Here is a 1153433-nt window from a genome sequence, read left to right on the forward strand (position 1 = left end):
TTTCCTTTCCACAGCGAGCCTCATGCACAGATAGACCAGGAAACATATCAATGCTTCTCACTTCAACATTCCTCCAATTACCAGCTACAAACAAGGATGGAGTTAGCTAGCCCTCATGAGTTGAAATAGTGCTGGGGTTGTCTTGCTCAGCATTTGGATTTAATTACATTACATATCAGATACGGTGTAAAGCCTTTTTGAAGTGTGCATTCCAAACTGATAATTAAAAGTTTGAATTGTAAAAATAATTGTTACGCGTGAAATGAAGGTAAATATTCAGAAGTCCAACATGTAAACATAGATTGATTAGTAGGTCTACTTGCTAGTTTGTAGAGGGTTTTAATTGAATAAAGGCGAAATCTGTTAAGATTCTAATCACCTCCCTGAACACCTGCACTAGCAGCACTGCTGTTCTGGAGGTGCGGAGAGAAATACAATGAAAACAATACCAGCTCTCTGCTGGTGTCCACAGACACTCAATCTGCATTCATCTCAGTGTTTCCCAATCATAATGAATATTAATGGCTGTTTTTCTGCTCCATAATAATCTCATAATTACCCTACAAAGTAAATGTAGACACGCTAGAACAACCATTTATCATCACTGCAGCATCTCAAAGCAGCAATGCTATCCTCTTTTGCTAAGACGAGGCCCTCATTGGGTTTCCAAATCATTCCAGTCTAGCAGGAATAGTACTGAGAGACAAAAATAAAAGAAAGTTGACTTGTGAATTCATTTGCCGCTGGGTTGGTCATAGTAGTGAATGAGTACCATCCTACTACACAGTCTTCGTGTAGAGCATGGCTTTTTCATCCTACCATTTTTATGTAGGTTTCTGTTGAGCTATTTTTTATTGTATATTTATAGGGGTGCTGGTGTTAGTGTGGAACTAAATGATTCATGTACACAGCCTCCATTCCATTGTTCAATCATTCAACCCCCCCATTTAAACATTCTTCAACCGTCCAACGAACAAATGCATTTTGGCAAATAGAACAGAATGAAATTGAGCGTTGTGTGTGCTTAATAGCACTTCTTTAGTTCCCATCAAACGCCTCTCCCATGGGTCTTTACCACATGGCCGAGGAGTCCAGCTCAATCCACACAGATATTATCTGCGAACGTCTGAACTCTATTTGGGAATTGGTAAAGCGTACAGAGAAATAGACTCGAGATAGAATACCCTGGCAAATTCCATTTCACATCTGAAGTGGTCTGCTTGTGAAAGATCATTTGGTTTGGAGTGAGTAAACAGAGAGGACTCCATCGCTCACAATGAGTTATGTGTGAAAGCTGGGGATTAGGGCCTGATCAGGAAGTCCTGGAGATTGTTTGGAGAAGCGATGCTGCTTCGCAAAATGAGACTCCAACTCCACTGTTTCACAAGAAGCCCTATTTCTCCTCTGATTATTGTCACACTTTGATACAGTGTGTAGTTTTTGTGGATTTGCTTTCCATTACGTGATCATCATGTATTTCCAATGATGTAACCATCTGGCTTCGCATCACATCCTTCATTTCTGGCTTGAGGAAGATTTTTTTTTCTTCTCTAGCGTCTATAGTCCTAAATACTAGGAATTCATGAATAGGAATGACTGCTTTCTGTTTCTGCTTTCTGAAGCAATATCCTTACTTGTATGTAGAAATAATACAATTTATATTCATGTTAGTTAACATAATTATTGACACAATCAATTCCTTGCGTCCATCAATTTCTTATACTGTATACGTGCGGTATTCCCTTTATATATGTAATTTCTCCTCAATAAAAGTACACAATGACTGATATAGATAAAACTTACATGAATATCTTAAGTTACTTTAATCATTTGAATGCAGAATAACTAGAAAAACCACATGGACTCATCATGGTGAGCTTCTTTGTATTATGGACAGGGCACTTGAGTGTGATGGGCAAAGTGTGGCTCCGTCACAATAGAGCTACTAAAACTGATGAAAGGCACAGACATTAATTGAATGACCTTGGCATCACAGGTTTTATGGAGGAGATCCACTTCCATGTCAAAGGCACACAGCAGGAGACAATTTTTTTTATTTTAGGGAGCATTTCATCTCCATCTTTGACCATGTCTACTCTGAACACTGACAACTGTTGCCCTAAATAACATTACGCAGTTAACTTCGGTGACCTTCTCCACAGTCCTGCTCCTATGGAGTTTGAAATAAATGACGACACACTGAGCAGGTAACAGTCAACAAAGAACTGGTTGGTAAGCCTTTTAGGGCAGGTGAGTGATGTCCTTCCACTGAGAAAATCACAGACGACAGGGAGTATTTCAGGATGTATCTTGAGACGGCATAAGATGGTTTAAAACGGTCTATGTCTCAAAGTCTCTTAAGATGTCTCAACTTTATGTCTCAATACGTTTCGAGACATCTTAAGACCGAGTATGTAGTGTATATTGCGCAGTTTTTGCTTGCCTGTAATGTAAACCAAGAGAACATATCACAATATACTGTAGTAGCTAACAAGATGGAGGTCACAGAGGTTATTTTAAAAGAGTGCGTTTTGCAAACGGCTAGTTTGCGTCAACTACCTTAACTACCACTGCAAAGGTTCTGCCTGCAAACTTTGGTTTTGAATCGCGACGTTCTGGCATGTCTGCCCTGTGATTTGTTGGGAGAGTCCTTACTGACATAGGCAATAACGTAGTTCCTCAAAAGAGCCCAATGAAGCCAGACCCTAGTCACTGTGTTACCTGGAGATGGGTTTTCAAAACTATGATCAATGTAGAGGTCTGGGGGCTTATGCCTACTTCTCAAGACACGTTTACAAATAATGTACTTATGAGTAGTTTTCTACTCTGCCACTCAGAATAGCGGGAAAGTGACAGCTACCATCTGTCACGAACTTCAGACCTTGTTTGTTGTTTGTGAAACTTGTTTGTTATTAAAGTGAATATAATAATCCCTATTCTCACATTGAAACATCTGACCAACAATGTATCCCAATGGAGGGTTACCAACACAATGGATGCGCATTTTCCACGTTGTCGAACGTGGTCAAAATGTGTAGGAAAATGACTGAAATACGCGTTTTAGAAGGTATGGGGAAGGAGATGGGCTTAATTCCCCGCCCTGCTTTTTAATGATGTTTTAGTGGTGGTGGTGGATACCTGAACTACTGAGAGTAGGGCAGAGTCTACACAGTGACAAGATCCGTCAAAGCAGTGGAGGCGATCTCACCTGATGTGGAGTCAGGCATGGGGTTTCTGCCTGGCGCAGAGAGATGGGGCCCAGACTGCACTGTCCACTGGCACCCAGCCAAACTGGTCTACCTACTATTGTCCTTCACTCCTCAGGCTCACGCTGAAGCCTGCTATTCAATTAGGATTCTATAACTTTCTGTTTCGGGCTTCAAGTGATACAGTACATCATCACCTTATTTGAAGTTCAAAGAAGATTAAATAGAAATTACATGAATTGATATGTAGAAAATTGCTAAATAACATCAATGAATATTGATAGGTTGACTTCAAATAAGTCAATGTCAATAGTGACAACAGCATCTTATTTTTTAAATGGTCATTATCACAATTTCTCAGACACCATATGACACACTGCATTGTGTCCAGGACAACTCTGTCTGACAATGTTGTCGTCTTCGAATCGTCTGGAGTATCTGTCAGATATGCAATAGTATTATTGCTGTTTAATTCAGAAGAGCGACTGTGTCAGGGTTCTCAAAAACCAAACAGATGGAGCGAGACTGGAACAGAAGGTATGTAAAATCTTGGATCACACCATTGGAATTGTCATTCAATTATTTCTCCAAGTGGCCATCTTTGAGAAGTCTTCATGAGTGCTGTTTACTGTGTGTGTGTTGGCAACTTTTTATGTTGAACCTGACACATACTGCTTGTGAAATTCACTTAATGAACGACTGATTAGATCGATTTGGAGATTGCCAGAATGGTTGATACTGTACCTATTTTCTTTTTTACATTTTTTTATTTTTAACAATTATCTGAAAACAAACATATTTATTGACAATAATACCACAGCCACTACACCTATGGTGATGACAAACACTGACAAAAATAAATAAAATAAAGACAAAGACCAGGCTAATATCTAAATAGAATTGATGCTTTTGACAAGGTATCAGCTGTCCAGTTACAAATTTCTATAAGGAAATCAGCCAATTGAAATAAATAAATTAGACCCTAATCTATGGATTTCACATGACTTGGCAGGGGCGCAGCCATGAGTGGGCCTGGGAGGGCATAGGCCCACCCACTGGGTATCCAGGTCCACCCACTGGGGAGCCAGTCCCAGCAAATCAGAATGAGTTTTTCTCCACAAAAGAGCATTATTACAGACAGAAATACTTCTCAGTTTCATCAGCTGTCCGGATGGCTGGTCTCAGACAATCCCACAGGTAAAGAATCCGGATGTGGAGGTCCTGGGCTGGTGTGGTTACACCTGCACTATGTTCACATTGACATCAGCAAAACGCTCACCCACACAACGCCATACACGTGACCTGCAGTTGTGAGGCCGGTTGGAAGTACTGCCAAATTCTCTAAAACGATGTTGGAGGTGGCTTATGGTAGAGAAGTTAACATTAAATGATCTGGCAACAGCTCTGGTGGACATTCCTGCAGTAAGCATCCCATTTGCACGTTCCCTCAAAACTTGAGATATCTGTGGCATTGTGTTGTGTGACCAAACTGCACATTTTAGAGTGGACTTTTATTATCCCCAGCACAAGGTCCACCAGTGTAATGATCATACCGTTTAAACAGCTTCTTGATATGCCACACCTGATAGGTGGATAGATTATCTTGGCAAAGGAGAAATGCTCACTAACAGGGTTGTAAACACATTTCTGCACAAAATTGGAGAAAAATAAGCTTCTTGTGCAATGTTTTATTTCAGCTCATGAAACATGGGACCAACACTTTACATGTTGCGTTTATATTTTTGTTCAGTACATATATATACTGATACTCTGAGTGCATTCTGCTGCAGTGTATGTTTAAAAATTTGTCAGAAGCTTTAGAGCCCCAGTTGAACATTTTGCTCCTCGGAGCTTAGATATTTATTTCATTGAGTCCATCCAACTGAAGAGCTATTGAATCTAGTCTAAACCATGGGGATTTTGTCCAGCCAAGCAATATTCATCCTCCACCTTGCCACAGTTACCCCTTCAGTAGAACCATGATTACTGTACTCTGCTGGAGTGGGCAGAAAATAGCAGAATGTCTAAGAGTTTGAACTTTTGGTATGTAGACAAATTCTATACTATCTGCATTTCACACAGAAACATGCTGTTCTTTGTAGATCTCCCTGGGGCTTTTTTAAAACCGACCACTTACAAGTGAATGCATTACCAGAACTACTGTGTTGTTCAGATTCATTCATAGTTGATCATTTGAATAAACACTACTTAGGTAAAACAGTAAAGCAGTAGCGTGGGAGAGGAGATGACCCGATTTAGTTCAAGTGTCTATTTGATTGAGGACCTGATGGCTGCCATGCGGTATAGAAAGAGCAAACTTGAACTTCAACCAACAAACACCATACTCACATCACAGTAAACCTCAAAAATATCCGTACCATTTCAGCTGTCATTTTCATTGCATGTAGGGATTTTAAAACAGAAGTTCATGTCAGCTGCAGTTGTGTCTAACGTCTTCGCCGCACAATGCGGAAAAGTGTACAGGATCACTGTGTAAAGTGACTGCAGGTTTAATGCAGATATAAGATGTCATTATTGTTTTACTTCTCCTAATGACGGTCATTATGCATGGACACTGATTGAATTCCATTTGTTACCTGCGCTTGAGCCTGAGTGGAATAATTACCATTTAAGTATCTCCATTAAAATTCATGCACGAATGTTCATGACCAAACCTCCTGTTAAAAATAACTCAAATATTATTTGAATCTGAATTGGATTATTACCCCAGCCCTGTTTTAAATACCCGATTAACGAATAACGTCTAACTGTACGAAATGTGTTGTCCGTGTGTTGCTTTTTTTGCTATGTGTCCTTTCTCAGAAGATGCACAAACGACAGCAGGAAACCACTTTTAGCTACTCGCATCTTTCTCAGCATTCTCACCTAATATTTCATTTAAATGGATCTGCTGGTGAATGTAATCAACATCAAGCTCCCAGTCTAAATGTCATTTTCAACCTCTTGTGCCACATTCCAAATAAACATAGCTGTTTCACTGTAACGAGTGTTTGACAGGAATTTTCATATAGTAACAGTGCATTTTTCTGTCTTCTTGGTACGTGTTTAAAATGTAATGCAGTGTAGAGATAACCCGGTTGGCTAATTCTGAAGCAAACCCCATATAATGCAGGTGTTCCAGTAGTTCTGTGCAACACATGCATTAAACAATGCCCTTTGACCACGATTGCTGTGTATTTGGGAATGGAATGTGGTTATGTTCCGTTATGATAACAACCATAGCCAGCGTGTCCACTGTCCATTTAACGCTGCTGATACCGGAAGACTGGTCAATTCAACAAGACAACGTTACACAGGGATAACAGCTGAAATGGTTATTGTAAACATTTTGGAGTCATTGGGCTATGATAATGTGTTTGTTTATCCCTGGGTGCGTGCATTCAGCCACAACAGGAACATGTCACTTCTCGTTTCCTGTTTTATTGGCATTCACCCTGCACACATTTACTCTAGTGGAATTAAGCGTGCTTGTGTAGCAGTAAATAACGCATGCACTTCACTAATACAGCCCTCTTGCTACTGTATCGCATGCACAGCTGTGACTGAACATTGAGACTGCAGAGGCAAATAGGGCGGGGATCTAGTGAGACCCAATCAATCACTGACAGATTACTGGTAAAGCCACTTCCAGACCCATTAAAGAGGGACCAATGCAGAATTGCAACTGAACAACTTATCGTTTCAAGCCAACAGTGGACTTCCTGGTTATTTATCAAAGTCATTGCTGGTGAGCAGCACAGCTCGCTGCGCGATTGTAGTTCACAGCAGATAGAGCCGAGTGGCAGCACAGCATTGAAAGCAGTGTTTATGCCCTCAGCTGTGGCGCTGTCAGCCTTGTGGAATTTACTGTAAATCAATTTTTTATTGCAACATTTAGTAGCTTATTCTCTGTGGGCTTCGTTCACGTCAAGCTTGTCCCCATTAGGATTTTAGCCCCAGTCCATAAAGGGACTTGGCTACACATCATCAAATAATGAGAGAAAGCAAACCTTTCCTTTTGTTTTTTGGGTCCATTTCTGTTCTTTTCTACCTGGACTCTTCAGCCTTCATGGATTTTCATTGTGGAGGTTGCTATAGACTTATCCTTTACCAGGCCACTTCCTCCCCCCAAACCCCCTTACAGCATATCAACCCAGAGGATAACTTTACTTTTATTTCTATTCATGGACCTTGGTGATTTATTGACTAGCTTTATTTGTTAAGATGCATCTGTGGACTGCATTTTGAAATAACACAGTACAGCGCTTACTCTAAGTATAGAAACAGCATTACCCCCCCCCCCCAAAAAAAGCTAAAATGTAGCTAAATATTTCATTGTAGGCAGCATATTTTGTCTACAGCCTAGACTATAAAATGATAACTACTTCATGTGTGTTTTGCTAGATTCATGCGAAAAGATGTTCTCATCTCTATTACTAGATGGATGTTAAGATATAGATCTCCTGCATGTCAAAATAAATGTGAACAGCCTAAATGCAATGAACATAGAAAGAGACGTTTATCTGATTCCACAAAGCAGTGAGCCAGAGACTGAAACATGTCCCATTTGCTTAAAGCATCTCGAATGACACAATCGCCTCCTTTGATAGGAGCAGTTGGTTAAGCTTTCTCCAAAGCTAGTGTTTCATGGCAGACTTAATAAACCACCAGCAGCCACTGTTGAGGTGATCAAACGTGACACAGGAGTCTGTAGGCAGAACGTTAAAGAACAGCTAGTTACATGCCTTTGTAAATCCCTAACCTTGTTCCTGAGGGGATTTTCACTTTTGGGGACACGTGAGCAAACATTCTAGCCACACTCATTGCATCAAATAGTTACTGCTTGTTACAGGTGAAGTGGGCCCAGATCGTAACCTCAGATTAATGTAAAATGTACTCTGATTATCATAATGCAGTGGCTTAGTTACCTGTAAGTGCATACTATTTTTCAATTCTGTCAAATCTAACCTGTTGTCTATATTATGTAAGAGACCATGTACTATTTAAATAGAAATCGTGTTGCAATTACATATTTTGATGATCATGTTACAGGTGTTCATTAACTCAATGTGTTGTAGTTTAACATACAAAGATGTCCGAATTGCAACAGCATTACTCCTGTAACAGCATTACACTGTATTCTAAATAGGGGGTTGGGGGGGGGGGGCTTAAACCACAGTAACATCAATCCATGGCATGTTATAGTAACATATTGAAATACAGTTCTAATACCATATTTACTGAGTTTTGCGCATTGGATTTTGTGAGAACAATGCATTTTCTTTACGTGAATGAATGATCTCTGAGGGTAATGAGTGTTAATTTGGTCAATCCGAAGGAACGATTAACAGTCATGCACGTGAGCAGAGGTGGAAGGTGAAAAAAAGATGCAAATTCCTGATCAAATGTTCCTTTTTGTCTCATAACTTGATCACTGACTGTAGGAGCTTTCAGGTGGGTGATACAATAGACATGAAACTGCAGCCCTGATATGTGGGGGAGTCTAGAGGATGTGCGTATTGACGTGCTGTAGCAAGAGTTCAGGGAGGCAGCTGAGCAAAATCATCTAGAATGTCCTGCCTGCTGACACAAGGACAAAAGGCACAGACAGAACATTTTCGTATGAGGGAGGAGACAATGAACGTGGCTACACCTGGAAATGCACTGAGTTTGTTTTCTCCCTGACCTCTAGGGCACACTGAGGTAATGTCCCAAATGGTACCCTATTTCCTATATCGTGCACTACTTTTGACCCGAGCCCTATGGACCCTGCTCAAAAGTCATGCACTATGAAGCCTAGTGATAGGATGCCATTTGGGCCGCCGTCTGATCTTTTAAGGCTGTTCTTAGGAACAGACAGAGTCTGGTAGCTATAGTAGGAACTGGGCATTGTCACACTCAGCTACTAGCACTGATGAGCAGCAGCGTGTCCTCACCTAATTCCATAGCTGGAAACATCTCAAGCAGGAGATTAATACCATCTACTGTTCTGCCTGTACTTTTGGTCTCCTCCTTCGATTTCACCTCGTCTGATCTCAATTGAAGAATGAAGCAATGAGCCTTTTCTTTATCAATATATTCCATATTTATATTGCTCATCATTTTCTTTCACATAAACAATGTCATATTACCTTGCATAATCCTTCAGAGATGGAATAAGGAGGGAATGATTGGAAAAATGACGAGCAACACAGAACAATCGAGGTATGGCTATTCTTTCCCACAGGCTGCTAGCTATAGGTATCCGCTGTGCACCGCTGAATCGGTGCAGTGATTATTACCTTGGAGTGTGTGAGCTGGAGCTGGCATTGGTCAGAGCTGCACAGCGAGTCTTGTCTACCTATGGGTAGGAGTTATCTGAAGAGCTCAGGATCTGCTGGAAATGGCATGGGGATCTGTGGGGAGTGCTCAAGGCTGAATCGATGCATCACTCCAAGGCCCTTGCAAATGAATTTCAGAGGGCATTGTGGGACTAACGGTGCCAGGATCTAGATCATGTGTCTAACTGGGGTTCCTCCTAGCCTGCCATCCCAATGGGCTAGAGAGATAACTTTCTCCCTTCAAGAAGCTGAGAAATGTTGAAAGAGAGATGGAATGGGGCATTTAATTATCAATTTTATATAATGTAATATAATGTATAATGTATTTATAAATTTCTAAAGCAAGAGAAGAAGGGTATATATGTTCCCCCCAAAATATATATTTGTCTATTTGAATAATGTAGGAATAAGTAAGTGATGTTGTACACTAAGAATCTTCTACACAAAGTATTGAATGATAATAATGATTGTGTAATAATTGTTTCATTACAGTCACCAGTGCATTTGACTAGGCCTATTGAATTATCTATTTATAGCCTAATTATTAGCTTTGGTTTTATATTGAATTAACTAATCAATATATTAGTTATTGATACTGAAGCTATATGCTAAGTGTACCAAACATTAGGAACACCTGCTCTTTCCATGACAGACTGACCAGGTGAATCCAGGTGAAAGCTATGATCCCTTATTGATGTCACTTGCTGAATCCACTTCAATCGGTGTAGTTGAAGGGGAGGAGACAGGTTAAATAAATATTTTTAAGCCTTGAAACAATTGCGACATGGATTGTGTATGTGCCATTCAGAGGGTGAATCCGCAAGACAAAATATTTAAGTGCCTTTGAATGGGGTTTGATAGTAGATGCCAGGCACACCGGCTTGCGTGTGTCAAGAACTGCAACACTGCTGGGTTTTTCACGCCCATCAGTTTCCCGTGTCTATCAAGAATGGTCCACCACCCATAGGATATCCATCCAACTTGACGCAACTGTGGGAAGCAATCGAGTCAACATGGGCCAGCATCCCTGTGGAACACTTTCGACACCTTGTAGTCCATGCCCACACGAATTGAGGCTGTTCTGAGGGCAAAGGGGTGCAATTCAATATTAGGAATATTTTGTACACTCAGTGTATATTCCATGTGAAATATAGACTACAGTGCATAATGAAAAGCAAAGCAATTATCCAATGTAAACGCAACCTATAAATTGTCATATCTATGGAAGGAAGCGCTTTGAATTGGCCTCGTCCGACAGAATACATGCGCAGTGCGCCTCATGCTGCCTTCTGTAGAGCAGCTGTCCAGGGTTTGGAATTCCAATATGGCAGAGGCTTTGGTCAGTCTTCCTCTCACTAACTTGGAATGGTTTCAAATCGCAAGCAGTCGCGTTTAACTCGAGCACCCATTCATCAAGCATATCCACTGGATCGATGTTACTCTAATCTCTGAAGCTACCCTGTCATATACACAGGTAAGAGTTAAAGTGCCTCTACCTTAGATATGAACAATTAAAAAGAGCGAGGCTGCAATACGCAAGAGTAAGCGCTTTTTGTGGTATACCCCTTGAAACGTTCTCACGCATCACGCATTATGCAGCTTAGCACCTATCCAACTGTCATCTATTAAAAATGTAATAATAGGCAATGTCAAATGCGAAAGTAGACTATAGCTAATGCGAGGATTTGAAGTTTATGGCACGGCTGAAAATCAGTCAGGCGCTCGAGGCAATTAATAATGTAATAATCAATCATTTTAATGAGAAAGTGATGAGGGCTATACAAATTGTTGCAAAGTAACTTTCAAGTGAAAACAGGATGATATTCGGAAGATACACTTGCTGCGATAACTGGTGGCAGGTGGCTAATAAATACGTTGTCATTGCGCTCTTCGTGGTGACAATTGGCTGTATGTAGTATAACAGTATTTTAAAAGTAATGGGAGAACATCATTCATACTGCTTTAGCCGCTTCCACTAATGGGGTTGCAAGAAACTGTGTTTTTAAATCATCGTAGGGAGCGTCAGCAAGGAACAAGGAGAACTGATCTAGGCTTAACATTCATGGACATGTGTTTTGGCTCTCTCTTCACGTGTTATCCAATAGCTTTTGTTGTTTTTTCTTTCTTCTTAGTTATATGCATATCGGTTCAAATGAATACCTGACGAAAGGACCCACGTTTCAAGGCAGTGAAATTCGATAGCTTAAAGGAAAAGTGCCTGTAATGAGAAGCAACATTTGGAATTCCTCCTCGTGAAAATTCCGATTCTGCTGTTTTTTTTCCTTTCCCCTTGTTTTTAGGCGTAAAGAAGACATGATCACTAGCACCGGTATTTATGGTATGTTGGACTATTTCACTTATTGATTGATTACATGATACCTGGGAGAATTTTCCCGGTGCGTTTATGTCGTGTATGCATGGCTCATCTTAATGTTGAAAAGTTCAACAGTGACGTTGCAATTGCAGCAATAGTTTCTTATAGAAATACCAATAATAGGTTAGAAAATATCAATAGTTTGTTAAATGCACATAGCTGGTTGTGAATAGCATGTTTACCATGTGGAGGCATTTTATTTAGGATATGCTGTACTGTGCTATTTTAGTAAGGTATATTGGCTCAAAACTCAAAGTGAACTACTAATAATGATGATAATAATAACAACAATAGTTACAGTATAGCATAATACTGCCACCAGCCTAAAAATGGTAATGACGATACTTAGGCTATTATCAGTTTTACATTGTGAAGAACAAGTTAGTGCGTAACTTCTGTAATTTGCATTAACATTTCGTTTCACACACTATACATCTTATTTATTTTTTGCATGTGTCTGAAATGTATGTATTGTCATATTTTATGCGTCAATTTATCTTTACCTGAAGGGAGCTGCTTTCCCTATCCGCATTAACAAAATGATTAGTGGTGCTTTCAGATTAACATAATGTAAAAGTAGTATTTGGGAGTGGGAGACCAGCTCTCATGTCATTGGGGAAGTGATTGCTATATGAGGGATCTCTTCCATGTATTGTTACACGCTCCAATGTATTTTCTCTCTGCTGTTTTGCCTGTCTCTGATGTTCAGAAATACAACCACTATATTAGACCATTGGCATTAGCTCCAAATTGCACTGTCATGCATCCAGTCGAGTCCAGGGACATTTCACGACTTCACATAAGACTTTGCTTCTGATCATGAAAGTGTATATATGGGGCATTAACTCTGTTTGTGTGGTGAAATGCATGGGTAAGTGGCCCGTCATGTGTCGACTTATGCATGTTTTATCAATCAGATTGGTCTTTGTATATGCCATTTCCGATATGGAGTTAATACATTGAAGTCATTTGATACCAGTAAATAACATGCCACTTTAATGGGTTCAGTCTGCCTTTGCAGACAGCCAAAGATTAGAGCCGGAACAACCTTTTTTTTTTGGTGAAGATCCAGTAAAGCTGTAGGCAAATGTGTGAGTTAATCAGTAAGGACAATGATCATCAGCACAACTCCCACATCCTTAAAGTGCTTTTTTACGACCCCTCATGTCTGTCTTGAGTTGTGCCGTCCTTGTACTTTCACTTTTCAACATTATGGGAAACTTTGCTCATTCTTTATTTTATTATCAGAGAATTCACATTCAACATGTTCACATTATTCGTCTACATCAGAATTGGTTACCCTCATGCTCTAGCCCACAGGGGCACACATTATGACCCGCTTCCGTCCACAGCCCAACCCGCAAGTGTTAGCAGTTGTTCAGGGTGATAAATATATTTACTCCAGATTTGTACTTAACATTATAACGCTGACACAATAAATTCTGTTTCAGAACTTCCACACTGGGCACAGACGTCAGTTCAACGTCTAGTTTTGATTTACATTTGGTTGTTTTCGACTAACGGGAATTCAACATGAAATCAACAAAAAATGTCACCGTGTCATTGGATTTAGGTTCAAAGTTGGGTGAAAAAAAATACAAAATGGCCTTAAGTTGATTCAACGTCATCACACAGTTTTTCTTTGGTTGAAATGACATGGACACAACATTGATTCAACCAGTGTTTACCCATTGGGTCTTGTTTAGCTGTATTAAGTTTTGATACTTATATTGAACACTTATTTTCTCAATACAAAAATCTAACACATTTTTGTTCACACTTCTCATTTGAATTCATATGCGAGGGAATTAAGTCATTAACAGAGAGCTGAGATTCCTCTTCAGTAAAATGTACATCACAACCACTCAAGTCAAATTAAAGTGGATTGGTCGTGTGCACAATTTTGCAGGTGTTATAGCAGGTGCAGCGAAATGCTTGTGTTACTAGCTCCAAAAGTGCAATAGAATGTCTCGCAAATACAATACAAATACACAAATAATCCAACAATCAAAACAAGACATCAAGAAATGACAGAACGTGTCCAATTAATAATGCTGAGAAGATACTGTGTATTAGCATGAGCATGTGTCAGAACCAGAATATACAGTCGTTTTTTTTTATCAAGGATCTCTCTGTACTTTGCTCCGTCCATCTTTCGCTCGATCCTGACAAGTCCCTCAGTCTCTGCTGCTGAAAAACCTCCCCACAGTATATTAGGATGGGCTATGTCGAAAATACAGTATACAGTGCATTCAACATTTTGCTACGTTACAGCCTTATTCTGAAATGTATTAAATAAATGTTTTTCCTTTCCATCAATCTACACACAATACCCCATAATGACAAACAGGTTTTTATAATTTTTGTTCTAATGTATTAAATATAAAAAACAGAAATACCCTTTTTACGTAAGTATTCAGACCCTTTTCCTATGAGCTCAGGTGCATCCTGTTTTCATTGATTGTCCATGAAACTATTGATTGTTTCTACAACTTGATTGGAGTCCACCTGTGGCAGATTAAATTGATTGGACATGATTTGGAAAGGCACACACTTGTCAGATATATGGTCCCACAGTTGACAGTGAATGTCAGAGCAAAAACCAAGCCATGAGGTCGAAGGAATTGTCGGTAGAGCTTCGAGACAGGATTCGAGGCTTCGAGGCACAGATCTGGAAAGGGTACCAAAACATTTCTGCAGCATTGAAGGTCCCCATGAACATTATGGCCTCTATCATTCTTAAATGGAAGAAGTTTGGAACCACCAAGACTCTTACTAGAGCTGGCCTAACTGAGCAATTGGGGTAGAAGGTCCTTGGTCAGGGAGGTGACCAAGAACCCAATAGTCACTCTGACAGAGCTCCAGAGTTCCTCTGTGGAGATTGGAGAACCTTCCAGAAGGACAACCATCTCTGCAGCACTCTACCAATCAGGCCTTTATGGTGGAATGGCCAGTCAGAAGCCACTCCTCAGTAAAATGCATATGACAGCCCGCTTGGAGTTTGCCAAAGGCACCTAAAGGAGTCTCAGACCATGAGAAACAAGATTCTATGGTCTGATGAAACCAAGATTGAACTCTTTGGCCTGAATGCCTAGCGTCACGTCTGGAGGAAACCTAACAGCATCCCTATGGTGAAGCATGGTGGTGGCAGCATCATGCTGTGGGGATGTTTTTCAGCAGCAGAGACTGAGAGACTTGTCAGGATCGACGGAGCAAAGTACAGATAGATCCTTGATAAAAACCTGCTCCAGAGCACTCAGGACCTCAGACTGGGGCGAAGGTTCACCTTCCAACAGGACAACGACCCTATGCACACAGCCAAGACAACGCAGCAGTGACTTCGGGACAAGTCTCTGAATGTCCTTGATTGGCCCAGCCAGAGCCCGGACTTGAACCCAATCGAACATCTCTGGACAGGTTTGCCAAGCTTGTGGTGTCGTACCCAAGAATACTTGAGGCTGTAATCGCTGACAAAGGCGCTTCAAAAAAGTTTTGAGTGAAGGGTCTGAATACTTATGTAAATGTGATATTTCAGTTATAATTGTTTTTAAAAATGTGCAAAGATTTCTAAAAACCTGTTTTTGCTTTGTCATTATGGGGTACTGTGTGTAGATTGAGGGAAACAATATATTTAATCATTTTTAGAATAAGGCTCTAACCTAACAAAATGTCTGAATACTTTCCGAATGCACTGTACATACACAGTGAGTAAACAACAGTATATAAATAGAATATGAGGTGACCAGCATTCAATGACTCTACACAGAGTGTACAAGAACACCTTCCTAATATTGAGTTGCACCCTCTTTTTCCCTCAGAACAGCCTCAATTCATCACGGCATGGACTCTACAAAGTGTGGAAAGCATTCCACAGGGATGCTGTCCCATGTTGACTCCAATGCTTCCCACAGTTGTGTGAAGTTAGCTGGATGTCCTTTGGGTGTTGGACCATTCTTTATAGACACGGGACACAGTTGAGCGTGATAAACCCAGCAGCGTTGCAGTTCTTGACACACTCAAACCACAATCCATGTCTCAATTGTCTCAGGCCTTTATATAACTTGTCTCCTCCCCTTCATCTACACTGATTGAAGTGGATTTAACAAGTGACATCAATTAGGGATCATGTTCCTAATGTTTTGTACACTCAGGCTATATACACAGGCATTAGTGTCAAGGTGCAGGGTAGAGTACCGGGTAGGTAGCCAGTTAGTGATGTCTGATGACCTAGAGATATCAAAGCTGTTTTTCACTATCTTGGTCCCAGCTATGAGGCATTTGCCTGCTAGAAGGTAACAGAGTGAACAGACCGTGACTGAGGTCCTTGATGATCTTCTTTGTCTTTCTTTGACATCGAGTGCTATAAATGTCCTGGAGGGCAGGCAGGGTGTCCCCAGTGATGCGTTTGGGCTGACCGCACCACCCTCTGGAGAGCCATGCGGTTGAGGAAGATGCAGTGTCTGTACCAGGCGCTGATGCCTCAATGGTGCGTCTGTAAAAGTTTCTGAGGGTCTTCGGAGCTAGCCGTCCGAGGTTGTAGAGGCGCTGTTATGCCTTCTTCATCACGGTGTCGGTGTGGTGGGACCATTTCAGGTCCTCAGTGATGTGCATGCCAAGGAACTTGAAGCTTTTGACCCTCTCCGCTGTGGCCCCGTCGATGTGGATGGGGGCGTGCTCCCTCCTGTGTCTCCACGATCAGCTTCTTTGTTTTTCTGACATTGAGGGAGAGGTTACTTTCCTGGCACCACTCTGCCAGGGCTCTAACCTCCTCCCTGTAGGCTGTCTTTGCTGTAACGTGTTTGCATAAAAGTTTACATGATCATACATGTGTTTTAAGGCACTTTGTTTCTACGTATTTCTCAGTGCTTTTTCACATGCCTGATGGTTTTAGGTGAAACTAACTAATTGCATTCAGCACTCCCAAGATGTTGCTGTGTGGTTTAAAATGTAATGTTTTTTTCAATACATTAACATCTTACATTTTAGATATAGTTATGAGTAGAGTATTGCTAACTTTAGTTATTAGCAGCTGAGGATAGAACAGATAATAATAGACGACATGGACCTAGTCCCGTTAGCTACTATGTCCTAACGCAGCGCCGGCGCCATAGGCTGCTCATAGGCAATTTTCTTTAGTCATGATTTAACCTTTTGGCTTCTCCAGTGTGTGTAGTAAATTCCCTGACAGGTCGGTTTATTCCTCATTTTATTGCACTTCTGATTGCAACCTAAGCTGTGTGGTTGACATGGATCCTCGTCTTGGGTTTTGTGGTGCGCTTGATGACAGATGCTAACCCTTCCCCTTTTCACAACCCTCTTCACCTGATGCCTGGCATGTTGTCATGTTTAGCAGAGTACTTATAGGCAAATACTGCAGCATGATATACCATAGCTATTCATAGTGTGACTACACTCTACTTACTACAGACTTGTTGAAATAGTTTTTCATTGCATCCACAGTTCTTGTGATACCCTTCATAATTGTTGTTTTTATATTGGGAAAGATACCGTATGTAATTGCTGCAATTAGGCAAATGATACTTGCAGTATATATTTTTGAAACGTATAGTTAGTAACTTAATCGTAAATAATAGAAGTTTAATGTACATGGACACACTCCTAAGTAGTTTCAATACACATATTTCCATAAGTTTTCTGAATTGATTTAACAAATTGATGTCATTTAAGAATTTTAGTTGTTTCTTTTTTTTCTTTTTCTTTTTTTTGACATTACAACTATGTACATTGTATACAGTATGCATAGGAATCATGTACCTACAGTTCATTTTGCTGCTGCTAAAAGAGGAGTGAGACTGGATAACATCTTTGAAGTCCTCAGAAGGGTTAAAGCCGATAAAGCTGTAAGATAGGATATGCGTTTGATCTGAACGCTGCTGACTATTTCTAGTACTGTACAATTCAAATTGTACTTTTCAGCAACCCTCGAGTGAAGAACATAGGCTATATATGCACTCTGGATGGTATACGATACGATACCACTTCATTTTCTTCTTATTGGAGCAACAAGTCCTCGCAGAACACAGAAGTCACAGAGCCCAATGATACACTACACAACCAAAAGTATGTGGACACCTGCGCGTTGAATATCTCATCCCAAAATCATGGGCGTTAATATGGAGTTGGTCCACCCTTTGCTTCTATGTCAGCCTCCTCTCTTCTGGGAAGGCTTTCCACTAGATGTAGGGTTGACTTCAGGGCTCTATGGAGGCCAGTCAAGTTCTTCCACACCGATCTTGAGAAACAATTTCTGTATGGACCTCGCTTTGTGCATGGGGGGCATTATCATGCTGAAACAGGAAAGGGCCTTCCCCAAACTGTTGCCACAAAGTTGGAAGCACAGAATCGTTTAAAATGTAATTGTATGCTGTAGCATTAAGATTCCCCTTCACTGGAACTAAGGGGCCTAGCCCGAACATTGAAAAACAGCCCCAGACCATTATTCCTCCTCAAGCTAACTTTACAGTTATGCATTGGGGCAGGTAGCGTTCTCCTGGCATCCGCCAATCCGAGATTCGTCCGTCGGACTGCCAGATGATGAAGCGTGATTCATCACTCCTGAGAAGGCGTTTCCACTGCTCCAGAGTCCAATAGCGGCGAGCTTTACACCACTCCAGCAGCAATTAGCATTGCTCATGGTGATCTTAGGCTTGTGTGCTGCTGCTCGGCCATGGAAATCCATTTTATGAAGATCCCAACTAACAGTTTTTGTGTGGCCTACCAGCACTAACAGTTGACCGGGTCAGCTATAGCAGGACAGAAATTTAATGGACTGACTTGTTGGAAAGGTGGCATCTTATGACGGTGCCACATTGAAAGTCACTGAGCTCTTCAGTAATTCCATTCTACTGCCAATGTTTGTCTATGGAGATTACATGGCTGTGTGCTCGATTGTATACACCTGTCAGCAATGGGTGTGGCTGAAATAATCGAATCCACATAGGGCCGTCCACATACTTTTCTATATACTGTATAGTGTATTTAAATTCCTAAACTCGTCAAACGTTTGTTTTTTAGACAATATTTTTGTTCATCTTCACTCTAGCGTTTTCATAATCAACACCATACATTGTGATTGATCATACATACTGTATGTGCATATGCTTTTGCAAGTCATGTAGTTGTATGGTAGAATATGTTTTGAAGATATGAATTCCACCATGTCAGATCCTAGGGATCCCAACCTGTTCTTCAGTAAATCAATAGAGAGAGAGGTGGCGTCAACCTCTGAAATCGAGTCCAGGGCCATAAACATACAGTGCCTTCAGAAAGTATTCATACCACTTGACTTATTCCACATTTTGTTGTGTTACAGACTGAATTCAAAATTGTTTTTTTTCTCACCCATTGACACACAATCCCTCATAATGACAAAGTGAAAACATGTTTTTAGAAATGCAAATTTATTGAAAATGGAATACAGAAATATAATCTACATAACTATTCACACCCTTTTGCTATGATGCTCTAAATTGAGCTCAGGTGCATCCGTTTTCCTTTGATCACCTTGAGATGTTTTTACAACTTGATTGGAGTCCACCTGTGGCCAATTCTATTGATTGGACATGATTTAGAAAGAAACACACCTGTCCATGTAAGGTCCCACAGTTGACAGTTCATGTCAGAAGTGTTGGGTCATTGAGGTTGGATGGGGTTTGGAAGATATGTTTTTTTTTTGGGGGGGGGGGGGGGGATTTGGAAGGGATTTTGGGGATGGGGGAGGGTCTATTAGAAGTTAGTAGTACTGAGTTAGGTAGGAGGATTTAGAAATGCTGTAAACCGTGATTAACCACACACTCCAGCACAGTAGGTGAGGACATGCAGTCCAATGAACTGTCCTTAGAGGTCTGAGATAGAATTGTGAGGAGGCATATATCTGGGGAAGGACATAAAACAATTTCTAGGGTGTTGAAATTTTTCAAGAGCACAGTGATCTCCATCATTGGGAAATGGGGGAAAATATGGAACTACCCAGACTGCCTAGAGCTGGCCGGTGACCAAACTGAGCAACCGGGCAAGAAAGACCTTTGATAAGGAGATGACCAAGAACCCAATGACCAATCTGACAGAACTACAGAGTTCCTTGGCTGGAAGATGGGAGAACGTGCCAGAAGGACAACAGACTCTACAGCACTTCACCAATCTGCGGTTTATGGGAGAGTGGCCAGACGGAAGCCACTCCTGAGAAAAAGGCACATGACAGCACGCCTAGAGTTTGGTCTGATGAGACATAAATTGAACTATTTGGCCTGAATGCAAAGCGCTATCTCTGGAGAAAAAACGTTACTGCTCATCACCAATCTAACACCATCACTACTGTGAAGCATGGTGGTGGGAGCATCATGCTATTGGGATGCTTTTCAATGGCAGGGACTCGGAGACTGGTAAATACAGGCAAATCCTTGATGAGAACCTGCTTCAGAGTGCAAACAAACCTTAGACTGCGGGGCAAAGATTTGCTTTCCAACAGGACAATGACCATACAGCCAAAGCAATGCTGGAATGGCTTCAAAACAAGAATGTGAAAGTCCTTGAGTAGCACAGCCAAAGCCGAGACTTGAATCCCAATGAACATCTATAGAAAGACTTGAAGATTGCTGTTCATCGCCTCTCCCCATCTAACTTAACAGAGCTTGAGAAAATCTGCAAGGAAGAAGAATGGGAGAAAATCCACAAATTCAGATGTGCAAAGCTGATACAGACATACCCAAGACAACTCAAAGCATAATGAAGCAGTGTATTTTAACATTGTTTGTAGATAAGTCTCTCAGCGAGCTACAGTAAAGGGTGTGTTATGATATGTGAGGGCTAGAATTGGCTTCAGTGGAAGATGTGACCAGAGCCATTTCCTGTGGGATGGTGTGTGAATAAGACTGACAGTTTTTGTTGTCCTCTAATGGTGACAATTAAAGCAAGCTTGTGACTAACTTAAGTTACTTCTGTGTAAACACCCCCTGGGAGGTCTGTGGGGCTTTTGTAAATTGATGACACGCTCATCCGTTCAGACAGATACATTTGTCAGTTACTGTAACAAATCCCATTCGGTCTCTCCCATCTCAATTCTAGACAAAGCCTTGCGCAAATGAAATCAGTGCAGGCTTGTCATCTTTAAGCAAATATGTTAAGTGTTGTCTTTCGTGCTTTTCATCTGAAAAGCGAGAGAGACCCCAGGGGAGTGAGACATGCAAATAAGAACAAATCCCATCTCGTCTCAATGCAGCATTCCCCCTCTCCTCTCCAATGCCCCTCTCTCTCTCCCTCTCTCTCTGTCTCTTTCGTCTCCCTCATGGCAACTTGCTATGTTATCTTTGTATGTTTCTCGGGTGCGCTGACAACTCCAGTGATCTAAGTTGGGTTGCTTTAGAAAGTGGAAGCAGCTGTCTGCTGCTATACTGAGAGACATGTGTGCTCTAATGCAAAGATGAAGGACCATGCATCCTTGACACTTACCCTTCATGTGTCTCCTCCCTTTTGTCCTGTTCATGTATTTATGCACGCTCTCTGGATCTAAAGACATGCAGTTCCATTGAGATCCTTGTAAACGTAATACATTATCAGACACTTGGCTTTAGATCATTTTTTTAAAATGTGGGTTAGTTTAGGCTACTTCTTATGACGTATGTTAATTACATAAACTCACGGCGGTATTCATTTGAGTTTAAAAGGCGCTAAGACCATTTCCTTTCGTCTCTCGAAGCCTGTCTTCAAGAGGTTTAACCCCAACTCACATATGCGCTTGACATTTACTGTACATGTTGTGGAAAGAGCAGCGCTTCTCAAACATTTGCTCTGTTCAGTCTTTCTGAAGATTACAGTGAGGATTTGACTGTCGTGTTTTGGTGCATTTAGAGCCAGATTACCTCTGACCTTACCCTCACCTAAACCCTAGCCATCACCCTTAAAACCACAACCAGTGGATATAGAAAATAGTCAAATAATGTTCATTTGCACAGAAAATTGTAACGTGCATACGACCTTCAAGAGAACAGTAAAAATGCTTTGCTTTTAGGCATGATTCCAGGTAGCAGTCAGTCATTAACCCATCAATTGTTTGACTGACCAAAATGTTCTCATTCATCCTTTTAAATAAATCTTAGTGTTGCACGGGACATTGCGCTTACTTAGTGATAACATCAAATGCTTTCAAAATCCATACAGCAAGAGTGGTTCATTCAGGCCATGTATGTCATATGGGTCATTTAAATGATTTAATTGGAGTGTAACTCTGCCTTTAAACCCATTTTCTTGCAATTGGAAACAATGAAATGTAGGTTTTGTTTCATCTCCTTCACATAATCCTCGCTCTGTCTCTGGACTCATAAAGAGTGGAGGCAGCTCAGAGCCTGTTGGGGATTGGTTAGAATAGACAATCCCCAGGTGTACAAAACTAGGTTCAGCAGTAATGCTTTTAATCTGGACTTGTAGAGGATTCATGTGCATTCATAGATTTTCTTCAGTAATTATCATACCCCCAGTGGCAGCAAGAGAGACGTTTGCCTAAATCACTGATGTCCTCATTACACTGTTTACATTTGAATTAGATTTGCTAAACTTTTGATTTCTAATGGCCATAATGATTGGAGATGTTATCCTCTTTAGTTCAAGGGAAGCAGAGGCTCCAGGCTGATCATACAGTTAGTTACACTACACTCGTAGGAGAATAGTGCTAGGAAATAGTTTGGTCAAGTGTTTGTGAGGATATAAACAAATGTTTTGCAGGTTTAATCAAAGACCCCTTAGCAAGACTGAGTGCTTCAAACGTCAGTTTGAGGCCTCTCATAGAGTACTCTTATCAACCCGTTTAGGCTAGGGGAATGATTGTGAAATTGTTACCTTATCAAAAAAATGTAAGTAAGTTTGACATTTTGAAATAACAGTAAATTGTGATTTATTTATAGTTTTGCTCTCGCAAGGACATGTATAGGTGGCTGGATGCGGCTCCTTAAAAGAGATCTTGCCATGTGAGGTTGCCTATTGTGTGGAAGGAAATGTCAGACACAAGGATTCTATTCTCAAAAAATTCTACAGTTTCATGATTTTCAAACATCAGAGACACTTAGAAATGGTTGGAGTTCATCATTCTCTTCTTGTACGTAGCTTATCATTGAACAACCTTGAAAAGAGAGCCACTTTTCCCTGCTTCAAGGTGTTTCCCTGCATAATGCTGTTAAGAGTTTTTTATAGCGATTGAAGCACAACAGGATAAGCGAAAACTCAATATGTTACTGTACTGAAATTCCACTTGTCTTCTCACAAAGCACGTGTCTAATATTCCGAGCGAGGCCACCATCCTTGGTAGCTTCCAAGCCCATGCATTCAACAAGTCTGGAACAGAACAGATACTCGCCTCAGAGATTCTGGTCAAAGCTTAGAATTAACATTTTGTCTCTTTTCAGAGCAAGCTTAAATCTAAACTCACACAATAGTTGACATTGTTCTATTGACAATAATATCCCCCCATCCTTTGAATGTGAAACGTGAGTGTTTGAAATTCATTGTATTATTCAAAGTTCATATGATCTTCTTTTCATCTTCTCGTCAACTTTGAGTTGAATTGCAAATGGTGACATGGAAGGAGTCTACTGTAATTCAGCCTCCATAACCATCATTTGTAAAATGCCAGGTTGATTTATTTTGATTAGAGATTTTACCACAAAAGGCATCAGTAGCTATGTGTAATGTTTCTTACTGACTATATTAGAATAGATTTGCATAATGACACCCTAGTTTTATAATTACTGCATTGAAATTAGTTTCTCAATAAAGATATACACGAATATTCAAGAGACCAGGCATATGTTTGCGTGAATCTGAAAGTCAATGTTTTGGCTGATTTGGAAATTCCTTCTGGAATGATGAATAGAGTCATCACATTGACTGGTTAATTGTCTCAAATTTGTATTTTGATGTTCCACTAAAGATCACATAAAAGAAGTCAGATCTTAATTAGGAAGATGATCATAGGGAGATGCTTGTTATCAGGGGTGCTCGCTAACTTCCCAATGATTCATTCATCCTCGGCGGAGCCGTGTGGCTGACAGGTTGGCTGGGTGCCAGGGACTGGCAGCGATAACCTTGAGTGCCTGGGAGAGAATGGGTCTGAGGCCTGTCTACAGAAGAAGAGAGCCGGGGAGGGGAGAAGAGAAGAGAGGGGTTGGTACACTGCCATGGAGGTTTAAGGCATCAGGCTGCGGGCGGGCGGGCTGAGTGTGTCTGCATTTTCACAGTGATGTGATGATATCAACCACTGCAGGGGTGAGTGAGTGCTACTGGCCTTGGCGGGGGGCAGGGGAGCTGCTGCTAATGATGCTATGTAGTGTGATTATCTCATTCTGCCTTCTGCGCTAGAGATTGGCACTGGGCTCTTTAGATGGCCAGAGGACATACTGCACACAAACCTTGGTTTATCCTAGGCTTTCAAGGAAAATTTCATGCATCCTGTTTTTCCATTAGACTTTAGACTAAATTCAATCCCATAAAGCACTAGGAGATGTATGCTTGTGTCTAAAGTTATAGTGTTTTGCAGATGAAAAGATGAGCACAGCAAACAAAGTGGTTTATTGCTCACGTTGTTTTCATTGGTAGAAAAGCACAGAAAAAGTTTTGCATGAGCAAATTAAAAAGCTGCCTACTTTTTGCTTGTTGATTGATATTGTTTATTTTGTCGTCCAACAGCAGCAATATATTACTGGACAGTGTAATGACCATCCCCAGAGGACTGGACATGGATTTTATTTTTTTAAGATGTTGCAAACCACCTCCCTCTTAGCAACCACCTTATTCGCCCGTTTAAGATGACCCAATTGTTTGCCACAAAAGTACAATCATTTTGGTTTCAAATTAGCTTGAAAGTTTCCAGAAAGTTAATTTGAGTTTCTACACAATACTGTTGCACAGTGATATTTGCTTGTGTATGTATAGAATTAACAATTTCCCACTTTGAGACTGAAATGTCTTGTGAAATATAACATCTTTAACCCTGTCAATGTCCTGTGGTTAGATCGTGTGGACTAGGTGTGGATAGACGCAAAGCCAATGTTTATGATCAGATTTGAACAGGTGTATGGGGTCTTTGCCTCCCAGACAGACAAGCAGTGTCCCATGTCTGTTATAAACAGATCGCCACGGAAAAGCTTGTTTTGTGTGTGGCCTATTTGACGTCCCCTCTTAGTGTCCACATGGAATTAGATTAAATTAAAAGCTGCCTACTTGTTGCCTGTTGATTGATATTGTTTATTTTGTCGTCCAACAGCAGCAATATATTACTGGACAGTGTAATGACCACCCCCCAGAGGACTGGACATGGATTTTATTTTTTTAAGATGTTGCAAACCACCTCCCTCTTAGCAACCACCTTATTCACCCGTTTAAGATGACCCTATTGTTTGCCACAAAAGTACAATCATTTTGGTGTTTAATTAGCATGAAAGTTTCCGGAAAGTACATTTGAGTTTCTACACAATACTGTTGCACGGTGATATTTGCTTGTATATGTATAGAATTAACAATTTCCCACTTTGAGACTGAAATGTCTTGTGAAATATAACATCTTTAACTCTGTCAATGTCCTGTGGTTAGCTTGTGTGGACTCGGTGTGGATAGACACAAAGCCAATGTTTATGATCAGATTTGAACAGGTGTATGGGGTCTTTGTCTCTCTGACAGCCTAGCAGAGTGTCCCGTGTCTGTTATAGACAGATCGCCATGGAAAGGCTTGTTTTGTGTGTGGCCTATTTGACAGCTCCTCTTAGTGTCCACATGGAATTAGATTAATTTAAACCTGGAAATAAAATAGTCCGCATGAAGAGTTCAGCATCATCCTGGAGCTTTATGAGGGTTGACACTTATTTTGTGTTCATTATCGGGAAATCTCCTCAGGGAGTAGTGTTGACTTTGCGTTGTCTAAAATAGCTGTTACAGTGCACTGTTCCATGCTCTCTGGTTCACTTAGATTCCTGGGCTCGGGGGAGGGAGGTGGAAATACCCAATCAACGTTTTGCAGAGAAACCTTAAACATTGTTTTAATTCTCTCTCTTTCAAAAAGGGAATCAAGTCAGCTAAAGCTTATATTGGCGGTCTATTCTTCTCTAGTATGTTCTGTGTTCTGACCTTTATTCTAGTTAAATTGGTGCCTGGAGGAAAGTATGGACTCTGAGTAGACTAGAGGACAAAAAAAATGCCCCTTTTTGGTGTGTAGTTGCCCATATGTGACCCACCACCTGGATTCAGTCCTATTTAGCAACATTTTAAATTGTGTTTTTTACATTGGATAAAAGTAGAGACTCAGAGCTAGAAAATGGTACATCATACACTGCAGTCGAGGGACAATGGGAAAGTCATTCTGCTTTGAAAGTTGATAAACATGGGAAGCTCACTTTTGAGAAAATGGTCCGTGAATATGTTTGGTACACCTACTGGAGAGCTCTTCTTTGTCTACACCCATTCAGCATCGTTCACACCCCTTCTAACCTGAACCCCACCCTTCTCTTTAAGGATTCACAATGTAGTAAACAACCAAAGATTGTAAGACTAAAAGTGGTGAAAGTAGTAGAAAAAGTAGTAAAAATACACTTGATCTAGTCCTTGGCCTATATCCTAATCTGCCTTTGGTACAGGTCATGTTCTTCACATTACCGTCTCTGGTAAACACACACTATATCAAATAAAATCAACATTTATTAGTCACATGCACAGGAAACAGAAGTTGTAAACGGTACAGTGAAATGGTTACTTGCATAGTGGATTATTTTGTTAAGACATGTACTGTAGCTAGCTAGCTAAACAATTAACCATAAACCCAACTCTAATGCCGCATTCAAAACAACTGGGAACTCACAAATCTCAGACTACCGACTCCAGTGCGTTCAAAACAACTGGGAACTCTGAAAAAAACTTGCTCCGACTGGGAAAAATCTATTTGAACGGTCATCCAACTCATAATACCAACTCGGGAACAATGGCCTTTTTCTAGAGCTCCGACTTTCCGACCTGAAGATCACTGATGTCATGATTTGAGTTCCCAGTTGTTTTGAATGCAGCAATACTACCATGCACAAATCTGCTGGTAGCTAAAGCTAACAAACTAGGTTCAATGTTAGCTAGCTAGCTAACATTAGGCTATAACTAGCAATGCAAATGACTTTCTGAGATACGAATAATATTACTGCACAGATCATACACGTAACATTAGCTAGTTAGCCAGGCAGATAATGGTAAAGCGTACTGTTAGCTGGCTAGCTAACAGTGCACTTTAACTTGCAATGAAAACTTCTTTCTGACTAAATTAGAAACGTATAATTTCTGGAAAGGGTCTCTCTCCCCGTCATGGATGCCATGGTTGCCCTTAGTTTGAAGATGTAATCCGGAGACAGGTGTTTTATCTCTGCATTTTGCAATCATCTCTCTGCTTCCACCGGGCATTCCACTGATTTCAAAACTCTGTCAACTTCTTCCGCGACAACGACACCGTTTCTTCCCCACCACTGTCATCAGAAACTCTACAATGTCTGTTTTAATGAAAATGTTTTTACCTAAAACAGGGATTTCCTCGTTGTCTGATTGATTTTGAGAATCAGAGAGAGTCCACATGGTACGATCATCGTCCAGAAAGTAGTCCAGCAAAACCTTTTCAGTTCTTTAAGATATCTTTCAATCAAAGCCGCGGTAGAAAGGATTATTCACACATACTGAGCAGCTCATGTTATAGACATAAGCGAGCTACATGGCAGACCAATCCGACCTCATCTCTCGGCATGTCCAGCCTATCCATTATCTCAGCCAATCATAGCTAGAAGGAAGGTTCAATTTTATTCCTATTTACAGATGGCAATGCAATTTTGTTATTTAAGGTACATGAAAGTTCACATGTTCCAGAAGGCATTTCTGCCAAAACATTTTTCTAAATAAATAACATTAAAATGCCTCTCCTGTGAAGTAGTAACTTACGACATATGCCATAAGCTTTTTAAAACAGATCACATATTATACTGACCTCACGTATTCTGATATTGATCATATTCTGTGTTTAGTCAAAAGGACGAACATGGCAGGTATTGAGACTGGTTAGTTGATTAATCAGCTGATCGCTGTAACTGACCAGTTGTCAGTGCTTTGCACCCAAAAGTCATCAGTACATATTGCTAGACCAAAAAGCTAGCTTCCAGCCCGGGGTCTCCAGTTGACTCTTTAGGCAAGGTTATGTTATTCACGTACTATCTCACACTACTTCACTACCTTTTGTATTGTCAAACCTGAGTATAACCTTTAACCGTCTTTAAAATGTAACATTTAAATGTGACAAATGAAAAAAAAGGTGTTAAAATTAGGTAATCAAACAGGAATCCGTCATCTAAGGGGGTTCTTACGCAAGCAACATTTATAGCCTAAATATCACCACATTAATATTAATTGAGCATTATTAGATTTTTATCAGAACACTTGGCATATGTAGATTCAGCCCTATGCCAAACCCTGACTGCATCTGCTCTCCCGCATCTTCAACCGTATCCCCAGAGCCTTCAGCCAGCCCTGTCGTTTCCATTATTCATTCCCAAAGTTTCATGTAGTATGGGAGGCTAGGGGGGGGGCAAATTTTTTTAGGGTGTCTGACAAAATGTATGTAGAGCGAAGTCACTGCTTTATGCAAAATATGCTCTGCCTTGGGAGGCAGTGGTCTCGTGTAGGAGCTGTGAGTGCTTGGACAGGGGATGAGGCATGCATGGTGGCAGCCTGTGTGTGCCTGTCAGTCTGTCACCCAGACCTAATGTTCCTCCCTAGAGGTACCTGAGGGAGACCCGACCAGCACCCAGTCTGCCTCAGCTGCCGGCCATTCGGTGACCATGGTTTCCCACAGAGAGCGGAAGTGTCATTGTATGTATGTAAACTAGTGACAGATGACTGGAGACATGCAGTCCGTAGACACTTGGGCTGAAAGTAAAGTAGTCTTGCTTCTTTGCCTTCTCTCTCTTTCTCCCTCTCCACCCTGGACTAGAGAGAGAAAAAAACATCAAGCTCCACAACCGTGGTGGAATACATTGACAAAGTCAAAGATATGAATAAAAAGGATGCAAATCATTTGGCATGAAAGAGGCATACTATGTGTAGAAGGTTGTGATCCTTTTCGAAAGCCCTTTGCTAATAATTGCAAACGAGCGAAGGTTTTGTGTGTAGGGCTTCAGGCAACTTTTCTAGGTCAGAGGTCAGGGAGGTCAGTGTTACACTCCCAGCAGCCTCAGTTCAACCCTAGCTCTGGAAATAGAACATGCAACGTCATTGAGCCAGAAGGGATGTGGATTCCAGACCTTAGTGGCCAGAGGCTGCACATGTGGAATCTGCTCGTGTATTTGACGTAAGTGTTTGAAACTTGGAATAGTGGGTTGTTGTTATTTCATGCATGCCCACAACGAACAGCTCGTGATAGCCCTGCGCAGAGCGTTCAAATATTCTAGAGACGTTACGTTGACTATTCATCAAAGGGACTCGTAGGCCTACCAGCTAAAAGCAGATTTGCTAAACATTAGGCACACTACCTGCAAGCGAGATGAAATGGAATTAATACATTAGAAATTTGTTATGAGGGAAATATATGATCTGTAAAACATTGCCCTGTTGTAGGCTAGTCATCAGGATCTAACAGTGTTTTCTCTCCATAACAAGCTTTCATTCTGAACAACAGAAGGTGAGCTTTTGAGACTGTTGCCCTGTGAGTGCTGGGTCAGGGATAATGGACATAAATCTTCTTGATAAAGCAATGAGGCCCGAGAGGCCATGGTATCTCGTGAAAATGGGTATTGCTAGGGGGCGTTGTTAGACACTGAGTTACATGAACAATATACTGTACCACGGGCCCCAGTGAATTATTGCTTTATTAAAACACATCCACCCACATTTTCATGAAAGAAAGATTATCAAATGTTTCGCGAAAATCCTTCTGCAAATCACTGTTCAGTTACTAAGCAACGCTACTAACAATACACCAATGTAGGACTGCAATATGTAGGAGTGTAGAGTTTAAGCAATTGCTCATGAAACCCCATCATTGCTCCACCCATACAACCTCAAATGCCCACTACCATTCTCACATTAAAAATCATTGTAGACAGAGTAACAAGCTAGCTTCAATTCTGCCATCACTATATTTATTTGTGGCAAAATCAAATCAAACAGCAGTGAACTGTTCCACTATTGTGAATACTCTCGCAAGTAACTTATTTACATTAAGGTGAACTGCTAGTGCTGTTTTTCTGTCAGCTTGATATTATGGTTCGGAATGAATCACCATTAATGAGCAGACATCTGTTGCAACCAACATAAATGGACATGACAGAGAGGAATGGAGAGCAGTTCAAAGCCTTGGTGTTACTTAATTAGATGGCACAGCATCATCTTTTGCATGAACAACCTTGTCTGCATTTGATCATTCTTAAAATATGATTGCACCGCACGTGATGGCTCGGGCTCACAGGCTAGGAGCCATGTGTATTTACTGTATTACCAAGGTATGTTTTCTGATGTGACTGTCTGCCGGTGGAAGAAAATCTGATCTGATGAGATCCTGCACCTTAGAGCATGCCCATGCCAAGCTCTTTATATACTGCTATTGTGCTATTTTTCTTTAGGTTCAAACGATATAAAGAGCCAATTCACATTTGAGCAATGGGTGACTTTAGGTTGTGTATATTGATGATAGGGATTTGTTTCTTAATAGAATTGTGTCTAATTAATTAGCCTTAAATTGGTACGTTTAGAAGACAGAACATGCAAATGCAGCACACTGATTCGATCGTTATTTAAACTGCATAAATAACTGTACATCGGCATCTACTTAATGGAATATCCTCGTTCTTTGTAGCATTTTGCCTTTCGCTTTAAGTAGTAATCAAAACAGGTCATTCTGGTGTGTGGAAACAATACATCTAATGGATTAAGGATAAATAGCACTGAAAATCCTCAGGAATAAGAAAGAAACATTTAGTCTCTCAATTATTATCATTGACCGTTACTTATTTTACAATATCTGTTTTAAGTACAAACGCAGGGATTAGAATCCAAGTTTCACCCCGATCCATTGCTCCAAACCCTCATGTCAGAAATGAACTTAGACCACTAATTTCCCAATGTGTAAAGGAATGTTCTGGAACATTTAATTATACTGAAGCTTCTTGGCTCATTTCCTCCAAATCACTGTCTTCTTAGCAGGCCGCCCCCTCTCTGTCATCAGCACCGCCCACACTGGTTGACACTGGGCCTCACTGGACAACAATCAGACACAATCAGCCGCCACCAGCAGCCCAATCAGCAGTTTATTGCCAATGGCCGCCATTTATGGCCATTAAACTGACCAATGATCAATGTAAACCAGTGAAGCCTATTGTAAATGTGCTACAGTAAGTGAGAGATACCAAATCACACCAGCTCCATGGGTTAACTTTTCTCACTTTTATTGTGTGAGATAATAATGAAAAGCCTGCAATACTCTTGATTCTGGATTCACTTGAGATTTCTTAGAGAGCTTTTGGCAAAAACACCCTAATTTGTTTTGATTGGCCACTTGATTAATTTAGATTGAGAGTGTTCTAGCGATCCCAAGACAATGAAGACGAACAGCACTGATGTACCCATTATGCATGGGATGTTTAGTCCACATAGGGCGCCGATCAAAGTCAAATGTGTTTACACTGCTTATCACTGCATGTTTGTCAGTTGCTTGTTTTCTCCCCTTCTTTGCTCAACTTAACTTTTTCTTTACAATGACTGTACATAGCTTAGAGTTATTTATTTAGTCTCTGTTGCCAGCAACATACCATCCTGCATCCCACTGCTGGCTTGCTGCTGGAAGTGGTGTTGGAGGGCCAGTAGGAGGCAATATTTCCTCTGGTCTAAAAAAAATACCTCAATGTCCCAGGGCAGTGATTGGGGACATTGCCCTGTGTAGGGTGCTGTCTTTCGGATGGGACATTAAACAGGTGTCCTGACTCTCTGTGGTCACTAAAGATCCCATGGCACTTATGGTAAGAGTAGGGGTGTTAAGCCCTGGTGTTCTGGCTAAATTCTCAATCTGGCCCTCATACCATCACGGTCACCTAATCATCCCCAGCTTGCAATTGGTTCATTCGTCCTCTCCCCTGTAACTATTCCCCAGGTCGTTGCTGTAAATGAGAATGGGCTCTCAGTCAACTTACCTGGTAAAATCAGGGTAAAATCAATAAATAAAACCAATAGTTGGATGACAGCTGAATCCAGGCAGTGAGAGCTCATGCATGGATGAATAGAGTTGTCTTATTCAGGAGGACTATCCCAGCACAATGGGAATGCCAATTTTTACTCAGGCTGTGATGTGTTTTCATCACGAGGCTTCTGATCAGCTTTGGTAGTCACTGGGTCGGTCTCTCCACCCCCTGAATAACCATGAAATATTCTCGGCTGTAGGAAATTAACTATATCCACAATAAACACCAGGGCAGATTGATAGACAAAATGACAATCAATGATAGGAGGTCAAAAAAACAGCAGTGAACCGAGTGACACATGGTGCACATAGTAATCAGATTCGTTGGTACTGTAACTGTACTCCCCTCGCCACAGAGCACTTACTGGGCGGTGTTTGCCGGTGGGCGAACCAATCTCCCAGACAGAGCTCTCCTTGTAAAAGTTTCCCTTTATAGCTTCCCTACCTCACTTCAGTAACTTTATTACAGTATAGCTGAGCAAGTTCTATTTCATATTGACCTAAGATTGCTTCAGTTGTCTCATTTCACCTTTTGTCTGGCCTGTGTTGGAGAAATGACCTTCCTTCAGACCGGCAGTCGATGGTGACCATGCTTCAGGGGAAGTTAGTTGTGGCGACAGACAAAGTTCCTTTCTTGGTACGTTTAATCAGATATTTTCAATTAGTCTTCTATTTAAACCCATAATTGTCGTATAGATCGGAGGTCATCGAATAAAACAATAGCCTTGACTTCCTTTGTATAAAAGACACCCGTTTAATTGTTACCTTTATTACTGGCGCGTCTATATCAATTTCAGTACAAAGGCCTCTTGATTGATATACTTTCTGTCATTTCTGCATGAGTTGGATAGCAGTAACTCCCCCTACAAGTGAAACGAGCTGAGTTGTATTGTTGGCATAGCTAAATTTTACTTGTTCTGTCCATCATAGAAGATAGGATCTATTCCAGCATTATCAAACTGCTTGGATGCCTTTTCCTTACACAAGAGCAGAGTTCACTTTAAACCCCCTAAGGTCAATGTCCCTTGGAAATCCATATAGCATAATACAAAAATCTCTAGTTTAAGCTAGTGCAAAAAAAATATTGTATTGGATGCCTCTCAATCCACCGCATCTGCCTATGTCGCACTTCCGTATCTGCGGTGAAAGGTGTTTGTCAGACCATGAGACATCTCACAAAATCGTCTGTAGTGTCCAAACTGTTTGGCTCACAAACTGTCATGACCCCTCTATGGAAAGATGAGACACTCACAAACACTTACATGTCAGTTGTTTTGCTCTAGAAGACTCATCTGAAGGTTGCCCGATACCAGTTGAAAATAATTATGGAAGTATATATGGAGACTCTTTAGTGCCGAAAATAAGGGGTTAAATAAATGTTAAAAAAATAACAAATGTTTTCAGATCTTTCTTATATCTTATATCTCTCAAACTTCCTTTAGATTTTTTGGGGGGGGACTATCTGTTGTTCCATGTAGTGAATCTGTTATTCAATGCATTTGTATGGGCTACTAGCAGTGAGACCAAAAATACATTCTTATCAAATCATTTTAAAATATTTGTTTGTATACTCCAAGTGGTCTTAAAATTCAAAATAAAATAGAAAAATGATCCTTGATATGACCTTCTTAAAACAATTCCATATAGCTTAGTTGAACCCCCTCCCCCGGATTAAATAGGGCTTAGACAACAACAACAAAAAGAACAAAAAAAAAAGGGGAAAGATGAGTTAGCAATGTTGTGTTACACAGTGTGGATGGGATGTGTAGCAGAGAGAAAGGGAGCTGCTGACCAGGGTTCGTTGCTTTAGTCTTTAAACTGAGTTGTGTTTGCAGAGCAACTAGCAGAGAAATAACACACTCCTTCCTGTCTGTCACTAGAGTGAGGAGACGTCCTGAAATTCAGACATCCTCTGCTGAAATGCCTGTCAAAATAGAACTACGTGGACACTGAGGACTCAGGGTACACGCACTGAGGATTAGATATATAGATATATATATTTTTTTTAAATGGATTGTTTGATAAACGCAAGTAGATTAGTAGTTTGTTAGTCTGCCAAGACCGCAGATAGCAGGAATCAGATTATCATTACTGGCGAGATCTGACACCTCGCCAACAGTTTTAGTCTGTTGTAAAGTCTAATGGGTGGAAGTGTGAAGTAATCACAGTAGTGAATGGGACCAGTGAACAAGATAATCTGTTCATTTCCAACATGGCTGGCCTATTGGTTTGTGAATCAAATGACTGGCTCATCATGCCATTAAACCGCTGAAATGCAGTCAAAATCTGTGGTAAATGTGATAAGCGCCCAGAATGCTTTGCGTTCTTCCTCCTAATTTCTCCACCAGTTCACAGCTCTCTTTATTGGACACATCCTTATGGGGATAGGACTTTTGGGACTGGGTATGGGGGCGTTGGTGAGAGAGTGGATTTTGGTCAATGAGCCTTAGTGTAGCAAGGTCGCCTTCCCCAGCTCCTCTCCTTTGAAGTGTGTAAGTGATCCCTTAGGGGGAGACTTGCAAAACCACTGCAGAGTACATTTTAAACAATAACTACCATCATATCATTCTTCAGCTAACAGGCCATTTGAGTATTGAATGGTATCCTACTGTAAGTTGTCCTTATTGTATTATTCTCCATACAAGAACATTTTGTTCTCAGTTTCTGTGTTGAGGGCTGTTGGTTTTGCATGTCTGAGGATTTAGCTGTAGAGGTAGCCTTGCGTGTCTCTTGGCCTCAAGAGTCATAGTATAATGAATATCTCTGACAGCTCAGGAACGCTATATATATGTGTGTATGTAAGCAAACTAAAACTATCAAAGAATTAATTTGGAATCAATACATTTTAACATTCGTTCCTTGATTATTCAGAGTAGAAGTAGTGTTCGCACTTGGTACATTGAACCATCCTCTGCCCTCTTACGCTCTAACAGCACGTTTGATGCCTCTAAGCTCCGGTGAGTTTGTTTACAAATGACAGATCAATATGTTGTTATTATACTGTCTGTAGTTCAGATGTCAGCCCAGATAAGTTTCTCCTGAGAAGCACCTCTAGTATCCGTTGTTAACAGAGAGCTTTTCATCTGTTTAGTTTAATCAGACAGCGACGCTAATGTCTCAATGGTTCATTAGAAAAGTTTACTAATACATGTTACCAGTGTCGATTTTAGCATGAACATTTTGGTGGGGCAAACTGACCAATTTTTTTTTAGATGCATGAAGGCTAAGCCACTACACAACAAAACACAACACTAAACAATACATGAATTGCACTATAACGGTGACAAACGGTGCCCACAAACTGTTAGGGCCTACATAAAGCTGTCCCAACAGCAGAGCTTTCTTTTCAGCACCATGGAGTGAATCCTTACCACTGCTACACCTGGCTATCGGCGGAGCCTTGTCTGGCAGCGAAACAGTTCATTCAGACTCATTTACTGCCTTTAAAAAAAACATAGCTGATATGGCTGACTTGCTTAAACAAATGTGGTTTCTACTGACAATTGAGATGTATAAACTATGGCATTAATTCACGACGAGTGGATAAGAAGCAATCCGAAATTTCGATTAAGACTTTAATGATCAAGCTTTTTAAATGTACAGCGACAGAATTCAGAAAATGGGCCATTCTTAAGGTATTCCCTCTGTACACCAAGTCAGAACCGTAGGATAAATAAAGGGGATATATAAGCAGACAATGAAAGCTCTCACAATATTCAATGATTCTATTTCCCTAAAACAGGCTATAGGCTACATGTGCACCACCAAGTCAGAACAGTAGACTATATTATGAGGGAGAAAGTGACCAAATTATTAGGGTGAGGCACATGGGCTACTAACAGCTTACTACACAACATACACTTAGTATTACTGTCTTAGCTACAGTATACATATCTCCCTGGCATATTACATAATTGATGCAGCAGCATGCAATACATTGTTGTACTCACCTTGTTGTGCTGTGTTCGCTTGAACAGGAAGGTTTCGCAGCGGTCCTTCTTGTGGGCTCTAGATAGAATCCCGAAATCCTGACTTGGAATTTCGAGTTGGATGACCATCTAAAAATATTTTCTGTATTTTCCCAGTTGGAGCTAGTTTTATCCGAGTTCCCAGTTGTCCAGTCATTCTGGATTGACAGCATGGCCAACGTATTCAAACTTTTCTATCCCATGGCGTTACCCCCTTTTTCGTGATATTCAATAGGTAGTTACGATCTTGTCTCATCGCTGCAGCTCCCCTACAGACTCGGCGAAGGTCGAGAGCCGCACTGCTTCTTGACACACTTGTTTGCTTAAAATGGAAGCCAGCCGCACCAATGTGTCAAAGGAAACACTGTCAAACTTGCTGCAGTTGCCCGGTCCGCCACAAGGAGTCACTAGAGCACGATGAGACAAAGACATCCCGGCCGGCCAAACCCTCCCCTAACCCGGACGACGCTGGGCCAATTGTGCTCCACCTCATGCGTCTCCCGGTCACAGCCTGGGATCGAACCCGGGGCTGCAGTGGTGCCTTAGCATTCATTATTGAATTTGTGATTTCCAACTTGTTGTGTAATGTTTATGTCCAATGGCCTATGAGCACCGATACAATTTATCTATAATTTCTCTTCAGATGACAATGATTGAAAAGGATTTGAAGGTATGATGTTGACATGATCAGTCCAATCAAAGCTACGGTAGATATAACTTGTTGGGAATATAGAGTAGCCTGTTTGACAATGTGTTGTCATGTATATTTATAACATGATTCAGTTAATGTGTGAACATTTAAATCTTCCCATGACATCTGCAGAGGAAGAATACACAGCATCGGCTGATCAGTGACTTTGAGCGTGAACACTTGCTCTATAGAGATTGGTCCTAATATGAGGACAAACTTAAGCTTTTTCTGGGTTCTGCCCTTCAGGGCCATGCACAGACCTTTCCGTGGTAAGGTGCTCAAAATGCTAGCTAAAGTTACAGAGTAACCACTGGGCTTAATTTTTTAAACATAGAACAATATGTAGATAACTGGTAGAACTACTAAAATAAGAAATAGAATATATTCTATTCTATATTACATTTATTTTTATATATCTTAAATGTTCCTTATTCAAAACCATATCTCAGACTGAGAGCATACAACATAATTGTACAATTACATCTAAACTGTTTTAAAATGAATTTGATGCATCATTTGCTCATCTATTGCCTAAGTATTGGGTCAAATTAAATGTATTCAACCTATGATTTATTGTTCATTACAACTATATCATTTAACATATTATATTAATAATTTAGTTCCAAAATGACATACAATAACAATTTGAAGCTCATTTCTGAAGCTTCTGTATTGCAATAGTCTCTCCAATGGATCTTACACAGCATGCTACGACTCCCAGGGTGCAGTGCTCCGCCCAAGGCTGCAGGGTTGGCTGGTTACTGTTAGCAAGCCCATACAAACGGGAAGATAATTATATAGTTGCTAGTAGAATAACGTTACATTGCAAATGTCATGTGTAAAATTGTTTTTATGTCGTTTTGGTCAAATAAACCTCCCTTGCACTCACTGCTTTGTAAAACCTTTTGCATAGTTGTTTTGGCGGGCTGGCCCCCTAGGAGAGCTGGACAATGGTGACCCTGGCTATGACCCCACTCCATGCGAGTGTCTCAGGGGGAGTTGGCTCTGCAAGAAACACATTTGCATTACATATTTGTGTGTAACAGGACAAATATAAGCACTCTCAAAATTATTATTATTATTATCATTATTATCATCATCTACTCTGTAAGCAAAGTATTCCCATAGTTCCCTTCCGGAGCCAGTTTTGTCAACAAGTTGCTGGTGTGGAGGTATGATGTTTTCATTAGAAGCCATGTTGTCTGCATTTTCTCTCTTCTCTCGCTTGCTTCTCAAAAGTGGCTTGCACTGTAGCTGCATGAGCAAGCGCAAGTAGCCTGGCTAGCTTACTACTGCCCCCTTGAGAAGACAAGTAGCCTGGCTAGCTTACTACTGCCCCCTTGAGAAGACAAGTAGCCTGGCTAGCTTACTACTGCCCCCTTGAGAAGACAAGTAGCCTGGCTAGCTTACTACTGCCCTTTGAGAAGACAAGTAGCCTGGCTAGCTTACTACTGCCCCCTTGAGAAGACAAGTAGCCTGGCTGGCTTACTACTGCCCCCTTGAGAAGACAAGTAGCCTGGCTAGCTTACTACTGCCCCCTTGAGAAGACAAGTAGCCTGGCTGGCTTACTACTGCCCCCTTGAGAAGACAAGTAGCCTGGCTGGCTTACTACTGCCCCCTTGAGAAGACAAGTAGCCTGGCTGGCTTACTACTGCCCCCTTGAGAAGACAAGTAGCCTGGCTGGCTTACTACTGCCCCCTTGAGAAGACAAGTAGCCTGGCTGGCTTACTACTGCCCCGTTGAGAAGATTCAGACATATTACTAGACTGACTTGATCCTCTCAATCCTGATATGATGTGAGACACATTTGACAGAAGTACCGAAAGTAACATTGTCAAAAAAGTACCGAAAGTAACATTGCATTGTAACGATGTTCAAATATTTTTGATGTTCACATTTTTTGGTGATAAACTTGCAGGTACAGTGTGACACGCTTGGTGCTGAAGTTCATTTATATTACTTTACAGTATTGTCTTATTTAATAACATACCCTATTGCAATTGTGGAGAAAATCTTAGATGTCCCCATGCACTCAAATTAATTATTATAATAGTCTACACAGGCCGACAAACCAGGACAAGCGTTGTTAGGTGTAGGGGATTTGCATAATGATGATGATTCATTGCTGTTCTTCAGCATTTCTGTGTAGCGTTTGATAAAGAGGTCGAAATGTGTCCAGTACTTTATGGGCATACGTATACAGTGTGGAAAAAGGAAGCTTTGTGCAAATAAAAAAATGTAAAAGAATCATCGGCCATGAAAATGCAACGCTAGAAGATTTGAATAGCAATGGAGATGGTGCCATAGATGCATGTGTTTCCTTGTTTTGTCAGGGCGAGAGAGTGAGAGTGATGGAGGGAGGGAGAGAGGGAGGGAGGGCTCCCAGACATCTCGTTGTGTCTGTTGTCTCTACCGACAGGATCAGGCTGCTTTGCGCTCCTGATCGTTTTCAGAACCGCCCCAAGTCAGACTGCAGAAAATTGAACATTTTGACGTCAAGCAGTTTCAATTATTATGATGTGGCTATAGTTTTCAGTCAAGCCAAAATAACTGTGTCTGTGCGCTCACGTGTGTTTCTGTTAGATTTGAAACTATCCTTTTTTGGTTGGAAGTCACCATTTGCGGGGTTTCTCACGTTCCATTAGTCTGCGTTGACATGGTTTGTATCTCATTTACATTTTCAATGCGTTATAGTTTTAGTTACACAGTATGTCTAGACCAATCTTCATGAAATAAGATACTTGAAAAGTATTATTACAAGCATTATAAGATAATAGATAGTCATTACACTCCCTGCTGTCGTGTGCACATATATCCCGGGCTCTTGAAATATGATGCATCCACTGTACTTAATATAAGAAAATACTGTGTAATGATTTATAATTACTACAATTAAATGTCAATAATTACAACATGTTATTGGTATTGATAGATGACCATCCAGGTGGTGAAAGGCCTTTCTTTCTCTAATAATGTAATTGGGGGAAAGAGATGCTGGAACTGAGACAGAGAGAGAGAGAGAGAGAGAGAGAGAGCGAGAGAGAGAGATTTTCTCAATTATAATTCAATCCTAAATATTTTTCTAGTACCGTGTCTGAGTTTGATTAATTTGTCCAGCCTCCAACGGATGTTAAAGGTCAACTATGCATTGTGTCTAGAAAAGAGAGCAGAAAAGTTCAATTATTTTAAATGATCAAAGTATATTTTGTGTAATCCAATTAAATCACAGACAATAAAGCTTTGTTTGGTAGAAGAAAGAATGACACTGGTAGAATAGATATGAACAAAGTGATCCGATTTTTCCTAAAGCGCTGCGTTGACATTTTCCTATGCCATCCATCGAACACAAACAGCTGAAATGAAGCAGCTGTACCTGTTGGCAGCCTATGTCTTAATAAAAGTGGTTTGATACAAGTTGGGTACAACTGTATATATTTGGAGACTTGGAGACCTGTTTGTATTTTCAGGCCCACATCTGCTGCTGGGTAAATGCCACACTGAGACACTCGTCTCTACTCGCGTTCCCTCTAGGATATATTGCCGCAGGTAAGAGTGCCTGCGCTTCCAGGAACAAGAAAAGGGAAGAGGCACATTGTATCACTGAAGGAGCGGGCTGCTTTGAAAGGGAAGAATCTGTGTTTACTAGATTGAAATGATTACAGCTCTGTCACAGCGGGCTGTGTCTGTGCCGTGTGTTCTCTGAGAAAAGCATCAAATTAATATTACTGTGAGTACAAAGAGTGGCCTTGTCACAGCAAATGTACTGTTTGACTGACAGGCCAACTACATCAAAGATAAGTGCATCATAGATTTACAATCATATCCTGCATGAATTGCCTTGGAATCGTCTGGAATCTGTTGCTTAGCTTCCTTAGTCAGTGCGAAACATACAACAATTAACCACAATACTATGATGTTGACTGCTCTCTGACCATATTCAAAGGTAATTACTTGATTAATTGTGCTTTGAATATTTAATTTGATTACCATACAATGGAGGTAAATTGTTATGAGTGTCTGGTTCATTTGGATCATCTGATGCCCTAGCCAGAATAGATTCCGACCCTACGCTTGCTTAAAGATCCACTGCGGTCAAACAGGCTTCCTGTTTAGATTAAGACACCGTGAAGCCAGTGCGAGATATGGCTCAGAAAACGTACCTCAATCCATGGATGTGTTGTACCTTCTGCTACCTAGCATGAGGACGAAAAGGGCAGTTTCTCTGAAAAACTAGGAGTCGTTCTATCTTCTCAGTGTAACAGTTGGGATAATGGGACAATTCTGAGTACAACACAATTTCTCATCGCTGGATTGAAGTACGTTTTCTGATCCATATCTCAACAGGAAGCCTGGTCCGCAAGTGTAAGGTTGGAATCTAATCTGGCTACTGATGCCCAGCATCAGTGACAGACAAAGCACACTGCAAAACTGCATCAAATTCATTGACAGTCTAGTCTGGCTGAGAAATGGATGGGCAGAAACAGTGAAAAAGACAGTGACTGAGGAAGGCATATCTTTACTAAATGAGGGGTTAAATGGCGCCCTGCGGTCTATAGATTCATCGGAATTACTGCCACATGGACCTCTAAATTGAGTTTAAATGGTCAACTTGATATGTGAGATGAATGGGCTTCAGTTGCCATGCCGATTGCCTCTACATATTGCATTGGAATATTCTCTCCCCCTCGAAATATCTTGAGTGAATTTTAATTTGAATATGAGCTTGTTTTTACTGGTAAATGTAATTGTCTGTCGACAGTATTTGCACGCTTGTCATATCCAGAGGTCTGTGTGTGCGATATAAAATGCAAAAGCTCTCATAATTATGTTTACATCCACAGATGAAAATCCCAGGGCTGTAATGATCAGTAATTATACACATTTTTCAGCAGGTCTACTGGCTCAGCTGTGGCTATTGTGTGCTGTGGAGTGCAGAGTGTGTGCAGATTAATTATGACATTGTACACGACTAAATGTACCAGTCTGCTTCAGCCCTGCAAAACACTTCCAGTGCATAATCACGCTCAAGTCTGACTTTAAAGAGCTCATTACAGTTCATTTTCTAAAAGGCGGCTTATTAAACACAGTTACCTAATAAGCATCTTTGGTGGTGCAAATTGCTGGAAATGGTAATGAGTCTGATTAGGCCACGTTTCAATTACGACAGCTAGCTACCTCAACCCTCCCCCACCCCAAAAGAGAGTCCAGCTTTCTATGCTTGGGAATCCTCCTAAAAGGCATTGCCCTCTCTCTCTCGCTCTTCTTTCCCTCTCTCACACACACACACACACACACACACACACACACACACACACACACACACACACACACACACACACACACACACACACACACACACACACACACACACACACACACACACACACAGGCACAGAGAAAAAGGAAAAGAAAAACGCTCTGCCACCTCTGTGCTTCCTTTCAGCAGCCCAGTAATGAATAGAGAATTGTGCAAGCGGTGGTCCAATTTACGCACTGGGAAATTGGATGGACAGAGCAGAGGCCCAGTTCTGTTTGCTTAAAAATGGCCAAGGCAACCAAGATTAATAGTTCCCAAAAAGGTCAGTGTCTCTGTTTCATTGGAGATGATCGCAGTAGCAGAAATTAAACACCATACAATATCTAGTCAAAGGGTTTTGTACTTCAGCATGTCATTTTTATACATTACGAGTGCCATTTTGAACAAAAACAAAGAAATATGTAACTGACCAATGACATGTATCCCATAGATTTGGAGGATGCTGTTTTGCATTTGACCAACAGAGGAGACTGCTAAGTTAAACAAAGAGCTTTTTGTGAATTGCTAATCAGAGGAATTTTAGCTTACGCCCTCAGGCTGTCTGAAAACATTCCACTAATGGAACAGTCAGTAATTATACCAGTTGCAAGACTGAAAGGAAGCTGTGGATATTATTGTATTTCTATGCAGACGGGATCATGTGAATCATACGTCTATGGGCTAACACAAGACCTAGAGAAAGTTGGCATTGTTGCCTGATTTGGTTTGTGTGGTGTGTGCGCGCGCAACACACTCTTAATTTACTGATGTAAATGAGTAAATGTTTAACCTAAAGGTACTCCCTTAAAAATCCGTATTAGACGTTAGGAGTTAAGTGTTAGGAGCAGTTTTCCTTGATATTTTTATTGACGTATGGAGACGCTTTAAATCAACACAGTTGTCCATGCTAATGTCATCCATGAAGTGTGTAATCACATTTCATGTAGTTACTGGGTCAGATTGACATCATTCAAGTGTCCTCACATTAGAGGTCGACCGATTATGATTTTTCGACGCCGACACCAATACCGATTATTGGAGGACCAAAAAAAGCCGATACCGATTAATCGGACGATTTTTAAAAATGTATTTGTAATAATGACAATTACAACAATACTGAATGAACACTTATTTTAACTTAATATAATACATCAATAAAATCAATTTAGCCTCAAATAAATAATGAAACATGTTCAATTTGGTTTAAATAATGCAAAAACAAAGTGTTGGAGAAGAAAGTAAAAGTGCAATATGTGCCATGTAAGAAAGCTAACGTTTAAGGTCCTTGCTCAGAACATGAGAACATATGAAAGCTGTTGGGTCCTTTTAACATGAGTCTTCAATATTCCCAGGTAAGAAGTTTTAGGTTGTAGTTATTATAGGAATTATAGGACTATTTCTCTCTATACCATTTGTATTTCATTAACCTTTGACTATTGGATGTTCTTATAGGCACTTTAGTATTGCAAGTGTAACAGTATAGCTTCCCCCCCTCTCCTCGCTCCTACCTGTGCTCGAAGCAGCGTAACCCATGCAGAGCAAGGGGAACAACCACTCCAAGTCTCAGAGCGAGTGACGTTTGAAACGCTATTAGCGCGCACCCCGCTAACTAGCTAGCCATTTCACATCACATTACACCAGCCTAATTTCGGGAGTTGATAGGCTTGAAGTCATAAACAGCTGCTGGCAAACGCACGAAAGTGCTGTTTGAATGAATGCTTACGAGCCTGCTGGTGCCTACCGTCGCTCAGTCAGACTGCTCTATCAAATCATAGACTTAGTTATAACATGATAACACACAGAAATCCAAGCCTTAGGTCATTAATATGGTCAAATCCGGAAACTATCATCTCGAAAACAAGACGTTTATTCTTTCAGTGAAATACGGAACCGTTCTGTATTTTATCTAACAGGTGGCATCCATAAGTCTAAATATTGCTGTTACATTGCACAATCTTCAATGTTATGTCATAATTACGTAAAATTCTGGCTAATTAGGCGGCCCAAACTGTTGCATATACACTGACTCTGCGTGCAATGAACGCAAGAGAAGTGACACAATTTCCCCTGGTTAATATTGCCTGTAACCTGGATTTCTTTTAGTTAAATATGCAGGTTTAAAAATATATACTTCTGTGTATTGATTTTAAGAAAGGAATTGATGTTTATGGTTAGGTACACATTGGAGCAACGATACGCACCACATCGATTATATGCAACGCAGAACACGCTAGATAAACTAGTAATATCATCAACCATGTGTAGTTAACTAGTGATTATGATTGATTGATTGATTGTTTTTTATAAGATAAGTTTAATGCTAGCTAGCAACTTACCTTGGCTTACTGCATTCGCGTAACAGGCAGGCTCCTCGTGGAGTGCAATGAGAGGCATGTGGTTAGAGCATTGGACTAGTTAACTGTAAGGTTGCAAGATTGAATCCCTGAGCTGACAAGGTAAAAATCTGTCGTTCTGCCCCTGAACAAGGCAGTTAACCCACCGTTCCTAGGCCGTCATTGAAAATAGGAATGCGTTCTTAACTGACTTGCCTAGTTAAATAAAGATTAAATAAAGGTGTAAAAAAAAATAATATATATATATATTTTTAATCGGCCAAATCGGTGTCCAAAAATGCCGATTTCCGGTTGTTACGAAAACTTGAAATCGGCCCTAATTAATCGGCCATTCCGATTAATCGGTCGACCTTTACCTCACATGTCTTGACTGAAAGCCATGGCTAGGCTAGGCAAGGACATAGTATGTGGGGGGGAAACAGCATTTTGTTTATGCATTTTGTTTATAGTTTGTCAAACACCTTTCGAAGTGAAGCGGTATGCCCCTTTCTACAGAGCGAGGGATGGCTCTCCGTGTTAGCCCTCATCCACAGTTCAGTGGGTTTTCACTGACTTGCTGTATTTAAAACATTTTCTTTTCTTGCTGGCTTTCCATTTCATTCATGGCCAACGTGCAGTCAAAAACGTGATTTTCCTGTGTTTAGTATATATATATACACCCTGCCTCTCAGACCACTCCAAGGCAGTCCTAGCAAAATGCGTGCTTGAGAAATTGCTCTTTGCTAAGAATTGTTGTTTCTGTTTCTTTTTGACCGTTTTAATTCAAATAAATCCCAGTAAGGTACTTAATTATCACCCAGAAATTGATTTGATATTGAGATGTGTAAGTACACTTTGCGAGAAGCACCTCTCGGATTGTCTAAAGTGGCACTTTGTGCAGAGAGGATTTCAAAGGAGAAAGTATCTTTCTGCACTATGTATAATGGTGACACTGAAAATGATTTCTGTTGAATGTGAGGGACAACAATTGTAGAAGACGGTCTCTGGTGACCAAATATGTTTTCTATCCAATCTCTTGGCTTATGCAAAGCTAGAAATTGATGTTGTCAGATAATGTGCACAGATCATGTGAAAAAAAAGATTTAAAAAAGCCATTAAAATGAGAGGCAGAATATTTAGTTTGAGGCTCTTATACACTTGAATGTGTTGTTGCAGAAAAAAATGTACCACTTGAAATATCGTACTTTTTTGTATTGTTATGCACCACCCACATGCATCAAGAGGACTTAATGACCTAGAACATAAAGGTTGAGTAATGCTAGAAATATGAAAGGTCTAAGAGTACAGTAATCGGTGAAAGTAACTTTCTCAAGTCCCAAGACAGCCACAAGCAGTCCCCTAGAACACCTACAGCACTGTATGTAGCCTATTCCTCATAATCGGCTGATCATTCCCTATTATCATATCATCCCTATTATTTAATGCTAAGTATTTTCATATTGCCTCTTCAAGTACACTGTTACTTGGATATGTCTGTCTGTGTGTTCTCCTTTGTTTGAAGTGGTACAGACTTGTCTCTCTTGCTCTATAGATTGTATTTACTGTGGATAGACTTGCTGCTAGCTACGGTATATTATGGCTGCTGTGAGTGACTGGGCTCTTTGCCATGGGCTTTTCTTAACCATTAGCTTGGAAAGGCTGACAGCTGCGTGAGCCGTACTGTAGCGTGGATCTCTTTGACTAAAACCTTGTAAATTAACACAATTAGCTCAGCAGCATCCTGCTAATTAGCTCCTGGTGCCTGGTTTGGCGGCTGAGCAAGCGGCTGGAAGGGAGTCATGAGGGAAACCACATGCTTCTCTGTTACTAGACAAACACTACGCTGTAATCCGCCGCTTGATGCTCTCTGTTTGTCTCTGAAAGACTTGGATGGGGACTTAGGCTACTGGGCGATGTCATATTGTGCTGCTGCACGTGTGGCTGGCTGAGGCAGACCAATAAAGCAGGAATGGATGGTTTTGCGGTGTGATTCAGTGTTTACCAATAGAGTTTTAAGTCAGATTGACTTAAATAAGGACTGTGTGTGTGTGTGTGTGTGTGTGTGTGTGTGTGTGTGTGTGTGTGTGTGTGTGTGTGTGTGTGTGTGTGTGTGTGTGTGTGTGTGTGTGTGTGTGTGTGTGTGTGTGTATGTGTGTGTGTGTGTATGTGTGTGTGTGTGTGTGCGTGTGTGCGCGTCATGTCGATGTTTGTTTTAACACTGTAAACACAACGGTCTGTTTCTTTCTTGAGTATATCTTTCTTTGATAATCCCATGCTGAGTCTAAGATGACAGCATATGTAATGACTTGTGTTTGTAGATGGAGTTTAGGATTAAACTTGATCATGCCTTTTGAGCCCTGGAGGCAGTGAAATAAAGTCTGGGAAGAGAGAAAGACAAGTGAGGAATGTTTTTTCCCTCTCACTCTGTAGACTGGGAAGCAGTAGCCAGACACAGGGCCGTTGTAATTCATGCTGGGCAGTGGGGTTGTTGTGATGGAAGCAACAGAGCGCTGCCTGAGAGATTGCTTTGCTGCACTCCTCGAAGCAGATTTGAAACTGTCTCAGAATGCCTTACATGAGAGTTGGATTATAGACTGACCTGCACTGTCTATGACATTCTGTTCTGTGCAGGGTGCATTATACTTTGCTAACCAGGTGTTGCATCCCAAATCCACACATTGACCATGAATTAACTGGTCAGCAGAGCCTGTTTTGCAGTAGAGGATGTTAGTTGTATGAAGGTATTGGAAATTGGGAGAAAAAAAACAAAGTAATTTGTCAGTTCATTGCCACAAAGACAACTTATCCACCATGTTAAATGTTCAAACTTTTTTTCTCGACACAAAATGCTGTCATCTACTTGAGAAAACTGATAATAATTAGCAACTGCTATCTGATAGTCATTTTGACCCATCCCTCTCTCTTTTTGTCGGGTGTTTAGGCCTAAAGATGCAGTGGACCCCAGAGCATGCGCAGTGGGCCGAGCAGCACTTTGATATCTCCTCCACCACCCGCTCCCCTGCACACAAAGTAGAGGCCTACCGGGGGCACCTGCAGCGCACCTACCAGTATGCTTGGGCAAACGACGACATCTCTGCACTCACCGCCTCCAACCTGCTGAAGAAATACGCAGAGAAGTACTCTGGGATTTTAGAGAGTCCGAGTGAAAGAGCGCTGCTCTGCTCGTATTCCGATGGCACTCCTGGACTCCTCAACGGACGTAAGTCAGAGAGTGAGTCCTGGCAGGAGGGGATTTACTCAATGAACTGCGGTCCAGATGTTATATCTGTGAACAAAGCTGGAATGACAGCTGCACTTCCCCCTACAGACGTGTCGGCCAGCATAGGTAGCACCCCAGGGGTGGCCAGCAGCCTGAACGAGCCCAGCTATTCCAGAAGTAACTGTGGGAGTCACACGACCACCAGTCTACACTCGGGTCTGTCCTCTCAGGAATACGCTACAGGCTACAATGGCTCCTACCTGCACTCTAGTTACAGCGGGCAGACCAACCCAGGCCTCCCCTCTCAACACCCTTCTCCTATGCACAGTGCTGGTCTCATACAACCCCCTCTTCCACCACCTCCCACTACTCTAGTGCCCAGCTACAACGTGGGGTCTCCCAACATCTCCAACTACAATTATCCTACGGCGGGGTATCCCTCACAGACAGTTGTTGCCCCTGGCTATAGCCCTGGGGGGGGCCCACCGCCCTCTTCCTATCTGCCATCCAGCATTGCAGCTCCCACACCGCTACCCCCCTCTACACTCTCTGGCTATACCTACCAGTCCCATAACCATGCACCAATTGCACCAACACCTTTGAATGGCAGCTCAGCCAACTCATTGAAAAGAAAAGCTTTCTACATGACGGGGCATGGAGATATGGACTCCAGCTATAGTAATTTCAACTACAATCAACAGCGCTCCTCACAAAGCCCTATGTACAGAATACCAGACAACAGCATCTCAGACTCAAGCAGAGGGAATGGATTTGACAGGAATGCTGATGTGTCATCTTTAGCGTTTAAGCCTACAAAGCAGGCAATATCCTCAGATCAGCAAAGAAAATTTAGCAGTCAGTCTAGCAGAGCACTTACCCCTCCCTCCTATGGATCAACCAAAAGCTCTGTGGGAAGCCTGAGATCAGGTGAGTCCTTTGGAAAATTTGGATCCCCTATCACGGGTGAGCAAAGTGAAGAGCAACTCTCCCATTCCATTGCAGGGTCGGACATTGGCAGAGCTACCTCATCCAGCCACGTTGCAGAGGAGCAGCTGAAGAACAGCGATGCCAGCGTGGTGGAGTTGGTCACCACAGAGATCCTTCAGCCCGGTCCCCCAGTGGACTGGAGTGACATAGCTGGTCTGGAGCTGGCCAAAGCAGCCATCAAAGAAGAGATTCTGTGGCCCATTTTGAGGCCAGACATGTTCAGTGGACTTGCCACATTACCTCGGAGCCTCCTTCTCTTCGGACCTCAGGGAACAGGCAGAACACTGCTGGGCCGCTGCATGGCCAGCCAGCTGGGGGCAGCCTTCCTGCAGCTGAGTGGCTCAGCCCTGGTGACCAAGTGGCTGGGGGAGGGCGAGAAGATCGTCCAGGCCTCCTTCCTGTTGGCCCGGTGTCGCCAGCCCTCAGTTGTGTTCATCAGTGAGGTTGACATGCTTCTATCGGCCCATCTCAGCGAGGAGAGTCCGGTGAACGTGATCCAGAGCGAGCTCCTCATGCAGCTGGACAGTGTGCTGACCACAGCCGAGGACCATGTCCTAGTGGTCTGCTCCACCAGTAAGCCTGAGGAGATCCAAGATTCCCTGAGGAGGTACTTCACCAAACGGCTCCTCATCCCCCTACCTGACAGCACAGCTCGGCGCCAGATAATTAGCCAACTACTCTCACAGCACAACTATTGCCTCAGTGACAAAGAGGTGTCACTGCTGGTCGAGCGGATGGAAGGCTTTTCAGGACTGGACGTGGCCCAGCTGTGCCAGGAGGCAGTGGTAGGACAGCTCCATGGCATCCCAGCTTCTGACCTCTCAGCCATCCATCCCAGCCAGATGAGACCAGTCTCCTACCAAGACTTTGAAAATGGATTTAGCAAATTCCAGCCCAGTATATCACAAAAAGAACTGGATACATACACCGAATGGAATAAAATGTTTGGTTGTAGTCAATGAAGCTGAGGTATTAGAACATGTGGGTAGGAAACCCCTTTAGAGGTTTACCATTTAGAATTCTCTCCTCAGTAAACTAGGCAAGGGGAAATGACAGATAGTGGTGACCTTAACACCTGCAGTTCAGTAAAGGAGGGAAGCAAAGGCACGCTTTAGACAACAGCTGGCAATCTGCACACAACACAGAGAAACTTTACTTTGACACTTGAAACCACTGAGGCCAAGCATCACCTCCCAAGGTACAAGTGGGTATATTTTTCATCACACTTTAGTCATTGAGCAGACACTCTTATCCAGTGACATACATTTTTGTACTGGTCCCCCATGGGATTTGAACCCACAACCCTGGTGTTGCAAATGCCATGCTTTACCAACTGAGCCACACGGGACCTAGAGACTATAGGGTAGAGTGTAACAGAATGGAACCTCTGTGTGTGTATATATCATTCTGCTGTTCTGGAGATTTAGTTTCTATCAAGTGCCTGAAGTGGTGCTCTTTTATTTTGTGTTATTATTTTCTTCGCCTCACAATCTACTTTGGTGGCATGTGCTAATATAAAAAGCTTTAATATGAGACAAAAACATTTTTTTTAAAAGCTTTTTTCCATTGAAACACTATTCCTCAACTGTGTCTGCTTTGCGGTCTCTGATCAGGAGAAAGTGTGTGGTATTGTTAATCTGAACTCTAATTTATAGACATCATTTCTTTTGATGTTCTCTTTTTTGAAAACTCAGGAAAGTGATTGTGATATGTGCAGTACCTCTAAAGATTTAGTCAAAGCACGACATACTGCTAAGAGCATTTGGCTTGCTTTTGAATTTACATTATCTAAAAGGAGGGTTAAGGTACCTCAATAGGCTAAAAATTGACAAGCGTATGACTTTGAATGTACCAGAGGAATTCTGGAGTATTTGGAAGACAAAAGGAGGAGTATTGTGCTTTTCTTTGCAATTTTCTAAGCAAAGAATCCCATTGTGAATATACTGTAGTTGTATTTGATGTGTGGCAAGGATGAAGGAATAATGTTTCTTAAATTCTATCAACTATAACACATTCGACTGGCCTTGATCCAGAGGACATGAACACATTTGAGTTTTTTTGTTAAACTTTGTCTGTAGGAGAAAGCATAACATATGTATTCGTCGAACATTATCAGCAGCTTAATTTTGTATCTCATCTGCAGATAAAACTGCCAGGCCTCTTGTGGCAGAATAATGGCAAGATACATTTCCTGAAGACAAGCATCATGGGGTTGAAACAGACAGCTTCCCAAGGTATTTAATTCCATTCCGCTGCTGTTTTATCATGAATAAAACCTAAGAATTATGTATGCCATAAGTTATTTTTCTACCTCAGTTGATTAGTTTTCCCTGAAAGCAAAATCTAAGGGAATGGATAGATGACAGAGCCTATTTAGCTTATTATACTATGAAGCCTGTTGAGGGAACAAAAAAAGCTGCCTATCTGTCAACAAAATCAGCTTGAGTTAGTGTTACACATTCAGTGTACTCCCCATTCATAGACACCTATGTTATGGAGTCTTACTTTCTCAGAGCACGTTGGTCTTGAAAAAAGGGGTCTGTGCCCATTAGCCCTGTCTTTGAGCCATTCTTCAAGTGTCATTTCTTACAGCTAGGCTTTTAAAAAATTATTATTAACTATCAGTGTTTAGTAATATGCCAGAACAGAGGCAATGGCGACACAGAGGTCTGACAACTGTGTGAAAGAGCCTTGAATCGAATGTATTTTTTTGGTTTTTTTGTTCACTAAAGCAGTATGAAAACTGTTGCAAGGCACTAGTACAGTGGAAGGGATGTCATCAGATACAGTACAGCTGAACGTGTCACTAGTACAGTGGAAGGGATGTCATCAGATACAGTACAGCTGAACGTGTCACTAGTACAGTGGAAGGGATGTCATCAGATACAGTACCGTTGAACATGTCAGTAGTACAGTGGAAGGGATGTCACCAGATACAGTACAGCTGAACGTGTCACTAGTACAGTGGAAGGGATGTCACCAGATACAGTACCGCTGAACGTGTCACTAGTACAGTGGAAGGGATGTCATCAGATACAGTACCGTTGAACATGTCAGTAGTACAGTGGAAGGGATGTCATCAGATACAGTACTGCTGAACATGTCACTAGTACAGTGGAAGGGATGTCATCAGATACAGTACAGCTGAACGTGTCACTAGTACAGTGGAAGGGATGTCATCAGATACAGTACCGTTGAACATGTCACTAGTACAGTGGAAGGGATGTCACCAGATACAGTACCGCTGAACGTGTCACTAGTACAGTGGAAGGGATGTCATCAGATACAGTACCGCTGAACGTGTCACTAGTACAGTGGAAGGGATGTCACCAGATACAGTACCGCTGAATGTGTCACTAGTACAGTGGAAGGGATGTCATCAGATACAGTACTGCTGAACGTGTCACTAGTACAGTGGAAGGGATGTCATCAGATACAGTACCGTTGAACGTGTCACTAGTACAGTGGAAGGGATGTCACCAGATACAGTACCGCTGAACGTGTCACTAGTACAGTGGAAGGGATGTCATCAGATACAGTACCGCTGAACGTGTACCGCTGAACGTGTCACTAGTACAGTGGAAGGGATGTCATCAGATACAGTACCGCTGAACATGTCACTAGTACAGTGGAAGGGATGTCACCAGATACAGTACCGCTGAACGTGTCAGTAGTACAGTGGAAGGGATGTCACCAGATACAGTACCGCTGAACGTGTCACTAGTACAGTGGAAGGGATGTCATCAGATACAGTACCGCTGAACATGTCACTAGTACAGTGGAAGGGATGTCACCAGATACAGTACCGCTGAACGTGTCACTAGTACAGTGGAAGGGATGTCACCAGATACAGTACCGCTGAACGTGTCACTAGTACAGTGGAAGGGATGTCACCAGATACAGTACCGCTGAACGTGTCACTAGTACAGTGGAAGGGATGTCACCAGATACAGTACAGCTGAACGTGTCACTAGTACAGTGGAAGGGATGTCACCAGATACAGTACCGCTGAACATGTCACTAGTACAGTGGAAGGGATGTCACCAGATACAGTACCGCTGAACGTGTCACTAGTACAGTGGAAGGGATGTCACCAGATACAGTACCGCTGAACGTGTCACTAGTACAGTGGAAGGGATGTCACCAGATACAGTACCGCTGAACGTGTCAGTAGTACAGTGGAAGGGATGTCATCAGATACAGTACCGCTGAACGCGTCACTAGTACAGTGGAAGGGATGTCATCAAATACAGTACCGCTGAACGTGTCACTAGTACAGTGGAAGGGATGTCATCAGATACAGTACCGCTGAACGTGTCACTAGTACAGTGGAAGGGATGTCATCAGATACAGTACCGCTGAACGTGTCAGTAGTACAGTGGAAGGGATGTCATCAGATACAGTATCGCTGAACGTGTCACTAGTACAGTGGAAGGGATGTCATCAGATACAGTACCGCTGAACGTGTCACTAGTACAGTGGAAGGGATGTCATCAGATACAGTACCGCTGAACGTGTCACTAGTACACTGGAAGGGATGTCATCAGATACAGTACCGCTGAACCTGTCAGTAGTACAGTGGAAGGGATGTCACCAGATACAGTACCGCTGAACGTGTCAGTAGTACAGTGGAAGGGATGTCATCAGATACAGTACCGTTGAACGTGTCACTAGTACAGTGGAAGGGATGTCATCAGATACAGTACCGATGAACGTGTCAGTAGTACAGTGGAAGGGATGTCACCAGATACAGTACCGCTGAACGTGTCAGTAGTACAGTGGAAGGGATGTCATCAGATACAGTACCGTTGAACGTGTCACTAGTACAGTGGAAGGGATGTCATCAGATACAGTACCGTTGAACGTGTCACTAGTACAGTGGAAGGGATGTCATCAGATACAGTACCGCTGAACGTGTCACTAGTACAGTGGAAGGGATGTCATCAGATACAGTACCGCTGAACGTGTACCGCTGAACGTGTCAGTAGTACAGTGGAAGGGATGTCATCAGATACAGTACCGTTGAACGTGTCACTAGCACACTGGAAGGGATGTCATCAGATACAGTACAGCTGAACGTGTACCGCTGAACGTGTCACTAGTACAGTGGAAGGGATGTCATCAGATACAGTACCGCTGAACGTGTACCGCTGAACGTGTCACTAGTACAGTGGAAGGTATGTCATCAGATACTGTACTGCTGAACGTGTCAGTAGTACAGTGGAAGGGATGTCATCAGATACAGTACCGCTGAACGTGTCAGTAGTACAGTGGAAGGGATGTCATCAGATACAGTACCGCTGAACGCGTCACTAGTACAGTGGAAGGGATGTCATCAAATACAGTACCGCTGAACGTGTCACTAGTACAGTGGAAGGGATGTCATCAGATACAGTACCGCTGAACGTGTCACTAGTACAGTGGAAGGGATGTCATCAGATACAGTACCGCTGAACGTGTCAGTAGTACAGTGGAAGGGATGTCATCAGATACAGTATCGCTGAACGTGTCACTAGTACAGTGGAAGGGATGTCATCAGATACAGTACCGCTGAACGTGTCACTAGTACAGTGGAAGGGATGTCATCAGATACAGTACCGCTGAACGTGTCACTAGTACACTGGAAGGGATGTCATCAGATACAGTACCGCTGAACCTGTCAGTAGTACAGTGGAAGGGATGTCACCAGATACAGTACCGCTGAACGTGTCAGTAGTACAGTGGAAGGGATGTCATCAGATACAGTACCGTTGAACGTGTCACTAGTACAGTGGAAGGGATGTCATCAGATACAGTACCGATGAACGTGTCAGTAGTACAGTGGAAGGGATGTCACCAGATACAGTACCGCTGAACGTGTCAGTAGTACAGTGGAAGGGATGTCATCAGATACAGTACCGTTGAACGTGTCACTAGTACAGTGGAAGGGATGTCATCAGATACAGTACCGTTGAACGTGTCACTAGTACAGTGGAAGGGATGTCATCAGATACAGTACCGCTGAACGTGTCACTAGTACAGTGGAAGGGATGTCATCAGATACAGTACCGCTGAACGTGTCACTAGTACAGTGGAAGGGATGTCATCAGATACAGTACCGCTGAACGTGTCACTAGTACAGTGGAAGGGATGTCACCAGATACAGTACCGCTGAACGTGTCAGTAGTACAGTGGAAGGGATGTCATCAGATACAATACCGCTGAACGTGTCACTAGTACAGTGGAAAGGAAGTCATCAGATACAGTACCGCTGAACGTGTCAGTAGTACAGTGGAAGGGATGTCATCAGATACAGTACCGCTGAACGTGTCAGTAGTACAGTGGAAGGGATGTCATCAGATACTGTACCGCTGAACGTGTACCGCTGAACGTGTCACTAGTACAGTGGAAGGGATGTCATCAGATACAGTACCGCTGAACGCGTCACTAGTACAGTGGAAGGGATGTCATCAAATACAGTACCGCTGAACGTGTCACTAGTACAGTGGAAGGGATGTCATCAGATACAGTACCGCTGAACGTGTCACTAGTACAGTGGAAGGGATGTCATCAGATACAGTACCGCTGAACGTGTACCGCTAAACGCGTCACTAGTACAGTTGAAGGGATGTCACCAGATACAGTACCGCTGAAAGTGTACCGCTGAACGTGTCACTAGTACAGTGGAAGGGATGTCACCAGATACAGTACCGCTGAACGTGTCAGTAGTACAGTGGAAGGGATGTCATCAGATACAGTACTGCTGAACGTGTCACTAGTACAGTGGAAGGGATGTCACCAGATACAGTACCGCTGAACGTGTCACTAGTACAGTGGAAGGGATGTCATCAGATACAGTACTGCTGAACGTGTCACTAGTACAGTGGAAGGGATGTCACCAGATACAGTACCGCTGAACGTGTCAGTAGTACAGTGGAAGGGATGTCATCAGATACAGTACCGCTGAACGTGTCAGTAGTACAGTGGAAGGGATGTCATCAGATACAGTACTGCTGAACGTGTCACTAGTACAGTGGAAGGGATGTCACCAGATACAGTACCGCTGAACGTGTACCGCTGAACGCGTCACTAGTACAGTGGAAGGGATGTCACCAGATACAGTACCGCTGAACGTGTCACTAGTACAGTGGAAGGGATGTCACCAGATACAGTACCTCTGAACGTGTCACTAGTACAGTGGAAGAGATGTCACCAGATACAGTACCGTTGAACGTGTCACTAGTACAGTGGAAGGGATGTCATCAGATACAGTACCGCTGAACGTGTCACTAGTACAGTGGAAGAGATGTCACCAGATACAGTACCGTTGAACGTGTCACTAGTACAGTGGAAGGGATGTCATCAGATACAGTACCGCTGAACGTGTCACTAGTACAGTGGAAGGGATGTCATCAGATACAGTACTGCTGAAGGTGTCAGTAGTACAGTAGAAGGGATGTCACCAGATACAGTACCGTTGAACGCGTCACTAGTACAGTGGAAGGGATGTCATCAGATACAGTACCGCTGAACGTGTCACTAGTACAGTGGAAGAGATGTCACCAGATACAGTACCGCTGAACGTGTCACTAGTACAGTGGAAGGGATGTCACCAGATACAGTACCGCTGAACGTGTCACTAGTACAGTGGAAGGGATGTCATCAGATACAGTACCGCTGAACGTGTCACTAGTACAGTGGAAGGGATGTCATCAGATACAGTACCGCTGAACGTGTCACTAGTACAGTGCTGGTGCACTGAGGGATCTTGCATTTATGTTTGCTAGAAGTTCAATGTTGTATTTCACCCATTATTGTTTCTTATATTTACACATTTCTCTCCTCTCACTCAGCTTATTTTGTTTACTCCAAAACATGCACTGTTACATTTACAAAAGTGATTTGTTCAATGACTGCACTTACTGAGCAACAGGAGGCCGTCGAATCACTGATTGTCCATGACAGTTCCCTGTTCTGGTGTCTTTCTCAAGACAGACATTCACCTAGCTTTGTTAAAAAGCTTTGGACTGCTTTTTCATGAACGCTATTACAAAGAATAACAGCTGCACAAAGAAACAACACTGCAAAAAAATAATCTAATAATAGCTTCATTGATGAATATCCCCAGAATCTAAATCTACAGTAAATCTGCTTGTTTTATTGTATTTGATCTTTGTATCTTATATTGCTATATGGCTTTTAGTGCCTTAGATACATACATAGGATAAAAGTCCTCTCAAGTTCAAGTGTAGTTAACCAAGTGAAAGCTTTGTTCTGTCATACAAAAATGTGTTAGTAAGCCTCCCCTGATGCCAAAGTGAGATCAACAGTTTTATTTTGACATAAGCTCATTAAACTCAAAATGGCAATTATTTCTTTAACAGCGACTTAAGCAGATTTGCTTGTGCAAGTTGGACACATTCATGAATTTAAGGGAAACAATTCAACGTAAAGAAAATAGCTTTTGAACAAGTTACACATTATTACACTACATTATACTAACGATAAAAGCAGTAGAACAGGGAAAACAAAGCGATCAGAAAAAAAATGGCACCGCATTCAAACACATATGATACTCTTTCTTGAGGGTAAGGATGTTCAGTAGTAATTCAGTCTGGAGGACAACAATGTGAAGGATCGGCCTATTTAGGAAAATATGTGCAACAAACTAGCTAGGTTGATAAGCACTTTTATGTTCCCTCATTTCTGACACTGTTAAAACAAATTCAGATAGAAGTATAGTTAAAAATCTGTCATTCGCATTGAAAGCAAGTCTAAGAAGTGGTACAGTAGATATGTTCAATGTGCGCTATTTCTATGCTTCCCATGCTTTGTTTTTGCGTCTTTGACTTTCGGTTTTGTACACCAGCTTCAAACAGCTGAAAATACAATATTTTGGTTATGGAAACAATATTTCACAGCGGTTTAGATGGTACAATGATTCTCTACACTTTACTTGCTTGTTTTGTCACAAACTGAAATTAGGCAAACTATTAGAATTCTAGCAACCAGGAAATGGCGGAGCGATTTTTGCATTCATTTTTGCATTAACCACTTGAATTTTGTTTTCCACACTCTATCAATGTCCCCTATGGGTGGGTTTTGTACAGAACTGCTATAAATGTTAGCGTCATCTTTATGTAGTCTTATCTGTTTTATATTTAAATGTTGTTCTTTATAACCATTTCTACCTCATTGCTACATATTGTACATGTAGTACTTATGTTCTGTCTTTTTGAATGTCATGCATTTGTACAAAAAAAATAAAAAATCTAAAAATAACAAAAATGATTAAAAAAAAAAAATTAAATGAACAGCTTGCCCTTGAATTCGAACAGTCTACCTCAGAAAGACTGAACATTATTAATAGCAAAACTGATAAGACACATTTATGAGTGTGAAGGTGACGATAATGCACACGTACTTGAGATACTGACTTCTATGGGCTATATAAGTACTCATAATGCCACATTTCTGCAAGAATATTGTGGGCTGTATAGGTCTTCTCCAAGGTCTCTAATGCAAAATCTGTTTTTAAACTATAATGACTCGCTTTAATCCTTTGTGAATTGTGGTAGTGCGCATGTTAATGTGTATGTGTGTGCACTTACAATTGAACGTGTAAGTGTGAGGGGGTTAACCTTAAGATATGTGAAATTCAAATGGATACATTTCATACTCATGTACTGGAAATAAACATGCACATATGTGTACTCAATGTACATTTGCTATTGATGTATACATATTAAAATGCACCACATACATGTATATACAGTACCAGTCAAAAATGTGAACACACCTACTCATTCCAGGGTTTTAATTTATTTTTACTATTTTCTACGTTGTAGAATAATAGTGAAGACATCAACACTATGAAATAACACATATGGAATCATGCAGTAAAAAGTGTTAAACAAATCAAATATATTTTATATTTGAGATACTTCAAAGTAGCCACCCTTTGCCTTGATGAACGCTTTGCACAATCTTGGCATTCTCTCAACCAGCTTCATGAGGTAGTCACCTGGAATGCATTTCAATTAACAGGTATGCCTTGTTAAAAGTGAATTTGTGGAGTTTCTTTCCTTCTTAATGCGTTTGGGCCTATCAGTTGTGTTGTGATAAGGTAGGGGTGGTATACAGAAGATAGACATATTTGGTATAAGACCAAGTCCATATTATGGCAAGAACAGAAACGACAGTCCATCATTACTTTAAGACATGAAGGTCAGTCAATCCAGAACATTTCAAGAACTTTGAAAGTTTCTTCAAGTGCAGTCGCAAAAAAACATCAAGCTCTATGATGAAACTGGCTCTCATGAGGACCGCCACAGGAAAGGAAGACCCAGAGTTACCTCTGCTGCAGAGGACAAGTTCATTAGAGTTACCAGCAGCCCAAATAAATGCTTCACAGAGTTCAAGTGACAGACACATCTCAACATCAACTGTTCAGAGGAGACTGTGAATCAGGCCTTCATGGTCAAATTACTGCAAAGAAACCACTACTAAAGGACACTAAGAACAATAAGAAGAAAATAGCAACGGACATTACACCAGTGGAAATCTGTCATTTGTTCTGATGAGTCCAAATTGTAGATTTTTGGTTCCAACCGACGTGTCTTTGTGAGACGCAGAGTAAGTGAACAGATGATCTCCACATGTGTGGTTCCCACCGTGAAGCATGGAGGGTAAGTTGTGATGGTGTGGGGGTGCTTTGCTGGTGACACTGTCTGTGATTTATTTTGAATTCAAGGCACACTTAACCAGCATGGCTACCACAGCATTCTGCAGCGAAACGCCATCCCATCTGGTTAGCTCTTAGTGGGACTATCATTTGTTTTTCAACAGGACAATCTCCCAATACACCTCCAGGCTGTGTAAGGGCTATTTGACCAACAAGGAGAGTGGTGGAGTGTTGCATTAGATGACCTGGACTTCGCAATCACCCGACCTCAACCCAATTAAGACGGTTTGGGATGAGTTGGACCGCAGAGTGAAGGAAAAGCAGCCAACAAGTGTTCAGCCTATGTTGGAACTCCTTCAAGACTGTTGGAAAAGCATTCCAGGTGAAGCTGGTTGAGAAAATACCAAGTGTGTGAAAAGCTGTCATCAAGGCTAAGAGTGGCTACTTTGAAGAATATAAAATATATGTTGGGTTGTTAAACACTTTTATGGTTACTACATGATTCCATACGTGTTATTTCATAGTTTTGCTGTCTTTACTATTATTCTACAATGTAGAAAATAGTACTAATAAAGAAAGATCCTTGGATGAGTAGGTGTGTCCAATCCTTTGACTGATACTGTATATGTGTATGTATTGCCATACCTGCAGTCAATGTAAATATATTTTAATCTACTCCAAGGTACAGTGCAAAAAAATAAAATACTGAATAAATATGTTTTTTTCTGGAAACCAAATGTGTTTTCTTATATCTCCACTCATTGGTTCGACTTGATTGTTTTCCATGTTTACAATGTGTGTTTATAATTTCACTTCTGATATTGATAACATTATTCAAGAGATATAACATTTGAAAACTTAAGTTATTTCCTCTGAAAGACCTATACAATGCACAATACAAATAACGCTCTCTGAGACCGTCATACTATTTATCTGTCTTTGAGACTTTGTCTTATTAGAAAATTGCTTTGACTGTATAATTGTAATGCTACCGCTAACCAAATGTGTTGTTTTTTTACAGTCATTCAAATGTCATGATCAAATTTAATCTTTACTAAAAACATAGAGGGAGGATTATAAAACCGCACGTCTCGGTTCACAGCTCCATATTGCCTCTGATTCTCTTTATGTAAATTGAACATTTATGCATAGATTTTATTTTTTATTGTATCATTATACAGTTGATGGTATGTGCATGGGAAGCTGCTGTACAATTAACATTAAGGAACAAAGTCCCAGTGCATTTTGTTCCCAGTGCTGTTTCATTTGTAATGCTGTGTGTCTCTTTTTCCTGCAGTGTGCACATGTAAACAATCTGTGATTTATGGATGCATTTCAACAGGCCCAACAATGAAGGTTATCAAAAGCAGAAACAAAATGTGAAATATTTTTATTAGCTGTTTCCACGTGTGTTGACATTTGTCATTTATGTCTGTGGTACTAATTGTGGAGGGCAAAGAGAACAAGCATACCTCAAATAAAAGTCTGAATTAAACCTTTTGCCTAAGTTCGCGTCCATTATCTTGTTTTAGTAAACTTGTGTGGAATGCAGTTCCTGTACATGGATGTATTGCTACCTCCCTTACCTTTTGACCACCGTGGTTGTGATACGTGTTCAAGATACAGTAGACTTGAAAGGTACGCTTCCAATGTTACGATATGGAAACCATGGAGCCTTTGTACTCACAGTGCTACTGCAGACCTTTATTGGAGTGAAAATGATCATCCCTTTTATAATGCGTCGTTCTTTTATGTTTCGGTCACTTAACCATTTGCTAAACTAAAGTCAATGTGGAATCCCTCACTTTGCCTACCTTGAAATGGGTACGTTTCCATAGTGCTACAACAAAGATTTTAGTGTCAGATGAATGTCTTCCATTTTGGAGCTAGGCAATTGCTTGTCAAAACGTCTGCAAGAATATTAATTATAGTGGTAATAATTGAGTATTTCAATATTTGTTCTATCTCATTTGCCACCACTATTAAGCTACTATTTCAACTTCTCTAAGTAATATTCTGTTTATTTGTCCTGTTTGTCACCCACTGTGCTTCACTGTTGAGGAAATGTCACGTACTAACTATCTTAGGAACTTCTTCTTCCTTTTTTTATCTTAAGAAGCTTTTTAAGGTTTTGCGTAAGACGTATTTTGTGAATCTGGGCCCTGGTTATCTGCTGCTACACCTCCAATGTTGCCATTCATCAAATGAATGTTTTCTTTTAATAGTGATTTACTGGTAAGTTATTAACACGTTCACATTTGGTACACAGTCTTTTTTAAATAACCTTTTTTTTTATTTATTTTTTATTATTATTATTTTTTACATATACAAACATTTTACATTCTACTCTTTTGTTTCCACCCCCCATTCAGGGGAAGATAGCTGAGCATTGGGCCAGTAGCCAAAAGGTTCCTGGTTCGAATACCCAAGGTGAAAAATCTGTCAGTGTGCGGTTCAGCTCCTGTAAGTCGCTCTGGAAAGAGCATCTAGTCAAATGTCATTGAATTTTTTAACAGGAGCATTTGATTAGGGGGAAAAAAACTCAATGTTGATAAGAGGAAAATAAAGTTGTGTCAAACGAAGTACATTCAAGTTATTAGTGGGTATTTTATAAATATCAAAGAGCCACTTGTCTCAGTGTTCTGTGGTTCATTTGCATTCTGATGAAACTGTAGTGGATGTGTGTGAACTCGGGGGTTATCTGCGGCGCTGCAGCACTAAGCAGCTGAATCAGACAGCCCAGCAACCGCGTGGCTCGAGAGGATGAGCCACAGACCTTTCTCAAATCACTTCCTTCATAACAATTAAAATATGCAAAGTGATAATTTTCTTTAAGTAGCCTTAAATGTGCAATCTATTTAGATGTGAGAGAAATTGGCTAAAGCTTGTGGTGGGGGGAGGGGGGTGAATAAATTATGCAAATAACAGAAAGGACTCTTGAAAGCCAAATTTTTCCATAATAAGCATACTGTTTCATTTAATATTTTGCCTCTTATTAAAAGTGACAGTTCTTTTGCACTGTCTGATGGCTACATCTGACACAAGCCCATGGAAATGACTGCTAGACTAAATGCTAAAGCATTTTGGTAGCTTTTAGATGATGGTTACATTCACAAAGTAATTATGCGCTGGAGAGTCCAGAAATAAGGTTTAATTACACAGTAATCGCCTCTGATGGACACTGGGAAGTGTAAGCACTGCCAGACTGCAATCCATCAATGACAAACCCCTGGCCACTTTTAATTCCTCCTCATTTGCATCATAACCTCCGCACCAAGTTGAACAAATGCTGTTAAATGTTAATAGGACCTGTCTCTCCACTCAAAATGAATGCTTAAGCCATTTCATCTCTCCCCCTCTCTCTTTCTCTCTCTTCTCCCTCCTTCTCTCTCTTTCTCTCTCTTCTCCCTCCCTCTCTCTCTCTCTCTCTCTCTCTCTCTCCCTCCCTCTCTCTCTCTCTCTCTCTCTCTCTCTCTCTCTCTCTCTCCCTCTCTGTCTCTCTCTCTCTCTCTCTCTCTCTCTCTCTCTCTCTCTCTCTCCCGCTCCCACACTCTTTCCATTCTCACGAGCCCCCACATAACTAGCTCCTCTTCAGGAGGAACGTTCAGCAGATGAGACAGTGCATGGTCACTGCTGTGCTAATTGGGAGCAGCATGTAAAGTTTTATCTCTCAAGTGCTAACAAACCGTAGAGACAAGTCTGATGCTGGGGCTGTGTGTGTGTGTGTGTGTGTGTGTGTGTGTGTGTGTGTGTGCGTGTAAACACACTCATAGAGCAGGAAGTGTTGTCCACAACATGGTGCTGTGTGTGATTTGGCCCTGAAGTCATATTTAATTCCTATCCTAAGGGACCAGGCAAAATGACATTTTTATTAATTGAAACTTTTTAGTGGTGCTGTGTGTGTGCAGCAGACACATTACCGTTCCTCTTTAGAGCTCTGTGGGGTTGATTAGAACTAGACTGTCTCATTATCAGTGTGTCTCAACCATACATTCAAATAACACCATTATATTAGGGACTATCTAGTGTACTGCTTGAAGCATAGCTCCCAGGGAGGTGGCATTAACCCCCCAGAGTCGATGTCCTCACCCCTGTGGAAATCTAATTAGCGTAGTAAAAAAATCCCCATAAAAATCAGTTTAAGCTGGAGATATGTTTTATTTTGCATGGGCTGTGTCTCAATCCACTGCATCTGCCGATGTTGGCCTTCCGCAGCTACAGAAGTGTTTCTCAGACCAGGAGATATCCCCAAAATAGGTCTTCTCCATGTAGCGTCTGGACAGTTTGGCCTAAACTAATATGACCTCTCTATGGAAAGGTGAGTATCTCATGTAAATGTACATGTCGGTTGTTTTGCTCTAGGACACCCACAAGCCTCACAAGACTAGCCTGAAGGTAGCACAGTACCAGTTGAAAAAAATTACGGAAGTATGCACTCAGTGGCCAATTTATTTGGTACAACCATCTAGTACTGGGTTGGACCCCCTTTGCTCCAGAACAGCCTGATTTCTTTGGGGCATGGATATGTTGCTCAATTGGTATCAAGGGACATAATGTGTGCCAGTGTGCCTGTACCGTTGACACCAGGCAGGATGGGGGCATGGACACTAGGCAGGATGGGAAGTAACAGGAACCGGGATTCGCCAGAGCAGGCAATCTATTTCCAATCCTCAATTGTCCAGTGTTGGTGATCGTGTGCCCACTGGAGCTGCTTCTTCTTGTTTTTAGCTGATAGGCCTGGAACCCGGTGTGGTCGTCTGCTGCAATCGCCCATCCGTGACAAGGACTGACGAGTTGTACGTTCCGAGATGCCGTTCTGCACACTACTGTTATAGAGCCGTTATTTTCCTGTTTGTTGCACGCCAGTCGTTTGTTCTTTATGTTCCATTGTCATGCTCGCTCATCACTCGCCACGTTAGGTCCTCCGATGTACCCCCAAAAATGTGTCTCTGTGAAACAAATCAATGCTAGCTAGCTAGTTAGCTATGTTTTTTCCCCTCCTTGGACCTGCATTTACAACGTATCCTATTTCAGTTTGTGTAGCTATTGGTTTAGCGTTCTGTATGTATGGTCTGCATGTGTAGGCGCATACTGCGTCATGATTGCAAGATGTCCCGATACCTTTTGCAACTGTCCTGATATATTTTACAACTGGCCCATTATCTGGTTTTAATGTCCATTCTAGAACTCCCTACTAGCCAATCAAAAACGAGTGTTTAACAATGCTGTGGTATAATGTACTCTGTGCTGTACGCTATTGTTCTCTACTGTACTGAACGGTTCTGTACTGTTCGGTATTCTTCATGAATGTACTCTTGTCAAGTTTATTTCAATTGAAGAAAGGGCCCAGGGAGTCTTGATCTAGTTGTCTTGGTCTTGAGATCACTCGAGTCCACATACATTTGGTCTCATGGTCTCAGCTGGGACTGGATCTTGGGTCCAATGTCCTGGTTTAAATCTCGTTCTTGGCTTATGATCTCAGAAAATACCTTAGTCTTTGGTTTACAAACCATAGGCAATCCAATTTGAAGAAGACATTGCACTCTGATCATTGGCTTATTGCTACCAACCCATTGGAAGGCCCACCCAGTTGACTATAAAATGGTGGAAGCACTATCCACTCTACAACGGGTTATATCCATCTAGAGTCCTCTATATATCTTTATGATTGACTGTCAATTTCTTAAAATTTATTGGGGGAAAATGTATTTTAGTGATTGTGATGATAATAGAATCACGTGCCCCATTAGATTTGGTATAAATTAAGTTCAGAGTGTACATGCCATGTCAGTACCAAATGGCATGGTATTTTCCCTGAAAAAACAAAGGAAAAGTAAGCATTTAAACATCTAACATAATTACAATCAGTGGTGATTTTAGCATTTAAATCTTGGTCAGGCAAAAAAATAAATGTGAGATGCATGCCAGCAAAGTCACTACACAACACAACACAATACATGAATTGCACTGTAACGGTGACAAACGGTGCCCAACAAACTGTTAGGGCCTACATAAAGCTGTCCCAACAGCAGAGCTTTCTTTTCAGCACCATGGAGTGAATCCTTACCACTGCTACACCTGGCTATCGGCGGAGCCTTGTCTGGCAGCGAAACAGTTCATTCAGACTCATTTACTGCCTTTAAAAAAAAACATAACTGATATGGCTGACTTGCTCACACAAATGTGGTTTCTACTGAAAATTGAGATGTACAAACTATGGCATAAGGGGACAACAAGCAGATAAGAGGCACTCCGTAATTTTGATGAAGACATTAATGAGCGAGCTAGGACGGACATAGTCAATATAACTATTTGTTCAACACTTTTTAAATGTACAGCGACAGAATTCAGAACATGGGCCATTCTTACAGTGTTCTCCATGTACACCAAGTCAGAACCGTAGGATAAATATAGGGGGCGTATAAGCAGACAATGAAAGCTCTTACAATATTCAATGATTACATTTATCATAAACAGGTTGTGGGCTACATATGCACCACCAAGTCAGAACAGTAGGCTAAATGAAGAGGTGAAAATAGACCAAATGATTAGGGTGAGGCACATGGGCTACTAACAGCTTACTATACAACATACACTTAGTATTACTTTCTTAGCTACAGAATACATATCTCCCTGGCACATTACATAATTTATGCAGCAGCATACAATACATTTTTGGACTCAAACTTTGTCATCAAAGTCTGGCATTCTCTGGTTTGATGGTGCATTCAAGACAACTGGGAACTCAACAAAAAAAGGTTTAATCATAATGATGTCAGTGATCTTCAGGTCGTAGCTCTAGAAAGAGGCCCAAGTTCCCGATTTACAATTCTGAGTTGGATGAAATTTCAAAACTTATTGTTTTAACTTAGAGTTCCCAGTTGTCTTGAACTCACTAAAGTCTGATTTGCAGTTCCAAGTTAATAGTTGTTTATGGCACGGCACAAATCATGCTTCATTGACAGCATGGCCAATATTGAATGTTTATAATTTAAAACTAGGAAAAGAGATCCTTAATCTTAGATTTAGGCCCACACAGCCACTCCACTGAACAGCAGGCTAATGATTGCTCTGCAATGCTTGCAGTTAGCCACTGATTCATTCCAAACCACTCATTGTTGAATTTGAGATTTCTAACTTGTTGTGCAATGTAAATGTCCAATGGTCGATGAGCACCAATACATTTTATCTATGATTTCTTTTTTATTTATCTTCATATGACAAGGATTAAAAAGGATATGCCAGTATATTGTTGACTTGATTCATGATGATGACTGCTATTCATGATGATTTGACATAATATTATCTGTGGCAAAACAGGCAAAAAATGTGTGGCTCTAAACAGGAGGTTCTCTGCCCCACCTGCCCTGAATGATGAGTCGCCACTGATTACAATGAACAAAAATATAAACACAACATGAAACAATTTCAAATTTTACTGAGTTATATAAGGAAATCAGTCAATTTAAATGATTGGTTGAGAAAACAAGTCAGTACAGAGTTGATCAGGCTGTTTATTGTGGCCTGTGGAATGTTTTCCTACTCCCCTTCAATGGCTGTGCGAAGTTGCTGGATATTGGCAGGAACTGGAACATGTTGTCATACACGTCAATCCAGAGCATTCCAAACATGCTCAATGGGTAAGATGTCTGGTGAGTATGCAGGCTATGGAAGAACTGGGACATTTTCAGCTTACAGGAATTGCGTACAGGTCCATCATGCTAAAACATGAGGTGATGGCGGCAGATGAATGGCACGACAATGTGCATCTGTATCTCGTCACGGTATCTCTGCGCATTCAAATTGCCATTATTAAAATGCAATTGTGTTCATTGTCCATAGCTTATGCCTGCCCATACCATAACCCCACTGCCACCATGACGCACTCTGATCACATTATCAGCAAATCACTCACCCATGCAACACCATACACACTATCTGCTATCTGCCCAGTACAGTTGAAACCGGGATTCATCTATGAAGAGTTCACTTCTCCAGTGTACCAGTGGCCATCCAAGGTGAGCATTTACCCACAGAAGTAGGTTACAACGCCAAACTGCAATCATATCAAGACCCTGGTGAGTTCAACGAGCACGCAGATGAGCTTCCCTGAGACGGATTCTGACAGTTTGTTATTCAGAAATTATTCGGGTGTGCAAACCCACAGTTTCATCAGCTGTCCAGTGGCCGGACTCAGACGATCCCGCAGGTGAAGAAGCCGGATGTGGAGGTCCTGGGCTGGTTACACATGATCTGCGGTTATTAGGCCGGTTGGACGTACTGCCAAACTCTTTAAAACAACGTTGGAGGTGTCTTATGGTAGAGAAATTAACATTAAATATCTCTGGCATCACCTTTTATAGACATTCTTGCAGTGAGCATGCCAATTACACGCTCCCTCAATACTTGAGACATCTGTGGCATTGTGTTGTGACAAAACTGCACATTTTAGAGTGTCCTTTTATTGTCCCCAGCACAAGGTGCACCTGTGTAATGATACACTTCTTGTGGATGTATTATATTGGCAAAGGAGAAATGCTCAATAACAGGGATGTTAACAAATTTGTGCACAAAATCTGAGAGAAATACGCTTTTTGTGCGTATGGGCCATTTCTGGAAACTTTTATTACAGCTCATGAAACAGAGGACCAACGCTTTACATGTTGTGTTTATATTTATGTTCATTATAATTAGGTACACAAGTAATAAAATACATCAATACATTTTAGATTCTTACTATCAACATTGAACATTTTACAGAGAACAATAGAGGTGATATTTCTCTAAATTCAACTTAAAGGTTTTGGACATGAGGTTAAAAATCATATTCTTACTATTTTCTACATTGTGTATGCTAATAACTTTAATAAGAAACAGTCTGTAATAGAAGGTTAATAAAAATGATCAATACTGTACATGGTTCTCCCTTTGTTTCAACTTGTTGACTGTGTTTCAGTTGTGACAAATGTAGTGGGGTGGTAAGGAGTTCAGGTAAATATTTAAAATATGCTATATTAACAAAGGGTGTGAGTAGCAGATATGATACCCGGCATATGTTGTAAGACGTGTGCTGAAAGTTTAGAAAAAATAGACTACAATCATACAATCAGATGAGAGGAAACAAAGATCATCACTGATCAGAAATACTGAGGTCATTTAAGAAGACAGTAAACACAGAGGATGATCACTTTAAATATAATGATTTTTTTTTAAATGTCATATTTCACATTAGGTTAAATACACGTAAGTTAAACGGTCAGTAAACATGCATTTTTCATTGCATGAGGTTATATTTGAAACATACATCCTTGAAAAGGTTCACTGTTACTCAACTCCACTGAAGAAGTAGAATGTATTTTACACATTTTAAACCCAGCGTTTATATGTATCAAACAATTCCAAAAGCAAGCGATGCATCCTAGCTGCTTCAAGACCCTACTGTATTATCTGTGAGTTGAGCTGAGCTCCTGGAGCTGTAGAGCTCTATAGCTGAATTCTCTTCTATCTCCAGGCTAAACGGAGAGAGAGAATCACCGAGGCTTGATGACTCTGATAGCCTTCGGCGTGCCTGCCCCTGCCCAACTCCAATTAACAGTCAGGTGGGCCACACAGAGTTAAGAATCCACAACTTTTCCCTCTCCATCTGCCCATCACCAAGGAGGATAACTGTCTGACTAGGGGTTCAGGGGTCAGCAATGGCAGGTTTAGCAGCCCCAGATAGGGAAAAGTGAGGGAGTCTCAGTGTATCACCTGTAGTGTAGGCTCTGCTAAGGGTCGGTGTGTTTTTTCAATGGATGCAGAAATGGGAATGTCCTCGTTTCTCTGATACGATAACAAGCAGGGGATGATACCATCCAAACGGAATAGTTCAGAGGTCAAGCTGCCACCACCGGCCATTTCCTATATATTTCCTACATTTATAACCAATTCTGGGTTTGGACGCTATGATTATAGCCTTAAAGTGTATACCTATATACAGCTACAGTATATAACGCTCCACATTTCCGCAAAGTTGCCAAGGTGTCATGAAATGTGGTGCTGAAGAGAGATTTAATGATGTGGTATTCAGAGAGGATACTTAAAAAATGTTTTATTGAACCTTTATTTAACTAGGCTAGGATACCTGCACTAATGCTCCTATACAATAAATACTCTCACTAACGTCAGCGAAACAAATCCAAGAGTTAATATTATTTAATTATTATTATTTAAAAGCAATGTTTTAACCATTCATTTTGGGCCATCAGAGTAATAACATCATATTAATGTTCTAAATCAGTGGCAATTACACTTCTTTTTTTTTAGGGTGCCGAATATCCAAGTAGCATTTTAATTAACAACAATAGATTAAGATGCTACGCCAGAGTGACACAAAAGTCTGACAGTTTGATTTCTTAGTAATATTTTAATTACTATTTGGAAATCCCCGAATGATTGTAATACTTAAAGCTGTTATTTCTTGCAGGTCGTCTCAAATGTCGTCAGAAACCCAGAAAAAGACAGAACAAGGGAATAATAGGGAATCATTTGGGTTATTGTTCATCTTTCTAATGTATTGTCCTTCGAGCTGAAATGCCATGGCTGAGGCTGTAATGACCCCCCCCCCCCCCCCCCCCCTCGCCGCTCTTGGCACTAGGACCCAGGCTTCTCTTTAGTCTGTCTTAACCCTTGACTGAGTACAAGTGGTGCTAATGGGGAGCAAAGACAGAGGAGTACATGTCCAATAACCACACATCCTGTATCCAAGGCAATCATTGGAAACACAGAGCGTCACTTTCAATTTCATCCTTTTTCCCACCAGAAAGCCTCCCTTCTATAATGTCATTATCTGCACCAGATCTGCTGGCTCTTTTGACAGGGGCCATGGTATCCAGGAGCTACGGATATGCAAATGTGTTTGATATCGGCAATGGCATTTTTAAGGCTTCTACATATTACACAGACTCTCATTTCAGGCCTAGATATGAAACTCGTGGGGAAATAAATGTCAGAGCACGGGAGGACTCTGTGTCCTGGCGTGTGTGTTTCCTGTGATCATCAGCTAGTGAAACGAGCCACTTTGAGATGCTTCATGTTACAGTAGACTGCTTAAGAGGTCTCCCTTATTCCTTTGACCTCTATAAGAGTGGATTTCTCACACGTACCATAGCCGACTAGAGCGCCTGCCGTACAGGCCTGTTTGTCAAAGGATACTACTACACTACGAGACAGATTTACAACGAGCCCCTACTCAATCAAAACTAGTTTTCAGGTTGGTTTAACTATATAAAAAAAAAAAAATTAAATGCTCTGTTGAAGCATCTGTACGTTATGGTATGCAGTAAGGCAGCATTTTCATTCACAACTGGCAAGTACTATGTGTATGTTTTATAAATAGGATACAGTGGCTTTAAAAAAAAAAGTTGCAGACCATCCTTGCAAGCACTTTGAAATAGGAGTAAGGGGATTCTGTAGTATTCATCTCAAAGGATCTGATAGCAGTGGAGGGAAAAGAGAGGGAAAATAAATAGTGGAAAGCAGATGGCTAAAGATAAAGGTCAAATCCGATTGAGAAGTTTGTCAAAATGTGATGACATAAGCAATCTGTAAACTGTTATTGCACGAAGCTTGAGGTGCAGAGAAAGATATTGAAATTACAAAAAAAAAAAAAAAACACTGCAGCTGCCAGCATACTGCCAGGAATGATTGCCCCAAGTGTTTTCTCTTTGTTGCCTCTCTCGCTCACTCCCCTCTACTCCCTCCCTCGCTCTCATGCACACGCATGGCTGACTGCCAGATGTGAAGAGAAGCATATCTGGATTTAATGATATTACAAATGCCTTTCTTTATTCTCAATAATAACTCAATTATGATTGATACTAAACTGTCAACACATCTAATACAAATGGACTTGTCTGTCACCCTGTATTAGGTCATCAACTTCCAGTGGTGATGAGGCTTGTACCTAGTCATGTCTCTTTGGGATGTCTCTGAGGCTGATCAGATAGCACTTTTGAATAGTGGTGCAACAGCCGTGACAACAGAACCAATCTCTGGAGATTGAGAGGGTCCCATTATGGCTTTTACTCATGGCAATGTTTAAGCTTCCTTTGTACATAAAACGTTGACTCGTATAAATCACTCAGCACAGCCACATTTTTATTGATTAAAGACCCGCTTTATATTTTCTCCTGTCAAAATGTTAGGGCTCTCTATCAAGACCAGTCTGAGACACACAAGCCCTCTGTCAAAAATGCATCAAGCATCAGATTGCGACAATAAGTTACTCTGTTTTCATAAACTGCATTGTGCACCTGTCAGTGACTTGCCTCATTGCTTTACCGTAATTGTTGAAATTAGTCTAAATATTCTGTATTTGCAGAAACAAACACGGACCAGTGGGCGGACCAGGGCAGGTACATATTACCTCAATTATCTCGACTAACCGGTGCCCCCACACATTGACTCTGTACGGGTACCCCCTGTATATAGCCTCGCTGTTGTTATTTTACTGCTGCTGTTGAATTATTTGTTACTTTTATTTTCTATTTTTTACTTATCTGTTTTTTACTTTTTTTTTTTTTTTTACACCTTTTTTCTTAAAAAACGTTAAAGCATTGTTGGTTAAAGGGCTTGTAAGTAAGCATTTCACTGTAAGGTCTACTACACCTTCAGTGCATTGCGAAAGTATTCGGCCCCCTTGAACTTTGCGACCTTTTGCCACATTTCAGGCTTCAAACATAAAGATATAAAACTGTATTTTTTTGTGAAGAATCAACAACAAGTGGGACACAATCATGAAGTGGAACGACATTTATTGGATATTTCAAACTTTTTTAACAAATCAAAAACTGAAAAATTGGGCGTGCAAAATTATTCAGCCCCTTTACTTTCAGTGCAGCAAACTCTCCAGAAGTTCAGTTAGGATCTCTGAATGATCCAATGTTGACCTAAATGACTAATGATGATAAATACAATCCACCTGTGTGTAATCAAGTCTCCGTATTAATGCACCTGCACTGTGATAGTCTCAGAGGTCCGTTAAAAGCGCAGAGAGCATCATGAAGAACAAGAAACACACCAGGCAGGTCCGAGATACTGTTGTGAAGAAGTTTAAAGCCGGATTTGGATACAAAAGATTTCCCAAGCTTTAAACATCCCAAGGAGCACTGTGCAAGTGATAATATTGAAATGGAAGGAGTATCAGACCACTGCAAATCTACCAAGACCTGGCCGTCCCTCTAAACTTTCAGCTCATACAAGGAGAAGACTGATCAGAGATGCAGCCAAGAGGCCCATGATCACTCTGGATGAACTGCAGAGATCTACAGCTGAGGTGGGAGACTCTGTCCATAGGACAACAATCAGTCGTATATTGCACAAATCTGGCCTTTATGGAAGAGTGGCAAGAAGAAAACCATTTCTTAAAGATATCCATAAAAAGTGTTGTTTAAAGTTTGCCACAAGCCACCTGGGAGACACACCAAACATGTGGAAGAAGGTGCTCTGGTCAGATGAAACCAAAATGTAACTTTTTGGCAACAATGCAAAACGTTATGTTTGGCGTAAAAGCAACACAGCTCATCACCCTGAACACACCATCCCCACTGTCAAACATGGTGGTGGCAGCATCATGGTCTGGGCCTGCTTTTCTTCAGCAGGGACAGGGAAGATGGTTAAAATTGATGGGAAGATGGATGGAGCCAAATACAGGACCATTCTGGAAGAAAACCTGATGGAGTCTGCAAAAGACCTGAGACTGGGACAGAGATTTGTCTTCCAACAAGACAATGATCCAAAACATAAAGCAAAATCTACAATGGAATGGTTCAAAAATAAACATATCCAGGTGTTAGAAATGCCAAGTCAAAGTCCAGACCTGAATCCAATCGAGAATCTGTGTAAAGAACTGAAAACTGCTGTTCACAAATGCTCTCCATCCAACCTCACTGAGCTCGAGCTGTTTTGCAAGGAGGAATGGGAAAAAATTCAGTCTCTCGATGTGCAAAACTGATAGAGAAATTCCCCAAGCGACTTACAGCTGTAATCGCAGCAAAAGGTGGCGCTACAAAGTATTAACTTAAGGGGGCTGAAATACAGTTTTATATCTTTATGTTTGAAGCCTGAAATGTGGCAAAAGTTCGCAAAGTTCAAGGGGGCCGAATACTTTCGCAAGGCACTGTATTCTATTCGGCAAATAAGTGACAAATAACATTTGATTTGATTTGACAAGTTTATGTTTTGGAAGGCCCCTTCAGTAGTGCAATGATCAACTTCCTATACAATCACTGTGATGAAGTGTTAGTTGAGGAGTGTTAAGCAGGCCGACAGACTTCGGACCCTGGTTTTATTCATCTGCCTAACATCGGGAAGTCTAGGTTTGGTGTCAGTGGAAAAATATTTTCTTTTGAAACTCTCCAGGCAGAACTACAAATTTCTCCCCAGACCTATCAGTAGAAGGACTCATGAGGACTGCCACGGGAGAGGAAGACCCAGAGTTACCTCTACTGCAGAGGATAAGTTCATTAGAGTTACCAGCCACAGAAATAGGCAATTAACTGCACCTCAGATTGTACCTCACAAGTAACAGAAACATCTCAACATCAACTGTTCAGAGGAGACTGCGTGAATCAGGACTTCATGGTCGAATTGCAGCGAATAAACCACTGCTAAAGGACACCAATAAGAAGAAGAGACTTGCTTGAAGAAACACAAGCAATGTATATTAGACCATTGGAAATCTGTCCTTTGGTCTGATATGAGTCCAAATTTGAGATTTTTGGTTCCAACCGCCATGTCTTTGTGAGACGCAGAGTAGGTGAATGGATGATCTCTACAAGTGTTGTTCCGACCGTTTATTTTTTCAATTGTACCTTTATTTAACTAGGCAAGTCAGTTAAGAACAAATTCTTATTTTCAATGACGGCCTAGGATCAATGGGTTAACTGCCTTGTTCAGGGGCAGAATGGTAGATTTTTACCTTGTCAGCTCAGGGATTCGATTTTGCTACCTTTCGGTTGCTAGTCCAAAGCTCTAACCACTAGGCAACCTGCTGCCCCGAAAGCATGGATGAGGAGATGTGATGGTGTGGGGTTGCTTTGCTGGTGACACTGTAGGTGATTAATTTAGAATTCAAGGCACACTTAACCAGCATGGCTGCCACAGCATTCTGCAGCAAAATGCCATCCCATCTGGTTTGCGATTAGTGGGACTATCATTTGTTTTTTAACAGGACAATGACCCAAAACACACCTCCAGGCTGTGTAAGGGCTATTTGACCAACAAGGAGAGTGATGGAGTGCTGCATCAGATGACCTGGCCCCCACAATTACCCGACCTCAACCCAATTGAGATGGTTTGGGATGAGTTGGACCACAGAGTGAAGGAAAAGCAGCCAACAAGTGCTCAGCATATTGGGGAACTACTTCAAGACTGTTGGTAAAGCATTCCAGGTGAAGCTGGTTGAGAGAATGCCTACTTTGAAGAATCTCAAATATCAAATATATTTTGTTTTGTTTAACACTTTTTCGTCTACTACATGATTCTATATGTGTTTTTTCATAGTTTTGATGTCTTCGCTATTATTCTACAATGTAGAAAATAGTCAAAATAAATTAAAACAATTGAATGAGCAGGTGTGTCCAAACTTTTGACTGGAGATGTATGTGAGGATCCTGTTCATCGACTGCAGCTCATCGTAATGCCCTCCAAGCTCGTCACCAAGCTCAGGACCATGGGACTGAACACGTCCCTTTAAAACTAGATCTTGGACTTCCCGACGGGCCGACCACAGGTGGTAGGAGTTGGCAACAACACCTCTGCCATGCTGTCCCTCAACACGGGGGCCCCCCAGGGGTGTGTGCTTAGCCCCCTCCTGTACCTCCTGTTCACCCACGACTGCATGGCCACGCACAGCAAAAAGGGGCAGGTGCACACCCAAATCCACATCGATGGGCTGCAGTGGAGAGGGTCAAGTTCCCCGGTGTCCACATCACTGAGGTCTTAACATGGTCCTCTCACACCAGCACAGTCATGAAGAAGACACTGCAGCGCCATCCCTCAGGAGGCTGAAACAATTTGGCATGGCCCCTCAGATCCTTAGGAACTTTCACAGCTGCACCATTGAGAGCATCCAGACTGTTTTTTTCACTGTCTGGCATGTCAAATGCACTGCTCTCTACCGGAAGGCCCTGCAGAGGGTGTTGCAGACGGCCTAGTGCATCAATAGAACTCCCAGCCATCCAGGACGTACATGCCAGGCGGTGTCTGAGAAAGGGCTGAAAAATGGCTAAAGATTCCAGCCACCCGAGACATACACTTTTCTCCATGCTGCTGTCCGGCAAACGGTACCAGTGCATCAAGGCTCAGATCAACAGACTCATAAACAGCTTCTATCCCCTGGCCATCAGACTGTTAAATGGCTAACAATTACTGCTCTCTCACAGACTATCCACACTGACTCTATGCCCATCCACAGGTCTCTACCCACTCAGACACGTACATCTTCATTGTCACTTATTCACACGCACAAATACTCACACACACACCCTCACTCACATACTTATTACTGACGCCACACAATTAGACCGCACTCACCCCCTCACAACTACGCTGTTGCTGAAATGTGTATTGATTAGATTTATTACCACATCTAAGCTGCTATTCATTGATTATTGATTGCCATTACTATTAGTATATATTTATTTATCCTGCTACTGATCACTATTACTCCTGTTTATATGTGTATATTACCATTAGTATATTACCATAAGTATTTATATATTCCTGCTACAAGTCAATTATCAGTTTACTGTTTACTGATAAACAGATATACTGTTTATATGTATATCTGCCTGTCATGCCGACACTCTTGCACACACACGCACGCACACACGCACGCACGCACGCACACACACACACACACACACACACACACACACACACACACACACACACACACACACACACACACACACACACGTATGCTGATGCCATTCATCATAACTATTGTTATTATTTATCCTGCCACAGTAACTTTCTCCTAATCCCTGTCTACATGTACATTTCTACTTCAAATACTCTAGTGATACTGGCACTGATCTTGAAAACTGTGTTTTTGTTGTTGTTGGGTAGGGCTTGCAAGTTATACATTTCACTGTACTTGTGCATGTGACAAATAAAGCCCCAGTCAACCCAGCTCAGAGCAGCAGAGCAGTGAAAAGGTGACAGATTTTTTTTAAAGTAATTTAATGTATTTACATGTTTATCTTCAAATTGTTATTGACAAAAGCCATGAATGATTAGAAAAAAAATTGATTTAACCCCAACTGTAGGGCAGATACATTAATATATCGCCAAAACTGGGGTCTTTCAATTTCAGATTTTAGTGTCCCAGTCTTGGATGTTGCTATTAGATAGACAGGCAACACCAGGCAACACCACATTACAAATTCCTTTTCAAATTAATTCTGACATTCACTGAAATCCTACTTGCAACTCAAATGTAAAAACTGTGTCCAAACTGGGATATATATGTCCATACTACTCAGCTGTTTATCTATCAGTAAACTGTAAGTTTCACTGAGGTTTCGATGCATTGGAACAGTTAAACTGAGGAGTGAAGAGGTTGGCTATGTTCTTGATTGTGTGTGGGTACAGGAAATGTGGCATTTCAATCTATAAATGCAAATACCTCTTCCCCTCATTTGTGATGATAATGTTTTGTTGGAGAAAAACACTTTTTTAAGCTGGTGGGTAGAATATATTGATTGAGGATTAATGCAGCCTGCAAGTAATACCTATTCATCATGGAATATGATTCTGAAATTGAGGTGGGGACGGATCTGTTTTACCTGGCACTTATATTTATGTTCTGTTGTAATAAGACCACATAGTATGTCTAATACATCTCTTCTCATGACATACTGTATTTATTCCGAAGTTACACCTGGCAAATTCAGTGGCCGTCTCTCTCATGACAAGCAATCACCCCTAATAAGATTCCTCTCCTCCTGACAGATTCTCAGGGAAAGATGATCTGAAGCTATTCTGAGCACATTCAAAGGCAAGGGACCATGCACTCCCCTTGTGAGTTCAGTATCATTCTCAGGTTATCCCAGGCCCAGCGAATCTGGAACGCAGATGAATTAGTGAGAATTAAGAAGTCTCTGTGGTCTGAATCCTCTACAAATCTCCTCCAAGATGAAAGCTACATAGCCATGGCTCATGCACTATTGCTCTCCTAGCCTGAGCCCCCGTAGAAGTGCTCTGTCTACAGACCTAACCCGAACCCCCCATTACCCCCCCCCCCCCAAAAAAAAAGACACAGGCAGTTAATGTTGCCTTACATCTCCTGACCGCGGGGTCTGTCATGAGGGAGAGGTTGTGCAAGAATGCCTGTGGGGCAGCCAGCAGAAAATACGGAGCGTCGGGGTTGGTAATGTTCTCTAGTTGCGACAGGATTGGCTCAATGTTCGGTCACTCATGGGGACACTACGTTGCCGCCAGATCTAAGGGTAGAGCAAAAAAATTCAAGCCCCTAAGGTGTTGCCATAGAGTTACATTAGAAGTGCCCATCCAAGAAGGCTCAAGGTCATTGGCCACAGATAAAATTACGTCAAATCACGTTATATCTTCAGTAGTTTTGATTGGACTGATAATGTCAACATCATACTTTCAAAATCTTAGCATCATCATGAATCAAGTTGACAGTCTACTGGCAAATCCTTTTTCAGTATTGTCATATGAAGAGAAATAATGAAGAGAAATTATAGATAAAATGTATCAGTGCTCATCAACCATTGGACATAAACATTACACAACAAGTTAGAAAATTAAAATTCAACAATGAGTGGTTTGTAAGGAATCAGTGGCTAACTGCAAGTATTGCAAAGCAATCACTAGCCTGGCATTCAGTGGAGTGGCTGTGTGGCCCCAAGTGTGGATTTAAGGGTCTCTTTTCCAAGCTTAAAATGATAAACATTCAACACTAGCCATGCTGTCAATCCAGCATGATTTATGCACATGTAGCCTATAACCTGTTTTTGAGAAATGTATTCATTGGATATTGTAAGAGCTTTCATTATCTGCTTATATGCACCCTTGATTTATCCTACGGTTCTGACTTGGTGCACAGGGAGAACACTGCAAGACCGGACATGTTCTGAATTCTGTAGCTGTACATTTAAAAAGTGCTGAACAAATAGTTATATTGGCTACGTCCATCATAGCTCGCTCATTAATGTCTTATTCGAAATTACCGATTGCCTCTTATCTGCTTGTGGTACTGTCACGTCCTGATCTTAGTTCCTTTTTACTGTCTCTGTTTTAGGTTGGTCAGGGCGTGAGTTGGGGTGGGCATTCTATGTTTTGTGTTGGCAATCTGGCAATCTTTTTCTCTGATTGAGAACCATACTTAGACAGCCTGTTTTTCCCACGTGAGATGTGGGTAGTTGTTTTCTGTTTGGTGTATGTCACCTTGCAGAACTGTTTTGTTTCTTCCATTCACTTCGTTATTTTGTTTTTGTGTGTTCAGTTAATAAATTAACATGGACACTTACCACGCTGCGCATTGGTCCGATATTTCATACTCGTCGTCAGACGAAGAAGAGATCCGTTACAAGATGTGTGAAATTAGAGTAGTGGCCTGAGAGAACACACTTAATGTGTTGTGGAAAGTGTCATGAAATGCAATGTCATGTAATGTTTTTAAATGTATATAATGTTTCTGGAGCCCAGGAAGAGCAGCTGCCGCCTTGGTAGGAACTAATGGGGATCCTTAATAAATACAAATAGAAATACTCAGTGATGTGTTGTGTTGGATTTGCAACATTCAAACAGAATGCATGTTTTGGAATATTTGTATTCTGTACAGACTTCCTTCTTTTCACTCTGTCATGTAGGTTATTATTGTGGAGTAACTACAATGTTGTTGATCCATCCTTAGTTTTGTCCCATCACAGCCATTAAACTTTGTAATTGTTTTAAAGTTACCATTGGCTTCATGGTGAAACCCCTGAGAGGTTTCCTTCCTCTCTGGCAACTGAGTTAGGAAGAGCGCCTGTATCTTTGTAGTGACTAGGTTTATTGATACACCATCCAAAGTGTAGTTAATAACTTCACCATGCTCAAAGGGAAATTCTATGTCTACTTTTTTTTTTTTTACCCATCAAACAATTGGTGCCCTTCTTTGCGAGTCATTGGAAAATCTCCCTGGTCTTTATGGTTGAAACTGTGTTTGAAATTCACTGCTTGACTGAAATTTCAAAATACATAATTCCACTTTGACAGTATGGGGTATGTGTGTCGGCCAGTGACACAAAATCTAAATGTAATCCATTTTAAGTTCAGGATGTAACAGAACAAAATGCAGAAAAAGTCAAGGGGTGTGAATAGTTTCTGAAGGCACTGTAGCTCTAGTATTTGAACAGGAATCACGCTTTTACACTTCATATTCCTGTAGTAAGACAGTGTGCTCTCACTATTAGAGGTCTCTGTAAACTAGTAGTGGCATCCCAATAGGGTTTGGACCAGAGATGATAAAATATTATAACATACCAAATTTTAAACTGACATATTTTCAAATTGCAATGAACTGAAATAGTTTAGGGATTGACCTTGATTGTCATATGTTTCAAAAAAAGGACACGGCTACAGTATTAAAATAACATACAGTACAATTTGTCAATTTGTTGTCCTTAAAAAAAGGTCTCTGCCAAAATCTCAGAAATACAGTAGTGGTCTGTCTATGCTGAGTGTTTATTCCCCTCTCTGCCTGGCTGCCAGACGGCCTTTGTAACACACTGCAGAGAGAGGCAGCCTCTCTCCCTAGATCATTCAGCATCACACCCTTCCCTTGTGCTGGACATCAAATGACCAGCCGACCCCCTGAAGAGCTCTCAAGTTTCTTCATTTCAGCAGCCGCTCTGCTCTCCTCCTAGTCTCTCCCTCGGTCAGCAGCCCCTCCACTCGGGTCGGGGACATCTGCCTGTCTGAGGATAAGGGACAGACTAGCCCCCTGTCCGTCTGTCACAGGATCAGATTGGGCCCTCACGTTATCTCTCCGACTTCTTATTATTCACTCTAAAATGTTTCTGATATCGGCTTTTGTTTGTGCCTTGTGCCAGACTGCCCAGATAAAGACAGACGGTAACTAGCTACCCGCACAACAAGCTCCCCCAATTGACCTGGTAGACATGTTTGAGATTCGGTTTAGAAGCTCAAGACAGATTGCAAATAATATTGCTCTACAATATTACGTGCATTTCAAACTTGTATTATTTTAATAAAACTTTTTTTTTTACAGTGTCACAGACATACACAGAAAATTGGGCAGTGTTTATTTTTCAGTGTAAAATTACTAGTGTTTATTCAGAAAAGTAACACTTAGTGGTGTAAAAAACAACAACAGTGTATGTGTTAATAACAAGAGTTATTTAAACAGTCCCATCAAAACCATGCCCATCATTATCATATTTCCCAGTGCACTCTACAGCAGGTAGATTTTTGGGGATTGTTTTTATATCTGTGTTTTTTCATGTACAGTTCATTGATTGATTCACCTTATGCTACACAAAGATAAATAACATACATTTTTCTCAACTAATCCAATCAGTTTTATTGCACCATTTACTAAAATGGTTGTTCCAGTTTAAATGGTTAAGGTAGTCTTCTAATAAACTTTCCTAACCCTGAGAGTCATTCCAAATGCAGGTTGCGGGTGAATAAACATTCCAACTGTTGGATATCCTAACTCTAGCTGGATTCCAAAAGGAATTACACATCACTTTGCAAGGCAACATAATGGGACTTGCAGGCTTGATGTGGCATGTAAACCAGAAGTTTCCTAACACCACTGTTAGGGTAAGACTAGGCCATCAAAGTAAGGCCTTTTGATATATGTATTGTATTGTATATGGATTTTAATGATAGCGTTTGCCTACGTACTCACTTGGTGAAAGCCACAGGCCTTTAAAAGGAAAGATTTCAATAACCATGTCTCTGTCACTAACAAATACAGTCATGTGCAGTAACTACAATTTACTCGAAAATAAAAGGCACCCTGGGAAATATGCAAATGAGGCTTTACACTAGGGCTGTTACGGTGACTGTATTACCGCCACACCGGCGGTCACGAGTCAAGAAGGCAGTCAAATTCAATGTGACCGTTTAGTCACAGTAATTAGGCTTCTCCAAGCTCCGATGCTGCTGACGGTCATTAGTAGCCTACCAAACTTGTTAACCGCCTGGTACTCAGCACTCAGTTGTCCCTCTAATCACTCTGACAACAAATCAAATGTTATTTGTCACATGCGCCTAATACAACAGGTGTAGACCTTACAGTGAAATAATTACAGCATTACATGCATAATCGCATTTGCATTCACTTTTGAGAATGGTGTTTTGGGGCTAGTTGATTGCATTTTGGAACATTCACACTTATAGCCTACTGCCATGTGTGCATTGGTGTGCTTATAGAAGAAATAGACTAATTGTTTATCAACATTTTAAGCTAAACGTTCTGATCTGTTGTGTCAGCCTCATTGCTTAAAAAAGTTTTTTTGATGCTAGTGGTTTTATTCATTTGGGATCTATCGCATCCCACAATTGTCCCAGACATAAATATTTATCTTGCGCAGAATAGGTCAAATGTTTTGCTATTGGGGATAGTAGATTGACATAGGCAGCCTAAGTCAATCTACTATAATCCATAGTAGAAAAGTTGATAGCTAGTCCTTTTGCGGTCTGCTGCTTTTGCTGTTTGTTAGACTTACTCATCTTGTTGGCTGGTGAAAAGTAAATGTGGACAGTTCTTCCAATACCTTCAATGTGCACCTCGGCATTGGATAAGGACTTGCGCAGTTACGTCCCCGATGTGTCTGTCTTCACTTGTAGCCTGTGAGAAAGACCGGATCACTTGACGGACATTGGCAAATACAAATTTAGCTTTCTTAGCAATCTGAGAGAGGCGTGTGTGAGAGGTGCTTCGGAGCATGCAGCTGGGAGAAGGGAATTATAATGATTATATTCAGTCCAAGGGCACAACGCTCACTGGCTGCAAAAGGCAGAGATCATGCCTTTCATGCAACTTTTTTTAAATCATCATTAACGTCTCATCATGCAGCCTTAGAATGTATTAAAAATCAAAACATATAGCCCAACGTTTGTATCACAACCAAACATGCATAAATAACTCTAAATTAAGCATATGAGGACCTGTTTCTTTGAGAACCGCTCAACACAAAATAGCCGCACTCCCTCAAACCTTTTGGATGAAACATCCTTTATATTTGATTCCTTTCTATTCTATTTTATTATGTTCAGTTGTATTCTTCAAACTATAAAATAATGCCATGGAATTCTAAGCAAATCGTGTCTGCTAAATGAACTAGTGTAGCCGACAGCCGTATGACATAGCCAGATAGGGACATAGGGACAACTCAGAGTATGCTATTCTGTTCTTCTGAAATAGACTACATTTTCTTCGAAAATAAATAATGGATTTATTGTGATAGTGTAGGCTATATTACATGGATTTATTAGACTTTTTCAAATGTAGATGCTCCAAAGGTCTGCGTGGCTTGTAGGCTGTGTAGAAGCCAGGAGATGCTAAATGTGTTCATGTTAATTAATGGTGAATTACTGTGAGACCGGCAGTTATTTGCTTGACAATCATCGGCTGACAAAATTTCATGACAGCCACAGTATCACGGCACTGGAGGCAGATGGTTGGAGTCTTACAATGTTTAATAATCCAAAGGGGTAGGCAAGAGAATCGTCGTGGACAGGCAAAAAGGTCAAAACCAGATCAGAGTCCAGAAGGTACAGAGTGGCAGACAGGCTCGTGGTAAATGAAGGCAGAATGGTCAGGCAGACGGGTACAGAGTCCAGAAACAGGCAAGGGTCAAAATCAGGAGGACTAGAAAAAGGAGAATAGCAAAAGGAGTACAGGAAAAACATGCTGATTGACTTGACTAAACATACAAGACGAACTGGCACAGAGAGACAGGAAACACAGGGATAAATACACGGGGGAAAATAAGCGACACCTGGAGGGGGTGGAGACAATCACAAGGACAGGTGAAACCGATCAGGGCGTGTCACACAGCCCTACTTTACACCAAACATTAAAACAACAAAATGATTTACTGTAACACTACAGGTGTTAATTTCTTACACTGAGAAAGTGTAACAGCATCAACACTAAGCAAAGTGAGTCAAGTTTACTCTAAATCAAGTGTTTTACACTGTAGGTGTTTGTACAGTAGAGCTATGTGAACACCACAATCAAGTTTCATATTAGAATACTTTAAGAGTTGAATGGGGAACACTGCAACAGCTTTAAATCTTTAACTTTCAAACGTGTTATTTTAAAGCCAGTTCAGTGGGGCTCATGTTCACTGAAAAGAGAGTATATTTAACACTTTCAGTGTTAAATGTACAACCATTGAATTTCTGTGTACATACATAAATCAAAGCCATGTACTTAACATTGGACACAGGTAGTCTCTCACTCTCTCTCCATGTTTATTTTGTAAGGATTATCTCTATCTAATTACATGCAGATTTCTTCTACCTCCCATTCTGTTGATGAAAGCAGCTATGATCGATAGAAACATATTTGCATAAAAATCAATTCCACACTGTGTTGTGCGCCCTGTGAAAATGAATGAAAAGAGAACTGTAATGAAAGATAAATATACATTTTATCAACAAGCAATTTTGTCATCTCCATGTTTTTTCTGCATGATAAAATCGATTTCTAAACTAGTACTTCCCAAATTTGCAGTGATCCACTACAAAATGCTCAAGGTGGCCAGAGGAAAAGCAGCATTGCCTTGTGCCTTTCTCCCGCCCTTAAAATTCCAAACTCAATGCAAGACATTGACATGACTTGTGCATGCGTGTTTCTACCTTATACTCCTAGCTAACGGACACCGAAAAGCAGACAGAGGTTCGCTGCCTTCCATGTGTCAATATCTCCCATTCATTTTCAATGCATTCAATAATAAATGTGCATGCATACTGGAGTGAAAAATGTGATGGGATAGGCTAGAGGATAGGTAGGAGGATAGGCAGGAGGATAGGCAGGAGGATAGGCAGGAGGATAGGCTAGAGGATAGGTAGGAGGATAGGCAGGAGGATAGGCAGGAGGATAGGCTGGAGGATAGGCAGGAGGATAGGCTGGAGGATAGGCTGGAGGATAGGCAGGAGGATAGGCTGGAGGATAGGCAAAGCTCACTCCTGCCTATGGACGTCACACTCCATCTCCCGCCTGTTGGCCGTTACGTTCGTTTTACGGCTATTCCTTTGCTGAATGAACAATAGCAACCCATTTCGAGACCGCCACTGTGTTTGCTTTTTGCTCCTTAAGAGTACAGCAAGCACGTGTTTCCTGTGTTGAGAAGAATATTCACATCATGTCGTCGGCCCCTGCTGGTCTTCGGGAGTTGCTACGGACACCGCCACTGTGTTTGCTTTTTGCTTATGAAACTGACGCGCTCTTTATGTGTTCTACAGAACAAAGTGATGGATATGGGTTTCTGCTGTACCCTCATCAGCGACACAATGAAAGCAGTGGAATGGGATCGACAAAACTTTGTTTCTAGGAGTGATTTGGGCCGAAATGCATTGAACCGGGCCTGGCAAAAAGCGAAACAGAGAAGAATCTACTACAACATTGTTATGATCGTTATATAGTTCCTGTTAGTTTGTTGCATGGGTCTTTTTACTCACCGTATTGTTATCCTGAAGGGATAGTTTCAGTTTGTTGTTATGCTAGCTCAGGAACCAAAGTATTGTAACGACCCTGGGTTTATAAGCGCGGATACCGACTCTGCCGCTTGAACATGCTTTTGGGGCACAGTCGATAGCGAGCTGGACTTCGGGCTAGAAGTTCGAGGCCTGCTCCCTGCCTGTTTCATTACATTGGTGTCAGAAGGGATCGGACCTTGCATCCACGACAGTGCGTGTGCTTGGCCAGTGAGCACGTTTCTATAAGACGTAGAGTCGCAAGCTAGCACGAGATCGTGCTCTTTGAAAGGAGGGAGCAGTGTAACGACCCTGGGTTTATAAGCGAGGATATCGACCCTGCCGCTCGAGCATGCTTTTGGGGCTCAGTCGATAGCGCGCTGGACTTCGGTCTAGAAGGTCGAGGGTTCGAGGCCTGCTCCTTGCCTGTTTCATTACAGTATGTTAGAGTGAGAGCTAATAAACCCGAGCCATTTATAAAGATATGCCTCGTTCTTCCAACACAACATTGGCAACGAGGATGGCTGATCCTGCACCCATCATCCCGACCATCTCTCTACCTCCTCGGGACCTGTTTCTGCCTCACCCAGGTGATCCTGTCCTTCCCTGGGTGCAATGGAAAAGCTTGTTTGAAATGTACCTTTTAGCCATAGGACTGGACACTATTGCCGGTGCCAGGAAAGGTGCTCAAAACGTTCTACTGATACGGTTTCTGTTGAAAAGATTACTTCAGTGAGCTGGTGAGACAGGAAGCCAGTTTGTAGCTGATTTGAAATCTCTAGCACAGTCATGTCATTATTTTGCAATACAAGACGAACTGGATTGGGTAGGTTACTTTCTAATTGTAATCCGTTACAGTTACTAGTTACCTGTCCAAAATTGTAATCAGTAACGTAACTTTTGGATTACCCAAACTCAGTAACATAATCGGATTACTTTCAGTTACTTTCAGATTACTTTCCCATTAAAAGGCGCAGGTTAGTAGCTGGCACAGCCACAAAATAATCAAATCTAATTTTGACTTTGTAGCTGACCCATCTAGTGGTAATCACTCAGTTCTTCCTCAAGGACAACACTCTTAATAAATGTCGACCTGCTTAAGAGGCTTAAGAGGCATTACAGGAAGACAACAATTCATAATACCAATTGAACATATATTGCAGGATAAATCAATGTTACAGTTTACATAGCTTGCCATAAATGGATGTTCTATTTTACTATCTGCCCGACTCTTCACTAGGGGACCCTCCAGCAGCACCGAATCTGTCTGCTGCTACCTCGTCCAGTACCATACAGGGTACTTTCCACACTGCCCACCTGCGGTCCAGTGGAGAATGGCTCTGGGATATCTAGTGCACTACTACCCCGTGTGGATTATACCCTCTCTCCGGAGCCTATGGGGGCCCTATGCCTGCATACGGTGCAGCATGGAGCCTATGACCCCTCTCCTCCACCTGTGGAATATTTTCTCAGCATCAGGTGGGTCTGCATCCCCAACAACCCAACGTGTGGATTATTCTTCTCCCTTAGAGTACCAGGGAGTTGCATTGCCTTGGACATCGCTGCAAAACATGCTTGCTATATTAGAGTACAACAAGCACATTTTTCCTGTATTGAGCAGAATACAGTCTCACCTGCAACAGAAGACCAGATCCTTGGCTTCCTCCTGGCAGTGGAAAACATGGGACAGTCATGTTGTCTCTTCGGCCCCTGCACTGTTGCCAGGTGAGACTGTGACTGTCAGGTGTGACTATATTGCCTCCCCTGCCTCGGCACCATTGTCGGGCACGTTGTCCACACGTCCATAGGCTCACTACCGCGTGGCGAAGCTGCTGGAATCGCATCGGCTGCCCGAGCCGAGGAGAGGGTTCTCCCAGATTCCACAGCAGTGAAGGCGGGATCTGGACTGACATCTGGTGTGGGCTCAGTCTCCGTAGCAGCCAACTCCCGAATACCAGCAGGGGCCGACGACATGATGTGTCCTTGCCTGGTCTCAGACCAGGCAAGTGTTATTGTGGATGGAGTTATATGCATGGGAAGTGTGAACAAATTAAGTTGTAGTTTAATTTGGCTTTGTATGCGTCTATAAATAGTCATAATATAACAATGACTATGTTACGTATGCATGCTCTCTTCTTGACCTGCAGCTTTGCTCTGGGTAACTTACGGTCAGCCTTTTTCTTTTTTTACACTGCCATCGTTTATTCCTTGTTAGCAAACCTGTTAGTCATTGGCCTATATAGTATATGTTTATTAGATACAGTCTTTGTTATTGAGTTTTGCTGTGTAATAGCCTAAGGTTTATTGCTGCGGTGCATGATCATGTAGAGTCCTTCGCACTGTGCTCTTGTAGTTCTGTGCCATGACATGGTTCTAGTTCATTCGTGTCCGTCCACCACTCTGCTCTACCCAATGTAGCCTGTATGTGAATATGCATTATTCCTTTCTCTGTACCTTTGAGAACCATCCCCACGTACAGCCCCACGTACAGCCCTATGTACAGCCCCATGTACACACCCATGTACAGCCCTATGTACAGCCCTATGTACAGCCCCACGTACAGACCCACGTACAGCCCCATGTACACACCCATGTACAGCCCCATGTACAGCCCCACGTACAGCCCTATGTACAGCCCCATGTACACACCCACGTACAGCCCCACGTACAGCCCTATGTACAGCCCTATGTACACACCCATGTACAGCCCCATGTACAGCCCCATGTACACACCCATGTACAGCCCCATGTACAGCCCCATGTACACACCCATGTACAGCCCCATGTACAGCCCCATATACAGCCCCATGTACACACCCATGTACAGCCCCATGTACACACCCATGTACAGCCCCATGTTTATCTTCTCCTGCGTGTGAATAAAGTTCCCTGTCCGTGTTAACTTTTGGACTGCCTGAGACCCCTCTAACCGGGGGCGGTGTCAGTGGGTCTCAAACCAGAAAAATATGTAGAGCTGGGTGTGTCATCATAAAGGTCTCTGACTTGTGGTCGGACTAGCTCCGGTAGAACAAGCTTAAACGTGTGCCTTTACTCAATGCCCATTTGAATGTCATGGGGTAAAAAGAAAGTTATCACAAAAATGTGTGCAAATATCCCTTCTAAATTGTACCCCCAGGTACAAGAAAGACTGTTACTTGAAGATGCTAATTTAAACCTAATTCCTTCACACTTGCTCTGCAAATTAAATCAGCCACCGAATGTGCTGCAAAAATAGCCAAAACACAAGCTTACCCTACAAGTGCAAGCGTTAGGGAGCAGTCAGTGAGGAGCCACATACTAGCTATGACGTGTGAGACACAGACTCAACCGACGCTATATGGCTAGCACGGCCCCACCAAGGGCGCCAGCGAAGGTGCAGTGGAAATCGTGGGTGTACCTGTCACGCTACAAGGGCTCCAGATTGCCCAGCTTAAGGACCAGACAATGAAGACGCTGTCAAAAGTTGAACCCTTTTGCAAAGTGGTGACGCTCCACACCCACTGACGCATCAGCGCAACCACGTGCCTACGACAGCCACAACACACAGGCGGCGATCCATCGAGTGGGGCCCCACTCAGGGAACTTTACTATACGTCTTCTCTACCTGGAAGAGAGCTGCGTCCACGCTCTCTTTGACACCGGTGCCAAGGTGTACTTGCTAAATGCAGCGACATACAATCACTTCTTCCAGCACATGCCGCTGCAGCCTATATGTGTGTCTGATGGTTGCGCCACTTACCTGCTGCTGTTTGATGGTGGATTGTGGTTGTCTGATGGTTATCTTTTGGATCGTGTCATACCGATAAACATCGAAAGTGCCTACCAAGCCAAAGACCTCACCCCACGTCACTGATTTCACAGCAACTGCAGGATCAAGATTGAGCCTCCTGGGTAAGAATGCCTTTGGCCTCTTTGCATATCTAACCTGCTCAGTAATTTGTTTGCTTCCTATATGTGATAGCGGTGTGTCTTTACAAAAGGTGTGTGTGTGTGTGTGTGAGCCCAAAGCATGTTAGGTTGACTATAATTGCCTGAACGACTATGATTGCCTGAGCACCCGCCCGCCCGACTAGCATCACCACCCTGGACGGTTCCAATCTAGAATATGTGTAACAACTATAAATACCTAGGTGTCTGGTTAGACTGTAAACTCTCCTTCCAGACTCATATTAAACATCTCCAATCCAAAATCAAATCTAGAATCGGCTTTCTATTTTGCAACAAAGCCTCCTTCACTCACGCTGCCACACTTACCCTAGTAAAACTGACCATCCTACTGATCCTCGACTTCGGCGACGTCATCTACAAAATAGCCTCTAACACTCTACTCAGCAAACTGGATGCAGTCTATCACAGTGCCATCCACTTTGTTACCAAATCATCTTATCCACCACTGCGACCTGTATGCTCTAGTCGGCTGGCCCTCGCTACATATTCGTCGCCAGACCCACTGGCTCCAGGTCATCTCTAAGTCTATGCTAGGTAAAGCTCTGCCTTATCTCTTATCCCACCCGTAACACACATTCCAGCAGGTATATCTCACTGATAATCCCCAAAGCCAACACCTCATTTGGCCGCCTTTCCTTCCGGTTCTCTGCTGCCGGTGAGTGGAAAGAATTACAAAAATCGCTGAAGTTGGAGACTTTTATTTCCCTCACAAACTTTAAACATCAACTATCTGAGCAGCTAACCGATCGCTGCAGCTGTATATAGTCCATCTGTAAATAGCCCACCCAATCTACCTACCTCATCCCCATACTGTTTTTATTTTCTTTACCTTGCTGCTCTTTTGCACAGCAGTATCTCTACTTGCACATCATCATCTGTTCATTTATCACTCCAGTGTTAATCTGCTAAATTGTAATGATTCGCTCCTATGGCCTATTTATTGCCTACCTCCTCATGCCTTTTGCACACACTGTATATAGACTTTCTTTTTTCTACTGTGTCATTGACTTGTTTATTGTGTTATTGGCTTGTTCATTGTTTACTGTGGGAGCCTCCATGTGTAACTCTGTGTTGTTGTCTGTGTCACACTGCTTTGCTTTATCTTGGCCAGGTCGCAGTTGCAAATGAGAACTTGTTCTCAACTAGCCTACCTGGTTAAATAAAGGTGAGGGAAAAAACGGACACACCTGCTTGGCTCCACTTATAATGAGCGATGGACGCACCTTTCTCCCTCTCTCCTCCTGCACTCGCTACCAGATCCACACTCCGGCACAGCCACGCCGAAACCACACGTTACCACTACAGCCGCAGCCATCTAACTACCAATTGAACAGAACCAGCGATGAAGGATGAGAAGAAGACGAATAGAAAGAGACGTGAAGAAGCAGAGGCCATGTATACTCCACAGGGCCCGTCACCTCCTGGGCCTCCGGTGCCCTTGTCCAAACCTTGAGTGTGTGTTGAAGTGTGGAGGTGAACGTAATTGAAGACGAGGCCAAGAATTGCTGTAGTAGCATTCTTGTAGCTAGCTGGTGGTAGAATTACTGGTGTGTGCGTTTTGTGTATGCATGTGCCTTGACTAGCGGAGCTTGGGAGCACTGGAACGACAGTGGGTTTTAGATGTTGTTCTTAATTGAATTGTTTCTTTCTTTTGTGGTACCCTTACTTTTTTGTTTTGGTTTAGTCCTGACCATTTAAGACCGATATAGTTATTCATGATCCAGCCACCATACTGTCACCAGTTTTCTCTGTCTTGCAGTTCTTATGTGGATGTTGTGGGTGGCCTTGACGCAATGAACTTTGAACTCTCACCATGGCCCATTCCTCAAGTGCACTACTGCTAATCTGCGCTATAGGCCTAAACTACTGTGGGAGCCTCAACCAAGGACGTATCTTTGTTGTATCTTTGTTATATTTATAATGTATCTTAATTGTTTTATTATTACTTTGTTATTTTCATTGTTATTTTAAAATATTTTGTACAATTATAAAGAGACCATAGTCCGTATTGTAAGGTTGGGCAGAGCTCCCCATGCTCTGGTTTAAACCTGGGGTGGTGTAGAATCGGCAACAATTATTTTCTCTACCGCCTCGCGGGTGTTCTTTCTCCTGAGATTTTCATATCACCTTTAACCCATAACAGTCTAAGCCCCGTCTAAGCCGGTGGGGAGGGGGGAGGGGGAGGGGGGGGGGGGGGCGTTCTACTAAGCTATATGGAATTGTTTTAAGAAGGTCATACCAAGGTTCATTTTGTTATTTGAATTACAATTTTAAGTATAAAAAAATATATGTATTTGATGAACATATGTATTTGTCCTTATTGCTATCAGCCCATACAAATGCATTGAATAACATATTCACTACATGGAACAACACATAGTCCCCCCAAAAACGTTGGTTTTGAAGTGTCTGTCTTATATGTGACCTTGATTCAGTCTTATGTAGCAACATTTGAAAGGGTGTATTTTTACATTGGATTAAAGTAGAGACACAGAGCTACAAAATGGTTTGGTCATACACTGCAGTTGAGGAACAATGGGAAAGTAATTCTGCTTTGAATGTTGATCAACTTGTAACCTTACTTTTGAGAAAATGGCCTTTGAATGTTTTGGTACCTACTGGAGAGCTCTTCTTTGTCTACACCCATTCAGCATCGTTCACGCCCTCTGTTTTTATGTTATCCAGAGCGTTGGTGACTGCAACTGTGCAGCTGGCAACAATTTATGCTTTTTTTGCCAACATTTACTGACTTCAGCCATATTCAACTGGGGTGTTGAGCATTTGTAAAATTGTCAGTTATTCTGTAATATGGCACACTCAGACAAGAGTGCTCTGAAATCGGAGTAGATAGCGAGAGTGAATTTACCAGCTACGTCTATCAACAGTTGACGCAGTAACATTCTATTGAAATGGTTACTTGCATAGTGGAGTCTTTTGTTAAGACGTGTAGATAGCTAGCTAGATAAACAATGAACCATAATCCCAACTCATGACATTACTACCCTGCATGAATCTGCAGGTAGCTTACCAACCAGTGTAGTAGTGACCCGCAGCAGACCCCTAGTTTCCAGAAAGTAGTCACAGATCTGAGAGAAATAAGAAATTTCAGGAAATGTAATTCATATGTACTTCCATTAAAAAAAATTCAACTGGTATCGGGGACCTTCAGATGAGTCTTGTGAGGCCTGTGGGCACCCTAGAGCAAAACAACCGACACCTTTATACAGAGTGGTCATATTAGTGTGCAGCCCACACTGTTTGGATGCTACAGACAGAAGTTGACAGATCGGCTGCACTGACTTCAGATGAGTCCCAAGAGTCTCGTGGGGGTCGGTGGATTGAGACGCATCCAATGGGAAAAACAGATATCTCTATCTTAAACTGACATATTTTTATCAGGATTTTTAAAAATTACACAGGGCCGCGGACATCAGCCTTAGGGTTTAAAAAAAAAGTGCAAGCAAATGTGGTGGAGCAAGAGACATACCTTACAAAAATGACATCCAAATGCTTGTTAACATTTCATTTCTAGTTAAACTGTAATGTAATTTTTTACTTGAATTAGATTTAAAGGTTCCTAAACGCATTTACACATTATTGCTTTATAACTGTTATAAATGGTGGATAGCTGCTTTTACTTCATCCAGATTACGTGATTAAACCTCGATTATACCTCATTACTTGTCAGGCAGTGGCCATTACACAATGATACATGTTGTGTCTGACACCAGTGTGGAGGGAGACACCAGGGAGGAGGACAGATCTAGTGTAAGGGATCCTGATGGAGTGACTGCTGGCCAGGAGCCATGGCCATGTGAGTAGCAGAGTGAGAAGGACCAGTATGAAGAGGCTGCCTCATGGCCTGAGCTGGAAGTGAAGAAGAAAATATCACACTCCCCTTGTCAGCTGCAAGGGTAATTACTGCTGGCTGAAATTACTCAACATTTGTTTATTAGCTCCCCAGAGCACACTGTAAATAGATTGTCTGTTAGCGTACGATCACATTAAAACCCTGCTACCTCCTCGCAGCCAGGCAGCACAGCAAACTCCCTGCCTCCTGTTTGCTGTAAGCTAGCCTGCCGCTCACTTATTGAACAGCTAGAACCAAGCAGCCATGTTAAATGTGATTGTTTTCCCATTAGCTACATCCTGTCTAATACCTCACTTGTGTGTGGCAATTACTGAATTCTGCCATGCAACATCAGCTTCATTAGCACAATGCATACTCCTACAACACTAGCAGTCTTCTGCTCAAACCCTGTGTTATTTTTTTTAAATTCATTCTGTTTTTTATTCATGAGCTTCGGGTGTTTTAATTCAATATTGATTTCCATGTACACTTGGTGCTGTGTGTGTGTGTGTGTGTGTGTGTGTGTGTGTGTGTGTGTGTGTGTGTGTGTGTGTGTGTGTGTGTGTGTGTGTGTGTGTGTGTGTGTGTGTGTGTGTGTGTGTGTGTGTGTGTGTGCGTGTGTGTGTGTGTGTGTGTAGTTGCTATGCATGTGTGTGTGTATGCATGCAGTGATTGAAAAACGTTGGAAGGCCAGATCCGTCCCTGTATTCATTGTGTTGGATGGTTCCTGTCAAAGATGACATTCTGAAACACTTGACCCACAAAAATGAATTCTTGGCCGGGGCCCAGTGACAGTGGAGAGCAATTCATTCTCCTAAAATGTGAGGAGATAAAAAGCAGAGGCATGCAATAGTGCTGTCAATGAAAGAAATGGGGGTATTAAAAAAGAGAAAGGGAGTACATTAATGTAGAAAAATCTGAATTACATTTATAAGCAGAGCTAAAGAGCAATCCTACCGTTATTCAAACATTTCTGCATCAACAATCGTAGAGGTAATTTGCTTTAAAATGCATAAAACAGGAATCCTTTCTATGTCTGTGCCAGGTAGAGCACGGCACCCTACAAACCAAAAGTGATAAAATCCCATCTTTGTGTGGTAGTCTCCCTCCCTCTGCCTCTAATGTCCTCCTAATAAAAACCACCTCTGAGGTGACTGTGCACAAATAGGTGCTGCTGGACATCTATCATATCTCTCTGGACACACTCCTACTCTGCGCTCTTCTCTTCGTTTTGAGATTCACTCTGCACATTTCTGAAGTGATTCCGTCGGTAATGTGACAAAGACTTGGCCAGACAATCTGTATGTACGCCCTCCTCCTCCTTTCTCTTCCCCCTTTAACCTATTGGTATTCTTATAGTGCCCTTGTCTTAAGTCTTCCAGGGAGCAGAAATCTGATAATAGTGGATCTCCTTTGAGAGAGAGGCCAGTGGAGCAACTCTAAGCACTGCCGACAACGTACCTCCGACCGGCGGACCAGATGGTCGCTTACACCTGGGGTCTGTGAAATGTGCAGCAACACAAACATTACATGTCATTTTGCATTTTTAAATACATACCTAGTGTGTGTAGAATGTCAAAAGCACATAGTCTGAGCCGATGGTCATGGAGAGTGCGGGCCTCAAACATGGATTTATTTCTAAAAGACACTTTTGAGAAAGAGCATGTCAATTCCGAAGTTAAATGAGGACAAATTGTCACATTGTCTTTGTGGACTAAATTAATACAGTGGCTGTTATATTATTTGGGTTAATTAATTTGGCATAATGAACAACCTGAGATACTCATTACCTCCTTGTCAGCCTTTAAAGGCCCAGTGCAGTCAAATTTCTGTTTTTCCAGTGGTCGTATCATATTGTACAACAGCTGATGAAACTAACACTGTAAAAGCATGATTGATTTGAATCAGTGTTATTTCCTGAAAGTTGCAGGTTAAAAATATAATCTACACAGGACCTTCTAATCAGCAGGTTTGCATGGGCGGGCATTTCGGCTTTCCATGGTGACATCACCATAGAGTAAATTGGTTAATATACCAATAACAAAGAGAGTTCCAAATGTCTCTGCCAATAACAGCTAATTTCCCCCTCCCCACTCAGACCACTTCCAGACAATCCTAGCAAAATTCTAGCTTGAGAAATAGTTTTTTTGCTAAAAAGCTATTTTTGCCACTTTTAGTGGAAATCTATTACAGTAATGTGCTTAATTGTTTCCCAGAAATGACTTGATATTGTTATCAAAACGGCTGCTGAAGGTCTATTGAAATCTTAGAAATCCTAACAGTTATCGCTGTTAATTGTTCCCCATGACAAACAAATGTATATCTATGGAGGTTGTACATCTTCCATCTGATTTGTGGGGAGGGGAATATCACTGAGCTAAGCTAGCTAGGACTGGCGTACTTCTGCTAAATCTGCATGGCTGACTCAAACCTGTCATCATATTCGTGGGTCACGATATTGTTTTGAGCGTTAGTTTTTGGACTGAGAACCTCTGTAATCAAAATGTTCTCCGTCAGCGTCTAATGTATAGCATATTCTCACAGTCTTTATTTTAAAAGAACACGACTGATAAAAAGGAGAATATTGGAGAGAATCAAAGCAGAACGAAATGAATGGAAGAATTTTAAATGCAAAATGGTCAATATTTTTTCCAAAGGCCAATATTGCAAGGTGGGGTAGGGGTGGTGATTAGTCATCTTTGCCGGTGAAGAATTTAATTCATCCCGACAAGGCCCCTGAAAATACAAATGAAGTGCAAGATTCTGACATCTCTACAGTGAAATGATAATTGCCTTTAAAGACCAAGGAGGGGAAAGAGAGAGGAGATGAAAGATTAAGGGTGTGTACTGAAGAGAACATTAGGATGTAGAGAGAGACATTCAGGCCACAGAGACATAAGCAGTCATGAAATGAGAACTTTCTGCCTTGTACTGAAGTTGAGAAATATTCTGAGGCCAGCAGGCCAAACTAAATAATCCTTGACTTAGTGTCCCATTCTGAATCTCATATTAGCTGCCTGAGATTTTAATGTAAATATGCCATTACGCTGTCATTATTGTGATCAGACTGCGTGGCTTACAGGTCAGCCCAGCCACTGTTCATTTTGCAAACAAACGCTCTCTCTCAAAATGTTAATAACTTTCTATTAGTTAATGTAGCGTGACTAAAATTCAAATTAGACATAATTTATTGTAATATCTGTGACTAGCTTGTCTGACCATTTAGCAATGGTATATTGCTGAACACAAGATTCTAAATTGGGGTAATTTGCATTAGATGGTTGAGGCATGCCTTGTCTCACAGTTGTGCCATTGTGAAGTCAAGGATGATTCATTTTGCTCCTTGAGGTACAAGTATTCATGAGAATGTGATTCTCAGTCAACTTACCTGGTAAAATAAGGGTTAAATAAATCTAATTAATATTCAGAATTAAATAATGGCATCCATCACATTTATGTAGTAACATTTGTGGGACAGTGTCACGGCTTTCTTCGGTTGAAGGAGAGGCGGACCAAAATGCAGCGTGGTTATTGTGATACATCTTTAATGAAGATGATAAATGAACAATATACAAAACAAGAAATGTGAAAAACCAAAAACAGCCCTATCTGGTGTAACAAACACAAAGACAGGAACAATCACCCACAAAACCCAACACCAAACAGGCTACCTAAATATGGTTCCCAATCAGAGACAATGACTAACACCTGCCTCTGATTGAGAACCATATCAGGCCCAAACACAGAAACAGACAAACAAGACATCCAATATAGAATGCCCACTCAGATCACACCCTGACCAAACAAAACAAAGAACATACAAAGCAAACTATGGTCAGGGTGTGACAGACAGTCCAGTTTTAACCAGTAAGATTCTACACTGTGGTATATTTTTCTAAGTACATTTTATATTTATAAATTGCTGTTTGGTGTTGTGAAGTGTATGTCAAACAATCTCATTCCAACCAGGATTTATAAAATCTCATTCAACTCTTTAATGAACATCTTGTTTTCCCAACATTCCGTGCCCTCTCTGATGTCATGGCATCTATGGCAAACATAATTAAGAACAGAATGTATTTAATTGGCGACATGCATTAGAGGAGCGTTACATGTGGCACGTTTATGATGAGTACCACTTCAACTTGTTGTTGAAACCATGTCGGTTGCACTTTAAACGCAGCCTGTGCTGACAGTGGGTGAGCAGGATAGGAGAAGCCCAGCTGATTGAAAACATCTGGGGCGATTGTAGGGAGCACTCCCACATCGCACAGAGCTCGCTGAGATTTTACAGTGCCCTCTGAAGTGACAGCTTTGACCTCGGCTAGTGTGCATGCGTGCATGCGTGCAGCTGCCAGAGACTGCCTGGCTGCCTGGCTGAAAAACTGGATGTACTGCCAGCCACGGGCTTGATAGGAACATAGTCAACAGGCATAATTTCAACAACAGTCAAATAAAAATTGTTGTTGAAATATAAAAGGAAAGCCAGTCCTTAAAAAATATTTAAGGTGTACACCTAAGAATGAACCAGAAGAATGTAGTGTTTATGTTTCCCTCATTACTTTGCCTTTAAACCAAAAGCAATAATTGTCCAATTAGACAATAGGTAAAAGAGATGGGAATCAAGCTGCAGTATAGCCATGGTTCGTTGGACAAAGCCTATGGAAAAACGAATGGTGTTTTTGGAGTGTTTTTGGATAAACGCCGAAAATAAGGTCTGTGGTAAACACAGGCTTAAGAGATCTTATGTTTTGTTCTATGAGATAATCAAAAGCTAATGTAACTTTTTGTAAAGTTAAAGGCTTCATAATTCATTAAGGTCATGTTAACTGACTAATATTATCTCATAAAACAAAAACCTATAAGATCTCCTAAGCCTGTGTTAACTTCAGACCTTATTTTCTGTGTTTATCCCAAAACCCTATTCTTTCCCCATCCATTTTCCCAATAGCAATGTTTGAACGAACCAGAGGGAACTAATTTCTGTTTTTTAGGACTACAAGCGGACGACTTAGTTACTTCATACATTATCACGATGCATTACTTATGTTGTCCACCAAAACGACTTCCTTCCCAACATAGAGCTGTATCCAAAGATGAAGGGAGCAGCTGCACACGTTCAAGTAGAGCAAATGTTTCTGTGAGAAAACCTGAAAAGGAAATTCTGCCACTTTTCAACCTCATATTCATCATCTCCATTACCAAACCAGTGTCGACATATATGAAAACACGGTGTTTCTATGACCTGTTGTTAAAAAGATAAGGTCCTAAGACAATGCTTCTCTGTGACATCACAGGGTATTATGAAAAGTGTAAAAAAAAACAGGGATTTTCAAAACCTGCAACGAGTTTCTAGCCCAAGGGAGGGTTATTTTCTTGCACCCCACATCACCGTGAATCTCATAGTGTTTGAAAACCACTGTTTTTGAAACATTTGAACTTTTGAGGAAGTCATCGGGTAGAACTTTTTAACCATTTTTTTTCTACAAAACTTAGAAATGCGCCGTTTTCACATATGTCGACAATAGTGTCGTGCTGAAAATAATGAAAGCGAGGTTGAAAAGTGGTGGAGTTGCCCTTTAACAAAAGAAATGGGAACCAAACTGTGCATTTTAAATTCTACCTGATAGGAACTCCTACACAACTATAACCAGACCAAGGACACATTAACACATACTCTGTGACAATATAACAAGCACACATACAAACTTAGCGACATATCTTTCTTCTGAGTAATTGTATGTTTGCATTTTGACAAAACAGAACATCAACACTGTTTTGTTTGGAGTGTGGCATAGTTTATGCATGTCTAAATGAGTTAGGTATTTAGAGCTCATCATACAGCACTTACAGTGTATTTGAAAAGTATTCAGAACCCTTGACTTTTTCCACATTTTCCCCTCATCAATCTACACACAATACCCAATAATGACAAAGCAAAAACAGGTTTTTAGAAATCTTTGCAAATTTATAAAAAATTTAAAAACTTCAATTGTTTACATAAGAATTCAGACCCTTTACTAAGTACTTTGTTGAAACACCTTTAGCAGTGATTACAGCCTCGGGTCTTCTTGGGTGTGACGCTACAATCGTGGCACACCTGTATTTGGGGAGTTTCTCCCATTCTTCTCTGCAGATCCTCTCAAGCACTGTCAGGTTGGATGGGGAGCGTTGATGCACAGCTATTTTCAGGTCTCTCCAGAGATGTTCGATCAGGTTCAAGTCCGGGCTCTGGCTGGGCCACTCAAGGACATTCAGAGACTTGTCACGAAGCCACTCCTGTTTTGTCTTGGATGTGTACTTGGGGTCATTGTCCTATTGGAAGGTGAACCTTCACCCCAGTCTGAGGTTGTGAGCGCTCTGAAGCAGGTTTTCATCAAGGGTCTCTCTGTACTTTGCTCCGTTCATCTTTCCCTTGATCCTAACTATTCTCCCAGTCCCCGCCGCTGAAAAACATCCCCACAGCATGATGCTGCCACCACCATGCTTCATTGTAGGGATGGTGCCAGGTTTCCTCCAGATGTGACTCTTGACATTCAGGTCATAAAGTTCAATCTTGGTTCAATCAGACCAGAGAATCTTGTTTCTCATGGTCTGAAAGTCCTTTAGGTGCCTTTTGGCAAACTCCAAAGCGGGCTGTTATGTGTCTTTTACTGAGGAGTGGCTTCCGTCTGGCCCCCTCTACCATAAAGGCCTGAATGGTGGAGTGCTGCAGAGATGTATGTCCTTCTGGAAGGTTCTCCCATCTCTATAGTGGAACTCTGGAGCTCTGTCAGAGTGACCATCAGGTTCTTGGTCACCTCCTTGACCAAGGCTCTTCTACCCCGATTGCTCAGTTTGGCCTGGGCGGTCCTGCTCTAGGAAGAGACTTGGTGGTTCCAAACATCTTCCATTTAAAAATGATGGAGGCCACTGTGTTCTTGGGGACCTTAAATGCTGCAGAAATGTTTTGCTACCCTTCCCCACATCTGTGCCTCGACACAATCCTGTCTCGGAGCTCCACGGATAATTCCTTCACCCTGATGGCTTGGTTTCTGCTCTGACATGCACTGTCAACTATAGGACCTAATATAGACAGGTCTGTGCCTTTCCAAATCATATCCAATCAATTACATGTACCACAAGTGGACCCAAATTGTAGAAACCTTTCAAGGACGATCAATGGAAACAGGATGCACATGAGCAACATTTTGAGTCTTATTGCGAAGGGTCTTCATACTTATGTAAATTAAATATTCCATTGTTTATTTGTATAAATTTGCAAACATTTCTAAAAACCTGTTTCGATTTGCCATTATAGGGTATTGTGTGTAGATTGATGAGGAAAAAATGTATTTAATACATTTTACAATAAGGCTGTAACGTAACAAAATGTGGAAAAAGTGAAGGGGTCTGACTACTTTCCGAATGCACTGAAAGTGCCGGGGCCATGTACTGTGCAATCCTACAGCACAGTACATGGCCCCGACAGAGATGGTCGCCTCACTACGCGTTCTTAGGAAACTATGCAGTATTTGTTTTTTTTATGTATTATTTCTTACACTGTTACCCCAGGAAATCTTAAGTCGTATTACATACAGCCGGAAAGAACTATTGAATATAAGAGCAACTTCAAACATTACGACCAGGAATACGACTTTCCCGAAGCGGATCCTTTGTTTAGACCACCACCTAGAACAATAGATCGGATCCCAGTAGGCGACTTAAAACAACGGCGCTGCAGAAGGGGCGGTCTTCTGGTCAGGCTCCGTAGACGGGCACATTGCTCACCGCTCCCGAGTATACTACTGGCCAATCTCTTGTCAACAAGGTAGATGAAATTCAGGCACGGGTTCCCTTCCAGAGAGACATCAGAGATTGTAACATTGTCTGTTTCACAGAAACATGGCTCATACGTTATCAGAGTCGGTACAGCCACCCAGTTTCTTCACGCATCGCGCCAACAGAAACAATCTTCTCTCTGGTAAGGAGAAGGGCGGGCTTATCAGCATATTGAATGTGCGACCCTGGCTGGCAGCATTCTGGATCATTGCTACTCTAACTTCCACGACGCATACAAAGCCCTCCCTCGCCCTCCTTTTGGCAAATCTGAACACGACTCCATTTTGTTGCTCCCAGCCTATAGACAGAAACTAAACCAGGAAACGCCCGTGCTCAGGTCTGCTCAACGCTGGTCCGACCAATCTGATTCCTCGCTTCAAGATTGCTTCGATCACGTGGACTGGGATATGTTCCGGGTAGACTCAGACAACAACATTGATGTATACGCTGATTCAGTGAGCAAGTTTATTAGCAAGTGCATCGGTACTGTTGTACCCGCAGTGACTATTAAAACCTTCCCCAACCAGAAACCGTGGATTAATGGCAGCATTCGCGCAAAACTGAAAGCGCAAACCACTGCTTTAAATCATGGCAAGGAGACCGGAAACATGACTGAATACAAACAGTGTAGCTATTCCCTCCACAAGGCAATCAAACAAGTCAGTGTAGAAACAAAGTAGAGTCGCAATTCAATGGCTCAGACATGAGATGTATGGGGCAGGGTCTACAGTCAATCACGGATTACAAAAAGAAAACCAGCCCCATCACGGACACCGACGTCTTGCTCCCATACAAACTTAGCAACTTCTTTGCTCGCTTTGAGGACAATACAGTGCCAATGACACGGTCCGCTACCAAAACCTGCGGGCTCTCCTTCACAGCAGCCAACATGAGTAAAACATTTAAACGTGTTAACCCTCGCAAGAGCATGCGCAGAGCATGCGCAGACCAGCTGGCTAGTGTGTTTACGGACATAATCAATCAATCCCTACCCCAGTCTGCTGTTCCCACATGCTTCAAGAGGGCCACCATTGTTCCTGTTCCCAAGAAAACTAAGGTAACTGAGCTAAACGACAATCGCGCTGTAGCACTCACTTCTGTCATCATGAAGTGCTTTGAGAGACTAGTCAAGGATCATATCACCTCCACCCTAGCTGACACCCTAGACCCACTCCAATTTGCTTACTGCCCCAATAGGTCCACAGACGACGCAATCGCAATCACACTGCACCCTAACCCATCTGGACAAGAGGAATACCTATCTAAGCTTGTTGTTCATCGATTACAGCTCAGCATTTAACACCATAGTACCCTCCAAACTCATCATTAAGCTCGAGACCCTGGGTCTCAACCCTGCCCTGTGCAACTGGGTCCTGGACTTTCTGACGAGCCGCCCCCAGGAGGAGAGGGTAGGTAACAACATCTCCACCCCGCTGATCCTCAACACTGGGGCCCCACAAGGGTGCGTTTGTCACGCCCTGACCTTAGTTATCTTTGTTTTCTTTATTATTTTGGTTAGGTCAGATTGTGACAAGGGTGGTTGGTTTAGTTTTTGTATTGTCTATGTATTTTTGTCCTGTCTAGGGTTTTTTTGTATATCTATGGGGTTTTAGTATGTCTATGTATCTATAGGTCTATGTTGGCCTGAATTGGTTCCCAATCAGAGACAGCTGTTTATCGTTGTCTCTGATTGGGGCATTTAGGTTGCCATTTTCCATTTTGGTTTTGTGGGTTATTGTCTATGTGTAGTTCCATGTTAGCACTCGTTATATTAGCTTCACGGTCGTTTTTGTTAGTTTGTTTAGTGTTCTTCGTTAATTAAAGAAGATGTATTTATATCACGCTGCGCCTTGGTCTCCTCACTATGACGAACGCGACAGCGTTCTAAGCCCTCTCCTGTACTCCCTGTTCACCCATGACTGCGTGGCCATGCACGCCTACAACTCAATCATCAAGTTTGCAGACGACACTACAGTGGTAGGCTTGATTACCAACAACGACGAGACGGCCTACAGGGAGGAGGTGAGGGCCCTCGGAGTGTGGTGTCAGGAAAATAACCTCACACTCAACGTCAACAAAACAAAGGAGATGATCGTGGACTTCAGGAAACAGCAGAGGAAGCTCTCCCCTATCCACATCGACGGGACAGTGGTGGAGAAGGTGGAACGTTTTAAGTTCCTCAGCGTACACATCACGGACAAATTGAATTGGTCCACCCACACAGACAGCGTGGTGAAGGCTCTTCAACCTCAGGAGGCCGAAGAAATTTGGCTTGTCACCGAAAACACTCAAACTTTTACAGGATGCACAATCGAGAGCATTATGTCGGGCTTCATCACCGCCTGGTATGGCAACTGTTCCGCCCACAACCGTAAGGCTCTCCAGAGGGTAGTGAGGTCTGCACAATGCATCACCTGGGGAAAACTACCTGCCCTCCAGGACACCTACACCACCTGATGTCACAGGAAGGCCAAAAAGATCAAGGACAACAACCACCCAAGCCACTGCATTTTCACCCCGCTATCATCCAGAAAGCTGGGACCGAGAGACTGAAAAACAGCTTCTATCTCAAGGCCATCAGACTGTTAAACAGCCTTCACTAACAGTGAGTGGCTGCTGCCAACATACTGACTCAAATCTCTAGCCACTTTAATAATAAATAATTGAATGTAATAAATGTATCACTAGTCACTTAAACAATGCCACTTTATATAATGTTTACATACACTACATTACTCATCTCATATGTATGTATATACTGTATTCTATACCATCTACTGCATCTTGCTTATGCCGCAAGGCCATCGCTCATCCATATATTTATATGTACATATTCTTATTCATCCCTTTACACTTGTGTGTGTGTGTGTGTGTGTGTATAAGGTAGTTGTTGTGAAATTGTTAGATATTACTGCACGGTCGGAACTAGAAGCACAAGCATTTTTCTACACTCGCATTAACATCTGCTAACCATGTGTATGTGACCAATACAATTGGATTGGATTTGATTCCTGCTGCTCTATGCATCTCTACACTGAAACATGCCGTTATTGAGTTTAGCTCAACATCACTCTAACTATATTAATATGAATGTTTAAGTTAATGAACATTGTTCGACGGGGAACACGTATTCATGTTAGATTAATTAATGTAATGAATGCAAGAAATGATCAGATAATGTGTTCTTGTGTCCTTGATATGCAACGAGGGCTATTAAACAGACTGTAAGGGAAGATGGGTGTTTTTAAGCTGCATTAATCGCCACCAGTATTTATATACGTTTTTTTTTTAAACGGACTAAGAAAAGATTGCTGAGAACCGACAATGTTATAGATTAAACAAAACAGAGAGCGAAATGGAGTTCATTTGCATCAGCCTCCTCCTTTGACAAGAGCTCAACTGCTTCCCATTATTCAAAGATATCGTTTAAATGAGGCCCAAATATGAGGGTGAAACCAATTTAACAAGTGGCCACCAAAGACGTTTGTCAAATGATCCATATTGAGATTTTGACTGCATAAGTCTCTTATCACGGCTGCTGCAAAACACACATTCTCTTTCACCACTGAGTTTCAGAGATACAGAAATACAATAAATGTTACATTTTGAAAGCTTGGCTTACTTGTTAATTATGTAAGTATTGCAAATGTAACTTTGGGAACTTAACTGCATATTTGGGTAGAGGAATGTGCTTAGCTTTGAAAAGGGAAAGTACCTTTTTAGTTCTTTTCACAAAAGATTGTCTAAAAGTTATAGAACTGCAGGTCGTTTTATTTAACTTAACTTCTGATCAAGTTGTGTTCCAGGTGGGTTCTTCCTTGGGTGACGTTACAACCTTCACGTTACACCGTTTTGTGTATGGCATGAAAATATGCTATGTTCGTAGAATGTTGTACAACATGCCTCATTTTGCATTGAAGGCTGTTTTGTAAATTGAACAAGCGACAGTCATGGAATTACGTTTGCATCAAGCAGGGGGAAATGAGGAAAATATCCCCCCAAGCGAAAGACAACTATGTAAAGAGATGATCTAAATAATTAACCTTCAATTGTCTACTGATAATCAATATCAGTGTAAAAAGAATTGCACAAACAAAAGTAGGGTGAAACACTACATATGAATCAGTGAATACAGTATATATGTACAGGATACAGTATACATTTATATGTGCTGCACCCTACTTTTTTTTGTGCAATTCTTTGGCCCATATATATATATATATATATATATATATATATATATATACAGTTGAAGTTGGAAGTTTACATACACTTAGGTTGGAGTCATTAAAACTCGTTTTTCAACCACTTCTTGTTAACAAACTAGTTCTGGCAAGTCGGTCTGGACATCTACTTTGTGCATGACACAAGTAATTTTTCCAACAATTGTTTACAAATAGATTATTTCACTTATAATTCACTGTATCACAATTCCAGTGGGACAGAAGTTTACATACACTAAGTTGACTGTGCCTTTAAACAGCTTGGAAAATTCCAGAAAATTATGACATGGCTTTAGAAGCTTCTGATAGGCTAAGTGACATCATTTGAGTCAATTGAAGGTATACCTTTGGATGTATTTCAAGGCCTACCTTCAAACTCAGTGCCTCTTTGCTCGGCATCATGGGAAAATCAAAAGAAATCAGACAAGACCTCAGAAAAAAATGGTAAACCTCCACAAGTCTGGCTCATTCTTGGGAGCAATTTCCAAATGCCTGAAGGTACAATGTTCATCTGTACAAACAGTAGCACGAAAGAATAAACACCATGGGACCACACAGCCGTCATACCGCTCAGGAAGGAGACACGTTCTGTCTCCTAGAGATGAATGTACTTTGGTGCGAAAAGTGTAAATCAATCCCAGAACAACAGCAAAGGACCTTGTGAAGATGCTGGAGGAAACAGGTACAAAAGTATCTATATCCACAGTAAAACGAGTCCTGTATCGACATAACCTGAAAGGCTGCTGAGCAAGGAAGAAGCCACTGCTCCAAAACTGCCATAAAAAAGCCAGACAACAGTTTGCAACTGCACATGGGGACGAAGATCGTACTTTTTGGAGAAATGTCCTCTGGTCTGATTAAAAAATATATATAACTGTTTGGCCATAATGACCATCATTATGTTTGGAAGAAAAAGGTGAGGCTTGCAAGCCAAAGAACACCATCCCAACCGTGTAGCACGGGGTGGCAGCATCATGTTGTGGGGGTGCTTTGATACAGGAGGGACTGGTGCACTTCACAAAATAGATGGCATACTTCCAAAGTTGTGGCAAAATAGCTTAAGGATAACAAAGTCAAGGTATTGGAGTGGCCATCACAAAGCCCTGACCTCAATCCTACAGAAAATGTGTGGGCAGAACTGAAAAAGCATGTGCGAGCAAGGAGGCCTACAAACCTGACTCAATCACACCAGCTCTGTCAGGAGGAATGGGCCAAAATTCACCCAACTTATTGTGGGAATCTTGTGGAAGGCTACCCGAAATGTTTGACCCAAGTTAAACAATTTAAAGGCAATGCTACCAAATACTAATTGAGTGTATTTCAACTTTTGACCCTCTGGGAATGTGATGAAAGAAATAAAAGCTGAAATAAATCATTATTTCTACTATTATTCGGACATTTCACATTCTTAAAATAAAGTGGTGATCCTAACTGACCTAGGACAGTGAATTTTTACTCTGATTAAATGACAGGAATTGTGAAAAACTGAGTTGAAATGTATTTGGCTAAGGTGTATGTAAACTTCCGACTTGAACTGTATATGTACAGTATACAGTATATATATATATATATATATATATATATATATATATATATATATATATATATATATACATATATTTGTAACATGATTCAATAAACTGAAATACACTGCATATACAGTATATGTACAGTAAGTTTATATACTGTAACATACAGTCCTATGTTCCATACTTATGTAGGTATCCTTAGGTATCCTTTCTCAATTTACAGTTAAGGTTCTCATGCTTTGTTTTCAGCAATAGCCGACTGCTCCGTGGACACTGAGCCATCACTCCCAGTGAGAGGTCTATCATTGTAATTTGTTTTGCCACATACAGTACCAGTCAAACGTTTGGACACGCCTGCTCATTCCAGGATTTTTCTTTATTTTTACTCTTTTCTACATTGTAGAATAATAGTGAAGACATCAAAACTATGAACCAACACATATGGAATCATGTAGTAACCAAAATAGTATTAAACAAATCAAAATATATTTTATATTTGATATTCTTCAAAGTAGCTGCCTTGATGACAGCTTTGCACACTCTTGGCTTTTTGGCATATAACAGATTATTATTTATTTTTTAAATCCAAATTCATCAGTTAAGCATAATGATTATGGCTCTAGATTGCAGAAAAAAAGCTGCTCCAGGTGTTTGAAAAATTCAAAATTCTCAGAGCCTAGCCTAAATCGAACCCCCTCCCCCACCACCAGCCACACTTCACACACACTTTGAGCCCCCTTGTGGGGACAAACTTAACTTTGCTCAAGCCATCTTTCTTGTAAATGTTTTTGATGACCTGTTAGCAGTTTGTATAATACACATCGACTTTGCATATGCATTAGATGAAGTGCAGTAGTACATACTCCCAAAGACAGATGAGCAGTACTCCTCAGTCAGAGCAGCCACATTTATTTAGAAGAGAAGGGAACGTTTTGATGAGAACCACTGTAGCCAGCGGTTGGTAGCCAGTTTGAGAGAGAGAACTGCGGACCACCGCTAGTCCACCTGACAGTGATGAAGAACATAGGTACGTACTGTACTGGCAGATTCACCGTGAGCCACAGTAAAGAGGTGAGAGGAAAGGAACTCAGAGGAGAGAACAGCCAGTGGCTGCACACTGAGAACAGCCAATGAAAACACTCCTCCTTAAAGCTCTTTCTTTGAGCCATCACAACCACAGCACATTGCGGTGTACTCTTTGTATAGCAAAGATAGAATATAACATAAACGCCGGTCTGTAGGAGTAGGAAGGAAACAAAAGAGCTACTGAAATATAATACATGTGGATAATTCAAATGATGTTGTAGTCGTTGAATCTGCCATTATAACGTTCCTTTCATTCGACCACCGCTTCCATGCTTTGTGTTCTGTGATGTTGTGATACAGTTGATGTTGATCACAGCCTGTGCTCTCTATGGTATGGCCGTCTGTCTGTCAGAGCGGAGAGGAGTGGAGTGAGGAACAGCTGAGCCCAGGGATGTAAAGGAGGGCATGCTTTTCAGATGACTGGGAAATGCTACACTGGGTATTTACACATTCAAGCTGCCCTCTGCTGTTCACAGACTCAATGACAAGACAAAGGGAAGGGAACAATGGGGAATTACGGACCTGTTTTGGTGGCACGTTTCATACTAGGCAGTGCCAATGAAATGCCTCTCTTATACCAAGGCTTGTTTCTTTACACATTATAGATATGTGGAGGAAACTAGTTTTTTCCAATTGTAAAAGCAGAGAATGCCAGCGTGTCTCTGTCAAGCACCTCGAGGATGATAGAGACCTCAGGATGAAAGGGTTGTTACTTATGTTGCTGATTGTAAATCTGTGGATAAGGCTCCCAGTTGGTGATGTAGACAGCTTAGCTTCAGGCTAGCTATGTCTGCCGAATACAAATTTCATAGCGGACAACGCAGGTAGCGTGGTGGACTTGTAACCGAAAGTTCTTTAAAGTAATGGGAGGTGTCTGAGATTTTGCAGGAATATTCATGTGATATTCACATAGGTTGCACAGAACATTCCCAAAATGTTGCACAATGTTCCAAATACGTATGTTTTTATGACATTAATAGCATATTTGTTTTAGGTTTAACATAACATTGATGCAATATACATTTTAGCTTGTCTTGGAGGTCCACAGAAAATGTGGACCTCAGTATGCATATTTGAATACAGCCCCAGTAAGTTTTTTTGCAATTGAAGGTGATATAGAGACACATGGAAATTCATTCATAAGACACAGCTAAGCATTTAATCATCCATACACCACCATACTTGTCACACTTCTTAAGTTGACAGTCTGCAGATGTGTGGGTTTGAACCTGCAATGTTTGGTTCCCAAGTCAGGTCTTCTATCCTCTGCACCACCAGGCAAGCATCTTTAAATCTTATTTTATCCGTATATAGCCATGGCATATATGGTCAGTCAGGAATCCCATGCTTCCTTTTTAGACTTCTTAGAAATAACTAACCCAGGAAGATACTGGTAACTGGGTTATACACCATCCCTTATCCCATCCTCTTTATATGCTGGGTACTTCTGGGCCCATATTTACAAGATGTCCAAGACTATGAGTGCTGATCTAGGATCACTTTTGTTTTTCAGTTCAGGAAAATAAGACAGGGGGAGGGGGGATCGTTTCAAGGGTCTCAAAGTAGAAATTGTATTGGGTGTGTTTTTTTTTAAGTTTTACACATCATTACACAATGTTACATTTTTAACAGTTAGTCTAAATTCTGCATTTCTGACTGTTTATAAATCTGGATGAAATAAAGACATCCTTTCTTTTAGTAGATCATATCTGAGCATCAATTTCCTATTTTTGTTTTCATGGTTAAAGTACTGTAAATGTAGGATGGAACCTGCATTCTTCAGCTCCACAGTCAGATCATTAACCCGCTGCCCCAACAGGAGATAGCTGTTGGGTTCTGGGGGTTTTCGATCTAATATGGTAAATCAGGACACAGAACACAATTGATGAGTTATTAAAATGTTCCCATCCTCTCAATATGCTGTGTACATGTAACACTGTATTTTAGGATTTTCTTCATCAAGAGTTTAAATTCTTATTAAGTGTGATTTTAGTTGGATTGAGCTTCCTAGAAATAACTTGTATTCTTGTGTATTCATATGCTTCTTAAATACAGTCTCAGAACCCTCAAACTAAGTAAGAAAACAATTGTACCTTTTCTCAATATCTTTCAAATGCATGCAATACCCATTCTGAAAAATTCTGATACACAACAAATATACAAAACAAATTTAAAGGTCCAAAGCTGCCATTTTTATCTCCATATCAAATCATTTCTGAGTAACAATTAAGTACCTAAAAAAACACAATAGCAAAGAGCAAAATGATAAAATAAAGTGTTACAAGTCCACAGCATTTAGCATAAAGAAAGGATGGGAACATTTAAACATTTATGAGGCAACAAAATAATCCCACAAGGACACAGCTAGGATACAGTGGAGCAGAGGGGCAATGATCAAGTTGCAGATCTGAAGATAGCAGGTTCACCCTACCTTTTTCTTGTTGTTTGATCATTGGGACTGTAAAGTTCCTAAATGTGCGAGGACTCCTGTGGTGTTTAGCTACTTATTTGCGGAAATCCATTCAGGTGTATTTTGTGGCTTTTGCCGAACGTTGCGCTGTTGCAACTGCCTGTAAACACACAGTCCAGTTCAAAGTGAATGACGGCAGGCTCTTGTGGCAAATGGCTAGGCCTACTGTATTTCTGTCGCTGTAGACTGCAGTGTCTCTTAATTGTCCAAACGCACGGCCGCTTTCCACCCGATGTTGGTATAGAATTATCACAAATGCCTTACTGTATGTAATTCCCAAACATTCCCATTCTAAGAATTTATGAAAATGTGAAAATTACTATATCTAAGTGCTCACTTGTCAGAAAACATTTTTTTTTAAGTGTCATAGCCATATTCATGTTATTTGAATAAGATTTCATGTTGCGAAAATACTGCCAGTTCCACTTTAAGGAGCTACAAATGTGCACACTGAGAATGTTGAGGTGATATTAGTTCAAACTTTAAATGTGAAATGTTCGAAATGTTATTGAAATGTTCCGAGAACCCCCAAGATAAAGTAAAATAATATTCTTGCAACATTATAGGAAATGTCCTGTGTAACCTAACTTAAACATTGTGTGAATGTCATCACACCTGGGCATATTTTGTTTTGTGGGAACCAATCTCTTGTAATATATATCCACACTGTTCCCACAAACTAATTAAATGTTCTGGGAAACTTTAAAGAACTAAGAAAGGCTGTTCTGTCAACATTCTTGCATCATAAAAGGAATCTGTTTGCACCCTGAAAATCATTATCTGAACATCAGCAAAACTGGGCAGTTTTAGTGTTTTCAAATCAAATCAAATTGCATTTGGCATTACAGAGGGTAGTTCATTTGTCACATGCGCCAAATACAGCAGGTGTAGACTTTACTGTGAAATGCTTACTTACAAGCCATTAACCAACAATGCAGTTTTAAGAAATAGAGTTAAGAAAATAAATATTTACTGAATAAATGAAAGTTTAAAAAAGGAGGTACCGGTACCAAGTCTTATGGCTTGGGGGTGGAAGCCGTTAAGGAGCCTTTTGGACTTAGACTTGGCGCTCCGGTACCGCTTGCCGTGAGATAGCAGAGAGAACACTATATGACTTGGGTGACTGGAGTCTTTGACAATGTTTTGGGACTTCCTCTGACACCGCCTAGTACATAGGTCATGGATGGCAGGAAGCTTGGCCCCAGTGATGTACTGGAACGTATGCACTGTCTACAGCGCCTTACGGTGGGTGGGATGCCGAGCAGTTGTCATACCAGGCGGTGATGTAATCGGTCAGGATGCTCTCGATGGTGCAGCTGTGTAACTTTTTGAGGACCTAGGGACCCATGACAAATCTTTTCAGTCTCCTGAAATGGGAAAAGGTGTTGTCATGCACTCTTTATGATTGTCTTGGTGTGTTTGGACCATGATAGTTTGTTAGTGATGTTGACACAATCAAACTTGAAACTCTCGACCCGCTCCACTAAATCCCCATCGATGTGAATGGTACATGTTCTGCCCTTCTTTTCTGTAGTCCATGTCTTGCTCACGAAGAAGGAGAGGTTGCTGTCCTGGCACCAAACTGCCAGGTCTCTGATCTCCTCCCTATAGGTTGTCTCATTGTTGCCGGTGATCAGGCCTACCACCGTTGTGTCGTCAGCAAACTTAATTATGGTGTTGGAGTTGTGCTTGACCACGCAGTCATGGGTGAACAGGGAGTCCAGGAGGGGACTAAGCACGCACCACTGAGGGGCCCCCTTGTTGAGGATCAACGTGGCAGTTGTGGTGTTGCCTTACCACCTCGGGGCAGCCCATCAGGAAATCCAGGATCCAGTTTCAGAGGTGGTGTTTAGTGTATTGATGAGCTTTGTGGGCAACATGGTGTTTAACACTGAGCTGTAGTCAATGAACAGCATTCTCACATATTGTAGGTGTTCCTTTTGTCCATGTGGGAAAGGGCAGTGTGGAGTGCGATTGTGATTGCGTCATCTGTGGATCTGTTGGGGCAGTACGTGAATTGGAGTGCGTCTAGGGTTTCCAGGATGAGGGTGTTGATGTGAGCCATGATCAGACTTTTAAAGCACTTCATGGATACCAACGTGAGTGCTAAGGGGCAGTAGTGATTTAGTGAGGTTACCTTCGGTTTCTTAGGCACAGGGACTATGGTGATCTGCTTGATGCATGTAGGTATTACAGACTCGGTCAGGGAGAGATTGAAAATGTCAGTGAAGACACTTGCCAGTTGGAGTACACATCCGGATAATCCGTCTGGCCCCACAGCCTTGTGAATGTTGACCTCTTTAAGTCTTGCTCACATCGGCTATGGAGAGCGTGATCACACTGTCATCCAGAACAGCTGGTGCGCTCATGTATGCTTCATTTTTTCTTGCCTCGAAGCGAGCATAAAAGGCATTTAGCCCATCTGGTAGGCTCGCGTCACCTGGTAAGCTCACGGCTGGGTTTCCCTTTGTAGTCCGTAATAGTTTGCAAGCCCTACCACATTCGACCACCATCAGAGCCGGTGTAGTAAGATTCAATCTTAACCCTGTATTGGAGCTTTGCCTGTTTAATGTTTCTTGTGAGGGCATAGCGGGATATTTGTGGGAGAACCCATATCAAACCCATATATATATAAACATTTATTCTGGAAACCTTTAAAGAACAAATCACATGTGTTCTGGGAACGTTCTTGTAACGTCAGGTGAATGTTTTTTACACCCTGAAAGAAACATTGAATCATCCACACGACTGGACAGTTTTTGTTGTGTTTTAGGAACATATCTTTTGTGATGTCCCCAAAATGTTCCCACCAGACTGTTCCCACAACCTAATGAAACATACTGGGAACCTTTAAAGAACAGAGTAAATGTGTTCTGGGAACGTTCATGCAACATCAGGTGAATGTTTTATACAAACATTGTATAACCAGCGCAACTGGGCAGTTTTTGTGTTATGAGAACATTTGTTACAACCTAACAAATGTTCTGGAAACTTTCATTTAACCAATTTCGGTTTGCTGGGAAAACATTACTAGTACATTCTGTTATTACCTAGAAACCTAATGAGAACTTTTGGGGAACGTTCTGTGGTGGTTGCTAGAGATGTTGTGCATAACCTTTTATTGAATATTAGAACATTCCAATTATATTTAATTTAAAACATCAAACATACATACATACATACATACATACATACATACATACATACATACATACATACATACACTTACTATATATATATTATTTGTTATCAAAAACATCCCAATGTTCGATAAAATCTTAACTACGTAGAACTTAATGGCAATCTTAGCTAATGTTCTGGGAATGTTCCTGGTTTTATGGGTTGATACTGTACTGCAAAATAGGTTCCAAGGATGTATCACCAGGATATTCAGGAACCAACTTCCTGTTCATACAGCATCATCATGTCTTTAAAAATCTTAACATTAGTTTATTACAAAGTCTAACCTGTCTGAGTCAAAAAAGACTTTACTTAACAATTTACCTGAGTCTACTTTGAAAATAGAAACCCTTTATCTTGGTTGAGATCATTTTTTATTCTTTAACAAACGATCTTTTACCTTATACAATAATGCAAACATGTTTTTCTACCAGAAAATTTGATTATTATTGTGCTGTTATGAAGCGGAATGATAATAAGCATCAGGAATGCAATTGGTCCATATGCTAACTAGGGTAACATATTTCCCTTTTACATTAACATATCATCTGAATTCAGTTACTTGACAATTGCAGAGATCAACACAGTTTATGTGTCAGCTACATGTATGTGTTGCCTTAGAAAATCTGCTGCACTCAAAGTCAAGTGGATGTTAATGCCGCACAGACCTGTCAGTTCGATTTATTTCACAAAGAGGGAGCATATTTGTGCAATGGCTCCTCTTTCCTTACTTTAAAAGAGGAAAGTGTGGAGTTTAACCTCCAAATATTATCTTTTCCCTTTTCTCTTTGTGCGGGAAACGGACGTACATCCGCCAGGAATTTGGCACAGTCCATACAGTCAAGACGCTGATAATCCCAACTCTTTAAGTACTGATAAGACAACCAATTTAACATAATTATAAACCGGCTAGTGGGAATGGTTAGGATCTTCAGACATTTAATATACATAGGTAGATAGGTAATTTAAATAATCTTAGCATTTTGCTTGCAATTACCACACGTGATAATAGTTAAACTTAAATTCTGCTCGGAATATGGCATTATAAATATAATTGGCTGTCGCAGTCAAAGCTACTGATGCATTTATAAAACCACACACCATGAATAGGGATGTGCCCTGGGCTTCATTAGAGAGACAAGTCAGACAAATCCTTTTCTAAAACAAATGCTGTTGACCAACACTATTATTACCTCAGCACTTAATTACTTTTTGGGGTTTTTGGTTTAATTGCTTCAATAAAAAAATAATCTATAATGCATTTTTAATTACACTTTCCAAGTGACCTATGTAAAGAGAGTTTTATTATGCAGGCACAATAATTAGCCTGTCACAATTCAGTTAGAGGCTATTGTCTAGTTATCCTTTTCATTGCTATTCCTGGCATGGCCAACATTCCAAAGTACTTATTTATTGCTCTCATAACTTTTTGAATAGTAATACAATATATTCAGCACAAGCACATTTGGGCTGTCTAATTTGTCCATTCAGAGTTATGGGGAGGACAAACTCTGGGGAGAATCCTTAACAATAGAACTCATATCTAGAACTTCACTGACAGTTCATCTGAAGTTACTGTTTTCGCTGCTTGCTGAAACATGGTGAAACAGAGATAAGTCAATCATCTGTGTGTATGTGTCCTGTGATTTCAAAGAGTGTGTGCTTGTGTCAGTGCGTGTGTGTGTGTGCCTCAACCATTAAAAGTATTGATTGAAGTGGTTACTGAAAATTTTTGAGAAATCAAAAAGACTGTTGTCTGATCTGAAGTTTCCTCCTTGAATGGATATTTACTCCCATTGGAGAATTCATTTTTGTCCTTCCATCTTAACAGGGAATTTTTTCCCCCCAATACTGGACTTGAAATTGTGACGCAAGAATTGAGGATCTGTCAACTACTAACAATGAGACTGCTCATTATTGGAAAGACAGGGATATTAAAATGTCCACGATCAACGCATGGTAGTTCTGTGGCCAGATAAATGACATTCTGACATATGTCACTAATATACTGTATGTAGATAGATTAATTGTTAAGAAAATAAAGATTGGTCATTTTAATGTCTAAAACGTCAATGCCAACTAATGTATAATTACTTTTAGTTCTGATTGGTTGATCATGCCATTAGAAAGCAACACAATTTACAATACAAGCTCCCTGGAGCTTGTTTTGTAATTGTGCCCATATAATCCATGACGTCATTGAAACTCATGAATGAAGTCCTTGCTTGGTGTTAACCCAGTTTAAAAACAACTAACCAACAGAGAAGATACACTACACATAAAAGGTACAGTATGTGCAACTGTAGGTGTATATTTTATGATATAACTTCTGATCCACAATCAGTGTGAAAACCCATGAGGAAACAAGCCTAGTGAACATCCATGAGGTGTTGTGTGACTGCTCTTGGTCTGTGTTAGTGGTTGAAACAGAATGCGTTGTACATCTGTTGTACAATAAAATGGACAGGTTATTGGGAAGATTAAACTACCAACGGGACATTAAAAACTGTAATATTTTATGCCTTCACGGAGTCGTGGTTGAACGACAACAATATCAACATACAGCTGTCTGGTTATACGATGTACCGGCAGGATAGAACAGCGGCGTCTGGTAAGACAAGGGGCGGCGGTCTATGTATTTTTGTAAACAACAGCTGGTGCACGATATCTAAGGGAGTCTCAAGTCATTGCTTGCCTGAGGTAGAGTTTCTCATAATAAGCTGCAGACCACATTACCTACGAGAGAGTTTTCATCTATATTCTTCGTAGCTGTTTACATACCACCACAGTCAGAGGTTGGCACTCTAAATGCCATGAATGAGCTGTATTCCGCCATAAGCAAACAGGAAAACGCTCACCCAGAGGCGGCGCTCATAGTAGCCAGCGACTTTAATGTAGGGAAACTTAAATCAGTTTTACCAAATTTCTATCAGCATGTTAAATGTGCAACCAGAGGGAAAATAACTCTGGACCACCTACACTCCACACACAGAGATGCATACAAAGCTCTCCCTCGCCCTCCATTTGGCAAATCTGGCCATAACTCCATCCTCCTGATTCCTGCTTACAGGCAAACATTAAAGCATGACGCACCAGTGACTAGATCAATAAAAAAGTGGTCAGATGAAGCAGATGCTAAGCTACAGAACTGTTTTGCTAGCATAGACTGGAATATGTTCTGGGATTCCTCCAATGGCATTGAGGAGTACGCCACATCTGTCATTGGCTTCATCAATAAGTGCATCAATGACGTCAGCCCCACGGTGACCGTACGTACATACCCCTACCAGAAGCCATGGATTACAGGCATCATCCGCACTGAGCTAAAGGCTAGAACTGCCACTTTCAAGGAGCGGGACTCTTACCTGGAAGCTTACAAGAAATCCTGCTATGCCCTCTGACGAACCATCAAACAGGCAAAGCATCATTACAGGACTAAGATCGAGTCGTACTACACCGGCTCTGATGCTCGTCGGATGTGGCAGGGCCTGCAAACCATTACAGACTACAAAGGGAAGCACAACCAAGAGCTGCCCAGTGACACAAGCCTACCGGACGAGCTAAACTACTTCTATGCTCGCTTTGGGGAAAATAACACTGAAACATACATGAGAGCACCAGCTGTACCGGAAGACTGTGTGATCACGCTCTCAGCAGCCGATGTGAGTAAGATCTTTAGACTGGTCAACATTCACAAGGCCGCAGGGCCAGACGGATTACCAGGACATGTACTGTGAGCATGAGCTTTGAGCATGCGCTGACCAACTAGCAAGTGTCTTCACTGACATTTTCAACCTCTCCCTGTCCAAGTCTGTAATACCAACCTGTTTTAAGCAGACCACCATAGTGCCTTTGCCCAAGAACACTAAGGTAACCTGCCTAAATGACTACCGACCCGTAGCACTCACATCTGTAGCAATGAAGTGCTTTGAAAGGCTGGTCATGGCTCACATCAACACCATCATCCTGGATCCTGATGCATGCTCAGCCCCCTCCTGTACTCCCTGTTCACTCATGACTGTGCGGCCAGGCACTACTCCAACACCATCATTAAATTTGCAGATGACACAACAGTGGTAGGCCTGATCACCAACTACCACGTGACAGCCTATAGGGAGGAGGTCAGAGACCTGGCCGTGTGGTGCCAGGACAACAACCAGACGTGTGAAATCCAGGACAGAGTAGTAGGACTGACGAAAAGTCGAACTGGAGACAGGGACCAGAGTCAGAGCGGGTAGATCTGTAGCGGAGAGGAAAACAGCATCAGGCAAGGGAAAACAGGAACAAACTACAATCTGGCAGTGTGGAAGTGGCAGGACTGAGTATTTGTAGAGGTCTTTATTATGGAACAGATTGCAGCTGGTTGGGATCTGCTCTGACTCCAGCACACCTGTCTCCACCCACACAATCACACACACAGAGAGAGAGGGAGAGAGCACTGGGGGAGTGGCGGCAAGTCAAGGAGACACCGGATGAGCACTAGAGGGCGTGACAGGAGCAGATGTGACATGTTCTCTCTGCTACCACATGGCAAGCGGTACCGGAGCTCCAAGTTTAGGTCCAAGAGGCTTTTAAACAGCTTCTACCCCAAGCCATAAGACTCCTGAACGTCTAGCCCCCCCCCCCCCCTCCACACCACTGCCACTCTGTTATCAGAGAGTGTCATCTATGCATAGTCACTTTAATTAACTCTACCTACATGTACATAATACCTCAACCGGTTCCCCGCACATTGACTCTGTACCCGCACCCCCTGTATATATTGTTATTTTTTTTACTGCTTTAATTACTTGTTACTTTTATCTCTCATTCTTATCTATATTTTTTTTAAACTGCACTGTCGGTTAGGGGCTCGTAAGTGAGCATTTCACTGTAACGTCTACACCTGTTGTACACGGCGCATGTGACTAATCAAATTTGATTTGATTTGATCTGTAACTACTCATTGCAGCTGTCTCTCCTCATCCTTCCAACCATCTGGGATGTTTTAGCACAGCCACATCAGTGCTTACCTGTAACAGCAGCCGGATACGAAAGAAACAAAAATGCGATTCATACATGCTTCGCCAAAGTTCCCTTTGTCTCTCACAGGGAGAAATATGGAGTGATTTTCGAGGAGCTGGGACATATCAAAGGTACTTATAGTCATTGCAGCGGTGTGTTGTGAATGAATACGTGCTCTCCCCTCCCCCGCTGGTTGGCTTTGTGCCGCCTTTTCCTTCGTTTTTTTTGGGTGGCCTTGTCAGTCCTCATCAGCTCCCAGTAGCCTCCCCACTGTCTCCCCCAGCTCCTCGGGCTCCGCACAGTCTATTTTCCCGACAGCCTCTCACTGGAGCCTTTGAAGAACTGGAGCCCTACCAAGGCACATAGAAATATCTACAAAAAAGTCAGCCAGAAAAGAGTGTAGGATTTTACGTGGGTATTGTTTATGTAATCAATTCTACAAATCTAGGGACTCATCTGCCCAACTGGTATAGTAATTACAAATTGCTTGACATTTAATGTAAATGTTATGACTGAGGCTCAGAATGTTGGATCGTACAATACTGCATGTTGATAGTATTTTATTCACTGAGGAGTGTGTGGATGGTATAAACTTGATAACGCCTGTGACGATGGTATAACCATGTCATACGGAAATGGCACTGTCAGTCAGCCATGTTGACTGCAGAACTGCAGAAATATTCTCAGCATTTCCAGATGGAATTCTGCCACAGTCAGTATGTTAGAAGCTCAAACCAAACTCTGCCTTCAGACTCCCTGTGTAGGGGCTGAGTGGGGAGCAGCGGGAAGGCCCTGGGACTGGAGCAGGCTGTCTTCATGCTGGGCTAAAGGAGAGGCGCCCAAAGCATGAACAATTAGAGGGGTCCCCAGTGCCTCTTTGCTCTCTGTGCTTGGTGGGCTGTGCTGTGAGGCACTGTGAGGCACTAGAGGGGGGGGGGGGGGCTGGCTGGGCCCAGCCAGAGGCACCGAGCTAGGGGAGGCTTGCTCTCAATAATCCCCCTGCCCCAAGAGGATGTCATAGCACTCACGCAGCTGGAGGCTACATGGAAATGGACTGAGGGCTTCTGGGGGGTTTACCTGTTAGAGGAGTTCATCTTGAGAGACTCACCACGAAGAATACCTTGTGTCAAATACTGCACCGGGATCTATCAAGTCATTGTCTACGACAATTCATTGTCTACGATGATGTGCCAATTCATTTGATCGGATGTCTAATATGGTACAGTATATCAAGGTCTCCACAATACAATATCTACCTTCCTCTTGTTACAAAAGTAATGGATTCATTAGATTAACGGTGTGACATCTTAAACGAAACAGAAAAGAGCACATGCAACATCATCTATAGCAGGGGTAGGCAACAACCCTGGTCATGTGGTGCAGCAGACACTTCATGGTTTTGATTTAACAGACCTGGAAGGGCATGTGTTGAATGTAGGCAATCACTGAACTGATCCATTAGATCAGTTGGTCTGGTGTGGTCCCTGGTTGGAACAAGATCCTCAAGGAACTCAAGGAACAGAGTTGCCTACTCCAGATCTAGAGAACATTATGCCCTATGAAATTGTAAGGCAGAGATAAAATGAGCAATAAGCTACAGTTAAAGTCAGACGTTTACATGGACTTAGGTTGGAGTCATTAAAACTAGTTTTTCAACTAGTTTTTCAACAAACTACAGTTAGGTCAGTTAGGACATCTACTTTGTGCATGATGCAAGTTATTTTTCCAACAATTGTTTCCAGACAGATTATTTCACTTATAATTCACTGTATCACAATTCCGGTGGGTCAGAAGTTTACATACACTAAGTTGACTGTGCCTTTAAACAGCTTGGACAATTCCAGAAAATTATGTCATGGCTTCAGAAGCTTCTGATAGGCTAACTGATATAATTTGACTCAATTGGAGGTGTCCCTGTGGATGTATTTCAAGGCCTACCTTCAAACTCAGTGGATCTTGGCGTGACATCATGGGAAAATCAAAAGAAATCAGCCAATATCTCAGAAAAAACATTGTAGACCTCCACAAGTCTGGTTCATCCTTGGAAGCAATTTCCAAACGCCTGAAGGTACCACGTTCATCTGTACAAACAATAGTATGCAATAAACACCAAGGGACCACGCAGCCGTCATACCGCTCAGGAAGGAGACGCGTTCTGTGTCCTAGAGATGAACGTACTTTGGTGCGAAAAGTGCAAATCAATCCCAAAACAACAGCAGAGGATCATGTGAAGATGCTGGAGGAAACAGGTACAAAATAATGTATATCCACAGTCAAATGAGTCCTATACTGACCTAACCTGAAAGGCCGCTCAGCAAGGAAGAAGCCACTGCTCCAAAACCGCCATAAAAATGCCAGACTACGGTTTGCAACTGCACTTGGGGACAAATATCATACTTTTTGGAAAAATGTCCTCTGGCCTGATGAAACAAAAATAGATATGTTTGGCCATAATGACCATTGTTATGTTTGGAGGAAAAAGGGGGAGGCTTGCAAGCCGAAGAACACTGTGGCAAAATGGCTTAAGGACAATAAAGTCAAGGTATTGGAGTGGCCATCACAAAGCCCTGACCTCAATCCTATAGAAAATGTGTGGGCAGAACTTAAAAAGTGTGTGTGAGCAAGGAGGCCGACAAACCTGACTCAGTTACACCAGCTCTGTCAGGAGGAATGGGCCAGAATTCACCCAATTTATTATGGGAAGCTTGCGGAAGGCTACCCGAAATGTTTGACCCAAGTTAAACAATTTAAAGTTAATGCTACCAAATACTAATTGAGTGTATGTGAACGTCTTACCCACTGGGAATGTGATGAACGAAATAAAAGCTTAAATAAATCATTCTCTCTACTATTATTCTGACATTTCACAATCTTAAAATTAAATGGTGATCCTAACTGACCTAAGACATGGAATTTTTACTCTGATTAAATGTCAGGAATTGTGAAAGACTGAGTTTAAATGTATTTGGTTGAGGTGTATGTAAACTTCGGACTTCAACTGTATTTCCAGACAGTCTTTTTATGCTTTGATTAACCTAGAATTTCTACTTGAAATTCCCCCAGACCCCTGGCATAATCTATTGGCCCAGCACAATATATGTAATGAAGCGTCACCTTGTTGTACAACTTAAAGTGAGTTGTCCCATGTGAATATGACCACAGTCAAAACCATTGCCCCTAATTAGGGCTACATGCCCAAGAATGTAAGGAGAAACTTAGTGGAAACGGAGAAAGGTCTTTCAGTCTACTGCCACTGGCTGTCTCAGTCCCTTAATGTATTACCACCTGCAACCGCAATCACTGTTGGAAAATGTAAATGATGGTGATTCAGAAGAGACCCAGTACCAAACTGCAGAGAAACACAGGCGAGGTGATTTAAAACATTGGCTGTAATGAAGCTGACCGTTGGCAGCTCTGATCTGAATGTGATGGGAGAAATTAGGGACGGGAACAAGGTCAGGGATGGAGACGGAAAAGGGCAGAGCGGCAAATGAAACGCCGAGAAGAGGAATTCTGCCGCCGACTGTCGACGGGGCTGTTGTTTACTTCTTGTCATACAAACAGCGGCCAGAGGGTTTTGTCGTCTCGGTAAAGATGAGATTATCAATGATCTGTGGATGCTTTTCAGCAGCTAAGAGACTACAGACAGCCCTGTTCCCCTCAGGAGAGAGGTGGAGGTAGGATTGGCTCTGACTGTTCACTTTTCCAAGCTAAGGTTTCTTGTTTCTTCACTCTGGCCTATTTTGACAACCGTTTTTTCGCACAGAATTGACCTATCTCTATACATACCACAAAGGATCATAAAACACTATTCATGCTATACTGGCATAACATGCTCAACTCAATACAATATTATGAGGTACATAATGGGGAGGGAGGGGGGGCAGAGGGTTAATGGGACTCCTCCTGGCTATCTATATTATTATTTTTTATGTATATATATATATATATTTATATAACTAAATCCCACAAAATGATACAAAGTCTGAACCAAACACATTTACAATGTAATTAGTCTACTATGTTTACAACCCTTTGTGGCATTCCTCCTTCCTCCATACCATCAAAAGACATAAGACAACCAACACCAGGCCAGAGCTTGAGACTGATGTCTGCCAACTAATTCCTGAGATTGTGATGGACAGCCACTGACCACCACTCAACTGGCCCTGGCTTCTCCACACTGCTGAGCACAGCAGGTAGTGTGAAGGCTCGCTGAGATTCCCAATAAAATGGACATTACAGGGCTAAACAACAGGAAGCCTTGCAGAGGTGAATGTTAGGCGCGTAACACTCTTCCATCACACAGTGTACTGGGGTTCACAGACTTTGTTCTGTTTCACAATTGCAGCATAGACCCACACTGAGGTAGATCGTATTGAAAAAACAACAGCTTAAATGACCACCAATTCACTCATGGTGTACTCCTGTAGAACAAAGAGCTCATATATGCAGTAGATTAGTAACAGATTATTGATCAATTATATTTGTCTGGCTTTCCAAGGCATACTATGCTGATATGAATGGGTATTGACACAGAAAACCACTCTACATCCATCCTCACTGTTGATGAGTCGTGTCTGATAAGGATGCATTAGAAGATTTTGGTGTTTGTCTATTTTTCCTTAATAAGAGCATACCTAAAATCGCATTCAGACACTTTACAAAAACAGCTTGTATAATGCAGGGTACATAAGTGTCATCTTTATCTGGTAAACATTCCCACGAGCGTTGAAAAGAATGGCTCTAGATCATTTACATGGCTAATTTTCACATCCATTAAAGAGATGAATGTGTTGATACTACTGCAATGTTTATCGGCGTTCCCAGGGGATTCATTAAACTGAACACTCCCTTCAAAACATAATCTATTGCTTAATTAAACTTCCCAAATATGAAATCTGAACCCACATATCAGGAGAGAAGTTAACGCTTTGTTGTTCCCTCATTTGCACAATATTTTAATGAACATGTTGCGAAGATATATTACCATTTGCATGTAAATAAAGCTTTTCCTTGAGCACTTATGCCTTTGATTTGTGCTGCCATGGATCGTAAGTCATCTTTTTTTTTTATGCCAAACGAATCTCCCAATTAAAAAAATTCAGACTCATTGACTGCTTAGTAAATTTCACAGCTTCTAGCTCTGAAGTGCATCATTACAATGTGTGAAATTTTAATCAGAGATGTTGTGAAGCAACAACGATCGACTGACGTCCATAATTAATGTCCTCTGTCATAGAGATTATGATGGCAAATTTAAATGTGCAAGTGTTTTAAAGAGCAAGGGGAAATGCATTAGCTGAATTGCATAGCATGAAGGGGGGAGAACTAGCCATCATGGTTTTCTGTCACTCGTATCCACTGATTTTCTTTGTTGTATGGGATGCTATTACTTTTCCTTTAATTGAACAACATTTTGTTAGGCATACCGAACTTCTCATTTGCCATGCATAAATTTCATGCATGGATCGTTGATACGTGTCACAGTCAAAGCGGATTGGTCAAATGTAGGATGCGACAGTGTTGAAATAACGTGGCATGTATTTAATTACTGTAGGTCAAGTACAGTAGGCGATATAGAATTAATATTGTACAAGCAAAATCAAATGAATCTTTATCAAGATGGAGTCCTTCGTGAATGAGTACATAGCACATATTCATGCTGTTATTATACACATTATATCTACAAATAGAAGTTAAACATATCCTTGTGAAAATTATATTGTATTACAAAAAGCTCCAGTCTACCCTTTTTTTTTTAAGTGAGTGGGTTGTGTTTCAGGGATCATTTGTTTTATAATCCTCACTAGCTCATTAAATGCAATTTGTGCATTATACTTTTATTTTCTAGCACATTAATCCGCACTCTTTATCCAATCATCAACTTTACTCAACTCCCAATAAAGAGAGGTTGACACTTAGAGGAGTTGCTGCTGAGAACACATACACACTTGATGTGCTCACTGATCACTGATGGCAAACTGACATCTGCTTCAACAGTCTTCATTTGACCGAGTGAGAGAATGTTCCCATTGATCCTATTTGTCAGTTTAAGTAATCTTTCAGCTACAATTTCCCCTCAAAGCTAAGATTTTATACAGTATTGGGAGCTGTACACTTAAATTATTCTAAGTATATCATCATGATGGGTAAACTGAACATACATGAATATAAATGAAATCACTTTGAAGGCATGCATTTATAGGGAATTCAAGTAATGGCTACAAAACAATATCAATAACTTGTAGACATTTATTACAGTAATTCCATTCAGGTTGAGATGATAATGATCCGAAGCATCCCACTGGTCCTACAGTGGCTGTCATCACATCAGTGTAACTTGTGCTGCAGACTGCAGGGGGGGGGGGGGGGGGGGGGGGCTGATGGGAGTCTGTAGGCCTGGCCTGGCAATGTGCCCGACTGTTACCAGGACCGTTGCTCTCTCCTCTGTCACAAGCATTTGTTTCACAAGCCTCCTAATCAATTGGAATGCGGCCCATCGGATTGGAACTTGGCACTGAGCTCTGTCCTCCCATTGTGGCTCCTGCTCAATGCGCAGAGAATACCACACGTCAGTCATGTTGCTTTCCAATTTTCCTCCACACTAAGCGGGGAGGAAATTAAACAAATTGTACATTATTGTATTGCACTGTGCCGGCCCACTTGTGAGAGCAGTGTTCCTTTTTTTGGGGTAATCTACAGTGCAGTGTGTGCGCATGTGTCCGTTTGCTTGAGTGCTTTGCCAGGTGTGTGCCCTATTGTGTTTGGCTGACAAGCAGTGTTAATGAAATCACAGGCGACAGGCCGGTGAATAAAGGGGACCTGTGAGATCCTGTGAAAACACTCCCCATGTGGATGAGCTCTGGGAACTGCACTTATTCGAATTACTTCAGACAGCGTTGAGTGGGATCACGGCGAAGCCACACTATCATTTGTCCTCTTGATACACTGTCTGGCTGGAGGATGCAAATTGCTGATTCTTCTCACAATGGCAGACAGCGACAAACATGAGATAAAGGACCCGGCTGGAACTAGAAGACTGATAGGCCATCGCCTCGACAACAAGCAAGTGCATCAGCCTCTGTCTGCGTGTTGGCATGTATTCCCAAACAAATTAAGGGCAGCTTGCCTCTCACCGTCTCTGTCTTAGCCTACCAACAGATTCATCACAGCCTGGGTTAAACAGGGATAACAACTATTAGTGTCATGTTAGGCTGATAAAGAGTGCTGCCTCAATTGCCCGTCCACAATGGTCAAAGTCTGGCCGGGGTATTGATTTGTGTTACATAAATCTTGTTTTCTGTCTTTAGTAGTGAATCAGGGCTGACCCCAGGGGTTAACAAACATTGTAGAGCCTTTCAGCTGGCGTGTGAGCCAACAGCGGCCGTGCATTGCAATAGCCATGTCCCATCTTGTCACTTCTTTGCCTCCATAGCTTTACTAATTGCTGGCAATCGACACGCCATGCGAAGGGGCTGAAGGAGAGGAGTGGGCTCCTCCAGTTATGGCACTAACAAGGACTTTGAGCTCCTGTAGCCAAAAACAATCAACAATGGATGTGAATAAGTCAGCAGGAGTCCCTCCCAGTTACAACCTGGATTAATTGGCATTAAAGTTTCCAACATAGTCAGCGCCAGATCACATTAAGATGATGTTGATTTGACTCTGTAAATTTCTACAACAGCAAATCCCTCCTTTACCCACTGAATGATACCATAGCACATAACTATAAATTAGCCACTTATTTGGCCATTACTCTCCCATACAGAGTGCATTTAACTCTTATTTGTGTCAGAATATTAATTGAACAAAAACAATTTTGTGGCGTATTATCACTAGCGGAGAGCCTATGCAGTGCATTAAGAGTTGAGGAGGATGTGGAATTGTAGCAGTGTTAAACTTGATCCAATGTGTTTGGATGGTTAGGGATCTCCCCTATGGTCACGTAATGTTTTATAATCATTGAAAAATACATTGAATGTGGTTTAAATGGTTTCATCTTTTTGCAGGATATCTAATACATTTGTTTGTGGCTTGGGAGATTACAATGGCAACAGTAATGACAATATCTGCAGGTGTCATTCATCATTTATCTTTATGACATTCTGTCTCACTAAATGCCACAGGATTCCTTTGAGAGCAATGCTTGATTATACACTGAACAAAAAGATAAACGCAACATGTAAAGTGTTGGTCCCATGTTTCATGAGCAGAAATAAAAGATCCCCTTAATGTTTCATACACCCAAAAATATTTTTTCTCTCATATGTTGTGCACAAAAGATAATCAATCCACCTGACAGGTGTGGTATATTAAGAAGGTGATTAAACAGCATGATCATTACACAGGTGCACCTTTTGCTGGGGACAATAAAAGGCTCCTCCAAAATACACAATACCACAGATGTCTCAAGTTTTGAGGAAGCATGTAATTGGGACGCTGACTGCAGGAATGTCCACCAGAGCTGTTACCAGATAATTCAATTTTCATTTCTCTACCATAAGCCGCTTCCAATGTTGTTTTAGAGAATTTGGCAGTACACCCAATCCCAGACCATGTGTAACCACGCCAGCCCAGGACCTCCACATATGGCTTTTCCACCTGCGGGATCCTCTGAGACCAGCCACCTGGACAGCTGATGAAACTGTGGGTTTGCACAACGGACAAATATCTGCACAAAATGTCAGAAACAATCGCAGGGAAGCTCATCTGCATGCTCGTCGTCCTCACCAGGGTCTTGATCTGACTGCAGTAATCCCGGTTTCAACTGTACCAGGCAGATGGCAGGCAGCGTGTAGGGTGTTGTGTGGGCGAACGGTTTGCTGATGTCAACTCTGTGAACAGAGTGCCCCATCGTGGCGGTGTGGTTAAGCAGGCATAAGCTACGGACAATAAACACATTTGCATTTTATCGATGGGAATTTGAATGCACAGGGATACAGTGACGAAATCCTGAGGCCGATTGTCGTGCCACTCGTGTGCCGCCATCACCTCATGTTTCAGCATGATAATGCACGGCCCCATCTCACCCATTGAGCACGTTTGGGATGCTCTAGATCGACATGTACGACAGTGTGTTCCAGTTCCCGCCAATATCCAGCAACTTTGCACAGCCACAAGCCACAATCAACAGCCTGATCAACTCTACTGTATGTGGAGGAGATGTGTCACGCTGCATGAAGCAAATGGTGGTCTGATCACACCCCTACTTTTTTAAATGTATCTATGACCAACAAATGCATATCGGTATTCCCAGTCCTGTGAAATCCATAGATTAGGGCCTAATGTTTTATTTCAATGTATTGATTTCTATATACATTGCCTTGCGAAAGTATTCGGCCCCCTTGAACTTTGCGACCTTTTGCCACATTTCAGGCTTCAAACATAAAGATATAAAACTGTATTTTTTTGTGAAGAATCAACAACAAGTGGGACACAATCATGAAGTGGAACGACATTTATTGGATATTTCAAACTTTTTTAACAAATCAAAAACTGAAAAATTGGGCGTGCAAAATTATTCAGCCCCTTTACTTTCAGTGCAGCAAACTCTCTGAAGAAGTTCAGTGAGGATCTCTGAATGATCCAATGTTGACCTAAATGACTAATGATGATAAATACAATCCACCTGTGTGTAATCAAGTCTCCGTATAAATGCACCTGCACTGTGATAGTCTCAGAGGTCCGTTAAAAGCGCAGAGAGCATCATGAAGAACAAGGAACACACCAGGCAGGTCCGAGATACTGTTGTGAAGAAGTTTAAAGCCGGATTTGGATACAAAAAGATTTCCCAAGCTTTAAACATCCCAAGGAGCACTGTGCAAGCGATAATATTGAAATGGAAGGAGTATCAGACCACTGCAAATCTACCAAGACCTGGCCGTCCCTCTAAACTTTCAGCTCATACAAGGAGAAGACTGATCAGAGATGCAGGCAAGAGGCCCATGATCACTCTGGATGAACTGCAGAGATCTACAGCTGAGGTGGGAGACTCTGTCCATAGGACAACAATCAGTCGTATATTGCACAAATCTGGCCTTTATGGAAGAGTGGCAAGAAAAAAGCAATTTCTTAAAGATATCCATAAAAAGTGTCGTTTGAAGTTTGCCACAAGCCACCTGGGAGACACACCAAACATGTGGAAGAAGGTGCTCTGGTCAGATGAAACCAAAATTGAACTTTTTGGCAACAATGCAAAACGTTATGTTTGGCGTAAAAGCAACACAGCTGAACACACCATCCCCACTGTCAAACATGGTGGTGGCAGCATCATGGTCTGGGCCTGCTTTTCTTCAGCAGGGACAGGGAAGATGGTTAAAATTGATGGGAAGATGGATGGAGCCAAATACAGGACCATTCTGGAAGAAAACCTGATGGAGTCTGCAAAAGACCTGAGACTGGGACGGAGATTTGTCTTCCAACAAGACAATGATCCAAAACATAAAGCAAAATCTACAATGGAATGGTTCAAAAATAAACATATCCAGGTGTTAGAAATGCCAAGTCAAAGTCCAGACCTGAATCCAATCGAGAATCTGTGTAAAGAACTGAAAACTGCTGTTCACAAATGCTCTCCATCCAACCTCACTGAGCTCGAGCTGTTTTGCAAGGAGGAATGGAAAAAAAATGTCAGTCTCTCGATGTGCAAAACTGAGAGACATACCCCAAGCGACTTACAGCTGTAATCGCAGCAAAAGGTGGCGCTACAAAGTATTAATTTAAGGGGGCTGAATAATTTTGCACGCCCAATTTTTCAGTTTTTGATTTGTTAAAAAAGTTTGAAATATCCAATAAATGTCGTTCCACTTCATGATTGTGTCCCACTTGTTGTTGATTCTTCACAAAAAAATACAGTTTTATATCTTTATGTTTGAAGCCTGAAATGTGGCAAAAGGTCGCAAAGTTCAAGGGGGCCGAATACTTTCGCAAGGCACTGTATGAACTGCAACTCAGCAAAATCTTAGAAATGGTTGCATGTTGCCTTTATATTTTTGCTCACTGTATTTAGATGTTTAGATTTTGAAACTGCTGGTATGCCACGTTCATATGACTGAACATAATTATACCAATTCTAAAAGAAGCAGATGCTGTTCGGGTTACGCTGCTGAAAGTCATACGTGGCACATAATGATGCTACGGTATGTGCTACCATTGAGAATATACTTTGGGCGCATTGAGATAAACGGCATTGTAGAACTCTCCAAGGGACGTGAGGGAGATATCTAGGTCCACTACTGCAGAAATAAACACATAAGTTAATCTGTCTTACTGGACCAACCTGTACATAATGCCTTAAATAAACGAACAAATCAATTCCATAGCTGCGGGTGTTTGCAGTATACAAATGGGCACCTATTATTAGTGCTTTGGAAGCCATAAAAGTTCATGAGTGAAAGTGGTTAACAGTTATCAGCTGATCTGCTGAGAGGTGTGTGTACGTGTGTGAACGCGTTTGCCGTCTTGCGCTCTATAGTGGGGACCACAATCGAAAAGCCGAATGTGTAAGTAAATGACGGTTAGTGTTGTTATTTGCATTACATTCCGTTCTGGGATTATACCTTAGATTTGTCCTACAGGCATGTATTCATGTAAGACAGTGATTTGGGCAACATGAAAAGGAAACACAAAATAGGATGTGTTATTAATACTGTCTGCAATATTTCTATGGCATATGATACATTTCATCACATTTACAGTCGTCTGTAATAGTTCAAGATACTGAGTATGAGGCAATACTGATATTTTATCATGAACAGCTGATTATCTCGAGTGCGTATAGATGGGTTAACTGGCAACGTCATGAAAACAATGTGGCGCTTCCCATGGGGCAGAAGTCAGCGTGCTGTTGTGATTCTGGACGGCCAGTTTTCGAGCAGGAATGACAAGAAGCTGCCATGTGGTGAATCGTAAATGGCTCGTTTCGGCTCGTTTCATCTTGTTCTTGATACCATGTCTTATTTTGAGGTGTTTTGACTGATTTCATGTCAATGCTAATAGGGCTCAAATTCACTAGCTGACAACAACAGTAACGATGTATTTGAGTGACAACAAGTGCCCATTGTGCAAATTCATGAATTATTTCAATAAACATTGTAGACTAAATAATTATAGATTACATGTTGTCAGCAATCTAAGCCAAACCGTATTTTTTTCCCCATAGTTGCTCACACCTCAGTTTTGTCGGTAAACAACCAACCCTGTTGTATTTTTGTTTCCGTCTGTTTGTGTGCGTGTGTGTCTGTAAGATATAGATAAAAATATAGCTAGAGAGAGAGAGAGATAGCTAGTAGTGAGAGTTAAAGTGCTAGATATAGAAAAGGGAGGATGGAGGGCCTCTGGAGGCCCCTGGACCAGCGTTCACCCTGCTGCCAGGCACGCTATACACACCAGAGCCCTTATTTACCCAGCAGCCCTGGAGAGGACTGGACCTGAGATCTTATTTACTCAGAGCCTGGCCAGCTATCAGGTGCTGAGGGGATCTGACCAGCAGCTAAAGCAAATACCCCAGATCAAAACCAACCACAGAGGAAGAGAGGAACGCACAGCCAAGGTCCTTGTCAAGCGCTAATGTTTACTCTTTGGTTTGGAAGGCTTTTGGATGGACTACATTTGAAGAGCTCCCTTCAAATCGCTTATAGCCCTTCCACTGCTAGCTAGCTACCACTGCTAGCCACTCTTTATTCCTCATCTACCCTCAGTCATGTGGACCTCGCCTGTCTTTTAAACCTGCCGCTGCCACTGGTCTCCGGGATCAGACATGGTGTCGGGGAGAGAGATGAAGACGAGAAAAAAATGCTCAGCTAATGACTAGCTCTTATGCATCAGTGCACTTACTAATGAGCTTCCAGGGAGAGGCTGAAGGAGCCGGGAGCGAAGGCTGAGTCGGGATGTGAGAGGCCTGGGCCATCACTTTCCCGCTGTGATCCCTGCCTTCCCACTCACAGGGAGCCCGAGCTCCCAGCCACTAATGAGTGTTAGAGGGAAAGTCCAAGCCAGGCGTCCACCTGCCAGCCTTGAGAGCCCAGCCCGGTGCAAGACAGCGGGGGTCAGACGCATTCCTGAGCTCTTAATAATTCACATCATATTGATTTCCTTACTGTTAGACACTCTCACCTGCATGGGCTCACTCTTTCACAAAGAAGCACATTCCTACCAGAGAGAGGAATTATAACGTTATTAAAGAAACCGTGTTTCTCTGCTCAGGTTCCAAGCAAGTTACATGTAACTTTCAATTTAACCATCTTTGCTCTAGTCAGACTACTGTGCTCTTTACATGTCAACTAGGGGCCTGTTGACATGTAGGCACATAGTTGATGTCATTCTGCTCATCTAAGGCCCTTAAAGCAAGATATGAAATATAACGATGTTAAATGTATAACAGTTGTTCAATTGGTATGTTTAATATGTTTGAGTGGTAGAGGAGTGAGTACTCCTTTACCTCCTCTGTAATGTAAAACACAGACAGCACCTCTCTCATTTGCATGCAGCATCTTGCCATACATACATTTTTCAGGGAAAATCCTTCTTTTTTTTATAGGAAATAAAAAACTGAAGTTATTCAACCAAAAAAAGCCCTATCAAAAGGTAGGATAATGCAAAAACCAAACTAAATTATGCAGTTGGCATTCTGTTTAACCTCTCATCAGAAACAGAGGGAGGAAATTAGTATTCTCCCATTGTCAATATGCTGATCTGTATACTCAACCCATTAAATATGCATCAACTTAGAACACACACTTCTCCTCACTCTGATTTATAATTCAAATGATATGAATGTTACATAGGTACAGTACGGCAGCATTTCGGCCCTCAATAGAGCCGCTTCCATTACGCTATTATAATAGCCAGGCTTTTGAATAACTCTCTCCATCTTCCTGCTTCATGGGAGAGGAAAGAGAACTTCAAAGTTTACTCCGTCTGTCTCTCAGTTTCCAAAACTTCCCAGACGGTGAGCACACAGCCATTTGTCAACTGTAAGCAGCCATACAGCCATGGTGTCAACTGTAAACAGCCATACAGCCATTGGGGCCATAATGTGTTGGGGGAGGGATGCTCTCCTCTCCTCAACCATCCCTGGCTCAACTACAGGAGCCCATATGGTGGGTTTTTAGCCCAGCTCTGCTCGTCTGACTACATACAGTATGGTATTCTGACACCGTCACGCGTGGCCGGAGCACCACTTCTTCATATCACCAGTCACACACACACACACACTTCTGTCTTCTGTCCCACAGAGGTCACTATAGGAGCATCGGTCTGAAAACATCCAGTTGTTTTCCTCTGTTTGAGATGGGATAATTAGCACAGGTTGGGACGAACGCTGCTGCAAACGTGTCATCCGTAACAAGATCAAGTTTATTTAACACATTTTGTGTTCAAATTGGGAGGCAACCGCACATCTAACGCAAAGAACGAGGCCCTCCTCCATTCGCTGGATTCTAACCCTAACCCAAATGTTTAGTGATGAATTCAAAGAGCTTGCCCAGAGTTCTTGAACATCGTTATTTTTTTTACTTCAAGCACCTGTACCTTAAGTACAACGACTGCAGCTATTTGCTGGCCATTGGTGCTATGAGAAATTACATTAATGTGACCATTACAAACCAACCCGAATAATTACAGTGTCAATGTTTCATATTTTGGATCACCAGCAATTATGTACCTTCTTTGGAGAGGAATGTCAAATTGTGCTGGGCTTTATAGCTATGATGGTCAATCCTGCACTCTGCTGGTAAGAGAAGGTATCACTATCATAGTCCGTTCCAAATCAAATTGTATTGGTCACATGCACATGTTTAACAGATGTTATTGTGGGTGTAGTGAAATTGTTGTGTTTCTAGCTCCAACAGTGCAGTAATATCTAACAAAACACACAATACACGCAAATCTAAGGTAATGGAATTGAAATTATACAAATATTTGAATGAGCAATGTCAGAGCGGCATAGAATAAAATACAGTAGAATAGAATACAATATATACATATGAGATGAGTAATGACCTCGCCTTCAAATCATATCAGATCACATTTTATTTGTCACATGTCCCGAATACAACACATGTAGACCTTACAGTGAAATTCTTACTTACAAACCCTTAACCAACAATGTAGTTTTATGAAAATCCCCCAAAAAGTAAGAGATAAGAATAACAGTAAATAACAATAGCGGGGCTATATACAGGGGGTACCGGTACAGAATCAATGTGTCAATGTGTGGGGGGCACCGGTGTCGAAGAAATTTAGGTAATTATGTACGTGTAGGTAGAGTTATTAAAGTGACTATGCATAGATAATAACAGAGAGTAGACATTTGATTAGCTGTTCAGGAGTAGAGGTAGGGGTAGAAACTATTTAGAAGCCTCTTGGACCTAGACTTGGCGCTCCAGTACCGCTTGCTGTGCGGTAGCAGAGATAACAGTCTATGACTAGGGTGGCTGGAGTCTTTGACAATTTTAGGGCCTTCCTCTGTCACCGCCTGATAAATAGGTCCTGAATGGCATGGAGGTTGGCCCCGGTGATGTACTGTGCCGTACGCACTACCCTCTGGAATGCCTTGCGCTCGGAGGTTGAGATGCAACCGGTCAGGATGCTCTCGATGGTGCAGCTGTAAAACCTTTTAAGGATCTGAGGACCCATGGCAAATCTTTTCAGTCTCCTGAGGAGGAATATGTTTTGTCTTGCCCTCTTCACGACTGTCTTGGTGTGCTTGGACCATGTTAGTTTGTTGGTGATGTGGATGCCAAGGAAATTGAAGCTCTCAACCTGCTCCACCACATCCCCGACGATGAGAATGGGGGCGTTCTTGGTCCTCCTTTTCCTGTAGTCCACAATCATCTCCTTTATCTTGATCACGTTGAGGGAGACATTGTTGTCCTGGCACCACATGGTCAGGTCTCTGACCTCCTCCCTATAGGCTGTCTCATCGCTGTCGGTGATCAGGCCTACTACTGTTGTGTCATCAGCAAATTTAATGATGGTGATGGAGTCGTGCCTAGTCGTGCAGTCATCAGTGAACAGGGAGTACAGTACAGGACGGGACTGAGCACGCACCCCTGATGGGCCCCACTTGTTGAGGATCAGCGTGATGGATGTGTTGTTACCTACCCTTACCACCTGGGGGCGGCCCATCAGGAAGTCCAGGATCCAGTTGCAGAGGGAGGTGTTTAGTCCCAGGGTCCTTAGCTTAGTGATGAGCTTTGAGGGCACTATGGTGTTGAACACTGAGCTGTAGTCAATGAATAGCATTCTCATCTAGGTATTCCTTTTGTCCAGGTGGGAAAGGGCAGCGTGGAGTGCAATGAGATTGCATCATCTGTGGATTTGTTGGTACTTCTGGATGATAGTGAGGTGAACAGGCGGTGGCTCGGGTGGTTGTTGTCTTTAATGATCCGTTTGGCCTTCCTGTGACATCGAGGTCTGTAGGTGTCCAGAAAGGCAGGAAGTTTTCCCCTGTGATGCGTTGGGCAAACCGCACCACCCTCTGGAGAGCCCTGCGTTTGCGGGCAGTGAAGTTGCCGTACCAGGCGGTGATACAGCCCGACAGGATGCTCAATAGTGCATCTGTAATTTGCCAGGCCAAATGTCTTCAGCCTCCTGAGGTTAGGAGTGTGCTGTCAGGTAAATCTTCACCAAACTGTCTGTGTGGGTGGACCATTTCAGTTTGTCAGTGATGTGTACACCGAGGAACTTGAAGCTTTCCACCTTCTCCACTGTAGTCCCGTCGATGTGGATAGAGGGGTGAACCCTCTGCTGTTTCCTGAAGTCCAAGCTCCTTTGTTTTGTTGATGTTGAGTGAGAGGTTATTTTCCCTTGCACCACACTTCTATGGCCATGCTATGCTATCTCTCCGGCCTACTGGCACAGGTTAAAGAGCACGGATATAATGCTATTGTGAATATAGGGGTGCAGTTATTAAAAATTGTGTACAAGGATATAAAAATATAGTACGCTATACTTCTGTATTATACCAAACAGATGAAAAACAGTTATCCAGCTACTGCAGCATCTTAAAGTCGGAGTGAAATTGAACAAAACACCGGTGTGGTGTGGATGGTTAACTGGTGTGGATGGTTAAGATGAACACTAGACAAATTACCATTAGGAAAAGCAACACTGAGAAACTAACTGTAGGGGCATATAAGGCTTCCACTCTCCCCACTATAAGATTTCAAGTGTCTTTGACCTACCTAAAATAAGTATTTGATGTAGGTCAATGTTGGTCAACTTTTCCATTGCTGTTGAGCAATCTAATCAAATCTAAAAGTCAATCTAACTTCATAATAATTATCTATGTATTGATCAGCATTTGGATCTCAAACATAAGCCTGATAAAGAATGTCTTAGGTGATGTGAAGCATTTGTTAGGAGTGTGGTGCTTGCCATCCACAAATATGAACCCATCTTTAAACCAGAATGTTTCCAGACTGCTTTTACCCGATTAGCCAAAACCTCCCTGTGCTGAAATAAAGACCTTGGATCTGTTTTCTGCATCATTGGGTCTCAGTATTTATTTTAGATGTCCGTAAAACAACCTGGTAAATTGCCCAGCCATGACCGTAATTGTTTATGAGAGTAAATTGCTTTCCAGTGGCTGAAACTTAATAGCCGTTGCACATGGAAATTCATCCTATGGGCTATTTTCCTTACAACTAGAATGTTTTCTATTTTATTGTGAACTGGTTTTATTTCCTATTCCTCTACAGAGGTAATGTGGCTGGCCTCTTTCGATGCAGTTCCCATACAGTCCGTCTGCCTTTAGGAAATTGGATCCGATAGGCTTTAGAAGTGGGGAAAAGACATTCTAGTCACTGTTTGAAACCCATATGGATTGTGTTCACTTCACAAGTCAGTGAGTAAATCAATAGTGTGAAGGGCTTTGCTTTAATTTCTGCAAAGTCACAAGTCCCCAAATAACATTGTTTACGAAAAATGAGTACGATGTCCCACTTTTCCTTATACCCCAAGGCATTGCTCAGATAGCAAGTTAGTGAAGCCATGTCTGAAGTATAAATATAAGACCCATATGAACTCTAAACTTTATATAATTCTGAACTCTGACCTAATCAATCTTGTGTATATATATTTTTTTAAATGGTCAGCTGATCAATTTCCTAAGGACTAACATATCAACCACAAGCATTGATGTACAGTACCAGTCAAAAGTTTGGACTCACCTACTCATTCCAGGGTTTTTCTTTATTTTGATTATCTTCTACGCTGTAGAATAATAGTGAAGACATCAAAACTATGAAATAACACATGGAATCATGTAGTAAGCAAAACATTAAACAAATAAAAATATATTTTAGATTTTACATTCTTCGAAGTAGCCACCCTTTGCCTTGATGACAGCTTTGCACACTATTGGCATTCTCTCAACCAGCTTCATGAGGAATGCTTTTCCAACGGGCTTGAAGGAGTTCCCACATATGCTGAGCTCTTGTTAGCTGCTTTTCCTTCACTCTGCGATCCAACTCATCCCAAACCATCTCAATTGGGTTGAGGTCGGGTGATTGTGGAGGCCAGGTCATCTGATAAAGCACCCCTTCACTCTACTTGGTTAAATAGCCCTGACACAGCCTGGAGGTGTGTTTTGAATCATTGTCCTGTTAAAAAACAAATGATAGTCCAAATAAGCGCAAACCAGATGGGATGGCGTATCACTGCAGAATGCTGTGGTAGCCATGCTGGTTAAGGGTGCCTTGAATTCTAAATAAATCACAGTATCACCAGCAAAGCACCCCCACACTATCACACCTCCTCCTCCCCAAAATCTAACATTTGGACTCATCAGACCGAAGGACAAATTTCCACCAGTCTAATGTCCATTGCTTGTGTTTCTTGGCCCAAGCAAGTCTCTTCTTATTATTGGTGTCCTTTAGTAGTGGTTTCTTCACAGCAAATCGACCACGAAGGCCTGATTCACGCAGTCTCCTCTGAACAGTTGATGATGAAATATGTCTGTTACTTGAACTCTGTGAAACATTTATTTGGGCTGCAATCTGATCTGCAGTTAACTCTAATTAACCTTTCCTCTGCAGCAGAGATAAGTCTGGGCCTTCCTTTCCTGTGGAGGTCCTCATGAAAGCCAGTTTCATCATAGCACTTGATGGTTTTTGCGACAGAACTTGAATAAACTTTCAAAGTAATTGATATTTTCCAGATTGACTGACCTTCATGTCTTAAAGTAATGATGGACTGTTGATGTTGATGATGGACTTTGCTTATTTGAGCTGTTTTTGCCATAATATGGACTTGGTTGTTTACCAAATAGGGCTGTATTCTGTATACCACCCCTACCTTGTCACAACACAACTGATTGACTCAAACGCATTAAAAAGGGAAGAAATTCCACAATTTAACAAGGCACACCTGTTAATTGAAATGCATTCCAGGTGATAACTTCATGAAGCTGGTTGAGAGAATGCCAAGAGTGTGCAAAGCTGTCATCAAGGCAAAGGGTGGCTACTTTGAGGAATCTCAAATATAAAATATATTTTGATTTGTTTAACACTTTTTTGCTTACTAGATGATTCCATATGTGTTATTTTATAGTTTTGATGTCTTCACTATTATTCTGCAATGTAGAAAATAGTCAAAATAAAGAAAATCCCTGGAATGAGTAGGTGTGTCCAAACTTTTGACTGGTACGGTATATCGATATGCCATTTTGTCATAAAATAGAACATATTGTCAAACATATGGTCATATTGTCTACTTTAAACATACTGTACATATTGTTAACAAGACACGCTACAATAAAAAAATAAACATAACAAATCATTTCTGGGTAAGAATTGAATAGCTTTACTGTGATTGATTTCAATTAAAATGGTTCGCAAAGAGCAATTTCTCAAGCAAGAATTTTGCCAGGACTGTCTGGGAGTGGTCTGAGGGGTGAGGGAAAAACTGTGGCAAAGTGGTTTGAAACTGTCTTTCTTATTGGTCTATTAACTAATTTAGAGCCTGGTGATGTCACAATGTCACAGTATTATTCCAACCTCATAGTGCGGAAATATACATAAAACACAGCAAAATCCCGTTTTTGACTGAACTGGCTCTTCAACCACATCCTTTTTGAAATGGTAACTGAACCAAAAAAAGCAACATCTCTTTTTGAAAATGGACTATGTTCAATCGAGTCAGAAACATTTATTCTAGTGTCCAAATTTACTGCAAAATGTAAATAGGATCATTTTGGTCATAAAGTTAGAATTGAGATTTGCGAGATGATTAGGAAAAAATGATATTTCACGAGTGAAGGGTAAGCCGCCAAAGTTTTCCTGGGGGCTTAGGTATGGATTACTTATGTGCCCGCTCTTGCCAACGATGCCCAATTGCTGAGAGAAAACATGGTGTGCTAACATCCCATGGCCATGTGGATCATGTTGTCAAGTCTACGGTAGCAGCATCCATAAATGCGTTCTGATTGGGCACATAGTCATACAAAGTCATAAGGTATCATCTTCATTACCTTGTGTAGGATGCTCATTGGATCCCAGGACGGGGTCAAATCTACTCGAGCATAAGGCACAGATGTGAGACTTGAGGTCACAGGTTTATTGAAAGCAGTGACAGAGCTGAGCTTTAAGTTTTTATTGCTAACCTGACTCACAAAATCCCGGGGCTCCTTGACCATCCTAACAATTTACCACAGTCTGAAGCTACTGATCTGCACACCAATGTCAAAGTTGTCTGCAGTATGTATTGGTGTGTTGAAAAACTGTTATAAAAGATGCTGAAAATCGAAAAGCTTTGGGAGGCATGTCAGGAGCTAGGCCACGAGCATACCAGCCCAAATGCAAGAGTATGTAGCCTAGTTGAATGCACAGTGGGTCAGCATGATGGTGGACACTGAGAGGGAGTGTAAATACGTTTTTCAGCACTTTGGATGCGATACTGGGGAAATGTCATCACAGTTTAGCGAAGGAAATAATAAACTGGTGGAAGCTCTGTGTGCCATGGATCCCAAGACCCCAAACTTTTTTGGATATGAACAAGGTTAAGTCATTGTTGGATCTACCAAAAATGTAACCAGGGGAAGCAGGAGTTCATTGTGGCTTGCAAACGGAATCACATGGACCTCACTCATTGTTCTTCGATGGTTACGGTGTGTGCTGTTTTAATGAGCGCATCTTGGCCTTCTTCGTGGCGCTTCTCTTCAACGTGGTGTGCTTTCTTGTGCATATAATGACAGTTGTGTATATGACTGCGTTTTAAATTGGCCTACATTTTTGTACATTCTGTATGTCGCAGTAGTATCGGACCAATACAATGTGTAGCCTACTAAAAGAAGTAGGCAAATGTTCATTCTTATCATTCATTTGCATTCACACACAGTCATAATGTGATGTCAATACTATGAAAATGACACAGCCTATTTGTTTGGCCCCTCCCTGCTCTCTTGCTATTGTGTGTTGGCGTGTGTGGCGTGCGTGCGTGCGTTGCTCTCTGAATAGTCATTTTCTTTCATTCGCAACAGATTCAAATTGGTCATGTAGGACATAGAATATGCACTTAGTTTGATTGTTTGCTTTTCTGAAAGTCTCCCACAGAAAATATTGCACACCTGGAGAAGTGGTGGCTTGGCGTACTGTAGGTTACGCTCATTAAGGAGTGTCAAACATTGGACAGAAATGTAGCTTATGGACTGGGGAAGCCAGAAAAAAAAGGCCATATTACAACCTGTGTTGTGATAATTGTCTTGTTTGCTCTATAACCTGTTCGTTCATATGCCTTGACAAAGTGATATACAGGCATAAGGCCAAGACAATAAGAAGACACAGTGGCAGAATAAATTCAACCACACCTTTGTTTCATCACAAAACCGGAGAGCAACCTTTGTCTGGTGAAGTCCACACAGCATATTGCATGTAACAGACAGTTACATGGCCTACAGCGTGGTCAAGCAAGTTAATGTTTACAACATTTTCGGACCACTAAACAACTATTGATTTTAGAACCACTGAGAGTTATCGCATGTCACAAAGAAAACAGGAGCTGCCTCCACTGTTCCAGCACCATTTCAACTTCAACATTTAAACATCATCAAATCACCTCTGCTTAGTCTAATACAGTGGCAACAAAAAGATATCAAAAAACATTTTAGTCCAATCAGCGTAAACTAAATATGATGTGGCTGTCCATGGTTCTAACTTCTGGTTAGATAAATGAATGGTTAGATCAGAAATGCCGTTATAATCATTGGCCAGTACGGAGAATTAAAAAAAATCACAAGTCCAAATTTAATCTCCTTCCATGGCTAATTTAGTAAACGGACAATTTTAGCTTTCTAGCTAGCCACCGGAGGACAACAACACAACGAGATGCAACAAAGTTAAAGTTGTTTCTGTCAATGATGTACAGTATGCTCTTGATGTGATTTGATAGGAGTGATGCCAAATCCAAACTGCCTTCCCTTGACAGCTTTTTTTGGTGCGCCAGGACCATTCACAGTTGATCTCACTCAGTTTAGCTCAATACTGATTGGCTATAATTTTACACTTTTTTAATCAAGGGAGGCCAAATGCTTGCAGGCTTCCCTTGCATTCAATGCAACTGGCGGCAACAATGTCATATTCGCTAGGACCAGACAGCATCAGATAGATGGCCTACACATACAGTGCATTCGGGAAAGTATTCAGACCCCTTGACTTTTTCCACATTTTGTTACATTACAGCCCTATTCTAAAATGTATTTAAAAAAACTGTTTTTTTTTATATTTGGCACATTTTATATATATAAAAAAACATTGAAATATCACATTTACCTAAGTATTCAGACCCTTGAAGCACCTTTAGCATTGATTACAGCCTCAATTCTTATTGGGTATGATGCTACAAGCTTGGCACACCTGTATTTGGGGAGTTTCTCCCATTCTTCTCTGCAGATCCTCTCAAGCTCTGTCAGGTAGGATGGGGAGAGTCGCTGTAAAGCTATTTTCAGGTTTCCCCGGAGATGTTCTATCGGGGTCAAGTCCGGGCTCTGGCTGGGACACTCAAGGACATTCAGAGACTTGTCCCAAAGCCACTCCTGCGTTGTCTTGGCTGTGTGCTTAGGGCCGCTGTCCTGTTGGAAGGTGAACCGCTCTGGAGCGGGTTTTCATCAAGGATCTCACTGTACTTTGCGCTGTTCATCTTTCCCTCTATCTTGACTAGTCTCCCAGTCCCTGCTGCTGAAAAACATCCCCACAACATGATGATGCCACCACCATTCTTCACCGCAGGGAGGTGCCAAGTTTCTTCCAGACGTGACGCTTGGCATTCAGGCCAAAGAGTTCAATCTAGGTTTCATCAGACCAGAGAATCTTATTTCTCATGGTCTGAGAGGCTTTAGGTGCCTTTTGGAAAACTCCAAGTGGGCTGTCATGTGCCTTTTACTGAGGAGTGGCTTCCATCTGGCCACTCTAACATAGAGGCCTGATTGGTGGAGTGCTGAAGAGATGGTTGTCCTTCTGGAAGGTTCTCACATCTCCACAGGAGAACTCTGGAGCTCTGTCAGAGTGACCATTGGGTTCTTGTGTTATTGGAGCCACTGTGTTATTGGAGACCTTCAATGCTGCAGACATTATTTGGTAACCTTTCCGAGATCTGTGCCTCGCCACAATCTGGTCGTGGAGCTCTAGGGAAAATTCCTTCAACCTCATGGCTTGGTTTTTGTTCAGACATGCACTGTCAACTGTGGAACCATAGACAAGTGTGTGCCTTTCCAAATCATGTCCAATCAATTGAATATACCACAGGTGGACTCCAAGCTGTAGAATCATCTCAAGGATGATCAATGGAAACGGGATGCACCTGAGCTCAATTTCGGGTCTCATAGCAAAGGGTCTGAATACTTATGTAAATAAAGTATTTCTGTTTTGTTATTTTTCATAAATTTGCAAACATTTCTAAAATCCTGTTTTTGCTTTCTCATTATGGGGAATTGTGTATAGCTTGATGAGGGAAAAAAAACTTTAATCAATTTTAGAATAAACCTGTAACATAACAACATTTGGAAAAAGTCAAGGGGTATGAATACTTTCTGAATGCACTGTAGAGAGACAGAAGTCACTGTTTTGCTCGCTTGGATGCTTTCTCCTGTGAGTTACTGTACATTCAGCCACTTTTAAATTGCAGGAAAATTATGAAACACTGAGAGATGATAGATACATTATTTTATTTATTTTTTAAAATGTTATTGGTCAATTTCTTTGGGAAGCCCTTCCCTTGGCATCCATGAATACACGTCGCTGATAGATCCAGTTATTTAAGTTTAATCTATGAAGTATGTAAGAATCATTGATAGCCTGGAGGTGCTCATTCTGTCGAGCTGATCTGTGAGTGTTGGTAGGCGCAAATGATGTGTAGGCCTACGGCCACTATGGCTACATTTCAGCCACACTTGTACAGTGGGGGCAAAAAAGTATTTAGTCAGCCACCAATTGTGCAAGTTCTCCCACTTAAAAAGATGAGAGAGGCCTGTAATTTTCATCATAGGTACACTTCAACTATGACACACAAAATATGATTTTTTTATGAATTAATTTTCAAATTATGGTGGAAAATAAGTATTTGGTCAATAACAAAAGTTTATCTCAATACTTTGTTATATACCCTTTGTTGCCAATGACAGAGGTCAAACGTTTTCTGTAAGTCTTCACAAGGTTTTCACACACTGTTGCTGGTATTTTGGCCCATTCCTCCATGCAGATCTCCTCTAGAGCAGTGATGTCTTGGGGCTGTTGCTGGGCAACACGGACTTTCAACTCCCTCCAAAGATTTTCTATGGGGTTGAGATCTGGAGACTGGCTAGGCCACTCCAGGACCTTGAAATGCTTCTTACGAAGCCACTCCTTCGCTGCCCGGGCGGTGTGTTTGGGATCATTGTCATGCTGAAAGACCCAGCCACGTTTAATCTTCAATGCCCTTGCTGATGGAAGGAGGTTTTCACTCAAAATCTCACGATACATGGCCCCTTTGCAGAAAAACAGCCCCAAAGCATGATGTTTCCACCCCCGTGCTTCACAGTAGGTATGGTGTTCTTTGGATGCAACTCAGCATTCTTTGTCCTCCAAACACGACGAGTTGAGTTTTTACCAAAAAGTTATATTTTGGTTTCATCTGACCATATGACATTCTCCCAGTCTTCTTCTGGATCATCCAAATGCTCTCTAGCAAACTTCAGACGGGCTTGGACATGTACTGGCTTAAGCAGGGGGACACGTCTGGCACTGCAGGATTTGAGTCCCTGGCGGCGTAGTGTGTTACTGATGGTAGGCTTTGTTACTTTGGTCCCAGCTCTCTGCAGGTCATTCACTAGGTCCCCCCGTGTGGTTCTGGGATTTTTGCTCACCGTTCTTGTGATCATTTTGACCCCACGGGGTGAGATCTTGTGTGGAGCCCCAGATCGAGGGAGATGATCAGTGGTCCTGTATGTCTTCCATTTCCTAATAATTGCTCCCACAGTTGATTTCTTCAAACCAAGCTGCTTACCTATTGCAGATTCAGTCTTCCCAGCCTGGTGCATCTCTACAATTTTGTTTCTGGTGTCCTTTGACAGCTCTTTGGTCTTGGCCATTGTGGAGTTTGGAGTGTGACTGTTTGAGGTTGTGGACAGGTGTCTTTTATACTGATAAGTTCAAACATGTGCCATTAATACAGGTAACGAGTGCAGGACGGAGGAGCCTCTTAAAGAAGAAGTTACAGGTCTGTGAGAGCCAGAAATCTTACTTGTTTGTAGGTGACCAAATACTTATTTTCCACCATCATTTGCAAATAAGTTAATTAAAACTCCTACAATGTGATTTACTGGATTTTTTTTCTCATTTTGTCAGTCATAGTAGAAGTGTACCTATGATGAAAATTACAGGCCTCTCTCATCTTTTTAAGTGGGAGAACTTGCACAATTGGTGGCTGACTAAATACTTTTTTGCCCCACTGTATGTCTCGTGGTGCACATATCTATCTGGTGTTATTATACACTGCATGATCAAAAGTATGTGGACACCTGTTCATTAACATGGAATTGGTCCTCCCTTTGCTGCTAACAGCCTCCACTCTTCTGGGAAGGATTTCCACTAGATGTTGGAACATTGCTGCGGGGACTTGCTTCCATTCAGCTAAAAGTGCCTTAGTGAGGTCGGCACGGATGTTAGGCAATTAGGCCTGGCTCGCAGTCGGTGTTCCAATTCATCCCAAAGGTGTTTGATGGGGTTGAGGTCAGGACTCTGTGCAGACCACTCAAGTTCTTCCACACAATCTCGACACACCATTTCTGTATGGACCTCACTTTGTTTCACACGGGCATTGTCATGCTGAAACAAAAAAGGGCCTTCCCCTAACTCTTGCCACAATGTTGGATGCACAGAATTGTCTAGAATGTCATTGTATGCTGTAGCATTAAGATTTCCCTTCACTGGAACTAAGGAGCCTAGCCCGAACAATGAAAAATAGCCCCAGGCCATTATTCATCCTCCACCAAACTTTACAGTTGGCACTATTCATTGGGCAGGTAATGTTCTCCTGGCATCCGCCAAACCTAGTTTTGTCCGCAGGACTGACTGATGGTAAAGCGAGATTCATCACTCCTGAGAATGTTTCCACTGCTCCAGCGTCTAATGGCGGTGAGCTTTACACCAACCCACCCGATGCTTGTCATTGCGCCATGGAAACCGATTTCACGAAAATCCAGACAAACAGTTATTGTGCTGCCGTTGCTTCCAGAGGCATTTTGGAACTCGGTAGTTAGTGTTGCAACAGTGGACAGATGATTTTTAGCACTCGGCGGTCCTGTTCTGTGAGCTTGTGTGTGGCCTACCACTTCGCGGCTGAGCCGTTGTTGCTCCTAGTCGTTTCCACTTCCCAATAACAGCATTTACAGTTGCCCGGGTCAGCTCTAGCAGGGCAGAAATGTGACAAATTGACTTGGAAAGGTGGGATCCTATGACGATGCCACGTTGGAAGTCACTGAGCTCTTCATTAAGGCCATTCTACTGCCAATGTTTGTCTATGGAGATTGGATGGCTGTGACCTCAATTTTATACACCTGTCAGCAACGGGTGTGGCTGAAATAGCCAAAACCACAAATTTAAAGGGAAGTCTATATAGTTTTATATATACAGTACCAGTCAAAAGTTCAAGGGTTTTTCTTTCTTTTGACTATTTTCTACATTGTAGAGTAGAATAATAGTGAAGACATCAAAACCATGAAATAACACATATGGAATCATGTAGTAACCAAAACATTGTTAAACAACCCAAATATATTTTATATTTGAGATTCTTCAAAGTAGCCACCCTTTGCCTTGATGACAGCTTTGCACACTCTTGGCATTCTCTCAACCAGCTTCACCTGGAATGCTTTTCCAACAGTCTTGAAGGAGTTACCACATATGCTGAACACTTGTTGGCGGTTTATCCTTCACTCTGTGGTCCAACTCATCCCAAACCATCTCAATTGGGTTGAGGTCAGGTGATATTGGAGGCCAGGTCATCTGATGCAGCACTCAATCACTCCCCTTCTTGGTCAAATAGCCCTTATACAGGCTGTAGGTGTGTTGGGCCATTGTCCTGTTGAAAAATAGATGATAGTCCCACTAAGTGCAAACCAGATGGGATGGCATAGCGCTGCAAATCAAATCAAATCAAATATATTTATAACGCCCTTCTTACATCAGCTGATGTCAAAGTGCTGTACAGAAACCCAGCCTAAAACCCCAAACAGCAAGCAATGCAGGTGAAGAAGCACGGTGGCTAGGAAAAACTCCCTAGAAAGGCCAAAACCTAGGAAGAAACCTAGAGAGGAACCAGGCTATGAGGGGTGGCCAGTCCTCTTCTGGCTTTGCCGGGTGGAGATTATAACAGAACATGGCCAAGATGTTCAAATGTTCATAAATGACCAGCAGGGTCAAATAGTAGTAATCACAGTGAACAGGTGAGGGTTCCATAGCCACAGGCAGAACAGTTGAAACTGGAGCAGTAGCACGGCCAGGTGGACTGGGGACAACAAGGAGTCATCATGCCAGGTAGTCCTGAGGCATGGTCTTAGGGCTCAGGTCCTCCGAGAGATAGAGAGAATTAGAGAGAGCATACTTAAATTCACACAGGACTCCGGATAAGACAGGAAAAATACTCCAGATATAACAGGGAGGGAGACACTGTGGCCCCATCCGATGATACCCCCGGACAGGGCCAAACAGGCAGGATATAACCCCACCCACTTTGCCAAAGCACAGCCCCCACACCACAAGAGGGACATCTTCAACCACCAACTTACCATCCTGAGACAAGGCCGAGTATAGCCCACAAAGATCTCCTCCACGGCACAACCCAAGGGGGGGGGGGGGGGGGCGCCAACACAGACAGGAAGATCACGTCAGTGACTCAACCCACTCAAGTGATGCACCCCTCCTAGGGACGGCATGGAAGAGCACCAGTAAGCCAGTGACTCAGCCCCTGTAATAGGGTTAGAGGCAGAGAATCCCAGTGGAGAGAGGGGAACCGGCCAGGCAGAGACAGCAAGGGCGGTTCGTTGCTCCAGTGCCTTTCCGTTCACCTTCACACTCCTGGGCCAGACTACACTCAATCATGGGACCTACTGAAGAGATGAGTCTTCAATAAAGACTTAAAGATTGAGACCGAGTCTGCGTCTCTCACATGGGTAGGCAGACCATTCCGTAAAAATTGAGCTCTATAGGAGAAAGCCCTGCCTCCAGCTGTTTGCGTAGAAATTCTAGGGACAGTTAGGAGGCCTGCGTCTTGTGAGCGTAGCATATGTGTAGGTATGTACGGAAGGACCAAATGGGAAAGATAGGTAGGAGCAAGCCAATGTAATGCTTTGTAGGTTAGCAGTAAAATCTTGAAATCAGCCCTTGCCTTAACAGGAAGCCAGTGTAGGGAGGCTAGCACTGGAGTAATATGATCAAATGTTTTGGTTCTAGTCAGGATTCTAGCAGCCGTATTTAGCACTAACTGAAGTTTATTTGGTGCTTTATCCGGGTAGCCAGAAAATAGAGCATTGCAGTAGTCTAACCTAGAAGTAACAAAAGCATGGCTGAATTTTTCTGCATCATTTTTGGACAGAACATTTCTGATTTTTGCAATGTTACATAAATGGAAAAAAGCTGTCTTTGAAACAGTCTTGATATGTTCGTCAAAAGAGAGATCAGGGTCCAGAGTAAAGCCGAGGTCCTTCACAGTTTTATTTGAGACAACTGTACAACCATCAAGATTAATTGTCAGATTCAAGATCTCTTTGTTTCTTGTGAGTTTTGTCTGAGTTTCCTGATGTCTAAAACACAGGCTTCCAGCGAGGGCAATTTTGGCGCTTCACCATGTTTCATTGAAATGTACAGCTGTGTGTCATCCACATAGCAGTGAACGTTAACATAATGTTTTCGAATTACATCGCTAAAAGGTAAAATATATAGTGAAAACAATAGTGGTCCTGAAATGGAACCTTGAGGAACACCAAAATGTACAGTTGATTTGTCAGAGGACAAACCATCCACAGAGACAAACTGATATCTTTCCGGCAGATAAGATCTAAACCAGGACAGAACTTGTCCGTGTAGACCAATTTGTGTTTGCAATCTCTCCAAAAGAATGTGGTGATCGATGGTATCAAAAGCAGCACTAAGGTCTAGGAGCACGAGGACAGTTGCAGAGCCTCGGTCTGACGCCATTAAAAGGTAATTTACCACCTTCACAAGTGCAGTCTCAGTGCTATGATGGGGTCTAAAACCAGACTGAAGCATTTCGTATACATTGTTTGTCTTCAGGAAGGCAGTGAGTTGCTGCGCAATAGCTTTTTCTACAACTTTTGAGAGGAATGGGAGATTCGATAACGGCCGATAGTTTTTTATATTTTCTGGATCAGGGTTTGGCTTTTCAAGAGAGGCTTTATTTCTGCCACTTTTAGTGAGCTTGTTACACATCCGGTGGATAGAGAGCCATTTATTATGTTCATCAAAGGAGGGCCAAGCACAGGAAGCAGCTCTTTCAGTAGTTTAGTTGGAATAGGGTCCATTATTCAGCTTGAAGGTTTAGAGGCCATGATTATTTTCATCATTGTGTCAAGAGATATAGTACTAAAACACTTGAGTGTCTCCCTTGATCTTAGGTCCTGGCAGAGTTGTGCAGACTCGGGACAACTGAGCTTTGGAGGAATACACAGATTTAAAGAGGAGTCTGTAATTTGATTTCTAATGATCATGATATTTTCCTCAAAGAAGTTCATGAATGTATTACTGCTGAAGTGAAAGCCATCCTCTCTTGGGGAATGCTGCTTTTTAGTTAGCTTTGCGACAGTATCAAAAATAAATTTCAGATTGTTCTTATTTTCCTCAATTAAGTTGGAAAAATAGGATGATCGAGCAGCAGTGAGGGCTCTTCGATACTGCACGGTACTGTCTTTCCACGCTAGTCAGAAAACGTCCAGTTTGGTGTGGCGCCATTTCCATTCCAATTTTCTTGAAGCTTGCTTCAGAGCTCGGGTATTTTCTGTATACCAGGGAGCTAGTTTCTTATGACAAATGGTTTTAGTGGTGCAACTGCATCTAGGGTATTGCGCAAGGTTAAATTGAGTTCCTCAGTTAGGTGGTTAACTGATTTTTGTCCTCTGGCGTCTTTGGGTAGGCAGATGGAGTCTGGAAGGGCATCAAGGAATCTTTGGGTTGTCTGACAATTTATAGCATGACTGTTGATGCTTCTTGGCTGGGGTCTGAGCAGATTATTTGTTGCGATTGCAGACGTAATAAAATGGTGGTCCGATAGTCCAGATTTATGAGGAAAAACATTAAGATCCACAACATTTATTCCATGGGACAAAACTAGGTCCAGAGTATGACTGTGGCAGTAGATCCGGAGACATGTAGGTCCGGAGACATGTTGGACAAAACCCACTGAGTCGATGATGGCTCCAAAAGCCTTTTGGAGTGGGTCTGTGGACTTTTCCATGAGAATATTAAAGTCACCAAAAATGAGAATATTATCTGCTGACAAGGTCCGACAGGAATTCAGGGAACTCAGTGAGGAACGCTGTATATGGCCCAGGAGGCCTGTAAACAGTAGCTATAAAAAGTGAATGAGTAGGCTGCATAGATTTCATGATTAGAAGCTCAAAAGACAAAAACGTTTTTGTTTTTTTTGTAAATTGAAATTTGCTATCGTAAATGTTAGCAACACCTCCGCCTTTGCGGGATGCACGGGGGATATGGTCACTAATGTAACCAGGAGGTGAGGCCTCATTTAACACAGTAAATTCATCAGGCTTAAACCATGTTTCAGTCAGGCCAATCATATCAAGATTATGATCAGTGATTAGTTAATTGACTATAACTGCCTTGGAAGTGAGGGATCTAACATTAAGTAGCCCTATTTTGAGATGTGAGGTATCACGATCTCTTTCAATAATGGCAGGAATGGAGGAGGTCTTTATTCTAGTGAGATTGCTAGTTTTGCCCAACCTAGGTTGAGGCACAGACACGGTCTCAATAGGGATAGCTGAGCTGAATACACTGACTGTGCTAGTGGCAGACTCCACTAAGCTGGCAGGCTGGCTAACAGCTTGCTGCCTGGCCTGCACCCTATTTCATTGTGGAGTAGATAAGATGAGAGCACCCCTCCAGCTAGGATGGAGTCCGTCACTCCTCAACAGGCCAGGCTTGGTCCTGTTTGTGGGTGAGTCCCAGAAAGATTCTATCTTTTGGGAGGGACAGAAAACAGTTTTCAACCAGCGATTGAGGTGTGGGACTCTGCTGTAGAGCTCATCACTCCCCCTAACTGGGAGGGGGCCAGAGACAATTACTCAATGCCGACACATCTTTCTAGCTGATTTACACGCTGAAGCTATGTTGAGCTTGGTGACCTCTGACTGTTTCATCCTAACATTGTTGGTGCCGACGTGGATAACAATCTCCTTATACTCTCTACAATCGCCAGTTTTAGCTTTAGCCAGCACCCTCTTCAGATTAGCCTTAACGTCGGTAGCCCTGCCCCCTGGTAAACAGTGTATGATCGCTGGATGATTAGTTTTAAGTCTAATACTGCGGGTAATGGAGTCGCCAATGACTAGGGTTTTCAATTTGTCAGAGCTAATGGTGGGAGGCTTCGGCATCTCAGACCCCATAACGGGAGGAATAGAGACCAGAGAAGGCTCGGCCTCTGACTCGCTGCCCAATGGGGAGAACCGGTTGAAAGTTTCTGTCATGAATGAGCGACACCGGTTGAGCATTCCTACCGCATTTCCCTCTAGAAGCCATGAGAAAGTTATCCGGCTGCGGGGACCATGCGAGGGGATTTATTCTACTATCTGTACTTACTGGTGGCACAGACGCTGTTTCATCCTTTCCTACACTGAAATTACCCTTGCCTAACGATTGCGTCTGAAGCTGGGCTTGCAGCACAGCTATCCTCGCCATAAGTCGATCGTTCTCCTGTATATTATGAGTACAGCGACTGCAATTAGAAGGCATCATGTTAATGTTACTACTTAGCTTTGGCTGTTGGAGGTCCTGACAAACCACGTCCAGACAAAGCGTCCGGAGTGAAAAAGTTGAATGAAAAAAAGTTGAGTGAGGGGAAAAACTAAAAATATAAAAGTAATTAAAAAGTAAAAACCGTAAAGTTCTCAGGTAGCAAAGTAAGGTTAGCACAATGCACAGCGGCACGTTAACAAGTCTGCTACAGAATGCTTTGGTAGCCATGCTGGTTAAGTGTGCCTTGAATTCTAAATAAATCACAGACAGTGTCACCAGCAAAGCACCACCACACCTCCTCCTCCATGATTCACAGTGGGAACCACACATGCCGAAATCATCCGTTCACCTACCCTTGTCTCACCAAGATACTGTGGTTGGAACCAAACATCTCAAATTTGGACTCATCAGACCAAAGGACAGATTTCCACCCGTCTAATGTTCATTGCTCGTGTTTCTTGGCCCATGCAAGTCTCTTCTTATTATTGGTGTCCTTTAGTAGTGGTTTCTTTGCAGGATTCGACCATGAAGGCCTGATTCATGCAGTCTCCTCTGAACAGTTGATGTTGAGATGTGTCTGTTACTCGTGAACTCTGTGAAGCATTTATTTGGGCTGCAATTTCTGAGGCTGGTAACTCTACAGCAGAGGTACCTCTGGGTCTTCCTTTCCTGTAGCAATCCTCATGAGAGCTAGTGTCATCATAGAGCTTAATGGTTTTTGCGACTGAAATTTTCCGCATTGGCTGACCTTCATGTCTTAAAGTAATGATGGACTGTTGTTTCTCTTTGCTTATTTGAGCTGTTCTTGCCATAATATGGACTTGGTATTTTACCAAATAGGGCTATCTTCTTTATACCACCCCTACCATGTCACAACACAAGTGATTTGCTCAAACTCATTAAGAAGGAAAGAAATTCCACAAATTAACTTTTAACAAGGCACACTTGTTAACTGAAATGCACTTCAGGTGACTACCTCATGAACCTAGTTGAGAGAATGCCTAGAGGGTGCAAAGCTGTCATCAAGGCAAAGGATGGCTACTTTGGCTACTTTCAACCTAGTTGAGAGAATGCCTAGAGGGTGCAAAGCTGTCATCAAGGCAAAGGATGGCTACTTTGGCTACTTTCAACCTAGTTGAGAGAATGCCTAGAGGGTGCAAAGCTGTCATCAAGGCAAAGGATGGCTACTTTGGCTACTTTCAACCTAGTTGAGAGAATGCCTAGAGGGTGCAAAGCTGTCATCAAGGCAAAGGATGGCTACTTTGGCTACTTTCAACCTAGTTGAGAGAATGCCTAGAGGGTGCAAAGCTGTCATCAAGGCAAAGGATGGCTACTTTGGCTACTTTCAACCTAGTTGAGAGAATGCCTAGAGGGTGCAAAGCTGTCATCAAGGCAAAGGATGGCTACTTTGGCTACTTTCAACCTAGTTGAGAGAATGCCTAGAGGGTGCAAAGCTGTCATCAAGGCAAAGGATGGCTACTTTGGCTACTTTCAACCTAGTTGAGAGAATGCCTAGAGGGTGCAAAGCTGTCATCAAGGCAAAGGGTGGCTACTTTGGCTACTTTCAACCTAGTTGAGAGAATGCCTAGAGGGTGCAAAGCTGTCATCAAGGCAAAGGATGGCTACTTTGGCTACTTTCAACCTAGTTGAGAGAATGCCTAGAGGGTGCAAAGCTGTCATCAAGGCAAAGGATGGCTACTTTGGCTACTTTCAACCTAGTTGAGAGAATGCCTAGAGGGTGCAAAGCTGTCATCAAGGCAAAGGATGGCTACTTTGGCTACTTTCAACCTAGTTGAGAGAATGCCTAGAGGGTGCAAAGCTGTCATCAAGGCAAAGGATGGCTACTTTGGCTACTTTCAACCTAGTTGAGAGAATGCCTAGAGGGTGCAAAGCTGTCATCAAGGCAAAGGATGGCTACTTTGGCTACTTTCAACCTAGTTGAGAGAATGCCTAGAGGGTGCAAAGCTGTCATCAAGGCAAAGGGTGGCTACTTTGGCTACTTTCAACCTAGTTGAGAGAATGCCTAGAGGGTGCAAAGCTGTCATCAAGGCAAAGGATGGCTACTTTGGCTACTTTCAACCTAGTTGAGAGAATGCCTAGAGGGTGCAAAGCTGTCATCAAGGCAAAGGATGGCTACTTTGGCTACTTTCAACCTAGTTGAGAGAATGCCTAGAGGGTGCAAAGCTGTCATCAAGGCAAAGGATGGCTACTTTGGCTACTTTCAACCTAGTTGAGAGAATGCCTAGAGGGTGCAAAGCTGTCATCAAGGCAAAGGATGGCTACTTTGGCTACTTTCAACCTAGTTGAGAGAATGCCTAGAGGGTGCAAAGCTGTCATCAAGGCAAAGGATGGCTACTTTGGCTACTTTCAAATAAGTTTTTTAATACTTTTTCGGTTTCTTCCCCATGTCAGCATTAATGTCATTGTTTTTCATGTCCAGATGCTGCCCTGTCCTGTTTCATGTATGTTTATTAATTAAATGTTCACTCCCTGTACTTGCTTCTCTTCTCCAAGAATCTGTCCTTAAAATGTCTTGTGGATCAAATCCCGTTAGCGGGATCGATTTGACAACATCCAGTGAAATGGCAGAGCGCGAAATGTAAAAAAATAATATTAGAAATATTTTACTTTCATACATTCAGAAGTGCAATACACCAAATTAAAGCTTCTTCTTAATGTCAGATTTCAATAAGGCTTTACGGCGAAATCAAACCACGCGATTATCTGAGGACAGCACCCCATCAAACAAAAACACATGACAATCATATTTCAACCCGCCAGGCGCGACAGAAAACTCAGAAATAACTATATAATTCATGCCTTACCTTTGAAGAGCTTCTTCTGTTGGCACTCCAATATGTCCCATAAACATCACAAATGGTCCTTTTGTTCGATTAATTCCGTCGTTATATCCCCAAAATGTCCATTTATTTGGCTTGTTTGATTCAGAAAAACACTGTTTCCAACTCGCCCAACATGACAGCACATTATCTAATAAGTTACCTGTAATCTTGGTCCAAACATTTCAAACAACATTCCTAATACAACTTTAGGTATTTTATACCGTAAATAATCAATAAAATTTAAGACGGAATAAACCGTGTTCAATAGCAGATAAAATGAAAGGCTCCTATGCCTCAGTCGGCTCGATGGGCTTCTACAATAGGTGGGATGCCGGATGGTGCCCCTAGAGAGGGGGGGGGGGGGGGTACTGTCACGCCCCCTCCCGCTCCCTCTCCCTGCCAGGCTGCCCATCATTACAGACACCTGTCACATTCATTACGCGCATCAGCGCTTAATTGAACTCACCTGTACTCCTTCACGTTTTGATTACCTTCCCTATATCTGTCTGTTCCCCTGTTTCTTCCCCGTGTCAGCATGAATGTTATGTTTTTCATCGCTGTCCTGTCCTATTTCATGTCTGTTTATTAATGAAATGTTCACTCCCTGTACTTGCTTCTCGTCTCCAAGCGTCTGTCCTTACAGAAATGTTCATAGTGACGTACAGTCAGTGGCAACCTGTCATTCAGGATAGGTGGGGCAGTAATGTGTTGGATTTGTCACAAACATAACATTTATATTCAGGACAGAAAGTTAATTTCTTTGCCAGATTTTTTTCAGTATTACTGCCATGTTGCAAACAGGATGCATGTTTTGGAATATTTTTATTATGTACAGGCTTCCTTCTTTTCGCTCTGTCAATTAGGTTAGTATTGTGGAGTAACTACAATGTTGTTGATCCATCTTCAGTTTTCTCCTATCACAGCCATTATACTCTGAAACTGTTTTAAAGTCACCATTGGCCTCTTTGTGAAATCCCTAGGCAGTTTCCTTCCTCTCCAGCAACTGAGTTAGGAAGAATGCCTGTATCTTTGTAGTAACCCAATTTGTTGATACACCAACTAAAATGTAATTAATAACTTCACCATACTCAAAGGGATATTCAATGTCTTAAAAAAAAAAAATACGGATCTACCAATAGGTGACCTTCTTTTCGAGGCGTTGGAAAACCTCTCGTCTTTGTAGTTGAATACAATTATCTATAAGGTTCCTCAACTGAGGGACCTTACAGATAATTGTATGTGTGGGGTAGAGAGATGAGGTAGTCATGAAGAAATCATGTTAAACACTACGATTGCACACAGAGTAAGTCTATGCAACTTATTATGTGACTTGTCAAGCACATTTTTACTCCTGAACTTATTTAGGCTTGCCATAACAAAAGGGGTTAAATTCGTATTGACTCAAGACATTTCAGCTTTTCATTTTAATCCATTTGTAAACATTTCAAAAAACATAATTCCACTTTGACATTATTGGGTAGGTCAGTGACAAAAAAAAATCTAAATTTAATCCAAATTTCAATTCAGGCTGGAACACAAAATGCAGAAAAACTAAAGGGGTGTGAATACTTTCTCAAGGCACTGTAGAATACACAACCAAAGAAGCCAGTTGTGCCAGATATATAAAGAGGAGAATTGTGGTAAGAATGTGCCCGAAAAGCTGTCCAAATTGCTAATTTCTGAAGATGCTATGATCAATTATTGTGAAATTTCATCTTTAAACATGTACAATGTACATGCACACGTGGATACTCATGGATATGAGCTGACTAAAAATCTATACAATGATGTTCAGCCCGACTTTAATGTAGGATAAGACGGATCCCTTTGAGCAAAGTTATATTCTATAAATCAGCTAGTTCTTTCAGTTCAGTCTGGATTTTAAATCATTGTTGCCGCGATGTGAATATGTCCATGAACAGAGTACCTGATCTTAATAATTCTAAATGTATATGCTCATATTTTCCACAAGAGGGCAGCATACAACTTTTCATAAATCAGGAGGTTCAACATTGATAGTCTACTCTGAACTCTCCAAAAGAGTATAAGGTGTTGCATTACAAAAAAGTTAACATTTGAAAGAGCGTCTTCATCCAATCTAACCTTACTGTTCAGACAAGCCAAACGGTAAGATTGTCATAGATGAATATTGTTGAATCAAAAAACCCAACTAAATATTATAAAACCCAACTAAATAGGTTACAATTATTCCTTAAAAATTAAACAGAATCACACAAAAACAGATAGCTGTGACAGAGTGTGTACTTGAACATCAAGCTGCCTCAAGGCACCTACAGGCTCCTGCCCTCTGGGCCATTCTGGCTTGGACAAGGGCTTACTTACTAACTTACTTACTTATGCTTATCAAAAAACTAGATCTAAATAAACAAAAACAAGCATATATCGACATTATAAGGGACATAGAACCAGTTATGCATTTAGATAAGTAGGTTGAGAACGTTGGAGTGTGAGGTAACATTATTTTAAAGATAGCAATAATAAATTGTTCTCTGAGGCAATTTTTTTTATTTTTATAACGAAATCAGGTTGAATTACAATTTGATCACCGTGCCAGGAGTGAATGGATATGAGGCAGCTAAAATTAAAACAATAACGGAGCTTCCAGTGGGCTGTTCCAACAACTGATGTCTGAATAGGGGCTGTGCACATATTAACAAACAGATCTTTTGTCTGGTCTTGGAATATGAGTTATTAAGTAATTACGCAGCTCATTTTCATTCAATAAAGGGTACCTGGTGAATTAGAGTGCGTCAAATGAGAGTTCCTCACCATTCCTGGAACACCTTAAATGATGCAGCATGAATTTCCAATCAGTATGGATGACCTTTCTGTAACTAATGCCTTGCTGAGATCTGATATTACAGTATCTTAGGGGACAATTTACAGTAGAGGAAAACTCCAAGTGAATTCAGGGTGTTGATTAAAGATGCTTACTGTAGGCTAGCCATATTACTGAACAATTACAGTATTTTCCCCTTGCAAAGGAATGGCCCTCGCCGGGATATGTTTGACCATAAATGTTCAATTACTGTTATTTGAGGTGTAGCAGTTTCCCCTCTGTACATACAGTGTACTGTAGCTGTAAGCTGTTGTCGTTTCCCCTCAACATATTCTACTCAAGTGCAAGATAATGTCAGTTAAAAGATGGGTTTCACATAATCACATTTTTTGGTGAATGTGGAAAGATAGCTTAAGGAAAGAGACTGACGTAAATGTGGCTGCTTAATTGAAGCATAACATCATTTGAGAGGGTAGAGGAGGGCTTCATGTGTTGGCAGTCCTCCAGAGAAGCTCTGCTGTGCAGACAGACAACCCACAAAGAGAGACCCCGGTGTGGGCCGTGTCAAGCAGACAGAGCTGGAGGAGAGGGGCTTGTCTGTGCCTGCCGAATACAGTGTGATGCACTTACGTGATAAAGACAGAAAGAGAGCTGTATGATGTAAGGGGATACGCTTTCACCTGGTTGTTGCTTCCTATTGTATCAAACTGCAGTAACAAGCTACATTTCAATGCTGCCAGCCGCTGAGTTTCCCGCAGTTCAAATGACTTGAAAATAGTTGGCATTACAGTTGTTTCATTCTGATCCCAAGCCTCCATATTTGCAGGACAGATGTGAAGTCTGGCCAATGTGTTATGAAGAGATGCTTTAGAACTATGGGAAGTCAATTTACATAGGGAAAAAAAGGCAGGCAGGGATCCATTGGGGTACAGCAGTTTCCATGGAAACGTCTGATCAAGCAGACCGGATGGATCTAGCAGCAATGAGGTAATCACTCCATTGAGGCCTGCCAACAGTTTGACAACAGTGGTAATGAACGGGTTCCCTTCTAAACATCCCAAAAGGATGCTAACCGTTTTGAGCTATTCCATATCCTGTGACAGCCTTATCAAGAAATCTCCCAAAGAGAAAAAGACAGAAAACTAACAGTTGCTTTCATCCACAATGAGTATGTCCAGCTGGTTTTTATAATGGCTGGTTTAGTGAGTGGCAGCATGAAATAATACTCCTAACCTGTCTGTGTAACGTCATACCTGTTCTATCGGCTGTGTTCTAATGCTACTGTAGATAAATAACAATGCGTGTGCTTTTATAGGTGGTGCCTTTATAAGTGGTTTCATATGAATACAGTTTAAATATTAGATTCTGAATATTTTCCATGTAAAACACTTCCTTGCTCCACCTCTCTTTCTCTCTGATCATATGCCCTTTTTGTCTTCTTTTTGTCTCCTACCGTAATGGTTTTGAGGCAAGATTTTCATTGTGCAAAACAAGTTAATTATTTATGATGGAAAATTGGTACTTTGGAAAACAGCTCAAGGATGGTACCTTTAGCATTCCATTGAAAATGGCGGAGCTATGCCCCTGGGTAAATGATCAACAATCTGGTGTTATTAGAGGCCTGGAAAGCGATTTCCATTCGATAAATAGGGGCACTTATAGCTGGATCAGCTCAGTGTGAAACTATTACAAGACCATTGGAAATGATAAAAGGTTTTAAAGTGAATTCTCAAACTAGAAGGATTCATATCTGTTCCGTGATTATTTGCTGGAGTCCAATTAAGCCAGTGATGCAGACAGAAGCGAGACGTCCTACGTAAGCACGTGCCTTTTGATACTCTTTTGTTAATATTACCTTCTTAATTTGCTGAATGGTCATCCATCTGAATCAAAAAAATCTAAAGACCAAAATATTGTTAAAACTGAATTCAATTGGCTGTCACCAAGCATTTCAATTCCTGCTTATGTTTTCTAAGTGCTGTGTATTTCTAGGGTGCGAGTCCTGGATGGGTGCCACCAGCCAACTAATGTTGTTACATAGTGTTACACTGGAGATAATAGAAGGATGTGTAGCATAGAGTGAGGAGCCTGCAGTCCCAGCGTGGACAGTGACAGTAGACAACGCCAGCAGTTCACCGTAGGGCATTGCCCTATTTGTTGGTTGACATCAGGGTGAATTATCACTCTTGGCCTACAGTGTACCCTGCCTGCCTGTGTACTGCTCTATTCTCACGGGACCCAGCAGCAGTTTCCTACAGATAGAGGCACTAGGGACACATGGTGCCACATTTATCACCCTGCAAATTAATGGAAAAAATAGGAAGTGAGGCGAGGTCTCAAAGCAAGCTGTGGACTGAGCAGGATAATTGGGAGGTTTTCACCGCAGCATGCATTCTCATTATGCCTTAGTGATGCATCATCTACTACTGTACCACCTCAATCTAACTCAATTAGGACTTGACAATCGATGAATGAGCTCATCGTTTTCTTTTTGAAAGCAGATATGTCCTTAAAACTCCGTTCACACAGTATATCACTTTAAAATGTTGCCCAATATGTTTCTAACAGGGTGGATATTCCCTGTGACTGGTAGTGTTCTTCAGTGTTTTCTCTTGTGTTGAATGTGCTCTGGGTTTGATTTGTGTTTGTCTGCTTGCTTCGGGTAATGAGCTGATTGAGCACACCTGTTCCCCTCCCTATAATTGAGGAGCTTAACGGTGCGCGTTGGGCGAAAGTCGAGCCATATCAAGTTGCAATGCCAGTTGCTGTAAGGTTGAGTTGTATTGTTGATGGCCAAAGCTATAATACTGTATATCACTTTTGAGTGACCTGACCAAATTCACAGAGAAATGTGTGTTATATACTGTCATCAGTCTAAGAATCGGTAGATCTGTTCTATTTGAGTTATGTCTATGGTTCCCGTTCTTACGTTTCTGTTTGGGTGTTTTACTTTCAGTTTTGTATAACAGCTAAAAATACAATATTTTCCGTTATGGAAAATATATTTCACAGCAGTTTAGATGGTACAATGACTCTCTATAGGAGGACGTAGATGTACTGTCATTGTGGTGCCAGGACAACATCTCCCTCAATGTCAGCAAACAAATGAGTTGATTCTTGATTTCAGGAAGCAGAGGAGGGAACATGCCCAATCCACATCAACGGGACTGCAATCGAGAGAGTCAGCAGTTTTAAGTTCCTCTGCGTCCACATCAGAGGACTTGACATGGAACAACAACACCACCACTCGTCTCAAGAGGGCTCAACAGGGTCGCTACTTCCTAAGGCAGCTGAAGAAATTTGGCATACCATCCCGGGTCCTCTCCAAACACTACCGCTGCACCATCGAGAGCATCCTGACCGCTTGCATCATGGCCTGGTACGGGAACTGCTCCATCCACGACTGCAATGCCATTCAGCAGGTAGTGCCGGCTGAGTACATCACCGGGCTCCCACCCATCCAAGACATCTACTCGAACTGGTGCCTGATGAACGGCCCGCAGCATCATCAAGGACCCCACACACCCCAGCCACAAGCTATTCTCTCCCTTACTGACGGGCAGACGTATCGGAGCATGAGGTCTGATACCAACAGGCTCAGAGACAGTTTCTATCTACAAGCCATCAGACTGTTGAACACCTGAACTGGTCTGACCACCTGCTGTGATTCTCTGCACCTTAGAACACAAGCACTCACTCACGTGCACACCCACGTATACATTCACAACTGCTGCTACCAGACTCTTATCATGATTGCTAAATACTGCACAATTTTAACACTTGCCCCCCAATACCCCCTTCCCCAAAACAAAATATTTTACAATGAAGTGTGCCTTCCTGTATTACGGTAAAATGTTTATTCTATTCTACTGAGACATTTACTATGTTCCTATTATTTTCTTATTATTGTTGCGTTGTCGAAGGAACCTGGAAGTAAACATTTATTTTGACTTTTCAGCCCTGTTTACATGTACAGTATATCCTACTACTAGTCAAGTTTTGTGTATAAACATACCTCAACCGCTCCTGTACCCCTCACGTTGAATGAGGTACTTGGCACTGACCTGTATATACAGTTGAAGTCAGAAGTTTACGTGCACTTAGGTTGGAGTCATTAAAACTCATTTTTCAACCACTCCACAAATGTCTTGTTAATTAACAAACTATAGTTTTGGCAAGTCGGTTAGGACATCTGCTTTGTGCATGACACAAGTAATTTTCCAACAATTGTTTACAGACAGATTATTTCACTGTATCACAATTCCAGTGGGTCAGAAGTTTACATACACTAAGTTGACTGTGCCTTTAATCAGCTTGGAAAATTCCAGAAAATGATGGCATGGCTTTAGAAGCTTCTGATAGGCTAATTGACATAATTTGAGTCAATTGGAGGTGTACCTGGGGATATATTACAAGGCCTACCTTCAAACTCAGTGCCTCTTTGCTTGACATCATGGGAAAATCAAAAGAAATCGGCCAAGAACTCAGAAAAAAAATTGTAGACCTCCACAAGTCCGGTTCATCCTTGGGAGCAATTTCCAAATGCCTGAAAGTGCCATATTCATCTCTACAAACAATAGTACACAAATATAAACACCATGGGACCATGCAGCCGTTATACCGCTCAGGAAGGAGACGCGTTCTGTCTCCTAGAGAAGAACGCACTTTGGTGCGAGAAATGCAAATCAATCCCAGAACAACAGCAAAGGACCTTGTGAAGATGCTGGAGGAAACGGGTACAATTTTGTTTTTAAGAATGTGATGAAATAAATAAAAGCTGAAAGAAATCATTCTCTCTACTATTATTCTGACATTTCACATTCTTAAAATAAAGTGGTGATCCTAACTGACCCAAGACAGGGACTTTTTACTCTGATTAAATGTCAGGAATTGTGAAAAACTGAGTTCAAATGTATTTGGCTAAGGTGTATGTAAACGTCCGACTTCAACTGTGCTTGCATTCTCATGTTTCTAACTCGCATCATAGTTCTTGTTGTTGTTTTAAATTGTATTCTATTATCTTTATTGTAATTATCACGGCATTGCTGGGAAAGAGCTCTCAAGGTAAGAATGTCACTGTACTGTTTTACACCTGTTGTATCCTGCGCGGGTGGCTAAACTTTGAACCTTGTATAATACAACTTGAAACTTTACCTAGCCGCAACTTGGCTTCTCTCAGCAAGATTATTGTGCAACAGGCAACAATTTGCGGTACGGCCTTCAACACCTAACCCGGGATTGAGTCATTGAAACTGTAATCACTCATTTATAACACTGTAATAAACTATATATTTTTTTAACTCTGTTTAGTGTGATCTGTTTCCATGGCCTTGTATCTAGTTGTAGACCTGGTTGACACTGCTCTTTCCGACAAGAATCCTTTGTTACAACTGGCATAGTATCAGCTACCGGAATAGTATTTTGTGTAAACCCTGCTACGCGTTACACGCTCAACCTCAACCTCTAGGAGATTAGAGGATGCTTTTAGTCACATGAAAATGGCCACAGGTGTGAGTCAGCTCTTGTTGTTCATTCTGTTTTTCTTTTTATCTCATTCATTGCAGATGGTTTTGGCTGCTTGCAGGATGCGGGGTATAAGCACTGCACTCTATTTTGTGTTTTGCACCGGTGGATTATTCTCCAAGATGGGACAGTAATGGTTTATATGGACAATGAATAAGCCCTCTGCTGCACTGTGTTACCAGGGTCGCCCTAATCAGTTGAGATTGTGTGTGTGTGTGTGTGTGAGAGAGAGACAGGAGAGCAGCAGGGGCGGGCACTGCAGGGGACAGAGATGCAGTCCCTGCCTGCCGTGAGAGCTGGATTAGGCACTGGCTGCTGTTTTCAAATTGCTCTAAATTCTCTGAGATTAAGGGGGGAAAATGAATGAACAGTGACAGTCTGTCATGGGGGGAAAATGCTTAATATCAAAGCAGCCATGCAATGTCCAGAACACATCCATATCCAAACAATATACAGTATATATGGGATCCTGTTTGAAGATCTACAAATATAAATGCAACAAGCATGAACAGTGCTGGGTACAGCCTTTACTTTATTATCAGGGGGTTTACATTGCTTTGCTCACTTTCAAGGTTTAAAGAGCACCCTTTGGGCTGACGATCAATGTCCTTAGCTGAATGATGCTAACCATATTCCTATGCAGCCTTCCACTACAGGCTGTTAGTGGGGCTTTTAATGCCAGTGTCTTAATGTCAGACTACTCCAGACTGCATAGTGAACCACATGGGAACAATAGATCAGAGTAACCACAACCCTGCAATGTCATAGTCGAGGACCTAGGGATGTGTGTGCAGCATTACACACAAGGGAGAATAGTCATGTAATTTCGCTTACTGGCAGTGTCTGTTTGTCAATGTTATAAACCCCAATACCTCTACTCCGGTAGTACTGTTAGTCTCTGACATCTCTCAAGCAGTATAGACAGTACAGACAGTACATTTTCTTCTGCAATGCATCATATCCTTTTAATGACAGTTACTTAGTTAATGGGGCAATCTGGGATTTTTTTTTTAAATATGCATGTACCAATCCCAGATTACCCCATTTATATACGACTAATTAGGACTTCAGTAACCAGCAGTCATTAGAGACATCAAACCACTGCTGGTATGTAGGTGCTCTTACCATGTCATGGTTTGCAATCAAAGTGAGCGCCAGCCGTCATAGGCACTGCTGGAGCTATTTCCAGTCTTTCACACTCAGGAAGCTGACTGCTGAGAGGTGAGGGACCAGATTGGAGGATATGTAATGTCCATACCCAAGGGCACTAGAGGGCCTCTGTGGGAGACTGCTTACCTTGTGTGGAACACTCAAACGAGATCAGTAAATATCACCCCTCACCCACCCGTCGGTTCTCCGTGAACACTCAGCATATTTGATCATATAAATCAAACACACCTGTGACTAAAATATGTGCATTAGTCATATTCTTGCACCATCTCTAGAGTAAATACAAGTTGTTTTGTAGTGTCTTGTACTGTTCTAAGAATGAATCCGTTTCAACATAACAAATTCAGCTTTAATTGTACAACAGTACGGATGACATCAAAACACACGCCATGGTTTTTTTTTTCTTATTTTATAACTCATAACTTGATTGTGAGTGAATGATGACCAGGCCTGGTACATATCTGCAGGGTCCCCGTGTAACTGTAGAATGAGTAATGGGTGAGGCCTTGCGATTCCCTTAATGCAACTGTGATTGAATAAAAGCTCACAGATACAGCTTTAAAGCCAGAGGAAGGCTGTGTTTTCCTGTAACCCACACCAACAGCTCTGCTTAGCCACGGTGGAACCACCACGCCTTGCAGAGATCACAACACATCAGGTCAAAGCAAAAATACACATACATTCACTCTGGGTCTATAAATATGTTTTGCCAGAACCCAAAATATGGCTCAATTGAGACTTGTGAAGAACTCTCACAGATTTTTTTTTTTTTTCAAATCCCTGAGAGACTAAGTTTCACAAAGAAGCTGTGCCTTTTACTGGTCTTGGGAAAAAGGAGTGCTCAGCTGTTAACGTGACCAATAGCATTACAATAACTAATAGTGTACGCAGCTGCATATCGTTTACAGGATAATATACAGGTAACAGACAAAATAAAGGAAACACCAACATAAAGTGGCTTAAATAGGGCGTTGGGCCAATCACGAGCCAGAACAGCTTCAATGCACATTGGCATAGATTATACAAGTGTCTGGAACTCTATTGCAGGGATACAACAGCATTCTTCCTCGAGAAATTTCAGAATTTTGTGTTTTGTTGATGGTGGTGGAAAACTCCCATAGGTGTTCAATTGGGTTGACTGGTTACTGAGACGACCAGGGCATATGGTTTACATCATGTTCATGCTCATCAAACCATTCAGTGACCACTCGTGCCCTGTGGATGGAGGCATTGCCATCCTATAGGGGGCATAGTCATGCTAGCCAAAATAATGGCCTGCCCAGCAGTTTTAAACATGACCCTAAGCATGATGGGATGTTAATTGCTTCATTAACGCAGGATCAACACCTGTGTGGAAGCAAGTGTTGACGTGATTTTGTCGGCTACTTGTAGGTGTCTTGCATGTGCTATGTTGTGCATTTGCATGCAGTTCAAATACTCTGATATACATGACAGAATGAGATTAAAATAGCCCTCTAAAAAAGAACGCTGGAAGACAAAATATGATGTAAGATTTTACACACCACAACTAAACGCTTATAATGAAAGAAGGCATAAAGAAAAAGAAGGGGACAGTGCAGTACACATGCCATCTATTGAATATGTTGTTTTATTGGAGAAGATGGGTGGTGCGCTCCTACCGAAATATATGAGCAGATGTTGCAGGACAGTAAGAAGGGCTTTTCATTCTGCACACATTTGCATTTGTTTACACAGAGATTAGCAGAGCTGCCGATTGGTCATTTAGGGATTTCACGAGTTCAAATATAACACTCATTGAGTACATTTGAATTGTTTTGCTACACATTAAGACACAACAATGCACATTTAAAAAAAAACGCCAAAAACAGCGTTAAAGAGTATTTTGTATAAGGAAATCTAGCGTCTGAAACTTCAGCACCATGGACAAGTCATCGTGTGCTATAACAGCATAGGCTTCTCACGAGCTGTTACAGAACGCTTTCATGTTGTCATTTCGAAATGGTAAAGCTCAAGCTGCCCAGTAATGGCATAACAAATACTGTGGATAAAGTACATCTTTCCTTTCTCGTTGTGGCTTCATTATTTTTGTATTTATGAACTCACCGAGCAAAGCCATTTTCATGAATGTATAGCCTATACTGTCCATGGATGATATAACATATATAGTCTACCTAAATAAAAACCACGTGGCTCAAAGATGCCAAGGTTAGCGCTATCAGGGATCTTTAGGACGTCCTTATACTAAACCCTACTCTTACCCTAACTGAACCCTAATCCTAACCTTAACCATTTTACATTTCAACTTCAAAATTGTCAGGGACGACGTCCCAATGATCACAGATAGCAAGGACAAAATATGTAACTCATAGCGCACATATTACCTACTCACTGAACACGACATACTGTATGTGCAGGTCGAGATTGCTTGACTGTAGTTTTCTCAGCACTGCAAATTAACCTTACCCGAGGTGGCAGCGCTGTGCACTAAACCCTTAGGGGGGTAACGTCACTCCCCCTGGCATATCAGCCTCTGTCCTCTATTCTTGTCCACCACATCGCCACAGAGAACGTCAACATCGCATCCATCTTCAACTAGAAATGGTTTACAAACTATATCTGACCAAAGCAGAAATCCTCCCCGATTCCGTACGCATCGGCAAGGAGTCATTCCTATGCTCTGGTATGCATGCTGGCTGAAGTGTATTCTAGTGAATTTGGGAAAGGTCATTTAAAGTGCAAGGTGAGTGCGCCGAGAATGATTTGTGACAAAGGAAATATCAGCAAGAGGCAACAACAGTAACTTCAGGGTCTCATTGCAAACGCGCCTTTACACAAGAGCACGGAATAATCATGCCTGTACGAAGAGGTCATGTTGCGCCACAAAATACATTTCTTGGGATAATAATACGGAAATTCGAGGGACAGAGTAAGTATAACATCCCTGGTATCCTCGTGCTAATCTAAAGTGTTGTTCTTGGCGTTGTGGCGCGTGTGTTTTATTAGTCTGTTTGTAAAAGTGGGCATAGAGTGGGCATAAAGTTAGGTTTTTAAAAGCTGTTGGGTCGTATGAATTAACGTTCATATTTCTCCAATTAAGAATGGGTTTGTTCATTTAAAGAATGCGTTAGAGGAACACATCAAGCAGTGTCAAGAATGTATTCTGTTATGCTCTAGTCTTAGTCAATAGATGTTCTCAGAAATCAAGTGCTATTTTACAACTTCTCGACAGTTATTTCAAATTATACCACATTTGTATTAATGATATCAAATACTGGACTGTCTTCAATTTACAAATACTCTTAAAATGTTCATAAACCTCAAATCTAGACACCACAAACCAATTGGTTTGATAGCCTTGTGGTTTTTTGTTTCCTTTTTCTTGCAGATAGGAAATTTGTCATAGCCAATGCCCGGGTGCAGAACTGTGCAATCATCTACTGTAACGATGGCTTCTGTGAGATGACTGGCTACTCCAGACCGGACGTCATGCAGAAGCCGTGCACCTGTGAATTCCTCCATGGCGAGCACACTGACACACATGCCATCAGCCAGGTGGACCAGGCTCTGATGGGCTCAGAGGAGCGCAAGGTGGAAATCACATATCATCGCAAAGATGGTGAGTCAGTGAACCGGGCCAGCGACAGAGAGGTGGCCTTATACACTAGGTGTGACACGCTGTCTCTGAGAAATCATAAGCTACAGTCCCACCGCAAGACGTCCACCTCCATGTGAGTCCCAAATGGCACTATATTCTCTTAATAGTGCACTACTTTGGACTAGAGCCCTTTGGGTTTTAGTGCACTATAAAGGGAATATGGTGCCATTTGAGATGCAGCCTTGTTTTGATTATATGTGCTGATATCCTACTCGAGAGAATCGGTGAACACAGCAGAGATGAGGTTATGCAGTTTTGACAGTGCACTTGACAATGAGAAGTAATAAGAGATTTTCCTTCAATTAAGAAAGTGTCTCCATTGACCTGTGCGATAAATGTCGCTATTCATGTGGATGGAGCAAACAGCATTTATAGGCAATTAGCATTTATAGGAAAGCACTACCAATATCCATATTTCCTGTCTATGTAGAATGCGGATCTTCCTTTGCATTTACTGAACGGTGCTACTTCTGGAAAATATTGTATTTAACTACCAACAATAACAATTTAGGTCTTAAACCATTATGGATATCATTGTTTTGATGAGGTGTGATGTGAGAGTTTCAGTAAATGTTATTATATTCTAAGCGAGGAAGCAAGATAACCTTTGACAATGATATCTGGCTCGATTTCTTTTTTTTAAATTGCCATTGCGTAATGGAGGTGTAATCAGTGGCTTGGCAGACAATGCCAGTAGGCTGAACATTCCAATTTATTGAAGACCTTGGCATTGGAGAGGTATTATGTGATATACAGCTTCTAGGAGCATGAACCAGCACATTATCAATTTCCAATTGTATGTATAGTAGAGACTGTCCGTGGCAATAGGGTAGTTTGTACCTTCTCTTGGTCCTAGTCGTCACTAAGACACATGCAGCAGAGCGAGTGGATCTTGACTCTGACAAGGTCAATGGGGATTGGTCAGCTGCCATGGCACAGTAGGGAGTAGTGTGTTGTCTGTGACTGACAGAGGAAAGGAAAGTGCTGTCTCAGTTCACTCTGGTCTAGAGCACAATATGCTGCGACTCACCTGCCTTCCTCCGAGGCTGTTCCAGACGATTGTAATGACGAAACAAATAGCTAACAGCGAATCAATGTCATCTTGTTTCACAATGACAATAAATCAATGAGTGACTGCAGTATTTGCATGCCGTCCTGTGAAATCTCTCAACAGTGGCGAGACGGGCCATGCCCAGTCACAACCCTTATAGAGAAATCTATGAGAGTCTGAACAAAACAATTCATCCAGTAATCAATGTACCATCATCAGACTGGAACCAGGGCTGAATCCCAAATAGGACCCTATTCCCTACATACTGCACTACTTTGGACCAGAGCCTTATGGGAATAGGGTGCCATTTGGGATGCCGCACCAGCTTCAAAAGGTGGGCCTTTCTGTTTTCCTCTCAATTAGATTTAACTGTCGGTTCCGAGTTTTTCCCCATAGAGATCCTATTCTAATTCCTAATTCTATGGCTTTTCCTGAGCACATGAACTGAGCAAGAAAAGGACGTGAGCTACTGTATTGAGCTTCATCCCTGTGAGGGGTGACACCAGGTTTCATTCTAACTGTACTGTGCATTATGTCTATGAGGCATTGTTATTCCAGCATATGTTCAAGGTCCTTGCCTCCTCTAGATGTAATCCGAAAAGCAGATGTGGCTATTATCTCCTCGTTTTGACTGTTCTCGGGAGGACCTTCGGTCCTCTTTGGGTTCCATTTTCTTGAGCCACTATCTCCACATGGGTTTAGTGGTTTTTTAGCTTGACTCCAGACATGATATGAACCGTGTTCAGTGCAGGCAGCAGTGCTGTGAATTCGCGGTGAATTAAAAGGAAGTTGCTGCTCAATGACATACATCTAAAAATGTAATGCCACCTCCTGCCATTGTCAGGCAGTGCGCTTTTTGGTCAGTATAATTCACCCCTCAAAGGCATTGCAGTGTCGCTCCTCTTTTCAAGGGATAGTATATGATGACAGGAAGGCAGGTCGTATTTTTTTGTTCCCCCGGCTCACGGCAATAAAGAGCGTTTAACCCAACTTTTTTTCTGCCGTTCACTACATATGTACATAGTGCAAAATGACTGTAGATTCACTGGAAAATCCAAATAATTTTTGTACCTTCCAGCAGCAGCAGTCATTAGCCTTGACATATTTCTGCTAATCACGTGGGAATCAGAGCCAGATGCTCCTCGAGTAAGTCGAATAGATTGTTTTAGAATCCTGGAGAAAGACAACAACACAAAGTACCCTAGGGAGCCATTGGTGAGGAGTATCTCTCTGAAGAGCAGGGTTTTAAGGTCACTTTAGTCTCCGTGTAGTTCTGTATAAACTCAATGTGTCAATCATGGTTAATAAGGAATGGGAGCAGAGTAAAAGCCATACGACACATTCAAACTTAATCATTACACTCGCTCTCCCTCCCTCCCGTGCCTCGAGACAGGACTCTTAATACTCCTCAGATGAGTCTAGAGTGAGGCGCAGAGCTCATGAATAAAGATGTCAAGGATGACACTGCGGTGACTGGGAGTGAGCAGCTTACCGCGTAAATGCATTACAGGGCTATGGAAGGGCACAATCCACAGGCTCCCGTAGATGGGAACACAAATGCAAGATTCATGACATCCTTGCGAGCAATGGGCCTATCGACGCGAGTTGTTTGTCGACCCCACTTTGCTAAAGCATTTAGCTAAAGCCTATCACATTTCACCGAGTGAAAATGACATTAGACACAATAGGGCTGAACCAGTGTTGACAACATAGAGGAATAGTTGAGCATAAGGATGGATAGGCGATAGTGTCACGGCATAGGAAATAGGGGAAGTGTGTCTGGCCAATATTAAATCATGACTCACAACTCGATGGTGTTAGACCTCAGGTGCTCCCTCTTGCTTGCTCACTCTCGGTCTACAGGAGTGCGATACTATCAAATGAATCATAGTCATGCAGACATGTTAGTATAAAACTGCAGATGGGAATAGTCATGCTTAATATAAGCATCTCTAATTTGGTTTTCATACTGTGTCATGTTCCCATTGTGGAGGGGGGGGGGTCTTGAAATGCCCGGTGACGACATCATCAGCAACACATCGCCAGCTCTTTGCCCTGCAAAAAGCTGAAAAGTGAAGCTGTTCATGCGTATGCTTCGAAAAGGACAGTCCAGACCACAGTGAGATACACATCCAAAACCGTCGCCACAGGCACATTATCGTTCATCTCGGTGTTGAACAGTAAATAGTTGTGAGAGGAGATAAATCCGAAATCACAACGCCTTCCCTCTCAAAGAAGATTCATAATCAATGAGATAAATAACTTCCTTTGCTGGGCTTTGTAAAACGGCCCTATTCCGAGGGGTGTAATAGTACCTTGGAACTGAATGAGTGAGTACAAAGGGAAGCTGACACTGAGCAGCACGCTGAAGTTAAATACATAACAGTCCCAGCATACCTAGCCATGCTGCTGAGGTATGCGTGGGTGCAGGGTTTCAAAGGTGACTCCCCTTTGAGGAGCTGGAGGGCCCCCCCCCCCCCCCCCCCCCCCGCTGCAGGGTGATGGGGAGGGTGGGGGCGACAGGGGGGGACACAGGGCACTCACAATTGGCTGCTTCGGGAGACCTGGATGGCTGCGCTCAAAAAGAGGTGCATGCATTTTTTATTGATCTTAGCCTCTTTGGTTACTCCCAGTATGTTGCAAAGCACATTTAGTGTTTGCCAAGGTCAGACGTTTATTAGAAAGAACCCATTCTATCAGAATAAAGATTGGATTGAATTAAAACATATCAGGTTTGAATTAGATTAGTAGATTTCGCTGAAGTCTTCGATAAAATGGGCCTGATATAAATGCTGTTCTAGACAGGCTCTCTGTAATTATCATCTGACAAAAATATAATTAACACAGAGTACAGTAGGTAGCAGATGGAGTATTGAACATCACAAACACACGCCTTGGCCAGTCGCCCTACATATCCACATATGAATTCATATCTCCATTTCATGGGGGACCCTCTTGAATCCAATCCAACGGCCACCAAACCATCTGTTTTACTTCCAATTAGCTTTTGCCAGCAATTAGCTATTTCAGCCCATTGGATGACAAATATCAGCTAGCTGGCTAGCTAGCAAAACACATACAGTAAGATGCACTTGAAATTGGTGTTCATCTTGATGACTTAGAGGACACTGATTAAAGATAAAAGTAGGCCATGATGACTAGCTTAGGGCAGTCTCAACTGAGGCGAGATATGGCCACATGGCCAACAGACTCCAAACAAAGGGTTAGTATGCCTTCCCTCCCCTTACACATTCCCCTCTCGAATGGCTGTGCCCCTTGTGCGGTTGTGTATGGCCTCCGCAACACAGCCCTGCAACAACCACGTCACATTGTATTAGCACGATAACCGCGGAGAGTGTCATGACTCATGTATCGCCTGCTCCGTCTGGAACTGCTGTTTTTCTCTCTCTACATGTTGAGATTCATAGCGAACACCAAAAAAATGAAGATCCGTGTTAAATGTTTTTTTAATATGGGAATGTTTCTCCCCTCGTTGCACTAGCATTTAACCTTAAGACGCGTCTGCTGAACAAAATAACGTGTACCTATATCAATTTAGTTTCGACTAATGCGACGTGCCCATAAAGATCCGAAACAGTGTGGGTGAGTGCTGAAGGTCCTGTGTTTAAGGGGTGGGAAGTACTGCTCGTAACTAACTGTCCTAGCCCCGCCCTTCTAAAAGTACCTTTAGACTTCTCTTTCTCGCCAGAGTGCTTCCGTACAGAGAAGTATTTCCAAGACGAAGAGATCAACACAGCTGTAGACCTTTAGCAATCAATAATGGCTCAATGTGCAGCCATCTTTTCAATTATTGATGGTGGAAATAGAATCGAATGGAATTTCCATCATCTTGAAATGGGAACTGATATCCATACAGCACTTGTATCTATGTATTCACACAGGCACAATACTTCTACGGGACTGGCAAGACATTGACCTTGTGCAGTCATTGGTAAGGAATGACATCTATTTTTATCCATACTTGAAAAGCATTGAAAGGAAAATTATAGTTTGCAATGCCAAGGTGATGTACGGTCATCATGTGTATAGTATGCAAAGTAACACGAATTCAGATATATCTGATCTGTAACAATTTAGACTTCCCTATTGTCAACACATTGAATATATAGTTAATTAAGAATCAATTTCCCTTATCAGTTATGTCTCTGCAGACTTTTGGAAAAAAAATTGAAATTCTAAGTCTTATCAAATCTTTCAGTTACCACGTTATTTTCCGAAGCCTCATATCTGTGCATCTTAGGAATCACACAATTGCTTTGCCCGCTGAGCTTATGCATTCATAGTCAGCTTGATAAAAGCTTTTTCCATGACAGGTGTATTATCCTTAAAGGCCACAATATCAGTATGATCTGCATTTCTCTGTGGCCTGGAATCTGACATTCAATGGGACCAGAAGGTAAAAGCGCTGGAAATCTCATTTGACCTTCTGCCAGTCTGAAGACAGTGATCATGCTTCGGGGCTGAGGCAGCTCCTTAGGGACTGAAGGGGCTGCTAGATTGACACTTGAAGGGAAACTTGAACCCACCTACTGAAATTAATGATAATCCAATCACTAGGAGAGACACTAATGTACACTATTAGACCTTTGTATTCTGCTGAACCTGCCACTTTCAATTATCCCAACCTGCCTGCAAATGATTACCAACTCACACAGGGGGGAGGTGGTAACTGGGTCGTATTCATTAGTGCACACTATATTTCGTGTTGGACAAGTTCAGTTAGTCCCTCCTTATTTCAGTCAGTTGTTTGCTATTTGGTACCTAGTGAATACAACCCGGTACGCAACTAATAACGCAATTGTTTAGGATATGTATAGCACTGAATAACACGTCTTGAACCATAGGTCAAATGCACCACTAAATGCTCTTATTGCACATTTCCCAGTGCTTCTCAGTGTGATTTACCACCAACCTGAGAGGTGCACATAGTGTATGCAACACTGTTTATCCTGGCCGCTTTCCACAATCATGCACGTGGTCTGATGTGATCCGTGTACTGGCAGAGGGAATGAACTGGGGAATTCTCCATTCAATCAACACACCAGAGTCTGTCTGCCATAACAATCCTTCCTAATGACAGTGAAAGGTGTGAATAGTCCCCTGACCACATGAAACCAGGACTAGGAAATGATTGGCCTGTTTCACTCCCGAGTTCTATTTGCTTGTACCTTATTTCTAGAGTAAGCGTGTGTGTGTGTGTGTGTGCATTTGTGTGTATGTTAACATCATATTATAACGTTAAACCATCTTGTATTGTGACAGAATCATCTTGAGATCACATGACTAGGCCGGATATGTCATCAGAAGTATCTAACATGATGATTCGGATTCTTACATTCATCACCCCGGTGGAGGTAAATAAAAAAAAAAGAAAAGAGGATGTTGGCTATTATACACCTGCGTAGGTGACTTTCAGCAGGAGACAGGGTGAGGAGGCACCCAAATAGCTCAGCCTTTTAGCGGGGTATTGTTTTCCCATCTGGTAAGTTAAATCAATTCCCAAATATGCTGCCACAGAATCATTCTGGGTCTCCTCTCTCTTGCGGCATTTTCTTTACTCTCCTCACACAGTAGCTAGTTTCCACAGATCTAAAACGTGACGCAGTGTGAAACATTAATGTATGCCAACTAACAGACACAAGATCCGTGTATGCACTGAATCATTTATTGCTGAGATAGATGTCCAAGGAGATGAATAGAGGTAATTTCCGTCATGTAATTGTGGGGGGAACCTAAATGCAGTTAACTAAAATCGATGAATGATTAATGATTAAAGCAATGACAATGAGCAGTATTGATAGCAGAGGAGATGAGTGAGGAGTTTCATACAACGGACATTATAACCCATACCAGATGAAGGCGCTTCCCTTATCACCAGTTCACCACAATTACAAGAATTGTGGTTACGTGGTTGCCTTACCGAGCGACTGTAAGTTGAATGCACGGACTTTAAGTCGCTCTGGATAAGGAGTGTCTGCTAAATGTACAAAATACAAATCCAATAGAAATGTAAATGTTTTTCACAGTTTTGGACATAAAATATTGTTGTGAAGAATGGCCATGCCATGGGGGCTCCTATTAAAGCCTGACATGTAAATGCAGTCCAACAGAGGATTGTTAGGTTTAATCAGACAGACATCCTACTGCCGATGAATGTGACTGGCAGTGTGGATGTGAGATCCAGCTCTGAGGAGATTACTGTGAACACTGGTAACGTGTCCTCTGCTGGCCTGGCTGGTAGACGGTGAGAGGCACATTTGCATAGGGGCGGATGGGCATCTTTTGATCTTCTTTGCGTATTGCTTATTACTGCACATCGGGTGCTCTTCCTAGAAGGGCAGCAGATGTGCGGCTTGTTTTATGAGGGCATTGAGACTCTGGGAGAAATGGAGTCCCACTGATGAGAGGATTTATTTCTCTCTGGCATTGGTGCTTCTACTCTGCATGACTCTGAATTAGTCTGAACCCGCCTTTTACAATTCAATGATAATGCTGATGGCATTATAATGCAGTGGGAGATATAGGGTTATGGAGATATAGGGTTATGGAGGCTGCACTAAGAGATTAGGGCTGGAAAATCATCAGTTGATCTAATGACAGATTTAGCCACCAGATAAATCGGCATCATTAGTACCAAGGCTATATTAATTTTTAAACCATGTATAGGCAACAGGAGACCACCCTCAACCTCCTGGCCCTCCATTTGCTGACGACAATGTGCGCTTATGAAATGATTTTGTGTGCAATAAGGACTGCGGTGGTCCATGTTTCCTGTGATCTAGTGTACTATAAAAAAAGATGTCTCCTATTCTTACCACCTTGCCCAGTCATATTCAAGGTGCCTAGGGGTTCTGATGGGTCTAACCTTGATTTGCATTTTGATAACATACCGTATCTACAGTATTTCACTTTTTAATGTGTAGAATATTGCTTACTAGGTTTTGTCCAATGAATTCTGCAACCACTCCCTCTTCAAATCAGGGTTGATTTAGAAAAAGCTGTTCAAAAAGAGGACTTTGCATTATCATGTCTTTGTACTCCCTGACGAAACACGCCATCTTTGTTTCCATTGAACATGCCATACAAATAAAGGCCTTTTAATGAATTATATGAAGAGTGCCTTGGCCCTCCTATCTTTTTGAAGGAATGGCTCCTATTCAAATGATATAGCCGCACAAACATATATAGTTTCTACCTGTTTATATGGAAGGACCCTTAACATTTCAGTATGTATTTCTGTTTACGATGCTTTCTGAGAAGCTTGTTTGGTATCCTTTGAAATAAGCGAGCAACACAATTTTCCTGACATTGATGCCCTACCGAGGCCTCGGGGAAGCTGGCCTAACATATTGCACCGGCTCTAAATAGATTGGAAGACCCTAAGGAACCAAAACCCATTTTTCCTGTATCACCATTTTTGTTGGTAATTAGATAGTAGTGCAGCTTTAGCATATGTGTTATAACTAATTGACACAGACTTCAGCCGAGTTGAGGTAACTGGAAGAGAACAGTCAATCTCACTTAAAAAGGTGCTGATGGCGTTGTCAACTTTTTCTCCCTATATTATTACAGCATGGCTCAGCTATAGCATGACAAGCATTCAGGCTGGCAGATTGTTGTTGTTTTGATGTAGTGTCTCCAGCAGTGCTGAAGTCATTTGCAATCTGTTAAAACTCTCTTGACCCTATTAAGTTCTGGTGTGGATATTCAAATGGTTTTTAGGGGTTTGCGCGATAATTCAAGTACAACATATTTAGTAATACTATTACCTAACATAATACTGATTTGCTGATGAGATGATTAAGCTTTGATGAAATGTTGCATTCCATGTTTTGCATATACTGTGTTGTAGCCTAAATGCTTCCGTTTCTGTAGAACACATATTCACTGGGTGGGGGTCGGTTTCTTTTTCTTGCTCCATTCTGCCTGGAGAAATTCATCCCAAGGTACTGATCCTTCTATAATCCAGTCAGTGCATTCCAGATATTTGCCATCTTATGGGCACAAGAAAGATACTTTTTGTCTCAAATGGCGGCCTATTCCCTAGTGCGCTACTTTTGACCGGGGAACGCAGCCAAGATCTTGATAGTGGATTTTTCCTCCTCTTGAGGAGGCAGCTCAGCGGTAGTGGGTCTGGCATGACCCAGTAGAAACCCTGGGAGTTGACTCTGTTCCAAGCGTAGTCCTGTCCTCCTATGTGTCCATTGTAAATGATACCCTTTTTCGCTGTATACAGTAGTGCACTGCTTTTGACCAGAGCCCAATGAATCCTAGTCAAAAGTAGTGCACTATAAAGGGTATATGGTGCCATTTGGGCACATTGTATGTGCAATGTCAAGCTCTGGCCTGTGTGCTGAGTCCAGGATAAAGCACACTACTTGTAAGGTGCCCTCTTGACCAGTCTGTGTCCACGTCGAATCAGCAAACTGCCTTACTATCATAAAGCTAGGGAATTCATGATGAACACTTAGCACTAAGAGAGGTGCTAGCATTGTGGCATTACGATATCAATATTGCTAGAGGAAAAATAATAATTGGAATAAAAATTATCTCTCTAAGTATTGCCATCTAGGGGTCGAAATTCTCTTTTTGCAGGACATGATTTTCCTCTCTGCTCAGAGAGCGGAGGATGCCATGGGTTCCAACACTATGTTATTATTATTATTATTATTATTATTATTATTAAATTGGAGCGTTCTCAGGTAGAGTAGCAGGCATCCATCTTAGAATGGATAAGAAGTTATACTGTTGTGGAGCTCAACTGTGGAAGGAGAAGATGAGGAGCATTAGCTTTTAGACATGACAGGTTTATTATTTCTTACAGGGACGGACTTCCAGTGCTACACTCACATAATCCCGGTGAAGAACGAGGAAGGCGTAGTGATGTTGTTCATTCTAAACTTTGATTACGTACTTGAGGAAGGAAGCAGCGACTCGACAGAGAAGCTGAATCACTCATCCCCGGAAAGAACTGATTCCAGTGAGTATCCGGATTCCTGCCCTGTGTATGTCTACTGGTAATGTGGATATGCAGTATTACCCTTTTTTTTTTAACGAAATGTCATGTTTCACCCAAAATTGAACCCTATTTCCTATAAAATGCACTACTTTCGACCCTGGTCAAAAGTAGTGCACTAGATAGGGAATAGGGTGTCATTTAGAAGACTACCTATGTAATGATGTAAGACCGCAGCTAGATCAGGGGGAGCTCATCACATAGGGAGTCCTAACTGACTTTGCAGTCCACTAATAGAAGTGCCTTCCTTCCAGTTCCCAAAGACACACTCCTCTTCTATCGAAGGGCAATTACACATATGGATACTACTAATTGCAATTATTCATGCTCATCCTCATCTACAAGAGGCTAATTAGGCAAGTTGTAGAAATTCAACCCAGGTTCCTGGAACAAATGTAGCTTAAAGTAAATGTCCAATGTTTCCAGATTTGTTTGACAAGTTTGAGGTAGGGGTTTTTAAGTGTTTTCTTCACCAATTTATGCTTTGGCTGCGAGTATGAATATAGGACAAGGCATTTCCATTATTTGGGTATGAGTTAACAGAATATGAACTTTTAAAAGTGATGTTTACTGGACAGTTATTTTATCATCTGGAAGACAGCACACTAGATTGTGTTTCTCTTCACAAGAAACTGAATAGATTTTTATTTCACAATTTATTTGGACTCTGTCATTGTGGAATTTTGCCATCTCTTTATTTTGCTTCGTCTGTGCTTATTTTTAGATAGGGAACAAAGCAGTGGTATTTGAACTGGGGGCTGTGTCTCTTTACCATCTCCTCCACTGCTGTGTGTCAGAGGGTGTAAATGTCAACAAGACATCTCTGCTTGCTCCTGACTCTGGAGGTGCCGAGCATCTCCTCTCACTGAGCAAGGCAGAGCCATCCGCACGGTTCAGTAGGAATCCTGAACACTGCACTGCACCCAAGGCGGTGGGGGTAGGGGGGGTGGGGGGGGGTGGGGGTGCACGTGTCCACTGTGTGTGTCGTGTGCGTGTTGTGTGTGTCATCTGTGTGTGCATTATATTTGTGTGTGTTAGTGTGTGTGTGTGTTCATAACACCACTGATCAGAGCGTATTGCTTGATTTCCATACTAAAGGTCTTTACTGAGGGGATCAAACACCACAGAAAGAAGGAAAAGATAAGCATGTTGGGGGATCGATCAGTAGCTTCCTCACCGACAGGCATCGGCTTGCAGTTATTGGCCTCATACAAATATGCTTCCCTTTGCAAAGTGATTTTGGGGGCAATGGGGGACTAATTATGAACCTGTGCATACTGTCTCCAGGTATCATAGCAACTAGCACAATAGTATGAGCGAAGGCAAGAATAATCCCTTCTTCACAGTCTGCACACAGAACCCCCTTCTCAGCAAAAATAGAAGTACAAAATTACAGAGAAAAGAGATGCATTGGACCGTATGAAAATGAATCTTTCCTCCGTGCTATTTATAGGGAAATGACGGCGGTATAGATTCACATAAACTACAATACATTATTTGAATTCAGGACTTCATTGTCAGCTAAATTCACTGGGTGCAACCAATAGCTGTTCTGCCTCTGAACCATTTCATTTTAATTTCATACTGAGTTATTGCGACGGATTAATAGCTGCTGTATGGAATAGAAAATGAATGTGTTTAGAGTAAATGACGCCTAGAAGGCTTAACGGTATAAAAGAGAAAGACCTCCACATGCTCTCTCTTTCTTCCCAATGGAAATAAATACTCTACACTAGTGGGGCTGAAACGAGAAAGCGTATTCTAAATTGAATTCCCTGTCTTCTTGCTTCTGTATTGCTTCTATATCCTGTTCCTTTGACATTTCTACAAAACACACAGGAACTGTGTTCTACATAAGTACATTCTGACATAAGCAGGAGTAAAACACTAAAACAGCCATTATTAATTCAGAAGGCTCCGTGAGGATCAAGTGCTCTCTGCCCTACCATTCATAAATCAACAGCTTCTACTTGCATTCATACCAAGCCATTGCAGGGGGATGAAAACAAAAGCGTGTGTCAGCTGGTGAAGGAGGCCATGTCTGGTGATGCTGGGTTTACAGATCGATGTCGTTTTATATACAGATGAAATAAGTGAGAGGAGAAAAGCAGTAATGAATCCAGTAGGCTACTACGTAGGCTTGCCAAATTCCGGTAACTTTCGCACATTTTTCCCCCAATATCCTGGTTGTAGTTTCCGGATTTCCTTCTAATTTCCTTCTGATTCCGGAAATCTTCCATCTGGGATTTCCTGAAGACCTGAGAATTTTGGAAAAGCTACCAGAACTTTGCAACCATAACTCTATACTACTGGAACTCGAAGTTCACCTGAAATATGCAGCCCGCTACATTCCTCTGGCATCTCATATGAGTGTAAATCAAAGACACCTACAGTAGAGATGCTGAGGCAGGTATTCCTATGTCCATTTAAAGACTTCCTGCAATTGGGGGCTATTTCAGAGGCCTGTCCAGGGGCCCTGTTGAGAGTGATGGCTTTATTGTGTATTAGGGTTGTAACATAAGTATGTGTGGTTGGGGAATGGAAACAGATGGCAGTGACACGATGCAAGGAGGGTGCTGAACGATGGCTGCCTCATATTTATGAGTGAGCCTGGGGCTCACTTTCACCACTTCTATTGTTAATGAACCCAAACTACAGTTCCCTCACTGGTTTATATGTGCCTGTGTGTCACTCTGAAGACGTTACTGCACAGTGGACACACATGAGGCACACATTAAATTAAATTAAGGAAGGAGATTAACTTTCCGCTAAGTGTTTTCACTTATGACCTTGAACGGAGTATGATACATTGTGATACCCTGCGGTGTATGCCAATACATAGTGTCCACGTATCAACACTTTTAATTCATTAATCCTCAAATAAGAAAGAACACTATGACAGGCATTACAGCAGTATACACGCTATGCACTATGGGTAAAGGGCCGATCAAGGTTATCCAGTCACGTACCATTGAATGCCATTGGATTAGAGGTTGATTCTCCGGCTTTCTGCTTCCTCTGTTTGATCATGAACACATAAGGTAATCCAATTATAGAATTCCACACAATCAGAGAAATGAAAGTGCACCTTCCAGCTCAAAGAACAGTAATGAGATTGGCATTCATTGAAAATGTGACTGAATTGACTAAATAATTGTTGCTATTGCTTATGCTTTAGATCTTTGACATGTTATGTTAGTCAAAATCAAACTTTCTCATCATTTAATCATTTGATTGTTTGGTGCAGGAATAAACACGTCCAACATTTTCTGTTGTTTAGGAAAGGGACGATTCTTCCGATTCCGCCAGGCAGCCTTGAGTCTGGTCTCCAACAAACAGTCTCTTCCACAAGAAGACCCAGATGCCGTCGTGGTGGACTCCCTCTCCCCCAAACAGAACGAGGACTCTGTGGCTCTGACCAACTTCCAGTCGCCCCCGACCGAGGACAACTGCAGCCCCACCGATGCCAACGACACACGGGCCCTCATCAGCTCCAGCCACCACTCCTCCCAGGCCAGTGTGCATGGACCCGGACCCCTGGACCACTCCTCTCCCAAGCAGCACCCGTGGGACAGGCTGTACCAGACGGAGGCGCACCAGTCCACCACCTGCCTCGCACACACCATCTCCAGAGGCAGCATCAGCGGGAGCAGCATGAGGCGAGCGTCCTCCGTCCACGACATAGAAGGCTTCAGCAACTCCAAGAGCATGTTCAGGGACCGACACGCGAGTGAAGGTAAAGTAGGACGATGAAATGTCTAGCGAAAGCTTTGTGGTCCCTAGATTTCGAATGGGGACAGAGCTATTGTCATCTTTGTGTCTTGTGAGTACTCCTTGCTCAGGAATTGTGTATTACAGCATACTATTACGGATCCATGCCAACAATATCTGCATCCACAGTACTATTTCTATCTTCTCTCTTCCTCTCGCCACTTTGATGCTGCTTTTAGACAATGGTCGCTATATCAGAGGTAACGATGCGTTCACTGACCATGCTTGTTGTGCATTGGACTGTTTGAAGCATGTGTCCTAATCAAGCCAATTGACCACAAGTGATGATGATTTCTCCCTGAAATTCTACCCTCAACGAAGCGCTGCACTTGAGAATGTGTTGTGACTTAGACAGTTGAGTGTTTTTTTGTCATGTCAGCTTTTTTAAATGTCTTTGAATGATTGATCAACACCTCCTGAATGAAAGCCTGCTGCCTCCACTGATTGCTAATATTGCCATCCCCACCCAACCTAACACCTGCATGAAAGAAAGCTATTTTGCTTTCTGGGGTCGGGTGGTGGGGGGGGGGGATCAGTGGTCACTATGCTCTGTCTGCTTCCCATCAGTTTCCCTGATCACCAACGCCAACCATCATCAAATGTGTGATGTTTGGCTCACTGCTACAGTTTTTGACCTCTGTCCAGGTACTACTCCATGTCCTTTACTAGAGCTGTGCTATACTGTATTACCACCTCTCTACAGTCAATTTCTTTGGGTTGTCTTTACGTTCCAGGTCCGTTCAATCATCTCAAGTCCAGTTTGCTGGGCTCCACCTCTGAGTCCAACATCAACAAGTACAGCACCATCAACAAGATCCCGCTGATTGCGCTCAACTTCACGGAGCGGAATAACGAAAACAAGGCACACTCTCCCCCATCGTCAGAAAACACTATCATAGCACCCAAGGTTAAGGACAGAACGCACAACGTCACTGAGAAAGTCACACAGGTGAGACAATTGGCTGTCTGGAAAGCACATTTGACTCTTTTTTTTCCCCCCGTACAACTTTCATGTTACATGATGCGTACGAGCCACAAAATAAGCCATTTACCAAATGAATGCCAGACACATTGCTGCCTATATTATTCATTATGTTTGTACAAATGGCTGCTTTTGAATCATATATTTCCACACTGTTTGACATTGGTACTAATGCAATGAATTGGAGAAACAATCTCATCAATGAATAGCCGGTGTGATTTGCTCTGTGGAAAAACAAGTCCAGCAGTGTAATACAGTATGCAGTAGAATCGCTCCTGCTTGTTCCCTCAACAAGTAAGCGCTGTATAGTGACTGTCCTCTCATTACCGTCAGTGTCAAACCGTCAGCACAGGCTGTAGGGTAGAGCACCAAGCTTTCCCGTACAACCAGACCTTCTTTGACAAGCACTCCTCCTGACAATGACATTCTATAGAAGAGACGAGCCATTCTCACTCATAAGTACAGCCATCATCCGACTGAACTCTCTGAATTCTCTGTGTTGCACTACCTTGAATTGGCCATTTGGTGGGTGGGTTTTTCACATTAGATACGGTAGATGTCGAGATGCATGGGAGAATCCATAATTCATCTTGTAGATGTACTGAGGCAACATAAAACAAAGGCCTCTGTCCTCATCATTTCTCCAGCACTATCATCAGATAGAAGGTCTCTCTTTGCAGCCTGTCAGAGCTCATTAAGATCCAAAGGAGAGGAAAGCCACATACTAACTGGACATTATAAACTGGGTGGTTTGAGCCCTGAATGCTGATTGGCTGACAGCCATGGTATATCAGACCGTATCAAATCAAATCAAACTTTATTTGTCAGATGCGCCAAATACAACAAGTGTTGACCTTACTGTGAAATGCTTACTTACAAGCACTTAACCAACAGTGCAATTCAAGAAGAGTTAAGAAAATATTTACCAAATAAACTAAAGTAAAAAATTGTGGGGTACCGAGTCAGTGTGCAGGGGTACAGATTAGTTGAGGTAATTTGTACATGTAGGTAGGGGTGAAGTGACTATGCATAGATAATGAACAGCGAGTAGCAGCAGTGTACAAAACGAGTGGGGGGGGTGGGGGGGGGGTCAATGTAATAGTCCGGTGGCCATTTGATCAATTATTCAGCAGTCTTATGGCTTGGGGGGTAGAAGCTGTTAAGGAGCCTTTTGGTCCTAGACTTGGCGCTCCGGTACTGCTTGCCGTGCGGTAGCAGAGAAAACAGTCTATGACTTGGGTGACTGGAGTCTCTGACAATTTTATGGGCTTTCCTCTGACACCACCTATTATATAGGTCCTGGAAGGCAGGAAGCTTGGCCCCAGTGATGTACTGGGCCGTACGCACTACCCTGTAGCGCCATACGGTCAGATGCCGTGCAGTTGCCATACCAGGCGGTGATGCAACCGATCAGGATGCTCTCGATGGTGCAGCTGTAGAACTTTTTGAGGATCTGGGGACCCATGCCAAATCTTTTCAATCTCCTGAGGGGAAAAGGTTTTGTCGTGCCCTCTTCACGACTGTCTTGGTGTGTTTGGACCATGATAGCTAGTTGGTGATGTGGAAACTCTCGCCCCACTACAGCCCTGTTGATGTTAATGAGGGCCTGTTCGGCCCACCTTTTCCTGTGGCCCGCTATCAGCTCCTTTGTCTTGCTCACATTGAGGGAGAGGTTATGTTCCTGGCACCACACTGCCAGTTCTCTGACCTCCCCCTATAGGCTGCCTCATTGTTGTCGGTGATCAGGCCTATCGCTGTTGTGTCGTCAGCAAACTTAATGATTGTGTTGAAGTCGTGTTTGGCCATGCAGTCGTGGGTGAACAGGGAGTACAGGAGTGGACTAAGTACACACCCCTGAGGGGCCCCGGTGTTGAGGATCAGCGTGGCCGACGTATTGTTGCCTACCCTTACTACCTGGAGGCAGACCGTCAGGATGTCCAGGATCCAGTTGCAGAGGGAGGTGTTTAGTCCCAGAGTCCTTAGCTTAGTGATGAGCTTCGTGTGAACTATGGTGTTGAACGCTGAGTTGTAGTCAATGAACAGCATTCTCACATAGGTGTTCCTTTTGTCCAGGTGGGAAAGGGCAGTGTGGAGTGGAATTAAGATTGCGTCATCTGTGGATCTGTTGGGGAGGTATGCGAATTGGAGTGGGTCTAGGGTATCCGGGAGGAGCCATGATCAGCCTTTCAAAGCACATCATATAGCTACCGACGTGAGTGCTACAGGGCGGTAATCATTTAGGCAGGTTACCTTCGCTTCCTTGGGCACAGGGACTATGGTGGTCTGCTTGAAACATGTAGGTATTACAGACTCATTCAGGGAGAAGTTGAAAACGTCGGTGAAGACACTTGCCAGTTGGTCTGCGCATGCTTTGAGTACACGTCCTGGTAATCCATCTGGCCCCGCGGCTTTGTGAATGTTGACCTGTTTAAAGGTCTTGCTCAAATCGGCTACGGAGAGCGTTATCAAACAGTCATCACAGTATACCACAGGAATTACAAAATCTTTATTTTTACTGCTCTAATTATGTTGGTAACCAGTTTATAATAAAAAATAAAGCACTTCGGGGGGTTGTGATATATGGCCAATATATCTCAGCTAAGGGCTGTGTCCAAGCACTCTGCGTTGCGTCGTGCTTAAGAACAGCCCTTAGCCGTGGTATATTGGCCATATACCACACCCTCTCGGGCATTATTGCTTAATTAGATTACAACATTGCTTAGATAGCCAAAATAAGCCCCAGAGTCAGAGTCCAACCATGGAGAGAAGCTAACCCAGAAGCTGTTGAGCAATGGACACTGTCTGTTGTATCTCTACCATTGTTATTAACAGAGCACTGCGAAAGCTTTTGTAAAAGCTACAATTTTCAAAAGATGTATTGCTATGATATATAACCTGATTATCCTCCCTCAATTCTATCATTAAATCAAATTGCATTTTCAAAATGATCTACCCCTACAAAATCTATACGTGAATTTACTACCGGAATGTTAGACGGTAAGGCAGTGATTCTGTAGCCTGGTTGCCTTCGCTGTTCAGCAATTACAATCCACTCCTTGTAATTTGCCAAAGACAGGAGTGGAATGTTAGCTAAAAAGACTGTTACCCAGACTTGGGATTCTGTGGAACACATTTGATATTGGGAATCCTATTATTCCTTCCCAAGACGGTGGCAATCATCCTGTCTGTCAAATGAGAGGAGAGGACTTGTCCTAATAGAGTTGGACTGTGCCTCACTTACTCTCAGCTGAATCATAGCGGCTGTCAAGTCCTTGAGCCAGGTACATTACCTCGATTGCTCCGGCAATAGCCAGCTACTGAGATAAGGGAGTTAAAAGCTGCCTCGGATAGATTATTATATTGCCACTTAGAGAAATGTTTTACACTCAAATCTACAGAGTAAAACTTTTTGCCCGAATTTGTTTAAATTAGTGTTCTTGGTGATTGCTGTCCCCTCCTCTCTGCTACTACAGGTACTGTCACTGGGTGCTGATGTCCTTCCAGAATACAAGCTCCAGACTCCACGCATGGACAGATTCACCATCCTCCACTACAGTCCCTTCAAAGCTATGTGGGACTGGCTCATCCTGCTGCTGGTCATCTATACAGCCATCCTCACACCCTACTCTGCTGCTTTCCTACTCAATGACCGCGAGGAGCAAATGAGGCGCGAGTGTGGATACTCCTGCAATCCCCTGAACGTGGTGGATTTCATGGTGGACATCATGTTCATCGTTGACATCGTTATCAACTTCCGGACCACATATGTGAACCTAAACGAGGAAGTCGTCAGCCAACCAGGGAAGATCGCCATTCACTATTTCAAAGGCTGGTTCCTTATAGACATGGTGGCTGCGATCCCCTTTGACCTGCTTATCTTCGGTTCAGGATCAGATGAAGTAAGTCATCCCTAATGCATGTCTTTCCCTGTGTTTTTCTCTCTGGGAGTTTTATTGCATATCACTTCAGCAGTGCTTCCACTCTTTTCCCATTTATTAAGCTCAGACTTATGCCCGTGGGCTACATCTTAAAGGCTGAATTTTTCTGTCTCGGCCCTGAAAGGATTACTGTATTAAATTGCATGTTGTTGTTGTTGTTTTTTTTGAATGGCCGTCGTTTCAAAATCCATTTACGTGGATTAATGGCTTCAATGATGCATTTAAATGAGGAGCGAGCCAGCAGAGCCCAGCAGTGCTGTGTGCACAGCTGACATACAGATGTGAAAGGCCCATTGGCAGGCAGGCCCACAGGGCAGGATTAAGCAATCATAGACCCCAGGGCTTTGGATTTTTATGCCCCCCACCACCCCCGACACACCCTAATTTTCTGTCAACAAATCTGCGCACAAAGTTGCGTGGTAAATTTACGGTTGAAGATGAAGCCCCTTTATAGTAAAGCCGTAACATTTGCGATGTGGCACAGGCTACTGTTTTTAGGATTTCTAGACATGGGGGAAAAATTGTAGGAGGGTTGGGATTTTTTTGGTGGCTTTTAATAAATGCATTTCATTTACATGGCAGAAGACATTAGTAGAATACTTTCTTATACCACACAAATGAATGAAATGAGTGGCTACTCTGACACTGACAAACTGAGATCAATAAAAACGATCTGGTCTTGAATTAAAACAATAGCCCAGGCCAATGAAGGGACACACAGATTTTACAATATTAGGAGGAAATAAATGAATAAATATATATAAAGGTAGGGCCGTGGAAAAGCAAAAAAAAAGGTAGGGACGTGGATCAGAAAACCACTCAGTATCTGGTGTGACCACCATTTTCCTCATGCAGCATCTCCTTTGCATTGATCAGGCTATTGATTGATCAGGCTATTGATTGATCAGGCTATTGATTGTGGCCTGTGGGATGTTGTCCCAGTCCTTTTCAATGGCTGTGTGAAGTTGCTGGATATTGGCGGGAACTGGAACACGCTGTCGTACGCATCGATCCAGAGCATCACAAACATGCTCAATGGGTGACATTGTCTTGTGAGTATGCAGGCCATGGAAGAACTGGGACATTTTCAGCTTCCAGGAATTGTCAAATCAAATCAAATCAAATCAAATTTTATTTGTCACATACACATGGTTAGCAGATGTTAATGCGAGTGTAGCGAAATGCTTGTGCTTCTAGTTCCGACAATGCAGTAATAACCAACAAGTAATCTAACTAACAATTCCAAAACTACTGTCTTGTACACAGTGTAAGGGGATAAAGAATATGTACATAAGGATATATGAATGAGTGATGGTACAGAGCAGCATAGGCAAGATACAGTAGATGGTATCGAGTACAGTATGTACAAATGAGATGAGTATGTAAACAAAGTGGCATAGTTTAAAGTGGCTAGTGATACATGTATTACATAAGGATACAGTCGATGATATAGAGTACAGTATATACGTATGCATATGAGATGAATAATGTAGGGTAAGTAACATTATATAAGGTAGCATTGTTTAAAGTGGCTAGTGATATATTTACATCATTTCCCATCAATTCCCATTATTAAAGTGGCTGGAGTTGAGTCAGTGTCAGTGTGTTGGCAGCAGCCACTCAATGTTAGTGGTGGCTGTTTAACAGTCTGATGGCCTTGAGATAGAAGCTGTTTTTCAGTCTCTCGGTCCCAGCTTTGATGCACCTGTACTGACCTCGCCTTCTGGATGATAGCGGGGTGAACAGGCAGTGGCTCGGGTGGTTGATGTCCTTGATGATCTTTATGGCCTTCCTGTGACATCGGGTGGTGTAGGTGTCCTGGAGGGCAGGTAGTTTGCCCCCGGTGATGCGTTGTGCAGACCTCACCACCCTCTGGAGAGCCTTACGGTTGAGGGCGGAGCAGTTGCCGTACCAGGCGGTGATACAGCCCGCCAGGATGCTCTCGATTGTGCATCTGTAGAAGTTTGTGAGTGCTTTTGGTGACAAGCCAAATTTCTTCAGCCTCCTGAGGTTGAAGAGGCGCTGCTGCGCCTTCTTCACAATGCTGTCTGTGTGAGTGGACCAATTCAGTTTGTCTGTGATGTGTATGCCGAGGAACTTAAAACTTGCTACCCTCTCCACTACTGTTCCATCGATGTGGATAGGGGGGTGTTCCCTCTGCTGTTTCCTGAAGTCCACAATCATCTCCTTAGTTTTGTTGACGTTGAGTGTGAGGTTATTTTCCTGACACCATTGTGTACAATTGTGTACAGATCCTTGCGACATGGGGCCTTGCATTATCATGCTGAAACATGAGGTGATGGTGGCAGATGAATGGCACGACAATGGGCATCAGGATCTCGTCACGGTATCTCTGTGCATTCAAATTGCCATCGATAAAATGCAATTGTGTTTATTGTCCATAGCTTATGCCTGCCCAACCCATAACCCCACCATGGGGCACTCTGTTCACAACGTTGACGTCAGCAAGCCGCTCGCCCACACGACGTCATACATGCCGTGTGCCATCTGCCCGGTATTCACCCGTGAAGAGCACACTTCTTCAGCATGCCACTGGCCAACAAAGGTGAGCATTTGCCCACTGAAGTCAGGTTACGACGGCGAACTGCAGTCAGGTCAAGACCCTGGTAAGGACAACAAGCAAGCAGATGAGCTTCCTTGAGACTGTTTCTGAACGTTTGTGCAGAAATTCTACGGTTGTGCAAACCCGCAGATTCATTAGCTGTCCGAGTGGCTGGTCTCAGATGATACTGCAGGTGAAGAAGCCGGATGTGAAGGTCCTGGGTTGGCATGATTACACGTGGTCTGCGGTTGTGAAGACAGTTGGATGTACTGCCAAATTCTCTAAAATGACGTTTCAGGCAGCTTATGGTAGAGAAATGAACTCGCCAATTGCATGCTCTCTCAAAACTTCAGACATCTGTGGCATTGGGTTGTGAGACAAAACGGCACATTTTAGAGTGGCCTTTTATTGTCCCCAGCACAAGATGCACCTGTGTAATGATCATGCTGTTTAATCAGATTCTTGATATGCCACACCTGTCAGGTGGATGGATAATCTTGGCAAAGGAGAAATGCTCACTAACAGGGATGTAAACAAATTTGTGCACAACATTTGAGAGAAATAAGCTATTTGTGCATATGGAACATTTCTAGAATCTTTTATTTCAGCTCATGAAACAGAGGACCAGCACTTTACATGTTGCACTTATATTTTTGTTCGGTATATAGACAGTGCATCGGAAAGTATTCAGACCCCTCCCCCTTTTCCACATTTTGTTACGTTAAAGCCTTATTCTAAAATGGATACAATCAATCTTTTCCTACACGCAATGCCCCATAATGACAAAGTGAAAACAGTTTTTTTAGAAATTTGGAGGCACAGATCTGGGGAAGGGTACCAAAAATGTTTTCACCATTGAAGGTCCCCAAGAACACATTGGCCTCCTTCCTTCTTAAATGGAAGAAGTTTGGAACCACCAAAACTCTTCCTGGAGCTGGCTGCCCAACCAAACTGGGCAATCGGGGAGAAGGGCCTTGGTCAGGAAGGTGACCAAGAACCCGATGGTCATACTGACAGATCTCCATAGTTCCTCTGCGGAGATGGTTGTCCTTCTGGAAGGTTCTCCCATCACTGCAGTACTCCACCAATCAGGCCTTTATGGTAGTGGCCAGACAGAAGCCACTCCTTAGTAAAAGGCACAACAGCCTGCTTGGAGTTTGCCTAAAGGCACCTAAAGGACTCAGACCATGAGAAACAAGATTCTCTGGTCTGATGAAACCAAGATTTAACTTTATGGCCTGAATGCCAAGCGTCACATCTGGAGAAAACCTGGCACCATCCCTACGGTGAAGCATGGTGGTGACAGCATCATGCTGTGGGGATATTTTTCAGCGACAGGGACTGGGAGACTAGTCAGGATCGAGGGAAAGATGAACGGATGCAAGTACAGAGAGATCCTTGATGAAAACCTGTTCCAGAGTGCTCAGGACCTCAGACAGGACAACGACCCTAAACACACAGCCAAGACAACGCAGGAGTGGCTCCGGGACAAGTCTCTGAACGTCCTTGAGTGGCCCAGTTAGAGCCCAGACTTGAACCCAATCGAATATATCTGGAGAGACCTGAAAATAGCTGTGCAGCGATGCTAACCATCCAACCTGACAGAGCTTGGGAGGATCTGCAGAGAGGAATGGGAGAAACTCCCTAAATACAGGTGTGCCAAGCTTGTAGCGTCATACCCAAGAAGACTCGAAGCTGTAATTTCTGCCAAAAGTGCTTTAACAAAGTATTGAGTAAAGGGTTTGAATACTAATGTAAATGTGATATTTCAGTCTCTTTTTTTAAAATAAATGTGCTAACCTGTATTTGCTTTGTCATTATGGGGTATTGCGCGTGGGAGAAAAAACAATTTAATCCATTTTAGAATAAGGCTGTAACGTAACAAAATGTGGAAAAAGTCACAGGATCTGAATAGTTTCCGACTGCATTGTATATACATACGTAAGCTACTAAATAAACTTTTCAGTGCCACACTGACTCACCCAATGATGAAGATGAAGCCATAGGCTACTCACCGGTGATGGTCGCTGCGCTCCTCGTGGCAATAGCTTATCTCAAGATGAGCTACTTTTAAAAAACAGTGCTGTTGTTCGCTCAAAATTGGGAGTTGTTTTGAGGACTTTTGTTCTGTTATTGGTTCTACAGACAGATTCGTCTTCTCTTTTCAGCAGTAGGCATTTGCTTTACAAACTGTACTTTTTTCTGGTGATTGTAGCCTAGAGGTTAAGAGTGTTGGGCCAATAACCAAAATGTCGTTGGATCGAATTCCTGAGTCGACTAGGTGATAATCTGACGTTGTCCCAGCAAATCCCTCTAGATAAGAGTGTCTGTTAAATTACTAAAATGTTAATGTATTTAGACATTTTTAAAAGGAAAACTGACAGCTGAAACCAACCATAGAAATATAGTCCACAGATAGCAGTTCCCATTCAAGTCAGGAATGGCAGCCATTGCTACTGTAGTGTACCCATGAGTTTAACAAAATGCCAGGGTAAGAAGTTCCAAAACCCTTCTATGGATGATATGTCTATGGCCACAACGCAACAAGCTGTTCTGTATTTGGCTGGCATTCTGCCCAAATTGCTGCCTTACTGACGGTAGGCATACTGGTAACTGCCATAATAAAATAAATAAGTAAATGAGGGATACAAAGTAGATGTTATGGGGGTGCATTTTCCTGCCATGGTTTAGGTCCACTTGTCTGTGCCAAGGCACATTGAAACTGTTCTGGTAGCTCGTGGTGGCCCAACACCCTATTAAAACACATTATGTTGGTGTTTCCTTTATTTTAGCAGTTACATGTATGTGATTGTGATAAAACTTAATTCACAGTTGTTTTTTGAAACTATTGATTCTCTGTGGCTAAATTATGCTTTCTGGTGTATTTTGAACATTGAGAGTGGGCTCCTGTGGGCTCCTATGGGCTTTGGTCCAGGGGCTTCCCTGTAAGCCCCTGCATTAATCCAGCCCTGGGCAGGCCGGCATGTTTGCTTGTTTGTTAATGAGGGAATATCCTTTCAGTGCTTTATCATGCTCTGTTGGCACACCAATAGAAATAAGAATGAATAGAACAGGCGTTCCCATTCAAGTCAATGATGGCATAATGGGTGGATTGGTGGCCATGTGAGTCTACCCATTGGAACAAAGCAGAAAGTAAAAGCAGGAAGTGTACCCATCAATCTGTGCTGTGATTTGTTGAATCCTAGGTTGAAGATTACAATGTTAAGACAACGAGGTTCTAATCTCCCCTAACCCTTTGCAATTCATGAGACCAGCGTTGCTAGTTAGTTATTTTCTAACGCCTACGCATGGAATTATTATATTGTCTTAACCTTGTTTTTTTAACATGGGTTGAATCAACTCAAATGACATTACAAAAAATGCATTCCCTTGCATGAGCCACATCACTTAACATAATTTGAATGAACATTCTACATTACCATTGGAATTATTACATCACAATGCCAGACAGCCATTGCGAGTGTACCTATGAGTTTACCAGTCAAATTTCTAGGGTTAGACGTTCCAAGCCCGTTCTATTTAGTCTTATGTCTATGGGTTCACCAGAACACGAGAGAGACAGCTTGCGATTAATTTCTAAAGCATAATCACCTATTCCACCTCTACTACTGAGTCAGCTCCCGAGTGGTGCAGCGGTCTAAGGCACTGCATTTCAGTGCTAGAGGTGTCACTACAGATCCTGGTTCGATTCCAGGCTGTATCACAACCGGCCGGTATTGGGAGTCCCATAGGGCGGTGCACAATTGGCCCAGCGTCGTCTGGGTTAGGTTTTGGCCGGGGTAGGCCGTCATTGTAAATAATAATTTGTTCTTAACTGACTTGCCTATTTATATAAAGGTTAAGTGTATGTATATACTGTATATATATATATATATATATATATATATATATATATATATATATATATATATATATATATATATATATATATTTAAAGTCAGTCAGTGAATATTGACAACAAATCAAAATAAAAACCGGTGCCGAGTCATCGTTTAATTTCAGCATGTCACAATTTAATTTAATACAAAATCGTTCAATGTTCAGTTTAGCCCCATTGTCTTCTATGCTACCAAGGTTTGTCTCACTTTTTCCTTTCAAAATGTACTTTTTTTCCCCTGATTTAAAGAAGCAGATGTTTTCATGTACTGTATGTGTTGGATGAAACTGCACCATGCCTATGAAACAGGTGTTTAGGGGTAATTGGTGACCATTTTTATCAGTTTGCTTTATTGAGCTATTTTATCACAACCTGCAAGTGTTACTGGATTCACATCTTTGCCCTTTCGAAGCACAGTTGGTGTCTAACAGAATGATCAGGGAGCTTCATAACCAAGCCAGCAGGCTCCCGCGCTGTGTTTAAGGTCTCTCTCATGCTTTAGCTGCTTAAGCGTAAATCATAGTCCACAGCTGAGACGCAGTAGTCCAGCATCCCATTGTGACATAGCTATTCTACACATTTTGTCATCGGGCGTAGGGTAAATGTAACAATTTTATAACAAATATAATGCAATTCTATTCATTTTGCCATGGGGCAGAGAGAAAAATGTGCAGTTTTACAGATAATTCTATCCATTTTAGCATGAGGTGGATATTATTTTTGCAGTTTAAAGCGAATTTCCTGCTTTTATACACATTTTGCCATAACTTATACCATGTCAATATGCAGTGCTGGAAAACGTACCCAATCGTCATACTTGAGTAAAAGTATAGAGATACCTTTTAATAGAAAGTTACTCAAGTAAAAGTGAAAGTCGCCCAGTAAAATACTACTTGAGTTAAAGTATTTGGTTTTAAATATACTTTAAGTAAATTGCAAATTGTAATTGCAAAAATATACTTAACTATCAAAAGTTAAAGTTTAAATAATTTCATGTCTTATATTAAGCAAAGCAGACAGCAACATTTTCTTGTTTCAAAAATGTATGGAAAGCCAGGGGCACACTCCAACACTCAGACATTATTTACAAAAGATGCATTTGTGTTTAGTGAGTCCGCCAGAACTTAAGCAGTAGGGATGACTACATGTTCTCTTGATGAAGTGCGTGAATTTCAAAAAAATTCTGTTCTGCTAAGCATTCAAAATGTAACGAGTACTTTGGGTTGTCAGGGGAAATGTATGGAGTAAAAAGTACAAGATTTTCTTTTGGAATGAAGTAAAAGTGTCGTAAAAGTAGTCAAACATATAAATAGTAAAGTACAGATATCTCTAAAAACTAGTACCCGCAAAACACCAGTCTCAATGTCAACAGTGAAGAGGCGACTCCGGGATGCTGGCATTCTAGGCAGAGTTGCAAAGAAAAAGTCATATCTCAGACTGGCCAATAAAAAGAAAAGATTAAGATCGGCAAAATAACACTCTCATCCTGGAGTCGCCTCCTCACTGTTGACGTTGAGACTGGTGTTTTGTGGGTACTATTTAATGAAGCTGATAGTTGAGATTTTATGAGGCGTCTGTTTCTCAAACTAGACACTATAATGTACTTGTCCTCTTGCTTTGTTGTGCACCAAGGCCTCCCATTTCTCTTTCTATTCTGGTTAGGGCCAGTTTGCTCTGTTCTGTGAAGGGAGTAGTACACAGCGTTGTACCAGATCTTCAGTTTTTTGGCCATTTCTCACATGGAATAGCTTTCATTTCTCAGAACAAGAATAGACTGATGTGTTTCAGAAGAAAGTTCTTTGTTTCTAGCCATTTTGAGCCTGTAATCAAACCCACAAATTCTGATACTCCAGATACTCAACTAGTCTAAAGAAGGCCAGTTTTATTGCTTCTTTAATCAGGACAACAGTTTTCAGCTGTGCTAACATAATTGCAAAAGGGTTTTCTAATGATCAATTAGCCTTTTAAAATTATAAACTTGGATTAGCTAACACAATGTTCGATTGGAACACAGAGTGATGGTTTTTGATAATGGGCCTCTGGGCGCCTATGTAGATATTCCATAAAAAATCTGCCGTTTCCAGCTACAATTGTCATTTACAACATTAACAATGTCTACACTGTATTTAAGATCAATTTGATGTTATTTTAATGGACAAAAAAAATAGCTTTTCATTAAAAAACAAGGACATTTCTAAGTGACCCCAAACTTTTGAATGGTAGTGTATATATATCCACACACCGTGCATTCGGAAAGTATTCAGAGCCCTTCACTAATTCCACATTTTGTTACGTTACAGCCTTATTCTAAAATCGATTAAATAAATACATCTACACGCAATACCCCATAATGACAAAGTTACAACAGGTTTTTAGAATGTTTTGCTAATTTATTAAAGATAATGTCCCTTTAGAGAATTTGGCAGTACGTCCAACTGGCTTCACAACCGCAGACCACGTTTAACCACAACAGCCCAGGACCTCCACAATCCAGCTTCTTCACCTGCGGGATCGTCTGAGACCAGCCACCCAGAAAGCTGATGAATCTGTGGAGTATTTATCTCTGTAATAAAGCCCTTTTGTGGGGAAAACCTCATTCTGATTGGCTGGGCCTGGCTCCCCAGTGGGTGGGCCGATGCCCACCCATGGCTGCGCCCCTGCCCAGTCATGTGAAATCTATATACTAGGGCCTAATTTATTTATTTGAATTGACTGATTTCCTCATATGAACTGTAACTCAGTCAAATCTTTGATATTGTTGCATGTTGCATTGTGGGTTTTGGCCTGACTTGCACTCCTTGACGAGTTATTACAATTGGGCTTTAGAGGGCATGTTAATAGGGAGTCTGTTTTATGTTGGTAAAGGACTTGTTGTGCTATTACATCAGAGTGGTCTTGTAGATTAGACGTAACATAGTCAACTTAAATCCAGGACACTCAAATTAATATTATATGTTATGTGGTTACATAAGATAGAAGGTTACTTAAGGCAAAAGGGGGGTAGATGGATGGGTCTATAGCAAACCAAAGGTTGTACGTTTGAATCTCATCACAGACAACTTTAGCATTTGAACAACTTTGCAACTCGGCTACTTACTACTTAAATAGCTACTTTGCAACTACTTAGCATGTTAGCTATCTTTTCCCCTAACCCTTCCCCCTAACCCTAACTTTAATCCTTTAACCTAACTCCTTAACCTTAAACCTAACCTTACCCCCTAGTGCTAGCTAACGTTACCTCAGACCACGTTGATTATATAAGCCCTATGTGGAGCTAGATCTGGGATGGGCAACTGCACCCCTTTTGAAGCCCCCCCCCCCCCCCCCCAAAATAACTTGTTGCAAGTGCATCAGCAGTTTTTCCTCTTTATGTCAGTAATTGATAGCCATGAAATTAGCCCATGTCAGATAAATAAAATGTAGATTGGTAAATTAGTCTAGCGGCCAAAAAGCTTTCAGTGTAAAAAAACAAATGTATAGTCTGTAGAAAAGATAATGGACCAATATCATTTTAAATAATATAATCAGCTAGACAGTGAGTGGAACTGAAAATTCCAAAAACATTTTGGTATTAAGTTTCAGCAAAAGAACATGGCAAAATGCATAGAATTGGAGGAAATTATCAATGTTTTCAATTGTACCTGTTTCACATATTGCCCTGCAGCCATGTCTCACTGCAGCTTCAACTCTGAAATCTAAGGCCATTCAGCAAACATACTCCCTCAGCCACACCACAGGCTCAGCCACACATAGAGCACTAGTCAAACACTTGGACACACCTACTTATTCAAGGGTTTTTATTTATTTAGACTATTTTCTACATCATAGAATAATAGTGAAGACATCAAAACTATGAAATAACACATATGGAATCATGTAGTAACCATAAAGGTATTAATTATATTTTACATTCTTCAAAGTAGCCACCCTTTACCTTGATGACATTTTTGCACACTCTTGGCATTCTCTCAACCAGCTTCACCTGGAATGCTTTTCCAACAGTCTTGAAAGAGTTCCCGCATATGCTGAGCACTTGTTGGCTGCCTTTCCATCACTCTGTGTTTCAACTCATCCCTAACCATCTCAATTGGGTTGAGGTCAGGTGATTGTGGAGGCCAGGACATCTGATGCAGCACTCCATCACTCTCCTTCTTGGTCAAATAGCCCTTACACAGCCTGGAGATATGTTGGGTCATTGTCCTGTTGAAAAACAAATGATAGTCACATTAAGTGCAAACCAGATAGGATGGCGTATCACTGCAGAATGCTGTGGTAGCCATGCTGGTTAAGTGTGCCTTGAATTCTAAATAAATCACAGACAGTGTCACCAGAAAAGCACCATCACACCTCCTCCTCCATGCGTCACGGTGGGAACCACACATGCGGAGATCATCCGTTCACCTACTCTGCTTCTAGCAAAGACACAGTGGTTGGAACCAAAAATCTTGAATTTGGACTCATTAGACCAAAGAACAGGTTTCCTTTGGTCTAATGTCCATTGCTCATATATCTTGGCCCAAGAAAATCTCTTCTTATTATTGGTATCCTTTAGTAATGGTTTCTTTGCAGCAAATCGACCAAGAAGGCCTAATTCACATTGTCTCCTCTGGACAGTTGATGTTGAGATGTCTGTTACTTGAACTCTGTGAAGCATTTATTTGGGCTGCAATTTCTGAGGCTGGTAACTCTAATGAACTTATCCTCTGCAGCAGAGGTAACTCTGGGTCTTCCTTTCCCGTGGCAGTCCTCATGAGAGGCAGTTTCATCATAGCGCTTGATGGTTTTTGCGACAGCACTTGAAGAAAGTTCTTGAAATTTTCCAGATTCACTGACCTTCATGTCTTAAAGTAATAATGGAATGTCGTTTCTCTTTGCTTATTTGAGCTGTTCTGAAAATATTATGGACTTCTGTATAACACCCATACCTTGTCACAACACAACTGATTGGCTCAAACGCATTAAGAAGAGAAGAAATTCCACAAACGAACATTTAACAAGGCATACCTGTTAATTGAAATGCATTACAGGTGCATTACATTACCTCATGAAGCTGGTTGAGAGAATGCCAAGAGTGTGCAAAGCTGTCATCAAGGCAAAGGGTGGCTACTTAGAAGAATCTCAAATATATTTTGATTTCTTTAACACTTTTTTGGTTTCTACATGGTTCTATACAGTTGAAGTCAGAAGTTTACATACACCTTAGCTAAATATATTTAAACTCAGTTTTTCATAATTCCTGACATTTAATCCTAGTAAAAATTCCCTGTCTTAGGTCAGTTAGGATCAATCAATCAATCAATAAAATGTATTTATAACGCCCTTCTTACATCAGCTGATGTCAAAGTGCTATACAGAAACCCAGCCTAAAACACCAAACAGCAACAATGCAGGTGTAGGTGTCTAGAAAAAACTCCCTAGAAAGGCCAGAAACTAGGCAGAAACCTAGAGAGGAACCACGCTATGAGGGGTGGCCAGTCCTCTTCTGGCTGTGCCGGATGGAGATTATAACAGAACATGGCCAAGATGTACAAATGTTCATAGATGACCAGCAGGGTCAAATAATAATAATCACAGTGGTTGTCGAGGGTGCAACAGGTCAGCACCTCTGGAGTAAATGTCAGTTGGCTTTTCATAGCCGATCATTCAGAGTATCTCTACTGCTCCTGCTGTCTCTAAAGAGTTGAAAACAGCAGGTCTGGGACAGATAGCACATCCGGTGAACAGGTCAGGGTTCCATAGCCACAGGCAGAACAGTTGAAACTGGAGCAGCAGCACGGCCAGGTGGACTGGGGACAGCAAGGAGTCATCAGGCCAGGTAGTACTGAGGCATGGTCCTAGGGCTCAGGTCCTCCGAGAAAGAAAGAAAGAATTAGAGAGAGCATACTTAAATTCACACAGGACACCGGATAAGACAGGAGAAATATTCCAGATATAACAGACTGACCCTAGCCCCCCGACACATAAACTACTGCAGCATAAATACTGGAGGCTGCGACAGGAGGGGTCGGGAGACACTGTGGTCCTGTCCGACGATACCCCCGGACAGGGCCAAACAGGCAGGATATAACCCCACCCACTGTGCCAAACCACAGCCCCCACACCACTAGAGGGATATCTTCAACCAACAACTTACCATCCTGAGACAAGGCAGAGTATAGACCACAAAGATCTCCGCCACGGCACAACCCAAGGGGGAGGCACCAACCCGAATCACCACCTTATTTTAAGAATGTAAAATGTCAGAACAATAGTAGAGAGAATGATTTATTTCAGCTTTTCTTTCTTTCATCACATTCCCAGTGGGTCAGAAGTTCAATTAGTATTTGGTAGCATTGCCTTTAAATTATTTAACTTGGGTCAAACGTTTTGGGTAGCCTTCTACAAGCTTCCCACAATAAGTTGGGTGAATTTTGGCCCATTCCTCCTGACAGAGCTGGTGTAACTGACTCAAGTTTGTAGGCCTCCTTGCTCACACAAGCTTTTTCAGTTCTGCCCACAAATTTTCTATAGGATTGAGGTCAGGGCTTTGTGATGGCCACTGCAATACCTTGACTTTGTTATCCTTAAACCATTTTGCCACAAAGTTTGGTAGTATGCTTGGGGTCATTGTCCATTTGCGACCAAGCTTTAACTTCCTGACTGATGTCTTGAAATGTTGCTTTAATATATCCACATCATTTTCCTACCTCATGATGCCATCTATTTTGTGAAGTGCACCAGTCCCTCCTGCAGCAAAGCACCCCCACAACATGATGCTGCCACCCCCGTGCTTCACGGTTGGGATGGTATTCTTCGACTTGCAGGACTCCCCCATTTATTTCCAAACATAACGATGGTCATTATGGCCCAACAGTTCTATTTTTGTTTCATCAGACCAGACCATTGGCAAGAGGTATGTGCAGTTGAAAACCATAGTCTGGCTTTTTATGGCGGTTTTGGAGCAATGGCTTCTTCCTTGCTGAGCGGCCTTTCAAGCTATGTTGATATAGGACTCGTTTTACTGTGGATATAGATACTTTTGTACCTCTTTCCTCCAGCATCTTCACAAGGTCCTTTGCTGTTGTTCTCGGATTGATTTGCACTTTTCGCACCAAAGTTGGTTCATCTCTAGGAGACAGAACGCATCTCCTTCCTGAGCGGTATGATGGCTGCGTGGTCCCATGGTGTTCATACTTGCGTACTATTGTTTGTACAGATGAACGTGGTACATTCAGGCGTTTGGAAATTGCTCCCAAGGATAAACCAGATTTATGGAGGTCTCAAAAAAGAATCTGAGGTTTTGGCTGATTTTCTTTTGATTTTCCCATGATGTCAAGCCAATAGGCACTGAGTTTAAAGGTAGGCCATGAAATACATCCACAGGTACACCTCCAATTTACTCAAATTATGTCAATTAGCCTATCAGAAGCTTCTAAAGCTATGACATAATTTTCTGGAATATTCCAAGCTGTTTAAAGGTACAGTCAACTTAGTGTATGTAGACTTCTGACCCACTGTAATTGTGATACAGTGAATTATAAGTGAAATAATCTGTCTCTAAACAATTGTTGGAAAATGTACTTGTGTCATGCACAAAGTAGATGTCCTAACCGACTTGCCAAAACTATAGTTTGTTAACAAGAAATGTGTGGAGTGGTTGAAAAACAAGTTTTAATGACTCCTGAGACAAGGCTGAGTATTTCAACTTCAGACTTCAACTGTATATTGTGTTATTTAATAGTTTATGTTTTCACTATTATTATACAATGTAGAAAATAGTACAAATAAAAACCCTTGAATGAGTAGGTGTGTCCACTCTTTTGACTGGTACTGTACATAAGAATCACTGTCAGTTTTATCCGTTAAAGAGCCTCTGAAATAACCAAACGCAGCTACTAGCCTCACTTTCCAGGGCCATGTTATAATTGTCAGGTAAATAAATGATCTCCTTGGAGGTGACAATTGTAAAATGTTGCTAGAGCCATTGTTGATGAGACAGAGCGAGCAGCCACCTCCCTGGGACTCGTTCATTGTGTTACTTTCCTCCTGCCCAGACATCAATATAGCAGATTTTATCTGCGTGCTCTTTGTTTCACAGTTCCATGTTAGTACGACATTGACCAGAGCCATTACATAGAAAGTCGGCAAGATTAAGAATCTTTTAATTGTACTGTTGAGAGGAGTCTAGAGAAAACTCACTACTAATGTTGATGAAGTGACGTTGACTCTTTTTTGGTCAAACATCTGTTGGTAATGGCTGAGCGCTAAAATATATTTCCAATGCACCTTTGTGATATCAAATACAGTAAATCACTACCAACTTTGCATAAAATGTATTATTCATATTTGGCAAGGAACATGTTTCACAACATCTGATCATGTCACTCTTATTACTGGAGACCTTGCTAATTATGCACCATCTCTTGTCTCTTTAGACCACCACTCTGATTGGCCTATTGAAGACAGCCCGACTTCTGCGATTGGTGCGTGTTGCCCGGAAACTGGACCGTTACTCTGAGTACGGAGCGGCTGTACTCATCCTACTCATGTGCATCTTTGCACTCATCGCTCACTGGCTAGCTTGCATATGGTACGCCATTGGCAATGTGGAGAAGCCTTACCTGGAGCACAACATTGGTTGGCTCGACAATCTTGGGGTATCCATTGGCAAGAGGTATAACTTCAGTGACCCTAACTCTGGGCCCTCCATCAAGGACAAATACGTCACAGCACTTTACTTCACTTTCAGCAGTCTAACCAGCGTGGGCTTTGGGAATGTCTCCCCAAATACCAACTCAGAAAAGATCTTCTCTATCTGTGTCATGCTGATCGGCTGTGAGTCTGATACTTCCTATTTCCTTTTACTTAGCTGCTCGGAATGTTTAGAATGAACTAACATTCACAAGATTCATTGTGCTTATAGATAGCACAAAGGACTGGTGACTTTTACTTTTGTCTGTGTGTTGTGCAGCCCTCATGTATGCCAGCATCTTCGGTAACGTGTCAGCTATCATCCAGCGGCTGTACTCGGGCACGGCCAGGTACCACACCCAGATGCTCCGGGTCCGAGAGTTCATCCGCTTCCACCAGATCCCCAACCCGCTAAAGCAGCGGCTGGAGGAGTATTTCCAACACTCCTGGACCTACACGAATGGCATCGACATGAACACGGTAAACAGAAAAACCTCAATTCATCACACCGACATAGTTCAATCCTCTTTCTTGCAATGTGATCCTCATGCAAAATGTTTTTAAAAAACAACTCTTTTTCATTTCTGCTTTTCAAATGGAATAACATCTACGCTGGTAAGAGCAGGAGGTACATATGTGAAAGTATGAATTGTAACCATTTCCATGTTAAGCTTAATTGCTATACATTTTTGTTTGGCTTTTAAATCTCGCAAAATATATCATACTTGCCCATGTGTAGACAGTAGACAACCATCAACACCATAATCCATCATCATCACTTTTCTATTCAGTTTTTGAGTGAGGTGTTTGAGTTTCCATACCATCTCCTGTGTAGCAACAGCCCAACGCTGAGCCACATGCATGCCAGATTACAATTACCCGAGTGCTTTGAGCTGAGGCCAAGGGCATATGTCACAGATTGGCTTTATTTGTGTCCCCATTAGCTTTTACAGAAGCAACAGCTACTCATCCTGGGGTCCACAAAAAAAGAAAAAAACATGACAAGTAACAAAACACTGATAGACAAGGACAGTCACACAAACACAACGATATACAGACATAAAAATGTATTCAAAAAAGACTAAAAGGTCTGCATGTGGATGCATGAGCTTGCTTGAAGGATACAGTAATGCTTTTTCCTTTTCAAGTACAGCATTCTGTAGAAAAACTTTGGGACAACTTCCTGCATCTTTCATTGTGAAAAAGGTCCTAACTGCCTGTGTTTTATAGTATTTGCATTTGTATCACTGAAACACTGTTGTGGGGAAACAGGAATAGTTTAGCCCAGAATAATTTGCATGTATTGAAGAGGTAAGTATATTCTGTTATTGTTTTTGTCACAACCGGTAGCCTATTTTAAATTCCAGGAGATAAAAACATATTGAAATACTAACCATTTGAGAAGGGTGATAATAACAATGACAACATACTGTACATGTGAAACACTGTTTCCTTACTCCTGAGGTGAACCCATGGTGGTTGCGTTCTATAATGGTTGAATTTTTCTACAAATACTCTAGGTGTTAAAAGGCTTCCCTGAGTGTCTGCAGGCAGATATCTGCCTCCACCTCAACCAGGCTCTGTTGGAGAGCTGTAAGGCCTTCCACGGAGCCACCAAGGGCTGCCTGAGAGCCCTGGCCATGCGCTTCCAGACCACCCACGCCCCCCCAGGGGACACCCTGGTCCACAGCGGAGACGTCCTCACCGCACTTTACTTCCTGTCTCGGGGCTCCATAGAGATCCTGAAAGATGACATTGTGGTAGCCATTCTGGGTAAATGCATGTGAACTATAGAAACTGGTGTTTTTTTCCTGGTCATGTGGTCAGGAGAAATGAAATGATATGCTATTATTAGGCAGGGCTCCAGACTGCGACCATTTAGTCGCATTTTGCGACCCTTTGACTTGACTGTGAGAGTACAATTCTTAATTGGTTGCATTGGTACGAGCTGCAAATCTGCTCACTCAAAATGTTCTGTTTTTTGGATTTTTAACCGTTGAAGTGAGGAGGGCCTCAGCTTTCTGTATCACAACCGGCCGTGATTGGGAGTCCCGTAGGGCGGTGCACAATTGGTCCAGCGACGTCCAGGTTTGGCTGGTGTAGGCCGTCATTGTAAATAAGAATTTGTTCTGAACTGACTTACCTAGTTAAATAAAGGTTCAATAAAAAATTGACATTTTAAACAAAGCCGTTTCATTTAAGGACCAACAAATTGAAAGCTGTGCCATTTAGATGGCAAAATAGATTTTTGATGTGCTGATTCTATGGCACGTTGTTTATGAGCTGTTATGCAAGACAACGCCGGATCCAAAACTTAGCATTTTTCAATTTCAATTATTATACAAAACTCTTCCAAACAATAGAATGTTTTATATATATAGTTGAAGTCGGAAGTTTACATACACTTAGGTTGGAGTCATTAAAACTCATTTTCAACCATATCCACAAATTTCTTGTTAACAAACTATAGTTTTGGCAAGTCAGCTAGGACATCTACTTTGTGCATGACACAAGTAATTTTTCCAATAATTTTTTACAGACAGATTATTTCACTTATAATTCACTGTATCACAATTCTAGCTGTGTACTACTCCCTTCACAGAACAGCGCAAACTGGCTCTCACCAGAACAGAAAGAGGAGTGGGAGGCCCAACTGAGCAGTCTGAGATATGGCTTTTTCTTTGCAACTCTGCCTAGAAGCCCAGCATCCCAGAGTCGCCTCTTTTCTGTTGACGTTGAGACTGGTGTTTTGCGGATACTATTTAATGAAGCTGCCAGCTGAGGACTTGTGAGGTGTTTTATTGCTTCTTCAATCAGGACAACAGTTTTCAGCTGTGCTAACATAATTGCAAAATGATTTTCTGATGATCAATTAGTTTTTTGAAATTATCAACTTGGATTAGCTAACACAACGTGCCATTGGAACACAGGAGTGATGGTTGCTGATAATGGGCCTCTGTACGCCTATGTACAGTGCCTTGCGAAAGTATTCGGCCCCCTTGAACTTTGCGACCTTTTGCCACATTTCAGGCTTCAAACAGAAAGATATAAAACTGTATTTTTTTGTGAAGAATCAACAACAAGCGGGACACAATCATGAAGTGGAACGACATTTATTGGCTATTTCAAACTTTTTTAACAAATCAAAAACTGAAAAATTGGGCGTGCAAAATTATTCAGCCCCCTTAAGTTAATACTTTGTAGCGCCACCTTTTGCTGCGATTACAGCTGTAAGTTGCTTGGGGTATGTCTCTATCAGTTTTGCACATCGAGAGACTAACATTTTTTCCCATTCCTCCTTGCAAAACAGCTCGAGCTCAGTGAGGTTGGATGGAGAGCATTTGTGAACAGCAGTTTTCAGTTCTTTCCACAGATTCTCGATTGGATTCAGGTCTGGACTTTGACTTGGCCATTCTAACACCTGGATATGTTTATTTTTGAACCATTCCATTGTAGATTTTGCTTTATGTTTTGGATCATTGTCTTGTTGGAAGACAAATCTCCGTCCCAGTCTCAGGTCTTTTGCAGACTCCATCAGGTTTTCTTCCAGAATGGTCCTGTATTTGGCTCCATCCATCTTCCCATCAATTTTAACCATCTTCCCTGTCCCTGCTGAAGAAAAGCAGGCCCAAACCATGATGCTGCCACCACCATGTTTGACAGTGGGGATGGTGTGTTCAGCTGTGTTGCTTTTACGCCAAACATAACGTTTTGCATTGTTGCCAAAAAGTTCAATTTTGGTTTCATCTGACCAGAGCACCGTCTTCCACATGTTTGGTGTGTCTCCCAGGTGGCTTGTGGCAAACTTTAAACAACACTTTTTATGGATATCTTTAAGAAATGGCTTTCTTCTTGCCACTCTTCCATAAAGGCCAGATTTGTGCAATATACGATTGTTGTCCTATGGACAGTCTCCCACCTCAGCTGTAGATCTCTGCAGTTCATCCAGAGTGATCATGGGCCTCTTGGCTGCATCTCTGATCAGTCTTCTCCTTGTATGAGCTGAAAGTTTAGAGGGACGGCCAGGTCTTGGTAGATTTGCAGTGGTCTGATACTCCTTCCATTTCAATATTATCGCTTGCACAGTGCTCCTTGGGATGTTTAAAGCTTGGGAAATCTTTTTGTATCCAAATCCGGCTTTAAACTTCTTCACAACAGTATCTTGGACCTGCCTGGTGTGTTCCTTGTTCTTCATGATGCTCTCTGCGCTTTTAACGGACCTCTGAGACTATCACAGTGCAGGTGCATTTATACGGAGACTTGATTACACACAGGTGGATTGTATTTATCATCATTAGTCATTTAGGTCAACATTGGATCATTCAGAGATCCTCACTGAACTTCTGGAGAGAGTTTGCTGCACTGAAAGTAAAGGGGCTGAATAATTTTGCACGCCCAATTTTTCAGTTTTTGATTTGTTAAAAAAGTTTGAAATATCCAATAAATGTCGTTCCACTTTATGATTGTGTCCCACTTGTTGTTGATTCTTCACAAAATAATACAGTTTTATATATTTATGTTTGAAGCCTGAAATGTGGCAAAAGGTCGCAAAGTTCAAAGGGGCCGAATACTTTCGCAAGGCACTGTAGATATTCCATTAAAAATCAGACATTTCCAGCTACAATAGTCATTTACAACATTAACAATGTCTACACTGTATTTCTGATCAATTTGATGTTATTTTAATCGACCAAAAAACGAAATAAAAAAAGTTAACTTTATTTAATAAATTAAGATTTTAGGGGGTAGATCAGCTTTAATATTGCAGATAGATTGTAGCTTCCATCAATGTAATTGTCTGCATCACTTCCGATCCCCATGTATTTTGTTGCTTATATATATCAACAAAATACATGGGGATCGGAAGTGATGCAGACAATTACATTGATGGAAGCTACAATCTATCTGCAATATTAAAGCTGATCTACCCGCTAAAATCTTAATTTATTAAATAAAGTTAACTTTTTTAATTTCGTTTTTTTTTTACCCCTTTATCTCCCAACTTTCGTGGTATCTAATTGGTAGTTACAGTCTTGTCCCATCGCTGCAACTCCCTTGTGGACTCGGGAGAGGCGAAGGTTGAGAGCCGTGCGTCCTCCGAAACACAACCCAGCCCAGCCAAGCCGCACTGCTTCTTGACACAATGTCCGCTTAGCCCGGAATCCAGCCACGGCGACCGTGTCAGCGTGCATTGTCAGCGCACCTGTTCCGCCACAGGAGCTGCTAGTGCGCGTTGGGACAAGAACGTCTCTGCCGGCCAAACCCTCCCCTAACCCTGACGGCGCTGGGCCAATTGTGCGCTGCCCCATGAGTCTCCCGGTCGCGGCCGGCTGCGACAGACTACTGCGCCACCCATTCAATTTACTGTTAGATTAATCAATTACACAGCTAACGAGGAGCATATTATATTCAGCGATCTAGTTAATGAGTTGGGTTTCCACTTCCTCGGATGGTGAATTTTCCCTAAATAATTAGCCTATGTGATGTGAGTACACAAAGAAAGATATAAGCAAATTAATCTATTGAACAAAGGAGTCAAATTCTGGAGCCCTATTTTGATGTGGCCTAATTGTCATCCCCAAAATTCATGAAAATCACTGGTTGCTCATCAAAATAATGTAGCCATAGTGGAGGAAGGAAGCGAACCCACATCTCTGGTATGACAGGTAAACACCCTACACATCACGCCAATAGGGTCAACTCACTTGGTGGGAATTGTAAGGTGACATACTGTATATAGCAAGAATCACTACACTGTCCCCTCCAAACAGGATGATTCATGACTCATGCCCACCATTTCCCTTCTTACATCAATGCAGCAAAAGGTGGGTTCGGGAAAAGCAAACCCATGTCGCTGGCATGAAAGGCAAACGCCCTACGCATCGCACCGATTGGGTTAACCCACGAAGTGGGAATCGTAACGTGGCTCATATAGCGAGGATCAATACAATATCTTGAATTATGCATTCCTGCTGCTTGGACATGTTAGATCACAGGTGTCAAATGCATTTTATGGAGGGCCGAGTGTCTCCTGGTTTTTGTTATTTGCTTTCAATATGTGTTCAATTGAGACCTAGACAACCAGGTGAGGGGAGTTCCTAACTAATCAGTGAACTTGACTTGATCCATCAAGTACAACGGGGGGAGTGAAAACACGCAGCACATGGCCCTCCGTGGACCGAGTTTGACTCCTGTGTGTTAGATGAAACAACTTATTTCTTGAATCAAACTATTTAAGTATCACTGTGAATGATTTTATCATGGGCTGGTGCCACCAGGGGAATGGTTAGTTAGGAGCCCTGTTAGGGCCAGGGGTGGGGTTTTCTGACCATGTGATCTGAGCAGGAAAAACTCCAGGCTCTATACATGCTGATTGGAAGACAGCTAATGCTGATTGCTAGCTTTTTAAAAGCATGTTTGCTGGATGGGTTGAATTGAATTATTGATTTGAATTATTCCGTCCTAGCCAGTGTAGGGTTTCGTGCTCATATGATATTTGGCAATGTGTAGAGCTAGATGTCAACTCAGGCAGATACAGTGTCACCTCCCAGAGGAAAGATGGCTGGTTATTTAGACACCGATCCACTGCAGCAGACCTGCAGTGGGAGTTCTCTTGTCCAAATCTGACAACTGACTGCAACAATGTGTTCTGTCTGATCTACCTGGACTCGTAAGCGTGACCACCTGAATGTATTTCATACCAGCTGCCTTATCGTTATCCTCTTATTATTCTTAAACAATAATAGTGACTAGAGAGGTTACGTAAACCTCCATTCCGAAGGTCTTGTCTTGTTTTTATTTTTATTTGATTGAACCTTTTATTTTAACAGGGAAGACGAATTGAGACCTCGGTCTCTTTTACACATGCGCTCTGTATATGTAGGTACAGTGTTATTGCATTAGAGTTGTTCATCTGACAGAATGGAGGCTCTGACATTTATATTAAGTGGCTCCGCGTGAGACTGTTTGGCAACTTCAAAGAGCAAAGTGAAACAGCTGTCATTGCATAGCACCACTGCTCTTTTAATAGCTGCAAAAGGGAAGGGACACAACAGAGGCATAGGAGAGGCATAAGAAACCAAACAAGGAGGAGATGTTATCTTCTGTTATCTGATTGTCAACAGTTCTTGGCAGTATTGTCTTATAGCTATAGTGTTTCACCTATATGCATTTGGCAGTGGCCGCCACTTAAAAGGAAAAATCTAATATTACAGATTTGTGATGGTAAAACGTTGGTGTTAATCTAACCGACTATAACCAGATATAAAGTATTTACAAAATATAATGGAGCAATATCATTTAAAATCAGACCATCTTTGAGAACCGACAATCACCAAAATCAAAACTAAACAGTCAGGGAGAATCTAAATTTACAAAAATGTCATGGCATGTGGCCCCCATCGATTTTGTTATAATGTTTGAGTCAATCAGATAGCATAAGAACACAGGCATAAGCCAGGACAAAATGTGTACAATTGGAAATTAGCTACCGTTGCTAAAAACAACATCTTATGGGGAAGCACTGAGGTAATATTGGTTAGTAGTTATTAAAATGGCCTACACATGAGAGTAGTAAGGAATTGTTTTCCATACAGTAATATCACACTTGAAACCCACTGACTGCCAGGTTTTGCAGGCTAAGCCTAGATTAAATTGAGCATCTTCCATCATGAAAGACGTGACATAATAAGGTCAGAACCAGGCCAAAGCTGCTGTGTAACACAAAACCAATAATAGGAATTACACTGGAAGATGCATATCTCAAAGATCCGCATATTTGGAAACAATACATTGATATATCACAGCAACCTTCCAAAAGCCAAATGAAATGAATTCTGCCACTAGAGCATATCTGCCCAGGGAACACTTTTAAGAAAGTAAAACGGCAATGAGCCATAGGGAAATCAATTTGTATGCATAATGTATGCTTTTGAGAACCAAAACCCTCCAAAAATGACGATTGTTTGTATGCTAATATTCCATTGAAGACTATTGTTCCATTGTAACCCCGGTGCAAAGCCCTGGTGTGAGAGCTATGTGTAGGCTTCCATGTTGGAGGTGTCTGGTCCCTGCTGAGTTGGAACACTAAGGCTCGAGACCACTCCTCATAAGTCACTTAAAGCCACACAGCAGTCCAACCTATTGCATCTCATTCACACAAAATGCTGCACAGGGGTTGACATTTATTAAGAATTGACACCACTGAAAGGTCTCTTAAGATGCCCTTTAAGGCCAGGCACCACGCCCTAATAGGCCTAAATATTTTGGGGTTTAATTTTGTTATTAAGACACTCCAGGACCGGATTTACACATGTTACGACATATAGTCCCGTTTTTAACATTCTCTATGAAATGAGCTTTTTAGATGATACGTGATTCAATGTAAGGAGCTTTGAAATGATGGATGTATGTCCATTTAAAAGTGTTTACATTATGACATTTGGTGAAGGTAGAATGATACACTAACAAAAATGTACAACAGACGGTTGGGACAGACAGAATAGGCACTCTACTTTTCGTATCCTCAAAAGGCAAACCCAGACAGAACGTCCTTCTCGTATACCAGTTCAATCCATTAGTCTACACACAGACAGACACAGAGCAATTCTCCTAATCTTCTGAGATTATATGACCATCCATTATTCGCTGAGACTACAACCAGCTCTCCTGATGTCTGGTGTATTCTCCTGATAATTCTCTCAAAGAAGAACTTCATCTCTCTCTCTCTCTCTCTCTCTCTCTCTCTCTCTCTCTCTCTCTCTCTCTCTCTCTCTCTCTCTCTCTCTCCTCACCAGGAAAGAATGACATCTTTGGAGAAATGATCCATCTGTACGCCAAACCTGGAAAGTCCAATGCGGACGTCAGGGCCCTGAGTTACTGTGACCTGCACACCATACAGAGAGATGATCTCTTAGAGGTGCTTGACATGTACCCTGAGTTTGCCGATTTCTTCCTGACAAATCTGGAGCTGACGTTCAACCTCCGAGATGAGAATGGCAAGGTAATTCGACGCTGAACAAAAACATAAGCACGACAGGCAACAATTTCAACGATTTTACTGAGCAACAGTTCATATAAGGAAATCAGTTCATTTAAATGAATCATTTAGGCCCTAATCTATGGATTTCAAATGACTGAGAACACAGATATGCATCTGTTGGTCACAGATACCTTAAACAAAGGTAGGAGCATGTATCAGAAAACCAGTCAGTATCTGGTGTGACTATTTGCCTCATGCAGCGTGACATCTCCTTCGCAAAGAGTTGATCAGGCTGTTGATTGTGGCCTGTGGAATGTTGTCCAATTCCTCTTCAATGGCTGTGCGAAGTCGCTGGATATTGGCGGGAACTGGAACACGCTGTCGATCCAGAGCATCCCAAACATGCTCAATGGGTGACAGGTCTGGTGTGTATGCAGGCCATGGAAGAACTGGGACATTTTCAGCTTCCAGGAACTGTGTACAGGCCGTGCATTATCATGCTGCAACATGAGGCGATGGTGGTGGATGAATGGCTCGACAATGGGCCTCAGGATCTCATTACGGTATCTCTGCGCATTCTAATTGCCATCAATAAAATGCAATTGTGTTGGTTGTCCGTAGTTTATGCCTGCCCATACCATAATCCCACCGCCAACATTGACATCAGCAAACCGCTCGCCCACACAACACCATACACATTGTCTGCCATCTGCCCGATAGAGTTGAAACCGGGATTCATTCATGAAGAGCACACTTCTCCAGCGTGCCAGTGGCCATTGAAAGTGAACATTTTCCCTTGGAAGCCAGTTACGACGCCAAACTGCAGTCAGGTCAAGACCCTGATGAGGACAATGAGCCCTCAGATGAGCTTCCCTGAGATGGTTTCTGTGCAGAAATTCTTTGTTTGTGCAAAAACCCACAGTTTCATCAGCTGTCCGGGTGGCTCTGAAGAAGCCGGATGTGGAGGTCCTGGGCTGGCGTGGTTACACTTGGTCTGCGGTTGTGAGGCATGCTGGACGTACTGCCAAATTCTCTAAAACAATGTTGAGGTAGCTTATGCTAGAGAAATAAACATGCAATTATCTGGCACCAGCTGTGGTGGACATTCCTGCAGTCAGCATGCCAATTGCACGCTCCTTCAAAACTTGAGACGACATTGCAGGCAGCTTAACTCGCCAATTGCATGCTCTCTCAAAACTTCAGACATCTGTTGCATTGTGTTGTGTGAGAAAACTGCACATTTTAGAGTGGCTTTTTATTGTCCCCAGCACAAGGGACACCTGTGTAATGATCATACTGTTTAATTAATCAGCTTCCTGATATGCCACATCTGTTAGGTGGATGGATTATCTTGGCAAAGGAGAAAAGCTCGCTAACAGGGATGAAAACTAATTTGTGCACAACATTTTGAGAGAAATAAGCTTTTTGCGCATATGGAAAATCATTTTATTTCAGCTCATGAAACATGGGACCAACACTTTGCATGTTGCGCTTATGTTTTTGTACGTCAGACGGTGCACATGGTCATAACACTAGCCTGTTGGGTCCTCTGTCGAAACTGTATGGTCAATAAACGTACAGTATTCGGTAGCATATTCTGACAATGAAATAGGCCTGACTATAACAACAACAAAAAAAAGATTTACCATATGAGATGGTGTTAAACAAAACATTATATCATCTATAATAATATTTTAAAAGCTCACTCCCTGTATTCTTAGGTATTTCTTAACTATATGTTCGGAAAGGTCATTGCATGACGATGACAATTATGCGTTATGACGTTATGTTAATGTATATGTTGAGGGTATGTGACTACATTGACATAACTTTGTATTCATTTACTATGCTCACGGCCATGGCTATTAAATAGAGATGTTACATTGTGGCTTTAATTAGATGTTGCTGGGGCAAATGATGTCATGTTTGTTTGTATGATATTACATTAGCGATGTTCCCATCGTTGCAGGCCGCGTATTCTCACGCTAGTGACTCAGATCCAGAGGAAGACGTTAAGAGCACAAAGATCACAAGAAGGATCTCCTTCACACCGCATCCAACTAAAGGCGAGTTCTGTATCCACACTTTGCACGAGCACTTCCTCTTGTCATTTTTCACTGAGCAGCTCTCTCAGTCCCAGAGGAGTTCAGTGCTTTCTCTCTGTAATATTAGAGCACGGTGTGTTCCACTGCCTCGTCTTGATTACAATTCCACAGGGGGAAGCAACAAGGAAACAGAAAATGACTCCGGGAGGGAGAGGGAGTCCTACTTGTGCCTAAAGAGAACTTCAGTTGACCTGAAACAGTCAGGGAAGGAGGAGCAGATGTCCATGGGCTCGGCCATCCAGGGGTGTCCCTCGGTGGAAGACCTTGCACTGGGGCTCGACTCCAATCCCCCTGGGGACATCATGGAGAGAACTCCCTCTTTTGACGATAACATTGGTGAGCAGCAATGCAATCGTAACCCTTTCTGTGCTCACACAGTAACACCCAAGTCTATTGTTGGAGCACGGGAACTAAATGTCCCCGCATGAATCGTCAGATTTTTCTACTCATACTACTTTCTAGAATGATCTACAGTTCATTAGCGGCTTTCAAATGAGCTGTGCGGTACGGCCTGTACGGTCCCTTTGCCACATGCTGTTAAGGTCAATGATTGGGCCCCTGAGTTCTAAAAGGGATGACTTCATATCAGTTGGGAGATGGCCACCGCTGTAAAACATCCCTTTTAAGAGGATCATAGAACCTCATCCACTTATCCCCCCCCATCAGTGTCTTGTCACAGGCATACTGTTAAGATAGGCCTCCGATGTGGTCATTGCCTCGGCTACATGTCGACGAAAAGTACCACGTTACCGTACAGCCAAAAACGCCCCACGATGTCAAGTGGGTGGGTCTAAGACCGAGTATCCAGAAACAGTGAGGCAGTAAATGCACCTGTGTAGGAGGCTAAGAGCGAAGACACAAAGACAATATAGGCCTATCAATCAAATCCCACCCCACTGTAAATCCCTGAGAAGAGCCATGTGCGTGGAGCTGAAATGTGTACCAAAACGAGTCTCAGTGGAGCAGTTTCTTTCACCAGCTTAAGTCACAGGCATCCTGCACTGCTTTCGCACAGATGCTCGCCCTCCAAATGTGCACGGTACGTCCTAGTTAGTTCTCACCCCGGAAGGTGAATACCTTATAAACATTAGGCCATTCATAGAACAATGTGAGCCAATTGGAATAGTCATCATCGCGAATTCTATGTATGACTTAGTCAGTGACACACGGTTCTGTGTGTTGTAAAGGCACGTGGGTAACATTGATTTTTCTCCATCAGAGCATGGAAATCAATTGCTGTTCTCCTACAGACAGTCATCTACAGTCACCTCAGGTAATGCTGTAGGCCTATTTCTTACAATAGAGACCACAGAAAAAGGAGTGTGTATTTCAGTCTGGGCATCCCAAAGGCTCCTGCTACAACAGATAAACGTGATTAAAGTTCATTATCAGCCTGTCAGTTGTTTCAAATCATTAAAAAAAAGGCTGCTCTTACCCACACCAGCATTAATCAGTGTATACAGCACGTATTAGCAGTGTGTTTAGCAGAGATAACGCCAGAGTTAGCCCGAATGTCCCACCACGGCATAGAAACCCATTGTCTCCTGAAACACTAGCTAGGCTAATAAATTACAAACACAAGGAACAACACACAGAAGCTTTTCACCCAAAGATGAATAGAATAGTGTTGTTCTATTTTCAATGGTTGGATGGTTTAGTGATTACCAGGCACCTGTGCTCTGACCCACATTTGAGCTTATAAAGGATGTGTGTTTCCCTCCCTTGCCAGATCTGTGCAATGACAAATGGGTCTGCGAGAAGCCCCGAGACTACCTGGATGAGTCAGCACAATTGCAGGACCTGAGGGGCGAGGATGGCGATGCCAGTGAAATCACATACGGAGAAGTGGAGCAACGCTTAGATCAGCTCGAAGAGCACTTGAACAGGTAGGCCTACTGTACTGCACTCCTTTGGCCATCTCTGACATCTACAATGTAATGTCAAACATTCATGAACATCTAACTTCACTCCAGCTATAAAGACCAATAAAAAGATGTGAGAGCCAGAAGGGAGGCAAAAATGACAACACATATCTTGAAAACTTGATTGTTGACATGCAAAACATATTGGGGCTGTATCAACAGTGGACTAATGAAACAAATACCAAAATATAGTTTGAGTATAATTTTCCTATAAGTATTTTGTGCACTAGTAGACCGCATTTTCTACTAGCCTGGTCTGAAAAGTAGCCTGGTCGGAAATCTGCTATGTGATAATGGAAAAGACAACATTTCATCTGGATCTCGGGCTAGTTTGGCACATTTTCTACTAGCCTGGTCTGAAAAGTACTAGCCTGGTCTGAAAAGTGCTAGCCTCGGGCTAGCGAGCTAGCTTAATTTCCATCCAAGTCAACATTACATGTAAATGGACTACTTGTTCCATGTGCATTAATACAGTACATTTGAACCCCCTTTATTTCCTGAGGCAGACAAACAGGTTGAGTGGAGAGATAACACACCTGCAGCCAGCAGGCTGCCAAGAGTAGACAGTCGAACAGCAGGTGGTACAGTATTTTTAGCAGGAATTATCACAGAATAGGAGACAACGCATTGGAGGGCTCCTGCATCCGGGTGGACCATTTTTCTGTCTCCAAAAAGACTCACATTATCCAGTGCACTCTTTCTGACCCTGGGTTTTACCCAACCATTAGCAGCTACCGTTTGTGTGGTTTTAGCAACATGTCTCCACCATTTAGGCTCTATTTCAGCGGTAGCCTAATGACCATCGTTCTAAGGGGGGAGCAGCGCTGAAATAATTGCCAATTGCTGGTCTCCTCAACACAGCCATTATATTACACTAAACGAAACAAGGTTGTCTGTTATTTGAATGGCAGAGAATCCGTCTTCCCGTATGTGTCGAGAGTGACGGCCTGCTGAACAAATGATGAAGGCATTTTACTAAGCATGTGCATAATGGCACTATTTCTGACTGACGGATGGCTGCTAAGGGCAATTAAAGTGATTAATCAGCATTACCACCGATAATGCTCTATATATAGCAGCAGGAGGATATGCATCCATTATGACTACCGGTAATGTGTGAATGTGAGTTAGCCAGGCATTGTTACCCCACCCTTACTGAATATTCATTATGACTCCTAGAGAGAGAATCGGTAGGACTATTAGACATAGAGAGCCGATAGAACATGTTCCCAAGCCTTTTGATTGAATTGACAACCATGACGATCCTGTAGTGTCAACATAGATCACAAGCGCCCCCTAGTGCTAGAATTTGATACATACAACAACTGTACAATAAAAACAAAACAACGATAGCCTAGAGGCAGTATGGTTATTGATTGGTGTTGAACTTGTCTTCCATTAGCCTCCAGTCCCTATAACCAAGAGTAGCCGTTCATTTTCTGCATTCTGTGTTTGCAGGCTGGAGTCCCAGATGACATCAGATATTCAGACCATCCTGCAGCTCCTGCAGAGGCAGTCCACACTGGGACCTCCTGCCTACAGCACTGTGACTGCTAGTCCAGACTATCAAAGGCCAGCTGTTATGGTCCAGCCAATCGCTGCTTTGACCAGCAGCCATTGCTTCAGCCATTCATCATCACAAGTACGTACTGAACTGTTGATTTCCACAGAACAAACAGACAATGGAAATCAAGGACTCAGACTTTTTAAACACGGAATGGATATCATTTTTGAAAAGTGATGACCAGCTCCAAGGATTCTGAGGCACTTTCTAATGGTCAAAGCACACACTTACGATGAAATGTGTGTGTGTGTGTGTGTTTGCTGTTATTTCTTTTACATTATCAGAGTCCTGAACTCAACTTGGAGAGGAGTCATCAGGAATCCAAAGACTCGCTGTCAGGCTTGGCTTACATGGATGATTCACCCATAGAGGACAGCCTTACAGTACTGCTTGTACAAAGAAACACACAGAACAAACATGCAGGGCATCAGCATTCCAAATCTCTCTTTCTTCCTATTGAGGACTCCTCTCCACTATCAGACTCATCTCCCAACACAGGACTCCATAGGCCAGTCTCAGACCCAGGACCTCCAAGGCCATAGAGCAAGATCTCTTATTTTCATTTTGCCTGTCTTCTCTGAAGTGTGACTCAGGGTTTCATTCTCTCTTAATTGCATTGCAATATGTGAAGTATCTTGTAGTTTTCCTCCTGAAATGATTTGCATGACAGATTGTTTTCGTTGCATGGTAGCTTTGATTCAGACCTCTGACAGGCAAGTGTGATTTTGGTAGGTTTACAAGGTAGTACATTTACTTTCACCATAGTATGTTTCTTTTCTTTTTTTGCACGGCTTATTTGAACCACAAGTAGCTGTATGATAAAGGCATTGTCCATATACTTCAGACTTTGTTTTAGATTGCAGTTTATTTTACTAAATGATTATGCATACACAGTATTACATGTTATGTAGCACATGGAGCTAATGTTAGCTTATCAATAGGCCCAGGAAATATAGATGGTGTATTGTGCCTATAACTAAATCCAAAAATCAAATCAGTAGCTTTATGTAGCCTCACTCTGCTCATTCTCAACATAAACTCAATCACATTGTTTTCCAATGTATTCTGCTCTCATAGTAAATGCACATGAATACAATCTTATAAGGAAAGACATGTACAAATATGTAAATGTATTTTTATTTATTAAGGAATACATTAAAGGATGGGGTGCCATTGAAATGTTAGTGGTAGCGTACGTTTGTCCTGAAGCTATGGGAGCAATAAAATGAAACTGAAGCATTTACTTTTGAAGAACTTCCAGTTGGTTGACCTTTTTTCTAAAGATTTGGTCCACCATATCTGTTCGTGGGGGAAATGTCTTTTGCACTAAAAGCTGCTTGAATATTCAGCAATGCAATTATTTTGTGCATGCATTTACAATCCATGTTCAATGGTGTACTGTAGTATTTACAGCAGGGGATAACAAATGCCCTTGCTCTCTCTTCAATATAAATGAATGAAGACAAGACAGTATACTTGCATGTCCAAAGCACTAAAACGTTAAAGCGATGGAAGGATTTAGGTTCCATGATTACTGTATTATAATTATAGAATGAGTGTGTCACATTAAGTCCATTTCCAAACAAGGACACGTATAACAAAGTAGCAGACAGTAAACGTATAATCACAATAGTCCAACTAATGAATGTTTATTTTTACATTTCCTGAAATGAGTAGCCTAGGTATTGCATGGAAAGTAAATGCGTGGTAAAGTCCTTAGTAATCTTTTGCATAAATTTGGCCTGATTCACACAAACTAGGGGGATAAAGAAACAATTAGTTGGTCTATTTTTTAAATTATGTTTTTGACGCATTTTCAACATGTCTTGCTTTTTACACTCCACTACAAATAATTGGAATGTTTCTGCGCAGAAGTGATTACAGACACAATGTAAAGAGTACAATTGGGTTTAGCTAATTACCTTGCCTATTTCAAGAAATAAAAAGTATATTTAATACAATGTCAAGTGTACCAAGTCTTTTATATTATCCTTTTTTCATGGATGGTCGTCATCAATGCACATCAACCATCATGTGTAAAGCATTAACTCTTCATATTGATGGCGCTAATGCACAGGAATTCAGAACATAATGCAATGTTTTTCAAGGAACTCACAGGTAGGCCCTATTTGGCAAAACAACAAAAGGCCTGCAACATAAAAGCCATGGAACTGTTTATTGGCCTGGACAGATGTTTTAACACAGTCAGTGGATTGGAGACTGAAGTCGCTCAGTGCACTTCAGAGGTTTAAAATCAAAAGGACCAAGATATCAAACGTTTAGGATATTTTCAGAAGACAGGTAAAACTTCCAAGCTCCAAGAGTTCAAACAATCAAGAACAGGTGTATGGCTAATCAACTAAAAATACCTGCAAAATGATTCTTCTTCGTGTGAATTTCCGGCAGACTAGACGTTTTTTGGCGAATTGCTGCCTTTCTCAGTTCGGAATGTACATTCCACATTGTGACAAAACAAAAAAGAAAAAGAACGGGAAGAAGAAAAAAAATTGTGCCACACATAACCCTGCAACTATAAAACCAAAACTGCTAAACACCTCCCTTATCCCACTACTTTGACCTAACCGTTCCTTCTCCTGGCCACATCTCCTGTAACTCTTCTGGCTTAAAATCTTTCTCTCCCAATAACTTTTCTGCTGCTGCTACTACTTTTAGCTTCTGTGACTTCCTTTCCACACTTTGCAGTACAGTTAATTACCATAGCAATGAATGCCAAGAAACCAACCTTGATAAAACACAAACTGTTCGGGTCATTCAGTCCTGGCCTACTACTTAGTGGTATCCTCTCATGATCCCTCACCCTTTGCCCATCATCCTCTACTTCCTCACTGCCTCAGCATATGACACTTTCTGCCCTTCTCAAACCCTGGCAACCTCAACCTGTCTCACTCACACAGGACATTTCTGATCCCCAGCAACATGGGCTCCTCCCACAATTGAAACACTACTTTTTCCTCCAAAACTACACACTCCTTTGTCCGATGCCCTCCTGCATACTTCTCACACCTCAGCATCTTCATGCTACATGACCATAGCCGTGGCACCTGAAACATCGTAGTGGATTTGGAACAAATGCTCTCAATGGTTAATCCATATATCATAGCATGACTTTATCAGGCACTCAATATCAAAACTCTAAAGGATAGACGTGGTCTCCTCGGTGTCGCGCTCTCCACCAGGTCTGCTTCTCACCAAACTGCATGCATCACAGACTCCATGGATCCTCAACTTCGGTTGATCCATCTTCACACTCAAAGCCACCGCCAAAATCATTCATTTCAGTGGTACTCTGCTCCTGAGAGCAAAGCAATTTACAGCTCTTGTCCTAAGGGCGCGAGGCAGAGCGCCCGCTCCTTCAGGGTGGAAGATATACAGAATATCCACTTCTGGATACTTTCAGTGTGTTAACAGCCAACTGCTTTTCCACTTCGCCAGATGCCACAAATGGGTCGGCCAAAAGACATGACTCCACTTTCTCCACAAAATGCACTCCCACTGGGCCAGAGTCATCTCAGGCATTTTCTTGATCATTGGGGTAAGGCTCAGAAGCCTTCTCCCCACACCTGTCAACACAGGTTCTTCCTCTTCACTTTTGTCAGATTCTATCTCTGAACTCCCACTGTCTGCCTCCATTTCATGGTTTGCAAGATTCTCAAGCGATAAAGTCGATTCGTAAGTAAATCCCAATTTGCTTGTATTCCAGGGACATAGGTTTATACTTAACACTATTGTTTCGCCTTCGCATCATAGCACTTCCTCAGACAATCCCACTGCACAATTAACACAAGAAAACAATTAAAGGTACGCTTTGTAGTGCTGAGCGCAATATCGATTCCATGCCTGCACTTCGAAGCCCTTTATCTCGTGCCCCACACTCTATGAGCTTGACTGACTAGAGTGGAAATGGCAATTAAGAGCTGTTTTTACTTAAAGGGATCTTTTAATGTTGACTGTAATGTACTATACTGACTGAATATCTATTAGAGGTCAGAACATAGAGATATCTGGGTGTCCTCTTGGACAATAAGCTTCGGTGGAGTAAATGTACAAACCGGATCTACAAAAAGGGTCAGCAGAGACTGTGCTTTCTCAAAAAGCGGGGATGTTTTAATGTTGACTGTACTACACTGACTCTGTTGTAGAAATCTTTCAATGAGAGAATTTGAACTTTTTGTATTGTTTGTTGGTTTGGCAATGCCACTGTCAGCCAGAAAAATATGCTGAGAAGGTTTATCACCACAGCAAGCAAGCCACTTGGAGTCAAACGGGCAGGCTTGGATGAGATCTTTAAGGTCAGTGCCCTCATCAGGCTCACAAAATCCTTTTAGACCTAAGCCACCCCCTGTACCTGGACTTTGAACTACTCCCCTTTGGGTGCAGGTATAGGGCACCCCCCGGCAGGAAAAAACAGAACTAGACAATAATTTGAGCCAGGTGTGATATCCCTCCTAAACAGCTCAGGTTAATGATTCTATCCACCCAGTAAGGCCAGCAGGCTGGTCTTCTTTCATCGGTGTATAATGTATCTATCTACTGTAACTGTTATTCATTTTGTATTGTCAATTTGTTGTCTATTGTATTTAAACACCACTTTAAACGTGTACATGATACTGAAACAACATTTCCCAACGGGGACAGTAAAGTCAGTAAAGTAAAGTGGAAATGACAATTGAGAGCTGTTTTAAATGAATGGGTGTGATGAATAGATAAGTGTGCCCAGATAAATAGAATACACAAAATTACAGTTATAACAGTTTGCTGATTAAAAATAGTGTCCAATAAGGACGTTATCCTCACAGAAACATAGGTAAAGTAATGGCCAAAGCTTAAAGGAAAAATTCAACCAAAATCTATCCACTGTTTGATTCAGTCCCAAAAGTGTCACTTGCCACATCGATTAAGCTCATTTTGCTTATTGGGACTATTCTGTCATGCCTGCTCCCGCTCTCCCTCTCTGGCGCTCGAGGGCGCCAGGTTGCCTTTCATTGCACACTTGTCACCATCATTACGCGCATCAGCGCTCATTGGACTCACCTGGACTCCTTCACGTTTTTGATTGCCTTCCCTATATCTGTCTGTTTCCTCTGTTTCATCACTGTGTCAGCATTATTGTTGTTTCCGTTTCCCCTGTCCAGACGCTGTCCGTATTCTGTTCCTGTCTGTGGTTATTAAATGTTTTGACCCTGTACCTGCTTCTCGTCTCCAGCGCTCATGATCCTTACAGAATGCTGACACCACTATACGAAGCATCAGGGAGGTTTTTGTTTTTTGTTTTGTTGGTGACGTCGGGTCCGGGTGCCGCCGCCGATGGAACCGGGGGTGCCTCAGCTGGCTCGTCAGGCTTTCAAGGCTTAGCTGGCTCGAGAGTTTTCCTTTCCCCGGTTGGGTCGGCAGGCTCCCATACCACATCATGCCTAAGCCAGCTCGTTGGGCTCCTATGCCTCAGCAGGCTCATCGTGCTCACATCCCACGTCATGCCTCAGCCGGCCCATCGGGCTCCCACACCTCAGCTGGCTCATCAGGCTCCCCCGCCTCAGCGTCAGGCTTTCATGCCTCAGCCGGATTGTCATGCTTTCACGCCTCAGCCGGATTGTCAGGCTTTCACGCCTCAGCCGGATTGTCAGGCTTTCACGCCTCAGCCGGATTGTCAGGCTTTCACGCCTCAGCAGGCTCGCCAGGCTCCCACACCTCTGCCAGCTCGTCGGGCTTCTACGCCCCAGCCGGCTCGTCCAGCGCCCATGCCTTGGCCGGCCCCTCAGGCTCGCCCAGGTGGGATGCCGGGTCGCGCCCCTAGAGGGGGGGTATTTATTTTGTATCGCCTAGGGAAAGAGAATGGTCAGGACTGAGCCTGCTTGGAGGACAGTAAAATTTTATAGAAATGCTTATTTTTCCCATTTTCCCCTTTTTTCTCCTCCATCATGGATTTACAGATGGGAATTGGCAGATACGATTATGCTGAGCCTCGGAGCACCGGACTATGGCCCGTCACGTGAACTAGGTTTTCCCTTCCCTCAACCATGGACTAATCAGAGATGGGGCCAAGTCCTAACTTTAGTGTCTCAAGTCAAGTCCCCAAGTTTTTGAATCATCATTACTCATACAAATGCCATCCAAATGATGATTTACAGCTAGTGTTGATAATCAGCTACCGTTCGACTGACATTGTGAAATATCCAGTTAGAATCAAGTGTTTTCTCCTCGCCCACTACATGCACGTTGAGAGGTCTGTGGTGAACTGAGAATAAACACTCACATAAACTCTTGCTCAGAGTGCATATTTTCAAGTGACAAGCATTGAAAGTATAGGAGAGTGCTCTATTTTTCCCCTTGCGTTTCCGCACCTGCCGGCACTGTGGTGCTAAGAACATAATTTAATGATAATTTCCCATATGCGATTCTCCACTTTGAGAAACGGAATTGTTTACGGTGTAATAACATAATTTAACAGGAGAGGAAGGGGGTGCTGTTCTTTTGGGAGGGGGAAATCCAAGTCTCTCAAGTCTCTTGAGTGTTACAGCTCAGGTAAAATTTCAGTCCTGAGTCATAGATAAACAAGTCGAAGTCGACTTAAGTATCTTTCTTTTTGCCATGTTAAGTCTCAAGTTGCAAAATTAGCAACTCGGGACCAAGTCGCATGACTCGAGTCCACATCTCTGGGATTAATTTAAAAAATACCAAAATAATGTTTTTGAGTGGAGCTTGGAGGGTACTATGGTGTTGAATGCTGAGCTATAGTCAATAAACAGCATTCTTACATAGGTATTCCTCTCGTCCAGATGAGAGAGGACAGTGTGCAAAGTGATGGTGATTGCATCATCTGTGGATTTATTGGGGCAGTAAGCAAATTGAAGTGGGTCTAGGGTGGCAGGTAAGGTAGAGGTGATATGATCCTTGACTAGTTTCTCAAAGCACTTTACGATGACAGAGGTGAGTGCTACGGGGCGATAGTCATTAAGTTCAGTTAACTTTGCCTTCCTGGGTACAGGAACAATGGTGGCCATCTTGAAACATGTGGGGACAGCAGACAGGGATAGGGAGAGACTGAATATGCCTGTAACCACACCAGCCACCTGGTCTGCGCATGCGGCTAGGGATGCCGTCTGGACTGGCAGCCTTGCGAGGGTTAACACGTTTAAAAGTTTTACTCATGTTAGCCATGGAGAAGGAAAGCCCACAGTCCTTGGTAGCGGGCCGGGTCGGTGGCACTGTGTTATACTCAAAGCGTGCAAAGAATGTATTTATCCTGTCCAGAAGCAAGACGTCAGTCTCTGTGACGTCAGTCCCGCCATTGTTAAATGCGGTGGTTCACGCTTTCAGTTTCGCGCGAATGCTACCATCTATCCACGGTTTCAGGTTAGGGTAGGTTTTATACACTTCCTTATGAACTCAGTCACCGTATCCGTGTATGCATCTAGATTAATTTTGCACACTACCCGCAACATATCCCAGTCCACGTGATCAAAACAATTCTGAAGCGTGGATTCCGATTGGTCAGACCAGCGTTGAAAAGTACGAAGCACAGGCATTTCCTGTTTGAGTTTCTGCCTATAGGACTGGAGGAGCAAGATGGAGTCGTCGTCAGGTTTGCCGAAAAGAAGGCGGGGGAGGGCCCTGTTAGCATCCCGGAAGTTTGAATAACAATGGTCGAGAGTCTTAGTAGCGCGAGGAGGAGGAGAATTCTCTTGGGAGCTAATATGGTCGGCATTTAATTGTGAGGTATTCTAGGTTGGGTGAACAAAATGACTTGAGTTCCTGTTTGTTCCTAGAATTATACCATGAGTTGTTCATCTTGAACCCCGTATGATCTTGAAACGTATGATATGTTACAAATTCTAGCTAGGTGGCTAACATTAGTTAGCTCGCTAACATTAGCTAGGCTAGGGGTTTAGGAGTTAGGTTAAAGAGTTAAGGTTAGTGGAAGGGTTAAGGTTAGGGTTAGCTAACATGCTAAGTAGGCACAAAGTAGCTAAAAAGTAGTAAGTAGTTGAATTAGCTAAAATTCTAAAGTTGTCCATGATGAAAATTTAACTCAAAACCTTTGGGTTGCTAGATGTTTGCGATATATACCCACCCATCATTTTTACTTAACCATACCAAACATTATATCATACTAAATCAAGTGTCTGAGATTTATGAATAGAATAATACGAAACGCTCTGAGACCGGGCTGGTTTGTTTTGTATTTTGATTGGTCCCTGAATCCATAGGTGGATTCACACCGGTGTTCCTCAATCGTTCCATTTATTGGAAGTTTAGTAGTCAACAGCTCGTTTTTTTTTTATCAATACATTGCTCTAGTGGTAGGCAATTATATGGCAGTGCTTCCTCGAGACTGCAGTGTCGTCACTAGTTTCCACAGCCACAAAGTAATAAACCTCGCCTATGGAGGGATGTACTGCTTGGAATCTTTACCTACGATAGAAATAAGCTGAAACATTTTTATGTAATTAATTTCATAATTATTTTGGCCAAATTTCATATTCACAAGTGTAAATTTACAAATAAAAAAACACATTTTCTTACCTTGCAAAAAAAAAAATCTTACCTTACAAAAAGAAATTGAACTGTATTTTAAGACAATTAAATACTCTACTAACAAAAAAGCTGTTACAATTATAAGTGTATGTATGTCCCTTAAGGTGTAATGTGATGTTGTACCCCCTAGCCCCGCTCCTAGCCCAATTGTCCATTGTGTTCCCACATGTACTTCCTGTATTGATTTGTTGTTAATAAAAAATATATTAAAAAAAATAATAAACCTCGCCTATTTCTACAATGTATCTTCTTAAAATGTTATTTTAAACCTAACCACACTGCTTAACTTATGCCTAACTCTAACCTTAAAATAAGACCAAATAGCTAATTTTAGTTTTCATTAATATTTTGACTTTGTGGCTGTGGTAACTGGTGGAAACCAGATTGAAGAGGGAGAAACGAAACTGAAAGTGCTTGCATTGACGGGAATAGAATCTCGATTGACTCATGTTGATTTAACTATTTGCACTGCAGTTAGCCTACTCTTCCGTGTGCTTTTCTACGTGACTCAGGACTTCGATGTGACCAGGCATTTCGTGTATATCTCTGATCAACCTGATCGATGGCCGCTGACAAAGATAACACCACCAACATCAGTCTGATTGAGGACTTCAGACCTAGGCTGCGGAAACTCATTGAAATCGAGTTTGTACTGGATCACCTGAACTTCTTAGACAATGACAACAAGGACTTGATCCGAACTAAGGCGAGAAAAGAGAGCAATCTAAAGGCAGTGGATCTACTTATTGATACAATCATCAGGATCCGGCCACTTCCGAAAGGTTGGTTCAGGGAGTTTGTGGATGCACTGTCAGCTGGGGGTTGTAAACATGCTGCCACCTACGTGGAGGATAGCCCTCCATGTCCTGCTCTGGAGGCAGAGAATGACAACTGCGTCAGACTAATTGAACTTCTGTCGCCAAGGCTTTTGGGGATGAAGACTACTGATGTTTGCTGGGACTGTTTTTCTAAAGGTATTCTCACCGCAGAGGACCGTGAAATTGTAAGTAGTTGTATGTGCGTCATCCGGGTTTGGCCGGGGTAGGCCATCATTGTAAATATGAATTTGTTCATAACTGACTTGCCTGGTTAAATAAAAAACGTTTTTTAATTTATTTTTTAACTCTCATTAAATCAGATTATTAATGATGACCTAAATGTACAAGAAGGGTGCAATTTCGGCTCGCAACCAGGGCATTCCTGCATGGCAATATTCTGGATATCCCCTGATTGTCTGTGCGATTTAAAATGTGGGTCAAAAAGGAAATAACAGTATGATCTGCGTTTTTAACTAGCTACCCATTCAGGTCGTTCAAGATTGACATCGAAATTAGACGTCTATCGATGTTTGGAAATTCCTTCAAAACCTGACCCTAGGGGCAACAGTGAGCACAATTACCATCAAGTAGGCTTAGGTTTTGCTAGAGTTGAAAGAGAGCGACCCCGCTCTATGTATTTTACTGGTTTGTGACTCACTGACACCCCTTGGTTAGAGGGGAATAAATCAGACTAAGAGTTAACACACACATGAACTTTACTCACACACAGGAGAAGATGAACATGGTTATGTACATGGGTATGTAAATGTGTATATATGTAGCCGATGTAAAATGGCTAGTTAGTTAGCGGTGATGCGCGCTAGTGGCGTTTCAATCGGTGACGTCACTTGCTCTGAGACCTTGAAGTAGTGGTTCCCCTTGCTCTGCAAGGGCTGCGGCGTAAAGTCTATACTGTTACATATACATGGGTGTGGTTCTGTAATGAACAGAAACAGATGTATAATAAATATGCGATACACGAGATAAATACACAGGTCCGAATAGATATTTGTAAAGTATGATTTGCAAAGCCAATCCGGGCCTAGAGAGACTGCATGGCTAGAGCATGCACAGACAGGGGTGCGACATATGGCTATTGGTCCGATTGGCTGAAGCCATGAGCTGGAGGTGATATTAATCTCTCATGTGAAGGCGAGAAAGGGTGAGGTTTGGTGGGAGTCAGTCAGCGCAGCTCCAGTCACACATAAACAACAACAAAACATGCAGGGGGATTCTGTGCCAAGAGTGTTATGGGTGGGGGTGGTGGATGGACATAATCCCATGGCTCTGGTCCAAAGGTTTGTTTTAATGTTTTAACCCTATCCCAGACTTTGACCCTTACCGTAACCATTCGGAATGAGTGCCTCAATTTAACCCTTAAAATTTGACATTTTGAGAAATGGAAACGATAGAGTGCAGCAGGAGCAACAATCCCATGACTCTGGATCAGAAGGTTTCGTGTTCGATCCCAGTCGTGGACACTGGTTTTAATTTTTATATTAGTGTTTTGGAATTTAAAAAAAATCAATTTGACCTTAAGGAGAAATTAAATGATACAGAGCAGCAGGAGCAACAAAAACACTTTGAAATTTGACTTTTGGAGAATGTGGATGAATGTCTAATTCTGCAGTGAGACCTTGTTGAGCTGTGTACCAGAGTCCTTCTAGAGATAACTATCTAGCTAGCTAGCTAACACACAGTGTCCTTCGCTCCCACCGGGAGGACACCGGTAACACAGCTAGCTAGGACACTGGTAGACCGTGTCCTTCGCCTCCCAAAAACTCAGAATGTATTATTTGTTTCCCTTTTCACCCACATTTTAATAGCATAGACAATCAGAGAAAATCATTTTTGAGCGTGGTATATTTGTCAGTGCCAGAAAGGGAATGTCAAAAAATCGTCAAGATGACATGCGGACCCCAAACAGGCAAATAATGGTGCAGTGTACAACGGTGTACAGAACGGCATCTCTGAATGCACAACGCGTGGGTCCTTCACGGGTGGGCTATTGCAGCAGACGACCACACCGGAATCGACTAAAAACAAGAAGCGTGGGCAGCTATCACCAACACTGGACAGTTGAGGAGTGGAAAAAGATTGCCTGGTCCAAGGAAACCCGGTTCCTGTTATGTCATGCTGATGGCAGTCAGGATTTGGCTAAGCAGCATGAGTCCATGGCCCCATCCTGCCTGTTGTCAATGGTACAGACTGGTGGCGTAATGGTGTGGGGAATGTTTTCCTAGCACACGTTACATCCCTTGATGAGAATTCAGCAATGTTTTACTGTCCCGAAGAATTCACGCTGTTCTGGGGGCACTAGATGGGTGTACCTAATAAACTGTCCGCTTAGTGTATTTATGTAATATATCTCTGGACCAGATGAGGGCAGACTAATGCCACTAACTGCACTGCAGCTTTGATGCGAGTACATAACGCTTACATTAGCCTATTTTTAACCCATTCTATTTCTGTTTTAGATTTTAGCTGAATGTCAAAACCGAGGAAATATGGGTGGTGCTCGTGAACTGCTCAGGAGAATCGTGAGATTCCCGCCCGGATGGTTCTCCACCTTCTTGAAGGCCTTACAGGTCACTGAACACAATGACCTGTGTAAAGAATTGACAGGGGAGTCACCTGGTGATAACTTGATAGGTAAGAATGTATAGATTGCCCATACATTGTCCTTCATGCTAGCCATGCTCCTTTGAACTTGAATAGTAGCTTTGAATAAGTTGTAAATATTGACTAGCCTATCCCTGTCTTTTTCTCATTGTGATATAATTTATAACATGACCAATACACCAGATGAGCCAGGTGTCCTGATGGCTGTGAATGAAGCTCCAGGGAATGTGGATCCAATGGTGGAGGAGGGTCCTGTAGAAGCAGCGGGGAAATCTTTTCTCCCAGAGCAGGAGACATTGGATAGCAGTGTGACCAGCATGCATCTGGATGAACCTTCAGAGGCTGACTCAGAAATTGCAGGTGCAATATAACACAGTCATACCCTTTTACTGACCTTTACAGCATTGATCATGAGAGTCAAGGTTGTAGTGCTGGGCCTTTTGTTCATAAAGCGTCTCGTAGTAGGAGTGCTGATCTGGGGTCAGTTTTGCATTTTAGATTATAATTAATGGACACGGGCGACACGCCTGTTCATAGGTCAGCACTCCTCCTCTGAGACGCTTTATGAACACGGGCCCCGGTTGGATATTCAACCTTTAAGGATAAATAAGTAGAGTGCTAGAGGAAGATGCATTGGAGACACATTTTTGAAACACTGAAGCAGTACTAGTTCAAAGCAGTAAATTCAGTTGAAGTCGGAAGTTTACATACGCTTAGGTTGGAGTCATTAAAACTAGTTTTTCAACCACTCCACACATTTCTTGTTTTACAAACTACTATTATTCTAACATTTCACATTCTTAAAATAAAGTGGTGATCCTAACTGACCTAAGACGGGGAATTTTTACTAGGATTAAGTGTCAGGAATTGTGAAAAACTGAGTTCAAATGTATTTGGCTACGATGTATGTAAACTTCCGACTTCAACTGTACAGTATTTATACTGAACAAAAATATAAACACAACATGCAAGGAAGCATAGAAGGAAATCAATCAATTGAAATAAATAAATTATGCCCTAATTTATGGATTTCACATGACTGGGCTAGGGTGCAGCCATGGGTGGGCCTGCAAGGGCATAGGCCCACTCACTTGGGAGCCAGGCCCAGCCAATCAGAAAGAGTTTTTCCTCACAAAAGGGCTTTATTACAGACAGAAATACTTCTCAGTTTCATCAGCTGTCCAGGTGGCTGGTCTCAGATGATACTGCAGGTGAAGAAGCCAGATGTGGCGGTCCTGGGCTGGCATGGTTACATGTGCTTGTGAGGCCGGTTGGACATACTGCCAAATTCTCTAAAATGACGTTGGAGGTGGCTTATGGTAGAGAAATTAACATTAAATTCTCTGGCAACAGCTCTGGTGGACATTCCTGCAGTCAGCATGCTCCCTCAACTTGAGACATCTGTGTCATTGTGTTGTGTGACAAAACTGCACATTTTAGAGTGGCCTTTTATTGTCCCCAGCACAAGGTGCACCTGTGTAATGATCATACTGTTTAATCAGCTTCTTGATATGCCGCATCTGTCAGGTGGATGGATTATCTTGGTAAAGGAGAAATGCTTTACAACAAAACAAAATTAGAGACAAATAAGCTTTTTGTGCGTGTGGAAAATATCTGGGATCTTTTATTTCAGCTCATTAAACATGTGACCAACACTTTACATGTTGCATTTATATTTTGTGCAGTACAAAATCTGTGTAAACAAATGTTAACACATTAAGCTGAAAATATCACATTGAGATGGATGACTTTAACCTTTGAAAATTATTAACACACCAGTTGTGTAAATAATTATTGTTTGATCTTTTTAGACCTATATAGTGGCACAGAAGAACCAATGGAAAATGGGAAACCGGAAAATAGCTTGGATCTCTCAATGTCAGGTAATATTTAATTCACCTTGTCCTGTTCTGTTTCATATGCGGCAATTTTTGGAAAATAGCTCAACCCCTAATCATTCTTTGAACAAAAGTTAGAAACTGTATCTGACATTACCTTAGAAAATAATGCAGTTGGATTATATGTTAGATTCATAGCATAGGCTCTTTTTAAAACATTTTGAACTATTGCGAGTCATCAGACAATCACAAATATAGTCCTACTGTACTCCTCCACCATGTACAAAATGGGGAACCATCAAAGTCACACTTGAAGGGCCATCCCTCACTCTAGTCTGCAGTTTTGGATTAAGTCAGCAGCACTTGTACTTTGTCCTTTAGCATTAATCTTGAAACGATAATGGTGGAATCAGTTGAACACTTTTGGGAATGAGTGATTGAATGCTGGAACTATATAGGAGAAGGAGAGGGCGCTTGCAAAGCTTGCTCAAATGAAGGCCAAATGTGCAATGAAATCCGGTCTGCTATTCCGTTCATACGTTTACCTCAAGTTCCTCACTCAGTCAAATTTCCTGAAAAGTTATTGTTGTTGTTTCTTCTCAACCTGCTGTGATGTTAGTCTTACGTTGCATCATGTCCTCGTGACATTCTCTGAAAGCTCTCATTGTTTTATGGGTTTAAAACATTCCATAATATCTGTCAGGACCTCGACCAATCGCATTTCCGAACCAGGTGTTGCGCTGATGAATAATACAGATCCCTAAAAATAATTAGATTCATTTGTAATTATAGTAAAGGTATAATAAGCATTGTTGCTTGTACTTTAGTTAACCTTTTTGAATATGATAGAATGAAAGGAACTTTCTATTGGTTTTTCCATTTGGAGGAGAATCCATAGTTTGGGTGAGAGAGAAATGGAATGAGAGACAAGTTTGAATGGAAGAGTACCCTAGAGCCTATCCTATTTGGCTCAGAGAGTATGTTCCATGTGTATCGTGACAAGCCACACAGGTTAAAGAGGACGGAGCATAGCCAAAGCTCCCAATTACAAACACATGCTATTTAGAGTCCATATAGGGACTAAAGGAAGAGTTGGATGTTGTTACATGGTTATGATTCAGTAATATGCCAAGAGTGCGCAAAGCTGTCATCAAGGCAAAGGGTGGCTACTTTGAAGAATATAAAATCTAAAATCTATTTTGATTTAACACTTTTTTTTGGTTCCATATTTATTTCATATTTCTTCACTACTATTCTACAATGTAAGACATAGTCAAATAAAGAAAAACCCTGGAATGAGTAGGTACTGGTACTGTATGTTAGACAGTGATGCCTTGGGTTGCCACATGTTTCACACGCTTGAAATCAATTTAAGTATGAAGGAATTTGCCCTTTTAGAGGCAACACTTTTAGTTTTCTCACCTCACATAAAACAAGGTGACTGATTAGTTCACTTTAATAGGCTTTTTATAAATCAGCCAATTGATATTTATGCCATGATTCCACCACAAGGGGTCTGTGACATCATGATGATGATGCGGAGTGATGAGTCATGGGACGTCAATGTTACGTGGCAGATGAGCCAGCAGGAGGCCTCGGCCAGGTGAAGCCTAACACACCGACGCTGACAGCTCCTGTCACTCAAACCAGCCTCTGATGACACCACTGTGTGCCTGTTTGTATTGCCTTTAGTTTGAGTTACTCTCAATCTTGCTTACATTACTCTGCCATCGAGACCGTGAGTCACCATATTCAGCCACATGTTGGGGATTTTTTATTTATTTAGCTACTCTGGAAGTTGGGCAGAATGCCTGATGTGAGCAGATCCAATACATATGGGGATATGGTGCGTTTCCATAAACCAGTTGCATGTGTGCTCTGCGGCTTAAAGAAGACATTGGGAGTACTTCATTAAAATACAGTATATTGCATTCTGCTTTCTCCATCAGGCGGAAAAACACTCTGTGTGGGATTCATATCTTATTGACATGGCATTAACCATGGTGGAATCTCCTCTCTAATAAGTCTGGGATTTGCTGATAAAAGACCAGGAGACCACAACGTTCACTGTCACTGTCTATTTCCTGTTGAGTTTAGGACACCATATCTCTCCGTTGGTTTTTGTTGCCGGAGTCCAATTTAATAATGCTACTTGAGACAAAACCTCTAACATACAATGTATGCGTAGGGAGATTAAAATGTTTTCCTTGTAGTTATACATGGAAGCACACCTGCTTTTCCCATAACATAGACTGACCAGGTGAATCCAGGTGAAAGCTATGATCCCTTTTATATGTCACTTGTTAAATCCACTTCAATCAATGTAGGTGTAGGGGAGATAAAGAAGGATTTTCAGGGTGCTGATGTGGACAACAATTTTGATCTGAACCTCGCTCCTCTGCTCTAACAGGCTGTATTGCCCCTGCTGCTGAAAGCCCCCCAAAAGCTGTCATTGTTCTTCGAGATTATCAGATGGACGTGGCCAGGCCCGCCTTGGAGGGAAAAAACATCATCATATGCCTCCCGACAGGAAGTGGTAAAACCAGAGTTGCTGTCTATATTACCAAAGAACATCTGGACAGCAGGAGGAAAGAGGGCCGACCAGGGAAAGTGGTCGTCTTGGTTAACAAGGTACTCCAGTTTCCCATACAATATTCCCATGCACACAACCTGTCTGTACTGTATGTGTGTGTATTGTAACACACTGTAGCAAGGCCTATAGAGATCACAAAGAAAGCTGCTAGCACAGTACAGTACTGGGCGTGACAGTCTCTACTCTTCACAAATAATGAACTTTAAGAGTAATAGAATACACCACTTTACAACATTTCAGTTTGGCACAGACATTCCCATGTTCTTTTTCTATATTGGAAAAAACATTGTCATATCACATCTAGCACGGTTCACATGTAGGGTATGCGGGTACTCATTTTGGGTGCCGGTACTGTTAATATTTAAGTGCAGGAGCTTCACAATACTTTTGAGCTAATATTATATGAGGTGCATGAAGTCCAGCAGTAGAAAAATGTAGGTCCCTGTACTCAGCTCCAGTGAGCTCCTGCCCAAGTCGAGCACTGCTTATAAACGATGCACACCCCTACAAGTGTGACTGTGTTATGGAGTTACTTAGTGTTCTTTTTCTCAGCATCTAAAATGTACATCCCGATCCAATTTGAGAAATTAATTAAATAAAACACACAACATGATATGCATCTTCATTGAAGTAGAAATCACTTTTCTAGTACTGTTTTTGGCAGGAAAGTGAGTACCTCCACAAACTCAAAAACACTGAATATGTCATCTTGTATGCACGCATTATTGTAACACACGTCCAATTTGTCAGTCTAAACCATTTTTAAAAATGAACTCTGTTCATAAGTTGTTGTACTTTCAAACATAAAGAACTGTGCATATGCACCAGCTAAGTGCATACTGACAGTGAGAAATACAGTATAGCTTTCTTTTTAGAGGCAGACCCTCACATATTGAATGTGAGTAACCTCTAGTCTTTCTAATAATGATATGTTCTCCTTCAGGTGCCCCTGGTCGAGCAGCATTACTCCACAGAGTTCTGGAAGTTCCTTAAAAACAAATACAAAGTTGAGAGGGTCAGTGGGGACTCCCAGCTCAAAATCTCCTTCACAGACATTGTCCAGAAAAACGATATTGTCATCTGTACAGCCCAGCTTCTGGAGAACTACTTGGAAAGGGCTCACAGTGGAGATGACGATGGGATTAAACTTTCAGGTTCGGCATCATTTTCTTGAATTGAGTTTCCTAATCACTAAATCTGGGATGGGAGTAATGTTAATGGGAAACGTATCTGCAGTAAGCTAGGCATGTTTATGTAAAACTTTGACCGTGGGTTTTTATCTCCGCCTTAGTCCAAAGTCAGCTTGCTGGCCACAGCTATGGACGTTAGCGAGGTTTCGAATTGGAAAGTAAACAGGACGTGTCTCCTCTGAGAATTAATTTGACAGGTTCTTGTCAGTCAGTTGCTTCCGGCTCTCCTGCTTGCTCTTGCTGGCACTCGCCAGTCCAAGGTGGAATTTCCCTCGGTGTAACATATGCTGTTTGTTGAAACGCCTGAGAGGGTTAGATTTTTTTTCTTCTTCTGGTGCTTTCCAGGCCACACGTCTGTTCAAGCCATCAGTGTGTGGCTGATCAAATTCACATGAGAGCCTCTGTCACTGCATCAGACTGAATGTTCCACTCCAGACTCTTATGCCCTCTGGGGATGGGAATTATAGCACTTCTGTTTTGAAGTTGTATTTGTGGATGTTCATACCTCGTCACACGTCTCCCAGTGCTGTGAAATACACATTTAAACCTTTCTGAGAAATGGACTCTAGCGACACAGCAGTCAGGCAGTGTGGTGGAAAATGCATCGCAGACTTCCTAGAAAAGTAGTGGTTAGTGTGTGAGGGCCTCAGACATCGAGCCACACCAGGGAGTGTGTAATTTGTGGGTGTCAATAAGCCACTTAAGTATATTTACAGCACTAGCATTATGGGAGACAAAACAAAGGGACTGTTGAAATCAGGTAGTAAAGCTAGAGCCAAATATTGTTCCTAAGAGCCCTACAGCAATGTAACCAGACCCACGGCACAATGTAATGGAGGAGGAGACAAAATGATCAGCAGACCGATCTGGCCTGGGCGGAAGCTTTTCTACGGTCTATGAGGGTCAGACGGTTTTAGATTGTTGAATGAGTCACAGCAGGAACGTTTGCAATTTGGTGAAATGTACTCCAGCTGTCTCCTATATCCATTATATGACACGTTCTTACGTTAAACCAATATGTTTCATTTTGTCTTCCAACAATCACATTGAGTGTCTTTGCTCCGCATTTCCGCCGTGTAGATTTGTCACTAATTGTGATCGATGAGTGCCACCACACACAGAAGGGAGGAGTCTATAACCACATCATGATCCGCTACCTCAAGCAGAAGCACAAGAACGCCAAGTTAAAGAAAGAGCAGAAGGATACAGTGGCCATCCCACAGATCCTAGGCTTGACCGCCTCACCCGGCGTCGGGGGAGCCAAGAAAATTGAAAAAGCAGAAGAGCACATTCTACGAGTAAATACTATACACTACTACTAGGCTACATCTTTTTTTTCTCTCTCCCTCTTTCTCATTCTCTCTCTCTCTAGACACACACCCTCGTCATTCTCATTCTTGCCCTTCCTCTTTCATTAAGCACTTTCCTCCCTCCCTGTCAAGCCCCACCCGCCCTTTGTCCCTCCCTCATTCAGTTACTACTCTGCTAAGTGCTCACCCCTGCTCAGCCAAGCTGTTTCCAATGTTCCACATGGCCTCCGCACTCCAGGCAGCCGTAAACCTCACCATGCCTTTTTTAACCATGCCTACGTTGGGCTCCTGAGTGGCGCAGCGGTCTAAGGCACTGCATCTCAGTGCTAGAGGCGTCACTACAGACACCCTGGTTCAAATCTAGGCTGGATCACAACCAGGCCGTGATTGGGAGCCCCTTCGCGCGGCGCACAATTGGCCCAGCGTCGTCCTCGTTTGGTCGGGGTAGGCCGTCATTGTAAATAAGAATTTGTTCTTAATGACTTGCCTAGTTAAATAAAGGTTAAATAAAAACTTGTTTCACCACACAGGAAAGAATTGGAAACAGCTTTTGGTTTTAACTCTCAATGGGTCACACTGAAGTGGTGATGCAAAGTAATGTTATTGTTATTTTATTTGAATATACTCAGTGGTGTAAAGTACTTAGGAAGTACTTTAAAGTATTTTTTACTTAAGTTGTTTTTTTGGGGGTGTCTGTACTTTACTATTTATATTTTTGACAACTTCTACTCCATTCTTGTGCTTTTTACTCCATACATCTTCCCTGGCAGCCAAAAGTACTCTTTATATTTTGAATGCTTAGCAGGACAGGAAAATGGTCCAATTCATACACTTATTAAGAGACCATCCCCGGTCATCCCTACTGCCTCTGATCTGGCGGACTCACTAAACATATGTGCTTCGTTTGTAAATGCTGTCTTGAGTCATTTTCTACTAAGGTATCTTTACTTTTACTTAAGTATGACAATTGGGTACTTTTTCCACCACTGAATATACTGTGTGATTGATTAATAGAACACTACTTTGGAAGTACAGTATTGCATTGCTAAGCTTTGTGACTGTATTACAGAGGACAGGTGGTTTCTAATAAAACCTCATGGTATTTGTTTTTGATGTTTTTGCTCATTGGTTCAATTCATGTTCTGTCTATTGTAGATCTGCGCAAACTTGGACGCATACAAAATAATGACGGGGAACCTTGGGGAAAACAAAAAAGAACCGCACAAAAAAATTGCCACTGCCGAAGAGAGAAAAGAGGTACTCTTTAAAAAAAAGAATAATCATTTTATTCCCAGTAGAGAGAGATGTGGATTTTCATGAAATAATATATATACATCATCCTGAGTTTTTGAAGTGTGTAAATGTATTTATGTGCTTACATCTGTTTAATTATCTCTTGTCAGGATCCCTTTGGCGATGTTCTCAAAGGAGTCATGAATGCCATTCACATCCATGCTGAACTGAACCCTACCTGTGACCTAGGCACCCAGAACTATGAGCAGTGGGTGGTCCAGAAAGAACAAAATGGTGAGGGAACACATTTATTTTCATGTTCTTTTGTACTGGAGGGCTACTAATAAGAGGCGTAACCTAAATATATTTCAACCATTCTCTATACCAAGTGTCATAGCTGAATAAATAGACACCCTGTTATACCCCAACAGTATACTGAACAAAAATATAAATGCAGCATGTAAAGTGTCGGTCCCATGTTTCATGAGCTGAAATAAAAGATCCCAGAAAGATCCCATTTCTCCGATGCCAAGACAGTCCATCCACCTGACAGGTGTGGCATATCAAGAAGCGGATTAAACAGCATGATCATTACACAGGTGCACCTTGTGCTGTGGACAATAAAAGGCCACTTAAAATTAGCATTTTTGTCACACAACCACAATGCCACAGATGTCTCAAGTTTTGAGGGAGCATACAATTGGCATGCTGACTGCAGGAATGTCCACCAGAGCTGTTGCCAGAGAATTCAATGTTAATGTCTCTACCTTAAAACGTTGTTTTAGAGAATTTGTCAGTACGTCCAACCGATCTCACAACTGCCGACCACGTGTAACTACGTCAGTCCATGACCTCCACAGCCGGCTTCTTTGCCTGCGTTTGAAACCAGCCAGCCGGACAGCTGATGAAACTGTGAGTTTGTACAACCAAAGAATTTCTGCACAAACTGTCAGAAACCATCTCAGGGAAGCTCATCTGCTGGCTCGTCGTCCTCACCAGGGTCTTGACCTGACTGCAGTTCTGCGCCGTAACGAGATCCTGAGGCCCATTGTCGTGCCATTCTTCCACCGCCATTAACTCATGTTTCATCATGATAATCCACATCCCATGTCGCAAGGACACAATTCTTGGAAGCATAAAATGTTATAGTTCTTCCATGCCCAGCATTCTCACAAGACACACATTGAGCAAGTTTGGGATGCTCTGGATCGACTTGTACGACAGTGTGTTCCAGTTCCCAGAATATCCAGAAACTTCGCACAGCCATTGAAGAGGAGTGGGACAACATTCCACAGGCCACAATCAACAGCCTGATCAACTCTATGCGAAGGAGATGTGTCGCACTACATGAGGCAAAGGGTGGTCACACCAGATACTGACTAGATTTCTGATCCACAACCTTTTTTAAGGTATCTGTGACTAACAGATACATATCTGTATTCCCAGTCGTGAAATCTATAGATTAGGGCCTAATTTATTTATTTAAACTGACTGATTTGCTTATATGAACTGTAACTCAGTAAAATATTTGAAATTGTTGCATGTTGCATTTATACACTGCTCAAAAAATAAAAGGAACACTAAAATAACACATCCTAGATCTGAATGAATGAAATATTCTTATTAAATACATTTTTCTCTACATAGTTGAATGTGCTGACAACAAAATCACAAAATCAATGGAAATCAAATTTATCAACCCATGGAGGTCTGGATTTGGAGTCACACTCAAAATTAAAGTGGAAAACCACACTACAGGCTGATCCAACTTTGATGTAATGTCCTTAAAACAAGTCAAAATGAGGCTCAGTAGTGTGTGTGGCCTCCACGTGCCTGTATGACCTCCCTACAACGCCTGGGCATGCTCCTGATGAGGTGGCGGATGGTCTCCTGAGGGATCTCCTCCCAGATCTGGACTAAAGCATTCGCCAACTCCTGGACAGTCTGTGGTGCAACGTGGCGTTATTGGATGGAGCGAGACATGATGTCCCAGATGTGCTCAATTGGATTCAGGTCTGGGGAACGGGCGGGCCAGTCCATAGCTTCAATGCCTTCCTCTTGCAGGAACTGCTGACACACTCCAGCCACATGAGGTCTAGCATTGTCTTGCATTAGGAGGAACCCAGGGCCAACCGCACCAGCATATGGTCTCACAAGTGTTCTGAGGATCTCATCTCGGTACCTAATGGCAGTCAGGCTACCTCTGGCGAGCACATGGAGGAGTGTGCCCCCCAAAAGAAATGGCCCCCCAAAAGAAATGCCACCCCACACCATGACTGACCCACCGCCAAACCGGTCATGCTGGAGGATGTTGCAGGCAGCAGAACGTTCTCCACGGCGTCTCCAGACTCTGTCATGTCTGTCACATGTGCTCAGTGTGAACCTGCTTTCATCTGTGAAGAGCACAGGGCGCCAGTGGCGAATTTGCCACTCTTGGTGTTCTCTGGCAAATGCCAAACGTCCTGCACGGTGTTGGGCTGTAAGCACAACCCTCACCTGTGGACGTTGGGCCCTCATACCACCCTCATGGAGTCTGTTTCTGACTGTTTGAGCAGACACATGCACATTTGTGGCCTGCTGGAGGTCATTTTGCAGGGCTCTGGCAGTGCTCCTCCTGCTCCTCCTTGCACAAAGGCGGAGGTAGCGGTCCTGCTGCTGGGTTGTTGCCCTCCTACGGCCTCCTCCACGTCTCCTGATGTACTGGCCTGTCTCCTGGTAGCGCCTCCATGCTCTGGACACTACGCTGACAGACACAGCAAACCTTCTTGCCACAGCTCGCATTGATGTGCCATCCTGGATGAGCTGCACTACCTGAGCCACTTGTATGGGTTGTAGACTCCGTCTCATGCTACCACTAGAGTGAAAGCACCGCCAGCATTCAAAAGTGACCAAAACATCAGCCATGAAGCATAGGAACTGAGAAGTGGTCTGTGGTCACCACCTGCAGAACCACTCCTTTATTGGGGGTGTCTTGCTAATTGCCTATAATTTCCACCTGTTGTCTATTCCATTTGCACAACAGCATGTGAAATGTATTGTCAATCAGTGTTGCTTCCTAAGTGGACAGTTTGATTTCACAGAAGTGTGATTGACTTGGAGTTACATTGTGTTGTTTAAGTGTTCCCTTTATTTTTTTGAGCAGTGTATTTTTGTTCAGTGTATGTTCCTAAGCAACTATCGATGTTTTCCTACAGCTGCAAAAGAGGAGAATCAAAAAGTGCGAGTTTGTGCTGAGCATCTACGGCAGTACAACGAGGCCCTGTACCTAGGCAAAACCATCCGCATGTGGGATGCCTTCAGCTTCCTGGACAAATACTTTGACGAGGAGCTGAAGAAGAAAGTGGCCCCAGAGGACGAGGAGGCCATCATTAAGACTGATACAGAGCGATTCCTTTTCACACTCTTTAAAGGTAGCTTACTGTACATCTAATGTTTTGAGTACATTGTAATGTAGCCCTACATAGATATCTGGGAGTTTATTTTTCACGGCTTTCTTCAAAATCTACTTTCTTGCAGATAGCAAAGTGAAACTGCAGGAGTTGGCTAAGCTTCCCCAGTATGAAAATAATAGCCTAGCTAAGCTGAGAACCAAAATCCTGCATGAGTTTACATCTAGAGAAAAGGCTAGAGGGATCATTTTCACGAAAACCCGTCGCAGTGCCATCGCATTAGCTCAATGGGTTCAGGAGAACTCCAAGTTCGAGGAGGTCGGAGTAAAAGCTTGCCATGTGATTGGAGGAGGAGGCCAGAGTGTCGTGAAACCAATGACCGCTGTGAGTGCACGGTTTCACATTTTACAAAGGCTGGCTGTCAGCCAAGTCTGCTTTTTATACTTAAATAGATCACTTTGAAAACATTCACTGTGAAAATGTACTAAAGTGGATGACAGTAGTATTACATCAAATTGGTTCATCTTTGTTTGACTAATGCACACTGTCATATACATCCTCTTCTGTGTAAAGTTGTGCTTAATTACATTGTATTGAATAATATATATTTTGCCCACGTTTGTGTTTCTCAGGCAGAACAAAGGGATGTTTTGAACAAGTTTCAGAATGCGGAGATCAACTTGCTGATTGCAACAACAGTGGCTGAAGAGGGTCTGGACATAGCAGCATGTAACTTTGTGATACGATATGAGCTTGTGACCAATGAGATCGCTATGATTCAGGTCAGTAATTTAAAGGTTAACTGGCTTTGCCAAAAACATGTCAATATCCACAGTGTCATTTATTAACTAAGAACTATGAACTTAGATTCTGTATCGTCTGCTAACTCTTTTGGTATGCGCCAAATAAATAGTATTCACTGGTTAGCAGACGATGTACTCACTGTATCACTCAATCCGCGCTCACTTCAAGCGCTCACTGCCATGGTTTAATGAGAACATGTTTACTGTGTTTGTGTCTTGTAGGCCCGAGGCAGAGGCAGAGCTGAGGACAGTAGTTATACCTTAGTGGCAGGGGAGGGTTCTGGGGTCGCTGAACGAGAGAGTGTCAACGAGTACCGTGAGAAGATGATGAGCAAAGCTATCGATAAAGTCAAGAAATTAGATCAAGAGGAATATGAAAAGAGGGTAAGTCTCCTCTCAACTCTTAACTGCCAGCTTGATATTAAATGAAATATTTTAAGATTTGATTTCTTAAACCTAGTTGAGTAACGTCAAAAAAATAAATGATGTTTTAATTGTTTGTTGCAAGATTAAAGAATTCCAGATTCAGGCGATCATGGAGGAAAGAGTGCGAACAACCAAGAAGAAGCAGAAAGGAATGAAAAAGGAGAGCCCGTCCAAAGTGAAGTTCAGTTGTAGAAGCTGCAACAAACCAGTCTGCTCTGGGGAAGATGTTGAAATCATTGAAAATATGCACAGAGTCAACGTAACACCCCAATTTAAGTATGTTCTGCTGCAAACAGCTGCCCTCTTGTCAAAGTAACCCAACCTGTGCAAGTTTGTAGCCTACTATACAGTACACGGTTGTTGGTAAAGATGTGTAGTACACACGTTCTAGCATTAGAAAACTAAAAGATATATTCACATTTTAAAATCCTTGCCTTGAGTCTGCATACAGCCCCTCAACCACAGATGTCAGTTATTATTGAAACCATGTCTGTTCTCTCTCTTTTGCAGGGAACTTTTCATTCAAAGAGAAAACACCTCACTTGTTAAAAGGCTACTGGACTACGAGTCCAATGGTTTCATAGCATGCAAAGACTGTGGACAGGTAGGCCTATGCCCTGTCCTAATTCTGTAAAGAGAGAAAGACGTTGGTGTTGACCTATAATAGACAACAATTGATGTTAAAGTTTGAAAGGCACTTGCCAATCTAGCAAGTAAGGAGTAGTTTTTTTTCTCGGTTGCCTGAAGATTTGCCTAAAAATGTACATTTGCTTTTTACATGCAGGAGAGCCACATATGGCCTACCTTACACCTACACATATGGGAGGAATCAGAAAGATCAGTACTGGAATTATTGTATTTTGGTTGTTATCAGTAAAAGATTCTCAGAGCAGGCTCAACTTGTCCGACTGCCATAAAGTGTCTTGTCTTTCACTTAAACAATTGGGAGAAACCCAAGCGATCAGTTTTAGGCTACTAGAATTCTTTCTGTTTGGTTGTTTTCAGAGCAGGCTCAACTTGCGTGATTGCTTAGTTAATTTGCCCAAGGCAATAGGGCAACCCTTAATGTCAATCCCTGAATAGATATTCAAACATTTCAATCTATATCCACTGTAAGTGCATGTTACAAAGCCAACTGTCCACTCACGTCGATTTCTTCCTGCAGAGGTGGGGTTCAATGATGCTCTACCGGGGAATCGAGTGTCCCTGTCTTCACGTCAAGAACTTCCTGGTGACGTATGATGAAAAGAGGAAGAACGTCAACAAGTGGAGCGAGCTGGGTATCCAGTTACCTGCCTTTGACTATGCTGAACACGCTCGATCTGTGGCCGAAAGCTCAGAGGATGAAGAATCAATGTAATAATATGGTAACGACAAGGATTGTTTTTGCGAAAAGTAAGAAGCAAAACAAATGCATGCAGCTCCGTGTATCTGTGGTAGTTGGATTGAATGAATCAGCCTTACATTTTCAGTTGAAGTTGCACACGTGCAAGCTTTTACAATGTGACTTTGGTCATATCTTTTTAATTGCGAAAGCCGTCATTGATGCAGTGTGATACGGGGGGTTTCAGGTGTCTTACAAGCTGCTGCTTTTAATTGTCATGAATGAATCATTGTATTGTTCAATTTATTGTCAATGGCTATCAGTAAATGTTGAATCAAATGAATAATGTGCTTTTCTGATTGAAAACAAAGATTGTGGAGAAAACATGACATTACTATGTGCCCTAGATATCTCCATGCTTAATCACTGATTGGGGAAAACGGGTTCAGCAGGAAGAGCGATTACTAGTTGAATATGGTGTGCAAACGTTTTCTTTTAAAAACACTTCTAATCTGTGCTCCTAGACGAGCTGTTGTTGTGTCAGACACCGCATACGTCATGAATGGGTCAAACTAAAGATGAAATTGAACTTCTCGACACACTTCCTCTCCCTTGGGATCCGCTGGTGTTTTCCCGGACCCTATGGTCCGCACCGGTCAGCACACGTTTATGTTTAGATCTAACACACTAGACAGGTGGGTTTTTTTGTGTGTATTGTCGGTAAATTCACTTATCACTTTGCCCAATGTCACAGGTGTAACCTGTCCAGGGGTATGGTGATGTGTTGTCCTGGCTACTGTGACTTGATAGTTCAGGGAGTAATAAAATGACAAAGTATGGGTGCCCACGTGATTACTTCTTTCTTCTTCATTGTTTAGTTTAATCCTAAATTCATAGCTTTCAAAATATTTCCATAATACAAATGTCTGCAATGTGTAAAGTGTATGAGACAATAAATTGAGCAGGCAATTTGCCTCAATGTGTGTTTGCTTTCAATCCTCTCTGTCACTTGGCACACCCCTGCATGGAATAAACTGTATATACTTTGCAGACATACAAATTAATGTTTGTTTATTCACAAAATGCCTAGAACTCCACAACTTGCGAATGTATTCTATATAATTCCAAAGGTTGCCCATGTTCACTGATAATAACTGGACTACTTATGATATGTGGTGAATGGAAAAGTCACTTCGTAAATCTTGGCAAATTCAGCGCCCTTTGAAAGTTATTTGGGCTGCTGACTTTGAAGGGGCATCCCTGACTAGTATGCCTTACAATTTCCAGATTAATAAAGGATGCCAAGTGCAACTTTAATTGGAAGGAGTAACATATACTGTATACATTTTTTGGGGTGCTTAAGTTCAGATTTTTCTGCGTTATGTTAAATATTTGACATCCAGAGAGTGTGCGATGAAGTTGACTTGTCATTCCACTAGCGGATGAATGCCTATACAGAATCGGTGCTACTACGGTCAGTAAAACTAATTCACATTAGAAATACATACAAATTGTGTTTTTAAATGAATTTAACGGGAAGCCTCATCAAAATGATCTTGAAAAATACCTCACAAATGTTTTGTTGCTAATATATATAAAGAAATCCCGTTTCAGCATTGTCAAGCATCATGTTGCCTTGTCTCGTTTTATGCAGGTGTTCATTATCAATAGGTGAATAAGACAGAAATTTTACTTTTTGAGAGACACATGAGCAAAACGGGGTCACTTCAAAAACAAAACTGACAATGACAAGGAATGCATGCATACTCTAGTGGAAGCAATTGAATAAACAAAACAAGTAAATACCTGATATCAATCGCAAATGATAGATTTTATACCTAATGGTGTCATTGAAATAATCTGCCAGGGTAAAAGGCCTCGTGGCGCTTCAGTCCTTTCCTAACATGAAAATAAATGAACTTGTGGATATCTGTCTACAGTGTGTCAGATTTAACATGAACATATCTGCAACAAATCAGTGGAAATTGTACTGCATCCACAGAGGCAACAGCAATCACTTGGTGGCAACACATGGTTATCGGTATACTATATTGCATGTAGTAGGCCGACTTGAATTTGCAATGTTCACATTGGTGGTTTAATAAACCCCATCCTATCTCATCTTTGGATTTAGCGATTTATGAAATGTAAAGAATTCTAGAATTCTAAAAACAAGACTAATTCATGAATGCTCATACTGGAAGTTGCAGTGAATCAACAAACTCATTTGAAATGTAAAATCATATTTCTGTTGATTATTCATTGTGACTGACTAAATTGAACTTGGTGAAGTTGAATAATCATCCATTTGAAGGGTCATTGGTCAGCAAAAAAAAGCATAATTAGCACAATAAGCTACTCAGTGGACACCATAGAAAAGCATTCTCATATAATTAAATGTTGAAATCATCCATGAATGATAAGATAAAGCAGCTTACTATTCAGATATATTGCCATGGGGACGGTTATTAACGTGATGACAACAGCAACCCCCAGTACTGCCCAAAGCACCTTGCTGTAGCAATGTTATTAAAGGTGAGGGTGAAACAACGTTGCAAAAAGCTCTGTGTTAATATAAAATCTCATATTTGGACGCATCAGACCAAAGGACAGATTTCCATCGGTCTAATGTCCATTGCTTGTGTTTGTTGTCCCTAACATGTCTCTTCTTATTATTGGTTTCCTTTAGTAGTGGTTTCTTTCCAGCAATTCTACCATGAAGGCCTGATTCACACAGTCTGCTCTGAACAGTTGATGTTGAGATGTGTCAGTTACTAGAACTTTGTGAAGCATTTATTTGGGTAGCAATCTGAGGCTGGTAACTCTAATGAACTTATCCTCTGCAGCAGAGGATTCCTGTGGCCGTCCTCGGGAGAGCCAGTTTCGTCATAGCACTTGATGATTTTTGCGGCTGCACTTGAAGAAACCTTAAAAGTTCTTGAAATGCTCCGTATTGACTGACCTTCATGACTGTTATTTCCCTCTGCATATTTGAGCTGTTTTTGGCATAATATGGACTTGGTCTTTTATCAAATTATTTATTTATTTTTATTTAACCTTTATTTAACTAGGCAAGTCAGTTAAGAACAAATTCTTATTTACAATGACGGCCTACCAAAAGGCAAAAGGCCTCCAGTGGGGACGGGGGCTAAAAGCATAAATAAAAGATAAGTATAGGACAAGACACACATCCCGACAAGAGAGACAACACAACACTCCATAAAGAGAGACCTATGACAATAACATAGCAAGGCAGCGACACATGACAACACAGCATGGTAGCAACACAACATGACAACAACAATGTAGCAACACAACATGGTAGCAGCACAAAACATGGTACAAACATTATTGGGCACAGACAACAGCACAAAGGGCAAGAAGGTTTAGAGATAACGATACATCACGTAAAACAGCCACAACTGTCAGTAAGAGTGTCCATGATTGATTCTTTGAATGAAGAGATTGAGATACAACTGTCCAGTTTGAGTGTTGCAGCTCATTCCAGTTGCTAGCTGCAGCGAACTCCTAACTTGTCACAACGCAACACAACTGATTGGCTCAAACGTGTTAAACGCATCAAACACATTAAGAAGGAAAGGCACACCTTTTAACAAGGCACACCGGTTAATTGAGATGCATTCCAGGTGACTACCTCATGAAGCTGGTTGAGAGAATGCCAAGAGTGTGCAGAGCTGTCATCAAGGCAAAGGGTGGCTACTTTGAAGAATCTCAAATATAAAATATATTTTGATTTGTCAAACACTTTTTTGGTTACTACATTATCACATATGTGTAATTTCGTTGATGTCTTCGCTATTATTCTACAATGTAGAAAATAGTACAAATAAAATAAAAACTTGAATGAGTGGGAGTGTCCAAACTTATGACTGGTACTGTATATCTGAGAGACATGAGAAAGATCAGGAAACTATTTTAAAATGTTTTTGCATGTATTTATCCCCTTAATTAAGGCGCTAAACTATCTCCATATAGACTAGCACCGAGACCTTAAGCCAAACGGAGAACATCATCCTGTTAGTGAGTGTCTCATCTTTCAATAGAGGGGTCATAATAGTTTTGTTAGACCAAACCGTTCGGACACAACAGACGTTTTTGTGAGGAGACCGATTTTCAGGATATCTCATGATCTGACAAACACTGCTCTAGCTCTGCCACCTCTCAGGGCGATGTCAGCGGATGTGGTGGATTGAGACACAGCCCATGCAACAACAAAAAACAACAACATATCTCTAGTTTCAACAGACGGACTTTGATGGGAATTTCTGTGTGATGTTAGTTATTCTTATTTTTTTAGGTGGTAGACCAGCTTTAATATTGCAGATAGATTGTAGCATCCATCAATGTGATTGTCTGCATCATTTCCAATCCCCCATATATTTGGGAAAATGTATATATATAGTGAACAACAACGCTTAGGCCTCTACTTCCAGCTTATATATACTATATACATTTAACGGACACAGTCTGTTTTACAATAGTTATATTCTGTTTGTTTTTACTCCTGTCCTTCCTCTACCCTCAACCTACCCCATCTATTTCTGATGTCCATCCGGTTTGATTTCTATTTGCCATATATTTCAAACTGTGCTCTTTCACAAAAGTTCTTAGCCCATAAACGTTTTGTTGTTGTTTGTAACATTTGCAAAAAGCTTTGGGAACTTTGTATCTGTAGTCAACTTCATTCTGATTCTGCGGTCACAGTCAAACAGATACCTAGCCTAAACATCTTGATTCTATGTTTAGCGGAGATCTTCTGTGAATAAAGTAGTTAAAAAAGGGAAGAAAAAAACCGTCTAACAATGTCCTTTGGCTGCTCTATGAGTGGTCTGGATCACTCTTAGATGTGGGAAGGTGTTTAAGAGCAAAGTTACTAACGAAGGCTCTGGGAAACGAGGCCCTGATGTTTCCATCTTTTTTCCCCCCCTAGAACATATATCAATATATCAAATTGTGCCAAAGGCCTGATGCCAAAGGCACATCTTATCTTTAACTTTCACCCAAACACCAGATGTGCTCTCTCTCCCATGTCAAATATGGGCAATGGCCCTGAGCGATAAACATGCAAAAGCACAGTGGGGTTAGCGCTGCACCAACCAAAATAATCTGGAATAGGAAACCACTGAAGAGGAAGTCCCAGTAGGCTGTCTCTAGTGTAAACTAAAGAGAATGGAATGCTGACATTAACTTGACTATCGGTCTCTCTGCCAGGCTTACGTCTGGAATTACAACATTTATTTGAAACCCAACACCACTGCTGAAGCCATGTAAGTCGCCCATAATGGAAAAGATCATCAGATCCTTAACGGTGGCCCTGACTGGGCATATGAGGGTGAGTACTGAGTAGCATTGACACATTTTAGAGGGAATCAACAAGGTGTGTTTCATCACACACAAGGCTTTTGAGTAACGTGATATCTTCCACTTTTTTTCAGAGCAGGTTTTCTCATCCATTGAGGCAATATGGTGGTCACCAACTGGAAAGTGCCTGTCTTATGTTGATTTTAATGACACAATCAACTTATTTTTGTATGGATATGGACAACACCTCAGAACGGTGGTTGTCCCGTACCCTAAGGTGGGATGTTGTAATATGTGCCCTTTTTAAAACATGGTATGAATGTCATAAGAATGATATATATACCACAGATAGCAGGTAATAGGTCAAATATACAGTATACCATGATCACACATTATGTGTGTGTTGTACATTGTACAGAGTAAATACAGTATTTGAAGTATATGTACTGTATCCTGAAAGAATGCTCATCATTTTTGTTATTCGTGTTATCTCCTGTCAAGGCTGGTTCAACAAATTCTAAGGCAAAGCTGTTTGTGGTGGACACAACAAATCCGTCAAGGCGGACACAGGTGGGGGTGCCAGATTCCATTGGTGCAGGGTACAGTATCATGTCATACTTTCATATACGTTGATAGCGGTTGATATAGTAAAGTGTTGTCATAGGGTGATAGAAAAAAGGGTGATATAAACTGGTCGCTTTGTGTTGTTTTTCTCCCAGTGATCACTATTTGAGATCAGTCAGATGGGGTGACGGATGAGCACGTCGCTGTTCAGTGCACCAGGAGGAAGAAGAACCATATCCTTTTACAGATCTATGACCTTGACGGAAACAACTGGATTGAGAACCAGGTAGTTGTCACCTCACCTCACTTTGTGGGTGGGCTCCTTGGTAGACAACAGCATTCAGAGAACAGAGAGTCATGTGTTTTCCAACATTAACACCAGGAATGTTGCTGTTTGAATCATACTGGAACTGTATAGGCTAATAGAATATTTTGTCTTGATTAACGTATTGAAATACATGTATATTTTTATTTTAGAAATGTGAACATGTAAGCAAGACAGGTTGGGTTGGCCAGGTAAGTTCACATACTGTATAATGAAAGAACCATGACAACTAAATGTAGCTTTTTATGAAATATTTTGTTTTATGATAATCCATTATTTCCATTTTCCAATATGTTCCTCTCCAACCAATGTTTGCAGATGATCATATACGTTTCTACAAAGGAATAAGTGACACATACGGTTCTAAACAAATTGGCCATGTGAAAGATGTGTTTTAGTGTTTTATTCCTCAAAGTGATTGTTTATTCAATATCAAATCAAAGTGCATTTGCCATTTGCACAGGATAATAAAATGCAGACTTGCAAGCTATGCAAGGGAAAGGGGGATAGCTAGTCAGTTGTACAATTGAATGCCTTCTGCATTTAACCAACCCCTCTGAATCAGAGGGGGGGGGGGGGGGGCTGCCTTAATCAACATCCAACAGAAGGTCAACTGCCCTGCTCAGGGACAGAACAACAGCTTTTTACCTTGTCAGCTCAGGGATTCAATCCAGCAACCTTTTGGTTACTGGCCCAACGCTCTAACCACTAGGCTACCTGCCAGGGGTGGTATTTGTTCAAATGTGTAGATTTGAATGATTGATTCCAGTCTACTGTAAATGTTAGCAATGTCAGAATTCAATACCTACAGTATGAAAGTGTATATCATTCCAAAGGGAAAGGCAACACCCATTACCTCAGGCAAATGGGAGGTCATCTACATTTCAAAACTCACCCAAGGCGCTATGTAAGTACAGATGCAAATCCATTTCACTTAATTAGATAACAAAATAGAGTTAACCTACTATTTATCCATCACTTTGACCACATTGTCTTTAATGTGTTTCTTATAACCCCCGCATGGATATTTCATTTCAAGTGGTTTCTCTAAATTCATGATCCTGAATACCAAATAAACCATGAAAGTATGTTCAATTGTTCATCGTTCAGACGGAGATGTTGACTCGTATGAACCTGTGTTTGTTTGTTTGTGAGGGTTATGATCGGAAGGAGCCACTCTGCTCCCCAGTGCCTCATCTGTGGCCTGTATAAGGACAGGTGTCAGTACAACTCAGCCTACTTCAGCTACGATGCCTCTTACTACCGCATGGTCTGCTATGGTCAGTTACCCCATTCCCCATTCACACCCTGAGCACTAACCCATCCGTGATCAATGCACAAAAATAACTGTGCTGGTCAATATCAATGAGTAACACAATAAGTGTCCCAGATAACACCCTATTCCCTATCCAGTGCACTACTTTTGACCAGGGCCTATAGGCCACAGTCTCAGTTCTGACCTCTGACCTCCAGGTCAGTTAGTACCTGAGGTTATGTGGTGAACAATTAGCCTACGTGATGTTTTAGTGTATTGTGTTCACACTCAGGGACGATAGAGGCTCAGGTGAAGGTATGCAAAAAAGTACCACTATTATGAAAATACTCTTTGTAACTGACCGATACTCAGGTTCATGAATCTTCACCACAAACGGGCCAACTTCTGATATGACTTTTAATTGATAAAGAAGTTTTGTTTTAAAGCTCCTGGTTCTTCGTGACAACAAAGATCTTGAAGACATGATAAAAAATCATTCCAAATGCCGACCATGCAGTGTGGGACCCTGAGGGTAGCAGAATTTGGTGGGACTGAAGTTTTACAGACTGGCAGATCAAATCATACCACGCTAAATCAAATGTATCTCTATTGGCCTCATGTTTCACTACCTTTTTGCCAACAGATCTTTGGTATAAAATGATGTTACGCCCTAATTTCCCCAAAAAACGAAAAGTACCCTCTTCTAATTGATATGTAAGTACACAGGCCTAAGCATCTTACAGGATTTGCAGAGAGTTGATTATCCATTCCACTTCAATTTACTGCCTCCAGATCCAGTACATTATATTACAATAATTGTAATTGGTCAAGTTATATACTGATTTCCCTTGCAGATATGGAGGCCCCTGTAGTCAGAAGGCAGATTATCGCTACAGACTGAACTGGGGGTTCGTACCTCTCCAGTACGGAGGGGATCATAGTGGCCAGTTTCGATGGATGGGGAAGCAGTTGCCAAGGGGACAAAATAATGCACTCCATCTACCAACGTCTTGGAACGTTGAAGGTGGATGATTAAATAACGGCCGTGGTGTAAAATGCCATTGAACTACAGAGACCTCAGTGTGTCAAGTATAACATCTGTTTAACAGTATGTAAAAACAATTTACAAGTTCAGCAATGTATTCATTTCTGATAATGCATGCAAATTGGAATACCCCAAAGTGGGCTATCTGTTGCTCTTGAAAAAGGTCTCATTAATGTAATCTGCTCTCATCGGTTTTTGATTCTGATGAGATCAACACTTGAATGACATAATGCTGTAATTCCCGTCGCCGGGAATACTAACCACCGGTCCTGGGATCCATCATTACGCACACCTGGCATCCATCATTACGCACACCTGGCATCAATCATTACCTCCCCTATATCTGGCACTCCCTTAGGTTGTTTCCCCAGTCAGTATTGTTGATGTGTTTCATGTCAACACGCTACTTGTGTTTGTTATATTGTTCGATGTTCCGTTTATTATTATTAAACTCACCACCTGAACTTGCTTTCCGACTCGTATACACCCAGATCCCACGATCTCCTTTGTGGTGGAGGTGGACGCTTCAGAGGTGGGCCTGGGGGCAGTTCTGTCTCAACGACAGGGTTATCCACAGAAATTGTATCCGTGTGAATATAACTCTTAACAAACTGTCCCCCGTAGAGAGGAATTACGACGTCAGTGATTGAGAGCTCCTGGCGGTGAAGTTGGCATTAGAGTGGAGACACTGGCTGGATGGCGCCAAGGAACCATTCGGTATCCTTACCGACCATCGGAACCTGGAGTACATACAGACAGCGAGGAGGCTGAATCCGCGCCAAGCAAGATGGGCCCTTTTCTTCACAAGGTTTGACTTCACGCTGACCTATCGCCCATGTTTTAAAAAAACACCAAGGCCGATGCCTGTTCCGTCTCTACGATTCGGGAGAGGGTCCTGTCCAGAATGCACCAATAATCCCATCCTCCCGAGTCGTAGCTCCTGTGGTCTTGGACGTAGATGTGGACATTCGCCAAACTCTGGAGAGGGAGCCCACACTCACTAACTGTCCTCCTGAGCGCATCTACGTTCCCAAAGGGATAAGGGATCGGCTGCTGACCTGGGCACACACAGCTGTTATCACTTGACATCCAGGCATTTCTCGCACTTCCCAATCCATCTCCGAGAAGTACTGGTGGCCCACCTTGGCGCAGGACGTCACTCGTTACGTCAACTCCTGTTCCGTGTGTGCCCAAACCAAATTCCCCCAGAACGCTCCAGCAGGGAATCTCCTTCCCATGCCTCAGCGTCCATGGTCCCATCTATTCTTTGACTTTGTTACTGATCTCCCCTCTGACAGTTTCACCACCATTTTGGTGGTTGTGGATAGATTTTCAAAACCCTGTCGTTTAATCCCTCTTTCTGGTCTCCCTACGGCTATTCCAGCAGGTCTTCCGGCATTATGGCCTTCCCGGAGGACATTATCTCAAACAGTGCCCCCCATATCACATCACAGGTAGGTAGAGCCTTTATGGAGAATCTTGGGGTCACTATCAGCCACACTTCCAGGTATAGGCCTCAGTCCAACGGGCAGGTGGAGAGGATGAACCAGGAGCTGGGGAGGTTCCTGACGAGTCACTGTCAGGACCGGCAGGGAGAGTGGGCTCGATTCCTTCCATGGGCGGAGTATGCCCAGAACTTGCTACATCACTCCTCCACTGGGTTGACCCCCTTCCAGTGTGTTCTGGGTTTTGGAGAATCTCTCACGTGAGACTCCAGCATGTCATCCATCGTCAAAAGGAACAGGCAGACCTCACCACAGTTAGACCCCCGTGTAACACCCTGGGGTCCGTGTCTGGCTTCCTACCAGGTACCTTCCACTCCGCCTGCCCGCAAGAAGCTGACCGGAGGATCAACGAGGTGACATAAAGGTTTCAGTTTCCCATTGACTTTTGTATCTCACCTTCTTGGTTCCCTAGCTGATGCTGTCCCCCACGACACTTCTCCACCCATCCTGGACATCGAGGGTGGTCCGGCCTAAGCCGTCAGATCTCTACTAAACTCCCGACGTCGTGGGGGTCAGCTCCACTATCTGGTGGACTGGGAGGTGTATGGCCCGGAGGAGCGGTGTTGGGTTCCGGTGAAAGACATTCTGGATCTCAACACCACATGTCCACCTTCGCCGCCCGGACCAACCCTCTCCTTGTCCTCGGGGCCGTTCCTCTGGTCGGCGTCGTCCTGCGTCTGGAGCCACGGGTGTACTGCCACATCTACTCTCACTCCTCCCCTCCGGCGTTCGATGTTGCCGGTATACTAACCACCGGTCCTGGGATCCATCATTACGAACTCTTGGCTTTACACGCACCTGCACGTCATCAGGCACACCTGGACTCCATTATCTCACTTATTACCACTCCTATATCTGGCACTCCCTTAGGTTCTTTCCCCAGTCAGTATTGTTTATGTGTTTCATGTCTATACCTGCTTGTGTTTGTTACATTGTTCAATGTTCCGCTTATTATTAAACTCACCACCTGCACTTGCTTTCCGACTCCCAGCGTCTACGTTACAGGGTGCTGGAAGTGGAGTTTTTAAGTGTCGAATAGCAGTTGCCCCAGTAGCTAAGTGGGTATATTATGGTATGTATCAGGGCGTATAATCATACAACCGGTCAAATTGTCACACCCTGGTCAAAGTATTTTGTGTTTATCTTTATTTATTTGGTCAGGCCAGGGTGTGGCATGGGTTTGTGTATGTGGTGTGTATGTATGGGGATTGTAGCTAGTGGGGTGTTCTAGCTAAGTCTATGGCTGTCTGAAGTGGTTCTCAATCAGAGGCAGGTGTTTATCGTTGTCTCTGATTGGGAACCATATTTAGGCAGCCATATTCTTTGAGTTTGTCGTGGGTGATTGTCCTTTGTGTCCTTAGTGTTAGTTTGCACCAGTTTAGGCTGTTTCGGTTTTCATTACGTTTATTATTTTGCACTGTTTGTATTTAGATTCGTGTTGCTATAGTCACAATAAACATGGATCGTAATCTACACGCCGCATTTTGGTCCGACTCTCCTTCTCATAAAGAAAACCGTTACAGAATCACCCACCACAAAGGGACCAAGCAGCGTGTCAACAGGCAAGAACAGCCCAAAGTGGAGTACAGTATGGACTATACTTCTTGGGAGGAGATAGACAGGTGGGCGGTCGACCCAGGGAGAGTGCCGGAGCCCGCCTGGGATTCGATGGAGCAGTGCGCGGAAGGATATAGGAGAATGGAGTTTGCGAAGCAAGCAAGGCGGCGCGGACGGAGGCCCCATAGTCAGCCCCAAAAATTTCTTGGGGGGGGGCTCAGGGAGAGTGTGGCAGAGTCAGGAGCCAGACCTGAGCCAACTCTCCCTGTTTATCGTGAGGAGCCAAGGAGGAGACCAGAACCAGAGCCGGTGTTGGAGGTGAGCGAAACAGAGACTGTGAAGGAGTTAATGGGGAAATTGGAGGAGAGAGAAATGAGGGAGTTGCTGTGTTGGTGTTTTAAACATGGAATTCGCCCGACGGAGCGTGTCGGGGATTTGATGGCACCTGGGTCAGCGCTCCATACTCGTCCTGAGGTGCGTGTTAGTCGGCTGGTGAAGATGGTGCCAGTCTCACGTACCAGGCCTCCTGTGCACCTCCCTAGCCTTGCACGTCCTGTGCCAGCACCGCTCTCAAGATCTCCAGTACGCCTTCACGGTCTAACCCATCCTGTGCCACCTCCACACCCCAGCCCTCCGGTAGCAGCTCCCCGCACCAGGCTTCCTGTGCGTGTCCTCGGCCCAGTACCACCAGTGCCAGCACCACGCATCAGGCCTACAGTGCGCCTCGCCTGTCCAGCGCTGTCGGAGCCCTCCTCCTCTCCAGCGCTGTCGGAGTCTCCCGCCTGTTTAGCGCTGTTAGAGCCTTCCTTCTCTCCAGCGCTGTCGGAGTCTCCCGCCTGTTTAGCGCTGTTAGAGCCTTCCTTCTCTACAGCGCTGCCGGAGTCTCCCGCCTGTTCAGAACTGCCAGTTTGCATAGAGCTGCCAGTTAGCATAGAGCTGCCAGTTAGCATAGAGCTGCCAGTTAGCATAGAGCTGCCAGTCTGCAAGGAGCTGCCAGTCTGCAAGGAGCTGCCAGTCTGCAAGGAGCTGCCAGTCTGCATAGAGCTGCCAGTCTGCAAGGAGCTGCCAGTCTGCAAGGAGCCGCCAGAGCTGCCAGTCTGCAAGGAGCCACCAGAGCTGCCAGTTAGCATGGAGCAGCCAGGGCCGCCAGTCAGCATGGAGCAGCCAGGGCCGCCAGTCAGCATGGAGCAGCCAGGGCCGCCAGTCAGCATGGAGCAGCCAGGGCCGCCAGTCAGCATGGAGCAGCCAGTCAGCATGGAGCAGCCAGAGCAGCCAGTCAGCATGGAGCAGCCAGAGCTGCCAGTCAGCATGGAGCAGCCAGTCAGCATGGAGCAGCCAGAGCTGCCAGTCAGCATGGAGCAGCCAGTCAGCATGGAGCAGTCAGAGCTGCCAGTCATCATGGAGCAGCCAGTCAGCATGGAGCAGCCAGAGCTGCCAGTCGACCAGACTCTTCCAGATCTGCCAGTCGACCAGACTCTTCCAGATCTGCCAGTCGACCAGACTCTTCCAGATCCGCCAGTCGACCAGACTCTTCCAGATCCGCCAGTCGACCAGACTCTTCCAGATCCGCCAGTCGACCAGACTCTTCCAGATCCGCCAGTCGACCAGACTCTTCCAGATCCGCCAGTCGACCAGACTCTTCCAGATCCGCCAGTCGACCAGACTCTTCCAGATCCGCCAGTCGACCAGACTCTTCCAGATCCGCCAGTCGACCAGACTCTTCCAGATCCGCCAGTCGACCAGACTCTTCCAGTTCCGCCAGTCGACCAGACTCTTCCAGATCCGCCAGTCGACCAGACTCTTCCAGATCCGCCAGTCGACCAGACTCTTCCAGATCCACCAGTCGACCAGACTCTTCCAGATCCGCCAGTCGACCAGACTCTTCCAGATCTGCCAGTCAGCCAGGATCTGCCAGTCAGCCAGGATCTGCCGAAACCACCAGCCAGCCAGGATCTGGTAGATTCATCAACCTGCCTGAGCTTCCTCTCACTCCTGAGCTTCCTCTCACTCCTGAGCTTCCCCTCAGTCCCGAGCTGCCTCAGTCCCGAGCTGCCCCTCAGTCCCGATCTGCTCCTCAGTCCAGTGGGGTTCTGGGTGAGGACTACTAGGCCATGGTCGGCGGCGAGGGTGGACTATCCAGGGACGCGAGGAGAAGGGACTAAGACATTGATTGAGTGGGGTCCACGTCCCGCGCCGGAGCCGCCACCATGGACAGACGCCCACCCGGACCCTCCCTATTGTTTTGAGGTGCGTTCGGGAGTCCGCACCTTAGGGGGGGGGTTCTGTCACACCCTGGTCAAAGTATTTTGTGTTTATCTTTATTTATTTGGTCAGGCCAGGGTGTGGCATGGGTTTGTGTATGTGGTGTGTATGTATGGGGATTGTAGCTAGTGGGGTGTTCTAGCTAAGTCTATGGCTGTCTGAAGTGGTTCTCAATCAGAGGCAGGTGTTTATCGTTGTCTCTGATTGGGAACCATATTTAGGCAGCCATATTCTTTGAGTTTGTCGTGGGTGATTGTCCTTTGTGTCCTTAGTGTTAGTTTGCACCAGTTTAGGCTGTTTCGGTTTTCATTACGTTTATTATTTTGCACTGTTTGTATTTAGATTCGTGTTGCTATAGTCACAATAAACATGGATCGTAATCTACACGCCGCATTTTGGTCCGACTCTCCTTCTCATAAAGAAAACCGTTACACAAATACTATAAAAACATGCATTTAGTAATGCAGAAAGTTCAAAAGGCAATGTTTGTTTCACCTTATATGAGTACAGTCACTAGCTGGATATTCCTTTCCCAGACTTGTGTATACTGAATGCTACATTAGTAAACCGGAGAAGAATGCTGAAGGTAAAGACATCCGAAACATCACAATGTCCCTCTTAGTCATCAAATAATCTATTGTATGTCAACAGTAACTGTGTCTACATTAAAAAATATATTATATTCTACAGAATTCTACAGTAACAACTAGAGCACAGAATTTCAAATCAGTGGACGATCTCCTGGTTCATGGGACAGCTGCTGTGTCTGTATGTGTCTTTGTTTCAGTTAAATATTTTACATGCTACTCAGTCACTCACTCACACACAATGCTGTATTCTTAATTTTGAATGTATAGAATATAGTACTCGGTATAGCCATTAACAGGTGAATGCTCCTGATCTTATTCAAAATTGGTTTTAACCTGTTGAGTCTATGGGGGCGCTATTTCATTATTGGATTAAAAAACGTGCCCGTTTTAAGCGCAATATTTTGTCACTAAAAGATGCTGGACTATGCATATAATTGACAGCTTTGGAAAGAAAACAGCCTAACGTTTCCAAAACTGCAAAGATATTATCTGTGAGTGCCACAGAACTCATGCTACAGGCGAAACCAAGATGAAACTTCAAACAGGAAATTAGCAGAATTTCTGAAGCTCTGTTTTCCAATGTCTCCTTATATGGCTGTGAATGCACCAGGAACGAGCCTGCGCTTTCTGTTGTTTCTTCAAGATGTCTGCAGCATTGTGACGTATTTGTAGGCATATCATTGGAAGATTGGCCATAAGAGACTACATTTTCCAGGGGTCCGCCCGGTGTCCTTTGTCTAAATTGGTGCGTAATCTTAAATTGCGGTCATTTTCTCCTGGGATTCAGGACAGAAAGCACACTTCCACGAACGATATATCATCGAAGAGATATGTGAAAAACACCTTGAGGATTGGTTCTAAACAACGTTTGCCATGTTTCAGTCGATATTATGGAGTTAATTTGGGAAAAAGTTTGGCGTTTTGATGACTGGATTTTCGTTTTTTTTTGGTAGCCAAACGTGACGCACCAAACGGAGCGATTTCTCCTAAACAAATAATCTTTCAGGAAAAACTGAACAATTGCTATCTAACAGAGTCTCCTCATTGAAAACATCTGAAGTTCTTCAAAGGTAAATTATTTTATTTGAATGCTTTTCTGGTTTTTGTGAAAATGTTGCCTGCTGAATGCTAATGCTAATGCTAACGTTAAATGCTACGCTAGCTAGCTACTGTTACACAAATGATTGTTTTCCTATGGTTGAGAAGCATATTTTGAAAATCTGAGATGACAGTGTTAACAAAAGGCTAAGCTTGAGAGCTAGCATATTTATTTCATTTCATTTGCGATTTTCATGAATAGTTAACGTTGCGTTATGGTAATGAGCTTGAGTCTGTATTCACGATCCCGGATCCGGGATGGCTAAGGTATTTGACTGATGCAAATATTTCCTTGTTCAATAAGGTATTACAAACTGTTTGTTTTTCTTGTAGACAATGTTCTCTTCCAGCAATCTGAACAGATCTCCAAAGCCCTGGTTGACCAGCATGTTGACTTTGAGGCAATGGTAAATATTGGTTTGGGGAGGACAACCTGAGGAATGTGGTGGGGATGATGAGTTGCACTTGGAGTCCGCGTGAGGAGTGTCAAATATTCTTCATTGGTTCTGATCTACAGTATGCCTATGTTTGATAGTCATATGGCTAACTATAGTATGTGTAATACTATTTTGGGGAGTTACTACTGTATGTTACATACAAACTATATGTTACAACTTTCATTACACACATTTGACAGTTTATAAGACATTTTGCATACCCTTCACTGAGTGGTTTGAATATGACCTAACTGTATCTATGATATGAACTACACTGAGTGTACAAAACATTAAGAACACCTGCTCTTTCATTGACATAGACTGACCAGGTGAATCCAGGAGAAAGTGAATCCAGGTGAACGCTATGATCCCTTATTGATGTCACGTGTTACATTCACTTCAGTCAGTGTAGATGAAGGGGAGGAGACGGGTTAAAGAAGGATTTTTAAGCCTTGAGACAATTGAGGCATCGATTGCGTATGTGTGCCATTCAGAGGATGAATGGACAAGACAAAAAATGGAAGTGCCTTTGAGTGGTTTATGATAGTAGATGCTGGGCGCACCTGTTTGTGTCTAGAACTGCATCGCTGCTGGGTTTTTCACGCTCAACAGTTTCCCCTGTATCAAGAATGGTTCACCAGCAGTGGCGACCCGTCATTCAGGTTAGGTGGGGCAGAGCTCCACCTGTTTTGAGCCCCACCTGTTCAGCAAAAAAAACACATATACAGTTCCTTCGGAAAGTATTCAGACCCCTTGACTTTTTTCAACATTTAATCCTAGTAAAAATTCCCTGTTTTAGGTCAGTTAGGATCACCACTTTATTTTAAGAATGTGAAATGTCAGAATAATAGTAGAGAGAATGATTTATTTCAGCTTTTATTTATTTCATCACATTCTCAGTGAGTCAGAAGTTTACATACACTCAATTAGTATTTGGTAGCATTGCCTTTAAAGTGTTTAACTTGGGTCAAACGTTTCGGGAAGCCTTCTACAAGCTTCCCACAATAAGTTGGGTGAATTTCGGCCCATTCCTGCTGACAGAGCTGGTGTAACTGAGTCAGGTTTGTAGGCCTCCTTGCTCGCACACGCTTTTTCAGTTCTGCTCACAAATGTTCTATAGGATTGAGGTCAGGGCTTTGTGATGGCCACTCCAATACCTTGACTTCGTTGTCCTTAAGCCATTTTGCCACAACTTTGGAAGTATACTTGGGGTTATTGTCCATTTGGAAGACCCATTTGTGACCAAGCTTTAACTTCCTGACTGATGTCTTGGGATGTTGCATCAATATATCCATATAATTTTACTACCTTATGATGCCATCTATTTTGTGAAGTGCACCAGTCCCTCCTGCAGCAAAACACCCCCACAACATGATGTTGCCAAACAGTTATATTTTTGTTTCATCAAACCAGAGGACATTTCTCCAAAAAGTACCATCTTTGTCCCCATGTGCAGTTGCAAACCGTGGTCTGGATTTTTTAAGACGGTTTTGGAGCAGTGGCTTCTTCCTTGCTGAGCGGCCTTTCAGGTTAGGTCGATATAGGACTTGTTTTACTGTGGATAAAGATACGTTTCTACCTGTTTCCTCCAGCATCTTCACAAGGTCCTTTGCTGTTGTTCTGGGATTGATGGGCTTTGAAATACATCCACAGGTCCACCTCCAATTGACTCAAATGATGTCAATTAGCCTATCAGAAGCTTCTAAAGCCATGACATAATTTTCTGAAATTTTCCAAGCTGTTTAAAGGCACAGTCAACTATGTAAACTTGTGACCCACTGGAATTGTGATACAGTTAAGTTAAATAATCTGTCTGTTAACAATTGTTGGAAAAATGACTTGTGTCATGCACAAAGTAGATGTCCTAAACGACTTGCCAAAACTATAGTTTGTTAATGAGAAATGTGTGGATTGGTTGAAAAACATGTTTTAATGACTCCAACCTAAGTGTATGTAAACTTCCAACTTCAACTGTATGTACATGTGACATATCAGTTTTTATATTTTTAATACATTTGCAAAGCAATTATCTTTTTGTCCTGAATACAAAGTGTTATATTTGGGGCAAATACAAAACAACACATTACTGAGTACCACTCTCCATATTTTCAAGCATAGTGGTGGCTGCATCATGTTATGGGTATGCTTGTAATCGTTAAGGACTGAGGAGTTTTTCAGGATAAAAAATAAATGGAATGGAGCTAAGCACAGGCAAAATCCTAGAGGAAAACCTGGTTCAGTCTGCTTTCCACCACACTGGGAGATGAATTCACCTTTCAGCAGAACAATATCCTAAAACACAAGGCCAAATATACCTTGGAGTTGCTTACCAAGAAGACAGTGACTGTTTCTGAGTGGCCTAGTTACAGTTCGGACTTAAATTGACTTGAAAATCTATGGTAAGTCTTGAAAATAGCTGTCTATCAACAAACAATTAGACAGAGCTTGGAGAATGTTGAAAAGAATAACGGGCAAATGTTGCACAATCCAGGTGTGGAAAGCTCTTAGAGACTTACCCAGAAAGACTGACAGCTGTAATCACTAACAAAGGTGATTTTAACATGCATTGACTCAGGGGGTTGAATACTTGTCTAGTCAAGATACATTAGTGTTTTATTTTTCATGACTTTACAAATGTTAGCATTTTTCTTCAAATTGACAAAAAATGACAATTAAATCAATTTTAATTCCTCATTTTGTGGAAAAGGTCAAGTGGTGTGAACACTTTCTGAAGACACTTTATATGATTGTTCACGTGGTACGCTATATTGCCAAAAGTACGTGGACGCCTGCTCGTCAAACATCTCATTCCAAAATCATGGGCATTAATATGGGAAGGCTTCTGGGAAGGCTTTCCACTAGATGTTAGAACATTGCTGCAGGGACTTGCTTCCATTCAGCCACAAGAGCATTAGTGAGGTCGGGCACTGATGTTGGGTGATTAGGCCTGGCTCGTAGTCGGCGTTCCTATTCATCCCAAAAGTGTTCAATGGGGTTGAGGTCAGGGATCTTTGCAGGTCAGACACATTCTTCCACACCGATCTCAACAAACCATTTCTATATGGACCTCGCTTAGTGCACAGGGTTATTGTCCTGCTGAAACAGGAAAGGGTCTTCCCCAAACTGTTGGCAAAAATTGGAAGCACAGAATCGTCTAGAATGTCATTGTATGCTGTAGCGTTAAGATTTTCCTTCACTGAAACTAAGGAAGGAATTACCCAAACCATGAAAAACAGACAATTATTCCTCCACCACCAAACTTTACAGTAGGCACTATGTATTGGGGCAGGTAGTGGTCTCCTGGCATCTGCCAAACCCAGATTCGCCAGATGGTGAAGTGTGAATCATCACTCCAGAGAATGCATTTTCCATTGCGCACAGTGATTTTAGGCTGTGTGTTGCAGCTCGGCCATGGAAACCCATTTCATGAAGCTCCCGAAGACGAGTTAATGTGCTGACATTGCTTCCCGTTCTGTGAGCTTGCTTGGCCTACCACTTTGCGGCTGAGCTGTTGTTGCTCTGCACTTTACAATAACAACATTACATTTGGCCGGGGCAGCTCTAGCAGTGCTGAAATTTGACGAACTGACTTATTGGAAAGGTATCATCCTATGATGGTAACACATTAAAGTCACTGAGCTCTTCAGTACGGGCCATTCTACTGCCAACATTTGTCTATGGAAATGTCATGGCTGTGTGCTCGATTTTATAGACCTGTCAGCAACGGGTGGAGCTGAAATAGCTGATCCACTGATTTTAATGGGTGTCCACATACTTTTGGCCATGTAGTGTATATGAGTATATACCAAGTTCACATGGTATATGATTCTTCAGTCTGGACACATTATTGATACAGACTGTGTGTTTTGCATGTGATCACATTAGTATTGAACAAATAAACAAATTAATATAATACTGAATTACATTGTGTTCGTTCCTTGATCACCTAAATATCTGATCAGTCTCTAAATTCCACTCAGGGATGAAATGCTGAAAGGAGGTGTTTCAATGTTTGTTTAACTCCATGTTCTTACGTTCCACAAACACTGAACCTGCAGTGCAAACCAGGCTATCTGAAAACAGATGGTAGACTGTTATATAAGTATTTGGATTTGTTGGACAGGATGAAATCATGTTTGATTTCGACACCTAAGTGACAGCTTTTACCTCTGGACAGTTCCACATTTAAACAAAGATGGACTGCAAATGTATCTAGTGCATTGAGTCGAGTTCTGACTAATGGATTGAGAGTAACGAATGTGCCTGTGCGTCTGTGAGGAGGGTGCCACCTGAGCAGACAGTCACCCAGCTCAACTATATAAAGGCTGGCCAGACCAAGAAGGGGCCAAGAAGCAGCTCCAGGGAGCCAAAGAAAGAAAAAACCAGCAGAGATCTACCTACGCACAGCAGGCAGCCAGGCACAGACTCCCCCTTTCTCAACGACGCTCAACAGAGGGAACACAGGTGAGCAGCACCAAACCCCTACAACTCATTTTCAACCGCTGATACTTCACATCAGGAAGTTTCTCTGAATTTGTTTTTAGCAATTTCCTATTTCCACTGCTAATATCTAGGAGGTCAAAAGATGAAAGGCACCCACTCTTTCGCTGGACTTCTGCTCTTGATCATTGCTCAGAGCAGCTTGCAAATCCCGCAGGAGGACACAGAGGACAACTCCAGGTAGGAGCCTCAAACTCTGAGAAACTTTTGAACTCTGCACCAATCAGGTTTAGTCTCTCTCTTTCTCTCTCTCTCTCTCTCTCTCTCTCTCAGCATCCTGTAACTACTGACTTGTCTGTTTCTGCAGCCTATTGACAGAGGACTCTATGTTCAGCGAGCCAAGGGAGCTTTCGAACACGAAGAGACATTCAGAGGGAACATTCTCTAACGACTACAGTAAATATCTCCAGTCGAGACGAGTGCAAGACTTTGTCCAGTGGCTAATGAACTCGAAGAGAAGTGGGTGAGTGTTTCTTTCTTTTTCTCCTACTGTGTGTGTCTGTTTTCCTCATTCCATTTCAAAAAGCAGTAGATCATCTTCCAATATGTTCCAGCTTAACCTGAAACTGTATGAATGCAGTACTTAAGCGATAGGATGAATGAGCTATAATGAGCTATAAACAAAGACAAAAATGGCCAAAATGTTTATGACATACTGTAGCTATTTACTACATGTTGGTGTTTTACATGGTTTTACATGGTTTTACATGGTTTTACATGGTTTTCAGTTACAGCTCAGAGAAGTCTTACTATAGCAGCTTAATAATGCACAGTGAACCAATGTGTTTAACAACTGCTTATTTCTCATATATTATTATTTTTATATAGTTACTATCAACACTATAAAATCTCTCCATATTTTTTTCAGGGGTCCCATCAAACGACATGCAGAGGGTACCTACACCAGCGACATGAGCTCCTACCTGCAGGACCAAGCAGCCAAGGAGTTTGTGTCCTGGCTGAAGAATGGCCGAGGCAGACGAGAATAGGGCTCCTCTACTCAGCCACAGAGTCCCAGTGTCTTATTAATCAGTCACAGAGTCCCAGTGTCTTATTAATCAGTCACAGAGTCCCAGTGTCTTATTGATCAGTCACAGAGTCCCAGTGTCTTATTAATCAGTCACAGAGTCCCAGTGTCTTATTAATCAGTCACAGAGTCCCAGTGTCTTATTAATCAGTCACAGAGTCCCAGTGTCTTATTAATCAGCCACAGAGTCCCAGTGTCTTATTAATCAGTCACAGAGTCCCAGTGTCTTACTAATCAGTCACAGAGTCCCAGTGTCTTATGTCTTATGAGCCCCCAGTCAAGAGAGAATGCAACTCATCCAGAATGACCCCCCTGTTCAATTTCCTGTTTAATAACCTGTTTCCTCCTTCTTCTGGCCATGCTAATAAATCCTCCGACAAGAAATTGTGTTGCTTGTCAATTGCTTTTTGTTTGTTAACATAAAATGGTGACATACTGTATTAACTAAATGCTTCACTTTCTACTTCAAGGGCAATATTTTCAGTGTTAGGAGGGGAACAAGATCGAATGGTTAAACAATAGCCTAATTAAAAAGTTTGATAAAAAAAAACACTCTCCTTCTAAAAATAACAGGTTAAAAATGTTGGTAAAACTGGACCAAAATCTGTAGCCTGTAGCTTGCTAATTTTGTTGGAGAAAAATTTTAATAAACCATTATTCTTGCCATACAAAATGTATTCAAATATCCAAAGATACACTCAAAAGTATGTGGACGCCCCTTCAAATTGAGTGGATTTGGCTATTTCCCGTTACTGACAGGTGTATAAAATCGAGCAAACACCCATACAATCTCAGTGCTCCGTTACTTTCAACGTGGCACTGCCATAGGATGCCACGTTTCCAGTAAGTCAGTTTCATCAACCTTCTGCCCTGCTAGTGCTGCCCCGGTAAACTGTAAGTGCTGTTATTGTGAAGTGGAAACGTCTAGGAGCAACGGCTCAGCCGTGAAGTGGTAGGCCACACAAGCTCACAGAGCGGGAACACCGGGAAATGGGTTTCTATGGACGAGCAGCCGCACACAAGCCTAAGATCACCATGCTCAATGCCAAGTGTCAGCTGGAGTGGTGGCCTGCACAAAGCCCTGGCCTCAACCCCATTGAACACCTTTGGGATGAATTAGAACGCCGACTTCGAACCAGGGCTAATCGCCCAACATCAGTGCCCGACCTCACTAATGCTCTTGTGGCTGAATGGAAGCAAGTCCGCGCAGCAATGTTCCAATATCTAGTGGAAAGCCTTCCCAGATGAGTGGAGGCTGTTATAACAGCAAAGGGCAGACCAACTCCATATAATGCCCATGATTTTGGAATGAGTGTCCACATAATTTTGGCCATGTAGTGTATCTAAACACTAACCAGAGAGATGCCTTATCATATGAACCCAGAAACACAAATATTGTGGAAATACTATATTCAGTTCAAATATAATCCTTACTTTTATAATACATGTCATTGTATTATATATAAATATAGAACCTGTGTCAATCGATGAGTAACAATTCAAGATCATGTTCGAGTAGAGAACCTGTGATCACGGAGGTGGAACCCAAATCAATCAGCCTTGAGGACAGCCATATCACCAAGGGGAAAACACACCCAGGGATTTCAATCAAGTAATGGAATGACGTGATGTGAATCAACAGCCTGGCAGGGATCAGTGATCAGGGAGCACTTCCTAGGTGTTACTGGCATGGAAATAAACTAGTCACATGTGCCAGATATATGTCATGCTTTGGGATGTGATACCTCTCTAAGCTGTCAGCTAGTGAATTGAAAACCATCTGTTGATTTAGAAAAAAAACACCTGCCCACACAATTCTATTTATATTCCAAATCTCTAAGGGTCATACTGGGCATTTGTCGTAATAGAATTTGGGTCTCTTTTGTTGTTGAATAAAAAATTATATGTAATTCACTTCTGTGGATGAAGCTGTCATTGTTTTGTACAATATGTTCAAGTGAAGTCACAGTGTATAATCCAACGTATTACCTCCAGGCAAATTGAGGTCCTGCAATGAATGACTTCAGCAATTGTACTTCCTCTTTATCCAACCTTATGCTCAACAAGGCAGATGTGGCTGTGAGTGAAGTGGAAGACTCAATTCAGTTGAGGGGATTTCTGTCAAACACTTTCACCCACAGTGTAATGTGACCTGACCTTTGACAAATCACATCCAATTTTTTTCAGAGCTGATCTGATTGGTCAAAAAAACAATTAGTGAAAAAATTATTCTGAATTGGACTGCCTGTCTAAACGCTGCCCTAGTGTATAAGGTTGACTGGTCAACTTGAACTGAAAGTTGACCCTCCCTGCCTTTATTCACTGGAAATTGCATACTCCTTGGCTTTCTCCTAGATCAAAGCATACAGAGTAAATCTAAAAACTCTTACAAATTTAGAATTAGGGTTCTATTTTGGGCATTTGTTTTAGGTGTCAAGGCCACTTCAGATCACTAGTTGACTTACTCCAAATCAGACATTCCAAACAGCAGTAATATTGATGGGGAAAAGAAACATGTTCAAATAAATGTATTAAGTTTGAGTTTTATACTTTCATAGTAAATGTACATACAGTTGAAGTCAGAAGTTTACATACACTTAGGTTGGAGTCATTAAAACTCGTTTTTCAACCACTCCACAAATATCTTGTTAACGAACTCTAGTTTTTCTACTTTGCGCATGACACAAGTAATTTTTCCAACAATTGTTTACTGACAGATTATTCCACTTAAAATTCACTGTATCACAATTCCAGTGGGTCAGAAATATACATACACTAAGTTGACTGTGCCTTTAAACAGCTTGGAAAATTCCAGAAAATTCTGTCATGGCTTTAGAAGCTTCTGATAGGCTAATTGACATAATTTTTGTCAATTGGAGGTATACCTGTGGATGTATTTCAAGGCCTTCCTTCAAACTCAGTGCCTCTTTGCTTGACATCATGGGAAAATCAAAAGAAATCAGCCAAGACCTCAGAAAAAAATTGTAGACCTCTACAAGTCTGGTTAATCCTTGAGAGCAATTTCCAAATGCCTGAAGGTACCACGTTCATCTGTAAAAACAATAGCACTCAAGTATAAACACCACGGGACAACGCAGCCATCATACCACTCAGGAAGGAGATGCGTTCTGTGTACTAGAGATGAACGTACTTTGGTGCGAAAAGCGCAAATCAATCCCAGAACAACAGCAAAGGACCTTGTGAAGATGCTGGAGGAAAAAGGTACAAAATTATCTACAGTATATCCACAGTAAAAAGAGTTCTATATCGACCTAACCTGAAAGGCCGCTCAGCAAGGAAGAAGCCACTGCTCTAAACCCTCCATTAAAAAGCCAGACTACAGTTTGCAACTGCACATGGGGACAAAGATTGTACTTTTTAGAGAAATGTCCTCTGGTCTGATGAAACAAAAATAGAACTCTTTGGCCATAAAGATCATCGTTATGTTTGGAGGAAAAAGGGGGAGGCTTGCAAGCCGAAGAACACCATCCCAACCGTGCAGCATCATGTTGTAGGGGTGCTTTGCTACAAGAGGAACTGGTGCACTTCACAAAATAAATGTCATCATAAGGAAGTAAAATTATATGGATATATTGACGCAACATCTCAAGACATCAGTTAAAGCTTGGTCGCAAATGGGTCTTCCAAATGGACAATGACCCCAATCATACTTCCAAAGTTGTGGCAAAATGGCTTAAGAACAACAAAGTCAAGGTATTGGAGTGGCCATCACAAAGCCCTGACCTCAATCCTATAGAAAATGTGTGGGAAAAACTGTGCGAGCAATGCGTGTGCGAGCAATGAGGCCTACAAAGCTGACTCAGTTACACCAGCTCTGTCAGGAGGAATGGGCCAGAATTCACCCAACTTATTGTGGGAAGCTTGTGGAAGGCTACCTGAAACGTTTGACCCAAGTTAAACAATTTAAAGGCAATGCTACCAAATACTAATTGAGTGTATGTAAACTTCTGACCCACTGGGAATGTGATGAAAGAAATAAAAGCTGAAATAAATCATTCTCTCTACTATTATTCTGAAATTTCACATTCTTAAAATAAAGTGGTGATCCTAACTGACCTAAGACAGAGAATTTTTACTAGGATTAAATGTCAGGAATTGTGAAAAACTGAGTTGAAATGTATTTGGCTAAGGTGCATGTAAACTTCAGACTTCAACTGTACACAAGATACATAATAAACAGTCATACTTCAGCTCTAAAGACCAGTAACAATAGCAGAAAGTAAACTTAATATTGTTTTGCAGTGCCATGTTTCCTTACACTGCTTCACGGATTTCTTTCACAAACAAAACTGATTGAGTGACTTTTCAAACACATTTATTCAGAGCTAAGTACAATTAGTAACACGAGTAGTAGTAGCAGAGTAGAAATGTTCAACAAGAGATTTCAAAATATTGTGCAGACACTGATCATTTAAAATGAAGCAAAAGGTGTTATGGATAAATAGGCTTAGAAAATTAGATGTGAACAAATTCGTTGTTGGTATTTTACAAAGGAAATATAGTTTAATAATCTTTATAACAATAAATATAGCTCCTATAAATGTTCCCCTTCTAGAAAAAGTGCTATTGCATTTGTTTCTATAGCCATGTATGTTGCCCTTTAGCAGACGCCTTCAAGTATCAGTTAAGCTTCATATTTAGTTACTGAGTGGACAATCATTCCTGGGCACACACACTGCCCCCATGACAAACAACTCAAATAAAAAAAGAACAAACAAGCATTAACTTTGCAGCTTGAAAATATTGATATACTGCAATAACTGCAACTATTTCAACTTTGGCAACAAATATTTATGATTTAAAATAAATGGCAGGATTATATTTTCTTCTTGAACATTGTTTCAATACTATCTATTGATATGCATAACAGTATTCTACAACGTAAGTCAGGCGTTTTACTAATCAAATGCTCAATGCAATGTTTGCTCTTTGTACAAGAATAAATTGCCAACAATAAATAATATAGAAATGCTATTTTCAGCTAATCTCTTTACTGGTAGTAAAACAATTGGAAAATATTCTAAACTTAAAGACTATTGCAAATAGCTAAACTCATAATGCAATACATTGGATGTTTTAACACAGATACTGTAGATTTGTATTTGCCAATGAAAGTAGCCAATTCCTGCAGTCAAACGACCTAGTGGCCCCATGGGCGAAATGTTTGTTTTTTACGCCGGGATGCAAACTTAAAAGGTAATAAAAAATGTTTAAACCCATAACCATCTGTGTGAGGTGTATACTTTTGTTTCAAAGTAGATTTGTTTAAGACGACCAAGAAACACTCCAAGTGACCCTGATTTAGCCCACTGCAGTAAAAGGTTCATCAGATGCTGTATATTTCATAAAAGTGGATTAATTAAAGTTGCATGCATACAGTACATTTTCACTTTGCCTATTTTGTAGATATATGAACTCGTCAATTGTATATACTGATGCACAGTACATAGTCTTTAACTGCAGTATTGTACACACTTTTTTAATCGATTGTTTATCTGGTTGGATAATTTAGCAATTTCAAAACAACTGTCATATTATGATATTGAAAAAAATACAAAAACATACAAAATACATTCAATAAATTAAAAAACAAACACAAGCTGAAAACAGTTTCTCAATGTGACAGATATATCCTCGACAAGTAACATTCCGTTGCTTTCACATACAGTCAAACTTACCTCTCCTATATCACGCGGGTATTACTTGACATTTAAAAACACAAAAACAAATCAAAACAAAGAAGCAGCTTCCGACACATAAACTATAAACACTAACGCTTTTGAACACACAAAGATTTACAAGACAAATGTAAAGGAATGGTAAACTGTGGCACACAATTTTGATTTGTTTTCAACGCAGTGGAGGGGGAAACGTCATAGACTTGTCTCCCTTGCGAAGCAGGCCTTCTGCATATTTCTCCTCTTCTTTTGTTTCCATCCACTGTTCTTGGATAAGCTGTGGGTATCAACACTGGCTGTTAGTGCTTTCAAGTATGCAATTTCAGAACGTAGCTTATATCAGCTGTCCGGCTCCAACAATGGAGATTCTCCATTATGAATCATTTTTTTGTCAAGGATTAGACTTAATCTGTGTCCCCAAATGTATCATCAACTGATGTTTTAGTAGGGAGGGGCTCTAACGTGAACATTAACACCATATTGATGTGCTTTAGTAAATCGCATGGTAATCCCATCCCATACAGAGTTGCACTGTATGTTCAGGCAGCTGAGAAGTATAATGGGATCAGAATCTCAGACAATGTTCATGAAAGAGCAGTTTTCACAAGAGAGATGTACTAATATAATTACACTCTCCAGCTGTTGCGTAATGGGAGCCTGCAGCTAGTACGCTGTAGTGCTCCTTGCCGAACTGCCCGTCACGGCCATTGGCTGAGGCATAGTAGATTGGGTAGAGGGATGACTGTCATGCTAGCAGAGCCTGATTGGCACAGCAGCATCATGTTGTCAGAGATGCACTTTCCTACATGCACTTTACATCCTTGCTTTCTCAGTCATGTCACTTTAGACTGAGCACATTCATCTGTCACTGCCTGTAATACGCTGGGTTTATATTCCAAGCAGTGAACAGGTAACGGATTTAGCATCCATAATATTTACCTTTGCCTAACATTGGCAGTCATCAAAGAGTTTCAAAGAGCATGTGCTCTCCCAGTGTTCATGAACTCGAAAATGCATAACATGACAATTTGAAAGATGAAAAATAAGCAGCATCTAATTTCAACCTGATGGTAAATTGAGGAATAAGACATTGTACAATCCTGCCTCATATCATGCAAAGATAAACATAATTATTTTTATTCCAAAAAGTGATGGTCACCAAATGGAGTAAGGAAGCTCAAACGGGCACGGGGATCAGACTCTTACCTTTGAGGGGTTCAGCATCTTAGTGGACACAAGAGAGTTTATGACAGAGATGGAATGGGAAAATACAGTCAAGAAAAGTCATCAGTTCTAAAGTGGAGAGACAACTCCTTTCTACAGTGAATAAGTAGCATCTAGTTTCAACCGAACGGTGAATCTGCAATTTCGTTCATATACAATAGCCATGACATATCGATATCCTGAAAATTCTCGGAGCATAGAACTTGGGTCAATAAGAGGCATTTTATGAATTCAATGGTACATTGTCATCTGTTTCCAATATAATGGTTATGACACGGTATCTATTCAGTATAGGAGGTATCCTAACTTGAGATATTCTCAACAAACTCCATATTTTCACAAGGATTGATGCCATGGGGAAATGTGCAAGAAAGTTTGAGTTGCAGGCACATATCTTAAATTAAGACACATTTTTTATACAAACTGACAGAAGAGAAACAAAGATACGTTTTAAATGGAAAACCCCAATGTGCTGATTTTGGGGAAACATGCTTGAGGCAATGCAATACCATTTTGAGTTGTCGGAGTTGACATTCCACGTGTTTCCAAAAGAGCCTTTGGACATTTCATCTGTGATGTTGAGTACGGATTCACTCCTAAAAAACAAGACATAATCATGCATTATAATACACAACAAACAGTCAACTATTTTACTACCAATGAAGCTTGAAGTCTTTTTACAGTTTAAAAAGGGAGATATAATGTCATCATAACGGCCTGACTTACTTTTGATATCCTTCTAATGGTAATTGCACTACTCCCTCTTCCTCTCCCAACATGCTTTGCTCCTCCTCCTGAAGAATATGATAATCAACAGGAAGTTGTTAAACTATAGTGATAGTACTATATATAATTAATTGGTTAAAACACATGCAGAGATAAATCATTACAATAAAAGTTACATATCTACAGTAAAAATGAACATTATTTTGAGTTATTGACATAGCCTTGTTCTGTTCAATGTTCTCTAAGGCCTTGCTGGCCTTATCTCAGGGTAGTAAGTTGGTGGTTGAAGATATTCCTCTAGTGGTGTGGGGGCTGTGCTTTGGCAAAGTGGGTGGGGTTATATCCTGCCTGGTTGGCCCTGTCCGGGGGTATAGTCGGACGGGGCCACAGTGTCTCCCGACCCCTCCTGTCTTAGCCTCCAGTATTTATACTGCAATAGCTTATGTGTCAGGGGGTAGGGTCAGTCTGTTATATCTGGAGTATTTCTCCTGTCTTATCCGGTGTCCTGTGTGAATTTAAGTATGCTCCCTCTAATTCTCTCTCTCTCTCTTCCCTCGGAGGACCTGAGCCCTAGGACCATGTCTCAGGACTACCTGGCCTGATGACTACTTGCTGTTCCCAGTCCACCTGGTTGTGCTTCTGCTCCAGTTTTAAATGTTCTGCCTGCGGCTACAGAACCCTGACCTGTTCACCGGACGTGCAACCTTGTCCCGGACCTGCTGTTTTCGACCCTCTCGTCCTACCACACCTAACTCTAACTCTGAATGATCGGCTATGAAAAGCCACCTGACATTTACTCCTGAGTTGCTGACCTGTTACACCTTCTACAACCACTGTGATTATTATTATTTGACCCTGCTGTTCATCTATGAACATTTTAACATCTTGGCCATGTACTGTTATAATCTCCACCCGGCACAGCCAGATGAGGGCTGGCCACTCCTCATAGCCTGGTTCCTCTCTAGGTTTCTTCCTAGATTCCTGCCTTTTCTAGGGAGTTTTTCCTAGCCACCGTGCTTCTACATCTGCATTGCTTGCTGTTTGGTATTTTAGGCTGGATTTCTGTATAGCACTTTGTGACATCGACTGATGTAAAACGGGCTTTATAAATACATTTGATTTGATACTCTAAATAACTAAATTCATGTTGTTACTTCAAAAGAATACAATATAAAAATCACTGGCACCATTCAAACTAATGAGAGTCTGGAACTTTAAAGCCAATTATCTCAGAATCATATTTTTGCAGATAGAACCTTATAGTCTCAAACTCTAGCTTTCTTATGTAGATGCTATTTTCATACCTCTTCTTCGGCTTCCTCCAATTTCTTCTTCTTACTCTCTGGCATGAGATCATCCAGCCAGCTCATCTCTCTCTTGGTGAAGAAGCAATCCATCAGCTTCCTAATAAACACCAGAGCCAACACCTGCAAAGAACACAAACACACTTACTACTTAACTTACTATTCACGGATTGCATGTTTCGTCAAAATATAGTTTTGAACGTTCGTTTTGGACGGATGCCTAACTGAGCATTCTACTTAATGCATCTACATAATGCATCATCAAGGAGCGCTGATGAACATTTAATCAAAAGTGCATTACGGTGGCTTGGAAATAGAATGACATTCAAAAGGAGAAAATAATTAGTAGGAAAACCTTTTGTCATCATTTTGATGTCACCAAATTTACTTTAGATGCCGTATAACATTAGCTAGCTAGCTAAAATTGAGGGGGGGGGGCACCGGATTTTAGCTAGCTAACGTTTAATTGCTAGCTATTCATGACGAACTTTGCTAGCTAATGACAACACTGCCATCTGTCTAAAATAATTTGACAACATGATAATGCTGGCAAAGTTGTTTCCTACAAAATATGTCTCTACTTTATCAATGTCATTCTATTTCCATGCACTATAGTGTAATTTCGACGAAACAGTAGTTATTCTCCGTCCAGAATGGCTGAGTTTATCACCACTAGAGGGCTGATAGATGGCTTGAGAACGTTCAAAAACAATGGCATGACGTGACCGAGTGACGGAGGTGCAACCTATGACACTCAGACAAAATTACCTACTAAATAATCTTTGTCCCAGCAAGAACGGCCCATAGGGCAGGAGCCTATCTCCTGTTTCTGGTGTGGACGCATTCTAATGTAAAACTTAAGTCAGTGGCTATACTGTACATCTCATAGTGGTGCTAATTGTGTTAAACTACAATGTGGCCAAATAAATCCACATGTAACCTATGACCCAGGGAGAAAGCTAGGAGAAAGGAATTTGCTAACCATCATGGGGAAGACAATGGCATAATTGGAGGTCTTGATGACCCAGAGCATGACCAGGCAGCTGAGCTGGATGATGGTGAAGAGGTGGACCTTCCTCAGGGGAACGTATCTCAGGTAGATGAAGTCTGGCTGGTGCTTGGCTGGCATTCCAAACAGCTTCAGACGGTCAAAGAACTGATGAGCAATAGAACAAAGGCTTTACATGATAACCTCAGGAGCATTCAATTCAGGCCAACTGTGTGGTGATAAGTCTGCATTTTCTCAAGATGGTCTTTTTGAACTTAGCTTTAGATGTTAGCCAAGTGTGTTAGAACTTAGCCTTACAAGCATATTTTGACTGAGAGTGTACTTTAACTTTATCTGAGTGTGCTTCGTGACATCTTACCTGTATCCCTCTGAGCGAAGATGCTCCCATGTACAGGAATACTCCATACAAGACAGGCATGGGAATATACTGAAGGGACGAGAGCAATCATATTATGATTCAGTTATACAAGCATCAGTAAAGACGGGAAACAGTCGAAAACGTGTGCTTGAACCACATAAAACATAATGGTATAAATTATCTGTTCACTTTGAGGCACTGCAGACTTATACTCTGGGTGCAAAATAAATACAACTTAAGCAAGACAGAGATACTTATATTGCATTCGGAAAATATTCAGACCCATTGACTTTTTCCACATTTTAATACATTATAGACGTATTCTAAAATGTATTCATTTTGTTTTCCTCGTCAATCTACACACAATACCCTATAACGACAAAGTGAAAAGAGGTTTTTAGAAATGTTTGAAAATTATAACAAATAAAAAACAGAAATACCTTATTTACATAAGTATTCAGACCCTTTGCTATGAGAAATGAAATTGAGCTCAGGTGCATCCTGTTTCCATTGATCATCCTTGAGATGTTTCCACAACTTGATTGGAGTCCTCCTGTGGTAAATTCAATTGATTGGACATGATTTGGAAAAGCACACACCTGTCTACATAAGGTCCCACAGTTGACAGTGCATGTCAAAGCAAAAACCAAGCCATGAGGTCAAAGGAATTGTCTGTAGAGCTCAGAGACGGGATTGTGTCGAGACACAAATCTGGGGAAAGGTATCAACAAATTTCTGCAGCATTGAAGGTCCCCAAGAAAATAGTGGAACCACCAAGACTCTTCCTAGGGCTCGCACCCGGTCAAACGGAGCAATCGGGGGAGAAAGGCCTTGGTCAGGGATGTGACCAAGAACCCAATGGTCACTCTGACAGAGCTCCAGAGTTCCTCTGTGAAGATAGGAGAACCTTCCAGAAGGACAACCATCTCTGCAGCACTCCACCAATCAGGCCTTTATGGTAGAATGGCCAGACGGAAGCCACTCCTCAGTAAAAGGCACATGACAGCCCGCTTGGAGTTTGCCAAAAGGCACCTAAAGGACTCTCAGACCATGAGAAACAAGATTCTCTGGTCTGATGAAACCAAGATTGAACTCTTTTGCCTGAATGCCAAGCGTCACGTCCGGAGGAAACCTGGCACCATCCCTACGGTGAAGCATGGTGGTGTCAGCATCATGCTGTGGGTATGTTTTTTTTTTTTCAGAGGGAGGGACTGGGAGACTAGTCAGGATCGAGAGAAAGCTGAACGGAGCAAAGTACAGAGAGATCCTTGATGAAAACCTTCTCAAGAGTGCTTAGGACCTCAGACTGGGGCGAAGGTTCACCTTCCAACAGGACAACGACCCTAAGCACACAGCCAAGACAATGCAGGAGTGGCTTCAGGACATGTTTCTGAATGTCCTTGAGTGGCCCAGCCAGAGCCCGGACTTAAACCTAATCTCTGGAGAGACCTGAAAATAGCTGTGCAACGACGCTCCCCATCCATAGATTGATGAGGGGGGAAAAGGATTTAATCAATCTTAGAATAAGTCTGTAACGTAACAACATGTGAAAAGGTGAAGGAGTCTGAATACTTTCCGAATGCACTGTATATTACACTGTGATAGGAAAAGTCTTTGGACAGCCCGGAGGCTAGGGCCAAAACAATATGAGCTCAGAGAAGCTATCTGACCTTGAGCACAGAGGTCATGAAGACGGAGCAGCCCATGAGCAGGAAGATCATGAGGCCGGTGAAGCGCTGCTCCCGGATGCCCAGGAATTTGGGCTGTTCCCCGGGGGCCGAGCACTCCGACTCCAGCTTCAGACTGTTGACATGGGAGATGGAGAGCACGGTGGCAGCCACGAACCAGGGCAGCCCCATGATGGAGCACACCCCCAGCATGATGCCCACCACAAACAGATCCAGATGGTACCCACAGCCTTTCTGTGGGAATTGATAGACAATACAGCACAACTGAGAATGCACTACTCAATACTTAGGAATGGCAACACTTTCAAATGGAATGTTTCAAGAAATTATGTTTACAGAAGTGCTCCACTGTCAAAATGTTGACTACTCTGCGATGATTAAAAAAAAAATACTTCTGAAGGGGGCTTCTTTAATCCATGTCAACAACCAGTACCAAACAGGTAACGGTCAGGCTATGGTATACAAAGCCTCCCAGATGATCTGAGCCTCCCCATTCCAGTAGCCTACTGCACGGTTTCCCAAACTCGGTCCTGGGGTGCACCTTTTGGTGTTTGGCCCTAGCACTACACAGCTGATTCAAATAATCAAAGCTTGATAATGAGTTTGGTTATTTGAATCAGCTGTGTGGTGCTCGGGCAAGGGCCGACTTTGGGAAGCACTGGTCTACAGTACCTTTAGTTTGTGCTCCTTCCTGTTGATGATGACCGCGGTGATCTGCTGGTCCATGAAGATGAGGATGGTGCAGAGCAGAGCAGGGATCACTGTCACTAAGGTGGTCCACCAAGGGTTGCCGCCTAGCGGGCTGATCAACCAACCACGGTCATCTCTGGTCGGCTGCAAAGATTTAAGTTCTTGGTAAATATTGCATCGACATAGCATGGCGACTGTCCATAGTGTAGAGTATCTTGAGTTAAAAATGTGGAATCACATGGTAATATCTTGTTATCTACCTCACCTTAAACACACTGGGGACTTTTAGTTTTGGAGACGGGACCCCTAAGACATAGTCCACCAGGACCATGGTAAAGATGGTGATGAACACAGCAAAATCACTGATGACGGCTCTCAACTGTGCAAGAGAGGGGTGCATGTCAACTGTCTGGTTTTAGCACGGGGGAAAAATCTATATTATTGTTCAACATCAAACTACTATGTCAATCACAGATTGCACAGGTAAATCAAACACAGAGCACCTTGGTTGTTGATTCAATTCTCACATGGGCCACACATTTGGCTTGAAGAAAAAACGTGGGTTCTGTGCTCAGACAACGGGAGAAAAAGTGCTGCCTTAAACCATAATAGAATCCAAAGGAAGTGGTGGAGGCAGACACGTCTCCATTAGAAACTCCGACAGTACTCAAATATGACCACTAGAGTGCTCCACTGCACCATGAAACTCAGGAGCATGACAGAAACCCTACCCTGTCTGCAGTCGAAAAACACATAACAGATACAAGTGGGATTACAGCAGGAACTGGGTCTGCTGCCTTACCTTGGTGGGGAAGTAACGGCTGAACTTGAACTCTTTGAGGAAAGCCGACATGAAGACAGTGGAGAAGAAGAGAACGACAGACCAGAAGAGAACATCTGGAATGTAGGGTCCATGAGGGCCACAGGCGGTGCCCACAAACTCCCCTCGCCTCTTTATGCAGTCCTGCAATAATAGGTGGTCATTCAAAACATCCTGTATTACAGGGTTGGGGTCAATTCCATTTCAAATCAGTCAATTTACACGGACAAGGGGACTGAGTGTATAGGGAATGTTGTTCCAAATGTGACTATTAAAACCTACCCAAACCAGAAACCGTGGATAGATGGCAGCATTCCCGCGAAAAACTGAAAGCGTGAACCATCGCATTTAATCATGGCAAGGTGACTGGGAATATGGTTGAATACAAACAGTGTAGTTACTCCCTCCGTTAGGCAATCAAACAGGCAAAACATCAGTACAGAGACAAAGTGGAGTCGCAATTCAATAGCTCAGACATGAGACGTATGTGGAAGGGTCTACAGACAATCACGGATTACAAAGGGAAAACCAGCCAAGTCGCGGACACCGACGTCTTGCTCCCAGACAAGCTAACCACCTTCTTTGCCCGCTTTGAGGATAATACAGTGTCACCGACGCAGATCGCTCCCAAGGACTGTGGGCTCTCGTTCTCCGTGGCCGAAGTGAGAGACATTTAAGCGTGTTAACCCGGCCCAGACGGCATCCCCAGCCACGTCCTCAAGGCATGTGCAAACCAGCTGGTTGGAGTGTTTATGGACATATTCAAAAAATCACCGGGGGCACACTTCCTGCCCTCCGGGACATCGACAGCACCAGTTGTCACAGGAAGGCCAAAAAGATCATCAAGGACACCAACCACCCGAGCCATGGCCTGTTCGTCCCGCTATCATCCAGAAGGCGAGGTCATTACAGGTGCATCAAAGCTGGGACCGAGAGAGTGAAAAACAGCTTCTATTCCAAGGCCTTTAGACTGGTAAATAACCATCACTAGCCGGCTACCACCCGACTACTCAACCCTGCACCTTAGAGGCTGCTGCCCTATATACAATTGAAGTCGGAAGTTTACATACACTTAGGTTGGAATCATTAAAACTCGTTTTTCAAACACTCAACAAATTTCAAGTTGTTTAGGACATCAACTTTGTGCATGACACAAGTAATTTTTCCAACAATTGTTTACATACAGATTATTTCACTTATAATTCACTGTATCACAATTCCAGTGGGTCAGAAGTTGACGTACACTAAGTTGACTGTGCCTTTAAACAGCTTGGAAAACTCCAGAAAATTATGTCATGGCTTTAGAAGCTTCTGATAGGCTAATTGACATCATTTGAGTCAATTGGAGCTGTACCTGTGGATGTATTTCAAGGCCTTCCTTCAAACTCTGTGCCTCTTTGCTTGACATCATGGGACAATCAAAAGAAATCAGCCAAGACCGAAGAAAAATAAATGTAGACCTCCACAAGTCTGGTTCATCTTTGGGAGCAATTTCCAAATGCCTGAAGGCACCATATTCATCTGTACAAACAATAGTACGCAAGTATAAACACCATGGGACCAAGCAGCCATCATACCGCTCAGGAAGGAGATGCGTTCTGTCTCCTAGAGATGAACGTACTTTGCTACGAAATGTGTAAATCAATCCCAGAACAACAGCAAAGGACCTTGTGAAGATGCTGGAGGAAAAAGTATCTATATCCACAGTAAAACGAGTCCTATATCGACATAACCTGAAAGGCCGCTCAGCAAGGAAGAAGCCACTGCTCCAAACCCACCATTCAAAAGCCAGATTACGGTTTGCAACTGCACATGGGGACAAAGATTGTACTTTTTGGAGAAATGTCCTCTGGTCTGATGAAACAAAAATAGAACTCTTTGGCCATAAAGACCATTGTTATGTTTGGAGGAAAAAGGGGGAGGCTTGCAAGCCGAAGAACACCATCCCAACCGTGAAGCACGGGGGTGGCAGCATCATGTTGTGGGGGTACTTTGCTACAAGAGGGACTGGTGCACTTCACAAAATAGATGGCATCATGAGGGTGGAAAATTATGTGGATATATTAAAGCCACATCTCAAGACATCAGTCAGGAAGTTAAATCTTTGTTGCAAATGGCAAAATGGCTTAAGGACAACAAAGTCAAGGTATTGGAGTGGCCATCACAATGCCCTGACCTCAATCCTATAGAAAATTTGTGCGCAGAACTGAAAAAGCGTGTGCGAGCAATGAGACCTACAAACCTGACTCAGTTACACCAGTGCTGTCAGGAGGAATGGACCAAAATTCAATTTATTGTGGGAAGCTTGTGGAAGGCTACCCGAAATGTTTGACCCGATTTAAACAATTTAAAGGCAATGCTACCAAATAATAATTGAGTGTATGTAAACTTCTGACCCACTGGGAATGTAATGAAAGAAAAAAAAGCTGAAATAAATCATTCTCTCTACTATTATTCTGAAATTTCACATTCTTAAAATAAAGTGGTTATCCTAACTGACCTAAAACATGGAAAATTTTTCCTAGGATTAAATTACAGGAATTGTGAAAAACTGAGTTTAAATGTATTTGGCTAAGGTGTATGTAAACTTCCGACTTCAACTGTACATGGACATGGAATAACTGGCCACTTTAATAATGGAACCCTCGTCCCTTTAATAATGTTTTCATACTGCTTTACCCATCTCATATGTATATACTGTATTCTATTCTACTGTATTTTAGTCAATGCCACTCCGACATTCCGACAATAACATGTTATTAAAATAACATGAAATTGATTAGAAATACAGTGTAGACATTGTTAATGTTGTAAATGACTATTGTAGCTGGAAACGGCAGATTTTTTATGGAATATCTACATAAGCGTACATAGTCCCATTATCAGCAACCATCACTCCTGTGTTCCAATGGCACGTTGTGTTAGCTAATCCAAGTTTATAATTTTAAAAGGCTTATTGATCATTAGAAAACCCTTTTGCAATTATGTTAGCACAGCTGAAAACTGTTGTTCTAATTAAAGAAGCAATAAAACTGTCCTTTAGACTTTAGAGTATCTGGAGCATCAGCATTTGTGGGTTAGATTACAGGCTCAAAATGGCTAGAAACAAATAACTTTCTTCTGAAACTCATCAGTCTATTCCATGCGAGAAATTGCCCAGAAACTGAAGATCTCATACAACGCTGTGTACTACCCCTTCACAGAACAGCACAAACGGGCTCTAACCAGAATAGAAAGAGGAGTGGGAGGCCCTGGGGCACAACTGAGCAAGAGGACAAGTACATTAGAGAGTCTAGTTTGAGAAACAGATGCCTCAACTGGCAGCATCATGAAATAGCACCCGCAAATTAACACCAGTCTCAACGTCAACAGTGAAGAGGCGACTCCGGGATGCTGGCCTTCTAGGCAGTTGCAAAGAAAAAGACACATCTCAGACTGGCCAATAAAATGAAAAGATTAAGATGGGCAAAAGAACACAGACACTGGACAGAGGAACTCTGCCTAGAAGGCCAGCATCCAGGAGTCGCCTCTTCACTGTTGACGTTGAGACTGGTGTTTTGCAGGTACTATTTAATGAAGCTGCCGTAGAGGACTTGAGAGGCGTCTGTTTCTCAAACTAGACACCCTAATGTACTTGTCCTCTTGCTCAGTTGTGCACCAGGGAGCACTGTTGGAGCTAGGAACACAAGCATTTTGCTACATCCGCAATAACATCTGCTAAATAAATATGTGCATGTGACCAATACAATTTGTATTGAATTAACTGAAATTACAATTTAAAAAAATTCTCAGAGCATTTAAGGGAATTGGAATTGGAACATCCTACATTTAAATGGAATTGACCCCAGGGTCCTGCTGGGATAAGAGCATGCTTGTTCACAAAAAAGTTAAATTAATACTAAAAATGTGTTTTCATGATTTGTCATGGGGTAATCCAGAGTAATCCAGCCCACATGTCCTTAATCCCCTGCACTGGGCCAGCTCCATCTGAGAGAGCCTGCCACTTTGTGTGGAACAAACTAAATGTGCTCTTTTTTGGTCTCTACCATCATGCTGGGGGTGTGCTGCTTAATCAAAAATACAATACAACATTTCCTTTTGTGTGTAGAGTAAAATGTTTATCCTCAACATGTGACAAAACCTAGAAAAACCACAAGACTAACCATGGGTTCTATTTACAGTATCCATCATCTTCCTAATTTTGCTTGATCCTATCAACAAATTATGCCACACCCTCTCATACACTACCTTGACCTCAAGTGCCTCCCAATAGATCTCCGAAGCAGTAATGTTGTTCTGCTCCCAGTACCGTAGGGTGGCATTACTGGGATCCGGAGGTTCAACACATGAACACCTATGGAAACAACAGAACACTTCACCATCAAATCCCTTACCGATCACGATCATCTCAAATGCTATGCAGGACTTCTTTCAAACACAAGTTAAGATGTTGCTGTCATTCTGAACTCTAAATTCTCTAGTTCTGGATTAAGATGCAGTTTAAGAGGCCAAGAAGATGATCAAGGACCTCAGCGAACCGAGATGGTCTGTTCACTCTACCTTCTAGCAGAAAGAGATGGTACAGATGCATCAAAGAGAGACTGAATAACCACAATAACAGATTCTACCTTCAGGCCATGCCTAGCCACCTGGGAATCTGCCCTGCAGTTTGAGACTAATGTGCCATGTACTGTATATAGAGAGTCATTGAACGCTGGTCACCTAATATTCTGTTTATATACTGTTGTTTACTATAACACCTGCAAATCTGTGTACGCAATCAATAAATGCGATCAATAAATGTTGATTTGATTTGATTCAATGGAGTGAGTGTACACTTACGAGTATCGTGTGAGTTTGTCCAGGTTGTTGTTCATGTTGATGGGGTAGTGTTCCCCCAGGTGGATGAGCTTCTCCAAGGCCTCGTAGATGAAGATGATGCAGATGAGCGAGGCGAAGGCCTCCTCTGTGAATCGTGTGATGTAACAGACCAGGGAGCTGGCATCTGTGGCCACCAGGAGCAGACAGAGGAATGCTGTCCACAGCCCTATACAGGTTCTCAGTGAGAGGTAGGATAATCCATACTCCCTGAGGACAGAGTGCAAAACATCCCTTTTATTTTATATTTGTAAATGTAATCTTATTTATTCAGGAAGTCCCAAAAAGGGCAGCTCAATTAAAAAATACATAGATCCTTCACAGTACAGTGCATGCACAGCACCGGAAGAAAAATCACTGACACTGCAGCACTAACATTTCGTAAATTATTTTGACAACATCTGAGGTTTTAACCTCCTCTCTGATCTATCTGCAGGATATGGGATCTGAGGTTGTCATTACCACAATTTATTTTAATACTACTTAAAGCAGTATAGAACATTAAAACAAATGATCAATGTACTGTGGCAGTACTGTATATGACATCCGGTCATCCTCCATCAGTATGTGACCTTAACTATTGTTATAGGGACGGATGATCATCATGCAATCAAATCGCACATTATCAGATGTGGTGGCAGAATTTGGGGTGAGCTGTTGTAACTTCTCACGGGATATGTTCTGTGTTGGACTGTGATGTCATGCCTTTCACAGACTCCTGGTATGTCTCCACCCTAACACAAAGCCATTGTGTTCCAGAACTGTTGCTTGTATTGAAAGAGGTGTTGGGTAACAATATGATTGTATTATCACCTCCCACTATATAAGGGGCATGTAACCATTTATTATTTGAGTTCTTCCCTGTGAAATCAGAGGTGGAGCTCCCCTCCAGCTCCTTGTATTAAAAATGTTTCTATGATATCATTATATGATATTATATTATATCTCTGCCTTAATCTTTGGATCGGATTTTCCACAACACAGAGATGTGAGTACAGAAATGGCCTGAGTGCTATAGACAATACATAGAGATGATTAATCATGTGGGCCCATAGCTTTATAAAACTGTATATACAGTATGATTATAACTATAAATAATAATACAACTATACTGTTGTCAACAAACTTACTTGCAGAATTTGTACAATATCTTCTCAAACACCAGCACAGGCCCTGTGCTGCCCAATATGGTGAGTGGCTGGCCAGCAAAGAGGGAATAAGCTATTCCTGTCATTGAGGCGCCAAACAGTGATTCAATTGCACTCTGCGGGACACAAAGAAACATGCACTGTAAACCCCAAGGCATTTTTAACGCAAATACTTCTAGTAAGTTGTACTCAAACTCAATGAAGTCAGTATTACTTAAAATGTTCATGTGGTACTGACTCAAATCTAAATGAGAAGTCACACCAACTACATTTAAAAAAAAACATATAATATCAAATTTGTAAAAAATCCCAGCATGCTCTTTTGCAGGTTGATTTTATGCAATTGTTTTTAACATCTGCATTCTTGCATGTACCTTGAGTGATTGATTGTTTAAATGTTTAGCTACACAAATATTTTTTAGAAACTTATCCGATCATTTAATTTTTACATCCCGTTACTGAAATGGTTGTTCCAGTTTAAATGGCTTTAGATAGTTTCCCCACCACAGTTCTTGACCCTGGCAGTCATTCTGAATGCTGGTTACGGGTGAATACAAATGTAAACTGTTGGATAGCCTAATGCTGACTAGGTTCCAATAGGAATTACACATCACTTTGCAAGCCAACAGAATGCGATTTACAGTGAGGGTTGCAAAATTCTGGTAAATGTCCCAGGGTTTTCCAGAACACCTGGTTGGAAGATACCTGAAAAAATACTTGGGAAAGCTTGTGGAATTTTGCAACCCTACTTGCAGGACTGATGTGCCCATGTGGGGGCGTTGAATTTAAGTATACCTTACAACAATTAACAAAAAATGCATTTGTGTTACTTATATGGAGGTAGTACTGCTCACTTCAGCTATTTAATCTTAACTGATTTTTTTTTTTAGGTAATTGGTTTCCTCTAAATGTTTGAGCAAGCAGAATTGTTTTTACAGCGTAGATAACATTTATGAGCAAGAGAAATCTCTCAATAAATGTCTACGCCGTTTATTATTCTATTACTGTGTACTTGATCGGGATGGGTTGCATCCTAAATGGAATGCTATTCCCTATATAGTGCATTACATTTGACCAGATCACAAAAGTAGTACACTATGTAAGGAATAGAGGGAGCCATTTGGGATGAAACCCATGGTGTCTTACTATGCGTCCTTCTGTTGCCTCTCCCAGTAAACCGCCGAACGTGATGACAGGTGACATGCAAGCACAGTACAGGAAGAGGAAGGAGGCCAAGCACTGCAGGCTGAGACCGTCTGTGTAGTCGGACAGGTAGTGGGGCGCCTTACGTTTGATGTCCATCAAGAGACCACCAAATAATCTGTAAACATAATGATAACATAAGCCATTTAGCAGACACGTTTATCCAAAATGACTAATATTATTGTGTGCGTACACGTTTAGGTGGCTCCAGCAGGAGTCGAAACTCACCATCCTGGTTTTGCAAGCTCCATGCTCTATCAACTAAGACACAGAACACCTACTGTATATCTAATACCAGCACAGATCAAATTTTTTTATTTTATATAATGGTCATTCATTTAATCTCTTGTGACGCTCACATTGAAACTAACCTCCTAACAACTGCCTGCATTTCAAATCCACATCCAACCGCATAGGTAATCTGCTGTCTCGTGGTGAAGTGTGGATTTTGCAGTTGGAGCCTTTTTACACAATTGAAAAAAAACTTGATGTACTCCTCACACTACTTAATGAGCATGAAATACTGTAGAAAGAGTAATGAGGATGACTTAGCATGAGCTCATGCGGAAGAATATAGACCAGGCATTTGGGAACCCATCATTAGGTTGCTACACTCTGAGGTTGCAAATTGTACTTAAATTGGTACAAACGCTTGTCACTATAGTTGTGCACTATAAGGTACATCAATTGTACTATTAGTTATAGGTACATAATTGTACCCTTATAGGCCATGCTCAAACTTGAATTAACAGACTATAGGCAAATTGTCCCCTCACGGGTGGCAAAAAGAACTAACTGAAAGCCACTCCCCCACTAAGCCACACCTCCAATAATTATACCTTTTTTATTCAAAATGTTGTGTACACAAATGTACCATTATACTAGATTGTCTTCACATATACCCTTAAAGGTACCGGACAGTACCATGTGAGATCATATGTGTACCTTTGTAAGTACATTATGTGTATTTTGATATTTTGTACCCCATGGAACAAAACTGTACCCTAATCAAACCTTTATTCTGAGAGCGTATGGCAACCATTGCATGACTTTCGTTCACACCTAAAATGAACTGCATGCAATGGCATCCTGTCCTCTGTCCAAGGATCCGTAGACATTTTTTTTTTTAAATAGGTGAAAAACCTGGTTACTTTGAATCTATCGTTATTTCTTAATACACAACCACGACCACATACACTCACACTCTCTGAGCACCAGGCTGCCCCGCCTCACCTACCGTCCTGTCCGCTGCAGCTCCGGACCACCATGTCCCTCGTGCTCCTCTTCATCACCTAGGTCTATGCCGGTCTGTGCTGCAATCTTCCTCTTCTCCTGTTATTCAAAGAACACTTATCTGTTATTTCTTTCATTTTTTTTTGAATGAAAGACAATGCTGTGATTTGTATGTCTGCTGATGACAGACTTGTTAAAGAAAAGGCTTCAACTCACCTGAGACGGCACATTTTTTGGTGGTTCTATTCGTATAGAAGGATCCCACTCCCCTGGTGGCAGGACAGTAACTTGGTCCAGGAACTCATCGATTCCAGCAATTAGATCATTGCGGTCCTTCGCTTTGTAGGCAACATCATGGAAAACCTTGGAACGAAAAACAAGAATACATTCAGTCATGAATTGACATGTTAATTCAGTCATGCCCAACAGCTATGTTCATTATCGGAGAGGCTGTCTTACCTCGTCTGTCATTAGTGTTGCGATGGATCGGCCAATCTCATGGTACTGTGGCCCTTTTCCAAGAGGCCCTAGTAGAATGAACAAGAACCTAAAAAAACAGAGCGGTGTAGAGACAGTTGAGGGTCAGCCCAAAAAGGACTAAGGAGGGCATAGTGTTATCCATAGACAGAAGACCATAGTTACAGACTTATAGAAGGTAGGGTTGTGAAATTCCCGTAACTTAAAAAAAAAATCCCAGGCTTCCAGAAATCCTGGTTGGAGGATTCCCGGATGTCCTGCTTATTTTCTCCTGATTTCAGGAATATTCCATCCGGGATTTCAAGAAATCCTGGGAATTTTGGGAGAGTTATGGGAATACTGCAACGTTAATTAGGGGTCATAGTGTTACTAACCTGGTAACGATGGGGACCTCAGCCAGCCCGTTGAGCATGACTGCAGGTGAGAGACGTACAAACGCCACCACAGGCTTGTCTAGGAACTCCGCCTCACCCACCAACACATTGGACGCTTCCGCTCCCGGGGGAATCTTCTTCATGAAGTGGAGGTCTATCTAGATGGACACAGGATAGAATATGCCAACGTTTAGTGGAGCATTTTGCGACTGAAGTCTTAATATAGCATTTTACTGTATTAATATCTGAACTCCTCAATTCAAAAGAAGAGTATTCATGGATGGCACGTTTCGTCACAATATTGTTTTGAATATTTGTTTTAAGACTGATGCCCAACTGAGAATTCTACTCAATGCATTGTCAGTGGGCACTGTCTAAAATGCATTACTGTGGCTTGGAAACACGATGACGTTTCAAAAGTAGGCAAAAAATTTGTAGGGAAACCTTTTGTTATCATTGTGTTGTCGCCGGATTGACTTTAGATGCAGTATTTAGTTAGCTAGCTAGAATTGAGTCGACCCCACCAAATTTTAGCTAGTTGACATTACCATTGCTAGCTATTTTTGACAAACTTCGATAGCTAATGGCAACATTGCCATCTCTCTAAAGTAAATTTGACCACATCATAATCGTGCCAACGTTGTTTCCTACTAATAATTTGCCTACTTTAGCAATGTCATCATATATCGAGGCAACGTTAGTGTAATTTTAACGAAACAGTCATTAGTCCCTGTTATGTGTGGGCACCAGTCGCCTTAATGACGCAGGTGTTGTAAGAATGCTCATAACAATGGCATGACGTAACCGAGTGATGAAGGTGCAACCCATAATAAATAGGTAAAGAAAAGCAGAACATCTGGAATATATTCTAAAAACACAAATAACTCTACTGAAAATGTGTGACTAGGGTTACAAAATTCTGGTAACTTTCCTAAAATTCCCTGGTTTTCTGGATTGCCTGCTAGTTTTCTCCTGATTCCTGGAATCGTCCAACCAGGATTTCTGTAAAATCTAGGAATTATGGGATACTTACCAGAATTATGCAACCCTGTGTGTGATAATAGTGCATTTCCTGTTAATAGCTAGACATAGATTGGCCAACTGGATCCTATTTCATAACATAACCATCATAACATACATATGAACATGTGTTATAATAAACTATTACAGAAGAATACCATAAATCCGTCTAAAGTGCTATCTCCATTTACATAACATTTCCAGAGGTTATCATCTCCTTGTTGTTACACTGTCTGCCCCCGCAGTGACACATCCATCCAGGCCTGCCTGGCTGCCTGCAAACTGATCCTCCTGTCTCTGTTCTGCTGTGATCCTGTCTGCCTGCTATGGAGCCGCACTGCGTCAAATGGAAGTGAGGTAACTTTAAGAAGAGGCAGTAGGGGCATCGGAGTCCCAGCTAAAAACTCCAGGCTCACTGCTAACAGAATAAGGAGGCCTCAAACTATATTGTAGCGAAGTGGAACAGAAAAGCGCAGCCTATAGAATGTGTAGCAAATTGAAGTAACTTAGCAATTGCATTTTATTTATAATATTATAGGACAATAAATGTGTAACATGAGCTTCTATCCCCTGACAGAAGAGTAAGGATATGAATGAGCAGCAGTTACTGAGGTTAAATATATTATTTATGTCATTTGTACTTGTTATTGATAGATACAGTGAAGAAGTGATTGAGAGGAGGGGGATAGAGGAGAGGGACATAGAATGGAAAGTTACACAGTCAGGGTTTGAACCCAATACAATGTGTGGTCTGTGAGCAGCGGCACTACCACCAGATCAACCTCTGGCACAATACTGAGGTTAATAGGGGTTGGCGCCCCCCCCCCTCGGGTTGTGCCGAGATCTTTGTGGGCTATACTTAGCCTTGTCTCAGGATGGTAAGTTGGTGGTTGAAGATATCCCTCTAGTGGTGTGGGGGCTGTGCTTTGGCAAAGTGGGTGGGGTTATATCCTCCCTGTTTGGCCCTGTCCGGGGGTATCATCGGATGGGGCCACAGTGTCTCCTGACCCCTCCTGTCTCAGCCTCCAGTATTTATGCTGCAGTAGTTTGTGTCAGGGGGCTAGGTTCAGTTTGTTATATCTGGAGTACTTCTCCTGTCTTATCCGGTGTCCTGTGTGAATTTAAGTATGCGCTCTCTAATTCTCTCTTTCTCTCTTTCTTTTCTCTCTCTCGGAGGACCTGAGCCCTAGGACCATGCCTCAGGACTACCTGGCATGATGACTCCTTGCTGTCCCCAGTCCACCTGGCCGTGCTGCTGCTCCAGTTTCAACTGTTCTACCTGCGGCTATGGAATCATGACCTGTTCACCGGACCTGATACCTGTCCCAGACCTATTATTTGACCATGCTGGTCATTTATGAACATTTGAACATCTTGGCCATGTTCTGTTATAATCTCCACCCGGCACAGCCAGAAGAGGACTGGCCACCCATCATAGCCTGGTTCCTCTCTAGGTTTCTTCCTAGGTTTTGGCCTTTTCTAGGGAGTTTTTCCTAGCCACCATGCTTCAACACCTGCATTGCTTGCTGTTTGGGGTTTTAGGCTGGGTTTCTGTACAGCACTTTGGGATATCAGCTGATGTACGAAGAGCTATATAAATACATTTGATTTTGATTTGAATAGAGGTGCCATTGTTAAAGTGTACAGTCCAAATACAGGCCTAAGTATGTTAAATAGGCATGTTAAATCTAGAACATCCGTAGAACACTCTCTATTAAGCTTCTTTGTCCCCAAAAATATTTGGTAGCATTTTATTTATGGCTTTATTCAACCACATTAGACAGTCTTAAATACATTCTCAGAACAAGAACAAAAGGCTCTGATACTTTGGTATCAGGTCACAGACAAATGGTTACTGACAAAAGGTTGGGATTTAGAGGTAAGTGAGACTGCTGTTGTCCCAGTCTAATCTACAGTGCTAATGGCAGTGTTGGTGAGATGACTGTTTTGCTATAGAGTGGTTATAATGGTTTAAATCCTAATCCACAAAAAGAGGACTTTTGTGGATCAAAAAAGAAACAAGAACAAACAAATGAAAATGGAACAGATTATTTTTAACGTTCATACACCCGTCAACTGCAACAGCTGGTGTGTTAAGTGCAGTATGTGGCAGTGTTGTACGTTAGTGAGTTCAAGGCCTATATTCATTAAGTGTCTCAGAGTTGGAGTGCTGATCTAGGATCAGTTTGGCCTTTTAAATCATAATGAATGAGAGGGAGGGACCTGATCCTAGATCAGCACTCTTACTCTGAGATTCTTTGAGAATACGGGCCCAGATTGTCTTACTGTACCTTACTGAAGTCCACAGCACTGTTCTCTCTGCTGACATCAGCTTTGCCGTCATTAGGGATGGGTAGAGAGGTCTGGGGAGGAATCACCTGACCTGGAACAAAAAGACAGGAAGGAGTCCAATAAGTCAACTACTGAGCCCTCTATATCAGACCAACATCAAGGTTTCACAGCAGTGCAGGTGCCAATGGTAATAAAGCACAATGTCTCACAGAGAGAGAGAGAGAGAGAGAGAGAGAGAGAGAGAGAGAGTGCACTCTTGGGATACCAAAATGACCAACAGTGCTTTAGATATCTATAGATTTGCACTGTAATGGTGATGTAATCTGGGATTTATCAGACATTGGCAAAGTACCCTTATTTAGTGCAGATCCCAAGAGAGGACTGAAGATAAAGCCTAAGAGTGGCTGCATGGGGGAGGATGGGAGTCATGGATGGCCTTGGTGAGGATGGGTGGGCAAAGCTTGTCCATTAGGATTTCAGCATGATCATTTTAGCATTATCATTGTGTCAAGGAGACTGACTGATGCAAACAGGAAATTAGCCCACAGCTGCCAGAGTAGAGCAAAAGGATTTAAATCGGAAGGATTACTTTTTATTTGTGAGAGGGCACAGATTAATACTAATTTCAGTGTTTGATCCGTTCACAAGCCAGCAGAAACTATCAGATGCATAACAAATCGAAATAATCAGAAATAAAAGCATGCCTTGCAATGATTCATTTTGACTCATAGTTCCACATGAACTCAACGAGAGAAGCCTCAAGCAATTTACCAAGCTGGCTGCCCATGAAGAAACACCACAGCCTCTTTAGCTTTAAATGGCATTTCTTGCAATGAGTAGGAGGGTGCCCTCACTAACATGGCCCTGGTTTTGTTAATTAGTCCCACACTCGCTGTTTGCCGCTCTTTAATGTAGCTTTTGGATAAACACTCTACCTAAATGAATGTGCCTGTGTCACACCACTCTGAATAAAATTACAGCAGAGAGTGACTCACTAAAAGGGTTTTGGGTGGTCTTCGTGTATCAAAATTGCCATGTGGAATGCCGGCAAACTTGCTTCTCGAAACATAATTCCTGTAAAAGGTGATGGACATTCTGAATAAGGTCATTCCTTGTTATCAGTGAACCCTGCAGTGAACCATTTCTCTTCTGAATATTTCCCTGTCCACATCTTCTACACTGATCACACCTTATCTCTATATTTTCAATTCTGATATTAAAAACATATAACTCAATGTATAGTCAATGTTAATGTTCATGATAAGTACAGCGACTTGATAAATATGCCTAATAACTGTCACTGATGTCTCATTGTGATCAATGGCATACATTTACAATGTACGGCTCATGTGATATGAGTTGTTGTCTACACTATACACTAACTGACTCTTGGTTAAATGACCTGAAGCACAAAGCACAACCTCTAACTGCTATTGACAGAAACAGCTTTGAAATTAGCAACCTTCACAAGTTATGTTTTAGGATGTGCTAGCAGTAGAGAAAGGTCCTGTCAAGGTTTAAGAGTGGCCTGGGTTTGGGTCATCCTCCTTGTCCACGGGCTGCATATCAGACTGGGGTCTGGGGCCCTGTTTCTGGGGCCTGGGGCCTGTGTGTGGAGTGGCCGGAGGGTGGCGGATGAGGTCAGGAGTGGAGAGGAGACACACTGGGGACAACACAGTGGCCGTGGGGTGCAGGATGAGACCTGCCTTTCACTGCAAGACCCCGCTGCCATAAATGAGCACCAGAAGGAGGACTTAAGGGTAGAACAGAGTGATGGACCACCTGCCAGACACACATACACACATTCATCCACATATACAGACACACACAAGGAAACAAGAGAACAGAGACACACTCAACACTGAACAGAAGGTAAAATATGGACAATGTAATGTAGAATGAGAAAGTTATCCACATGGGATGATTCAAACCACTACTTACAAGACTATTTCCAATTTTAAAGTTGCTGTGACCAGAGGTAAAAAGTGAGGAGAACTGAAACCCTTCTGAATGCACCAGGGCCCAGGTTTCACCAAACGTTTTTTGAAGAAAAAAATCGAGGATTTTTCTTAAAAGACAAATAAGAAGTTCATAAGATAGTTCTTAGATGCAATTCCTAAGAACTATCCTTAAATCCCATGCTATCTTCTGCAATATTTTAGTGCGTCCATACCCTCTTAAACATTATGTGTTTGAGCTAAAGACTTCTGTAGTTCATTGTTGGCATCAGATTTATCTATTTCTTCTGCATCCACCGATGCCAACCATTAGTCTGTGCGATTGACGGGGGCTGAACTAGAGGTTTGCGAGACTCGCGAGACTCGAAAACGCTTCATATTCAATTATTGCATTGCGATCTTGCCTAGTGTTTCCTCAAGCTTTCCTATATCTCTCAGATGTATTTCAGACACTCATCTTGTGGATATTAACGTTTATTTCCCTCATTTCAAGTTCAAGGACAAATTCCGCCCAGGACATAGATTATATAATATTGTAATAACCTCACATTGTTTCTGTCACAAACTCCGAACTCCACACAGTTGTCACTGACTGGTTGGATATTCATTTCCAATTTCTGTACTATCAGGTTTTTGCTTGACAGACCTTATTTTTTTATTGACATTTGTCAATAAAACTCAAGAATGCCAACGTCTTAGGTCAATTTTGTGTTCTTCTTGTAGCCCTGGTTGTCCTGAGAAAACACTTCAATGTGAGGCTAAATATGAGGACATAAAAGATAAGATAAAATGAAAAGAGTGATTTTTCAGGTAAGAACTTTTCAAATATCTTCTTAAGATGATTGTTGCTACTTACTTGAGCAGAGAGCTGCCTGCTACTCACCGTTCTTGTCCATGGACTGGGGCTCGGACTGCTTCTTGTCAGCAAAGGAGCGTACAATGGGGATGCGGTTGGCCAGCTTCTTCTGGTTCTGGTGGTGGTGCTGCTTGAGGAGGGACTCTCTCACCTTCCTCCTCACCTCGTCCCCCAGAGGACCCACGGTCTCCTGCTGGTCCAACACCATGTCTGACAAACAGGACCACACAGTCAACAGTTCGACAGCGATTAGGAAACCATCCATCATCTACCATCTATCTATCTGATCTACCATCTTCTGATTACAATGCTTACAATTAAAGATTTAAATGAAGATCATAGAACAGGGTAATTTTCACTAGGAACAAAACGTTATGTTGCAAAATGTTTCTCTACGGTATGCACTAATGAATACAACGCAGGCGTATGCGGTAGTTCCAGATGTCACTCAGCACCACAGCAGTGATTTTCAACCTGTGGTCCGCAGACATTACTTTTCACAATGCAAATTGTTTAACAAACATCCATCTGTAATAATCTGCCTTTAATCTGTTACATTCCCTGATCAAATTGACTCTACATTTTAACGCTAAGACATTTTGTGTTAAGACATTCCGTGACTCAGTTAATGGTGGTCATCCAGAAATGTTGACTGTGACTCGATGGTCCCCTGAAAAGAAAAGGTTGGGAACCGCTGCTCTACTGTACAATACCTGCTACCTCCTCCACGGAGCTGGCCCTCATGTCTAGCAGCACGATGCCAGTGAGGATGCAGCTGCGCAACTCGAACAGGCTGTGCAGGGACAGCGTGGCCACGTAGGGCTTACTCCAGCGCTCTCCTCCATCCTCCACGTCCTCTTCAAACTTCAGCCACCTGTATGAGGGACAGAGGCCCAGTTTCAGTCAAACTGTTCCAGGGGACTAGGGGATAGATGACAGCCAGCTGTCCAGCCATCTGGAAGCCCTGTACTGATAGAGCTCAGCTTACACAGACGGGGACACCAAGAACGTACTGATGCTGTGCCCGGAGTCTGGTAGAGCGGTAATGCACTCGACTCCGGACCATGCCCCTCAGTGATGTGGTTTGAACCTTGGTCCGGCTGCTGCAGTCTGTGCCCTCCCTACCAGTCATTCCTCCTTAATTGTCTGCCCCCTGTCCTGTCTAAAAACCAATATGAAAGGATGTTTGGATCTCCAATTTGCTTTAAAAACACAAAAGGAATATGTCTATGCTATGGAAGAGACTGACTGCCTGACAATCCATGTAAAGGTGTATCAGTCAATATCAACGTGACAGAAAGTATTGTAGTGTAGTATGCACAACAGGATATTTATCCAGTCCAGACCTTATGCTTGTTGATTACAAGTAGAGGTACAGACATTTTTACTACAAGTAGACAAGGGTTCGTTTCCCTTTAAATCTGGGCTCCCTCATACTCATGCACCAGACTTTATGCACCAGACTTTATAATCAGAGCTTTACTTAGCCCATCCGTCCCCAAGGTCTACAATCCCTCCTTATGTAACGTTGACTCTTGCAGGTAACAGTTTTGGGCATTAGGATATTATCACAGAGAATAAAATGATAAATAAATAAATCATATCATATATATATATATATATATATCAATTCCATCACTTTGCATGATCAACCCATGGACCAACATGGAATCCCTAGGATGTGTCATTGGAATTCGATGAAAAGCTTTCAGTAGTGACAAGGGGTGTGTCATGTGACTCCCTACCTGGCGGTTTCCCTCCACTCGGCGTCCTCTCCGTCTTTCAGGCAGATCTCGTCCAGCTCAGTGAAGAGGTCATGGGGGATGTGCTCCTCGTCGTCATCCTCTGTGCCCAGCAGGAACTGCACTCTCTGGGATGGCGTGTCTGGAGCGCAGGGTCGGGTAAGGGCATCACTTACAGTGCTATCTGCCATACAGACTCCCTGACTAAGGAGCTCTGCAGCAGGTTATGCCCATAGTGTGGACAGCATCCCCTCTTTTGAAATGCACTATGCCACCATGTAGACATAACATATCGTATAGCTCATAAGAAGATAGAAATATAATCCGGCTGCTGCTTTTTACATGGACCAGCCAGACAGTGGCAATACTTACAGTATGTGGGAGACTCTCTTCCATTGTCCACTCCAGAGTCCAGCTCCCTGCTTCTCTTCCTGTGTCTGTGTCCGTGATGCCGATGTCTCCGGTGGCTCTTCTTCCCAATGGGGACATGTACCCCAATGTAGAGTGTCCTGTGACCTAGATGCAGCCACAGGGATATAAATATGATGAGATAAGATGATAACATAAGATAATAGGTTGAGAGGTGTCACGTTGTATAAAGGATTGGAGACAGGCGCAGGAATGCGTAATAGGGGGTTTTAATACTCCGCCCAAAAATACAACATGCCATGAATAACCGACACTAAATGGAGACAGCGGGAATGGCCCGTCTGACGCCGCCGCAACTTCGGCAGCTGCAACTGGCCCTGATCGACCCGCACCGCATTCATGTGGTCATCCTCGAGGCCGGTGTCGTCCGTCAGGGGATGGGTACGGCGCAGAAGAGAAGCGGTGCTGGGCTCCTGCGGGGGACATCCTAGATGCTTCACTCATCAGGGATTTTCACCATTGGCTGCCCTTCCGTGCACCAGTTCCGCAGGTCTACGTCACCGGCCTCTAGGCGGCACTGCCTCATTATGCACACCCGATTCCAATTCCGCTGATTAGTAATTGTATATATGTGCCCTCTGTTCACCATTGTCTTGTGGGTTATTGTTCCCATGTCCGTTGGTCTGTGAGTACCTGTGCTTTGTTATTTCGGCTTCTGTGCTGCGTGTATTGTGCACTTGTTATTATGGGTCTGTCCCGTGTATTGTTGTGCATTTGTAGTTACGGGTCTCGCGTCGTGTATTGTTGTTACGGGTCTCGTCCCATGTATTTATTCAAGGTTTTACCTCGCTCTTTTGTTTGGCTTTACATACCAGCGTTTTTGTATATGTGTTTGTTTTGGGCTTGGTCCCTGTGCCTTTCATGGCATGTTGTATTTTTGAGTGGAGTATTAAAACCCCCTATTAAGTATTCCTGCGCCTGTCTCCAAATCATTTATACAACGTGACAAGAGATAGAGAAATAATTTTATTCAAAGAGGTCACTGATTAAGGCTGCCCTTTCTGTTTGTATTTACGGGTCAATATCAACAGAGATATACCCACAACAAAGACAAACATTGTGGTTTACACTTTACTTTCTAAACCAGCTATAAGTAAATACAAGCTTCTAAGGTCAAGCCACTGATTTTTCATTGAGCGATACAATAACCTACCACAAATCTCTCTGACATTAAACAACTGTACACAACCTTTTTATTGACATCATTGTTCTGTATCAGTGGAGGTCTAAAAATACATCTCTAGGAATGTGTTATCTTCAACATCTGCCATAGAAGTACTATACAGGCCTCTTAAAATCCCCCTAGTGCATCATCTGGTACGATAAATAAAAAAGACGTCACCTTTTATTACATGAATTGCAGTAAAAAGACCGTGAGAGCTTGAAATATGGCTGTGTCTGTTAGAATAACATGCAATATTGAGTCAAGTACAGATGAATATTATGAAATTGATGAGTAATTCACCCTAGTCTCATATAGAAACTAAACCATTTGCAGTTGACCGGGATCTGTGCAACCAGACAACTGCAGAATGGGGAGGATGATGAGACAGCAAGGAGTTTAAATGGGATATGCAGCAGGGTGTGGACCGTCACCTTGCTGATATCAGTGAGACTAAATTGATGTGCTGCTGTGACAGTGTAAGGGTAATCCACCCTGACTCCAGGCCCGCTCTTGCCTCGGGGAGAAACACAGCTTTGTGACAGCTCCTTCAGGCCTGGGGCTTTAAGAAGGCAGCTAGCAGCCTCTGCTGTTCAAACCAATTCCAGTTATCCCACAAACACTAGCGTATCATTGCTAATCACTTCCTCTATTTACACAAGTACTGGGAACTTCAGTGCGATAAATGCATAGCTGGAAATGAAAATGAAATTATTTGGAAGTAACATCCTTGAAAGCTCAGCATAAATAAATATGTGCATTCGTGCATGCATTTGTGTGTGTGTGTATGTTTTCGTGTGTGTGTGTGTGTGTGTGAGTGTGTGTGTGTGTGTGTGTGTGTGTGAGAGAGAGAGCATTTGTGCCTGTGGAGGCTCCTCAGAGGAGGAAGGGGAGGACCAATTTTCACAATTTCAGAAAAATGTAAATAGTGAAACATTAAAAAAGTTACAACTATACTAAATATAATCACGTCACCAAATAATTAATTAAAACACACTATTTTGCAATGAATGTCTACAGTGTCTACAGTACGACAGCACTCTGTAAGGTAGAACCATGGTGTAGCCAGAGGACAGCTAGTTTCCATCCTACTCTGGGTACATTGACTTCAATTCAAAACCTAGGGAGCTCAAGGTTCTCACCCCTTCCATAGACTTACACAGTATTATGACAACTTCAGGAAGATGTCCTCCAACCTATCAGAACTCTTGCAGCATGAACTGACATATCCTCCATCAAAGGATCATAGAATGAATCTAGGACCAAAAGCATAAGCTACAGTTAGCTAGCACTGCAGTGCATACAGTGTTGTGAGTAGTTGACTTAAAAAGAGAGAAAGACAATAGTTGAACAGTTTTAAACAAATTAATTTATTAAAAATTGAAGGAAAAGCAAGAGCGAGAGAGCGAGAGGGATAGCGAGAGAGATATATATTTCATTGTAGTTTCTTCACTTACTTAGCTAGCGAATGCAGCTAGCTAGTTTAGCCTACACAAACACCCAGCTCAAACAGAGAGGGATGCAATGTTAGCTAGCTGGCTAAGGCTATCCAACACTGGAACTCTTCCAAGTCAAGGTAAGCATTTGGTTTTATACATTTGCTGACTGTACACTGTCCTGCATGATTGTAATGGGTTTTCTAACGCTTTAGTTCTAGTAGCTATGTTGACTATGACGTTAGGCAATATGGTGACAACAATGTAGACTGTGTGTAGCGGTTAGCGGTTATGATATGTTTTTTTCGACTGGTCAGCTGTCTTGTGTTGTGCACTGAAGTCCACAAGCGAATGGAAAAGGGGAGAGGAGAGTACGTAGATGTGAGAAGGAATAATTCAAAGTGATCATGCTGTTTGTATGTGGGTGCTATGAAAGTGTTTGCAGGTAATCAAGGGTGTAATCATTCCGCCGATTCTTTTGAAAAATGTTTCTTAAACGGAAGCAAACGGAACGAAACGGTGATAAACATACCTGAATGTGTCCAATAGAAACTCTAGTTTGCAACTGTTGCACTAATGTTTACACCCTAGATCAGCTAGATGCAGGCAAGAGTGTGCAAGGTGTATTGAATGTCTCACTGTCTGTCACCTTGATTACACACATTTTTCTCTCGGCCTATGCACTTACGTTGTAAACTTTCAATAATAGCCTAGGTTATAGCAACCTCATGATAGGTATAGGGAAAATTTGAGTATCACATAGTAGCCTAAACCTATCAATGTTACATTGAACTGGGTGAAGGGAATATGAATGACAGTTATCCAATATGCTGTAATAGAAATAAGGCCATGCTCATAACATTTTTTATTTGTCCTCCCTCATCTTAAACGGCACGGACCGCCACTGCTGTGTTCTCAGACTGTGTTGTTCAGATACTGTGATTCTGGCCTGGGGGCTTGTGAGTGACTTCACACGGAAGAGACCTGAGCACACACTGTTGGCGTGAGCTGAATCCTAGTCACAACACACAACACAGAGTCACCAGCCACTATGCATTAGAGCAACTTAAGAACCAGGCAAATCAAACTTCACAAAGTGTTACTATGTGCTAAAATGAGCAGGTCTTCTCTTTGGTCGTCAGGTTTTTACAATTCAGATACAAAGATAGATGATTTTCAGCGATCTACACACTATTGAAATCATGAGTCACGACTAACCGACCAATCAGAGCGCTGCAGCTCAAGCAGCTCTCGTTACCACCCTCTCTAGTCTCACGGGTACGGTGTCCATATTAGGTCAGCCTCAGTCTTGATAACAACAGCCTTCTCTCAATTGGCCCTGTGGGTTGGTTGCCTTCTAACCTTCTTTTCAGGCTTCCACACAATTAACTTAAGGTATTGTACTACATAATGTACCTTCGAGTTCCTCCTTCTCAAAATTGGTTTTCACCATGGACCGGTATCCACCTCTGTCCACCACAGCCTCTTCATCATTTCTCTGTGAAGGAGAGACAAAAACTGAAATGATTGAAATTACATAATTGGAATGTTGAATCCATATAGGCATTATGTACATGTAGTCCTTATCTTCCCCAAGAGAATATTATTGCTTTCTAAAAGACTGGATAACAGCCAGGAGTCTCATTTGGCATGGTTGCTTTGAGGTGCACTGAATCACACTGATCACACTTAGCTAGCAGATTGTAAAGGGCTAATGTGACGTGCCATTAACCAATACAGGTTAGGTACTGTTTGGCGTAGCACAGATGATTTTTTCACCAACCTTAACTTGGCGATACTTCCTCAATTCCCGACTTGGAAGACAACCAATGTCCGTTAGGAAATAAAAATAAATGTTTTGCTCCATGAAGTAATCCAACAATGTGTACGACGCCATCTTGTCTCTTTCAAATCGTCTCTCTCATTGACTGAGACAGGTGGGTGTCCACCACAAAGTGCTGCAGGTCACGATGACACTCAGCTGTCTCGATCAATGAGAGAAGATTTGAAATAGACAAGATGGCAGACTTATCTAATAACCCCTATCAACCAGCTGGAACAGAGTAATGGTCAGACTAGGCAATATTTTTAGTAGCTATATCACACTTTGGTTCATCAGAATTGCACGTTATGCTTGTTGTCTTAGCTGCATGCTCATGGGAGCCAGGTCACCTAAGCATTTCAATGTTCCAGCTCAAACAATAATCTACTCGAGGGACAACAAAAAAGTACTCAAAGTATAGTTTATTCCTGACAAATAACGTTGACAGACTTACATATTATCAAGAATTATAAACTGGCACGTTAGCTACAATAAGCATTGGGGCTATAGAAGTGAGCGAGGTTATAACATCAAAACAGAAAGGGTATATAAGACCTTTGTGAGAAGTAAGTTGACCTCAGAAAAGGTCATTAAATGGTGACAAAAAGACAGCTGGATAGTGTAGATTTACACACTGCGTTTCCTGTTTGGCAAAGCCCCAGTCTGACTAAAAGAGCCTCTTCTAAAAACCCTTATCAGAACAAACAACCACTCAGTCCTATTGCGAATGAACTGTGATGCAGTTACTTAACACATTTTAACACATATGGCAACTTACACCACACAATCATTGTGCAACGAATCCTCTGCTCTCCAAAACAATAGACGGAGGAAGAAGTGTCTAAATGAAGTGTGAACGTGTCAGATGTGTGGTGCTGATGAGAGGGAGACGTGGGGGTATTAGTGGTGAGTGCTGCTGATTTGATGACCTCACATGTCCACCTATGTAATGGCGGCAGGGAGGATGATGAGAGAGAGAGAAACAGTGTGTGAGAGCGAGAGCGAGCGAGAGAGAGAGAGAGAGAGAGAGAGAGACAGAAGGGACAGATGGGTGTCATGACACAGCAAGATGCTCACAAATCTAATTTAAAGGGATTTCCCCTTCGAAACCCTAGGAATTACAACCTCCAACTGAGCAGTCTTTGTCCGGATGTGACGTGTTGTCAATGTAGATTACAATCCCACAATTATGCTTTGTCATTGTTATGACTTGGGCTATGGTCTCAGGGTGGCTGTTATATTGCGAAGTCCAAATGTTATGTTGCTGCTGCAAACAATAAGAACGTACAAATAACAAAGATGGCACAGAAATCCAACAACCCAACAACTTCAAGATGTCTTACCCCTGCTTCAGTTGAACACAAACCCTACATGGTGTTCTGTCGAAATGCAAGTACTTCTGCTGTTCTGTTAGCAGATATTGGCCAGCTCTATCCTGACCTGCTGCTTCCCCAGACACACAGCCAGCCGGACAAGGGCACTGAATTATCATCTCAACTCTGTTCAAGCCTTCGCAGTAGTTCACAGCTCTATATTTTAACATGCCTTATTGAGTGCCTTCCATTCACTTAATATGCTAATGCTAATGTGTGCAGGTGGCAGCTCGGAGGTCGTATGACCAGAACTCCCAGGAGATGGGGGGGGGGGTCTGGAACTGCAGGATGGAGCAGAAGAGTGCACGTCACCAGCCCACTCAGTGATTTCTGCAAGAGGTAAATACACTGCCTGTGAGGGAGCCTTTGAGGAGACATAAGAGAGAGAGCTGCACACAGCAGAGAGAGAAGCATGGCCAGATGAAGATATATTCCCTCTAACACCTTGGCCTTTCCACACAGGGGCATGGAGTAGCAGGCAGAGCAAGTGAATTGTGGGAAGGCTCTAGTAAGCTAAGTGCAGCACTTCAATGATACTGCCCCCAACAAAGAGTCCTTGAATGTCTTTGTCAATCCTGCTCAACAGATATACTCTTTGATTGGTTTATCAGTGTGAACTGTCAGAAACATACTGCAACATTGGACAGGCCTGCATACATTAACCGGAAAGTTGCTAACGTTTGATGAATGCGCGGAGATATATGTGAAAGATCCGGTAGTTTGTTGTACCATGTGCTCTATATATGAGTCGCTCTCTATATGAGTTATCACACACACAGACACACACGCATACATAGGCTCACAGACATGAGAGCACTTAATTCAAAAGATAAGCATTTTATGTGCTAAAAAATGTGACATTTAGTTTGTATAAGACATGATCCAGATCCCTCTTCTCCTGACATAAATACTGTCATTACAATGTCAGCATGTCTATGGAAATGTGTGACCCAAATAGCTGTCTTCTCCCTAACCGCCCGAAGCCTACGGAGTGTTCCGGAGAACTAGCAGTAATAACCTCATTACTGACAACGAGTTAGGTGTCGAAAGCATTCCACAGGGATGCTGGCCCATGTTGACTCTAATGCTTCCCACGGGAGTGTCAAGTTGGCTGGATTTCCTTTGAGTGGCGTCCCATTCTTGATGCACATGGGAAACTTTGTGAAAAGTGTGTGAAAAACCTAGCACTCTTGCAGTTCTTGACTGGCACCTGCTACCATACCTCGTTCAAAGGCACTTCGATCTTTCGTCTTGCCCATCTCGCCCCAGGAATGGCAGACATACACAAACAAGGTCTCAATTGTCTCAAGGCTTCAAAATCCTTCTTTTAACCTGACTCCTCCCCTTCATCTACACTGATTGAAGTGGATTTAACAGGTGACATCAGTAAGGGATCATCGCTTTCACCTGGCCAGTCTATGTCATGGAAAGAGCAGGTGTTCCTAATGTTTTGTACACTCAGTGTATATTAGTATTATAGCACCAGCGCTGCAGTAAATCAATAAGAAGGTCTGGCCTGTCAATAGTGCTATGTATACAATTAGCACACCCTGAACACAATCAATAAACAAACAGGGTCCCATGTCTCACTGCTTCACTGGGGCAACTTGGACAGGGCATCATGACATGGATATCACACAACATTTTTCCATGGGTAGTTGTTACGAGCCGTTTCGAGAGAACTGAAGCCAATTGAACAAGTTATGCTATATTCTTCAAACACAGTTAGTGCACCATGTTCATACCAAGCACAGGAAATGTGAAACATTGACGAAGTCGGTATGTTGTACATCTGTGTGCACTAAGAATGACAGAATCAGCTTTGTTTGAATGGGTTCTCTAACATAGTCATAAACTGACAAATGAAATCTACTTAGTAACCAAAATTAGTCGATTTTTTTAATTACTAAAAGCTTCTAAAGTGTAAACCAAACGAAGTGCGTGAAAACCATGCTGGATGTGGCAAAAAGCTACATGAAACTTTGAAGACAGCTGCTCTGATTCTTCAGCCAGGCCTGTCATGTGCGTGAACAGGTTGTGCGGGAGGGGGATTCTCGGATTCAGAAAGCATCAAAAACAGAGACAATACATCGCGCACTAGCGACTCCTGTGGCGGGCCTGGTTGCTAGGTTCACAGGGTTTCCTCCGACACATTGGTGCGGCTGGCTTCCGGGTTGGATGCGCGCTGTGTTAAGAAGTAGTGCGGCTTGGTTGGGTTGTGTTTCGGGGGAGGCATGGCTCTCGATCTTCGTCTCTCCCGAGCCCGTGCGGGAGATGTAGCGATGAGACAAGATAGTAACTACTAACAATTGGATACCACAAAATTGGGGAGAAAAAGGGGGAAAATGTTTAAATAAATAAAAAAAATTAAAAAACAGAGACAATTAAAGACAAAAAGTTCAGAGGTCAAAGATCAAGTTTTCGAAAGCATTGATGATATCTCTCCATGGCCGCGTCTCAAATGTCACCCTATTCCCTATTCGGCGTACTACTTTTGACCAGTGCCCATTGGGACGCAACCAATCTATTGTAGAATAATGTACTAATGGTCTGGTCTCATCAAGTGCAGTAAGAGTACATCCAAGCTGTAACTACAGCGCAGCAGCATTTCTGTGTTCGAGCAAACATCTGGACTTGGGAGCATTACAGTACACATCCCACACTACTGTAGTGCTTCAATGACGCAGTAGCACGCTCTGCTATCAGACCTGTCACTCCCACAACACAGACACGAGCATAGAAGTTCATCTACAAATGACATCTACAGTGCAACTGAAGTATGGGTGAAGTGTGTTATCATTGATTACATGTGCTGTATAGATCTAGCATTTCTGGTTTGCCTTGGCTCATGTTTCCCTGAAACCTGTCTTGGACATCAAATCAAAATCAAAATCAAATGAAACGTTATTGGTCGCATACACTTATTTAGCAGATGATATTGCGGGCGTAGCGAAATACTTGTGTTCCTAGTTCCAACAGAAGCTCTGGCCCTGGACCAACGCTAGGACATAAGGGCCCATTTGGATTCTGAAGGACACTGCTGTCCTTCCACAGCTGCTGTGGCACATGGGTCAGGCTCCGTGGCCAGGACCCAGGTTGGTAATCTGCATGCTGATACACAGGAGGGATCAAAGTCTGTACAGTGCTTCAGGATTAAAGTGCACCCCGCGCATTTTGCTTAGCGATATATTAACAGAACATTTACTTACTTAGTCCTCTTTGTCCCGGCTGCACAGTACATTAGCTTCCATTGAAATGTGTTCCTGAATGTATTCAGTTTTGTCTGTGTGCATCCGGAAGTGTTCATGTTTGTCGTGGGTAGCGTTCTACGCTGTCTGTACAATATAGCAGGCCAAGGCGTGTATTGTTGTGCGTGTAAAGTGTTCATGTAGTGTGTTTTAGGAAGCAATGGCTTGTGACCTATTTTCCCCCCAAACTACAACACCTCTCTATGTGGGGTTTCTGACTAACCTGGTGTGACATCCAACACTCTATCCAACACTACATGTGTGCTTCTACACCTGCATTGCTAGGCTGTTTTGGGGGTTTTAGGCTGGGTTTCAGTACAGCACATTGAGATATCAGCTGATGTAAGAAGGGCTTTATAAATGCATTTGATTTGATTTGATAGTGACTACATCCAACACCACATCCAACACCACATCCAACACTCCCAATGAGAATGACATCGAGCATACAGCAGCAGCATGACATACTGTAGGAATGAATGACGAGAGAGAAAAAAAGATGACCAGAGATCAGCAGGCTACAATACATGAACAACGGTGATGAAAATAGAAAGGGTGGTGATGTGGAATAGTGTTGGCCTAACTCGCACTGTGGAAGCACTGTGCACTCAAAGGCAAAAGGCATATTTAAGAGCAGAGGACTGTGGGGGATTAGTGGGGGCAGCCCAAGTGATTTAATTGGATGAGGCAGACATAATTTGGGGTCTGATCCGTGCAGATGGCAATGTTCACTCTGGCAGCAATAGCACCAGCAGCCTCGTAATGACAACAACACCGTGCTCAGATGGCTCCGGGGTGAAGTTTCCCATAGGTACAGATCTAGGTTCAAACTGGCCCAAGATCAGCGTCAACTGCTCAGATGAGCTCAGCTTTGCATAGTACATAATACAAAGAATACAGTCCTGCAACCTCCATTCACTTTTCCCGCAACAAAGTTGGCACCTCTATAAGAATCACAAAGGACATCCAAAAACATATCATCCCTACAGGCTCTGTAATACAAAATGGCAAGCAGGCTTTGCCTTTGCTGGTGCAGAATTAATATGGGTGCACTCATCTCCTCTCCTGTATCCCAAGGATCAATGGCTGACATCAGCAAGACAGGCCATCTCCTATCTCTCCCACCTCGGCCCCCTGGCTACCCTCTATCTCTCCTCTATCTTCTCCTATCTCTGAGAGGTGTACTTACTGTACTCTTCGATACAGTGTTCACTCCGCTATTAACGTTACACCGTTCAAATAGTATACTTCGCTGTGTTAACTTTGCCCTGATGTCATTAAAGCACAGGATACTGCAAGCATGATAAACTGAAGCTGTTGACACTGAGTTGTACAGATATATCTAAAAGGCTTTTAGCATTAACAGGAAACATCAGCATCACACACACTTTAACCTTAGATAGCCTTAAGAACATCTGGCGAAGAACATCCTCCCAAACACAGAGCAGCACAGAGTGCAGAGCATAGTCACACCATTACAGAGTAAACAGAGCACAGTTATACCTTTAAAGAATAAAAACGACTTTTAGGACCCAAGCCTCCAGCAGAATGCATGAACATATCCTTAAGGTGTCCTCTTGTACTTAGGAGTGCTGCTGATCCGAGGTCAGGAGGCTGAGCTGAGCTCCGTAGTACCTGTGTGCCTCTGCTGCCGGGACAGGCACACACTCTGCAAAGCAGTCTACCTTCTCACGATGACAGGAACAGCCTTACAAATGCACACTCACTCCCTCTGTTGATTTTAACAACTGAGCAACCATTTATCCACCAATCCTGCATGAGATTACAACAATGACATCACTGGTGTCCAGACTCTTCTCTAAGAGGGAGATAGCTGGTGCTAAGCCATTGTGTTTCCCTCTTTTGTATGGCTTTCAGAGTAAAGCCCCTGTTGTAGCAGCTTGCCATCACTGCACCACTCCGCTCCGCACCGCCTTGACCTGTCAGCCTAGCCACTCTGGCCTGACCTTGTTCTCTCTCTCTCTCTCCCTCTCTCTCTCTCTCTCTCTCTCTCTCTGCAGACTGGAGCTCAGGTAAACCATGAGGCAATACAAAAGATGGGGAGTTATCACCCAAACGCACTCAACTAAAACCCTTCTATATAGTGTAAGTTCATTATTTTAAAGGCCCAGTGCAGTCAAAAACGTATGTTTTATATTTCTACACTGTGAGGTTGGAATAATATGATAATGCCTTTTTAGTGTAAGAGCTGCTGAAAAGACCGCCTGAAATTTCCGCCAGTTTTGGTGGGAGGGAGTTGTGTTCCAAACCTCTGCCAATAACAGCAAATGTTCCGTTTTTCTCCTCCCACTCAAACCACTCCCAGACAGCCCTAGCTAAATTCTTGCTTGAGCAATGTCTCTTTGCTAAGAAGCTATTTTTGTTTATTTTTGACCATTTCAATTGAAAACAATCATAGTAAGCTACTTCATTGTTACCCAGAAATAATTTGATATTGAGATAAAAACAGCTGCATTGGACCTTTAAGTGATGCATTGCCTACCAGTACCAGCATTTACATGTTGAACAATGTTCGTTTGTGTATCAATGCCAGTTTGAACAAACACAACAGTGCCACTGACACTGAGATAATTCAATTGTTTAGCATTGATTTTATGAATCTATTTTAGAGACACATAAGGATGTACTTTGATAGAGAGACCAGTGAACAGAAATAAAATGCTTTTTCAAGCACATAAAAAATGCTTCTGAGAACTAACTTAACACACTTCTGTGTCCAGGTGTTGACACCTGAATGAACAGTATTGTCATTATAAGCATTTTTTTAGGCAAGCAAGTCCATGGTAGTTCATGAAACATAACAATTACAAAAGAAGAAATGGTAACCTGTGTTGGGCAGAACTTGTGCTGCTCATCAGTATTTTTTATTTTTTTTATTTAACTTTCATTTAACTAGGCAAGTGAGTTAAGAACAAATTCTCATTTACAATGACGGTCTACCAAAAGGCAAAAGGCCTCCTGCGGGGACGGGGGCTGGGATTAAAAATACAAATAAATTAAATAAAAATATAGGACAAAACACACATCACAACAAGAGAGACAACACAACACTACATAAAGAGAGACCTAAAGACAACAAAATAGCAACATGACAACACAGCATAGTAGCAACACAACATGATAACAACATGGTAGCAACACAACATGGCAGCAGCACAACGTGGTAGCAGCACAAAACAGGGAACAAACATTATTGGGCACAGACAACAGCACAAAGGGCAAGAAGGTAGAGACAACAATACATCAGGCAAAGCAGCCACCACTGTCAGTAAGAGTGTCCATGATTGAGTCTTTGAATGAAGAGATGGAGATAAAACAGTCCAGTTTCAGTGTTTGGTTGCAGCTCGTTCCAATAGCTAGCTGCTGCAAACTGAAAAGACAAGCGACCCAGGGATGCGTGTGCTTTGGGGACCTTTAACAGAATGTGACTGGCAGAACGGGTGTTGAAAGAGGGTTTTATAAATAAGCATCAACCAGTGGGTCTTGCGACGGGACATACAGAGATGGCCAGTTTACAGAAGAGTATAGAGTGCAGTGATGTGTCCTATAAGGATATAATCTCTACATAATCTCTACATAATACACTACTTTTGATCAAAGCCCTGGTCAAAAGTAGTATAAAGGGAATTGGGTGCCATTTGGGACGCAGTCTGAGTGAGCCTTTTGGAGAGCAAAGGCCTCCACATGTCTAGTGGGGCACATTACTAGCATGATACTGTTCTATGCCATATGCTTCATCAATCACATCCGTTTGAGCCACCAGTACTTTTCAACAGGGTTGAGATGACAGTTATGGTTTTTAGGCCAAATACTTCTCAGGGGGAAGCCAACATATACAGTGCATTAGGAAAGTATTCAGACCCTTTGACTTATTCCACATTTTGTTAAGTTACAGCTTTATTCTAAAATGTATTTTAAAAATGTTTTCCCTCATCAATCTACACACAATATTTGTATTTTTATTTTTCACCTTTATTTAACCAGGTAGGCCAGTTGAGAACAAGTTCTTCTTTTCAACTGAGACCTGGCCAAGATAAAGCAAAACAGTGCGACAAAATCAAACAACACAGAGTTACACACAAACAAACGTACAGTCAATAACACAATAGAAAAATCTATGTACAGTGTGTGCAAACGTAGAAGAGTAGGGAGGTAGGCAATAAATAGGCCATAGATGCGAAATACTTACAATTTAGCATTAACACTGGAGTGATAGATGTGCAGATGATGATGTGCAAGTAGAGATACTGGAGTGCAAAAGAGCAAGAGGGTAAGTAATAATATGGGGGTGAGGTAGATTTACAGATGGGCTGTGTACAGATACAGTAATCGGTAAGCTGCTCTGGCAGCTGATGCTTAAAGTTAGAGAGGGAGATATAAGACTCCAGCTTCAGTGATTTTTGCAATTTATTCTGGTCATTGGCAGCAGAGAACTGGAAGGCAAGGCAGCCAAAGGAAGTGTTGGCTTTGGGGATGACCAGTGAAATATATCTGCTGGAGCGCGTGCTACGGGTGGGTGTTGCTATGGTGACCAGTGAGCTGAGATAAGGCTGGGCATTACCTAGCATAAACTTATAGATGACCTAGAGCCAGTGGGTTTGGCGACAAATGGTCAGTTTTACGAGGGTATGAGTGAAGGAGGCTTTGTTTGCGAAATAGGAAGCCAATTCTAGATTTAATTTTGGATAGGAGATGCTTAATGTGAGTCTGGAAGGAGAGTTTACAGTCTAACCAGACACAGAGGTATTTGTAGTTGTCCACATATTCTAAGTCAGAGCCGTCCAGAGTAGTGATGCTAGTCGGGCGGGAGGGTGCTGGCAGCAATCGGTTGAAGAGCAAGCATTTAGTTTTACTTGCATTTAAAAGCAGTTGGAGGCATCGGAAGGAGTGTTGTATGGCGTTGAAGCTTGTTTGGAGGTTTGGGTTAGGGTGTCCAAAGAAGCGCCAGAAGTATACAGAATGGTGTCGTCTGTGTAGAGGTGGATCAGATAATCACCAGCAGCAAGAGCGACATCATTGATATATACAGAGAAAAGAGTAGGCCCGAGAATTGAACCCTGTGGCACCCCCATAGAGACTGCCAGAGGTCCGGCCAACAGGCCCTCCCATTTGACACACTGACTGAGAAGTAGTTGGTGAACCAGGTCAGGCAGTCACTTGAGATGCCAAGGCTATTGAGTCTGACGATAAGAGTGCGGTGATTGACAGAGTCGAAAGCCTTGGCCAGGTCGATGAAGACGGCTGCACAGTACTGGCTTTTATCAATGGCGGTTATGATATCGTTTAGGACCTTGAGCGTGGCTGAGGTGCACCCATGACCAGCTCGGAAACCAGATTGCATAGTGGAGAAGGTACAGTGGGATTAGAAGTGGTCCGTGATCTGTTTGATAACTTGACTTTCAAAGATTTTAGAAAGGCTGGGCAGGATGGATATAGGTCTATGACAGTTTGGCTCTAGAGTGTCTCCCCCTTTGAAGAGGGGGATGACCGCGGCAGCTTTCTAATCTTTGGGGATCTCAGACGATATGAAAGAGAGATTGAACAGGCTAGTAATAGGGGTTGCAACAATTTTGGCAGATCATTTTAGAAGAGAGGGTCCAGATTGTCTAGCCCAGCTGATTTGTAGGGGTCCATATTTTTTAGCTCTTTCAGATCAGCTGTCTGGATTTTAGTGAAGGAGAAGCGGGGGGGCTTGGGCAAGTTGCTACAGGCGGTGCTGAGATGTTGGCCGGGGTAGGGGTAGCCAAGTGGAAAGCATGGCCAGCCGTAGAAAAAATGCTTATTGAAATGATCAATTATCGTAGATTTATCGATGGTGACAATGTTTCCTATCCTTAGTGCAGTGAGCAACTGGGAGGAGGTGCTCTTATTCTCCATGGACTTTAGTGTCCCAAAACCTTTGGGAATTAGTGCTATAGGATGCAAATTTGTGTTTGAAAAAGCTAGCCTTAGCTTCCCTAACTGACTGAGTATATTGGTTCCTGACTTCCCTGAAAAGTTACATATCGCGGGGGCTATTCGATGCTAATGCAGACCACCACAGGCAGTCAAGTCTGGGGTGAACCAGGCAGTCTCTATGGGGGTGCCACAGGGTTAAATTCTCGGGCCGACTCTATCTGTTCTTAGTTCTACATTTTTTGAATGGGGAATGCTTATTTAAGATGGAGAAGAAAAACCTTTTAAAGAGCAACCAGACATCCTCTACTAACGGGATGAGGTCAATATCCTTCCAGGATACCCGGGCCAGGTCGATTAGAAATGCCTGCTCGTGTTTTAGGGAGCGTTTGACAGTGATGAGGGGTGGTCGTTTGACTGCGGACCCATTACGCACGCAGGCAATGAGGCAATGATCGCTGAGATCCAGGTTGAAGACAGCATAGGTGTATTTAGAGGGCAAGTTGGTCAGGATGATATCTAAGAGAGTGCCCATGGTTATGGATTTGGGGTTGTACCTGGTAGGTTCCTTGATAATTTGTGAGAGATTGAGGGCATCTAGTTTAGATTGTAGGACGGCCGGAGTGTTAAGCATGTCCCAGTAGATTGCAACTCTGCCCCCTTTGGCAGTTCTATCTTGTCGGAAAATGTTATAGTTAGGGATGGACATTTCAGGATTTTTGGTGGCCTTCCTAAGCCAGGACTCAGACATGGCTAGGACATCCGGGTTGGCAGAGTGTGCTAAAGCAGTGAATAAAACAAATTTAGGGAGGAGGCTTCTAATGTTAACATGCATGAAACCAAGACTTTTACAGTTACAGAAGTTAACAAATGAGAGCGCCTGGGAATGGGAGTGAAGCTACCATAATACATTTTAATGACAAAGCAAAAGCAGGTTAATAGACATTTTTGCTCTTTATTGAAAATAAAAAACTGAAATATTACATTTACATACATAAGTATTCAGATGCTTTACTCAGTACTTTGTTGAAGCACCTTTGGCAGCAATTACAGCATCAACTCTGCTTCGATATGACTCTACAAGCTTGGCACACCTGTATTTGGGGAGTTTATCCCATTCTTCTATTTTCAGGTCTCTCCAGAGATGTTGGATCGTGTTTAAGTCCGGGCTCTGGCTGGGCCACTCAAGGACATTCAGAGACTTGTCCCTTAAAAGCCACTCCTGCGTTGTCTTGGCTGTGTGCTTAGGGTCATTGTCCTGCTAGAAGGTGAATCTTCTCCCCAGTCTGAGGTCCAGAGTGCTCTGGAGCAGGTTGCCATCAAGGATCTCTCTGTACTTTCCTCCGTTCATCTTTGCCTTGATCCTGACTAGTCTAAGAGTCCCTGCTGCTGAAAAACATCCCCACAGCATGATGCTGCCACCACCCTGCTTCACCGTAGGGATGGAGCCAGGTTTCCTCCAGATGTGATGCTTGGCATTCAGGCCAAAGAGTTTAATCTTGGTTTCATCAGACAAAATAATCTTGTTTGTAATGGTCTGAGAGGCTTTATGTGCCTAGCAGGCTGTCATGTGCCTTTTACTGAGGAGTAGCTTCTGTCTGGCCACTCTACCATAAAGGCCTGATTGGTGGAGTTCTGCTGAGACGGTTGTCCTTCTGGAAGTTTCTCCCATCTCCACAGAGGAATTCTAGAGTTGTCAGAGTGACCATTGGGTTCTTGGTCACCTCCCTGACCAAGGTCCTTCTCCCCCAATTGCTCAGTTTGCCTGGGTGGACAGTTCTAGGAAGAGTCTTGGTGGTTCCAAACTTCTTCCATTTAAGAATGATGGAGGCCACTTTGTTCTTGGGGACCTTCAGTGCTGCAGAAATATTTTGGTACTCTTCCCCGAAACTGTGCCTCTACACAATCCTGTCTCGGAGCTCTACGGGCAATTCCTTCGACCTCATGGCTTGGTTTATGCTTGGACATGAACTGTCAACTGTGGGACCTTGGTGGACAATCAAGTTGCAGAAACATCTAAAGGATGATTAATGGAAACAGGATGTGCCTGAGCTCAATTTCGAGTTTCATAGCAAAGCATCTGAATACTTATGTAAATAAGATATTTCTGTTATTTATTTTTAATACATTTGCAAAAAAAAAATAAAAAAACGAATTAATCCATTTTAGAATAAGGCTGTAACGTAACAAAATGTGGAAAAAAATCAAGGGGCCTGAATACTTTCCAAAGGCACTGTGTAATATATAGCTTTCAGCAACTACTGGACTAGAATATAATGAAAGAATATCCAATATTGATGATGATGATGCCTCTGAATATGAGTCTGATATATGAATGCAGTGAATACAGCAAAGCCATGTGGGCAATACATGAAGACATATCCCTCTGGGCAGAAACTGGCTGAATCAATGTTGTTTCCACGACATTTCAACAATTCAATGTGATGACGTTGAATCAATGTGGAAAACTGATTGGATTTGCAAAAAGTCATTATCGTAAGGGAATTTAGACTTGTTTTCACCCGACTTTTAACCTAAATCCAATGGCGTGGTGAAAGGTTTTGTTGATTTCACGTTGAATTCACCCTAGTTGACAACTCAACCAAATGTAAATCAAAACTAGGCGTTGAACTGACATCTGTGCCTCGTGGGATGTCACATAGAATAAGTTGTCATCTTCATGAATTCTTTGTATGTATCTTTTAAATATTTATATCTCATCTTTTTGTTGTGGATTTTTAACACGGGGCATTTTCTGCACGTAAATTACATTTCTGTAAACAACAGGCAAGGAAGTAAATCTGATCTAAATCAAATTGCTGATGAAGTGTGAGGTCTGATTGGATAATGAGCACATCAACATTTTGTGCACAGAGAATAGAGTCAGGAATACAGTATAGTGCTGTAAGCAGAGATTACTGTACTCATCATTCCACACGGCTCAAAACAACTTAAAGAGCATTCAAATGTTGGATCCTGACCTAAACCTCCATCTGCATGTTAAGAAGGTTGTCCAGTCCTGCTTTTATCATCTAAAAAATATAGCTTAAGTCAAGTCTTTTATTTCAGTCACTGATCTGGAGAAAGTTACACATGATTTTATTTCCCCACACCTAAATGACTGTGAAATTGGTTACGCACAGGAACAGAACAGAACAGCCTCGTCCACCGGTCGTCATGCTGTCCGTCATCACACCAGTCAATGCAGTCTATGAAGAGGATTGTATTTTGGGGGTTATATAAAAAGCTGCTTTACTGTCAACAGCAAATGGATAATGAAAACAAATCTCTTCGGAAGTGATTAGAGCAGCCGAGATGCCGGAAGTGCATCAAAATTCTATTTTTAATTTCATCTGGACTAGTTTGAAAAATGTTAATTGCATCCTTCCTTCCAGAAGCACTCAGAGACATGCTAAACTGAGGTTGACATCAGCGGCCTGTGCAGTTGCTGGATATGCTCTTAGGAAGCCCATCATCTAATGTGGTTTCGAGGCATAAGCGACATAAGCAGCTTAAGGCCCTGCGACCACTATGAAGTCAGTCTGGGTCTAAACTTATTGCTAGTTTGGATAGTAGAATAGGCTACACAACCCGCAATTTCGAAATTTGGTAGTGCATGAGCAGCCTTCCTTTTGTTATGTCAGTCACTGAAAGTCATTTAATTAACCCATGTCAGCTAACATTTAATAGATTGCTAGGTAAGTTGGTCTAGCCAGCTATCTACACCTTGTAGTAATCATGGCCGAATTGGGGCCCTGACCTCTAGAGGGCCCCAATTGATTTTGTTAGTCACTCTCACTCTGATATCATATGAACATGGCATAAGTCATAGCAAAATGAGATGAACTGCAGGACATCTGCTTTAAAACTGCAAAGTTGTCTCTCTGTCCCATAGAAAAAAAAGTAGAATTGCAGAAAATCGGCTTTAAAACTGCAACATTTCAAAAAAATATATATTTGTATTGGTGACATACACATATTTAGCAGATGTTATTGTGGGTGTAGAGAAATGCTTGTGTTCCTAGCTTCAACAGTGCAGTAGTATCTAAAAAAGATTCACAACAATACAAACAAATCTAAAAGTAAAAGAACGGAATTAAGAAATATATAAATATTTGATCGAGCGATGTCAGAGTGGCATTGACTAAAATACAGTAGAATAGAATACAGTATATACATACGAGATGGGTAAAGCAGTATGTAAACATTATTAAAGTGACTAGTGTTCCATTATTAAGGTGGCCAGGGATTTTAAGTCCATGTATACAGGGCAGCAGCCTCTAAGGTGCCGAGTTACGTAACCGGGTTAGCGATGGCTATTTACCAGTCTGATGGTCTTAAGATAGAAGCTGTTTTTCAGTCTCTCTGTCCCAGCTTTGATGCTGTCAGCGATTGGGTGCAGAGATGTAGCGGAGTCAGGCGCAGGACACAGGTTTTGAGCAACACAACTGAGTTTACTCAAAAAGTCAAGCAAAATTCCAAATAGGAACATACATACACACTAGCACAATCAACAACCACTAAAGACACCAACAATCACGGAGAGAACAGACATTTATGCCAGAGGGTTAAATAAGGAACATGATATGGGAATTGAAACCAGGTGTGTGTAATACAGACAAAACAAAACGAAACTGAAACATGGATCGGTGGTGACTAGGAAGCCCGTGACGTCGACCGCCGAACACCACCCAAACAAGGAGAAGGGCCGACTTCGGCGGAAGTCGTGACAGATGCACCTGTACTGACCTCGCCTTCTGGATGTTAACAGTGTGAACATCGGGCTCGGTGGTTTTCTGTACGGCTGAATTCCAGAATGTGTAGAATTGCAGGATATTATATTTAAAGCTGTAAAGGTTTCTCGCCACTCCTCTAAAATGTTTCGCCCGTGAGGTGGCGGAGATCCCCAACCAAGTCTCACTTAGGGCCCCCAAAAAGCTAGAAATGGCCATTCCATCACCCACCAATGCAGCCAACCAAAATACTTTAACAGTTATGTGCAGTGCAAGATACGTTAACTTTGTCCACAGGCAAATGTCGAATATAGTTTTATTCCTGGTTACAGACACCCTTGGCCTAAAGTGCACTCGAAGGGATGGATGACTGTCTATAACCACTGGAATCAAACTGGTTGAATCAACGTTGTTTTAGTGTAATTTGTCGACGTATTGTGACGTGGAATCTACATGGAAAATATATTGTCATCAAAAAGTCATCAAACGTTAAAAAAAAAAACCTGTTTGAAAAACGTCATCAACAAAAACTTTTGTTTTGAGTGTGGAATTTCAACCACAGGAGGATGTCATCATTGTAACCTCTTTTCAACATAGACAAACCCGGTATAAAATATGTTGAATTTGTACCTTTTAAACTAAGTCAGATTTTCAACCTTATTCCCACTATCAGAAAAAATATATATAGGCTGGGCAGCACCTCCTATGGAGTGTTGCTCTATCTACAGCTATTCAGTTGTTCTCCCACCAAAAGCTTCAACCAAGCCCTGCTTAGCGTTTATATTTGTCACTGTGTACGGTTACAGGCACACAATAAGGAGATTATTGTGGATAGTCAGATTAATGTAATATTTAGATTAAAATGCTTACATGCTTTACAAAAAGATCGATGTCCCTAATAATCCTGTTTACACGGACACATCTGAAATCAGGCTACCTGATGGCAATCCGATAAATGCAGAAAATCGCTAATCAGAATAAACTCTCTTCTACACCACTATTTCTGGGAAACATATTTGATTCTGAGTTCAGACATACAAGTTTGTATGTGAAAACTACTTATAAGACACATAGATTCAGTTGTTCCGAACTCACTTCGCTTGCGCTAAAGATGGAGGCTCCGTCGGCTGGTGCTAGCACATCCGCAGATCAAATACACCGCTGGAATGCCGATTAGGTGTCCTAATAATTTGAGATTTCGCAGAAAACCAGATGTTTTAAGGTGTTTACGTGACTACTGTGTAATCTGCCTACTGCCAAAATCAGTATAATATCTAATTATTACTGTGTACTCACTGACTACTACCAATGTGTTATCTTGAGAGGGATTATTGAGAGATGTCTTAAGACCTAAATGTATTCGAAGTCATTCCAACAGGTAGGTATAACAGCGCAAATTAAATGTAACCAGACTTTATAAGTCAAATTTCATCAATGAGACTATTTAGGCCTATATAGTATAGCATTTACAAAGTCATCAACAGCTTCCATTTCAATTCAACCCAGGGTTCAACTAAAAATAGACAACACGTAAATGTATACGCCTAAGGTTTCAAGCTTTGGTTGAATTAAAATGTTAGTCATTAATATGTTGGATTCACGTCTCCATCTCAACCAAAAGTCTAGGTTAAAGAAAAGGACTAAATCAAATCAAAGTGCAATTCATTTGATTTGATTTGATTTAGTCATATTCTTTAACTTAGATGTTTGGTTGAGATGGAGACATGTGCCACTGACTTAGTCTGGCTTTAATTCCAGTTTGCCTACAAATGAATAAATGATATGTTGGATGTACGTCTCCAAACAATCAAAGTAAAGAACAAGACTAAATCAAATCAAATCAAACATTAAATGCACTTTACATAAAGGTTGATTTGATTTAGTCCTATTCTTTACTTTGATTCTTGGTTCAGATGGAGGCATGAATCCAACGTATCAATTATTCATTTGTAGACAAACTGGAATTAAAGCCAGACTAAGTCAGTGGCACAGATGGAACTGCGTTGACAACCAATGGCACGAAAGATACATCTCCTTCAAATGTTGATATTTGGTTGCATTGACAACCAAACACATTTCAATATCCCTTTGGCAATAGAGTAAATAGCATATTAACTTGTTAACATAATGTGTTAACTTGTCAACAAGTTAATAGGCTATTTACTGTATTGCAAAAGTGGCCATGGATGTGTTACAAAGGTAATATTGGATTGTGTTTGTTTGACAACGCAATCAATTAACAACATTTAAAAGATATTTCATTATATGTTGGATTCCAACTAAACCAAAAATAAAAGTGAAAGTATAGGATTAAGCCAGTGGCTCAGATGAAACCTTCCAAGCATTAGATATCCTTTAAATGTTGATATTTTGTTAAGCTGTCAACCAAACACAATTCAATATTATTTTTTTAAATACAGTAAATAGCCTATCTTACAAACTAATGTAACCATATTTATTCAACCTTAAAATAAATAACACATCCATGGCCACATTTTGAGGTTAGCCTACAGTAACTATAAATGAAGGTGGAAAGCTTCAAGTTCCTTGGCGTAAACATCACTGACAATATGAAATGGTCCACCCACACAGACAGTGTGGAGAAGAAGGCGTAACAGCGCCTCTTCAACCTCAGGAGGCTGAAGAAAATTGGCTTGGCACCTAAAACCCTCACAAACTTTTACAGATGCTCAATTGAGAGCATCCTGTCAGGCTGTATCACCGCCTGGTACTGCACCTGCACCGCCCGCAACCGCGGAGCTCTCCACAGGGTGGCGCGGTCTGCCCAACGCATCACCGGGGACAAACTACCCGCCCTCCAGGACAGCTACAGCACCAAATGTCCCAGGAAGGCCAAAAGATCATCAAGGACATCAACCACCCGAGCCACTGCCTGTTCACCCCGCTATCATCCAGAAGGCGAGGTCAGTACAGGTGCATCAAAGCTGGGACCGAGAGACTGAAAAACAGCTTCTGTCTCAAGGCCGTCCGACTGTTAAATAGCCATCACTAGATGGCTTACACCCAGTTACGTAACCCTGTACCTTGGAGGCTGCTGCCCCGTATACGTAGACTTGAAATCACTGGCCACTTTAATAATGGAACACTAGTTACTCTAATAATGTTTACATGTTTTTGCTTTACTCATCTCACATGTATATACTGTATTCTATTCTATTGCATTTTAGTCTATGCCACTTTATATATATATATATATATATATATATATATATATATATATACCTTAATTCCATTATTTTACTTTTAGGTTGTGTGTATTGTTGTGAATTTTTAGATTTTACTGCACTGTTGGAGCTAGAAACACAACCAATTCGCTACACCCGCAATAACATCTGCTAAACATGTGTAAACATATGTATGTGACAAATACAATTTGATTTGATTTGATTCGATGCAAAGGTTGCAGGTCTGAGGAGATATTCACAATTGTTATAATAATCTGCACAGAATCTTGTACAGCATTGATCACTTGCACTATGTCCTTTTAATGTGATCTCAACTGCAATCTAGGTCATTTGGTTGTGCTATTAGATAAGCACAGTTATAACACATTAAGTTGTATAAATACAAATATCTGACATTGTATTCCCATTTGAACTTTGTTGCAATATAAATGGTTGAAAGCACAGTGATAACACATTTAGATGACAACTAAACCAAAAATCTGACATTGTTTTTCCATTGGAATTTGGTTGAGCTTTCATATGGTTGAATGCATAGTGATAACACACTGGGAAATCCCAAAACTTCTGTCTGTCTTTTTGAGTCGGTGAAATAAGGTTGAAATCTCAACCAAATATTACCCACATTTCCACGTTGAAATGACATGGTTTGCCCAATGGGTTGTCTCTATAGGTGGGACAACATATTTGTTACAAATGGCAGCCTATTCCGTAGTGCACTACTTTTGACGGGAGCCCTATGTGCCCTGGTCAAAAGTAGTGTACTGAAAGGAATAGGCTGCCATTGGAAGGCATACAATTTGTCTGATCACTTATCTCATTTGTATTAAGAAGGCTCTCTCTGATCTTTAGCAGGGCACTTGGCAGGCACCCTGAGACGATCCCCAAGCATCAGGCTTATGAGTTCATAGGTTGCACTCATGAGTCTGTGATTCAGTGAATGTGAGTGTAAACATACTGTACAATCTATTTCCCTGGGTTCATATACTGTATAATCTCAGCGCATGAGGTCACTACTGGTTTTACCAAATGTAAAATTAAATGGCATCTGCCATAGGAGAAGCAATTACAACTATGTGTACAGGCCTGCAATGCTAAGCTACACTCAGCACTGAAAACGGTAGCCTGTTGTTGAAAGTCAGCTTTTTTCTACAGATTCACAAATGTATTCATTAGCAATATGTTAATATTAATATTTTAGAACACGGTGGTATAATTTGTCCTTGTGCAAGGAATTTACTCTTAGAAGAAAATAAAGAACTCTATTATATTCTATTTGAGATGACATGAGTATGGAAGCTCGTTCCTGCCACCCAATAAAATCTATGAGATAGTAAGTAAATTATGAGATGGTAAATCATAACTTTATTTGGTAAACAGCTGAGGAATGGGACAGGATAAATCTAACCACTCTCAAATACATAGACGAAAGGACTCTCCAATACAGTACATTCGGAAAGTATTCAGACCCCTTCTCTTTTTCCTCATTTTATTACATTACAGTCTTATTCTAAAATGGATTAAATATAAATGTTTCCTCAATCTACACACAATGCCCCAAAGCGAAAACAGAAATACCTCATCTACATACAGTGGGGCAAAAAAGTATTTAGTCAGCCACCAATTGTGCAAGTTCTCCGACTTAAAAAGATGAGAGAGGCCTGTGACAGACAAAATGAGAAAAAAAATCCAGAAAATCACATTGTAGGATTTTTTATTTATTTATTTGCAAATTATGGTGGAAAATAAGTATTTGGTCAATAACAAAAGTTTATCTCAATACTTTGTTATATACCCTTTGTTGGCAATAACAGAGGTCAAACGTTTTCTGTAAGTCTTCACAAGGTTTTCACACACTGTTGCTGGTATTTTGGCCCATTCCTCCATGCAGATCTCCTCTAGAGCAGTGATGTTTTGAGGCTGTTGCTGGGCAACACGGACTTTCAACTCCCTCCAAAGATTTTCTATGGGGTTGAGATCTGGAGACTGGCTAGGCCACTCCAGGACCTTGAAATGCTTCTTACGAAGCCACTCCTTCGTTGCCCGGGCGGTGTGTTTGGGATCATTGTCAAGCTGAAAGACCCAGCCACGTTTCATCTTCAATGCCCTTGCTGATGGAAGGAGGTCTTCACTCAAAATCTCACGATACATGGCCCCATTCATTCTTTCCTTTACACGGATCAGTCATCCTGATCCCTTTGCAGAAAGACAGCCCCAAAGCATGATGTTTCCACCCCCATGCTTCACAGTAGGTATGGTGTTCTTTGGATGCAACTCAGCATTCTTTGTCCTCCAAACACGACGAGTTGAGATTTTACCAAAAAGTTATATTTTGGTTTCATCTGACCATATGATATTCTCCCAATCTTCTTCTGGATCATCCAAATACTCTCTAGCAAACTTGAGACGGGCCTGGACATGTACAGGCTTAAGCACTGCAGGATTTGAGTCCTGCATAGAGGTGGTAGGCTTTGTTACTTTGGTCCCAGCTCTCTGCAGGTCATTCACTAGATCCCCCCGTGTGGTTCTGAGATTTTTTCTCACCGTTCTTGTGATCATTTTGACCCCACGGGGTGAGATCTTGCGTGGAGCCCCAGATCGAGGGAGATTATCAGTGGTCTTGTATGTCTTCCATTTCCTAATAATTGCTCCCAAAGTTGATTTCTTCAAACCAAGCTGCTTACCTATTGCAGATTCAGTCTTCCCAGCCTGGTGCAGGTCTACAACTTTGTTTCTGGTGTCCTTTGACAGCTCTTTGGTCTTGGCCATAGTGGAGTTTGGAGTGTGACTGTTTGAGGTTGTGGACAGGTGTCTTTTATACTGATAACAAGTTCAAACAGGTGCCATTAATACAGGTAACGAGTGGAGGACAGAGGAGCATCTTAAAGAAGAAGTTACAGGTCTGTGAGAGTTAGAAATCTTGCTTGTTTGTAGGTGACCAAATACTTATTTTCCACCATAATTTGCAAATAAATTCATTAAAAGTCCTTCTCATTTTGTCTGCCATAGTTGAAGTGTACCTATGATGAAAATTACAGGCCTCTCTCATCTTTTTAAGTGGGAGAACTTGCACAATTGGTGGCTGACTAAATACTTTTTTGCCCAACTGTAAGTATTCAGACCATTTGTTATAAGACTCGAAATTAAGCTCAGGTGCATTCTGTTTCCATTGATCATAACTGAGATGTTTCTAAACTTGATTGGAGTCCACCTGTGGTAAATTGATAATTGATTGTCTATATAAGGTCCCACAGTTGACAGTGTATGTCCAAACGAAAACCAAGCCATGAGGTCGAAGGAATTGTGGCCTCCATCATTCTTAAATGGAAGAAGTTTGGAACCAGCAAGAGTTTGACAAAAAGCACATTAAGGACTCTCAGACAATGAGAAACAAGATTCTCTGGTCCGATGAGACTAAGATTGAAATCTTTGGCCTGAATGCCAAGTGTCACGTCTGGAGGAAACGAGGCACCACTCATCACCTGGCCAATACCATCCCTACAGTGAAGAATGGTGGTGGCAGCATCATGCTATGGAGATGTTTTTCAGCGGCAGTGACTGGGAGACTAGTCAGGATCGAGGGAAAGATGAACAGAGAAAAGTACAGAGAAATCCTTGATGAAAACCTGCCCCAGAGCGCTCTGGACCTCAGACTGGGGCAAAGGTTCATCTTCCAACAGGACAACGACCCTAAGTACACAGCCAAGACAATGCAGGAGTGGCTTCGGGTCAAGTCTCTGAATGTCCTTGAGTGGCGCAGCCAGAGCCCAGGCTTGAACCCGATCGAACATCTCTGGAGAGACCTGAAAATAACTGTGCAGTGATGCTCCCCATCCAACCTTACAGAGCTTGAGAGGATCTACAGAAACGAATGGGAGAAACTCCCCAAATACAGGTGTGCCAAGCTTGTAGCGTCATACCCAAGAAAATTTGAGGTTGTAATCGCTGCCAAAGGTGCATCAACAAAGTACTGAGTAAAGGGTCTGAATACCTTTGGAAATGTGATATTTCAGGTTTTATTTTTAATACATTTACTAACAAAATTTAAACACCTATTTTTGCTTTGTCGTTTTGGGGTAATGTGTATAGATTGATAAGGATTTTTCCCCCCATCCATTCTAGAATAAGGCTGTAACATAACAAAATGTGGAAAAAGTCAAGGGGTCTGAATAGTCTAAATAGTTTCCGAATGCCCTGTATGGATTTATGAGATCAAAATGATAGTTTTAACCATGTTTTGAATATAATCAGTGTTTGTTTACAATTACATTGTTTACAAACAATGGAGTTAAACAAGTTTATATTTTGGGTTCTGATGGGGTAAGACTGTTTGCTCATGAGGCATTTCTAAGTTATATTCTTCAATAATAATTTTAAAAATCCAAAAATGGATGTACCAGTCCCTGATTTACAAACAGGCACCAACTCACATCAACAAAACTCTCCAACCCATTATTAATATAGGACAATATCACCACAAACTAACTCTCTCTCTATCTCTCTCTCACACACACACATGCACCCTATCTTACTACTTACTAGTACTTACATACGACTAACTTACTTAGTACACACTTACAACTTACCATAATATTATGACTTACATATCTCAAAATAATAACTTGTTATCTAAAAATAATGGCATACTATCTCATAATTATGACTTACACTCTCATAATAACAACTTACTATCTCATAATTATTACTTACTATATCATTATACTGACATATTTCATAATTATGACCAACTCTCTCATAACAACGACTTACTATCTCATAATTATGACTTACTATCTCACAATAATGTCTTCCTCTCATAATTATGAATTACTATGTCATAATTTGTAGTCAGGTTAGTTTTTTGCCTGGCAGGAACGAGCATCCATACTGAGGAGAAGATAAATATATCGAGTTTCACTGATGTTATTATTTTACATTTATGAGAAGCCTATAATAGAATGGCTGCTTAATGGAACGTCATTCAACGTTATCAAAAATAAATTAAATTTCATTTCACATGAAATTACAAAAGTCATTCGTGAATAGGTTGAAACTGTCTGATGTGTGAAAAGAATATGGCATGTGTTATGCTAGGTATTGCCGTCATTGTAAATAATAATTTGTTCTTAAAACTGACTTGCCTAGTTAAATAAAGGTTAAATAAAAAGAAAATACAATATTTTAAAAAAACTGCAGGTGATTGATCATAGCGGATATAACAATTATACCGGCTTCCCTGTTGATCTAATTAGTTCGATATCGCTGATTTTGATATCGTCTAGAATATGACACTGTAGTACATTGAACATTATACTTGTCAAATATCTAAATTACTTTCACCCTCAAATATTTGGATCTTAAAGATGAGTGCCCCACAAAGAAGATAACGTCTGCCTAATCAGTGTATTGCAATGGGAAAGAGTAGCTTCTTACCGTTGGCAGTAGCGCCTCCATTTGAGCGCCTTGGTCCTTAATGTCCATGTTCGATAGTCTAATTCCCGGAGTATGGAATGGTAGTGTTATTTTTACTATTCCCAGTGTTAGATCTGAAAAGTGCAGTACGGAAAACCACGAATTGGCACGCTATGGTCACATGTTTAGCAGAAGTCGTGAAGCCTTGGCAGATATCATTATTCCTCACATGGGCGCAGTTTATATTTTATCAATACACAAACCATAAGCATCCTTCTTGCTTTGTGACGCCACAGAATAGATTGTTGGGAGCACATTTATTATCGAGGGAGTTTCTCATAAATGTAGAATTTTGGTAGGCTACCGTATCTGGCTGATGTTTATTACGACAAAAGTATCATTCTAAAAGACACCCGAGACAAACTTTACACAACTCACTGACTCAAATTGCATTAGAACAGAGAGCATATGCAATGACGTAACTACATATAAGCACACCTATAAAAAAATATATGTATATTATAATAAAAATATATATTTTGTACACAATAAATAAAATAAATAACGGGTCAATATCTAAATGTTGCCCCTTGAGTTGATCAAAGTTCAGAACGCTTATTATATTCTTGGTCTGACCATTCTAATCGCAACTGCCTTTTTGCGAACGAGTGGAATCACCAACAGTGGTTTGTTCGTTTTATGTTCTCCTGCATCCCCAGCACTTGACTTCCGGGTGTGCCCTTTTACCAGCACATTCACCACGCTCTCTTAAACGGCCAACCCGCCTTCTCGCGGCACAGACCGAGGGCCTGAGACTTGAAACGAACAAGCCTACCCCAGCACGAAGTCGGCTCAAGTAGGCAAATAGAGACGCTGCTGGCAGAGTTTGCGAGATGCCGGACAAAAGGCCTTTTTAAAACCACCCTGCGATTCCTGCCGCGTCTACAGACATCCCTCAAACAACCAAAAACCTACTCTCGGAGAATGAGTGCACAAATGGTAAATAGTCGCTTTGTTATAGATAAAATATATATGTCATGGAAAGGTGGCTGCTGGCAGAGATTTATATTGCCGTAACGTTGAAGGTCTCTGGCTAGCCTACTTAGCCAGCTAGAAGAATCAAGTAAGGAGCTGACATTAAACGGAGCCTATAATAGGCTACTAAGTTCTCATAATAACTTTGCTTTACAGAGAGTAGGCTACTGAGACAGACGGTGATGTGGCGCTCAGTGAGTGGTGAGGCTGAGGCAGGCTGCAATGCATGCAATTGAGCAGAGGAGACAGAGGGAGGTTAGTACAGTCAGTATTGGAGGCTGCTGAGGGGAGGACAGCTTATAATAATGGCTGGAACGGAGTCAATGCAATGGCATCAAACATATGGAAACCATGTGTTTGATGTATTTGATACCATTCCACTGATTCCGCTCCAGCCATTACCAAGAGCCTGTCCTCCCCCAGTTAAGGTGCCACCAACCTCCCGTGGTACAGTGGTTCCCAAACTTGCTGTCGGAGCCCCATGTGGGGTCCCCTGAGAAAATCTGTAGTAATCTTATCAAACAAGTTTGATTTTTTTATTTTATTAGATAAAGATATGTTTCATTATGAACATCTCCACATGGCCTATCTTCCCTATAGGCCTAGATTAAATGGCAAACAATATAGTTGTACAAATGTCATACATTCTCGTTTATATCGGTGGTTGTTTGTCTTATCTCGATCACCCACTGGAGTTTATAGTTTTCCCATTACCCACCTTTGTCTTACCACTACGTCACTGATATTAATACAGAATCATAAGTAATATTCTAATAATTCATGTGAATGTGATCATACGATCCTCTGTGTGCTCTATTGACGTCTTATTGTGCAGAGCTTGATTAGTAATGCCTAGGAATACAAAATGTGAACACTATGTCATTTTAGAAAAGAGATATCTATGTAAAGAGTTGATGATTTTATGCAATTCATCATTACAATGGACTGAAGAGTCGCTGATGCCACATGTCAGTGCGAATTATTCAGCTTTCAGGGGTATAACATTAGATTTGTATGGCTAATAGGCTATGTGTTTGTACAAACTACAGCAGCCAAGGCAATAATGGCTGGGTTCATTTTTGGTTGTTTTTGCTGTTCACCAAATAGTATTTTAAAGTTTTTTTAAAATTGTATAGAAATGCAGTATATGAGCTTCAACTTTACCAAAAAAATACTATGAGAAACAGGGGCAATGTTTAGTCGTTTATTATCATAATTGATTAAGATTACATGGACAGAGGGAATCCGATCCTAGATCAGCACTCCTACTCTGAGACCCCTTTTATGAAGACAGGCCCTGAAGGTTACCAAGCTAGGACATCACATGACTCAGACTGGCCACACCCACTCACTACTGGGCCATGCTCCCTCCATCCAAATTCAGTGTCCAACTTGGCCATGGTTCAAAAGCCATGGCAGCAACTCTCCCTTGGCTCTCAGCATCAAAGAGCATCAAAGGGGAAGCCCACATTGCCCTCCCTTAGGTATCACTGTGCTCCCACTCTACGCAACACGTAATTTATGCTCTGTACCAATCCCATGTCCTCCTCAGAAAGAGCTCACCGTCCACCACAAATACCATCACTCCTTGCTTGGCACAATGCCTGCTGCTTGGCATGATATAACATATATCAATACAATCATTCAGTCAACTTGCGAAGTTGATGCTGTTTTGACTGATACACCTTAACCATTCTCATATTTGGGAAAGTACTTGATGCCCTCTGGTGTATATGAATGGAACAGCATCAATAAGATACACTGAGATATTGTTGCGTAATTTAGACAAGAATATTGGTCAACAGTCATTGTGAAAAGTGACACTGTATTTGAGAATCGCATAGCGAAATAGTCCTCATATAACTCAATTATGACTTGTGTTTGTATTGTCTACCTAAAAATATACTGAATAGGTAAGTACACGATTGAACATGCAATGCATTGTGATAGCCACAAGGTGGCAGTGGTAAAGATGCAGTATGCAGGCCTACATGTCCTGAGTAACAGAGACGGTTTGTATTGTCCCTGTATCATTTTTTATGTAAGCGTATTAATGTACCGGACTATTTCACATCAAAACCAGTATCCAAAGGTTTACCAAAGTTTTCCAGGCTAATACAATTGTGGATGTGCTTTGGATGTGCACTGTTTACTGTGGAGATAAAGAATGCTTTCTCCAAGTGATGAAAAGGGGTTATTAGCCTTTTCTGTGAACACTTGAATGGGGCCCTTGAATGGTGCCCTTGGCCCACCTCACCATCAGTGACTTAAAATAATACCTGGATAGTCTAGCCCCATAATAATCTTAATGATCTGTGAGTGTAACTTATGCGCTCTCTCTCTCTCTCTCTCTCTCTCTCTCTCTCTCTCTCTCTCTCTCGCTCTCTCTCTCTCTCTCTCTCTCTCTCTCTCTCTCTCTCTCTCTCTCTGTCTCTCTCTCTCTCTCTCTGAAATGGCACACTATTCCCTTTATATTGCACAGGGACTAACTTTGTGTTGCATATTGGGGGTGGGGGTTCAAGGTCAATGGGTTCCAGTGTCAACACTCCTCTAGGGGGGGTCCGTGGTCATGAAGGGAAAATACATCCAAAAATGACCTGATAATTTGGTCAATATACCCCAATCACAACTGAAATTCCAACATTTTTCTATAAACTGTGTTCTTACTTTTAACAAGGGGTTTTTCTGCCATTGTAATCCTTTGACAGCCGGCGGGCTACCTAAGCGTTTTTCAGGCCACCTAAGTTCAAACAGTCTAAAAATGTTTTTTAAAAATGTAAATGTTTTTGGGGGAAAGATAAAGTATGTAGAAAAGTAATAGAGTAATAGAGTAATAGAGCTATACATTTTGTAATAATATAATCTTTGAGAACTAACAGTCACCAAACAAATAAGCTAGACCATCAAGGAGAATTGAAAATTCCAAAAACAATGAATTTAGCAGTATTGATTTTGTTATCATGTTTGAGCAGGGATGGAATTTAAGAATTTTTGGCTCTGGCCAGCATGGCTAGTAGACTGCATGTTTTCTCAGCACTTGTCCATAATCTGTAACATGCAATATTTGAAATGACAAAGGATTTTGGGCACAGAGGACTGAGGACTGCAATTTTTAAGCTAGCGGGCTTTCCATCCCTGTGTTTGAGCATGAGAAATCAATATTAGCCATGGAAAGGTGAGACTCCCATTAACATGTCACTTGTTTTGTTCTAGGATGCCCACAAGCCTTATAAGTCTTGTCTGAAGATAGCCTGGTACCAGTTGAAAGAATGTATAGAAGTACACAGTGCATTCAGAAAGTATTTACACCCCTTGACTTTTTCCACATTTTGTTGTGTTACAGCCTGAATTGTTGTGTTACAGCCTGAGTTTTGTCACTGGGCTACCCACAATAAATACCCCATAATGTCAAAGTGAATAATATTTTTTCGAAATTAATAAAAAATGAAATGTCTTTAGTCAATAAGTAGTCAGCCCCTTTGTTATGGCAAGCCTAAATAAGTTCAGGAGTAAAAATATGCTTAACAAGTCACATAAGTTGCATGGACTCACTCTGTGTGCAATAATAGTGTTTAACATGACGTTTGAATGACTACCTTATTTCTGTCCTCCACACAAACTCAGCAAAAAAAGAAACGTTCTCTCACTGTCAACTGCGTTTATTTTCTGCAAACTTAACATGTGTAAATATTAACAAGATTCAACAACTGAGATATAAACTGAACAAGTTCCACAGACATGTGACTAACAGAAATGGAATAATGTGTCCCTGAACAAAGGGGAGGAGTCAAAATTAAAAGTAACAGTCAGTACCTGGTGTGGCCACCAGCTGCATTAAGTACTGCAGTGCATCTCCTCCTCATGGACTGAACCAGATTTGCCAGTTCTTGCTGTGAGATGTTACCCCACTCTTCCACCAAAGCACCTGCAAGTTCCCGGACATTTCTGGGGGGGAATGGCCCTAGCCCTCACCGTCCGATCCAACAGGTCCCAGACGTGCTTCATTGGGATTGAGATCCGGGCTATTCATAGGCCAAGGCAGAACACTGACATTCCTGTCTTGCAGGAAATCATGCAAGAGCGAGCAGTATGGCTGGTGGCATTGTCATGCTGGAGGGTCATGTCAGGATGAGCCTGCAGGAAGGGTACCACATGAGGGAGGAGGATGTCTTCCCTGTAACGCACAGCATTGAGATTGCCTGCAATGACAACAAGCTCAGTCGGATGATGCTGTGACACACCGCCCCAGACCATGACGGACCCTTCACCTCCAAATCGATCCCGCTCCAGAGTACAGGCCTCGGTGTAACGCTCATTCCTTCAATGATAAACGTGAATCCGACCATCACCCCTGATGAGACAAAACAACGACTCGTCAGTGAAGAGCACTTTTTGCAAGTCCTGTCTGGTCCAGTGATGGTGGATTTGTGCCCATAGGTGACGTTGTTGCCGGTGATGTCTGGTGAGGACCTGCATTACAACAGGCCTACAAACCCTCAGTCCAGCCTCTCTCAGCCTATTGCGGAAAGTCTGAGCACTGATGGAGGGGTTGTGCGTTCCTGGTGTAACTTGGGCAGTTGTTGTTGCCATCCTGTACCTGTCCCGCAGTTGTGATGTTCGGATGTACCGATCCTGTGCAGGTGTTGTTACACTGCCACTGCAAGGACTATCAGCTGTCCGTACTGAGTCCCTGTAGCGCTGTCTTTAGGCGTCTCACAGTACGGACATTGCAATTTATTTCCCTGACCACATCTGCAGTCCTCATGCCACCTAGCAGCATGCCTAAGGCACGTTCACACAGATGAGCAGGGACCCTGGGCATCTTTCTTTTGGTGTTTTTCAGAGTCAGTAGAAAGGCCTCTTTAGTATCCTAAGTTTTCATAACTGTGACCTTAATTGCCTACCGTCTGTAAGCTGTTTGTGTCTTAACGACCATTCCGCTGGTGCATGTTCATTAATTGCTTATGGTTCATTGAACAAGCATGGGAAACATTGTTTAAACCCTTTACAATGAAGATCTGTGAAGTTAAATTGATTTTTACGAATTATCTTTGAAAGACAGGGTCCTGAAAAAGAGATGTTTCTTTTTTTGCTGAGTTTACAATTATCTGTAAGGTCCCTCAATCGAGCAGTGAATTTCAAACACAGAGTCAACCACAAAGACCAGGGAGGTTTTCCAATGTCTCGCGAAGAAGGGCACCTATTGGTAAATGGGTAAAAAAAAGGAAACATTGAATATCCCTTTAAGCATGGTGAAGTTATTTATTACACTTAGGATGGGGTATCAATGCACCCAGTCACTACAAAGATAAAGGCGTCCTTCCTAACTCAGTTGCCGGAGAGGAAAGAAACCCATCAGGGATTTCACCATGATGCCAAGGGTGACTTTAAAACAGTTACAGAGTTTAATGTCTGTGATAGGGGAACATCGGTGATGTTGTACCCACGGTGACTATTAAAACCTTCCCCAACCAGAAACAGCGCGAACCACTGCTTTTAATCATGGCAAGGCGACCGGAAACATGACCAAATACAAACAGTGTAGCTATTCCCTCCGCAAGGCAATCAAATAAGCTAAGCGTCAGTATAGAGACAAAGTAGAGTCGCAATTCAACGGCTCAGACACGAGACGTATGTGACAGGGTCTACAGGCAATCACGGATTACAAAAAGAAAACCAGCCCCATCGTGGACACCAAAGTCTTGCTCCCAAACAAACTTAACAACTACTTTGCTCGCTTTGAGGACAATACAGTGCCACTGACACGGCCCACTACCAAAACCTGCGGGTTCCACTTCACCGCAGCCAACATGAGTAAAACATTTAAACGTGTTAACCCTCGCAAGGCTGCCTGCCCAGACAGCATCCATAGCCGCGTCCTCAGAGCATGCGCAGACCAGCTGGCTGGTGTGTTTACGGGACATATTCAATCAATCCCAGTCTGTTGTCCCCACATGCTTCAAGAGAGCCACCATTATTCCTGTACCCAAGAAAGCAAAGGTAACTGAGCTAAACGACTATCGCCCCCACTAGTCAAGGATCATATCACCTCCACCCTATCTGACACCCTAGACCACTCCAATTTGCTTACCGCCCCAATAGGTCCACAGACGAAGCAATCACACTGCACACTGCCCTAACCTATCTTGATAAGAGGAATACATATGTAAGAATGCTGTTCATCGATTACAGCTCAGCATTTAACATCAAAGTACCCTCCAGAGAGACCCTGGGTCTCGACCCCGACCTATGCAACTGGGTCCTGGACTTTCTGACGGGCCGCCCCCAGGTGGTAAGGGTAGGAAACAACATCTCCACCCTGATGATCCTCAACACTGGGGCCCCACAAGGGTGCTTTCTTAGCCCTCTCCTGTACTCCCTGTTCACCCATGACTGTGTGGCCATGCATGCCTCCAACTCAATCATCAAGTTTTGCAGATGACTACTACAGTGGTAGGCTTGATTACCAACAACGACGAGATGGCCTACAGGGAGGAGGTGAGGGCCCTCAGAGTGTAGTGTCAGGAAAATAACCTCACACTCAATGTCAAACAAACAAAGGAGATGATCGTGGACTTCAGGAAACAGCAGAGGGAGCACTCCCCTATCCACATCGATGGGACAGTAGTGGAGAAGGTGGAAAGTGTTAAGTTACTCGGCATACACATCACGGACAAAATTAAATGGTCCACCCACACAGACAGCGTGTTGAAGAAGGCGCAACAGCGCCTCTTCAACCTCAGGAGGCTGAAGAAATGTGTCTCGTCACCGAAAACACTCACAAACTTTTACAGATGCACAAACGAGAGCATCATGTCAGGCTGTATCACCGCCTGGTACGGCAACTGCTCCGCCCACAACCGTAAGGCCTGTTCAACTGCCTGTTCACCCCACTACCATCCAGAATGCAAGGACAGTACAGGTGCATCAAACCTGGGAACGAGAGACTGAAAAACAGCTTCTATCTCAAGGCCATCAGACAGTTAAACAGCCATCACTAACATTGAGTGGCTGCCGCCAACATACTGACTCAAATCTCTAGCCACTTTAATAATTAAAAATTGGATGTAATAAATGTATCACTAGCCACTTTAAACAATGCCATTTTATATAATGTCTACATACCCTACATTACTCATCTCATATGTATATACTGTACTCTATACCATATACTGCATCTTGCCTATGCCGTTCGGCCATCGCTCATCCATATTTTTATATGTACATATTCTTATTAATTCCTTTACACTTGTGTGTGTATAAGGTAGTTGTTGTGAAATTGTTAGATTACTTGTTAGATATTAATGCACGGTTGGAACTAGAAGCACAAGCATTTCACTACACTCGCATTAACATCTGCTAACCATGTGTATGTGACCAATACAATTTGATTTGATTTGAGAAGGGCCTTGGTCAAATCAAATGTTATTTTTCACATGCGACGTACACAACAGGTGTAGACCTTAACTTCTTACCGTGATATGCCCTTAAGTTCAAGAAACAGCCTAACAGTCAGATGCTGAGCAGTTGCCATACCAGGTGGAAATACAACTGGTTAGGAAGCTCTCAATGGTGCAGCTGTATAACTTTTTGAGGATCTGGGGACCCATGCCATGAGGTTTTCAGTCTCTTAAGGGGGAAAAGGTGTTGTCGTGTCCTCTTCACAACTGTGTGTGTTTGGACCATGATAGTTTGTTGGTGATGTGGACACCAAGGAACGTAACTCTCAACCGGCTCCACTTCAGTCCTGTCAATGTTAATGGGGTCCTGTTCGGCCCTCCTTTTCCTATAATCTCCGATCAGCTCCTTTGTCTTGCTCACATTGAGGGAGAGGTTGTTGTCCTGGCACCACACTGCCAGCTCTCTGACCTCCTCCTTATAGGCTGCTTCATCATTGTCGATGATCTGTCCCCTGTTGAGTCGTCTGCAAACTTAATGATGGTGTTGGAGTCGTGCTTTTAATTTTTAATTAATTTATTTATTTCACCTTTATTTAACCAGGTAGGCTAGTTGAGAAAAAGTTATAATTTGCAACTGCGACCTGGCCAAGATAAAGCGTAGCAATTCGACACATACAACAACACAGAGTTACACATGGAATAAACAAAACATACAGTCAATAATACAGTAGAACAAAAGAAAACAAAAAGTCTATATACAGTGAGTGCAAATGTGGTAAGTTAAGGAAATAAATAGGCCATGGTGGCGAAGTAATTACAATATAGCACTTAAACACCGGAATGGTAGATCGGCAGAAGATGAATGTGCAGGTAGAGATACTGGGGTGCAAAGGAGCAAAATAAATAAATAAATACCAGTATGGGGATGAGGTAGGTAGATAGATGGGCTGTTTACTGATAGGCTAAGTACAGGTGCAGTGATCTGTAAACTGCTCTGACAGCTGGTGCTTAAAGCTAGTGAGGGAGATGTGAGTCTCCAGCTTCAGAGATTTTTGCAATTTGTTCCAGTCATGGGCAGCAGAGAACTGGAAGGAAAGACGACCAACGGAGGAATTGGCTTTGGGGGTGACCAGTGAGATATACCTGCTGGAGCGTGTGCTATGAGTGGGTGCTGCTATGGTGACCAATGAGCTGAGATAAGGCGGGGCTTTACCTAGCAGTGACTTGTAGATAACCTGTGGGTTTGGCGACGAGTATGAAGCGAGGGCCAACCAACAAGAGTGTACAGGTCACAATGGTGGGTAGTGTATGGGGCTTTTGTGACAAAACGGATGGCACTGTGATAGACTGCATCCAGTTTGTTGAGTAGAGTGTTGGAGGCTATTTTATAGATGACATCACCGAAGTCGAGGATCGGTAGGATGGTCAGTTTTACGAGGGTATGTTTGGCAGCGAAATAGGAAGCCAATTCTAGATTTAATTTTGGATAGGAGATGCTTAATGTGAGTCTGGAAGGAGAGTTTACAGTCTAACCAGACACCGAGGTATTTGTAGTTGTCCACGTATTCTAAGTCAGAGCCGTCCAGAGTAGTGATGCTGGACGGGCGAGCAGGTGCGGGCAGCGATCGATTGAAAAGCATGCATTTAGTTTTACTTGCGTTTAAGAGCAGTTGGAGGCCACGGAAGGAGAGTTGTATGGCATTGAAGCTCGTCTGGAGGTTAGTTAACACAGTGTCCAAGGAGGGGCCAGAAGTATACAGAATGGTGTCGTCTTCGTAGAGGTGGATCAGAGAATCACCAGCAGCAAGAGCAACATCATTGATGTATACAGAAAAGAGAGTCGGCCTGAGAATTTAACCCTGTTGCACACCCATAGAGACTGTCAGAGGTCCAGACAACAGGCCCTCCGATTTGACACACTGAACTCTTATCAGAGAAGTAGTTGGTAAACCAGGCGAGGCAATCATTTGAGAAACCAAGGCTGTAGAGTCTGCCAGTAAGAATGTTGTGATTGACAGAGTTGAAAGCCTTGGCCATGTCGATGAATACGGCTGCACAGTAATGTCTCTTAGCGATGGCGGTTATGATGTCGTTTAGAACCTTGAGCGTGGCTGAGGTGCACCCATGACCCGCTCTGAAACCAGATTGCATAGGTATAGGAAGGTATGGTGGGATTCGAAATAGTCAGTAATCTGTTTGTTAACTTGGCTTTCAAAGACCTTAGAAAGACAGGGTAGGATAGATATAAGTCTGTAGCAGTTTGGGTCTAGAGTGTCACCCCCTTTGAAGAGGGGGATGACCGCGGCAGCTTTCCAATCTTTGGGAATCTCAGACGATACGAAAGAGAGGTTGAACAGGCTAGTATTAGGGGATTGTCTAGCCCGGCTGATGTGTAGGGGTCCAGATTTTGCAGCTCTTTCAGAACATTGGCTATCTGGATTTGGGTAAAGGAGAAATGGTGGGGGCTTTGGCGGGTTGCTGTAAAGGGTGCCGGGCAGTTGACCGGGGTAGGGGTAGCCATGTGGAAAGCATGGCCACCCGTAGAGAAATGCTTCTTGAAATTCTCAATTATAGTGGATTTATCGGTGGTGACAATGTTTCCTAGCCTCAGAGCAGTGGGAAGCTGGGAGGAGGTGCTCTTATTCTCCATGGACTTTACAGTGTCCCAGAACTTTTTTGAGTTAGTACTACAGGATGCACATTTCTATTTGAAAAAGCTTGCCTTAGCTTTTCTAACTGCCTGTGTATATTTGTTCCTAACGTCCTTGAAAAGTTGCATATCACGGGGGCTATTTGATGCTAATGCAGAACGCCACAGGATGTTTTTGTGCTGGTCAAGGGCAGACAGGACTGGCGTGAACCAAGGACTATATCTATTCCTAGTTCTACATTTTTTGAGAAGGGCATGCTTATTTAAGATGTTGAGGAAGGCACTTTTAAAGAATAGCCAGGCATCATCTACTGACGGGATGAGGTCAATGTCATTCCAGGATACCCCGGCCAGGTCGATTAGAAAGGCCTGCTCGCAGAAGTGTTTCAGGGAGCGTTTGACAGTGATGAGAGGTGGTCGTTTGGTCCCAGACCCATTACGAATGCAGGCAATGAGGCAGTGATCGCTGAGATCTTGATTGAAAACAGCAGAGGTGTATTTGGAGGGCGAATTAGTTAGGATGACATCTATGAGGGTGCCCGTGTTTACTGATTTGGGGTTGTACCTGGTAGGTTCATTGATAATTTGTGTGAGATTGAGGGCATCAAGCTTAGTTTGTAGGATGGCTGGGGTGTTTGGCCACGCAGTCGTGGGAGAACAGGGACTTCAGGAGGGGACTAAGCATGCACCCCTGATGGGACCCCGTGTTGAGGATCAGAATCGCAGATGTGTTGTCGCCTACCCTTACCCCCTGGGTGCGGCAGTTGCAGAGGGAGGTGTTTAGTCCCAGGGTCCTTAGCTTAGTGATGAGCTTTGTGGGCAAGTATGGTGTTGAATACTGTGCTGTAGTCAATGAACAGCATTCTCACATACAGTGGAGAGAACAAGTATTTGATACACTGCCGATTTTGCAGGTTTTCCTACTTACAAAGCATGTAGAGGTCTGTAATTTTTATCATAGGTACACTTCAACTGTAAGAGACGGAATCTAAAACAAAAATCCAGAACATCACATAATATGATTTTTAAGTAATTAATTTGCATTTTATTGCATGACATAAGTATTTGATAACCTACCAACCAGTAAGAATTCCAGCTCTCACAGACCTGTTAGTTTTTCTTTAAGAAGCCCTCCTGTGGGGGATCACGTGACCCTTGAATGAGATGGCCGCATGAACTAAGAGCTCCACACAAGTAGTTTCCAATTCCTAATCTTACCTCCACCCCAAGTTCAAACTCCTTTAGCTTTAGTAAAAAAAAAATCATGGCGGCTACAAAAGGCGACACAACAGGGGACATTTTTACCCGGACTCGAGCATTAGCGACGGAAAAAGCCTCGAAGAAGAAGCTAGCTTCAGAAAAAGCTAGCGCCATTAGCCAGGAACAAGAGGACCCGCTCCCCCCCGAGGCACAACGAATGCCAACCTCGCACTCTGTCGAAGACATCCTTTCTGCGTTGAGATCCCGACATACAGCACTAAACACTAAATTAGATGACATTAACTCTCAGCTCAGTGCGATAGGGGGCAAGGTGACAATCCTGGAAAACGCTTTGCCTGACATCAACAAGAAGATAACCATAAACGCGGGGTACCTGAACGAGGCAGAGGGGCGAATCCTATCCATGGAAAACTTATTGACAGATGCCATGGAAACAATAGCATATGCTAAAAAGAAAATAGAGCATCTGGAAGAGAAAACAGAGGACCTGGAAAACAGGGGGCGAAGGAATAATTGTGTTCTATTCAATCTGGGCGAAAAAGAAGAGGGAAACATGCCACTGATCCCCTACCTGCAAGACAAACTTCCCGAGTGGCTCCACCTGTCCACCGACAGGCCCATAGAACTCGAGAGAGCTCACCGAGCACTGAGGCCCCAACCAGCAGCCAGACAACCACCGCTCCCAATCACCATACGTTTCCTGAGATTCACCGACAAGGAACGAGTCCTACAGGCGGCGAAAAACAACACCATCACAGTGGGAAACGCCAAACTCACTTTACACCAGGACCTGTCAGCTGGAATACGCCGAAAGCGCCGAGAGTTTGACGAAGTGAAGAAATACTCAATTGACCGAGGCATCATTACTAAAGGAGGTAAGACAACATATAGCCGATATCCAAAGACCCACCTGCTAAATGTCATTATAGCCGTAAATTTATATTTATTTTCCTTTGGCTGAGAGGGATAGGCTCTATAGCCTAACCTAGGCCTACTAATGTTTCAGCCTACTTTTATTTCCCTGTTTTTTTGTTGCTATTATTACTTGGGGTTCCCTATGTTCCTTGGGGGAAGTATATGTAGGCTGGGCTATTGATTTTATTTTTCTCCCTCTTTTAGTGTGGTCTGGACGGGGGCTACTGTGTCATTTACTCAATGCGGGGTGGAGAGGATCAGGCATTTCTTTGGTGGGGAGAGGGAGACGTTGTGCGTTGCTAACTGTTCCCGGTTTTTGTTTTATTCGGAACACAGAATTGAGACTGAGCGGGGGGGGGGGGGGGGGGGGGGTAATAGATCCAACGGGATATGTCGAGTTGTTTGGGAACTTGGCTGGGGTGTTCAGAGATTATTATTTCATGTACACCATTTATTTTCCTTTTATGTGAACGCAGCTGTAACTACTATCCACTTTTACCCAGCGATGACTTGCACTAAAGTTCGATTACTGTTCGATGACGATGACTAGCACCTTAAATCTATTGACATGGAACTGCCATGGTCTAGGGCATGCAATAAAACGGAAAAAGATACTATGTGCTCTAAAAAAGGAAAAAGCAGACATCGCGCTATTACAAGAGACACACCTCTGTGATGCTGAACATGCCAAACTCCGCAGAGCTTGGGTGGGACAGGTGTATTTCTCATCTTTCAAATCAAACAGTAGAGGCACAGCCATACTTATCCATAAAAAAAGTTCCATTCATAATTGACAAAAACATATCTGATCCGGAGATTATTTTGATAACTGGGTCACTATATGGTCAACCAATTACTATCTTAAACATATACGCCCCTAATACAGATACTCCTGCATTCATGTCAAAAATGATAACCCTGTTCAATGAGCATTGTGTTTCCTTTGGCGTGGTGGCCAGAGATTTTAATTGTACCCTTAACCCAACCCTAGACAAATCATCTCAAGTCCCCACCACAAATCCTAGATCTGCAAAGTTGTTGAACTCTCTTACTAAAGAGATGGGACTGATAGATATCTGGAGAGAGACTAATAGCTCATCTATGGACTATACATACTACTCTAATGTCCATGACACCTACTCCCATATAGATTACATTTTTATCCCAAAGAGTTTCATAAATTCAGCCACATGTACAATCGGACCCATAGCACTTTCAGATCACGCCTTTGTCCACCTCCGCTTTGACCTCTGCAAAAACATCCCGAGGTCAAAGAGCTGGAAACTACATGGATAGACAACTACACACAATTATCCTGTTTCTCCGGCCACAATGTGGGACGCTGCTAAAGCCACACTAAGAGGTAATCTAATTCCATATGCTTCCTCTAAGAAAAAAGCAATGGAAGCACACAGGCTAAATCTTGAGAGGGAGCTGGAATGCTGTGAAAAAATAGATAAACATTCCCCAGACAGCACCTCCTGGAGTCATCTTAAAGCAGCCAAAGCCAAACTGAATTTGGACTACACTTGGGTGATAAAAAAAGAAGTTTTCTTTACTAAACAGAAATACCATGAGTATAGCAATAGGCCCAGTAGATTGCTTGCTTACCAATTAAAAAAGGAGCAGTCAAGAGCGTACAATCATGGCTATCCGAACAGCAGAGGAGGAGGTCACATATGACCCAAACAAGATCAAATGAACTTTTCATGATTTTTACTGCAAACTATATACCTCTGAGAGAAAACACACGGAGGCAGAACTCCACTCTTTCCTAGAGGGAATCTCGCTACCTAAACTATCAGAGACCGACCAAGAAGATCTCAACTCCCCCTTCACTCCTGAGGAGATCCTGGAGGCAATTACCTCCATGCCACCTAATAAGTCCCCAGGCCCAGATGGATTCCCCAGAGAGTTCTACAAAGCTTTTTGGCCCCAGCTCAGCCCTATCTTCATGTCAATGTTGGAGGATTTTTGCAAAAACGGAGTTCTCCCAGAATCAATGCACACAGCTCGCATTACAGTGTTGCTAAAAAAGGGCAAGGACCCCCTATCCTGCTCGTTCTTCCGGCCCATAAGCTTGTTGGATTTCGACTATAAAATAATTACCAAATTGCTCGCCAAAAGACTAAACACTCTTCTTCCCAAAATAATAAAAGCAGACCAAACTGGATTTATTAGAGACAGATACTCTTCTGATAACATTCGCCGTCTTTTTGATATTATTGATCAAGTAAATGCACAGAAGACCCCTGTCCTGCTGGCTTCACTGGATGCTGAGAAGGCGTTTGACAGGATGGAGTGGAGCTTTCTGTTTTCAGTCTTAGAAAAGTTCAATATGGGCCCAAATTGTATTAAATGGATCAAATCACAATACTCTCATCCAAATGCCATGGTGACTACTAATGGACTGAACTCTGACAGATTCCCTCTGTAACGGGGCACAAGACAAGGGTGCTCGCTGTCCCCCCTGCTCTACTTGTTGGGGGCGGAACCTCTGGCAGAGCTGATAAGGAGCAATCCAAGTATTATGGGTGTTTCTGCAGGCGGCCTGCAGGCGGCCTGCAGCACAAGATTTCGCTTTATGAGGATGATGTCTTTACATATCCAACCCTGAGCGATCCCTCCCTCTCATTTTAGACACAATTGCTCAGTATGGCAAGTTTTCAGGTTATAAGTTCAATTTTAACAAATCCACTGTCTGCCCTCTCAATATTACACTCACCAGCTCTATGAAGACACTATGTCCTTTCCAATGGAAAACACAGGGGTTTCAATACCTCGGGATCTTCATAACACCAGATCTGAATAGCCTTTTCAAGGGAAATTATCTTCCACTCCTGGATCGAATCAAGAACGATCTCCAAACCTGGATCTCCCTCCCAATTAGCTTAGTAGGAAGAATTAATGTCATCCGTATGAACGTCCTCCCTAGACTGAACTACTTATTTCAGATGCTCCCATGCTATCTCCCAGTTTCCTTTTTCAAAACAACTAACCAAAGCATCACCAAATTTATATGGGGCAATAAAAAACCTAGGATCAAGTTTTCCACTCTATCGAAACCTGAATCTAAGGGTGGTCTTGCCCTTCCCTCCCTTCAATTGTACTACTGGTCTGCCCAAATCCGCAACATGCTAACATGGATCAAAAACAGGCAAGAGTCAACGTGGATTCAGATAGAAGCCCAATCCTGTGGTTCATTGCCCTTAAGCTCAATTATATTCATTAATAACTTTAGTGAAGTGGGCAACATAGCCAAAACCTTTGTGATTTACAGCACCCTACTAGCGTGGAGGGACTGTAATAAATACCTGGGCATTTCCTCCCAAATATGTTCTCACTCGCCTATAGTAGGCAACCCAGACTTGCCAAAAGCCCTGAGGGATGCCAACTTTAATCTTTGGCATACTCTAGGAATCAGGACCTTTTCAGACCTATTTCATCAGAAAACCACTACACTGAAATCCTTTCAAGAGCTCTGCACTGAGTTCGATGTGACATGATCCCATTTTTTAAAAATATCTTCAAATTAGACATGTAATTTCCTCATTTACCTCCAAGTAGAGGTTTAGAACTCAGTTGAATGAAGTTGAAACCCTTCTTGTCACAGCACAATCCATTAAAGGCAAAATATCTTACATCTATAGACTCCTTTCTGAGAAAGGACTATCTGACTATCAGTGATGAGTTATGGGCGGAGGTTTGCAACAGGGTATACTGCACCTCTACTAATGTAAAAATGAAAGAATCTAATTACACATTTTTGTACAAATGTTATTATGCTCCTTTGAGACTCCATAGAATGAAAACAGATATGTCTCCTAACTGTAAAAGATGTACCTCTGAAAGTGGAACCTATATGCATGTATTTTAGAGCTGTAGAGAGATTGCCAGATTCTGGCAATCTATACATACTGCTTCACAGAAAATACTAGAGGTACAGTTTGATATGACCCCGTGTATCTATCTTCTTAATGCCCAGCAGGACTTTGTTCTTGATCCTGACAGAGAAAATTTGCTCATGACTATTACATACTTTGCTAAGAAATATATTATTCTATTGTGGGCCTCTAATACCCCTCCTACATTTAAAATGTGGATGGACCAGATTATTGACTTTCTTTCTCTTGAAAAGCTCACTTATGACCTCCACAAGAGACAGCCCAAGTTTGATAGACTCTGGTCTCCACTATTCAACTATATTTCAAACTGGATACATGTTGTGTAAGGTGCTGTAAAACCTAAAAACGAATTATTGGCTCGTCGTCTCAGCGAAGGCTAGAAATAGCTAATAAGAACCTTGATAGTGCTGCTGCAAGTGTTATATATGTTTTTTTGTGTTTTTTTTAACGTATATATATATATGTGTGTATATGTGGGTATGTATGTACATATATATATATGCACCAAGGAAAAAATAAAAATAAAAATAAATTATTTTTTAAATCTTTTATTTTAATCATTTAGGCAGGTTACCCTCGCTTCCTTGGGCACAGGGACTATGGTGGTCTCATGTATGCTACAGTGTTTCTTGCCTCAAAGCGAGCATAAAAGGCAGGTACGTATGTATATATATGTATATGTATATGTATATGTATATGTATATGTGGGTATGTATGTACATATATATATGCACCAAGGAAAAAATAAAAATGTTTATTATTTTCTTAATCTTTTATTTTAATTGTATTTTTTTTCAAATGTATTATTATTATATTTTTTAAACTTTTTAAAACTTTTTTTTAAGACTGTCACATCTGTGAATGTGGAATGTGTTTTGTTGGTTGATTGAAAAACAAGAAAACTTAATAAAACTTTAAATTGAAAAAAGAAGCCCTCCTGTTCTCCACTCATTACCTGTATTAACTGCACCTGTTTGAACTCGTTACCTGTATAAAAGACACCTGTCCACACACTCAAGGTCCCCCTGCTCAAGCCAGCGCATGTCCAGCCCCTTCTGAAGTTTGCCAATGACCATCTGGATGATCCAGAGGAGGAATGGGAGAAGGTCATGTGGTCTGATGAGACAAAAATAGAGCTTTTTGGTCTAAACTACACTCGCCGTGTTTGGAGGAAGAAGAAGGATGAGTACAACCCCAAGAACACCATCCCAACCGTGAAGCATGGAGGTGGAAACATTTTTCTTTGGGGATGCTTTTCTGCAAAGGGGACAGGACGACTGCACCGTATTGAGGTGAGGATGGATGGGGCCATGTATCGCGAGTTCTTGGCCAACAACCTCCTTCCCTCAGTAAGAGCATTGAAGATGGGTCGTGGCTGGGTCTTCCAGCATGACAACGACCCGAAACACACAGCCAGGGCAACTAAGGAGTAGCTCCATAAAAAGCATCTCAAGGTCCTGGAGTGGCCTAGCCAGTCTCCAGACCTGAACCCAATAGAAAATATTTGGAGGGAGCTGAAAGTCCGTATTGCCCAGCGACAGCCCCGAAACCTGAAGGTTCTGGAGAAGGTCTGTATGGAGGAGTGGGCCGAAATCCCTGCTGCAGTGTGTGCAAACCTGGTCAAGAACTACAGGAAACGTATGATCTCTGTAATTGCAAACAAAGGTTTCTGTACCAAATATTAAGTTCTCCTTTTCTGATGTATCAAATACTTATGTCATGCAATAAAATGCAAATTAATTACTTAAAAATCATACAATGTGATTTTCTGGATTTTTGTTGTAGATTCCGTCTCTCACAGTTGAAGTGTACCTATGATAGAAATTACATACCTCTACATGCTTTGTAAGTAGCAAAATCAGCAGTGTATCAAATACTTGTTCTCCCCACTGTAGGTGTTCCTTTTGTCCAGATGGGAAGGGCAGTGTGGAGTGCGATTGAGATTGCGTCATCTGTGTATCTGTTGGGGTGGTATGCAAATTGGAGTGAGTCTAGGATTTCTGGCATGATAGTGTTGATGTGAGCCATGACCTTTCAAAGCATTTCTAAGCACTTCATGTGGCTACCGACGTGAGTGCTACGGGCGGTAATCATTTAGGCAGGTTACCCTCGCTTCCTTGGGCACAGGGACTATGGTGGTCTGTTTGAAGCATATAGTTATTACAGACTCTGCCAGGGAGAAGTTGAAAATGTCTGTGAAGACATTTGCCACTTGGTCCGCGCATGCTTTGAGTACAAGTCCTGGTAATCCGTCTGGCCCCGTGGCTTTGTGAATGTTGACCTTTTTAAAGGTCTTGCCACATCGACTACGGAGAACGTGATCACACAGTCGTCCGGAACAGCTGGCGCTCTCATGTATGCTACAGTGTTTCTTGCCTCAAAGCGAGCATAAAAGGCTTTTAGCTCATCTGGTAGGCTTACGTCACTGGGCAGCTCGCAGCTGAGTTTCCCTTTGTAGTCCGTAATACCTTTCAAGCCCTGTCACAGCCGACGAGCGTCAGAGCCGGTGTAGTAAGATTCAAGGAGGTGACCAAGTATCTGATGGTCACTCTGACAGAGCTCAAGAGTTCTGCTATGGAGATGGGAGAACCTTCCAGAAGGACAACCATCTCTGCAGCACTCCACCAAACAGGCCTTTATGGTTGAGTGGCCAGACAGAAGCCACTCCTCAGTAAAAGGCACACGACAGCCCGGTTGGCGTTTGCCAAAATGCACCTAAAGGACTCTCAGACCATTACAAACAAGATTATCTGGTCTGATGAAACCAAGATTGCATTATTTGTCCTGAATGCCAAGAGCCACGTCTGGAGGAAACCTGGCACCAACCCACTGTGAAGCATGGTGGTGGCAGCATCATGCTGTGAGAATGTTTTTCAGAGGCAGAGATTGAAAGACTAGTCAGGATCTAGGTAAATATAAACAGAGAAAAGTAAAGAAGATCCTTGATGAAAACCTGCTCCAGAGCATTCAGGACCTCAGACTGGGGGGAAGGGTCACCTTCCAACAGGACAATGACCCTAAACACACAGCCAAGACAACGCAGGAGTGGCTTCAGGACAAGTCTCTGAATGTTCTTGAGTGGCCCATTCAGAGCCCGGATCGAACATCTCTGGAGAGACCTGAAAATAGCTGTGCAACAACGCTCCCCATCCAACCTGACAAAGCTTGAGAGGATCTGCAGAGAAGACTGGGAGAAACTCCTCAAAAACAGATGTGTCAAGCTTTTAGCATCATACCCAAGAAGACTCGAGACTGTAATTGCTGCCAAAGGGGCTTCAACAAAGTACTGAGTAAAGGGTCTGAATATTTATGGAAATGTGGTATTTCAGTAGTTTTTTTTATTTTTATAAATTTGCAAAAATCTATAGACACTTGTTTTTGCTTTGTCATTGTGTGTAGATTGATGAGGGGAAAAAATATTTAATCTATTTTTAAATAAGGCTGTAACATTACAAAATGTGTAAAATGTCAAGGGGTCTGAATGCTTTCCGAATGCACTGTATATATAAAGTTGAAGTCGGAAGTTTACATACACCTTAGCCAAATATATTTAAACTCAGTTTTTCACAATTCCTCACATTTAAGCCTAGTAAAAAATCCCCCACCTTATTTTAAGAATGTGAAATGTCAGAATAATGGTAGAGACAATTATTTATTTCAGCTTTTATTTCTTTCATCACATTCCCAGTGGTTCAGAAGTTTACATACACTCAATTAGTATTTGGTAGCATTGCCTTTAAATTGTTTAACTTGGGTCAAATGTTTCGGGTAGCCTTCCACAAGCTTCCCACAATAAGTTGGGTGAATTTTGGCCCATTCCTCCTGACAGAGCTGGTGTAACTGAGTCAGGTTTGTAGGCCTTCTTGCTCGCACATGCTTTTTCAGTTCTGCCCTCAAATGGATTGAGGTCAGGGGTTTGGGATGGCCACTCCAATACCTTGACTTTGTTGTCCTTAAGCCATTTTACCACAGCTTTGGAAGTATGCTTGGAGTCATTGTCTATTTGGAAGACTCATTTGCAACCAAGCTTTAACTGATGTCTTGAGATGTTGCTTCAATATATACACATACTTTTCCACCCTCATGATGCCATCTATTATGTTAAGTGCACCAGTCCCTCCTGCAGCAAAGCACCCCCACAACATGATGCTACCACCCCCGTGCTTCACGGTTGGGGTGGTGTTCTTCGGCTTGCAAGCCTCCCCCTTTTTCCTCCAAACATAACAATGGTCATTATGGCCAAACAGTTCTATTTTTGTTTCATCAGACCACAGGACATTTCTCCTAAAAGTACAACTTTTGTCCCCATGTGCAGTTGCAAACAGTAGTCTGGCTTTTTTATGACGGTTTTGGAGCAGTGGCTTCTTCCTTGCTGAGCGGCCTTTCAGGTTATGTCGATATAAGACTTGTTTTACTGTGGATACAGATACTTTTGTACCTGTTTCCTCCAGCATCTTCACAAGGTCCTTTGCTGTTGTTCTGGGATTGATTTGCACTTTTCGCACCAAAGTACGTTCATCTCTAGGAGACAGATCGCGTCTCCTTCCTGAGCGGTATGTCGGCTGCATGGTCCCATGGTGTTTATACCTGCATACTATTGTTTGTACAGATGAACGTGGTACCTTCAGGCGTTTGTAAATTGCTCCCAAGGATGAACCAGACTTGTGGAGATCCACAATTTTTTTTCTGAGGTCTTTGGATTTTCCCATGATGTCAAGCAAATAGGCACTGAGTTTGAAGGTAGGCCTTGAAATACATCCGCAGGTACACCTCCAATTTACTCAAATGATGTCAATTAGCCTATCATAAGCTTCTAAAACCATTACATAATTTTCTATATTTTTCCAAGCTGTTTCAAGGCACAGTCAACTTAGTTTATGTAAACGTCTAACTCACTGGAATTGTGATACAGTTAATTATAAGTGAAATAATCTGTCTGTAAACAATTGTTGGAAAAAATACTTGTGTCATGCACAAAGTGAATGTCCTAACTGACTTGCCAAAACTATAGTTTGTTAACAAGAAATTTGTGGAGAGGTGAAAAACTAGTATTAATGACTCCAACCTAAGTGTATGTAAACTTACGACTTCAACTGTATATAGTCTGGACACCTACTCATTCAAGGGGTTTTCTTTAGTTGCACTATTTTCTACATTGTAGTATTATAGCGAAGACATCAAAACTATGAAATAGCACATAAGGAAACATGTAGTAAACAAAAATGTTAAGCAAATCAAAATAGATTTTAGATTTTAGATTCTTCAAAGTAGCCACCCTTTTCCTTGATGACAGCTTTGCACACTCTTGGTATTCTCTCAACCAACTTCACCTGGAATGCTTTTCCAACAGTCTTGAAGGAGTTCCCACATATGCTGAGCACTTTTCCTTCACTCTGCGGTCCAACTGATTCCATTTAATCTCAATTGGGTTGAAGTTGGGTGATTGTGGAGGCCAGGTCATCTGATGCAGCACTACATCACTCTCCTTCTTGGTCAAATAGCCCTTACACAGCCTGAAGGCGTGTTGGGTCATTGTCCTGTTGAAAAACAAATGATAGTCCCACTAACCGCAAACTCCTCTGAACAGTTGATGATGAGATGTGTCTGTTACTTGAATTCTGTGAAGCTTTTATTTGGGCTGCAATTTCTGAGGTAAAGTTAACTCTAATTAACTTTTCCTCAGCAGCAGAAGTAATTCTGGGTCTTCCTTTCCTGTGGCGGTCCTCATGAGAGCCAGTTTCATCATTGTGCTTGATGGTTTTTGCAACTGCACTTGAAGAAACTTTCAAAGTTCTTGACATTTTCCGGATTGACTGATCTTCGTGTCTTGAAATAATTATGGACTGTCGTTTCTCTTTGCTTATTTGAGCTGTTCTTGCCATAATATGGACTTGGTATTTTAGCAAATAGGGCTATCTTCTGTATACCACCCCTACCTTGTCACAACACAAGTGATTGGGCTCAAACGCATTAAAAAGGAAAGACATTGCACAAATTAACTTTTGACAAGGCACACCTGTTAATTGAAATGCATTCCAGGTGACTACCTCATGAAGCTGGTTGATAGAATGCCAAGAGTGTGCAAAGCTGTCATCAAGGCAAAAGGTGGCATTGAAGAATCTCAAATATAAAATGTATTTTGATTTGTTTAACACTTTTTTGGTTACTTTATGATGCCATGTGTTACAATGGGGCAAAAAAGTATTTAGTCAGCCACCAATTGTGCAAGTTCTCCCACTTAAAAAAAATAGAGAGAGGCCTGTAATTTTCATCATAAGTACACTTCAACTATGACAGACAAAATTAGGAAAAAAAATCCTGAAAATCACATTGTAGGATTTTTAATGAATTTATTTGCAAATTATGGTGGAAAATAAGTATTTGGTCACCTACAAACAAGCAATATTTCTGGCTCTCACAGACCTGTAACTTCTTCTTTAAGAGGCTCCTCTGTCCTCCACTCGTTACCTGTGTTAATGGCACCTGTTTGAACTTGTTATCAGTATAAAGGACACCTGTCCACAACCTCAAACAGTCACACTCCAAACTCCACTATGGCCAAGACCAAAGAGCTGTCAAAGGACACCAGAAAAAAAATTGTAGACCTGCACCAGGCTGGGAAGACTGAATCTGCAATAGGTAAGCAGCTTGGTTTGAAGAAATCAACTGTGGGAGCAATTATTAGGAAATGGAAGACATACAAGACCACTGATAATTTCCCTCGATCTGGGGCTCCATGCAAGATCTCACCCTGTGGGGTCAAAATGATCACAAGAACGGTGAGCAAAAATCCCAGAACCACACGGGGGGACCTAGTGAATGACCTGCAGAGAGCTGGGACCAAAGTAACAAAGCCTACCATCAGTAACATACTATGCCGCCAGGGACTCAAATCCTGCAGTGCCAGACGTGTCCCCCTGCTTAAGCCAGTACATGTCCAGGCCCGTCTGAAGTTTGCTAGAGAGCATTTGGATGATCCAGAAGAAGATTGGGAGAATGTCATATGGTCAGATGAAACCAAAATATAACTTTTTGGTAAAATCTCAACTCGTCGTGTTTGGAGGACAAAGAATGCTGAGTTGCATCCAAAGAACACCATACCTACTGTGAAGCATGGGGGTGGAAACATCATGCTTTGGGGCTGTTTTTCTGCAAAGGGACCAGGACAACTGATCCGTGTAAAGGAAAGAATGAATGGGGCCATGTATCGTGAGATTTTGAGTGAAAACCTCCTTCCATCAGCAAGGGCATTGAAGATGAAACGTGGCTTGGTCTTTCAGCATGACAATGATCCCAAACACACCGCCCGGTCAACGAAGGAGTGGCTTCGTAAGAAGCATTTCAAGGTCTCCAGATCTCAACCCCATAGAAAATCTTTGGAGGGAGTTGAAAGTCCGTGTTGCTCAGCAACAGCCCCAAAACATCACTGCTCTAGAGGAGATCTGCATGGAGGAATGGGACAAAATACCAGCAACAGTGTGTGAAAACCTTGTGAAGACTTACAGAAAACGTTTGACCTCTGTCATTGCCAACAAAGGGTATATAACAAATTATTGAGATAAACTTTTGTTATTGACCAAATACTTATTTTCCACCATAATTTGCAAATAAATTCATTAAAAATCCTACAATGTGATTTTCTGGATTTTTTTTTATTCTCATTTTGTCTGTCATAGTTGAAGTGTACCTATGATGAAAATTACAGGCCTCTCTCATCTTTTTAAGTGGGAGAACTTGCACAATTGGTGGCTGACTAAATACTTTTTTGCCCCACTGTATATACATTTCAGTTAAAAATACAATGAACAAAACATAGACCACATATATTCTCTCTCTGATATGCATGCTTACCTTGCATTTCCGCATAATTTTGCACCTTTTGGGAAAGTGGTCCAGGCCCTCCACTACCCTCTGTACCAGCCTCGTTAGGCTATGGTCCCTGCTCTTTTATACCGGTGACCTGTAGGCCAATCAATATGAACTTGAGCCACAAAAATTCATTATTTCATCATTGGTACATGCATAGGCTAGTTTGGATTTAGAAAGATGATAGCTTCTTGCTCCAGGTAATTAGCTTTTATATCGTTTATTGCAATGAAGCACATTACAGCAGATACAGAAGCTTCCACATAAAACACAAGCTATAAAAAAAAATGATGGATGGTCAGAGAAAGACTTGAAAATTACATGTTTTTTCTCTTAGTAATGTAGTAAAAATTACACTATATTAACATGTATAACGTTTATTACCACACCTATAAGGAATGTCTGTCTTATTTTGTGTTTGATCAAATGGCTGTGTCCTCAAATGTCTAACATCTGATTGTTTTCTACGGACACTGATTGAACATTATGGGCAAAGAGTACTACAATGGGAACATAAATAATTAGGCTACATGTACTCAGATCTCACTCTGTTACACAACGAAATAGCCATCATAGACTCTCTCTCCATCGTTTTAAAAAAAATCACATTGTATGAGATCACTTGACTATATCATAGGCCTACGATGTGCGTTTTTAAAACACAACTAACAACGATTTCTATTCTTCAGAATCTTACAAATCAATTAAATAGTTTACAATCATTTCACAATATCACAAAATGGTTAAATAGCTTATTATGTACATCATTTTCATAATTACAATAGACAATAGCTGTTGATTAAAACTAGTTTAAATTAAATAAATAGGCATTTAGGCCTTCAGCTATTATATAGCAAACTAATCATGTTAAATGTAAACGTCGCCTAAATTTTCCCAGTAGGCCTATGCGCTACAAGCCGACATTGTTTAAACGTTCGTCAATATTGGTCCAAGACAGGGTGTGCATTATAACTGATCGGCCTATTAGTTGGATATTATCAGTTGCATATAAAGATAGATTAATCTAAATAGAACACCCCCCCCCCCCCCCCCCCCCCGTTTTGTGGTTGTTTAACTGTGTGGATAGAAACTATAGTAACCAATGTCCTTAACGCAATTTTTCTCACACTCTCTTGGCGGCAAGATCTCCGATTTCAACGGGGACACTGTTTCCGAAACCGGTGTGGCAGACGGTGAAATTCTTCTCCTTTTAGCTTGCTCAAAGATACCAGAATCACTTGAATCAATCGACTTGATTGAAGACGGCGTCTCTATCCAGCTGGATTCGGATAAGTCTTTTGATTTTGCCTCGTTAGACCCTCCGTTGGGTGACCTTTCTGTTGGGATGGTGTCCGCGTTATCAACCAGGTAGTTGGACGTGCCTGTTCTGCCAACAGAATTTGTTGGCCAGCAAGAGAGCACAGAGCTAGACTTACTGCAGTACTGGGGTGGTGTGTGTGTGCCCCAGCCGGAAGGGTCGGTATAGTAACCTAGAGGTCTGTTTGAGCACCCTGTAGTGGGCAGTGGAAGTGTCTTTACTCCAGCTGCTGCATAAGACAGCAGGGTGGCCGCGTTACCGGCAAAATCAGCAGCCGCGGCAGCATCGTATGGCGAGGCGGCAAAGTCCAGTCGGTTATTGGCAGGGTTGACAAACCATCGCTGCGGGGATGCAACTGTGGGCTCTTCGGTTTGTTGCGGGGATAGCAAGCTGTTACTAAGTGGGACGCTGCGGTCCGTGCCAGGTCCAGTCCCTACGCCAGGGTGAAAGCGAGATTTGGCATAACTGCTGACAAATTGGTCCTGTAGGAAAGAACCAGCCATGGCATATCTCGCACCAGGCATGATCTGAGAGCGAGGCGAGTCACCCGGTGATGGTGTTAACCGGTCAATGTCGCAACCTGTGTAGACACTGAAAAGACGAGGAAGAAACAGACAAACAAATTATGAATCACCATGGGCTAAGGTTGTCACTGCCAATGTGATGTGCAAGAATGGAACCAACTTTGTTCATGACTCATTTGATAAAAATGCTGAATAAACTATGTTTTTGGAGAGGGAACATCAAGCAAATAAATGTAAAAAAATGTCGTGATAAAATTGTCACCATTTTATAATGTGCTAATATATTGGATTGTATAAAGGCCTACTCCAAAATATAATGCTTACCCACTGGGTACAGACGTCAATTACACTTCAAGTCCACGTTGGTTCAACGTAATTTCGATGAAATACATGGAAACAACGTTGATTGAACGAGTGTGTGCCTAGTGGGTATGATCAAATGTGTCCCCATTGACATTCAATAACATTTTAATTTTGATCAACGAGGACACAAAATAATGTTTTCCTGCCAGTTAAATGTATTTACATTTCAATTGAACACGAGCAAAAAAAATATGAGGTAGCCTATGCTACAACCATGTACATAAACTCTATAATTTGTATTGCCTCGGAGAGAAGAGGAACCAAACGAATCAAACTGTTTCATAACGAGAAGGGATCAAGAACAAATAATAAATGGCAAATAGTCTTACGTGTCATAGTTGTCCCGAAATCCTTTAGCAAATGGATTGTGGTCGATTTTTAGCTGGGTAATCTGCACACAAAAACAAGTATGAAGATTTTAGTAATAGTTGCATGTAGTTGTTTATTCCTAATTACGTTGCAAATCCGAATATGCCAAACGAATTGTGTCTTTCGATAGGCAACAATACTAGAATACTTAACGAATGGAAATATCATCAATCAGATTCTCTTACATCGGTATTCTGGTAAGCTGTGACTGCGATGAACTGTGTTTCTGGGAAGGTGAACGTCTGTACTCTTCCAGGTTGGCTGGAGTCCTCGGTTCCGTCTTCGTTGACTTCCACCACATGGAGCCTGGGCTGGTACTTGTGAAGCGATTGTAGAACTACCATCTGGAGGTAGACAAGTAAGGAAGAGATTTCATGACCACTGTCAATTTCGACCTACATTTGGAGCCAATAAGCCATGATGTAGGCTAAATGACCCAAACTGAAGACAGGGTATGGCTTTCGTTTTTTATGACATTTTCTGAAAACTATTTTTTTGGACTTTTGATGGTGATGTATCATTGGAGAAAGACCTAATAAATAGTGTGTAATAACTGCATAAGGTGTGCGCAACAAACTCTCTCCATGCACACCCTCAATAGTTAATTCAGGGTCTTTCAAAGTCTCTGATCATATTATTTTACGTTTATAAAACAAGGTCCTAGCTGACCTGTCCGGTGTTGTTTGAGCCTCCTTTATTGTTCGTTAATTTCAGCTTCCCAAATGAGATTTCTTGGCGCATCCAGTGCGCACCGGTGTTTGGAGAGTCAGGGTGCATGTACACCCTGTTTCCTGTGGAAAACAAAGAAATGACATAGCCTACATTGAAATGCGTTGTTTTTACAAAATATCATACACATCACAATATTGATTTTCAATTACATTAATTCGATGATATCATTTTGTGATTGTATTAGCCTAATGTTGCGTGTTAGCTTGGAACGGCTGAATCAATTTAAGATGATTCTTCTTTTTATAATATAAACTACTCTTAATTATCAACCATTATCATCACTGTATTATTCACAGAGATGTAGAGGAACGTAGGCCTACCTGTGACATTGGTGTCCGCTTTGCCACATGGTACCCACTTGCCACCTTGGAATCGCCAGTGATTTGGATCAGCAAGAATAACATCCACAAATATGTTGTAGTGCGCCGTCGGATCCAGACCAGAAATGTTGAAACTCAAAAAGGGGAACATTCGTCTGCAGGTAATAATTAAAAATATGTCAATAATATTTGGTCAAGATCGGTGTAAATGTCCTGCATAATAGACCCTGTCCAACATTTGGTGATTTACCCAATTTGAAAGTATTACTGCAACAATTCAAGAAAAACATAGTCAGTTAATTTTTTTAATTTGTAATTTATAATAAAGGCAATATATTGAACGAATTACAATTGCAATGCCCTTCCTTATTTAAAACAAATCGGACGCATGCGTATTACTTCACAAGCTATACCAAAATTGTGATTAAAATTAATGTAGCTGAGAATACCTACCGTCCTTGTTTGGTGATTATCATCTCTGTTTGATGTCTGTGAAACTTCAGCCACAGGGCCCTGTTGCACAGATACACCTGCGCTTTCCCAGGCAGCAGCCCAGCTTGCGCCGAGGAAAACTGGTAGAACGCCCCTCCTTGATAAGTGTGTCCATACTGTTGTGCGTATGGGTAACCCGCGGTTGGGTACCCTTGCGGAGAGCTGTTGGTCAGAAGACTATTGTACGCTCCATTAGTGATGACTGGATGGTGGGCCAAATAACGACTCGGACTCCCGATAGAAAAAGCCGGGTGCGCTGGTCCATGTTGACTCGGATAGGGGAACATAGTACTTGGAGTTGCTGAGACTGACTGTGGTTGGCTAGATTGCGAAAGGGTATACCTTTCTCCTGTAGATCCATCGAAATTATGACGAATTTCAGAGACTCCGTGGAGATCAGGAGAGAGTTTACCTCTCTGGACGTCCCCTGATGCGTCCTTGGAGTCGGGGAAATTGTCAGCCTCTGACTGGTTCGTCATCCCCCTGGAATTTTTTTTCAGAGTTGAACTTCTCTCCAGGTTGTCACTAGCAGATATAATAGGATGGTCGTGCAAGGATAGCTCAGATCCATCGGAGCTTGGGTAGCCACTGCCCACATTCAGACATTTCTTGGAGAGCCCACTAGTGCAATTCTCGAGCTGCATAGCTCTCAACACTATTAACGCAAACTATATGGAATCGCAAGCTTTTGTTCACTCCTAACTCTATATAAGACACGCAAAAAAATCGCCTTCCTATGTTTTCAGTCACCTTGAGTAAGAGCAAGTGAGCCAATTGACACTATCCTGCAATCAGGAAGGTTTTGCTATTCATCACTCTTCATGCATTGCTAATGAAACAACTATTGCTATTGGTTAGCTCAAGACAATAATTTAATTAGACAGCTCTTAATTAGGATAATCATGAGGGCTTTGCCCATAAACCCAATTTGCTTTCAGAGACAATCAGCCAGTCCTTATTTGATAACATTTTACTTTATGTGATATATTTGTGTAGATATCACACCAATGTTAATTGTTTATTATCTTAATGATGCATTGCCACATGCTCATATAAATATCAACAAAAATAGTCCGGAATCATAGTTACGTTTTTCCTCTGTATATTTCGACATTATTATGGGAAATATGCGTTATTTACCTATTCATCTGGTAAGAGTGGCAAAGTGTGTCTACCGGAGAAACAAAAATATATTATGAACATACCAAAGGTGACAAGCAATGACAGGCAGTGCACTTCATGCTTTAAAATGTTTGTGATAGCGTGAAATGATGCCGTTCCTCTGAAATGTGTTTATGAGTCTCAAGGCAGGTAAATATTTCATTATACTGGACCAAAGTTATGAATCAGAGCACTCATAACAATGAGTGAGTGAGTGCAATGACAAATAAAATAAAAAACACCATCAAAATCAGCAAGAATGGGGGAAAAAACACCAATAAAATAACGTTATGAAAGTAATTTTGTTCAATGATGTTATAACACAGCACTATTATTATTAAAAGAGTCGACTCTTGAGTTTCATTGTTTGATTAGCAGTTATAGGCCTAATTAATAATACACAGGGAAAAAAGGGAAAATCTGATATTCCTCTAAAAATATTTCTGCATTAAAGGTCGATTTCATCTAATCATTTTGACTGTTTTTCCGTATGAGAGCTTCATTGATGTGCATGGGCAGTGTGACAGCGTCATTGGATAAAATCCAACCTGAACGTTGTGGTCCAGACTGAGCCAAGACGATGCTGTGTCTTGCTTTACAAGGCTGGCAAAACTCCAACTACTTACTTATTGACTGAAATACATTATAGGTTATCCAAATGTGAGATGTAGACCAATATTTTGTATGTAAATGTCTCTTTGGAAACTCAGGCGATTAATAATTTTTTGAAGAGGATAAATAAATAAAAAACGTTAAAGCTCCATATCAACACTGATATTTGTTTGCTGTTTGGCTGACATAATTTCCTCCTCAACAGCTAGATTTAGAGAACTCAACTCAGTAACCATCATGTGCAGCGGTCACATTTGTGTATTAATCTTACACATTAAGTTATCTATTTAGGAGATTTTGAGCGGTTCTGGCCCGTTTCCGACTGACATTTTTGTGTACAGAGCACTCGGTGAGTGACGCAACATCAATTGCCGTGCACTCCGTGAAAGCTCTGGTTGTCCCGCTTCGCATGACGCTCTCTGCTCTCGTCTGAGATACAGTATGTGAAATCTCACACCATGATAAATATTTGCATAGAGAGCGACATGTCACATTTTCTGGCCTATCCAGACAAAGGATCGACTTCCTCTGGCGGTGACCCTTGCATCTCCGTTTACAATAAGGCATATGAGGGATTTGAAATGGAGAGCCTGGCAATTGCAGAAAAAGCAGCATCATCTAGCTTGGATATAGTCAATTGGATTTAGAGCTCTAAATATGCAAAACTACAACATCATTTTGTAGAATTGAAACAATTCCACTTTCTCTTCGTCACAGAGGGATGAAATCACATAGTGCTTAAAGCTGAAGTTATAATGAGTTAGCAGGCATTTGAATGCTGGAGCGACTGGTAGTTTGGTGGTTAGAGCGTTGGGCTAGTAACCGAAAGGTCGCTGGATCATAATTCCCGAGATTACAAGGTAAACAAAACCTGTCGTTCTTCCCCTGAACAAGGCAGTTAATTAACCGACTGTTCCCTGGTAGGCCGTCATTGTAAATAAGAATATGTTCTTAACTGACTTGCCTAGCTAGTTAAAATTTGATTTAAAAAAATGGCGTCTGGGGTTGCTGGACAGAACATTTTATTTCATCAATTCAATTAAATGGGGACAATTTTGTACAGTCACTAAGTATGAACATATTTATTTTACTGTTATAAGAAAGATTAAATAAGTCGTTTATAAATTTGATTGTTACTATATTTTGAAACCACTTAATTCATTTCAAGCCCACTTTTGTAGAAAAGGTAAAAAATTATATATGTGTTTTCATATTTTCATCATATTTTTTATACTGTGTATAAAGCTTTTGTCCTCAAAAGTGAGTAATATAACTATTTTTACTAGAAAGGTGCAATTTTAATATTTCTGGCAGTATAAGCATTACATTTAAGTCATTTAGCAGACACTCTTATCCAGGGCAACTTGCAGGAGCTTTGCTCAAGGGCACATCAACAGATTTACAGTTGAAGTCGGAAGTTTACATACACCTTAGCCAAATACATTTAAACTCAGTTTTTTTTTTTTTTTTACAATTCCTGACATTTAATCCTAGTAAACATTCCCTGTTTTAGGTCAATTAGGATCACCACTTTATTTTAAGAATGTGAAATGTCAAAATAAGAATAGAGAATGATTTATTTCAGCTTTTATTTATTTCATCACATTCCCAGTGGGTCAGATGTTTACATACACTCAAATAGTATTTGGTAGCATTGCCTTTAAATTGTTTAACTTTTTGGGTAGCCTTCCACAAGCTTCCCACAATAAGTTAGGTGCATTTTGGCCCAATCCTCCTGACAGAGCTGGTGTAACTGAGTCAGGTTTGTAGGCCTCCTTGCTCGCACATGCTTTTTCTGTTCTGTCCACAATTTTTCTATGGGATTGAGGTCAGGGCTTTGTGATGGCCACTCCAATACCTTGACTTTGTTGTCCTTAAGCCATTTTGCCAGAACTTTGGAAGTATGCTTGGGGTCATTGTCCATTTGGAAGACCCATTTGCGACCAAGCTTTAACTTAACTGATGTCTTGAAGTGCAGCAAAGCACCCAAACAACATGATGCTGCCACCCCTGTGTTTCACGGTTGGGATGGTGTTCTTCGACTTGCAAGCCTCCCCCTTTTTCCTCCTAACATAACGATGGTCATTATGGCCAAACAGTTCTATTTTTGTTTCATCAGACCAGAGGACATTTCTCCAAAAAGTACAATCTTTGTCCCCATGAGCAGTTGCAAACCGTAGTCTGTCTTTTTTATGGCGGTTTTGGAGCAGTGGCTTCTTCCTTGCTGAGCGGCCTTTCAGGTTATGTCGATATAGGACTTGTTTTACAATGGATAAAGATACTTTTGTACCCCTTTCCTCCAGCATCTTCACAAGGTCCTTTGCTGTTGTTCTGGGATTGATTTGCATTTCTCATTTCTCCACAGGTACACCTCCAATTGACTCAAATTATGTCAATTAGCCTATCAGAAGCTTCTAAAGCCATGTATTTTCTATAATTTTCTAAGCTGTTTAAAATGCACAGTCAACTTAGTGTATGTAAACTTCTGACCCACTGGAATTGTGATACAGTGAATTATAAATGAAATTATAAATGAAATAATTCGTCTGTAAACAATTGTTGGAAAAATTACTTGTGTCATGCACAAAGTAGTTGTCCTAACCGACTTGCCAAAACTATAGTTTGTTAACAAGAAATTTGTGAAGTGGTTGAAAAACAATCTAAGTGTACGTAAACTTCCGACTTCAACTGTATCACCTAGTCGGCTCAGCTACGGGCCCAACATTCCCAACCTCTTGGCTACCTGCCGCCCATAACTAGGTATTGTTTATGGCCCATGATAAATAATTACTTTTGTGTATGTCTATTTAGGTGTAAATGTACATTTTGACATTACATTTAACTCAAAGGGATCAGCACAACCAACTGATAATATTTTTTTAGTGCTGGGTGATCCCAGCGTCTCTATCACGATGGTACAGTTTAGCTTTTGGTAGGTCCTTGGTAGTCTTGAAGTCCTAGCAAATTCAGCAAATGCATTTCTCTTCTCTCTTACATGATAGGTGGGGAAACACAATGTGAACAATCAGATGGAGTGCTGTGGAGCTGCATGGTTCAATACCATTGCTACAGGCCAAGGCAGTTGACTAGTGATAGTGAGAGGATGAGCTACTAATAACTGAAATGGCGTATTGGCGGCAATCAATAAAGTTTGACTGAAGTAAATTAAACAGAATACTTTTGAATTATACAACTTCCCTGTTTTCTTCAGTCATCAACATTATATTTCAGGGGGAAAACAGCCGAGCTTGAAATAAAGCATAAAGCATAAAGCATCAGTATACTGAACACACATAAATGTTGTATTCTGTTTCAATAAAGTTGCATAAAGTGTGTGTTAGAACCTTAAACAAGCCAAATTGAATGGTGCAGAAGAAGCCCCCATCTCTGATAGTGGGGTTTCCAGTAGAGGCTAGAGGCGTTGTATTCTAATGAAGAGCTGCGCATCTATGAAGCTAACAAGAGAGGTCATTACAGCAGGGCAATAGGGTCCAGGATCCTATTCCTGTGAAACGTACAAGCATGGGCTTGCCCGTGCCTCTAACCAGGAACTGGCGCAGGTCTTCTCTTCCTCATTACAGGATTATGGTTAACTTCCATCACTGATCTTTAAAGGACAATTCCACCCCAAAATATTTTGGTATTTGTTTCATTCATCCATTGTTGACATAGTCCCGAAATGTTTTGCTTGTCAACAATCAAGTTTTCAAGATATGTAACTTTCAAAATACAGAAATCATCCCTGTATGATGCATTTTACATCATGTGATGCAAAACACAGCATTATATGATCCAAAATGTATCATAAGGGGATGCATAGAAAAAATGGTGCCGGAGGAGATGGCTGCTGTTTTACGGGCTCCTAACCAATTGTGCTATTTTGTGGGGTTTTTGCGTTGTTTGTAACTTATTTTGTACATAATGGTTCTGACACCGTTTCTTATGACTGAAAAGAGCTTCTGGATATCATAACAGCGATTACTCACCTCGAACTGGACAAAGATTTTTTCTTTAACAAGTTGGACACGAAGGATTTACACCAGATACCCGACCAGGCCCAAATCCCCGCCATTCACATGAAGAGAAGACGCCGATACAGGAATTCGCCAATACGAGAATTCTGTCGGCGAGTGGGTAACCCGCCTCTACCATCCATCCTATTGGCCAACATGCAATCATTGGAGAATAAACTGGATGAGCTCCATTAAAGACTATCCTACCAACGGGGCATTAGAAACTGTAATATCTTATGTTTCACCGAGTCGTGGCTGAAAGACGACATGGATAATATACGGTTGGCTATTTTTTCCATGCATCGGCAAGACAGAACAGCCGCATCCGGTAAGACAAGGGGTGGCAGTCTATGTCGATTTGTCAATAACAACTGGTGTGCAAAATCAAATATTAAGGAAGTCTTGAAGTTGTGCTCGCCTGAGGTAGAGTATCTCATGATAAGCTGTAAACCACACTATTTACCAAGATAGTTTTCATCTATATTTTTCATAGCTGTCTATTTACCCACCACAAACCGATGCTGGCACTAAGACCGCACTCAACGAGCTGTATAAAGCCATAAGCAAACAAGAAAATGCTCATCCAGAGGAGGCGCTCCTAGTGGCCGGGGACTTTAATGCAGGGAAACTTAAATTTGTTTTACCTCATTTTACCAGCATGTTACATGTGCAACAAGAGGGAAAACAATTCTACACCACCTTTACTCCACACACAGAGACACGTACAAGCTCTCCTTCGCCCTCCATTTGGAAAGTCTGACCATAATTCTATCCTCCTGATTCCTGTTTACAAGCAAAAACTAAAGCAGGAAGTACCAGTGACTCGCTCAATACAGAAGTTGTCAGATGACACAGATGCTGAGCTGGCATCGAGGAGTATGCCACATCAGTCATCGGCTTCAGCAATAAGTGCATCAATGACGTTGTCCCCACAGTGACCATACGTACATAAGCCATGTATTACAGGCAACATCCACACTGATCTAAAGGTTAGAGCTGCCGCTTTCAAGGAGCGAGACTCTAACTCGGATGCTTATAAGAAATCCCGCTGTGCCCTGAGACAAACCATCAAACAGGCAAAGTGTAAATACATGACTAATATTGAATCCTACTACACCGGTCAGCGGATGTGGCAGAGCTTGCAAACTATTACAAACTACAAAGGGAAGCCCAGCCGAGTGTTCCCCAGTGACACAAGCCTACCAGGCGTGCTAAATGACTTCTATGCACGCTTTAAGGCGAGCAACACTGAAGAATGCATACGATCACCAGCTATTCTGGACGACTGTGTGATCATGCTCGCCGTAGCCAATGTGAATAAGACCTTTAAACAGGTGTCAGAAAATAAATTACAAGATTATGTTATAATACTATTATTGCATCAAATGGTTGTTTATGCAACAGAATAGATGGTTCTTATAACTCTATTGTTTCTGTGTGAACGGAAAGTGGGCCTCTGGGAGATGTAACACTGACTGTAGATTTACGATGGATTGGTGATAAAGACAACATTCCATAGCATTTGTCTGTGTGCCTGACTGGAAGGTACCAGGGAGAGATGGCTCAGGGCCAGACCCTAGTTTCTACACAATGAGAAGTATTTACAGCAGATGCTTTTTGCTGTGAATTATTAGTATCTTCCATACGAATCTTAACTTTGTGACCCATTCCATACATCTGTTGTTTGTCATGAAAATCCAGGAAGATGAACTTTGCTATAAAATGCTGTGGCTCAAATCCGCTCTTTGGGCTTCTCAACTAATCACCTACGGGTGGGTTGTCGACAAGCTTCATTATTTCAATAATTAATCAATGTTATTAATACGTTTTGAATGAAGTAATATCCTGATTGGTGATTGACGTTGTCTCTCCTCATTATTGATTAGAATTTCCATGACACAGGTCAACATTCACAAGGCCACAAGGCCAGACAGATTACCAGGATGTGTACTCCGAGCATGCGCTAACCAACTGTCAAGTATCTCAACTGACATTTTCAACCTGTCCCTGGCCGAGTCTGTAATACTTTGTAATGTTTTAAGCAGACCACCATAGTCCCTGTGCCAAAGAACACCAAGCCCCCATGTGGTAAGGGCAGGCAACAACACATCTGCCACGCTGATCCTCAACACGGGGACCCCTCAGTGGTGCATGCTTAGTCCCCTCCTGTACTCCCTGTTTACCCATGTCTGTGTAGTCAAGCACAACTCCCAACATCGCCATTAAGTTTACCGACAATACAATGATGGTAGGCCTGATCACCGACAATGCTGTGACAGCCCATAGGGAGGAGGTCAGATACCTGGAAGTGTGGTGCCAGGACAGCAACCTCTCTCTCAATGTGATCAAGACAAAGGAGATGATCGTGGACTACAGGAAAAGGAGGGCCGAGCCCGCCCACATTCTGGAGCAGGTTAAGAGCTTCAAGTTCCTTGGTGTCCACATCACCAACAAACTATCATGGTCCAAACACAGCAGGACAGTCGTGAAGAGGGCACGACAACACCTATTCCCCCTCAGGAGACTAAAAATATTTGACATGGGTCCCCAGATCCTCAAAAAGTTATACAGCTGCACCTTCGACAGCATCCTGGTTGCATCACCGCCTAGTATGGCAACTACTAGGCCTCTATCCGCAAGGCGCTACAGAGGGTAGTGCGTATGGCCCAGTACATCACTGGGGCCAAGCTTCCTGCCATCCAGGACCTCTATACCAAGTGGTATCAGAGGAAGGCCCTACAAATTGCCAAAGACTCCAGTCACCCTAGTCATAGACTTTTCTCTCTGCTACCGCACGGCAAGAGGTACGGGAGTGCCAAGTCTAGGTCCAAAAGACTTCTTAATAGCTTCTACCCCCAAGCCATAAAACTGCTGACCAGCTAATCGAATGCAACCCCCTTTTTTTACGCTGTTGCTACTGGCTGTTTATTATATATTATTTATGCATAGTCACTTTACACCTACCTACATGTACATATTACCTCAATTACCTCGACTAACCTGTACCAATGCGGTACCGGTACCCCCTGTATATAGCCTCGTTATTGTTATTTTATTGTTGCTCTTTTATTTTTGACTTTAGTTTATTTAGTAAATATTTTGATTAACTAAAATTGCATTGTTGGTTGAGGGCTTGTAAGTAAGCATTTCACGGTAACCTGTTGTTTTCGGCGCATGATTTGATTCGATTTCTGTATTTTGAGAGATCGTATTTGGGTGGAGTTTTCCTTTAATAAGCAAACTGGGCTTGCTTTTTTAGATTCAGACAATTGTTGAGTCATCCATGATGCAGCAGCACCGTAGTTTGTCTTCTCCCCATGCTCTATTCCCATTTGTTTGTTATTAGCCTCAGTACTTTGCTCTCATTAGCCCAGCTAGTGACCATAACCACAGAGAGACCAGGCTGATTATCCATGCCACGGCCAGACAGTCCCTCAGGAGGTCATTGTGCAGGTTTGGGAGGGACTATACCTTATGCTTGGCACACACCAGCCACTGACCAGACTATATGAAAACAATATGACGTAATGAAAATGTAATCCATTATAACCATAAGCATTCTTGATATGGATTATAATGGAAGATATAAAATAACAATAGTGCCTATTTGATAAAAACTATTTTTTATATTTTGTAAGAAACTTTACCTGTAGGAATATGGACAGCACATTCAACTATGGTTCATGTCCGAAAAACATCATGTTGGCATCAATGTAAGGATAAAAACAAACAAAATGTTATTTACATTCGGAGTCCACCGCACCAACAGACCTGCTTATGGCTGATAGTCAGGTTTCTTTATAATGGTCTCATTCAAACAGCTATAAAGATTAAAATACATAATGCTAACATCTTTCTAACATTTTACTCTGAATGTTTAGTCAAATTTATGATTTCTTTAAGAAAGGTATCATTCTCCTTTTCCATGTTGTCCCAAGGAACTATGTTTGCCACCTGGGTCTAATCTAATCTATGTGGATGACAAGGAGAGAAAAAGCCTGAAAGTGAGCACCAGCTCAGGGACTTTACCTAATGCCCGGCACTGTCACATCAATGATGTGATCATAGCACACAAAATGTCAAAAAAAATTATAGCCAGCAAGGATATGGAGACAGAGTGTGCTGCCCCAGTCAGATACAATTGCTTTTTTGTGACTATGAAATGGCATCTCTCTTGTCGGATGGGTAAACATTTCCCTGTCAGGCCAGTAATAAGGAATGAAACTCACTGAGCTGAACTAAGAAGATAGAGCCAAGGTTATTTGTGATTCATGACAGGTAGTGGCTTATATTACAGTGGCACTAAACATTTTATGGGAATGCATTTAAGATGCCCTTTAAGTTATTTATATGTTGTTTGCCAGGCTTCACATTGGAATTTCCATCAATAAATCAAGTTAAAATATTTATCTTTTTCTCTTCCATTTGAATAAAAAAGAGGAAGCAAATAAATTCCCCCTGAACTTGAATTAGTCTGACTAATTTGTCTTAAGCCTTTGTTTGTTTGATGCTAACATAACTGTTGGCCCCTGTGGTCTCCTGCAACCACAGATCTCCCACTGTCAGAAAGAATCAGGGTGCACTTTGGGTAAAAGACAGCAGGTGGTCTGCTAAGGGGCCAGGTGGACAGTTGTGGCTTTTAAACCCTTATTAGCCATCCTCCCTCTCCTCCCTCTCCCAGAGACACAGTGAGACACTCGGCCATGTCATCCCCAGAAGTGCACTCCTATAGCCATCATTATTGATGCCCTTTTATGTCCTCGAGTCAGAGATCCCTCCGATTCTTGACCACAAACCTTAAACCTGGCTGTCAGTGAGTTTGATAAAAGGGTAGATGAAATAAGGTGTCTCTTTGAATACTTTGGACTCCAAACTAAAATGAAACTCTGGTCGCCAAGCTGTAATTACAAGCTTGCAAACCCTTGCGCCTGGAATCTTGAAGCTAAATAAGAGGCTTGACGGTTTCAGTGGATTGTCAAAGGCAAAGATAGTATGAGATCATCCTTTTACACTTTCTTATTTATGTGGCACAAAAGACAGTGGTCAAGTGGAATTAAGTCCAGTTGTTTGTTTCTATAACCCTCTCAAATGTCTTGAGACCTTGACTGCATTACAATTACCACATTTTAGCACTTTGTCATTGTATCAGTATGTTGTGATCAGCAAGTAAAGCTGTGCATGTGTGCAAAAATGTTAAATTCGTATTTTTCGCCGCGGAAAATGAATCGAGTATTAATAAATAAAGCTGCAGAATTTTTCCTTTCGGTTGTGGAAAATAAACAGGCGCCGAGCGTCCGGATCGCCAGATGTCCCCGTGTTTGAACTCAAGCTCTAGGACTGGAGCACAAATTAACAGCTGTGGAATTACTGACACATATGAACTCAGGAAAATCAGCAATGTTGTAAAAAAAAAATATATATATATATATATGTCTTTACCAAAGAGCACTATAGTAAGCTAGTACGATATTCATTTCAACACTATAGGATTTTCTACAAGTGCTTTGCCAAGCTAAATCAGTAATGTGTATTATAAAGGATTATCGGGCTAGGAGGAGATAATGCCAGAAATCACAAAGTGTAGAAATGGGCTAATTTTCCAACTAAAATGTATTTTATCACCTGCTAGTGTGACCTGTTATCACCTGTTCAGTTCGTTGCTAGTCTCTTAAAAAAATGTACTGGACTGTGTGACCCTGTGAGTGCAGCTGGGGTTTGTGACCATTTTGTTATTTCTGCTGCCATGCACGGTCAGTCATCTACAAGTGAAGAACATTGGCTACTGTCCCTAGTGGCATAAAAAATTCAGGCTAACTCTACTTTTTAAGCCATTTCTGATGAAAAGCATAAGGAAATTAAACTGACTTATGCCAAATGAATATCACTGAATCGCTGAGATTGTGGGGCTGATGTTTGTAACGTTGAAATTATTTATAAAACATCAATTTCATTTTAAGAGTACCCATGCCATGAAGTGTGCAAATTTCCCTTCAGCCTCCCCAGAGAGTTTCTATGCACTGGGCCTAAATCAAATGATGGAGAAAAACCTCCAGTATCCTCAGCATTGTCCTTCTAATAGATCAAGTAGTAGAAGCGACACTGCTACAATCCCAATATCTGCAAAGAGACTGTGGATAACACATAGCTAAAATCATATTGTAATAACATTTGCTTTGTGATAGTGAAACCAGTAGTATTTAGTGAAACAATTATTTTTCTATTTTTCAACTGAATGTTGTGATTTTGTTTTCTCCTGAAAATGACAATCATATTTATATATTTTGTGACAAAAACAATCATATTCACAGCAAATGAGTGGATATTGCGTAACACCGAGATATATATTACATGTACAACCAGAAAATACACAATTCTCAGGCAAAGTGCAGAAGAGATGATGTCTTTGAAAATGGGAGCAAACAATTGTCGTCTTAATTAAAGAGGCAAGCAACAACAGCTGGCCAACACACGGCTCATTGGGAATGCAGTGTGAAAAGAGAGGCCCACAGATTATCGCTTTAGCTCATGTTGAATTCATCCTGGAGCAATACAGTCCGGGGTCCCTCTCTGTCAAAGGAATAGTGACTGATAAAAGCTGGAATCCAACTCCAAAAAGCATAACACAGCCACACAGTCACCGCACAAAATGGCTGAGTGAACGCTCGAGAGTGAAAGCATTGGAGACGTCGTCAATATGTTTTCGCACGACGTCACAGCAGCGCCATATCACCCCTTTATGGCCATTAATACTTCAGGACCCCATCTCTAAGTGAAGTTAACAACGAGGTGTTCGCGCAACAACCGAACATGATATGCTTAACCCTTGGAGTAATTCCAAACTTCAGGAAGAATATCTGCGCCAGCACATAAGGCCTACACACAATACATTTGATCATAGTAATAAAAAAGAAAGAAGCAAAGCAATAGAAGCAGACAAAACAATGTCCTTGCCATTCAACTGTGAGAGGTAGCCCTCGGCCAATTTCTGTGTGCTGTACGGTGCACCTGACTCTTTCCTCCTCCCCATGGCAAAGTGAAATGGAATTGCCTCTCACATTCACAGACAGCTCTGTGAAGGTGACAATGGAGCTATACTCCCTGCTGTCTGCAGACAGGAAACAGGAAAGTGGCATATGGGGCCAGGAACCAAGTAGAAAGGAGAGGCAACCAGGCGAGGGAGGAAACCAAAGGGAAGGTTAATGATCATTTCTGAATTGTACAAGGGAGAAACTACGCTCTAAGTTGAGAGCAAAGAAATGTGACATGATTGGCAGACTGACGCACATCTCTTCCCTATGACAAACAGCCACAGGTGAAAAAAACAGTAATATCTTCATCTTCTTCGGGTGCCGCTTTAAAAACCAAACTATGACAGTAATGTAGGCTGATGAAATGTCAAATTGTTTTGACATTGAATCAACTCGTTGTCCTGAAACTGAAGGATCAACATAGCATTGGGTTTCTCTCAAGTAAAAATCACTACGTTTAAGTTATATGTTACAATGTTACAAATGTTACAAATGTCACATTGCCTCTCATGTGGACATGAGAGACACAAGGGCGAAGGTGAGGAATAGAAGCATACCTGGTAGATCTACTGTATTCTCTGGAAAGGCTCCACCATCACCATGGCACCACCTGCATGCTCCGACAAGAACCTCTGCTAGCTGTTAGTATGGTCTCCAGACAGCCTGCAGTTACAACCACAATGGCTTTGATAGCCAGTCACCAGCACCATCTCAGGCCTGCAGCACAAGAAGGACTTACGAGGAGCTGTGCCAATCCGTAAATGACCGGGCACCTGCAGCAATATTTTATCAATTGAACAGGTGGGTATGATGAAAAATGTAGAGTGGGAAAAAAAACTAACGAAGGACATTTAGGGATGTTTCTTAGAACATCCCTGTTGAAAACATGAGAATGAGAGCTGGATTACAGAAGGTGTGCGTACATTAAGCGGGATGTACATTAGCAGTGGAAGAACTTGCTTTCAATTTTTCACACTGTTACCACACCATGGCTGAGACAGTTTGTAGCCTTTCAGCACCCGAGACTGGATATCCACCCTTTAAGGATCAATTAAATCAGCAGTGGGACTAAGGAATCCATCATCAAGCAATTTGCACTGTGTTGCTCTGCCGCTGAGCCTTTGTTCACATTCATTTTTGAATGTTTTTTTTCTTCTCTTTCTACATCAAAGGTATTCGAAGAAGTGGATAACAGCTGTTGAAGGGAACAAAATGGACAATTATTGTAACTGAAATAGATTGAACTGATCCTCATAAGATGTGCTTTCTATCCTTCTCTAAAACATGACAATAGAATGCAATGCAATACACAGATACAGACAAAAACACACTTATTATACCTATTCAGAATTATACAAAACTAAGCTGATGTATACTATTCTATAATGATGCACTGCAGTAACAGATGACAACAGATGTCTCCGTGACGTCCTGAATCTGACAGGGAGATCACTGGAACCTGACAAGATAACACTTAAACACGGAGGTGACATGACAGTGTCTTCTGAGCCAGATGGATCGATGCTTAGCTTAGCTCAGCGAGCATCCGAGCAGTTATACGGCAGCGTTTAGCCGCTTCAATATTAAGTCCTACCTGATTCGGCAGCTCTACATTATTTGTATTTTTTTTTTTTTTGTAATAATGATGAGGTTCCTTAATCTTCAAACTATAGAATGCCTAGTAAAGGTTCCCATTCAGAAATGCTTATGGTCTTTTCAAATGTTGACCTCTCAATTACTGCAAGTGAGGTGATGTGACTTGCGTGGCAGTGTTCCCCAGTGGGGCATATGTAGGAAATCTTACACAAGTGAGTGTGAGATAGCCAGAACTATAGAAATCAAAAAACATCTGTAAAGCTGCACATTCCTGAGAAATGTAACGATGTCACTGAACAGCATTTGATGTCCCAAAGGGTGAATAATAACATCTTACTGTATTATCTCTGGTAGCCTAGAGTCACACCCCGTTTTTTTATACATCTAAATCTATGTCCTTTAAATCAAAAATCCAATATTTCCTTCAAATATTCAACAGTCGCTTTTTCCCATCTGAGAACTAGGGAGTGTGGTTTAATACTGCAGCTACACAGGGATCTACCAGTGCAGGTCTCTACAGACATGGCAGGGTAGCTCTGGTCTGTTGTGGCGCTATAATGTTTCTGGACAAGATCATCACACACACGGGGACATTGAGATCGTCCCATAGATCAGGGAGTAGTATCAAAACGTGAAATTGCTCCAAATCCAAGCAGTTCTATGCTACACATATTTAGATCAATCTATCGGCCATCTGTTGATCTAAAATCATGGTTCGACTGCCAGTTCTATATGGAACATGATCAGCATGCTTGTATTGTGTAAAACAGTAGCTAGCACATTTGTTTGAAGAAGGCTGGCCTATAAGACACCCACATATTGTTCGATCTTATGTAATCCTATGGGTTGTGTAAATGCAAAAACCACAGAGACGAGGGAAGAAGAAAACAAAAACATATATCTTCTCGATGCAATGACAGAGCAGAGTCCCTAACTTACAGATCGGGGCACTGGGAGCACTTTGCAGGTTGTTGTCTCAGGTATGACGGGAGATAATTGCGCTTGCTCTCCCCAGATAGAGCAAGGTGTGAAAAAAATATGCAGCCAATTTGTCTTGCGCTGATTTAAAATGGAGGAAAATATAACCTGCATATATTCTGGATCATCTAAAACGGTCAAGACATAGATTGGCTATGACTCAAAGTCCAACTACTACTAAACATAAGATCAACCATGAAAGAGATTTTTTTTAAAAGCAAGAAATATATAAATATCCAATGATGTTCAATCTAATCACACAGACAAAGAGAGAGTGTGAACATTGGCACCAGAACCACTGATCCGTGGGGAATTGGCAGGGATAACAGCAAGCAGGAGCATTACATATGGGTTGCCATTTTCACAACTTTGACAAAGAGAACGCAAAAAGTGCTATCTCTCACCGTCCAACTGTTAAAACAATAAACAAGATTACCACCGTAACACCGGACTCCAGGTGAATTAACTAAGCACACTTTGTCAAAAAAACAAATACTGAAGCGAGAGATGGATCTTCCACAGGGATGTAATAATGTTCAGACCAGTCTGAGTGGCAGAGCAAAGAGACTGGGCATTAATGAAGCCATCATCCTCCCACTAATTCAATGAGGTGTCAGTAAGGGAGGTGGCCTGCCAGAATGACTCAGTTCTACCCAAGCCAGATGGTTTCTTAACACCGAATAAATAAATGGATTCATGTGTAGACCTCTATCGCAGGGTTCGTGTACTTAAAATACAGGACAACAGGATGGTCATCAGAAGGAGAAGAAAGTTCTGATCCAATAACCTGGTTAGCATGTGTTCCCAAGGAAAGGTTTCTGCTGCCATTGACGTTGATTCACGTGTCCATGGCGTTTCAAGCCGCTATGTTGACAAAGTGTTAGGACAGGCCTTTGTCAACGTAACTGTACACAGCTCACACCTAAAAGTGCTCTCCACCAAGTCCTTCTCCACTTCACATTGTTAACATCATTACATAGACCGCCCCCCCCCCCCCCCCCCCCCCCCCACCACCACCTTTCCTTATGGTGTGAACTGGTATCAATTATTTAGCTGTCTTTTAATTATTACATATTGTTCAAATACCTGTTAATGAATTGTGAAACCAAGTGTTATGGTGTGATTGTGGCGGCTCAACTAGAATGATTCACTACATTTACAGCGGTACGCAAGCACCTTTTTCAATTACAGTCCATCTTTAGGGGTTTTCATTCATTAGGCCAGTAGCTGGTGTGAGGATGTCCACCTTACACATAGACAAAGGTGTTTCTGTTTTTTTTTTTATTTGCCACCATCATTACAGGCTGAAAGCAGAGGGCCCTCTACCTGCAGAGGGACTCGGAGGAAAACAAAGGAGTGCCCACTGTGATTTTCACCAGGGGCTTGGAAATTCACACCTATACGAGTGTTGTTTGTAAGGCTGATAAACGTGTGAAACGTAAGGGGTGGAGTAGAATGGATACTTCATCCAAAAAGAAGAGTGGATTTTCTGACATAGAAATCAAAAGAATAGTGAGACTCAGATGGTTCATGTCTTTATCTCTATGTAAAACAAAAAAAATAATAAATAATTACAGAGCAACAGTGTATTTGAAACCAAAGTGGTTGTTCTAACTGGAGCTGAACATGGCCATATGGGCAAGTGCGAAAATAGAATGTCCAGGAAGTGCATAAGGATTCATATGGCACATGAAAAAAGACAGCATTTCCAATATTACCAGTCTGATAGTCAATTCCTGAAGATCTCATCAACGAATGGCAGGTTCGTCATGACAGTTAATACAAAGATACCTTGGCGGAAAGAATCTACAAAATATTCTACTAAAGAAGGATAATTGGTGTTGGCAAATGATTATTCGTTATTACATGCCGAATTTCTAGTCCCTAAAAATAACAAGATCAAAAGGATGAAAACAAAGTGCATGTGAGTTGCTCCTCCTCCCAGCATTGGTGATGTTCAGAGGCAGCCTGTTATTGGAGGTGTTAATTGGCAAATTCAGTAAAAGTCAAGAGCATGTTCCCTGTCGTCCTCGCCCAGCAAGGCTAGGTCATTAAACCGAGAATGGATTCTTTCATGCTGCCTTAACCCTTGAAATGCAAGTTTATTCATTTTATCCCCCCCAAGCTCCAACCCGCCCCTATGTGTTATGGTGAAAAACAATCTACATCGATGAAACCAAGGGCCATCGAAAGATGAGGAATTTCTTGTAGGCTACAGCTTTCAATCTCACAACCATAATGCAAGCCAAGAAATGGCTATCTACCAACAGTTCTGCAATTAGGCTCATGATAATCCATCTAAAACACAGCCATGAGATGTTACTGTATGAGGCCCACTCAACACCATGTCAATAAGGGTCACATTTCTTGGAACTGTTAATATGTTTGAAAATTGTATCAGACAAGGACATTATCAAACTCACATTGACCACTATCTCTGCGAACAGTGTACATATCCAGCCTCCAGGTCCCCTGAAACGGGTGGCTCCTTTGGGGTTCTGGGTGCGGTCTCACCACTGCCTCTTGTCATCACTTGCTGTGACTGCCAAATTTGTTCTCCAGAAATCAGGGCTTTCAAATCAGCACCCGAAACAAACACACCACGGAGAGAGGGGCCCGTTCTGAGACTTTCCAAAGGCAACAATGGCGTCAACACGTTTCATCTGACACGGGTAACTTAGAAACAAGGAGCAAGATGCAGCTCAGCCCATGGCATGAAAACTACGAGGTGATACTTTGAGTTCACTATGCCAGGAGATTTGGCAGTCCAAAGTGACATTGTGACCAGCCCGCAGATAACTGAATATGGTTCTTTCATGAGTTGTTAATTGTTTGCATGACGTTGATGTTGAGACGCCGTTCCGGCCAGGTGGTCTTATTACACTGGCTGGGCATGTGTAAACAGGCATCTAGACTGAAGGCTTTTTTTTTTTTTTTTTTTTGCAAACAGCACACAAGATTTAAAAATGAAGAAGAAGAAAATGAATAAGAGATTATACAAAGAATCAAACGGATTGTTCCAAAACTAGCAGGCCAGGCCTTTGAAGATCACATTATGTGTTACCTGTAGAATATCGTAGAATAATGTTCAGTACGAAGAAGGTTTGCTTTTTTACCTTGCACTAAAAGCAGTAGGAACACATTTGCACCTGTCTGAGTCATAGCATTTCCTACCTGGTGGGTCTGTCTATGTCTGTAAATAAGAAAAAGCCAGAGAAAGAAGCCATTGTAAACAATGCAGCAGTCTACTAGTTCGACTTCCCAAATGTTGGAAGTAAGTAAAAGGGTTGTTCAAACTTCCTGTTAATTAACACTACATACAAATTCTAGAATCTGTCTTTCTTTTCTCTCTAACAAACATTTTCTATATTTTTTATTTTCTTCAGATGATCTGGTAAGCAGTACGGTACAGTAGTACTCTTCAGTGATTGTGATGTGTTGAATCTGTTGAGAGATTGACAAGTGTTCTCACTAGGGCCATGTTGTCTTTGCTTCAAGCTTGGTGTACATTCCACCCCAATATAGCAGGCGTGATAGCCCTTGAGTAATGTCATGACAGTGTATTGCATATAGTATACCTTACTCTAAACACGATGTGCTGTAAGTATACCTTACTCTAAACACTATGTACTGTAAGTCTGCCACTAGAGCAATTCCTTTAGTAATTATGAACATCTCAGCGATTATAGAATTGCATATGGAGTCAAGATATATCATACAATCTAAAAGAAGACACGCATTAGCAGTTCCATTTCAATAGCAGCTATTGTCAAAGGAAGCAAATCATTTACAACAACAAAAATTAACCGCAGATGCTACAATGATCACTGTGATCATAGAAATCCCTCGTTCAAGTTAGATTAGATTCAAAGTAGAATTATAAAAAACAAAACTTCAGATGTACAATCTGCAGATTCCTTATCTAAGTTGGTTAGAATACAGAGATGTGGTGATACAGGCCACTTGCTGTCTAGGAGGACCTTTTGGCTTATTCATTGGCTGGCAGAACTGGTGCCAGAACAAATATGTCCCCCCCCCCCCCCCCCCCCTTCTCTCCTCCAGTTGGAATTGACTGAAGTCCCCTGAAACTGGTGACTTCCTATTTATCCCTGAACTCTGTACAGCTCAGAATGGCGGTGCAGCAGCACTCCTGATTAGCATGCAGTAATGATTGTGAGCTGGGCTCCATTGTTCTAACACCTCCCCTCTCCTCCGCACCAATCTGTCACCATTCAGCGGGCTAGCGCTGCCTCAAATGCTGCTCTCCACAAATGAGATGGATAATTAGTTGCCCCTCACGAATGCTGCACTCTTCTCACCCCTGATTGCTTTCACCTTTTTGCTCCTGGCAATTTTGACACCTCGTAATCAGCCTGCTGCTTCTCCCTCTCGATCCATATCCATCTTCATCCTCCTCCTCTTCAATTTTTTTTTTTTTATATTTCTTCCTATGTTCCCTCCAAACGTACCTGCCACAGCCGTCACAGCTCACATGGAACAACAAGCTGGCCCAGGTTAGGTACACAAGCTGTTCCCCTCAAGGTGGGCATACAATGGGCTCCCAAGAGCTAAAGTCAGCGTCCTTAGCTAGCTGTCCACATTGCTTTATTAACAAGTGAGTAAACATATCAAAAAAAAAAAAAAATCATAGACCTAGCTGTCAGTGCAGCTTCCCTCTTCCAAATAACAAGCAGTGACAACATAATTATGTGCAAGCATCTGTCGATGATTCCAGAGAGAGAACCATACAGTCTGCACTGTGTTCAACTCTTCACAGATTTACAAGGCAGCATCATTAGGGAGATGGGTTATTTGTATTTGCTACATTTTTTCTGAATAAATTCCCTCTATCTTTCACTGTCCATAATTTGATGTGAAAATTCTGCAATTTATGTTCATCCAAGTTAGGCATAGCACATTATGCTTGGCACATTGTACATGACTAAAATGTAATATTCAGCTTTGTAAATACAGCACAAGGACATGTTGTTTCAGCTATTTCACCCTCTAAGATAATGTATTGTTGTTGTATTTGTGTGGTACTAATGTCTTCCTCTCCCCTTGTCCACGTGGACAGCAACAAATTATTATAATAATCTATTAGCATATGTCAAAGAGGACGAATAGGCTCTGCTCTTTCTTTTGATATCAACTCCTGCTCACTTTTGGTTGCTCCTCCATCACAGAACATAACCATGAAGATTGGTGAAGTATATATATAAACCAGGCAATAATGTCCGTGATAAAGCAAAGGCCATATTCTGTGATTATAAAATCCTTCAGACTCGACTCAATATGATTCAAAATCATGTAAAATATATTAAATCGCTATGAAGTATCCACCGGTGTCAAGAAAAGCATGTAAAATGGGATTAATAACAGACCCTGTTTGCAGTCTTCACACCAGCTCATCTAGACAGCACAAGTGTTACTAGCCCATATCCGAAGGGCTGCAAGGTCCTCACTGCACACAAATGTTTTAATGCACGTATTTCCCCTACTTCACTAAGACATCATCACACAACATAGTAAAAATGACTACAATTGTTTGCAAAGCTGTGAATAAATATTGCCGAAGTCAAACGCTATTTGTACACTCTTAGAAAAAAAAGGTGCTAGCTAGAACCTAAAAGGGTTCTTCAGCTGTCCCCAAAGGAGAACCCTTTGAAGAACCCCTTTTGATTCCAGGTAGAACCCTTTTGGGGTTCTATGTGGGACCTTTTCCAGAGGGTTCTACATGGAACCTAAACAGGGTTCTACCTGGAACCAAAAATGGTCCTCCTATGGGGACAGCTGAAGAACCCTTTTAGGTTTTGGGAACCCCTTTGGGAACCCTTTTTTCTAAGCATGTAGGCAAGAGGCTAAAAGTCTCGTGAAAATCGACTGTGTTGCTAACATCTTGTGTATTGGTACACTTTTACTAGCTGGTCAGATATAAGTAAAGACTATAAAATTAAACAAGAGTATCAAAATGTAAAATGTATTCATGTCAACCAACCCATAAAAGGGGAGCAGGGGAGTGCTAAATCACGTTCATGCGTCTATTCATCTGTTAATAAAGTACCACCTTTCGTCTGAAGATGTATAAGACTAATATTGTCAAGGATAAAAACATTGATCTACAAATTGCAAGATAATTTGTCATGTAATTGAAGAACTGAACCGGTACCTGATATCATGCGGAGTAACACACAGTTTAATTAACCTGTTTACCTGCACAAATCTGCTTTCAATGACCATATGGTGTTATAAATTATAACATTGTTTCAATTAAATGGAATTATTTCATATTCTGCACTAAGCATACCATGCAGCTGCTACCAATTACAAAAGCTAATTTAGCCTATTAGTATTTATGTATAGCCTACTTTTAATAAAAACGCCTGTAACCAGTATTTCACAAACCAACATGTGCACAGCATAATCATTTAGACAGAAATCATCACTATAAATTGATTAGCAAAACATTATGCTGGCATATGTATCTTGGATTGAAATATTACTATATGCCATAAAATAACCACACATTTTTCTATACTTGTAATTTGCATGACTCACACATTTCCAAATCCACTTGGAGAATCAAAGTGGATGCTTCTTCAAAGATCTCAGTGAATGTTCCCCTGAAAATACATAGTTTCAATTTGTTACAGCTTTGAGGGACAAATGTAGGCCTACATGTACACACTGCATGTCAATATACTTGCACCATGCATGCCATTCAAATCCTTGTGTATAATCAAAAAACATATTAAATAATGTGTGAAAAACCAAGATTAAATGTTTGCTTTATTACACTCAGACCGATACTGTACAAAATCATTTCGTAAATCGACGTGCAATTTCCAAGTAATATCTTAAGACAAAAACTGTAAAATGTACCATTAACCTCTTACAAATTAAATAAATGTTTGAGAGTGGATTCAAGTCCCAAAACGCCAGTGTCATGTGACATACAGCAGAGCGCGTGTTATTCATGGTGTTGAAACAAAGACATGAATTAACCATGAATCAACCCTAGAGGTGTTGTACTGGGCAGCCAATGTCTGCTAGTGTCAATTGCTGTCTTCACTCTCCCTCTGGCAATGAGTAAAAAGGTGGCTGTTCATGTGCTCTTCGGGAACTACCGCGTTGCAGTAGGTACATATATCAGGGCTGTTGTTGTTCATCTGTTGTTGCTGTTCCGCACTCACGGCCTGCGCTGCTGTTGCTGTAGTAGCGTTGCAAAGCTCAGGGCGCCACAGGGGCTACATGGAAGGACAAACACACCACTTTATACTCTAGAATTCATACACTTAGCATTGCTTACACTCACCCACTTACAGCACGGTAGGTCATGTGCTTGGGTCTTTCACTGAGGAAAGATCTGTTGCTCCGGGGGAATACAAGAAAAACATTGTCCAACTTGAACCCGCTTTCTCAACATCCATAGTTCCTGCCCACGACTTGTACTATTGTAATGCTGTATATTTGCTACAGTAGGATTGAATAGTTATTCGTTTCTGGCATTCATGGTAAGTTAGAAACTGAGAAATCCAACCAATGACATGATCTAATAGCAAAATAAAATCTACTATCAGTGTGGGTGTTCTACCACTATTTACCATACAACAGCCACACGTCTCAACAAAGGTGTATTTCTTCGGTGTATTTTCTTTTATGTTGTTGTTATTTTTATTAATTACATTTATTAGATATTTTTTAATCTGGTAATTGTTTTTCTTTTCTCCACAATTTCGTGGTATCCAATTGGTAGTTACAGTCTTGTCTCATCATGTTATCCAGGTGTACGGAGGAAACACTGTACACCTGGCGACCGTGTCAGCGTGCACTGCGCCCGGCTCGCCACAGAAGTTGCTAGTGCGCGATGGGACAAGGACATCCCTGCCGGCCAAACCCTCCCCTAACCCGCACGACCAATTGTACGACGCCACATGGATCTACCGGTCGTGGTCGGCTGCGACAGAGCCTGGACTAGAACCCAGACTCTCTAGTGGCACAGCTAGCACTGCAGCTGCAGCATTGCAGTGCCTTAGACCACTGTGGAGGTCATTCGGTGTATTTTCTAACCAAAAGCATGGTCTTAAATAATACTCAATAAAGGTCAGATGGCCTTCCGAAAATTCTAAAGAATACTACGTGACAGGTAAGATCAATTTGACGTATACTGAAATAAATACAAAGCAATACTGCCTCTATCATTCTGCGCTCACGACCTCACAGGTGTGAACAGTTGTACTGATACTGGTAATCATAAAATATACATTCCTTTGGTTCTGAGATCAACATAGACTTGTATAACCAACTACAAAACTGAATGGCATGAAAGCATTATCATCTAAAACAATTGGTGTGTTTTATGATCATTTGTAATAACTATGTAACAAGCATTGTTGTACACATAGGCCTATCATAGCTTATTGTGATTAACAACTTTCAGAGACTTGCCACACTTGTGTTGATGTGTGAGGTTGCCTTGTACTATTTATACGCTTTCTCTCTCCCATTTGTTTGCCAGAAAAAAAAATCAGTAGTTGAGTTTCCTAATTTTACCTGCAAATAAAGGAATGAGCATTTCCTGTGAACCTCACCTGCTGGTGTCCACGCACACTCTTGTGTGAGAGCGACACGGAGGGGGAGGGAGGGTGAGAGACAGAGGTAGGATACAGGAATGGGATGGCCAGCTCCATAGACGGTTACCTCTATGACGGCAGGGACAGTGCTGACTGTTGCCATTGGCACGGACAGGTCAATGCGTTTTTCCAGAGCGCTGTTCAGGAACTCGTATTCACTGTCTGTGGAGGGGGGGAACTTGATGCTGAGTGTGGTGAGAGAGTCCACTTGGTTCATGTCCTCTGGGCTGGCACCGCGGGATGCCAGGGACATGGGCGGGTGCTGGAGGTCGACCCCTGGCCTCAAGGCTGAAGGGAAGGGCATCTCCGCCTGCTCCACGGCCACGTCTGTACACTGAATGGGCATGGAGAACTGCTGCTCTGTCGAATGTCAAACACAATGCTTTCATCATACTGTTTCTGTAACATATCGACAGTCACTTACGACAGTTAGATATGAAGTTTTCCCATTGAGTAGCGATTAGTTCAAGTAATATTTATCTGCTCATTCTATTTCCGCACAGGTGGAGGGCCATGGTTAAATAGGCCAACAAGGCATTAATGTACAGTTCTGCTTAAGGTGTTGATATCTAATTGTGTATAGGAACAAAGCTAAAGCTGACATATATAATTACTAATATCGTGTTATGACATATCCAAAGCAATTGTAGCTCAACATATTTTCTCTATTGTAATCAAATTAGAGTACATCAGTTCAGGCCTTGGGTTCCTTTCAACAGTGCTGGAATAATAAGCAAATTCCAAATGACTATTGTGCAGACTTTAATATTACCATTTGCCATGTCATTTCCTCTGTAGATTTTTTTCAGGTGATCTTTTTGTCTCTGGGTTAATGTGCGTATCTGCTGGAATTTCCCCCGGAGAGCTTGATACACTTCAAGAACATCTTTACTGAGAGACAAAGAAATGCAAGTAAAATAACTGCTTTTCATTTTTTTTTTTTTTTATGAAGAAAAGACGCACATACTAATGCACATACGTCTCAAAACTGCTGGCTACTGGTGCTGTGTGTGGTGAAGATGACACAATCACAGCAGTTTCCATATTTTCCTTCTGAAAAACAGACACACACGGCATTAAGGACTTACACTGCAGGAAATATCAGCCTTACACTATCCAAATTGAATACTAAAATGGTATTGTTTTCTGCATAATGTGATCATTTCATAAATCTAAATATTAATGTCATAAAAGTAATATACTGTAACAATAATTATGACAATTATACATTCTAACCAAAAAATCATGGGTGACGCCTTGTGATCTCAGTTATTAGGGAATTACTTCTCAACAATAAAGCTGGCGGTTCTATGAAGCTGATGACTATGGGGCGGCAGGCAGCCTGGTGGTTAGAGCGTTGGACTGGTACCCATAAAGGTTGCAAGATCAAATCCCCGAGCTGACAACGTAAAAATCTGTCGTTCTGCCCCTGAACCTGTCCCTAGGCCGTCATTGGAAACAAGAATTTGTTCTTAACTGACTTTCCTATTTAAATAAAGGAAAAATAAATGGCCTCAGACCCTGAGGGTTGGTGATGCTATCCTCTAGCTCCACCTGTTGATGAAAGATAGTATGTGCGTGTTCATGCTTTTAAAATGATCCCCAATGAGGAGTTTTGATAATATTACAATATTACAAATTCATATTTTTTGAAAACATTGATGTTATCCAGCAATAAATGTATTACAGAAATGCAACCAGATGAATGATGGCCTATGTCACAGGAAGTGGATCTATTGTATTGTACATTGAGCTCTGATACAGCTATCAGGGCTTGAAGATACAGAACAGTATCTACAAGCAAATGTATGATTTATGAACAATAACGTCTGTGTGTGTGCGTGTGTATGTGTGAGAGAAGATATTGAGATTTTTTTGAGAGATTTGAGAGAAAAATGTTACGAGGCAGCCAATGAGGATGTCATGTTTGCACCCCAACACGTCCTTGCATCTACATCCTATTTGTAAACATAAATAAACAAGATCTAACTCTAATCTCGTGTGGATTGTTTGATTGTGTTAAACATATCTACCAAGTAATGAATCTTCCTCAAGGAGCTTTCTGGGTTGTCAAAGAGATGTTTGGAAGGAGACAAGGTTTCTTCTTCCTGTTTTCTAGGTGCAGCCTCACCTATGACCTCTCCTAAGAATCAAATAAGAGAGGAAATATAACATAACCTAACTACTTAGTCAACACAGAAAATCTCATTTGCAATGTCCTGAAACAACAATAATATTTATTACAGCACAATTTATCTCCCGGGGAATAGACAATGCAACGGTATGCCTGGATGTTCACAATGTAGGCATTTAGTTTCTTTCACTGGAGATGAACTGTGAAGTATAGAATATGTCAGAAAATGTCATCATGCAAACAATTCTATTAAGAAAACAACTATGCTTGTCACTTACCTGAGGGTTGCTTAGTTGCTGATATCAACTGAGCTTTGAGTTTCGAAATCAACTGCTGCTGGTCTTCTATCTGTTTCTGAAGTTTCTGAGTGTGCCGTTCATAATTTACATTCTGCAAATGTAAAACTTCCGTTACATATGAATCGTGAACGGCATCACTTACTGGTAGCTAGCCTTTTTGTATCCTTTATAGTTCGTTACTATGTAATGATCATGTATTGCATTATATCGAAGCGCTGTATGGAAAGCTATACCACATCTCACTGGACGGAGTTCAAGTCTCATAAGTGAATTAGAAGAGTTGGGGATGGATTCCCAGACCCAGATTAAGTCTAGTCCTGGAATAAAATGTACATTCAGTGGAGACTATCCATTAAAATACATTTAGAGTCCAGGACTAGGCTTTCCGGGAAACTGACCGTTTGTTTTTTATCACTGTGTATAAGGTATAATACCATCTGCTGTAGTTCCTTTTTGGCGCTGTCTCTCTCGATAGAGGCCTGGCGGTAAGCTTCATAGGCCTTGTTGAGCTGATCTCCAATATTCCTCTCCATGCTGTGTGCTCCACAATCATCACTGACACAGCAGTCATGGGGCCTGGCGCAACATATCACACAACCTAAGTTTAGGGGCACAATACAGCATTAAAGCACACCATCACATCATTTGCTGTAAGAAGGTCCTATGAATCACATAACTTGGACAAACACCTGAATAAAACGGAAAAAGCCAAGTCATCCTCTCTCACCATGACACTGGGGCCAGTGCGTACTACTCTTTATCACCTGTCCTTGCTCATTTTAGAAACTCAAAAGATCAACATTTCTGGTTGATTATACAAGTGTCCTCAGTAAAAATAGCTTCTTAATGAAAACAAACAAACATCCAAAATATGTACAGAAAAGAAACTGTTGGGAATAAAAAACATAAACTGATTAAATCAATTGACACTGATGCGAAATTGAATATTAGTCTTCTTTTTTTTAAAACAAGTACAGTGCTGTGTACCAATACATGAATTTACATTATTGAATGCCATGGTTTGTTACTAGTCAATTAATCTTTGGTCATACGTGAGAAATGCCTGCAATCACTGTAATAAACAAATGTGTAGAAAATATGAGATATTCACTGTGCACTGAGAAGATGTTAATAGATTTAATTAATTACAATGGCATGTATTTTGGGTAAACACACCTCAATGTGGTTACCCATTATTAATGACAGCTAATGAACAAAAACAAATAGCCTATCTCTTCTTTCAAAAACGTTGCATTATGCCACGATCAATACATTAAGCTACTAAGATGATAACGTCAACAGCCAATGACCTAAAATGGGAAGCTATGACAGATCTAATACTTATAAAAGCCGTTGTTTTTCTGGGTGTCCTGAATATATTATTTTCAGACTTATGATAGTGAACTGAGCATGGGTACTACTCTGATATGATTGGTTACATCATTTGAACACACAGCTAATCCAATTCTCCATCTAGTCATTTATTTTAATAAACACCCGTTTAAGACAGCACAATAGTAGTCACTGTATGTAACTGATTGCATACCAAAGTGCATGATACTACGAAGACATATACTAGCCTGAAGCAACCTAATAGTTATACATTGTAGCACGAACTGGCTACATCATGTAACGTCGACCTTCATTGGCGAGTGTACAAAATCGGTCCGGTACAGTATCGAGCAGTGTCAATAGTTGAATAGTTGAGTACGTTTAATACCTAACCAGACACTCGCTGAGCTCGCCTCGACTTTCGTATCTGACTGTATAACTGCAGTATCTTACCTTCATTCGAATATGTCCAAATTATTGTTTTGATACTTCGACAAGTTCTTATTCTTCAGGTGGCCTACATTTACTACGTGCGGGAGTGGTGTATTTCGTACAAATGTTCATTGTACATGCATTATAACGCTTGGGGAACTTCCCTCGGGGAATCCCCGAGCCTAGTAGACTTCCGCCTTGCTTGACTGACCAATCATCTTTGAGGTAGTGAGTTCTTGCTGGGTGCTTAGCAAGTTGAGGGTTCTTCTTGCTGCCTACACGTCTGCAACGTTGTGCATGTAAAAAGTAGTCAGATAAAACAAAGTGTCAGAAATGTATGTGTTGATTTTTTTTGTCATCTTCTCTGATTTCTCTGTTTTCTCACACTGTTGAACTTAGCTAAATTCAGCAGAAACCAACATTTCAGCCTCATTAGTGTAAAAGGTGTTTTGCTTAAATTGTGACCACTTGGTCTCTGATAGATAACATGTATAGTAAAATATTAAAATAGACATGTTGCTCTTTGCAAAAAAGAAGTATCACTAGCTGAGATATGCATATGACCATATCACTAAGCACTATTGATTTAGTAAACGTTATAGTGTTATTTTTAATGATTCAGAAATAAAGGTGGGGGCATGTCACTGTGTACTGCAGCCTACAGCAAATAATCTGCTTTCATTGCATAAACATAGTACACAAATATATCAGCATCCAGCTGTAGGCCCAGTTGGAAGATATACTCTCCCCCCCCCCCCCCCCCCCACAATATGCAATTACACATTTATTAACATGTATTAATGCAATCATAACTCATGAGTATTTTGCTGTTTCACACATTCATTGAATAAGTTAATTTGTGCATAACTGCAAAAGGAAAATGGGACAGTGCCAAGTCCAATAGTGACCAACAGAGGGCAGCTAGTTGCCTTCAAACACATTCTGTATTGAAGAAAAATATATCTCACCATGGTCATCTTTATTAAGGGATTTCCTTAAGGCACTGTCAAAACAGTAAAAAAATAAGTCCATATACAGCAATGTGTAGAGGTAGGCAGTCGACTTGATATTAATGGATCCAGAAAAATAATAAAAGCTCAAATACAAACTGTCTAACAAACACTATTCACAGTTATAACTACAGCTATTTACTATAGGCTAATGACTCTCATTACAGCCATCTCGTAGGATAGTGACGGACAGGCAGGTATCCTAACAATCAGCAGTCTACCCCATTCCTCCAGGCCCGAAATTCTTAAACAGACTGGCATAAATACCAGTTGACAACCAACCTTTCTTCCTTGATTGGGTCATTCCAACTCCCTTCCCTGGCTCCAAAATTGGCGTCTCCAAACTGGGTATAAATGGACACCCTCGTTCCTCTTTTACTGTTATGTTATTACCTACCGTATGTTGCCTCAGGATCTCACGGTTTGACTTCAGTGTTGAAGTTTGCCCAGGGAGGGGATAAACGTCAAGTTAAGTTTAGGCATTAAATCTGAATGGTTAAGGTAAGGGTTAAAGTTAAAGTTAAGGTTTGGGATAGAGTAAAAAACTTGCACTCACAAACTTTTGTACAGTATAATTTCAGCCAGTAGTTTTGAAAGTGGTGCTCACGAGCCCAAACGGGTCCCCAATTGTCGTGTACTACGTCATCCAATTGTGTACTACGTCATGCATTTCATGTGATATATTACACATTTTGCAATTTGAAGGATATCATACTAATTTCACAATTCGTGTGATATGTTATAAATCCAATTCATGCAATATGTTACAAATTTGTTGTGCTTAAGATCCCGTAGTGCATCTTTAAGGTTACAATTCTAAGAAGATGGGATATTCTCTATATGACAACACATTTTTCAAAACATTTCAGTCCCTCCTTCTCAAATCAAGAGTAGGCCTACACATATGCCTGTTGGCAGGGGAAGAAGATAAACCTAATAAATTCAGCTAAGGCACTTTGACAAAGATACCAACAAATATATTAAAGTGTGAACCTCCATAGGGTTGAATGGCTTGTGTCCCTCTGAGTATAAACAGTGTGTGTGGGGAACATTTTGTCTCAGAGACTCATACTAAAGGAAGGAATGTGCTAGGTCAGTTACAACAGTGCTTGCTCTACATGCTTCAACCTTAGCCACATGGATGTTTGGAGATATCTCTTTGAATACTTGGCATTCTTGTTAGCCTTGTCTGAGTGAGCCTCACACCTCTGTTTGCTGCCATAGCATTAATGGCCAGAGGGGGAAGATGCTGAGGCTCTGATTGACACATTAATTTCACCCCTGTGAAAAGAGGGGTGGGGCCTACTCATTTTGTTTGCACTCTAACAATTAAAGCATGTGTTTGGCTATACAATAGGGGACTTGTACATTGAGTGGAAACACAACCTACACTCTAAAAATTAGGGCTCAAATCACATTTTTCTAATCAAATCAAATATTATTTGTCACACACAGAATACAACAGGTGTAGACCTTACATTGAAATGCTTACTTACAAGCCCTTAACCAACAATTGAGGTAATATCTACATGTAGGTAGAGGTAAAGTGACTATGCCTGGATAATACACAGAGAGTAGCAGCAGCGTAAAATGAGTGATGGGGTGGAGAAGTGTGCAAATAGTCCGGGTAGCCATTTGATTAACTGTTCAAGGGACTTATGGCTTGGGGGTAAAATCTGTTAATAGGGATAGCCTCCTTTTTTCCAATATTCGCCTAAATGACATACCCAAATCTAACTGCCTGTAGCTCAGGCCCCGAAGCAAGCATTTGCATATTCTTGGAACGACTTGAAAGGAAACACTTTGAAGTTTGTGGAAATGTGACTTGAATGTAGGATAATATAACACAATAGATCTGGTAGAAGAAAATACAAAGACAAAACCAACCAGCGTTTTTTTTACCAACATCTTTGAAATGCAAGAGAAAGATCACTGTTATAGAAATCACTCTGGTTTTAATTCGAATAATGTCCACAATATGACAGCAGTGTATGTGCAAAGTTTAAGATTGATAACTTGAAGTATGACTGAACCTCATGACTTTTAGTGTGAAGTCCCCAGGCACGTTTGGCCAAATCGTGAAGGAGACATTCACATTCATATTCCATTTTCCTGCAAGAATATCGTCAAATCTGTATACTTGGACTTTGATTTAGCTTTCCAAGTATTAGTAGCCATATTATAAGTTCAACATTTGCAAACAACCAGTTATCATAACTTCATAACTCTGAATATCTTTATAATTTTTGTCCAAAATGAAAAGGCATGCTGTCGTACAAGGTTAGAAGCTACATTTTATGACATATACATACTGGATACTCCCGTAAAGCCCAGCTCATTGGCTATCTAGCTAGCTTTGTTTGACCCCGATTGGTGCTTATTTGACAAAGATACAGCTGTTCAAGTGATGGCCGCCCGCCATGAAGGCGTCGCTCTCTGACCAAATATGGTGTCCTGTAGGATATACTACACCCCTAATGAAATAGTGAAGTCTTGAGTGCTACGGGACAGACATGAGTGCTACGGGGGGATAGTCATTTAAGCAGGTTACCTTGGTGTTCTTGGGCACAAGGGACTATGGTGGTCTGCTTGAAACATGTTGCTAATACAGACTCGGGACAGGCTGAAAATGTCAGTGAAGACACTTGCCAGTTGGTCAGTGCATGCTCGGAGTACACGTCCTGGTAATCCATCAGGCGCTGAGGCCTTACAAATATTGACCTGTTTAAAGGTCTTACTCGCATCGGCTATGGAGAGCGTAATCACACAGTCATCAGCCCTGCCATATCCGACGAGCGTCGGAGCAGGTGTAGTACGATTCAATCTTAGACCTGTATTGAAGCTTTGCCTTTTTGATGGGTTGTCGGAGGGCAAGCAGAATTTCTTATCAGCATCCAGTTTAGAGCCACTAGGAGCACCGCGCCTGGATGAGCATTTTCCTGTTTACTTATGACCCTATACAGCTCGTTGAGTGCTGTCTTAGTGCCAGCATCAGTTTGTGGTGGTAAATAGACAGCTATGAAAAATATAGATTAAAACTCTCTTGGTAAATAGTGTGGTCTACAGCTTATCATGAGATACTCTACCTCAGGTGAGCAAAACCTTAATATTAGATTTCATGCACCCGCTATTATTTACAAATAGACACAGACCGCCACTCCTTGTCGTACAGGAGGAAGCTTTTCTATATTGCCGACGGACCGAAAACCCTGCCAGCTGTATGTTATCCATGTCGTCATTCAGCCACAACTTGGTGAAACATAAGATATTACAGTTTTTAATGTCTCGTTGGTAAGATATCCTAGATCGGAGCTCATCCATTTTGTTATCCAATGATTACACATTGGTTATTAGGACTGATTGTTTACTCACTTGCCTACAAATTCTCAGAAGGCACCCCGACCTCCTCCCCCTTTTTCTCTGTCTTTTCTTCATGTAAATGATGGAGATTTGGACCCGTTCGCGAGAAAGCAGTATATCCTTTGCGTTGGACTCGTTAAAGAAAAATTGCAAAGTGGAGAAGGTATGGTGGGATTCGAAATGACCGGTGATCTGATTGTCTAGAACAGCTGATTTGTAGGGGTCCAGATTTTGCAGATCATTCAGAACATCAGCTATCTGGATTTGGTTGAAGGAGAGATCGGGGAGGCTTGGGCAAGTTTCTGAAGGGGGTGCAGAGCTATTGACAGCCATGTGGAAAGCATGGCCAGCCATAGAAAAATACTTCTTGAAATTCTCGATTATCATAGATTTATCGGTGATTTGTGTTTACTAGCCTCCCAGCTGCAGTGGGCAGCTGGGAGGAGGTGCTCTTATTCTCCACAGTGTCCCAGAACTTTTTGGAGTTTGTGCTACAGGATGCAAATTACTGTTTGAAAAAGCTTTGCTTTGCTTTGCTTTCCGAACTGCCTGTGTATTTTGGTTCCTAACTTCCCTGAAAAGTTGCATATCGCGGGGGCTAAAAATGCTAAAAATATGCCACAGGATGTTCTCCCTCAAGGGGAGGCAACAGTGAGTTGTCAAGGGCGACAACCCCTCTAGTTCTATTTTTTTTTAAATGGTGGTGGAAGCTTATGGTGAGGAAAGCACTTTTAAAGAATAACCAAAACCATCCTCTACTGACAGAATGAGGTCAATATCCTTCCAGGATAGTTTGGCCAGGTCGATTAAGTGTTCACTGAAGTGTTTTAGGGAGCGTTTGACAGTGATGAGGGGTTGTCGTTTGACTGCGGACCAATTACAGATCAGGCAATGAGGCAGTGATTGCTGAGACCCTGGTTTTATTTATTTGACCTTTATTTAACTAGGCAAGTCAGTTAAGAACAAATTCTTATTTTCAATGACGGCCTAGGAGGGGCAGGGGCAGAACGACAGATTTGTCCCTTGTCAGCTCAGGGATTTTAACTTGCAACCTTCTGGTTACTAGTCCAACGCTCTAACCACTAGGCTACCCTGCCGCCCCAGGGTGGTAGACAGCAGAGGTATATTTAGAGAGTACCTGGTAGGTTCCTTGATAATTTGTGTGAGATTGAGGGCATCTAACTTAGATTGTAGGAGTGTTAAGCATATCCCAGTTTAGGTCACCTAACAGTACGAACTCTGAAGATAAAGGGGGTGCAATTAATTCACTTATGGTGAGGGCTGAGGGGGGTCTATAACAAGCGGCAACAGTGAGAGACTTGTTTCTGGAAAGGTGGATTTTTAAAAGTAGAAGCTCGAACTGTTTGGGCACAGACCTGGATAGTATGACAGAACTCTGCAGACTATCTCTGCAGTAGATTGCAACTGCACCCCCTTTGGCAGTTATATCTTGGTGGAAAATGTTGTAGTTGGGGATGGAAATTTCAGAATGTCTGGTGGCCTTCAGACACAGCTAGGACATCAGGGTTAAAAATAATAAAACAAACTTAGGGAGGAGGCTTCTGGTGTTAACATGCATGAAACCAAGGCTTTTACGGTTACAGAAGGCAACAAAAGATAGCTCCTGGGGAATAGGAGTGGAACTGGGGGCTACAGGGACTGGGTTAACCTCTACATCACCAGTGGAACAGAGGAGGAGTAGGATAAGGGTACGGCTAAAGGCTATAAGAACTGGTTGTCTAGTGCGTTGGGGACAGAGAATAAAAGGAGCAAATTTCTGGCCGTGGTAGAATAGATTCAGGGCATAATGTACATATAAAGGTATGGTAGGATGTGAGCACAGTGGAGGTAAACCTAGGCGTTGAGTAACGATGAGAGAGGTTTCGTCTCTGGAGGCACCAGTTAAGCTAGGTGAGTCCTCCGCATGTGTGTTGGGTGGGACAAAAGAGCTATCTAAGGCATTTTGAGTGGGACTGATGGCTCTACAGTGAAATAAAACAATAAGAACTAGCCAAGACAGCAGTAGACAAGGCATATTGGCATTAGAGAGAGGCATCGAGCAAACACAGGTGTTGAACAGGAGAGCTAAGACAACAATGGGTAAACGGCGAAGAATGGGCAGAGTGGGTTAGTTAGGTACATACAGGATCTGAGTTCGAGGCTGGGGCTGACAGGTAAACAAAATGAGGTACCGTGTTATTTAAACAGTCCAGGGGGTATCAGCTGTGTAGCCGAGTGATCATAGGGTCAAAAGAGCAGCAATAGGTGAGTCAGGGTGCCGTTCTGTAGTCACTACTATGCTAGGCGAGCAGGGACACAGCTATCAGAAAAGGTAGCGGGCCGGGGCTAGTAAATGGTTCTTCGGAGACATTGTGACAGAATAGCCTGTTGAAACGCCCTCGGTCGGACGGTTAGATTGGTAGACCAGTCGGGATGGATCGGCGGGGCTCCGTGTCGGCAGTAAAAGGGTCCAGGCCAATTGGAAAAATAGCTATTGTAGCCCAAGAATTGGCTGAAAGACATCTTTGGCTAGCCGGGAGATGTGCCATGCTCGAGGCTAGCTCCAGGCTAACTGGTGCTTGCTTCAAGACAGAGAAGTTAGCCAGGAGTAGCCACTCGGATAGCAGCTAGCTAGCTGTGATGATCTGGTGTAAAGGTTCAGAGCTTGCGGTAGGAATCCGTAAATGTGGTAGAGAAAAAGCAGTCCGATATGCTCGCGCTGTGCAGACTGGCAGGAATTGACCGGGCAGAGGCTGGCTGATGTCCAAGTAAGCGGTGATGACCGCAAAGCAGTGGCTAACTGACTACTAGCTAGTTAGCTGGCTGGCTAGCTCCGATGGGGGTTCCGGTTCTAAAATGTAAAAAATAGCAGATCCGTACCACATTGGGTGAGGCGGGTTGGAGGACAGTATGTTCAGTCCGTAGATGGAAAATGAGATTAAAAACATAAAAATATATACGAAATATATATGAAGAAAACGATGTATACATGGGACGGGACAGGACAAGATAAATAGACGTCCTACAGCTACACCATCTTGGAAAGTTGTTTATGATGATACCATCTATCTTTTCATACTTGTGAAAATCTTAATAAAACAGAAAATGGATACAATTCAATGGATATCAATCAACAAAGAGGTAAGAATATGTAGACTATAAAAATATGTTGAAGGCTAGCTGTATTGGGTGCAAATGACTGAACTGCTCACTTTTGTGTCTATGTCTGCAGGTATACAAAGGTATGTCAATTGGTATTGGTATGTTATGCAGAGCACATTTACCATCCTCCCTTAATGAACCTCTTCAATTAATATCCCACAGTCCTCTACATTATGGACAAGGTATGTGTATGATAACCACAGTTTTTTAAAATTCACATTTACAACAAACCAAGTTATGAATACTGTCGTGTATGAATACTGGAATGTTTTGTTAATCATCTGTAAAATTACAATTTGTTTGGATTCACAGACTTCACCCTCCCTACACCTCTGATGAATATAACAGGAAACCTGTTCGATCACCATGCACTGCAAAATCAACAAAAAAAATTTTGTTGTTGCTCTTTTGCACCCCAGTATCTCTACTTGCACATCATCATCTGCACATCTATCACTCCAGTGTTAATGCTAAATTGTAATTATTTTGCCACTATGGCCTATTTATTGCCTTTCCTCCATAATCTTACTACATTTGCACACACTGTACATAGATTTTTCTATTGTGTTATTGACTGTACGTTTGTCTATCCCATGTGTAACTCTGTGTTGTTGTTTTTGTCGCACTGCTTTGCTTGGCCAGGTCGCAGTTGTAAATGAAAATGTGTTCTCAACTGGCCTACCTGGTTAAATAAAGGTGAAATAAAATAAATAAGTACAAAAAATAAACAAATTGTACTCCGCCCTATGGGACTCCCAATCATGGCCGTATGTGATACAGCCTGGATTCAAACCAGGGACTGTAGTGACACCTCTTGCACTAAGATGCAGTACCCTTGACCACTACGCCACTCGGGAGCCTGGATGTCTATATCCTCAGTCTGTGGTGAAGCTCAGCATGTATCTGCTGCTGGTCTTTGTGGCCCCCAGCCTGGCACAGTGACTCTTTCTCCGCAGACTGTATCCAGGGATCACCCTCTTGGGAGCCCTGCTTTGTAGTTGTCATCCATGACCCTCTGAGACATTCCAACCCCGACCTCTTCACCTGGTGTGGATGATTTACACATCCAGATAGGCCACAACAACCACAATTCAGATTACACCTCTGATGTTTCCTGTCTCGAAGGGGACAATACGGCAGTAGGGTTGTGACTCTCCTCCACAACTCACAATATTAGTTTAAGTGGTTGCTTTGACCATAAGGCTAGTGGGTACAGTCCAGTACATTACTGGGGCCAAGCTTCCCGCCATCCAGGACCTCTATACCAGGAGGTGTCAGAGGAAGGCCCTAAAAAGGGTCAAAGACTCCAGCCACCCTAGTAATAGACTGTTCTCTCTGCTACCACACGGCAAGCGGTACCGGAGTCCAAAAGGCTTCTTAACAGCTTCTACCCCCAAGCCATAAAACTCCTGAACAGCTAATCAAATAGCTACCCAGACTATTTGCATTGCCCACCCCCGCTTTTATGCTGCTGCTACTCTGTTTATTATCTATGCATAGTCACTTTAACTCTCCCTACATGTACATATTACCTCAATTACCTCGACTAACCTGTTCCCCTGCACATTGACTCTGTACCGAGTTCCCTCTGTATATAGCCTCGCTACTGTTATTTTTCTGCTGCTCTTTAAATACATGTTTTACTTATCTATTCTTTACTTAACACTTATTTTTCTTAAAACTGCATTGTTGGTTAAGGGCTTGTAAGTAAGCATTTCACTGTAAGGTTGTACCTGTTGTATTCGGTGCATGTGACAAATAACACTTTTTTTACATTTTGAATGCTAGACTTGAAAGAAGTATAGGTACGCCTATCATCAATATTCCTTCTGGTTTCTGTATGCATACAGAATTTCTTTATACTCCCAAGTTAACTAGATGTAAACCAATTCTGACAGATGCCATGTGCTGCCCCTCCCCCCAGCATATTAGTGTCAACTTGACACCTCAAAAAAGCAAATTTTCCATTTAAATGTCTCTGCTATCATAAACCAAGCATGTTCTGTAACACAATCCTTGTCACCTTTTTCTAGATAGATCCGACCCACTTGGTTAGGTCTGAACACATATATTGGAAGTGTTCACTAAATGTTCAGTAAAAAACTCTTTGACCCAGCAATACGCATCATAAAGTGTGCAGAGAAGAAATGCAATGCAGTCAAAAGAAGAATTTCTAAAACTGCTTGTCTTGTAACGCTCTGCCATGAAGCCTTCAGTGATATAGAAAGAAGGACAGCATACATTTTTTGTGTAAAAGTCTACGGGGAAAAGGAGGTCTCTAAAGGAGGTATCTAAAGGGGTTCTCTAAAAGAGTCACTATTTTTATTTTATTTTTTTATTTAACCAGGCAAGTCAGTTAAGAACAAATTCTTATTTTCAATGACGGCCTGGGAACAGTGGGTTAACTGCCTGTTCAGGGGCAGAACGACAGATTTGTACCTTGAACTCACAACCTTCCGGTTACTAGTCCAACGCTCTAACCACTAGGCTACCCTGCCCTAACCACTAGGCTACCCTGCCGCCCCACTAAAGGGGGGTCTTTAAATAGGGTCTCTAAAGGAGGTCTCTAAATAGGGTCTCTAAAGGGGTCTCTTAACTCAATCATAAGACGTCAGCTGGTGAGGTCAAATAAGGTTCGTAATTGCCCTAGTTCTCCTGGCCATTAGGTTATGCGGTATCCTGTGACAAGATTATAGTATATATGTCAAATGTTCAACGTTGGTAATATCCTTTGACTTTAATTAAAGGGCACTGAGTGTATGCCACAGTAGATTCCCTAACTGTCTACTTAGCAAAATGACTCCTCTGAAACATTTAAATGGCTGGGCCCCATCTGAATTAAAACACTGATGGCACTGATCCGTCAATTGAATTTCTGCTACAGATGTAATGGCACTTATAAACATTTTATTGATTGTTTGTAACAGGTTGTAGTATAGAGGCTATTTATTCAATCTCCATTGCCAGTCCTTAAATTAATGCAAGCAAGGCGTGGGTGGATGTCTTCTTCTGGTTTGCCAATTCCAGACAAGGAACTCCAGATATTTTTATTGCACGATGTTCTTTACATCTTGAATGACAACCCTAAAAGGGACACTACACTTCTAGTCGAGATGGGGTCAGTCCTGTTGGATGCACAGCCCTCTGGAGCCGGACCAAAGCAAGCCAGTAAATCTTGGACCATCTGATGGTTTACCCCATGTCTTCGTAGCTAGCAAAATAAACAAACTGCTGTAGGTCTGCAGAAACGGGAGATCAGGCTGAGGGCAGAGCAGAGAGAGAAAAAGCTCAAGCATGCCGGGGGGAGGGAAGAGGAATGCTGAGAGAAATCTCACAGATCAAATTTCAGGAACCTGGTGAACAAGAAACTAAGAAGCAATCCTGAAATGAAACTCTAAAGTCAAATGAAATCCACAAGGTTTTGGAGGTCGCAGAAAATATGATACTACATTTTGGCTTTTTAGTCAATTATTTGTGTAAAAATGTTCAATTCTGGGAAACAGACCCCCAACTCAAATATGTTTTGGTTGGTCCAACAGTAGAGTGATTACGTTATAAGTCGGTATCCGTCGTGTGGGAGATATTGTGAGTGGAGTATGGGGCTATTTTTCACCTGTACACATTTTGCCCTGGCCCCTGTAGTGAATTATTCAGTTTGATAAATGAGCATGTCATCTATGTACATCTGGAAGTGAGTAGCAGGACACATAGACAGCAGATAATAAATGGACAATGAAGGGAGCACCAAGACAACCAGTGACCCGTAACAGACCCTCCTGAGCCTTTAAAATGTAACGGATAAACCAAGTCCATGGTCATGCCATTGCCTACAGAGCTCCGGTTAGATGGCAATGGTGAAGAACAATGAACACGGATAATTGTTTGGAACAAACGTGCCTGTTTTTCCCCCATCTTGGTTTGAAGCACAGTGCAAATCTTCTGATGGTTGATTTTCAGGAGGACTACTTTTTGTACTTGACAGAAAAGAGTCATAACCACTACTACAATATACTGTAGTAGTGTTATGTAGTAGTGGCCCAAAACCAGTCACTGCCGCAAACCCGTGGAAGGTTAGTTTGGCTCCATGTGGCTCTAGCTTGCTCTAATTACTACAGGATCAAAGGAGAGAAGAAGCTCTTTATCCTCATCAATGGATTCAAACAACATTTGCAACAGACAGCAATAAGACCATGTGCGGACATCATCACACCATCATCCCACTGCACTTTAATGAAGATGAATATTACTACTCCACCTGTGTTTTGATATTTTTGGGAGGAATTTTTAATAAAGTTTTATTCAAATGAGGTTAATGAGTCCTCTGTCTTTAAATCAGAGGCGTCATGCAGAAATAGACCAAGCCTTTCCTGGCTGGGCGATGGGAGTTTCCTGTTTCTGCTCTCACTGGTCCCTGACCGTTACCACATAGGACTGGGGTTGAACTTCGGAAAAGCTCCCCACAGTTCTAAACAATCGAGAACCAAATGTCAGGGCTTCATATTCCTGAGACGGAAAAAGTGGTGATTATAATGTAAAATGTCTCTCCCTTTATATGAGTTGTGGTATTGCAGAGGAATGCAGATGATACTGTACAGTGTATCCTGTTGCCTGCCAGTAATCTTTCTGAGCATCCTTAGTGATACTGCGGCTTTGTGTCCTGAACTCTGTTCTACAAAAACACAATACAGTTCCTCATTCTATGTTCTCATCAACAGCCCTTCTTAGTTGGTACTACCCAATAAGAAATGCATAATGTGTGGCTGTGTATGTGTCCTTACTACTTGAACAATTTGTTGATAACAAATTCATGCAACAGTACTTCAATAGGACTTTCATAATTCAAAGAACATCCCTGGAGCCAAATCTGGCGACCATTGTAGGCCTATTTCCTGTTGTGACCTTTCACATAAATGTGTTTCATTGACAAAAACCCGACATAATATGCTCCCTTCCCTTGCAGTTTCCATGACTAATATGTGAGGATATGATGGTGATTTAAAGAAAAGCTATCGAAGTAGAATCTTGGTACTTGTTCTTGGCTTGGCAGATATTTGTTGGTATACAACTGTGATAGATTGGTTTGATTAAATGTGCACAATGTGATCTGTGCATTGTGATGATATCAGGCTTAGTTTTAAGTTAATGACGTTAAATGGCCTTGTTTTGATGCCATGAAGGGTAGTGTACTGTGTCGTGTACCATCACTCATTGAACCAATATGAGTGCTTCATTACAGTCAAGCACTTAGGGAGTGAACGCTATATACGGATTACATGGAGAAAATCGAACCACTCTACTACACCTGTTGTATTCGGCGCATGTGACAAATACACAATTTGATTTGATTTGGAAAAGGTAGGCCTATGGCATAGCCCCTCATTTTGAGTCTTTTTTAATGATTTATGGGGGTGCAATTTTAGCCTATAGGCTATAGATTGCGTGACCCATCGGAGAACCAGAGATGAGGGGCGGCATCGGGCACACATCGATATATAGTCTAATAAGCAACTAATTCTAAAACACTGAGAAATATTGAAATTGCATCAATAACAATTACATGACCCTCCCCTGGACTTGACTTTAAAAATCTAATACAATGGAATCTATTCCTGGATGCTGATTGGTTAAAACCGCATTCCAGCCGGCTATTATAAACTGTTTACCAATTTAAATAGCGCAGTAAAAATAACAGTTTTGTCATACCCGAGGTATAAGGTCTGAAATTCCACAGCTGTCAGCCTATCAGTATTCAGGGCTTGAACCATACAGTTTAAAATCCTAAAATTAAATCTATGACGTTGAAATGCCTATTTACTCTGTTCTATATCACTCTGGCATCATTTGTATGGATATATACAAAGAAATGTCAACAGAAAACTGTTAAAACAAAATTAAATGCGGACAGTTTGCAGTCTTTCCAGCTTCAGTTTGAAGTGATTGTGTTAGTTGTGTTGTTGGCTAACTCCTCTGAACAACAGTGTCGTGATGAGCACATGTTCTATGCCAGGCGAAATAGCGCATCATTAGCTCATTGTTAAAATCAAAACAAATGTTATTGGTCACATACACACACGGTTAACAGATGTTATTGCGAGTGTAGCAAAATGGTTATGGGTGTATCCAAATAAATGTCACTAGAAAACAGCTCAAACATACGCAAATGCAGCTACTTTGCTGTTATTCTGGCTGCACTGTTTGACGTGACTGTAAATTTGCAGCAGTTGGCTGGCTAGCAACCAGGGGATAAGGACGTTGCCAGCCAGTATGGCCATGGTACATTTAGTAGGAACAACTGGGTCGCATACATAGATACAGAACAAGAAGACTTAATGACTGGGTAGTGTCTCTGGCAACCTAAACGACAGAACAAACGACCAGTCCGGCTTGGGTAGCAACCTTAGATGTCTGTCGGGACTATATCTTGTGGAAGAATGAAATAGTATGAATAAATTAATCAAAATATATATTTGTATTAAAATATGTCAATCATTATTTGAATATGTTGGTAACTCGTTGTATAAAAGTGATAATGCCCTCGAAGCTGGTGTTTGGAGGATATATTGGCACGGTTTGCCGGCCCGAGAGGAACACCCGTGCCAATATATCCCCAAAACACCGGCTTCTCTGGCATTATCACTTAACTAAACCCTCCCCTTGACTGAAATTGAAAAAGCATTTCAATTTCCTCAAAGTAACCATTCTGTAAATGTCGATCCTTCACTTATTGATGTCACATGGCAATGTTTGGATTGCTGGTGAAAAGGTGAGTACTTGTCCAACATCGGAGACTGATGTCTGGAGAGTAACTATAGGCCTATGGAATTCCAATTCATCATTGACTGAAACTTCGTTATTGTATCTTCAACTACAAATTGTATTATCTAAATGCATAAAACTGTTGTCTTTAAACTATTCTGAATGAGGTTTCATGCATAGCCAACTGGTCAGCATTAGCTCTAGTCAGAATGTACACACACCAGCCCATTACCCGCATCAGGTCCAACTCCCACGCAGAAACGCAGTTCATTTGCACTGAGGCTGGCTGACATTGGGACATTCCACTGTTTCGCTGTTTGGTTCCAGGGTGAGGTCTCCCGCCCCAACGAGAGAATTGACTTTGGAAAAACGGAATAGACGGAAATACTGAAGTAACCGACTGGTTCATATTTCTATATTCATGGGAAAAGCGTGGCAACAACAGATGTACCCCCAGTACTCGTATTACTACCCCCAATACCTGCAAGCGAAGGTAAAGTAAAACAGTGTTCAATGTACTTGAAAAGTAGCTACATTGTAAAAATGATCAATGCGCGGTTAGATTCGACAATTGATAAGAAAATGTTCTTCATCATCTGCCCCGATTATTGTACTCTAGTTTGTCTGTAAGATTTCTTGTTCGTTAGGGTTATGTTTATGTAATTTGAAACGCATATTCAGGAAAATATGTTGAGATGACTATGACTTGAAGCACAAATGAATGCTGTAGGCTATTTAGTGCATCTCAACACCTGTCAAACTCTTCTGACATACATATTTGTTGTTACTATTTATTACTATTGACTTGGATCATTTAGATTCACATTGGCCAGATTGTGGCTCTCCAGGGTTAGCTAATAGAAAGGACATTCAATTTATAGGGTTACTGTTATTACCAAATCCCTTAAACACTGCCATGTATAATTAAAGGTGCAGTGCAGTCAACAACGTGAATTTATTGTGTTTTATCTATATTTCCACACTATGAGGTTGGAATGATACTGTGAAACTGTGAAAATTGTGATAATGCCCTTTTAGCGTAAGAGACCGTTTTTGTTAGATGGTGATGTCACCAGGCAGTAAATTAGTTAATAGACCAATAAGAAAGCGAGTTCCAAACCTCACTGCCAATAACATCTAGTTTTCAGTATTCCCCTCCCCACTCCAAGACAGTCCTAGCAAAATCCTTGCTTAAGAAATGGGTCTTTGCTAAGAAGCTATTTTTGGTTTCTTTTTGACCATTTTAATTGAAAAGAATCACTGTAAGGTACTTAATTGTTACCCAGAAATGATTGGATATTGAGATTTTAAAAAACGCTGCATTGGACCTTTAAGTATTAGATCAAGATACACCCAATTTATTCAACTATTATGAATGGTTTATGTAGTATTTGATATTCTGTTTTGTATTTATTCATGGTCATAAGAGCACAAGTCAGGTTTCATAGAATTCTTTATAGCATCATTAATACATTTTGTGTTGAAAATCAGAGGGCATATGGGGTCAACTGACAGTCCTCAGTTGACTTACAGGCATCTCGTATGATCATCAAGAGGCTCCTACAGAATACTTTGCATCACTTAGTCTCCATACATGTTTAATCAGCTTGGCTGCCTATTAAATGACAAGGTCCCAGAGCTCCAGCCATGTAGGCTACTTAGTATGCAACTGTAAAATGAGGATATGTTTTCAAACAGGGATAGACATCTGAGTGTGTCGATCCAATGAAAAGGACATTAAACAGGATTTTAGAATGACATTGTGTTAGCAACACAGCCTATTATAGCTGTGTTGTGAATGCATGGGCTGTTTATTTACCACTTGGATATAATTTGAAGTAAAAATAAGTGATACTAGCAAGAGCAGGTTACGGGTTTCTCTTTTCTTTGAAGATATCATCTGAAGAGAAAGTATTAGCTTATTTGCCAAAGTTAGTCAACATATCACCTGCATTCACAGCTGCTGGTCATTTAGTCATAAAATGCTTCCTTAACTCATTCTTCCTACTGATGTGCAATATTCCTCAGTGTTTGTTCCTTCTAATCCCATTCTTCCATTGACTAAAGACTCATTCTTTGAATTTGATTCAAGAATAGGGCCATTCATTTGATTTCCGCATGGAAAGGGATGTGGCCCCATTCACTTTGTTTTATGACACACCAGATATGTGTGGGGTGGCCTTAATACAGAAATGTCTTGTCCACTTCAAACAGGGCCCTGCTTTGTGGATAACTGACATGGTGGTTTACATTATCACTGTCCTGCTGTGTCCTGCTGGCCCCTTTGCTGGGATCCAAATTAAATGACTCTGTTATTGTCTTATTGCGGGGGCCTGGCACAGATTTCTCTCCATGGCTGTAAACACGGCGTCTATTTAGGTGTGTATCTGATGTTTGAAGCATTTAACACTTAGTGATATTCTATGGTCTTTTTTTGTGATATTAATTTTGTATAGAAGAGCTGTAATCACATTCAGTCAGTGCATAAATATTGCATTATTCATTGTTTCTTGTTTACTGTCAATTTGTTATGAGATACAGTCACAGGAATGAAAAGCATTGACAAAGCACAGAAAATTGGAGCATGTTTTTGATGCAACTTTCTGTCTCGGCAGGAGACCAGCTACCGTACTGTGATTGAGGAATTCAAGTGGCGCAGAACAGGCTGCTTTTAAGTTAATAACCGAGTCCTTGAACACTGGTGTCAGTGCAAGTGACATCTATCTATGTGAGTGATCCAGTATTGGATTGAACAGCTAGACTAGGGGGTCACAGATTTGCAGTTGAAACAACTGATTGTCCTGACTGCTGAAAGAGTGTTTACATTGACGTAAATAAGCTTTTCCAAGATTAATCACGGTTCAAATCCTCACAGCTCCCAGTCCTGAAATAAATAAAAATCAATCTTATTTGTTGTCAACACAAGCCTTTAATCAATGAAAAGTGAACACATTAACTGCCATCGGACATTACATACAGAGACTGTGAACAATGGCATTATGCTGAGCCTGAAAAAGCCCTATACAATGTTTACAATAAAGTTTGGAGAGTTGCTTGGCAGCGGAATGTATACAATTGAACAGCACACAGAGGTGCTGCTCTTTATGTTGGCGCAGGGCTGAAAGAGCACCCATTGTGCTCCTATGATTCTCATTCTTGGCGACTTTTGACATGAGCAAAATGATGGCCTACCCAGTGCACAGTAAAACCCACCCTGCTGTTGAGTCTCTCTCTGCCAAGAGGCTCTCATAAAAAGAGAGAATACATTGACAAGTCCCATCAGGGTTAGAAAGGTTTCAATGGTGACACGTGGGCCATAAAGGTAATCATGTCTTATTCATTGCTTCTCGTGTAAATAATGTAAATGAGTATGCAACTAAATAAAGCAACAACGGTTATAATATCAATCGTAATATAGCAGGAATATTGCAATCTATGTTGTTGATTTTTACTTTGCAAAGACAATTATTATGGAGGCAGAGCGTAGTCGGGGTTGAACAAACGTACATTTTCACTTCTCATCAAGGCCCTTATTATCTTTTTTTCATGAGAACATGTCTTATTTATGAGGAAAACCAATAAACATCTCGTATCAGGCTATTTCATCGATAAATAATTCATGAAAGGGGAAATTGATTATGAAAAACGGGGGATAGGAAAGAGTATTGAAAATGAGTGCATGTCAATCATGTATTTTCTAGCAATACAGATATTCATTATTTCTGCTTATAATCAACTGAATATCAGATAATGAATGTGGGTTAGTCAATGTTCACTATTTGCTTTCAAAGTAAAACAATAAATAACAAAGGTCTATTTTGTGGCCACGATAGTATGAAATGAAAATATATATATTTTTTCCCATTTGGAATAAATTGCATGCTCTACATTAAGTCGTTGCTAAGTTTTGGGCACTAGATGAAGCGTCCTTAGAATTCTTACAAACATTCTTCAAATATGAATGTGTCTTTCATCATGATCGCATAGAAAAAACGTGACAATGTTCTATTACAACCCCTCTCAACTGACCAACAATTAAGCCAAAGCTCTCTGATTGAGCAATGTGCTGTTGACAGCAAAACATCAGTATTTGATATTCTATCCCCCTGTGCTGTAAGTCAAACATAGATCACTTGCCACATGATCACATCCCTTTGGTGCTGACATCACATGACCAGTGAGTGCTGGAGACAGATGGGCAGAGTGCTGTCTGTCATGGGGATCTACAGTGCAGCATGTTAACTCTGTCCTGTCCAAGCTCCTCTCTGTTTATTGTTGAAAAACTGTCTGCAAAGCAGACTTCTGGCAAAACTAAGACTGATTTACATTTTTATTATGAGGAATTTGTGTAGTTTTAGTGCTGTTTTTCTAAAGTAAAAGTTTGTGTTACAAGACGGACATTATCATGAGTGTAGCATCCACTCTAAAAATATTTTATTGAATTGTCTCTGCAATTTGATACACCTGATGGCCTGCAGAGTCTCCTTTAAGACTAATCGAATGTAATACTTTGATAATGTTTTGTGTGAGATTTCCTAACTGACTTATCATATTATTATTTTGATTTGATGAATTTGGAAGTATGGAAAGACTTTCCATTCATCTACTCTCAATCTTGGATAATGAGAACTTTAGGTTGAGCTTTCCTACCCCACCCCCATGCCTTTATTGTTTGTCTTCCTGTGTGTGACACACACACACACACGTTTGTCTTTGTGGTTTACTTGTTTCCACCCTAACGCGCTGGGAGTCGTCGAAAATGATTCTGTCGCTGCCTCAGTGGGGCTTTGGCCCCCTAACTCACCCCTTCCATCCAGGCAGGAAGGTAAATATACAGAGCTGTTTGTAAAGACTTCCTGGGACTGCTGGGACTCTCTTTCCTCCACTTGAATTTCAGGGTTCCGTGGTATTGCTGGATCTCATTCTGAGCGAGCTAACGGAGAGGAAGGAAATGGATGGGAGAGAGATGTGAGCCTTTCAGAGGAAGTATTGTTGTGTTAAACCTTATAGCTGCTCTTAGGCTCGAGAAAAACGTAGGGCAGTCTTATGGTTCTATGTGCTGTGAGTGCCTGATTCCTTTTAACTGACGAAGTAGCTGATTTCCTTACCATCAAAGGGTGTTGCAGGCTAATGTATACCGTTCCCATAAATGTGCATGTACACTGTAATGGTGTGTATAGTTGTCATCTATTAGTCAAGCTGCTAGATTCTATGTAAGAGCCCTGGTGTCTGTAGGGTTTGATCTGGCATAGAGCCAGAACGAAATTGAAAGGTATGCACTGCGTGGGAGGGGCCTGCTTCCTGATCATTTGTTTGTTCTGCCGATTCAGCAGAGACAGCTGTATCATGTCAAAACAGCATGCTTAAAAGAACTGATTTGTGGCCGTGTGAGATTGGATCTCACCGCAGGCTTTTCTGTGATTGTAGGTTCACTCATAGGTGAGATGTTTGTCATACCTCATGAAAACAGAAAGACTTGCTTTGAGTCCGTAGAGCAGCAGCTCAAATCTTTAGTTTTATTTCATTGTCAGTATCAATTCCTAAAGAAAATAATAAATGAAGTTTCAGGTAAATAAATGCATTCACAAGAAATAACAATTACAGTTGGCTATATGTTTTATGTAATAACTTTGAATGCTGTAGACCAGTGGAGGCTCCTCAGAGGAGGAAGGGGAGGACCATCCTCCTCAGTGAATTTCATAAAAATAAAAAGTTAAACATTTCAACAGTTTTCCTTTTTAGATAAAACTATACAAAATATATTCAGCTCACCAAATAATGTATTGATACACACTGCTTTGCAATTAAGGTCTACAGTAGCCTCAACAGCGCTCTGCTAACCCGTGTACTACACTGTACTGCATGATTGTAGCGGGTTTACTAACGCGTTAGTTATATTAGCTATGTTGATGTTATTTTAGCTAATATGGTGAGCTAGCTGTGGTTATGATACACTGTACAGTATATACAAAACAGTGTGGACACCACTTCAAATTTTTGAATTCGGCTATTTCAGCCACACCCGTTGCTGACAGGTGTATAAAAGCAAGCACAAAGTCATACAATCTCCATAGAGAAACATTGGCTGTAGAATGGCCTTACTGAAGAGCTCAGTGACTTTCAACATGGCACCTTCATAGGAGTCCACCTTTCCAACAAGTCAGTTCGTTGGATTTCTTCCCTGCTAGAGCTTCCCCGGTCAACAGCAAGTGCTGTTATTGTAAAGTGGAAAAGTCTAGGAGGAACAACGGCTCAGCCGCGAAGTGGTAGGCCAAGCTCACAGAACAGGACCGCCGAGTGCTGAAGCGCGTAGAGTCTAAAAATCTGTCTGTCATCGGTTGCAACACTCACTACCGAGTTTCAAACTGCCTTTTGAAGCAACATCAGCACAAGAACTGTTCGTCGGGAGCTTCATGAAATGGGTTTCCATGGCCGAGCAGCCGCACACAAGCCTAAGCGCAATGCCAAGCGTCGGGTGGAGTGGTGTCGGGTGGACTCAGGAGCACTGGAAACACGTTCTCTGGAGTGATGAATCACGCTTCACCATCTGGCAGTCTGATGAACGAATCTGGGTTTGATGGATGCCAGGTGAACGCTACAGTTGAAGTCGGAAGTTTGCATACACCTTAGCAAAATACATTTAAACTCAGTTTTTCACAATTCCTGACATTTAATCTTAGTAAAAATTCTTAGTAAAAATTCCCTGTCTTGGGCCAGTTAGTATCACCACTTTATTTTAAGAATGTGAAATGTCAGAATGATAGTAGAGAGAATGATTTATTTCAGATGTTATTTCTTTCATGGGTCACTCACTTAGTATTTGGTAGCATTGCCTTTAAATTGTTTAACTTGGGTCAAACATTTTGGGTAGCCTTCCACAAGCTTCCCACAATAAGTTGGGTGAATTTTGGCCCATTCCTCCTGACAGAGCTGGTGTTACCTAGTCAGGTTTGTAGGCCTCCTTGCTCGCACACACTTTTTCAGTTCTGCCCACACGTTGTCTATAGGATTGAGGTCAGGGCTTTGTGATGGCCACTCCAATACCTTGACTTTGTTGTCCTTAAGCCATTTTGCCACAACTTTGGAAGTATGCTTGGGGTCATTGTCCATTTGGAAGACCCATTTGCAACCAAGCTTTAACTTCCTGACTGATGTCTTGAGATGTTGCTTCAATATATCCACATAATTTTCCTGCCTCATGATGCCCTCTATTTTGTAAAGTGCATCAGTCCCTCCTGCAGCAAAGCACCCCCACAACATGATGCTGCCACCCCCATGCTTCACGGTTGGGATGGTTAACTTCGGCTTGCAAGCCTCTCCCTTTTTCCTCCAAACATAACAATGGTCATTATGGCCAAACAGTTCTATTTTTGTTTCATCAGACCAGAGGACATTTCTACAAAAAGTAGGATCTTTGTCCCCATGTGCAGTTGTAAACCGTAGTCTGGCTTTTTTATGGTGGTTTTGGAGCAGTGGCTTCTTCCTTGCTGAGCGGTCTTGCAGGTTATGTCGATATAGGACTAATTTTACTGTGGATATAGATACCTGTTTCCTCCAGTATCTTCACAAGGTCCTTTGCTGTTGTTCTGGGATTGATTTGCACTTTTCACACCAAAGTACATTCATCTCTAGGAGACAGAACGTGTCTCCTCCCTGAGCGGTATGACAGCTGCGTGGTCCCATGGTGTTTATACTTGCATACTATTGTTTGTACAGATGAACGTGGTACCTTCAGGCATTTGGAAATTGCTCCCAAGAATGAACCAGACTTGTGGAGGTCTACAAATTGTTTTCTGAGGTCTTGGCTGATTTCTTTTGATTTTCTCATGATGTCAAGCAAAGAGGCACTGAGTTTGAAGGTAGGCCTTGAAATACACCCACAGGTACACCTCCATTTGACTCAAACCATATTAATTAGCCTATCAGAAGCTTCTAAAGCCATGACATCATTTTCTGGAATCTTCCAAGCTGTTTAAAGGCACAGTCAACTCCGTGTATGTAAACTTCTGACCCACTGGAATTGTGATACAGTGAATTATAAGCTAAATAATCTGTCTGTAAACAATTGTTGGAAAGATTACTTGTGTCATGCACAAGTAGATGCCGTAACCGACTTGCCAAAACTATAGTTTGTTAACAAGAAATTTGTGGAGTGGTTGAAAAACAAGTTTTAATGACTCCAACCTAAGTGTATGTAAACTTCCGACTTCAACTGTACCTGACTCAATGCATAGTGCCAACTGTAAAGTTTGGCGGAGGAGAAAAAATGGTCTGGGTCTGTTTTTCATGGTTCGAGCTAGGCCCCTTAGTTTCAGTGAAGGGAAATCTTAACTCTAAAGCATACAATGACATTCTAGATTATTCTGTGCTTCCAACTTTGTGGCAACAGTTTGGGGAAGGCCCTTTCCTGTTTCAGCATGACAATGCCCCGGGGCACAAAGTGAGGTCTATACAGAAATGGTTTGTCGAGTTCGGTGTGGAAGAACTTGACTAGCCTGCACAGAGCCCTGACCTCAATCCCATCGAACACCTTTGGGATGAATTTCAACCTCATGTATAGAGAACATTTTAGTATCATATAGTAGCCTAAACCAGTCAATGTTAAACTTGGTAAATGGATTATGAATGACAGTCATCCAATATGCTGTAATAGAAATAAGGCATTGCTCATAAAAAAATGTGTCCTCAATAATCTTAAAACGTCAGCGACCACTACTGCAGTAGACATACAGTACCAGTCAAAAGTTTGGACACACCTACTCATGCCAGGGTTTTTATTGATTTTTTACTCTTTTCTACATTGTAGAATCATAGTGAAGACATCACAACTATGAAATAACACATATGGAATCATGTAGTAACCAAAAAAGTGTTAAACAAATCCAAAATATTTTATATTTGAGATTCTTCAAAGTAGCCACCTTTTGCCTTGATGACAGCTTTGCACACTCTTGGCATTCTATCAACCAGCATTTCAATTAACAGGTGTGCCTTGTTAAAATTTAATTTGTGGAATTTCTTTCCTTCTTAATGTGTTTGAGCCAATCAGTGTTGTTGTGACAAAGATATTTGGTAAAAGACCAAGTCCATATTATGGCAAGAACAGCTCAAATAAGCAAAGAGAAACGACAGTCCATCATTACTTTAAGACATGAAGGTCAGTCAATCTGGAAAATTTCAAGGACTTTTAAAGTTTCTTCAAGTGCAGTGGCAAAAACCATGAAGCGCTATGATGAAACTGGCTCTCATGAGGACCGCCACTGGAATGGAAGACCCAGAGTTACCTCTGCTGCAGAGGATAAGTTAATTAGAGCTAACCTCAGATTGCAGCCCAAATAAATACTTCACAGAGTTCAAGTAACAGACACATATCAACATCAATTGTTCAGAGGAGACTGTGAATTAGGCCTTCATTGTCAAATTGCTGCAAAGAAACCACTACTAAAAGACACCAATAAGAATAAGAGGTTTACCGGTAGAAATCTGTCGTTTAATCTGATGAGTCCAAATTTCTGATTTTTGGTTCCAACCGCCTTGTCTTTATGAGACGCAGAGTAGGTGAACAGATTAACTCGGCATGGGTGGTTCACACTGTGAAGCATGGAGGAGGAGGTGTGATGGTGTGGGGATACTTTGCTGGTGACATTGTCTGCGACTTATTTAGAATTCAAGGCACACTTAACCAGCATGGCTACCACAGCATTCTGCAGCGATACACCATCTGGTTTGCGCTTAGTGGGACTATCACTTGTCTTTCAACAGGACAATGACCCAACACACCTCAAGGCTGTGTAAGAGCAATTTGACTAAGATGACTTGTCCCCCAATATCGCCCGAACTCAACCAAATTTAGATGGTTTGGGATGAGTTGGACCGCAGAGTGGAGGAAAAGCAGCCAACAAGTGCTCCGCATATGTGGGAACTCCTTCAAGACTGTTGGAAAAGCATTCCTCATGAAGCTTGCTGAGAGAATGCCAAGAGTGTACAAAGCTGTCATCAAGGCAAAAGGTGGCTACTTTGAAGAATCTCAAATATAAAATATTTTGGATTTGTTTAACACTTTTTTGGTTACTACATGATTCCATATGTGTTATTTCATAGTTTTGATGTCTTCACTATTATCCTACAATGTAGAAAATAGTGTGTCCAAACTTTTGACAGGTTTACATATGTACTTTTGACTCCTATATAAAGGGATAGTTCCACTGACTATCACGCTCCCCACCCTGGTCCCCTTTCACTCAGTGACCTCCACAGAGTGCTGATTCAGGTCTTTCTGTTCCCTTTAACTGTGACCTATTTGCATCTAATTGTGGCTGAAATGGCCTCCCAATATGCTCTCTATATATGACTATATCTGTAGTGTCTTTTAGGAAAACATTTTAGGAAACCATTTGACAACCTCAAATGCAACTAGGAAAAAACAGGAAGGAAAGATTCATTGGAGCTTTTAGTAAATCACCTCTATTGTTCAGGTTTAACGTGAGCCCATGCTGAAACCAAAAGGAAACATTTTACTGGGATTGGCTTTTCGTTTTTTTGGCTGATTTGGTTTTAGACCAATTTTGACATTGCTCTGTTTGCAGTGGTCAAAAGACCAGATGTTGCATAATCTTATTAGCTGTTGGTTCAAAGCCCCTGGTTCAAATGCATGATGAGGGTGAGCTCTGACACTGTGCCTAGTGGGTAAATAACTACCACTCTACCCCCCCATGGAATTACATTGAGAGTTGCTGATGCTATGATGACCAATAGATTTACTTAAAGACAGGAATTGCAGCTTGGAGAAGGAGAATCTGTAAAGGATGACAACACGCTAGGTGAAAAGAAAGAGCATGGCGGAACAAGAAATAGGTCAAAAATGTAACCACAAAGGCAACGACCGCTGAAGGTCAGCAGGAATTCACATTCTGTCTTCACCACCACTGTTGGTTTTCCAATCAGAGACTGAGACTGGCAGGTGAATGGGTTTCGATTTATAGCCTAGTGCTGCCTCTGAGTGTATGTTTTGCTATATTAAAAACCTGGGTCACCCTTTCACTTACAATTTCGGATCTCTCCTGAAGAGTGGCTCGATCCTTACTGTTGCATGCAGTCTCTTTGCACATTTACTCCACATCCGTTGCATCCCTAGACTGTGTAACGATTACTGGATTAGAACTGTGAAAATTGAAAACATTTTCAATTGGTTATATATATTTTCAATTTCATTTTCCCAGGTGTATTTTTTTCTGTGTTTGCTCTTTTTGTCTACTTTCATCAATCTGATTCATATTTATTTTGAGGGGTTAATATGTATTATTATTGTGTTATAAATGTCCTATGGATTTAACCCTCAATTGCCAATTTGTTTCAGTGTTGTTTATCTACATATCAATTCAATCATTTTAGTTTAATGTACTATGGTGTGGCCTTCAAATTAAAATTGTAATAACATATGGGTCCTGCATCGGTCAAAATATCGTCCTGCTCCTTTAACTATCTAATGGCCGCACTGTGTGGTCCTTGCTATCAGGGATCCTTGGGACGTCCATACCACATTGAAGTTGAAAATTGTTAGGGTTAAGGTTAGGTAATGGTTAAGGTTAGGAAAGGGATACGGATAGGGTTAATTTAAGGTTAGAGTTTAGGGTAGGGACGTCCCAATGAACTCCGATAGCTAACACTGTGGAATGTTTGGTATGCATTCCAGACTAGACGAAGAGTAGCGAAAGGGGAAAAATACATTGTAAAATTGTCTCTTGTATAGACCTATTATTCAATTATACCAGCTAATGGTACTTACATCTTCCATAGGCTGTATTGTAGTAGATTATATTCTTGAAAATTGCAGAAAAAAATATGATATAGTGTTGTTTTCATGTTATCCACTGAAGTCATTATCCCTATACCGTATAGAGGAATGGTTTCTTCCACCAGGCAGGGTCTGTTCTGCGGGGTTTCCACTAGTTACCACAGCCACAAAGTATGGCTCTATCATAAAGACAAGAAAACATGAAATAAAAAATGCGCTATTTGGTTTTAAGCATAAGCATTTTAGGCATAAGGTTAGCAGTGTGGTTAAAGTGTGGATTGAGGTTAGGTTTAAAATCACATTTTAAAAAGAGAAATTGTAGATATAGGCGGGGTTTATGACTTTGTGGCTGTGGTAACTAATGAGGAGCGTTATGCGGGGGACTGAATGCAAATCAATGAACTCCAGAAACTGGGTTGGGAAATCGAAGTTCGGACTAATTCGCGCATACGTTGACATCGCTATATTTTATGGTAGTATATGATACTATATGTCAAATACAGTATACCATACAGGCCTACAGTAGCCTATAGTAAGCCTAGTAGTCTTTGCTTTAGTATAGCAAAGATACTATTTCTTTTTTACAAACACATCTATGTAGCTAGTCAAATTTACAACTTCACCTAAACAGCCATTTGATACAAATAGTTTTAAATAAATTAGTAAAACAATCGATCTTGGGTCTTTGGAAACCGATAATGATTTATGCGAATTCTTGCAACCCATTGAGGACTCCGTATCGTAAGCAGGTAAATAGCCTATTTGATTATACAAAATGTATGTAATAGGCATTCATCCTCATCATCAAGCTGACTCATTGAAGTCGCCAAACATGTATTTTTTGATCAGCCTATGGGGACAAATAGCCTATTCCCAGAGAGAATTGAGGAACAGAAAGTTTAGTTTGAATTAGTCGACAGAATTTCACTAGGCATTTTAAAACATATTTCTACTCGTATGGTATTAGTGGGTTACTCTGAAACTGCTGTATTCTCGTTGTATTATTTCAGTAAACTAGTAGGCTATTGCTGCTGTTTTTATTTCAATGATTTTGTTAGAATATCCATAGTTGGTCCTGATGTCAGTGTATTTAGCCCTTTAACAGTGCATTCAATCTAGCTACTCATCAACCTTTTCTTTGACCTGGATTTTAATCAACAATTAATTTAGTTTATGGTTTATATGTATAGTTTATGTTATCAAATTCATTTAATTTGATATGTTAGAGAAGTGAAGGCATTCTCAAGAGACTTTCTGAAATCTTTGGAGATTCAAGAGCTTGTCCTCACTACTGTGTGTTCCAATGTAGAACTAGTTCAGTAGAAGTGCCTTACCAATGTTGATATTCGGCCACTTTATATTTACATTTTAGCCATATAGCAAACGCTCTTATCGAGAGAGACTTACAGGAGCAATTAGGGTCACGTGCCTTGCTCAAGGGCACACCGGCAGATGTTTCACTTAGTTCGCCCGGGATTTGAACCGGCAACCTTTTGGTTACTGGCCCAACACTCTGAACCGCTAGGCTGTAAGGATTCTATATAAACCACCCTATATCCCATATTTTTTTAAACGATAACAATGTAATAAACCACCCAGATAACATTGAGGTCATGGAGAAATGTATTGGGTATGACCTTGTGATAATTGAATGAGAGCTTTGAACATATGATGTGCCTCTGTAGGTTGTTGTTTCACATGTAAAATGTATGCAAAGCGGCGGAATGTAATTCAATCATGCGTCCAATTCTCCCAATTTAGATATGAATGAACATTTTTGACATGAAACTGTTGATGGTGTTGAAGACTTATTCATATTCAGGATTATTCAAGTCTGCTGTCATAATAAGAGGCTAGTTTTAGCTGAGGGCTTGGATAGTTCTGTGAGGGCGAGGCCTGTGTTACTGGAAGCCTAGTGTATTTCCAGCTCGGATATGACGGGCTCTGCTGGTCTGGAGCATGCTGATAAGACACTGGGCTCTCCCCATCACACTCCCTCAGACTCCTGGTGCTCAATAGGCAGGCGGATGTATGAAAACAAACTGGCTTTCAGTCCTGCGGAAAAGGGAGTTTCTCTCCTTGGGTGTGTGGATTTAGCCGGGACTGAGAAACCAAGGGCACTGCTGGCATTCTCCTCAAAGATTGTCTTTGTTCACAAATAGCTTGAGCTGGTGGCACACTTCCTAGTTGGGAGCCTGATGATGATATCAGATGATTATTTCATGAGCTCCAGTATAACAGACAGTAAATGTTCTCTCTCTCTCTCTTCAATATTACAACAGAATGAAAGTCATGTATAGGAAGTTAAAACAGACCCTTGAAGACATTATATTGCTATAAATGACATACATGATAAATACGTGTTAGAAATGTTCATAAAGCACAAGTATCCAACAACATCATCATTGACTTTTATGATAAATATCAACATGGCTCTCAACCTATACCCAAATGCTCTCAATGCTAAGGCTTTTCAGTACCACACACCCTCTCTAGCAGATGCATCTGTTATGGGTTCAAAAGGTGACTGTGATTGAGGGACCTTCACAGTTGACAGAAAACACATGAAAGAGTTGACTGTTTTGTAAAGCGAAGTGACCTGTCTGGACGTGACACTCTTTGACAGATAGCCTGGAGATTACATGTGATCCTTCCTCTTGCATGCTACCTGAATACATGGTATTTTTGGGACATGTTTAAAAAAAAAAATTCATAGAATGATTCTCAATCAGGTTCTACTGTTAGTGTCAACGATGAGAAGAGATGTCAGCATTGACCTTTTTTTCTCCTTTTTCTCATGTCTTTTAGGCTGACTGTCTATTGAGTTATGATGCCAACTCAATAGGAGATTGGTCAATGTCACCTTCGTGTCCAGACTTTCAATGTAATCTTTTTTTTAACGCATTAGTATTGTAACATTGTTGTCCACAAAATGAGAAGTGTTGCAGAATGATTAATCACATGGATGCATGGGTAGTGAAATGCTGTGAACGGAAGAATGTGATGTGAAATGAAAATTGCTGTTCCCTATAGATCCCAACATGAGATTTATGCCTGAAACCCAAACATCCAGAGAGTGCAGGATAAACATGGAATACATACTGGAGTGTTGGGTTTCACCATGAGAGAGCCATATTTCCAACTTATACAGTACCAGTCAAATGTTTGGACACACCTAGTCATGCCAGGGTTTTTCTTTATTTTTTACTATTTTCTACATTGTAAAATAATAGTGAAGACATCACAACTATATGTAATAAATAACATGTATGGAATCATGTAGTAACCAAAAAAGTGTTAAACAAATCCAAATATATTTTATATTTGAGATTCTTCAAAGTAGCCACCCTTTGCCTTGACAGCTTTGCACACTCTTGGCATTCTCTCAACCAGCTTCACGAGGAAGTCACCTGGAATGCATTGCAATTAACAGGTGTGCCTTGTTAAAAGTTCATTTGTGGTATTTCTTTCCATCTTAATGTGTTTGAGCCAATCAGTTGTGTTGTGACAATGTAGGGGTGGTATGCAGACGATAGCCCTATTTGGTAAAAGCCCAAGTCCATATTATGGAAAGAACAGCCCAATTAAGCAAAGAGAAACAACAGTCCATCATTACTTTAAGACATGAAGGTCAGTCAATCCGGAAAATTGTGCAGTCGCAGCAACCATCAAGCGCTATGATGAAACTTGCACTCATGAGGACAGCCACAAGGATGGAAGACCCAGAGTTACCTTTGCTGCAGAGGATACGTTCATTAGCGTTACCAGCCTCAGAAATTGCAGCCCAAATAAATGCTTCACAGAGTTCAAGTAACAGACACATCTCAACATCAACTGTTCAGAGGAGACTGCGTGAATCAGGTTTCATGGTCAATTGCTGCAAAGAAACCACTACTATAGGAAACCAATAAGAAGAAGTGACTTGCTTGGGCCAAGAAACACGAGCAATGGACATTAGACCGGTGGAAATCTGTCCTTTGGTCTGATGAGTCCAAATTTGAGATTTTTTGTTCCAACCACCGTGTCTTTGTGAAACGCAGAGTAGATGAACTGATGATCTCCACATGTGTGGTTCCCACCCTGAAGCATGGAGGAGGAGGTGTGATGGGTTGGGGGTCCGTTGCTGGTGACACTGTCAGTCATTTATTTAGAATTCAAGGCACACTTAACCAGCATGGCTACCACAGCATTCTGCAGCAATACGCCATCCCATCTGGTTTGTGCTTAGTGGGACTATCATTTGTTTTTCAAAAGGACAATGATTCAACACACCTCCAGGCTGTGTAAGGGCTATTTGACCAAGAAGGAAGAGTGATGGAATGCTGCATCAGATGACCTGGCCTCCACAATCACCCAAGCTCAACCTAATTGAGATGGTTTGGGATGAGTTGGACCGCAGAGAAAAGGAAAAGCAGCCAACAACTGAATATGTGGGAACTCCTTCAAGACTGTTGGAAAAACATTCCAGGTGAAGCTTGTTGAGAGAATGCCAAGAGTGTGCAAAGCTGTCATCAAGGCAAAGGGTGGCTACTTTGAAGAATCTCAAATATATTTTGATTTGTTTAACACTGTTTTGGTTATTACATGATTCCATATGTGTTATTTCATAGTTGAATGTCTTCACTATTATTCTACAATGTAGAAAATAGTAAAAATCAAGAAAACCCTTGAATGAGTTGGTGTGTCAAAACTTTTGACTGGTATTGTACGTCTTATATATTTCCCTAGTAATTGCAAATATGCAGTTAAACTCATCAAAAAAAGAAACGTCCTCTCGCTGTCAACTGCGTTTATTTTCAGCAAACTTAACATGTGTAAATATTTGTATGAAACTAACAAGATTCAACAACTGAGAAATAAACTGAACAAGTTCCCCAGACATGTGACTAACAGAAATGGAATAATGTGTCCCTGAACATAGGGGGGTCAAAATCAAAAGTAACAGTCAGTATCTGGTGTTGCCACCAGCTGCATTAAGTACTGCAGTGCATCTCCTCCTCATGGACTGCACCAGATTTGCCAGTTCTTGCTGTGAGATGTTACCCCACTCTTCCACCAAGACACCTGCAAGTCCCCAGACATTTCTGGGGGGAATAGTCCTAGCTCTCACCCTCCGATCCAACAGGTCCCAGACGTGCTCATTGGGATTGAGATCCGGGCTTTTCACTGGCCATGGCAGAACACTGACATTCCTGTCTTGCAGGAAATCACGCACAGACCGAGCAGTATGGCTGGTGGCATTGTCATGCTGGAGGGTCATGTCAGGATGAGCCTGCAGGAAGGGTACCACATGAAGGAGGAGGATGTCCTCCCTGTAACGCACAGCGTTGAGATTGCCTGCAATGACAACATGACAACAAGCTCAGTCCGATGATGCTGTGACACACCGCCCCAGACCATGATGGACCCTCCACCTCCAAATCGATCCCACTCCAGAATACAGGCCTCAGTGTAACGCTCATTCCTTCGACGATAAACGCGAATCCAACCATCACCCCTGGTGAGACAAAACCGTGACTCGTCAGTGAAGAGCACTTTTTGCCAGTCCTGTCTGGTCCAGTGACAGTGGATTTGTGCCCATAGGCGACGTTGTTGCCAGTGATGTCTGGTGAGGACCTGCCTTACAACAGGCCTACAAACCCTCAGTCCAGCCTCTCTCAGCCTATTCCAGACAGTCTGAGAACTGATGGAGGGATTGTGTGTTCCTGGTGTAACTCGGGCAGTTGTTGTTGCTATCCTGTACCTGTCCCACAGGTGTGATGTTCGGATGTACCGATACTGTGCAGGTGTTGTTATACATGGTCTGCCACTGCGAGGACGATCAGCTGTCCATCCTGTCTCCCAGTAGCTCTGTCTTAGGCCTCACAGTACGGACATTGCAATTTATTGCCCTGGCCACATCTGCAGTCCTCATTCCTCCTTATAGCATGTCTAAGGCATGTTCACGCAGATGAGCAGGGACCCTGGGCATCTTTCTTTTGGTGTTTTTCAGAGTCAGTAGAAAGGCCTCTTTAGTGTCCTAGGTTTTCATAACTGTGACCTTATTTGCCTACCTTCAGTAAGCTGTTAGTGTCTTAGCAACCGTTCCACAGGTGCATGTTCATTGAACAAGCATGGAAAACAGTGTTTAAACCCTTTACAATGAAGATCTGTGAAGTTACTGGATTTTTACAAATTATCTTTGAAAGAAAGGGTCCTGAAAAAGGGCAGTTTCTTTTTTTATACATATACACTGAACAAAAATATAAACGCAACATGCAACAATTTAAACCATTTCAAGGATTTTACTGAAAATCTGTCATTTTAAATATATTAATTAGACCGTAATCTATGGATTTCACCTGACTGGGCAGGGACGCAGCCAGCGGTTGGCCTGGGGGTGCATAGGCTCACCCACTTAGGAGCCAGGTACCCCCACTGGGGAGCCAGGCCCAGCTTATAAGAATTCATATTTCCCCACAAAAAGGCTTTATTACAGACAGAAATACTCCTCAGTTCCATCGGCTGGTCTCAGGCGATCCCGCAGGTGAAGAAGCCGGATGTGGAGGTCCTGGTTTGGCGTGGCTACACTTGCACTATGTTCACATTGACATCAGCAAAACGCTCACCCACACAATGCCATACATGTGATCTGTGGTTGTGAGGCCGATTGGACGTACTGCCAAATTCTCTAAAACGTTGTTGGAGGCAGCTTATGGTAGAGAAATTAACATTAAATTATCTGGCAACATCTCTGGTGGACAATCATTCCTGCATTTAGCATGCCAATTGCATGCTCACTTAAAACTTGAGACATCTGTAGCATTGTGTTGTGTGACAAAAATGCACATTTTAGAGTGGCCTTTTATTGCCCCACAGCACCTGTGTAATGATCATGCAGTTTAATCAGATTCTTGATATGTCACATTTGTTAGGTGGATGGATTCTCTTGGCAAAGAAGAAACGCTCACAAACAGGGATGTTAACAAATTTGTGCACAACATTTTAGAGAAATAAGCTTTTTGTGCGTTTGGAACATTTCTGGGATCATGAAACATGGGACCAACACTTTACATATTGTGTTTATATTATGTTTTGTTTTTTTACAGTGACAAAGGCCAGGGTTATTTGGGCAGATTGGGATAAGAAAGTTGCATTTATGTTAGTTGCATTCTTTGTCTCGATGTTGGAAACAGTGTCTAGCCCGTCTGTCAGACATGATGTTAGATAACATGAGAATGGTTCAGTAAGATACAATCTATCTTTCCTCAAAACCCCTAGCCAACATAGTATGACCTCAAGCATGCACTGCATGGTGATTAATGTCTTAATCTGTCCTCCCACCATATAGAGGGAAAACACAGGGGAAATCTCAAGGGATCCTTCAAACGCCAACAGTCCCGTTAGAGTGAATTTCTTGAGGACAGTCCTCAGAGATAACTGCAAAGTCATTGCAGAAGCCTTTGTGAAAAGGTCATTTCATTTGAGGAGTTACGTTCACAGCATACATAAAAATTCCCTGGCAAAGAGCTGTTTGTGACCGGAAGGAAAATAATGAATGAATCCAACAGCAGGTCAAGTTGGTTTCCGTAGTAAAGACATGTGGACCGGAGAAGAAGAAGATCTCTTGCTTGGGCCGAGTCCAGGTTGACGATTGCTCAATTCTGTCACCACGTATTGCTTGGGATTCCATCAGCTTCCTCTCTTGTGATTCCTCGGAGGGGGAGGGGTGATAAACAGTGTCAGACTCACAGAACAGTCTTAGAAAGAGGGCAAGCTTTTCAGATCCAAACATCTGTGGCCCTACAAACAGGAAGCATGCTATACTGGCTTATTGCTCAATCACACGAGGGCTCTCCTCTGAGATGTGGAGGTACTCTTGATACGGCCCATATGATTTACAGATGTTCATTGAATGAGATCAGGGGCGTCAATTGGGTAGGGCAGTCACCATATCCTAGCTCAACACCACCAATTTAAAATAGACTACTAAAATCATTCCAATCCTGATTAAATGTCAAATGAAGTTTAGCGGTAGTAGTCAGCTGACTTTAGGACCATGCAGACCCCTAGGAAGGCTGTTTGTATGGTTGACTAGCTTTATGGAGAGTAGAGATCTGTATTTTTGTTTAACTAGGCAAGTCAGTTAAGAACAAATTCTTATTTATAATGACCACCAAACCCAGACGACGCTGGGCCAATTGTTTGCCACCCTATGGGACTCCCAATCACTGCCGGATATGATTTAGTCTGGATTCAAACCAGGGACTGTAGTGACACCTCTTGCACAGAGAGGCAGTGCCTTAGACCACTGCACTACTCGGGAGCCTGTATAATAATGACGAGGTGATCATGTCTCCGCCCTAACAATGGGAGTCGTTGTCCCAAAGGCAGGAAGACAGGCAACAAGTTTAGGTCCAAAATAAGCCCATAGAAACACACTGGGCTTATTTTCGACAGATTTTGTCTAGTTAAACCTCTCGCTTTGCCTCTTCCTTTCTGTGGAGAGTGCATTGACCCAGCTGCAGGGAACAGCAAGTATTTTTCTCAACAGATTGCAGAGGTAAAGATGGCTGTAGTGGATGGCTTTGGCTAGGAAACTGCTGTTCGACTTGACATGGCAGCTAATTATTGTATGGCATGTGTTTGTAGAATGTTAAGTCCCCTATTGACTGATGTGAATGAAGCTACAGCAACATGGTGATAATGGCTGGAGTCAATGCTGTTCTCCAAATTTAGTTTTTTTTAGTTGTGTAGAAATGCAGTAAATTACCTTACCCATACCCTCGGTTTAGCTGGAATGAAGCCCCGGAATGAGACCAAATATATCTGAAATTCAATGCTTGAAGAACTGGTCGACACATTTTCCATGCACATTACAGAACTCATCTCTTTCCAATCGATTGAAAAGGGTATATCTTTTTTTTGTATTCTGCAAGTTGCAGAAATCAGGTGGCATATCATTGTTCCAAACACGCTGATCCTCAGTGTTCAAAAGAACTGGTCGTTGAGGTTGAGTTACATTCTCCACCATTCCTCTCTAACTGGAACCTAATGCAATTAAGCCTGTGTGTAAGTGTAGGGGTGGCAGTGTGATGGTAAAGAAGGCTATGCTGGAAATGTAGTCGTTGGCGTGTCCAGTTGGGAAGTCAGCCAGTCACCAGGGGATTGTCGGGAAGGGCTCTCTAATTCACGCACAACCTTCCACTGTCACGTCAGTATCAGAGCAGATCTGCACGCCCCTCGGTACCCAGTTTGTGCTGACTTCCCGACTTCTGATGGAGATTGCTCAGCAGATATGTATCACTGCTCTGTTCAATATTAATCCTCACACGGGGCACACATTCGATAGTGCTAAATTATGAAGTAGCAGGACAGTTCATTTGTAGCATGCACCAATGTAGAAGATTTAGCTGGGCCACAACGATAAGCTTGTAGTGAAGACTGATGGCTTTCTGGGCCAGCGCACTAAAATACTGTTATGGTTACAGCGGGAGTCAGATCAAGAATCTCTCTGAGTAACTCACGGAGGAGACAAGATTCGTAGACAAAGCTGCGCTAAGGGTTGGAATAAAATCCAAGCACGTTTTTCTTAACCCACTAATGAAATGCAAACGTGTATCGTTTCATGGTTACTCACTGGCATTCAGTAGCTCTGCTAGACGTCAATCAATATTGAACACGTATTTATTTGCGCACATTATAATGCCCACGTGACCGCGCGTCCACGTGGCAAGACAATGTAGTCCGTTTCATTCCGAGTAGTCTCTTTCTCTGTGTCTGTCTCTCTCTCTCGTTCTCCCTTTTGTTTAGCAGGGAACAACCAATATGTTTGCACTTCTCACCGACATGTCGTTTTGTCTTGGACTGACACCATTCTGTGTGTTTCCCCTTCGGCAGCCACCTGTAGCCCTTTCCTCACACCCCATGGCTCCACCCATCCCCAGCACCAACAGCAGCACCAACAACAGCAGTAGCTCCAGCACTGCAGGCTGGGAGCAGCTCAGTAAAACCAACCTGTACATCCGAGGCCTTCCCCCAGCCACGACCGACCATGATCTGGTCAAGCTCTGCCAGCCGTGAGTACACTTCCTTCCTCTTATGATTAGAACTATTGATTGTTTTTTGACTTGTCGGCTGTGGTCACCACCACCATGACTGTGGTAGAGTTCAAAGCAACAGTTACTTATTTGACTTGAGATAGCAATAAGAACAGCCTGTTCAATGTAATTCCGAAGTCTTCATAATATGTTATTGTTTGTCGGATCGCTGCCAGCCTCATTTATTTGAATCTAATTTGTACTCAGAAACGTACATTGAGAATCTCCTGTAAATGCATCCATATCGGGATGTGTTTGGTGACGTCACATTACTAGATGACGAATATGACCTCAGTTACCAGTGAACCATCTCACTGTGCATTCAGTAGATACCAAAAAGGTTAGATGACTCACTGGTAATAAAGCTTATTTTCACTGCCTTGTTTTAAGTAGAACCATGGCTAACTGGGACAGGTCAGATCACTTGACCACAGAGAGAGATGGAGAGAGGGAGAGCTGTGAGTTAGGGGGAAGGGACCGAGATATTTGAGAGGATGACGGCCAACACTGCAGGGGGAGAGCTGACAGGGGCATTACATCTGAATTTAAAATGAAAAATGATATTGGAAGACTACAAGGGCAAACCCAGAGAGCTTTAGCAGCTGATAGCATCTGAAGCGATACAGTGGGTAGTTCATATAGTTAATGCAGGGGATAAAGGGGCAATCTCGGCCCGCTCTCGTCCACAGCCACATTGTTATTGTGTACTGTGTCTGTGGAAAAAGACCACCGAGGTGACTTTGAAATCTAATTTTCTTTTCCCAGACCCCCCGCTTTCCCCTCCCCCACCTCCACAATACGATGTTGACTTTGCGGCACATTCAACCCCTCGATCTCCTGAACGGCTGGCATAGATCCTCTATCCCGTGTTTAGGAAGAGAGATACAGAGCGATAGCTGCGATTTAGCTACCTCCAACACCATCTCTTTGTTAACTTTTCATTAAAACAAAAAAAAAGACTAAATGGGGAAGAAGAGGGAATTGATTGAATGAAGAAAGCAAACAGGTATTGTATGTTAGAGTCCTGCACGGGTCTGTTTTTTTGGAGCCGCACCCACCCCGCGCCGTCCCACATCAATTCCAAGCCCCACCCAACGTCAAGACAGTTTCCACGATGGTGTATTCCACCACTATAACTTTACTTTTTATTTCCACAGTTAATCTATGTTAGCCATTTTTGCATGAACTAGGCTAACCAGGGAAAGTAATGTAGTCACGTGGGGGGGGGATATTAGCTCTGCACATAAACAAATTAGGAATGTTTCAGCACCATGCAAATAATGGACAGTTCACTGTTCCACTGCGTGCATGGCTGGCTGGAATCCCAGGCCTATAGCCTGGCCTACTATGTCTGTTTTTATGTTTTATCTTGATTTAAAACGTTTCCGACCTGCAAAATATAATTGTTCTGAACCTCGAGCCAACCCTCTGGTTGAAATAATGTTTTCATTCCACCCGCCAGCTGTTTGTTTTTTTTCGTGTCACCCGCAGGGAATCGTGGGTATTCGACCCGATGCAGGTCTTTATTGTGTGCACAGTGAAAGGCAGTTAGATTCATACTGATAACATCATGTACATAAGATAAGTCATATCCTGACCATCTCTTGCACTGTTGATGGTTTGCCAGAGAGCAGCCTCTGGCTGTTGCCATTTAAGATTTGGGATTAGAGCTCAGCTTAGAGATTCAGAGTCAAGGATTCTTTTACCTTCAGTTGTGTTTAGCTTAATCCTTCCCCTGACTGAAATGTTCTCAGCATATCAACTCTCACTCTAATCAACATTATATCAACGCTGCTTTTCATTGAATAGCAGACTAAATACTGGCAACAGTTCAGCCACGCTCTCCCAAAATCAATTCTTAAGAAAGTCACATGAAGAACGTTGTGTTCAACAACCAGTCAGCAACCCCACACTTGAAATGGGAACGCATGTTAACGTTGAGATTGCCGAGGCCAGTCTGTTTGGCATTACCATGAATGGACACAAACAGAAGTTGGCTAATGCACAGACTGGACCACCAGGCTACTCAGTCAGTTGGTCAGGGGTAATGCAAGGTAGATAGTTGTTGGACAATCTAAAGAGGTTGGAATGGGTCCCTGTGTTTTTCTGACGATTCCCATCTCCCTCTCATAATTGTGTCTCTGACCTGAGCTGATCCACCACACAATCCCAAAATATCCCGAAATGAAATCCCAATTAAACCTCTGTTTAAAATGCTGAGGCAACGGTTGAGGACTCAAGAAGGACAGGGTATAAATCAGTTCTTGTAGGTAGCAAGACGAGGCTGTTCCTTCAGGCTGTTCTTTCAGGCCATAACTCAATCTTTTGCTATTTTCAGAGCAGACAGAAGAGTATCCCTTAGCGGTGTCCCCAGGAATCAATAAGCATGCAGCGAATAGTAACCAGAGACTTTTTAACCAATGTAATGGGATAAAGGCAGGAGATGAAAGGCAGGTGGAATGGGAGTGCATTGTTCTCCTAGCTGCTGCTGCCTCTCTCTCAGAGACGGCTTTCTACCTGATTCAAGCAGCTCTCTCTGTCTGACAGCACCAAGCAGCACTGTGATAGATGGTTAGTGAAAGCTAATGGAACGGGGGGAGTCTAATGGCTAAGGTTAAAAAACACATTTTCCTGGAAGCTGTGTTTGACAGTGCCTTCAGAAAGTATTCATACCACTTGACTTATTCCACATTTTGTTGTGTTACAGACTGAATTCAAAATGGATTAAATATATTATTTTTTCTCACCCATCTACAAACAATACACTAGAGGTCGACTGATTAATCGGAATTGCCAATTAATTAGGGCCGATTTCAAGTTTTCATAACAATCGGTAATCGGCATGTTTGGACACCGATTATGGCCGATTACATTGCACTCCACGGGGAGACTGCGTGGCAGGCTGACCACCTGTTATGCAAGTGCAGCAAGGAGCCAAGGTAAGTTGCTAGCTAGCATTAAACTTATCTTATTAAAAACAATCAATCTTAACATAATCACTAGTTAACTACACATGGTTGATGATATTACTAGTTTATCTAGCTTGTCCTGCGTTGCATGTAATCGATGCGGTGCCTGTTAATGTATCATTGAATCACAGCCTACTTCGCCAAAAGGGTGATTTGGATTGTGGAACATTTGCCCATTATTCTTTTCAAAATACTTTAAGCTCTGTCAAATTGGTTATTGATCATTGCTAGACAACCATTTTCAGGGCTTGCTATATACAGTATTTTCAAGTAGATTTAAGTCAAAATTGTAACTAGTCCACTCAGGAAATGGAAAACCTCCCTGGTCTTTGTGGTTGAAATATACTGCTTGACTGAGAGACCTTACAGAAAATTGTATGTGTGGGGTACAGAGATGAGGCAGTCATTCAAAAATCATGTTAAACACTATTATTGCGCACAGAGTGAGTCCGTGCAACTTATTATGTGACTTATTAAGGACATTTCTACCCCTGAACTTATTTAGGCTTGCCATAAAAAAAGGAGTTGAATACGTATTGACTCAAGACATTTCAGCTTTTAATTTGTTAACATTTTGAAAAAACATCATTCCACTTTGACACTATGGCTTATTGTGTGTAGGCCAGTGACAAAAAAAAAATCTAAATTGAATCCATTTTAAATTCAGGCTGTAACACAACAACATTTTGGAAAAACCAAGCGATGTGAATACTTTCTGAGCTCACTGTAACGCAGGCACGCACACACATATACACACACACATACACGCAGCTTCAGCAGTTGTCTTACCCTTAACGACTGTGCTGGTTTCATGTACTTTCGATGCTAATCCATTGTTTTTTTTTGTGGAGAGTTAAACTGTGTCCTCTCAGTCACCCCACGGTGGGCCGGATCAGGAAGCTTCTTTTTTATTTTTTTTAACCTCTTTCTTTCAAGCTTTCGATTTTTGTGTCCCTTCATCGTGAGCTGCTCTAGGGTGAGGGGGTTTGCCGTTGACGCTGTGGTGATTCCTGTAATTGATTAGTTTGGAGTCAATTAGTGGAAACCCTTCATCCTCTGGGCTCTTTACCCAGTAGAACACAGGGTAAGGTCACTCCGGCCCGCAGAGACTAACAAAGCACTAGTGCTGAGCGATTAAAGCTTTTTGAGGTCAGTTCGGTTTCGGTTAGATTATAAAAAAATAATCACGTTTTTTTTATTTCAATGTATATATATATTTTTTTTACATGAATTGCACCTATGCATAATGTGGGTTGAATACTCTTAACACGGAATAAAACAATTAATACAAGTCCCATGATGGCAGTGACTGACCATTACTGCTTATCACTTTAATTAAATATTTCAGTTGCTGTGTATATTACATTGGTTTTAATTGCTGACTTTATTATTTAATTCCAAGTCATCATCTCATCTCTGCAGAGCTGACTGACAAAATCACTATTTTAGTAGTTCTTCAAAGTAAATAAGGCATACTGTACTTTACTATTTATATTTTTGACTACTTTTACTTTACTACATTGCTAAAGAATATAATGTACTTTTTACTCCATACATTTTTCCTGGCACCCAAAAGTACTCGTTACATTTTGACAGGAAATGGTACATTTCACACACTTATCAAGAGAACATCCATGGTCATCCCTACTACCTCTGATCTGGCAGACTCACTAAACACAAATGCTTTATTTGTAAATTATGTCTGAGTTTTAGTGTGTCCCTGGCTATCCTCCAAAATACATTTCAAAAGTAAAGTTGTGCCATCTGGTTTGCTTAATACAGTATAAGGATTTTTTTAAATGGTTTATACTTTTACTTTAACTTTTGATACTTAAGTACATTTGAGCTATTCCATTTACTTTTGATATTTAAGTATATTTTAAACCAAATACTTTTAGACTTTTACTCAACTAGTATTTTACTAGGTGACTTTCACTTTCACTTGAGTCATTTTCTATTAAGGTATCTTTACTTTTACTCAAGTATGACAATTGAGTACTTTTTCCATCACTGTGTATTTTCAGGTAGAGATACCTTGCGAAGCAACTGCTCTCTATCCCTCTCGATTTCACATTCTTCTCTCTTTTCTCTCTCGGTGTCTGTCCCACACTAACCTCATGTAGCATATGTAAAAAAGAAACACACAGACCGGAGAGTAGGCACGCAATGGATTATGGTCATTGTAGTTAATTACCACGTTGTCTGTGTTAAACTATGTAGAATATTGGCCTGTTGGAAACTACAACTCCCTACTATATTGCACAGTTCAGGCTTGATCTGATTAATCTATAGAAAAACCGTGCAATGTGCAAAAAAAAATCTAATAATTGAACCAACATTCTGTCAATTCTGCCATTTCGGTTAATTGCTCAGCAATTGGATAAAAAAATTATGGACTTATTTGCTTATTATTAAGCCACTGCTGATCAGCGATCATTATGTCGAAGGCACTACAGCAGTGTTTTCCATTAGCACCGGCTGTTGGCTATCAGCCAGTTACAAACTGATTTTCAGCAGGTAAAATTTCATTAATAAGTTTCAATTCGTTAGACCATCGAGCCCTATCCTGCTAGAATGAATGAAATGCATCTTCTAGCGAGCTATTGATAGCACCTCCTCCCAGCTGCCCACTGCACTGAGGCTAGGGAAACACTGTCACCACTGATAAATTAACTATAATTGAGAATTTCAATAAGTATTTTTCTACGGCTGGCCATGCTTTCGACCTGGCTACCCCCACCCCGATCAACAGCCCTGCACCCCCCACAGCAACTCGCCCAAGCCTCCCCCATTTCTCCTTCATCCAAATCCATATAGCTGATGTTCTGAAAGACCTGCAAAATCTGGACCCCTACAAATCAGCCGGGTTAGACAATCTGGACCCTCTCTTTCTAAAATGATCTGCCGAAATTGTTGCAACCCCTATTACTAGCCTGTTTAATCTCTTTTTTGTATTGGCTAAGATTCCCAAAGATTGGAAAGCTGCCACGGTCATCCCCCTCTTCAATGGGGAGACACTCTAGACCCAAACTGCTACAGACCTATATCTATCCTACCCTGCCTTTCTAAGGTCTTCGAAAGCCAAGTTAACAAGCAGATTACCGACCATTTCGAATCCCACCGTACCTTCTCCGCTATGCAATCTGGTTTCAGAGCTGGTCATGGGTGCACCTCAGCCACGCTCAAGGTCCTAAACGATATCATAACCACCATCGATAAGAGACATTACTGTGCAGCCATATTCATCGACCTGGCCAAGGCTTTTGACTCTGTCAATCACCACATTCTTATCGGCAGACTCAACAGCCTTGGTTTCTCAAATGATTGCCTCGCCTGATTCACCAGCTACTTCTCTGATAGAGTTCAGTGTGTCAAATGGGAGGGCCTGTTGTCCGGACCTCTGGCAGTCTCTATGGGGGTGCCACAGGGTTCAATTCTCAGGCCGACTCTCCCTTCTTTGGACACTGTGTTAACTAACCTCCAGACAAGCTTCAATGCCATACAACTCTCTTTCCGTGGCCTCCAACTGCTCTTAAATGCAAGTAAAACTAACTAAATGCATGCTCTTCAACCGATCGCTGCCCGCACTTGCCCGCCTGTCCAGCATCACTACTCTGGACGGTTCTGACTTAGAATATGTGGACAACTACAAATACCTAGGTGTCTGGTTCGACTGTAAACTCTCCTTCCAGACTCACATTAAGCATCTCCAATCCAAAATTATATCTAGAATTGGCTTCCTATTTCACAACAAAGCCTCCTTCACTCATGCTGCCAAACATACCCTCGTAAAACTGACCATCCTACCAATCCTCGACTTCGGCGATGTCATTTACAAAATAGCCTCCAACATTCTACTAAACAAATTGGAGGCAGACTATCACAGTGCCATCCGTTTTGTCACCAAAGCCCCATATACTACCCACCACTGCGACCTGTACGCTCTCGTTGGCTGGCCCTCGCTTCATACTCGTCGCCAAACCCACTGGCTCCAGGTCATCTACATGTCTCTGCTAGGTAAAGCCCCGCCTTATCTCAGCTCACTGGTCACCATAGAAGCATGCACTCCAGCAGGTATATCTCACTGGTCACCCCCAAAGCCAATTCTTCCTTTGGCTGCCTTTCCTTCCAGTTCTCTGCTGCCAATGACTGAAGAAAAATCACTGAAGCTGGAGACTCATATCTCCCTCACTAGCTTTAAGCACCAGCTGTCAGAGCAGCTCACAGATCCCTGCACCTGTACATAGCCCATCTGTAAATAGCCCATCCAACTACCTCATCCCCATAACTGTATTTCTTTATTTATCTTGCTCCTTTGCACCCCAGTAGCTTTACTTGCACATTAATCTTCTGCACATCTACCATTCCAGTGTTTAATTGCTATATTGTAATTACTTTGCCACCATGGCCTATTTTTTGCCTTACCTACCTTATCCTACCTCATTTGCACACACTGTATATAGACTTTTTCTACTTTATCATTGACTGTATGTTTGTTTATTCCATGTGTAACTAACTCTGTGTTGTTGTATGTGTCAAACTGCTTTGCTTTATCTTGGCCAGGTCGCAGTTGTAAATGATAACTTGTTCTCAACTAGGTTACTTGGTTAAATAAAAGGTGAAAATAAAAAATAGGTGTCACGGCCGTTGAAAGAAGAGGACCAAGGCGCAGCGTGGTTAGCATACATTCTCTTTTTATTAGAAAAGACGCCGAACAAAACAATAAAGGCTGTGTGCCATAAACAAAGTCAACTTCCCACAAGGACAGGTGGGGGAAAGGGCTACCTAAGTATGGTTCTCAATCAGAGACAACGATAGACAGCTGTCCCTTTGGACAATAAGAAGACAGTGGCAGAATAAATTCAACCACACATTTGTTTCATCACAAAACCGGAGAGCAACATTTATCCGGGGAAGTCCACAAAACATATTGCATGTAACAAACAGTTACATGACCTACAGCATGGTCAAGCAAGTTAATGTTTCTGACATTTTCAGACAACTAAACAGCTATTGAGTTAGAGTTACAGCAAGTCGTAAAGAAAACAGGAGCTGCCTCCACTACTCCAGCACCATTTCAACTTCAACTGTTCAACATCTAATCACCTATGCTTAGTCTAGGACAGTGACAACTAAAAGATACCAAAAACTATTCAGTCCAATCAACGTAAGCTAAATATGATGTGGCTGTCCGTGTGTGTGTGTGTGTGTGTGTGTGTGTGTGTGTGTGTGTGTGTGTGCGTGCGTGCGTGTACTCGTTTGTACAATTAGAAAAACATGTTGATTCACCCTTCTTGTAGAGAAATGCCAATGCCATCCTCCTCTCTTTCTTGTTGACAAAACGGTCTATCACTCTGTCATACAGTACACACTTTGTACTGTATGACACTTTTTTATCCTAGGCTACCTGGCTAAAATGCCTACTCGCTAGCGTAACTTCCTTTCATGGGCAACGTTAGCTAGTTAACATTAGCCTTCTACATCTTGGTACATATTGGACTTCCATCCTCTCAGGCCAGGGGCACAACAATGTATAAATTAATGGTTAGATCAGAAACGCCGTTATAATCATTGGCCAGTACGGAGAATTAATAAAAATCACAAGTTCAAATCTCATCTCCTTCCATGGCTAATTTAGTAAACGGACAATTTTAGCTTTCTAGCTAGCCACCGGAGGACAACAACACAACGAGATGCAACAATTAAAGTTGTTTCTGTCAATGATGTATGCTCTTGATGTGATTTGATAGGAGTGATGCCAAATCCAAACTGCCTTCCCTTGACAGCTTTTTTTTGATACGCCAGGACCATTCCTAGTGGAGCTCACTCAGTTTAGCTCTGATTGGATATTAATTTATGTATTTATTTATTTTTATCAAGGGAGGCCAAATGCTCGCTGGCTTCCTTTGCATTCAATGCTACGGGAGGCAACAATGTCATACTCTTTTGGACTAGACAGCAGAGGGGTGTTGTTTCACTCGCTCGCATGCTTTCTCCGGTGAGATACATTCAGCCTCTTGCAAATTGAAGGAACATTCTGAAACACAGAGAGACAAAATAAATGTTGGTAAATGTTTTGGGGAAGCCTGGGTTCCTTTGGCATCTATGAATACACGCCACTCACACCTTGTATAGTCCATGCCTTGACTAATTGAAGCTGTTCTGAGGGCAAAAGGGGGTGTAACGCAATAGTAGGAAGGTGTTCTTAATAATTTGTACACTCAATGTATGTCCAATGTATGTCTAAAGGATTTCCTACATTTCCTTTCCTAGGATGTCGGGGCTTGCCAAACAGTGATGCTAAAGGGAGGTACTCTCATCTTGTCAGTCAGTGTTATTTAAATAGTAAAGTCATGTCTTGCTACACAATACCACAACAAGTATTAAATCATTTCGCGGTGTATTTCATATGGAATAAAAGGCATTAGAATGTACCAGAGGCCACCAAAACTGAGCTAATTTCTCAGCAGTGTGCACCTGGCTGCCTACCTTTTCTATTTGGCTGGCTACTCTATGTACTTGTGGAAAACACTGCTATAGGTGACCTTTCCCTTTGTGGCAAACATAAAACCATGCCACACAACCAGATCTGTCACAATCTGTTCTATCTACGACTTGGGGTCGAGATGGAGGACTCATTTTCATAAAGCCACCACCTGCCCACCTCCCAGCTCAGGTCAAAGCTCACACTTCCTCCTCCATCTAGAGAGCCAATCCCCTCATCAATCATTTGTCTGCCGCGCTGATTACTACCAGGGAGGTTCATTTACTACGGTCTGATGTCTGTGTGTTCCTATTTGTTGCATTCATCATTGTACAGAGAGAACGTCGTCATATGTAATTGTTGTATTCTTTGCATTGATTTTCTATTCATTCTGAATAGAGTGCACTGGCTTAGAGCTGAAAAGAAATGCAGTGAAGCCGGGGTTTAGGGGTCACCGCAAAGTTCATCTGTCAGAGCTGGCAGCAGCAGCAGTAACACAGGGCACCAAATAACTGTAAAAGCACAGGATGTAGCTGTGGAATGCCACTCGGTCCGCTCTGTCCCTACGTTGTCAAGAGGTCGTAAATCCACAGTGTGTTATGCACATTTTATACACGTTTTTCCACTGAAGACTTACACAAAATGTTTTTAGATGTTCTGTATGTTTATATGTTCTGTATGTCATTTTCACTTGAAATCCCTTTGGATAGAGGATAGTTAATCCTGCATAATATCGTTGCATGGTAAAGAATCAAGGCAACCTTTGCTTGAGCGCCGCCGAGATTCTTAAATCCACACGGAAAAGACGTCCTGTTTCTCGCGCCTTTTTTTTGTGATGTCATAAATTCTTGTGCAAGCCAGGCCTCACTCTTTGTGGGTTTTTTTTATTTTATGAGAGGCTGTCTGTCTGGTACGGTAACACAGCACAACTAACAATAGCGCTCTTTCTCTTCCTCTCGTAGGTATGGCAAAATTGTGTCAACAAAGGCCATCCTGGATAAGACAACAAACAAATGTAAAGGTGTGTATGGCTTCAACAAGTCGTGACGTAGTGGAGACATTCTGTAAAAAGATCTAGACCCCCCCCCGCCCCCCCCCCCCCACCCCAAACACACACACACACAAAAATATGCACACAAATCAAGAAGTCATGCTCATGCAACAACCGTCAGGCTTAAAGCAAATAAAAACTCATCACATGCATCATTGAGAGGATACTGGATGTATGTATCATAATGACTCATTGTAATCCAGAATAGCAGTGCAAAGGCTTTGGAGCTTCCAGTCTGTGATATGATGACACATAGGACTTTTACCATAATCCTCCTAATGCTATTATACTAAAGACAATGGCCATGCTAAGGAATGGATGAAGAGCCTTGCTTAAGGCCCTCTTTGACTCGTGCAGTGGGTTTGGCGGCCCAGTACTGTCAGAATGCACTGGCCCGGCCTCGTTGAAGTCATTCAGTCATTCAACAGCTATGTGGCTCATGGGGGGCTGGGCTAGTCAGGAAACAGACAGGCAAAAGGCTGCCACCACTTTGTGTTATTTTAGTCCTGGCCCTTTACTGATGGTCTGTCTGTTACCATGCGTTGTGCTAGCGGCGGATCCCCACGCGAAGTGACAGCTCGTGCCCCTCCCTCTGGAGCGTGACACAAAGTCTTGGCTCCGGCTGCAGCCCTTGGCCCAACACCCTGTCCTGACTACCGAGGAGCACACTGACACGCAGCCCAGCCCAGCCAGCACGCACCACAGATGGGCTGAGAAGAAAAGAGCTTGGTCACTGTCCTGCTGGGGATTACGATACGCTAACTAATCACAGGTGGCGGCTGAGAAACATCCTGTCGTCTTCCATTCTGATTTTTACGTCAACTCGCAGCTTGCTCGAAGATACCTATTCAAAAAAACTCCCAAAATCACAACTTGAAAGGAAAATAAACATTTGCCATTTATCTGAATGTCCTTAATAAAAACAAATATCTGAATGTTCAGATTCATGATGTACTTTGGGCTGTTTATCTTCAAGATCAAACTAGGATCTGTAATTAGATTCCACAGTGAGCAGCGGAGAGGTTGCTGTTGGCCTGCGAGGTTGTTTGATGGTTAAATATAGCAACACAGAGTAGGGAGCAGGGAGGAACTGGACTGCAGATCTGACTCTAGACTGGCCTGGCCTGCATGTAGCCCCAGGGGACAATGAGCTGACCTGAGCCCTGGGCGTCATCATTGCAATCTGCAGCCTCAGCACTGTTCTCTGCTCCCCCGTGCCTACTACACTGTCTCACCACCAGTCATTGACTGACCACTGTTATGGGCCACAGATACAGTAGGTGGGGGTCAACCTCACGACAGAACATGGTGGCCTCTGGCCTGGCCTCGCTGTGGTGGGTGTCAAACACAGCCTGCCACTTACTGCCGTAGATGGCAAGTTAGACCTGAGATTTAGTCTCCCTCCCAAATGGCACCCTATTCCCTATATTCTCATAGTGCTCTGGGACAAAGTAGTGCACTATGTAGGGAATACGGTGCCATTTGGGAGGCAGAGATAAGTCAAGATTTCACCATGCCCGTTATTGTTTTACTGTTAAAGACTTCCTCCAGCTATTTCAGAACTCTTACAGTTGAAAAGCGATATCCCAAATATAAACACAGTAAAGTACACACACTAAAGTTTTTTATATATTTTTTAAACTTCTGAGCAAAACTTGTCTTTTGTTTTTTCACGACTGCAAACTTCAAGGAGTAGGCGTTCTTATGGGAATCCGTGATGTCATCGGCCTCCCCCTTTGCTTGAGGAACAATAGAGGAGCAGTAGAGAACAGAAGGGGAAAGGCCCACCCCATACATGTACCATGTCATGACTTACCTTGACCACCTATTGAGATGTTCCTTTTGTTAAGTAAATCAGGTGTTACATGGTGTGAAAAGGAGACTGGAGTGGCACTGTAGGGATATTCCCTGGTACTTTTGTATACTTTTTAGCCAGTAGTTCTGAAAGTAGGGCTGACAAACCAAACATGGTCCCCAAATATGTCGTAGTAAGTCACATATGTGCAGATACAGTGGGGAGAAGTATTTGATACACTGCCGATTTTGCAGGTTTTCCTACTTACAAAGCATGTAGAGGTCTGTAATTTTTTATCATAGGTACACTTCAACTGTGGGAGATGGAATCTAAAACAAAAATCCAGAAAATCACATTGTATGATTTTTAAGTAATTAATTTGCATTTTATTGCATGACATAAGCATTTGATCACCTACCAACCAATAAGAATTCCGGCTCTCACAGACCTGTTCGTTTTTCTTTAAGAAGCCCTCCTGTTCTCCACTCATTACCTGTATTAACTGCACCTGTTTGAACTCGTTACCTGTATAAAAGACACCTGTCACACACTCAATTAAACAGACTCCAACGTCTCCACAATGGCCAAGACCAGACAGCTGTGTAAGGACATCAGGGATAAAATTGTAGACCTGTACAAGGCTGGGATGGGCTACAAGACTATAGGCAAGCAGCTTGGTGAGAAGGCAACAACTGTTGGCGCAATTATTAGAAAATGGAAGAAGTTCAAGATGACCCTCGGTCTGGGGCTCCATGCAAGATCTCACCTCGTGGGGCATCAATGATCATGAGGAAGGTGAGGGATCAGCCCAGAACTACACGGCAGGACCTGGTAAATGACCTGAAGAGAGCTGGGACCACAGTCTCAAAGAAAACCATTAGTAACACACTACGCCGTCATGGATTAAAATCCTGCAGCGCACGCAAGGTCCCCCTGCTCAAGCCAGCGCATGTCCAGGCCCGTCTGATGTTTGCCAATGACCATCTGGATGATCCAGAGGAGGAATGGGAGAAGGTCATGTGGTCTAAACTCCACTTGCCGTGTTTGGAGGAAGAAGAAGGATGAGTACAACCCCAAGAACACCATCCTAACCGTGAAGCATGGAGGTGGAAACATCATTCTTTGGGGATGCTTTTCTGCAAAGGGGACAGGACGACTGCACCGTATTGAGGGGAGGATGGATGGGGCCATGTATCGTGAGATCTTGGCCAACAACCTCCTTCTCTCAGTAAGAGCATTGAAGAAGGGTCGTGGCTGGGTCTTCCAGCATGACAACGACCCGAAACACACAGCCAGGGCAACTAAGGAGTGGCTCCGTAAGAAGCATCTCAAGGTCCTGGAGTGGCCTAGCCAGTCTCCAGACCTGAACCCAATAGAAAATCTTTGGAGGGAGCTGAAAGTCCATATTGCCCAGCGACAGCCCCGAAACCTGAAGGATCTTGAGAAGGTCTGTATGGAGGAGTGGGCCAAAATCCCTGCTGCAGTGTATGCAAACCTGGTCAAGAACTACAGGAAACGTATGATCTCTGTAATTGCAAACAAAGGTTTCTGTACCAAATATTAAGTTCTGCTTTTCTGATGTATCAAATACTTATGTCATGCAATAAAATGCAAATTAATTACTTAAAAATCATACAATGTGATTTTCTGGATTTTGTTTTAGATTCCGTCTCTCACAGTTGAAGTGTACCTATGATAAAAATTACAGACCTCTACATGCTTTGTAAGTAGGAAAACCTGCAAAATCGGCAGTGTATCAAATACTTGTTCTCCCCACTGTATGTACACTACGTCATTGCTCTCCCTCTCTCTGCTGCGTCCAGAGAGTCGTTGGGCCCGCCCTGCAACCTCATTGGATAACGCTGGGCATGCCTCTTGTTAGCTGTCACTCAAATGGCAAGGGCTTGAACCTCACTGGCTAGAACTCGAATTGCTAGGGGGCTGACCCACGTGGTCCAAGCTTGCAGTACTCTAAATGGTTCACATAGCTTCCAGAAAACGGTTCCTTTCAAACTAGGGATTTCGTGGCTAATTAAGGTAAGACAGTAATTCTGCTCATAGATTATGCATGTATGAACTACACATAGAAACATCCAGCCCAAAGAAGTTTATTAAATACTTATTCAGTCGCCAAAGTACCGGAGCACATTTTTAACAGTGTTAACAACAGAAAATACCTATGATATAGCTGAATGATGAATTAGGATAGTTGTGCATGGTGGTCTTTCCAGGTAGACTGTGTAACAGACTTATATGGTGTGGTGTTCTGTCCCTCAGGTTACGGCTTTGTGGACTTCGACAGCCCTGCTGCAGCTCAGAAAGCCGTCACTGCCCTGAAGACGAGTGGGGTCCAAGCCCAGATGGCTAAGGTGAGGGTATGCTTCCAGTCTATTTGTATTCTCACACACAAACACCTGACAATACACAGCCTTCAATGGATGTAGGTTGTCCATTTATAGGCAGCAACAACCTGACCCACCCAGCATTACGTAGAGGGATAGGAATCTCCATGCCAGGGGTGCATGTGTACCTCTCGAGTTGGTTTGCAGCCCCCCGTTGACTCTGTGGTCACTGTGAAGTAACATTAGCCCATAGGCTGTGTGTGTGTGTGTGTGTGTGTGTGTGTGTGTGTGTGTGTGTGTGTGTGTGTGTGTGTGTGTGTGTGTGTGTGTGTGTGTGTGTGTGTGTGTACATATGCGTGTGTTTGTTTGTGCAGATCCTCTCAAGCTATTTTCAGGTCTCTCGGGTTCAAGTCCAGGCTCCGGCTGGGCCACTCAAGGACATTCCGAGACTTGTCCCGAAGCCACTTTTGCGTTGTGTTGGCTGTGTGCTTAGGGTCGTTGTCCTGTTGGAAGGTGAAACTTCACCCCAGTCTGAGGCCCTGAGCAATCTGGAACAAGTTTTCATCAAGGATCTCTCTGTACTTTTCTCCGTTCATTTTTCCCTTGATCCTGACTAGTCTCCCAGTCCCTGCCAATGAAAAACATCCCCACAGCATGATGCTGCCACCACCATTCTTCACCGTAGAGATGGTGCCAGCTTTCCTCCAGACGTTTTCTCAGACCAGAGAATCTTGTTTCTCCTGCTCTGAGAGACCTTTAGGTGCCTTTTGGCAAACTCCAGCAGGCTATCATGTGCCTTTTACTGAGGAGTGGCTTCCGTCTGGCCACTCAACCATAAAGGCCGGATTGGTGGAGTGCTACAGAGATGGTTGACCTTCTGGAAGGTTCTCCCATCTCCACAGAGGAACTCACCTCCCTGACCAATGCCCTTCTCCCCTGATTTCTCAGTTTGGCCGGGCGGCCAGCTTTATAAGTAGTCTTGGTGGTTCCAAACTTCTTCCATTTAAGAATGATGGAGGCCACTGTATTCTTGGGGACGTTCAATGCTGCAGAAATGTTTTGACACCCTTTCCCAGATCTGTGCCTCGGAGCTCTACTGACAATTCCACACCGTTGCTGACAAGGGGCTAAAAATCAAGGACACAGCCATGCAACCTTCATAGACAAACATTGGCAGTAGAATTGACTTACTGTTCTGTGACTTTCAATGTGGCACCGTCATAGGATGCCACCTTTCCAACAACTCAGTTCGTCAAATTTCTGCCCTGCTACAGCTGCCCCAGTCAACTGTAAGTGCTGTTATTGTGAAATGGAAACGTCTAGATGCAACAATGGCTCAGTCCTAAGTGATAGGCCATACAAGCTCACAGAACGGGACTGTTGAGTGCTGAAGCATGTAGTGCATAAACATCGTCTGTCCTCAGTTGCAACAATCACTACCGAGTTCCAAACTACCAATGGAAGCAATGTCAGAACAATAACTGTTTGTTCAATGGCCGAGGAGCCGCACATAAGCCTAAGATCACCATGCGCAATGCCAAGCGTCGGCTGGAGTGGTGTAATGCTTGTCACCATTTGACTCTAGAGTAATGAATCACGCTTCAGCATCTGCCAGTCTGAAGGACAAATCTTGGTTTACCGGTTGCCAGGAGAACGCTACCTTTCCAAATGCATAGTGCCAACTGGAAAGTGTTGTGGAGAAGGAATAATGGTCTTGGGCTGTTTTTCATGGTTGGGGCTAGACCCCTTAGTTCCAGTGAAAATAAATCTTAATGCTACGCATGACATTCTAGACGATTCTGTGCTTCCAACTTTGTGGCAACAGTTTGGGGAAGGCCCTTTCCTGTTTCAGCATGAAAATGCCCCCGTGCACAAAGTGAGGTCCATACAGAAATGGTTTGTCGAGATCGGTGTGTAAGAACTAGCCTGCACAGATCACACACCTCAACTAGACGTCGACCGATTAATTGGACTGGCCCATTAATTAGGGCCAATTTCAAGTTGTCATAACAATCGGAAATCTGTATTTTTGGCCGCCGATTTGCTGATTTAAAAAATATATATATATTTGAAATACCTTTTATTTAACTAGGCAAGTCAGTTAAGAACACATTCTTATTTTCAATGACGGCCTAGGAACGGTGGGTTAACTGCCTTGTTCAGGGGCAGAACGACAGATTTTCTTGCAACCTTACAGTTAACTGGTCCAACGCAAAAATGACCTGCCTCTCTCTCTCATTGCACTCCACAAGGAGACTGCCTGTTACGCAAATGCAGTAAGCCAAGGTAAGTTGCTAGCTAGCATTAAACTTATCTTATCAATTATAACCACTAGTTAACTACACATGGTTGATGATATTACTAGATATTATCTAGTGTGTCCTGCGTTGCATATAATCTGACTGAGCATACAAGTATCTAAGTATCTGACTTTTTATTTTTATTTTATTTTACCTTTATTTAACCAGGCAAGTCAGTTAAGAACAAATTCTTATTTTCAATGACGGCCTGGGAACAGTGGGTTAACTGCCTGTTCAGGGGCAGAACGACAGATTTGTACCTTGTCAGCTCGGGGGTTTGAACTCACAACCTTCCGGTTACTAGTCCAACGCTCTAACCACTAGGCTACCCAGACTGAGCGGTGGTAGGCAGAAGCAGGCGCGTAAACATTCATTCAAACAGCACATTCATGTGTTGTGCCAGCAGCTCTTTGTTGTGCGTCAAGCATTGTGCTGTTTATGACTTCAAGCCTATTAATTCCTGAGATGAGGCTGGTGTAACCGAAGTGAAATGGCTAGCTAGTTAGCGCGTGCTAATAGCGTTTCAAACGTCATTCGCGCTGAGCCTTCTAGTAGTTGTTCCCCTTCCTCTGCATGGGTAACGCTGCTTCGATGGTGGCTGTTGTGTTGCTGGTTTGAGCCTAGGGAGGAACGAGGAGAGGGACGGAAGCTATACTGTTACACTGGCAATACTAAAGTGCCTATAAGAACATCCAATAGTCAAAGGTTAATGAAATACATGGTATAGAGGGAAATAGTCCTATAATTCCTATAATAACTACAACCTAAAACTTCTTACCTGGGAATATTGAAGACTCATGTTAAAAGGAACCACCAGCTTTCATATGTTCTCATGTTCTGAGCAAGGAACTTAAACGTTAGCTTTCTTACATAGCACAAATTGCACTTTTACTTTCTTCTCCAACACTTTGTTTTTGCATTATTTAAACCAAATTGAACATGTTTCATTATTTATTTGAGGCTAAATTGATTTTATTGATGTATTTTATTAAGTTAAAATAAGTGTTCATTCAGTATTATTGTAATTGTCATTATTGCAAAAAAATATATATATATTGTCGGATTAATCGGTATCTGCTTTTTTTTTTTACCTCTAACCTCAACCCTATCGAACACCTTTTGGGATGAATTGTGAGCCGACTGCGAGTCAGGCCTAAATGCCCAACATCAGTGCCCGACCTCACTTGGGCTCTTGTGACTGAATGGAAGCAAGTCCCCTCAGCAATGTTCCAACATCTAGTGGAAAGCCTTCCCAGGAGAGTGGAGGCTATTATAGCAGCAAAGGGGGGGACCAACTCCATATTAATGCCCATGATTTTGGAATGAGATGTTTGACGAGCAGGTGTCCACATTCTTTTGGTCATGTAATGTGTGTGTGTGTGTTTGCCTAATGTCATCCTGTCAGCTGAGTGCTCACCCGCTTTGGAGGGGCTCCAGGAGTGAGTGGCGCCGAACTGTGAGGTGGAGAGGACAGGCTGATGATACGCTGCGATGACAACAGGGTGACGTGCTGAAGAAGGAATCCTCTCTGGGGGCATGTGTCTAAGCCTCAGTAGGAGCAGAGAGGCCTCAGTGTCCCATTTCTAAAAGAGGCGCATAGGGCAGTCAGTGTCTGCATCCCAAAATGGATTCCTATTCCCTATTTAGTGTAGCGCACAAGTTAGGGAATAGGGTGCCATTTGAGACTCAGGCAGTGTGTATTTTATAAAGGAGGCTCATTTCGTCTGCTCAGAGGGCTTATTTACGCTAGCCTTTCCAAAGCCGCCTCCGGCCAACCGGACTTTCGGGCAAAACCAACCAAGGCACAAATTGTTGGGAAATATACTTTCCCGTGTCCTCTCTCTACATCCAAAGATGATAGATGTAAATGTAAATCAACAGGGTTCCAGGTTTAGAAAGTCTTAAATGGGTTCAAGTACAGCCTGGCACTGAGACAAGTTTGATCGCCTTGGCTTTAGGCAAGACAGGTGAAGGCCGGGCTGCTTTTTGACACAGTGCCGAATATTCATGTTTCACAGACTTTTCCGTAATTACTGGAAAATCATGTGCTTGCATAAACATATTTTCCAGTTTATAGTGCGAAGAAGTAAAGTGTATATATTAAATGAGCCATTAGTTTCTCTTTCAAGCTTCTGTAAGTATTGCTGTGGAAATTTGGAAGGAAAAAAGGGTAAAAGTAACGTGAAACTATGAATAAGACAAGGTGGTGAGATGGATCTTAGTTTGAGAAGCATGAGTCATGAGCCTTGCATTTTGTGTGTAACCGATCTAGCTTGGTGCAGCAGTACTCCCTGAAGTCACACCAGTTTGTGCCACTTTAAAAAGGCCTGACTAACTAGACTGCCTGTAATGAAAGGGCTATGATCAGGGTACGTGTAGCCAGTTTACCCTGTTATAGAATGTCCTTTGAAAGTCTTATGTGTCAGGTGGACTGAGCTCAGTAAGACTGCCACAGTTTTGAGGCCAGTTTCTGGTGGGAGTCAATTGGGCAGAGATTTCACATTGTTGGTCTTCAAAGGTGCAGCAGGCCCTGTAATAACTTTGAACAATGTAGTTTACATTCTTGGACAGAAGAAAGGGAAGTAAATAATTGGAGGTTGTCGTGGCAACTCCGCCAGTTAAATTTGTGGGGGGGGAAAATCAGGCCTGAAAAGTCTGAACAAGAATCCTAGAAAAGATATTCCCCCGTGAATCTCTGCGGCTTCTTGACATCCCTCCGTGCACCTATTTAACTTTTAATTCAAATAAAGCCGTTTTGTAGGGCATCCCTAAGTTTAATATAGGCATTGTTCAAAGTAAAGGCCATTAAAAAGTCAGAGCCTTTTCAGTTAAATGTTTTCTCATTATTACAAGGGCTTGCTTGGGCTTAATGGACACTCCAAACAAACGGCCATTTTTCCTGAAAGTGTTTTTTTCTCTGCCTGGGCACCATTCAAAAGGCATTCACTCATTATTATTTCAAAGGCAGGTGGGTGGAAAGTCAGCATAAGGGTTTCCTGTTGAAAATGTTCTCCTAATGTTATTCCCATGGATGAATCACGCTTAGATTGGTTCCTTTTCCTCAATGCATGCATACTTATATTCTCACATGGCGTCGGAGAAGAAGGCAGACGTTTTACGTGTCCCCAACCAATTGTGTTTTTTTTGTGTTTTTTTCGCATTGTTTGTAACTTGTCTTTTTACTTATTTTGTACATAATTTTGCCGCTACTGTCTCTTATGACCGAAAATAACTTCTGGACATCAGGACTGCGATTACTCACCACGGACTGGCAGTATCATTTTTTTCCTTTAACGAGTCTGACGAGGCGAACGATATACTGCTTTCTCGGGAACAGGCCCAGATCCCTGTGATTTACCTGAAGAAGAGGTTGGAGGAAAAGGGGCCAGAGGGCAGGCCTTCTGAGAATTCATATGCGATCAAATAAACCCCCACTTCCTTCCATTCTGCTAGCAAACGTGCAATCTTTGGAGAATAAAATCGATGACCGACGCGGAAGATTAAACTACCAATAGGACATTCAAACTGTAATATCTTATGCTTCACGGAGTCGTGGCTGAACAACGACACGATCAACATACAGCTGGCTGGTTATAGGCTGTACCGGCAGGATAGAACAGCGGCGTCTGGTAAGACAATAGGCGACGGACTATTGTAAATAACAGCTGTTGCACGATATCTAAGGAAGATCATGATCAGCTGTAGACCAATTATCTACCTAGAGAGTTTATCTGTATTTTTCCTAGCTGTTTACATACCACCAACATTGACTGAGGTGTTTTCCGCCATAAGCAAACAAGAAAATGCTCACCCAGAGGTAGCGCTCATAGTAGCCGGGGACTTTAATTCAGGGAAACTTAAATCCGTTTTACCAAATTTCTATCAGTATGTTAAAATGTGCAACCAGAGGGGGAAAAAACTCTGGACCACCTTTACTCCACACACAGAGATGCATACAAAGCTCTCCCTCGCCCTCCTTTTTTCTAATCTGACCATAATTCTATCCTCCTGATTCCTGCTTACAAGCAAAATCTAAAGCAGGAAGCACCAGTGACTAGATCAATAAAAAAGTGGTCAGATGAAGCAGATGCTAAGCTACAGGACTGTTTTAATAGCACAGACTAGAATATGTTCCGGGATTCCTCCGATGGCATTGAGGAGGACACCACATCAGTCATTGGCTTCATCAATAAGTGCATTGATGATGTCATCCCCACAGTGACCGTACATACATACCCCAACCCGAAGCCATGGATTACAGGCAACATCCGCACTGAGCTAAAGGCTAGAGCTGCCGCTTTCAAAGAGCGGGACTCTAACCCGAAAGCTTATAAGAATTCTCGCTATGCCCTCTGACGAACCATCAAACAGGCAAAGTGTCAATACAGGACTAAGATTGAATCGTACTACACCGGCTCTGACACTCATCGGATGTGGCAGGGCTTGCAAACTATTACAGACTACAAAGGGAAGCACAGAAGAGAGCTGCCCAGTGACACAAGCCTACCAGACGAGCTAAACTACTTCTATGCTCGCTTCGAGGAAAATAACACTGTAACATGCATGCTGTTCCGGAAGACTGTGATCACGCTCTCTGCAGCCAATGTGAATAAGACCTTTAAATAGGTGTCTTCAGTGCAATTTTCAACCTCTACCTGTCCAAGTCTGTAATACCAACATGTTTTAAGCAGACCACCATAGTGCCTGTGCCCAAGAACACTAAGGTAACCTGCCTAAATGACTACCGACCCGTAGCACTCACGTCTGTAGCCATGAAGTGCTTTAAAGGCGGGTCATGGCTCACAACACCATTATCCCAGAAACCCTAGAACCACTGCAATTTGCATACCACCCCAACAGATCCACAGATGATGCAATCTCTATTGCACTCCACACTGCCCTTTCCCACCTGGACAAAAGGAACACCAATGTGAGAATGCTATTAATTGACTACAGCTCAGCGTTTAATACCATAGTGCCCTGAAAGATCATCAATAAACTAAGGACACTGGGACTAAACACCTCCCTCTGCAACTGGATCCTGGACTTCCGGATGGGCCACCCACAGGTGGTAAGGGTAGGTAACAACACATCCCCCACACTGATCCTCAACACAGGGGCCCCTCAGGGGTGCGTGCTCAGTCCCCTCCTGTACTCCCTGTTCACTCATGACTGCACGGTCAGGCACAACACCATCGTTACGTTTTCCGATGACACAACAGTGGTGGGCCTGATCACTGACAATGACGAGACAGCCTATAGGGAGGTCAGAGACCTGGCCGTGTGGTGCCAGGACAACAACCACTCTCTCAACGTGATCAAGACAAAGGAGATGATTGTGGACTACAGGAAAAAGAGGACCAAGCACGCCCCCATTCTCATCTACGGGGCTGCAGTGGAGCAGGTTGAGAGCTTCAAGTTCCTTGGTGTCTACATCACCAACAAACGAACATGGTCCTAGCACACCAAGACAATTGTGAACAGGGCATACAAAACCTATTCCCCCTCAGGAGACTTAAAAGATTTGGCATGGGTCCTCAGATCCTCAAAAGGTTCTACAGCTGCACCATCGAGAGCATCCTGACTGGTTGCATCACTGCCCCCCCCCCCCTCCCCCCCTCTTTTACACCGCTGCTACTCTCTGTTGTTATCATCTATGCATAGTCACTTTAATAACTCTACCTCCATGCACACATTACCTCAACTAACCGGTGCCCCCGCACATTGACTCTGTACCGGGTACCCCCCTGTATATAGTCTCGCTATTGTTATTTTACTGCTGCCCTTTAATTACTTGTTACTTTTATTTCTTATTCTTATCCATATTTTTTTTAAACTGCATTGTTGGTTAGGGGCTCGTAAGTAAGCATTTCACTGTAAGGTCTACACCTGTTGTAGTCGGCGCATGTGACAAATACAATTTGATTTGACATTCTAACATGTTGCAGAAGGGTATATCTGTCACAATCGTCGTATGAAGCGGACCAAGATGCAGCGTGGTATGTGTTCATGATGATTTTTTAATAAAAGAAAGCACTGAACACTGAATACAAACTATACAAAACAATAAACGAAATAACGACCGTGAAGCTATAATGAGAACTGTGCTGACACAAGCAACTAACATAGACAATCACCCATAAACAAACAGTGAAACCCAGGCTACCTAAGTATGATTCTCAATCAGAGACAACTAATGACACCTGCCTCTGATTGAGAACCATACTAGGCTGAAACATAGAAATCCCAAAATCATAGAAAAACAAACATAGACTGCCGACCCCAACTCACGCCCTGACCATACTAAATAACGACAAAACAAAGGAAATAAAGGTCAGAACGTGACAATATCATATATCAATAGCATTGGCTGATACAAATAACATCCTTAATAATATGTGCATAAACTTGTTTTGGATTGACTAGTAAACATCCTCTTGTGTTGATGGATGAGGAAGATCTACTTCACTACTTATTTTGGACATAAACAGATGACCGGAGTAATAACCCTGTGCCCTAAACACACCATTTGGAGGGACTCCCTCTCAGGCTAGACAAGCAAACACTCCCCTCCACCCCACCCCCCATCCCCTCCCATCAGCCCGCCACTGGCCCTCGGTGAGCACGCCTCGGTCACATGACTGCTAATGACTGTTTTGCTGTTGACCCCATTCACTGCTGCACAAACAGATGTCTTATCTCGCTGCCAAATTTTTGTTCCTGCGTTTTAAGAGCCGCTCCACACGCACAGGAAGGCTTTCTTCTCTCTAATTTCTCTCAGATGATGACGGAATTAGGAGTTAGCCGGGGTTTATACTAAGAGAACTCCTATTCGGGATGACTCACGGGTAAACCATGTGGAAATTATCCGACACTCAACCCCTTCCTTTGATCCATTGACTATACTACTAGTCAAATTCCCTGTGGAATACAGGTTGACTATTCCCTAATTCCTATGTTTTAACACATAACGTAGGCAGCCTGCTATCTGAATGGATCTACAATTACTATCTACTATTCGATATTACATTTCTAAAGCCCATTTAATTGGATGAACGCTTCACCATTACCCTTTAGATAAGGTAGTCTTTTTGAGCTTGAATATAACGTGTGTGTGTGTGTGTGTGTGTGTGTGTGTGTGTGTGTGTGTGTGTGTGTGTGTGTGTGTGTGTTGTTTGACAAGGAAAATTCGGACAAGTGGGGACATTTCGCCGGGTCCCCACAAGGAACACGTTTTTTTTAGGCTTAGGGGTTAGGTTTAGGGTTAGGTTTAGTTTTAGGATTAGGGTTTTAGGCTTAAGGTTAGGTTGAACAGGCAGTTAACCCACTGTTCCTAGGCCGTCATTGAAAATCATTGAAAATGAGAAGAATTTGTTCTTAACTGACTTGCCTAGTTAAATAAAGGTAAAAAAATAAAAATTAAATTAAAAAAAAAAAAAAAAAAGGTTTAGGGTTAAGGGTTAGGGAATTAGGATTTTGAATGGGACATTTTTTGGGGGTCCCCACGAGGATAGTAAAACAAAGGTGTTTGTGTGGTGAACAGGGAGGAGTGTTGCTGACCCCTCTTTCCATTCCAGAGAGCTCTTTAGAGTTATTAGAGCAGCACACACACACACACACACACACACACAGACACACACACACACACACACACACACACACACACACACACACACACACACACACACACACACACACACACACACACACACACACACACACACACACACACACACACACACACACACACACACACACACACGCGCGCGCGCGCGCACACACACACACACTCTGAGCGCTGGTGCTGCTGAGTGCTGAAACACACTCCTCCCTTCGCCTAGCCATCAATCTCACCTTTACCTCCTCACCAACCCCTCTGATTCAACACATGTTCTGGGTGCGGCTTTGCTCTGCTGTTCTTTTCTGTGTGGGGCCAAATTCATTGTTCCTAAATAGTTGGATGTTGTTTTTTCTGTCGGCGTATTACTTTAGTGTTAGGCTGGGCTCTGAATACAGCAGGACGCTGATGAATATTAATGGGGAGCGGCTGCTCCCCGGGTACCCGTAACTGTGTCTTATGTTTCTGCTGATGCTATTGAAATACAGGAAGAAATCAGCTGATGTGGGTCTCAACCAGCCGTGGGCTGCATGCAAATCACTACTCATCACTATTCATGGTGACCCTTTATTAGCGAAAAACACAGGCAGACAAAGACGGCAAAGCGGGAGAAAGACATCATGGCCAGGGTTAACCCAATCACGGTAGTCAGATGGGTCTCAGAGTGTGCATTCAAAATGGCACCCCATTCCCCATCTTCTTTTAGCAACGCTGGTGTATTTAAAACGGAACAGTCCACGGGAAGCCAGAAGTGAAATCAAATTTAATTTCAACTTACTGTGCCAGTGGGCTGGACTGTTGGTCCTAGAAACAGGGGGAATTTAAGACAAACTGTCTCAAGGAGTGGTCACCAATGCAATCTCCAAGACATTCCTCATCGATCACCAAACATTTCTGTGAAGAACTCAACGATAAAGCTTTTCTCGCTGTCGGAGGTATGTGCACTTGATTCAGCAGCCTTAGCGCGGGGAAGGCAAAAGTGTTCCCATTTTGAACCATTTCATATGTCTGAAGGTAGAACTCCACCTACAAGGCAGGCCCAGAGAGCAAATCACGTGCAACTATAAGGCCTGCCGCTGGCCAATCAGATGGCTCAGATCACCGTGCCTGCACAGTTTCCTCGAGCCATAGACTCTGTAAAAAGAAATCTTGAACGCACAACAAAGTTGATGCTGTAAGACATGCTGTCAGACATATGAAATGGTTCAAAATGGGAACACTGTAAAACCCCGACTACAGAGACAGCTAATACAGAAAAGAGCTGCCGTTTTTTTTATGAGTAAGCGTACGTTTAAATTGTTATTCAGCACTGCCCAAACGTTGTTCGACAATTTTTATAAGCCATAAAATGCCTTCTCCCTACTTCCATTTACGCTATAACCAGCACTGCAGCTGCAATGAATAAGCACAGCAAAGTGTTCCGATAAGCTTGCATTGTTATTATTAGCGGTTTGTGTCTTTTTTTAATATTGAGGAATATTTTACTTTCTCTGCTCATAGGAGTAACAACATGAATTGGTGCATGAGGCAAAGATAATGCTGTTCGACTTGAGTTTCACCATCACCTGGAAGACGGTGTCCCCCGTTTCTCAGCGGAGGGAGGGTGAGTCGGATGAGAGACAGCCTCGCCGCTGTTCCCTCCCTCCCCTCAGACTGACCATCAGATGCAGGCCATCAGTCCAGTAAAAAAAGAAATACTATACTATGCTCAGTCAGCTATGCCTCACAAGTAATACAACAAATGATCAATTACCAGTGATTATATACCACTTTTAAAAAAAAAATATACATCATTTCAAAATGGTCTGAGAACAACATCATTGGCAGGGCAATTCAAGCGTAGCCAATATGCAGTGATAATGTATTGGGCCTATAAATTACTGCACAAACCTCATTGCTACAGTACTGTTTTTAATTGGTTAATGTTGCATAGGCTTATGTTTTTTTTTACGTCATGTTTAAAAAAATTAAAAATTAAAAAATATGAGCGGTAGATCTCGGCATGCACTTTGAGTCAGAAAGTGATCTTGACTCACCAAAAGGTTGGTGTGACCACTTTCCAAATGTGGGTCTGTTGTCGACCCACTTACTCTCTGCTTACCATGTCAAAAATAAGTCACCCACAAGTTATTCCTTGTTTGTGCACATACAGTATGGCACACGTACAGGATTGAGGTAAGCAGAGAGAAATGGAACGTCTGTTTATGAATAATATTAATAATAACTTCTGGCTTCCCACAATTGCGTGCAAGGCTAGTGTAAATACACCAGCATTGCTAAAAGCAGCTACCTATTTCCTCTACAGAGCACTACTTTTTGAGCCCTATGGGCCCTGGTCAAAAGTAGTGCGCTAAAAGCAATAGGGTTCAATTTGGGACTCGGACAGGGAGAAGGAATTATTCATGGGATATGACTGTGTAAGCAGTTCTGGTGACCTCTGGATAAACTACGTTGAAACAGAATCCAAAATCCTCCCTCACACCTGCCGTGCCTGAAACTGAAATGAATGCCAATAAAGAGATTTGAGTTGGAAAGTTTGAGATGTTGGTGTTTTTTCCAGGTGTGTCATGGTGGTCATTAACACCTTTGAATGTTTCCTGTCTTTTATCACCACTCAGCAACAAGAACAAGACCCCACCAACCTGTATATCTCCAACCTGCCGCTGTCGATGGACGAGCAGGAGCTGGAAAACATGCTGAAACCGTTTGGCCAAGTCATCTCTACCCGGATACTGAGGGACTCCAATGGAGCCAGTAGAGGAGTGGGCTTTGCAAGGTCAGCCTCTGGCATACTGTGCTCAAAATAATCTTATTCTATTTGATTCTATTCTAAATGACCACGTACTGTAGTTGTAGAATGAACAGGAGTCACAACCCCACATTCCTGATTTTTTTTTTTTTATCCACATGACAGAAATTGATAGCGTGAGTTTGTGCTATTATGCCAACTCCTTGTCACTCCTTGTTATGCAAATGTATGTTGGGCTTGGCAAGGCCAGCAATGGAGTTTACAAGTGCACAAACAGATCTGAGATCAGGCTTAACATTTATATCACATAATCAAAATACCCAACAATACATGGCTTCCCACTGGGCATAGACGTCAATTCAATTTATATTCTATGTTGGTTCGTTGTAATTTCATTGAAATGACGTGGAAACACGTTGATTCAACCAGTGTGTGCCCGTTGGGTTGACTATAGCGGCAGCCCATTCGTTTGCAATAAAGTGTTATTGTATTTCCACTGATTTTAATTCAGTTTTTCACAAGAGAGGTTGAGTGAACACAGTGTGGTTAGCTGTTGATCCTAGGGGACGACAAAGGTTTAATGCAAGGGTTCTGGTGGCGCGCGCGCGCGAGGGAGAGAGAGAGAGAGAGAGAAAGGGAACAAAGGGAGAGAGCATGCATCCTGTTGAAAAGGGCGTAATTATAGTGTTAATCGGGGCCTCCTCCTTTCAAGCTCGCATAACAGGACACCAGGCCAATCTAAAAGGGTTTGATTCACAAATTAGCAACATAGGATCATAGGAATGTCTGTCTATGAGAGGGTGTGTTGTCAAGTCCCTTTACTACATCGAATATATGAATATATACTAACCTCAAGTGCACTCTAAGACCTGTCAACCGAGATAAAAGTCCAGTATATTAATATTTAAAATGACATTTTATGGAAACGCCTGCATTTGTGTTCACTCTTCAACATAAAGCAGTGTAGGATGCCACCATGTGATTGTGCAGTATATATCGTGGATTTGATTAACTTCATTTAACCTGCATATTTCAGGATGGAGTCGACAGATAAATGTGATGCCGTTATCGCTCACTTCAACGGGAAGTTTATTAAGACACCACCTGGAGTTCCTGGTAAGAGACCGATTTCTACAACTCAGTTTTTTTCGCTCTTTTGAGCAGCAGCACTGCTCTCAAGGGTTCGCTCTTTTATTAAATAGCTTCAAATTACAGTAAATGGTGGATTGCCTGTCGGTTCATTGGGATGAGAACCAAGACATTGAGTCGTCAGGCAGCGAGGGGTCAAGCATGATAATACAGCGAGGGGTCAAACTGATAATACTGGGTATGTGTGTGGTGATGGGGCCCCATAGACCCAAAGTTATAAGGCCCCCATAGACCCAGCACTAAGAGGCAGAGTGCAGAGCTGCCTTGTGTGGCCAGAGAGCTGCCTGCCTTCTTTCCCACTCTAATCTATTTAATTGGATTATTTGACTCAAATAGTGTCCTCTGGCCCTGCTGCCTTTAGGAGAGGACGGGGATTACAGGGCCGCAGCTGCCAAATGTGATGTCTGTGTTTCCCAGCCGGGCGTCTTAAAGCCCACTCCCAAGCTCAGCAAGAGCTGGCCGCCTGATTGACAGTACAGTAAGCAATGCAGACAGCACCGTGCATACTATGGTAGCGTTTGTGAAGCCCCTCTCTCTCTCTGCCTTTGTTCCCTTTCACTCTCTCTCTCTCTCTCTCTCTCTCTCTCTCTCTCTCTCTCTCTCTCTCTCTCTCTCTCTCTCTCTCTCTCTCTCCAGCACCACCGGAGCCCTTGCTGTGCAAGTTTGCTGACGGCGGGCAGAAAAAGAGGCAAAGCCAGAATAAATTTGTGCAAAACAGCCGCGCGTGGGCTAGAGACGGCGATGCTAGACTGGTGAGTGCTGCTGCCCTTTCGTTTCAGCATGCATTTTGGATGGAGTGTGAATTACTGTACATGGAGGAGCACATCTATCGCGGGCATTCTGGCTCCAGTTTTAATGAACATGCGTCAAGGTTAAATCTTATACCAAAAACGGACAGATTTACGAAGTGTAAATACAGTACTTAGTCCACAGGTGTCAAGGGGAGATGTGTTTGTGTGTGTAGGTTGCCTCAGGGTATGGGTTAGCTCCTCTCATTAGGTTAGCTCGTCTCGTTTTAGCTCCTGTTATTTTGTATGTCCCCAGGCTGGAATGACCCTCACGTACGACCCCACCACAGCTGCTATGCAAAATGGGTAAGAAGAGCCACTGCAACAAATCCATAGTGTTCCTATTATCTTGTAGGACTTTATAAGCAGTTGAACTTCCTTCTACAGATTTTATGTGTCGCCGTACAGCATCGGAAACAGGATGATCTCTCAAACGTCCATGTCTCCATATATCTCCCCTCTCTCCACGTACCAGGTTGGCATCTACCTCATTCAATTTCAATGGATAGATGGGTTTGCATGACTTTGAATAGCGTTACTATTACATACACCCATAATACACATTTTCTGTAACTGACCAGGTATTTATGAACCTTTTATGACACGTGGGAGTGTTCTCCTTGGAGGATTGTGGTTCGGGATGTGAGAGGTCACTATGGCCTTTCTCAGAGCTATGTTTTTGTGTGTGTGTGTGTGTGTGTGTGTGTGTGTGTGTGTGTGTGTGTGTGTGTGTGTGTGTGTGTGTGTGTGTGTGTGTGTGTGTGTGTGTGTGTGTGTAAAGTCAGTGCAAGAGAGTCAATGCAAATAGTCCGGGTAGCCATTTGATTAACTGTTCAGCAGTCTTATGGCTTGGGGGTAGAAGCTGTTCAGGAGCCTTTTGGTCCCAGACTCCGGGCACTCCGGGCACTGCTTGCCGTGCTGTAGCAGAGAGAAAGGTGGCTGGGGTCTTTAGACAATTTTCCGGGCCTTTCTCTGACACTGCCTAGTATAGAGGTGTGCGTCCCAAATGGCACCCTGTGCTCCATATAGTGCACTATTTTTGACCCAGGGCTCCGGTCAAACTTAGCGCGCCACATAGGGAATAGGGTGCCATTTGGGACGCAGTCCTGTAGTGCTGAGCCAAACACAGAGGCGTGTGAGCTCCTGAAATAGCTCCCTCCCAGTGCCTGCCCTGTGCTAGTATATTTACAGAGTGTATGTGTGATGTTCCAGGTACAGAATCCCTCCTGGGTTACTCACCAGCCCTACATCATGCAGCACCCAGTAAGACCAAATATACTACCTTTCTCTCGCCATCCTTTACTCTATTGCCTCTTTCCTCACATCTCCTGTCCTTTTCTTTCCTCCCTCACTTTGTCATGTTTCTCCTCTCCTTTTTTCCACTTTCCATCTTATCTCTTCTGTTCTTTCTTACTCTGGTCAGATGCATAAATCAGCTGTTCCCTTCGCTTTGTGTTATTTCGAAAAAGAGGAGAAACGGGGATGTGGAAAGGGACATGAAGGGTGATGATGCCACACTTACAGTACAGTGTGTGACTGGGCTCTCTGCGATTTACTGGCACTACGGTGTTGACAAAAATACTAGCACCAGGATGCCTGGCTCCCTTGGTGTTGCTCACCACACGACAAGTTGGAAACACTTCAAACATCTTGTGTTTGATGACTGATTCCATTTGTATTTCCTAACAGATGGTTGGGAGCTGAGTAAGTATTGCTCTGAAATAAAGTATTTCTCATTTTCACAAGGAAATAGCGGTTCCCAATGGATGTTTTTACAAATAATCTTCCCCATGTGCCTCTAGCCTTTTCAGTGTTAATCAGCCAGGATTGTCAGTGTCTGTGTTCCAGTTGGCGCCCAATTCCTTATAAAGTGGCCCTACGTTTGACCCAAGTAATATAGGTCCTGGTCAAACGTAGTCCAATGTACATGGAATAGGGTGCCATTTGAGAGGCATCCAGTGACTTCTAAAGCCAGAATGGCCAGCTACCTTGTAATGTGGATACAGGATATGAAGTCCGACACACTGAGCTCAGTTGATCTCCCTCTTGGTCTGAAATCCAACACAGGGCAAGCCCTAGTGGAACGATAAATGATTCACGAAGGAAAAGGATTTCATCTAGGTATTACTGCAACCCTCTCCAGCCTCCACCTGTCTGCCCTGACTAGTGCCAAGAGACTGAACAGGATCCCAAATGGCACCCTGTTCCCTTTATAGTGTACTACTGTTGACCAGGTTCCCTTCGGGCTCTCGTCAAAAAGTAGTGCACTTACCTAGGACATGGGGTGCCATTTAGGACACAGTCAGTCTGTCCTTCTTTCTCTCTTCCCCTTTCTCCTGTTTCTGTCATTTAGATATTTGGGGTAGTAACCGTGGGTTTGTATTGCATTTACTTGTTTTAAGTGCAAATAAATAGAGGATCTATGGATGTCTGTATGCCTCTGCTACCCTCTGCTGCTCTGCTCTCATCCTCACACTCTCCGTCCCAGGGAGCGGTGATATCGCCCTCTATGGACCATACCATGTCACTACAGCCTACATCCATGATGAGCCCTCTCACTCAGCAGATGAGTCACCTCTCCATGGGCAGCACAGGAACGGTAAGAGGGGAATGGTCAAGGGGTCAACTAGGTCCACACTGGGTTCATGTGTTACATAATTAGAGCAAGGGCCATACCGTATGTATCTCAGAGTAGGAGTGCTGATTTAGGATCAGTTTGGGCTAATAGATCAGGAATAAGAATACATGGACCTGATCCTAGACCAGTGCTCCTTTTCTCAGACACTTGATAGATACAGCCCCAGAAGTACATTTGATGTTGGGATCTGTATTGTTTATCGTCTTGAAGTAGAATTTTAGATGCATTTATACTTACACAGTTCTTTCCTTCTTTGTGCAGTATATGGCTGCAAACTCTATGCAAGGAGCCTATATTCCCCAGTATGCACACATGCAGACGGCAAATGTTCCAGTGGAGGTTTGTGATTAACTTACTATTTATAAAGTACCCGAGGTATACGATTATAGCTATAAGATTTTAGCTCTACGTACTACTCGGGTGTTTATAGACACTAGGTAAGAGAGGTCATTCACATAGATAACTATTGATGTATTTCTAGATGATAAACTGCTGCTGAGCTTTATCCAGTCTTCATTTTCCTTCCAGGACAACAGTCAGCAACAACAGATGGAGTCATCCGGTGATCATTCTCCTTACACCTACCAACAAACCAAGTAACACGGAGGTATAGTCAGTGTCTTATATTGTGAATGGGGTGCGATTCAAATGGCACCTTATTCACTATATATAGTGCCCTAGTGCACATAGTCCTCTGGTCAGAATTTTACAGAAGTGGTGCAAATTGCAGTTCCACCCACAAAAGAAAAAAGATTTAAAAAAACAAAACAGTTAAGTTCTCAAACTTGGGACATTATGATTTGTTCTAATTCAATCCAAGGCCATAACAAACATATTTGTTAAATGAATGTAGTACAAAGTCATTGTTTATAGCACTATTTATATTAAGAGGTGGCTGTCCCAAACTCTGACTATAAAGTAATTTGTGATTTTCTTATATTTTTCACACTATTATTTGAATATAACATATTGAGTTGTTCTATTATTACATTGAAAGATGCTGATCTAATTAGTCGTTTTGTTTATTTTTAAACATATATGTCCCACCTTTTAATGTCACTACCAAAACACACACATTCAAATACTGTGGAATGAATGTGCCTTAAGCCACACCCCTACAAATATCAACAAGTGATGGGATTGCACATCATGATGAGACTATGATGCATGGCCACATGATGAGTAGTCTGTCTGCAAAGATTAGGGAGAAAATGTGTGTGTGTCACTACCAAATATCTAATATATCAAGTATGGTTTTGGTTTGCTGGGATGTACATCTGTCCAAATGAAAGATAGCCAGCCATCCATATGTTACCTATGGGGATTCTTTAAAGTCCAAAATCAGCCAAACCAAAATGGTCACAACCGAAACAATTGACACTATAGCGATATATAGAGGTCTCATCTTTGTATCTGTGCCATTTATGTGACGGGCAGCGCCATTGAGGTTTTCTCCATGTATAGTTGCATGTGCCATGCCCTACCAACTGAGCTGAAGACTACCATGTGGGTAGTGGACAAGTGAACACTTCAGGAAAAAGTATAGAGTGTTGAGAGGCATAGTCAGCAGGGGGCTCCAACTCTCCAAGAGCCCAAACATTGACATCTATTTGGCCAAGACATAGACTTCTCTAATGTGCTATACTGTACTGTACAGTGTTCCCCTAGGATTTTTTTCAGCAGCAGTGGTAAAGTTAGCGTAGGGATCGGGGGTACCCTCATAGAGGAGTTTTAAAGTAACTACCCATTGTTTCCAGATATCTATCAAGTACAACCTATAATATCAAGTATGACATATAACTAGTTTTCCTTACAGAAAAGTGTAATTACGTTTATTAAAAAGCCTAGTGTTGTCACGATACCAGAATTTTGACTCTGGTACCGATACCAGGCTTAGTATCACGATACTCGATACCATCACAATACATCTTTTGAGTTCAACTCATGACATATGGAATTTCTTACATCAACATTTTTTAGAGACATCCATGTATGTATTTAATGAATCAGTTATACAATCAATTTGTCAATTTGACTTTGGTAAAAACAATCTAACTACACAACAACATAATGGTTATCGTTTATTTGAATGGTAAATCTCTATTGATAAACTGGGTAAATCAAGATGTAGCTTAGGCCTGTTCACAATACAGATGAATGCAGATTCAATAGGAGTGTGTGCATTCGTTGAGTTATTGAGCCTGTTTGCATGGGGCTACAGATTAAAAACAATCTGTTTCCCTTCCATGTGGGATTTATTGTATTGTACTGATCAACAACATTGGCATAAAAGTAGTAGGCTTTTTTAAATTATTATAATTAATTTTATTAAAGTATGCACTGTTTCTTTAACCACTAATGACATCAAACACGAGGCAAGAGGATGGGAGGTCAGTCGATTCGATGAGGCAATAGATCATCTTTGGGAGACGTGAGAGGGAGACTGATTAAGTGAATTAATAAAGTTTTGGTGGCAGTCAGCTTTGACATCCACATATTTTGCGTTATGGTTTGCATTTTATGACAAACAAAGTAAGTTACTAGGGTAGTGAATTGATGTTAGCTTCAGCTGTAAGCTAGCGATGAAAGTTAGCCTAGAGAGCCCAACGAGCCCCCGCCCACTTCACTTCCCTCCATTTGAAAATAAATGGAGCTCCGTTGTTTCATTGCCTCTAACGTGTAATGTGGACTGCACTGTAAGTGGACCAGGCAAAATGCGGTATAAGGGGAACATCGACTGCGCTGATAGATAGACTTGACCCGTGAGACACTGACAGACGTACCGAAAGTAACAACAATTCTAATAACGGACCGTTTTTCATGTTCTAGTATTGAAAAAGTTCCCAAGGTTTCGGTATACCATGCAACACTAATAGGCATACCCCATCAACAGAGTGGTGTTGGCATATATGTGCAATCAATATCACGCCAAATGTTTTTACAAATGTAAATCCCTTTCCACAAATGTAAATCGCTATCCACAAATGCAATTCACTATCCACAAACGAACACCTTTTGATTTGTATTTGTAAATCGATATGTTGCATTATAATTGTTTTATAACTGCAGATATGCAGGTAATTTCTAAGGGCCTTAAGTAAAATGACTGCCATAAAGATTTGCGCATAGGAGAGATATGAGCAAACATGACAGATATGGCACACCTGCAACTCCATATTTTGGAAGCGCTTAGGTAACCTGATTTATGGCAGGGATTTGACAACAATAAAAAAACAAAGTTATCACCTGTATAACAAAAGTTCTCACGCTAGAAAGACATTTCTCACTGGTAGAAAGCGATTTATATTAATAGAAAAAAGGTTTGTACCCATAGAAAGCGATTTCTATAAATCGCTGGCAGCCTTTAGTTCGGCCATGTTGATGCCTACCTTTCAAGGCTGCAGAAATTATAGTATGGTCACCATAATATGTTAACCATGTGTAACCATAGTATGTCCAAAGTAAATCATTGAAACCCTAGCCCTACATTACTCAACCCGGTTCATCACCCAAATAGTTGAATTAGCTGGCCAGTGTTATAGCACCACTAAATGTGAAGGATATGTCGTACATTGTAAGTGATTATAATCCATCCGCTGTCTCATGTTGCACGGACGATGAGCATTAAAGGAAACATAAGTATCCCTGAGGCCTCTAACCGTTTCCCCAGGAGAGGCATGTAGAAGGGAGGTGTAGGATATGGGATCAGACTTAGTAACATAATTGCTTCTGTCCCTCTCCTCGCCCCAACCTGGGCTTGAACCAGGGACCCTCTGCACTCATCGACAACAGTCACCCTCGAAGCATCGTTACCCGTCGCTCCACAAAAGCCACTGCCCTTGCAGAGCAAGGAAAGCAACTACTTTAAGTTCTCAGAGCGAGTGACCTCGCCGATTGAAACGCTATTAGCGTGCACCGTTAACAAGAAATTTGTGGAGTTATAATGAAGCCGACCTAAGTGTATGTAAACTTCTGACTTCAACTGTACATAAGTATTCACACCTCTGTGAGCCTTTCTGGGTAAGTCTCTAAGAGCTTTGCACACCTGGTTTGTACAATATTTGCACACTATTCTTTTTACATTTCTTTAAGCTTTGTCAAGTTGGTTGTTGATCTTTGCCAGACAGCCATTTTCAAGTCTTGCAATAGATTTTCAAGCTGATTTAAGTCAACTGTAACTACTGTAGTCCACTTGGGAACATTCAATGTCGTCTTGGTAAGTAAATCCAGTGTATATTTGGCCTTGTGTTTTAGGTTATTGTCCTGCTGAAAGGTGAATTTGTCTCCCAGTGTCTGGTGGAAAGCAGACTAAACCAGGTTTTCCTCTAGGATTTTGCCTGTGCTTAGCTCTATTCCATTTCTTTTTATCCTAATAAAAAATCCCCAGTTGTTGCTGTTGACAAGCATACCAATAACATGATGCAGCCACCACCATGCTTGAAAATATGAAGAGTGGTACTCAGTGATATGTTGTGTTAGATTTGCCCCAAACATTACGCTTTCTAATTAGGACACAATGTCAATTGCTTTGACACATTTGTTGTAGTTTTACTTTACTGCCTTATTGCAAACAGGGTGCATGTTTTGGATTTTTTTCCCCTTCTATACAGGCTTCCTTTTATTCACTCCATCATTTAGGTTAGTATTGTGGAGTAACTCAAATGTTGTTGAGGCATCCTCAGTTTTCTCCTATCACAGCCATTAAACTCTGTAACTTTTGTAAAGTCACCATTGGCCTCATGGTGAAATCCCTGAGCGGTTTCCTTCTACTCCAGCAACTGAGTAGGAAGGACACCTGTATCTTTGTAGTGACTGGGAGTATTGTTACACCGTCCAAAGTGTAATTAATAACTTATCCATGCTCAAAGGGATATTCAGTGTCTGCTTTTTTATTTGTAGCCATTTACCAATAGGTGTCGTCTTTTGTGAGGCATTGGAAAACCTCCCTGGTCTTGTGGGTGAATTTGTGTTTAAAATTCACTGCTCAACTAAGGGTACTTACAGATAAGTGTATGTGTGGGGTACAGAGGTAGTCATTCAAAAAGCATGTTAAACACTATTATTGCAAACAGAGTCCAAGTAACTTATTATGTGACTTGTTAAGCAAATACATGTATTACTCCTGAACTTATTTAGGCTTGCCATAACAAATGGTTTGAATAATTATTGACTCAAGACATTTCAGCTTTTCATTTTTAATTCATTTGTAACCATTTCTAAAAACATAATTCTAATTTGGCATCATGGGGTATTGTGTGTAGGCCAGTGACACAACATCTCAATTGAATCCATTTTAAATTTGTGCTGTAACACAACAAAATGTGGAAAAAGTCAATGGGTGCGAATACTTTCTGAATGCACTTTACTGACACAATAGACATAATAGTAATAATAGTAGAGGGTGTTTCTGTAAATAAACACTTGCACTTACGTTTTTTTTTTCTTCAAAGTCATTCCGTCTGTCCTTCCGGGTAAAGACATCAGTGACTGAGCTGTAAAACATTTCCCTGTTGGCCATCAGTTTTAAAACTCTAAATGGAGATGATGGCAAGGGTTGACAGTCGTCCTGGATCGGTCCGGTTCCCACTGTATGTCTTTATCCCTTTCAGCGCAGAAAATGACTTTTGTGGCTGGTATAGTGAGAACCAGTTGCAGTGACTTTGTCGCCTCTGTCCAGGTGATTTGTCTACCATTTGTGAACTGTACAATCCAACAATATCAGCCTTAAATCTAACAAAATTAAGTTCACCAAAGTGGTCAAACCTGGCTCACATCTGAACATTGATATTGTCCCGTATGTTGTAGTAGATTCGCCCCCTCTCTACTCTGATTGGCTGTTTGCTATGAGTTTCGCTTTTTGCCAGGCCCAGTTCATTGCATTTCTGTTTGACTCTCTCATAGAAACGATCAAAGTCTTGTCGCTGACGTTCCAGTGCTTTCATTGTGTCGCTGAGGGTACGGCAGACACCCAGATCCATCACTTTGTTCTGCAGAACATGGAAAAGCGTGTCAGTTTCATTGAAAATTCCATCATAGGCCATGAGCAGAAAGAAAAACTGTGGCTCCTGAGTGGTGCAGCGGTCTAAGGCACTGCATGTCAGTGCTAAAGGGGTCACTACAGACCTTGGTTTGATTCCAGGCTGTATCACAACCGGCTGTGATTGGGAGTCCCATAGGGCGGAGCACAATTGGCCCAACATCGTCTGGTTTAGAATTTGGCCGGAGTAGGCCGTCATTGTAAATACAAATTTGTTCTTAACTGGCTTGCCTGGTCAAATAAATAAAAATGGGTTGCTAACTGTTCAAAGGGTTAAGGCATGAAATATTTCCACATAGTTGCCCCTGGTCCTGTTTGATGAGCTGGCATTCTCATCATTACCACAAAATATCAACTCGGCAGCATGCAGCATTAATTAACTAGATCTTTCAAAATCTCCTTTAGCTTTGCATTGAGCATGCTGATGTTCAATCTCTGTTGTTCATTGCAAGATCTATCCGTGAGCTGCCAAATGTTTTAAAAAGCTATCTGCCTTTGGATATGAGTCACAGATTTCTCGTGCTTGTTGAGTGCTGTAGACTAGTTGTTCTAGTCGCAGTATCCGGCTCTTGTCCACACGCTGTCACTGGTGGAGAACAGCAAGCGGGGGAAGCAGAGTCCACTGCTAGCAGTGCAGCCACAGAGCCAGTCTTTCTGGGCGTTGATAGCGCTCAGATTGAAATAATCGTGTTCGTTTCTGTCCCTTCCTTCGATGTAGCTCCCTAAACCCAGGTGTTGTTCTTCCCTCCCTTATCACACCCTGTTTTGCTAGAAAACTGTTTCAGATGCAATATGTTAGCCATCCTGATCAGCTTACTTTAGCTAGCTGTAAAACGAACGTAACCGCCAAAAAGGTGGCAGATGACATGTGACGTCCATAGGCAGGAGCGAGCTCTTCCTATCCTCCTTGCCTATCCTCCAGCCTATCCTCCTGCCTATCCTCCAGCCTATCCCATTACATTTTTTCACTATAATATAATATTTATATGTATTCATTTTTCATGACAGTTGTTTTTTAATTCATTTTCACAGGGTAGGCACTGTCTACCCTCCCAACCCTGACCGCACGTCACTAATCTACTATACTGTACCCTACTCTACTGTACCGTACTGTACTCAAGTTTACTCTACTTGAGTCTCTTACAATTAAAGAAAGGGCCCATGGACTCTCAGATCTAGTGGTCTTGAGACCACTAAAGACCACATAAATTCGGTCTTTAACTTGTCATGGACTCAGCTCACTAGGTCTGGGTCTGGACCTTGGGACCGATGTCCTGTTATAAATCTTGGTCGTGGCTCCTGTTCAAACTCTAAAATGTGTCTGTAATTGAAGGTTAATCAAAATGATCACTACTGTGCATGGTTTTCCCTTTATTGCAACTTTTTCACTATGGTTCGGTAGTGACAAGTTTAATGGGGTGGTAAGGAATTCGGGTAAAATATGATATATTATTGTTTAATTGTGTGAGTATGTCTACCTGGCATATGTTGTAAGACATCTGTGCTGAAAGTTTGGGAAAAATAGGATACAAACGTGATTTTTTCTTCTTCTCCAAACCCCAATTTGCACCACTTCTATAGAATGACCCATGTATATGGTTCCATTGGGGACAGAGCCATGGAAGGAGCCAATGCCCCCAGCCTGTATGGTTGTGGGTAGATGTTTCATATGATAGAAAGACACTTAGTACCAGAGTTTAACTCATCTGATTGTCTCTCTGGTTGTGTCCTCTCAGGTGTGGTAGGAGCCCAGAAGAATGAGTTGTATGACAGCTGAAACAATCATGGCTTCCTCTGGTGATGGATTGTGCGTTAAGGATTTATCCCAGTTTTTGCACAGGTTCCGCAATTATTTCCTTTTGTTTGTGATAAGAAAAACAAGTGAGACTGTTCTGTTATAAGTTCCATGAGGTGCAAATAAGTGATTTGTTTCATCGAAGGATACTATAATTCTCAAAAAAAGAATAAAAAAAATAGTATTTTAATAAAGAAAGAATGTTTATTTTTTACCGAGGATTGTCACATGGGATGCAAGAACCTAGAGCGGATCATGTGACTTGTTGTTTAAGGTGCATGATAGTAAAGATGTCTTTTGTTAATATTGTTTATGATTTCAATTTAGTTTTTCTCTTATTTTGTACTGAAATAGATTTTTTTCTGAAGATTTATTAGCCAGACATCTTGAAAATGATGTTTTGTGCTTGCTGTGTGAGTGTTGCTATGGTGAAGTGTTCAATGTTTTTTCTTGTAAAGTGATTTATCTTAGTGGTCTAGATTGATCTTTCTGTCTCATACAATTTGCCTTAAAAAAAATTCCGTACAGTAGCTGTATAGGCAACCTCTGAGGCTAGAAATGAGCAAGAAATGTTAAGAGCTATTGCCTTTTAAATCAGCTAAATAGGGCTTTTCCTTTGAGTATAGCTTATAAAATCTGCTGTGTTTAGAGATGTAGGATCTTAATTTGATCACCCTGTTGCCAGAGAACTTTCCTGCAATGCAGGACATTTTAAACGTGTGGTGTATTTGAGGTTTCAAAAGGCTTCTGAAGTGTGTAATTTCCATTTTGTAATTTCCCTTTTGAAAATTATATTAACCACTACAAAAATGTCCATTCATTATAATCCACATAACAATTCACATTTCCTATTGCTGCTGGATTATTTTCCTGCTGTAGCAAACTGGCTCAAATAAAGATCCTACATCTGTATGCGTTTTGCTTTTCCCCTCTAAAAATGAATCTAAAGTAGAAGTATTTGAAAAAAATGTTTCAAGTGAAACGACCCTCTGAATCTGATGATGATTTTGAATAGGATGTCATGTTTGTATTATCTGAGGGCCTTAAAGGTCTTTGGTTGTTGAATGTGGTAGATATCCTGCTGAATGATCACATTTTGAATTTTGCCTTTCAATTACTTGGTGTTGTAGATTAGCCTAAAATGAACTTCTTGGGGTGGGGATGGAATAAGGGAGGGCGTGGTTGTGTCTTTTTTGGGAGATGTTGTCGTTCTCTGTCAGCTTGGCAGGATGTTTCTTCTTCACTTTCAGTTGAAATGCAAACAGGCAAACTTGGATATATTATTGTACAAAAAAAACTATCAAAGCCTTCACGTACAACATGGAGTTTGAGTTGGGAAAAAACGGAGATGAAAATGTCGATTTTATTGCACCTAGCTCTTTGATAGGAAACAAACAAGCTCGGCACTTCCAATTATAGTTTACTTCACCAAAGAACTGAGCTAGTAAATTGAGGAAAGTGTCATTTCTCTCTCACAGGGATGTGATTGACTTTTTGCCAGACTAGATTGCAGTTTGGAAAATGTGCCTTTTTTTGTACATTTACTTTCAGTTTTCATACGTTTTATGAAAGTATGGACACAAACAAGCTTGAAGGACGATTTGGATCCAACAAATGCCACACGCTGATTTCATCACTACAGAAAAATGGAAAATACAGTGTTAGAAATACAAAGAAGGCAGTTTGAAACTATGAAATTACAAAAAAAATCTTATAATAATCTGTTTGACATTGTGCAACAGATAATTTTATTGCTAAAAGTTTGATTATTTTTTATCATAGTAGATTTGAACAGGCTTTATGATTGAGTTGTCTTCCAGAAGCCCGTTTTCTGGCCTGATGGTCGGACAGACTGACCAGTTATCTACCTCAGAGTTTCGTTTCTCCTCTGTATTGGGCCGGGTTAGCAGGTCCAGCCTGCCCTTCCAGACCAAACGCCATGCTCAGGAGCTGGCAATATACACATGTTTTCTTTCAGGTTGTTTTTAATACTTTTTGATTTTCTTCACAAATTTTATTTTTATTTTTAATTATGATATATTATTAGAATCATTTTGAGGACAATTGTGCGTTGAGCGTTTTTTAGTTGTGTTCAGACATTAAGTTTCATAGTTTCAAAAGTAGAACTGCTGCTTTTCATCACAAGACATACCAGAGGCTAATAAAAGTGGTTGAAGACAAACAAAAGCTAAAGCTGAAAGTGGTATTTCCTGGATCTGTGACATCTCCTGAGAACATCATTGTTGCTTTGTCAGTCCAGACAGACTTGCAGCAGCATTTCCTCTGCAGTCAGCTTGAGTTGAGTTACCAAAGTAAAGGGCCATTGTGACTATACTTGAGATTTCTGTGTACGGCCTGAGAGTGATAACTAATTCTGTCGAGTGCTTGTGAGGGTTATGCTGCTAGTAATGTCTGAACCAAGTGCCATACTGCGTCTGGATCAAGGGTTTGGAAAGGTTCACAAAGAAAGAAAAATGCTCAGTTAATCAACCATCGTGTTAAAAAGTCATTAAGTTATATTGAAAAGTAATAATTTATGAAGAAAGACGTTTTGTACAGATCGTTTTGAAGAAATAAAAGATTTTCATAGAGATATCTATATGAGAGTTAATTTTTTGTTTTTGTTTTACATGTGCCACACATTTCCCAGTGGTAACATATGTCCAGTTTAAGGAAACCATCCTCTGTGTTTTTGTTTTATAGTGTTTGTTAAAGCCAAAAATATTTTCAGTAGATTGTTACATAAGCTTTATTTCTGTTCATTTCTTTGATTTTTTTAAAATTTTTAATAAAAACTTAAATTGGACTTGTTCTGTGTTCTGTTGGTGTGGGAGGGAAGAGATCTCATTATATTGATATCTGGCTGTAAACAAACCCTCAGAGCTGAGCCAGTTGCAGATGAAGAGCTTGTTTATTTCCATCCTAGCAACATGACAAAAAAAAGAGTCGTAGTTACAAGTTAGCATTATCTAAGTTATAGGATCTCTATGCCTAAAACTATACAGGCCGAATCCCCCGAAGTAAATGGGCGCGTTTGACATTGCAGCCGACTTGAAAGGCGAGTTGAGACTGACTGATCTACAAATCACCTTCCATCATAAATAACTACTCAATATGATTTGTAGATCGGCCAGTCACAATTTACCCACGATACAAACCGTCTTTGATGATCTCAAACACGGCCAATGGGGGAGTGTGATTAGACTGAACCTGGGTAAACCGGGCTACGGCCCATTACGTCACCGGGGAAAAGTGGTGAAGGAGGAGTGCCCACCTCAAGTCGAGCATGCCCTGGCCATAATGTCCACAAAACAGCACAATGAATTGTTCAGAAACATAAAACATGTATTTTCTATAAAATATATAGTTGTTTTCCTTCAGAAGGCAGGTAAAGCGATATAAGTTTTCTATAAAGAGCAAACACTTTTGCATGTGGAAACACTGAATCCTAACTCATTACTTTACGTGCTTGACATACATCACTTTTGTTTTCGGGCGTCTTTTCCGTCGAATTTGACCGGGGCACCCGGCTCACCCCCCGGAAGGCAGCCGGTTTTAAAACGAGTGCAATCAATGCTAACCCGGTTCGCCCGGGGCATTAATGAAATCCCCTCAATGTTTTTAGCTATAAAGTTTTGCCTCCTCCCTCCTTATTGCTGATCATTACCCCATCAATCCACTTTCTCTATTGGATGTACTTAATTTAACCAATGGCAGCTGCTCCTGCTCTACATAAACATACATTTCTGAGTAAAAATGTTCAGTAACAATCAGAAGTAACGAGTGGAAGACAAATTACTTTGAAGATTAAAAAAATATATGAGTAGCTTATTATTTTACATTTCCATACTGTGAAATGTGTCAAGACCAGAAAAATTGGAAGCATATCAGAAATTCAGCATATCTTTGAAAGTGTATTATATTTGAACCTTTCTTTGAGTCTCCCTTTGTACGTAAATGATACCGATAACCTCTGTTTCCACAGATAAGGTGCTGAATGAAAACAATTTCAGCAGTTACCGCTGACATAGCCTTTGCAGTGATTTTCTTATGGATCTTCCTCACAAAACCAAAAGCTTTCAGGAATGATTGGAGCGACAGCACAGCATGGCCTGTGAAGGCCTATCTCCTTACCAGAGACTGGCTCACCAAGGCCCGGAAGTGAGATTATTCCCCCACTACCAATTTCCTCATAGTACATGAGAATTCCAGTCATTTGCCTCAATACACTGACACTGACCTTACCTCACACAGAGTTGAGATTGACACCGCTGCCGCATACAACGAAGTCGTGACACACGTCCTCTTGCGACAGAGGGGAAACTTATCTATGTGGTCCGTTACGGCAGCAAATGACATGTACAGAAGCCTCAGGAAAAGGAAATTGGATATATGGGGTAGAATCATGGCAATCCAGCCGAGCAATATAACTCTGACAATGCAACTTATCATTAACCTTTCGTCTGTTTCATGTCTCATCTTGTGCACTGTTTTGTAAATCCGGTATGGAGGCAATCTGATCAACATACCAGGCCTCACTTCGCTAGTCTGTCCTTAGAATGCCTGAACAGGCCTTACTGTTGATGAGACATTCTGTTGAGTTGAACTTACAGTGTGTTTGGCATTAGCACATTCACAGCCCTGAGGGTGAGGGCAGTGTAGAGATTATCAACACCATGTCCTGGCCATGGTGTTAACATGCATGTCCCAATCTCAGCAAGTGTGAGTGGTGACAGGAGGGAGGCTACAGGGATGGGGGCTTGGAGAGGGCTGTGACCAGGCCTGGGTGGGTAGTGGATGGGAGGGAGGATAAATGGATGGGGGCTTGGAGAGGGCTGTGACCAGGCCTGGGTGGGTAGTGGATGGGAGGGAGGATAAATGGATGGGGGCTTGGATAGGGCTGTGACCAGGCCTGGGTGGGTAGTGGATGGGAGGGAGGATAAATGGACGGGTGCTTGGAGAGGGCCTTTGTGGCCAAGCCCTGGACTGGCAGATGGGTCTTCCTGGTCTCCTGCAGGGTGTGGTGCCACCCAACGGGGAACCGTGAGCAGACAGACGAGGAGCCAGATCCATGCTGCAGCTGTCTGTGGCCTGCAGCCACCTGCGTCTAGCTGATACAAGTCGGACACGCCTCTTCATCTACTACAGCTATGGCATACTACCCATTCTGCACCTTTGTCTGTCTGCAGGTAATATGAGCGATCTCAACAAAGGTGTAATGATTGTGTGGTGATGTGTTGTCTTTGAAATAACCATGTCTTCGGTTCCATCGAAAAACGTGGCCTTTACACAGGGAGAGTACAAAGGGCTCTTTTATCTTTTTGGGATCTGGCAAAGTCTATCTCAGTGGAGAGTGAAATTACGAGTGTTGCTCTTTCTGTCTTCGCTCACACAGGGTTCGATCTAAAATGGCTGCCTGGTCTCAGGTCCTGGAGGGCTCCTGAGGATAATAACAGGATATTCATGTTTATTGTTATTTTTTAGATGAGATGTCTACTGGACATATTTGCTAAGTGGGTTCATGTGAGTTACCAATCAGTCTTGTCCATTGCTACAGTAACTTGTGTTCACTTTAATAAAAACAAAGTGTGCAAGTTTAAACCATTCAGGCTGGCTGTTAAACCGCCAAAGAATCTCTGGCATTGCTGAAGAATTTCTGCAGTGGATGTGCAGCAGACATCGTGTCTATGTTCCCTGTTGATTTTGTCTTCTTTATGAATGTAGTGTCTCTAGTCTTCTTTTGTCTAGAGCTGTGGCTTTCGTATACACCACTGAGCTCTCTGCCATTCCAGCTCTCACCAACATTCTTCTCACTTCTTAATGTCTTGCGCCTTGTTTATTTTTCACTGGGAGCTTTGGATGAATTAATGAGACAATCATTGTATTCATCATTTGAGTCGTGGCAGGCCGCCTACAAGTAAGGATCTGGCTATACAACCTGACATATTTATACTGTAATTTATCAAATATAAAGAGGCACTCTGCGAGCTTTCAGGCAGCATGTTATCCTACTGGGTTGCAATCACTGAAATCTGTACAATTGATGTACTTATGGCACCATCTAGAGGACTTAATGGGTTATTCTGTAAATCAATGTCCTCCTGGGGCCCAACTCCTTTATCAAAACAAAACATAACAATAAAACCACTTCTCCCTTAATTAACATGTTGTTGTTTCCTTCTCCACAATCTATAATACAATTATATAGAATGAAATGCATGTACAATGATATTCTTCAACTTCCCAATCCTTTTAGCGGGTGCATTAAAAATGTAAAAGGGAGTTGCTGCATAATCATTTGCTTTGACAAGCTTCAAACATACACTGAACTTTGCAAGCCTACTTTTTAGAAGGAACATGTGTGTGGCAGTATTTATCTTATCTTCCTCCTCTGCTTGAGGCCATCTTCTGCTTGTGAGTAATCTCCAATGTGCACTCTTAAGCAAATAGATGTTTTTTTTTCCCTCCGAATTTGGCTGTAGCTTTTGTACGGTTGGTGATATTAGCTTTTACGACCCCATAACTGAAAGCTAATAACTGGAGTGGATGTGCAGAAGACATCAAGTCTATGTTCCCTATTGATTTTGTCTTGTTATTTCCCTCTACGATGCTCACAAGCAGTGCAAGACACGTTAGAAGGGACTGACAAAATCGCATCTTTCGGAGACGCATAAAGATGGCAGCCCCCATGCACTTTCCACAATCGCCGTATTGTACATTGGTCTCTGTTACTCTATTTTTGTATTGTCATTGGCAGGGTATACATCAGAGTCGGCTCAAGACATAAGCGACATACACTGAACTCAGTTGGGGTCTCAACTTACTGTTGAGGGTTAGAAGAGTAGAATACACAAAGTGCAAGTTTGAAATTTGGCTGTGGATCACCAGTTTTTCTCTTGTTTTGTCAGTCACTGAGAGTCACTCAATTAGCATTTTCAGCCAAATTTAGCTGACAGATATCATTAACATGGCATAAGGCATGCAAAATGTGTAGTTTTACAGGAAATTAGCTTTAGATTTTCACAAATGTGTCTCTGCCCCATGGCAAAATGAGTAGAACTGCAGAAAACTTGCTTTAAAACTGCAGCATTTTCTCTACGACCCATGTGTAGAACTGCAGGAAATGTACTTTCAAACGTAAATTTTTCTCTCCAACATCAAGAGGGAGGCCCCCCAACCAAATCTCGCTTAGGGCCACCAAAAGGCTTGGGCCGGCCTTCGTATACATGATCACAATTTTAGCTCCAAGACCCCAGCCATTTGAAATAAACAAAAAAGTAGGTTGTGCTGATTTATTGGCGCATTGAACCATGTTGCGCGCCTTACTTTAAAAACTCTATGAATAATGCTAAAACAATGACGTCATATCTGAATTCTGACATATTTATACATGTTTACCACTGAAAATAAGGCAGATCTTTTTTTCTACACACATAATTATTACATAATACCTGATCTTCTCTGATGGTTTCCCGAACTTTCTAATACCTCTTTGATGCATTTCACTCACTTTGTGATGCAAATAAGAAATGTTCCACCTTTCCCATATTCAAGTCAATTGACATATTTTCTCATTAGCCTTATGAACATAAAAACTTGGTTGCAGTTTGTATCTGTGCTAGAATAGTTTAAAGGTCCATAAAATGAACTAATATATATGTATTGGTCTATATTGCAAAGAAAATATCAGATATAGGTATTGGCCCAGAATTTAAACATCATGAATCCCTAAATTGAAAGTGTTAAAACAGAATAATTTTGAAAAAATATTCTACCAACTTTGCACAACTCTTAGGGCAACAGATATCCATGATCTTTGTCAAAATTGCTCATGCTCAGTAAATTTGGTTGGGAATCATTGATGGACAGCAATATTCAAACCTTGTCTCTGATTTTTCAAGCTAATCTAAGTCAGGACTGACACTGGACCACTCAGGAACACTCAACACCTTTTGGAAACCCCTTCTGGTGTGTCTTAAAATGTTTGTAATTGTCCCGCTGATAAATAAAACTCTATCCCAGTGTTAGATTTTCAGAAGACTGAGGTTTTCTCTAACTTTTTACCTGGGCTTTGCTCCTTTCATATTTGTTTTTTTTATCCTGACAAACTCCCCAATCCATTCCAGTGACAAGCATACCCATAACACTGCAATAGTAGATATAATTTTAAGGCAGCAAAATTTGAAGACTGTGCAAGGGGTGTGTAGACTTTCAGAAGCGACTGCCCTTCTTTAGGCCCGCAAATTGCTTTTGACAAACAAATCGGTCTGGAAAAAAATCTGTGCGGTCTGTTGATTTTTTTTTTTTATCCCTGTGTGGCCCTCAAACCAAAATTATTACCAACCCCTATTCTATGTGGTGATGCAAAGACATTTAGTAATGGAGGGCATTTCAAGTCTTTCCAGTTAGCATTTTCATTCTGCTTCGTTCACCTGAAATAGCTGGCTCCGAATAGCTCTTTGTTCAGCAGCCCTAGGCCTCTTCCTGGGGTCTCCAAATCTGCCCCTGGGCACTGGGGCGAGTATTTACCACTATTTCAAGTTAGTGGGGTGGGATTTAATTTCAACGTGAGATGCTGCAACGTGGTCTCAGGGCAATTTGTATTATTTGTACGTGAAGCTCCATTTAGTATGATATGTTACACTATTAGGTTACATTATGATTGACACAGCGGTCGTACATACATCCCCATGCGACTCAAACATGCAACCTTTGCATTGCTAGACGGTCGTGGATTACGCCTGCCCATATAGTTAAGGGATAAAAAAAAAAAAGTATTAACAAATATCTACAAACAAAAGAGGAATAGTCACATCCAAATAAGCATACAAACAAACTATTTACATTGCCAGGAGCCTGCCCATATAGTCACATGCTCTATCTCAGACAGCACTGACACGATTTTGACCAAACTTGCCACCGAAATTAAACTGATTGGCCCAATGTGGGAGAGCTATAGTAATTCACTGATATGTGTTAGTCACATGTGATATCTCAATTGGCCCAAGAGGGGGGCGCGCTGCATCATTCGTGGGGGACGAGATGTTTTTTGTTGCCTTGCTTTTTGTTTAGTTTTGTATGTTGTTTCCGGAAGTTAGAGGGTGTTAAAAGTTTTGGATTTCCACCTTTTGTTTTCTGAGTACAGTAGTGGGCGGCAACAGAGATACTTTTGAGGAGATAGGAAACTCCTTGGAATCATATTTACGTCCGCTGTGTACGTTTCCCGTTCGTAATATCTCTGGCGGCAACACAACTTTTCAGGAAGTAGTCCGTCCTAATACCACACCGAAGAAGAACATTTTGGAGCCATGATTTGGAGCTTGCGAACATGGAGTCACTGAAGGAATGTCGTCTTTGCCCCATATATTTATGCAATTTCCTTTTTGTTGTTGTTTGTTGGCAATCTACTCAAGCTGGTGGTAAGTCGAGATAGTATATTTATTTAATCAGAATTGTATTGTTTAAAACCGGATGCGAAATGCTCTTTACTCATCGGTATTGTTCGAGAAAACAACTGGAAGTTGTTGTTTCATTTTAAACTTAGACAAAAGATTTTCCACACGGTTTCCTGCTGAACAAATGTGTAACATGTTACTGTTGCGTTGCGCACGATAATAATTCCTGTTTTATAGGGCTTCATTTTTTTGTCTGATTACATGCCAGATTTGCTAGTTTTTATTAGAGGGTGACTTGGCTTGTAACCAAGTTCGGACATCACGAGGTATAAGGTTTAAACAAACAGTAATGTGACCCTAATTTCCAAAGGAAGCAGGAAGTGTGTAGTCTAAAAACCACACTCAGTAAAATGTGCTTAGACTATTCTCAAAGTGGGTCCACATACAAAATGTAAACAATCAATTCATTACATGGGATTAGTGCCAGTGCCAAATTTACAATTGCAGGGATATTGGAGTATTTGAAGTAGAAATGTACATTTAGGCAGGGATTAGGAGAAAGTGACTAGCGGGATAAATAATAATAGTAAACAGTATGGAAGCAGCATAAGTGGTGGTGAGTGTGAGCGCAAGAATGTCAGCATAGGCGTGATAGGTGAATGGATATATATGTAAACAGGGCTGAAAAGTGACTAGTTGCAGGAATATATAAATAATTATGGTAATATACTAATGTAATATATACATGTAATAGTGATAATATTGCACTTGATTTCTATATGACAATTTAATAAGTGTGCCTTTTGATTTTCATGACACTATATTAATTTGGGAACAGGTTAAAACACACGAAACATTTATGGAAATTTTGCTAGCTAGCTAATCCTGGGAGATTAACATTGGGTTGTTGTTTTACCTGAAATGCACTTTTAAATATTTTTTTTGTTGCTGGATCTTTGTAGAATTGAGTCACACAAAATTGTGTGTTCTCTACTCCGACAGTTAATCAAAGAAAACTAACTGAGTTTCCTTTTTGTATCTGTAGATTAATCTCTCGTTGTTCATTCTTCTGATGATTTTATATGACGTTTTGGCAACGAACTTTAAGATGCATTACCGCCACCAACTGGATCATATTTTATCGCCTGGCTACACAGACGCTTGCCAGCAGTTTGGATTAAACGATTGAATAACATGTATGTGTACATTTTATTTTGCAGCGTACGCAACACGGGCGGTTTAGTCAGTATGTAACCCTGCATCTCAGTGCTAGAGATGTCACTACAGACACCCTGGTTCGAATCCAGGTTGTATCACAACCGGCCGTGATTGGGAGTCCCATAAATCGGCACACAATTGGCCCAGCGTCGTCCAGGGGTTGGCCGGTGTAGGCCGTCATTGTAAATAAGAATTTGTTCTTAACTGTCTTGCTTAGTTAAATCAAGTACAAATCCATTGCATTACATTGAGCCATTGGCTGTCCCATTTAGCCTTGTTTGGCAATTACCCCGCCGCTGTCCAAAAGCTCCGTCTTGATGCAAATACGCCTCGCCGTTTTGGAAACGTTTGGAACGTAACTTTTATGTAAGCGAGAAATAATAATTTTTTAAATACAAAAGACACACTTGATGTACGCAGTTTAGGAACGTTTCCCCCAGCTGTATTTTGAGAAATGAATGCGATCTGTTCAAATGGAAACGCGAGCACAAGGCGAGAGGATGTGTCAAAGCTGAGGCAGTGTGCGACAAAACAACCAGGTGCAACTTTGCTAAACTGCGAACGGTTGGTGTATCTTTTGCATTTGAAAGGTTCTTTCTTGTTTATATGAAAGTTAAGTTCCAAGGGTTTGAAAAACCGTACCACTAGCAAGGATTACTCCAGTTTCTAGACGTTAAAACAGATCGCCGGTATTGTAGTTTACATGGAGCCACCAGTCCTCCATACATCAGGTGAGAACCTCAAGCTGGGGACCTGCTATAAGCCACCTTGGGTTCTCGAGATGTATTGGATGTTGCACTAAAGTCTCTCTCGCTTAACAAAGTCAAACATACATCCTTGTTTGTCATTCACGTCCCTACTGATAAAACGGTCACTTGCTTGACTAGTTTGTGCAGGTTGTTGGAAATGTAAGTTGAACCAGGGACGCCTAACTTTGTTTGAAAGTGGATGTAGAAAACGATAGTGGTTTTGTCTCATAATTAACTCTCTGCACAGACTGTCCTGCAGATGGGCGCACCTGGGTGCCTTTCAGACAAAGATGCTACCACTTCGTCCATGGAGAAGAAGATGTGGCAAAAAGCTATACGATTGACGCTGCGAAAAACATCTGCTCAGGATATGGTACTCCGACGCCCCCGATATGAAGTTGTCTTTTTATTCCATAATGTTACACCTTTCTTATTATTATGTATTAGATAAAAGGCTATAATTGAATTGAACTATTTCAAACTACTCTCAATGTTAGAACAATCTGTGGCAATTGAAAACTATGTTGTCTCTCTTTAGAACTGTTGAGTGTCCAAAGTGCAGAGGAGAATAATTTCATCACCAAGTACAGTCCGCAGGTGTGGAAAGGCAACATGCACGTGTGGTTGGGCATGTATTATGACAGTGATGGTAAGTACTTTTAGATGTAGGAGAAAATATGACACCTCCGTATTATGAATTTTACTTTGCCATATCACTTGGTTGTACAGTATAATGCGGTCTCTTGACCCACTGCCACAATCCATATTAAACTAGGCCTTGGGATCAGTGTTTGTAATATTTGTAACATAATGAGTATTGTGAGTACATTTCTTTGCTAATAAGATCCATCAGGTCTTGTACACTTTGTGACAGTAGTGTTAAAACTGCCTGGAAAGAGTTTTGGTTTTGTCAAGCATGGCTAATGCAGCTGTCCCATTTTTGAACTGCACAATGTCAGGAAATCCTGTTTTTTTATGAAGTTCTAGGAGGATGAAAAAAAGAAACTCAAATAAACTGTGATCCACACCCAGATATTAACGGCTTTCATGTGGAAAAAACGCAGACACCACTGATTTTATTTGAACAAGGTTGTTTTGACTGTATATCTTCTCTATGACGATATATTTTTGGAGTTATGAAAGGTGAAATTAAGAGAGAGAATAAATGGTCATTGCTATTTTTCTAAAATTTGATGTCTTGGTTTATTTGTCTGATAAGATGAGGACTTTAAGTGGCAAGATGAAACGGGTCTGAGCTTTAATAACTGGGGGAATAACTCCAGTGAGTCTGAATTGATTCCCATGGACACCTGTGTGGCCATGCACAGCAGCACAGGGGAGTGGATGAAAGTCAGCTGTGTCGAAAACCCAGAGAATGGCGTGGTCTGTGAAACTGCTGAAAGTAAGGCCCTATTTTTATCAGCATTTGTGAACCATAACCTTTCTACTCTTAAGAGACGGGGCACACCATAACGAATGTCGCCCGTGGGCAGTAGGCGGCCATCAAATAGCCTCTGACCACCGAATATTGGCCGCCATGTTCTTTTAATTTCCCAACAATTACACATTTTGAATCGCAGGTGATCTTCGTTATGGTGTGTCCTGCTTCTAATGGCTTTGTTGACATAAATCCACTGCAGCAATATGTTGTTTTGTCAGTTTGATTAACAAGTGGTTGCAGATTTATTTTCATTTCTGAATTATTTTTTGTCATGTTTCACTGATATGATGTTCCTTTCTTCTTCAAACGCAGAGAAGGATGGCAAACTTGGTAAGTGAAGTGAGGCCATTTTCCTTTAATTTGTTGTTAGATAGCCATACAGTCATAGAAAGACTGAATAGAACAGGTGTCCCAGCCCGTTCTATTCATTATATTTCTATAAATACAGTAAGCTCAATGGTGACCTACCCTGCATTGTTTTTTGTGCGCTCAGCTCCCAGTCCACTGCTTTCAGCTCTGGTAATTCTCAGTGTGATCGGAATCATGGGGATCTCTGCAGTCTTTTGGTTCCTGCACCAGAAGCACCAACATGGTACAGTCCTCACGTCATTCGAGTACCACCCCCCGTTCAGGTCTCCCACCTCTGACGAGGCCTGCCTAGTGGAGACTGATGACATGGCTTAGTGGGAAGTCCTCTTAGATTATGCTGTGTGCAGTCACTCTTGGAGGAGAGGACTCGGAGAGAAAAAGGTGACCTTAATTGAGGCGGGTTCCATTGTCCAGGAGAGATGATTTGACAGATAAAATAACATACTGCGATGGAATGACACGTGGCAAAACTTTTACCACCAACTAGAGCCACCGTCTGCTTAGGTCCTTTACACCATTGCCTGTGTGAATGGGCTCCCTTATGGATATTGGGTCCGTCTGCTTTTTGAAGATGTATTATTTTAATTATGGATGTTTGTGTTTGCCGAACAGGATCCTAATGAAAGTGTGTTTTCAGAAAACTTTCCTTCAGAAAATCCTGGTTTCATAGTTCAGGGTGCCCTAAAGTCCATTACTGTGAATGTAGACTATCATTTGCTTGCAGTTAGAATTAATTCAATATTGAATTGTGAGAATCGCTGTTTTCAATCTTCAAAGACATTCGGTCTCCTGTTGTTTTTTGTCTGCATCTGCATACTATTTGTGATCTTTGTACCGCATGGCGAGTCCGATTTGAAAAGTTATCATTATCAAACATCTTCATGTTCTATTGCCCTTGTAAGTGTTCATACTTTTCAGTGATTGTATCTCTTCCCCTAGTGTCCAGGCTTCAAATGTCTTAGTTCTCGATTTAAGAGATAAATACAAGTAATTGAAATTACAGAGGGATAATCCATCATTTATATCTCAAACAACCAGATTAAGGCTTGTCAAAGAGCCAGATCCAACCAGTGTGCATTTTCTCAACAAAAAAAAGGGGATCTCTGCGGACCTGTGTCCCATTGTTTGCATGCTGTTGTAACTTAGTTCAAAGCATTCTTTGTGGCGATTGTCAATGTACTGACAAGCTTTTAAAGATGATTACATTTATAATAGATATGATTTTTTTTGTGCATTAGTCTGAAGTGACATGCATGAACGTCCATTCATGGGAGAAAACATTTTAGTGAGGATCGTTTGCCTTTGACCTGAACCATCTCCTTGTTCCGACTTCCTAAATAATCTTTTTTTTGATTTTTTACAAAGCTATTAATCCAAATTCTAATGGACTAATTTTGGTATGGTCAGTGCTTTTACTAATGCATTAGTGATACAGTATGTTACAGTTTGTGGAGTGGGCCTAAAATTGTGTTTTGACAGAACTACACCCTCATAAGGTCTTTTGAATGTCTGTGAAAGCTTTTTGCTAATAACTGTGCAATATTAATTTAATTTGGCTTTAGCTAAGCCCTATTTGTTACTCAAAATAAAGTTTGGAAATCACCTGTTATGGACCCGCCTGTTCTTTTTTTGATTGACTTGTACGAGTGTCTCATCTTGTGGGCAAACATGGTTGGTTACCTTGTGCTTGTTTTGAGATTTCATAATGGATGAAATTGCAGTCAAAGTAGTTGTGCGCATGTTGCTTCTTTGACACGTCTGACAATTTGAGGTTGTCCTACTGACAATGAACAAGTCGACATGGTTAACAATGTTACATTAATGGAATCTTAAAGTAATCCCTCATCTAGCTGTGTTTACACAAGCAGCCCAATTCTGATTTTCTTCTCACAGATTGGTATTTTGATCAATCAGATTGGCTGTGAAAAGATCTGTTAGGTCAAAATACCAGTTATTGGAAGAAAATATCAGAATTTGTTATATTGGTGTCCCCCCCAGATTATGCAACCCTAACTGATCCCAAAGTGCAACACTTGCAAACCATTGATGCCAACCATATCCATATCAGCACTATTCTGTCCATTCCTGCGATCGTTATAGAACATTACAGCTAAATATACATCTGTCAATGCATAATTAAAAAGGACCTGATGAATTAGGACACCGGATTGAGGACAGTCTAATTACTCCTTAAAGGCATATAGATTATAAGTCACTGTCATCTGTCAAGCATGAGATGGGGTCACACCCACCCTCCCACTGACTACATGTCCTGGCTCTGCTATAGCACTAGAGGGTTGTAGTCATTAGGCACCAAACGGGGGAAAAAACTAACAAACAGGGAGAGCTCTATCTCAATTTATCCAATAAGAAACGTTTCCTTTTCCGTTGCAAAGTGTTTTGATACGGTGTGCACTAATCAATGGTAGTTTTCCCTGTTCCTTAGGGTTAGGCTCGTTTTTTCTCTCAGAAAATACAACTTCCATCTGGAAAATATGTAAATGTTGGTCATTCAGTCTTCCAGTAAGGATACATTAGTGATATACACAGTTATATATTCATAACATCTGATATCTCACAGGGTGAAATCTTTCTGTTTAGGAAATTATTTTGGTCATGTAGTGTATGCTCGTCGAACATCTCATTCCTAAATCATGGGCATTAATATGGAGTTGGTACCCCTTTGCTGCTATAACACTCTTCTGGGAAGGCTTTCCACTAGATGTTGGAATGTTGCTGCGGGGACTTGCTTCCATTCAGTCATGAGCATTAGTGAGGTCGGGCACTGACGTTGGGTGATTAGACCTGCTCGCAGTCGGCGTTCCAATTCATTCCAAAGGTGTTCGATGGGGTTGAGGTCAGGGCTCTGTGCAGGCCAGTCAAGTTATTCCACACCGATCTCAACAAACCATTTCTGTATGGACCTCACTTTTGTGCACTGATTCAGCATTGCCATGCTGAAACAGGAAAGGGCCTTCCCCAAATTGTTGCCACAAAGTTGGAAGCACAGAATCATCTAGAATGTCATTGTATTATTCCTCCTCCACCAAACTTTGCAGTTGACACTATGCATTCGGGCAGGTAGCGCTCTCCTGGTATCCGCCAAACACAGATTTGTCCGTCAGACTGCCAAATAGTGAAGCGTGATTAATTACTCCAGAGAACGCATTTCCCCTGCTCCAGAGTCCAATAGCGGCAAGCTTTACACCACTCCAGCCGACGCTGGCATTGCGCATGGTGATCTTAGGCTTGTGTGCGGCTGCTCGGCCATGGAAACCCATTTCAGGAAGCTGCCGACAAACCGTTCTTGTGCTGATGTTGCTTCCAGAGGCAGTTTGGAAATCGGTAATGAGTGTTACAAATGAGGACAGAAGATTTTTACGCGTTGTGTTCTTCAGCACTCGGTGGTCCCATTCTGTAAGCTTGTGTGGCCTACTACATCACAGCTGAGCTATTGTTGCTCCTAGATGTTTCCGCTTCACAATAACAGCACTTGCAGTTGACCGTGGCAGCTCTAGCAGGGCATACATTTTACAAACTGACTTGTTGGAAAGGTGGCATCCTATGACGGTGCCACATTGAAAGTCACAGCTCTTCAGTAAGACCATTCTGCTGACAATGTTTCCTATGGAGATTGCATGGCGGTGTGCTAGATTGTATATACCTGTCAGCAACGGGTGTGGCTGAAATAGCCTAATCCATTCCTTTGAAGGGGTGTCCACATACTTTTGGCCATGTAGTGAATGTAACTCCTAATATGAAAGGAGACATCCCCCCCGTGATGTAGGAGCTTGGCCACTAGGCGGGACAGTAGATCACAATTCCAGCCTGTACTTTCCAGGAACAGCAACAGAAACGGATTGCATGAACTCCTTCAGATAAACATGCATTGTGAATGTTTTTTTTATGTAAACAAAATCTTGATAATTGTCTAATCTAGTGGAAGAATAATTTGATTAATTTAAGTATACATCATGATAACAATCAAGTGTTAATATATCACATGGAATTTGATTAAGATAAATATTCCTGGCTGCTATCTATTCAGTTTGATTGATGGCACGTTTGTGCCTGTTGTGAGCAAAACTGTAACAGGATTGGTTTTAAAGTCTGACAAAACCCAAAAGTCAACCCATTTCAGCATAAATGGTCTACAGAGTGAACACATTCAAACGCTTCATTTTTCAACTGCACCATGCAGACTGTGTTTGAAGAAGTGGAAACATGACTGAGTAGGGTATACCCATAGTGTAGATTCAACATAGATATCTCATTCTGTTTGAAAGTTCAGTTTTGTGGGAAGACATCCAGTAAACTATTCGCACAGATGGAATGGCAACAAAGAACAACAAATGATGAGGTCAGGTGAAACACAAGGCACAGTGAAGGTCAGGACTCCCACTATACACCTCTTAGGAAAAGGTAGATTTCAGTCCTTTTAGTTTATTGGGCATTTTCCTCGGCGCTCTCGTGCCTATTCGCTTGGAAATGTAAACAAATAACTCTATACTTCTTGGTCTGGAGGCACTGTGGATATGTTTCAATGTTATGAACACATATCCTTCAGACAAAATGCATTTAAACAGAATATTATGTTTACAAAATCCTCTGTATATCTTGCTCTAATCATGACTCATTGTGTCTTGTAGATGAGTCAAATTGAAACAGTCAGTCTGGTCTTTTTTTGCCACGGGGTTTTACATACAATAACACAACCTAGAAACAGTGTCCAGGCGGAGCTTAGAAATGAGCTTCTGTCTGGATGGGATTTCAGCAGATGTGTTGTAATCACAGAGGAATGCTTTGTGACATATCTACTTGTTCAGCCCAATTTTCCCAGGACCCAAGAGTCTGTCTCACCCTCCTCACTCTGGACAAGGCAGCCATGAATATGCAACAAAGCATAATTTAGTAGATAGGAATACAATAGCAGCTTGCTGTGAATGCAGTTGTCCATGAAAGGAACCTTGAACGACGCTTTTAGAATGGGTTTGAGTGTGTTTGGAAGAAAATGAGTTTGGAGCTGAGAGAACATTCAAATGTTTATACAAACCCATTGCAGCGAGTGTATAAATATGACAAGACATTTGACTCAATTTGCTTTGTCTTTATTTGGTGGCAATAATAATAATAATACCAGATCAATTCAAACATTCAACCATTTATTATAGAAGTGGTCACAAAATTAAACACAGTTCACACAGTTTTGTATACACAAGTTCAACAATAAAATATAAAATAAATATTTATCTCCAGGATGTAGTGCCAGGCCAGGTTTTCTAAAGTAGATGTTCGTTTTCATGCCCAGAAGTGATTATCATAATTAATTGTAGTGTTAATGTAGGCAGGAAAAAGCCTCGCTTGAGGTTTTTTGAAAATGATGGGACTTGCTTACATTATAATTACCTTGTCTAGCATGGGTCCTTTATTTTTTTATTTTTATTTTTTCTGTGCTTTTGTGTTCCTTCATGGTTTTCTGCTTCTTCGCCAATATAAGTGTTGCTGTTTCACCCCAAGATGAATTGTTTCTGGAGAGCAAACATTACAGAGAGGCTGTTGCCATTATGATTATGGCTGTAATGGCCTATTTTTGATCAAATTACACTGAAGGCATTTCATTCACACGTCTGCCTTACCACAGCCTGGAGGAGGATGGGTTTTGCACTGACCTGAAATTGCTAATTAAAAGGGACAGTGGTATACATACGTAAATACGATATGACACAGAGTGACAGTTGGCATGAAAATGGGATGCACAGAGCCACTGCTGTTCACCAGGGGTTATCAAGTAATGATCAAGTAATATGTGTATTGCTGCATTCCTTTGTGAACAAAAGATGCTAAACTCACCACAAATATTCCAACAGTTACTCTGAAATGTTCAATAGTTTATGCATCGCTAATAACAATACATCTATTTACAATTTCTAAAATGTTTTATGTAATTGTATAGGCTCTTACAACTGGTAAAACACTCCTGAAATACTTCTCAGAATCTCATGTGTTCAGACTTTAATCTACTCTGAAATACGTGACAGTTATCTAACCGAAAAGCAATACTGTCACCCAAACCATTATTTTCCTCAAGAGTTTCAGGTTTTACCCCAGGCAAATCCAGCTTTCTTTTAAGACTCATTATTTCATTAGATTTCAACTCTCTCTTCATTATTATTCTCTTTTCATCCCCCTCTCTTGCCTTTTCAAACCGAGGTAGACAGAAGTGGGGAGCATCTGTTTCCCATGTTATGGAAGGCTCATGTTTCTCCTCCACTGTCTTCCTTGAACATGCTCCAATTAACAGAGGGAAAACAAAGGCCAATATTTACATGGCCGTCCACTGCAGAGGCATTTTATAAGTAAGTCTATTCTGAGCCACAATTAGTCTGTGTAAATAAGTCTTCTGATCTGATATTTAATAAGTGCTCGTTATCAATGTACGGATTAATTTTGCTTCCTTGATAGCACATTCCATGCCAGATCTTTATTTCCTGATAATTTCTCTCTTCCTTCTAGGTCAATAATTTGCTGGGAATGCTTGTTATTATGTGAATGACGTGGGAAATGAGTACGTTTTCATGGTGGAATTTTATAATGTCAAGATGACAGGTTAGTCAATTATGTTGTATGAATCTATCAATATTCCACCAATGCACATCTGTATTAATCCTGATGATGTTTGTCATACTGGGTGATGTTTCCCTTGATTAATCATGTCCTTTTTAATGCCGGGCGAAGGGCTATTTGAAATCCCCACACAAATGTTAAAGCCTTGCCTATCTATGCTACATGCATTTCAGAAATATTTTCGAGGAGTGTGGGACTTAGGACACTTTGAATGCAATTTTTTATCATCCCAGTCCTGCCGCTATAGCGACATAACACTTCATGCTGTAAGCAGAGACAGTGGCGTGGTGTTTAACATCTGATGAAGTCATTTCGCTGAATAAATATTATATTTATACATATGTAGTTAACAGGAATAGCACATCTTAAATTAGAGATTGATCTACTTCCCTTGGTACAAATGTCTGATAGTGTAACGCTTGTCGTCTGGAGATAGAGAGGAGGACCAAGGTGCAGCATGGTAAGTGTCCATATTTTAAATATTTTAATGAACACTGAAAACAAAACAATAAACAACCAACGAACAGTCCTGTAAGGTGCAACACAACACTAAACAGAAAATAACCACCCACAAAACACAATGGAAAACAGGCTACCAAAATATGGTTCTCAATCAGGGACAATGATGACAGCTGCCTCTGATTGAGAACCATACCATGCCAAACACAGAAATAGAAAATCATAGACAAACTAACATAGACAACCCACCCAACTCACGCCCTGACCATACTAAAACAAAAGACAAAACAAAGGAACTAAGGTCAGAACGTGACAGATATCCCCTGAAATTAACTTCCAACACCGTGTGGGTTGATAAGTACACCTGAGGTACCACTGGCATTGCACCAGACCAGTTGTTATATTAATATCTTCACAAATCTTTTGGGATCTGACACAGGCAGTACCTCACACACAGTACCAATAACATTGCGTTTTTGTAGCATATATCTGGTGTCTTTGCAGATTGACTGACAGGTTAACACGTTTTTTTTGCTTGGCTAGCTAGCTACATAGCTGGCTAATGGTTTTGTTTGAAAAATGTATCTGGACACAGTACCAGCTTTGTTTTGCTTCACCTGGCTGCCAATTCCTAATCTTCTGCTAACATCATTTGAGGAGTCGCCTGAAGCGTAAGAGGAATGGGAAACAGAGGAATACAACAGTGCTGAGGCAGAGGGCTGGTAGTGGACGACTGGCTACTATTCTGAACTTTGTGTGGTGAGCTTTCTGGCACCCAGAGCTACTGAGGCATCACCCTAGTTGGTGTTACACAGAGTGGAAGAGGAGAAGTCCAGCGGCTGTAAGAGACAGGCTGGTTCCCTGACTTGCCCTCTACAAGATCATCAGCGGGCTCCATCACCATCATCTGCCATCCTCTGACCAGATCCCTACACTTGAGCCATGAACTGACCCTCTCAATCTTCGGAGGATGCAGCTTACAAAGACTTGGCCTCTATTGAGTGACCTGTCATGACATATTGCTTGTTTTTTTGCTCTTAAAGCGCTTTGAGATTCTCAGATAAGCGCTATAGAAATGTAATAACTTATTATTATTATTATCATTAGTGTTGGTCCAAGACAGACAAGCATGTCATCACTAACCCACATGACCTATTTGGAGAGGATTGTTTTGTGCTGAGAACAAAGGGCAATATATACCTTATTGTCGTGAAATTCTCCTGAGGCTCATATCATCAAATAGCACAAAACCAGTGATACTTAAAATATCTATGGATAAAAGAAGTTAACACCATTACTGCATGAAAAACAGACCATGCTCTTGAAAATGTGAAAACACTGATTTGCAGGGCAATATTTCCATAATATGTAAAGCACTAAATGTTTTAATTCACTGTAGATTAGTTGGTCCACAGTAGAAAACTGTTCTGTATTTATTGTACTGTTAAGCTTTTAAAGAGGCCTAGCGGATTAACCCTGAGCGTAATTATGTACAAAAACCTTGGACTGCATTTACCCTGTTTGTAGCTCAGAGATGAATTTGTGTCATTTAAATTAAATGTATGTGTGGTGCTGGAAGGCTCTGTTTTTTTTATTGGAATTATAAGGTGTTGTGTACTGAAATGATTAAAATCTGTATTCTTTGAATGTGTCAGGCAAAAAAATCAATAACGGCAAGCACAGCCCCAGCCACACTGGCTGGTGGGTTTCCTGGGCTTGCCATGGACTGATACTAATTCAAACCAAATCACCACATTCATTTGTCTTCCATCAGCCTCCGGAGACATCATCTTTACAATGTCTTTTGGTATCTCATTATACTTTCTAATCAAGACTGTTTAAAAATGTTGTCCCAAATAAGGGGACAGACTGTTTGCCCCCCACCCCCCACCCCATGTGCTTGCATTGCAGTCATTGGACTTGCACTTATTATGTTACAAATGACCTAGGTAATGCTAGACATTTTCATTGCATGCAAAAAGGCCTGGCCAGTGAAGCCTCTTATAATGATGCAGCTCTGAGCTCTTTCATCACTCGGTATCCCTAATGATGATTCTCCAATACAATTAAAATCCCAGCATCCCGCTGTTACAGTGACAAAATCATCAAATTATTTTTTCTCTCCCACCATCTCTGTCGATTCAGGCAAGCTTGATTCATCCGTTTCAGGCCGTCTGAATGCAGTGTCGAAATTGACTCAGAGGAAGGGGAAGAAAATCAATGAGCACAAGGGATGGTGAACAAGCAAATAAACCTGTTTTAAATTCACAATGCTGAATAAGGATCCCCCCCCCCCCACACACACACATCTTTAAGTACTTTGTTTCTTAATTACTGTCTCCAATTACCTCCAGTGGATGTACAATTTGCTTAAGAAAAAGCCACAGTTCCCTTAATTCAGAAGCATTTTGCTCCCTTGAACATTCAAACACAAAGCATTCGCTGATAATTTCTGCTTTCTCTGAGCAATTTGTTGCCATCTGTGTAAAAGCCACATATCAACAATTGAATTAAAGGTTTGGGTGATTATATGTAGCCTTTATGTCTCATAATAGCGTTAAAATATATATATTAAAAAAAAATCTAAAATCTAGAATATTTCCCGATAAGCACTAAATTGAGTCACAAACATAATATTATTTTTTTGTTCTACCTTTCCACCTGTCAATTGATTGATTGATTGCACAGTAGGCCTATCGACATAAACTATCCACATTTTCCCCAGTTTCTGGAAGAGAATTTGCAGCATATTGCTCTTCAGTTGTTTGTTGAATGTAATAATTTGCACCCCCTGTCTAACGCAGACTAGGTCACAAGGTCTCTGCAAAGCCTGTTGCTGATTGTCTGACCAAAGAAAGGAAAAACACAATTAGGCACAGATGGCAGTCTTTGCTCAACTGTAGGAGATGTGTTAATACATAAAGATTTCTTTGAGTTGTTGTATTACTGCAAGTCACTTACTCAAAGGACCAAAGGTACAGTATATTCAAAGAATTCACTGGGATCTGTGAGTATGTAATGTTTCAAGATGTAGCTTTTCATTTATCTCCTATTTTATGATCCTAAGACAAAAACAGATATTGTAAGAGTCACTTGTTCCCCACAGATGAAAATAAAGTGTATATGTGTAATCTCCTCACTTATTATTTGATTAATTATGCCTTTTGCTACATAATTGCAGTGACTTATTGTACAAATAAATAATCACAGTGTATACACTGCCAGATCTTTCCCAGTTCTTTCCCCCACACCTGCATTCCTCATTCATCCTATTAGTTTACCACAATAAACGTTATTTGCTTTTACAGAGTCCATTTAACTTTTTATCTTGTTAAAATGCTATATCAATCATAGATCGCTTCCAGGATTAAAAACAAACAAACGAGTAATACCTACCAGATGCCTGGTATCTGCTTACAGTCATTTATAGCACTGAATTGTTAATTAATCAGACAAAAGTTAGCATTGTTGGAGCTTTTTAACTGACGTCACTTCGTCGTTCCTTGAAGTGAAGCTGAACAAACCTTGAGGAGTCTGGAGTCTCCCTCAATCTGCCGTTGGTAACTAACGCACTCACACATAGCTACCCACTCTCACCACGACTCAATTAATGCCCAATTCTCGTCTTTATCATCTCCTGCCACTGACTTCAACGCAAAGCAACGCAAATCGCGAAGGAGAGGAACATAAAGGCTCTTTTGAATAGTAACTGACGGAGTATACCTAAAGTGACGAACATTAAGGTGAGTTTCCTTATGTTTTGCAGTGTGGAAGTTAGCTTGCGTTATCATTCACGGCGACGTTCAGTTTTGTCATTTTGATAGGGATGCATGCTAGCTAGCTAGCACCTCGTTCTATCAGCGCTGTCCAGCGGCTTGCTCTTTTTCTTCATGTAACCTAACCTGAGTGGTGCAGCTTGATACAAACTTGTCAGGAATGAGAACACTTATAAATATAGCAATAATAGCAGCACTCTGGTGTTGTGACTTTGCAACTATTTACAGTACAGCTAGTTGGTAGCCAACTTAATGACGAGACAGTCGATTTCCATCACTTTTTACGGTGTGGACCCGAGTCGGTTGCTGTCAGCTTGCTGTTCAGCTAGCGAACCTTGTCTTTTGTGATGTAGCTGGTGCGGCTTAACTGCCCTTTTCTTACGCTATCTATTTGGCAGAGAAATACATTTTGGTGTTAACTAGGTTTATAATCACTTGAAGTGTTAAGTTTTTTGAAATGTTTTAAAACATTGTTGCAGGTCATGTGGATAGTGTCAACCCAATGTCGGTGTCTCTTTACCGATAATGCCAGCGTCTGCTCGTCATCGGTTAAACCTAATTAAACCACAAATTAAACATTAGTTCGTTATTGCTTATTTGTGGTGTAGCATCATTTTTTATATATATATGTTTGGAGGTGTCAGTGGAAATCAGCAGTTTCAGCCAGTCCACTGCTTGGGTCTGTCCGAAGCTCCTTTCCTCTTGTCTTTTGTGTTGCTTCCTATAAAGAAAAGCAGCTGCAGCCCGGCTGAGTTGATGAAATGTATCCCTTTGTGTAATATTACAATATCCACCATTTTTCTGCGATCTAAACAACAAGCCACTCGCCATTTGGGCAATTTTAACCCACCCACACTTTTCGCTTCAAAGATCCAGAATGCTTATGACCGAAAAGTTGTCAAACGTTTCAAGATATGACGTCATCTGAAGTTCTGGTAACACCTGATTCTTTGTAACATTTGGACTGAATGAGGCGATTGATTTCATATTTCTAAGACACCTTTTTCATGGAGTGAAGGTTTTAACAATGCAAAGGCACACATTTGCCTAATAGGGCTAGTCATTTTGAGTGGTGGCAGGATGATTGAGTCAAGTGTTCTCAACATTTGACTTATTAGACTGATTTTCACTTTCAATAGCCTTCAGTATTTGGTTAATTAGTTAGGGCAAGGAATCAGTTTGATATGACATTACATTTGATTGAATAGACCCCGTTTTGGCTAAGCTGGCTAATGCTCTACAAAGTTACAGTCCAGACTGACATCTTATGTATGGTGTTGTTATGTCGACCATGCTATGTCTAGGTCCTATGTACTTAACGTGTCCTGTTTTTCACTCTAACCTTGTCTTATTCACTTCAGTGTCCAAAATGTAACCTGATATTTTACCAACAATGCGTACCTACTTGGATTTGCCAATCTGTGGTTCATTCAGGGGATTCTTTTAAAACTGCCCACCCCCCAAAAAAATAATATTCTGAGAGCAGAATACCTCTGCTCTAAATGCTAATTGCTCCACCTCCCATTTCTTTGTTTGAATATTCACAGCATAACTCAAATGTAAAGGAGCAGATGTTTAGCCAAACAGCTTTCTCTTATGGGAATGCCTTCCACTTCCCTCGGATGAATCGACTTGACATCTGCTTCATTACAAGTTTCAAGTTTTATTTGTCACATGCACAAGTACAGTGAAATGCTTAACTTGCGATCCTTCGTTGAGATGTTAGGAAACCATCGGTGGCACTGGCAATTAATTTAACCCCCAGCACACACACTCAAATGCACATGCATGCACTTACGCATGCACACGTGCAGTGATGTGCAGGACACTCATGTGCCCACAGTTTAAACTCTGATTGCAAATGCCTATTGTTGCCTTGTTGATGGAACTGAAGGTATAATAGCTTAAGTTATTAATAGACCTTTAGGCTCTTTGTTATTTGACCTCTGCACAAGTGACAGAACATATCTGTCGAGGCTTGTTCAGATCCAATACTACAGGGCTGTTAGACTATAAGGTAAATCTAGCTAGCCTATAATGTCTACAGGTTGTGTCCGGCCTTTCCCCATTAGGATGTCAAATTTAAAATGGACTTGGCCAGTAACTTAGTAACAGGCCTAGATCCAATTTTGACCAAAGCGTATTTTAAGAAAAATAAAGACTGTATTGCAAAATGTGTATATAGTGAGGTAATAACCTGGGAATCAAGCTTTAAACACAACCAGCTTCTGAGTTTTAAAAAAAGTTTTAGTATCACTTACACCACACTCACTGAATGGAGAACATGACTGTTTGTTTGTGGCCATTGATTTCACATGTCACATTTGTGAACTTCCTTTGGCATTGCTTTGCTTTTGCCACCAGTGCTACAGAGGGATTGATTGGTCTTTTGTAAATAGTTCATTGATTAACTATTGCATACCGTCTAAGTGAAATGGCAATAGACATTATTCCCCATAAAGTCGATTCATTTAAATGGCTCAAGCAGCCATTCCAGCCAAGGATGCAAGATAAATCAGATTACAGCCTTGATATGTTATGCATGCATCCAGTAACTGCCAATGAATCAACCAATAACCAGATACAATGCTGGAAGGTCACTGAATTTGCCTCATATTTATTCAGAGCTCGTGTCCTTGAAAACAGTCTCAGAATGAGGAAACAATAATGCATCACAACAAGTCACCAGCTCCGGATGTGAGCTTTAGCATTAATAAAAATAGCAGTGGCGCATTTGAATGTTTGGAATATCGCAGGGTATTGTTCTTCAAGGATGGAAAATCTTAGCATTATCTCTCAACGTTGCTGAATTGCTTGAAGCGGCACGTTTAAATGCTACCAGCCCCAGTGGTGTCATTTTAATAAAATGTATTTTTAGCTCCATTATTTTCACCCATTCAACCACTTGGTTAATTACAGCCTATTCCTTGCATGTGGTGTAATAATTTGTTTCTTATTGTTAAGGTAGGCTATTAGGCACACAACAAAAGTAAATTCATTATAATTTACCAACAACCTGTTAGTTTAACTGGTAGGCTAATTAGCAGATATGAGGTGTGTGTTTTCCCCCCTTAGTCTGCTTGAGAACATGTAGCACAATATAGCCTGTACCAGAATGTAAAACATTGATATTTGTTTCCTGTTAGGTGTCCTGCTTCTGATGACAACATTAAGTTAGCCGAATTGACAATCCAAAATATGTCACTGTACTAAGTCTTGCCTAAGTGAAACAGCGATACACATTATTGCTGTTTATCATTCAAGGTCAATTTCCAAGATAAAACAGATTTTATTTCTTCTATTTTTCTGGTTGGTGTTCCAAACAGGCGAGATGGAAAAAGTTTGTCACCAATGTGGGTTATCTGGATTTAACAAGATTGTTTTTTTTGTCATTTAGTGTCTCTGAATAGTCACCATTGCCATCTCGAAGTCGAGTGTGAGGATTTTAACAAGACTGGGGGGGTCAGCCTCTTTTCAATCTTTTGGTGGGGGTTGTGAAAGGGGTCCAAGTGTGTTTGGCTCTTCTAAAAGGAGGAACTAGACCCATCAGTAATTATGGCAGCCGTCCTATTAAAGGACTGGCAATTGTGCATTTTCACACCATTTCTTTCTCCTGTCCCTCCTGTTCGTACCCTCTTCCACAAGCTTGCACTCATTAATCAAAGACGCTGAACTCCTGCTGAGGGCTGAGAGGTCCATCAAATTGGCAGCCGGTTCACTGTAAAGAACAGCGCGGCGAGGCCCTTAACACACAGGCATCAATAAATCTAAGGTCTTTGTATGCAAACCCTAGAGGTTAATACTGTATAATTCAACGTCCTCTCTTGTTTTCATGATTGATGTTTTTAAACATTTTTAAGGTTTGACGTGATCCTTTTGTAGGTCAGGGTTGACACTTTCTGATTGGCTGAGCTGGAGAACTATTAAGGAGGGTTGTTTATTAAGAACATGTCAGGGAGTGGGAGATTACTTCTTTTTTTTTTCTTCCCCCTCTTGTGTTTGTTTCCTCCTGGTTTATTTTTCTGCTCCTGGAGATGCTTTTCATAATGTCTTAGCTTTAGAACGGATGCTCCAATGATTGAAGTCTCCTGCTGTGATAAGTACTCCATGTTTGAACCGCTAATAGTTTGGACTATTTGTTTGGCTGCTTACTGCTATTTGTATCCTTAGGTGAAATTGCATGTAGTACATGTTTAAACTGCTGGAATTGTGGAGGCAGAGAGGACACTGGGATTTGGTGAATAGACTCCATGTAGACTATTCATAATTCAGATGGTTGCAGGATGAGCGCAGACTCTCACTGGCTATTATAGGCCTAACCCATTCCACTCACACACCAAGATTGTGCTACAGCACAGCAGGGCTCCTTTTAATTTATTGATCTTCCTACATTTAAAATCTGGTCACTGCTGCCACAAAGGCTTGCCATTTAAGCTGTGCTAGCAAGCTTTCTGCAGCCACGATTTTAAATATTTAATTTTCACCGAACACTGCATGAAATTACAAGGAAAGGGGGGGGGGGGGGGGGGTGAATGTTTTGAATCTGTCCTTACCGAGTGCGTCTGGGTCAGTAGAGACCAACCTCGGATACATTCTGCTTTGTTGATTCAAGCTCTGCTTAATGTGTCTCCCAAGATAGAGGAGGGGGAAGGAGGCAAAGGGACCCTGCCACTCCACATGATTGTAGGGAAGACGGATGACATTTGTGCATTTAGAACGATGCGACTCCCTTTTTAGCTAACATTACAAAAATCTTCCTGACACTTTTCCATGTTAAGACAACACTTGTTCAAGTTATTTAGTTAATAGCCTACACGGCTTATTTGAGGTAAGATTGAAAGGAGACATCGCCCACTGTAAATAAACCTATTTTTATTCAATTATGGCACCAAGTGTAGGACCCTGTTTTAGCTGAGTGGTTTAAAGGGATCCCCAGTTTGGAAGGAGTGGATTATCAGGAATAATCTGTATGAGCACAGAGGTGTCTCACGTGGACCTACACTACAGTAGGCGTGATTATTAGGATCTTCCTCATTTTTCCTATTGCTGCTTAATTTCCGCCACAATGCCGAAAACAAATTAATATCACCTTCAAAGCATTTCAAAAACCACAAACAAATGTAGGAACCTATCATGAATGAAAGTGTTTGAAATAGGCCATAGTGGGTGCTGAAAAAGGGTTTAGATGTTTTGAGGTTGGTAAATGACCTGAACACGTTAAGACACTGTTAGTTTGACAGACAAAACGGTCTTCCCCACTGAACTCTGTATTAAATGGTGAAACTCGGTAATCCATCACAGCTGTGCGGAGCTAGGATGGAAAAGCAAACCTCTTGGAAAATAACTGTTATTTATTACTTAACATTTTTGTTGTTGAGCTTTCTCTCAAGGCAGTCTCATGCTCTTGTCTCTATTCTTTAAATTATGGCATGGAAAGACAGCTAGCCGTAACATGAGAAGGTTCAGCCCAAGCAGCAGTTCAAAGGAGCTACTGGGAAAGACCTTTATTTGAGGCCAGGGAGTGACATTTTGTGCTTCCAGTGCTGGATAAAACATCAGAGAAGATAAATAATATCTGCCTATCTCCCCTCATCCTCTACTGATGTTCCAACCACAAAATGAAACAGATGTAGTTGCAGGAAGAGCCTGTCTGTTTTAGGTGAGGTATAAACGGTGTATTCATTGCGTTTTGCTGAGGTTGTTATTGACGTGCGAGTTGTGTGGAGATGGATGGAAACCACTTCTCCAGGCTATGGCAAATCCTGTGTGAGAACTCCCTGGTGTAATCCAAGTATTTAGAGCTAATTTAAGCATACAGACAGGAACACCGGCATCTTTTAGGAAACATATTTCTCTCAATACCATTTTTTGGCACTCGGATGCAACTGAACTCTTCACTCTCTTGTCAGAACATCACTACATTCCTCAAGTGGATTTGAATACTTTTGGACTACTGTTGCTGATTGAGATGTGAGATTGTGTTCTGGGAACTCCAGACAACCAGGGATCTAAACTGTTTATTGTTTAAGGCCTATTTCCTCCAATGATGTCTCAAAGGACGTGTAAAATAGGATGTTTTCAAGAACCTCTCATGTTGTTTTTCTGGTCATGTTGTATGCCAGTGTGGCAGGGAATGGTTTGTCCTGGTGGAAATGTGAAAAATTACTTTTTGTAGTTTTTTCTGCATGTGGAAAACATTACAGCTGTGTAGGACTGTTGGTTTTATCATCCTACATAGTAAGATTTTAGGGGCTCCTAACCAACTGTGCTATTTTTTTTTCTCGCATTGTTTAACTCATTTTGTACATAATGTTGCTGCTACCGTCTCTTAAAAGAGCTTCTGGACATCAGAACAGATTACTCACCTTGAACTTGACGAAGATTTTTAATTTAATGAGTCCGACGCAAAGGATTTGTCGCTTTGTCGAGAATAAGGCCCAACTCCCTGTCATCCACGTGAAGAAAAGGGGGAGGAGGGCAGAGTGCCTCATGAATTCTCAGACGAGTAGGTAAACCACCTCTACCCTCTGTATTAGTGGCCAAAGTGCAATAATCTGAAAACAAACTGGACGATCTACGATTAAGACTATCCTACCAACGGGACATTACAAACTGTAATATCTTATCTTTCACAGAGACGTGGCTAAACAAAGACACGGATAATATAGAGCTGGCTGGCTTCTCTGTTTTTTTGGCAGGACAGAGCAACTGTGTCTGGTAACACGAGGGGCAAGGGTGTGTGTCTATTTGTGCGCCATGTGTAAAAATGAAAGAAGTCTCGCGGTATTGCTCACCTCAGGTAGAATACCGCATGATAAGCTGGAGACCACAGTATCTACCAAGAGAGTTCTCATCTATATTCTTTGTAGTTGTCTATTTACCACCACAAACTGATGCTGGCACTAAGACCACACTCAACGAGTTGTATAAGGCCATAAGCAAACAAGAAAATGCTCATCCAGAAGCGATGCTAGTGCCCGGGGACTTTAATGCAGGCAAACTTAAATCTGTTTTACCTAATTTCTACCAGCATGACATGTGCATCCAGAGGAAAAAAACAAACTCTAGACCACTTTACTCCACACAGACACGTACAAATCTCTTCCTAGCCCTCCACTTGGCAAATCTGACCATAATTCTATCCTCCTGCTTACAAGTAAAACTAAAGCGGGAAGTACCAATACAGAAGTGGTCAGATGATGCGAATGCTACGCTACAGGACTGTTTTGGTAGCACAGACTGGAATATGTTCCGGGATTCATCCAATGGCATTGAGCGGTATACCACCTCAGTCACCGGTTTTATCAATAAGTGCTTCGACGATGTTGTCCCCACAGTGATTGTACGTACATATCCCAACCAGAAGCCATAGATAACAGTTAACATTCACACCGAGCTAAAGGCTAGAGCTGATGCTTTCAAGGAGCGGGACACTAATCCGGACACTTGTAAGAAATGCCCCTATGCCCTCAGACGAACCATCAAACAGGCAAAGCGTCAATACAGGACTAAAATTGAATGCTACTACACCAACTCTGACACTCGTCGGATGTGACACGGCTGAAACTATTACAGACTACTAAGGGAAACGCAACCGTGAGCTGCCCAGTGACGCAAGCCTACTAGGCGAGCTAAATGCGTTTTATGTTCGCTTCGAGGCAAGCAACACTGAAGAAAGCATGAGAGCACCAGCTGTTCCATATGACTGTGTTCACGCACTCATTAGCCTACATGAGCAAGACCTTTTTAAACAGGTCAACATTCAAAAGGCTGTGGGGTCAGACGGATTACCAGGACGCGTACTCAAAGCATGCACGGACCAACTGGCAAGTGTCTTCACTGACATTTTCAACCTCTCTCTGACCGAGTCTGTAATACCTACATGTTTCAAACAGACCACCATAGTCCCTGTGCCCAAGAAAGCGAAGGTAACCTGCTTTGAAGGTAACCTCCCTCTGCAACTGGATCCTGGACTTCCTGATGGGCTGCCCCCAGGTGGTAAGGGTAGGCAACAACACATCTGCCACGTCTGCCCAGTGTTGATCCCCAACACTGGGGCCCCTCAAGGGTACGTGCTTAGTCCCCTCCTGTACTCCCTGTTCACCCACGACTGTGTGGCCAAGCGCGACTCCAACACCATCAAGTTTGCTGACGACAACGATGAGACCACCTATAGGGAGGAGGTCCGACACTGCCAGGACAAAAACCTCTCCCTCAATGTGAGGAAACCAAAGGAGCTGATTGTGGACTATAAGGAAAGGAGGGCCGAACAGGCCCCCATTAACATCAACGGGGCTGAAGTGGAGCAGGTCGTGAGTTTCAAGTTCCTTGGTGTCCACATCACCAACGAACTATCATCATCCAAACAACCCAAGGCAGTCATTAAGAGGTCACAACACCTTTTCCCCCCCAGGAGACTGAAAAGATTTGGCATGGGTCCACAGATCCTCAAAGTTCTACAGCTGCATCATCCAGAGCATCCTGATTGGCTGCATCACGGCCTGCTATGGCAACTGCTCGGCATCTAACCGTAAGGCGCTACAGAGGGTAGTGCGTACAGCCCAGTACATCACTGGGGCCAAGCTTCCTGGCATCCAGATCTCCTTGCGGTGTCAGAGGAAGGCCCAAAAAATTGTCAGACTCGAGTCACCCAATTCATAGACTGTTATCTCTGCTACTGCACGGCAAGCGGTACCAGAGCGCCAAGTCTAGGGCCAAAAGGCTCCTTAATCTCTTATGGCTGCGATCCCCCGTACAGGGATCAACATCAGGGGAAATTTCAGAGTGACAACTAAAAATACAATGTCGTAACATTAAACATTCTTGAAAATGCTAGTGTCTTACATCCAAAAGATTAGAATCTTGGTAATCAAACTACGTTTTCCGATTTAAAATAGCTATTACAGTGAACAAATCCCATGCTTTTGTTTGAGAAGAGCAATCGAGAACAGAACCATTTTCCGCGATGACAGTTTTTACACATTTGCATCTGAAGGTAAAATTATGACTTACATTCTGATATCTTGCTCTTATTTCTCTTCCTGAGGGTCCCAGTGATCAAATGAAGTGCCGTTTTCTTTGATAAAATCCATTTTTATAGCCTAAATCTAAACATTTTGTAAACCGTTTGTGCCGTGAATTCCATCTCTATCAATTTTTTACAGAGCATTCAACGTAATTACACACCGTAAACAATCGTTTATCTAGTCATGGTTGGTTTCAGTGCATTCCTGGATGTTTGCAACACAGCCAAACGTCATTGTTTTTTTTGCGGGGAGTATTAACCGACTTGAACTGATTTGAAGACAACGAGCAATTACTTCCTTGCGCACCAATAATTTTAGCGAAGCTTCATTGATTGACTGTATTTCTGCCCAATGACTACTGATCTTCTTGAAATCTAGCTGGGTAGATAGCCAATGAGCTGAGGTAAACGCCAGTATGTAATGGTTTTGGGTTGGACCACCATTCCTTGTTTGTAATCGCACGCGTAACAAACTCCATTCTCGCCTTGGCGATCAGAGGAGTTGCTGTGAGGCTTGTTACGCGCAGCAGTATTTCGGAAAGTTGTATTTTCAATGATTTCATTGAAGATATCATGGCGGATAAATCAGGAAAAGCGAAGTCAGAGTCTAAAGTGAAAGTGAGACAGATTTTTTGTTTGAGGAATCTTTGAGTTATGATTCAAACAGGAGCTGAGGAGCTGTTTCTGAGAGGACAGGACGTACTTCTGGACAGGTAAGTGCTAATGCCATTTTATGAAATATAAATATATATTTTTGCAAAAAAAAGAGAGAAAAAAAAGAATATATACAGTGCCTTGCGAAAGTATTCGGCCCCCTTGAACTTTGCGACCTTTTGCCACATTTCAGGCTTCAAACAAAGATATAAAACTATTGTTTTGTGAAGAATCAACAACAAGTGGGACACAATCATGAAGTGGAACGACATTTATTGGATATTTCAAAAAATTTTAACAAATCAAAAACTGAAAAATTGGGCGTGCAAAATTATTCAGTCCCCTTAAGTTAATACTTTGTAGCGCCACCTTTTGCTGCGATTACAGCTGTAAGTTGCTTGGGGTATGTCTCTATCAGTTTTGCACATCGAGAGACTGAATTTTTTTTCCCCATTCCTCCTTGCAAAACAGCTCGAGCTCAGTGAGGTTGGATGGAGAGCATTTGTGAACAGCAGTTTTCAGTTCTTTACACAGATTCTCGATTGGATTCAGGTCTGGACTTTGACTTGGCCATTCTAACACCTGGATATGTTTATTTTTGAACCATTCCATTGTAGATTTTGCTTTATGTTTTGGATCATTGTCTTGTTGGAAGACAAATCTCCGTCCCAGTCTCAGGTCTTTTGCAGACTCCATCAGGTTTTCTTCCAGAATGGTCCTGTATTTGGCGCCATCCATCTTCCCATCAATTTTAACCATCTTCCCTGTCCCTGCTGAAGAAAAGCAGGCCCAAACCACGATGCTGCCACCACCATGTTTGACAGTGGGGATGGTGTGTTCAGCTGTGTTGCTTTTACGCCAAACATAACGTTTTGCATTGTTGCCAAAAAGTTCAATTTTGGTTTCATCTGACCAGAGCACCTTCTTCCACATGTTTGGTGTGTCTCCCAGGTAGCTTGTGGCAAACTTTAAACAACACTTTTTATGGATATCTTTAAGAAATGGCTTTCTTCTTGCCACTCTTCCATAAAGGCCAGATTTGTGCAATATACGACTGATTGTTGTCCTATGGACAGAGTCTCCCACCTCAGCTGTAGATCTCTGCAGTTCATCCAGAGTGATCATGGGCCTCTTGGCTGCATCTCTGATCAGTCTTCTCCTTGTATGAGCTGAAAGTTTAGAGGGACGGCCAGGTCTTGGTAGATTTGCAGTGGTCTGATACTCCTTCCATTTCAATATTATCGCTTGCACAGTGCTCCTTGGGATGTTTAAAGCTTGGGAAATCTTTTTGTATCCAAATCCGGCTTTAAACTTCTTCACAACAGTATCTCGGACCTGCCTGGCGTGTTCCTTGTTCTTCATGATGCTCTCTGCGCTTTTAACGGACCTCTGAGACTATCACAGTGCAGGTGCATTTATACGGAGACTTGATTACACACAGGTGGATTGTATTTATCATTAGTCATTTAGGTCAACATTGGATCATTCAGAGATCCTCACTGAACTTCTGGAGAGAGTTTGCTGCACTGAAAGTAAAGGGGCTGAATAATTTTGCACGCCCAATTTTTCAGCTTTTGATTTGTTAAAAAAGTTTGAAATATCCAATAAATGTCGTTCCACTTCATGATTGTGTCCCACTTGTTGTTGATTCTTCACAAAAAAATACAGTTTTATATCTTTATGTTTGAAGCCTGAAATGTGGCAAAAGGTCGCAAAGTTCAAGGGGGCCGAATACTTTCGCAAGGCACTGTATATATTTTGCAATGAAATGTGTGGTTTGTGTGTGTTGGTTTGGAGATATATATATTATATTATATATTATATATTATATATATATAATTACATTACTGCTCAAAAAATAAAGGGAACACTAAAATAACACATTCTAGATCTGAATGAAATATTCTTATTAAATACTTTTTTCTTTTACATAGTTGAATGTGCTGACAACAAAATCACACAAATTATCAATGGAAATCAAATGTATCAACCCATGGAGGTCTGGATTTGGAGTGACACTCAAAATTAAAGTGGAAAACCACACTACAGGCTGATCCAACTTTGATGTAATGTCCTTAAAACAAGTCAAAATGAGGCTCAGTAGTGTGTATGTGGCCTCCACGTGCCTGTATGACCTCCCTACAACGCCTGGGCATGCTCCTGATGCGGTGCGGATGGTCTCCTGAGGGATCTCCTCCCAGACCTGGACTAAAGCATCCGCCAACTCCTGGACAGTCTGTGGTGCAACGTGGCGTTGGTGGATGGAGCGAGACATGATGTCCCAGATGTGCTCAATTGGATTCAGGTCTGGGGAACGGGCGGGCCAGTCAATAGCATCAATGACTTCCTCTTGCAGGAACTGCTGACACACTCCAGCCACATGAGGCCTAGCATTGTCTTGCATTAGGAGGAACCCAGGGCCAACCGCACCAGCATATGGTCTCACAAGGGGTCTGAGGATCTCATCTCGGTACCTAATGGCAGTCAGGCTACCTCTGGCGAGCACATGGAGGGCTGTGCGGCCCCCCAAAGAAATGCCACCCCACATCATGACTGACCCACCGCCAAACCGGTCATGCTGGAGGATGTTGCAGCCAGCAGAACGTTCTCCACGGCGTCTCCGGACGGTCACGTGCTCAGTGTAAACCTGCTTTCATCTGTGAAGAGCACAGGGCGCCAGTGGCGAATTTGCCAATCTTGGTGTTCTCTGGCAAATGCCAAACGTCCTGCACGGTGATGGGCTGTAAGCACAACCCCCACATGTGGACGTCGGGCCCTCATACCACCCTCATGGAGTCTGTTTCTGACCGTTTAAGCAGACACATACACATTTGTGGCCTGCTGGAGGTCATTTTGCAGGGCTCTGGCAGTGCACTTCCTGCTCCTCCTTGCACAAAGGCGGAGGTAGCGGTCCTGCTGCTGGGTTGTTGCCCTCCTACGGCCTCCTCCATGTCTCCTGATGTACTGGCCTGTCTCCTGGTAGCGCCTCCATGCTCTGGACACTATGCTGACAGACACCGCAAACCTTCTTGCCACAGCTCGCATTGATGTGCCATCCCAGATGAGCTGCACTACCTGAGCCACTTGTGTGGGTTGTAGACTCAGTCTCATGCTACCACTAGAGTGAAAGCACCGCCAGCATTCAAAGTGACCAAAACATCAGCCAGGAAGCATAGGAACTGAGAAGTGGTCTGTGGTTACCACCTGCAGAACCACTCCTTTATTGGGGGTGTCTTGCTAATTGCCTATAATTTCCACCTGTTGTCTATTCCATTTGCACAACAGCATGTGACATTTATTGTCAATCAGTGTTGCTTCCTAAGTGGACAGTTTGATTTCACAGAAGTGTGATTTGGAGTTAGATTGTTGTTTAAGTGTTCCCTTAATTTTTTTGAGCAGTGTATATTTTCCATGTCATATATATATATATATATATATATATATATATATATGTGTGTTTTTATTCAAATGGAATGGAGTAGAACAGCAAACACGCACATGGCCACTGCGCCTGCTACTCCTCTCCATTTCCATATGAAATTGCCATTGGGTGCTGTTCAGGAGAGGGCAGGCCCACAACAATGGCCGGAGTTGAATGGAACAGCACTTCACCGTAGTGACTGTTCCCTCTGCTCTATACAGTACATATCTGTTTATTTTATGTGATGATAAAAGGCTCATACAATACAAATATTTTTTTCATGTTTTCTTTCACAGTGATAGCGACTCTGACTGGGAGCCCCCGGTGCCAAGCTGCCCGCTCTACCTCTGCCCCCAGTGGTGTTCATATGCCACAGTTCATTACTGCAGGCATGACTGTGCCTCAGGGCCAAAAGGGCACAGCATGGAGGCGTAGTTGTGTTCTGTGTCGCATGAACTGCACCACTTGTTCAGTTTGCCTCTGCTTTACATCAGAAAGAGACTGCTATGGGACATGGCACAGGCTGCAAAATAGTGTGTAGAGGACTTCCAAAGGGTGTACTGTTTTTTGAAAATATTTATTTTCCAATATTTTTTTTAACATTTTTTCTTTTTGTGTGTTATAATTGCTTTTTGATATGTTGTATATAGTTATTTGCACTGTTGTATATAGTTATCGGTCATTTCACCAATTCGGCCACTTGGGTACATTTGGGCAACTTGTATGGGACACCTGGGTGACTTCATGCTAAATGTCATGTAGCTCACCCATTCCTGAAGTTATCAGTCTCAAACTTTGCACACCTACAGTTGCCCTCTTGTGTTATCCATCAAAATTATCTCCAGCATCCTATCTGACTGTGTGGCTATTCTAGTACATGTGAAAGATGATGCTACAACAATAAAAAACAGAACGTATGTTCTTTCTCTTTTCTTCCACCAGATCTACTGTGTTATATTCTCCTACATTCAATTAACATTTCCACAAACTTCAGAATGTTTCCATTCAAATTATACCAAGAATATGCATAGCCTTGCCTCTGGGGCTGAGCTACAGGCAGTTAGATTAGGGTATGTCATCAGGCGGAAATTGAGAACAAGGGATGCAGCCATAAGAGGTTAACAGCTTATACCCCCAAGCCATAAGACTGCTGAACAATTAATCAAATGGCCATCTGGAATTTTTACATTGCGCCCCCCCTTTTTAAAAAAAATGTATTTATTTATATTTTTTACACTGCTATTCGCTGTTTATCCATGCATAGTTACTTTACAAATTACTTCAACTAACCTGTACCCCTGCCCAGTGACTCGGTGCCGGTACCCCCTATATATAGCCTCGTTTTTGTTATGCAATTTTCTCGTTACTTTTTGATTTACATTTTTTTTTTACTTTAGTTTATTTTAGTAAATATTTTCTTACCAACAATGCAATTTCTTAAATAGAATTAAGGGCTTGTAAGTAAGCATTTCACAGTAATACCTGTTGTATTCTGCGCATGTGACAAATACAATTTGACACCACTTTTGCGATACTACAATACCTGATTTTCCATGGAAAAAAGGAAAACCCAAACCAGACTAAACTCGTTGGTCTTTTTAAAATAACCTACTGTATGTAAAATATTGTGTGCTATAGCTTGGAAAATAAACATGTGATTCTGGATGACATTAGGCTGCTTTTTTTTCCACCACTAGGACAGTTTTCCTCAAGAAATTCAGTTTGCTTCATGTTCTTTTCCTCTTGCCATGATACCTTTTGTATATCTCAATACTGGTATCGTGACAACCCTGCTGCACAGTGTAATGACTTAAGATTTGTGGCTGGCTGGGCCATAGAATCTGTGTCAACTTGGTTTAGACACCCACCATCTCACATTGTTCTGAAATAGTTTCTATAGTGTAGAAAGATGACCATTCCTGAAACATTATTTTGGCTAAAATATCATTTGATCTCTGAGAAATAAGCTAATTGATTGCACTCATATTTACCATTTTTAATTTATATGATTCATATAATCTTCAATAAATATTTGACCTAACATCAGATTTGGACCATAATTAACCTGGCGGGTAGGAGCGTTGGGCCAGTAACCAAAAGGTTACCGGATCAAATCCCCGAGCTGACGAGGTAAAATCTGTCATTCTGCCCCTGAGCAAGGCAGTTAACCCACTGTTCCCCGGGCGCCGAAGACTTGGATGTCTATTTTTATTTTATTTATTTTTATTTTACCTTTATTTAACCAGGCAAGTCAGTTAAGAACAAATTCTTATTTTCAATGACGGCCTGGGAACAGTGGGTTAACTGCCTGTTCAGGGGCAGAACGACAGATTTGTACCTTGTCAGCTCGGGGGTTTGAACTCACAACCTTCCGGTTACTAGTCCAACGCTCTAACCACTAGGCTACCCTGCCGCCCCAAGGCAGCCCTCCGTACCCCTTAAATTCAGAGGGGTTAGGTTAAATGAGGAAGACACATTTCAGTTGAATGCATTAAGTTGTACAACTGACTAGGTATCCCCCTTTTTAATAATTCTACCTAACAACGAATAAGACATGAGGAATCCAATAAAATGGTCACGAGTCGCCCACAAGCCACCTATTGTGGCATCAGTGGGCAAAACTTCGTACTTTCACACTAATTTATGGAAAATAATGCAAGTGACTTCAATGATGAATTTCTCTGAACAGGAGAAGAAGAAAAAATACTCATCACATCCTTAACATGTCAAACATAGAGAACTGATACGGCATAATGGTTGTTGGGGTGGGGTTGGCTTGGGGGTCCGTGGGTGACTTTTTAAAATTTTACTGGATGTCTTAATCATTGTTACAAAGAATGATGGTCAAAATAGGATGTTATGTACTATATTTATTGAAGATTATATGAATCCTATAAATGAAGATGGCTATTTTGGGTGCAATCAATTAGCTTAATTTCTTAGATCAAATTGATATTTCAACAAAATGTTTCAGGAATGCTAATCTTATCTGTTTCTAACTACAGAAAGGATTTCAGAACAATCTGACATGGTGGGTGTCATGGCTTGCTGAAATGACATGGAATGACCCACTTACTCTGTGAATAAGCTCATACTTTGTTTAAACCTTTTGCAAGGGCCTCAGTTTTGGCCTGTAGCCCATTTATTCTAGATTTGTCTGGTTTTCTTAACCAGCACCGTAGCCCATCCAATGCCTATGCATTCCTTAGTCCGGTCGGTCAATGTCCACAAAGTATGATTCAAGACCACTTAAGCCTAGGACTTGATACAAGTCATTAGCCTATGTTTTTCTCATAGGCTACGGGTCAACATGACTTTTCTTCTATGTTTTTTTTTCTTCTTCTTCTTCCCATCTGCTTTTAATCTCCATAAACCTCACTGTAGATGGACGACTAATGGGATGACTTGGTTTGGCGCAATGACTATTCTCTTCGCTGAGTTTACAGGCAGTCAAACCTTACTACTAGCTTAGGCTCTATGGTGTGTAACCTGAGATGATGTTAGGTACTGGTAGGTTATGCTAAACAGGAAGCGAAAAGAGGACATCGTCATCCTCCGAATGTGTTCTCCATCGACAAAGGGTGAATCCGGATGGATTTGTTACCAAGCCGTAGCAGGAGGAGGCATGTTTCTCTAATTAGTGTGTGAATGATACCCATCCTTTGAGTGAATGAAGGTAGAGGCACACTCCTAAGATACCCATAATTAGCTTGAAGCCATTTTGAGTGAAGCATCTGCTAGGATAGGGAAATAAGGAAATGGCATAGCATCCACAGCAGCAGCAGTCAGAGCAAATTGCCTCCTGAGCTGAAAAGGCACAAGTGCAGTTTTAACAGCATCCTGTTTACCTCACTCTGTGCTCACTGAGAGGATTGTCCAGAAAGCAACAGTTGGCCCTGATCAAGTGCACCGAGAGGTGAATGACATGTTGTTTGAGGTAATATGGCACAGGCCTAGGTTCAGATGAATCCTAGCTAGTCCAAGCCTAGGGATCTGTGTCCATACTTGCCAATTTAAAGTAGTTTGTCGTGATTTGTAGGCTACTCCTGGAGCACTGAAAGATTAGTATAGAAAGCCTTTGTTGTTCATCACCTCTTCATTTTTATGTTGAAAATAAATTAGTCTAATATAAAGAAACAGACTGAGTCTTTTTAAATGATGACAATCATTGTCGTAACATTGATGTGATCGCTAACATTGATGTTGGGCCTTTTGCTGTCATTCATTGTTTGTGCTGCTATAATCGTCTGTTGTAGTATGAACACAAGTCTTGTCTGTTTCCCTTGGCTCCGTGTGATCCTGCAGTTGTCCTGTAGACAGGTTGCATTGTGGACTAGGGGAATTTGAGTGATGCGTCAAGGCTGTAAATCATTGGCGCTCAAGTCTGCTGCTGACAGCGGGTGTTAAACTGACGCAGTCTTCGTTTACTTCACGTTCAAATTGAGACAAACACCGATGGAAACGTTAAATGAAAATAAGACATTTGCTGGCTCGCCAGAAGTGTTTGGAAGCGCTTACGCAAGTGCTGTTGTATTCCAATTTTAGTTGAAATTTGTTGTCGTGTTTGAAATCCACCCGTCTTTGTTTTGTTTGCACTGTTATATGACCATGTTGCAGCAGCAGGGCTTTGATTCCCAGCCGACGTTTGAATGCATAAGGTATACCCCCCCCCAGGACATAAGCCTGTCCAAATTAGCATTTTTATTTTATTTTAATGGAGTTTCAGGCAGGAATTGTGGTGAATGAATAAATCAATAAAATAAAGCAATTAAGCTGACTGTTGTCTTCTTCTTTTTCAGTTTGCAGAGCCGTGATGTCACAGAGCTGAGGATCCTCTCGAACAGTAAGTGTTTGGTCACGTTGGCTGCGTTCTAATCACCCATCGCAGCTGTAAACAATATGGTCCTACTGTTTGTGTCTTGAAGTCCCCGTTGTAATTATTGTGTCCAGAAATCAGTTTATGAAAGGATAGGCTAACTGGATAAGCACAACTCTTCAATTTTAAAGCATTATTTAGGTATAGGATTAGAGATTTTTCCAATTAGGCCTAGATTTAACGAGGTCCTCTTTAATGGAATTAGTTTGTGCTACATTACACTTTGCTTTCAGTTTGCGAATTTCTAATTAGTTCGCCGTCTTGCATAGAATTAGCATGTCGACGTTTCATAACATGTATGAAAAGAAGCATTCTTTTACTTTTGGCTATTTCTAAAATAAATTACTGTCAACCAAATTGGGGTAATTGGTAGAGTTTGAGCTGTCCTTTTGACTTTGTTTTGAATTTGAAAGTGAGTCACTTTGCATACAGAAGCTTTGAACAGTGGTTGCATGGCTGCCTCTGTAAATTGTGTAGTGTTGCACCCCAGACGATGTCAGGAGGGATCTGAAAGCGTCAGCTCCACTCCTATCAGACAGTCTGACTTTTCTCTCCCGAGTAACGTCTCGAAGCCCTTCGATGTCGGAATCATGCAAACCTCTGTGGTGTTATTGTAAATACATCAGCATTTTGGAAGTCATTGGTTTCTGAACTGGTTTTTCAACCGTCAGAGAAAGATCAGGTGGTATCAGGCATCTAGTGTGTCACTGATAGCAGGACAGTGTTATCGCTGGACTTCTCCTTTCCACTTGGCTGCCCGTCGTACCTCGGGGCTACTAGCGAAGGCTTGTTGTTCTATCTGGAACATTCACTGTTCCAGTCTTTAATGAGAAACTTTAATCCAAAACAGTTTGTCACAGACCTGTTTTTATTTCTCTGCAGTATTTCAAATGTGCAATGTGGAGGGTTGAAAGTAAAAGGGCAATGCAAAGTAACTATAGGCAACATGTTATTTTCTATTGGAGTCGATATGCTGAAAACTAAGTGTGGTGACATGCATCGGGCCACTTTGTGATCATGAGGAAAAAGCCTGTTAGAATCTTTGTGTGCGACCTGCCAGGAGACGGGTCACCCACAGCGTTCCGGACAAACAGAGTTTGAATGGCAACGGGAAATGAGGAGAGGAATCCCATCAACCCCGGATTCTGATCCTGCCCAGGTTGTGTGTAATGGAAACCTCCCAGGATTTATTTAAAGTCATCAGTAACCTGTAGTTTAACTAGAAGCCTGACTCTCCTCCTGCTCTTACTGCTGAGGAGACTGTAGGGGGAAGTGGGTAGATCAGGAGAGGCGAAGAGGGGGTGGTGCCCTATCTATCGACTGGTGTTTTACAGCCCCCCGTGGGTGTGTTAGATGGGGGAGGGAGTTTTTCTATCCCTCCTTTTTAAATTTTTTATATTGATGTCCTCCTACGGTTAACAGTGTGGCTTGAAAGAGGTGTGTTCTGTGACGGGCCTGAGTGGCTAACAGATTGCTGGGCCTGTGTAATATGATGTGGTAGTAAATACTGGCACCTCAGCCCCGCTCCTCCTCCTCCCTTCCCTTGGCCACGGGATGGGGAGGATAAGGCGAGAGAGATGGTGATGAAAGAATTCCTGTCAAAGTTGAATCATAACGCTGCACGGGATACTGTTAGGTGGTATCAATCTACTACCACACAGTTATTAACCTACGTAGATCTCAAGACATCCTAGACAGAACAGAGCTGTCGTGAGGTAGGACTCATGGCGATCAGGAAGTGTAGTCAAGGCGAGGTGTATTCCAAGGAGTCCTCTTAAGCAGGGAGCCTCACCTCCATTCCATTGGGACCGCGTGGTGTTTGAATGACTGAGGGTATGTCCCAAATGGCACCCTATTCCTTGGGTAAGGACCAGAGCCCTATTGGCCCTTGTCAAAACAGTAGTGCACTGTGAAGGGAAGAGGATACCATTCGGGACACAGACAGATAGTCAATAGCAGGCGAAGTCCATGGAGAGGAGACCAAACCCTAAAGGTCACGAGCAGTGGGCAGCCGGGCTGCGAGATGCAAGGACTTCAAAATGGATTGCATCAGCCCAGCCAGCCACCCCAGACGCCCTGCCTGTGTCTCCTGTCCTACAGCCAGAATGTTAATGGGTTACAGATCTGTTATTATACTGCTGGGATCCTCCAACCAAACTTTGTCTTCCTCCCCCTCCCCCCTTTTTGATTTTAGTGCTGTTTGCTCACATGCCAGTTAGGTTACGCACTGTGGCTTATGCCAACATTTTAACCTAGGCCATTCATTCAGTTAAACCTCACTTCATATTAAGAATAAACCCATAGACTCATTGTGATCTTTGAGCAAGTGAGCTGTAAGGGGAAAGTCTGTTAGGTTTGTGAGCACTCTCGACCTCTCAGCATATCAAGAGGTTTGAAAAAGGATGCTAGCGTGAGAAGCGTTTTGCTACACCCCGCAATAACATCTGTGAAAAACATGAATGTAACCAATAAAATGTGATTTTAAATGTTTTGTTGATTTGAAATGATTTTGCCGTTAGTAGACGAGGCTCTTGGCAATTCCTGACGCAGCACGCCAGATGCCGTGCTACAAATGTGAGCTGGTGTCGACCGTTCTCTCTAAGGCGACGTCTATGGGACACATCAGTGGCGCTTTAGACTCTTGTGAATTATGCATGCAACACGCCTGGTAACCTCATACGGCACTGAACGCCTCTGTTTTACGCTACCTTGTAACTTGCTAATTGTCAACAAACGTGCTGTGGTGTGGTGGACCAATATCCCCAGCAGCTTTAATGCACTTTGGAGATTGGGAGAAGTCCAACTTAGTGACTTCTCATCCGGCCTCGCTGCATTGTTTGTTCAATGCGTTCCCGGAATGAATTCATCCTGCGATCTTCCGCAGAGACGTTAGATATCGCGTGTCCATTAAAAGGTTGTCAACCTCTCAATTCATCTCCCCTGTGTGAATGTGGCGCATGCAAGCCTTGCTGCTAATGTTTGCGCAAACGGAGCTGAATATTTGTGTCTCCTGAAGGGCAAATACAGCAGAAAAGAATGTACCTTTTTTAATGAAGCACACTGCCGTTCAATTTGACAAGTGATTGTAGATAATCCGCAGCGAGCCATCCATCTGCAGATGGACAGGAGCCATTTGGAGGCCATCGGGCCTAGGTGGATGAGTGGGCTTTAAAAGCAGCCAGGCTGAGGATGACTGCAGGAGGGCCAGGGTGGAGATGGAGGGAGGCAGGGGATTTGTGTCTCTGCTGGCTGGGGTCAGGGGGGCTGTGCTCCACAGGGATCAGGTTGGAGGGAGGGGGTCACTTACAGCCTGCTTTAAGTGCTGTCAGATAGGATAGATCCCACTGACCCCCCCAACCCCGTTCGGTGTTCAAGCCCTCTGCTGCGTACACAGCCGCACCATTCCCGGGGCGTTTCGCGTCCCCCTCCCCTCTTCATCCTCACCCCTCCATCCCCCCTGTTGTTCAGCACAGACACCCGGCCTGATTTCAGGAGCCCCCCAGGCGACGGTATCGTCGACTTGAAACAAAGCCAGTAGAAACATTTAGTTTGACTAACGTGTGCTTGGTACAGGGCCCAGTGTGTTTTTTTTCCCTTCTTTGAGTCATGTTGAGATGGGTTTGGAGACCGTGAGGAGTAGACATGAGAAACAGCCCCATTGAGGCAATTGGGCATCAGGGAATTTCCATGCCTCATTCTGGCTATGATTGGATTTGTGTGCAGTTCCCCTTTGTTAAAAGCAGTGGTATAAGGTATAACTGAGAACGTGAGGGAAGTAATTACAGAATCGGTATTTGAAGCTGAGGGATGAGCTCCGGTCCAGCTGCGCCCACCACAGAGGCTAATTTGTTGTCAATAAACTATAACTAATCACAATGTTTCCCCTCGGGGGTGAAAGGTCAGGGAAGACAGGGTCTTGGAACAGCTCTGGCGTGGTCTACACTGGGAGGTATAGAAGCAGAGGAGGGTCATAAGTGCCTCTCTGTGGTTTGGTGTGCAGATGGTGAAGGGGAAAATTGAATTTTCTTTAGTATCATTGGGTTGTTAGGGCCAGCTGCCTGCCTTCCTCTTAATGCTGGCACTGGTACTTCAGCAGAGACCAGGGGATTCCCCCCCCCCCCCCTTCTCTCTCTCTCTTTACCGCCTCAGAGGGCTGGTAAAATGCACACCACACACTTTGCACTGCAAAAAATGAAAATCCTTTCACACAGACGGTGTTCCCTGAAATCACTGTAAATTGCAGGTAAAGCATTCCACTCTCTCGTTACGTTGGCATGATTTAAATCCTCCCGACCCCAATCCCCTCTTATTACTATTTGAGTGTGAATTCAGATGCGTTGGAAATCTCGCAGGGCCCGGAACACCAATCTAGAAAGGCTCCAACGATATCGATGCTAATAAAATGCTCTCCTACCAGGAGCTGCATAAATGCCACTTAGCTGGATGAAGGCTGTGCTCTGCTCTGCTCTGCGCCGTGCTGGGCTGGCTGCCTGCAGTGCACTGCTGCCTACAGAGTGGAGATCTGTAACGTCAGCGCCTCAGACGTGCGTAGAGGTGATACCAAGGTGAACGCTAGACTTGCAGAATGGTTGGGAATCATTGATATTCTGACTCTGAGGCTGCGAATGGCTCAGTGGCAGATGGAGTCTTTGTCAGGGAGGAGGAATGGCAGCACTGGAGTATGGTGGCTGTTTTCCCTATCAGCTCTTTCAGCTGGCTGGTGGGGGCTGACCTTCCACCACTGCCTCACACTTTGATCAGTTAACCCCTCCCTTTGTTTACTAGGAATGTGCCATTTTTAAGGGAAATATCTGTATATGAAGTCAGAACGGGCATTGTTGTGGGTGCTGTGTGAGGATGAGGCCCTGAGAGGGACCTGTATTTAATTACTTACCACTAGGCTACCTGTTTTGTCTAAAATGTAGCCTAGTGTTCAGCTGTTTTAGTCAGGCCTTCTCAACCAACCAGTCTAGCAAAATGCTAGATGCAGTAGGAAAAATATGTTGAGCGCTTTGGTTCTCTCACTCCCATTGGTCCCATCCTCGACTAAATACACGTGTGAATGCAAGTGTTTTCACGGACATCAAAATGTCAACACCGGCATCTTTTTCTTGCCAAAGCATAGGAGAAACACTGTTCGTAATTAGGTTCCCTCTATTTGTTTGGTTGAACAATTATGATAAACTCTCTATTTTTATTTTATTTTTTGCAATGGATTAGCCTTCTTTAATTGACCTAAACACTCTGTTATAAATGAAGTAAATTGCATAAGTAAGCTTACACTCTTTTGGCACAAACGGATGTTTAGTAGAATGGCAACCACAGTCAATTTATGATATTTAGAGTAATGGATTTTCTTGTCTAACCTTTATTTTTATGCATTGTTTGTGAAAATAACCTTAATACTGTCAGAAAATGCAAGCTTTCTCAGACGCAGTCAGAGATTATGTGTACATGCCCAGAATAAAACCGTCATTAAAATGCAATAATCACTCTTGGCTGAGAGCAAATTCAAGGAAAGACAAAAATATTGAAAGGTCAGGGAAAGAAATGAGGAAAAAGAACAAACCATGGAGGGGAAAAAAAGCGAGTGACACTGAGACCCTGGTTTAATATGTATGTATTTCAGCTTGATGGTTGATTTCATTAGCCGGTCTCATTGTTATGCATCAACTGTTCTCCTGCAGCAAAATGAATATTGTATTCACTTGGCCTGAATATTCAGGAGGAAATGTTTGGATTTAGATGGCATCCTTCAGACAAATAAGAAGAAGCGTTGTTTCCCCTTTCCTGCCGGCCCTCATGGTCACAATTAATACGATTCGAGGGATTTTTGTCATTCACTCCAGATGTCGGCTAATTTGCAGTGTTAAGTTGCTCTCGCTAATTTGGCCTTGTTTTCCCAGGCAAGGATATTATGGTTTTCGTGTTGTCCACCAAATATGTATGTGTTGTACAAATGAATGGTTGACCGATGCTGTCATTGTACAGTGCCTTCAGAATGTATTCACCCCCTTGACATTTTCCACATTTTGTTGTTACTTGCTTGAATTTAAAATAGATTAAATTTAGATTTTGTGTCACTGACCTACACACAATACCCATAGTGTAATTATGTTTTTTGAAATGTCTTTATGTTATGGCAAGCCTAAATAAGTTCAGGGGTAATCATTTGCTTAAATCAAATAAAATGTATTTATATAGCCCTTAACAAGTCACATAATAAGTTGCATGAACTTACTCTGTGTGCAATAATAGTGTTTAGCATGATTTTTTTTGAATGACCATCTCATCTCAGTTCCCCATACATACAATTATCTGTAAGGTCCCTCAGTCGAGCAGGGAATTTCAACCACAAAGACCAGGGAGGTTTTCCTAATGCCTCGCAAAGAAGGGAACCTATTGGTAGATGGGTTTTTTAAAAAAAGCAGACATTGAACATATTAATTCCACTTTGGATGGTGTATCAATACACCCAGTCATGACAAAGATACAGGCGTCCTTCCTAACCAAGGAAGGAAACGCTAAAGCAGTTAGTGTAATGGCTGCGATAGGAGAAAACATGTATTAACAACATTGTAGTTACTAACCTCAATGACAGAGTGAAACTAAAATATTCAAAAACATCAGTGGGGAACCCTGAGGGCCTTTTTAGGCTTTCAGAGAAGGTCTAGACATGTTGCTACTGACTCCTTGAGCAATAGCCTAGTTTCCCCATGCTTTTGTTGTGCCAGTGGCTGTAGCAGGTGTTATCGAGGAGGATGTGGTGGCTAATTTGTTAGCGTTACCCTTTTCAAGACTAACTTTCAACAAGAAGTTAAATGTTGTGCAGTGGCCAACACCAGCACTGCCAGGATTGGTGCAATGAAGAAAGGGCTAACGATTATGAGCGCTATCCATGGATAACTGGGTGTGAGTAAACCAAGAAGCTGTACTGCTGAGATTGCATCATCTTCAGCACCGACAAGACGTCACCTGGGCCAGTACTGCTTTCAAAGAGACATATTCAGTGATACGAAGTCAGCTCTGCGCCACCAAGACTCAACTTTACAGCTGCGAGCTACGGCGAGTTCAAAAATGTTTTTTTATTTTTATTTAACCTTTTATTGAACCTTTATTTAACTAGGCAAGTCAGTTAAGAATAAATTCTTATTTACAATGACTGCCTACCCTGGCCAAACCCTAATCCGGACAACGCTGGGCCAATTGTGCCGCCCTATTGGACTCCAAATCATGGCCGGTTGTGATACGGCCTGGAATCGAACCAGGGTCTGTAGTGACGCCTCTAGCGCTGAGATGCAGTGCCTTAAACCGCTGCGCCACTCGGTAGCCCTAACATGGAAGACACGAGTAGACCTTCAGCTTAACGAGCAGCAGTGCAGAGAGACAATATCGCACAATGATGAAATTCTGCGTTCTCAAGTTTAAAGGAAAGCTGAACTCAGTGCTGTACTCCATGTCTGACTTTGAGGGTTGGAGCCCGGCCGACGACCTCCACTTTCTCCGGCAGAAGAGGCAGAATGAGAGGTACAGTGGGGCAAAAAAGTATTGTCAGCCATCAATTGTGCAAGTTCTCCCACTTAAAAAGAAGAGGCCTGTAATTTTCATCATAGGTACACTTCAACTATGACAGACAATGAGATTTTTTTTCTCCAGAAAATCACATTGTGGGATTTTTAATGAATTTATTTGCAAATTATGGTGGAAAATAAGTATTTGGTCACCTACAAACAAGCAATATTTCTGGTTTATCTCAATACTTTGTCATTGCCAACAAAAGGTATATAACAGAGGTCAAATGTTTTCTGTAATTCTTCACAAGGTTTTCACACACTGTTGCTGGTATTTTGGCCTATTCCTCCATGCAGATCTCCTTGCTGGTCAACACGGACTTTCAACTCCCTCCAAAGATTATCTATGGGGTTGAGATCTGGAGACTGGCTAGGCCACTCCAGGACCTTGAAATGCTTCTTACGAAGCCACTCCTTCGTTGCCCGGGCGGTGTGTTTGGGATCATTGTCATGCTGAAAGGCCCAGCCATGTTTCATCTTCAATGCCCTTGCTGATGGAAGGAGGTTTTCACTCAATCTCACGATACATGGCCCCATTCATTCTTTCCTTTACACGGATCAGTCATCCTGTTCCCTTTGCAGAAAAACAGCCCCAAAGCATGATGTTTCCAGCCCCATGCTTCACAGTAGGTTTGATGTTCTTTGGATGCAACTCGGCATTCTTTGTCCTCCAAACACGACGAGTTGAGTTTTTACCAAAAAGTTATATTTTGGTTTCATCTGACCATATGACATTCTCCCAATCTTCTTCTGGATCATCCAAATGCTCTCTAGCAAACTTCAGACGGGCCTGGACATGTACTGGCTTAAGCAGGGGGACACGTCTGGCACTGCAGGATTTGAGTCCCTGGCAGCGTAGTGTGTTACTGATGGTAGGCTTTGTTACTTTGGTCCCAGCTCTCTGCAGGTCATTCACTAGGTCCCCCCGTGTGGTTCTGGGATTTTTGCTCACCGTTCTTTTGCTCATTTTGACCCCATGGGGTGAGATCTTGCGTGGAGCCCCAGATCGAGGGAGATTATCAGTGGTCTTGTATGTCTTCCATTTCTTAATAATTGCTCCCACAGTTGATTTCTTCAAACCAAGCTGCTTACCTATTGCAGATTCAGTCTTCCCAGCTTGGTGCAGGTCTACAATTTTGTTTCTGGTGTCCTTTGACAGCTCTTTGGTCTTGGCCATAGTGGAGTTTGGAGTGTGATTGTTTGAGGTTGTGGAGAGGTGTATTTTATACTGATAACAAGTTCAAACTGGTGCCATTAATACAGGTAACGAGTGGAGGACAGAGGAGCCTCTTAAAGAAGAAGTTACAGGTCTGTGAGAGCCAGAAGTCTTGCTTATTTGTAGGTGACCAAATACTTATTTTCCACCATAATTTGCAAATAAATTCATAAAAAATCCTGCAATGTGATTTTCTGGATGTTTTTTTTCTTCTCATTTTGTCTGTCATAGTTGAAGTGTACCTATGATGATAAATTACAGGCCTCTCATTTTTAAGTGGGAGAACTTGCACAATTGGTGGCTGACTAAATACTTTTTTGCCCCACTGTATGTACCAACTGTATCTGCTTACCTGTCTGGTCTTGACTATTCCCGTGTCCGCTGACTCAGTTGAGAGGATCAAGACTTACTCCAGGAAAACTACTGGGCAGGCCCAAGTGTCAGCCTTGGCTTTGATCTCAATCGAGAAAGTACTTCTCTCGGATATAAAATCAAATGACCCTGCATTACCCATTTCATAAAGGACTGAAGGATGGACTTCGTTTTCAAATGATCTGGTGAATGGCACAGTTTTGAATGGGCTGCTTATTCTTTAACATTACTTGATGCTGTGTTCGACTGTTTCTATTGGCGCTTTGTTTCAGCATGGTACTGAAATAGCGGGGGCACCGCGGCTGTTTCCTCTGCTCTGACTCGCAGTAACTGTCCATGGTGCTGAATCAATAGTTAGGCCTGTGTGTTTATTCCGCCACTGTGTGAGTGTGACTGTTTGTCTTTTTGGAACTGTTTCTGTGTGTGGCTTTTCGGCCATATATATCACGGTGGCGTATGAATGCATTTCTAACGGGTTATAGAGTAGCCTGAACAACGCAATTATCACAACATTCTTCATCGCTGGTGATGTGCCAGTGTTGTCTCTGTGTGAGATGTCTCAGGCCTGTTTTTGATTTTGTCATCAAAAAACATTGCTACTACTAATGCAGTATGGCCTAAAAATCATACTTATTATTATTATTATTATTATTATTATTATTATAATAATAATACTTCTGGCCAATTCACAGAATTGTACTATATATATATATATATATATATATATATCTCGATATAAAAACAATGTTTTCTCTAAATAAGTGTAGTTGTACAATTCAATGGTCAAATCCATTGCATTTCAAACAGTCCGCAATAATGGAATTAATTTGAGGCTTGTGAAGTTATACCTAGGCTAAATATAAGCCTTCCACAACCATAAGACCCACTAATAATTGTATTATATTATCAAAATAGTTTAACCTGCATTTTTTTTCTTTCAATGATCACTGATTAGGCTTTCAAGTGTATGAAAATGTCATTTTTTTTTGTTACAATTTCAGCTACATTCATAATGCACATTTTACTAATAATGACTAACTTCTTGTAGCAGGCATTAGGCGATAGAAAATTAAGAGGTCTCATCAACAATCTCTCAATCCCACATGCTAGTGGTTAGCCAGCTAATCTTTTCTATTTCAAGTTTAGCCAACTTGGATCTATTTGCTAGCTAACAAGGTTGAGCAGTTGTTATGAACACACCGTTCTGTCTGTCTCCGAACTGTTTGAAAAGCATGTTAGCCTTTCCACTTTGTTCAGATGTTGTTAAACTCATAATACGCTTTGGCTTATGCTTTCAGAATCAGTGTTAAATGATACTCTCGTTTTAGTAGTGTGCTCTATGCGCAATTTGAGTAGTTACGACGTAAAAAGGGTATCGTTAGAAAAGGTAACTTCTCCTCTGTTACAGTAAAATGTCTCAATGTGTTTTGGTCTCCGTATGACCGATTTTCTGTTGGACCAAATCTCAAATGCAAATAGCGAGTTGAAACCGCTTGTCAGAGAGGAAGACGTGATCTCTCAACTTTGTTGGTGTGGGAGGCAGGCGGAGGGGCTTGGTGTGTGTCTGTGTAAACCATAGAGGAAGAAGCGAAGCACGAGTTGTCACTCTCGCAAAAATCTGTCCAAAATAAGGCTAGCGTGTTTCTATGGGCTTATTTTGGACAAGTTTTTCGCCTGCCTTCCCGCCTTTGGGATGATGACTCCCATTGGTAAGGCGGAGACGTGCATCTCTTCATTAGATACAGATCTGGTGTAAATGTGTAGTTACTGCACTTAGATCTGTTGTAATGGCCAGGTATATTATCATATTAATATGGTATTGAGAGTCCTGAAACAAGAACAAGCCAGTTGATCAGATTCAGAATTTATTAACCCAAAATTGCTGTCTGTCTAGACAGAAAAATACTTAAATCAGATTTGACAATAATACATTTTTTTTTTTTACATAGTTACTGCACTTTGCTTTTGTAGGGCAGAATACACGTTAGCCTATATTGACGATTTGTCAATAGGGGTGAAACCTAGCATTTTAAAATTGATGTGAGTTTAATGCTGATGCAGTACAGTGTCCTGGCCCACTGCTGTGGTGTTTTTCAGCTCCCAGCTTTCACAGACAGATTAACCTGCCAGTTAGCTGGTCCCGCTCCACTTTACGTTCACATTTACAAATGCATGACCGGACTCAGCCAGCCAGCCAAGCAGCAGGGCTGACTCCTGTCTCCTCCTGTCTCACTCCACAAGAGCAATCTAATGAAATGGATATCATCGAGATCCATTTACCCACATTGGAAAGGAATCAACCAAAGCTCTAGTGCAGAAGTGACTCGCCCTTGTTAAATTCACTCGCTGCCAAATTCCCCTCCTACAGTAAGCCTTGTACAATTGCTCAAGGTTAACTGAGCTGAGTTGTATCTCAATAGGAGAAGCAAAATGGGGCTGAATAGTATTGACTGGGCTAATGTGGTGTTTAGGGAAGGCCGTGGTGTGTCCTTGGTGAGAGAATGATAACAGCACTGACTGGGCACATTGGCCATGGAGCTGATGAGGGGCACACCAGTAGGCCTCACGACTGCTTGTCATAGATGAGAGGACGTAGACCGCATCCCAAATGAAACCCTATTTAGTGCGCCACTTTTGACAAGTGCTCTATGAATTGATTGTTTCACATTCCCATTCAAAATCGGTCGGAAATTCAATTCTTCATATTTGGAAAATGCTATAGCTCAACGGCAAAGAAACATCTTGAAAAATACAATTTCTAAGTACAGGTGGTCAAAGTAATTGAGTCTACCGAGGCCCATTTCATATTGCCATACAAGCCCCCATTTTAAGTGTAGCCTAGCCAATGACTGCAGAGGTGTATGTCTATGTGTCGTTTGCCCTCGAGATATTGTTGTCGATGTGAAACCCTGGAACTGAAGAGGGAGTAGTTATTTCCTTTCTGTATTAAGGGTGAGATTGTCCTGTGATGTCAGGCATCTGTCCTCCCCTGTTTCAGGCCCTGCTGCACACAGCACACAGAGGGCACTGCCTAGTGAGGTGCTACTTGCCTGCTGTAACAGGAACTGGGTGTGTGGATGAGCAGTTTCCATTAGCACGACTCCTGTGTGTGTGTGCAAGGTGCTCTGTTTCACACCATCCACCATCAACCTGGCCCTGCTAACAAAACACACAGTGAAGTCGCTCGTCTGCTTAGTAAAGGTGGCACAAATTTCTGTAGGACTTAAAATGTGTGTTTTAAAGGTAGGCCTAGTCGACTCCACGATTTAGCCCATTTTGATTGATGGTTTCATTTGCTGTTATGGTTAGGCCTGTCCATAGATTGAAACTCTTTATGACAACGTAAAAGTACCAATTCAGATGGAAGCCTTTGGGAAATGAATATTCCTCACCTTGTGATGACTGACTGCACTGAGATTCTGTGGCAAGGAAAGGGTTAACATGGGGGGTGTTGCCCTGATAGTGAAGGGGAGTATTAGGGAAGGCAGAGAGGGCAGTGAGACTTCAGAGGAATTGTGAGGCTTTATGTGGTCACAGGTTACAGACGAGTGCCAGTTGATGTTTTTGCATGCAAATGAGTGTTGAGCAGCCAGAGCCTCTCCCGCTGAGAATTCACTTCATTCATTTCAGCCTGCCCTTCACTCTCTGTCAGCACACCGCAGTTTGACATCTTACCCCAGGATGGTGTCCTGTGAATGTTGAGCGTTGGGTGCACTCTAAGTAAGAGGGTGCGTTTGTGTGTGTGTGTGTACCGTCTGTGTGTGTTCCTGTGTACGTGTATCGTGCCCAGCTCTAGCCTGAGATCACCTAGACCTAGAATGCATATCAGAAATCCCAGACCACTTTCGAGGTCTAACCTGGAAAACCGTGTGACTATCTGTTTACAGAGCTGTGACTGAGCAGTGAAGTAGTCAGAGATGTTGGGAGGAAATGAATGGGCTAGATTGGCCTACTCACCGTAGCGTCATTCTCAGAAATCGGGTGATGTGGGGGAAGATGTGGGCTCTGTCCAAGTCCACAGCCAAACATATCATTATGCCATCAGGCAGCACCGCTTTAAACAGGTTTAGTAACATGCCTCTGTCAAGGTAAAAACAAGCTTTTTGGATTTGCATCGCTCACAAGCAACTACATAAAGGTTTATTGGCCTATAGTAGAGCTGTGAGTATTTATTTATGATTTACAGACATCGTTTGTCATGTTCTATTGATCTGAAGTAGGCTGTTTTTATGCTGTCCCGCTGCTTGCAAAGGACCAAGTCCTCGTGATTGATTTATTTTTGCCAATTCATATGAATCCTTGACATTTGTAGTTCTAGTTTGATGAAGCTGAGTCCGACAATGTTGGATAAAGAATTCTAGACAAGAAGAAGGCTGAATTCAGATCTACCGTATGAAATATTAAGATGGACATTTTATAGCCTTCTAAGCCGGTAGAGCGTTCAGCAGTGTCCAACACTAGAGACAGTCGTATTAGGCTTCACATTTTAGCTAGGATATGAATTAGAGCACTGAGACCCAGAGATGCATACTGGGATGATGGCAATGTTAGTTTAGCAGAGACAAGCGCTTTTTAAAAATTTAATTAATTAATTATTTTTTTTGAAGATGGCTCAGAGGCAGACAGGAAATTAGTTATTTTCTCTGCACATTCATCAAAATAAAAATAGTCTTGAGTATCCCAAGTGACTCTTTCAGCCCTGAATACACTGTGTAAAAAGCCACAGCTGCACACACACACGCGCCTCACTGTTAACTCTCCTATGACTTTCAGGTGTTTTGGAGCAATATTAAAATCACCTCTCTGTTCTCTGCTGCTTCCCCTTTCAGTCTCCAATCTTTTGTACTTCGTTTTTCCTTCTGTAAGGAATAAAGGATTTTGAAATACGATGGTCTATTTTTATTTGAGAACCTGAACAGCATGACCGGGAAAATATCATCAGACCACCAGGCCTATGTTATTGTAAAACACAGCTAAGTATGGGACCAAGCTTGAGAAATTCACTGCAGATGATAATGGTTCATAGTATTACCTGTAAGGTTCTGACACCACTGTCTGATTAACCTTTCGTTTTAATGGCTACCAGAAACACAGTGCAGACAGAGGTTGCATGCGCCACATGACTCGCTGGCTCTCGTCCGGAGACGAATGGAACCCGGGATATTGGAGAGCTCACATAATGCCGTGTTTAAAAAAAAAAAAAAAAAAAAAGGGGTTATCTTCTTTTTGCCTGTGGCCTGATGCCTGAAAGGTGTACAGTAGCCTCTCTGCTTTTCAGATCAGGAAGTGCAGTGCAGTGACGGCAGCAGCCTGGTTTCTGCTTTCTGTTATGCATGTCTAAATAACCTGGAAAAAGCACCCTATTCCAAATCCGCTCTCAAATTGTATTTGTCTTTGATAGCAGCTAGTCCTACAGTGATCTGCTCAGCTGTTGCTTGAACACGTTCTCTGTGTTTCTCAGTGGTAGTTAATGATAGTCTGGTTTATCTCCTCTGATCGGTCTTTGTACCAACATTTGCTTGGCTCAGCTATTTGAATGGATAGGCCGTGCATAGCATTAATAACACTGCCCTAACTGTTTGTTAGTATTTTATTGACGTATCCTAACAAGTCTTTCCTGTTCAAGTTTGTATCTGTGATTGAGCAGGGGCGGGCAATCGTTTAGGCTCGAGGGCCACACCGGGATTTCAAAATTCAGCAGAGGGCCACGCAGATTTTTTTTTCTCTCTCCCCGGACCGATTTGTTTGTCAAAAGCAATTTGCGAGGCAGAAAAAGGGCAGTTGAAAACATATAGGCCCATCATAATTTCGATGTAGTTTTTATCTATTTTTAGAGTGTCCTGGAGTAAATTATTGTTACCCATTTCCACTTTTGGTGTTGAGGAATCCCCCATTTGTTGAAAAAAGAGCAACGCTTTTCTTTCCTTTAACATCTCTGGTTGCCAAATAAAGTTCAGCTGTCTCTGTGATGCTTTACAGCGGGGGGAAAAATTGATGTTGTTTTGGAGGTTCAAGTTGATTTACACGTAACATCTGTCTTTGACAGGTGTGAGGTACCACCAAGGCTATGCCCTGACTCTTTCCTTCTCTAAATTATATAGATTCATCAAACTGGGGCATCTGTAGCTATGCAGGCCAGGGCCCATATCTACAAAGCGGCTCAGAGTAGGAGTTTTGTATCAGTTTTGTCTTTAAGATCATAAGATTATATGGTGGCAATTCCACGGTAACGGAATTGTGTGAGATGTATGCAAAACACAAACCATTGAAATCAAAGTTTAACAAACCACACAACTCTATGCTCAAGGACTACTTTTAAGAATTTACACTTTTACAAAAACACATTTACTGGAACAACTTTGCAGATTTTTGTGTCCACGTTTTCCAAAAGCTCTTAAATATCGGCTCCGAATTTAGATTTGACGATTTCTGCAGAAAGAATGGGGTGTCAGCTATGACATGACACATCGACTTTGAAAAAAAGTATATTTTGATCTGTACTACACATAAATACAGAATGCCATTCTCTTCATGGTGATGTATCCTAAACAGGTACACAAAGGTAGAAATATGCAATATCCTCCTGTTGCATATTTGGGTATTATTCTACACACGGGCTATTATTTTAATGAGCTCTGCCCCCAAACAAGACCAAATTTGGTTGGACCAGACCAGACCACATCTGGACATCAAATTACAGCACAGTAGTGCTCAGAGTACAGCACAGAACCTTAGAATTCAGTAGAGTACTGTATAGTGCAGTTCAGTAGAGTTAAACACAATACATTATAGTGTATTCAACTCAAGTGTACTCTGTGTACTGTACTGAACTAGGACCTATACTCTTCTTTACACTAGTATACGGTGCTGTACTCTACTGAACAATACTCTACATTTCTTTAATGTACTAACCTAACTGTGGTTTGTGACTACTATGATTTCCCAGCGTAGCCAATTCATTTGCAGACATTGAGTTTTAATCACTTAATAATTCATAGACAGATGTATCAGTAAAAACACTAATTGATAGGTCTACCTTTTACTTGTTACTTCTGTGAACTTTCATTATCCTCATGAGGAGAGAAATTAGAAAGTATCTTAAAGATATGTGTGGTTTTGATAACGGAAGGCAGTGTTTCTTAAACTTACAGAAGGCAGAAACATTTCTCAAACTAAATGATGATGATATTAGATGGCAGGAGTCTTTTACTTCAACATTGTTGTTTTGATATATTTCTAATTACCTTTTTGACTTTTCTGGAAAATGTTTTTAAAACCCCTTTTCCGTCTGTTTGATCAGAAATCAAAGCCTTTGCTTATTCCACATTTTTGGGATGGAAAATGGTTGAAAAATGTAAACTCAGCAAAAAAAAGAAATGTCCTTTTTTCCCTGGCCCTGTCTTTAAAGATAAGTAAAAATACAAATAACTTCACTGTAAAGGGTTTAAACACTGTTTCCCATGCTTGTTCAATGAACCATTAACAATTAATGAACATGCACCTATGGAACGGTCGTTAAGACACTAACAGCTTACATACGGTAGGCAATTAAAAAATATAAAAAAAAAAAAAGTTTTTTAACCTTTATTTAACTAGGCAAGTCAGTTAAGAACAAATTCTTATTTTCAATGACAGCCTAGGAACAGCGGATTAACTGCCTGTTCAGGGGCAGAACGACAGATTTGTACCTTGTCAGCTCGGAGATTTGAACTTGCAACGCTCTAATCACTAGGCTAACCTGCCGCCCGAATTAAGGTTACAGTTATGAAAACTTAAGACACTAAAGAGGCCTTTCTACTGACTCTGAAAAACACCAAAAGAAAGATGCCCAGGGTCCCTCATCTGCGTGAACATGCCTTAGGGCATGCTGCAAGGAGGAATGAGGACTGCAGATGTGGCCAGGGCAATAAATTGCAATGTCCGTACTGTGAGACGCCTAAGACAGAGCTACAGAGAGACGGGACGGACAGCTGATCGTCCTCGCAGTGGCAGACCACGTGTAACAACCTGCAAAGGATCGGTACATCCGAACATCACACCTGCGGGACAGGTGCAGGATGGCAACAACAACTGCCTGAGTTACACCAGGAACGCACAATCCCTTCATCAGGGCTCAGACTGTCCGCAATAGGGTGAGAGAGGCTGGACTGAGGGCTTGTAGGCCTGTTGTAAGGAAGGTCCTCACCAGACATCACCGGCAACAACGTCGCCTATGGTCACAAACCCACCGTCGCTGGACCAGACAGGACTGGCAAAAGTGCTCTTCACTGACGAGTCGCACCAGGGGTGATGGTCGGATTCGCATTTATCGTCGAAGGAATGAGCGTTACACCGAGGCCTGTACTCTGGAGCGGGAGCAATTTGGAGATGGAGGGTTGGACTGCGCTTGTTGTCATTGCAGGCAATCTCAACGCTGTGCGTTACAGGGAAGACATCCTCCTCCTTCATGTGGTACCCTTCCTGCAGGCTCATCCTGACATGAGCCTCCACTATGACAATGCTACCAGCCATACTGCTCGTTCTGTGAGTGATTTCCTGCAAGACAGGAATGTCAGTGTTCCTGCCATCCCATTGAGCACGTCTGGGAAATGCTGGATCAGACGGTGAGGGCTAGGGCCATATCCCCCCCCCCCCCCCCCCACAGAAATGTGCGGGAACTTGCAGGTGGGGTAACATCTCAAAGCAAGAACTGGCAAATCTGGTGCAGTCCATGAGGAGGAGATGCACTGCAGTACTTAATGCAGCTGGTGGCCACACCAGATACTGATTGTTTCTTTTGATTTTGACCCCCCTCCCACACCTTTTTGTTCAGGGACACATTATTCCATTTCTGTTAGTCACATGTCTGTGGAACTTGTTCAGTTTGTCTGTTGACTCTTATGTTCATACAAATATTTACACATGTTAAGTTTGCTGAAAATAAATGCAGTTGAGAGTGAGAGGACATTTCTTTTCGTTTTTATATATGCCTTTAATTTCTCCAAGATATCGACTCTTAGGTTTCATTTGACACCGAATTTTGATACGCTCCTATACATTTCACATGTTGGTGCTCATGGGTCCTTTTACATGGAAATGACCATGGACACAAGCAGTTCGCTACACCCGCAATAACATCTGCGGCCTCAAACTAGGCTGCTGATTGGCTCTTGAACAGGAAGACGTGGCAGGACAACAGATTAGCGTAACCGCTACTGTTGTCATAGGTTTACTGTAAAATGCAAATAAACAATAGGCGTAGGCCATAATGCACTGGTATTCATTTTGCAATGTTTTCCTCTCAACCAGAGGGAGAGAGAGCGCACCCTGACTGTCTAGCCACTGTCAGTTTACATATGGTGCCTTCAGAAAGTATTCATACCCCTTTACTTTTTCCACATTTTGTTGTGTTACGGCCTGAATTTAAAATTGATTAAACAAAAATTTATTAAATTGATTTTTTTGGGGTCACTGGCCTACACACAATACCACTTAATGTCAAAGTGGAATTATGTTTTTCAATATTTTTTACTAATTTAATAAAAATACAAAGCTGAAATGTCTCGTCAATAAGTGTTCAACCCCTTTGTTATGGCAAGTCTAAATATGATCAGTAGTAAAAATGTGCTTAAAAAGTTGCATAATAAGTTGCCTGGACTCCAATGATTTTCCAATGCCTCGCACAGAAAGGCACCTATTGGTAGCAGACATTGAATATTCATTTCACTTTAGATGGTGTATCACGTGTCCTTCACAACTCCGTTGCCGGAGAGGAAGGACACCGCTCACGGACTTCACCATGAGGCCAATGGTGACTTTACAGAGTTTAATGGCTGTGATAGGAGAACTTTGGATGGATCAACATCATTGTAGTTACTCCAGAATACGAACCTAAATGACGGAGTGAAAAGAAGAAAGCCTGTTTGTGACAAATCCAACGCAACAAAGTGTACCACTCTTCATATTTTCAAGCATGATGGTGGCTGCATCATGTTATGGGTATGCTTGGTATCGGCAAAGACTAGGGAGGTTTTTTAAAAATACAAATACACAGAATAGAGCTAGGATCAGGCAAAATCCTAGAGGAAAACCTGGTTGTCTGCTTTCCACCAGACACAGTGAAATGAATTCACCTTTCAGCAGGACGATAACCTAAAACACAAGGCCAAAACTACACTGGAGTTGCTTACCAAGAAGACAGTGACTTTCTGAGTGGACTTAAATCGACTTGAAAACATGCATCGTGTTTGCAACAAGGCGCTAATGAAATACTGCAAAAAATCCAATACAACACATTACTGAGTACCACTCTCCTTATTTTCTAGCGTAGTGGTGGCTGCATCATGTTATGGGTTTGCTTGTAATTGTTAAAGATTGGGGAATTTTTCAGGATAAAAAAAATAAACAGAATTGAGCTAAGCACCGGCAAAATCCTAGATTGAATAGTTATCTATTCAAGATATATTAGTTTTTCATTCGTCATTGAATTTTTTTTGTGTGAATATTTTTTTTTGCGGCTATTTAATAGTGAATGCCAATTCACAGCCTAATTGGTGGGGTGATTGTACCAGTGTGGCGGTTCATTTCGAATTGGAAAAACCTCACTTCAAAAAACCTCTTTACATCCAGATATTTAAACCGTCACCAAGAACACAATGCATCATTTCCCATTCGTTTAATGTCCCGTTATTTGCACATCTTTAAAGCCTCGACTCCTTCCAGCTGTATTGGGATACTTGGGCTACTTTTTTTGTGTTTACTTAAACGGTAATGTTTGCTCTCAGAGAGGCTTTAGATGTTCACATTGCGACGTTCACGGCTTCTAAATTGTAATTTTACACTTAGCCCTGGGCAAGCCCCCGGCTAACCTGGGATTGGGATTTAAGTGTCTCTCATACAAAGTAGAAATTAGGCCAAATGTGAAACACTCCATTTTATTCATCACAGCTGAATACAAATTACTTCACTGTGTGACTTTTTTGTCCACAAACATCATAAGGACACATACCACTTGTTTCCCCTAATTGAAAAAACAGTGGTAATAGTCGCTACACTAGCATATTTATTGAGCGTCCAAGTTGTTTTGTCTATTAGTCTATTCCCTTTTTAATTTCTTTGACCCGATGCAAGATAACCGGCTGAGGCGTGACCAATCACAAAGATCAGTTGGGCAACACCATTCAGACATTTGTCGAGAATCGTATCTGCTTGTTTATCCATCTGTTGCTGTGTACACTTATTAGTACAACGCAACAAAGTTGCATGTGTGATTTTATTTCCGTTTTATACTCTGCTGTAATGGATTGTACCGCAGCTAAGAATTCCTAATAGGAATGGAGGACTACTGACTGTGCTTTCACAGACCCGCATGTATTTTATTCAAGGTTCTGAAAGGATCGCCTGCAGAAGGTGTAATGATCATAGTTTTCCGTGCGATTTGCGTTTTATTCCAATCAAGCTCTATTAAATCAGACGGTGTATTCTTTAAGGCTGTTCTATTCATGCAGGGATGAAATATCCCTGTGCAAGGTATTTTTCTGGCCCGTTTCTGTTAGACGGCTCTCTGGAGTGTTACCCGCTTGATTATAAATGCACATTTCTCACATTAAGGAAATGGGTTTAGTTTAAGGTTACGCAGGGTTATATGTTTCAAGATAATTACTCTGCAACACTCAAAAACAGAAATGATACACAAATGATTTCAAGACTAAAAGACCAAAGAGGCATATTGGTTGAAATGAGAGTTCTTTCATAATTGCATACAATGTTGTTGAGTGGTGTGTGTGTGTGTGTGTGTGTTGTGCAGATGAATCATAGAAGCAACTTTAAAGGTATTGTTAGCCTAATGCTAAGCACGTTTTATTTTCTAGGTAGGCCTATCTATATTGCTGGAGTTAATTTATGATATAGGCCTAGGCAGCATGTTGAGATGAAGGCTAAACCAATTTCCAAAATGCAGAAAGCAGCTTGAAAGACGTTTTTATAATGAGCAACATGCAGTCTTTGCATTTCCATCAGTGAAAGGGCTAAGTGATTATATTAGACTCTTAACTGACACAGTAGGGAAAGCACAACACAGTAGGCTAGATTTTAATGGGCATACAGAATAGCTATTCCGTTTCATTGGAATACATTTTTTTCTTTGCATAATGCTTCTCTATCGGTTGTTTGTAGTGGTAGCCTTTTTAAAAATGGGCTGTCAGTTTTGTATTAGTAAAAAGAACAACGGGCTGTGTGCTTCGCTAGGGTTAATTGTGGGAAGATGCGCTCCTGGTAATTAGAAGTCAATTCACAAAAGTGATTAGATTATGCTAATCACGGGCGATAATATCTTTAAAACGGAGAGCAGAAATGACAATGCAGCCACCTTCTGAGACTATTTCCTCGGTTGTGTGTCTTGAGATGTGTGCCTTATTTCCCTCATGACTGGCTTAAAGATGGCCGTGTGAGAAACTGTCTGTCAGCTGACCAACAACACCCGGTGTTTAGAAGAAAAAAACGCATGTGGCTTCTCAAATTGTATTTATTTTTTCTCTCTCTCATTTGCAGATATCGTTTGATGTCACATTTTTCTGTTATTCGTGGCGCTTTTATTTCTCCCTTTAGGATTCGGTAAGGTAATAAGCCTATGCTTTTGGCTTGGTTAGCTTCTTCAGAGTTTTTTTATTTGCTTTGTGTATAGCAATAGTGTGAAAATGTACTTCCACGCAGAGATAGTGCTGTGAGGTTGATTGACAGATTAAGGTGAATGGCCGGTGTGCTGGAGATGAGTGGGGGGTTGTCGTTGTGTGCTGTGACGAGCCAGGGTTCCTTTCTTCCCATTGTGCTAAAGCAAGGACCATGGCTCTGCTCTGCTCTGCTACAGGTTCACTGAGTGCCTCCATGCCTCTCAAATTACCAGCCTGCACCACTCAAACAACCCACCCAGCCACAGCACTCTACACACCAGCCCTCATGTCTGCAATCCTTAAAACTGCTCTCTGTCTGATTCACCCTGCCAAACCCTCCTTCTCATTCCTGATCGTTTCTACCATCCTTGATACTGTAGCCTTAGGTTTTTGGCATCGTAGGACACAAAGTTCACAAAACCAAGGCCTCAGTTATCCACCAGTTAGCACCACGTATAGTTGGATGTTGTGTTAGAGGCGGCCTTGGGCGAGCCAGTGTCTCCCTGAGTGTGGAACTCCCTGTTGTGCTAGAAGAATGTGACGGGGCTGCTGGCCTCTCCTTGCCCCAACTTCGCTGCTGCCGCCCATGTTATCTTAATCATGCTTCGTCTTATCTCCGTCTTATCTCCGGTCTCACTGTGGGACAAGAATTTGGTTTCAGGATTTGGAATCGTAATCCTGTGTTTTCCCCATACTGATTGGTGACAGGAGAGGAGAAAACTGACCTATTCTAAAAGAAAGCTGAGGAATAGGCTAAACCTTATACGGTCTTAGGAAATTGGCATGTCCTACATATCACCTGTTTTCTCTGAGCAATGAGAATGCATGACGTGACATGTACCTCTATTGAAGGTTGAGTTTATGCCACAGATTGATCAACTCTGCACTTTTTCGGTTTAGTCATAGTTGTAACACGCTGTGCAAGGCTCCGACAGAGCCCAGTCAGATTGACACACGTTAGCATCTAGGTGAACTGAACGTATCACTTCAGTGGTTGAGTGTGTATTATAGCCTCTCAGAGTTTCTGGTGCCCACCCTTCTCCTTTTGACTGTACCACTGGATATATGGAGTGACGAATGCCCCGTGCTTTGCTGTGGATCTGTTTTTTTATTTTTTTATTGCTTCATCGGGCAGCCCACTCCTCAGACGCGTCCCAAATGCAACCTGATTTCCTTTTTAGTGCCCTTAGGGAATACCCTAGGGCTTAGGGGGCCATTTGGGACGCAGGCCCATGTATAGTGCTGCAGATAGGAGATTTACAGTGTATGCTCCTGGCTTCCTCTGGTGTTTACCTTGATCCTGGCCCACCTTGTCTCTCAGCCCCAGCACCTGACAGGGTCAGAGAACTGGCATAAAAGGTGTTTGTTGCCCCTCTCATTCCCTCCGTACGTACATAGAGTTGAAGTCGGAAGTTTACATACACCTTAGCCAAATACATTTAAACTCAGTTTTTCACAATTTCTGACATTTAATCTTAGTAAAAATTCCCTTTCTTAGGTCAGTTAGGATCACCACTTTATTTTAAGAATGTGAAATGTCAGAATAATAGTTGAGAGTGATTGATTAATTTCAGCTTTTATTTCTTTCATCACCTTCCCAGTGGGTCAGAAGTTTACATACACTCAATTAGAATTTGGTAGCATTGCCTTTTAAATTGTTTAACTTGGGTCAAATGTTTCGGGTAGCCTTCCACAAGCTTCCCACAATAAGTTGGGTGGCTTTTGGCCCATTCCTTCTGACAGAGCTGGTGTAACTGAGTCAGGTTTGTAGGCCTCCTTGCGTGCACATGATTTTTCAGTTCTGCCCACACATTTTCTATAGGATTGAGGTCAGGGCTTTGTGATGGCCACTCCAATACCTTGACTTTGTTATCCTTAAGCCATTTTTCCACAACTTTGGAAGTATGCTTGGGGTCATTGTCCATTTGGAAGACCCATTTGCGACTAAGCTTTAACTTCCTGACTGATGTCTTGAGATGTCTCAATATATCCACACCATTTTCCATCCTCATGATGCTATCTATTTTGTGAAGTGCACCAGTCCCACCCGCAGCAAAGCACTCCCACAACATGATGCTGCCACCCCCGTGCTTCACGATTGGGATAGTGTTCTTCGGCTTGCAAGCCTCCCCCTTTTTCCTCCTAACATAACAATGGTCATTATGGCCAAACAGTTATATTTGTGTTTCATCAGACCACAGACATTTCTCCAAAAAGTACGCTCTTTGTCCCCATGTGCAGTTGCAAACCGTAGTCTGGCTTTTTTATTGCAGTTTTGGAGCAGTGGCTTCTTCCTTGCTGAGCAGCCTTACAGGTTATGTCGATATAGGACTCGTTTTACTGTGGATATAGATACTTTTGTACCTATTTCCTCCATCTTCACAAGGTCGTTTTCTGTTGTTCTGGGATTGATTTGCACTTTTCGCACAAGTACGTTCATCTCTAGGAGACAGAACGCTTCTCCTCCTGGATGAACCAGACTTGTCAAGGTCTGCAATTCTTGGCTGATTTTCTTTTGATTTTCCCATGATGTCAAGCAAAGAGGCACTGAGTTTGAATGTAGGCCTTGAAATACATCCACAGGTACACCTCCAATTGACTCAAAGGATGTCAATTAGCCTATCAGAAGCTTCATATCATTTTCTGGAATTTTCCAAGCTGTTTAAAGGCACAGTCAACTTAGTGTATGTAAACGTCTGCCCCACTGGAATTGTGATTAAGTGAAATAATTTGTCTGTAAACAATTGTTGGAAAAATTACTTGTGTCATGTACAAAGTAGATGTCTTAATCGACTTGCCAAAACTATAGTTTGTTAACAATGAGTTTTAATGACTCCAACCTAAGGGAATGTAAACTTCCATCTTCAACTGTAAATAGCTACGAGATGTTTTATTTGGTCGTACCTGAGCCTGAAGGTCAGTGACATTGCGCTGTGTTTCCCAAAAGCCTGGCGGTATCCTTGGACTTTGTCTCCCATTTTGTTTCTGGCAGTTGTAGGCTATTGTTAGCTTGTGAAAGTAGCAATGTGTCAGATGTGACCTCACAACCTAAGGAGCTACACCATTGCCAAAACTACTGCCTAGCCCACTGGCAGAACTAGGGCCTAATCTGGAAACCACTTGATTACAAATAACGTGGAATTACTCATATCGATTTACGTTCAAAAGAAAGGAATTTTCTAACTTGCCTTTAATGTATTAAACCGTTGTTCTACCTAATGGGATATTGCCAGTGAAGATGTCGTTCCTGTATTACAGTAGAATTAGCAGAGGGAAAATGCCCTTGGGTCTGACGTGTTTTATTCAGCGGTGTAGAAGGAAGGATAACCTTTGCACCAGCAGCCTAGTCTCATGTTTAATTTGTATCTCTGTCTCCTCCCCTGTAATGTGATTGCGTTCTATTTATATTCAAGCCTCTTCTCTCCTGTTAAAATATACACTCTCCTCCCCCATAATATTACACGGAGGGTTTTTAGACGCTGAATGTATTTCTGAATAGGAGTCGTGGTCCAAATGCGTTAACACCTTTTTGCTTTGTGTGGATAATTGAAGTCGCACGTTAAAGCTGTATGCAAATTATGTTTTCCTGAGACGCACTTCATTTTTATCCCTGACTCAAACACTTGGTTGGAGCCGGGAAATATTATTTTAGTAAAGGAAAGTATATATAAATATATATTTTTTTTGCCAGTAGTTTTTTCCACCATTGTTACGACTTGAATGCCAATACTTTGGTGGTTGTAACACATTTTTGGTTTTGAAAAATCTAATAGACAAGTCAAACGTCATAGTCCACACTACAATATTTTTTTTCGCTAAGAAAAAACTGTTTTTTTGCTCAATGAAATTGCAGTTGGGAGAGCTGCACAGTTTTGAGTAGCCTATCAATAGGCCTAATATAGGTCACTTAACATTTTGATGTAATGCAGCACAGGAAATGTGTTTACCAGTGTGTTTATGTAACAAAATGTGAGGCCTCTGTGTAGTTTAATTTGTAAAGCATTTTCCTCAAGCTCTGTAAAGGTGGAGCCGCATCTTGGGTGACAATGGCGCATTAGGCTGTTGCTTTTAGAGGCCCTCATTTTTCCAGGCTGAAAGCAGTAGCCATTTGCTTTTTGTCTTGCCTCACATGCGTGTCATCTGCATTATGCACATCATGACCGGAAAAGGCTCCAATCAGAGACCACTGATGAAGGTCTTTCTCTCCTCCTGTAATTTTTCTTCCCTTTGCCTTCTCTCTCGCTCTCTCTCTCGCTCTCTCTCTTGCTCTCTCTCGCTCTCTCTCTTGCTCTCTCTTGCTCTCTCTCTCGCGCTCTCTCTCGTGCTCTCTCGCGCTCTCTCTCTTGCTCTCTCTCTCGCGCTCTCTCTCGTGCTCTCTCGCGCTCTCTCTCGTGCTCTCTCGTGCTCTCTCGTGCTCTCTCGCGCTCTCTCGCGCTCTCTCTCTTGCTCTCTCTCTTGCTCTCTCGCGCTCTCTCGCGCTCTCTCTCTTGCGCGCTCTCTCTTGCTCTCTCGCGTTCTCTCTCTCTTGCTCTCTCTTGCTCTCTCGTGCTCGCTCTCTCTTGCGCTCTCGCTCTCTCTCCCTCCCTCCCTGTGGTTTTATTGCCTTCTCTTTCTCTCTCTCCATCTCTTTCTCTGTGACTATGAATACTATGTAGATTGAAAGAAATCCGTTTAGATTATATAGTTTATAGGCCTAGTTGGCTAAATACACTTCTTGTATCTTAAACACATTCTGTACTTCAATCTACAATGTCAGGCTCATCGCTTCACAGGGTGTATCGGCACCATTGTACCATTTCCTACTTTTGATTAAACAGAACTTGAACATTAACACTGTTGCACCATGGCCCTCATTTAGACTCTTATTTTCTAATTTCTCCCTTATCAGCAACAGATAATCATTGTGATTTAGCCTGGGGAGAGGAACAGTTGAGCAAATGGTTTAGGAGTAAAGAAGAGATGGGGAATTGATGTAATGTACAGTAATAACAATGTGACTATCTCTAACAAGCATTGGCTTGCCAGTTGCCATCATGCTCTCTCCTCCCTGCATTTGGGATGTGCACCATCCCCATGAACAGCTTCTGTTGTAATGGGCCTCTCTAAATATAGTTACATTTTAGTCATTTTTCCAGAGTGACTTACTGGAGCAATCCGGTTTAAGGGCCTTGCTCAAGGGCACATCGGCAGATTTTGTTCACCTAGTTGTCCCAGCAACCTTTCGGATCTTTCGGTTACTGGCTCAACGCTCTTAACCGCTAGGCTACCTGCCACTACATACATTTTAAGAAGTCACATGAAAGCAGTTGTAATGTGGGAGGAATCACTTGGAAGGTACCATGGAAAGGAAGGTAGCCTATATTCCAGGGTCCGCACAAAGTGCTTAAAGTACTTGATTTCGGCACTCTGAAGTTCAAGTACTGGAATACCTTTTAAAATCAGACATTTTTTTTCACTAGTTGGTACTTGAAAAGTACATTAAAATGAGAGGAGAACAGAAAATTATCAAATAGTTATGTTAATATGAAAAATCTTAGAACAATTTATTGGTCTTCCGAATTAACTTCCAGGCAGACTACAGTGTTTTATTTCCTCACGTTTGATGCTCTGGTTGCCAGGCGAGCCTGCTCATTTCACCCGCACTGTCACTCTGCCAGGCAGGTACAGAACTGTCTGATTAGTCACCGCCAAACGTCACATTTGATTAAAATGCTGATGTTAATGTTTATGACTGGGTTTTGCTTTTCACAGACCCAACCAGGGATGTAGTGGAGGATAAACGCGGTATACACACCTTTTTTAAAATTGTATTTGAAATAGCGTTTACTCTGAACGAGTGGAATCATGAATGATTCATGTATACTCGTTATGTTCGTTTGCTCCCCAGGATTTGCCTTGTTAGCAGCACATTCATTCACTACTCTGTCCAATGGGAAACTCCGCCCACGACATAGGTTGAGAGGTGAAACAAACTACCTTAGCCCAGACCTACAGTGGCAAGTGGCAGAAAGATGCCGCTAACAGTAGGATTTTGTTTTAAATCCCTCAACTCCTGCCGTGTCAACAGACATTCCCCAAACAAAACCCCACCTGCTTCTCGGAGAATGAGTGTACAACCTAGTAAATAGTCGCTGATTTTTCAGTCTGATGTCTAGCTAGCACGGTAGCTCAAGGGCACTGGCTAGAAGGATAAAGTTAGAAGCTAACATTGAACGGAGCCTGACCTCAGCAGGAGCAGTTGACTGAAATTAAGCTAGCTAAAATCAAAAGATGAGATACTATACTTAACAAAATACCTTTTCTTTACAGATAATAGTGAGACAGACAGTGGTGAGTCAGGCTGCAGTAAACGAAGCAAAGGTGATACACAGAGAGAAAGGAAGCATTTAGGAATGGCAGGTAGCCTAGTGGTTAGAGCGTTGGGCCAGTAACCGAAAGGTTGCTAGATCGGATCCCCGAGCTGACAAGGTAAAAATGTCGTTCTGCCCCTTAACAAGGTAGTTAACCCACTGTTCCCCGGGTAGTCCGTCATTGTAAATAAGAATTTGTTCTTAACTGACTTGCATAGTTTTTTTTCAATAAAACATTTAAGCAAGCAAGGCGAGAGGTCAGTAGTACAGTGGTTCCCAAACTTGGGGTCCGGGACCCATGTGGGGTCCACAAAAATGTAAATGTGGTCCCCTCAAAGAATCTTTAATCTTATCAAACACATTAACATGTATTCTATACACATTTGAAGATTAACAACATTTTAGTCAACTAAGGGCCTTTTACACTGCCCAAATTCACTTTCATGTTATTCTATTGAAACCCTAAAGAAGCACTAGTGCAATTGTCAAAATTCTTTGAAATGCACATATCATTTTTCATCACAGAATTCAACGTTTTGAAAGAAATGCTTCCAAAACTATTGGGAATAGTATGGTCTTGTTTGACTCTAGCACTGGTGCATATTAGTGCTCTTCAAATGGGGCCCCTTCGTAAGTGTGTTTTGTAGTAGAGGTCGACCAATTTATGATTTTTCAACGCCGATACCTATTATTGGAGGACAAAAAAAGCCGCTACCGATTAATCGGCAGATTATTTTTTTTGTTTGTTGTAATAATGACAATTACAACAATACTGAAGGAACACTTATTTTAACTTAATATAATACATCAATAAAATCAATTTAGCCTCAAGTAAATAATGAAACATGTTCAATTTGGTTTAAATAATGCAAAAACAAAGTGTTGGAGAAGACAGTAAAAGTGCAATATGTGCCAAGTAAGAAATATGTGCCACGTAAGAAATGAGTCTTCAATATTCCCAGGTAAGAAGTTTTAGGTAGTAGTTATTATAGGAATTATAGGACTATTTCTCTCTATACCATTTGTATTTCATATATTGACTATATATATATGATGTTGATGTTCTTATAGGCACTTTAGTATTGCCAGTGTAACAGTGTAGCCTCCGTACCTCTCCTCGCTCCTACCTGGGCTCGAACCAGGAACACAACGACAACAGCCACCCTCGAAGCACCGTTACCCATGCAGAGCAAGGGGAACAACTACTCCAAGTCTCAGAGCGAGTGATGTTTGAAACGCTATTAGCGCGCACCCCGCTAACTAGCTAGCCAATTCACATCACATCGTTACACCAGCCTAATCTCGGGAGTTGATAGGCTTGAAGTCATAAACAGCAGAGCTGCTGGGAAAACGCACGAAAGTGCTGTTTGAATGAATGCTTATGAGCCTGCTGGTGCCTATCATCGCTCAGTCAGAGCAGTCTATCAAATCATAGACTTAATTATAACATAACAACACACAGAAATGCGAGCCTTAGGTCATTAATATGGTCGAATCCGGAAACTATCATCTCGAAAACAAAACGTTTATTCTTTCAGTGAAATACGGAACCGTTCGGTATTTTATCTAACGGGTGGCATCCATAAGTCTAAATATTCCTGTTACATTGCACAACCTTCAATGTTATGTCATAATTACGTAAAATTCTGGCAAATTAGTTTGCAATGAGCCAGGCGGCCCAAACTGTTGCATATACCCTGACTCTGCGTGCAATGAACGCAAGAGAAGTGACACAATTTCACCTGGTTAATATTGCCTGCTAACCTGGATTTCTTTTAGCTAAATATGCAGGTTTAAAAATATATACTTCTGTGTATTGATTTTAAGAAAGGCATTGGTGTTTATGGTTAGGTACACATTGGAGCAACCGACAGTCCTTTTTCGCGAATGTGCACTGCATCGATTATATGCAACGCAGGACACGCTAGATAAACTAGTAATATCATCAACCATGTGTAGTTATAACTAGTCATTATGATTGATTAAGTTTAATGCTAGCTAGCAATTTACCATGGCTTCTTACTGCATTCGCGTAACAGGCGGGTTCCACGTGAGGCAGGTGGTTAGAGCGTTGGACTAGTTAACCTTAAGGTTGCAAGATTGAATCCCTGAGCTGACAAGGTAAACATCTGTCGTTCTGCCCCTGAACAAGGCAGTTAACCCACCGTTCCTAGGTCTTCATTGTAAATAAGAATGTGTTCTTAACTGACTTGCCTAGTTAAATAAAGGTATAAAAAAAATGGCAAAATCGGTGTCCAATTAATCGGCCATTTCGATTAATCGGTCGACCTCTAGTTTGTAGGCACCAACCTGAGACTTAGCCTACTGGCCTACTTAGTCTGGTGTCAACCTGCCTCAATGGCTAGCAACAGCAGATCAACTGATGAACGCCTGCCTTTCTCCTTCCTTTCTCCCTCCTCTGTCGGTGTCTAATTTAAAATGTGCAGGACCAGGGATCCATATTTGATGGCTTGGTGGTGACGGGCCAGAAAAGACAGCAGGCCCAGGAATGTGTTTCGTGATGGATGTCAGTCTGCATGGAACACGTGGGATTCCTGTTTGTGGACCCCTGCGTGCTGTACGTTGTGCCCCATGACCACTCCAAATGGATCTGCCTCCGCTAGCTCCACTGCACTCGGAACCCCGCTAGCTCGCTAACGCCGCCGACCATGGACAAATGTGTTTCCTTTCAACAGTTGTCACACTAAACTTCCACATCATTTATCAGAGTTCATTTGCCTCCCAAACCACCCCTTCATCATTTGTTCACGGTGGCGTTCGATATGTGTTTTCCGGCAGTCGATGCGTACAGAATGACTCTTCTCCTAAAATATGTAAGCACCCGGAGGAATGATGATGACCGAACACCCTGCCTTTTGTGGGTCATTCTTATGAACACAAATGGATTATTATCCCAGCGTTATGAACACAGCTGGATCTGCCGTGTGGAGTGGAATGATACGTGTGCCCTTGCATACTAGGTCAAAAAATGTGATTACAGTTTGGGCTGTAAAGGACTAAACGTCATGTAGCCTGGCTGTGGCAGACGGACAGACAGACGACAGAGGTTGTTGTACTGGACGAGGTGTTTCGTTGGATCAGGGCAGCAGGTGAGACACCCCCGGTTACAAAGCCAAAGTGGTCTGAAAAGGCTGAAGGACACTGTCCATTTGAACGAACACTACACTGCCATCTGCCACCCAGAACTCAATTAACTTGTTGTACTTCCTTTCCCTTCGGAGTAATGCAGGGCTTGACATTCAATAGTAAAAACAACAACATAACTGGTTTGTCTATGTCCTCTATAAACGAGCTTACTGTTTTGGCTTACGCCTTCATAAATTGGATGATAACATTTTGGACTTATTTTCTTATAAATAGTACCAAGTGTAATGCTACATCCCTGTCATTACGAACAGCATAGCCTGCATCTTGGACCAAAACCCAAAGGACTGCATGGGTTTTCTTTGTCTCGCAGCATTGTGGTGTAAACAAGGTTCCCACTACAAGCACACTGCCTGAGATGAATGGTTAAACCAGACTGCCCTGTGCTGAAGCTTTGGAACGTTCCCAGTGCAACATGCCGTGTGTTTGGTTTTTTTCTTTACACTTTCCCCGGTTACATCCTCTCACGGCAGCTCCGTCAGCCTATCACCTCACCAAAATATGAAGAGGCCCGTTTTTGATAATGATTGGATGTGTTGGTTATCAGAGTTTGGGGGGAGGCGAGAGAGAGAGAGAGAGGTGCTCTTTTTAAAGTCGTCTCATTCCTTTCATCATAGCGCATCGTGCCTCTCGCTCCAACGCACTCCGTCAGATGTGTCCCAATCGAAAGTTCCCCCCCATTAGAGGACCGGGGCCGAGGCTAACAGAGCACTTCATCACTGTCCAGGTAGGCAGTGGGCGTCGGTGCCAAAAGGACAGCAGCAGACAGCCACAGACATGCAGGCAGAATTGAGGTCTGTCTGTCTCTCTGCCATGCTGTTTGATGCTCTGGGGAGCTTTCCTGGTATTTTCAGCATATCTGTGGATGTTACCAGCCACGCTGACCTCAGACACTTTCCATTTTCGACCCTCTTCCTCTGTATTAACCAGCCCCCACGGGGAGCACCTCTCCTCACGGGCAGGCAGACATGCAACAAAAAACTGGCAGAAATAATGCACTTCGCTTGGGCCCTCGATTTCCGCTGGGTGAACTCAGAGGGGATTGGGAGTGAGGTGGGTGGTGAAAGTGTTTGTCCAATTTCTTATTTTATTTTCTCTGTCACGGTAGCCCGCTGAGCAGGTTGGTTCATCCTCTTCTGCCTGTTTACATCCCCTTCCATCCCTCTGTGCCGCAAATCACACTGGCTAAACCCGAGTGGCCCGGCTATTTGTCCAGCGTAGCAAAAACCTCCTTAATTGTTTTTAGCGGGCACGGTGGACACTGGTGATTTGTGTAGGTAAAAAGAAGCTGCCTGTGTCACCTGGCAACCAACACTGCTCACGCTTCAGGAGTCGCACAAAACAATATCTGCGGCTGCAGCTAATCATCACACCATTAGGGTCAAAGAGAATTAATGCGATGTATCCACCGACCACGGTTATCATTTGCCATATTAATGGACAGGCGTGTTAAGCCTATTTCTCCATTACATATGGTTTATTTCACTTATTTGTGTGTGTGTGTGTGTGAGACAGACAGCAGGGCTGTAATTAGAGTGGAACAGGCATACAGCAAACAGACGGCGTTTGTCCAAAATGGCACCCTATTCTCTATATAGTGCACCACTCTTGACCAGGGCCCTGGTCAAAAGTAGTTCACTGCATAGGGAATAGGGTGCCACTTGAGCCGTAATCCGAGTTCATGATGAGAGCAGTCAGTGAGAGGCTAGTAGTGTAGTGAGGTAGCATGCTGCAGCTGTCTAGCTGACTTTGAATGGGGTCAGGGCATTCTGTATTCTACGCTTCCTCTCTCCGCCTCGCGATCTTTAGCATCCCCGCACCTTCCATTAGCCGGAGAAGACGTTGTCTGTCGCTCGATCCGTCGGCAGTCTGAATACTGCTGATCCATGCTGATGACTCTAGCGGGTTTATCACTGTTGGCATCGGCCATCTGTTACACTGGGGTGGAGGATAGTAAAACGGACAACGCACTGACACACCGACCAATCTGGCTACACTGGGAGGAAAGGAAGACAACCTACACGTACCCACGGTCACAGGGAGCATAGACATGGCATTTTCCACTAAACACCAGGCCTAATGATGTCATGGCATTTCCCACTGTAAACACCAGGCCTAATGATGTCATGTCATTTCCCACTGTAAACACCAGGCCTACTGATCTGATGGCATTTCCCACTGTAAACATCAGGCCTACTGATCTGATGTCATTTCCCACTGTAAACACCAGGCCTACTGATCTGATGGCATTTCCCACTGTAAACATCAGGCCTACTGATCTGATGTAATTTCCCACTGTAAACACCAGGCCTACTGATCTGATGGCATTTCCCACTGTAAACATCAGGCCTACTGATCTGATGGCATTTCCCACTGTAAACACCAGGCCTACCTAATGATGTCATGTCATTTCCCACTGTAAACACCAGGCCTACCTAATGATGTCATGTCATTTCCCACTGTAAACACCAGGCCTACCTACTGATGTCATGTCATTTCCCACTGTAAACACCAGGCCTACCTACTGATGTCATGTCATTTCAGTGATCAGTGGCATTTGGAGGTGTGCAGGATATGCACTTTTGTTTTCCTAAAGAAAAACAAAGGGACTGTTTTACAAGCACATCAATTTGTCTGACGGAAGGGGCATTACTTTTTATTGGCGGCATGGCAGGCACCCCAGTCAGGCAGCTGCATTGTGCGAGGGGTGATTTCTGCAAAACGTGTCTTTTGTTTCAGACAGAGACATTTATCCTGGAAATCATCTCCTCACATTAGCATAGATGGCTACTTCTATGGGATCTGCAGCCTGCTGTTAGGAATCTGTGTGTCGTGTGTACTGCCATTTGTCGCATGCTGTCAGGGGCTCAAGATGGGTTTCACATACACACTCCCAAGTCAAATGAATGTAGCTGCTCACGTGGAGGTGGTTCCATAGCAGCCGCAATACCAGCAGCCCTGTGACACGCACGTTAATCACCTAATAAAATCAAGCTAATTCTACCGCTAATCCCATTCTAATATCATTTAAGGAAAGATTGGCCTCTTAAACGCAGAAAATGCCGTCGTGCGTTAGGCTGTTTCTCATATTTTGTTTTCAATTCCCTCAAATGTTATGTTTAGTAAGTAATGAGGTTTGCGGGATTGTTTTAAGGAAACACCTGTCTCTGTGATTATTTCTGGAGACTGTTTTTCTGTTGACAGAGTGAAGCCCCTGAGACACACGTCCGTTGTCTTGTGCAGCACAAATGAATATTGCCCAAGAGGAAATCATTTCTGCAACGTTTCACAATATAATGGAGAAGTGGGCAGACATTTATGAAAGATTAAGTGTGTGTGTGTGTGTGTGTGTGTGTGTGTGTTAAATGTGTAAGTCATACTTCTATTTAAATCCAATCTAGTATTTTCTCATTCAGAGCATTAAATATTTAATTTGATCATTTAGCCTACCTTCTGCCCCGTTTTATATTAAAATGCATTTGTTGTTTTGGTCAGTCTTCAGTACTTTTTATTCCTAAACTGCATATCTTAAAGAATAGGTATGCGAGATTGTTTCTTTATGATTTAAGGCTTTTGATTTAGAATATGGACACACACGAACACACACTGCAGTGTGGTTTTCCCAGTGGCGCAATGGCTGTAGCTTTCATGTCATTTGTGTCGTCTCATCAGTGTTGTCGGCGCGGTGGAGGCGATGAGGGACGTTACTTGATATTCAGCGGATAGCTTTGTCTCCCAGATGTAATCACCAGCAGGCCTAGCTGCCTCCACTGCAGAGGACAGTCACCGGGGGAGATATAGAAAATTGTTTATGTGTAATGATACAATAACAAAGAAGCTAAGACTGTAAAGAACAATCTGGAAGCGTGTGTTAAAAGGGTGATTTTTCTTCGGTGGCATAAATACTCTACAAGCTGGGATATGTAGGGTGGTGATGAAATCAGGAAAGACTACTTCTAAAGAATCGGCCTGTCTACGTCTTCATTTGGATGCTGGGCAGCGCTACTGAGGTCTGTGTCAACATGGGGATTGTTAGAGAAGCCTTCATGATAGCTCTCTGCAAATGTAACTGTAGGAGAAGAATTGGGATGGAGCCACCAGTGTTTTCACTGTAGACCTTAGAGGAAAGTCTGCTGCATCATGAGCTGTGAATGACTTCAACGATTCCTGTGAAAACTGCCCATGTTAAAGGTTTAACATTCGAGTTAACAATCAACTCTTTGAGTAGCACCAGTTTTTACGTCTCGTATAAATGAGCTGTGAATACTCCTGTAAACCCCAGAGGGTCCTCTCTCTCTGTCTCTCTCGCTCCCTCTCTCGCTCCCTCTCCCTCTCTCGCTCCCTCTCCCTCTCTCGCTCCCTCTCCCTCTCTCCTGCGTGCGTACACGTGGTGTGTGTCTGTAATATGTGATAAAATACTTCTCCATATTTTCCATTGCTGCCTCAGTGGGTTAATTTAGGATATTCTCTTGCCAGTGGCCTTTGCTAAGCAGAGATATTGTTCAGGGGGTAATTCACATGTTGTGAGGGAAGGAGTTTCAGTGTGGTGGGAGTGCCTGTTTATAGCCCCCCCCCCTCTACTCTTTTCTTCCCTTGGCTTTTGTAAGTGTGTTGATTGGATTGTGTTTGACAGATATGGAGTCTGGAGAGCGGCTGGCCTCCCCATCGTCAGCCCCGTCCTCCCTGCTCATCACCTCCTCCACTGTCTCCTCCGCCGTCTACTCCCCTGCCCCTGTTTCGGCCAAGACGCCCTCCCCCAAGTGCAGTCTCACCCCCAGCCCTGCCACCTTGGGCTCCCCTCTCACCACCTGTGGTACGTACAGACTCTTTCTGTCGCAGACACACACACTGATGCACAGATGAATCACGTCACATGCAAACACATTGGTTGCAAAAATAAACACAATACAAATATTCTTGATGCTGGTTATATTTGATTATTTTCCCACTGCAAATGAAACAAGGAAAGAGCATTCCCGAGTGTTAATTATGAGGGATCATTAAGAAAAGCATCGTCTTCTAGCCAGTCTCTCACTATTTATTTCCTGACTGTTTGGCTAGAAATAAAAAAAAACATGTTGAATTAATGAATGCCGACAATTAAAAACCCTCTCTGTTTAAGAATGTTGCTCTTTACAATCTCCAGTTCAGTCGTGATTTGACGGGTCTGTCAGTCACCCCAGAGAGTGCTGCTGCCACTGCCTTTAATATGTTTTCTCTGAATACTAATTGTGGTCAAAGCCATTATGCGGTGAGCAACGGTGATGCATAAACAGTCAGATTACCCTGACCAGAAAATGAAATGTACATTTCTCAAACTGTGATTTTTTTTTTTTTCTCTCTTTCATGAGAAGAATTGCCAAAAATGTGTTTCTCTCATGCTGTTACAATGAAAAAGCCATTAGAGATTCCTCCAAATAAGCTATTTTGGACGTAAAGCTGGAATTAAATGTGGAAAGCACAGTGGCACCACTGAAGTCACGTTGCGGTTCTGAGAATAAAGCGATTGAGTTATTTTGAGAGATTCCCCCCCCCCCCCCCCCCCCCCCCCACACACACACACACACACACACACACACACACACACACACACACACACACACACACACACACACACACAGACACTTTGGAAAGCAAAGAAAATATATTACGTATCCTGTGTTGGTCACACTTTCTAAGTGATTGAATTACACTTGCATGCTATACTTTATAGTATTCATTCATTCAATTACAGTTATCTCACGTAGTACTTTTCAGATTGTTGCGATGCAATTTTTAGCTACAAATTCTCAATCGGCTTCGGAGATTACTAACCTGTTTAGGTTGAAATGGGGAAACGGGTGTTTCATTTCATAGTGCTTTGAATCGATAATGGATTGGAAAATGTGTCTTTAAGCTCATACGATGTTCCACTGACGGGCTTGATTGAAAATCTGAACTCAAGGTTTATCTGGCAGTGAAATGGATGATGATAAGGGAATTAATCGGTACAGTTCTTGTAAGGTCACAGATGCAATCAAAAAGTATATGTTGGTTGATTTGAATTGACAGGCAAGTAACTGAACTCACTTTAATGTTTAGCATTTTCATGGCACACTTGTGTGTATGCCTAACTAAACATATCTCCACATAATTTAGGCCTACATCAGTTACTATCTTAATACTAAAATGTTAGGGAAATAAAGTGACAGGAATAACCTGCAGCTAATGTGGAGATGATAATTCTCAATTTATAGTTACCATTATCTGTATTAGGCACTTTCATTTGTATGGTTGTGTGTGTGAATATTTTATTTTAATAAATAAAAAATTAAATGGGAAATCTGAAATCACATGCTGTAAATTGTAAGCGAACTGCTTGGAAGATGGGTTTATAGACCAGTCACAAACCCAGTGGGAGACCATAAATGCTTCAATGTAGAATGCATAAAGTGGGAAGAGGGATCAGTAATGGAGCATTACAAGACCCCCACGTTATATTTTTTGGAGATATGTTAGGTCAATTTTGGCCAACTATTGCAAAGCAGCCATGCAATTTCGGCCAACTATAACCAGTAATCTGTGTATATAAAGAGTTGAGCTTTTTTTGTTTAGTCTTCACCCACATGTCATTATACCTAGTGAAAATAAACGGGCTAATCATATTTCGATTTTGTATTATTAAAATAAATGGTCAAGTTTTTTTCTTTTTTCTTTGAGGGATTTAGTAATGTGGAAATGTGTTCAGTCATGTTTTTGATTCATGCCCATCACCTGGCACATGGTACTGCCTGTTCGAACAGCAGGCACAGGCTTCTTTGCATGGCTGTGGCGCTAATTGAGTTTCCATGAAATATGCTACTTCGGTGCTCTCTATCTGACTGAGAGAGGACAAAGTAGCTCGTCTCGCCAACACGGACATAGACTGTGTGAATATTAAAGTCATTTCATTTTCGTTTTTTTGTTGTTGCTAGAATAGTCCGCTCAGTAACAATTGCCACGGTTTTCCCGGGAGTCCTGGGAAGAAGTGATCAGAAAGAAGCACTCTGTTCCAGAATGACCCATTCACACTGATGCACTCTAAGCACAAAATCTCTGACATCTCTATTTTGTCAGCCTTCAGAGAGTAGTGGAGAAGCAGGAGTGATCTGTCAGGTGCATGGAGGAGGAAATGTTGCATTATCGGCTGACCAAATGTCCTGCGGCAATTTAAAAATACATGAAATTAACATCCTTGCAAATAGGCCTACTTTGTCGTTTTTCTCGCCCACCAAAACTATATGCAGTTTTACTTTTATTTTGACAAGATTCTGCAAAATGTTCATGATGCAATTTTTTTTATTTATTGCGATAGTCATATTCAAACCGAGCAATAGCCCCAGGCACTTTAAACATGCATGACGATCTCACTCTGAATAGAATCCCAACAGCCTCTTACAACCATGTCTCATATTTACTAAAGCTTGTTTGAACAGATCAAGCAGAATCCGTGGGAGTCTTTCTCCTTTACACACACTAACCAGCGTCTGTATTGATAACACATAAAACACTCTCTCTTTCAACCAGAGGATGTTGCAACCGATCCTTAAGGAGACTTCATACGGATACATTTATTTTGCTGTGGTGTTTCACCTACATGGCTTATGTATATTTGATTTAAATCGTACACACACACTTCAATTTGTCGTCTTCCTACTTCTCGTCTAGGAGACTTGTTTCGGGTGGCGGGCGATCATCATTTCAACATGTCTACGGTCTCAAGTGCCTTTCCCATCTTCAACCACCCAGCGTTTGGTCTGTACACTACCAGCTCGGGGCACTCAGAGTTTGGAGGCCTGGGGTCCTTGGGGATGTCTGCTGCCTTGGCTGCTCACTCCCAGCTAGGACCATTTCCAGGTATGAGAGTCTTTCCAGGTAGGGTAGCATTGAATTGCATTCTTTAGAAAGTGGATACACTATCCTAAGTTTTTAAATCTAGTAATCAGTGGTTTAGTTAGGGATTTTACGAGCTGTAAATGCATCAGTAATACACACAGTGAATCCCAAATGGCAACCTATTCCTTATATAGTGCACTGCTTTTGACCAGGGCCCATTCGTCAAAAATGGTGCACTACATAGGGAATAGGGTCCCATTTGGGACACAAACAGTAATTTGATCAGTTCATTCTGCCTTCGGGGAGCTCACAGAATGTGTGGTTAGCCTCAGCCAACTCCCACAGAGAGCCCAGCTAGCATGCATCACCTTTATGGTATCGTCCATCAGTTCAATAGGCAGCATTCAGACTGTGACGTTTATAGATTGGGAAGGTTCACAGGACCACCTTGACCTCAGAGAAAAAAAGATTGGACACTATCACACTTTTGAAGTGATGTTTTGTGGCATTACATTATTTTTCTTTTGCTGTCATTCTGAGGAAAATAGTTTTGGTTAGCCTTCAGGAACTGTAGACAGTGTATGGAGAATGTGAATATGTAACTATACTTTTAAACATTGTAATGTTCTTAACAAAAAAACATTACATTTTGTTGTACTAGAATCACAAATGAATCAGGAGTGTGTAGTTTTCAACTTCATAAAGCATGAATGGCTCCATTTTGAATTGCTTTTAGCCATTTTAACGGGAAAGCGTTTCTGCAAGGCTGTGTTTTTGCAGCTGTGAAATATCCAGCATGTTTGGAGCGCAAATGTGGAGCCATCCTCTGGGATGAGCTCATATAGTCTGTCTTTAATTTAGAAATTCTTAACATGTTTACAGTAAAAGGGGATGAAATCAGTCAGTGGAAAGCACTGGTCATCTGCTGAGATCTCTGTTCAAAGAGAAACCAGAAAGGTTGGAACAGCAAAAACGCTGACTGTCTGAAACAGTGTGTCATCACAGAGATGGATTAAACAACTGTAATAACTGTGAAATCAGTCTCGCATGGATTCTCTCCCCTCTCCCTCTACATCCAAGAATGGTGGAGGGCAGCTGAGGCTCAGGGGCGTGGAGCTGCAGCCTTCTTCCCCCATCTCCTGGGGCTCCCTCCCATGTTCCTACCCCAACTCCAGCAGAGCCACGACCCCAGCCCCTTCCAGGCCCGCACCCCCAGCAAGAACGGACGAGCCACTGCCAAAGGTAGACGGACAGAAAGACGGATGCACACACACACACACACACTCCTGCCACACACACGCACTGCCATATGTTTTCCCTACTCTGCAAGCAATTTAATGAAGCAAGGAACTTTTCCCCATAAAAGAGAATGATGTCCTTATGGGCACAGGTACAATATCAAATATGTTTAATTGACCTTGGAGGCAATAGGAAGACATGTTCATCCATAATTCAGTTTGTAAGCAGGTGCCGGGTGTCTCAACACTGAATATGTTAACCGGGGGATCCTCTCACTAATATAATGAGATTTTTCCTATTCGTAAGTGCTTTGGCAATTTCTGATAACTCATCATTTTCCAGAACTCTTGTCCTCTCCAATACTCACTACTAAAATGGTTGTTCGTAATGCATAGTTGTCTAACAGTGTGTTCTTGTCCTGCCCATAGGAGTGAATGGCGCAGTGAATGGCAACAGTGTCTCCACTGTGTCTGGGGGAATCTCCACCACCGCCACTTCGTTCTCAACACAGGGGAACACTGAGAAACTGAAAGGCACCAACAACGGCAGTGGCAAGATCCGCATGAGCCACCAGGACATGGACCAAGTGAAGGAGAAAACGAAAGAGAAAGTTAGTAGTGAACACCAAACACATATCTGGCAACTAATAATTATTAGGGCTTACTTCAGGTAAAACGAGTCCAAAAAAGGGACTAGTTTGTGGTGAACACATCTGGCAACGTTAGTAATCCCACAAGGGTGAATTCACTACAGTGGGTTTATGGCTGAACTGAGTTGGACTCCCCTCAGCTGGTTTGGGTTGAGACATCTGAGATGTTTGCTATGGTATTATGCGACCTTGACTGAAATGAATCCGTCACTGTTCCCCGTTTTTTAAAGAAACTCGGCAAGAAACTGTTGGAGGCGTCCAGCAACAGTGACAGCGAATCAGGGTCCTCCTCTGATATCTCCAGCGAAGGCTTGAACAGCAGTGAGTCAGATGACCTAGATGACGATGACGACGATCAGAGCAACGACAGCGACGATTCTAACTCGGCGAAGGAGAGCGTAAAGAGGAAGATTAAGGTGCGTTTCATTGTCACGTTAACTTTGGGACTTAAGGCACTTGTACGGTCGAACTGTCCGTGTTGGCTTGTTAGAACTTAGTAGCCAAGTAGGTGGACTCATGCATACACTATTTTAACCTTTCTGGCGCAGGCGTTCCTCTACCGACCCTCCTCGACAACATCCTGTGAAATTGCAGAGCGCCAAATTCAAAATACAAAAATAGTCATAATAAACATTCATAAAAAATACAAGTGTTATTATACATCGGCTTAAAGATTACCATTTTGTTAATCCAGCCGCTTTGTCAGATTTCAAAAAGGCTTTACGGCGAAAGCATACCATGCGATTATCTGAGGACAGCGCCCCGCATACAAAAGCATGAAAAACATTTTCCAACCAAACAGATGCATCACGAAAGTCAGAAATAGCGATAAAATAAATCGCTTACCTTTGAAGATCTTCATCTTTTTGCAATCCCAAAGGTCTGTTACACAATGAATGGTCGTTTTGTTCGATAAAGTCCTTCTTTATATCCCAAAAATGTCAGTTTATTTGGTGCGTTTGATTCAGAAACTCACCGGTTCCAACTCGCCCAACATGCCTACAAAGGATCTAATAAGTTACCTGTAAACTTGGTCCAAACATTTCAAACAATGTTTCTAATCCAACCTCAGGTACCCTAAAATGTAAATAATCGATACAATTTAAGACGGAATAAACTGTTTCCAATACCAGAGAAAAACGAGGAGCCCGCTCTCATTCACGCGCACCAAAAGACTAGAGTCCACCTGAGTGACACTTAGAAAGAATGACTACTTCTTCATTTAAAAAAAAAAATAATAATAATGATTTCTAAAGACTGTTGACATCTAGTGGAAGCCATATGAACTGCAATCTGGGTCCTAATAATTTGGCTTCCCCATAGAAAAGTATTGGAAAATCCAATGACCCAAAAAAGAAAAAAAATCCTGGATGGATTGTCCTCTGGGTTTTGTCTGCCAAATCAGTTCTGTTATACTCGCAGACATTATTTTAACAGTTTTAGAAACTTTAGTGTTTTCTATCCAATACTAGCTTCTGGGCCTGAGTCACCTCAGTCATCCAAACTTCTGAATACTGCCCCCTAGCCTTAAGAAGTTTTATTAACATGTCATGTCTGTGTGGTTTGTCTTTTGAAATTGTTACACTTTCCTCTTTGTTCTAAGCACACCGTGATCCTCTCTATGAATGTGAATCTCAGTTAAATGTCAAAGGCAGCTCTGCTAGTGGGTGGCGTGCTGGGTGTCCGACCTTGCTGCCCATCAGGGCTGCCATTGTTGGCTGGGTGAGTCAGAGCTGACGTGACACTGTCCTCCTCCCCCTCTTCTCTCTCTCAGGGCCTGACACAGAGCCCTGCCGACAGCAAGAAGAAGAAACCCCGCGCCGCTGAAGGCGAGGAGGCTCGGGACAGCCGGACTGCTCTGCTTCAGAAACATCCAGACGAGGCCTTTCTCCATTCCCTCCACTACCCGCTCCATCCCTCACCACAGCCCCCAGCACTGCCCCAGTCCATGGCCCTAGTCTTCCAGAGCTCCAGGACCAGGGAGGAAGAACTGAAGCAACACACCAGTGTGATCCAGGCCACAGGGCGGGCCAGTATTAAGCCTTTGGCTCTGGTCACACAACCACGCAGGGAGGCCTCATCCTCTCCTCAACCCGCCAGACCCTTCTCCCTTTCCTCCTCACCTAAATCATACTCCCTTTCCTCCTCACCTAAATCATACCCCCTTTCTTCCTCACCCAAACCAAACGCAGTCTCTTCCTCTCCCAAGCCCCTCTCCCTCTGCTCCTCACCCAAGCCCCTCTCCCTCTGCTCCTCACCCAAGCCCCTCAGTTCCTCACCTAAACCCTTGTCTCTGTCCACCTCATCCAAGCCTCCCTCTCGGTCTTCGTCCCCAAAACCACCCACCCTCTCGCCCTCGCACAAACCCAAATCTCGAACGGCCTCCCCCAAACTCCCCACCCTGTCTGACAGTATGAAGGCGGGCGGCAGAACCTTCTTGGATGAAACCTTGTTACACATCAACAACTTTAAATTGAAACAGGTGAGTCTAGTGTACTGCTGTATGCAAATTATTTGCCTTTTCATGGTTTTGTGGTCTGTTTTCCACTCATTAAAAGCAGACTATTCGATTGAAGTCTTTCCCCAAAGTAATGCTGATGACATGTTTTTTTGTTGCCAAACACGCCTTAGAATTTCGGATATGGATATTTAATAGCTCCCTTTTTTCTTTTTGACTATCATTGTTTCTGACGTGCAGATTTGAAAAGGTCAGCTGGGTTCCTCTCCACAGGAAATGAAACGTCTAAGCACTGTTATCAGCGGTTTGATTGTGCTTCATGTCGGCTCGCCCTGTACACGACTGAAAGTGACAATGCAGTTAGCTTTATTGGAAATACTTCACTAAAGCTGACACGCAATTAACTCCGTAATGCTTTAGGAAGCCCGTTGCTATCCAGTTATCAAAATGGAAATTTTTTCCTTTTTCAAAGGATTCAATTATTATTGTTAATCTGAACAGTGGTGATAGCATGTCAATCTATAACAAAACCTTTGCAACGGGATTTTAGTACAGCCAGAGTTTAGAGGTATCTCAAAGAAAGGAATTTGACAAGCTAAGTCCGGAAAACTGAACAGAATAAATTAGCAAGGATTGTGCCGAACAGCTTTGTGTTCATTGTATACCTTTCTCGACACAGACTTGTTTTTAATATACTTAATGTGGGGAGACCCTCTTCCTCATTGTCATTCTCACTGAGCAATAATACAAGTGCATTCCTTATTACTACCACCTTCATTCACAATCTGCATTAATGGAAATGACCGACGGCTCGTATAATTACTCTCTCCCCTACTCTCCTTTAACCATTCCTCTCCCAGGAGCACTTCAAACAGGCCTTCCCTCTTCCACTGACCCATCAGGATCTGTTCAAGAGCCCGAAGAAAAAGAAAATGGCTGCCTCATCATCCTCGTCACTTCCACCGCCCAAACTGTCTCCAGAGACCCTGAGCAGTCACACGCTCCCTTCTCCTCATACCAACAACTCCAACCTGTTCCTGGCCACCTCCTTCCTGGGCCCCCACCCCAATGGGGTGATCCATAGCACGGTGCAGGATGCCCCCCTAGCCCTCATCACCAAGCCTCGCAGTATCAGTCAGAGCAGGAGCACCAACAACAAGTCTCTCCTGGCTGCCACCAGCCCGTCCTTCTCCATGCCTGTCAACCTGAGCACTGGGACCAAGGAGCACAGTTCCGTAGGCCTGGCCCACAGGGCTGGGAAGAGCAAGGCCCAGCACAAGGCTTTCCACAAGGGTAAGGATCACCAGACCCACCTGGTGCAGTCCCTGGTGGAGCTGTTCCGGGCCACAGAGTCGGACATCCCTGACAGCAAGGACTCGGAAGACTCCTTAGAGGACGATGAAGATGATGACGACGATGAGGAGGATTCCGACGACAGCCTATCAGGTTAGTCAGTTGAACACGTTAATGTATACGTTATGCTAGTGTATTATGTATGTTTGTAATATTGTGTTATATGTGAAAGTGTGTTTGTATTATAAATTGTATTTTAATGTTAAGGACTCTTGGAAGATTAGTCCAAATGGGGACTAAAAGAGATCCTAATAAAATCAAATAAATCAAATGTAACGCAATGGGGGAACAGCACTTAATTCTGGTGTTACTTTAAATGCTTCATCACCTCGTCAGATACAGATTCAGTAGATACCCTGAAGAGTTTCCTTTAACCAGCCTGTTGTTTTCAGTCTATGGCTTGTCACAAATGGCACCCTATTCCCTACATAGTGCAGTACAGCAAAAGGAATAGGATGCCATTTGGGATGCTGCCTATGTGTGGTTTGGTGCGATATTAATGTTAATTAAGATATGACTTATCAAGTCCTCCACTCCCACTGGTGTCCCCTGCAGAGTCTGAGAGTAATGTGGAGAGCGACTCGGATGGCTCTGAGGACAACGTGAAGGACCTCAACGAGACCACCACAGACCCGGAGGCAGAGAGGAACTCTCTGAAGCTCACCAAAGGCTCCTCTTCTCTACTCAACAACACCTCCTCCGGCCTCTCAGCCAGCTGCTCCCCTCTCAACCTCCAGGTCATCAAGGCAGCCAGTGGCCTGCCCACCCCAGCCATAGTGACCAGCTCTGGGACCTTGGCCTACCACAGCACCCCCTCCTCCTCCTCCTCCTCCTCCACTCTCTGCTCCACTCCACCAGGTACCAATGGAAATCTCATCTCTGCTCTGCTCTCTAACCAGTGCATTATTCTCATGGCTTATGTCCCAAATGGCACCCTATTCTGGTCAAAAGTAGTGCACTATATAGAGGATAGGGTTCCATTTGGAAGGACTTGGTCTTGGGCCTTGAAGCTGTTTGTTGGCAGTGCAGACTGTTATCTCCTTCCATTTGCTTAGTCAGATCACCCAGTCCAGTCCCGTTCAGGGGAAACAAGGCAGCTTTTTTCCCCAGCAGGAAAACATTGTTCAGCTAATCTCTCAGAGCAAAATAAGATCTCTGGTTAAAAGTGTTTGCGTCATTGTTTTGATGACCCAGAGCAAGCATTTGAGGCTTTAGTTTACCCTGGCTGGCATATGTTTAACCTGTTATTGTAGCAGCTCAAAACACTGGGCTGGCTCAGACCACGTGACTACTGCAGTCTGAGGGCGCGTTTCAAATGGCACCCTATTCCCTATGTAGTGCAGTACTTTTAACCAGAGTCCTATGGGCCCGGTCAACAGTAGGACACTTACATGGGAAATAGAGTTCCATTTGGGATGTAGCCTGAGTCTCTTTTTCCTAAATGCTGCAATCTTTTGAGTTTTCATTCCATTCCCCAAAATCATTCCTAGCTCTATTACTTGATATCTATTTTGATATGGTCAGTTTGACAAACAATTCTGTTTTAAAATTATATACAGTACCAGTCAAAAGTTTGGACACACCTACAGTACGCATTCCAGGGTTTTTCTTACATTTTTACTATTTTCTACATTGTAGAATAATAGTAAAGACATCAAAACTATGAAATAACACATGGAATCATGTAGTAAGCAAAAACAATGTTAAACAAATTAAAATATATTTTAGATTTGAGTTTCTTCAAAGTAGCCACATTTTTCCTTGATGACAGCTGTGCACACTCTTGGCATTCTGTCAATCAGCTTCATGAGGTACAGTAGTCACCTGGAATGCAGTTCAATTAGCAGGTGTGCCTTGTTAATTTGTTGAATTTATTTATTTAATGCATTTGAGCCTATCAGTTGTGTTGTGACAAGGTAGTGGTGGTATACAGATGGTATACAGCCCTATTTGGTAAAAGACCAAGTCCATTTTATGGCAAGAATAGCTCAAATTAGCAAAGAGAATGTTACGCTCGTCATTGTAAGAATGGTCGGACCAAGATGCAGCGTGGGGTAGGTTAATCATATTTAGTAATGATAACCAGCAACAAAACAAGACAGCCTTGTAGGGCTCAACAGCAACAATACAACAACAAGATCCCACAAACAACAGTTGGGAGAAGGCTGCCTAAATATGATCCCCAATCAGAAACAACGATAGACAGCTGCCTCTGATTGGGAACCATACCAGGCCAACATAGAAATATACAAACTAGAGTACCCACCCTAGTCACACCCTGACCTAACCAAAATAGAGAATAAAAAGGATCTCTAAGGTCAGAGCATGACCGAGAAACGACAGTCCATCATTACTTTAAGACATGAAGGTCAGTCAATTCCAGGATTTTCTTTCATTTTTACTATTTTCTAAATTGTAGAATAATAGTGGAGACATCAAAACTACGAAAGAACACATGGAACCATGTAGTAACCCAAAAATATAAAATATATTTTATATTTGAGCTAAAAGTATTATTATATTATTGATTGACTATGACTTTTCAAATCACCCAGTAGTACTATCTGCAGAGTTGGCTCCAGGTAAATGTTGCAATTCCTGGACCTGTGACCAAAAAGCTACAGTTGAAGTCAGAAATGTACATACACTTAGGTTGGAGTTATTAAAACTTGTTAGCTACTTCTTGTTAACAAACTATAGTTTTGGCAATTCGGTTAGGACAGCTACTTTGTGCGTGACACAAGTAATTTTTCTATCAATTGTTTACAGACAGATTATTTCACACATAATTCACTGTATTACAATTCCAGTGGGTCAGAAGATTACATACACTAAGTTGACTGTGCCTTTAAACAGCTTGGAAAATTCCAGATAATTGTCATGGCTTTAGAAGCTTCTGATAGGCTAATTGACATCATTTGAGTTAATTGGAGGTGTACCTGTGGATTTATTTCAAGGCCTACCTTCAAACTCAGTGCCTCTTTGATTGACATCATGGGAAAATCAAAAGAAATCAGAAAAAGAATTGTAGACCTCCACAAGTCTGGTTCGTCCTTGGGAGTAATTTCCAAACACCTGAAGGTACCACATTCATCTGTACGAAAGTATGAACACCATGGGACCACTCAGTCGTCATACCGCTCAGGAAGGAGACGTGTTCTGTCTCCTAGAGATGAATGTATTTTGGTGCGAGAAGTGCAAATCAATCCCAGAACAACAGCAAAGGACCTTGTGAAGATGCTGGAGAAAACCGGTACAAAAGTATCTATATCCACAGTAAAACGAGTCCTATATCGACCTAACCTGAAAGGCTGCTCAGCAAGGAAGAAGCCACTGCTCCAAAACCACCATAAAAAAGCCAGACCACGGTTTGCAACTGCACATGGGGACAAAGATCATACTTTTTGGAGAAATGTCCTCTGGTCTGATGAAACAAAAATAGAACTGTTTGGCCATAATGACCATCGTTATGTTTGGAAGAAAAAGGCGGAGGCTTTGCAAGTCAAAGAACAACATCCCAACCGTGAAGCACAGGGGTGGCAGCATCATGTTGTGGGGGTGCTTTGCTGCAGGAGGGACTGGTGCACTTCACAAAATAGATGGCATCATGAGGATGGAAAATTATGTGGATATATTGAAGCAACATCTCAAGACATCAGTCAGTAAGTTAAAGCTTGTTCAAGCACACTTCCAAACCCCAAGCATACTTCCAAAGTTGTGGCAAAATGGCTTAAGGACAACAAAGTAAAGGTATTGAAGTGGCCGTCACAAAACCCTGACCTCAATCCTGTAGAAAATTTGTGGGCAGAACTGAAAAAGCGTGTGCGAGCAAGGAGGCCTACAAACATAACTCCGTTACACCTGTTCTGTCAGGAGAAATGGGCCAAAATTCACCCAACTGATTGTGGAAGGCTACCCAAAACATTTGACCCAAGTTAAACAATTTAAAGGCAATGCAACCAAATACTAGTTGAGTGTATGTAAACTTCTGACCCACTGGGAATGTGATGAAAGAAATACAAGCTGAAATAAATAATTCTCTCTCCTATTATTCTGACATTTCACATTCTTAAAGTGGTGATCCTAACTGACCAAAGACAGGGCATTTTTACTAGGATTAAATGTCAGGAATTGTGAAAATCAGAGTTTAAATGTACTTGGCTATGGTGTATGTAAACTTCAACTGTACATATGGGTAGTACCAAAATAAATGATCTAATGACGGTTTCTTTGCAACAAAATCTGCAGAGCTGGGAAGGTTTATACCCCCCATATACTGTATATAACATTCTATTGTTTGCAAGAATTTTGCTTAATTTAAATAGAAACATCTGTTTTGAATCCGATATTGTTTTGCGTATCAGTTCATAAACCATGTGCCGTTGGAATGGGTACATTACAAAATAGTTGAAGAGTTTTCAATCTATATGGCACAGCTGTCCATTTTTTGGTCCTCAAATGAAACTGTTATACTTTTTTTTATTTATCACAATTTTCTTTAACCAATTTTGGTCTTTAACGCAGGGCCGACAGACAAGTTCCTTCCTTTCCCCCCTTCTTCTTGCCTCTTCCATTTTTGCGGTAATGCTGCAGTTAGTTGGTTGTAAATTTGGGTGGAGCAGACATTTTAATAGTTTTTTTTATTTTAAACATTTGGTATATTTGAGTTTAACCACAATATTTGTTGTATTATTTGTTCTGTCTTTTCTGGTGGATTGAACTGAAATTGCAACCAACTTTCTGTGGCTTGTTTTTTAAAATAGAGATATTTTGGAGATGATTTCACATTCAAATATCTGAAAGTGAGAGGTTGTAATCTGAATAAAGTGAAAAATGAAATTCTTGAACATGGGGTGAGACTTTCTTATTAATCTTCTAGAGAACCAGTTCGGATTTAAATATTACTTTTTGTATGCCCTGACGCCTTTAGTGAGAGGTCTAATGCTTCAATATTTAATCATTTCTGCCCTCCAAATTTATATTAATAGGCCCTTTTAGGCAATTTCTATTAACATTTATTGGAGTGAGATCATTTCTTTCTTTTGGGATATATATACCGAGTATGTCCACATCACTGTCTGACCATTTTATTGGCAATGTAAAAGTGGTCTTTTTTTAGTGATCCCAATACAATATATAGTAAGTACACTTATCATTTGGATGTAATCCAGAGAGGTTAGGAAAACGTATCTAGATCCTCTGAGGCTGTGGAGGGATCCAAATGATGGATTTAAAAGAGAACATGAATCATCAGCATACAATGACACCTTTGTTTTTCAGCCCTGGATCTCTAACCCCTTGATATTACTGTTGGATCTGATTTTAACAGCTTTTCTATGGCCATAATAAATAGATATTCCGATAGTGGACAACCTTGTTTTACTCCTCTTGACAGTTTAAAACTTGAGGTAGACAATTTTTACTATTTTACACCTAGGGTTACTATACATAACTTTAACTAGTTTTATAAGAGATTACAAAACTTAAATATTCCAGGCATTTATATATAAACTCCAGTCGTACTTTATCAAAAGCCTTTTCAAAGTCGGCTATGAATACCAGGCCTGGTTTCCTAGATTGTTCATAGTGTTCTATTGTTTCCAGGACTTGTCTTGATATTATCTCCAATGTATCGTACATGTAAAAAACCTGTCTGATTTGGATGAATAATATCAAAATAAAAATATCCCATATACCACCCAGTTAGCTTTATTTTATATAATATATTATACTTGGTCTTTCTGATCCTCTATGGTACAGTTTATTTCTATCCATCTGTACTGTTAGTCTTTCCATTTCCTTTGTTAATATGGACTTTTTTGACCTTAATTGCTTTTGTTTCAAAGATGAGTACTGAATTGCATGGCTTCTAAAAGCACATTTAAGTGTCCCATACAATAAGGGGATCAATTTGACAAGCTATTAGTAAATCCTGCATTGATGTGCCATTTTTTTTAAAGCAACAGTGGTTAAAAGGACCCCATGGTTTTTCCGTGGGGAATGTTTCTTTGTTTTATTCAATCGAACCAAACAGTCTGAAATGTTCTTGAAGTCCCCCTTGTATGGTGGGTAGAGTTTTCGAGACACTGTTTCCCCCTGGGCAACTGAATTGACGCAGGGTTTTCTTATTTTAGAGTAAGGGCACCTCTGGCAACCCAACAGGGTTTCTGCATTTGCTCAGGTCACAGTGGATCTGTCCGTTCTAATAAATCCCTTCTCTCTCCCAGGATCAGGGAAGAGAAGAAGAGTGACAGATGAGAGGGAGCTCCGGACACCTCTACAGTTTGGGTAAGCTATAACACAATCCACACTACTCTGACGGTCACTGGTACCATGCACTGTACAGTAGGTGGCACAGTTAGTTTTGACACCACCCTAGTATGATATGATGGTGTACTGATTTCCTCTGTCCTTCGAACAACATGGATGGTGATAAATAAACGCGTCTCAAAGGAGCCAAATCATAGTGGATCCCCAATCAGTGAGGTTCCTTTTTCCAGAGCAGTGATGAGACATTGTCAACAAGACGGTGGTTAGAGGGAGCATAGAAAGCCACACCACATCCTCCCTCCCTCCCAGGCCTGATAGTAAGGCAGTTGCCAGGAAATGAGGAGCTGGTTCAGGGATAGTTGTGGGTTAACTACATCCAGTCTCAATACAGACACAAAACATTAGCAGCTCCAGCACTGCCCCACTCAGATCAGGGTGTCTTTCATTTCCCACGGATGTTTCTCGTCAGCTGGTTCTGAGGGGAAAGAGAGGTGACAGTCCCCTGCTCTACAGAAGACCCAGGCTGCGTCCCAGATGGCACCCTATTCCCTATATAGTACACTACCTTTGACCAGGGCCCATAGTCCACTACTTTTGACCAGAGACCTATCCCAGGAGGTTGGTGGCACTTTATTTGGGGAAGACGGACTCATGGTAATGGCTGGAGCAGCATCAGTGGAATGGTATCAAATCCATCAAACACATGGTTTGATGCCATTCCATTTGTTCTGTTCCAGCCATTATTATGGCATCCCCTCAGCAGCCTCCACTGTGCACTATGTAGGGAGTAGGGTGCCATTTGGGACGTGTTTCCCAGGCCTTTTCTGTTAGGAGATGGCATCTGACCAGACACACTGTGTGAAGAGAAGTGTGGTGTTCTGCTTGGCAGATGTCCATCCAGTCGAGTCTGATTACCTTTGGAGTCATACAGGGCACATGGGGCTGCCAAGCCATGCTGTACAGAGGGCACAGCTGTAAGCGGGCTCGTTTAGATAGTTGACCTCAACAACATCTAGGTATCTGCTGAAGGATTGGCAACAAGGAAAAGAGAGTCTCACAACTCTGGCTGACAGAGGATTATGTCAAATGAAAATATACTGTAAAAGGTGGTAGCACAAAACAAATAACTGTTCAAGTTTCCATACGTGGACCTTTCAAAGATACAATACAGTACAATTTATACAGCACTTTTACTGCTTAACAAAACTTGACGGTGTTGTACGTGATTGCAATGATTTATGGGTCCTGCACTGTATTGCCATCTCCAACCAATGAATGTGAGTGTGTTCCGGTGCATAGATTACTGAAACCTCCCTCCATGTTAGGTGGCAGAGAGAGACACGTATACATAATGAGACAGGCCGTCTGCAGGGAGATGTGGCGTACTACGCTCCGTGTGGGAAGAAGATCCGGCAGTACCCTGATGTCATGAAGGTAAGACCTTACCTCACAGGTCACGAACTTCCTCTCTACTATACCGGTCTTTTCTCTCTTCTATCCATCCTTATAGGTGTATCATTTAATACATATCAAATACAATTTAAAGTATTTAAAATATACATTTTATTAAATACAATTTGTTATTTAATAATATATTCATTGTTGAGTTTTTTTTTACACTTTTCATTGTCTCCAGATTTTGTTCAGGAAACATAATTTACATCCAAAACCATTTGAAGTTGCTGTAACTTAACACTGATCGTCTGTCTCACCAAGGCCTCATTTATGTTCTTCTTTGTAGTATCTGTCCAGAAATGGAATAAGTGACATCACACGCGATAATTTTAGCTTCAGTGCAAAAATAAGGGTTGGCGACTTCTATGAAGCCAGAGAAGGACCCCAGGTGACTGTTTAATCTATCTATTGACTGTTTTCTCTCCACCCACAGAGCAGGGTCACCCGTAGCCTAAAGTACTGTATGTCATGTGTCAACGTTACATTCACAGGACGTTCTATTGCTCTGTCATGTCAAGGCCAAGTGCACAAAGTAATAGCTAGATAAAGGAATAGTCCACTCAGACACTATCTTTTAGTATTCTGTTAATTTAGTCCACTGTTAATACAATCCCCAAATGTTTTGCTTGTCAGCAGTCAAGTTTGCAAGATAGAGCACATGTAACAACAACTGAGTAAGAAGAACTCCACGATGTATGAATTGAAGCTTGAAAATGGTTTGTTTAGGCAAGGGGAAGATGTGTGTTTGTGTGTGTGTGTGTGTTTGTGTGTATATGTATGTATGTATGTATGTGTGTATATATATATATATATATATATATATATATATATATATAGTATTGTCATATTGAAGGTTCTAACTGGCTGTCTCTCTCTCCTCTCTCTCCCCTCTGTCTCCTCTCTCCTCTCCTGCCGAAGGGTTTGCATTGGAGCTTGTTGACTGAGGAGGAGGTGATTCCTCGGATCCTGGCCATGGAGGGGAGGCGCGGGCGTCCCCCCAATCCTGAGCACCAGAGGACGGGTGACGAGAGCCCCCGGTCCAGGCGCAGAAAGGGCCGACGCCCCAACGTCGGCAAGGCCGACATCTCAGGCGCTACTGACGCCAAAATTCTACGCAAACTGGAAGCTCAAGGTGGGTTCAGTTCTTGCAAAAATCACGGCGGTTTCTGTAAAGCTTCTGTAACCTAGAGGACTATGAATGCAAAAAAGATCTCCTTTTGTTGCAGAGATGGCTCGGCAGGCAGCCCAGATCAAGATGATGAGGAAACTTGAACAGCAGGCCATGGCACGAGCAGCCAAGGAAGCCAGGAAACAACAAGGTACAGTACACTAGTCTTGTTCTGTGAAAGCTGCTCTTGTGACAAAGCCATCCTGTTCTCTACCATAACACAGCAAGTACACTATAACCCACACAGTACAACCCTAATCTCTGTTTTCTCGCTCTCTCTCGCTCTCTCAGCAATCATGGCTGCTGAGGAGAAGCGGAAACAGAAGGAGCGAGTGAAGATTTTAAAGCAGCAGGTAGGGAGTTGCCATTGTCATGTAATTTACAAAAGCTAAATTTTCGGATGCATCTGTTCACAAGGTGTTTTTGATCGGAAGGCTTCAAACACATGACATTCAGGAGTGTTTTCTTCCAGGGTGAAAAGATCCCAAGCAGAGTTAAATACTTTGAAATCTTCTTTAAAGGGAAGATGCTAACCTTCAAGATGCTATACTGTCTTAATCTCCATAAAACGACTTATACAGCCCCCCTGTTCTAACATGCATGACTATAGATTTAATTCATTTGATCTCCCCATCTTTTAACCAGGAGAAGATCAAGCGCATTCAGCAAATTCAAATGGAGAAGGAGCTCCGAGCGCAGCAGATTCTAGAGGTTGGTCCAAATCGGTTTTTACAGAAAAATTCCTTTTTGCTGTTGGCAGGAGTTTTCTATATCAACCAATGGCTTTTGCTAAATTATGTGGCTGCACTTTTTCCAGTTATGTCTCCTATTACATGCTTAATTGGATTTTCACAAAGTGCCATTGAATATTAAAATCTCCTCAGACCGTGATGGGATTCAACACAAAATGGCATCTATAAGACAATAGTCGCTAACAGTTTAGCACGAGGAGGAGAAACAGCTATTTTCCATGCACGGCGCTAATAGAAGCACCAAAGTATTTTAGCTTTACTAAATCAAATTTCAGTTGACACGGTTGGCAAGTCTCTCTTAACAGGATTCCTCTCTGCTTGTAATTACATAGTGAAATTTGGCTTAATTTATTCTGACTTGCTGCTGGTATTTTATAAGCACTAAAACAAGTTTGTCTTTTTAGTGTTAATGGGAGGAATTAATTATCTCAATGCACATGATTACAATATTTTATGCTTGACATTGCCAGCAAGTGTGTGCTGTGAGTAGGACTAGTTTTATTCATTATAAGAAATTAATGTAAAATATAATTTCCGGAAGAATTTTAGGATACATGGGAAATATACCATCCCCTTTCTGCTGTGAATTGAGCACTTCTATCTATGTTGGACATATAGTTACCTCACTGCCTTGATCATCGGGGCTTATGTTATACCTTCTCACCTTTTTTATGTGATCTCTATTTTTAATCGGTTCAATATACCTTTAAAAGTGTTTTATTTCATCACAGTACTTTTTAATTTAGTTAGTTAGTTAGTGTAGTTAGTAGAACCAAAACAATCTAGATTTTATGTGTCTATCCCTGCATGTTTGTTATTTGTGAAAATTGTCTTGATTTTAGTTCATCAAACAATGAAACATTATAGCCCTTCTACCTGACGAGAAATCCCAATTAGGCTTTGGTAGGAACAAGCGCTATGCCTAATCATACACGAGCTCAAAAGGATTTAATCTGTGTATTTCTGTCTGCCTACTGTATTTATGTACTGCCTTGCACCAAGTGTTGAAGCTGTCGAGGTTGTTCTGTTGCATGACCTGTAGACCTGTTTTGCATGCACAGACTAAAAGGAAAAAGACGGAAGAAGCGGCAAATGCCAAAATAATGGAGGCTGAGAAACGAAACAAGGTTAGTTTAGATGTCCTGTTAAAAGAATCAACCATTAATTTGTGGCCCACTCCTCCTCCCACTGTTTGCCTAGAGTCATACAACCTCTCTCCTCCCGATTCCCAATCTCCTCCTCGCACCTCATTGCCTCCAAGGGACTGCTTCTCCGGGTTTAGGGAAATCTCCTTGACACCCAGAGCAGACCTTTTCCATGTTAATCAGTGTCATAAAGGACAGTGCATTCTGTCTCTGCTTCCTGCGCGTGTCTAGAAATGGCTATGGCATTTCCATTTCACATTAGATCCAACCTGCCCGGGCTCTTTATGCCCGTCTGTCAATCAGATTAGTGAGGGATTTGAACTTCCTGTCGAATAAATCAGAGAAACCTCATCCGTTTGTCAGCTGCTTTCTTTTTTCTTTTCTTTTTTTGATGATGGAAATGAGGGGTATGTTTGGATTTTCAATGTTGTTTATCTTTTCCCCTTTAAAGGAGAAGGAGATGAGAAGGCAGCAGGCAGTCATTTTGAAGCACCAGGTAGGCATCGCTCTCCTGCACCACATGATGCCCAAAGCCCATTTCCACTTTCAATTCTACTGGAATCTTTTTAGAAAAGGGTCATTTTTTCCCATATAACTAATTGACAGTTCACTGTTTAATTCTCCATATCGCTTTGTTAATTTCAGTTTTGATGACCCTAGCTTGTCACTCTTCCTTCTTATATGAACTTGGTTTATATGAGCCTGTGATTTCTGTTTCGTAATACTTTGCCAACTCTTTCTCCCAGGAGTTGGAGAGGCATAGACTAGATATGGTATGGGTATGTTTATATTTGTACATCTACCACCGCATCGTGATATTGGTTGTGATATGGTTGTCATAGCAATGCATACAGTGTAGCCCCGGCTGCCGTCATACTGCATTCTTCTGCATGGCTTTGGAGCAAAGTGCGTAGCGTATGTCTTGCTCTGTTGGCTCAAAAAAACGGATATCTGTGCAAATAGTCAAGACTTTCTTGATTCTTTCAGATTTACATCAAGGGGAGCCATGCACACTCACTCTCATTGTCCTAAAGATTTGACATCCAGTGTTATTGTTTTCCAGTGAATGGAAATGCTTGAAATAGTCGTAAAAGGCAATGTAGTGTATGTTACAATTTTCCATTTTGCCACCTGACCAAACAGACCCTTCCATCGTCGTTTTTCTCCTGCTTGTTAAGACCGTTTAAATCACCAACCTCACGAAACCATTTTCATTCATCGTTTTGTTGTTCCATATTTGATATTTCAGTTCTACTTATCATAGGTTACAGTAGGCTAAAGAGAGACAATATAGCATTGCTTTAAACCCATGTCATACTGAACAGGAGTGCCCTCAGTATGTGCCTAAGACAAATTCCTACTACAAGGCCTCAATCTCCAATTGAATCCATGACTGTATTTGTGAGAGGTAACTTGCTTTCGGCATTATCTTAATTGCATTCTGACATAAGAAGGTATTTTGTTTAGCTTCTCACCAGTCAATAAAGAATGACAAACCATAGCAACCTTATAACACAGTACAATACAATGCTGCCTGTTCGGTTCTGAGACGCGATGGTAGAATTACCAGCACTTTCCTTATTGCCAGCATACTCAAACGCATTCAAGCCGACTCTTAACTTCAAGCTTACGCTTTCTGTTGATACCGCCCTCATACCCGTTGCTTTACCCTTCTTTAGCTTTTTGGTTGTTGTTATATTCCCCTCTAAACCACCTCTGTAATGTTCACAACGATGGCCGTACTTATATCTGTTGTCTGTGTGTCCTACTGTTGTCTGTGTGTCCTACTGTTGTCTGTGTGTCCTACTGTTGTCTGTGTGTCCTACTGTTGTCTATGTGTCCTACATATCATCATGGTAAGCTGTTGTGTTTGATGTCTATATGAAGTGTCCCTCTGTGTTGAGGCTGTGTGTGTGTGTGTGTGTGTGCGTGTGTGCGCGCGTGCGTGCGTGTGTGTATTCTGTCAGGAGAGGGAGAGGCGGAGGCAGCACATGATGCTGATGAAGACCATGGACGCCCGTAAGAAAGCAGAGGTGCGTGATTCCCAACTCGAGCACTTCTCCTCTCCGTCTAGTTGTTACAGCAGGCTTATGGTTAACGGCCTCCTCTCCACAGTTCCTCCTTCAACTCGTCTTTTGAACTATGGAGTGTGAATGAAAGCGAGAATCGGGCCCCAAGAAATCTGCTGTGAAAGTGTGGCAATTTATAAAGCAAGGGAAGGCCTAGTGTTGGGCTGAATTGTAACGGCATAATCCCTAACACGATTGTCTGCAACGGTGCCAATAGCATGCACTGTTAACTTGGTCTGTAATTTGGACCTTAGGAGCGGGAGCGCTTAAAGCAGGAGAAGAAGGATGAGAAACGGTTAAACAAGGAGAGGAAATTGGAGCTTAGAAGACTGGAACTGGAAATTGCCAAGGAGCTGAAGAAGCCAAATGAAGACATGTGCTTAGCAGATCACAAGGTATTCACTACACATAGGCGATCACCATTTAGTTCCCCAGTTGAAAGGGAGATCTGGAGGGCGAGTTTGTATTAAGACTTTGATATCATACCCAGAAATTGCTCATGTTGCCCACATTTAATCACACATTTGTCTGTTATTTGATTACGTATGATGATCGTCTTATGGATTACACCAGTGCTTTTAAAGCATAAAATACACTTATGCATGGCTTTGCCTCTGGCTACGTCTCTGCTACAAGCCTCATTTTACTGATGACTTTACAGGATAATCCATATTGGATTACACGAAGGTGACTTGAGCACAGACATCTGCCATCTGCCAAAATACTGCCATCAAGTGGCTGCTAGTGTCATGACACTTGACTAGAGGATTTCGGAGTGGTGGCGCTGCCTCCGGATTTCCACCAGACAGACAGAGTACTGAAACCCCCTGGATAACCAGCTCCAGGAGGGTCCACTCTACTCTACTGTATATCACACATCACGTCAACACACTCTCTCTCCATAGGGCTCTCACTAAACCTCACGCCGTACGAGTCGAGCGCAATTTGCAGCATTGAAAGCCCCCCCGTTTTTTCTTTAGTCAGTAGCCTTGAATAAGCCTTAGCTTGTGTGAGCCAGAATGTCTCCTAGAGCAGGAGACGATCTCCTGTTTCTGTAGCGTGAGGCAGCTTGATGTACAAATACATCCCCCTGGACAGGATTACTAGTCCATCACAGGGCCTTTACACCCACCCCCCAATCTCCTTAATGCTGAGATGCATCAGGTCCCATTTTTACAGTCTTTGGTATGACTTGGCCAGGGATTGAACTCCCAACCTTCCAATATCCCTCTAACCACAAGGTCACAGAGTTGGTTTTGTCTCAAGAATTTTCTGTAAAATTCACTACTTTTGACATTTTGAAATAACAACCGGTGCACTTCATTCACACTACTGTAGTTAGATGTATGTGTCATTTTAATATTTTCCCAGCTCCTCCCGGAGTTATCCCGTATTCCCGGCCTGTTTCTACCGGGAAGCAGCTTCTCTGACTGCCTGATGGTGATGCAGTTCCTGCGGAGCTTTGGGAAGGTGCTGGGCTTTGATGTGAACGCCCATGTTCCCAACCTGAGTGTGCTGCAGGAGGGCCTGCTCAACCTGGGAGACAGCATGGGACAGGTCCAGGACCTGCTGGTACGCATGCTCTCTGCTGTGGTGTGTGACCCAGGACTGCCCCCAGGACACCGGGTGAGAGCAATCACAGCATAGACATATACACATGCATTCTTATCGCACATTCAGACACACTGAAAGGCACATCCACACAGCAGATGTACAGTATATTAAAATCTGTCTTCATACGCGGTGCTGTATTCAGTAACCACAGCTCAGAGGGCTCACAACACTGCAGAACTAAAGACGAGAAGCCCTACTCTAATCAGAACACACAAGTGGGGCATTATCAATATCTCTGGCTCTGTGAGGCTAAATGAAGGGGCTTATCTGTTTTTGTAGCTCTTAATACAGCTTCCACAGTTAGAACCCCCAAATGTAGAATTCATTCCCAAAGCAATTTCTCTCTCTGCTAATCTACAGGGCTTAGTCACGCTTTTATGTGGCTTGCCATGATTTCTTCAAGGAACCCAGCTGACTGTCGCCTATTATGGAGCCTCGGGCGACATTTAGGGAAAATGTATGCCTGAAAAGAGAAGCAAGTAGTACCCTCTAACTGTGCCAGGGGCTGGTCTAGTAGTGGTAGTACAGCGGTTCGATCCCCTGTTCCGCCGCTCACCATCTCTGCAGTATCCCTCTCTCTGATATCTACATATCTATCCTAAACCTGTCAATCAAACTTGAAAATACACCCCCCCCCCCAGACCAAGACAGCCCTGGGGGACCACCTGGCCAACGTGGGCATTAACCAGGACAACGTGTCGGAGGCGCTACAGATCTACATGGAGGCTCACTGTGGCGAGACCGAGCTGCAGACCGAGCTGGGGGAGGTTACCGCCAGTCTGAAGACCAAGGCCTTCCAAGCCCACACCCCCGCACAGAAGGCCTCTGTCCTGGCCTTCCTTGTCAACGAACTGTCCTGCAGTAAGAGTGTGGTCAGGTGAGAGTACGCCGAACGCTAGTCGCAGCAGTCTGGCCTGCTATCTAGATCACCACACTGATCAGTTCTGTTATTTAGACAAAAGATGAAATGACAAGTTAAATGAAATGCTTTAGGCTTGAAGTCATTTATTGATTTTGTTGTTCAAGCTCCATACGAAAATGATTAGGTTATTCTGAGCACAGACTAATTAAACGGGTTGATGCATGTTTTGCTCTGTCTTTTTAATTAGTATTTATATTTGTGCTGGTTTTGCTGCATGTACTCCTGTTTTATTCATTGGGACTTGCATTTTGAATGTTCTACTACCAATATCAAAAGAAAGAGCTGTGTTGTCATGGAGCGTTTCATTGTGTTGCGTCAAACCTGAAACCCTTTTCAAGTGACTGCCTGTATCGGAGTTAAACGCATGTGACAGAAGTTGCAATGCTTTGAAATACAGCCCTGTTGCTCGAGTAAAACTGCAACCAAAGCTTTACCTCACCTCTCCTCACTTTGGAAAGTTATTTAATATTAGCATGATTTTAATCATGGCTGACTTGACTGAAATCGGTGCTTCTTCACAGCGAGATCGACAAGAACATCGATCACATGACCAACCTGAGAAGGGACAAGTGGGTCATCGAGGGCACGCTTCGCAAGTGAGTACCCGCGTCATCTGAAGGAGCACTCAACAGAGGGCCGTGTTTACATGCAATAATGGACCTGTATTAACTAATGGGATACAATGGTCTACAGTGAAGAGTAAAAACAATTGAAATAGAATATTTATTTTGTAAAGTGTATAATGACAACATTTTCAACAGATGTTGATTTGAATGTGTTCCGTCCTTTAAGCTTTTCACATTTTTTTAATATAGTAGCTTAGGAAAACACCCTCCTGCTCGTTGTCTTGTTCCAGGCTGAGGACCATCCATGCCAAGAAGACTGGGAAGAGGGACAGCGGTGTGGGAGGAGAGGAGACACTGTCCCTGGGTACACCCAACCCCGGGCGCAAGCGCAAGAGGAAAGGAGGGGACAGCGAGGAGGACGAGGATGATGACGACGATAGCGAGGACCAGGGGGATGAAGATGACGACGAGGAGGAGGAGGAGAGAGGGAAGAAAGGGAAGAAAGTGGAAACCTGCGAGGAGGAGGTTGGTTCCGTCACCTTTCCACAGGACCTATCCGCTGACCCAAATGACGATGGCTGTGTCCGAAATTGCAACCTATTCCCCATGGGCCCCGGTTAATAGTCGTGCACTACGTTAGGCAATAGGGTGCAATTTGGGACACAGCGTAAGTCACTGTTTGTGTGTTGTAAATGTCAGCCTCCCCTCTGGAGTCGATTGAATGTGATCTTATCATCCAGGATGACGGGGACCAGACAGCCAGTGTAGAGGAGCTGGAGAAACAGATCGACAAATTAACCAAGGTAAAGGGATTTTGATAACCAATGGGATCAGAGAGATTTATTTTTTATTTTTACGAGGGTCAGTTTCCGGGCAGAACAGGCGTTTTGATAGACTTTGTGCTTTCTCTCTCTAGCAACAGAGTCAGATCAGACGGAAGCTGTTTGAGTCGTCCCACTCGTTGCGCTCCATGATGTTCGGCCAGGACCGCTACAAGCGCCGGTACTGGGTGCTGCCACAGTGTGGGGGCATCTTTGTGGAGGGCATGGAGACTGGCAAAGGTAACACTCAAAACACTGGCATAAGATACGGGCACCGCGCTTGTTTTCTCACTGTTGCGACATTATAGTTCAGGCTAACACAGTTAAGCTTCTTTTTCCTGTGACCTGCCTTCAGATTGCTTAAGTCTAGTCAGGAAGCACATGGCCATGTAAATGCACCATGTAGGGACCTGGTTTACTGTGATGCTGTGGATATTGATAGGAGTGTCTTTACCAGGAGCAGAGGAGCTTGAGAGGGAGAGACTGAGGAGCACAGAGCTGGTCCACGTGGAGGAGGAGGAGGAGGTGGAAAGGAGGCCAGAGGTGGAGGGGAGGCCAGGGGCGTCCAGCCTAGAGGGGAGCACTGACGGGGACATGGCCTCGCCAGACAAACACTCTCTCAACATCTTCCTCCAGAAGCCCGGCTCCTTCTCCAAACTCAGCAAACTCCTGGAGGTGGCCAAGATGTCCCCGGATTCGGACAACCACAGTCAGAGCTGTAGTCCCGTCAAAGTCTCCACCACTGTCTCCTCCCCTATCCACCCCACCACTCAGACTATACTACCCAGCAGCCCCTGTGCAGCTCCCCCTCCGCTGTGTCCGGAGGTGAAAGCGGAGCCTTCCACAGCTCTCTTCAGCCCGCCCTACCTCAGTGGCAACAGCAGCCCAGGGAAGATGTCCTCCAGCTCCCTCCAGCAGCAGCAGCAGCTCCAGCCCAACGACCAGCTGTTAAGGGTGCTGACGGAGAACAGTGGCCACTGGTTCAGCCTGCTGCCCCGCTCCCCCTGTGACGAGTCCTCCACCACCAACCCTCCGGCCTTCTCCCCCCAGTCCTCCTCCACCACCAGGCCCAAATCCCCCTCCTCCCTGTCCCCTAATCCCCCAGCCACCACCTCAGCCAGCCCCAGCAACCCCACCACCGGGATCAATAACTTCTCTTTATCAGCTCTCCAGGTAGGTGCATGTTATTTCCATCGCTGATCATCTAGGATTACTGTTAACATGGTGTGGAATACGACCAAGACATATTGCTACTGTCAGGTCGTCTTTTGACGTTTTGCCAATTCGGTCTGAGTCTACGATGCTTTATTATAGGTTTATAGACCACATTTGTGCTAGTTGTCAGGGAACTAAGGTCTGCTGCATAACATTCTTGCTCACCACTGTGTGAGTATTCTTCTTCATGATCTCCTCCGTCCTCCCAGCAGGTGAAGTCGGGGGTCCATATGATGGGTCTGCCATTCTGTGGCTGGCCCGGTGGCATGATGAGCACCACCCTGCCCTTCTCTGCCAGTCCTCTTCCACCCTCCATGTTGAGCGCTGCCTACCACCATGTGGAAGGTAATGGCAACCCCTTCCTGGCAGCATCCAGCCTCTCCAGCAGCAAGAGTAAGTCGCCAGTCCCTGCCGGAGAGAAGCCCCCCTCTGCCCCGCCCACTGTGGTGGAGGTGGCCAAGACCCAAGACTACCCCGACCCACTGCCCATCCCAGAGGGTAAGCATGGCACACTTCCCACTGCTGCTAGGAAAGATGGGTAGACTAGAATGACACAACACATTCAAGCGCTGAGTAGGATTTGAAGTGGCTGCAATGAATTTCCACATTTTATTACGTGTGTGTGTATATATAGCTAGCTCTCTTTTTATTGAAAATAAATTGCCTGGAAATAAACCTAAAATGATGGCCGATAGAACAGCCACCCGCTTGCTTTTATCTGTTAGTCAGCACGTTCTGGTTTGTCCTTTACTGACATGGTGGTGTGTTCATGTAGAGATGCTGTCAGGCTGGTGGAGAGTGGCAGACATGGAGGAGTTGAGGAGCCTGGTCAAGGCCTTGCACAGCAGAGGTATCAGAGAGAAAGCCCTGCAGAAACAGATCCAGAAACATATGGAGTACATTGCCCAGGCCTGCGCCAAGAACAGAGATGGTGAGTGGATCCCCTTGTTCTCTAGATCTTCTCGGGCAGGCTCGATAAAATAGAATAAATAGAACTCTATTCCCTATAGTGGCCAGTTTATATGGTACCGGGTCGGACCCCTCTGCCTCCATAACAGCCTGAATTCTTTGGGGCATGGAAACATTGCTCAATTGGTATCAAGGGACATGCAAGGAAAACATTCCCCACAACATTACACCACCGCCACCAGCATGTACCGTTGACACCAGGTAGGATGGGGCCATGGACTCATGCTGCTTACGCCAAATCCTGACTCTGCCGTCAGCATGATGCAACAGGAACCGGGATTCGTCGGACCAGACAATGTTTTTCCACTCCTCAATTGTCCAGTGTGGGTGATCGCGTGCCCATTTTTAGCTGATAGGAGTGGAACCCGGTGTGGTCGTCTGCTGCAATAGCTCATCCGCACCGACTATCATACCACGCTCAGTCGCTTGGGTCACTCTGTTTGCCCATTCTAATGTTCAATCGAACAGTAACTGAATGCCTCGATGCCTGTCTGCTTTATATAGAAAGCCACGGCCACACTGTCTGTAGGAGCAAACAATTATCGTGAACGGTGTGGTGTCCCTAATTAACTGGGCCCATATGGCTCTGGTCAAAAGTAGTGCACTATATAGGAAATAGGGTGCCACTACAGACGCATCCATAGACATCCAATATATCTTGTGACTTTTTAAATCTGACCTTTACTGATGTGGTAGGCAACATGACCTCTGCTTAAAATGTCCCCTTGTTACACGGAAATGTCAACCCACTGCAGGGAGAGAGTGGATTGTTTAGATGCATCATGTCAGTCAGAGTTAACATGGTCTTTACCACCAGTCCTTTGGGTTACCATCATTTACACCACGTTGGCGTGATTGAATGATGCTGTCTGACAGCTTTGAATATTCATTGTGTAGCTTTGATGCCAATTATGTTCTGACCGGGGATGGGCAACTGGCGGGCCACGGCCCGCGACCCCCTCAAGTTACTGTTAGAGTGGTAGAATACATGAGGTGCAATTTCGAAATGTGGTTGTAAATAAGAATAAATAAAAATCTTCTCTCCGCGCATGGTAAAATGTGTCGAACTGCAGCAAAAGTGCTTTAAACTGCAACATTTTCTCTACTCCCCATGGCAAAATGTGTAGAATTGCAGGAAACGTATTGTAAAACATTTATTTCTTAAGAGGGGGGGGCCGCAGAATGTCACTTAGGGCCCCTAAACCACGAGGGTCGACTGACTGCATGTGTGCGTATGGATGGGAGTACACACTACGGCCCCTCATGATGAGTTCAGATCTTTTGTGGGCCCCACCCCCATAAACGTTCCCCATCCCTGTTCTAAACTGAAGATTGTCTGCACGCATTAAGTTCTAGCTATTAGTTCTTCTACAGAGCTAGGCACATACAATGAGAAACACTGTCTCCCTATGTTAGAAAATATCCTTCCCAAACTTCACAGTACATACTAAGATACAATAATAATTGTAGTAAACTTAGTTTTAGTGGGGGGGAAAATGTGAGTTGATTCCTCCCTCTCTCCAGTGGTGGTGATTAATGAGTCTGAGCTGGAGGAGAACGGGGTGAGCGAGGAGACTGTGGAGAGCTGGTGTGTGGAGGAGCAGGCCATGGAGATGGACATCGCTGTGCTGCAGCAGGTGGAGGAGCTGGAGAGGAAGGTCACCTCGGCCAGCCTCCAGGTCAAGGTAGAGTAAAGCTCTTCTACTCCGTATCTATAGCACTGTATCTATACTGGAGCCTGGCGGTACGTAGTGGAGAAGGAGCCAGTCGGCAATGAAGAAAGACGCTGCTGAATATACTGTATTCCACATACAACGCAGACGAAAGCTTTTGATTTCACCACTGTCGTTTTTGTCATCTCCTCCCAGAGTTGGATGTATGCGGAGCCCCAGTCAGAGCGAGGGGACCTGGTCTACCATGAACACAAGCCCATCGCTAAGCTGCTTCCAGCCGGGGAGGAGCGGCCTGCAGGGGACAAGGAGAGGGCCAGTGGCAACAACAGCCTAGTGCGGCACGTCAACAACCCGCTAGATATAGCCGTAACACGTCTGGCTGAGCTGGAGAGGAACATCGAGCGAAGGTACCTGAAGAGCCCCTTAAGTACCACCGTTCTGGTCAAACTGGATAATGTGCTGGGTACGGTCACTGTCCCTGCTCCCGCACCATCCCATAATGTTGATGGTGAAGGGTAGGTCCATCCAGATTCCCATTTTGAACACTACTTTGTGCTTCCCTCTGCTTCACTGGAGCCTAATTTCGTTATTTTCGGTGTCTTCGGTACCTGTTTCTTCCTCTTCTCTCGTTGCTACTGTGTGCGTCGTGGTTTTGGTTCTTTTGTGATGTCTCATAAGTGGTTGTATCCGTCTCTTTGGAAGCCGGTCTGTACTGTGGCTCTGCATGGTGCATAACACTGGTAATCATGGTTCTATGTTAGCTCATTGTCTCACTACGGCAGTTTGCACACAGACTTCCTGAATGGAACTATGAGGCATGTCAGTCACCAGGTGGAGTCTTGTACAGTATCTCTTAAAACTGGCTGCTCTAACCAAACACTCTTGCACTCGTCTGGCTTTCTGTGCACTGCTGTTGGTTGGTGAGCTTGATTCTTGTCATTGACTGTTCTATGTGATGATGTGAGTGGCTGGTTCTCTGACCATGGTGCCTTTTCCTGTCTCAGAGGGGAAGAGGGGCTGGCCCCGGGCATGAAGGTGTGGCGCAAGGCCGTGGGCGAGGTCCGCAGCGCTGCCCAGCTGGCTCTCTGTGTCCAGCAGCTCCAGAAGTCCATCGCATGGGAGAGATCCATCATGAAAGTGGTACGACTGTCTGTCTGTTAATGTCTCCGAGAGCTTCTCTAAAAGGCTTTGAGCTACATTTTCCTCTCGCAAAGGCACCTTGCACTGTAAATTAACGCACTGTAAATGAAATTATAATCAGATTTTTCTTAAACTTTTTGTCAGGAGGAACTTAAGTTTAACCAGAGATTTATACTGAACATAAATATAAACGCAACATGCAGCAATTTCAAAGATTTTACTGAGTTACTGTTCATAAGGAAATCAGCCCTAATCTATGGATTTCAACTGACTGTGCAGGGGCACAGCCATGGGTGTGCCTGGGCGGGCATTGGCCCACCCACTGGGGAGCCAGGCCCAGCCAATCAGAATTTGTTTTTCGCAGCAAAAGGGCTTTATTACAGACCTTATTACCTTTATTACAAACCTCAGACCCCCCTCCAAATTAAATTCTCTAAAACGATGTTGGAGGCAGCTTATGGTAGAGAAATTAACATTGAATCTCTGGCAACAGCTCTGGTGGACAATCCTGCAGTCAGCATGCCAATTGCATGCTCCCTCATCTTGAAATATCTGTGGCATTGTGATGTGTGACACAACTGCACATTTTAGTTGCCTTTTATTGTCCCCAGCACAAGGTGCATCTGGGTAATGTTCATGCTGTTTTATCAGCTTCTTGACAGGCTCAAATGCTCACTAACACGGATGTTAACAAATTTGTGCACAAAAGTTTAGAGAAATATACTTTTTGAGGTTATGGGAACATTTCTGGGATCTTTTATTTCCGCTCATGAAACATGGTACCAACACTTCACATGTTGCGTTCATATTTATTTTCAGTATAGTTACAGTGTGATACATAAGAGGCATGCCACACACAATGCAACAGCTCTGTTTACAGTAACAGCGTTCTGTACTACCAGCAGCCTGTCCTTTTATTCCTGTCAAACTTGACATGTCTTTTATTTGAAGGAAATCCTGGTGTTATTTAGAATGTGTTAGTTCATAGGACAGTTGTTTGTTTTTTGCAAGGGGGAAATGTTGCCCTAAATGTGAAGCATTTCCTCAGAGAGCGCCCGGTTTGACAGTGCATGCTGGTGTGTTACTCTGCAGTACTGCCAGTTGTGTCGAAAGGGGGATAATGAGGAACTGCTCTTACTCTGTGATGGCTGTGACAAAGGCTGCCACACGTACTGCCATAAACCCAAGATCACCACAATACCTGACGGTGACTGGTTTTGTCCTGCTTGCATATCGAAGGTACAGTAACTTTAGCCTTCAGTTGCAGGTAGCCCTACTTACAATTCACAGAACGGAGAAAATAGAGGTGCTCCTTAATGTAGGAATGTATCCAACCTCAGGCTTCCAGTGTAACAAAACTTACCGTAGGCGTTTAAGTACTTCAACACGAGGTGCCCCCTTCAAAATGCGACGTCTTATCGCAAGTGTTTATCCTACTCCCAACTCCTAAACGAAATGGGAATAAATACACCAAAATCCAAAAGTCCAATTCATTCAATTCACAGCGAGAAGTGTGATCCTCGGGGAATGCAAGACGCCTCCACTCAGCATATTTTGTGTCATTCAGGCGAGCGGTCGATCCCCCGAGAAGAAGAAGCAGCAGAGCCGAGCGGGAGCAGCCGGAGGAGGGAAGAGAAGCACCGAGGTAAAACGGAGCAGGAAGCTATCGTCCGTAGCCAGCGCAGAGGTCTCCGAGGACGATGCTGCCAGCACCAGCAGCAGCACTCCAAAGAAATGGAGCAAAGAGCCCAAAAAGAGGAAGAGCCTAGGAGAGGAGAGCCCAGCCACAAACCAGTCCAAGCAGGACAGTACTAGTCCTGTATGTGGGAAGAAGGCTAAGACGGCCACGTCGGCCAGAGACGACGATAAGGATCTGAACTTGTGCAGGTACATTATGACTGGGGGTTCAGCCTTATTATAATACTATAAACCCCGGAAGTGACACGGGCGACACTTACGCTGGTCCCACATCTGTTTGTGCTCTTGCCGACTCAATTGGCGTCATTGTCAAGCGAAACATGACAACGGGTGACAGGGAGTTGGCATGATAGCACAAACAGACTGGCACTCACGCTAACATGCACTAGCTGCTGCAGTGTCTGATGCATCCCCATGCATACTGTAGTTTATGTGAGGGTCATCTCTTGGTTGACTCCACAGGGTGCTACTGGCTGAGCTGGAGGTTCACCAGGATGCCTGGCCCTTCCTGAACCCTGTCAACCCCAAATCTGTCCCCGGCTACAAGAAAGTCATCAGGAAACCCATGGACTTCTCCACTATCCGAGAGAAACTCGTTAACAGCCAGTATGTACCGTACCATTAGCATGAAAAACAATTTGCATACAATGTGTCTCATTTAAATCTGATACCTGTATGATACGTAAACATTAGGCCATTTGCAAAGATTATTCCTTTCCTTTTCATGCTTTTGTTCACATTGTTTTCCCCTGCGGGATTGTGTCTCAGAAATGTCATAATTGAAATGCCATGCGTCTCAATTTACAGGTACTTGAACCTCGAGACGTTTATCATCGACGTCAACTTGGTTTTTGATAACTGTGAAAAGTTCAACGAAGATAATTCGGACATTGGGCGAGCAGGACACAACATGAGGAGTTTTTTTCAGAAGAGATGGACTGAGCTGTTAAAACAAACCAACTAGGCTAGTTTGTACTACTTTATCCTCACTATACTGTATGGGACCAGCAGTAACAACTTTACACTCACAAGCAGGAGTGACAGTATTGGTCTGAAGACTGTCTTCAAGACCTAATGTTCAAGTCTCTCTGTCAGCAACCAGGGAATCTTCATTCATTTACAATTGTAATGCTACGTATTGACTTCACTGATGTACAATACTAGTTGTGTAAGAGCAAGGAAATGCACCCAAAGAGTTTCAGACAAAAGGGGTGGGTGTTTTTAAAGTGCAATACCATTTCCTAGAAGAATCCACCACCAACAGAGCTGTAACTGGGAACAAAAGCTTTCCAACTAACTGTACATATTATTTTACAGTGAATGTATTTAATTTTGCCAATTATTTATCAGTGGAAATGGTCTTCATTTTCTAAGAAAAGGAAGAAAACTGCTTTAAAACAACAAAAAATCTACGGAATGTTTTGCGAACATAAAACAAAAGCCAAGAAAAAAAAATGAATTGTTTACACTGCTCTGTGCCTCCAGGGCGCCACAAGATTCATGACGGTAATACTGTAATGCTGCGTTTCAATGTATGTTTGCATCGCTAACATAACCTAGACAGTGAGGCAACAATGGCACATCTGTGTATATACTGTTCATTAATGTTAATATTAAGTCTTGATGGTAAAATGTATGATGTGTGCATACAGTACTGTTACAAGACACCTGATATTGTTTATGCCTTAGAATGATTGTAGTGTTTAATTTCAGTCTTAAAAGTGATGAATACATGTATATTGCCTGTACCGTATATCCTCTGCAAACACTGTGGTCTCCTCAATCTTGGTAGTGCCTGCCCTCTCAAAAGTTTGTGGAGGATATTATTTCAATCCTTTGGTTTTGTATCCCTTCAAGTGTGTGTGTGTGTGCGCGCGCCAGTATATGAAATGTCAACCCTCGTGGGCCTCGATTTCTGACATCATCCTATCATCAGTATAGAATGCATTGTGATGCACAGTACCTTTCATTAAAGCATTTGTCTCTATTTGCCTTGCCTTGCCACAGACCCAAGGACACTGGAACATTTTTTTAATAACCAGGGTATTCCTGGTTAAATTCCATTTTTAAATTCCATTCAATATCAGGAAGTACACTGAAATTCCAATTATCTTCAATGAGGAAAATTTGGAATTAGAATTTGGTTTCCTTTCTAAATTGACTGGACTTGAAATGGAATTGATCCCAACCCTGGTAATAACCACTGTTTTGCCTACTGGTGGCATCTTGAGCAGTGTTTTGTACCTGAGTCAGAGTACTTGAAGTTATTTTATTTATGAATATTGTGAGGAAAAGTAGAATTTTTTTGTAGGAGCATTATTTTTCACTAGTGTGTGTGGCACGGATCTAATAAAAATTATCTTTTTCAACTCTGTATAAAACTTTACTTCATATTTATTTTCTAAACTGCAAACATTTCTGTTGGCAGGACATCTGGGCTTAGTCCTGTATTTGTTTTCACATTACAAAGCCCAGATGTCCTGCCATATGCTATATTATAGGCCTACAACTTGATAAGGTCATTTTAATATCATTGGACTACTATGTTTGTCTGGAGGGTGGCGGGAGGTTAGTCTCTATCATATTTGAGAAACATGTCAGTGAATAATGGGACATCACCTACCTACAGTGCCTTGCGAAAGTATTCGGCCCCCTTGAACTTTGCGACCTTTTGCCACATTTCAGGCTTCAAACATAAAGATATAAAACTGTATGTCCAATGTTGACCTAAATGACTAATGATGATAAATACAATCCACCTGTGTGTAATCAAGTCTCCGTATAAATGCACCTGCACTGTGATAGTCTCAGAGGTCCGTTAAAAGCGCAGAGAGCATCATGAAGAACAAGGAACACACCAGGCAGGTCCGAGATACTGTTGTGAAGAAGTTTAAAGCCGGATTTGGATACAAAAAGATTTCCCAAGCTTTAAACATCCCAAGGAGCACTGTGCAAGCGATAATATTGAAATGGAAGGAGTATCAGACCACTGCAAATCTACCAAGACCTGGCCGTCCCTCTAAACTTTCAGCTCATACAAGGAGAAGACTGATCAGAGATGCAGCCAAGAGGCCCATGATCACTCTGGATGAACTGCAGAGATCTACAGCTGAGGTGGGAGACGTCGTATATTGCACAAATCTGGCCTTTATGGAAGAGTGGCAAGAAGAAAGCCATTTCTTAAAGATATCCATAAAAAGTGTTGTTTAAAGTTTGCCACAAGCCACCTGGGAGACACACCAAACATGTGGAAGAAGGTGCTCTGGTCAGATGAAACCAAAATTGAACTTTTTGGCAACAATGCAAAATGTTATGTTTGGCGTAAAAGCAACACAGCTGAACACACCATCCCCACTGTCAAACATGGTGGTGGCAGCATCATGGTTTGGGCCTGCTTTTCTTCAGCAGGGACAGGGAAGATGGTTAAAATTGATGGGAAGATGGATGGAGCCAAATACAGGACCATTCTGGAAGAAAACCTGATGGAGTCTGCAAAAGACCTGAGACTGGGACGGAGATTTGTCTTCCAATAAGACAATGATCCAAAACATTAAGCAAAATCTACAATGGAATGGTTCAAAAATAAACATATCCAGGTGTTAGAATGGCCAAGTCAAAGTCCAGACCTGAATCCAATCGAGAATCTGTGGAAAGAACTGAAAACTGCTGTTCACAAATGCTCTCCATCCAACCTCACTGAGCTCGAGCTGTTTTGCAAGGAGGAATGGGAAAAAATGTCAGTCTCTCGATGTGCAAAACTGATAGAGACATACCCCAAGCGACTTACAGCTGTAATCGCAGCAAAAGGTGGCGCTACAAAGTATTAACTTAAGGCGGCTGAATAATTTTGCACGCCCAATTTTTCAGTTTTTGATTTGTTAAAAAAGTTTGAAATATCCAATAAATGTCGTTCCACTTCATGATTGTGTCCCACTTGTTGTTGATTCTTCACAAAAAAATACAGTTTTATATCTTTATGTTTGAAGCCTGAAATGTGGCAAAAGGTCGCAAAGTTCAAGGAGGCCGAATACTTTCGCAAGGCACTGTAGGTGAACTACTACTACACATTAACCTAACAACTCCCAGTGTCACCATGAGTGTTATGCGATCAGCTATGACGTTTCTTGTTGTACAAAAGGTAAGCTCCACCTGGTTCTAGCAGCATTTGGATGTGGATTAAGGTAAGCAACGCTTTCATTTTCAATTATTTGTTTTTAGATTTGGTCATTATAACTATCACTTACACTGAGTGTACAAAACATGCTTTTTCCATGACACAGTAGACTGACCAGGTGAATCCAGGTGAAAGCTATGATCCCTTATGTCACTTGTTAAATCCACTTCAATCAGTGTTAAATGAGGGGTAGGAGACCGGTTAAAGACTTCTTTTTTTTTTTAAAGCCTTGAGACATGGATTGTGTGTGTGCCGTTCAGAGGGTGTATGGGCAAGACAAAAATGTAAGTGCCTTTGGTATGTAAATAGATGCCAGGCGAACCGGTTTGAGCGTGTCAAAAACGGCAACGGCAGCTGGGTTTTTCACGCTCAACATCAAGAATGGTCCACCACCCAAAGGACATCCAGCCAACTTGACACAACTGCATTGGAGTCGATATGCTCCAGCATCCCTGTGGAACGCATTCAACACATTGTAGAGTCCAAGCCCTGAAGAATTGAGGCTGTTCTGAGGGTTAAATGATGTGCAACTCCATATTGGGAAGGTGTTTCTAATGTTTTGTGCAATCTATATATATCTATATATATCTATATATATCTATATATATATCTATATATATATTTAAGCCCATGAAGGTAATAACCTTGACAATTTCATAAAATATATTTATTTTATAAGGTATCTCACACTATTTATGGCATATTGCTGGTGAATCATTCCATATCCAGTGAATATGTATAGGCTACCTACAGCTTTGAGGCCGTTAATGCCTGGATGTTTTGCGCCACCTTGTGTAGGCTGAGGTTATTATATTTTATTTACAGCAAGAATATTTATCAACAGTGACAAAATGGTGCCATTACCGTAAACACTCCACGATCATCGACATGAGGTGTATTGGTGCGCGTTCTCCCCTACACTACTAGCGACTTGCTCCGGAGATAAAGCCATACGAATATGTAACAGGAATGACTTCTCGGAGCGGCCGTTCTTGCCTCTGTCAGGGAACAGCTATGGAGTTCACTGCTACAGTTAGTGTGTGCAACCTACCTGTCCAGCTGCTCCACAGACGCGGCAACTTTTTTGGAGTTGGCGACAGGTGAGCTAATGGCAAAATTACAGCATCCTGGCCGCAGCGGTCTCCCGATTCCTCCCCCTGCTGTCCAGGAAATCGGATGGAACCGTGGCTCTTTGGGGTTTTCACTTAGGGCATAAACTACTCCCTCTGTTGCGTTGCCCCGATGCCCTTGGAGGTTGGTTCTCTAATCTTCATAATAGTAATCAATAACATATGTATAGGTCTAAGGGATATTCTTACACCGACATCCTATGATAATAAACGTCGATTACGTTTGCAACTAATCCCAATGGTCTCTTATATTCAAATGAAGCATTCTTGTCCTCATTGAACCTCGATCTTCTAAACCTTCTCAGCATAGAGTTGAAGTCGGAAGTTTACATAACCTTTGGTTGGAGTCATTAAAACTCGTTTTTCAACCACTCCACACATTTCTTGTTAACAAACTAGTTTTGGCAAGTCGGTTAGGACATCTACTTTGTGCATGTCAAGTAATTTTTCCAACAATTGTTTACAGATTATTTCACATATAATTCACTGTATAACAATTCCAGTGGGTCAGAAGTTTACATACACTAAATTGACTGTGCCTTTAAACAGCTTGGAATATTCCAGAAAATTATGTCATGGCTTTAGATGCTTCTGCTAGGCTAATTGACATCATTTGAGTCAATTGGAGGTGTACCTGTGGATATATTACAAGGCCTACCTTCAAACTCAGTGTCTCTCTGCTGAACATCATGGGAAAATCAAAAGATATCAGCCAAGACCTCAGAAAAAAAAATTGAGACCTCAAGTCTGGTTCATCCTTGGGAGCATTTTCCAAACGCCTGAAGGTACCACGTTCATCTGTACAAACAATAGTACGCAAGTATAAACACCATGGGACCATGCAGCTGTCATACCGCTCAGGAAGGAGACGCGTTCTGTCTCCTAGAGATGAACATACTTTGGTGCAAAAAGTGCAAATCAATCCCAGAACAACAGCAAAGGACCTTGTGAAGATGCTGGAGGAAACAGGTACAAAAGTATCTATATACACAGTAAAACGAGTCCAATATTGACATAACCTGAAAGGCCGCTCAGCAAGGAAGAAGCCAAAACTGCCATAAAAAACAGACTATGGTTTGCAACTGCACATGGGGACAAATATTGCACTTTTTGGAGAAATATCCTCTGGTCTGATGAAACAAAAATAGAACTGTTTGGCCATAATGACCATTGTTATGTTTGGAGGAAAAGGGGGAGGCTTGCAAGCCGAAGAACACCAGTCCAACCGTGAAGCATGAGGCTGGCAGCATAATGTTGTGGGGGTGCTTCGCTGCAGGAGGGACTGGTGCACTTCACAAAATAGATGGCATCATGAGGAGGGGAAATTATGTGAATATATTGAAGCAACATCTCAAGACATCAGTCAGGAAGTTAAAGCTTGGTCGCAAATGGGTCTTCCAGATGGACAATGACCCCATGCATACTTCTAAAGTTGTGTCAAAATGGCTTAAGGACAACAAAGTCAAGGTATTGGAGTGGCCATCACAAAGCCCTGACCTCAATCCTATAGAACATTTGTGAGCAGAACTGAAAAAGCGTGTGCGAGCAAGGAGGCCTACAAACCTGACTCAGTTACACCAGCTCTGTCAGGAGGAATGGGCCAAAATTCACCCAACTTATTGTGGGAAGCTTGTGGAAGGCTACCTGAAGCGTTTGACCCAAGTTAAAACATTTAAAGGCAATGCTACCAAATACTAAATGAGTGTATGTAAACTTCTGACCCACTGGGAAGGTGATGAAAGAAATAAAAGCTGAAATAAATCATTCTCTCAACTATTATTTTGACATTTCACATTCTTAAAATAAAGTGGTGATCCTAACTGACCTAAGATGGGGAATTTTTACTAAGATTAAATGTCAGCAATTGTGATACTGAGTTTAAATGTCTTTGACTAAGGTGTGTGTAAACCTCCGACTTCAACTGTATGTAATCTTCATAGCAGGTGTAAAATAAACAGAGGTTATATAAACGGAAGCTAGATTGAAGATACGGTATCCCTGAAAACCGCATGTTTCCGTTTTTACCGGTCTCACACTTTGATATCTCCAGATGTGTACACCCTGTTATAAACATCTGCCCACAAGGAGTGAAGCAGCACGCCATCCCTGTGGTCTCGGTCACGGCACTAGACCTGGGAAGATGAACAGTGGAATATGATGTGGCTATCAAAACTCTACATCATATTCCACTGTTCATCTTCCCAGGTCTAGTGCCGTGACCGAGACCACAGGGATGGCGTGCTGCTTCACTCCTTGTGGGCAGATGTTTATAACAGGGTGTACACATCTGGAGATATCAAAGTGTGAGACCTGGACATGAAGCAGCTCCATGCGTAGAAGGACGCCAGTGACCTTGGGGTGACCTGCTGCCACTGCACCCCAGTTGGACATGGGTAAAGATTTAAAACATACCTCAGTTAAGTGATCCTCTCCTCAGGGCACCCTTCTCTTCAACACATTGGGATAGTGCCCAGTTGAGGTTGTAAAACGGAGAAAAGCCATACATAGGGTGAATCCCAAATGACACCCTATTCCCTATATAGTGCATTACTTTTTACCTGGGTCCAATAGGGCGCCATTTGGCACTCGGCCCCTAGTATGGAGAGTTCAAATTCAGACTATAAATGACTTTATTTAGGAAAAAGCTTTATGTGGTGCTCCTAGAGCTTCGTGGCAGTCAGTGGGGACTTAAAGAAATTACCATTGGAAGGTTTTATTATTATAACCAAATGTACTTAACCACACAGTTATTCATGTCTCACAACTGTTGAAACATTGTTTTACCTTTCATCAATCATAAACGGTATCCGTTCCTATTTTCAATGCAATCCATCTAATCCACATAATTTGTCAGAGTTCAATTCTAGATATTGCCTCAAATGTATTCTCATAGTTCCTAACCCTTCAAAAAGATAAGCACCAGCCATGTGAGTCCTATTACGGTTTTCTTTCTTGGAAAGTAAACATGATTATTATTCTGATGGAGAGTCAATGTCCCGGGTTTGTTCTGCCGCTCCTTCACAGATGGCAGTTCAGTGCAGTTTCGATTGGCCTCCTGTGGACAGGACAGTCAACTGAAGATATGGATCGTATCACAGCATGCTGTAGCACGTAGGCTGGTCTGGCCTCTGCTACGCACACACAGGAATAGATGGCGAGATTGAGCGCAGCATCGTCTGCGCGGAGTAAAGTAATTGCATTAGTGTTTTAGAACAAACCGCGTCAGTGCTGGGGAAAAAAACCTCATCAATAATAGATTGCTTTCAGTCATATCAGATTGAAGACCAGCAAGTATCTTCCCAGTGGGTTTAAGATATATATGTTCCAATTTGAAAATCAATGAATGTATCCAAACATTGTTTACACTTACTCTTCTGTATTGCACACACATACTAGTTCTTATAGAATTCAATATCTGGTCTTTGTTTTGGACTGTGATCAGCATCTGATATACAGTATTTTAATGTATCTGCCCATTCCATAACCGTAGCCAACAGTCAAGAATCTAATGAACAGCATGCAAATGGAAGCAATCATGCCCTTTAACAAACCACAAACACTGCCATCAATCAATCCAATGCATTTATAAAGCCCTTTTCACCTCAGCAGTTTGTCACACAGTGCTTATGCAGAACCCCAGCCTCAAACCCCAGAGAGCAATGCAGATGTAGAAGCACGGTTGCTAGGAAAAACTCCCTAGAAAGCCTGGAACTTGGGAAGAAACCTTGAGGAGCCAGGTTGTGATGGGTGGGTCCTTTTCTGGCTGTGCCAGGTGGATATTATAATAGTACATGGCCATTTAAGGCCAGATCGTTCTTCAAGATGTTCAAACGTCCATAGATGACCAGCAGGGCCACAGTGGTTATAGAGGGTGCAACAGGTCAGCACCATGAACTGAACAAATGTTAGAATGAGTTTGAATGGCCAGATAGTAGGCTTTGCATTACCCTTTGGAAAGTGGTGGATGGTCTTGTGCTACTTTATATAGTGGCTATCCTGTCTCTGTTGCTGTGGTAACAGCAGTTCCTGGGTGAGATGTGCATACTGAGTGGTGTTCCACAGGGATGTGTTGTGGTGCCTTTGTCTTCGGGCAGCAGCCCACTAAAGGAAGCACACAGCAGCACAGGGAATGAAACCAGAGAACATTGGCCACTCATACATAGGCTGCAGAATGGGCAGTGCATACCAAGGCGCTGTGCCTCACATGGTTATTGTACCACTTTCAGAGGAAATTGTCTTTTGGAATGGCGGAATATACAGTGCCTTGCGAAAGTATTCGGCCCCCTTGAACTTTGCGACCTTTTGCCACATTTCAGGCTTCAAACATAAAGATTATAAAACTATTTTTTTGTGAAGAATCAACAACAAGTGGGACACAATCATGAAGTGGAACGACATTTATTGGATATTTCAAACTTTTTTAACAAATCAAAAACTGAAAAATTGCAAAATTATTCAGCCCCTTTACTTTCAGTGCAGCAAACTCTCTCCAGAAGTTCAGTGAGGATCTCTGAATGATCCAATGTTGACCTAAATGACTAATGATGATAAATACAATCCACCTGTGTGTAATCAAGTCTCCGTATAAATGCACCTGCACTGTGATAGTCTCAGAGGTCCGTCAAAAGCGCAGAGAGCATCATGAAGAACAAGGAACACACCAGGCAGGTCCGAGATACTGTTGTGAAGAAGTTTAATGCCGGATTTGGATACAAAAAGATTTCCCAAGCTTTAAACATCCCAAGGAGCACTGTGCAAGCGATAATATTGAAATGGAAGGAGTATCAGACCACTGCAAATCTACCAAGACCTGGCCGTCCCTCTAAACTTTCAGCTCATACAAGGAGAAGACTGATCAGAGATGCAGCCAAGAGGCCCATGATCACTCTGGATGAACTGCAGAGATCTACAGCTGAGGTGGGAGACTCTGTCCATAGGACAACAATCAGTCGTATATTGCATAAATCTGGCCTTTATGGAAGAGTGGCAAGAAGAAAGCCATTTCTTAAAGATATCCATAAAAAGTGTTTAAAGTTTGCCACAAGCCACCTGGGAGACACACCAAACATGTGGAAGAAGGTGCTCTGGTCAGATGAAACCAAAATTGAACTTTTTGGCAACAATGCAAAACGTTATGTTTGGCGTAAAAGCAACACAGCTGAACACACCATCCCCACTGTCGAACATGGTGGTGGCAGCATCATGGTTTGGGCCTGCTTTTCTTCAGCAGGGACAGGGAAGATGGTTAAAATTGATGGGAAGATGGATGGAGCCAAATACAGGACCATTCTGGAAGAAAACCTGATGGAGTCTGCAAAAGACCTGAGACTGGGACGGAGATTTGTCTTCCAACAAGACAATGATCCAAAACATAAAGCAAAATCTACAATGGAATGGTTCAAAAATAAACATATCCAGGTGTTAGAATGGCCAAGTCAAAGTCCAGACCTGAATCCAATCGAGAATCTGTGGAAAGAACTGAAAACTGCTGTTCACAAATGCTCTCCATCCAACCTCACTGAGCTCAAGCTGTTTTGCAAGGAGGAATGGGAAAACATGTCAGTCTCTCGATGTGCAAAACTGATAGAGACATACCCCAAGCGACTTACAGCTGTAATCGCAGCAAAAGGTGGCGCTACAAAGTATTAACTTAAGGGGGCTGAATAATTTTGCACGCCCAATTTTTCAGTTTTTGATTTGTTAAAAAAGTTTGAAATATCCAATAAATGTCGTTCCACTTCATGATTGTGTCCCACTTGTTGTTGATTCTTCACAAAAAAATACAGTTTTATATCTTTATGTTTGAAGCCTGAAATGTGGCAAAAGGTCGCAAAGTTCAAGGGGGCCGAATACTTTCGCAAGGCACTGTATATATTTTTTTCGCTTCTCTTTTGTGTCAGTAACCTTTCAATTGAACTGGCATTCTGCTTCCTGGTGTTGATGTGCTATTATTCATGTTTCCTTTCCTTTATTTTCCTGTCGTTTTTTTAATGTTTTAGAAATATAATAACCTCTTTATTCGCTGTGAATTTTAATAGCCACATGGGCATCACTACTTACTCAGCCTGTAAAGGCCAAATTAAAAGCAATTAAAAGGTAATAAATGACTGATTTTGAATCTTGCCAGGAGGAAAACATATAATGTAGATCTGATGAATTTGAAAAAGGACAATTGTTTTACCACAGTGCTTGGTTGTCAACCTGCAAATAAATAATTTGTCCTAACTGAATTAAAATGCAGTATGTATAGTGTGTAGCCTTCTCCTTAAGGGACTGTCCAGCCAGGATTACATGTTATAGAGCAGTGCACTGGACAACTGACAAATACATTTTATGAAGGCGACAGGCCAAAGTCTCCATACAAACCATAACGTTTACGTATAAAGCACCTTGGATTGAACTCCGGTATCAGTGTCCAGAGTGTTTGTTCAGTGGTTTTATTTATTTAATATTTATTTGAATATTTATTTAACTATATAATATTTCTTCCATCCCTGTTCAGTTGGAATAAACTGTTGGTATACTGTAATCATATACGTAGTTTATTTTAAATAGTGCTTTTCTTCTATTTGACCACTAGGGGGTCTCTACTCTGAAGCCTTACAAAGCAGAATTTAACGTTCTCAATCTGTTGCTTGTGTTAAGTTGTAGAATTTTTGTTTCAGTTCTGTTCTTTCTGCGTGATTTGTACTGCTGAGCTGTTGGAATGAATAAAATAAATCACTGTTGTGTTTTTCAACAGCTCCGTGGATAAGACAGTGACGGTGTACAATGTGGTATGTGAAACAGTCGTTGATGTGGTCTTAGTCAGTTGTGTTTTGCTTTTGAAACAGACGTATCCATCCACACGTCACTGTTGCTCTGGTACAAATCACAGTCTCTTAACAGTTCCAAAGTGTCGGACATTGTTCTTTGTCAATGTTTGTTTATTTCTTCCTATGTAGAGCAATGGAGTTCGTCTTCACACGTTGAGCCATCTGTTACCCACTGTTGTTATATAACTCACTGTGACTGTATGCATCAAACACACTGAATTATTTCCCGCCTTCTCTTAGATTAGTGACAGCCTGTGCCTTCTCGCCAACCCTGCCATGGATGGTCACTGGATCCACAGACAAGACGGTCAACATCTGTCACTGGCAGAGGGCACAACAGAGAGACATAAAAAGCTCAGTGTTCAACACCATAGTCCCCTCCAAGCTCGTCACCAAGCTTAGGACCCTGGGACTGAACACCTCCCTCTGCAACTGGATCCTGGATTTCATGACGGGCCGCCCCCAGGTAGTAAGGGTAGGCAACATCACCTCCGCCACGCTGATCCTCAACACAGGGGCCCTACAGGGGTATGTGCTTAGTCCTATCCTGTACTCCTTGTTCACCCATGACTGCATGGCCAAGCACGACTCCAACCGCATCATCAAGTTTTGTGACGACACTGGTGGCCTGATCACTAGCGACGATGAGACGGCCTACATGGACGAAGTCAGTGACCTGGCATGGTGCCAAGGAGCTGATCGTGGACTACAGGAAACGGGGGGCGAGCACGCCCACATTGATAAGACTGCAGTGGGGTGCAAATCACTAAACTTTTTCAATTTTTTGATTTCACCTTTATTTAACCAGGTAGGCCAGTTGAAAACAAGTTCTCATTTACAACTGCGACCTGGCCAAGATCAAGCAAAGCAGTGCGACACAAACAACAACACAGAGTTACACATGGAATAAACAAACGTACACAATAGAAAAAAAGAAAGTCTATATACAGTGTGTGCAAATGGTGTTAGGAGGTAAGGCAATAAATAGGCCATAGTAGGGAAGTAATTACAATTGAGCAAATTAACACTGGAGTGATAGATGTGCAGATGATGATGATGATGTTCAAGTAGAAATACTGATGTGCAAAAGAGCAGAAAAGTAAATAAAAGCAATATGGGGATGAGGTAGGTAGATTGGATGGGCTATTTACAGATGGGCTATGTGCAGCTGCAGCAATCAGTTAGCAGCTCAGATAGCGGATGTTTAAAGTTAGTGAGGGAAATATGAGTCCCCACACACACACACTCTTCATGCACTCAGTCGTGAAGAAGGCACGACAGGACCTCTTCCCCCTCAGGAGGTTGAAAAAGTTTGGCATGAGCTCTCAAATCCTCCAAAAGTTCTACAGCTCCTCCATTGAGAGCATCTTGACAGGCTGCATCACTGCTTGGTATGGCAACAGCATCTTACTTACTTTCTCGTGTCCTTCTTATTTGTATTTATTGTGTTTTTTTGTTCTACCTTGTTATTTTTAGTATTACATTGATATTGATTACTTTTGGGTTTATAGGTTGCAAGAAAGGCATTTCACTGTACGTGTGCACATGTACACTTAAACTTAAAAAAGCACTGCACCGGAATGCAGCTGTGTCTTTTGACATCAGGGCCTGGCTAGACTAGTGTTTACAGAGGGTTTTCATAGAGTGGACATGTTGACAGAGCACATTCCAAGCTCTTTGAACGCAGTCTCCTTTGAAAGAGATTTTGTGTTTTCTGGTGATTTTTAGCTGAATCCAGGAACCCCTCATGTCAAGGTAAGAACACACAGGAAAATGTTCTTATCATTATATCCAGTGATTGGTGCAAGGGCAACATTGTGGAATAGATATTGGAGGGGATGAACAATAGACAGGGTTCGGGGTGGTCCTCCCCCGGAATTTTCAACATTTTAAAACCCATTTCCTGCAATTGTACAGTTTGACATGACTTATTATGCCTCTCTTGATGGGTATTCGGAGGGCTATTCTGAGTGTAAGTGGATGGATAAGTGGAAGCCTCCCTCTCCCCCTTCATTTTTTTAAACAGCTCTGGAAACAATGAAGAGACCACTGCAAAATTATCAGTTTCTCTGGTTGCACTGTTAATATGTATGTGTTTGGGTAAGATGAACAGTTTTGTTTTATTCTATAAACTACTGACAACATTTCTCCCAAATTCAAAATAAAACTATTTATTTGCATAAAATGATAACTGGTCAAAATAACAAAAAAAGATGCAGTGATGTCAGACCTTGAATAATGCAAAGAAAATAAGTTCATATTAATTTTTAAACAACCCAATACTAATGTTTTTAACTTAAAAAAAATCAGAAATCAAAATTTGGTGGAATAACCCTGATTTTCAATCACAGCTCTCCACCAGTCTTTCACATGTTGTTTGGTGACTTTATATCACTCCTGGCTCAAAGATTCAAGCAGCTCGGCTTTGTTTGATGTCTTGTGACCATCCATCTTCCTCTTGATCACATTCCAGAGGTTTTCAATGGGGTTCAGGTCTGGAGATTGGGCTGGCCACAACAGGGTCTTGATCTGGTGGTCATCCATCCACACCTTGATTGACTTGGCTGTGTGGCATGCAGCATTGTCCTGCTGGAAAAACCAATTACACACATCTTACCATAGGGCAGAGAGAAAACATTGCTGTTTTATTGCTCATCTCATGCTATTCTTCACATTTTGCCATGAGGATAAGAGAACATTTTGCAGTAATATTCTGTTAACTCATACCCAAATAATGTTGTTGACTCATCCTCCTATTCTTATATTTGTGTCCAAAGCATCAATTGGTTAAAAAAAAAAAACACTTAAAAAAAACAAACATCTCAAACTTGTTACGCAAGCAGACTGTTAAAAAAAAAGATCGCTATTTCCTTATAGAGAATGTCTGGCATACTCCCACACTATTCTGTTGTTGGGGTACATACCCCACACCATTCTGTTGTTGGGGTACATACCCCACACCATTCTGTTGTTGGGGTACATACCCCACACCATTCTGTTGTTGGGGTACATACCCCACACCATTCTGTTGTTGGGGTAAACACCCCACACAATTCTGTTGTTGGGGTACACATTCACTCCATTCCAAAACTAAAAAGCTGTTTTTTAACCTACTTAATGAAACATTTTGGGAAGAAAAACTATTTCACTCGTATTGTAATTATAGGTAATATTTCATAGAAATCTGGAAACAGTGGACAGTTATTTTAAAGGTCGACATTGGGCAAAAATGCAAAAATAACTCCTTTAAACTGTATAACTGATCAATGTACTATCATACCAGGTCATTTAATGCCTAAAAACAAAATTGTGATTAAGATATTTGGCTACAGAAGGGCCAATTCTTACCGATCTTACTGAACAACAAGTCCTGTGAAATGACAACACATACTGGAGGAGTTACTGACTAGCTACAAGTGGCTAGCTTAGCTAACAAACTAGCTACGTCGGTTGAGGCACGCATGACCACAATGACACATCGATGAACCACCAAAGGCTCACTCCATTTCTGTTTGAAAATTGAGGAGGAGCTGGGCCGTTTTTCGTGCCCAAATTTGACCGTTAAAGCTAATTTCCTGAAATTCTACACATTTTGAAATGACTTTTCACATTACTTATATATTACTTATATTACCTGTATATTTTTTATTTGAAATAAATTATTGGGGGGGACAAATCGACAAGTCCTGAATATTGGGGGGGAACATATCCCCCCAATCACCTGAGGCAATTTAGCCTATGGAATGTAGGGACAGTCAGGAGCAGCAGCCTCCAGACACTGGGAGTGGGGTGAAGTTGCCCATAGATGCTGATCTTGGGTCAGTCTTGCATTTTCCCTCACTAATGGGGTATGTTGGGAGAAGGGAAGCTGATCCTAGATCTGTACATAGGGGAAAATTCACCCCGGAGCCAGATATTGAGTTGATGAATAGATGAAAAGTCCGGAGGCCTGAATGAGTGGAGGAGGCAGTAAAAATAAATTATGATGACTTGTAAAGTGAGAGATGATGATGAAGAGGCCTGTACATGGGAGCTAGTCCAAGAGTGGAACCCCTCCAGATAAACAAAGAACCCTCTCCAGTCTTGGCACAGCTTCCCTAACCCCCACAGTCAGCTACAGTAGGCTCCAACGATATTTACACTTACCGGACCACCCGTTCACAAAAATGGATCGCACCTACGACCAGTGGCTTGCTATATATAGTATGCAGACAGACATCGAGGCATTCAGATACTGTTCGATTGAATGTTAGGTCACTCATTTTGCCCCTTCTAAGGGACTTTGAGGGTGTTATTATTGTCATGCCAGACACACCAGATCCAGTATCTCAAAAACGGCTGCCCTCCTGGGCTTTTCATGCACAACAGTGTCTAGGCTTTACCCAGAATGGCGCGACAAACAAAAAACATTCAGTCAGCGGCAGTCCTGTCGGCGAAAACAGCTAGTTGATAGGAAAGGTCGAAGGAGTGGCAAGAATCATGCAAGGTAACAGGCAGGCCACAAACTGACAAATAACGGCGCATTACAACAGTGGTGTGCAGAACGGCATCTTGGAAAGTACAACTCGTCGATCATTGGCATGGATGGGCTATTGCAGCAGACGACCACAACGGGTTCCACTCCTATCAGCTAAAATCAAGAAGTGGCTCCAGTGGGCACGCAATCACCAACACTGGACAACTGAGGAGTGGAAAACATTGCCTGGTCTGACGAATCCCGGTTCCTGTTGCGTCATGCTGATAGCAGAGTCAGGATTTGGCGTAAGCAGCATGAGTCCATGGCCCCATCCTGCCTGGTGTCAACGGTACAAGCTGGTGACGTTGGTGTACCGCCGTCCAATCTTCAGCAACTGTGTGATGCCATCGCGTCAGCATGGAACAACATCCATGTGGAACGTTTCCGACTTGTAGAATCCACACCCCGAAGAATTCAGGATGTTTTGGAGGCAAAGGGGGTCCGACCAGGTACTGGACGGGTGTACCTAATAAACTGTTTGGCGAGTCTACATAACCTTCCTAAGAGCCAGTCAGCCACAGAGACGCTGGGTGTGTCTCTCAAATGGCAACCTATTGCCTGTATAGTGTACTATAGGGTGCCATTTGGGATGCTGTGGAGAGAGGAGTTGTTACTGTATAGTACAAGCATACTTGATAGGAGGGCACTTACTATTCTGGTATGTTTTGACTGAAAGTGTTGCTGCTGTTTCACCATAACTTCATTAAGCCTTCCTCCACATGTTTGCTTCTGAGAGTGGAATTCAATGGGGAAGTCAGTGGTGGTGTTATTTTGACCAGATGGACAAGCAAGCGATAGTGAATGACTAAAATAACAGAGAAGAAAAGAGAACGCGATGGAGGGTGAAGGGGAAGGAAAGAGAGAGGTGAGGAAAAGCAAACAACGCTGTGTTAATGAGAATTAACTCCAGTAGTCCCGCTGTTATCATTCAGAGCCTAATAATGGGAAACGTGAAGCATGGAGCTGTGTGGTGTCATTAGCAAGCACTGCGACACAACAGTGTGCATTTTATCTTAGCAAAACATGAAAAATGATAGCCGCTCGCACAATGTCATGTGAAGGTTGCCTCTGATGAACAGTGTGCCTGCGAAGGCCAGAAAAACACAACATTGTCAAGGGGAGGGAGGCTCTGAGGAAGACTGATAAATATTCCCAGGGCATGCAAATGTCATTACCGTGCTGTTTATAAAAAGACAATGTATATTTGGGTGAACAGGTTAGAAAGTACTAGTCTGTCTTTTATCGCTGCATACAAGAATGAATGGTAATTTGTTATCAGCACAGGAGGGCTTCCTTTTTTGGGAAGTATTTACCTTTTTTTTTCTTTTTTTTTCTCCATCAAACAAACACATTGTACAGCATACAAAATTGAGCATGACATCCAGACATACCATCCAGCAAAACACACATACACAATCTAATACTACTTCAGCAGCATATAAACTACAATACAAAATGGGTTCACAAACGCAGTATTACCATACAACATGGGCATCACCTCCCATTCCCAGAAACAACATGACAAAGATTCTCTTAAAATGTTAATTTCTACCAGTGAATCTAGCAAGCGGTTGTTCATAAAATGCCACTTCCAGCATTGATTCTATCCACTATTTCAGAATAGTAGTGGCATGGCCTTTCCAACATCTAAGGATCAATCTAGTCGCTGTAATGATACCGACAGCCCAGTGCAAATTCTTCATTTGATACATTAGGTCATTTCGTTCTGTCACCGAAGAGACATATTCTTAGTGAAATTGGGATTGTTGTTCCCGACATTCTCCCAAATATTTCAGAATATCCTTCCAGAAAGGTAGCACTAATGTACATTCCCATATTGCGTGTCCCTGTGTCTTGTTGACATTTCTAGCACATGTTATCGTCGATCAACCCCGTTGTAATGAAGCCTTGTTGTAGTCCAATAGAACCTATGTAGTATCTTGTATTGACTGAGCACCCCCCTGGCTTCTCTTATGTTCCACCCTGAGTCAGCCAAAATCTTAATAAAAAATGTTTAAAAGTTGTATTTAACTGGGCAAGTCAGTTAACAAATTCTTATTTATAATGACGGCCCACACTGGGCAAACCCTAACCAGAAAAACGCTGGGCCAATTTTGCGCCGCACCATGGGACTCCCGATCACGGCCGGTTGTGATACAGCCCGGGATCAAACCAGGGTCTGTAGTGACGCTTCTAGCACTGCGGGTGCAGTGCCTTAGACCGCTGCGCCACTTGGGAGCAAACAAGGGATCATCCTCAATTTCACATTTAAGATCAGTTTGCCATATTATCCTAAGGTTTATACAGTCTTTACTGTGCAAATCACAAAATATTGAGATAACAAATGGCTGCTTTATGTATGTGTTTATTCCAAATGTTCCACTATTGGATTCTTTCCTGGATTTAATTGACAGCTGGTTAACAGACATTCTCTCAATTGTAAATATTTCCAGAAATGTCCCTTGTCTCCCACCAAATCTGAGTATGACCTTCACTGTATAGATCACCTAGTGTGAATTCCTTTTATTAGCCATTGATTCCAGTAAACAGATTTCCCTATACTTCCCTATCTGTACACCTGGATTACGACACAATGTTTATCTTTGTTTTAGATGCAAAAATCCACACATCGTATGTACTGTACTGCTCTCCATATCTATTTTGAGTGTAACAACATTGGATTGGGAGTTTCAACAAGCCTTTCCCCAGAAATATTATGTGTCGCAATATCAACAGGATGGAAAGGATACGTTTGTTCCTGTTCTATTATGATCCAATCCAGCGTCCTCTTTACGCCAATGCTTTTCCAATTAGCCATTTCAAATGATACACATCATCTGGTGAAGCCAGGCCTTGTCTATCCCCTGGTGAAAACGTCTTCATATTGAGGGAGGGCCTTCTTTCTGTGGAATGTGTGGGAAGTGTTTGTAGGAATCTGATAAGTAGTATTGCAGGAAATGGCAGGAGGGAGCAGGAAGGACTCGAGGAGGCACGTGGGAAGGCCCGTCCTCCCTTCCTGTTTTTGTGCGTGTTCACCAGGAACAGGAAGGAAGCTGTAAGGACCAGGTCACCCAAGGCTGCTGGTGAGAGATTGGCCCGAGGACGTCTTAGCCCGGCTGAGTGAGGAGAGCATGGAGGAGCTGGTCACCACATTCACAGCCAACAACATCGACGGCCCCATGTCTTTGATGTGTTTCGCAACATTCCATTCATTCCGTTCCAGCTATTACTATGAGCCCGTCCTCCGATTCAAAGTGCCATCAGCCACCACTGCATGACACTCAGAACACACAGATCTCAGGCATGTCTGACCTGAGGCCTCCACTCCTCATTTATAATGAAGGGACCCAGGAGTGGACCCATAGGATTTACTGAATTATGCTTTTACAGTGCTTTTCTATTGGAATGGAACGCATGCCACAGAGGCTTTTATCTGAGTTCTAATCTTCCCACAATGCTCTCAAAATATATCTGTAAATCTGCTTTAAGGATGCCAAGCTGTGACTTTCCTACCTCCAACATGTCCCATCGGCTATTACTTGCTTATATAATTTGCTTGTGACAATTTCATTAAATGACTAGATAATCCCTCCGAAAATGTGATTTCTGGATTCGGACAGAATTAGCTTTTTCATGCTATTACCTCAACCATGCTTGCTAGAAAGAAAAGTATAGGTTTGTTCTGTGTCTTCACTGTGATATGATCGCAATAGATTGAGATACTGCCATACAGACTATAGTTTTGGGAAACAGTCTGCATCATTACAAATTAAATCAGGACTAAGGAGACAATATGTTTCTAAAAACCCACTGTCCTTTCCGCTGTGCATACCGTATGATTGCCTGAAGATGCTGTTTGTGGATACACACTGAAATAAATTAGATTCTCACCGTTCTCCTTCATGAAATATTCATGAAAAAAAGTTATTCACAGACATCTTTCACCAGATCTCTGTTGCGGCTTTAGGGGAGGCTTCTCTGGTACAACAGCCCACCATCTACAGCTAACATCAGTCTGCCGCATTACAGTTGATGGTTGCTTTGCCTATGTAGTCTTGGTACAGTGATTGGCAACTGTGAGGGATCGTAAATAGCCAATAGTGTTTCTTTTCGCAAACAATCGTGAATGTCATCTTATTTGCGGCAATGCAGGCACAAAGGAAGACACATATTGCACATAGATGTGTATTCTCTTATCCACATTAGTAAATTGAATGACTAATGGGTTCAGCAAGACATTGAAAGGAGACATTTTGATTGGCTACTGTCCCCACAGGGATTTAAACAATTTGTGATTGCAGTGCCGTATCTATAATGCTCTATCTGCACTGGGTTTTTTTTTGGGGGGGGGGGGGGGGGGGGGGGGGGGCTTCTGCATGATTGCAGGTGAGGGCTCGTTAATTAAATCTATCAAAACGCTGAAGTCATCATAGCCTAGTGCCATAAGCTCAGTGGCAGGTGGCGTGGTTTCTTTCTTTGTTTATTTTCCTCCACCAACACAGCTGCCTGTCTGTTCCTTACCTCAGCTCTGATGTGTTGTTTGTGTAAAGGACCCGTTTCCCTTGAGCGCTGAGGCACTAGGCAACTTAACCTTGATTAACAAACAGAGCATTCCATATGTAGGAGCAGGTCTTCCACAGGAAGAGGTCTGATTGTGGAGCTGATCATTGCTTGGTTTGCATCCTGGTCCCTGCAGAATGGCCTGACAATGAGACTGTCTACTGTCTAAACATAGGCCTTCCCTGAATCATCCACACTGCAGCCATAGACACTATCTGTAGGAGGCAGGAGTCCCTGTGGCTGGGACTCTCATAAAGGTGGCCTATTGGCACCTGCTGTTGACATATTGGTACCCACCTCAAATCTTTGGCCCCGGAGACGCACTATTCAAACCTATTCCATTGTGGGACTGTAGGCTTTAGGAGTGAAAATGCGAGTGAGCAGCGGTTGCTTCGTTGTGTGCCAAGTGATAGCGCACATCTTCCCGGTAGCTGGCTCTCTAACCGTTGAACGTTCCAACACTTATGACAGCTCCAAGAAGTGCTCAGGAGATCTATTCAGTCACCTGCTGCTTTTGAAAAGCGGAGCTTTAAAACCATCTACAGGCTGCGAGTCATCAGTCTCCTTCCCACGGTTTCTGTGAAGACGGAGGACGGGGAGCCCCAGTCAGATGTATGAATCTGTATCTTATCTGGGAAACCCAGCAGTAAGGAGACACCGTTTTATTGAACAGTAGATTCAGTCACCTCCGTGACATTGGGCTTCCTAGCACAAATTACGAGGGCCTTTTCTACGGAACATTAGAGTGCCTCAGAATGGCTTTCCCTTCATAAATGTCCACACACGATGTGTTCTGTTCTACTAAAATGTACTGTTACGGTAGGAGTACATTTCCCTGAAGCTGCCTCTAACTCCAAATGACTCGGGATGGTTTTACCACAAATAGGGGCTCCATTCACTCCGGCAGTTCAGCGTCGGAACGTGATTGAAATTAGAAGGCAAGACGGCATTCATTGTAAACGCTGCACATGTCGGCTCAATCGGAAATGACTATTTCTATCGCACACGATCTGTAATGATTTAGCGATAGATTGAATAGTGTCTTATATGTTATAATGTTGTGTTGCTGTAGTCTGTGGGTCCCCGTGGTAAAGTCTTGAGGAAGGTGGAGGCTTTGAAAGCAGCGTTGATGGGATCAGGTGCTCCATATGAGTTCCTTTGTCCCATCACCAGAGAGGTGTTGAAGGACCCTGTCATCGCTGCAGGTGAGGGAAAGGGCATGAACACATCTGCCGCCTATACATGTCCTTGTTCATCAATGCTAATATAGACTATTTATTTTAGCACTTGTAACCTGCTCCAATTATTATACTGTACATGGCCTATAAAAGTAATGATGTCAATGTCTGATGTATAAAATGTGTGTCTAAAATCAACAGATGGTTATTCCTATGAGAAAGAGACCGTTGAGAGTTGGATCAGCCCTAAGAACGCCCCAGTCCCATGACCAACCTACCTTTACCAACAATTTTGGTCACGCCCAACAGGAGCCTGAAGACCGCTGAATGGTCTGCTTAATGTATATCAGAGGAAAAAGCTATATGTTTTTGATAAAACTGTATTAAATATACTGAGATCTATACAAAGATAATCCATCCGGCTGACAGGTGTGGCATATCAAAAAGCTGATTAAACAGTATTATCATTACAGTGGTTTACCTTGTGCTTGAGACAATAACAGGTTACTCTAAAATGTGCAGTTTTGTCACACAACCCAATGCTACAGATGTCTCAAGTTTTGAGGGAGCGTGCAAATGGCACGCTGACTGCACAAATGTCCACCAGAGCTATTGGCAGATAATTTAATGTTAATTTCTCTACCATAAGCCGCCTCCAACGTCGTTTTAGAGAATTTGGCAGTACATCCAACCGGCATCACAACCGCAGACCACGTGCAACCACGCCAGCCCAGGACCTCCACACCTCCACATCCGGCTTCTCCTCCTGCGGGATTGTCTGAGACCAGCCACCCGGACTGCTGATGAAACTGTGTACAGAGTATTTCTCTCTGTAACCCTTTTGTGGGGAAAACCTCATTCTGATTGGCTGCCCTCCCAGGCCTGCGCCCCTGCCCAGTCATCTGAAATCCATTTACTAGGGCATAATTTATTTATTTGAATTGACTGATTTCCATATATGAACTGTAACTCAGTAATGTTGTATTTATATTTTTGAACAGTATATATTCAGATCACCAAATAACTGATTAAAAAACTGTTTTGCAATGAATGTCTACAGTAGCCTCTACAACACTTTTTAGGGTAGCACCATGGTGTAGCTGGAGGACAGCTAGCTTCTGTCCTCCTCTGGGTACAATGACTTTAATACAAAACCGAGGAGGCTCATGGTTCTCACCCCCATCCATAGACTTACACAGTAATTATGACGACCTCCAACCTATCAGAGCTCTTGCAGCATGAACTGACATTTTGTCCACCCAATCAAAGGATCGGATAATTAATCTAGTACTGAAAGCATAAGCTACAGCTAGTTAGCACTGCAGTGCATAAAATGTGGTGAGTAGTTGACTCAAAGAGAGAGAAAGACAATAGTTGGACAGTTATTAACAAATACATTTCTTCAAAAATGAAGGAGAAGCAAGAGGGAGAGAGCTAGCTATGTTTCCTAGTATTTTTTTCACCTTCACTTACTTAGCAAGTTTAGCCTACTCAAACACCCAGCTCAAACAGAGAGGGATGCTATGTTAGCTAGCTGGCTATAGCTATCCAACACTGGAACTCTTCCATGTCAAGGTAAGCATTTGGTTTTATACATTTGTTGCTACCGAGGGCAGCCGGTGTAACTGCTAATGTGCTTGCTGACTGTACTGCATGATTGTAGCGGGTTATTATCTAATATGTTAGTTATATTAGCTATGTTGCCTTTGACGTTAGATAATATGGTGACAACGATGTAGACGGTTAGCAGTTATGATATGAAGGTTTGGCTTGGAAAGATTTTTTTCACTTGGTCACAGACAGCTGATGTGTTGTGCACCGAAGTCAATAACCGAAGTGAAAAAGTATTTGAGTATCATGTAGTAGCCTAAATCTATCAATGTTACATTGAACTGGGTGAATGGAATATGAATGACAGTCATCCAATATGCTGTAATAGACATAAGGCCATGCTCATATTTTTTTTTATCGTCCTCCCTCATCTTAAATGGCACCGGCCGCCACTGATGTACTGACTATGCAGTATAAACAGGTTGTTCTAAAATGTATTGTTGAACTTAGGTCCAAGTTGTTAATGTGCATTCAAACACGCACTAACGTCCTGGACCAGAGCTATGTCGAACTGTGCCTCTTCTTTTCCCTGCCACAATGAGAGCCAGAAGGCCTGTGTTTTCTCAGTGGGACTTTATTTCCCCATTGTGGGTATGGCAGTAATGTTCTATTACAGTATGTGATTTATGGGTAACACAGCTCACAATACTGGAAACATGGCAACCATTGCAAGTAACATGCATATTAAAATATTATCGATGGCCCCACACTCCCCCAAACCTTTTTTGTTTAAATATTTTTTATCTTTATTATAAACTGCAATTGTGGCATGCAATTAAACCAATATTATTTTCACAGAGCTTATTATTGAAATCTTAAAATGTCTTAGTAGCTGTGCAAAAATAACTATATAAAATATATTGCTTTTACAATTAACCAAGCCATAGGCGCTGTAAATAAATTAACCTAGACAGCAACAATAAGCAGATACAGAGAGGATTTAGTTTTTAACGTTATCGGGTGATTCATAGAATGTACAAACATATAAACAAATACATTTTTTAGAACCTTGAACACCGTCTGAACCAAAAGAAAACTCAAAATACACATCAGTTGAACAAGTCAATACACTGACAATGACCTTCACTCAAAAGAAGGACAATTACATATTTACAACGTGAAGACCTAGAACATCCTTAGAACACAGGAATGCCCATCTCAAACATATCCTTACATCTCTTCTATCTACGGTGCATTCAGAAAGTATTCAGACCCCTGGACTTTTTCACATTTTGTTACGTTACAGCCTTATTCTAAAATGGATTACATTTATTTTGTCCCTCATCACTCTACACACACAATATCCCATAATGACAAAGCAAAAACAGGTTTCCAGAAATGCTTGCAAAAGTTTAAACACCCCCGTTCTTCTAGTCTCCCAGTCTTCGCTGCTTAAAAACATGATGCTGCCACCACCATGCTTCACTGTAGGGATGGTGCCTGGTTTCCTCCAGATGTGGCGCTTGGCATTCAGGCCAAAGAGTTCAATCTTGGCTTCATCAGACCAGAGAATCTTGTTTCTCATGGTCTGAGAGTCCTTTAGGTGTCTTTTGTCAAACTCCAAGCGGGCTGTCATGTGCCTTTTACTGAGGAGTGGCTTCTGTCTGGCCACTCTACCATAAAGGCCTGATTGGTGGAGTGCTGCAGAGATGGCTGTCCTTCTGGAAGGGTCTCCCATGTCCATAGAGGAACTCTGGAGCTCTGTCGAGTGACCATTGGGTTCTTGGTCACCTCCCTGACCAAGGACCTTCTCCCCCGATTGCTCAGTTTGGCCGGGCAACCAGATCTAGGAAGAGTGTTGGTGCTTCCAAACTTCCATTTAAGAATGATGGAGGCCAATGTGTTCTTGGGGACCTTCAATGCTGCAGATGTTTTGGTACCCTTCCCCAGAGCTGTGCCTTGACACAATCCTGTCTCGGAGCTCTACGGACCATTCCTTCGACCTCATGGCTTGGTTTCTGCTCTGACATGCACTATCAACTGTGGGACCTTATATAGACAGGTGTGTGCCTTTCCAAATGATGTCCAATCAATTTAATTTACCACAGGTGGACTCCAATAAAGTTGTAGAAACATCTCAAGGATGATCAATGGAAACAGGATGCACCTGAGCTCAATTTCGAGTCTCATAGAAAAGGGTCTGAATACTTATGTAAATAAGATTGTTTTGCAAATGTATTAAAAATAAAAAACTTTCTAAAAACCGTTTTTTGCTTTGTCATTATGGGGTATTCTGTGTATTTTTATGAGGCTGTAATGTAACAAAATGTGGACAAAGTCAAGGGGTCTGAATACTTTCCGAATGCACTGTATATAGCTCCATAATTCTTCCTTCAGCACCATTGACACAATGAACACAGTTCAAATCCCATTTTATGCGTCCCAAATGGCACCCGATTCCCTATGTAGTGCACTACTGTTGACCAGAGTTGGTCAAATGTAGAGCACTATATACGGTGCCATTTGGGATGCACATATTGTTTTATACTCAACCTTCAACAACTCAGTAATAACATTATATTGTATAAGCACTTTACTTAAAGGCCTATGTAAATGCGTAAAGTGCCGGGACTGTTTTGTCTATTAGTACATGCCCAATGACTGTCTCAGTGCAATGTCTCCAGCTTTGCTGAATGACAGGGAGCATGTCGTCCTGTAACAGAAGCAAACAGCCGTATGCATTAGTAGGAAAGAAAGAAATCTGTTCTGTTTCTGCTTCACTCAAAACGCTGCCTGTGGCGGATATTCACCAGGGGGAACAAAATGATTTAAAAGTTTAGACCTAAAACACAATTTTTTGATGGGCTGGGAAAAACTTAAGCAATCCCTCCATTTGGAATTTTTGCTAAGAGATGTGTGTGTTGAGTGTGTGTACAATGTATGTGTGTGTGTGTGTGTGTGTGTGTGTATGTGCATGCATATCTGTGTGTGTATGCGTGTGTGTTGAGTGTTAATGTGTGTCTTGAGTGTGTGTACAATGTGCATGAGTGTGTTGTCTATGTGCGTGTGTATCTGTGTGTGGGTATGAGTGCATGTGTCTTCGTGTGTGTTGAGAGAAGGAGGATACATATCCCTACACATTTGACTCTATGAATGATCGCTTTGGTTTCATTGAGGCTACGTGAATGGCGGGATTATCTCGGGCTAAACTCGGCTGCTTGGGTTTACTGTCCACAAAAGCGTGCGACGGCATGGCCAGTGCTGGCTTGGATTCCTTGTAACAGGTGGCTGCTTGGCAGAACTTCTCTGTGAATTCCTTCGAGTGCATTCCGTTCTGCAGGCTCCCCATAGCACCCTGAGATGGAGCTTTGAGCTGCTCGTAGTAAGTGCTCCCTGTTTTGGCATAAGGTAGCTCACAGTTCGCCCCCGTCGCCTGTAGGCCCATGGCAGACATGGATTGGCACACTAATCCCTCCGAGGAGTGACTCTGCCAGCTGCGGAGGGCTCCGGTGGGGGGCTGAAGGCCCGGGTGGCTCTGGAGTCCTTGGTGCTGCTGTTGCTGCTGCAGTTGTTGCTGCTGAAGAAAGCGTGCCGTCTTGTCCATGATGCCCATGAAGGGCCTGGGTTTCCACTCGCTCGTGCCTCCCTGATTCTGGCCCTGCTTTGCCTTGTCTGTGGTGGTTTTGGTGCGTACATCAGGGCCCTGCAGCTTGCCACTGTCAGACAGGCTACTGCTGGACGCCAGGGAGCTGGTGGAGCTGGACACCCTGATGTTGCTGCCTCCCCCTTGGGAGCATGCCTGGGAGACCCCGTTACCCCCACACTCCTTTCTCTGCTCCTGGCCTGGCCCTGAGGCATCGAGGAGGCCCTGGGGAGACACTAAAGTCAGTGCGTCCAGGGAGGACACAGAGTGGGCAGACAGACGGTCCTGGGCCTTGCAGGAGGAGTAGCTGGTCTGGGACAAGTGCAGGGACTCGCTGTCCCTGTCACAGTGATGGCCCATAGCCATGTTCTGGGACTGCGAAGCAGCAGCAGTGGACAGGCGTTGCTCCCCGTAGACGGGCTCGTCGGGAGGGGGCGGTAGAGGGCTGATGTCGATGCCTAGCCCTGGACCTGGCTTCAGCATGCTGGACATGTGTCGGCTGGGCAGGGGGCTGGAGGGAGCGTACTGGGACTTGGCCCCCGAGGAGCGGCCTCCTGCCTGCAGGGAGCTCATGTGCTGGTTGGTTTTCACTATCTGGGCCTGCTTGGTGGGTTGGAGGACCAGGCCCTGCTGGGCCATGGGCTCTCTGGCCTCCCTGGGGGGGTAGCGGTGGTGACTCAGCCTTCCAGGGCCTGTGAGGCCGGAGGGGGGAGAGCCAGGCCTGGTGTTCTGCTGCTGCGGCAGCTGGGTGGCTAGACTGAGTGAGTCAGGCAGAGTTCTATTGAGGGAGTAGATCTTCTGAGGCCAGGGTTCACCCTTCTCTCCTCTCCTCTCTGAGTGGTGAGACTGCTGAGAAGTCCCCTCCTCCTCTTCCACATCGTTCAACCTCAGAGTGTTCTGTCCATCCAGACCTCTACTGACAGCCACTCTATGCTCCGACACCTCCTCCTCCTCCTCCTCTTCCTCGTGTTCGTGATCAGAGTCGTGGTTGGCCGGAGTCTGGTTGGACGAGGACGTTGCCCCCTGCGGGTTCCCCTGGGTGGTGCTGCGCTGCATCTGCTTACACTCCTCCTCCACACGGGCCAGCAGTCGCCGGATCTCCCGGTTGTTGGGGCACAGCTTTCCAGCTTCGTGCAGGTCAGCCATGGCTGCCGTGAACTGCCTGTGGAGGGATGGAGGGGGGGAGAGGGAGAGCGAGAAGGGCGGTCGTGAGAGAATGAGAGTGACTAAGTGGGTCAGTCGAGAAGTGCAGTACTTCTAAACAAGCCAAACCCCATTCTCCCAATTCATACTAACAATGCCCCCCTAAAAGAGACACTTGAGGCTTCTCCTGATGAATAGCTTTACCTGCTGCTCCTCTTAGCTCGGGCGCGGGCATAATAGGCCTCGTACGATTTGGGTTTCAGCTCCAGGGCCTTTGTAGCAAACTCCTCAGCCATGCCAAAATCCTGTTGCGAGGGAAGGGGAAGATCAATACAACTAACCAATGCAGGGAAATGCAAACGCACATTGTCCAGGGGGCCAGCTCTCTCTCTCACTTTGATTGTTTATGGGAACAAGCTGACATTAGTAATGGGAACAAGCTTTAAATGTAAATGGGAACAAGCTGACTGCCCCAGTAATGACTACAAGCATACTATCGCTTATGGACTTCTAAACAGTTTATCATTTAGCCTCAAATGGCTCAATCAGACTCACTCAACTGGACTCCTAAATAGCTATACTTCTGTCCCAGTAGTAGACAGTATTATTGAATGCATTCAATCTGTTTCTGAGAGCATTGTTTTAAGTTTATGGTACGTTTCATCAATCATAGGCCTGGAACACGGATTTGCTCCAAATTGCGCAGTCTACTACTCTCTAACAGCAGCCACAACAGCCATACTTCTGTCTGGGAAATCATTAGCTTGGACTGTATCTTCTGCTGAGCATTTCTTTCAAACATGTTCAAAAACACACAGCACAACAACAGTTTCATCACCTTAACTATCTTCCATTGTCCCGTGCTACTGTTATACATGACCTGATCACATATTGTGCCTTTTTAACGGAGACCACTGGAAACAAATGTTCAAGTAATTAGAGGAGAAATGTACAGCATTAGAGGATAGACGTGAGGATTCTTACGTTGGTTTTCCTGCGACAGCGGGAGAGGTTGAGGTACAGAGACACCCTCAGCTCTTTGAAGGCCTTTAGGTCATCACCGAACCCTTCCCTGGGAAACTTCCTCAGAGCATACTGGTACCTCTGGGCTGCCTCTTTCATCTTCCCTTTCTGAAGGTGTGTGGGGGGGGGGGGGTGAGTGAGAGAGGATAGGGGGAGAGAGAGGGAGAGAAGGTAGGTTGTCAGATCCTCCCCCAACCCAACTGGCACGTCGCAGCAGCTCACACACAGTCCCTCCCTTTGTCATCAATCACACACAGGTCCCACCTGAGCGGATTGTCCTTTCTGCCACAAAACTCAATCTGTTAAATGTCACGGATCAATCCCAGCTCAAAGGGTGAGTTTGGCGTTGCACACACCCATTCATCTCTGCTGCGTCGCATTGAGCTGCTCAAAATATAACAGTCATTGTTGTTACCTCTCATCCAAATTACAGTGGCCGAGGTGTCCTTTTTATCCAAACACTCCCTCTGATGGCCAATCAATCCAATGACGTCATGTTATACAGTGCGGAAAGTATTCAGACCACTTCACTTTTTTTTTACGTTACAGCCTTATTCTAAAATGGCTTAAATGCATTTTTTTCCTCATCAATCTACACACAATACCTTATTTTTTAAAACAGGTTTTAGACATTTTTGTAAATGTATTAAAAATCAAAAACTGAAAAACATTATTTACATAAGTATTCAGACCCTTTGCTATGAGACTCAAAAATAAGCTTAGGTGCATCCAGTTTGCATTGATCATCCTTGAGATGTTTTTACAACTTGATTGGAGTCCACCGGTGGTAAATTGAATTGATTGGACATGATTTGGAAAGGCACACACCTGTCTATATATGGTCCCACAGTTGACAGTGCATGTGAAAAAGCAAAAACCAAGCCATGAGGTTGAAGGAATTGTACGTAGAGCTCAGAGACAGGATTGTGCCGAGGCACAGATCTGGGGAACATATGGTGCCATTTGGGACGCAAACCTAATCACTTTTCTGTACCTTGTAAAGCACGTTGCCCTCCTCCATAAGCTTCTGCAGGAGAATGATGAGGATGTCAGGCTTGGACGTGGCCATAGCCCAGGCAGCATTCCCTGTTGGTCCACACAGACATACACACACAGAGTAGAGTTACACCACTGCCGCTCCCCGACCCACGGACTATATTCACTAGGAAATTGGTAACAAGGTAAAGTTACCTAAAGATTGTACCTGATCGATCATAAGGCGACGTTCTGTAGCCTTACGGTTACATTGAAAGCAGTTTAGAAGAAGAGAAAAAGGATGAGAGATTGAAGGAAGGAGGGAAGGAATCATGCAAAGAGAAAAGCATTCAGAAAGGCAGAAGATCATTTGAAACTGCTATGGCTATAAAATGTGATTTATTCATTTTGGACCTTTCCAAGCTTAAATTGCCTCACGTTTTCTGCTTTTGTGTCGACCATTTTATTTCCTGCACTGATAATACTGAGAGAGTTTGCCAGTGGATATACTGTACCTATAATTGCATTGATATGAAACAAAATGGTGATTTGCTGGTCGTAAAGGCAATTGAGATGATAGAGACTGATAGCATTGTGTGCTAAGAGCAGACTACATTGCTACCAGGGCAAGGGGAGAGGGTTGGAGGTATTGGCCATTAGCTAACTCTGGGTGAGGTGCCTGGCTGGCCCACACTGCAGATGTAAAATGAGGCAGATAAGCTCTAGGCTTAGATAGCTCAGTGAATGTCATTTTGGTGATAAGTCACTTTCTCAAATTAGCACGCCGGCACACCTTTGGGAGAAAGGAAACTCACAAACACACAAAGAGAGCGCGAGGGAGAGAGAGAGAGACGGTACACATTAGAGTTGGGCGGTCTTCCAGATTTTCATACCGTCATACCATTTCTGTACCACACCGGGGTAAACGATATTACCGAAAGTGCACACAAAAAAAATAATTATTGATTTAACGTCTCTCCTGTAACCAAAAAGATTGATATTGACATCTAGCCACGTAGCTAGCAAGTTAGCAAACCAAATACATAGCTGCTACCATGAGTTGGATATGATTTATTTGACACATCTTAACATTATAGTTCTACTTAACTTATAGTTCTAAGCAGTGGCGTAGTATGCACCCCCGCCCAACCTCCAATAATAATAATCATTTAAATGGTATATGGCCCAAGCCTACTACACACTAGGTGAATCCTGGTTGAAATCTGTTCAGTGTCATTGCCCTTGAATTTAGCACTAGGTTTGGGTAATATTACCATAGTATCGTCTATTGAGGATGACCGACATCCTCCATACAGACGATACCTATTTCAACTTGACTGGCACCGCGCAGTAAAGAGCAGGGCAGTGCATGGGTGACATTCCGAGTAGACCGCCTATATTCCTATTTGCTATAGCCTACTTCCAAAAAACATGTTATACTTACAGAATGCAAGAGAACAGTGTAGAATAACTTAAATATGGTAGACCTAAGGTAATAATGAGAGATCAACAACAATAGAAAGATAGAAAACAAATCTATTCTTACAGCTTTATTTTGAATGACCAACACTACAGACAAGTGAAATTGAGCAAACAATACCAAGATGGGAAAATTGAATGAGAAGTCAAAAGAAAAAAAGCCTAGAACTGAGAAAAGGTTATGAATGAAACGATGCGCAACCTAGAGTTGGGCTAGGCCTGTTTCCATATTATTCTAAAAATATGCAAACTACTGACATATAGCCTAGGCCAAGAGAGGAGCATGAGGCAAAAATGCTAATCATTTGATAATTATCCAGTTCTGAGGACAGAAGAGTTGCTTGCTCTGCAGCCCATGGTGATTTAACTAGTAACCTATTCCAGAGTTGCCCTACTCAATCACTTTTGTCATGGCCGTGATACCTCTCGTCCCTCCCGTAGCATGTGCGCTTGTTTATGTATCATTTTTTTTGGGGGGGGGGGGGGTGTGTAACATTGTCTATTGGCCAATTTTATAAGTACAGAATCACGATAGGACATTATTTCAAATTTCAGATTTTGGCACTGAGCATCCAGATTCCATGGCGATAACCTCATTATATTTAGTAAGACTGAAGTCTTACTAAGGCTCAAGTCACCTTTCTCTCATTACTATTGTAAAGCCAAAGTAGTTCAATCACTAGACTTTAAGATTGTAGGAAAGAACACTGTAAGAACAGTGTATCTAGAAACCAACACAAATTATAGTTACAGTTCTTAGTTTCTTACCCAGTTTAGCCCCCTTCTTCAGCAGGGTCACCACTACCGATGTGTTCCGACACCCTATCGCCCGGTCCAACGGCCTCATACCACTGTAGTCTACATGCTCTATCACGGCTCCTTTCTCCACCAGGTAATGGACCTTCACAACCGGAGCAACACAGTCAAACACACACTCTTAAGTCCCCTACAGTCAGAACAAACACTCTTAACTCTCCTATAGATCCGTGGTAATTCCCAGCAGTGTGTGTCTCATAAGGAGACCCAGAGCACTTGTGTTGGGCCTAACTAAGGGGCAGGCCTAGTGAGACCGATTTAGACTGAGCATAATAACTGTCTGTCTGTCTCTATCTCGTCTGTCTTCCTGTCCCGTCCGTCCGTCTGCCTGTCTGTCAGTCTCACTGTCTGTCAATTTATCTCGCTACTCACAATCTCTGCGTCGCCGTAGAAGGCGGCCAGGTCCAGCGGAGTCCGTCCATTCTTGTCTGTGTGGTCTATGACCGCACCCTTCTCCACCAGAAACTGCACAACGTTCTTATGTCCTTTCAAACACGCCCAGCTCATGGGCGTTAACCCTTCCTTGTCCATCGACGTCAACGACGCACCTAGTGAAGAATAAATCAAGCATTCAACAGCAGATTTATCAAAACCACAGCATATGACCTTCACTCAACAAACCATTCAATATTTGGATACTTTTGAATTTGGATTGAATCTGACTTTAGAGAAAGAGCAGACTGGTTTACATTGTGACGGCTGACACGGTCTACGTCCCAAATGGCACCCTATTTCCTATACAGTGCACTACTTTTGGGACTCCTATGAGCCCCGGTAAAAAAATAGTGCACTATAAAGGCTATAGGGTGCCATTTGGGATGCAGGCATGATCTAGCGTAGCATCGTGGTAGCTCACCCTTTGACAGCAGAAAGTCGGCAGTGCTCAGGTGGCCCTCGCACGCCGCCACCATTAGTAGTGTCCGTCCCTGTTTGTCACTGATGTTCACGTCAGCACCATCCTGCTGCAGCAGCAGCTCTGCAATCTAACCCGCACACACGCGCACAAACAGACGTGAACTCCACTTCCTCGGGGTAAATCATCAAGGTTCCTTTGACGTGTAACTGTAGTTTGAGGCAATATGATCGTGTGTGTGTCTCACCTGCCAGTGTCCTTGTCTGACAGCACAGAAGAGAGGGAAGACCCCCCTGCGGTTGACCTGCTGCACCATGGCCCCGTGCTCCAGCAGGAAGCCACACACGTCCATCTTGCCCCGACCCGCCGCCGCTGTCAGAGCTGAGGAGACCAGAGGAAAGGGGTCAGGACTGGACCCGGGTCAGCTAGGGCACTACTGCACCAATGGTGAGACCTCACACATACACAGGACAGGGTCTGGCTCGCTCGAGACAGGGCCTGCTCCCTCTAGTCCACATTTAAGTTGAAAACATACAGCATTTAGTTGTCTATCCACTGAGTGCCGATAATTGGACTAAAACACAATTCAATATTATTTCCTTCTTGACAATATAACATAATTTAGAGGGAAAACACAAGTGTCTGAATTTTAAATCGAGGCTGATAAAGCCAACCTGTAGGAAACAATACTGTCTTGATTGTATTGTTGTTTGCAAATCTATGTGAAATCTTATCTCTTGGAAACTTGTATTGTGCCTGTCATTACTTGACAAAAATAAACATAATACAGGTGATCAGGAAGTTTGGCTGTTTACCCAGAAACCGTCCCAATGTTACACGAACGCACACACATTATGTATATAGGTATGCCATTAATACAAATACCGGAATTGTTAACTTGTGCCAAGAGAGAAAGCTTTGAGACTTGAGTAGTGATCTTATCTAATGTCTAGCAGAATAGCGGGTCCAAAATGATGACAACAGGGAAAAAACTCAATAAGATACCATTCGTTTGCTGGTACATCTTACATACTAAGATGCATTGAAAATAATACTACAGTCCATGTGTTTCTCATCTCCTGATTAGCACACTGAGCCATAGTCGTAGGCCCACATTCAGTGGATACTATACTTTTACTATGAGATGTGGTAGATTTAAGCAATAAGGGAGGGACTCCCGAGGGAGTGTGGTATAAGGCCAATATACCACGGCTAAGGGCTGCTCTTATGCACGACGCAACGCTGAATGCCTAGACACAGCCCTTACCCGTGGTATATTGGCCATATTTCACAACCCCATGAGGTGCCTTATTGCTATTATAAACTGGTTACCAACATAATTAGATCAGTAAAAATAAATGTTTTGTCATACCCGTGGTATACGGTCTGATATACCACAGCTGTCAGCATTCAGGGCTCGAACCACCCAGTTCATAATCAGATTCAAGTCTTGGATGAAAGTTGGTATCCGAACAATAAACCCACACAGAGAGAGACTGGTGGTGCATTCGGATTCACCTCAGGAAAACGAAAGACCCAGAGCACCTGTCTCAGGCTGAGGGGCATCATCCATCATGATGGGAGTGTGAGCGGAGGGCCGTTACGTCTCAGCCAACCACAACCTCCATCTGCTCCCCTAGCATATCTCCTCAGACCAGAGAGACTATGGGATGCTTCCCAAATAGCACCCTACTCTCTATGTAGCACACTACTTTTGACCAGGGCCCATAGGGAATAGGGTGCCACTTGGGATACACCCTCTGGAACAACAGCAGTCGAAGACGGACATTATTGTTACTGTGCGCTCTTGATAGAATCCTATGTGCCTCTATTAGTCGAACATTAGGGAACACCCAATGAAAGGTTTGGTCTGTATACTACTTTCAAACCCTACAGGAGACCTCAGTGGCATCCATCTATGATCTTCCAAGGCCAATTCAATGTGTTTGATCTTCTCTCTGATCTCACAAACGTGTCTCTTTACTGTGCCCATTCCCTCTATCTCGGTCTCTCCCTCCATCCTTCCTTCCCTCCTTCATAGAGCCAGGCAGATTTATATCTTAGTCATGTTCTGTAATAAGCCACTCAACTTTATCTTTTCTCCTAATCTGCCTCTCTCTCCGGTCTGGCCCACTAAGACTGGTGTCCTGAGGGGTGGACTGAAAAATCACTGACTGATAAACAGACCAAACACGGACAGACCGGTCCTCTTCCTGACCAAACTATCCCAAAGGCTGAAAGACTGCGCGCCAAATGGCAGCCAATTCCCAATAATTGTACACTACTTTTGACCAGAAGAACCCTATAGGCCCTGGTCAAAAGTAGTGCACAGTGTCCCGCATCAGTTCGTAAACAAGCACTAGTCGCTCAAATGTAGTTGATATTGCCATTTTAGGAGACAATTGCTGGGCTAACAAACTGGAGAAGCAGGGTCCCAGCTGTATCTGTCAGTCAAGGACACCTCAGCAACATACAGTATCTATCACATGAAGACCTACTTCCTGACTGTGGCATCATGGGAGCTGCGGCCTGTTTCTATAGGTCTAGGTCATTACAAGTTCACTCCACTAGCAGAGAAACTACTCGCTGACATATCATCCTGGTGTGCGTCCTCCCACCTGGGACTGGCATCCTTGACTTTGGTGTCACGACTGTGGTGTTTCCACACCGCTCTGCACGCTTGTCGACATACTCCGTAAGAGAAACAGCTCTCTCTCACCCCCCCTGTGTCGGGATGAATGACTGATGGGCGAGCGGCGCACGCAACAACCCACCGCCGTGTAAATAATTAAACACAACCAAACACTTAGAACACAGCCAACTAAACACCACATGTCTTAAACACCTCCTATAAACGGGGGTGATTTCATCATTTAAAAAGATTCTTACAGGCATAATTACAGTGTATGAAAAGACAATATACGAGGCTACACCCAGTGGCGCAACTGAATATTTCATGATAATGAGAAGTTGATCTCATCGTTTCATTAAGTAATGTAGAAAATGTCAGGGCCGCTGTTTGACTTGGCCACTGCATTACTCATTTGTGGCGTGTACAATTTAGAACATGCACAAACCTCTTTTACAGATGGAAAACAACCTCCATTTGTCCATTTCTACAGAAACCATATAACCTCACAATAGCTCCTCTCTTGTAACTTGAGATATATGCTACGTGATCACAAAGGTTATACCGCACTGTGTCTATTTGTCTTTCCCCTAATCTTTTCAACTGCTGCCGACTTATTCACATCTATTCTACAAAGAAGACACCACTATTACCCTTTCTCCTTCCCAGAGGTAAAACTCTGTCATTCTGAGGAGGGATTTTACATGATAGTGCCAACACAGAGACGTAATCCAATCTCTCGCTATCCAAACAAAGTACAGTGGGCCTATTTGCATAAAGATGTTATTCCTTTCACACTTTGCCTTTCAAATATGAAATTATATTTCTCTGACAGGTTGTTAACTGAAGGAATTTGTTCAGCGCTGTAGCGATGAATGTCAATTTTCGGGAGGGTATTTCACCTGGGCCATCTTACGGAGTTTTCTCCTGCTGTATATCTCCATATAGGCCTCTGGATTAGGTTTATAAACCCTCAAACAAAATTCATATAAAAGACTTCAGGCTGTGATATTCACTTGCAGTATTTCTAAGGCCGAACCAGTTCTGCTGCCTATGCCGTATCCACAACATTTAAGTGTAGATGTTATTTTCTATATAGCCCTGTGATGGCTCTCCATTGAATTACAACCCAATCATACCCGCAAAGAGGCATTGAATACAGCCATTTAAGTGGAGCTCCCAAGTGGTCAGGAAGAGTGCAGAGAAGCGTAGCCTCTTCGTTTGCTAAAATACATATTTTCAAAGAGTTTAAACCAACCCCAGTGCCCAAAATAATGCACATTTGCCTATCTTCTCGAATACAAAGTGTTGCTTTGAATGAGCCTAGTGCCAGGTGGGTGCAATTAGCTTTCAAAACGCGTTCATTTGCGGAGATGGGTGTTGGAGCGCGTCTCCTTGTTTTAGCTCGCTGGTGTTGTGCCTGGCGTCATGGGGCCACCTGTGACCTGTATTAGCCTGGAACGGATGGGAGTCCAGGTGAATACATAGAGCATCCAGGTGAATACATCCAGGTGAATACATAGAGCATCCAGGTGAATACATCCAGGTGAATACATAGAGCTCAGAGGTACAGTAAATGTTGGATCACTGTCAGCTACAGCTTGGACATAAATATTTTTTGCATCTGAGCTCCTAGAGTGTGTGGCTCTCCTTTATTTTTTAAGTGTTCCACTCCGCTAGCCAGCACCTCGCCTAAATAGGTGTGCGTTTCTTTCACCTCTAGCTACAGCAGGTGGCACATACTGGATGACTTTGAGAATGAAGGCAAGCATGACTACTGATTATTCACAGCAATGGTCATGTTTACAGGGCCACCAGCCAAGGCCTGGGTGTAAATCCGCTCAGTTTAAAACACACCATACACACCCGCCTACCCGTTATAATAAATTAGCATTTTGTCCTATACCTCTTGCACTACCGTCTAAACAAGTAAAAATAAAGTAGGCCTCTATCCTTCTCTAAGTAGGAAACAAAGTAGGTGGTGGGGGTGTGAACAGAAATGTTGTTATGCAGCAGTGTGATGATGTAACAAGGTGCAAAACATGAAGCAGCACTTTATGATTAAAAAAATAAAAGGTTTCTGGCCCAATCTAAAATAACACTGGCCCATTCCTCAGCCCTACGAACACGCAGCCCCTAAGATGGAAAGCAGCCGTTTCCAGAGAAGAAGGGCCATTTCGAAAGGGGATATCTTTGTCCCTAGGATGTAATAAGCTTCAAAGCCCTTCAGCACTTTTTTTGGCCAGGAAATGTATTTTGCAGAAGCAGCACCAGTTAGCAGCAGTAGCACTGAGGAGAACGCATCATCGGTGTCCAAAATGGCACCCTATTCCCTATGTAGTGCACTACTTTTGACAAGGGCCCATTGGGCTCTGGTCTAAAGTAGTGCACTATAGGGAATAGGGTACTATTTGTGATGCAGTAGCCTTTCTCCCCTAGACCTAATGGGCTGACCTACATCTCAGAGCCATTTGTTACTGCTAGGCTGGCTGTCTACACCAACCTGGCATACTACTGAGGCCACAGAGAGACTATTGTTCACATTCTCTCATCATTAGATTGTGTGCTCTAAATTTTCTCCCTCTCTCACCATTAGACTGTGTGCTCTAAAAAAACACACACATCATTAAATGAGCTGCCCGAATGATGAAGAGTTGGGAAATTCTGGACCATTTGAAAATTTCTGAGCAACAGTTGGTCACCATGATCATATAAAATGGGTTTCTTTATTCTTGGGCCTTACAAGTGAAGTTCTGCTACTTGGAACACTTAACAGACACTCACAGATCCCGCTCTGTGCTGTTGTACTCTCATCTTTAACGGACTACCTCAGAGAAGAGAATCTGTGGTGTCAGTCTCTGTCTGTCTTTATCTCCAGTGTGCAGCTTTCCACAAGAGGCCAAGATGATAACAAAAACCACAAGAAGAATTTCTAAAAAGCTGTACTGCTGTAGCCAGCATTTCCCTATGGACCCTGGTGAAAAGTAGTGCACTATTAATGGAATAGTGTGCCATTTGGGAAACAGTATCCTAACGATGTGTGTTTACTCATTCAGTACACAGAAATGCTGCACCAACAATGGTGATGGTACTGGTAAGTTGTAATGTTAATAAGCATGGGGGTACTGTGACGGTGGCAAATGTTTCAAACCCATCCCAGAACTCAGACCATTTTAATACTTCCATACCCAGAGGCCTCGTCTTTATTTTTACTTGAATTAAAACAGACATTTGATTTATTCAGCACTTCTATGACAACCCTGCTGACTCATAGATATGACAACAGACTCCTGCTTATAGTCTGTGTCCCAAATGGCACCCTGTTCCCTATATAGTGCACTACTTTTGACCAGGGAATACGGTGCAATGGGCCCTGGCCAAAAATAGTGCACTATATATGGAATTAAGGTGCCATTTGGGATGCAGCTTAGACTTTTGTTCCCTGTTCCACTTGGCTTCCTGCACCATTACCAGGATCAATCTTAAATTGCTTTGACCTGCAGCCACTCCCTGCCAGTGCCAGCTCCATTTCTCCTGCTCCTGCTTTCTGTCTCTCAGCTGTTTTTTTATTTTTTAGATTGGTCCCACATTTGCTACCTCCTCCAAATGAGTTCCAGCAAATACATTCAGATGGCCATTAATTAGGCAATTTGGGACGTGTACATACATGGACTTTGAAATTATTCCGAAAGTATTCACACCTCTTGACTTTTTTCACATTTTGTTGTGTTACAAAGATTAAAATGAATTTAATTGTCATTTTTTTATTTAAAAAAAATCCACTTTTTATTTGTATTAATGGAATAAATTAGTTAAGTATTCAACCCCTGAGTCAATACATGTTAGAATCACCTTTGGCAGCGATTACAGATGTGAGTCTTTTGGGGTAAGTCTCTAAGAGCTTTGCAAACCTGGATTGTACAATATTTGATCACTATTAAAAAAAAAAACATTTCAAGCTCTGTTAAGTTGATTGTTGATCAGCCATTTTCAAGTCTTGCCATAGATTTCCAAGCAGATTGAAGTGAAAACTGTAACAAGGCCACTCAGGAACATTCAATGTCATCTAGGTAGGTATATTTGGCCTTGCGGTTTACAATGCCTGTAGAAAGTGTAAAAAATGTGTTACAGCCTGAATTTAAAAATGATTAAATTGAGAATGTTTATCACTGGCCTACACACAATAACCCATAATGTCAAAGTGGAATGATGTTTTTAATTTATTTTACAAATGAATGAAACATGAAAAGCTGAATTGTCTTGCTTCAATTCAACCCCGTTGGTGAGCCTAAAGTTCAGGAGTGAACATTTGCTTAACAAGTATACAGTGCCTTGCGAAAGTATTCGGCCCCCTTGAACTTTGCGACCCTTTGCCACATTTCAGGCTTCAAACATAAAGATATAAAACTGTATTTTTTTGTGAAGAATCAACAACAAGTGGGACACAATCATGAAGTGGAACGACATTTATTGGATATTTCAAACTTTTTTAACAAATCAAAAACTGAAAAATTGGACGTGTAAAATTATTCAGCCCCCTTAAGTTAATACTTTGTAGCGCCACCTGCGATTACAGCTGTAAGTCGCTTGGGGTATGTCTCTATCAGTTTTGCACATCGAGAGACTGACATTTTTTCCCATTCCTCCTTGCAAAACAGCTCGAGCTCAGTGAGGTTGGATGGAGAGCATTTGTGAACAGCAGTTTTCAGTTCTTTCCACAGATTCTCGATTGGATTCAGGTCTGGACTTTGACTTGGCCATTCTAACACCTGGATATGTTTATTTTTGAACCATTCCATTGTAGATTTTGCTTAATGTTTTGGATCATTGTCTTATTGGAAGACAAATCTCCGTCCCAGTCTCAGGTCTTTTGCAGACTCCATCAGGTTTTCTTCCGAATGGTCCTGTATTTGGCTCCATCCATCTTCCCATCAATTTTAACCATCTTCCCTGTCCCTGCTGAAGAAAAGCAGGCCCAAACCATGATGCTGCCACCACCATGTTTGACAGTGGGGATGGTGTGTTCAGCTGTGTTGCTTTTACGCCAAACATAACGTTTTGCATTGTTGCCAAAAAGTTCAATTTTGGTTTCATCTGACCAGAGCACCTTCTTCCACATGTTTGGTGTGTCTCCCAGGTGGCTTGTGGCAAACTTTAAACAACACTTTTTATGGATATCTTTAAGAAATGGCTTTCTTCTTGCCACTCTTCCATAAAGGCCAGATTTGTGCAATATACGACTGATTGTTGTCCTATGGACAGTCTCCCACCTCAGCTGTAGATCTCTGCAGTTCATCCAGAGTGATCATGGGCCTCTTGGCTGCATCTCTGATCAGTCTTCTCCTTGTATGAGCTGAAAGTTTAGAGGGACGGCCAGGTCTTGGTAGATTTGCAGTGGTCTGATACTCCTTCCATTTCAATATTATCGCTTGCACAGTGCTCCTTGGGATGTTTAAAGCTTGGGAAATATTTTTGTATCCAAATCCGGCTTTAAACTTCTTCACAACAGTATCTCGGACCTGCCTGGTGTGTTCCTTGTTCTTCATGATGCTCTCTGCACTTTTAACGGACCTCTGAGACTATCACAGTGCAGGTGCATTTATACGGAGACTTGATTACACACAGGTGGATTGTATTTATCATCATTAGTCATTTAGGTCAACATTGGATCATTCAGAGATCCTCACTGAACTTCTGGAGAGAGTTTGCTGCACTGAAAGTAAAGGGGCTGAATAATTTTGCACGCCCAATTTTTGATTTGTTAAAAAAGTTTGAAATATCCAATAAATGTCGTTCCACTTCATGATTGTGTCCCACTTGTTGTTGATTCTTCACAAAAAGTTTTATATCTTTATGTTTGAAGCCTGAAATGTGGCAAAAGGTTGCAAAGTTCAAGGGGGCCGAATACTTTCGCAAGGCACTGTAAGTTGCATGGACTCACTTCTAAAAACATGTTTTTACTTTGTAATTATGGGTTATTGTGTGTAGATGAGTGAGGAAAATGTAATCCATTTTTAATTCAGGCTGTAACGCAACAGAATGTGAAATGAGTCTAGGGGTTTGAATACTTTCTGAAGGCACTGTAGGTTATTGTCCAGCTGAAAGGGGGATTTGTTTCCTAGTGTCTGTTGGAAAGCAGACTGAACCAGGTTTTCCTCCAGGACTTTGTCTGTGCTTAGCTCGATTCCGTTTATTTTTATCCTAAAACACTCCCTAGTCCTTGCCAATGACAGGCATAACCATAACATGATACTTATTATCTGAATTGTTAAGCCAATTTTTGATCCTGAAGTTATGTAGGCTTGCCATAACAAAGGTGTTGTCTACTTATTGACTCAAGACATTTCAGATTTCATTTTGCTTTAATTTGTAAAGAATTGCTAAAAACTTTATTCCATTTTGACATTGTGGGGTATTGTGTGTAGGCCAGTGTCACAAAATCTAAATATAATCAATTTTAAATTCAGGCTGTATTAACAAAACGTGGAAAAAGTAAAGGGGCGTCAATACTTTCTGAAGGCACTGTACTGTAACTATTGATTCTTGAAGAATATAACTTATACATTTCTTGTTTGAATCTGTTTTCCCCTCTAAGTCCTAAGACTTCGACCTTTCCCAACATCTGCAGTATTACCACTGGGACTAAATTATTAATTTCAGATCTTTAACAGAAACTAAAGCTCTGGCTTGACTCCTACTAAGAGGAATATATGAGCAGGTGTGTTTTAATGGCAGAGGAGAAAAACAGGACAAATGGCTTGGCATGACCTAAATGGACAATGTACTGCACCGATGACTCAGTGCTTAGAATGGACTGCTGGGAGCGATGCCTGTAATTCTGCTCTAAAGTAGAAAATCACTCAGTTAGCACTACCGATACAGGATAGCCTGACGACTCTCCATCCAGATAAAAGCCCAAATGAACAAAGCAGGGACGCTTTTAAGGGAAGGAGAAAAGGAAAATTGGACAGGCTTTAAAAGTACAAATGACTGCATATTTGCGGAAATGTGAACTACTACATCAGGGATTATATACTAGATTCAGCCGCAGGCCAATTTTTTGCTGAGCAGATGGTCAGGGGGCCGGAACATAATTACAAATTATTAGCAAATTGACAGCAAGAAGCCCAAACAAATATAATATTTGACTAAAACAATCATTACAAACCTTGCTTACATTTGTATACGATCACATATACAGTTGAAGTCGGAAGTTTACATACACTTAGGTTGGAGTCATTAAAACTCCTTTTTCAACCAGTAATTTTTCCAACAATTGTTTACAGACAGATTATTTCACTTATAATTCACTGTATCACAATTCCAGTGGGTCAGAAGTTTACATACACTAAGTTGACTGTGCCTTCAAATAGCTTGGAAAATTCAAAAAAATTACATCATGGCTTTAGAAGCTTCTGATAGGCTAATTGACATCATTTGAGTCAATTGGAGGTGTACCTGTGGATGTATTTCAAGGCCTACCTTCAAACTCAGTGTCTCTTTGCTTGACATCATGGGAAAATCAAAAGAAATCAGCCAAAACCTCAGAAAAATAATTGAGACCTCCACAAGTCTGGTTCATCCTTGGGAGCATTTTCCAAACGCCTGAAGGTACCACGTTCATCTGTACAAACAATAGTACGCAAGTATAAACACCATGGGACCACGCAGCCGTCATACCGCTCAGGAAGAAGACGCGTTCTGTCTCCTAGAGATGAACATACGTTTGTGCGAAAAGTGCAAATCAATCCCAGAACAGCAAAAGACCTTGTGAAGATGCTGGAGGAAACAGGTACAACAGTATCTATATCCACAGTTTAACGGGTCCTATATAGACATAACCTGAAAGGCCGCTCAGCATGGAAGAAGCCACTGCTCCAAAACCGCCATAAAAACTCCCGACTACGGTTTGCAACTGCACATGGGGACAAAGATCGTACTTTTTGGAGAAATGTCCTCTGGTCTGATGAAACAAAAATTGAACTGTTTGGCTATAATGGCCATCGTTATGTTTGGAGGAAAAAGGGGGAGGCTTGCAGGTCGAAGAACACCATCCCAACCGTGAAGCACGGGGGTGGCAGCATCATGTTGTGGGGGTGCTATGCTGCAGGAGGGACTGGTGCACTTCACAAAATAGATGGCATCATGAGGGTGGAAAATTACGCGGATATATTGAAGCAACATCTCAAGACATCAGTCAGGAAGTTGAAGCTTGGTCGCAAAGGGGTCTTCCAAATGGACAATGACCCCAAGCATACTTCCAAAGTTGTGGCAAAATGGTTTAAGGACAACAAAGTCAAGGTATTGGAGTGGTCATCACAAAGCCCTGACCTCAATCCCATAGAAAATGTGTGGGCAGAATTGAAAAAGCATGTGCGAGCAATGAGGCCTACAAACCTGACTACGTTACACCAGCTCTGTCAGGAGGAATGGGCCAAAATTCACCCAACTTATTGTGGGAAGCTTGTGGAAGGCTACCTGAAACGTTTGACCAAAGTTAAACAATTTAAAGGCAATGCTACCAAATACTAATTGAGTGTACGTAAACTTCTGACCCACTGGGATGTGATGAAAGAAATAAAAGCTGAAATAAATAATTCTCTCTACCATTATTCTGACATTTCACATTCTTAAAATAAAGTGGTAATCCTAAGTGACCTAAGACAGGGATTTTTTTTACAGAGGTTAAATGTCAGGAATTGTGAAAAACTGAGTTTAAATATAGTTGGCTAAGGTGTATGTAAACTTCCGACTTCAACTGTATATCTCTACTATGCGTGAGAATACTTTGGAACAGATTTCCAAAGTTAGTGTTTTTACAGTTTTAAATTTTTTAAAGACTAAATAATTAAATAAAATCACCCACGGGCCAAATTGGGGCATCATTTCAGCAGTAATGTTCCACACTGATACTCCACCAGGTGATAACACAAAGGGAGGGGTATAATAGAAGAAAAATAGAGAGAACACATACCTGTTTCTCCCCATAGAGTGTCATGGCCATCAATTTGCACGCAATGCTCGTTATTCAACACCAACAAGCCTCTGACAACCTGTCGAATGAGAAATGTTGATTAATGACACAGAATCCAAGCATCAAATAAAGCCTTGAGTTAGTTCTACGGCGCGCTGATTACATTGCAGGAAAACCGGAGCGATGAAACAACTTCAGCGAATCGATAAAATGCTGCCCGAGCAAATGATGCTTCTCTGGCGCATGATAAATTAATCATGGTGGACTAGAGCGCTGATGCCTGGACTATAGTGGCTGTATAGTGTCTATAGTAGATATTTGTCAGTGCTGTGCAGTACAGGTTCAGTGGTATTAATACCTTAATAGTGTTAACTAGCCCTTTTGTCTGTGCTCTCCTTTATTCTCCTCTTTTACTGGGCCCTTGGTGGAGGTGGTGGTCGATAGCTCACTCCGACCCACTTCTATAATACTGTTGAGCCCCAGCCTTAGTGTGTAGGCCTAACGGTATCGCAGCCCTCTTAATGAGGAGCAGGCCAGAATCTACCAAAGCCCACTATGCTTCTCTTCTGGGTAGCTGGCTGCAGACGTACTGCTGGATCAATACTCCTACAGCATGTCTCATCAGTGGGAACAAGAAACATCCGTGATGGCAGCATCAGTGATTCTCTGTGGAGTGTCTTCTGTTTCCAAACTAAAGAGGTGAGGTTGTGTTGTGGCACTGTGTGGGAAAACTTTCCTGATTATAGTAAGGTACTAAGGACTTGTGGTTAGTGTGGGTGTACAGTAGAGTAAAGTAAAAAGTACAGTAGGTGGTTGCATCCCAAATGGCACCCTGTTCCCTACTTTTGACGACAATAGTGCACTATTTAGGTAATAGAATGCCATTTGGGATTTCACAGGTGTCCCCTGACTGACCTGCGTGTGTCCCATGCTGGAGGCAGCAATGAGAGCCTGCTGGAGGGCCTTGTTCTTCAGGCTGCAGTTCTGCTGCTGGCCCTCGGGGGTCCACTCCAGCTCCAGTAGGTGGTGGATGATGTCAGGGTGGCACCTCAGAGCAGCATGAACCAGAGCACACTGACCGCTCTTGTCCACATGGTCAACCTAGAACACACAAAAACAGTGCTTATCTGAGCATGTTTTATATGCTGTGATGTTGCTCTTGCTTCCCTCTCCCAGAGTGGCTTTACAATCAAAGTGAGATCTTATCCAATATCAAAGCGGTGATGTGTCCTGAGATGTCCTGAAAATCGCTCTTCTCACAAAATCATCTGTAGCGTCCAAACAAACTATTATGACCCCTCTATGGACAGATGAGTCTCATGAACACGATGGTGTTCTCCGTTTTGCCCTGTGACCGACAAAAGGATCTTGGGACTCTTCTGAAGTCGGTAGAGCCGATCTGATGACTTCTGTCTGTAGAATCCGAACAGTTTGGCCTACACACTAGTATAACCCCTCTGTGGAAAGGTGAGACTAACGAACACGTACATGTTTTGCTCTTGGTCGCCCACAGGCCTCAAGACTCGTCTGAAGGTCCCCATGTACCAGTTGAAAAAAATGAATGGAAAATGAATATGTAGACTGTTTAGTGCAAAAATAAGGGGTTACATACATGTACAAAAAAATAATAATATATATGTCTTTCTTATATCTCTCGGATAAAGAACAGACACTTCAGAAAAAAACTTCCTTTCGATTTTCTTTTTTTGTTTAGATTCTGTTCTGGGGACTATCTGTTGTTCCATGTAGTGAACCTGCCATTCAGTGTGTTTGTATGGGCTAATAGCATTAAGGCCAAATAAACAATTTCATAAACACATTTTTGCGTATATATTTTTGTTACGTCAAGGGTTCTCAAAATCAAATAGCAAAATGATTATTGGTATGACCTTAAAGCAATTTCATATAGCTTAGTAGAACCCCCCCGTCCCCATTACAGGAAAAGCTAGAATCATGGTTAGCCCTGATCCTGTAGTTGTCTGAGGAGTCTAAACTCTAGGGGTAGTACTACCAACCTTGGCTCCTCTCTTGCAGAGCAGACTGACCAGGCCCAGGTGTCCGGCGGCTGAGGCAAAGGAGAGAGGGCTCATGCCATTCTCGGACACCACGTCAACGGTGGCCCCGAACTCCAGCAGCAGGCCAGCCATCTCCTGGTGGCCTAGGTGGGACTGGACACACAGCACCGGGCTATTGTTCAGCACCTCTGTCCGGTAGTTCACGTTGGCCCCGCCCAGCATCAGTAGACGACTCACCTGCAAAAGCAGCACACATTAAATATAAAAGGAATCTTATCTAACCGTATAACAAAAACGTAAGCATGGAATTCAACTTTTTGGCTTCTTAAATGTGTAAAAGAAAATGGAACACTGAATTCTGCCAAAGACAATTCAATAAATAAATACAATTTAAAAATTCCTTCCTTGCTTAAAATATCACCTCGTCACATTTCTGAGATTAGTTTTAAACAAAGTTGGAGCATGCATGTACTAATTTATAAACACATTCAACACGAGTAAATATTCTTTGTATTCTTCTTCTCCTTGATAAGGAAATGAATTATACATGTTTGATCAGACAGAGCTGTGAGTGGAGCCCAGAGAGTGTTAAAACCAGAGGAAATTGAATTTGTTTATTTACAGGCGGAACCGCACTTGAATAAATTAGCACCAATGATTCCAAGGGGGCCTTGGAGGAAAAGGAACAAGCTCACTCTGTCTGTGGCTGTTTACATGAGCAATGTTACACTCAAACAGAATATTTCACTCCGGGGAAACGGGGAAGACAAAGTGTAATAAAACGACACTATAAGAGTACTGCTAATGGCAAAGAAAAATATATGATTGTTTTTGCTTAAAGCTAGAACACACTGTATAATTCACCACTGATAATGAATTGCCTCATATGCCCTAAGAGAGCTATTTCCTTCCTCTCGCTATAATAAAGTAGGCACAGACACATCATTTAGGCATAATTTAATATCAAAAATCATTTTGCCCGCTCCTCCATTAACGTGGCCCTTTTTGTTTATTAAATCAGTCTAATCTAAAAGGGCCCTGTAATTACTTAGAACAGCCTCCTTGTCCCCCACAGAGAGCAGCATCACAGAGAGCAATGGATCAAAGTAACGGCAGAGAGTGCAACAACCTGCATCAATCTATCTGAGCCCAGTGAGAATTTTGGTGAGATTTCCAATGGGCCGTTGTTCATTAGTGGCGAGGGCACACTCATCACCGTAAGTGAGTGTTTCCAGGAACAGAATGCCTTATCATAACACACGCCGGGAGCCGTCAGTGGAATTAAAAAGCACTCAGGGAGGACATTTGAGGTGAGGAGTAGATTACAATAATACCACTGTGCTAATACAAATCACTGGTGGGAAAATGCGATAGGAAACAAATTCAGGGAGACCAATGACCATCCGCTCGAATGTATTCTAGTACCACACACTCAAGAAAATATGTCAGTGCTGGCGGTCTCCCATCGCCGAAGGCGAAATCCTGTACCCAGGAAACATTTTTACCTATTTTTGATCAACTTTTCCCATCACCGAAGGCAAATCTAGAATCAGGAATAAATGTTTACATCTACATTTTCCGAAGCTCACTCCCTAGTCCCTATACTTTGTAGTAGTTGCCAAGCCAGATTACCGGGTGATCCCAGATGGCAGTGCACCTTCAGGGAGAATTCAGTAAACTCTGGAAAAGTTGGATATAAATGTTTCTTTTCACACATTGTATAGCCCATACCGACTGGTAGATTTGCCTTTTGTGATTGGAAATGTTTCTCAGAAATAGGTAAAGAAAAGGGCTGGTAAACATATTTTAGGGCGACGGGAGTGAAGAGGTTAGGGGTTGTTCTAGTGGTAGTGCTGCTGCTCGCGGACCACATATTGCCACTGCATGAATGGGTTTAAACCCTGACTGCACCACTTTTCATTCTATGTCCATCTATCTCTCCATCTCAATAACTTATTCGCTGTATCTAGCAATAACAAGTACAAGATACTGTGAAAATAAACAATAAATAACTAGCAGTATGTTAGTCAGTATGTCAAGGCAGTGCTCTACGTGAGAGTCTAGGGTTCAGGAGGGGGGAGTTGGGTGGGTAGTCTCACCTTGACGTTGGGGGTGTAGAGGTTCCTCAGAGAGGCCAGGGCTGCAGAGAGGCCGTCAGCGCTGCAGCTGATCCACAGGGCCTGCAGCACGCTGGATGACACGCCCGTCTTCTTACTCAGACCCTGAGGACAGAGACAGAGAATCCATGCACACACACCAGGTCAATAAACCAGTGATGAATGCACTCAGAGCCTTCGCTCACACCCAGAGGGCTTATCCTCTGATGATACCGTCCACATCTATCTTGATTAATAAATAAACATACATACATACATACATACATACATACATACATACATACATGTACAGTGCCTTGCGAAAGTATTCGGCCCCCTTGAACTTTGCGACCTTTTGCCACATTTCAGGCTTCAAACATAAAGATATAAAACTGTATTTTTTTGTGAAGAATCAACAACAAGTGGGACACAATCATGAAGTGGAATGACATTTATTGGATATTTCAAACTTTTTTAACAAATCAAAAACTGAAAAATTGGGCGTGCAAAATTATTCAGCCCCTTTACTTTCAGTGCAGCAAACTCTCTCCAGAAGTTCAGTGAGGATCTCTGAATGATCCAATGTTGACCTAAATGACTAATGATGATAAATACAATCCACCTGTGTGTAATCAAGTCTCCGTATAAATGCACCTGCACTGTGATAGTCTCAGAGGTCCGTTAAAAGCGCAGAGAGCATCATGAAGAACAAGGAACACACCAGGCAGGTCCGAGATACTGTTGTGAAGAAGTTTAAAGCCGGATTTGGATACAAAAAGATTTCCCAAGCTTTAAACATCCCAAGGAGCACTGTGCAAGCGATAATATTGAAATGGAAGGAGTATCAGACCACTGCAAATCTACCAAGACCTGGCCGTCCCTCTAAACTTTCAGCTCATACAAAGAGATGACGGATCAGAGATGCAGCCAAGAGGCCCATGATCACTCTGGATGAACTGCAGAGATCTACAGCTGAGGTGGGAGACTCTGTCCATAGGACAACAATCAGTCGTATATTGCACAAATCTGGCCTTTATGGAAGAGTGGCAAGAAAAAAGCCATTTCTTAAAGATATCAATAAAAAGTGTTGTTTAAAGTTTGCCAAAAGCCACCTGGGAGACACACCAAACATGTGGAAGAAGGTGCTCTGGTCAGATGAAACCAAAATTGAACTTTTTGGCAACAATGCAAAACGTTATGTTTGGCGGAAAAGCAACACAGCTGAACACACCATCCCCACTGTCAAACATGGTGGTGGCAGCATCATGGTTTGGGCCTGCTTTTCTTCAGCAGGGACAGGGAAGATGGTTAAAATTGATGGGAAGATGGATGGAGCCAAATACAGGACCATTCTGGAAGAAAACCTGATGGAGTCTGCAAAAGACCTGAGACTGGGACGGAGATTTGTCTTCCAACAAGACAATGATCCAAAACATTGTGTCCCACTTGTTGTTGATTCTTCACAAAAAAAAATACAGTTTTATATCTTTATGTTTGAAGCCTGAAATGTGGCAAAAGGTCGCAAAGTTCAAGGGGGCCGAATACTTTCGCAAGGCACTGTATGTACTCTAAAATTCACAAAAGGAATTGAACACGAGTAAAGGTGGGATATACATTGTAAGCTTCTGGGTCCGTATGCATCAAGAGTCTCAAAATAGGATTGCCGATCTAGGATCAGGTCCCCCCCGTCCATGTAATCTGGTTTATTGTGATCGAAAAGGCTAAACTGATCCTAGATCACCACCGACTCTGGGACACTTTGAGAATACTGGCCCAGAACTACTGTAAGTAGCTAGTCTCTTGTACCTTGAAGATGTGTGCTTTAAGGATATGGTGGCCCAGCTCCATGGTCTGCTGCCGGTTCAGTTTCCCTTCTTGTCGTGACAGCATGAAGGCCATGAGGGCGTGTCCACTCCTATAGGAGGAAACACAAAAATAATTCCCATCACCTATTTGCTTTACTATAAACTAAAAGTTTGCAAGGTTTTGGAAAAACATTAGTTGTCAACATGTGGTTATGTCATGGTAGGATGTTCTTAGTTTGTATCAATGTGAGAGATACATCGATACATCCACTTTCGAGCTTGGCCGATTGGGGAGTGACAGCTGCGTTTCTAATTCAAACACAAGCGTTTAAAAATTATTTTTTTTAATTCGCCCAGGCAATCGGGGATAGATCATTGCGATTTAAAATCTATTGTCTTGCGAGATTGGAGAGTTTGTTGTCATCATGGTACATTATTCTATCAATTACTCCACGCCGTTCTCTCTGTCGGTCTGATTAAACGCTGTTAAACGCTGTCTAGTCCCTGCCTGGCTAGGGCCACGAGCAGGACAAGCGATGTGGACTACAGAATGCAGCCCTTGTGTTGAATCCACTCCCCTTCCTCTCCTCACTGTAGATCTGCTTGCAAGTGTTAATTACCAGAGAACTTCATTAAAAGGCCACGCATGACCGCCGTTTCACTTTGATCCTTTTCCATTAATGTGAGCGTTCTCTTTTAAATGGGAAAATAACAAGCTGGCAGCTAGCTAGTGTGGCTAAAAGCTTTCTTCTAGCTCTCTGTGTCTGTCCTTGTGCCAGGTCTTCACTTGCTTTTGTTTTGACAGATTGTGTTGGAAGGGGAGAAAGGGTGTAAAAGAGGTAGGTCAGTAACTGCAGTTTGGAGGAGGTAAGCAGAGGTGAGTCAGGACAGAGAGAAAGTGCACTGATCTAGTGCACTGCTTCTGATCATGGCCCATGGGGCCTTTATAGGAAATAGGTTGCCATTTGGGACACATAGCCCAGTCTGATTAGTGTGCATTAGCACCTTTTTTTTTATAAGAGTGTATCTAGGAACTAAAAGGGTTCTTCAGCTGTCCCCATAGGATAACCCTTTTTGGTTCCAGGTAGAACCATTTTGAGTTCAAAGTAGAACCTTTTACACAGAGGATTCTACCTGGAACCAAAAAGGGTTCTACCTGAAAAAACGATTGTTTTTTCCATCCACCTGACAGGTGTGGCATATCAAGAAGCTGATAAAAAAAGCATGATCATTACACAGGTGCACCTTGTGCTGGGGGGGACAATAAAAGGTCACTCTAAAATGTGCAGTTTTGTCACACAACACAATGCCACAGATGTCTCAAGTTTTGAGGGAAGGTGCAATTGGCATGCTGACTGCATGAATGTCCACCAGAGCTGTTGCCACAGAAGTGATTGTTCATTTCTCTACCATAAGCTGCCTCCAATGTTGTTTTAGAGAATTTGGCAGTACATCCAACCGGCCTTACAACCGCAGACCACACCAGCCTAGGACCTCACCAATTTCACCTGTGGGATCGTCTGGAGGGGGGGGGGGGGGGGGACTCATTCTGATTGGCTGGGTACCCTCCCAGGCCCACCCATGGCTGCACCCCACCCAGTCATGTGAAATCCATAGATTACGGCGTAATTAATTGATTTGAATTGACTGATTTCTTTATATGAACTGTAATGCAGTAAAATCTTTGAAATTGTTGCATTTCTATTTTTGTTCAGTGTGAAATCAAGTGGAACATGCAGCAGATTTCTTGTTAATATTTCAGATGGGATGCATACATATTTAAATTCCAGAACCTCTTTCTTCTCCCTTCCCTTACAATGTTTTTACTTTCTTCCCTCTTGCATAAACCAAATTTGTTATCCCCCAATCTTTAATACCAAATAATGTGTTTGCTGGCAAAGATTTTTCTTTAAGTCAACAATAACACTGTGTTGATGCTTTAGGGACAGCATAACAAGTTTTCGGTGTTATTGTTATAGTAGTAATGCTAGCTACTGTATAGTTTTCATTTGTTACTAAGCCTACAGTTTGCCAACTTCAGAGTATCTCTGTAAAAAGAAAAGCATGTTTCAGAACAAACTCAGTTTCACCACTTGCCAGAGGTGTCTAAATTCCACAGATAGCTATTCCACTGAATGGTGTTTATGGAAACATCCTTGTCAGTAAACATCCAGCCCCAGTGAACTTGAGCAAAATTTCCCTGCACGCACAGCACTGAAGGAGCCTTACATTTCCTGGCTTTCAACCCATCATTTAGATCCCCAGTAAGATACTGTGACAGATAATGTGACCTACGATGTATGGTGACAACCCCTGTGTTTCAGCCAAACCACATCGACCGCGTCCCAAATGGAACCCTATTTCCCCTTTAGTGCTCTATTTTTGACCAGACCACTACCTTCCCCTGGCTAGTTTCCTCACCCAGCAGAGCACAGCTTAACAGCAACAGGAAGAAATATGACTTGTCAGCTTCTGTTTCAGAGTTGAGCTGTAAATTCCATAATTTGTTCTGCCGCAAAACGCCGTCCTCTACCCCCCCTTGAGGATTCCACAAGTAGCCTACCCCTGTGTTTCAATCAATGGCGGTAAACAAACTGGGGAGCGATAACATATCTGATGGAGTGAAAAGGAGTGGATTGATATAACTCAAAGGGAAAGCGTTGAAGCTGTCTTGAATGTTCGATTTCCTCTTCAAGTGAAGAAACAGACATCATCAGACATCAGACGTCTCACAGGCAGAGATGAGTCACGCACAACTTTTCTCCCTCTTTAGTGCACAAACCACCCTTCAAAACTGGCTCGAGCTTGTTTGCTCCTCGAACAAAATGGTAGGTTGTCTCCCTCGCTATTTACATTTTAAAAAGCGTCTGAAGAGCAGAATATTCAGAACCAAACAAGGTACAGTAATTATGTCTTGTCCTTCTGAGTGCTAGTAGAAATGCCAGTGAGCCATCCCTAGGCAACCGCACATTTCACTCATGGTAGAGAGGGTGCATTTTCCGTTTAACATAACTGAATTACTGAAAAGAGAAATCTCCTAGGGCTCTATAAAATCTGCGCTGCGGAAAAAGTGGACGGAATCACGGAATCCAGACACATTTAACGGAATTCAACAATATATACAAAATGTATTGAATAGGAAATCAACATCATGTATTGAACTTATTAGAAAAGGCATACATTTTCTAAAGTTAATCATAAGACATTAACAAAATGCATCAGTGATTTGTATTTTCCTGCAACTTTCTGAAACAGCACAGGAATGCCCATTTGTGTGTGTTGTGTACGGTGCGTTGCGTTGCGTATGTCTAGTCTTCACTCTGTGTAGCTGATAGCGGTTAAAACACATTTCATAGAGCCCTAATACTATGAATGTATTGATGAGTAAAAGCTCTACTTTAGCCCCCTGACAGAATATTGTTTTGAGTGGGTTCCATCGGGTAGGTTTGAGTTTGCCTAACTCACTGATTGAGCTTGAGTTCGCCTAACTAACCAGGGTAAATTTGAGTTAGCTTAACTCACCTGGGGTCACAGAAGAAATCGGTGCTCTCTCCGTCCGCCCTCCACACCAGCCACTCTCTGAAGGACGGGTGGCAAAACATGCGTGTCTTGTCCCGTCGCTTGATGAGGAAAGAGGACAGCGTCTCCATGCGCTGCTGGAAGTCGCCCCAGGGCAGCTCGCCGCGCACAGCACCCGCGTTGATGGCATGGAACAGCTGCTCGTCTGTCATGGGGTGTAATGATGCCAACGCCACGTTTAGGATGGGCAGCGAGCGCTCGAAAGCCGACTGGGTCATGAACTTCATATTGCATTGGAGTAAGTAGAGCTCGGCCAATGACACGGGCACCACCTTGTAGCTGGCACTCTTGATGACTAGGTGGCCCTTCTCGAACAGATCCAGGGTCAGTTTGAGGTACAGGTAGGAACCCTGGCTGCGGGCAATCAGGTGGCTGCTCACCTTGCCCACGATGATAGGGTCAGCCTTGCCATTGAGGGAGATGTTGTTCATGATGTCCTTGCTGCCATTGATGCGGTACTGGATGTAGGCATTGAGGTCCGTGTTGATCTCTTTGTTCTCAGGGAATTCATCCAGGGAGATCTTGGAAAAGGGGAGGAGGCTGGTGATTTCCTAGGAAGACACAATGACATGGTTATTAGATTTAATACAGCACTTTAATAGCATGATGTTATATTATAAACTGGGTGGTTCGAGTCCTGAATGCTGATTGGCTGAAAGCCGTGGTATATCAGACCGTATACCATGGGTATGACAAAACATTTATTTTTACTGCTGTAATTACGTTGGTAACCAGTTTATAATAGCAATAAGGTACCTCGGGGGTTTGTGATACATGGCCGATATCCCACGGCTAAGGGCTGTGTCCAGGCACTCCACGTTGCGTTGTGCATAAGAACAGCCCTTAGCCGTGGTATATTGGCCATATAACCTTATTGGTTAATTATATTATAAATATTTGTTCTCCAGTACCATCACACATACAGACAATTCAGTCTATATGTAAATGAGAAAGTGGGTAAAACAACTAGATGGTAATTGTACATGAAGTACAATTGGTGGGACTTGCTTTAACTCTTTAAACATTTTTGTGGTTGTGGTAGCAGTTTAAAAAGTAATATTTTACTATTTAAAGCAGTTACATAAAATCAGAGTTAAATGTAGTAAAATAATTGGTCTGATTACCGTGATAGACTACTATATCAACCATATTACTTTGGATTGTGAGTCAGTTGGTTAACAAAAATGTCTAAACTGCCGTTGTTGAGTGTGAAAACAAAAAGACAAAGTGATCTTCTGACATAAAATGGGAAGAAAAGGGAGGATCATGTGAACAACACTTCGGAAAGCAATGCAACTCTCATTCAAGCTGTGGGTTTCAGATAAATAAATGCACGATTGACTTTTGTAAAATGTTCTGTGTAAATTAAGTTTGATTTGAGTTGAATGATGCAATGATTAGAACATTTTAGGCTACAATTTGGGAAGAGAAATGGGATGGTGGATCTAGTGATGACAGCTCTTTAAAAGTATTTTATGGTTGTTGAAGAACTACGCAGAATAGGTTTGTATGCAGGCCTACTGATAGCTAGCTGTTGTTCTAATAGATTAACTCTTTAGGCTAACAGTGAATACTGAAAAGTACATTTCCTGAAGAAAATGTGCTGTGTTTGCTAGCATGTTTTAAATTACATTTGAAGTCAGAAGTTTACATACACCGTTGCCAAATACATTTAAACTCAGTTTTTCACAATTACTGACATTTAATCCTAGCAAAAATTCCCTGTTTTAGGTCAGTTAGAATCACCACTTTATTTTAAGAATGTGAAATGTCAGAATAATAGTAGAGAGAATAATTTATTTCAGCTTTTATTTCTTTCATCACATTCCCAGCGGGTCGGAAGTTTACATACACTCAATTAGTATTTGGTAGCATTGCTTTTAAATTGTTTAACTTGGGTCAAACGTTTTGGGTAGCCTTCCACAAGCTTCCCACAATAAATTGCATGAATTTTGGCCCATTCCTCCTGACAGAGCTGGAGTCAGGTTTGTAGGCCTCCTTGCTCGCACACACCTTTTCAGTTCTGCCCACAAATGTTCTATTGGATTGAGGTCAGGGCTTTGTGATGGCCACTCCAATACCTTGACTTTGTTGTCCTTAAGCCATTTTGCCACAACTTTGGAAGTATGCTTGGGGTCATTGTCCCATTTGCAACCAAGCTTTAACTTCCTGACTGATGTCTTGAGATGTTGCTTCAATATATCTGCATAATTTTCCACCCTCATGATGCCATCTATTTTGTGAAGTACACCAGTCCTGCAGCAAAGCACCCCCACAACATGATGCTGCCACCCCTGTGCTTCACAGTGTTCTTTGGCTTGCAAGCCTCCCCCTTTTTCCTCCAAACATAATGATGGTCATTATGGCCAAACAGTTATATTTTTGTTTCATCAGACCAGAGGACATTTCTCCAAAAAGTATGATCTTTGTCCCCATGTGCAGTTGCAAACTGTAGTCTGACTTTTTTATGGTGGTTTTGGAGCAGTGGCTTCTTTCTTGCTGAGCAGCCTTTTATGTTATGTTGATAAAGGACTCGTTTTACTGTGGATATAGATATTTTTTATATCTGTTTCCTCCAGCATCTTCACAAGGTCCTTTGCTGTTGTTCTGGGATTGATTTGCACTTTCGCACAAAAGTACATTCATCTCTAGGAGACAGAACGTGTCTCCTTCCTGAGTGGTATGATGGTTTATTTTTCAGTCCTTGACTGATTTCTTTTGATTTTCCTATAATGTCAAGCAAAGAGGCACTGAATTTGAAGGTAGGCCTTGAAATACATCCACAGGCACACCTCCAATTGACTCAAATGATGTCAATTAGCCTATCAGAAGCTTCTAAAGCCATGACCCACTGGAATTGTGATACAGTGAATTATAAGTGAAATAATCTGTCTGTAAAACAATTGTTGAAATAATTACTTGTGTCATGCACAAAGTAGATGTCCTAACTGACTTGCCAAAACTATAGTTTGTGGAGTGGTTGAAAAATTTGTTTTAATGACTCCAACCTAAGTGTATGTAAACTTCCGACTTCAACTGTATGTATGCTTTGTAGTGGTAGTGGTAGTGTCCGCAGTAGTAATGGTGGTGACTGTTTATAGTTGGAAAAAGTAGGTAGATAAGTTAGGATAGCTTGAACACATGAAAGATGGTTTGGTGTATATAGCTTGAACGGTTCAATAGTTACCGTTGGAGAGTTCTATTATGCAAATGTATGCTAATATATATAGGTTATAGTCAATACATTTTTACAGAAAAATGCTAAATCAACTATATAATTTTACACCTAAGCGTATACCCAGAATTCTAAATTCATATTCCACAATCATATCTCTCCTGACCACAGAGACGAGCGCAAAATTAAGAGCTAAACGGACAATCTTCTGTAACATGAGTGGATCCTCCAGCTTTTCTTATCAGAGCAAGGTCAGTAAGCACAGAGGGCTAGCTGGAGCACTAAGCTATCGGCAGACACTCGCCGCTGTGTTTGCTAACAAAGGCTTTGTGAACTGGGAGACTGAGCGCTGGAGACAGTAAGAGATGGGGCCATTGGGGACACTTTTAGCGGGCACGCTGTGGACACAGCCCACACTTCAATCACACTCCTCAGGGTCAGAGAAATCAATCCACCTTAATCCTGCTGCAATCTCCCTGCCTTTCTGGTTAATGCAGCCCAGAGATAACACCTTCTCAGAGAGAGAGGGAGAGGGAGAGAGAGAGAGGGAGAGGGTGAGACCCGAAACGGAGGGAGAAGAGCGAGAGAAAGGAGGAAAAAAAGAGACCAAAAACACACTGAATAATACACAGGCTGGACAAGGTGTCTGTGAGCTAACACCTCACCTAAGAACACCTCAGTTATCAGCCTGTCGGGTTAGCCATTGTGAGCGACCTTCCCCCGAGATCTTGTTTACACTTTGGATGTGTGAGGATGAGGTAACACTCACCCTGGCTCTAGTCTCCACTGATCCTACCTACTGCATACGGAGAGAATGGATTTATCCAAGAGGGGGTTGCGAAATTACAGTAACTACCCAGGTTTTCTAGAAAATGTACAGGTTTTCCAGAAAGGATTCTGGATTTTCCTGCTCATTCCCTTCCACTTCCTTAATCTTACCATCCGGGATTTCTGGAAAACCTGGGAAAGTTACCAGAATTTTGCATGTTTGAACAGTTTCCTCTGGTTGACTAATCCATCACCCTTTATACTTCATTTTTTGGGATGATGGATCAATATATTTTGACATGACATTCAAGAAATTTAGAACCAGGAACAGATATAGCCCTTGGTTCTCCCCAGACCTGACTGCCCTTAACCAACACAAAAACATCCTATGGCGTTCTGCATTAGCATCGAACAGCCCCCGTGATATGCAGCTGTTCAGGGAAGCTAGAAACCATTATACACAGGCAGTTAGAAAAGCCAAGGCTAGCTTTTTCAAGCAGAAATTTGCTTCCTGCAACACTAACTCAAAAAAGTTCTGGGGCACTGTAAAGTCCATGGAGAATAAGAACACCTCCTCCCAACTGCCCACTGCACTGAAGATAGGAAACACTGTCACCACTGATAAATCCACCATAATTGAGAATTTCAATAAGCAATTTTCTACGGCTGGTCATGCTTTCCACCTGGATACTCCTACCCCTGTCAACAGCACTGCACCCCCAACAGCAACTCGCCCAAGCCTTCCCCATTTCTCCTTCTCCCAAATCCATTCAGCTGATGTTCTGAAAGAGCTGCAAAATCTGGACCCCTACAAATCAGCCGGGCTAGACAATCTGGACCCTTTCTTTCTAAAATGATCTGCCGAAATTGTTGCCACCCCTATTACTAGCCTGTTCAACCTCTCTTTCGTGTCGTCTGAGATTCCCAAAGATTGGAAAGCAGCTGCGGTCATCCCCCTCTTCAAAGGGGGGGACACTCTTGACCCAAACTGCTACAGACCTATATCTATCCTACCATGCCTTTCTAAGGTCTTCGAAAGCCAAGTCAACAAACAGATTACCGACCATTTCGAATCTCACCATACCTTCTCTGCTATGCAATCTGGTTTCAGAGCTGGTCATGGGTGCACCTCAGCCACACTCAAGGTCCTAAACGATATCTTAACCGCCATCGATAAGAAACATTACTGTGCAGCCGTATTCATTGATCTGGCCAAGGCTTTCGACTCTGTCAATCACCACATCCTCATCGGCAGACTCAACAGCCTTGGTTTCTCAAATGATTGCCTCGCCTGGTTCACCAACTACTTCTCTGATAGAGTTCAGTGTGTCAAATCGGAGGGTCTGTTGTCCGGACCTCTGGCAGTCTCTATGGGGGTGCCACAGGGTTCAATTCTTGGACTGACTCTCTTCTCTGTATACATCAATGAGGTCGCTCTTGCTGCTGGTGAGTCTCTGATCCACCTCTACGCAGACGACACCATTCTGTATACTTCCGGCCCTTTTTTGGACACTGTTAACAACCCTCCAGGCAAGCTTCAATGCCATACAACTCTCCTTCCGTGGCCTCCAATTGCTCTTAAATACAAGTAAAACTAAATGCCTGCTCTTCAACCGATCGCTACCTGCACCTACCCGCCTGTCCAACATCACTACTCTGGACGGCTCTGACTTAGAATACGTGGACAACTACAAATACTTAGGTGTCTGGTTAGACTGTAAACTCTCCTTCCAGACCCATATCAAACATCTCCAATCCAAAGTTAAATCTAGAATTGGCTTCCTATTTCGCAACAAAGCATCCTTCACTCATGCTGCCAAACATACCCTTGTAAAACTGACCATCCTACCAATCCTCGACTTTGGCGATGTCATTTACAAAATAGCCTCCAATACCCTACTCAACAAATTGGATGCAGTCTATCACGGTGCAATCCGTTTTGTCACCAAAGCCCCATATACTACCCACCATTGCGACCTGTACGCTCTCGTTGGCTGGCCCTCGCTTCATACTCGTCGCCAAACCCACTGGCTCCATGTCATCTACAAGACCCTGCTAGGTAAAGTCCCCCCTTATCTCAGCTCGCTGGTCACCATAGCATCTCCCACCTGTAGCACACGCTCCAGCAGGTATATCTCTCTAGTCACCCCCAAAACCAATTCTTTCTTTGGCCGCCTCTCTTTCCAGTTCTCTGCTGCCAATGACTGGAACTACAAAAATCTCTGAAACTGGAAACACTTATCTCCCTCACTAGCTTTAAGCACCAACTGTCAGAGCAGCTCACAGATTACTGCACCTGTACATAGCCCACCTATAATTTAGCCCAAACAACTACCTCTTTCCCAACTGTATTTAATTTATTTATTTATTTTGCTCCTTTGCACCCCATTATTTTTATTTATTATTATTATATTATTTATTTATTTTTTCTTCCATTGCAAAACTACCATTCCAGTGTTTTATTTGCTATATTGTATTTACCTTGCCACCATGGCCTTTTTTGCCTTTACCTCCCTTCTCACCTCATTTGCTCACATTGTATATAGACTTGTTTATACTGTATTATTGACTGTATGTTTGTTTTACTCGTGTGTAACTCTGTGTCGTTGTATCTGTCAAACTGCTTTGCTTTATCTTGGCCAGGTCGCAATTGTAAATGAGAACTTGTTCTCAACTTGCCTACCTGGTTAAATAAAGGTAAAAATAAATAAAATAAATAAAAAATAAATATAGCCTAATCCCAACTCAACCCAGAAAGCCCAACGAACATAAACATGAGGAATCCTCTCTCTGGTCTAGTGGTTTCAAACACTAGTGGTTCCTAACACGGTACCTAATTTAAACTGTTTCACCATGTCAATCACAGCCAGCCGACATGGATCTCTCTCCTTCTGGCTTTACAGATGGGGTATCATCCCCAAAAACTTTCCACATCACAGAATCCCCCACACCATGCGAGGATGAATCAACACAAAGGGGAAAATGTACTCAATTCAAAATTAGGATAACGCCCTACCCACCTACCTCTTCACACAAGAGGTCGACCGATTAATCGGAATGGCCGATTTAATTGGGGCCGATTTCAAGTTTTCATAACAATCGGAAATCTGTATTTTTGGACACTTTTATTTAATCTTTATTTAACTAGGCTAGCTAGTTAGCGCGCGCTAATAGCGTTTCAAATGTCACTCGCTCTGAGACTTGGAGTGGTTGTTGCTCTGCATGGGTAATGCTGCTTCGAGGGTGGCTGTTGTCGTTGTGTTCCTGGTTCGAGCCCAGGGAGGAGCGAGGAGAGGGACGGAAGCTATACTGTTACACTGGCAATACTAAAGTGCCTATAAGAACATCCAATAGTCAAAGGTTAATGAAATACAAATGTATAGAGGGAAATAGTCCTATAATTCCTATAATAACTACAACCTAAAACTTCTTACCTGGGAATATTGAAGACTCATGTTAAAAGGAACCACCAGCTTTCATATGTTCTCATGTTCTGAGCAAGGAACTTAAACGTTAGCTTTCTTACATGGCACATATTGCACTTTTACTTTCTTCTCCAACACTTTGTTTTTGCATTATTTAAACCAAATTGAACATGTTTCATTATTTATTTGAGGCTAAATAGATTTTATTGATGTATTATATTAAGTTAAAATAAGTGTTCATTCAGTATTGTTGTAATTGTCATTATTACAAATACATTTTAAAAAGTGTCCGATTAATCGGTATCGGCCTTTTCTGGTCCTCCAATAATCGGTATCGGTGTTGAAAAATCATAATCGGTCGACCTCTACTTCACACATCCATGGAACCTTGCCAAAAAATGTCAATTCATGAAAGTTATGAAGAAAAAAAAACGCGCACACACACGTTTTTGTACTATCCTTGTGGGGACCAAACAATTGATTCCCATTCAAAATCTAATGTTCCCTAACCCTAAACCTAACTCTAACCCTAATTCTAACCGTAACCCTAATTGTAACCCTAACCTTAAACCTAATCCCTAAGCCTAAATTTGCCTTTTTCCTTGTGGGGGCCGGCAAAATGTCCCCACTTTTCCTTGTTTTACTATCCTTCTGAGGACTTCTGGTCCCAACAAGGATAGTAAAAACAAACACACGCACACACACACAACCGAACAGCATAGATCGATAAATGAGTTTTGCCTGCCATGCTCCTCTGGCTGCAGTGCAGTGTAACTAACTATGCATACTGACAGGTGGCGGGACCCGTGGCCAGAAAGAGCCATAGTGGCTGAGAAAGCATTCATGACTGGAGTTGGTACAGATATGGTTGTCAGTCAGCTGCCACATTATCCCAAAGCTCAGACTACAGGCTACATGGCCTGCCAAGGCAATCAGCCCAGCTTTAGTCCATCAGACCTGTCAAAACCGGGCCTCATCCAATGCAAAGAAGTGAACGCCAGGGTTGCGTCTCAAATGGCACCCTATTCCCTATGTAGTGCACTACTTTTGATGGTTCACACCAGGGCTGCATCTCAAAAGTAGGTCCCCGGTAGTATATAGGGAATAGGGCGCCATTTGAGACGTAGCCCCAGCTCAGCTCCTCTCCTCCATTGGTAGACTTCAGTCTGTGGCTCTCGTCTACGTGTTCCCTTGTTATACAGCTGTTTCCCGGGTCACTGTTACAGCGCTACTTCTCCTACTCTCGTTCCAGTACCGTCGTCAATGTACTCGACAGAAATGACACTTTGTAGAGGACAATGTATGACAAGGAAAAAAACCTTCCTAAAGCACTTGTCAGGATCTGCCGGTGTTTGTGTCACTCAGTGAGAGAGGTATCAAATATTGTTGTAGAAGCATCTTATTCACTTGAATTCGGAAGTTCTGTCTAAGCTGTAAGCTGTGCTGAGATGGCACTTGAATTCAGTGAAGCTCCAATGGAGTGCTGTCGATTCAAGGAATTCATGAATTATACCATAGGAGATCAACACAAACACCTCTATGGAAATATTTAGATGCTAACAATTAGGCAGAATACATAATATCCCTCTCATTAAGTAATTTGTACATGACTTCTACACGCCATCTACAGTGGGAGTAGGGTTGCAAAAAACTGTCAACGTTCCCAAAAATTCCCAGATTTTCCAGGAGTCCTGGTTGGAGGATTCCAGATTTCCTGCTTATTACCTCTTGGTTCCTGGGAAATTGGGGAAAGTCACTGGAATTTTGCAACCCTACTTGTACAGTATTACATCATGCACAGTTGGAGTGTTCCTCACCAGTAGGTTGACTCGGACAGTGACCAGCAGTTTGAGCCAGGAGGGGAATTTAGAGATGATCTTAGTGATGAAGGAGGAAATGGTGTCTCCGTAGTCTGGCTTGTGGAACTCTGCCTCGTTCAGCCCGTCTATCAGGATGATGTGGTCTTCCTCGGGAATCTTCCTCTCTGAAAACACCCAGAGAGGGGTCAACAGGGGTCACGGTGGACAGAAACAAATTTAAAATTCACAAACCTTAACGGTCTAGTCGATAAACCTTCCAGGTCAAGCCAACATGACATGCAGAAGAGTTTAATATAACCCTTATTTTTTTATTTAAATTTTATTTTGGCTCATAAAATACAGACAGACATACAAGCTGCTGCCAGAATATATTATGATGATTAGTATGATAGTAAAACATCAGTTGGACACCATACTCTACAGACAACCTTGTACTGAGATACATGAGACTACTGACATCTCTCTATACTGCTGTGCCTTGCGTCATTTTAAGAAGATTTTCTCTACTATTCTAACACATCTTCTAACATCTACAAAGCAGCTAGCGCAGTGATGAATGAAAGTGAGAGCGTCAGCAGCCGTATCAACATTCTATAACATATTCTAACATCTACAAAGCAGCTAGCGCAGTGATGAATGAAAGTGAGAGCGTCAGCAGCCGTATCAACAGTGCTGTGCACTAAACTGCTGTGTGGTGAGACCGCAGCGAGGAAGTGTTCTACTTCACCGCAGTATCTCAGCCAGACTTTCACAGTGCTGGAAGGGCAGGGTCCTTGAGCGCTTCCCACATGGCACCCTACTCCTTATATACAGTAGTGCATTACATTTGTACAGGGTTCATAGGTGTACTGGTCAGAAGAAGTGCATTTACGTACACTCTTAGAAAAAAAGGTGCTATCTAGAAACGAAAAGGGTTCATTGGCTGTCCCCATAAGATAACCCTTTGAAGAACCCCTTTTGGTTCCAGCTAGATCTTTTTTGGTTCCGGGTAGAACCATTTTGGGTTCAATGTAGAACCCTTTCCACAGAAGGTTCTACATGTAACCAAAAATAGTTATCCTATGGAGACAGCCAAAGAACCGTTTTGGAACCCTTTTTTCTAAGCTTGTAGGGAATAAGATGCCATTTGGAACACAGACCCAAAAAGGTTCTCCTACTGGGACAGGCAAAAAACTATTTTGGAACCCTTTTTTCTAAGAGTGTAGGAAATAGGGGGCCATTTGGAACACAGACCTTTTTCTGCAGTTCCTCCTTACATCCAGCATCTACAGTGGGGCAAAAAAGTATTTAGTCAGCCACCAGTTGTGCAAGTTCTCCCACTTAAAAAGACGAGAGAGGCCTGTAATTTTCATCATAGGTACACTTCAACTATGACAGACAAAATGAGAAAAAAAATCCTGAAAATCACATTGTAGGATTTTTAATGAATTTATTTGCAAATTATGGTGGAAAATAAGTATTTGGTCAATAACAAAAGTTTATCTCAATACTTTGTTATATACCCTTTGTTGGCAATGACAGAGGTCAAACATTTTCTGAAAGTCTTCACAAGGTTTTCACACACTGTTGCTGGTATTTTGGCCCATTCCTCCATGCAGATCTCCTCTAGAGCAGTGCTGCTTCTTACGAAGCCACTCCTTCGTTGCCCGGGCGGTGTGTTTGGGATCATTGTCATGCTGAAAGACCCAGCCACGTTTCATCTTCAATGCCCTTGCTGATGGAAGGAGGTTTTCACTCAAAATCTCACGATACATGGCCCCATTCATTCCTTACTTTACACGGATCAGTCGTCCTGGTCCCTTTGCAGAAAAACAGCCCCAAAGCATGATGTTTCCACCCCCATGCTTCACAGTAGGTATGGTGTTCTTTGGATGCAAATCAGCATTCTTTGTCCTCCAAACAAGACGAGTTGAGTTTTTACCAAAAAGTTATATTTTGGTTTCATCTGACCATATGACATTCTCCCAATCTTCTTCTGGATCATCCAAATGTTCTCTAGCAAACTTCAGACGGGCCTGGACATGTACTGGCTTAAGCAGGGGGACACGTCTGGCACTGCAGGATTTGAGTCCCTGGCGGCATAGTGTGTTACTGATGGTAGGCTTTGTTACTTTGGTCCCAGCTCTCTGCAGGTCATTCACTAGGTCCCCCCGTGTGGTTCTGGGATTTTTGCTCACCATTCTTGTGATCATTTTGACCCCACGGGGTGAGATCTTGCGTGGAGCCTTAGATCGAGGGAGATTATCAGTGGTCTTGCATGTCTTCCATTTCCTAATCATTGCTCCCACAGTTGATTTCTTCAAACAAGCTGCGTACCTATTGCAGATTCAGTCTTCCCAGCCTGGTGCAGGTCTACGATTTTGTTTCTGGTGTCCTTTGACAGCTCTTTGGTCTTGGCCATAGTGGAGTTTGGAGTGTGACTGTTTGAGGTTGTGGACAGGTGTCTTTTATACTGATAACAAGATCAAAACGGTGGCCTTAATACAGGTAACAAGTGGAGGACAGAGGAGCCTCTTAAAGAAGAAGTTACAGGTCTGTGAGAGCCAGAAATCTTGCTTGTTTGTAGGTGACCAAATACTTATTTTCCACCATAATTTGCAAATAAATTCATAAAAAATCATACAATGTGATTTTCTGGATTTTTTTTTAACAATTACAGGCCTCTCTCATCTTTTTAAGTGGGAGAATATGCACAATTGGTGGCTGACTAAATACTTTTTTGCCCCACTGTACATTGATGATCAGAAACACAGAAAAATGTGGAGATCTCAACTCCTCTCCCAGTTGGAATGTCAAATCAGATGTGCACCAATCAACCCCCCCCTAAAACTTTATTCTGTAAAATATATTCCTGGTAATCAGAACCAGAAGTTTTTATTTTTGTAAAGCCTCAAGTCTAGGGCTGGCTAAGTCCTTTCTAATATGGCTGTGCAAAGTGCCGATGCAGGTTTCTCGTTTTGACGGAGTGGACAAACCAACACGTTTTTTCTCCCTTATCAAGCCCAAGCGACCAGGCCAATTGAACAGGCCATTCATTTCAATAAGGAACGGTGGGAGTCATGCGGGGAGGCGGCATGGAAGGGGAGGGCCCATCACGGTCCACCCTAACATCACAGGGGAGCTGCTGCATGCCTTGTCTGCCCACTCCTCTGCTCTGTGCCCTGCACATTGATTCCCATTCCTTTCCATCTCCATCATACAAACACTGGGTTTATCTATATTGGTTGTTTAGGCTCCTGCAATAACATATTGATTCAACGTAGAGCACGAGCACGGGCAAACTGGCGGGTCGTGTGTGTGCGGAACGAACCATGATGACCTTGAGATAGTTGTGTGTCTGTCTGCCTTGGAGAGATACTTTTGTATATATAGTGTATGTGGACACACCTTCAAATGACTGGATTCAGGCTATTTCAGCCACACCCGTTGCTGACAAGTGTATAAAAGTGAGCACACAGCCATGCAATCTCCATAGACAAACATTGGCAGTAGAACGGCCTTATTGAAGAGCTCAGTGACTTTCAACGTGGCACCGTCATAGGACTCCACCTTTCCAACAAGTCAGTTCGTTGAATTTCTTCCCTGCTAGAGCTGCCCTGGTCAACTATAAGTGCTGTTATTGTGAAGTGGAAACGTCTAAGAGCAACAACGGCTCAGCCATGAAGTGGTAGGCCACACAAGCTCACAGAACGGGACCGCCGAGTGCTGAATCCACTGGAAGCAAGGTCAGCACAATAACTGTTCAATGGAAGCTTCATGAAATGGGTTTCCATGGCTGAGCAGCCACACACATGCCTAAGATCACCATGCACAATACCAAGCGTCGGCTGGAGTGGTGTATAGCTTTCCGCCATTGGACTCTGGAGCAATGGAAACGTGTTCTCTGGAGTGATGAATCACACTTCGCCATCTGGCAGTCCGACGGACAATTCGGGGTTTGGCGGAAGCCAGGAGAGCGCTACCTGCCTGGATGCATAGTGCCAACTGTAAAGTTTGGAGGAGGAGGAATAATGGTCTGGGGCTGTGAGCGCTGAGCCAGGCCCAAACGCCCAACATCATTGCCCAACCGCACTAATACTCTTGTGGCTGAATGGAAGCAAGTCCCCGCAGTAACGTTCCATCATCTAGTGAAAAGCCTTCCCAGAAGAGTGGAGGCTGTTATAGCAGCAAGGGGAGGTCCAACTCCATATTAATGCCCATGATGTTGGAATGAGTTGTTCGACGAACAGGTGTCCACATACTTTTGGTCATGTTGTGTACAATAGTCATGAGACGCAGGCTTCCTTAGAGACGCTGTATTCTTCTGTCATGACGACAATAACAATGTACCACTAACCATTTAGCGTAACATCAATTAAAATCAATGCCATGTCAGAGCAAACACAGAGTGGCTACGCTAAACAATTAACAATGTCCCTCCAGACTTTTCTCCCTCAGTAAGGCCAGATCTTAACCCATTTCAGTTCCTTTGTGGAAGAAGTGAAAAACACAGTAAACGCTCTGGAGTGAACATAGGTAGCCTGTCTGTGATTTTTTTACGAGACCGAAGGGCACCTTGGAACGGTCTGTCTCTCTCTACACAGTCTAGACTGGAAATCTAAGCAAACCTGTGGTTCAGTTATTTAGAATACACTTGCTAGAGCCACTGAACGCCTAGAATAGAACACCGGGAGCCCCTTTTGGACCATGAACTCCAGTGACAGTGAGACAGTCAGATATGAATGAACCTAGGTGTAACTAGCTTAGCATCGTACCCTTGCGGAGGTTGGCCAGCGGTTCCAGCACGCCCCTGCGGAAGGCTGCCATAGGGTCCTGGACACAGGAGCGCAGACTGAGCATGCTCTGTAGATGGGGTTCCTTCAGCAGCAGTTCTCTGTAGGCGGTGAGCTGGGGTGCTCTGCACAGCAGGGCGGCGATACTGTGCACAAACTCTGGCACCAGGCAAGTGTAGGTGTTGTCAGCCTGGCAGTAGTGATACGCAACCACCTGGATGGGAGAAAAGAGAGTGAACAATTGTTTAGCAACTTTAGTGGCTTAAAATGTAAGAGACCTTTGCTGTTTACAAAACCATACTATAGTGTCAACTATGAGTAGCTTATATTGTTCTTGGTTTAAGTCTGTAAAAATCTGGCTGTGTGACCTCAAAGTCCTTGTAAAGCCAATAGGCTTGTTGACTACAAGGCATTTGATGCGATACAGCAGCTCGGTATAGCGACTAAGCTGTCCCTGACCTCATTCTACTGCTGCCATTATACAATCGAATTTGGAGGTGAATATACAGAAGCCAAAATGCTATTTGTTAGTCTGAAACCAAAGCTGGGACTTGAAGGCATGTCCTTCAGACTCAACCCTTACGAAAAACGATTACAGTCAGACTGCAGTTTAACTGTACTACAATGCAGTATAACTGCAGTTAAAGTGCAGTATAACTGCAATCTTTTTTTGTAAGGGATTTAATTGGCTGACTCTAAACCAGACACACATAACCCACTCTAACCCACCTAAGCAGGGCATATTCAATAGGAACAAAACAGAAGACAACGGACCGAAACAGGGCAAGCCTACTTGAATTGTCCAACAATAAACGTTTGTTTTCTTTTTCGGAAGCAAAATGTTTTGCGACGCTGTGAGCTAATTAATAGGACCCAGGTGTCATCCCCTACTCAGATAGAGGGTCTGATGATCAACAGGCTAAAGCAAAGCTCAACAACCTCCGCTAACCTCCCCAAAACATTGGGCCCTAGGTGGAGCTCCATGTGCTGTCTGTGCCTTGTGCTGAACAGGTTCTGCTGTGCTCAAGGACACGGACATCTGATTTGGACAAGGGGAGGTGGGACCCTGGGGATCTGTGGCTCTTTCTCTGTGTCCTAATTACAGTCAAACCTGGAGGAGCTGACACACTTTACAGGTACAGCAGGACAGGAGGAACAGGTGACTGGCTAGTTACTACCGCACCTTAGCCCACCACATAGCAACACTATTTCTGCATGGGTCTACTGCAGAAAGCAACTGCAGCCCTGCAGCCTGTCCCCAGGCACAATGACGTAGACGGCCCTGAGAGGTCAGAGAAACAGTTTGCCCAGAACACCAGTCTCAGAACTGCACATTCACTATCAGATGAGAAATAGATTCTAAATATGTCCACGCAAATGTCTTGGACCTGACCGTCGAGTAAATCATGCCACTGTGACGTCTGAAAATGGTCTCATTTGCAATGGGAGAAATATAACCCTAGCCAAACTATAAATCAAGGATAAGCACTTTAGCTGTAGCAAAGTAGTGCACTAAAACCCAGGATGATCTCTGTCACTGAGTTCCAAATGGCATAGGAAGTTGGCACACGATTGTAGCCCAGGACGAGGGAAAGAGGACCTTGAGGCGCTGGACTGGCCGCTGCCATTACGGCTACTGCCTTCTTAATTTCCAATTATGTATTATTGAATTGTCTGCTTGATAGCATTTTTTTCCTGTTTGGACAGACTAGCTTACTAGGGATGGCTTTGTCCAACACCAACTCAGGGGGTCATTTTTTCACTGGGCATAATAATAAAGAGGCCGAAGCGTCGACCATTGCCAAAGTACTGCTACCATCTCTGCTGCCAAGACAGCCCCCAAAATGAACCTCGAGAGGTGGTCTGAGTTCGGTTCACTTGAATTCCACGGTTCGGTTCCCTTTTTTATGCCAATGTGAACACAAAGCTCCCCAGGTTCGCCTTATTTCCGCAACACACAATTAGACTATTGCAACATCGTTTCCCCTGCCATAAACCCTCTCATTGGTGCCACAAAAAAGAGAAGATGATTGGATATTGATTAGCGATTGTCAAGAATGCACATCAATTCCAAAATATGTGTTTTAGTTTTTAGCTCAGATTATTTGTTCGCAATATGTGATTCATAGGCGAAGAGAGCTTCATCAGCTGTTTTTTCAATTGTGGGGTTGGAGTAGTGTGTGAAGACAACATATTTGGTGAGAATCACACCATATGGTACAAAATCCCTTCAACCTCTTAAAGGTGGAGATAATTATAGCAGTAATTACAGAATGATTTCATCTGCAGTTATTCTTCTGCTTTTTATTCTGTTACAAATCTTATTTACATGTTAATTAAGTTCAGAGTTCATTTTAAAGAGGACTGAGATCGGTTCTTATAAAGAGTTGAATGTGTGAAAACACACACAATGAAGTGAAAAGAGGGGCTAAGACAAACTATTTTGGAACAATAGAGAGCTGTATCGGAGAGAGAACCTAGCCTCGCTATCCATATAGCGTGTGGCTGTGAGAAAGACAATGCTGTTAAGACACTGGGCGAGCGGTGTTGTGTTCTGAAAAGACACAGATGTAAGCCGATGTCCATTGTCGGGGATGGATCAGAAGGAAAGAGAGGAGACAGCTTGCTAATCAGAAACAGTTTCACTGTACAGCTACTCTGAGAGGGAGGATTCAGGAACAGTGAGGTACAATTTCTCCCAGGTGTGGACCATATTCCACCTTATGCAGGCCCCTCTACCTCATCAAAGAGACATGAACATCTGGTGTTTGTCACATCTTTCCAGGTGATTCTCCGCAGTACAACTGAACGTTTCCAGAGTCGTAACTGAATGTCATTCATTTCAAATTCAGGGACAAAACCTTCAAGTGTGATTGTGCTCATATAAGTGAATCAAGTGATACCGGTGCCTTATTGCAACTGCAAAAGCCTATCAAATACAGTACTTTGCAGACGCATAAGTGAGTGCCCTGGATAACAGGGTGACTTTGAAGAGAGGCATCTCCTTTTTATTTAACCGTGATGACTGAAGAGTGGCGCGGCAGTAACTACACCACAGGTAGAGAACCCCTTTGAGAGTTAGCATTGAAAGCAGTTTAGTGCATAACTGGCATGAGAGATTCACGGAGTTGAAATACGTTCAGATGTGCTTCAGTGGCGCGTGGCTCGTAAAGGTTGCCAGGCACATGTACTCTCGATGGCGATGACTTGCTGTTGTCATCTCACGGCAATACTGTCCCATGTTAGTGCAGCACTGATCCAATCCATCCAGGGCAGAAGTGGAAGGTCATTATGATGTCGAGGGATGTGTAAAACACGTGTTGTTGAAATAACTTCACAGTCATGACATGGAGAAAGAAAGCATGCCCCTCTGAAGCTATTTTCCATAAGACTTCAGAACCCTTTATATGATGTAACAGCGTTAGGGACAAGGGTGAATGAAATGCCTTGGAATGTTTCAGTCATGCTTGCGGTCAATAATGTTTCAACTCAAACTGGCTAGCTACTTTCCTTATTTGTTGCGATTGAACGGCAAAGACACACCCAAGAAACACCCACATCAAACCACACCACCAAGACAACTCGCTTCCCTTCTGTCATGGCCGCTAGCATTTCTTAATGAGCATTGATGAAAAACAAGGCCAAATCAGGAAGTGCAGTCACCCATTAAGTATTTCCTGAAGTCCCACAGTAATGTTTGCAAATGGCATGCTAGGCTGCAAGCTGGATAGTGGCGCAGCTTTCTTCTCATAGACGGAAGGGAATAAATATGAGGCTATAAAATAATATGCGAAATTACAGATGGATATTTAAAAATCTGTGGGAGGGGGAACTCTGTGAATTGGAACAATTAGGTGGTGAATATATAAGCTGTAATCACGCTTTAAACTCAGCAGGGTACCTCAGAGGCAATTTATACCTGAGCAGATCCACTTTGTTAGGCTACTATGTGTAAATGGATGGTGATACTGAAAACACTGTTCATATTTTAACCGTAAAGGATAGGCTACTTATTGAACTACACACAAATAACAACAAGTTGCATAGCCATGCCATAATACACATACATTATGGTGGAAAAAATAAACCCGTAAATAAGCCATTCTGCATTGACAGTCAACTCAGATTGTAGGAAGCTGCTGTCTCCATGTTGTGAACTGTGAGCCACAGCCTTCCGATTTGGGCAATTTACCATACCTGACGTCTTTTTGACCACACTGCTAACATGTTGCCCTGGCAACGCCGAGGTTTTTTGTGTCCCAAATGGCACCCTATTCCCTTTATAGTGCACTATTTTTGACATATTGGGAATAGGATGCCATTTGGGACGTAGCCGGAGACGAGTCCTAGGGGAGTCTGGCCCGACACATCATGTGCCTCTCTGTGAACGACAGAATAGTGTCCCAGGCAACCACAACATGTTAAGGACACACAGTGAGCTTCGCACTCTCTCCCTCTCTATTGTCTTGGAACCGCCAAGCTGACAGCTGGGCCTGAGCGACTACATGTTGGATATGATGTCCATTCGATGAGGGAGAGTTAAGAGGAATGGTTATTTAACTAAGCCCGGGGCTCGCTGCAAATCAAACTGGCCCGTGATGTGAGAATTTATTTAACGGGGACTCTGTGATTGTCTTTCATAAACATCCAGGACCCCAGGGACATTTTTATTATTCACTCGCTTCATATAAAAAGAAATGAATGTAAACAAACATAAATCAACTGAGTGCCGCATGCAGCATTATGTTTTTGGTTAAAACCCTAACAAAGTCTAACGGAAACCCAGCCTGGATATGAAAGGATGAGGTGGTGGATGGACCTCAGGTGGTGGATGGAGGGATTGAAATGAAGGACAGGGGAAGTAGACTGAGAGAGAAGGGAATACTTGCCTCTGCAGTACTTCATTAGTGAAAGTGAATGGGAGCTCTTGGGACCTTGGACACTCATCAAATTCTTGCTATTCTGAGAACAAAGATACACTTCACAGAAACAAAATGTCTTCCTTTAACCTAACCGGTGAAATGAAACAATGCTCAAAAGCCGTCATGTGTAATAAACACATTTCCATGCCAACAAAGGACCAACTTAAAAAAAAACTAGAAGTTCCCTTCTAATCTCAAAGGGAGTGTCACAAATAGCACCTTATTCTCTATATAGTGTTACCTTTGACCAGAGTTCTCTCTGTGATTTGGGACACTGACAAAGTCACAACAACATTCCCAAAGGTTGGGTTGGGATATGAGCTGTGATCTGGCCAGGTGAACTTCCAGTACCTTGGTGGCCAGCCGTTTGACGGCCTCCTCCTTGCGTCTCTGGATCTCTGGGGTGCCGGGACAGCTGTTGTTCCTCAGGGTGTTGGTGGCGCTGGGGGGCGGGGTGGGCTGGGGCGGCTGGCTGAGGGGGAGGTCTGTGCTCTGGGTGTCCCCACCACCTGGAAGGAAGAGAGAGGGAATCAGGGGCCATCAACAGGAAGACTCACTGTGAAGATTCTACTGCTGGTTCAAGTGCAACCATGGCCGCATCCCAAATGGCAACCTATTTGCACTACTTATGACCAGCGCCATAGGGCTCCCGTAAAAAGTAGTGCACTATGTAAATAGGGAATTGAGTGCTATTTGGGACGCAGACCAATAACTTGTCATTGTTTGACAAATCAATACATTTCTGATCCTCACAATGATTATATATTCTAATTCGTACAGAATAACCTTGTGAGAATGTGTAGAAGACTTAAGAGTAGCATTCAGTGTTAGTACGTCAAAACTCGTGATAGCGTTTAAACGACATCAGTGCAACACAAAAAGGCTGTGCCCTTCTTGTGTTCAGAAACATACAGTAGTCTAAACCAACGATAGTTACTTCCTGTCAGAAGAGCTCCTGAACATTTGATAGAGGAAGATCCTCTGTCACTACTGTACATGTTGATGGATTTAACCGCACATTATATCAGCCCACATTCCAATCTCCTTATAGACCACCCAAAAAATAACGGTTCTAACCGTCAAGGCAGCGTGTGACTGTGGACGCATCCCACATGGCACCCTATTCCCTATATAGTGCACTACTTTTGACCAGAGCCCTATAGGGTGCCATGAGGGATGTATACTGTGACTGGATGACGTGCCTCAAATCCTGTTGTCCTTGCCAACACTACCACTTTATTCTCATGTTAGGGTCACACCCTATTCCCTATATAGTGCACTATCTTAGACCAGGGCATATAGGGGTCTATTCAAAACTTGTGCACTATATAGGGGTGCCATTCGGGATGTAACTAGGGGTTACTTTTGGGCGATGCGCTGGGGCTGTTGGAGGCGATCTGCCGCATGCGTCCGCCGTGACAGCTGAGCGCCACCAGCCGGGAGATGACAGCCGTCTTGCCGAAGCCCACATTGCCTATGACCACGGCGCCGCGGCTCTCTCCGGCCTCGCTGCCACCCTTCAGCATGTCCTCCAGCTGCTGGAAGAGCCAATCGCGGCCCACGAACACTGAGTCTGTGGTGATGCTGGGCACCTCGAACAGCAGCGGCTTGAGCATGATGTCCACCGGCTTGTAGGGAGCAAAGCGGGCTGGAGGAAACCAAATAAAACAGACAAACATTTATTCAGTGAGGGTTCATAAGAAAATAGTTCATATATAATGCATGGTACATTTACACAGGTGCTGAAAAGCAGCAAGGCTAAAAAGTAAAGAGACATGTTTCTGGTGTAAAGACAAGCCTTGAAACTGTTTTTGGCACTGATTAGGGAACGTCTCCACATGAAACACTGTTTACACCTGCGCTGTTGACCATACCTTTTCATCTGTTTCCTCTGAAAGCCAGCTTTCAGCCAAAATGATGCAATATGAAGCAATGTTCAACATTGCTGTGGATTGCGAAACTGACACTCACGCTCAGAATGTGGAGCCCGAGCCCTAGCACCATCCACGATAATCAATATATTTTTTCTCCTGGAATTTCATCTGAACCGTCTTTGTTGTGTCTCACTCTCGCACCATTTGAGGAATATAAATATCCCTGGCTCTGACATGTCAGTTAATCAGAACCACAAAACACTGTCTGTCTACAGCAGTCGTAGTCTGATAAGTGCTGCATGTCAGCCAGGCGATAAACACCTGCTGCAGGCCAAACATTCTTCTCAGGGCTGTTGTGGGGGAGGAGGGGAGATGCCTGGGCTGCAGTCAGTGTCCACCACACAGCTAGAGAAACAGAGTGGGCTATTTTTCCTCTGCAGCTCTCCCCCCCGGCTCTCTCTTCATCATTGCCATCTCTATCTCTCTCTACCATCTCTCTCTCTCTCTGTTCCTCTCTCAGTCTGAGCTATGTACAGCTAGCTCCATTGGCTTGGCCCATTTGTGAGTGATCTTCAACAGTGCAGCTAACTTCAGCGCCGATTATTTCTCTGCCCCGCACACACACCTTGGCTGCATGAGAGAGAAACATCAGTACTAACCGCAGTACCTGACCACAGCCAGTCCCCTCTGTCTACTGAGCGATGTACTCTGAGAATAGAGGTTTAGTTGGAGAAGTTACTCAACTGCATTCAAACAGCCATTGGCAATCATGTAGGCGGATGGCAAAGGTTTGCAATTTATTTTCTTTTTTTCCATTAGACTGCTTAAAGTGTCTGGAAAGCCAAACACATAATGTTCATAAATGTGGACTGTTGCACAACTTTCTGTCCACGGGGACATTTTACATAATACTAACAACTCTATACTGACAGCGGCAGTGAAAACAGAAGGGTTTTTAAAAGAGGGTTAAATAGTTTTGCCAGCATTTAATGATGTAATATTACATTATTCATGTCATGATCAAATATTAACTCTGTGGTATTTCAGTCAGCCAAGACTGGGATTTATACCAGGATAATATAAAAGAGTAATGTGCACGGTGCCAAAGGAATAGCTGCTGTTTGAATAGCTGCTCTAAGGACAGGCCTAGTCGTTGAAAGGATATTGTGGGTGTACCATTCTGTTGTAGCCATTAGGAAACACAGGATATGCTTTTCTGTGTTCTATAGAATAGGTTTACATTTTCCCTTATGTTTCTTTTATACGTTTGGTGTGCACTACAAGTGGCCCTCTATGTTCTTAGTAGCTAGTTACTGTACCCTATTCCCTATATCGTGCACTACAAAGGGCCCTGGTCAAAAGTTGTGAACTATTTATTTTACTTGGCAAGTCAGTTAAGAACAAATTCTTATTTTCAATCACGGCCTAGGAACAGTGGGTTAAACTGCCTTGTTCAGGGGCAGAACAACAGATTTTTACCTTGTCAGCTCTGGGATTCAATCTTGCAACACTTTCGGTTAACAGTCCGACGCTCTAACCACTAGGCTACCTGCCACCCCAGACTATATAGGGAATAAGGTGCGATTTGGGATGCAGCCTTGGTGTACAGTGCCCATGCTGTTAGAGTGGCAGTTATGAAGCATACCTTTAGAGTCCTGTGGTGCCCTCCCACCTGTGTTATGCCAGGGCAACCGAATGGACGTCCGCAGAGGAGTATTACGTTGTTCATCAAGATAGCTCAGGTCTTCCAGCTTGGTCGAACTGGTGGCTGCAGAGAAAGAGAGAGAAAACCATGAGATAATATGTGGGATATGAAAAAGACAACGAGCCTTCATGATTGGACAAAATCAGACAAATGGCCATGAACAGTTCCTGGATCACAAGCTAAAACCAATCATGGAAAACATGTCACTGGGGAAATCCAGGGCTTGTCCTTAATATGCTGAGAGAGAAAAGAGGAGTAGGACATGTATCAGATGGGAGACACAGATCCAGGCTGACATTTCGATGGCAGGATTTCAGGCAGGGGAAAGGGAACGGTGGACCCTGGCATTGACAGTTCCCTGGAGGTGGTGTGGATTGGGCAGCCAGGTAGAGTACAGCTGACAGGAGAGAAGAGGAGAGGAGCAACCATCCCCTATCCCCCCTAAAATCCTCCATCCCCCCAGCCTGATCCAACCTGACAGCTGATGATCCAGAGAGAGGAGAGGTCTGTCCCCATTGACACTCCTGTGTGCTGGAGTACAAACAGAGCTAGTAACAACCTAAACACAACCAGTATCCTTCCCAAATGGCACCATATTCCAAGTGAAGTGCACTACTTTTGACCAGGGAGCTGGTCAAAAGGAGTGCACTTACATAGGGAATGGAGAAACAGCCCTGATACGAACGTCAGGGAGGACTGCACACAGCGCCAACAGACACATTTACTAACTAAAGCCAGCCTTACTACAGGGATTACTGCCTGAAAACATACAGTAGGCTACAGCAACAACATTACAGAGAGAACTCACAGACAGCACCTAGACCCAGAGAACATGCGTCATGAAGGAATAATGACTACAAACAATACCTGTCATGATCTGAACTAGAAGTGATAACAAACACTAGCAGTTTGCTGTACAGAACTCGTCCTCCATCTCTACCTACCATCCTCGGTCTATGAAACCCACACACGGAGACAGACAACGTGAAACAAGGTCTCCGGTGTTCCAGGCAACAATGAAATCACCATGGAGACCCGGCAATCCTCAAGCCGGCGTCCATTTTAACCCCTAGAAGTCTAAGCCTAACATATATAATTGTTTTAAGATGGTCATACCATGGATCATTTAGCTATTTGATTGAGAATTTTAGGACCCCTGTAGGTATCAAAAATATAAAATATTGTATTTGGCCTTTAATACTATAGCTCAAAGAAACGCACTGAGTAACGCATTCTTAAATGGCAAAACAGACACTAAAAAAATGTATCCTAAGGAATAAGGTTTTCAAGTGTCTGTCCTAATTCTAGGAGATAAGAAAGAAAATGTATTTTTTTTGCACAAAACTACCATAATTCCATGAATTTTCATAACTGTTATCGGGTTACATTCAGACGGGTCCCGTGACACTTGTGGGGGTCGTAGAGCAAAACAGAGAACAACATTGTGTCTGTGAGTCTCATCTTTCCATAGAGTGGTCATATTAGTTAGTAGGCCAAACCGTTCGGACGCTACAGACAAAGTAGCTCTGCCACTTTCCACCGCAGATCCGGAGGGCCGACATAGGCAGATGCGGTGGATTGAGATGCAGCCCATGCAAAAATATCCAGGTATCTCTAGCTTAAACAGACGGATTTGGTCTTTATCATGTTAATTAGATTGACGCACGGGTGTTGTCTGGGATTTGAACAACAGCAACTGCATCACCCTGCCACTTTTTTCGTAAACAGCTAAATGGATGTACCAATTCAAGATTGTGCCTTCAACAGGAAAAATCAAAGCCCTTCTCTCTCACTCTCTACTCAGCGTCAGCTGAGCCGGGAGGACAGACAGGACAGTGAGGGACTCTCCTCCCCAACTTACTCGGAGGAATGTTCTCCTAATTAGAGAGCCAGCTGGTGACAACAGAGCAGGCAAGGCAGCATGCATCAATAGAAACATTTATGTAAAAAAGACCTCATTGTCAGTCTACCCAACTATCAACCTGTTGATGTGAATTTCCTTTCGGCCACGAAATTAGAATAAATGAGTGCCTTACTCTAATTCAACATGAGAGATCACTTCACACAATGCAGCCAAAATGTTAAACCGCTCGTTGCTCTCGAATTCAATTCTCCCAACTGCCAACCTGCTGGTGCTGGGCAGTGGGTCCCCCTGGTATCACCACACTAGAAGCTGAAGTAGCTACTTACAGTCAGTCAGCGGAAACAGAGCCAGAGAGCTGGGCAGGACAGCAGCAGGTATTTAAAAACACTCCTCCTCATTCCCGGCAGGTAGCAGGCAGGCAGGCTGAGAGGCAGGCAGGGCGGAGGCCCTTTGTGGAAAAGCTGCACAGAATTATTCTCCCCAGTGGGCTGGACACTCATCAGCGTACCCAAGTGAATCTTCTGCCCCAGCGCCCCCATCCATGTCCAAGCACACTGGCTGCATTCAACTGGTGACTGCGCTTGGCAGTCCACAAGCACCGCTCTCTCCCTCTCCCTCTCTCACAGCATCCACAGCATTAGCAGCGCTCCGCGTAAAATGAATGCGGGTGCTTTACGAGATTGCCCCCCCCCCCCCACCCACATGGATTTTTGGCAAGCGGAGGAGGAAAAGAGGGTGAATAAAGCAGGGGATAAATGAAAGGTGGGAATACGGTGAGAGCTGCTCCCCTCCAACGTGGCGGATTACAGTTTGCACCGGGCAGCCGGACTCGCAGAGGAATTAATCAATGATCCTCCCTGTTCTGCTTTCACAGAGAGAGAGAGAAAGGAAGGGGGGGTGAGGTGTGTGGAGAGAGAGCAAGCGATAGAGACAGAGAGAGAGGAAGGAAAGAGAGAGAGAGCGGAGAGCAGGGCAAAGTAGGAGAGCAGGAAGGGGGTAGTGACAAGCCGAGAGGGAGAATGATGTAAGGGAGAGAGGAGTGAGAGACGGCAGGAGGGAGGGGGACAGGAGAAGAGATGGAGGGAGGGGAGTGAAGTCCGTGCGGCGTTCCAGCTCTAGCGCATCATTCATGCCCCCTGCTGACATTAGTGGACTGCAGTGAGATCCTTCTCTCTCTCCCTTCTCTTCCTCTCTCTCTTCCCCCTCTCTCTACCATACTAGGCCCATTTAAAATCGGTATCCCTGTATAATCTACCAAAGCCATAATAAAGATATTTTGAAGCAGACATACCGTTGTTTGTTAGTGCTAAAACCAAAGAAGGCAATTCAGGAGCCAGTGTAACTTGTTTCAGAGTGGTTATAGGGATGTCTCGCAGATGCACTGAGCCAATACATGCTCTTTGATTTTCACCTGTAACAGAGCTCCTCGCAGCCGGCACCATTTCCCTCAACACAAAACTGGAAATCCTCTCTAGTGTAAAAGAAGAATACTTCTGCTCTGAAGTCCTCTTCCTTGTTATCCACAACTCTCTCAAGCCTCAACTCTCGCTCCCTGCTTCTCGTTCTCCCTCTCAGTCTCTCTCTCGCCCTCAATCTGCGTTAACCTCTGTTTCTCTCCTCTTCCTTTTCCGACAGCAGATCCTTCCTGGTTGATGTGATAGTGTGTATGAGTATGATACCTTGAGGTCTGTGTGTCGGGAGGAGCTTTGAAACTCCACAGATGTGTCAGGATGTGTCCATTCTGATGAAAACGGTTCTGCCCTTTACATCCCTCAGTTCTCTGTCTCCTGGGTTGGAGCAGGAGGGGGGCTGAGCTGAACTGCTCTGCTGCTGGGAGCGTCACTTTGCCTGCACCCGTGCACCAGCCCCTAGTACTTGCTATTTCCCAAATGGCAACCGTGTACTCAAAAGTAGTGCACTATTTAGGGAACAGGGTGCCACAGGGGTATTTTCAAAAGTAGTGCACTATATAGGGGGGAATAGGGTGCAAATTGGGATGCGCCCCATTGTTATTTAGTGGGCTCTTGTATAGGCTTAATGCCTCCAGAAGACTTCTCCCAGACTGCCACCTCAAATCCCTCTCTGACCCGCCACGCCAATAGGCCCAGAGCTGGAATTGAGTAAGTATAAAATGGAATAGAAGTGTCTTACACAAAGGTTTTGACGCGTAACCAAGTAAACAGATTACGTTTGATTCCTCGCTGGCGAGAAATTTGCTTGTTGGTTCATATTACAGACGAAAAAACAAGAATATGAAGAAAAAAATCTTGCATAACACGTGATTTTCTCTGTTATTTTGTTAGCGAACACAAACCCTTTTATTTATCACACTAAGACATGAAGGAATATACGAGGAGTATGTTGCTCCACTAGTGGGCACCGACTGTGCTTTGATCTAACCTGTTAGTGTGGCACAGGGAGCCCACACTGCAGACCACATAGCAGAATACAGAAGAGCTGTAAAGCAGACCAGAGCACAACATCTTCACTGGAGCCCTGCAGTACAGTACCTGCATTCCCCACAATGCTGGCCAAGCAATACAGGCAAACTACATATATGGAAGGACTCAACGCAATATCAATGCTATAAGAAATAATTAACAATCACAAAAATAAAATGGAGGAAATTGAGGATCAGGATTTGCATTTTATTTGAACCTTTATTTAACTAGGCAATTCAGTTAAGAACAAATTCTTATTTAGAATGACGGCCTATGGGACTCCCAATCACAGTTGGGTTGTGATACAGCCTGGATTCAAACCAGGGTGTCTGTAGTGACGCCTCTAGCACTGAGATGTAGTGCCTTAGACTGCTGCACCACTCGGGAGCCCAGGATATATCAGACATATTCCTGATATGAAGTACAGTCAGTTGTAGCTAATTCAATTCAGGGTGTACCGAGCAAAACTGAGCCAGTCAATGTCTAGATATGGTTGGAGGTGACGACATGGACTCCACGTGAACCATCAACATTAGAGAAGAAGTGAGCGCAGGAGTCTTCAGGGAACAGTGAGACTCCACATACACACTCTCAATCAGCGAATGGGAAACTTGACAATATAAGCATACCAATGAATCATCTCATAAAATCCATACGCGAGCAGACAAAACATAAAACCAGTTAAGCCTGCTCTAATTTATCACCACATACACCAGTGGTTAAAACACAAAACTTTATGATTTGATGTAATGACTCTATAACATAAGCAAACCTGCGGAACATCTGGGGACCACTGAGAGATGACATCAGTCGAAGAGATGGGACACAGCTGTGTGACCTCTAGTCATCAGTTCTGTGGGCCCCAGGAACCTTCAAGGAAAACTCCACCCAAAATCTACAGTATCTTTTGGTGTTTGTTTCATTAGTCCCTTGTTGACATAGTCCCAAAATGTTTTGCATGTCAGCAATCAAGTTTTCAAGATACATAACTTTCAAAATACAGAAATACAGCCGGTATGATGCATTTTGGAATTTTCCTTTAAGACATTCTCCAATGCATAAGGATCCATGGTAACAAGATGCTGGAACAATGGCCGTCAATGATGCCCACTTCTGCTCAGGGGGGCAGGGCAGCTAGGCAGCAGACATCTGCCAGGCACAATGGACCAATCACCTAGACTCAGCAAGACACCCTAACACAAAGGAATCCCGAGTAGAGCAGCAGATTGGCACCTGGCACACGACTGTGAACCACAATGGTACAAATGCCTGCCTGGGCAATGCCAAAGCAATACACCACTCAACCTGTGCCAAGGTGGAGTGGAGTGCCTCCTGGGTATATGCTATGGCCGATACATTCCACAGCCATCCACCTTAATGCCATTTCATTGTCTGGAGAAATCTCCAACAGCGGTTCATCAGGAGGTCTCGGGACCATGGATTTCCTGTGGCCAGTCTTAATATAGCCTTTGACTCCCTAAGCCACACTGAATGTCTTATTAACTGATGACTGGAAATAGCATTCTTTAATATTTGAGAGTAACAAAGAATGTAGAAGGCTTTGAGCGGTATTTTTGTCCCGAAATGCCCCGAATCTGCACTGGATGAATGAGGCATCTGCCTTAACATACCATGGCTTTGTGAAATTGGACAGCCAAATCTTAAGAGTTGACCATATAGAGCCAAGACTTCTACTCTGTATACTCACTAGGGCTGGGTATTGCTGGATACGACAGTATCACGATACTTAGGTGCGGATTCCATATGTATTGTGATTCTCATGATTCTATATGTATTGCGATTTGATACTGCAATTACAGTGGGGCAAAAAAGTGTTTAGTCAGCCAGAAATACTTATTTTCCACCATAATTTGCAAATAAATTCATTAAAAATCCTACAATGTGATTTTCTGGATTTTTTTCTCTAATTTTGTCTGTCATAGTTGAAGTGTACCTATGATGAAAATTACAGGCCTCTCTCATCTTTTTAAGTGGGAGAACTTGCACAATTGGTGGCTGACTAAATACTTTTTAGCCCCACTGTATATTGCAATTATTTTGATGTTCCAAACATACTGTTCCAACACTGTTCAGTATGTCTGCTGCAGAGAGACAAGAGAGCCATAACAAAAACCTGTTTTGATCAGTCATGGAAATAAATGTACTGAAAACATGTTGGCTCACTATTTAAAAAGAAGATGGAGAACAAACTATAGGGTGAAAAATACCGGAGTTTTGGCAAAGATACAGCCGACTAGCGCTAGCTAACGCTACCTAGCCATATATAATATTGTCTAAAATATATTTTTTTCCCCCACATCACTAATCCCCACACATCAGAGAGGGGTATCGGAGGGTAGAAGATCTCTTACAGCTTCACAGAGACCCTACCGTCCTCCCTCCCTCCATTCCTTTCATTCCTCACACTCTCCGTTCTCATCTAGAATTCTACTCTCCACAGCCATCACTTTACATGCAGTAATAACATTTACATATTTCGTTTTCCGTTACAGAGCCTGTGTCACAGCCAATCCTGTTTGAAGCCGGTGGTACCTGTGACGGGGTGTGGGTTGTACTAGGAGAGAGCCATCTCTGAGGAAGCTCCTCTAGGAACCACTGTTTGTCTGTCTGGGTGGAATGACTAATGTGACCATCATCTCAAAGTTTCTTCACTGTGTACTGGTTCGTGAGTCACACCTTTCCATATTAGTGTGTAGCCCAAACTGTTTGGATGCTACAGATGATTTTGTGAGAAGACCGATTTCGGGATGTCTCATGGTGTGACCAACACCACTCTAGCTCTGTCACCTTTCACCACGGATGCGGAAGTGCGCATCGGGGGATGCGGTGGATTGAGACGCATCCAATGCATAAAAACCCCCAGATATCTTTAGCGTAAACTGACAGACAAAAAAGAAGAAACAGCAGTTGCAGTGGGCTAAGGAACGAAAACACTGGAGAATTGGAAAAACATTGCCTGGTCTGATGAATCCTGGTTCCTGCTGTTTCACACTGATTGGAGGACTAGGGTATGGAGAAAACCACATGAGTACATGCATCCATCATACCGTGTGTCAACATTGCCGGCTGGCTGTGGTGGTGTGATGTTGTGGGCTGTGTTTTCATTGCACATATTAGGCCCCTTGATAAAAGTGGAGCATCGTTTGAATGCCACAGGTTATCTGAACATCATTGCCAATCAGGTGCATCCCTTTACAGCAGCAGTGTATCTATCTGCAAATTGATATTTTTTGCAGGATAATGCCCCATGCCACAAGACTAGAATTGTCCAGGAATAGTTCCACAAACATGACAGTGAATTCAGCTTACTGTAGTGGCCTGCCCAGTCACCAGATCTCAATCAAATTGAACATCTGTGGGATGAGATGGAACAAGCTATTCAGAGTAGAGATCCACTACCAGCCAACTTGACATGTCTTTGGAAAGCACTGGAGTCAACATGGGCCAGCATCCATGTGGAACGCTTTTGACACCTTGTAGAGTCCATGCCCGACTAATTGAGGCTGTTCCGAGGGCAAAAGGGGGTGCAACTCCCTTAATGTTTTGTACACTCAGTGTATATATGAAATTGTTTTGCTATGTAGAATGAATGGAGGAGAAAGCAGCTTTACAGACATGTCCTGCTGGGAGATAATACAATTAAGGATTTATTCCATGGCTTACAAGCCACGAGGGTCAATCAAAAATGTGCAGAAATAGGCAGATATCCCCATGTCAAAAGTCCAGTCTTCCAGCAGGGTCAGACGAAACAATCTGCAGAGGAGGACAGTGTTAAAACTACTCTCACATTGTAGTTCTTAGTTTGTCTGTGTTTTGGACAAACTATATTTGTGAGTTCGTGGTGGGTCTACTGTGTCCTGCTCTGCCCTGGTGGTTTGGTGAAATGGGTAAGATTTTGGTTTACGTATTCTCACTCAGACAGGTGGTGTATTGGTATGGACCTAGACCTAGCCAGTTAGCCACAGCTTAATGAGCAAACAGTGCTGCCTGGATTTCCCACAGCAGCAGCTCTATGGCAGCAGGCCAGTCACGGTGTCCGCTGTAATCACACACACCGTGCAAATGACACTTCTGAGCAACACAGATACATTACCTGTGCATATCTCACATTTTAACAGCGCTGTGGGACACTGGTTGATTGGCATTGGACAGATGCACCAATCCCACTAATTCACCCCCAGAGAAAAATACCCTTTGTTCCCGGGCTAAATAACCTCCAACAACCTGAGAAGGGGACAAAAGTTCAGAAGGAGAGAAGTCTAAAGGACAAAACAGGCTATGGCGACGGACGGTTAAAAGCATTGGTCCTATCCCCTCTGACCACATAACATCAGATGTGACTTTTTTTCATTTCCAAACATATTGAATCGCCACCGTTCGTAGACACCTAGCAACTACTGTCCACGGCTGACATTCTCTATGTGTGTCTAGTCCTTAACGGTTCAACGATGAGCCAGCAGAGCAGCAGAGAGACAGCACTAGCCTAACTCCTGAAGTTCTGGCAGGAACTCTGCCTCAGAGCGTGTTAAGGCGCTCCAATCAATGACAGCGTGACTTTCAGCACTCTGGCATCAATTTCATTACGACTCCTCTCCTCTCTGCCACCGGCCTGGATTTCCACCTCTGTCCCTCTCGCTCGCTCTCTATCATTCTGCTCACCACTCCTCTCTCTCTATCACTCTGCCCCTCCATCACTTCCCCCATCACTCACTCTCAGTGTGTCCTACAGAGGATCATCAGTCCTGTAGGCTCTGGCTGGTTGGCTACCGCTGGATGACTGGGGGCTGTTGTCATGCTCTCCATAGGGACTGTGTGGTATAAAGCTATAGATAAGGCTACCCGATTCCTTACGTAGTGCACAACTTTTGACCGGAGCCCTATGAGCCCTGGTCAAAAGCAGTGAAATATATAGTAAACAGGGTGTCATTTGGGTAAGCAATCAATTATAATGGCTTCATCCAACTTCCTCATGACGTGATTTTTCTTTTCACTCCTTCCGTCTCTCTCTATCACACGCATACAGTCCCGCACGTGTACACACCATCTATCAACCCAATTAAGACATTCCATATATCCCACGGAGCCAGCCGCGCATAACAGATCCCTAGCCCTCTCATAAAAGAGCCAGGAGAAAAACATCAACTGAGTCCCAAATGGCACCCTATTCCCTATGTAGTGCACCATATTTATTTAACCGGGAAAGTAAATTAAGAACAAATTCTTATTTAGAATGACGGCCAGGCCTGGAATAAAAAAACGAAACAATGTAGGACAAAACGCATAACACAGAGAAGAGAGGAGACACTAAGCAACAACACAAATACAACAGCAAACAAACAGGGTGTGTGTGTGTGTGAAGTAAAACCACATGCTTCCTTTCATAAGCTAACGCAAACTAGTGACATTGGGTGACAACTACAAACAGCTGCATGTCTCAACAACCTGTTCATATATTTGTCCTTTCAACTCCTCCAGGGACGACAGGTCCTGAGGTTGTAGGTTGGCTTGGAGGGAATTCCAATACCTTGTTTTTGGGACTGTTAGTATAAAACAAGATTGTGACCTGAGCGTGTACGTTTGGGACGCAACCCAAGCCCCACTCTGATGAATAAGGACGTTAAAGTCCGTGTCCCTGGCCCCTGGTGACAGAGTAGGTTCATTTGGACCATAAATGAGCTTGTCTTTCCATGTCCTTGCTGTCAGCTCCCAGGGCATTGTAACCAACCATAAAATCAGAGGCGTGAATCCAGCTCAATCCTTGGGGGCAATACTGCATAACAGTGACATCATCCTACAAACTAGAGCTTTACGTTAGCTTTACGAGGTAGTGGGTGTCCGTGAGTCTGGGTGTTTAGGAGTGTGTCCATCCATGCTGTTGGAGCTACGTCGGACAAAAACAACAGGAGATGTAAAACAGGTTATGGGTTATTGGAATAATTAGGTGGGTAACTGAGAGAGGTGTTTGTGAATTTTCTACACAATGCCGTGTATGCACTTCTATATTCTTTATATGGTAAGGTTATAGATTTGTCAGCACGCAGTAAAGACTAATGGTCACTTAGAGCAAACAGCGTGTGAAATCCACTATGTATGCAGCTAGCTGTAGGACACACACTCAAACTCGCTCTCCCTCCCTCCCTCTCTCTCTCTCCATTTCTCTCTCTCTCTCCATTTCTCCCTCTTTCTCTTTCACTCTCCCTCTCTCTCCCTCCCTCTGTCCCTCCCTCTGTCCCTCCCTCTATCACATACACACACACACAACCCCCCCAGCCCACACACTCGACTGATCAAAGGCAAATGGATTGAAGATGATTCCATTGCTTTTGATAACTAATGGAATGAGTTTCTATTTATGAGAGGAGCTCTCCTGACAGAACAGACGAGGCTCAGGAGCTTTGGGGAAAGCATTTCGTCTGACAGTAAGACATCTATAAATCGATAAGGCCAGCAGCAATATTGGAGGAGGAGTGCTCTCTGGGTCCCCATGTAGAGTAGGATCTCATCTCACCAAACCCAGATCAAAGCCAAAGGACTGTTGTTGGCTAAACCAAAGCCCTTCTGCAGCCTGGCAACAGCAAGAAACACTCATGTAGAAACACTCCGGTTGCGTCCCAAATTGCACCCTATTCCCTATGTAGTGCCAAACTTTTGACCAAAGCCACCCATAGGGCTCTGGTCAAAAGTAGCACACTACATAGGAAATAGGGTGCCATTTGGGACGGAAGCTCAGGAAACACTCCCTACATGCTAACACAATGAATCCTGCCAGGCTTTCAATCTCCCGGCACCATGGCATATAAGTGGAGCACAGCAGCTCCCTGCTAAAAGCACATATCCAGGGGGTTGCATTTTAAAGAAGGATGGTGCGTGGGGACTTGAGGAAACAGGGCCAAGGTCAAGAGCAGAGAGAGGGGGAGAGGGAGGGAGAGAGATGGTAGGAGGAAGAGAGAGTGGGGGAGGGGAAGGGAGTGAGAGAGAGAGCATGGGGGAGGGGGAGAAAGAGGGAGAGAGATAGAAGGAAAGAGAGAGAGGCAGAGGAGAGAGAGAGGAGGAGAAGGGTGTGTGACAGCTGTGTGGACATGGAGAGTAGAGCCATAACAGCCTGTTTCGTGAGGAATGCAGAACGGATCAGCCAGACACCCCTCTGTCCTCTGCTCTCTGCTCCAACATGGTGCACCCAAGTCACAACACTAAACAGCTGCCCCCGGTATCCACTTCCCTTCCTCCTGAAGAAACGGCACTAAGAACCGTACCTCCCAATAACATGACTCCTCTAGCTCTGCTGAATAGACGCGTCAAAGGCTCGTCCTTGTCCCCCCCCTCCCCCCGCTTTCTCTTCTCCATCTCCCTCTCACACTTGTTCAGCTGGGAAATGAGAGGACACAGTTGTGTGTCAATCAGCTCCACAGTCACACAGGGCACTGTGACTAAGCTGGCTTTTTGGGGGACCTGGGTCAGGATGTTCTGTGAAGTACCAAAACTGTTGTGTCCTAAAGGGTCTCAGACTAACACCCTCCTTTCCAGGTCAAGATATCTTACTAAGAATATAATGCAGAAACAAAGTCAAGATGAAACAATCTGCAATTAAACTCAGAGTCACATTTGAAGGAGGATTCTCTGAGCAAGGATCTAGGAGCCCTTCCTCTGATGACCCGATACCAAACTCCAACCAGTGTACAAGTCCAGATAACTCCAAACAGTGTACAAGTCCAGATAACTCCAAACAGTGTACAAGTCCAGATAACTCAAACCCTTCTCCACGTCATGAAGCACCCGGAGCAAAGTGTTCTTACCTGCGACAGAGTTGGGCCGCGGCATCATGAGGGACGAGGAGGTGTGTGCTGTGGGGTATGGATCGGGGCCCTCCGGTGGGTGGCTTGGTCCTGCTGCTGCTGCTCCTTCTGCGGCCCCTGCTGGGTACTCTGTCCTGGCCAGGGCGGGGGTCTCTGTGGGCCCGCTGGGGTCTTCCTCGGCCACGGGCGAGCACGTATCGACCCGCACGCTGGGAGCCAGGCCATGGTGCGCGCTGCTCCTCAGGCTGCCATCTTTACTCCATTCCAGGCTGGAGCCGCTGCGGTCATCATTCTCTGAGGAGCTGGTGATGGTGGCTGAGGGAGAGAGGGAGAGGTTATGAGTCTTTAGCGCTCAATGTCTTTTTCATTGACCTTTATCAACACCCTCCACCTGATCTGATATTTACTGCTACATTTAGCCCACTAATGAGAGCTATCCAGCAATCAATGGTGGGTAGATTTATAGCATTCATTTCCTCAATCCAGCCTCTCCCTAGGAAGTTTTTTTTCAGCTTGGTTTTAACCACCATTATTTCCCTCCTTATCAAAGGTCTGCTGAATGGAGTATTCCTCGAAAGCTGCTTTAATAATAGTGTATATAAAGTATGTTTGCCTCCAAACAGTATCATCCGTCCAACATAACATGGTCAAGCTGTGGTTGATTACTTTTGACCAAGGCCCATACTGTAGGTAGTGCACTATGTAGGGAGTAGGGTGCCGTTTGGGTCGAGCCCTACATTTACAGGTCAGGTCCTCTTATATGAAGAGACCACGAGAACACAAGATTTAGGAGGGAGAAAAAGGGGGGGCTGGTGTGGAGAAAAGCCAACTTCTATTTTAGAGTTAAGACAGGTGTTTGCTTACATGAAAGCAAATCCCCTTTAATCCTCTCCTCAGGCCTGGCTGGTCATGCTAAATACAATCACTAAAAGCTGAGGGGAAAAGCAAAAGCCACCGACTAGCAGCTGGGCTCCCAAACAGTGTGATGCATCCCAAATGGCACTGTATCCCCTATAAAGGGAATAGGGTGTCATTTGGGATGCAAAATTGGGTACAGTCAGAGAAATGGGACCGCGTCTGTTTTCGGGAGCATTAGAGTAGACCTACTGTACAACACAGCTAATCTGGATTTCTGAACGGTGCTGTGTGTTGCATCATCCCTAACATTAACATAACAAATACATCTGGGATAACTAACCTGATGCTTGCTTGTGCAAATATTCAGAGATTCAGAAATCACACAATTTTGTAACATTTGATACTCGCTCATAAGCATAATTTAATGAATCACAAAGCTGGAACAAAGTGGTGTGAATGAACAGGTAAAATATCTTACACTAGGTGCTTTATTGTCTCCTTGCTCCTCTGCTTTATAACATGAGTAGATGGTTATGACCATGATTTACAGCATCACGTTTGAGCCTTTTACTTTCGGTTTTGGTCGACCAGCTTCAAACAGCTGTAAAAATTATATTTTATGTTATTGAAATTATATTTCACAGCGATTTAGATGGTACAATGATTCCCTACACTATCCAGGGCTTGTTTTCTCACATAAACTGAAATTGAGCAAACAGTGTAGAATTTTTGCAACCAGGAAATGACTGAGCGATTTCTATATTGGCCACTTACCCTGGTTTCCACTAGATAACACAGCCACAAAGTCAAAACAGTTTTCCCATTTTGACAACAGAAGCCAGCCCACCGGGAGAAATCAAAAGGCGAATATCACAGCCAATCACAACACTGCTGAGTAAGTAATACTGTGAAACACAATTATTCCACTATTATATATTATGGACATTTTCTGAAATTACAATTAAAAATCATAAAATTAACATAATATGCATAGCACCTTTATTTACAACATGAATAACTGCTTATGACCATTATTTACAACTTGAATAACTGCTTATGACCATTATTTACAACATGAATAACTGCTTATGACCATTATTTACAACATGAATAACTGATTATGACCATTATTTACTACATTAATAACTGCTTATGACCATTATTTACAACATGAATAACTGATTATGACCATTATTTACTACATGAATAACTGATTAGGACTATTATTAACAACATGAATAACTGATTATAACCATTCCTATGATACTCTTAAGCCTCCTCTTTCGGATGCCCTCCCTTCCCTGGGTCCCACACCACAACAGCAGCTGAGGGTTTTCATATGTCACTCTGCATCAGTGCACCACACCCTCCCACCCAACGTGCTGTTTAAAAAATCACCCAAATGAATATGGGCTTTTGAAGTAATTGATTCCCTGACTTATCTTATCCTGCTTCTTCCACAGTCCGTTTCAACCACTTCAAAGGCCCCGAATAGTAGTCATCAGAGCTGGGAATCAGTCTCACGGACACCGTGTCCCAAATGGCACCCTATTCCCGGCATAGTGCACTACTTTTGACCAGAGCCCTATGGAATATTGTGCCATATGGAACGCAGCCTACTTGGCTTCTCTCTCTGCCTTTTAAATAATCCAGAAGCCCTACTCACTGGAGGCAATGTTCCGGACCAATGTTATAGCTTGTCCTTCGCTCCCAAACAGAATTCTATGTTTGAAGAAGAAACCTTTAGGCTGCTTGACTCAGCTAGAGGCATAGAGTTCTACAATATTCATTCCACCGAAGAAGAAGTAGGTCCCAGTGATCTTAAGTAGGCTGGGCCACAGGCCTATGTGTCAAGCGTCTCAGACTAGGAGGGCTGATTTGGGATCAGTTTTGCCTTTTCGATCACAATGAATAAAATGACATGGACAGAGAGGAGCTGATCCTAGACAATTTTCCCCCTAGCCCCCAGTGTAATATCACAGCTGCTAAGTAATTCATGCAGCACTCCTACTCTGAGACGCTTGATGCAGCTCTCTGTCTCAACCTGGACGGTATGGTAGTCAGTAGCTAGGCACGGCAACGCGCTATACACGCTGCTTCACTATGGCAGATACAATATCACAGCCAGCATGAATTATTTAGCAGCTGTGATATTGCACTGGGGGCTAGGGGGAAAATAAGTCACTGTAATCAATTATGTCAACAGCAGCACAGGATTTGCATTCGGGAGATGTATCACTGCCAACAAACCAAGTCTGGCTTGGCCACATAAAGGGCCACGACCTCGACAACAGCTTACCATTTGTCATTTAGATCAGCAGAGGCTATTGTAACAGGTTGTCTTTTATCTTCATTTTATCTTCATATAGGCCTAATCTGTCTACCTGGGTGACCGTACAATAGGGGATAGAATCTCGATGTCCTAGTTAGACGCCTCGGAAAGAAGGAGAAGGTTAACTGCTTTTGTCCTAGTTTGGTCCAAATCAACTGGAGCCTTGAGAAATGAACGTCACCATCCAGAGAAAAAAAATATTTTGTGACAAACTGCTCTGTAGGTCCAGGTTCAAGATTTCCGAATGGATTTCTAGTAGGTTTCACTGTCCCTGAGACCTTTAAGCAGAAACCCCAGAGGAAATGAATACAGTGATAAATCATCTTCCTGTCAGCCTGTGTAAATCCCCAAATCTCCTAAAGCCAGTGCTGCCAGATAAACAGAGAAGTCACCATGCTGTTGAAACTGTCACCACCACTACTCTCTAACACACCACTAACAGCTCAATACAGAACTGATAAAACAGACACTGACAAAGTAGAGGAACAACAATGACACCTACACTTTTCATTCAGAGCATCCATAAAAGGGTAAAACAAAGATGTTGGATTAAATGAAGGTTATAAGTATATATGTGTTATTAATGCTAGATTGGAGTGGTCAGGGTAATGCAGAGTTATCCTGTTGATGACGCTAGTGTCATGGGACATTCTAGGTCCACTCCTATGGGAATTGTGCATAATGTGAATAGTACTGAGGAAAGGCTGCGTGCTTGGGACTAAACGACTGAGTCAGTCAAATTCTGTCCCAAATGGCACCATATTCCCTATAGTGTACTACTTTTGACCAGAGAGGCCTTGGTGAAAAGTAGCGCACTACATAGAGGGTGGGGCTGAGATACTGACAAGCAGTCCGAGTGTCTCTCACCTATGATCCCGCTGTCCTTGCTCTCGAGCGTGGAGCTGGGGCTGGTGATGGTCCCACAGGGGCTGGCGTGACTCAGGGGAGGTCTGCCGTGACCACTGCTGCTGTGTCTGAGGCTGTGGCTGGCGTTGCTGTTCAGGGTGGAGCACGGGCTCTCTGTGCTGGGGGACGTCGTGCTACTGGTCAGACTGGAGCAGGGACTGATACCCTGACCAGTCACTGAGCACTACAGGAGGAGGAGGAGGAGAAACATATTTTATTTGGCTTCACTGATCCCACATGGCAGTCAAATATACACTGAGTGTACAAAACATGTCTCTTTCCATGACATAGACTATCCAGGTGAAAGCTATGATCCCTTATTGATGTCACTTGTTAAATGCACTTCAATCAGTGTAGATGAAAGGGAGGAGACAGCTTAAAGAAGGATTTTTAAGTCTTGAGACAACTGAGACATGGATTGTGTATGTGTGCCATTCTGAGGGCGAACGGGCAAGACAAAATATTTAAGTGCCTTTGAATGGGGTATGGTAGTAGGTGCCAGGCACACCGGTTGTTGTCTAGTTCTGCAACGCTGCTGGGCTTTTTACGCTCAACAGTTTCCAGTGTGTATCAAGAATGGTCCACCACCCAAAGGATATCCAGCTAACTTCACACAATTGTGGGAAACATTGGAGACAATAAGGGCCAGCATCCCTATGGAACGCTTTCGACACCTTGTAGAGTCCATGCCCGACTAAATTAAGGGGGGGGGGGGGGGGTTGCAACTCAATATCATATTGGCGTTCCTAATGTATGGTATACTCAGTGTATTCCTGAAATACATTGTTAATAAAAACACAGGTCTATGAATTCGTTGTTGTCGTCATCATTATCATCATATTGTAAAACATGATAAGAGAAGAAGAGAGAGAGCAGAGAGAGGAGGGTTGAGCAAAGTAAATAATACTACAGCAATCAGTATGAATGGAATTTCATAGCTACAAAGTTTAACAATAAAAACGTTCATATTTTTCACATGGGAATAAAGAGCTTTTCTCCTTATATGGGAGCAGACCGGAAAATATGATCCAAGTCAATTCGCTTTTTTTAACCAAAGCAAATAACCCGAATCATGTGCAAGCAATACAAATTCCTGGACAAATATAAGCAGTTCACATGTGAGCATGACACACAAGCTGAAGGCATGAGCTCGCTCGGTAAACAAAGCGAGGCTTTCAAAACAGCAAAATCAAGTCCAAAACGAGACCTGAACGTATCCCAGAGTAGGAGAGTAGGAGGGCTGATCAAGGATCAGGTCCCTCCTGTCCAAACTAATCTGATTCATTATGATCTAAAAGGTCTTTCAGACAAGACTTGAACAACTGATTGACAACTTGCAATATGGGCCATACAATGAGACTAAAACCAGAAGAGCTCAGCCCATGATTGATCACCATGCTCTTCCTGGTACTCAAGTGCTAATGACATAACTTCAAACTCTAGGTTTGTCCCCTATATTGTCCTCTCAGCTGCCTGCCTCCCTCTCCTCCATCCAGTATGTACATAAGTCAGGATGGGGGCTTGATGGCTGGAGTTAGCGTTAGCGCCTAGCGGTGTGCTACATGCCTCCTCCCTGGCGAGATCCCCGGGCTGCGTCCCAAATGGCAACTTATTCCCTTTTCACTGCACTAACTTTGGGCTATGGGCCCTGGACAAAAGTAGTGAACTATATAGGGAATAGGGTGCCATTTGGGATGAAGCCCCGCAGCCTGCAAACAGTTCCTCACCAAATGGCTAACTCTTCCTCATCGTTTCCCATCTACATCACAATTTAGCATTCTGGAGAACAACACCAGCTAAATTCGGGTCATGGCCATATTGATAAGGGCACACAAAATAAAAAAACTTGCAACGGGAAAACAAAAATGAGCGTTTCTTCTTGGACAAGTTTTGGTTTTCCTCCCTGTTTCAGTCTGTTTTCTTCCGTTTGTTGCCTAATGATTACAGCCCATGTAATGTGGAGAAAAGGCTAAGGCAACTTACACCAGACAACATACCACGCTGATGACATAATAGTTTAATGGCATTTACTCTAGGGCAGAATAAACAGACGACGCGTTTAAACTCCGATAGTAAAACAGCTGTGTAGAAGTAACTATTCCCTCATACACCAACGAATAACTAACAGACGATCAACGCCTCCAGGTGTTTCTCTCTGAAGCACAGAGAAGAACATCCTTCAAGGCTGCTGCTGAACAAAAAAACAGCCCAAACTCATTGTTGCCCTGATTTCTTGGGTTTCTCACCTTGACATCTCGATGAATGAAGATGATTCATGGAATATAAGCTTAAAGTGACTTAAATGACTGATTCTGGCCCAAAATGTGCCAAAGAAGCGTGATGCGTGTAGAGGGAAATCAAAGGAGTGCTCTGTTCTTACGCTGAGCCCCGGACTAATTAGCAGAGCAAAACAAACTGAGCCGAAGACTTGACATAACTCTATTTCTGGACATAAGCACGTACACTCGTATTACATACTCAAGTGCCCCTGCAAGAGCTACTCAAGTTACCCTAAGACCATCACACTGGATACCTCAGGCTCATACACCAACACACAACAGTAGATTACTTAACTAAACATTCCCTTTGTGCACACACAAAACACATCTGAGAACATGTTGAGGTTAGAGTTACCCTTATCTGCTGCAATTAGAATCATTCCCGTGGTAGTAGTGAGACTTTAATCCAAGTCCAAAGAACCAGGGCAAAGACAAACTGCACCAAAATAAGCATCCTTTCTTCTTTCCCTTCTTTTCACACACTCTCCCCTCCCCTCCCTCCTTCTATCTCTCTATCTCTGGTGTTGTGCGGCCGCTGCAGCAGCTGCCGGGGAAATTAAATACCTTTTTTTCATTCTTGTCTTCCATAGGTATGCGAGCCGTGCCTGGGATCCCTTCTCCCAGTAAGAAGCCCAGCCTTGTCATCAGCTCTTGAGTGGCAGGGGAGGAGGAGGAGTTTGTCTCTTTCTCAGCTTGCAGCTCTGCTGTGTGAGAGATGAGAAATAAATCATGTTAATATTCCCATGCAGGCCAACCCAGGGCCAGTGACCGGCTGAGCCCCTGCTGCACGCACACCCACAGACACACACACACAGCTGCTGGGGTTGCGCAGGCAGGCAGAGAGGCACACACACTGACACAGAGGTGGATACAGCCAGCGTGCAGCACAGCAGAGTACAGCTCAGTGCAGTACAGAGGCGGTACTCCGCAGGCTACGCAGGTTCAGCCTGCCTCATTAGGAATGCTGTGACTGTGCCTGTCTCTCTGCAACACGTCCAGGGTGCCATTCTGCTCGGTGCTGCTGCTCATTGTTTACAGCCCTCACTCACATAGCCTCCGAATATCAATGAAGAACCGAATACAAAAAGGATTCCGCTTCTAACTTCGGTTGTTGTCTCAGTCCCTCGCTACTGCTTGTGTTGGGTGGATAACATTTTATATTTCTGGGGCCAAATTTCATATTGACAAGCTTTGGATGCTACTGTGCTAAATCCTCTTATATATACAGATATAGGATCTTAATTTGACCAGTTTCTCACAGCAGGAAAATAATCCTGCAGCAACAGTAAATGTGAATTATTGTGTGGATTATAATGAATGGACATTTTTGTAGGGGTTGATACATTTTCTATTTTTAGGGGAAATCACATCTGACATTTTTAAGCAGAAAATACTAAATGTATAAGTGTTTATAAATGTTGAATATACGAAATGTTTGCATTTCATGCTGTGCTGATTGATCAAATTACGATTCTACACCTGTAGCCTACTGTGTGTATTAATGATGTTTCAAAGAATGCACATATTGCTTTTCATTATCAATAAAAGCATGAGCTAACAAAGCACCGACTTACAAGCTCACTGCAAACCTATACATCCTTAGGGATCTATAAAATATGTTACATGTTTTGCCTCATTCCGTTTAGATTTACCCCAAATTACATTTTCTCCATTTTGTTTTTCTAGGTTTAAGTTTTTCATATTTTTACTCTCAAAATCACACTTTTTTAATAGAAAAACAGAGCTTTCTAAGCCGACAACAATGCTTAACCCACATCAGGAGACCACTTTTGAGGTCTGGGAAAAATCGAAGAAATGTAGATTTTTGGGTGTAGTTACCCTTTAACTTCTTTGGGATAGGGGGCAGTATTTTCACGTCTGGATAAAAAGCGTGTCCAAAGTAAACGGCCTGCTACTCTGGTTCAGAAGCCAGGATATGCATATTATTAGTAGATTTGGATAGAAAACACTCTGAAGTTTCTAAAACGGTTTGAATTATGTCTGTGAGTATAACAGAGCTTAATTCGGAAACCCCGAGGACAAACCATCCAGGATTTTTTTTTTTTTTAGGTCACTCTCTTTTCAATAGGGTTTCATTGGGACTCTAGAATTCTAAGGCAGGGGCTTGCAGTTCCCATCTCTTCCACTGGATGTCAGTCTTTAGAAATTGGTTGAGGTTTTTCCTTTGTGTAATGAAGAAGTACGGCCATCCAGAACGAGGGTAACTTAAAGTGTACTGTTAGATAGAGGCGCGTGACTAGAAATGCTCGCTACACTTTGCTATCATCCTGTATTGAACATTGTTTATCCCGTCTTCAATTTTATCGATTATTTATGTAAAAAAAGTTGTAATACAAAAGTAGTTTGAAATGTTTGGACAATGCTTACAAGTAATTTTTTTTATATTTTGTAGTCACAAGTTGCAAGTTGGAACCAGTGTTTTTCTGGATCAAATAAATTGACATTTTGGATATTATTCGACCGAATTAATCGAACAAAAGGACCATTTGTGATGTTTATGGGACATATTGGAGTGCCAACAGAAGAAGCTCGACAAAGGTAAGGCATGAATTATATTTTTATTTCTGCGTTTTGTGTCGCGCCTGCAGGGTTGATATACAGTGCCTTGCGAAAGTATTCGGCCCCCTTGAACTTTGCGACCTTTTGCCACATTTCAGGCTTCAAACATAAAGATATAAAACTGTATTTTTTTGTGAAGAATCAACAACAAGTGGGACACAATCATGAAGTGGAACGACATTTATTGGATATTTCCAACTTTTTTAACAAATCAAAAACTGAAAAATTGGGCGTGCAAAATTATTCAGCCCCCTTAAGTTAATACTTTGTAGCGCCACCTTTTGCTGCGATTACAGCTGTAAGTCGCTTGGGGTATGTCTCTATCAGTTTTGCACATCGAGAGACTGACATTTTTTCCCATTCCTCCTTGCAAAACAGCTCGAGCTCAGTGAGGTTGGATGGAGAGCATTTGTGAACAGCAGTTTTCAGTTCTTTCCAGCAGTTTTCGGTTCTTTCTTCACAATAAAATACAGTTTTATATCTTTATGTTTGAAGCCTGAAATGTGGCAAAAGGTCGCAAAGTTCAAGGGGGCCGAATACTTTCGCAAGGCACTGTATGCTTTTCTCTCTTTGTTTACTGGGGTGCTATCCTCAGATAATAGCATTGTTTGCTTTCGCCAAAAAGCCTTTTTGAAATCTGACACGTTGGCTGGATTCACGACAAGTGTAGCTTTAATTTGGTATATTGAATGTGTGATATCATCAAAGTTGAATTTTATAGTAATTTATTTGAATTTGGCGCTCTGCATTTTCACTGGATGTTAGCCAGGTGGGACGCTACCGTCCAACATATCCCAGAGAGGTTAATTCAGGTGCGCACCAGCAAGAGACTGTTGTTTGGTTAGCTATGTTTCTGTAGCGCTCATGTGATTGCAGAGTTTGCTAAACAAATGGCTACTGGAATGATGCAAATAATCAAGATATCATTCTGCCAGATATGGTACTTTGCAGTTAACATTTAATTGAGGAGGTTTTTGCGAAGGCCTTTCCATCTCTACCAGAACATGGTTATCATCATTGCTAACAGCTACACATACACTACCGGCCAAAAGTTTTAGAACACCTAGTCATTCAAGGATTTTTCTTTAATGTTACTATTTTCTACATTTCGCAATTTTTGGTTCCAACCACTGTGTCTTTGTGAGACGCGGTGTGAGTGAACGGATGATCTCCGCATGTGTATTTCCCACCGTAGAGCATGGAGGAGGTGTTATGGTGTGGGTGTGCTTTGCTGTTGACACTGTAAGTGGTTTATTTAGAATTCAAGGGACACTTAACCAGCATGGCTACCACAGCATTCTGCAGCGATTCGCCATCCCATCTGGTTTGGGCTTAATGGAGCTATCATTTTTTTTTCAACAGCATAATGACACAACACACTGTGTAAGGGCTATTTTACCAAGAACGAGCATGATGGAGTGCTGCATTAGGTGACCTGGCCTCCACAAGCCCCCGAACTCAGCCAAATTGAGATGGTTTGGGATGAGTCGGACCGCAGAGTGAAGGAAATGCAACCAACAAGTGCTAAACATATGTGGGAACTTCTTCAAGACTGTTGGAAAAGCATTCCGGGTGAAGCTGGTTGAGATAAAAAAAAAATGTATTTGACCTTTATTTAACTAGGCAAGTCAGTTTAGAACAAATTCTTATTTCAATGACGGCCTTGGAACAGTGCCAAGAATGCCAAGAGTGTGCAAAGTTGTCATCAAGGCAAAGGGTGGCTATTTGAAGAATCTCAAATATAAAATATATTTGGATTTGTTTAACACTTTTTTGGTTACTACAGTGCCTTGCGAAAGTATTCGGCCCCCTTGAACTTTGCGACCTTTTGCCACATTTCAGGCTTCAAACATAAAGATATAAAACTGTATTTTTTTGTGAAGAATCAACAACAAGTGGGACACAATCTTGAAGTGGAACGACGTTTATTGGATATTTCAAACTTTTTTAACAAATCAAAAACTGAAAAATTGTGCGTGCAAAATTATTCAGCCCCCTTAAGTTAATACTTTGTAGCGCCACCTTTTGCTGCGATTACAGCTGTAAGTCGCTTGGGGTATGTCTCTATCAGTTTTGCACATCGAGAGACTGACATTTTTTCCCATTCCTCCTTGCAAAACAGCTCGAGCTTAGTGAGGTTGGATGGAGAGCATTTGTGAACAACAGTTTTCAGTTCTTTCCACAGATTCTCGATTGGATTCAGGTCTGGACTTTGACTTGGCCATTCTAACACCTGGATATGTTTATTTTTGAACCATTCCATTGTAGATTTTGCTTTATGTTTTGGATCATTGTCTTGTTGGAAGACAAATCTCCGTCCCAGTCTCAGGTCTTTTGCAGACTCTTCCAGAATGGTCCTGTATTTGGCTCCATCCATCTTCCCATCAATTTTAACCATCTTCCCTGTCCCTGCTGAAGAAAAGCAGGCCCAAACCATGATGCTGCCACCACCATGTTTGACAGCTGTGTTCAGCTGTGTTGCTTTTTTACATAACGTTTTGCATTGTTGCCAAAAAGTTCAATTTTGGTTTCATCTGACCAGAGCACCTTCTTCCACATGTTTGGTGTGTCTCCCAGGTGTCTTGTGGCAAACTTTAAATTACACTTTTTATGGATATATTTAAGAAATGGCTTTCTTCTTGCCACTCTTCCATAAAGGCCAGATTTGTGCAATATACGACTGATTGTTGTCCTATGGACAGAGTCTCCCACCTCAGCTGTAGATCTCTGCAGTTCATCCAGAGTGATCATGGGCCTCTTGGCTGCATCTCTGATCAGTCTTCTCCTTGTATGAGCTGAAAGTTTAGAGGGACGGCCAGGTCTTGGTAGATTTGCAGTGGTCTGATACTCCTTCCATTTCAATATTATCGCTTGCACAGTGCTCCTTGGGATGTTTAAAGCTTGGGAAATCTTTTTGTATCCAAATCCGGCTTTAAACTTCTTCACAACAGTATCTCGGACCTGCCTGGTGTGTTCCTTGTTCTTCATGATGCTCTCTGCGCTTTTAACGGACCTCTGAGACTATCACAGTGCAGGTGCATTTATACGGAGACATGATTACACACAGGTGGATTGTATTTATCATCATTAGTCATTTAGGTCAACATTGGATCATTCAGAGATCCTCACTGAACTTCTGGAGAGAGTTTGCTGCACTGAAAGTAAAGGGGCTGAATAATTTTGCACGCCCAATTTTTCAGTTTGTGATTTGTTAAAAAAGTTTGAAATATCCAATAAATGTCGTTCCACTTCATGATTGTGTCCCACTTGTTGTTGATTCTTCACAAAAAAATACAGTTTTATATCTTTATGTTTGAAGCCTGAAATGTGGCAAAAGGTCGCAAAGTTCAAGGGGGCCGAATAATTTCGCAAGGCACTGTACATGATTCCATATGTGTTATTTTTCTACAATGTAGAACACATTTTAAAAATAAAGAAAAACCCTTGAATGGTGTTCTAAAACTTTTGAGCGGTAGTGTAGACATACGCACACACACACACACACACACAGACACACACACACACACACACACACACGTCACACCCTGATCTGTTTCATCTGTCGCTTATTTTCCCCAGTGTATTCATCCCTGTGTTTCCTGTCTCTCTGTGCCAGTTCGTCTTGTATGTTTCCAAGTCATCCAGCGGTTTTTCCCGTTCTCCTGCTTTTTGCAGTCTCTAGTTTTTCTAGTCCTCCCGGTTTTGACCCTTGCCTGTTTCTGGACTTTGTACCACCTGCCTGACCATTCTGCCTGCCTTTACCACGAGCCTGTCTGCCACTCTGTACCTCCTGGACTCTGATCTGGTTTTGACCTTTTTGCCTGTCCACGACCATTCTCTTGCCTACCCCTTTGGATTATTAAACATTGTAAGACTCCAACCATCTGCCTCCTGTGTCTGCATTTGGGTCTCGCCTTGTGCCTTGATAACACACAGACACAAACAGATGGGCATTCCTGTGCTGTTGCAGGAAAATACAAATCACTGATGCATTTTGTTCATGTCTTATGATTAACTTGAGCAAATCTATGCCTTTTCTAATGAGTTCAATACATTAAGTTGATTTCCAACTAATTGTTTCAATAAATCTGAATTCTGTTTTAATGTCTAGATTACGTGAATCTGTCTGCTGCTGGTATTCTGTATGTACATTACCTCAGCATGTACATGAGGAGCCAGAGGAATATGGCTCCACATACGGGGGGCTATCCCCCCTAAGGGCAGTGCAAGGCCTGGACTACAGTAAGTTATTACCCTGCATTCTGTCAGCACCTCTCCTCCCCCCCTCTCTCTTCCAGTTATTAATAATGCTGGCAGTCCCTCTGATTAAATACAAACCCGTCCAGCCACATAATGTACTGCCAAGACGTAATGAAGTCAAAACTAATGCCACCATACATGAACGAACACACAAAGGCACACACAATCTTATTTACTACTGTGGTGGCATCGGAAGCAAGAACAATCTAACCATTTCATTCATATGAAATCTGGTAATGGACGCAGTCTATGCTGATTTGACGTAACGCTAAACTCAAAACCAGAGGCAACTTGTGACCCCCTGCAGAAACCACTCTGCTACCGTGAACATGCTTACTTCTCTAATTCCCTTGCAAAGGTTGTATTACCATCATACTGTGGGCAGAAATTCTACAGCATATTGGTTGAGAGGGAGGATGTTCTAATCCTGGAATGATGCCTTGGGTTCTGTGGTTCCAACCTACTTGAGCAATACATGTGGTGAAATGGAACGAGGCAGAGTGAAGAGAGGGGGAGGGAAGGATAGAAATTATGGAATATCTCATTACTCATTATTAACCAAGGAGACCCCTCCACCAACGCTTCCTCTCCCTACTCTTTCTACTCCTCCACTCCACCCCCCCTCCCCTCTTTTGCACTATAACTAATTTCACTTCATTTTAATTTCACTCATTTCACACAAACACTGCTTGGCTGACTTCTCTCTTCTCCAAAGTCTGCAATATATTTGCATACTAAGGAGTGCACCTGTTGCACATGGGGATGTGTGAAACTTACTCCTCAGCCTGAAGTGTCTGAATTGCTAGCTTTTCTCATGGCGCTGACTGGTAAGAAGCTTCAGGAGGGTTATCACGTGTGCTAGCTAGCAAGGCAGAGGATGTGCCGAATCGGGAGAAAGTGGTACTCGCTAAGCAAGCGGCGTGATGTCTTTTACACACCATCCCCACACCCCTTTAGTAGGCTAGACTACACTTTGGTCATGTTTCTGCCGGGCAAGGAGAGATGTAAGTGTAAGGATATTTCCCAAATGGCACCTTATTCCCTATATATTGCACTACATTTGACCAGGACCCCATATGACCGGTTGCTGGTTCATACTATACTGTAATGTAGCTCTGTTCTGTTCAGTGTACAGCAGTACCAGCAAGACGGATACAGAGCACTAGCCAGCCAGGAGACATCTGTTACATCTGCAATGTCTGCACAGGCTGTTAACAGGTGCCCTTTCAATGCCCCAGCAGCCTACGTTAAACATTTAATTCAGTGCACAATGTTCTGTTATAAATAATGGACCTGTGAATCACTGACTTTGTTTTCCTATGAATACTGCTGTCTATAAGCCGCTGCATTGACATTGATATCATTCCCCCCATTTCAACAGCTGGAATGTTTATATACTGTGATTTTAATGGGTTTTTTTCTGCATAGAAAAGTATTGAGCGTGTTTTTCGGGCCGCCTATGTCTAAACAGTAAAACAAATATATATATAAAAAAGTTGTCTCCGCCACATGGCAAAATGTGTAGAATTGCAGGAAATTATTTTTAAACAACAGTTGGGCCTCTAAAATGTGCAGGTCGGATACCGCACAATTGGCTAGGCCCATTGGCAATCACCCACCACACCCACCACCTAAGCCCCATTTTGATCCAGAAAAAAAATACTGATTTTCAAGCTGATTGCAGTTAGGAATGGGTAAGAGCAAGGCATAAAATTAACCTTTTGGTTCACCAGCCACTGTGGCAGGTAGATTTAAAAATCTACCAGCAACCCAGATTTTTTACCAGCCAAAATAAAAACATTTGCCGCTAAAATTACACCAACGATGCTGCACCAATGATGGTGCTACTGCAAACCCCACCATGTTCTCAGTATAAATGGCAGTACAAAGCATGTCGGCGTCACATCAACGCCACTGTTTACGACACCGTATTCTTTACCAGTTACTGCACCACTGTTTCCAGGTAGCCCTCCCAGACCTGACCAGGGACCGTATTCAAAGTGTCTCAAAGTAACATACGCTGAGTGTACAACACATTAGGAACACCTGCTTTTTCCATGACATAGACTGACCAGGTGAATCCAGGTGAAAGCTATGATCCCTTAGTGATGTCACTTGTTAAATCCCCTTCAAATCAGTGTAGATGAAGGGGAGGAGACAGGTTAAAGAAGGATTTTTAAGCCTTGAGACAATTGCGACATGGATTGTGTATGTGTGCCATTCAGAAGGTGAATGGGAAAGACAAAATATTTTTTTTTAAATGATCCTAGATCAGCACTCCTACTCTGAGATGCATAGTGAATACGGGCCCTTGCGAGCTCCCACATCAGAACCAGGCTCAGCAGCAATCAGACCAAATGGAGGGTTTGGGACGGGGCGATGCTGCATCCATCAGGGAGCCCTTTATTACCGGGCCGTGACAGGCCGCTCCATCAGTGGCTCCTCTAAAGCTCTAAAGATCCACCTGCCTCTGAGGAGCAATCACTACCTTTGTCCTGTCTGTGGCTGAGTCCCACAGCAAACTCTATTCCCTATATAGTGTACTGGGCTCTGGTCAAAAGTATTGCACTATAAGGGAATAGGCTGCTATTTAAGACGCAACCTGTGATTGTGCTGGAGCTGGGGTCTGGACCAGACGACAGTCAACAGCAGCAGGGCTAGAGGCTGGTGGGGATTGAAGCACAGACGCAATGTAAATCATCATTACACACTGTCTGTCTGGGGAGTCTTTGGGCAGAGCATTTTTATCTCTAGGCAGATCCTCTCTCAAATGGTCCATCCTTCCTGTATACTCTGGTGTACTACCTACCGGTCCCTTTTCATTGGCTGTGATGTCCTAGCTATCTCCACACCCAAGCATTCACGGCAATTGCAAATTTGATAGCCTCTGAAGTCTTATCTGGGCTTAATTGCCTACAATGTGACATTGGCTATTATCTGTGTGATCGCTAATGCGTGTTGTTGATGGTGGGGCCGTCCATCCAGGGGGAGGGGAGATAAACATGCTACCTGTAAAACAGGCCAGTTTGTAGAATATAGACTAACCTTTGACACTGACGGGAGAGTCCTTCTAGCCAGTCTATATCCAAGCTATACTAAAGGACATATTAATCAAATCAAAGTTTATTTGTCACGTGCGCCGAATACAACAACCTTACAGTGAAAAGCTTACTTACAGGCTCTAACCAATAGTGCAAAAAAAAAAAATATTAGGTGAACAATAGGTAAGTAAAGAAATAAAAACAACAATAGCCTCGCTACAAAAGTAGTGAGGCTACATACAGACACTGGTTAGTTAGGCTGATTGAGGTAGTATGTACATGTAGATATGATTAATGCGTCTCTTAATGCGTCTCTTTTGATGTGACAGGAGCTTTAATTAGATGACCCCTGCTCCTGGGAGGAGGGAGGAGTGACCTGTGCCCCTTACGAAAATTGACATAAATCATGGTTTTGGCGCCTTACGAAGGATCATTCAGTAAGAAGCATGTCAAACAAACATGTAGGCTGTGCTACTCACCGAGTATGGAGCGAGAGAGAGGGGGGAGGGGGGGAGTAGGAGAGAGAAAGAGAGAAAGCTGGGAGCTAGTTAGCGAGAGAGGGAGAGAGAAAGAGAGAAAGCTGGGAGCTAGCTAGCGGTGCTCTCAGGCAGAACCTGCCTTGACTGTGTTAATGCTGCCAGGCTCTTTTACCTGAGGCTGTGCAGTTTAGTCATCACAGAGCTGGCACAACAAGGGGTATGCGTCCCAAATGGCACCCTATTGCCTATATAGTACACTAGTGTACTGTACTAGCTCTGGCCAAAAGTAGTGCACTATAGGGAATAGGGAGCCATTTGGCACACACAAGGGCTCTGAGGTGACAGGTCCACTCACCAGTCACCTCCACAGCTCCTAGCTCTTATTAGGATCCTATAAAGAAGGCATCTCTGTGCTCTCCTGTCTCCATGTCTCTGTAGGTTTGTGGAAGCTCGGCTGTGGGCAGGCCTCTGGGCATGGAATGATGGCTCAGGCACTTTAGCGACACACTGACACACACCGAAGACACCGGGACACACACCTCAGTTCTGGCATAGAAGAGCCGCACTCGTAGATAGGCTCCATATACTGTAACCCTGAAGTTGTAATTTAACCAGTTTAACACTTCCCATTAAAAATAACACTAGACTGATAAGAAATGGCCGACAGTGTGACCCACCAGAAGTGAAATGGCAAAGTCGCTGATTGAAATGGCAACCTGTTATCATTTTCAAACCAGTCGGAGACTAACTGGGACAACTGACGTGCTGTGTACCGCTGTGTGTGCTTTGTGAAATTGGGGTCACCACGCTGAGCCGCAACACTTTAGGCAGTAATGATGCAGCTGCATGGCTATCCTGACAGCTGTGGCATTTATACCCATAATACCTGTAATGAAAACAAATCTGCACATTAAGTATGCATGAGATACAGCAGCCTTACATCATCCCTATGACAACAAATCAAAGCTAATCAGTGGGACTGTGGGGCAGCAGAGACACTGGAACACTCCTCCTCATTATGAAGCCAGAGATGGAACAGTGCTTTGTTTTAACAGCAGAGGAGTCGAGAACAAAGGTGAACGTTGTTGATTTTGTTGATTTATTTGTTCATTATTCCATTATGTCCAAAAATGTGCCTACTTACGTGTAATTGTTATTACAAAGCATGTGCCTGTTGAAACTTTTCAGGGTGTCATGTAAAAATAAAAACTATTCTGGACTGATGAAATTCTAGATAAATCCAAAGAACCAAAATATAAACATAACATGCAACAATGTCAAAGATTTTACTGAGTTACAGTTCATTGAAGGAAATCAGTCATTTGAAATGAATTCAGCAGGCCCTAATCTATGGATTTCACATGACTGGGCAGGGGAGCAGCCATGGGTGGGCCTGGGAGGGCACTTAGGAGCCAAGTTCCAGACAATCAAAATGAGTTTATCCCCTCAAAAGGGTTTTATATACAGACAGAAATACTCCTCAGCACTCCTCTACCCCTCCTCAGACAATCCTGCAGGTGAAGAAGCAGATATGGAGGTCCTGGGCTGACGTGGTTACACGTTTACAGGGATGTAAACACATTTGTGCACAAGATTTGAGAGAAAAAAGCTTTTTGTGAATATTGAACATTTCTGGGATCTTTTATTTCAGCTCATGAAAAACGGTACTTGTTTGTTGAATGCTTGGTATGTCTGCATTGTCAGGGTTTTTTGTTTCCAAGAGATGGATGCAATATGCTTTTCTAAGCACTTGTCTAAAGCAAAGCTATCAAAGTTCATAACTGGTAATGTCTTATCAAATCCTCCCCTCAGTGTCTCGGAATGCCAGGTTGTTTTCTAAATTGCACCCTACATTACCTAATACCTATATAGGCCCTGTTCAAAAGTAGTGCAATATATAGGGAATAGGGTGCCATTTGCGACGCAGCCTACCTTTTGGGTACAATTTTCAGTTCATTATACCCTGAAAAAAATTAGTGTTTCCCCTAAAAGAAAACATTGCTGCGGTGGCAACGGTCTTGGAAGGGGGAGAGGTGGGTTTGGGCAGCACGGCTTAAATCAATAGAGAGAAGAATTAGCTCATTTCCTGCTATTCTATACATTTTGCCATGGCTAGTTATGTGTTTTTATGCACAAACATTATAACAAAACCAACGGGGACCTTGGGACCTTAATCCAGCCAAAAAATACTCCTAAATTCCAAATGTTCAATTCTCCCTGACTGCCTAGCTTTTTTATTTTGGTGATTTCTAGTTCTCGGAGATTATATGAATAAAACATATATACATCAATTATCTTTTTTACATACTTTGACTGGTTTTAGTCATTTAAGTTTACACTGAATGTGTTTTTTTTTCATCCCGAAAATGTATTTGAAAAATTGCGTAATAATTAGCAGCTGCGGTGCTAAATGAATGCAGGGGAAACACTGACTACAGAGGTATGGGTCCATGACCGTCTGGGTCCTGATAGTCAAACAGTAGCACACAAATGTCATTAGTGGCTCTTTACACTCATTGCTGAAACCAATTCTCTCCAGTGGTTTAGGCCTAGGCTACACAGGGGTGGGGGGGGGGGGGGGCTAGGCTGTTGTCTAAAGTCAACAGAAAACTGATATTGGGTTTAGTGTCATCTACTCTACTAATGCTCATACCTTCATCCCATGGGGTTGAGAGGCCTTCAGTTGGACAAATGAAGCTCTAATGGAGCACACACACACACACGCACACGCACACACTTTGTGTGTCGTCATGTAAAATGGCTTTGGCAAAGAGTGCCCATCACACAAACTCCACGAATAGTCACAAGACAGAAATAAAGAACCATAAAACAGGTGGTAAATAGACTGTAATATTGAATTACGTATAGTCCTGCTACCAGTTAAGATCGTATCAACCCTAATGCATGACTGCCATGCACTGTAAGACCTAGGCCTATCAACAGTAAACCAATATGTCTGTCTAACCATGTCTTGTGAATTATGTCATGTGATATAGCCTAAGTCAGTGGTCACCAACCGGTCGATTGACCGGTCGATCGTCAAACATTTCTATAAAAACCCACCGGTCTTGGCACGCCGGGTAGGCAAAGTGTTCAATTTTTTTTGTAGAATTGTATGTGTCTGAAGGTACAAACTCTGCCTATCCGGCGGGCCCGGAGAGCAAATCACACTTGAGCTTGTTTTGGCTGATTTCATGGGGCTATAGATGACAAAACATCTGAATCTGTTTCCCTTCCATTTGGGACTTATTTTATAGTACTGATCAACAACATTTGCATAGAAGTAGCTTATTTGATAAAACTGGGTGCTGTCTCTTTAACCAGTAATGACGTCATTCAGGATGCAAGAGGCAGAGTGGAGGCTGCTGAAGGGTATCAAGCTCATAAAGCGAGACGGTGGATGGTGGTTGGAAGAGAGCGTTTGTTTGAAATTGAAAAGCGGTGCGGTAGCGTTTGATAAAGAAGAACGTCAAGAAGAAGCAGCTGCTTTATAAGTGGGATGCACTGTTGAGTGCTACATCCCGAGGGGTTCATCCTGATTGTACGGAGATTGTGACAGCCGGTTAAATGGCGTCCCTTGACAAGGCAAGAACAAGATGTATGTCAGGAGAAGTGCAATATTATCACAAGGGGGAATGGAGGGAAAAAGAGAGGCAGAGGAGGTCTAAGAGAGAGGGAGGAAGAGGGTGAGCTTGAGTCGGTTAAAAATGGCGGGAAAGGGGAGATGGTTTGTTAAAGAAGAATGGTAGAAAGTGTAAGCAGAGCGAGCTGAAGGCAGGAGGAAAAATGGAAGTGAATGAGGTCGAAGTACCGGAGGTGGTAGGTGTGGTGAAGTTCTTGGGGGCCGAGGCTTGCACTGAGGCTCAGGATAAAGATGAGTCTGACAGTAGGAGTGAAGTTTTTGGACAAAGTGTACCCTCTTGCCTTTTAGCTGATCCATTTGTGGTTTCAGGGTGGGTGAAAACAGAGTTGGGTGCTGTGGAATCAGTGAGGGTAACCAGAAGTGGTCTTGTGATAGTTTGTGTTTCTACTGGTCAGAGGGAGAAGGCGCTCCTCATTAAATGAATTGGGGCAAGAAATGTGTTTTGCTCTCAAGAGTGTAGCAGTAAATGTAAAAGTTGACCAACTGAAGGGGAAGATTCCCGGTGTTCGTGATGCTTGTTGTTTGGTCCGACACAGACAGGGTGGAATGTGGTAAAACACAAGTCATTGTCTGTTCTTTTGAGTTTTGATGTTGAGTCTTTGCCCGACAAAGTGATGTTAGGGTATATAAGTTATCCTGTATGAGCTTTTGTGCCAAATACATTACGTTGTTACAGGTGTCAAGCTTATGAGCATCTGGGACAAAGAAGTGTGTAGCATTGGGTAAAGTATTGATATGTGTTAATTGTAGGGTTGCTCATAGGGCTGGGGATCAGAAATGTACCGTGCGAGAGAGGCAGGTTGAGGTAGTGCAGAAGTTGTCATATGTGAAGGAAGTAGAGGAAGATGGGTCAAGGGGGAGGGATCCTGAGAGGAGTGGTGTGAGTAGTAGAGATAAACCAGTTCAGAGGGATAGGCCAAAAAGTTATATATGTTTCAGTAAGATTGGATTTTTAGCATTTATAGCAATGGTTATCAACTGTTCTGCAGGGATGGAACGTAAGTCGCAGAAAATTGAGGTTGTGGTGGCAGCTGCAGAGAGGTATTTGGGTGTGAGGTACTTGACATCAGAAGAGTTACAGGGTGTGTTAAGTGGTGGTGTCCCCTCCTTTCAGGTTGTTGGCCTGAGGTAGGTCTAAATAGATTGAAATCGTGGAGTAGGGTGGTGTTAATTTTATTTATTTTTTTATTTGTGAGTGTAGTGTTAGATGGTAGGGTATTTGTTTATTTTTTCAAGCAAAGTATAAGGTACTCTAAGTCTAGTAGCTGGCGGTAATGCAACATTTATTGGATCCAACCGCCCCACCAAAGAAGAAGAAGCCGAGTCAAAGCCCTATTCACAGACACAGTCAGTTCGCTGAGGAAATAGATTGTCTTGGGGAGACGTGAGAGAGAGACTGATTAAGTGAATTAATAAAGTTACGGGTGGCAATCAGCTTTGAAATCAAAATATTTTGCGTTATGGTTTGCATATTATCACAAACAAAGGACTAGTGTAGTGAATTGATGTTAGCTTCAGCTGTCAGCTAGAAAGGAAAGTTAACCTATAAAGCTGGAAGACACCGGTATCTTCTTTGCATTGTAAAGTGTTCTAGCCTGTTTGGACATTGTTTTGCGAACAGTAATTAACAGTTTCAACAATTCTACATGCCGTGTCGCATTATTCAAGTGTGTTAAAACATATTCGGTATTGGTGTCCCTTCCACAGGACGGTTGAGCTAACGTAGGCTAATGTGATTGGCATGAGGTAAACAACAAGAATATTTCCCAGGACATAGGCATATCTGATATTGTCAGAAAGCTTAAATTCTTGTTAATCCAGCTGCACTGTCCAATTTACAGTAGGTATTACAGTGAAATAATACCATGCTATTGTTTGAGGAGAGTGCACAATTTTGAACATGAAAAGTTATTAATAGCAAATGAGGCACATTTGGTTAGTCTTGATACACAATTTGAACAGAAATTCAATGGTTCATTGGATCAGTCTAAAACATTGCACATACACAGCTGGCATCTAGTGGCCAAAACCTAATTTGCTCCTGGGCTGGAATAATACATTATGGCCTTTCTCTTGCATTTCAAATATGTATTTATATTATCTTTTACCAGATCTATTGTGTTATATTCTCCTACATTACTTTCACATTTCCACAAACTTCAAAGTGTTTCCTTTCAAATGGTACCAAGAATATGCATATCCTTGCTTCAGGGCCTGACCTACAGGCAGTTAGATTTTGGTATGTCATTTTAGGTGATTTTTTTTTTTAAAGGGCGGATCCATACTTCTGTGCATGATGAGTGGGGAGCTAACATAACAGCCCAGACTCCCAGTGCAGACTGAGTGGAGCAGGCACGGTGCTTTCGCACTATAAGGGGACATTGGTTGCGCTGATAGATAGACTTGATCCGTGAGACACATTTGACAGAAGTACTGAAAGTAACAAAAATTATAATACCAAATCGTTTATCATGTTTTAGTATCGAAAAAGTTTCAGTATATCGTGCAACACTACCCTAGGGTGGCAACAAATACATTCTAATGGGGCTTTCTCTCTTCTGATTCCATTATAGTATTCAATCACACTTCCACTAAAAAATAAGTTTAATCATTTTCAACAATATCTGCATTTCCTTCACTCATTTATAATAATTTCTGTAAAATATCTGTACAACTTTTGTTTAGACTTTGTATGATTTTATTTTGTGAAATAATTATCTTCCTCTATAACCAGGTTTCCATCCAACCATTTCATGCAGATTAACTACCTGATGCATGAAAAATGTCACGACCGGGCTGATAGAAACAGGATATCCCGGTACAATTTTATAAATGCCGACAGACAATTTGTTTCGTTCGACATGGTGGGATCTTTTTGTGTCTATAAAATTAATTATGCGAGAAATGTCGGAGGAAACACCTTTATGCGTAAATATTCCTATAATAACCATCATTTGGAAACTTGGAGTCACACGATGACATGTTGTTCAGTCCTCCCACTACAACTCGGGAAACCATGTAGTTTATTAGGCTACAGATAAAAATATGTTATGTTGAAATTCACAGGGTGGGGAAAGTATATGTGATGATTTCGATACTCCTATCAATAAATATGTTATTCTGTTGACATGATGATCGATGCTTGGCTGATTTTAGAATATTCGCATGAAAATTGGTTGCAAATGGGATGGAAACCTAGTTTATGACCATGTATTATCAATGATCAATGGCAGTTCTTACTTTGTGCCAATTTCCAAGGTGCATTGGCATCCGCACTGCCTCACAGGCAAGATTCATGGCACAAAAGTGCATGTGCGCACCCGAAGCAGAGATGGATGAGGAAATGAGACACCCACTCGCTGTATATATGTTTATTATAATTTTGGGGGTTCAATGAAAGTCAATGAACTAAGTAGACCAGACCCAACTGCTACTGTCTATGGGAGACACGCCTTAAGTAAACCGGAACTGAACTTTTTTTCTCCAATGATAAACGGACTGAGTGAACTATCTTCATTCATTCACCATCTTTGCCCGAAGCTCTTGCGAGCAAATTTGCCGTTCTCAACGGTTAGCAGTCACTTACTGGCAGTAAGAATGGACAAGTGCCATACATTTTCGGGTTTCATCAGTCAGTAATTACATTTATATTACATTTAACAAACAAAACACTGACAAAACTCTATGCAAGGTAAAGTAACAATCCAAACCGGTCTGTGCATCAATGCCGGTATATAATAAAATGCAATTTTTGGTCAGTCTCAGCGGACGGATGGAGGGAGGGATAGCAGAGAGACGTGAGAGACTAACCCTCCGCTGAGATTAGCCATCAGACGCATCAGTCCAGTAATTTTTTTTCAATTTATGCTCACTCAGCTGTGCCTCATAAGTAATACAACAACGGATCTATTACCGGTGTAATCATATACCTCATGATTTGAAACATACTTTAAAATGGTCTGAGGAGAACAACATTGGCAGGAGAATTCAAGCATAGCCAATATGCGGTGATAATGTATTGGGCCTATAGCCTACTGCACAAACCTCATTGCTACAGAACTGTTTTTAATAGGTTCATGTTGCATAGGCTTATGTTTTTAAGTCATGTTTATGAGTGGTAGATCTTGACTTGCATTTTGACTCAGAAAATGATCTTGACTATTAAAAGGTTGGTGACCACTGGCCTAACTGAAGTGTTTTTGGGAAGCGTTGTATGTATGCCAGGAAGGCCTGTATTGTTGCCAAATAAATGTCCCTATGGGAAAATACATTATTCATTCATACAGCATTTGAACTAAACATAGGCTAAATGTCTTAATAGATATGAAAGATGCTGTGATGTCTCTCTTCTCTGATCTGCTACTCAGTTTAGGCTTCTGATGATGAGTCATTTCAGACTAAGAATGGGAGATCAGAGTCCGTATGTGCCAAGCGTCTCAGAGTAGGAGTGCTGATCTAGGATCAGGCCCTCCTTGTCTATGTGATCTTATTCATTGTGATTTGAAAGGCAAAACTGATCCTAAACCAGCACTACTCTGAGTAGTTTGACACACAGGAACTCTGGTCAAGTGTCAGACTTAGCCATATAAACCACCACATTTTGCTATGCTACCAGTACTGCAAGGCTAAATCCTCCTCCCTCAATTTGTGACGGTACAGTAGGCTACATCATGTCACAGAACCCCAATGCCTTTTGATAATGGTAGAAATGTGTGGGTGTTTTGAAAACCTCAACGATGACTATTCCAATGGTAATTGACTGAACAGCCGAGCGGCATTATTCAATTCAATCATAACACAGCAATATGTGAAGGGTTTGACCTCGGGAAGGCCTGCAATAAACTGTCTGTACAACAAATGAGCCACTTTGCAGAGGAAACTAGGAACAAGGCAGAGAGGATGTGGAACCAAAATGGCTACCAGTCCTAACTGACAAGCGTCCTCATCAAGAGGTATCCAAGGATGAAAATGAGTTCCTTGTGCTTGCTCCATCCGAATAGACGTTTGTATCTCCTCCTAGCCTGGAGACATGGAACAATAATAATTGGAAACCACTCTGCTATTCAAATAATTGTAGGAAGAGGCAAAGCAAAAACAACATAATTATCTTCTATCTCGGCAGGCAGGCAGGCAGTTTACAAGACGATAAACTTAGCAGCAGCCCTGGCAGTGAAGTGGTACAGGGGAAGGATGAGGGAAGGAGGGGGGAAGTCTATCTGAGCCCCCACTCCCTGCCGAGAAGTAAATGATCCAGCCGGCGCTCATTAGCAGCTTGGGTTACGTTACCAAACAGTGGAGGAAGTTTAATGAACACTTGATGAATGCTGCTCGCATCTCCAGTTTCCACACAAGAGTTCAGAGGTGGAGGAGAGATGACATCTCCCATTAGAATGCACTGGCCGCTCCACAGGCGGCAGGTAGTGTAGATGTTAAGAGCCTTGGGCCAATAACCGAAAGGTTGCTGGTTCGAATACCAGAGCCGACAAGGTGAGAAGAAAAAAATCTGTTGCTGTGCCCTTGAGCAAGGCACTTAACTCTAATTGCTCTAGGGGCACTGTACAATGGTGACCCTGGCCGTGACTCCACTCCCTGCCGGTGTCTCAGGGGGAGGTAGGATACACAAAAAAACACACACACATTTCCATTACACACCTGTGTGTAACAGGCAAATACAAGCACCTCACAAATATTATTATAGTGCACATTCCACAACTATACTACAGCTAGCTAGCCCGGTGTTGGAGCAGAGGCTGCTTTCTGCATGGAAGGGCCATCATGTGGATGGATAGGCGGGCAGGATGGAGTGTGGGAGTGTGGAGTAGGGGAGTGTGCAGAAGAGAGTGGAACAGGTAGAGTCAGTGGTATGTTAGAGAGGTGTTAGCACAGAGCTTTCCCAGGCAAACTAGGAGGTGGACATGACAGGGCAATTGTAACCACCCTGCTGCCGCTACGCATGTGTGATTACTGCTATTAGCGACAGACAGTTGACACTTGTCAAGTCAAAACAAAGAGCCCTTTCACTCACGACACTGCACACAACCTGTACTTAACGTTGAGGGACAGACAGACACTCAGAGACATTATGTCAACGGCAGACCTGACAGATGTCTGGACACAATCACATTCACAGAGTCTAGACAACAACATAGGCTTATCTACGCTCCTAAAGGTCATGGAGGGGGAAGTGGAAATGTTATTTTCCTAACAAAACAGACAAGCTGCAAGTCAGGTAGTGTGTGAATCCTAAATGGCACCATATTCCCTATTTTGTGCACTACTTTTGACCAGGGCCCATAGGGTTCCCATAGGGTTCTGGTCAAAAGTAGTGCACTAAATATGGAATAGGGTTCCATTTGGGATGTACACAGTGGCTAAGCTGTAGAGGCAGAGCAGAGATTAATGAAGACACTAACAAGCACACAAAGACTTGGCCTTTTCCTTCTAATTGTAGGAGGACCACACACAGGGTTTAAGATGCCACGGGAAAGGTATACACATATCAATGGTTACAGTAAACCATAATTAGGACCCATCCATCTAATATGTCATAGACATTTTCCTCTTGAAAAGGGACCAGTGAATCACAACTGATGTCTGCATCCCAATCTGTGTTCAAAGACATCGCCATGAACCGCCATCTCCTGAAGCAGAGCTCTTATCTTAGACTATCATAGAGGTTATTCATTCCACTATTGTGGAGGTTCCTTGGTAATCAACGCAAGGGGGAAAAACAGGGAGGATTTAGACAGACAGAACTGTAGCTTTTGGCTTTGAGATTCAAGGCTGTGAGATTGAGTGATTCAGTCTGAACAAAAACCAGTAACATACATATGTGGTGCCAATTAACAGATGGTTCATCATCCAGAACCGATTCATCTAACTCTTCCCAGGCAACTTACTTGTCTGATATTAACCCGCTGTTTGAGAGACTGGTCCTTCCTGATAAATCTGTGGCTAAGGAAGACCGTCTTTAACATGCCTGGTGGTGCCTGTTGATGATGTCATCACACATTTACTGTAACGGTAGCTCCAAGAGAGAGGTTTGTGCTCTGGGCTCGGCTGGTTTCTGCCAAGGCCCCAGCAGCGTGGCTGTGAAATCCTGATTCGGATCGCCTACTTCTGCCTGATGAGAAGTTTGGGGCTGAGGATATGAGAACATGCTGGAGGAGGTGGATGTGGAGTTGCATTAAAACACAACAGCACCACACTAGTGCATTGTTGATGGCCACACACACACACACAAGGGCCGTATTCATTAGTGCACACCATAACAAAACGTTTTGCAGCGGAAAATCTAAACGAGTGTGTCTTATTGGACAAGTTCTGTTTACTTTAATTAGATGCCTAATGAACACGACCAAAGAGCATCATCTGGCTGGCCTAATAGAGAAGACAAATTAGGGAAAAATGCATTTAGGAATCTCACCATATGAACTAAATATATGGGATACAGTAATTATTAACTGTAGACAATCTACTAGTTCCATCTAAACCCACAACCACCGTGCCTATGGAGGTTGCAGATAGATCCAATAGAACATGAATGTCACTAAAAACATAGGTGTGAAATGTTACTAAGTCCCTGAGGGGATGGTAAGAGTGAGGGAAAAGGCAGAGGGGATGGAGTTTGAGAGAGCGAGAGAACAGAGAGAGAATAGAGAGAACAGAGAGAACAGAGAGAGAGAACAGAGTGAGAACAGAGCGAGAGACCAGAGACAGAGAGAGAACGAGAGAGAAGAGAGAGAGAGAGAGAGAGAGAGAGAGAGAGAGAGAGAGAGAGAGAGAGAGAGAGAGAGAAAAATAAAGAACAGTCCTGATTGACAAAGACAGACCTCAGGGGGGAACATGAGGAACGACCACAGCTGAGACAACGCTGACCACTGCTGTCTTTCGGCCACACACACACAACATGCATGGCAGACACGCACACACGCGCATACGCACAGATACACACGCGCATATGCACAGATACACAACATGCAATACAGAACACACACACACACAACATGCATGGCAGACACTTGTATGCACACACACACAACATACATGACACACACACAAAAACAAACAGACACAACATTCAAGACACGCCCACACACACACGCAAGCCTTTTAGAGTGCTGGAAGCAGTATCCTTCTTCAAAGACAGAGCAAAGTGAGATCCCTTCACGCCAGACTCCAGACACACATGTATTTTCTTAGTCTCTCTCAACCCCATCATCCATGTTCAGCAATAAGGAAAGACCCTTTTAAACCCGACAACCCAACCCAAAACCAAAATGTGTCTCCTGGGTGTTCATGAGCCTGAGTCGTGGTATCCATTAAATGAAACATAAAAGACTGGAATAGTCCAAAACACATCCACAGAGAAAATAATATTCAGCGTTTCCTGTGACACATAGAGCCTAGCGCGTAAACAAACCCTCCAAACACCCCACAAAGCCTCCTCTCTGTTCCCTTCAGTCACCCAGCAGTCCCCCTCTCTCTCTCTTTCATTCTCCATCCATTGGAGATGCTGTGAAATGTAGCTTTCATAAAGTTGGAGATGAGGAATCGTTTAGAACAAAAAAGACTCTTCACAACTCATCTGAGCCGCTGCTGTCTTGATCCGGTTCTAAATGTCACACAGTTCTCATGCTACAGACTTCCGATGGATATTCCACTCATTCCTAACCCGGCATTCCGATCCTCCTGACAGCATTCCAAAGTGACACTGACCTTGTTACAAGCCCTCTTACTTGAACCCTGGGGGTCAGATGATTTGCGTAACCTCTCAGGGCCGTCCTAGGCCAAATATGTGGCCAGTCATATGTCTGTCAGTGAGATGCTATACATATTAGTGCTGGGCGGTATCACGTTTTTTGCTATATACCGGTATTGATGCACAGACCGATTCGGGTTTTTACCTTCAATAATGGTATTTTAGTTTTTGGTTTGTTAAATGTTATATGCTGTGTGCAACGTTCATTTTTATGCTACTTGAGTCATCCCTCTCCGCTCTCTTGCTCCATACCGCTTTCCACACAGACTTAGCCCCGCCCCCTATCACTCAAGGAGCGTGTTTGTTGTTGCTTGACCACAAGACGCTTTCGTTCAATCTGCATGGTCAATGCAGCACAATGTTGATGAAAACAATGTTGTTTCCACTTTCTTCCTTAATATAAATCTACAAGTGTAGATTTAAATCTACAAGTGTTCTTTAATTACACTATTAGTTTGTGTTTCTTACATTTGCAAACAGCTAGTTTGTTTTTTCTTCGTAAGTTTAAGCTAAATCGTGTTAGTCGCTAATGGTATTAGCTAGCTAATGGGTCAGAGCAAACATAGCTAGCTAATAACAGCCTGATACCAGTGATGGTATAGGCCTAAATCCGCATGTTGTTTGTGCAGCAGTATCTTCTAAATCAAAGAGGAATAGGCGAAGCATGAATATGTTGGCTACTTGAAGAAACATTTCATGAAGCCAAATATTATAGGGTCCCCTAGGACACACTGACCCTCACTTTGGTCACAATAACTCCTCCCTGCCCACTATTATTTATATTCTAACTATAGAATTAGAATAATCATTCTATTTCCATGATTCCACCCAGTTCACCCAAGTGTTTTGATCTAAATCGCAAGTCAAATCGCAATTGCAATTGAATTGAACCGTATAAAACAATCAGACGCTAGGGTCACACTACTCATAAAGCAGAACTTTTAGAACTTTTATTATTCTAAAACATCAAATACCATCAAACATTTTCTAAATACTGTGATATAATATTTTGCCCATATCGCTCAGCCCTAATACACATCACTCCCATAGAACTAACACACGCTTATTGCTGACACAGGAATGAATGAATGACTGAAGAGTTGTGTAGAGTTCAGAATGAGAGGTGAAACCCTATAGCGGTGCGTGTATGTGCATGCGTGCGTGTGTGGCGTCCAGAGTTCAGTGCACCTGGGCCTCACCATGCTGACAGCTAAGCCATACCAATTAGGCCTTATCACAGAGTTCTTATAAAGTGCCTAACTGTACATGCTTTAATGCCATTACTGAAATATGTTGACTAATTCCCAGTGCTGAGCGTTTAGTGCTTTTTGAGGTCGGTTCGGTTTCGGTTAAATCATTTTTAAAATATTCAGTTTTTTTATTATTTAATTTCAATAATTTTTTGCCGTAACAATACAGAATAAAACTATTAATAAAAGGCCCGTGATGGTGGTGACTGCCCATTACTGATTATTACTTATTAACCATAACTTATTCATATTACTTTACTTTAATAAAATATTGTGTATATTACATTGGTTTTATTTGATGACTTTATTATTTCATGCCAAGTCATCTCATCTCAATAAAGCTGACTGACAAAATCACTATTTTAGTAGTTCTTCTAAGTAAATGAGGCATACCTTTATGATGGCTGAATAACAACTATCAATCACTTAGATCATGTATTTTTGAAGGTAGAGACATCTTGTGCCACTGATCGATTGTGCATTCTTCATGGATTAAGATCATTGTAGTTAATTACCACGGTTTCTGAGCTAAACTATGTAGAATATTGTCCTGCTGGAAACTACAACTCCCTACTACATTGCACAGTTCAGGCTTGATCTGATTTATCTCTAGAGAAACTGCATTGAGTTCACAGAAGAAAAAAAACAGAACGAAATGGAATTCAAATAATTGAATGGATGTTGGTAAATTAGCTGTTACATTTTTTTTAAATAACCAACATTTTGGTAATTTTCTCAGCACTACTAATTCCTCATGTCAGTGTTATTCCTCAGCAGTCAAATTCCTCCTTTTATGGTAAGTGCTCTAGATGAGGCGTGAGAAGTACGAAGCTGGTGGAGGTACACACTGCATGCATTAGCAGCCCCTGACACAGAACATGCCGAGAGAGAACTCCCTCCACACTCCCTACTAAGGCTTGAACACTTGAACACCAGAGCCCTGCTCAAAAGTAGTGTACCATATAGGGAATAGGGTGCCATTTGGTCAGATTGTTCACAATCTCCATGGCCTGGAGTAGCGGTAGTAGACCTACACCACAGAAATGTCTGGAGACTTTCCATTGCGTGAAGAGCTCATTTTGGCACAGAGCTGAAATCCAAGAGGGTAGCACTTAGCTGAGCATCTCTGTGTGTACAAGCTCCGGCACAGGGCTGCCCGACCCTCTTCCTGGAGATCGACTGTCCTGTAGGTTTTCAGTCCAACCCTAATTTAGCATATCTGATTCAGCTAGTTGAGCAGCTAATTAGTAGAATCAGGTGTGTTAAAGGGTTGGACTGAAAACCCACAGGACGGTAGATCTCCAGGAAGAGGGTTGGGCAGCCCTGCTTGAGCACATGCAGGGTTAAGACAACGCTGGGCCCGCCCCTCTCCTGGAAACACATGCTGGTGGCAGAGTGCAGGGGGGGGTGGGCTGGAGGGGTGCTGGGGTCACCAGGCCTGCTGTGAAAGGAATGTCAGGAGGAATGTTGCAAGCGGGGTTAAATATGAAGGAAATGTACCAGGAGGGGGTGGGGTTGGCCAGGCTATTTTGGGCTTTGTTTGATGACACAGAGAGCCTGGGACTGACCCTACTGGAACCCTCCAACAAATGTACCGTGTTAGGAGCATGCGCAGCGTAACAGAGAGTAACACGCTGTGGCTGTGTTTGAGAAGGGGAAACAGTGAAGCTGCTCAGCAGCAGCAACCCAACGCTGCGCTGTTTCCAGCGGAGCAGAGCAGCCCAGTCTGAGAGTTATTGTGCATTCCAAATCAGAATAGGGTGTCATTTGTGACGATGGGACAAGCTTAGCATCGGAGCCACGACTTTGAACCGGCGCCCTCCCTGTCCCACGGTAGCTCTAAGACTCTGAGCCAACTTCCCCGGCCCCTCCAGCCTTGGTATGTTCCAATCCACACGGGCTGTGTGTCTGTGTGGCAAATGGCACCCTAATTCCCTTTATTAGTGCTCTACATATGACCCCTATGGGCTCTGGTCAAAAGTAGTGCACTATATAGGGAATAGGTTGACATTTTGGATGCTCCCATGACTCTGACCTACGCTGGGTTTCTTCCAATTGTTACATGAGCCAAATACAATGAGAGGGCATCTCAGAGTTCCCTGACTAAATATAACAGCCCACATTCCATTTACAGCCGATGGGAGGAATTAAAACTCCACCCTGTTCTGGAAATCAAAACAGAGCAGTAAGTGGAACACTACCCTTACCCACACAAACGCGGACGCACACACGGACAGGGACAGACGTGCGCTTGCAAACACACACACACACACACACACACACACACACACACAAGCAGATGAATCCACATCACACTCCAATCAAACCAAAAGCTTGCACAAGCCTACTGTACACATTGAACCACATGTTAACAAAAAGATGCCTTCATTATGTTCCAAACACGGAGCGTAGCAAAACAGCCAGACTACACAGGAGGAAGGGGAGGACCATCCTCCTCAGTGAATTTCAGGAAATATATTTAGTATAGCTTTATCTAAAAAATAAAAAAAATTGAACTTTTTCATGTTTCACTATTTAAAATGTTCTTTTTTTTAGATAAAGCTATACTAAATATATTTCCGTTAAATAATTGATTAAAACACACTGTTTTGCAATGAAGGTCTACAGTAGCCTCAACAGCACTCAGTAGCGTAGCACCATGGTGTAGCCAGAGGACAAAACTTGCGTTCTCTTCTGGGTACATTGACTTCAATACAAAACCGAGGAGACTCATGGTTCTCAACCCCTTCCATAGATTTACACAGTAATTATGAAAACTTCTGGAAGAAATCATCCAACCGATCAGAACTCTTGCAGCGTGAACAAACATGTTGTCCACCCAATCAAAGGATCAGATAATGAATGAAGTAAAATGAAGGGGAAGCAAGAGAAAAAGAGAGAGCTATATTTTGTTGTATATTTTTCACTTTCACCTACTACTTGCTGTACACTGTACTACATGATTGTACTAACGCGTTAGTTCTAGTAGCTATGTTGCCTTTGACGTTAGATAATATGGTGACAAGGATGTAGGCTGTGTGTAGCGGTTAGCGGTTATGGTATGAAGGTTTGGCTTGGAAAGGTTATTTCTCCTGGTCACAATCAGCTGTTGTGTTGTGCACAAGCGAAGGGAAAAGGTGAGAGGAGGAGAGACGTAGATGCGAGAAGGAATTATTCAACGAGCAAAGTGATCATGCTGTTTGTATGTGGCTGCTTTGAAAGTGAACTGTGTTTGTGGGTGATCAGGGGTGTAATCATTCCGCTGATTCTGTTGAAAACTTTTCATAAACGGAAACAAACGGAACGAAATGGGGATAAACATACCAGAATTGATTAAATAGAAACTCTCATACACCCTAGATCAGATAGATGCAGGCAAGAGTGTGCAAGGCGGTATTCAATGTGTCACTGTCTGTCAACTTGATTACACACATTTTTCTCTTGACCTGTGAACCTACGTTGTAAACTTTCATTAATAGCCTAGGTTATAGCAACCTCATGATAGGTATAGGGAAAATGTGAGTATCATATAGTAGCCTAAACCTATCAATGTTACATTGAACTGGGTGAATGGAATATGAATGACAGTCATCCAATATGCTGTAATAGAAATAAGGCTAAGCTCATAAAAAAAAATTATCCTCCCTCATCTGAAACAGCACCGACCTCCACTTGTTAGAACAGCACTCGTTGCTAGATACACAATTACACAGACCACTCATACAGTGGTTAACACTCCCATAAAACAAACACAAACCTATGCATAACCCCATTATACACACACTTTGTGTATAACACACACACACACTCAGTAGAAAACACACTCTTTAGAATACACACTCTGTAGAACACACACTCTGTAAAACACACGCTCTGTCGAACACACACACTGTCGAACACACACTGTAGAATGCACACTGTAGAGTACACACTCTGTATAATACCCACTCTGTAGAATACACACTCTGTAGAACACACACACTGTTGAACACACACTCTGTCGAACACACACTCTGTCGAACACACACACACCGTCGAACACACACACACCGTCGAACACACACACACCGTCGAACACAAACGGTACAATACACACTCTGTAGAACACACACTCTGTAGAACACACACTCTGTAGAAAACACACTCTGTAGAAAACACTCTTTAGAACACACACTGCAGAATACACACTCTAACGAACACACACTCTGTCGAACACACACTCTGTCGAACGCAAACTCTGTCGAACACACACACTGTCGAACACACACACTGTAGAACATACACTGTTGAACACCCACTGTAGAATACACACTCTGCCGAACACACACTTTCTCGAACACACACTCTGTCGAACACACACTTTCTCGAACACACACTCTGTAGAAAACACACTCTGTCGAACACACACTCTGTCGAACACACACTCTGTCGAACACACACTCTATCGAACACACACTCCAAACAGCTCCGGAGTCAAAACCCTGGTGAATTCCAGAGGATAAGACAGACAGAACCAGTGTCAGATTCAGGACTTTAAAACCCCTAGTCAGTCTTTCTCATTCCATCTCCTCCAGTGCCTATCACAGCCAAACCCCATAGAAAGACACACAGACACACACACAAACACCCAGAATACACTCACCATTGTGGGAGGACTCTGTCTTGCTGTCAGCCACTTTCCTCAGCGCTGAGATGATGGAGTCCCCGGGAACGCGAGGGCTCTCCACATACTTGGGCTTCCTGATTGGACCTTCAGGCAGAGCGCAGCAAGAGAGAGAGAAGGGAGAAAGATAGAGAGAGCGAAGAAAAGAGAAAGAGAGAGGAGAGAGAGAGAGAGAGAGAGAGAGAGAGAGAGAGAGAAGAAGAAGAGAGAGGAGGGAGAAAGATAGAGAGAGCGTTGAGCGTTCTCGCAGGATTCACTTTTTCCAGATGGGAATTCGTTGCGGGACGGGCTCGGCAGAGCTCCACTGTCTGACAGCCCGGAGAGAAAGAGAGAGCTGCAGACACCCAGCAGTAACAAACACACCGGCCAGCTCCGGGGAATGCAAACTACTGCAGCAGGAAACCACAGCAATTAGCCTCGTAGAAACTTGGTGACGTGTGTGTGTGTGTGTGTGTGTGTGTGTGTGTGTGTGTGTGTGTGTGTGTGTGTGTGTGTGCGTGTGCGTGTGCGTGCGCATGCATGAGAGGGTGTGTGCCTCTGCGGTAAGGTAAAGTGTGCGTTTGTTGGCATGTATGGGAACAGGAGAGAGTGGTTTGCAGAATGAGGTCCAGGCTGCGTCCCATCAGGTGTTGTTTCTGGGACAGGAGCTAAGGATCCTCAGGAGGGTCTCGGTTCTGACCCCCTTGGTGAGGACTACAGAGATTAGTGTACTGTTGTCTCTCTCCTCTGACTGACAGGATTAGAAGCACCTTATCCCACGGCACACTATTCCCTACATAGTGCACTATATTTTACAAGGTCTCTGGTCAAAAGCAGTGCACTATATAAGGAATAGGGTGTAACTTGGGACGCATCACTGTTCCCTGCCTGTCTTTATGATACAACCGCTGTCGCACTGGCCACGCCGGAGGCATCGCTCTGTAGCAACTGTAGTGTGTGTGTTTTGTGTGAGTGTGAGTGTGAGTGTGAGTGTGAGTGTGTGTGTGTGTGTGTGTGTGTGTGTGTGTGTGTGTCTGCACTCACACCCCTGATCCCAGGGCACGGTACAGGGCCAAGCCATTCAAAAGGAGGCTGCCTGCTATTCAATTCTTCCTGTGACAGCAGCACTATCAAAGGACATCTCTGAACCAGCATGCTTTCACACACACACACACACACACAGCCTGCCTCTCACAGCCATGAAAAGACAGCATGATGGGCCATGAGAGATGTTTCTACAAAACCTAAATGTGTATTGCACTGGCAACAAATATTATGAGTAAACAGCACATATTGTTTGCCTGAGGGCATCAACCCTGAGCAGAAAGTCTTTCAAATATAAATATAATAAACAAGTGTCACTAAGACATAAAGACAAGGAGGATAAATACTGATCCAGGTGAGCAAGAAACCTGTCCAAAAAGCAGTGGGGGAAAAACAACGAATACCAGGAAGTAAACTTCAAATCTATAAGAATGGTATGCATTCCTTCCTTCCAGATTGACCTACTAGAACCCAATCTAGTTCTCCTCTGGTGTTCTAGTGACTGCATGTGTAACCCCAGTCATAACAGAAAGATTAGATGGGGAGAAAGAGATTGCCGTTTCCCATTCCCACATCATATCCACCCCCACCTCTGTGTGTGTGTGTGTGTTTGCGTGTGTGTGTCTGGAAGTGTGTTAGCTCTCCCTCCCTCGGACTCAGATGGAACATTGGTCCGGCATGTGCTGTGCTGCTGTGAAACCATCTCGCTTCCCCCATCTGTGATCTTGTCCTCAGATACGGTTCCAGCCAGCAGCCAGCAATGTTAAAGCACAGGAACCAACCACCGCTTCAGCTTGATTCATACTGCCATCTATGGATATAGGACTTGAAATGCATAGAGCGTAGCCAGGGCTACACCGCCAATGCTGTGGCATGTGGTAATCATCAGGAATGTCTATTTGTCCTACGTCAATAGCACTGATAAAACTATATGAGATATGCGGGTGTATGTGAGTAAATTAGAGGTATTATACATATCATAGAAGAAAATCGTCATATTTAGAGTGGAAAACAGTGCATAAAGATGAGCAAAGAGCACCCAAACAGGAACCAATCCAGTGACCGAGCATGGGAGCTGCCTGGAACTAACGTTCTACAATGCCAGGGAGACAGATGTTTCTGGAGCACCACCAACTAGGCTGGATCTCTTTCAACTAAACCACATGTGAGCTGAAGTCTGAACCGGTCTGATTTGTCTGTGGCTGGCCTCCATCAGGAAGGACCTGGCCAAGTCAGCTTCCTCCGACCAGGATTTCTGGAAAACTTGGGAATTTTCTGAAAGTTTTTGCAAACCTATCCTCAGCCAAGAAGCTGAAGTTACTTGCATTTTTTTGCAACCCTACCAAGTCAGCTTCTTGGCTGAGTTGGCAGACAGTCTGCATAAGACTCCATTTATCTGTGGACAGTCAGGCTCTACCTATTAGGAGAAGTCACACAGAGCCAATTAGCTAGGGGGAAGCTAGGGGGAAGAGAGGAGACAGACCACGCTGTTTTAGATAGTAGATTTACTAAGTCGAGGTCAAAATTCACAGGATAATCACCAACCCACCAATGCATTCACTTCCTTCAAGAATTTCATTTCTATGCATACAGTATGCCATGATGATGTGAATAATACAAACCACATGCTTGAAAGTTGAGATATTGTCAAAGGAGTGAATCCACTCAAGCAGAAACCAAAATGTGACTGTACTAAGATCGAATCAAGTGAAAGGGCTCGATAATGTAGATGGTGAGGTATAGCTAGCTTAGAGACAGAGGACAAAATACAGAGTTTTTTACACCAAAATCTCATCTCCAAGACGTAAGAGTCTTTGATGTTTCCCTGGACGCCTTCATCAATGGCTGCCTGCCCCTTGAGAACGCCTTTAGAGCGTTAATATTCTGCACTGAAGGCCTGCCCAATGAGAAATTGCATTGTTAAATAAGCATGAAAAGGGCTGGAGAGTGAGTGAGTGGGGGTGTTGAGACATTGTAAAGGACAGACCAAGGAGGAGAAGACATTACGCCAGCTTCTTCTGTCTCTCTTAAGACTGTGTGCATCCCAAAAGGCATCTTTTCCCCTACACAGTGTACTACTTTGACGGGCCTTGGCTAAAAGTATAAGGGTGCCAAACCACCATGTTCCTCTTCACAGCCTCATCCAACATAAGAGCCTGTCTCTCTACACTTCCCAATCCCCACACAGACAGACCACCCCAGGACCCAAAATCACATCGACTCTCTAAGCCAATCATAACAAATTAAAATGCATGAGCCGAACTCGTTGCTCTCAGCAGACCCCTCGCAGAGAGGACAAATAAGTATTATCTCAGTGTGATGTCCTCCAACGGCGACCATGAGCTCATCACAGCAGGGGAAGAAAGCGGAAAGAAACAGAATTGAACACAGAGAGGGTGGGTGGGAGGGAGAGGAAAGGAAAACGCCATAACAACAGTCCTATGGATACAAACCAGGGTCGTATTCATTAGCACAAACCATAGCAAAACATATCAAAACTTTAACAAAAACAGGTGTTTGTTATTGGACAAGTTCAGGTAGTCCTTCTCTGTTTCACTCTGTTTGCTTCTGTTTTGTGCCTAATTAACACAACCCAGGAACAAGGCAGTTTATTTACAAAGGACATCGATGGTGCTTTAATTCAGCAGAACTGTGATGGTTCAGTGGGTTTTAAAGGCCTGTTACAAGGGACAAAAATGGGTGGCAGGACACACAGATGTCTTGCCATATACAACACAATGCTATCCATGATTCGATCCTGTGTAAACAACACACTATCAAACAACGGCCTACTATCTAGTGTGTGTCTTCCTGGTTGATGAACAAAATAAGTCTGGAATCCAATGTGGACAAGAGATAGTAGACACACTATTGGTCCAGAAACTTGTGTACCTGAGAGACCAGGGCCCTGTTCGAATACTTCCATCCTGCAGCTTTCCTTCCTTGAAATAATCACAGATCTGAACGGGTTGGATTGGTGAACATAATACGGTAGTCGCCTTGTTTTCACCTATACAATCACGTAGAAATCTATGCTTACCTCAAGGAAACAAGGAAGGAAGGGTGCATTTCTGAAGTATTCAAACAGGGTCCAGCTTCCTGGCTAGGAGTTTACCCAAAAAAGGGTGAAGAAAACAGGGCAGAGGGGGGCTAGACAGTCATATAGGGGTGAGGGGGCATACAGAGGAGCCAAGCAGAGTGGTCTGGTCTCAGGAGAGAGAGAGAGGCAGCCAAGCGTGATCTCACTCTGCACACTGGCTTTCTGTGGTGAAGCTTAGAGGGCCATGCCCACTGAGCTGTGCCACACACACACATAAACACGCATGCACGCGTACACACACGGCCGCCTGTCACTCGACCTTAGACAAGTGAAAGCCCTCCAAGGTATGCACATGAGCTATTACGCTACATAAACAGAGTTCAGAAAAACACTCAAATGTTAAAATATTGTCCGGTCGGTTGATGTCAATCCCTAATGAGGAACGGGGTGATTATCTACGCTTTCAAAAACATCTTTAATGAGCATTTCCACATTCTTCAAGATGGACTCTGACTTGTTAACGTTTCAACTCTTCATGAAACACAACACGGCTCTTTGTGGCAACAAGAAAAGGAGGCCGGACAATACCCTTCTTTCTGCTGTCGGGACGTCATTCTACAGCTCAGTAGTGAAACAGAATGTATTCAGACTGAGATAAAAGACGGTTGGAAATAAAGATTTGCAACATAATGGATCCAGTTACAAGTGTAAGACATTGAGCATTGGTCAATTCTTTTATTACACAAAACAAATGGGGAGAGCAAGACACAGATCCCATAGTGATAAGCTATTAAGGCCTCCTCTTTGCCCTTCTATTATAATACACCCATTAGGCACCCTAGAAGAGAATTACTTCATTATATTCATGTTTGACATGCCTGTGTCATGATAATGACATGAGCATACATAGGCTACTTACTATTTTACTCATAACCGTTATCATTCTGGATAATGCAATGCATTTCTGAAACTAACCAGTATGGGGGAATTGCAAATAGGTATAATGCTTTCTACATGTTTAATAGTCATGTCTATTCTCACCCTCTCTGTTGAGCTACATTAATTATGCATGGGTAACTGCTGGGAATGCATGGTCTTGAATTTCTGAGAAGAAAAAAGGCCAAAGTCAAACATCTTGACATTAGGTGCTTCATAAAAAAACTCTCTCTTCTACAGTATAATGTAGGCTTTATTGAAATAGTCGACAATTCAGACAGCAGTGGCCATTTTCTTGTTATCCATGAACTATCTGAAACAATGGGTTTTGAAGAAAGAACCCTTCCTCAGGCACCATAGTATTATTATTCAGTATATTCATAGACATTTGATCTCTATTGGTCCTCGTCAAAAGGGAATAGTGTATGATTCGGGACGCATCATATAGCCTTTCTACCACAGCCCCCAGAAACACATCGATATACCCCCGAGGCAGGCAAGTAACTCCTGAGCTAATACTGTAGAGGTGACTTCAGGAGATGTCTCCTCTGAACATACTGTATGTCATTGGCTTTGAAATGAAATTGCATCCCCTTGACAGAGACCAAAAAAGATTTGTAAGACCCGATGGAAAGCTAAAGTAATGACAAATGTTACCAGAAGGAACATTTATGCTTTTAAGTATAATTCATCATTTAAAATGTTCAATTTTTAAAATAGGAAACCGAACAGTGATTTGGATGAGAGACAAAAAACAAAACAATTTGGCAGGCAGGGAGGGGGAGAGCGGAGGGAAAATGAATATTGAGAAAACATTTCGCAGAGACTTGAGCATGGAAAAGAAAGTCGGCCTTTATCAATATCAGTCATAATTATGAAAATCTTGTGACAGATCCAGAGGGTTATATCCGTTCAAGAGTTAACCAAACTGAAACCTAAGTATTAAATTACCTGTATATATTAGCCTATATTATATTCATGTATTTGGTATTATTATCAAATGTAGTGGAAAACACATAGCCATGCTAAGCCATTACTGCTAAGCCATTACTGCCAAGCCATTACGTAGTTTTTTTTTATAAACCTTTCGGGATGGTAAAACGCTTTCAGTGTAAACTTAAAACCAGATAAAAAGTATGTAGAAAAGATCATGGAACTATATATTTAAAAAACTGACAATTATCAAAATCAAAGGTAGACAGTCATGGAGAATAAAAAATTCCTGACTAAACATTCAGGAGAATTTTTGTCACGGAATGGGGCCCCCACTTGATTTTGTTATAATGTTCGAGTCACTCAGACAGCATAAAACCCATGGCAAAATGTGTAGTATTCCAGGAAATTGGCTTTTAAAAAGTTGAGTTTTTTTCTCTACCCCAATGCAAAAATGTTGTCTCTCTGCAGCCAAGAGGAGGGCCTCTAAAATGTTTGGTGGCGCCATTGGCTATGCCCACTGCCACATCTACCAACTAAGCCCCATTTTGATCCATAAAACACCCTGCTGTTGTACTTAAACACCACCCGTCAGCCCTTATGACAGACACAGTGCTCTATCAATTCTTTGTTGACATGAATTCAATCTTCTCTGCGTTACCTATTGTACCAATATCCTGTCTAGTGACTCCACCTCCTTCATGTGACATTGCCAATATTTACTATTCATTCAATCCCTTTGTTCTCTTCAAATCAATAGTCCCTCAAGCAGTACTAATGTACAGGCCTACCAATCCATGTATTTCCTATTCTGATATCCCTTTCCAATTGCTTTCCTGTAGGAAAGTGGTCAATACACTTTCCTACATTTAGGTACTAAATCAAGATTGTGAACATGTACCTTTTGAAAGGATACACAACATTAAGGACATTGTGTTGTGCCAGGGGAATGGCAACCGTGTCCCTGTGCTTGTTCTCTTTTTGTCGTTCAAACTCTATTTCTCTCTACTCAATTAGTCTGATGTGGTATTTGCGGGGAGGCTAGCCTGACTCAAACATTTAAGTGGCAGCTCCTCACTCACGGATACCGTTGGGTGAACTTTGAGTGAACTATGGACGGCTTCTCTTTGTATCTCTCACTACCCGCTCCGAAGCGTAGATCTGTATCACTCCACTATGTGTCTCCATACAGACACTGTGTGATATCCTAGCACTGAACTTAAGGAGACTGTAGAGTGTATCATGGCAGCAGGGTCTTCTCACATCCATCAATAGCAGTGGCCAGTCAGGGTTACTTACACGCCTGGACGGGCAAAGAAAGAAGACTTAGATGAACCTCTCAGACCCGATGATGATATAGATATCAAACTGAGAGACCCCAGTGCCAAGAGTCCTGCACCGTGCTCTCCTTCCCATCTGCCTGACTCATTGAGATAAATAAAATAAGTATTTGAACCATAGAGAAGTGGGGCCAAAGCTCCCCATCAAAGCGTACAAGTTTAAATGATTTCCACGTGTAATGGCCTACGAGGGACCTTCTCTGCCCAAGCCTCATTCCATATAAATACAGATTAAAATGATAAGCAGCCTGAGACGGCGATAAATATGATATGAAGTTATGAACTGCCGTTTTATGTTTCCCTAAAGCGCATCATGATGGCTAAGTATAGGCCTAATTGTTGCTCACGTGACTCAGCATGTCCATTCACTTAGCCTCTCTGGTTTACACTCCACTCTATCTCCTTAGTTGAAATTCAATGACACTAGTAAAGCCTGAAATTGGGATGGAAGCAGTGCTGTTATTGGTCATTGGGATGGAAGCAGAGCTGTTATTGGTCATTGGGATGGAAGCAGAGCTGTTATTAGTCATTGGGATGTAAGCAGAGCTGTTATTGGTCATTGGGATGTAAGCAGAGCTGTTATTGGTCATTGGGATGGAAGCAAAGCTTTTATTGGTCATTGGGATGGAAGCAGACCTGTTATTGGTCATTGGGATGGAAGCAGAGCTGTTATTGGCATATCTGGGGGGGGGGGGGGGGGGGGGGGGGCTGGACGGCTGATGAGCATTTAGATGTGTGTATGTACGGCTGAGAGGAGATGGGATGTTTGAATGTTGCTCATGCACATCCAGTCCCCAGAGAGTCATCAAGGAGATGGAGACTGCCGGTTCAGAGCTCAGAGTGTTACTGGCTGGTCTGTGGTGGAAGATGAGAGGCAGCAGAAAAAACGTTGAAGGAACACTGATGGCACACACAGTGACCCGTCATGACCAGAGGAGGTCACTGTGGACCTGCCCAGGATTTCATCATGTCCCACTGGCAGTTAGAGCAGAACCAGCCTCCTTCGGACCTGTAAACTTCAGACTGTAAACTGGAGGTCCTGTGCAACACATGTCTGCGCTGCTTTCGTTGTAAGCTCTCTGCTTAGCTGATCAAAGCAGCAGCAGCACCAGGACCATGTGGCTCAGGCATTCGTCACACTCTTAATTGTCATGCAGTGCTTTCTGTGATGTTTATGTGAAGTCTTCATGAAAGGACGGCCATTAAAATCAAGCCTTCCGCCACAACGCTATAGATTCTCCAATCGGTCAGGAAGTGAAGCAAGTCACAACGTCGTCGGGAACAGAGCAACCACTTCCCATAAATGTCATAGTGGATGGATGAGGAGGAGTATGGGGGTAGGATGAGCAGCAGGGTGGGTAGAGAGAGACGGGTTGACTAGCGTGGGGGGGAGACAGGACAGGATGTGGCTGGCAGAGAGCCAGCCCCCCCCAGCATTCCTTCCTGCGCTGAGTTGCCGGGTGCTCAGTCATGGTAACTCTAGGCATGTTTCTGAGCTGCCCGGATGAATCAGCACAACCAGCTTTCACTTACGTGCGTCTCTCTCTCTCTCATTCCCCCTCTCTGACATGACGTCTATATAAGAGGATAAGTCCCTGGGTCATGGCATTTCCCTTTGGAAATACATCGCTAAACTACAGCAGAGTAAACACACACACTCTCCCACGGTAGGCTTTCGCTATGGGTTGGCGCTGAAGGTATTTGACCAAAAGAACACATTCAAGATGGCAACCATGTTTTTAGTGAGAGCTGGGATGTTTCCTACGGTAGGGGTGTGTTTATTAACCGTAGGTGCAAACTCTCCCCCTGCAGTTTGACACTTACCTGTGAACAAGAAAGTGGAGCACCGAGCCTCAACCATCCCCCTTTCCCTTCTTCTCTGACCCCATCTTAACTAGTTCTCTCCTCTGCTATACCCCTTTAGTCCTTCATTACCTTCAGAGTGCCTCCATAGCAGTGTGTGACTGTAATGAACACGGGCCTCGCTCTTCACTCTCTGGTCACCTTCACAAACCCTGTCCTCCCTCTCCCTCTCTTTCCCTCTCTCTCTTTCCGTGTCAATGTGCTTTTCATCAGAGCTGCCTTTAATGGGTTTAATACAATCATGGCAAATACCAATACTGCCTGGAGGATAGAGAATAAAAGGTGTTTTTAAGTTTAGTAGGAGGTGAGTCATTGGGTACTGTGCACTGCTCAGGCAAACTACTCAGGCAAACTTACAACACATTCAGATGTGGCTTTCACATTCCTTGACCTGACTACGGTTTTGCTTGGCTTTAACAAATACAGCTACCGATTCTTGTTTTAGCACAATAAACTTCAGAGTAAGCATATTTGCAGACGAAGGCTCCTTTTGAAAACAAAGTTAATTTGCATAACATATGCTGCTTGCTTTATAATACTCACTAGTCCAACATTCGAATCGGAGAGTACTGTGTGGAGAGATTTGGTGAAAAAGAGCATAGCAAATGAGGTTGAGAGGGGAAAAAGCTGAGGCAACCACAATCTCTCAAATGAAAACAGTCTGGATCAGAGAGTATTATTCCCAAGCTAATCTGTAGCTGAAATTAGAACAGGATACAACTCCCCCATTAGAAACCTAATTTGAAACAGGCAAAAATATACAAAAATACAGTTCCAATTTCCAATACAGTTGGTTGGGAGCGAGTGAAATGTACCTCATCCGCAGAGATTTCCACATTTTCAATCTCCAAAATAAAGGTATGTTACTGATGATAAATCTAAGCATTTGCTTGAGGTGTAGAAAATATTTCAGCAACGACCTTAAACAGACAGAGCCTGATCTGAAACCACACCAGTGGCCTAGTTGTATCGAGAAGCCAACAGCATACTAGCCAGCACATCTTATACTAAAGGCTACATCAAAGCACAGAGCACTCAAAACAAAGAGTAGACACCACACAGATGAGTCCCAGATGTGAGGCCAGAGTGACCACTTAAAGGATTTCTATCCTCTTTGCTAAATCTTCACAAAACAAAGACTCCAGATACAACGGCCCGGGCTGCTTTGAAGACGGCTGCACACGCCCGCAGCTGTTGAAGCCATGTTCTCAACACGGAGAGGGAAGGGGGCAGAGGAAGAGGACCGACAATGTGACCCTGTGTATACACACGCCCCCGTTAACACCCAATCGGGTGCTGACAAGCTCTGTCGTTGTGAAGACCACCATCCTGACAGAAGCTGATCAAATAAAGAGGGAGAGATGGAGGGCTGAAGAGGAGGGATACCGGGAAACAAACAAACCCTTTACCCTCCTCCACCCTGTGTCACTCAAACACACAGGACCCACGTGGAGATGGAATACAGTGCAAACGCTGAGTGGTCTTGTTTTTCTCCTCTCTTTTCGACAAGCTGTTTTTCAAGGATAACAACCGCAAGGCAGCGTGACATGTTTAGTGGGAAAAGCTGGAAGCTACCGAAATTGTGGTTGAAAGCGAAAAGGATTGTGGATCCTCAGGCGCTGTGTCAGATGTTCAGCAGTGACACAAGAACAGCTAAAGCAAGACAGGAAACCTCACTTTCAGAGGACGTCCACCGAGACTGAACCAGTCCCAGCCTGGGATGAACACGGCAGAGACACGGCGGGGAAACAGTACATGCTCATAGCACTTCACGCCTGGACTGATAAATGTCAGTGTAGGGGTGTATGTATTGCAGTAATAGTAGTGCTGTAAGCCTAAAAGTGAAAGAGGTGAGGTGAGGTGCAGTTGGAGGCAGTGGTAGTGCTTACCAGGGGATCTCTTGCTGGAGCGCAAGGGCATCATGTAGGACTGACGAGGCAGCAGGGGAGATGAGGGCAGGGACATGGACACGCCCTTGGCCTGGCTCAGTCTGAACACATCCTCTGGGACATAGGGCTGGTGGAGGCTGCCAGGCTCATGGATTTGGTGTGCACCTCTGCCTGGCGGGCACCTTCGCTGGGCACTGTGGAGATCACCCGCTGAGGAGAGAGGATGGAGGACACTGTTAAGGACATCCTTCGGCAAACTGGATTATAGAAGCGAAGCTTTTACACATCAAATACATCAAACCTTTCAAAATCTCCATGGGGCCAAAAACCGATTTGAGATCAGATATTGCCAGACTTGTGGACTCTGAATGTCTAATGTACTTGAAGGCATTCAGACAGCAGAACGAACCTATCCTCCCAGGGAGGCTTTCCCCTAATGCTGTGTTCCGCACAGTCAGATGCAGTTGGTGGAGAGCTGCTCCTGGACACACTATGAAATCAAACAGACAGTTTCAGATGTCTTTAGGATACCAAGATAAGTCCAGATCCAGAGAGTGATCATGATCATTGGTACTCCAGGACAGAATCAGATACACACATCCTGAGTGAATGGAGCCACATGCCGTGTGGTTTAACCTGAGGTCATGGGCCCACGCTGTTTCATCTAACACCACGTGGCTCAGGATGTGGCACAACACCCTGTTTGCAGCATAAATAAGAGTGGCGTCATTGACCACAGAGCCGAGATGACCTGCGTGACTCATTGACCAATCCCCCGCTGCTGAAGAGAGTGATCCAAAAACCTTTGGACAAACCCACTTGAGCAAATATTAGCCATTACTGTTTTGGCTCAGTAAATTCATTGTACAGCTCATGTGTAAGGAATGAATAATGATCCAGAACTAATGTCTTCAATTCAGTGGTTCAGGGTGGAGCAGCTTGACAAGCAAAATGCTAAAACATGCCGTTATTGATGCAATAGGTTACTCCAAAACAGAGTACACTATCTACACTGTGCACAGAGCTGAACTCTGTGGGATCCAGCTAACAGTGGATAACCTAACTTGTGGGTAAGTGCCCTTTCAGGTCTCCTCTGAGTGCATTAAGTCTGATAAGCCATTCTAGAAACTCACTACCCTGTAGGCTAATCCCTGAAAACATGGGACGCAGTGATAGCTTCAGTGAGTACTGTATGGAGCCCTCATGTTCCCATGTTGCTCCCAAATCTTTGTGAGAAAAGAAGGGCCACTTCCCATTTATCATGGACTCCTCAGCTCAAGAAGCATTCCTTCTTGAAAAGAAAACACAAGAACCTGTTCTGCAAGTTTATGGCCTCAGCTATAGCTTGGAGTCTTTCCCATCATGTATAGTCTACGGGCTTCCTGTGTTAGACACAGTGAGCACTTAGGCCAAAGCTGTTTCTTCCAAACAGGTCCCTGGAGTGCTTGCTGGGGATGACCTGGCTCAAGACCTGCTAAAGATTCCGATTTAGTAGCCCAGAGTTCTAGATGGAAAACGCAGACCCTTTACCAAGAGCCAACATCGAATGGAAAGACCATTCTCAAAAGTAATCTCTTCTGTTGAATCGAAATGTTGCCCTCTCAGGTTCTCATCTAACCAACCACACATTAAAATGTCTGAATGATGAACCTCTAATAGTACTGCTGCTCATGCGTCAAGAGACAGGGCAGGCTGGATCATAATCACAGATGTGGGGAGCCACAGTCTTACCCATTAGGCTTGGCTCTGCATGGCTCTGTTCTAAGGACCATGCCAGCCTCTTGTTTGGGACCCTTTTCCCAGATGATCCATGGTTTGTGTCCCAATGGCACCCTATTCCCTACACAGTACACTCATTTTACCAGAACCCAATAGACCCTGGTCAAAAGTAGTGCAATGTATAGGGAATAGGTTGCCATTTGGGACGAAGCCCATGACGCCAGTCTGGACCGTGAGGCTGAACCAATGGGAGAGAAGCAAGACGCTAGTGGTCTGCTGCTTTTAGCCAGCCAGCCAGCGCTCGGTTCCTAAGGGGAAATAAGTGTTGGCTGCTGGGAATAATATGCAACAGAGCACTGTGTTCTCTCTGGGGCCTTGCCACAAAGGACACAAAGCTGTCTTGTGTTTAAAGGGCTCTTAAACAAGTAAGAATGCCAGTAACAGGAACTGGCCCTGGTGCAATGACACCTCCGCAATCTTCCAGGCGCTTGTGAAGTGTTTGACCACGCAGCTGAGCTGAGCCCTGTGGTCACCATGACCTGGTCGTGACCTTCTGACCAGAAATCACAATCCATATTCAATAGATTCAACCCACAAAAAACAGATCTGTTAGTGGGCTATTATTGAATGGCTAACAAACATGACACATTTGTGTGACTCACTGACCATCCTGGCTGGAAGAACCTCACGCACTTGTACTGAATAAATGATCAGCTAGGTTAATTTCTAGACTTGTATTTTATTAGGCTCTGAAGCTGATCAAATGCTAAAGCCGGCAGATCGTATATCAGTAGAGCTACTGGGCATGTTCAGGGACTCATCTCGACCAATTACACCACCCAGAGACAAGGGAAACTCCACACTATGCTTTGGTACGGAAGATCCTGATTCTTTCTGCATCCATTTTCAGGATTTGCCCTCACCACCTAATCTAGCCTATAGGCTATGTTCACCACTACTAGACTAGACTATTACTGAAACAATGTCTGTTACTTTACAAAGGGAAAAAAACGCTTCAATGAAGACAATGTGAGTTGGGAATAGACAAAAAAGGTTTTCGTTAAGGCCATTGAATTATGAAGATGAGCGCAAGCACAGGCCAGGAGATCAGAGGTCAAGCAGTTTGAGCGGGACCTCCTCTGTCGCTAAGCTAGTTGTTTGCAGTAGCAAATGAACACACAGCTTCACCACGGTGTCAGGGTGTTATACGACAGGGTTGGGGGGGGGGTACAGATAGAGAGAGAACCCCTCCATTCATGACGAATCCAAAACGGCTCAGAGTTACAAGGGCAATTAACACAGACACTACTACCGTATTACAATACCACTTTTGAGAAGTAGCCATCAAAGAGGAGGGTTGTACTTCACTAGGGGGCTCTGGGAGGGAGGGAGGGAGGGAGGGAGGGAGGGAGGGAGGGAGGGAGGGAGGGAGGGAGGGAGGGAGGGGACTTTTATCACAGTGTTCAAGTTATACAGGGTGCCAATGGTGACTTCAGTTTGTCCTGTTTGCCAGTAAATGATGTAGGCCTAAATTCCTACACAATTCTCAGTCTCACATTTCAAGAGCTAGACCTGTTTACAATGACAATATCCTCATTGTCACCGTATCTTTTTCGCTCGTAAAACTAAATACCAGTCCTTGACTGAATGTCAGATCATAAAACCCCCTTTTCGAGTGAGCTCATTTGTGTAGCGCTGCTAGACAGTGGGCGCTACTTTTCAGCCATATTGCATGCTAAAGACATTATGACAAAGTTGTAATTAGGGCTGATGCTTTTGAAAACAAGAGGCGCCACAAAAAAAAAGCTGGCATTAAAACAGTTGCTGGCTGGACAGGCTGTTGGCTGTGTGTTCTGGTCGCTGCACTGCCATCTGAACCAGAGCTAAAAACCCAGAGGGAAACAGTAACGTAAACTCACCATGGGCTATTTCAGTTGCTTTTCCTCAAGTCCTGGCCCAGGCAAGGCCTACAATTTCAGCCCATGCTGTGGTCCAAGGAAATCAACCCATTCTAATTATAAAGCCCTGCTCCAAGACGATGTAAAAATTATTACAGTCCTTTTCATTCTTGTTTCTCCCTAATCAAAGAGGACCAAGGCCAATGAGGACCTGCCCTAACCATAAAAATATAATAATGATAATAATTCAAGTAATTGATTAAAGATTTAAGTGGAAATCAATTACTCAACTGGAAGGGTTTTAGGCAAATTCATAACTGCCTGTAGACATAGACTAGAACAGGGTGATGGGTGAGGTGAAAATGTGGCAACTTGCATTATGCATTTAAAAGGGTGATAAAAGAGGAGTTAAAAAATGGTGCCTTCAGAAAGTAGTCACACCCCTTGACTTTCTCCACACTTTGTTGTGTTTTACACACAGAATTCAAAAAATGGATTACATGTATATATTGTGTCACTGGCCGACACACAATACCTCATAATGTCAAAGTGGAATTGCGTTTTCTAAAATGTTTACAAATGAATTAAAAATAAAAAGCTGAAATATCTTGAGTCAATAAGTATTCAACCCCTTTATTATGGCAAGCCTAAATAAGACGGACTCACTCTGTGTGCAATAATAGTGTTTAACATGATTTTTGAATGACTGCCTTATCTCTGTACCTCACACATACAATTATCTGTAATGTCCCTCAATCGAGCAGTACATTTCAAACTCAGGTTCAACAACAAAGACCAGGAAGATTTTCCAATGCTTTGCAAAGAAGGGGACCTATTGGGAAATGGGTAAAATATAAATTAGGCAGACATTGAATATCCCTTTGAGCATGGTGAAGTTATTAATTACACTTTAGATGATGTATCAATAAACCCAGTCACTACAAAGATACAGGCGTTCTTCTTAGCTCAGTTACCGGAGAGGAAGGAAACCACTCAGGGATTTCACCATGAGGACAATAGGGACTATAAAACAGTTACAGAGTTTAATGGCTGTGATAGAAACTGAGGATGGATCAACAACATAGTAGTTACTCCACAATACTAACATAACTGACAGAATGAAAAGAAGGAAGCTTGTACAGAATAAAAAATGCAAAAACATGCATCCTGTTTGCAACAAGGAACTAAAGTAATATTGCAGAAAATGTGGCAAAGCAATTAACTTTGTCCTAAATACAAAGTGTTATGTTTGGGGCAAATCCAATCCAACACCTTACTGAGTACCACTCTCCATATTTTCAAGCATAGTGGTGACAGCATCATGTTATGGGTATGCTTGTAATTGTTAAGGACTGGGGAGTTTTTCAGGATAAAAAAGAAACTGAATGGAGCTAAGTACAGGCAAAATTCCAGAGGAAAACCTGGTTCAGCCTGCTTCCCACTAGACACTGGGAGATGAATTCACCTTTCGGCAGGACAATAACCTAAAACACAAGGCCAAATCTACACTGGAGATGCTTACCAAGAAGACAGTGAATATAGCTGAGTGTCTGAGTAACAGTTTTGACGTAAATATGCTAGAAAATCTATGGCAAGACCTGAAAATCATTGTAAAGCAATGATCAACAACCAATTAAACAGAGCTTGAAGGATTTTTTAAAGAATAATGGGCAAATTTGCACAATCCAGGTGTGGAAAGCTCTTAGAGACTTATTCAGAAAGACTAACAGCTGTAATTGCTGCCAAAGGTCCTTCAACAAAGTATTGACTCAGGGGTGAGAATACCTATTTAAATTAGATATTTCTCCATTTAATTTACAAATAAATGTGATATAAATTCTAAAAACACATTTTCATTTTGTCGTTATGGGGTACTGTGTGAAGATGTTTGAGATTTAAAAAATATATTTAATCCATTTTGAATTCAGGCTGTAACACAACACAATGTGAAATACAGTGCATTCTGAAAGTATTCAGACTCCTTAACTTTTTCCACATTGTGTTATATTACAGCCTTATTCTAAAATTGATTGAATCAATTATTTTTCCAAATCAATCTACACACAATACCACATAATGACAAAGCGAAAACAGTTTAAAAAAAAATAAAAAATTTAAACTGAAATACCTTATTTAAATGAGTGTGCAGACCCTTCGCAATGAGACTCGAAATTGATCATCCTTGAGATGTTTCTACAACTTGATTGGAGTCCACCTGTGGTAAATTCAATTGATCGGATATGATTTGAAAAGGCACACACATGTCTATATAAGGTCCCACAGTTGACAGTATATGTCAGACCAAAAACCAAGCCATGAGGTCGAAGGAATTGTCCATAGAGCTCTGAGACAGGATTGTGTTGAGGCATGGATCTGGGGAAGGGTACCAAAACATTTCTGCAGAAGTAAAGGTCCCCAAGAACACAGTGGCCCCCATCATTCATAAATGGAATAGATTTGGAACCACCAAGACTCTTCAGCTGGCCGGTCGGCAAAACTGAGCAATCGGGGGAGAAGGGCCTTGGTCAGGTAGGTGACCAAGAACCCGATGGTCACTCTGATAGAGCTCCAAAGTTCCTTTGTGGAGATGGGAGATCCTTTCAGAAGGACAACCATCTCACCAACATTCCACCAATCAGGCCTTTAAGGTAAAATGGCCAGGTGGAAGCCACTCCTCAGCAAAAGGCACATGACAGCCCGCTTGGAATTTGCCAAAAGACACCTAAAGACTCTCAGACCATGAGAAACAAGTTTCTCTGGTCTGATGAAATCAAGATTAAATTACTTGGCCTGAATGCCAAGCGTCACGTCTGGAGGAAATCTGGCACCATCCCTACTGTGAAGCATGGTGATGGCAGCCTCATGCTGTAGGGATCATTTTCAGCGGCAGGGACTGGGAGACTAGTCAGGATCAAGGGAAAGATGAACGGAGCAAAGTACAGAGACATCCTTGATGAAAACCTGCTCCAGAGAACTCAGGACCTCAGACTGGGGCAAATGTTCACCTTCCAACAGGACAACGACCCTGAACACACAGCCAAGACAACGCAGTTGTGGCTTCGGGACAAGCATCTAAATGTCCTTGAGTGACCCAGCCAGAGCCCGGACTTGAACCCAATCAAACATCTCTGGAGAGACCTGAAAATAGCTGTGTATCGACGCTCCCCATCCAACCTGACAGAACTTGAGAGGATCTGCAGAGAAGAATGGGAGAAGCTCACCAAATATGGGGTATTGTATGTAGGTTTTTGAGGGGGGGGGGGGGGGTTAATCCATTTTAGAATAAGGCTCAAATCTGGGAAAAGTCAAAGGGGTCTGAATACTTTCCGAATGCACTGTAAGTCAATGGGTTTGAATACTTTCTGAAGGCACTGTATATACGTCTAACTATAAAGTGACTACAGGGGCCTTTTATTGAATCTGAATGTCAAATATGATCACGTTAACTTGAGTTATTAGAACAGAGTCAAATTAGCAAATCATTATGCCGCAGTACACAAAGTATTGATTTCATATTGATATCCAAAGCAAATGTTTGTTTCATGCAGGGTAGTCTATATTCAGTCCGTCTGGCAATGTAACCAACCACACAAAATAAAAGTCAACCACAGTGAATTTAAACCGAGTCCTTCATGCATGGTTTATGAGGCCCATTTTCCTCCTGCTGCCATTTGAGGTGATGTTTGGTAGCACAGCTGAATGCTTCAAAATGTCTTTCAGGGTGTAATTTTGGATTGTGTCACCCGCCTTTCAGAGCAAATCTGTGCACTGGGATGTTATCTGTCACTCTCAGTGAAGAAATCCAAAGCCCCCCCCCCCCCCACCAGCAGTGTACTTGCTCGACCGACCCTCAGTTGCAATACCCTCTAAACAAAGGAGATGTAACCTTGAGCAGGGATGAGCTTATGCCAGACAAAAATACGCTTACAATTCAAATCGTGACACTTGGACTGCCGCAGAAGCTCAGACTTACAGTACATTCCTTATGGGCTTTTGCTTGTTTACATGAAGAAAATCATATTCATAATTTGCCTCGCCATACAATTGGCCTGATATTTTCATTTTGTGCGTGTGTGTGTGTGTGTGTGTGTGTGTGTGTGTGTGTGTGTGTGTGTGTGTGCACTAACCTCTATTAGTTACTCACCAGTTAATTTGATGAATCACTGAGAGAAAATGAAGAAAGGCTATAATGAATGCAGATTCTTTTTGTCAACACACAAAGCCACATGACCATAGGACATTACACCAATGGGGAATTCTCACGCTAGACTGCGTGCCAATGAGGCTTCCCAGTGTACTTCCGAGACCAGGGTGACAGTCTCACAAAAGCTGTCAAGGTTAACACACAGGCAGCACACAGAGACAGAGAGAGAAAACCTGAGAGGGAAAGATACAAATGAAGTGGGTGATAGGGGTAGTTAGTATACATCAGATTGTACATGATAAAATAGCAATGAGTTTTAACCAAGTGTACAAAATGAGTCTTCTTTATCTTTAAGTAAGTCCAGTATGGCTGCCTGTCTGAGTGACTGCCATATCAGCAACCTCTCCTGTCTAGACTAATCTCTAGGGGAAATCATGCAGCCAATCTGGGAATCCTGGAGGGAAATATATTTTCTCCCCTACAAGACCCCTTTGGTCAGCCAGCTGTAGTCACGGCAACAGTCAAAACATCACGCAAGCTGGCAAAATACCCAATTCAGAGAGGACCGATTGAGTTAGTTAGTGAGTTAGTCCAGGATAATAATACAATTCCACGCATTCCACAAGCTTCAGAGTATGTTGGCTACTTGGATACACATTCCTCAAAAATGCATTTCACCTGTGTGATAACATCAGTCACATTGAGGAATCAATCTCCACACGGCAGCCCAATTTCTGTCTGTGACACTAAAGAGGATCAAGAGAATATGCAATCACAGTTCATCATCTCTTCCTTCTCAAAAGGCTTCATCTTTCAAATTTATTACGCTCTCTTGTTTATGAAGAATGCCAAAATGCTATTTCCAAAGCATCCTCCAGACTAAAATCCACTGACAGTATTTCCTCAATGTTCAGTTTTCTGAATATCAATAGCCTGTCAGAGACGAGACCCACTGGCAGTGTTAAAAAACATCTGTGTTGAAGAGAATTCATTGAGTCATCTCTGCTGGTGGTCCCTGGGGAAAGAAACTCATGCTGACTGTCTTTTAGCTGCAGCATGTCACTGAAACTCCCAAAAAGTTTCTGAGGTGAACAAATGAGCTGGTTAAACCAGAGGCTGAAGCCGTGCTGCAGGCAATCAGGCAGGCAGACTGCAGAATCATACCGCAGTAAAACATCTGATGCTCTGTAGTGGCCTGTGCACTGGGATGTCTTCACCAGCCTCCCCTGAGTTACAGGGACAGAGGGAGGGGGATGAAGGGAGAGGGTGGAGGCGGTGGGCAGCCAGCAACCATGACATTTCCCATTCCTCTTCATAAATGGTCAATTGAAGCAGGTATGGGAAACATATCTGGGCCAGACAATGTCTTTCCCACATGGTTTATTTCAAGCTGGTTTCAAGCAGAGAGGCAAGAAAGAGCATTGGAAGCGTGGGGAAAATACATGATGTGCCAGCTGATACTGCATAAAGCTGACAGAAGCCCAGGGAAGTTTTTAATTAAACCATCATAATCTCTATAGGAGAAGATATGAATACCAATGAGGTGCCAAGCAACACAATGAGATAGAGAGAGCTCTCCCACAGAGCAGCACAGGTGTGCCGTTCAAACCAGTCGGTTGATCTCAAAAACACACATGAGAATCACACATGTATAATAAGGACTTAGCAAGTCTGTAAGGGCTAAGAAAAGGGAGCTGGCGGTGGGGCGATGTGAGGATACATGTCTCTAACTACATTTATCTCTCTCTAGGTCAACATCCAGAACACTGTTCCAGTTTTAAGAAACTACAGGAGAGCATGACCTTACTCCCATCACTCAGAAGTGAAGAAAAATTATTATCCACAAAGCATGTACCTGTTTTACCTGAGACATCATCTCATCACAGCAAATATTTTCATACCTAGGTCACCAGGTGCTAAAGGGGTCAAAGACAAGCAGATGTGGGCCTAATGATAATTTGTGGGGTCACAAATACATATGTTACAAAGGCAATGGCAGCAGTGTGATTAGAGAGAAGAATAGAAAGAGAAGAACATCCTGACAGCTCTTTCTCAACAACATACTGAGTAGTGTTGGGGTGATACACACTACCGTTCAAAAGTTTGGGGTCACTTAGAAATGTCCTTGTTTTTGAAAGAGAAGCACATTTTTTGGGCAATTAAAATAACATCAAATTGATCAGAAATACAGTGTAGACATTGTTAATGTTGTAAATGACTATTGTAGCTGGAAACGGCAGATTTTGTAAAGGAATATCTACATAGGCGTACAGAGGCCCATTATCAGCAACCATCACTCCTGTGTTCCAATGGCACGTTGTGTTAGCTAATCCAAGTTTATCATTTTAAAAGGCTAATTGATCTTTGGAAAACCCTATTGCAATTATGTTATCACAGCTGAAAAATGTTGTGCTGATTAAAGAAGCAATGAAACTGGCCTTCTTTAGACTAGTTGAGTATCTGGAACATCAGCATTTGTGGATTCGATTAAGGCTCCAAACGTCCAGAAACAAATCACTTTATTCTGAAACTCGTCAGGACCCATGCTGCGTACTACTCCCTTCACAGAACAGAGCAAACTGTCTCTAACCAGAATAGAAAGTGGAGTGGGAAGCCTGGGTGCACAACAAACCAAGAGGACAAGTACATTAGAGTGTCTAGATTGAGAAACAGACACCTCACAAGTCCTCAACTGGTAGCTTCATTAAATAGTACAGCAAAACACCAGTATCAACGTCAACTTTGAAGAGGCCACTCCGGAATAATGATCTTCAAAGAAATATGGATAAGAATAAGAAATAAAAGTAACAAGTAATTAAAGAGCAGCAGTAAAATAACAATAGCGAGACTATATACATGCATCCTCTTCAACCGATCTCTGCCCGCACCCGCCCGCCCGTCTAGCATTACTACTCTGGACGGTTCTGACTTAGAATATGTGGACAACTACAAATACCTAGGTGTCTGGTTAGACTGTAAACTCTCCTTCCAGACTCACATTAAATTAAACCTAGAATTGGCTTCCTATTTCGCAAGAAAGCATCCTTCACACATGCTGCCAAACATACCCTTGTAAAACTGACAATCCTACCGATTCCTGACTTCGGCGATGTCATTTACAAAATAACCTCCAACACTCTACTCAGCAAATTGGATGTAATCTATCACAGAGCCATCCGTTTTGTCACCAAAGTCCCATATACTATCCACCACTGCGACCTGTATGCTCTCGTTGGCTGGCCCTCGCTTCATTTTCGTCGCCAAACCCACTGGCTCCAGGTCATCTATAAGTCTTTGCTAGTTAAAGCCCCGCCATATCTCAGCTCACTGGGCACCATAGTAGCACCCACACATAGCACGGGCTCCAGCAGGTATATTTTAGTGGTCATCCCCAAAACCAACACCTCCTTTGGCTGCCGTTCCTTCCAGCTCTCTTCTGCCAGTGACTGGAACGAATTACAAAAATCACTGAAGCTGGAGTCTTATATCTCCCTCACTAACTTTAAGCATCAGCTGACAGAGCAGCTTACCGATAATTGCACCTGTACACAGCCCACCTGTAAATAGCCCAACCAATTCAGGAGTCTTATGGCTTGGGGGTTGAAGCTGTTTAGAAGCCTCTTGGACCTAGACTTGGCGCTCCGTTACTGCTTGCCGTGTGGTAGCAGAGGGAACAGTCTATGACTAGGGTGGCTGGAGTCTAGCAATTTTTAGGGCCTTCCTCTGACACTGCCTGGTATAGTGGTCCTGGATGGCAGGAAGCTTGGCCCCAGTGATGTACTGGGCCATTCGCACTACCCTCTGTAGTGCCTTGTGGTCGGAGGCCGAGAATTTGCCATACCAGGCAACCAGTCAGGATACTCTCGATGGTGCAGCTGTAGAACCTTTAAAGGATCTGAGGACTCATGACAAATCTTTTTTTGTCTCCTGAGGGGGAATAGGTTTTGTCTTGGTGTTTCTGAACTATGTTATTTTGTTGGTGATGTGGGCACCAAGGAATTTGAAGATCCCAACCTGCTCCACTATAGCCCGTCGATGTGAATGGGGGCGTGCTCGGTCCTCCTTTTCCTGTAGTCCACAATAATCTCCTTTGTCTTGATCACGTTGAGGGAGAGGTTGTTATCCTGGCACCACACGGCCAGGTCTCCTCCCTATAGGTTGTCTTGTTGTTGTCGGTGATCAGGCTATGTCATCCGCAAACTTAATGATGGTGTTGGAGTCGTGCCTGACCGTGCAGTCATGAGTGAACAGGGAGTACATGAGGGCTCTGAGCACACACCCCTGAGGGGCCCCTGTGTTGAGGATCAGCGTGGCGGATGTGTTGTTACCTACCCTTACCACCTGGGGGTGGCTAGTCAGGAAGTCCAGGATCCAGTTGCAGAGGGAGGTGTTTAGTCCCATAGTCCTAAGCTTAATGATGAGCTTTGAGGGCACTATGGTGTTGAACGCTGAGCTGTAGTCAATTAATAGCATTCTCACATAGGTGTTCCTTTTGTCCAGGTGGGAAAGGGCAGTGTGGAGTGCAATAGAGATTGCATCATCTAGGATCTGTTGGGGCGGTATGCAAATTGGTGGGGTTCTAGGGTTTCTGGGATAATGATGTTGATGTGAGCCATGACCAGCCTTTCAAAGCACTTCATGGCTACAGACTGAGTGCTACGTGTCGGTAGTCATTAAGGCATGTTACCTTAGTGTTCTTGGGCACAGGCACTACGGTGGTCTGCTTGAAACATGTTGGTATTACTCGTTGGTATTACTCGGACGATTCGATCATAATCCTGTATTGACGCTTTGCCTGTTTGATGGTTCGTCGGAGGGCATAGCGGGATTTCTTATAAGCTTCCGGGTTAGAGTCCCGCTCCTTGAAAGCGGCGTCTCTAGCCTTTAACTCACGGATGTTGCCTGTAATCCATGGGTATGTACGTACGGTCACTGTGGGGACGACGTCATTGACAAAGTTATTGATGAAGCCAATGACTGATGTGGTGTACTCTTCAATGCCATCGGAGGAATCCCGAAACATATTCCAGTCTGTGCTAGCAAAATAGTCCTGTAGCTTAGCATCTGCTTCATCTGACCACTTTTTTATTGATCAAGTCAATGGTGCTTCCTGCTTAAATTTTTTGCTTGTCAGCAGGAATCAGGAGGATAGAATTATGGTCAGATTTGCCAAATGGAGGGTGAGGGAGAGCTTTGTATGCATCTCTGATTGTGGAGTAAAGGTGGTCTAGTTATTTTTCTTCTGGTTGCACATTTAACATGCTGATAGAAATTTGGTAAAACTGATTTAAGTTTCCCTGCATTAAAGTCCAGGCTACCTGGAGTGCCACCTCTGGGTGAGCGTTTTCTTGTTTGCTTATGGCAGAATACAGCTCATTCAATGCTGTCTTAGTGCCAACCTCTGACTGTGGTGGTAAGTAAACAGCAATGAAAAATACAGATGAAAACTCTCTAGGTAGATAGTGTGGTCTACAGCTTATCATGAGATACTCTACCTCAGGCGAGCAATAGCTCTAGACTTCCTTAGATATCGTGCACCAGCTGTTATTTACAAAAATATATAGTCCACCGCCCCTTGTCTTACCAGACACCGCTGTTCTATCCTGCCGGTGCAGCGTATAACCAGCCATCTGTATGTTGATAGTGTCGTCGTTCAACCACGACTCCGAGATGCATAAGATATTACAGTTTTGAATGTCCCATTGGTCTTCCACGTAGGTCATGTATTTTATTGTTCAAAGATTGCACATTTGCTAGCAGAATGGAAGGAACTGGCGGCTTATTCGAATTCTCAGAAGGCAGCCTGCCCTCTGGCTCCTTTTTCTCTGCCTCCTCTTCACGTAAATCACGGGGATCTGGGCCTGTTCCCGCGAAAGCAGTATATCGTTCGCATCGGCCTCGTCAACTTCTTGGTGACAGGGGGCAGTATTTTCACGTCCGGGTGAAATGCATGCCCAAATTCAACTGCCTGCTACTCAGATAAGATATGTATATTATTAGTAGATTTGGATAGAAAACACTCTGAAGTTTCTAAAACTGTTTGAATCATGTCTGTGAGTATAACAGAAATTATTTAGCAGGCGAAACTCTAAGGACAAACCAGATTTTTTTTTTTTTTGAGGTCACACTCTTTTCAATGTGTTTTCATTGGGAATCCAGATTTCTAAGGGACCTTCTTGCAGCTCCTATGGCTTCCACTGGATGTCAACAGTCTTTAGAAATTGGTTGAGGTTATTCCTTTGTGTAATGAAGAAGTACAGCCATCTTGAACCAGGGTCACTTGAAGTGTACTGTAGATAGAGGTGCGTGACCAGAAAGCATGCTTCAGTTTGTTTTCTTCCGGAATTGAACACAGATCATCCGATCTTCGATTTTATCGATTATTTACGTTAAAAAAATACCTAAAGTTGTATTACAAAAGTAGTTTGAAATGTTTTGGCAAAGTTTACATGTAACTTTTGAGATATTTTGTAGTGACGTTGAGCAAGTTGGAACCGGTGTTTTTCTGGATCAAACGCGCCAAATAAATGGAAATTATGGATATATATCGACAGAATTAATCGAACAAAAGGACAATTTGTGATGTTTATGGGACATATTGGAGTGCCAACAAAAGAAGCTCGTCAAAGGTAAGGCATGAATTATATTTTTATTTCTGCATTTTGTGTCGCACCTGCAGGATTGAAATATGGTTTCTCTCTTTGTTTACGGAGGTGCTATCCTCAGATAATAGCATTGTTTGCTTTCGCCAAAAAGCCTTTTTGAAATCTGACATCTTGGCTGGATTCACAACAAGTGTAGCTTTAATTTGCTATCTTGCATGTGTGATTTAATGAAAGTTAGATTTTTATAGTCACTTGCGAAAGTATTCGGCCCCCTTGAACTTTGCGACCTTTTGCCACATTTCAGGCTTCAAACATAAAGATATAAAACTAAAAAATATGTATTTTTTTGTGAAGAATCAACAACAAGTGGGACACAATCATGAAGTGGAACGACATTTATTGGATATTTCAAACTTTTTTAACAAATCAAAAACTGAAAAATTGGGCGTGCAAAATTATTCAGCCCCTTTACTTTCAGTGCAGCAAACTCTCTCCAGAAGTTCAGTGAGGATCTCTGAATGATCCAATGTTGACCTAAATGACTAATGATGATAAATACAATCCACCTGTGTGTAATCAAGTCTCCGTATAAATGCACCTGCACTGTGATAGTCTCAGAGGTCCGTTAAAAGCGCAGAGAGCATCATGAAGAACAAGGAACACACCAGGCAGGTCCGAGATACTGTTGTGAAGAAGTTTAAAGCCGGATTTGGATACAAAAAGATTTCCCAAGCTTTAAACATCTCAAGGAGCACTGTGCAAGCGATAATATTGAAATGGAAGGAGTATCAGACCACTGCAAATCTACCAAGACCTGGCCGTCCCTCTAAACTTTCAGCTCATACAAGGAGAAGACTGATCAGAGATGCAGCCAAGAGGCCCATGATCACTCTGAGACTCTGTCCATAGGATAACAATCAGTCGTATATTGCACAAATCTGGCCTTTATGGAAGAGTGGCAAGAAGAAAGCCATTTCTTAAAGATATCCATAAAAAGTGTTGTTTAAAGTTTGCCACAAGCCACCTGGGAGACACACCAAACATGTGGAAGAAGGTGCTCTGGTCAGATGAAACCAAATTTGAACTTTTTGGCAACAATGCAAAACGTTATGTTTAGTGTAAAAGCAACACAGCTCATCACCCTGAACACACCATGCCCACTGTCAAACATGGTGGTGGCAGCATCATGGTTTGGGCCTGCTTTTCTTCAGCAGGGACAGGGAAGATGGTTAAAATTGATGGGAAGATGGATGGAGCCAAATACAGGACCATTCTGGATGAAAACCTGATGGAGTCTGCAAAAGACCTGAGACTGGGACGGAGATTTGTCTTCCAACAAGACAATGATCCAAAACATAAAGCAAAATCTACAATGGAATGGTTCAAAAATAAACATATCCAGGTGTTAGAATGGCCAAGTCAAAGTCCAGACCTGAATCCAATCGAGAATCTGTGGAAAGAACTGAAAACTGCTGTTCACAAATGCTCTCCATCCAACCTCACTGAGCTCGAGCTGTTTTGCAAGGAGGAATGGGAAAAAATGTCAGTCTCTCGATGTGCAAAACTGATAGAGACATACCCCAAGCGACTTACAGCTGTAATCGCAGCAAAAGGTGGCGCTACAAAGTATTAACTTAAGGGGGCTGAATAATTTTGCACGCCCAATTTTTCAGTTTTTGATTTGTTAAAAAAGTTTGAAATATCCAATAAATGTCGTTCCACTTCATGATTGTGTCCCACTTGTTGTTGATTCTTCACAAAAAAATACAGTTTTATATCTTTATGTTTGAAGCCTGAAATTTGGCAAAAGGTCGCAAAGTTCAAGGGGGCCGAATACTTTCGCAAGGCACTGTATATGAATTTGGCGATCTGCATTTTCCCTGGCTTTTGGCCGCTAGCGTCCCACATATCCCAGAGAGGTTGAAGGGGAAAAAAGGATTCTGCCAGTCCGTGGGGAGTAATCGCAGTCCTGATGTCCAGAAGTTATTTTCGATCACAAGAGACGATAGCGGCAACATTATGTACAAAATAAGTTTAAAAAATAAGTTGCAAATAAACAAACAAAACAAACAAATAAACAAACAAAAAACACAATCGGTTGGGGGCACGTAAAACGTCTGCCTTCTTCTCCGGCGCCATTTTAGTAGATATCGTATCGGCACCAAAGTATTGTGATAATATCGTATCGTGAGGTCCCTGGCAATTCCCAGCCCTAATACTGAGATAGCAGTTGTCTGCATTCTGCTGGTGGGTGGTGAGATTTATGAAGTTCAATCAAGAGAGGGCACAACCTTCACATTAAAAGCCTGACATTAACTCGTTTCATTGATCTACAAAGGCCCAATGTTCTTGTCTGATCCAAGTTTTTTTTAATACATTTTTGCAGATTCACTGAAAACAGCCCCAGTTTGAGTTAAGGGAGGGAGTTATTGATATTCATACTGGCAGCATTGTGAGTGTGATTACCATTCACATAGCAAATCCTCATCTGGCCACATGAATTGTAAGTAATTGACAGTAAGTCAGCTGCTTGCTGCTGCAGCATGTTTCCTTCTAAAACTCCTCAGTGAGGCATGGAGACAGTCACCTGACCAAAGCAGTCACACTCCAACTACTCTAGTGTCTAGTAACGTTACACAGTGAAGAGGAACATCCAAGAAGACCCAACAAAGCCTTACCTAGGCCTACATTGTCCTCAATTGCTTTCTTCACATGGTTCACATGATGTGGCTAACTGCATGGCTGTCCTCTCCTTACCCCAGTATGTAGCATTCGGTACTGAAACACTGTTCGGTACTGGTACTGTGTGTGGCTGGCCCAACCAGAAGAGAGAGGTATGATGGATGACCCTGGAGGGTTTTTCTTACTGTAATCAATCATGTGGTGACTCTGAACAGACCTTTGTGGGTTGTGATGCCTAGGGAGCTGGGTAACCCGGGTTTACCATACAACACAACCCCTTTAGGAGTGGACAAGAGAAAGGGGGCCTGACTGTAGGGGTCTCGCCGCCTACACACACTGTTCTGTTGTCCACATCAACCTTGGATTTCTGAAGCTCTTCTGAAGGTTCCACATTTTTCATAGCGGCGGTTTCCTGCTTCTTCTACCGTATTCATAAACCAGCTCTGGGGTCTGAATGAACGTGTTTTCCATGCAGGGAGCTTCGCAGTGTGTGTGCGGCCGTGGAGAGCAGAGGTTAACGACAGATTGTGATTGCCATTAACATAGGTCATTAGGCAGTCCTATGTGTGGGGCAGGTGAGGTCATGAGAATATCACTGACCACTAGACAATTGGAAGTCTCAGCTCAGGGCCCTTTCAAAAGAGTTAAATTGATGTGGCTGTGGTACAAAGCCTGTCCATCCACCCCCTTCTGCACAGCCTAATCCCAAAAGCAAACAACAGGAGCCAGGGGAATCTTAACGCGTTGTGTCGGGCCAGAAAACCTGTCGTGATGTGAACCTTTGTGAGTTCATAATACATGCCGATGGTCGCTTCTGTTTCCTTAATTCAGCAAGGAGGATTTCTGTTTTTATATATAAATAATCTATTAATGGATTGATGATGAACAATTGATTGATGACGATGATCCATTAATGATTAATCCATTTTCTTTGAGAGCTTTGATAGATGGACCACTGAATGACAGGACAGCACCCAGTGACATTCCACTGCTTTCAACCAGATTCACTAACTTCCTACATGTTGATGTTGTCTGCTCATCTACTGTTGACCCTACTCCAGTGGCCATCGGTGCTGATGCTGGAGGAGGTGGAATGTGCCAGAGTAGCTGCTGTTTCCTTATAAAGAAAACCAGCCTGGGAGGGGAGGCCATTTTAAGGATGAGGGAAAGGGAGGTGAATGTGAAGTGGGAACCGGGCGGCGCTCCTTGCAGAAAGTATTATCCTCCTCTTCCCTTTGAGGCCAGGCACAAAGGGGGGCGAGGTCATTAGTTCAGCCGGGTCTCAAACGCTCCTAAGCTGGGCGATGGACCAGTGTATTCATCTGCTCACGCAATCACAAAGAGCATTTCTCTGTCCCATTCAGTCCTGCCACAGAGCAGTGCAGAGCAGAGAGAGAGGGGCCCGGGGCAACAGTCTACGCAGAGGCCTCCACGGACTCCCACACACACACACTTTACAGAGTCACCAGCTCTCTCTGTGACTTGAAGGGATAAGTCTCTCAGGATAGAGGCCTCAGCTGCAGCCGTAAAACACTGCAAACTATACTGGCTCAGATAAACCGATACAGACTTGGAAAGGAGGGATTATAAAACATATTTACTCACATTTAGTCAGAGGCTTATGTACTGTACACTAAATAATTCCTCATGTGCTGAGTCTAAACATGTCAGAAGAGCGAGAGAAACACCAAATTAGGTGCACAAACACACAACCGGTCTGAGGGAGTTTGGAAGATGTCATGAGAGATAAAAGACGAAGGAAATCAGACTAAAGGAATGTGTCTGTCTACCCAGTATCACAGTATAACGAGAAAAAGCCTGTGTACCCAGTATCACAGTATAACGAGAAAAAGCCTGTCTACCCAGTATCACAGTATAACGAGAAAAAGCCTGTCTACCCAGTATCACAGTATAACGAGAAAAAGCCTGTGGCCCACTGACCTCTCCAGCCAATGAACTGCCATTACAGCCACCATCGGCCTTCAAAAGCCTTCCAAAACCCCCGGCGCTGCTAACTGATACGACCTTTCCCCCCCTTTGAAGCACCAAGAGAATTCATCAGCACTCAGAGCCAGGAAAAAAACAAGATAACACTTTGCAGCCTGTGTGCTGTTGTATTTCAGTATGACATCACTCTGTTCCCAGCCAATTCTGATGCATTCGTTTTTTATATCCCTCACTACACCAGCCCTTCCAAGGTTATGGACACTGGTGCAAAGCGCTGGGGAGCAGGGAGGGGAAATGAAGTGTTTCACCAGACGGTGCCTCTGGCAGCTAGAGGGCTGCTGGGAGCCTGGAGGGCCCACTCCGGATTCGTCACGGCACAGCAGCCACTGTTCAGGAAGCAGGGTGTAATATCTGACCCTGTGCCAATTATCACACCGCAAGGAGCGGATATGGCAACAACAGGCCTAAAGTCTAGGAAATAGAAGTTAAATAAATCAGTTTCACAGCTTCCCTGCCTTGATATAGACTGGTGACATTACAGCATTGGGACAGAGACACAGTGAGATATCCTCTAGATCTGCATAATGTGTACATAATGGAATTAATGGAATTCCATGACCTTTACAAGTCAAGTCCCACACAATGTAAGTGGTGCAGGAATCCAAAGTGAATGATGCACTTCATGATGTGACTTAAATGCCAATTGCCTGCTAAATCAATATTTTTGCATTACCTGACATTAATGCTTTTATGATTGCATGACCACAATAAAGATTCAATACGCAGAAATCGCTCAGCAATTTCCTGGTTGCTAAAATTCTAGTAGTTCGCCTATTTTCCGTTTATGTGTAGAGAAGCATTGTACCATCTAACCCGGGGTGAAATATATTTTCAATAACCAAAAATATTGTACTTTCAGCTGTTGAAGCTGGTGTACAAAACCGAAAGCAAAAAATTCTAAAACTAAAAATGAGAATGGGAAATAGCGTACATAGAACAGATCTAACACATCTTAGATCTGCTTTCAATTAGAAGGACAGATCTATAACTCTGATTTCTATGCGAATTTTGTTTGGTTTCCCAAAAAGTTGCATATTGCAGCTATAAGGGAGCATATTGGAGTGGAAATCTAGCCTAACTGCTCTGAAAGAGATTAGTCAAATTATATTTGTTTCAAATCCTCAGGGCTCCGCATCATATGATGTGAGGGGGAAATGTAACGCTTGTTGTTTGAAGGCTTCTACAAACACAAACCAGCGTGACTGGCCGAGCGGGTTTAATGATTTCCCATTGCGCCCATATTTCGCTTTTCAGGAGACATGAAGAGACAGGGTGGGCCTCATGTGGGCACACCTGAGGTCTGGTTTGAGGACTTTCTAAACTAAGGATATGTGTGTGTGTGTGTGTGTGTCTGTGTGTTTATTTGTGTGTGTTTGTCATGTGGTTTGAGCTACGCCCTGCTAATCGTTGCCTGCTGGCTGTGGAGTACTTTGATACTGGTATAGGTCTGAAGCTAGCTTCAATGGTTACCTTAGTAACTCCTTTGCTTTCCTACCGTCCAGCATGTAAAATCGCACCTCCACTGTCTGGGCCTGACCATTTAGACAAACACAATAACAAAGAAAGGCACCAACCAGTGTTCCAGCAAGGCCTTTAATTCATTGAATTAGACTCAGTAATAGGAGTGGGCAAAGCAGAATAGCAAAACATCCTCAGAGTTGTGAGTGGAACTGAGGTTTTGTTGATCATTGTAATGGCATAAACTGTACTACAAAACACATTGTGCCCTGACAATGGTAAACCAAAAGGTAATTTAGTCTAGATGCCTTTTAATCTAAGCAAACTGGAACACATTGTTCACACGGGAAACTAAAAGAGGATGACAAAGGGGTTTGTTATTATGGTTAAAGTGCTAGGATATTATGGTTTTAAAATATAAAAAGCCAGTTGATTGTGGCGGCGGAAAATGTTAATTGCGGTCGTTCAACCCATGAAGGGGAGTGTGTTAGTGTGTGTCTGTGTGTGAGGGTGTGTGTTAGGGTTGGGCGAAATTACCATAGTATCGTCTATCCACAATGTTTGACAGCTATCGTCGATGGTGAGGACTTTGTGATGTGACAGACGATGGTTTTGCCTATTTGAACTTGACTGGTGTTGTGCAGTAGCCTAAATAATGTAGTCTGGCAGCCACGGTGACATTCAGAGTAATCTGCCTGTTCCTATTTGCTATAGTCTATTTCAATAAATACCCTATGTCAGGGGTAGGCAACCCTGGTCGTGGAGTAACGCAGGCACTTCATGTTTTTGATTTATCCGACCTGGAAGACCAGGGGCCTCATGTATAAATCAAAACCTGTGCGTAAACCACGCATGGGATAATTTCCACGTAAAGTGTGAGATTTATCAAGATGGATGTTTGGTTAAGAGTGTACGTAAATTTGTGATTCTAAAATGAGTGGTAGAAAAAAGCTTGCAACCATTTCCCTGTTTGACCGCTAGGTTTTAGGGGTATTATGAAGCCTCCATTGTGAGGCTCTATTGGATTTGCCCCAAACATAACACTTTGCCTTCAACACCATAGTACCCTCCAAGCTCATCATTTAGCTCGGGGCCCTGAGTCTGAACCCCACCTTGTGCAACTGGGTCCTGGACTTCCTGACGGGCCGCCCCCAGGTGGTGAAGGTAGGAAACAACACCTCCACTTCGCTGATCCTCAACACAGGGACCCCACAAGGGCGCATGCTCAGCACCCTCCTGTACTCCCTGTTCACCCATGACTGCGTGGCCACGCATGCCTCCTGATCGTGGACTTGAGGAAATAGCCACATCGATAGGACCGCAGTGGAGAAGGTGGAAAGCTTCAAGTTCCTTGGTGTATACATCACGGACAATCTGAAACGGTCCACCCACACAGTGTGGTGAAGAATGCGCAACAGCGCCTCTTCAACTTCAGGAGGATGAAGAAATTCAGCTTGGCCCCTAAAATCTCCAAAACTTCTACAGATGCACAATTGAGAGCATCCTGTCGGGCTGTATCACATAATGATCGATTGATATGTCATGGAATTTTGAATCAGTATCATGTACAACATACACCCAGAAGTACTGAGGGACATATTTTGTGTGTTTTTGCAACGCTTCTCATAGTGTTTAATCTACTGATATGTAGAGCAATGTGAACTGTGAAGTATAGGCTCAGCTGTACTCTAGTATGCCATGAAAATGGAAATGTTTAGTTTCTATTTTCTTAGGCCTAGATTCGATCAGATCAATCGTTATGCCATGAAAATGGAAATGTTTAGTTTCTATTTTCTTAGGCCTAGATTCGATCAGATCAATCGTTATGCCATGAAAATGGAAATGTTTAGTTTCCATTTTCTTAGGCCTAGATTTGATCAGATCAATCGTTAGGGTTAGGGAGAGGGTTAGGGAGAAACATTGTCCTTTCCATTCAGACCACTTCCACCCCACCCCCCAGTACAGGTGCATCAAAGCTGGGACCGAGAGAGTGAAAAACAGCTTCTATCTCAAGGCCATTAGACTGTTAAATAGCCATCACTAGCCGGCTACTCAACTTTAATAATGTTTACATATTGCTATAAAACCAAAGCCGGACGACGCTGGGCCAATTGTGCGCCGACCTGTGGGACTCCCAATCACAGCCAGATGTGATGGCACTCCAGAAACAGACTTGCCTATGTTATATAGGCCTCTCTCGCTTTGTCGGATGCATTGGCCTTATAGCCTAAACATATATTGTGTCTAGCTGTTGTAAAAAAAAAAGTAGGCTATATTCCCTTATCTCTCCATTCAACATAAATTTGACTTTGGGCTAGGCTACACTTTTTTCGTTTTATGCAATTATGCTTTCTCTCCCGGTGAAACAATAACAGAGTTCCATCTCAAAAAGTTGTTTAAACAGCCTAAAACCTATAGCGCTACCACCTGCGCTTAGATTTACCATTGCGCTAGAGCCCTAAAAGTGTGAAAACATTTGATCACTGCTATTTTCTGAGAGTTGCTAGTTGATAATACAATCTAGTGTTGTACCAGAGGCCGCCAAAATAGAGCGATGCAATCTTACATCACAATGTTTTATGAGTACATGATCACGGAAGATCAAAGGTTGACATCACCCAACCCTGTGTGTGGGTGGGTGTCCTCCTTCCTGTTTCACATGTATCACTTGTGGTCTAGACTTCCTGCTGTGGCTGCCTGAATATGTTGGCCAGAAGAATACCTTAGACTGAGTTATAGCTCAGGATATTATGGAAGCAAAGTTTACCTCTGGCTAGTTTACAACAACAAAAAAAATTCACCTCAAGAGCAAAACAACCCCAGGCAGGGCTTAAGCTCTGGTATAAATACCTCCGAGTCACTGCTTCCTATCGCACCTAGAAGATAGAGCTCTTCTTTAAACCTGGGGACAGGTAGGATGGTGAAGGAGAGTCTGTTGATAGCCCCTGCATTCTCCCCTCCCCTATCTCCAAGGATGCTAAGAGGCCATTTTCCTGCCTGGAGCTGCCTGTTGTGGGGGTCGTGGTCATTGAAGAGAGGAGAGGAGAGCTGGGTTGACCAGTGCAGCTGTTCAGACAGCCAGCCAGCCTGACAAATAGTCTTACAGTGAGTGGGTTTTCATGAACAACGAATTCGGCAAAAGAAGTTCGGCCCCCATTCATTTTCAACGAGGGCACGTGGAGACATGTGCAGGGGATTGTGGGAAGTGAGCGGCGAGAACCGTACTAGCAGAGTGGTAGAGAAAGTTCAGCTCTGCTCTACTTTATGCACATTTCAAGTGAAACGAAGCATTGGAGCGAAGGGTTGTCAAGAGAAGGCGGCGCTATTGTTCAAAACCACTGAGGTATAATAACAACTGGGTGTTCGACCGTTGTTTTCAAGGTAATCTATTCACGTTTGCACATGCCGATTCATGGACCATCTATACCTCGGTTGCGTCCGGTTTGTACTAGCACTCCCTGCGTACAGGGAGCAGTGCGAGCAGCGACAACGTCATCAGGTCATCCAAAAACATGTCAGATATTGGATGAAATTAAAATGTTAATGTCTTCTGATGTGAGTGATGGAAAAAAAATAACTTCTCTAAGTGGCTCTCCATGGAAATTGCCCTTCTGGGCCGGGCGTCAACTGTGCTTCTAGACCAGAACCCTGGCCCCATGGTCAAAACCCACTGTTAGAATGGCACCTGTGGCCAGACATGCCATGAAAGGGCACAGTGTGGGACAGACAGATTAGTATGTGGAGGCTCTAGACTACTACTACAGCCTTTGTGCTATGTGTCTCCGTGTCTGTGAGCTGCCCCCATCTTCAACAAATAGCTTATGTCCACACTCTGGGCTAACCCTTCTTCCACAGTGACGATGAAGCAGCACTAGACCAGCACCTAACAGGCAAACATTCACCCTGGAAACAGGAGGCTTGAGACACATGTCTATAGCATCAGGCACCTCATTAAAGCAAATCAGATTTGGAGAAATGGCTTCCTGCTGACCCAGGAAGCTGAAGCCGTTGACAAACAAAGAGAGAGGACAGACTAATGGTGAGAGAACAGTCCAGGAAAAACAACAAGCCTTCTGGGCGGTTTAGCAGCATTGCCCCTGCCTGTCTGTTTAATATTTCACCAAATGTTCCCTCTTCTTTACACAGAATAAGTCAGTGGCCCAAATGGCACACTGTTCGCTACATAGTGTACTACTTTAGAACCAGCACCATATAGAGAATAGGATTCCATTTGGGATGCAGGCCAAAAGGAGTACAACAGAGGGAGGCTTCAGTTCCAATGTCTGTATTCCCTGACCAAATACATTTAGGAAATTACAGGACTAAGCTCACTAGAGTTAAACTAACTGGGCAACAACAACAGTATAAAACATTATGATTAAATGTCAACGGTATGGTGACAATTCTGGACACAGTGTAAGCCTACTAGCATTTCAATCGCTAAAAGAATGGCCCTGGTATGCTAAAAACACAAACAAACGTCATTCACCTTTCAGCAAATAATTTGCTATTGTTAAGCGTTTGTTTTGACAAATCTCTGTAATCTGTAAAACTTGTCTGCCCGTAAACAACTCCCAAAACATCTGTTGTTGCTGATTATTGGGAAAGGTCCTCCATAGCAAGTGAAAATCCCCCATGTTAAATCCCCGCAGACAGTCCAAAGTGGGGAGAGAAATATGGAAATCACTGCAGCAGGAATCTCTGCATTGTCTGTTCAAGTGAAATCTTCACGCAAACATAATCTCTCTCTCTTTTACTTGAATCATTTATTTTTAATCACTGATATTTTGAATGTTCAGAACTATGGCCGAGACAGAATTGGACAGCAGCACTTGGCAATGACAACAGTCCAGGGTGACAGATATGTGTTTTCCTCTGTCATCTAAGTCTCCACCAACAAATCACCCTCCCATTTCCCAAACACACAGAAGCCCTGTCGAGACAGCCTGTACCAGCCGCCCTCACAACTGAGACAACAGTGTGGAGGCCTACATCTTACCACCACCAACCCCTCTAATGGTCACACACACGCACCCACGCACGTCACACGCACACACACAAAAGTGCAGTCATTAGTGTTCGGCAGAATCACAATATTCTTTTAATCTTTAATTTCCTATGAGCTAAATGACCGGAGACAAACTGCCTTTTGGAGCTCAACGTCCTAATTAAACATTGCTCTTATTAAAGAAGAGAGCGCGATTAACAACATTTACATTCTGAGAAGCGGTGTTAATAAAGCGGACTCTGTTTACCTTTTGCTTTAGTTTTCGTAAGCCTCTCAATTAAAAGTAGTTCGTATCCATTGGATTTTGGTCTGGAGAGCAAAACCACCCCCTGCTGTGGGAGCTCTTTGAAGGAAAGGTCGGTGGCCAAGTTGCTCTGTCTCTGGTTGGATGCAACGCCGGATCTGATGAGATCACAGGGACATGAATGAAGTGCATCCCAATTACTTGGGGATTTGTATATGTGCAGGGTGTTATCATCAACTTAGCCATAGTGTAGATAGTCCATGCAATTTACAATATCAGCAGGAGAAAGACGACTCTCTTTCAGTACTCCAAAGGTGAGTTGGCCTACTGTAACAACTGACCTCCTTCCACAACTGTACATGGCCAAGCCATGACATAGCCTATCAAACAGGATTACATCATCATCAAATAACAACTTACACATTTACTTCAAAATACAAATGACTTGATATCATAAAGTTAAATACAACAAATGTCAGATAGCTACCCTGTATAGGAAGTTGTCTCTATATGAAGTAGGATTACACACAGCTGCTGACAAAAATGAGTCAGCAAACTGGCTCGGTTCACCATCTGTAGCCTACATTGTTGAACGAAAAATACAAGACTGAAAAAAAAGTTCCCTGTTTGCTGTGGATACGGCCTCTGCTTTTCAGACTAGTGGTTAATGCAGGGCAATGGGCTTAGCTTGGGCCCACTCTGTACTGACTCCAACTTTCCTCTGACCAGGTGGCCTGTCTCCATGTGGCCAAGCTCAGAGGGCTCCTGCCAGTGCCAACTGGTAGCGGGCGGGGGAGTCAGTGGAGAGGAGCAGCTGAGGCAGTTTAGCCTTGCTGCCCCAGAGAGTACAAGGCAAAGACATGCTAGTGTGATTAACACTGGACCACAACAGTCAGCTCTGTCTGGCAGCTGGCTGTCTCCATCTCAGCATATAGAACTATAGCTAGAGCTGGGAGCCGCAGGAGGGATGAATCCAGCCCCCACAGCCTGAGCCTTCACAGCCAGCCTGCCTCTCTGGGCTCTGATCACTGCATGGAAAGAGATGAAACTGGTGGGATGTGGGAGTAGAGTGCAGAAGGAAGGTAGGTAACGGTAAAACTTTACTCTAGAACGGGCCTGGGCAAAGGCTGGCACGGGGGCCTTATGCGGTACGCGATCTGATTCAATACGGCCCGCGGAATCATGCTCAGATCACATAAAGAATTTGCTAGAATTTGTTATTCAAATTAAAAGCCCAATGAATACTCGCCTTTGTGTAATGATTTAACTCCCACCGCTTGTGGGACATTTATTTTGAAGGCAGACAGTGACTGACAGGCTGACACACACATCACAGTTACAAATAGTAGCTAGCTAGATATTGGGCAACATTTTTTCAAAGATTTCAAAGAAAAGGAAAGTAGACAATGAATGTAGGGTGTTCCAGCTGTCACGCCCTGACCTTAGAGATGCTTTTTATGTCTCTTATTTTGGTTTGGTCAGAGCGTGAGTTGGAGTGGGCATTCTATGTTTTGTGTTTCTATGATTTTCTATTTCTATGTGTTGGCCGGGTATGGTTCTCAATCAGGGACAGCTGTCTATCGTTGTCTCTGATTGGGAACCATACTTAGGTACCCTTTTTCCCCACCTGTGTTTGTGGGAAGTTAACTTTGTTTGATGGCACATAGCCTTAGGCTTCACGGTTTGTATTGTTTATTGTTTTGTCGGCATCATTTCGAATAAAGGAGAAAATGTACACTCACCACGCTGCACCTTGGTCCAGTTCCTTCAACAGCTGTGACACCAGCAAGAGTGGACATCGAAATATTTCTTCATTGAGGTATCAGGGAAAGCTGTGTGCTTAGTGTGCAAAGAGAGCATCGCTGTCTTGAAAGACTACAACTTGTACCGACACTTCCAGACGAAGCATGCAGAGAAATATAGGAATATGTCTTCTGAACAGGGGGCAAGTGCATCGAAAAAGTTGCTTTCTCAGTTGCAAAATCAGCAAGGACTTTTCACAAAACGGCATTCAGCAAAAAACTGAATTGCGAGAGTTAGCTATGTACTGTCCCACAAAATTGCTAAACATAGCAAGCCATTCGATGAGTGTGAAATCATTAAAGAATGTTTAATTGACTCTGCAGTGATACTTTTCCCCGACAAGAAAGTGTTTTCGAACAGTGACACGGCGTGTTGATGACATCGCAGACAATATGGAACAACAGTTGAAAGACAAGGTAAAGGATTTCACCTATTTCTCCTTGGCCCTGGATGAGACCAGTGATGCACGTCACACGGTGCAGTTGTTTATATTCTTAGGAGGTATAACCCCAGACTTTGAAATTACAGAGGAGCTTGCTTCAGTGCAGTCAATGAAGAGCACAACCACATGGAAATATTTATTGGGGGAGGTTAATAAGTGTGTGGCAAAGCTGGGACTGAGTTTTGAATAGTTATTCAGTGTGACCACTGATGGGTGCCCAAACTTGACAGGAAAAAAACGTTGGCCTTTAGAAAAGGATACAAGATCAAGAAGCTGAGCTGAACCCAGATCAAAAAATAATTTTGCTGCATTGCATTAGTCATCAGGAGGTGATCTGTAAATGTGTTCTGAAAATGAGCCATGTTGTGGATACAGTCACTAAAGTGCTAAATCTTTAAACCACAGGCAGTTTGTCTCATTGTTGGAAGAGACAAAGTCGGGTCATGCAGATCTCCCCTACCACACAAATTTGAGAAGGCTGAGTTTGGGGAACGTGCTTAAAAGGGTGTGGGAACTGAAGTCGGAGATTGCTGCGTTTTTGCAAATGAAAGGTATATATGTGGATTTCCCTTAACTGCAAGATAAAGAATTGTTGGCTGATTTTTGCCTTCACCGTGGACATCATGGCCCTCATGAATGAACTGAATTCCAAACTACAAGGGAAGGGCCTTTTTGCACATCATACAGTGCCTTGCGAAAGTATTTGGCCCCCTTGAACTTTGCGACCTTTTGCCACATTTCAGGCTTCAAACATAAAGATATAAAACTGAATTTTTTTGTGAAGAATCAACAACAAGTGGGACACAATCATGAAGTGGAACGACATTTATTGGATATTTCAAACTTTTTTAACAAATCAAAAACTTAAAAATTGGGCGTGCAAAATTATTCAGCCCCTTTACTTTCAGTGCAGCAAACTCTCTCCAGAAGTTCAGTGAGGATCTCTGAATGATCCAATGTTGACCTAAATGACTAATGATGATAAATACAATCCAACTGTGTGTAATCAAGTCTCCGTATAAATGCACCTGCACTGTGATAGTCTCAGAGGTCCGTTAAAAGCGCAGAGAGCATCATGAAGAACAAGAAACACACCAGGCAGGTCCGAGATACTGTTGTGAAGAAGTTTAAAGCCGGATTTGGATACAAAAAGATTTCCCAAGCTTTAAACATCCCAAGGAGCACTGTGCAAGCGATAATATTGAAATGGAAGGAGTATCAGACCACTGCAAATCTACCAAGACCTGGCCGTCCCTCTAAACTTTCAGCTCATACAAGGAGAAGACTGATCAGAGATGCAGCCAAGAGGCCCATGATCACTCTGGATGAACTGCAGAGATCTACAGCTGAGGTGGGAGACTATGTCCATAGGACAACAATCAGTCGTATATTGCACAAATCTGGCCTTTATGGAAGAGTGGCAAGAAGAAAGCCATTTCTTAAAGATATCCATAAAAAGTGTTGTTTAAAGTTTGCCATAAGCCACCTGGGAGACACACCAAACATGTGGAAGAATGAAACCAAAATGGAACTTTTTGGCAACAATGCAAAACGTTATGTTTGGCGTAAAAGCAATACAGCTGAACACACCATCCCCACTGTCAAACATGGTGGTGGCAGCATCATGGTTTGGGCCTGCTTTTCTTCAGCAGGGACAGGGAAGATGGTTAAAATTGATGGGAAGATGGATGGAGCCAAATACAGGACCATTCTGGAAGAAAACCTGATGGAGTCTGCAAAAGACCTGAGACTGGGACGGAGATTTGTCTTCCAACAAGACAATGATCCAAAACATAAAGCAAAATCTACAATGGAATGGTTCAAAAATAAACATATCCAGGTGTTAGAATGGCCAAGTCAAAGTCCAGACCTGAATCCAATCGAGAATCTGTGGAAAGAACTGAAAACTGCTGTTCACAAATGCTCTCCATCCAACCTCACTGAGCTCGAGCTGTTTTGCAAGGAGGAATGGGAAAAAATTTCAGTCTCTCGATGTGCAAAACTGATAGAGACATACCCCAAGCGACTTACAGCTGTAATCGCAGCAAAAGGTGGCGCTACAAAGTATTAACTTAAGGGGGCTGAATAATTTTGCACGCCCAATTTTTCAGTTTTTGCTTTGTTAAAAAAGTTTGAAATATCCAATAAATGTCGTTCCACTTCATGATTGTGTCCCACTTGTTGTTGATTCTTCACAAAAAAATACAGTTTTATATCTTTATGTTTGAAGCCTGAAATGTGGCAAAAGGTCGCAAAGTTCAAGTGGGCCGAATACTTTCGCAAGGCACTGTATCTATAGCCTTGTCAAAGCCTTCAAGGGAAAATTACTCCTCCTGACCCGCCAAGTAGAAGCCAACAATCTCACCCACCTTCCGACACTACTAGTATGTTCCCTATCAGATGACCAGTGGAATAAGTATACATCGCTGCTGCGTGGTTTGAACGGTGTGCTTTCTCGTCATTTTGAGGATTTCAGAGTGAAAATTACATGCTGTTGGTTTCCTCTCCTTCACCTTGACCTGCAACTTGAGCTTATCGATCTTCAGTCTGATGCAGTGATTGGACAACTTGTTTTATTCAAAACAATGTCACTGACGAGGTTCTATGCATCTCTTGATGAATAAAACTTTCCAAAGATTAGGAGTCATGCTCAGAAGGTGTTTGTACTGTTTGGGTCAACCTATGTATGTGAACAGACATTTTTAGTGATGAAATATAACAAGTCAAGGCACAGATCATCTCTTACTGACTCTCACCTTTCAGCAATCCTGTGCATAGCGACATCAGAAACTATACCTGACTTCACTGCTCTAGTCAATGCCCATCAGAGACTTCACTCCTCACAATGATTGAGTAGTTTAAATGTAATGTTGAGCTCGCTCTCTGTTTGTGTTTTTGTGCATACCCGTTAACAAAAGTTCTATCCGTGGTGCTGAATGCACAGTGTACTTTTCCCTCCATGTAGTTCATTGCATGTTTAATAATGAAAATACCTACCAAAAGGAGAACATGGATGTGGTCTATTTCTGTGAATGTTAAAAAAGTAAAATAATTAGCATATCTGGACGTAATTTACAGTAGATATAGCTGTCAACAAAATCATACATACTGTAAAATGATTCTGCCAAAAATTGGAAAAATATATTCTTAATGTGGCCCTCCATGGAAAATAATTGCCCAGGCCTGCTCTAGAAAGTAATGCCGGGATGACACTAGAGGTCGACCGATTAATTGGAATGGCCGATTAAATAGGGCCGATTTCAAGTTTACATAACAATCGGAAATCAGTATTTTTGGACACCGATTTGGCCAATTTTTTTTTTTTTACACCTTTATTTAATCTTTATTTAACTAGGCAACTCAGTTAAGAACACATTTCTTATTTTCAATGACGGCCTAGGAACGGTGGGTTAACTGCCTTGTTCAGGGGCAGAACAACAGATTTTTACCTCGTCAGCTCGGGGATTCAATCTTGCACCCTTACAGTAAACTAATCCAACGCTCTAACCACCTGCCTCTCATTGCACTCCACGAGGAGCCTGCCTGTTACGCGAATGCAGTAAGCCAAGTTAAATTGCTAGCTAGCATTAAACTTTTAAAAAACAATCAATTGATGATATTACTAGTTTATCTAGCGTGTCCTGCGTTGCATACAATCGATGTGGTGCGTATTCGCCAAAAAGGACTGTCCTTTCTCCAATGTGTACCTAACCATAAGCATTAATGCCTTTCTTAAAATCAATACGCAGAAGTATATATTTTTAAACCTGCATATTTAGCTAAAAGAAATCCAAGTTAGCAGGCAAAATTACACAAGTGAAATTGTGTCACTTCTCTTGCGTTCATTGCACGCAGAGTCAGGGTATATGCAACAGTTTGGGCCGCCTAATTTGCCAGAATTTTACGTAATTATGACATAACATTGAAGGTTGTGCAATGTAACAGGAATATTTAGACTTATGGATGCCACCCATTAGCGTTTTGCCAGCAGCTCTTCGCAATGCTTCAAGCGTTGCGCTGCTTATGACTTCAAGCCTATTAACTCCCGAGATTAGGTTGGTGTAACCGGTGTGAAATGGCTAGCTAGTTAGCGGGGTGCGCGCTAATAGCATTTCAAACGTCACTCGCTCTGAGACTTGGAGTGGTTGTTCCCCTTGCTCTGCATGGGTAACGCTGCTTCGAGGTGGCTGTTGTCGATGTGTTCCTGGTTCGAGCCCAGGTAGCGGAGAGGAGAGGGATGGAAGCTATACTGTTACATTGGCAATACTAAAGTGCCTATAAGAACATCCAATAGACAAAGGTTAATGAAATACAAATGGTATAGAGAGAAATAGTCCTATAATAACTACAACCTAAAACTTCTTACCTGGGAATATTGAAGACTCATGTTAAAAGGAACCACCAGCTTTCATATGTTCTGAGCAAGGAACTTAAACGTTAGCTTTCTTACATGGCACATATTGCACTTTTACTTTCTTCTCCAACACTTTGTTTTTGCATTATTTAAACCAAATTGAACATGTTTCATTATTTATTTGAGGCTAAATTGATTTTATTGATGTATTATATCAAGTCAAAATAAGTGTTCATTTGGTATTGTTGTAATTTTCATTATTACAAATACATTTTAAAAAATCGGCCGATTAATCGGTATCGGCTTTTTTTTTGGTCCTCCAATAATCGGTATCTGCTTTTTTTGGTCCAAAAATTGGTATCGGTATCGGCGTTGAAAAATTATAATCTGTCGACCTCTAGTTGACACTACACAACTTTTAAAATCCTAACATCGCTGAGCCTCTGACATTAAACAACAGTCTTTCCTGTATTTTTTTTTGTCTTGCCAAAGTAGTGGTGCGCAGGCTAAATGATGTGGCACAGACAAGGGTAATTCTTAACTTGGTCGTGAGGATGCTAGCGGAATCAATGATGTGATGTGATTAGGTAGCTAGAACAAGCCTCAAATGTTTTCAGTCAGACATTTAAGCTTGCCACACAGCTCCACACAGAGCTCTAATGATTTGACACTTTGGCAAGTACAAACGCGTAATAGCAGTAGTCATCGCTCCTGCTCGAGAGTACACATTCTGGGTGATGTGATACAACGTCATCATCACGCTAGCTTCTTCTCTGGAAAGCTCTCATTGGCTATTGATGATCACCATTCTCAAATCTTGGCGTTGCATATCTCACAATACAATACATTGCAGATTTTGTTACGATGAAATCAAACATGTTTGAAAATATCGGGACATCTGGTACTGCTCAAAGACAAGCTCGGTAGCCCTCAGATTGCGTCTCTGACCCGCTCACATTAAACGAGCATCGGTGATGGCCGCGTGCCCCGAATAGACAACAACATGGGAATTTTGTCTCGGATCTCAAAAACGTATCTGGGACAACTAAATCTGGCCCAAATCACGTAGAGTACACCCGGCTTAAGTGTTCTCTACGTTGGGAAATGAGACGCTAGAGAAGGTGAAATTCTGTGAGGAGTAAAATGCAGTGGGGAGGTAGGTTCAATGCATTCGGAAAGAATTCAGACCCCTTGACCTTTTACACATTTTGTTACGTTACAGCCTTATTCTAAAATTGATTAAACTGTTTTTTCTTCTCATCAATCTACACACAATACCCCATAATGACAAAGCAATACAATTTTTGCAAATGTATGAAATTAAATATTCACATTTACATAAGTATTTAGACCCTTTACTTAGCACTTTGTTGAAGCACCTTTTGGAAGCGATTACAGCCTTAAGTGTTCTTGGGTACGACGCTACAAGCTTGGCACACCTGTATTTCAGGGGTTTCTTCCATTCTTCTCTGCAGATCCTCTCAAGCTCTGTCAGTTTGAATGGGGAGCATCGCTGCACAGCTATTTTCAGGTTTCTCCAGAGATGTTAGATCGGGTTCAAGTCCAAGTTCTGGCTGGGTCACTCAAGGACATTCCGAGACTTGTCCCGAAGCCACTCCTGCATTGTCTTGGCTGTGTGCTTAGGGCTGTTGTTTGTAATTATGGAAGGTGAACCTTCACCCCAGTCTGAAGTCCTAAAAGGGCTCTGGAGCAGGTTTTCATCCAGGATCTCAAAAACCTTTGCTCCTTTCCCTCAATCCTGACTAGTCTCCCAGTCCCTGCCGCTGTAAAACATCCCCACAGCATGATGCTGCCACCACCATGCTTCACTTTAGGGATGGTCAGTTTTCCTCCAGACGTGATGCCTGGAATTCAGGCCAAAGAGTTCAATCTTGGTTTCATCTGACCAGAGAATCTTGTTTCTCATGGTCTGAGAGCCCTTTAGGTGCATTTTGGCAAACTCCAATTAGGCTGTCATGTACCTTTACTGAGGAGTGTCTTCCGTCTGGCCGCTAACATAAAGGCCTGATTGGTGGAGTGCTGCAGAGATGGTTGTCCTCTCTGGGGATGGGAGAACCTTCCAGAAGGAACTCTGCAGCTCTGTCAGAGTGACCATTGGATCTTGGTCACCTCCCTGACAAAGGCTCTTCTCACACGATTGCTCAGTTTGGCTGGGCGGCCTGGTTCCAAACGTCTTCCATTAAGAATGATGGAGGCCACTGTGTTCTTGGGGACCTTCAATGCTGCAGACATGTATTGGTACCCTTCCCCAGATCTGTGCCTCGACACAATCCTTTCTCGGAGCTCTACGGACAATTCCTCCGACCTCGTGGCTTGTTTTTTGCTCTGACATGCACTGTAAACTGTGGTACCTTATCTAGACAGGTGTGTGCCTTTTCAAATCATGTCAAAGGTGATCAATAGAAACAGGATGCATCTGAGCTCAATTTCGAGTCTCATAGTAAAGGGTCTAAATACTTACGTAAATAAGGTATTTCTGTATTTCAATACATTTGCAAAGATTTCAGAGAACCTGTTTTTGCTTTGTAATTATGGGATATAATGTGTAGATTGTTTGAGGATTTTTTTTATATCCATTTTAGAATAAGGCTGTAACGTAACAACATGTGGAGAAAGTCAAGGGTTCTGAATACTTTCCGAATGCACTGTAGGTAGCTGTAGATGTCCCCAAAGACTGAAACACTGAAACATTAGACTCTCTTCATGTGGTTCCAGTCTGTCACAGGGACGAGATGGGGCCCCCATTTCAGCTTCACTCCATCTCCAACTCATAAAATGTATAACATCTACAACGTATCAGAGTTAGAACTTGGAAACACTGTATCTCCCATGCTGGCCATACCAATTTCCTAAGTGCTTCTTCAAGCCGTTCTCCTCTAAAAACCCATCTTGTCTCCTTATGGTTGCTGCTGTGTACCCTGCGACTGCACCTCCTAGCTTTTAAGAGGTTTTAACAGGAGAAAACCAGCGTATATCCTCAAAGAGAATACCAATTAATCCAGACGAGTTTAATTTAACAACTATATAATCCACTGAGCTCCCGGTGCTTTGAGCCTCAAATCCATTAACGTCAGTGAGGCTTGCTGGCAATGTGACCTTTTAAAGAAAGTGTTCACATCAAAGCCCAGAGGCCAAAGCTAAGCGGTATCCCACTTCCGGAATGCCGGACCATAAAAATGTGTATTTAGAAGGGATTAAAAAGGCCAATTCCACACAGCAGATTTGGAGGAGGTAGAGTAGGAGAAAAGAGGAGGAAGAAGGGCTGAATTAGCGAATGGTGTGTTTGTGGGCCCTGGCAATATGGGGCTCCTAGAGGCAGCCTAATGACTGCGGTCCGGTGTCTGGCACAGGGGCCAAGTTTTTCCCTGACTCCTTTTAAGTTGCCTCCAAGCCACCGCGTTATGAGGAACATATGCCCAGCTATCATGCAATACTACAATTATCAAGGCTTTTCATTACACTCATTTCCATGACACATATCCGTGGACTTTTGATGTGCTTTTGTAAAGCATTTATCACTGTCATGCTCTTTACAGGGAAGGGGGGTGCTTTCATTGTTTGCTGGTCTCTCAGTGTTTATTTATTTGTATTTATTTTATTTAACCTTTATTTAACTAGGCAAGTCAGTTAAGAACAAATTCTTATTTACAATGACGGCCTACCCCGGCCAAACCCTCCCCTATCCCGGACGACGCTGGGCCAATTGTGCGCCGCCCTATAGGACTCCAGATCACCGCCGGTTGTGATACAGCCCGGGATCGAACCAGGGTCTGTAGTGATGCAGTGCATTAGACCGCTGCACCACTCGGGAGTCCATGTATACTGTACATAAGAGCAAACTGGTTAATGCTGTTCCAATGGTAGTGGTCTTGATCCATCCACAACAGATACAAATAGATTTGAGTCAAAGGAGAAAGGAATTAAATAAACTGTGTCAAACTATTTTGCCCTTGTTTAGGCAACGACCCCTTAAGCAAATCAGATGTTGCCATTCTCATTGTCCGAGGTCATAGCCAAAGGGAGGATGCACAAAACAGTTCCAAACACGGCAGCAAGCAATACTTTCAGTCATATCCAATTCCGTTATAAAAACCTAATCTTTGTGCATAAATCCGACCTGAATATGCCATGAGGATATGGTCAAATTTTGGCAAATTAAGAGACATTTGACTGCACTGTATCGGACCAGACGGTAGATTTAAGCCTTATTTCTTTGTCCAATACCATTTGGGAAAGTAATGAACTCTTTATTCGCACCTAACAGAAGGTCCATTGAATATTTAATGTGCAATATGTTACAATCGAGGCCCATAGAGCATTAGATATTCGGCAGTCTACCCGATCTGATTAGCATGGCCGTCTCCAAGAAGACTACTTACTAACCTAATTTCAGGCTGTTTCAAGATCAGAGCTGACTTTACAAGCAAATGGATCTCTTCCAGAGAAAAGAAATAGTATCACATTCATATTAGTAATTTCTCAGACACTCTAATCCAGAGCGATTTACAAGAGAAATTTTGGGTAAGTGCCTTGCTCAAGTGCACAGATATACAGTTGAAGTCAGAAGTTTACATACACCTTAGCCAAATACATTTAAACTCAGTTTTTCACAATTCTTGACATTTAATCCTAGTAAAAATTCCCTGTTTTAGGTCAGTTAGGATCACCACTTTATTTTAAGAATGTTAAATGTTAGAATAATAGTAGAATAATGATTTATTTCAGCTTTAATTTCTAACATCACATTCCCAGTGGGTCAGAAGTTTACATACACTCAATATTATTTGGTAGCATTGCCTTTAAATTGTTTAACTTGCTTGCACATGCTTTTTCAGTTCTGCCCACAAATGTTCTATTGGATTGAGGTCAGGGCTTTGTGATGGACACTCCAATACCTTGTCTTTGTTGTCCTTAAGCCATTTTGCCACAACTTTGGAAGTATGCTTAGGGTCATTGTCCATTTGGAAGACCCATTTGCGACTAAGCTTTAACTTCCTGACTGATGTCTTGAGATTTTGCTTCAATATATCCACATAATTTTCAAACCTCATGATGCCCTCTATTGTGCATCAGTCCCTCCTGCAGCAAAGCACACCCACAACATGATGCTGCCACCCCCGTGCTTCACGGTTGGGATGGTGTTCTTCGGCTTGCAAGCCTCCCCATTTTTCCTCCAAACATAACGATGGTCATTATGGCCAAATGGTTCCATTTTTGTTTCATCAGACCAGAGGACATTTCAAAGTACGTTCATCTCTAGGAGACAGAACGCGTGTCCTTCATGAGCGGTATGACGGCTGCATGGTCCCATGGTGTTGATACTTGAGTACTATTGTTTGTACAGATAAATGTGGTACCTTCAGGCGTTTGGAAATTGCTCCCAAGGATGAACCAGACTTGTGGAGTCCTACAATTCTTTTTAATGAGGTCTTGGCTGATTTCTTTTGATTTTCACATGATGTCAAGCAAAGAGGCAATGAGTTTGAAGGTAGGCCTTGAAATACATCCACAGGTACACCTCCAATTGACTCAAATGATGTCAATTAGCTTATCAGAAGCGTCTAAAGCCATGACATCATTTTCAGGAATTTTCCAAGCTGTTTAAAGGCACAGTCAACTTAGTGTATATACAGTGGGGCAAAAAGTATTTAGTCAGCCACCAATTGTGCAAGTTCTCCCACTTAAAAAGATGAGAGGCCTGTAATTTTCATCATAGGTATACTTCAACTATGACAGACAAAATGAGGAAAAATAATCTAGAAAATCACATTGTAGGATTTTTTATGAATTTATTTGCAAATTATGGTGGAAAATAACTATTTGGTCACCTACAAACAAGAAAGATTTCTGGCTCTCACAGACCTGTAACTTCTTCTTTAAGAAGCTCCTCTGTCCTCCACTTGTTACCTGTATTAATGGCACCTGTTTGAACTTGTTATCAGTATAAAAGACACCTGTCCACAACCTCAAACAGTCACATTCCAAACTCCACTATGGCCAAGACCAAAGAGCTGTCAAAGGACACCAGAAACAAAATTGTAGACCTGCACCAGGCTGGGAAGACTGAATCTGCAATAGGTAAGCAGCTTGGTTTGAAGAAATCAACTGCGGGAACAATTATTAGGAAATGGAAGACATACTAGACCACTGATAATCTCCCTTGATCTGGGGCTCCACGCAAGATCTCACCCCATGGGGCAAAATTATCACAAGGATGGTGAGCAAAAATCCCAGAACCACACGGGGTGACCTAGTGAATGATCTGCAGAGAGCTGGGACCAAAGTAACAAAGCCTACCATCAGTAACACACTACGCCGCCAGGGACTCAAATCCTGCAGTGCCAGACGTGTCCCCCTGCTTAAGCCAGTACATGTCCAGGCCCGTCTGAAGTTTGCTAGAGAGCATTTGGATGATCCAGAAGAAGATTGGGAGAATGTCATATGATCAGATGAAACCAAAATATAACTTTTTGGTAAAAACTCAACTCGTCGTGTTTGGAGGACAAAGAATGCTGAGTTGCATCCAAAGAACACCATACCTACTGTGAAGCATGGGGGTGGAAACATCATGCTTTTGGGCTGTTTTTCTGCAAAGGGACCAGGACGACTGATCCGTGTAAAGGAAAGAATGAATGGGGCCATGTATTGTGAGATTGAGTGAAAACATCCTTCCATCAGCAAGGGCATTGAAGATGAAATGTGGCTGGGTCTTTCAGCATGACAATGATCCCAAACACACCGCCCGGGCAACGAAGGAGTGGCTTCGTAAGAAGCATTTCAAGGTCCTGGAGTGGCCTAGACAGTCTCCAGATCTCAACCCATAGAAAATCTTTGGAGGGAGTTGAAAGTCCGTGTTGCCCAGCAACAGCCCCAAAATATCACTGCTCTAGAGGAGACCTGTATGGAGGAATGGGCCAAAATACCAGCAACAGTGTGTGAACCTTGTGAAGACTTACAGAAAACGTTTGACCTCTGTCATTGCCAACAAAGGGTATATAACAAAGTATTGAGATAAACATTTGTTATTGACCAAATACCTATTTTCCACCATAATTTGCAAATAAATTAATTAAAAATCCTACAATGTGATTTTCTGGATTTTTTTTTCTCTCATTTTGTTTGTCATTGTTGTAATTGTCATCATAGGTACACTTCAAGCCTCTCATCTTTTTATGTGGGAGAACTTGCACAATTGGTGGCTGACTAAATACTTTTTTGCCCCACTGTAAACTTCTGACCCACTGGAATTGTGATACAGTGAAGTAATATGTCTAAACAATTGTTGGAAAAATTACTTGCCATGCACAAAGTAGATGTCCTAACCGACTTGCCAAAACTATAGTTTGTTAACAAGAAATGTGTGGAGTGGTTGACAAATGAGTTTTAATGACTCTAACTTAAGTGTATGTAAACTTCTGACTTCAAATGTATTTTTCACCTAGTCAGCTCGAATATACAAACCAGTGACCTTTCCGTCACTGACCCAACGCCCTTAACCATTGGGCCCCTTGCCAGTGACACAGTTTGTTATGCCACTTGAACATTTATTTACAAAGTCATAAAATAAGGTTTAAAACCAAAGCCTTTTTGTTGCCACTCCTCTTTCATTCCAATGAATGGCTTAGCCTAACTGACTCTAAAACATTTGGCTAGGTTAGACTAAATCATAAAAGGGCCAACTGAGCCAATTCTTGGTTTACAGATTGAGTCAATTTGATTTGGAATTCCTATGATAGGCAAATGAGGATGTAAATAGGCCTAAATGACCATCTAGCTGCTCCATCTCTAAAGACAGCATAGTGACCGAATGACCACTAATGACTGCTTAAAGCAAGGCTGAGGCAGCTCATCTGTCCTTCCCTGAATAATGGAGAAGAGTGGCTGACTTTTATTGTCCCAGCATGGGAAATGGAGAGAGACCTGCTTTTCTTTATTGGATAGCATCCAACTTTGTAAAGAGCTGGGAAAGGGTGAAGCCTTTTCCCGCCATTCACACCCTAATGCTCATCTACCGCAAGCAGTCCTGTGTGTGTTCGCCTCTGGTGGTGCCTGACTGGGCTGACGCACAGTGAAGGGCTCCATTTAAAACAACGCCTAGGCTTACTACATTGCTGTTAAAGATAGTAAACGTAACATGGATAGAATCATAGTAACACGAGGGGGAAACTTCCGTACTGCTCTGTGATTCATTGCCGTACAGTTTAAGATCCCAAGTCAACAAAAGTGTGTTCAGAGCAAGAGCCTGCAGTTACATTCCTCATACAGACCTGAACTGTGGTTTAGATTGTCATCTGGGGTGCTCACAGTGGAAAACAGCGATTGCATCCCAAATGGCACCCTATTCCCTATACACTGCACTTTGGGCCCTGTTCAAAAGTAGTCCACTATATAGGTAATAGTGTTCCATTTGAGACGCAGTCTAAAGAGAAGGGGTGGGAGAGGGGTAACCTGGTGCTGAAGATAGGTAGCCAGTGTCTAGGCAAGCCAGACTCTGATCACTTTTGTTAACAGTATGTCGACTGTTTTATATAACAGAGGCAAGTCGCAGCCTGATCTAAAGATGAGCAAATTGACTCAAGATACTTAACTGCTGTACTGCTATACAGTACTTATGTTACTTACAACTGTCCCTTCCTATAGTAGGCGAGTCTAGACCAGACAACATCGCCTCGTGTTAGTCCTACATCATCTCTGTCTGTTTATGAAAAGATAGATCACGATCTATGTCGCTAGATGTGAGTCAGAAATGTATTAGCACTGCTGAGTGACTTACAGTCAAACTCATTCCCAGTCGTAATGGAAAATCTAACAGATTACATGGAAGAGCCAGAACAACACCAGCATCCTCATGGGGATGTCACACTGACAATAATAGTAGTGTCAAAGAGTATACCAGTTCAGAGTTCTCCAGGGTCATTCTGACTGCAATAATAAGGCCTTCCTGTGGGATAGGAGGTAGGCCTATCTATTCTAAAAAAAGGTTAATTACCCTACCCTGTTCTCTAGTTACACATCAGTTTAACAACATTTTCCATGTTGAAACAGAGACTGTGGTATGGGTTATTTATAGCCAATAAATACTTTTTTATAAATACTGAAAACTTGGAGCCATGGTGCTTATACATGTGTGTTTGTGTATACCCCGAGAGCACCAAGAAAATGACTTACTTAAGAAAAATGGTCAGTGACAGTGACACCAGTTTATGACCATATATGTTCAAACTGCTTGCTCGCTACAAATGTTGGCTCAGATGATGAAATGTTTGTGAAGAGCGACGAAAGGCATGAGCCATATTTGTGTGCATATTCTCAGAACTTCAGGTTACAAATTTAACTCATTACTACGTATCTGTGTTTGTATGCATTAGGAATCCATATTAGCAGCTACTCTTCCTGCACAGTTTAAAAGGGGGTGTAAAAATTACAGTGCTGACTTATTTTAACCCAGTATGAGTATTTTCAACACTATGAGGAGTCAATGAGCTCTAGTGTCGGGATTAAATCGGTATCACGCCCTGACCTTAATTATCTTTGTTTTCTTTATTATTTTGGTTAGGTCAGGGTGTGACGAGGGTGGTATGTGTGTTTTTGTCTTGTCTAGGGTATTTTGTAATTCTATGGGGTTACGGCATTGTCTAGGTAAATGTAGGTCTATGGTGGCCTGAATTGGTTCCCAATCAGAGACAGCTGTTTATAGTTGTCTCTGATTGGGGATCCTATTTAGGTTGCCATTTTCCATTTTGGTTTTGTGGGTTATTGTCTATGTGTAGTTGCATGTCAGCACTCGTGTTATAGCGGCACATTTGTTTAGTGTTCTTCGTTTAAATTAAGAAGAATGTATTCATATCACGCTGCGCCTTGGTCTCCTCGTTATGGCGAACGTGACAATCGGAGTGTAAAATTATGCAGTCATTGCAGTGTAAATTCAACTCAATTCAGAGGAATTTTAACACCATTTGAAGTCAAATTAACTCTGAAAATGTGACACTACCTGTAGAGTAACTTTAACACAATGTAGACTGAGACCAAATGTTATCTGAAACAGTGTTGAATTCAACTCTATAGGAGTTAAATTAACACTTTTATTTTTACTGTGTGGGATCCAGCAGAATTAAGGTAAGGCAGGTATACAACTTTAAAAACATTACAATACATTCACAACAGATTTCACAACACGTTAAGTGCGTGCCCTCAGGCCCCTACTCTAGAACCACATATCTACAACACAAATGTACGTGTGTGTATAGTGCATATGTTATTGTGTGTGTGTGTTTGTGCATGTGTATGTGCCTATGCATGCGTTGCTTCACAGTCCCCGCTGTTCCATAAGGAGTATTTGTATCTGTTTTTTTTATCTAATTGTACAGTAAGCCTATTATGATAAACCCTTTGTATATCGCCAGCGAACTTCCAATCACATCCATTGTCATTCTGTATAAAAAAGTAAGACTAAACAATTAATAGATGCCCATAAAAACATATAAATAATGGAGACAGGTTGTGGCAGGTTTGTGTGTGAAGTAAGGCAGTCTGAGGGTAACATGTTGTTGCACAATGGTCAAAGTGACCTTGCAGCAGTCAGCCATACTCCACATACCTGGCTCCTTCTTGCTCCCCTTCCCTCCGTCTCTGTTCTTCTTCAGCACTGCCTTGAACATGATCCGATTCTTGGAATCCTCTCACTCTCCCCCTGCAAAAACACAACCATTTCAAGAGCAGGACAGGCAGAGAGTGAGTGCGCGAGTCAACAGAAAATGTACAGGCTGACGATAATGCAACCCGCATTTCATACCCTCCTCTCCTGACACTCCGCTGGGAGTTTTCCCACAGCGTTCCCAAGCCGGCAGGTCATCTCTAGAGGGCCGGCCGGGGAAAGAATGCTCTAATATTTAAACAGAACGGACAAGGTCTGCTCTCTTGCTATGCAGGAAAACAATCTGTCAGATTCTCCACATTCCACATCTAATTGATGCTACGTGGCTGAACTTGGGCCTTCACACTCACTTTTCACAATATTTCTAAAGCTTGGATATTTGCTGACTCTTTATAATCTTGAGTCAAGAGGCACATATGCTGGTAACTTGAATTAGACCTAATTTAGCTAGGTAAAAAGGCCTTGGTGAGTTGCATTTTTGTTATGCTATACAAACATCTATTACTGGGTAACTAACAGGAATGTTAGCCTACTGTTCTGGTTGGCCATTTTCTTGTTGGCCTTTTTCTCACCTGATACACAGTGCAATGCAGCCCAAATTAGAGCCCAAACTATTAGCAACCATGATTATTGTCAACACATAAATTGCTTTCCTTCACTCTTCACTTCCTAATAGCTGAATACATGGTGCTGAATTTGGCACTCTACTTATAGAACCAGCTCATTATTCACCATGGAGACAGGGAACGGAGGCCCTGCCAATTAAGGGTGTCTTTTCGCACACAGGACACAGGCTACAAGGATCCAGAATGTGGGCCCTTAGTTAACTAGTTTGGAGTTTGTAAGCTCCACTAAGACCTCCACTGGCTCCTGGAGCTGTGGAGGAAAAAAATATTGTTTTTCATTAGCATGGAGAGGTCTACCAAGAAGCTTTGATCCAAGCCCTCTGGTGTGTGCACTGGCCCTCTTTTGACTGACTGATGGGGGTGGATGAGTATCTCGTTTTTTTATTAGGATCCCTATTAGCTGTTACTGAAGCTACAGCTAGGCCTACTCTTCCTCGGGTCCTTCACAACAGACATAATAAATAATCCTTTTCATTCAATATTTTTTCCCAGGGCACAATGGGACTGCATTTTCTATCTGAAATCATATTGGGTAGGCATAAACTGGGATTTGCTTAAATCTGTCTAGACGAACAAAATGGACAGGGCCAGAACACCAATACCAGAGACAAAGGATTGGTGATGCCAAGGGGAGCGCACACTCACCTTCAAACACACATTCATGACTCTTGGTTACTAATAAAGGTCAATCACTCACAGGCTAGACCCCACCCAGAGTAATGCACAGGGAGGTCAGTGCTAACCACATCCTGTTTGGAGACAATCGTACCACCCCCATCCAACTCACACCCAGCACCATAAACAACTTAAGAAGCACATGGGCTCTTGAAATGACAGCTGTAATCTACTGTGTCCCAAATGGCACCCTACACCATGTGGGCCCTGGTCAATAGAAGTGCACTAAATAGGGAATAGGGTGACAATTGGGACAAAACCCTAGTCTCCACCTCCCAGTCTGGCAAAACAGCTTATGACATGTTACAAGACAGGCCATTAGAAAATATCTCCTGCTGTGATTACATTAGGGACATTTCATTCACCTGCCCAGAGCTAAACCTGTTCACAGTGGATCTGAAAATAATGTAGCGGGCCTAAATAGATCTGTACAGTATTAGAAAACACTTTCTCTAAAGCTCTATTCCAGTTAGGACTCCAGAGCTCTAGTTCTAGAACTCTATTCAAGTTCAGTAATGTGTTTAGGCCTATACACTGAGTATACAAAACATTAAGAACACCTGCTCTTTCCATGACACCTGCTCTTTCCAGGTGAAAGCTACACTCTTAGAAAAAAGAGTTCCAAAGGGTTTCTTCAGCTGTCCCCAGAGGAGAACTGTCATGCGGTGAATGAGGACCCAAAAGCGAATTAACAAAACAGAGTTTCTTTAATGATGAAACACACGTAGGCTCAGATGGACAGGCAGATTCCGACAGGACAGGACAAGGTTGCAGCAAACACGACGATAGTCTGGTTCAGGCATGAGTAACACAAACGAGAATCCGACAAAGACAGGAACAAAAACAGAGAGAGATATAGAGGACTAATCAGAGGGAAAAAGGGAACAGGTGGGAAAAGGGGTGACGAGGTAGTTAGGAGGAGACAAGGAACAGCTGGGGGAAAGAGGGGGAGAAAAGGTAACCTAATAACGACCAGCAGAGGGAGACAGGGTGAAGGGAAAGGACAGAAACAAGACACAACATGACAATACATGACAAGAACTCTTTTTGAATCCAGGTAGAATCGTTTTGGGTTCGAGGTAGAATCCTTTTGGGTTCTATGTAAAACCCTCTGTAGAAAGGGTTCTACATGGAACCCAAAAGGGTTCTTCAAGGGTTCTCCAATGGGGACATCCGAAGAGTGTATGATCCCTTACTGATGTCACTTGTTAAATCCAATGCAATCAGTATAGATGTTTTAAATTGTAACCTTCATTTAACTGGGCAAGACCAAATTCTTATTTACAATGACGGCCTACAACGGCCAAACCCAGATGACGCTGGGACTCCCAATCACGGCCGGTTGTGATACAGCCTAGATTTGAACCAGGGTGTCTGTTAGAGGTGGACCGATTATGATTTTTCAAACACCGATACCGATTATTGGAGGACCAAAAAAAGCCGATACCGATTAATCGGACGATTTTTATATATATATTTGTAATGATGACAATTACAACAATACAGAATGAACACTTTTATTTTAACTTAATATAATACATAAATAATCTATTTAGCCTCAAATAAATAATGAAACGTGTTCAATTTGGTTTAAATAATGCAAAAACAAAGTGTTGGAGGAGAAAGTAAAAGTGCAATATGTGCCATGTAAAAAAGCTAACGTTTAAGTTCCTTACTCAGAACATGAGAACATATGAAAGCTGGTGGTTCCTTTAAACATGAGTCTTCAATATTCCCAGTTAAGAAGTTTTAGGTTGTAGTTATTATAGGTATTAAAGGACTATTTCTCTCTATACCATTTGTATTTCATATACCTTTGAGTATTGGATGTTCTTATAGGCACCATAGTATTGCCAGCCAAATCTTGGGAGTTGAGAGGCTACAAGTCATTAACAGAGCAGTGCTTCAAGCATTATGAAGAGCTGCTGGCAAACGCAGGAAAGTGCTGTTTGAATGAATGCTTACGAGCCTGCTGCTGCTGCCTACCACCGCTCAGTCAGACTGCTATATCAAATCTTAGACATAATTATAATATAATAAAACACACAGAAATACGAGCCTTAGGTCATTAATATGGTCAAATCCGGAAACTATAATTTCGAAAACAAAACGTTTATTCTTTCAGTGAAATACGGAACCATTCCGTATTTTATCGAACGGGTGGCATCCCTAAGTCTAAATATTGCTGTTACATTGCAAAACTTTCTATGTTATGTCATAATTATGTAAAATTCTGGCAAATTAATTACGGTCTTTGTTAGGAAGAAATGGTGGACCAGGCGGACCAAACTGCTGCATGTACCCTGACTCTGCTTGCACAGAACGCAAGAGAAGTGACACGATTTCCCTAGTTAATATTGCCTGCTAACATGAATTTATTTTAATGAAATATGCAGGTTTAAAAAAATCTACTTGAGTATTGATTTTAAGAAAGGCATTGATGTTTATGGTTAGGAGCCCCCGAGATGAAGGGGAGGAGACAGGTAAAAGAAGGATTTTTAAACTTTGAAACAATTGAGACATGGACTGTGTATGTGTATTATTCAGAGGGTGAATGGGCAAGACAAAATATTTAAGTGCCTTTGAACGGAGTATGGTAGTAGGTACCAGGCACACCGGTTTGTGTCAAGAACTGTAACGCTGCTCGGGTTTTCACGCTCAAAAGTTTCCGTGTGTATCAAGAACGGTCCACCACCCAAAGGACATCCAGCCAATTTGACACAACTGTGGGAAGCATTGGAGTCAACATGAGCCAGCATCCCTGTGGAACACTTTCGACACCTTCTAGAGTCCATACTTTGACAAATTGAAGCTGTTCTGAGGGCAAAAGGAGGGGGGGTGCATCTCAATATTAGGAAGGTGTTCTTAATGTGTGGTATACTCAGTATATGTGAACAAAGACAAAGCCTGCATCTACTAAAGATGTTTCTTCATCAAACATCAGAAATCTAATCTTGAAACCTAGATAGTGGCACATAGGAAAGCCTCAGTGAACTGTCAACTGTCAACACATTGAGGACGTTGACATATACACTAATAATTCAATATTGAACTGATTATGGCAGTAGGCGAAGTAAAAAAAATTATCATGGTCACTGTGGTAGAACGTCCCATTGTAGCCTGATTTCAGATGTGTCCATGAAAATAGGCTTATTAGGGAAATCGTTCTTCTTGCAAAGAATGTAAACGTTTTAACTGAACTATCATATTAACCTGACTATCCACAATAATCGCATTTGTGCATGTTTTTTAACCATTTTTATTTCACCTTTATTTAACCAGGTAGGCTAGTTGAGAACAAGTTCTCATTTGCAACTGCGACCTGGCCAAGATAAAGCGTAGCAATTCGACACATACAACAACACAGAGTTATACATGGAATAAACAAAACATACAGTCAATAATACAGTGAAACAAAATAAAACAAAAAGTCTGATGGGCTGTTTACAGATAGGCTAAGTACAGGTGCAGTGATCTGTAAAATGCTCTGACAGCTGGTGCTTAAAGCTAGTGAGGGAGATGTGAGTCTCCAGCTTCAGAGATTTTTGCAATTCGTTCCAGTCATGGGCAGCAGAGAACTGGAAGGAAAGACGACCAAAGGAGGAATTGGCTTTGGGGGTGACCAGTGAGATATACCTGCTGGAGCGCGTGCTACGAGTGGGTGCCGCTATGGTGACCAGTGAGCTGAGATAAGGCGTGTAAGTGCCGACAACTGTGCTTTGACGACTTAATCCATAATTCACAAAGACAGATAGATAGTCAGAGAGAGAGAGAATGGGAAACATTCCACTCAGTCCTATGGTAGGTCCTCTGCAATGTTCAGCAATTGTTAACTTGTGGCATTTCTATCCCCCTTTTGCAAGACAGGAAGACCACTAATAATGGTGCTACAAAAGAGTGGATTAGTGCTTCAGTCAGGAGATTCGTCACAAAGGACTACAGTCATCCTGATGTATTGGGGCACTTTGCATTGTCACACTTTTTCAGACAGATCTGTTTCCATGTCTGTCTGTGTGCTGACTATCCACAGACCGCTTTCTCTAGCTAGGTCATTATTCCTGGTGCGTTACCCATGTTTAGGGCAGCAGGTAGCCTTGTGGTTCAAGCATTGGGCCAGTCCACGAAAGGTTGATTATTCAAATCCCCGACCTGTCCGTGACAACACTCTCAAGGAAAGGGAAAGGGGGATACATAGTCAGTTGTCCAACTGAATGTATTCAACTGAAATGTGTCTTCCGCATTTAACCCAACCCCTCTGAATCAGAGAGGTGCGGGGAGCTGCCTTGAGTGTCCACACTAAACATATCAAATAAAACCATCCACCAAATTAGATTACTAAATCAAAGTGATCAGATTTCAACTATCTGTTCTGATCAAATCAAATGTTTTTGTCACATGCACCCCGAATACAATAGGCGTAGACTTTACTGTGAAATGCTTACTTACAAGCCCTTAACCAACAATGCAGTTCAAGAAATAGAGTTAAGAAAATATTTACTAAATAAACTAAAGTACAATTTTTTATAAAAAGTAATACAATAAAATAACAATAACGAGGCTATATACAAGGAGTTATGGTACCGAGTCAATGTGCAGGGGTACAGGTTAATAGAGGTAATTTGTACATGTAGGTGGGGGTAAAGTGACTACGCATAGATAACAAACAGCAGCAGCAGCGTAAAAACAAAGTTGGGGGGGGGGGGGGGGGGTTGTCAATGTAAATATTCTGGGTGGCCATTTGACTAATTGTTCAGCAGTCTTATGGTTTGGGGGTAGAAGCTGTTAAGGAGACTTATGGACCTAGACCTGGTGCTCCGGCACCGCTTGCCATGCGGTAGCAGAGAGAACAGTCTATGAATTGGGTGACCGGAGGAGTCTTTGACCATTTTTCAATTCTTGACATTTAATCCGAGTAAAAATTCCCTGTCTTAGGTCAGTTAGGATCACCACTTTATTTTAAGAATGTGACATGTCAGAATAATAGTAGAGAGAATGATTTATTTCAGCTTTTATTTATTTCATCACATCCCAGTGGGTCAGAAGTTTACATACACTCAATTAGTACTTGGTAGCCTTGCCTTTAAATTGTTTAACTTGGGTCAAACGTTTTGGCCCATTCCTCCTGACAGAGCTGGTGTTTTTAGGCCTCCTGCTCGCACACACTTTTTCAGTTCTGCCCACAAATGTTCTGTTGGATTGAGGTCAAGGCTTTGTGATGGCTACTCCAATACCTTGACTTTGTTAAGCCATTTTGCAACAACTTCAGAAGGATGCTTGGGGTCATTGTCCATTTGGAAGACCCATTTGCGACCAAGCTTTAACTTCCTGACTGATCAATATATCCACATAATTTTCCTGCCTCATGACGCCATCTATTTTGTGAAGTGAACCAGTCCCTCCTGCAGCAAAGCACCCCCACAACATGATGCTGCCACCGACGTGCTTCACGGTTGGGATGGTGTTCTTCGGCTTGCAAGCATTCCCCTTTTTCCTCCAAACATAACGATGGTCCTTATGGCCAAACAGTTCCATTTTTGTTTCATCAGACCAGAGGACATTTCTCCAAAAAGTACGATCTTTGTCCCCATGTGCAGTTGCAAACCGTAGTCTGGCTTTTTTATGGCGGTTTTGGAGTAGTGGCTTCTTCCTTGCTGAGCGGCCTTTCAGGTTATGTCGATATAGGACTCGTTTTACTGTACACATTTTTTCTGCGGTCTTGGCTGATTTCTTTTGATTTACCTATGGTGTCAAGAAAACAGGCACTGAGTTTGAAGGAAGGCCTTGAAATACATCCACAGGTACACCTCCAATTGACTCAAATGATGTCAATGCATGAAGACATGGCTAAAGGTCAATCAGATTTGTGAACATAATCCCTAGCTGTGTATTGCCGCTTTCCATGTTGTCTGTTGTCTGTAGCTTGTGAGGTGTGGAAACATTTTGTTGCTTTTATGAATTTTGTCTTGCTGCTTTTTGTTCTGTTGCTCTGTCTGTATGCTATGTGTTGCTTGTCCTATGTTGCTCTGCGTGTGCTCACTGCTCAATGATTGTCTATATTGTAATTGTTTTTAATAACCTGCCCAGGGACTGCAGTTGAAAATTAGCCGGCTGGCTAAAACTTTTACTGAAACATTGATTAATGTGCACTGTCCCTGTAAAAATAAAATAAACTTCTAAAGCCATGACATCATTTTCTGGAATTTTCCACGCTGTTTAAAGGCACAGTCAACTTAGTGTATGTAAACTTCTGACCCACTGGAATTGTGATACAGTGAAGTAATCTGTCTGTAAACAATTGTTGGGAAAATTACTTGTGTCATGCACAAAGTAGATGTCCTAACCGACATGCCAAAACTATAGTTTGTAACAAGAAATTTGTGGGGTGCTTGAAAAACGAGTTTAAATGACTCCGACTTCAACTGTAGGTCCTGGGTGGCTGGAAGCTTGGCCCCAGTGATGTACCGGGCCATACACACTGTAGCGCCTTACGGTTGGATGCCGAGCAGTTGCTATACCAGGCGGTAATGCAACCGGTCAGGATGCTCTCGATGGTGCAGCTGTAGAATTGTGAACAGGAAGGGCATGTTTAAAATGCCTAATACCAACCTCTAAGGCTTAGGCTATATCACACAGTCCACCACCTTCCACACACAAAGCATAAAATGGAGTAAGGGACAGGGTTCCATATACCGTGCATTCATAAAGTATTCAGACCCCTTAACTTTTCCCAAAAAAATTACATTATAGCCTTATTCTGAAATGGATTAAATATTTTTTTCCCTCATCAATCTACACACAATACCCAATAATGACAAAGTGAAAACAGTATTTTTTTATTATAGCAAATGTATTCAAAATAAATAACAGAAATACCTTATTTACATAAGGATTCAGACCCTTTACTCAGTACTTTATTGAAGCACCTTTGGCAACGATTACAGCCTTGAGTTTTCTTAGATATGACGCTACAAGCTTAGCACACCTGTATTTGGGTAGCTTCTCCCATTCTTCTCTGCAGATCCTCTCAAGCTCTGTTAGGCAAGCTCTCAAGACTGTAATCGCTGCCAAAGGTGCTTCAACAAAGTACTGAGTAAAGGGTCTGAATACTTATGTAAATGTGATATTTGCGTTTCTTTTTCTTCAAAAAATGTTTTTTTATTTTTCATTATGGGGTATAGTGTGTAGATTGATGAGGAAAAAATTTACTCAATTTGGATTAAGGCTGTAACATAACAAAATATGGAAAAGGGGAAGGGGTCTGGATACTTTCCGAATACATTGTAGCTCTACTGTTGTGATTCACAGCTATGGTAAACTACTCTTGGTCCCAAATTGTGCAGTGTGATTCGGAGCAGCAGCTTTCACTAGAGTGGGAGAACATTATGGAGGATGCCTGCCTTCCATCTCTATGGGCCTGGACTCCCTCCCTTCCTCCCTTCTCCAACCTCTAGGCCTGTTGCTGTGTGGGAGCTTACTGCTCATCTCTGCAGGAACAATAAACAAGCCCTAGTTTAACTAAAAGGAAATGAGGAATGCCTTCCTGATATTGTAAGGGCCAAACCAACAGACTTCTGGCTGTTAACCCCACACAGTGTACACTCAATACTGGTTCGGTAGTCACTCTCTAATGACATTTACTTTGGCCTATGTATACAACCTGTTTACTTACAGTGCATTCGGGAAAGTATTTAGACCCTTTGACTTTTTCCACATTTTGTTACGTTACAGCCTTATTCTAAAATGGATTAAATAGTTTTCCCCCCCTCACCAATCTACACACAATACCCCATAATGACAAGCAAAAACAGATTTTTAGAAGATTTTGCATATGTATTAAAAACCAAAACTGAAATATCACATTTACATAACTATTCAGATGCTTTAGTCAGTACTTTGTTGAAGCACCTTTGGCAGCCATGACAGCCTCGAGTCTTCTTGGTTATGACTCTACAAGCTTGGCACAGCTGTATTTGGGGAGTTTCTACCATTTCTCTCTGCAGATCCTCTCAAGCTCTGTCAAGTTGGATGGGGAGTGTTGCTGCACAGCTATTTTCATGACTCTCCAGAGATGTTCGATCGGGTTCAAGTCCGGGCTCTGGTTGGGCCACTCAAGGACATTCAGAGACTTGTCCCGAAGCCACTCCTGTATTGTCTTGGCTGTGTGCATAGGGTCCTTGTCCTGTTGGAAGGTGAATTTTCGCCCCAGTCTAAGGTCCTTAGCGCTCTGGAGCAGGTTTTCATCAAGGATCTCTCTGTACTTTGCTCCGTTCAGCTGCAGAGAGGGTTGTCCTTCTGAAAGGTTCTCCCAACTCCACAGAGGAACTCCAGAGCTCTGTCAGAGTGACAATCAGATTCTTGGTCCTTCTCCCCCGATTGCTCAGTTTGACCAGGCGGCCAGCTCTAGGAAGAGTCTTGGTGGTTTCAAACTTCTTCCATTTTAGATTTTTGTTCTTGGGTACCTTCAATGCTGCAGAAATGTTTTGGAACCCTTCCCCAGATCTATGCCTTGACACAATACTGTCTCGGAGCGCTACGGACAATTCCTTCAAACTAGAGGTCGACCGATTTATGATTTTTCAACACCGATACCGATTATTGGAGGACCAAAAAAACTATACTGATTTAAACGGACACATTTTTTATTTAATTATAATTTTTTTGTAATAATGACAATTACAACAACACTGAATGAACACTTATTTTAACTTAATATTATACATCAATAAAAATCTATTTAGCCTCAAGTAAATAATGAAACATGTTCAATTTGGTTTAAATAATGCAAAAACAAAGTGTTGGAGAAGAAAGTAAAAGTGCAATATGTGCTATGTAAGAAAGCGAACGTTTCAGTTCCTTGCTCAGAACATGAGAACATACAGTGCCTTGCGAAAGTATTCGGCCCCCTTGAACTTTGCGACCTTTTGCCACATTTCAGGCTTCAAACATAACACAAAGACAGAAAATAAACACCCATGAAACCCAGGTGGAAAAAGGCTACCTAAGTATGATTCTCAATCAGAGACAACTAACGACACCTGCCTCTGATTGAGAACCATACTAGGCCGAACACAAAAACCAACATAGAAAAAGAAACAGACTGCCCACCCCAACTCACGCCCTGACCATACTAAAACAAAGACAAAACAAAGGAACTAAGGTCAGAACAGGTCAGAGGCAGTTAACCCACTGTTATATTTAAATAAAAATAATAATAATAATAAAATCGGCAAATCGGCGTCCAAAAATACAGATTTCCGATTGTTATGAAAACTTGAAATCGGCCTTAATTAATCGTCCATTCCGATTAATCGGTCGACCTCTACTTCAAACTCATGGCTTGGTTTTTGCTCTGACCTGCACTGTCAACAGTGAGACCTTATATAGACGTGTGTGCCTTTCCAAATGTCTAATCAATGGAATTTACCACAGGTGGACTCCAATCAAGTTGTAAAAACATCTCAAGAATGATCAATGGATCAATGATCAATTTTGAGTCTAATAGAAAAGGGTCTGAATACCTATGTATTTCTGTTTTTACTTTAATACATTTGCAAACATTTCTAAAAACCTGTTTTAACTTTGTCATTATGGGTTATTCTGTTTAGATTGCTGAGGATTTTTATTTATTTAATCCATATTAGAATAAGGCTGTTACGCCTTGTGGTTAGAGTATTGGGCCAGTAACCTAAAGGTTGCTAGATTGAATCCCCGAGCTGACAAGGTAAAAATCTGTCGTTCTGTCCCTGAACAAGGCAGTTAACCCACTGTTCCTAGGCCGTCATTGTAAATAATAATTTGTTCTTAACTGACTTGCCAAGCTAAATAAAGGTTAAATAAATAACATTTAAAAAACGCAACACAATGTGGAAAAGTCAAGGGGTCTGAATACTTTCCGAAGACACTGTATAGACTGTATTTCCATGGGACTATGCCCCCTTTTGATAATTTAATGGAGAACTTGGTATAGTGGTACATGAAATGAGGAAAAATCGCACTGGCAGTAGGCTATTCATAAACTTTGCTATGTTGGCCATACTAGTGCAGCCAAGTGCTATTCAGATGTTTCAAAAGATTGCCTATTGACAAGGTAATGAATTCAGTTAGCCTCATTCCAATGTTATGATTATGTTATGGCACAATAATAGGATATTGTCTCAGAGAAGCACATTACGAATGTATACGAACGCACATGATTCTTATTACACTGATCCAATCAACTCATTAGACACGGCGGGCGATTACAACAAGACCGGCACTCAGAAGAAAATGGGCTGCACATTTTTACAATCACTGTATTCCACACATTCCTTTGTACTGTGGCCTAGCTCAGAGCCAGGTGGATCCACACTAACATTAACTGATGGAGGGGATGCTACTCCTAGATACTTAACTTTGCTCTAAGCTTGATTGCCAATCGGCCTAACTTTTGAAGGGGATGGATTTCTGAGGCATGCAGAGTTATATTATTATCTAAAGGTCAGACTGCCTGGGCTTAAAGGTAGAGAGTAAGAGTTAGGATACAGGCTATTCTGTGTCCTTAGATCTCCCTCTGACATACTATCCTAAGTAGTTAATGAAATCAACGTGTGCCTCTTATGAGAACAAAGGGACAAAATCAACATCAAAAGCCAATACGTTTTAGGTAGGAAAATAATGGTGACCTTTAAGAAAAACTTCAGAACAGAGCATACATGGATGCATCATAGAACATGGCTAGGCACCAAGATTTATCTAACCCACAGTTTGATAAGTGAGTTGACCACCAACCAACCCATAGCGTTTAAGTTGGGGGTATTATCTCCTTTAGGCAGAGCCCCTAAAAAGGGCCTCCATCAGAGCAGCGTTGCCAAAGACCTACTGTGGCTGTCAGGTCTTTGTGGACACACACTGAATAGAGGGGCAGACACTCAATATTTAAAAAAAATTCTGAGGCACCACAAAGCAAGCACCATCCCCAGAGCCACAGCTATGTACCGCAGTGATTCCCAGGGACTACCAGTCAAATAAAAATAGGGAGTTGAAATTCACATTCACTGTATGCTCCAAACCCAGATAGATCTAAATATTGTAAAAATGGAAGAGGTTTCTCTTTCATTGTACAGAAGCCAAAGGCACAATCCTACTCAAATTAGCAACCCATGCTAGTTGTTGCATCTTTAGATTCCTCCTCTTTCTTAATTTCAAACAGAGACCTTTATCTCCGTCACATATGGAACCGCTCGCATCAGGTGTGCTGTTTAGAAGGGTGTTTTCCAGCTAATTGCATTTTGGCAAATATTTTTAAATTACTTTTTATTTTCTGCTTCATTGCATGTTCTGGGACAAATAATAAGATCATAGATGTAATGTTAGCTAGCCAACTAACAGCACACTTTAACTTGAAATTAAGACTTTCTGTCAGGGAACATCTTAAAATGTAGCTAGCTAGTTTTTCTAAGCCATATACATCATGGATGGACGCCTGTCCCTGTCACGGATGCCATGGTTGCCCTTAGTTTGAAGATATAATCCGGAGACAGGTGCTTTCTCCATCTCCTTAGCTATCATAATCTAATTGCACTGATTTCGAAACTCAGTCCTCCAGAAAGCGGAGAGCAACGGCAGGGTGTGGTTAGAGCGTTGGACTAGTAACCGGAAGGTTGCAAGTTCAAACCCCTGAGCTGACAAGGTACAAATCTGTCGTTCTGCCCCTGAACAGGCAGTTAACCCACTTCCTAGGCCGTCATTGAAAATAAGAATTTGTTCTTAACTGACTTGCCTAGTTAAATAAAGGTACAAATTAAAAAATAAAACACTTATGCAGTTCTACAGTATGTGTAGACAGGATTACCAACACATACTAACTAGCTCAAATAGACAGAAGTATGCTATATGGCAGACCAATCTGAAACTCATCTCCCAGCATGTCCAGCCCACTCATTATCTCAGCCAATCATGGCTAGTGGAAAAGTTGCTGACTTTTCCTGTGGCTAAACCAACTAGGCTCGTCATTTAACACTTGTATTTGTATTTACAGATGGTACACAAGTTTGTTATCAAGGCACATGAAAGTTCACATGTTCCAGAAGGCATTTCTGCCCAAAAAAACACATTTTTATTAAAAACATTAAAAAGTTTTAAGTTTAAATGGCTCTCCTGTGAAGTAGTGACCCGCGGCATACACCTAGTTTCCTGAAACGAGTAACAAATGACCGGTAAATTTAAATCTTCCCGGTCACATTGTCCGGCACCGCATTTTCCTAACGGAAACCCAGGGCCATCTAAGATGGTCATCAGAGAAGCTGGATTATATATAGAACGGAAGTGGGATTGTTTTCCTGATTGCCTTCGATGCTGGTGCCATTGACACACAGGCCTGGTTGAGTGTGGAGCTGCTTTGTGCTCTGTGAGATGCCAGACAATGAAGAGAGCAACCTTCAGCATGACTTCCCGTGCAGCCTGAGGTCAGTTTTTTATATACTACTTTCCTGGTAACAGCCATCGACCCGGCCTTTTCATCCAATGACTCTACATGAATGGTTCCTCTAAATTCGCCCAGCAGCTGTTGTCATAGTGACAGTCAAAATTCACACCAGGCAGGCTCTGACCTTTGTCATCTGAGAAAATGGACACTTTGCCAATGACAGTAAAGAATGCCTCTATGAAATGAATTTTAATTTGGGGGAGATTGGGCAAATGAACATTTCCAGCCTACATTTGACAGGTTAAAGATAATGGCCGTTATATTACTGTCCATTCTTAGGCTTTGCTGAATTCAAAGCTCACTGAAACATTGAGAAGTGAACAACACAATCCTAAACCCTGGAAGAGGAAGTGAAGTGGCAGGTATGGAAGAATGGGCTGCAGTCTGTCTCAGGCATTGTGCACAATGTCTGCTCTTCACATTCTATGCCTATGTTATGAAATTAGGAAATGGCAATAAGCAACCCTTTTTTACACAACCAGTCCACCAGTCAAACTCCACTATGATTCATTCACATCCTGGCTCCAAACCTTTAACCACAGCCAGTGCTGTGCTCTCTATCCATATGAGAGGGAGGAGGGTGTATTTGGCTGGCTGAGATTTACAATACAACTATGTTATTCCTGTACAATTGAAAGTGGAGAAATCCTCTCAAACTTTTTAAGCTAGTTGGCCGTCAAAATTGAACTGAAATGATGTGGAATATTAGCCTGCGTGTCCTTCTGCAGCTTGCCTGCCAATGCATGCTTGTCCCAACCCACGTTTTGACAACATTGGGAACTTACTTGCCTGCCTGCCTGCTCGCACGCCCATTTGATAGATCCCAAATACATTTGACTGACAACTAAGAGACATGCTAAGTGTGGATAACAGTCATTCAAGTTCAGCATAGCTAGCTAGCTAAGCGATTCACACTGCGACACAAACCGGCCATTGTTTTATTAGAAAAAATACAGCCCATTACAATGTCCACTTATGTACATAGGATGCTGTATATAGCATTTTAACATATTAAAACAAAATAAGAGATAAATAATATACTTTTCTGCTATGCTTGCAGATGTGCATAATATACTGCGACCCTAATCAAAAAGTATTCAGTAACTCGAAATAACAAACTTAAAACATGTTTTTCGGGCCTCCAGACGCCAGCTTACACTTCTGCTCAAATTAGGCCTACATGTTTCTCCTTTGTATGGTGTTTTGTTGCAGGTTTAGTTTTTAGGTTATTCATTGTCAAGCTTTAAAAACCAAAGCCAGACTGCATTTTAGGTGCCTAGATAGGACAGTGGCATGTGTCCTTACACTTTCCCTTCGCTGCGTGCTGTAAACACACAGCACAATTTAAGTTGAATTCACAGCTGCAAGCGCATCAGGCTGTATGTAATTTCATAAAGTAGATGACTCAACTGTTGACTCATTTATACTCACTTGTGTGTCCTATTCAGCCCAAGGGCCTTGTGTTTGGCACATGTACACTAGACTATTAGCCACGTTATGACTGACTTGTGATCTTTGCCCTTGCTAGTTTAATTGTATTGACATTCCCAGCCTTAGATACAGTCATCCGTTTTTGTTCAAAATATTGAGTCATTGAAACTGAAATGGTGCATTCCGAATGGGTGGAGGCAGCAAACAATGTACCAGGCCAGCTCTGATTTAAAACCTGATAGCAATATTTTTTGGACTACCAAGAAATGTATTGGTGAATTATATTAATCATGCATTGAATTGCATCTATCTATTCTGCCAACAATGCCTTACTGTACGTCATGGAATGTTGAGTCAAATAGAACATATTATTTTTAAAACCTCTTATAATGTTGATTTTGAAGCATAAACTGTGAATTTGATATTTTTGATTGATATTATGATTGTCTGTTTGTTTCATATGTGCTAAGAAATTAAAACGCTGCCAGTTCTACTTTAAGGCAGCAAGAATGAAGTTGTTAATTAACTCTTTACTGGCCATATCTGTTTCCAATGTTCTACTAATACTATACTAGCACTTGGGTTAACAAAGTTAATGTAGTTAGACTTTTGAAGTAGCCTACACAATCCTGTCACACGGAGAGATTTAACATCCATGTTCATGCCTGCATAGGCTAATTCAAGTTGTGTGCAAACATTTTCTGCTCCCCAGGTTGCACACGGGGTATAACATGACCATATAGGATGCATCCATGACAACTGGTGGTGTAATAAGAGGATTTAGGCTAGGACTGTTATGCTAGGCTATAACACAAATAGTTTAACTGAGGAAATTCCTGTCTGGAGCAACTTATGTCCATGCCTGTACGGTAGTTTACCTGCGAAATAAACATGCTTGGAGCAGTGTGTTCTTAGAAACTTTTTAAGATCCTGGGAAAATAGCCTGACATTCTCAAATCGTATGATTATTCACCTTACCTTCAGGCCAAAAATGAGGTCATGCTGTCACAAGCAGATTCAAACAATTTACAGCAGTGACTAGAGGCAAGTAACCCACTTTTTCATCTATAATGTATGTAGACATTATTTTTGTTGAAATTAAAAACGATGACAGGTCTAATCTGCTCATTAGCCAGTTATTTTACCCAGGAGGATAACTTTTATTAAACAGACAATTTCACTTTTTCAGGTAATTTTGAGAGCAAGCTAATTCTGGTACTACTAATGTGATTTTGGGGGCATAAACTTCCACCCTGAAAATGCCACTGCCTATTCAGAAGTCAAGAGTGTGAGAAACGGTTTCTAATGCCCTATCCAAGCTTCCCAGCAGCGCTGAACATGTTTTTGAAGGCGATCATTACTTAGAATGTACAGTTGTACTTGGAGCTGTGGAAACTGAGTCTACCTGACATGTCTATGTCTATACCTGATGCTATAAAAGTTGAATAAATGTATTATTATTATTGTATTATTATTATTATCGCCTACGCTTTAGACACTTGCAGACAAGACATTGCGCATCGCTCCCTTTCCAAATACATCACCTCATACCCAAGAAACATTACCCTACACCAGTGGTTCTCAACCTTTTTTACACCATGATGGGATAAAAAATATTCTGTGGCACAACAAAAATGTCCCAATTTATTTTATGGTAATGACCTCCATCTCATCTAATCCATACTGCAAATCATAAATTTTTTGCAACAAACATTTATTTCCTTTTTCATAGTTCCTTACTCACGATGATTCATGATGTGTACCCCTTTAAGAGTGTCCTGGGAATTTGTGCTAGATTTTTTTTTCTCAAGTAAAATAGGTCTTTAGTTTGAACGGTTTGGTCTACAGACGAGCAGTTTCTGCAATGTAAAGGTAAAACAACGGACACAGAGCCATGCTACGTTTGTTTCTATGGCAGAAGCTGTGGTACAGCTAATGCCGCGTACACATTGTGACCTATTTTATTATGGTGTACGTCATCTTCACACTGGACGGAGCTAGCTGTATTAGCTAGCTAGTGTGTGCTTGCTAGCGAGTGTGTACTAGCCAGCTAGCTAATGTTTACTAGTCAATGAGCTAGTGTGTACTAGCTAGCTAGTGTTGGATCAAAATGGGGCTTAGGTGGTGGGCGTGGCGGGGACATGGCCAATGGTGCACACATTTTAGAGGCCCTCCTTGTAGCTGCTGTGACAGAATGTAGCTGGTTTTAAAGAAAATCTTCTGCAATTCTATGCATCTTGTCATGGGGTTGAGAGAACATTGGCCGTTTTAATGCTAATTGCCTGTAATTCTACACATTTTGCCATGGCTTATACTATCTGAGTGAATTAAACATTATAACAAAATCAATTGTGGCCCCATGCCATGACAAAAATACTCCTGAATTAATAATTTGAGGAATTTTTTATTGTCTAACTGTCTAGCTTTTGTTTTGGTGATTGTTCATTCTCAAAGATGATCTTATTAAAAAATTAAATAAATGTTTTTACTGTTTGGCCCAATATTTATTAAACTTTTTTTTACCCTGACCTAGTGTGTCCTAGCTAGCTAGTGTGCATGTAGGGACGTAACACTTGTAGTGACGTAATGCTAATGGCCGTTGTTCTGTTACAACTACCTTCAATGGCAGTGGCCGTGGCGTGTAGTTACTGCAGTCCGCCTATAGATATAGGCGCCGAAGACAAAGCAAAGTTTGGAAAATTATATAGGCACCGAAGACAAAGCAAAGTTTGGAAAATTATTAAGTATGCAGCACCCGTTTCGCAACGGAGCCTTCAGCCACAAGAGGTCGGTCCCCATTGAAATTAATGACAGCCGATGCAACGCAATGGACTGCTCAGATGTAATGTTAATGAGGCTTAAGCCTAATCAGACTTGCCTGTGGTAATTTCCATAAAGATATATAAAAAATAAAATACTTTTTATTTTTTTTGCGGTAAATCGGCGCCCAAAAATACCGATTTCCGATTGTTATGAAAACTTGAAATCGGCCCTAATTAATCGCCAATTCCGATTAATCGGTCGACCTCTATTGATAGCTAGCTATGAGTTAGGATACCATTTGCCAGCCTCAGCCTGCCCACATCTATTTACAATCTTTATCTGGTTTCTTTTAATGAACATCAGGGAGACTCCATAAATCCTCCTCCTCACCTGACTAGGAACACTCCCAAACAGGAAAAAACACTCTTGTTTGTCTGTGACAGTGTTCACCAACCTTTTCTGAGTCAAGATCACTTTCAGAGTCAAAATGCATGCCGAGATCTACCGCTCTGATTAAAAAAAATGTAAGCCTATGCAACATTAACCAATTAAAAACAGTACTGTAGCAATGAGGTTTGTGCAGTAAGCTATAGGCCCAATACATTATCACCGCATCCTGTCTTTGCTTGAATTTACCTGCCAATGCATTGTTGTTCAGGACATTTAAAAAAATTATATTTCAAAGTTTGAGGTAGGCTATATGATTACACCAGTAATAGACCCATTATTGTATTACTTGGGAGGCACAGCTGAGTGAGCATACATTTAAATAATTTGCTTTTTATTTTACTGGGCTGATGGTGCCTGCATCTGATGGTGAGTCTCAGCAGTGAGGGTCCGTCACTCAACATCCCTCCGCTCTCCCTATCCTCCACTGACACTGACCAAAAAGGGACACCATCTTCCAGTTGATGGCAAAACTCAAGTCGCACCTCATTATTTCTGCCTCATGCACAAACTCATGTTGTTACGCATATGAACAGAGAAAGTGAAATATTCCTTGAAATTAAAAAAGACCAACGCCGCTAATAATAACAACAACGCAAGCCTATAGATACACTTTCCTACTTATTCATTACAGGTGCACTGCTTGTTGTAGCGCTGAGTGGAAATAGGAAGAACGTGCATTTCATGGCTTATAAAAGTGTTGAATACAAAGTGTTGACAGAGCTGAGTAAGAACGTAAACATGAACTCAGTCATAAAAACAGCAGCTCTTTGCTGTATTCGTTGACAGTCTCTCTCTAGTCTGTGTTTTAAACGATTGCAATCTCACATTATCAATTTTGTCGTAGCTTTCTTTTATGCCTGCTATGTTACTGCAGACTCGGTCATCTGCGCAATCTGATTGGCCAGTGGTAGCATAGTGCACATGTTTTCCTCTCCAGGCCCACCAGGAAGGCAGAGTTTGTATCTTCAGACACATGAAATGGCAACAGTTTGCCTGCCCGGCGTGCAGGGCAGCAAAAAAAATTTAACACAAGGCTTTATCGTTGGGTTCTTTATAGAAATGTTTGCAAAGAAACAGAAATGCCTTGGAGATCGACAACGGTTGGTGACCGTTGGTCTATGAGATTATAAAAAGCTGGACAGCACTAACTATTCCTCAGAATCTTGTTCCTTCCCTGCTTACGGACAACTCTGAGTCAGACTTAGCATATCCAGACCATAGCCAGATATTTGGCAGGGAGTTTGGGGTTTCCTGCTAGGCTATTTGATTAGAGTCAAACATTAACTTGCCAGGTTTAAAGTCTACGGGCTTTCTCTTAACACATAGCATCTTCATCCATTTTACTTCATGAGTTTCACTCGTAGGGATTCCTAGGCTAGTAAGACATTTAACAAAATTGGCATCACAGGGACTCAGACCTGTTTCCTTTGTTGAAAGCAAACATGTACGTCTAATAAATCACTCCTGGGTTTTGGCTGATAAACATTACACAGGTGTTCAGCCTGAGCCCAGACAGTTTGCAGATAAGGCTTCATGGTTTATTATTAGACTACCTCAAATTGAACAAACAGTAATATAGACTATATACCGCTAAGAAAAAGACCACAACACAGCACTCTCTCATGGCAGATTGTGGAGGTAGCCTAACTGTTGTGAGAGGCTATAGGGAAACATGTTTGAATATCACAAGAGTGCACTGCATTAATAAACACCAAAATCATGATCACCTTGAAACTGTTTTAACTGTGAGTGACCCTCTCTCAAGAACCAGTTGGCCTGCGAGTCACAGCCAATTATTTATATATACACTAGATGACTGAAAGGGGGATGCTGTTCTGTAGCCAACGCACCTCCATCTTGGCACTTCCCCATCATTGTAAAAAATATTTTGGAAGCTACAGAAATGCATTTATTAATGTCTACATTTATTTTTGACATATTTATGCTATTACGGACACCTTAATGAATACTATTAAATTATATTATGTGAGCTAAACAACATATATATATATATATATATATATATATATATATATATATATATATATATATATATATATATACAGTGCATTGCGAAAGTATTCGGCCCCCTTGAACTTTGCGACCTTTTGCCACATTTCAGGCTTCAAACATAAAGATATAAAACTGTATTTTTTTGTGAAGAATCAACAACAAGTGGGACACAATCATGAAGTGGAACGACATTTATTGGATATTTCAAACTTTTTTAACAAATCAAAAACTGAAAAATTGGGCGTGCAAAATTATTCAGCCCCCTTAAGTTAATACTTTGTAGCGCCACCTTTTGCTGCGATTACAGCTGTAAGTCGCTTGGGGTATGTCTCTATCAGTTTTGCACATCGAGAGACTGACATTTTTTTCCCATTCCTCCTTGCAAAACAGCTCGAGCTCAGTGAGGTTGGATGGAGAGCATTTGTGAACAGCAGTTTTCAGTTCTTTCCACAAAAACTTAAAAATTGGGCGTGCAAAATTATTCAGCCCCTTTACTTTCAGTGCAGCAAACTCTCTCCAGAAGTTCAGTGAGGATCTCTGAATGATCCAATGTTGACCTAAATGACTAATGATGATAAATACAATCCACCTGTGTGTAATCAAGTCTCCGTATAAATGCACCTGCACTGTGATAGTCTCAGAGGTCCGTTAAAAGCGCAGAGAGCATCATGAAGAACAAGAAACACACCAGGCAGGTCCGAGATACTGTTGTGAAGAAGTTTAAAGCTGGATTTGGTTACAAAAAGATTTCCCAAGCTTTAAACATCCCAAGGAGCACTGTGCAAGCGATAATATTGAAATGGAAGGAGTATCAGACCACTGCAAATCTACCAAGACCTGGCCGTCCCTCTAAACTTTCAGCTCATACAAGGAGAAGACTGATCAGAGATGCAGCCAAGAGGCCCATGATCACTCTGGATGAACTGCAGAGATCTACAGCTGAGGTGGGAGACTCTGTCCATAGGACAACAATCAGTCGTATATTGCACAAATCTGGCCTTTATGGAAGAGTGGCAAGAAGAAAGCCATTTCTTAAAGATATCCATAAAAAGTGTTGTTTAAAGTTTGCCACAAGCCACCTGGGAGACACACCAAACATGTGGAAGAAGGTGCTCTGGTCAGATGAAACCAAAATTGAACTTTTTGGCAACAATGCAAAACGTTATGTTTGGCGTAAAAGCAACACAGCTCATGACCCTGAACACACCATCTCCACTGTCAAACATGGTGGTGGCAGCAACATGGTTTGGGCCTGCTTTTCTTCAGCAGGGACAGGGAAGATGGTTAAAATTGATGGGAAGATGGATGGAGCCAAATACAGGACCATTCTGGAAGAAAACCTGATGGAGTCTGCAAAAGACCTGAGACTGGGACGGAGATTTGTCTTCCAACAAGACAATGATCCAAAACATAAAGCAAAATCTACAATGGAATGGTTCAAAAATAAACATATCCAGGTGTTAGAATGGCCAAGTCAAAGTCCAGACCTGAATCCAATCGAGAATCTGTGGAAAGAACTGAAAACTGCTGTTCACAAATGCTCTCCATCCAACCTCACTGAGCTCGAGCTGTTTTGCAAGGAGGAATGGGAAAAAATGTCAGTCTCTCGATGTGCAAAACTGATAGAGACATACCCCAAGCGACTTACAGCTGTAATCGCAGCAAAAGGTGGCGCTACAAAGTATTAACTTAAGGGGGCTGAATAATTTTGCACGCCCAATTTTTCAGTTTTTGATTTGTTACAAAAGTTTGAAATATCCAATAAATGTCGTTCCACTGCATGATTGTGTCCCACTTGTTGTTGATTCTTCACAAAAAAATACAGTTTTATATCTTTATGTTTGAAGCCTGAAATGTGGCAAAAGGTCGCAATGTTCAAGGGGGCCGAATACTTTCGCAAGGCACTGTATATATATAACATTAAAGTATATATTTTTAAGTTCTAATGTTAGTGTCCCCACAACAATAAAAATACTTTAACAGCTATAATTTTGTCCTTAACACTTAATTGAAATAATGTAGAATTCCAATAATTCCTATAGAGGACTGCTTCTTCTGGGGAGTGCCAATATGGCAAAGTGGGTGAGGTTATATCCTGCCTATTTGGCCCTGTCCTAGGGAATCGTCGGACAGGGCCACAGTGTCTCCCGACCCCTCCTGTCAGCCTCCAGTATTTATGCTGCAATACTTTGTGTCGGGGAGCTAGGGTCAGTCTGGAGTTTTTCTCCTGTCTCATCCGGTGTCCTGTGTGAATTTAAGTGTGCACCCTCTAATTCTCTCTCTCTCTCTTTCTATCTTTCTCTCTCTCAGGACCTGAGCCCTAGGACCATGCCTCAGGACTACCCGACCTGATGACTACTTGCTGTCCCCAGTCCACCTGGTCATGCTGCTGCTCCAGTTTCAATTGTTCTACCTGATATTGTTCTACCTGCTACCTTGTCCCAGACCTGCTGATTTGGACTCTCTCTCTCAACCACACCTGCTGTCTCTAACTCTGAATGATCGGCTATGAAAAGCCAACTGACATTTACTCCTGAGGTGCTGACCTGTTGCACCCTCTACAAACACTGTGATTATTATTATCTGACCCTGCTGGTCATCTATGAACGTTTGAACATCTTGGCCATGTACTGTTATAATCTCCACCCGCACAGCCTGAAGAGGACTGGCCACCCCTCAGAGCCTGGTTCCTCTCTAGGTTTCTTCCTAGGTTCTGGCCTTTCTAGGGAGTTTTTCCTAGCCGCCATGCTTCTACATCTGCATTGCTTGCTGTTTGGGGTTTTATGCTGGGCTTCTGTACAGCACTTTGTGACATCGGCTGATGTAGAAAGAGCTTTATAAATACATTTGATTTGATTGGCCTATACATAGCATTAGCAATTCAGGGTTTACATATAGTGCATTTGAAAAGTATTCAGACCCCTTGACTTTTTCCTAATTTTATTCTAAAATGGATTAAATATTTTTTTCCACTCATCAATCTACACACAATACCTCACAATGACAAGGCAAAAACAGGCTCTTAGAAATGTTGGCAAATGACAATAAAAAAAATACCCTTTACTCACTACTTTGTTGAAAGACCTTTGTCAACAATTACAGCTTTGAGTCTTCTTGGGTATGACGCTACAAGCTTGGCACACCTGAATTTGGGGAGTTTCACCCATTCTCCTCTGCAGGTCCTCTCAAGTTCTGTCAGGTTGGCTGCAAAGCTATTTTCAGGTCTCTCCAGATGTTCGATCGGCTTCAAGTCCGGGCTCTGGCTGGGCCACTCAAGGACATTCAGAGACTTGTCCCGAAACCACTTCTGCATTGTGTTGGCTGTGTGCTTAGGGTCGTTATCCTGTTGGAAGGTGAACCTTCGCCCCAGTCTGAGGTCCTAAGCGCTCTGGAGCAAGTTTTCATCAAGGATCTCTCTGTACTTTACTCCATTAATCTTTCCCTCGATCCTGACTAGTCTCCCAGTCCCTGCCGCTGAAAAACATCCCCACAGCATGATGCTCACACCACCATGCTTCACTGTAGGGATGGTGGCAGGTTTCCTCCAGACGTGGCGCTTGGCATTCAGGCCAAAGAGCTCAATCTTGGTTTCATCAGACCAGATAATCTTGTTTCTCATGGTCTGAGAGTCCTTTGGATGCCTTTTGGCAAACTCCAAGTGGGCTGTCATGTGCCTTTTGCTTAGTAGTGGCTTCCGTCTTGCCACTCTACTATAAAGGCCTGATTGGTGGAGTGCTGCAGAGATGGTTCATCTCCACAGAGGAACTCTGGAGCTCTGTCAGTGACCATCGGTTTCTTGGTCACCTCCCTGACCAAGGCCCTTCTCCCGCGATTGCTCAGTTTGGCCGGGCTGCCAGCTCTAGGGAGAGTCTTGTTGGTTCTTAACATCTTCCACTTAAGAATGATGGAGAACACTGTGTTCTTGGGGACCTTCAATGCTGCAGAAATGTTTTGGTACCCTTCCCCAGATCTGTGCCTTGACACAATCCTGTCTGGGAGCTCTACGGACAATTCCTTCAAACTCATGGCTTGGTTTTTGCTCTGCCATGCACTGTCAACTGTAGGACCTTATATAGACAGGTGTGTGTGCCTTTCCAAATCATGTCCAATCAATTGAATTTACCACAGCTGGACTCCAATCAAGTTATAGAAACATCTCAAGGATGATCAATGGAAACAGGATGCACCTGAGCTCAATTTCGAGTCTCTGAATACTAATGTAAATAAGGTATTTATGTTTTTGCTAAAATTTCTAAAAACCTGTTTTCGTTTTGTCATGATGGGATATTGTGTGGAGATTGATGGGAAATAATTTAATACATTTTAAAATAGGCTTTAATGTAACAAAATGTGGAAAAAGGGAAGGGGCTTGAATACAATTGGTCACAGCCTGAGCGGAGACCCAGCCCCTCTTATACTCCACAGTCATAACAACACAGCTATCTACCCCTCCATTTCTCTCTGGGGCTTTCTAAATGCTTAACAAAAATGTTAATAACAGCTGTTTCATCAGGAGGTACTGTTAAAAACCTTTGGTTGTGCTCACACACAGGCTTGGGATCTCATTCAGTACTGTAGCTCACTGAGGGTTTTTATGGGAGTCCTTTCATAAATGTATTATTCCCATGTCAGTTTACTGAAATGTCTCATTGAGTCGAATGTGTTGATTAAAGCGTGCAATCATAAAACATTTGGCAGACCAAAATAATTGTGGTTTCTAAACTGTACGTTCTCAGTAAGCTAATGAGGTCACTCTGAAATCTCACAGTGTCATACAGTAGCTTTGTTTGCTCATCACATTCTCTCTGTTCTCTCTACCGGAGCTGCTCTCATGTTCAGAAACCAAATCCTCCACCAATACACAAAGGCAACTCAATATGCATCTGTCATTCTGCTACATTTTAATTGATGCCTAGAGGGAAGCAGTGCAATTAAATGGTGGGGTTAAAAGAGTTAAGGCGAGCGTTTAGATACAAACTTCTTTGAACCCTTGAGAAATTGTACCTAATGCAATTACACAATGCCCCGTACCCTATAGGCTAGAAACTGGTGAATGTAATAGCCTGTGTACTATTTTTAAATTAGGCTAGCCATTGGCAGCTGTACTGAGCAGATCATAGCACTAAGAACCAATGATAAAATGATGGCATATCAGTATCATCCTATTATTAACTGTGAGGGATCCTATGACCACAGACAAATAATAGCATCTAGTTATATCACATTAATAATAAAACAACCTCTTATTATGACAATCTACACAGATACCTTCTTCTGGATTTATATGGCCATGTGTACTCTTCAAATACTACAATGATGTTTACAGTAATTACATCAGAGGGCTTGCAATGAGCGGCCTCAGTGCAAGGGGTTGGCATGACACAGAGGGGCAAAAGCCACTGTTAATAAAGGATAATTTCACAACAGGCCCCTCAAACCACTGAAACAACCATGACACAATAAAAACGTTCCCATAATGATCTATGATTCAAACTGGGAGTGTGAATACAAATCATTAATTTGCTGTTTCAAACAAACACTCCATCCCACCCAACTTCTTGCCTCTGGAGGGTGGACTGACCTCCTTCAGCCACATTTGTTATTGGTGTCAACCCAATAGACATTAGCCCACAACCAGATTAGAGCAGAATCTTTCCAATAACATTTAATTTTACAAAACCAACTGACACAGAGAACTCTGCAAACTCCACACACTTTACAGTCTTTGCCACACAAAACAATTCTGGTGTATACATTTCTATGCATGACTAAGTCACTTTGGAGAAAAGCATCTGCTAAATGCCATTCATTATTATTATTATTATTATCACTCTCTGGTCAGTGGCTCCATTGACTCCTCAGCCCCAACATTGTCTCCTTGGTGCAAGCACCTGTTATTGGCCAACTGGCTATGAACTAGAGGTCGACCGATTAGGATTTTTCAACGCAGATACCGATACCGATTATTGGAGGACCAAAAAAAGACGATACCGATTAATCTGACGATTTTGTTTTATTTATTTGTAATAATGACAATTACAAAAATACTGAATGAACATTTTTTTAACTTAATATAATACATCAATAAAATCAATTTAGCCTCAAGTAAATAATGAAACATGTTCAATTTGGTTTAAATAATTCAAAAACAAAGTGTTGGAGAAGAAAGTAAAAGTGCAATATGTACCATGTAAGAAAGCTAACGTTTAAGTTCCTTGCTCACAACATGAGAACATATGAAAGCTGGTGGTTCCTTTTAACATGAGTCTTCAATATTCCCAGGTAAGTAGTTTTAGGTTCCTAGAAAGGCAGGAACCTAGGAAGAAAGCTCTGAGGGGTGACCAGTCCTCTTCTGGCTGTGCCGGGTGGAGACTATAAGAGTCCATGACTTGACAGATCATGCAGTTTTAGTATTCTGATCGTAGAGTTCTGATCATGGAATTCCGAACGCATCATGCATCTACACCTACATGTGTCTACGATATCCACAGTGTGTCCAGATTCCCCTTTCCCGCACTATATTCAAATGCCAGTATGCATTCTACAAATGGTGGAATAGGCAAAATATGAAAATAACACAACAACAACTGACGGCAGTAGCTAACCACTGTAGCTAACCTTTGTAGCTTACTAACCAGCTAACCTCTGTAGCTAGCCAGCAAACTAGCAAGCAACGCTAAAGGGATCGCAAACGGGTTAGCATAACCCGCAAACGGGTTAGCATAACTCTAGCCAAAAAGAAAATATTTTTTCTAAATATTAGCTAGCTGCTAGCATTTATGAGGCCAGCAAACACATTCCTCACACTCTAGGAATGTATTTCTTCCAATGCTATAATGAAAAGGTTGCCTCAGCCCCAAAACACAAGTTTTCTGGAGATTTGTGGTAGGAGTGCTGATGACGTCGACCCACTGTATGTGCTTTTGGTAGCTTGATTGCGCCCAAACTGAGGATAAATCCACACACAATGCATCCCTGACCACCTGAAGTGGTCAGCCATATCTGAACACAATCAGACCAAATCAAATCAAATGTATTTATAAAGCCCTTTTTACATCAACAGATGTCACAAAGTGCTTATACAGAAAACCAGCCTAAAACCCCAAACATCAAGCAATCCAGATGTAGAAGCACAGTGATTAGGAAAACTCCCTAGAAAAGAAGGAACCTAGGAATAAACCTAGAGAGGAACCAGGCTCTGAGGGGTGGCCAGTCCTCCTCTGTGGCTGTGTCGGGTAGATATTATAAGAGTACATGGCTATTAATTAAGGCAAGATCGTTCTTCAAGATGTTTAAACGTTTATAAATGACCAGCAGGGTAAAATAATAATCACAGTGGTTGGAGAGTGTGCAACAGGTCAGCACCTCAGGAGTAAATGTAAGATGGCTTTTCATAGCTGAGCATTCAGAGGTTGAGACAGCAGGTGCGGTAGAGAGAGAGGGGGAGAGAGACCACAAAGTGACTTTTGTGTGTCTAGACCCGTCTTTTCAATGCAATTTTCGTATTCTGATAGCAGAAGTCGCATGTAAGTGTCAAGTGCAGACCCGACCTTACTTCAACATGACTCAAACCCATGTGGGTGAGCAAGATTACTGCATATGGCTTATGTCTTGATTTCAAAACCACCACATCTCATCTAAGAATAGAGTTTAAACATCAACACACCACATAGGACTACTTTGTTTTGTTATAGAGGGGTAACAACACAAGAACAGTATGGTAAAACGGAAGAAAGACTGAGGATAAGGCTGAAAGGGGGGGGGGGGGGTTAACCGTTATTCTACAGTGTTTGGGGTTTTAGTTACCCTGAAAAAAATATTACTTGCCTATACTGTACTTAAATTAATTGGTGTCTGGCCAAATGTTTTCGTGGTGTGTAACTAAGGTGTTACTATACCATTACCATGTTATTTCTAGTAGCAAAGTCAACAACTGCTTTTTTAGTTTCTCGTAGGGATGCATTGCTGACATTTTACACATTTCCTAAGCACACCAATGTGCGGCAGTTTCAGTGTGCGCCTAAGATCAAATAAGGCCAAAATGATTTAGGTAGTCAAAGTTCTGATTGATAACAATGACAAAACCTGACACGTTGCACATCTAGTTTTTAAAATTTTCAGAAGTTTCAGTAATGGTTGGACTCAATAGAAATGTCTGAAGAAGATTTTTGCTATAAGACTTGACAGCTTGCCGAGAAGCTCAAACTGTCATAGGCACTTAACAAGAGAACCCCCTCTCATACTTTGCTCAACAATCATGTATTTAAAGTGAGGCCATATCGCTCACTATATTAAACACACTTCTTCCCGTATAATAGTATACATTTATTTAACGTTCTGTTTCTCTCCTCAATGTAAACTCACAGCGCTTCCAGTAGGAGACATGTCCCAACATATTCTCCTTGCTAGCTCTTCCTTCACTAACGTAAGCTAGTAACGTTAACGTTAGACAGCCGAGGAAAAGCTCCCCGTATAGCTAGTTATGCTACTTTCTCCTCAAAACCAACTAAACACAGTCCAAGCTGTACTTGATCTTTGAATAAAGGCGAAAACACTGAACTTAAAAGTCCAATATTTACCTGGTAAATGTCATGGATATCCCAGTAGGAAAAAGTTTTCCCGGCAGCTTATCTCCACATGAATCCCTTGATGGACCAAAGGTAGGGCGCGAGCTCCTCCCTCTCTAGACCAGTCGGCTACTCCTCCATGAGGTCATTTAGAGCTGGTCGGGCAACGCAACTGCGCGTCAACAGCGCCGGACCTGTAACCAAGCAATTTGAACCCTGTGTGCAGTGTATGCCTCATGTGCATGCTCTTATTTAATCAAACTACAGTAGTGACGATGCACATTGATGATGGGAAGAAAACTACTTATATTTTTGTATTGCGTCCCATGCGATGAAATGGATCTATATAACATATTACATGTATCTGATGTGGTGACGTAGTGTAGAATTATTTGTTAAACGAGGATCACTGGATGGGTCCTTCATTGAGTGATGATTTCATTTAAGGTAAATCAAATGTGGGGATGGCTTTGCTCATTGTACCCGTTATAGTCAGGTGTATGGCGACACCGTGAGGCACAAACTAATAACATTCAAAGAAAACTCTCCAGTCCACTATATTTCTTAGTATTTTCAAGGTGCGAGTGACCGGTCTGAAAGCAAATCAAAACACCTATTATAAACTATTTTTTATGTGCAACTTTAAAACAATCTGTTCATGACACTTGGCATCCGCTAATGCCAACCTAGTCAAAAGTTCCTGACAACCAACCTAGCACAGGTGGGATACCAAATGTTCATGAACCAGTGCAAAACAAACGTAGATCTTTGGTTGCTTCTTTTGTCTATTTATTAGAGGCAAACAGTGCCGACCTGTCATTTGGGGCAGTTAGGGCTCAAAAGAGCTGGGGCTCTGCCCCACCTGCCCTGAATGACAGGTTGGCACTGTTTGCCTCTAATAAATAGACAAAAGAAGCAACCAAAGATCTACGTTTGTTTTGCACTGGTTCATTGTTTAGCTAAAAAATGAAACATATATAATTGTTTTGCATGTTCTTTTGGCATAATACATGTCACATATCAGTTTGCAAACAATGTAAAACATTTTAAAAAGTAATAATCTTTGAGTCAATAAAGTCGCATTTAAACAGTCTCTTTTTTGCTTTCTTGAGTAAGTAAGGCAGTTCTAAAATGCAGGTGTTTCAGCCTAGCTCAGTGCTTTCTGTGGTGGTGGGGCAGCCGGTGGAAAATATGGAGCGCAGCGGTTGGTAATGCTCTCTAGTTGTGCAGAGATTGACTGTAAAGTCGCTCATGGATACATTACGTCAATATAAAATCTACTGGGAGAGCTCGAAAATTCAAGCCCCTTGGGTGCTGCCATAGAGTTACATTAGAAGTGCCCATCCAAGAAGGCTCAAGGTCATTGGCCACAATATAAATTCAGCAGAAAAAAAGAAACGTCCTCTCACTGTCAACTGCGTTTCATTTTCAGCAAACTTAACGTGTAAATATTTGTACGAACATAAGATTCAACAACTTAGACATAAACTGAACAAGTTCCACAGACATGTGACTAACAGAAATGGGATAGTATGCCCTTGAACAAAGGGGGATCAAAATCAAAAGTAACAGTCAGTATCTGGTGTGGCCACCAGCTGCATTAAGTACTGCAGTGCATCTCCTCCTCATGGACTGCACTAGATTTGCCAGTTCCTGCTGTGAGATGTTACCCCACTCTTCCACCAAGGTACCTGCAAGTTCCCAGACATTTCTGGGGGGAATGGCCCTAGCCCTCACCCTCCGATTCAACAGGTCCCAGACGTGCTCAATGGGATATAGATTCGGGCTCTTCCCTGGCCATGGCAGAACACTGACATTCCTGTCTTGCAGGCGATCACACACAGAACAAACAGTATGGCTGGTGGCATTGTCATGCTGGAGGGTCATGTCAGTATGAGCCATGCTGAAAGGGTACCACGAAGGAGGGGGATGTCTTCCCTGTAACGCACAGCGTTGAGATTGCCTGCAATGACAACAAGCTCAGTCCGATGATGCTGTGACACACCACCCCAGATCATGACGGACCCTCCACCTCCAAATTGATCCCTCACCAGAGTACAGGCCTTGGTGTAACGCTCATTCCTTTGACAATAAACGCAAATCCGACCATCACCCCCCCGGTGAGACAAAACCGCGACTCATCATTGAAGAGCACTTTTTGCCAGTCCTGATTGGTCCAGCGACGGTGGGTTTGTGCCCATAGGCGACGTTGTTGCCAGTGATGTCTGGTGAGGACCTGCCTTACAACAGGCCTACAAGCCCTCAGTCCAGCCTCTCTCAGCCTATTGCGGACAGTCTGAACACTGATGGAGGGATTGTGCGTTCCTGGTGTAACTTGGGCAGTTGTTGTTGCCATCCTGTACCTGTCCCGCAGGTGTGATGTTCGGATGTCCCGTTCCTGTGTAGTTGTTACGTTTGGTCTGCCACTGCGAGAACGATCAGCTGTCCGTCCTGTCTCTCTGTAGCGCTGTCTTAGGCATCTCACAGCACGGACATTGCAATTTATTGCCCTAGCCACGTCTGCAGTCCTGATGCCTCCTTGCAGCATGCCTAAGGTACGTTCACACAGATGAGCTGGGACCCTGTACATCTTTCTTTTGGTGTTTTTCAGAGTCAGTAGAAAGGCCTCTACAGTGTCCTAAGTTTTCACAACTGTGACCTTAATTGCCTACCTTCTGTAAGATGATAGTGTCTTAACGACTGTTCCACAGGTGCATTTTCATTAATTGTTTATGGTTCATTGAACAAGCATGGTAAACAGCGTTTAAACCCTTTACAATGAAGATCTGTTAAATTATTTGGATTTTTACAAATTATCTTTGAAAGACAGTGTCCTGAAAAAGGGACGTTTTTTTTTTGCTGAGTTTATCTACTGTAGCCTTGACTGGATTGATCACGTCGACATCATACTTTCAAAATCTTAGCTAGCAAGCTAGAAAGCAGTCATCTTCATGAATCATGTGAACAATCTACTGCCAAATTCTTTTCAAAGAAGAGAAATTATAGATGTAATATTTGTATTTAATTTAACTAGACTAGTCAGTTAAGAACAAATTCTTATTTACAATCACAACCTACCCCGGCCAAACCCTAACAATGCTGGGCCAATTGTGCGCCACCCTATGGGACTGCCAATCACGGCTGGTTGTGATACAGCCTGGAATTGAACCAGGGTCTGCAGTGACACCTCTAGCACTGAGATGCAGTGCCTTAGCCCGCTGCGTCACACAGATAAAACGTATCGGTGCTCATCGGCCATTGGACATTCCATTGGACATTACACAACAAAGCAAAGCAATCACTAGCCTGCTATTCAGTGGAGTGGGTGTTTGGTCCAAGTCTGAGTGTACGGGTCTCTTTACCAAGCTTAAAAGGATAAACATTCAACACCATGGGCATTGGCCATGCTGTCAATCTAGCATGATTTCTGCTGCGTTCAAAACAACTGGAAACTCGGAACTGGGAAATCTCAGACTTCAGTGAGTTTAGGACAACTGCAAACTCTGAAAAAAACTAGCTCTGACTGGAAAAATACTTTTTGTACAGTCATCCAACTCGGGCCTCTTTCTAGAGCTCCGACGTGATTCAACCTTGTTCCCAGTTGTCTTGAAAGCACCATAAATCCAGAGAATGACAGATTTAGATTATAAAGTTTGATGACAAAATTTGCCCACAAGGACCGGCGCACCACCTTCCTGTTCAAGTGAGCACAGCACAACAAGGTGAGTCCAAAAATGTATTGTATGCTGTTGCATAAATTATGTAATATGCCACGTAGATATGTATACTGTGCTGTAGCTAAGAAAGTAATACTAAGTGTATGTTGTGTAGTAAGCTGTTAGTAGCCCATGTGCCTCAACCTAATAATTTGGTCCCTTTCCCCTCATAACTAAGTTTAATGTTCTGACTTGGCACACTTGGTGGTGCCTATAGCCTGTTTTAGAGATATGTAATCATTGAATATTGTAAGAGCTTTCATTGTCTGCTTGTATGCCCCTTTTATTTATCCTACGCTTCTGACTTGGAATACAAATAGTTAAATTGACTATGTCCATCTTAGCTCGTTCATTAATGTATGAATCGAAATTACGGATTGCCTCTTATCTGCTCGTCATCCCCTTATGCCATAGTTTATACATCTCAATTGTCAGTAGAAACCACATTTGTTTAAGCAAGTCAGCCATATCAGCTATGTTTTTTAAAGGGAGTAAATGAGTCTGAATGAACTGTTTCGCTGCCAGACAAGGCTCCCGCTGATAGCCAGGTGTAGCAGTGGTAAGGATTCACTCCATGGTGCTGAAAAGAAAGTTCTGCTATTGGGAGAGCTTTATGTAGGCCCTAACAGTTTGTGGGCACAGTTTGTCACCGTTATTGTGTAATTCCTGTATTGTTTAGTATTGTGTTGTGTTGTGTAGTCACTTTGCTGGCATGCATCCCCATTCTTTTGTTGTTGTTTGCCCCACCAAGATTTTCATCCTTAAATCGCCACTGGCAGCAAAGATAAAAAATAATAATAAATATAGGAAGAATTCCATACAGGTAGATGCAATTTCCCGCTCTCAATATCTGTGCATTCCTACTTCCTGGTCACCTGTACAACTGACCGATGACCAATGATCCAACATGTTGTGCCCTCTAAAATCAAGTGGATATACAAAAACAGACGAATACAACAACCACAGAAGGGCTAGGCCACATTGGTTGCGGTTAGACAGGTGGCCCAAATCTGATATTTTTTCCACTAATTGTTTTTTTGACCAATCACATTCGATCTTTTCACATCATTGTTTTTTTTCAGATCTAATTGGTTAAAAAAAAAATTGTTAAACAAATAGTTTTTTACAATGCCTATAACTATTTTCTTGCGCAGAATAAATGTGTTTTATTAAAATAACAGAATATGATTATTAAGAAAGCAACAGAGTCCCTCTTACTACTCCTCCCCACTGTGAGGCAAGGTTATTGTTGGACTCAAGTGTTTATTCAGCAGTACAGCAGACGTTAGAGGGGCAATCGACCCTGTCAGATGGCTGGGAATGGGCAGTCATTGGCAGGGAAATGTGCCCTGTCCATCTGCAACTCAGCATACCATCAACCACTCCATCCCTCCACAAGTGACTATGAGGCCTCAGAATTACATACACAGAAGGTACAAAAGGTTTGGGTAAAAAGTGTGTGAGGAGAATCACAGATAGAAACTTTTGTAGCTCTTGAAAAAAAAATATATAGCTTCCCTGAAGGTTGATCTCCCCGCCCCACGGAAATCAAATTAACATAAGAATACAAATTCCCATAAAAATCTGTCAGTTAGAGACGTTGTTTTGCATTGGATATGTCTCAATCCACCACATGCACTTCTGCAACTGTGGTGAAAGGTGACAGAGCTAGAGCGGTGTTTGTCAGACCATGAGACATCCCGCAAATCGGTCTTCTCACAAAATTATCTGTAGCATCCGAACGGTTTGAGCTACACACTAATATGGAAAGGTGAGACTCTCACGTACATGTACATGTCGTTTGTTTTGCTCTTGGATGCCCACAGGCCTAGCAAGTCTCGTCTGAAGGAAAGTATGCAGTGCATTCAGAAAATATTCAGACCCCTTCCCTTTTTCCACATTTTGTTACGTTACAGCCGTATTCTAAAATGGATTAAATCGTTTTTCTACACACAATACCCCATGATGACAAAGCAAAAACAGGTGTTTAGAAATGTTTGCAAATGTATTAAACTGAAATATCACATTTACATAAGTATTCAGACCCTTTACTCAGGACTTAGCGTCATTGTCCTCTTGGAAGGTGAATTTTTTTCCCCAGTCTGAGGTCCTGAACGATCTGGAGCAGGTTTTCATCAAGGATCTCTCTGTACTTTGCTCCGTTCATCTTTTCCTCGATCCTGACTAGACTCCCAGTCCCTGCCGCTGAAAAACATCCCCACAGCATGATGGCTGCCACCACCATGCTTCGCCATTGGAATGGTGCCAGGTTTCCTCCAGACGTGACACTTGGCATTCAAGCCAAATATTTAAATCTTGATTTCATCAGTTATGGGGTATTGTGTGTAGATTGATGAGGAAAAAAATAATTGTTAGACCCCCCCTCCTTTAGACAGGGCTTTTTAGACTCTTATGGGTTAAATACAAGTATTTTTTCGATTGAAACCAGTTGCAGTCATGAAATTGTATTGGGAATTGAAACAATGACCTCAGGTTTGACATTTCCTTGACAAAGGTTATTCACCACAATTAGATAGTGTAACAGGATTTATGTCATAAAAGTGCTGTGCTATGCATAAACAAAATGAAAAGGACGTCGTAATGGATTATAGATAACTCAGTGGCATATTAATTTAGTATACAGCAAAGCAAATGCGCAGTCTAATTGCTATAATTAATAATGCATCGATTTACATTTACTGTATATTGAGTATCAAAACATTTACTTAAGTCTACACAAACATGCCATTTTGTCATATTAATGAATCACTTCATGCTTTGGTTCATTCCTGTAACACAGCCAGATGCACAGGACTTTGGGGCAGGGTATGTGTGTGTGCATTGCTTATTTCTGTCCTCCAGTCTCCTCATTATGCATGCACAGGTAACCAGCCAAATCCCAGCGGATCAAAGAGCCTCAACGCAGCTGAAGGAGGGAACAAAGCCAGTACCTTCTCATATTCCAAATCTGTCCAACCTCACCATCTGCTAGAATGGAAGCTGGCAAAGGCTGCCAGCTGTTGTAAAAGCATTTGTTTCCAAGGTTATTCAACTGCCTACCTCCATCTTACAAAATGCCTAAGGCTAACATAGCATATCGTTTCCCTGTGTGCCATAAAAGCCCTTCACTGTCACTGACAGCTGACTTCTTTGCCACAAAGATAGACAAAAGATTAAATATAAGCCGCGAGGAGACTGGAAAGTGGAGCCCAAATGAAATGTTTTGAGTCGGTTTTGGCTCCTACAGTAGTCCCCCCCCCTCCACACACATTCCAGATCATAATCTTACACATGGTCAGTAAGACCTCTCACACCAACCCATAACTTCTCTGCATTCCTCAAATATTTCCACTATATACACACACAGCTGTATGCATCAACTTCCATTTACTCAATGTGCCTATACTCTGCAATGCCTAGTTAAATAAAAAAATACATGTACAGTATGACTGCCAGGAAGAAAATTATTAAACGGTGTAGACATACAAACGCTTAGGATATAATTTGAGCAATTTCATAGAGACTTGCTGCCTGTTTCTATCATAAAACAGCCAACTACCCAATAAGAGTGGAGCACTACTTAGTATCAGATAAGAGCCCCTAGATACTCTATGGTGGAACTGGAAGTCTTCAGTGCTTTGCTGGGTTCAGCCTCAGATATTTTGTGAGTGCACTATAAGAGAGGTCTACACATGCCGAGAACTTCTTCCAAAGAAGCACTTCCATTCAAAGACAGTCTGCTGTGGGTCAGTTTCTGTGGAGACAAAGTGAGGCAAAGCTTCCCTGAGACATGCCAGAGTAAGTTTCACTCTCAGAAACCATGGTATTGTATGCTGTAATAACATGACTAAAGTATGTAGATTATGGAAATGTAGGCTAGTGTTCAAGCTCATGTGGAAGAACGGCTCCTGTCAATAGTAGGCCAGCGAGACAGAAAATACCTCAACAGGGAAAATACACCCAAAGACCTTTGGCAATAGTGTAGTCATGACATCTGATCTTCAGGTAGGGATGAGCAGTTTCTAACTTGGAATCCCCCCCCCCCCCACCCACCAGAGTTGCCAGTTGACTTAAACTCACTGAAGTCAAAGATTTCAGAGTTGTCCCAGTTGTCTTGAACACGACATACAAGTGTGACACAAAGAAGAAGAAAAAAAACATGTCCTTCAAGCTGATAATGTACTTGTCACCACCCTGTGGTCACGACAAAATTTGCAGCATGATAAACACTTTCAACCGAACTATTCAATGAACGGATTATAAATGGTAACCTTGTTAACCATAAAACAAAAAGGACATGTTTCTAACGCCATGCAACTTTTTTTTTTATTCAAGCCGTAAACAAATGCTAAGCTTTTCACTATGAAAAACAGACACGGATGAAACAGTCAGACATCCATCTTATACCCTCTTATGCAACATACCAATTCCAAAATCCCCACCACGTGCGTTTTAGTTCACTTGCATACACTCATTAATAAAAAAAAGGCACAGTAAATGCTGGTTTGTAGTAAGCAGAACACCACCCATATCGACAAAGCCCCACTTTCTCACCTAAAAGCAGTTACAAAGTGCAACCAATTCAAAGTAGATGAATGGATTCTAGAGCACTAAACATTCAAATATTTTCTGACTTCTCATGTTGGTCCTCTCATGCATGTAACTAAACCTTCCTGCTAGTCTTTCACAGTTGACATCACATGTTTCCTTCAGGCAACTTCAACAAGTGTTACTTCAGAACTTTTTCGGTTGCTGGATGCAGAAGGTAGACTTGAAAGCTGGCGAGTGTGCCTTCTCCAAAGCAGGTCTGAGTCTGCTGTGTTTCACACTTACTGGGGTCTCTGGGAAGTCATGTCCCAACTGAAACAATTAAGAAATAATTTTCTCAAAATCATGGCTGACCAAGCAATCTGGAAGAAAACTATTTTACTATGCCAGTCTGTAGTAGGTAGGCTATGAGTAAATGTTGACTTGCATGATCATTACAAATGAAGCCAAATGATTGTAGTTTACAGCTAAACCTGTTTCTTGGCCAACCCTTGTGGGACACGAATGCAGACATTATTTTAAGTCAGATATCCTTACCTTGTCAAGTGTCCCTGACATCAAGACACTCACTAGCTGCATTCGGCTGGAGGTGGCTGCAGATCTAGAACAGTATGAAATGTTTAAAGAAACTCAACATTGCAGTTAAAGGTTTTCCTGATGTTCTCTTAAATGTAAAAAAAATAAATGAAATACATCATCCAAGCTCCGTCAATCAGCGAGACCCTGTAGATGGAGTATTGGGTGGTATTCATTAAGTACCTAATGGAATTAAACAGGTAGGGACTACCTGAACTGTACCTGGGTTTGGGAACCTTGTGTTCCCTCTCTGGGTTCACATGGTGGGTGGCATGACTCTCCTCATAGCTCTTCTTGGCCACTCGTTTCCCCCCAGCCTTCACTGTGGAGCCAGAGTGGAACAGTTTGAAATAAATAGTTAACATTCTCATTCTTTGCCAATCCAGCATTCAATGCAACATCCTTCTCACCTGTTCAGAAAGGAGTTAAAACTAGTCAGAGTTAATGTAAGACTAAACAACTGTGCATGTTGTAATACCAGTTGGTCTACTTCAATATAGAAGTAGATTGTGAGAATATCAGTGCTGACGTTGGTAGACTGATCAAGAGGTGGCACTGGCAGTGAGAATACAGTTAAGCATTGTCATCTTATTTTCCTCAGCTGCTTGCAAGAGGCAGGGTTAATCAAAACAAATATACTTTACCCACATCCTGTCAAAGCAACAAGTGCTTATAGACAAACAATGTGCAGCTCTGATCAGAGAAATCATTTCATTTGAGAGTCCCTTTCAGGGTCCATGTGTATTAAGCACATCTCAGAGTAGGGAAAAGCGCTCCTACTCTTGATATGGCCCCAGAACTTGTTTTCTGGGACATCATGTCACACCATAAGTCTAGTCAACAGGCAGTGAACTACAGTGCCTTCAGAAAGTATTCATACCACTTGACTTATTCCACATTGTGTTACAGAAGGAATTCAAAATTGATTCACCCCTGCCCTACCAAGAGACAAAGTGAAAACATGTTTTCTAAATGTACGTAAGTACTCACACCAGAGTCAATACATTTTTTGAATCACCTTTGGCAGCAATTACAACTGAGTTTCTGGGTAAGTCTAAGCTTTGCACACCTGGATTGTACAATATTGCACATTCTTTAAAAAAAAGTTAAAGCTCGATCAAGTTGGTTGTTGATCATTGCTAGACAGCCATTTAAGTCTTGCCATTCATTTAAGTCAAAACTGTAACTAGGCTACTCAGGATCATTCAAGTAATTTTGTAAGCAACTTCAGTGTATATTTGGCTGTGCGTTTTAAGTTATTGTCCTGCTGAAAGGTGGCCTTGTCTCCCAGTGTCTGTTGAAAAGCAGACTGTACCAGGTTTCCCACCCCCACCAGGACTATGCCTGTGCTTAGCTCTATTCAGTTCATTTTTATCCTTACATTTTAAAAAATAATCCTTACCGATGACAAGCATACCCATAACATGATGCAGACACCATGCTTAAACCTCTTCAGTCTACCCCCTCCTTTTTCAAACATTCTGTTAAAAATCGCGCAACATTTCAGCGTCCCGCTACTCATGCCAGGAATATAGTATATGCATATGATTAGTATGTGTGGATAGAAAACACTGAAGTTTCTAAAACTGGTTAAATCACAGCTGTGACTATAACAGAGCGTGTGTTTCATCGAAAAGCGCAAGAAAAACTGGTCACTGAAAACATTTGCATTTCCAGGTGTCTAGATGAGACGTCTGTGTCTCAAGTAGGATCAAGAGTTAAAATACAAAGACTGGTACTCAGTGATGTCGTTGGATATGCCCCAAACATAATGCATTGTATTCATGCCAAAATTAATTTCACATTTTTTGCAGTTTTGCTTAATTGGAAACAGGATGTATATTTGGGAATACTTTCATTCTGTAAGGTTCCTTTTCACTCTGTGAATTAGGTTAGAGTAACTACAATGTTGTTCCATTCTCAGTTGTCGCCTACCACAGCCATTACACTCCGTAATTGTGTCAAAGTCAACATTGCCCTCATCGTGAAATCCCGGAGTGGTTTCCTGCTTCTTCAGCAGCCGAGTTAGGAAGGAAGCCTGTATCTTTGTAGTGACTGGGTGTATTGATACACCATCCAAAGTTGAATTAATAACTTCACCATGATCAAAGGGATGAGTCTTTTTCTTAACCCATCTACCAATGATTGCCCTCCTTTGCGAGGCATTGGAAAACATCCCTGGCCTTTGTTCACTGCTCGACTGAGGTACCTAAGAGATAATTGTATGTGTGGGCTACAGAGATGAGATCATTCAAAAATCATGTTAAACACCATTATTGCACACAGAGGGAGTCCATCCAACTTAAGCACATTCTTACCCCTGAACTTATTTAGGCTTGCCATAACAAAGGGGTTGAATACTTGATGCAAACATTTCAGCTTACATTTTTTTTTTAAATTAAAGACTGAAAACATAATTCCACTTTGAATTTAAGGGGTATTAGGTGTAGGCCAGTGACAAAAACTAACTTAATCAATTTTAAAATCAGGCTGTAACAAAAAAGTGGAAAAAGTCAAGGGGTGTGAATACTTTGAAGGTACTGTACATATATTCAACTAATAATGTTATTACATTTTGCAGTAGCTTGGTGGTAGTTGAACTAACTCAAATCTACATTGAACAAAAATATAAAGGCAACATGTAAAGTGCAGGTCCCTTGTTTAATTAGCTGAACTAAAATGGCCCAGAAAACATGTCTCCTTTGCCAAAATAATCCATCCACCTGACAGGTGTGGCATATCAAGAAGCTGATTGAATAGCATTACACAGATGCACCTTGTGCTGGGGACAAAGGCCACAAAAATGTTTTGTTTTGTCACACCAGAATGCCACAGATGTCTCAAGTCGAGGGAGCGCGCAATTTGCATGCTGACTGCAGTAATGTCCACCAGAGATGTTGCTAGAATTTAAAGCTACCTCCGTAATGTTAGAGAATTTGGCAGTACGTCCAACCGGCCTCAACTACAGACCCTGTGTAAACACGCCAACCCAGGACCTCCACATCCAGCTTCTTCACCTGCGGGATCGCCTGAGACCAGCCACCCAGACAGTTGATGAAACGGAACAGTATTTCTGCCTGTAATAAAGCCTTTTTGTGGGGAAAAACTAATTCTGATTGGCTGGGCCTGGCTCTCAAGTAGGTGGGCCCCTGCCCAGTCATGTAAAAATCCATAGATTAGGGCCTAATGCATTTATTTAATTTGACTGATTTCCTTATGAACTTTTACTAAGTAATATTGTTGAAATTGTTGCGTTTATATTTTAGTTCAGCATTGGTAACATTTTTAATAGTTAATTACTTTTGTCATGAAGCCAACTACTGAAACTACACTTTATTAGGCAATAATTCCCTTTCAGCATCAGACCTGCCTAATTCTTACTTGAAACACTGTACCTCATTCTGTGTTAAAGACACTAAATTACACATTCTCTTAAATCTGACTCGAGTGATCTGTTCTTGCAATTTGTAAACTGACATGTCAGATTTTCCATTTTTTGTAGTTTGGATGTAGTGAACTACTTTTTCCCACATACAATGTAACTTTTGTGGCGACCTAACACAATATAATTAAGTCATAGATATCATTCTCAATGACACCTAGTCTATAAGCGGGAGATAAGTTATATTTCTATGCTTTCCGTTTAAGTTTCTACTTTTGTACGACAGCTTCAAACACCTAAAAATACAATATTTGGGGTATATGGATCATATATTTCACAGCGGTTTAGATGGTACACTGATTCTCTACACTATACTTGTTTTGTCACAAACTTAAAATTAGGCGAACTATTAGAATTTTAGCAACCAGGAAATGGCGGAATGACTTCTGCAAAGTGCATCTTTAAGGGTAGCTTCAGTGTAAATTAATTTCTTCCAGTGTGAAGGACCTGGTACCTTGGAAAACTATTTTCAGAGCACTGGTAGCGTTCCAAACACTGCCAATAGACATTAAGCCTTCATGAAGTACGGCGGCATCGCAATAATGCCGTTAATTAGCATTTTAATAAACAGTTTGACTGTGATTATGACTCAAAAACATATGTACAAGCAACAACCTACATTGGGAAATATTCACTTAACTACATGAACCTCAGTGCTGGCCATCCTGTCCCTCGAGCACAGAATGTAACACGGTTGAACAACAGGCTATGCTATACACTGATTCAAGTTCCATACCGCATTGTGACGATAAATATAATTACAAGTAGCAAGGATGAGAGCATTTAGGCCTACTACTGCATGCAATCGTTATGAGTTTCCATATTTTATTAGTTTACCACCTACGCACTTGAGATTTGAGCGTGCGTATCAACACTGTAGCAGAACTGTAACAATGTTCGCACAAGACGAAAACAAACATCTATTCAACAGGAAGAGTAGACCTATATGGTAAATACACTGAATGTGGACCCCACTTAATTCCTCAAAATAACCCATTACATCGAACACATTGTTTTACAAAGAAAATACGCAGTTCAGTGACAATTACGAATTAGTGTGAATTAATCGACAATATACCTGCTGGAGGATGGCCAGCCTTCAATTCAAGACTCTCTCTCATTTCAGATTTAGATAGCTGAACCATTCTTGACTTCTGAACAACAATAACAGAACACAAACTAGAACAATACCAACTCCGTTGCTTTTATACTGCTGAAAGGCGAATGACGTAGCTGATGCAGGAAGCAAGCATCAGCATATGGGACTGCAGCAGACTCATTTATTCCACACGAGTGGACCAGACATATGGCGTGAGCAGCCTCAAACAGTTACATTGTTTTATTTAATAGATCGATTGGCACATTTGTGTCTGTGGTGCGCATTGAGGATGTTTATGATCTAATCATATTTCCTACCTACCAATCCTGTCGTTTATACAACACTATTGCCTCGCTCAAAAACAACCTTCAGCCACTCCCCTCTGTGTTTGCCGATCTGAATAAAGCAGGATAGAAGTAAGCAATATGGTAATTCACCATCAGGTTGGGTAGAGCATATACATTGCTATCTGACTTTTTAAAGATCTGTACATTATGAATGACCTAGAGTACAGGGAGGGGCAACAGATTGTTTTTGAACAGAACTTATCTCACATTTATCTTAGTGGAACATGCTTGCTATTTATGTAATACATTGTTTAAAACAACTTGATATCCTGGCAAAAAGCAGTGCCTGCATTGTCAGTCTTTTTTGTCACTTCTAACAACTTTTAAAGTGTTTATCTGAAAAGGTCTATTGTCTAGTCCTGAAATAAGACAAAGAAAATGCTGAGTGTCTGATAATTCTTTATCATGTTGGTTGTTTCCCAAATGGCACCCTACTCCCTATATAGTGCACTACTTTTGACCAGGGCCCATATGGTTCTGGTCAAAAGGGGCCCATAGGTCTCTGGTCAAAAGTATTGCACTATATAGGGAATAGGGTGCCATTTGGGGACCGTGGTCAAAAGAAGTGCACTATGTAGGGAGTAGAGTGGCACTATGTATGGGAATAGAGTGGCACTTGGGATGCAACCGTTGCCTTCTTTTTCTACGTTATGCATGCAAAGACGAGAGGATGAGCAACAGAAGGGAGGAGTTGTAGAGCTCTTCATGGACCAAACGTTCACATTTATTTCTGTTGGTTGGTGTGCAAAGAAAATGGCAGTGAACAATCCCATGAAAGGTCCAGCACAGAAAATGGAAAAATAAAGAGAATATCTGCAAAGTCACAAAAATGTCTGCAATTCCACAATTCATTGAAAAAAAACAAAAGTCAACTTTTATTAACTTTGCAAGTTTGTGTTATGATGTAATCTTTTCCCACCTCTCTTTCCTTCTTCATATACTGCATTTATAGATCTATAATATAGATTTGACATGGCACAAGTCTTTACCAGTGCTGATGAGCGTCAACCATGTGGCATTTTTTTCTGTATTTACAATTAAATGACGAAAATGTACAACACTCCATGGCATACACAATCTCAACATTAAGAACAAATACAATGTGATCCCTCTGTACAAACTAACATTTTTAGATTATTTATTTTTTTATTTTTTTTACAGATATGAGTTCATGATCCATTTTAGCCTACAGACATACACATACACATTCCCCATCTGACTCTTTACCACAAACCTTCCATCACATATTCCACACCTTCACCATGCTACCACAGCAACGGGTTTCCAAAAGAAAAACTAACATCTAGACCGAGCAGAACGCCGCTCACAATGATGTCCAATGCCGACCATTCCCCAAACACACCACTGCATGATTCCCTCTCTTCGTTTAAAACAACAACCACATTCCTTGATTTCCTTCTTTCTTTGGCTAACGTTCTGTTTCTCCATCTGCCATCGCTTCCACCCCCACATTCAAATTCACTTTTTTTCTAAACAAACACGAATAAAAGTTCATGGACGAGTTCATCAGATGGGTTCCAAAGATGGAGTCCCTATACCCAGGAGTCTGGTGAGCCTGGGTACTGCTCCGCCCTGTAGGAAGGCCTCCGGGTGGTGGAGTAAAAGTCCACGTAGTTCGTGGTGGATTTGAGTCCGTGGCCGTGCGACTGAGAGCTGTAGTCTGCCGTGGTGGGGAAGGTGACTACTTCCTCCACATAGGGTTCCTCGTAGCCGTGCGGAGACTGCAGGTACATTCTGTAGGTGTCGTAGTTCCGCCTGCTCGGCTCCTCGGTGTAGTACACCTGCTGCTGTGGAGACGAGAGGAGCAACGCTAAATCAGGTCTGTTTATGTGAAAAGCGGGAACATATCTACTTTGAAGTCCAATGTTTGTTTGATTTATGGGTCATTTTGGGTTGAAATTGACTCACACTCTTTTGGCGCTTTCCCAGACACAGATTAAACCTAGTCCTAAAAACCAAGATCAATAGAGAATCTCAATTTTAAAAAAAGCTTTTTAGTCGAGGACTAGGCTTAATCTGTGTCCGGGAAACGGCCCCTATGTGTTTCGAAACTCAAGCTGCATGGCTATACAGGGTTGGGTGTAATATCCTGATTGTCCAGTCTGAGAGGGAGTGGAGGGAGGGAACTGAGCTTCCCTCTCCCTGGGTGCTATCTAGGTGCCTGAGACGACCAAGCCCTTCCCTCTCACAGCAGTCACATCCCCTCTAACTCAAACAATGGCTGATCTGATGGATGTCTCCCAGATGGAGATGGATGTCCGACCAGGAGGGACTGATTTAGAGCCTGTATTGTATTTACCTGTGTTCTTCTGGGGTCCTCTCTTGTAGGCGAGGGGTAAGAGCCGATATAATATGGCGGTGGCTTTCCAGTCCCTGGCAGAGAAATGCACAACATAATGGTATAACTTCAGCTTCGCCATGAACTTGACTTGTTAGCGTACAGTGTGTCAAATATCCCATTCCACACATTCCCTTAGGCATGATCTCTGTATAACAGTCAGATACAGCTACGCTGGACAGAACAGACTAATAACCTACAGTCAAATGGTTGGGCACCAGTGTCTTATTGTTTGCAAAGCCTGTGGGATGGTATTTTCCTTGGCCCATTTTCAAGCCAGAGGAATCCTGAAAGTAATTTTCCACTCTTTGTTCCCAGCATTCTGGGTTTTCATGGCTGGCCCAGGGAGTGTGGCTGGGTAGACAGGAGGGGTAGGCGGGGTTAATGTGGATGAGGCTGCAGCTCTGTTTACTCAGCGCCCCATTGAGGATTGTCCGTCTGGCAGCGGCGAGTCTGGGTGCCCTGCATACCTAGCCTACGTCCCAAAAGGCACCCTATTCCCTATGCAGTGCACTACTTTTGACCAGGGCTCTGGTCAAAAAGTAGTGCACTACATAGGGAACAGGGTGCCATTTGGGAAGTAGCCCTACTGTTCCTCAGGGCAACTGACAATGGCCGCTTTGTAGTGGCTGCACAGCCAAGCAGCTCACAATGCGGGTGGACCAGCAACTCTATTGATCAGCAGACTCACTTAAACGCAACAAAAAGGCTCAAGTGCTCTTTTGAACTTAGCCGATCGTCCAAGAGCCTCCAGCTCCCAATAAGAGAGATAAGAAAGAGGGAGATAGGGTGGTCGTGGTGGAGCTGGGGGAGAGCTAGGGGAGAGCTAGAGGAGAGGGGGCATGGAATGTGATTCCTGGGAGTGGTGAGGTGAGATAAACTAGATTACAGCCTACATAGAGGTAAAAATGACCCTAGGGGGTACTTTAATCACAGTCTGGTGTACATGGCTGACACATTCTCAATCACATTCCAAAGTCTCACATGATAGACTGTGTTTTATGCACAGTAATAATTCTGAGGTCATGAGAATTCTGTACGCACATCGCTTACCTGTATATTTATATTTATGTACATTGTTGTCCCCTTGGTTATTATAAAATTGCATAGTTGAAGGTGCCCTCTGATAATCAGAACGGTGTTCTTTGATTCCCAGTATTGCAGGAGAAGAGGTGGCACTACCAGCTGTGGACAACAGAACACGGAGGTGAGAAGGATGAAACGTTGAATTGAACCGTCTTTGTGTCCTTATCTAGGGCAACGTCCCAAATGGCTCCACATTTCCTATCTGGTGCATTCATGTTGACCAGAACCCTGTGGGCCCTGGTGAAAAATAGTGTACTAAGACAGTGTTTCTTAATCCTGGTCCTGGGGGACCCAAAGGGGTCCACATTTTAGTTTTTAACCTAGCAGTACACACCTGATTCCACTAATCATCAAACCTTTGAGGTGTGTGTGTAGTGCTAGGGCAAAAACAAAAATGTTTACCCTTTTAGGCCCTTAAAAAATTAAATGGGGAATAGGGTGCCATTTGGGATGTAACCTAGGTGAATTATTGTTTATGTTGCTAGGCTGACCTGACTGGTTGACCGGTGACATCTGTATGGTGCTGGTGGGGAGGGTGGGCTGAGACTTGAACCTGTCGCGCTCTAGAGTGGATACCGGTGTGATGAAGTGGTTTTGGCTCCATCCGTCCTAAAGGCCAGCAGAGAAAGGAGACAGGGGTTAGTTTGAGCCACAAAAACCTGGGCTGCTCCCCAATAATATCTCCTTTATCCTGAAGTGTACACTTGTTCACTACTTCCCACAAATCTAAAAGCCTTGGAGTGGTGGCGGGACACGGGCTTGTGGGAGTTTCCGCCATATCTCATACACCAGCCATTTCCTATCAATGAAGGGAAGTGAACAAGTGCACACTTTGGCAGGAAGGAGAGATAATTGGGACGTAGCCCTGCTGCATTTAGCCTCCTCATCCCAACACTGGTCCTTCCCTTACCTTCTTATAGATAGTTCTCAGGTCTTTGTACTGCCACAGTGTGTTGAGGACCTGAGCGGCAGCTTTCACCACCTTCATAGAGTACCTTTGAGGACAGAGAGATGCATGTCACCACACATTACCACTGAGAAGTTAGAACTGAGGCCTCTTAGGGATATACGGCAAATGCATGGCATGGCATGTTTCTGTGGTTAAATAATATGAGTCTACTCTCAACTGTTTGAAATTGCTCTCACTCCATTCCGGGGTGTAACCTCAGCACATGAGCCTAGAGCAAGCGTCTGTGTGGAAGCACAAGTTGTCCTTCCTCGTGCTCTCTGTGTGCATCCCGAATGGCACCCCTGTCCCTTATATAGTAAACAACTAAAGGAGTAGCAGTAGACTGAAAAGTAGTGCACTAGAACGGGAATAGGGTGCCATTTGCGACGCAGCCTCTGTCTGAGCAGCCTCTGTCTGAGCAGCAGCCGAAGCCTCTCTCTCACCTCTCTCCCCTGCCCTTGGTGATGTTGACCAGCTTCTCGATGCCGCCCGTGTCGGCCAGTGCCTTGGCGTTCTCCATGTTCTTGCTGGTGACCTCGTGCAGGGTGCAGCAGATGGCCGCCACCGTCTCGTCAGAGAGCAGGGTGGTGTTCCCCCCAGGGAGACGATTCACCAGGTCCCTCATTGCATACTTCCCTGGGAGGGAGGGAGGGAAGGAAGGAAGGAAGGAAGGAAGGAAGGAAGGAAGGAAGGAAGGAAGGAAGGAAGGAAGGAAGGAAGGAAGGAAGGAAGGAGCAAGTATTAATTATGTACTTTATAATTTCTGTTATGAATTTACGATTGAGATTATGGCAAGGCTTCTTTATAAAGCCATTCTGGCTTCCTCATCCTTACCGCCACAGACATTTTGTTCTATTTGACTTTTTAACAGTAAATTAACTAGCTACACCTTTAAATTAAACTGGAACGCAATAGGGAGAGAGAGAGAGACAAAACGGAAATAAAGAGACATTCATTGCATTTTTGATATACAGTGTCTTACGTAATGTATTTGTACAGCAGATGCCTTCCTCTAGGGCAGGAGACCTAGAGTACACAGTGTACTTTTGTACTTTGCTGATGCTATATTTGTTCAGCTTGAGTTGTGCTGCCACAGACTACCATGCGCCTTTCCTATAGGACATAGCATTAGTGCCCCACAGACCCTGGGTTAATACCACTTGTTTTTTTCCCCCTGAGAAGATCAGCCCCTCCAGAGTACCTCTCCAAACAGCCCCTCTCCCCCATCTCTCAGCCCCTCTCCCCAATCTCTCAGGCTGGAAACTCTGCTGCTGCCTCTGCCTCTGCCTTGCTGGAACACTAACTCCTTATTATTTCCACATAGCTAGCCCATAAAAACCTGCTTTCCCTGAAAAGTGGTGATTTAAAAAAAAAAAAGAAGAAGAAGAATTGGGATGAAGGGTAGCAGTCTGGGCATATAATCAGCAGTTAAATTACTAAACGTAAACATAGATCTTGTGGTTCTACTTCATCTGAAACCTATTTTCCATCTCATCTCTTCCCTTTTTTTTAATACACTGAGTGTACAAAATATTAGGACGGCTCTTTCCATGACATAGACCAGGGATGGGCAACTGGCGGCCCACCAGCCACATGCGGACCCCCAATTTCACCCAACTCATTCGGGGGTCTCAACTTACTGTTGAGAGTAAGAATAATAGAATACACACGGTGCAATTTCGAAATTTGGTTATGCATCAGCTGTCCATCAATTAGCCCATGTCAGCTAATTTATTTTAGATTGGTAAGTTACTCTAGTGACCAGCTATCTGACCGTGGTGGGGCCCATCGATCATCAGTTATCATGTTAAAAACTTCAAACATTTGCCTCCAAACTACACATTTTTCTCTCCACCCCATGGCAAAATGAGTAAAATTGGAGTAAGTTAGTTATAAAATTACTAAATCTCTCCGCCCCATGGAAAAATGTGTAGAATTGCAGCAAACGTGCTTTAAAATAGCAAGATTTTCTCTACGCCCCATGGCAAAATGAGCAGAATTGCAAGAAATTAACTTTAAAATGTATATTTGTATATTCCGTCACAAGGGGGGGGGGGGGGGGCGCTAAAAGGTTTCGCTCAGCAAGGTGGGTGGTGGATGTGGGTAGGCAGACCCATGAACCAGTGGGGCCCCTCATGATGACTTTGTTTTTTTGTGGACCCCACCCCCATCAGTGGCCCATTCATAACATAGACTGACCATCTGAATCCAGGTGGAAGCTATGATCCCTTATTGATGTCACTTGTTTAATCCACTTCAATCGGTGTAGTTGAAGGGGAGGAGACACGTTTTTAAATTATTTTTAAACCTTGAGACAATTGAGACATGAATTGTGTATGTGTGCCATTCAGAGGATGAATGGGCAAGACAAAAGGATATCCAGCCAACTTGACACAACTGTGGGAAGCATTGGAGTCAAATTGGGCCAGCATCCCTGTGGAACGCTTTTGACACCTTGTCGAGTCCAAGCCCTGAAGAATTTAGGCAAAAGGGGTGCAACTTAATATAATAAAATGTTCCTAATGTTTTGTACACTCAGTGTATAGTGTTGGGTGACCATTTATTTGATATGTGCTTGTATAGCACATGTACATAGCCTACTGTACTGGTTGGTTGCGTTCCATACCGACTACACTGCAGATGCATTGTATCAACCTATGGTTGCGCGCCACACCATCAACTGTGCAGTCGGCATCAAACTGTTACATCATATGATGTGGTGATCTGATATGTTAAACACCTGTCTGATATGTTAAACACCTGTCTATCTGATATGTTAAACACCTGTCTATCTGATATGTTAAACACCTGTCTATCTGATATATTAAACACCTGTCTATCTGATATGTTAAACACCTGTCTATCTGATATGTTAAACACCTGTCTATCTGATATGTTAAACACCTGTCTGATACGTTAAACACCTGTCTATCTGATATGTTAAACACCTATCTGATACCTTAAACACCTGTCTATCTGATAGGTTAAACACCTGTCTATCTGATATGTTAAACACCTGTCTATCTGATATGTTAAACACCTGTCTGATACGTTAAACACCTGTCTGATACGTTAAACACCTGTCTATCTGATACGTTAAACACCTGTCTGATATGTTAAACACCTGTCTATCTGATACGTTAAACACCTGTCCATCTGATACGTTAAACACCTGTCCATCTGATATGTTAAACACCTGTCTATCTGATATGTTAAACACCTGTCTATCTGATATGTTAAACACCTGTCTATCTGATATGTTAAACACCTGTCTATCTGATACGTTAAACACCTGTCTATCTGATACGTTAAACACCTGTCTATCTGATACGTTAAACACCTGTCTATCTGATATGTTAAACACCTGTCTATCTGATATGTTAAACACCTGTCTATCTGATATGTTAAACACCTGTCTATCTGATATGTTAAACACCTGTCTATCTGATACGTTAAACACCTGTCTATCTGATACGTTAAACACCTGTCTATCTGATATGTTAAACACCTGTCTATCTGATATGTTAAACACCTGTCTGATATGTTAAACACCTGTCTATCTGATATGTTAAACACCTGTCTATCTGATATGTTAAACACCTATCCATCTGATATGTTGAACACCTGTCTATCTGATATGTTAAACACCTGTCTGATATGTTAAACACCTGTCTATCTGATACGTTAAACACCTGTCTATCTGATATGTTAAACACCTGTCTATCTGATATGTTAAACACCTGTCTGATATGTTAAACACCTGTCTATCTGATATGTTAAACACCTGTCTATCTGATATGTTAAACACCTATCTGATATGTTAAACACCTGTCTATCTGATATGTTAAACACCTGTCTATCTGATATGTTAAACACCTATCCATCTGATATGTTAAACACCTGTCTATCTGATATGTTAAAAGCCTATCTGATATGTTAAACACCTATCTATCTGATATGTTAAACACCTGTCTGATATGTTAAACACCTGTCTATCTGATATGTTAAACACCTGTCTATCTGATATGTTAAACACCTGTCTATCTGATATGTTAAACACCTGTCTATCTGATATGTTAAACACCTGTCTGATATGTTAAACACCTGTCTATCTGATATGTTAAACACCTGTCTATCTGATATGTTAAACACCTGTCTATCTGATATGTTAAACACCTGTCTATCTGATATGTTAAACACCTGTCTATCTGATATGTTAAACACCTGTCTATCTGATATGTTAAACACCTGTCTATCTGATATGTTAAACACCTGTCTGATATGTTAAACACCTGTCTGATATGTTAAACACCTGTCTATCTGATATGTTAAACACCTGTCTATCTGATATGTTAAACACCTGTCTATCTGATATGTTAAACACCTGTCTGATATGTTAAACACCTGTCTATCTGATACGTTAAACACCTGTCTATCTGATATGTTAAACACCTGTCTATCTGATATGTTAAACACCTGTCTGATATGTTAAACACCTGTCTATCTGATATGTTAAACACCTGTCTATCTGATATGTTAAACACCTATCTGATATGTTAAACACCTGTCTATCTGATATGTTAAACACCTGTCTATCTGATATGTTAAACACCTATCCATCTGATATGTTAAACACCTGTCTATCTGATATGTTAAAAGCCTATCTGATATGTTAAACACCTATCTATCTGATATGTTAAACACCTGTCTGATATGTTAAACACCTGTCTATCTGATATGTTAAACACCTGTCTATCTGATATGTTAAACACCTGTCTATCTGATATGTTAAACACCTGTCTATCTGATATGTTAAACACCTGTCTATCTGATATGGTAAACACCTGTCTGATATGTTAAACACCTATCTATCTGATATGTTAAACACCTGTCTGATACGTTAAACACCTGTCTATCTGATATGTTAAACACCTGTCTATCTGATATGTTAAACACCTGTCTATCTGATATGTTAAACACCTGTCTATCTTATATGTTAAACACCTGTCTATCTGATATGTTAAACACCTGTCTATCTGATACGTTAAACACCTGTCTGATATGTTAAACACCTGTCTATCTGATATGTTAAACACCTGTCTATCTGATATGTTAAACACATGTCTATCTGATATGCTAAACACCTGTCTATCTGATATGTTAAACACCTGTCTATCTGATATGTAAAACACCTGTCTGATACGTTAAACACCTGTCTGATACGTTAAACACCTGTCTATCTGATACGTTAAACACCTGTCTGATATGTTAAACACCTGTCTATCTGATATGTTAAACACCTGTCTGATATGTTAAACACCTGTCTGATACGTTAAACACCTGTCTATCTGATACGTTAAACACCTGTCTGATATGTTAAACACCTGTCTGATACGTTAAACACCTGTCTATCTGATATGTTAAACACCTGTCTATCTGATATGTTAAACACTTGTCTATCTGATATGTTAAACACCTGTCTATCTGATATGTTAAACACCTGTCTATCTGATATGTTAAACACCTGTCTATCTGATATGTTAAACACCTGTCTGATATGTTAAACACCTGTCTATCTGATATGTTAAACACCTGTCTATCTGATATGTTAAACACCTGTCTATCTGATATGTTAAACACCTGTCTATCTGATATGTTAAACACCTGTCTATCTGATATGTTAAACACCTGTCTGATATGTTAAACACCTGTCTATCTGATACGTTAAACACCTGTCTATCTGATATGTTAAACACCTGTCTATCTGATATGTTAAACACCTGTCAATCTGATATGTTAAACACCTGTCTATCTGATATGTTAAACACCTGTCTGATACGTTAAACACCTGTCTGATACGTTAAACACCTGTCTATCTGATATGTTAAACACCTGTCTGATACGTTAAACACCTGTCTATCTGATATGTTAAACACCTGTCTATCTGATATGTTAAACACCTATCCATCTGATATGTTGAACACCTGTCTATCTGATATGTTAAACACCTGTCTGATATGTTAAACACCTGTCTATCTGATACGTTAAACACCTGTCTATCTGATATGTTAAACACCTGTCTATCTGATATGTTAAACACCTGTCTGATATGTTAAACACCTGTCTATCTGATATGTTAAACACCTGTCTATCTGATATGTTAAACACCTATCTGATATGTTAAACACCTGTCTATCTGATATGTTAAACACCTGTCTATCTGATATGTTAAACACCTATCCATCTGATATGTTAAACACCTGTCTATCTGATATGTTAAAAGCCTATCTGATATGTTAAACACCTATCTATCTGATATGTTAAACACCTGTCTGATATGTTAAACACCTGTCTATCTGATATGTTAAACACCTGTCTATCTGATATGTTAAACACCTGTCTATCTGATATGTTAAACACCTGTCTATCTGATATGTTAAACACCTGTCTATCTGATATGTTAAACACCTGTCTATCTGATATGTTAAACACCTGTCTATCTGATATGTTAAACACCTGTCTATCTGATATGTTAAACACCTGTCTGATATGTTAAACACCTGTCTGATATGTTAAACACCTGTCTATCTGATATGTTAAACACCTGTCTATCTGATATGTTAAACACCTGTCTATCTGATATGGTAAACACCTGTCTGATATGTTAAACACCTATCTATCTGATATGTTAAACACCTGTCTGATACGTTAAACACCTGTCTATCTGATATGTTAAACACCTGTCTATCTGATATGTTAAACACCTGTCTATCTGATATGTTAAACACCTGTCTATCTTATATGTTAAACACCTGTCTATCTGATATGTTAAACACCTGTCTATCTGATACGTTAAACACCTGTCTGATATGTTAAACACCTGTCTATCTGATACGTTAAACACCTGTCTATCTGATATGTTAAACACCTGTCTATCTGATATGTTAAACACCTGTCTATCTGATATGTTAAACACCTGTCTATCTGATATGTAAAACACCTGTCTGATACGTTAAACACCTGTCTGATACGTTAAACACCTGTCTATCTGATACGTTAAACACCTGTCTGATATGTTAAACACCTGTCTATCTGATATGTTAAACACCTGTCTGATATGTTAAACACCTGTCTGATACGTTAAACACCTGTCTATCTGATACGTTAAACACCTGTCTGATATGTTAAACACCTGTCTGATACGTTAAACACCTGTCTATCTGATATGTTAAACACCTGTCTATCTGATATGTTAAACACTTGTCTATCTGATATGTTAAACACCTGTCTATCTGATATGTTAAACACCTGTCTATCTGATATGTTAAACACCTGTCTATCTGATATGTTAAACACCTGTCTGATATGTTAAACACCTGTCTATCTGATATGTTAAACACCTGTCTATCTGATATGTTAAACACCTGTCTATCTGATATGTTAAACACCTGTCTATCTGATATGTTAAACACCTGTCTATCTGATATGTTAAACACCTGTCTGATATGTTAAACACCTGTCTATCTGATACGTTAAACACCTGTCTATCTGATATGTTAAACACCTGTCTATCTGATATGTTAAACACCTGTCAATCTGATATGTTAAACACCTGTCTATCTGATATGTTAAACACCTGTCTGATACGTTAAACACCTGTCTGATACGTTAAACACCTGTCTATCTGATATGTTAAACACCTGTCTGATACGTTAAACACCTGTCTATCTGATATGTTAAACACCTGTCTATCTGATATGTTAAACACCTGTCTGATATGTTAAACACCTGTCTGATACGTTAAACACCTGTCTATCTGATATGTTAAACACCTGTCTGATACGTTAAACACCTGTCTATCTGATATGTTAAACACCTGTCTGATACATTAAACACCTATCTGATATGTTAAACACCTGTCTGATATGTTAAACACCTGTCTATCTGATATGTTAAACACCTGTCTATCTGATATGTTAAACACTTGTCTATCTGATACGTTAAACACCTGTCTATCTGATATGTTAAACACCTGTCTATCTGATATGTTAAACACCTATCCATGTGATATGTTAAACACCTGTCTGATACGTTAAACACCTGTCTATCTGATACGTTAAACACCTGTCTATCTGATATGTTAAACACCTGTCTGATATGTTAAACACCTGTCTATCTGATACGTTAAACACCTGTCTATCTGATATGTTAAACACCTGTCTATCTGATATGTTAAACACCTGTCTATCTGATATGTTAAACACCTGTCTGATACGTTAAACACCTGTCTGATACGTTAAACACCTGTCTATCTGATATGTTAAACACCTGTCTGATACGTTAAACACCTGTCTATCTGATATGTTAAACACCTGTCTATCTGATATGTTAAACACCTGTCTGATACATTAAACACCTGTCTGATATGTTAAACACCTGTCTGATATGTTAAACACCTGTCTATCTGATATGTTAAACACTTGTCTATCTGATACGTTAAACACCTGTCTATCTGATATGTTAAACACCTGTCTATCTGATATGTTAAACACCTATCCATCTGATATGTTAAACACCTGTCTGATTCGTTAAACACCTGTCTATCTGATACGTTAAACACCTGTCTATCTGATATGTTAAACACCTGTCTATCTGATACGTTAAACACCTGTCTGATATGTTAAACACCTGTCTATCTGATATGTTAAACACCTGTCCATCTGATACGTTAAACACCTGTCTGATACGTTAAACACCTGTCTATCTGATATGTTAAACACCTGTCTGATACGTTAAACACCTGTCTATCTTATACGTTAAACACCTGTCTATCTGATATGTTAAACACCTGTCTATCTGATACGTTAAACACCTGTCTGATACGTTAAACACCTGTCTATCTGATATGTTAAACACCTGTCCATCTGATACGTTAAACACCTGTCTGATACGTTAAACACCTGTCTATCTGATATGTTAAACACCTGTCTGATACGTTAAACACCTGTCTATCTGATATGTTAAACACCTGTCTATCTGATATGTTAAACACCTGTCTCATACGGTAAACACCTGTCTATCTGATATGTTAAACACCTGTCTGATACGTTAAACACCTGTCTATCTGATATGTTAAACACCTGTCTGATACGTTAAACACCTGTCTATCTGATATGTTAAACACCTGTCTATCTGATACGTTAAACACCTGTCTATCTGATATGTTAAACACCTGTCTGATACGTTAAACACCTGTCTATCTGATATGTTAAACACCTGTCTATCTGATATGTTAAACACCTATCTATCTGATATGTTAAACACCTGTCTGATACGTTAAACACCTGTCTATCTGATATGTTAAACACCTGTCTATCTGATATGTTAAACACCTGTCTATCTGATATGTTAAACACCTGTCTATCTGATATGTTAAACACCTGTCTATCTGATATGTTAAACACCTATCCATCTGATATGTTAAACACCTGTCTATCTGATATGTTAAACACCTGTCTGATATGTTAAACACCTGTCTATCTGATATGTTAAACACCTGTCTATCTGATATGTTAAACACCTGTCTATCTGATATGTTAAACACCTGTCTATCTGATATGTTAAACACCTGTCTATCTGATATGTTAAACACCTGTCTGATATGTTAAACACCTGTCTATCTGATACGTTAAACACCTGTCCATCTGATATGTTAAACACCTGTCTATCTGATATGTTAAACACCTGTCTATCTGATATGTTAAACACCTGTCTATCTGATATGTTAAACACCTATCTATCTGATATGTTAAACACCTGTCTATCTGATACGTTAAACACCTGTCTGATACGTTAAACACCTGTCTATCTGATATGTTAAACACCGGTCCATGTGATACGTTAAACACCTGTCTGATACGTTAAACACCTGTCTATCTGATATGTTAAACACCTGTCTGATACATTAAACACCTGTCTATCTGATACGTTAAACACCTGTCTATCTGATATGTTAAACACCTGTCTATCTGATATGTTAAACACCTGTCTATCTGATATGTTAAACACCTGTCTATCTGATATGGTAAACACCTGTCTGATATGTTAAACACCTATCTATCTGATATGTTAAACACCTGTCTGATACGTTAAACACCTGTCTATCTGATATGTTAAACACCTGTCTATCTGATATGTTAAACACCTGTCTATCTGATATGTTAAACACCTGTCTATCTTATATGTTAAACACCTGTCTATCTGATATGTTAAACACCTGTCTATCTGATACGTTAAACACCTGTCTGATATGTTAAACACCTGTCTATCTGATATGTTAAACACCTGTCTATCTGATATGTTAAACACCTGTCTATCTGATATGCTAAACACCTGTCTATCTGATATGTTAAACACCTGTCTATCTGATATGTAAAACACCTGTCTGATACGTTAAACACCTGTCTGATACGTTAAACACCTGTCTATCTGATACGTTAAAAACCTGTCTGATATGTTAAACACCTGTCTATCTGATATGTTAAACACCTGTCTGATATGTTAAACACCTGTCTGATACGTTAAACACCTGTCTATCTGATACGTTAAACACCTGTCTGATATGTTAAACACCTGTCTGATATGTTAAACACCTGTCTATCTGATATGTTAAACACTTGTCTATCTGATACGTTAAACACCTGTCTATCTGATATGTTAAACACCTGTCTATCTGATATGTTAAACACCTATCCATCTGATATGTTAAACACCTGTCTGATTCGTTAAACACCTGTCTATCTGATACGTTAAACACCTGTCTATCTGATATGTTAAACACCTGTCTATCTGATACGTTAAACACCTGTCTGATATGTTAAACACCTGTCTATCTGATATGTTAAACACCTGTCCATCTGATACGTTAAACACCTGTCTGATACGTTAAACACCTGTCTATCTGATATGTTAAACACCTGTCTGATACGTTAAACACCTGTCTATCTTATACGTTAAACACCTGTCTATCTGATATGTTAAACACCTGTCTATCTGATACGTTAAACACCTGTCTGATACGTTAAACACCTGTCTATCTGATATGTTAAACACCTGTCCATCTGATACGTTAAACACCTGTCTGATACGTTAAACACCTGTCTATCTGATATGTTAAACACCTGTCTGATACGTTAAACACCTGTCTATCTGATATGTTAAACACCTGTCTATCTGATATGTTAAACACCTGTCTCATACGGTAAACACCTGTCTATCTGATATGTTAAACACCTGTCTGATACGTTAAACACCTGTCTATCTGATATGTTAAACACCTGTCTGATACGTTAAACACCTGTCTATCTGATATGTTAAACACCTGTCTATCTGATACGTTAAACACCTGTCTATCTGATATGTTAAACACCTGTCTGATACGTTAAACACCTGTCTATCTGATATGTTAAACACCTGTCTATCTGATATGTTAAACACCTATCTATCTGATATGTTAAACACCTGTCTGATACGTTAAACACCTGTCTATCTGATATGTTAAACACCTGTCTATCTGATATGTTAAACACCTGTCTATCTGATATGTTAAACACCTGTCTATCTGATATGTTAAACACCTGTCTATCTGATATGTTAAACACCTATCCATCTGATATGTTAAACACCTGTCTATCTGATATGTTAAACACCTGTCTGATATGTTAAACACCTGTCTATCTGATATGTTAAACACCTGTCTATCTGATATGTTAAACACCTGTCTATCTGATATGTTAAACACCTGTCTATCTGATATGTTAAACACCTGTCTATCTGATATGTTAAACACCTGTCTGATATGTTAAACACCTGTCTATCTGATACGTTAAACACCTGTCCATCTGATATGTTAAACACCTGTCTATCTGATATGTTAAACACCTGTCTATCTGATATGTTAAACACCTGTCTATCTGATATGTTAAACACCTATCTATCTGATATGTTAAACACCTGTCTATCTGATACGTTAAACACCTGTCTGATACGTTAAACACCTGTCTATCTGATATGTTAAACACCGGTCCATGTGATACGTTAAACACCTGTCTGATACGTTAAACACCTGTCTATCTGATATGTTAAACACCTGTCTGATACATTAAACACCTGTCTATCTGATACGTTAAACACCTGTCTATCTGATATGTTAAACACCTGTCTGATACGTTAAACACCTGTCTATCTGATATGTTAAACACCTGTCTGATACGTTAAACACCTGTCTATCTGATATGTTAAACACCTGTCTATCTGATATGTTAAACACCTATCTATCTGATATGTTAAACACCTGTCTATCTGATATGTTAAACACCTGTCTGATACGTTAAACACCTGTCTATCTGATATGTTAAACACCTGTCTATCTGATATGTTAAACACCTGTCTATCTGATATGTTAAACACCTTTCTATCTGATATGTTAAACACATATCCATCTGATATGTTAAACACCTGTCTATCTGATATGTTAAACACCTGTCTGATATGTTAAACACCTGTCTATCTGATATGTTAAACACCTGTCTATCTGATATGTTAAACACCTGTCTATCTGATATGTTAAACACCTGTCTATCTGATATGTTAAACACCTGTCTATCTGATATGTTAAACACCTGTCTATCTGATATGTTAAACACCTTTCCATCTGATATGTTAAACACCTGTCTATCTGATATGTTAAACACCTGTCTGATAGGTTAAACACCTATCTATCTGATACGTTAAACACCTGTCCATCTGATATGTTAAACACCTGTCTATCTGATATGTTAAACACCTGTCCATCTGATATGTTAAACACTATCTGATATGTTAAACACCTGTCTATCTGATATGTTAAACACCTGTCTATCTGATATGTTAAACACCTGTCTATCTGATATGTTAAACACCTATCCATCTGATATGTTAAACACTTGTCTGATACGTTAAACACCTGTCTGATATGTTAAACACCAATCCATCTGATATGTTAAACACCTGTCTGATACGTTAAACACCTGTCTATCTGATACGTTAAACACCTGTCTGATATGTTAAACACCTATCCATCTGATATGTTAAACACCTGTCCATCTGATAGGTTAAACACCTAGCCAGGTGTTGTGAGATCTGTCAAGCATCTGCAATGGAGCCAGTGTTTGTTCCTCACCTATGAGCTCCTTGTTCCTGACATCCAGGGCCATGTTCCTCAGGGCGGTGGCCACAGAGCAGACCACCCTGTCGTTGTCCATCCTCAGCAGCTCCACCAGGATGGGCAGACCCTTCTCCTTGCGCACTGCCGCACGGACGTACGCCGTAAACTAGTACAAATGCAGAGACGACACAGAGAGGACGTTTCAACTCAATCAACGTAAGAGTGTACACCCGGATAGGCACAGTGAAATTTGTAGTACAGCCATAGTAGTAAAGACGTGTTTTTTCTTCTTCAGAAAACCAGACAACAATGATGTCATAGCCCCTGTGATAAAAATCCTAGAGCTGAAATAACCAAGAGCTGCTGACACACGACTTTCAGCTATGGATCTCTAGCTTGATCTAGCGTCCTTCCTTGTCCCAGAAGCTAACATTAGCAACTAGGGGGTTGAGGAGAAAGCACTAAAAGTGACTATTGACATGTGTTTCACTGAGGAGAGTTCACCTTTAAAATGTATTCACTTTACATAGCTAATAGACTATTCATTGTACACAGAGGAAAACAACACAAAATAGACTAGTGTTCTTGTCATCTCCTGTCCTGGGTGCTGTGTAGTGTGTACTCCATAGGGTTCTCCATACCTTCCAGTTCCCAGCAGACAGGTTCTGTAGGGAGCCCGCCGAGCCCTCCAGAGTGGCAGGGTTGGAGCTCTCAGCCAGCAGGGTCAGGTAGGGCTTCACCACGGCTGGGTGCCACAACATCTCTGCCCCCTTGGGGGACTTGGAGAAGCCGGGGATGGGGCCCACTCCGTCCCACTGAGATCACATGGTCATGATTAGAGGTTCTAATTACGGAATACGGCCCGAGGAGTATTGGCTTTATTCCTCATGGTATATGGCCAATATACCACGGCTAAGGGCTGTTCTTATGCACAACGCAACGTGGAGTGCCTGGATACAGGCCTTAGCCGTGGTATATTGGCCATATATCACAAACCCCTGAGGTACCTTATTGCTATTATAAACTGGTTACCAATGTAATTAGAGCAGTACACATAAATGTTTTGTCATACCCGTGATACACTGTATATACCACGGCTTTCAGCCAATCAGCATTCAGGGCTCGAACCACCCAGTTCATTATAAGATTACTGACTATATATGTATCAAGTGTCCCAGAGTAGTAGTGCTGATCTAGGATCAGTTTAGCCTTTTAGATCATAACGAAGACGATTATATGGACAGGCGGGACCTGATCCTAGATCAGCACTCCTACTCTGAGACGCTTTGTGAATACGGGCCATGGTCTTCTCTAGAGCGCTCCTAGAAGAGTTAGAGTCAATATGTCAGTGTGTTATGTCTGTTTGTAACAGTGTGTTATATGTGAAAATATGAGTATTATACATTGTATTTTGATGTTTAAGGACTAAAGTGAGGACTAAAAGAGATCCGAATAAAATAAAATAAAATCAAAAGTAATAGTTCACTCCAAAATCAAAGTTGGCAAATGTTTTCCACTTCTCAGAAGGGAGAAATGAGTCCACGTCCCATCATGCCATCTGTTGTGTGGATCCAGCTATACGGCGCCTCGATCCCAAATGATTTGAAAAGACAGGCAGGCACCGTCATCTAATTGCGTCACGTTAGACAGAAAAGATGTGGTGGGACTTGGACTCTTGCTACGAGGCCACTGTTGAGCTCTTAAAAAAACGCTTGACAAACATTTGGAGTGAACAATCACTTAAGGCCTAGGGAAGTGTCATGTGTTATACTTCCCCCACTCAGTGATGAGTTGTTATACCGGAGCTTAGCTGGAGTGAACGTTCCCTTTGAACACCTAGGAAGTGATATTTCCACCCTCAGACTGAAGTTTCGTCCACAAATGGCACCCTATTCCCTATATAGTGCACTACTTTTGACCAGGACCCATAGGGTGGACGACATAGGGTGCACTACATAGGGAATAGGGGCGCCATTTGAGATGCAACCCACGTTGTTGTTCTTGAGCTCACCTGCTCTTCCTGGGAACCCTTCTTCTTCTTCCTCTTCCGGCCCCAGCAGCTGGAGTCCACTTCCTTACTGGGAGACTCACTTCCCAGCAGGCCGTCCAGCTCCTGGGCTCCCTGCAGCCTCGACGGCGGCATCTCCAGCTCCAGGCGATACGACAGGTTCCGCAGAGTGCAAATACAGTTCTCCACAATCTAGAGAGAGGTGAAGGGAGGAGGGTAATTTACTTGATTTATTGGTTTGATATGTTTCTACAGGTTCAATATGTTTCTATAGGTTTGATATGTTTCTGTAGGTTGGATATATGTTTCTATAGGTTTGATATGTTTCTGTAGGTTTGATATGTTTCTGTAGGTTGGATATATGTTTCTATAGGTTTGATATGTTTCTATAGGTTTGATATGTTTCTGTAGGTTTGATATGTTTCTGTAGGTTGGATATATGTTTCTATAGGTTTGATATGTTTCTATAGGTTTGATATGCTTCTATAGGTTTGATATGTTTCTGTAGGCTTAATATGCTTCTATAGGTTCAATATGTTTCTGTAGGTTTGATATGCTTCTATAGGTTTAATATGTTTCTATAGGTTTGATATGCTTCTATAGGTTTAATATGTTTCTATAGGTTTGATATGTTTCTATAGGTTTAATATGTTTCTATAGGCTTGATATGCTTCTATAGGTTTGATATGTTTCTATAGGTTTGATATGCTTCTATAGGTTTGATATGTTTCTATAGGTTTAATATGTTTCTATAGGCTTGATATGCTTCTATAGGTTTGATATGCTTCTATAGGTTTGATATGTTTCTATAGGTTTAATATGTTTCTATAGGCTTGATATGCTTCTATAGGTTTGATATGTTTCTGTAGGTTTGATATGCTTCTGTAGGCTTGATATGCTTCTATAGGTTTAATATGTTTCTATAGGTTTGATATGCTTCTATAGGTTTGATATGTTTCTATAGGTTTAATATGTTTCTATAGGCTTGATATGCTTCTATAGGTTTGATATGTTTCTGTAGGCTTGATATGCTTCTATAGGTTTAATATGTTTCTATAGGCTTGATATGCTTCTATAGGTTTGATATGTTTCTGTAGGCTTGATATGCTTCTATAGGTTTAATATGTTTCTATAGGCTTGATATGCTTCTATAGGTTTGATATGTTTCTGTAGGCTTGATATGCTTCTATAGGTTTAATATGTTTCTATAGGTTTGATATGCTTCTATAGGTTTGATATGTTTCTATAGGCTTGATATGCTTCTATAGGTTTGATATGTTTCTATAGGTTTGATATGTTTCTATAGGTTTGATATGTTTCTATAGGTTTAATATGTTTCTATAGGCTTGATATGCTTCTATAGGTTTGATATGTTTCTGTAGGCTTGATATGCTTCTATAGGTTTAATATGTTTCTATAGGCTTGATATGCTTCTATAGGTTTGATATGTTTCTGTAGGCTTGATATGCTTCTATAGGTTTAATATGTTTCTATAGGTTTGATATGCTTCTATAGGTTTGATATGTTTCTATAGGTTTGATATGTTTCTGTAGGCTTGATATGCTTCTATAGGTTTAATATGTTTCTATAGGCTTGATATGCTTCTATAGGTTTAATATGTTTCTATAGGTTTGATATGCTTCTATAGGTTTGATATGTTTCTATAGGCTTGATATGCTTCTATAGGTTTAATATGTTTCTATAGGTTTGATATGCTTCTATAGGTTTAATATGTTTCTATAAGTCTGAGAGGGAGAGAGAGAGAGAGAGAGAGAGAGAGAGAGAGAGAGAGAGAGGTGAGATCTCAATCAGTACACTGTACATCCTAAGAGGTTTGTTCCAGTGAAATAGTGCTCAATAAGCCAGACAGCCTCTGTGTGTTGGTGTGGAGACATCGCAGGCCTGCTGTAGCAGTAGTAATGAAGTAGGTATGAGATCCATGGTCTTAGAACAGAATAGAATGTCTCCACTTAGAAACAGAGATCTGGGTTTAACAAATGGGTTTAATTCCTTACTGTTTGATGCCCATTACTGGGATATGAGCATAGCAATAAATACACCGGATTGTATCCCAAATAGCACCCTATTCCCTTTATAGTGCACTTTTCTTGACCCGGGCCCATAAACGCACTGGTCAAAAGTAGTGCACTATATAAGACAGGCCAAATTTATAGGGGAGATACTCAACCGGAACAGCTGGCTAAGGGACCAGTGATAATGTCCATAAACTTTTAAGTGGACGCTGTTAACATTGTAGACCTATGGGCTGATAGAAGGCCTTCCCAGTCAAGTAACTGAGCTGTGCGAGTCAATGTGAGCGAGAAATGATCAATTCAATTCAAAACTGGTAGGGTAGATTTCCCATTCTCCCCTACAGCTGCCTGCCATCGTGTGACAACATGGTCTCTAGTCGCCACTGTGTGTTGTGCGCGCGCACGTGTGTGTGCGTGCATGTAGGTGTACAGTGCCTTGCGAAAGTATTCGGCCCCCTTGAACTTTGCGACCTTTTGCCACATTTCAGGCTTCAAACATAAAGATATAAAACTGTATTTTTTTGTGAAGAATCAACAACAAGTGGGACACAATCATGAAGTGGAACGACATTTATTGGATATTTCAAACTTTTTTAACAAATCAAAAACTGAAAAATTGGGCGTGCAAAATTATTCAGCCCCTTTACTTTCAGTGCAGCAAACTCTCTCCAGAAGTTCAGTGAGGATCTCTGAACGATCCAATGTTGACCTAAATGACTAATAATGATAAATACAATCCACCTGTGTGTAATCATGTCTCCGTATAAATGCACCTGCACTGTGATAGTCTCAGAGGTCCGTTAAAAGCGCAGAGAGCATCATGAAGAACAAGGAACACACCAGGCAGGGCCGAGATACTGTTGTGAAGAAGTTTAAAGCCGGATTTGGATACAAAAATATTTCCCAAGCTTTAAACATCCCAAGGAGCACTGTGCAAGCGATAATATTGAAATGGAAGGAGTATACAGTTTATATAGAATACAGTTTTATATCTTTATGTTCTTTATGTTCAAGGGGGCCGAATACTTTCGCAAGGCACTGTATGTGTGTGTGTTTGTGTGTCTCTGTGTGTCTCTGTGTGTCTGTGTGTGTCTGTGTGTCTCTGTGTGTCTCTGTGTGTCTGTGTGTCTCTGTGTGTGTCTGTGTGTGTCTGTGTGTGTCTGTGTGTGTCTGTGTGTCTCTGTGTGTCTCTGTGTGTCTGTGTGTCTCTGTGTGTCTCTGTGTGTCTGTGTGTGTCTGTGTGTGTCTGTGTGTCTCTGTGTGTCTCTGTGTGTCTGTGTGTGTCTGTGTGTCTCTGTGTGTGTCTGTGTGTGTCTGTGTGTGTCTGTGTGTGTGTTCATGTAGGTGTCTGTCTCTGTGTGTGTGCAGACCTTGCTGTCGAAGTCCGAGGTGTTGACACAGGCCTTGATGACGTAGAGTAAAGAGTCCACCAGTCCCTCACAGGAGCGCATCTGTTTTCGAGCCTCCTCCCCCGCCGAGCTCAGGTTCCTTTAAAAACAACACACACACACACCAGTCAGGATATAGGCCCCTGCAGCACACACACAATCACACACAATGAATTCACACACAAAGATGGCCCAGCAACATAACCAAACAGCCACTTAAAAAATATTTGTCCCAAATGCTACCCTATTCAGTGCACTACTTTCAACCAGGGCCCATAAGACTTGGTTGAAGGTAGTGTACTATAAAGGGAATAGGGTAGTATTTGGGACATAGACCAACTGTGTGTGTTTGTTCCCCATAGCGCGACTCCGGTGTGTGTTGTGGGGTTTTTACTTGTGCCGTCTCATCCATAATGGATGAGGCTCTCTGGTCGGCCTGGGTGATGCCGTTATGAGTGCTTTGGAGGGGGAAATGAGAGCCTAACTGAGCTCGCTCAGAGGCACAGCTCCATTTTCTGTCACCAATTAGAGAACAAACTCCACCATTCACTGACTGGCATCTGTCCCTAACGGCAACCTCTTCCCTATTTTGTGCAGGACTTTCGACTAGGGCCCATAGGGTACTGGCCAAAAGTAGTTCACAAAATAGGGAATAGGTTGCCATTTGGGACGCATACACTGCCTTCAAAGGAAGGGCCCTGGGAGGGTGGCTGGAGAGCCAGAATACCCTTCCCTATGGCTGGGGAGTTTTTTACCCTCTACACTGTCGGACTGTGTAACCACAACAGACTGACTAATTTAACCTAAATCCAATGACGGGGTGACATTCTTGGTTGACTCTCACGTTAAGTGACAACTCAACCAAATGTAAATCAAAACTAGACGTTGAACTGACGTCAGTGCCCAGTGGGACATTAATGTAGCTGTAAACACACGGTACACAGACTTTCTGTCACTGTGTATTTAAAAAATAAATAATACTGCCATAGATGACCTGTTTACAGCACATTATTTGTAAGTCCCCAGGGGCAGGTTCGTCTCATTCCCTAGTCATAACTCGTGTTGGAAGGCTATGTTCAAATATGAACCTGGCTGCAGGAGCTCGACACATCCAGAAGGGGGTGGTATCATCATACACAAAATGTCCGCTACCTCATACAGCCGCTGGTGTTCCTCAGGACCAGAGACGAGTGGAATTTGAGTTTGTGGTCCTCGTCGAATGTCGAGCTGCTCCACCCGGAATGGGGTATGATCACAGTGTTGGTCAGAGTAGTTAAGGCATCCCGAATGATTGTCATCTTGACGGAGTCACAGGAGGACAGGTTCCACAGCACCCCTGCAGGGAAGACGGAGGAACGGGAGGGAGGGGACATGTTAGAGACAGAGACAAGGCCACAAACTCCTGGTTGTCAGCTGTCATGTGCAGTTAGGCTAGCCCCACAGAGCTGCCGAGGACCAGGGCTTTTTTCTTTATAGCTCAGCACACACACACACACACACACACACACACACACACAGAAGAGACGAGAGGACCAAAGGAAAAATAATAGTCCTCGTCACAAATGAAACCCATCCTCCAGCTGTGAGACGTCGGGCATCTGGATCAAATAGATCCTTAGAAGCATTACATATCCTGCAGGCAACCGAGGGAGACGTTTCACTGGAAATGAACACAAACAGCATATGGCACCGGCTCAGCGGTTTAAAACGTATCATATGAATAACGGAGCATGTCTTCCCGATATCACGTCATCATTTTCTTCATTTGAAATGCGTGTATGCTAACCAGTGATACTTCTAGTATACAGTATTTGATGCTTCATCTGCTCCAGATGACCCCGTGTGGAGCCTGTTCTTTATATCAGATGGCTGTGACTGGCAGCAGAAAACACAGGCTGACTTCTGCAGGGCGTCACTAACCTTGGACCGGGCTGCAGCTCGGCTCCTATCTAACCACAGGCAGCGAGCGAGACGTAGAATATGTCTCAAATGGGACCCTGTTCCCTATGTAGTGCGATACTTTTGAACAGAGCCCTATGGCTCCTTATTCCCTATATAGTGCACAAACGCTGACCAGATCCCTATGGGAACCCTATGGGCCCTGGACAAAAGTAGTGCACTATCAAGGTAATAGGGTGCCATTTGGGATGCATGTATAGCTGCTATCTCCTGCTGTGGGCAGAGCAAAAGATAATTATCTACACCCCGCTGACTGGCAGATCTCTTTGGTTGTGTGTGAGGATAGGCAAGCATGAAATTCTACACATTTTGCCATGGCTTATCCCGTGTCCTTATGCTATCTGAGTGACTGAAACATTATAGCGAAAACAATAGGGGCCCCGCGCCATGACATTTTGGGGAATTGTCAATTCTCGCTGACCGTCTAGTTTTCTCGCTGACCGCCTCTGCTAAATTAATATAGGGGAAACACTGGTGTGCGTGTGTGCCTGTGTGTGTGTAAGGCGTATTCAGGTTGCTGTGTGTGTGTGCGAGTAATCCTCGTGGTTTCCTTGAGCTCTCGCATTTCCACCACAGTGTGTGTAGCCTGTCTTTCCTAGAAACTGGTCTCTCTTATCTTCTCTCCATTGAAACCAGTGGAGATCATCGCGCCCGTTACTACAGCCCAAGGGCACAATATAAAGAGGATGCCAGCAAGGCATTATAGAGACAGATCTGTCTGTGGCCCAAATAGTGTCTGCTCCGTTCCTATCTTTGAGTTACCCTGTTTACCCATGAAAGCATCTCTCACCACGGTTAACATTCAGCCGATGAAGCCTCTTATCTGCTCCTGCCAGGACCGTGTTGGGCTGCATACCGACGCTATAACGTGTATGCTCAGGCCCTGGGATTCATTTCAATAAAACCTCCCCGCGGTGATTGAGCGCCTTTCTCTACTAGCTTAGCCTATAGCCTTCCTTAGTTTGTCTTTCTCCGATGGCTGTTTAGTGAATTCCCTCAGACAGAGGGCCTTGTAATGTAGAGATAACACAAACGCACGTGCAGCGCTGGTCTAGCACTTCAGGCAAACTGAAATGTCCCAGGTCTGTCCCAGTAGCCATCCTAGTTCCTCCTCATCGGCCCGAAGCTCTATTTGAAGAAGCCGCTAACCGGCCAGCTTTTAAACTGACCCTGTGGAAGCTGCCTGGGAGTCTTGGGATAAATCGGGCAGCTGAGCCCAGTGAGGTGTGACTGACAGGGGTAAACGCCCATGTGCCACATTCTGACAGTCAGAGGGAACAGGCTGTGTGAATGAGGCTTGATCTCTCAGATCTTGGCTGAGTCCTGTACAAGCTACTGTCTGTGTGTGTGTGTGTGTGTGTGTGTGTGTGTGTGTGTGTGTGTGTGTGTGTGTGTGTGGCTAGGTGCGGGAACACTAGCCCCAATGTAAACGAATGCCCAAGCTGAAGAGGAAATACGCTGTGATACGCTGTGACACGGGAGCCATTCATTTCATCCGTCTTCGAATCAATCCTCGAAAGACAAAATCATTTGACTGTGGCCTAGATTTATAATGTTAGGGAGTGTGTGTGTGTGTGTGTGTGTAAGAGAGAGCGATGGGGAGGGTAGTGTGTGTGGTGCTCTCTCATAGCTTGGAAAGCAGTGACCTGGCTAAAGGGCTCCATTCCGCCCCAAAATGAAATCTCCACTGAGCTTGTTATTCAGTTACAGTCTGCTTGAATTAAGTGTTGAAGCCAGGATAGCCCTTACAGTACCGAGTCAGTGTGGGTCAGGTGTTTAGCCGCTTCTGATTGGCCAGAGTAAGGGTGTGGTCGGGTATGAACAGGCTCTGATTGGGTAGATGAATGAATGGGCATAGGCCCAGGCATCAGTTGACTCTGAGAGTTGACATGCTCTTTGCTATAGAGCTGTGATAAGCATGTAGATCCATTGCGATACTAGACCCAAATAACACCATATTCCCTATGTAGTGCACTACTTTTGACCAGAGGCCATATGAAATAGGGTGCCCCTGCCATTCGGGGACGCAGCCCTGGACAGTCTTGTGTCCACTCAAGGCCGAAGGCTTGCTCCAACATTCATTATTAAAAAATCAAGACTAGCTTTGACACTGTTATTCGACCCTGGGCCAGTGGGGGGCAGAGCGGAGAGCTGTGTGTAGACTAGCGGTTAGTAGAAAATCATTTTTGTTTTCCCCCAGTCTGTAGGGTGTGGCTGACTACAGTATAACTGTGTGCCTGAAGTCTCAATACATTTCCAGAGTGGCTGCAGAGTGAGCAAGATGACAATCTGTACTCTGCCCTACATCTGAGGAAATGGAGGCTTTGCAGCAGCTCCAGTGTGTCTCGCTTGATGAGCTCTGTTCAATTTCAAAGGAACACTGATTAGAGATGAGCGAAGTCGGCCTGATTTCCCTACAGCTGTCTGGAAAAACACTCAACACAAGGCCCAAGGTTAGCCCTGTACCTGCTTTACCATCTAAACATAGACACTTCTATTTAAGGGAAGCTACATAGGGACACAGGAGCAATGATCCCACACACACACACACACACACACCATTCCCTGGTTGTGTCGGTTGGTGGTTGGTCTTTCCCTGGTTGGTCGGTGGTTGTAGTTGTGACAGCGGGTCACATGCGGACAGACAGTGCTTTGTAGGACAGGGCCCCTGAGTGCTGCTCATAGCAGCAAGGTCGGGCAAGGGCCAGGCTGTGTGTGTGTGTGCCAGCGTGTGTGTGTGTGTGTGTGTGTACAGATGCTGCTCCCACCGTAGGCGCCAGGTGACACCTGTACTGCCACTGGGGTGACAACAGCCAGGGGAGGCCTGGCACTTTGATCTCAGAAGCCTTGTGAGGACAGGCCATAACCACAACAGCTGCTGTGGGAGCCAGGGACTAGGCCTAGACGGCTTGACATGTCCCCCACAACATGAACCCCTGACCTGATTAGAGAAGAGAGACGGCGGCTCCATTAGTAGCTCACATGGAGCATGGCCGATGATCCACTGGACTAATAACAGAATAAGGGGCCATTGACACACAGGGGAACAAACATATCCTGCTCAGAGATGGGCACACTGAGTACCCTATAACCGTCTCAGACAACATCTGCATCCAAAATGGCACTGGACAATGGCGTCGGAGGAGACGGCTGCTGTCTCCTAACCAATTGTGCTATTGTGTGTGTTTTTTTGCGCTATTTGTAACTTATTCTGTAAATAATGTTTCTGCCACTGTCTCTTATGACCGAAAAGAGCTTCTAGATATCAGGACAGCGATTACTCACCGCGTACTGGAAGAAGATTCTTGCGAATGACGGGGATGAGGGCCTTGCCGGACGCAATGGATTTACTTCAGACACCCGACAAGGCCCTCATCCCCGTCATTCGCAGGAGAAAGAGACGGAGATATTGAGGACATAGGTCGGGGTGCCTTGTAAGGATCCGACGGCGATTGGGTAATCTGCCTTTACCATCAGTCCTATTAGCCAAAGTACAATCGTTGGATAACAAAATAGACGAACTACGATCACGTATATACTAACAACGGACATTAAAAACTGTAATATCTTATGTTTCACCAAGTCGTGGCTGAACGACGACATGAAGAACATACAGCTGGCGGGTTTTATGCTGCATCGGCAAGATAGAACAGCCGCCTTCGGTAAGACAAGGGGTGGCGGTCTGTGTATATTTGTAAACACCAACTGTTGCACGAAATCTAATTGTAAGTCTTGAGGTTTTGCACGCCTGAGGGGATGATAAGCTTATCTCATGATAAGCTGTACACAACACTATTTACAAAGAGAGTTTTGATCTGTATTCTTCGTAGCTGTCTATTTACCACCACAAACCGATGCTGGCACTAAGACCGTACACAATGAGCTGTATACGGCCATAAGGAAACAGGAAAACACTCATCTAGGAGGTGGCACTCCTAGTGGCCGCAGACTTTAATGCAAATTTCTACCAGCATGTTAAATGTGCAACCAGAGGGAAAACAAACTCAAGACCACCTTTACTCCTCACACAGTGATGCGTACAAAGCTCTCCCTCGCCCTCTACTTGGCAAATCTGACCATAATTATATCCTTCTGATTCCTGTTTACAAGCAAAATCTAAAGCAGGAAGCACCAGTGACTTGGTCAATAAAGAAGTGGTCAGATGATGCAGATGCTAAGCTACAGGACTGTTTTAATAGCACAGACTGGAATATGTCCAAGAACACGAAGGTAACCTGCCAAAATGACTACCAACCCGTAGCACTCACGTCTGTAGCCATGAAGTGCTTTGAAAGGCTGGTCATGGCTCACATCAACACCATTATCCTAGACACACCCCAATTTGCATACCGCCCCAACAGATCCACAGATGATGCAATATCTATTGCACTCAACACTGGCCTTTCCCACCTTGACAAAAGGAACACCTATGTGAGAATGCTATTCATTGACTACAGCTCAGCGTTCAACACCATAGTGCCCACAAAGCTCATCACTAAGCTAAGGTCCCTGGGACTAAACACCTCCCTCTGCAACTGGATCCTGGACTTCCTGACGTGCCGCCCCCAGGTGGTAAGGGTAGGTAACAACACATCTGCCACGCTGATCCTCAACACGGGGGACCCTCATGGGTGTGTGCTCAGTCCCCTCCTGTACTCCCTGTTCATTCATGACTACATGGCCAGACACGACTCCAGCACCATCATTAAGTTTGCCGATGACACAACGGGGGTAGGCCTGATCACCTACAACGATAAGACAGCCTATAGGGAGGAGGTCAGAGACCTGGCCGTGTGGTGCCAGGATAACAACCTCTCCCTTAACGTGACCAAGACAAAGGAGATGATTGTGGACTACAGGAAAAAGAGGACCGAGCACACCCCCATTCACATCGACGGGCTGTAGTGGAGCAGGTTGGGAGCTTCAAACACACCAAGAATGCCGTGAAGAGGGCACGACAAAGCCTATTGCCCCTCAGGAGACTGAAAATATATATTTTTTACCAGAGCTCTGGGTGCCATTTGAGACACAGACATACAGGACATGTCGCTTAAAAAACAAGGTTAAATTACACCGCCAACCATGCTTCCAAGGGAAGAAATATGTCAGAGTGTAATTGGAGAGTAAGTCTTGTCGGTTCCAATTAGCCCATTGGCTTTGGCCAGTAGGAAGAGAACTAAAAACTCCTCCTGTGGATTATACTGATTGGTTGTGATTATCCAGAGGTGACTGTGATCGATGACCTTCTCTAATGCTAAGCATTCTGGGTCTTCAACTGCCAATTAGCCATGCTGCTGAGGTTTTACAATACACACAGTCGTAAAGAGTGCTCACAACAGGTCAAAGCAATTTAGTCCAAGATTTGTGTGACACACATCTGCCTCGAACTGGCCTCTCTTTTCAATGACAACGGAAAAGACTGGCTAGAATTGACTGAAATGCCAGTGGTTCCATCCCCCATGATCCATTCTGTTATGGGCTGCATGTGGTTCTGATGGGTTAGCTCTGTAATTCGCCCTATCAGTGCTTAGGAGACTCTAAGAAGAACGGCTCTTCCTTTTCCTTGGAGAAGAACGAAACAAACACCAACTTGATTGACACATGAGACCAATGCTCCCTCCTTGGGACAGCCACACAGAAGATATGTCCGCCCGCACAGAGAAGCACGAGATTGAACTTCACGGAACTTTCTAGAGTTTTCCTCCTTAGTTAACACCATCAATGTTTCCCTTCACTGTGGGGAATTGGGATCGTGTCAACGCAATATTAGGCACTTTCAACGCAACATACCGAAACAAAACGAACTATGCGAGACTTAGTACGCAAAACGAACTATGCAAGAGATTTTGTTGTAGGCAGAATGCATCGGAGTAGGATTCTATTACTTTGACATGTACAGACGACTCAGCCTTACTCTACACAGCATGAGTGATGTGAGTAGATTGTTGTCAGATCAAAGCGAGAGCTGCATGTAGCCACATGTGCACATTTGTTAATATCCTTTGCTAGTTAGTGAGTTATTAGCTCAGTTATAGATCATTTGTAGTCAGCAATAGGGGAGGGATTGCTTCCTACAAGAGCACAGTCAGTCAGGCAGGAAAATAGCTTTTTATATGTCTTAAAGGGGCAGTGTTGTATTTTGAGACAGGCTTGAGTAAGCTAAGTAGCCAAAAGGCTAGTGGTTCCTTGCATCAAACAACACAACAACATTTTCAGACATAGAACAGCTATTTCCATGTTAAAATGTTATGGGATGCATTTCCTCCATTGTTTTTGATGGTAGCCCACTCTGGTAGGCCTACATTATGGTCAAATAGCCACAGTAGCCTACTTGACCACTGTTAAAACTAACTTAAAGCGGGTACAGCCTCAGTGTTCACAGTCAACGCGCGCCCCCGGATGTTGCACAGAATATTCACAATGTTCAACTTCGCGCTCAGCAAACAGAGAAATTTGCTCAGTGCCGGATTCTGTTGTGGAGGGAACACCGCATGAGACTCAAGCCATATCTCCACTTCACTTCCACAATGTATTGCTGCAGAAAGGACCAAATGGACGCTGCATTTTGCTGGCGCTCCCCGTGTATTGGTAGCCTGAAGGACCCATTACACTGTAACCTGAGCTACAGCGAGAGGCGAGAGACCGAGTAGAGCAGGAGCTGAGCTGTATACAAACAGCTGATTCAGCCACCTGGGAGCCAAACATCTTGGCTTGCTTATTTCTGTAATACTCCTCCTTGATCCTAAACAACTTGGATTTATTCCCTGTTTGCAGAGCTCCAGCCACGTGGGGAAAACTGCACTATGTGCACCGGGAAACGAGTGTCCGCTCAAATGGCAAGGTCGGTTTGTGATCACACAACCAGCAGCAACTGAATCTCCGATCACCCCATCCCAAGGCCCCTGTTCAGGGTATAAAAAAAACAACCCATCTGACGTTTTGAAACGGCGAACGGAAAAACGAGTGTTCTCATTGGAAAGTTCAGGCAGTACCCTCCTCCGTTTTTAGAGCGCCAACGCCCATTTCCTGTCTACCCGAACACGACCCAGGGGAGGCTAGCGAGGGACTCCGACCCCCTGCTACGAACGACAGCGACTAGCGACCAGACTAGCATGCACAGTGGCTTTTCCCTTCATAGTGCACTACTTGTCACCAGGGCCGGTCAGCAGTAGTGCACTATATAGGGAATAGGGTCCATGACGGGACACAGGCAGTGACTCATGCCAATTGACTGGTGAAGGGGAGGAAGGGCAGGCAGGCGAGAAGGTGAATAATTGAACAGCTCTACTTTAGGTTGTGTAGTAATGTTCCTGACCCACAAAAACCCTGGAGTGGATCTCCAGTGGATCTGATTCGTGCAAACGTCACTGAATAATGAATGAGTGGAACAACATGGAACTGTGGGAAATGTGACCTTTGTGAATATGCCAGATGGCAAAGCGAGAGAATAGCACACAGAGCTGTGGTGTGGAAAGGCCCGGTCCACAGGGGTTCAGGGTTAAAGAGGCCATTTGAAAGAAACACACCTTTCTCACCCAGAGAGGCAGAGAGACACACACACACATACGCAAGCGCACGTGAGCACAGAGCGAATTCACTATGCATGCATTCAAGCTCATACACACGTGCACGCACACAGACATACTCGGTGTGAATTCACCGCGCACATGCAAGCGCACACACACATAACACACACACACACACTCTCCCTTACCCGTGACCAGCTCCCTCACTTCAGCGTCCACCGTCTTCCTCAGCAGTCTGAGCAAAGCGGGGACGCCACCTGCGTTTCTCACGGCGACCTTGTTGTCGTCCGTGGCTTTCCCGTAGACCAGGTTCCTCAGAGCGCCACAGGCGTTCCTCTGGACCTCTAGGGTTTTGTGGTCTAGTAGGTCCACCAAGTGCTTGATGCCCCCTAGACGGCACACCTGCAGAGGTGGGGTTATACAGTGTTACTAAGAATGCCCTGAACAATAAAACTCATTGGCTTCCACAGCAAACAAAAACACAAGAGAACGGGGATCAACAACAAGCAGGGGGAATATTCTAAGGTGGATGGATATTATAAGATAACATGATGGTCTCCATTACACAATCTAGGCGTTGCATTTATTGATGTAGCTTAAGCCGGGATGGGGAGAGAATAGCTTTCTTCATACCAGATGAAGGAAATATGGAAAATGTCATGCAAATCTTTAGTGTTCACATAGAATGCCAAAACTATAGGGTGGATACAAGGTGTGAAACTCATAGTGCAAGTACTGCAGTAACTTAAAGAGACGGAGTAAACAATAGCATTCTTATGCATCTTTCGACGTACGAATAGATTTCAACGAGTTGACTTTCTGCACCTTTGGGGTTTAGAAGAAAATAAAAACACATCTGCTGAGCTGACGGTTAGTTGCCTCTTATCAAAACCTAGAAAAGACTCAATGTGCTTTCCTTGAAATACTTGAAATGGGTGTCTTCGTAATGTATGACTGTGACCGAGAGAGAGAGAGAGAGAGACACACACAGAAAGAGTGTGTGTGAGTGCATGCATGTTTGTCTTAATAAAAACAAAAAAGTCATTCTTCATTGTGTGTGCGCGTGCGTGCATGTGTGTGCTTTTGGTTTTACTATCCTTGTTGAGACCAATAGTCGAGCCCCGGCCTGTCCCCCCCCCCCCCGCGCGCGCTACCGCCTCGAAGGCGGAGACAGGTGCATCAAAGCTGGGACCGAGAGACTGATAAACGAGAGACTGATAAACGGCTTCTATCTCCCGGCCATCTGACTGATGAAGAGGCACCACTAGCCGGCCTCCACCCGGTACCCTGCCCTAAACCATTTCTTCATTTCCTGTTGTTCTTTCTGCTTTTTTCATTTGTATTGATTATTTGTGTACCTGTTTGACATTTTACTGCATTGTTAGGAGCTAGTAACCTACTGTAAGCGTTAGTAACCTACTGTAAGCGTTAGTAACCTACTGTAAGCGTTAGTAACCTACTGTGAGCGTTAGTAACCTACTGTAAGCGTTAGTAACCTACTGTAAGCGTTAGTAACCTGCTGTAAGCGTTAGTAACATGCTGTAAGCGTTAGTAACATACTGTAAGCGTTAGTAACATGCTGTAAGCGTTAGTAACATACTGTAAGCGTTAGTAACATACTGTAAGTGTTAGTAACCTACTGTAAGCGTTAGTAACATACTGTAAGCGTTAGTAACATGCTGTAAGTGTTAGTAACCTACTGTAAGCGTTAGTAACATACTGTAAGCGTTAATAACATGATGTAAGTGTTAGTAACATACTGTAAGCGTTAGTAACATACTGTAAGCGTTAGTAACATGCTGTAAGCGTTAGTAACATACTGTAAGCGTTAGTAACATGCTGTAAGCGTTAGTAACATACTGTAAGCGTTAGTAACATACTGTAAGTGTTAGTAACCTACTGTAAGCGTTAGTAACATACTGTAAGCGTTAGTAACATGCTGTAAGTGTTAGTAACATGCTGTAAGCGTTAGTAACCTGCTGTAAGCGTTAGTAACATACTGTAAGCGTTAGTAACCTACTGTAAGCGTTAGTAACCTACTGTAAGCGTTAGTAACCTACTGTAAGCGTTAGTAAGCGTTAGTAACATGCTGTAAGTGTTAGTAACATACTGTAAGCGTTAGTAACATAATGTAAGCGTTAGTAACCTACTGTAAGCGTTAGTAACATACTGTAAGCGTTAGTAACCTACTGTAAGCGTTAGTAACATGCTGTAAGCGTTAGTAACATACTGTAAGCGTTAGTAACATGCTGTAAGCGTTAGTAACATACTGTAAGCGTTAGTAACATACTGTAAGTGTTAGTAACCTACTGTAAGCGTTAGTAACATACTGTAAGCGTTAGTAACATGCTGTAAGTGTTAGTAACATACTGTAAGCGTTAGTAACCTACTGTAAGCGTTAGTAACATGCTGTAAGCGTTAGTAACATGCTGTAAGCGTTAGTAACATGCTGTAAGCGTTAGTAACATACTGTAAGCGTTAGTAACCTGCTGTAAGCGTTAGTAACCTACTGTAAGCGTTAGTAACATACTGTAAGCGTTAGTAACATGCTGTAAGTGTTAGTAACATGCTGTAAGCGTTAGTAACCTACTGTAAGCGTTAGTAACATGCTGTAAGCGTTAGTAACATGCTGTAAGCGTTAGTAACATACTGTAAGCGTTACTAACATGCTGTAAGCGTTAGTAACATACTGTAAGCGTTAGTAACATACTGTAAGCGTTAGTAACCTACTGTAAGCGTTAGTAACATACTGTAAGCGTTAGTAACATGCTGTAAGTGTTAGTAACATACTGTAAGCGTTAGTAACCTACTGTAAGCGTTAGTAACATGCTGTAAGCGTTAGTAACATGCTGTAAGCGTTAGTAACATGCTGTAAGCGTTAGTAACATACTGTAAGCGTTAGTAACCTGCTGTAAGCGTTAGTAACCTACTGTAAGCGTTAGTAACATACTGTAAGCGTTAGTAACATGCTGTAAGTGTTAGTAACATGCTGTAAGCGTTAGTAACATGCTGTAAGCGTTAGTAACATGCTGTAAGCGTTAGTAACATGCTGTAAGCGTTAGTAACCTGCTGTAAGCGTTAGTAACATACTGTAAGCGTTAGTAACATACTGTAAGCGTTAGTAACATGCTGTAAGCGTTAGTAACCTACTGTAAGCGTTAGTAACATACTGTAAGCGTTAGTAACATACTGTAAGCGTTAGTAACATACGGTAAGCGTTAGTAAACTACTGTAAGCGTTAGTAACCTACTGTAAGCGCTAGTAACATACTGTAAGAGTTAGTAACCTACTGTAAGCGTTAGTAACATACTGTAAGCGTTAGTAACATACGGTAAGCGTTAGTAACCTACTGTAAGCGTTAGTAACCTACTGTAAGGGTTAGTAACATGCTGTAAGCGTTAGCAACATACTGTAAGCGTTAGTAACCTGCTGTAAGCGTTAGTAACCTGCTGTAAGCGTTAGTATCCTACTGTAAGCGTTAGTAACCTACTGTAAGCGTTAGTAACATACTGTAAGCGTTAGTAACATGCTGTAAACGTTAGTAACCTACTGTAAGCGTTAGTAACATACTGTAAGTGTTAGTAACCTACTGTAAGCGTTAGTAACCTACTGTAAGCGTTAGTAACATACGGTAAGCGTTAGTAACCTACTGTAAGCGTTAGTAACCTACTGTAAACGTTAGTAACATACGGTAAGCTTTAGTAACCTACTGTAAGCGTTAGTAACCTACTGTAAGCGTTAGTAACCTACTGTAAGCGTTAGCAACATACTGTAAGCGTTAGTAACCTGCTGTAAGCGTTAGTAACCTGCTGTAAGCGTTAGTAACCTACTGTAAGCGTTAGTAACCTACTGTAAGCGTTAGTAACATACTGTAAGCGTTAGTAACATGCTGTAAACGTTAGTAACCTACTGTAAGCGTTAGTAACATACTGTAAGTGTTATTAACCTACTGTAAGCGTTAGTAACCTACTGTAAGCGTTAGTAACATACGGTAAGCGTTAGTAACCTACTGTAAGCGTTAGTAACCTACTGTAAGCGTTAGTAACCTACTGTAAGCGTTAGTAACCTACTGTAAGAGTTAGTAACATACGGTAAGCTTTAGTAACCTACTGTAAGCGTTAGTAACATACGGTAAGCGTTAGTAACCTACTGTAAGCGTTAGTAACCTACTGTAAGCGTTAGCAACCTACTGTAAGCGTTAGTAACCTACTGTAAGCGTTAGTAACATGCTGTAAGCGTTAGTAACATACTGTAAGCGTTAGTAACCTGCTGTAAGCGTTAGTAACCTGCTGTAAGCGTTAGTAACCTACTGTAAGCATTAGTAACCTACTGTAAGCGTTAGTAACATACTGTAAGCGTTAGTAACATACTGTAAACGTTAGTAACCTACTGTAAGCGTTAGTAACATACTGTAAGTGTTAGTAACCTACTGTAAGCGTTAGTAACCTACTGTAAGCGTTAGTAACCTACTGTAAGTGTTGGTAACCTACTGTAAGCGTTAGTAACATACTGTAAGTGTTAGTAACATACTGTAAGTGTTAGTAACATGCTGTCAGCGTTAGTAACATGCTGTAAGTGTTAGTAACATACTGTAAGCGTTAGTAACATGCTGTAAGCGTTAGTAACATGCTGTAAGCGTTAGTAACATACTGTAAGTGTTAGTAACCTACTGTAAGCGTTAGTAACATGCTGTAAGTGTTAGTAACCTACTGTAAGTGTTAGTAACATGCTGTAAGCGTTAGTAACATGCTGTAAGCGTTAGTAACATGCTGTAAGCGTTAGTAACATGCTGTAAGCGTTAGTAACATGCTGTAAGCGTTAGTAACATACTGTAAGTGTTAGTAACATGCTGTAAGTGTTAGTAACCTACTGTAAGCGTTAGTAACCTACTGTAAGTGTTAGTAACATGCTGTAAGCGTTTCACTGCACCCGCTATAACATCTGCTGAACTGTGTGACCAATAAACCTAGATTAATAGGTTTATTTTTTACGCCCTCACAAGGATAGTAAAACAAGAAACATTTTCGACAAGTGTGGACATTTCACCAGTCCCCATAAGGAAAAAGGCAAATTTAGGCTTAAGGGTTAGATTTAGGGTTACAATTAGGGTTAGTGGTCAAAGTTAGGGTTAGGTTAAAGGTTTAGGGCTATGCGCTATGGGTTAGGGAAAATAGGATTTTGAATGGGAATCAATAGTTTGGTCCCCACAAGGGTAGTAAAACAAACGTGTTTGTGTTTGTGGGGGTGTGTGTGTGTGCGTGTGTGTGTGTGCGTGCGTGTGTGTGTGCGCGTGTGTGGTTAAGTGTGTGTGTCTCACTATAGGTTAAGTGCTGTGAAGCCCCTGCTGATTCTGAGATCAGCTTTTTCAGCCGATGACTCCGGCAGCAGTACCAGCACCCTGTTGAGCCGTGAAAATCCAGAGAGAGCTGGAGGGGAATGGAGTGGCCAGCCCAACCCACCCTATTCAGGGAGTGAGAGATATATATAGAGAGAGAGAGACAGAGACAGAGACAGAGACAGAAGGAGAGAGCCTCTGCAAAAACAGTCCTCTCACTCCCTGGGGGAATCTCAATTGTAGTTCCTTGATCCCTCGCATCTGCTCTGCTTACCTCCTTATAGCGCATTAGAGAAGATCCGATAGAAGCCTTCTTTGTGCTTTGAGATGGAGGCGAGGAGAGAGGACGTAAGGAATCAAGTAAATTCAGGTGAGATTCACACCCGCTGGGATGAGCACCACGTCACATCGAACTGCAATCTGGGTACTGATGAAGGATGTGTGGAGCAGGGGAGAACGGGAGCAGTGCGTACGTACCTCAGCCTTGACTCTATTATCTCCGAAGCACAGGTGCTGCAGGTATGCGGCGGCGTTGGCCTGCACCGAGGGGAACTGGTGCTGCAGCATATGAATCACCTCAGGCAGCTCAGGGTCACGCCACGCAAACTCCCTGGAACACAGACACAGAAAGAGAGATGTCAGACACACAGACAGTCAGGGAGACGTAGAGACAGGGAGACTGAGGGAAAGAGAGACGGGGGGACAGAAAGGCAGGGAGAAAGAGAGACAGGGGGACAGAGAGACAGGTGGACAGACACAAACACAAACGTATCACTATGATGACATCACACAACAACTATTCCCCCTTACCACAGGGCTGGGACTCTGAAATAAGGAAATGACATAGACGGATATTTACACTCCAGGATTATTGCTTTTCTCCCAATATGAAAGGAAGATACTTCACTGGGGGAGTTTCATTTGGAAGACTCTAAAAGGTATGTCTTGCCTTGTGGACAATCACTGCCAGGAGCTCCTCCCGGTTAATAGAGCTTCATTCATTTCATCTGCAAGGCCCATATCAATGACGTCTCCTAGAATTGTCTATTGGAACTCTTCTACTGGAATCCACGAACCTTACGACAAGAGAAAAGCATAGACGACAAAGTCTGCTTCTATTTCAGCGAGTGTGTTTCACGCTGGCCTTCTGACAAACGCGGAGGAAGCGAAAGAAGTGGAAGTGAGACAGTAGCAGCGAGAGGTACACCGCGTCCTCATCGTGACAGACGTGGCTGTAATGCTCCTTGCATCCGTGTGTGTCACATGAGGCAAGACACCACTCCAATCAAATCAAATTCTATTATAATCTAAACGACCCTGGGGGGGACAGTACCAACACCACGGCTACATTTCCCCCGGTACCGAGTTGAGGCCCAGTTGATGCAGGAACATGTTTCTCTCAGGCGCTTTTAGCCCCGCCGCGGAATATGTCCCAGATGGCGCCCTATTCCCTTTATAGTGCACCAGTCGTGGCAAAAGTAGTGCAGTATACAGGGAATAGGATGTCGTTTGGGACGCACGCCGATCTGACCTCAGTCCGCAGTGCAAAGCAGACTTTGCTACCGCTCTCGGCTAGAGCAACACACAGGGGTGTGAACAGCGCTCCCAACGTGCAAGGTGAGGGGTTTGGCGCTCGAGGGTCAAAAAAACATGGTGCACATGCCTCCGTAGCAAGAGCAGACGCAGCGGTCCACTGAATCTGAGGGTCCATTGTAGAGTGGTCCGTGTAGCCGTGTAGCTTAACGGCTACGGCTCTGGATGTCTGCCCAGCGGGGCTTTCTGTTTGACTAGTAAGAGGACACTAATGTTGACCCAGCACTATATAGAAGCCCAGTAAGCACTGTTAGTGCCAGTGGGTCATATTCAGTCGGTACCAAACGGGAGCAAACGGGCCGAAACGGGGAGGGATCTACCAGGATTCATCCAATGAGAAACCAAAAGTGTACGTTTTGTTTTTGCTGTAGAACGTTTTGCCACGGTGTGCAGTCATGAATACGACCCTAGTGCCTATTGAGCCGCTTACCTTGGGTCCTTCTGGATGCTGTCTATGGAGGGCGAGCGGGTGGTCCCGTCGTCCATGACGAGCGGCTGCCGGGCGTAGTTGCCCTCAGAGGGCCGGTACTGGGCAGAGCGGTAGGGCTCGGTGTACGAGGCTGTGGAGTTCAGAGCGTAGTTGCTTCTTTGGTACATCATGGCATTGCGCTGGCTAGAGGTCCTCTGGAGCGTCCCCACGCCTGTAAAGACAAAGGAAAACAATTTAGATTGATTTGAACAGGGGGACAGAGAGACACTCACCAGCTTCCAGACCTATACTACACTAGACCTGCCTGAGCGAAGATTAGCAGTGTTGTTCAAACTACTTCACCTAGAGGATGTGTCCCAAATCGTACCCTAATTCCTTTATAGTGCACTACCGTTGACCACGGCCCAAAGGGCTCTGGTTAAAAGTAGTGCAATATATAGGGAATTAGGGTGCCATTTGAGACACACACAGAGACGTGTTGACCACAGGAGGTTGGTGGCACCTGAATTGGGGAGGACGGGTCTCGTGGTAATGGCTGGAGCAGAATGGGTGGAATGGTATCAACAACAATTTGATGCCATTCCATTCGCTCCGTTCCAGCCATTATTATGAGCCATCCTCCCCTCAGCAGCCTCCATTGGTGTTGACTGGATCCCCATTAGCTACAGCCAAAGCTACACTTCCTGGGGTCCACACAAAACATAAAACATCACATAATACACAATATTAATAGTCAATTACAGCTGAAGGACAGAACTATATAGAATTACATAATACATAACATTAATAGACAGGTACAGAACTACATACTGTACATTTAAAATAAGAAAACACACTTTCATATTCTTATGCCTTAGCAATCCATACAACATGTACTCATAATGACAGCTACACTGCAGTCATCCATTTTGTTACATTTACTTACTGTGAAAATTGAAGGTCCTAATTCTAATCTCTCAGAACCAGTTGTTCTGTAAACACTAGGAAGAATTTCACAACATTTTAAGAGCCACCTGTGTCCTTGGTTCTCCCATTTGACGTCAAGACTATTAATAATAATAATGTGATTCGTAGATGTTACGGAATGGAAGTGCAACGAAAACAACAATGGAAATGCAACAATTCCTCCAGCTAAGGCTTCAACCAAACGTTTCACCCTGGCAACCGTGCTATTCCGTTCATAAATGAGCTACAGAGGGAGTTTTCTCTCCAACTAACGGCTTGAATTGAATCCCTTACCTCAGCAACCGTATTGGCGTTTCCTCCAGATAAAGTTTCAATTTAATCCTTCACTTTAGCTACATACGAGGACATTTCAGAGATCCATCACTCCGCTCGGTTCAATAAATTGAACAGTCATCATTATCATCAGATGGGCTTCACTTATGTCCGTCTTCTCGTCTAGGTATTTTTATTTAACCTTTATTTTGACAGGGAGTCGATGCTGAGATCAAGGTCTCTTTTCCAGGAGAAGCCCTGTACAGCACCACAATACACTTCAAAATACAATAAACTACGCATCAAAATTCACGTTATTATACGCAACAATACATGAAAAGTTCAACACAATCATAAGAAACAGACACATTCTTCAGTAAAAAAGGTTTTCTGAAAACGGCCTGAAATGCCCTAGAGGCACCAATTCCTCCAATTTTAAAGGGTATTGTAAGATAATTCCACACGTAAGGTGCAAGGAAATTAAAGTCTGATTTACCTAACTCTCTAGACACCAAAGGAGTCTCCAGAGCTAACCAACCCTGTGAACGGGCTTGATAACTTGTCATTTTCAATCTTAACAGTGATGTTAGGTAAGATGGGAGTGTTTGGTGTGATCTACGTGACTTCAAAGAGGTCCAGCCAACATTTTGGTAAAGAATACAGTGAAGAGTAATCAAACTGGGTCCTGGAATAAAATTAAGGGCACTATGAAGATCCAAGAGTTTAAGAGAAGAGGCCGCTGCAATAGTATCACCATAATCAAGAACAAGTAGAAAAGTTGACCGCAAAATCTGATTCCTAGAAAGACAAGGTTTGATCTCTGTAAAAAAAAGCCCACTTTAAATCTTAGGTTTCTTAACAAGCTCAGTCGTAATCATCGTCAATCCAAATAGCAAGGTATTTGTATACGGGGTCTCGTTTGATTACAGAACCATCCCATAAGTGATCCATCTGAGACAATCTTACGAGAACTTGAAGCATGTGTTTTAGAATCAGTAAAAACCTTGTCACAGCCAGGTCAGCAGTCGGGCAATTGCGTACGTGATACTATTATCCACAAATAGAAGAAATTCAAATGTTTTACCAGATTGACCAATATAGTGTAAAGTGTTACAGTCTACCACCCGTAAAGGGTTAGCTAAGATATAGTGTAAAGTGTTACAGTCTACCACCCGTAAAGGGTTAGCTAAGGTATAGTGTAATGTGTTACAGTCTACCACCCCTAAAGGGTTAGCTAAGGTATAGTGTAATGTGTTACAGGCTACCACCCGTAAAAGGTTAGCTAAGATATAGTGTAATGTGTTACAGTCTACCACCCATAAAGGGCTAGCTAAGGTATAGTGTAATGTGTTACAGTCTACCACCCATAAAAGGTTAGCTAAAATATAGTGTAATGTGTTACAGTCTACCACCCGTAAAGGGTTAGCTAAGGTATAGTGTAATGTGTTACAGTCTACCACCGTAAAGGGTTAGCTAAGGTATAGTGTAATGTGTTACAGTCTACCACCGTAAAGGGTTAGCTAAGGTATAGTGTAATGTGTTACAGTCTACCACCCGTAAAGGGTTAGCTAAGAAATAGTGTAATGTGTTACAGTCTACCACCCGTAAAAGGTTAGCTAAGAAATAGTGTAATGTGTTACAGTCTACCACCCGTAAAGGGTTAGCTAAGAAATAGTGTAATGTGTTACAGTCTACCACCCATAAAAGGTTAGCTAAAATATAGTGTAATGTGTTACAGTCTACCACCCGTAAAGGGTTAGCTAAGGTATAGTGTAATGTGTTACAGTCTACCACCCGTAAAGGGTTAGCTAAGAAATAGTGCGTGTCCTTTGGACTTGTTCATAAAATGAATAAATTCCCATTGATATGGAGTTTTCTCCGGTTCTCTTATGGAGTTTCCTCCGGTTCTCAGAATCTTGTTTTGCATTTCTATTGTCATTCCCCGCACCACACACACACACACACACACACACACACACACACACACACACACACACACACACACACACACACACACACACCCAGCAGCATCCACCAGTCAAACACAAAATAAGAATACATTTTCATACACTTAAATATAACTTTGCTCTACTGAATAACAGTTAGTACTCAGTACTGGTACCCCGTGTATATAGCCAAGTTATCATTACTCATTGTGTATTTATTATTACTTTTATTATTACGTGTTTTACTTTGCTATTATTTCTCCATGTTCTTCCTCTCTGCATTGTTGGGAAGTAAGCATCTCACTGTTAGTTCACACGTGTTGTTTACAAAGCACGTGACAAATAAAATGTGATTTCATTTGAGACTATCACATCACATTACGGAGGAGTACCTCCTTACTCTAAAGAGGCCGTTGCTTACCATCACTTCCTCTCAGCAGGCCCTGATATCCTGATGCCAAAGGCACATCTTATCTTTCACCTTCACCCAAACACCAGATGTGCTACAGAGGGACATGCTACCGCTATTTAGGTCGGAGATGTTGTGATGTGCTGCATTATTCCTTTTTTTGGTTGTTGTTTTTTTAAAGCTACTTTTGCTGCCTGCTTGAGTGATTTGAAATGGCAGGGAGTTCTATGCTATCATGGCCCTATATATATGTTCTATAGCCACATTTTCCATAACCAGATCCAGCTGAGGTCTACAGCTTAAGGAATGATTTGTACGAAATACTATGCTCTTAGTCTTAGATATATTCAGGACTAGTTTATTGCTCTCCACCCATTCTGAAACGAACTGCAACTCGTTGGCATAGGGTGTGGCAGAGGGCGTAAAGCCGTAAAACACGTATGTTTTTCCGGTAACAGATTATGGTCAATCATTTCAAAAGGCTGCACCGAAATCTATCAGTACAGCTCCCACCATCTTCTTATTAAACAATGTATTTCAGCAGTCATTCGTGTCAGTGTAGTACATGTAGAACGCCCTTCTCTATAGGAATGCTAAAAGTCTGTTTGTTCATAGATAAATAACATTGTATCTGATCCAACACAATTATTTCCAAAATTTTGCCAAGAGCTGTCTTATTGGTCTGCTGATAGAACCAGAAAAGGGTGCTTTATAATTCTTGGGTAGCGGAATGACATTAGACCTGGAGGGAAGCGGAGGGAAAACCTTTTTCTCCAAGCTCATCTTGAAGATGTGAGAAATAGGCAACATATTCCGCTACCATCCTCAGCAAGCTTCCCCATCTAAGTTGTCAATATCGGGTGGTTTCTCATTATTGAGGGCCAGCCACAATGTTTTAACCTCTTCCCTGCTAACTTTATGAAATGTTAATTGCCATTGCTTTTCTTGGCATTTTATGCATGAATATGATGGCCAACAGTTTGTTGTTGGCATTTCATGCCTGAGTTTTGCCAATGAAGTAAGAGGCTTTCGAAATAATTGGTCACATCAAAGAGTTTTGTGATGAACGAGTCATCTGATTCAATAAAAGACTGTGTTGAATGTGTCTTTCTGCCCATAATTTCATTTCAAGTTCTCCAAAGCTTTTTTTTCCCCCATCATATTTTATATCATTTATCTTAGTTTCTTCTTCTTTATGTTGAGTTTAGCCACATCATTTCTCAATTTGCAGTAAGTCAGATGTGCAGACAGACTCATTACCCACTCCTTTTGCTTCCTTCTCATTCAACCATACAGTTTTGCAGCTCCTCATCAATCCATGGAGCCTTAACAGTTCTAACAGTCAGTTTCTTAACAGGTGCATGTTTATCAATAGCTGGAAGGAGCAATTCCATAAATGCTTGAAGTGCAGCGTCTGGATTCTCCTCATTACACACATCAGACCAATCCATCTTCTTTATATCTTCAGCATAGGAACCACGACCAAACTTTTCGTATGATCTCTTACATATTATTTTAGGCCCTGCCTTTGGAACTTTGGCTTTTCTGGATAAAGCTATTATTTTGCGGTAACTACATCCAACGGGTGTGGATACATCTTCAGAAGTTCTACAAATATAATAAATACACATGGGTGATATAGTACCTGGACTGTTTGAGAACACCCTGGCAGCTTGATCAATAACCTGAACTAGAAGATATGCGTTGGTTACAGTGAGCTTCTTCTTTTTAAGCGGACAACTCAATGGGAAGCAGTCTATATTCCGGTCACTCAGAAAATAGACCTGTCTGTTAACATCACATACACTATCAAGCGTTTCACACATATTATCCAAATACTGACTGTTCGCATTTGGCAGGCCGATAGCAGCACCCCAAAATAATACGCTTTAGATGTGTCTGGTGAACCTGCAACCACAACACTTCGACAACCTTTAGCGTGAGATCTCCTCTGAGGTTCACAGGAATGTGTCTCTGAAAACATACAGGGACACCATATGCATTCCTGTCTCTTCTATAGATGTTATATCCCTGTATTGCTACTGCTGTGTTGTCAAAGGAAAGATCAAAGTGAGTCTCAGTGATGGCTAATATATGAATGTTATCTGAGGTTAGCAAGTCATTGATTTCATGAACCTTATTTCTTAGGCTGCCTATATTAATATGGGCTCTTTTAAGCCATTTCCTGGGTAGCTTATCAGAGATAAGCATCATGTGGGAAACCACAAACAAAGCAAGCCTCAATCCGGGTGCGGGGCTTAGACTATGAACCCCTCTGCTTGGTTCTCTCACCCCTTTCAGGCTTTTGGGTGGGAGGGTGGACAACGAGCCTGTCGTAGCAGATGTAAGCAGCGTCCCGACGCTCTCTGTCAGCTTTAATGGCTGGTATCAGTTCTCTTCGCCTCTGGCGCACAGTTTCAGCGTTGTCGTCGTTGAGGAAGATGCCAGTTCCTCTCAAGTTCTTGGCACTGTCCATAACAGCCACCTTTGTACCTCAGGAACTTTAGCGCTATCGACCTGGGTTTGTCACCTGGATAGGTTTTTCAATCCTGTGGGCGCACTCCACCTCAATCTTCTTATGATCTATCGGCAGCCCTTCAATCATTTTCCTCACTTTCACCTCAGACTCCGTCCAGGTCTCGTTTGGAGACTCTGGGATTCCATCCACAACAATGCTATTTTGCCTTGATTGTCCTTCCAGTTAAGCCTGTATCCCTGTCATTACTAACACTGATTCACCGACAGTGTTGATGCCTTTCCTCGTGGACTGACAGTTAGTGGTCATGCTGCTGCAGTCCTTTTTCAACTCGTCAAGCTGAAAACACACAAGGCTTTTTTCACTCACACAGCAATTCCTCCAATCTGGTTCCACTTAACGACGAGGGTAAAACAGCACCCCCATGATTCCACACTATATAAGTCTCCTTCTTCAAAAGGGACTGTTTTTTTGAAAGAGGTAGGATTAAGCCAGGCAGATCCTGCAGGTTTTCTCACAGGGCTGCAGTCTTGCAGTAGGTGATCCAGCAACACTCCTCTTCTTATCCCTCTCTCCTGTCTGCTTCAGCGTGTTCGGAGGCCAGCTCCACACAGTGCAGTGAGCCTGGCCAAGTGTCCGGCACAGGAATAGACACACACAGCCCTTCCTATCTTGGTGAAACCGCACCGGCGCTAACGCCAGCTAAGCTAACACATAAACACACCAACAGGACATCCTTCCTTCGAATCTTCCAGGCAATGGCAAAAATTTAGTCGACGAGCGTCTTGACTGTGTCACTGTCCATACAACAATGTCTATTTTTCTGCCCCCCTCTCTCCCTCCTCGCGTTGTGATATTGTGACCTAGTTTCTCTCACAATATCACACACTCACACACACACACACACAGCCTGGCCCTTGACCGCCTTCCTGCTCCGAGCAGCACACATAGCCCACGTGACTGCGTGACAGCTTGACTGCTGCTCTCCTCTCCTCCGGTCACATTTCTATCCTAACATCCTGCAGGGACTGGGTCTGCATACGCTGCAAACACACACACACAAGGCACACATACGACACTCACAGTACACACACACACAGTCCCTCCCACCAGAAACAGGACGTCAAATTGAAGCGGCCCTCCAAAAATAAAAAGAATTTGCATCAATGCCCCGCTCTGCTTGGCAGTTCATAGGCCAGTCCAGACTTGCTGCCTTCGGGCTGTGCATACGGTGCATTCGGAAAGTATTCAGACCCCTTCACTTTTTCCACATTTTGTTACGTTACAGCCTTATTCTAAAATTGATTAAATCGTTTTTTCCCCTCATCAATCTACACACAATAGCACATAATGACAAAGCAAAAATATTTGCAAATTTATTAAAAACAAAAAATGGAATATGACATTTACATAAGTATTGGCAGCGATAACAGCCACCAGTCTTCTCGGGTATGGCACTACAAGCTTGGCACACCTGTATTTGGGGAGTTTCTCTCATTCTTCTCTGCGGAATCTCTCAAGCTCTGTCAGGTTGGATGGGGAGTGTTGCTGCACAGCTATTTTCAAGTCTCTCCAGAGATGTTTGGTCGGGTTCAAGTCTGAGAGACTGGTCCCGAAGCCACTCCTGCGTTGTCTTGGCTGTGTGCTTAGGGTTGTTGTTCCGTTGGAAGGGGAACCTTTGCCCCCAGTCTAAGGTCCTGAGCGTTCTGGGTCAGGTTTTCATCAACGATCTCTCTGTCTTTCCCTCAATCCTGACTAGTCTCCCAGTCCCTGCCACTGAAAAAATCCTCACAGCAGGATGGCTGCCACCACCATGCTTCACCGTAGGGATGGTGCCAGGTTTCCTCCAGATGTGAAGCTTGGCATTCAGGACAAACAGAACAGAGAACTTGTTTCTCATGGTCTGAGAGTCTTTAGGTGCCCTTTGGAAAACTTCAAGCGGCTGTCATGTGCCTTTTACTGAGGAGTGGCTTCTGTCTGGCCACTCTACCATAAAGGCCTGATTGGTGGAGTGCTGCAGTGATGGTTGTCCTTCTGGGAGGTTCTCCCACCTCCACAGAGGAACTCTAGAGCTCTGTCAGAGTGGTCACTTCCCTGTTGTTGTTGGTCACTTCCCTGACCAAGGCCCTTCTCCCCCAATTTGCTCAGTTTGTCCGGGCAGCCAGCTCTAGGAAGATCTTGGTGGTTCCAAACTTCTTCCATTTAAGAATGATGTGTTCTTGGAGACCTTCAATGCTGCATAAATGTTTTAGTACCCTTCCCCAGATCTGTGCCTTAACACAATCCTGCAGACAATTGCTTCGACCCCATGGCTTGGTTTTTGCTCTGACATCCACTGTCAACTGTGGGACCTTATATAGACAGGTGTGTGCCTTTTCAAATCATGTCCAATCAATTGAATTCACCACAGGTGGACTCCAATCAAGTTGTAGAAACATCTCAAGGATGATCAATGGAAACAGAATGCACCTGAGCTCAATTTTGAATTTCATAGCAAAGGGTCTGAATACTTAAGTAAATAAGATATTTCTAGTTTTTGCAACGATTTCTAAAAAACTGTTTTCACTTTGTCATGATGGGGTATTGCTGAGAATTATATATTTTTTTTGAATCCATTTTAGAATAAGGCTGTAACGTAACAAAATGCGGAAACAGTCGAGGGGTCTGAATACTTTCAGAATGCACTGTAGGTTATGGGGGTGACTCAACTAGCACACCGCAGAAAAAAACACCCACGGCAAATATCTGGAAATATCACTAAAACTCACATTTGTCTTTTCTCACCAGCACAGACTTTACTGACGGCTGTTTTTATTGAGGATTTGTTTACTTACTATGACGGTGACATGTGGTTGCCTCACCTTGCTATCTGAAAGGGATACCGCGGGATTTTGACAATTTACTACTGACTCGGAGTCAGATGAACCCGTGCATAGCATTTTTATGTCTCTGTATGCAGTACCTGTAGACATGGTATCTATAGGTTCATTTGACTCTGGGTATGTAGAATAACCTTGCAGTATCCCTTAAGGATGAATGTGGTACCTTTGAGTTGCTCTGGAAAAGGGCATATGCTAAATGACTCAAATGTAAATGTAGAAAAGTGTCCCTTAATCAACAAAGTTACACTTTATGTAACTACAGATCAATTCTCATAGTTACTTAAGTAAACAAATAATGGCTACAAGCCACCACTTTTAAAGTCTACAAAAAAAATCTTATAAGGGAAGAAAAAAAAAACACTCCATCTCTAAAATGCTACAAAATCAGCATTGATCAGCATTTGCATTCTAGCCGTACCTGAGTTTGGCAATGTTCTTTTTCTGCGCCAGGAATCAATATAGCCATTTAGCATAAATAACCCTCGTTCTCACGAGAAATACACCCAAAATACTGCAGATAAAGAATGTAGCCGTGGAAAAAGGCCATTCAAATGTAATTTCACACCGTAACAAAGAGTGCTTGGGGATGAAATAAGTTTTTTTTATCTTCTAATGAGGCCCAAACGTCATTTTTTCTATTCCTCTCAATATAGCTGGGCGCAAGCACATTATGGGCCCTTATCGTTATCTGAGAGGCTTCTTCTGAGCATCAATACCATTTATTACTGGACTTATGGGTCAGGGAGGATCTCAGGTCTGCTGAATAGAGGATGCTGAATTAGGTGAGTGCTGGAGGACGAGGGACGATGAGGGGGGTGAGGAGAGAATGCTAACTTCCAAACCCAACCCGCTGGCAGTGGCTGCAATGTCTGAGTCCCAAATGGCTATTCTCCATGGGCCCTGATCAAAAGTAGTGCACTAAATAGGGTGCCATTTGGGGCACGGACTGGGCATGTCCTAATTTTAGGCCCTGGTCAAACAAAAGTAGTGCACTTAATATGTAATTGGGTGCCGTTTAGGATGCAGCCTGTGTGTGGACATCCTATTGTCCCCTGGCCCTTCATCCCTCTTCTCATTATGAGTGTGACACACAGGTAATTGACTCTTTTGTGGCTTGAGTATCAGCCCATGCCTGTCTCCTCTCCTGTCTCAGCCCCATCTTTGACAGAGGAGGGAGAAAGGGAAGGATGGAGAGACAGGCTAGCATGCAGACTGGCTGGGCTGGAGGGCTGGATGGCTGTCTGGCTTGGGCACAAAGTGTTCCCAAGAGAGTGTGAAAGAGAGTGAGTGAGTGAGTGAGACAGAGAGAGACAGAGAGAGAGACAGAGAGAAACAGAGAGAGAGACAGAGAGAGACAGAGAGAGAGAGCATCTGGGCTAGAGTGGGGATCTAACATATATAAACCATGACAGAGTCATTTTAAATGAAGGATACTGCTCTCTCCTCAACATCTGTTTCTCACTAATGCTGCCTGTCTGTCCTCACTGCTGATCAAATCTGCTTATTAATGCCTTGATACCATATTGTTTACATTAGTGTTCTCATCAGTGCACACAGAGACGACAATAGGGTTGCAAAATTCCAGGAACTCTCCCAAAACTCCCAGGTTTTTCCAGAAATTCCAGTTGAAAGATTCTTGGAATTAGGAAGGAATAAACAGGAAATCCGGGAATCCTCCAACCAGGATTACTGGAAAACCTGTGAATTTTGTGAAAGTTACAGGCATTTTACAGGCCTGGTCATGTGGTTACTGTACCTGAGGGCCCCCTGTAGATGGCGCTCTGCGAGGCATGGTTGAGGTCCACGGGGCCCTGGTGGCTGGGGCTGCGGTACAGGGGCCCATGGAAGGTTCTGTCCTCGTAAATGGGCGTGATGTGTCGGTCAGGGGACATGGCTGACCTCAGGTCCTGGCCCAGCTGGCTGTGCTGACTGGCGTACGAGCTCCGCATGCCTAGAGGGATAGGGGAGGGAGGCGAGGGAGCGTGAGTCTGCATCCCAAATGACAACTTATTCCTGATATAGTGCACTAGTTTTTGGGCCTTGGTCAAAAGTAGGGCACTATATAGGGGAGAGCGCCCAAGACAGTAGTACAGGTTCCGGGTTAGAGACTGCCACCGGCCTCGTGCATCTCCCAGTGTGTCACCCCTAATCACCATTAGCATCACACAGTGACAGCACTGGAGCCACTACATAGCAGCACACACCACAGATAGGGATCAACTGCGATGATTCAGGCACTCTGGAATTGCTAGCGAGAGCTCAGAGTAAAAACTCTGTGTTACCCGCGTTGGAGTTTGACATTTAAGCCGCTAAAGTCTTAATTGAAATGAATTCATGGCTCATTTCCAATTCTATGTGATGCTAAAGGCAGTAGCTTTTTCAGTTTTTCATGCCACACCGCCCCAGCTCTCATCTCCACCCTCAATGATTCAGCTTATTAGTTAACACACTCTCTTCTCTCTAGCAACTTAGCTGGGAAAATGTACTCTTAGCCATACTTCTCATAGCACCTATCTGGCCTAGGAGGGGAAAAAAGAGTGAAATAGAACCCAAAGCCTCAATCACTAGTTGAAACCGCCCAGCATCATTTTTCAGTATGAGAGGCCACAAATGGGAAGAGTACCAAATGGCACCCTATTTCCTATGTAGTGCACTACTTTTGACCAGAAGCCATAAGGCTCTGGTCAAAAGTAGTGTACTACAAAGGGATTAGTGTTCCATTTAGAATGCCGCCCCGTGCCTTGACAGGATAGAAGTTGCCTTCGCCATTCTCAGGCTTTGTAGTGAGAGAGAAGATATATAGGCTAGTAGAACAAGGCTGAGCCATAAAAATGTCAGGATGTGGCCAAGCGTGTTTCTGCAAATGGAGAGGGGGGTTCTCTTCCCCATAAACTCATCTACCAGGGGGAAACCCCACTGAGGTCAGTCAAATTACAAATTCACACCAGATTAATTACTATGACGATAGTATTTGGGGGTGTCGCAACGCAGCATGGCTGACTAGCTGACTGACACGAGGGCCGGTCGGTCCAAATGTGGAACAATATCAGCGTCCCAAATGGCACCCTATTCTCTGCTTTTGACTGGAAATCGATAAAAGTAGTGGACTATACAGGGAATAGGGTACCATTTGGGACGCATCCCAAGCCTACAGCAATTATGAAGCATATGCTGCTCTGCATCCACACATATAAATCCGAAGCTCCAGGGCCATGATGCTAACGCCACGATACTCTCTGATCCCCTCAGCTTCAGGCAAATGGATCCCAACACACATGGCTCATGTGGATGTGCGTGTGACGTAACCTCACACCAAGGGGTCTTAACTCCCCTCAACTCGACTCCCCCAGCCCCAGTGCAAGAGAGACCGCAGTGGCCAACTCACTGAACAGTCACTGCCCACGTCCCTCGCTTCAATAGAGCGGGCGCCGGTCCAACACTGCCCGGCGAGCTGAGGCTCCAAAGCTGCTCAACACTGACGCTGTCATGCGTTAACAAAATTAATTAGGGATTCTTATCGGAGTTCAAGACAGTGAAAAGGAATAAATAAATAGGAAATATATACGTCTTTCTCCAGGAGAGTTGAAGCCCAGTGAGGCAGCTAGATATATACTCAGTAGCAGCACACTGTTCTCCTCCGCCTCAGAAACAGGACCAAATAAACATGACCTCTGGAGCATCCGCAGTGTGCCTTCAGCTGTGGAGAGAGAGAGACCCGGGGGGGGTATTGCAACAGCGAGACCCCTGATAACCTCCAGCTTCGCACACTAACTAATGAACAGTTAAACGACAAGCCAGTGGAGACTAAACCCTATTCACACAGTTTACTGGGCGACACGGAAAGCATAGCTAATGCCATCCTCTAAAACGGTAAGAGGTAGTGACATCTATTGCATTGCTTCAGAGAGGACGGGAAGGGAAAGGACTCAGGCTACACAACTCCACAAACTTTCTCAAAATTCCCAGGTTTTCCCTCCTGGTTCCGGGAAACTTCTAACTGGGATTTCCCGGGAAAACCTGTGAATTTGGGTGAAATTACAGGACATTTCCAGCCCAAGGTGGGACTTGTCATTGGCGAGGTTAATGTGTGCTGATGTGGCGACACGCCCAGCAGTGGCTCAGTCAGTCAATCTGCAGCGCTTCAGACAAAGGTGTTCTTTCCGTCTGGAAGTAAATTGCTTCAGCTTCTCTTGTTTAAATGTTGCCGACGAGAGAGGGGGAATATCAATGAGCCGGTGTAGGACACCACATCACAGCCTGCCACAGCCCAATAATCAGCTAAACCCATCAACCATAAGGAAGGCTTTCAGTAGAACTGTAGCTGGAGAGGAGAGAGGGAGGAGAGGAAGAAGTCTCCCAGAGACAAGAGCATCCATGCATATCCATCCCGCTCTGCTCTAAAGGCTCTCCCTCTCCCTCCCTTCATCTCTCTCTCTCTCTCTCTTTCTCGCTCTCTTAACAGCACCATTATAAACCTTAGCATGCTAATCCCTGTGCCTTTATTCTGCTTCCCTGGTGAAATGTAGCATTCAGGTTCGGAAGCAGCTTCAAATTGTCTCTGAAAATAATATATGACTGTCTGTGATGAACATTCATGGCATGTTATACTTGTTTAATGCTGCCTTAAACTCCTCCTGTGGCCCTAACAGATTGCACTTGGCAGAGGCCAGACGTACTGTAGGGAGGTGGTGGTTTGGCACACCGACTCTGCAGAAACAAACATTTAAATGGATGCAGCTGACTTACATTCCTGTTCCAAAATAATTCTCAAAACCTTTTCCCAACCAGGGAGTAAGAAAAGCAAAATCCATGAAAGCAATCTGTTCCGCTCCCAAGAAGAAGATTACACAAGTATGAAAAGCTGGAAGCTTTAACTCTACACCAGTGTGTCTGTAAACCAAAGTGTTTACGTTAGGCGTGGGCTGAGCACCCCACCTGCATAGAGGCTGTTGATCGCCATTTCCCTTTGCTCTCCTCCAGTGCTCTGAAATGGACATCGGGCATAATGGCCAAGAGACGATTTGTCTTCATCTTCCAATTTTCATCAGGAGAGAGGAGAAATTACTTCCTGCCAACGCTGCAGCAGGTGGGGGAAGAGGAGGGGAGACCAGGGAGGGGGCGGATCGTGGTCTGGCTCTGGCCAGAGACAGAGAGGGAGAGAGGGCTGCAGCCTGCAGACTTCAGGCATTTGTCAACTGAATGCAAATGAGCGAGGGCGTGTGAACATCCACATCCCTTTCACTGCTACTGCAGACATAATCCACAGGTCACACAGGCAGTTCTGGCCCAGATGACCATAGGAGTGCAACTGTGCCATGCACATATTTAATTTTGGATTAGAGATGCTTAATGTGAGCCTGGAAGGAGAGTTTACAGTCTTACCAGACACCTAGGTATTTGTAGTTGTCCACATAAGTCAGAACCGTCCAGAGTAGGGCAGGTGCGGGCAGCAATCGGTTGAAGAGCATGCATTTAGTTTTACATGCATTGTATGGCATGTATGGAGGTTTGTTAACACAGTGTCCAGAGAAGGGTCAGATGTATACAGAATGGAGTCGTTTGAGTAGAGGTGGATCAGAGAGTCACCAGCAGCAAGAGCGACATCATTGATATATACAGAGAAAAGTCTGGCCCGAGAATTGAACCCTGTGGCACCCCCATAGAGATTTCCAGAGGTCTGGACAACAGGCCCTCCGATTTGACACACTGAACTCTATCAGAGAAGTAGATGGTGAACCAGGAGAGGCAGTCATTTGAGAAACCAAGGCTATTGAGTCTGCCGATAATAATGCGGTGATTGACAGAGTCGAAAGCCTTGGCCAGGTCGATGAAGACGCCTGCACAGTACTGTCTTTTATCAATGGTGGTTATGATATCGTTTAGGACCTTGAGCGTGGCTGAGGTGCACCCATGACCAGCTTGGAAACCAGATTTCATAGTGGAGAAGGTACGGTGGGATTCGAAGTGGTTGGTGATCTGTTTGTTAACTTGGATTTCGAAGATTTTAGAAAGGCAAGGCAGGATGGATATAGGTTTATAACAGTTTGGGTCTAGAATGTCTCCCCCTTTGAAGAGGGGGATGACTGCGGCAGCTTTCCAATCTTTGGGGATCTCAGACGATAAGAAAGAGAGGTGGACCATAGGAGTGCAACTTTGCCATGCACATATTTAATTTTGGATTAGAGATGCTTAATGTGAGCCTGGAAGGAGAGTTTACAGTCTTACCAGACACCTAGGTATTTGTAGTTGTCCACATAAGTCAGAACCGTCCAGAGTAGGGCAGGTGCGGGCAGCAATCGGTTGAAGATCATGCATTTAGTTTTACATGCATTGTATGGCATGTATGGAGGTTTGTTAACACAGTGTCCAGAGAAGGGTCAGATGTATACAGAATGGAGTCGTTTGAGTAGAGGTGGATCAGAGAGTCACCAGCAGCAAGAGCGACATCATTGATATATACAGAGAAAAGTCTGGCCCGAGAATTGAACCCTGTGGCACCCCCATTGAGATTTCCAGAGGTCTGGACAACAGGCCCTCCGATTTGACACACTGAACTCTATCAGAGAAGTAGATGGTGAACCAGGAGAGGCAGTCATTTGAGAAACCAAGGCTATTGAGTCTGCCGATAATAATGCGGTGATTGACAGAGTCGAAAGCCTTGGCCAGGTCGATGAAGACGCCTGCACAGTACTGTCTTTTATCAATGGTGGTTATGATATCGTTTAGGACCTTGAGCGTGGCTGAGGTGCACCCATGACCAGCTTGGAAACCAGATTTCATAGTGGAGAAGGTACGGTGGGATTCGAAGTGGTTGGTGATCTGTTTGTTAACTTGGATTTCGAAGATTTTAGAAAGGCAAGGCAGGATGGATATAGGTGTATAACAGTTTGGGTCTAGAATGTCTCCCCCTTTGAAGAGGGGGATGACTGCGGCAGCTTTCCAATCTTTGGGGATCTCAGACGATAAGAAAGAGAGGTGGACCATAGGAGTGCAACTGTGCCATGCACATATTTAATTTTGGATTAGAGATGCTTAATGTGAGCCTGGAAGGAGAGTTTACAGTCTTACCAGACACCTAGGTATTTGTAGTTGTCCACATAAGTCAGAACCGTCCAGAGTAGGGCAGGTGCGGGCAGCAATCGGTTGAAGATCATGCATTTAGTTTTACATGCATTGTATGGCATGTATGGAGGTTTGTTAACACAGTGTCCAGAGAAGGGTCAGATGTATACAGAATGGAGTCGTTTGAGTAGAGGTGGATCAGAGAGTCACCAGCAGCAAGAGCGACATCATTGATATATACAGAGAAAAGTCTGGCCCGAGAATTGAACCCTGTGGCACCCCATAGAGATTTCCAGAGGTCTGGACAACAGGCCCTCCGATTTGACACACTGAACTCTATCAGAGAAGTAGATGGTGAACCAGGAGAGGCAGTCATTTGAGAAACCAAGGCTATTGAGTCTGCCGATAATAATGCGGTGATTGACAGAGTCGAAAGCCTTGGCCAGGTCGATGAAGACGCCTGCACAGTACTGTCTTTTATCAATGGTGGTTATGATATCGTTTAGGACCTTGAGCGTGGCTGAGGTGCACCCATGACCAGCTTGGAAACCAGATTTCATAGTGGAGAAGGTACGGTGGGATTCGAAGTGGTTGGTGATCTGTTTGTTAACTTGGATTTCGAAGATTTTAGAAAGGCAAGGCAGGATGGATATAGGTTTATAACAGTTTGGGTCTAGAATGTCTCCCCCTTTGAAGAGGGGGATGACTGCGGCAGCTTTCCAATCTTTGGGGATCTCAGACGATAAGAAAGAGAGGTGGACCATAGGAGTGCAACTGTGCCATGCACATATTTAATTTTGGATTAGAGATGCTTAATGTGAGCCTGGAAGGAGAGTTTACAGTCTTACCAGACACCTAGGTATTTGTAGTTGTCCACATAAGTCAGAACCGTCCAGAGTAGGGCAGGTGCGGGCAGCAATCGGTTAAAGAGCATGCATTTAGTTTTACATGCATTGTATGGCATGTATGGAGGTTTGTTAACACAGTGTCCAGAGAAGGGTCAGATGTATACAGAATGGAGTCGTTTGAGTAGAGGTGGATCAGAGAGTCACCAGCAGCAAGAGCGACATCATTGATATATACAGAGAAAAGTCTGGCCCGAGAATTGAACCCTGTGGCACCCCATAGAGATTTCCAGAGGTCTGGACAACAGGCCCTCCGATTTGACACACTGAACTCTATCAGAGAAGTAGATGGTGAACCAGGAGAGGCAGTCATTTGAGAAACCAAGGCTATTGAGTCTGCCGATAATAATGCGGTGATTGACAGAGTCGAAAGCCTTGGCCAGGTCGATGAAGACGCCTGCACAGTACTGTCTTTTATCAATGGTGGTTATGATATCGTTTAGGACCTTGAGCGTGGCTGAGGTGCACCCATGACCAGCTTGGAAACCAGATTTCATAGTGGAGAAGGTACGGTGGGATTCGAAGTGGTTGGTGATCTGTTTGTTAACTTGGATTTCGAAGATTTTAGAAAGGCAAGGCAGGATGGATATAGGTTTATAACAGTTTGGGTCTAGAATGTCTCCCCCTTTGAAGAGGGGGATGACTGCGGCAGCTTTCCAATCTTTGGGGATCTCAGACGATAAGAAAGAGAGGTGGACCATAGGAGTGCAACTGTGCCATGCACATATTTAATTTTGGATTAGAGATGCTTAATGTGAGCCTGGAAGGAGAGTTTACAGTCTTACCAGACACCTAGGTATTTGTAGTTGTCCACATAAGTCAGAACCGTCCAGAGTAGGGCAGGTGCGGGCAGCAATCGGTTGAAGAGCATGCATTTAGTTTTACATGCATTGTATGGCATGTATGGAGGTTTGTTAACACAGTGTCCAGAGAAGGGTCAGATGTATACAGAATGGAGTCGTTTGAGTAGAGGTGGATCAGAGAGTCACCAGCAGCAAGAGCGACATCATTGATATATACAGAGAAAAGTCTGGCCCGAGAATTGAACCCTGTGGCACCCCCATAGAGATTTCCAGAGGTCTGGACAACAGGCCCTCCGATTTGACACACTGAACTCTATCAGAGAAGTAGATGGTGAACCAGGAGAGGCAGTCATTTGAGAAACCAAGGCTATTGAGTCTGCCGATAATAATGCGGTGATTGACAGAGTCGAAAGCCTTGGCCAGGTCGATGAAGACGCCTGCACAGTACTGTCTTTTATCAATGGTGGTTATGATATCGTTTAGGACCTTGAGCGTGGCTGAGGTGCACCCATGACCAGCTTGGAAACCAGATTTCATAGTGGAGAAGGTACGGTGGGATTCGAAGTGGTTGGTGATCTGTTTGTTAACTTGGATTTCGAAGATTTTAGAAAGGCAAGGCAGGATGGATATAGGTTTATAACAGTTTGGGTCTAGAATGTCTCCCCCTTTGAAGAGGGGGATGACTGCGGCAGCTTTCCAATCTTTGGGGATCTCAGACGATAAGAAAGAGAGGTGGACCATAGGAGTGCAACTGTGCCATGCACATATTTAATTTTGGATTAGAGATGCTTAATGTGAGCCTGGAAGGAGAGTTTACAGTCTTACCAGACACCTAGGTATTTGTAGTTGTCCACATAAGTCAGAACCGTCCAGAGTAGGGCAGGTGCGGGCAGCAATCGGTTGAAGAGCATGCATTTAGTTTTACATGCATTGTATGGCATGTATGGAGGTTTGTTAACACAGTGTCCAGAGAAGGGTCAGATGTATACAGAATGGAGTCGTTTGAGTAGAGGTGGATCAGAGAGTCACCAGCAGCAAGAGCGACATCATTGATATATACAGAGAAAAGTCTGGCCCGAGAATTGAACCCTGTGGCACCCCCATTGAGATTTCCAGAGGTCTGGACAACAGGCCCTCCGATTTGACACACTGAACTCTATCAGAGAAGTAGATGGTGAACCAGGAGAGGCAGTCATTTGAGAAACCAAGGCTATTGAGTCTGCCGATAATAATGCGGTGATTGACAGAGTCGAAAGCCTTGGCCAGGTCGATGAAGACGCCTGCACAGTACTGTCTTTTATCAATGGTGGTTATGATATCGTTTAGGACCTTGAGCGTGGCTGAGGTGCACCCATGACCAGCTTGGAAACCAGATTTCATAGTGGAGAAGGTACGGTGGGATTCGAAGTGGTTGGTGATCTGTTTGTTAACTTGGATTTCGAAGATTTTAGAAAGGCAAGGCAGGATGGATATAGGTTTATAACAGTTTGGGTCTAGAATGTCTCCCCCTTTGAAGAGGGGGATGACTGCGGCAGCTTTCCAATCTTTGGGGATCTCAGACGATAAGAAAGAGAGGTGGAACAAGCTAGTAATAAGGTTTTTAACAATTTTGGCGGATAATTTTCGATAGAGAGAGTCCAGATTGTCTAGCCCACCTGATTTGTAGTGATCCAGATTTTGCAGCTCTTTCAGAACATCAGCTGCCTGGATTTGGGTGAAGGTGAAGCGGTGGGGGCTTGGGCCAGTTTCTGCGGGGGGTGCAGAGCTGATGGCCGGGGTAAGGGTAGCAAGGTGGAAAGCATGGCCAGCCGTAGAAAAATGCTTATTGAAATTTTTCGATAATCGGATATCAGTGATGACAGAGTTTCCTAGCCTCACTGCAGTGGGAGAGAGGTGCTCTTATTCTCCATGGACTTTATACAGTGTCCCAAAACTTTTCGGAAATAGTGCTACAGGATGCAAATTTCTGTTTGAACAAGCTAGCCTTAGCTTTCCTAACTGACTGTGTATATTGGTTCCTGACTTCCATGAAAAGTTGCATATCGCTGGGGCTATTTGATGCTAATGCAGTACACCACAGGATGTTTTTGTACTGGTCAAGGGCAGTCAAGTCTGGGGTGAACTAAGGGCTATATCTGTTCCTAGTTCTACATTTTTTGAAAGGGGCATGCTTATTTAAGATGGTGAGGAAAGCGCTTTTAAAGAGCAACCAGGCATCCTCTACTGATGGAATGAGGTCAATATCCTTCCAGGATACCCGGGCCAGGTCGATTATAAAGGCCTGCTTGCTGAAGTGTTTTAGCGTTTGACAGTGATGAGGGGTGGCCGTTTGACCAGGGACCCATTACGGATGCAGGCAATGAGGCAGTGATCGCTGAGATCCTGGTGGAAGACAGCAGAGGTGTACTTAGAGGGAAGGTTGGTCAGAATGATATCTATGAGGGTGCTCATGATTACAGATTTAGGGTTGAACCTGGTAAGTTCCTTGATAATTTGTGTGAGATTGAGGGCATATAGTTTAGATTGTAGGACGGCCGGGGTGTTAAGCATATCCCAGTTTAGGTCACCTAACAGTACGAACTCTGAAGATAGATGGGGGGCAATCCATTCACATATGGTGTCCAGGGCACAGCTGGGGGGTGAGGGGGGGTCTATAACAAGCGGCAATGGTGAGAGACTTATTTCTGGAAAGGTGGATTTTTAAAAGCAGAAGCTATTGGGCTTGACTGGCCAAAGAGACCAATCTGTTTGCAGACTTTGCACCTTGGAGAAAGAGGTTTAAAAAGCCATTTGTGTCTGAGAGAGAGAGATCATCAGTCACCGTATGTGGATTATGGCCATCAGCACGAGAGTGAGTGAGTGAGTGAGAGAGAGAGAGGGAGAGAGAGAGAGAGACACACACACACACTGGGCAATACAGTGATATAATGGCCTCGTGGAGATTATTATTCTTGGGCCCTGATTTACAAAAGTTCAAGAAAGTAATGGGAAAGTAATAGGAAAGTAATGGGAAAGAAATGGGAAAGTAATAGGAAAGTAATGGGAAAGTATTGGGAAAGTAATGGGAAAAGCACAGACTTACTTGGTCCGGGAAAAGATAACTCTACATTTGAAGGCATTTCTCCACTGCCCTATGTGAATGGGGGTTTTAATGCTTGTAAAAGGAAATAGGTTGAAAATGACGATCATGCTACAAACAGACAGGTGACACGCGTCGTCCCCACAGAAAAAAAAACATACATGCCATGCTCAGACACTAATCTAGGGAGAAGTTGCCCCTAGACGCTTATCTTGGGTCTGTTGAGTCATTTTCCCCACTAATGGTTATGGTCATGACAGGAAGCTGGTTCCTAGATCTGTACCGAGGAGAAACTTCACCCCGGACCCAAGCACATTATGAGGGGAGGGCAACATGATGAAGTTAGAATTCACCTTGAAGGTCATCATCGACCAGGAGGTCTGTCGATATCCAATGGCGGCAGGAAAAGTTGGTCAAAAAAAAAAAAAACACACACATTGCAACCTTTTCATGATAAAAACATGGAGAAATATTGCTGCTATCTGGGACTAAAGGCTATGCATTGCCAGGGACCTCACGAGATGTATTGCGATTCTCACAATTCTATATGTTTTGCAGTTGGATGCTGTGATTTTATTTGCGAGGGACAAGAGGGACGAGAGCAGGAGATGAACAAGCTATAGGATGAAAAATACCAGAGCGTTGGCACAGCTACGAAAAAAACAAACACGTTTATACTCGGAGTCAAGTATAAATGTCCAAATATATACTGTATATCGTCCAAAATATATATATTTTTTAAATCGGGATATGTAACTGTTTAGATTTTCTTTTCACTAGTGGGACAGTTGAAATAAGACAAAGTAACACAAAGTCATATGAATATTAGTTTAAAAGACGGGCACCATAGACCGTATGTAAATGACGGCAGGCGCTCAGTAAAACGAGATAGGCCTTGTACCAGAAATTGGCTGCATGCATTCTACATTCATCTGCAAAGCCGTCCATTATGAAAACAGGAATAATTTGTAACCCCTTCTTTTATAATCCCTGTGCCATTTTCATAATCTACCTACATGCTTATCTCCAGTAGATACCTAAAGCAGCAAAACGAGGAGTACTCGGGCTAAAAGGAAGAGGACAAACGAAGAGGACAAACTCTTACTGTAGTGATAAACGGCCCACAATAGCAGAGAATCCGGTTCCACTCTCTTCCAACAGCCCAGAGAACGAATGCATGCTTGGTTTCTAGCTTTGAGTGGAACACTCTAATCCAGGGGTGTCCAACCCTGTTTCTGGGGCGCTGTCCTCCTGTAGGTTTTCGCTCCAACCCAGTTGTAACTAACCTGGTTCAGTTCATGTGCTAGATTAGGGTTGAAGTAAAAATGTACAGAATGGTAGTTTTCTAGACACAGGCTTGGAGAACCCTGCATTAAACAACTATGTTTCATACAAGAATGCCTCAAAATATCAGAAATGATTCTGGAGTGGAAAACATGGTTGCATCCTTAATGGCACCCTATTCCCTACATAGTGCACTACTTTCAATCAGGGCCCATAGGGCTCTGGTCAGAAGTAATGGACTATGTAGGGAATAGGGTGCCATTTGGGCCGTATACCGCCTCTTATTACACTTTCTGAAGTTGCTGAGCCTGGTTTCCCATACTGCTTTGTACCAGGAAGAGAATCCCCTAGTGTGAGAAAATTATAGAACATAATTTCATTTAAACTGTTTTGCACCACAGGGATCTTTTCTTCCAAAGAGGAACAAAAACTGGAAAGAAAATGTCTGATAACATGCACTACACAACCCTCGCGTCTCCAGCTCATTTCTGATGCAGTGGAAGAAGTAAAGCCTCGGCAGCAACAGAGGACAATCATTCTAGAATTCTTCTAGCATTCTTTCTACAGACTCCCTGTCAAGCAGCTAGTATTTACGGGGGTTTGAAATGTCAAGTCACACTCCTATGGCTGACAACCGCAAAAGAGAAATTACAACAGATCTATCAATCAACACACAACATATGAATTACTTAGTGGAGCTGTCAACCAGAACACACTGATTCATCTCAGGGGGAGGGCAGGCAGGCAGGCATGCTGGCACCCTTCTTCATTTTAAATGAACCTGACAGGAGAAACCAAATCTAACTTGACTTGAACGCACGTATCTTATTTATGCAATTGGGATCAAATCGGATAACGTACACAAAACAACAAAGCCGAAACAGCAGCTTTGTCTTTGGTATGTCAAGACGTTATTCCTAGAAACGCCAGTCTATGTTCTAGTACCTCTAGCTCTAGGAGTTTTTCCGCAATGGATGGAAGACTATTTGCATTCCTTCTAGTGCAATGGCAGTATATCTAACTGTGCGAGTGGATGGGATCGTGCCAAACCCTCTGGCGTTCCCCTTCAAACAGTGGCCTGTGGTTTATGACGCGAGTCTACATGAGAGAGAAAGGGGCCTTGGCCCATGCCACAGACTGACATGGCCCGCGTCCCGAATGGTACCTTATCCCCCTATATAGTGCGCCACTTTGGACCAGAGGTTGACCAGGGTCCATAGTGATCTGGTCAAAAGTAGTGCACTATGTAAGGAATAGGGTGCTATTTGGGACGGAGACAATGGCTCTCTGGGCTGTGTGCAGTGTCTCACTGTGTGTTGCTGCATGCCAATGGACAAGCATTGACATACGTACGTATCGTCAGAACAGCCTCAATTCGCCGGGGCACGGACTCTGCGAGGTGTCAAAAGCGTGTTGACTCCAATGGTTCCCACAGTTGTGACAAGTTGGCTGGATGTCCTTTGGGTGGTGGACCGTTCTTGACACCATTGGAGGCTGCTGAGGGGAGGACGGCTCATAATAATGGCTGGAACGGAGCGAATGGAATGGCATCAAACATGTTGTTGATACCATTCCACCCATTCTGCTCCAGCCATTACCACGAGAGCCATCCTCCCCAATGAAGGTGCCACCAACCTCCTGTGCTTGATACACACGAAAAGCTGTTGAGTGTGAAAAACCCAGCAGCGTTGCAGATCTTGACACAAACCGGTGTGCCTGGCACCTGCTACCATACCCCGTTCAAAGGCACTTAAATATTTTGTCTGGCCCATTCACACTCAGAATGGCACACATACACAATCCATTTCTCAATTGTCTCAAGGTGTAAAAATTATTCTTTAACCTGTCTCCTCCCCTTCATCTACACTGATTGAAGTGGATTTAACAAGTGACATCACTAAGGGATCATAGCTTTCACCTGGATTCACCTGGTCAGTCTATGTCATGGAAAGAGCAGGTATTCCTAATGTTTTGTTCACTCAGTGCATATAGTGCACTACTTTTGACCAGAGCCCTGTTTCAAAAGTAGTGCACTATAGGGTAGAATTTGGGACGCATCCATTATCTCCTGCTCTGTGGAGGCATGCATGTATTATCTGTAGGGAGAGTAGACACTTTGAGAGAGTGAGCACACCCAATCTATACGGCCCTCTGGGTATTTGTGTACAAAGGGGAAGGCATAAGAACGGACCTGTGAGGTTGTCAGGCCGTGGGATCATCCTCTCGTAGACGTCATAGCTCTGGGCTCCGTAGGGGTCTGCGTCGTGGTGGATCAACGAGCGAGGCAAGGTGGAGCCATAGTGCTGGGGCTGGGCCGTCATGCTGGAGCGCACCGGAGACGCCGACGACCCCACCGGCTGCTGGGTGAGGGGGCCGTCCACCATCGTTAAGGGAGACCCCATGCGCCCCGATGCCGACCCCAGGTAGGGCGAGGTGGCGCGGCTGGCGCTGCCCGAGCGGGAGTTGGCGCTGCCCATGCGGCGCAGGGCTGCAGGGGAGCTCTTCTGGGCGTTGAAAGGGGAGCCGGCGCGCTGCGCCGAGGGCAGGGTGGTGGAGAAGATACTGGACAGGGGCTTGGGCTCCGTCATGATGGGAGAACCGTAGTTGCTACCCATGGTGGCCCTCAGGGAGCCGCGAGAGGGGGACACACTGCTGCCGTAGGCCGGGGACTGGGTCCTGGAGGGCACCGAGCTCACCCTCCTCATGGCTCGACCCGGCACTGCGGCGGTTAACAACGGAGCCTGCCAGGACGGACAAGGAGAAACTACTGAGGAACCCCCACACGTTTTAACACCACATTTAATAGAGCCCTAACATCTATTTACGGTGATCTCCATTAGACATTCAACAAATATCTATGTCTATATATACATCTATATCTATGTCTTTTGGGAGTATTCTAGGTTCTATTCATCTCTCTTTTCTCTAACTTCCCCCTCATCTCCCTGTGACTTGTGTGTAGCCGGCAGTAGCATCTGTGTGCTCAACACCAGTCAGTGTCTGAGTCACGGCCATAGAGAGGTACTAGAGAGCAAATCTCCTATCTTGGCCATTTCCGCTTCTGTGATAGCATGCGGCCCTCTATCCAACTCTATGGCTGGGACTGCCACAGACTGTGTGCCCTCTAAACAACTCCATGGTCGTGGCTGCCGCAGACGGTGTGCCCTCTGCTCCGTGTCCGTACCTGGACCTGAGCTTGGCCCTCAGCCCTGGCAGTCCTCAGGAGGGTGGAGGTGCCGCCTGTGCCTGGGTACGAGTGCTGCATTCTCAGCTCGGCCTTGGCCAGATTATTCTGGTTCTGGCTGCTGTAGTAGCTGCTGGCATCCTGGTAGCCACTGTCTGAGTACGAGTTCATCTGGGTGGAGCTGCGGGAGTTCCCTGTAGACCCTGAGAGAGAGAAGGAGAGAAGAAAGGAGGGCGAGAGGGACAGAAGGAGAGAGAGAAACATAGTGAGGGAGGGGAGAGAGAGGGAGAGTGGAGAGAGACAGTGAGTGTCCTCAAAGCACTACATGACCTTTAGCTAGTCCACACAGTGCTAATGACCTCACACAGTGGCTGTTTTCACCTGCCTACCCTTCCACACTGTAGCATCCACAGACTCATTCAAACTATAGAGAGAGGGAAGGAGGGAGACAGAACGAGAGAGAGAAAAAGAGAGAGGAAAAGAAAAATGAGGAGGGGAAAGGAAAAAGTGCAAGAAAAAGAGAGAGAGAGAGAGAGAAAGAGAGAGAGAGAGAGAGAGAGAGAGAGAGAGAGAGAGAGAGAGAGAGAGCAGCACCACAGTGGAACCCGAGGCTGCATTAGTAATTAGCTGCATTAGACTCTCACTTTCATGGAGCGAGTTCTGCTCTGGGGAGTAGAGGACCACCTGCTCCTGCTCTGTTCTGAGGCGGTAGGTGGGCGACTGAGAGCTGTCCGTCACCCGAGACTTGGACTCCCCCGAGGTCGAGGCATCTGGGAAAGGGAGAACGAAGTCAGTGCTGCCTGTGTGGTCCAGCAGGCAGAGCATGGCAACGTAAGAATTGTGGCTTCAATTCCTGCTGGGGGCCACCCATAGGTATATGTACCAAAAGGAAAATGTAGTGTACACACTATGTTAAGTCACTTTGGATTTGTTTTTAAGTCTGCTAAATGGAATATATATAGTGGTATACATATGAAGGAGCAGAAGGCAGTCCAATTGCAAGAGAGGGTAAATAGAAGTAAATTTTTCACTTCAGGGCAATAAGATCAATTCCACCACATTCCTTTCACACTCGTGTAAAATCCAGAATTGTTCCTATTTGTTATCATACTAAGACATTTGTTGTGCTCCTATTTTGCGGTGCCAGGACACTGATGAAAATCCTCCCTGGAAAACGGTTTCCAAACTATAAAGTTTCCCCGGGTTCCGTCCCAAATGGCACCCTATTCCCTATGCAGAGTGCACTACTTTTCACCAGGGCCCCCATAGGGAGATATAGAGAATGGGGTGCGATTTGGTACACACGCCATGAGAACAGCCAGTGAGGCGACGAGGAGGAAGAATTACACCAGTAATCTCATAGGCTGCTGCCCAATGTTGCTCTGCAATCAACATCGAGTTAAGCGCGACAGGTGTGAATGAGCTCCGCTCCAACAGCTGGCACATTGGGACGCACACATTGCCATTGATCTGGAGGGAGGGGCCTTGTTGGCTGGCATACATGTACGGATAAGGAGGGAGGCTGGATTTCACGGAGAACGAGACCTCTGTTGTGGCTGTTTGCACAGACCTGTTAACACCGACGCCTCGCTGGTTTGACGGCCTGACGGCTCGTGCTCCCACTTGTGTCTCAGCCACCCGTTTCTTTGCCAGGGGTCCACCGTCTCTGCTCGACGCCGCCTCTAGGGGTACGGATTGGCTGCAACTACGGTACCTCAGTAAATTCTGCTGCTGCAATTATTATGGCGGATGTGAAATTACCACTATTTCACTGTGCGCTGCGAGGCGGACACTTACATTTTTCAAAAGGCCACGCTCGCCGCGTGACTGAATTCCATGGCGGAAAACGTCATAAAAGAGGAGGATAAAAAGGAAATGGCTAAAAGCAGAATTCACAGAACAACAACGGTAAATGATCTGATAGGGGTGTCGCTTCTGCCCGTAACAGCAGCTGTATACCCCACAAAAACAGCCCAGCGGGCCAAGGTCTATTCCACGTTGGGTTCAATGTATGTTAAAACGCAGTGGAAACAGCGTTGATTCAACCGGTCTGCGTCCTGTGCGACGCTTCACACCCCCCCCTTCCTGCTCCACTCAGCATATTACGTTTTATTTGTCATTTCTGCCCTCAGGGCATCTTTACTGAACCTGTTTGAGAAATGAGACTGTACGCAATGAAAGAGTGTTACATCCCTCCGACCCCTCCCCCTGAATCATGGGATTAAAGTGTGCATCCGTCACAAAGGGCTCAAGGATAAAAGTAGTACAGTATATTAGGGAAGTAGGGTGACATTCGGGACACAACCTGTGACTGTGCCGCCCCAGTGCTCGAGGTGAACGAAAGCCTATCTCCACAGTAACACTTCCTACTTTAATTGACAGCCTGGCGACTGGCGAATGGGGCGTGAGCCCGGGAGGGTAATAAGCAGCCCAGCCAGACATAGTCATTATCCTCTACAGCAGCACACTGCAGCTCATTCCACTGCAATCACACTCTCTCACCCATAACACTTTGCGTCTGCGTCCCAAACGCCACCAAATTCCCTATATAGTGCACCACTTTTGACCCGGGCCCAGAGAGCCCCCGTAGGGGTCTAGCCAAAAGCAGTGCACTATATTGGGAGTAGGGCGCCATTTGGGGCGCAGGCCTCCAACTTAACATAATGCAGGGTGGAGGAGTTCCAATCTAAGGAAGACAAAATAATACCCTGCTTATTAACTCACACCATTACGGCTAGACAGTTGATTAAAACGCTGAGCAAACAACGGTCCTCTCTCCTCATCCACACAGCCTGTCGCTCACTTAATATCAATAAACGTCAGCTATCATTTCTGCTTCACATTTGGATTAGAAAAACACATTACCGTTGGCTAACGACGATTTATCAACTACAATAAGGAAATCAATACTCATCCAAATAGCATGCGCCCCCAAATGGCACCCCTTTCCCTACACAGGGCACTACTTTTGACCAGAACCGTATGCATTCTATTCTAGAGAATAGGGTGCCATTTGAAACACATGTGCTTGTTGTTATTGTATCCCTCTGCTAGTAATTATTTTCAGCAACAAACCGACTGGAGCGAGTGAAAAATTCAAAACCATACCGGGACAAGCTATATTAACATTCCCAGTGCATATGTACAATCGTAACCCCATAGGGTCCCTCTGACAAGATCCGCAATAAAAGATGAATGACGACCGCGCCGATTCACTTAGTTCCATTATACAGCTAATAAGCCATGAAACACACGAGTAAAATGCACTTCATCAATTCCAGCAGCAGCGGCAAAGTGTCTGGGGATCCGTTAAGTATGTGACAATAAAAACATGTGACAATCTATTTATTTTTTGGGGGGGTCATCTCGGGGAGTTGGAGAGGAGGGAAAGGGGGACGGTATTCAGGTTTGAGAGGGTGGGATTAACGCGAGATAAGTATTGAATTTGAAATGTGCCAGAGGAGACTGTTATCAGTTCAGTCAGCAGCCGTACGACATACATTACCTATGGCATGGTATAATGGTATGCTTTTCAGTGTTTAAAAATAATACGCGTGTCTACATATGGTGATTGGTGACATGGGATGCATCCCAAACGGCACCCGATTCCCAAGTGCACTACTTTTGGTGGAAAGTAGAGCACTATAAAGGGAATAGGGCGCCATTTGGAACAGTGGCACGGTGTAGGTAAGGAAAGAGGAGCAGTCCTTACCTGCAGATCTCCAGGGGAGAGACTTCTCAGACGAGCTGAAAGACAAAAACAGAGAGAAGGAGGAGTTAGATAGGATTGACCCCGTTCTGGTTCCGGATCTGGTCGGCGGTCCGCCAGTTGAGTATGTAGGGCCTATTCAATTGCGCTTTAGATAAATGTGTGTCTCAAATGGCACCCTATTCCCTATAGGGCCCATAGGACTCTGGTCAAAAGTAGTGCACTATGTAAGACGATAGGGTGCCATTTGGGACCTGCCCACACATTCACTATAAAGATGAAATGGAATGGCCCCTCTTAAGTGCAGACGCAATAATGGACCAGACGAAACATGGAAAGAAACAGAGAATTGTTATGGCAGTGCAGAATATGCCTCCATACACATAAGATGTGTACAACCAAAAAAATGTAAATGAAATTCAAAATGGTTGTTTCTCTGATTCAGAGGGTTAGGTTAAATGCCGAAGACACATTTCAGTTGAACGCATTCAGTTGTACAACTGAAATGGAAACCACATTAGGCAGAACAGTTAGGGGGACAGACAGAAACACTGCTCGCTTCAGTAGTGGAATTGCAATTTACAGTAAGAGATGACCATGGCCCATGGCGCAAGGACTTCTCATTTACAGTAGAATAAATATGTTGATATTGCTAGGCATCCCCCTTTCCTCTCTAGCCTCTCTAGTTGTGTAGGTGATCTTTCTTGCCACGACAGACAGAGTACGAGTAGGATCATCCTTTTCGCTGAGGTTCCCTGAGGTTTGCGGCGGTTATTTTTCATCCTCGTCGGTGCTTGAGAAACACACTTTGCGAATAAACGGAAAAGGTCAGGTTTGGCTATTCATCCTGGCTGAGGCTCTGAGGCTGTAGGGCAGCGCTGGTACAGTAAATAGAAAACATATTGATCTCGCGGCAAAAACGGCAATGCGCCGCAGAGGATAAAACACAGACGGAAGGAAGCAGGCAAGCATGACCCGTGTACACACACACACCTGGACGCACAGGCATGGACGGACACACATACAGATGGATGCAGATACACAGACACGCGCTCACACGTACACACACATCTGACCGCTCTGATTTACTGCATGTTGAGCATACACATATTTCTCAGCGATAGAGCTGCAGTTGTCTCCCAGGAATAATGAGGTATAAAAGCTTGGCGGCCGGAGAGAAGGTCCATTTTAAAAACACATCATGGCCCTCAGACAAACACAGAGGCTTGAGTCTCAAATGGTACCCTATTCCCTGTGTAGTGCACTACTTCTGACCAGAGCCTGCTGGGAAAGCAGAGCCAAATGGATCTATAGGCGGGGAGTGTGATGGATGGCGGGGTCATTCGTGCCTGTTCCTGGATCAGTGGAAAGGTGAGCAGGCAGGCAGCTAAAACTCTGCTGTGAATCCCAAATGGCACCCTATCCCCTATATTGACCACTACCTTGGACCCAGACCTCACTTGCCTGGTCAAAAGTAGTGCACTATGTAGGGAATAGGGTGCCATTTGGGATGAACGCTCTGTCTGGGAGAGGAAATGTGATTCATTCTTCTCGTCAATGAGAGCGGCCATAACACCAGGCCCTGAGCGGCTCCCCTATTGCAAACCTCAGCCACTTCAAACTGATTTTAAGAGAAGACCCCTCAGAGCACAGAAGAACTAAACTAAAACACACTGTAAAAAAGGTTGATCTAACAGCTACCTGGACCCAGACAGCTTCAATTACATAAGAAAATTATCTTTAGTGAAAAGGACATCGTGGTAATTTCGAATGAGTCAAAGAGAAGAATTGTGTGAGCGCTGGACCTTAAAGCAGGGTTCCCGCCCCTGTGCATTCAAATGAAATATCTTAGCGGGTCATTATTGCCATGACCCTGCTGCTGCCGTTCGCTCGCTGGATCTTACCATTCGAGGGGATGTTAAATGAGCTTCTAGAATAAGGGGAGGGCGATCGGCATGCCAACGAGACACGGGCAATTAAAAGAGGAAGCGAGGAGAGGTATGCTCTATTGAGCCATGGCAGATGTAGTGACATGGGCTGCTTCCCATATGCCACTCTATTTCCTTTAAAAGAGCACTACTTTTGAACAGGGTCAAAAGTAGCGCACTATATAGGGAATAGGGTCCCATTTGGGATGCGGACCCAAACTCCTGCTACCATCATACCCAGACCCATCTCACAGTCACAGCCACCTGGGTGGGCGGAGGGAGACCCAGGCAGTAAACTACTGATACTCACAAACATTACAAGCAAACCCATCCCTGACAGGAAAAAGAGCAGTGCCACGGTCCCGCCCCACCGCCGTCGTTATCGTTTTTGATGACGAAACGGAGGTGAGGAGCGCCACGCAACGCAGATGTATTTTTTCTTGCAGTAGGCCTTCCATATTCTGCTTTTCTATGGCAAGTGCAATGGTGTCCGAGGGGGGGGAAAAAAGAGTGTTTGTTGTTTGCAGTAGCTTCGTTGCTGTTGCAATATGTCAAACGGACGTGGCTGTTCCACCGTTAATGATTCCCGCTTCAAGCTCACAATCATATCACTCTGGAAGTAGGCTACAAAGGGGAAGGGTTCCATTCCAGTATAGGGTGAAATTGCCCCAAAGACAATGATCTTGGGTCAGTTTAGCATTTCCCCACTAATGGTTAAGCTTAGGGTTGGAGGAAGGGAAGCTGATCCTAGATCTGTATCTGGAGCTTCCATTCCCCGGGTGGGAGGTCTCCTCATCAGTCTCAACCCACTCAGAAAGTCTCGCTGATCAAGTCGTACCAGCCCAGATGACTGATATGAAGGACTGCTGCTGTCCTGGAGGTGTAATGAAATTGAATGAGCCTCATCAGAACACTTGAGCATGACGTCACCTCTATTGATGGGCCGGATGGCCTATTGAGAAAACGCTGTGACATTAGGACGAGGAAAATCTCTTCCATTTTTATAGGGATGTGGAGGAGATGCTGGGCCTGTGTTGATCCCAGAGTGGGACGCCAACGACTCTCTCTCGCCCAGACTGATGATGCTGATGGCTTAGCCCTGTAGGCTGCTTCACGACACACAGGGAGCCGGAAGCGCAACCCAGACCTCCTCAGTACAGTACAGGAAGCCTTACCCAGCCCTCCTCAGTACAGTACAGGAAGAGCTACTCAGCCCTCCTCAGTACAGTACAGGAAGCGTTACCCAGCCCTCCTCAGTACAGTACAGGAAGCGTTACCCAGGCCTCCTCAGTACAGTACAGGAAGCGTTACCCAGGCCTCCTCAATACAGTACAGGAAGCGTTACCCAGGCCTCCTCAGTACAGTACAGGAAGCGTTATCCAGCCCTCCTCAGTACAGTAGAGGGAGCGTTACCCAACCCTCCTCAGTACAGTAGAAGAAGTGTTACCCAGCCCTCCTCAGTACAGTAGAGGAAGCGTTACCCAGCCCTCCTCAGTACACTACAGGAAGCGTTACCCAGCCCTCCTCAGTACAGTAGAGGAAGCGTTACCCAGCCCTCCTCAGTACAGTTGAGGAAGTGTTACCCAGCCCTCCTCAGTACAGTTGAGGAAGTGTTACCCAGCCCTCCTCAGTACAGTTGAGGAAGTGTTACCCAGCCCTCCTCAGTACAGTTGAGGAAGTGTTACCCAGTCCTTTTCAGTCAGTAGTACAGGGAGTGTTACCCAGCCCTCCTCAGTACAGTTGAGGAAGCATTACCCAGCCCTCCTCAGTGCAGTACAGGAAGCATTACCCAGCCCTACTCAGTCAGTAGTACAGGGAGCGTTACCCAGCCCTCCTCAGTACAGTACAGGGAGCGTTACCAAGCCCTCCTCAGTCATTAGTACAAGGAGCTTTACCCAGATTGTACAGTCAGTACCAACCAGTTAGTGTTCAACATCCTTCATTCAGTACAGGGAGTGTTTCCCAGCCCTCCACAGCCAGTCGGGTCATTCCTAGAATACTTTTCTGTCCCCAGGAAACATCACTTCTTATTTAGTGTAAAATGTAGATCCCAAAAGGGTAAATGTAAGGTACCTTAAAAAAAAATACATATATGGATCTTGAAAGGGAGTTGAATGCTGTTTTTTTTTCAACTCTTTTTTTCAGTGGATGTGTTTTTGCCATGTCCCTGGGTGTTATTCATCAACGTCCACAAGACATATAAGGCATAAAATAATAAAATATTTATTCTAGGACTACCATAGTCCTAGTTGTTGTCATCAATAACGTTTTCCTAGTCATCAATCATCAATAACGTTTTCCAAGTCATCAATCATCAATAACGTTTTTCCTAGTCATCAATCATCAATAACGTTTTTCCTAGTCATCAATCATCAATAACGTTTTCCAAGTCATCAATCATCAATAACGTTTTTCCAAGTCATCAATCATCAATAACGTTTTTCCTAGTCATCAATCATCAATAACGTTTTCCTAGTCATCAATCATCAATAACGTTTTCCTAGTCATCAATCATCAATAACGTTTTTCCTAGTCATCAATCATCAATAACGTTTTCCTAGTCATCAATCATCAATAACGTTTTCCAAGTCATCAATCATCAATAACGTTTTTCCTAGTCATCAATCATCAATAACGTTTTCCTAGTCATCAATCATCAATAACGTTTTCCTAGTCATCAATCATCAATAACGTTTTCCAAGTCATCAATCATCAATAACGTTTTCCTAGTCATCAATCATCAATAACGTTTTCCTAGTCATCAATCATCAATAACGTTTTCCAAGTCATCAATCATCAATAACGTTTTTCCAAGTCATCAATCATCAATAACGTTTTCCTAGTCATCAATCATCAATAACATTTTTCCAAGTCATCAATAACATGTTTTTCATGATTATTGTATTCATTATTATTATTTAATTTAAGATGTGCTCCGTGTCTCTGATATCGCTCTCCACCCTGTTAGTTTGTTGTAATTCTCCATTTAAGAAAGCAACCCCTTCCTACAATGACACCACATTCAGGAAGCTTCGACATTTCTTTGGTGGGAAAAACAATAGTGCAAAGGTAAATAAATATAAATACTCAGTTGGATCTATTTTCCCACGTTTCATGTTGCCGGTCTGTATGTATTTCCATCCTGTTACGCTAAACGATACAGTAAATTAGCCACGTTTCACAATGTAAAAAATACGTTCGATAGAGAAGTTAAACTCATGTTCAAGTGTTCACCATTATGCTAGCTCAATCTCGCTCACTCGCTATGGCTCATTTAGGCTCCACTTTTCCACCCTGTTAGGATTATGCACCTAATAGGGTTGTAAAATGAACATAAAAATGTCTGAGCTTGACCAATATGTTTTTCTTAAAGTGACACGTCCTTTTCTGACAGAATACAACAACAAACATCTATGTATATACACTAATATATATACCCCCCCCCCAAAAAAAATAGGTTAATAGGTGCAAAAGGCACCGCAGTCAGTACAGTGCAGGCAGCACCACACAACTCTCTGGCCACCAGGCTATCCTGGACATAATATGACCTCCCCAAAGCCCATTACTCTTGTAAGGTATGTTAGGGTCGCCAAAAGGCCACAACCTCTTCAAACTACCCATGGCCATCACATGATTGGAATTCATTGTGTAGAAGTGACCAGGTTGAAAATAACCCCGTAAAATCACACCCTGTTATGATGTAGGCCTTTACCGATTGTGAGTGCTGAGAATATGACCAGAGGAAATTTCCCCTGTCCTGTAGGGAGAAAATGGTACTTATACCTTGCTAACGTCAACAAATAGGATCAATATCATGACTAGATCCACTCTAATTGAGGCTGCAGAAGCCTCTTGTGGAGGAAATAGCAGCAAATAGCCCGGTTGCCAATTTTGACAACAATTCCCCCTGTAGGACAGCCTTTGTTTGGAGACTCTCTGGCCAAGCCGCTCTCTATCTGCAGCTCCCTGAGCCCTGAGAGCTGTAATGGACACTCACACGGAGTGCTACTGTTGGACGAGGAGATGCTTCATGTGAGGACCTCGGGGTTATTACTAGTCACGAAAGGAGCTTTCATGAATCAGGGTACACTCTACTTTCAAGAGCGGAAGCACTATACCCACATAGAACTATACTGGCTATGGCGAATGACTTCCAACGGGCGAGCCACAAAGAGACAACATTTCATCAACATAACACATTGTGTCCACTGGGTGTGTCCGAAATTGCACCCTACTCCCTACGGTCAAAAGTAGTGCACTACATGGGGTATCATTTCAGACGCGGACAGTGTCCCACACAACCCGACATGCCTTTTCCATTAGTCAAGACACCAGACCGATAATAATCTTCTCACAGCAGCAGGGTGCATCCCTGACTGACTTGACTTAATAAAAAGCTGCGATATGCATAAGCCAACAGAGAACCCCGGTATTAATAGTAGCCACTAAAATGTGTCCATTAAGCAATTTCCCCTCAAAAGTCACAGGCCATTAACCTCCTCTCTTATTTTCCCCAGCCGCATTTCACAATTAACATTCCTACTCAACAGCACATCATCACGTTCTTCAAACAGCAACACCCAGAGTTTATTAGAGAGCATATCTCAACAAACAGCATCATTAAATGCAAGGAGCTAACAAAACAACACTAGGATAAAGTTCTGGAGTGGCACCAATTAGGGCTTGGTTCTAAAAAAAAAACATCCCGTACGTTGAACATCCCCCTGAGCAGCGTTAAATCCATCATTTAAAAAAAAATGGAAAGAATATGACACAAGGACGTCCACCAAACCTCAGTGACATAGTTTGTGACACCGCAATGTCCTCACCATCAACCATGGCTGTCAAACATCATCGATAGACGACGCGATCGCAAAATCGCCCCAACCCTATTGGCGAACGTGATTAATGAAGCCTCTCATGGACATATTTGTGTGTGGCGGTCCGTGAGGCGGAACAGCACGCCGTTTTAACTGAAAACTTCCTCTAGCCCAGCTCAGCCCAGGCAGCAACCCAAGGGCTGCTAGCTATAACCTATACAGTACAGTAGCACTTCACCAAAGAGTCATTTATACGCAACGCAAAATGCCTAGCAAAAATACGTGTGCATCGGCGCAATTTGTAAATCAACGCAAGATCAACATTTTGTTCAGTTTATTGCGTTCTTCGTGCGATATAAATGAGGCCCGAGCAGTGAACATCCAGCCGTTTCTCCCTGGTTTGCATTCCAAACACTTAAAAGACACACCCTCTCCCCTCAGCCCTCAAATGAAGTGGACACTTCTGATGACGGATCATGACGTCTGAGGAGTTGACACTTGCAGGGCGAGGGGCGAGGGAAGAATGAATGAATTTGAAATGGAGCGCTCTTGCCCGGGAATGTGTCACTCGTTCATCCCACGGTTGTGTTTTATGTCACCATGGAACTATTGTGTGCCTTACATGCGCTACAGTCAATTATGATTGCATTTCATATCTTGGCTAGAAGACAACGCATGCGCAGACATCGAATGTTAGCCGTCCTACTATATCAGGTCAAATCGAAAATTACAATGTATAAGTGTCAGGGGGAAAGTGTTGCGCAAGCTAACGTTTCCAAAAAGCTAACCAAACAAAAACATCCTTACTTTTATGATACGTGTTTGAGCCGTCATGTGCATTTAGTAGCACAATTTCTAACTTATTTACATGAGTTTTTTTTATTTTTACTTACACTTGTATGTTGACTTCTCCAAATGAATTTTGGTTTTAAGTATTGGCTGACTTTTCTTAGCGGATGTACAATCATCGCCAATTGAATTATTGGGGCGTTTCAGAACATTTTTATTTTGTTTTATTGAAACTTTATTTAACTAGGCCAGTCAGTTAAGAACATAATCGTACACTCACAAACTCGATCAAAAACGAGGGCCCAGGGGCTTACACTGCCAACTTCCCTTGCTTGGCCAAACAGCGACAAAGATGGCCGCGGGGATTCCCCCAAGGGCACAATGGCGAAGGTGTGTCTTTTATGATTTTGAAACGCAGCCCCTGTTACTGTCCACATCAACCATTTTTCAACATCTGCTACCATAGACAACATACTGTGTGTGTTTGTTTTCCGCAGCAATGTCATGGCTCGTCAAACTGAAAGGTGAATTGATGAGAACATCTAGGATGACGTCGCCATCTCTGTTCGATATACACAGTCCATTTAGACGTCAATTCGCCGCCACTGTATTCCTGTGCCAAGATGCTAAACTACGGCCCACTGCTGCGCCTGAGGAAGTAGCTATGTGCCAAGCTATGACCAGCATGTAGGCTCTTTGTGAGTGTGTGTGCTTTCATGCACGCATGTGTATGTGTGTATACATGCATGTGTGTGTGCTCATTACCTGCCGCTAGCAGTGTCTGACGATTCGGCCCCAAGTCTGCATCTTTCCAGCTGATTGGCCACAATCTGTCTCTCCACCTCCAGCTCCCTGGTCAGCCTCTCAAACTGGAGCTCCTGCAGAAGGACAGTAAAGACAAGACAGAGACAGGAACACAAGGTCAGAGATGCCATGCCTTACAGAATGGCTCCCTTGTAAAACAGGTATTCCGGTCTGAGTGGGATTTCCTGGTTCAATAAAAGGTTCAATGAAACTACACGGATGAAGATGATGCCGACGAGGAGGAAGGATAACAGTTTGACAACTCTGAGGAACAGACGCGTGTACAGACGCCGCGCCATAGAGGACGTACAAAAACACCACACACACACACAGACACGCACAGTCCCACATGTGCATCACAATGCACAGCCCACACACAGAGATTGAAGTACCACTTTAGCCTGGGCAAAAACAGTGTTATTCAACCTTGCTTCTACTAACCTTGCTTCTACTCGCAGGGAGCAATGCAGGAAGCAGCATCTGACTTTTCTAATTATCGAACCCCAGTGAGGCTGCCTGCCTAGGGTTCTACCTGGGCTCTCTTTCTCTGTGTCTCAGCCTGGCTTCAAGCACTGCAGCATGTCACAGGAAGAGAGCCTCACATATACAAGCGCGCGGACACACAGTGCACTACTAGACCTACATGTATACATAACACACACACACACACACACACACACACACACACACACACACACACACACACACACACACACACACACACACACACTACTACTACAACCATACATCACACACAGCCCTTTCCTTGCACCCATGCCACCCCCGCTCTGTCACACACAGACATCCCGGGACTCAGTCTGTTTCTCTCTCTCTCTCATGTACACAGACCCATTCCCACTCACCTTAATAGGCGATAATCTAGCTAGACTAGCTCTCTCTCTCTCTCCCCAGCCCAGCTGTAGCCCCTTCCATATAACTGTAGCCAGTCACAGCCCTCTACTCCTTCAGAGGAAGTAAGCCACTGTCCCGGTGGCTTCAGGCTGCCCACGCTTCACGCCTCATCTCCACCACCCCTCTTTAACTTCTGGAGGTGCCACGAGAATGTCTCTCTTGACTGGAGACTCATTTGGCTCAGAAGAGAGCGTTAGCTAGTGCTCCCCCTCCCTCCCGCCCGCCCGCCCTCCCTCCCTCCCTCCCTCCTTCCCCTCCTCCTCCGCCTGCCTTGCATTGCCTTGTGCCCTCCCCTGGCTCAGTAGTGGCCATGTGCAGCCTGGCTGCTGCAGAGAGGGGAGAGGGGAGCTCTGCTAAGCCCTGCCGCTCCACACAGAGAGAGACAGAGACACAGGCCACGCTGCAGTTTCCTCAGGAAGTAGGAACATCTACACGGTGGCTCTGCTCCCGCCGCTAGCACACACAGAACAGAGGATCCTACTCCGGAACGGGGACTGAAACAGACCCCTCTGTAGAGTATATTACAGCCCTCTGTCCTGACAGGAAGACTGACACTGATATACTTAGAAGGAAATTATCAATAAATCCTTTGCGGCAGCCGCTTTAGAGACGTATAGAATAAACAAGGGAAACTTATTTTCTGTTTCAAGAACCAAGAATCTGTGTGCACATTTGTGAAACAAAACTATTGTATAGACGTAGTCAACAAAGATAATGGCATAGAGAACACGTTAAGACGAAATCTCCTTATCGGTTTAGTCTGAGTCTTGCTATTCCAGGTTCTCGGGTTATTTAATAAAATAGAAATAAAAGTTCACGGTCTTCGAGACGATGGTATCATTTTAGTGACGTCTAGCAAAATATGTCCCCGGGTGATCTTGTAACTGCTCATCCGTCCGAATGAAGCTCAACACCGCAATCTAACAGCGCTAGTGTGCTGTGTGTGTGTGCAAACCCAACAGCTTGTACCTATCCCCATGCACTCTCAGCAGCACTGCAGCACTCACACCACATTACACCTACTATTAAACCTCTCTGATAGCGCATGAAGATCACTGATACGTGCACGTCTCTGCCCATTACACTTTCCTATGCATCCCTTCGAAGTGGGTGTGCAGTTTAACTGGCTACGCTGTCAAATCACTAGCGCGGGAGTATCTGTTTAGGCTACAGCAGAGTAACTGGGTCTAAAAACAGATAAAGAGTGCCCTATCCTTTCAAACGCCCATAAAACCTCGGAACAAATAGACTTTGCAGTTCACGGTGTAGGCTAAGAGAGTTGTGGTCATCCTTTGGCATCACAGAGAAAAACAGACCGCCAGAATCCAAGAGTTAATATTGTGGCGCAGAGAGTGTTGTGGTGTATCACAAAGTACATTTGAGAGCCCGATAGAAACACAGATAACGGCGTGCGTCCCAACTGGCACCCTATTCCCTATGTGCAGATGTAGGATCTTAATTGGAGCCAGTTTCCTACAGCAGGAAAAATGAAAATAATGTGGATTATAATTAACAGACATTTTTTGGGGGGGCTTTGATACATTTTAGTTAGGGCAAATCAAGTCTGACAATTTAAAGTGGAAATGACAAACTTTAGAAGCCCTTTTAAACCTCGAAGACACGACAAGTTTGCATATCCTGCTGCGCAGGAAAATTCTCAACAACAAAAGACCGATCAAATGAGGATCCTACATCTGTACTGCACTACTTTTGACCAGAGCCTATATAGGGAATAGGGTGCCATTTGGGATGGAAAGGGTGACCGACCCTTCCAAGAAGAAAATAACACAGATAGGCTTTAGTTCCACAGCCTCTGCCCTTTCTCATTGGCTCACTGCAGAAAACACTTGTCACATGATACAACACGATCCTATCATGGACCATGTATGACCAAAAAAACACTTTAAATCACACATTCTGGAAGATGTACATATGTTTGTGAGTAAACATCAAAGAAATGGGTGTCTTATGTCATGAACATGGTTGGTTCACCATTTATTTGCCTTCTCCCATTTGACTGTGCAGCCTTGACTGTGCAGCCTTGAAACCTGGTCTCAGAGCTACTAGATAATGCACAGCCAAGGGCAAACAGTGTTGCATCTTCTACTGAATAACTCCAATGCAGCAGGTTTCTATAGAATCCAGATTGTGTTTCTGATGAAACAGGGCAGAGAGGGGCATCTGCTGCTGCCATATGACTCTAAATGCTTGATCCCAGTTCCAAGCCTGTCCTACCCACACTCTGTACCCCAAGCCTGTCCTACCCACACTCTGTACCCCAAGCCTGTCCTACCCACACTCTGTACCCCAAGCCTGTCTTACCCACACTCTGTACCCCAAGCCCTTCCTACCCACACTCTGTACCCCAAGCCCTTCCTACCCACACTCTGTACCCCAAGCCTGTCTTACCCACACTCTGTACCCCAAGCCTGTCCTACCCACACTCTGTACCCCAAGCCTGTCCTACCCACACTCTGTACCCCAAGCCTGACCTACCCACACTCTGTACCCCAAGCCTGGCCTACCCACACTCTGTACCCCAAGCCTGACCTACCCACACTCTGTACCCCAAGCCCTTCCTACCCAAGCTCTGTACCCCAAGCCTGTCCTATCCACACTCTGTACCCCAAGCCTGTCCTACCCACACTCTGTACCCCAAGCCTGTCCTACCCACACTCTGTACCCCAAGCCTGTCCTACCCACACTCTGTACCCCAAGCCCTTCCTACCCACACTCTGTACCCCAAGCCTGTCCTACCCACATTACCCACACTCTGTACCCCAAGCCTGTCCTACCCACACTCTGTACCCCAAGCCTGTCCTACCCACACTCTGTACCCCAAGCCTGTCCAACCCACACTCTGTACCCCAAGCCTGTCCTACCTACACTCTGTACCCCAAGCCTGTCCTACCCACATTACCCACACTCTGTACCCCAAGCCTGACCTACCCACACTCTGTACCCCAAGCCTGTCCTACCCACACCCTGTACCCCAAGCCTGTCCTACCCACGCTCTGTACCCCAAGCCTGGCCTACCCACACTCTGTACCCCAAGCCTGACCTACCCACACTCTGTACCCCAAGCCTGCCCTACCCAAGCTCTGTACCCCAAGCCTGTCCTATCCACACTCTGTACCCCAAGCCTGTCCCATCCACACTCTGTACCCCAAGCATGTCCTACCCACACTCTGTACCCCAAGCCTGTCTTACCCACACTCTGTACCCCAAGCCTGTCCTACCCACACTCTGTACCCCAAGCCCTTCCTACCCACACTCTGTACCCCAAGCCTGTCTTACCCACACTCTGTACCCCAAGCCTGTCCTACCCACACTCTGTACCCCAAGCCTGTCCTACCCACACTCTGTACCCCAAGCCTGACCTACCCACACTCTGTACCCCAAGCCTGGCCTACCCACACTCTGTACCCCAAGCCTGACCTACCCACACTCTGTACCCCAAGCCCTTCCTACCCAAGCTCTGTACCCCAAGCCTGTCCTATCCACACTCTGTACCCCAAGCCTGTCCTACCCACACTCTGTACCCCAAGCCTGTCCTACCCACACTCTGTACCCCAAGCCTGTCCTACCCACACTCTGTACCCCAAGCCCTTCCTACCCACACTCTGTACCCCAAGCCTGTCCTACCCACATTACCCACACTCTGTACCCCAAGCCTGTCCTACCCACACTCTGTACCCCAAGCCTGTCCTACCCACACTCTGTACCCCAAGCCTGTCCTACCCACACTCTGTACCCCAAGCCTGTCCTACCTACACTCTGTACCCCAAGCCTGTCCTACCCACATTACCCACACTCTGTACCCCAAGCCTGTCCTACCCACACTCTGTACCCCAAGCCTGTCCTACCCACACCCTGTACCCCAAGCCTGTCCTACCCACGCTCTGTACCCCAAGCCTGGCCTACCCACACTCTGTACCCCAAGCCTGACCTACCCACACTCTGTACCCCAAGCCTGCCCTACCCAAGCTCTGTACCCCAAGCCTGTCCTATCCACACTCTGTACCCCAAGCCTGTCCTACCCACACTCTGTACCCCAAGCCTGTCCTACCCACACTCTGTACCCCAAGCCTGTCCTACCCACGCTCTGTACCCCAAGCCTGTCCTACCCACACTCTGTACCCCAAGCCCGCCTGCATGGAGGAGATTCAGAGCTTCCTGTACGAAGCAGAGCTAGCTAGCCTCTCCGTCTCCACCCTGCAGCAAACAATCCTCCCCTCTTGCATCTGCTCGGTTTTTTCCTCTCTCAGGTGGCCATCAATATTATTAAGACGTCGTCCTCAATGTCTCTCTCCTTGTCCTTTATTAGCCTATGACGCAAAACAGAAAACATATTTTATGACTTTTACCTCTCTCTCATACATTTCAACAGGAATTTCCAGAGCATAGGTCATCACGGGCCATATGAAGCCCGCGACAAATGTGGATCCAATACATTCATTATTATCTTCTCACACCAGGCTGTTACAGATGTAGGATCGTAATTTGATCACCCTTTTTTGCAGGAGAACTTTACATTTAAATGTATAGTGTACCTGAGGTTTAAAAAGGCCTCTAAGGTTTGTAATTTCCACTTTGAAATTTAAGAATGGATTTTCTCTTACGAAACAAACGTACCAACCCCTACAAAAATGTCCATTAATTCACATTTCCTGGTGATGCAGGATTATTTTCCGGTGTAGCAAACTGGTTCAAATTAAGATCCTACATCTGTGCTTGTCGCTACAGGCGGCAACCTAATGAAACAAGAACAAAGACAACACAGCCTAAGTGGCGCGTCCATTACAGCCTCAAATAGACCGTCTCTGCTCTGGTCCCCATGTATAATTAATTGAGTTTGCAGAGTGGGTGAAACACAAAATGGGACACATCTATTCAGCTTAATGATGCGACGCGTCAGGACGAAGGCCGCGGTAACGACCATTAAACAAGGCCCGTGTTTATCTAGCCCATGTCGCCGGCGAGGGGGTGCGGCAAGAGAGGCCCCCTCGGCCCGTGCCAGGCTTAGTGGAAGGAGAGTTGGAGACAATGAAGGCTGGTCGTCCTGTACCAACATACGCTTTGCTCTGCTTAAGCTCTGGTCATTGTTCGGCATGACAATGAGTGTCAGTCCTCGGGCCTGACTGCCCTGTCACCCAGCGCTGAATCAGATCCTGTCCCCCTCTGTCTCGGCCTGTCCTACTTCATAGGGCCTAGTACAAACCGATGACATACCACCACGCCCCGGGTTGCATGACCCCATGCAGAGGCATAAATGGACAGTGACTCTGGTAGACTCAGCTCAAAGCTTCAAGCGTTGGCCTCTACTCTACTCTGTCCTGTTGTGCAGCCTCAGCACAGCCTCTCACTCCACCTACAGGTCTACACTTGACATGATGGGCTGCGTCCTAAAATAGCCCCCTATTTTTGAATTTTTTTAACCTTTATTTATCCAGCAAATCCTATTGAGGGGTCCCTTTATAACTTTGAAGTGCACTACATTTAACACCGGCCATTTGGGATGCACTCGTGATAAGACAACATTTTTCCTAAAACCCTGTAAATGACGTTTTCTCCGCTGATAATGAAAGTCTACGAAATAGAACAAGTAGGAATTGAAGAGTTCGGTAGTTTAGGAAACACGTTCAACACCGCATAAACAATTAGAAAGACTGCAACACTGGCATTGTAACTTCATAACAGAGAGGAAGAGAAGCAGACTAGTCTTTGGCCCTATAGGCCAGGCACAGAGAGGTCACGCCAACGTTATACAGGATCCACTGTGTCAGTGTATTTTTAGTAGCATACAGTGTATAGAGGTATCGGGCTCTGATTAGAAGCTGTTGATCACTTCCACTCCAACAGGCTCGCCTCTCCTCATGTCCTGATTGGGCATGATTGAGCCATCATGTTCAGGGGGCTAGTTTGGGTGACCTTGGCTTAGCCGCCTTGGGCCAGAAGAAGCATGGGTTTTTTTGGAACGCTCTTTGTCGGCTCTCAAACATCAGCTCCGACATAGTAATCACGCCCTTAAGCCGAGATAAAAAATATCTCAGCCAGAGCATGCAAATATAATAGTAGGTGTCATTTAACCAGATGCTTTTATCCAAAGGGACTTATAGTCAAGTGTGCATACATTGTACTTATGGGTAGTCCTGGGAATTGAACCCACTACCTTGGCATTACAAGAGCCATGCTGGACCAATTTAGCTAGACTAGACTATCCCCGCCTGAAGGTACCACGTTCATCTATACAAACAATAGTACGCAAGTATAAACATCATGGGACCATGCAGCAATCATACCGCTCAGGAAGGAGATGCATTCTGTGTCCTAGAGATGAACATACTTTGGTACGAAATGGGCAAATCAATCCCAGAACAACAGCAGAGGACCTAGTGAAGATGCTGGAGGAAACAGGTTCAAAAGTATTAAAATACACAGTAAAACGAGTCCTATATCGACATAACCTGAAAGGCCGCTAAGCAAGGAAGAAGCCACTGCTCCAAAACTGCCATAAAAAAGCCAGACTACGGTTTGAAACTGCACATGGGGACAAATATTGTACTTTTTTGGAGAAATGTCTTCTGGTCTGATGAGACAAAAATATAACTGTTTGGAGGAAAAAGGGGGAGACTTGCAAGCCGAAGAACACCATCCCAACCGTGAAGCACAGGGGTGGCAGCATCATGTTGTGGAGGTGCTTTGCTGCAGAAGGGACTGGTGCACTTCACAAAATAGATGGCGTCATGAGGATGGAAAGTTATGTGGATATATTGAAGCAACATCTGAAGACATCAGTCAGGAAGTTAAAGCTTGGTCGCAAATGGGTCTTCCAAATGGACAATGACCCCAAGCATACTTCCAAAGTTGTGGCAAAATGGCCTAAGGACAACAAAGTCAAGGTATTGGAGTTGCCATCACAAAGCCCTGACTTCAATCATATAGAAAATTTGCTGCAGAACTGAAAAGGCGTGTGCGAGGAAGGAGGCCTACAAACCTGACTCTGTCAGGAGGAAATGGGCCAAAATTCACCAAACTTATTGTGGAAAGCTTGTGGAAGGCCCAGTGGGACACTGGGAATGTGATGAAAGAAATAAAAGATTAAATAAATCATTCTCTCTACTATTATTCTGACATTTCACATTCTTAAAATAAAGTGGTGATCCTAACTGACCTAAGACAGGGAATTTTTACTAAGATTAAATGTCAGGAATTGTGAAAAACAGAGTTTAAATGTATTTGGCTAAGGTGTATGTAAACTTCTGACTTCAACTGGACATGTTGTATCTTCCATATTCCTGGCTGCACAATGAATTACCCAACCGGAACAATAAAGTTGGAATTGGAATGAATTGAGGAGGCCCAATGACAGGTAGAGACAGAGGTGGCATGTCCCTCTCCTAGACACGTCCTCACGCTCTGCTCAACCATAGGAGATAGAGACAATAAAATGACAACATATGACATCTGCAATTTTACCATCCCTGAGCAGCGAACGATTTCAATATATTTTCATGCGGCACTTTTATGCATTTCTAATGTTTTTTGGAGCACGATGGCTATTGTGACGGAAAACAGCGAATGCTTTTCTTGGGAGTTTTTTTGTGAGGTCTGGGACCACCGGAAAAACCGACATAGTAGAATTGGTTCTAATCCTAATGTACTTCACACTTTTCTACCAACTTGCCATGATAGATGAATATCATTAGAATCATCGTCATCATGGGGTTTGTGAACATTTTCCAAAGCCCCCTTCTCAAACGGATGATCCCTGCTCAGAGACAAACAACAGTAGCAATATGAATCATCGACATGCTGACAGAAGAAAACAATACCAATCTGCAACAGCACAGCAGGGGGTTGTTAATAGGCCTCTTCTACAACAATCAAGGTGTTGGAATTACAAAGGAAGTCCATTGGCATTAGTTTCACCTGGAAGTGACTAGTAGTAGACTACTAGTGAATTAATAATAGACTAATGCTAGACCTTTCAGTGTGGGAACAAAGGCAGTCCCTTTCTTCAACATGTCTCCTACCCGACTTTAGTGGAGGAGAAAGCAGTGTGGTACAGTACTGACTGTCAGCGAATACAGCGAAGTGAACGATTGAGAAGCCATGATGCGGAGGTGAGTGAAATAGATGTCCATTTCCTGCTGTCGACTCGGCACTTCCTCTCCCACACACATGTATAGCAGATAGACAGGAATGGTGAGGTACAGAGCATTCGGAAAGTATTCAGAGCCCGTGGCTTTTTCCACTTTTTGTTACGTTACAGCCTTACTCTAAAATGGATTGCAATTCTTTTCCCCCCCATCAATCTACACACAATACCACCTAATGACAAAGCCAAAACAGTTTTTTGCTGTAGGAAACTTTAAAAAATGTTACTTAAAAAAATAAAAAAAAACATTTACATAAGTATTCAGACCCTTTACTCAGTACTTTGTGGAAGCACAAGCTCTGTCAGGTTGGATGGGGAGTGTCGCTGCACAGCAATTTTCAGGTCTCTCCAGAGATGTTCGATCGGGCTCTGGCTGGGCCACTGAAGGACATTCAGAGACTCGTCCCGAAGCCACTCCTGCGTTATCTTCGCTGTGTGCTTAGGGTCGTTATCTTGTTGGAAGGTGAACCATAGCCCCAGTCTGAGGTCCTGAGCGCTCTGGAGCAGATTTTCATCAAGGATCTCTCTGTACTTTGCACCATTCATCTTTCCCTCGATCCTGACTAGTCTCCCAGTCCCTGCCGCTGAAAAACAACCGCACAACATGATGCAGCCACCATCATGCTTCACCGTAGGGATGGTGCCAGGTTTCCCCCAGACGTGACGCATAGCATTCAGGCCAAAGATTTCAATCTTGTTTTCATCAGACCAGAGAATCTTGTTTGTCATGGTCTGAGAGTCTTTAGGCAAACTCCAAGTGGCTGTCATGTGCCTTTTACTGAGGAGTGGCTTTTGTCTGGCCACCCTACCATAAAGGCCTGATTGCCAGAGTGCTGCAGAGGTGGTTGTCCTTCTGGAAGGTTTTCCCATCTCCACAGAGGAACTCTGGAGCTCTGTCAGAGTGACCATCGGGTTCTTAGTCACCTCCCTGACCAAGGCCCTTCTCCTCCGATTGCTTAGTTTGGCCAGGCAGTCTTGGTGGTTCCGAACGTCTTCCATTCTTACATTCTTATTTACAATGACAGCCTGCCTGGGAACAGTGGGTTAACTGCCTCGTTCAGGGTCAGAACGACAGATGTTTACCTTGTCAGCTCGGGGATTCGATCCGCCCCAACGCTCTAACCACTAGGCTACCTGCCGCCCCTTGGGGACCGCCCCTTGGGGACCTTCAATGCTGCGGAAATGTTTTGGTACCCTTCCCGAGATCTGTGCCTCGACACAATCCTGTCTGGGAGCTCTACGGACAATTCCTTCGACCTCAAGGCTTAGTTTTTCTCTCTGACATGCACTGTCAACTGTAGGACCTTTATATAGACAGGTGTGTGCTTTCCAAATCATGTCCAATCAATTGAATTTACCATAGCTGGACTCCAATCAAGAAGTAGAAACATCTCAAGGATGATCAATGGAAACAGGATGCACCTGCGCTCAATTTCGAGTTTCATAGCAAAGTGTCTGAATACTTATGTAAATAAGGTATTTCAGTTTTTTATTTTTAATACATTTGTGGGGGGGGAAACATTTTTGCTGTTTCATTCTGGGGTATTGTGTGTAGATTGATGAGCTAGAAAATGTATTTAATTGTTTTAGAATAAGGCTTTAACGTAAGAACATTTGGAAAAAGTCAAGGGGTCTGAATTAGAGGTCGACCGATTATGACTTTTCAACGCCGATACCGATACCGATTATTGGAGGACCATAAAAGCCGATACCGATTAATCTGACATTTTTGTATTTTTTTATTTGTTATAATGACAATTACAACAACACTTATCCTAACTTAATATAATATATCAATAAAATCAATTTAGCCTCAAATAAATAATGAAATGTGTTCAATTTGGTTTAAATAATGCAAAAACAAAGCGTTGGAGAAGAAAGTAAAAGTGCAATATGTGCCATGTCAGAAAGCTAACGTTTAAGTTCCTTGCTCAGAACATGAGAACATGTTGGTGGAGGAGTCTTCAATATTCCAATGTAAGAAGTTTTAGGTTGTAGTTATTATAGGAATTATAGGACTATTTCTCTCTTTCTCTCTATACCATTCCTATACCTTTGACTATTGGATGTTCTTATAGGCACTTTAGTATTGCCAGTGTAACAGTATAGCTTCCGTCCCTCTCCTCGCCCCTACCTGGGCTCGAAGCAGGAACACATCGACAACAGCCACCCTCGAAGCATCGTTACCCATCGCTCCACAAAAGCCGCGGCCCTTGCAGAGCAAGGGGAACAACTCCTCCAAGTCTCAGAGCGTGTGACGTTTGAAACGCTATTAGCGCGCACCCCGCTAACTAGCTAGCCATTTCACATCGGTTACACCAGCCTTATCTCGGGAATTGATAGGCTTGAAGTCATAAACAGCTCAATGCTTGAAGCATTGCGAAGAGCTTCTGGCAAAACGCACGAAAGTGCTGTTTGAATGACTGCTTACGAGCCTGCTGCTGCCTACCATTGCTCAGTCAGACTGCTCTATCAAATATCAAATCATAGACTTAATTATAACATAACAAAACACAGAAATACGAGCCTTTGGTCATTAATAATATGGTCGATTCCGGAAACTATCATTTCGAAAACAAAACGTTTATTCTTTCAGTGAAATACGGAACCGTTCCGTATTTTATCTAACGGGTGGAATCCCTAAGTCTAAATATTGCTGTTACATTGTACAACCTTCAATGTTATGTCATAATTATGTACAATTCTGGCAAATTAATTACGGTCTTTGTTAGGAATAAATAGACTTCACACAGTTCGCAACGAGCCAGGCGGCCCAAACTGCTGCATATGCCCTGACTGCTTGCACGGAACGCAAGAGAAGTGACACAATTTCCCTAGTTATAAGAAAAACGGTTTTGTTATATTTCAATCTTCTGTGATGTATTTAAAGTGCAATATTGGGATGCAAATTCAAAATGGAAAACATGTCAACTCTATATCTGACATGGTATAGGTATCTTCTTTCTTTAAGCCCATAACCATGTGTGCGAGATGTATACTTTTGCTTCAAAGTAGACGTGTTTAAGACTACCTAGAAGCACTCTGTGTGACCCTAAAAGGTTTTTAATTATACTTATGCTAAAATGTTTATTCTATTCTCCTGAGCCATTTAATATATGTTCGTATTTTCATAGTTTATTATTTCCTATTATTGCAATGTCGAAAATGAACTTGCAAGTAAACATTGCGTTGATATCCTGTACATATGACTAATAAAACGTTCAACTCACATACAGCAGACAGACAGGAACAGTGAGTTATATCACAGCAATCTGTGCTACAGCCCCGGCACCAGAAAATGTCCAAATCTCCCTATTAATTAAGACTAGAGATCTTATCTGACATCTATTTCTCACTTCCTCACTGTCTCTATTTGATGTTGCAGTGGCCCAGCAGCACTCAGTGTCCCATAGGGCTCAAAAGTAGTGAACTTTACAGGGAATAGGGTGCCTGATCCAGGCGCTGCAGGAAGAGGGCACGGACACTTGTCACCCGAAAGGGCTGCAGTTCCATTATGGATGCTTAGGGACATTTTACGTAACGAAGGCAGATGGCTTTTTTCTTGACCGGGGGTTGAGAGAAATCCTCTGGAAACATATTTGTTCATTAAGTGGCAATGGGGCTTGACAGTTCTGCTCTCTAGCAGCAGCAGTGTGCGGCTGCTAGCGTATTCTAATGAGGCCCACGACATAGCTGAATGTGGGGAGGATATATATATATAGAGAGAGAAAGAGAGACAGAAAGAAAGAAAGAAAGAAAGAAAGAAAGAAAGAGAAAAAGAGAAAAAGTGAGAGAGAAAGTGAGAACGAGAGAGAGGTGAGAGGGAGAGAGAGAGAGAGGAGAGAGGGAGAAAGAGAGAGGGAGAGCGAGAGAGAACGAGAGAGAGTGAGGAAGAGGGAGAGAGAGGAGCGGGAGGGAGAGAGAGGAGAGGGAGAGAGCGTGAGAGAGAGTGAGTGAGAGAGAGAGAGGAGAGGGAGAGCGCGCGAGAGAGAGAGAGGGAGAGAGAGAGAGAACGAGAGAGAGAGTGGGTGAGGGAGAGGGAGAGAGAGCGCGAGAGAGAGAGGGAGAGAGAAACAGACAGACAGCATTATTACTCACTGGAAATCACTGCTACACAAAGTCACCTTGGGACAAAACTCTGATTTTGAGAGGAAGAATGTACAGGCTGCAGTAGTGACAGACATTTGTAAGCAATATGCATAACACTATGCTAGCAAAGTGAACAAGAAAATCTAAGCACTGAACAAGAGAACTGATTTCAAGGCCTCCTACAACACTACTTAAAAGGTCTTAGTAACTTCATCTAAAAACCTCAAGTAATATGAAGAATTTCATAACATTTCATGGAATGCTATTCATCACTTGCCTGATGACTCGCCCTGAATTTAATTCCGCTGCTCTATCGATCGCTACATACATTCAGTCTGAAACTGACACCCTAGAAGTCGTTTCTGCGACTCCAAAACGAAGGGCGTTGTACGAAAACAAATGAGTTAGGGATTGGATCGTCTCTAACAAATCAGAGTATCAAGTATCATGTCATTATCTGGCCCAACCCATCGGTTTCTGGGACCAATCAGAACAGTCAGAATGTGTTCGCATTCTAGAAATCATCGGGGAGGGAGGCGAGAGAGTGGAGAATAAACTTTTGTGGGCGTGGCGTATGGCTGGAGTGATGTGGATGGGTAGCCAGGCAAATTCCTCAGATTCCGTTTCAGTATTTTCACATATAGAAAACAAATCTCTGTTGACATTGTGTCAACCGACCTCTCTGATGACAGTCTATGTGAAGCATGGCATTCAAGGTCTTCTATACACTGTACATATGATCCTCAGAGCTCTAGCTTCTCACATGAAGACGTTCACTTAGATTACTAGCAGACAGCTCCCTGGACCACGATATCAGCCACCCAAGCCATAGACTGTTCCCTCTGCTTACCGTCCAGGCAAATGGTACCGGCGCACCGGACCTCGGAACAACAGACTCCGAGAGAGCTTCTACCCCTAAGCCATAAGACTGCTAAATAGTCAATCAATGGTACCCAAGCTATCTGTACTGACTCTATCTTCCACTGATGGCACACTTACTGGACTATATATATACACACACACCATAGACACACTCACTCCCACACACTACACTGTCACTCCCACACAAAATCCTCACACACACACACGCACCGACACAACACTGTCACGGCTGGCTGAAGGACTGGACCAAGGTGCAGCATGGTAAGCGTACATTTTATCTTTATTCAAAAAAATGCCGACGACAAAACGAAGAACAAAAACCAAACCGTGAAGCTTTGGGCTACGTGCCCTGAACAAAGACAAAGGTAACTTCCCACAAAACAGGTGGGGGAAAAGGCTACCTAAGTATGGTTCTCAATCAGAGACAACGATAGACAGCTGCCTCTGATTGAGAACCACACCCGGCCAAACACATAGAAATAGAAAATCCTAGAACATAGACTGCCCACCCAAATCACACCCTGACCAAACCAAAATAGAGACATAAAACAATCTCTATGGTCAGGGTGTGACAAACACAAACACACGTGCACACTCACACACACTTTTACAATCGTCATATGCTGCTGCTACTCCGTTCTTTATTTTACTCTCATCTATTATGATGCCTTCATGTACATATCTACCTCAAGTACCTGGTACCTCTGCACATTGATCTGGTACTGGTACTCCCTGTATATACAGTTGAAGTCAGAAGTTTACATACACCTTAGCCAAAAACATTTAAACTCAGTTTTTCACAATTCCTGACATTTAATCCTAGTAGAGTTTGGATCACCACTTTATTTTAAGAATGTGAAATGTCAGAATAATAGGAGAGAGAATGATTTATTTCAGCTTTTATTTCTTTCATCACATTCCCAGTGGGTCAGAAGTTTACATACACTCAATTAGTATTTGGTAGCATTGGCTTTATATTGTTTCACTTGGGTCAAACGTTTCGAGTAGCCTTCCACAAGCTTCCCACAATAAGTTGGGTGAATTCCTCCTGACTCGCACACACTTTTTCAGTTCTGCCCACAAATTTTCAATAGGATTGACGTCCGGGCAATACCTTGACTTTGTTGTCCTTAGAAGGATGCTTGGGGTCATTGTCAATTTGGAAGACTGTGGAGGTCTACAGAGGACCAGAGTGCAACTTGTTTTTGTTTGGGAACACACACACACACGAATCATGCCTTCATGATTCGTGACCGCCGGTGTGGCGGTAATACGGTCACCGCAACAGCCCTATCTGTGACACAGATAAGAGGATGGACGAAGAGGAAGGACGTTTTCCTCTCTGCATCGGAAACATGAACGTGGAGTTGCATCTTGGGCTAGATCATTAAAATGCCATTAAAGAGGCTGTCATCTGTGTGTCTGCTGAAGTGACAGCCAGCGCCTGGCACGGAGGCTGTCTGAGAGAGAAGAAACAGAGGCTGCGTCCCAAATGGTACCCTATTCCCTACTGGTGCACTATGTTTGACCAGCGCCCTATGGGCTCTGGTCAAAAGTAGTATCTACACTTTGTAGGGTATAGGGTACCATTTGGGACGCGGAGGCGAGAGGGCGAGAACAAAAGAGGATTCCTCTAATCTTATTTTGCATCTTATCAATGGCCGTTTTATCACAGAGAAATGAACAGACAGAGATTGGACCACAAATTTGGATCGTTGGTCTCTCTCCAAAACCCACATGATTCTCTGTAGACTACTGCAGATGAGGTGGTTTTGTAAGCTACACATCAGAAGACGGTGTCTGCATCCCAAATGGCACCCTATTCCTTAAGGAGTGCACTACGTTTGAGCACCCGTAGGGCTCTGGTCAAAAGTAGTGCACTACATAGGGAATAGGGTGCCATTTGGGATGCATACAATATCCTCCAAGCTCACATAAAACAGCCTGATCGTAGAGGGCTGCTGTGCCGTTGTGTTGTTCTGCCTGGCTGGCTGTACCACAAAAGCTGCTGCTCTTATGATCTGCTGCTGTTGCTGTTGATGATGATGCCTTCTGCAGCTGAATGAAAGCAACACAAAAGCCAATCTGTGTGTATTTTAGGACACAACAAAGATCCAAACACTGCCAAAGAAGGGCAATAATTTCTTCCTTTCGGACTGCCATTCATCTGGGCCTCACAAACATACATTTCCTCTGGTAGCTCGATAGCTAAGTATTTTCCAAAATGTGGCTCCAGGCACGGTCTCTCTATGAGGAGAGCAATGTAGAAACGTTCGATCCTGCCATTATATTGCTATTGCAGTGAATAAAGGGATGTAAGTAAGCCGACCTGCAGTGTTAGTTCAGCCTACATCAGTACTCGTTGGTGGGAGAGTCTGGGCTCTGTACTGTCGAGAGATGGGCATCTCTGAGAGAGCTGCTAGAGCTCATGGGTAATCCACCCTGGCACCGCTTACTGCGCTTTCTGGTCTTCCTTAGGGATTCCGAGTGAGGACGGCCGAGTATATGTAGGATGGCCGAGTATATCCTTACTGTATTACACCATCACCCCATGGTGCTAGAAGCTTCTTAATGGTCCCAGTTAGGGCTGTGGCGGTCACGAAATTTCGTCAGCCGGTGATTGTCAAGCAAATAAGGGCAGGGAAAAAAATACACGTTATCTATGGTCTTAATGCACTTAAATAGTGAATGGAGGACACTTTTCCCGTGGTTAATTTTCATGCCAGCCAGGTAGGCTATACTCCTGTTGTAAAGATAGGCAATGTGCTTTATATTAGGAAAGTTGAGAAATAAATATAGTAAGCCTAGCCTATAGAAAGCTGATGGGATCCTCCTCTTTTTAATAGAGGCCATCACTCTGTTTTCTCCCACAATTGCATAGCCTATAGAAATGTTGCGTAACATGAGCACATGGGCTGTCATGGAGTGTTTGATTCGATTTTTGATCACATTTGCATTGACGTCAGTGTGATAATAGGGACAACGCAATGCTGAGTAAAAGGCAGTTAGCAAGTTTGGTAAGCTTCTAATGACCATCAGCAGCATCAGAGCTTGGAGAAGCCCAATTACCGTGACTAAACGGTCACGTGGAATATGACTGCCTTCATGACTCGCGACCGCCGGTGTGGGGGTAATACAGTCCCCACAACAGCTCTAGTCGCAGTCGCACTGGTACCTGTTTTTTGTCACGCTGCTGTTGATGCCTTCATGGCTACTACTGATGACACTGATGAGGAGGACTGTGATGGAGAGACGGAGGAAAGGAGAGGGTTGTCCCTGGGCTGGGTTGAAACAGACAGACAGACCTGAGTGTGCCAGGGTCAGCCCAGTACACACTGCCCCCCTCCATCATGTCACGTTGGCAGCAGATTATCTGCCCTCCGTTCTGCCAGTCAGTCAGCCACTGCAGTGACATCAGGCTCCTGCTGAGCAGCCCAGTGAAACAGCCCGCAGGCTGCAGCCACTGCTCTGTTCTCTCTATCTGTCTATCTCCTCCTCTCTCACTCTCCGGTCCCATAGGATAATTGCTCCAAGAAGGGCTTCCATTTCTTTCATGGCTATAATCGAGGCGGGAATGCTTTCAGATTTCTCCTGGCCTGTCACAGCGGTAGGTGAGAAAAGAAGAACGAGGAGTTAAGGCCAGAGGTAGCTAGCTTCCTAGTCAATTGTATTTAGAGGCCTTAGTTCCTCCGCAGTGGTGGAACGGCTTCTGCCATCATGGCAATTTGAACCTAACTCCTGCTTTTTTCCCAGCAGCAGATGTAGAGATTCCACAAAAAAGTCAAACCCTGCCTTTTAGTCAACGGCCAAATGGGTGTATTTCTTTGACTTCTCCAGCTCCAAGAAACACAGGTCCACACAGAGGTCACTTGGATTAGTCTGCCAGAATGGAGGATGGAGGAAGCATTGCATTGTGATCTCAAGAGGGCCATTTTTCGGGTTTGCTTTTCGTTGCTTAAAGAGGTCGTCACATTTTGAGCACTCAAAGCAAGGACACCCCCCCCCCCCCCCCCCCCCCGAGCAGTGCTTTACTACACCACATACCAGCTGCAGAGGAAATTCTGTGTGTGTGTGTGTGTGTGTGTGGTTTGGATTTACTATCCTTGTGGGGACCGGAAGTCCTCACAACAATAGTAAAACAAGGACAATTGTGGGGCCATTACACCGGTCCCCACAAGGAAAAGGCTTTTTTAGGCTTTGGGGTTAGGTTCAGGGTTAGGGTTTTGGGGTTAAAGTTAGAGTTAGGTTAAGGGTTGGGTTTAGGGGTCAGGGAAAAGAGAGAGAGGGAAAAGAGAGAGAGAGAGAGAAGAGAGAGAGAGAGAGAACTTCTGTGAGTGTGATGTTTACAGTTCATTTTTGTTGTTTATTTCACTTTTGTATATTATCTACTTCACTTGCTTTGGCAATGTTAACATATGTTTCTCATGCCAATAAAGCCCCTTGAATTGAGAGGGAGGGAGGGAACATTATAATGCATGCTCAGCTCAACTGCCTCCTTGTCTGCTGTGAATGGCACCACAACCCTTACAGGAGCTTCTCATCTAAATCACTGTCTACTGGTATTAAGAGAATTATTGCAGGGACATGTGGTGTGGGAGAGCTGTTGTCTTTACACTTTACCACTCAGAGGGGGGTATGTTTTTTAGACAGAGATATTTGAATCTAGATCCGTCTCTTTATATACAAACACACATACATACATACATGCATACATTCATGCATACATACATATATATATATATATATATATATATATATATATATACTTCATGACCAAAAGTATGTGGACACATTCTCGTCAAACATCCATTTCAAAATGAATATTGCCGCTTTTTACACATTCTTAAAGTGAAGGTCTTTTAAGGGAGTATGCGAGCACATTTGTTAAGTCTGGCTAGGCACCAGCCGAACTGAAGCACGCTTACGCCTTCAGACAGCAGCTCCAAATAGTCCCCGTTGTGAACGGCTAGGCTAGGCTAGGCTACATTACAGCTTAAAGAATTCCTCTTGGGTTGTTGACTTAGTTACACCCAGTGTCACCCAGGGCAGGCCAGGCTGAGGTGATTAAGTCGTAAACTAGGCCGCTCCGGAGAGGAGGAGTCTGGATGAACACATATAGCAACTTCCTCCTCTTTTCCTGCCTTTCATTATTGCGGGGGCATATTGGACCCTTCGGCTGTGCAGGACAACGTCCATAGTAGAGGATAACTCTGAATCAGCCAGCTTTCCCCCACACATCAGATTGAGAGTAGGAGTACACTTTTCTTCTGTTCTCGCATATTCTACCACATTTTCCATGTTGCCTTTACTAACTTAAGGGTAGCCTAAGCTTTCGCAATGAGGGAAAAAAAAGGCTCACGTTTCACTGTGATTATTCACTGTGTTATTGTCTTAAGCCCACAATACAGCGCTCCAGCACTCAGTTCACAGGGATAACCTTGCTAATGTGGCAGAAAAAGCATTAAAAAACATGGGGGTTTTGCTGAATTCACAGAATATGAGAAGTTGACTGGCCGAGTGCCATTCTGCGGCTTCCCTTCAGTCTCCAGCTTCATTCCACTTCAGAAGTAATTGATAAGAAAGTAGGTCTTAGATTATATACAAAAACACCCGCTCAGCTAAATTAAATTATAATAAGATAATAAATATTAGAGAGAGAGGCCATGTCTGAATAACCATACTAGCGTACTAAGAGGAGGACCATCATCCTAAGTGAATTTCATAAAAATGGTCAAACGTTAAAAAAGTTATCCTTTTTAAATGAAACTATACTAAATATATTCACATGTTACCAAACAATTGATTAAAACACACTGTTTTGCAATGAAGGTCTACAGTAGCCTCAACAGCACTCTGTAGGGTAGCACCATGATGTAGCCAGAGGACAGCTAGCTTCTGTCCTCCTCTGTGTACATTGACTTCCATACAAAACCTAGGAGGTTCATGGTTCTCAACCCCTTCTATAAACGTACACAACTTCCGGAGGTTGTCCTCCAACCTATCAGAGCTCTTGCTGCATGAACTGACATGTTGTCCACCCAAAGGATCAGCGAATTAATCTAGTACTGAAAGCATAAGCTACAGCAAGTTAGCACTGAAGTGCATAAAATGTGATGAGTAGATGACTGAAAGAGAGAGAGAGAATGAGGTAGAGAGCTTTTTTTCACTTTCACTTTGCTAGCAAATGCAGCTAGCTAGTTTAGTCTACTCAAACACCAGGCTCAAATGTTAGCTAGCTGGCAATGACTATCCAACACAACCCTGGAACTCTTAAGGTAAGCTTTTGATTTTATTTATTGTCACCTGGGCCCACCTGTGTAACTGATTCATTTCTCTAAACTCTGAATAGAATAGGAATGGAGTTATAGGCCTACTCAGGCTGGTTATAGGCAAACTATCACATTTGATTTATACTGTATACTTTAGCCAACATGTTTCAAGAAGGCCACCATAGTGCCTGTGCCCAAGAACACTAAGGTAACCTGCCTAAATGACTACCGACCCGTAGCACTCACGTCTGTAGCCATGAAGTGCTTTGAAAGGCTGGTCATGGCTCACATCAAAACCATTATCCCAGAAACCCTAGACACACTCCAATTTGCATACCGCCCCAACAGATCCACAGATGGTGCAATCGCTATTGCACTCCACACTGCTCTTTCCACCTGGACAAAAGGACCCTGGGACTAAACACCTCCCTCTGCAACTGGATCCTGGACTTCCTGAAAGGCCGTCCCCAGGTGGTAAGGGTAGGTAACAACACATCTGCTACGCTGGTCCGTAGCATGGGGCCCCTCATGGGTGCGTGCTCAGTCCCCTCCTGTACTGCCTGTTAACTCATGACTGCATGATCAAGCACACCTCCAACACCATCATTAAGTTTGCTGACAACACAACAGTGATAGGCCTGATCCCCGACAACAATGAGACAGCCTATAGGGAGGAGGTCAGAGACCTGGCAGTGTAGTGCCAGGATAACAACCTCTCCCTTAACATGATAAAGACAACGAAGATGATTGTGGACTACAGGAAAAGGAGTACCAACAAATTTACACACTTGTGACAAATACAATTGGATTTGATTTGATTTTGCCCTTCTATCCTATTGAAACAGGATTGAAGACAGAAACAGATCATTTGGTTCCATTTTAACATATTTATTAATGAAACCAAAGTGCTGTTACATACGTAAACGAAATAATTAAATAGGTAGCCTATAAAACTAAAACAATCCACATGTTCAAATCAAAACGCCTGATAAACATATCGTATCCACATTCCGAATCTCCGGTGCCGACACATTCAGAAATTGAAAGATTTTGTTTAAAAGCGATGACGAGGGCCACGAGAACAAAAAAAAAAACACTTTTCAATGAGAAAACAGAAACCCGCTTTAAAAAAATACTTCTGTTTTCAAAGATGTAGCCTACGATGCAATTCTCGTGATTAAGGAGAACAAAAAATACTTAGCTTGCATTTGAACACCACCACAGAAGCTTCACTATTGTTTGGCTACTTGAAGAGCGCTAGGGCCTACCACTCGCAGCCCAACTCTTCCAATGCATTGTGGAAAAGTGTGCATCGAATTCTACTAGATGAAGAGCCGAAATGAGTATTACATCCTGGCATTTAAACCATTCTTAAACCATACTCGATTTAAAATAGACTCGATTTTTGAAAATTCACATATACTCCATTTTCGCAGCTGAGAACGCGTCATTTGCGATTGCTTTGTTTCCCCGTTATTCGTTGATTTCGGAAGCGCATCCCCATACATTATTAATCAGCTGTTGACAAAGCAGAAAAGAGTATGACATCTGGGCATTTAAAGTATACTTTATTTTTTTTTTTTTATGTTGCATGCTATTTTCGCATACTCAAACAGCCTAATATTTGGAACGCAAGTATGGGTATTCTCTAGTGGTGTGGGGGCTGTGCTTTGGCAAAGTGGGTGGGGTTATATCCTTCCTGTTTGGCCCTGTCCGGGGGTGTCCTCGGAGTGGGCCACAGTGTCTCCTGACCCCTCCTGTCTCAGCCTCCAGTATTTATGCTGCAGTAGTAGTTTATGTGTCGGGGGGCTAGGGTCAGTTTGTTATATCTGGACTACTTCTCCTGTCCTATTCGGTGTCCTGTGTGAATCTAGGTGTGCGTTCTCTAATTCTCTCCTTCTCTCTTTCTCTCTCTCGGAGGACCTGAGCCCTAGGACCATGCCCCAGGACTACCTGACATGATGACTCCTTGCTGTCCCCAGTCCACCTGGCTGTGCTGCTGCTCCAATTTCAACTGTTCTGCCTTAATATTATTCGACCATGCTGGTCATTTATGAACATTTGAACATCTTGGCCATGTTCTGTTATAATCTCCACCCGGCACAGCCAGAAGAGGACTGGCCATCCCACATATGCTCTCTCTAATTCTCTCTTTCTTTCTCTCTCTCGGAGGACCTGAGCCCTAGGACCATGCCCCAGGAATACCTGATATGATGACTCCTTGCTGTCCCCAGTCCACCTGACTGTGCTGCTGCTCCAGTTTCAACTGTTCTGCCTTATTATTATTCGACCATGCTGGTCATTTATGAACATTTGAACATCTTGACCATGTTTTGTTATAATCTCCACCCGGCACAGCCAGAAGAGGACTGGCCACCCCACATAGCCTGGTTCCTCTCTAGGTTTCTTCCTAGGTTTTGGCCTTTCTAGGGAGTTTTTCCTAGCCACCGTGCTTCTACACCTGCATTGCTTGCTGTTTGGGGTTTTAGGCTGGGTTTCTGTACAGCACTTTGAGATATCAGCTGATGTACGAAGGGCTATATAAATAAATTTGATTTGATTTGATTTGATATTCTGTAACGGCCAGAGAGTTAAGTTAATTTCAAAAACCTTTCGAGGTCTTAACGAGAGAAGAAATAAAACTCCCAAAGTCTCTGAGTGAGATGGGTGTGAAAGAGCAAAAAAATTATGGCTGTAATAAGCTGAAATGGTGGCTGTAATAAGTTGAAATGGTGGCTGTAATAAGCTGAAATGGTGGCTGTAATAAGCCATTATGGAGGTGTCACACAGATAGTGGGTCAGAGAACAGTAAAGACTAAAGAGGGAGCAGCAAAGCCAGACAGCGTCCCAAATAGCACCCTGTTTCCAATGTAGTGCGTGATTGGCTCTGGTCAAAAGTAGTGCACTACATAGCGAATAGGGTGCCATTTGGGACGCGGGCCGGGAATAACTAGCAGTTCCCGTCTGAAAACCCTGACATTAACATCAAACACTCTCTGGCTCATTAGCAGTCAGGAGCGGAGGAGGCACAACTCCACAATGAACAGAGAACGCAATCAAAGAAATCCTGGCCAGCCTGTCCTTGTTTGGGCATTGGGCAGAGCAGGGTGAAGACGCACATGGAGAAGTTTTAACAGAAATATAGGGGGGGTTTAGCATACTGACTCACCATGCAAGCACTCGTCATAAGCCTGTCCACAGGCACAGGTTAGCATGTTTAAACCAGGCAGGATCCCTCGAAGGTCTGCCGCCTCACAATCACAGGAAAGACTCGTGCAGAACCAGGAAAATAACTACAACCCCAGCATCAACGGTGACCTCCACAAGGCACCCGGTTTCCTCCTCCTTTCCCTCCCTCTGTCTCTCTCTCCAACTCCTTTTAAACACTGAGGACGGATTAATTTACACTCTCCCAAATCCCAAACAAGAATTGCCTCCGAGGCATGTCTCCATCCAGCGTTTTAAAGTACAGAACTCTCTATGGCTACTCTATCTTCCTCTCTCTCTCTTTCTCTCTCTTCCTCTCCGTCATTCTCTTCCTCTCCTCTCTCTCTCTTTCTCTCTCTCTCTCCCTCTTTCTCTCTCCCTGCCTCACTTACTGCCTTCTTGTCCTGACTAAGCCTAAGGAGGAGCGGCCGAGCAGATGAGCACTCCGGGGGAAGGAAGTGACATTGACAGGTGCTCTCCAATGGAACTCTCCTTCCTGTTGACTTGGGTAAACAATGGGAGTGTGACGCGCTGCCAGGGAGGAAGGGGGAGAGCGAGAGAGCAGCAGAGGGAGGACTGTGAGTCAGAGCGTGTCCTGACACAGATGGCTAATCTCTCTGTTTGCACTAGATGGCTCTCTTGATTGTGGACACGCAGCACCCCCGGACATAACTTAGTCCCCGGTTCCTACCAGCTAGGACTGACGGCTAATGGTCAAAGGACAAAGCATTCTGTGCTTGTTAGCTGTGTTCACAAACGGTAAGGGTTGCGAAGAGTCCCGTGATAAATGTCATGGTAAAAACGACAGCCTCTTGACAAGGCACTTTCTACAGTGATCTGGGCCAGCTCGCACTAGGTAAACGATAGTACCACTGTTGATACAGGGTGGGTGTGTCTAAGAGTGCAGGGATAAAGTACAGCCTGACTGTACCTACTCTTTAGCAGTGGTGCAATATGGTAGGTGTGACAGAGGTTTGTGTACCTTCTATCGGGCTGTGTTACAGTGTGAGAGGTGTGACAGAGGTTTGTGTACCTGCTCTGTGGCAGGGAATGATGCAGGTGTTTTTTGGGCACTATGGGCAGGGATACCGTTTGAGAGATGTTATGGAAGTTGAGTAATCTCGGGTAACCCAGAACTAAAGTCTTGCATAATCGGTCAGACGCTCGATTAAGGTCTTGGTCTGTACATGTTAAGAGAAGAGATACTAGAATGAGGATCGGAACCGGAACGAAGAGCTCCGCCCTCTCTCTTGGCAAGTTACGGGCAAGTGTACGGACCAAATGTCACCTCCCCTTCGTAAGATGCTAACCTGCGAAATCGGGATTTTTCCAAATAACCAGTGAGAAAAAACCTCAGCAACTGTTGCTGCTCGTTATCAATCGGTACTCATAGTATAAAAACAGAGCCTCGGTATCATTTATGTTCACATAGTCTGTCCTCAAGTGATTGTAGATAGATAGATAGATGTTTTGGAAGTTCCTGTACCTGCTCTGTGCAATGATACAGTAAGATAGGTGCTATTGGATTTGCTGTACCTGCTCTTTGACGGAGGCCAGGATGTTGTTGGCGGTGGTGTCAGCCTCCATGTTCCTGTTGGTGTGTTGGGTTCCCTCTCTGATGTTCAGCAGAAGCCCCTCCTCCGTCACTGGGCTCTGCTCAGGAGCTGGCATTCCTCCTGTAGGGACACAAACAATCTGGTCACCCAACATGGTCCTCGTGGCACATACATGTGGACATATGTGTGTCGTTGCGTGCACACTACACACAACCATACCATCCAAAGACCATTGGCACAGTTGATAGATACAATAAGACACACAAGCACGCAAGTGTGCACAGAACCCACCAAGCAGACTTAGTACACAATCTGGTCATATATTCACTGACAATACTAAAACAGTAGGCTAACACACACATAGACACACCCACGCATGCCAGATGGATCACTCCAAAGATAGACAGCCAGCGAGTCAATTCCATATGGACTTAACGCACCAAATAACTTCAGTGATGATATGTGTCAAACTCATTAAAAAAAAAAAAACAACCCAGACAAACACACAACATCTTCAAGTGTCCAAAAAGGAAATTTGACTTTCCACAATTCCCTGAGCGTGCGGCGGCACCACAGAGGAAAACACGTAAGGAAGAGATAACACGTTCTTCTTCTTACCTCACTCCTGGGCGACGGGAGTGAAATGAAAAAGTCAGAGCGCAAGTAGTTGTGGCCTTCATTATAATTGTTGACAGGCCAAACACCAGGGGAATGTATGGGAAGGCCGGTCTTGATTAATATTTACCTGAAGGAGCCTGTTGAGCCAGACAGGGTGGTTAAGCACCAGGGCCAATGCCGGTGAATTTCTGCCCAGATATTGGCTTCTGGAAAGCGTCATTAAACAATATCTTTACACCAACCAGAGCACCACCCCTCCCAGCATAACTCAATAAGACCTCCATGAAACTGTCTCTTTTAATATACCTCATTCATTATGGTAGTCAGCTGGTGATTGGTGGAGTCGTTCTGGCGTATTATGCCAAAAGTGCCATACACTATTAAAGTTATGAAGTACATTACTACTGGAGGCGCACACACACCACAACATACCAAGTACATGAATCAGTTAACACAGGCTGACAGCCAGCCAGCCAGCAGAGAGGACCACTGGGCTGTTTACAGTAGAGACAGACAGGCCCTGGATGGGAAGCTCCTGTCCTGCAAAGACTAGCCAGGCTAGCCCTGCTACGTGTGGGAGGTCCCCCAGACATTCGGCCGATATGTGACCCCGTGGTATTCTAGCATGTTGTCACCACACAGAGGCGTGAGTATTTCATGGTGACAGCTGATCGGATCACGTGTCTGGTTAATGAAGGCAGACATGGGATATTACTACAAGCAGGCATGTTGGTAGCAGGGTTACAGAAATGTGTCAAACAGAGGAAAGCAGTTTTTCCCCCCTAGTTGTTACACACCCTTTTGTCCCAAGGAGAATCTCTTGTCATTAGTTTCTATGAAATAGAGCAGTGACAAGAAACTAGAGAGTTGCAGTTTCAATTTGAGTGTGCTCCTTCTCCCTGCTCCCCGAGTCAAGACAGTTACAAAAACAAGAGCAAAAAAAAAAAGACAGCATTGTCCGGGATTTTTTTTTTTTAAACTGGCAGAAGAGGCCAACCCAGCAAGAGTAGTCAGGGCTCAGTCGGTTTCTGTTGAAACCCTATACTATGGAAAGGATTAGAGAGAATGCCATTCAGCTAGCATGTCCCTGTCAGTGAGAAAAACAAGTCTGCTTTTGTCACCACAGACAAAGTATCTGGAATGGCCTTTGTGCATGTACAGTGTGCATGTTCAGTGTGCATGTACAGTGTGCATGTTCAGTGTGCATGTTCAGTGTGCATGTCCAGACGGAAGCCACTCCTTAGTAAAAGAGCACATGACAGCCCGCTTGAAGTTTGCCAAAAGGCACCTAAAGGACTCTGACCATGAAAAACAAGATTCTCTGGTCTGATGAAACCAAGATTGAACTTTTTGGCCTGAATTCCAAGTGTCACATTTGGAGGAAACCAGGCACCCCTCATCACCTGGCCAATACCATCCTTACGGTGAAGCATGGTGGTGGCTGCATCATGCTGTGGGGATGTTTTTCAGTGGCAGGGACTGGGAGACTAGTCAGGATCGAGGGAAAGATGAAAGGATACAAAGTAGAGAGTTCCTTGATGAAAACCTGCTCCAAAGCGCTCAGGACCTCAGACTGGGGCGAAGGTTCACCTTCCAACAGTACAACAACCCTAAGCACACAACCAAGACAATGCAGGAGTTGCTTTGGGACAAGTCTCTGAATGTCCTTGAGTGGCCCAACCAGAGCCCGGAATTGAACCCGTTCAAACATCTCTGGAGAGACCTGAAAATAGCTGTGCAGAGACGCTCACCATTCAACACAACAGAGCTTGAGAGAATCTGCAAAGAAGAATTAGAGAAACTCCCCAAATACAGGTGTGCCAAGCTTGTAGTGTCATACCCAATCAGACTTGAGGCTGTAATCGCTGCCAAAGGTGCTTCAACAAAGTACTGAGTAAAGGGTCTGAAAACTTATGTAAATGTGATAGCAGTTTTTCATTTTTTTATACAAAATGTATTAAAACCTGTTTTTGCTTTGTCATTACGGGGTATTGTGCGTAGATTAAAGAGGGGGAAAAATGATTGAATCCATTTTAGAATAAGGCTGTAACGTAATAAAATGTAGAAAAGGTGAAGGGGTCTGAATTAGAGGTCGACCGATTAATCGGAATGGAGGATTAATTAGGGCCGATTTCAGGTTTTCATAACAATCGGAAATCAGTATTTTTGGACACCGATTTGGCCGATTTTCATTTTATTTTTACACCTTTATTTATCCTTTATTTACCTAGGCAAGTCAGTTAAGAACCCATTCTTATTTTCAATGACGGCCTAGGAACGGTGGGTTAACTGCTTTGTTCAGGGGCAGAAAGGCAGATTTTTACCTTGTCAGCTCGGGGATTCAATCTTGCAACCTTACAGTTAACTAGTCCAACGCTCTAACCACCTGATTACATTGCACTCCACGAGGAGACTGCCTGTTACGCGAATGCAGTAAGAAGCCAAGGTAAGTTGCTAGCTAACATTAAACTTATCTTATAAAAAACAATCAATCAATCATAATCACTAGTTAACTACACATGGTTGATGATATTACTAGTTTATCTAGAGTGTCCTGCATTGCATATAATCGATGCGGTGCGTATTCGCGAAAAAGGACTGTCTTGCTCCAATGTGTACCTAACCATAAACATCAATACACAAGTATATATTTTTAAACCTGCATATTTAGTAAATATTGCCTGCTAACCTGGCTCGTTGCAAACTCTGTGAAGAGTATTTCTTCCTAACAAAGACAGCCAATTTCACGTGGATGATTTAACAAAAGCGCATTTGCGAAAAAAGCACAATTGTTGCACGACTGTACCTAACCATAAACATCAATGCCTTTCTTAAAATCAATACACAGAAGTATATATTTTTAAACCTGCATATTTAGCTAAAAGAAATCCAGGTTAGCAGGCAATATTAACCAGGTGAAATTGTGTCACTTCTCTTGCATTCATTGCACGCAAATTTGCCATAATTTTACGTAATTATGACATAACATTGAAGGTTGTGCAATTTAACAAGAATATTTAGACTTATGGATGCCACCCGTTAGATAAAATACGGAACGGTTCCGTATTTCACTGAAAGAATACGTTTCCGGATTCGACCATATTAATGGCCTAAGGCTCGTATTTCTATGTGTTATTATGTTATAATTAAGTCTATGATTTGATAGAGCAGTCTGACTGAGCGATGGTAGGCACCAGCAGGCTTGTAAGCATTCCTTCAAACTGCATTTTTGTGCGTTTTGCCAGCAGCTCTTCGCTGTGCTTCAAGCATTGAGCTGTTTATGACTTCAAGCCTATCAACTCCCGAGATGAGGCTGGTGTAACCGAAGTGAAATGGCTAGCTTGTTAGCAGGGTGCGCGCTAATAGCGTTTCAAACGTCACTCGCTCTGAGACTTGGAGTGGTTGTTCCACTTGCTCTGCAAGGGCCATGGCCTTTGTGGAGCGATGGGTAACGCTGCTTCGAGGGTGGCTGCTGTCGATGTGTTCCTGGTTCGAGCCCAGGTAGGAGCGAGGAGAGGGACGGAAGCTATACTGTTACACTGGCAATACTAAAGTGCCTATGAGAACATCCAATAGTCAAAAATATATGAAATGCAAATGGTATAGCGAGAAATAGTCCTATAATTCCTATAATAACTACAACCTAAAACGTCTTACCTGGGAATATTGAAGACTCATGTTAAAAAGAACCACCAGCTTTCATATGTTCTCATGTTCTGAGCAAGGAACTTTTTTACATGGCACATAGTGCACTTTTACTTTCTTCTCCAACACTTTTCTTTTGCATTATTTAAACCAAATTGAACATGTTTCATTATTTATTTGAGGCTAAATTGATTTTATTGATGTATTATATTAAGTTAAAATAAGTGTTCATTCAGTATTGTTGTAATTGTCATTATTACAAATTCAAAAATTAAATCGGCAGATTAATCGGTATCGGCTTTTTTTTATGATCCTCCAATAATCGGTATCGGTATCGGCGCTGAAAAATCATAATCGGTCGACCTCTAGTCTGAATACTTTCAGAATGCACTTTACATGCAGGAGCGCTCTTGGAATAAATAGTATTACTTTTTACGGAGAACATGTAACATAACTCTCCAACAAACAGATGAGTACAACCAAAGCCAACGCCATAAATTCAGAGTGAAACGCAGGAAGACTGAGGCAATGCAATACGACTCGTGACACATTTCCTTGAAAATAAATTACAGGTTGGGAAACTAAAAAAAACACACTCTCAGAAAACAAATGTGCTTCGGCAAACGAAATCCGCGGGTCCCCCGGAAGCAAAAGGAAAATTATGATTTGTATCGTAGCTTACCTCTGAAATTCCCCATCCTATCTGGGACAGGAGTACTTAACTCCTCTCAGCTCGGGGTTCTCGGCTGCTCCCAGATCAGGCTCCAGAGAGTGTAGTACATACAACAGCTCTGCTGCACACTACCCCGGCTACTACCTGGCAGTTAGAGTGGCGCTGCTGACCCGGCAGGTTCTTCAGGATTACCTCTGTTGTTTTCCTTCAAACCGAGACGAGAAGAAAGAAAGAAAAAACACCTGAATGAACTAGTGGCTTTGTAAAAAAAATAAAAAATACTCCTGTGCATCAGGTCTCTGTAGGTGTTATTTGGCGTCTGGTAATTTCAAAGCCCAGCTAGAGGCTGCCTGCCAAGTACCCATAATGCACATGGAGTCAAATGCAATCAGCGCGGCTTTAAATGCCGTAATTAGGATAATGCCTCCGAGACAATACCAGAGGAGTTCACAGGATCCAGGGTAAGTTACTCAGAACAAATAGACGGGCCAATGTCATTATGAACCTGGTCACTTCCTCTGGTTTAAGCCCAAGACATAAACATGGTCAATAAAACACACAGACTTTTAGGACTTCCAGTGGGACTCAATATCTAGTGAGGATTATTGTGCCTTCTGTGTGAGTCAAAACACACCATGGCAAAAAATAAATCTGTCTGGAGTAAAGAGCTTTCCCTAGGTGACATCCCCCCATTTACACAGGCAGAAAGACAGGGACGGACAGACTCGCGCCCACACACACTTACGCACACAACTGACCCCTGGTCAGCTTATCCATTTCTTTTGGCCAAAACACTGGGCTAATTCGACCTCTTCCCACCATCTACTGGGCACATGATATAAACTGGAGCTGGAAGTGCCCCAAGGGTCAAGGAATCAACAAAACAATGAGCATTTGTAAACACTATTAGCCTGCTACCAACTGGCTACTCGGCCAAGGAGCCTTGACAAGTCAAATCCAAATCCTTTTTCCTAAGCTATTAAAATCCTCAGCATCTCTCGCTCTGCCAAGAAACCGTTTCGCCTGACCCCACCGTAATTCCCACCGACGCCAATCAGGTCACATGGTCTAGTAGTCCAGTCAGTGACCTCATAGTGCAGCCACTCTTCTAAGCTTCTGTTATGCAATCGAAATAGAAGCTGTGCCTCCTGCCTCGCGTCCTCCCCAGGGAGCACAGAAAAGCAACAAAAAAACATAGTGGCAGACAGGCATATCCCTTCACCATTCATTACCTATCTACAAACAGTAGACAACCCCCTTCTCGTGACCTGGGTCAAAATACACATTGGAACGTTAGTCAACGAAGGGAAGAACTGCGGAGAAGAAGGCTTCATAAGGCTGACTGACACCCAAATTAACCAGGTCACATTTGTTGAACAAAGAAACGTGGAGGGGAAAACCAGAGCTCAGATATAATTATACATCAGCCTGAATTTCAGAGGCAGAACGTCTCAGCAGAGCAGCAGTCTTCAAGTTAAAAGCCTGGGAAATGCACAGTGCAAATAGAGTTGTGAGCTGCCTCAAGCTAGCTACTCACAGTAATTGGAATGAAAGCCTACCACAATATGGTGCTCCCCTTGCTTTCAATACTAAATTAGGTAAGGTGTTTAAACGTCTATGGAAACCCACATCTGTCTAAATTAAATATCTGTCTCTATCTGTCCCTTACAGATAAACCACATGATTTCACGTGTGGAAAGCCACATGATTTCAAGGGGAATTTCACGTTTTTGGAACACTTCACATGTGGTGACATGTTTTCACATGTGTAGTTTCACGTTACCACTTGTTGCTTTACATCTCATCACATTCACTTCACGTTAGATCGCATGTGATCACCTGACACTCATGTGGTTTTCCCCATAAGGGTGCTAATTGGACCAGCAACAAGGCAACCCGCCCCTATCATTCGTTCCTCTGGACTTCTTAAGGACAAGGGGGGGGGGGGGGGGGGGCATAATTAACTCCTCTATAAGCCAACTGATTGGTGCCTTAGCCATGTGCAATGACCCGCCAGCCAGGTCAGCATGGAACATGAAGAGACCTCCATTACACAGCACAAAGCAGCCGCTGTAATGTCCCCAAAGACCCACAATGCTTAATTGCCTCTTTCAAATAGCATATTGACTTAGCTAAATAAAAGTGATATTAATGGTCTCGAGTTGCCTTTTCAGACTTCACTAAAGTGAGGCTGATGCCATATTTCAACACTGATAAAGAAACCCCCCCCCCCCCCAAAAAAAGAACAAAGACATTCATTATAATTGTATGTCGGGCCAAAATAAAGCATTTATCCAGGCTATAGCGAGACTGCAACATATTTCTTACCAAGTAGTTGTCAAAGACGTATTCTGAAAGCCCCAGCACAAACTATTACGCAGACAAAACACACATGCTTAGATAGCCAGGACTAGAGTCATCTGTTCTTTTAAAGGATGTGTTGTACACAAACAAGTTCAAGTACTCCACAAATGCTTCACAACATAGGCCCTAGAGCACAGAAATAACCCGCTGAGCCAATTCTGTGTCATTCAATTTCCTTTGAAAATCTCCCAGTAAAATGACTTACGAATTCTGAGGTTTTACCTCACATCAAAGATTCAAGAGGATGGCAAAGAGAGTCATGTGTGTGTACATACCTGATGCTTTCTTTGACAGCGGAACACACAAGGCTACTATTGGATCCCTAAACATGTGACTTTCTGTTGAGCTGAACAGGCTCGACAGCTGAAAACACTTTACTCTGTTTGACACACCCCAAAAGCTAAGGAATGTAATCTCAGCACGCGCTGGAGCTCGTCTCGAACACACACACACGCCGCGTGCATAACGCACACACGTATGCATGCGCGTACACGCCGCGGCATGCATCTGCAGTATGTAGACACACACACACTCGTACACACACACACACACACACATTTCCACACAAACACACACACACACTCTCACGCATGCACACACAGATCAATAATATAATAATACTGTATACACATTCACACAATGTAACGCACACCCTTCGAAAAAAAGGTGCTATCTAGAACCTTAAAGCGTTCTTCGTCTGTCCCGGTAGGGTAACCCTTTGAAGAACCCTTATTGGTTCCAGGTAGAACCCTTTTTGGTTCAAGGTAGAACTCTTTTGCATTCTTTACACAGAGGGTTCTACATGGAACCCTAAAGAGTTCTACCTGGAACCAAAAAATGGTTCTACCTGGAACCAAAAAGGGTTCCACCTGGAACCAAAAAGGGTTCCACCTGGAACCAAAAAGGGTTCTCCTATGGGGACAGCCTAAGAGCGCAGAGGTAGAAGTAAAAACCTACCTCTTGACGGGGTGATGTGGGACTTAATAAAAGTCAGAGGTTAGCCGTGTGGAGAAGCTGAGACCTTGACCACTCAATAGGATGACTTGAAAGGGATTTTCAAATGAGGGAGGAACATCTTCAGAGGATGTTATAGATGTTCTGTCTGCCTCACACCTCCTTGAATCATATCCTACAAATGTTGCAACATCTAACTCACTCCCGGCCAATCTGAGCGTGTGTGTACAGGGATGGGCTTGGCTCAAGATAAGCCAGGAGTCAGGCAGGAAACACAGTCATACCAGATCAGCCTAAAGCAGTCTATAAAACACGCAACTTAGAACCCAGATAGCCCTCTTCCAATGAAATTCATTCAGCCAAAGGGACTCACCATTCGCAGTGGATGACTTCATGCGCAAGTATTTTATCCATGTCTACAGTGTGCAGCGTTGCAAACAGAGGACTATGAGTGGTCATTCTATGAGGAACTTCCTCCTGTTCTGTTCATTCACCCTGCATTCATCCCAAATGGCACCCTATTCAGTTTATAGTGCACTACTTTTGACCATAGCCTATTGTGCTCTGGTGCACTATATACTGTAGTAGGGCTGTGTACCAGTATCCCATGGCAACAACGAAAACACAAACCTGCTGTAGGTAAAATACCGTGTGCGATATAGCTTGGGGGGAAGAAATGCTGCATGACAACATGTTTGTTTCCAACATTAGGGCTGTTTTCCTAAAGAAGTGGAATCCACTTTGTGTTTTGTTTCTTTGCCACAATACGAGTATCGTGACACCGGTATTGTTCCGGCCCTACTATATAAGGAATAGGGTGCCATTGAGAACGCATCCTCAGGCCTCACTGAAAGACTGATCCAAATGGCTCATCAGCGGTTTGAAACATGCCATCAGTAACATGTTGTGACAGAGTGGGGTCATGAATGACGCTCTGATTGATTGACACCCACCGAAAGACGACTTTAAAGGGGAACGGAGCATAAACATGCTCCTTCACGTCAAAATGGAGTCAGCTGCAAACCCTCGAGAATCACAACCTTTCCATCGGCTCTGGAGGCTGGCTAAGTTTCTGAAGAAGTGAAACGGTGGCCACACACTGAGACAGAACACAAAATTCAACTGAGGATTCTCCCTGTTAGAGCTGAAAACAAGACGAATGCTCTGATTTTCTCCACAAGAGTGAACACGACAGGCTCATTTGCCGAAGCAAAAACAGCAGCAAAACAAAGCCAAAACAGAAATACCACTCCACGTAATCCTGAGTGCTTCGTGTATTCACGGCTCATAAAGAAGGGGAATTAAATGGTGATCAGAGCCGCACTGAAAGTTATTTATTCTTTCAGACAGAAAAGCGGAAATAAATGAAGTTGAATCAATTTTCCATTCCATTCTGCCTCACACCCATAGCTGTTGCTTTTCAATTTCTACCATATCAGGTGGTTACCACATTTCAATGTGAACGGTAGAAATGTGATAGATTTTATGGAGAGGACCAGCGAGAAATACCAAGATGATCGAAATGACTAGAAACAAATAGGATGTAAAAAAAAAATGAACAAAGCATTAGCATAACAATGGGCCACTATTGGCAGTGTTCTGGCTCCCACAATGCAACCTGTCTGGAGTGAATTACCGAGCGGTGCTCAGCACCTCGGCTGCTTCTTCCGCTTAAGACTGATTAAAGCAGCCGATGAACTGCCTTCACTGTCCTCAACTGAATGATCAATCACACCACTGGTAAGGACAGCGTTAGCTTTAGCTTAGCGGCCTGCCTATTCATCAACAGGGCATCCTTGTAGGTTCACACAGCAGATGGGGAAATAAGGGGGATGACAGCGGCAACAATTACAGTCACTCACACTTCCATCTCGGTGTGTGTGCGTGTGTGTGTGTGTGGTGTGTGTGCTTTCTCCCATGAGCACATTTCATTGTGGAATGTACTTACTATATAATGGGGGCGTTTAATATGATGGCGGTGAAGTATCAACGTCACATCAATCTTGTTTATCTCCTGCTATGCTCCATCCCTGGTATTGACAGGGCCAGCATCCAGCATCCAGCATCCAGCATCCAGCTGCCATCGAGCCGTGGGCAGAGTGCCCAGTAGGGCTGTGTCAGGTCCCCTCTACAACACCATGAGAAAATGACATGTGGTGTTTATCACACAGCCGTGCCGCTGCCAGCCAGCCCTCACAACCCCCCTCCTCCTCCGGTTCCTGTTCTGTTTCTACGAGCTAGCGGTCCTGCCGTCCATGTTCCCTCCCAGCCAACATCCACATACATCCATCGCAGATCACGATGCGTCCCGAATGCTATCATATTGGCCCTGGTCAAAAGTAGCACACTATAAAGGGAATAGGGTGCCGTGTGGGACACGCTCACAAGGACTGAGACATCTGAGGACTCGCAAGTAGGAACACTCATTGGTGATAGCACATATTACTGCCATTGGCTTCAATCAAAGAGAAATGATGAACTGCAATGGGAGCGGGAGATAATCGGCTGAACACAACCTTATTCATTAGAAGACAGTCCTATCCGTGACACACAGTCCACAGGAATGGGGACTGTTCCTTGTTCCAAATGTGTAATAGCAAGAAACACTCGACTCCACCACTGTGCCATAACAAAGCAATACCTTAAATAATATGAAAAAACAAATTGTGTTACTGTAGTGATTACAGTGTTACACATGCATGAAGATTAAAGCAACGTGGTGTCAAGTGTAAAACAACTGATCGTAAAGGTTAACCCTTTTGTCTTAACGTAAAGTGATGCCATCTTCAATGCCCTCACACAGCACGGAAAGGATCAAACCACTATAGTGGGTTGGGAGAAGATGACACTAGGGACGAAAGACATATAAAACCCCATCCCAACAACACGTGGGAGAAGATTATGGGGTAAGGAACCACCTCGGGTAAGGAACAGGCCATCCATGTATCCATCAGTAGAAACTACCAGCAGCATATCCCCTATAAAGAGAGGGCTCAGGCAGAAGACGAGTAAGACTGGATCTGGCAACATCTCCCCTGAGGGCTGATTTGCATTAACATTGCTTATTAAATACGCACTGATTTAGAGTGGATGAACAGAGGTCACCGAGAACCGTGCTGCCGTCCATTCAAATGAAGTGGTTGATACTGATAACTGCATGAAAGAGCCTTTAGAAAACAGCATTTGGGCCTCCCAAGTGGCACAGCGGTCTAAGGCACTGAATCGCAGGTGTTAGAGGCGTCACTACAGACCCGGGTTCAATCCCAGGCTGTGTCGCAGCCGGCCGTGACCGGGAGACCCATGAGGTGCCACACAATTGGCACAGCGTTAGGGGAGGGTTTGGCCGGTCTTGTCCTATCGCGCTCTAGCGACCCCTTGTGATGGGCCGAGTGCATGCACGCTGACTTCGGTCGGTAGTTGTGTGGTGTTTCCTCTGACACGTTGGTGCTTCTGAGCAGTGTGTCAAGAAGCAGTGCGGCTCAGCAGGGTTGTGTTTCGGGGGACGCGCGGCTCTTGACCTTCGCCTCTCCTGAGTCCGTACGGGAGTTTCAGACTGTAACTACCAATTGGGGAGAAAAATGGGTGAAAAGTACAAAATATATATATTTTTAAAATCCATTCAAAAAATAAAGAAAATGGGGATGAAGTATTTTTCTCATTACTCATTTCTCATTACAAATAGAGTTAATGAAGGCGAGCCAATCATTTAGGGCTGGTTAGCGTGCCGCAGCTAGCGTAGCACCCATAGCTTTTACAGCTCATTAACACTTCAAACAGGCCCCATGGTGGTGGGTGTCCCTGACCTGCAGTGCGGGAGCACACCTGTCTTCTTCTGTTCTGTTCTGTCCTTCAACTCACAGCTGGGAAAACAGGCTACAAAACCACAATTCCCCTATTTGAGAATGCTTAACCTTAACAACTGTTGTATCTCCCAGTTCCGTCAATCACTTCTACAATACCAACAGTGTTGCAGAGAAATAGATTAAGTCATAGCAAACTATGAAAAGTGAAGTACATTTCACAAATCACCAGTGAAATCAAATCAAATAAATGACTTATTAATATTATTTGAAGGTCGCATTTCCGTCCCCATGTTCCTTCCCTTCTCTGGCTTCGGCGCAAACAAACGTCCTGTCACGTTTCATCTGTGAAGTAATTGCCTGGCGGTGCCCGTACCGCGGGGAAAGTCGTCGTTGATCACAACCGCCAGCTACAAAGCTGAGCTCCAACACCTCGACAGAGAATCCTGCACAGCACAATGATACATTGGCTTTTATTACGGATATACAAGTAAACTTCTCTTTCAAATATTGTCTGTCTCGTTCACTTCAACAGAACCCTTCTCAAGGACAGGTAAATATGTGTAGAGAAGAACAAACACTTTACAGCAGAAGAGGCCAAGTATATACTGTATTTACTTTCCAACTGAGGGGATGAGGCATGCAATGTAGAGATCGGCAAAGTATTTGCAAGCATTTATGTGCACAAGATGTGTATGAGGCTAGCTAAAACAATGCGTTCCAACCAATTATTTATATATACAGTGGATGACTGATTGGGGGCGCTGTGTTGAAGCCACTGTGTTGAAGCCACTGTGTTGAAGCCACTGTGCCTCCATCGTGGCCCTTCGCCATCATTGTAAAACAAAAAACAAAAAGATTTGGAAATACATTTATTAATGTCTATATTCATTTTTGACACATCTATTCTATTACCTTTAAGCACACTTTTAAATTATACTATGTGAGCTAAACATTCACGTTTCAAATACTAAAATACATGTCATTGAAATACTGTAGAATTCCATTCGTTCCTACGGAGGACTTCTCCTACTGGGGAGTACCAATACTGTGTCTGACCAGCGACTTCAAAGCTTTTCATTGGCCAAAGACGTAGTAACAGCAATCCAGGGTTTATGTACATAATTGGCTCCAACTCAGAGCAGCATACACATCTTGTGTTGGGAGTCTCTTCCTTGGTGGCTTTCGCATCAAACAAAAAGGGAAAAGTACAACAAAATGTAGCACCGTACACAACTTGGGGGCGAACATGCATTGAACCATGCAGAGAAAAGGAAATTAGATTTCGAGGAAAATGACAAACAGTCCAATCACCTTCAGTTGCCCTTTTAAAACAACGTTTTAGCCAGTTAGCTAAATGCCATGCTCTTCTTATGGTCAAAGGTTAATATACACATTTTCTAGAACAAACCAATTGCACTTGGAAACAGGAACTCTTAAACACAAGATGACTTATAACGCAAAGCCACAGGAAAGGGGATATAGAGCACTGGGAGGAGTGGGAGGGCGCTGGGCTGAGGAGTGGGAGGTAGTTGAGCTGAGGTAATAAAGAATCGATGAGAAGGGCTTTAATTGTTCTCTCAGATATTGTTCATGTAGGCCAAGCATGACTTTACTGCTCTGAGGTGAAACGTGTACTTTTATCAAAACCATTGGAATGCAATGTACACTACCGTTCAAAAGTTTGGGGTCACTTGGAAATGTCCTCGTTTTTGAAAGAAAATCACTTTTTTTGTCCATTAAAATAACATCAAATTGATCAAAATCCAGTGTAGACATTGTTAATGTTGTAAATGACTATTGTAGCTGGAAACGGCAGATATTTTTTATGGAATATCAACAAAGGCGTACAGAGGCCCATTATCAGCAACCATCACTCCTGTGTTCCAATGGTACGTTGTGTTAGCTAATCCAAGTTTGTCATTTTAAAAGGCTAATTGATCATTAGAAATTTTATTTTGCAATTATGTTAGCACAGCTAAAAACGGCTGTCCTGATTAAAGAAGCAATAAAACTGGCCTTCTTCAGACTAGTTGAGTATCTGGAACATCAGCATTTGTGGGTTCGATTACAGGCTCACAATGGCCAGAAACAAAGGCCTTTCTTCTGAAACTCGTCAGTCTATTCTCTTGTTCTTAAAACCAAACACTTTTAGACTTTTACTCAAGTAGGATTATACTGGGTGACTTTCACTTTTACTTGAGTCATTTTCTACTAAGGTATCTTTACTTTTACTCAAGTATGACAATTGGATACTTTTTCCACCACTGGAAAATTAGCCATTTTAAAACGGGTCGAATGCCTGACATTACATATAGCTGTTAGCATAGCGGCTATAGTGGAGTTCCACTCTGCCAAGTGTCAACTTTTTCAGACATTGCACAGCGGGAGTAAATTGCAGGTTATTCTGGGACAGTTCTCTGCTTCCAGAATCATGTCAACACGTTGTGCTGGGAAATTGAAAAACCTGAAGAGAAGAAAGAGCAGTGGAAATGTTGATTCGTCAAAGACTCTTTTACACCCACCATTTCCTCAAGTCTCAAAATGTGTCCGTTTTCACCTGGTCACTTTATCAAGACATACAGACGTAGGATCTTAATTTGATTCATCGTTTGTTGACGAGGAGCTTCCGTTAAAGAGTCATCTAGCTCCTCAACATCAACACTGGATCTTAAAACCAACCACAGCAAAAGTACATAACAGCATTCGATGAAATGTCAACGTAAATGTCATGTACTTGAACTAAATTTGTTAAGTTTCAATCTCTCTACCCCTTTCCCTCGAGTTAATTACTAAACATACAGCACTTTGAAATTGCTTGACATTTAACAAGTGAATCTTCTGTGGTTGAAAAGAACGGCCATGATGGAAGCAGCTGAGGCGTAGGAATCCTGCAGGTTGAATCTGGTTTCAGTTTTAGACTTGGAGCCTCGGCAGCCGGTATAAACCTCTGACATCAGCCCACATGACTTGAGGAGAACATAGGTTCCTGACATAGGGGAGATGCCATCACCTCAATCCAAATCCAGCAGCCAAGCGTATCTGCGCACCACTCTGGGACGACATCCGATACCACATGTGTAGTATTTCACTCAACCCACATCAACAGTCAACACATCACTGGAGAGTAAGGCTAGGTGATACATTGAACTATAGAGTTCACTATGAGGCCCACCAACCACACTGACGAAATACATCCGTCATCAAAATGAAGCCATCTGCGAGCACATCTTAGCCAGAAGAACAAAACACTTGGCCATTTTGGCCCCAGCTGAACGTGTATTACTTACGGCGATATGACAGCAGGCTTAACAATTGTCCATTCATCACGCAGTGTCATGCCAGGTTATGTCATGTTGTCCAGTGCTCAGTGACTGCTGCTGAATTCTCTGGAGGCCGTTTGTTCGGCAACGCGCTCAGCAGGGTTGACGGCCTGTCCGCTTCAGTCTTCAGCCTCTAGTAACCAGAGAGCAGGAACCCCCCTAGTGATACGGTAACATGCACTTTGTCTTTGAAATATTCAACAGTATGCCATCCTCCTCCTCCTCCCCGGTCGAGGAGGTAGGGTTGAGAGCTGGCAGAAAAGACTGTGGTCTGGTGAGTCAGCAACATCTGGAGCAATTCACACTGAAATGGCTCTACCCCGTTCCCCTGCTGTCCACTCCACACTGCAGAAGTCTGGAGCGCGGCGAGCCGCTGGTCTTTCAGACTCAGCATGTCAGGGCTATGAAAGGCTATTTCACTGGGGGGCATTGTGCACCTAATCTCTCAAAGCGCTGACATGCTTTGTGTTCTTTACTATCGTCAGCCGCCCAGGATCCAATCAAAGCCTGAAATCTGGAGCTCTTTCAGGAATTTATCTACATATATCTAGTTTGATCAGCAGCGCTGAGCGGCAGGCACATGCCTCGCCAAATAATTTCACTGTACCTCAACCCAACAACCCATAGAAGCAGAACTGAATGCAGACTGCATGTGGAACATTATCCTTAAATCACCTTGATTGTATATACAATACATGAAAGCAAGCATTTACATCTAATAGAGGACTAGCCTAGATTCTGCAATACGGTGGGTTTTATTCAAATACTGTACACAGTCCAGTGACGTCAACGGTCTAAACTTTCAAGTGCGGGTGTTGGTTCATCTCTTCTCATCCTGTTGAAAAGGTCACCGATTAAAATACCTTGTGCTCACAGTTTTTCTATTCCCAGAAAAGTCTGTTGCCCAAGTGATAAAACAGGGATAGATATTACAGACTGACAGTGGAATCTCTCTAGTCTACAACTTGTGGTTGGCCTCAAGGATTGGGCTAACTCTCTTCAGACCACACCATACACATGTGGGATGGAAAGAAAGAGGGAAAAAAGGATTGACGGAAAAAGAGGCATCCTAAAAAAAAGAAGGGTAATGGCACCTCTTGATGGATACCCATTCTCAATGGATATTATGATTCAGTGATGGCCAGCCACTGAACCACAGAGGCAGTAGAGTGACTGAAGATGTGTCCAAAATGGCACCCTATTCCCTATACAGTACACTACTTTTGATCAGGGCCCATAGGGCTCTGGTCAAAACTAGTGCACTATGTAGGGAATAGGGTACAGGAGGTTGGTAGCACCTTAGTTGGGGAGAATGGGCTTGTGGTATTGACTGGAGCGGAAATCAGTGGAATGGCATAAAATACATGGTTTCCAGGTGTTTGATGCCATGGAAATTGCTCCGTTCCGGCCATTATTATGAGCCGTTCTGTTCTCTCCTCAGCAGCCTCCACTGGAATAGGGGCCATTTGGGACGCATCTTGAGTGTCCTTCCAGGGGGACTCAGCGGGGTACAGAGCCTCATCACCTGTCACAGGTTGTTCAGGGCACACATGGAAACCCAGACAATCATGGATGAAAGCCGTGGTATATCAGACATTATAAACTGGGTGGTTCGAGCCCTGAATGCTGATTGGCTGACAGCAGTGGTATATCAGACCGTATACCACGGGTCTGACAAAACATTTATTTTTTCCTGGACTAATTACGTTGGTAACCATTTTGCGTCATTGAGTCGTGCCTAAGAACAGCCCGTAGCCGTGGTATATTGGCCATATACCACACCCCCTCGTGCATTATTGCTTAATTATACCACAGGTATGAGAGAAAACGACTTGTTTCCTGTTCTATTTATGTTGGTAACCAGTTTATAATAGCAATAAGACACCTTGGGGATTTGTGGTATATGGCCAATATACCACAGCTAAGGAGTGTATCTGGGCACTCCGCGTTGCGTCGTGCATAAAGTCAGCCCTTAGTCGTGGTATATTGGCCTTATACCACACCTCTTGGGCCTTATTGCTTAATGAGACATCCATACAAATCCCCCATTGCAGTAGATTAGCTAAGTGTTGAAGACAGGGAAGGCTTTGAGAAATCCTCATAAGTAGTCATACACACTCACGGCCATTCGTTAAAGTTAAATATTATTCAATATCTCATCATGTTTGGAGTGTATCCATAATGTAGGATCTATCATTATCTGATGAGAGAGAAAAACCCTTTATTATCTGAAACATATCAAAGAATCAGATTAACTTGGGCAGAAAACAAACAAATGCACTTTATCTAACTGGAGTTGGTATTTCAACCCTCTCAGCTCTTGTGGACCGGTCATGAACTGTGTAGGTGTTTTCTGGACAGGGGACAGGCTTTCCACGTGATTGCTTGAGGCAGGTAATAATGGCTAACGCTGAACATTAAGTTGCTCTTAAACTATAATTACGACATTGTTGTTACATAGTACTGTATTGCTTTGTAATTGCAGAAAGCGGAGTGGTTTTTGCAATTATATTACCAACATGAACAACAGGTTAATTCAATATTGTTAGTAGTTTAATTAATTAGCATCCATTCACACACATCCCCCTCTCAGCAGAAATACACGGATGATTATAACCTGTAAACATATAGTTGAATACATGTCACTAAACCAATAGCAGACCGCAAAACAAAGATAATGAATGCTTTATATAATGGGTATTATTCAGAAATGAAATGTAGGCCAATGGGCTAAAATTGTTGAATAATAACAATTCCGATATGTAGGGTGACCCAAGCCTACTGTCTGAAAGAGCAGAATTAGACAGAACGATTCAACAGTGAGGGGCATCTAAGATCAGCTGAACTATTCAACTGACTGATGTCAGTTCCTGTTAAACAGCATCTGACATGAGCACGGGATCAAAACAATCACAACAAACCAGATATAAAAAAAGGGCCTTTTGCAAGCAGCAACACACAGTCTGGGCCAGCTTCCCAAATGACAACCCTATTCCCTACATAGTGCACTACTTTTGACCAGAGCTCTATGGGCCCTAGTCAAAAGTAGTGCACTATATTGGCAATAGGGTGCCATTTGGGATGCGGACAGGCTGTGTTTCTGCTGAGACTCAGACTATAAAAGCAGCAGTTGTTCCCATGATCACACAAACAATGCCGCTTTCTTCATCTAGGGTCAACAGTCACAGTCTCACAATAACAGAGGAGCACAGAGCATTAATGGACTACATCTATACCTAACATACAGGCAAGAGTGAGGGATGGCAACTCTCGAAGGGTTGGACACGATTCAAACAAACGTCATTGTTGCTGCTATGCTCCATTTCCTATAGACTCCAATGAGCGTTTTCGATTGTCTCCCATTGTGGTCTGCACAAAAAAAAATCCTCCTGACCACTTGTGCAAGAGCAACACCACTTTCTCCAACCAAGAACACGCACACAAAGAAGGTTCTCATAGTCAGCCTTTGCTGCAATACCTCATGATAAATGTTTATTTTAATTTTTCACGAAGCGAATTCCTTCAATAGATGTCAGCTGTTGGGAGGGTGGCTTGGGTAATGTGCATCACGAGGAGCATCACATAGTGCATCTGACCTTGGAGAGGCAGAGAGAGAGAGAGAGAAAGAGAGAGAGAGAGAGAGAGAGAGAGAGAGAGAGAGAGAGAGAGAGGATTCACACAGACTCAGAGTATAGGCTGGTAGTATAACATGACCTCAAACATCACCACCGCCACCTAGTGAGCTAGACTCTTAGAAAAAATGGTTCCAAAAGGGTTCTGCAGAGGTCCCCATAGGAGAACCCCTTTTTGGCTCCAGGTAGAACCCTTTTCATGTTCCACGTAGAACCCTCTGTGGAAAGGGGGCTCTATCTGGAACCAAAGGGGTTTTACCTGGCTTCAAAGGGTTCTTCTGTAGGGACAGCCAAATAACCGTTTTGGGTTCTAGATAGCACCTTTAATTCAAAGAATATACAGTACAGTGCATGGCAACTAGGTATGGACTGATGCCTGTAGAATATAAAGCTACATCTAAGTGGTTAGATGGGAGATATTCTAGGTATCTGATGTTGTTGATGATTCGTTGTCAATCTTTTGACACCATTGGTGACCAGGCACAATACTTTTCAAAGGAAGAGAAAGTATTGAGAAGCATTGGAAGAGAACCACAGAAAGAAACAAGTCCATACCATACAATAACCAAAAGGTTATTTTGAACAAGGTGATGCACACCAAAGAGAGCAAGTCACCAACTGGACCAAAAGTGATTGGGTAAATAAGGAGAACTGAACAAATAAGTAGTTCATGCAGCTGTCAATCAAATCTCCGCAGCAAATGGACAAACCCAAAAGCAACCAGTTGGTTCAGCTGCCCTGACAACCAAGGACATTCTTTGTCTCTGCCTTCGTGTACACGGTGAGAGATTTGTGAGACGTAAGATACCCGTCAATTCTTATCGTATGCATAGTGTCCAGAGGCAGTTGGTTGCACTGGTCTTCAGCAACACGTGTGCTCATCTACTTCTGCATATGCTCTTGTAAATGTCTTCCCATGCAAGGCAACAGAGTAGCGCTATCCATCTTGTGAAAGTGTTACGATGGCACAGCAGACTACTCCAGTAAGGTTTGAGTTGTTTGGGTGAGCAAGAAATAGTCACTTGTCACTCAGGTGATATCGATTATGAAATCATTTCAACTCTAAAATGTTGTGGCTACCTTCTGTCATTCCTTTAGATATCTGTGCACATTCCCAGAGGTGAATTTTAAATGAATGCTTTTAAATGAATGCTTGAAATGGAAACGTGGGGACGTCGGAAAGTTCCGAGTAGGCTACGCATCTCTGAAATAGCAGGGCACTGTTTTGCTGCTCTCCTGAGTGGGACAGTGAGTGATTGGAGTGAGGAATGTAGGCAATAGTGTATTCACTAAACTTCCACCGTTCCTTCCACTGTAATACTGAAAATAAATGACCGTTCGCCGAGCTTCAAACGGACACGCCTTGCACTTTCCCTTCGAGTAACCTAGTATCAATCTGCCCTAACATGCTTCGCCTCGATTTGCGTGAATCCAGAAAACGGCTATGTATGGGACACGTGAACTAGTCTAGCTGAAATTAAAAACATGAACACGTTTAACAGTACGAAGGAACCACAATAATTGCCCATCCCAAACACATGTATTTTATGGTAGATACGCCGATTATAATTTAAAGGGACGAGTGAGTCACTCTCTGGAGCGAGACTAAAAAGGTGGTTTTGGTTCGGGATTGGTGCAGAACTGTACAACTATCTAGGCCTAGGCTACGTGATTAGAGAATTTGGGGAAAAAAGTATAATCAATGCCAAAGACAAGTGTAGACAGTTAGACTAGTTGTAAGGACAATAAATACAGTCGTGAGTTTAAACCTAAATAAACTTGGTAAAATAAAGATGTAGTAGGGAAGAATCTCCCGCCCCTCAGCGACCTCGCATTCCTCAGATTCCCACACACTACCTACCTATTCATTCTCTACTGGTGCATTTCGATCACCGGGTCTCAAGGGCGATTGTTAGATTGTATACAAAGTAACTCATAGTCATACAAAAAGTATCAACTTCGTGTAACGTCCACCTGATACAATAATGGACAAATCAAAAGTTTCGGCCACAATGTATCAAAGCGCACCTAAACGCGACACTCACGACCCAGTGAAGGTCCCTCAGACGTGTACCGTGGTAGTGAATCAGTCACCAGAAAATTATTAGTGTGCATTAGCTAAGATCCTTGCTTGATATGTGAAGGCTGGCACTGCAACAACACATGCGGTAATTGTTACGGTTTAAAAAACGAATTTAGGACTGGAATCAGAGCTCGTCTAGTGCAGATGCTTTACTTGTACAATATATTGTGATGGTTTTCGAATCAATGAAAGCAAGTCTGTACCTTGAGGAGTATTATTGTGATCGCTGTGTTTTGGCGCGGATCCACATTGGAGCATGTAACTTCAGCGAAGTAGCACCTCAACAAGTCCGCTCCTAGTCCCATACATGCGGGGCGGTGAAACTCGCCTCCACAGTGAAGAACAAGACCCCTTCTTCGCAAACCGCGTCCACTCCGAAGGAACACGAGTACGCATGACGTCACCTCGCTGTAGGTTTGCAGCTTTCCGTCTTCATTGGCTCTGGTTTGGAAAAGAGGGCGTTTCGTTGGTGACTCTCTTGTTGAATAGACCAATGGCAAGGGGGAAATAGTTGCCTTGGTTACACGTTTTGTCAACCAAATACATGTTATGCTGCGGAGGTGACCATAATAAGGTACGGTATAGGCACGTCTTTGGTAATAGAACATATTTGGTATAGGCTAATCGTATGATAAACTCAATTGTTTACCAATGTCTGTCCCTTTATGTAGGCTACTTATAGTAGACTAATAAATCGATGTAAAACATGAATTTATCTTATTCGTGAGTTGGCCTAATACATTTAATTAATACGGGCCAGGTGTAGGCTTGTGAGCAGTGCACAGTGTAGACTAGGCTACTTTTTCTACTGTACATGTGGGCTCTGCGAGTGTCAACTCACTTTGAAACGGCGCTGGCAAAGTTTGAGAGCAGTTCATGATGTTCCCACTTATTGCAGAATAGGCCTATAATCCAGAGCTCCAATGCAAAAAAAGTAAACATACGTAGCGTAGGCTACAGACGTGATACATCAACGTTGTCGTGATACGAACTTTCTAGTGAGACGGTAGATCTTTAGATCTTATCTGGGATTTGAGGTAACGCCACTTCTAGCCATTTGGGGGGCCATAAATTAGGTTTGGTTCTCCCTGCCACCTCCCGGGCAAACGGTGTCTCCCCCCATTTTGCCAGGAGGTGGTGAGAAACTTTTGCAGATTTAAAGCAAATTTCTGTTCATATGATGGCTGGGCTGGATATCTATGTGAGAGTGACTAACAAAATCAATGGGGGACCCCTGGAGGTCAGGGCCCCTGAACACATGCCCTGTGTGCCCGGTTGGTAATTTTAGACTACCTATTTAGCAATCTACAAAATGTTACCTGACAGGGGCTAATTAAGTGACTGAAATAACAACTGGAAAACTTCTGAAGCACTACGAAATGTTGAAATTGCACCTTGTGTATTCTACTTTTCTAACTCTCAACAGTAAATTGAGACCCTGACTGAGTTCCCCTAGCGGTCGCGGAGCCCTACGCGAAGCACATAGTCTGCGTATAGGAAGAGTCGACATTGAGTGTAAAGCACCATATGCCCTCTCCTCTCACCTGTGCTAACACTTTAATCCAGTCCCTGTAACCTATAAACTATGGGATCAGTGGTATGTATATCCACGCCAAAATGTCTCACAATCTGCATGGGTCATTGATATGGACATGGATCTTTATTTTCTGAAAAACGTCTTCCACACTTTAGGTAGCCTTGGAATGAATCCAATACAATTCGTAGAGAAACCTCAAGACACACACTTTCAGCATGAAGAAAAGGATAATCAAATGAATTAAGAGTAAATTATTATTCTCTTTTGCTCTTTCCTTAACACCCTCCCACAGTCCTACCATGTCAAATTGATTTCATCATCTATTAAAGAACATTTGATGTCAGTCTTCAGCTGAGACGTTTTGTTTGTGCATTTGTCAGTTTTGTCTTATGTTATGATGAATTCACTTTTATTTAGTGTCAACGATAACGATAATTAACCTCACAATAGTCATTTACATAATGCATTCCAAATGTATTTAGGAGGTTATGATGAATTCACATTTGCCATGATAAAGCACACCATAATAATTATATTATAAGTAATGTACACGATAAATTCAAAATGTATGTACCCGGATATTCCACATTAGATAAACCCAATCAATATTCCAACGTGTCTCTTTACAGGAACACAGTCTGTCGTTGACTTTCAGACACTTTGAAGCGCTAATGAGAATTCATAGGCTATTTCTATAACCTCGTAGGACCCTGAATGTTGGATCGGCTGTTTTGGGAGACATTTTGTGATAAGTGGTTTTCTCCATTAAGTTCGTCAATGTAAGTTTTAATCCGCGGAATGAGCTGATCAAAGCAACAGCAGGAATGGTGACGAGGTAGGAGTGGTGACCTCTCTATACAAACTTTAAACAACCTTCTGTTTACATAGTCATGTTTTCCCCTTAGCTGATGTTACTTGATAAAATGCTGTGATTACAATGGTGTAATGTTACATAACATATTACTACAGTGATGTTAGGAGGTAATTATGGAACTGGGGGTTACTATTAAATGAAATCAAATCAAATGTATTTATATAGCCTTTCGTACATCAGCTGATATCTCAAAGTGCTGTACAGAAACCCAGCCTAAAACCCCAAACAGCAAGCAATGCAGGTGTAGAAGCATGGTGGCTAGGAAAAACTCCCTAGAAAGGCCAAAACCTAGGAAGAAACCTAGAAAGGAACCAGGCTATGTGGGGTGGCCAGTCCTCTTCTGGCTGTGCCGGGTGGAGATTATAACAGAACATGGCCAAGATGTTCAAATGTTCATAAATGACCAGCATGGTCGAATAATAATAAGGCAGAACAGTTGAAACTGGAGCAGCAGCACGGTCAGGTGGACTGGGGACAGCAAGGAGTCATCATGTCAGGTATTCCTGGGGCATGGTCCTAGGGCTCAGGTCCTTCGAGAGAGAGAAAGAAAGAGAGAATTAGAGAGAGCATATGTGGGGTGGCCAGTCCTCTTCTGGCTGTGCCGGGTGGAGATTATAACAGAACATGGCCAAGATGTTCAAATGTTCATAAATGACCAGCATGGTTGAATAATAAGGCAGAACAGTTGAAACTGGAGCAGCAGCAGTATTACACAGGTATACGGGCAAATGCATGTGAAGTGTTACCCCAAAGGATTTGTTTAAAACCCCATGTACTACTGATCAACAGATGTGAAGCGATGAGCGGAAGAGACCTACGTGGCTTCATAACTAATTGCCGAACAGAAGATTTAGGTAAGTCAGCTCCAAACCAAACCATCGCTGGCTGCTTTTACTGCTCTTCCCTCTAGACTCACTGAGTTCACATTCTGCTGCTCTCGTAAGCACAATTTGACCTCAAGTCCCTGCGTTAGGAGATTCAGCCATCTCAACCAACACCTTTAATGCCTGCCTCGTCCGTGGCAGCATGGCCTGTGTTTATTCACCCGTCTCCTGGAGTCACAGCCGAACTAATCAGGACCTGTCTGTCTGACATGTTTATTTCCTTCCTTCCTTCTACTCCTTCTATAGGACGTAGCTAATCATGAATACTGCATGCTAAATGGCACCCTTTCCCCTATGTAGTGCGCGACTTCATTAGTGCACTACGTTGGGAATTGGATGCCATTTGGGGTGCACACAAAGACGCACATCAGAGTGTTATAGGACAGTGGATGTGCCATTTCCATCTCACTTCCTCTGCTCTGTCATAAATGGAAAGAATTGAGAATTGACTGTTGTTTGATATGATTGACAGTTCATGCACTTTTCACATGCTTAATGCTTACTAGTACACAGTTATATTGTATATCTGATGCTTTCTTTCATTGATATAGAAAAATTGACTCTACGGATGAAGGATGGACTTGGAAGCTCAAAGTATAAACCGGCTGAATATGAGAAACTACAAGCCATAGTTGATGCCAAACAACTGCAGTCTGCACACATTGCTCAAAAGGTAGATATTCTTGATTTTTTTACTCTGAGACGGTTTATGAATATAGGCCCTGGCCCCGAATCCACATAGCTTCTCAAAGTAGGATTGTTGATCTGCCCATACAGTGGGGCAAAAAAGTATTTAGTCAGCCACCAATTGTGCAAGTTCTCCCACTTAAAAAGATGAGAGGCCTGTAATTTTCATCATAGGTACACTTCAACTATGACAGACAAAATGAGAAAAAAAATCCAGAAAATCACATTGTAGGATTTTTTATGAATTTATTTGCAAATTATGGTGGAAAATAAGTATTTGGTCACCTACAAACAAGTAAGATTTCTGGCTCTCACAGACCTGTAACTTCTTCTTTAAGAGGCTCCTCTGTCCTCCACTCGTTACCTGTATTAATGTCACCTGTTTGAACTTGTTATCAGTATAAAAGACACCTGTCCACAACCTCAAACAGTCACACTCCAAACTCCACTATGGCCAAGACCAAAGAGCTGTCAAAGGACATCAGAAACAAAATTGTAGACCTGCACCAGGCTGGGAAGACTGAATCTGCAACAGGTAAGCAGCTTGGTTTGAAGAAATCAACTGTGGGAGCAATTATTAGGAAATGGAAGACATACAAGACCACTGATAATCTCCCTCGATCTGGGGCTCCACGCAAGATCTCACCCCGTGGGGTCAATGGGGTCAAATGATCACAAGACCGGTGAGCAAAAATCCCAGAACCACACGGGGTGACCTAGTGAATGACCTGCAGAGAGCTGGGACCAAAGTAACAAAGCCTACCATCAGTAACACACTACGCCGCCAGGGACTCAAATCCTGCAGTGCCAGACGTGTCCCTCTGCTTAAGCCAGAACATGTCCAGGCCCATCTGATGTTTGCTAGAGAGCATTTGGATGATCCAGAAGAAGATTGGGAGAATGTCATATGGTCAGATGAAACCAAAATATAAAAAAAACTCAACTCGTCGTGTTTGGAGGACAAAGAATGCTGAGTTGCATCCAAAGAACACCATACCTACTGTGAAGCATGGGGGTGGAAACATCATGCTTTGGGGCTGTTTTTCTGCAAAGGGACCAGGACGACTGATCCGTGTAAAGGAAAGAATGAATGGGGCCATGTATCGTGAGATTTTGAGTGAAAACCTCCTTCCATCAGCAAGGGCATTGAAGATGAAACGTGGCTGGGTCTTTCAGCATGACAATGATCCCAAACACACCGCCCGGGCAACGAAGGAGTGGCTTTGTAAGAAGCATTTCAAGGTCCTGGAGTGGCCTAGCCAGTCTCCAGATCTCAACCCCATAGAAAATCTTTGGAGGGAGTTGAAAGTCTGTGTTGCCCAGCAACAGCCCCAAAACATCACTGCTCTAGAGGAGATCTGCATGGAGGAATGGGCCGAAATACCAGCAACAGTGTGTGAAAACCTTGTGAAGACTTACAGAAAACGTTTGACCTCTGTCATTGCCAACAAAGGGTATATAACAAAGTATTGAGATAAACTTTTGTTATTGACCAAATACTTATTTTCCACCATAATTTGCAAATAAATTCATTAAAAATCCTACAATGTGATTTTCTGGATTTTTTTCTTCTCATTTTGTCTGTCATAGTTGAAGTGTACCTATGATGAAAATGACAGGCCTCTCTCATCTTTTTAAGTGGGAGAACATGAAGAATTGGTGGCTGACTAAATACTTTTTTGCCCCACTGTATAATAGTATTCATTACTATCTAAACGGCTAGACTGATCCTAGATCAGCACTCCTGCACAGAAGCTTCATGGATACAAGTCCTGGTTAGTAGTTCATACGATACCAGAGGCAAAGTGTTGATGAATGTATGAAGTCTAAGATGTAATGTTGTATGATATACTGTATATTTAGTAACTCCAAAGTACAGTCTGTTCTTGAACATCCTTTGGTGCAAGCTACCACGTTGATGAAGTAGTTCAGCTGTTCTTTTAGGCAACATAACACAAACAACTTGCATACTAATTATGTATGTGCAACTTTCAGTATGGAGAGAGTTGATGGGTGACAGACCTGTTCATATAATGGGACGGTAAAAGACTGAGACAGTGCATACATGCCTCTGCATGATCATTGCACTGCACATAATTTCCTTCTGAGGACATATTTATATAGAGTTGTTGTTCTTTCTCAGATGAGCAGCCATGAGGTCTTTCTGAATCACAATCCAGACCTGCATTCAAAATTTGAAGATCATGGGCGTACCCACACGCACGAGCTTGCGCTCACACACACACACACCCTCTCCAATGATCCGGAGGAGGGGATTGACTATGAAACAGCAGACCATTACGTAACCTATATGGGCTCTCCAAAACATATCAAATTAAAGAAGAATATCAAAATTCTAAAGATTTGGATTAGCAGTTTGAATATTCATGAGTCTGCAGGAGGATCAACCATAAAGCTGTTTGAAGTTCTCATCTCTCTGCATCCTAGCATTGTGAGAAGTTAACCCTAGGGGCCATGGGGATTATGCTTGTAGACCTGCAGTGTTTTAATTGGTAAACTGTGGCAGCAGCTTTTTAGTGTCTTGTTATGGTTGCCCATGGCTCGCTCCAATTCAGCTCTCTGCAAGGACCAGATAAGGCATCCAGTGTTTGCATACGCCCGCCCCGCTGAAAGGCAGGCTTTCTATTGTGGATTTCCCAACAGTGATAGAGGGGAAATAAATGACTGTGAGTTGCCGCAGGATGTGATCAAATGATTGGTTCTCCAGTAAGAGAGTGGGAGTGTCCTGGATACTGAGGCCTTACATCTTTGCAGGAGGGGCTCCTGATAAAATCCCTAGATCAACACATAATAAAGGGAGAATTCACAGTGTACTTTAATGGCTGGGGCTTCTAGCAGGGCAATCGAGAGCAGTGGTTTGCCTCTGTTTGTTTTCTTATTTTTTACAAGAGAAAGTCAAATAAATGAAAGTATATTAAGATACTCACCCCTCTTTATTTTCCCACCATAAACACACACTTTATATATACTGAACAACAATATAAACGCAACATGTAAAGTGTTGGTCCCATGTTTTATGAGCTGAAATAAAAGATCCCAGAAATGTTCCAAACACACAAAGAGCTTATTTCTCTTATATTTTGTGCACAAATTGGTTTACATCCCTGTTAGGGAGCATTTCTCATTTGCCAAGATAATCCATCCATCTGACAGGTGTGGCATATCAAGCAGCTGAATAAACAGCATGATCATTACAAAGGTGAGCCTTGTGCTGGGGACAATAAAAGGTCACTCTAAAATGCAGTTTTGTCACACAACACAATGCCACAAATGTCTCAAGTTTTGAGGGAGCGTGCAATTGGCATGCTGACTGCAGGAATGTCCACCAGAGCTGTTGCCAGAGAATTTAATGTTAATTTCTCTACCATATGCCGCCTCCAACGTTGTTTTAGAGAATTTGGCAGTATGTTGAACTGGCCTCAGAACCACAGACCACGTGCAACCACGCCAGCCCAGGATTTCCACATCCGGCTGCTTCACCTGCGGGATTGTCTGAGACCAGCCAGCTGGACAGCTGATGAAACTGAGGTGTATTTCTGTCTGTAATAAAGCCCTTTCGTGGGAAAAAAACGATTTCTGATTGGCTGGGCCTGGCTCCCCAGTGGGTGGGCCTGGCTCCCAAGTAGGTGGGCCTCTGCCCAGTCATGTGAAATCTATAGATTAGGGCCTAATGAATTTATTTCAATTGACTGATTTTCTTATATGAACTGTAACTCATTAAAATCGTTGAAATTGTTGCGAGTTGTGTTTATATTTTTGTTCTATACATGTTATGCATGTTCCACCGGAATATTTAAATTTGCCAATGTATTTTCCTTTCAAGCATTCAACAGTGATAACGTTTCGCATGAATTGCAGCAGATTATGAAGCTTTCAAAGTAAATATTTCAAGGACAAAACCACACACACACACGGACTGAACTAAAAATACCATTTTGCCATAATGCGTGAAAAGGAAAAAATGTATCAATCTCTCATTCTGTGTTGTTCAGCTAGGAACATAGAGCACTAAGGAGGACACTCCTTTTTGGTCATGTTTTATACCACATGTATTACTCATAGTCTAGGTAGTCTAGGTCCCAAATGACACCCTATTCCCTACATAATGCAGTACTTTTGACTAGACGCCTACTCATTTTACCCATAGGTCCTGCTAAAAAAAGAATATAAAGTGAATACAGAATAAAGTGCACTTCACAGGCAATAGGGTGCCTTTTGGGACGCTATCATAATCTACCATGATTGCGGTCTTTGCTTCGGTCATGACTGGCCACAATGATATCAGTGATTATATGATAATAATGATGTCATGTTATCGTAAACTTGTGAGGGATTATTGGTAAATATCACAGTGTTCCACAGTTAACCATAGGCTGATATAAGATCTGTTTTTCAGGTGAAGAGGACTCTCCGCACAGCCAAGGAGACCAAAGAGAGTTCCCTACTGAGGCAGCACAGACAGGTGTGGAGCAGAGAGAACATCAAACTAGCCAATGCAGGGTAAGAAACCCCTCCCAGCATACCCATCACCAGAGTGTGAATTATACCATGGCATCTCTCTTTCTTAAAATTTTATTTTACCTTTATTTAACTAGGCAAGACAGTTAAGAACAAATTCTTATTTTCAATGACGGCCTAGGAACAGTGGGTTAACTACCTGTTCAGGAGCAGAACGACAGATTTGTACCTTGCCAGCTGGGGGTTTGAACTTGCAACCTTCCGGTTACTAGTCCAACGCTCCAACCACTAGGCTACCCTGCCGCCCCTTTCTTCACAGGACCTCCTAATTTTTTAGTAAAGACGTCATTTAACAGTAAAAATATTACCTGTCAATTTGGCATGAACACAACCAGTAATGATGTTTTAATCTTATTGTCAAACAAATCACTTCAAAAAGTAGGCTTCATGCGCATGTTTGCCCACTCCAAAATAATTTCAGCATCCAAAACGCACCATTTAATGAAGACAAAACACCCAAAAGTGTAATGACATTCGATGGTCACTGGGTCTGTAGCCTGAATTAATTGTCTTGTGTGTCTTGCTGACAAAAGGACCTTTTTTTCTAGAAAGAAAAGTTGAGACACCTGAAAAGGGGCTGAGATACGGGACTGTACCAGGATGAAAAGTGCAGCAACATGGGAAAAATGGTTTAAACCATGAAACAGAGGTGGGGGGTGTTTGTTTCATTTGGAATAAGCTTTTATTTTAATATTTACCATTGCAGCAATACAAATTGCATTTTAAACAAAGTGGTGAATGGTTAAATTAGCATTATTTACAGACCCCCCCCCCCCCCCCCAAAAGTTTGACTTTGTTTCATTTGGGGGGAGGGGAGCTCATGTCTCATTCAGGGGGTTTAAGACCCCCTGGGCGCATCGCACTCTGCCCATCACGTCCATTACCATGAACCACTACACCAAATACTGTACTGTAGTCTTTACCCACCCTACTCGGCCAACAGGTCTGGCCAGCACCTCTCCAAGATAAAATAAACAAAAATAAGCCCCTATAAAATGGGAGATTCAAAATGGCTTTCCATAAACAAAGCAAGAAAGAAGGGAAGAAAGGGAGCAAGAACTAGTGAGGGAGGGGGTCTCAGTGGAAGGTGCTAGCTGCTGTGGCATTGCAACAGATACTTTCCCTAGTGTGATGATGAGGCAGAGGAAGCAGAAGAATTGGGCTGCCGCGGCCCGCTGGTGTCATGCGTTGTGAAGTGAGAAGGGCAGCGCTAGCTCCTGGGCGCATGCTGCCGCTTCTCGGGGTAATGACTGTGTCGGAGAGATCCAAGGTTAATGGTGTACACAAGCGTGGGTTCCTGTAATGAAGACAGATACACAGATAGACAGGCTGCACCACAGCGCCAGCACATATCCATTGAATTCATTAGTGTGCTGATTATGTAAGAGAGGAGAGAAAAGGTTTGTTTCCGTAGTTACAATCCCATTCGATTTTAGCTGGGACTAATGTATGAGCATGCGCCACACACTGTGTTGATGCATCCCAAGTGGCACCCTATTCTCTGTGGGCCCTGGTCAAAAGTAGTCTACTTTATAGGGAATAGGGTGCCATTTGGGATGTGTCCTGTAGTGCTGGTACAGTATCACTATGCCTAATGGAATTCCCTTTGCTCTCTTTTCATGATGCAGGGAAAAGGCTGAAGCTGAGCTGCAAGGGTTTCTGGGACTGAATGGTCTGGGCAGTACAACAGACAAGGAAGTACTCTCTGAGCTGCTGGACCCCGGTACAGAACCTCTCTCAGTCCTGAGTGCGTAGATACTGTTCCAGTCCCTATAGAGTGAGACAGTACCATGCTTACGGGTGTGTGTGTGTGTGTGTCATTAGAACTGCTTCTGGAGAGTGAGCTGGATGCGTTCAGGTGTGCCACGGTGGAGCCCATCTGGCAGCTGAGGGAAGACTTGCAGTACAGACTGACTGAAGTCCAACACCAGCAGCAGCACCAGCCTCCTCAGCCGGCAGACTGGGAGAAGGTACTGCACCAGGTACGTAACAACATGGTCGCTGCCCAAAATGGCACCCTATTTCCTATGCCCGGGCACTACTTTTGACCAGGGCTCTGGTCAAAAGAAGTGAACTAAATGAGGGATAGGGTACCATTTGGGATATGACCTGAGAGAGGAGCTGAGGCAATCTGTGCCCACTGCTTCAGAAAGCTGCAGAGGAACTTACTAATATCCATCTCTGTTTTTTTTATCCACACAATGTAACGCAAGGAATCTTAAGGCATTCACACTCTCTGCAGGTAGCAGAGAGTGTGAATGCTCTGCAGATCCTACAGAGACTTGAAATAAATCAAAGTCCTGTTCCTTTCGCACAAAAGTCCTCAGGTTACCCACAGTGCAGCATTCATTCCTCATGAATCTGGTGTTTGTTCAAAATCCATGCTACGTATGTCACCGCTATTGACTGAATTCTCCTTTTGACTCCTGGAGGCTTTTTTATGCTCCGGGAGAGAATGGTGGGATTAAGAGCAGGCAGGAGGGGTGTCTTTAAAACCGGTCCATATTGGGGGATGAGGAAGACACTGCCAGCCATTTTGTCTGCCTGCCTCCCTGCCCCTGTCTCTGGCGGATCTTCATTCCCCATTCCTTTTCTCTTTCATCCAGACCCTGCTGTCTTCCCCACACAGTCCTGCCCACCTGAGAGCCTCACCACAATTGAGCTTCTCTCTCTCTCTCTCTCTCTCTCTCTCTCTCTCTTTCTTGCTCTCTCTTCTCTTTCTCTGTTTCTCTTCTCTTTCTCTCTTTCTCTCTTCTCTCTCTCTCTCTCTCTCTCTCTCTCCTCTTTCTCTCGCATTCTCTCGCTCTCTTTTCTTTCTCTCTATTTCTCACCCTGTCTTTTCTCTCTTTCTCTTCTCTCTCTCTCTCTCTCCTCTCCTCTCCCATTCTCCTTTCACCCATTGACCAGCCACGCTTAAAACCATCTGCTTGTTAGAAGGTAAACGATAATAACTCAACTCAGCACTACTCTACTGATGGGCACTGAACTGAAGCTCTCAGCTACGGCTCCAAGTGATTCTACACTTGTTGAAGTCTTGTTCTTTCCACTGAGAACAATGACGTGTGACGTGTGATGTTTTGGAACAGTGCATACCCCGTTCGATGAATAATGTCATCACTCAAGCGAGAGCCATTCATAAAGGTTTAACGAACACAATCAAGAGTTTCTTGTGGAGATGAAATCCGGAGTTTGTGAGTCACCTTTGTAATAGTTTTTCTCCATTGGGTGTAAGCATGCATTTGTCCACCTCTAATACATTACCCTGAACCCAAATGATGCTGGCGGATGATATATTTGAACATGATTACCTTGGTAGTTACATTGAATGGCCTTCCTTTCCTCGCACTTCCTGTACGTTTTGAATGAGAACATGTGCAGGAGGAAGGAGAATCTAATGCTTTTCTTTGCGATCTAGTATGTACTGTTGCACAATAGACTGCTTTCCTCTCTCTGAGTGGCATCAAAAATCAAACCTGTTAGAAATGGAAAGAGGGTATAATTAGAGTTCATTTGGCTTCAGTGAATTGCTCTGATTACTGCACTGTTATTTGTCCACCAAGTTGAAGATAAAGCAAAACAACACTGGAAAATAGAGATTTGACATTTCTGTGGGTCGTGTACTTTAACAGAGACATCCGTTTCCACTTCCTCTCACCAACACTTTATCAGATACAGAGCCCCTATACCATGATGGACATCAGAGGAGGGCAGACTGATATTTCTCAGATGTAGGGGAGACGAGAGAAACGAAGTAACAATTCCTTGAAACAAGAGTGTGTTTGTGTCAAAAAATTGTGTCTGTGAGGTCACCGTCCGTGTGAATCTAAAGATCTTCTCAACACGCGCACAGGTCAACTTTGTGAAGGACCAGCAGGATGCCATCAACAGAAAACTTCACACAGAGTATCTGGCCATAGAGGAAGACATCCTGTCCCTGGGAGTGGAGGTACCTAGGTCTCACACCATTAGGGTTGCCTAATTCTGATAACTTTCCACAAATTCACAGGTTTTTCCAGAGATTAGGATTCCTCGGGATCTTCCAACCGGGATTTCCGGGGGGGGATTTCAAACATGTTTCAACCCTATCTCTTGCCACACCGTTAGATTGTGCTGCCAACAAATCCAGCCTTAATGTTTCACAATGTCATTTCAAAAGACATAACCGAATTGTCCTTTGCAGGAGAGTTCTACCAAAACTGCAGACTGTCTGGTGCCGGTAGACCAGGTTCCAGAGGAGGTTTTGAATATAGACTGCCCCTACCCTGGACTGACAGCCTCCTTGATCAAGGAGTTCCAATCCTTGTCTGAGAAGTACCAGTCCAGGTTGCAGAGTGTACAGGATCGCCTACAAGGCCTGGATAGGTAAAGAACTGCGCTGATCACAACTATAGTAGTCTCACCCTGAAGGTTGAATCCACTGGGCACAAACTGGTTGAATCAACATTGTTTCCACTTCATAAAAAAAAAAAAAAAAGTGAACGTAAAATGACTTTTAATCAACGTGGGAAACTGATTGGATTTGCAACGAAAAAAAGACATCAACGTCAAGGAATGTCAACAATCTTTTTTTTTCACCTTCTAACCTAAATCCAATGACAAGGGTTTAAAAAATGTTTGATTTCGCGTTGAATTCACGTTAGCTGACAACTCAATCTAGACATTGAACGTCTGTGTCCAGCGGGTAGATCCTGCTGAGCTGAAGCAGGGGTTGTTTGATAGCCCGCCATTTTGAATTGATCCAAACGAATCAAAGCAAAGCGCCGGTGTTGATGCAGAGAGATCCTGCCGTGTGACATAATGATAGAGCACAGTGTGGATGTGGAACAAAGAGATGAAAGAGACAGCTTGGTACCATAGACCTTATACACATAAAACAAGTTTACCCTCCCTAGGGAGGCTGGCTGTTAAAAACAGGTAGTCTTAAGGTTCTGTCAGTCTACCAAACTTGTACGCACAGCAATGTTCTAGAATGTTGGACCGTTTAAGTTCGTACTTTTTTTCCGAATTCTCGGCGCAGCTCAAGCAATTTCTCCAGCTGTCAACATATTCAAATGAATAGAGGACACATACTGGGAGACGCGACGGTTGGGAATTGTGGGGAGGTGCTCGTTCGGGATGTGCGTCCCCCGTGGATGGTGGTCTCAGAGTACCTGTATCACAATGGGAAGCCAGACTGTCGCATCTCAGCGTCTGGGGACTATGATTTATGCTTAACACACCAGGGGGTTGATTACATCAATGCATTCTACTAATCTACTCATACTAATATTCATTTCCATTGATGCTAAACACAGCTACACACAGACAGGCAGACAGACAGACAGACACACGCACGCACGCGCACACACAAAAGAAAGCCCCAGATCTTTATCATGCAGACGTTCTTTGGTGAAAATTGAATGTTGACAGGAATGAGACGTTGTGTGGGTGTCACTGTACAACAATTCTCAGCGTGTGCTTTGTTGTGTTTGCAGCAGGTGATCCACACATGTTTCTCTTTGTTCCAGGTTCTGTGGCTGGTCGGCAGATGACCATCTCCGCTTCCAGATGACTGTGAGCCAGTACCCTCCTGATCTGCACAACCACAGAGCCCTTTACATGGACTTGCTGCAAAGACTGTTTCCCCACAGATCCAGACAGGAGCTGGTCAGTAAACAACAGTAACAGCTCTGGATTTACTATGTATGCGTCCCAAATGGCACCCTTTGGGCCCTGGTCAAAAGTATAACCTTTATGTACATTTTAGTGCACTATAAAGGGAATAGGGTACACTCTCCCCATGGGAGAACCCTTTTTGGTTCCAAGTAAAACACATTTGGGTTCCAAGTACTGTAGAACCATCTATGGAAAGGGTTCTACGTGGAACCCAAACGGGTTCTACCTGGAACCAAAAGAGGTTTTTCAAAGAGTTCTCCTCTGGGGACAGCCAAAGAGCGCTTTTTGGTTCTAGATAGCACCTTTTTTCTAAGCGTGTACCACTTGGGACACAGCCCAGCAAAGTGATTTGTCATCACACCCCTTTACATACACACATACCAAGGGCACGTCCAATGCACACAGCACAGATTGAGAAAAAAACTCACCCAGCCATAAGGTGACTCTGGTTGGTATACAATCAAATGCAATCAAATCAAATGCAATCAAATCAAATGCAATCAAATCAAATGCACTCAAATCAAATGCACTCAAATCAAATGCACTCAAATCAAATGCAATCAAAATCCACTATCTGCAATCGACTGAATACCTGCCTCTCTCTGCCTCTCGACACACATCCTCTCCCAGAGCTCTGAGACTCTCTGTCTCTCCTCTTCATCTCCCTGGTCAGCGTGGTGCTTGTCTAGTAAATGATGTGCTTGGCAGGCTGTAGGATGTGCCGTGCCACCGTCTGTGGACACACCTCAGCCCTCCACTCACACCACTGCCTCCGCTCCCCCGTCACTATGACAACCGCCAAGGACCTCGTCCCCTCCCTCTCCCCCCTCTCTCTCCTTTCCCAGACCTGTTCTCAGATCTGTTCCATTTGGGTGCTACACCTAGGGCCACATTCAGCCTCAAGTGGCTGTGATGAGATAGATCTAGCCATTTCCTCCTGCGCTCTCCCTTTCTCCTCTTCCGGCCCGACAAAACAGAGCCAGAGTCAATGGTGTGCAGACGGCACCTAATACAGCTATTAGTCATAATTACGTTGGCTCAATTCTTATTGGTAATCAGTCCCTTGAGCAAAATGGCCTAACTCATTATTGTGGAGTTTGTTCGGGAAAAAAAGCAGGCTTCTTGCCTCAAGTAATGTTTGGCATTGCCGAACTCTCGTTGACCTCAAACTGATGAAGAAGGATGTCCAGGGGTGAAACATTTTCCCAACGATCAGTTATTTCAGCATACTTTTATTCTCGTAATACACGCAAAATGTGAGTAGTACAAACTTAGTTTTATTCTCGTAATATCGAAACACAGTGAATGATGGAACAGTGTTTTCCTCATACTCTGTCTGCTCTATTAGACACAAAGTGAAGCACGGAAATGTTTTACTGCATCGCAGTTGCATGTATTTGGCACATTTGTCCTGTATGTTTATGCTGTTGGAAAACATATGCTGAACAAAAATATAAACCCAACATACAACATTTTCAAAGATTTGACTGAGTTCCAATTCATATAAGGAAATCAGTCAATTGAAATAAATGAATTAGGCCATTAATCTATGGATTTCACATTACTGGGAATACAGATATACCTTAAAACAAAGTAGGTGCGTGGATTAGAAAACCATTCAGTATCTGGTGTGACCACCATTTGTATCATGCAGCGCAACACATCTCCTTCACATAGAGTTGATCAGGCTGTTGATTGTTGCCTGTGGAATGTTTTCCAACTGGCTGTGCGAAGTTGCTGGATATTGGCGGGAAACTGGAACACGCTGTCGTACACGTTGATCCAGAGCATCCCAAACATGCTCAATGTGTGACATGTCTGGTGAGTATGCAGGCCATGGGAGAACTGGGACAGGAATTGTGTACAGATCCTTGCGACATGGGGCCGTGCATTATCATGCTGAAACATGAGGGGATGGCCACGGATGAATGGCATGACAATGGGCCTCAGGATCTCGTCATGGTCTCTCTGTGCATTCAACTTGCCATTGATAAAATGCAATTGGGTTCGTTGTCCATAGCTTATTCCTGCCCATACCTTAACCCCACCGCCACCTTGGGGCACTCTGTTCACAACATTGACATCAGCAAACCGCTCTGGAGGTGGCTTATGGTTGAGAAATTAACATTAATTTCTCTGGCAACAGCTCTGGTGAACATTCCTGCGGTCAGCATGCCAATTGCACGCTCCCTCAAAACTTGAGACATCTGTGGCATTGGGTTGTGTGACAAAAGTGCACAAGGTTCACCTGTGTAATGATCATGCTGTTTAATCAGCTTCTTGATATGCCTCACCTGTTAGGTGGATGGATTATCATGGCAATGGAGAAATTATCACTAACAGGGATGTAAACAAATTTGTGCACAACATTTTTGATGTTGTATGTTTTTTGTGTGTATGGAACATTTCTGGGATCTTTAATTTCAGCTCAATCCATGTCTCAAGGCTTAACAATCCTTATTTAACCAACCTGTCTCCTCCCCTTCATCTACACTGATTGAAGAGGATTTAACAAGTGACATAACTAATGGATCATAGCTTTCACCTGGATTCACCTTGTCAGTCTATGTCATGGGAAGAGTGTTTTGTGCACTCAGTGTATGTGGCCATTGTCAATTGGCCTATTGTGAACATGAGGATTAGAGAAGTCATGACCGATACTACTCACTATTGAGCCAGTTGAAAATCTAGTTGAGCTAATTAAACAAAAAAATATCAGAGCGGAAGACAGTCGTTGTACCAGGGTTAATAGAGCTCCGTTCAACTACTCTCCCATTCCATCTGCATGCAATCATTTTCTGGAGATTTATTTTGGATGATTGTAAGCTATTGTCCATCACCTTGCGATTCATGCAAATGTGATGAGAGATAAGGGAGTATTGTTTGATCATAGCAGGGCAGAGCAGTTGGAGACAAATGGAACGGTCAACGTGGATGTTCTGTCCACAGCGGCCCAGTCAAAGCTTTGATATTAAAATCTGTTGTGTATCCTCTGTAGCACACTTTACCTGCGCTGTATGTGGCGAACAGTTTGCCACCTCTTTCAGGCCTACTTCAGAAAGGAAACAGGAAGAAAGGAGTGCAGAGCTGTAAAATAAAAAGGGCCATCCTGCTGCTTTGATTACGTAGCCTTTTGATTCATCTTAGTTGTTTTAAAAGCACAGCTACATGAATTGAACCATTGAGACAAAGGGCTCTGTTCTTTCTATAATTGTCTCTTTTGTGAAATAATTGCAGTTTTACAGTTTTTCGTCTCTTAAGAAATGTTTCACTTGAAAGGGAGCATGGTGTTATGAATGTGATTGGCTAATGGTTGGTCTTTGTTTGACCTTTGACCTTGTTCTGCACTTTCTTCTGAAAGATCGACTGACTCTGGACACATGGACAGTGCACTTTTGATCAATTATAACAATCACTTCTACCTTGAAAAAAAGTATTTATATAGTATTCATACCCCTTGACTTAGTCCACATTTTGTTGTATTACAGCCTGAATTCAAAATAGATGAAATAGATTGTTTTTCTCACCCATCTAGTCACAATAAACCATAATCACAAAGTGAAAACAGTTTTTTTTAGAAATTGTTGGAAATGTAAAAAAAAAAGAAGAAGAAGAAGTATCTCATTTACATACAGTAAGTATTCACACCCCTGAGTTAATACATGTTAGAATCACCTTTGGCAGTGACTACACCTGTTAGTCTTTCTGAGTAAGTCTCTAAGAGCTTTGCATAACTGGATTATACAATATTTGCTCATTCATTTTTTTAAATTCTTCAATCACTTGTCAAGTTGGTTGTTGATCATTGCTAGACAGCCATTTTCAAGTCTTTCCATAGATTTTCAAGCTGATTTAAGTTAAAACTGTAACTAGGCCCCTCAGGAACATTCAATGTTGTCTTGGTAAGCAACTCCAGTGTATATTTGGCCTTGTGTTTTAGGTTATTCTCCTGCTGAAAGGTGAATTTATCTCCCAGTGTCTGGTGGAAAGCAGACTGAACCAGGTTTTCCTCTAGGATTTTGCCTGTGCTTAGCTCTATTCCATTTATTTTTATCCTAAAAAAAAACTCCCCAGTCCTTGTTGATGACAGGCATACATATAACATTATGCAGCCAGCACAGTTCTTGAAAATATGAAGTGGTACTCAGTGAGGTGTTGTGTTGGATTTGCCCCAAACATGATGCTCTATTCAGGACATAAAGTTTGCACACAGGATGCATGTTTTGTAATATTTTGATTTTGTACAGGCTTCCTTCTTTTCACTCTGTCATTTAGGTTAGTATTGTGGAGTAACTACAATGTTGTCAATCCATCCTCAGTTTTCTCCTAATCACAGCCATTCAACTCTGTAACTGTTTTAAAGTCCCCATTAGCCTCATAGTGAAAACCCTGAGCGGTTTCCTTCCTCTTCGGCATCTGAGTTAGGAAGGACGCCTGTACCTTTATCGTGACTGGGCGTATTGATACACCATCCAAAGTGTAATTAATAACTTCACCATGCTCGAAGGGATATTCAATGTATGTTTAAAGATTTTTTTTAAATCTACCAATATGTGCCCTTCTTTGTGAGGCATTGGAAAACCTCCCTGGTCTTTGGGGTTGAGTCTGTGTTTGAAATTCCCTGCTCGACTGCAGGACCTTACAGATAATTGTATGTGTGGGGTACAGAGATGAGGTAATAAAAAGCATGAGTTGACGCACAACCAGAGAAAATTATTTAGTGTAGAGGTGCTAGAGGTAATTATGAATAAACTGTAAGCTATAACAAACAAACAAAAATGCCTACGTAACCTGGTTCAAGCATTCATGACATTACCCTGAAGAAGGCACAGTGATGCCGAGACTGTCATGTATTGTCATGTTGTGTCTTTCTGTCCTTTCCTTTCACCCTGTCTCCCTCTGCTGGTCGTATTAGGTTACCTTTTCTCCCCCGCTTTTCCCCCAGCTGTTCCTTGTCTCCTCTTGACTACCTCGTCACCCCTTCTCCCACCTGTTCCCCTTTTCCCTCTGATTAGTCCCCTATATCTCTCTCTGTTTTTGTTCCTGTCCTTGTCGGATTCTTGTTTGTTGTGTTTCATGCCTGAGCCAGACTATCGTCATGTTTGCTGTAACCTTGTCCTGTCCTGTCGGAATCTGCCGGTCTATCTGAGCCTACCTATGTTTGGTTATTAAAGAAGCTCTGTTTAAGTTAGTTCGCTTTTGGGTCCTCATTCACTCACCGTAACAGAGACGTTGGTGGTTTACTCAATAAATGACTGGGAGTTTATACATAGAGTGTGCGACTCTCTTTGTTTTTATAACCTACAGAGACAAGGTCTTTTCTTTTTATGTTAAACACTATCAATTGTAAAAAGTCCACTTTGACATTATGGGGCATCGTGTGTAGGCCACTAAAGACAATGACACAAAATCCCAATTGATTACATTTGAATTCAGGCTGCTATACAACAAAATGTGGAAAATGGTCAAGGGGTGTGAATACTTTCTCAAGGCACTGCAGCTTTATTCTCATAATGTATAAAGACAGGGAGTGCTAGAACAGTGTGTTCCTCATACTCGTTTTGCTCCATTAGACATACAATTGAATCACATACATTTTTTACTGCATTCCAGCTGTGTGTTGTTGGCACATTTGCCCTTTGTCTGTATGTTGTTGGAAAACATCATTCCCTGAGCTCATCCACAGACATACTGTATGCAGCCATTGTAAATTGGCCTATTGTGGACATGAGGATCAGAGAAGTCATGACCGCTACTACTCACTATTGAGCCAGTTGAAAATCTAGTTGAGCTAGTTAGCAACAACCAAAAAATGTCAGAGCGGAAGACAGTCGTTGTACCATGGTTAATAGAGCTCCGTTCAACTACTCTCCCATTCCATCTGCATGCAATCATTTTCTGGAGATTCATTTTGGATGATTGTAAGCTATTGTCCATCACCTTGCGATTCATGCAAATGTGATGAGAGATAAGGGAGTATTGTTTGATCATAGCAGGGCAGAGCAGTTGGAGACAAATGGAACGGTCAACGTGGATGTTCTGTCCACAGCGGCCCAGTCAAAGCTTTGATGTTAAAATCTCTTTTGTATCCTCTGTAGCACACTTTACCTGCGCTGTATGTGGCGAACAGTTTGCCACCTCTTTCAGGCCTACTTCAGAAAGGAAACAGGAAGAAAGGAGTGCAGAGCTGTAAAATAAAAAGGGCCATCCTGCTGCTTTGATTACGTAGCCTTTTGATTCATCTTAGTTGTTTTAAAAGCACAGCTACATGAATTGAAACATTGAGACAAAGGGCTCTTTCGGCAATCTTTTTGACAGTTTTTTCAGCCCTAAGAAATTTTTCACTTGAAACGGAGGATGGCGTGTTGTGTGATTGTGATTGGCTAATGTTTGGTCTATCAAAGACCTTTGACCCTCGACCTTGATCTGCACCTTTTCTGAGTGAGTGACTATCTGGACACTTGGACAGTGCACTTATGATCAATTCTAACAATCACTTCTACCCTGACCTCTATTCAAGTTGCACGTTCAGGTCACTGTCCCTGTCCTCACCAATGGACACGCCGAGACACTTGATATGCAAATGCGGTAGGTGATTTCAAACCTAGAATCATGAGGATTATCAGTGCCGTGGATGCTGAGGTTTAACAGACTGCACTATGACCCCTAGTGGACATAGCTGGTGAATGTTTCCGTTTCCAGTGGCCACGGTCAGAGGTCAATTGTCTGCTATTGCCATTCAATGGAGCTACCCAATGATGTTCCTTGGTATTTATGGATTAAATGTAGGTTTTCTAGTGGCTTGGGGGATCTGTCTCTATTTTTTCATCGTTGTATGGCCGCTCTGCCCTCACACTTATAACTGAGGCTCTGCAGGGGTTTGTCAGTCAGCAGCTGAATTAATACTGATGTACAGCTTTAAGAATCCTTACAGAATGTGAGCGCATACACACACACACACACACACACAGACACACGTACATGCACACACATGAACGCATAGGCGTGCACACACACACACACACATACACACACACACACACACAAATTCCCCAAAGAGGGACGGAGAAATAAACAGAGAGAGAGAGAAGAGACAGAGAAGGGAAAAGGATGATGGATCTTCTTCAAGTTGTAAAGTTATGCGTTAATAAACAAGCTGTGCTCAGGCTGCCTCTGGCACAGCGGCGTATGTCCCATTGGCAGATCTGTCAGCTCGCTCACGTTCAATAAAAACAGTCAGCAGCCTAATGCCGTCACACCGTCAGTTAGCCACTATTAGTCCATAGATGAATGGAATTCCCTCTGTTCCAATAAGGTAGCCAAGTGAAGCTGCCTCTGTGTGATTGCTGCCACAATGATGAATCGCTATATACGCCCCCCGTATGCAAAACGCTGGAAAGGAAAAGGTCCATTGAACACCACTTATCTAAACCAATATCAAGGCCCGGGTGTTACTCTGTAGTATCTGTGTAGCTGCTTTAGCATGACAGTCTGATCTAATGTATCAATACAGGTTTGCATGTTGCTATGTCGCCCACAGCATATGCTCTGCTATATATGTTGTTGCATATTATATGCTACGTATTACTTATATGTCACTACGACCAAACTCGTGCATCCCGTCTAACGGCACTATTGTATCAGGAAATATCGCTACATAAGCCTGGCAAAAAAGGTCCCCGTGGCAAAAGAGGTTTCTAACCTCAAGGGTATTTGACTGGTAAAATGAAGGTTCTTGAAACCTAGAATAGAAAACACTGCAGCGAAACCTGTTCTGTGTTATGTTATGGTTGTATTTGTATCTCCATGGTGACTTGTTGTAGATGGACCACGAGCGGCGCTGGGACTGGCAGCGCTTCACCCAGACCCAGATGCATGTGGTGGCCCAGAGTTGGCAGCGGGATCGGGCTGACCTGATGTTTAAAGCCCTGGTGACCCTTGAGGAGGCCAGGCAGACCCATCGGGAGGAGCTGGCCCTCCACACAGACCGCAAGCACCAGCAGGACATCTGCTCCCGCCTCAGTGACAAGGTAGAAGAGATACATGCAGTACACTGAAATGGCATCCTATATTCTGAAATGGCATCCTATGTCTGAAATTACATCCTGTGTCTGAAATGGCATCCTATGTCTGAAATGGCATCCTATGTCTGAAATTACATCGTGTTTCTGAAATGGCATCCTATGTCTGAAATTACATCCTATGTCTGAAATGGCATCCTTTGTCTGAAATTACATCCTATGTCTGAAATGGCATCCTATGTCTGAAATGGCATCCTATGTCTGAAATTACATCCTGTTTCTGAAATGGCATCCTATGTCTTAAATTACATCCTATGTCTGAAATGGCATCCTATGTCTGAAATTACATCCTATGTCTGAAATGGCATCCTATGTCCGAAATGGCATCCTATCTGAAATTACATCCTGTTTCTGAAATGACATCCTATGTCTGAAATGGCATCCTATGTCTGAAATGGCATCCTATGTCTGAAATTACATCCTGTTTCTGAAATGGCATCCTATGTCTGAAATTACATCCTATGTCTGAAATGGCATCCTATGTCTGAAATTACATCCTATGTCTGAAATGGCATCCTATGTCTGAAATGGCATCCTGCTTTTGAAGTGGCATCCTATGTCTGAAATGGCATCCTATGTCTTAAATTACATCCTGTTTTTGAAGTGGCATCCTGTGTCTGAAATGGCATCCTATGTCTGAATTGGCATCCTATTGTCTATATAGTGCACTATTTTGACCAGAGTCTGCAGCAAAAGTAGTGCACTACTTAGGAAATAGATTGCCATTTGGGACACACACCTCTGTCTGACTGTGTAGAAGACCTCCACTAAGGAGGCAGCTAATGCCTACACGACTTTCAAAATCCTAATATCGCCGAGACTGTTTTTCATGTTGTTTTTTTGTCTTGCCAACGAAGTGGTGCGCATACTTAACGATCTGGCACTGAACAGTCACACAAGATTCTTTACTTGGTCGTGAGGATTATTGATACCACACTGTATTGCGAAAACAATGATGTGATGAGAATGTTTGGACTCCCGAGTGGTGTAGCGGTCTAAGGCACTGCATCTCAGTGCTAGAGGCGTCACTACAGATCCTGGTTCGATTCCAGGCTGTATCACATCCAGGCCATGATTGGGAGTCCCATAGGGTGGCGCACAATTGGCCCAGCATCGTTAGGGTTTGGTCGTGGTAGGCCGTCATTGTAAATAAGAATTTGTTCTTAACTGACTTGCCTAGTTAAATTAAAATAGATAGAATGCAGGCTCAAAAAAGTTTTCAGTCAGACATTCATGCTTGCCATACAGAGTTGAAATTCCTTGCCAATATTTTGAATTGAATAACATTGCTTGTGAACTTCAGAGCTGTAACGATTTGACACTTTGGCTTTACAAACGCGTACTGGTAGTCATCGCTCATGCTTGAGAGTAGACATTCTGGGTGATGGGATACAGCGTCATCATCTCACCCGCTCCTTCTCTGGAGAACTCTTATTGGCTATTGCTGATCACCGTTCTCAAAACTTGACAAAATCAAACATGTTTTAAAATATCAGGACATCTGGGACTGCTCACATACAAAATCAGTAGCCCTCAGATTGAGTCTCAGTCCCGCTCACACATTAAACGAGTGTCGGTGACGGCCACATGCCCCGAGTAGGCAACGACAAAGGGATTTTGTTCCGATCTCAAAAACTTGTCTGGGACAGCCAAATCGGGGCTAACATTGTGTAGTGTACACCAGACTTTACTCAACTCTCACTCACTGACATTTCCTCTTGCCAGCTAGCTTCTCATGCTCGGTTCGGGATGGCACTAGTGATGGGCTGTGAACGCTAACAAGCTAATAAGGACAGCCTTGTCTCGCCGACATGTTGTAACTGTATTGGAGGGTTTGTTCGATTCACTCAAAAAGCAAGTTGCGTACATGGAAAAAGTCCCCCACTCTTGCAGTGTGTCATCCTAGAAAGGTTTTCTTGTCAATTAACTGATGAACAAGTTCTGTTTCGTTTATCTAGCCGTCTATAGCATAGCTGATGTTTTTTATAAGCGGTTTGGAGATTTGTTTAACCACAGCTAATTAGATAACAGTAAGGACTGACCTCATGTTGGTGGCTTCCCACTCTTTGTGGTCATGTACATGTGTTTACACAGATAACATGACCTGATCTGGCATGTCTGTGGCCCATACCATACATCAGAAACAAAAACATACATACAGTGCCTTCGTAAAGCATTCAGACTTTTTCCACATTTTGTTACGTTTACAGCCTTATTCTATAATTGATTAAATCGTTTTTTCCCCCCTCATCAATCTGCACACAATACCCCGCCCATAATGACAAAGCCAAAACATTTATTTTTGCGCAAATGTATTACAAATGTATTACAAATGTATTACAAATGTATTACAAATAAAAAACTGAAATATCACATTTACATTCAGACCCTTGGCACACCTGTATTTAGGGAGTTTCTCCCATTGTTCCCTGCAGATCCTCTCAAGCTCTGTCAGGCTGGATGGAGAGTGTCACTGCACAGCTATTTTCAGGTCTCTCCAGAGATGTTTGATCGGCTTAATATCCGGGCTCTGGCTGGGCCACTGAAGGACATTCAGAGACCTGTCTCGAAGGAACTCCTGCGTTGTCTTGGCTGTGTGCATTAGGTCATTGTCCTGTTGGAAGGTTAACCTTCGCCCCTGTCTGAAGTCCTGAGCTCTTTGGAGCTATTTTTTTGTACTTTACTCCTTTCATCTTTACCTCAATCCTGACTAGTCTCCCAGTCCCTGCCGCTGAAAAACATCCCCACAGCATGATGTATGCCACCACCATGCTTCACCGTAGGGATTGTGCCAGGTTTCCTCAAGATGTGATGCTTGGCATTTAGGCCAAAGAGTTCAATCTTGGTTTCATCAGATCAGAGAATCTTGTTTCTCATGTTCTGAGAGTCTTTAGGTACCTTTTGACAAACTCCAAGCCGGCTGTCATGTGCCTTTTACTGAGGAGTGTCTTCCGTCTGGCCACTCTACCATAAAGACCTGATTGGTAGTGCTGCAGAGATGGTTGTCCTTCTGGAGAAAATAAAAGTCTCCCATCTCCACAGAGGAACTCTAGAGCTCTGTCAGAGTGACCATCGGGTTCTTGGTCACCTCCCTGGCCAAGGCCCTTCTCCCCTGATTGCTCAGTTTGGCCGGGCAACCAGCTCTAGGAAGAGGCTTGGTGGTTCCAAACTTCTTCCATTTAAGAATGATGGAGGCCACTGTGTTCTTGGGGACCTTCAATGCTGCAGAAATACTTTGGTACCCTTCCCCAGTTTTGGTACCCTTTGCATCGACACAATCCTGTCTCAGAGCTCTACGGACTATTCCTTTGATCTCATGGCTTGGTTTTTGGTCTGACATGCACTGTGAACTGTGGGACCTTATCTAGACATGTGTGTGCCTTTCCAAATCATGTCCAATCAATTGAATTTACCACAGGTGGACTCCAAACAAGTTGTAGAAACATCTAAAGGATGGTCAATGGCAACAGGATGCACATGAGCTTAATTTTGAGTCTCATAGCAAAAGGTCTGAATACTTATGTTTTAATTCTTTTATACATTTGCTAAAAAAAAGTTTTTGTTTTGTCATTATGGGGTGTTGTGTGTAGATCACTGAGGACCTTGTTTTATTTGATCCATTATAGAATAAGGCTGTAACGTAACAAAATGTGGAAAAAGTCAAGGGGTCTGAATACTTTCCGAAGGCACTGTAGATGACCATGTCATAACATCCCTAAACACAATACATTCAATTACACAAATGGCCCATATAGAGAAATTGCCCACGTACAGTGAAAATAACAGACCTAGGCTTTTCCACATTTAGTTGTGTTACAGCCTGAATTTAAAATGGATTCAATTGAGATTTTGTGTCACTGGCCTACACGCAGAACACCATAACATAAATGTGGAATTCTGTATATATACGCTACCATTTAAACGTTTGGAGTCACTTAGAAATGTCCTTGTTTTTTAAAGAAAAGTAAATTATTTATCCGTTAAAATAACATCAAATTGATCAGAAATACAGTGTAGACATTGTTAATGTTGTAAATGACTATTGTAGCTGGAAGCGGCAGATTTGTAATGGAATATCTACATAGGCGTACAGAGGCCCATTATCGGCAACCATCACTCCTGTGTTCCAATGACATGTTGTGTTAGCTAATCCAAGTTTATAATTTTAAAAGGCTAATTGATCATTAGAAAACCCTTTTGCAATTATGTTAGCACAGCTGAAAACTGTTGTTCTGATTAAAGAAGCAATGAAACTGGCCTTTTTTAGACTAGTTCAGTATCTGGAGCATCAGCATTTGTGGGTTCGATTACAGGCTCAAAATGGCCAGAAACAAAGGCCTTTCTTCTGAAACTCAGTCAGTCTACTCTTGTTCAGAGAAATGAAGGCTATTCCATGCGAGAAATTGCCAAGAAATTGAAGATCTTGTACAACGCTGTGTACTACTCCCTTCACAGAACAGAGCAAACTGGCTCTAACCAGAATAAAAAGCGGAATCGGAGGCCCCGGTGCACATCTGAGAATGAGGACAAGTACATTAGAGTGTCTTGAGAAACAGAAGTCCTTAACTGGCAGCTTCATTAAATAGTACCCTCAAAACACCAGTCTCAACGTCAACAGTGAAGAGGCGACTCTGGGATGTTGGCCTTCTAGGCAGAGTTGCAAGGAAAAAGCCATATCTCAGACTGGCCAATTAAAATAAAAGATTAAGATGGGCAAAAGAACACAGACACTGGATAGAGGAACACTACCTAGAAGGCCAGCATCCCGGAGTCGCCTCTTAACTGTTGACGTTGAGACTGTTGTTTGTGGGTACTATTTAATAAAGCTGCGTAATGTTTGCACAATCCAGGTTTGGACATTTCTTAGATTTATTTATTTATTTATTTTTATTTCACCTTTATTTAACCAGATAGGCCAGTTGAGAACAAGTTCTTATTTACAACTGCGACCTGGTCAAGATAAAGCAAAGCAGTGTGACACAAACACAGAGTTACACATGGAATAAACAAACGTACAGTCAATAACACAATAGAAAAGTGAGTGCAAATAAAGTAAGATTAGGGAGGTAAGGCAATAAATAGGCCATAGTAGCAAAATAATTACAATTTAGCATTAACACTGGAGTGATAGATGGGGTGTAAAGGAGCAACAAAAAAAATAACAATATGGGGATGAGGTAGTTGGGTGGGCTATTTACAGATGTGCTATGTACAGCTGCAATGATCTGTAAGCTGCTCTGACAGCTGATGCTTAAAGTTAGTGAGGGAGATGTGAGTCTCCAGATTTTTGCAATTTGTTCCAGTCATTGGCAGCAGAGAACTGGTGACCAGTGAAATATACATTCTGGAGCGCGTGCTACGGGTGGGTGCTGCTATGGTGACCAGTGAGCTGAGATAAGGCAGGGCTTTACCTAGCAAAGACTTATAGATGACCTGGAGCCAGTGGATTTGGCGACGAATATGAAGCGAGGGCCAGCCAACGAGAGCATACAGGTCGCAGTGGTGGGTATGTATGGGGTTTTGGTGACAAAACGGATGGCACTGTGATAGACTGCATCCAATTTGCTGAGTAGAGTATTGGAGTCTATTTTGTAAATGACGTCGCTGAAATCAAGGATTGGTAGGATAGTCAGTTTTACGAGGGTATGTTTGGCAGCATGAGTGAAGGATGCTTTGTTGTGAAATAGGAAGCCGATTCTAGATTTAATTTTGGATTGGAGATGCTTAATGTGAGTCTTGAAGGAGAGTTTACAGTCTAACCAGAAACCTAGGTATTTGTAGTTGTCCACGTATTCTAAGTCAGAACCGTCCAGAGTAGTTCTGAGAGAGTATGCATTTACGTAGTTTTACTTGCATTTATGAGCAGTTGGAGGCCACAGAAGGAGAGTTGTATAGCATAGAGGCTCGTCTGGAGGTGTGTTAACACAGTGTCCAAAGAAGGGCCAGATGTATACAGAATGGTGTCGTCTGAGTAGAGGTGGAACAGAGAATCACCAGCAGCAAGAGCGACATCATTGATGTATACAGAGAAAAGAGTCGGCCCGAGAATTGAAACTTGTTGCACCCCCATAGAGACTGCCAGAGGTCCCGGACAACAGGCCCTCCGATTTGACACACTGAACACTGTCTGAGAAGTAGCTGGTGTACCAGGCGAGGCAGTCATTTGAGAAACCATGGCTGTTTAGTCTGCCGATAAGAATGCAGTGATTGACAGAGTCGAAAGCCTTGGCCAGGTCAATGAATACGGCTGCACAGTATTGTCTTTTATTGATGGCGGTTATGATATCGTTTAGAACCTTGAGCGTAGCTGAGGTGACCAGTTCGGAAACCAGATTTCATAGCGGAGAAGGTACGGTGGGATTCGAAATGGTCGGTGATCTGTTTGTTAACTTGGCTTTCGAAGACTTTAGAAAGGCAGGGTAGGATAGATATAGGTCTATAACAGTTTGGGTCTAGAGTGTCTCCCCATTGAAGAGGGGGATGACCGCCGCAGCTTTCCAATCTTTAGGGATCTCAGACGATACGAACGAGAGGTTGAACAGGCTAGTAATAGGGGTTGCAACAATTGCGGCGGATAATTTTAGAAAGAGAGGGTCCAGATTGTCTAGCCCAGCTGATTTGTAAGGGTCCAGATTTTGCAGCACTTACCCAGAAATTCTCACAGCTCTAATCGCTGCCAAAGGTGCTTCTACTAAGTATTGAGTCAGGGGTGTGAATAGTTATGTAAATGAGATATTTCTGTATTTCATTTTTCAATACATTTGCAAACATTTCCAAAAACACGTTTTCAGGTTGTCATCATACGGTATTGTGTGTAGATGGTCGAGAGTGAAAAAACGATGACTCCATTTAGAATTCAGGTTGTAACAAAATGTGGAATAAGTCAAGGGGTATGAATACTTTCTGAAGGCACTGTAACTGAGCGACACATGAAATCTGTTTTTGGTTTGGATACGGTGATGGCGTGTGTGGTTTGGTAGGTGATGTATGTCTGCTTGAAGTGAGTGCAAATAGATTAGGCATTTACAAATGTTTCTTAAAAAGACTAGAAGAGAAGTAGTCCATTTCCCCTCAACCCTCAACCATGAAAGACTATTATACATGTTGTTGATGTTAGTTCTGTGTGTGTAGTTAAGGGCCAGGCGTGTTGCTTTGTTTTCAGCCAGCTGCAGCTTTGCTAGGTCTTTCTATGCTGCACCTGACAGTAATCAAGACGGGGCAAGTTCAGAGCCTGAACAACTAATACAGTTGATCTTTGTGTACAAAAACACAAAACATATTTTTTTTGTAACAGACGTACCTCTCCCCAACTTCACAATAACTCAATATAAGTCAATATGACTTCACCATGATAACTGACCACACCAATGTTACTCCTAGGAGTTCAGCTTCTTCAACTTGTTCAGTGGTCGCACCCTGTACAACTCCAGTGGAGGTTTAGGTCTTAGAGGATGCTTTGAACCAAATACAATGCTTATGGTTTTAGATTAGTATTACTATTTAAAGCCAGTTTATTGTTAATTACCTATTCTGACACTGAGTGTAACTCCTTGCTGAGAGACTGACTAGCAACCCTAGTTGCTTCTTTTTCCCCATATGTTTCCCTCTCTTTACATTCTAAATGTATTGTTACTCTTTGGCTCTGTGATGCGAGCTAACTATTCAGTTATATGGATTTGTGCATGTAGCCCTTTACAACAAGAAAAATGAAAATGGTCCCAAAAAAAAAACTATTGGCAAGAATAATTTTACAAATACTCCAAGTGCTGCGTCTGGATTATCCTCCAAATAAAACAAAACATTACATCTTCAACAAAAGAGTCCGGATCTCTTATAAAAGTCTCGTGTCACAGATCAACCACTATTGGTCGACACTCTGGTTGGTTGAATGATAGCCTGGGTCATGCTACAGGCATTAGTCAAAGTAAGAAGCTTCCTCTTGAGAGGACACCTAAATGATAACCAGTCGATGTTCAGGGTCACCAAGAAAACACATTTCACATTTAGCATCAGAGACCTTGTCTAACATCAAACACATATTCTCCAGACAGTTTGCACTTGGTGACCTATATCAGCAGCCTAAAAGAAGAGGCTTCACATGAGGCAGGTGAACCTGCAACACGTCTACTTCATTTGTCATAAGATCCTCTCTGAGCTTTACAGGAACATGGCTCTGAACACCTCCCCTGTAGACATTCCTGTCTCTTCTATAGATGTTATATCCTTGTATTCCTACTGCCTTATCATCAAATGTGCTGTCTACGTGAGTCTCAGAAAGGGCTAATATTTTCTAAGATTAGCAAACTACTCATTCACTTTTTTTTTTCCAGAGGCTACATATATTTATGAGTTAACTCACCCTTTCCTAAAACTGAACTCATACTGATAATAGGTTGTATTTCTGATCATAACAATAGAAGGAATTACGCAGTGCAGAGGTAGAAAGAATGCAGGCATCTTTGTGCATTCAATCCAAAATATTGCCAAGTTAATCAGAGACTTTCCCAACCGTATATGAGTTCCGTTATAGTCACGTATTGTATTTCTGTGCTGGAGTTGAGTCAGAGCACAAATGGAAGTCTCCTTCCAACCAAATCTCTCCTGAGTGCTCATGGTCTTTATCATCCTGACACGACCAGAGCACAAGATGGATTCCCCTTGCCATTCTGTCAGCCTTATACAAATGCTTTGTTGCTGCAACTGGTGTCTCTGTTTCCAGTAGGTCTTCTAAATAAATAAATAAAATATTTATATTCATCATGATGAAATCCACTTCTGCAATTTCATCATCTTATTTCATTACATACTATTTTGAATCTTTGGTACAGCAGCCTGGTATGCTGTGTTGGTACAGCAGCCTGGTATGCTGTGTTGGTACAGCAGCCTGGTATGCTGTGTTGGTACAGCAGCCTGGTATGCTGTGTTGGTACAGCAGCCTGGTATGCTGTGTTGGTACAGCAGCCTGGTATGCTGTGTTGGTACAGCAGCCTGGTATGCTGTGTTGTTACAGGTGCAGTATACAGTGCCTTGCGAAAGTATTCGGCCCCCTTGAACTTTGCGACCTTTTGCCACATTTCAGGTTTCAAACATAAAGATATAAAACTGTATTTTTTTGTGAAGAATCAACAACAAGTGGGACACAATCATGAAGTGGAACGACATTATTGGATATTTCAAACTTTTTTAACAAATCAAAAACTGAAAAATTGGGCGTGCAAAATTATTCAGCCCCCTTAAGTTAATACTTTGTAGCGCCACCTTTTGCTGTGATTACAGGTGTAAGTCGCTTGGGGTATGTCTCTATCAGTTTTGCACATCGAGAGACTGAAATTTTTTCCCATTCCTCCTTGCAAAACAGCTCGAGCTCAGTGAGGTTGGATGGAGAGCATTTGTGAACAGAAGTTTTCAGTTCTTTCCACAGATTCTCGATTGGATTCAGGTCTGGACATTGACTTGGCCATTCTAACACCTGGATATGTTTATTTTTGAACCATTCCATTGTAGATTTTGCTTTATGTTTTGGATCATTGTCTTGTTGGAAGACAAATCTCCATCCCAGTCTCAGGTCTTTTGCAGACTCCATCAGGTTTTCTTCCAGAATGGTCCTGTATTTGGCTCCATCCATCTTCCCATCAATTTAAACCATCTTCCCTGTCCCTGCTGAAGAAAAGCAGGCCCAAACCATGATGCTGCCACCACCATGTTTGACAGTGGGGATGGTGTGTTCAGCTGTGTTGCTTTTACGCCAAACATAACGTTTTGCATTGTTGCCAAAAAGTTCAATTTTGGTTTCATCTGACCAGAGCACCTTCTTCCACATGTTTGGTGTGTCTCCTAGGTGGCTTGTGGCAAACTTTAAACAACACTTTTTATGGATATCTTTAAGAAATGGCTTTCTTCTTGCCACTCTTCCATAAAGGCCAGATTTGTGCAATATACGACTGATTGTTGTCCTATGGACAGAGTCTCCCACCTCAGCTGTAGATCTCTGCAGTTCATCCAGAGTGATCATGGGCCTCTTGGCTGCATCTCTGATCAGTCTTCTCCTTGTATGAGCTGAAAGTTTAGAGGGACGGCCAGGTCTTGGTAGATTTGCAGTGGTCTGATACTCCTTCCATTTCAATATTATCGCTTGCACAGTGCTCCTTGGGATGTTTAAAGCTTGGGAAATCTTTTTGTATCCAAATCCGGCTTTAAACTTCTTCACAACAGTATCTCGGACCTGCCTGGTGTGTTCCTTGTTCTTCATGATGCTCTCTGCGCTTTTAACGGACCTTTGCACGCCCAATTTTTCAGTTTTTGATTTGTTAAAAAAGTTTGAAATATCCAATATATGTCGTTCCACTTCATGATTGTGTCCCACTTGTTGTTGATTCTTCACAAAAAAATACAGTTTTATATCTTTATGTTTGAAGCCTGAAATGTGGCAAAAGGTCGCAAAGTTCAAGGGGGCCGAATACTTTCGCAAGGCACTGTAAGTATATTGGTTTATTTCAAATATGATTCACATGCAAATTCCAATAATGTTGTATTCTATATCATGATTGGAGTGGATGTGTTGGTAAGAGTTTCATTATGATTCCCTACCCCTCAGGGTTGGGGTTAATTTCACCAATGAAATTCTCTGTCCCTGTAAATTAAATGTTATTCAATTGAATTCCAGATCAGTATTTGAATGCAAAGATAACTAAATTCCTCTAAATTCCAATGTAAGGAAAATCAATTCAATATTATTCCCAACAATTCCACAAATTCCAATTGATCAGGTCAGATTCAGACAGGCAAGCTATACTGGAAATATAGAAACACATGTTGAAATGATTTAAAACAAATCCTGCAGTAAATGTTTGATACAATGTGCATTAATTCCATTAACTGGGAAATATAAAATATGGAATTTGAATTAAATTCAATTCCAAAGATGAAATGTCTTTACAATTACAATTAAATTCCTATTCAAAATGTCCAAACTGTATAATTCCAATTCAATTCCAACTCCATAACTTGAAGATTGTTTAAATTCTAATTAAATTCCATATCAATTCTCCACTTCATGACTGAAATCAAGCATTGGAATTGACCCTAACCCTGATACCCCTATCACCTTGAAGCCTGAGGAGGTGAGGCATGGTGGTGCTGGACAAGTCCTGGTGGTGCTGGAGGAGGCTTGGTGGTGCTGGAGGAGGCCTGATGGTGGTGCTGGAGCCCTGGTGATGCTGGAGGCCTACTGGTGCTGGACGTGGCAGACACAGACCAGTGCAGCTACCCTGTTGGAGTAGGCCTGGTGCTGCTGGAGGAGTCCTGGTGGTGCTAGAGGCCTGGTGGTGCTGGAGGGACCTAGTGGTGCTGTATGAGGCCTGACGGTGCTGGATGAGGCCTGGAGGCCTCGTGGTGGAGCTGGCCTCATTATGAGCTAGGCTGTGTGCTTATCACTGTGGGCTATATAGTGATACTGATAACCCACTGAGCAACTTGCCTGTGAGTTATCAGGATGTGCAGTGGGAGGAGCCCCAGAGTAAATGTTTTCTTGGCCAAATTGACCCATGATGTCTTCCCCCTGGCCAGGCTAGTGTATTGTGCAACGCCAGGCCCTGGCGTGTTAGCCTAGCTGCCCTGTGGTTCAGGCAGCACAGATGGCTGCATGGAGGAGGCAACTAGGCTGAGCTTACTTCCTCTGGGAGTGGGGAAAACCAAATACAGTGTCTTGCAAAAGTATTCATCCCCTTTAGGGTTTTTCCTATTTTGTTGGATTACAACCTGTAATTTAAATGTATTTTTATTTTTATTTCATGTAATGGACATACACAAAATAGTCTAAATTGGTGTAGTGAAAGGGAAAAAATAACGTTTCAAAAAATTCTAAAAAATAAAAAACTGAAAAGTGGTGTGTACATATGTATTCAACCCCTTTGCTATGAAGCCCCAAAATAAGATCTAGTGCTTCAGAAGTGACAGAATTAGTTAAATAAAGTCCACCTGTGTGCAATCTAAGTGTCACATGATCTGTCACATAATCTCACTATATATACACACCTGTTCTGAAAGTCCCCAGTCTGCAACACCATTAAGCAAGCGGCACCACCAAGCAAGGGGCACCACCAAGCAAGAGGCACCACCAAGCAAGCGGCACCACCAAGCAAGGGGCACCACCAAGCAAGCGGCACCACCAAGCAAGGGGCACCACCAAGCAAGCGGCACCACCAAGCAAGCGGCACCATGGCAACCAAGGAGCTCTCTAAACAGGTCAGAGACAAAGTTGTGGAGAAGTACAGATCAGGGTTGGGTTATAAAAAAATATCTGAAACTTTGAACATCCCACGGAGCACCATTAAATCCATTATAAAAAAATTGAAAGAAAATAGCATCACAACAAACCTGCCAAGAGAGGGCTGCCCACCAAAACTCACAGACCAGGCAAGGAGGGCATTAATCAGAGAGGCATCAAAGAGACCAAAGAGAGCCCTGAAGGAGCTGCAAAGCTCCATAGCAGAGATTGGAGTATCTGTCCATGGAACCACTTTAAGCCGTACACTCCACAGAGCTGGGCTTTACGGAAGAGTGGCCAGAAAAAAGCTATTGCTTAAAGAAAAAATTAAGCAAACACATTTGGTGTTTGCCAAAAGGCATGTGGGAGACTCCCCAAACATATGGAAGAAGGTTCTCTGGTCAGATGATACTAAAATGTAGCTTTTTGGCCATCAAGGAAAACGCTATGTCTGGCACATACCCAACACCTCTTATCACCCGAGAACACCAGCAGCATCATGGCAGCATCATGCTGTGGGGATGTTTTTCCATCGGCAGGGACTGGGAAACTGGTCAGAATTGAAGGAATGATGGATGGTGCTAAATACAGGGAAATTCTTGAGAGAAACCTGTTTCAGTCTTCCGGAGATTTGTGACTGGGACGGAGGTTCACCTTCCAGCAGGACAATGTCCCTAAGCATACTGCTAAAGCAACACTCAAGTGGTTTAAGACATTTACATGTCTTGGAATGGCCTAGTCAAAGGCCAGACCTCAATCCAATTGAGAATCTGTGGTATGACTTAAAGATTGCTGAACACCAGCGGAACCCATCCAACTTGAAGGAGCTGGAGCAGTTTTGCCTTGAAGAATGGGCAAAAATCCCAGTGGCTAGATGTGCCAAGCTTATAGAGTCATACCTCAAGAGACTTGCAGCTGTAATTAATGCAAAAGGTGGCCCTAAAGTATTGACATTGGGGGGTGAATAGTTCTGCATGCTCAAGCTTTCTGTTTTTTTGTGTTATTTCTTGTTTGTTTCACAATAAAAAATATTTTGCATCTTCAAAGTGATAGGCATGTTGTGTAAATCAAATGATACAAACCCCCCCAAAGTCTATTTTAATTCCAGCTTGTAAGCAACAAAATAGGAAAAGTGCCAAGCGGGGTGAATACTTTCTCAAACCATTGCATGTTGTACTTAATGTCAGGACAGAGATTATATCAATTATTATCTACAGATGTTTTCTATTGCATTACAGATTCCACAGCTGTAGGTATATTGATGCTACTCTATCTTGATTTGAAAGACATGTTGGTGCATAGAGAATCAGTTGGCAAATTTCTATGAGATGAATATGGAACGGATGTACAATGTCGTGTTCTGCTGCACTACAGGTATTTTAATTGACCTATTCTGCTACAGAACGGATGTACAATGCAAATAGGATTCCAGATAGGGAGAAGAAGAGTATGCATGTGCTGATGATGTATGCTGTGATGGAGTGATAAGCTTGCTGAATAAACTTACCCTTGATTATACCCATCGAGCCTACTACACGACAGACTAGAGTTTAGTTCATTATTAAATCTTTCAGATTTCCAAGAAAGGCGGGATCTCGCTCAGAAACACATTTATTAGCCGAAGTTGAAATAATGTTATCATCATCATCATTGGGGCGTGCGACCTGAAGCTCGCTCCACTTTCATTTTAGATGCAATTGAACACAGTGTATTCCGTCTTAAATTTTATTGATTATTTACGTTTAAAAATACCTAAAGTTGGATTACGAAAGTTGTTTGAAATGTTTGGACCAAGATTACAGGTAACTTATTAGATAAATGGTAGTCATGTCGGGCGAGTTGGAACCGGTGTTTAACCGAATCAAACGCGCCAAATAAATTGACATTTTGGAGATAACGACGAAATTAACCAAACAAAAGGACCATTTGTGATATTTATAGAACATATTGGAGTGCCAACAGAAGAAGCTCTTCAAAAGGTAAGGCATGAATTATATCGTAATTTCTGAGTTTTGTGTTGCGCCTGGCGGGTTGAATTATGATTGTCATGTGTTTGATGGGGTGCTGTCCTGGCTTTTGCCGTAAAGCCTTTTTGAAATCTGACATGGTGGCTAGATTAACAAGAAGTTAAGCTGTATTTTGGTGTACTGCACTTGTGATTGTATGAAAGTTAAATATTTTGAATTTATTTTGAATTTCGCGCTCTGCATTTTCACTGGATGTTGTCGAAACGTTCTGCTAGCGGAACCCCTAGCCGTGAAAGGTTAAGTCATTAAAGTACATTGCTCTGGCCCCCATTTTAAGACCATCACTTGTAAGGACATTGCCAAGGATACTTGAACCCAAATACCCTTGTATACCCTTTTCTCAGGATAAAAAAAGAAAAGGAATTTGACAGTCAAATCAGGAAAACCTGGTTCAGTATGCTTTCTACCAGACGCTGGGAGATGAATTCACCTTTCAGGAGGACAATACCCTAAAACACATGGCCAAATCTACACTGGAGTGTCTTACCAAGAAGACAGTGAATGTTCCTGAGTGGGCGAGTTACAGTTTGGACTTAAATCTACTTGAAAATCTATGGCAAGACCTGAAAATGGCAGATCTCTCATTGGTTAGTCTGTCAGTGAGTGCTCAGAAGCAAAACTCTGAGCTATGTTAAAATTATATAAACAAACACTTTGGGGAAGGCAGGTTTTGCAGATGTAAAAGGCCGCTGTGCTTTTATCATTCTGACATTTCTAGATTTAGTCTTCATTTTTTTAGGCTGCCATGTACAAAAAGTATGTTTGTACTTTGCAGCGAGGCACAGAAAATTAGATTGTAGTGATGAATTGCTGTAGACTGTATGTAATGAGTGTATTATTCCTCTTGCGCTCTCGAAGATGCATTCTCTAACCAGCAATAAACAAGCAAGACATACCCAATCAGTTCAGCCACTGTTGTGGCATGGTTTTTCGTTTTTTCTCGGGAGCTTGGGGAATATGAAGTAAGATTGGTTTAAGGTAGCTATGATGGCCACTTCGCTGTTCTGTTTGGTTTTTAATATTTACATACTCAAATATAGGAGAGGACATAATAAACACAAAGAGGCACATGCACTTGCACAAACACACACACACACATGCTGTTTGCACTGCTCACATCTCTCCAGTTCCCAACATTAAGCACCCGCCTATCTTATCTAGCTTGATTGATGGTGCAATTGTGTGTGTGTTTTAAAAACCTAGCTTTTCTCTGGTGTGATTTTTCACATCCGCACCCACATTCGGAGGGTGCGTCCCAAATGGCACTCTATTACCTATATGTAACAGTTTAGCTTCCGTCTGTCTCCCCGCCCCTACCTGGGCTCGAACCAGGGACCCTCTGCACACATCGACAAGAGCTACCCTCGAAGCATCGTTACCCATCGCTCCACAAAAGCCATGGCCCTTGCAGAGCAATGGGAACAACTACTTCAAGGTCTCAGAGCGAGTGACGTCACGGATTGAAACGCTATTAGCGCGCCCTACTTTGACCAGGGCCCACGAAATTTCATTCAAGTGACATGGAAACCATGTTGATTTAAACAGTGTGTTCCCAATGGGTAGGCTCTGGTGAAAGGTTGTGCATTATGGAGGGAATAGAGTGCCATTTGTGATAGACCCAGAGAGAGAATGTATCTGTGAGAGTAGCCTACTAGATTGAGAAATAGTCAACACAAAATAGATGGGGGGACACAATCATGAAGTGGAACAACATTTATTGGATATTTCAAACTTTTTTAACAAATTGGGCGTGCAAAATTATTCAGCCCCCTTAAGTTAATACTTTGTAGCGCCACCTTTTGCTGCGATTACAGCTGTAAGTCGCTTGGGGTATGTCTCTATCAGTTTTGCACATCGAGAGACTGACATTTTTTCCCATTCCTCCTTGCAAAACAGCTCGAGCTCAGTGAGGTTGGATGGAGAGCATTTGTGAACAGCAGTTTTCAGTTCTTTCCACAGATTCTCGATTGGATTCAGGTCTGGACTTTGACTTGGCCATTCTAACACCTGGATATGTTTATTATTGAACCATTCCATTGTAGATTTTGCTTTATGTTTTGGATCATTGTCTTGTTGGAAGACAAATCTCCATCCCAGTCTCAGGTCTTTTGCAGACTCCATCAGGTTTTCTTCCAGAATGATCCTGTATTTGGCTCCATCCATCTTCCCATAAATTTTAACCATCTTCCCTGTCCCTGCTGAAGAAAAGCAGGCCCAAACCATGATGCTGCCACCACCATGTTTGACAGTGGGGATGGTGTGTTCAGGGTGATGAGCTGTGTTGCTTTTACACCAAACATAACGTTTTGCATTGTTGCCAAAAAGTTAAATTTTGGTTTCATCTGACCAGAGCACCTTCTTCCACATGTTTGGTGTGTCTCCCAGGTGGCTTGTGGCAAACTTTAAACAACACTTTTTATGGATATCTTTAAGAAATGGCTTTCTTCTTGCCACTCTTCCATAAAGGCCAGATTTGTGCAATATACGACTGATTGTTGTCCTATGGACAGAGTCTCCCACCTCAGCTGTAGATCTCTGCAGTTCATCCAGAGTGATCATGGGCCTCTTGGCTGCATCTCTGATCAATCTTCTCCTTGTATGAGCTGAAAGTTTAGAGGGACGGCCAGGTCTTGGTAGATTTGCAGTGGTCTGATACTCCTTCCATTTCAATATTATCGCTTGCACAGTGCTCCTTGGGATGTTTAAAGCTTGGGAAATCTTTTTGTATCCAAATCCGGCTTTAAACTTCTTCACAACAGTATCTCGGACCTGCCTGGTGTGTTCCTTGTTCTTCATGATGCTCTCTGCACTTTTAACGGACCTCTGAGACTATCACAGTGCAGGTGCATTTATACGGAGACTTGATTACACACAGATGGATTGTATTTATCATCATTAGTCATTTAGGTCAACATTGGATCATTCAGAGATCCTCACTGAACTTCTGGAGAGAGTTTGCTGCACTGAAAGTAAAGGGGCTGAATAATTTTGCACGCCCAATTTTTCAGTTTTTGATTTGTTAAAAAAGTTTGAAATATCCAATAAATGTCGTTCCACTTCATGATTGTGTCCCACTTGTTGTTGATTCTTCACAAAAAAATACAGTTTTATATCTTTATGTTTGAAGCCTGAAATGTGGCAAAAGGTCGCAAAGTTCAAGGGGGCCGAATACTTTCGCAAGGCACTGTATCAAATTCAAAACACGTAATATGTTGACAGAGAGAGACTACATCTATGCACTCTGGCTCTTACAGGAACTTACAGTAAAGTGCAGCAATCCTTGAATATCTAATTATTTGTCTAACTTAGTAATTAATAACAGCATAATATTCATAATATTCTGTGACAGAGTAGCGTCCTTTCCAGGGGGTGTACCAGTACTACATCAAGCTACAGAAACAGGAAATAGGCTCCTGCTCTATTGGCTGTTTTGGCTTGGACAATGCTTACTTTACTTAATATTCTAAGAGTTTCATATGAGAGTTTGGTCCAGTACTCATGTATCAGTGGAGGCTGGTGAGAGGAGATTTAGGAGGACGGGCTTTGTGACATGGTGAGGTTGGACCCAGGTGCAGAGAAGGGGACAGACAAGGAATCAGTGGTTAAGGACAAACATAATACATTACTGAGAAACAGTCATGGAAGGATCACAGTAACACTTGAAAAACAACAAACACTAAGTCTCAAACTCACTCAGGAGACAAACGCACAGGGCACATAATTCATGCTTCAGCAAAGTACAACAGAAAACACACATCTTTTAACAGGGAAATCATAATGAGTAAATAGGACACTCCTGAGTGTCGTTAACTTCTTGACGCACCCATCCCGTTAGCGGGATCATTTTCATCAACACCCGCTGAATTGCAGCGCGCCAAATTCAAATGAAATTACTAAAAATATTTAATTTTCATGAAATCACAAGTGCAATATAGCAAAACACAGTTTAGCTTGTTTTTTAATTCACCTAGTGTGTCTGATTTCAATACAGCTTTTCGGCGAAAGCATAACAAGCGTTTATGTAAGAACATCTCTCTCAGTAGACAAAATATTACAAACACTAGCAGCCAAGTAGATTGGTCACGAAAGTCAGAAAAGCAATAAATTAAATTGCTTACCTTTGATGATCTTCGGATGTTTGCAATCACGAGACTTCCAGTTACACAATAAATGTTCCTTTTGTTCCATAAAGATTATTTTTATATCCAAAATACCTCCATTTGTTTGGCGCGTTATGTTCAGAAGTCCACAGGCTCGAGCGGTCACGACATCGCAGACGAAAATTCCAAATAGTATCCGTAATGTGCACAGAAACATGTCAAACGTTTTTTATAATCAATCCTCAGGTTGTTTTAAAAATATATAATCGATAATATATCAACCGGGACTGTAGCTTTTTCAATAGGAGAGGAAGAGACAATGGCTGCCCCACTCTGTTGCGCAAGCAAAACTCTGCGAACACCCAGCTATCCACTGACGCAATGTGATCTTTCTGGCTAATTTTTCAAAATAAAAGCCTGAAACTATGTCTAAAGACTGTTGACACCTTGAGGAAGCTATAGGAAATGGAATCTGGTTGATATCCCTTTAAATGGAGGCAAGGCATCCAATGGATGTAACGGTTCTCTTGAGTTGAAGGAGAGGCGGACCAAAATGCAGCGTGGTTTCTATTCATGGTTCTTTAATAAAGAAAACTATACATGAATAGACTAACAAAACAATAAACGTGAGAAAACCTAAACAGCCCTATCTGGTGCAAACACAGAGACAGGAACAATCACCCACAAACACACAGTGAAACCCAGGCTACCTAAGTATGATTCTCAATCAGAGACAACTAATGACACCTGCCTCTGATTGAGAACCATACTAGGCCGAAACATAGAAATACCCAAAACCTAGAAAAACAAACAGACTGCCCACCCAACTCACGCCCTGACCATACTAAATGAATACAAAACAAAGGAAATAAAGGTCAGAATGTGACAATGGAACAGAGAGCTTTCAGGAAAAACAGCACTTCCTTGTTGGATTTTCCTCCGGTTTTCGCCTGCAATATCAGTTCTGTTATACAGACAATATTTTGACAGTTTTAGAAACTTTGGAGTGTTTTCTATCCTAGTCTGACAATTATATTCATATTCTAGTTTCTGGGCCTTTCAAATAGGTACGTTTTTTAGCCAAAAATTTAAATCCTGCCCCTACACTCAAGAAGTTAGAGCGGCAGGTGTGAGGGGAGAGAAGGGACTTGTCCTTACCAGCTTGAGACGGGAGACTGGCCCAGGGGGCCACTGCGCCACCTGGGAGGCCCGCGAGTCCACCTTTGAGGGAAGATCATGAGGGGACAGCCACACTCGTTGACCCGGTTGGAGGAGCCAAAGAGGCCTTCGTTGACAGTTTGCCTGGTGTTGGTTGAGGGCAGATGAGCGGAGCAAGAGTGATCGCACTCTGATCCAGGTGCGGCGACATCGTCGAATGAACGCCTCGGCTGATGGCACGTCCGCACGTCCGCCTCTTGATCAGGAAACGTGGGGGGGGGGGACTCGAACTGACAATCGAACGGCGAGTTCGGCAGTGTGTTGGGAGCCTACTCTGCCCAGGCGAGGAACTTGCTCCAGTTGCTGGCCTGGGTGGAGACAAAAGAGCGGAGGAACTTCTCCAGCTCCTGGTTGGCCCGCTCCGTTTGCCCATTCGACTGTGGGTGGAACCCAGAGGAGAGACTCACCGACTCACGAAGACAGGTGGGACCAGGGCCGACTAGTTGGAGCATCCCAGCTGGTCGCTGTTGTGACGACTTGCTCACATCCTCAATCAGGTTGGGCCACCAGAATTTCTGCCTCAGGAACTCCAGTGGTCCGATTAACCCCTGGATTCTCAGTTAATTCAGAGGAGTGTCCCCATTGTAGTACTCGAGAGCGGGCCGATTGCGGAACATAAAGTCTGTTAGTGGGACACCCACTGGGGTCAGGTTCTCTGGTCTGGGCTTGTCGTACCGTGGTCTCTATACTCCATAACACGGGAGCCACAATGCGGGAGCTGGGGATGATGGGCTCGGACTCCCTCTCCTCGTTAGAGGGCCAGGGCATCTGCTTTCTGATTCTTGGATCCCGGGCAATAGGCTAGAGTGAAGTTGAATCTGTTAAAAAACAGGTTCCACCTAGCCTGGCGAACGTTCAACCTCTTGGCTTCTTGAATGGAGACCAAGTTCTTATGGTCCATCCAGATCACAAAAGAATGAGGTGCCCCCTCTAACCAGTGTTTCCACCCCTCAAGGGCCCACTTGACTGCCAAGAGCTCCCGGGTTCCCTACATCGTAGTTGCGTTCCACTGGCGAAAACCGCTTGGAAAGAAATGCACGTGTGCATTCTTTTGTCCCCCTCGTTCCGCTGTAAAAGGACCGCCCCTGCTCCGGTGTCCGAGGCGTCCACCTCTACCACGAAGGGACGAGTAGGATCAGGATGAACGAGGATGGATTCGGAGGTGAAACTTCCCTTGATCTCCATGAATGCCCTGTCAGCCTCGAGGGTCCAGCCAAAATGGGTCTGGGACTTGAGGGTTAGGGTCGTGAGAAGCGCTGCTACCGCACCAAAGTTCCATATAAAACGTCTGTAAAAATTGGCAAACCCAAGGAACCGCTGAAGTGAGGCGGGACGGAGCCAGTCAGTGACCGCCCTAACCTTTACAGGGTCCATTTGGATGCTGGCGGAAGAGATAATGTGGCCCAGGAAAGAGACTTGGAAAACATGGAACTCACACTTCTCAATCTTGAGGTAGAGTTGACTCTGCAGCAAGCGTCTCAGGACTTGGCGGGCGTGCAGGATGTGTTCCGGAAGGGTCTTGGAGAAGATCAGGATGTCGTCTAGGCCTCCCGGAGCAGTATGATGGACAACAACAAACACTAAGTCTTGTAAACTCACTCAGGAGACAAACGCACATGGCACATAATTCAAGCTTCAGCAAAGGACAACAGAAAACACCTCTTTTAACAGGGAAATCATAATGGGTAAATAGGACACATTTGAGTGTCGTTGTCACGAATCCCGCCGAAGATTGTGCCTCTTCCTGTTCGGGCGGCGCTCGGCGGTCGTCGTCGATGGCCTACTAGCTGCCACCGATCCCCTTTTCTGTTTTCATTTAGTGTTGTCTGATTAGTTTCACCTGTATCTTGTTTGGGTCTTTGTTTTGGGCTATTTAAAACCTCTTAAGGCTAGGCAGAATACTGCCCCCTTTGGAGGAATTGCGTGCCCATAGTAAACTGAAAAAAAATCTGTCAAAAATTGCTAATATATGCATATAATAATTATTATTGGATAGAAAACACTCTAAAGCTTCTAAAACCGTTGGAATTATGTCTGTAAGTATAGCAGAACTCACAGGGCAGGCATTCTTCCAAACTAGTTTTGTGGTCATGAAAGTTGGGGCAACTTTGACGTGATCGCCCCCACCCTTCCCAACCAGCTATGGATCTGGGGACACTTTCTATGTCTTCCACTAGATGTCCTCATTCAGTAGAGCGTTTAATCGTTCAAATCCCGCGAGAATTGGCCCTATGGGAGTGAATTGAGTGAGTGCCGCGAGAAAATACCTGTGCGTTAGGGCGCGAATTGGTCCCAGCCATTCCTTTGTTCCAGCACTCCGGAGGAGAACTAACAATGACCGGTTGAATTGAAAATTGTTTTGTATGTTTACAACATCCTAAAGCTTGATTCTGCACTTAGTTTGACCTGTTTAGTCGACATATAATATGTAATTTTGAAGTTTTGATGCGCAACTTTTCCGGACCAGAGGACATTTTTGGTGCATTTCAGCTGATATTGTTAGCAGATGCTAATACAAAGACACAAGACTTGAAACTAAACAATGTTTTGGGTAAGTATGAACCCTTCCAGTACATTCTGAACGAAGACCATCAAAGGTAAGGGAATATTTATGCTGAAATTATGTGTTTCTGTTGACTCCAACATAGCGGAGAAATATTGCTTATATCTGAGCGCCGTCTCAAAATATTGAATAGTGAGCGATTTCTGTAACGTTAAAAAGAAATGTAACAAAGCGATTGCATTAAGAAGCAGTGTATCTTTCTAACTATATGTAGAACATGTATATTTAGTCAAAGTTTATGATGTCTATTTACGTTATCTTGCGGCGCTACCTATATTTTCTGCTGACATTTTTGAATATTTTCTGAACATGAATTCAATGTAAATGGACATTTATGGATATAAATGGCATATTATTGAAAAAAAAAAAATGTACTGTGTAACATGTCATATTACTGTCATCTGATGAAGATTTTCAAAAGGTTAGTGAATGATTTATTTTTTAATCCTGCTTTTATAATTTTATATTTTCTGGGACAAAATGGCTGCCTCTTGTCTTCGTTTCGGTGGTGGTCTAATATAAATATGTGGTGTGTTTTCGCCGTAAAACATTTAACAAATCTGACATGCTGGGTAGATGAACAATGTGTTTATCTTTCATTTGAGGTATTGGACTTGTTAATGTGTGGAGGTTAAATATTTCTAAGAATATTTTTGCGTTCCATGCGCCACGTTCCAGCTGAACGTGGGAGGGGTCGTTCACAAAAGGGAACCCTAACCCGTCATCAGGTTAAACCCGGTAGGCCCGCCGGCTTTTGTGCGGGCTTGTTTTTCTGTTATTGGTGTGTGTATATTTTGTGGATTCTCTTTTCCGAACAGTTTCGTTCTGTTTGTTTGGACTGGGTCTTTATGTGCCCTTGTGTGTGGCATTGACCGACACTCAGTTGTTTGGAAATAAATATCCACGTATCGAAGTACCCTGCTCTCTGCGCCTGACTCCTCCACCCACTACTTCTAGAAGTCGTAACAGTCGTTAATGTCTCTAGGACGGTCTCTGCCGCCCTCTGGTGACAGGTGGTACCATGACAGGGCTCATTGTAATGGCTGGAATTTAATAAATGGAACGGTGTCAAACGTGATTTCCATATGTGTGATGTGTTTGATTCCATTCCATTTATTCCATTCCAGCCATTACAATGAGCCCGTGCTCCTATAGCTTCTCCCACCAGCCTCCTATCCACAGGCTGCACATCAAATTTAAGGTCTCTCTCTGGTCTCTGGTCTCTTTCTCCCTCTCACTCACTTTTCCACTCTATTTATCTCTCTCTCTCTCTGACTCACTTCCCCCCCTCTCTCTCTCTCTCCCTCGTTTTCTCTCTCTCTCACTCACTTTCTCTCTATCACTCACTTCCCCTCTCTCTCTCTATCACTCACTTCCTCTCTCTCTCTATCTCTCTCTCTTTCTCTCTCTCTGTCTCTCCCTCTCACCACAACAAGGATGACTAGACACTATCCTGGCAAATTGGAGACTGAGAGACAAATTACCACATTTCTGATCTACAGGCAATCTGAGGTTTATATTTAATTGTTATATTTGATTTGAATTAGTTTCAACCTTGAAGTTCCAGTGGTAGTGAGGCTCCTGGATGTTTGAAACCACAAGTTGGAGCTGCGGGTTGGCCTTCAGTTGATGTTGTAGTTGACAGAGTGTACTGATGTGTTTAGTGTTCAGATGTCATTGATTGCTCATGCACTTTTTCTACCTGTATTTATTGTCTGTGTATGTCCTTGTCTATGTTTTATTACGTGTTTCTATGTATGCACAGAGCCGCAACCAACATTTCCCCACAGCCTTTATCTTATCTCAAAGTTGAGTGAGAATAGTTGAGTTGAGTCAAAAAGTTCTGTAAAGTGAGTGGTTGATGAGAAATACAGCTGATGCTTCCTCTAAGGACAGACCTTCTAAGAGGTTGAGCCTCTGTCTTGCATCATAACTAATAACTCTTCTATTAAACCCACAAGAGGCCTTAATGTAAGCATAAACCTCCAGATCTTTCCATCCCCAAGTCTACGTACCAAATGGCACCCTATTCCAAGTTCCACGTTTTATTGTCACGTGCAGTAGTACAGTGAAACACGTTTTCTTGCTTTGTCTTTATAGTGCACTACTCAAAAGCAGTGCACTAAATGGAATAGGGTGCCATTTGAGACATACCCCGATGTCATTTGATTAAGGCAGGGCAGGGTCTTTCCTCTAAGCTTCCCCCAAACAAACAGACAGCAGCCAGTTGTTGATTACTCTTAGGCAGGCTGGCAGGCAGACAGGCAGGCTGATTGGATTGATGATGATGCTGGTGCTAATGTGTGATAGACTGTGTTAATAATGCTTGGCTCTCTTTAGGGGGTTCCTAAGCTCTGTGTTGATGGATCTGTAAATCTGTCTGCCTGTTTGGATTGCAACACTTCAGTGCACACCGTGCCACAGGGACCCTGATGCATAACCAACCTGTCACTTACTCCTCAACTATTGTTGTGTGTGTGCTTGTGTGCGTGTGTGCGTGTGTGCGTGTGTGCGTGTGTGTGTGTGTGTGTGTGTGTGTGTGTGTGTGTGTGGGTGCATGCACATGTGTGTGTGCTCGCACTTTCACTGAGTCTGATTGCATATGTGGAGCGTGTGTGTTTACACAGGTCTGACTGGGTGGGTGGTATGTGTTGGAGTGTGTGTAGCTGTGAGACAATGGCTTATAGCAACATGTTGTTGGTTAAGTAAGTGTTGTGGGGGCCTCCCGGGTGGCGCAGTGGTTAAGGGCGCTGTACTGCAGCGCCAGCTGTGCCATCAGAGTCCCTGGGTTCGTGCCCAGGCTCTGTCGTAACCGGCCGCGACCGGGGGGTCCGTGGGGCGACACACAATTGGCCTAGCTTCGTTAGGGAGGGCTTGGTCGGTAGGGATGTCCTTGTCCCATCGCGCACCAGCAACCCCTGTGGCGGGCCGGGCGCAGTGCGCGCTAGCCAAGGTGGCCAGGTGCACGGTGTTTCCCCCGACACATTGGTGCGGCTGGCTTCCGGGTTGGATGCGCGCTGTGTTAAGAAGCAGTGCGGCTTGGTTGGGTTGTGTATCGGAGGACGCATGACTTTCAACCTTCGTCTCTCCCGAGCCCGTACGGGAGTTGTAGCGATGAGACAAGATAGTAGCTACTACAACAATTGGATACCACAAAATTGGGGAGAAAAAGGGGTAAAATAAAAAATAAAAAGTAAGTGTTGTGCAGGATAGTGCATAAATAGCTACATTACAGTGTGGGAGCAGGGTTTTCTGTGTCTCGGTACTGTCCTGAGGTATTTTAACGTGCTGTGAGGCGCTGTTTCAAGACCTCTTTTCCCTTTTCATTCCCACCAGACCCTGGGGATGGTACCCAGCTGGGCATCTGGCAACGTGATTCGGTCCAGAGAGGCAGCCTTTGATTGGCACTAACCTACATGCCTGTGTGTGTGTGTCCAGCTGCAGAAATGGCGTGCCCATCAAGAAGAGGTTGCCAGATTGGAGGCAGCCATTGCTGGCAGGCAGCAGGAGGAAAAGGAGGACAGACTGAGGAGGGAGCAGGAGAGAGACTCGGCCATGAGGTCACTGCAGAAGGAAAAAGTAAAGACCCCCTAATCCTTACACCTGCCACGCTCCAGCATATTGCACTGCCCCCAGTCACATTATGTTTGAAATGGGTCTTTGCTCCTCAGATTCTATGGCAATATATAATAACATCTTAGTATCCAATATACTGTAGGCATGGCCCAAGTTCATTTGGGTGATTTAACTCCACGGATATGTAACATAATATTACCGTATATGTTATTATTAAGGTTGTCAGAAAAGTGGAAAAGTGTCATGAGGATTTTCATTAGCTTGATTAATTGTGTATTCAGCTTAATGAGGTATGATGGTGTGTGTGTGTGTGTGTGTGTGTGTGTGTGTGTGTGTGTGTGTGTGTGTGTGTGTGTGTGTGGCCATGCGTGTATGTAGAAGTGTGTGGCCATGCGTGTATGTAGAAGTGTGTGGTCCCTGACCCTCATTGCCCCTTGGTATCGCCCCAGGGTGTGTATTGGTGCCAGCCTTGTTTGATTGCGCCCCTCCTTTGGGGCCTGCTACAGTACCACAGGAAAGCTGGGAGAATCTCTGATTAATGATGCCATTTAGGCTGAAATGGATTACATATACTTGTACACAGTCATCTCTCAGACAATGAACTATCGTCTCATTCATTTGATTTACTCTTATCTGATTTCACACCGTCACGATCAATAGGACGCGATGACATCACACTAAAGTTTCCCTCGTGCTCACTCGCTTGCTCCAGGCATTACTGTCAACTTTTTGGTTTATTTTGTGAACGTTCGTTCCCTGTATATCTTAGGTGAAGCAGTACTATGCAGAGAAACAGAGGAGGAGAGAGGAGCTGGAGAGGAGAGATCAGCAGAGATTGACAGAGCTGAGGAGATTCATGGCAGAGCAAGCTAAGAGAGATAAGGAAAGGTAAGCATGCACCATGGGCAGCAGCTTAGCCTCAAGGAGAGAGCCCAACACCTGGCTGACAGACAGTTCTTTGTTCGCCCCTATGGCTTATTTGGACAGTGCTCATAAAACACCTTTATTTTGAATGGTGCATCATTTATGGAGTCATTTATATGTTTTTCCATGACAAATTAAAGAATTAGTTTGAAATATCTAATTTTAGGAACCCCTGGTATGATTCGATAAGTTGCCATTTTCTTTTTAGTTTTCAGTCTCCTATTGTTCCACGGTCCTCTCTAGCATTCAAGTCCCCTTTCAAGTCCCTGGCATTTAAACAGTGCTAGGAGAACGAGAGAGAGAGAGACAGGGTTGAGATAGTCAGGCCAGGGTGAGGAGCACTGAGGACATGAGATACTGTAGCTGCTGCTGAAACCGAGGAGCAGCTCTCTGGCAGCCCATAACGCTCTCCCAGCCTGCAGGGCTGCTGTGCCACCACAGATAGGTGTTGCCTGGGCTGAGGGCTGATGTCCTTGCCCGCTTCTCTCCCTCCCCTCTCTCTGTACCCTCCTGCCCTCAGGGTGCAGTTTCGTGAGGAGGCGCTGCTGCAGCGGAGGCAGGAGAGGGAGGCGCAGGCGCTCCAGCACCTAAAAGAGGAAGAGGAGAGAGACAGTCGTCTGGAGGCCCTGAGAAATCAGGTACGTCTCTTTATCAGTACTTATTCCCATTCACTTCCCTTATTGGATCTGACATTTAAGATGTCACGGAGGAGAACATTTCTGGCCGCTTTTGACCCTGCTGTTCCACGTTGGTTTTGAGGCTTCACTGCCACTTACTGGTGGGATAGGGAAATACAAGGAAATGACTAGGCTTTCATCAAACGGTTAAGGTGGCAGTGGTGGCAGAGCCAGACCCAGAGAGGATGATGGGAGATACGGAGGCCTGGAGAGGCCGGATAATGCAGCAGAGCGGAGAGGAGGAGTTTCGGTTGCAACGTCCCCTATATCACCTCAACACGTACACAGACTCTCAGGTGAGTCTGGCCTGCCACTGTCCTTTACTTTCTGCTCTCAAGTCAACACACGTCAATCTGCCTTTTCCCCCACTGCGCCCTCTCCAGTAGCTCCCAAGGTTGTTAACGTGTGTCAGTCCAAGGAGGGTGGTGGGAGGACGGGCTCATTGTGGCTGGAATGGAATGAATGGAACGGGGTCAAACGTGGTTTATGTTTGATGCCGTTCCAGTGATTCCATTCCAGCCATTACAATGAGCCCGTCCTCCTATAGCTCCTCCCACCAAGCTCTTTTTTGTGTCAATGTAATATTTTGTGTTTACTGCCTCACTCACTGACATACAAAAACCCAGAAAAATCCTTCACAATAATGTTTTACCTGGGTCAACAAACCTTACCCTCATGCAGACAGACCTTTAAACAGAATCCCCTTGAGGCCTGTGGGTGAAGTTACATACAGTACATCTGTCTGGTACATTGTGTCACGACTCCACTGTGCAGGAAAGCACACTGGTTTGTACCTGCAGTCTATTGCATAATCAGGCCAGTGACGGTTAGATCATCTCCTCCAATTGAAAACGTGATCGATGACTAAATCACCTTGGTTTAACTGAGGAATGTTTGGAAACATATGAAAACATGTTTGACTAGAATTGCAAAATATCATAAAAATTTATGAACAAGGGTGTGACTGTATCGTCCTTATCTATTTTTTTTTATGCCTTTTGGACCTTACAACAGCGCGTCCCAAATGGCACCGTATTCCCAATATAGTGCACTCCTTTTGATCAGATCCCTATTATCATTTCCTCTGTTGGTTTCCAGATTGTGTCTGATCCGAGAGTGAGGATTGAACAGGCCCTCCGGGCAGCAGGACTCCATGACACACTGTATGCGAAGGAGGTTCTCTCTGTTGTCCAGCCACCCAGACCACCTCGACGGGACACTGACTCCACAGGATTCAAGTCTTCCACAAAGAGTGTTTAGCCCTATTCAATCAAAATTGCTAACCAGGTGTCCCGAATAAGTCATAATGTAAATAACATTTCCCCTGGCCAGTGACAGAGCATGTTTTTATTCATGTGAAGTTGAATTGTTTTTTTAAACATCTTGGAAACTGGCTACAGGTACAGGTGATATAGATAAAAAAATAACGATATTTGTCCACAGATTTGTCAGTGTCTTCTTTGTTTTTTCCATGTTGGCTCAACTTCTAACATATTCCTTGCAGCATCCCTCATACGCCTCCCTTTGCTATCTGTCAGTATCTGATACTTTATTTAACACAAAATGTCTGCGTTTCGTGCCACTGTGACGTCAGATAACAACTGCCTGTCATTATGAGAAACCTGTAATGTATGGTATTTAGCTGTAAATGCCTGAGTGTACAAACATTAGGAATACCTGCTCTTTGCATGACACAGGCTGACCAGGTGAATCGAGGTCAAAGCTATGATCCCTTATTGATGTCACTTGTTAAATCCACTTCAATCGGTGTAGATGAAGGGGAAGAGACAGGTTAAAGAAGGATTTTTAAGCCTTGAGATAATTGAGACATGGATTGTGTATGTGTGCCATTCAGAGGGTAAATGGGCAAGACAAAAGCATTAAGTACCTTTGAACGGGGTATGGTAGTAGGTGCCAGGCGCACCGGTTTGTGTCAAGAATTGCAATGCTACTGGGCTTTTCACGCTCAACAGTTTCCCGTGTGTATCAAGAATGGTTCACCATCCAAAGCTCTCCCTCGCCCTCCATTTGACAAATCTGACCTTAATTCTATCCTCCTGATTTCTGGATACAAGCCAAAACTAAAGCAGGAAGCACCAGTGACTCGGTCAATAAAGAAGGGGTCAGATGATGCAGATGCTAAGCTACAGGACTGTTTTAATAGCACAGACTAGAATATGTTCCGGGATTCCTCCGATGGCATTGAGGAGTACACCACATCAGTCACTGGCTTCATCAATAAGTGCATCGATGATGTCACCCCCACAGTAACCGTACGTACATACACCAACCAGAATCCATGGATTACAGGCAACATCCACACTGAGCTAAAGGGTGGAGCTACTTCTTTCAAGGAGCGGGATATAACCCAGACACTTATAAGAAATCCCACTATGCCCTTAGACGAACCATCAAACAGTCAAAGTGTTGATACAGGACTAAGACTGAATCGTACTACACTGGCTCAGATGCTCGTCGGATGTGGCAGGGCTTGTAAACTATTACAGACTACAAAGGGAAGCACAGTCGAGAGCTGCCCATTGACACGGGCCTACCAGATTAGCTAAATTACTTCTATGCTCGCTTCGAGGCAAGCAACACTGAAGCATGCATGAGAGCATCAGCTGTTCCGGACGACTGTGTGATCACGCTCTCCATAGCCGATGTGAGCAAGACCTTTAAACAGGTTCAACAAGGCCGCAGGACCAGATGGATTACCAGGACGTGTACTCCGAGCATGCGCTGACCAACTGGCAAGTGTCTTCACTGACATTTTCAACCAGTCCCTGGAGATGACTGAGTCTGTAATACCAACATGTTTCAAGCAGACCACCATAGTCCCTGTGCCCAAGAACACTAAGGTAACCTGCCTAAATGACTACCGACTCGTAGCACTCACGTCTGTAGCCAAGAAGTGCTTTGAAAGGCTGGTCATGGCTCACATCAACACCATTATACCAGAAACACTAAACCCACTCCAATTTGCATACCGCCATAACAGATCCACAGATGATGCAATGTCTATTGCACTCCACACTGCCCTTTCCCACCTGGACAAAAGGAACACCTACGTGAGAATGCGGTTCATTGACTACAGCTCAGAGTTCAACACCATAGTGCCCACAATGCTCATCACTAAGCTAAGGACCCTGGGACTAAACACCTCCCTCTGCAACTGGATCGTGGACTTCCTGACGGGCCACCACAGGTGGTAAGGGTAGGTAACAACACATCTGCCACACTGATCCTCAACACGGGGGCACCTCAGTGGTGCGTGCTCAGTCCCCTCCTGTACTCCTTGTTCATCCATGACTGCATGGCCAGGCACGACTCCATCATTACGTTTGCCGATGAGTGGTAGGCCTTATCACCGACAATGATGAAACAGCCTATAGGGAGAGACAGATCTCTCCCTCAATGTGATCAAGACAAAGGAGATGATTGTGGACTACAGGAAAAGGAGGACCGAGCACGCCCCCATTCTCATCGACAGGGCTGTAATGGAGCAGGTTGAGAGCTTCAAGTTGCTTGGTGTCCACATCAGCAACAAACTATCATGGTCCAATCACACCAAGACAGTCATGAAGAGGGCGTGACAAAACCTATTCCTCCTCAGGAGATTGAAAATATTTGGCATGGGTCCTCAGATCCTCAAAATGTTCTACAGCTGCAACATCAAGAGCATCCTGACTGGTTGAATCACCGCCTGGTATGGCAACTGCTCGGCCTCTGTCACTACAGAGGTTAGTGCGTACGGCCCAGTACATCACTGGGGTCAAGCTTCCTGCCATCCAGGACCTCTATACCAGGCGATGTCAGACAAAGGTCCTAAAAATGGTCGAAGACTCCAGCCACCCTATTCATAGTCTGTTCTCTCTGCTACCACATGGCAAGCGGTACCGGAGCACCAAGTCTGGGTCCAAAAGGCTTCTTAACAGCTTCTTCCCCCAAGTCATAATACTCCTGAACAGCTAATCAAATGGCTACCCGGACTATTTGCATTGTCCCCCCACCTCTCTTTTACGCTGCTGCTACTCTGGTTATTATCTATGAATAGTCACTTTAACTCTACCTACATGTACATATTACCTCAATTACCTCAACTAACCTGTGCCCCTGCACATTGACTCTGTACCGGTACCCCCTGTATATAGTCTCACTACAGTTATTTTACTGCTGCTCTTTAATTATTTTTATTTCTTATCTATTTTTTACCTAACACTTATTTTTCTTAAAACTGCATTGTTGGTTAAGGGCTTGTAAGTAAGCATTTCACTGTAAATAAGTAAGTAAGTAAGTAAGTAAGAAAGTAAGAAAGAAAGAAAGAAAGAAAGTAAGTTTTGGCTGATACCGATATCAAATATTTTCCTTGCCAAAAAAACCGATACATATACCAATAACCGATATTTTAAAAAATTGCAGCCTTTTAAGCATCCAGTACAGTTAAATAGTTCACACACACACACACACACACACACACACACACACACACACACACACACACACACACACACACACACACACAGAAGTCTGAGGCACTGCATCTCAGTGCAAGAGGCGTCACTACCATACCTGGTTTGAATCCAGGCTGTATCACATCCGGCTGTGATTGGGAGTCCCATAGGGCGGCGCACAATTGGCCCAGCGTCGCCTGGGTTTGGCCGGGGTAGGCCGTCATTGTAAATAAGAATTTGTTCTTAACTGACTTGCCTAGTTAAATAAAGGTTACACATACACACACCACACCATACATCACACTGACCAAAAAGTTATTTTGTTGGCATTTACGTATGGTCGGCAAATCCGACCACAACGCCATCTGGCTCCTTTCGTCTTATAGGCATTAAACTCAAACAGGATGTACCGGTGACGAGAACCATTCAACGCTGGTCCGATCAATCGGAAGCCAGGCTTCAAGATTGTTTTGAATACGCGGACTGGAATATGTTCTGGTCAGCCTCAGAGAACAACATTGACCTATACGCTGACTCGTGAGTGCGTTTATAAAGAAGTGCGTTGGAGATGTTGTACCCACTGTAACTATTAAACCCTACCCTAACCAGAAACCGTGGATGGATGGCAGCATTCGCGCAAAACTGAAAGTGCAATCCACCACATTTAACCATGGAAAGAGGTCTGGGAATATGTCTGAATATAAACAGTGTAGCTATTCCCTCCGCAAGGCAATCAAACAAGCAAAATTCCAGTACAGGGTCAAGGTGGAGTCGCAATTCAACGGCTCAGACACGAGACATGTGACAGGATCTACAGGAAATCATGGGCTACAAAAATAAATCCAGTCACGTCACGGACAACGACGTCACGCTTCCAGACAAACTAAACACCTTCTTTGCCCGATTTGAGGATAATACAGTGACACAGTCGAGTCCCGCTAACAAGGACTGCGCCACCACCCTCTCCTTCTCCATGGCTGACGTGAGTAAAACATTTAAACGTGTTAACTCTCGCAAGGCTGGTGGCCAGACGGCATCCCTAGCCGAGTCCTTGACATTTTCAATCGCTCCCTATCCCAGTCTGTTGTCCCCACATGCTTCAAGATGGCTACCATTGCTCCTGTACCCGAGATGGTAAAGATAACTGAACTAAATGACTAATGCCGGTACCACTCACTTCTGTCATCATGAAGTGCTTTGAAAGACTGACTAGTCAAGGATCATAACTCCTCCACCTTACCGGCCACCCTAGACCCACTTCAGTTTGCGTACCGTCCCAACAAGTCCACAGACTATGCAATCGCCATCACACTGCACACTGCCCTAACCCATATGTCCAAAAGGAAAAACTATGTAAGAATGCTGTTCATTGATTACAGCTCAGCATTCAACACCATAGTACCCTCCAAGCTCATCATCAAGCTGGAGGCCCTGGGTCTCAACCCTGCCCTGTGCAATTGGGTCCTGGACTTTCTGACGGGCCGCCCCCAGGTGGTGAAGGTAGGAAACAACATCTCCACTTCGCTGACCCTCAACACTGGGGCCCCACAAGGGTGCGTGCTCAGCCCCCTCATGTACTCCTTGTTCACCCACGACTGCGTAGCCATGCACACCTCCAACTCAATCATCATGTTTGCAGACAACACAACAGTAGTGGGCTTGATTACCAACAACAATGAGACAGCCTACAGAGAGGAGGTGAGGGCACTCGGAGTGTGGTTTCAGGAAAAAAACCTCTCACTCAACATCAACAAATCAAAGGAGATGATCATGGACATCAGGAAAAAGCAGAGCACATCGAAGGGACAGCAGTGGAGAAGGTGGAAAGTTTTAAGTTCCTCGGCGTACACATCACTGACAAACTGAAATGGTCCACTCACACAGACAGTGTGGTGAAGAAGGCGCAACAGTGCCTCTTCAACTTCAGGAGGCTGAAGAAATTGTACTTGCCACCCAAAAACCTGACAAACTTTTACAGATGCACAATCAAGAACATCCTGTCAGGCTGTATCACAGGCTGCTACGGTAACTGCACCGCCCTCAACCGCAAGGCTCTCCAGAGGGTGGTGCGGTCTGCACAATGCATCACCGGGGGCAAACTACCTGCCATCCATGACACCTACAGCACTCGATGTCACAGGAAGGCCAAAAAGATCATCAAGGACATCAACCACCCGAGCCATTGCCTGTTCACACCGCTACCATCCAGAAGGCGTGGTCAGTACAAGTGCATCAAAGCTGGGACTGAGAGACTGAAAAACAGCCTCTATCTCAAGGCCATCAGACTGCTGAACAGCAATCACTAACTCAGAGAGGCTGCTGCCTACATTGAAACCCAATCACTGGCCACTTTAATAAATGGATCACTAGTCACTTTCATTGTGCCAATACTAGATATGTTTATTTATATTTACTTAGTTTTAACTGTTAGTTTGTTTTGCCAATATCTAATTTGTTGTCAAGTTAAGGTTTCTTTTATTTTCAAATATCAGTTTACACTCTAAATAATGCCCCTTGAATAATGTTTACATATCTTTTTTTTTATTTTTTATTTATTTCACCTTTATTTAACCAGGTAGGCTAGTTGAGAACAAGTTCTCATTTGCAACTGCGACCTGGCCAAGATAAGGCATAGCAGTGTGAACAGACAACACAGAGTTACACATGGAGTAAACAATTAACAAGTCAATAACACAGTAGAAAAAAGGGGAGTCTATATATACATTGTGTGCAAAAGGCATGAGAAGGTAGGCAAATAATTACAATTATGCAGATTAACACTGGAGTGATAAATGATCAGATGGTTATGTACAGGTAGAGATTGGTGTGCAAAAGAGCAGAAAAATAAAAATAAATAAATAAAAACAGTATGGGGATGAGGTAGGTGAAAATGGGTGGGCTATTTACCAATAGACTATGTACAGCTGCAGCGATCGGTTAGCTGCTCGGATAGCAGATGTTTGCGTTTCGTGCCACTGTGACGTCAGATAACAACTGCCTGTCATTATGAGAAACCTGTAATGTATGGTATTTAGCTGTAAATGCCTGAGTGTACAAACATTAGGAATACCTGCTCTTTGCATGACACAGGCTGACCAGGTGAATCGAGGTCAAAGCTATGATCCCTTATTGATGTCACTTGTTAAATCCACTTCAATCGGTGTAGATGAAGGGGAAGAGACAGGTTAAAGAAGGATTTTTAAGCCTTGAGATAATTGAGACATGGATTGTGTATGTGTGCCATTCAGAGGGTAAATGGGCAAGACAAAAGCATTAAGTACCTTTGAACGGGGTATGGTAGTAGGTGCCAGGCGCACCGGTTTGTGTCAAGAATTGCAATGCTACTGGGCTTTTCACGCTCAACAGTTTCCCGTGTGTATCAAGAATGGTTCACCATCCAAAGCTCTCCCTCGCCCTCCATTTGACAAATCTGACCTTAATTCTATCCTCCTGATTTCTGGATACAAGCCAAAACTAAAGCAGGAAGCACCAGTGACTCGGTCAATAAAGAAGGGGTCAGATGATGCAGATGCTAAGCTACAGGACTGTTTTAATAGCACAGACTAGAATATGTTCCGGGATTCCTCCGATGGCATTGAGGAGTACACCACATCAGTCACTGGCTTCATCAATAAGTGCATCGATGATGTCACCCCCACAGTAACCGTACGTACATACACCAACCAGAATCCATGGATTACAGGCAACATCCACACTGAGCTAAAGGGTGGAGCTACTTCTTTCAAGGAGCGGGATATAACCCAGACACTTATAAGAAATCCCACTATGCCCTTAGACGAACCATCAAACAGTCAAAGTGTTGATACAGGACTAAGACTGAATCGTACTACACTGGCTCAGATGCTCGTCGGATGTGGCAGGGCTTGTAAACTATTACAGACTACAAAGGGAAGCACAGTCGAGAGCTGCCCATTGACACGGGCCTACCAGATTAGCTAAATTACTTCTATGCTCGCTTCGAGGCAAGCAACACTGAAGCATGCATGAGAGCATCAGCTGTTCCGGACGACTGTGTGATCACGCTCTCCATAGCCGATGTGAGCAAGACCTTTAAACAGGTTCAACAAGGCCGCAGGACCAGATGGATTACCAGGACGTGTACTCCGAGCATGCGCTGACCAACTGGCAAGTGTCTTCACTGACATTTTCAACCAGTCCCTGGAGATGACTGAGTCTGTAATACCAACATGTTTCAAGCAGACCACCATAGTCCCTGTGCCCAAGAACACTAAGGTAACCTGCCTAAATGACTACCGACTCGTAGCACTCACGTCTGTAGCCAAGAAGTGCTTTGAAAGGCTGGTCATGGCTCACATCAACACCATTATACCAGAAACACTAAACCCACTCCAATTTGCATACCGCCATAACAGATCCACAGATGATGCAATGTCTATTGCACTCCACACTGCCCTTTCCCACCTGGACAAAAGGAACACCTACGTGAGAATGCGGTTCATTGACTACAGCTCAGAGTTCAACACCATAGTGCCCACAATGCTCATCACTAAGCTAAGGACCCTGGGACTAAACACCTCCCTCTGCAACTGGATCGTGGACTTCCTGACGGGCCACCACAGGTGGTAAGGGTAGGTAACAACACATCTGCCACACTGATCCTCAACACGGGGGCACCTCAGTGGTGCGTGCTCAGTCCCCTCCTGTACTCCTTGTTCATCCATGACTGCATGGCCAGGCACGACTCCATCATTACGTTTGCCGATGAGTGGTAGGCCTTATCACCGACAATGATGAAACAGCCTATAGGGAGAGACAGATCTCTCCCTCAATGTGATCAAGACAAAGGAGATGATTGTGGACTACAGGAAAAGGAGGACCGAGCACGCCCCCATTCTCATCGACAGGGCTGTAATGGAGCAGGTTGAGAGCTTCAAGTTGCTTGGTGTCCACATCAGCAACAAACTATCATGGTCCAATCACACCAAGACAGTCATGAAGAGGGCGTGACAAAACCTATTCCTCCTCAGGAGATTGAAAATATTTGGCATGGGTCCTCAGATCCTCAAAATGTTCTACAGCTGCAACATCAAGAGCATCCTGACTGGTTGAATCACCGCCTGGTATGGCAACTGCTCGGCCTCTGTCACTACAGAGGTTAGTGCGTACGGCCCAGTACATCACTGGGGTCAAGCTTCCTGCCATCCAGGACCTCTATACCAGGCGATGTCAGACAAAGGTCCTAAAAATGGTCGAAGACTCCAGCCACCCTATTCATAGTCTGTTCTCTCTGCTACCACATGGCAAGCGGTACCGGAGCACCAAGTCTGGGTCCAAAAGGCTTCTTAACAGCTTCTTCCCCCAAGTCATAATACTCCTGAACAGCTAATCAAATGGCTACCCGGACTATTTGCATTGTCCCCCCACCTCTCTTTTACGCTGCTGCTACTCTGGTTATTATCTATGAATAGTCACTTTAACTCTACCTACATGTACATATTACCTCAATTACCTCAACTAACCTGTGCCCCTGCACATTGACTCTGTACCGGTACCCCCTGTATATAGTCTCACTACAGTTATTTTACTGCTGCTCTTTAATTATTTTTATTTCTTATCTATTTTTTACCTAACACTTATTTTTCTTAAAACTGCATTGTTGGTTAAGGGCTTGTAAGTAAGCATTTCACTGTAAATAAGTAAGTAAGTAAGTAAGTAAGAAAGTAAGAAAGAAAGAAAGAAAGAAAGTAAGTTTTGGCTGATACCGATATCAAATATTTTCCTTGCCAAAAAAACCGATACATATACCAATAACCGATATTTTAAAAAATTGCAGCCTTTTAAGCATCCAGTACAGTTAAATAGTTCACACACACACACACACACACACACACACACACACACACACACACACACACACACACACACACACACACACACACACACAGAAGTCTGAGGCACTGCATCTCAGTGCAAGAGGCGTCACTACCATACCTGGTTTGAATCCAGGCTGTATCACATCCGGCTGTGATTGGGAGTCCCATAGGGCGGCGCACAATTGGCCCAGCGTCGCCTGGGTTTGGCCGGGGTAGGCCGTCATTGTAAATAAGAATTTGTTCTTAACTGACTTGCCTAGTTAAATAAAGGTTACACATACACACACCACACCATACATCACACTGACCAAAAAGTTATTTTGTTGGCATTTACGTATGGTCGGCAAATCCGACCACAACGCCATCTGGCTCCTTTCGTCTTATAGGCATTAAACTCAAACAGGATGTACCGGTGACGAGAACCATTCAACGCTGGTCCGATCAATCGGAAGCCAGGCTTCAAGATTGTTTTGAATACGCGGACTGGAATATGTTCTGGTCAGCCTCAGAGAACAACATTGACCTATACGCTGACTCGTGAGTGCGTTTATAAAGAAGTGCGTTGGAGATGTTGTACCCACTGTAACTATTAAACCCTACCCTAACCAGAAACCGTGGATGGATGGCAGCATTCGCGCAAAACTGAAAGTGCAATCCACCACATTTAACCATGGAAAGAGGTCTGGGAATATGTCTGAATATAAACAGTGTAGCTATTCCCTCCGCAAGGCAATCAAACAAGCAAAATTCCAGTACAGGGTCAAGGTGGAGTCGCAATTCAACGGCTCAGACACGAGACATGTGACAGGATCTACAGGAAATCATGGGCTACAAAAATAAATCCAGTCACGTCACGGACAACGACGTCACGCTTCCAGACAAACTAAACACCTTCTTTGCCCGATTTGAGGATAATACAGTGACACAGTCGAGTCCCGCTAACAAGGACTGCGCCACCACCCTCTCCTTCTCCATGGCTGACGTGAGTAAAACATTTAAACGTGTTAACTCTCGCAAGGCTGGTGGCCAGACGGCATCCCTAGCCGAGTCCTTGACATTTTCAATCGCTCCCTATCCCAGTCTGTTGTCCCCACATGCTTCAAGATGGCTACCATTGCTCCTGTACCCGAGATGGTAAAGATAACTGAACTAAATGACTAATGCCGGTACCACTCACTTCTGTCATCATGAAGTGCTTTGAAAGACTGACTAGTCAAGGATCATAACTCCTCCACCTTACCGGCCACCCTAGACCCACTTCAGTTTGCGTACCGTCCCAACAAGTCCACAGACTATGCAATCGCCATCACACTGCACACTGCCCTAACCCATATGTCCAAAAGGAAAAACTATGTAAGAATGCTGTTCATTGATTACAGCTCAGCATTCAACACCATAGTACCCTCCAAGCTCATCATCAAGCTGGAGGCCCTGGGTCTCAACCCTGCCCTGTGCAATTGGGTCCTGGACTTTCTGACGGGCCGCCCCCAGGTGGTGAAGGTAGGAAACAACATCTCCACTTCGCTGACCCTCAACACTGGGGCCCCACAAGGGTGCGTGCTCAGCCCCCTCATGTACTCCTTGTTCACCCACGACTGCGTAGCCATGCACACCTCCAACTCAATCATCATGTTTGCAGACAACACAACAGTAGTGGGCTTGATTACCAACAACAATGAGACAGCCTACAGAGAGGAGGTGAGGGCACTCGGAGTGTGGTTTCAGGAAAAAAACCTCTCACTCAACATCAACAAATCAAAGGAGATGATCATGGACATCAGGAAAAAGCAGAGCACCCCCCATCCACATCGAAGGGACAGCAGTGGAGAAGGTGGAAAGTTTTAAGTTCCTCGGCGTACACATCACTGACAAACTGAAATGGTCCACTCACACAGACAGTGTGGTGAAGAAGGCGCAACAGTGCCTCTTCAACTTCAGGAGGCTGAAGAAATTGTACTTGCCACCCAAAAACCTGACAAACTTTTACAGATGCACAATCAAGAACATCCTGTCAGGCTGTATCACAGGCTGCTACGGTAACTGCACCGCCCTCAACCGCAAGGCTCTCCAGAGGGTGGTGCGGTCTGCACAATGCATCACCGGGGGCAAACTACCTGCCATCCATGACACCTACAGCACTCGATGTCACAGGAAGGCCAAAAAGATCATCAAGGACATCAACCACCCGAGCCATTGCCTGTTCACACCGCTACCATCCAGAAGGCGTGGTCAGTACAAGTGCATCAAAGCTGGGACTGAGAGACTGAAAAACAGCCTCTATCTCAAGGCCATCAGACTGCTGAACAGCAATCACTAACTCAGAGAGGCTGCTGCCTACATTGAAACCCAATCACTGGCCACTTTAATAAATGGATCACTAGTCACTTTCATTGTGCCAATACTAGATATGTTTATTTATATTTACTTAGTTTTAACTGTTAGTTTGTTTTGCCAATATCTAATTTGTTGTCAAGTTAAGGTTTCTTTTATTTTCAAATATCAGTTTACACTCTAAATAATGCCCCTTGAATAATGTTTACATATCTTTTTTTTTATTTTTTATTTATTTCACCTTTATTTAACCAGGTAGGCTAGTTGAGAACAAGTTCTCATTTGCAACTGCGACCTGGCCAAGATAAGGCATAGCAGTGTGAACAGACAACACAGAGTTACACATGGAGTAAACAATTAACAAGTCAATAACACAGTAGAAAAAAGGGGAGTCTATATATACATTGTGTGCAAAAGGCATGAGAAGGTAGGCAAATAATTACAATTATGCAGATTAACACTGGAGTGATAAATGATCAGATGGTTATGTACAGGTAGAGATTGGTGTGCAAAAGAGCAGAAAAATAAAAATAAATAAATAAAAACAGTATGGGGATGAGGTAGGTGAAAATGGGTGGGCTATTTACCAATAGACTATGTACAGCTGCAGCGATCGGTTAGCTGCTCGGATAGCAGATGTTTGAAGTTGGTGAGGGAGATAAAAGTCTCCATCTTACATTACTCATATCACATGTATACACTGTATTTTATACCATCTATTGCACCTTCAACATCACTCATCCATATACTTACATGTACATGTTCTCATTCACCCCTTTAGATTTGTGTGTATTAGGTAGTTGTTGGGGAATTGTTAGATTACTTGATAGATATTACTGTTAGACATTATTGTTAGATATTACTGCACTGTCGGAACTAGAAGCACAAGCATTTCGCTACACTCGCATTAACATCTGCTAACCATGTGTATGTGACAAATACAATTTGATTTGATGTTCCCATTACCAGTAAAACAATCAAAACCTCTTTCTTTCACTTACTGGCTGTGCTGTTTCGTTGTTAATTTGTTCAGTCGTTTCATTCTCAACCAGGATTTCATCATACATGTCAAGCAGTGAAGTTTCAGCTGTCTGTCCATGGCCTCTCTTCCTCGGTGCGCACTGTCACTGTGTTCGTTTCCACCTTTCCATCCAGCAGTTGTTCGAATGGCGCTAGGAGTGTGTTCATGTTTCCAAGTTTCAAACATGTTCTCAAATGCCATTGAAATGGCAGCAGCGGTATGAGAACCAGAACATTCTTGAGCAATACGGCTTTGCTCAGTAAGAAATCCTCATCGACCCACTGTGCTGTCAGACTCAGCATGCCCATGGGGCTGACATCGCTGGTCCAGATGTCAGTCGTGAAGCTAATAGCAGTGACGCCCATAGCAAGTGGATCATAGATGTACGTTTCAACAGTTCTGTGCAACTCCGGTAGGGCAACATCTGAAAAATAGTGTGTACCGGGGCTCGACCAGTCGGCAAAAGCCAACATCATCCACGACGGAGGACGGTTGATTGTCAAGGGCAAAGAATTCCATTATCTTGCCGTTATTGGATTTTGCCTCTGAAATGTTCTTACTCTTTCAAATGACTGCTCGACTTGGAAGTATGTGCTTAGTATTTTTCTGCTTTTGTTCTGTGTGGCGCTGTATTTTTCGTGCCGTCATTACATCCTCTACGCACTTGTATAGGTATGCACTTCAGCTTTGACATCGGATTTGCACATCGGCATTAAACTAGGCATCGGGACGATGCCGATGTTGGCATTTTTAGATAATATTGTCCAATTCCGATATGCTCACCGATATTTCCTGCATCCCCAACTGTAAGGTCAACACCCGTTGTATTCGGCGCATGTGACAAATACAATTTGATTTGAAATGATATCCAGGTAACTTGACACCACTGTGGGACGCATTGGGAGTCAACAAGGGCCAGCATCCCCTGTGGAACGCTTTCGACACATTGTAGTCCATGACCTGACGAATTGAGGCTGTTCTGAGGGCAAAAGGGGGTGCAAAACAATATTAGGAAGCTGTTCTTAATGTTTTGTACACTCAGTGTACATGGATGTTATAACCATAAGCTGATTGGGCTACGTGTCAGTGCAAAGTTCAGATAAATATTGCTGGCCTATTTTTGCAATCCTTTAGTGTCTCATCTCCATTTTGAAGCTAGTCATTTCTTAATAATCCATGTTGAATAAGAGGATGTGGACCCATATCAGCCAGGCCTGAACTGAATTTATTCCGGATTTAAAAATGTCAGGTACAATGAAGTCAGAGATGCATTTCAATTTCTATTTATAGTTCCGCTACGCCAGTGCCTAACTCCTGAGCCATGAGCCATTTGATTAAATTACAGTCAGAAGAGAGCATCTTTCTCTAAATCCTTATTACATTTTTAAAAAGGCATAGGACTTAATGTCATCGGGTATACTGAACAAAATGAGAAACGCAACATGCAACAATTTCAAAGATTTTACTGAGTTACAATTCCTGTAACTAAATCAGTCAATTGAAATAAATTCATTAGGCCCAAATCTATGGATTTCCCGTGACTGGGAATACAGATATGCATCTGTTGGTCACAGATACCTTAGAAAAAAAGGTAGGGGTGTTAATCAGAAAACCAGTCAGTATCTCGTGTGACCACCATTTCTCTCATGCAGCGCGACACATTTCCTTCGCATAGTTGATCAGGCTTCTGATTGCGGCCTGTGGAATGTTGTCCCACTCCTCTTCAATGGCTGTGCAAAGATGCTGGAAATTGGCGGGAACTGGAACACGCTGTCGTACACGTCAATCCTGAGCATTCCAAACATGCTCAACGGGTGACATATCTGGTGAGGACGTAGGCCATGGAAGAACTGGGACATTTTCAGACCCAGGAATTGTGTACAGATCCTTGCAACATGGGGCTGTGCATTATCATGCTGAAACATGAGGTGATGGCGGCAGATAAATGGCACGACAATGGACCTCAGGATCTCATCATGGTATCTCTGTCCATTCAAATTGCCATCGATAAAATGCAATTGTGTTCATTGTCCGTAGTTTATACCTGCCGATAACATATCCCCACCATGGGGCACTCTGTTCACAACGCTGACATCAGCAAACCATTCACCCACACAATGCCATACATGTGGCCTGCGGTTGAGGCCGGTTGAACATACTGACATTGGAGGCGGTATATGGTAGATAAAACATTTAATTGTGGCAATAGCTCTGGCTGACATTCCTGCAGTCAGCATGCCAATTGCACGCTCCCTCAAAACGTGCGATATCTGTGGCATTGTGTTGTGTGACAAAACTGCACATTTTAGTGGGCTTTTATTGTCCCCAGCACAAGGTGCACCTATGCTGTTCATTCAGCTTCTTGAAATGCCGCATCAGTTGGCTGGATGGATTATCTTGGCAAAGGAGAAATGCTCACTAACAGGGAAGTAATCAAATTTGTGACAAAAAAAATTAGAGAAATAAGCTTTTTGTGCATATAGATCATTTCTGGGATCTTTACAGGTTGCGTTTATATTTCTGTTCCGTGTAGTTACAGAGAAACCAACAATTTCATCTACACAGTCAAGGTAGTCAAGAGCAACACAATATATACAGTTGAAGTCGGAAGTTTACATACACTTAGGTTGGAGTTATTAAAACTCGTTTTTCAACCACTCCACACATTTCTTGTTAACAAACTATAGCTTTGGCAAGTCGGTTAAGACATCTACTTTGTGCATGACACAGGTAATTTTTTCAACAATTGTTTACATACAGATTATTTAATTTATAATTCACTGTATCACAATTCCAGTGGGTCAGAAGTTTACATACACTAAGTTGACTGTGCCTTTAAACAGCTTGGAAAACTCCAGAAAATTATGTCATGGCTTTAGAAGCTTCTGATAGGCTAATGACATCCTTTGAGTCAATTGGAGGTGTACCTGTGGATGTATTTCAAGGCCTACCTTCAAACTCAGTGCCTCTTTGCTTGACATCATGGGAAAATCAAAAGAAAATCAGCCAAGACCTCAGAAAATAAATTGTAGACCTCCACAAGTCTGGTTCATCCTTGGGAGCAATTTCCAAATGCCTGAAGGTACCATGTTCATCTGTACAAACAATAGTACACAAGTATAAACTCAGCAAGGAAGAAACAAGGAAGAAGCCACTGCTCCAAAATCGGTGTATGTAAACTTCCGACTTCAACTGCAATACCATTACAAATATACCACACAATTGCGTACGAGCCCACTCTTTGAGCTTCATTTAACAAATCATACACGATACAACACATCTGTCAAATCTTCATGTACTTTTAGAACACTTTAAATAATATCTTAACATATCAACATGACTGTATACATACACTGAGTGTACAAAACATTAAGAACACCTGCTCTTTCCATGACAGTCTGATCAGGTGAAAGCTATGATCCCTTATTGATGTCACCTGTTAAATCCACTTCAGTCAGGGGCAAAAGGGGTGAAACTCAATAGGAAGGAGTTCCTAATGTTTTGTACACTCCGTGTATGTCCACGTAACAGTCGAGGCTGTAGCTATGTGCAGTTCATGGGCAGCAGATGTGATCGGAGGGAGCTTTAGACGACGAGGCCCAGGCGTTTCTTGATGAAGTGGGCCACCAGAACCTGAGGTCTCTGTTGGTACTCCACTAGCACATCATGAGGGGTGGAGATCTGATCCCCATCGAAACGGTTCAACAAAGTCACACAGACGACAGCCGCTGGGGAGAGAAAGGTTACATCCGTTACAAAATGTAAAAACACTTTATTTTTACATGATGAGGTCATTAAAATTGATTACTGAATTTTTCCTGTCAAAGAAAGTTAGTGACATTGGAGACGGATTTATTTTGAACAACACCTTTGATGGCACAGGCACGACACATGGCTGCGAAGACGGTGGACTCCATCTCAATATTCCTGACTCCTGTGTTATAGGCTTTCCTTAAGTACTCCCGCTTGTCCTCAGTGGAGAAGGAGCAGAGAGCTCCATCAAGCCGACCCTGACCTGGTGGACCACAACAGAACACAGGCTGAGTTAGATCAAAGCCAGAAGGCTAGTAGGCAGCATTGGGAATGTACTGTACATCCTAAGATAAAGGGTCAGTCTAACCATTCGAAGAAAAAAAAAAAAAAAAACTCAGACTGTAGCTTTAACTCAGGGCTTCTGAGTGGCTGAGTGTACAGCGGTGGGGGACGTGGTTACCTTCGTAGAAGTCACTGGTGCACATGGTGTTTCCGATGACGGTTGGCACGTCGTCTAACTCGGACGAGCACTGCAGCAGCTCCTTGGATACGCCCACATCCAGCTCTGTGCTCCTGGTGACCACCTTACCTAGAACCACCTGCTCAAACTGGGCGCGGAAGAAGCAGTCCACCGCCTTGTCTGTGACCACTACTGTTCCTGCTTCCAGACCTGTAATGGGTCACCAGTGACATGATTTAGAGAGCTGTGTTACCCGACTATATCAACATGTACAAATGTGTGTTAACATCCAAAAGAAGAATGGAAAGGGGGGGGGGGGGGGAGTACGCTCTGACCGACTCCACCGGAGGTGCCAATGCGGAAGAGGATGAAGTCGATGCAGCGGGCATGATGCAGCAGTTTGATGAGCTCATGGAGCATGATGGAGATGGAGGGGACGCCCATACCATGCTGCAGAGACAGAGGGGTGAGGTTAACAATCTTTACTAACGTTAACGGAACTGCGGGAAAGTAGTACTTGGTGTTGTGAAACACTGAGTCGCCGTGCATGCTCCCCCCAATGTGTAGATGGTATCACGGTGACATCCAGATGGTTACCAAATTTTGTACAAAATAATTCATGAAAGCTGCCATGATCCATGGAATAAAATATTGGAGGAAAACATTTGGTCACGTTAACTACTGCCGGCGACACCATGATACAGCTGCCCAGTTTGAAGCAACTCGGGTTGGCAGGCACTCTTCCCTCTGATCTCAACTTGGTCTCAGAGCATTTTGTGTTATTCTGTACGTAAATCCCAGACACCATTTGGTATGATATGTATTAATTTGTGGATGTCCATCACCCATTTCGTATTATATGTTACGAATTACAATTCGTACTATATGAGTTCAATTTGCTATTTGTGAAATTATTTGTGAAACGTATGGAATGTTATGAATTCTAGCTATGGGGCTAGCTGGCTAGGGGTTATGCTTAGCTACAAGGGTTAAGGTTAGGGGAAGGGTTAGCTAACATGCTAAATAGTTGCTAAAAAACGTAGAAAGTAGTTGAAAATATGCTAATTAGCTAAAATGCTATAGTTGTCCGTTGTGAGATTCGAAATTGCAACCTTAGGGTTGCTAGACGTTCGTGTTATATGCTCACCCATCCACCCTGACCAACCACCTACATTTGTTTTTGCCTTATGTAACCGTCTGTCTTATGTAACCATACCAAACGTAACATATCGTACACAATAGTCTAGTCTATGAGACCAGGCTGCTGGTCTAAGGAGATCCCATGGCCACCAGGGCAGTGAAGGGCCCATGGGCCTCTGTACAGTCGTGGCCAAAAGTTTTGAGAATGACACAAATATTAATTTTCACAAAGTCTGCTGCCTCAGTTTGTATAATGGCAATTTGCATATACTCCAGAATGTTATGAAGAGTGATCAGATGAATTGCAATTAATTGCAAAGTCCCTCTTTGCCATGCAAATGAACTGAATCCCCCAAAAACATTTCCACTGCATTTCAGCCCTGCCACAAAAGGACACTGACATCATGTCAGTGATTCTCTCGTTAACACAGGTGTGAGTGTTGATGAGGACAAGGCTGGAGATCACTCTGTCATGCTGATCGAGTTTGAATAACAGACTGGAAGCTTCAAAAGGAGGGTGATGCTTGGAATCATTGTTCTTCCTTTGTCAACCATGGTTATCTGCAAGGAAACACATGCCGTCATCATTGCTTTGCACAAAGAGGGCTTCACAGGCAAGGATATTGCTGCCAGTAAGATTGATTTAGGTGCAATCATTTATCGGATCATCAAGTACTTCAAGGAGAGCGTGTGTTGTGAAGAAGGCTTCAGGGCACCCAAGAAACTCCAGCAAGCACCAGGACCGTCCCCTAAAGTTGATTCAGCTGCGGGATCGGGGCATCACCAGTACAGATCTTGCTCAGGAATGGCAGCAGGCAGGTGTGAGTGTATCTGCACGCAGAGTGAGGCGAAGAGTTTTGGAGGATGGCCTGGTGTCAAGAAGGGCAGCAAAGAAGCCTCTTCTCCAGGAAAAACATCAGGGACAGACTGATATTCTGCAAAAGGTACAGGGATTGGACTGCTGAGGACTGGGGTAAAGTCATTTTCTCTGATGAATCCCCTTTTCGATTGTTTGGGGCATCCGGAAAAAAGCTTGTCCGGAGAAGACAAGGTGAGCGCTACCATCAGTCCTGTGTCATGCCAACAGTAAAGCACCCTGAGACCATTCATGTGTGGGGTTGCTTCTCTGCCAAGGGAGTGGGCTTACTCCCAATTTTGCCTAAGAACACAGCCACGAATAAAGAATGGTACCAACACATCCTCCGAGAGCAACTTCTCCCAACCATCCAGGAACAGTTTGGTGATGAACAATGCCTTTTCCAGCATGATGGAGCACCTTGCCATAAGGCAAAAGTGATAACTAAGTGGCTCGGGGAACAAAACATCGATATTTTGGGTCCATGGCCTGGAAACTCCCTAGACCTTAATCCCGTTGAGAACCTGTGGTCAATCCTCAAGAGGCGGCTGGACAAACAAAACACCCACAAATTCTGACAAACTCCAAGCATTGATTATGCAAGAATGGGCTACCATCAGCTATCATAAGTTAATTGATAGCATGCCAAGGTGGATTGCAGAGGTCTTGAAAAAGAAGGGTCAACACTGCAAATATTGACTATTTGCATCAACTTCACGTAACTGTCAATAAAAGCCTTTGACACTTATGAAACGCTTGTAATTATACTTCAGTATTCCATAGTAACATCTGACAAAAATATCTAGTTTGCGCTGTTCTGTGAAGGGAGTAGTACACAGCGTTGTACGAGATCTATCTTGAGTTTCTTGTTAATTTCTCACATGGAATAGCCTTCATTTCTCAGAACAAGAATAGACTGACGAGTTTCAGAAGAAAGGTCTTTGTTTCTGGCCATTTTGAGCCTGTAATCGAACCCACAAATGCTGATGTTCCAGATACTCAACTAGTCTAAAGAAGGACCGTTTTATTGGTTCTTCAATCAGGACAACAGTTTTCAGCTGTGCAAACATAATTGCAAAAAGGTTTTCTAATGATCAATTAGCCTTTTAAAATGATAAACTTGGATTAGCTAACACAACGTGCCATTGGAACACAGGAGTGATGGTTGCTGATAATGGGCCTCTGTACGCCTATGTAGATATTCCATAAAAAATGTGCCATTTCCAGCTACAATAGTCATTTACAACATTAACAATGTCTACACTGTATTTCTGATCAATTTGATGTTATTATAATGGACAAAAACAACAACATTTCTAAGTGACCCCAAATCCTCAGAGAGTTCTTTGCCATGAGGTGCCATGTTGAACTTCCAGTGACCAGTCAGTATGAGGGAGTGTGAGAGCGATGACACCAAATTTAACACACCTGCTCCCCATTAACACGAGACCTTGTAACACTAACGACTCACATGACACCGGGGAGGGAAAATGGCTAATTGGGCCCAATTTGGACATTTTCACTTAGGGGCGTACTCACTTTTGTTGCCAGTGGTTTAGACATTAATGGCTGTGTGTTGAGTTATATTGAGGGGACAGCAAATGTACACTGTTATAGCAAATTTACAATGTTATACAAGCTGTACACTACTTTACATTGTAGCAAAGTGTCATTTCTTCAGTGTTGTCACATGAAAAGATATACTCAAATATTTACAAAAATGTGAGGGGTGTACTCACTTTTGTGATATACTGTATATATAAATAAATAACTCCTCACCTCTCCACTATGCTAGCTGCGTTCTGGCACAAAAATGGCTGCCGTGCATCATTAAAGTAGGTGCCACACATTGGTGGTGGTAGAGGTGAATTCCCCCTTACTATTGTAAAGCGCTTTGAGCACCAAGGTGGAAAAGCACTATATAAACCCAATCAATTATTGTTATTATTATTACAAGACACAGCAATACACCAAACATCTGATAATAATATTACATCATTTCAGGTGTCAGTCACTGGCTTACATAAATCATTTTCACTTATCAAGTTGTCTTAAAGTCTTAATATCGAAAGTCAAGTCAGACCATTATCTTGTGAAGGAGATGTATCCATTGTGCAATACTTACACTGATAGAAAGTACGGGTCCCACTTTGTACATGGAGTAGCGGTCGGTTCCTTCACAGATATCTGTGACATTATCCATGTTTCCGGGCAAGGCCAGCTCCTGGTGAATGAACTGAGCAAAGGACTTCATCCGATTGGCACTCCCGCCGACGCACACAAACTGCAATGGGGGAGACATAAAAGACAACTGTCTTTGAGAGTAGCTTTTTGAAATCAGATATTTCAAGTATTTTGTCTGGGCAACTTCCACAAACCTTGACGTCTCCAAACATCTCAGGTAGGTTGTGGGTCTTGGTCCCCAGGTTGAAGTGATAGAGAATGTCCTCTTCCATTGTATCCAAGTGGGGGTTTTTAACATGGATCTGTGGGTTCTTGAAAAGGACCTCCGGTCTGTAAAAACATTGACATAAGAGCGAGCACATGAAAGCGTCATAATAAAAGTCTCTCTAATGCAGAACAAGAACTAGTGGTGTAAGGAAACCTCAAAGCAAAATAAAAATACTCACTCGCTATATTCAGAATGGTCCGAGACAGTCCCCATACAGTTGAGTAAAATAGATGACACTGTAGATATACTAAAAAAAAAAAAAAAAATTGCTATCAACTATATAACACAATATTACAAACAAAATACTTAAGAGCCACAATATTAGCTACAGCCACAAGTGCAATACATACCTTTCAGGCTAGACAGAAAAAGAAAACAGGTGATATTCGCTGTTGTGCTGTGTAGCAGTTTCCAAATACTCTTGACACGTGTTCAGCTCGAAGGAAATAAAAGTGGCGTCTCTGATTCTGGGGCTGATATAGCTTTGCCCTGTGACCTCTCAGGAATGATTGGTTAGTGAGGGAGGAGTAGTGACTGTCTGGTCTCTAACTGATCTAAAACAAATGCTTTGACAGACGCTACAAATACTTGGCTCAGATCCAAAGAGCTTGACTAGACACAGTTTATATAATTGTTTTTATTTATTTATTCATTTTTAACAATGAATTACTTCCATTGTGTAAAATACAAATGGCCATGCAAATAAATTGCCAGGTGGACTCAAGTTACATAAACACACATCTCTATGTCCTGACAAGTTTTCAAATATGAGCTAAGACGATTATGTAATTTTCAGAATCCTGGGCATCTCATGACATTCAGGTTCGAAAGCAATTGAGCGTGTACAAATATTTGACTACGTGTGTGTATATCAATAAAATACATTGACATTATGTTAACCACTTTTTTTCTGATATGCCTCATATCCTAGTCATTCATTTCAGCGTTACGGGGAGGATTATATTTCATATTCACTTTGTATCCTGTGTCAATTACATCCATAGAACTTCTACTATGATGATGGTGGTAAAGAGGATCAATTCGTGGAGACCACAGGAGTCAACAAATACATGTCTAGATGCCATTTCAAAATGGCGACGAGTGCTTCATTGAGCACATAAAGAGAATGAGGACACGTCCAGAGTTCCTATGCACAACACATTTATTTTTCAACAGAAATCTTTATAGCAACCACAGAGGCACAAAACAAAGACACTTCAAAACAGCAGGCATTTTTAGAGGAGCCCCTCTAAGCCACAGACACCTTTTAAAAAGCAAACCATCATTCAAAAAAAATCTACTACAACAGACAAACAAGAGCATAGCTCGGGCTAGTACATTAAGTTAGTGTTACAGTGCAAATGCAGTTCATTAGCAACAACTTCAGGCACAGAACGGGTCTGTGAGCGCAAACTAACGTAGAATCTAGTTTTGCAATTGTGTATACTTCTTGGAACGAGCACACACAGAGGTGGAATAACAAGAGTGCTAAAACTCTAACCAAAATTAACTGCTTTAATTGACCTATAGTATATGCGGTTTTGAACAGGCAAACCCCGGTGAAGGAACGTTGTGGAGGTGAACATTGAGGAGTCAGTCGTCCTCAACTGCCTTTGCTCCTTTCTACTCCTTGGAATCTGCAGGGATACACACAGGTTAATTTGTGTGTGTGTGTGTGTGTGTGTGTGTGTGTGTGTGTGTGTGTGTGTGTGTGTATGTATGTATGTATGTATGTGTGTGTGTGTGTGTGTCCTCACACATTTAGATTTGCCGTCCCATCACAGGATCACTGACAACAATGCATTAATAATGCAAGTCAGGATTAAAATGTTCCCGACTGATGTCGACAGGCATATCATCATGTCTGAATGGTTCATGCATTGTAATTTCGCAACTCTACTTTGGTGCCCCTTGTATCAATTCTGTAGATCTGTACATTATTTATTGTCTCATAAACTTCATATTCATTCAATATTTCATTAGTTAGTCAATGTGCTTCTGAGCAATGAGACAAAATTGCCAATTGAATTCAAATGATCTTGAAGTTGGAACATCAAACCACAGTCACTAACAGCTACTTACTTGATGAATGCATATTGGGTGCCCCTTTCTTGTCCTCTAAATAGCCGAAGCTCAAGAGCGTACCCATGTTGACAGGGTTCGAATTCTGAGATCTGCAAAACCAAAAGGCAAGCATTTTAATCACAGCGTGGCGGCGGGGCAAAATGTGTTCTAAACAAAATGTGGAAACAAAACATGAAAATAATTGAGCATTTAGATTTAGTCGAGGGCTCACAACAACCATAAAACTTCACAAAAATCATAAAACAGTGGGAGAATCGGTCAGCTGATGGTAATATTGACACGGTGAAGGGGAGTAAATCAACAGCAAACATTGAGTTTGGACTGAAAACACTTACCTCTGAGACACAGTCAAGCTAATAATTAAATAAATGTTTTTATACCCTGGCAATTGGTCAACTATATCTTCCAATTTTAACATGTTCTGTTATTCATTATGGTTCTAAGAATGGACAGACCGTGTAGCCGTGGCTATTTGCTGTCTCTGATGTCATGCCTTATGCTTAGAAGAGACATCTCTGGTTCATGTAGGCTGTCATTGTAAATAAGAATGTTCTTAACGGACTTGCCTAGTTAAATAAAAAATGCAATGTGTGACAGGTCGCCACAGGTCACTGACAGGTGCCAAATGTAAAAAGAAACATTTGTACAATGACTTGCATTGTGGAGTAATACTATTTGAAGCTAGCGAGCTGTTTGTTGATGTATTGGTTCATAAAGCTAACTGAGTGGAACGACGAGTGAGGACATCTGTACTCTTTGAGCAGCATTGCAGCCAGGCACGTAGGCATTGGCCCACAGAGTTAGAGGACTCATCATGGATATAAACTTGTTTTTGTATGGACATTGCCATTGAGGCCTTCCACCATTTTTAAGCAGTCAACTGAGTGGGGATTCGCATGGGTGGGTGCGATCAACCAATAATCATCTACTTCTTCAAAATGGGTTAACTATGGTTTGTACATTTCTTTAAGCTATATCAACACCATCTTAGTGGCCACAATAAATCAATGACAAGATTTGGGTCAGGACGCCAGCAATCTTGGCGGTAAAAGCACCTATATTAGCGTTCTATTTTTTTCAAAACACAAAAGAAGAAAATTGACTACTTCAAAATAGCCTTAATGGTGCTACCCGTGCCGTCACAGATGCCATAATGGGGCCGATACAAAGATGCGTCTTTTAACTCTATGCATTAGCGAACATCACATGGGCCTTATCCATTCTTTAAAAAGTCTGGGGGAGAAGTTTTGGGTAGTGCAATATTGTATGAGAACTACGGAAGCCAAGTCCAAGACTACCACAGTGAATATTGTCAGCACATTGTTACTCCAGAAGCTTACAGATTTAAAATGGTGCAATCTGGGATATTTGTAGCCAATTTAAGTCACCAAAATGAATGATATGAGAGGCTTATACCTACTGATTCTTGAATAACGTAATAACATAACTTGCCTCATGAGCTTGTGAGAAAAACAGTCTTAACCATTCATAACTCGACATCTAATGTTTGCTCCAATGTTTTTAAACAAGTGACTTCGTTAACAATGTGTAGCTTCAGAAATGGTAAAAACTATTTTGATGATATCATTGAATTGCATGCAAAAGTGGTCTGTAAATGTTAAAATAGTTACTTTTCTTCAGCCCCATCAATTGGTAGTTGGGCTGCTGGGCTGAAACACAAATACACCAGGAGTGTAGCTTTAATTAACACTCATAAAAACAGTTGTGCTTGGTAAAAATGAACCAACTTTTCACATATTGCAGTCTACTTTCACATTTACCACATAACATGCACATCTCTCTTCACCCATTTGCTTCCATGAAGGAATACAATACGTCTAATTTTACAGGGGAGGTCTTAGACTAGCCAATGACGAGACATGCATCTCCTCTGTGTGGCTCCCCCCCCCCACACACCTAGCTGTTACTGAAATTCTCCACAAATTGTTCTCATAAAACAATCTGTACGCACACTGTCAGTGGGATCCTGAAGTATTGACACCCTTGAAAAAGATCAGCAAAGATGACTGTATAAAATAATTCACGTAAATTAAAAATGACATTATTTGATACTAATAAGGCCCAATAATTCAGCGAAACAGATTTGGTTTAACAAGTAATATAAATAGCCACATAAGGTCAAAGGTCCACCACCATAATTTAGAGTAGGTATGGGATTATTTTCTGCTCATTCATTCTCATTTCGATGCCAAACCCACCACTGGTGTGCGTGGCTAAAGAGCTCTATTTTCATGTCATCCAGCAAATGTAAATGCCTGGAGTTTGTTAAACGGCATTGGCACTTGGATTGGAATTGATGCTATGGTCAGACTGCATGAAAATAGAGCTCTTTGGCCATACACACCAGTAGTGGGTTTGGCGTCGAAATTGGTATTGTATTAGTATCCCAATTAGCTGTTGAAAAAGCAGCAGCTACTCTTCCTTGGGGCCACACAAAACATGACATAATACAGAACATTAATAGACAAGAACAGAACTACATTAAAAAAAATGTTAAGGAGAGGCGTATCAATATCTACACACAAACTATCCAGGTCAAATAGGGGAGAGGCGTTGTGGCATGAGGGTGTTGCTTTATCTGTTGTTTAAAAAAACAACAACAGGTTTGCTGTTTATTTGAGCAATTTGAGATAGAACGGAGTTTCATGCAATAATTGTTCTGGATTTGAGGACTGTCTGGTGGGGTGTGTGTGTCAGAGCTGTGTGTAAGTGGACTATGAAAACAATGGGATTTTCAACACAATTGTTTCTTATAAAAAGTGATGCAGTCAGTCTCTCCTCAACTCTTAGCCAAGAGAGACTGGCATGCATAGTATTTATACCAGCTCTCTGATTACAATGAGGAGAAAGACGTGCCGCTCTGTTCTGGGCCAGCTTAACTATGTCTTTCCTTGCAGCACTCAACCACATGACTGGACAATAATCAAGATAAGACACAACTAGAGCCTGTAGAACTTGCTTTTTGGAATGTGGTGTCAAAAAATCTACTACCGACAGACCTCTCCCAATATTTACACACATTGAATATGTTTTGACCATGACAGTTTACAATCTAAGGTAATGCCAAAATAATTTAGTCTCCTCAACTTGTTCAACAGCCACACCATTCATTACCAGATCCAGCTGAGGTCTAGAACTTAGTGAATGGTATGTACCAAATACAATGCTCTTAGTTTTAGAGATGTTCAGGACCAGTTTATTACTGGCCACCCATTCCAAAACAGACTGCAATTCTTTGTTAAGGGTTTCAGTGACTTCATAAGCTGTGGTTGCTGATGCGCATGTTTTACATTAGAGAAGCTTCCATTAAAGAAAACCCTTTGAGTTCTATTAGATGGATAGCTCTGAATCCACAATATGGCAGAGGTTGAAAAGCCATAACAACAGGTTATTGTCAATAATATCAAAGGCTGTACTGAAATCTAACAGTACAGATCCCACAATTTTCTTATTATCAATTTATTTCAACCAATCATCAGTCATTTGTGTCAGTGTAGTACATGTTGATGCCCTTCTTTATATGCATGTTGAAGGTCTGTTGGTCTGAATTTGTTTACAGAGAAATATCATTGTATTTGGTCAACAACAAAATCCAATAGTTTGCTAAGAGCTGGCAGCAAGCTTATAGGTCTGCTGTTAGAACCAGTAAAGGCCGGTTTAACACTCTTGGGTAGCGGAATTACTTTGGCTTCCCTCCAGGCCTGAAAACAGACTTTCCTCTTGGCTCAGACTAAAGATATGACAGATAGATGGAAAGCTAATGGGGATGGTAGCTGACTATAGCCACTCCTAAGTTGTGAATGCCAAGAGGTGTCATTATTGATCGATAACAATTTTTCCACCTCTCCCACACCAACTTTGTAAAACTCAAACTTGCAATGCTTTTCTTTCATTATTATTATTATTTATTTTTTTTATGCATGAATACGATGGCTCATTGTCATCGTTTGCATTTCCTGTCTAAATGTGCCCCCTTTGCCAATGAAGTAATCATTAAAATAATTGCCAACATCAAATGGTGGTGATGAATAAGCCATCTGATTTGATGAAAGATGGAGGTGAATGTATTTCTGGCCATAATTTAATTTAAAGTACTCCAAAGTTGTTGTTTTTTTACATCATTGATCTTGGCTTCATAACAGTTTCTTCTTTATGTTGAGTTTAGTTACATCATTTCTCAATTTGTAGTAAGTCAGATGTGCAGCCAGACTTCTCTTCAACCATACAGTTTTTCAATTCCTCATCAATCCATGGAGCCGTTACAGTTCTAACAGTCAGTTTCTTAACAGGTGCATGTTTATCAATAATTGGAAGAAGCAATTTCATAAATTAATCAAGTGCAGCGTCTGGATGCTCCTTATTAATCACATTTGATTTATTTAACTAGGAAAGTCAGTTCAGAACAAATTCTTATTTACAATGACGGCCTAGGAACAGTGGGTTAACTGCCTTGTTCACATCAGACCAACAAATATTTTTAACATCTACATAAGAGTCACAGCAAAATCTTTTGTATGATCTCTTATACACTTATAGGCCCAGCTTTTGGAACTGGCTTTCCTGGATGTAGCCACTATATTGTGATCACTGCATCCAAAGTTCTACAATATTAGTAAAAATGTGGATGATCTTGTTCCTGTTGTGTTTGTAAACACCCTGGTAGGTTGATTAATAACCTGAACCAGATTACGGCAGGGTAGCCTAGTGGTTAGAGCGTTGGACTAGTAACCGGAAGGTTGCGAGTTCAAACCCCCGAGCTGACAAGGTACAAATCTGTCGTTCTGCCCCTGAACAGGCAGTTAACCCACTGTTCCCAGGCCGTCATTGAAAATAAGAATGTGTTCTTAACTGACTTGCCTGGTTAAATAAAGGTAAAATAAAAATAAAATAAAATTACAGGCACTGGTTACAGCGAGAAGCTTCCTCTTGAGCGGGCAGATTGATGAAAAACAGTCAATATTCAAGTACCCAAGAAAGTAGACCTCTGTTTAAAATCACATATACTATCAAGCATTTCACACATTATTTAGATACTGACTAAATAATGCACTTGGTGGCCTATAGCAACACCCCAAACGAAAAGGCTTTAGATGTGCACCTGCAACCACAACACTTCAATAACACTTGACATAAGATCTTCCCTAAGCATTATAGGGATATGGCTCTGAATATATACAGCGACACCTCTCCCATAAGCATTTCTGTCTCTTCTATATATCCTTGTATTGCTACTGCTGTATCATCAAATTACTTACCTAAGTGGGTCTCAGAAATGGCTAATATATGAATGTTATCTGATGTTAGCAAGTTGATTTCATGAACCTTATTTCTAAGGCTACTATCTATAAATATGGGCTATTTTCAGCTCCTGGGTAGCTTATCAGAGATATACATAATACTGAAAAGAGCAAACAAAGCTAGATAAAAAAATATATATACATATTAAGCAGTCAATTAATCAATGTGTGTGTTGCGGGGTTGAAGTTACGAACCCATAGGCTTGGCTCAAGCATCCCTTCCAGGCTTCTGGGAGGGGGGGGGGGGGGGGAGGGTGGACAATGAGCCTGTCATAGCAGATGTAAGCAATGTCCCCACACGCTCTGGCAGCTTTCATGGCTGGAATAAGTTATTTCCTCTTCTGGCATACAGATTCAGGATAGTCCTCATTGAGGAAGATGTTTGGTCCTCTCAAGTCATTGGCTCTTTCCAGAACAGAACCTCAGGGACTTGACCACTATAAGCCTGGGCCTGTCACCTGGGCCGGTGGTGGGTTTTCCAGTCATGTGGGCGCGCTCCACCTCAATCTTTCTGGGGTCCATCTTGAATTTCTCAGAGATCATTTCCCTCACTTGGTCCTCAGACTCTGTCCAGGTCTCATGTGGAGATTCTGCAATTCCATCCACAACCATGTTGTTCCGCCTTGATTGTCCCTCGAAATGTATCTGTCATTGTTATCATGGATTCACACACAGAACTGATGTCCTCTCTCAATGACTTACTGATTGCTGTCATCTTGCCGTTTTCCTGTTTCAACTCATCAAGCTGACCCTGGGAGAACTGCAAACTGTTGTAACAACTGCTTGTAGAACGCTTTCATTCACGTGATAGAGAGATACCACTGTCCTTAACGGTACTCCCACTGGCTTTGGTCTTTGTCATGGCAGCTAGAAATGTAGGATACGCAGTTACTCCTCACAGTTCCAGACAGGGCAGGTCACAGGGAAGATTGAAAACAAAACAGCAGGGATCTAGACAGCCACAAACCCAGGACAATCCATGGCCCCAGCCACAATGGCTAAACGCATTGCGAGCTGCATTCAAGCCCTCAAGAAAATCCAGCTAGCAGCTAGGCTAACTGCTACGCCAAATAGCTCGTTAGACCAGTCCTTGGTTGGCAGGATCACTGGACAGAGACTAGCAGTCCCAGAAACTGATGCCAACTGCATCGCAGGATCCAATAACTAAGACTTTCAATACACTTTCAAAACAATAAAACCGAGCTCTCCCTCGTTCCGCATTCAGAGAGTTATCTGAGCCCTTGTGTGAGAACGCATAAGCAGAAAAGACTCCCTTACCTACTGTAAAATATGGTGGGGGATCTTGTTATGGGGCATTTTTGCTTCCACTAGTCCTGTGGCCCTTGTTAAGGTCAACGTCATTATGAACTTTAACCAGTACAAGGACATTTTGCCCAAAAATCTGGTTGCCTCTGCCAGGATACAAACTTGGCCGCAAGTGGATATTCCAGCAAGACAATAACCCCACACACACATGATATTCAACTTTTTTTTATACATTTATTTTTAAATATCACATTTTCCAAGAATTTGTCCTTAGAAAACTGATCAAATGCTTTTGTTGCCAAACAGAAACATTGTGCAATAGTGGAACTGCAATTCAAGTGGGATGGGTCCTGAAGTCATATCCAAAAGACAGTAAAAAAAAGTTCTGTCATTTTGGCAAAATGTCTGTAATAGTAATTCTGTCATTTTTAATACAATTCTGTTTAATATTTAGAATATTATACAGTGCATTCAGAAAATATTCAGACCACTTGACCATCCTGTTTCTATTGATCATCCTTGAGATGTTTCTACAACCGGGAGTCCACCTGTGGTAAATTCAATTGATTGGCCATGATTTGGAAAGGCACACCCCTGTCTAAAAAAGGTTCCACAGTTGACAGAGCACATCAGAGCAAAAACCAAGCCATGAGGGCAAAGGAATTGTCCACAGACCTCCAAGACAGGATTGTGTCGAGGCACAGATCTGGGGAAGGGTACCAAATCATTTCTGCAGCATTGAAGGTCCCCAATAACACAGTGGCCTCCATCATTCTTAAATGGAAGAAGTTTGGAACCAACAAAATTCTTCCTAGAGCAGACCGCCTGGCCAAACTGAGCAATCGGGGGAGAAAGTTATTGGGTCAGGGAGGTGACCAAGAACCCAATGGTCACTCTGACAGAGCTCCAGAATTCCTCTGTGGAGATGGGAGAACCTTCCAGACGGACAATCTCTGCAGCACTCTATCAATCAGGCCTTTATGGTAGAGTGAGCACTCCTCAGTAGAAAGGCACATGACAGCCCGCTTGGAGTTTGCCAAAAGGCACCTACAGACACTCAAGACCATGAGAAACAAGATTATCTGGATTGACAAAACCAAGATTGAACTCTTTGGCCTGAAAGCCTCACGTCTGGAGGAAACCTGGCACCATCCCTAAGATGACTGGGAGACTAGTCAGGATCGGGGCAAAGATGAACAGAGGAAAGTACAGAGAGATCCTTGATGAAAACCTGCTCCAGAGTGCTCAGGACCACCAACTGGGGGCGAAGGTTCACATTCCAACAGGACCTTGACCCTAAGCACACAGACAAGACAACGTAGGAGTGGCTTCGCGACAAATCTCAATGCCCTTGAGTGGCCCAGTCAGAGCCCGGACCTGAACCCGATCGAACATCTCTGGAGAGACCTGAAAATAGCTGTGCAACAACACTCCCCATCCAACCGGACAGAGCTTGAGAGGATCTGCAGAGAAGAAACTCCCCAAATACAGGTGTGCCAAGCTTGTAGTGTCATACCCAAGAAGACTCAAGGCTGTTATCACTGCCAAAGGTGCTTCAACAAAGTTCTGGGTCTGGGTCTGAATACTTATGTAAATGTGATTTTTCAGTTTAGCATTTTTAACACATTTGCAAAAAAACTGTTTTTTCTTTGTCATTAAGGGGTATTGTGTGTAGATTGAAGGAAAATAACTATTTAATAAAATGTTAGAATAAGGCTGTAACGTAACAAAATGTGGAAAAAGTCAAGGGGTCTGAATACTTTCCGAAGGCACTGTATATCATTCATTGTATTCTCACAGTGTAAATAATCCCCTCTCATTAACAATCAATAGGAATTACATACTGAAGTAATGTGTTTGAAATCCCTTTCTATTTGACATAAATTATTTGAATGTATATGACTGAGCTTTTGAGCCTATAATAAAGTGACATATTGTCAAGTTGCACAAGCTGTCTGGAGGCACAACTGCTGTGCATGAAAAATAGAACATTGCCATCTTGTGGATATCTGGTGCAAGTATTTCAAAGGGCGTACTCACGTTTTCTTGAAATTGCCTGCTGCCTCTTCGTTCTTTCCTGATGCTAAGGACAACTTCTCCATTTGGCTGTTGGGAGATATCTGACAATAAAAACAAGGTGTCTTGAATAGTCATTTATCATCTGGAATCACACCAGGATTGAACAGAGATGAAAGATGTATTGAACAAGAGATGAAACCCCCTATTTCAGTTGGCAACGTCGGCCTCTATTGGACATACTAGGTCACTTTCTACTCTATCCATGCAACTGCAAGAGAGGAATCTTATACATTTAGAATCATTTAAATATGATAAACGTCAGTGACAATTTGATGCTAACCAAATACATTTCACCAACAATGGTGGACATAGCCAAAGATGGTGGTTAAGTGGTTGGTTACAGGTTCTCAGGATACGGTAGGTGTTAAGTTTGAGAACTCTATTCCTTGTTAGCTAATACTATTTTACTGCACCAAAAACATTAGGCTTTTCATGATACTAGGCAGGTGATATAATGCTGACAAAAAAAGTCAATGTCTGATATAGATCAGTAAATCTAGATCTAAACAGGTCTGTCTGCATAATGTACTTGAAACACATAACTATAAACTCAATTTAGTGGCACAATAGGGAGGGTGTAATATTGTTACAGTTGTTTTAGGAAATTGCAAGGATTTCTCCCTTCACCTTCTCTTTGTCATCAAAGTCCCTTTCCCAAGTTGACTTATTATCACTCCCAAAAGGAGCATTAGTTGACATGTAGTTTTGGAAACTCTCAGTTGGGCTGGAAGAAAGAAAAATGGACAAATAACCCATTTTACTAGTAGACTTATCTGGTATAACAGGGCTGCGTTCAGCAGGACTCAACGGTGTGCAATGTTTGATACAACGGGGACGGTGCTGTTCTGAATGACCAGTTGAAGAATGTTGTGATGATAATGGTGGCCCAGAGGGTGATCGTGTATACACTACAGTGTGCTGCATGAGTTTTCAAATGGTGACCACACCCATATTGATCCGACCACACTTCGCCACAACCACCAAAAGGGAGCAAACATACAAAGGCTGTTGAAGGAAAGTGCACTGTGAGGGAAACGTGTTATTCGGTACAAACCATCACGCAACGTAGCAAAACGTGTAATAAACTGAACACACCCCTGTTTTACAATAGGGTACATGCCATACATCCACAAACAAATATGTAATTTGCATGTTTAATGCAAACAATCCAACTTGGCCTAGCCAAGTAGCCATAAAATTACTAGCTAACACAAAGACATTTTTTTTTTATTCCACAGTCATTTCTCTCATTTTAATTTGCCTTTACCTTGCTTGCTCTTTAGCTTTTGGAGAACCAGAGAACCAGTTAGGAGGCTTGTAAGATGATGCAGAGTTAGGTTTGGTGTCCAAGTTGGTCTCCTCATGCCACAATAAACCTGTAAATGATGAGAAGAACTTGGCTATCCATTTTGTCTACTAGCTATTTGCTAGTTAGCTCGCTAGCTAACGTTAGTAGTCTCGCGTGGCAATCCTTCCAATTATCTGGATGGGTGTGTCATTTTCCTATTTACACAGATAGCTAGATATAACGTTATCTGACTTTATTTCCACAGATGAAAGGATAGATCGTTAATGAGTCCCTTTTAAAACAGAATATCATTTTTACCCCTCTGTCCTCCTTGTTTAGCCAGTTTAGTATAAGCAGAATCGGACTCATTAACTCCCGTACGGCGCCCTTTACTCCTCTCCTCAGGACCATTGTTAGCATCTTCAGACAGCCCAGGAATCTGGGAGGTCGGGGCAGCTTTTGTTGAACAATCATCACCATTGTTAACGTCTAAAAACACAAACACAATAATATGCCTCGCTTCAAGCTCGCTAGGCACTTCAACTAACACATTCATCTGGTACATTTTTAGAGATGCTCGTTTAGCATTTGAGATGTAGCTAGCCAAATAGTACTGGGCCTTCACAGCTAACGTTAGTATAACGGTAACAGTTAATTAATAAAAATAAATGCTGGTCAACTTTGCACATTTGAAGACCCTCTGTAAGTTACTTGCCATCGTTGTTTTGTTGGTGATCTGTGTCAGTGTCCATGTCTAATGTTGTCTTTCTGATGGAAAAAGAACGCAGCACATTGTCATCCTTGCCAACACTGCTGGCCAAATGGCTAGTCAGTTAGCTACCGTTAGCTTAGCAATAAGGCGTTGCCAGCTAGCATTAGCTAGTTCAAAGCAAGCGAACAGTATAGGTGTTCGTTTAAGCACATGGATGTAAGTGTGGGTAACTAGCAAGGCGATGTGATGTTCAGGAATCATTGCAAAACATTACTTACATCTCCAGCTATACAGCGGTTGCAAATCTGGACACTGGCAAAGAGCGCGGAGAAAACCGAGTATAGGTTTAGAGCTAGCTTGCAACGAGTGACAAGACAAACGTCCGACTGTGCCCAACAGACTGTGCCCAAAGTTTTGTTACCATGGAAACAGGGCTGGGACGTTGACATTTTAGGGACGTGTTCAAGAACCGCTTGTCGTGAATGGGTTTAAAAACAGAAATTATGTGAAATTCCTTTCAAATAGAGCTGAGATTTAAAAAAAAATGTTTTATTGTTTATTAAATGAAAATAAAGATATTGAAATTATGAATAATCCACCCAACACTTTATTTGCAAGTTACATTGTAAAATAATAGTGAAGACATCAAAACTATGAAATAACATCTATGGAATCATGGAGTAACCAAAAAAGTCCAAATACATTTTCATTTTTAGAATCTTCAAAGTAACCACCCTTGATGACAGCTTTACATACTCTTGGCATTCTCTCAACTAGCTTAACCTGGAATGTTTTTCCAACAGTCTTGAAGGGGTTCCCACATATGCTGAGCACTTGTTGGCTGCTTTTCCTTTTCCTCTAACTCATCCCAAATCATCTAAATTGGGTTGAGGTCAGGTGATTGTGGAGGTCAGGTCATCTGATGCAGCACTCCATCACACTCCTTCTTGGTCAAATAGCCCTTACACAGCCTGGAGGTGTGTTGGGTCATTGTCCTGTTGAAAAACAAATGATAGTCCCACTAAACGCAAACCAGATGGGATGGTGTATCGCTGCAGAATGCTTTGGTATGTGTGCATTGAATTCTAAATAAATCACTGACAGTGTCACCAGCAAAGCATCATCACACCTCCTCCATGTTTCATGGTGGGGACCACACATGTGGAGATCATCCGTTCACCTACTCTGTGTCTCACAAAGACATGGCGGTTGGAACCAAAAATCTCAAATTTGGACTCATCAGACCAAAGGACAGATTTCCACCAGTCTAATGTCCATGGCTCGTGTTTCTTGGAACAAGCAAGTCTCTTCTTCTTATTGGTGTTCTTTAGTAGGGTTTTCTTTGCAGCAATTCGACCATGAAGGCCTGATTCACGCAGTCTCCTCTGAACAGTTGATGTTGAGATGTGTCTGTTACTTGAACTCTGTGAAGCATTTATTTGGGCTGCAATCTGAAGTGCAGTTAACTCAGTTAATGAACTTATCCTCTGCAGCAGGGGGGTCTTCCTTTCCTGTGGCAGTCCTCATGAGAGCCAGTTTCATCATAGCACTTGAATTTTCCAGATTTACTGACCTTCATGTTTTAAAATAATGATGGACTGTCGTTTCTCTTTGCTTATTTGAGCTGTTCTTGCCATAATATGGACTTGGTCTTTTACCAAATAGGGCTGTCTTCTGTATACCATCTCTAGCTTGTCACAACACAACTGATCGGCTCAAACACATTAAGAAGGAATGAAATTCAACAAATTAACTTTTATCAAGGCACACTTGTTAACTGAATTGCATTTCAGGTGACTACCTTGTGAAGCTGGCTGAGAAAATGCCAAGAGTGGGCAAAACTGTCATTAGGGCAAAGGGTGGCTACTTTGAATAATCTCAAACATAAAATATATTTTGATTTGCTTAACACTTTATTGGTTACTACATGATTCGATATGTGTTATTTCATAATAGAAAATAAAGAAAAACGCCAGAATGAGTAGGTGTCCAACCTTTTGACTGGTATGTAAATATATCTATTCTTTATTTAACTAGGCAAGTCAGTTAAGAACAATTTCTTATTTTCAATGAAGGTCTAGGAACAGTGACGTTAACTGGGCAGGATGACAGATTTTCACCTTGGGGATTCGATCTTTGAACCTTTCAGTTGCTAGTTTCAATGCTCTAACCACTAGGCTACCTACCGCTCCCACCATACACACACACACACATATATATATACATAAATATAAATCTTCCATGAATGGGCTTGAAATATATATATAATTTCAATAATAAAACAAATATATATTTGATATTCTTTATTATTTGAAAACTTTCTAATTAGACCTATATTACTCCTAGTCTTCAAATGTTAGGCAAATCTTCCATGAATGGGCTTGAAATTTTAGATTCGTACGATCCATCCTGATCTTGTCAGCTCACATTCTGTTTCGCTAAACTCGCGAGATCAGGATGGTTCGTATGAGGCGATTGCAATGCAGCAGATGAAAATACATATTTATCTCCTCCCTTCTCTGATCTTAAACGATTTGATAGGTGTAAGGTTTTATATATAATGGCTCCTTGTATTGTCTAAGTATCCTATTCATGGACTTTTTTTCTTGAATGTAAGTCTCATGGATGAGAATTTGTTGAACATAGGCTATAATGTTTTCATTACATGCATGTTTTGCAATACAGATATGAGATTACTGAAAAGAAATACATTTTCAAATTCAAATATCATAGGTGACCGCCTAACTAGGTGGCTGGTGTGGGAATATGCGCAGAGGAAATGATGTTGTAATGGTCCTCTAATTACAGTGAGTTGCAAGGCTACTTCCTCCTAGGAATTGTCGTAGCGTAGCTCCACTCCATAAGAATATCGAGTGAGGAACATCGAAGCTTTTGGAACGCTGGCCAAGTTATTGGCCGCAACTTTGTATTACTTTGGATTATGAACGTTCGTTAAATTGTAACATTGCATCAAAGTCGAAGGGCAATGTCGGCTGAAACTGGAATCTTGCTTTTGAAGGAATCTAAACAAATAGGCTATTTTCGGTGAATTTTCGGGAGATGGCAGACTAGCCTGACTTGTGCTTTTAGCACATAAGGTTACGTCTGCGCGTCCTCAACGCACTTAGTAAGTTTTACATGTAAGGTAAGTCATTTGTTTTTATATTTGTATATTTTATTTGGAATATGTAGCTACCTGTAGAGAGTCTTCGGCGTAGCCTATTCTTTGGATTTGCGCGGATCCTAAATAGTACAAACGTAACCTGTAGACTAGCTACAGCCTTAGTTTTCCCGATGGGAAAGTCAGTGGATGGCACTTTCAAGTCTCTCTCACAAACTTTAAGTTAACCAGAAAATGTAAATTTCTCTCTTTGAAATACTAGGCCTATAAACTATCATTTAGGCCACCTTGTTTTTTCAATCTGGAGAGAAACGAATAATGTTCTGGAGGATAACATTTTTGTTGTTTTTTTTCCAATAGATGGGAATGCCACAATAACCTAGTAACCCAAACCCCCCTTATTAACCATGCAGAAATCGCTTCGCCAATTTCTGGTTACAAAAAAATATAATGGTAAGCATAATTTCACTTTTGCACAAAACAAGCAAGTATAGTGTAGAAATATATTTTCCATAACTACAAATATTGTATTTTCAGCTGTTTGAAGCTGGTGTACAAAACCGAAAGTAAAAGAGCAAATACGAAACTTAAGAACGGGAAGCATAGAACATATCTACCGCTTGTTAGACTTGCTTTCAATGAGAATGACAGATCTATAACTCGCATACCTATGTGAATTTGGTTTGGTCGCCCAAAAAGTTGCATATTGCAGCTTTTAACCCAATTAAATAATGTAGTGGCAAGATCTAGATAGTAGGCTACATTTGGATTTGTTTAATGCAGGCAATCAGCAGCAGAAACAGTATTAAAGTGTATTCTCCACCCCTATTTCGGTAAAAGGCTAAGGGATGGGGTTGGAGTAATGTAACCAATCTCAAATTTATAGACAGCTATGGATGCAAGGACTGACCATCCATGATACCAACATTAGAGTTGTAACCATGTTTTGGGGCTATATAGTGTTTGTTTACAAACATGGGAGTAAAACACATTTCTATTTTGGGTTCTTAAGGTTTAGGACAATTGAACTAAGCTCATGAGACAAGTTTTATTCTTCAAGAATCAATGGGTGCACATCATTAATTTATTAGACCAAAAATGGATGTAGCAATTGCTGATTGCCCCTTTAACTTCTTACGGCTACAACTTTTTATGCTCAGGGGTTAGTCATTTGTAGGTGTAAAATGACATCCAGTTTTCATGTTGTTAGTGTGCCTTTGTCATGTAGACTTTGTTGGGAGCACCACTCCTTGATTGTGTGCCTCCATTAATCCCATGCTGGGCAATAAGCATCACAATGGTCCTGTAGCCGGAGAGGGGGAAGACACTATACATACTTCCCGACATTGGGGGAAATTTGTATTTATCCCAGATTTTACCAGGTATATTGACTGAGAACACCCACCTTCTCATTTACATCAATGACCCGGGGAATAGTTACGGGGGGATGAATGAGCCAATTGGAAGCTGGGGATGATTAGGTGGACATGATGGTATGAAGGCCAGATTGGGAATTTAGCCAGCACACTGGGGTTAACAACCCTACTCTTAACATAAGTACCTTGGGATCTTTAGTGACTACAGAGAGTCAGGTCACCTGTTTAATGTCCCATCTGAGAGACGATCCCATTCAAAAAACATTGATTGCTACCTGATAGTTCACGGTTCACTTCTTTGTGTGCTTTAATTTAAAAGAGGACCAAAGAAGAGCATGCACAGACAACACACTGTCTAAGGACTTTTGGCCTCACTTGGGCTACATTACATAATATTAACACTTCTGGTGCATCATATTGATATGTATGTCCCTTCTACATAACACATACAAGTCATTGGTATCACCATTTAGAGGTCCTGCTCTTTTCAATAAACCTCTCAGTGGTTATACGCTCACATTGTCAGTTATTGGCTGTGAATCAATCAGTTGTCCCTTAGTCGCTTTAATGGATTCTAGTTGATGAAACAAATCATCTCCTTACATCCCATTGGCATCAGTGTCTCTCCAGTGTGTCATAAAGAATCCAAGGTTAGCCTCCATTCTCAAATGAGTCAAGAGTTCATGATGATGATAATGTGTAAATGCTCAGCTGTCTAAGGTGACTAAGTTACGGTGGCGACTGTGTAAGATCATCGGGATGTGTCGAGGCAGGCATACCTCGCAGCTTGCCGTGATCCTTGAAAGTAGTATATTTTTGAAGCTGATAGTTGACGGCCCTACTGTTGACATTGTCACAGATGTGAACGATGTGTGAATTTGCTTGTGAAATCGGCTTCTAGACAGTTTGTAATACACGAAGGAGTGTTGATCACTTGTCATTTATTTTGTTGGTATCAATATTGAAGGGAATCTGGAGCTCTGACCGGTCTATAAAACAGTGGTAGAAATTGTGCAGATACACTGAACAAAAATATAAACACAACATGTAAAGCATTAGTCCTATGTTTCATGAGCTGAAATAAAAGATCCCAGAAATGTTCCATATGCACAAAAAGCTTATTTCTCTCTAATTTTGTGCACAAATTTGTTTCGCTGTTAGCCAGCGTTTAAGCCTTTGTCAAGATAATCCATCCACCTGACAGATGTGGCATATCAAGAAGCTGATTAAACAGCATAATCATTACACAGGTGCACTTTGTGCTGGGGGCGATAAAATTGCCTCTCTAAACATGTCTCAAGTTTTGAGGGAGTGTGCAATTGTCATGGCTGCAGGAATGTCCACCAGAGCTGTTGCCAGAGAATCCAATGTTCCATAAGCCATGTCGTTTTAGAGAATTTGGTAGTATGTCCAACCACCCTCAGAACCGCAGACCACGTGTAACCACGCTAGCCCAGGACCTCCACATCCGGCTTCTTCACCTGCGGGATCGTTTGGGGGGGAGCGGGAGCGGGGTGCTGAGGATTATTTCTAAAGCCCTTTTGTGAGGAAAAACTCATTCTGATTGGCTGGGCCTGGCTCCCAAGTGGGTGGGCCTATGCCCACCCATGGCTGCGACCCTGCCCAGTCATGTGAAATCCATAGATTAGGGCCTAGTGAACTTATTTCAATTGACTGATTTCCTTATATGAACCGTAACTCAGCTAAATCTGACATTTTTGCATGTTGCCTTGAATGTTTTTGTTCAGTATAATTGATAGAATTTGCTTTGATGAAAGTTGTTCAGAATAGTAGAACTGTGCTGGATGTTTGTACCTACTAATGGAGCTGTATGACTGACTGAGTGAGTGAGTGGTTAGTGATCTGGAGAGTGTCTCGCTAGTTTAGCTGATTCCTTGCCTCTTCACTGGGGTCATGTTGCCTTTGTGGGCGCCTGGTGAGCTCAGTGACTCGTGTCCTGGAGTCTGCTGATAAGCGGTCAGATAGCGGGACGTCAGTCTGGACAGAGACACGGGTCAGACCCAAGGGGCGCTCAGGGCTCCTGCTCTAGTCAACTGAGGTGATGGGTCTGACTTGATCTTGCCTGCTCACCCATAATGCCCTGATTAGCGCTCTTTCTCCAGTGTCCTTCCTGACAATGCAATCATTGTGCTTTGGCCCAATGACACTGTGGTGAATGTTGGGAAAATCTCTGGTAGGCTGCTCAGAAATGTAGGACTCCTATTTTTTTCATGAAGATGTTCATTTAATGTTGTCACAGTTAACGACAGTTAACAACTCTGTTTAAAGCAGTGGAACAGGTTTACTAAAGCTCTTTTGATGGTGGAACAAAACGTATTGTTGTAATGATATTGTGCCAATGTGATTCTGGATATTAACATGTTTGTCAGCGCCATAATGATTTTTCAAACTTTAACATTTTAATTGTGGACTTTTATCTACTAGATCAGGGTTTCCCAAACTTGGTCCTGGTGCCCCCTTTGGGTGCACGTTTTGGTTTTGGGTGCACATTTTGGTTTCATCAACCTCGGTCCCAGGACCGAGGTTGGGGAAACCCTGTACTAGATGATAGTAGATTCACAGTGTAATTTCTAGATGCTGTTTGAGTCATCCACGGTTTACCTACTGGGCTGTTATGCCTAAGTGCAACCAGTAGTGTTCTATTTTCTGATCAAGGCCATTTCAACACCATGTGTTCATGTTGGGTTAGTGGGTTCAACACAACTCGTTTCTGACCCAACATGCTGTTTTAAACCGATTTTCTAATTCTCTCCCATAATCATTACTTCTACATTACATGATATCCACTTTCTATCGGAGCAGATGTGCTGGCCTTTCCTCCCCAGATCCATTCTGCTGCTGCTCTTTCAGAGCGCCGTAAAGTGCATAATTTGCCCACAGAGGCCCTGAACAGTTCAGAAAACAGAGGCGAAAGAGAAGAGAAGGGGGAAACAGTCCTCCGACAGCAATCATTTCTCTGTACACAGTCATTTGGCTGTCAGAAACAGCAGGCAGTATAGGCTGGAGCATTATGAGAGCAAAGCAGAGAGAGAAGAGCTTGCCTTGCTCTGTTTGAGAGAGAGAGCCATGACTGGCCTGTGGGAGGATAAGGTTACACACACTGTCATTAACAACAGACTGCGCCGTCCACAGAGACACAGAGCTTCAAGTCTGAGCCGGAGTCTGGGGCTGGCTCAGGCGCAGTGGTGTAGGTAGATCTGTCTCAAATCAGCCTGGGAGGGTAAGAGAAGAGGTGTGTAACTGTGAGTGTGGTTGGTTGCATCCCTGTGTGTATGAATGTGTGTGTGTGGGAGGGAGGGACCTGCGTGTATGAATGTGCGTGCGTGTGTGGGAGGGAGGGAGGGACAGAGAGAGAGAGGGTGGGTGGGGGGGGGGGCAGGACTTGGCAGAGACTCCAGCAACGGAGTAGCAATCTCTTTAAGGACCCATCAGCTGCGAGGCTGGCGCTGCTGACCATGTGTGCCCGGCGCTGACATGCGAGTAAGTTGTGCTTTTAATTTTCTATTTGGATTAGCAGTAGACCTGACAGTTGTGGAGGCAGTGGGGTTGAGGAGGAACACAGCATATTGGTCGCTTGGCCTGTGTCACCCCTGTGTCTACTGCTTTTTAGGACGTGGCCTCTGTCTGCATGTTATTTTTAGTCGAAATCCTTGAGGCTTTAATAATCATAAGCCTTGTGCAGCCGAAACATATTAGGATGAGTGTAACCTAGTCGTCTGGGGCCTGGCGGGCTCTGCAGCCTCGGCTCAGTGCGAGACAGGAAGTCAGACAGAGAATGTCTGTGCCCCAGCCAGACTTTGGTCCTACTTCTGTGTGTGTGCTGTGTGTGTCTGCTCCTGCCGCCGGGTGCCTCTCCTTTCTTTGGGTTATTGATTTCTGTTTCTATCCTCTGTGCAAATGGAGACGGGAGTCTTCCGTCTGCGCAGCCTAGAGCAGACACAGATCCGCAGTGTTCCTGGCTCCTCGCTCTCCCATTACCCCGAGACTGCACTGGAGACAGTCTGCAATACACATTTTATGAGCGCTTCACTCACTTCAGTGCTCTTATTGCTCAGCTGTTAGGGGGGGAAAGTTATGGCTCTGTTTGGTTTCTCTGCCTCTCCTTGCTCTCCATTCCTGGGCTTTGGAGTGGATATAGAATACTAATAGAATTAAAGCTGCAATATGTTTTTTTGGGGGGTGATCCAACCAAATTTACATTGATCTGTCATTCTCATTGAAAGCAAGTCTAAGAAGCGGTAGATCTGTTCGATGTGCACTATTTCTATGCTTCCCGTACTATTATTTTTGTGTTTTGTACACCAGCTGAAAATACAATAACCGTGGTTATGGAAAACATATTTCAGTGGTTTAGATGCTTGTTTTGTCATAAACTGAAATTAGGTGAACTATTAGAATTTTACAACCAGAAAATGGCGGAGCGATTTTTGCATAGTGTGCCTTTTTTTTAAAGGATTGTAATTGCAGGTTCAATTCCCTAACATGCGGACTACACCATCCACGCCATTGAGCACATGTTGATTTTTATCCATCCGCGCCTGATGCGATCAGGACACGCAGGTTAAAATATCAAATCCAACTCTGAACATACAGTATATTAATTTGTCGAATCGCATGAAACATTCTTGGACATTTAAAGATCGCTAGCTGTTGCAAGCTAGTTTGTCCTGGGAGATTAACATTGGGTTGTTATTTTACTTGACATGCATATTGTCCTCTTTTTAGCTGGTTCTTTGTAGAAGTTTGACCTGGAGTCTAGGGTGTCTTCCCACTCTACCCCGAGGGGGTGAGAATGCGCATTGGTTGATGAAATGTCAGTTCCTTATGTTAAACATTTTACGAAGACAAATATTGATTATTCATGTTCTAAATAGTTCAGTGGGGGTATTTCTCTAACAATACTTTAACAGTATATCCAATAAGTCTAATTTTTGTAATCTAATACATCCAATAATGATCACGAGCTCTGTTGACAGAACGGTGCAACCTTTGGAGACTTTTGTGGGGGTCATCTTCAAAGTAGTTTCTGCGGGTCGCAAAAAGCTGAATTAGCAAGACACGAGCTGAGTTAAATGTAAAAGGCTTTGAAAATACAAAGCTAGTGGTATGCTCAGTGCTTTGTTGACATTTTATAGTTCCTTTTGTTTCCGTATGTTGCATTGAAAGTGGCTAATATAGCGTTGATTTGATCACAATTGCCACAGCGAAGGGAACCGTTGATAGTGTTAACAGGGAAAACTAGAATCTCATAACCAATCAGTGCTGCAATAGGCCTATATGCAAATTGACCATTGCCATATATGGATCTGTGCCATTTACTTCGACCCGACTGTGTTTACAGCTGTGGTCATGAGTAGATGAGCTTGTTGTCAGATCAAAGCGAGAGCTACATGTAGCCATCTGTGTAAATTGTTGTTATATATCCTTTGCTAATTAGTGAGTTGTTATGAGCCCAGCTATAGATCATTTGTAGTCAGTAATAGGGGAGGGATTGCTTCCTACAAAGCACAAACCATGTACATTTCTAGACATCTTCGAAAAGAGAGTCCAGTAAAGAGCTTTTTATGTCTTAAAGGGGCAGTGTTGTATTTTGAGACAGGCTTTTAGAAGCTAAGTAGCCAATAGGCAGAGGGCAGCATCATTTGTTTGATTCTCTGTAATAATGGTATGGGAATAATAATGCATTTTATTTTGTAAAGTGTTTTCTTGCATCAAACAACACAACACCATTTTCAGTCACCTCCTTGTCTGAAGGACAAGTGGATAAAGAGCATAATGTCAAGCTCTGCATGTTTGTTTTTTTCAAAAGTCTCATGGGATGTAGGCCTACATTGAACACCACACATTGGCTGGCCCTATAGGCTGAATGATAGAACAGCTATTTCCATGTTAAAATGTTATGGGATGCGTTTTCTCCATTTTGTTTTTGATGGTAGTCCACTCTGATAGGTCTACATTATGATAAAATAGCCACAGTAGCCTACTTAGCCACTGTTATAACAGAGGGTACGGCCTCAGTGTTCACAGTAAACGTGCGCTGGAAGTTGTACAGAATTTTCACAACATTCAAGTTTTGTGCTCAGCAGACCCTGAAAATGTTCTCATTGTTCAGCCTGACTGACACGGCGCTGTGCAATTCTTGTACCCCCCCCCTCTAGCTTCCATTGATTTAGTCAGCCTAATTTGGGCCATCCTACAAGGGTTAAAAACTCCAATAACTTTGAACGGATTATGATAGAGTCATGAAGTTTGGACCATTTGTTTTTCTTAGATTATCTACATAATTAACATATTTTAAATATGCCTTTTTGATTGGACACCCTACCGAGTCAATCAACATTGACTTTCTCTACTCTGACGATTTAATCCACCGTTTAAAAAGGGAAACCTATTTATTTTTTAGTTGTCTTTTTAACCTCTCCTTGTTTGTTTTTCAAGCATCCACGTGTGTTTGTAACTACCTGATATCCAATAAGGAGGGGGGGTTTGCAGCGCGTGGAGCATCTGAAATTAGAACCGAGTTCTATTTTAGTTCTGGGCTACGCAGACACTCGTTCACGCGTGCGAGCGACGGGGGTGAAATGATTAACGTGTATGTGTACATTTGTTATGCGACGCTCGCTCGCAGCGCGGACGGCGTGTGATTGAGCAGGGACCTCTGTTTGATCGATCCCTTGATATGTTTGATTGTAAAAGTGATGTGATATGATATGTTTTAAAAGTTAAGTCTGTGTTTTGGAAAGTTTTAAATGAACAGTGTTAGAGTAAGGCCTATACGTACGATTTTGTGGGATCTGTCCTAATACCTACAGTATGTAACGAGCCGGTAGTAGAAGATAAAACCGAGGCAGCCATTTTTGGCATGGTGTGTAAATACTCCGAAGTATCATAGTACACGAGTTTGAGAACCCTAGCCTCTCCTCTTGCAAACAAATATGTTTCCCGGATTTACGTCTCAAGACTAGCATTAGTCACACTCGCTAATATCAAACGTGTGTTTGATGTGCTGTGCTGCAGTTCAACTTGGACCTCCTTGTCTGTTGTGTGCTGTTAGTTGTCTCTCCATGGCCTTGTGAGGAAGCTAGGTGAAGCGTCTGATGGAGGCCAAACACTAAATATTTTAGAAAGTAAATAGACCCCAAATCTGTCACTCTCACCTGTAATGACGTTATGTTCCCAAATTATTAAAACCTCATAACCAAGACAACAGGCATCTACAGTGCCACCATTTGACTTGCATATGTGCCTAAATATTTTGCTGTGTGACCTGGAATTTCAATTTAAGGAGTGCTAGGGTGCCTAGGAAAAAAATGAAGGATTCTAGTTGTATTAGCAAAAATATTTTTCTTTGTTCTCCTTTATTTTTGTGTACACCTACTTTTTTTTCAACTTAGGCACGCACATGACCCTTGTAGGGAGAACCAAAAAAAAGGGTCACCTTAGAGCCCTGGATAATGCTATTGAACAGTGCCACTTTTGTGTGCTTCAAGATCACTGAGAGAGGAGATCCAATTATACTGTCCCGTCACCTATCCTCTGTAATTGAAGGAGCAATTGACTATCAGGAATACCAGGTCATAAAGCTTCCATTGACAGGAGGGTGCGACTGTGATGGTCCAGCTGCAGTAGTGCTGTGTGGTACTGAGCCAGCGTGGGAAGACTCACGCTGACAGGTAGACATGGAGGGCATGGGGTGGTGTGTGTGTGTGTGGCTTGGGGGACTGGTCTTGTTAAACCCGCTCTCAACGGCGAAGCTCACTTTCTGCCACAGGACATAAAGTCAATAGAAACGTATTGAAATTCCCTCTGCTTGGTGATGTCGCCTACGATTCTTCATGTTGCTTCCATACTGTAATTTTAGAGTATTTTTTTAATAAGAGGTTTCTCCTCTCGTAGCCCACTTGATTCTTTGTCCGCGAGCCCAATGTGACCAATCAGGTCTGACGGTGGAGAAGAGGTGGTACAAATCAGGGTGCTCTCGGAGGGCCCTGACGCTCCAGCACACCGATCTTTGTCAGAGGGTCAATCGGAGGGAGAATGTTTGTGCATTCCACTTTCTGCAAACATTGCTAAAGGTCATAAAGACAGTGTTTGAATTGGCCGTGGCGAGTGTTGTGATGGTGGTCCTACAATGAACTCCGCAGTGCCATGGTGACGGCTGCCCGGTGCAATATGCTGACTTCTTGTCTTGAATGTCTTCTCGAAGCTATAAACTTTGTTCTTGAATAATTACCCTTGATTCATCTCTGTAGCACAGAGCACTTTTATTTAATTGTTCTGGAGTTCTCGTTGCTTGGGGTTTTAGGACATTTGAGAGCTTCTGTGGTGGTGCAGTCGTTAATTGTTTTCTTTCTTGCTCTCGCGTCTCACCTGTGCAACGTGTTAGCGGTTGAGGCTGAAGATCCTCTGCTGCATTCGATGGAATCAAAACACTTGCTTTGCTGTAGCAATCTGTTTCCCATCTCCTCACTCCCAATGTAATTTCAAAGTGAACAAGGTTGTCTGACCACATCAGTAGACTCTGCCAACACCATCCCAGGGTATCATGAGTTGTCCGATAAGAAATCAAACTTCATTTTTTTAAAAACCTTTTATTTAACCAGGCAGTTAAGAACAAACTCTTATTTTCAATGACGGCCTAGGATCATTGGGTTAACTTCCTTATTCAGGGGAAGAACGACAGATTTGTACCTTGTCAGCTCGGGATTCGATCTTGCAACAAGTCCAACGCTCTAACCACTAGGCTACCTGCCGCCCAATTTTACTTCGTGACGAGTAGGTCATCTAAGGCAAAATGGTTTCAGGAGGGTCTCTCTGGGCGTTGTCCAAGCCAAAATGATGGGGGGAATAGTACTGATGAAAGGAAATACATCTCTTGATTTTAAATGATCTAGTACATGGGCCCCTGTGTGTGTGTGTCAGTCAGAAATGACCCTTTCTTGCACCGTATCCTGGAACCAAACCTGCTGCGCTCGCTCGCCTCTTACCAGGACAGGAGTGTCAGTATTGTGATTTTACAAGAAAAGGGCCATTTTGCATTCGATTACATTCCTTACATTGTGAGAGAGTCGGCTGCTGAGTTGAAGTCCTAGAGAGAGAAAGGAACGATAGCTCCGGCAGGGCCAGAATGAACTGAATGGGGTAGGGCCACGGAGGGCTGCCTGTGGGCTTTTCCCTTTATCTCTTTTAATCTCCCATTTGATGAGGCCCCTGGCAAGGGTGGAGCAGACCTTCCATAGGTTAATGAGTTTTTCAGATTTAGTGTGATTATGGCAACCCCCAGTTGTTAGCTGTCTAGCACGCTGTAATTAACTATCATGGCCGAGTTGTTTTCAGTCCCAGAATTATTTTTGACTTGCTCTGTAAAAGCTCATCTGTACATTTCTTTTCTTCTTTTGTTTGTGTTTTTGTTGTAGGATGACACGTTCTCGAAGTGCAATGTCCCTAAATGTACCAAATGTGGCATAAATTCATGATTAAAATTGTAATTTTTTAAGTTGCATAGCTGAATGCTGAAAGAATGTTGATTAGCCATTGGATGAGTTGAACAGCAGGGCCTGGGTGCGACAGAAGTCGTTCTTGGTTTTAAGCACTACACTTCCAAGTTAACAGGAGCCATTCTCTGCTGCTCAACTGGAAGCAAGGACATTTTCTTCCCTGCTCCTAGTACACTAATAGTCAACACATCTAAAAAACATCCTGTGTGTGTTGAAGTCACACCGTTTTCAATTTGAATGGGCAATTGTTTTGTGTTTTGTATGGCATTCTGCATGTCACAACCAGTCGTGGGCTGCAGTCTGTTGTGCAGTTATGAGAGACGCCTTTCCCCCAAATAACCTATAGTATTTATATTTGCCGTAGCTGCACCTGTCTAACCAAGGCTATTTTTGGTTCTCTCTCTTTGAGAGTTTCCAGACAGGTCTTGTAAACAACCAAATAAACACTGCGATCCTATGTCAGCTTGACTTTGTTCATCCTGATTCACTTGGCTGTTTGGCTGCAAGCAGAGGCTGCCCCTTTGATCTGATATGCTGTGCTAGTCTGCTGTGTGAATGCCAGGTGAGCACAGACAGACCGAGGGCTAATTCGCCCTCGGCGCTGTCTGTGTCACACCCACGCTCACCTTGGAGCGGGCCATCTCCGTCTCTCTGGTGTCGTACTCTTTGGTGAGTGGGACGGGGACATGTTATGTAGAGGCATGGGCTCCGGAGCAGGCCAGACTTGGTCGGCTATGCCCAGTTCTCCCTCCCTGCGGCTCCCCTGGTGCTGGGCCTATTTGTGCCATGGTAACTATGCCAGCACCAGCTCAGACACAGATTCTACCTCCTGTCTCCCAGCTCGGCAGCACGATGACTCAGCAGCTCCTGCTAGGGCTCCCAGGCCCATGCAGCGTCACACACACACCGGGTCTGGGAGGACCAGACATCTCACATCAGACAAAATATAAGGTTCTACACTGCATCGCACCAATCGTTCGTTACCTGAGCACGATCTAAGCATATCGCAACCACGCGTGATTAAATCATGACGGTTGGGTGAAAGAGGAAGAATCCATCCAAATATCTGGGGCGTGCAAGTGGCTCAACAGTCAACACTGAAATGTTCATTTTGATGCAAATGTGAGCTTTTGAAGGAGCAGGGACTTTGAATCGTTTCAGGATCGTTTTAGAGAGAGGAGAAGGACTGCATGAAACCTGATTCTTTTTCAAACTGCCTCAACCACAACTTGGCCACATTTTTGTTTGGTCCCACTTGGTCCTTGGACAACAGCAAAGCCTTTCCACTGCCAACACCACGCCTTCCAATCCTCTCTGCTTATGTACTTTAGTGGCCGATCGGTATTTGATCTCCCTCTTATGTTTTCATCCTTCCCTTGGCTGACTGTATTACAGTGATACTAGCTCAAGATACACAGAAAATGGCAACCAATGAGAACTGCCTGACCTCCCTCCCTGAGACTGGGGGGGGGGGGGCACACCCCCTGTCAGGATGTCAGCTCTGTGAACTCACTGCAGCCAGGGGACTGCCAGAGAATTCAATATGCAGGGACAGAGGGAGCATAATCACAGCCCAGCACAGGCACACAACTCTGGGAAAAACCTACCTCTCTATGCTTCGCGCAACGTGTTCTGCAGATGCTGCTGGCCTTGTTTCTCTCTCCCTCTCTCTCTCTCTCTGAGGACCTACTCTGAGGTCTCCAATATCAGGAGGAGCACATGTTAATCCCTCAACACAAATACTGCATCAGATCAGTCTGCCTCTGCCTTGCACGACCCGGTTTGTTATTCAACACAGGCATTGCTGCTCGCTGTCCTCGTAAGATGGCGATCGGGTTTCTGCCTTTTTGATATGCTGCAAAAGTTAGGCTATCCTCAAACAAAAAGAATGTGGTCGCATTCTCGTCTTTGTATGAATGCAGACTGCAGACTGTCAGTGATTTTTAAATATTTTTAAACATTTTGTTTTGATTTTGATTGAGCAGATGAAGTGGCTGAGGTTCACTGGGCAGATAATTGAGGTGATATATTGATTTGTCAGGGATGGATATTAGGTGCCTGGAGGACAGCATTCTGTATCAGGGTGTTGAGGAGATCTGTGTCATGCTATGCATGTTGTTGCACTGTGTGTGTTCTCACCTCCAACTAGGGTTGCAGAATTCTATTAACTTTCTCCAAAATTCCCGCAATCAGGAGGGAATATGCACATCAGAATCTTCCAACAAGGATTTTTTTGGAAAACCTGTGAATTTTGGAAACGTTACCGTAATTTAGCGACCTTAACCAGACCCTAACCAAAGTATGCCGTCCACCTTAACTGACCTAGCCCCTCATTGTCCTCCCTTGCCAGTCTGTGCCCTGTCCTCGTTAATTGTGCGGCCCCCTATCCATCTGCCACCCTCCATTCCTCCTCAGGCCCCCCCCCCCCCCTGTCCCCCTGCCCTCTCGTTGCCCCCTGGCCATACATGGGTGCCCCCCTCGGTCCTCCTGACCCCTCCCTGTCCCCACTCTGCACAGAGCCCCTGATTATCTCTCAGTGGCTGCCTCTGTTTTGTGCTCTGATTAAAGGAGCAGCATGTGGTCTGTGTGAGCCGGGCCATACAGGCGGTGTTGGGGTAATGCTAACATTTATGTCTGGAAGCGGGCACAAAGGCTCTGGGAATACACCACTGGGATATTTATCAGTGGGCAGACACACACTGCCAAGATAACGATCAGCCCGGGCTTAGTATGTCGTAAACACGCTGCATGGGGAAAAGGTGGCGGGATTGGAGGGAGATATCCTCCCGCATCAAATCTTATCGGTGTGGAATTGGTACAGGAATAGATTTGTAAAACATGCATCCTGTTTTAATGGAGTACGGATGTGTTGCTGTAGAGTGCGGTGGGCTCTGCTTGAATCGGACGGATCACAGCCGAAATCAAGCAGACGTCAATGTACATGTATGTCGATGTGCCTAAAGACACATATAGAAGGTTTTAAAGACCCAGCCTCCTCATTTGAAATCTTTCTATTTGGGCTCCCACGTTGGTGCTCCCTGCTGTGCCCTTCTCCGGTCCTCCTCGTTCTCCTGCCGCGTCTGTCTGCTCCCCTTGCTGTCAAGAAGGCTGTCTCTCTCGCTCTCTCTACAGCTTAGCCAATAGGAGCGCACCAGTCTCCCCATTGCTTGCCACTCAACACCTTGTTGCCAGGACAACAGGAAGGCATGAGACCCACTTTACTTGAGCATTTTAAAGTTGGTGTTGACTCTTTATTGAAAACAAGGAAAGGTCTTTCTCTTTGAGTAAAAATGCCATTATGATGGTGCTCTTAGATCAACACCCCCCCTCTCTTTCCATCCTTTTATCCTGTCACAGCCAGTGGCTTGAAATCGTTTTAGTGGACATAGCAAAGGCATTTACATAGACGCTGATTTGTCAAATGATGTGACACAAATAAATGTATGTATCTTGTCTTTCTAAATTGTAAGCTATTTTGAATGTCTATGTTTAGTGAACACGGCATTCCAATGTCATCTGGTCGTCTAATCACAACTTCTGTCTCTTCCAGGTCTACGATGTTAGATGACATGTTTATTCTGGTCTTCATACTTCTGGTTTTACCCTCTTCCAGTGTGGAAGGTAAGAATTTGACACCTTAAAAAATAAATTTAAAAAACCTGTTTATTCTCACAAATAAAGAGTTTTCGGTACATTAGGTAGCTGCTTCAGAGATTACACGCATTCGGTACCATTCCCCATACATTCGGCCAAGTACACGGCTTCGAATCTGCGTAGTGAGTTTACATTTTTCTGTCAAGGGCGTGCTTTGTCTCCCCCCCCCCCCCCCCCCCGCTGTCTCGCAGCCTTTTTTTTAACAACTGCAGTGACAGGCTCGCAGACTGTGCTCTGGGAGAACTGAGGATTTCTCACTGTCACGGGTTGGCTGGCTGGCTGGCTGGGGATACTTATTATTCTGCATCGCCTACTGTAGTGTAGCAGCTAAATGATGACACGCTCATTATAAGAATGAGGGAGGTTGAACATAGCAAATCTCCTACACTAATATGACCACAATATTCACATATTAATAAATCCTCTTAAGGATCCGTCCCCTTTTTTCAATTTTCGCCTAAAATTACATACCCAAATCTAACCGCCTGTAGCAAGGATATGCATATTCTTGGTACCATTTGAAAGGAAACACTTTGAAGTTTGTGGAAATGTGAAAGTAATGTAGGAGAATATAACACAATAGATCTGGTGAAAGATAATACAAAGAAAGAAAGAAAACATTCTTTTGTATTTTTTTTGTACCATCTTTGAAATGCAAGTGAAAGACCATAATGTATAATAATGTTTAGATTTTGGCCACTAGATGGAAGCAGTACATGTGCAAAGTTTTAGACTAATCCAATGAACCATTGCATTTCTGTTCAAAATGTTGTATCAAGACTGCCCAAATGTGCCAAATTTGTTTATTAATAACTTTTCATGTTCAAACTTGTGCACTCTCCTCAAAAAATAGCATGGTATTCTTTCATTGTAACAGCTACTGTACATTTGACAGTGTAGTTAGATTAACAAGAATTAAACATTTCTGCCAATATCAGATATGTCTATGTCTTGGGAAATGTTCTTGTTACTGACAACCTCATGCTAATCACATTAGCCTATGTTAGCTCAATCGTCCCATTGAAGGGACACCGATCCCGAAGAAGTTTTAACAATGCCGAATGTCTGCGTATTTTATGCCTTTGGTGTTTAAATGTGTTTCTTTTCAGTTCTGTCCATCAGTATGTGTTGTGATTTTGTTTGAGTTTGAAATGAATGTCTGTCTGGTCTAATGACTGTGCAGATAAGGGCAGCGTGAGCGACTATGAGTGTGTTTGCGACGGGCCATCATGCGACAGCGGAGAGCGTTGTATTGGCCAGCAGTGCTTCTCGGCCGTCTCCATCCAGAACGCCACGTTCTTCCGACGGAAGGGGTGCATTGTGGGGCGTGACGAAGGGTCCATAAGCTGCGGAAGTCCCCCGTCCCATAACTTGACTGTGGAGTGCTGCCATGGCGACCTTTGTAACATGAATGTCACAGTGGCAGACCCAGAGAGAGGTGACTGCATTGTTTTCATTGAAATCATTACACTCACGCTTTTATCCCTCCCTCAATGTAGGCTAAGCAATATCAGCATGCTGAGTCACTCACATTACCACATAATATATCTACCTACCTAGGCAGCACATCACCACTTTGCACACTGATTTAGTTAATAACACATTTACATTTAGTTTTTCATTTGCGTGTAGGCCATTTGGGTACATTAGTGAAATGCTTCCATAAACAAAACTACCTAAAGAGTCGTTATATTTGTTTAAATGAATGAGAATTAAAATGTTTCATGGATTTGTCTGGCCTCTCTTATTGAACAGATGAGGAAGTGGCACTTGCCTTGCAAGACGATGAGTGTGTGTGTGAGGGACAGTCATGTGAGGGCAGCGAGCGCTGTACAGGCCAGCGGTGTTTCTCCTCTGTGAAGATCAGTGACGGGTATGTGGGTCACCAGAAGGGCTGCCTTCAGGATGACGACCAGGGGAGAGCCACCTGCGCCACCCCTCCCTCTCCCAGCCACATAGTCAAGTGTTGCCAGGGGCACCTGTGTAACATGAACGTCACCGTGGAAGCACCAGCAAAAGGTAACGCACTACCCTGGTTTCACTGAAATAATTTCAATAATTTTTCCTAATCTTGCCCTCACTTGAAGCTTCATCTCTCACTTATTGTAGTTTTTAAATAAATACAGTGGGGCAAAAAAGTATTGTCAGCCACCAATTGTGCAAGTTCTCCCACTTAAAAAGATGAGAGGCCTTTTCATCATAGGTACACTTTAACTATGACAAACAAAATGAGAAGAAAAAAAATCCAGAAAATCACATTGTAGGATTTTTAATGAATTTATTTGCAAATTATGGTGGAAAATAAGTATTTGGTCACCTATAAACAAGCAAGATTTCTGGCTCTCACAGACCTGTAACTTCTTCTTTAAGAGGCTCCTCTGTCTTCCACTTGTTACCTGTATTAATGGCACCTGTTTGAACTTGTTATCAGTATAAAAGACACCTGTCCACAACCTCAAACAGTCACACTCCAAACTCCACTATAGCCTAGACCAAAGAGCTGTCAAAGGACACCAGAAACAAAATTGTAGACCTGCACCAGGCTGGGAAGACTGAATCTGCAATAGGTAAGCAGCTTGGTTTGAAGAAATCAACTGTGGGAGCAATTATTAGGAAATGGAAGACATACAAGACCACTGATAATCTCCCTCGGTCTGGGGCTCCATGCAAGATCTCACCCCCTGGGGTCAAAATGATCACATGAACAGTGAGCAAAAATCCCAGACCCACACGGGGGGAACCTAGTAAATTACCTGCAGAGAGCTGGGACCAAAGTAACAAAGCCTACCATCAGTAACACACTACGTCGCCAGGGACTCAAATCCTGCAGTGCCAGACGTGTCCCCCTGCTTAAGCCAGTACATGTCCAGGCCTGTCTGAAGTTTGCTAGAGAGCATTTGGATGATCCAGGAGAAGATTGGGAGAATGTCATATGGTAGGATGAAACCAAAATATAACTTTTTGGTAAAAACTCAACTCGTTGTGTTTGGAGGACAAAGAATGCTGAGTTGCATCCAAAGAACACCATACCTAGTGTGAAGCATGGGGGTGGAAACATCATGCTTTGGGGCTGTTTTTCTGCAAAGGGACCAGGACGACTGATCCGTGTAAAAGAAAGAATGAATGGGGCCATGTATCGTGAGATTTTGAGTGAAAACCTCCTTCCATCAGCAAGGGCATTGAAGATTAAACGTGGCTGGGTCTTTCAGCATGACAATGATCCCAAACACACCGCCCGGGCAACGAAGGAGTGGCTTCGTAAGAAGTATTTCATGGTCCTGGAGTGGCCTAGCCTGTCTCCAGATCTCGACCCTGTAGAAAATCTTTGGAGGGAGTTGAAGTCCGTGTTGCCCAGCAACAGCCCCAAAACATCACTGCTCTAGAGGAGATCTGCATGGAGGAATGGGCCAAAATACCGGCAACAGTGTGTGAAAACCTTGTGAAGACTTACAGAAAACATTTGACCTCTGTCATTGCCAACAAAGGGTATATAAGAAAGTATTGAGATAAACTTTGTTTTTTTTGTTATTGACCAAATACTTATTTTCCACCATAATTTGCAAATACATTCATTAAAAATCCTACAATGTGATTTTCTGGATTTTTTTTCTCATTTTGTCTGTCATAGTTGAAGTGTACCAATGATGAAAATTACAGGCCTCATCTTTTTAAGTGGGAGAACATGAAGAATTGGTGGCTGACTAAATACTTTCTTGCCCCACTGTATATATTACTTGCAACTTATTTTTTTTTAAGAAGATAGATTTGCATATCAGAGGTGATTCATATTTACGAAGATGCACTACAAAGTATGTGGACACTTGTTCGTTGAACATCTCATTCCATAATCATGGGCATTAATATGGAGTTGTTCCCCCCCCTTGCTGCTATAACTGCCTCCACTCTCCTGGGAAGGCTTTCCACTAGATGATGGAACATTGCTGCGGGGACTTGCTTCCATTCAGCCACAAGAGTATTAGTGAGGTCTGGCACTGATGTTGGGCGATTCAGCCTGGCTCGCAGTCGGCGTTCTAATTCACCCCAAAGGTGTTCGATGGGATTGAGGTCAGGGCTCTGTGCAGGCCAGTCAAGTTCTTCCACACCGATCTCACAAAACATTTCTGTATGGACCTCGCTTTATGCACGGCGCATTGTCATACTGAAACAGGAAATGGCCTTCCCCAAACTGTTGCCACAAAGTCTAGAATGTTATTGTATGATTTCCCTTCCCTTCACTGGAACGAAGGGGCCTGAACAATGAAAAACGGCACCAGACCATTATCCCTCCTCCACCAAACTTTACAGTTGGTGCTATGCATTGGAGCAGGTAGCGTTCTCCTGGCATCCGCCAAATCCAGATTTGTCATTGGACTGCCAGATGGTGAAGCGTGATTCATCACTCCATAGAACACGTTTCCACTGCTCCAGAGTCCAATGGCGGCGAGCTTTACACCACTCCAGTTGACGCTTGGCATTGTGCCTGGTGATATTAGGCTTGTGTGCGGCTGCTCGGCCTTGGAAACACTTTTCAAGAAGCTCCCGACGAACAGTTCTTGTGCTGACATTGCTTCCAGAGGCAGTTTGGAACTCGGTAGTACGTGTTGCAACCGAGAACAGACAATATTTATGCGCTTCAGCACTTGTCGGTCCTGTTCTGTGAGCTTGTGAGGCCTACCACTCCGCGAATGAGCTGTTGTTGCTCCTAGACGTTTCCACTTCACAATAACAGCACGTCCAGTTGACTGGGGCAGCTCTAGCATCACCCTACTCCATGAGCAATAATTATCTATTCTGTTTCCTGTCCAGAGGAGAAAGTGAAGTCCGCCGGCGAGCACGAGTGCGTGTGCAAGGGGCGGTCGTGTGCCACCGGGCAGCGCTGCATGGGCCAGCACTGTTTCTCCAGTCTGACAGTCAGCGACGGAGCCCTGGTCTACCAGAAGGGCTGCTTCAAGGTGTACGAGCAGAGCAGAATGACCTGCAAGACGCCGCCTTCCCGCGACCAGATCGTGGAGTGCTGCCAGGGCCACCTGTGTAACATGAACATCACTGTGGAGCTGCCTGTTATCGGTAAGTTAATGCACTGGCTACTTGGCACCGTATTTGGGACACACACAATGGTGCACATTCATTCATAATCTATATGGTGTGCATTTGCATTTAAACCAAGGTTATTAATTAACCACTTACACCCCTTGTATTGGCCTATATGGATAGGGCTACATTTCAATGTTTCTTACAGAAGAAATATGGAAAGCATATGCATAACCATGGTAGCAATCAAAAGGGAACAGTTTGTAGATTATGGGGAAATTGTTAGACTAAAGATGAGAACAAAACAGTTAACCGGACAAAAGACTGAATCCAAACATTACACTGGATTTTATGTTCATTTTTAGTTACTGCCGTGTTTGTTGATATCGAAACCTGAAAATACTCTGGATACGTTCAGTATCATGATAACATTGGACAATTTGGTGTAGGTGCATGAACCATTAAAACAAAAAAATGTTAAGGATTTGAGTGAGAGGTCTAACTGGTGTCTCCAAGTGGCCCCACACATCTCCAAAATGTACACAGTTCCTACGTGATTTCATTGCACTTTTTTTATCACTCAAAGAAGAGTCTTCAACGATAAGGTGCTATTTTGAGCTCGCCTAGCTGTGCCGTTGAGGAACTATAGCAAGCAGACTTGTAGTTGTTTTCTTTGGAACACAGCCCTGCATCCCCGCCTCTACACAATTACTGTTGTTTTACACGTTCCAAAAAACAGTTCATTTATAAATCGCAGCCTGGTCGGGTGGGCATGATTTGAAAACGTGTTCTATTGTCAACATCCCTAGCTAAATTACAAAATATAATCGTAGTTTTCAAAAGGCAATTCAGAGAAGCAGATCGTCATTTTGGTGCGTATCACAGGAGGTTGGTGGCACCTTAATTGGGGAGGATGGGTTCGGGGGTACTGACTGGAGCGGAATCAGTGGAATGGCATCAAATACATCAAACACATGGTTTCCAGGTGTTTGATGCCATTCCATTTGCGCCGTTCCGGACATTTTTATGATCCGTCCTCCCCTCAAACACCTTCCTGTGGTGCGAAATAGAGTAGACTGCATTCAGATGCCTGTTCTCTGCCAGATTTCTTTACAATACGTCAAACATAGGCTACATTCTATTCAGAACCACCCAGGGTATGATGCCACTGTACATCAAACATAGTGATTGTAAACGTTCACACGGTATAGTTGTGTGATATGGAAATGTGAATTTCACGTTTGGACTAACGGCTGTTTGGCTTGCTTATATGACATCAAATCGGTAATTATTATAATCCTCAACGTCTCATCTTACAAAATACATCTAGTCCTCTTTTATTTGCAGTATTTCCCTTACTCAGAAAACAAAACATTTGCAAAAGTTGCCCATTTAGCAGCAGAAATGGGGGGGAAACATCTTGTAGCGAGTGGTGTTCAAGTTCAGAACTGCTGTCAATCAAAACCCATACTGCGCTGTGAAGTGAGACCGTGAGCTCTGACGTCATGTATAGCATGTTACTTTACAGCCACTGCGTTCCAGTTTAGGTGCATGTCCTTGTCTGCTATTTTGAACCTGTATAAGGCCAACGTGAGTAAGACATTTTAGGCGCGTTAACCCTCGCAAGGCTGCTGGCCCAGATGACATCCTTAGCCGTGTCCTCAGAGCATGCGCAGACCAGCTGGCTGGAGTGTTTACGGACATATTAATTCTCTCCCTTTCCCCGTCTGCTGTCCCCACTTGCTTCACGATGTCCACCATCGTTCCTGTACCCAAGAAAGCAAAGGTACAGTGGCTTGCAGAAGTATTCACCCCCTTGGCGTTTTTCCTATTTTGTTGCGTTACTACCTGGAATTCAAATATATTTTTCGGGGGGTTGTATCATTTGATTTACAACATGCCTATCACTTTGAAGATGCAAAATATCTATTATTATGAAACGAACAAGAATTAAGACCAAAAATAAATAACTTGAGCGTGCATAACTATTCACCCCGCCAAAGTCGATACTTTGTAGAGCCACCTTTTGCAGCAATTACAGCTGCAAGTCTCTTGGGGTATGTCTCTATAAGCTTGGCACATCTAGCCACTGGCATTTTTTCCCCATTCCTCAAGGCAGAACTTGACTAGGCCATTCCAAGACATGTAAAAGTTTCCCCTTAATAAACCATTCGAGTGTTGCTTTAGCAGTATGCTTAGGGTCATTGTCCTGCTGGAAGGTGAACCTCCGTCCCAGTGTCAACTCTCTGGAAGGCTGAAACAGGTTCCCATCAAGAATTTCCCTGTATTTAGCACCATCCATCATTCCTTCAATTCTGACTAGTTTCCCAGTCCCCGCTGATGGAAAAACATCTCAGGGTGATGAGAGGTGTTGGGTTTGCGCCAGACATAGCATTTTCCTTGATGGCCAAAAAGCTCAAATTTAGCCTCATCTGACCAGAGTACCTTCTTCCATATGTTTGGGGAGTCTCCCAAATTCCTTTTTGGCAAACACCAAACGTGTTTGCTTATTTTCTTCTTTAGGCAATGGCTTTTTTCTTGACACTCTTCCGTAAAGCCCAGCTCTGTGGCATGTACGGCTTAAGTCCTATGGACAGATTCTCAAATCTCCTCTGTGGAGCTTTGCAGCTCCTTCAGGGTTATCTTATGTCTGTTTGTTGCCTCTGTGATTAATGTCTCCTTGCCTGGTCTGTCAGTTTTGGTGGGGGCACTTGAAACTAAACAAAATGACTATCGCCGCGTAGCACTCACTTCTGTCATCATGAAGTGATTTGAAAGGCTAGTTAAGGATCATAACACCTCTACCTTGTCTGACACCCTAGACCCACTTCAATTTGCTTACTGCCCCAATAGATCCACATACGTTGCAATCGCCATTGCACTGCATACTGCCCTATCCCATCTGGACAAGAGGAATACCAACTTCAGAATGCTGTTCATTGACTATACCTCAGCCTTCAACACCATAGTACCCTCCAAGCTCATCATTAAGCTCGGGGCCCTGGGTCTGAGCCCCACCGTGTGCAACTAGGTCCTGGACTTCACTACCTGGGGAGCGGCCCGTCAGGAAGGTAGGAAACAACATCTCCACTTCGCTGATCTTCAACACTGGGGCCTCACAAGGGTGCGTGGTAAGCCCCCTCCTGTACGCCATGTTCACCCACGACTGCGTGGCCACGCACGCATCCAACTCAATCATCAAGTTTGCAGACGACACAACAGTAGTAGGCCTGATTACCAACAATGACGAGACCGCCTACATGGAGGAGGTGAGGGCCCTGGTAGAGCGGGGACAGGAAAATAACCTATCCCTCAACATCAACAAAACAAAGGAGCTGATTGTGGACTTCAGGAAACAGCAGAGGGAGCTAGGGCGTACAACAGGGTGAACAGGGCGTACAGGACGGGGCTGAGCACGCACCCTTGTGAGGCCCCAGTGTGAGGCCCCTATCCACATCAACGGGACCGCAGTAGAGAAGGTGGAAAGCTTCAAGTTCCTCGGCGTACACATCACTGACAATCTGAAACGGTCCACCCACACAGACAGTGTGGTGAAGAAGGCGCAACAGTGCCTCTTCAACCTCAGGAGGATGAAGAAATGCGGCTTGGCCCTTAAGACCCTCAGAAAGGTTTAGATGCACCATTGACGGCATCCTGTCGGGCTGTATCACTGTCTGGTACAGCAACTGCACCACCCGCAACCGCAGGGCTCTCCAGAGGGTGGTGCGGTCACTGGGGGCACACAGCCTGCCCTCCGGGACATCTACAGCACCCGATGTCACAGGAAGGCCAAAAAGATAATCAAGGACATCAACCACCCGAGCCACGGGCTGATCACCCTGCTATCATCCAGAAGGTGAGGTCAGTACAGGTGCATCAAAGCTGGGACCGAGAGACTGAAAAACAGCTTACATCTGAAGGCCATCACTGTTAAATAGCCATCACTAGCCGGCTACCACCCAGCTAGTCATCCCTGTACCTTGGAGGCTGCTGCCCTATATAAATAGACATGGAATCACTGGCCAGTTTAATAATGGAACCCTCGTCCCTTTAGTAATGTTTACATATTGCTTTACCCATCTCATATGTATATATTGTATTCTACTGTATTTTAGTCAATGCCACTCCGACATTGCTCGATCTAATATTTACTTATTTGTTTCCATTTTTAATACTTTTAGATTTGTGTGTATTGCTGTGAATTGTTAGATTCTACTACACTGTTGGAGCTAGGAACACAAGCATTTCGCTACACCCACAACATCTGCTAAATATGTGTGTGACCAATAACATTTTATTAGAATTACTGCCAAGAAGAAAACAACACCATATACTCTTAGTGATCTGCTGTCTGTGATCGGTTGACTGACGTGAAGAGGCAGGTGCTCTATTGATTGTGTCCACTTGGCCATTCTCCAGCGAGGACGCGATGCTGCGGTGCATGAAATTGTCTGCCATAGTCGTTTGCTGCATGGTCCTCTGTTGGTCTGCTTTTCAGGCTTGTGTGGCGGTTACACCCCGAGCACCTCCACAGCAGAGGAGGGGACAGCCTGAAAAAAAAGAGACAAACGTTAGAATTGTGTTTAGTCACGGTCTACTTCCTCCTATGTCCTCTCTGAGATTGTTTGCTCGGTCTGACACAGACCTGTAAGGCAGTGTAGAGCGGAGCCCCCTGGGAAAGGAGAGGACACTGTGTTTGCGTCCCAATTGGCACCCTATACCCTACATTGTGCACTACTTTTGACCAGGGAATAGGGGGTCATTTGGGATACGCCTGAATGAAATGTATAGCTCTGTTCTCTAAAACTCACTCTCCTCTCCTATCCACAGTAAAAAATTAAAAATAAAGTATGCTAGGTATGTATAAAAATGAATTATTTCCTAAATATCTATTTCTTTGAGGTTAGTCCCTGTTTTTGTTAAACACACAACACACAAGAAGATCTTAGCATCTACCAAAAACTATGTTTCTGCGTTAACAAGAACAGTAGAAAACTTTGAGACATTGACACTCTGCCATCATTTCGGTCTAAAATCTGTTGTTTTCTATACTGTCTATTCTGAGCTTGTTGAGCTTCATTGAATTCCACTCCCCAAGAGTGCTATGAGAAGGAGAAAGAGTTCAGTATGCATGGGAGAAAAGAGGGAGCATTGTCTGTGCTGAGGGCTAGGCAGTTTTTTTCTCCCTGGAGTGTGTGGTAGTCAGATCTCCAGGCATGGTGATGGTGCAGCCTGTTGATGTGTGGCCTATCCCACCCGTGGATATATGCTGCAGTGTGCTCTTACCTTGGCCTCCCCCTCAACCCTGGAGCCAGGTTCCTCAGTCTGTTTGGTCCAGGCAGAGCAGGCAGGCGGACGGGGGAGGAGGGAGAGAACGTGTTCTTTAACATGCCTAATTATCATCGCCTCTCCTTGAATGATGCCTCCCAAAGCTTAGGGCTTTAGTAAACGCTGTGTTTTGATCCCCCGGGGCAGCTGGGCACCTCGCTAAGCTGAACGGAGGAGGAACTTGGTTGTACTGCAGATTTCAAATTCATTGTCCAAACACGGTACTGGATTGAATGTAGTTTGTGTTTAAAGGCGATTATGTTGCTGGAGAATTTATTTTGTCTTCATCTGGTTCTGGCATGATGTGTGATATACTTTATAATAAACTGGGTGGTTTGAGCCCTGAATGCTGATTGGCTGACAGCTGTGGTATATCACACCGTATACCACGGGTATGACAAAACATGTATTTTTACTGCTCTAATTATATTGGTAACCAGTTTATAAAAGCAATAAGGCACCTCAGGGTTTGTGGTATATGGCAAATATACCACGGCTGAGGGCTTGTATTCAGGCACTCCGCGTTGTTGTCGTGCTCAAGAACAGCCCTTGGCCATATACCAAACCCCCTCGTGCCTTATTGCTTAATTGTCTCTGACTTGGACAGTAGTGCAGGGACAACAACAAAAAACACCCTCTTCCTTGTCTGTTTCCCATATATTTAGGCAGATCATATCTTTTTGAATGCGTTTTTATATATTGTATGACATCGCATTATTTATGTTTCTACATACAATACGTACCAGGATGTTCAAATAAACCTAAACCTCTTTCTCATCCTCGTAGCAAGCAACCTGCCCAACTACAGCTTGACGACACTGGCCATCGTCATCGTGGCTCCGGTCATCGTGCTGGTCGTCCTCTCTGGCATCGCCATCCTGGTGTTCAGACGCATCCACCAGAACCAGATGGAGAGGCTGACGGCCCGAGAAGCTGAGTACGGCACCATAGACGGCCTCATCGCCTCCAACGTGGGGGAGAGCACACTGGCGGTGAGGAAGACATGGTCATTAGGGTTGCAAAATGCTGGTCACTTTCCCAAAATTACCAGATTTCCCGGAAATCCTGGTTGGATTACCTGCTTATTCCCTCCTGTTTCCGGGCTTCTTCTAATCAGGAATTCTGGAAAACCAGGGAATTTTGGGACATTGCTACCCTACAATAAGAGCATGCCAGGCCTGGGCTCGTCGGGGAGCTGTGGATAGTATGTTTCCAATCCACGCAGTCCAGTACTGAACACCATTTATACACTCTCAAACTGTCATTATGTTGAGCCCGAAGACCATTTTGTGTCTGAATTTGTGCTAGGTAGTCATGCACATGTAGTAGACCTATATCAACCCTGTCAGGATTACATTCCTGTGTGGGAATTGGGAATGAAAGAATTTGTTCCACCACTGTGATGGAGAATATGCCCATTGTTTTACCAGAGCATATTGAGCACATGTGTTTCACAGATACACATGATTTCAACAAAATGGCCTGTTTTGTTTGCAAGTATGTTGGCTACTCTAGTGAAATAATGCTTTGAGCTTAGCATCTCTAATCAGCATTTGTTTGATTAATTTCAGCAGTCTACCCACCTGAAGACCCAGACCAATCCCATCTATTTTCTAAATTAAAAACTTTAAGGAAAACCCTAAACAGGCCGAATGTTTCCATTGGGGAGACCAGTCTCACTGATAACACTGATGGGCTGAGGTGCGCTAGAGGAATTGCTGATGTTGGATCTATTTCTAGATATTTTTCAAAGCCCATCAGAGCACTTGGCAGTGTAAACCCCAAATATGCTGCTGCGTAATGTTTTTTTTGTTGTTTCAGTATAATTAAAAAGTGCTTGGCAGCAACCCGGATAAAAGTTATTATAAACCATGGTGACAGTAAAAAAGAAAAATACATTTCCCTAAAACACCTCCCCCAGTAGCCCTGGATGCCTAAAAATGTGGTTATTGTGGTAATGCTGTGGCTGAATTCCCCCCTTCAACAGAACAGCCCAGATCTGCCCTCCCACTAAACAGGGACTTTAACTAACAACAAAATGTGTTGTCATTGGTTTTACGGCTTCTATTTAGTATTTTTCTCCTTTCCCAAATTGTACACAGCGTGTGTTTTATGCATGTGGCATCTATCTTTTTAGTTTTTCCATTTTAGTCCTCTGTTTTTCTCAGGCATGTTTGATGGAGTTGCGGAACACTACCCCCTTGTGTCAGCCATGATGCCCTGCAGATGCCCGGAGAGGAGTTAAAAAAATAAAAGGCTTAGCAGCATTGCGTCTGTTTGGAGTCTGGGGCTGGGATTAGATCAAATCTCTCAGCCCCCTCAGTTCACTAATCACCAGGGACTGCTGTTGTTTACCCAGAGGGCCCTCTGCTGCTTCAGGGTGGCCAGACTGACTGACTGACTGACTGACTGACTCTTCAGAATGGCCAGACTGACTCACAGATAGACATGCGCACAGACTGACAGCTAGACAGCCAGCATTTGGAGTCTGAGCACTAATCATCAACCATTTCACTCAGCCTCCCCAACGTGGGCCACATCATAAGGAGGGAGGCCAGCCGTATTAACTGAATCACAGATGCTCTGCTGTGTTGAGGGCTGGGCCACCTTCATCTAGAGAGAGTACAGGCCGGTCATATTCCTCTGGTTGCAGTTCATTTATTTTGTCTGTCCCTCTTCTCTCTCGTAGGATTTGCTAGACCACTCGTGTACGTCGGGAAGCGGCTCCGGACTCCCCTTCCTCGTTCAGAGAACTGTCGCCCGACAAATCACACTCAACGAGTGTGTGGGTCAGTATCCAATCAGAGCCTGATCTCTTTGTTCAGTGGCTAAGGTGTACGTTTAGCCTCAGTGCAGGTTTTGGAGTAAATGTTTTTCCCCCCAAAAAATGTAAGACCTCTTAAAGTGTAGCACTGTTGGAACAGAGATTTGTGTTGCAAAACAGAGCCACTGCTGTTCTCTGACCCTGAGAGATTTCTTAGAATAGTTAGTTTTTTTCAGTAGTGTCTCTTAATATTTCTCTTAGTTTTCCTAGAGTTCAGTCTGAAACATGGCCAGATGGCCAATGTAACACTCAACTCCCTAAACCAACATTGCACACATTTGATTTGTGGGTCTAGTCGAGTATAAACTGCCAACAAAAATATTTTTAACAAACATGTTTCATTTAAGGGGCCTCCCTAGTGGCGCAGTGGTTGTGCCACCAGAGACTCTGGGTTCACGCCCAGGCTCTGTCGCAACCGGCTGCGACCGGGAAGTCCGTGGGGCGACGCACAATTGGCCTAGCGTCGTCCGGGTTAGGGAGGGTTTGGCTGGTAGGGATATCCTTGTCTCATCGCGCACCAGCGACTCCTGTGGCAGGCTAGGACACAGTGCACGCTAACCAAGGTTGCCAGGTGCACGGTGTTTCCTCCGACACATTGGTACGGCTGGCTTCCGGGTTGGATGCGCTCTGTGATAAGAAGCAGTGCGGCTTGGTTGGGTCGTGTATCGGAGGACGCCCATACGAGAGTTGTAGCGATGAGACAAGTTACTACTACTAACAATTGGATATCACGAAATTGGGGAGAAAAGGGGGGGTAAAACAAAAATTTAACACACAAAAAAATATGTTTCATTTAATGTAAATGGGGCTATGCAGGTAACTACCAAAATAAAGGAAACACCTACATATTGTCTTAATTGTTTTTATTTATTTAACCTTTAACCCTATTTAACCAGCCTAGGTGGGTTAACTGCCTTGTTCAGAGGCAGACCTTGTCAGCTCGGGGATTCGATCTAGCAACCTTTCGGTTACTGGCCTTCTAGGCTAAAATAGGGTGTTGGTCCACCACAAGCCACCAGAACAGCTTCAATGTACCTTTGCACAGATTCTACAGGTGTCTGGAACTCTATTGGAGGGATGCGACATCATCCTTCCACTAGAAATTCCATAATTTGGTGTTTTGTTGATTGTGGTGGAAAACGCTTTCTCAGGCGCCGCTCCAGAATCTCCCATCAGTGTTCAATTGGGATGAGATATGGTGACTTAGACACACACACTTTAAACCTCAATCCAGGTTGCATCACATCCGGCCGTGATTGGGAGTCCCATAGGGCGGTGCACAATTGGTCCAGCGTCGTCCGGGTTTGGCCTGGGTAGGCGGTCCATTGTAAATAAGAATTTTGTTCTTAACTGACCATGCCTAGTTAAATAAAGGTTTAGATAAAACATTTAAAAACAATTAAATTATCTTTTTGAGACCCCTCTTTCAACGTCACTGAGATCTCTTCTAGTCGGGGTAGCCAAAATAATGGGCAACTGGGCGTTTTTATTATACATGACCTTAAGCATGATGGGATTAATGATGGGTTAATTGCTTAATTAACTCAGTAACCACCACTGTGTGGAAATACCTGCTTTCAATATACTTTGTATCTCTAATTTACTGACGTGTTTCCTTTATTTGGGCAGTTACGGTACCTGTAGTGTTATTCATTTAGTTTATGCAGAAGGTCAAGGTTGAGTAGCATGACCAAAATGAAATTGTACTGTGTGTTCCACACAGTTCTATTGGTCTAGAATTTTGTGTAACACTGCCTTTATAAAATACATTTTAAATCAGTGAAACTCTAAATAATTTTTTATTTTTTTTTACAAAGAATTCATCATTTTTACATGATAGACTGACTTTAAACATCTGCTATCTGAGCAGCTAACTGATCGCTGCAGCTGTACATAGTCCATCGGTAAATAGCCCACCCAATTTACCTACCTCATCCCCATACTGTTTTTATTTATTTACTTTTCTGCTCTTTTGCACACCAGTATCTCTACCTGCACATGACCATCTGATCATTTATCACTCCAGTGTTAATCTGCTAAATTGTAATTATTCGCCTACCTCCTCATGCCTTTTGCACACAATGTATATAGACTCTTTTTTTCTACTGTGTTATTGACTTGTTTATTGTTTACTCCATGTGTAACTCTGTTGTCTGTTTACACTGCTATGCTTTATTTAGGTCGCAGTTGTAAATGAGAACTTGTTCTCAACTTGCCTACCTGGTTAAATAAAGGTGAAATAAAAAAATAATAATAATCTGACATTTGTGTTGGAGATTAACATTGGGTTTATTCCTGTCAGAGAGGCTCTATTTTCCCACTGTATTTGATGAATCGCATTTTCAGTAATTCATTAAAAATGGCTGTATGAAATGGCACCCTATTCCCTATATAGTACACTACTTTTAACCAGGGCCCATACGACTCTGGTCAAAAGTAGTTAAGAATATGGTGAAATTTCAGACGTACTGCTTTGCTCTAATCTTTTTTTCCTTTTATTTCCTTTTTTTATTTCCTTCGCCCTATTATAGGTAAGGGGCGCTATGGTGAGGTGTGGCGGGGCCAGTGGCAGGGGGAGAGTGTGGCTGTGAAGATCTTCTCCTCCAGAGATGAGAAGTCCTGGTTCAGAGAGACGGAGATCTACAACACAGTGCTGCTGAGGCACCAGAACATCCTGGGTATGTACCTCCAGCCATGTTCTGGACAGGAGCTGTTCTCCATGGGACAAATCCAAACTTCCACTTTTCACTTAGTCATGCATTGATGTCATTGGGAGACTAAGGGAACATATGACTTAGGAGCGAATTCTTTCTGTCCGGCAGTGTTTTAGTGTTGCATCTTAGTGACAAAATGTCTGTGTCATATTGATTTTGAAGACCTTTCCTTGAGTTCGAACAGCTCTGTGTCTGTCTCTTTGACTGCAGGCTTCATCGCTTCGGACATGACTTCCCGAAACTCGAGCACCCAGCTGTGGCTGATCACACACTTCCACGAGATGGGCTCCCTGTACGACTACCTGCAGCTGAGCACCCTGGACACAGCCAGCTGTCTGCGCATGGCCTTGTCCATCGCCAGCGGCCTGGCACACCTCCACGTGGAGATCTTCGGCACCCAGGGAAAGCCGGCCATCGCCCACCGAGACCTTAAGAGCAAAAACATACTTGTCAACAAGAACGGCCAGTGCTGCATCGCCGACCTGGGTAAGAGCACAGTGTTCCGGACAGGAAGCATAAGTATAATGAGCTTTCATTCAACATGTGTTGTTTACATGACCGTTTTCTGTTATTGTGTCCATATTATGTATTGTGATAAAAAAAAATATACAAAAATAGCAGGGAATGTTGTCCACATCGTCTGTGGGTGGAGAGGATGTCCGGCTCTGTTTGTTGTTGGAAAGATTTGCTAGTACAGTGGGCTATGCCACCGAACACTCCAACCCATTTCCCTCCATGTTTGTTGATCGTTAGATGAAGAACAGCAGAGCCGGTGGCTCTTTTAAATCTTAACCAAAAATGCATTAAGGGGTACTCTTGTGCACCATGTCGCATACTTCCAATGTTCTCTGTGCTAAAGATAAGTGTGAGCTATTTCAGGTGGCACACACAATCTACTGCTACTAATTGAGACTACTACTGCGGTCACGGCCGTCACTGCTGTTAAGTTGTTCTTTGGATAAATTCATTTGGGTTATTTACTTAGAACACTTTTTTTTTTATCCTCTTTTAAATTATTTTGCTCTTTTTTTGTTTTTTTGTATTTGAATTATTTTGAACGTTTTTGATATAGATAGGATATGCTAACGGAAGCCTGTTTTTCTGTCCCAGGTCTCGCTGTGATGCATTTCCAAGACACAAACGAGTTAGACGTGGGCAACAACCCTAAAGTGGGCACGAAGCGCTACATGGCCCCAGAGGTCCTGGACGACTCCATCCAGACGGACTGCTTTGAGTCCTTCAAGAGAGTGGACATCTGGGCCTTTGGCCTGGTCCTGTGGGAGATCGCCAGGAGGACGGTCAGCAACGGTCTGTACGATCCATGGTTTCTTCTGTTCCCTCTCTCACTCCCCACTCCGTCCAATCCACGTCGATTTGTCATATGCACAGAATACGGCGTTGTGTACACGGTGCAATTTGATCATTAATTGCAAGCTTTCCTCTCGAACAGTGCAGCAACTATACAAGGTATCCATAAAAAAAAAGTAGGATTTAAAAAAAAGACACCTCCTAGAATTTCATGCATTTAGGACAATATGACAAAGCATGGTAAACATCTTTCCTATAGTAGTTGCATCATACAGTTGCTTTAGGTATATGTACTGTATGTTACCTGCCTGTCTGTCGGCACGTGTGCTTTTCTTGGAATATTCTCTGATGCCCCTGTCAGGGTGTAGTAAAATCCTATAAAAATATGTCCAATATAATTTAGTGTCCAGCTGGCTTTTTAAAGATTGATTTCACCACTTCAGAGGAAGTGTTATTTTCGCAGAAAGTCTTCAGCAATCTGATGGCATAACTGCCATATATCACTTTGTTAAGCACCAAGTTACATCAACCGTTGGCAGAACAAGCCAATAATTCAAATCCATACTTGGGCTGAGACTTAGTCAGTCACTCATTTCATCAATGAGACAATGTGACTTTAGAGGAGTGACAAACACACATTTCTCCATGCGTTTGTGGTCTAGTCTGGTGCTAAAAGGAGCTGGCGTCTTATCTGAAATGGATCCTGCTTTCTCCACTCCCATTTTAAATGACTTCGTGGTTATTTATAGTTGAACCTGGCTGACAGCCACACACAGGGTATTGGTTAATGCAGGACACCGCAATCTTACTTTCCACATGACTTTCCACCTGGTACACAGTAGCAGGTGAGAGAAACTATTAAAACAAATCCCCTTTGTTAGGAAATTAGCAATTTCTTGTGCTATCTCACATATTGTTTGACACTTTTTATGTCACTTTACTTACTTTAAATTGTCATGCTGATGATTGTGTCATCTTATGGACATTTGTGTTGTGTATTTACACCCATACTCTATGTAGGCATTGTAGAGGACTACAAACCTCCCTTCCATGATGTGGTGCCCAGTGACCCCAGCTTTGAAGACATGAAGAAGGTTGTGTGTGTGGACCAGCAGAGACCCAACATCCCCAACAGATGGTTCTCAGACCCAGTGAGTACACCGAGACCAGACGAGGCGATCTGAGTTAAATGTTTACTGGTGGAGAGGGAACTAGCTAATATGTTGTCATGGAGAATAGGAGCTGCTCCAAATGTGTCAATTTAGAAGCCGTGCAGAATTCAGCACTGCCTGCTAGGTTGTCCTGCTTCATCAGACGTTCAGTTCACTTGAGTCTTTGAAAACAGCCTGTCAGCCACCCACCTCATTTCTCAGGACCATTGAATACATAATACGGTCTGATGGGCAGTTAAAATCTTTTGTGCTTAGAATTCTAGTGTTTAAGAATAATTGCTTTACCCTTTGCAGAACAATAGACTTTCGCGGTTGAGGCTTAAAAATAGTATTTTGCCCAATGTATTGTTTTGTTGTGCAAATTACTATACTTACATATTCAGGACATTTTTAAATGGGGAAAAGACTCAAAACAAGTGGAGTGGGACTCTTAACAGATTTGTTCAGTTTTTCTTCTTCTTTTCCAGACTTTAACGTCCATCGCCAAACTTATGAAGGAGTGCTGGTATCAGAATCCCTCTGCCAGATTAACGGCGCTACGCATCAAAAAGACTCTGACAAAAATCGACAACTCTCTGGACAAAATGAAAGCGGACTGTTGAGCTTGTTCCTCGTTGATGCAGAGGGAGCGAAGACCTATTGACCTTTTAAAGATGTCAGGCAGTTTGGTTTCCTGGACAACACACAGGAGAAAAGGGACTGGTTGGGCTCAGTGCTCGTGAAGTGGCACATTGTATTTATTTGAAACACTCTTGGTGGGACACATTTTGGCATCCAAAGATGGCTTACAGGGCATTTAAAACACTGCCAATAGTCTTGGAAATGTAGGTGACTGTCACTTTAAAGACATAGGAATATTGAACTAACGTTCTTCAAAGAAGACTGTTACCTGGGCATTTGAGTACCGTTTGTCGCTTTAGAGCTGCTCATATTTTTATTTTTGACGCGACTTAAGTTTGAGAAACATATGAACGTATTTCATTCAGCAATATTGGCCGTGCTTTATCGCTGTTATTGCACTAGCAATGTTTGCATTCCTGACATGCACTGTTGCGGATGTATTTGGGGAAAAAACACAACTTGCCAAAAACTTTTTTTTTTTCTTTTACATTTTTTAATATAGGCCACACGAACTCCATATCGTAACAGTAATCAGAATTAGGGAAACGTTTTTAAGTTTTACTTGGGACTGCATCTCTTGCACCGCTGTTTTACGAAATTGTTAGACCAATTCTCTTGGTATTTCGTCCAAGCTGTAACTTATTTAGCTAACGCACTGTGTTGTAGGATTGTGCTGCGGACAGTTGTAGGCCCTCTCTTTAATTCGTCCTTCGGAGGTTGTTGTCTTAACGTATCCTGTCGTAGAAACTTTGTATATCACCACACATTTTGACATTATGTACCTGTTCTTTTGTTTGGTTGTTTCATCAGCTTTCTTGAGACAAAATGCTAAAAAGAGCAAATAAAATATTTACTAGATGACACCGAACTCCATTCATACAGGGGCACTAATATTGTCTTAAGGCGTGTCTAAGTAATTGAGGTGGATCTTCAGGCTTTTTCCATTTCTTCAATATTTTATATCAAGGAGTGATTTCTATTCATTAAATAGAAAAAACATATAGATGCTATCTGTCTCATATGTCATAGTCACAACATCAAATGAACCATTTTACTCTCATAATTAAAACGTATCATTGGAATGATTGCCACGAAGTTTGTCCACCATCTACTAAAACCTGAGCATTTTTACAAGTCATGACAGGGTTGCAAAAATCAGGTAACCTTTCCAAATCCCAAAATATAGGTGGGAATAAACAGTACGCCTGGAATACTCCCAACCAGGATTACTGGAAAACCTGGGAAGTTTGGGAACGTTAACAGTTTTGCAACTCTGTCAGGATAAGCAATATGCTGGTGGTGAGTACGAGTAGTGGTTGTTATGCAAACCACTAAGAGCATATTTTCATTTCAACAGCTCTGAATATTTTCCTTTGTCCCCCCCGGACTAGACAGTTCCTTTGCATAGTGCAGTCTTTACTGACCTGCCGCAGAGACGTAAGCTGTTCAGTGCACAAAGGACATTTTCTTGTGTCCAGTCATTGAACTACTAAACAAATAATGAAATGCAGCGAAGTATGTAGGGCATGTTAATCCATTTCCATACTGAACACCTCTCAATCTCGACTGTAAAATACCAATTCATTTCCATTTGGGAAAATGTCAGAGGGTTCGCTAGGCCCTAATGACTATAAATTGAACTGCTTGAATTGTGGAGCACTTGCCAGAAGAGAAACAAAAGGCAGGTCTAGAATGGTAAATGGTGCCAACTGCGGTGGTTCATACTCGGGAATCAACTTGGGACCAGTGAAGGGCAAAGCAATGGCTATGTCAGTTGTCTGCCAGGACTTACTGTGCCCCCCCCCACAATTTTTTTGTTGTTGCATATTTTACAAACATCCTGAGAATGGCACCTTTTTCAGTACATTTGACCAAGGCCAATAGGGATCTGGTCAGAGGTAGTGCACTATATAGGGAACAGTGTGCCGTTTTGGGAGTCATTCATGGTCCATATTAACTGATCAATTTCAGCCATCTCCTGTCTGTGTTACTGTGGACATCGGATCCACAATGACCAGATTTAATTTTTTTTAGCAAGGTCTCATTTTTCTGCTTTGTGTGTCAGGCCGTTTGATTACTCACTGTGCATCTCAGTAGGCCTACAAATTATAGCAAATGGCAGAATGATTTTAAACTGTAATACCCAACACAGTACTGCAAGACGACAGTAATGCCTATTATTTGTGTACTTGTTTCCCCTCAGCTTTTAGGTTTTGGTAGTTTTTAAATTAAAACATTGAAGCAAAGTGTTGCCTGTGGTGATGATGATCCTTCAACAGATGGCCTTGAATTCATTCTGCACGTTCATTCCCAGAGTGCATTCGTACAACTCCGTCACTAAGCTGGCAAACCGTTTTCTTTGAGAGACCGTTTCTTTTTCAGCTTCAAACGGACACCACGGAAAACACACACACACACACACACACACCTGCCTCTTTCTTTCTCCCACTCAATTGCTGTCTCTCCCCCCCCCCCCCCCCCCCCCGAGCGCCTTGACCTTGAAGAAAGCGAAAATAGCCTCTACATTCAGTGGGTTTGTTAATGCGTTTGAAATACAGGTAACTGCCCAAAATCATAGGAAAACTTGAGTAAATGAGGGAAAGTATAATGAAAGCAGTTGCTTCAACACGTGGTTCCTGAGTTAATTAAGCAATTCACCCATCATTGATCCCATCATGTTTAGGGTCACGGATATACATTCTGGGCAGGACAATATTTTGGCTACCGTGGCTATGCCTAGGATGACATTTCCCCCATCCACAGGGCACGAGTGGTCACGAATGGTGCATTGAAGCTGTTCTGGCTCGTGGTGGCTCAACGCCTGATTTAAGACTCTTTATGTTGGTTTTTATTTGAGCAGTTTCCTGTAGGTTACTATGGAAATGCACTGACAATGTGGTCACCTCTGATTTGAAGGTGTGTAGTGATTTTCATGCAGGTAGCTGTATGGGAGACCATCAGTCAGATTCACTTTGAAAGGGAAGGGAACACTGCCTCAACCTTGAAGGGAACACTGCCTCAACCTTGAAGGGAACACTGCCTCAACCTTGAAGGGAACACTGCCTCAACCTTGAAGGGAACACTGCCTGAACCTTGAAGGGAACACTGCCTCAACCTTGAAGGGAACACTGCCTAAACCTTGCTTTTCAACCAAGGTGCATGGATTGACCAGCAAATTGAAGTAAAGAGAAATGAATCTATTCTTTGAGGACAGTGGAAGTTGATGTTTGTTTATTTGTTTAAACCGATGAAGGCTATAAGGATGCATTGGTCAATAAAGAAGCGCTTTATTTTATTTTATCAAGTCCCACTGTCCTGAAAGAATTCCGTCAACAACAGTACTCTTGAGTGGTTGTTGCCCTGGGTCTGTGTATGGAATACCCTTAACCTTATTCTGTTGCCCAGTTGGATGACCTCTGCATTCTGGAAGTTACAGCCCTTCGATCTACATTAGGGACCTAATATGGACAGTCCCAGACTACATCAGAAGCAGGGGGCTCATTTTTCTAAACCGTTTTTCTAAATTCGATACATTGGTGCCATAACGGGCATGGTGCTGCCGAGTAGCTTAGAGTTTTTCCTAACCGTGTGATCTGACCAGGAGGGATGCCGATGCCTGAGGTACTGTAGAACAGAGAATGAGGGTGCTAGTGTAGTGCATCTAGGGTGCTAGTGTTGTCTGGGTAACATGCCAAACTCTTTAGCCATTAGGCCTGGCTATTGTACCATGTGGTTTGGCACGACGAGTGTAAAGGCAGAGGCTGAAGTAAATCACTTGTGATTTCATTCAGTGGCTCAGTCAGACACCTTGGTGTAATGGCTTTGTACACTAATAGCTGCAAGGTTCAGCTCAGGTGAAGCCCTACACATTTGTAACAGCAGAAACAGTATTTTACAGGTATAGACCCTATTTGCAGATTGCATTCTCCATGGGTTTTTATCAATTCATTAAAACAATTGTGTTGTGTTGTTGGTATACCTGGTGAATTACAAATGTACCAGGTTTGTCTGTCCATTAGTTTTAGATAGACAATTAGTTGGTATATACAGCACTTTGCATCAAGCTACCCTTTATAAACATGATATAGGGTTTATGAGCAGTTTATAAACGATATTCCAGGGCTGGAAGGTACCTTCACTGTCATTTCAACCTCTCCTTTCCCCAGTCTGTAATCCCCACATGACTCAAGCTGACCACCACCATTCCTTTTACCAAGAACTCTTGCTACCTGCCACGATGACTACCGTCCTGTAGCACTAAGATCTTTAAACACGAAGTGCTCTGACTGGCTGGCCATGGCACACATTACCTCCATCCCAGGCACCCGAACATTTGGTTTATCACCATAGTGCCCCCGAAGCTAGTCACGAAGCTCTGGACCCTAGAGCTGTACACCTCCCTCTGCAACTGGATCCTGGACTTCCTGATGAGCTGACCCTAGGTGGTGAGAGTAGGCAACAACAACCTCTGCCAGGCTGACCTGGGGGCCCTTCAGGGCTATGTGCTTACACCGCTCCTGTACTCCCTGTTTACCCACGACTGTGTGGCCACGCACAACTCTTATCAAGTTTGCCAACAACACGACAGTGTTAGACCTGTTCACCAATGGCAATGAGAGAGCCAACCGGGAGCTGGTCAGACCGCAACCTCTCGCTCAACGTCAGTAAGACCAAAGAGCTGATCGTGGACTCCTGGAAACAGGGGTGCACGCCCCAATCCACATCGATGGGGATGTAGTGGAGAGGGTCAAGAGCTTCAAGTTACTCAGTGTCCACATCACTGAGTACTTAACATGGTCCTCTCACACCAGAACAGTCTTGAAAAAAGCACGGCAACAACACTTCTCCCTCAGGAGGCTGAAACAATTTGGCATGGATCCTCGGGAGCTTTCACAACTGCACCATTGAGAGCATCCTGACCAGATGTCAGATCGCACCACTGGGGGCAAGCTTCCAGCAATCCAGGATGTACATGCCAGGCAGTGTATGAAAAAGGCCCGAACCAATTTTCAACATGTACAATGTACAATTTTCAACATGTACAATTTTTTTTTGAAACTATGTCAATCTTCAACGTTATATCCACTATCAGGAAAAAAAACAATAGTCTGAGCTGCACCTCCTACTGGACAGTTGATCTATCTATAGTTATTCATTTGGTCTCCCATCCAGCCCTAATTATCTTCGATATTTGTCACACCAATGTGCTATCATGAGAATGATTCTCGAGATTTTTTAAATAACTAAATATATTTACTGTTGCTATCGAAATGTAACCATACTTTTTACAAGTCATATATCATCAGTGAGTCTATTTAGACTCTAAAATATAGCATTTGCAAAAGTCATCACCAGCTATTGTTTCAATTCAACCCAGGGTTCAACTAAAAATTGACAATACATAAATGTATATGCCTAAGGTTTCAAGCTTTGGTTGAATTAAAATGTTAGTCATTAATTTGTTGGATTCACGTCTCCATCTCAACCAATAATTGAATTTAAAGAATAGGACTTTTATTTAAAGTGCATTTTAAAGTTTGATTGTTTTTTTGTTGTTTTTTTTTTAGATGGAGACGTGAATCTAACATACAGTTTGAAGTCGGAAGTTTACATACACCTTAGCCAAATACATTTAAACTAAGTTTTTCACAATTCCTGGTGTAACTGAGTCAGGTTTGTAGGCCTCCTTGCTCGCACATGCTTTTTCAGTTTTGCCCACAAAATTTCTATAGGTTTGAGGTCGGGGCTTTGTGATGGCCACTCCAATAACTTGACTTTGTTGTCCTTAAGCCATTTTGCCACAACTTTGGAAGTATGCTTGGGGTCATTGTCCATTTGGAAGAACCATTTGCGACCAAGCTTTAACTTCCTGGCTGATGTCTTGAGATGTGGATATATTGAAGCAACATAATTGTCTTTCCTCATGATGCCATCTATTTTGTTAAGTGCACCAGTCACTCCTGCAGCAAAGCACCCTCACAACATGATGCTGCCACCCCTTTGCTTCACGGTTGGGATGGTGTTCTTCAGCTTGCAAGCGTCCCCCTTTTTCCTCCAAACATAACAATGGTCATTATGGCCAAACAGTTCTATTTTTGTTTCATCAGACCAGAGGACATTTCTCCAAAAAGTACGATCTTTGCCCCATGTGCAGTTGCAAACCGTAGTCTGGCTTTTTAGGGGGATATAGATACTTTTGTACCTGTTTCCTCCAGCATCTTCACAAGGTCTTTTGCTGCTGTTCTGGGATTGATTTGTTCTTTTCACACCAAAGTACGTTCATCTCTAGGAGACAGAACGTGTCTCCTTCCTGAACGGTATGATGGCTGTGTGGTCCCATGGTGTTTGGAAATTGCTCCCAAGGATAAACCAAACTTGTGGAGGTCTACAATTTTTTTTTCTGATGTATTGGCTGATTTATTTTGGTTTTCCCATGAATTCAAGCAAAGAGGCACTGAGTTTGAAATACATCCACAAGTACACCTCCAATTGACTCAAATGATGTCAATTAGCCTATCCAAAGCTTCTAAAGCCATGACATCATTTTCTGGAATCTTCCAAGCTGTTTAAAGGCACAGTCAACTTAGTGTATGTCAACTTCTGACCCACTGGAATTGTGATTTATATCAACATTTGAAGGAGATGTATCTTCTGCTTGGATAGTTCCATCTGTGCCACTGACTTAGTCTGGCTTTAATTCCAGCTTGTCTACAAATGAATAAATGATATGTTGGATTCATGTCTCCATCTCAACCAAAAATCTATGTAAGTTAAAGACTAGAACTATGTAAATCTAATCTAACCTTAAATGCTCTTTCAACAAAGTTTGATTTAGTCCTACTCTTTAACTTTGATTCTTGGTTGAGATGGAGATGTGAATCGAACATATCAATGATTCAGTTGTAGACTAACTGGAATTAAAGCCGGACTTAGTCAGTGGCATAAAAGCTACATCTCCTTCATGTTAATATTTGGTTTCAGCAAACACAATTCAATATCACTTTTGTAATACAGTAAATAACCTATTAACTTGACAAGTTGCATTCATGTCTCCATCTAAACCAAAAATACAAGTTAAAGAATACTATTAAGCCAGTGGTTCAAATGAAACTATCCAAGCATGCGAGATCCTTAGAAATGTTTGATATTTGGTTTCTTTGTCAACCAAACACAATTCAAAATTACTTTTTAAATGCAGTAAATAGCCTATGTTACAAGCTAATGTAACTGTATTTATTCAACCTTAAAACGAGTTACAAATCCATTGCCACATGTTGAGGTTACTGTAACAATAAATGTCTTACGTAATCATAGAAAGCATGCATGTTCAAGAGCATGCAAAGGTCGCAGGTCTAAGGAGATCTTCACAATTGCTTAAATAATCTGCACAGAATCTTGTACAACATTGATCACTTGCACCGTGTACTTTTAATGTAATCTCAACTGCAATCCAAGTCATTTGGTTGTGCTTTAACACGTTAAATTGTTGTATGAATAGAAAATATCTGACATTGTATTCCCAATTTTAATTTTATATAAATGGTTGAAAGCGTAGTGATTACACATTTTTAGATGTTTTTCCATTGGAATTTGCTGTGCTTTTAGATGGTTGAAAGCATAGTGAAAACACAAACTTCTGGCTGTCTTTATGAGTGGGTGTATAAAGTTTGAAATCGCATTGATCGTCTCAACCAAATATTACACACATTTCCACATTGAAATGAGGGGGTGTGCCCAGTGGGTAACAGCTACTGCTCTCCCTCTCCCACAGACTATCCTCACTGACTCTATGCACATCCACAGGTTTGGGCCCACTTAGACACAAAACCTACGCTGTTGCTAAAATTATTATTTATTTGATGTATTATTCAATGTGTTATCAATACACACAGTCACTACAAAGATACAGGTGTCCATCCTAATTCAGTTGCCGGAGAGGCCAATACTGGCTTGAAAACAGTTAGTCTAATGGCTGTGATAGGAGAAAAATTAGGATGGATCAACAACATTGTAGTTACTCCACAATGCCAACTTAAATGACAGAGTAAAAAGAAGGAAGCCTGTACAGAATACAAAAATTCCAAAATATGCATCCTGTTTGCAATAAGACATTAAAGTAAAACTGCAAAAAATGTGGCAAAGATTAACTTTATGTTCTAAATACAAAGTGTTATGTTTGGGGCAAATCTAACACAACACATCACTGAGTACCACTTCATATTTTCAAGCATGGTGGTAGCTGTATCATGTTATGGGTATGCTTGTCATCGGCAAGGACTGGGGAGTTTTTCAAGATAAAAAAAAATAATTGGAATGGAGCTAAGCACAGGCAAAATCCTAGAGGAAAACCTGGTTCAGTATGCTTTCCACCAGACACTGGGAGACAAATCCACCTTTCAGTAGGACAATAACCTAAAACACAAGGCCAAATCTACACTGGAGTTGCTTACCTAGATGACATTGAATGTTCCTGAGTGGCCTAGTTACTTAAATCGGCTTAAAAATCTATGGCAATGGATGTCTAGCCATGATCAACAACTAACTTGACAGCATAAAAATGTTAAAAACAATGTGCAAATATTGTAGAATCCAGATGTGCAATGCTCTTAGAGACTTACCCAGAAAGACTGTAATCGCTGCCAAAGGTCATTCTAACATGTATTGACTCAGTGGTGTGAATAGTTATGTACATTTATTTTCTGTTTTATATTTTCAAAGATGTTTTCACCTTGTCATTATGGAGTATTGTGTGTGGATGGGTGAGATTATAATTTATTTTTTTTGCATTTTGAATTCAGATTGCAACACAACAAAACATGGAATAAGTCAAGAGATGAATACTTTCTGAAAGCTCTGTATATCCTACTACCAGTTACTACTTTGTCTATACCCACCTCAGGCACTCCAGTACCCCTGCACATTGAATGAGGTACTGGCACTGACCTGTATATACTTGAATTCTCATGTTTCTAACTCGCATCATAGTTCTTGTGGTTTTTATTATAATTATAATTATCACTGTACTGTTTTACACCTGTTGCACGGGGCACAAAAAAAAATCGGAATGGTGACATTTGTGCGATCGGTTTTCTATTGCTAATTTGCACGTTACGCCAATAATATCATGTCACTGTGTGGGACTGTGGGTCAATTAACCTTGTTGGAGTGGGCATCCTGATTCTAGTTTGTAAGCTAGGCAGGCTATTGCCTGGGATGGTCTCCCACTTAGAAGTACGAGATGGGGGGTAGGTTGACCTCCGGTCTCCCCACTGGAAGCCGGAGGAAGGGGGAGCGGGGGAATCTATCAAATAGCGCACATTTAACTTTGTACAGTACTAATGTGATTAGTAAAATCAGTCACACGATGAAATGCTACCAAATAAACCACAATTAATTAATAGAACTGTGAATATATAGTTTCACATACATATTGTTGCATTTTTTTATTTCAGTTTTTTTCTGCGAATTGGTTAAGAATAATATAAAACCAGTCTGCACACCACCAAGGTGAATTGGTTTAGTCTTGACTCTTGGTTGACAGTGTTGGGGGATGGGTAATGTATTGATGCTCGACTGCCAAATCAACACAAATGGATAAGAAAAGGTCTAAGCCATCAGGTGCCCAGTTTAGGAAAAAGAGGAAAGAAGAAGAGGAGAAACGCATAAAAGATAAAGGTATGCAGCTATGTCATCTCTCTTATGAGTAATGAGAGAGGCTAGTATAACACTTATGTTTGTTACACTATGTTGCTTGCTATGATATTATACATGGGGCTAAAGTATTCCGTTTTCTGTCCAACTAGCTTACATAACATTGTCATGATGAAACTGTGTGAAATTATATTCAATTGTGTGTAGCCTGCAGCAAAACGATTACAACCTGACTAGCACATTATTGATTTGGTTAACTTTCATTGAGGTGACAAAGGTTTTCTGTGATTTGTATTGATCGCTTCCACTTCTCCCCAGCAGGATTCTTCAGGTGTGTGTGTGTGGGTGCACGTGTGTGTGTGTGTGTGGGTGCACGTGTGTGTGGGTGCACGTAGGTGTGTGTGGGTACACGCACATGTGTTTGTGTGCTTCCCTGCATTACGTAAACAAAATAAATAATTTCCCTTTTGCAAAGTTTGAGGTTTCCATATTGTAGGTAACAGTGATGATTTTATTATTACTGGGTATGTATGTGGGATGTTCCACCACTATAAATGCTGTGAATACACTGTGTAAACTAATGCCTATGTGCTCTCCATTAGAAATGCCTGTACTGTAGCAGCATCCCCACCAAATCCTGCTGCTGAGGATGAACCACTGTCTACAGACCCTGCTGCTGAGGATGAACCACTGTCTACAGACCCTGCTGCTGAAGATGAACCACTGTCTACAGACCCTGCCGCGGAGGATGAACCACTGTCTACAGACCCTGCTGCTGAGGATGAACCACTGTCTACAGACCCTGCTGCTGAGGATGAACCACTGTCTACAGACCCTGCTGCTGAGGATGAACCACTGTCTACAGACCCTGCTGCTGAGGATGAACCACTGTCTACAGACCCTGCTGACTGGCCTTCTGTTCTGACTGATTCGTAAACAACTAGTTTGCAGAGGACCAAGAGCTTTACCACCTAACTTTGTTTTCCCAAGGAATGAGAGTTGGAAGAAGTTGCCACCACCAGTATTTCAGGAAGATCTTGGTGAGTGGTGAAAAAAACCCTAGAAGTTGGTTGGTGTATTCTGAAAGAAACAGCCTCTTCTGCTTCTGCTGCACACTCGTTTCTAAGAAGAAAATGAATTTAGAAAACTCAGGACTGACAGACTGGAAACATGCACGTTCTTTGACTTCACACGACAACAGTCCAGAACACCAAAACTGCATGAAAACATGGAAAGAACTGGCAATGAGGATCAAAAAAGGGGAAAGCACTTATGGAGGATAAGAGAGAGGTGTTGACACGTCTGACTGCTACTGTGCAGTCTCCGGCAATTAGAAATCTGGCACTAAGGGGACACACAAACACTGTACTCTCAATCAAATGGAAATTTCCTCAAAGGTTTAACTGATGGCACAATTTGATCCAGTCATGAAAGAGCACCTTAACCGTTTCCAAAAAGGGACCTCGAGTCACACCACCAGCTACCTTGGCCACCAAATACAGAATGCCAGGTACCTTGGCCACCAAATACAGAAGGAACTCATTGGTTTGTTGAGCAGCAAGGTCATTTCAATTATGGTGAGTGATATCAAGCTGACAATGTTTCTCTCTCATTCTAGATTGCACCCCAGATGTCAGCCACACTGAACAGTTGTCAGTTGTGATTAAAATTGTCTCACTGAAGGAGGAGCCCCACATAAAGGAGCATTTTTATGGGGTTATTGGAAGCAGGGGAGTCCACAGGCCAACATTTGGCATCCCTGATTCTCAAAAGATTAGAGGAGCTAAAAATTCCCTTTGAGGACTGCAGAGGACAGTCTTATGATAATGGGGCCAACATGAGAGGAAAAAACAAAGGTGTCCAAGCCAGACTCCTGGAAATGAATCCAAGAGCTCTATTTGTGCGATGTGGGGCTCACACATTGGACCTGGTTGTGGCTGATGCTGCTAAAAGCTCTGTCGATGCCACTTTGGCATCTTATACAAACTGTACGCCTTGTTCTCAGCCTCCACATAGTGATGGGCCATCCTGAAAAAACATGTGGACATCACTTTGAAGATGTGGACTGAGACAAGGTGGGAGAGTAACGTTAAGGGTGTCGAGCCACTGAGGTATCAGGCAGCAGCGGCGAGAGAAACATTGATTTGAGGTGAAGGATCAAACCAAAGACCCTGTGATAAAGATTGAGGCCCAGTCCTTGTCAGAGGAGGTGGGATCATACCGCTTCGGCATCTGTACAGCATCTAGCCATACACGCTAGAACCGCCACTGACGTGACGAATAAACGTTGAAACGATTTGTAAACTAGTTTATAGATCGTGAAATGGAAGAACAAAATATTGCTTATCTTAGACTTGGATGTATTTTTTTTACATCGTCTTATCTTAATGTTTTGACTGATGACAATATTGCTTTACTGCAGCAATATTGTCTTCTGAAATGTCTAAATAGGTAAAGGAGAATGCAGCTGATTGTGGTGCCAGTTGCAGAGGTGGGTTCGTCAGTCCTCACAAACATGTTTTAATTGTACTGCTATGATTTTGTTGGGAAAACCTTAACCCAAGCACAGGACAATTTTATAAATTTGAAACTTGTTAAATGTAGGCGCAAATGTTTATTTATGACAAACAAGTGTGCTCCACGATGAAATGGTTGCCATTGACATAGGCTATAGAGGACAACTTCTCAGACATTCGACAGTTAAGGGGCGTTCGTTCAGCACTATTTCATTCGCATGTCTTTATCGGTGGGCTGGAGCGTTAATCCCTTTAAATTCCAGTCGACAGAGGCGGAGCAAATCACCCTGCTGCGTATTCAGTTCTCTCACTTGTTATTTAGATTGGAGCAATGCGAAGTGTGCACATGACGGATTTACCACGAAAGTAATGATTTACTTTAGGAAAACGGTATAGACAGGCGTCCGCGAACCAAGCAGATGGTGCTCCTCCGGCCATGACTCGTACCAGGCTCCCCACGGTTGAAGCGGCGTTGATATTTCTATCTGTCGCACAGCTGAGCACAGGTAGGCTATATGGGAAACGTTCGCTGGGTTTCTTATTGAAACTGTGCGACCACTGCATGTATCATGGGTTGTTTAGGCGGTAATTATAGGCTCTTTTGCTGTGTCTGATGCTCAGTGCTTGACGTGCAGGAGCTCATCGGAGGACTGGCAACTCAAACGTTATACTGCTTGAGCTCCTGTTCCTTTTATAGAATATTAGCTCAAAAGCATTGTGCGGCCCCTGCACCTAAATATAAACCGTACCGGCACCCACAATGATTACCGGGACCTATTTCAGTTCAAGTCGAGTACTGCTTATGCTGGAACGTTTGATAGTTGGACTTCAAATTTACAGCCTGATAGTTTGAGGAGACTCAGTAATATGTTGACTGCCGTTCATGTATGATACAGTTTGCTACATATCTTTTTTGTGAACACGTTTTGTACCCCTGAACAGTATGCAATATCTACATTATAATCATCTGAAAAATAGCTAATGTTAAAAGATCAGTCTTAAACGTGGTTTATTTTTGAATCAACTTGATAGACGTTCACAGGTTCATCTGCAATATGACTTGTGTAGGCTACCATGTCATAAACCTAATTTACTCTATAGTGTTAAAATGAATTGTATTTTCCTGAGGCTCAATTTGTTCCACCTTTGTAAAATGAACCGAACACAAATGTTAATACCTTTTACATGTTTATTTATTATTATTACGGTGCTTTTAAAACTTTATTGACAGTACTATGATGAAAAGTTGATTTTCTATGAATGGGTAGATGTAATGTTATCTCATGATTAGAGGCTCTTTACATTCAACAGTGAAGCCCCTGATAAAGTAGGAGTTGTTTTTCTTACTTAGGCCTGTTTACAGAAAATAGTTAGATATTACTCATTCATCTTTTCTAATACCAGGCATTTTCAAGGGTTTTGGTTGGACCATATCCTACCATAATGTTGTATGGTCTGTGCCTTGATGGTGCAGACTACTGAAGAGACTACCGAAGCTATGTCATATTATAGTGTACTATGATCTAAAATCCTGGCATTGGCACTTATTCTGCTGATAGCTGCTATTTCGAAGAAGGGTCTACTTGAGTAAAGGAGAGCACGGTGCTTGCTTAGTGAGGACCACTCCTTCTTTTAGATTCGGCTCACACGAGGCTCGAACCCAGGACCTCTGCATTGCTAGCACACGTGAAGATGTTTCTGAACACGTTTACATTTATGTGGAAGCAACCTTCATGACTGATGAGAGGGTTAGAGGGACAAAGGTTGGCATGTTTGGTTGTAGCCTCTGTGACTTTCTCACTCATCATTATTAATGAATTATTCATCATTTTTCTTAATCATGGCATCCTCCATATAGCCTAACTCTCGCACACTCACACATTTAATAGTTTTTTCTTGTGACTACTGATACCTTTTTACATTTATAATTAGCAGGTTTTATGTGTTTTAACAAACCTTTTTATTTTTGTACTTGTGTATTGTATATTGCAGTGGAGGCTTCTGTGGGGAGGACGGCTCAATAATGACTGGAACGGAGCAAACGGAATGACATCAAACACATGGAAACCATGGAAACCATGTGTTTGATACCATTCCACTGATTCTGCTCCAGCCATTACCAGGAGCCTGTCCTCCCCCAGTTAAGGTACCACCGACCTCCTGTGGTATATTGCTTCCAACCACACCTGCACACGGTTTTAAATATATATACTTATTTTTTTGTCTATATTGTTGTTTATAACCTGTTTTTCTTTTGTGCAAATAAATTAAACTTAAAGTAAATACTAACCTTTTTGACTACTTTAATACACTAAGTGAATTTTGTCCAAATATACTTATGACTTCTTCAAATAGGGGGACTAGATATAAGTGCTTTCATTTCTAAACAGTATAACAGATATGAATGAAAATACCCTTAAAATAAAATGATGTTCTGTACTGTCGCCTCATATGAAACATTTGATCCAAAATGCTGGAGTATAGCGCCAAATGTAAACATTTTAGCTTCACTGTCCAAATGCATAAGGAGGGGAGTGTATGTCTAACACATTTTAAGATGCATTACAAGGTTACATTTTTTCAACAAAAATGAACAATTATTACAGTAATTCTGGTCATTTGCATGACAATTAATCATTATCCAAAATTCTACAAGCCCATGGGGATAAGCAAGAACAACAAGTGAGACCCAATCATCACTATAAGATAATTGAGGTGACCATTAAACCATTTACAGTATATGAGTTGCTTGTAGTAACAATTGCAGTGCGGTTTTATAGTGATATGTCATGATTGTGAACCACAGATGGCAATCAAAACATAGTATCCAGAGCCACAGGTTGCCTGCATGTCAGAGCTGGTTTCCCCATTAGTTAGATCTTTATTGTACATAGGCACTGTGTAATTTGCTGCCTTTATGAGTAGGTATAAATTACCAGACATCCAACTGTTCACAATAGTGTGCCTCTTATGCTAGAAACTCTCTTGTATCTTAGTGTGCCTGTCCATGCTTGCCATACAACCCTCTTCTTTCGCGATAGCCAGTGTATAATGTAAACACTCAATGGTAGATGGTAGCCTAGTTTCGATCCCAGCTCAGACGGGCAAAATCTGGAGTGCGCTGGCAACCGGTGGGTCGCTGGCATCATCCTAGATACCATTGCCTGCCATTGCTCTAGGGGCTTTGCACTGCAGCTGACCCATTGCTTCCAGACCCTCAGGTATGTGTGTGTGTGTGTGTGTGTGTCTCGGTTGAGTTGTGAGCATAAAGACACGATTCCGTTCACTAAGTTAAGGGACAATAAAGTACATCTTATCGGGGACTGACCCTGCAATTAAGGTGTGTTTTGGTCATCATTTAGTCAGTGTCAGGTAGCCAGACCTATTTGATGCCTACTTCTGCCGCAAAAAGTTTGCTCGCTTTGTCAGGAATATGCGCAATCTGGGAAACGGGCCCAAAGTCTTTTGTGACTGTGTGTGTGTATATACAAAAAATGAATTCATACTCTTATTAAAAAGTGAAATTCCAACTTCACGATGGAGGAAGTCACCCAGGAATCTTGTAAAGGCATACGTGGACAAGTGAAGTCATTACCACATTTCACTGTTTTGAACGCAACATACATTTGGAATGGATTAGCCTGTTCATCTTCCCATCAGTAGTGTTGTCGAACATCTGAGGGCGTTCTGATATTCAGAGAAATCGAGCTTTGCTCAGACATGTAGCAGGGACCTGAGAGAGTGATCCGAGAGATTCCCTACAGGTCCAACCAGGCAAACCTCTCTGCCCTTATAAAAGATGGACACAGACTGATAGTATAGACCTTATAAGTAGGAAAGCCATGCTGTCCTCATCGCTTTATCAAATCAGGACAGGAGTGTGTAGAATCTCCAGGAAGAGCACAGGACTATCTGGGTGTTAATATCTGGGTTCTAAATGAACAGGCATTATACTTGTTTCCCCCGCCCCTGAATTGATTTTTAAAAAAGACTGTTTTCCATGCTGTAGCTGATATGGCTTTGTCCTAAAACATGAGTTATACAGCTGTTAATGTTCTTCAGAAGTCTAAGTGGTATGCAAAGCCTGGCAAGAAAGGCTCTAGAAAATCACAAACGTAAGAGTTGTACGAAGACATGTCATTAAGCCAGACGTCTGATGTCACCCTGTTGTTCCAGCTCTGAAGTGTGTGTGCCAGCTATGTAACAACAACACCTGTGAGACAGGCGCGGACGGGGCCTGCTGGAACTCTGTGATGCTGATCAACGGGAAGGAGGAGGCCGTCAAGTCCTGTCTGTCCCCGGCTGAGATGAGGGGACAGGTCTTCTGCTACAGCTCCCGGAACGTCTCCAAGAGGAACTGCTGCTTCACAGACTTCTGCAACAACGAGACCCTGCATCTGCATCCAGGTAGTTACGAAGCTTTGATAGTTCATTTTATTTATTATCACTTTTGGTGCAATTTTTGCAAGTATGTGGTAAATTTTCACAACTTTTAGTCAAATTCAAAACAGATAATCAGAAAGGCAATTTTCAATTGACTAAGTACAATACACAAAATGATACACTCACTTTTCACCACTGCTTTACTAAAATTGCATTGGCCAATACAGTACAGTACCACCGTAATATATGCCATGTAGAGTCCACACATTTTGGTATGTGACCCCAGTGGGAAAACTGGTATTGCTAGTGCCATGCTCTTATGAACTGAGCCACGTACAGGGCCACTACAATATATAAGTACAATAAAATATAATACACAATTACAATACAGGTGGAAGATGTATGATTGCCATCCCGATGAGCGTACCACCCTCCTTCAGGCCGTGGATGAGGCATGCAATTGATTTCAATCTAGACCAACAGTGCCTTCAGAAAGTATTCACACATCTTGGCATTTACCACATTTTTTAAAATGTTACAGCCTGAATTTAAAATGGTTTACATTGAGATTTATTATGTCACCAAGCCTACACGCAATACCCCATAATGTCAAAGTGGAATTATGTTGTTAGATTTTTTTCAACATAAAAAAGAAATTAAAAGCTGAAGTGTCTTGAGGCAATTAGTATTCAACCCCTTTGTTACCTCATCGCTGTACCCCACACATACAATTATCTGTAAGGTCCCTCAGAATTTCAAACACATATTCAACCACAAAGACCAGGGAGGTTTTCCAATGTCTCTCAAAGAAGGGCACCTATTGGTTGATTGGTAAAAATAAAAAGCTGACATTGAATATCCCCCTTTTTTTCTTTTAAAATTGTTTTTTGAGCATGGTGAACTTATTATTTACACTTTGGATGGTCACTATAAAGATACAAGTGTCCTTCCTAAATCATTTGCCGGAGAGGCCAATGGTGACTTTAAAACCGTTACAGAGGTTAATGGCTGTGATAGGAGAAAACTGAGGATGGATCAACAGCATTGTAGTTACTCCACAATACTAACCTAATTGACAGTGTAAAAAAGGAAGCATGTACAGAATAAAAAATATTCCATAACATGAATCCTGTTTGCAACAAGTACTGCAAAAAAATGTGGGGAAGCAATTAACATTTTGTCCTGAATACAAAGTGTTATGTTTGGGGCAAGTCCAATACAACACATTACTGAGTACCACTCTCCATATTTTTAAGTGTACTGTTGGCTGCATCATGTTATGGGTATGCTTGTATTCATTAAGGACTGGAGTTTTTCAGGATAAAAAAGAAACGCAATCGAGCTAAGCATAGGCAAGCTCAGAGAGGAAAGCCTGGTTCAGTCTGCTTTCAACCAGACACTGGGAGATGAACTTGCCTTTCAGCAGGACAATAACCTAAAACACAAGCCCAAATCTACACTGGAGTTGCTTACCAAGAAGACAGTGAATGTTCCTGAGTGGCTTAGTTAGAGTTTTGACTTAAATCTGTTTGAAAATCTATGGCAAGACCTGAAAATGGTTGCCTAGCAATGATAAACAACCACAAATTTGACAGAACTTGAAGAATTGGACAAATGTTGCACAATCTAGGTTTGGAAAGCTCTTAGAGACTTACCCAGAAAGAGTCACAGCTGTAGTCACTGCCAATGGTGATTATAACCTGTATTGACTCAGAGGGTTGTATAATTGTCTAACCAAAATATTTTAGTTTTATTTTCCATATACAATACCAGTCAGAAGTTTGGACACACCTACTCATTCAAGGGTTTTTCTTTATTTGTACCATTTTATACATTGTAGAATAATAGTGACGACAATAACACATATGGAATCATGTAGTAACCAAAAAATATATATTTTATATTTGAAATTCTTCAAAGTAGCCACCCTTTGCCTGATGATAGCGTTGCACACTCTTGGCATTCTCTCAACCAGTTTCATGAGGTAGTCACCTGGAATGCATTTCAATTAACAGGTGTACCTTGTTAAAAGTTGCAGAATTTTTTTTTCCTTAATGTGTTTGAGCCAATTAGTTGTGTTGTGACAAGGTAGGGGTCGTATACAGAAGATAGCCCTGTTTGGTAAAAGACCAAGTCCATGTTATGGCAAGAACAGCTCAAATAAGCAAAGAGAAACAACACTCCACTCACTACCGGTCAAAAGTTTTAGAACATATACTTATTCAAGGTTTGTTCTTTATTTTTACTATTTTCTACATTGTATAACAATCATGATGACATCAAAACTCTGAAATAACACATGTGGAATGATGTAGTAACCCCAAAAGTGTTAAAACAAATCAAAATATATTTTATATTCTTCAAAGTAGCCACCCTTTGCCTTGATGACATCTTTGCACACTTGGAATTATCTCAACCAGCTTCATGATGAATGCTTTTCCAACAGTCTTGAAGGAGTTCCCACATATGCTGAGCACTTTTCCTTCACTCAGTCCAACTCATCCCAAACAATCTCAATTGGGTTGAGGTTGGGTGATTGTGGAGGCCAGGTCATCCGATGTCGCACTCCATCACTCTCCTTGGTCAAATAGCCCTTACACAGCCTGGAGGTGTGTTTTGGGTCATTGTTCTGTTGAAAAACAAATGATAGTCCAACTAAACGCAAACTAGGTGGGATATCGCTGCAGAAAGCTGTGGTAGCCATGCTAGTTAAGTGTGCCTTAAATTCTAAATAAATCACAGACCGTGTCACAGGCAAAGCAACCCCACACAATAAAACCTCCTCTGTGCTTTACAGTTGGAAATACACATGCGAGATCATCCGTTCACCCACACCGCGCCTCACAAAGACACGGCGGTTGGAACCAAAAATCTCAAATTTGGACTCCAGACCAAAGGACAGATTTCCATCTGTGTAATGTCCATTTCTCGGGTTTCTTGGCCCAAGCAAGTCTCTTCTTATTATTGGGGTTCTTTTGTAGTGGTTTCTTTGCAGCAATTCGACCACGAAGGCCTGATTCACACAGTCTCCTCTGAACAGTTGATGTTGAGATGTGTCTGTTACTTTGGACTCTGAAGCATTTATTTGGTCTACAATTTCTGAGGCTTTAAACTCTAATGAACTTATCCTCTGCAGCAGAGGTAACTCTGGGTCTTCTATTCCTGTGGCGGTCCTCATGAGAGCCAGTTTCATCATAGTTCTTGATGGTTTTTTTGACTGCACTTGAAGAAACTTTCAAAGTCAAGGGGCGTATACTTTCTGAAGGCATTGTATGTCGGGCTTAGATCCGTCGTGACAAAAGGTTTTCCCCCAGGTGCATGAACAATGAGGATATTTACTGAGCTTTCGATGAGCACCTATGGCCAAATACTCAAGACAGGCTTGACGCAAACTAGTGCTAAACATTGTTTCTTTAATTTATTTAATTTGATTACATTGTGAATGTCTTCTTTGATCACACGTGGGATGGAAATGTGATGTTCAGTCCAATTTTACTAATAATGTTTTTATAGTATGTGAAATTTTGGAAAATATATTGTGCTTTAAATGCCAGGATGTCACACTCCTTTCAGATTTTCACCTAGTAGACTTTGCTGCACACCTGAGGAAGAGAATCATATTTTGAGGCCCATGTCTGTCTGACAATAGCTGACGCTCTGTACCAAAATGAACGAATGGTGGGAATTGACGTATTAGATGACACGTTCTCAGAAGGAGGAGCCTAGTATGCTGTTATTTATTGCTTAATGCATTAAATTTATACTAAACAGAATGTTATAAATAGTATGTCGTACGATTAGTACACAGTATGCATTTTAAGTAGTAGGCAAGAAAGATTTCAGAATATTTTTTTCTTCACTTTTTTGGAATCCCTAAATAGCCCAATATCCTAGAATAGAAGATCAGGTACTCTTCATATCCTCTGATTTGATACATCTGACTTTTATATACAAGTATTATATACAGTGAGTGTCATGAGGAGCTTAGAGTCGTTGAAACAGGTGTTTTAGTGCTGGGCTTGAACATCCTTTAGTTCTTCAGGTCCATGGTTAGTAATAACTGCATTACAAGAATCCAATATACATTTAAGTACATCGCATACCAATCATCATTATCATTTTAGACCCTGGTGTTTTAATGTGAAAAATAATCAAACACATAGTGAAAGCAACATTCTTGAAAAGTAACATTCATCAATTGTTGATCCCCTTTGGTTATGAATGGATTGGATTAGCATGTTGAATTGCCTGCTGATGTTTTGGAAAAGAAACGGTACACTTGCTGAGGCCGCTCTGTTTAAGTGATGTACTGACTACACTCTACCCTTTATTCATCAGTGCCTGTTCTCAGCCCTTAATAACAGTTCCCCTGGTTACCAGATTGATTCGAGGTACTGAAGCAGAGCGGTCCAAATGCTTCCAAATTGCCCGAGCTCAGTGGCGACCCGTCATTTATTTTTGTCTGTCTCTCATTTTAAGGTCAACCCTGTTATGTGAACTAAACTCTCATTTTAATATATTCCTTAAAAAAAAAAATGTTTTCAAAAGAGACATTGAACATCTAATTGTCAAATCATAGGGTAAAATCAGATGAGCTGGTTCTACTCTTTTTGGCCATTTTCTGGTGTTTTGTGGTGTGGTCGAGCGTAACATGTCAATCCTGTTTACCCATAGGTTAGACATATTTGAACACATTTTTGTTGTTATGCTTGCATTCAATTATCACTCCCTGTTGTACACAACAAGCTTCCATTCCCCATGTCACAAGGGGGTTTATGGCTGATTTTAAGATGACATGGTCAACCCTGTTACTTTTTATTTGGCACTTAATAGGCACTTAAATTGAGATGGGAAAACTTGTTTTTTTATGAAGTTGAACATGTTGATAAGCAACTGCTTGCTAAGGTTACGATTAGGGTGAGGTCTAGAATAAGGGTTAAAGTTGGGGTAAGTTTATGGCTACGGTTAGTAAATGTTTAGTTAAAATGTTACTATCCAAATGAAGTGTTACTGCTATGCAGTGTTGGAAAAAGTACCCAATTGTCATACTTGAGTAAAAGTAAAGATACCTTAATAGAAAATGACAAGTAAATGTGAGTCACCCAGTAAAATACTACTTGTGTAAAAGTCCTAAAGTATTTGGTTTTAAATATACTTAAGTATCAAAAGTAAATGTAATTGCTAAAATATACTTAAGTAGTAAAATAAAAGTATACATTTCAAATTCCTTATAAACTCAGCAAAAAAAGAAACATCCTCTCACTGTCACCTGCATTTATTTACATGTATGTGTAAATATTTGTATGAACATAAGATTCAACAACTGAGATGTGACTAACGGAAATGGACATGTGACTAACGGAAATGGAATAATGTGTCCCTGGGTTAAAATCAAAAGTACAGTCAGTATCTGGTGTGGCCACCAGCTGCATTAAGTACCGCAGTGTATCGCCTCCTCATGGACTGCACCAGATTTGCCAGTTCTTGCTGTGAGATGGTAACCCACTCTTCCACCAAGGCACCTGCAAGTTCCAGGACATTTCTGGGGGAATGGCCCTAGCCCTCACCCTCCGATCCAAAAGGTCCCAGATGTGCTCAATGGGATTGAGATCCGGGCTCTTCGCTGGCCATGGCCAGAACACTGACGTTCCTGTCTTGCACAAAATCATGCACAGAACGAGCAGTATGGCTGGTGGCATTGTCATGCTGTGACACACCACCCAAGACCATGACAGACCCTCCACCCCCGAATCGATCCCGCTCCAGAGTACAGGTCTCGGTGTAATGCTCATTCCTTCGACGATAAACGTGAATATGACCATCACCCCTGGTGAGACAAAACCACGACTCGTCAGTGAAGAGCACTTTTTGCCAGTCCTGTCTGGTCCAGCAACGGTGGGTTTTTGCCCATAGGCGACGTTGTTGCCGGTGATGTCTGGTGAGGACCTGCCTTACAACAGGCCTACAAGCCCTCAGTCTAGCCTCTCTCAGCCTATTACAGACAGTCTGAGCACTGATTGTGCGTTCCTGGTGTAAATCGGGATGTTGTTTTTGCCATCCTGTACCTATCCCTTCAGGTGTGATGTTCGAATGTACCGATCCTGTGCAGGTGTTGTTACACATGGTCTGCCACTGTGAGCACGATCAGCTGTCCGTCCTGTCTCCCTGTAGCGCTGTCTTAGGCGTCTCACAGTACGGACATGGCAATTTATTGCCCTGGCCACATCTGCAGTCCTTGTGCCTCCTTGCAGCATGCCTAAAGCACGTTCACACAGATGAGCAGGGACCCTGGGCATCTTTCTTTTTATGTTTTTCAGAGTCAGTAGAAAGGCCTCTTTAGTGTCCTAAGTTTTCATAACTGTGACCTTAATTGCCTACCATCTGTAAGCTGTCAGTGTCTTAACGACTGTTCCACAGGTGTATGTTCATTAATTGTTTAAGGTTCATTGAACAAGCATGGGAAACAGTGTTTAAACCCGAAAAAATGATCTGTGAAGTTATTTGGATTTTTATGAATTATCTTTGAGTCCTGAAAAAGGGACGTTTCTTTTTTAGCTGAGTTTATTAAGCAAACCAGATAGCTCCATTTGTTTATTTAAAAAAAGTTACGGACAGCCAGGGGCGCGCTGCAACACTCAGACAATTTACAAACTACGCATTTGTGTTTAGTGAGTCCGCCAGATCAGAGGCAGTAGGGATGACCAGGGATGTTCTCTTGATAAGTGTGTGAATTAGACAATGTTCCTGTCCTGCTAAGCATTCATAATGTAACGAGTACTTTTGGGTGTCAGGGAAAATGGAGTAGAAAGTACATCATTTTCTTTAGGAATGTAGTGAAGTAAATGTTGTCAAAAAAATATAAATAGTTAAGTACAGATACCCCAAAAAACTAGTAAAGTAGTACTTTCAAATATTTTTGACTTAAGTACTTTACACCACTGCTGCTATGTTTTTGGTTCTTATTGTAAAGAGTAGACCACATGACTGAAAGGGCAGATGAGATGACGTTAGCCCATTACAGTTGGAATGTTAGACGTTTTATTTGATTAGGATCTCTTTTAGCCCACCAAGGGCTAGTCTTCAAAGATTCCTTTAGAAATGTAAAAACATACCGAAAATCTATAGTAACATGTGTCTGTGCGTGTAAAATACTGTATCTGTCTTGTCAGAATGACTGCCTCCATGTTGAGGTAAACCATTGGAGCCGTCTGTGTTTTGGGGAAAAATGAAACGAGGTACTCTATTTCAAACAGCTGATGTTGATTTCTATAAATGTGCCTATTTTCATACCGTCTCATAAACATTGAGATAGAGGTATTGTGATTTGGATAAGAACGTTTGAATTTGTCAAAAACGATGAATGACATGAGATTGCTACCCTAACACATGCCGCCCCCAAAGTAGCCTCCCAACATTAGACAAAAAAGATTAGTGGCCTACTCAAAGCACACGGGGAAGTAGATATGTCCTAAGTGCATCCAACTGATATGCATGTTGAAAAACATTTCAGTATCTTTTAACCAGTAGGGCAATGGAGGTTAGAGGCTGATTTCCTGTTGTTTTGCACTTTTCCTTGAGTGATTTTCTTTGCTCTACTGGGACCTAGAATAGGCTTTTAGGTAAAAGGGAAAGACATGTTATGAAATACTTGACTTGGGTTGTCGACTTGTGTTCACATATCTGACTCTGTGTACAGTTCTCACTCTGTCGATGTTGCAAGACATCTTACTAGATGAGGACACTCAAAGACTATTGCTGTATTGGGGATAGCTAAGACCACCAGGTTAAACAAACATGACACCACTTGAGCTTTCGCCTGGTGTTACACAAAGCAACTTCATACAATTTTAGTTGCATTTATTACCACAAGACCTTCCTCTCCAGTTAAGGTGCCACCAACCTCCTATGGTTGCAAGTGACATCATCTCAAGCAACTTTGCTGTTACATGAAGCAACTCATTTACATTTTTTTTTTTTTAACCTTTTATCTAACTAGGCATGTCGGTTAAGAACAAATTCCTATTTACAATGACAACTCACTGTTCCCCGGTAGGCCAACTGCCTTGTTCAGGGGCAGAACGACAGATTTTTTAATTTGTCAGCTCAGGGATTTGATCCAGCAACCTACTGGCCCAACGCTCTAACCACTAGGATAAAATTGCATGCAAGAGCCAATCAAATTGAAGCTGCTTGTTTGAGAATTCCATTCTCACCCCATGTCATCTGCTGCGTTACATTGGGGTTTCACAAATGATTTGTTTATCCAACCATTTAGTTATTGTAACAGCAAGGATATATATAAGACATGCAGCCTGTAAAATATTGCTAGCTAGCCAAAATGACAATGCAAACACCAAGACAGCTAGCTAGCTAGCAACAAGCTAACCACTCTAGCAACGAACTAAGATGGCTAACACAGTTCAATTAGCAGAATGTCAGCCAAAATCCATCTCAATACAGTAAAATCCATCTTCTCCCATTGCCAGCTAGTGACCTTCCTCTCACTACCACATTTGGTAGTGAGTGGAAACGCCAAGCGGATGCTTCACATCTCCATCCGGTGAAATATCTGTCTCATTGTTCTATCTGTGGTGCTAGTCTCTGTTCTGTCAACGCAGATCGTGGGTTGTGCTGCACAGCACTGACAGCTGTGTTGACATGACAACTTGGTCGAAATTCTGAACCATCGAATGGATCATGTGACAAAAGGGTTTGATTTGCGCAACTAGTTGCAAGCAACAGCCAATCAAGGTTGGATGCATCCAGATGAAATTTAAAGTTTCAGATGAGCAGCTTATTAGTGTCAGGGGAGTGTCTTGTTTTGCACGCTTTGTATAAAATGCAGCATGACAGGATCTTTATAAAACAACATAGCTCTTTATTAGCTAGCTATAACTGGCGCGTTCATGTGTCTTCGGTCATGATCAACGGAAAATACCCAATGACCTGGGTGGTCTTAACCAATCATAGTGCAGTATGATATGACGGTAGAATGCAACCAATTACAATTCAGTATGTTGACACACATGAATATTACAGGGGTTGTTTCACAAAGCAATAGAAAAGCAACTCTGTTGCAAGCAGCTAAAATGACGTGAAATTGTGTAACAACAGCTCTATGCTGAGTGCAGTTTTGGTATTGTTGATATTATGGCTATTTTCAACTTTGAAAAATAACTGTTCAACATAGAAAGAATACTGCTTTAGTACATTATTTTCCATTACTTTATTATGACATCATTTTGTATTACTTTATTACACTAGTAGTGCCATGGGAATTCTAGCATTCTGTTATCAAAGTGTGAGGTTTTGAGAAGGAGATGTTGTTGTCCCTGAAATGGTTGTTTCTAACCAAATTGTCCCTATCCACCCACTGAAAAAAATCAAGGACTGTAAAATGTCAACTGCTCATTATTTAAACATAATGACAAGGTTATACTTGCACTGCATTAGGATTATGTCTGGCAGTACAGACATGTGTCTGGCAGTACATGGATGATTTCAGAGTCAAGATCCTGTCAGGTCCATAATTATTGGCACCCTTGATAAAGATGACCAACAAAGACTATAAAATAAATAATATAAATACTGAGCTATATTGCATGCTCCAGAAAATTTGGAAACGTTATACTAATACAATTGCTCAGAGAAATAGATGTGGTTGAACAAGTAGCCTAATACAAAAAATCTAAAGAAAGATAGGGGTCAAAATGATTGTCATCCCTGTTTTCAATACTCTATCACCCTCCCCTTATGTTTCTGAGATTGGAGAACACATAGGGAGGGATCTTAGACCATTCCTCCATGTTGTCCTTCGCCTGCGCTTATGGACTGCCATCTTCAATTCAAACCACAGGTTTTCAATGGGGTTCAAGCGGACTTGAGACTGAGAAGGCCATTGCGAAATGTTGATTTTTGTGGTCAATTAAAAATGTATTTGTGGATTTTGATGTGTGCTTGGGGTTATTGTCTTGCTGGAATATCTACTTGCGGCCAAGTGTCAGCCTCCTGACAGAGGTAACTAGATTTTTATCTAAATTGTCCTGATACTTGGTAATGAATGGCATGAACGATGCCGTTGACCTTAACAAAGGCCACAGGACCAGTGGAAGCAAAATAGCCCCATAATGTCAAAGATACCCCACCATTTGACCTTAGGTATAAGGTGCTTTTCTGCATATGCTTCTGTTTTTTGACGCCACCACTGGTGTGCGTGGCCAAAGAGCTCTATTTTCATGTCATGTCAGAGCACCGCCTGGAGATTGATAAAAAAAACATTAGCACTCGGATTCGAAACGGTGACGATGTTATCCTCACAAGGGGCGTGCGCTAGGGTAATATTGGCACCCTTGTTATCAATAACATATCTTTTTTTTTGTCTTTATCAAGGGTGCTAATAATTATGGACCTGACTGGACATATCACCAAGATTTATTTGTAATTTAATTTTTTACATTTTGCCCCCTTTTCTCCCCAATTTCGTGGTATCCAATTGTTAGTAATTACTATCTTGTCTTGGCGTCGCCCCACGGACCTCCCGGTCGCGGCCAGCTGCGACAGAGCCTGGACGCGAACCCAGAGTCTCTGGTGGCACAGCTAGCGCTGCGATGCAGTGCAGCGCCACAAGGAAAGGTACAGCCAGAGCGGCTTGTTTAAATCCAATCGTTGCAGCAGGCTCAACCGATACCCTGCCCATTTCTTTACAGACAGAAGAACTAGCCAATAGTTGTTTACAGCACACAGCACTTCACACTGAGTGAAAGAAACATGCGTGCTGGCAGCTGAAAGTCACGATCACGGATAATTACAAAACATACTTGTGTAAAAATCGTATTCGGAAGGTTCTCCATATGTTAGTACTGTATACTAATTTTGTCTGAATACTCGGTTTACTGTACATGTAAACAGGGCTGAAAAGTGACTGGTCGCAGGAATAAATCATATAACATTTTATTTGTCACATACACATGGTAAGCAGATGTTAATGCGAGTGTAGTGAAATGCTTGTGCTTCTAGTTCCTACAATGCAGTAATAACCAATGAGTAATCTAACCAAACTATTTCACAACAACTACCTTATACACACAAGTGTAAAGGGATGAAGAATATGTACATAAAAACATATGAATGAGTGATGGTACAGAACGGCATAGGCAAGATGCAGTAGATGGTATCGAGTACAGTATATACATATGAGATGAGTAATGTAGGGTATGTAAACAAAGTGGCATAGTTTAAAGTGGCTAGTGATACATGTATTTATTACATAAAGATGCAGTAGATGATATAGGGTACAGTATATACATATACATATGAGATGAGTAATGTAGGGTATGTAAACATTATATTAAGTGGCATTGTATAAAGTGGCTAGTGATACATTTTTTTTCCATCAATTTTTCCATTATTAAAGTGGCTGGAGTTGAGTCAGTATGTTGGCAGCAGCCACTCACTGTTAGTGGTTGCTGTTTAACAGTCGGATGGCCTTGAGAATAGAAGCTGTTTTTCAGTTTCTCAGTCCCTGCTTTGATGCACCTGTACTGACCTCGCCTTCTGGATGATAGCAGGGTGAACAGGCAGTGGCTCGGGTGGTTGTTGTCCTTGATGATCTTTATTGCCTTCCTGTGACATCGGGTGGTGTAGGTGTCCTGGAGGGCAGGTAGTTTGCCCCCAGTGATGCGTTGTGCAGACCTCACTACCCTCTGGAGAGCCTTACGGTTCTGGCCACTGACTGTATGTTGTAGACCCTATTTTAGTTGTTGTGCTCACCATCGTTTGAGACATCGCATGCTCTTCAATACAGGGTGGGCGTCATGTTTTGTTTGATTTAATGTACTACAATGTGAATAACATTTTAATTTCAACTTTCAAATTGTACCACAAAGATGGTTGGAGGTCAACACATCAGCCAATGTTGATTTGAGTGAGAATATATATCGTTTTAAATTAAACTGTCAATCTTCCATAGGAAACCTTTTGAAATCATAGAAATATAGATAATAGAATTGACATTCCTATTCAAGTTTAAATTAAACAGAGGGTGGACCGGTGGCCATCTTTCTGGTAGTAATTAGGGGTTCACAGCGAAGTTATGAACCTATATTGTTATTCTTAGATTCTAATTTGGCACACAGAAACTAGATGCCATGAGTTACTTGGTAAAAAAAATAGTGGCACCGATTGGCCAACAGGTGGTGCTTGTATAAGCAGTCTCTCTTAAACCCTCATATCTGCCCGTGTAACCTAGAGACTTGAAACTATGTATGTAGGTGTCTTTCGTCATGGTGAAGAAATTTGCATCAAGGACCCATAATGTCTATCAGGATAGATTTTCCTCCATCTTGGACATTTGGGAAAACCTTAGAAAAACGTCTTCTCATAAACCATAGGACCAAATGGCACCAAATTCGGAATGTAGACCCATGATCCGTATTAGCTTAGTTTGGGTAAAAAGATGGCTGACTTATCAAAAATCAGATTTTTATGTGTCCATTTAAATCCACTCCACAGTGGCGTATCAACTTGAAACTTATCATCACTATCATGGACATCCCTAAGATGAACCACGCTGAATTTGGTATTTATGTAAAAAAAAACAACAACAGGGAAACTATTAATACATTCTTTACATATATAACGCGAAGGCTGAAAATCACCTGTAATCATCTCCTCCAGAACCATACGTCAGATTCTCCACACATTTTGTATTTAGACCCACTACATCAGTGTTTAATGGTTTTGAGATTTGTTTTTGTTGCATTCAAATATGGCCGCACTGTAACTATAGATGCACATATGCTAATGAAAAAATGTATACTTAAAAAATCTTTCTCATGAACCATAAATCAGATTGGTTGATCAGATTAGGTCCTGATCTATGGATTTCACATAACTGACCAGGGGTGCCAGCTTATGGTAGTGAAATTAACATTCAATTCTCTGGGAACAGCTCTGGTGGACATTCCTGCAGTCAGCATGCCAATTGCACACTCCCTCAATGCTGGAGAATGTGTGGCATTGTGTTGTGTAACAAAACTGCACATTTTAGTGTCCTCTTATTGTCCCCAGCACAAGGTGGACCTGTATAATGGCATGGCATTTAATCAGCTTCTTGATATGCCACACCTGTCAGGTGACTGGATTATCTTCACAAAGGAGAAATGCTCAGTAACGGGGATGTAAACAAATGTGTGCACAAAATGTTAGAGAAATAAGCTTTTTGTGCGTATGGAACATTTCAGGGATTTTTAATTTCAGCTCATGAAACATGGGACACTTTACATGTTCCATTCATATTTTGGTTCAGTGTAATTAGCCTAATGAATTTGAGAATGATTAGTTGCTGCATTAAAAGTGGGCCATGCTACACCACTAGATGGCACCATATCACACCAGGGATATAAGAACTGAACCAATGGACATGAGGCCATGAAATTTGGTATGTATGCCTTATGTATATGTCCTTAGAAGCTGTATGAATATAAATTCACTGCAACCTTAGCTGCACCAGACCAATTGGTGGCACTATAGATGTCATTGGCAACAGTGGCACCATAGGATACTATAGCAATAACTATAGATCAAGTAGACTTTGTCTCATGAAAATTAATGTTAGAATAAAATTATGCAGATGAACAATGTGAAACATTTTGAAAATAAGACTGAAAAAATTTCCTAAAAATATTTCCTTAACTTAAACCATTAGCCAAATTGACCACAGAATTGGTATAAAAAATCAATACTAGACTAAACTTCACTAGCGTCATCCTTGTGGTATTGAGAGGTAAACATGGTAATGCTTCCTCTGATTGTCCATAAAGGAAGGTAGCGCCTACATGCTAGAGGGCTTGCTTTGTCCTTTCTGTCATCCTGTGTATCCCGGTCATTGCTGCTCACAGCTATATTTAGAAGTGAACATTTACATTTTAATTTATATTTCAATAGTGTACCGGCTAAATTGCAGTGGTCTGAACTTGGGATAGGCTCATTCTACCGATGACGGGCACAACACGGACACCTCGGATGATGTAAAATAGGTTCTTGGCTACAACATGCGTGTTTACACGTTTTTTTCGTAAAAAATAATGTAGTCAAATGATACAACTTGTTTGATAACCCTGTTTGTAAGCTTTCAAATGATATCAAACTCAACCGTTTTTTCAGTGATGAAGACATGGATGTAGGGTGTGGTATGCAAAATGGGTCAACTTTGAGCACCTCTGTTTTGGCATTCAGGTCATTTGCATTAACCCATTTTTGCGCTGACTCGATGCACACTCACTGGACTCTACCCACAGACTCAGACATACTGACACTCCAACAGACACGCACGCTCACACACAAAACACACACATGCGCATTGACGTCACACACACACACACACACACGCAAACACACACGCACACTGCTGCTACTCTGTTTATTATCTATCCTGATTGCCTAATACATTTGAACCCTTACCTACATGTACGTATTACCTCAACTACCTTGTATCCCTGCAGATTGACTTGGTACTGGTACTCCTTGTGTATAGCTTCCTTATCTATTGTGTTACTATTTTCTATATGCTAATTTTCTTACATTTGAAAACGAGCTCATAAGTAAGCTTTTCAGGGTAAAGTCTACACCTGTTAGATTCGGCGCATTTGACAAATACAATTTTAATTTGTTTTGGTAGAGATTTCACATTTTGATCAGAAGCTGCAACAGCATGTAACGACTGACTACATTATTGGTAGTAATGGGTGTAAAGTGGTTGGAAATCACCACTAGAGGACATGGAAATAATTAAGTATTAGCCTATGTATGATTTGGGTTCAGGAAGTTAATTTAATAATAATGTAAAAATCCCCATCCACCTTTTTAAACCTTATATCCCAAATGTGTGGGGCCATTGCACATTCATCTACTGATCAAGTCTTGTTATTGTAAGACCCTCTTTGTTTCTTACATAATGTTCTTACAGTATGTTGCTGTGTCTGTGTAGGCTATGTAGAGAGGCCTTCGGAGGAGCCCGGCTGGGGCAGACTGGAGCTGGCAGCAGTCATCCTGGTGCCCTCTACCCTGCTCTGTGTGAGCATCCTGCTGGGTGTGTGTGTGGTGCAGAGCCAGCCCTGTGCCTACAACCGGGCCCACAAGAATGACGCGGAGGAGCCCCTGGATGACCAAAGTCTTATGTCCCCCGATAAGTGTCTTAAAGACCTCATCTACGATATGAGCACCTCCGGCTCAGGCTCCGGTAAGAGAGAGTCTATACATGTATGGTTCAATGTACAGTCATAGAAACATAATCACTACAATGGGCATCCCCCATCAAGCCCATGGGTCTCTAATGGGGATTCTATTTAGGCATGCACGGGGGAGAGCAGGTAATGGTGCTCTGATAGATGGACCTCATAACCAACTTAGCATTTTACATCAATTTGATGTTTTAATATTGAAAATTGGGCAGCAAGTGTGAGTAACAACACACTGAGTTCAGAGATTATAATTGGATTATGTTCCTGACGGAGCATTTGCAACGGATTCATCTGATTTTTGTTTTGTTTTACAGGGCTACCACTGCTGGTACAAAGGACAATAGCTCGGACAATCGTGCTACAGGAGACCATTGGGAAGGGCCGCTTCGGGGAGGTGTGGCGAGGGAAGTGGCGAGGGGAGGACGTTGCGGTGAAGATCTTTTCATCCCGTGACGAGAGGTCCTGGTTCAGAGAAGCAGAGATCTATCAGACCATCATGCTCCGACACGAGAATATCCTGGGATTCATTGGAGCTGATAACAAAGGAACTTATTGACATATTTGGTCCAAATGGCACCCTATTCCCTATATAGTGCACTACTTTTCACCAGCGCCCTATATACTATATAGGGAATAGGGTGCCATCTGGGACGCATCCTTGATATAACTGCCCTTGATATGCTATTTTGACTATGTCGTGACTTAGGAAAAACTCCTGGCCCTAACTACATTTCATGTCATGTACATTGTTTTAAGGTGTGACAAGAAGCTTTCTCAAGTATGACTGTACACGTACACTAACCCCAGGTGAATGACCATGCCCTTTTGCTGTCTTCTGCAGATAACGGCTCTTGGACCCAGCTGTGGCTGGTGACCGAGTACCACGAGCACGGCTCCCTGTTCGACTACCTGAACAGGTACACGGTGTCTGTGGACGGCATGATCGTTCTGGCCTTGTCCATCGCCAGCGGCCTGGCACACCTCCACATGGAGATCATTGGCACTCAGGGTGAGGTGTTGGCACCTTTTACCTTCCCGTAATGGGAATTTAAGATGACTATCATTATTAGATTCAGAGTGATTGATATAATGTAGCATATTTAGGGTCTCTGTATCCTACAGGTCCACAGATATACCACGCACTACAAGGCTTATTTGTAGTGTGGTATAGGCTTCAATAACAATAGAAAACCTATGTATCTGTCAGTCTAGTTTTGGACTGATGCCATTTCCACTTTAGATATTCTATTGAACATCCCACAGGATTGGCATGTTTTCTTGTAGTGGAAATAATGATTCACCAAAGGTCAGAACTATAATTACAGGGACTTGGCGAGGGCCTCCTTTTATAACAGAACAACCATAGAAAATCCTCTTTCTAATCTTAGAAAAGCTACTTTCCAAAGCACACTTATTTATGTTGCTAGTTACTTGCGGATGTGAGCTTGTTGCAGTCACAAAGAGAGCCTTATTTCTATACAAATGGTTTCTTCTGGATTATTTTTCTTTAACATGTTTGCACAGTACTACTGTTAATCTATTGTTAGCATCTATTTTGCAAGGGCAATATAACAGTGACAACAAACGTCTGTCGATGTTAGCAAGTTATTGAATAGACATGAAATATAACCATAACCAGGGTTGGGGAGTAACGGATTACATGTACATGTAGTCCGTTACATGTAAGGGATTACAAAAAACTGGTTACTGTAAATATTGTAATCAGATTACAGATACTTTTGAAAAACTAGATTACTTCACGGATTACTTTTAAATTCGGAAAGGATGTTTGCAAAAATAAATATTTGACACTTCTCTGTTTTCTCAATGACATTCAAATCAGCATTGAAAGAAGGTCCAAGTTTAAATTTGTTCCACCTTGAGCAAGTTTGACCACAAGTCAGAGACCACTATGATTACACACCAAATGTGTTTGATGACTCGTGGGGAAAGAGCAGGAATGGGCTTTTGTAGGCTACAGCCCAAACTATGTCTTCCAATGGTGCGACTGCTGTCGGCATCAGAAGATTATCCAACTTGAATAAACGCTTGGAGGTAAGGATGACAGCAGTGGTGTAGTCTACGGCGATACAGCTAACACTTATTATTGATATCTACATAGCGCATTAACGTGAATCACACTGCTGCTCTGTCATTTAGCTATTTGTGACTTCTGGATTGTGGTTGTTGTGGATGGCTGTTCACAAATATAAATATATATTGAACCCAATAATGGTTGAATTCAAGAAGTTTAAGCTGCCTATCAATCATTGTTTTTGAAACCAGTGGACAGCCAGTGAAATATGCGCTCTTGTAACAGCTGCATAGTGCGGGTCCCAGCCTATGGAATAAAAGTGGGGCTTTTATTGCTCAATCTAATTCATGCCGATAAAAAAAAAAAAAAAATCCATATGCCTAATGGAGACATGCTCAAACTCGCACACGTTTGATAGACTTAAAGGGGCAGTCTGTAGTTGCTACATCCATTTTGGAGTTATAAATTATATATACATTACCAGTCAAAAGTTTGGACACACTCATTCCAGGTTTTTTCAACATTATGAAATAGTACATATGGAATCATGTAGTAACCAAAACGTGTTAAACAAATCAAAATATATTTTATATTCAAAGTAACCACCCTTTGCCTTGATGACAGCTTTGCATACTCTTGGCATTCTCTCAATCAGCTTCATGAGGAATGCTTTTCCAACAGTTCCCACATATGCTGAGCACTTGTTGGCTGCTTTTCCGCCACTCTGCGGTCCAACTCAACCCAAACATCCCAATTGGGTTGAGGTCTGGTGTTTGTGGAGGCCAGGTCATCTGGCCCTTACACAGCCTGGAGGTGTGTTGGGTCATTGTCCTGTTGATAAACAAATGATACTCCCACTAAGTGCAAACCAGATGGGATGGCGTATCGCTGCAGAATGCTGTTGTAGCCATGCTGTTTAAGTATGCCTTGAATTCTAAAAATATCAGTGTCACCATCAAAGCATCAGCACATTATGTATGGTCAGTCCTTGCATCCATAGCTCTGTCTATTAATCTTAGAGTGGTTACATTTCTCCAGGCCCATCCCTCAGTTTTTTACCAAAACAGGGGCGACCATTTTGTTATTGTTTCATCTGTGGATTTGCCCTTTTAAAAAGCTGTACATTATCAAGATATCAAATTGTCACCACCAAATAGGTAAGCAATAGGCCTATAGCAAATGCAGCACATGGCATTCATTTTTCACATGTAAGTAGCACTTTTCAGTAGTGCTCAAAGCATACCATTCCATGAGCGCAGCATTATTTTTCAACCTGAATCAATGAGCCCAATCAGTCCTCCATGACAACAAAATCATGAACAACAGAGTAGGCCTGGCTATTAAGTCCTTAGTTTTGGGGTTATGCTCAGGTAAAACAATTTGGCTAATCTATACTTCCATATTTCCAAGTCCTATTCTTGAATATCAAGGGTATAACATTTACTGGAATGACTGGAATTCTGATAGACTTTGGTTTTTAATGTAAAGATAGAACTTAATCGTATTATTATTATTATATGTAGTAGAAAGCGATGGGTTAGAGGAAGCCTACATAACCAACCCATAAATTAAAATTTAACATCCATATATGGCCAGCTATGTAAACTTTAACATTGCTTTATCCTGCAATAGATGTTGTTCAATTGGTAACATAATGTTTGTCTTCTTCTAATGCCTCTTAAGGGGGAAGTAATCTAAAAGTAACTGAATGTAATCAGATTACATTACTGAGTTTGGGTAGTCCAAAAGTTACATTACTGATTACAATTTTGGACAGATAACTAGTAACTGTAACAGATTACATTTAGAAAGTAACTTACCCAACCCTGAATAACTATGTTGTAATGTGTGCATCCATTCATAGCACTAGACATGTATTTTGCAAGGGCCATACAACAGTGACAATACACCCATGTATCACTTTAGCAAGTTATTTAAATTACATGTAATAAAACTGAGTTGTGTTGTGTTTTACAGGGAAACCTGCCATTGCCCACAGAGACATCAAGTCTAAAAATATTCTGGTGAAGAAGAATGGGACGGCTGTCATAGCAGACCTCGGATTGGCTGTGAAACACGACTCCAGTACCAACATCATTGATATACCGGCCAATCACAGAGTAGGAACAAAGAGGTAACTAGGCAGCTTTTAACTGAGAGAAAATACCATGGGCTTGTCTATTGGGCACTTTGATCAACTTTTTCAATTATTAGTATTTGATCTTTTTATATCCTTTTTAGAGATGGAGGGAGCAATATTGGCCGACAATCAGGAAGGTCTCACGTTGACTTTGAGTGTGTCCAAAATGCCACATCTCGAGTCAGAAATGGTGCACTAGGGAATAGGGTGCCATTTGGGAAGCATCCAAGTCTTTACATCTCCCTTGCCTTCGTTTGTTTATGAAATTGATGGCTAGCCGACAGGTATCCTCTTCCACGCGCTACCTCCATCATTCAGAGCTCCTATTTTTAGGACACCATGTGTCGTTTGTTAACTGTTAATATAGTGATGGGACCGCTGCTCACATGGAGCCCTGTCTTCTGTCTATATAATAATAAAATGTCTTTGTCTGTGTGTCTCTGTGTGCCTGCTGCCTGTCTGCTGCCTGTCTGCAGGGTGGGAAATGAACTTTTTGGTCCAGCAGCCACTGGAGGAAGATTATTTTACTGTCCAAAATGTATTTTTCTCCGCAATTACACCACAAATCACCCCCCAAAAATGTATTACTAGTAAGAAGTAATGGTTTATATTTCTTAATTTCCTTTCATTTTTGTGACCTGCTTCTTTTTAAGCAATGTATGTTAACATGAATCATTTCGATCCAATAAGCCAAACAGATAAACAGTTCTACAGCTGAACATCAAGAATCAACAAAGTGCCTGCCCTGCCACAAAATGCTGAGTGATACAGCTTCTATTTTAGTTCAGGGCTCAATGCTGACATTTTTTTACAAGAAGTACATGATGTTCTCATGAGTAGAAATGTAGAAGCACAATAATAAATCAAGGAGAGCAACGACTAAAGGTTAATTAATAAACGTTTGTGGGAGTGATCCATCCTCAATCAAGCACAGTCATTAGGTGAGACAAAAATGTTCAGCTGGCCCTTTAAGGGACCAGCTGTGGCACTTGCTTGTCTGTGATGGAGAAGAAAAAAATCATCTCAGACTGCGATGTCTTCCTAGCAGCAGACAGTTGCAGCAAACTCAAACTAACTTTGATAAACAACCTAGCATGTGAACACTGTCCAAGAAACAACGACAAAGTCACACATTTAGTAGCCTTTCTTGTCAGTTCGACAAACCACTACGTGTGGGCTTTGGATAGAAGAAAAAAACAGTTCCCAAATGCTCTGTGTGACCACCTGCCAACATGGCGTGTGAAATATAGCTATAGTACATTCTTACCCGCCGATGACAAACTATACTCTCATTTGGCGGGTGGATGGTGATCATTTCCAACCCTGCCTGTCTGTGTATCTCTGCCAGGACGTTGAGTGTCTTCAGATGCGTCAGTGTTGACTCACTCCCCCTAATACCCTGTTGGTTAGTAGTTAACGTGTTCATCCTCCCTCGGCAGGTACATGGCCCCAGAACTGCTGGATGACACGATCAATATTGGCAGCTTTGAGTCATTCAAGCGGGCAGACATCTACTCCCTGGGCCTTGTATTCTGGGAACTGGCAAGGAGGTGTTCCATCAGGGGTACGTATTTTTAAAACTCTTAGTACAAAAGCGACCGGAAGCAAATACAATGGAAGGCTACTAGAAATGGCAGTATTTAAAGCTGAAGCTAATACTCTATTCCCTGTATGCACTATAGGGTGCCATTTGCGACACCTTCAAGTTATTTAACTCTTAGTACAAAAGCAACATTTAAGCAAATGAAAGGGAAGTCTAGTCTGTGCAGCTAATGCACTCAGAGAAATGACACTGGAGTAGTGATTGATGCAGTTACTGGTTTATTTGGTAGGCAATGCATATACTTTATTCAGTGATTCATCATTTAATGAATATTAATCAATTATAATTTTACCACTGATATTAAGTAAACACAATTTCTCATATTGCCATGGAACTGATGATGAAGGATGGTACATTTGTGCCAGGGAAATGAAGAAATGTGCTTGTTTCCCCCCCACCCACAGGACTTCAAGAAGATTTTCAGGTGCCTTACTATGATATGGTGCCTTCAGATCCTTCTGTGGAGGACATGAGAAAGATCGTCTGTGACCAGAAACTGAGACCCAACATTCCCAACCAGTGGCAGAGCTGTGAGGTGAGAGATTTTTTTTTTGACTGGGATAGGGTTGCAACTTTCCCAACTTTTCCAGAAACCCCGGTTGGATGATTCCTGGAATCGGTAGGGAATAAGCAGGAACTCCGGGAATCCTCAGAACGGGAAGCCTAGGAATTTTTGGACAAATTTTACAACCCTAGACTTAAAAAAAATAAACAAGAATCATTTAGCTTCCACTACAGAGCCATATTATGTATATTAGCTTGGTTAGCATTTAGAATTGTACCTCTGTAAATTGAACTTCTGTTTTTGAGGAAGGTTTTACTTGCAATGACTGATATGGGGTTGTCTAACCTAACTCATTTGAATGCACTTACTGTAATTCTAAGTTGATCTGCTCTGGACAAGAGTGTCTGCTAAATAGCCAAAAATGTACAATTTTGACCTGTTGATTTAACATGATCCTTCTTGATTCACCAGGCACTGCGGGTGATAGGCAAGCTGATGCGCGAGTGCTGGTATGCCAACGCTGCAGCTCGCCTCACCGCGCTGAGGGTCAAGAAAACCGTCTCTCAGGTGACTGTACTCAAGGACATCAAAGATTAGCTAGCCCACTGGCTGGCGCACCAGAATGTACTGTTATTGGTCTGGAGCAAAGCATCCTCAAGACCACGCTGAAACAAGAAACACTCAGCTGGGTCGTATTAATTAGAAACCAAACAAAAGAACATGGGGAGGGACTACCTAAACCTATCCAATAAGACATTCTCATTACAAAAGGTTTTGTTGTGTTAGTAAATGTAGGTTTTAGCACGGCGTTACAAATGCCTGTATCGCAAGAATCAAGATTTGTTTTGTTTTATGAGCGTTCATGTCCGCTTGTTCTCGTGAAGTCTTTTTGGTCTCATCTCCTTCGCTCCTTCTGTGCTGTTTGCAACTTCCCACTTACACACACACACACACACACACACACACACACACACACACAGACACAGACACACACACACACACACCAAGCCTATTTGCATTTGAGGGTTGGTCCAACAGAATTGGTCACATGGACACCCAAACACAATGAGACATTATTTTACTGTAACAGAGGGGAAGTTACCTTTTCTAACGATACCCTTTTTATGTCTCGACTCCCAGACCCTCCTAGAACTGGAGGATCAGTGAACATGATTGTGGAACATTTAATGCACAGTTTCTGTCACACTGTGACAGAAATGCAGTACTTGGTACCAAGTTCTGCTAGGAGCATTTTAGCCACGTTCTGTTAATGTGCTAGCTGTCTAGTCTGTTTTTATAAATGTGCAACGAGCATAAGAAGCCGCATTTTATATAAGGTAGGCCACTTGATTCCAACATCTGAACAAAGTGGACAGGCTAGTATGCTGTTCAAACAGTTGGAGACGGACAGGAGGTTGTGTTCAGAACAGTTCAACTGTTCTAGCTACCTTGCTAGCAAGCAAATAGATCCAAATTGGCTAGACTTTAAATGTAGAGATTAGCTGGCTACTCACTAGCGCGTGGGCTTGTGCTTGAGAGATTGTTTATGAGACCTGTTTTAATTTCCTATAATGCCTGTTAAGAGAAGTTGGTCATTTTTAGTGCATGGTTCGGGTAAAGAAAAAAAAAAAGGGCATTTTCATAGACTTGAAAGCCAGATCAGTGATTATTGCAAACAAACAGGTTAAATACTATTTGATAAAACAATGTAATTATTAATGGGTCTTATGGTTGTGGAAGGCTTATATTTAGCATAGGTATAACTTCAAAAGTCTTGAATTCATTCGATTATTCCTGACCGTTGGAAATGCGGTGTCTTGACCTTTTAATTGTGCAACAAAGCTTATTTAAAGAAAACATTTTTTAAAAATCAAGATGTATATCGTGAATCGGCCATATTTAGATGAGCGTTTTAGTGCACTAATGAATACGACCCAGCAGTGAGCATGCTCAGCTTGTGATGCCAAAAGAGCCTGCTGCTGTTCAGCAGGGAACACTCCTGTCCAGCCCTGCAGTGTGTGACTGCCTGGAACTGGATCAACCAATCCAGAGGAACAGGAAATGAAACTGTGACCTATCAGAAGAAAGATGGATGATTTACAATGTACCGATTTCCTCTGCTACCTCAGATGTTTTTAAGTGCCCAAAGCTTGAAGTTGCACATTGAACGCTTCGTGCCATATTATACTGTATGTAGTGCTAGGCAACATGCAAAATGACTGTAAATGCTAAATGTTACTGAGTAACGCACTCACTGCTATGCCTGATTTGTACAGGACACACAAGGTCTATACCCATAAAGATAATTGTTACTTGGGAGCTACCCCTCCCTCCCCCACCCCAACCTATTATATTTGTCATCTATATATATATTTTTTTATATAAGACTTGAAAATAATGCCTATTTCAACTATACTATGTATTTAAGTCAAACATAGTCCAATATGTTGTATAATAAAATTGATGATTTTTAAAGGTGCAATCTGTAGGTGTAACAATGACAAAGCCGGCAACCCACCCCTGTTTTTGTCAACAGCTGAGGGATGGAGATGGAGAAATGTAACTACTCTCCAATTCATAGACGGGTGTGGATGCAACGACTGATCATCCATGATATCAAAATGATAGTTTTCACCATGTTTTGAGGCTATACAATGCAAACAATTGCATTGTTTACTAACAATGGAGTAAAACAAGCTTGCATTTTCGGTTCTGATGTGGTACGACAGTCTTACTAAGCTCATGACAAAATGTATAAATTATATTCTTCAAGAGTCAATATCATCAATTGAATAAAAGTTTTAAAAAAACAACTATGTAGCAAACACAGATTGTCTCTTTTAAACACAACCGCACAAATAATGTATGATTTAGATGTATTTTCCCTAACAACAGCATCTTCTCTGAGAAGCACAACTTCTGTTATATTACAGAAGAGAGAACTACACCGAACAAAAATGTACATGCAGCAATTTCAAAGATTTTACTGAGTTATAGTTCATATAAGGAAATCGGTCAATTGAAACGAATAGATTCGGCCCTAATCTATGGATTTCCCATGACTGGGATAATATATATATATATATATCTGTTGGTCACAGATACCTTGAAAAAAAAGTAGGGGCGTGGCTCAGAACTAGTCACTATCTGGTGTGACCACCATTTGCCTCATGCAGCGCAACACATTTATTTTGCATAGAGTTGATCAGGCTGTTGATTGTGGAATGTTTTCCCAATTCTCTTCAATGGCTGTGCGAAGTTGCTGGATATTGCCAGGAACTGGAACACTGTCATACAGATTGATCCAGAGCATCCCAAACATGCTCAATGGGTGACATGTCTGGTGAGTATGCAGGCCATGGAAGAACTGAGACATTTTCAGCTCATGGAATTCTGTACAGACCCTTGCGACATGGGGCTGTGCATTATCATGCGGAAACATGAGGTGATGGATGAATAGCAAGACAATGGGCCTCAGGATCTCGTCACGGTATTTCTACATTCAAATTACCATTGATGAAATGTAATTGTGTTTGTTGTCCTTAGCTTATGCCTGCCCATACCATAAACCCACCGAAACCATGGGGCACTCTGTTCACAACGTTGACATCAGGAAACCGCTCGCCCACACAATGCCATACACGCTGTCTGCCATCTGCCCGGTACAGTTGAAACTGTGACTCATCTGTGAAGGGTACACATCTCCAGCGTGCCAGTGGCCATCGAAGGTGACATTTTCCCACTGAAGTCTTACGCCCCCGAAGTGCAGTCAGGTCAAGACCCTGGTGAGGACAAGGAGCACACAGATGAGCTTCCCTGAGACGGTTCTGACAGTTTGTACAGAACATTCTTTCGTTGTGCAAACCCAGTTTCATCAGCTGTCTGGGTGGCTGGTCTCAGACCATCCCGCAGGTGAAGAAGCCGGATGTGGAGGTCCGGGGTTGGCATGGTCTGTGGTTGTGAGGCCGGTTCAACGTACTACCAAATTCTCTGAAATGACATTGGAGGCGGCTTATAGTAGACAAATTAATATTAAATTATCTGGCAAAAGCTCTGGTGGACATTCCTGCAGTTAGCATGTCAATGGCACCCTCCCTCAACTTGAGACATCTGTGGCGTTGTGTGACAAAACTGCACATTTTAGAGTGGCCTTTGTAATGTTTAATCAGCTTCTTGATATGCCACACCTGTCAGGTGGATGTGTTATCTTGGCAAAGAAGAAACACTCTCTAACAGGGATGTAAACAAATTTGTGCACAGAATTGGAGAGAAATAAGCTTTTTGGAACATTTCTGGGATCTTTTATTTCAGCTCATGAAACATGGGACCAACACTTCACATGTTGCATTTCTATTTTTGTTCAGTATATTTAGATGTTTTTGTTGTTTAATACATAATTATGGAAACACTTATTTCATAGGGATATATTTATACTGTATATCCAAGGCCTTTAATTGAATGCTGTACTATGTAGAGACACTATGAAAGGCCAATGTGAAAATATATACATTTTGTACTTTATTTTAATTCATCTTTTCATTTAGATACGTTTTTTCATGCAGTACATTGTTGTTATGAGTTACTCAAGCAGTACACCCTTTACCCAAGATAATATACATGACTGAACATTTTCAAATTGTTCACATGAAATTGTTTTTTAGCTCGAGCTTTTGTGTTATCAAGAAACACGGTCACTTTTTTTTATTGACATTTGTTAATCGCCTGGAATATGATAAGCCCCTTGTAAATGCTTTTCAGTCGAAAATGTGTTTTTAATTAATTGTTGGTTATCTACTAAAGAGGAATTTTACAGTGAGTCGTCAGCACAGCCGTACGTTTCAACAAGGACTGTGTTCAGGCTGCTCATGTGAACACTAATACCATTGTGAGATCTGGCTTGTGAACCCTTTCCATAACAGGCTTAGGAACGGAAATATTGTGTGGGTGTCTACTGTACACCACAGGGCAGGCCTGGTGCTCTGTTTGTTTAGGCCTGAAGCATGTCCAATCAGAATTATAGCACAGACATGTTGCCAATGTACATATGTATTGTCTGTGGTGTCATTTGACTTTAAAAAACAAAGTCTCCAATTCATTACAGAGATTGTTTAAGATGAGTGCTGTTTTAGAATAATACACTACTGATCCATATCAATAATACACTTTACTGATCCATACCCTGGCTTTTAATTACTTGTATGTAGATTTACTCTGTGTTGTGGATGGGATGGTGGCAGTACAGTATCTATGAAGCATGGTCAATGTAGCCTCTGTAGTTGCTTCATGGGGTGTAAATGACCGGTTCGCTGCTCTGCTGCACATATAACCGTATCATTAAGTCAATGTTACAATGACATTTTGTATGTAAAAACAATGATTTGTTTCACTCAATATCTGTGTAATCATTTGACAAATTATGTAACAACAAAAAACTAAAATATATATTGACATTGCAGTATTTAGTGCTCTGCCTGTATCCTGTGGACAAACAAATGTTATTTGTCTAAGTTGGAATACAGTCATGCTTTTGTCATGTGTCGAGGCCTACAGTCGAGTCAGTTTCTATGGCTGAGTTTACACAGGCATCCCAATACTGATATTTTCTCCCACTAATTAGCCTTTTGACCAATCATATCAGATCTTTTCACACAGGCTGTTTTTCAGAGCTGATCTGATTGGTCAAAAGACCCGTTAGTGGAAAAAAAAATATCAGAATAGATTTGCTTCTGTTAAGACCATCAGTCATTCCAAAGAAAAGAGTATTTGTGTAATTTCTGGTCAAATATCTTTTTTGAAGATTGTGTATGACACGTTTTGCCTGCTCTGGGAATGCGATGCTACTTTCATAAAGAAGGATTAATGCTGGGAAATGTCATCCTCCAATCAATTAGCATCGTTCTTTCTGTTGACTAGAGTAACTGGGGGCGGCAGGGTAGCCTAGTGGTTAGAGCGTTGGACTTGTAACCGAAAGGTTGCTAGACCTGACAAGGTAAAAATCTGTCGTACTGCCCCCTGAACAAGGCAGAACAACAATTTCACTGTCATTGTAAATAAGAATTTGTTCTTAACTGACATGCCTAGTTAAATAAATAAAATACAGCTATTTAGTGTTGTGAACTCGGACATGATATCTGTCAATATGATGTGTCATTGCATTGTCTTTCCGTTTTACACTATTTATTATGAACACGTGACAACAGTGAATCAATAAACAACTTTTCATTGAACACAAGATTTTTCTGAGTAGTTTAATATTTCATAATTTTTACCAAATGTAATTCCCATGACAGATTATGATAGAATCAGGGCACGATTTGATCTTCCTGAATGAGAGCATTTTAGTTGGCATACACAATAAATTGTCATTTCAGGTAAACTATCTATTTTTCCCTGCAATGAATCTGTGGTTCAGAAAGCATTACAGCGCACTTAACAATTATAGACATTTTTGTCCGTTAACTGGAGGAAGTAAGCATTGCCACCGTGGCTGTTTGCAGCACTACTCAGATGAGTCAGCCGCTCCTGAATGTGCTGTGCTTGGGTTTAACTGACTCTCCATTCGATTCTACGGCACAGTGACTGAGAACATGGACAGTCATAACGTGTTCATTTAGATGTGGCTTTTTTTTTTTACATTTCAGAAGCCAGGCTTGGTTTTCTCAATGGTGAAGTGACTTCCTGAGAAAGTGTTAATGTGCTCAAAATAATTGATTTGAATGTTCTGCAGAGTTGAGATAAAACTGTGTCATAAAACCACTTCCAGTAGTGCACACACTTTATAAAACTCCACTGCTCCAGTCTCACACTGAAGGGCAGGACAGGAGTGAATCTCCAACTAGGCAAAGCCTATTTCAACAACTGACTGTGAACTTCCTACGTTCAGATAATTGGTCAATTCATATCCCAGCAACTTAAAGCCGATCGGCATCATCTAAAATTTGAAATAGTGCGGATATGTTGGGCATTTTTTTTTTAGTTTGTTCTACACATTTGTCTTGATGGTGAGGTATTGCAATATGTTAAGGGTGACAACCATTACATTTCTTGTTGCAACTCATGTGACGCGTCGCAAATGGCACCCTATTTCTTACTTAGGCTGCGTTTAGACAGGCAGACCAATTCTGATCGTTTTCCCCCCACTAATTGGTCTTTTGACCAACCAGATCAGCTGTAACAAATATCTGTAGTGATTGGTCAAAAGACCAATAAGTGGAAAAGAATATCAGAATTGGGCTGCCATAGTGCACTACTTTTGACCAGGGCCCTGCTCAAAAGAAGTGCACTATATAGGGAATAGGGTGCCATTTGGGAAGATCTCCTTGTCTGTACAGTGTTACAGTGGAGGGAGATTCTACTGGCCAGACAGTCCCGTGGGAGCTTGGGAGCTGGCACTGCTAAGGGTCACACGGTCAATGGGCCAGAGGGGAATGCAATGAGGCAACACTGCTGTTCATTGGTCTGTTTCGTGAGGAGGGTATTACCAGAGGGTTCATATTGGGCCTGTCCCAAATGGAAACCTATTCCTTACATAATCCATTACTTTTGACCAGAGCCCGTCCATAGGGTGAACTTAAAAAATGTAAAAAAAATTAAGTGTGGGACATTCTGATGTTCCTATTTGACTAATTCCTACTGAATTTGTTTTGTGTCTCAAACACAAAGTTCTGGGGTGCTTGAATGGATAAGGTACTGTCTGTACGATCATAAAATACATATAGTTTATCTTGTAAAAATGTATGAGGAAAAAAATACTTCACTATCAAAGAACAATAGAAAAATTGTCAACACATCACATATCTGACATTGATTTTAGTCTTGACTGTTGGCCTGTGTGTGATTTCCTCTTGGATCAAACCATGTCTGATGCCTTCTAGCCATTGACCCATGCTGTGTGTTTGTAAAGCAAGTCTCTAGCCCCGAGCGAAAGCCTGCTTTTGTCTGTCCTCACAAGACAAATCTCTTTGCTTGGCGGACCAGAGAGGCTCAGGTTGACTCCAACCCATTCGGAAAACAGAAACTGGAGTGAGTGGAAGCAGGTGCTGATGCTAGTCTAGACCACAGAGGTGGCAGTTTTTCATGCATTGCTGATTTCTGACAGACCATAAATCAAATCGTACAGACTGCACAAAAAAAGGGGGCTGTTTGAAAAGAGAGAGAAAAAAAAAGTATGCCCGATTTTCCTTTTCCTGGCCACAGCAGAGCAGACAAACGGTACACAAGAAAAATAAAAAGAGACACAAAAGGGTGGAAAGAAAGTGAGCAAAGGGCTGTGATCGGCTAACACAGGAGCATCATAATCGCATGGTGTGGATTTCCGCTTTGGCACATTTACTTTAAGCTGCGCAGCAGTGGCAGGGACACACCACATACACAACACATGCATAGTTACTCTACTGTACTAGCTGTACCAGAGCTACACTATGGCGCTGTGAAGAGGGAGCGAGCTCCACTCCACCATGCAATCCACCACGAACTTCAATGGGCTCCAGCGACAGGGCAGCCAGGACAGTTACATTATGGAGGTCTCTCCGCGGAAGAAGGGTCATCTATGGTATCGGGGCTCTCTGAGGGGACGCCATGACAAACCCAGTCAGAATGGGGGGACTACTCCCGGGACTCTGCCAAGAGGCTGGAAACAGGTAAGCGAGAAAGCTTTGAGAGAAACAGGATAAAGTTAACAGTTACTCTGTATATCAATTGTCATGTACGCTATAAGTATTCTTAGAGGTCATTGATGTTAGAGACGACATAAAACGGTTTCAGAGTGGCATCAGAGAGGTTTGCATTAACATGTACTGTACAACCACAACCGAGAACTTGCAATGACAAAAAGCCTTTTGACAAATTAAAACATTTTGGACAAACTAGTTCACTAAGCAGGAAAAATACTTGGGGAAAAAATACCTGTGATGTATATGTTTACGATGAAAATATGTCAAATTTCTTACCGAGAATATAAAGAGACTGGCGTCCATCTAGTCTATTTTGCATGGAATGAAATACATGTGCTGTGACCAGGTTGAGAATAGCTATTTTCACAGTTGTATTTCTAAAATATATACTGTACAAATATATGAAATATACATTTGACTCTCCAGTCCAACAGAACCCGCTCAAACTCCTTGGTGGATTACTCGGACCCTCAGCGGTAAATACAAGCCCTCTCATCTGTAATAACATTTACACCGTTAACACTATGATACATACACAATTTGTGCTTTAATAACCCAAGGTGGGACAAGTCTGTAACCCCATTTCTCCTGAACATATAGGACTACTGTCACAATGCAAAAGCAAGACAATGAGACGTTTGGATTTGAAATTCAGGTAAGATCATTTTTTTATTTATTAAGAAATACATTTAAAAAAAAGTTTTTTTTAAAATGCTTTCACTGCATTGTCAGTCCGGCCTAGTGACAGTGTGACTCCTCTTGTTGTAGACATATGGTGTGCAGCTGAAGAACAGCACTGCGGTGGAGATGTGCACATTTGTGTGCAAGGTGCAGGACGATAGCTCGGCTGAGAGTGCAGGCCTGACCACCGGTGAGACACCCACCCACTTCCTCTCCCTATGGCCCAGACTCAGCTTCAACGCTGCGCAAGTATAGTTTTCACACAGAGAGATGTCCCCGCTACACTCATTACAATACATCTAACTTTCACGTATAGAAAGGCCAACAAGTCGACGCCTAACTACTCACATTCGCTGTCTCTCTTTAGCTCTCCCACACGCATTTTATTGTGGTCGACGTTTGTGTTACAATATCTTTAGCAAGAAATAATCATTCTACAATGCTGATTTTTGGGTCAGTCAAACTCCCAGCACCACAGCCGAGATTAAGATTGGTTGCTTGCGTGTTAACCCTTTAAACATATCTCCCACGCTCTCGCTTTCTCTATCTTCCTCTCGCTGTCGTTGTGCATGTAGGTGACGTTATCGTCACCATCAATGGGGTCAGCATTGAGGGGTCGACCCATCAGCGCATCGTTGACCTGATTCGAGAATCCACCAACTTTTTACAGTGAGTAAAACCAGCGATGACACCCAAAACCCAAAGGGTTACTGTCTGTAACTCCGAAGAATGTGAGAAAAACGTTCAACATATTAAAATGCTTATAAAACCTTGATATTGGCATTAGCCTTGGTTTCAACCTTGCTGAATAGCTCCCTCTAGGAAACATAAATCTACTCTATCCTCTAGAAGGGTCAGTAGGATGTGTATGTCTGCTTGTGCTCATCTTGCCTCTGTGTAATCTCAGGATGGAGACGGTGTGTGGGACGGTGGTGAAGAGGATTGAACTGGAGAAGAAGATGAGCTTGCTCAAGGTGTGTCTCTCTGACAGGGCGGATGTTTGGCTTCAATAACAGATCATAGTGGGAAATATGGGTGGTGTGCACTGTGCAGTACCACATAACTCCACCCCCCATAAAAAGAGCACACATTACAAAACTATAGACCGGTTCCATATAGCTATTTATAAACTGGGTGGTGCAAGCCCTGAAGACTGAAAGCCATGGTCTATCAGACCATATACCACGGGTATGATAAAAACATTACTGTTTACTGTTCTAATTACGTTGGTAACCAGTTTATAATAGCAATAAGGCACCTCGGGATTAGTGGAAATGGCCAATATACTGTACCACACGTCTAAGGGCTAGATCCAGGCACTCCGCGTTGCGTTGTGCATAAGAACAGCCCTTAGCTGTGGTATATTGGTCATATACCACACTCCCTGGGCCGTATTGCTTAAGTATACTACACAATTCCATGCACAAATCCTAATGTAGATGAATTGGGTCACAGGGAAACACACTATTATAGAGGCTATGTTCAGTACTGTATAGCTGACTTCAATCATGTTTAATTATCATGTCATTCTATGTTTTTTGTCCACACAGCATACCCTGGGAGAGAAATGGGTGGAGTTGCAAGCACTCACATTACAGGAAAACCGCCTTACGCAAGGTGAGGGGTTTTGCCCAGCTGTGAAACCATAGAACTTCCTGTCTCATTAGCTGATGTGAAAATGACAAGTAAACGCTGAGGTGCATTAACGAGCTTCATTTACTGTCATTGTGACGCATTAACTGAGAAGTAATTGATATAAAAATGTCCTGTCAATCAACCACATCCGTCACAGTGCACATGAATACTGTGGTTGGAGAAGTCAACTAACTGCCCTTCCCTTGTCTCCAGGTAACCTGAATGACAGTTCTCTACACCCCTCTATGGACTCCCTGATGTCTCTACTGTCTCCGTCTGGACACAGTGGCCACCGTTTCTCCAGTGACAGTAGCTGCCGGAGTGGGATGACAGAGGACAGTGTGTTTGGGGACCTGAGCTCTCCCAGCCCCTGCAATGTGGCCAGTCCAGATGATAGCTGCTTCTTCTCCACAGACTTCCCCCAGGAAATGCCCAGGGCCCTGGCCAGCCTCAGCCGTCCCCATAGCGATAGCCTGGCTGGCAGCAGTGGCTCCCTCTCCTCCTCTTCTTGGGACCCCTCCAGAGCCTCCCTTTTCGGGACACTCCCCAGGAAGGCTAGGAGAGCCAGCGTCCGCAAACACATCCTGAAGTTCATCCCTGGATTCAACCACTCAGTGGAGGAGGAGGACACCTGACCTATGAACGAACACTACAGTAGGTCTGTGTCTGATGTGATGTTCAATACAAACATTTCCTGCTGAGACTGAAGCATTGCCAATATGGACACCGTGCCCCTGGCTCAGGAGTAGCCACTCAGTGAACATTATTGGGATAAAGAGAAATATCCCTTGGACAAAGGCCTTCAGTTATCTATAGATACTGTATACATGATGCACAATTTTCATAATGAGAACAGCATTAATCCTTAACGGTAACAATTATTTGGAATATAGAACACGGGAACTCAGTTCATGTGTGTGCAGACAGTGCAACAAAGATTGTGCTTGCCATTTCCAAAAATGTTACCATTGTATGTAGGGTGATAACTATGCATGAAAAGCCATGATTTTCCTCAATTCAATATTTTGCTTGTATATAACTTGAGAAGTGTTATGCTTTGCATATTTGATGCATGCAAGTCTGTCACCTAAAAAGTGTGAGTTCTTAACCAGGTAGCTAACTTCATAGTTCAAAACAGGATGTGGGCAGAGAAGGAGCTACTTTCTTGACTATTTTTGTACCCATACCCAAGTTTCAGGTTATCTACAACTTACTTTCAGTCTTGATAGTTATACTACAAATAAGAACTGTCTTCCCTCTAATTCATGGCATTTTAACAGAGTGCCATGGAATGATACTCGACTGTTTTGAATGTATGTTTGCCATTTGCATTGAGATTCAAAAGACATGTTTAAAATTCCCTGAAGACAAGTGACTGTATAATTTTACACAAATAAAGTGTATAGCGACAGTTTAGGAACCAACTATTTACATATTCTCTCTCATACTGCCTTCTATTATTTAAGTACATCTGTGAGTGAAAAAAAAAAAAGATTAACATCCACTAGATGGCATTGCAAGCATTATATCAGAACATACAGTACAATGCCACACTGTAAAAGAATGAGGTTCACAATATCTTGCCTAATGTGATGCCAGTGGGGTTCTGAAGTGGGGCGGCAGGTATCCTGGTGGTTATGAGCGTTGGACTAGTAACCAAAAGGTTTCTGGTTCGAATTCCCAAGCTGACTAGGTGAAACATCTCATTGTGCCCTTGAGCAAGGCACTGAACCCCATTTGCTCCTGTAAGTTGCTGTTGATAAGTGTGTCTGTGAAATATAAGTAGGACAGTTAAAGGAAATGTACATATACTGTTGACCTACACCAGAAGATTGGAATCCCAAAGCACTCCATGCTTATTCCTCCAGACCAGGGACCAGATTAACCCCTTAATAAAAACATGGTGTTCTGTTTCTCTACGACCTCCAGACGAGTCCCGACACTTGTGAAGGTAACCCGTAGTAACAAATGGAAGTAGTTCTGCGGCGAAAAAAGTGTATATACACACCCTGAGCTTTCTTATATCTCCTAGATATAGGACAGACACTTAAACATTCTTTGATTTTAAATTAAGACCCCTTTAGGCCCCCCCCCCCCCAAAAAAAAGTTATTTGATTAAAATAATTTGGCCTTTACATTTTTTGGCGGGGGGGCCTAAAGGGGTCTTAATTTAAAATCAAATAGCTAAATGATCCATTGTATGACCATCTTAAATTCCATTTGTTAACGTAGAAGAGGGGGGGTGGGGGGGCACTAACGGCTTAGACGGAGGTTAACAGGGTGGTCAGCGCTATACTGAGACTATCCTTACATTCTCTGTTAGCTTGGAGTCAAATGAGAAGACAGTAAACAAAGAAAAGAGAATGAGAGCATACAGAATGTAAACCTTATATTCTCTTTACACAGCTATATGACTATCCCATTTAGCAGACTCTTTTATACAAAGTGACTTACTGTCATATGTGATATGAAATGATGCAACTTAGCCAGCAACGGTAGGTGTTCTTGTTACCATCTCTTAAGGGATCCTTAAGCATGTGCCCTCAACGCCGTAGCTTACCCTGCTTTCCACATGAGTAAACCTACAGGAGAACGTTCATCTGGTCTCAGAATGGCACAGGGGAGGTGGTCACTCAGGATGGATTATACTAAACAATCAGTACAATCAGTTCACTTGTCCAAGTCACACAGACAAAGAGCCATTTGTTGGTCCAACACAAAACCTCTGTTCTTCATTGGCTCAAACATGCTTAAAGAATTACATCGCACACTAGCACAAAAAAAAAAAAAAAGACAGCTCGGCCTCACATCATTGATTAAAATGCAGGATGGTACTCTCCCTTACTAGCCAATGGGGTAACTAGGACCGAGAATTAGTATTTTGATTGGATGACCGCATTGGCCGGCTGAAGACACTCAAACTGTCTGGCAACTGCTACGACAAAATGCTCGTCGGGAAAAATCAAAAGGTGGACAATTGACGAAGTCGGAGAAGTCTGATTATTTCAACACCACAAAAGGGAGATAAAAAAAGAACTATGGACAGAGAAAAGAGCAATCCTCCTCCACTAGACCGGGACGGGATGGAGGGGAATACAAACAGGGTGGCATCCCAGGTGGTGGAGATCATCAGTGGGATGAGTCTGGGAGCCATCCAGTCTCTGGAGCAGGCTGTGGAAGAGGAGGAGGAGGGAGATGACTCTGTGTTCTATGATGAGGGTGATGCTCCATTAGATGGGGAAGGAAGGTCTTGTCCCTTGGTCTGTGGGTCCACTGAGAAATCAGCTCAACCACAGAATGGGAAGGTGAGCCTACTCAAGGCTGAGACAGCCGGTGTAGTCATGGAAAATGGAACAGGGAAAGATCCCATCACGGAAGGAGGAGAACGTCGGAGCTCTGCCCTTTCGGGTAAGGGTGATACTGGGCCACATCACACCGCCAGTGGCCGAACTAAGCCCCAGACAGTCCAGACAGAAACATTGGCACAAATCCCAACTCAAACACTTGCAGAGCCACAAAAACATACAAGACAGGACACATTGATGAACAAAGGTAAGGAACTCAGCATTATACGGAGAATATTCCATTCAATCAAAGTAAAATTGTCAGTATCGATAATCCAGCACATTCATTCCACAATAAATATTTTTGGTAAAATTACCATAACCACATTTATAAGCAGATTGATATTATTTAGTACACTATAATGAGAGAACTCAGAACATTAAAATTGTGACAAATGTGTACTTCTGCATTTAAGCTTCTGCTTCACAAAAGATGGAGGTGAAAGATACACAGGAGCAGACACCTGTTACTACTCCCCCGCCTGTACCTGAGGAACCTCAGCTATACAGGGCGGCAGAGGCCCCATGCTCCTCTGGTGACGAGCCCAACAGTGCGAGTCAGGATGAGGAGGACACAGACAAAGGTTCCCAGGATTCCCTGGCCTGTCAGGGTACAAGTTCCCAGTCCTCAGAAGGACAGAAGTCTGGCCGGCCCCGTCATCAGAAATCCTCCGACCACAACACCAGTTCCAAATATAGCACCGTCTCCTACAGGAAGATACGCAAAGGTAACACTCGCCAGAAGATCGACGAGTTTGAGTCCAAGATGAATCTATAACGTTACATCAAGTTAATATCTTGAAGATGGTGCAGCTTTACTTCAACTGCATGGAGCTGGATGGGGGCATGCTAAACCAGTCGCTATGCAAATTGGAATAACGATCACCTGTCGTCGTTGGTTAAGTCTGTCTAATACACAATCCTAACAGATTTTCAGTATCATATTTCAAATATTGACATTTCACTGTAACGTTAAGTCCCTACTGAAGCGAAAAGAATGATTGACATGTAAAGAGTTCTCACAGACTTGAAAAGACTGCTGAGAGGAGCTCAATATGCATAATAGTGTTGTTATTTAATTAGAAAATTAACAGGGAACATTTGATTATGTAAGGCAGGTATTTGATAAGCAGATAAAAAACATTTTTTTTTTTTTTAAAAAGAGGCTTGGGGAGCTAATAATCCTACTAGCAAAACATTACAACTTGCATTCCCCAGGGGCTCCTGGCCTGTAAACATTTCAATACACTTTGCTAAGCACTGCAAATCTGAATTTCAGGTGATCAACCCTATATGTAAAGTTCTGCTATTTAAAATGTATACACACACACACACGCGTTCGCCTTGGGCTATAAGAACTGAACCAACTAATAATGTTAAACCCCTATAACGCTGTAACAGACATACCTTTCCATACTGTAATATTTCCATGAGTATAGCGTACATGTTCTCCTGGAATATCTGTTGCATAAATGTGGAAAAAGAAAACTTTAATATCTATTCATTAAAAGGAAATTAACATTGATGTGTGTGAGTTTGGAGAAAGAAAATCCCATCGTTCATCTTTGGTATCAACAGTTCCCTCTATTGTTAAAGAAATGTACATACAGTATGCACTAAACCTACAACCATAGTAAAAAAAACAAGCAGCTCTTATTATACCAGGCGAGCCATAAAGTGAAGGGTGAAGTTGCCCGTAGACACTGATCTTGGGTCAGTTTGAAGTGTTCCCCACTAATCATTGAGGTTATAATTGGGGAGGGGAAGCTGATCACAGATCTGTACCTAGGGAAAACTTCAACCCGGAGCTGACTCATAATGCAATACTATTTTATCTCAAAGAAAATGTCTTTAGCAAAGCTATCTGTGATATGTAATGCCAACACAGACTCATGCACACTGCATGCATTTAAATTTGTACATCAAAATGATATTTCAAACAGTAAAAATGGTACACGGACAAAACAGATCTATTTACATGAAATCAAAGTGGCATAAAATATCCAGCCATCTGGCACTGAAACAGATATGGGCAATTGTGCGGTCAAATGGAGTGCTAAAATACAGTTGAAGTCGGAAGTTTACATACACTTAGGTTGGAATCATTAAAACTCGTTTTTCAACCACTCCACAAATTTCTTGTTCAAACTATAGTTTTGGCAAGTCGGTTAGGACATCTACTTTGTGCATGACACAAGTAATTTTTCTAACCATTGTTTAGACAGTTTAATTCACTGTATCACAATTCCGGTGGGTCAGAAGTTTACGTACACGAAGTTGACTGTGCCTTTAAACAGCTTGGAATATTCCAGAAAATTATGTCATAGCTTTAGAAGCTTCTGATTGGCTAATTGACATCATTTGAGTATATTGGAGGTGTACCTGTGGATGTATTTCAAAGCCTACCTTCAAACACAGTGCCTCTTTTGCTTGACACCATGGGAAAATCAAGATAAAAAAAAATCAGCCAAGACCTCCACAAGTCTGGTTCACCCTTGGGAGCAATTTCCAAAACGCCTGAAGGTACCACGTTCATCTGTACAAACAATTGTACGCAAGTCTAAACATCATGGGACCATGCAGCCATCATACCGCTCAGGTAGGAGATGCGTTCTATCTCCTAGAGATGAACGTACTTTGGTGAGAAAAGTGCAAATCAATCCCAGAACAACAGCAAAGGACCTTGTGAAGACGCTGGAGGAAACAGGTACAAAAGTATCTACATCCACAGTAAAACAAGTCCAATATCGACATAAACTGAAAGGCCGCTCAGCAAGGAAGCAGCCACTGCTCCAAAACCGCCATAAAAAAGCCAGACTACGGTTTGCAACTGGTCATGGGGACAAAGATCGTACTTTTTGGAGAAATGTCCTCTGGTCTGATGAAACAAAAATAGAACTGTTTGGCCATAATGACCATTGTTATGTTTGGAGGAAAAAGGGGGAAGCTTGCAAGCCGAAGAACATCATCCCAACCGGGAAGCACGGGGGTGACAGCATCATGTTGTGGGTGTGCTTTGCTGCGGGAGGGACTGGTGCACTTCACAAAATAGAGGGCATCACGAGGAAGGAAAATTGTGTGGAAATATTGAAGCAACATCAAGACATCAGTCAGGAAGTTAAAGCTTGGTCACAAATGGGTCTTCCAAGTGGACAATGACCCCAAGCATACTTCCAAAGTTGGCTTAAGGACAACAAAGTCAAGGTATTGGAGTGGCCATCACAAAGCCCTGACCTCAATCCTATAAAAAAAAAATTGAGCAGAACTGAAAAAGCATGTGAGCAATGAGGCCTACAAACCTGACTCACTCAGTGACACCAGCTCTGTCAGGAGGAATGGGCCAAATTTCACCCAACTTATTGTGGGAAGCTTGTGGAACGCTACCTGAAACATTTGACCCAAGTTAAACAATTTAAAGGCAATGCTACCAAATACTAATTGAGTGTATGTAAACTTCTGACCCACTGGGAATGTGATGAAAGAAATAAAAGCTGAAATAAATAATTCTCTACTATTATTCTGACATTTCACATTCTTAAAATTAAGTGGTGATCCTAACTGAACTAAGACAGGGACTAGGATTAAATGTCAAGAATTGTGAAATACAATTCCTGAAACGTTCAACTTCAACTGTATATAGGACATCTGCAGGAAACAAATATTTACTCATGTAAATCATCAAAAAGGCACATTCGTGATTGATTTGCCAAGGCATGAGAATTCATTTTTTGCAAAGCTGGTGAACATGCATGTAAAACCAAAGACCTCAAAGTGAAAACAACTGTACACTAGTGAAAAGCATGAGCTGGCACACACGGATAAGTTAGTAGAGGTGTAACTGTAGGCTATAAAGCTAAAGAGAGTCACACCCTCTATAAACAAGCTCACAGTAATTTAAGTAAACCACAGAGCTTATATACACATACATACGTACACACAGTGCCTTGTAAAAGTATTCACTCCCCTTGGCATTTTTCAAATTTTGTTGCATTACAACCTGTAATTTAAATGTGTTTCATTTAACGGACACACACAAAAGTCCAAATTGGTGAAGTGAAATGAAAACGGTAAAGTGGTGTGTGCATATGTATTCACCCCCTTTGCTATGAAGCCCCTAAATAAGATCTGGTGCAACCAATTACCTTCAGAAGTCACATTTTTAGTTGTTTTTTTTAAAGTTCACCTGTGTGCAATCTAAGTGTCACATGATCTCAGTGTAAATATACACACACACCTGTTCTGAAAGGCCCCAGAGTCTGCAACACCACTAAGCAAGGGGCACCATGAAGACCAAGGAGCTCTCCAAACAGGTCAGGGACAAAGTTGTGGAGAATTCAGGGTTGGGTTATAAAAACAATCTGAAACTTTGAACATCCCACTGAGCACCATCAAATCCATTATTAAAGAACGGAAAGAATACGGCACCACAACAAACCTGCCAAGAGAGGGCCGCTCACCAAAACTCACACCAGGCAAGGAGGGCATTAATCAGAGGCGCAACAAAGAGAACCCCGAAGGAGCTGCAAAGCACCACAGTGGAGATTGGACTATCTGTCCATAGGACCACTTTACGGAAGAGTGGCCTGAAAACAGCCATTGCTTAAAGAAAAAAAATAAGCAAACACGTTTGGTGTTCACCAAAAGGCATGTGGGAGACTCCCCAAACATATGGAAGAAGTTTCTCTGGTCAGATGAGACTAAAATTGAGCTTTTTGGCCATCAAGGAAAACACTAAGGCTGGGGCAAACCCAACACCCCATCACCCCGAGAAAACCATCCCCATGGTGGTGGCAGCATAATGCTGCGGGGATGTTTTCCATCGGCGGGGACTGGGCAACTGGTCAGAATGGATGGCGCTAAATACAGTATCAGTTTCAGTCTTCCAGAGAGTTGAGACTGGGGTGGAGGTTCACCTTACAGCAGGACAATGACCCTAAGCATAAACCCCTCAAGTGTTGCTTTAAGGGGTGATATTTAAATGTCTTGGAATGGCCTAATCAAAGCCCAGACCTCAATCCCAATTGAGAATCTGTGGTATGACTTAAAGATTGCTGTACACCAGCGGAACCCATCCAATTTGAAGGAGCTGGAGCAGTTTTGCCTTGAATAATGGGCAAAAATCCCAGTTGCTAGACGTGCCAAGCTTATAGAGAGACATTCCCCAAGAGACTTTCAGCTGTAATTGCTGCGAAAGGTGGCTCTACAAAGTATTGACTTTGGGAGGGTGAATAGTTATGCATGCCCAAGTTGTTTTGTCTTATTTCTTGTCTGTTTCACAAGGAAAAATATTTTGCATCTTCAAAGTGGTAGGCATGTTGTGTAAATCAAATGATACAACTTCCTTAAGCCACTGTATACGAGTATGCAACTATTATTTATTTGTATAGCCTACACCAGTAAAATATGCCATCAAATACAAAACTGTAATTACACTGTGTAACAGCTGTCCTTTCAAATCATTCCGGGGCCTCAGTCATGCAAAAATTTAAAATTCCAAGTGAAGCTTGATCATGATAAAAAGGAGAAGTAAAAAAGCATTGCACGTCCCAACACCACCCTCACACCAACATACCAGCAGCACCATGCATATCCCATTGCAGAAATACACTGAACACATCCAAATGCATACAGTACAGTCAAGTACTTTAGTGTCAATCTCTAATGCAGGAACAGTGCTGTAGCCCTGTATTCCCATCACACAGTGTGGTAATGTGTGAACTGCCACTTCTGGTAGGGACTGGTAGACTGGCACTCCTTCAGCTGTATGCTGTCATCCAGAGCCCCAGCCTCCAGGCACAGACGCCGGGGACTATGCTCCGCTATGAGGTGCTCCACCTGAGCAAAGAGAACACAGGGGGAATACCACTGAAATCACCATCAGCATAATGGTAACTTTCATCCAGTAACTGAAAGGAACACTGCTGGCTACCTCCCGCTCCAACCAAGGTGTTGCGAATTCATGTGCAAAAACCCTGATGAAAGCGACGGGACGAAAACAGTTGGTTTCAACAGTAAAGAATCCGTTCTCAACATCTGCCATCCACCAAAGAGTTGCTGAATTTCCTCCTCACACACTGGAAATATGCTGCATGCAACGCTGACACTTATAAGCGGCTTGGCTCAGGAATGACTTAATACTCTACCTCAAAACCAAGATTCAGAAAACAACCATTGTAAAGTGAACCTACCAGAGCAGAGTTGGTGGCCTTGTGGAGCCATCGTAGCTGTGGCTTGGTGTTGTCACATGGCTGCAGAGCCAGACTGGTCCCTTTGCCATGAGCAGTGACACAGACATCCTTCTGGCGAACGTGCCTCATCCAGGTGTAATTGAAGTGTTGACTCTGAGGTTTAGGGACAGAGGGGTAGAGTTTGCAATTAGGGATGCAGGCTCTCTTATTACCTATATACTACACTGCTTTTGACCAGGGCCTGTAGGGTAGTGCATCATCTAGGGAATTGGGTGTAATTTGGGACGCATCCTTAGTGTCGATCATATAAATTAGACTTCATGACAACTACGGGGGTTTTTCAAGACCGGTTGGGTGTGTGTTGAATTAAACAGGAATCCCATAGTGAGCACATCTGGAGCTATGCCATGTGTTATAGCCATTAAACAAAAGCATTTCATATCAAATGGGGAAGCTGGGAGTATTTACCAGCTTGCTGAGATCACATGTCTGAAAGGCAAGGGAGCCATCCTGCAGAGCGAGGCATTTTCTGACTCCGCGATTGAAAACCTAGCAAAGGAGGATCACAGGTATAACATCACATGACAATGCCTAGAGCAGTCATAAAATTTGCTTACATAGGTAGTGTCACTGCACCATATTGACAGTGGAAAGGCTTCTCTTTCGTTCTGTGCCTTCAACAAATGCTGACAGAACTGTCACAAGCCTGACGAGACAGCCACTCTTTGTTCAGATAAGAGTACAATTGACATCTGTCTGAGTTACAGAGGCATTGAGAGGAGACAAGAAAACACACACACCCCCCCCCCCCCCAGAAAAAAAAGTACAATTGTCTCTCAACATCGAGATGAGGGATAATTTAACTGGAGAAACAAACAAAGTAAGAGTAACAATCGTTTCCCCGAAAAAGAGCGACAATGCGATATAGTCTAAGGTAAACAGCCTAAAAGTAAAAACTAGATTCCTATTGATGAATCAAAAAAATAAAAAAAATCACTTAATAAAAGACAATGATTAGAAGTGTGTCAAACGTAGTTATAAACTGCAGCAATAATACCATTTAAACGCTTTGAGCATCATACTGTAAACCTAATCCATTAATATGATTTACTACTGTAAAAAAAGTACACCTACCAGCCCCTCAGCTTTGACCAGTGGAGCGACCATGTCTGGGTACACGTTGTCCAGGTACCACTTGAAGCTCTTGCACTCAAGCTTCTTCCTGAGTTCGATCTGGTCTGTGAGGTTCCCGATGTCGATGACACTCCTATCCAGCAGATGGAGGTATCCATGGCCGTAGAACAGGTCCCTGTACTCATCCAGCCACACCTCTGCCACCCTGGCCAGGTTACGCTCAACTGTCTTCTGCCTGTCCTTGGGAAACTTGTACGGGTTCTCGCCTCGGAAAATATGGCCCACTCGGGAACACGGGATGATCTCGATCTCACCTCCGCACATCCAAATCTGCAAAAAAAAAAAAAACATAGGGTGTGATCAGATCATTTGAGAAGCATCCCAAATGGCACCCTATTTTTTTCTCATAGGGCTCTGGGCGAAAGTAGTGCACTATGTAGGGAATAGGATGCCATTTGCGAAGCAGCCTTGATCATGAGTCAGAGTTAACGGTGTAATCCTGGGACAGGTTGTCGAATAACAAACCTCTTGTTCAAATTGATCTGCAAACAGACTAATCGCTAATAAAACATGGGAAAATGTGTCCAAATGACTAGAGCTGGGACGATAAACCGGCAATTAGACACATTTAACCCAGGCATTTTGCTGATATCGTTCATTACAATAAGTAGCAGTATAGCAAACTCTGGTTTAAATTACCATTACAAAAACAACTGGGCTGCACATTAATGTTAAAAGTAAACCTTCCATCATTTATCATTATCGCATCAATTCAGACAATTTATCGCGATATGGACTTTTGACCATATCGCCCAGTTCTACAACTTACCTTAAAAGAGATCTCCATGTTCTCTCCACCCCATACATCCAGGCCAGGATCATAAGAGCCCAGTTCATAGAAGTACTTCTTATCGATGGAGAAAAGGCCTCCTGCCATGACAGGACATCTGAGGAACAAAACACAGTCCAGGGTTGTATTCATTAGGCACCAAACGGAAGAAAATGGACTGAAACAGGGAAGGACTACCTGAACTTGTCCAATTACAAATACTTGTTTTAATTTTCTGTTGCAAAACATTTTGCTACAGTGTACACTAATGAATACAACCCAGTTAGCAAAAAGATTGAGAAAGTGAAGAATACAAAAACAACATTCCTCCTAGGTCTTATCAACTCTCACAAAGGAATCAGGATATGAGTCAGACCTTGGCCCCTTCAAGTAATCACTGATCTCAATTGGTTGGATTGGTGAAAGTAATAAGTAAGCGTAACCTAGCTTTGACCCATCCAATCATGTATGGTATGATGGTTTTGGAACAGGGCCCTTATGTTGTTGAACTCATCTGCAACTATCACTATGTGAATGAACAGTCACGAGGGGTGTAATGAAATACAGCACTACCTGATGGGATCTGAATCCTTCATGTGATTCTTCTTGATGGTGTCCTTTGATAACGTGCTCCACCCAAACACCAAGGGCCATTTGAACACGCCTCTTTGGAAGTTGTCAACCAACACATAGCTGTAAAAACACAAAACACAATCAACCAAATATTACACTACTGGAGGAATAATGCATGAGGGAATGAAATGCATACAACTCAGATGAATCGGATTAAAATCACACAGGAGCCTGAAATCAACATTACAAGGACCGACTTCCAGTAAACAGGATGTTGCATCAAATCTGGATGTATAAAAAGAAGCTGAGGACTCTATGGTGATCACTCTCTCTTTTTAACACCAATGTAGACAGGTAATTCCAATACGAACCCTTGCAGTCAAAGGTCTGTTGAAAACGTGTCAGACGGATAGCTGTGAATAAAAGTGTTCTAATGATGTGTTACGTGTAGGTAACACACAGACAGCTACCGTTGCCGTTGCACATTTTGCAACACTAGGGACATAGTCAGCTAAGTGAGCTTTGTCCGAGCGAGAATGGCCCACTAGGTGCATAGACCTTTAGAAATATCACTATGAGACATTGTGCCCCCCACAGGGTACCGACAGACCAAAATGTGGACAATGAGGTTGAATAATAACTCAAACTAGAACCATAAAACGAAAATGATCAACGCCGACCGAACCGACTACGCCGAGGACATTTTACTCATAATTACGATAAGCAGACTACACTAGAGAATGGAATAAGGCTGCTAATACTAAATGGGACAATTGATAGCTACAACACTCAGAGGCTCCTAGAAAAGTAACTGATGCACATCAATGTTATACATTTAACGCTCAATTTATCATTAGTTATCATGATAATTCAGTCAATTTATCCTGATATGCATTTTTGTCCATATGGCCCAGGAAGCGTCCCAAAGGATTCCCTAGTCCCTATATAGTGCACTACTTTTGACCAGGGCCCATGGGGCTCTGGGACACAGGCATAATGTATAATGGTAATAACACATTACCTCAAATCCTTGTCACTGATGACTTCGATGACTGGGCAGGCCACTTTCCTCCGGTCCATGTACACTCTCTCCAGCAGAGGTTCCAGCCAGCCCACGTTGCATTCGATATGCGAGTCAAGAAAGGTCAAAACGTCACCTGTGAGAAATGCAAACAAACCCGCTGAAGACAAACACAAAATCCACAGGGACGCTTGGCTGCCACATACATGGGAGGACAGGATTGAGATTATTTGTATAGGATATTTTGTTTATACAGCAAACAAATGAATGAGAAAGCGGTGACGGCAGGATGTGGTTGGTTACCTTTGGCAATGGCGGCTCCTGCCAGCCTAGCTCGGATCAAGCCCTGCCTCTCCTTCAGACGGACGATCCGTACTTTGGGATACTGGGACATGTACACATCCAGATGGTCCTTGAGATATTCTGAGAGAGTGGATTGAGGGCAAGTAAGTTTACAGCTCTGAGTTTATCCTCCCGGCCATGACACCTGGCCAGGAAAAACTCCAGGCCACAATTGTAAGCTATAAGTCATTTGGGCAGAGAGCGACATCACCTGTTCAGGAAACTCTTTAAGATGTCTCCAAGATTAATAAAGTTCATATTTAGTTTATAGCGATTAAAGGAGAATGAACAGGATCTTGAAAACCTCGTCTGTATTTTTTTTTTTTAAACCTTATGTTTTGAACTCCACGTGTAATTTTACAGTTTATACATGCATAACAAAACATCTAATCGCCGCCTGGTGTAGAACGCCAAGCAATCCTTACAATCAATAGTTCAAATATTTTGTTCAATAGAGTTTCACGCTCATCCCTTTCATAGTGAAAGCACTTACACAGTCGTAAAATATTGTATCAATTGGAATTGGTAACAGGTCATACGAATTGCTGGACGTAACATATACGAAATGGATGACATTGAAGATTGTTTAGACTTGTGAGCACTACTTTCAAAACTACTGGCTGAAAATATACAAACCTCTATATAAAATCACAACACTAACACAATGTTAAGCATATTTATACAGTTCCCCTTCCTGTAATACACATAATTTCCAGTGTTCTGTTTGTGAAACTCAAGGTGCGGGTTGATGGTCACTAGACTTGTGGAACGTTAAGGATTATTCTCTGTAGTATCCGTTGATAATGATTGACGCAGACTGGAGGTACAAGACTGCGAACACATCGATTTTAAATGCACTTTATTTTAGTCACCGACTTTGTTATTGACTTCCTACACGCTTCTCAGGCTGGTGTTTACAGAACATTTGGTGCTGTCTGATTAGTATATAGAAAAGTGCCCGTCTCCAAGAGGCCAGTTAGACATTTGCTCTCCTTCTGTTTACCTGTTGATTTTTTGTTGACTAAATCTGCAACTGCTGTTCTCTATTGTTCACTTGGAAATTCCTATTACACCATCTGTACAGTTTACCAGGAAAGCCCCTCCCAAAGACATCATATTAAATGTGTGTAACACACACACACACACACACACGTCAAAAGTTGACACACCTTCTCATTCAAGGGTTATTTTATTTTTTACATTGTAGAATAATAGTGAAGACATGAAAACTCTGAAATAACATCATGTAGTAACCAACGAAAAATATATATATTTTTTAAACAAAATATATTTTTGATTCTTCAAAGTAGGCAACCGTTGCATTGATGACAGCTTTGCACTCTTGGCATTCTCTCAACCAGCTTCAGGAGGTAGTCACCTGGAATGCATTTCAATTAACAGGTGTGCCTTGTTAAAAGTTAAATTGGTGGAATTTCTTTCCTTAATGCTTTTGAGCCAATCAGTTGTGTTGTGACAAGTTAGGGTTGGTATACAGAAAATAGCTCTATTTGGTAAAAGACCAAGTTCATATTATGGCAAGAACAGCTCAAATAAGCAACGAGAAACGACAGTCCATTACTTTAAGACATGAAGGTCAGTCAATGCGGAACATTTCAAGAACTTTGAAAGTTTCTTCAAGTGCAGTAGCAAAAACCATCAAACGCTTTAATGAAACTGGCTCTCATGAGGACCGCCACAGGAAAGGAAGACCTAGAGTTACCTCTGCTGCAGAGGATAAGTTCATTAGAGTTACCAGCCTCAGAAATTGCAGCCCAAATAACTGCTTCACAGAGTTCAAGTACTAGACATCAACAGTTCCGAGGAGACAGTGTGAATCAGGCCTTCATAGTCAAATTGCTGCAAAGAAACCACTACTAAAAGGACACCAATAATAAGAAGAGACTTGCTTGGGCCAAGAAACACGAGCAATGGACATTAGACCAGTGGAATTGTGTCCTTTGATTTGAGAATGAGATTTTTGGTTCCAACCGCTGTGTCTTTGTGAGACGCAGAGTAGGTGAACGGATGATCTCTGCATGTGTGGTTCCCACTGTGAAGCATGGAGGAGGTGGTGTGATGATGCTTTGCTGGTGATACGTCTGATTTATTTAGAATTCAAGGCACACTTAACCAGCATGGCTACCACGGCATTCTGCAGTGATACGCCATCCCATCTGGTTGCGCTTAGTGGGACTATCATTTGTTTTTCAACAGGACAATGTAAAGGCTGTACAAAGGCTATTTGACCAAGAAGGAGAGTGATGAGTGCTGCATCAGGTGACCTGGCCTCCACAATCACCCGACCTCAACCCAATTGAGATGGTTTGGGATGAGTTGGACCGCAGAGTGAAGGAAAAGCAGCCAACAAGAGCTCAGCATATGTGGGAACTCCTTCAAGACTGTTGGAAAAGCATTCCAGGTGAAGCTGGTTGAGAGAATGCCAAGAGTGCATAAAGCTGTCATCAAGGCAAAGGGTGGCTACTTTGAAGAATCTACCATATATTTTCATTTTTTGGTTACTACATGATTCCATGTGTTATTTCATATTTTATAAGTCTTCACTATTATTCTACAACATAGAAGACAGTAAAAATACATTTAAAAAACCTTGAATGAGTAGGTGTCCATGCTTTTGACTGGTACTGTACATCTAAACAATTCTATAGCCTTTCCCCATTCTTACCTTTGGCACTAAAGTCATCCACCAGGATGATCTCTTTGAGAAGGTGTGGTGGAGACCGGTTGAGGACACTGTGGACAGACCGGAGCAAAGTGGACCACACCTCGTCCACAAAGCAGAATATCACACTGGTGGTGGGCAAGTAATCATGGACCACACTCTCAGAACACCTGGAGAACAACAATGGAAAGAGAGGTTACTTAACACTAACCATTAGTATACTGTATGAGTGACAGGAGTGTGGGGGTGAGTAAGTAATCATGGTGTGGTCCAGGCAACAGTGTGACTCACGTATGAGGTCTGGTGTCTGGGATGGCTCTGTCCACAGGGATCTGGTCACTCAAGTAGACGTTGAAATGGCCCTCATTCCAACGGTTCCTCACCTCCTGCTCTTTGTCACTGGGCACCATGGCTGCTTGCCCAAATTGCCCAATTGCGTTGGCATCTCTAGGCGCTTGGGTCATGTCTAATGCCAGCACTTTGTGGACGCCTGTGTTTCGAACAACTGTGGAATTTGTGGGAACTCCTTGTTGGCGTTTTGGCTTTGCTGTAGGTGGTAAGGACTCCTTTAGGGCTTCAGGGTTACCTTTATCAAGCTCATTGATCTGTTTGTCCTCTTTGTTGACAATCACCTCTTCTCCTTTTAGTACATCATTTTTGACAGGTTTAACTGTGTAGTCCACTGCAACTTTGTCTTTAATAAAGCTTTCTTGTTTGCCAGGCTCAAGTGAGTTTTTGACTTTCTTCTGTGTCTTGGAGTCAATATTTTCTTTGCCTTTTTGCAGTAGGTCTATATTTCCCTCTTGGTTCTCTCCTGTATTTTTTGAGGCAGGCGTTTCAACATGTTTTCCTTCCTGAACACCAGGTGGCACTTTGGTAAAGTTTGAGCCTACTGCTGCAGGGAATGCCACAATCTTATCCCTCTCCGTAGGTCCTACTTTCCCATCCTCCAGCACCAAGTCTACTGCCTTTTTTGACACATCTTTGACGGGCAAAGGATCTTTGACAGGCGCTTTCGTATTCAAAGGCACACTCAAGTGTACTGTGACATGATGCACAGGCTCGATTTGGTTATGCTTAAAGATGACAGCACGTTCTAACTTTGGTTGGGCATTCCCTCCTTGTTGCTCATGCGAGTTTACTTTGTCCATAAACTGTGGGTCATTTTTGACAGCGGGTCCTCGCTTCCTGTACACTTCAAGGACTTTATTTTCATCCTGGAGTGGATCTTTATTACCTGCCTCGTCCAGGTCCAAGTCTACTCTCTGTACTGGATTTTTAAACCCCCTATGCACTAACTTAGTACGTTTCGTGGCCTGCTGTCTGACAGCCTGCCTTTCCTTCACTACGCTTTCTTTTAAAAGTTGGCTGTTAACGTCATTTAATGACAGGCGAAGCGCTGCCATGTCGAACAGCAGCCAAATAATAGATGCAATGAAAACAAATGCAAGTACCCTCCCACTACCCCTAAAGTATTTCCTTATCTTTATCGCCCTCATTTTAGTTGGCCTAAATCTAGATATAATGTCACAGTATCTTATTAATGCATTCGCGGGTCATAGCCTACTTATCAACCCCCATTCAACTTCGTTTCTTTAGTTTGGGTAGTAGTAGTAGTAGTAGGCTATTGCCTGCGTGGCATTCTACGCCGAGAAGATTGCTTTGGCCAAACTACTTTCGGGAATCTTCTGTCAAATATCCTTCATTGAACTAGTGTGCATTCTGTAGCAAAAAAAACCCATAAACAATAACGCGAAAAATGTATCAGTAAAACTTACTTGTGAAATTCCATGCTGTCCATTTACTTCCCTGAATGTTACAATGTATCAAGTAGCTTATCCATGCGCTGTCCACTTTTCTGGGAATGCAATGCAATTAGCTTGCATTCTGTTACTTGCCCTCTACTAATGTCTTTGAATGAGAAATTACATAATTTCCTTGAAGAGAATGCGAAAACCACAGACATCCATTCAATTCTTAGCCACATTTACCCCTATTCTGTCGTGGAAGTACCTCCCGTCTACGACACATTTCAACTTTGCACTTTGAGAGCACACACAGTGATTGGACAGATAGCTTAATTGTATGCAAACCGTTTCAGTGCACAGGAAAGGTGGCGTGGAAGAGGGTGTGGCCCAGGTCCAGCGTTATGGGCGGGCCAGGTCCTCCTTGCCCGTTCAAATAAAACATTGAAATATTGATAATTTATTTGACCAAGACGCGCCCGGACAGAAAAAAAGCATACATCGCAGTTGAAGCATCCGAGCGAGCGAAACAGCGCCTCTCTGTCTCAGTATGTGTAGACCATGTATCTGATACTGGGCTAGCGGTCTAAGGCACTGCATCTTAGTGCTAGAGGTGGCACTACAGACCTGGTTCAATTCCAGACCGTGATTGGGAGTCCCTTAGAGCGGTGCCCAATTATCCCAGCGTCCCGGTCAGGGCTTGGCCGCGGGCGGCCGTCATTGTAAATAATAATTTGCTGTTAACTGACTTGCCTAGTTAAATAAAGGTAAAATGTAATCTCATCATTATATACAGTTATCTGGTTTCAACCTCTTGTGAATTGGAAAGTAAATTTAGCGGGTGCACAGTGCACTGTTAGGATGCTGGATTCCCCTAAAGTAAATTGCATCAGCATGACTTAGCCACAGAGGGTCATTAGCGTCTTTAAACATCTGTATAATTCTAATTGTTTTAATTCACGGACATCACCCTCCCTATATCTCTGATGAATTACAACAGGAAACCTGTTTGATGATCATGCACTGCAAAATCATTCTGGCTATGGATACGGAGAACATCAACACATTAACATCAACAAGCCAGAGGATATACCCATTGGACTTGGGGCTCTGCTGGGAGTTTACCTCATATTTAGATTTTTTTATTATGCTTTGCCTCTAAAATCATAATAAACACTGAGAATTAAAATATTGTGTTATTGTTGTTATTGTTATGCATGGACTGTTTGAAAATGTGAAGAAGAAAATGTTAAAAAATAATTGTTATTTATTATATGATATTTATTATTTTTATCCCATTTGGGAATACCTGCTTTAGGGGTTTTTCAAAGAAACCAATAAAAGGACCCCTTTTAATGGATCCTCGAAGAACATTTGAAAAAACTTTTGAGGTACATTTTTTAATAATAATGTGGGGGGGTAGTTAAAAAATGTACCTCAAAAGTTTTTTCAAATGTTCTTCGAGGATCCATTAAAAGGGGTCCTTTTATTGGTTTCTTTGAAAAACCCCTAAAGCAGGTATTCCCAAATGGGATAAAAATAATAAATATCATATAATAAATAACAATTATTTTTTAACATTTTCTTCTTCACATTTTCAAACAGTCCATTTATATATTTTTTAAATATTTTCCACTAACGATCCGTATGTAGCCAAATGCTGCTCATGTTGGTATCTGTACTGATGGCGCAAAGGCCATGACAGGGAGACATAGTGGAGTGGTAACGCTTGTGCAAGCAGTTGCTCCCGACCCCACTTGGGTACACTGCAGCATCCACCGAGAAGCTCTTGCTGCCAAGGGAATGCCTGACAGCTTGAAAGACGTTTTGGAGACTACAGTGAAAATGGTTAACTTTGTTAATTAAAGCAAGGCCCCTGAGTGATGTTTTTTCTCGCCTGAATGATCTGAATCTAGGATTACAGGGATTCTCCTCAACTATATTCAATGTGCTGGACAAAATTGAGACTTTGATTAAGAAGTTGGAGCTCTTCTCTGTCTGCGTTAACAAGGAGAACACACAGGTCTTTCCATCATTGTATGATTTTTTTGTGTGCAAATGAACTCAAGCTTAGGGACAATGTCAAATGTGATATAGCGAAGCACCTAAATGAGTTGGGTTCGCAATTACACAAGTTACTTTCCCGAAACGGATAACACAAACAACTGGATTCATTATCCCTTTCATGCCCTGCCTCCAGTCCACTTACCAATATCTGAACAAGAGAGCCTCATCGAAATTGCAACAAACAGTTCTGTGAAAATGGAAATTGATCAGAAGCCACTGCCAGATTTCTGGATTGGGCTGTACTCAAAGTATCCTGCCTTGGCAAATCGAGCTGTTAAGACATTGATACCCTTTGCAACCACATACCTATGTGAGAGTGGATTCTTGGCCCTCACTAGCATGAAAACTAAATACAGGCACAGACTGTGTGTGGAAAATGTTTTAAAACTGAGACTCTCTCCAATACAACCCAACATTGCAGAGTTATGTGCATCCTTTCAAGCACACCCTTCTCATTAACCTGTGGTCAGTTATTCACAATTTTCAATGAACAAATAAGGTTTTATATGTAAGATGGTCAAATAAAAACCAAAATTATTGATTATTATTATATTATTATTTGTGCCCTGGTCCTATAAGAGCTATTTGTCAATTCCCATGAGCCGCGTTTACAAAAACTCACACTCATTCTTATGTTTAATAAATGTTCATAAATGTATTGCATAGTGTGTGTGTGGCAGGCTGACAATGACGGAAAAAAACTGAATTTGAGAGTGCGCTGACCCTGGTGCCAGAGGGGGTAAACAGCTGGAGGTTGAATATTTGAAGGGGTATGGGACTATAAAAAGTTTGGTAACCATTGCCCTAAAGGATCCTCCAGGAACCTTTACTTTTTTAGAGTTCAAGTGCCCTAAGGTTCTACGAAGAACATTAAGGATATTAGAATGTTGTGTCGGGTTTCACACCCTGCATTTGCATATGGAGTGATGCGTAACATTTTCTAGCCTATCCAAACAAAGAATCGATTTGTCCTCCCTCTGAACGACGGAGCCGGTCTAGCTGGTTTCAATTTGCTGTGATATTCTTAGTCGGATTATGAGTTCCCAACATGAAAAAAATACAAAATAATTTTGTAGCACTAAAACACAACCACTTTCTCTTGGTCACAACGGGACGAAATCATTTCTATCGTAAAGTTGAAGTTGTAACGAGTCCACAGGCATTAAAATAGTGTCAGTGCGTCACTCAGAGGAGGTTTGGCAGAAAATGCTCTGTCATCAGTTACATGAAATGGGGCCACATTTGCTAAATTTCACTAACTATGATCATATAATTTTTTAACAGTTATACGAAAGAGAAACTCTTATAGTAACGCGTGTGTACAATGTTTAGAGAGCATTTCAGTAATTCCAAGCCCTATTTCTTCACTTGTGTTGAATTGAAAATAATCATATTTGATTTTTTATATTTTCATAATTTTTGCACTTGAGCTTGTTTCCTCAAAAGTGATTACACCTAATACATGAATATACATTTTTATCAGAAAGGTGAGTTCCAGACCTTTCTAGAACTATGCAGCATTACTAGATATTGTTTATGACCATCTAATGAAAAATAATACATTTAGGGTGTTATACATTTTGCCACATTGTTCAAACGAGAGTTAATACTTCTTCACCAGGCATCTCTTAGGAGCCTTATTGGGTCCAACTAGACCATTAAGTGTCACGAACATTTGGAGAGAGAGAGAGAGAGCGCGGGGAGGCAAGGCAAGATGGGTGTTGTGTTGTCTCCCCTGGTTGCTGCTCTTAGCAGGAGCGGACTGGGATAAGAATTAGGCCCTGGCATTTTTATCCACACCAGTCCATTTCACTGTCTGTCTGCCTTTCTGCTTAAGCTTGTTGTGTTGTCTCTCCTGGTTGCTGCTCTTAGCAGGAGCGGACTGGGATAAGAATTAGGCCCTGGCATTTTTATCCACACCAGTCCATTTCACTGTCTGTCTGCCTTTCTGCTTAAGCTTGTTGTGTTGTCTCTCCTGGTTGCTGCTCTTAGCAGGAGCGGACTTGGATAAGAATTAGACCCTGGCATTTTTATCCACTCCAGTCCATTTCACTATCTGTCTGACTTTCTGCCTTTCTGCTTAAGCTTTATATGTTATAAAAGGCAAGGTAACGACTTTGGCTATATTGCAAATTAGTGCCTGTCATAAGTTTTCCCCTGAATCAACACCTCCTGTAACTGTTAATTAGTACAGCGCTCCAGACTAACATTTTCCCTTGGTGTCACTGGTGCCACTCACTTTTACAGTTGGTGGCACCAGTCATATCATCTTATATAGTAATTTATAGTGCTTTATTAAGAAGTGTAATAAATAAACTCCTGAGCTATTCAAGACATAAGTTGTTTAATCTTACACATCCAAGCAGGAATGCATGACTCAACACATTTTGACGTGCAACTTTATCCAGTGATTGGCATGAATTTTAGGTTGATAATTACACTATAGTTGCTATAGTTTACTCTCGAAATAGGACTCCAGAATTTCCAGATTTTTGTTTTGTTCAATAAAAATGAATGCCATCTTTATGTGCACTAACTAATATCATAGGCTAATTAATTTGGGGTTCCACCTCTGAGGAAGTGGAAAATCAAAACTCATGAACTAGATTGATAAATGTAAATATAATGGACTACCCACTGCTAGTGGCCATGCATTCATCCAACAGTAAATGTAATGTCCTAAAGAAACTTTGCAGTTGTAGGCTACTACCCATGAGAACTATAGGCCTATTCCCGCACCACTCCATATCTCAAAGCCATATCATATCTTTGTTGTAATATAGTTGCAACTGAGCTGAATATTGAAAGTTGAGAAATAAAAATTATACCTACAGAAAGCTGCGACCCCCTCTCTTTGACTGAGACAAGGGGAAGAAGCTTCCAAAGCTGTGTTTTCCCGAATTGCATGTAGAAATGTTATACGATCAGAATAACCCATTTTTCAATTAAGCACAACGGGAGAAAGGAGAGTGGCTCGATCAGCACAGTGAAACAGGCACAGGGGCAGACACTTTCAGTTCAAGAATCATGAGGATAATGCACTCTGATACCGCGATTGACTTTGAATGTATGTTCCCGTGCCATCAGCTCAGCCTATCAGAAAACCAGGCCGGCTCATCCTTCCATTTCCCACTGATCGAGAAGGGTCAATTGCACTGATCAGCCAGTCTCACTATCGATTAGTATTACAGAGAAATTGAGCATGTTTAAAAACATTTTTTTTTTACGAAGTCTTAACAGGCCCACAGTCTGCCTTTTTCATCTTTTATTTCGATATAAAAAAATATTTGTGTGTCTGTGTCAATTTCGACCAGACACACAAATGGTCCAGCCCATCTGGCATTTGCCAGAATTGCCAGATGGCCAATCCGCCCCTGGCCCTTAACCCACAGTACATGGGCTTTCATTAGTGGCTTGGCTAAATGATTGGTCCCAGGAAAGCCCTGAAGCCTCACAATGCATGTGTCAGTTTATATGTCCTATTCATTGGACAAGTTATTCATGTATTCATTATTATTTTTTATTGCGGCACCCACAAACATGCAGTGATTATTGGGGGATAGATTGCCCTTTTGGTTCAAGGTGAATATACAGTCTATGTTGTGTTATAGGGAAAGGTACAGTACTAAATTCTGGATATGCTCTAAGTTGTCCTTGTTTACTGGTAGGCATTTTCTTTAAAACTGAGAGGGATTATGCACAAAACATTACCGAAGCTCTTAATTTGGCACTGGCATGTGTCAAATGTAAAAAAAAATATAAAATGATATCTTTAGGACATGCTAATCAGACCTTGGAATTAAAATGACAACAGTTGGTCTCTGTAATTTACATAGAGGTCATGTTTTGCTAATATGTCTCTTGTTGAAACAGACAGCCAGTAAGAATATGGTTAAGTCTGACCCACTGACATTTTCAGTGTCAAATTATGCACAATGTGTGAATTAAATTAATTAGAGAATTCATTAAGAGATATGGCTTGCGGAAATGAGTGTAATATTTAGTTTATGTGATGTCATTTTCTTTCATTGTTTAACCTAATTTGTTTCATAACAGTTCATTGCAGTAGTTTCTCCCTGTGTTAACTATGATGTATGTAATTTGTTAGCCGTTTAATTCATTATGATTAGATTTACTGAACGTACAGCTTGTTTTGACAGATGGTACCCATCAGGGAGACCTTTGCACAATTAATTTTAAATCAATTACTTCCCTTTTTCTCTTTGTATCATATTTTCCATTTGTGTGAAAAATGTACATGGCACATGCATCAACTGGGTTTTTACTCCAGCTTCGTTTAATGGTCTATTATCTCAAATTCCCCTAACAATGTACAAGTCAGATAAATGATCCAGACAAAATTTTTAGTTATCAGTCTATCTCTTAACTAAGCACTGGGATAGTTTACTTAATGACTGTCAACTCAAGAGACTGTACATCTCCTGCATATCTACCAGTACAGTGGTTGTCTGGCTTTAATCAGCCATTAAGCGTTTCATATACACTGGACAAAAATATAAACGCAACATGCAAGTGCTGGTCCCATGTTTCATCAGATGAAATCCATAGATTAGGGCCTAATTTATACATTTCAATTGACTGATTTCCTTATGTGCAATATAGGCCTTCATAATGATGAAACTAGGCCTTCAACCAGGCAGAACATTGTCTGCCATATCATTCACAACTCACATGGGTCCGTTACATATGATAACTTTTTTTGCTCCCGGGGGGGTGGGGTGGGGATATTAGATTCCCAGTTAATTAGCCTAATTCGTTTGCATCAATTGTTTTTGTTCTATAAACATTTGAAAGGGGGAGGTGCCTTACAACGCTTTCACCTTTTTAAACCTCTCCTGCACACGTGCTCTTTTCATTCATTTTGTTATTTCTTGTGTGCAAGAATATTATCATTGGTATCAGGTCCCACAATAGTTTCCTGTACTCAATCTCACAGATTGACATGAAACAATATTTTACCTGCATGTAGTATTTTTCCACTTGCTGACTACTGATAGTTCTAATAATTATATTATCAGAGGCTTAGTATAGTATCCAGACTACTCACAGTAGTATCCCCTCACAATAGAGTATCTGGGAATGTAGCCTACTGGTTTGTTCTGACGTTACATTCTCATTTCACACCACAAGATGGAGCTTTTGTGCTTTTCGTGTTCTTTCTTTTGGTTGAGTGGTCCAAAATCCAACCCCTACCTTTTATGAGAAATTCCAGCACTTTGTTAGACAAATCATAGTCCCATTGTAACCCATTAAAATATAAAAATGAAGATGTTTTCAAAGAAATCTGTCTCGTTCTGTCGTCTCAGTCCTCTGTCTTCATATGAATAGTTGGACTAGTTTCAAAATGTAGAATGGTCAAACATATTCATTATCATTATACTTAGATGAAGATGATGTAATTGAAGATAGAATATAGGTTATGCTGTCAGAGGAGAATCAATTAAATGCATTTTTGTTCATTCGATTTCTTATGTCTCTCTTTTATTTCTTATTTTGGGGGAACATCATCACATTTTCCTCGGGTAAAGTTGAACAACTTGTCAGTCATATTTAAAAAATATTAACGTTGAATATTCGGTTGCCTTCTTACAAAGATGAGTTTTAACGATACGTGACCGCTTAATGTGCATCACTAGTTCATTGCTCTGATTCTATAGGGTTCGTCACATGACAGCAGGAATTTACCATTCTTAGGGGCTGCTTCCCGGACACAGGGAATGTGGCTGACAGGACACAGTATTTAGTCAGCTTATGTGAATAAAACTTCACATACATCATCCAGAGAAGGAGGCAAGAAGCATAACACCATGGTCAAATCCATTTCCTTTAACCAGGTGATATGAAGGTGATGCAAATGTGGCTCCCACTGGACATGAGTTAATGTGTGACATAAAAAATAACTACATAATTTGTCTCAATCCAGTGGGCTGACTTGGCATGGGCAGTGAGTCCTAAATGTCAAGCTGTAATGAGTTCTGGCCAAAGGTACACAGTTAGGACATGGAGCCTGCTGGCACCTGGGATGCCCACTGGCCAGACAGCCACATACCCCTTTAGCCGTTTGGACTCCACGTGCATCCAAACAAAGTTTTAGCCAATTCGGGGTGTGAGTTTGGTTTAGGTTTATTTGAACATGCTGTTACATAAGCAGACACATCATAGGATGGGATGTCACACAATATAAAAACACAAGTAAAAAGATGTGATCTGCCTAAATATATGGACAGTGTATCATCAATAAGCCAATGCTTATCATAAATACTGCTAAGTATTTCCAATTACTATGACTGATTTTTATGTATAAGGATATATAGACTGATTTCTTAAAGGCCCGGTGCAGTCAAAAACGTGATATTCCTGTGTTTTATATATTTCCACACTATGAGGTTGGATTAATACTGTGAAACGGAGACAATTATGATAATGCCCTTTTAGTGTAAGAGCTGTTTGAAATGACCTCCTGAAATGTCCTGTTTTGGTGGGGTTGAGTTTTGGCCTGCCTGGTGACATCACCAGTTGGGAAATGTGTTAATAGACAAATAAGAAATAGAGTTCCAAACCTCTCTGCCAATAACAGCTAGTTTCAGTTTTCCCCTCCCCAATAAGAACACTCCCAGACAGACCTAGCTACATTTTTTCTTGAGAAATTGCTGTTTTGTTTAAAAAGCTATTTAGTTTCTTTTTGATGATTTTAATAGAAAACAATCACAGTAAGGTATTCCCAATATTTTTCAATCACTTTGGCACAATTTTCTTATGTATGTGGTATATTTTCAAAACTCTAAGGGGTCTATTCTCATTGACGAGAATTAAAGGCAGTTTCTTGAGAGATTCTCGATAGGTATCGATTCTCGAGAGACATTACTGTAATGTAAACTATTTCTCAGGTCTCGAAGGCTACCTCCAGTGGTCGATCACGACACTACCCTGACAGTTGCTCCCTTCTAAGCAGAGCAGTGTAAACAGAATTGTCTCGTTGAGCCCAACGTTCATACAGTAAAAATACGAATAGGAGACATAGTTTTTGAAACAGCTGAAATGTATAGACATTTGAATTATATTTGAGACTTGAGTTTTCACCTGAAATTGCAGTTAGAACCTGAAATTGTCGCCATAGTTCAACAATGTTTCCCCCCTTTGGTTGGTCTAAGCCACCGCCCAGGCAAATGCAGCAAAAAGCTGATCAACTTAGGGAATGATCAACGTTTTCAGTCACAATTTTGCGTTCACCTCATTTAATGACTTCCATGATATTGATCAAATAAAGTCTGGTTTGTTCAAAGGTAACTTTAATATACTGAAACTGTAGTTTTATATTCTTATGAGAGGGATTAAACGTTAATGCTTCATATACTAACCCATTTAGCTAGCATGCTACCTGCGTTATTACCTTGCAAGCTACATTTAGCTGATGCGTGTATGAATAAGAAAATTAACCCTTTAATTGTCTGCACCTGCATGTGAAATGTTACATTTTTCAAGAGTGTGATGTGGCTTGGTTGCATTAGCTAATATGTTTTAGAGGAAAAGTTGCTCACATTGTTGAATACTTTGCAAGCTTAATGTATGTTAAATTAAGGTTCAATAAAAATAAAATGTTACTGGCCAGTCAATGGCTAATGATATTTACTGTAAGTTTGGAGCTGCAGAGCAAGAATGTCACGTTGCCATCCACAATGAAAGGTAAGGCAAGGATGTCATGTAAATTGAAAAGTTTATGTACATATTACATAAATTGAAATCTCGTCGCGCTGCCTCTCCTTAAATGTTCATCAATGAGAAGTGCAAAACTCTAAACTGATAACACTTATAATATCCCCTATATTATGTTCAGAACCTTTGCCTGTGCATAGATTGGCGTTGCACACATCTCTCACCCCTGAGTCAATAATGCCAAATCAAAGTTGTCTGTGAAATACAATGACAACATTTTGTTTAGTCCCCATTTAGTAATTTTAACTAACTTTACCATTTAATCAAATAGCAAAAAATACAAGATACACATTTCCAAAGTGTTCTTTTTCAAGTGCTGGTTGAGCACAGTGTTTTATGCCATTACTGCCCAATGCAACATTGTACAAGATCGCCTTTTCTACTTGACATGTCAACTGATCTGCCTCCTTGAAATTCATCAGCTTACAACAAAACGCTGTCATTGTATTTCACAGACAACTTTTGATTTGGCATTATTGACTCAGGGGTGAGCGATGTGTGCGACGCCAATCTATGCTCAATCAATGAAATTCAGATAATGAGTGGAATATTGTTATGTACAACCCAGGCATTTCAGCGGTGCATTGTACGTTACATTAGAATTCCAAATGGCAGTTAATAGGAACTCTTTCCACTTTGTCCTATTGAAGCACACTGGCTGATGGAGAATGAGCTAGTATTTACAGCCACATCCATTATGAATTTGGTTTTACCTTCCAACATAAATTGATGTCAAATTGATACATTTATTTATCAATTTACAGTGTTCAGCAGTTATTAAACTATACATGTTAACTAGCCAATACATCATTTTGGTTCAGAAGTTACTGAATCAGTTTTGAGCAGTTTGACTAAGTGATCGTTCATTGCATTGTTAACAAATGGCAAGAACATCATATCAAAAGTAAAGTGAATATTGCATTTTGAGAAGCAGAATATGCATCCAAATTGAAAGAATCATTTTGGTGCAGCGAACAAGTGACTTTGTGAATTTGATTTGTTTTGCTTTAGTCAATTGAAAATGTGCCATGTTTTGAAACGAGCCAGTTTAGATTGTTGTGCTTAGAGTTGTGAAAATGTACCACATACATGTGAAAATTGATCCAAAGTGATACAAAAAAAACTGAATTGTTAGCCAGAAGATTTGATATTGAGGAAAAAAAAGGTCTACATTGGACTTTTATTTAAGGCTGTCCATCAGTGAGAGAGTTAAATTAAGTTTAGCATTGTAACCGACTTTTACCTAAATCGTGCACTGATGCTAATGAGAGATTCGCACCAGACTGGTCCTTGCCAGTGATCACACAACGTTTTGAAAACGTTCGCACCGTCACAATACTTTAGAAATGACTGTGCGGAGACAGCGTGTTTTGAGGAACTTGACTCCTTTTGTTCAATTTGTATGAGACCTATTGGCAAACACGCTTCTTTATTATCTCACAATGGCAAAGAAGATTAGGGAACATTGTATCTAAATTAACTTTTCTTCCATTTCCCGGTAAATGAGATCAATTCCATTATTTTTGTTACTTTTCATCTGCCTTTTGTCTTGTTGCGGAATCTTCTCTCTTTCTCCCTCATTCATCTGTTTTGCCCTTTCCTTGATCTGATAGCATTAAACATATAATTAAGTCATAAAGGAGGGAACTGATGAGTGTAGCAGATGGTAATTGCGTCCTACATTTGAATGAGATGATATGCATTGCAACAATTTACAGCCTTCACCTCATATTTTATTCAGCAACCTTTTATCTCTTTTCCTGCAGAATTATTCCGCAATAAATTTAGACATCTTATCAATAGCTGGAGTGATAGTGGCAGAAACACGGGAAAAAACTGAGCCTCCAACATTTTACGCTGTTTAAAATAATTTTCCATAATAAAGGACTTATCAGCCTTGCTCTATCACAGTGGAGGGGCGGATAGTCATATTTCTAGAAGTCTCCATTTGGTTTGTGGACAAGGTGTCACTCTTCTCCTGGTATCCAGAGGAAATGCAACAGGACTGAAGAAGATAGTTTCGGGTTAAGTTCAGGCAAGGCTTCTTAACATGGTCGAAGGGTTTTATTTCAGTTGACCTAGACAGAGAGTATCGAGAACATTGGACAGCTTTTTTTTTTACTAAGGATGGAACAATTACACCACAGTTCTTCTCAGGCACCAGGCAAAGGCACCTTTTATGGTGTCATGTCAGCCAAACGTGTCATTTCCTGTGGTATAGTCTGTATCTCTTTGTTTACAGTATCTGGATCTGTCTTTAAGCTCATTCAGGTATTGAAGAGGTCATGATCACAAAGAGTCCTATGGAATTTCATAAGAATGTCAACTGAATCGTGTTTTTATAGGATAAAACTCACCCCCAACCTTTAGTTTTACTAGTACTGTATGAATGACTTTGATACTATTGATATTTGGGTTGAACGGCTTGTGTTTGTTTAGAAGAAGGGAATGAATGCATTTCTGGGCCATGAGCCATGGTTGTACTGAAAGGGGGGCAGGGGGGCACCCAATAGTTGAGAAGGCTGCTTTAGTGGGGTTACAGAACAACATCATGCTTTTCCCTGTCTGGTCAGTGCAGTAGAGGTGGCAGAGGGTTTACTGTAGCAGTTCAGAATGTTGGTAATGAAAGGATGAAACGCTAAGCCTGTTAGTGACAGGAATTATGGAGAGTCACTATTCCCCCTCCTCCTACTGTATTCTGGAGAAACCATTACCTGTCCTGCCTGTGCCTTTCCAGCAACTCTACCAGCACGTTTGTCCATGAATTAGAGCACACACATTAGTTATGGGTCTGATGGCTCCATCCATGTAATCCATCTTTGAAAAATGCTTGTGAAGGATGTGCAGTGCGCGCACACGTTCTTATGAAAACTTTATGAACAGCTCAGTGAAGCTCTGCCAGGATGAACTGTTCGTTTTTTTTTTACCGTTGACACGCTTTCCTCCCACTCGTCCCTTGTGAACTGCTGGACTCCGCTGATATTTGAGAACTGGTAGCTGGTGCGATATAGGTTTAATTCTCATGTTCCCCCAACCTGCCAAGCACAGCAGCATGCCAGCTGGAAGGCTTACACAGGGGTGAGAGAGAGATATTAGCGGGGGCAAAAAGAGAGACAAACAAAACACAAGTGCCTGCAGACAGACCTTGGAGGTGCTACGGAGCTCCATCCTGTGTCCTACCTTCGAGCACTTAACGTTTAGTCACAATACAGGTCCATTACCTTTAAGTACAAGTGCTTATGTTTGGCCACCTGTTTTTACAGCCCTCTGGCTGCAGAGGGAATCTATCCTGGGTGACCCGGCTATATTTATTGATGCCTCTTGAGTTTCCACTTGCTAGTAATAGACTGGAGAAAAAAAACAGATAATGTGTTCGATCGATCAGCGTGAACTAATTTAATTTGTTGGGATCAATAACAGTTTACAGTTGACAGAGCCAAAGAACTATGTTGATTTGAGCTTTTTGATTGAAGGTGTCTCACTTTTACAGAGAGTCGGCTATATGAAGCAATCCTGGCTGTGGTTTGTGTACCAGACAGAGACCCCTCTGCTGTGTTATTGCCAGCAATCTGTATTTAAAACTAATACCAGTGTGTGCTGCATCGCCGCGGGCGAAAGGTGCCAAACCAATCTGATAGATGTGTTTCTTTTGGGTTCCTTGTGATGTGAATTAGAATGTGAAAAATAACAATTCCCCCACATTCCGCTCACTGGCTATCCATTTTTCCGTTTGAGGGTAATGATTAGATTTTGTGAGCAAAACAATGATTTGTATGATGTTGCCAATGTGGCTGACTCATAATAGAACAGTGATGTGGGACAAAAGGGGGAAAGGGAAAGGAAATGAACTGACGTGCAGAAGAAATACGGTCCCATGCTCAACCTTTCACCGTCTGCTCCATGTTTCTCCTTTTCATGATCATGCTCTGTGAAATGCCCCGAAGACACGAGAGCCCTTGCTCTGTGTCATATGGTTATCAGCCACCCCTTTACCTTCAGCACAGAGAACAAACAGCATGAGATGGGAAGTCTACATGGATAAACATTTACGGTGGAAGGTAATGCTCCGGGCAAACGCAATTCAGAGGGAATTTACTGTGTATAAACCTGTATTATGGCACTAGCACTTTACTGTGTATAAACCTGTATTATGGCACTAGCACTTTACTGTGTATGAACCTGTATTATGGCACTAGCACTTTACTGTGTATAAACCTGTATTATGGCTCTAGCATTTTACTGTGTATAAGCCTGTATTATGGCACTTTACTGTGTATAAACCTGTATTATGGCACTTTACTATGTATAAACCTGTATTATGGCACGTTACTGTGCATAAACCTATATTATGGCACTCTACTGTGTATAAACCTGTATTATGACACTTTACTGTGTATAAACCTGTATTATGGCACTAGCACTTTACTGTGTATAAACCTGTATTATGGCATTTTACTGTATATAAACCTGTATTATGGCACTTTACTGTGTATAAACCTGTATTATGACACTTTACTGTGTATAAACCTGTATTATGACACTTTACTGTGTATAAACCTGTATTATGGCACTCTACGGTGTATAAACCTGTATTAGGACACTTTACTGTGTATAAACCTGTATTATGACACTTTACTGTGTATAAACCTGTATTATGGCACTCTACTGTGTATAAACCTGTATTATGGCACTTTACTGTGTATAAACCTGTATTATGGCACTTTACTGTGTAGAAACCTGTATTATGACACTATACTGTGTATAAACCTGTATTATGACACTATACTGTGTATAAACCTGTATTACGACACTATACTGTGTATAAACCTGTATCATGGCACTTTACTGTGTAGAAACCTGTATTATGGCACTCTATTGTGTATAAACCTGTATTATGACACTATACTGTGTATAAACCTGTATTATGGCACTCTACTGCGTAGAAACCTGTATTATGGCACTCTACTGTGGAGAAACCTGTATTATTACACTATACTGTGCATAAACCTATATTATGGCACTCTACTGTGTATAAACCTGTATTATGGCACTCTACTGCGTAGAAACCTGTATTATGGCACTCTACTGTGGAGAAACCTGTATTATTACACTATACTGTGCATAAACCTATATTATGGCACTCTATTGTGTATAAACCTGTATTATGACACTATACTGTGTATAAACCTGTATTATGGCACTCTACTGCGTAGAAACCTGTATTATGGCACTCTACTGTGGAGAAACCTGTATTATTACACTATACTGTGCATAAACCTATATTATGGCACTCTACTGTGTATAAACCTGTATTATGGCACTCTACTGTGTATAAACCTATATTATGGCACTAGCACTTTACTGTATATAAACCTGTATTGTGGCACTTTACTGTGTATAAACCTGTATTATGGCACTAGCACTTTACTGTGTATAAACCTGTATTGTGGCACTTTACTGTGTATAAACCTGTATTATGGCACTAGCACTTTACTGTGTATAAACCTGTATTATGGCACTAGCACTTTACTGTGTATGAACCTGTATTATGGCTCTAGCATTTTACTGTGTATAAACCTGTATTATGGCACTAGCACTTTACTGTGTATAAACCTGTATTATGGCACTAGCACTTTACTGTGTATAAACCTGTATTATGGCACTAGCACTTTACTGTGTATAAACCTGTATTATGGCACTAGCACTTTACTGTGTATAAACCTGTATTGTGGCACTTTACTGTGTATAAACCTGTATTATGGCACTAGCACTATACTGTATATAAACCTGTATTATGGCACTTTACTGTGTATAAACCTGTATTATGGCACTAGCACTTTACTGTGTATAAACCTGTATTGTGGCACTTTACTATGTCTAAACTTGTATTATGGCACTCTACTGTGTATAAACCTGTATTATGGCACTAGCACTTTACTGTATATAAACCTGTATTGTGGCACTTTACTATGTATAAACTTGTATTATGGCACTCTACTGTGTATAAACCTGTATTATGGCACTTTACTATGTATAAACCTGTATTATGGCACTAGCACTCTGTGGTATATTTGCTCCATTTTTACCAGCTCTGTGGTAAATGTGGACAACATTTATCCCACTACAGTGTGAGTGCTGTGCTGTAAGTGTGCATTCCGTTAATAGTATACTATATGCTACCAAATTTATGCGAAAATAACTTTGCATTCAATGCTTATTAAATCCGCCCATAGCGTTGTCTGATATAAGCAAATCCAACCAGAACCTAAGTTCCAAAGTGTAAAAACTGGCACCATGTATCTTCTGTATCAATGTTATTGCTGGTTAGTTTTATTCGGAGGGAAAGACTCAAACATGTTTGGAGGACATTTGGAAATAGATTGCTGGTCCCCATGTCTTGTGTTTGGCACAGGTTAGGGAAAGGCCTGAGATGCATATTGTTTGTGTTCATTTGAATAAGGACAAATGTCAGATTTCCATGGCTGCAGGCAGCGTGCATGTTAGATGATCAACTCTTTGGGGCCCCTGGATGTGGGGTCATCAGTACTGCTTCCAGGTCATTGTCACTGCATGGCGGTTTGGGGCCATAATTGACCTTTTGACAGAGCGCAGGGAGACAGCCGTTCTTTCAAGGCTGGAATAATCATGTTAGATTTTCTGGGAGCGTTCATCCAAAGTCATTAAAATGTTTGGTCACAGATGGGGTTGAAAATAAGTAAGATATATATATATATATGGATTACTTTATTTATTATACAACAAGCTCTGTTTGTATGTTTATAACTGTATCATTCAACTGACATTCGTCTGTAATGCACAGAATGTTTAACATTTTATGTGAAGAGTGGGAAGGCGTACTGTGTTCAAAGTCAAATACCTGTGTTCAAGTTACAGAACTTAATCTGTTTTCATATGTTCTCTTAGCATGTTGGCTGTTTTCAATTGGTATGTTACTGCTTACTTTCCCATCACACACATGCATTTATGAGAGTATATGAAATGAGTCATTACTTAAGCAGTTAAAAAAAGTCACATCTGTTTTGGGTGCACTCCGTGAGACTGGAGAAAGAGAAAGGTTGAACACAGCCCGTCTCCCAATACCCCAGGGCTCCCCCAGGGCTCCTTCCGGTTCAACCTCTCCACACATGCGTGCTTTTTACCCTTCACTGTTTTTGTTATTCCTCACAATTTGGCACCCACGGCCATGTCTCTGTGTTAATAGCCCCAGACATTAAGTTACTATCACACCATGTACTGTACTTCTGGTTTTCTCCCCTCCTCCTTTCTCTTTCTTTCTTTCTTTCAAATCTCTTCCTTTTTTTAAATCCTTCCTTGAGTTATTCTTGTTCTTGTTCTTGTTCTTGTTGTTGTTGTTGTTGTTGTTGTTGTTGTTGTTGTTGTTGTTGTTGTTGTTGTTGTTGTTGTTGTTGTTGTTGTTGTTCTTCTTCTTCTTCTTCTTCTTCTTCTTCTTCTTCTTCTTCTTCTTCTTCTTCTTCTTCTTCTTCTTCTTCTTCTTCTTCTTCTTCTTCTTCTTCTTCTTCTTCTTCTTCTTCTTCTTCTTCTTCTTCTTCTTCTTCTTCTTCACCCTCCTCTCCCTCCCACCAAATATGTCCCTGGGCTTGCTCAATGCCCACATCTTGTAAAGAAGAAGACAAACATACCTTTTCTACATTTTCATCAATTGCTACCGTTGATTTATGGAGCTAACACAGTTTGTTGTTAAAACGACGTCCCATTTCCTGACATGTCTTGTAGTCACAAAAGAGTCAGAGCTCATGGTGTTATAGATCACAAGCAGTTTGCATGAGGGAGAAACTGCCATGATTTTTTCTTCCTAGCATCTTTGTTGGTTTACAAGAAAAGAAAAGAAAAAGCAGCTCGGAACGCCACAGGCCTAGCCGTTGAGAATAGGGTATCACAATATTAATTAAAATACAAGTCGCCCTGTAGCCCATGGGTATACATTGTAGCACACTTGATTGAATCAGGTAGTGGCAGCCTAGGCTTTTTATATTTTGCGCTTGAAGGGATGAGAGAAATTTGAGCTTGGCCGTATTACTTCACATGAGAATAAAATGTTTTCAGGAAAGCGTTGTAAGCTGTAATGGGAAGTAGCAGAGTTAAAACTCTGTTGAATTCTCTGACAGAAATCAGATTTGTTCCTTGGATGAACATCCTATTTCCCTTTATTTACAGTTCTAGGATTGTTAAATAGAATTGTATGTAATGCGATGATTGATTCAAAACCATTGGTGAGGTTTTGCCCCATGGTAGAACATTTAACTCCCCTGTCCTCGCTAGACTCAACAGCTAACCCTATAGTGTGCTTTGGTATTATCCTTTTCAGGTTTCAAGTTTTAATGTCACAAGTACAAGTACAGTGAAATGCCTTTCTTGCAAACTCCAAACCCAACAATGCAATGATCAGCAACATTGTTCTGGCCTCTGATTTCGTGAGTCCATAGTTCGTTAGCAACCTATAACTTGTAATTTTTCTAATATTAACTGGAAAATATTGTGTCTCTTTTTCATATTTGATATCAGAAGGGGGAGATACTGCAGAGGGGAGCCGTTGCGTCTGGATTACAGTCAGATACAACAGCCGAATGGTCACCGCAATGCATTCTGGCTCTGACCGCACACTTACACTCAAAGTTTTGCTTCTTTTGAAATCGTTGAGCTTGAACACTAAGCTAAGTTGAAGATTAGCTCTTGAGCACGTTGAGTGAGCGTGTACCCTGCTCTTATTAAATCTGTGGATCATTTGTATGGCGCAGGTACAACACTTGTATCATTTATTTACTGGCATTCACATGCTTTCATTCCCCCAGTTTTATTGTTGTGACATATCTGTAGTCTTCTGATAGACACTGCCTTAGACCCAGAGAAGAGGGGATCTGTTTCCTTATCTCCACTCCCCCAGCTCATTATTGCTCATAGCTAATGTCATAAAGTAGGGGCGGGAAGAAACTATATTAGTCTCCCTGGATCCTCATTAAAAGGCTGTCCTACAGAGGTGTGAACATGTAATGTTCTAATACAGCCTCTGACACAATGAAGGTGCTTCTAATGGTTTTAATGCTGGGGAGGGAGCGGTAATAGAACACAATACTGGACAAAGGTGTCTGTAATGAGGCCGCTATGTGTCCTGTGTCTCCCACATCTCTCCCATACTGCCGCCACAGGGGCACGAGAGACGGAGGAGGGAAATCTTCAAGAGACTTTCTTTCGTCCGTTCGTTCGTTTGTTTCCCCACTGCGCACACACTGGTCGAATCAACGTTGTTTCCACGATGTGGAATCGACGTTGAATTGACGTCTGTGCCCAGTGGGTCGACTGTTAGTTTGTTTTAAAAAAAAAAGTGTCATTTATTTCTTTAATTCTTTCTTTCTTTTTTATTTTCCTTCCTTCCTTCCACCCCTCCTCCTCTGATTCCCATCGACCTCCAGTCTAGGTCTGTTAGATATAGTCCAGGTCATAGCAGACGAACGGCTGAAATATCAAAGCCTGCCCAAGGCCTTTGCTTTTCTGTTCCAGGTAGTCAGAGTGGGGAGATCAACCGAGATAGGACCGTCTACTTCTCCATGTCTTGTCTTCACCATGCCCCCCCCCCCCCCCCCCATCCTCTGTAGGGCTGAATTCAGATGCTTCGTTTCTTCTTTCACAAGCAAATCTCAGGGTTAATTAGCTCATAATCTGGAGTAGCTACCAATATATACAACGGTGCATTCTCTAATGGGATTTAATTAATTGAAATAGTGTTCAGTCAGATAATATACGAGTCAAAAGAAGCCCAGTGCTTAGGCACGGGCCTGGCCGATCCATTTGAAACAGATTAAAAAATGAATCCATCTGGAAAGAAAGGATCTGTCAGTGAAGATGCCCAATTGTGAGAGATCATGGCTGGCTGTTCAGCATGCGAGGTTCTGAAGTGTATCGAGAGGCACAGCTGAGTGACTGGAATAGTCTGTGTTGTATTGATAACTAGCAGCCTGTTTTAAAACCCTGGCAGAACAATGAAACCAAGGCCTGCTGTGCTCCGCTGAGTAACAATACCTGTTTTCACTGGAGGGTTCAAACGTGACAAACAACAACAACAAAAGAGCTCTTTTCATTTTATTCTGGCACAATTGGTTATTAATATTTCGTTTGAAAAAAAAAAAATCATTCCCAAATGTTGTACCTGCTTAAAACAGTTAGGCCTATATAGGCTATATAAGAATTGAAAACCTAGACCCTAACAAACGCAGCATAATAAATCCCAGGACAATAGCAAAAGCTTTGAATAACAATAAGAAAATCACATTGAGCTTGACCACACACTCAGGTCTTCCGTTCCCTCCTTCCCTCCCTACCTCCTTCACCCTCGGCCTCTCTCTAGCTGTGTCTGTTGTGTTCAGAGAAGAGAGCAGCAGTGGCGTGGAGCAGAAGGAGACAGTAGCTGAGAGCCATGGTGGAGTGTAAACTGTGTTGATGTGGATGGCCTCTGGTCAGGAGCCAGAGCCTGGCTGTAAAAAAGGCTTGGTCTTTTGTGCATCAGAGGCATGCTTGCCAGTCCCAGTCCTCCATGTCGCTGGGGGTAGGGAGGCATTTACCCACCACATGCATTCATTGCAATGGCATGGCTTGATGTGGGGCTAAATGGCATTGTTACAACGCGCCTCCGAGAAGTGTTGACAGGTCCATATGCTAATTTTAATGAATACAACAGGGCTGTGAATTTATTTACCTCAACTCGGCCGCAGAATGTCTATCTGTACCCAGACTACAGATATAATTGCAGCAAACTCAAATGAGCTCATTAGGAAATGTATTGAATTTACACGTTATTTCCAGTAGTTAAGCTGAATTATTTTCCCTAAGGACTCAATTACACACACATTTGTGACTCAGGTAAATGCTGTTCCATTGACTTCCACCACGGCAAAATTGAAGTCACTGAATAATTTGTAAGAAATATGTAGTACAGGCAAATCTATTGACATTAATTTGTGTTCAAAATTCTAAATAAAAGAACAGAAGATGAGAAACCAATTGCTTTTGTTCTCGTATTCAGTTAGTTTGGTTCACTCCTTTAAGATGTTGGAATATCTGAACACACTCTACATGACCAAAAGTATGTGGACACCTGCTCACTGAACATCTCATTCCAAAATCATGGGCATTAATATGGAGTTGGTACCCCCTTTGCTACTGAAATAGCCTTCACTCTTCTGGGAAGGCTTTCCACTAGATGTTGGAACATGCGCTGCAGGGACTTGTTTCCATTCAGTCACAAGAGCATTAGTGAGGTCGGCCACTGATGTTGGCCGATTCGGCCTGGCTCGCAGTCAGTGTTCCAATTCATCCGAATGGTGTTCGGTGGGGTTGAGGTCAGGGATCTGTGCAGGCCAATCAAGTTCTTCCCCACAGATCTTGACAAACCATTTATGTGTGCACCTCGCTTTGTGCACATGGGTATTGTCATGCTGAAACAGGAAAGGGTCTTCCCCAAACTGTTGCCACAAAGTTGAAAGCACAGAATTGTCTAGAATGTCATTGTATGCTGTAGCGTTAAGATTTCCCTTCACTGGAACTAAGGGGCCTAGGTCAAACCATGAAAAACAGCAACAGACCATTATTCCTCCTCCACCAAACTTTACATTTGGCACCCTGCATTGGGGCAGGTAGTGTTCTCCTGGCATCCGCCAAACCCAGATTAGTCTGTCGGACTACCAGATGCTGAAGCGTGATTCATCATTCCAGAGAACGTGCTTCCACTGCTCCATAGTCGATTGGCAGTGAGCTTTACACCACTCCTGTTGACACTTGGCATTGCGCATGGTGATCTCAGGCCTGTGTGCGGCTGCTTGACCATGGAAATGCATTTCATGAAGTTCCTGACGGACAGTTCTTCTGCTGACGTTGCTTCCATTGGACAGACGATTTTTTTCAATACTCGGCAGTCCCGTTCTGTGAGCTTGTGTGGCCCACCACTTCGTGGCTGAGCCGTTGTTGCTCCTTGACGTTTCCACTTCCACAATAAGGGCATAAATTTGACGAACTGACTTGTTGGAAAGGTGGCATCCTATGACAGTGCCACGTTGAAAGTCACTGAGCTCTTCAGTAAAGCCGTTCTAGCCAATGTTTGTCTATGGAGATTGCATGGCTGTGTGCTTGGTTTTATACACCTGTCAGCAACGGGTGTGGCTGAAATAGTATTAAATATTTTTTTCTCGTCAATCTACACACAATACACCTTAAAGACAAAGCGAAAAACTGTTTTTTAGACATTTTTGCAAATGTATTACAAATAAAAAACAGAAATACTTTATTTACAGAATTATTCAGCCCCTTTCCTATGAGACTTGCAATTGAACTCAGGTACATCCTGTTTCCATTAATTATCCTTGAGATGTTTCTACAACGTGATTGGAGTCCACCTGTGGTAAATTCAACTAATTGGACCTGATTTAGAAAGGCACACACCTGTCTATATAAGGTTCCACAGTTTACAGTGCCTGTCAGAGCAAAAAGCAAGCCATGAGGTCGAAGGAATTGTCTGTAGAGCTCCGAGACAGGATTGTGTCGATGTACAGATCTGGGAAAGGGTACCAAAAAATGTCTGCAGCATTCAAGGTCCCCAACGAACACAGTGGCCTCCATCATTCTTAAATGAAAGACATTTGGAACCACCAAGACTCTTCCAAGAGCTGGCTGCCCAGTCAAACTGAGAAGGGCCTTGGTCAGGCAGGTGATCAAGAACCAGATGGTCACTCTAAAAGAGCTCCAGAGTTCCCCTGTGGAGATGGGAGAACCTTCCAGAAGGACAATCATCTCTGCAGCACTCATCAGTAAAAGGCACATGACAGCCCGCTTGGAGTTTGCCAAAAGACACCTAAAGCCTTTCAGACCATGAGAAACAAGGTTCTCTGGTATGATGAAACCAAGATTGAACTCTTTGGCCTGAATGCCAATCTTCAAGTCTTGAGGAAACCTGGCACCATCCCTACGGTGAAGCATGGTGGTGGTGGCAGCATCATGCTATGGGGATGCTTTTCAGTGGCAGGGACTGGGAGACGAGTCAGGATCGAGGGAAAGATGAACGGAGCAAAGTACAGAGAGATCCATGATGAAAACCTGCTTCAGAGCACTAAGGACCTCAGACTGGGTCGAAGGTTCACTTTCCAACAAGACAACGACCCTAAGCACACAGCCAAGACAACGCATGAGTGGTTTCAAGACAAGTCTCTGAATATCCTTGAGTGGCCCAGCCAGGTCCCGTACTTGAACCCAATCTGAACCTAAGACCTGAAAATAGCTTTGCAGCCAACCTGATAGAGCTTGAGAGGATCTGAAGAGAATAATCTCCCCAAATACTGATGTGCTAAGCTTGTAGCATAATACCCAAGAAGACTCGAGGCTGTAACCGCTGCCAAAGATGCTTCAACAAAGTACTGAGTAAAGGGTCTAAATACTTATGTAAATATGATATTTCAGTTTTTATTTTTAATACATTTGCAGAATTTTCCCCAAAAATGGTTTTGCTTTGTAATTAAGGGCCATTGTGTGTAGATTGAGGGGAAAAAATATCATTTAATCAATTTTAGAACAAGGATGTAAGGTAAGAAAATGTGGAAAAGGTCAAGGGGTCTGAATACTTTCCAAACGCACTATAGCTGTGCAGCAATGCTCACCATCCAACCTGACAGAGCTTGAGAGGATCTGCAGAGAATAATGGGAGAAACTCCCCAAATACAGGTGTGCCATGCTCGTAGCATAATACCCAAGAAAACTTGAGTCTGTAGTCGCTGCCAAAGGTGCGTCAACAAAGTACTGAGTAAAGGGTCTGAAAACGTATGTAAATGTGATGTTTCATTTTCTCATTCTTTAGAAATTTGCAAACGTTTCTAAAAACCTGTTTTTGTATTGTCATTTTGAGGCCATTGTATGTAGATTGATGAGGAATGCACTGTATATCTGTGGAATGCTTCATTATTAAATGTCTTTGTTCATAACCACAATGTTTTTTTTGTTTTTATAAAGCCGTAATCATGTGGTTGTTGACTATCTGTGGTGATATAGCTAGTATCATGTTGAAAGCTTGACGCGAGCCATTTTCATGCAATGAAAAGCACGGAGGGGAAAAAGCGAAGAGAACCGAAAACATCACAACACAGAGCAGGAAACGTGAGTCATGGCTCAACATCAGTGATTATTCATGCCTACTGGAGTCTGAAATGAAAGTGAATATTCATGGCCCGATTCACTTGTTGAACCATGTCCTCCTGTGTGACAATGAGAAGATTGTTGAGAGGAACGAGATGGCGTGGAAACTGTGTGAGAGAAAGGAGAGTCAAAAATAAAATACAAATCTGTGTATGTCCTTGTCTGATATTTGCTGGAAAACAGCTAGGAATTTTGGATGGTTAAGCATTCTCGTTCTGTACTTTCCACAACGCTCTGCATATTCTTATGGTAGATGACCTAAAATGACACTGGTCATTGGCTTTGTTCCAGTATGCAAATTGCACCACTGTTTCACTGACTTGTGATACAGTTCAGCATTTAGTGTCGACTCGTGCGCTATAATGGTGCCTAATGTGACTGTGATTGGTTTAGGCCATTTATCATTCTGGGATGAGCTTACAATATCTTGCTTAATGCATATTTATTCTTTTAGTTAGGTTAAATTATGCTTTCCCACTCTCAAGCCACTTCAAGCCGATTTAGGCACTTCACACGAATCAATTTAAGAAAACTGATATGTTCCGCATCCATTTAATGGTATGTGTATTTGCGTGTCTGTGCGTGACCCTAACAAGGCCATTTTAATTTTGTAACATGTTTTACAATATCTTTATTTCTTGGCCCTGATAAAGACCCTTGTATTCATAGATGTGGTGTGAGTGGAGGATGGAGGAGGGGAAGGTTGAGGATGGAGGGTGTCTTGGCCCATGGAGTGCCCATAGGGGAACTGGGACCAGGCCCAGTCCAGTATGCATGCTGGGGTCCAAACACACATCCTCCTCTGCATTGGACTGTAAATGCCAATGAAAGCTAGTGGCACACAAGTTACTCGTGCATAACAAATCACTGGCCTACATCAGGGATGGGCAACTTTGATGGGGGTGGGGGCCACAAAACGCCAGAACTCATCATGAAGGGCCACAATAGGTCAAAATTCTACACGTTTTGCCATAGGTTGGAGAGAAATGTTTGCAGTTTTTAATATGATATCTGAGTTAGCGTGACTAACCAAATCAATTTGACCATGATTACTTACTAAGTTTCGATAGCTGGTCGCTAGACTAACAAACCAAGCTAAACACATTTGCTGACATGGGCTAATTCAGTGACTGTCACTAACCATGTTTCCATTCACAGTTTTTATGTGAGTAAAATCATTCCATATTTATAAAAAAAATCCAAACAGCTGTGATGGAGGCTATACCCACACTTTATATGCAAGCTGTTGGCTACAGCACAACCCATTTAACTTGTATTTTTTCCGGTACATAGGAATTTAGCCACATAAAGGTATTTTTATGTAAACTACATCCTCACGCACAGCCTTCAGTCACAGTTCTACACAGCAAATTGGCCAGTGTTACCTAGTGTCGATTTTTCAGTGTAACATTTCTAGTGTTGGCTCTGTACGTGATAAATTAACACTCATTGGTGTAAAATTAACCCCGGAGTTGGTGTTAATAATAAGCGTTAAAACAAAACCACACCCATCATTATAATATTTCCCAGCATGCTCTATTGCAGGTTGATTTTTGGAAGTGTTTGTTTCAATATCAATGTTTTTGCATGTACATTGATTGATTCAATAATCTTATACAACTCAAATATAAATAACATACATTTTTCTAAACTAATCTAATCTGTTACTTGGACTTAGGGAAATGGTTTCTCCAGTTTATATACTTTAGATAGTCTCATCTCTTAGTCTTCCCAACCCGGCAGTCATTCTGAATGTAGGTTTGCGGGTGAATAAAAGTTCTAAACGTTGGGTATCCCCATTCTGTCTTGCTTACAGACCATGAGTTTCAGGCCACTGTATTAGGGTAAAACTAGGCCCTCAAAATAAGGCCTCATGATAATATGTGTTGTATTGTGTTAAAGATTTTTATTTTAATGATAACCTATTCTCTTAGGATCTCACGTAGTGAAGGCCACAGAACTGAACATGGATGAAAGCAACAACCATGTCTCTGTCACAAACAAATACAGTCATCGGTGGTAACTTTACAATTCACTCGAAAGGCAATTCACTCTGGAAAATATGCAATTAAGGCTTTACAGTAAGCAGGTTGTTAATTTAACACAAACAATGGTGGACCCGTATAAGTACTGGACTTGTTTTAAATAAAACATTCTCAGTGTAGATTTAACATTGGAGAATTTGCTGTGTAGGAGTCTATGAGTGTTGATTTGGAGGCATGTTTTGATACTGCATTTGACAGTTTCTAAATTTGAAATGGTATAGTTTTTTCCCTGCATACTCTAATGTACTTATGTGTTTGGCATGGCCTAATTTCTGCTCATGATCTGTCCTATGGAGTAAACACAGTGGCAGGTAGCCTAGTGGTTAGAGTGTCGGGCCAGTACCCAAAAGGTTGTTAGATTGAATCCCTGAGCTGACAAAGTTATTATATCTTGTTCTTCCCCTGAACAAGGCAGTTAACCCACTGTTCCTAGGCTGTTGTTGTGAATAAGAATTTGTTCTTTAACTGACTTGCCTAGTTAAATGAAGGTTAAATACAAAAACACATCTGAGGTTTGAGTGGTAAAACACACAAGAAGTTTGAGGGATAAACTTGTTTGATCCAACTCATAGTCGACATCTCCCACACAGGACTCTGTTTGGAGAGATATGAATGATCAATGTTACCTTTGAGCTCCAAAGCCCGCCTGGTGTTCATAGTATCAAGCATAATGACATTCAGTGTAGCCCAGATCACATTTATGATCGCATATTTGATACAGTTGTAAACCAGCAAAGAATAAGCCTGCCTAAGAGAATAAACCTTTTTTTTTTGTTTAAACACAATCTATTTTCCAGTGTAAATCACTTGTCACTCTATTGCAAATGTAACTGTTACAATCTGAAAAGAAGGGGAGAAAAAAAGATAGAGAGAGAGCAAAGATTATCTTCTTGACCATTTCCCAGGCACCGGTGCATGACAGAGACTGACAGGTCTTTGAGATGACTGACAGGTGTCCTTTGAAATGCCGTTGAACCAGCTTCTGTTCAGACTGTTGAAATGCATATTTGGAGCTCTTATCATAAAGCCATGGATGGCCCAGATAGGTGCCGTTAACATTGCAAATGGCTCCGGAATTATTCATTGTCGGCGTGGCTGGGAAGAATAGGAGGGGTACGTTTGATTATTCCACTCACACAATGGCAGGGTGCTTAATGATTCCTCTCCACCTTGGCAGCGCTGTGTGCCGACTTCAGGCAGCTAGCAGGGGGTGACACAGGTCTGGCCAAGTGTTAGAGCAAGATCATACGTCCGGGCCCCATTTTAATTTCTAATACATTAATCTTTCCCGTGCAGATCCTCCATGAATATTCCGGGGCTCCTTGTTTGTCGAGGAAGCCTGTCTCGCTTTCATCTATTCAGGTGGTTTCATTCACTGTGAAAGGCGACTAAATGGGCCCGATCAGTCAATGACAACTGTGGCACAATAGAGCCCAGTAACACGTCCCTTTTCTCCTTTCAGCCTTCTGATAGACAACTCTGACACCTGGTCCTCGGGGATGCCCGCAGCCAAGTCACCGCGCCGCTGCTCCTTGAGAGACTTCCCGTACTTTATCGGCCCATAAAGGATTGTCACAGGTGAATGTATCAGCGGCGCTGTAGAGCTGCACCCCCTGACCTGCCCGGCGCCAGTTCGGGTCGGGCTCGGTGGCAGCCATTGCACCGTCTCCGCATCACAAATGGATTAAGGTGACTTAAACGCTGTCATACAAGCGGGCTCAATTTTTGAATCCATTGTCTCTTAATTCTCGTCCATTAATTAGCATTGTCTTAAGTTCATTAAAGCAGGGCTCGTGTTGTTTCTAATGAGGCGGTGTGGCCTTCATACAACGTTCTGGGCTTTGTAGCGTCTGACCTAACACTGACTCTGTACTTGCATTCCCATTCGCAGTGAAATGACACACACTGAGGGATGCTGTAACCATAGCCACAGGAAGTAGGGGTGCTGAGGGTGCTGCAGCACCCCCTGAACAATCTGAATTAAAAAAGAAACATCAATAAATAAAATATATATATGTACAGTATTTGAAAAATATTTAGTGGTGCACTGGGCTTTTTCTAGTCCCGTATTAGCGGACCAATGTAACCTTCTGTAGCTCATTTTTACACTCATGGATTCGGAAACCACCACCATTTTTCAAGTTATGTTATTAGGCCTACATTGATTGTAGGTACATTATGTTGTTTATTGCATTGTACACACTGAAGTATGTTTTCTTATACAATCCCTCTAGTGTCTGACTGTAACCAAGTTGGGTAGGAAAGTTTCTTCTCCTCTTCTCTGAGGATATTTCAGAACAATGTGGTTGTGCTTAATCCAATTGAGGCTATCACTCATAGCACTTTGTTCTATGGCTAAATGAGGCTCACAGGAGTCTGCTGCATTCCGGGATGGCTCCACAGAATACTATAACTCAGCAGAGAGAACACCTTTACGGGTGGAACTTAAATGTGCAATGGCATATATGGATATTACAAGTGTCAAACGTAGTGATGTAGATATGGTGACATTCATAATTATGATATCTGATTTGGACTCAAAAGGAAGCTCTACAGGGAGAGGCGGAGGGAGAGCACCAATATTTTAATGCAGAGGAGACAGCCCACTCCCTCAAGGAACATCTCAAGTGACACTGGCTGCTGGAATATTGGGATTTATATTTCCTGTTTTTTATTAATATGGAGATGAATACAGGTGTTCTGTGTCGTAAAATTTGTTTAGCTCTCACAAATTGCAATTACAAGTGTTGAGGAGGGAAAATGATCTCTGTGCAGATTCCCAGGCAGAGAGAGGAGGGATGTAATATCCGGATTTAAAAATGGAACATAATAATGGTGTAATTTTGTCCTCTACCCCTTCAGCCTTGTTTGGCAGTCGTACCTGTTTTTTAGGGTGGAAGGGGAAGCAGACTTGTGCTCTTCGCCACGCTAGTCAGCCACAGAAAATGCACAACAATTAAGCTGTGAAACATTGTCCTCTTCAAGGGTGAAGACTTGGGAAGGGTTTAAACCCCCAGGAAGTCATCCAAAAATCCTCCAGTCTGTCTGTCCTCCTGAGGGGCTTGCGGGAGGCATTGTGGCGAGGAAGCGGCGAGGAGCTCCGTTCTGAATGTAGCAGTAAGGTGAGGCGGGGCTGGGGCACCAGGGCTGGGTGACAGCCTGGATGGCTTATGCTGCCTGGTTGAGACTGGCTGAACCCTCCGCTTGGACAGTTTGCTCCCAGTCACTTCCTTTCTACTAAGGATCAAAAGATGTCGAGTGGAGCTGACCTTGAGTTAACGCGGCCCTGTTTGGGAGAGTCAGATTCAGCACTAAGACACACCAGGCAGGCAGGAGTAAAGAACTGCTGAATCTGTCCACCCACAGTATCTCTGTAACCCCTCTAAGCAATCAGGATCTCTGTGTTGATAGATGCATTACTCATGACCGTATTGTCTAAAGAGTGTGCTTGTTACAAATAAGTCACCTGAAAATAAATGACTCAAACCCATTGTGATGTAGTAGGCAATGTGTTCAACGTGACATTGAATCACTGCATCTCTTCATAGTGTTCCGCAGGGATACAGTGCCCTGCAAAAGTATTCATCCCCCTTGGTGTTTTTACAATTTTGTTGCATTACAACCTGTAATTTGAATGGATTTCTATTTGGATTTCACGTAATGGACATACACAAAATAGTCCTAATTGGTGAAGTGAAATGAAAACAATAACTTGTTTCAAAAAAATGCTAAAATATAAAAAACAGAAAAGTGGTGCGTGCATATGTATTCCCCCCTTGCTATGAAGCCCCTAAATTAGATCTGGTGCAACCAATTACCTTTAGAAGTCACATAATTAGTTAAATAAAGTCCACCTGTGTGCAATCTAAGTGTCACGGGATCTGTCATATGATCTCAGACTCTATACACCTGTTCTGAAAGGCCCCAGAGTCTGCAACACCACTAAGCAAGCGGCACCATGAAGACCAAGGAGCTCTCCAAACAGGTCAGGGACAAGGTTGTGGAGAGGTACAGATCAGGGTTGGGTTATAAAAGAATATCTGAAACTTTGAACATCCCACGGAGCACCATTAAATCCATTATTAAAAAAAAGAAAGAAAATTGCACCACAACAAAACGGCCGAGAGGGCCCACCAAAACTCATGGACCAGGCAAGGAGGGCATTAATCGGAGAGGAAAGAAAGACACCAAAGATAACCCTGAAGGAGCTGCAAAGCTCCACAGTGAAGATTGGAGTATCTGTTCGTAGGACCACTTTAAGCCACACACTCCACAGAGCTGGGCTTTACGGAAGTGGTCAAGGAAAAGCTAATGCTTAAAAAAAGTACACATTTGGTGTTCGCCAAAAGGCATGTGGGAGACTCCCCAAATATATGGAAGAAGTTACTCTGGTCAGATGAAACTAAAATGTAGCTTTTTGGCCATCAAGGAAAATGCTATGTCTGGCCCAAACCCAACACCTCTCATCACCCCAAGAATATCATCCATTGGCAGGGACTGGGAAACTGGTCAGAATTGAAGGAATGATGGATGGCGCCAAATACAGGGAAATTCTTGAGGGAAACCTGTTTCAGTCTTCCAGAGATTTGAGACTGGGACGGAGGTTCACCTTCCAGCAGGGCAATGACCCTAAGCATACTGCTAAAGCAACACTCAAGTGGTTTATTAAGGGGAAACCTTTACATGTCTTGGAATGGCCTAGTCAAAGCTCAGACCTCAATCCAATTGAGAATCCGTGGTATTGTAACAAATGTTGTCAGGAGAAGGAAAAGAGGACCAGGGTGCAGAGTGGTAAGCATTCATCATGCGTTTAATAAATACGAACACTTGAACAAAAACAACAAACAAACAGTTCTGCAAGGTGTAATACACAAAACATAAAACAACTACCCACAAACACAGGTGGGAACAGGCTACCTAAGTATGGTTCTCAATCAGAGACAACGATTGACAGTTGCCTCTGATTGGGAACCATACCAGGCCAAACACAGAAATACAACACACAGAATAAAACATAGAAATGAAAAAAAATAGAATGCCCACCCCAACTCACACCCTGACCAAACCAAAATAGAGACATAAAAAGGAACTAAGGTCAGGACAGGTATGATTTAAAGATTGCTGTACACCAGCGGAACCCATCCAACTTGAAGGAGCTGGAGCAGTTTTGCCTTGAAGAATGGGCAAAAATCCCAGTGGCTAGATGTGCCGAGCTTATAGAGTCATACCTAAAGAGACTTGCAGCTGTAATTGCTGCAAAAGGTGGCTCTACAAAGTATTGACTTTGGGGGGTGAATAGTTATGCACACTCCAGTTTTCTGTTTTTCTGTTTTATTTCTTGTTTGTTTCACAATAAAAAATATTTTGTATCTTCAAAGTGATAGGCATGTTGTGTAAATCAAATGATACAAACCCCCCGAAAATCCATTTTAATTCCAGGTTGTGAGGCAACAAAATAGGAAAAATGTCAAGGGGGGTGAATACTTTCGCAAGCCACTGTATCTTTAAAGGGGGAAAATAGTCCATTGAAATTGCAAGTGAACATTTTCAAAGCTCTAGTACTCTCTACATTCACCTTTTGGTCATTTAGCAGACGCTCTTATCCAGAGCGACTTACAGTAAGTAGTGAGTCCATCCATACCTTTTTGTACACGACCTATCAAGTTTTGTGATTTCTCCTTGTGGATTTATGCATCTTCCTCTAAGAGCCCCAATGAGCAAAACTGGTTGGAAAAAACAACATCATTTCAACCAGTTTTGCAGTTGAAACAACATATTTTCATTCAAAAGAAACGCTGTCAGTACCATTTACCTTGCAGAGGGCATGCAGCTTCCTTATTCTCAACACAGCCAATAATTGAGAGGCTCTTGTATTAAGGCAATACATTAATTCACTGTGTCAACCTGTCCCCCTGGAATATTAGGATTCTAAATACATTTAATTAGGAGCTGAGGCTCTGATGGGGGAAAGTGCATTGTCAGTAAAAAAAAAAAAGAAAAAGAAAGAAGAAGATTTGGTTACCTTTGAAGCTTGCAGGCTGGTGCACTCGCTTACTCACTCAGAATGATATGTCAACTAAACATAACACACGGATCATTTGAATGACCTACTTTGTGGTGTGAGTATTATTAAAGCATCATGGCTTGAGACAATGGCAGCATAGGCGCAACCATCAGAGGCTTATTATCAACTGTCATGTAATTTGGTCACCTTTGTGAATGATCAATCATCTCTCGATACAGAGAAAGGTTAGAATACCGCTGTCTCGTACGGCTAAGAAGTAACCAGGTCCTAGAGATCTGGGGGAAAATGTACAAATATGTGAGCATGTGAATTGTTTCTTAGAGTTTTTTGAGTCTGACTGAATTTGGCATTTTGTCCAAAAAAAACACAGAGATTGAATCAGTAACAAATTAGCAAACCTTGTTAAGTTCACACTAAAATAGGCAAATAACAAAATGGCCTTGTAGATTTCAAATGGGAATGCGACGTTGAGCATAGAGGGAGAGATTCGAGGCACCCCGAGGCTGGCTAGAATATAGTGAGACATCATGTCTGGCTCTGATAAAAAAAAAAGAAATGGCTAAATAATAGCCAGTCTCCATCTTGACATCTGTCACGCTGGTGGAAATGGATGGGGAAATGACCAGCTCTCTATCGCCATAGCACGCAGACGCCCGGACCCTGTATCAGCAACTGAATGATGCAAATAGAAGATAATATCTTGCTTTTCTGAATGACATTACACCAAATCTAATGTCATTAAAAGAGTGGGTATGAGCAGTGCTTTGGAGGTGGCGTGGGCAGCCTGGGCTTGACTGACACACAGATTAAGTGTGCTGACAGGGCGCACAATAAAGTCATCAGAAAATGTGACATGTCAGTTAGAGGGACGGAGGGATGAATTGTCACTCTGTCAGAGCCGATACACTTTCTTATCCCTGATGGCCCATACACCACCGTGGGAAAATAGGACAGCATATGCTTTTTATCCAAATATTCAGATAGAGGACAAGTATTCTCACTCCCTCACTCATGTTTTGTCGGCTGTACATTTGCTGTGTTCTTACCTGAAGAGGAGCAAAGGATGCTTCTGATGAGAGCTTAGCAGGCTATTTTGGTTTTAAACCCTCCAATGAAAACTACTGTTTTCAAGAGGTTATAGTAGTTTGAGGTGTAGAATATGAACATTTGTTATGGTACAGTATGCTCAATACATACACTTTGGGAGTTGAACGTTTTGTTCAGTTCTACAACAGCCTGCGTTTTACAGTGTTGCCTCTGATGAGTGAAATTAAACTGGAATAGGAGTATGTTTAGATATGACATATTATATAGCATTTAGTCAAATGTAAAGAATATTTAAACATGTTTTTGTAATTTGTCATTTATTCCCAGTTCATAATCAAAAAAACATAGAAACGTAGATTAGCATTGGAAAACATCATTAAACAAACATATCCCAACAGTAAAGTTTATTCCAATTTTCCCCTAATACTGATTTTTATCTCTTTGGCAGACAAACACGCCCCCTTTAAATGCCTTAGTGTCAAAAGTATAACAAATCCTTAGTTCTCTATAGTTCTTCCAGATCTCATTATGATGAGAAATCAGGCCTGGGCCAAGGCTAGAAAATCTGCATTTTATTCAGTATGGCAGACTTTTTATTTAAAATACACAGTGGCTCAATTGACCCTTGTCAGTCAGTTGACTGCTCTTCCCTCGCTCAGCCTCCAATTGGCTCAATGGAAGATCCGGCAACTTCTACTGGATCCTTGTTTTCATTTCAACAGCTTTCTACTTGTGATGTGCTGTACGCCTTGTTTAAGATGAATGTAACAAAAATCCACTGGGGCCTGATACGCTCAAGCTTTTCTTGCTGCAGCTTCCTGCTCTCCTGCCTGCGTAATCATTGACACATCTTTTTTTTTAACCTGACGATTATATCGGGTGCTCTCCCCAGGGTGTCCCGTGTATATTCCCTCTCCACGATGGTGGTGACCCCTACGACCTGGATTAGGCATCATGTAATTAGTTTTAAAAAATTACCTGACAGACAGGATACAATGTGTATTTTCAGATGTTGTTAAGTCAGGTTTCCTTGATATTAGGAAAGGGGATTGATTTTTTAAATTATTTTTGAGATTTTTCCCTGTAGTTTTAACTGTTTGTAGAGGGCTCTACAGTGCGACCATTTTACTTGCATACGCGCCTAAGTATTTTGCGAACTGGAATGTTTTATTTAGGGGCATCAGTGCGCCTACAAAAATGAAGGATTCTATGACCTCAAGTAACTTCCAATGTGCTCCTACCTTATTTTGTGTGCACCAATTATTTTTGACCGAGGCGCACACATGCTCCTTCTAAGAAAGGTCAGCATAGAGCCCTGCTATATAAGCAATATTGGTCTATCTGCAAAAAAAAAAGAACATACACCGGTATGCAGAAGTATGCTATTGCCCCCACAGTTGTCCAGGCTCTTACAGAGCTACAATCTGCCTTTATTGCTTTGCACAAAGCCTTTGTTGAACTGAAATTGGTACTTAATGCAGGTAAAACCAAGCATACAGTATGTTATTTTCCAAAACACCAACACAAATGTATCTGATGATTTATGCATATGTACATTAGATGGGGAACCTGGAGCATCTGGATGGACAAAAAGCCAAGTTTCAAAAAGCATTTTGATTAGTTAATTAAAAAGTTTACAATTAAAACGGGCTTCCTTTATAAAATAGGTCATACATTTCCTTAAATAGCAGAAAATAAATCATTCAGCCGACTTTCATACCGGTTATAGATTATGGCAATGTCGTCTATATGAATGCAGCTGCCACTGTGTTGAAGTCATTGGACTCAGCCTATCACAGCGGACTACGCTTCATTATGGGCAAAAGGGTCAGTACACAGCACCGCATTCTGTATCAGAAAGTAGGTTGGCCCTCTTTGAAGTCTCGTAGATCGATGCATTGCACTTTTTTGTTTATAAAGCCATCGTGTACAAATTCTGCCGTACCTTACGTCATTGTTAACCTACAGATGTAGAAGCTACCAGACCCGATCTCAGGGATGGCTAACTCAGGACATCCTTTCCATCTCCACTGAGTTAGGTAAATCTGCTTTTAGTTTTTTTTTGCACCTTACTTGTTGAATAATCTCCCAAAACTCTAAAAACATTAATGATTTGACGATTGTGTCTTGTATCTCTTGCTTTTCGTACACTCGATAGGAGAACTCTTTTTGGATCCAGGTAGAACTATTTTGGGTTCCATGAAGAACCCTCTGTGTAAAAGGTTCTACATGGAACTCAAAAGGTTTCTACCTGGAACCAAAAGGGTTCTTCAAAGGTTTATCCTATAGGGACCGCGGAAGAACCCTTTTAGGTTCTCGATAGCACCTTTTTGTCTAAGAGTGTGATTGATGTGTATACATTTTTTTTGTATATTTTTTGTGGTATATTTTTGTAGTTACAGGGTTCATATGTAAAAATAAACCTTGGTCTCAGCATGATTCCCTGTCAAAATGATGTTAAATAAAAAACAACAAACATAACAGAAGCTGTCCCTGGACCTTAGCACTGCAACATCCCTGGATTTTAGCCTCCACCAATATACCTGGGAGTCTTGAGTACACCAGCTGGCCAAAAGATGGCAATGTTGCAGTGCTGAATTCCAAATGAGCCTTCTACTGCTTGACCCTCCCCTGTAAACTGATAGACTGGCCACCGCCTACCCCTGCAGCACACACTTCTCCAAACTGTCCCAAAAATCTGCCATACAGGCAGGGTTACAACAACTGCACGGGAGAAATAGCATGACAGTCAACTACCAAAGATCCTTACATTTTAGAAAAGCCATCATTTCACATCGAATCCTAAAAGAGAATTGTGGCAGAATGTGTTCAAGATCATTTCTGAACACATTATAAATATATCTGATTGGATGATTGTATTACTATTTGAAGTGGTTCTTAATGTGTTTGTCACAAAAGCATGGTTTGACAAAGGAAATTATGGGGTAACGCTTCCAATAACTGTGAGAAAATACTGAAATTATATAATAAGTACATTTTTTAGCATCCAATATTGTCCACGGTGCACAGACCTCATATTCTGTTTTCACTACACTGTTTTTTTCTGTAAATATTCATGTAGGCCTCAAGTTAACAAATTACACTTCATGCTTTTCACATAATTTGAAACAATTCACCACTATTTCAATTATTCTTTTACCAGAAACAGGTTTTATCCATACTAAAGTTTAGGCTCAGAACTTCCTTTCTCTCCTGAGTGTTCCTGGGTAATTACAGCTGGGAGGAAGGCATTGCGATGATACGTTTTAGAGCAGCCAAAAGGACACTCAGCAGGCTAGCAATTCGGCAGCTATTATAGGACAAAAATACCTGGAAATGTGCTCATCTTAATGGATTACGGAGCCATATCCTACAGTGAAAGGGTTAACAGAACAGGGTCTGCCGAAGATAAATTGCCACTCTCAACTAAATTACATCCTTCTGAGATGCTTGCAGAGGTGATCGAGAAAACCCGAAAAGACTTCACGTTTTCATTAATAAGGGAACGGGTGGGAGCTTTGAGTTCACAGAAAGCCCGGAATGACATCACTTTAACTTTTGGAGCCGCTTACGATGGAACTAGAGTACAAGATTTTTTTGCTTTGTTGTTTTGAAAGCAACAGGAATAGAACACACTCCTGTCCCCACGGCCATTTTTACTTTACTGTATTACAGGCCACATCAAGCTTATTGCCTCTAAACTGTCACCACTCAGCTAGACCGGGGTGGTTCTCTCGTGGCATCCTCCTCAGGGACGTAGAGAGATCCGTTGGCACTGGTGGTGGCTCTCTCCACTCTGGTTGCATGTGTGGTCTGCACTGGCAGGTTCATCACACAGCACTCTGACACTGCTCATTCACACTCACTTACACACTCACTCAATGTCTACCAAGTCTCCACCATACAATGATCTACCTTCAGCATTGACCCCATTGTACAAAATAAGAGGTTTAATCTGCATAACGCTGTACATCTTGAACCATACAATAATCTGACTGGACGGGTTCCTTTCCCGAGTTGAACTGGTGTGACCGGCCCCTGCTTTGAACTGTTCCTCCGGGGTATAAATTGCAATGTACAATAGGCTGTGGATGTTTTACTGCATAAGGTCAACACATATGAAGAACACAAGAGCTGAACGCAGGCAGGCCGTGCCACGGTCAGGTAGTCAGCCTCTCTGCCTCAGGCAACTACAGCTATTTATTGGTTGTAGTATTTGAGGGAGACTAGTGCCAGGCAGAGATTCAAATAAAACTCTACGCGGGGAGATACAAAAAGTATAAATATTTATTTGACAACTCCTTTTTACACCGTTTGGTTAATTGCATGAGAAACATCATCATCATCTTCACAACTTGAGTGGAGTATTGTTTTTCAGTGCATTAATACTAAGACGTACAAATGTATATTAATTGGGGGTGATTGTAGCCTTTATGTAGTGGTACCTTCTTTCGTGGAAAATAATGACTTAAGTCACTTGGAGGAATGGTAATGCATTGATTAGAAATGTAAAGAAATCCAGAGATTTAGGAGGAAGCTCTGACTTTCTGCTCCTGAACCTAATCCCACTGTTCTCCCACCTCGTCTCCCTTATGCCAGTCACATTTTCTAATTAGCTTTCCCCGTGGAGGAAGAAGATGGATTATATTTTAATATCTGGGGCCTAAAATTAGTTTATATTTCAACGAGTTAGCACTTCTTAGCAGTTGATTTACTCTTGAAGCTGTAAAACCTGTGAGCTTGCAATTAATCATGTTCTCTGCTCTTATTCTCAGGGAAAGGAGAAGAAGGTGATTCAGTGTCACTGGCTGGATCACAATAGGTAAACATGTAATAATTTACACTATTTAGAAATCACCACTCCAGTATTGCACATCATGTTCCCTCGATTGTTCTCTACTCTCTCAGTTATTAATTACGCTACACCTTGAACAAAGCAACATTGTCTATGACTAATCATCGACACGGCATGATTAAAGACGGACTCGCCCCCCCCCCTTTTTTTTTTGTTGGAATTACTCGGTTCTACGTTGAGCTGTGTTCATTCATGAGCCAAATGGCTACACAGTGTTTTTTCACATGGTCAAGAAGTCAGTTTGCTGTTATCCGATTACGGGCGTCCTAAGAGGCTTTCACACTCCCATCCATCACGCCTAAGGGCCTGTGGGAGAGCATGGACATGGCTGGCACAATGATGTAAAGCACTGGGGGTCTCCACACTGTACATGCAGAGCAGACCAACACCATTTATTTAGAAACGACATGTAGTACACCATTATCTTTTACTCTCCACGTTGTATGTGCGTATGAAGGGCTGGCCGCCTTCGTTTCTCTCACCATGATGACTTTTGACCCTTATAGAAACACGCCCCCTGTATTCCTGTCAACGGCATTAGTTGAACAGGTTCATACCGCATGACAAATGTACGTCTGTAGACTTCATGAATACAGTACACGGTGTATGTTTTTCTCACAGACAAAATATGATGGTGCCGTGCCCCACTCATTTTTCATAGCTCCCCGTTATGACCGAATACACCAGATATACATAAACCATACATAAAGATTTTCCAGCGATCTGGAAGAGAATCATGATTGATGATGATAGACTGCAGGAGTGTGATGGAGGAGCAGGTGTATTGTGATGTGAGGCAGGTACTGTACGGTTATGTTGATCTTTACTATGTAGTGTTTGGCCCTCCCTTGCAGCAGCAGCAGCCACACAGTGAGTGGAGTAGATCTGTAGAGCCAGTAAGCTTGTTTGGTGGCCTGGGCTGTGCTTGGGCTGTGCTGGGGGATCCTCTGTCTCTCTCTCTCTCTCTGAGGAAGACAACTGTGCAAGGTCAATTTGATATGCGGGCCTTGGCTCTTGGGCCTGGGTGGAGGTGGGACTGGTTCCACCCAGTATTCCAGCTTCATTAATCATCCCACCAAGGCTCACCGGCAACCCCCCCCCTCCCCCCTCCCCTCTCTGCCCTCTCTCCCCCTCTCCTAGACAACCCCTCGGATTACACAGAGCCGGTGAAATGTCAGCCCAAATCTGAGTCTTGATGCAGATAATCATTTCAATAATATTTCTCAATTTTTGCCCTGGATACCAGGGGAATAAAGCTTTTCCACTGTCAGGTAGCGAAAGACTACAGTTGGTGGGAATACTTGACTCTGAGCCAGATGACTTAGCCGTGCTTTCAGCATATGTTCAACAAGCAGGCCTGTGCCGAGCAAACGTCAGAGTTGTATTCATTTGAAGTAGCGAGGGATGCATATATATTTACCTGCCCCCCCCCCCCCCCCCCCCCCCCCCCACTCTGTTCCCTATAGGCATATCTAGGCGGGTAACGATAGAAAGGAATCCTGTGACAAAGGAAAGAAACCCATTCTTCTCAGTGGATCACTGACGGCAGTCATACATGACAGATTAAAGTGAATTCATTGTGAACCAATCACTAACTTGTGTTATCCAATATGTCTCCAACATTTCCAGGAACCCCCTCCCATAGTTACTAGGCCTGATTTGCTTAATAGAGACACATGAATGAACAGTGTGACCTGTGATGGATTCCCTTCTCTAAAATGATAGATTTTGGATATGCATAATTTAGCCATGCATAATTTAGCTGGCATAATTGAACTAATTGTGGCATTAGTTTTGATGTAACAAATTACCCCACCGCGGATGCATGAAGTGCAGTGGTGGTGAACAGGGAGGCTCCAACACAGAAGAAACACTCCTGCAATCCGAGGGCAAATGTCGTCATTATCTCCGGGTTGAACTTCCTTATAACAGCTTTCTGTACCCCGGCAATCCTGGGAGTCCCTCTTCTCATCCCTGTGACTTATGGTGTTGTGGGGGGAAGGGTCGGCAGCGTTCGGTAGAGCAGCCGGAAATGTCAATAGAAATAGTAAGTCTGAGAGAGGGGAGGCTTGCCTAATTAGTGCCCATTTAGATTTTATGACGGCTCAGAGATCTGCCTCTCCTGACAGAGAGCACTATATTTACATATTGCATTAGCCTGAGGGAACCATAGGAGAAATCACGATTTATTGAACCTATCATACCAGCATATTTCATTTGCCATTATGAGATGCCATCTCCCAATGATGCCAGATTATTTATTACAGATTAAATCATAGGACCTCGGTGGATGAGAAAGACTCCCAGGGTATCACTTCTCTTACTTCTTCGTTATCTGGCTGAGGCTGGCTATGTTCAGGACAGGAAGCCCTTCTCTGCATGTGTGGAATAAGCAAAGATGCTCTAATTCCATGCTATGCCTTAAATGTCTCTTTTTCACTCAATGTATGAAGTCTCTTAGCCTGATTTGATACTGTCAGTACAGCCTTATAAAGAGAGTAGGGTACTTGTATGCCAGTAAACTGCTTTTGTGCACAGCAGTGTGTTTTCCTTTACTTTTTATTGCAAGGTATATGTTAATGTACTACTGTAAAACATTTGATTTGTGATTTTATGGAGTTACTTGCATTTTGTGCAGCTTGGTGCCCGGAATGTAACCTGCAGCGGTGTATTTGTATGTAGTTGTATGTATTTGTATGTATTTGTATGTATTTGTATGTATTTGTATGTATTTGTATGTATTTGTATGTATTTGTATATATTTGTATATATTTGTATGTATTTGTATGTATTTGTATGTATTTGTATGCATATTTCATAACTCAAAGTCAGACAGCACAGTACTTTATGTTATTTTATGCAAGTTTTATACAACTCATAGGGGGACACTGTGCATGGTCCGATAGATGTTCTGGATTCACAAAGAGTGCTTTGGTCCCCTCACTTCTGTGAGGTTTCGCTTTCTAATCCAGGAGAGGTGAATTGACTTTTTTTCCTTCTTCGGCAGATTCAATGTTATGAAAACCAATAAAGTTCATAAAACATATTGCAATGCCCGTGTATGTTAGGATATGCTGTGAGATCATGATATATACATTCTAAAATCAAGGCAAAGAATGCGCGCAAGTTGGTAAATGTGCAATGTGAAATATCCAAATGATTATTACCTGATATCGTTACGATGAACAGTCAACTTAATATTACAATTCATTCTAATACAGAGCATTGTATTTAATTCCCAAGTGCATATGGCTCCTTAAGATAAGCATTTAGCTCTTTGGGCGTCATAATCTCCATATAAGCCGGTGGATGCCACTGAAATGTGAGGCACTCCTACCTCTGGCCCTGCTCGAGACACTGCAGACGCTTCAGTGTTTTCATTTCTGTTGTTATATTAGGTCATGTTTATTTACGATATCCTTTAAACCCTTAGATGTTGGTATTTATCCCATTTACACATCAATATTACCTCTCTATGAAGGCCATGAGAGTGACATTTAAGTAGTTGTGTAGGGGGTGGTATTAAAATGCACTTCATACTATGAGGGGAGCACGTGTGGGAATAGCCCGGCCCTGGACTCCCATTACCCAGTATAAAAGTGTCAGACACTTTAATTACATTCATGCCTTCCCTCCTCAGTCCTCCCCTTTTACTGCATCCATTCGCAATTGCATTTCATGCACATCTCAACTTCCCATCTCTGCCGTTTAGGCAAATGAGGCGTGTGGTCGCATTGTGCCACTAAGTTCTCTAGCTTTCTCTTATTCTTCTTCTATAACTAGGATTTTTCTCCTTCTAATATTCTTCATTTCTTTTAGATTATGATGTTGTACATTTCTTTGGGAAAACTGCTAGAAAGGCCATGCCAATTGGATGTGAGCCACTCTCTTACTTCCTTTCTCACTGAGCGACTTCAGCAAATGTTTAGCTGTAATGTCAACAATACCATAGAGTAGATATCCACACGAAGCCAATCAGAGGTGCTATAAATATGTAGCTAGATATAAAGATTCCTTTGCTGGGTGGGGGGAGTGACAGAAAGGATGGTAATGGATCTTCAATAGCACGCTGGATGCATCCCACAGACTTTGTGTGTGTCTGGCTCCTTAAATGTGAATTTGAGTGTCTGTCTGTTGTGCTGATGATGTTGGCATTCTCTGCCACCAAATATCAGTGCACCCTACTGAGGGGGGAAGGGAGTGGACACAGGCCACCACAGGCCACCACAGGGAAGGTCACCACGGCTTGCCGGGTCAACTCCAGCCGGTCACTTGCTGTTTCATGGACAAGCTGCGTGACCTTCTGGGAGTGAAAGCGCGGTCCTCTCCTGTTTATACTCGGCCATGGATCAGTGGTTGGAATATGTGTACATCCTCTCAGCCAATTTCACACAGAGGAGGAGTAGGGTGTGGGCGTGCGGCGAGCGGCGGACACAAGCGGCTGCTTCCTTCCTCTTCCTGGCACTGAGGCCCATCCCTCACAGCCATCTCGTCTGACTGGAGCTGGCGTTAGTACAGTGCACCTCCACTGGCGGTCACTACACTGATCCAGTACTGCTCTGCTCCACTGGGCCACACAACTAGCTCTTCCCCTGGGAGGGACCCATTCTGGATTATACTGACATGACTGTGGCTGCATCCCGAATGGAAGGCTATTCTCAATGTAATGCACTACTTTTGACCAGGGCCCATGAAGCTCTTGTCAAAAGTAGAGCAGTATATAGGGCAGGGATCGTCAACGAGATTCAGCTGCGGGGTGATTTTGTCTTGAGCGGATGGTCAGGAGGCCGGAACTTAATTACAAGTCATTTGTAGACTGCAAATTGACAGCAAGAAGCCCAAATAGATATGCCTAAAACATAATTATTTCAAACCATGCTGACATTTGTATACAATCACATACAGTATATCTCTCTATTATGCGTGGGAATACTTTGGAACAGACTTCCCAAATGAAAATGGCTTGGAGATGATTTGCTGATGTTTTTACAGTCTTTTATGTCCAACAATAAAAACAAAAAATTAAACGGGCTCAGAAAACTTGGGGGACCGCCAATTTGCCCACCGCCAGTTGGGGAACCCTGATGTAGGGAATAGTGAGCCATATGGGCCCTGGTCAAAAGTAGTGCTCTATATAGGTAATAGGGTTCCTCTTGAGATGAAGCCTTCGTCTCTGGGTCATTTTTTGCAGAGAACGGGCTCACTTTACACTCAACATCCTATCATATACTTGGGGCTGTGTTAAAATAATGTTGGACTTGGATGTTGTTTTGTTGTATAATTTTTTTCCTCAACACTCAAAATGGATGCAAAGTGGCCACAGTGGAATTATATTCCGCCACGTAAAATGCTGGAAATATGTCCTATGAGAGTCCCGGCTGAAAGATATCACTGTTGAAATGATCCTAGAGCAGAACCCTGCTTGAAGTAATTGAATCGCACAGTGTGGAGACATAAAGTACTCAGGTGAATTATCAGAGATGTAATGAATTACCTTGAATGGTTTGATCAGGACAACCACGTTTGCCATAAAAGCTATTTATGATGCACATTAAGGTCAAGCTTTTCTTAATGCCGATATCCACAGAGACATCCGTCATTAAAAAAAATAAACACAAACAGTTCCGGGGACCTCTAATTAGAAAATAAGGGATTTCTACCGAGTGGTCCATCCAATTCTGCATTAAAGAATACAATTGTAATCAAACTGTACTCACTGAGCCTACTTCAGACACTCCACTCCTCCTGGATGAAGCCACTTCACTTCACGCCCAATTGATCTAATTACACTGGGAGAATTCTCTCTCTCTCTCTCTCTCTGTGTGTCGCGTTGCAGTCAGAATTCTGCTGTGCATTTCACGAAGTCTCCATTTTAATCACAGTTATAGACCATTCAGCGTCTTTCGTGTCTTTTAAGACCACACTCCTCAAATGCTTTGTCTCTCTTCATTTCCTAAATCGCCACAGCTTGGTGGAACTTCCTTCCGTCTGGATCATGGAGCAGTGCTCTCGCCTCGCAATCAGCGACCCCTGTTCCCCAATTATGGGCCTGTGAATTTGGGCTCTTGGGATGACCTTCTCCGAGTGCTCCTATCACTGACCCTTCAAGGACATCTCAGCCCCTTCTCCGCTGCTTTGTGTGTTGCATCGCATTTTTCATTTTGTGGGATCTTTATGAAGGATAAAAATGAAAGGGACTGGGTCGCCCCGCGTGATGTTTCGGCATCTCTCCACTTCAGAGGCAGTGCTCAATAGCGGCCCTGTGTTTGCTTTGATTCTGTGTAGGGCTCCCAGCAAGTTAAGGGTCAGAGGGGAGAAAGCGTCACTCTCATGTCGTAGGCAATCACATCCAGCTTCATGCTCCCTGTACCCTAACACACTCAGGGTGGCAGCTGAAAGGCTGGGGGCTCGTTTCAGGACATATACACCGCACCAAGGCAGCATATCCCTGCTTCTAATGCAGGCAATCCAGATCGTCTGCTCTAGTCTGTCAGCGATCCATCTCTGTTGCATTTGGAAGTGGGGTATTTTCAACAGCACAATGGTTTCGACCCTTCCACTCCTACTCAAACTTCCTGTTTAACTCAATGTTGGATGATGACATAATTTCTAATGCCGGGGTGGAATAAAGGGATCCAACAATTACGCCTATTTACGGAATTATCTATCTTCCAGACCACTTTCACATCTTGGCATATATTACCTTTGAGCCGGAATTTAAAGAGCGATTGCTCAGAACAAGGAAGTTAAAGAGGCAATTACATAATGAAATGGGCCATCAATTCTCTTCTCAGCCTTTTTCTGTTGGAGCAGAAATGACACCAGATGTACCTGGTTTGGATGACCCTGTGAAAGTAAAACAGTTTGCATTGCAACTCCCCTTTATCAAGTAACCCTCAAAGGCTGCATGGGTCTGGCTTGCTATTTCCATCCCATAATTCAGGTTCATAATTACCTTTGGTCTCCGTACTGCTGCAGCAGTGGCCATTGTATTTACAGGGTTTCCATAGTGATTTCAGCCCATTTTATATGGTTTGTGTCAGTATTTGTGACCTGTATTCAAATAGGGTCGCTCTAATTCTAACCATGTCTCATAAATTGTGGGCTTATTATTGGAAATAAAATAGCTCCTCAACAGACAACGTTAGATGGAAGAAAATGTATATTTTGCATCTGTATCTGCAATCGCTCTCCTTGCTCAACTGTCTGTGAGGCAAAGTAACGATCAAAAAAATATTTCTGTCACACTGAACATGTTAAAAAGCTGTCATTTGCGATTTGATTTGTCACTACACTTCACAAAGGACTTCACATCCCATTAAAATAGAAAGTGATTATATCCGTATCTGTCAACAGTTTCAACCCCCGTTATTTTCCGTCTTGTGTTTCAGGTATCAAACAGAAGTGTGGATACTACGCAGCAAGTCTCTCCTCATAAACCCAGTTTCCCCCCTGTATCTCAGCACTAGCCTACTTTGTCCTTCTCCTGATGAGAGTCAGACACAGTGGCTCCTTGGCGAAACAGAGCCCACACCTTCTGTCACAGCCTCTAGCCCTGGGCCCACGGCAACCTGCTGCCAGGGCAACGCTCTGCCAGTTGTAAGTTTTAATTGGCCATCTGGGGAAAGCTGGATCTAGTGGCTGGATATTAATCAGTAAATTAACCCAGCCATAATACAATTTTCCCAGTGGAGGCCCGGCAGCTGTGTGCAGACAGAGCACAGAGCCGCCTGGGCCGCAGTCACCTGGGCCGCCATGTTGCTGGAGGACCTGCACTGGGACTGGGAGACTGGGAGCCCCTGAATGGGGCCGGCCCCTGATTGAACATCTCCTCTGCGTCTCCTGCCGCTCCCCTGTGTCGGCGCACCAGTGACCCCCAATTTGTCTGACAATCACATTATCTCAAACATGTCAGCACAGATGTCACAGGTATTCTGGTTGTTTAAGGACAAAGCTAGTAATTCTGGAGGAAACTCCTTGACTTTGGCCAAGACTAAAAGCTGTACCGAAAGCTAGGGCGATGGCATATACAGTACTCTACAGTACTCTACAGTACTCTGCAGAGGTTCAGTAGTGAATTAAGTTAATATGCCTTGACTGGCTAAAATGTTCCCCTGTGTGTATTCTTCTCAGTATACCATTCAGTGTGTTGGTGTGTTTGACTGACTGGAATCACTAAGCACTAAGCCAACCAATTAAATGGCTAATGAATATACAACAGCTTATTGGGATCAATTAACAGGCCAAACAACAGCCAGCAGTGGCTTTACGTTCACTAGCTTAAAATAGAAGGATATGTACCCACATATTTACATGGAACATAGAGTACAACACTGTCACGGTTCATGTTCTTCAGATGAAGTTGAGAGATCAAATGAATGCAGTTGCGTATGTTGAGGCAAAAAAAGATGGTCGGGTGGTGCTTGTTTTTATTTATTTCATTTAACCAGGTAGGCCAGTTGAGAACGACTTCTCATTTACAACTGCGGCCAGGCAGTTGTGCTGTATTGTCAAAGTTAGCTCTATGAGGGGGACCCATTGACCCGAGCAGGGTTTTCATAATAGTACTTCTTCATATGAGTGATGCTTTTAAAAAGCTTTGAAGACCACCATCAGTAATACTTCTCCCGTAGCCTAGCAGCTTTTGCTCGGGAACGATCTATGAATAGAGTACTTAGTCTATGAAAGCAACTCACCTCGTTGATGAGTGCATTTACTTGAATTATACGACATGCAGTACAGTAACATAGGGACACGTTGTGCCAATGCACCAGTTTGATTTGTAGGGCTACAAAGCTGACTAGCAATGACAACAGTTGCCCTCGACACTGTTCCTTTCGAAAAAACGTTTTGACATCATAGAAAAACAATGGCAGCGATTAGGTCCCTACCTAGCCTACATCGCTCTCCGCTCATGAATAATAAACACAAAGGCTTGGATGCACGCTGCTTATGCCAGCTGACCCCCGTTGCCGCCTTTTATGAAGTGATGTCATCACGCTCCACCATCATAAATGAACTGGCTTACATTTCTATCTGGGCGGGGGGGGGGGTCAATACATTTTGAGGGGGCCTAGTCTCCATACACCACACGTCTCTATTTTCCATATGCGCTTACTACAACGGACAATAAATAATTGCCATGCAAGGAAACGTTTTCCTTTCTAATTGTAAGGGTCAACAGCATTGTAATAACATTTTAAACACACACCCAATGTATTTTTATGATGCATGTACAAGCGGCTTTTGATAGCTAAACCAGCCAAGCATGGTTAAGGAGAGCCCCGTTTGCAGCTGCTTCCAAGCCCCACTTAATTTAGCCTTGTGACCCCGTCTCACCTGAGACTGCACGGGGAATCATAATGCAATTCAAGTGTGAAGAAAAATGATATAGTGCGTATTTACACAAAATATTTATGCAGGACCTACTAACAGTGATGCTTGCTCCTAATAAAAGGGACAACGTTGCCTTGTAAACTTCCGTAACGCTAGGTTGCGGCCACACTGCCCCAGGCCATTGCTTTCAACATTATAATTTTCATTGGATGCAAAACAGTGCAGCATTTTTTCAGTTTGCATGTACAATGTTTTATAGTGTGTTGTACTGTATATACTGAGCAAAAATATAAACGGAACATTTAAAGTGTTGGTCCCATGTTTCATGAGCTGAAATACAAGATCCCAGAAATGTTCCATTCACACAAAAAGCTTATTTCTCTCAAATTTGGTGCAGAAATGTATTTACATCCCTGTTAGTGAGCATTTCTCAATTGCCAAGATAACCCATCCACCTGACAGGTGTGGAATATCAAGAAGCTGACTGAACAGCATGATCATTACACAGGTGCACCTTGTGCTGGGGACAACAAAAGGCCCCTTTAAAATGTGCCGTTTTGTCACACAACACAATGCCAGAGATGTCTCAAGTTTTGAGGGAACATTCAATTGGCATGCTGACTGTCCAACAGAGCTGTTGCCAGATGTTCCTTTCTCTACCATAAGCCGCCTCCAGCGTCATTTAAGAGAATTTATTAGTACGTGCAACTGGCATAACAACCGCAGATCACGTGTAAATACACCAGCCCAGGACCCCCACATCCGGCTTCTTCACCTGCGGGATTGTTTGAGACCAGCCAGCTGGACAGCTGATGAAACTGAGGAGTATTTCTGTCTGTAATAAAGCCCTTTTGTGTAGAAAAACTCATTCTGATTGGCTGGGCCTGGCTCGCCATTGGGTGGGCCTGGTTCCCAAGTGGGTGGGCCTATGCCCCCCCCCCTCCCCAGGCCTACCCATGGCTGTGCCCCAGCCCAGTCATGTGAAATCCAGAGATCAAGGCCTCGTTTATTTCAAGTGACTGATTTCTTTATATGACCTGAAATTGTTGCGTGTGGCGTTTATATTGTTTTGGTTTCCGTATAGACTCTTGAGAGAGACATTTCTTTAACGAAAAGCCTACTGCATATTCAAAGCTTAGTTTGGAATTCATTAATGAATGTGTCAGTAAACATCTCAGCCCACACAGATATACAGTGCCTTGCGAAAGTATTCGGCCCCCTTGAACTTTGCGACCTTTTGCCACATTTCAGGCTTCAAACATAAAGATATAAAACTGTATTTTTTTGTGAAGAATCAACAACAAGTGGGACACAATCATGAAGTGGAACGACATTTATTGGATATTTCAAACTTTTTTAACAAATCAAAAACTGAAAAATTGGGCGTGCAAAATTATTCAGCCCCCTTAAGTTAATACTTTGTAGCGCCACCTTTTGCTGCGATTACAGCTGTAAGTCGCTTGGGGTATGTCTCTATCAGTTTTGCACATCGAGAGACTGACATTTTTTCCCATTCCTCCTTGCAAAACAGCTCGAGCTCAGTGAGGTTGGATGGAGAGCATTTGTGAACAGCAGTTTTCAGTTCTTTCCACAGATTCTCGATTGGATTCAGGTCTGGACTTTGACTTGGCCATTCTAACACCTGGATATGTTTATTTTTGAACCATTCCATTGTAGATTTTGCTTTATGTTTTGGATCATTGTCTTGTTGGAAGACAAATCTCCGTCCCAGTCTCAGGTCTTTTGCAGACTCCATCAGGTTTTCTTCCAGAATGGTCCTGTATTTGGCTCCATCCATCTTCCCATCAATTTTAGCCATCTTCCCTGTCCCTGCTGAAGAAAAGCAGGCCCAAACCATGATGCTGCCACCACCATGTTTGACAGTGGGGATGGTGTGTTCAGCTGTGTTGCTTTTACGCCAAACATAACGTTTTGCATTGTTGCCAAAAAGTTCCATTTTGGTTTCATCTGACCAGAGCACCTTCTTCCACATGTTTGGTGTGTCTCCCAGGTGGCTTGTGGCAAACTTTAAACGACACTTTTTATGGATATCTTTAAGAAATGGCTTTCTTCTTGCCACTCTTCCATAAAGGCCAGATTTGTGCAATATATGACTGATTGTTGTCCTATGGACAGAGTCTCCCACCTCAGCTGTAGATCTCTGCAGTTCATCCAGAGTGATCATGGGCCTCTTGGCTGCATCTCTGATCAGTCTTCTCCTTGTATGAGCTGAAAGTTTAGAGGGACGGCCAGGTCTTGGTAGATTTGCAGTGGTCTGATACTCCTTCCATTTCAATATTATCGCTTGCACAGTGCTCCTTGGGATGTTTAAAGCTTGGGAAATATTTTTGTATCCAAATCCGGCTTTAAACTTCTTCACAACAGTATCTCGGACCTGCCTGGTGTGTTCCTTGTTCTTCATGATGCTCTCTGCGCTTTTAACGGACCTCTGAGACTATCACAGTGCAGGTGCATTTATACGGAGACTTGATTACACACAGGTGGATTGTATTTATCATCATTAGTCATTTAGGTCAACATTGGATCATTCAGAGATCCTCACTGAACTTCTGGAGAGAGTTTGCTGCACTGAAAGTAAAGGGGCTGAATAATTTTGCACGCCCAATTTTTCAGTTTTTGATTTGTTAAAAAAGTTTGAAATATCCAATAAATGTCGTTCCACTTCATGATTGTGTCCCACTTGTTGTTGATTCTTCACAATAAAATACAGTTTTATATCTTTATGTTTGAAGCCTGAAATGTGGCAAAAGGTCGCAAAGTTCAAGGGGGCCGAATACTTTCGCAAGGCACTGTATGTAATGTAGCAAAACGTAGTGCAGGGTATGGTGCCTTCTACTATAGGACTGTATTATGACTCCCTGAAAGGCCCGGAAACATTTAGGCATGAAGTTAAACTGTCATTTCTACATAGACGGTCAGCTATGGTCGACACACAATGACCAGAATATGACCAGAAGGTGCTTTACTGTATGTGTGAAAAACTGTGTCTAAATCCTTATATATATATATATATATATATATATATATATATGTATATATATATACATTTTTAAAATTATTTTTTGTCCTGGTAGTGGTTAGTGGTTAGAGCGTTGGACTAGTAACCGGAAGGTTGCAAGTTCAAACCCCCCTACCTGACAAGGCACAAATCTGTCATTCTGCCTCTGAACAGGCGGTTAACCCACTGTTTCTAGGCCGTCATTGAAAATAATTTGTTCTTAACTGACTTGCCTAGTTAAATAAAGGTAAAAAAATTGCTCTATTGCGCTACACCTGAAGAAGACACATGGTACCTAAGGGTTGAAAATCCAAACAGAAATAATCCACAACAGGGTGAAAACAATCTCACTATACAGTGTTGTCAGGAATTGTACACTGTAGTTCAGATGATAAAAGCTTGTGTCAATGCTGTTTAATGCTGGTTTGTTTCTTGACAAGGTGATCATGTGAACCCTTTATCAGCAAACAGGCACAATCACCTACCCAGAGGCTCATCAGACTCTATCTTTACACTGCAGAAACCATATATGCTACTGTATGTAGGTTGGAGTGTCTCTCCCAGTTGCCTATTAACCGACTGTAGGGAGAGTCAAGCAGAGAGGGTGTCTCATCAGCAGAGATAACAGGGTATCTGGTCAGGTCATTAGTTCTCCTCTTATTGAATTCCTCCATCCAAATAGACCAAATGAAGCTAAATAAAGCTGTAGATGGCCAGGGTGGCTAATACAGCCCATTAATATGCTGCCATGCCAACCCATTCTCTGTTCTATTCCTCCCTGCCTGCCTCCACAGTCATAGCAGACCCAGACTGGACTGTCTCTCTCTCCTCTTTCTCTCTCTCTCTCTCCCTTTCTTTCAATTTCTCTCTGTTACTCCCTCTCTCTCGCTCTCTCTCCTATTTCACTCGCTCTCTCTCTCTCTTTCTCTCTCTCTCTCTCTCTCTCTCTCTCTCTCTCTCTCTCACCCCCTCTTGCCCCCTCCCTCCCTCCTTCTCTCCTTGTCAGTGGGCTCTAATGGCGAGCGTGTACAGCAGCTCTGACACCGTCACATCTGCTGGCAGAGAGAGTCTCTCTCTCACCACACAGCCTGCTAATGAGATCTTCCCCATTTAATTAATACCATAAGAATTTTAATTCTGACTGAATCAATTTAATGTGATGTGATTTTGTCAGCTCTATTCCCCAAGTAAGAAAAAAATACAGAGCGGTCCTGATGCTTATTACATACATCATTTCACGGGCCCTGCATTCCCTGCTGACTTAAACAAATTCTAATTAAGACTAATTAAAGCATCATTTATGAAAACGCTTGTGATAGTTATGCAAACATTCTGGGTGGGTATGCTTTGCATGATAATTAGCCACTGGTTTAAATTAAGACCTGTTCCTTGGCAATTATGCCAGACACACACCAGTGCCTCATGGAAAACAGTCTTTATTCAATTCCTGCAATTAAATCTGAGACCTACTTATGAACTGTCCGTTGAAAATGCATTTTTGAAAAAAGAAAATGAGGATTATGTCTCGATGAGTCGATTTCTCCCTGTTTTATTTCTTCTGTCAGGTATTGTAAAATGAGCGGGCTCTCTGAGCTCTTTATTTGAGTTGCAGTGAGGTTAAAGTGAGGATCATAAGCCCTTTGCAGCGACTGATATACAAGCTGACACCTGCTGTCTTTGGCTGAGGTGATTAGTCCATGTTTTCTAGGTGGCTTTTCATCACGTTAACGCATGCGAAGCAGATGTGACCAGACTGAACTCTCTCACATCTCAGATCTCCACCACTACCTTATCTAACTGAATCAGCATCTTTGGGTTATAGAAAAGCGCTATATAAGGCCCATGTTATTATCATTATGTATTATGTTCTCATGCAATACTTGTCATGAAGGCATTCGTATTCGAAACCAACCACTCTTTTAATATTAAAAGCTTCTTCTTCTTCTTCTTCTATTTCGATATTTTCTGTTTAGCAAGAGTATTTTGAACTTGAATGTTTTGTTTTGGCTTGAGCTATTCTGTTCATGATTAGGAACATGCTGAGAAATGCTGAGAAAGGTGTTGATGCAGAGTGTTTATGTGTTACAGGGACTCCAGTACATTTTCCCCTGCTAGTATTCAAGTGCTGAGCCATTTGCTTATGTCAGCCGCCTCTTAATAGACATCCTGCAGAAAGCAGTTCTTTATCAGGCGTTTAGCAGACGTTTATGACGCCATTACACCTCGCTTACTCTGTTGATACAGCACACTCCCTCACAAGGCATTGTTCCACCTTGGTGCAGCCACGGCTATTCAGTGCTATTCATATGGAGCTGGGCCTGGGTTTAGCATTGTGAGGGTTTTGTAGCTAGGCATTTAAATGGCACTTCACTTTCAACCATAGAGATGCTTGTCAGAACAATTCACTTTTAAGATATTGCCAGACCGTTCTATGGTCATTCGTCTAATTTTGTCTTTCAAGTGGAGTTCCCTTCCTTGGTTATGGAATTTTAGACGTCATGTTGAAACAAACTCTAGAGTAGATACCTCCCATGTGCACAATGTTAAAGGTGACATTTCCACGTTCTGACACCAAATGACTGACGCCGCACAGTCTAAATTGGGAGGTTTGAAACAAATACCAATGGAAACAACTGTAGCTTTCTCAGTCTAATGACGTCAACAACTGTAGCTTTCTCAGTCTAATGACGTCAACAACTGTAGCTTTCTCAGTCTAATGACGTCAACAACTGTAGCTTTCTCAGTCTATTGAAGTCAACAACTGTAGCATGGTCAGTCTATTGACGTCAACAACTGTAGCTTTCTCAGTCTATTGAAGTCAACAACTGTAGCTTTCTCAGTCTAATGACGTCAACAACTGTAGCTTTCTCAGTCTATTGAAGTCAACAACTGTAGCTTTCTCAGTCTAATGAAGTCAACAGCTGCGGAACCTCTTATACCTGTACTTCATAAATCGACCGATAAAGTTGTTAATTTTCTTTGTGCTCAGTTGGCGAGACAAGCTGATGTTGTTTACGTGTTTACTCAACACTTATCACTTCTGTCGTGTTTGTTTAGTGTTCCCCGTCTCTTCAATTTTGACATTACCTCGGCTATATTGCTTTTCACTTCTTGCGAGGCAGCTGGTTCAATAAGAAAACAACACTATCCCCAAGTCTGTTGCTTGCAGAGGTTGAGGGAGGCAGCAGAGACTGTGGGGAGCACGCTAGAAAACAAACTGAAAACCACCCACGCCCTGGTTAACGTGCACTGCCTAGATCTCCCCTGTACATGCAGATGGCATGGTGCTCCCAGATTTCATTTGAGCTAATCTAATCCCCCCTCTGCTCCCACTAGAAAAGAAGAGTATTAGCGGCCATATGTCAACCAGATTTGTCAGATTATTCATTACAATTAATTGCTGTTCTCACTTAAGGCCTTTAAGGCTGTGAATTGCTCTGAAATCTATTGCAAACACCAAAATTATGAGTAAAAGACTTTAGCCCTGTCATTCAAATTTCATGCTGACCTTTAGAAAAGGCTGGCGCTTCCACAGGAGCAGGAGGGAGAGGCTTTCTAATTGGGGTTGCTTCAGTCCTTTTTATTATCAAACTACTGCACAGGTAGACAGTCCGTCTATGTTGACAGTGGACACAGGGTTGGAGAGCCGGACAAGTCCATAATGATTCTATTCAACTGTCCATTGAAGTACATTTTATTTGACATTTTATTCCAGGATTTGTCAATATGATCAAAATGTATGATTGTTATTTATTTAATCATTATCAATAACTTGATGCCATTGTGAAACTCTACCGCTGTATTCTGTCAATGGAACTCCAACGTGGACCTTTTAGAGAGCTAGCTGAAAGGCAGCCTAATAGCCACCTGAATTAATGTCCTGTCCAAGGATATCAGCCATAATACTTTAGTGATTAATGTTTCACTGGTGCACTGCTCAGATAGTTAGGACTAGACCATTATCGTGGCGGCAAACTATACAAAACCTATTCCAACCAACTCAAGTCACATTCACCAGAACAATAAGAAAACAAGCCGTTTAGTTTTTGTATTTGTTGTGGATTCCCATTAGCTGCTGCCTTGGCAAAATTAAGGCAGTTACAGCGCAATCGGAAAGTATTCAGACCCCTTCCTTTTTTCCACATTTTGTTATGTTACAGCCTTATTCTCAAAGTGACTAAATAAAAAAAATCCTCATCAATCTACATACAATAACCCATAATGACAATGTGAAAACAGGTTTTTAGAATGTTTTCCATATGTATTAAAAATAGAAAAACACCCTATTTACTTAAGTATTCAGACCCTTTGCTATGAGACTCGAAATTGAGCTCAGGTGCATCCTGTTTCCATTGATCATCCATTAGATGTTTCTACAACTTGATTGGAGTCCACCTGTGGTAAATTCAATTGATTGTACATGATTTGGAAAGACACACACCTGTCTATATAAGGTCCTACAGTTGACAGTGCCTGTCAGAGCAAAAACCAAGCCAT

At 42.5% G+C, this 1153433-nt stretch overlaps 22 protein-coding genes, 1 long non-coding RNA gene and 2 pseudogenes across 121 annotated transcripts; 15 read left to right on the top strand and 10 right to left on the bottom strand.

Annotated features, from left to right (window-relative positions):
* Positions 1-37352: 37352 nt before the first annotated feature.
* Positions 37353-40201, bottom strand: LOC149972819 (uncharacterized). Its single transcript, XR_016490735.1, has 3 exons — positions 39894-40201; positions 37694-37809; positions 37353-37565 (listed from the first exon to the last, which is right to left on the bottom strand). It is a non-coding gene; the product is annotated as an uncharacterized LOC149972819 (long non-coding RNA).
* A 7058-nt stretch (positions 40202-47259) lies between these two features.
* On the top strand, positions 47260-51504 carry LOC110501497 (fidgetin pseudogene; annotated as a pseudogene). The gene has a single exon (XR_016490736.1). The product of XR_016490736.1 is annotated as a fidgetin pseudogene (transcript).
* Positions 51505-153723: 102219 nt separating this feature from the next.
* Positions 153724-160498, top strand: LOC149972820 (uncharacterized). Its single transcript, XM_090216401.1, has 3 exons — positions 153724-153770; positions 158958-159014; positions 159375-160498. Exons 1-3 carry the CDS (start codon positions 153724-153726, stop codon positions 159889-159891), a joined length of 621 nt encoding a protein of 206 aa, XP_090072527.1. The 3' UTR covers positions 159892-160498.
* A 4869-nt stretch (positions 160499-165367) lies between these two features.
* Positions 165368-217019, top strand: LOC110502057 (voltage-gated inwardly rectifying potassium channel KCNH7). Of its 11 annotated transcripts, XM_090216427.1 has the most exons (17): positions 165368-165848; positions 166308-166538; positions 176474-176629; positions 179946-180401; positions 180616-180636; positions 181171-181385; positions 184892-185317; positions 200232-200631; positions 200768-200967; positions 202008-202260; positions 209283-209488; positions 211437-211533; positions 211684-211908; positions 212792-212845; positions 213302-213458; positions 214953-215136; positions 215343-217019. In XM_090216427.1, exons 1-17 carry the CDS (start codon positions 165773-165775, stop codon positions 215598-215600), a joined length of 3615 nt encoding a protein of 1204 aa, XP_090072553.1. In that variant the 5' UTR covers positions 165368-165772; the 3' UTR covers positions 215601-217019. The 11 variants fall into 11 exon arrangements, with proteins under 11 accessions (XP_090072553.1, XP_036814764.1, XP_090072555.1 ...); XM_036958869.2 differs by having other exon boundaries at positions 211437-211908; XM_090216429.1 differs by lacking the exon at positions 212792-212845.
* Positions 217020-224124: 7105 nt separating this feature from the next.
* ifih1 (interferon induced with helicase C domain 1) lies at positions 224125-241253 on the top strand. Its single transcript, NM_001195179.1, is given in 16 exon segments — positions 224125-224614; positions 226907-227081; positions 227235-227411; positions 228863-228934; positions 231300-231520; positions 232426-232636; positions 233753-233970; positions 235138-235239; positions 235386-235509; positions 238410-238625; positions 238732-238988; positions 239237-239386; positions 239630-239791; positions 239916-240109; positions 240344-240437; positions 240999-241253. Coding segments are annotated over 16 exon segments (3009 nt in total). The 5' UTR covers positions 224125-224173; the 3' UTR covers positions 241194-241253.
* Positions 241254-246240: 4987 nt separating this feature from the next.
* Positions 246241-247478, top strand: LOC149972821 (dipeptidyl peptidase 4-like; annotated as a pseudogene). The gene is made up of 5 exons (XR_016490724.1): positions 246241-246258; positions 246390-246510; positions 246614-246756; positions 246981-247078; positions 247199-247478. The product of XR_016490724.1 is annotated as a dipeptidyl peptidase 4-like (transcript).
* A 12159-nt stretch (positions 247479-259637) lies between these two features.
* On the top strand, positions 259638-263028 carry LOC110501499 (glucagon-2). Its single transcript, XM_021579104.3, has 4 exons — positions 259638-261581; positions 261692-261797; positions 261925-262080; positions 262486-263028. Exons 2-4 carry the CDS (start codon positions 261703-261705, stop codon positions 262604-262606), a joined length of 372 nt encoding a protein of 123 aa, XP_021434779.1. The 5' UTR covers positions 259638-261581; positions 261692-261702; the 3' UTR covers positions 262607-263028.
* A 3935-nt stretch (positions 263029-266963) lies between these two features.
* On the bottom strand, positions 266964-322536 carry LOC110501500 (sodium-driven chloride bicarbonate exchanger). Of its 8 annotated transcripts, XM_021579108.3 has the most exons (26): positions 304317-304772; positions 297787-297868; positions 293716-293859; positions 293347-293485; positions 292315-292475; positions 291629-291811; positions 288787-288878; positions 285476-285633; positions 285084-285171; positions 284841-284987; positions 284629-284723; positions 283335-283509; positions 282171-282304; positions 281005-281250; positions 280411-280516; positions 276145-276306; positions 275608-275721; positions 275325-275486; positions 274635-274886; positions 272965-273033; positions 272580-272753; positions 271598-271720; positions 270294-270361; positions 270077-270163; positions 269550-269567; positions 268443-268620 (listed from the first exon to the last, which is right to left on the bottom strand). In XM_021579108.3, coding segments are annotated over exons 1-25 (3219 nt in total). In that variant the 5' UTR covers positions 304374-304772; the 3' UTR covers positions 268443-268620; positions 269550-269566. The 8 variants fall into 8 exon arrangements, with proteins under 8 accessions (XP_090071753.1, XP_021434782.3, XP_021434783.3 ...); XM_090215627.1 differs by lacking the exons at positions 269550-269567; positions 304317-304772 and adding an exon at positions 322099-322536 and having other exon boundaries at positions 266964-268620; XM_021579107.3 differs by lacking the exon at positions 269550-269567 and having other exon boundaries at positions 266964-268620.
* Positions 322537-347273: 24737 nt separating this feature from the next.
* On the bottom strand, positions 347274-351912 carry tbr1b (T-box brain transcription factor 1b). The gene is made up of 6 exons (XM_021579114.3): positions 351149-351912; positions 350696-350850; positions 350313-350434; positions 349829-349987; positions 349604-349665; positions 347274-348978 (listed from the first exon to the last, which is right to left on the bottom strand). The coding sequence occupies exons 1-6, from the start codon at positions 351829-351831 to the stop codon at positions 348141-348143; spliced, it is 2019 nt and encodes a 672-aa protein (XP_021434789.3). The 5' UTR covers positions 351832-351912; the 3' UTR covers positions 347274-348140.
* A 21434-nt stretch (positions 351913-373346) lies between these two features.
* Positions 373347-379627, bottom strand: LOC110501503 (TRAF family member-associated NF-kappa-B activator-like). Its single transcript, XM_021579115.3, is given in 9 exon segments — positions 373347-373822; positions 375167-375268; positions 375270-375568; positions 375981-376099; positions 376188-376261; positions 377242-377351; positions 377621-377732; positions 378076-378239; positions 379427-379627. Coding segments are annotated over 8 exon segments (1107 nt in total). The 5' UTR covers positions 378175-378239; positions 379427-379627; the 3' UTR covers positions 373347-373630.
* Positions 379628-393932: 14305 nt separating this feature from the next.
* On the top strand, positions 393933-458090 carry rbms1b (RNA binding motif, single stranded interacting protein 1b). Of its 12 annotated transcripts, none has more exons than XM_021579117.3 (14): positions 393933-394186; positions 415367-415545; positions 425982-426040; positions 430143-430234; positions 442744-442901; positions 443911-443990; positions 444660-444775; positions 445068-445117; positions 445199-445286; positions 446024-446074; positions 447300-447410; positions 447711-447788; positions 447978-448056; positions 455223-458090. In XM_021579117.3, the coding sequence occupies exons 1-13, from the start codon at positions 394115-394117 to the stop codon at positions 448047-448049; spliced, it is 1206 nt and encodes a 401-aa protein (XP_021434792.1). In that variant the 5' UTR covers positions 393933-394114; the 3' UTR covers positions 448050-448056; positions 455223-458090. The 12 variants fall into 12 exon arrangements, with proteins under 12 accessions (XP_021434792.1, XP_021434791.1, XP_090071758.1 ...); XM_021579116.3 differs by having other exon boundaries at positions 393950-394186; positions 430143-430240; XM_090215632.1 differs by having other exon boundaries at positions 393950-394186; positions 447345-447410.
* Positions 458091-464186: 6096 nt separating this feature from the next.
* Positions 464187-470055, top strand: cd302 (CD302 molecule). The gene is made up of 6 exons (XM_021579124.3): positions 464187-464700; positions 466891-467016; positions 467182-467292; positions 467863-468045; positions 468397-468414; positions 468578-470055. Exons 1-6 carry the CDS (start codon positions 464610-464612, stop codon positions 468766-468768), a joined length of 720 nt encoding a protein of 239 aa, XP_021434799.1. The 5' UTR covers positions 464187-464609; the 3' UTR covers positions 468769-470055.
* An 8971-nt stretch (positions 470056-479026) lies between these two features.
* On the top strand, positions 479027-568020 carry LOC110501507 (bromodomain adjacent to zinc finger domain protein 2B). Of its 36 annotated transcripts, none has more exons than XM_021579130.3 (38): positions 479027-479279; positions 497212-497255; positions 533243-533422; positions 536296-536484; positions 537544-537705; positions 538131-538312; positions 538582-538767; positions 540126-540833; positions 541670-542255; positions 542718-543020; positions 548390-548450; positions 549758-549866; positions 550174-550275; positions 550806-551019; positions 551114-551206; positions 551347-551408; positions 551701-551766; positions 552869-552934; positions 553404-553448; positions 553699-553731; positions 554920-554985; positions 555276-555416; positions 556393-556647; positions 557277-557512; positions 558079-558153; positions 558414-558648; positions 558864-558926; positions 559040-559184; positions 559402-560117; positions 560369-560657; positions 560935-561090; positions 562653-562813; positions 562997-563316; positions 563806-563941; positions 565034-565180; positions 565509-565828; positions 566102-566245; positions 566447-568020. In XM_021579130.3, exons 3-38 carry the CDS (start codon positions 533245-533247, stop codon positions 566601-566603), a joined length of 7107 nt encoding a protein of 2368 aa, XP_021434805.3. In that variant the 5' UTR covers positions 479027-479279; positions 497212-497255; positions 533243-533244; the 3' UTR covers positions 566604-568020. The 36 variants fall into 36 exon arrangements, with proteins under 36 accessions (XP_021434805.3, XP_090071788.1, XP_090071764.1 ...); XM_090215662.1 differs by having other exon boundaries at positions 560372-560657; XM_090215638.1 differs by having other exon boundaries at positions 553699-553725.
* A 2662-nt stretch (positions 568021-570682) lies between these two features.
* Positions 570683-588352, top strand: LOC110502058 (WD repeat, SAM and U-box domain-containing protein 1; the record flags this gene model as incomplete). The annotated part of the gene is given in 13 exon segments (XM_090216402.1): positions 570683-570845; positions 572994-572997; positions 573149-573224; positions 573227-573325; positions 573861-573870; positions 573968-574054; positions 578004-578665; positions 579487-579513; positions 579676-579730; positions 585341-585528; positions 587907-588039; positions 588214-588264; positions 588267-588352. Coding segments are annotated over 13 exon segments (1641 nt in total), but the record flags the coding sequence as incomplete, so codon positions are not given.
* A 1829-nt stretch (positions 588353-590181) lies between these two features.
* LOC110501509 (protein TANC1) lies at positions 590182-773720 on the bottom strand. 6 transcript variants are annotated; one of them, XM_036958877.2, is made up of 27 exons: positions 773289-773720; positions 744232-744324; positions 701250-701459; positions 690205-690312; positions 662113-662252; positions 659231-659453; positions 655174-655488; positions 642995-643117; positions 640839-641123; positions 639827-639984; positions 634536-634767; positions 629779-629945; positions 620537-621144; positions 617016-617124; positions 615213-615335; positions 613114-613350; positions 612014-612199; positions 611099-611177; positions 599743-599876; positions 599499-599625; positions 599015-599190; positions 598595-598727; positions 596577-596606; positions 596367-596458; positions 595334-595480; positions 594554-594654; positions 590182-594368 (listed from the first exon to the last, which is right to left on the bottom strand). In XM_036958877.2, the coding sequence occupies exons 2-27, from the start codon at positions 744290-744292 to the stop codon at positions 592697-592699; spliced, it is 5976 nt and encodes a 1991-aa protein (XP_036814772.2). In that variant the 5' UTR covers positions 744293-744324; positions 773289-773720; the 3' UTR covers positions 590182-592696. The 6 variants fall into 6 exon arrangements, 5 of the variants coding, with proteins under 5 accessions (XP_036814772.2, XP_090071790.1, XP_090071789.1 ...); XM_090215664.1 differs by lacking the exon at positions 701250-701459; XM_090215663.1 differs by lacking the exon at positions 596577-596606 and having other exon boundaries at positions 662113-662249.
* Positions 773721-779441: 5721 nt separating this feature from the next.
* Positions 779442-787019, bottom strand: LOC110501514 (death-associated protein-like 1 homolog). The gene is made up of 4 exons (XM_021579151.3): positions 786637-787019; positions 782339-782438; positions 782078-782141; positions 779442-781852 (listed from the first exon to the last, which is right to left on the bottom strand). The coding sequence occupies exons 1-4, from the start codon at positions 786701-786703 to the stop codon at positions 781727-781729; spliced, it is 357 nt and encodes a 118-aa protein (XP_021434826.1). The 5' UTR covers positions 786704-787019; the 3' UTR covers positions 779442-781726.
* A 687-nt stretch (positions 787020-787706) lies between these two features.
* On the bottom strand, positions 787707-910760 carry pkp4 (plakophilin 4). Of its 16 annotated transcripts, none has more exons than XM_090215669.1 (23): positions 910544-910758; positions 894194-894389; positions 889229-889368; positions 864134-864246; positions 855835-855869; positions 852767-852892; positions 852123-852325; positions 851130-851679; positions 837562-837756; positions 826875-827085; positions 825329-825461; positions 819705-819918; positions 811184-811367; positions 810014-810131; positions 806614-806802; positions 805244-805417; positions 804618-804768; positions 791842-792034; positions 791360-791444; positions 790941-791058; positions 790417-790548; positions 789325-789398; positions 787707-788809 (listed from the first exon to the last, which is right to left on the bottom strand). In XM_090215669.1, the coding sequence occupies exons 2-23, from the start codon at positions 894207-894209 to the stop codon at positions 788558-788560; spliced, it is 3606 nt and encodes a 1201-aa protein (XP_090071795.1). In that variant the 5' UTR covers positions 894210-894389; positions 910544-910758; the 3' UTR covers positions 787707-788557. The 16 variants fall into 16 exon arrangements, with proteins under 16 accessions (XP_090071795.1, XP_036814779.1, XP_090071791.1 ...); XM_036958884.2 differs by having other exon boundaries at positions 787707-788812; XM_090215665.1 differs by lacking the exon at positions 910544-910758 and adding an exon at positions 897506-897727 and having other exon boundaries at positions 787707-788812.
* Positions 910761-913526: 2766 nt separating this feature from the next.
* LOC110501515 (coiled-coil domain-containing protein 148) lies at positions 913527-961398 on the top strand. The gene is made up of 14 exons (XM_090215677.1): positions 913527-913605; positions 914187-914308; positions 918740-918843; positions 920490-920584; positions 920686-920843; positions 922712-922807; positions 923042-923223; positions 924369-924507; positions 932340-932546; positions 958209-958349; positions 959116-959234; positions 959791-959908; positions 960100-960243; positions 961046-961398. The coding sequence occupies exons 1-14, from the start codon at positions 913551-913553 to the stop codon at positions 961205-961207; spliced, it is 1842 nt and encodes a 613-aa protein (XP_090071803.1). The 5' UTR covers positions 913527-913550; the 3' UTR covers positions 961208-961398.
* A 14388-nt stretch (positions 961399-975786) lies between these two features.
* On the bottom strand, positions 975787-982760 carry LOC110501516 (uridine phosphorylase 2). 2 transcript variants are annotated; one of them, XM_021579154.3, is made up of 8 exons: positions 982620-982760; positions 982448-982505; positions 982196-982331; positions 981943-982101; positions 978157-978271; positions 977822-978031; positions 977477-977623; positions 975787-977336 (listed from the first exon to the last, which is right to left on the bottom strand). In XM_021579154.3, exons 2-8 carry the CDS (start codon positions 982480-982482, stop codon positions 977194-977196), a joined length of 945 nt encoding a protein of 314 aa, XP_021434829.1. In that variant the 5' UTR covers positions 982483-982505; positions 982620-982760; the 3' UTR covers positions 975787-977193. The 2 variants fall into 2 exon arrangements, with proteins under 2 accessions (XP_021434829.1, XP_021434828.1); XM_021579153.3 differs by having other exon boundaries at positions 982448-982516; positions 982620-982758.
* A 653-nt stretch (positions 982761-983413) lies between these two features.
* Positions 983414-995385, bottom strand: LOC110501517 (uncharacterized protein C7orf57). Of its 6 annotated transcripts, none has more exons than XM_090215679.1 (9): positions 995296-995385; positions 995021-995073; positions 994624-994744; positions 994285-994393; positions 993645-993741; positions 992979-993058; positions 985986-986024; positions 984352-984443; positions 983414-983906 (listed from the first exon to the last, which is right to left on the bottom strand). In XM_090215679.1, exons 2-9 carry the CDS (start codon positions 995021-995023, stop codon positions 983893-983895), a joined length of 555 nt encoding a protein of 184 aa, XP_090071805.1. In that variant the 5' UTR covers positions 995024-995073; positions 995296-995385; the 3' UTR covers positions 983414-983892. The 6 variants fall into 6 exon arrangements, with proteins under 6 accessions (XP_090071805.1, XP_036814783.1, XP_021434830.1 ...); XM_036958888.2 differs by having other exon boundaries at positions 994624-994761; XM_021579155.3 differs by having other exon boundaries at positions 994624-994794.
* Positions 995386-997457: 2072 nt separating this feature from the next.
* Positions 997458-1032685, top strand: LOC110501518 (activin receptor type-1). 8 transcript variants are annotated; one of them, XR_016490554.1, is made up of 12 exons: positions 997458-998162; positions 1012583-1012653; positions 1013870-1014124; positions 1014442-1014705; positions 1017493-1017753; positions 1023832-1024037; positions 1025214-1025834; positions 1028401-1028547; positions 1028794-1029069; positions 1029694-1029891; positions 1030912-1031042; positions 1031531-1032685. XR_016490554.1 is itself a non-coding variant. In XM_021579160.3 (12 exons), the coding sequence occupies exons 2-12, from the start codon at positions 1012590-1012592 to the stop codon at positions 1031663-1031665; spliced, it is 2037 nt and encodes a 678-aa protein (XP_021434835.3). In that variant the 5' UTR covers positions 997458-998144; positions 1012583-1012589; the 3' UTR covers positions 1031666-1032685. The 8 variants fall into 8 exon arrangements, 4 of the variants coding, with proteins under 4 accessions (XP_021434835.3, XP_021434834.3, XP_036814786.2 ...); XM_021579160.3 differs by having other exon boundaries at positions 997458-998144; positions 1025735-1025834; XM_021579159.3 differs by having other exon boundaries at positions 997460-998162; positions 1025735-1025834.
* Positions 1032686-1044040: 11355 nt separating this feature from the next.
* On the top strand, positions 1044041-1072569 carry LOC110501520 (activin receptor type-1C). The gene is made up of 9 exons (XM_090215682.1): positions 1044041-1044357; positions 1048028-1048258; positions 1063221-1063472; positions 1063788-1064016; positions 1064313-1064482; positions 1067486-1067642; positions 1069088-1069212; positions 1069656-1069786; positions 1070228-1072569. The coding sequence occupies exons 1-9, from the start codon at positions 1044288-1044290 to the stop codon at positions 1070351-1070353; spliced, it is 1491 nt and encodes a 496-aa protein (XP_090071808.1). The 5' UTR covers positions 1044041-1044287; the 3' UTR covers positions 1070354-1072569.
* Positions 1072570-1077618: 5049 nt separating this feature from the next.
* On the top strand, positions 1077619-1082168 carry LOC110501521 (cytohesin-interacting protein). The gene is made up of 8 exons (XM_021579163.3): positions 1077619-1078395; positions 1078855-1078904; positions 1079029-1079083; positions 1079197-1079299; positions 1079685-1079778; positions 1080017-1080083; positions 1080660-1080726; positions 1080958-1082168. The coding sequence occupies exons 1-8, from the start codon at positions 1078213-1078215 to the stop codon at positions 1081377-1081379; spliced, it is 1041 nt and encodes a 346-aa protein (XP_021434838.2). The 5' UTR covers positions 1077619-1078212; the 3' UTR covers positions 1081380-1082168.
* A 954-nt stretch (positions 1082169-1083122) lies between these two features.
* ermn (ermin) lies at positions 1083123-1085613 on the top strand. Its single transcript, XM_021579164.3, has 2 exons — positions 1083123-1084296; positions 1084505-1085613. Exons 1-2 carry the CDS (start codon positions 1083783-1083785, stop codon positions 1084864-1084866), a joined length of 876 nt encoding a protein of 291 aa, XP_021434839.3. The 5' UTR covers positions 1083123-1083782; the 3' UTR covers positions 1084867-1085613.
* Positions 1085145-1099122, bottom strand: LOC110501523 (polypeptide N-acetylgalactosaminyltransferase 5). The gene is made up of 10 exons (XM_021579166.3): positions 1097147-1099122; positions 1096859-1097025; positions 1094137-1094256; positions 1093834-1093969; positions 1092813-1092932; positions 1092240-1092357; positions 1091411-1091740; positions 1090745-1090825; positions 1090277-1090429; positions 1085145-1089923 (listed from the first exon to the last, which is right to left on the bottom strand). The coding sequence occupies exons 1-10, from the start codon at positions 1098352-1098354 to the stop codon at positions 1089783-1089785; spliced, it is 2574 nt and encodes an 857-aa protein (XP_021434841.3). The 5' UTR covers positions 1098355-1099122; the 3' UTR covers positions 1085145-1089782.
* Positions 1099123-1153433: the final 54311 nt, after the last annotated feature.

Source organism: Oncorhynchus mykiss, chromosome 22, assembly GCF_057628025.1.
Source record: "Oncorhynchus mykiss isolate SJ-2025 chromosome 22, ASM5762802v1, whole genome shotgun sequence".
Taxonomy (NCBI): domain Eukaryota; kingdom Metazoa; phylum Chordata; class Actinopteri; order Salmoniformes; family Salmonidae; genus Oncorhynchus; species Oncorhynchus mykiss.

Bases quoted from the DNA above. Each gene is read 5' to 3' on its own strand.
- LOC149972820 (XM_090216401.1), top strand. From the start codon at position 153,724: ATGAAAGGCTCCTATGCCTCAGTCGGCTCGATGGGCTTCTACAATAG. The intron at 153,771-158,957 runs GTGGGATGCCGG...ATAATTGAGGAG, and splicing joins TCGATGGGCTTCTACAATAG to CTTAACGGTGCGCGTTGGGC. The intron at 159,015-159,374 runs GTAAGGTTGAGT...TCTTGATTTCAG, and splicing joins AAGTTGCAATGCCAGTTGCT to GAAGCAGAGGAGGGAACATG.
- LOC110502057 (XM_036958869.2), top strand. From the start codon at position 165,773: ATGCCTGTACGAAGAGGTCATGTTGCGCCACAAAATACATTTCTTGGG. The intron at 180,402-180,615 runs GTAAAGTAGGAC...TGCTGCTTTTAG, and splicing joins GGACCGACACGCGAGTGAAG to ACAATGGTCGCTATATCAGA. The intron at 180,637-181,170 runs GTAACGATGCGT...TTTACGTTCCAG, and splicing joins CAATGGTCGCTATATCAGAG to GTCCGTTCAATCATCTCAAG.
- LOC110501499 (XM_021579104.3), top strand. From the start codon at position 261,703: ATGAAAGGCACCCACTCTTTCGCTGGACTTCTGCTCTTGATCATTGCT. The intron at 261,798-261,924 runs GTAGGAGCCTCA...CTGTTTCTGCAG, and splicing joins GACACAGAGGACAACTCCAG to CCTATTGACAGAGGACTCTA. The intron at 262,081-262,485 runs GTGAGTGTTTCT...TATTTTTTTCAG, and splicing joins ATGAACTCGAAGAGAAGTGG to GGGTCCCATCAAACGACATG.
- LOC110501500 (XM_021579105.3), bottom strand. From the start codon at position 304,373: ATGTTCATGCATTCTGCTGGAGGCTTGGGTCCTAAAAGTCGTTTTTAT. The intron at 285,172-285,475 runs GTTAGTAACACT...CTGTTTTTTTAG, and splicing joins GAGGTCCCCATCGTTACCAG to GTTCTTGTTCATTCTACTAG. The intron at 274,887-275,324 runs GTACTGTAGACC...CAATTCCCACAG, and splicing joins GGAAGGAGCACAAACTAAAG to AAAGGCTGTGGGTACCATCT.
- tbr1b (XM_021579114.3), bottom strand. From the start codon at position 351,831: ATGCAGCTCGAGAATTGCACTAGTGGGCTCTCCAAGAAATGTCTGAAT. The intron at 350,851-351,148 runs GTAGGTATTCTC...TATTACCTGCAG, and splicing joins ATAATCACCAAACAAGGACG to ACGAATGTTCCCCTTTTTGA. The intron at 348,979-349,603 runs GTAAGACTATTT...TCGTCTTTTCAG, and splicing joins TTTCGGGACAACTATGACAC to TGTCTACACAGGTTGCGACA.
- rbms1b (XM_021579116.3), top strand. From the start codon at position 394,115: ATGGGAAAAGCGTGGCAACAACAGATGTACCCCCAGTACTCGTATTAC. The intron at 442,902-443,910 runs GTCAGCCTCTGG...TGCATATTTCAG, and splicing joins AGAGGAGTGGGCTTTGCAAG to GATGGAGTCGACAGATAAAT. The intron at 444,776-445,067 runs GTGAGTGCTGCT...GTATGTCCCCAG, and splicing joins GAGACGGCGATGCTAGACTG to GCTGGAATGACCCTCACGTA.
- cd302 (XM_021579124.3), top strand. From the start codon at position 464,610: ATGGAGTCACTGAAGGAATGTCGTCTTTGCCCCATATATTTATGCAAT. The intron at 464,701-466,890 runs GTAAGTCGAGAT...CTCTCTGCACAG, and splicing joins GCAATCTACTCAAGCTGGTG to ACTGTCCTGCAGATGGGCGC. The intron at 467,293-467,862 runs GTAAGTACTTTT...TTGTCTGATAAG, and splicing joins CATGTATTATGACAGTGATG to ATGAGGACTTTAAGTGGCAA.
- LOC110501507 (XM_021579126.3), top strand. From the start codon at position 533,245: ATGGAGTCTGGAGAGCGGCTGGCCTCCCCATCGTCAGCCCCGTCCTCC. The intron at 558,927-559,039 runs GTAAAGGGATTT...TTCTCTCTCTAG, and splicing joins AGATCGACAAATTAACCAAG to CAACAGAGTCAGATCAGACG. The intron at 563,942-565,033 runs GTACGACTGTCT...GTTACTCTGCAG, and splicing joins AGAGATCCATCATGAAAGTG to TACTGCCAGTTGTGTCGAAA.
- LOC110501509 (XM_036958877.2), bottom strand. From the start codon at position 744,292: ATGTTCAAGGCAGTGCTGAAGAAGAACAGAGACGGAGGGAAGGGGAGC. The intron at 659,454-662,112 runs GTATTTAATTTC...CTCCTCCTGTAG, and splicing joins AAGACAAGAATGAAAAAAAG to TGCTCAGTGACTGGTCAGGG. The intron at 612,200-613,113 runs GTTGGTAGTACT...TGTGTGTTCTAG, and splicing joins TCTGCAAGAGAGGAGCCAAG to GTTGACCATGTGGACAAGAG.
- LOC110501514 (XM_021579151.3), bottom strand. From the start codon at position 786,703: ATGGTTCAGCTATCTAAATCTGAAATGAGAGAGAGTCTTGAATTGAAG. The intron at 782,439-786,636 runs GTATATTGTCGA...CTGGCTCCACAG, and splicing joins GGCTGGCCATCCTCCAGCAG to TGAAGGCTGGGGGGAAACGA. The intron at 782,142-782,338 runs GTACAGTTCAGG...ATACTGTTCTAG, and splicing joins CACAAGGTTCCCAAACCCAG to ATCTGCAGCCACCTCCAGCC.
- pkp4 (XM_021579147.3), bottom strand. From the start codon at position 910,598: ATGCTCCAATGTGGATCCGCGCCAAAACACAGCGATCACAATAATACT. The intron at 837,757-851,129 runs GTCCGTTCTTAT...CTATCCCTCTAG, and splicing joins ACGGCCTGACAACCTCACAG to GCATGCGGAGCTCGTACGCC. The intron at 805,418-806,613 runs GTGAGCTCAAGA...ATGTGATCTCAG, and splicing joins AGGGTTCCCAGGAAGAGCAG to TGGGACGGAGTGGGCCCCAT.
- LOC110501515 (XM_090215677.1), top strand. From the start codon at position 913,551: ATGAGCGGAAGAGACCTACGTGGCTTCATAACTAATTGCCGAACAGAA. The intron at 913,606-914,186 runs GTAAGTCAGCTC...TCATTGATATAG, and splicing joins TTGCCGAACAGAAGATTTAG to AAAAATTGACTCTACGGATG. The intron at 914,309-918,739 runs GTAGATATTCTT...TCTGTTTTTCAG, and splicing joins CTGCACACATTGCTCAAAAG to GTGAAGAGGACTCTCCGCAC.
- LOC110501516 (XM_021579154.3), bottom strand. From the start codon at position 982,482: ATGGGGACTGTCTCGGACCATTCTGAATATAGCGA. The intron at 982,102-982,195 runs GTTTGTGGAAGT...CCCCCATTGCAG, and splicing joins AGATGTTTGGAGACGTCAAG to TTTGTGTGCGTCGGCGGGAG. The intron at 977,337-977,476 runs GTGTTGTTCAAA...TTCTCTCCCCAG, and splicing joins TCGTGCCTGTGCCATCAAAG to CGGCTGTCGTCTGTGTGACT.
- LOC110501517 (XM_021579155.3), bottom strand. From the start codon at position 995,057: ATGGACACTGACACAGATCACCAACAAAACAACGATG. The intron at 993,742-994,284 runs GTAAAGGCAAAT...TCTTTCTTCCAG, and splicing joins AAAGCTAAAGAGCAAGCAAG to CCCAACTGAGAGTTTCCAAA. The intron at 986,025-992,978 runs GTGAGTACGCCC...TTTGTGTTTCAG, and splicing joins GCAGGCAATTTCAAGAAAAC to CCCAGCAGCCCAACTACCAA.
- LOC110501518 (XM_021579158.3), top strand. The intron at 1,017,754-1,023,831 runs GTAAGTTAATGC...TCATCCTCGTAG, and splicing joins TGTGGAGCTGCCTGTTATCG to CAAGCAACCTGCCCAACTAC. The intron at 1,025,835-1,028,400 runs GTCAGTATCCAA...GCCCTATTATAG, and splicing joins CACACTCAACGAGTGTGTGG to GTAAGGGGCGCTATGGTGAG.
- LOC110501520 (XM_090215682.1), top strand. From the start codon at position 1,044,288: ATGACTCGTACCAGGCTCCCCACGGTTGAAGCGGCGTTGATATTTCTA. The intron at 1,064,483-1,067,485 runs GTGAGGTGTTGG...TGTGTTTTACAG, and splicing joins GGAGATCATTGGCACTCAGG to GGAAACCTGCCATTGCCCAC. The intron at 1,069,787-1,070,227 runs GTGAGAGATTTT...TTGATTCACCAG, and splicing joins ACCAGTGGCAGAGCTGTGAG to GCACTGCGGGTGATAGGCAA.
- LOC110501521 (XM_021579163.3), top strand. From the start codon at position 1,078,213: ATGCAATCCACCACGAACTTCAATGGGCTCCAGCGACAGGGCAGCCAG. The intron at 1,078,905-1,079,028 runs GTAAATACAAGC...CTGAACATATAG, and splicing joins GATTACTCGGACCCTCAGCG to GACTACTGTCACAATGCAAA. The intron at 1,080,727-1,080,957 runs GTGAGGGGTTTT...CCTTGTCTCCAG, and splicing joins GGAAAACCGCCTTACGCAAG to GTAACCTGAATGACAGTTCT.
- ermn (XM_021579164.3), top strand. From the start codon at position 1,083,783: ATGGACAGAGAAAAGAGCAATCCTCCTCCACTAGACCGGGACGGGATG. The intron at 1,084,297-1,084,504 runs GTAAGGAACTCA...TCTGCATTTAAG, and splicing joins GGACACATTGATGAACAAAG to CTTCTGCTTCACAAAAGATG.
- LOC110501523 (XM_021579166.3), bottom strand. From the start codon at position 1,098,354: ATGAGGGCGATAAAGATAAGGAAATACTTTAGGGGTAGTGGGAGGGTA. The intron at 1,094,257-1,096,858 runs GTAAGAATGGGG...CCACTCTCTCAG, and splicing joins GGATGACTTTAGTGCCAAAG to AATATCTCAAGGACCATCTG. The intron at 1,091,741-1,092,239 runs GTAAGTTGTAGA...TTTTTTTTGCAG, and splicing joins ACATGGAGATCTCTTTTAAG to ATTTGGATGTGCGGAGGTGA.